The sequence below is a fragment of the Furipterus horrens genome, unplaced genomic scaffold (genome assembly GCF_987537825.1).
Source record: "Furipterus horrens unplaced genomic scaffold, mFurHor1.1.pri manual_scaffold_2, whole genome shotgun sequence".
Taxonomy (NCBI): Eukaryota; Metazoa; Chordata; class Mammalia; order Chiroptera; family Furipteridae; genus Furipterus; species Furipterus horrens.
The window spans coordinates 164716326-165869758 of NW_028327172.1; the positions used below are offsets into that span (position 1 = coordinate 164716326).

The 1153433-nt window shown below is 36.7% G+C and overlaps 4 protein-coding genes, 1 long non-coding RNA gene, 1 other non-coding gene and 4 pseudogenes across 8 annotated transcripts; 5 read left to right on the forward strand and 5 right to left on the reverse strand.

The window, feature by feature from the left end:
* Positions 1–21268: 21268 nt before the first annotated feature.
* CFAP299 (cilia and flagella associated protein 299) lies at positions 21269–578243 on the reverse strand. Its single transcript, XM_090268084.1, has 6 exons — positions 578113–578243; positions 560771–560901; positions 369589–369673; positions 88142–88284; positions 36520–36649; positions 21269–21463 (listed from the first exon to the last, which is right to left on the reverse strand). The coding sequence occupies exons 1-6, from the start codon at positions 578221–578223 to the stop codon at positions 21368–21370; spliced, it is 696 nt and encodes a 231-aa protein (XP_090124210.1). The 5' UTR covers positions 578224–578243; the 3' UTR covers positions 21269–21367.
* Positions 177194–177319, reverse strand: LOC150019875 (U6atac minor spliceosomal RNA). The gene has a single exon (XR_016509574.1). It is a non-coding gene; the product is annotated as a U6atac minor spliceosomal RNA (small nuclear RNA).
* LOC150019876 (tropomyosin-like) lies at positions 457660–458470 on the forward strand (annotated as a pseudogene).
* Positions 578244–589537: 11294 nt separating the features above from the next.
* LOC150019877 (PDZ and LIM domain protein 1 pseudogene) lies at positions 589538–590266 on the forward strand (annotated as a pseudogene).
* A 30895-nt stretch (positions 590267–621161) lies between these two features.
* FGF5 (fibroblast growth factor 5) lies at positions 621162–643479 on the reverse strand. Its single transcript, XM_090268085.1, has 3 exons — positions 642894–643479; positions 635531–635634; positions 621162–621829 (listed from the first exon to the last, which is right to left on the reverse strand). The coding sequence occupies exons 1-3, from the start codon at positions 643234–643236 to the stop codon at positions 621482–621484; spliced, it is 795 nt and encodes a 264-aa protein (XP_090124211.1). The 5' UTR covers positions 643237–643479; the 3' UTR covers positions 621162–621481.
* A 68600-nt stretch (positions 643480–712079) lies between these two features.
* On the reverse strand, positions 712080–718250 carry PRDM8 (PR/SET domain 8). 2 transcript variants are annotated; one of them, XM_090268086.1, is made up of 4 exons: positions 718001–718250; positions 715478–715698; positions 714264–714495; positions 712080–713866 (listed from the first exon to the last, which is right to left on the reverse strand). In XM_090268086.1, exons 2-4 carry the CDS (start codon positions 715694–715696, stop codon positions 712293–712295), a joined length of 2025 nt encoding a protein of 674 aa, XP_090124212.1. In that variant the 5' UTR covers positions 715697–715698; positions 718001–718250; the 3' UTR covers positions 712080–712292. The 2 variants fall into 2 exon arrangements, with proteins under 2 accessions (XP_090124212.1, XP_090124213.1); XM_090268087.1 differs by lacking the exon at positions 718001–718250 and having other exon boundaries at positions 715478–715730.
* A 1135-nt stretch (positions 718251–719385) lies between these two features.
* LOC150019880 (uncharacterized) lies at positions 719386–722151 on the forward strand. Its single transcript, XR_016509305.1, has 2 exons — positions 719386–719763; positions 721807–722151. It is a non-coding gene; the product is annotated as an uncharacterized LOC150019880 (long non-coding RNA).
* A 96897-nt stretch (positions 722152–819048) lies between these two features.
* On the forward strand, positions 819049–962831 carry ANTXR2 (ANTXR cell adhesion molecule 2). Of its 2 annotated transcripts, XM_090266719.1 has the most exons (17): positions 819322–819533; positions 820166–820237; positions 822319–822390; positions 835986–836067; positions 836506–836613; positions 836740–836808; positions 837598–837678; positions 853994–854054; positions 856131–856229; positions 858113–858182; positions 873463–873541; positions 886103–886198; positions 900266–900310; positions 901947–902039; positions 907150–907317; positions 907592–907672; positions 962467–962831. In XM_090266719.1, the coding sequence occupies exons 1-17, from the start codon at positions 819382–819384 to the stop codon at positions 962503–962505; spliced, it is 1467 nt and encodes a 488-aa protein (XP_090122845.1). In that variant the 5' UTR covers positions 819322–819381; the 3' UTR covers positions 962506–962831. The 2 variants fall into 2 exon arrangements, with proteins under 2 accessions (XP_090122846.1, XP_090122845.1); XM_090266720.1 differs by lacking the exon at positions 962467–962831 and having other exon boundaries at positions 819049–819533; positions 907592–907741.
* LOC150019882 (10 kDa heat shock protein, mitochondrial pseudogene) lies at positions 874763–876479 on the forward strand (annotated as a pseudogene).
* Positions 962832–1017437: 54606 nt separating the features above from the next.
* LOC150019883 (glyceraldehyde-3-phosphate dehydrogenase pseudogene) lies at positions 1017438–1018439 on the reverse strand (annotated as a pseudogene).
* Between the last annotated feature and the right edge of the window lie 134994 nt (positions 1018440–1153433).

The window sequence follows — 1153433 nt, forward strand, 5'->3', positions numbered from 1 at the left end:
AGTCTATCCGGAGTCATCTTAAAAAGGGTCTTATCCAAGAGAACTGCCTACAGGAGCCATATAGCCTCAACAGAGGGCTGGACACTTTGAGTCCAAAGGCCGAGAGAATGAGCTAAGCAATGAGTCAGAGGAGTAGCCAGGGACCAGCAGTTAGAAGTGCCCAGCCTGAGAACTCTGACCTTAAGTGAGGCTGAGAAGTCTAAAGATCTGCACTGGGCTAGCTGGAGACCTAGGAGAGTCCCTGGTATAATTCAAGTCCAGTCTGAAGGTCTGAAAACCAGGAGAGCTAAGGATGGAAGTATTGGGTTGTCCAAAAAAATTATTTCCCCCCCAAAGATGGCTCTAGTAGAGCTTAGTTGTCTTTAACTTTATTGAAAACAGTTTTATTAGAGTGTATTGTTACAGTTGTCATATCAGCATGCATTTAAAAAATTATCAGAGAACTTCCTGCCAAGATGGAGGAGTAGATAGACATGTTGTGTCTTTCTCTACAGCTAAGAAGAAATACAACTACCCCCAAACTGGAGACAATTAGAAGTTCCAGAAAACCGAGCTGCATAGAAGTCCAACAAACAAAGATATAAAGAAGAAATACTCATCCAGACAGGTAGAAGGGGAAGAGTGGGGATGGAGAGGATGAGGTATGGCAGCAGCAAAAGCAGCAGCAGTGGAAGGCTGGTGGAAAGCACAGTCACACGTTTTAAAAAGTCAGGAGGGACAGCTGGGGAATGCTCCCAGCACCAGACCAGACCAGACCACACAGCTCATGGTTCCAGCACCAGGGACAATAAAACCTCATTGCTTCTGACTGTGAAAACCAGTGGGGGTCGGGGTGGAGAAAGAAACTGCTGGTCTCTCAGCAGAGTCCTTTTGTTTAGAGGTCCCCATGGTTCTAGAATGTTCGCAGACCCACCCACTCTGGGAACCATGACCATAGCAACAGCTAGAGAGGTGCCAGTCCCACATGGGAGGTTGAAGAAGTGCCTGGAAAAGGAACAAGTGCTGAGCATGCAATATTGTTCCCTCTCAGACTCCTCTCCCACATACAGCGCTACAATGTGGTGAAACAGGTTGCCCCATATTAATGAATACCTAAGGTTCCACCCCTTACAATGTAACAGGTGTGACAGCTCTACCTAAGACACAGAGGCAAACATAAGAGCCTGTCAAGTTGAGGAAACAGAGAAGTATGGCCCAAAAGAGGGAATGGATCAAGGTTCCAGTGGGAGAACTAAGTGATGAGGAGATAGCCAACCTATCAAACAAGGAGATAGCCAACCTAACAGGTGCAGTGTTCAAAACACTTGTGATAAAGAGGCTCACAGGCTGACAGATATACTTGAGTTCAGAAAATTCAGAGGGGAATAAGTGAAGGCTATGTTAAGTGAAACAAAGGAAACCCCACATGAAACCAATGGTGAAGGGAAAGAAACTGGGGTTCAAATCAATGATTTAGAACATAAGGAAGAAATAAACAGTCAACTAGTACAGAATGAAGAAACAAGAACTGAAAAAAATGAGGAGAGGTTTAGGAACTTTTGGGACAACTTTAAATGTGCCAACATCTGAATCATAGGGGTGCCAGAAGGCAAAGAGGAAGAGCAAGAAATTGAAAACTATGTGAAACAATAATGTAAGAAGGCTTCCCTAATATGGCAAAGAAAATAGACATACAAGTCCAGGAAACACAGAGTCCCAAACAAACTAGACCTAAAGAGGACCACACCAAGACACATCATAATTAAAATGTAAAAGGTTAAAGCTAAAGAGAGAATCTTAAAAGCAGCAAGAGAAAAGCAGAGAGTTACCTACAAAGGAGTGCCCATACGAAACTTTGCAAGCAAGAAGGGACTGACAAGAAGTATCCAAAGTCATGAAAAGCAAGGACCTACAACCAAGATTACTCTAACCAGCAAAGCTCTTATTTATAACGAAAGGGCAGATAAAGTGCTTCCCAGACAAGGTAAAGCTAAGAGAGTTCATCATCACCAAGCCATTATTGTATGAAATGTTAAAGAGACTTATTTAAGAAAAAGAGGTTCAAAACTATGAACATTAAAATGACAAAAAACAACAGAACCTAAAAATTAAAAACAAAAACAAACTAAGTAAGCAGACAACCAGAATAAGAACAGAATCATAGGTATGGGGATCATTTGGAGAGTTATCAGCTGGGAGGGGGAAGGGGGGAATTGGGGAAGTGGTTTGGGGATTAAAAAGCATAATTGGTAGGTACAAAATAGAGGGAAGTTAAGAATAATATAGGAAAGGGTGAAGCCAAAGAACTTATATGTACGATCCATTGACATGAACTAAGGGGGTGGATTGCTGGAAGGTAGTGGGGCAAAGGGATGGAGGGGAGCAAAGGGAAAGAAAATTTGGACAAATGTAACAGCATAACCATTTTAATATTGAAGATGGAAGAAAATATGCAACACTTTTTGTTTATTATACCTTATTATTTCAAGAAAGGTAAAAATGCAACTGAAATGCAAATGAAAAGATTTGTGTAGTGTATGGAGAAGGTGCTGTGACTGATTGAATTTGTCAAAAGTGGTCTGTGAAGTTTTATGCTGGAAATTTCTCACTGGACAATGCTCCACAGTTGGGTAGACTGGTTGAAATTGATAGTGATCAATTTGAGACATTAATTGAGAACAATAAATGTATGTCACATGGGAGATAGGCACAAACTCTAAATATCCGAATCAATAAATTTATTAATGAAAATAAAAAATGTGTCTTTTATTTTATGAAAAAAACTAAATGAACTTTTTGGCCAGCCCAATATCAATCTAAGTCTAAGTGCAGACACAGAAGAAGACCCAGGTCCCAGCTTGAAGACAGCCAGGTGGACAGAAAGATAATTTTTTCTTACACAACCTTCTTATTCTATTTAAGCCTTCCATGGATTGGGGAAGGGCTATGTGCTTTACTTAATCTACTGATTCAAATGTCAGTCTCATTCAGAAACACTCTCATTGGATACATTAGAAATAATGTTTTCCCAAATATCTGGGTATCTTGTGGCCCAGTCAAATTAATACATAAAATTAACCATCACGGTATTTTTATTATTGAACTCAACTCACTGAGTTTAAATATCCATGGAACAGGATGTTAAATGGGACTTTTTCTGAATGTTGGCTAAAGCTGAAATCTGAAAACAATGTAGGTATTGCCATGTTCTAAAGAGAATCACCTAATTCACCTCTTTTTACATGATGAAAACACTAGTCTCTCGACTGCCAGGACTCATATCAAGTGTTTAGAATTAAAAACTACAGTTTAGAAGACAAATTTTCTGAAGAAATCTGTAGGAATAGAAAATATTTTGAGTTTATCTTTCCAGAGAGAAGAAAAGTGACTTTCCTACTCCAATGGCGATCCCTAAGTCAAGAAACAGAAACACTTAGGGAGCTTTGGCAGGCATGCACCGGATATTGACTTGGGCCACAGAATTACGGACTGAGGTATAGCCCTGGGCCTTTATCAGAGCTTCAAGTATGATCCCAATGCATCTTCCTTGGGGTTGGGAGTGTATGTGGTTGTAGGAATTAGTGGTTGCTTCCCACCTGAAAAATTCTAAAACTGGGAAGCTAGTAGGGTGAGGACTGAAGACCACAGTTGGGTAAGCAGCCCTTCCATCTATTGGCAGGCAAATAAAACATGTCATTTCCAGAAGATCAAGGGGAATTAAGATGGTGACTAAGTCTGAGTCACCCTGAAAGAAGCTTAACCAGAGGGCTGCCCCCCAACTGAAAGGGGCTATTTTATAATTCTAACAGAAGTATCAGGACATGCCACTGCCTAAGATTCTGATTCACTAGAGCTAGAGTGTAGCTTAGAATACGTATTTTACAAATACTTTCCCAATTATGTCTAATATTGAGTCAACTTTATGTTCCACTGGATTTTGGATGATGACCTCTATGAGCATCCCTCCAACAAACACCTGCCTACATATTCTCCTGCTGCCTCTCTACAATTATAACAAACGATTTAGAAACAGTACACTTTCCAAGCTCCCTAGAAACTGCATATATAAAAATGCACTTGGGCATGTACATGCAATTGTAGAAATAATTTTTATTTCACTCACTGCTCAAACAGGTCTGTACTCTATTATGTCTAAATATAATATTTCTCTTTAGCATATTATTGTTTCATAGATGTATAACCACAAACTGAAAATAAGTTATTCAGAGAAGATACAATTGTCCTTAATTTTTACCCTGTTCTAGAATTTAGAAGACTTAAAATCCAATAACATATATTGGTTTTATGATATTTTAAACTGTACAATGATTTTGATTTAATATTTCAGCATCATTCATAATTTTCAGCAATCTCAGTGAAGTTCACATATAAACTATATTATAAAAGAGAATATAACACTCGAGTGGTATACACATGTTAAATACTTTTCTCATGGAAAAAAGTTTTTGCTGCTGGTGCTATTTGTTTAAGGGTAATTTTTACCTGTGTTTCAAATATCACTTGTATTATAAAGAGAAGGGCAGTGGGGTTTAGCAGAGCAAACAAGCTGTGATAGATGAGAATAAATCCCTCTGGCCTGAGTCCATATACCTGCAGCTGAAGCCAGTTCAGCTCTGACAGCCGTCCCAAGAGCTGAGCTTCACTGGATGTTTTTGGGTGAATGTAATTCTTAATATTACTTTTCCTTATTACCATTTTGAGACACTGCCTAGGGTAATGGCCAAGATCTGTGCTTTTATGACGCATGGCTGGCTTCAGTGATTTATTCATTAGCTTTGATTTCTAATCCATTATAAAGGTTCACCTCTGAAAAATTTGAGCGTTCCTAGAGTTTAGACTTTGTACCCTCTGAGGGACCTGCCATATGACTTTTTGGACTGTAAAGTCTGGCTGCAGGTCACATCCTTGAATCTCTCAAAAATGAACAACAACAATAATGACAACAACCCTCCATAAGAACAAGTAAACAGAAAAGTTCAAAATACACACAACTCTATATTCCTTCTTTAGATAAGGGGAAAATTTTTTTTTAACACGCAGAAACAAATAAAAGAAAGATCCCCTTCTATTTTTCACACCCAATATTTCTCCTTCTCTCTTAATATCGAATTCCAGCCAGCTGACACTGTTCTCCTCATTTCTTCTCCATTAAATTCTTAATCTGGTGTTATGCTGCCTCAAACAGATCCACATAATAAAAGATTACACAGATTGCCCAATTTAGGGGACAGTGAGACATATTCACATACAGGCCACATCCAGTTCAGAATGTGTTCATCAGATGTGGATGCTGCAAAATTATTGATGCTCACATTTTCCACTGGGACAGATATTATTTGAATGTGTTCGGATTCTTAATTTCACATAAAAAACCTTAGCTTAGCCCTTGGCCTCCTGCAGTTAATTTACCACATGTATTGTATTCATCATTATCCATCCAGGATAATATGATTGACTTGTTGCAAGTGTTTGGATGGACTGACTGGAAGGTTTAGCCAAATTGCCTTTTTTATTTTCTATTGGCAAAATTACTCTACAAAGCTCACAAAGCCAGAGACTAAATAGGATTTCAGAAATGAAGCTTTGTTTTTGCAAACCCAATGTAAGAGTGTCTCAACAAGGGGAAGCAGTATTAGCTGGTTTAGAATACGTATTGCCATCCAGTGTCCAAACGATATATTACAGTTTTGACCTATCACATGCCACAGGACCAAATGCATTGCCACTTTACCAAAAATGTACAAACTAAGTATCCTGGAAATATAAATTATTATTCTGACTATGGCTTACCTTTGTACTTAGATATGAAGAGCTTTTGTTAGTCTGTGGCCTTGGGCACAGACAGCCAGTAACTTAACAAAGTTAAGGTTTAGGTTGTAGATGCAGTCAGAGAGGACTACTTCTAAGGTTCCTGAATTTTCCTGGACATCATTTTCTTCTAATTTTTTGAGTATTAGAAGTCAGGGTATGAAAACATACTCTAAAACAGTGCCTGCATACAAATAGGTATTCAGCAAACATTTTCTTCCTTTTTGCCAAGTCAAAATACATAGAAATGACACTAAGAGGATGGTGCAAAAGCCACTTGCATACATCTTGTTTTATGCATTAAAACATGTTTGGGTAAAAGTAAAAAAAATATTTTAAGGATAACATCATACTAAGTTATACATTTTTAGTTCTTGGATAACTTTAAGCTACTCCATGAAGATGCTGGGCTAATATGTGCAAGTCAACATAATAAACCAATGAATCTGCACAATGGACTGTGTGCCATTTTCACGAGGTTTAATATTATTTAATGCCATCATCACTTTCCCAGTTTCCTGGGCTAGAGATCACTCAGCGCATCTGTAATTTCTCCCTTCCTGATAGTCAGCGGGTCTCTAAATCATGTTAACAATACTTCTAATTTTTTTCCTCACGTTTGTTTCCTTCCTTCCAGGACTTTGTCGCTGTCATATGATTCCTGGGTGAGTTATTGCACCTGCTTCCTCGGTGCCCCCTTGCCTCTCATCTCTCCAAGCTGGTATCTTATTAGGTGAGCAATCTAATCACATCTCTACAGAAGCTCAGGTACTAACCAAGCCTCCTTTTTTCTTTTCTTTTCAAGCTCATGTATCTAACCTAAAATATTAATACCCTTTCTCCCACTTTTTTTTTTACCTCAATCTTAGTGATACCTCAGCTTTTTTCTCTCTAGTTTTCCTAGGTTTGTCTAAACAAAATACAAATGCAGGGGTAGAGTCCATGAGAACTTTCATGTTCTGGCGGCTGTTTACATTCACATCCTGCTTCAGACATTTTATTCCAGGTGGCCGTGTCTGCATCAAGTTCCTCAAACACACTGTTCTCTCTCTAATTCTCCCTTTGTTGTCGATGTCTCACTTTTGTCTGGCTAGTTCCTTCTCCTTCTTCAGGACTTATCTGAGGGATCACCTCAGCCACAAAGCTAGATGGTTCTTATTTAGGCTGTCAAATAATCTAGTGAAAACTGTCATACTCTTCATTTCACTTAATTAAAATCATTTTATCATTATATTATCTATCATTACTACTATGTAATCAGTTGTCAGAAATCCTTGGGAGTTCTCAGAGGTAGATCAATTTACCAAAAGTCAAATCACTAAAACAAATCTTTGAAAGCTAGTTAGCCCCTTAGTGAATTAACCAAGTGTGACTTGGCTTAGAATTTAAGCTTCTGGAGGGCAAAGCCTTACATTTTTAATTTTGGTGTCCTGAATTCATAGTCTAGTGCCCAGTAGAGCAGGTTTCAATAAATAATATCCTCTACATAATTTAATTGGTATTCCTTGTATTTCTCCAAATGTAGTTAGTTCCAAAAAAGATTATCTTTTTTTTTTCCCCAACAGTGCCATTTTAGAAGTAGAGCCAATATTCTGTAGGAATAATGAAGATATTATGTATGTCAAGATAGTGACTCTCTCTTCTAAAAATATTGAACCAGTTTCCTTATCCATTTTCTTTTCATATGACTCTCACTTCAGCACATATAATTTGCCTTTTCTTTGGCTAAAACCTCCCAAAGCCCAGGAGGACATTCTAAGAACTTTCATGTGGTTATCCTTTCTAGGAAAACCATTCCCATCATCCATATGTTTGGCACATTGATCTCACTATTGCCTAGGGCTCTGGATGATATTGTTTAGAGACAATAAAATTGTCATTTTCAAAATATGGAAAAATAAGAATATCAGAGAATAGAGAAACAAATATTGGACCATCTTTAAAGAACCATATCAACCATAGGGAAGTTGTTCAAACTACAATATTGTTCCTGGCCTAAAGATTATACATACTATTTATTGCATGTATGTTGTAGGGAGACCCAGGTGGTATTGTTGTATCAGAAGATTTTTATTATGACTGCCTTTCAAGACCATAATATATTTGCTCTTTAGTACCATAATTCAATAAAATAGATTAAAAATCTAGTGTTCATTTTGAAGGACATCAGATATGTTATACCAGGTCTAGTTTAAACTGGTCAAGGAGAAATTACATAAATGTTTTTTCCTATACTTTACTGTATTTATCCATTCTTTTATTTTTCCTTTTTTTCAACAAAAAAATCTTGAGTATTTATTTAGTGCAATGAGCTGAATTCAGAGCATAACAGGTTCAAAGATCAATGTCAAATTCTTTTTTTTAAAATTATTTATTTATTGTTTTGTTTATTTATTTTTAGAGAGAGGGGAAAGGAGAAAGAGAGGGAAAAAAACCATCACTGTGGGGTTGCCTCTTACTCACGCCCCCAACTGAGACCCGATGTGCAACCAAGTCATGTGCCCTGACTGGGAATCGAACCAGCGACACTTGGCTTTCAGGCTGACGCTCAATCCACTGAGCCACAGCAGCCAGGGCAATGTCAAATTCTTATTCTTGAAAAGCTCATAGATTTAATAAGGACAAAATAACATTTCTACATAAAAAAGTAGAAGGAAGTAAAACAAAGTTAAGGGACATAAGAAAAAAGCACAGAAGAGAAAAATGATTTATTTCCAACTAAAGAAATCACAGAAGGCCACTTGAAGAATATGGTAAAGAAATCTGAATTACAGGACAATTAGAATTTCAGCAAGTAGAGATGAAAGGAAGCATATTCCAGACAAAGGATATGCAAAGGCACAGTGGTGAGAAGGTGGACTGATCTGGGGACTGGCTAATAGACATTCCCAAGGTGTATAATGGTGAAAAGAAATAGTGAAAAATGTCTGCAAAGAAATTAGAAGATCTTTTGTATGTAAGATTGAGTCATTTGAATTATACTTGGCAGGCGAAGGGTTGCTGCAAAGTTTATTGAGTTGGAATAAGAAAGTAAGGATGTTCCTAAATCAATTAACCCAGCGATGCAGGAGTATTCATTTCCTGTTGCTGCTGTAGCAAATCACCACACACATAGTGGTTAAGAATAACACAAATTTGTTATCTTATATTTCCAGGGTCAGAATTCTGACATGGATTTCACTGAACTAAAATTGAAGTGTTGGCAGTACCGCATTCCTTTCTGGAGGCAGTAGGGGGGAATGTTTCCCTGGCCTTTTCCAGCATTTAGAGGTGCTTGCATTCCTTGTCTCATGGCCACTTCCTTTCATCTTCAAAGCCAGCACTTTTTATTTAGTCACACTATCCTTGAATCACGCGAGGAAAGCTTCTTTGACTTTAAGACTTTGTGAGTAATCCATGACACTCTCCCCATCTAAAGGTCCTTAACCTTAATTGCATCTGCAGTTTTCTTTTAATATGTAACGGGTTCAGAGAATTTGAACACAGACATCTTTGGAGGCCAGTAGAGAGATTGAAACCAGGAGCAGGCTTTTGATCTGGCCTAGGTAAGGGAAAGTACAGAATTGGGATAGGGCAATGGTAGTGAGTATGTAAGGAAGGGATTGGAAAAAGACAAAGAAGGGGTTGATATAAGATTGGTGATCTTACAGTCATTGAAACTGAGTGGCAGTCGCTGAATATTGAAGGATGATATCAACAGAAGGACAAGGTTTAGAAAGAAAAATTATGAATTCCATTTTGAATTTGTTGAACTTGTTCCGCCAGTGAATTATTCAGCCAGAACAATTCAACAGGCAGTTGGAAATATGCATCTGAATTTTGAGAGATAGATTAAGACATAGAAATATTATAGTAAAGATATAAGCCCCTGTGTCAGAGGACTATATATATACCCCTAGTGACTGTGTGATATATTAACTTAGATAAAACATCCTTTGATAACATTCTTTATAAAAATAAAAAAACAGATTTCATCTTATTAAATGAATACAATTAATGGAGCAAAATTGGTAGTCCATGTCATAGTCTTACTTATAATATATTTTCATTTTATGTTGTCAGATTTCATACTGAAATGTAAAAATATGACTTGACATTTAATATTTCCTCCTCAAATTTCATTATATTCATTAATTTTTTTGGTATTTTAAAATGTTACATTTGTTTCAAAGAAATATTTCAAAATGTAAAAGATTGTTATCTCAGTCTAATATATGGGTATTGAAGTTTGCTTCTTAAAAATGATAACAGTTGAGATAAGATCATCTGTATTTAATTTTGGAGTGTATCCCCTTTTTCCTGGCTTTTGCCTGTGTTGTTCTGCTATTGCCTACTGATATTCTACAAGAGTTAATAAAACATCAGGATGTGCTTTATATTGGGCAACAGAAAGGATTCTGCAATATTTAATATTGGGTAATAAAAATAATTCTTCAATAATATTTTATTGCAAGGGATTGTTTCAGGTGCTATATTAGTTAATTCTAACAATAATAGATACTATTATTCTTATTTTTCATGTGGGGAAACTGACACTCAGAAAAATCAGTTGTAATTTGCTTAAAATAATTCAGCTAAAATGTGTATAACTGGCACACACACTCACGTCTCTTGAGTCCAAAGTCATTGCTCTTTATAATTCACTACATTTGTCTTTCAATCTTGGAAGCACATTTAAAAATTATTATTGGCTATTCCTTTGTCTTGTATCTATATTCCTCACTGGAAGGTAATATCCTTGGGATCCCAGGGTCTTTGACTCTATTGGATACTACTCTAGTGCTAGGGCTTAGAAGATTGCTTGTATACAGCAGGTGCTTAGTAAGTATTTGTTTTTATTTTTCCAGGCATGTTATGGTATGTGACAATTTCAGATGCAGGCCTTCAGGTATTATGAATTGCATGCTGACTTTATCAGGGAATAACTGAAGGCGTGGTCATAGACTACTCCAGTGGCAGGCCCCCTGTTCAGAGTTCTAAACTGTGTTTGACACCTGTCAGAGAATTACGACATGCTCAAGGTGCACAACTGAAGAAGGGCCCAGTGTACTTAAAGATCTCACTCAAGCAAATTGCAGGAGCCAGAACTTGCAGACTGGCAAAGTGTTCTGAGACGGTTGGTGTCTATGGTGTGGGAAAATAAAGGCATATAGTACCTTCTGACTCTGCATTATAACTATGGCTGGATAATATGTTTATAAAGTTTAAATGTGTAGTAAAACAAACAAAATGCAGCTTTTCGACAATCATAAATCAACAAATAAAACAAACTCTAAGCTAAGTTACGAAGAAAATATTAATAAAATACCCAAAGTAAGAATTGTAAAGGCAGGGTTCTTTGGCAACAAAGCGATCAATTTAGAAATCATGTTTACAGACATAGATAAAAGTAATTAAGATTGCTTTAAAATTAAAAAAAAATAGCAAAAAGTTTGGATCAAAAGCAAATGCAAGTCTGCCAGTATGGAGTATTTATAAAATAAGAAAAATGAGAAAAATAATTTAAAAAATTTGTTGATGGTGGCCAAGGCTGTTCTCTGAAGGGAAGATTTTTGTTTTAAGCAGTTTTATTATTTTTTAAAAAGCAGAAATAAAAATAAATAGCTAATCACATCCCAAAGAATTTGGAGAAAAAATTAACAAAACACATCAAAAGAGTCATGAAGATGGATACAATGCAGAACAAAAATAGAAAAAAAATTAATAGCAAAACAGAATCAGAATCAATTCAAAATTAAAATGGTATGCTTTTTAAAACCAAATATCTTTTAAATATAATAGAAGTACAACACAAACTTAAAAATAAGAATTAGACATTTGTTACCACAAAAAATATAGAAGATATATATTACACTTTTGTAATATATTATGTAACATTATATGAAAATGTAGAATAAAATTTCAATGAAGTGGATTATTTTTCTAAGAAAAATTTAACATTCAAAGTTGCCTCAAGAAGAAGGAAATACTAATTTCTCTCATAAAAATAATCACAATTTTTTCTTTTGAAAATCCTTGAGCCATGTGGTTTTACTGTTGATACTTAGTCAAATCTTAAACAAAAGATAATCCAAATTCTACATAAAAATTTTCTGGAATATAGAAAAAGCCAAAGTAACTATCATTTCTTAAAAACTTTGTTAAATATTATATACTATATAAGCATATATATATATATATATATATATAACCCTGGCTGGTTTGGCTCAGTGGATTGAGCGTCGGCCTGCGAGCTAAGTGTCGCTGGTTCGATCTTCCAGTCAGGGCACATCAGAGAAGGAAAACTCTGACTCCAAAAACCTCCGCTGCCTTGCAGCATACCTCTTCAAGGGAAAGGCTAAGGGAGTAAACCCCGACAGAAAATCCGGAGCCGGAGTCCCTAAGGCGGTTTGACGTTGTAGTCAACACCGGCAACTCCTGCGGCGCACCTGAAGCCAAGCTGTATTGACTCTGTCTTTCCCTTGGACCCTTCAGCTGTGAAGAGAGTGGGGGTCTGCTGCATGGGCAACAGCAGACCCTCCATATCACCCTGCCCAGGCTCTGTAGCTTCAGCTTCATTGGAGAGGACACTCCAGCGTCATCGCAAGATGTTGATTCAACACGGGAGGAGACAGATACCATGTTACTCCCGAGTCGGACTGCACAACCATTCTCGGCGGTGCAGATAGACTCTTAAGAAGCTACACCATCGTCTCTCGAGATGGACGGCTGCCAACGATATATATATATATATATATATATATATATATATATATATATATATATATATATATAATATAAATTGTCTGTCTAGAAAGTATCCAGTCATGTACTATGAAAAACAGAGACATTTATTGAAGACAATACAAAATAAAAGAAACATTGTATATAGGACAACGATGCCTCAGTCCCCTTCAAAGTAGGCACCTTGGGACCTCACACAGTTCTCCCAATCACTATCAGTTGCCCTGTCATATTTTCCTGAATCTCATTGACAGCCTGAACTCTCTTCCCTTTCAGAGGTGATTTTAGTTTTGGGAAAAGCCAGAAGTTGCAGGGCACCAAATATGGGCTGTAGTGGGGCTGAGTCACCTGGGTATTTGAAGTTTCACCAAAAAACTCTGCATGGGACATGATGCATGAGCGGATGCATTGTTGTAATGAAGCTGCCAATCACTAGTTGCCTATAACTGTGGCCTTCTGAATCATTTTAAGAGTTCCTGTGGAGCAATGTTCAAGCTTAATGCAAAATTGGATGCAGATTTTTGCTCTACTTGCTCAGTCAGTTTGAATGCAAGAGCTAGAGAGTACAAATGCTCATTCAACAGCATCTACTGCCCTCACTGACTAGTACAGTGAAGTCATCATTGTTCATGCACGTACATTCCAGTCTACTCTCCTCGGCTGCCAGGTGACATTGATGTCACACAAAACATTCTCATTATATTAATAACAGCTCAACTTTTTCCGGAAAGACTACATATATAAAGAGAATGAAAAGAAAAGTCACAGGCTTGGAAAAAGTATTTTCAAAGCACATATCTGATAAAGAACTAATGTCCAAAATTTACAAAGAACTCTTAAAACTAAATAATAAAATAGTCCAATTAAAAAGTGGGAAAATATGTGAACAGATACCTCACCAAAAAGGATAAACAGATGGAAATTAAGCATATAAAAAGATGCTCAATATGTCTTAAGGAAATTTCAAAATTAAAACAATACCATACCACTAATACCTTTTTTAATGGCTAAAATCCAAAAACTGACAACACCCAATGTACAATAAAAGAAATTGTCATTCAGTGCTAGTGGTACAGATAGTTTGGAAGGCAGTTTGGCAGTTTCTTACAAAGCTAAAGACAATCTTACTACATGACATACTCCTAGATATTTACCCAAATGAGTTGAAATCCTATGTCCACACAAAAACTTGCACACAGATATTTATAGTACTTCTTCTTATAATTGTCAAAATTTGGAAGCAGCTAAGATGCCCTTTGGTAAGTGAACTGATAAATGTGATACATTCTCCCAGTGGAATATTATTCAGTGATAAAAGAAAATGAACTTTTAAGTCATGAATAGACATGGAGAAAACTTAAATGTATATTGCTAAGTGAAAAAAAGCTAACTGAAAAGGCTTAGTTGATTTCAACTAAGTAAATTTTCAAAAAAGCAAAACTATAGCAATAGTAAAAAGAAAAATAAGCGGGTTTCAAAGGTAAAAGAAGGTAAGTGAGGAGAGATGAGTAGGTGGGCATGGGATGTTTATTTTAGATCTTCATATTTAGATGTTTGCTTTGATAATGTCATGGTGGACAAAAAACAGTACGCATTCATCAAAACCCATGGAACTGAACAACACAAAGAGTGATCCCTACTGTAAACCACAGGCTTCAATTAATAACTTTCCAGTATTGGTTCATCAACTATAACAAGTGCAGTGCACTGATGCAAGATATTAATAACAGGGCAAACTGTGGAAGTGTGGGGAGAAGAGGTATATGGAATTTGACAGTACTTACTTCTTAATTTTTCTGTAAACTTAAAATGTATCTATGAAAATAGTCTATTGATTTGAAATGTTATAAAATTCAATATCCAGTGTCCAGAAATAGTTTTAATGGCAAAGAGAAAAAAAACTATATACAAAGAAAGTGCTCTCATAAAGAGTTGCAAAAATCTCAAATAATATATGCACAAACCAATTTGGGCAGTTTAGTAAAGAAATCATTCAAGAACCATTTTAACCTGGAATGCATTTCAAAATTTATGCACATAGCATATTATATAACTTAATTTTATTTATAATAATAATTTCAGTTGACAGAAAAACTACATTTGGAAGGAAACATTGAAATTTATTTCTGGTTAAGTCTCAAAACAAAATTATAAATAATATACTGCAAAACAAAATTTAAAAATTAATATTAAATCAAGAGTCAGCATCACTCTCTAGCCAATGTGGCAGAGTTTGTTGAAGCATCCTCCTGTAACTGGAAGGTTGTAGGTTTGGTATCGGTCAGGGCACATACCTAGGTTGCAGTTTCCATCCCTGGTCTGGGTCTGTATAATCCCCAATATGGGCCTGTTCAGTCCTTGGTCTGGGCACGTATGGGAGGCAACCAACTGGTATTTTTCTCTCTCCCTTCCTTTCTCCCATCCCCTCTCTCACTCTCTCTCTCTAAAAAAAAAAAAAAAAAAATCAAGATCACATTAAATGGCTTTTATCAAAGTGTGTTTTAATATACTAGCTTCAAGAGATTTTAAAGTAGATATTTTTGGGAATGCCTTCTCAATTCATGATAATACCTCTCTCTAGAAATAGCCCTTAATACATAGGGGTGGCCCACCAGGTGCTATATCTACCATCTGACCTTGATTATTGGAGACTAATCTAGGGATGGTCATAGGACCCTACTGTAGCTGGCCAGGTTTCCTCTCCTGAGACTTTAAAACTTGTAGTTAAAAGACAGAGACCAGGGAATACTTGTAGCTCAGCTTTATTATTGGCAGTATTTGACAGAGAGGCTTCCAGAATTCCTCTGTATTCAATTTTTACTGGGTCTCGGATATCAACCCTTCCTTGGATTTCAGTATATTCTTCTTTCTGCTTTAATGTGTGAGATTTTTTTTGTGTGTGTGTGGTTGCAAATAACAAACAAATAAACAAAAGCCTCAAGTAACATAGACATGAATAGATGTTTCATGGTGAAAATGATGGATGCTGATCACTGGACAATTTGGCAACTTAGGTTAAACAAACTTAAAGAGCTCTCTTTACTATGGAACTTCTCACAGTCAGTAATGTCACATTATGAGTCTCTGGGAGAAATCTGTGGTTGTAATCTCACAACCTTATTTAATCACATAATTTGGGGGCAGGATGCATTAAAATGACTAGTGTGCTACAAAACATACTTTGGGAAATACTTCCCTGGTTGTATTTCCAATAAACCAGCATCATCATCCTCATTGTTTAACATGGTTCTGGAAAGTCTTGGCCCATTCATGTAGCATCTACAATAATCTATTGGTAACTGTAATGAGAAGGAAACCCGTTCATAAAAGAAGGAGAATCTGCCATAATACAAACATAAGATCCCTCAGATTTCTTTTTATTCGAAGTGGGTGAATTTCTTGAGGGAAACATGTACTATTGTGGCCTGGAGGACTATCTGGCTCACAACTGTTTTCCATAAATGAATGGGTAGATATTTCCTTGAGATTAAGATAGTTTATGATTATTGTCTATTGTTTAAATCAGATTATTCTGGGAGATACTATAAAATTGAAGAGGCTGCTCATATGTCAGGTAGTTTTCATTATATAATTGTTTATCTAAAAAAATTGTGTTATAAAATAGGAAGCATACAAAGAGAATATTCATCCAGTCACCATTGCCACCTCTGCTTTTCCTTATGTTGTCACCACCAGTAAAATGAGGAAGAACAATTTGCTGCTCCAGTGACTGAGCATCCCAGACTTTTCTCCCTTTCCTCTCTCCTACACTTTCTCCCTAACTCTCATTGAATTGGGTGCATTGTTTTGTTGCATGATCACCTTTTTTCATTAATTCACAAGGTTATCATAGCTGCTATAATTATGTGGGACATAACTCTGCACAGCCTGACAATTCTAGATTTCAAATTTTAGTGGAGGCTGGGCTCCTGATTAAAGCTGAGTCATGTCCTTTCTCTGGGATTCTGGACTTAGGGAAAAGATAGTGGGGAAAGGAGGCAAGGAAAGAGGGAGGTGGAGAGAGAGAAAGAGAAAGGTGGAGAAACAGGGGTGGAGAGAGATATGCTTGTGTATCTGTATAATCAGGCTGTTGTTTTGTCAGAAGAGAATAATGATGCAGAAAGGGACAGAGTAATGAATAAAGTGGGAGTTCTGAAAGTGCTCAAGTGTTTGATTATGATTATTTCTGGGATGCAGACATATTCTCTTCTTTATTTATGGGAGACACCTCCATGTTTTTATAATAAAGGCTCAAATTGTATTTCTGTGACTTGCAACCAGAATCTTGGATAACACACTTAAGCTATCATTTGAAGAAAATTACACTTAACCTAAAAGACTATTCTATTTAGCTGTAGGAGTCTATAAATAGATTAGAAAAACAGTGAGGACAAATCATAGATGTTTCAGATTTTGAACGAACCTGTAAGCCAATGTCTGGAGAGATAAAGTGATTTGGCCAATTACCAACGTTAGCTTGCCAAATAGTCTGGTTCTTAATGCTCTTTACTCTTTATTGCATTGCTCAATTTCTCATTTAATTTCCTTTTGGTCAGCTAGCTCATTCTTTGTTACTCTACCTTTGGCCCACTGTCCTGCTGATTCTCACAGACATTTCACATATTCCCTCTCCTTGGCCCTGCATTCAACATCATTAGCTTTAGGTTAAAATTCCTTTCTTAGTGTACTGTGGACTCAGGCATAACATTTCTCTAATTGCTGTCTCTTCTGTACTGGGTGAAAGTCACCTTAATGAGCTTACATGAAGGGAATTTCCAATTTCCTGTAGTTGCATTAGTTTGACCTTAGAACTGTGACCACAGATCAAGGCAAGACGTCAGAGATATGCTTGATACAATCAGATGTCACTTAAATATTTATAGGAGCTGTGGCACAGCTGATAGGAGGGATATAAAAATAATTTAGAAGTAGAATGAAACCTTACATAGATTATGTGAATATCAATCAAACTGGGCAGGTGTTGCAAACTCAAATCAGACCAGAAAATTAGGTCATATGACATTGAATCCAAGGGTCTTGGACACCAAGGTTACCTTACTTAAAAGGACTGGTAATCTTCAGAGGTCTAGACCTAGCTTAGCATTGGCCTAGAGAGTCTAATCGAGAGAACTGTCCTGGGGATTTGTAGTCCACACCCTATGTTACGGGCTGAACTGTGTCCTCACCTCCCCTCCCCTGCCAAATTCCTTTCATAGTTGAAACACCACCCCCCAGTAACTGAGAATGTGACTGTACTTTAAGATAGGACCTTTAAGAGGTAATTAAGTTAAAATGAAGTCATTAGGGTGTTCTTATAAGAAAAAGAAATTCTGACACTCACAGAGATACCAAGGAGGCCTGCACAGAGTAATGACCAAGAGAAAAAAAGAAAGAAAGAGCAAAAAGGTTGCCATTTACAAGCCAAAGAGAAGCACAAGAAGAAACCAAACTTACTGACACCTTGGTCTTGAACTTTCAGTCTCCAAAACTGTCAGAAAATAAATTTATGTTGTTTAAGCCCTTTCCAGTCTGTGGTATTTAGTTATGGTGGTCCTAGCAAATAAATACATCTCATAAACCAACTCAAATCTATGTTCAATATTTACTATCAGTAAATGCAGTTCAGAAGCTAATTAAAAATTACTTGTGATGATATAATTTACTTTTAGTGTTGTCAACTTTGGGGTTAAATATAACAATAATCTCTAAATTTATTAAATATTTTAAATGCTTATGCTTTAAAATATATAAAATAGCAAAAATATTTTAAAAACTGGCATAAAGTAATAGGTAAGCCTTATTGTTCTAATTTTAAATGTGATATTTCTTTTTTTTCTTTAAATTTTATTTTTACTTAGAAGTGAAGGGAGGAGAGAAATCTCAGTGTGAAAGAGAAACATGGAATTGGTTGCCTTCTGTACTTGCCCAAAATCAGGGATGGAACCCAAAACCCAGGCATGTTCCCTGACTGGGAATTGAACCGGTGACCTTTCAGTTTGTGGAACAGTGTACAGCCAACTGAGCTATACCAGAAGGGCTTCAATGTGATATTTCAATAATAAACTTAGACATTATTTTAAATTGAAATTTTATAAATTTATAAACCATATTAAAACTTTTAAGAGCACATGAGGCATTATATTTACTGTTTTAATTATATTTATGAGTTATTTAAATGTATATGAAAGCTTATTTATTGAGAATTTGAAATCATTAGAAAATTGAATATAATGAAGTTCATAAATATAATGTAAAACGTTTAAAAGAACTTAGTTAATTGAACTATAGCACTCATAAAAATGACTGAAAATTTCCTCAAATGTATAGATAGAACAATAAAATTTATACTTGTATATACTTAAAGTATAAGTAAGTAGAGCTTTGAATTTAAAATAACAGGTCAAATATTAACAATCTCAGACTTACAGAAAATTATAAAAATAGCACAAAGACCATTTTCCCCTGAAATATTTGTAATTTGCTGACGGTATCAGTACTGTTTGACTGCCAAGTGCTTTAGTGTGATTCAATCATTCAAGGACATTTTTAAATATAATCACAACATAATCAAGACATAAACATTTTTTACACTACTATAATTTGATCTTCAAAAACCATTTGATTTCCACCAACTGACTCCAGATTCCCTTTTTAGTATAATGATACAACTGAGCATCCTGTGTTGCATTTGATTATCATGTCTTTGTAATCTCCCTCAGTCTGGGATGATGTCTCTCTCTTCCACTTTCATGTTCTTGACAATCTTGAAGATCTCAGGCCAGTTATTTTGTATAATAGTGCTGGATTTGGGTTTATCTGAGTTTACTCTTGCTTAAATTCAGGTTGTGAAACTTGGGCAGGAATATTACAAAAAGGATGTTGATTGCATTTTAGTAGTCGGAGGACAAATTTAATTCACTTCAATATTGGTTATATTCTCTTTGATCACTTACTGAAAGTGGTGTCTTCCAGGCTTTTCCATTGTTCCCTCTGTAATTAAAAAGTATTTTGTGAGGAGATACTGTGTAAACATCAAAATTCCTGGTTATTCATTTATGTAGATCAGAATGAATTCGTGGTTTCTTCTTTTATGCCTGTTGTTACCATTACTTATTTTGATGTTCAAACTGTCCCAGATTTGACCAGTGGGAACCTTTCAAGCTGGGTTCTGGGTCTTTTTATAAATTCCCTTTATTTTTTTGAGCACTTCTTTGCTTTCTGGCACAAAGTAGATATTCCAGACTCACATTTTATCTGCCTCATTGCTGGAATCAGTCATTTTTTCCAGGGACCCCGCTTCCTTTGGTAGAAACAGTGTTGAGAGACTGAGATCTGGGTGCTAGGTGCTCTCACTGATACTGAGTGTTGCTCACGTAGGCTCTCTCAGTGTATATAGAGAGGGGGTATGTAATCATATGTATGCACACATTAACATATATCTTGTATGTGTATATTGAAAATGATGAGGCCACATCAGTACATCTAATTTTTTTTTAATTTAATTTTTTAATTTTTCAATTGCAGTTGTCCCATTTTTCCCCCATTGCTCGCCCCCACCGAGCCCACAGTACATCTAATTCTAATTGAATACCACTCTACTCACCCTGACTGGGATCTGACACCCTTCCCCACTCCCCATAAATACTCTTCTCACCCCACTGAAACTCTGAGCTCTCTGTTCTGGTCTCTCTCTTCCCCCTACACTGAGCAGGCTACCACTTTGGTCCCATCTAATTGTCTTAATACTGGATTGTTTAGAAAGAGAAGAGAAAAGAATGAGAAGAAGTGGAAGAAGCAAAGATTAATTTTAAACCACGGGTGGACTCTGAATGATATATTTTCTGCACAAGAGCCACCTGCAAGTGTACATTAGGAAAATGTGTTTTTTTCTCTAACAAAGTCCTCATCTCTCTGCAATCTGTGTGTGTGTGTGTGTGATTTTCTTTTTATTGCTGACACTAATACAGATGTCCTCATACCCCCTCCCACTTCCACCCATTCCCTGTGCCCCCTTCGCTCTGGAAGCACCACACTGTGGTCTGTGTCTGTGAGTCGTGTATACATGTTCTTTGACTAATCCCTTCACCTTCTTTCATTCAGTCCCCCTCCTTCTCCCCTCTAACAGCTATCAGTCTGTTCTATGTATCCATACCTCTGCTTTTATTTTAGTCATCAGTTTATTTTATTCATTAGATTCCACATATAGTTGAGATCATATGGCATTTGCAATCTTCTGCTTTTCTTTAGATTTCTTTTCCTCAGCTTCCTTGTCCTGGGGTTCATATCATTCAGGCACTAAGCATATATAACACTGTCATTCATTTTACACATTATCTCATGGGATAGTCAGATTTTATTTACTCATTTACTGTCATTGAAAACCCCATATTTATATTTCTCTATGTCTGTCCCAGTGTGTGGCACTTTCAATGTTCAATGATTTTATATGACATCACAGGTTTGGTCCACTAAATTTGGCAATAGTAGGACCTGAAACATGTTTATTTTGGAAAATCTGAGCTACAAAATGTGTCACTAATTACGGTATCCTTGAAGTAGCAACAAGATTTTCTCCCATCAAGTGTTGCAATCAGCCTCAGTGCTTGGGAAAAGAGAAAGAAAGAAAGAAAAAAACTCAACTTATATTAACAGGCCATCTGTACAGTAATAAAAAAAAAAGTCAAGGTTACGGTTTCCTTTCTAATTTCTTTATTAACATTTAATATTCTAACTTGCCTTCTGGCTATAGGACTCATTTATTATTCTAATTTGTTTCTGGTTACAGGTTTCATTTAAATTTAGCAAACAATTAGGGAACCGTGTAACATGTTGGTAGTTAAGTCTTTCTTCTGGAAATGTGGTCATAAATGACAGCTTGTATGTAGAGTTCTGTCTGGATAGAGACTCTAGTAGAGTTGTCACCTGGCTGAACCTAAAATACATAAATCAAATTGTTAATCAGTCCAGTCCATGTAAATAATTGGCATTAAATAAATTTTCTCTTTGCTTCAATATTGTAGGAAGTAGACCTAAAAAGGCTGTGACCATGGAGACTTTTCCATGTTTCTCCCCAGATTCATTTTCTGAGGAGTGGTGATAATTTCAGTCAGGAGATTGGAGGCCCTGGGTTGTGATATTACTGAAAATATATAGGATCAAAGCAGTATCCCAGGCACACACTTGTCTTGATTCTGCTGAACCACAGGGGTCCCAGAATTCCCAGTGAAGGGCTTTTCAAGCACATGTGATTACACGTTAGTAAATTTTAAAAAAATTCCATTTTGATTTCAAGTAATAAAAATGTCTCAAGTTTAGAATTGATTCAGACTTGTGATAGTAACCTGTCCACGGTGGGTTTCACGAAAAGCTTCTTATCACTTTAAAAACTATTAGTATGCTTTTTTCCCCTTTAAATTATGATCTTTTAAAAAAGATTTGTTCCTTTTATCTTTATTCAGCACAGTCTGTCATACTTAAAGCCTCCTAGGGGGCTCCTGTGGGAACAAATATTCAATGATGTGGTATTGATAAGAGAAAGCGAGATACTAAAAGAGACACTATCTGCAGTTGGAAAATTATTAATCATTGGACCTTTGCTATATTTGATATATAAAAGAATAATCTTACTTGCTCTCTCTTCTTCTTAGTAGGAAGAGATGATAAGAAATTTAGGTCTGGGACAAGAAAAGCTTTGGTATTCCCTTTACCCGTAGTACTGATTTCTTTGCTAGCTGAGAAAAAAAATGTATTAGATCCATCTCTTATTAAATGTCAGTAAAATTGTAAAGACTTTGAAATGGGTGTCCTGAGTGGCTCACCCATCCAAGTTCTTTTTATTTTTCTTTTGCCTTTCATTGTTTTTGTTCTATTTTAGAATTCTTTAATTTGTAGAAAATATTCTTGTCTAAAAAGTTGCAAATGAATTGTGCTCCTGGAATGGAATTAGTTACTACCCTGTTTTGGGACCTGTATTTACTTCTACTTGTAAATTAATTTCAATTTTTCTTATTCCTCATATATGTTATGCTCTTTGAATTTTCCTTTGAAATGTTTGTAATATCTTAATGGTTCCCACTGTAATTAATAAATTGGATACAATTTTGACATATTCATTTTATATCTGAATGAGAGTCACAAATATATCTTTTAAAGAACAATTACCTTCTAAATATTTTTGAAATTCCACTGTGATTGATGTCCAGTGGATTTTCCTGATAGCTGAGCAGCCTTTGTGACTGTAGGAGTTTTGAACCTCATGGATGACTTAAACCCAGGCCTTTCTTTTCTTGGATCCAGGAGGAAAATTCCCAGGAGCAACTGAACTTTCACTTGAACTGATCCTCTGTTTCTTTGCATATTTTCCTTTTTACTACATTTGTGTTTTGTTTTTGCAACTTTTACAATCAATAAATTATTCCCCACTGGTGACAGCAATGATTGGAATTTGGTTTTATGGACTAACCTTTGTGATCTCTGTAAATGAATTAATAAATCTATAGAGATTTATTTTTCTTGGGTGAGAGACAACCAAGAATATAATTTGTTAGTATTTTCTATTCTTTGTTTACTTGTCTACTTATCTATGTGAGCTCAAATTAAGAATCTCATGCCCACTAGGAAAGAGAATAGCTTTTTGCTTTATGGACTGTTAATATTTTATGCTTACTTTTGACCTGAATATAATGTTTAGATCTGAAGTTATAAGCTCTCTACATGATTCTTTTTTCTGTGTATGTGTGTGTGTGTCTGTGTGTGTGTATGGATGTTTTTCAGGGCTTTGTTTATTTGTTTGTTTTTTGTTGCTTCTCAGAACCCCTATATAATCTTGGGATTTACCAAGGATCCCATAGAACTTTTATGTGTGGCACAGCTATCAGTATGATAGCCAAAGGCTTTCTACATTTTATATATAGAGTACTTAAAATTTAATTAAAAAAAAAAAAACCCTACTAAAGCTCTACAGAAAAGTGTTCAGAGGGCAATAATTACAGAAGAAAAAACACAATGTACTAACATGCATGTGAAAGAAATTGCTCATCCTTAATTTTATTAAAAAATGTAAATTAAAATGACACCAAATAAATTTGGACTATAAAATGAACATTCAAAAGGAACATAAAATGAATAGGGCACAGTGAATGATCAGTCTTATTTCAGGTATATGTAATTGTAAATTTGGCTTAATGCAAAGTAATTTGACAATATTTCTTTAAAGCTTTACAGAGTTTATATCTTCTAACTGATCAATTTACATTTTAAGAATTCACCTTAAAGAAAAGAAAAACAAAACCCTGAAACTCAGTTACAAAAAGTTGTTATTTAAACTTGGGGAGAAAAACAAAAATCAACCTAAACGTCCAGCAGTGGGAAATTCTGAAATAAATTATGATTACTTCATAGAATAGAATTTTATTTACACTACTATACAGCAAACATTTTTCACCTAATAGCATAGCCTGAACATCTATTCATACTAGTACATTGACTTCAGTAAATATAGCTGGAACTGATTTTGAAAACTGCTGTATACTATTTTATTGTGTGGATATATTATAACTTATTTTATCATTGCCCACTCATGGACATACAGATAATTTCTAGTTTTTAACTATCACAGTGAAAAATAATATCCTTTTAGAACTTTGTTTCTAAGTTGATACACCACCAGGAACAAATATTCATTCATTGAACACCTATTCAGTGGCATATTAAACAAATTCTCTCATTTAATCTTCATAGCAACCTTTTATAAAATGGTTGCTTTTACAGATCTTACAGATGAAAAAACAGACGTAGAGAAGTCTTCAAAGGGGTTAAGTAATTTTCCTTAATCACAAAACTCCTAAGATTTATTTAACCCCAACTCGTGTTACCTATTGCCCCTCTTAAACAGCTTTTCCCTGCCTGGGTCCTGGTGGCTATTCTGACCATTTGCTACTTGTCCTGTTGCTCATGTAGCTCCTTTTAGTTGCTCCCAAGTATGTATTTTGGGGAATCCTTAGGTCTTTAATTCTCTAGTGGAATTCATTAAGAGATTTAAGCAGGTCTTTGAATAACCTAAAACATTATTATACTCTGTGTGTATGGCCATGTGTTTTTTGTTGTTGTTTGGTTTTTAGCAAATCCCTGAGATACCATGTTTTTAAAATGAGCTCTATTTCCTAAAAGGTCAAGATCCTACCCTCTGGAGCAACCTCATGTGCTTGTGGTAGCTTTCTGGGATCCCTAGTTGGGGCTGCCATTTGTTTTATTTTGATTTTCAGTCTTGCTGCAGCTATTTGAGGCAATATACATTGCTGAGGCCACCAAGTTCTATTGAAGATGTTGCAGCCAGCAATAACCACCTAGACATTGTCAACATGAGATTTTCCTCTCTTGCCAATGGCCTTGATCACTGTTCATGCTGTTATGTTCCATATTCCAGTATACTTCTATACCCATCACCTTGCTTTGGGATTTCAATGTCTTAGAAATTGTAAGGACCTGCTGGGGTGGTGAATGGTTATGAAGGAATCACAAGAGTGGACTACTTTGTTCAACTTAGAGACCCAGAAGAAATCACGCTCTTTTCACATTAGAAGTAGTCCCTGAACTGTCATCTTGCCCATGCAGTGACTCCATGACCGACTTGAGTTTTTTAATGCCTACTTCTTTGCCATTAGTTATTAGGTCTTTGAAATCACAGTGGAAACAATTACTTTTTAAAAATATTTAATTTTTAATTTTAAGTTAACTTTATTGGGGTAACAATGTTAATAACATTATACAAGCTTCAGGTGTGCAACTTTATAATACAACATCTGTATACACCATTGTTCTTATTCAATCATTTCATCCAGCTCAGAAACTAACCCGTTATAGTCTCCCTGCTCTTTGTCCTGATTTGTGATGAAAAATTGTGTGAGAAAGTGAGCTTGAATTGGGGCTAACCTCTCTTCCACAAATTCTTATATTCTCATTTCCGTGGGCTGTATCAGTCCCTTTGATTGGGTTGTCCTTCTAATTAAAACATAAAATAGTAACTTTTCTTGGTTATGAATGTATTCTTGAGATATGTACTTTTCTTTTTACTGCACATATATAACTTTGATGGTAAAGTTTTATCATTTATATTTTTCATTACTAAATAATGTTATACGTGAATTTAAAAGTTAGATATTTAATTTTTTCTTTCCTGTGGCTCATCTTTCTTGTGCTTCAGTTCATATATGAGTTCATACATTGGACCTTAACAACAATGCACTTATCTCTAGGGATTGTTCCGTACTACTATAACATTAAAATGAGTTTTCCAGGTCAAGAGGGGGTCATAGCATTTAAGTTTTAGGAGTTTTAATTCATAAAAGCCAATGTCTGTTATGTAATTTTTGATGTGTACCTCAAGGCCATTGATTTTAGCAGCAGTTAGTTGAGTAAATACTTAATTTATATGTGGTGGACTTTTAGTTCAGGTATACCAGGTGATTGCCCAGGGGAGAAAATGTTTAAAAGCTTCTTAGTATGTGGGTGTTTTAGGGCTATAATCAACCAAATATTCAGTAATTTGGGCAGCAAAACCAGAAAGTTGGCAAGGCCTCAGCTTTACTTAATAATTGTGACTATGCCACGGTTAAAAAGCAACATTTACAAGGGCCTCCGAGGAAAATCCAGGAGCCAAAAGAAGTGATGTTGGTGATTCAGTAAGCGTCCCCTGCTCCATTACTTCAAGTTTGTGTGGCATTTGAGGAAACACTGTTGGAGACTTTGAAAAAACCATAGCCTTGCTTAAACTCACTCTTCAATGTGAGGTGGTTTTTGTTTTTTTGTTTGGTTTTTGTAATGTCCAATAGGAAATATACCTTGGCCTTGTATAAAGACAGATTGTAAAACTGAGGGCCTTCACTGGGAGGATGGAGCTTTGAGAGATTAAGTTCCAACCATCTGCAGAAAGGATATAGGAATGTTATGGGCCTACATTTTGAAAAGAGCAATTTCAAGGCCGTGACTGGCTCCATCAGATTTTAATGTCCACAGGGCAAGGGAAATTAAGACCAGTCAATGAACTAGGAGGCAGCATTAAGGAGGCAATTAACACCTTTCCTACTAATAGAAACAAGTGCTCCAATGAGGGCTGCTTGGAGGAACAGAACAGAGGAGAGAGGAGCTGTGAGAAGGCACTGCTGAAATCTTCCTCTAAATTAACCCCCCTAAATAAAAACATGTGTTTTTGCTGGTTGAAGTTATTTTTAATTTTAAACCTTGTTCACCTAGATGTTCTTTTGCTCATAGAAAAAGAAAGTAGAATTTGACTTTTTTTTGTATCTGTGTAATACATAAAAATGGCTATGCATTTATTTAAAAATAATAAAATAATTGCTTCTTTCATTTACCTAAGGACTTAACACATTGCCATTGCTCTGGACACCCAGGGTCACAACCAAAGTTCAGCAAAGAACCCCCAGGGTTAATTCACCTACCAAGGAGAGGAAAGCACCAGAGTCAATTACTCTGATAATTTTTGGCTAAAAATAGCATTAGCTCTACATATGTTTCTAGTGCCTAACATCCTAAAATATTTCCGAGTTAACCTCAAAAGTTTCCAGGATTATTTTTGGCCCGCCTATTCACTTCTTTAGCAAATATTTAATATTCAATTTATTCATTCCACAGATGTTTACTGAGCACCTACCATATGCTCGTGCTGGCGGTGCAATAGTGAAATGACCAGAAAGGGTTTCTGCCCCACATTTCAGTTTATGCTTTCCAAGTCTCTGTCACATATATTGTTTCACTTGAGCATCTGAACAAAGAAACCTATGCGATCAAGTGATTCTTGGTGAGGCAGTGATATCCAGAGTGGGTGTCACCAGCCCTACTCTATAGTGATCCAAATAAGTGGGGGAAACTAGTAGCAATTTATCAGCAGAAGTACCTAGTGCGGTGGGTTGCCTCACTGCAGCGGTTATCTAGAAGTCTTTGTCATATGGTCTGTACTTTCTAGTCTGTGCAGTCTCAGGAATGTGTAATTCTTACTACCTAAAATTAAGACTGACGACTTAAAACTTGTTTTACAAGAACGAAGTTTGATTACTGCATGGACATACAGTAAGGTGAAGCAACAGCTAATAAAATAAGACTATGTATAGCGGTGGATATCAAATACAGCTAATCTTTAGGATCACTTGGAAAGATATTTAAAATACAGATTTCTGGATCTCACCACAGCTGCATTCAGTTTGAATCTCTATGGGTGGAGCCTAGGGCCCTCACAATTGGCTGGTGTGAGGAGAGAGAAAGGGAAATGCTTTACTGAATTGACAGAAACTGCTCCTAATTAAGCTATGGTGGGTTGGATGTTTGATAACGAACTCTTGTGAAAACAGTTTGCATTCCAGAAAGACACATTTTTATATTCGAACAATTTCAATCTTTAAAAAAATTAGTCCAGTTCCTGTTTTACCATAAGGAGTTTTGATATGTAAATAGAAAAGAAATACATCCTGCTAAATCAGTGCACAAACTACATTGTGCATGCCTTCCAAGTTCATTCATATGTGATGTCCCTTCCTACTAGAACACCCCTTCTGCTCCATTTTTCTCATCCTCACCATACCCATCCTTCAAAATTCAGTTTAGAAGCTATGTCCTCCATTAACTCATTTTTTAATGCTTTAGATCAAAAGTACATTCTACAGAGGTTGTTCTGTCCTCTCAGATCACTTTCTAGGTTGTCATTTCTGTGCATATTATATTTTTCCACCCACCCACCCACAAGTTAACCTGTAAGCTTTTTAGAAAAAACAAAACAAAAAACCTTTCTGATTCACTTTTTATATCTCACACTGCCCAGTAGGTACTCAGTAAACATCAAATGAGGAAGAGGAGGATGGAAGGAAGAATGAAGAAGAGACATATATACTGACATCCACCCAGCTCACCTTTTGCTGTGTACTCCTACAGCACAAGTTTCTCATTCCCCCATTCCTTCTCTTTTCTGAGGGTTGAGGAGAAGTGAGATCTCCTAACCACTTTTTCTAGATAACTATTCATTCTATAAATTTGGTCTTTACTTGAATAATTGTGTAGTTGAAATATTAAAAACATCAACTCTGAAACTTGCTAACTAAAACAACACCTACTTCTAGTCCTCTTTGTTCTCCATTTGAATAATTATGCTCCCATTCTCTCCAGTTTTTCCTCCCTAGTCTGTCCTAATCTAAACTCTCTCATGTCCTTAAAAAACAACTTTTATTCTGCTAGTTTTCTGCATGAGAGCCTTGGCATATTTCTCCATTTCCTATCAAGTTCAGTCCAAGATCTTCATCAGTCCTGCATTCACGGCTTTTCATGACCTTTCTACACTCATTTCCACTCCCTCCCTTCTCCAAGCCAATGCAGCAGCCAAACTGAACTGGTTAAGTACTGCTTTGTCTGTTTTACACTCTTCAACCTTATCTTTGCTAGTAGGTTTTAGTCCTGGTATCGCCTGCCTCTTCGTCTCTATGAGTTCAATTTCTTTTTTATTTTTTTATTTTTATTGTTTTTCTATTACAACTGTCCCACTTTTTCCCTCATTGCTATCCCCCACCCAGCCTACTCCTTCTCCCACAGTCAATCTCCACGCCATTGTCTGTGTCCATGTGTTATTTATACTAGTTCCTTTACTAAACCCTTCCCCTACATACCCTCTTCTCTCTGTCCCCACTCCCCCCAATAACTGTTACTGTTCCTTGTTCAATTTTGTTCATTTGTTTGTGGTGTCCATTAGTCTCCTATATCAGGTGATATCATATGGTATTTTTCTTTCATTGCCTGGCTTATTTTGCTAAGCATAATTCTCTCTAGTTCCATTCATGTTGTTGCAAATGATAGAAGTTCCTTCTTTCTTTCTGCTGCATAGTATTCCATTGTGTAAATGTACCACAGTTTTTTAATCCACTGATCTACAGATGAGCACTTAGGCTATTTCCAGCACTTGGCCATTGTAAATAGTGCTGCTATGAACATAGGGGTACATAAGTTCTTTTTAAGTTCAATTTCTAATCATTCTTCAAGTCCAGATAAAAGATTATCTCCTCTCTGATTATCTTACACTATTCCCAATGCAGTCTCCTCATCTCTACTGGTTCCTGCCCCAGATCATAAACCATCTCTTCTTCCACTGAATTCCCAAAGCATTTCTCTCTTTTGCAAAATGTCATTTTCTGCCTCAAACTTCAGTTATTTATTTTTTACATGTATGTTTCTCTAAAAATACTATAAGTACCAAAAGGACTAGCATTGAAATCTCGTTCATTTTTACATCCCCTACAGTGTCTCATAATACTTAAGTTTAAGCTCCATTGCTAGCTTCTACTAATAATGAACTATATGACCTTGAGCACCTCATTTAACCAGTTTGAGTCCATTTGTTCACAGGTTGAAACACATTCTAATTTAACAGTCTTAATGTGGGACAGTTTTAATTACATATTTCTGGAACTGCACAAGAAGACTTGAAAGCACACACTGAAATAAAGATTTCTGCATTACCTCTACAGAACTAAAATGATGGCGGCCCCAGCTGTTTCCACTGGAAACAAAATTCTTGCAATTCTTCTCCCAACTTGCTTGGATCACTACAGAGTGGGGTGGCTGCACCCTGTCTGGCTACCATTGCTACGTAAGGTATCAGTGACCCAATCCACTACTGAACTTTTAATGAATCTAACATTATTGTGTGTTAGGATAGAATCACTCATTCAATCATTTATTCCATGAATATTTTTTGAGGATCTATTAACCAGGCAATTTTCCAGGTGATAGGCTCTCACTTTAATGAATGGAAGAATGAAAGAAAGGATACCTGGTATAACTAAGGGAGGCTTTTTAAATTTTAACTATTCTATACAATTTCTTCCTCTCATTAGTAGATTATGAAGGTTTAGACCACCTATGTTATGCTAAGACTCAAAACAAACTCTCCCATGGTTAATGTTTCCTAAAAGCAATAAATAAATAAATAAATAAATAAATAAATAAATAAATAAATAATTTGAAAGCCTATTTGTTTTTTATTTGTCCAGATAATGTAGGGGAGTGAGTGCAAAGTGCTTCCGCTCAATCCTCCTAAAGATAATACACTGGAAACATTTTGGTGGGTGTGAATCACTCAAATAAGCATTCTTCACTCAAAAATAGAAACTTGCCTTATTTGTTCCAGATGTTATACAGCTGCAGGGAAGTTAAAGCCAGTGGTCCTATTTTGAATGCAACCAAACTCTTTTGCATTTGGAACTTCTTAACCAATGAACACATATTATTTGTTCTAAGACCTGCACAATTTTCTTTTTTTCCACCATTGCCATTCACAAACAACTATGATTCTTGGAAACTACACCTCAGAATTAATGAGTCTGTTTGTGTTGTACACAGGAAACACATCTTGTTTATCACTGTTTCCACCTTTCATTTATCTTAACCTCTTGAAATTTTTTTCTATATACTAGCAATAAACAATTAGAAACTGACATTGCTTGAATTTTTTAAAATTGAATTTACTGGGGTGACACTAGTTAATAAAATTATATAGATTTCAGCTATACAATTCTATAACACATCACCTGTGTATTATTTTATTGTGTACTCACCACCACAAACAAGACTCCTTCTATCCCCATTTAGCTCTCCTTTTCCCTCTTCTACCTCCCTCACTCTCACTTTCCCTCTGGTAGCCACTGTACTGTTGTCTATGTCTGAGTTTTTTTTTTTTTTTTTGCTTAATCCCTTCACCTTTTTAACCCCCACAACCCCCCTCCCCGTTGACAGCCATCAGTCTCTTTTATGTATCTCTGAGTCTGTTTCTATTTTGTTTGTTAGTTTATTTTACACATTAGATTCCATAGATAAGTGAAATCATATGGTACTTAACCTTTTTAATTTTAAGCATAAAATATTTCAAAGGGAATACTTCAAGGAAAAGGAGAGTAGAATTACATCATTCTTACAATATTTTAGAGCACCTCAACTGTGGAATTAAGAGGTGTTTATTTTTAGGAAAAATTTGAAGCAAAATTATTGAGAAAAATAGTAAATATAAAATATAATTCTTGTCATTGTGTATTAGTAGTTTTAAAAACAACATTTTAGCTAATTTCTTGATTCTCTTGTAGGTCTCTATGAGGTGCTATGTGGATACAAAAAACATAAAGGATCGTGGTCTTTTAAAGAAGCTAAATAATTTTAAAAGTTGTATAGGAAATGTACTGAATTTTATATATAACCATAAAAATCATAATATATGTTTTAGATTTTGTTTGAGAACAAATGCTTGAAAATACTTATGTTTGAAAACGGAGTCCCAGATCCCTTGAGGTTATAGTCTTTTTATAGAGAAGATTTTTTCAAATTGTGGTTCAAGGACAATCAATAGCAGAATCTCACTGGCTGCTTATGGGGCCCGGTTGAGTCAGAATCACTGTGGATTGGGCCTGAGCTTTAGAGAGACCCTAGAGATTAGAAACGAACAACAACACTCTCACCTTCCAATTGTGAACATTAAAGCCCAGGGAGGTTAATTTCTCAAGGCCATGCTGCCATTTAATAGTAAAGTAAGACCTATAATTTTGTTTATTGATGCTGAGACCAACATTCTTTTCCAGCAAGTCGGCTACTAATTTTTATCTTCAAAAGGTAAAATTTAAACAAATTTAAAGAAATATAAGTATCCAAATATTACCAGGTATCCCACCAATAATTCTTTAGTCTTTTCACTAATAAACTAAATCCTCATTCTTTTTCTAGGATTTAGAAATACCTTTCTTTCAGATTCATGAATCTTTTAATGGTAATCAAAATCCCCGAGAAATAAAAAGGAACATGTTACATTTTATGTATTGTTAACAAAATCTTTGAAATTGTGGTTGATTATTTTGGAAATAAGTGTTTTAAAGTTATTTGAACCATGTTGTAACAGTTTTCATTCAATAATGATTCCATAAAGACCACAAAAACTATAATTCATGACATACATTCTTGAAATATGTATGAGGTCTGTCCATGAGGTATCCAGCCATGTAATATGAAAAATAGAGACATTTATTGAAGTAGATACAAGATACAAGAAACATTGTACATAGGGCAATGATGCCTCACTCCCTTTCAAAGTAGACACCTTGGGATCTCACACAGTTTTCCCAGTTTCCATCAGCTGCCCCATCATGTTTTCCTGAAGCTCATCAGTAGTCTGAAATCTCTTCCCTTTTCAAAGGCAGTTTAGTTTGGGAAAAAGCTAGAAGTTGCTTGGTGCCCAATCTGGGCTGTAGGGGAGCTGAGTCACCTGGGTGATTTGATATTTTGCCAAAAAACTCTGCATGAGACATGATGCATGAGTGGGCATGTTGTCATGATGAAGCTGCCAATCACCAGTTGCCCATAGATGCAGCCTTCTGAATCATCCAAATATAAGGTTGGTGCAAAAATAATGTTCGATTTTGAGGTCTATTTTTAAAATGAAAAAGCCCATGATTATGAGAATATCTATTTGTTAACATAACCTCCTTTGCTTTCTAGGACCTCATTCCATCTGTCAACTAGCTTATAAATGCAACGCTTGTAAAATCCTTTAGGTTTTGAAGCAAAATATGAATCCAACTCATTTTCAACCTCTTCTCTTGATGTCAACCTAAGACCATCAAAATGGTTCTGTAGTCCCCGAAACAAGAGATAATCAGAAGGAGCAAGGTCAGGAAAATACGGAGGATGAAGCAATATTTCCCAAACAAGCTCTTTCAAGAAATTTTTGGTGAGGTGAGCTGTGTGAGGATGAGTATTATCATGATGGAAGATGGCACCCTTTCTGTTGACTAAGGAGAGTCGCTTTTGGCTCAAAGCTGCTTTCAAATGATGAAGTTGTTCACAGTAAAGATTAGCAATAATTGTTTGATTGTTGTCTAACAGTTCATAACGGACAATTCCTTCCATATCCCACCATACACTGAACATGATCTTCTTTGGATGAAGTCCTCTTGGTTGTTGACCTCTTCTTCCTCCTCAACTGATCCATGATCGGCGGAATTTAATGTTATGGTAAAGGATCCACTTCTCAGCACCTGTAACAAACCTACCTAAAAATGGTGCCTGAATGTATCGCGAAAGCAATGATTCACAACAAGCAACATGCTGTTGCAGATTCTCTGGAGACAGGTTGTGTGGGACCCATTTTCCAACTACTGAAACCTTTCCAATCCCTTTCACTTGGTGTAGCACAGTTGTATGGGCTACGTTAAATTGTTCTGCAAGTTCACTAGAGGTAATGGTGGGGTTTTCCAACAGCTTCCAACACTTTGGAATCAGGCTTTTTTTGATTACCCTCTTTTGGATAGTTTTTCAAACTGAAGTCCCCACTTCAGAAACAGGAAAACCACCTTCTACAACTTCTTTCAGTCACTGCATTATCCCCATAAGCACTCTGAGTAGACTTTGCTGCTGTACTTGCATTAGCACCTTTATGAAACTCATAGATTAAAACATTTCTAATGTGGTCTTTAGATGGGACAAACATGGGTGCAAATATTGTGGATGATTATGAACAATACTTTGATAATCTGAAAAAATAAGGTATAAGTTATTCACTGTGACTTCAAAAATTATAAGAAGAGGCACAAATTTAATAAATACTATCTAAAACTTTCTTTTAAAAAAAGTTAGACATTACATTTGCACCAACCTGAGAGTTTTCATGGACAAATGTTCAAGCATAATGCAGAATTTGATGCAGACTCTCTGCTTTCCTCACTCAATCATTTTGAATGGAATAGCCACACAGTACACATGCTCACTCAGTGAGCATCCCCACTGACTAGTACAGTGAAGTCATCATTGTTCATACATGTGCATTCTAGTTCACTCTCCTTGGCTGCCAGGTTACATTGATGTTGCACAAACTGTTCTTGTTATATTAACAATGGCTGGACTTTTTCAGGACAGACCTCAGATAAGCCATTAGTTAAAATAGAACCCTAAAAATAGTTTGTGTGATGTCATTCAAAACAGATTCAAAAATTTGTTTCACACACCATAAGCTATTAATAATTTTATAGCTTTTCTTATTTTATAAAGTTGGTGTTCTAAAAGAAGACTCTGTAAATGCTATTTGTTAAGTTTTCCATACTTTGCCTCAACTGATCATATTTTGACACCCATTTATGATGGTAAAGAGTCACCACTATAGAGAAGGTGTGATGATAAATTTCCCTGGTGTTCATAGATTTTTAATAAATATGGTCCTAAGGATTTTCACGTCTAGTCCTTCATTTTACTAATGAGAAACATGAGACCAAAGAAAAAGAAAAGAGTAATATTCTCTTGAAGGAGATAGCATTGCATCAGAAACTGCTATCTAAAGCTTTCTGCTTCCTTTCCCAGATCTCCTGTTTTTGGCTGAGAATATGGGCATCTTGATAAAGTCTTCCATAGAGCTGGATATGGCTATCTGACTAAGGTTTTGCTGTGAACATATGTGGACGTTTGTGGGGCAGCTTTGGGGAAACTTCCTTAAAAGGCAGTGAGAGCTTGTCATTTGCACCCTCCGAGTTTTGCCCATTAATCTTGTTTGGAATGTGGTTGTTTTGGCTGGAGATCTGTTTTGCCCCATGAGGACCATCCTCACCCAGATGCCTGTGGAGATGCCACTTCCACTTTGGACTGATACCCTGTAAACTCATGCATGGGAATGAAAGAAGCTTCTCCTGTTTAAGTCACTGCCTTGGGGTTTCTGATATTTGGAGCTGTATCTGATTATAGACAATAAACCACTTTTTGCTACAGAATTTCATTCATTTATTCTTTGAGTACAGTTATCAAGCAGTTTTTATGATCAAGGAACTGTACTAAGATATGAAACAATAATAATTTTATTTTTGATTTTGAATTTCTAAAAGGTTTTGGAAAAGTTTTAGAACCAGATTCCCATTTGCCTTGGTCTATCCTCACCCTTATGCCAGTCATATCATACAATTTTTATTTCTTTCACTATAAAGAAATGCTGTTATTGACATTGAATTTTAGATTGATGCTGTCATGTGAATAACATATATTTCAAAAGTTAAAAAAAAAGCTTAAGCAACTAAATCACATAGGACTTTAAGTAAAGTTTAAAAATTCACCCCAACAATGTGTCATGATTAAAGTAATGATGTAAATGCAGTCTTTGAAATATGTAAGATAAAAATAGTTGTCGTTGAATAAATTTAAAATATCATGGGATGTATCTTTAAAATATTTAAATAAAATGTATTTTCTAAGTTAATAGTTAGAAATTCACCAAAGGGCCATACTTGATTTCAGTGTTACCTACATATTAGAGAGCCGGCTGACAGCTGTGTGTGGGGAGGGCCGTGCTGGTTGGGGGGTGGGGGGATGAAGGATTGAGCAAGAAAGGAAAAAAAGAGAAAGAACTCATAGACATGGACAACAGTATGTTGACCGCCAGGTGGGGTGGATGGAAGGAGGTAGAGGAGGGTGTAGGGGTAATAAAAAATATTAAGTACTTTTGTTTCATAAACAAGATTTTGTTTTAAAAAACCAAAATATTAAAGAATAAAAACAAGCTATTTGATTAAAAAATAAAATAATTAAAAGGGATATTAGAATTCTGGGTGCATATGTGAGGTGAGCACCTCACTTCCCTAAATGGCTCATATCCATATTTAAAGCAAAAAGTGACTGGACATGTGCGGGCTCAGAGCAAACAGCTGCAGTGCCCACGGGCACTCTGATCTCTTTCTGCTGCTAAGCATGGAGAATTTTTCCCATTTGTGCTCTATTTAAATTCCCCCAAATTCTTTCTTATTAATTTCTGATAATTTATTAAGTTTTTAAGTTTCTTTTTTTAAAGAATAGTACATGCTCTAAGTTTCAATATAGTTTTTCATTTCTAGGTTTAAAAACTTAAGGCTGTTAAATATTAAATAAAATTTTGATTGGTAGAAATACAATAACCTTTGGAGATAAATATGAAAGCAGACTTACCTTTGGGTCCATGTTGAGAATTTTTCTGTCTCTTTTGTATTTGAAGAGCAAGCCTTCTGGATTATTAGCAATCACTTGATAATTAGGTGTTGAATTACAAACAGCAACATGGCTGTCCCAGTTGTAAAAGCTATAAAAATAAATATTTATTAGGAATTCATATGTAGAATACATTAAATTGACAAATATATTTGTCAATATTGGGGAATTTCAGTTTCAAGATAAGTGGATCAGATCATAATCTGCATAACCATCTAGAGCACATGTGCTCAAAATTCTTGCAGAAGAGTTTAGACTGACTTATTCTCAAACCATTTACATATTTCTCAAATCAGATACGTATTTATGAATATTTTGCATGATTTCCTGGTTTGTACACTCTAGGATCTAAGGTCGATTCCAGTATTACATTCCCAGGAAATCAAGAAGAAAATTGATGCAATTTAAAGCTATTTTTTCCAGCTCAGACTCTTCAGGGTATTAAGAGACTATTTATGGGAAGGAAAAGCAGGCTAAGTCACCTCTTTTCATTCAAAACAAATGAATTTGTTTCAGGTTCTACTTTTCAATAATAAGTTTCTCAGAGAGTGAGGAAACAATTTGCATCTCATAGGTTACCAGAGGCTAGGCATGATGTGATATGTTCTATCATAACCCACGTGAGGTTGTTCTCATTTCACAGACTAGGCAAATAGACTAGGGCAGGTCAACTAGCATTAGTTTAAGGCCCTTAAATATGACATAAACTAATATCTCAACCTAGATCTCTGTGTTTCAAAGTACATATGTGCTCTTTCTCTTGTTCAACATTGCCTGCGGTTTATCCCTTTTTTGTTGTTCTTGATCTATGGAAACTTCCCATTCTTTCCATTGTCATGAGTTGGAAAAATTCTCAATATTCTTACCTTACATGTCTTCATCCCATTAACACAGTTCTAATAGTATGCTAATATGTTCAAATATTAACATGTTTCTAGTCTATCTAATATTATCCTATTCTGGGTTGTTTGGCCCTCTATTATTCCCCTTCTTCACTTCAAAAGAGTAGATTTCATTGATTAAATTCACTCTAAATTATACTGTTCTCTGAGGCATCAACTTTTGTGCTATTACTTCAAAATGTAATGTTTACCCTCAAAATTTTCAATATCCAGAAAGGACTAATTTCATAGATCATATGTTTATATAATTTGAGGTCATATTAGTGAGAACTGCATCTCTCTCATCCCATCCCTACTTCTTCTATGTCCAAGACATATGAGTATCTGCCCCCTCTGAGGCACAGAGATAGGAAAGTGGTTTTCCAACCATGTTGATCTGTTTAGTTAGTCCTTTCTGAGTGAGTAGGAATGACTATCCGATTGGTGAACTGAGGAAAGGAGCTGACCGTTTGTGGTTTTCAGGGTCTTCAATTTAGCTAGCCTTCGTAAGTGAGATTTATCATGGCAGGCTCAGCACCCAGTAGGGTGATGGTACATCACCTATAGTGTTGGTGATAAATTCAATTCACTGGTGAAGGTATTAGGAGCCAGTTTGACTATGCACCCAAGCTGGGTTCTCAAGTTCAGTTTAGTCCATAGCAAAGAAGACCATTTGACCTCCATCTTACTGGTTGTTCAGTTGGGAGTTTGCTAAACTGGAATAGGGGGCATGGCTGTGATTCTAAACCTTACATACAAGTCTCTTAAATAATTACTTATGAGATGTATAGATATAGGTAATCCCAATAAAATGCTTGAGTTACAGTGATGCTTGAAAATGGCATGTTTTCTATCACACATTCCTATCTTGTTGCTCAGACCTCAAATTAAAAGTCTGTTAAAGTCCAAGCAGCTTGTGTGTGTGTATGTGTGTGTAGTTGCTCTATTAAAAAAGTTAATTTGTTCTTATTTTACAGTTGAGTAGTACTCTATTGTGGAAATGTTCCATAGTTGTTTTACCCTTTCATCTGCTGATGGTTACTTGGCCTGCTTCTGTATCTTGGCTCTTGTAAATAACACTGCAATAAACATAGGAGTGCTTGTGTTCTTTTAAATTGGTGTTTTGGTTTCCTTCCAATAAATTCCCAGAGGTGGAATACCTGAGTTATAAGGCAATTTTATTTTTAACTTTTTGAGGTATCTCCATACTGCCTTCCACAGTTGCTATACCAGTCTGTATTCCCTCCAAAAGAGCAAAGGGTCCCTGTTTCTCCACATCATTGCCAGCACCTGTTGTTTGTTGATTTATTGATGATAGCCATTCTGATCAGTGTGAGGTGATATCTCATTGTGTTTTAATTTGCATCTCTCTGATATTAGTGACATTAAGTATTTTTTCATGTCTCTTGGCCATCTATATGTTCTCTTTGGAGAAGTGTGTATTCAGGTCCTTTACCCAATCTTTAATTGGATTGTTAGTTTGATTTTGGTGTTGCATTTTGTAAGTTCTTTATAAATTTTGGATATTAACTCTTTTATATGGTTTATCAGTGATGTTCTCCCATTCAGTGAGCTGTCTTTTTATTTTATTGATGGTTTCCTTTGCTATGCAAAAACTTTTTAGTTTGGTGTAGTTCTATTTGCTTATTTATTTATTTATTTAGTTTCCCTTGCCTGAGGAGATATATCAGAAAAAGTATTGTTACAAGAAATGTCTGAGATTTTTCTGCCTATGTCTTCTTCTAGAATTTTATGGTTTCAAGTCTAACATTCAAGTCTTTAATCCATTTTGAATTTGTTCATGTGTGTGGCATAAGAAGGTGGTCTAGTTTCATTGTTCTGCAAGTATCTGTCCAATTTTCCCAATACCATTTATTGAATAAACTATCTTTAGCCCATTGTATGTGCTAGTTTCCTCTGTCAAATATTAATCGACTGTAAAGACGTGGGTTTGTTTCTGGGGTCTCTGTTCTCTTCCATTGATCTATGTGTCTGTTTTTATGCCAGTACAATGTGGAATCTAATGATAAATGGTAATGAAAAAAATACAATGAAAAAACATTTAAAATTTTTTAAGTTAATTTGCAGAGCACATAGTACTTTTGATGAAGCAATTTGAATCATTTGTCAATATTTCTTTTTCTTTTGGTAAAATGGAAAACAGATTTCATTTCAAAAGCCAATTCAAATACTGTATTTTTCACTCCATAAGATGCATTATTTTTTCCCCAAAAGCAAGGGGGGATGTCTGTGGGTCTTATGGAGCAAATATTGCATCACAGACTGTGACGTGTATTACCTGACCTGTCAGCGGTGGCGACAGCTGTTAGAAGAGGAAGCAGTGGGCCCCTGGGGATGCTTAAATATCCCAATTTACTGCTGGATCTCAGGTCATCTGGTCAGTTGCCATCTACTTCTGCCCATCATCTGGGACCTGGGAGAGTTCAGAGAGCTACCTGACATTCCCAGCTACAACCGCTGACTTGTCCAATCAGCTGAGGTTAATAAGGGTATAAGGCAGTGCCAATTGCCAATCGTCTTTGACACTGGGTGGGGTCTGTGTCAGTAGAACCACCTCCAATCACCGATCACTGTGTCTTAAGGTCTGCCATTCATGAGAGTCAGATGGGTGGAGCTGAAGTAACATGTTCTCAGCTGACTACTGGTTCCATTAGATGCTACAGCTGTCTCATCTACCTCCATACACCAGATTTCTGTGTGAGGAGGCCAGCAATAAATGGGTGAGCAGCCATAAATGATGAAGTTTGTAGTATATAAAGAGAGTTACAGTGGGGTCACTATTTTAGTAGTAACACAGGGACTGAGGGAATTAAGGAGTATCACTAGCCATACGAGGCAGTGGGGGTAGTTGGCCAGAACCTGTAACTAGGATAGTGATACTCTTAGTGACTGTTACAACTAGTGATACCTCTTATCTCCCTCAATGCCTGTTATTAAAGGTCCTCATAAATTCTGACACTAGTGATGATGAGTTCTTAGGGTTCCCAGAAAACTAGAAGAGTACTCAAAGCTTAAAATCTCTCCTCACTTGTTAATGACAGTGATGATGGTTCTTAATACCGCTGTTGACTGCTGTTCACTTTACATAGTTGACATATTATTGTTATATTTTATTAAATATTTTAGTACATCATTTGGTTCAGAATATTTTTTTTGTCTTCTTCCTCTAAACATAGGTGTGTCTTATAGTCAGTATCGTCTTACAGTGTGAAAAATATGGTAGCTAATAATTATTAGTATTTAATAAGGATAACTAACATTTACTTAATTACTATGTACTGGGTACATTCTGAGCCTAATGAACTTATTATCTCACTTAACCTTATCATCAACCCTATGAAGAAACTATAAAACTATCCCATTTTGTACATGGATATCCCATGTGATCCTGAAGTGTACTTGTGAATGAAAATGAGAGACTACTTTTGAGAAGATACTAAGAAGTGAACTTAATGGTTGAGAGAGATATTAATGAGAAGAATATTGGATTTCTCTCAGATTTCTGGTTTGGATTTCTTAGTGCTTGCATTTATTTAGTAGGATATAAAGTATAACAAAAGGAACAGATTACAGGAGGTGGGTTCAATTTTTGACATGCTGAAGTTGAAATCCCTGTGAAACATCCAATACAATGAAAGCAAGGATTTTTGTGTTTACTGCTCTGTTCCCAATACCTTCTTTGAACCATGCCTAACACATAGTAATGAATGCATACTTATTGAATAAAAAGATAATAAATGAGCTTCTGACTTTAGAGTTTTTTTTTTAAGGTAAAGTAATAGATTCTAAAGTATCAGGGTGCTTAAATTCAAAGATGTGACTGTGATGGACAAAGAAGAACATAGAGACAAGGATGAAATCTGGGAACATCAGTTTTACAGAGATAGAAGAGGAATTAGCAAAAGAGTAAAAAACAGTGATCTAAAGCTTCAAAAAGAACCAGGAGAGTTATTTTGCTGTAAAGATAGAATATATCAAGAAAGAGCACTTTCAGAAAGACAACAGTGCCAAATGCTTTACAAATTAGATATGGTATGAAAAGAGTCCATAAACATTTGTACTTGGAAGAACAGTACAGGTAGAGAGCAGTTACAGTGCAGTGGTAGGAATAAAATGCAGGTTATAGAGAACTTAAAGGAAAATATGAGAAATTTTTTAATAAAAATAATTATTTTAAGAATTTAGTTGTGAAGAAAACAAGAAAACCTTTTCTTTTAGTAAGAGCTCTATATGTTATTTACTACCATTCTTATTGTATGGATGAAATATCTAAAGTTAAGAAAAGTTAATAAAATTTTTAAAGTTTGCATATTTACTTATATAGAGTCTCAAATCCAGACTACGAAATGTAAAACAAATGTTCTTTAAAAGTTTTTTTATTGTGGTAAGAACATTTAATAGGGACTGACCCTTTTAACAAATTTTAAGAGTACAAAATATTATTGGACTGTAGGTACAATGTTGTACAGTAGATCTCTGTAACTTATTCATTTTGCTAAACTGAAACTTTATGCCCATTAATTAATGTGCCAACTTCCCATCCTTTACAACCTTAGGTAACCATTATTTCATTCTTTGATTCTATGAATTTAACCATTTTAGATACCTCAAACAGTGGAAACCATACAACATTTGTCTCTCTGTGACTGGCTTAATTCACTTTGCATAATGTCCTCAAGGTTCATCCATGTCCCATTTTGCAGAATTTCCTTCTATTTAAAGGTTGGATAAATATTCCATTGTATGTATATACCACACTTTTCTTTATCTATTCATCTGTCAATGGACACTTAAGTAATTTCTATGTCATGTCTATTGTGAATAGTTTCTTTGAGACCACATATATTTGAGTGTTTAAAAAAATATTTTATCCAGCCAGTCTGTGTCTTTTGATTGAGGAGTTTAATCCATTTACACTTAAAGTAATTATTGATAGGAAAGGATTTTACTCTTGGAATTTTATTGTTTTTTGTTATTCTTGGAATCTTTTGTCTGTATTTTCCTCTCTTACTGACTTCCTTTGTGTTTTGTTGATTTTGTTTCATATGGTTTGAATAATTTCTTATTCTTTTGTGTATCTGATGTAAGTATGTGAACCTTGGGGTTCACATAAGATATCTTATAGTTGTAACAGTAAATTTTAAGCTGATAACAACTTGAATCACACACACAAATTTTACACTTGAACTTCTTCCTCTGTGTACTTTATGTTATTATTGTCACAATTTACATCTGTTCAAACTATGTATCTTTTAATGTTTTTAAATTATAGTTATTTTAAAACTGTCATCTTTTAACCTTTATAGTAGAATTAGAAGTGATTTATCCACTATCATTACAGTAATACAATGCTCTGTGTTTATCTATTTACCTTTACCAATTAGTTTCATACTTTCTTATGCTACTATGTTTATCATCCTTTCATTTCAACTTGAAGAAATTCTTTTAGCATTTCATGTAAGGAAGAGCTAGTAATGATGACTTCTCTCAGCTTTTCTTTGTTTTGGGAAAATATTGCTCCTTCATTTTTGAAGGACAGTTCTGCTGGGTATAGTATTCTTGGTTGGTAACTCTTTTCTTTTAGCACTGTGAATATATCATTCAACTCCCTTTTGGTCTGTACAGTTTCTTCTAAAAATCTGCTTATAGTCTTGTGAGTAAGCCCTGGGGATGTGACAAGTCACTTTTCTCCTTCATCTTTCAAAATTTTTTCTTTGTCCTTGACTTTTGTCAATTTGATTATAATGTGTCTTGATGTGGATTTCTTTGGATATGTTTAATTGGTATCCCTTGAACTTCTTGGATCAGATGTCCATTCCTTTCAGATTTGGGAAGATTTCAGTCATTATTTCTTTGAATAAATTTTTTCATCTCTTTCTTCTTCTGGGAATCCCATAATGTGTATATTAGTCACTTTATGCTGTTCCATAGGTCCCTTAAATTTTCTTCACTTTTTTTCATTCTGTTTTCTTTTTGCTCTTCTGACTGATTTATAATGACCTATCTTTGAGTTCACTGATCATTTCTTCTGCTTGATATAGTTGATATTAAGTCTCTTCAGTAGTTTTTTCAGTTCAATATTATATGATGTAACTCCATGATTTCTGATTTTTGTACTTTTAAATGTTTTCTATCTTAATAACCCATAGACATGTACAACGAGGTGGGGGTTGACTGTGGGAGAAGGGATGGGCTGGGTGGGAGGGGAGCAATGGGGGAAAAAGTGGGACAACTGTAATAGAAAAGTAATAAATCAAAATTTTAAAATAAATAAATATTTTCTATCTTTATGCTGAATTTATCACTTTGTTCATGCATTGTTTTCTTGACCTCAGTGAACATCTCTATGACAGTTATTTTGAATTCCTTTTCAGGTAAATCATATTATTCCAGTTCTTTTGGGTAAGTTTCTGGAGATTTATCTTATTCTTTTATTGGGGGAATATATTTGCCCAATTCTTGATTTTCCTTGACTCTCAGTGTTGAGGCCTGTATATTTGACAAAGCAGACCACTCTCCCAGTTTCCATGGACTGGTCTTATACAGAAGAAAATTTCTACCAATCGCCTGGCTAGATAGTTTTGCCTCTTCCAATTTTTTCTTCCCCAGATGAAGGCTGCTGTGGGTTTTGTCTGCTTGCTCTGTGATGAACAGGAGGTAGAATCTATGGTGTCTACCAGCTCACACCACTGTCTCCCTTTTCCCATTAGACCCATTAGAGCCCCAAGACTGGCAGGATAGAAACCAATATTCTGGGGAGCCATGTCAGAAATGTTGGGGGTCTGGATATACAAACCAACTCCTTTTTCCCCTGGGATAATCTGACAGCTAGGGGGTTTCTATTTGATCATAAGGTGCTATGCTAGGGATAGGAATTCCAGCAAGGAGGTGTCCCAAACCTCTCAACTAGCTTTGGTGAGGGTGGTTTTGCATTTGCTTGGGATGTGAAGGAGTCTTTCAGTTAGTGTTTGGATTTCACACAAAAGAAATTCAACTGAGGATTATTGCCAAATATGTATGTTTGTAGAGGGAGGGAGGGTCAGTCTATAGCTTCCTACTCTGGTACTTGCTGATGTCACCAATACAAATATTCTTTTCCCCCCCTGTTATTCCTTAAATACTTTTTGCCTTGGTTACTTTTAAATGGCCAAAGAATTTTGAATGTAGAATGGGTTAAAGTATATTTCAATTTTAATTTCACTCCTTGTAGCCATGTACATTCAGATTTACTAAATGTTGTAATAATTCATAACTCTATTGAATTTTTATTGTCCCTTAGTAATCTTTGTTAGTCCATCTTCACTACTGTTTTAGCTTTATTAAGGCCTTGGGTCCCTTGGATCCCCCTTTTTATACTAATTTACAACTTTTTTTTTTTTTTACTTCTTTACTACTCTGTGAATCACAAGATACTTGCCAACAATTACAAATTTCTTGCTCAGTTGACCTTTTTTATATTGAAAAATACAAGCTTTAGGTCAATCCAAATGTTGACTTCCAAATGTTCCTACATATGATCTATAACAACTCTTGCTGAATATAACATACTGTATACTATTGATGTAACTCTAAATTCTGAATCTTTAGCCACAGATGGATCACAGGCATTGCATAGTAATTTTTTCATGTTTTTAGTTATATTTCTTTATCATTTATTACATTGTTCCAGTCTCTATATCCTTCACTTTTCTCCTTACTCTCAGAAGATGATCTCAACTCCCACTCTATTAGAAAATAAAGGAGCCCTGGCTGGTGTAGCTCAGTGGATTGATTGCCAGCCTGTGAAGCAAAGGGTCACTGGTTTGATTTCCAGTCAGGGCACATGCCTGGGTTGTGGGCCAGGTCCCCAGTTGGATGCACAGGAGAGGCAACCACACATTGATGTTTCTCTTCTTCTCTTTCTCCCTTCCTTCCCCTCTCTCTAAAAATAAATAAATAAAATCTTAAAAAATAATAAGATAAAGGTCATTAAATGGGAACATGGTCAAAATCCCATGCCATCACTAGCAAATTTATTTATATTGACACTATCCACTACCTCCTTCCATTTTAACTCAGAGGAATAAGTGCTCCTCTTTGTTATCAAGATAAAAATAATCTTCATGTGTGGTCTAAATTCCATCCCTTATTGACTCTTTAGTTACTTTCAATAATTATACAAAATTTCTCTAATATTATCAAACTCACCTCACCACAAACTTTTACCCAGAACTAACAAGTACATGCAAATGATCTCAACTAAACAAAGAGCAGAAAAAAGAGAAATAAAAAATAAAGAGGAAAGAAGGACACATGAAAGAGGGGAAAAATAGAAGAGGACTAAGAAGGAAAAAGAGAAGAGAAAAAAAGAAGATTAAAACACTTTCCCAAACTTAGATTCTCACCAGACTTTAAAGTTTTTCTCCTAATACATAATAATTAAATCTATCTTCTATCTTCTCTGTGCCAACCGATTCCACCCCCCTCTCTATCTCAGCTCTCTTGTTTGAGCAGCATATTCACATCACCAGCTCAACTGTATTTACTAGAATAAACCATAAGTTCTTAAATCTCAACATACCAAAAACTAAAAATTTCTATCCTACTCTCCAAATTTATTTATCCTTGCTATATTCTTTATATGTAGTGGCACTTGAGAAATATTTTTTGACTAAACAAATGACATAAACCCATTTCCACTATTATTACTTATGATCCAGTTGATTGTATTATTTTCTGTTATTACAGAATTAAAATATAGAAGTAACAAGAATAATTATTTTAAAAGGCAATTAAAATAACTTATCAGGAACATTAATTTGGAATTTAAAAATTCTAAACACTGATGCAATAATTTCAATTTTCTCTCATCTAAATTTCAGAAGTTAAACTATATATTGAAAAGATTCTTTATAATGTTAATATTCCATAATTATAAAAGCCTTCTTTGATTCAGTAAGTTTTTACATGTTATTTTGATTTACATGTCAGTGTTCACATCTTGAAAATACTTATAGAAAAGTTCAAACATATTGTATCTACAATACATAGAAGAAGGTAAGAGATAATTTTTATGAAATGTTTCTTCTTTGAAACAAAAGAAGAATTTTCCATTTTCTCTCTATGATAAACATCCTAAGAACTGGATATTTTAGTGCAGGGGTATAAGAGTATAGTTATACACAATTTATGCAAATAAATTTGAATAAAATAAAATACATATGCATAATGTCTGTTTATGAAGTAATAAGGGGGTGCCAATGTATGCTTTTGAGAAAAATTACCTGTTTGACATCTATTTTACATAATAACTCCTGGTACCAAAGAAAATATTTTGATGACATCACTGGGCAACAGAGCTCTGTGCCACCAGGGGGAGAAAATTTCAAAGCCGTTGCCTCCAGAATACCTTGTTTACCCTAGTTTTGTTCAATATCGTCCTTCAAATGGAATAGGAAGCACATATTTATGGAAATTATTGAAGCACAAAAAGACAATGTTATTTAGATTTTTTAAAAAATGCACATAAACTGCATTTAAAGGCAAGCTAAGATCTTAGGGGTTAATGCATAATAAAAATAATGACTGTGACAAATCCAGTATCCAGTATACAAAGCATAGAGAAAAATAAAATCCTTACCAAAAGAACATGAAATCTGGTATCACAGAAAACAAATAACTGAAAATGGAGCTGTTAAACTAAGAGATTTTTCCTATGAATATAAACAACCGTTCATAATGATTAGGAAGGATTTTTTGTTTCAAACTTCATCAATAATGGAAATTCTTTGAGTTTAATGCAGTTGGACCAGTAGGAATTTATAGTACCTGAGACCTGCATATAAAGCTAAAACATTTCACTTGAAAGCAAAAGAAAAAAATTTTATAAAATATAATTTTTAGGATAGAGAAATATTTATATTTAAAGGAAGTTTGTAAAAACAAATAACTCTAAACACTTAGAAAACTAATCTTTATAAAATAAAAAATGTTATTGAAAAATAAAAATTTAGGAGATTTTATATCTATCATGGGAATTTAAGTGTTAAATATTATTGTCTTCCCTTTTTATCTCTGTGTAGATAGCCTGGAAGTAGGATGACCTTATAATTTTATTGTTCAAACTAGGATCCTTTTGAGGAAGAAATGGGCTGTTGCTAAGAATTGTGCCAAGACAACAAAAGTAAGTGCAGACAATGGTGGGCAAACAGATATGTGGTCTCCACACCTACAAGCCATTTAACATTGCTGTTTTACAGTTGACTTGCCCAATGTTTTTGAAAAATGTGGCCAAGTTTTTGCCACAGAGTTGCCAAAAATATTATAAAGATGTTTAAACAATGCTAAAACAAGTTCTCTTCATTAATCCTTTTTGTTTTATTTTATTGCTATGGGAAAATTATATTATGTGGAATTGCAATTGTGGTATAGAGACATGAAATTTAATCTAGAATAATAAATATTCCTGTTCTTTTTCTGTTTCAAATAACATCAAAGCAGTAAAACATTCTATAATAACTAATCTTCTGACATATCATATTCCATGCAAAAATATATGTTTGATCAGTTATTTTGGTTGGTAAGAATATGAAATCTAAAGTTTAGTGTTTCCATACGTTAGTTAACTTGGCTCCTATTCATAGATGTATATTGTATCTCTAAATTCAATCAGCTATTTAATAAATGCCTATGCCCGTTGGGAAAACATAGATAACTATTGGACAGCTCACTTTAACTATTAAAATCATGAGAACATTGAAAACCCTAGAGACTGATAGTCAGAAGAGTCACTCAATTCAATTCAATACAAATTTGAGCATCTATTCTGTGCCAGGGAGTGTCCTGAATATTTAACAATGAAAAGAAACAGTTCAAGAAACTCATAGTTTGTGGGATATCAAAAATTCAAACAAAGGATTATAATACAGTATAAAAATAATAAAATAGAAATTGATGTAATGTATTTTTTGGACTGTTGGGGGTCAAAAGAAGAATATATGTCTTAGTAAAATATGTTCTAATGAGATTTTTCGGAGGGAAAGCAGCAGGGCCAGGCATTGCAGAAGTTAGATAAGAACTGAAAAATGTATGGTACATCAGTGTTAACCATTATGAGATATTTTCAGTAGTATACTTGGAGATGAAGCAGAAGGTAAATTTCTGTGGGTTGATATTTAATTTGAAATGTGATTCTTAACAATCTCCTACCTAAGTACAGCAACTTTGGATATGCTTTCTCTTTGGAGCCAGAGTGGGCTCAGGGTGACGGACACTTGGAGGGCCAGTACGGTTGGCTCTCTTATCACTTCAAGGTACATGGATAGAAGGGAGAGTTCATTGCCAGCTGGCTGTCACTCCTAATTTCCACTTGAGTAGGAAGACAGATGGCCACCTGTTTGGTATGTTCAGCATGTCATGTGCTCTGAACCAAAAGTGTGGTGTCAAGCGGATGGACTGGTTGTGGAAGGTGCTGGGAGAAAGATGAGTGGAATATGATACTTGGGATACTTGACTGATTGTAATAGATCCTCATGGATGGAGAATAATGTAACCCAATGTGTAGATTTCTTTTTTTAATTCTCACCTAAAGCTATGCTAATTGAATTTTAGAAAGAGAAGGGGGAGACAGAGAAAGAGAGAGAGAGAGAGAGAGAGAGAGAGAGAGAGAGAGAGAGAGCGACACTAATATGAGGAGAAACATCAATCGGTTGCCTCCCATACACACCCCAACCGGAAATTGAACACACAGCCTAGGTATGTGCCCTGACCAGGAATTGAATCCAAAACCTTTTGGTGTACAACCAACTGGGCCACCTGACCAGGGCCTAATAGGTAGATTTCTTAAGTCTCCACTAAGAAGCTCCTTGTTCAGAGGGAACTTTCTTATAGGTAGAGATTCTGAAGAAGGATTTCATACCTGCTTCTATTCTCCTAAACTATAAGCTGGCCTCTTCACTGAGGGCGCTAGACTCCTAGTGGAGCAGTGGGAAAGGAGTGGGTGATAACAGCATATGTAGTTATTACCAGGTCTTCCCCCCACCCTATGGAGACAGGTATATGAGTTACACAAAGCTCTTTCTGATTGTTCAGCCAGAGCAAGTATTAGATATATCTGGGAGTACCTCTCCGTTGTACATCATAGAGTGAAAACCTCAAGGTCAACCAAGAATGCTCACAGTTAGTTCTATAGCAATTGGGTTATATGGTCATTTGTGGTAAAGCAACTGAAAAGGATGAGCTTTTCCAAGGCAGAAACTTGAGGAGATGAAATGGGTATTATAGAGAGCCTGACCTTACTCTTATTCTCATTCTGATATTATTGAAATAACTGCTGCTAATGTTATTTAGCATTGATATAGTGCTTTATTATTTATGAAAAGCTTTCACCTTTAGAATGTTGTTTAATGTCCAAAACAATAGAGATATAGGCAGGATATGTATGTATTTATTGTTATTATCATTTATTACTTTAAAAAAGAAAAGATTGATGCTACAGAATATTCTAGATATTCATAGCAAAATAAGCATTCAATGTAATTTTCAGGTGATATTTCATTGCTTGTCTACTGTATGTCAGGTTTCTTGGGAAAGGCAAAAGTTCCATATCCCATGAAAGCAGTAAAGAGTCTTCCTTGAGAGGAAACCACAGTGAGAGGAAGGCAAGGTATAAACTCCAAATTAAAAGAAAAAAAAAAAAAGAACTTTCAGGGCCAAATTGTCCCTTTACAGTAAAAAAGCAGCTACAAAGGAGTTGTTTTACCTCAGGGAGAGTATAGAGTGACCCCTCTCAAAAACCGGGCCTACTTTACCAGGTGCATTACAGTAGGGTTAGGAACCTCTGAGCTTTGCTTGAGTTCACCAGCCTAGGTGTAAGTGAGATGTATGTGTTAAAATTCAAGATAGATTTCTTGATTGAACTGAGGGGATGATTGAAATAAAGCCATTCTTGGCAGTCTCTTTGTGTTCTAGAGCCCCCTCTTAGCAGGCTATGGATACTGTAATGAATAGCTCTCGTAGGAATAGTTACGGCTATGAGGGGCAGCGTTATCACCCGAGGGACACACAGTGTGCTCTGAGGTGAACGAACTGTGGTCTGGTTCAGGACATCTCCAGATCCATAGTGTCATTCATGGAAACTTTTCCAATTGCCTAGATCCAAGGGGTGCTCTACATATTAGGCACCATCTCCTGTTCTTCCTCCCACCCAACTAGGCCAACTGAGAGGTTCTAATAATGTAAATGTTTAAGTAAATAATGTTTTGGGAAGGTTTCCGGCTTCAAAACAGTCCTTTTGTCCAACTTTTCCTACAGGCTAGGAGGAAAACACGTTGTCTAGAGGCCACATGACTTAGAGCAAGGCAAGAAGCTGAGAGAAGTGCCTGTGAAATCACATTAAATCATTCACTCATTCATTCATTCACTTAAAAAACATTAATGGAAAGAGTATATAATACTATACATCACGCACAATTTTATGTGTTTGGGACAGAATGAGGAATAAAATACAGTTCCTGCCTTATGATTTCACAGTCTAATAGGAGAAAATAGATAATCTAAACAATACAAATATGCCTGAAATTCTTTGGGAAGACAGAGGAAAGAAACTTTACCCAGATTGAAGGAACAGAAGGAGAATCTAAAGACAGCTTCCCAGAGAAGTAACGCTCGGCCTGAATCTTAAATGAGTCATAGGAATTAACCAGGCAGAGGGATGGAAAAGAGGCCTTTCAGCTGGATAAGACAGTATGGGGAACACATGTTGCTGAGAATCGGAATGGAGGATGCTGGGGGTGAAGGGGCCAATAATTCAATATCAGTAGAACAGAAGGTGCAAGCAGGTGGAAGAAAACTAAGATTGGAGATATACAGAAAAAACAAGTTACAGAGGGCCTTATGTACCACACCAAACAACATTGTCTTTATCCCATAGGCAATGGGAACATCTGAGGGCTGTAAATAGAGAAGTGACATGGCCAGATACACAATTTGGACAGATTGTCCTGGCAGTGGGTGAAGAATGAGTTTAAGGGGCTGGCAGGGAAGAGTGCCAGAAGCCAGGGGATAAGTTTAAAGTCTGTTTCATTAATCCAGGCTAGAACTGAAAAAAAGCTGGGCAAAAAATGATACAATGAGGGGATATAGAGCAGATAGCAATTAGTCGTCGGCAGCCGTCCGTCTCGAGAGACGATGGTGTAGCTTCTTAAGAGTCTATCTGCACCGCCGAGAATGGCTGTGCAGTCTGACTCGGGAGTGACACGGTATCTGTCTCCTCCTGTGTTGAATCGACATCTTGCGATGACGCTGGAGTGTCCTCTCCAGTGAAGCTGAAGCTACAGAGCCTCGAGAGACGATGGTGTAGCTTCTTAAGAGTCTATCTGCACCACCGAGAATGGTTGTGCAGTCCGACTCGGGAGTGACACGGTATCTGTCTCCTCCCGTGTTGAATCGACATCTTGCGATGACGCTGGAGTGTCCTCTCCAGTGAAGCTGAAGCTACAGAGCCTGGGCAGGGTGATATGGAGGGTCTGCTGTTGCCCATGCAGCAGACCCCCCCTCTCTTCGCAGCTGAAGGGTCCAAGGGAAAGACGGAGTCAATACAGCTTGGCTTCAGGTGCGCCGCAGGAGTTGCCGGTGTTGACTACAACGTCAAACCGCCTTAGGGACTCCGGCTCCGGATTTTCTGTCGGGGTTTACTCCCTTAGCCTTTCCCTTGAAGAGGTATGCCGCAAGGCAGCGGAGGTTTTTTGGAATCAGAGTTTTCCTTCTCTGATGTGCCCTGACTGGAAGATCGAACCAGCGACACTTAGCTCGCAGGCCGACGCTCAATCCACTGAGCCAAACCAGCCAGGGTAAAGATAGCAATTAAAGAAGTCATTATTGAGAAGTGTTACAGATGACTCGAGTTCCTAGATTGAGAGATTAGATAAATAGTGGTACTGTATTAGAAGAAACACCTTTTCTACATACCTACAGTTTCTATGAAGAGGAATTTTCTTTAAACACATCTCGTCTTTTGCTCTAGTGATTTGGTGGAAATGAGAAGAACATTTGTCTGTGAATAGACCTGTGATCTTATGTATATCCCAAATGTCTACAAATATAATATGCTCTTATTGGATTGAGTTCTTTATCATTATCTAATGACCTTCTTTGCTTCTTATTGCAGTGTTTGGCTTAAACTCTATTTTGTCTAAGTTCAACTACCCCTGAATGTTATCTTCTTTTGATTCCCTTTTGCTTGAAATACCTTTTTCCATGTCTTCACTTTCATTTTGTGTGCATCTTTAAAGTAGAATGGAATCTCTTGTAGGCAGAATATAGTTGGGTCTTCATTAAAAAAAAAAAAAATCCATTCAGCCACTCTAAGTCTTTTCATTGGAAAATTTTGTCCATTTACATTTAAAGTGATTATTGATAAGTGTGGGCTTTCTATTGCTATTTCCTTTTCTGGCTGTCTGCAATTACTTTGCTCTTCTCTTGCTCTCTTCCTTTGTGATTTGATAATGTTCTGTACAGTAGTCCCTTTCAATATCGCAGTTCACTTATCACGGTCTCACTGTATCACAGGATTTTTAAAAATATTATATTTAATTATTTGTCACAGATTTTTCATTATATCCCAGGATTTTGCGGTACTGTATACATATGTTGTTAAAGTTATGTAGGTTTAAGAGAGTAGAATGTGTTTAAGAACATAAGTAGTGTTTATAAAAGTGTGGAAAAGGTTAATAAGGGACTGGAAATGGTTTATAAGTGTGTGGGAAGGGTTTATAAAGCCTTAATATATATATAAATACTAAAATAAATGTAAGGTTCCTACTTCACAGATTTTCACCTATCATGGGGGGTGGGGGTCTAGAATGTAATACCCATGATAAGTGAGGGAATACTGTAATGTGATGCTTAAATTTCTTTCTCTTATATTTTGTATATTTATTATAGGTTTTTGTTTTGTGGTTACTCTGAGGTTCACATAGAACATCTTATATTTGTAACAGTCTATTTTAATCTGATAACAACTTAACTTCAATGTATACAAAAGTTCTTTATTTACACATTTCCCCTCTTTTTATATTTATGATGCCAGAATTTACATGGATATATGTAAGACAAGTGCCTGAGAAGGAGAAAGCGAATTACACACAAATGTAGGAGTGCTATGTTAAGGCAGTGCCATAACAGTCAATGGGAGTAGAAGGCATGATAAAATAACAGGGATATCCTCCTTTCAAATGCAAGAAAGGAATGAGAATTTGAAAACCAAGACTTGGTAGCTGTTATGGTAACTGTCTTCTTGGGGGTTAGTGTGTATTTCTCTTAGGCTAAGGAAACTATAGATTAAAAAACTTGCTGCTTTTATTGGAATTATAAGGTTAAACTTTTGTTCTTTTAAAAAAACATTATTTGACTTAATATGCTCTTTCTATCTTGGAAAGTTTTGGCAACTCAAGTTTTGTTAATATAAAAATATTTTAAAGTCTTCCATCAGCAGCTTCATCACTCATTTTTTTTTTTTTTCAATCACTCATTTTTACATTAAGAATACTGAGATGTTCTTTAGGCTTATTGATCTATGATTGCACTCCCAACCCCTTATTTCTCTTGAGTGTTTTTCACTATGTACATTTCTTTGAACATGCCATTCTGGGTGGTGTCTCCCTACCTGTGGAAATATTATTTTCCTTGCCTGAACTGCCCTCTCCACATTTTTGTTTTCATGTAGCCAAGTCCTACTCATTCTTCAAAGCTCATATCATACAATACTCCCCATGAGAACCTACAACCCTCCACTATCCAATTTATATTCCAGTCTTTGCGCTGAATAGATACTCTACTATAAAAGCTCAAGTTCTATACCATAAATAATTGATTTGCAATTTTGTCTTCTCTGCTAGACTTTGAGTCCCATGAAGTTAGGAATCAGGCTTTATTGGACTATTCTCAGAGCTTACTGCAGTTATCGGGCACTTGGTTAGTTTCAATAAATGTGCAGCTTCTTTCTCTGCTGCCATGAGTTTTCCATGAGCAATGTGATCTGACACTCACCCTCAGCATCAGCTCTTCTTTTGCTCTTGTACCTGCTTTCACCTTCTTTCTCTCTGGTCTTCTCCTGTCCCACAAAGTGCTTGGGGTCAGGGCATTATTAGATAGTCATACATTAGTACAAAATATTACCCTGGCTGGTTTGGCTCAGTGGATTGAGCGTCGGCCTGCGAGCTAAGTGTCGCTGGTTCGATCTTCCAGTCAGGGCATATCAGAGAAGGAAAACTCTGATTCCAAAAAACCTCCGCTGCCTTGCGGCATACCTCTTCAGGGGAAAGGCTAAGGGAGTAAACCCCGACAGAAAATCCGGAGCCGGAGTCCCTAAGGCGGTTTGACGTTGTAGTCAACACCGGCAACTCCTGCGGCGCACCTGAAGCCAAGCTGTATTGACTCCGTCTTTCCCTTGGATCCCTCAGCTGCGAAGAGAGGGGGGTCTGCTGCATGGGCAACAGCAGACCCTCCGTATCACCCTGCCCAGGCTCTGTAGCTTCAGCTTCACTGGAGAGGACACTCCAGCATCATCGCAAGATGTCGATTCAACACGGGAGGAGACAGATACCGTGTCACTCCCGAGTCGGACTGCACAACCATTCTCGGCGGTGCAGGTAGACTCTTAAGAAGCTACACCATCGTCTCTCGAGATGGACGGCTGCCGACGAGTACAAAATAAGCTGTCTCCTCTTTCATTTGCCGATGTCATGGGTCTCTAATTGTGGAGATGCATTCTTAGTCATTTTTAAGAGGAAATATGTTTGAATTAGGAGGAGAGGCAGTCCCTTAATACTTATTCAATGACATGACAAAGTCCTTTGGTTGTTGTTTTAAAACATGTTTTATATATATTTTGAAAAACTACAATGAGTGAAAATATGGAAAGGATAGTGGTAGGTATGATGAAAGGTTCACATCTTGGGACTCTTGTCAGTATGACTAAGGCATCAGGCACCCATTGGAAGCTGAATAGCAGAGGTCATTATAGTTGGGTGAAATACACTGCATTTAAAAATTCTTTGCTTCATTGTTAAGAAGCTCGTAAAATATGCCTATGCCATATGATGATGATACCTAAAAAGGTAAACCAGCAATATTTTGTTCAGGAAAGACAGAGGAAGAATATTAAGAGAGAACACACTATGAATATTATAAAGATTCTAGAGAAATAAAAGGGAGAATATGTAGGTTCCTGTTTGGCATATCCAAAGGGATTTTCTAAGCCTAAAACAATGAATAAAATTCTATGGAAGAGATATATCAATTTGACTTCATAACCCTTTAAGATATTTTTATTTCAAGAGAAGCCATAAATAAGCAAACAGGAAAAATATGTGGCATAAATGTCATTAAATTATAAAACTTTCTTATAAAGTAGTTGTGAAGATTTCAATGTCTTTACCTTAAAATATTGAGAGAGGACAAGAATAGATAGATCACAGAAACTAAAATGATAGCCAACAAATAACTAAACTGAGTATAGCCTTTGTTAATAATAAAATAAACTTAAGTAAAATAAGATGTTACTGTCTTTTAAAATGAGGAATAATTTAAAATAGTATAATACTCTCTACAGCTAGGGTGCTGTGAGACAAACATGCTTATTGATAGCATGTGGGAATACAAGTTATTAAACATTTTTGGAAAGCATTTTGGCAACATGCATAACAAGTCTTATAAGTACTGACCCAGCAGTTCCACTTCTAGGAATTAGAAACAAAGATATGTGCACATAAAGAGACTTCACAGGATTATTTATTTATAGTTTGGAGTTAGCCTAGGTGTTCCCCAAATTCTGACTTAAGTTTGGTCTGTAACAAGCAGTAGCAAAATGACTACCAGCAAAAAAGGCTAACTAGAAGGTGGGATATAAAGAGAATAATAATTTTAAAGCAGAAGATATTGTGGTCCTTTTCTGAATTGCAAAATCAGTGTAGTGTATCACACCAGATGAAAATATAGAATAATGTAGACTAGAATATAAAATATTCTGAAATATCCCTCAGAAAAGGGTAATCACCCCTCAAAAAGGGGTAATTCAGACTTATATATCTATTCACTGTAATGGAACCTCCGTAAAAACCCTACCGAGTTGTGATTTGGAAAGCTTTTGGGCTGGTGAACATGTTCATGTGCCAAGAAGGTGGAACACCCTAAACTCCATGGAGACACACGCTCCCGAGCTTGACCCTTCCAGACCTCATCTTGTGAACCTCTTCCCCTGCCTGTTCATCTCTATCTTTTGTTACATCTTTTGTGATAAACTGAAAAAACATAAGTAAATATTCTGTGAGTTGTGAGCTGTTCTAGCAAATTGCTGAATCTGTGTGTGTTGGGGAGAGAGGTAGGGGCTGTGAGGACCCCTGTTGTGGTAGCCAAGTTGGACATAAGTGTGGGTACCCTGGGCATCCATTGCTTGCACCCGGCCTCTGAAGTGAGGGCAGTCTTGTGGGACCGAGACCTTAAGCTTATGGAGTCTGATGCTATCTCTGGGCAAGTTAGTGTCTGAATTTAAGGCAAGTCTGACAGTAGCTACTTGGAGTTAGTGTCAGACTTGTACTAAATGAAAGGATGCCCAGTTGTGTCCATAGAGTTACAAAACTGGTGTGAGGAAAACCCCCCACATGATTGGTGTCAGAAGTGTGAGTTTAAAAAAAATAGAACCATAGTTTTATTATCATACCTTAAACTTACAATAATTCTTCAATATCACCACATGCCCAATTGGTGCTCAAATTTCAACAGTCGTCTCCGTCTCTACAGTAACATCACAGGGAAAATGGGCAAATCCATTCTTGAATGCTACTGTCACTTAGAACAGCATATAGAGTATTCATGCTGGTATAAATATATTTTGAAAGACTATAATGGATGGGAAAGTGGAAGCAATAGTGATAGGGATAGTGGTAGATGTGGTGGTGGGTTCACAGCTTGAAACTTGGTGGATTCATTTCCAGCTCCACAAATGGGTGATGCCTGAGAGTGTCACTCAATGCTCCCTAACAGGCTGGGAGCAGATTGCTCTATGGGCAGAAGTCCTTTGGAGGCAAAGCCCATAATAACTGTTAAGGAAACCCTCCTTGATCTAGTGATTTTTCCCCCTCTTATAGTGCTTTTATTTTTTAAAAATGTAAATGTTTTACAGCTCTTGCCTTTGATTAGCAAGTAGCAGACATGTAGTTGATTGCATTTGACTTGCAGTTACTGACCTGGTGAACATACAATTTTGCCCGAGACAATCTTCTCTTTGTTTTATTACACATGGGTATATATGTGTGTGTTATATCTATTTCTTTTTTTTTTTTAATTTTATTTTTTGGTTTTTCAATTACAGTTGTCCCATTTTTCCCCCATTGCTCCCCCCACACCCAACCCACCCCTTCTCCCACAATCATATCCTTCCCTGTTGTCCATGTTCATGAGTCTATTGCATGTTATATATGTATGTGTATGTATACATCTAGGTTAAAATTTTAACTTATAATATTTTTAAAATTTATGTTTTTAAAATTTAATATTTATAATGTTTTAACATTTCTAGTACTTTAAGATTTTGAGTTGGGAATTTAGGAGAGAGTTCAATATTCTCTTTTATACTTTACACTCTACTATAATTTGCATATTTTCCACAATGAGTATCCATTACTTTTAAACAGATATTTCACTAGCAATTTAAATGTAACATGTCCAGAACTGAATCCTTGATCTTCCCCTTGAACTACTGCTACCCTGAATTTTCTGTCTTACATTTGTTGGTACCTCTGTTCATCGATACACTCATATTTTAGACTTGGAATTGTCCCAATGCATCCCTCTCCTCACAGCCCATTCCCATGCAGCCCTGCCAGTTTCCCTCCATATCGGGGTCCCTTATCATCATTCCTTCCTCTTCCACTGCCCTAATACAGGTCCTGAGCAGCAGCTTGTTTATCTCTTGGGCTCTTGTTTTATATCTATTCAACTCATCTCCCACACAGCCTCCAGGGATGTTTCTCATATGCAGATTTGGCCATGTTACTTCCTGGTGCAAATCCCTTTCAGTGACTCATCATTGCGTCTGAATTTGCTTTGCATGGCCCTTCTTGTCTTACTGCTCCTGGTTTGAGGTTATGCTGTAGCAACCCTGAACTGCTAATAGTTTCCCTTTACTATATCATGTTGCTCTTCAGTTTCATGTCCTTGTTCATGCTGTCCCCTCTGCCTAAATGCCATTTTCCTGTCTTTCATGTCTGAAAACGCCGACACATTCCTTAAGAATGTGCTATGTCAGCACCTCCGCTGGGAAGCCTTGCCTTTTCTCACACTAATTCCTTTTACAGTCTCCTCTATACTTGGCTATATCTTGGGCATATCTATACCACTATGTTTCCAAATTATTTTCTATCATTTTCTCTCTGTGTCTGACTTATTACCACGCAGTGTGTTCCCTAAGGAAAGAAATTGTGTTTTATTTATCTTTTTTCTAATTACTTACTACTATGCCCAATTTATAGTAAGTTCATAAATAGAAATTTAGAAAATTAAGTAAAATGGCATGTCAGAGGATATACTCTACTATTTTCCTCAAACCTCATGGGTGTTAAGGATGTGAAAATTAAGTTTGGTCTTTGGCTTTGGTAACTGATGTTGGAGAAACCGCGTCACAAAAATTTAGACTATAAAGGGACAAGTGCATAAATTAGCAAATAAAGTAATGGTTATAAATTTATGAGGAGCAGAATAAAATCAGGTTAATAGAAGGAATTTGTGTTTTTTCATAAAGATTAGGTTGAGTAACTCAATTGAAAAAATATTTTATTGATAACTTGGGCTTACTTTTAATTATTTTAGAAAATCAACCACAGCCCAGAATGGAAGTCCTCACCCTTACTTTAACCACATCTCAACCTTTCCTTTCGCAAATCCCCATCTATACCCCCCAAAGTAATAGAAACTGAGACCCTTTCCTGATGCAGAAAGAGGTTATGGACATTCTGATATTAGTAAATAACAACAACAACAAATCCTGGAAGTTGAGGCATCACTCTTTTGCAGTAAAAGGTTACATATCTCAGGGCAGGCTGGCTCAGGGACATCACTTTGAAAAGAAGCTAAAAGATGCATTATGAGGAGGGGAAGTAGGAGAAAGGCTAGAATTAAAAGCTAAGAGGGTTTCCAGGTGACATAACTTATGAAGACCTAAGGGCATCATGTGACGACTTAAGTCGTGAATCTTGGTCCCTGCTGTGGTACAAGGAAGCAGGTTAGTTGTGTTTACACTATAATCTAGCTCCTACTCTACCTGATCTCACCTCCCCATTGCTTAGGTTCAATTTGCTTTAGTTAGGAAATACTTTTGTCTCCAATAGGATTCAGCATGTACTTAATGGAGGGAAGATAAATGAGTCCCATTCAGAGTAAAGAGCTAGTAATCCAGCTCCATATTAGTCTGATGGATACTGACCAATCCTCATTAATAACTATTTCTCAGGAAGGAATTTTGACCAGGATTATTTGTCTTACCTCATAAATGTGAAAGGGGGCATGTAAGTGTAGAAGTAACCCCAGTGAAAGATCCTGAGGGGGTGGGTATGGAGGGAGAGGAAGAGCATCACTCAAGAGTAGCATTTTGCCAAGAGGAGGTTTCACAAATCCAAGTTCTTACCAAGAATATTTAAAAACAGTTCAAATCATTCTCTAAGAGAGAAGTTACATTTGTGGCCTATATTGTGGCACTGGCTAGGGTATCCTAGAAGGTTTATATATACTGGGGGCACATCAAAAAAATGCCTAAGCAAATGACCGAGGGTAGGCATCCAACTGTTGACAACTGAGGGAGTTGGCTTCATGTGAGAAAATTATAGCTTCTTCTGATTTTATCTGGATGGTGATGTTTACAATAGTAGTATCTGACATTGGTCTAGAATTAATAGACCCTTAATAAGCTTTCCTTGAATGAACTCAATGTCCTGATTCCATGTAAACCAGATTATGTGGATTATAACAATAGAAAATGATGTCCACCTAAAATGATCCAGACATATTGGATTTGTGAGTCACGGACTTAGAAGAAAAACAGTTTATTGTGTAGCTTGGAAAATGAAAGAACTGCTTACATTTAAGTAATGGATAATTCAATTTTACCTGAGGATCTCATAGTAATAGTTGAAAATAGAAAACATTATAATAGCCTGAAACAATAATAGGAAATCTTACCCACTTGAAATATAATGTGTTGAGAACTGCAGATGACTGTATTTCTGCCTCAGACATGATTGTGACTCCATGTACCACATTTGTCCAATAAGTTGAATCAGAGGGTTGCATGGTTAATTCGACATGGTTATTAAAACATATGGAGGCTAAAATACTAATATAATGCATTGGATTATAGACTTAATTGTAGAATCTGGAAATCATTCTACCTAGGACTATTCTGTTTTGTAATTTGCTCAACTTGCAGCACGCTATAGGAACTATTATTGAGAACTAAATGTGCATTTGCTAAAATAGTGAAAAGAAAATAAATTCAGATCCTCAAGATTTGGGGCTCATTGCCAAATTGTGGAAACTACAGACAGTCCCTGGCTTTGCCCATACTTATGACCAACAGTTATACATGCTGTTCTGTGGGGCTCTTTTTTGACCCTCCAGATAGACAGAGGGGCTCCTGTTGCTGCCGGATACCTCAGCCACCATCACAGCCTACAGATACTTTACATTCACTTAGCTTCTTTCCATATGAACGCTGTAAATAGAACTTACCCTCAGAAATGACTTTCCTGAACCCCAAGCATCCCCTGATATAGCAGTTGCCATTGAAGCAACCCAAACATCATTCTGGTAGTCTATCAGCCTCTCTCCCCACCCCATCTTCCCCCTCTTCTTCTGCTGGAGCTTCAATTATGCAGCCTGTGCCTGGTTGATGAAGAAAATTCTCCCTTTCAGCTTCAGAGTGATATGTTGTTGGCAACACATTTTAGAACTTGTAAAACATTTTAAACATAAAATCAGTATTATAAATAAAGGATAGCTTTCAGTTTGCCATTAAAAGTTAACACGCACGCACACACATACAAACACTATAGAAATAATAATATCACTGAATCCACTTAACTGTGATATACAGTAGTCCCTCTCTATATCACGGCTCACTTAACACAGCCTCACTGTATCACAGGATTTTTAAAAACATTATATTTAATTATTTATCACAGATTTTTCTCTATATCGCGGGATTTTGCAGTACTGTATATGTATGTTGTTAAAGTTATGTAGGTTTAAGAGTGTAGAATATGTTTAAGAACATAAGTAGTGCTTATAAAAGTGTGGAAAAGGTTAATAAGGGAGTGGGAAAGGTTAATAAGGGACTGGGAACAGTTAATAGGTGTGTGGGAAGGGTTTATAAAGCCTTAAAATATATATAAGTACTAAAATAAATGTAAGGTTTCTACTTCGCAGATTTTCACCTATTGCGGGGGGGTCTAGAACATAATACCCGCAGTCAGTGAGGGAATACTGTATAAGATTGTTGGGAAAATACAATAAATGTTTTCAATAGCCAGCTTGCGAACTTCTATAATATAACTCATTTGTAAATTGGGGTCTATAAAGATAAGCTAAGTATGATTAGTCATATTATTTGTTAGCTTTTCCCACCATTTTCAAGTGGGGAGAAAATTCACTTTGTTATTCATAGCCATGGAAACTAGAAATTTATCTCATAATTAGAGTCAAGGCATGTAGTAACAAAAGAGATATAAGCAAAATACTTGTTTTAGGTGTGTTGTGAAATCAACTGAATCATTGTAGGCCAGCTGCTTTATGAGTGTAACAGAAAACCAGAAAACATGAGATACTGACATTTAAGATGAATAAATCAAAGAAATCATGCTTGAATGGCATCTTCTTAAGAGACTTTTTAAAAAATGTTTGCAAAGGAGCAGAGCTAATAGTACAGCATGTAGCACTGAGCAGAATACCAGATTTAATTCTAGTTCTAACTGTGCCATTAATCTGGACAGGTACTATACCATTTCTTAGCAATGATTTCTACATCTACACAATAAAGCATCTGGAGTGGGTGATTTTTAGAGCCCCAAGAATGCTATTATTTATGCTGTTGTCTAATGATTACTTTAAAGTAACAGTGGTGAATGGGTTGCTACTCTAGGAAATTGTTTGTAGGAAATTATGTAATGTATCCTGGAACTTGTCTGTATCATGAAATGAGCAAAAACAATAATTTATTGTGTTTTAGACCCTATTTCTGCTGTACAAAATGTGTTCTCAACGCAAAGGCTCAGATTATCGGAGAAATGTGCCGCAGAAAGATTAAAGCAGGAGCCTGGCAACCGCTACTGGTGACTACAGAACTATTTAGAGGCTTGTTGAGCTGAAGGTTAGCCAAATTCTGGTAAAGAATATGGGCTGGAGTTCCCTCCAACACAACATTTAATGTGAGGCTTCCAATACTTGTCTAGGTAATTACACAGAAGAATAGCTTCCCTTGCATTATTATGATATTTCTAATTCCTTTTCAAATCTAGGACCCAAAAGGCATTAAATATCTAAAACAGGGAAAATATTATTATTATTAATTTTCCTTTACTAAAGTAAGATTGACATGAGGGTAGAATTTTGAACACTAATACGTTTGAGAAGCAACTAAACTTATCCATATTGACCATGCCTTTTTTTTTTCTTTTTTCTGTCCAGACTTAGGTTTCCTGTTCAGATCAATTATCTGCAAAACAGTATGTTATCTTTCAACAGTCTCCAGGATATTGTTACTTAGATATGCCACCATCATCATAAAATGCAAGTCCAAAACTTATTTATCTTTTCCTCTTTAAAGCTATTTCTCCTTGCCTGTTTCTCTTAGCATCACCCTGGCCAGAAATTTTGGAGCCATCTTCGTGAGACTCTTCTGTTTCCATTCCTGGTATCATTCAGTCCAGTTTGTGACCATGCCTTTCCATTTAAATGATTTCTTCCATCCACCAGTTGCTCATATTAACCGTTTTCTACCTTTCTACTGCTCTCAGCAACTACCATTCCCTTTTCTGGAATCTGTTTTTGCTAATTTGAAGCATTAAGGAATTTGTTTTAAGTATCAAAGGAAGACTTGCCAGAACTCACACAGGGTTGGAAGTAGCTTATGTTTCCCCAGCCAGAGTATAGATCTCACAATACATGGGTTATTGGGCAGAGTGACTGGAATACCCTAGATCTAGACTTGAGGCTGTTCTAGATCCACCAAAACATAGTTTAAAATCAAGAGTCAGAGGGATCTTACTGATTCCAAATAACTTAATTTTGTTTCAGAGCAATGTGCTACATTTAAAAAAATTTTATTTTATTTTTAATTTTTAGAGACAGGGGAAGGAAGGGAGAAAGAGAGGGCGAGAAACATTGATGTGAGAGAGAAACATTGATTGGTTGCCTTTCATACATGCACCAGTGGACCTAACCTGCAACTGAAGCATGTACCATGACTGGGGATGGAACCAGTGACCTTTCAGTTTATGGGACAATGCCCAAATAACTGAGCCACAATGGCTGGGGCTGTGCTACATTTGTTAAAGGAATGCAAAAATATCCATACCCAACAATGTAAAATCCACAGTGCCTAATATCTAATCAATATACTAGGTATACAAAGAAATAGAAACTTAAGTTCAGTAGCCAGATATACAAAGAAGTAGGAACATATGATCTGTAGCCAGAATAAAATATCAATTACTAGAAATAGAAGTTACAAATATGATGGACAGTAGACAATTATTAACAGCTATTATATGTATTATAAGTAAAATAAAAATGTATATGCTCAGGAAAGAACATAAAATATATGAAAAATCAAATAAAATTTTAGAGAAAAATATAAATCTGAAATAAAAATATATATTGAATAAAATTAATAGAAGATTAGACATTGCAGAAGGAAAAAAATCAGTGAACTTGAGTACATGGCAATAGAAGCTATAACAAAAATTAACAGAAGTTTGGTGAACTAACATATGTTTAATTGAAGTACTTGAATGAAAGAGGAAAGGGAAGGAGAATCCAGGGGGATAGTAGACAGTAGGTTCAGAAAAAGTACTAGAAAAAATGAAGACCTAAAATTTCCCAAATTTAATGTAAACTGTAAGCCCACAGCTTCAAGAAGTTCAATAACCTAAAGTAAAACACACATTATTAAAGAAAAATACACCAACACAGCGATACACCAAAAAATTGTGGAAAATATGCCAAATTCCAGAAAGTCAGTGACAAATGTTAAAATCTTAAAATCTAGAGAAAAGATACATTATGTACAGATAAAAAAGGGTAAGAATAATAAACAATTATCTCATCAGAAACTATGCAAGTTAGAGAAAATGGAGTGACATCTTTTAAGTACTTAAAAAAAAAATCAGTCAACCTAGACCTCTATACTCAGTAAAAATATCTTTCAACAGTAAAAGTAAAATAAAGACTCATAGATAATTTAGAGAATTTTTCAAACATTTAAAAATATCCCATAAATCAAAGAAAACAATCAGAAGAGCATTTAGAAAATATTTTAAATAAATGTAAATAAAAATATATAAAACTTTGCAGTATAAAACTAAACCAAAGTTTTGAGAAACATAGCAATAAATGTTTATTTTAAAAAAGAATAAGGCTTCAAATTAACCATCTAAGAGAAAAAGAAGGAAATAATAAAGATGAATATATAAATCAATAAAATTGAGGACAGGAAAACAACAGAAAAAATCAAAAGCTTGCTTTTTGAAAAAATGAACAAAATTGATAAAATTCCATTTTACTTTATCATAAATGAGAGAGAGAAAGAGTGAGAGAGAGAGAGAGAGAGAGAGAGAGAGAGAGAAGACATAGCCTACAGAATTAAAAAAGGATAATGAAAGAAAATTATAAACAACTTTATGTTAATTTGACAACCTAGATGTGATTGTTAAGTTTTTTGAAAGAAACATTCTCAGTTGAGGAAATAGATAACCTGAAGATAAACTCATGCAAAAACTCTCACTGTCTTTTATCACTGGAGAAATGTAAGTTAAATCCACAATAATATACCACTACATTAACTACATTAGTGGTTCTTAATAAGGTGGAGGGTATTTACCCCCAGGGACTTTTGGTAATGTCTGGAGACAGTTTTGGTTGTATAACTGGAGTGTTGCTATTGGCATCTAGTGGGTAGCGGACAGGCATGCTTCTAAACATCTTATAATGAATGGACTTGTAATACCAATGTTGACACAGATGTGGAGAAAAAACAAAACAAAACATAAAATACTGGTGGAAGTAAAAAGTGTTTCACTATCTTTGAAAAACAGATTGGCATTTCTTATAATATTAAACATGATCTTATCATATCTGACAATCATATTGATTGGTATTTACTGAAGAGAAATGAAAATTTATGTCCACACAAAGACTTGTGTATGCTTGTAACAATATTCATTTTATTTAGATTAGCCACAAACTTGGAAGAACTCAACTGCCTGTCAACTGGTATATGAGTAAACAGACTGTGGCATAGCTGCACCATGGAACACTCTTAAGCAATACAAGACTTGACAGATACTAGAGATTGGATGAATCTCAAAAGCATTTAAGTGAAAGGAAGCTATACCCCAAAGACCACACGTTGTTTAAGCCTATTTATTTATCTGTTTATCTATTGTTGATGTAGTCTTTATTGTATTTTTTTCATTACCATTTAGCCCCCTTATACCCTCCTCCCCACAGCAGTCACCACACTGTTGTCCATGTCCATGGGCCCTTTTTCCTTTTTGCTCAGTCCCTCCGCTCCCTAACCTCCCTGCAACTGTCATCTTGCTTTCCATCTATGAGTCTGTCCCCATTTTCCTTGTTAGTTCAGTTTTATATAAAATTAGAGAAAAAGACATAGTATAATACCAAAAAGGAGATCAATGGGTTACAGTGAGCATTGGGGATTGACTACAAATGGTAAAAAGTATATTTTAGGGATGATAAAAATGTCTGCGTCTTGTGGTGGTATTTGCATGACTCGTATACATTTGTCAAAACTCATGAATTATATACGTTAAAATTAGGATTTTTTTTGTATATAGATTTTATCTCAAAATAAGCTGGTTAAAGGAAAAAGAAATTGCATGCCAACTGAGGGGAACCCCTTCTATAATTATGGGTTTCAGAACCACTCAGCCTCTGTCAAAGTGGGAAGCATTGTGCCTAAGTAGGAGGTCATTTCTGCAAAGCCAGACCTCTCTGCCTCCTTAGCCACGGTGCGCAGCACCAAACTCAATGCCTACCCCCTGCTTCTCCCTCCATTGATACAATTTCAGACTGAAGTAGGGAATCCTTTTTTCCAGTCAGAATTCTAGCTGTACTGGAGTCTGAGCAATGTGTTCTTTAGCTATCCAGGCTCCATAGTACATGAAGGCATATTACTTGAAAATTGGAACCAAAAACAAATGAACCATTTCCAAGTGTCCACAATAGTTCTTCAGCTCACATTCAAGTACTGGCTGGCTAATCTCTTCGCTGCTCCTTATATGTTTATTTATTCATTTTCCATCTTATTTGGGATGTTTTCCTTGCTGCTTCCTAATCTTTCTCTCTTGCTTGCTGTCTAGTCCTTCTTTCTTCTTATCTGGATTCTTATTATCTCTCCAAACCCAGCTCTAATCCTTCTTTCTGCTCTTAGATCCAGGAAAGCAGGGCTTACATCTCAGGAGTCTCATGATTTGGAGTGCCTTTCTAAAAGTTGCCTAGAATGGTTATAGTGGCACTTAGTAATGAGAATCGACTGTGGTCGGCTGTGCAGGTGGAGAATCAGACTGCATCAATACCCGTGTTTTCCCTGGTCTCTGTTTCTCCCCTTTAGCATTCTCTATGGCCCTCTACCACTGACTCTTCCTTGTGAGGTCTACCAGAGACTCAAGGAGCTCCAGGACTCACACCTTTGGAATATTCCTGGACCTTCTGGCTGGGCCAGAAGGGTGGCCTGGCATGTGGCTCATTTCCACTGGTTGTCACAGCATTTTTTTCATGAGACCATGAGAGATCGTGCTACCAGAATAGGACTGAAGATTAATTTTAAGTGATTCTCACTTATGTTAGACACAAGAATTGCTTGGGCATTGGGTTAACCCTGATGAATGCATCAACTGTAGCCATGTTAGAATTGCAGTCTGTGCAGTAGTCTGGCCCTATACAATGAGGGAGGCAGTGATCTAGGCCTCAATGTGCCTATCTCTGCCAAGGGTTTTGGCATTCTTGCTCAACTGTGTCACCTGGTTCTTCCAACTGATGTTCTGTTTTGATGCCAGTTGATAGAGTGACAGGGTATTTTCCTGGGTCTGTCTCAGACCATGTGGGCCTAGGGTTGCACCTTCTTCTTTTATTCTGATCATGAGCCTTCGGCCTATTCCCCTGGTATAATGTGTGGAAGGCAGGGCTGGGTTGATAATTTGATGTCAAATGCTCTCTAACTGCTTCCTAAATGTTAATTTTCCTGGTGGAGATAGAATAAGATCTTGGAGAAGAGGCTCAGTCTTTTAAGTTTCTTTTGCCTTTTTTCACTGTGTCTAGTTTTGTTAGGCACTAGCATGTTTTTATTGTTGAATAGGCCAACAGAATACTCAATCTTCTCAATAAATCAAACATTTCATTTAGGGAATCAAATGCTTAATATTTCCTCTTTAAAAAAGTAAACTATTAAATAATGCCTTGAGGTCAGCATTCCTGAAACACAGAAAAGTAAAATATACATTATTTTGTTTGGGCAATTCCAGACAAATTCTGCTTTTGAAATTGAGTTCTAAGCCTGTTGTGATGTCAAAGACTGAACCATTTTTGCATAGTATTAAAAAAGATGAAATAAATGGATGCAGGTTTCTTGAATGTAAAACAAGTGTCTCTTCCTTCGTTTGGAAATTCTTCTCCCTAAAGAAGTGCTTCTTATGGCATTATGTTGATCCTGACAGAAGCAATTTTTACTTCCCTTCTCTGGTATGTGGTATGGTTTTAAAAGGTGGTGTGATGTACTGTAATATGACAAAAGTCATCATGAGATTTATGAAATTGACCAGGATCTTATTGCAGCCAGATTTTTCCTAACAACCTAAGCCTGACATCAATTTGGATGATGAATCCACTCAATTTAAATTTCCTTTTAGCATACAGACAAGTAAGTGGTAAAAATATCTGCCATTTGGAATAGATACCTGGTTCCAAATCTATCAAACTCCCATGTTAGCTGTAAAATTAAAACCAAAAAAGCTTTTGAGTCTTTCTTTTTTAATCACCATATTCACTTGTGTATTTGATGGGAAATTTCTTTAAAAGTGATTTATACTCATCAGAATAATGTCTTTAAATATAAAATTGGCAGAAGAGAATAAACAAGAGAGACATATGAGTGAAAAAAGTAAGAAAGTTTAGGAAAAAAGCAATAATTACACTAGAAAAATATATAGAAAGTGGCTTAAAAAACAAAACTAAACAATAAAATAAATAAATAACAATCAAAAACACTGAAAAAAGGGAGCAGACCAGAGACATAGGAGCATGGAAAAGGAAAACAACTTATGTTTCATTTTATTCAAGTACTTTGAAGTGCTTAACGCCTTTAAACATAAACACTTACTTTAAGAATAAAATGCTACATTTAAGATGAATCAAGACATTGAAAGCCATAGATTAGGCAAAGTTTAGTAAGATAGTGTTATCGAACATTTATTAAATTATCCAAATTGCTTTCTTAAATTTGGAAACACTTGCAATAATCTATCCTGAGAACAAGAGAGGATTTCACAAATCTTCAGAGAACTCTGAGTTCATATTTCCAAGGTCATTGTACTTTTAAAGTTACCAATGATGACAATGACCTAATACAGTTAATAACTGATGTAAAATACACTGTGTATTTGGAGATAAAGTTCAGGTGTAAACTTTGGTGTGCAAATCTGCTAGGCTAAGAAAACTTTTTATGATCAAACATATATTTAGTAATTTTGAGACTTCGCATTTTGAATTTAGATGTAAATATCAATGTAAACTTTTCAAAGCATGAATTAAGTCAAGCAATTGCTATGAAAAAGATAGTTGGTAAATAATAGGTTCTTCAAGTTCCATTTATAGTTTTCAGAAAGTTCAATTATTTGATCAAATCAGATCATTAAAAACTTGTTATTGTTGTAAGTAAGCCTATTTTAGAAAAATACTGAAATTAAGTAGAGACTAAAGCTTATTCTTTTCTAATTTTACATAATTTGTTCCTTTTCAAATCAAAGATTTTAATTATAATTTTGGAATATTAAAATTTTCATTTTGTAGAAGAAAATAAGGATTTTAAAATTATAGAAAATTTGTTTCCACTTGAAGTTTAAGAAAGGCAAGGCATAATGAAAAAATACTCTCAGAATGGAAAATTTAAAGCTGCAATGCATATATTTTGTATCAAATTTATCAGTTAAATGTTTTCAGGGACTCTAAAATTACATATTATTAGTACAGATTTCTTTGGAATCGTTAGACCATTACATACTTAATTCATTTCCCATATCAGCTTAAAATTATTATTACAGTTAAATTACAAATTTTAATCTGGTACCAAAGTTCAGAACTAAGTCTTGTAACAAATATCCGAATAAACTTTTCTAGAAAATACTGCAATGATGAAACATCTCAAGCACTTATTGAAATTTGGTGACTATTGAACTAAATATAGTTAATTGTTAGTATTCAAGTAGGGGGCAAAAATGAAGGCAATTGGTAAGATAGAAATTCACAACCACCACTGTAGATATTTGTTTTAAGTAAGTGATTATAGGTTTTGCATTTGTAAAACTGGGGAGAATCATGGGAATTAACAAATTTGTGTATTTTGTAGAGTACAAAGTCTTTGAGACTTTCCAGATGTTTGGGGGCATAATGTGAGCATTAGCATGTGACTCTCATTACCTGAGGGTTCAAAACAGGTGGGACTGAAACAGACTATGCATGTGTGTTCATGTACACAACATGTGAATGTTTGCATATTTAAAATTTATTTCCAAACGTTTGGGTTTGGGTTCAATTCCAGATTATGTTTTGGGTATAGATTAAGCACAAGAGTAAAGTAGTGATAAGAGACATGAGCATTATAGTGCCTAAGGATAACATCCATGAATTTGGAGTCATTAGCAAATATATCAATTGACAATTGAATGACCTTAGCAATATTATTGGAGGCAGGGTCCATCAATACCAACAAGGCAATTTGACCTGCACACTTACTTCCAAAGCATATTTTGATCTGGAGATAGAGTGAGAAACAGTACTTAAGGAAGTGTTTTCTCTCTGGTGACTCTAATGTGTAGGGGCAGGTAGGTATATCACCAAGGAGATTATCGAAGAGTAAAATTTGGGCATGCTAGCAATTCTATCTTGGATCACTTCTCTACTAATTTTTTTCAAACCTTGTTACTTAAGCAGGTAGGAATGTCATGCTAAATCCACATTCCCAAAAGAGTAAACAGAGAAGTGAGGGAGAACAAACCTGAACTCAATAAATTCTTTTAAAGTTGAAACTCTACGGGACATCCAATCAACAAAATAAATTAAGCATTATTGGCTGTGCTTCGAGGCTATTTTCACAGCTTTGATAAATGTAGCCTGGAGGATTTGTCCACTACCTTCAGTCAAGTTGTCATCATTTGCAAATGTAAAATGTCTCAGCTGCAACACCACAGTTCACTACACACTCTAACTTGGTGACTATTTTGAACCATTGAGAGAACAGCATAAGAACTGATGAGAGTTGAGAAATTCAAACACCAGTGAACAAGACACTTTAGGCTCCATGAGAAAAGTTTGAGAAAACTTTGCATTTGCCTGTTAATCTCAAGATGAAAAGCATGATAAATAATTGCAGAAACAAGCCCTTTGCCACAGGGGAATTCTGCACTAGAAATCAGAACCGTTTCAGAACTCTCGAATCAGGAGAGGAAATTAGGCGGCAGTCCCTATGTATGGGCCCACTCACTAGTAAGTTGAATTTAATAGCTAGCTAATTTGTTTAAAGGCTAATTTTAATAGACTAAAGTTAGTCTAAAAGCTAATTTCTTGGCTTCTTTCTCTGAGTGGACCAGAGTTAAATGTATCGACCATTAACTGAATGGATTGAAATGATCAAATGGTAGAAATAGTAAAAGTTGGAAGTCAAGTAATGCATAGGTTTGCATTGTAACTTGAGTAGTCTGATAATTTTAAGTCCCCCCACCCCCAACCTCAAGAAGTGGAAACCTTTCATATAAAAAGTATTTTAAAATATCTAAAGTTTAGTTTTAAATAACGCTATAGGGAGTGGCAGTACTGTCTTTAAAAATTGTCTTATTGTAACAAATTTTGAATCATGTTTTTATTACAGATTTTTCTCATGTAAAACTTCATTGATATTGCACATACACCTTTAAATATCATAAAGCTGTGTATTAAAATATAAGCTTATCATATTGCAAAATCACTTTCTATTCATCTCCCAAAGTACAATACTTATTTTCTCATATCTAGCACATGTGTTTTATTGCCTGTGACAAAGACATAAGACTCTCCTGTTTTCTTCTTATGACGCATGGAATTCCCTGAGGACCAACGTCAGTTTCTTGCACATCAGTTTCTTGATACTAATGACTACATGTTATATTACTGCATATGATATAGATAATCAATATTATTTAATAGGTTTTATTTAATTGACTAATAGCTACCTCTCAGATATATGTTCAAAGGACTTCCTTATAGTAATTGAAATAATTACTCTTAAAAAGAATTTCTTAGAGCAATTGAAATAATTTTTTATGACAGCATTGTTCAAATTTTGAAAAATATGCTGTATTATGATCTACATGTTTATCTATATATTTGTACCCATATTAATATCAATTTTGATATTGTTTATAATATAGCTCCATACAGAAAAGAATACTAGAGGCAAAGAAATCCAAATAATAATAGTAATATTTTGGAGTGGTAAAGTAATGGGTGATTTAAATTTCTTTTATATTTTGTGTACTTTCTATATTGTTTTCAATAAAGATAAATTATCTTCATATTTAGAATGAAAATAGTATAATAAAAATTTCTTCTGAAAAAGTTTCTTACATTTGATTTTAATTGTTTTCTGTGTAACTGAGACAGAATCAGAAATTTGTCCTTCAGGATAATAAGTAGAAGTGAACTTTTCCCTTTTCCATTCTCCATTTCCCTGGGATTTTGCACTATTTGTTGGACAAATGGAAAAATTGTTTTCTTGAACTATACAGACTAATGATATGAGACATAGATAACTCTGGGGACTTCTTATTTCTGACCCATCTGTCAACATACATGTGATTTGACTTCTGAGGTAAGGGTGTCCCCATGTGGTAGCAACCATCAAAATGAAAGATATTTTGTAATGTTCCATAGTATCCCCTAACCAAAAAGATAGGGAACCTTCTAATATCTCACTTTGTCTTTGCCAATAAGTCAATTCAAAAGGCTCATTTTTGATTGAGGATTTCTAAGAATCTAGTAAAGTATAATGACATGCTTATACTGGAATGCTATAAGATGTTATACTAAAATATTGAAATAAGCTTAAGTTCTTTGCATCATAATATATTCATTGAAGGGTATTTGTAATGGGTTATCTACATGGCATACTTAGGTCTACATAATTTAATAACACTACCCTACGTATACCATTTCACTTTGTAAAAATAATTTATTCTCTGATTCAAACAGTTAATAAATTAAATTGAAGGTAAAAAATACTTTTATCAACTTTTTAAAAAATTACTTTAAGAAGTATGTATTTATAAAAAGTGATACTTTCCTGAAAAAATTTTTTTTGTGATTAGGAAACCAACCATCTTCTTTTTACCAAAAGCTGATGCTACATTGCAGTCCTAACTAGAGATTACCTAAATCAGATTTTCTAAAGGATACCAAACAGCAGGACCCATCCACCCTCTGCCACAAATTTATTGCAGATATGCCCCTAAAAAAGAAAGGGCTCTGGATTATATCTCCTGCTGCTTCTATCTTAGAAAAAATGTCCAAACTTTTCTCACAGAATAAATGTAACTTCTGTGCATCTCAATGAGAAAGAGGAGGGCACCTGACTCAGATAAAAAACATCACAATTTTACTATTTAAAAGTCCCACTCTTGATGTTGAACCGTTTTTCAGTGGGCTCTATGCGCACATGCAGAAGTGTATAATTTTAGAGATGGAGAGGTCAGAGATTAGGAGAGGGAGAACAAACATTAGTCTAAGCCAAAAGCTAGCTGGCCAACTCAGGAGGAAGGGGAAGAATTCAACTGGTGATTCTTAAGAAAAAATGAGGACTATTTTAAAACTTTAAAAGAAGGTTTAATTTAGAGTTCTCTTTGGAAATTGTAGGCTTAATAAGCCTCTAGCTATATTCAAGCTAAAGTAGATACCCATCCCCAAAAGAAATGAGAGAGCTGGCTAAATAGCTGGCAATGGTCAGACCAAGAGAATAAAATGTTAATAATTATTAAATCTGTAGTCCAGAAACCTGTTATTCTAGACAGTGAAATAAGATGAAAATGTGCACAGTGACCCAGTTTCAGTGGATTTTAAAGTTGTAAGCTCATAAAATGGGTTGTCACATACCTGTGACAAGACCTAAAGGTCTCGAAGCATCTTAGAATTAACGAAAGGAAGCCACACATCTTTCTTAAAAAGAAAGTGTTTACTGCTTTTGATGACATGAGAGCGAATGACTTCTGCTCCTCCCCGCCATCCCCAGAAAGACCCATAATGTTTAATATGAGTATCTAATAACACCCATTACATCATTATTCTGCTTCTTGGATGGTTTGTGAAAGGAGAAGAGAATGTCTCTAGCAGATCCTGAGAGTTACTTTAAAAAAATAAATCCTCTGATAAAACAATGGATTTCAAAAATTAAAATTGCTTAATATGTAATGTGGGTGTATGTGTGACTATACTGCAATGGGTGTATTTTGTTTACCCCTCCCATCATTTCTCCACTTTTCATCGTGCCCCAAGGGAGAGGTCCTGCCTCAGCAGGCTGCCTTGCCATCTGATCTGTTGCTTCTATGATGGTGATTTGTGCTATATGCTCTACAGTTCTTTCCATTCATTTATCAATGGACACGTAGGTTGCTTCAATATCTTTACTATTGTGAAAATGCTGCAATAAACATGGGTACAGATAGATTACTGTTTGATGTTCTGTTTTCATTTCCTTTGAAAATACTCCCAGAACTGGGATTGTTGGATTATATGGCAGTTCTTTTTTAATTTTTCAGGAACCTGCATACTCTTTTCCATTACTTCTTCATTCCTGAAATGCTTTCTTCTCTTGAATTCCATGCAATGGTTATGTTCTGCATTTCCTCCTGTGCCACTGTACCTTCCTTCTCAGTTTAGTTTTTTTGGGTTATTTTCCTCTTCCCAACATTTCAAATTTGGTATTTTCTTCCTGTACTTCTTGTCTTTTCTTATCTAGTTGGTCATATTTTTCCCAAGAGATTTAAGCACTAATTTTCTATGAATACTTTTAAACTTGTATCTGCAGACTTCTCAACTCTAGACATATCTCATAGGTAACCCAAACTAAGTGTGTTGGAAAAGTTAATAATAAAAACAAACTTTTGCCGGTGCTACATGCCAGTCACTGTTGTAAATGCTTCACATACGCTGACTCATATAATCCTCACAGTAATCTTCTTAAGTATGCAGTATACAAAGATAAATTAGAAACTGAGTATTTTGTCCAAGATCATAAAGTAAGTAAGGGGCAGAGAAAGATTTTTAATCCAGTTAAGTTCTAGAAGTTATGCTCTTTAACTACTAGACTCTATAATCTTTTTGCTTAAAATATCTTTTCCTTTCTCTCTATGTGGGCATTTAGGAAGCACTTCTCATCTTTTAGAATCAAGCCTAAATTTTACCTATTCAGAGAGGCTGTCTTTGGTCATCTTGTCAAGCAGCTTCTGCTTACTTATCCTCAGTCTAAGCTTCTTATCTCTTTCCTTAAAATTCTTTATGAAAAGTTGTAACTCATGCAATTTAAGCATCACTTGTCAGATACCAGGGACTGTTGTGCTCAGCACCCATTCTAATCTCTTTCTGGTGTGCCTTTCTGTAATCAGAGGTGAAATACCTAAAATCTACTGTCCTAAGGTTACCTTGCAGCTGGGTTTCTCCATGTGACTTAGTTTTCACCAATCAAAAGCTTTCTCAGGAAGAATTAATTTGGAATGAATTTATGTGGGAAGAGACAGAGGATGTGAGTAACAATATTGCTCAAAGAGATTATGGCAGAAAAGTCACAGTTCTAGAGCCTGTCAGGTGTGGCAGAGATTCCAGACACTGCAGTTCCTGATTGTCATGGAAGCAGCTTGTTGCTGGAGCTGTCAACAGTGGTGGAAGCTTCCTGACAATGTACTTTCCTGACTGTGGTCAGCTCAGCTCAGCTCTGCAGTGTGGCTTAAGTGTGGAAACAGACTAGAGTCTGTTTCTTCCATTCTCCAAGTGATTCTGTGGACTGTTTATATGCATATTAAATCTCTTTGTGCTTATCCAGCTTTGGTGGACTCTATTGACTGTAACTAAGAACACCGATCAGCACATCTAATAATTTTTGTGTCTGCCTTATTACTAGACTATATATACTGTGAGAGAAATTAACCTTTTATTGTCAATTACAGAATTCCCAATGTCAAGTACAGCTTAGTTCACAGTAGGTAATTATTGAATAATAATTCAATTATTGAATTATTGTAATTATTGAATTTCATGACATAAATTTTAGAAATGTTTAGCTTCTTTTGCAATGATAGAAACCACTTTGGAAAACCCTCTTAATAACTTCCTGCCAGTCCACTATGCTCTTTTTCTATATGTGTTATTTTCATTTCAGGTTGGTTAGAGAATATGACATATCTAGGGGATTGAGATCATTGAACAGGTATCAGCTATTTACTGTTCTTAAAATTGCCATGTTTTCTTCATGCTTCTGCTCATCTTTGGAACACCTGATGCTCCACTATTCTACTGAGCAGCCTCCTGTGCATTTTTCAAGGGCAAACTGAATTATGTTCTTGCAGCAGTCTTTTCTGTACTTTCCCAAGTGATTATTTACACTTTAATTTATGTCCTTATAATACTTCGTATATATTTAATTATAGCATTTTAGAATAATAATTACATTTTATTATTCTGAATCATTGTGTTATAATTACTAGGTAAAGTGTATGTATGGAGAATGTTAAAATGTCATAATGCTTGTAAAAATGTGCTAGAAACTCACAAATATAACTTATCTTTATTATTACTTGCAGAAGCACAGAAAATTTATTGCTCAATTTCACTTATTTCTATTCTCTGATAGGTAGGCTTCCAATTTATTCCACTTAGTTTCTTTCTGAGGACTTACTTGCCTTACCCATGACATGACTTTTCCAAGCTCTGAAAGGAATGGCCAGGAAGCCCTAGGAAGCCACATGCTAATTTGTGTGGTTGACTTGAAGAGTAGAACGTTCCCTCAGAGTCATTCCTCAGAAAATTAGGGAATAATTCAGTTTGGAACTATTTAATTCCTGGATACAAACACGAAAATACTGTCTTCAAACAAATAAACATAAGTGAATTATTTTTACTTCCTTTTTTCCTTTTAAATAAATTAAACCCACTTTGAAAATCATGCTGTATTGCAATTATCCCCAAATAACTATTCCTCTGGTCATTTGAAGAATTTTCTTTTTAGTATGAAATATATTAGGTGACTAATATTCAAGCAATATAAATGTTTATTATTTCCAATATTTTCAACTTTCTTCCTTAGAGGCTTCTATTAGCACATGCTAGAGAGCAGGTAATATTTTGTATTTTGAATCTTTTATTTGAAACATTCCACATTTGTAATACTAATACCATATCTCTCCACTGATTTTTATTTTATTTTTGTGAATAAACCAAAATTTATATCAAAAATAAAATAAAAAATTAAGGAGGTAATATTATAATATTCAACCTAAGCCAGATGTGGTAGCATGCTTTTCCAGATTAAACATTTACTGAGCTGGCAGTAAAAGACTTTCTTTCTCATTCATCCAAATAAGTTTTGTTTGAATGGATTCTAATTTCTTATCCCTTTACTGTTTTTACCATCTTTCTGTTGCTTTGTTTACCTAACAGTGGTTTTTCCTTACCACTGCCTTCCACAATTCTGCACAGCTGCTTCCCAGATGAGCTATATAGCTCAGTTTCATCTTTACACATCTTTAAACTATGGGCTAATCCTATATGGCTTTCAGAGAAACAGTGACTGAAATCTCTTAGGGCCAGTTCCCATTGTTACAATTTTTTAAGGGAATATTCAAGGGAACTTGACTATAGGAAAACATCAAACACCTTTATCTGGTTCTGCAGCCTTAAAATCACATGTATTCTTTGAAAACTAGTGGGACAAGGCCTAGATTTATGGATACCGTAATGTATATACTCAGAAAATAAAGAAAAAACAGACTTTTCTAGAAAAGTGAAAAAGTTTCTAATTTTGTTCTTATCTACTATAAGGCTAATTAACCAACTTCTAGAGAGTACTTCATCCAAATGCTTTTAAATGGCTTTACTCCACATGATTTGAAGAACCAAGGCAGTAATTCCTTTCTTATAAACTTATTTCATATATTCACACACGAAATGAAAATATTCAAGGAGCTTTCCCAATTTAGAGGTATTTCAATTAACTTCAAGCCCTCCTTTCCTCCTTCCCTCCTTTCCTTTCTTCCTTCTTTCTGTGTTCCTGCCTTCCTCCTTCCTTTCCTTTCTTGCCCTCTTTCTCCTTTTTTTCCTCTCCCCTTTCCTTTCCATGTTCATTTTCTACACTTTATGGACAGTGCATAATAATCAAAAGCAACCAAAATAAACAAATAAAGAAATCATTTTCAAAAATGTCAATGTCATGACCAAGAAAAAAGTATTTTGTTGGAAAGTGTGTGTGCGTGCAGGGAAGCTAAATAGATTATGGTTCACAAAATCAGTTATAAAATATATTTTGAGAATAATTAAGAAAACCTAAATATGAGCTGGATGTTACATGAGAATTGGAAATAATTATTTATTTCCTTATGTATAATAATACTGATGTTATATTGGAGAATGTTCTTATTCCTATGAGAGTCTTAATAAAATATTTAGGGGTGAAATCTGCAAGCAACTTTAAAATGGTACACACATACACATAAACATACACTCCAATGTACTTTGTAGAACTCAAGAAAATTTGGAAACTGTTAACAAATGTTTAGTCTGGGTTGTAAGTAGATTGGTATTTATTGTACTGTTCTTTGAGCTTTTTCAAGAAATTTTAAATTTTATAAGAAAAAGTTGGGAAAATTGCAAAATTTGAATACTACTAGACCACACACTTAAAATGGTAAATTTTATGTTACGTATATTTTACCAATTTTTTTTTAAATGTTGGGAAAAAATCTCTTGTAAGGAATAATCCTATCTTAACCATAGTAATGTTGTTAATAAAGTAGAAGTTGTCTCAGACCTCTAATTATTCACTTCAGGTTCACTCGGAGACATAATCTTCAGGAAAACACACTCTAGGCAATTAGAGACTACAATACTGTATTTCTGGGAGTCTGACTTTCCTTAAAGCAATGAACTAAATAGGGCTTAGATAAAATTCTACCATAGAATAATGCAGACAGATATTTCAGTAAAAATTTAGGAAGTATTATTGGTGCTGGCATATTTCGGTTTATAGAGAGGCGTGAAGATGTCTATCTGAATATGCCTTTTGGGGACTTTCTTCTTCATCCTTGAATTGTCTATGAAAGATAGCACTTAATGTTTAGCTTGGGATAAAAAGAAACTAAATGAGATAGGTATTGTAAAGTTAAATTTATTTGTCAAACAATTCCAAGAAAATATTATAAAAATTATGTGAACCACAGTTTGGAGGGTATGAATAGATTCTAAAAGTATCTTGGGACATAACTGAGGTTCAGTCCTGGCCAATTTTTTCCCTAAAGACTTTTAGGCTGAAGCCACAATTAAAGGCCACTTTACTTCCGTCCAGAGCGCTTCCACACACAAAGCTGTGGGACACAGTAATTCTTACTCATAGTGACTGAAAATAAAAGCCTAGTTAAGTACAAAGGGCTGCTTTCTGCCAAGCTCAATGAAAGGAGGAAGTGGCAAGGGTGGGTACAGGATGGCTGAAATTCCCCAGTCTTAACCATGGATAGCAGGATTGCAAAACAACCCCAAATTAGGTCTTGTAAAGAAATATATGATCTGACAATGACTAGAATATGGATATGAGATGAGTATGAAACAAAAGGGGAAAATAATAGTTTTTCATGACAAAGTTCTAAAGTAGATAATATATTTATTTTTAAAAAGTTATGACATTTGGAGTTCCACAGGTCTTTATTTGATCTTGTATGTCTAGTTGTGAATGCAATGTGTCTGTGTGTAACTTTGGTTAAGCCAATTACCACCTCTATGATATACTTTGTTAAAATGTGAAAAAGATTTCTAACCATAAGGCTGTTATAAAGAGTAAGTGAAATTATATATAATATGTATATATATGTATTAGCATTATATGTAATATGTACACATTATACATAAATATATATAATGTAAATTATATATATAATAAATTATATATATAATCTAATATCATGTATATGTTATTAAGCACAATGCTTTGCATACAAGAAGTACCCAGTGAATTTTTACCAGCATCATAATCATCTCAGACTCTGAGTCAGTCCAGCCTTGTTAACCAGTGGTACAGAGCAACCTGACAGAGCCCAAAGGCTGAAGTTAAATTTACGCTGGGTGGTCAAGCAAGGGAGATAATGACTGAGATAATTTGCCATAATGATAGCAAATATGACTTTTAAAATCTAAGACAGTAATTTAGACCAGAAGTCACAAACTCGAATGCCTAGAAGAATTTGATAGTGATTCAAGGGTGATGATGTCGCAGCTGGTACATGTGAGCTGTCAAGTCTATGTTAATCTTGTGAGAATATGTCCCATCTCAAGAAGCAGCTGCTATTCCATTCTGGATCATGTTTAGGGTGAGAAAATGAAAGCTCAATGTAGTTTTTAAGAGAATCTGCAAGTCAAAATTATTTATGATATCTACTGCTTCTAAAACGTTCAAAAAAATTTAACTACCTAGTACAGGCCAAACAAAACATGTCTGCAGTCAGATACTACTCACTGGTGATCTCAGATCTATGGCTTCTTACATCACACCTGTCTAAGATCAGCATTGGTTCTAAAGTTTGGGACAGGATTAAACCTCTGGGCTAGGGACAAGTAGACCAAAAAAGTGCTCTCTCTTCTTTCAGAGATAGAGAGAAAGAAGGAGAGGGAGAGAGAGAGAGAAAAAGAATGTGAGCCATATATATCATTTCAAGTTTTCTAATAGCAACATTAAAGTAAAAAAAATAAATGAAAATAATTTTAATTATATATTTCATTTAACCCAACAGATCCAAAATATTATTTTAACAAATAATTAATGAGAACTTATTAATTCTATATTTTATATTTTTAATGATGTCTTAAATATCAGTGTGTATTTTACTCTTATAGTACACCATAATCCAGGGTTAGTTACATTCAAAGTGCTCAATAGTTATATGTGGCTAGGGTCTATCCTATTGGACAGTACAGGTCTAGAGTGAGTTTCTCAAATTTAATATTTCAATATACATATTGAAATTTTGAGGATCATGTTAAAAATGACAATTGTGATTCACTGGTTGGGATAGAACCTGAGATACTTCACTTCTTCTAGGCTCTCAAGTGGTATCAGTGCTACTGGTACATGGACCGCATTTTGACTATCAAAGAGCTAGATGGGTATGACAAGCCTCTCTCAGTCAGTATCCTTTCATCCAAAGCTTCCCTCCTTTTTCAAATTCAGCAAATATCTATTGAAGAGACTAACTTGATATTCTAATAGTTAATCAGTCATCGTATTTAGATGAGGAACACTATTAATAACTTTAAAACGGGCAATATTTTATATACCACTTGCAGAAACACTAACTCATTTACTCCTTAAAAAAGTAACTTGGGAATCTGCCAACGTTACAAGATGCTTTCGCGAGAATGCACTTAGGCACAGGATATAGGATGAGCACAACTTTATAATTCTGACTTCATAGGTTTGGCATGCTAAACATTTTAATAAAACAGACAATAGGATTGTAAGAGAAATTACACAATAATACTTCTCAAAGCTTTTGGATTTAGAGGCATTCTTTGGTCAAGGGTATGAATATTTCATGGACTTACTAAAAAGAAACATAAAGGGAACCTTTTTTCCTTCTGATCACCCTATTTAGGTAATGGCTAGAGCTCTACAAGCAGATTTATAAATTTGTTCAAAAAGTATATAAAGATGGAAATCTAAGCATTTAATGTGGGGTAGAATATAACTCAATAATTCTATGTAGTGCAATTGCCCTCAGGATACAAAAGCTTTGAAACTCAGAGTAGTGTTCTGGAGGTGAGCAGTAAATTGTAATTCCTAACAACTTGTTCACACTTATTGCTGTTTTGTTTGTGAGCTGTAGCAAGTGCTTTACTCTATTTTCTCTTCTCTCAGATCATAAAAATAACGCTTCTTGGACCTATTTCATGAAGTTGTTGTAGAGAAGTGTAAAGGAACTTAGTACATTGTAACATGCTATTATAAGTTATATACAAGTATGCTGAGAATCTTAAGGTGTTGCATCTTAAACACTCCGTCCAGATGATCAAGTCCTCAGAGCCCTTTCTACTGCTGCATTTCTTAATAGTGACAGGTCTCTGTTGACATTTCTATTTTCCAAGGAATAATGCAAGACAGGATTCTAATCACAGAACTAAAGTCCCTTTCTACACAGAAGAAAACAGCATGTCAAAAGGTAAGTAAATAGAAAGAGACCTTATGAAATCTTTATTTTTTAAGTTTTTTCTTTACTTCTTAATTGAACTAAGTATGAAACTATGTATATTTCCCTTAGTAACAATGTTTAAGTCATTATTTGGCATGAAATCTCTTGTGTGAAAAATCTGAAGTTTAATTCTGTTAGTTGGCTAAAATTAAACTCACTTGGTAAAAATTATCTAATGGGATCATTGGACTAGAACTAATTTTGCTTAAAAAGTCAAATATTAGCTCGCACCAAGGGAAAAAAAAACACAAAATAATAAAACTCTCTAATTGAGAAAACCATAAAATATTATTAAAAGATATGAATAAATATAAATAAATAAATGGGAGACAATATTATAAAAATGTCAATTAATTGTACATTGGTCACAACTTGAAAGCAATTCCAATCAAAATTACAACTTCCTTTATGTGAAAACTTTATAAGTTGTCGCTAAGATTGTAAAAGAGTAAAGGGAAAGTACTCTTGAAGAAGAAAAACAAGTTGAATAAATTGTTTTTTCTTTATATCAAGAATTATTGTGAAGACTTCCGGCCAAGATGGAGGCTTAGACGGACACGCTAGGTCTCCCTCTACAACTAGAGAGGAATACAACTACTTCAAAACAAAGGATAACTAGAAATTCCAGAAAATAAAACTACACGGAAGTCCAACATATGAAGTTATAAACCAGCGGTGCCATTTGGGCAGGTAAGAGTTAAAGAGGGCAGTGCTGTTTGTGGTCGCACCTGGACAGCAGCGGGCGACGAGGAATCCCGCCTGCAGTCAAGCCCCTGGCGGTGCACGACCCCGGCGAGGAATCCCGGCTGCGGGCAAGCCCCTGGAGGTGCGCGACTCCGGCGCTGGGGAGAGCAGCCGCCGCATCGCCTTGAACAGTGAGGCCCAGGGGGGCGGGAGGACGGATCCCGGTCTCCTAGCTGAATAACTGTGTGAATCCATCTTGGACCCCCGCCCCCAAAGAAAGCACCACAGGGCTGCGAAATAGGTCGTGGACAGGCAGGCGCCGGTCGCTGATTTGTGACGTGTACACAGGCACTGCCCCCGACAGCCGGCCCAAGAAAACAAAACGCATCTGTCAAAATGAAGCAGACAACTATAGAGATCCCGGTGACACAACTCACCAGGCAGCAGATAGAGAACCTGACAGATGAACAGATAAGAAACCTGTCAGAGGCTCAGTTCTGGGCCATTGTTATCAGGTGGCTTACAGAATTCACAAAAGAGCAGGAAAAAGATAAGAAAGAAGCGAAAAACTTTCATAACGAAAGGAACAAAACCGCATACGAGATAGATGGTGAGAAAAAAAAATCCAGAGTTCATTTCAACAAACTGGAATATGGAGAAGGAACAAGCAGTCAACCAATGCAGCGAGAGGAAATGGGAAGCAACAATGAGAGGATCAGAAACCTCTGGGACAGCTATAAAAGGCCCAACATAAGAATCATTGGTTTGCCAGAGAATGAGGAAGATGAACTAGAACTTGAAAAATTGAGTGAAAATATAATAAAGGAGAACTTCCCAGACTTGGGGAAGGGAATAGACTTGCAGGTCCAGGAAGCAAGGAGAGTTCCCAAGAGACTGGACCCAGGGAGAACCACCCCAAGACACATTATAATCAAAATGTCAAAAATTAAAGATAAAGAGAGAATCTTAAAAGCAGCAAGAGAGAAGAAAAGAATTATGTACAAAGGGGTCCCAATTAGACTATCAGCTGACTTCTCAAGGGAAACCCTACAGGCAAGAAGGGACTGGCAAGAAATATTCAAAGTAATGAAAATCCAAAACCTACAACCACGAATACTCTATCCAGCGAAATTGTCATTCAGAATAGAAGGACAGAGAAAGTGTTTCCAGGACAAAATAAAACTGAAAGAGTTCATTAGATCCAAACCACTGTTATATGAGATGTTAAAGGGACTGGTTTAAAAAAACAGAAGCTAGAGAGATGAAACAAAGGCAAACTAAATAGGCAACGAGAGTGGAAAAGGAACTGTGGGTACGGGAAGCATATTGGGGGGAGGTCAACAGGGAGGGGGAATGGGGAAAGGGAGGGAGATGATATAGGAATTGGGGATCAAGGTAGGAGGGAATGGAATAGACGGAGAGAGGTTGGGAGGAACTGTATGCACAACTAATGGACATAATCTAAAAGGGGGGGACAACTGGAGGGAGGGGGGCCACCGGGTGGAGGGGAGCAGAGGGAAGGGAAATTGGCACAAATGTAATATTTTAATCAATAAAACACATTAAATCTGAAAAAAAAAAAGAATTATTGTGAAAATATAACAAATGAGCGAGATCCTGTTATTTTCGGGAGGGATTAATAAAACCAGAGTGAAATTAGAAACAAACCAACAGAATACAGAACTTAAGTTATGACACACATGGTGTTGCAGATATGCAAAAGGAGACAGTGGGTTTTCCAATAAGTGTTGCTAACACATTATTAGTGATAGGGAAAAACAAACAAAAATATGGACCCTTACCTAACCACCACATACAATATTAAATTCAGGTAGTTTAAAGATATAAAATAAAAAGCAAGTGACCTCCAGAAAGGTAAGGATTTGTTAAACATAGGAAATGCAAAAATGCAAACCTCAGAGGAAAAGATTAATAAAATGTGTTAATCTATCAACATTTCTGACTTCTGACCACCAAAAGTCCATGTAAAGTAAGTGAAAGGAAAATTATACATGTGAAACTTGTGAGAGGCAAAGGATTAATCAATATCTAAAACATAATAAAATAAAATAATAAAAAGAATTCCTACAATCTACAAGAAAAGGCAGAAAAATATAAACTAATAGCAAAATGAGGAAAATCTTAACAGACACTATATAGAAAGAAAATCTGAACAACCAGTAAAAGATGCCCAATGTGATTAGATTGTGGAAATGAAAAATAAAACCACAATGAGAGATCATTTATAAGTTACCTATGTTGAAAAAAATTATTAATATCATGTGTTGGTGAGGATAAGGGTTAACCAGAGCACTTATATAGACTTCTGGTGGGTAAAAATTGGTATAACACTTTGAAAACAATTTGGCATTATCTGTAAAGTATTGTGTTTTTGGCTCTGCACTGTTTTCATATATTAAGGACAAATAATCAAATACTTATTTCATCCTTCTACATGAGTTGAATTCTATTTAAGAGTAAGCAAATAAGTGATAAAGAAAAGTTATCCACTATGGAAGAAGTATAACCAAAAATGCAGAATGAATAATAATAGAATTAGAAAATCACTATTATGCAACCCTTGGTAAAAATATTTTGGTAGCCTCCATTATTTTATGCTAAAATCATTGGGTGTAAGTTGATGTGGAAACATTATAAGCAAGTGATCAGTCAGACACCATCTGAACCCACTGATGAAGCTCATATAATTAAAATTTTTTACCTACAAAAAAGTGAACTTTGAATTTCATTATGTCATTTGACAGGAAATAGGAGGAAAGAGGTGAGCATAACAAAAACCAATATGGAAGAGGTTAGTTATATTTGGCATTTCTTAAGACAAATGACCTGGTTTCTCCAACAAATCTACAGCATAAAAAATAAGAGTAAGAGACACTTTATAAAGTAAAGGAATTGCAAAAGACAGAATAAGAAAACAATAGTTTGGATTTTGATTTGGTCAAACCAACTGTGAAAAGATAACTTAAACACAATCGATGAAATAAAAACAAGGACTAACTAGGTATTTAAATATTAAGGAATTATTTTGTTAGGTATAATAATGTCATCATGTCTTCTTTAAAAATATTATTAAATAAAGATTCATACTTCAGTAATAACAAGTGAATGGCATAGCTTATATATACTTTAGTAAAAACAAGTTGTTAAGGTAATAGACTCTAGTGCTTTTAGTAAATTATTAGTTATAGGGGTAGTTATGGAGGGGAAGAAGCCTAGGTTAATGTCTGGATTTTGCCTTGAGTTGCAGGGTGGTGCAATTTGCCAAGAGAGCAGATACAGAAGGCACAGCAGGCTTCAGGGATTAAAATAAATTTAATTTTGATACTTAGAGATTCTCTGAAGTGAGCAGTAGGATAATTGAGTCTGAAATAAAAAAGAGAGACCTGTGCTCCAGTTGTAGTGTGAAAACTTCTCCACTTCAGAAAAGTGATCAAACCACCCAAGAGAAAGTACCGTATTCCCTCACTTATCATGGGTATTATATTCTAGAACCCCACCCCCTGCTGAGATAGGTAAAAATCCGCAAAGTAGGAACCTTATATTTATTTTAGTTTTTATATGTATTTTAAGGCTTTATAAACCCTTCCCACACACTTATAAACCATTCCCAGTCCCTTATTAACCTTTCCCACTCTCTTATTAACCTTTTCCACACTTTTATAAACACTACTTATGCTCTTAAACATATTCTACACACTTAAACCTACATAACTTTAACAGTACCTCAAAATCCTGCAATATAGCAAAAAGTCTGTGATAAATAATTAAATATAATTTTTTTAAAAAATCCCGTGATACAGTGAGGCCACAATAAGTGAACCACGATATAAAGAGGGACTACTGTATATGGTAAGAAAAAAAGTCCAAGGATGAACTCTGGTGAATACCAACATGTATGACATAAACAAGAGGAGAATTCAATGACAGATTCTGTATTTTGAGGGAGGTTAGTGAAAGAGTTAAGAAAAAGCCCATTAATGGGTGGCCAATGGCCATCACAGTTGAATTTGGAGACCATAAATTATTAGTAGCAGCCATCCACACGTGCATGAAATTTCCTTCACTTTTCTTCAGCAATGCTCAGATGTCTGGCTATAGGTACAGGCAAGAGACATTTACTTTGGGAGTTAGCAGGACAGATAGAATCAAAGCACAAAAAGACATGGGCAGTGGGGATTATTATAAGAGAAAAGTTAAATCATATGCCATGCATCTAGGTTAGATAGGATAAAGATAAGTCCATAAAAGTGATGATGGGTTAGCAAGTCTTTAGATAATAGCAGTAAGTATGAATAGAGATGGCAGGGGTGTCAGGAACAAAGTATTATTACAAGGGTCAACTAACGAGCTGGAAACGGTAGTGGAGTTCAAGCAGAATGCTGTTACTACTTTTATATTCTAGGGTAACTTGAGACATAGGAGAATATGAAGTTAAGCTTGAGAGCTATTCAGGATAAGGCAGAGAGATGGGATCTGTAAATTGATTGGCAGTGTAGAGCATTTCCTATGTGATGAGATTACAGCTCCAGAGGAAAGGGTAAAAGTCCACAGTAGAAAGAACGATGGGTAGGAGGAACCCCAGAATAAGCCTGTGATGAGAGTAAATGAGAGTGGACCAGTCAGAGAGCTGGACTTTGGTTGGTGGCCAAAGAACAGTGGGAAGAGAATGTGTTAGATGCACTGCTCTTGTTAGCAATTTTTAGGCTCTACTTATCATTTAAAAGAAATATCACTGAGAATTTATTTACCTCATCTCTGAAGACTTCTCTTTCTCAAGCTTTAAGGGGAAAATGCATCTATGTTCATTTTTTATTTTAAAGTCTATTTTTTATTCAAAACACTCTTACCATGTTCCTACTGTATACACATTAGCATTCTAGGCACAATGTAGAACATGAAGTAAAATTCTCTATTTCTTCTGCCTCCGAGGAGCTTGTTCTCCTATCAAAAGTGTGAGAAATGTGTACAACTTACCTCAAGTCTGTGGATCTTGGAAGAAGTCTTTTTTTCCCATTAAAGTAGACTTCAAAATCTTCAGTCTTTAGCCTGTGGGCATAGTCAATGTATCCTGACACTTCCTGCCCATGAGAGTTTCTGTCACGAATGAAGATCACAGACTGATAAGAGAAAAAAATTAGAGAATGGAGACAGTAAATGAATAAAAGTCATTTGAGTAAATTGTGTATGATAATTAAAGCTAAAGTTATTGAATGCTACATGAGCCAGATCCTATCATAAGTGCTTTACAATGATCCTATGACAGAAAAAGAAGTTTGTGACAAGTTAACAGCATAGGAAAAAATGTGCATTTTTAATAATTTCATATAACACTATAAATGATAACTCTTAGAGGTTTTGCTAAATACAGACATTACTTGAAGTGTCTGTAAAACATAATTTATTTACTCTACCCCAATCATATTGTCTTCTCATTGTCATCACCTTTAGATTAAAAAAATCAAAACAAAACAAAAAAATAAACTGAGCAATGGAGAGACTGAGTACCTCACTTGAGGTCTCATAGCTAGTAAATGAAGAAACTCAGATTCAAACCCAGGCTCATATGTTTGTCCTTCTAATCCTGACATCTTGCATTCAAACTCCTATGTATTTTTTGCTATAGAAATATATATTGTATCTCTTCTCATTACCATGATATTCAAAAAAATCTCTTTACAAATTAAAGTGTCTTTACAAAATTAATTTCAAGTTCAAAATTATACAATAAGTACATATTTCTCATTCATATTAATTCCTTCACAGATATCATTGAGCATGTACTACATGTTAGGCATTATTATAGGTGCCAAGACTTACACAGTGAAAAATAAGATAGTAAAAATCCTGAGTTTTCAAAATTTCTGTTCTGGTGCTTGAAGACAGACAATAGGTATGAAAAGGAAATAATACTTATAGTAATTAATAAGTGCCATAAAACAAATCAGAAAAATGGTTGGGGACTTCCGGCCAAGATGGAGGCAGAGACCAGCCAAGATGGAGGCAGAGACAGACATGCGGCGTCTCCCTCCACAACTAGGAAGGAATACAACTACCTTGAAATTAGAAGCAACCAGAAGTTCCAGAAAATCAAACTGTATGGAAGTCCAGCAAACAAAGATATAAAGAAGAAATACTCATCCAGACAGGTACGAGGGGCGGAGCCGGGGCGAAGAGGATGCCGTGTGGTGGTAGCAGCAGTGGTGGCAAAGGCGGGCTGGCAGAAAGCACAGTTACACATTTTAAAAAGTCAGGAGGGACACCTGGGGAGCGTTTCCAGCTCCTCGCCAGACCGCACAGCTCACAATCCCAGCACCAGGGAAAATCAAACTTTATTGCTTTTGACTGTGCAAACCAGTGGGGGTTGAGGTGGAGGCAGAAACTGCTCGTCTCTCAGCAGAGTCCACTTGTTTAAAGGACCCCCACAGTACTATAACATCTGCAGACCCACTCACTCTGGGAACAATGGCCAGAGCAACAGCTAGAGGGGTGCCAGTCCCATATGGAAGTGGAAGAAGTGCCTGGAAAAAGGGTGAGTGCTGGGCAAGTGGCATTGTTCCCTCTCAGACCATTCCCCCACATACAGCGCCACAACATGGTGAAATGAGTAGCCCTGTACTGGTGAATCCCTAAAGCTCTGCTCCTTATAATGTAACAGGAGCGACAGCTCTACCAAAGACACAGAGGCAAACAAACACAGGAGCCTGTCAAGATGAAGAGACAGAGAATTATGGCCCAAAAGAGGGAACAGATCAAGGTTCCAGTGGGAGAACTAAGTGAGGAGGAGATAGCCAACCTCACAGATGAGGAGATAGCCATCCTAACAGATGCAGAATTCCAAACATTGGTGATAAAGATACTCACAGGCTTGAGAGATCTGCTTGAGTATGGCAAATGCATAAGAGAAGAAGTGAAGGCTATTCTAAGTGAAACAAAGGAAAATCCACACAAGACCAATGGTGAGGGGGAAGAAACCAAGGTTCAAATCAATAATTTGGAACAGAAGGAAGAAAAAAACAGTCAACCAATACAGAATGAGGAAAAAAGAATTAAAAAGAATGAGGAAAGGTTTGGGAACCTCTGGGACAACTTTAAACATGCCAACATCCGAATCATGGGGGTGCCAGAAGAAGAGGAAGAACAAAAAATTAAAAACTTATGTGAAAAAATAATGTAGAAAAACTTCACAAGTTTTGCGAAGTAAATAGACATACAAGTCCAGGAAGCACAGAGAGTCCTGGGCAAGCTGGACCCAGAGGGGACCACACCAAGACACATCATGATTAAAATGCCAAATATGAAAGATAAAGAGAGAATCCTAAAAGCAGCAAGAGAGAAGTGGAGAGTTCCCTACAAAGGAGTGCCTATAAGACTATCATCTGATTTCTCAAAAAACAAACAAACAAACAAACAAACAAAAAACACTTTGCAGGCAAGAAGGGACTGGCAACGAGTATTCAATGTGATGAAAAGCAAGAACCTACAACCAAGATTACTCTGTCTAGCAAAGCTATCATTTAGAATGGAAGGGAAGATGAAGTGTTTCCCAGACAAGGTAAAGCTAAAAGAGTTCATCATCACCAAGCCATTATTATATGAAATGTCAAAGGGACTTACTTAAGAAAAAGAAGATCAAAACTATGAACACCAAAATGACAACAAACTCACAACTATCAACAACGGAATCTAAAATACAAAAACAAGATCCAACTAAGCAAACCAGAATAGGAACAGAATCATAGGTATGAGGATCATTTGGAGGGTTATCAGCTGGGAGGGGGGAGAGGGAGAAATGGGGAAATGGTGCGGGGATTAAGAAGCATAATCAGTTGGTACAAAATAGACAGGGGGAAGTTAAGATTAATATAGGAAAGGGTGAAGCCAAAGAATTTATATGCATGACCCATGGATATGAACTAATGGGGTGGGATTGCTGGGCAGAGGGGAGCAAAGGGGGAAAAATTGGAACTACTATAACAACATAATCATAAAATATACTTTAAAAAAAAGAAGAAAGATGGTTGGATAGAGAATGAGTTGTTGGTGTTGAAGGCTACTTTCGGTAATCAGAAAAGACCTTGGGTGGGTCACATTTAAGCCAAGACTTGAAGGAAGAGAGGAAGTAGGCCATGAAACCATCCAGCATAGGAGCTTATCAGGCAAAGGGAACAGCTGGTACAAAGGCACTGAAGTGGAAACAAGGTAACTCAAATGGATGAATCATAGTCTTTTCCTGATCAAGCTAATAGACATTGATCTCAAGTTGTAGGAGAAAAAAAGAATTGGAAATGCTCTTAATGTATGTATTTCCAAATCTAGATCAAAGTGTAGAATTTTCTGGCAAGTTCTCATTTGGAAGAACCTGTAAACAAATCTTCCTTTACCTCTCCAGCAATTACTGGATGTTACTTTTTGTGTCTTTGTGTACTCAATTATAGGAAGCACTAATATGGGTTACCTTAGATAGCAGAGCTTCCAAAAGGATGAATTTGAAAATTTAACAAACTCTTTTCTCTACTGACCTGAGAAAACATATTATTAACAATATTCCAATTGAAGAACAGAAACAATTTACAACTAATTGTTATTTTGCTGGTAAACATCATCTTCCTGCCTTCTCCTGTAGTTTGGCATTAAGTACTGAGAATACTGAGCTGAGAAAGGGGAGGAAGTGTTGTGATGGATTAGTAATATTTTCCAAAGATATGGCTGGAGGAACTAGCATCCATTGTTATCTTATGCTCAATCATATGAATTCAATCCTTAGTCTTCCTCATTTCCCCCCAAGTTAACTTTATATAGATTTCTACATGCTTTTATCCACTTGTTTTTTAGCTTTTATAGCACAAATCCTAAATGGAGAGTAACTCAAAAAGACTTCTTGAGACTCTTACATTATCTAAACCAATAACCAGTTTGGCTTTCCCTTCTTAAATAAGGCCATGAGCTATAACTTAAAAAATTCATATGCAGTCCTAAAGGTGCTTGAAATCTTCATTCCATCAAGACTTTTGATGTTAGACAAGTCATGCGAGGAAAGAAAAAAGGGGAGAAATGTTACAAAATAAGCCTCAACTTTGAAAATGCAACTCAATTAACAGAAAACAAAAACAAAAACAAAAAACCCTTCTCCATTTTTCTCTCTGTCTCTGAATCTATCTCTTTTTAGATGGAAATTGAGTTAGCCTTATTTTTCCAGCAGGTTGGCATACCAGATATTAATACTGACCTTCCTTCTGAAAACAAATAAAAACTCTGGATATAATCTAAAAGGCAACTTGTAACATACATTTTTGCTCTGGTAAGAAAATGAGAAATATTCAGAGTCCAAAAACTAAGTGAAAGCAGGAACCCAGAGAGGAAAGCAGAGTCCTAAGGTCTTCTTTGTCCTGCAGGCATTTTCCAAACCCTAGGGAATTTACACAAGGATTTCATTACCTTGTGAGGTGGGGGGTGGAGGGGTGATGGAAACAAAATCCAGCCTTTTAGGTAGAGACACTAACAGGACTTATTTCCTTAATATAAAGCTGGTTTAAAAAAATCAAAATATATCTTCAATGTGCCTAGAGAAAAGAAGTATCATTCCAGAATTATACATCCAGAGAAAATATCTTCCTAGGGAGCAAAATATTTTAAATTTTAGACCAAAATAGAAGGGACTTGGTTAACACCAGACTCCTGATCAAAGCAATTCTTCAGGATATACTTCAGGCAGAAGAAAATGAGTCAGAGATAAAGAATAGAATGATAATCAAAGAGAGTAGTAAATAAAATATTTGATTACATAAAATAATAACAGCAATGTCTTCTATAATAAAAGAAGAATAGCATGTCCAAAAATTTTAAAAATAAATGTATGTTTGGAAGCAGTTATCAGAATTAAAATCTTGGAATGTCTTTGGGTTTTGTTTTTTAGAATGAGGGCAGCTATCAATATATTAAATAATTTTAGAATTTGATGAATATGCATGGCTCTAGGATGATTTAGGATCTAGAATCACCATCAACAAATGGGAAACCATTTATATAACCTTTAAGTTATTAGAGTAAAATAAAATGAAAAATAGTGATCAGTCAGTGAAACAGAAGGTAAAAAAAAAGGAAAGTATGGAAAAAGAAGGACAAATAAAATATACAGATGTAATATGTATATGGGCTGAATTATATCCCTTCTGAATCCACATGTTGAAACCCTGACCCCCACTACCTTAGACATAGGGCCTTTAAAGAGGTAATTAAGTTTAAATGAGTCAGTTTGGGTAGCCCCTGATCTAATCAGACTTCATAAGAAGAGAAAATTTGAACACAGAGAGACATTAGGGGTTTGTGTGCATAGGAGAAAGAGGATGTAAAGACACAATGAGGAGCCATCTGCAAGCCAAGGAGAAGAAAGCAGATCTGTTCACACCTTGATCTAACTTGGACTTCTAGCCTTAAGAACTGAGAAAATAAATTTCTGTTATTTAAGTCACCCAGTCTGTGGTATTTTGTTACAGCATCTCTAGCAAACTAATTCAGATATTAATCAATTGAAATAGTTAACTAATTACAATTAATGTAAGTGGCAAAATGCTTAGTTAAAAGGCAAAGATTATTAGAGTACACACAAAAATATGATATAAAATATAAGGTTGAAAGTTAAACAATCAAAGAATATAAATAGGAAATTTCCATCTGAAAAAAAGAGCTGTATCAGTATGTTAATATTATGCAAAATGGAATTTGATGCCAAAAAAAAAAGCATTTCTAGAGATAAAGAGTCACCAGATAATGACAAAATAGTCAAGTCACAGAAAGATATAACAATTCCAAACTGGGATGAACCAAATTTAGCCTCAAAATATTTAAAGCAAAAATTGATAAAACTATAAGAATAAATAGACAAAGCATCACTACTGTGGTCAACTTATCTTTCTCATTGAGCTCCATTATCAAATAGAATAAATACATGAATACTATAGAATTAATATATAGTAAAGAATTAAAAATGCAAAGTCAAATGCTCTAATTTTACCTTATTTGAATATCTAAATATGTTTACTTTTCAAAGTTCTTGTGGGTAAAATGACTGATGGTCTAAAATTATATATATTTGGTCATAATTTTTCTATTTTACATTATTATATGTAGCCCTTCTATGTGAGTTAAAGCTTCCTGTCCATGTAAATCTGAGTAAATTTATTTCAAATTTTACTTTCCAGCCATGTAAGAGTCAAGTGTCTACTCTGTGATTTTCATGAATTCTGAGGTTTTCTGAAGTTAGAAAACTTCAACTGAGGCCAAACTGACTGCAGGTGTGAGCCCCTCTAGGATCACCCGATGTCGTTAGGTGGGTTGCTCAAACTCTTAATATTTCTCTGTATTCATAAGGCCTATACCCTCTTGAGTAGGTTCCCCAAAGTCCAGCAAGTTTCCACCAAACTGAAGCAAACAGCACTCCCAATCAAAAAGCATAACAAAACAAAGACCAAAATCCTGCTTGCACCTAAATATTTAATTAATTCAGTCTTCTTCCAGCCTTTTCCTTTCTGTGTCTCCTTCAACTCTATAAAGCAACAGAATAAACTCTTAATTTTATCTTACATGGAACCACTCAGCTCACACTCATGTGCTGTCCTATATACCCAGTTTGTAAGCAATATGCAAATACTGTCTCTTTCTCAATGGAAATTCTGGTGATTATCATATCTATAATTTTAAAAAAATTTAATAGAACAAAATATTCAGTTAAAATTTCTGTAATTTTAAAACTAGAAAAGATAATCCATACAGAGCAAATGAAAGCAACTCCATTGATGCCTTTCTAAGCACAGCTACATATGTGTAAAATTATGTTTTAAAAGTCTTTTGAGTGAAATAGAAAAAAAAGTTTGCTGCAGAAAAAAATATTCCTAATAAACAATATGCTTCATGAAGTTATTTTAAAAATTGATTAGAATTCTTGATTTGTAGTAATTGGTAATAAGTTGTCAGGAAATTAAAACTCAACATATAACTTTAGAAATACATTGTTAAAAAGTACAGTGTAAGAATATAAGAAAAAATAATGAGACATAAGAGGTGAGAGAGAGTTGCAAACCACTTGAAGGCTGGTAAAAATCTTCTTGTTTCTTGTTTATTTTTTATTATATGAATTGTCCAAGAATTAGACTGATGTTAATTAACTTTTGAATAATTAATTTAATGTATTAATTTATAAAATGTATAGTTTCTTCAAAAGTGAATACTAGTTATTCCTACTAATACTACCAGCTATCATTTACTCAGAAAACACCAGGTTCTGAGCAAAACAGAAGCTTTGCATTCATTATCTTATTTGATTATTCCCCAAATCTATAATGAGTAGATAGCATTTATTATCCTCATTTTATAAACGTAAGCACTCAAGGCATTGACAGTGTGAGGAACCTCCCCAGGGACATGCCACTTGAGAGCAGGGTACCTACTTCCACACTCAGGATGGCTTCCCATAAAGCCCATGTTTCTAACCCACTTCATAGTATACAGTAGTCCCTCTCTATATCGCAGTTCACTTATCGTGGTCTCACTGTATCGCGGGATTTTAAAAAATATTATATTTAATTATTTATCATGGATTTTTTGCTATATCGGGATTTTGCTGTACTGTATACATATGTTGTTAAAGTTATATAGGTTTAAGAGTGTAGAATAAAATAGCTAAGTGCTGGAAACAACCTAAGTGCCCATCTGTAGATGAGTGGATCAAAAAACTGTGGTACATTTACACAATGGAGTACTATGCAGCAGAAAGAAAGAAGGAACTCCTGCCATTTGCAACAACATGGATGGAACTAGAGAGAATTATGCTTAGTGAAATAAGCCAGGCAAAGAAAGAAAAATACCATATGATATCACCTAATACAGGAAACTAAAGAACAACACAAACAAAGGAACTAAATAGAACAAAGAGCAGAATAGCAGTCAATAGGGGGGAGGGGAGAGGGAGAGAAGGGGGATAAGTAAGGGAAGGGATTAGTCAAAGAACCCATATAAAAGACTCATGGACATGGACAACGGGGAGGGGATATGATTGCGGGAGAGGGGGTGGGTTGGGTGGGGGAGAGAAATTAGGGGAAAAGGGGACAACTGTAATTGAAAAACCAAAAAAAAAAAAAAAAAAAAAAAGAGTGTAGAATAAATGTAAGGTTCCTACTTCACGGGGGGATCTCGAATGTAATACTCATGATAAGTGAGGGAATACTATACACACAGACCTAGATCCAAATGCTGGCCCTGTGATACTGCTAAGTTAGTGATCCTTTTCAAGATTCAGTTTTCTGTATTATAAAATGGGCATAACAACTGCCTCAGTGTCGTGTGACTTGTATAATGCTATTTTTGTTAAGCACAAAACAATGCCTGGGACACTGTTAAACACAGTAAATATTATCTATTTCTTTAAAAAATTTGTTTTACTACTATTATTGTTATTTTATTTATACTATGCTTAGAGTCTTATCAGTCTTTTAGGATAAGGAAATGAAATACTTTGTAATTATATCAGAATACCATTGCCTAGGTATGTATAACTGTCTTTAGGTTGTAGTACATGGTTCAAATCCTTTAAGTTTAGTCATTCTCAGTTAAAACTCTGAATATATTTTGAAGTTAAAATTTAAATAATATTTTCAAGTATTACACAGGATAGATGTAATTAACAATACAGTTAACATTCTGGCATCCGGAATGTGCAGAATAGGCTATGAGAGCTCTTTGAAGAATTAGGTTTATTTCAGCCTGAATGTGACACTCTTTAGCAATTGAAAGCTTTTTTTATTTGGAGCCCTGTATTGCTTCAAAGGAAATTGGAAAATATTATAAATAATTGTTTTAAGTTTTTCTATAACATTTCTTTTTCCTTTAAAAATATAACAGCTTCATCGAGGTGTAGTTTACATAAGATACTATTTACACCAAAGTTTTAAGTGTGATTTTTAGTAAATTTGCAGAGCTGTGCACTATTTTCATCACCCCAGAGAGATCCCTTGTGCCCATTTCAGTCATCCCTGTTCCTTTCCCCAGCCCCAAGCAAATACTAATCTACTTTTTGTCTCTATAGATTTGATTTCTCTGTATTTTTCATAGAAATGAAATCACACAATATATGATCTTTTTCATCCTAATAAAATTTTTATCACAGTTAATTTCCCAGAAGAAACATGAAAACCATACTTTTCTTTATTTAAGAGCTCCTTTAATTGCTGGTATGTTTCTAAAAGGAAAACTTCCCAAATGCACATTGTTCTTAGATAAGATTCTTTAATCCCCTCTAGACAAGTCAAGATATAACCAATACAAGTATTTCCATAAATCAAATGATATTCATTTGAATCCATGAATGTTGGTCTACATTTACTTAAACCTACCCAGAAAACCCTAGTTTTTCTTTAAGTAATAGCAACAGCAACAACAAACCTACTAGAACAAGTTATTGCTAAGACCAAGATACAAGATTTATTTTTTCATTTTTGATTTATTTATTGTTTTTCTATTACAGTTGTCCCACTTTTTCCCCCATTGCTCCCACCTACCCAGCCCATGCCAAGGATCATGTGGAATCTGGGAATTTTCCTGAGATGGTCTGTGACCTCAGGAGTGAGGCCTATGTCAGCTGAAAGGACTTATGGAATGCTTAGTTAGGTCTTCACTCCTTCTCGTGTGTTGTAAAAAGATGAATTAAAATATAATTTAGACCATTAATATATCATTTGGATCTTTGACAGTTTGTCTTTTCCCAGAAGTGGATTAAAATACAAAATCATAAACTTGTTATGAGTTGAGTACATGTGTTGCCTGATTTTTCTTGCCAAATCCTAACTAGGAGACATAAACCTGATACATCAAAATGGGACTTTTGCAACAGTGAAGCCAAAGTCACTTAAAAAAAAAAAATGCACACTAAGCAGTGTGTCTCTGCACTAAAACTGCAACATCAATTTCAGGGGGATGAGCGCTGTCAACCAAGCTGAGTTCTTGTGCTACTCCCCTGGGACTGTCAGCATGCTCCCTGATGGAGACAAATAAAGCAAGAATTTTTATTTCCTAGAATTCCGAAACTCTGTAATGCTTTTTTATTAATTGTTAATTTTGAGGAATCTTCATTTCATTTCAGAGAAGAAACAATTTTGCAAATGGAGCCTACGTCCTGAAAAATGTTTTGTAATTTTTCAAAATTTCTCTGAACTTTTGATTATAAATTATAATCATTATAAACTTCCCTGAAACAAGTTATTTTCTGAAATTTTTTAATGCTGGTTATTATTTTTAAACCCTACATCCTCTTACTCAGTTGCGTGTAGACACATTTTCACTAGTCACACAATTCTCAGGGTTACATTTAACAGTTGTTTGTTGTTCCTGTTGGAGACCTAGGCTCAGAGCCAGCACTTTTACTTCCATGTCTTGTTGGCTAAAACAGGTCAGAGACCAGCTTAGATTCAAGGGGCGGGGAAAGTGACTTCTCTCTCTCTTGTTTTATGTGATCATAGTTGCAGTTTTATTTATTTCATTTTATTCTTATTTTTCAATTACAGTTGACATTTAATATTATTTTACATTAATTTCAGGTGTACAATGTAGTGGTTAGAAATTTATATAATTTACGAAGTGATGCCCCCACCCCCCTCCGATAAGTTTAGTACCCACCTGGCACCATACATAGTTATTACAATATTATCAACTATAATCCTTCTGCTGTACACTACATCCCCATGATTGTTTTGTAACCACCAATTTGTATTCCTTAATCCCTTCACCTTTCTCAACCAGACACCTCAAAGCCCTTTCTCATCTTGTAATCCTCAGTTTGTTTTCTGTGTCTATGAATCTGTTTCTGTTTCATTTGTTCATTTATTTTGTTACTTAGATCCCACATATAAGTAAAATCATACAGTATTTGTCTTTCTTTGTCTGACACCATCTCTGCTACCAGCCTTCCCCTCACCTCCCAAGTTGGAGAGTTTATAAGTTTATAAGATCTTAAGAAGTAGTGAGATATATAGATTTAGAGCATCCTAGAGAAGAACAGAGACCTAATGGTAAGAGACAGAGTTAGTTGTAGGTAATCTCACAGAAGGAAGACCAATAGAATAAATGCTGGAGCCTCACATTGGACAAATTTAACTCGGGCCAGAGACCTGATACCATGACTATACTTCCATAGAAGCAGCCTCCCTGGGTAGAAAGTGGGGTGCAGAAGAAAGGAAGAGGATCTGAAGCAGCAAAGCAAAGGTACTAGGAATAGTTATGTTCTTATTACTATGCTATGCATGTGGGGTGGCAGGCAGCAAGGGAGGTTCTGTTTTCAGTTCAGATTTCAAAAACAGAGTGATTCTTATTAACAAAGACATTTTTATTTCCTTTTCACCATCAACATTGATGTGACATCCATCTTGCAGGAAGAATACAATTTATTAGAAGAATAAGAGATGATCTTGGAACCTAACAGAAAAATGACTGTGACATTGCAAAGGCATTCTCGTTAGCAGACAGATAGGCACCCACAACTTTGCAGAGTGTGTTGGTTTGGATCAAAGGGCTTCAGACACAAAGACTAAAAAGTCAGAAGTAAGAGAGGCTAAAAGAATGTGGTCATCCGAGTAGGGTAACAGCATCCTGAGAAACACAATAGACCATATGACTAAGCCAGAATACAGTCTCAGCAATTAACAAGGCTCAAGTGGGTTAAAACCATTTCCTTCATGAGGAGAAACTAAAATGATGTCCTAACTTACTATATAGGCTTTATAATTCATTGAATATGATATTGTTCTCAGTATAGACTGGATTCCAGCAACATAAAAAAATACATTCTTTGTCTCCATATAATTCTGAGTTTGAAAGCTCATCTATACCTCTTAATATATGCTTCTGAATACAATAAATCATATTATGCTTTAGAGGGGCTCATTCAAACACATTTCAGAAACCAGTTGGTACTGGGTGCTGTCCTAGGTGCTAGAGATCTCATACTGAATAAACTAACACCCTGACCTCATGGAGTTCACAGTCTACTGACAAATGACTCCTTCATCTGGAAATCTGGAATAAACTTCCTGCCTTTTATCATCTGAGCATTTTCTATTATCCTTTGATACTCATCTTCTCGGAGGGTTGTGTAGACCAATCAGTGTCCCCACAGAACCCATTTCTTAGCTCTTCCCTGAACTAGCCACACTGTATCTTACTGATCTCTCAACTGCCTTGTCCTCCTATTAGATTGTGAGCTGCTTGTTATCAAGAAAGCTATCATTTTTCTTGGTTCCTCCACAGTCATGCTTCATGCCCAACACAGAGAAGGCATGCGATAATGTTTATTAATTAAGTGTATAAATTGCTCCCCCAAATCTTTCTTCTACCTACTTCCCATATGTTAACCTCAATATGGGCATGGGCCATCTGCATACGTGATGGTGAGAAGTTTAACAGTCACAATTTATTGACAAGCTTCTAGATGACAAGGGCTTTACTTATTTTCTGCTAAGTAAGTTATGCATTTCTATTTCCATTTTAAAATCACATTAAGAAAAATATTAAATATTTTGGCCATGAACCTACAGCCAGTTAGTGGCTCAGTTGGCACTTTGAATGAAGGTTTACCAACTCAACTCTTTGATCCCTACAGTATACCAGTATGCATTTTCCCTGGCTGGTTTGGCTCAGTGGATTGAGCGTCGGCCTGCGAGCTAAATGTCGCTGGTTCGATCTTCCAGTCAGGGCACATCAGAGAAGGAAAACTCTGACTCCAAAAAACCTCCGCTGCCTTGCGGCATACCTCTTCAGGGGAAAGGCTAAGGGAGTAAACCCCGACAGAAAATCCGGAGCCGGAGTCCCTAAGGCGGTTTGACGTTGTAGTCAACACCGGCAACTCCTGCGGCGCACCTGAAGCCAAGCTGTATTGACTCCGTCTTTCCCTTGGACCCTTCAGCTGCGAAGAGAGGGGGGGTCTGCTGCATGGGCAACAGCAGACCCTCCATATCACCCTGCCCAGGCTCTGTAGCTTCAGCTTCACTGGAGAGGACACTCCAGCGTCATCGCAAGATGTCGATTCAACACGGGAGGAGACAGATACCGTGTCACTCCCGAGTTGGACTGCACAACCATTCTCAGCGGTGCAGATAGACTCTTAAGAAGCTACACCATCGTCTCTCGAGATGGACGGCTGCCGACGACGACCAGTATGCATTCCAGCAAGCATAGAAAAATGTCTCAAATTAGTTGTAAATTGTCATTAAGAAAATGAGCACATTCTCTAGAAGGATGTCCTCAACTCTCGTCGGCAGCCGTCCGTCTCGAGAGACGATGGTGTAGCTTCTTAAGTGTCTATCTGCACCGCCGAGAATGGTTGTGCAGTCCGACTCGGGAGTGACACGGTATCTGTCTCCTCCCGTGTTGAATCGACATTTTGTGATGACGCTGGAGTGTCCTCTCCAGTGAAGCTGAAGCTACAGAGCCTGGGCAGGGTGATATGGAGGGTCTGCTGTTGCCCATGCAGCAGACCCCCCCTCTCTTCGCAGCTGAGGGATCCAAGGAAAAGACGGAGTCAATACAGCTTGGCTTCAGGTGCGCCGCAGGAGTTGCCGGTGTTGACTACAACGTCAAACCGCCTTAGGGACTCCGGCTCCGGATTTTCTGTCGGGGTTTACTCCCTTAGCCTTTCCCCTGAAGAGGTATGCCGCAAGGCAGCGGAGGTTTTTTGGAGTCAGAGTTTTCCTTCTCTGATGTGCCCTGACTGGAAGATCGAACCAGTGACACTTAGCTCGCAGGCCGACGCTCAATCCACTGAGCCAAACCAGCCAGGGTCCTCAACTCTATAGTATAAATTAAGAACATAATGGGGTTATGAAATCTCACACTTCCATACTTTTCCATCTATATAAGATTGTGCATTGTCAAAAGGAACAACTCAAATTCATACTTAATTTTCCCTGCTTAACCATTGGGGGCTTACTCTGGGGTTCAGGGCCACTTCTTTTCTTTAACCTGTAGATAAAATATCAAGCTCTTTATTTTACCTGATGGAATAAACTTTTAAAACTTTGTAATCTAATTAGGGTAAAGTTGAAAGGAAGTAATTATTTTCCTGTGGCCTTAACTAGACATTTAAAATGTTTAGATTATTTTTTACAAAGGCCTATAAAATAATATCAACACATCTGAATTCACAAACAATACATGGTTGTTTAGGGTTGAAGAGAGGCACAATGGAAGAACTTCATGTTCTTGAGAGATATCAGAATATTATCCACTTATTCAAGTTAACCCATAATTTATAATAAAACTCTCAATCTAAAAAAGATAGAATATATTAAACTCATTTTTTGTTGTTGTTACAACTTATCAATTGTTTATATGAACACATAACAGCATGTTTACTTATTAAGTAAACCATAAGATACTGAGTAAATCATAATTTAATTAAGGACATTATCTAGAATTCATATACATCATGTATACTTTTAAAAAATTAAAATTTAACCTTTAAGAGACTAAATGTGGACAACCAAAATAGATATATTGTATGTCTCAATTTATTATAATGTTTATAATACATATAACATAGTACATACAACAAAGCTATTTTAAATTTATTTATTGTTGTCAACACCTACTAGATTGTATGCTACTTGAAGCCACAGACTTTATCTTGTTCACTAGTTTATTCCAAGGGTTTTCACAGCATATGACAGATGCCAGGCACTCTATACATATTTGTTAGATGAATAAATGAATAGTTAACTGAGTTAAGAAAATTAGGCATGATGCAAATTCATGTTAATTGCCAAATTTTCTTGCTTAAGTTATTATGGGATTGTATTAAGGGGCAGAGAGAATGGAAAAAAGACTGGGAAAGAATAAATATGGTTATGGTTATGAGGAATGGCATAAGAATGAACAAATAATGTACAAAAAAGGCAATGTGAAAAAAATAAGTTGCAGTTTGGAATTGCTCAATGTGGACAGGAAAAACAAAGACGTTAGGAATGTCTGTGTTTTCTGGGATTAGATATCTCCAAGTAACACTGCCTGGAAGTGAGTCCCTTCTGGTAGAAGCTCCATTGTCTATATAAGGGTTTAAAAATTTTTTCATCTCTCCCTCTATCACACAAAAAAAGAGGTGATGGTGCCTCACCCAGCAATCAGTGAGAAATACACAAAGGAAGACTGTGCGGTAGTACCTGGAAGGTGAAATTCAGGGTGACCACGTGGGGAGTTAAAGGGGTTATGTAAATTACCACTACTATAAAGGTAGGAATGTCCTGACCATTATTCAGTGCTGAATAAATTTCAGAGATATCAAGGGGGGAGTAGGTAGAGAACTGCCTACTGTTAAGAAGATTTCAGGCCATTCATTCATCATCACCTTTATAAATACCGGGTAGGACAAAAGTAGGTTTACAATTGTGAGTATGTAAAACACATTTATTCTTGTATTATTATTTATTAATTATCATATTATTTCTATATGAAAAACTATAAACTCACTTTTGCTCCACCATGTATTTTTGAGAGTCCATGAACAAGTCACTGCTCTAGACATTGATGATAAGTGGTAAGATAAAGTCTCTACTGTCAGCAGATTACTTACTAGTGGGGAAAGAAGAATCATATATATGTAAACAAACAATTGTAGATAGTGCTGCGAGAACAATAAAGTTGATATTATTTGGAAAGGTCTGAGTTACTAGATAGAGAGGTTAAATTAGGCCTCTCTCAGAAGAAAATGTTCTAATTGCAACTTGAATAATTAGAAAGCAATGAGAGAATATTCCAGTTAGAGGAAACAATTGTAACATCTTTCCTAGGGAAAATAGCCTGGCTTGTTCAAAACGCAGAAAAAAGATCAATATAGCTGGATTATAGTGACAGGAGAGAATAGGGTAGGGAAGGGGTTACATGAAATAAATTTAGAGATTAGGTAGAAGCCAGATTCTACAGGCCAGTTGGGCTCTAGGAATGACTTTCAATTTGATTTAAGTGTGAAGCCATTGAGTAGTTTTAAGCAAGAATACCATGGTTGTATATTCAATTTAAAGACATCACTGAAGAATTTGAAAAGTCTACTGGATAAGACAATGTTCTGTAATGAGAATGGAGACAGAGCAGAAAAGATAACTGAAGTATACAAACTGGGTGAAGATTTTGTCCTAATACTTCAGGATTAGAGGACTGCTAAAACCAATATGATCACAATAGACATAAATTCTAGTTATTCATGTTTTTAGGCAGTATGTTGGCATTTAACCTACATGTCAGTAAAAGAAATGATACTAAGATTGGATTTAGCAAGAATAACCCAGATTCTCAAACCTTATCCGCTACACACTGCTGCAAAAAATATGAAGGAAATGAAAATTTTAGACTAGTGAACATTCATGACTACTTGGGGGTTTTATTGACAATACCTGGAGTAATAGCCTAAGGACTAGGCTCAATCATATAAAGGGACATCTATATGTCGGTGCCTGAGGTAACCCTCAGTCTAAGGTTATAGCTGATTGAATGGCTTCCTCTTCCCACATCCCTTTTAAGCTCATATTCAAGCTTTGGCTATTGTAATTAATACCTAATATTTATTAAATGATCAAACTGGGTCATGCATTGTGCTAAATACTGTACATACATTATTTTACCTAACATGTACAATGAATTTACTAAGCAAACACACTTATCACCTCTATTTTACTGATTAGAAAATTGTGACTTACAAGAAGTAATTTTCCAGAGTTATAGCTCTACATGACAGAGTTGGAATTAGAAGCCAAATTTGTCTGATTCTTGAGCCTACTTTCTTCACTCTCACACTCTACTGTCACTCTACCATCCTGACAGTGAGGCATGGCTGGAGAGATTTGCCAGTTATACGAGTAAGAAAAGAGGTGTTATCTGTTCCCCAAGGTCTAGGGTATTACTGGCAAATAACTTGGCCAATTTCAGCCATATAGCATGTGATGGAGCCAGGATTAGAACTTAGAAGCACAGGAATATTATCCCACAACATGCTGCAGCCTCTTCTCTACTATATGTAACGTGTTGTTTCTGTCTAGAGAAAGATTCAGACAAAGTCCCCCAGCTCTCACCCCAGCAGTTATCTTCCTTATACCACCACCAAAATCAGGTTCTAGGATATGTGTCTAGCAGAGATGCTAGGGACATGCAGTCTCTTTTCCTTGTTTCCACAATAAAACTGGTGTTAATAGATTAGGCTCATTTTCTCTTGGACTTAGAAATTCTGGCTTGTTTTCTTGCTAAGACTTTCTTATTAAAGTGGTAAACAAAGATTTAGAAGAGGGCTTGGGTAAAAAGGACACAAGCCCTGGCTGGTGTGGCTCAGTGGGTTGGGTGTCATCCTGCAAACAAACTGAAAGGTTGCTGGTACTGTTTAGGGCACATGCCTGGGTTGTAGGCCAGGCCCATGTTTCGGGGCATGAGAGGCAATCTATGATGTTTCTCTTGCCCCTCGATGTTTCGTTCCCTGTCTTTCTCCCTCCCTTCCCCTCTCTCTAACAATAAATAAATTAAAAAAATATTTTTTAAAGGGCACAAGAAAGCCTCTCAATCTATTTCAGGTGTCTTTGATCACTTAGGACAAAATATGATACAGACAAAATGGTACCCTTCATGTGGTTTAGCTTAGCTTATCATGGGTATACTTTGGGATTTGAAACAAAGACCTCATTTTAAAGGGGGTACCCATTTGCCTAGGTTATTGTCACAGGGTACTTCCTATCAGGAAAGATTATTGTCAAACAAGTTTCAGTTGTCTGGAGATCAAATAGAATTTTTTGGATTTAAATCAAAATATAATTGTAATATTACCATAGATATAACTTACTTTATTCGGTGTGATTTTGTAATTTTTCAGTTACTTAATTGGCTTCTAAAAATATTGTTAATGGACCCTATTGTGATGGAAACTGCCATGCCTGTATAAACTTGGTTGTTCATCTGGGCAGCATAACAATACAGTCAGGGCATGTGCTGAAACTTCACCTTGGGGGGTTGTGAAATAATATTTGCACAGGAAGTTTTGCATGGTCACTTTGAACATTAGGATTTCCAAGACTAGAGCCCTAGAGGTTATTTCCTCCTAGATAATTTGTGGGCTTTATTGCCAGTGAGACCACAAAACTGAGGCTAATTGAATAGCTAGGTTTCAATTAAGATGCTTACGTTAGCCAAAGAAGATACACGAATTCCTATGCTATATTATAGACTAAGGTGAGCATCAGTCAGCAGCTTGATTATTTAACATATATTTATAAAGATTTAGTGTTATTGCATGGTTAATAAGATACCATACTTGCCCTCGATGTTTCTACATTCCAATGTAAAATTACATGTTTATCCTTAGGATAAATTACATATTTATCCTAAGTGTCTTTGGAAACACATAGTTGTCATGAGTGGCAGAGTTTGGAATAGTAGAAAGAGAATTGACAGGGTAGGAATGAAAATATCAGGGTCTATGCCCAGTTCTGCCATTAGTCAGCTTTCTGTGACTCAATTTTCTCATCTGCAAAAGGAAGATGACAGGATTGATTAGACATCTGAATCTAAAAATCTGAGGCAAACATTTTTTGAGGCTATTTTAGTTCGGTGTTTTCCCAAAATTCTGGAATAACTTATGTGCTTAATAAATATTAAATAAAAATAAGATCATCTTAATCCTCATCTTCCTTTGCTCATAAGTCTAGATGATCTTTAAAGAACTCAAAACTCTCATGTATCAAGCTAGAGAAAAAAAAATCAAAGCAAACTCTGAGAATAAGCATTAGATAAAAAGAACTTCCCTTAATTCTAAACTTTCTAAAATGCAAAATATGCAGGATGTGGCTTAAGGGTAATGTGAAAATACTAAATTGTAATCTCAAGATTAAAATAAAATAACAAATGTTTTGTTTATCTTTGTTACCTGCCCATTTAAAATATTTCTGTTTTTAACCATGATAATTATTCCCAAATGCCCAGTAACATTTTTTATCTTTAAGACAAACTTGTTGACTTATACTCATGTCAGTTTAAAATATCAAGTCATCCACGTCCTTTCTGTCTGATATTTTTAAGCATTTTAAAATCCCATAAAAATAGTATGTTTTTGATAGACATAGCTATAGGAGATGTTAATGCTATACCTTACTAATTAATGAAGATTAGAAAAGAGTTTATACCATATTTAGTGAAAGTTACATATTTTGATTATGAGAATCATCAATTTGAATGTAGATTACTCAAATCTGATATCTCAAACTTGTAAATTTTTCATGAGAATATGCTTGATTAATACCAACAAAGCAAATAGATTAATAAATGTATATTTTTAATTTTCCTGAGTTAAGCACCTAAAAACTAGCTTTTGCATAGGGTTTTCACAAAAATTATCTAATTTTCATTTTACAATAATCCTGGAAGGCAGTTTTGTCATCTGCAGAGTGAAGACAACAATTACACTCCAGATATATTAGGCTTCAAAGAGGGCTTGGTTTTTCCTTGCTGGAATCATGAAAATTTCTTAGATGTCTCCCAGAAACCTCAAGATCTCAGAAGCAAGGAGGCAAGTGAGTTGCTCTAGTGTAGCTCAGCAAAGCTACACTATGTAGCTTTGTTTATTATCTTGTGTGTTTATTATCTTGAAACACATTAAGATGAATTTCAGTATGAGAATCCCACAGAGAATATCTTTTAAAAACATTTATCGCCTTGAGAATTTTTATCTAAGAATGTAATTTTAAGGTAACCATGAACAGAATTTGGTTTTTATAGGGAACTTGCTTTTGTAAAGTGAATTATTTTTTATTTTCTTATTTTACTCACAGTATGCCCAATGGTTTGTATAGGAAAGAAACAGCTGTAGTGCAATTTTGAAGATGAGGAAGTAGATGAATGCCTAAGATGACTTGGCATACATGGTCAGCATGCTAGTGAAGGTCTGAGGGAGTGTGAGGCAGATGTCTTGATTTTTTCAATCCCTTAAAATTTCCAGTAGATCACAGAGCCATTTTGTGCTCATAACTTCACCAGTATAAGAGACATTATTTTCTTTCCTGCATATGATGTAAGAAAAATATTTGTTAAGCATTTTTGAGGACATTCTTTTCTGTTCTTGATAATGATTTGCCATTTCCTCAGTAAATACTTACTGATCATGTTGATAATTATGAGTATGAGGATGTGATACGGTTGACCAATCAACAGATGTACTCTAATTGCCAACAATAAGCAGAATAGTATGTTAAGTACAAAAGGAATATGAAGAAAAATAACGACTTCATTTGCCACCAAGTGGTTCACAATTCACTTGGAAAAAATGTTTTTTATATAAAAGCAATGAATGACTCAGTGCGGCTCATATGCACCACTTGAACAATATACCAAATAAGCAGTTTTAGTCTTTGGAAGAAGAACCATATCTGTGTGATTGAAAAGATCAAGATACACTCATTGGAAGGCAGGAATTTAATAGGGTTGACATATTTTTGAATCTGATATGGGTAAATGTGTCCACATAGCCAAAAAAAAAAAATCAGGAGATAAGAGTCTGATAATTTTCTCTAATGTTTAGGCAATATATCCAATCAATATGTGAAAAAATAAATTAGTAACTTGGTGAAAATGAAATTTAAATAATTATAAATAAATTGTAGACAAATGAACAGAATAAAGAGTCCAGAAATAAACCCACATGTAGTCAATTATAACACAGAACCCAACAGTATACATTGGGGAAAGGATAGGCTCTTTCATAAATGGTCAGCCACATGCAAAAGAATGAAACCAACCCCTCTCTTACACCACACACACAAAATCAACTCAAAAAGGATTAAAGACTTGAATGTAAGACACAAAGTCATAAAACTTGTTGAAGAAAACAGGGGGTAAGCTCCTAACATCTGTTTTAGCAATGATTTTATTGGATTTGAGTCTTAAAAATAAAGGCAATAAAAGCAAAATAAAAAAGTGGGACTACATCGAACTAAAAAATCTTTTACATAGCAAAAGGAACATCAAAAAATGAAAAGACACCTACAGAATGGGAGAAAACATTTGTAAAGCATATATCTGATAAGGGGTTAATGTTCAAAATATATAAAGAACTGATATGACTCGATAGGAAAAAATCACTTTAAAATATGAGCAGAGGAACCGAAAAGACATTTTCCAAAGATAGGCAAGTGGCCAATAGCTGGTTAAAAAATCTGCTTAACATCACTAATCATCAGAGAAATGCAAATCAAAACACAAATGAGATGCTTCACACCAGTTAGAATGGTTATTATAAAAAATGACAAGAGATAGCAAGTGTTGTCAAGAACGTAGAGAAAAGGTAACTCCTGGGTGTGCACTGTTGGTAGGAATGTAAATTGGTTCAGCCTCTATGAAAAACAATATGAAACTTCCTTAAAAATTAAAAATAAGAGTACTTCTGGAAATATATCTGAAGAAACCCAAAACTAATTTGAAACAATATATATACCCCTATGTTCATTACAGCATTATTTACAATGTGAAGACACTAATTTTCAAGATTTGGAAGCAGCCCAAGTGCCCATCAATAAATGAGTGAATAAAAATATCTGTGATACATTTACATAATAGAATACTACGCCATGAAAAAAAAATGAAGTTTTACCTTTTACAACAGTATCGAAGGACCTGGAGCATATTATGCTAAGTGAAATAAGCCAGTGAGAGAAAGACAAGTACAATCAAGTACCACATGATGTCACTTTTAAGTTGAAACTAATGAAGAAAATAAACTAACAAAACAGAAACAGATTCATAGATACAGAAAACAAACTGACAGCTGTCAGAGGGAAGGGGTGTTGGGGGGTTAAGTGAAAAAGGTGACAGGATTAAGAAAAAAAATCTCATAGACAAAGACAGTAGTATGGTGATTACCAGAGGGAACGGGGCTGCCGAGGAGGTAGAAGAGGGTAAAGGGGCGATAAATGGTGATGGAAGAAGACTTGACTTGGTGTGGTGACCACACAATATAATATACAGAAAATGAATTATAGAATTGTACACCTGACCCTGTATAATTTTATTAATCAATGTCACCTCAATAAATTCAAAAAAATTCTACCTAAAAATATAACTGTAATATGATCCAGCAATTCCACTTCTGGACATGTATCTAAAGGAAACAAAATCATTATCTTGAAAAGACACTTGCACTATGACGCTCACTGCTGCGTCATTCACAACAGCCAAGATGTGGAAATAGCCTCAGTGTGCGTTGACAGATAAATGGATAAAGAAAATGTGAAACACACACATGCATATGCATATACATATACATGCATATACATGTACATATACACACACATATACCTGTATATTCATCCACACAAAAAAATCTAGCCAATTGAGACAACATAGATGAACCCTGAGGGCATTATGCTAACTCAGACAGAAAGACAAATAATGTCTGCTCTCACTTACATGTGGAATCTAAGAAAATCATATTCATTGAAACAGAGAAGAGATTGATGGTTGCCAGTGGTAGGGAGTTGGGGATGGGTAAAATGGGTGAAGGTCATAAAAAGGTTAAAAACTTCCAGCTATAAGATAAACAGGTTCTGGGGATGTTATGTATGGCATGGTGACTATAGTTTTAAAAATTATTATGTATTTCTAATTTAAGGAAACCAGTAAGTTCAGTATAAAATCTACCATAACAATGATTCTCAAAATTGTTGAACTGCATTTAGTGACATTATACAAAGACAAAAAAAATGAATAATCAATGTTTTAAGTAAGAACTCTTTATTAACTGAGTGACTTTAGAAAATATGGTTAAAAAAATTAAAACAGCTCTTTTGTTTTCTAAAAGTAATATGAAATATCAAAACCTCCTACATCATCAAAATTTGGTTGTAGAACTAGAAGGTCTGTAACAAATATAATAGGCAAATAATAGCCCACACAAAGATGTTCACATTTTAATGTCTGGAACCTGTGAATATATCACCTTACATACAAAGGGACTCTGAATTTATGATTAAGGTTAAGGACCCAGAGATGGAGAGGTTATCCCAGATAGTTTGGGTCAGCCCAATATAATTACAAGGATCCTTAAGAAAGGAAAACCTTTCCCAGCTATGATCAGGGAGTGGATGTGACTGCTGAAGAAGGGTCAAATAGATGAAATATTATGGCTTTGAGATGGAATAAAGAGGGGCATGAGCCAAGGAATTTGGGAACCTTTAGAAGCTATAAAAGATTTACTTCTACAAGTCTGCTGAAAGGACACTTTGATGTTAGCCTGATAAGATCTACTTCAGGTTAACTCCACGTACAAAACTGTAAGATAATACATTGCTTTGTTTTATGCTTCTTCTAACTTTGTGGTAATCTGTTATAAGCAGCATAGAAAGCAATACAACAAGAAATTTAGATTGCTTACTTTACTTTTATATTAGAAGGGGTTATTCAAATGTTAGTTACAATCAGGAATTTAGAAGAACAAAATGTTATAATTAATTATACACTGGCTTGTGTGAAAGTGCTGAGCCAACTAAAGAATTGCAATAGTTAATGAATTAAGTAAATAGAACCAGTCACTGAGATACAGAAACATCTCAGTGCTACATATATAAGTGTATCTAAAATGGAAAAGTAAAATGAGAAAAGTGAGCAAGCATGTCATATAGTAATTATGGAGATATCATACAAGGAACTTTTTAACCATCTCCTTCAGATTCTAAAAAGTGTTCTCAAAAAAGGATATGAGTCTTCATGACACTGAAGAATGAGGGATATTTTATTTAAAAAAGAATTAAAACTAGTATATATTTTTTCCATCATTTCTGTGAAGGTTACACAGATTTGTTGGTTTAAAGCAACAGTTTATTTTCCCTCATTTCTGAAGGCTAGAAGCCCAAAAATCAAGGTGTTGGCAGGTATGCACTTCCTCTGAGGGCTCAACAATCCTTTGCTCGTGACCACATCACTCCAATCTCTGCCTCCATTTCCATTTGCCCTTCTTCCTTGTGTGTCTAATCTCCCGCTGTCTATCTAACACTTGTGATGGCATGTAGGGATCACCTGGATAATCCAGGACAATTTTTTCTATTCAAGACCCTAATATAATTTTATCTAAAAACCTTACAACCTAATGTTTTAGGGGACTATCACTCAGCCTACAAGAGTTGCTATGTGGAGTGTTGGTACTAATAACCTTTAAAAAAAATCTGGGTGTTATTCTGAGTTGTACTTGTTTTATCTGGTGTGAATGATACCAGATCCGATGGCAAGCTCTACAACCTGGCCCGTCTACGAGCCAAGACCAAAGTCAAAAGAGGTGCTCATCCATGAGATGCTCTTCGCCGATGACGCAGCTTTGACATCACACTCCGAAGAGGGACTCCAGCAGCTAGTCACTTGCCTTTCCCACGCATGCAAGGAGTTTGGACTAGCCATCAGCCTGACGAAGACGAATGTTATGGCTCAAGGCACGGGGACTCCCCCATGCATCACCATCGACGGATACACCCTGGAGGTTGTCAACGACTTCACTTACCTCGGGTCCACCATCTCGAGCTCTCTGTCAGTCGACTTGGAGGTCAACCGGAGAATCGCCAGGGCAGCCACAGTTATGGCCAGACTGAACCGACGAGCGTGGAACAATTCCAGCCTCACTGAGAAAACCAGACTGCGCATCTACCAAGCCTGCGTACTCAGCACTCTCCTCTATGGCAGCGAGACGTGGACCACCTACGCAAGGCACGAAAGGAAACTCAACAGCTTCCACATGAGGTGCCTGCGACGCGTCCTGCATGTCGCCTGGCAGGATAAGGTCCCCAACACCGAGGTGCTGAAGCGAGCCAATATGAGCAGTTTGCATGCAGTTCTTAGCGAGAGACGCCTCAGGTGGCTCGGCCATGTCAAAAGAATGGATGCAGGCCGTATCCCCAAAGACCTCCTCTACGGCGAGCTAGCAGAAGGCAAGAGGATGACAGGGCGCCCAAAACTGCGGTTCAAAGACATCTGCAAAAAGGACATGACACAATGCTCCATCAATCTCAACACATGGGAAGTTCAAGCAGACGACCGCCTAGCCTGGAGGCTCGCGGTCAGGCAAGGTACGTCACGTGCAGAGGCTGCGCGCAACGAGGAGGCAGTCCAGAAAAGATCGAGGCGGAAGCAGCGTCAACAGCAGCAACAACGGCCATCTGCCTTCACCTGTACCAAGTGCGGCAGGGATTGTCACTCCCGAATCGGACTGCACAGCCATTCTCGGCGGTGCAGATAGACTCTCAGGAAGCTACGCCATCGTCTCTCGAGACGGACGGCTGCCGACGACGACGACAACGACGACGACTTGTTTTAAAAAAATCATGTCCCTACCTACTAAAGTAGAATCTGTATTTTAACAAGATTCCCCAGGAAATTTATGTGTACATTAAAATTTGAAAAGCACTGCTTAAGAAATATTTTAAAATCATACCTTGTGATAACTCCATGAATGACTGGATGGGGTGACTAGCAATGGAGGAAAGTAAGGAGTAAGTGGGAAGGCAGCATACAAGACTTTGTCAAAACTTTTATAATTTAAAAATAAAGTTTTAATGAACAGGAACAAAGTATTTTCATTCTAAGTAACAAATTTCCAGAATGAGAGAATGTTAGAGATATATGGAGTGAAATTGTCACTGGTCTCGGAAATTATTCTCTCTAGGTATTTGTCCATTGCCCAGAGATATGAGCCTCTCCTTTATCCAAGTACAGATGACAAGCTCCATGCTCAGCTAAAATGTTCCACAAAGTTCAGTTTCTGTTGTATGTGAAATTTAATAAGAATTGTACGGTGAAAGGACTACCAAAATTAGTATAATTGGTTAGTCCGATACAATGGTCATGACACTGTTACACCTATATGCTGAGTATTTGTGTCTCTTCCTCTGTCATCGTATACCAAAAAAGAAATAAGTATAAGAAAGCAACTAAACTGTTTGGCAGAAAAGTGGCTTAATCAGATTGAATGTGCTTAGTAAAAATTCTTCTAGTCATTAAATTCAGAGCTTTCAAAACACCTTGGCCTCACATGAATTGTTAGCAGTTACAGCACTGATAATAACATAATAATCCTAGCAACTAAAAAGTGCTTAGTTGGTGCCAGGAAGTCTCTCCTAAAGACCTCAAGTGATTCTCACAATGACCAAGAAGAGGTAGGCAGGTGCTTCACTGATGTGGAGACTGGACTCTCCTTGCACACCTGGTGCATGGTCAGTTTTTTTTTTTTTTTTTTTTTCTGGACGTCTCTAGCTCAGTCACAAGTGAGAGAGTGCTCACCAGTTTATCCATTCAGTATCTAGTTACTGAGTGCTAGGTAATGTGAATGAACAGGGAATATACATATACTTTGAGGAAAGATAAAAAGTATCAAGAAACTGAGCATTCAGTTTCTATAGATGCATATACAGTTAGCAAACAGCACTATTTCCTGTCTGAAATGACAAAAGGAGCTTTACCTTTTCCTCCTCTCTACTTGCGAACTTATCACTCCCATCTACTCTGTAACATGCCCCAATTTGGGATGTTCTGTGCCAGCCTTCATTTCTTACTCTAGTACGGGCCAAAAATTAATTTCCAGACTTTGTTGAGAAAGTTGAAATGAAGTTGTCTTGTATATTGTTGTAGGAGTAATGTCAATGCTGACGTGACCAAAGGTTATTTCATATATACAGAGGAAGTCTTCCCTTCACTGGAATAAGCATAGACAGGGTTTCATGCACTGCAGTTCCACTATTTGCTTGCATTTGAAACTCTATATTCATTATAATATTTCTAGTAATCAAACAGTCAGATCCATCAAGGAGGGGGTGATCAGAATGGAAGTGTTAAATATAGAGAAAAATCCCCAAGTGTACTTTTAATCAATAGCATCATGTGTTTCCTTATTGAGATGAGTGGAGCTGCCCAGCAGTAACAAAACTGTTTCATTTACATTGAGAAAAGTACCAGCTTCAAACATTGTGTGGCTCATGGCAAATTCTGTACAGGTAACCCCCGTATAACACAGTTGTTAGGTTCCTAACAAATGTAGTGTTATGCAAATCCATGTTATATGAAACAAAGAACTAGTACAAAAAGGCGGGGTTAGGTTCTAAAAATTAAAAAATACATACTATTATATTTTTATAATTTAGAGAAATATCTTCATTAAAGCAATTTCCATCAAAAGTATTACATATTAATATGAATTAAGTCATGTTTTCTTTGTCATAACTACTAAGCTTCATTAAATGAATGTGTTTCCTTTTTGACAAGATATCTTCATCCCTGAACTTTCTTCAGCATTATTTTCATTTCTATCCTCTACTTTTTGCAAAAAGTTCTTTTAGGTTGCTTGCTTTTATCTGACAGACTTTTAAAAATATGTTTTATTGATTATGCTGTTACAGTTGTCCCAATTTCTTTTCCCTCTGCTCCCCTCCACCCAGTGGCCCCCCTCCCTCCAGTCATCCCCCCCTTTTAGTCCATGTCCATTGGTTGTACATATAGTTCTTCTCAACCTCTTCCTGTCTACTCCACTCCCTCCTACTGTGCTTCTTAATTCCTGTACCAACTCCCTCCCTTTCCCCCTTCCCCCTCCCTGCTGACCTCCCCCCAATATGTTCCCCATACCTATAGTTCTTTTTCCACTCTCATTGCCTATTTAGTTTGCCTTTGTTTCAATTCCCTAGCTTCTGTTGTTGGTTCTTGTGATGCAGTTTTCATTTTAGTGTTCATAGTTTTGATCCTCTTTCTTCTAAACCAGTCCCTTCAACATCTTATATAATAGTGGTTTGGGTCTAATGAACTCCTTCAGTTTTACTTTGTCCTGGAAGCACTTTCTCTGCCCTTCTATTCTGAATGACAGTTTTGCTGGATAGAGTATTCATGGCTGTAGGTTTATGATTTTCATTACTTTGAATATTTCTTGCCAATCCCTTCTTGCCTGCAGGGTCCCCTTTGAGAAATCAGCTGATAGTCTAATTGGGACCCCTTTGTACATGATTCTTTTCTTCTCTCTTGCTGCTTTTAAGATTTTCTCTTTCTCTTTAATTTTCGACATTTTGATTATAATGTGTCTTGGAGTGGTTCTCCCTGGGTCCAGTTTTTCTGGAACTCTGTGCTTCCTGGACCTGTAAGTCTATTTCCTTCCCCAAGTTTGGGAAGTTCTGCTTCATTATTTTTTCACATAATTTTTTCCATTTCTAGTTCTTCTTCTTCTCCTTCTGGCAACTCTATAATTCAGATATTTGCTCTCTTATAGTTGTCCCAGAGGTTTCGGAAATTTTCCTCATTTTTCTCACTTTTCGTTTCCTCTTTCTGCACTGGTTGACTGTTTGCGCCTTCCCTATGTTCCAATTTATTGATCTGATCCCTGGTTTTCCTTCCCTCACCACTTGTTTTGTATGTGTTTTTGTTCATTTCAACAGGACTAGCCTTCATTCCTTCCCCGTCTTGATTAAGTTCCGCTGTTATTTCTGTAAGCTGTCTTATAAATATAGCTCTTAACTGAACCTAGAAAGATTATCTATCTATTTATCCATTAACTTGTGTATTTGCTTTCTGGTCAGCTGTGTGATTGGTATCTCTATCATTATCCCCGCTATCCTGACAGGTTTGTTTACCTTTCCTTCTTGGGCGGGGTTGTTACACCTCCTACACAAGAGTGGGTGGAGCCCTGTGCACTCATCACAACTAGGCTACGCTTCTCACCACACTGGTGCTTAGTGTGGGGCAGGGTCCAAGATGGATCCCTGTCATTGACTCTCTACTGAGAGACTGGGAGCCTCCTCCTCTGTCCCCATGCCCTCTGGGCCTCACAGTCCGAGGCAATGGGGGTCTGCCTTCCCCGGCATTGGAATTGCGAGCTGACAGATTTGGACTGCAGCCGGGGTTGCTCCCCCTGCGCTTTTCACCTCCCCTTAAATACGGGTGTCTCTGCTTACTGCAGTCCTGCTGCCGGTCACCGCTGCTGCTGCCACCAGCACAACTTGATCTCTCTGCCCCAGCTTTGCCCCTCCTGCATGTCCAGATGAGCACCAGTTGTTTATAACTTCTTTGTAGCTTTATTTTCTGGAACTTCTGGTTACTTCTGGTTTTGTGGTAGTTGTAGTCCTTCTTAGTTGTGGAGGGAGACTGAGCGTGTCAATCTAGGCCTCCATCTTGGCCGGAAGTCTCTAGCTGAGAGATCTTTATAAATTTTGTTATACAGTGCTAAGCACTTTTGAAGTTCTCTCTTAAACTTTGTGCACCTTTCAGTGCAAGGATCTTCATTTAAGAAATATGACTCTGTTTGGCTAAGTCTAGGCCTTTCTTTATGCTTTTTAGAGTAAAATGTTTGACTCCTTTGTTTTCATCAGTGCTATTATCCCCTGAGTTATCTTGGCACATTTCAGATATGATTTCCACCAAAATTGCTTCATCAGTTTCTTCTTCTACCAGCAATTCTTGGAAATCTTCTACAGTCAGATCATGTTAGAGTGAAACCATGTTATAGAAGTAGCATGTTATATGGGGGTACCTGTACATGATATTCCCCTCCCCCCACATAACTGTTGATAAAGTTATAAAGTAACAATGAAGCAGGCACTTGAAGAGGACTAGGTGGATGTTATGGGGGCTTCATGGATTCTTCATCCCCTAATAAGCAAGTATTGATTTTAACCATCAATATCTAATATATTTTCAGGTTCAAAAAAATTAATATATTTCACTACAATACTCTGAAATTAATATGATAGTACTTCATAAAATAGGCTTATGGGCTTGTAAATTGTGCCTTTTATTATCTGAAATATTTGACCCATTTTTATTTACTATGTTCAATATATACTGCAAAATCTGTTTTTGCATAATCACATGCTAAATGAGTAAAGTAAAATATTGTCAAAGCATATGATCAGGAGAACATAATTACTGTAAACTCTGAAAGATAAATGTAATTTTCTCTTTCAGTTGTGCATATTTTGCATTTATATTCTTCTGTAACAGTTGGACTAGAAGATTAAAAAGGCAAAACAAATCAAAGATAAAAGATAAACACCTGATTTTATTTTTTAAAAATTAGTTTTTAAACTAGATGTCTCCAAATGATAACCATTGTGTCAAGTTTCTTGAAACATTTGAGATATACTATCTTTTTGCTTCCAATGTAAATGTAAAATGGCAATATTTATATTGAATTTCTTTGAAAAAAACATTTACTTATTCATCACAGCAGATATTTTTGTAATAGAAAACACATTTACTAAGTGGGATCTCAGCTTTTGTGAGAACAAACACTGCTGCTTTGGAAATGAAGTAAAATCATGCAATATTTAAATGAGAATGGAAAGAGACTTTTCTTGGGGTGATTTGTGGGCACTCAATGCAATGTGCAGTTGAAGTTTTGTTGAGTTGTACACTTGAAACCTGTATGGTTTTGTGAACCAATGACATCCCAATAAATTCAATTTAAAAAAATAAATAAATAACACTTCAGTCCAAAGAAGAGAACTTAAGGTTCAGATTTTACTTTTTATTTGCCAAGAAATGCAAAGTACACAAAAACTTTAATTATATTCTGTTGTTATCATTTATCTTGAAAGTTTTGTAACAGATTTAGACATGATAACATGTTTTTCTAAACTTCTTAGTACGGAGCTAATTATAGAGCAATCTAAATACAGATATTTTCATGAAAAAAAAGTCAAGATTAAAATTAACAACCTTATATCTTTACATTTTAAATTAAAGCCAAATTAAGGAAAAAATGGGAACTTTATATTTACTTTAAAATGTAATGGTTCTGAAAATTCTGTAAACATTTTGTTTTTTTGTTTTTTGTTTTTTTGTGACCAGCTGCTACAGTCTGACTTCTTTCTTCTGAACCCAATTATCAAATGATGTTGACTTTGGTGAATACATGCCTTGCTTTTCCTTTATTTACTAAGTGCTTTGAAGTTATTTTAGTCAACCAATGCCCATGTACCATTTTGAGTAATGGATGTGTTTTCCAATGTTTTGTAATAGGAAATAGTAAAAGAAAGCATAATTTAGAAACTTAGAATTCCCGTAGGGTATAATTACTGACTCTGAGAACTGGCCTTATAGACCACAGTAAGGATGGTGCCCCCTGGAGGTGTGCGGAGAACATCATGCATCACTACACATGACAGCCCTAACTAGTAGGCACAAGGGATGTCAGCTCCAGGGGAGACTTCAAGTCCATGAGCATTAAACAACAAATATTTTAGAGTATCAAAGGAGTAAAAATTCATTCATATTGTGCTAATTGTTCTGACACAGAAAAACAAATCTAACATGTTTTCCATTGAAGTCTTATTTGGAAACAGCTCCTGCAACCTTGCCAAAGACTAGATTTATGACTGGTTATAGTATAGTTGTGACATGCAAAATTGTTTGGAGCACTATCAATGAATACCAGCTCCTGCTGATTCAAGGATCCATGTTCTCTTTCACTCAATAGTGACTGTTTTGGGAATGATGAGACATGAAGTATTGTTTTAAACAGTTAACAAAAATGAAGAGAAATTTATTAAGTGCTAAAGTGGTATATCCACAATGGATTGTATCAGTGTCACACATTTGGAAGACTAATGGCATAGCTTTTATTATTAAAACATCTCTATAATATGAACACAGATAAATACCATATAACAATAGTTATGAAAGTTTATTTTAAATTTTTATTGTATTTAACTCTTGCTTGGGAAACTAGTTAAAATGCACACTTTCTGGCCACACTCCCAGAGAGTCTGATTTAGAAGCATGGGAAGAGGCCTATAATTTGCATTTCAATGAGTACCTACCTATTCCAGAATTCCTAATAGCAGTCTTGTTCTCCCATTCTATGAAATAGTACCATCAACTGTATATAATGGTGGCCCTGTCACTTCTGAGAAGCATTTGAGAAAAACACACATACCTGTACATATACTAGTTACTACATGGGGTGAAGTCTAGACATGCCTAGATTTAAAAAATTCTACTGGTGATTGTGATTTACAACTAGGCTGAGAAACTTCCTTTTGCTATTTATTGTTAAATGCTTTTAATAGTTGACCTAATAGTTTAAGAGAAATAGTAAAATATCTTTCAATATTTTGATCATAAAACTAATAAATTGTATATAACATCCATTTCCATTAGTGTGTTTAAAGAATATTCTGATTACCTTGACTCCCTTCCCCAACACATTCTCTCCCATTTTTCTTCAGTAAATGGCCATACCGTCTACCCCACTGAAGAGAAACTGTTTAGGGAGTGGTGATGAGCATGGGTTTGGGAGTAAACAGTCTTTGGGTGCAAATCCACTTCTGCTTTTTTCTATCCATGCAACACAGGACATCTTACCCAGCACTTCTACAATAGTAAATATCTTGTAGATTATTGTGAGAATTATATGAAATGATTTGGGTACAGTACTTAAGGCAATGCTTGGGCCATGATGAGCGCTTTTAAAAAGTCAGCTATTATTATCATTCTTAAGTCCTTGCTCCTCCCTCAAGTAGTCACCATTTTCAACTCTTCGACTTTTTCATTAGCTAGCTCAAGTATTGTCCACTTGTATCTATTCTTATGGCCACTACCCTAGTCCAGCCAATATCACCTCTTACCTGGACTACTATAATTAACTGATATCCCTGTTTTTAGGCTTGCTCCTTCTAGCTGCAGTCAGAGACATCTAATGTGCCTATCCCTACTGAGCTCTTTCAATGGCTGACTTCTTACCTTGAAATAAGGTCTGAACTTGCTAACATGACTCATAAGATCCTCCTCATTCTAGTTTCTGCCCAAGCCTCCAGTCTTGCATTTTGCTAGACCCTCTGCCCCACACTTTAATTTCTGAACATTTTTCATTCCTGGAATGTACTTTGGTTTCTGGGTCTATGTGTATACGTATTCTTTTGGCCTAAAACACATACCACCTCCCTGCATCTTCTTTATCTTCCTCTGGATGCTTATGCTTCCCTTTGACCAAGCTTGATTACTTTTCTATGGATGTGACCCTTCATAACACACATCATATTTTACTGTGATTATTTATTCACTTTAGTGCTTTTTATGCTGAGGTATGGTGGCCTGGATGGCCCTTACATTCATTACTTGACAACTGGAATACTATAACAGTTTTTAACTTTTGATAAAAATATATAAAAATAAAATAAGCATATTCTGGAATAGCTGGATGACTATTTTAGTGGTTTTTTTGTTGTTGTTCATTTTTTACTGTAAAATACATATAATATAAAATTAGCACTCTGAACCATTTTAAGTGTACAATTCAGTAGTATTACAGAAGTTTATATGATGTGCAGCCATATCATCACTGTTCATCTCCAAATTTCTTTCCATTTTGCAAAACTGAAACTATATCCATCAAGCAATAACTCCCCATTCCCTCCTTCTTCTAGCCTCTGGAGTAAACCTTTGTACAATGAACTCTTGTACACTCTGTACCTAGATTCTGTAATTGATATTTTTGCAAGAGACTCTATTCAAATATTAATTCTAGAGCTTCCTTAGCTGGGTAGCTTTGGACAAGTTACTTAACCTCTTTGAACCTCAGTTTCCCTATCTAGAAAAGGGAAGTAATGGCAGTACTTACTTTATGTATTGCTGCAAAGCTTAAATGATATAATCTCTGCAGACTACTTAACCACAACCAGACACAGGTAGATATATGCAGTTGGTGTAAGCTATTATAATTAATATTTGTTGAATAAATGAAGTAATGAATGAATGCATAATGTTTATGGATATTCTAAAGGAACTTTAATGCCTATATTTTAGCTTCTGGATGTAGAATAGCAGTATTTCTATTTAAGGATAAGCATTCAGAATAATATGAACAAATGTATTTTTTAAATATGTGGACCAATGCACCTGTGTATTTATTATTCTAATTGTTATAGTTATATCCAATGAAAGAAGGTCTCCAGTATATCCCTTGGATTTCTCTCATAAAAACAATAAAACAACAGTATGGGAGAAATTTTATAGTTTCTGATTTATTAATATATAGCAGTGACTTCTGGCTATAGTGAGTTTTAAATGTCTGTTGCAGCAAAGAGTAGAGATATGGGAGGCAGGGTAAAGGCCAAACTAAGGTGAAACAGGAAATAGAAGTGCCTTTGAGAAATCTTGCCAACACAAACTAAGACTAAGCCTCTTGCTCTCTATGGGTTCCATTCCTGTCCCCTGGGAAGTCCAAGGGCATGTGTTAGGGTTAGGGCAAAGGAGGAGGTGCTAAGTAAGTCCAGGTGGAGTTGATTTTTTTTTTTTTTTAAGGCAAACTGCCTTTTTCCCAGCTTCAGTTCTTGCTCACATAGTTTCTGCAGCTGCATTGCTGTCTAAATCACAACTGATGTGTTTTCTCTTGTAAAAGAATGGTTTGGACTATTCCTAAGACTTGATGTAAACACAAGATTTCAGTATACTAGAGTCTCTAAACAATTTTAAAGATACTACCCATTTTTTTTCACTAATTTCTCTTTCAGAAGATCACTGTATCATTGACAATTTCAGAAGGAAGACATTTACAAGACAGGCTGCACAATGTTCCAGAAAGAGAACATTGTCTTAGGGATTTGAAATCTAGTTGCCAAGACAACACTGTCCTCATCTTATGTGGCCATTGATTATGTTATGCTAAATTTTTGGGTTCAGTTGTATTCTATTCTATTCTATTCTATTCTGTTCTCTCTTCTTTCTATTTTATTTTTAGAGAGAGAGTGCAGAGAGGGAAAATAAAAGGGAGAAAAACATCTATGTGAGAGAGAAACATCAATTGGTTGCATCCTGTATGTGCCTCAACCGACACTGAACCTATAACCTAGACGTGTGCTCTGACCAGGAATCTAACCAGTGACTTTGGGGTTTGCGGGAGGATGCACAACCAACTGAGCGACTCCAGCCAGGGCTGGGTTCAAGTTTACTTTTCCCCCCATTCTTATGCTCTCTCATAGATCTTATCTAGTCAAAAATATTATAAATACATTTAATCTTAGGTTTTTGAACCTTCAGAGTTATAAAAAATCAGCTTTTCTTTATTTCTCTTGTTACAAATAACTATTAATCAAAAACATTGAGTATACTGAATATTGAAAATAACAGTGTCCTAGTGTCCTTACAGATGTTAATTACTGTATTTGAACATATTTGAAATAAACTGATAACTGTTATTACATATATTTCTATTTATGCATTATGAACTTAAAGTATTTTCTGAATTATTAAAAAATATTTCAAACTTGAATTCATGGATTAAAAAAGTGACCTTTGTTGTCAGTTCCAAGAAACTCAGTTCTGAAAAGTTTTCAAATGTTAGTGAAGGCTTTTCAGGTTACTTGAATGCACCTGCTTGATCAGAGCTTCAACAAAGTATTTTCATTGGCAAATATGTAATTTATGAATAAATAAGAAATTGGATCTCGAGAAACTGGAATAATAAGCTCCATGCCTTAAAGTCTCAGTGCACAGGCTTGCATGCAGTTTCTCCCAAATTTTGCAAAATTAATTTCAGCAAGTCCAAGTGCTTGGGATACAAGGGGATGACAGCATACAGAGGCCTTTTCACACACTGCTCCCCACAGTCAGCAGTTCTTTTCTATTAGCTCTCTTGGCAGTCCAGCAGGCCCTCAGGAGGGTCCTTGGTAAACTTCTTTCAGGGGTGTGTGTGTTTGTGTGTGTGTGTACTGAGTCAGTGGAGGGCTACCCATCCACCCCCAGGCAAAACGTTTCCCCTCGGATGAACAATCCTGCACTGTGAGTGTTCTGCAGGTGTCTCTGGGTGTCAGCTGGCCTCTGTTTATTATTGGTATGCTATGTACAGGGAGGCCAAGCCGGCCATCAGTAGCAACTCTCTGCAAATGGGTCAAGGAAATGAAAATAAAGCCTGTGCGGCAGGATCTTTTACGGTCTGGGGTTTTGCTAGCAAACTCTGCCTGAGTTTCTCTTTAGGTGCTACTTTAAAATTACTACTTGTTTGATTTGGCCCAGACTTCACATGGCGGGGCCGTGTGAGATATGTGGAGGGGGACCAGCTGGAGGCAGGTGCGCTGCTTTTCCATTTTAGCTCTTCCCAGAAGAACACATCCTCTGATCGGTTCTGAGGCATTTCTCTTCTTTAGAAGTATGTTTGTATAATTTGTTTTCCAAAAATGGGGAAAGGGGGAGTACTATTAAAGTTGTGAGGAATCATTTCCATGATGTTGAGCTATTTTGTTTTTCAAATCTATTACTTATAGTTGAATAAAAAGAAACAAACATCTTTTAAAATTTAAAACCTTTTCCTTTTCAATCTACATTTCCAGAGACCCAAGAATAAGAATGGAGCTTTTGCATCAAGATTGCCACATGATGAATTTCCAAATATCACTTAATATTTGGGAAAACTGCTGGTTTACTTACTAGGCTCACTCATAATAAAGTATATCAAGTTTAATATCTACAATTTCTGCTGAATGAGTTGCTCATTTATAGAAGTTATACAGCACAATTGTTTTATGATAAGTCAATTCTGTGACCATCTCTGCCATCTTCCTGTAACTACCCTAATAACTACCCTAATAACTACTCTAGAAATCTTTTAATAGATTCTCAGTGATTAAGAAATTTCCCTCTGCCTAATGGCCTATAGTATTCAAAATGACAGCTTATATTATTTGAGAAGTTGCTATTTATTATACCATGAAATCTATAATCAGTCATAAACATTTTTGTTTGTTCATTTATTCACTGACTCACTGAGCATTGATGGAACCTACACTGTGTGGGTGGCAATGGCACACAAGGCAGTGACACAGACAGTGATGCCCTTCCAGCCCTCTGCTACCCTCCGCCTGCCCTAGAGCAACCAGAGGAATGAAAACATGAGCCATATCTCATTATCCCTCTGCTTAAAACTGCTACAATCACCCCTAAGGCTAATTCCTCGTTCCCTCTTTACCCTCATGTCTCACCAAACACTTGTCCTCATTCTGCTCCAGCAATACTGGCCTTGCTGCTGTTCCTCAAACACACAGAGCATCTGCTCCTGACTTCCTGGTCTATAAACAGTGGTAGTGCATTTCTCTATTATCGTCATGGTATTTATCTCCTGATCTGATTCTGTTTTCATTAATCTCTAGCTTTGGTCTGATCTCCTTTTTATTTTAAGTCTCATGAGGGCAAAGCTTTTCATTGTTTCATTTTTCTCTCTTGTATCTCCTTGTGTCTGGGACAATCCCTCATATAGTAGAAGTTTCATAAATATTGGTTCAATGATAGGATGAAAGCATAAACACCTGGTCTTCAGTCTAATTAGAAAGAGTCATATGTGAATAAATAATCATACTATATCACCACAAACCATTATAATGTTATAGTACAACATCTTATAGTAATTGTATATCTGTTTGCATTTGTTAAAATGTAAATTTACTAAATTATTGATCCACATGATATTAAAAGTATGTTTAGAAGTCATGGAAAGACTTATTTGTGTCAAGCTTTCTTATATTTCTGATATTTCTTATGGCCACTTTTGTCTATAATTCTCTTATCACCTCTCAAACTGTTGACAGGTCAAAAAAGAAAAAAGGGGAAAAAAAGAAGGAAGGAAGGAAGGAAGGAAGGATGGAAGGAAGGAAGGAAGAGAGGAAGGGAAGGAAGAAAGGGGGGAGGATTGTTTTCTAAGAATTTTCAGCTGGTTCTCAAGAACTTTGTCTAAAATTTTGGCATTTTTTAAGTTAATCTTGGGAAAATCCCTGTTTGACTGTCCATGAGAATGATGCCTTTTTTAAGGCTTTATAAATAGTAGGAGCATGATATTGACAACATTGTTGTATTTGTTTTTGTTAGTATTATATTAAGACAATCATAGTACTTACTCAAACTGAAAGCATTTTTTTTTATTTTATTATTTGAGATATTTCCCAGTAAAATGTTTCTGTTTAGTAAATAGAAATGATTAAAGACTGGGTTCACAGAGATCATTCTTATAGCCTAGAAATGAGTAATTTCTATTGCTCCTGTACTTATTCTTACTGAGATAAGTTGTACTATTAATTTCCTCTTTTATACCGGTTAGTGTTTTATTTTTATTTTTTACTTGTTTAGAAATCAAGTTCTACTTGACCATCTACCTGGCTTATCTGACCTAAACACATTTTTTTGTGGGCATGGTTAACTCATTAGTATAACTTTTTATCTGATTCCATTCTCCTGACAGTCTCCAAAACCTACCAGTTGATTTTTTCCTTCAACTAACACATTTTTAATGCTCCTAACCAAAAGTCCTAGGTTGCCTGCACTATCCCAATAAGACCAGGCCTTTAGGCAACATTTTTATGCTGAGGCTATCCCAAAAATCTCCAGTGATATTTCTAAAGTTCACAGAGTCTGTTTTTACACTTTGAATTCTATGTTGCCTACTCAAAGCCCTCATAAATTCTACATAGCTTCTTCTCCTAGCTTAGCATTGATTGCTCACTTTATCACTTTCAGCTTTCTCTTGTCACATGTTAAATCAATTCCATCTACAATGACTTCTAATACACTGAAATCAAAGAAAATCATATCTCTCCATGTTCATCAATTCTTCTATGCAGTCATTTATCTCACTTTGAGTTACTAGTGCACACAGTGCAAAACCAGCTTAAAACACCGTGAAGTTAAAGCATTTTCCTCCCCTTCATAGGCCATTTCCTTTTGAGAGAGAACCCCTCAGTTTACCTTGCTTCAATGAGCTTTGGTGATTTCAGTCTTTTTTTTTTTTTTTTTCTTTTTTTCAATGTTTAGTCAGTAACTTTCACTTAATTCAATTTGAATTGAATTGATAGCATGATGACTTCATAAGCTAAATTGAAAAGGGTGGGTATAAGGACCCAATTTTAGAACAGGCAATGTAAAGTTTGAGGGAGCAAGAGAGGCAGAGGGAGTGGGTGGTTAATTAACACCATTTGCCAGGATGACATATAATCCTGTTTTGTTTGCTGGAACAAGCTTTTATGGGTGATATATTCCCTAATCATAAACCAGCGACTACTAGGTCATTATTTTTAATTAAATAAAGATTATATAAAAAGGGGATATGGTCAGGATGGCAGTGTAAGCAGCCATGGCTCACCTCTTCGTACAACCACACCAAAATTACGACTAAAATATAGAAAAACCATCAGCCAGGACTGTCAGAAATTGAGTTAAATGGAAGTCTGACAACCATGGAATTACAGAACCACATCCATTGAGATGGGTAGGAGGAGTGCAGACGTGGAACGGGCTGGTGCCACATGCACATGTGGTGGATAAAAATTCAGGAGGGATATCTCAGGAGCAAGGAGTCCCAGATCCACACCAGGCCCCCAGATCAGGATTCCAGTGTCAGGAAGATAAGTCCCTACAATTTCTGGCTGAAAATATCAGAAGGGATTGAGTTGGTGAGGGAAACTTCTGGACCCACACAGGGACTCACCTACTCAGACTCACTCCCTCTGAGGTTCAGCACCGGGGTAGCAGCTTGAAAGGCACCAGTGGCATAAGGGGTGGAACTGAAGTGTCTGGCATCAAGGCAAGTAGAGGCCATTGTCACCTTTCTAAGCCCTCCCCCCATAGAGCCACAGAGCCAGCAAGCTGGTGCCCTATCTGAGACTCCACCAACCTGGCTAACTGTTTGACCTGCTTTGGATATACCCAGAGACTACACCACACCCAATTTATTGGGCCATCCAAGCTTATTTTCCATGGGAATGGCTGGTCTTGGCTCATGTTTAACAACTTCCTAAATCCTGTCAAACCAGCTGGCCTCAGTAAGCTCAAGGCCAAGCACTACCAGAAGCCTGCTTACATTTACAGCTTGGCTTCACCTGGGGATCTCCAAGCCCAGCAAAAGTAGCAGCCATCTCAGATTTCTTTATAGCTCAGGCAAGGTGCCCCTGGAAAAATACAGGTGGTGGCTGACCTTGGCCTGCACCACCCGGGAAAGCTCAGGGCCAGCACAACCAGTGGACAGCTACAGATCATGTTGGAGCATTACTACCATGCCTGTGCACAGCTAATCCTAGAGGTTGGTGGTCAGTGGTCACAGCCAGTCCTTGCAGCTGATTGGCCTGGATAAATACCTTGTATTGATCTGCCAAAGCAATCTAGGCTCAACAATAAGAGGAGGGTGTACTCAGCCCACATGAAGGGTACAGCTCAAATATCCAGCTTGGGTGTTAAAGCAGGCTGTGCCACTGGACCCTACAGAACACCTACTATTTAGGCCACCCTATCAAGACATGAAGTTAAAGAAGTTCTACTTAATACACAGAAACAAACACAGTGAGGTTGCCAAATTAAGAGTGCAAATAAATATAGCCCAAATGAAAGAACAGGACAAAACTCCAGAAAAAGAACTAAATGAAATGGAGATAGTCAACCTATCAGGTGCAGAGTTCAAAACACTAGTGATCAGGATGCTCAGAGAAATGACTGAGTATGGCCACAAAATAAAGGAAGAACTGAAGGTTATACAAAGTGAAAATTTTAAAAATATACAGAAAACTAACAGTGATGGGAAGAAAGCTTGGGTTCAAGTCAATGATTTTGAACAAAAGGAAGAAATAAACATTCACCCAGAACAGAAAGAAGAAATAAGAATTAAAAAAAAAAAAAATGAGGAGAGGATTAGGAACTTCTGGGACAACTTTAAACATACCAATATCTGAATCATAAAGGGCGCCAGAAGGAGAAAAGGAAAAGTAAGAAATTGAAAATGTATTAAAAAAAAAAAAAGAAAGAAAGAAAACTTCCCCAGTTTGGCAAAGGAACTAGACATACAAGACCAGGAAGCACAGAATCCCGAACAAGTTGGACCCAAAGAAGGCCACACCAAGACACATCATAATTAAAATGCCAAAGGTTAAAGATAAAGACAGAAGCTTAAAAGGAACAATAGAAAAGCAGAGAGTTACGTAGAAAGGGGTTCCCATAAGACTCAGCAGATTTCTCAAAGGAAACTTTGCAGGTAAGAAGGGATGGGCAAGAAGTATTTAAAGTGATGAAAAATAAGGGCCTACAACCAAGATTACTCTATACAGCAAAGCTATCATTTAGAATGGAAGGGCAGATGAAGTGCTTCCCAGACAAGATAAAGCCAAAGGAGTTAATCATCACTAAGCCATTATTACATGAAATGTTAAAGGGACTTATTTAAGAAAAAGAAGATCAAAACTATGAACATTAAAATGACAACAAACAACTATCAACAACTGAATCTAAAAAATAAAAACAAACTAAACAAACAACCAGAACAGGAACAAAATCATAGGTATGGGAATCAATTGGAAGGTTATCAGCTGAAAGGGGGAAATGGTGCATGGATCAAGAAGCATAATTGATAGAAACAAAATAGATGGGGGAATGTAAAGATAGCATAGGAAAGAGTGAAGCCAAAGAAGTTACATGCAGGACCCATGGACATAAACTAAGGGCAGGGATTGCTGGAGGGAAAGGGAGCACTGAGCAGAGGGGGGCAAAGAGAACAAAGGGACAACCATAACAGCATAATCAATAAAATATACTTAAAAATAAATAAGAATTATATGTGTTTAAGGTGTAAAACATAATGATTTTATGCACACACAGTGAAATGATTACTAAAGTGAAGCTAATTAACATATCATCTCACATATTTATGTTTCTTTGTGTGTGTGATGAGAGCACCTGAAGTCTACATTTTTAGCATACCCAGTATTCAGTACAGTATTATTAACTACAGTCATCATATCTATATCTTAGACTTACAGACTTGTTTATCCTACATAATTTCAACTTTCTACCCTTTGATCAGCACCTCCCATTCCCCCTTCCCAGCTCCTGCTTTTATGAGTTTCTCTTTTTTTATATTTCGTGTATAAATGAGATCATATAGTATTTGTCTTTCTCTATCTTATAGTTTAGTTATTTCTGATTTTATTCATGCTTATTGTTTGAAGGACTATAAAATAATTTTGAGGTAAAGAGTACATTTTTATGGTCCTAAGGACAATTTAATTGGAAAATTCACTATTTTTAGTTCCTTGTGTCAAGTGTCTCTAAATGTCCATTGTGATAGTTCCCTTTGATCTCTGTTTTTTCCAATTTTAGCAAATTATTGAACATCTAGATTTTCTTTTCCTTTTTTTCCTTTTTGGTGGGTAAGGAATTTGATAAAACAGTTCCTTATGTTCCCTTGAAAGAAGGTAAGAGAATCTAATGAAATGCTAAAGAGAAGAAAAATGAAGCATGTGTGGCTGAACTTTACTATTTTACTAATAGCCAAGATGTTGTCACATTGAGCAATGGAACGAAATATAATATAACAGACCTAAGCAAACATACAAAATAATTTAGCATATAACCATAGTGTTTCAAAACAGCACTGAAAGGACAGTTTATGTAATAAAAGTTCTTGGAAAACTATTTGGAATCAAACAAAAGAAAAAATTTGAAGTGTTACTTTCTTAATTTTAAATACATTGCATATAGATTAAACCTGAATAATATATAACAAGAAAACTATAAAAATTACTAGAAGAAAAAAAATTGTGCCCCAAAAAAGTTGGGATGGTGAAAAAACATACTGAGCATGCCACTAAAGCTATAATTGGGGAAACTATTTCATCACAAAAAGTTTCTTTTAAACCTTGATTTTTAAAAACATAGATAAAATTAAGGATAAAGAAAAGTTGGGAAAAATATAAATCTACCTACAAAAATGCTTTTGAACAAGAAATAATTCTAATTATACACTATATACTAGATTTGTTGTACATGCATATTATTGATGATCCCCAGTCTCCTAAAATGTTCAGTCTAGTGGGATTAAATATTCTTTAATTTTATTAAATATTCCACTGATGACTATATAATCTATGATAACATCTGTGAAGAAAAATTGCATGATGGTGTAAGAAATAATACTAATAAAATCTAGTTTGTATTTTGGGGTCTTGAAGACCACATTAGAGTAGTTACATTAGTAATGTAATTTTATATTTTTCATATTAATATCATAAAAATCAATTTTAATTTATTCATATATTAAGTTATAAATATATAGATATAAGCATTTCTATGTCAGTTATATTATCATTTATTTATCAGCCCTTACATTGATATACCATGTATTATTTTCTTAAAATACAATGGATTCTTTAATTTAATAAGAAAACTACATTTAACCTGATAAAAAAAATAGTCCAGCAACTCAATATGTAGTTCACCAAATTCACAAATAACCAATAAAGAGGAAAAAAATTCAATCTCACTTGTTATGAAAAAATGCAAATTGAAACAAGATATATTTTCATAGCTTAATTAATGGTATCTTCCAAGCATAGTATGCACTCTCAAATATGTCTTTTTGTTAAATTAGTATAATCTTTCTGGAGGAAAATTATGCAATAAGAACCTTAAATGGTGCATACCTTTTGCTTCAGGTATTCTATACTGAGAAATATATCCCAAGGAAATTATCACAAATCTGCACTAACATGTATGTACAAGGATATGTTATGAAGAATCATTTTAATAGCTGAATATATATAATGCATTTTCACTGTATATGGATAATGAGTAGCACATCAGAGCATCTATTATACTAATGGGTCCCTGTTGAAAATTCCATGGTGTCTGCACAATTATCAAGGGTCTGAACAGAGTTATTGAGTCTACAGTTTTATTCTTCTTCTGAATTTATCAACTGCTCCTTGATGAGAACAAAAGAAATGGATTCACATTTACTCAATTTATAACAGAGTGATATACATAGCAAAACTCTTAATTATCACTGAGATATATAGCCTACATGACAACCAAAATATTGTCATGGCCTACAGTACATGTTCTACTAAGTTGGAAAAAAACATTTCTTTATGAAAACAATTGGTACCAGAGGTTTCTTGATTTCTATTGTGTCAGGGGAAAATATGATCATATTAAAAGTTACCTGCTTTCAAATTGAGATAGTTCCATTGTTCCATTTTTTATATTAGAAAGGTTAATTTTCCTTTACTGCTGAAGATACACTAATAAAGTCTTTTTTTCTTATTTTTTTCCAGACTTATTGTAGGATCTACATTTTATTTTACTTTTCTTATAGTTTACATGTTGGTTTTAGATTTGGAAGAGTCTTATCTACAATGATTTACAAATCATGTGCTGGGTGTATTGGTCTTGTGAAAGTTTCCCATAAATTTTATATAAATTATTATTCCAAAGAGGGTGATTTTTTAAAACTTTATTCTCAATTCTGATGGACTTAACTAATTCATTGATTTTACAAGTTGACTCATAGTAACGGTTTGTCAAATAGAAGGTTTATGTTTGCATATGTAATAATTTTTTCTGAGTTAAAAATTATTTTATTGGTGGAATTATCTTTGGAAAGTAGCAAAATCTTTACTTTTCTGTGTTACAAGTATTATAAAAATGGCACATTGGAAAAAATTATTCATGGCAGTTTTCTATCCCCACCTCAACCCTAACTCAATTCCTAGTACAGAGGAAAACATTGTTTAAAATTTTGATGTATACCTTTCCAGACGTTTACCTATGCACTCACATTTATACATATGTACATATGTACATATATACAATGTTCAAACTTAATGTGATCATAAGTTACATATTGTCCTGCTACTTGTTGTATTTTTTTTTTATAATTGACTTGGAGAACTTTTCAGGGCTCCACGGTGTGCTTATAACAAAATAAAAGATATAGTATCTATTTTAAATTTAATCAATTATATTTATTGTGATTAGCAATATATTTACTACTTTATTTTTCCTGCCATCTTATTAATTTTTAAACTAAAGCCTCATCACTCAATGCCACTGTTTATTTCATTTGATGTCTTCTTTCTTGAGTTCATTCACATTTATTATTTCAATATTCTTATAGTAACTGTATTAGAATAAAGAGAGTCTGTAGTTAGTGACTTTGTAAGACCTGACTCTGAAAATTATTTTTACTATTGAGAATTATTTTCCTTAATGTCTTTGTTTATTTCTGCCCCTGCATTTTCTCAGCCTTATCCTTCTCGCACTCCTATTAGACAAATGGTAGAACTCGTAAACTTATCTTTCGTGCTTCATATTTTCTTTCATACTTTTCAGTTTCAGGCCTTTTTGTAGTACATTTTAGATATTAATTTGATATTCCAGTTTATTAGTTTAATCTTTAAATACATCTGTTTTGTACTTTAACCCATAAATATGAAGTGGTATTAGGTAGATAACAATATATATCAATTGGGGTCAGTTGCACTTGGCTGGGTTAAGCAGAAAAATTTTAATAAATAGAAGGAGATGTTTACAAAATTATCTGAGTCAGGAAAAGCAGTCTATATTTGGGAAGTCCACAAAAACTCCTGGAACATAACAGAACTGTCCAGGCAGGGGCTTCTGCTTCTGCTTCTGCTACTGTAAAGAATCTGCTACCATGACTGCTGCCTTCATGTCCAAATGCCTTGACCACAATCCATAAGGTGTCATCACATTACACCTCTGCTGGATACCAGACCATGAATCCCGAGCTCTGACATGTAAATGGATGTCACATGTGGCTTTGGAATGTCTACAAAGCCAGAGAACAGACACTGGACCTCTGCTAGAGCTGCCCCAGAAAAGCCAAGTGCCTCCCTGCTTGTAATTAACAGCGAGCACAACAAAAGCAGCTATGGTGTGGCCTCCACCTCAGCATGTTCATTTCTGCTTTCCAAACCACACACATTGCATTCTTCTTTTAAGAAGCTAGTTAGGTCCCACATAGGACCCTAGTGGTAGAGGTGTTTGAGAAACACAGGTTTTCAAGTTTCTAGCATGCAATATGGCATGCAACAGAAAAATGGAAATAGAGTGGGAGAGGAAATCTATAGCATCTGACACAACATATTTTTAATTTTCAAATTTTTATTTCTCCTTCATAGTTGCCTAACTTTATTTTATAGATTCAATACCTTCTCGACTTTTAAGTACATTTAATGCCAATTTAAAAAATTTTCTCTATTTTCATTACTAATGCTTTTTGGTTGCTAATACTTCAGTTTTTTGAGTTTGGCACTTCTCTTGAATATTGGTTATCATCAAATGTTAGGCAAATTTGGCGTATTTGTTCATATTTGTACATGACAACTCCAGTTTGCCTTTGGCAAATGTGGGGGCTGATTGCCTTGGCCAACTTTTCACGGTGTGTGTGTATGTGTGTGTGTGTGTGTATGTGTGTAAAATATGCATGCATTTGAGATGTATGAGTGTATATCTCCTGGATTTTCTACCTCCTGGGATACTGTTCTCATATCTGAGTCAGAATTTTCAATTCAGACTTTCTCCCAGGAGCAAATCTTATTCCTTATTTTTCTTTTCTCTAGACTGTCCTCATGGAGATAAGAGTTTACCTCAAGTTTCAGCCATCTTATTTTTCTAACATAAATATTCACTTGGGAGTTCCTCTCAGGCAAACTCGTTACTTTGTTAGGAAAGAAACCAAGATTTTTTAAACTTTTATTTAAAATTAATAGCTGAAAGTAAATTAAAATAACTACTTTTGCTCAATACTCTAAGGAAGTACAATATTTTAAATCACATACTCAGAGCTTAAACCAGTTGGAAACATTAAAATTACTCCTGAATTACAAAGAATCTTAGAAAAAAATCATATAAATATAAAACTTACTGGGGAGTTGATTTCTTGAATATTTTTCTGTCAAATGTGAGTCCTGGCTCAAATATTTCTCTTTCATTAAAACTATCTAAAGGTCTTTCAAATTCACTATAAACATGGAAAAATGTGTCTCTTCTGAGTTTAGTAATGACACAATGACACTCATGACCATCTGTGTTAAGTGCCAACACCAAATACTTGATGAAATAGGCACGTGCTTTTAACAAGCTTAGGGGGTTGCTGAGGAACATGTGGATGTCTGAACAAACATTTTCAAGAAAAGGCCATCATTAGCTCACTTGTTTAAGAGAAGTGATGAAGTTAATAGAGTTCAATCTGTTCAGACACACTCTACAGAGTTTTGAGCAGTAAGGTTCTACTCCTTGGAGTTTTGGGAGAGAGCAATGACAGAAGACAGAAGAAGAAAAATAATTGTGCTAAATAAAACCTTCTAGTACTTTTGAAAGGTATCTAACATATATGCAACTGCAGCAGATGGGAATATGTCAAATAAGGTATACTAACTTAAGAAATTGTTAGAAAATAAATTAAACAAGATAAAATGCCACTTATCCTTATGTAGAAAATAACAAATAAATTCAGACAAACTGATCAAACTAATTTCACAATAAGCTAAGAGCTTTTCAAATACTTAAAATTTCTTGGGTTGTTTTTTTCTTTTTGGGTAAAAAATTAGATCAAATTTTTGGCTGCCTCTGTTTGGGTCTTAAATTTATACTTTACTTCTGGAAATATATGACAGTGTTATTCTTTTTGTTGGTTTGTTTTATTTTGTTTGTCTTACAATACCTGCTATTGTTATTCATATATATTTTCATCTCAAATAGATGTCTAAATAAACTTCAGTTTATGAAACATCTAGATTCTATATAAATTAAAGTCTTAATTCATGTAAGTTCTGTTTCTTTTAATGCAGAAATGTTGATGAGCCATCAATTTTACTGAGAAAGTTCATTATTTGGACAAGATTCCTACCTCCAATAAATATATTAAGATCAACAGATGTCTTTTTTGTAAATATATAGAGAGAACTACTTTACCTCATAGTTTCCTTGTTTTTTACAAAAATTCTTTGAAGAATATAATATAGTTTTAAGAATAAACTTCTAAATTCCAGAAAAATTCCTTTTTTCATGAAAATCAGCCTTGCAGAAATCTAGTTGTCACTTCTCAATTTACTATGCCAAAGACCCAAGATAATATTTTTTCTCATATACTTAATGGTGTTTTACACTTTGATGATATAAACTTATTTCTGTGTTCAAATAAATGTATTTAACTAAGCACATAAATTTTTACGTGCATCACATTTATGTATACAGGTAGAAAAAGCATTTTATATGCCTGTTGAACACTATAATTAATATGTGATGATAGATTTTTCACAATATTCTTATATTATGAAGTGTTGAGTTAAAATATTTTAAAGTTTTATGGCAGCACATTTTTCTCCTATAATTTAACACTTTCTTAAAACGTGAGTAGAACACTGGAATAGAAAATAATACTTCATGTAAAATGTCAATCATCTTTTACAGCAATGTCCACAGGTTTCAATGAATATGCCTATAAATACATTAGTGATGTCATTAGAGTTAAATGTGAAATATGAACCAACATGCATTGTAGTAAGTAATACAACAATCTCAATCATATTTTAGCAAGTATTTAGGATAGAATTATGGGAAAATTGTATTTATGTAAGTTATGACTAACTAAACTATTTTCTCTGTAGCCATTTTTAAAATTAATGCCCTATTTTTTCTAGGTGAAAGTAGGTGGTTTAATAAATACTACATAAATAAATGGAATAAATGCAAGTTACTTTTCATGACAGATTTTAGTGTTCCTACCACTTTTTAGAGCTTCCTTGCTCAAGTCCAGGATAAGGGAGAGGATTCACTTATGCAATGTGTGAAAAGCTCTATCAAAACCCTTGTCATTTCTACTGTAACAGTGTCAGTGTATCCACCCACCTCTGCAGTCTCATGGGAGGTAGGGACTATGTCTGCGGAGAAGCTTCTAACACATAAAAAATGATCCATAAATGTTGAGGAAAGAAAAATCAAGGCAATTAAAAAACAGTTCATTCCAGCTGTATTCATGGGTAACATCTCATTGAGGACAGATGATAGACATATACTAAGCACACTTCACAAACTTCATTTCTGAAATTTTGAAATGTATGAGTACATCATTCTTTGCCTAATTAAAAAGAGACTTCATTGCCCACTGTTGAAACTATTTGGCTGTTACTGCAGTCCCTTTTCATGTGAACCTTTTGTTTTTCAGCTACTTCATCTACTGTATTTTATATATTTATTACCTTCCATAATCCTCCTTTATTCCACATTTGTTCACTCCAACTTTCTCCCTTGTGTTTTGTTGTGCTTTTACAAGTGCTTTCCTTTCTGGCTCTGGACCTTTGGTTTACATCAAGTTAACCTCTCAAATCTCAAGTGCCAGATGCCTTATCTTCAATCTTTGAAGTTCTTTACAACCTGCTCCCCAGCAATGCAACTTCTCAACTCACTGCCCTTTGAAAACAAAGCAGATTCAACTGACCCAGGGACCACAAATTTGTGAGTTAGCCAGCTGTGATAGAGGGGCAGTCTGTAGTTTCAAAAAGTAACTAAGCCATAAGGAGATCAAACCCATCGCCTTAGTCATGATCCTTGAAGCACTAATGATTAACAGCTCAATGAAACAGTCACCATTATTTCCTTCATAATAACTAGATGGCAAATTTGGGTTACTTGTTTTCAAGCATGCAAACATTTTCATCTAATGAATTAAAATTTACGTTAAAAACAAATGATCATAGCTAATCACAATCTATGTAATTAAGTCATGTTTTAAAGAATAGCTATATAATAGTGGTCATATATTTGTATATTTGCTTGTGGCATATACATATTTTTTGTGGTTCATATTGAATACATATGCTTCTTGCTCTCACTGTGACATGATAGCTCTGAAAAGGTAGTTAAGACATATTTTGTATATCTTAAATACATGATTTGTATACTATCAATATCTTGGTAAAAGATGACTGCAATGCAAGTAAGTTGTTTTATAGTAGATTTTTTTCTATACATGTAGAGAATCACATTATTCATAGAATTCAGAGGTGATCTGGATCAATCAACTAACATTTATCATAGCCTATAGTATTGAAGTTAGTCTAAGGAGTATAAAAATATGGGAGTTCAATTTTCATCCTTACAAAGTTAATAGTCCTGCTGTGGAACAGAGGCATGCATGTGTAAAGGCAACAAGGTAAAACAAAACAGAAATCAAATGAATGGACAAATGGCTCATTTCATGCAGGTTCAGAGAAGAGAGCATTTGCGTCAGGCTGGGGTGATATAATTGGAGAAGATTTTCCCACATAGGTGGGAACTAAACTGAGACTTGTAAGATGGATAGAATGATACTCACATATTAGTTTCCTGAAGCTGCCACAACAAATTACTGCACACTGGGTGCCTTATAGCAACAGGAATTTATTCTTTTACATTTCTGGAGGCCAGAAGTCAAAACTAAAGGTGTGGGCAGAACTGGCTCCTTCTGGAGACTTTAAGTGAGAAACCATCCGATGCATCTCTCCTCGCCTCTGGTGTTGCCACCATCTTTGGTGCTGCTTGGCTTGTAGATGCAACTCCTCTAATCTCTGCCTCTGCTGTCACACAGCCTTCTTCTCTGTGTCCTCTCTTTTTCTTAGAAGGATATTAGTCAATGGATTTAGGGCTGATGGAAAATCTGGGCTGATTTCATTTTATGATTCTTAACTAACTACATTTACAAAGTCACTATTTTCAAGCAAGGTCACATTCTAAGGTTCAGGATAAACATGAACTTTGAGGAGGACACTATTCAACTCACAGTAGATGGGCAGGATAATTCTCACAGAGGCAGAGGACTCTGATTAAATTCATTCAAGGTAACATTAAAAAAATGTAAAGATTAATGATTAGACAGCAAGTCAGTATAAAAAAATGTAAAAACTCAAAAAGTAGTTAAAACATGGCTTGCCAGATAATACACTACAAAAGGAAAGATTCGGCTAGAGGATACAGAGCATATTCTCCAATAAACAACAATAAAATAGCTATCCATTTTGAGTCCTTAGTATGTGTCAGGTACTGTGAAAGTGTTTTACTTGTATTTTTAATATGTTAAATTTTTATCAAAACCTTAAAATCTGGGTACAATTATTAGACTCACTTTATAGATAAAAATATTGAGCCCTTGAGATGTTAAACTACTGTGCCCCAGTCATGTAGCTGGTAAGTGATGTGACTAGACCCCAAACTTGCACAATGTGAATTCAAGAAGCCACAGGCATTTCCAAAGTTGATGCTTATATAGTACTAGAGGAAGGGATACAGCTTCCCTTTCGGGGTAGCTTTTGAGGTTTGTGAAATCCATGAAAGAAAAATTGGTCTCTGGTCTGTAAGAAGTAAGAATTATTGAAGATTTTGAGAGGCAGTGTAAAATAATATAAACAGTTAAGTTGTTAAGATGGGAAGATGGTGCCAATGATGAATATTCAGGAGAGACTGAAGAAGAAGGGTTTCGATGTGGCCTCTTAGGAGACATTTGCACCAATAGTCAAGAGGTGATAAAGGCCTGTACTAGGGTGTGGTAGCAATTATGACTCATTTTGAAATATTCTGGAGGAACTAATACTGGCTGTGGAGCTATCTCTCTTTACCCTGCCCCCTTTTTTTTAATGAAATTTAAGGAGTTTCTCAAGGCTAAGAAAAAGTTTGGCATGTTATCATAGAACACTTGGATGGTTTATTTGTGGACAATTTTACTTCCTCAAAAGTTTTAGTTTTTGTCACCTAGATCAAAACAACGCACTCCTCCTGCTCCCACTCAAAATATTTAGCTATAATATACTATCAACAAAATCATGAGTGATCCTTTCCTGTATAATTACAGGGTGTGCCACAGTGCAGATGTCTCCATGCAAAGCAGGAATAGCCTGCAATTAGCTAGAAGAATTCTGCAGCAAATGTGGTTAGAGGCAAAAGGTTTACTCTAAATTTGACAGCTCAAGACATAGCTATAAATAGTTTGTTGGGGTTTTCTTTTTGTCTTTGTCAAGGGCATTTTTGCTTCATCTAAGAATTTTCTGCAAAATAGTGTTACAACTATGGATGCCATATGTAAAAGCTGTTTTTGCTTTGGATTGGTTTCTTCCCACTCAAAATGGTCTGAATAATCCATTATGAAAATGTCTCTGCATTTTTCCTGCATCTGGAAGGTATGCACATGAATTTATAATGCTTATGTGAGGCATAAGTCAGTGGTTAATCCATCTGATTGTAAATCATGTGACTATGTACCATGACCACATTAAAACTTAACCACAAATAAAAAGGGAGAATGTCCTCTAACCTATAATTGTGGCTCTTAGAATCAAGACCCTCACAAGCATTTAGTCCTAAATGTGTCACATGTAAGAGATGCTTGAAAAATCACATTAGTTAATGCCTAACATGTGCAGCACATGGAATGGCAGGTTCGTGGCTTTGGAAATGCTTATTTTATGGAAAGACAGAAAGAATCATGATATACTCAATGCAAAGACATTATAGCAAACCATGTAATATATACAACATCAAAGATCTTTACTTCAGAAAATTCAATAAATTCCTACACGTCAAAATTAAGAATGTGTTTTAGAGCATTGTAGAGCATACATTTGAACTCAAACTTAAGTGCAAAATTTTTGAATGAAATTATGCTGCTATTCTGTAGGAAAATAACTTAAAATACATATTGACAATGCATGACTAAATTTGGTATTTTTGAGTTAAATTAATGCTTCCACCCTGATGCATGCAAATGTTTTCAGAAAGGCCATTCAGGGTAGCAGCCTATTAGGATCTATAATTGTCAAATTTCCTCTTCAAACAGAATTTTGGGTAGTTACCAAAAAGTTAAGTAAACTTTTTATTATTTTAATATTTGACTATCAAAACAGAAAAACTGAAATATAACTTTATGAACTTTCAATTCTTACCTATAAAATCCTTTATTTTATGTAGGAGATTTTAAAGGTCCATACTATAAAATAAAATGTTTATTACTCCCTTTGTTTTCTTTTCTCCTCATTAACAATGTTTAAATAGCTTACAATTTATGGCAGGTTCTCTTCTCAGTTTTTTTGTTTGTTTTGTTTTGTTTGTGATGTGATGTCTGCATGCAAATTTTAGACATAGGGTGAGGTTCCCTCTACCTTTGACTTTTATTTATGATGGTGAAATAAGTTATGTTTTTATTTTAACTCCAGAACGCATTATTACTGAACTAAGGATCCCTAGCATGGAAGCTTTGAAATGTCTGAAAAATGTCATCAGTCAGGGGGATACAGTAAGTTACTATCAGAACTTTTTATGAATGCCCTTTGTCATGTTTATTTGACATGAAAGGCCTTCTTTAAACCAGTTAGAGCAAAAGAAGAGCATCTTTCCAGTGCATTGTGCCATGACCTAGGCTAGATATCCAGGGACTTTAATAAAGATCAGTTTTTTAAAAAGTGAATTTTCTTACTAAGGCCACTTTATTAAAAAACTGACTGATTTTTGTTACCAAAAAGCTCTGAGGAACTGGAGAAAAAAAAACTGACTGATTTTATGTACTGTATTTGCGTTATTAATTTTTTTAAAGCAGTAAATAAAATCCCTAAATAATTTCTGATTTTTCCCTGGTACTTCTTTGTCACAATGAGTACGACCTAAAATATGTATGGTATGGATAGTACACCATCAACTACTTCACAGATGGCAGATTTATGTGTCAATTTTAAATCTAAAGTAAGTTAACTCTGAAAATCGCTACATATTCCTATGTTGTGATTCTTAAGATGGTTGTACACTTACAATATATATACTTTCCATTGTAAAGATAATTTTTATTTAAAATATTTGGCTTTCTTTGTAGGCAAAACATGTGCTAACATGTATTGTTATATTTATTCATCACCCTCATTATTAACTATTTCTTTCCCAAATAAGTTTACGTATTTAAAGAAAAATTCCCTCTTTAAAGTACAAAACCCCGTTTCGGTGGATAATTCGCTTCTAAGAGAGGAACCACTTGTTGCAACTTCATATCTATAAACCATCACCTTTCAGTTAATAATCTCAACAACCTCATGAATGAGTCCAAAGACAATTTTTTCTTATTTTTAAAGCATACTTAATATAGTTGAGTCTATACTTTTACAATTATTAACAGAAAAGTTCATGTCCTCAGATGATTAAAAATTAACAAGATATACCATAGAGATGCCCTGGAATTTCCTACCAACTAATGGGATTTAGATGTCCTTAATACCATACCTTGTAAGAAGAAGTGAGTGGGTATGAACAGGTACTGTTGCCCCCTGTCTCCCTCAGTGTCTTTGGAAATGCTGCCACTCCCATCAGCAATGACCAACCCCTCTTTGTTGCCATTATTGTTTATTGAAATTATCTACAGATAATTAAGTGAAATAATAAATAAAAGGAACATCTAAAATAACAACAATTCAGTAGAAATAATATCCAGACAGCAGAGAAGAATGGAAGAAGTGATGGTTAAATGGTTAAGTCTATGTATCACCTGCATGAAAATTTCACAAACCACAGTAGAAGTCAATGTAACTACAGGGATAAGAATAAAGTAAATTTTCTTAAGTTCAATGACATTTACTAATATACTGACAATAAGTATGCCTACACTATACTCACAAAATGGTTTACCGTACCATTTTAAAGCCATTTTCTTAATATCGTAACAATTCCACTATTAGGTATAATAGTAAAGCAGGAATCAGAAAACTCTCATTTATCTAGATAATTTGTGAGTGCCTTAGTTAATTGAATCGTTTGCTCATTAGAGTGTTATTACCTCATATGTTACACATACATGATCAATTTACTACTGATTAAAGTTATAGCTAACACTCATATAATAGTATGCCAAACACTGCTTTAAATGCTTTACATTTATTAACTCAATTAATCCTCACAGCAGTCCTGTGAAGAAAGTAAGTTATTTTATCCCAATTTTAAAGACGGGAAAACTAAAGTGCAGACAGATTAAGTAACTTGCCCAAGGACTCACTACCAGAAAGTGTTAGAGACAAGTTTCAAAGTCACGAAGAGTGACTCTATACTCTGTTACAAAGAGTCAGTTATAAAATACTTGGGTTAATTAGACAACCAACCATGAACCTCTCTAGATAAGAAGCTATGCATGATTCTTGGGACCTCCCACCCCTTCATACCCGCTTCAAACTAATCAATAATCTTCATTATGCTCTACTACCAGTCCAACTTTTAATGCCGCCTCATGATCCCTGCTTTAGCTCAAGTCCCCTCATCATTATGTGGACTGCTGCAGTAACTTCTCTGACTCTAATGGGGTTCTCATTGCCTCCAATCTGCCCACTTTCCAAACTTCCAGGAAAGGGACACAAATTGGTCATATTTATCCGCTGCTTAAAATATGTTATTGCTATAGCTGAATCATTTAATATGGTAGCCACTAGATCAGTATGGTTATAAAGCACCTGAAATGTGGTAAATTCTAATTAAGATGTGCCATGAGTATAAAATATACATGGGAATTTGACAACTTAGTATAAAAAATTTAAATATCTCATTTGTAATTGTATTTTAATTAAATGTTGAAATTACAGTATATTAAGATAGCCATTATAAAAAAATCAACAAACCACTTTTGTTAGTGAGGATGAGGAGAAATGGAAACTCTGGTGCATTGCTGGTGGGAATGCAGGCTGGTACAGCCACTATGGAAAACAGTTTGGAATTTCCTCAAAAAACTAAAAATAGAACTGCTTTTTGAACCAGCAATTCCATTGCTATATCTGAAAAATCCTGAAACACCAATTCAAAAGAACCTATGCATCCCTATGTTCATAGCAGCACTATTTACAATAGCCAAGTGCTGGAAACAACCTAAATGATCATCTGTAGATGAGTGGATCAAAAAACTGTGGTACATTTACACAATGGAGTACTATGTAGCCGAAAGAAAGAAGGAACTTCTACCATTTGCAACAGCATGGATGGAACTAGAGAGAATTATGCATAGCGAAATAAGCCAGACAACAAAAGAAAAATACATTATGCTATCACCTATTACAGGAAACTAATGAATAACACAAACAAATGAGCAAAATTGAACCAGAGGTATGTAAACAAGGAATAAACTAACAGTAACAAGGGGGGAGGCGGGAGGGAGAGAAGGGGGTAAGAAGGGGAAGGGTTTAGTTCAAAGAACATGTATAAATGACCCACGGACATGGACAACTGGGTGAGGACGGACTGTGGGAGAAGGGGGGCAGGGTGCAGGGAAGCAAGAGGGGGAACAAAGTGGGACAACTGTAATGAAAAAACAAATAAAAAATTTATAGTGGGGGAAAAATGAAAATATAAAGAATGGAAATGCAAGTTCAGTGAATATTAGAAGGACAAGGATTTTCCTTCACACTGTATATTATATTTTTCTCCCTATCTTATCTCTCCAGAGTTTGGCATTCTAAAAAGTAAGTAATGACATAAGGTTCTTTGCATAAAACTAATAAGACCAGTTGTGAATAGAGGTTTTTTTTCTTTTTGACCAAGACGTTGACTGGAATGTCATGCCTAAAGGAGACATGCTTGGGCTTTGGTTGTTACCAAAAAGCCCTGAGGAGCTGGGATTGACTTTCAAAGGTAATAAAAACCCATGAGATAAAAGGCCTGGTACCTTGGTTGGTTGTGTGGTCTACAGCAATCTTTCCAGGGAAAGAATGAAGGTTTTCTTCCTGAAAGATGGCTAGAAGGGACCTTAAGGCACAATGGAAAACCAGAAGGACTTGGAAAAGACAGATGTTTACAGGCAAGGCTGAATGCCAGGTATGTGACTCAGCTTCTGTGCCCTAAAGGACAGACTGAAGGTCACCCTAAATGTTCCTCGTGTAAGTTCCAACAAAGCAGAACTAAAGATAATAAGTGATCACTTGCTGCTCTTTTTGTTTTTATGCAAATGAACAGGATAAATTAAAAATGAACTTAATGCAGTCCCTTTAATGACAAGGAGGGTAATCTTAGGGAGAAAAATCATGATTCAAGGAAAATCACAATGCGCAGTGGTAGACTATAAAGCAGTGCAGCTAACCGTCTTTAAAGTTTCTTTTCATTTAAATTTTGTTTTCATTTGAAAATTAAACTATGTCTGTGGTATCATCAAAGATGTTTAATTTACAGGCAAGAAGAATGTCAAATGCCTTGCAACTGGATGTCTTTCCAATAAGACAGTCTTACAGATTTAGAGACTTGTTTGTTGGTTATGTTACATAAATTAACATGTGTTTTCTGTTTTCAAAGGGCATAAGCTATGATCTCATTACCCGAGTGATTGTCTGTATGTATAGGCCTCACTTAATCCTCTCTGCATCACTGCATCCTGATACTCAATGGTTTGGCTGAACTAAGTGGCTGGGTTGGTGAAGAATGGGGTGGTCTGTGGGCTTCACTTTAAAACTGGTTTCTCTTTTCTATCCTAATGGCTTGGACAGAAAGGGCCCCAGAGGTCTGAGAGAGGGGAAATCTAAAATATTCCCTTCAGCCCAAACTAAGTATAGTTGGCAAAAGGGTTTTGGACAAGTGTGCCTTGCACACCTTCCTCCAAAGAAGCCCTTTTTTTTCTCTAATGTGGGACATTGAAAAATAATTAATACCTGCCTTTTGCCATCTAGTGGTTATGGATTGAATGATGTCTTTTAACCCTTTTGCCAAATCTGTTGCCCCCAGAATACAACAAGGATGCCAGCCTGTTAAATCAAGCACGCCGTGGTCTGGGGACAGCCAACCAACCTGGAGTCTGCACGATCCTTCCCCATGTGGGAAGGCCACCCTCCCCTCCACACCCCAACTTTTATTAGGGATTTCTGAACCCAAGGGTAGGTAGGACAACAACCATGTCCAGCTTGAAGCAGCTAGAGGAGCTCGAGACCTTTGTCCATTGTCCTTTATAAGATTATAAAGGGTCTTAAGTCTGAGAGGGAGGGATCGTTATTTTTTATTGTTAAAATAATTAATTATTTATTTATTTAAAAAAGAAGAAGAAGAATATATGAAAGGGTGAAGTGGGAGAGTTTGCATGTACAACCCATGGGCATGGACTTAGGGGGGATTATTGCTGGGTGGAGGGGAGCAAAGGCGAAAAATTGGAACTATAGTAACAATATAATAAATAAAATATACTTAAAAATATATTAGGATATATCGAGTTAAATATATTTTTATATATTGTGTATAAAATGCAATGTATTACATTCTGCATATTATTATTAAATTTAATCTTAATTTTGTTATTTAAATTAATTTTACCAGCTTTTTCACTTTAAGTATGGCTACTAGAAAATTTAAAATTACATATGTAACTGTTGTGCTTCTATTAAATTGAATGGATCCACAGGATAAATGTGAGCTTCCCTTGCCTCTAGCTTCCACCCTCCTCTTCAGCCTCTTAGCGGGTCACTGAATCAGGCTGTGGTCCACACTGTGACCCAGCCTCTGTGATGCGCTGACACAGTGCAGACTTCTAATCACCCTAATCTGCTGGAAACCCTTTCCATCTTTGATTTCCTTGGTGAAATCCTCGTACTATTTCAAATCTTATTTCAGTGATTGCTTTAGGAGGTCTTTTCTGATCTATCCAGGCAGCATCGATCACTTCTTCTTTGATGATATCCTCACATCAATTGGCATGTTAATGATTTCCCTTATTGCACTATATTGTAATCATCAGTACACAGCTATCTTCTAAAATAGACAGTGAGTTCTCCCACAAATGTCACATGTGCTTAATAAGTGTTTGTGGAATAAAAGCACATAAATAGAATTTGAAATCAAGCAGATTTGTTTTAAATTATATCCTCATCACTGATTAGATATGTACATTTGAAAGTTTATTTAAACTCTAATAGACAGATGATATAGGGGGTTGAGCTAACTCTGTACTATTCTATCGCATACCATTGGACATCCCTTTAAAAAATATATCCTTTAAGCCCTGGTTGGTGTGGCTCTGTGGATTGAGTGCCTGCCTGCAAACCAAACGGTCGCTAGTTCATTACCCAGTCAGGAAACATGCCCGGGTTGTGAGCCAGGTCCCCAGTTGGGGGTGTGTGAGAGGCAAACGATCCATGTATCTCTTGCACATTGATGTTTCTCCCCTGCTCTTTCTCCCTCCCTTCCCCTATCTCTAAAAATAAATAAATAAAATCTTGAAAAATTTTCCTTTATATCAGCTTCCTTGCCACATAACTTTGTTAGTAAAGGATGTTTCCAGGTTTTGGTTTAAACTTAATGAGAGACTTCAGCATAAAAGAGTTACTGAAATCTATACAAATTAATACTGCAAGTATCATAATTTACTGTATGTTTTTAAAAATTATGGGATATTTCTAAACTTATGAAATTCATTATAGTTAAATGGACACAAAATGCTTACACTAAAAAAAGCCAGTGAAAGACAGTATAATTTTTTCAAGTTATACTTAGTGAGGGAGATGGAAAAAATAAAAATAATGTGTCGTAGGGCTCCTTTCAAAAATATTGATCATTTTCCAAGAATTTCTTGAAACACTGAATGTTTCAAATATCAAAGACTGGTTTTGATGGCAGAAAGAGTGGGGTGCATCTGGGAGTTCATAAGATGGTGGAGGGAATGTTTAGGGTGCTCATAGATAACCAGTAACAAATCAATGTCATCACAGCTAATAATGAAACTAGCTTAAAGGCATGTGTTACAGAACCACTAATTCTATTATTTTTTAAAATAAAATATGATAAAAAGTGAAAAATAAACAACACTATAATCATATTGATATATGCCAAACTCAAAGCATACACCCACTTCTAAGAACATATGAGTATAGTTTGAAGCCAGGTCTCAAAATGAAGAAGCTTTTGTGTTCTGAAACATCTGTCTCATTGCATTCAAAATGCATTTAAAATTAATTGTTTATGCCCTCTTTCCATCCCTACAATCCTGAAACTAGTCTTTCTATTGTAAAACATAGCAGGAATTTGAGATGAGAATGTTTTCAGATTCATTAATTAAAATGATAAGACAATCACATTTTGACAAGTTTTAAGCTAGTTCACTTTGATAGTTTAAATTATGTTTTGGAAAAGAGTGTTTTCTTTTCAATGCTTATTTGTGACTTCCTGCTTCAACAAAAATGGCTTTCTAGAAACAACACAACATGTTTTTCTGACATCAAAAAGTGCTTGCAAAACAGTCTTGTGCTGAATTTTCTGGAAATGAATTGGAAACATAAGGACTGTATTTCTACTGAACTTCACAGGAGATTAAATGTGAGAAAGCAGAGAAAGCTTTGGGCAGAATGGTTTTGAGATTGTACTTAACTCGTGCTTGAGAAAGTTAGAAGCACTTATTTTTGCACAAATGTTTGCCTATTCCAGTTTGATTGACAACGTATTTTGCTCCCCTTGTCCCTCTTCCCATTGATACTATAACTGTGCAGAGCTAGAGAAGAATCTGCAAATAATCCATGGGTGATAAGTGAAACATGACAGACATCCTGTCATGATTTCTTCTGCCTACCATGAGTCTGGTTTAATAATTCATAAAACTGACTTGGAACAAATGCTCTAAAATACAGCCTTTGTTTTCTCTCATATATGTGAATTTAAAGAACAACCTATCAGCATTTTGTCAACCACATATTTAGTAATGACTGACAATGCAATTTTCCCTTTTTCTAAATTTTACTAAAAATTTTAAAGTGACAGAGATATCCATTTTATTGATAAAATCAATACATTAGTTACATTTGTTATTCATAGATTCTATTTCATAACGCTCATTTTGGAGGGGAGATAACCACTGCGAGTAGAACATTCTCAAAACCATGGTTTCAAAAGTTAGTTACTCATTTAGCATAATGAAAATGATTTCTGAAGCTCAAAATCAATTGTCTTTGTTATGGGGCAAAAAAGATAGGTGTCTCTCAATTACAAGATCAGAAAATAAACACACTAGATATCATTAGATCCTTACTTTTATCTAAACATTATGGAGGGACCAAGTTAAGAATCTCCCTTTGATACACAGCTAAGTACGCACAAAACATTAGGTGACCAAGTTTTCAGTAAGATCTAGGAGTTGCATATGGATATATGGTGATCTTGCAAAGTTCAAATATGCCTGCACAAGTTGGGTTGTGGAAGGATAAATGTAGAAAACCTATCTGAACATTTCCCAACACAGTCTTTTTTAAGTAGGAATTGTTTTTAAAATTCCAGGTATGACTTACTTAACAATCTTTGACTTTTTGCCTATCAATACTGTCTCAAACCCACAACTGCTGCAAAAATAACATTTAAATAAAGGAGGCTTAAAATTCACATTTACTATAATGACAGCATCAAATATGAACACTATGGTTTCACTCAGAATTTTTTTGAGTTCTAATGCATTTCTATCTTCTCTAAAGTTTTTTTTTTCTTTGGGAGATATGTTTTAGAACTTACTTGTCCAGTTGATCATTCGTGGCTTAGGAAATTTAATTAAAAAGTATAATAAATCCTACTGCAACTCAGAAAATTCAACTTACTTGTGAAAACAAATCAATTCAGATCTGAAACCTGCAAAGGCTTTACTAAATGAATAGTGTGGAATAGAGATTATAGTCCTTTTTTTTAATGTTACTAAAGGCCTAACTCAGTGCCACTAGTAGCTACATTTTAAATTTAATTTAATTGGAGGCAGCCGTCCGTCTCGAGAGACGATGGTGTAGCTTCTTAAGAGTCTATCTGCACCGCCGAGAATGGCTGTGCAGTCCGACTCGGGAGTGACACGGTATCTGTCTCCTCCCGTGTTGAATCGACATCTTGCGATGACGCTGGAGTGTCCTCTCCAGTGAAGCTGAAGCTACAGAGCCTGGGCAGGGTGATATGGAGGGTCTGCTGTTGCCCATGCAGCAGACCCCACCTCTCTTCGCAGCTGAAGGGTCCAAGGGAAAGACGGAGTCAATACAGCTTGGCTTCAGGTGCGCCGCAGGAGTTGCCGGTGTTGACTACAACGTCAAACCGCCTTAGGGACTCCGGCTCCGAATTTTCTGTCGGGGTTTACTCCCTTAGCCTTTCCCCTGAAGAGGTATGCCGCAAGGCAGCGGAGGTTTTTTGGAATCAGAGTTTTCCTTCTCTGATGTGCCCTGACTGGAAGATCGAACCAGCGGCACTTAGCTCGCAGGCCGACGCTCAATCCACTGAGCCAAACCAGCCAGGGCTCGATTTAATTTAATTAGACTTTAATATTCATATGTAGTTATGAACTATCATATTAGAAAATTATCTGATAAAAATTTCAAGATATTTACAAAATTATATAGACTAAATAATGACAATATATACATTTTTCAGATAAAATTTATCAAAAACATCAAGTTATTCATTTCAATTGATGTGGTATGTTTTTTGTTTAGTAGCTCTTTGCCAAAGTTGTTTATTTTTATAACCCTGTTCCTCAATGTTGTCTGCCATGCTGTGAAGAATAAATATGGATTACTAAGAGTTGATGTATTTCAAACATATATTTGTCAATATTTCATTCTGTGAGTGAATATGCTCTCAACTTCCTTTATCAGTGAGATTCTACATTTGATATTGTTCATTTATGAAGTAATACAGGTTAAATCCTTGAAATCTTCACTCATTGTGCATTCTCCCTAGACTTGTTTTCATTCTAAAGTCAGCTTGCACATATATAAAGGTTTGCAAAGGTGTAGTAAAGCATGTGTGTTTTTACTTCCTCTTCAACAGTGACATGCTCATTCTCAGATTTCAGTGTTAGCTTCTAATACAAATGGAAGGTTTACTTCTACCTTATCAAAATATGTACTATATCTCAATAATTTTGATAATTGTTATATATTAAAGACATCCTGTCCATTGATATTCCTTTAACTAAGAGTCAGTGAGGTTAAACATTTGTCCAACTCCATCTACCTAGGAAATAACAGAGTTAGGATTCAACTCAGTCTGTGCAACTTACATCCACAGACTCAAGTATTTTTTCTCTGAAACTCTTATTCATAAGAGGGAAATTTTATATTTTATACTTACAAAACAAAAGAAGACTGTCACACATTTTCTTTCTCTAGAACAAGAATGAAACCCGAAACCAGTCAGAAAATCCAACTTGAAATTTTGCTCATTCTTCTTCTAAGCCCATTAAGATCCAGTCATTGAAAACTAGAGGTTTTCTTGGTTTTGTTTTTGCTTTTGTAGGGGGGAAGGGAGATGTATGTTTGCCCTTATAAAATTAGAAAATTACAAAGTTTCAGTTATATAGTCCACAGTTCAAGAGATACTCTCAAATAAATGTCCCCATTAGAATTTTAACAAAGGAACTATTTCTACTATGTAGGATTTGAAGGGAAACATTTCTGATCTCATCATTACATAAATGTTCTTTGCTCACATGTAATGGTTGTGGCACCTTTAGCAAGTAAATCTCCTCAGGTTACCTTGGGTATTGTGATTGTGGTTCAAGATGGGTTCCAGTGTCTATGGGGAAAAAAAAAATCATGCTGTGACCATTAAGTCAGAGACTTTTAAACCTTTTAGTTTGGGAAATCTGCCTGTGTTGTATTGTGACTATGAAACTTCAAAGTGGTGGTGTGAACCAGAAGACAATGGAGAAGTTTCACATGTCTTGTCACTGGTAAATTCATGTTTTAAGAAAACCTATGCATTTAAAATGGAACCTAGTGGTTTTTAATTTCTTGAATAGTAAATTATAGTAATGTTTCAATAAAAATAATATTTTATCTTACTTCATGCACAAAAGAATTATAATAGGAATTCACATGAAAAGGTAAAATAATTGGGGGAAGAAAAGATAGTGAAGTAGACTTTGACTTATTCATTGGGTAATTTTGAGTAAGTCTCCTAATGATTCCTAAAATACTAGCAGATATATTAGTAGTAAACTTTATCTGCCCATTATAGGTTGAACATGTAAGGGTGGAAGGTGCATTTTCATTTTTCAAAGGCAAATCAACTCTTAGGTTAATTTGAATGGTTAACACATAGGAAGAGCTAATATGCAGCCTATAAGAGATTTTTGTGCTTGATGAGAGTTAGATGAAATGTAGTAAGTTCTAGACTTAAAGTCAGGAACTGGTCCCAAGTAAGCTTACTAAGAGTTATTTTGTTAGACTACTCTCTCTTAGTCAGAGCTTCTGTTTACTCTTCTCAAATGTAATGATAAAGAACAGCCATGTGAAGAATAAATATATGTAAAAAACCTCAGTGTTGTTTGTTCATTCCCAGATAGTGAAAGTAACTGAGTATCAATTTATAAAAATGTTTAGGGCAGAATAACTTATCAGAATATTAACCAAATCATCTAATAATTCTATATCAGGTAACTTTGTATCAGTATTAATCTTACCCAAGTCAATGAGATTATGTAAAGTGTAGAGCTGGTCAGATTTTAATGAATACCAATAGTCCTTTCTAAAAGTTAATGCTGCTCTCCTCCCAAACCCCTACCTAAATATACTAAGAAGTCAGTTTATTCTTGATACTCAAGTCACCCCAATATAGGGGAAACAGAGTTCGAAAGGCATGCCCAGTTTCCAGGATTTTGGTTGTAGGAATAGCCTCGATGAAATCCTAAATACCGGACAGATGAAAACACCTTTCTTCCTACCCAACACTGCTCAGAACAGAGCCATTGCATATCTGTCACATGATAGTTGTTCACCTCCTTTTCCTAGAACTTAGATGTTTTCATGTTCAAAATCCCCCTATATTTTAGTTTGCACATAATATAAAATCTCTGGATGGAAAACTAAGTTCATACTATACGTTAATCATTATTCAAGAATCATATTTCAGCAACCCTCATGTGACTCGGCAATGTGCCAAGGATAGCAGATATAAGAGGGGAAGAAAGTATTAGATGTTTAGATGTTTATATTAATCAACCTCATTTAATTTAAAGGCTTGCCCATTCCAATGAAAACGAAAGCTTTGAAAACTCAAGAACATATTGTCTAATCCTAAACCACTTTTAATAAACAAGGACTTTTTAGTTACCACAGAAAGTCATTTTTCACAGGCCTATTATGTGTCTTTTTGTCCTCTGTATAATGGCTTTTCTCTTCCTCCTGCTTCTCCTGCCCCACCCCCACCCCCAATGAAACTGGCCAGTATAAACTCTGCAGTTAATATTGTTAGGAAATAGAAGAGAGGATTTTTAACCTAATTTATTCATAATTCTAATGATACCATGTATTATGTACTTAAGAAGAACTGAGCAATGAGCTCATCACCACACCACCCCCAAACCCATAGAAAAGATTATATCAAATATATATATATATATATATATATATATATATATATATAATATGCATGTCAATACATTTAATTTAATCTCAAAATAACCAGATTTGGTAGGTATTAGTTTTAAGCCCTTAATGGAGATGAGGAAATAAAAAAACTTGACAGCTAAAATTAGTTATCTAAGTTACTCAATAGCTAGTTAAGATATTGACTGGCACAACTAAGTTACAGATGTGTTTCTGCCTAACTCCCTAATCTATAAGCTTTTCTTTTTCAGCATTGACTGCTTACTGTCACACACTCGCTTAGGTACTTAAAGTATCTATAGAGACCAAGATAAGACCAAGTATTTTGCCTTCAATGGGTTTACAGCTAAGTTGAGTAAACTATATTGTCTTATCATTTTTTATGTTTAATTAAAACCTAGAACAGTGATTCTCAAAGTGTAATTCCTAAATTATCAGCATTAACTTCTCCTAAAGAGTTGTTAGAAATGCAAGCACTCAGGTCCCATTTCAGATCTACTGAATCAGAAACTCAGAAGTCTATTTTAACAAGCCCCACAGGTTGCTTAATTCTATGCACTCTGAAGTTTGAGAAACAGTGGCCTAAAGAGACAGAGGTTGTAAGGAAACATATCGGCCTTGCAGATGTTGGAGAAGGTTTCCTGGAGGGACTGACACGTGACCTGGGACTGAAAGAATTTGCGGGTTTTTTTTCTAGGTAGAAGGGACTATATTAACAAATACAGAGAATGAAAAATGTGGTGTGTTTGATATTCCTAGTAATGAAGGTCAGAGGCAGAGAGGGCGGTGATAGACAAACTAGAATTAGATTGGGACCAGAGTCTGTGTGTGCACTTTAAATATTTCAGGCCTTGTTTCATACAGTGCTTGGTATAAGGGCTCTAGCAAATCACTTCAGGGACTCACTCTGAAAAGGACCTGGAACTGCTAATTCTGCAAAATTTGGGTTTCTTGTTCACTATCTACCAGTTGCTGACCATAGCTCCCTGGAGCTTCCTCAGGATGCTCTTAGGTAGTATGAGGGAGATATCTTGCTGTCCAATAAGGAAATGCTGGGAGAGAGAAAGAATTAGAAGGAGAAAGAATTAGAAGAAGAAAGCTTCTAGATAAGATACAGAAGCTCTGGGACCTCCCTGGGCTATGACAAATTTAGCCAAAGGTAACTGGGTTGAAGTAAAGAGAAGTTTAAGAAAAGGGAGGAAGGATGGGAAAGGTGTTAACTAAAACTCCGGTTAACTTTATTCTAAATAACACATACAACAACAAAGGGGAAATTAAGATTAACCACACTTAAGATTAACCGTGTGGTTAATCTTATATAACATGGCTATTATATAGTTGCTCAGAGAAGGAAAACTCTGATTCCAAAAAACCTCCACTGCCTTGCGGCATACCTCTTCAGGGGAAAGGCTAGGGGAGTAAACCCCGACAGAAAATCCGGAGCCGGAGTCCCTAAGGCGGTTTGACGTTGTAGTCAACACCGGCAACTCCTGCGGCGCACCTGAAGCCAAGCTGTATTGACTCCGTCTTTCCCTTGGATCCTTCAGCTGCGACGAGAGGGGGGGTCTGCTGCATGGGCAACAGCAGACCCTCCATATCACCCTGCCCAGGCTCTGTAGCTTCAGCTTCACTGGAGAGGACACTCCAGCAACATCGCAAGATGTCGATTCAACACGGGAGGAGACAGATACCGTGTCACTCCCGAGTCGGACTGCACAGCCATTCTCGGCGGTGCAGATAGACTCTTAAGAAGCTACACCATCGTCTCTCGAGACGGATGGCTGCCGACGATATAGTTGCTACAGATAGTTCACAGAGCAGGAGATAAGACATTATCCGTACTTGACCAGTATCTAGGATAATCTTGACAATGACAGCGTAAAAGATTAGCTCTGCACACTTCCATTTATTCCTTCCTGTATTTTGAAAGCAATCTGTTATTTACAAAAGTTTGGATGTATTATTTTTTAATCATCAAACCCATTTTGTAGGGATGATCTCTGAATATCTTACTGGTCCATTTAATATCGATCAGTTGTGTCAGAAGGACGAACTTATTTGAACAAATGTTGAGCTGTGAAAGATTACTTTAAAAGTAAATATTTTGTATTAATCACTGGGGAATCTGGGTTACAAAATGTGGCTGACTTCAAGAATTGGTAGCACTGTAGCAACCAAAAAACACTTTCGAACTCTGAGGCCTCCTGTGGCTTAGGCACAGCTACAAATTTAGCATTCCCTCATTTTAAGCATTCCAAAATATTTTAGTGATTGTCTTGATAGGATTCCAGTAAAAAACAGCTGTCAAAATGTATCATATATTTGCAAACCTCCTACACAGCACTGTTACTATAATTGGTTGAGGTTTTCTTTTTTTTTCATTTGACTTTAAAAAGGTTGTGGAAAGCATAATTTCTGTTTGGTCAAACTTTTATTAATGCTCACAGGAGGACTATAGTCCATAATTAAACTTTAGTTTTTAAAGTATTTCATATTTGAAAAGTAAGCAAGCACATAGGGGGCAATTTTTCTTTGCAACTTCATTAATCTGAAAGCCAAACCCTCTTGGACTGTACTATGTACATGGTATTGCAAATCACCACTTTTTAATCTGTTGTATCTGCTCCATCAAATAACCAAGGTAATTTGGTCAGCAGTGTTTTCATTGGTTTTAATATCTCCTTCCCTAGCTCCTTTCCACTCCAAACTATGACTTAATTGCACTAGGGTTTATCCTTTTAAAACCATGACATTAAAATAGCCTGGAGTACTACAGTTCCTTCGGCAGAAACCATAGGCCACTAAACAGAGTGTCTATTTCACTAACCACACTTCTATCATGAGTGTCTTAGAATTCAGGGTAGCTAGTTTACCGGCTAAATCAGAGCCAAAGACAATAGCAATTCTAAATTGCAAGATTTCTAGCAAATATGTGGAGGCCCCTTTCTGAGATTAAAAGAAAAAAAAAACCTTAAAATTTATAAGATTTTTTTTTTCATTATTCTGTTCTCCTTGGCCCTGAATGTTGAGTTTTATTGCCAGACTCAAGAAGGATAGCTTAAAAAATATTATTTTACTGCTCTGAATTATTTTAACTGTGTTTTGAAGCAAAGCGCTTTCATATATTGGTGAAACCAATTATAGAATCTCCTAATTAAAAGAAGTTATATTGTGGAAAATATTAACTCTCGTAATCACTGGGAAAAATATCTACTCACATGGCATCAATAAGCAACTCTATATGCGTCATGTGTCAGACCTCTATCTACCCTGATTTTTTGCCCTCCGTATAGCCTAATTATTCTTATTATCTGAAGAGCACTACTATTTTATTTCTAGTCAACATCAGAGCCCATAAACTCATATTTTCACTATGTTTAGTGAACAAATAGTTGAGATATTTAATGCATGAGCTAAGCAGAGAGTTGCTGATGTGCTTGGAATATGGATTGAAATTTTGGCCCTAGAAATGAAGAGGCAATGGTGGATTCTAGAGATGCAAAAATTTTAGACCTGATGGGGAACAGAACACCTTCGTTCTAGGACTATGGTAAACAGGACACTATTGGTTAAGAGTGAGGAAATAGTATTCTATTATCAATATTCATCAAGTATAACCTCATGTTTTCAGCAGGGAACTTTTAACACATGTAAAATATGATTTTTAGGTTAAAGCAAAAAATAATAATAATTACAGATGACAAGCAAACATGAAATGCTAAAGCTACAACACAAAGTATTTAAGAGTGTTTTTTGTTGTTGTTTTTTTTTGCACATAGTTTGCCATTACAAATGATATTGAAATTCGGTAGAATGTATCAGCCAACCTGATTCTGCTAAAATAATTTCTTAAATATAATTATTTGGTACAATTTTCTTCCTTATCAGTCACACCACATTCACCTTTTCTATAATATGAAACGTGCCATGCAGACAGCAGAGCATACAGACATTGACACAGTTACTAAACTCTTGACTTTATGAACTGAGCAAAGCCTTCTAAATATACTGTTGGTAAAACAAAACAAAACAAAACAAAAAAACTAATATGAAAGGATGAGGAAAGACAGGCTATTTAAAGAAAGAAGAATGAACAAGGATGAAATATTATTATTAAAGATATTTGGGTGAGCTTTTTTTTCTTTTTTAAAGATCCCTTTACAAATGTGCTCCATCCATATAGGGTTATTTTTCACTTTAATTACAATATACATCATTCTTTTTTTAACTTATTCTTTATTGCATTTTTCCATTACCTCTTTCACCTCCAGCCACGCCCACCCCGTGCAGTCACCACATTGTTGTCAATGTCCATGAGTCCTTTTTCTTTGTTTCTCAATCCCTCCAACGCAAGTACTCCCGCCAGAGCTGTCAGCCTCTACCTATGAGTCTATGTCTATTTTGCTTGTTAGTTCAGTTTCTTCATTAGATTCCACATATGAGGGAAATTATATGGCATTTGTCTTTCTCTGCCTGGCTTATTTCACTTAGCATAATGTTTTCCAAGACCATCCATACTGTCTCAAAGGGTAAAACTTTCTTATTTTTTACAACTGAATAGTGTTTCATTGTGTAAATGTCCCATAGTAGTTTTGTTCACTCATCTACAGATGAACATTTGGGTTGCTTCCAAATCTTGGTGATTGTAAATAATGCTGCAATGAACATAATAGTGCTTATATTCAATGTTTCAGGTTTCTTTGGATAAATTCCCAGAAGTGGAATTGTTCAGTCATAAGGCAGTTCTATTTTTAGTTTGCTGAGGTAACTCCATACTGCTGCATTAATGTGCATTCCCACCAGCAGTTCAAAAGGGTTCCCCTTTCTACACATCCTCACCATCACTTGTTGATTTATTGATGATAGCCATTCTGACAGGTGTGAGGTGATATCTCACCGTGGTTTTAATTTGCATCTCTCTGATGATTAGTGACACTGAGCATCATTTTATGTCTATTGGCCATCTGTATGTTCTCTTTGGAGAACTGTCTACTCAGGTCCTTTGCCCATTTTTTAATTAGATTTGTTTTTGGTGTTGAGCTTTATAAGTTCTTCATAAATTTGAGATATTAACCTCTTATCATATGTATTGGTGAATATGTTTTATCATTCACTGGGTTGTCTTTTTATTTTGCTGATGGTTTTCTTTGCTGTGCAAAATTTTTTAGTTTGATATAGTTCCATTTGTTTATTTTTTCTTGTTTCCTTTGCCTGAGGAGATATATCAGAAAAAATGTTGTTATGAGAAATATCTGATACTATATAGCTTATGTTTTCTTCTAGGATTTTTGTGGTCTCAAGTCTAACATTTAAGTCTTCAATCCATTTTGAATATATTCTTGTGTGTGGTATAAGAAGGTGATCTAGTTTGATTTTTCTGCAAGTATCTGTCCAATTTTCCCAACACCATTTATTGAATAAACTATCTTTAGCCTATTGTATGTGCTTGCTTCCTCTGTCAAATATTAACGGAATATGATGGTGTGGGTTTACTTCTGCACTCTCTAATCTGTTCCATTGATCTATGTGTCTGTTTTTATGTCAGTACCATGTTGTTTTTGATTACTGTTAAGTGGCATGATTCCTCCAACTTTGTTCTTCTTTCTTAAGATTACTGTTGCTATTCAGGGTCTTTTGTGGTTCCATACAGATTTTTGAAATATTTGTTCTAGTTTTGTGAAATATGTCATTGGTATCTTTATAGGAATTGCATTGAATCTGTAGATTGCATTGACTAGTATGGACATTTTAATCATGTTAATTTTTCCTATCCATGAACATAGTAGGCACTTCCACTTACTTGCATCTTCTTCAATTTCTTTCTTCGGTGTCTTATAATTTTCCTAGTACAGGTCTTTTACATCCTAGGTTAAATTTATTCCTAGGTATGTTACTCTTATTGAAGCAATTATGAATGGGATTGCTTTCTTTATTTTCTAATATATTTCTTTCCAAGTCATTTATTTACTAACTAAAAGTATAGAGATATTGGATTTGTTTGCCTGTGTGGAACTTCTCCACCTGGTGCCATTCCCTGAAGGCCGACCCTGAGGAGTGCACTGCAGGTTTCCACACTGGCTGACTTATGATTAGGTTTGGGCAACAGAGACACCAGGGATGTTGTTTCAAGCACCATATATATCTAAAATCTCTTTGCAAGCCTTTTGCAAGAATATATTGCTTTACGTTTTATTATTATTTGGTATTATTTTAAAACAGAAACCTATTTCAGTATTAAATTGATAGAGACAAACATTAAATAAGTTTTATGTTCTTTAGTTTTACATCCATTTGTAAAAAAGATGAGTTGCTAAATGTACTATAATTAAATAACAATGGGTAATCTTTACTGAGACAGTTAATTAAAAAGCACTGAATTGTGCTTAAGAGAGCATGTTCTAGAATAAGTCTGACTAGCTACAAAATCTTATTTTAATACCTTAAAGGCAATGTGACCTTGGATGAAGTACATAAATACTCTAACTTAATTTTTTAATCTATAAACTGGAGATAATAATATACTTTGAATGGGTAGCCAGTCTCCAAGATGACCCCCAATGATTTCTGCCTCCTGGTATTCACATCCTGTGCAGTCCCCTCCTACAATAAATAGGGTTAATTTGAGTGACCTATAAAATGGTATGTAAGTGACATAGGATCACTTCCAATGCTCTGTCATAAAAGATATTGAAACTTTTGTTGGATTACTCCTCTTCCATCTTGAAAGTAGATTCTCCAACCCAAGTCAAGCCTTCAGATATCTGCAGTTTCAAAATGTTTTAACTGAAACCTCATGAAAGAATATGAACCAGAACTACTCAAATAAGCTGCTCCCAAATTCCTAACTTACAGATACCATGAAATAATAAATATAGGCTTTGGTGTAATTTTTTATGCAGCAAAAGATAACTAATATACACTTCCTGTTAAAGTTATAAAGATTAAATGAGATAATTATGTGAAGCCAAAATAGAATAGTATCTGGACTATAATGAATAAACGAGAAGTGTTAGTTATAGTCCTGAGTAAAAGTATGTTTTAAACTGAGATAGAATATGTATTGATAAATTGTCTCATTTACACCCCATTTGTCATATAGTTAGCACTCTTTATGTTTCAGGTATCAGAAGACCCAACTCAAACTGGCTTTAGCTGAACTCTTCTCACCTACCCCCAAATAAGGAATTTGTTGGTTCAAGTAACTAAAAGTACAAGGAAGAGTTTATGTCACAAGGTGTCAGATTCAGGGGCTCAAGCAATATCGCCCTGGTCTTCTTCTATCCTTGGGCTTTGCTCTTCACTCTTATTTTAGTTCTCAAGCTCTTCATGGCAAGATGTATCCTAGTAGCTTCAGTCTTACGTTCTTCTAGGTTCCAGTCCAGTGGGAAAGAAGACGTCTTTCTCTCTCTTTCAACAATGCCAGAAAAATTATAATTGTATCAATTTTGCTCTGACTGGACAATGTCAATGTCTCTGACCTAATCACAGAACCAGGGGAAGGAGGGCACAATTGGCAAGGTTACATCACAGGCTTTCTCTTGTGAATTCATGGGCTAAAAGTAGAGGAGGGGCTGCCTACCAGAGGAAAAATAGGATGTAAGATCTTGTGTTCAGAAGAAGGGTAAAATGGATGAAGGGTAAAAAATGGTATTATCTTCCGCATCTCATAATAATCATATGAAGTAGTTAATGATGTTATCACATGCCACAAAGCTTGAGTGGCTTGGCTAGAACTGCACAGCTATATGAGGAAGGGCCAGTTTCCAGAGCCCACATGCTGTGCCGCCTCATTATATTATAATGCCTCTCTAAGTAATCCTATAAATGATTATTTTATTGTGCCTTAGCAGTTTGAGTTATTCAGGCGCTTCATTTGTTTTACTCCTTCTATCCTAAATTATACCCCTATCCTTTATTATCTGGTCAATTTCTATAATTATCTTATCTACTCAACTGTGACGCCTAAATGTTTGAGTCAGATAAAATACCTAACATGAGCTGGGTTATATATTAAAAAAAAAAAAAAAAAAAAAAAAAAAAAAATCAATGTATAGTCTTGTTAACTAAATCCTCCCTTATAGTTACTGGATGAACAATGAGTCTAATAAGGCCCCTCCCAGTCTTTGCAAATAGTCATATTCCAGTTCCCAGCAAAGTAGATCAAGCCTGTGACAGGCACATTTTTGTTGGCTGTCTTTTCTATTCTTTAAGTTATCTATTCATTGAAGATTAAATCTTAAAAACAACCTATAATTCTAGACAATTATACAAAGATATAGGTGCATATGTTTCCTCTTCATTTAATATATCAATATTGCATATACCTCTTTTGTTTGAAATTTATTCTTATCCCAGGCTTGCTCTTTTGAAGTACCACTTTAAAGGTGTTAATAATTATTAAAACCACTCTAAGTTCTTCAAAACAGTTTTGATGATGATGAAATAATTTCCCTCTATGTTACTTTCCTTTAAACTAAGAAAATGGTATGGCTTTTTCATAAAAATAGGGTCCTTTAAATTATTTGTCAAAAATAACAGATATTAGAGGGCATCTGGATTTTCCTCTTCCCTTCCCTAGTATCTCATACCTGATCTTTCTGAACTTGTTTAAATATGTTTTCTAAATATAAAAAGTATATATAATTATGTATGTGATAATTATGTAGTACACATTCTACATAAATTTCTTATGGCAGGAAGTCATCAGAAAGAATCAGCATGAGCATTTTAATGCATGACTTTGGGGTTCAATTCATAAGCATAACATACTTGGGAGAAAATCAGCTTATCAACCTTTTTTTCTTTAGATTTTTATTTATTCCAACTATACATCTATTTTTACTATAAACATAGACTTATCTAGTTAGTCACCTATGGTATAATCATTAATAGGCTTAGATATTATTTTTGTATATGGTTCTTTTCCATATTTAGTTCTATAGGCATATAGGCTCAACTATTATATTTCCATTAGCATAAATCATAAGCAATAGCTCCATGCATATGATCAAAGACAAACATTTTTCTAACCAAAAGTTTGTAGCAATAGGTAAAAAGGACATTATTGATTTTCTAAGAATTACGAGGCCAATAAGAATCATTTGCTTGTTTCTAAGGCTACCTAGAATTTAAATGATGTTTTCCTTAAATACTAAGTACATAATACAATTTTTATACCCCATGCTGCAATGTTGTGAACATTTCAGTTATTCATTTAACAAAAAAATGTCTGAGTGGGCCGTATATATAGTATGCTGTGTTAATTGCAATGGAAATAGAAAGAAGGACTTTGGCTAAGATTATATAGTGGCATAAATGGGTTTGTGAGGAAGTGACACTGCCATTCAAGAGCTTACAATGGCACAAAGAGACCATCAGCAGGTATAAATCCCAACCATGCCCACATGAAGCATGGATGCAGGCAACAGTAGCCAAAGAGATGCTGGTAAGGAAAACAAGGGGGTGGAGTGAGAGGAGGCATTTTCTTTTTTAGAGTTTGTTTGAAGAATAAATAGAAATTGCAAAGGTGGAGGAGAGGAAAGAGCACTTTCCAGGTAAGAATAAAAAGTATAAATCAAAGCAAAAAATAAAAACGTATCACAACAAAAGTGGGAATGTGGGGAGGAGGAGCTGAAGGTCCCCAGGGGTGAAACAAGTTGAGTAAATATGTACAAGTGGAATAAACTGTGTACAATAGAGGTGTTTGCAAGCTCTGTTCCAGAGAGCCTGAAGCTCTGAGTCAATACCTCTTACACACTGGAAATTCGCATGTGCTTTCCTCACATAAGCGTACTATTGCTTTGTGCACAAATAATTAAATACTTACATAAATACCTAAAAGCTGATTGCTGAAGATGGAGAAGACACTATAATGCTGATAGGAGAGTAACAAGGTGGAGATTTAGGAAATGGTGTGCCAGGTGCATTGAAAGGAGAATCAGCATCATTAGGGGGTTGAAAGTGGAGACAGAGCTGGCGAGACTAGAGGAAGATACGAAGGCCACGGTCTTACTGTATATATATGACCAGTATCTGAACAACTGAATTTAATATTGTAAAAAAAATACAGGTGTGTGATGATAGAATTTGGACCTACCTATGGTAAAATGGAGAAGGAATAATAGATTCAAGGGGAATACAAGGCAAATAACTTGCAGTATTCTTTCTCCAGCACTGTGCTAGACAGTTGACTTGCCTGATCTCTTTTAATCCTGCTCCAGTAAAGCAGGATATTATAGCTAGCTAGGTGCTGGCCAAGTTGTGACTTGAACTTAGAGTCAACAAAAAATAGCTTCTCTGAGGCAGAACTAAATAATATATTTAATAGTGATGTTGACTCAAAAAAATCTCATTTAGTGTCCATTTAGACAATATGGAAAAGCTGAAAAATGAAGTAATTTGTCAGGGCATATGGTGCAGAGATTAAGAAGACAGACACTGGATCAGAATGTCACACTCAAGTTTCAGCTCTGCTCCTGGTTTGCTATGTGACACAGAACTGAGGTACTTAACCCCTCTGTGCCTAAGTTTTTTATATTTAAAATGGAGATAATAAATCATACTTACATTATAAACATTTTTCAGTACTGAGTTAATATATGTAAGATGCTTAGAACACTGTTGGGTATGTATTAAATACTATATGTGTTAACTATTATTTTTATAATACTTCAATTAAGACAGAATCTGTACAAAAGCATACCAGTAAAAATGTGTGGGTTAACCTATACATGTGGCAAAATTACATTGAACTAAATACATATGCACAAATGAATACAAGTAAAACTGAGGAAAGCTGAATAAGATCAATGGGTTGTATCAATGTCAATATATTGGTTGTGATATTGTACTAAATAGTCTGTAAAAGGTCAGCTTTGGGGAAAATGGTATAAAGGATATTATTTCCTGCAACTGAATATGAACCTACAATTATCTCAAAATAAAGTGTAATTTTAAAAAAGGTGTGGGTTGTCCTCTATCCTTTTATAAATCTGTGGGAAAAATGGCTATGTTGCAGTTTACTAGTTCAAATGTAGGGGAGGATTTCATGTGATATGGAGAGTACAGTCATCTGTTAGGGGCTTCAGAGCAGTTTCCACCAGCAGTGTGTGAAGGAAGGGGGATGTAGAAAACCAGTGGGAGGTGGAGGTGGTAGTCAATCAGTAATTTTCTATGAAAAAAAAAATCATTGTAAGTGGCAGTAGAACTGAAAAAAATGGAGAAAAGATTCCATAATCCTTAAAGCTGTCCTAAGAGCTTGCTGAATTCAACACTGCAGGGCAACACCCAGCTGAGGGGTCAACAAAGGCTAAGCCCTAGACCCCAAACAAGTGGTCTTCACTAGTGGAAAAGACTTCTTTTTTTCTAAGTCACACAGGGGAGTTCGTAGAGTACACAAGAAGGCTTTCTCCTCTCTAAGTTGGTGTATGAAACAGTCTGAGCAAATGGTTTCTAAGTATCTGTTGTACTTCGGCCAGAAAATTTCAAATCACTTCCTACAGCACAAATTAGAAACAGGGAAGAGAATTTAAGAAAATGATCTTGAACTTCTATAAAGGACTAGAACTTTGGAATCTAAGCTGTTGTTTTCACTTTTCATGTTTCTAGGACTTAGATATAACAAAATAATTCCACAATATATATGCTTCATATATGTATAGCTCATCTTGTTCAAATGGCTAAAAAAACTTTGTTTCTAAAATTTTGTCTTTTTTATTATATAAAGGTTCAAAAACACAGATATAGATATAATAATATAATGAATTTCCCATATCCATCAATCTTTTATCTCATTTGCCCATGGAGCTATACCACAACTAAATTATATTAAAGGAAATTTTGAATATCACATTATTATCTGTATACAGTTTAGCATATGTCTCTATGAGTTAAGGGTTTGAAAAACATAATTTAAAATAGGATTATTACACCTGAAATTCCTCAGTCATTTCATAAATGTCCTTTTTTTCTTTTTTTAGTTTACTGAAATCAGGACACAAGAACATTGCACTTGAGTAATATGCATTTCAAAATAATTCCTCCTTCCTTCTCTTTCATCTCTTTTTCCTCCCCTGCCTCCTCTTTTTTTCTTCTGTGTGATTTAGAAACTAGGTCATATGCCATGCAAATTTTTGACATGCTGGATTTAACTGATTTTATACATGCTTACACACAGAGAACATGTTCCTCTATATTCTTCTCTAAATATAAACTGTATTTATATTTAGAAGTTGAGTTTCTGTAGTTTCTGGTAAATAGTTAGCTGTAGGTCCTATTGCAGCTTCATTGAGAAAAATGTACCTTTTTGTAAAATTTATGTCTGGCTGTTTTATAATTTTTCTCTTTGTCTTAGGTTTCAGAGATTTATTATGGGATACATAGGTATGGCCTCTTTTCATTCATTTTTGGGGGTGATTAATAGGGCTTCATTAATTTGTAAAACCCTTCATTAATAATAATAATAATTTTAAAACCCCAAAACTCTCAACTAGTATCTCTTCAAATTTTGTTTCTATCCCATGTTAGGACTCCTATGACAGTTCTATTAGGCTTTTTCATTGGAACTCATGTCTTAAATTCATATATATATTTTTTATCCTTCTTCCTTTTAGTGTTTTGCTTGAGATAGTTTTTATCTTCCACTAAACATGTCTATTGTGTTTTAATTTCATAATTATATTTTCACCTTAGAATTTTTAAATTTTGAGTGCATTATGATTCTGTGGTAAGATATCAATATTCTCATCTGTTTTCTTAAATATATTAATCTCCGCTATTGAAGGTCTATACATAGTAACTTCAATATCTTGACCATTTTAGGGTCCCTTTCTATTTTTTACTCCCCTAACTCCCATCTCATTACATTTCCGGTAGTTATTGATTAAATGTAAAGACTGAGTATGAAAATTTATAGAAATTCTGGACAAAGTTATTTTATTTCAGAGAGTAATTATTTTCTTCAAGTTGTCAGTAAGAACTGGTATAAATCAAGGACCTTAATCCAATCAAGGACTGAGAAGGATCAAGGCTGGTGTTAGGCTTTGTGGAGACTGGTCTATTTTGAGTTAGCTCTTATTCATAGAGCATAGCCTTTCAGAGGTCACAGCTGAAACACTGGTATGTTTTCCACGACCCTTTCTTGCTGGCAGCCCTAAAATCCAGTATTTGTCCTTCCAGGTCTGTAAGAGGGACTAAGTTCTGTTTTTCATGCTAAACAATAAAATAAAATGACTTAACTCTGCCATTGTCTTATAGAAGCAGCCTAAGAGATTAACCAATGAACATGATGTACCCAGCAAGTCAGATCTGGCCTATGCTATAGTTTGCTGACCCCTACTTTAGGCCATCACTTTCTGTTTCACCTCAGTGCTATGCCAACAAATTGACTAATACTCCATGGGGAAGAAAGTCAGAGAAAGCTGGCTCACTTAAATTTCTCTCTGAAACCCGAGGCTCTCAAATGATGGTTGCTTTGATTGTTCACTAATTAGCTTTAAAACATTGCATTTAGTTACTTACCATTTTTTCCTGCCTTTATATGATACCTAGTAGAAGAGATGAACTAATACAGATTACTCCATAACAGCCAGAAATAGAAATTTCATTTACATACCATTCTCTGTATTGATTATGAAACTATCTTCAACCTCAGAATTTTTTGATAGCTTTCTTGATTTCTGGCATGGTAAGATATTTCAGAGGTTTATCTCCTGTATCTGGAAAGGAAACGTGTTGCAGTATTGATAAGATGGCTTCACTTGAAAAAAAAAGGCATGAAGGTTGACTTTATTTGACTTTATTTTCAAAGAGGGAAAACATTTGTTAGGGAATCCCTCCAAAAGGGAACCATTTCTCTATTAATATGAGTGTAAAGAATAGGAGAAAAGTTAATTCCTTTTGGTTTAGATCACACCTCAAAATTGCAATCTGGAAACCATACTTCATACTGATAAATTATCAGATTACAGTGTGTATAAAAGAGAGTGGTTATGATGATGAAGCAACAAGTCGTCAGAAGGGAAATGCTTAAGAAAATAAGGGTGGTTAGAGCAGAGGACATTTCATAGAAAATGGTGAGTGATTTGTTCCATTTATAGGACTATAATTAGATTGGGTGACTAGACTTACTCTTCGTGGTTCCAGAGGGGGTTTGTGTGGGATAGAAAGGTAGAAATTGTTATTGTATTACAATGTTTATCTGTTCTTCGATTACCTGATCTGTTTGAAAATGGAATCAGTTATCTCTGCAGTGATTCTTAATTCTTTTGAGGGCATAACATGTTGGGAAATTTGATTAAAATATGGAAAACCTACCTACGTATCCAAAAATTTGTGTAGAATTTTAAGATGTTATCTGATCCCTGAAATTCATTTAGGCATACCTACGTTTATGACCCTAAGTAAGAACCCGGGAAAGATCGACAATTTGCAGAGGCTGAGCAACCACGGTGGCATGACATTGTAGAGAAAACAGAAGCATGGATTGATGAACTTCTGGCAATGACCCTAACATAACTGTGAAAATCGCCAAATTAGCATGATATATCTGTATGTTCCCTCTTTTGCTCACCTGTACAAGTATATCCTTGTATCCTAAACAGTTGTAAAAGCCTCTATTACCTTGAAGCATTTCATCCATTGCACCTTTTAAATTATTTCCATGGTGTTAGGGTTGGCAAGAGAGTGCTTTGAAATTGGTGGCAATCATCTCCATCCAGGTGGAAAAAAAGGAGAAAAAGAGATGCAACCCGAGCCAGAATCACCATCTACTCTACAAGACAATTTCTTTTATAAAAAGCCAATATCCTCAAATGGCATCAAATTGTCGTATTTATTTTGTTGACTCAGTTGGTTCCTAAACTGCAATTCAAATCACTTACTGGAATATTTCAATGTGTTAAAAATAATATCAGAGCAAACAAAGACCCATGCCTTTCTCACTTCATACAACCATTTTGTTTATAAATTTGCATCCCAGACAAACTTGTTTTATTTGGATTACCAGTTTTTCAAAAATATTCTCTAAAATTCTCATAAGCCTAAGATTTTAAACTTTTGTACAAATATATTTGCACTGAATTTTCCCCCACTTTTAGTGTTCTGATGTTTCTCTCAGTTACTTTTCAAATGATTTCTTATTTTGCAGTATAGTCTCACACAAAGAATACTTGGTTGGAATTTGGAAAACTGTGTTCTGATTTCATTCTGCAAACTGACTAACTAGATGATATAAAAATACAACACTACTCGACCTCAAAAAAGAAGAAAATTTTACCCTTGACAACAGAATAGATGGAACTGAGAGCATTATGCTAAGTGAAATAAGCCGGTCAGAGAAAGACAAGAACCATATGATTTCACACATATGTGGAATCTAATGAACAAACTGAACTAACAAGCAAAACAGTGACAGACTCATAGATAGAGAGCAGACTGACAGCTTTGGGTGGGAGGACCGAGCGAAAAAGGAAAAGGACTCATGGACAAGTGTGGTGATTGTGGGTGGGAGGGTGGCCTAAGGGGGATAAAGGGTAATGGAAAAAATGCAAATATGAAAATAAATAAATAAAAATACAACTAAAGAGAGCCAAATAGCAAGAAAATAAATATGGTTCGCTATAGCTAAAAGAGGCTTTTTTATGATTATTAAGGTAATTCATGTTCATTGAAGAAAACCTGGATATACAGAGATGAATAAGGAATACATATTTAAGAATTTGTAATTCTACCATTCTGAGAGATTGAAATTATAATACTTTCATGTCTTCTTTTATACTTTATAAATATATCTCCATATGACATATTCATTTTAATTAGAAACATGTTTATATAGAATATATATAAATTTATTTATATGTATATTATTAAATATAGGTTTGTATCTTAGTTTTCCACTAAGCAATATCCTCATGTTGTTACTCTGAAATACAGTTTTTAAAAGCTACATGGTAGTTCACCAAATGAAAACACTATTTTTAATGAGTTGTTTATTTGGGCATTTAATTTATTCCAATTTTTATAAGTATGATTGTGAGAACTATTCTTGTCCATAAATATTTAGAAACAGAAACACTAGATCACAGAATGTGGCTATTTCTACATTACAAAATGTGGATATTCTAAGCTAGTTATCTGCCAAAGAATCTGTGTGTTTTCAGGGGCATCATCCATGTATATAGTGTTCCTTTCACATCACTAATTCTGCCATGAGTGTTAATTAAACAACTGCTAAGTTGAAATGTGAAAATTATGTGGTTATCTTAATATATATTTATTTAATTAAAGGTAAGTTTGAATGTTTTTCACATATTTATTGACCATTTGTAATTCTTTCATGAATTGATTGTTTGAGATCTCTGTCCAAATAAATGCATTTTTTTAAAGAAAATAAACTTTATGTATAATACAAGTGTATATATTTATATTAGCAGATACAAATGTGATGCCTTTTGAAGGGGTGTTTGGATGTACACATAATTTATTCACATTTTTATATGTGTGATTGTTTTGTTTAAATTGGTATAACGTATTTTTAAAAATATAAGTATTACCATGCTTCCCCTAAAAAGGTATTTGTCTGTGCAAAATTTTGGTGATCCTGAGAATAACTTCTGTACCTAGAAATTTATTACAGCCATTTGGAGTCTTTTAATTAATATTAAAGTTAATAAAGTCACAAATTCTCAGATTTATTTTACTCAAGGTTTTAAGTTCAAATTTTAACTTGTCTTATATTTTTCATTATTCTTTTCATAAATTGAGAAAATTTTAACATCTTTCAAGAGATCTTTTGTTTACTGTGTAATCAGTCTAATGTAAACAAACTGAAATCTCTTAATCTCTACACCCTTTACAAACTTAATTAAACTCTTTGAAATACTTTAAACTACAACTCATGTGTAAACATATTAACTTTCTTTGAAAATAATTTACTTACTCCAAGTTAGCAATTTCTTGATTATTTAGATAATGTTAGTAACCCTAATATATTCAACTGAAAAATATAACATGAAAAATTATTTTATAATTTTTGATCTACAAATTGCAAGCCCTAAAAAAGTACTCATCTACACATTAATTGGAATATAAGGTTAACATGCTAAATACTCTATTTCCAATTTCTTTATTAAAATATTTAAAATATCAGATAAAACTGATTAACAAAAGCATTACCAACAAAACCCCTCCATTTCTAGATTTAACAAAATCACAATAAGTTTATATGATAATTTACTTTATCATCTATATTTGCAATTCTAGTACTTCCAGAGTTTTAAAGAAAATTACCCACCAAAGGAAAAAAAAATTGGGATCACCATTTCTACAGAATAAAAGTTAAAAAATGGACTTCAGACATCCAGGTGAATGTTTCGCTTAGCACCAAGGGAAATTGGTCATTTTTCTAGTTACTATAACAACCATGGATTTAAGTCCATTTATCCAGATGTAGTTGGCTAATAGCATGATGCCTCTCAACTGAAGAAACTTTAGCAGAGATTATCTTCAGATTGGTTTGAGTCAATAACCTCATACCCTACTAACTTTACCACTTACTAGGATTTAATGAGATCTATTTCTTGCTTTGTACTATCCAGAATTTGTTTCATATCTTTCAGGATAGCCAGGCCACAATTCTTAAGGATATTTAAATGATATTTGATTACATTTCTTACATCTCTCAGAGCTACACTGGTTCTGTGGGTACATCATTTGAGTCATACAAATGACAATTATAAATATATAGTACATATTTGAAAAATGTGCTTTCTAAATTGGTTATAGACAAATAATCTAATTATGGGTGAGATTTTAGTTTAATGATTTACATAGAGTCATTCCATTTATCACAGGGTATGAGTTCCCTGAAATTGGAGTGCCTTATGAATCAGAGGTAAATTAAATTAATAGTATATTCCCCACACAATTGTATTCCTATGTCCTTATTGATTAGTCGTATCTTCTTTTCTTCATAACCCCTGAAACAATCAGGTACCTACACCACATATTTTTTTTTCTGGCAACTGGGCATCTTTTGCCATTTTTCTTCAGACTGTATTAATGTTTATAATGGCCTTTGTAAAGCAAAGAATTTCCACTAATTTCATATTGACCACTGATCTTTATCATCTGTTTATTTGGTTGCAAGCTTAAATATACTTGTTGGCTTAAGCCAGTAAAACTTTAGCTTCTCGCATTTTGTGTGATTCTTCTGCACTATTATTTGTCTGCCTTTGATTCGCCAGAAATGATACATCAAAATTGGTCATAGCAACCTAAGTAATGGCCAAGAAACTCAGGGTAGCAATTCCAGAACATGTGGCAGTCATTGTTAGTAGTCCTCCAATCTCCATTTTTTCTTTTTTCTATAATAATAAAAATTTTGACTGAATCTATCATTGTTCAGCAAAGACCAAATTTAGTAGAGTCCCTTGCAGCTAGGAATGACCATTTGACTAGGCTCTATAAAAATGGGATGTGAGGGAAAGCAACTTTCTGCTACCCTCTTAAATAGAAATGTCCATGCCCTCTCTGCTCTTCCCCTTGTCCTTGTTAGCTAGAATTCTGACAGTGGCCGAGGATCCACCTTAGAATACAGAACAGAGAACATTTATTTAGCATGGCTGAGCAACAACATAGACGGAACATGGGTCCCTAGCACCAGAGGGCCACCAAACCTGACCTAGATGCTTACAATCACCCTATTAACCTAAGGGAGATTTTTTAAAAGAGTATTCTTGGACTTTACCATTTCTTACTAGTCAAACAGAATGTAAGCTGAGAAGATGCAAAATAATTTGGTTTTATATGGACCTTGTTCTGTTCTTAAAAATAGGAAGAGAGATTTTTGTAATGGCAGAATGCTTAGCAAAACTGTCTCCTGCAGTTATGTGGTAAGCTGAACTTTGTAAATCGATACATTTAGACAGAGAGTGGAGGAAGGTTCCAAGGGAAGTGCTGCGCTGAAGGTGCTGCCTGAGTTCTTTTTGCTGCTTATAGTAAATGTCAAAACATTCAGGCCAAAGGCAATTTCCAGAGACTAGGAGTCACCTCACAGATCTCAACCAAACCAAGGACCTCTAAGAAGAGGAGCCCAAGAGAAAGAAGGGCTTATCTCAAAAAGATTTATAGATATGGCTTTTCTCTTGTGGAACAAATGCCATGGAGACCCAGGGAAGGCCCACAGAGCCTCAAGCTTGGCCTGAAAAAGACAGAGGAAATACAAACAAAAGGAGATTGTCAAACCACCCCCCCTCTACACACACATACACAAAATGTTCTTATGGCAGGAAGCAGGCTGATGAGTTTCTACTCAATTGCAAACATGTGCTACATTTTACAAAAAGAAAGGTCAACCAACTTAGAGGGTGAAACCAAGTACCCAGAGGGTGGAATGATGAGTCACAAAAAATTATTCACAGTCTTTACAAATTTATCAAGAAACTCCCATTTGTCAACTGGATTAGGAAACTGCTTTGGACAAGTGACTCCTTTTTAGCTTCCATTTCCCTTTTTCTTTAAATTTAATCTTTATTGTATTTTATTTCCATTAACATTTAGTCCTCTTATAACCCCCTTCCCTGAGAAATCACCACACTGTTATCCATGTCTATGGGTCTTTTTTCCTTTTTGTTCAATCCCTCCACTCCCTAATCCTCCCCCACCCCACACACACACACCTTTTTTGAGCCAGAATGCTTATAGCTATAATCCTATGCCTGTCTCACCATGTATGTTGGAAGTGGTGAGGGCAGATAACTTGTCTCTTCACTTTTATAGGTCTACAAGTGGAGAGGAATTAAGCCCCAGGTGCTGTTGTATTTATGGATTATAGTAGGAGCCTCATCAGAACCCCATTAAGGTGATTTAGTTGTTTTTTGTTTGTTTGTTTGTTTTTTACTTTAAGGAGATTTAGATACAATTTGGAGTTTGACCTAATGAGATTGGAAATTTAAATTTCAATGATGCAATTTTGGAATACAGCTAATGCTGTAAAGAGATGAGTCTTTAGGAACCTAGGAAAGGGAGTTAGTGTATTTTGCAAGGTAAGCAGAATTCTCACAGGGCTCCCAGATTTCTGCCTCCTAGTGTACACACCCTGGACAGTCATTTCCCTTCCAATGTGGGTGGAACCTGTGAATATGATGAAATAGTAGCTCATTTTCAGGGTAAATCTTATGCCAAATGGTGGTGGGATTGTCACTCAGTGATTACCTTACGTTACATAAGACTCCATCTTAACAGATGATAGAGGCATTTGCTAGAGGGAGGGATTAGCTCCCCCCGGCCTGGAAAAGAGCAAACACCCACACTGTGAGCTGTCTGCTGTAGTCACCTGGCAAGGAACAGTGCACAGCCTCTAGGTGCTAAATTTGGTCCCCAGCCAACAGCTAGCAAGAAGACAGGGACCTTAGGCACCGCCACGAAGAAATGAATCATGCTAACAACGGATGAGCTTGGAAGGTGTCCCCAAGCCTCAGATAAGAATCACCTTTGGTTAAAACCTTGACTTCAGCTTGGTGAGACCCGGAGTAGGAGTTAGCCTGTACCTGCACTTCTGTCCTACAGAAAGAACTGTGAGATGATAAGTGGGAATTGTTTTAAGCTACTAACCTTATGGTTATTTGTTACCTGGCAATACAAATCTAATATAGCACTAATGAGATAAGTTACCTTTAATAAAAGTACTGTAACAGACTCTCCAAGCATTAGTTTTCTGCATCAGCAAAATTGGACTATGATATCTATATCATACCATATTGTTTTGAATAAAATAATTCTTACTAAGCTAAAGTAAAATGTCAGGCACCTAGTAAGCACTTAACATGTATATATCATTGTTTCCAAGAAAATTCCCAAACCTTAAATTTTTCTTTCAACTGACTATATTGGAATCTAAGCAAAATTTAACCTAACGTAATATTATCTGCTCTGCTCACCTACTTGTTCTCCACCTTTGGAAAACATTCCTGCACATCACAGATCAAATTCAAATGTTTCCTTCTGTCCAAAATGTTACTTGGATCCTGTCAGATAGCATTAATCAGTCTATCCTCTGAATGAGCACTGTATATGCTCTTTGAGTTCTAGGTAAGGCATATTTCATCCTACCCTGAATCTGGCTGCTTGCAAGTCTATATTCTTTTTAAATGGCAAGACGTTTTAAGTCAATTTTATTCGTGGTTTCTACATCTTGGACTTTTGACCCCAGAATCTAACAAAGAGCCTGGTACACAGTAGAAACTTAATATGTATTGAATTGAAATGAATCATGAGAAGGGAATGCTACATAATATATTTAGTTAATGACAGAAAAAAAAAAAAAACATTTCCTGTATACTTGTAATGGTTAAATATTGAACTTATTTTGACAAAGCAAATAGAATATACCTAGTAAGTAATAAATATTCATGCTTCAAATATGAATCATCTTTAATGCTGATTCTAATTTCATCTAGTTTTTTTACACAGTATGGAACAATCAGATAATATATAAAGTTCAGTTAAAAATCAAAATGTCTTATTTATCATATATGAATATAATATCTTCTAGATGGGTTGAATTTTTTTGTATTTCCACTGATTTTTCTCTTGTTATTGTTGACCAGTCTCCTTGACTTCAGGTTAAGCCATTAATACTTCAAACAGTAAACAGATACAAGTTACTATTAGTTGGTGCTGTCTTATTTCTTAGGTGTGCCCCACAACTTCCTGAGCACATCTGTGGAACCTTCTGTGCTTTTCAAAAGTGTTTCAGACTCTTAGGTGTCATTAAGAAATCTATTTGGTTACTGATGATTCATCCTTCCCAAAGGGAATAAAATGAGTGCCAATAGTGTTGATGGCACTTTGGACCTCCCTTACAAAAATGCTCTCACTTGCAAAACTGAAAGCACTGAATATATTTTTATATCCAAGGCAAACAAATTGGGTACAACCAGAAATACTGAATTTTACTAGAAATTACAGCATTGGTTTTTAAAACAGAAATGCTAACATTAATTGGACAAATATGTATGTAGGGCAATTAAAAGGAAATAATAATTAACTAGTGAGACAAAAATAGTCTATTTTGATATAGAAGAGTAGTGCTTGATAAGTAAGTGAAAACATCAACTTAAGTTCTTCCAAAGAATGAAAATTATCCAATAGTAGAGCAATAAGTCAGGTTATGAAAGTCATTAGAAGGATACAATTGAATACTGAAAATAATACTAAGCCAATTATTGCCTTTATTACTCATATCTGCTTAAAACTAAAATTTACTGTTTTAAAACACACACAAATTTAACAAATTGATTTTTCACTTAAGAATCTTAATCAAGGAGTTAAATAAGAATAAGGCAATGGCTTCATAGCAATTTGCAAAGCAAAATTTAATAAAATCTGGCAACATTTCAGTTACTTAGACCTCAAACACAAAACCTCATTTGTAGCATATTATCTGGGACTCACAGAATCCTAGCATTCATAATTGTTTTTGGTTGTTTGGTTGGTTTTAACTTGTGTGGTATACTAAAGAGAGCAAAGGAACTGGAGTCAAAAGGCCTGGAGAAGTCAGTCTTTCAGAAATTCATTCTTACTCCCTGTAAAAGAGACCCTGTAAATGATGTAAAATTGGGTCTTTGATCATTGCCAATGCTTTTTACTGTGTAGAGAGATATAATTCAATTATCTTAAGCATTTTAAATGAACATATTGTTTCCCATATATATTTTATATTTGTATAAGGAGAATCTTATACTTAAAAAACAGTTTAGCTGACTCTAGAGTTCTAGCATAACATTTATTGTTCCTGAGAAAGTTGAAGCTCTTTTCTCATTATCTTTTAATCTCTATTGTTATTGACATTTTAGACTACTGGAGATATTTTAACTTGTCAGTCTTAATTGTTTTTCCTTTAGGTGATCTAAGCTTATTCTACAGTTGTTTTGAAGATTTTTCTCTTTGTCTTTGGTGTTATACATTTTCACTAAGTTGTATCTAGGTGATAGTTTATTTATACTGCTGTTAACTCATTTTGCTTTGCAAATCTTAAGACCCATATCTTTCATTTATTTAAAAAAAACCTAGTTGTTGTTTTTTCGAGTATTGCCCACTGTCATTCTCTCTATTCTGTCCTTCTGAAACTTATAGATGAGTGTTGCACCATCTCATTATATCATTTGTATGTCATAACCTCTTCTATAATTTCCAAGTTTCCATTTCTATATCTTAAATTATAAATCTTCTCTGCAGTTTCTTTAATGTTAATCTGTCCATTGAGAATTTTTTCTCCTTTAATTAGAACATTTTTATTTCATTTTCAGAAGTCCAGTTACATGTGGATAGCAGGACTGTCCCAGGCAAAATGGGGTATATATTACTCATTCCGAGTGTCTTTCTTTACTGTGTTTTTTCCCACAAGGTCATTTTTGGTTTTAACATTTCCTTCCCCCAACCCCAGCATTTCTATGTATACATGGAAAGTTTTTTGTGTTATCGTAGTCTATCAACCTGCAAGAAAGAAAATGTATATTTTCAACTTTTAAATCTTAGTCTGAATTTATCAGAATTGTATCAAATGTAATATATGTGTATCCCATTATATTTTATACCAAATTAAAAATACAGCACCATTTTTAAAATACTCATTTATCTATTGATTAAAAATGATACATGCATTGTATCTGAATCCCAAACACATAAACACGCATACAGGTTTTCAAATTCAAACACTAAAATCTGTTCTTTTCAATTTTTCAACTTTTATTGAATTTATTGATGGGACATTGGTTAAGAAAGTAATATAGATTTCAAGTGTAAAATTCTATAATACATCCTCTGTATATTGTATTGTGTGTTCACCACCCAAAATTAAGTCTATTTATTTCACCACTTATCCTGCTTTTACCTTCTAAAAAAATGATGGTTAAAGGCCACAAAGTAGGTAGCAATGCCTTAACCATATGCGTGTTGTTAGGCCCAAGATCCTCTTCCATTCTTGCCAAGGGGAGTGCTAACTTCCTGTCCTTTTGAACAACACTGAAATCTGTTCTTGTGTTTTCTGTGCATCTCCATTAATCTCCTTATCTTTGTACCAGTGTCACATTAAATTATATTTGTAGATTCATAATTAACTTTATTATACAAGATCTTCTATATTTTTCTAACATAGGCTATTACTTAAAAGAAACATTAAAATCACCTTCAAAACTGCATAGAACTCCTAACTGGTTATTATAGAAATAGAGGAAAGCTTTTGCTTTTTTTCTGTATACAGTGTGTAGTCATCTACTTTATTGCATGTAAATTTTAGCTTTTATAGCCTGGGTATTTGACTCTAAGGTGAAACATTCTTTTTTCCCCCCGCTTCCATACAAATATATCTATTTTTCAGTTTTGAATAGTGCAGCATATCATTATAACTAGAGATTGGCCATGCTGATAATAAACACAGGAAGTAATGCACGACTGTGGTTTCTTTAGTTGTCTAATGCTAAGCAAAATTCCACTGTGGTTTAGTTTTCAGGAGAGTCCTCCTCTATTTTCCTTTGTATAAAAACAAATACCACAATAATGACCACCCAGAAGTAAAGGACTTGTTGCTAGGATGATACAAAGAAAGGAAAACATTTGCTTAAAAATATGTTCTTGTTTATATTATATTTTTAGACAAATTTGAATTGAGATTTAATAATACAGTTCTTATCTGATTTAATTATTTCTAAAACATCTGCTGTGAGACAATGATACCAATTGAAACATATTCTTACTTAGGGTCAGAGGAACTTTTCAAAATCATGACTCCCAGCTACTAAATCACTACCCAAAGGAATATGGGAACAGGAATAAAATTAATCATATTTGTAAAAATTTATCAAGACACAAAACCAAAAACCCAGTAATTGGTTTGTCACAGGTTAATCATTCCTTTTGGGGACTCGGTAGTTAGTAACTCTGAACATTTTTTCAGTTCTCCCAATACACCATGATCTATTGCTTGGTCCAGGCACATTTCACGTGGTACTTTACCTTACCCTACTTCTCTCCCCTGTCCCTTGCATCTGCCCATCCATCAGGTATCAGTTTAGAAGTCTAATTGCCTAGCATGGTTTCCCTGGTGAATTCTTTTGGAAGGGGCTCAGCTAATTGCTCCCATTTTTACCTGTACTTCTCCTTCCAATTTTATTTTAATTGCTTCTTATATTTTTGTTCCTGAGAAAATTTTGAGCAGTGGGGGCATTTTGTTTAGAATTGTATCTCCTAACAACTAACAAGTAGCCTGGCAAGTAGTTACATCGTTATTACATAATTTTTGAATAAATAGATACGTGAAAGACTAAAAATAGCAGTGTGATAGTTTTATACTATGTCAACCTAGCTAAACTGAAACTGTGATTCTCAGACTCCCCTTCTCTAAGTTCTTAAAGTTAGAAAAAAAATTGCACGAGGTTTGGAAATTGGAAATTAAGCAGTAGCCATTGCACTTTGAATGTCATTGTGCTTAGATTTGGTGAAAGTAGATGCAGGGTGGGGAGGGCTATAGTTTGTCTTTGCCTTCTCTTGCTTTCTGTTCAGTGCTTCTTCCTTCCAGACTCCCAATATGAGGGTAGACCCTCCAAAACAGCAATTTATTTGTAAGAAATTGTGTATTTATTTTTCAATGTTTAAACTTCAGTCACCATCAAAGTATTCTCCATTTGATGCAATACACCTATTAAGACTTTTGCACAGCTCAAAACAGTTTTTGAACTTGTTGATTTTGTTGCCTTTTAGTACTTCTGCTGTTTTTTTGTTTCACCTCTTCCACATCAACAAAATGCTTCCCTTTGAGGACCTTTTTTCATCCAGAGAAATAAACAAAAAAAGAGAAAAAAGTCACTTTGGGCAAGATCAGGTGAATAGATGGTGGGGCACAGGGGTCATGCCATTTTTGGTCAAAAGCTGCTGAACACTCAACACAGTATGAGCAGGTGCACTCATAAATCACCCATCATGCAATGGGAAAACACATTAAAGGAGTCTTCAAAAAAATTTTACTGAAGTTGAACATAACCTCTTACAACAATGCCAGCTGGGCCACTGACACAGATGGGTTCCTAGAACACTCATCTAGCAGGGTAAGCCTGTAATACAAAGGGCCCGCACACCAAAAAATATTTATATTTTCTTTTTTTGTGGGGGTCCCCCTTGTAATTCCTCAGCTTCATCTACAACTCTGTAACTTCTTATTCCTATAATGAGTCTACTATTTCATAATTCTGATAGTAGTTCTGCTTTTCTGATAAAAATCCTGAGTGATACAGAGTAATAGCCACTATTTCTCTCACTGTCAGATTATTTCATACATTGTTAACATGCTATAGATCAAAATGAAAGGTAGAAATTCCTATGAAATTTTCATTGCTGAAAAATATTGAACCAATTTCCAAATTTAAAAAGACAATCTATTATTATAAAGAGTTTACAGAAGTAATAAAATTGACTAAATCGGAGCAAGCTAAATCATGACTTATCTCTGGACATGTCTCTTAGACTTATAAAGAGGTTGTCTGCAGCTGTGGGCAAACTTATCTATAACATAGTCTCAAATAAACAAATGCTGTGATGGGAACTGGAGGGGATTTTTAATTAAAAAAAAAATTAAAGCTTAAGCCACTAGACCCGCATTGAGGTGAATAAAGCTATGGAAACTTAAGAATAAAATATGGAATAAAGTTAAGGTTACTAAATATATTTAGCATAAAAGTTATGTAAATCATCATTATTTCTATTTTTGTCAGATCCCTGTAACACTGACATCAAATTATTCCAGTTTTCTATGTTTACTGGAAAGGCTGTCTATAATAACAAAAACAATATAGCATGTCAAAAAAGACTGAAATATGGCGGTATCAAACTGTAATTAATATACACTAGGCAATATTATTAGTTTGACCCCCTCACTCCACATTACTTAACATAAAAAAGACTACTGGGGACTTCCGGCCAAGATGGAGGCTTAGACGGACACGCTAGGTCTCCCTCTACAACTAGAGAGGAATACAACTACTTCAAAACAAAGGATAACTAGAAATTCCAGAAAATAAAACTACACGGAAGTCCAACATATGAAGTTATAAACCAGCGGTGCCATTTGGGCAGGTAAGAGTTAAAGAGGGCAGTGCTGTTTGCGGTGGCACCCAGAGCGGCAGGCGGCGAGGAATCCCGGCTGCGCAAGCCCCAGGCGGTGCGCGACCCCGGCGAGGAGTCCCGGCTACGCAAGCCCCTGGCGGTGCGCGACCCCGGCGAGGAATCCCGGCGGCCAAGCCGCTGGCGGTGCGCGACTCCGGCGCTAGGAAGAGCGGCCGCCGCATCGCATCGCCTTGAACAGTGAGGCCCAGGGGGGCGGGAGGACGGATCCCGGTCTCCTAGCTGAATAACTGTGTGAATCCATCTTGGACCCCCGCCCCCAAAGAAAGCACCACAGGGCTGCGAAATAGGTCGCGGACAGGCAGGCGCCGGTCGCTAATTTGTGACGCGTACACAGGCACTGCCCCCGACAGCCAGCCCAAGAAAACAAAACGCATCTGTCAAAATGAGGCAGGCAACTATAGAAATACCGGTAACACAACTCACCAGGCAGCAGATAGAGAACCTGACAGATGAACAGATAAGAAACCTGTCAGAGGCTCAGTTCTGGGCCATTGTTATCAGGTGGCTTACAGAATTCACAAAAGAGCAGGAAAAAGATATGAAAGAAGCAAAAAACTTTCATAACGAAAGGAACAAAACCGAATACGAGACAGAAGGAAAGGAAATAAAATCCAGAGTTCATTTCAACAAACTGGAATATGGAGAAGGAACAAGCAGTCAACCAATGCAGAGAGAGGAAATGGGAAGCAACAATGAAAGGATCAGAAACCTCTGGGACAGCTATAAAAGGCCCAACATAAGAATCATTGGTTTGCCAGAGAATGAGGAAGATGAACTAGAACTTGAAAAATTGAGTGAAAATATAATAAAGGAGAACTTCCCAGACTTGGGGAAGGGAATAGACCTGCAGGTCCAGGAAGCAAGGAGAGTTCCCAAGAGACTGGACCCAGGGAGAACCACTCCAAGACACATTATAATCAAAATGTCAAAAATTAAAGATAAAGAGAGAATCTTAAAAGCAGCAAGAGAGAAGAAAAGAATTATGTACAAAGGGGTCCCAATTAGACTATCAGCTGACTTCTCAAGGGAAACCCTACAGGCAAGAAGAGACTGGCAAGAAATATTCAAAGTAATGAAAATCCAAAACCTACAACCACGAATACTCTATCCAGCGAAATTGTCATTCAGAATAGAAGGACAGAGAAAGTGTTTCCAGGACAAAATAAAACTGAAAGAGTTCATTAGATCCAAACCACTGTTATATGAGATGTTAAAGGGATTGGTTTAAAAAAAAACAGAAGCTAGGGAGATGAAACAAAGGCAAACTAAATAGGCAACGAGAGTGGAAGAGGAACTGTGGGTACGGGAAGCATATTGGGGGGAGGTCAACAGGGAGGGGGAATGGGGAAAGGGAGGGAGATGATATAGGAATTGGGGATCAAGGTAGGAGGGAATGGAATAGACGGAGAGAGGTTGGGAGGAACTGTATGCACAACTAATGGACATAATCTAAAAGGGGGGGACAACTGGAGGGAGGGGGGCCACCGGGTGGAGGGGAGCAGAGGGAAGGGAAATTGGCACAAATGTAATAATTTAATCAATAAAACCCATTAAATCTGAAAAAAAAAAAAGTACTGGTTCAAATGAGCAAAATAACACACACACAAAATAAACCAAACAAAAGACAACTTGGCTCAAATATTTCTTCTATGGTTTTTAAGCACAACCATAATCATAATTGCCATTTCCTCAAAAGTTTTTAATGAGTACAGAATAAAGTTCAAACTATAATGATGTTATTCAATGTTTTCCCTTTAATCAGATCTCAAACTACCACTTTAATTCTTTTCCCTCATAACCCCACCTAATACATTTGGCCTCAGAGAGGTCGTCTACATTTTACATCAACTGTTAGACTGCCAGTACCTGGAGAACCAGGTCTACATATTGACCAATTTTGTATCCTCTTCAGAGTCTAACAGTGTTTGGCACATAAGAGGTAAGAGGCATTGGGAAAGATTTATTAAATTAAAGTGATTTGATCCATACTAAAAAGAAATACCCAGAAAGTTTTAGGAACAAATATTATACAAATCAAGTTTTATGTCTTTTTGTGGTCATGACTGTTGTTTTGTATAAAAATATAAATTTATTTTTCAAAATAATTTGAGTGAGTGTCACCATTTATTTTCCAGAGTTAATTTTGAGAATAAAATCCCAGAACAGTAAAAAAAAAAAAAAAACAAAAACAGTTAATAATGCTTTCTTGTTGTTTTAATATTTAGAAGATTATAAGAATTATTTTTGGCCAATACAATTTGCCTGGATTTTACACATATTTAAGAAAGTTTACCTCTGCTTAGACATTTTGATGTAATTATATCAGTTTTGCTAGCCTTAGAAAATATATAATCTTTATATGACCAACATACATTTTTTGCAATCACATTAATAAACACTTTGGGAAGGAAAATGTTATGTCTGTACTAATATCATTTAGGTTCATAAACACATCATTTAGATATGTTTTATTATCTTTAGTGTTTATATTATTAATATACTATGGAACATAGGTCCTTCAGGAAACATCAGTCTATTCAACTGAGATTGGGAATATAAAATACCAACTTTATGAAAAAGTTAGAACTAACATTTAACAATGAAATAATATACAAATTAACTTGCTTATATTTAACACTAGATCAGCAAACTGAATAATGGAATTTTAGCTCTGGTAAGAAACATAGAAGCTTTCAGGATAAAAGTATTATATTTACACTGGTAAGATTATAAAAGAAATTTTGTATAAATAACATAGTTATCAGTAAATGTTTAACATAAATAAATATAAATTAAGCTAACAGAAATTTCCTACTGAAATAGCCCAAAACATTGACATCCCTCATTGGTGACAAATTCAATTAATTGCAATCATGAGAAAAACAATTTTAAAATCACATTTTACTAAATTTTGAATATTAAACAATCCTTTGATTAATAAGTTATTTTAAAAGACTGAACTTTCAGGAGTTATTAAATATCCATTATACATTTGTTTTTTCTTAAAAAAATTCTAATGTCTCTCATAAAATAATAAAGAAAATATTATAAAAATTGACTTACTAAAACACAAGAAAAACCAAAGAGTAATTGGTTTTGAGAATAAAAAAATAGTATTAATTTGTATATGTGTTTTGAGTAATCATTCTCATTATTTTGAAAATTAAAATGACTATAATCTAAACCATGGTGTATACATTCTTTGAGCAGTATCAGTACTAGCTGTATATAACCACAAATGTGAACACCATTATTTTGTAAATGTCCCATATATTTTAGGAAGTTATGAATTCTATGATTATAATGACCATATCCACCCCGTGGAATTAATTACTGTTTGGCATACTTTTGTGTCCTTGAAATATTCTTAATCTTGATCAATTTAGATACTTTATACATAGCAAAGGTTAACAAACATTTACTATAAATAGGAAGAAAAATATTTTAGGCTCTGTGGGAGCCATTATAGTCCTGTGGCAACTACTCAAGTCTGGTATTGTAGCAGGAACCAGCTATAAGTAATTTGAAAACACTTGTTCCAATAAAACAGTATTTATGGACATTGAAATTTGAATGTCATATAATTTTTGTGTAATAAAATATTATTATTATTTTGGTTTTATAATAAAAAAATTAACTATGTGGCCATAGTTCCCAACTCCTGACATAATGTATAGAGAAGCCTGTCAACTGTTTTTTGTTGTTGGATAACAATCTTAAGTTCACTGATGGTGATCAGACATAAAAAAAAATATTAATCAACTTAAATACACTTTTATACTTAAAGAATGAACCATAATGAGTTTGTATAAAGATAAATAGATGCAGTGACACTAACAAAGACAACCAGCCAAATATCTGAACAGAAAGAAAGAAAATGGAAAGACTTAGGGAACAGAAAATAAAATATAAAATTCATAAAGCCACACAGATTAATCTATCATACTATTTGATTTTATGTTGGAGAATGCTTACAATTTATTCAATATAGGCACACAATTTTCTGCCTAAACTGCAAAGCAGAGGCATATTGGTTCCCTTTGAAAAGATGAAATTTTGATGGAAAACAAGGGGTCTCACAGAAGAAGGGGTCTTCCTCCATTCCACAAACTTAGATAACTGATATCTTTTTGACAGCAGAAAGAGCACAGTCCACACAATATAGCTCTCAGATATATTTTATGAGAGACACTATGGGCAGGATGGTAAGACTGTCCTAAAACTGAGACTAGCCCTTTGTTATCAAAATCATCAAAGGAAAGTAACAGGTCTACTTGAGCCAGCCTTTTTTATATATTCATGTAAAAGTACAAAACTACTTGCTAGTGAAATGAATTAAGTGGATGTTTCTGCAGGCCACAGGGTTTAATGAAAACCGCAATGCTCATTACACAAGAAATACAGCTTAGAAAGAAAGGTTTGAAGTTTCTTAAGCAATGACAAAGATCTGTCTAGGATCTAATATTAATTGGATTATGTTGGATTTCCACCTCTCATCCTATTCAGTTCATCTTCAACTTTAATTATCCACTTCATCACCCTGAAAAGTAAAGGGTGAACTTAACTGGATGGTAGGATCTTCTTAGCAATTATCTAAGTATATTTGTTCTACATTTTTTATGACCCTTTAAGTTCATTCCCATAATAATTTGTCATAAGAGAGAAGATGGCGGAGGAGTGAGGGGAGGCTGCACTTTCAGGCTCCCGACACCCGTCTGTAGTTTGGCCTAATTGCAGACAGAACATCTCAGTGAGCAGCTGGACACTGGCAGAAGTTGAGCCTTGGCACTGCTGGATTAGAGAAAAACCATCTGGGAACAACCTGTTTAGTGAGGATAGCAAAGGAAAAAGGGACGAGACAGGATCCCTGACTGGGGTGGCTGCCCAAGCTGCGGCTGGAAGAACACAAAGGCTTTTTGGCGACCACAGGCTTCCCCAGAGAGGAGTCAGGAGGAGAGCGGAGCTCTGCCCACTGGCAGAGATGGGACTCGACCAAGTGGCATTGGCGCTGAAGGACAGGAGACAGTGTACGGCCGGTGCGGGAACAGTGGGCGGCAGCAACTCACAGATGCTCACTTCCACTGTGCACAAGTGTCCTGGCCCCTACCCTAAGAGGCAAGAGACCAACTCCGGGAGTGTAGCTTGGCAGGACTGAGGCTAAGCTCCCAGGCCGCTTTGCGCTTGCATGGGCGTGGGAGCACAAAAACACCTAGGCCGGCTTCAATAGGCGCCAATCGCTCACTTCCACTGTGCCCAAGTGTCTGGGGCCCTGCCCTAAGAGGCGAGAGACGGCAGGCCTCAGGCAAGCTCTCGGGCCGCCTTGTGTGTGCAGGGGTGTGCGCACAAAGGCACCTCGACTAGCTCCAACAGGCGCCAAAGGAACACGCTATGCCAACCACCGCGGGCGCACACCGCTGCTGCAAGGAACAGGAACCTCTGACCCACCTCATTAGACCAGCTGTGGATGCAGAAAAAGAAGACAAAACATAAAGGCTGAACTGAGTAAAAACATTCCTTTTTTTTTTTTATTTCCTTAAAGGGAAAGGAAAAAACAAAACTGCATCTCTAATTTGTTTCATACAATCTCTCCTTCTCATCCTTTCTCTTTAACTGCTGTTTATTTGTTTGTGTGTCTAGTTTAGCCTTTCTTTCACTCTAAATAAATAGAATATAACTACTATATAAATCCAATACTATACAATCCCACTTTCTTACTATATTCTGCATTCTTCCCTCCTTTTCTTCTATTATTATTAACATACAATGTAAATATTACCCACTGTCTTGCAAAGTCTCAACTATTATTAATTTATCATCCTCTCTCTCAAAAATCATATTTTTATTGCCTAAAAACAACTCTTCTCTATTCTTCCTATAGTATAAAAGCTCTAATCTCTCTACATATATAGTAATACTAGCTCGTTGGCTGACTATAGTGGGATAGAGGGTGGGGGATATTTTTGAGGGTGTGGGTCTCCTACCTGGGCTGTGTGTTTATGTTTTTAACAGCATCTCCACAAAAGAACTCAAGACAAAGTGGATAGAGTGACTCTCAATCAACTAGCCAGAAGGAAGATCCTACCAAAGAGCATATGAAATATAACCAGACAGCATAAACAAATGACATAAAGGGTAAAAACATCAGGCTCAGGAGATCAAAGAGATTGCACCACTGAAAACCCCAGATCTCCTATAAAGAATCTCATACCACAAAGGTGGGAAGTCAAAGCAGACAAACCCCCCCCCCAAAAAAAACAAACAAACAAGAAGAATCCAACATGGGAAGATGCAGAAATAACCTCTCAATGAAAAGAAAAGAGGAATCCCCAGAAAGAGAGGTAGATGGAATAGACATAGCCCAAATGTCAGACATGGAATTCAAAACAATGGTGGTGAAGAAGCTCAATATACTCGACAACCTTAAAAACAACTATAACAACCTCCAAGGAAGTTACCAACAGCTCCAAGAAAATTACAGGGAACTTGCAGAGAACTACACCAACATAAAAAAAGACATAAAAACTATTAACAAGGACCAGGAAGAAATGAAGAATTCAATCTCTGAACTGAATAACACAGAAGAATCAGTGAAAAGCAGACTAAACGAAGCAGAGGGTCAGATTAGTGAGTTAAAAGATAATGTAGAGAAAAACTCCCAGACAATACAGCAAAATGAAAAAAGATTGAAAAAATATGAATAAGATGTAAGGGAATTACAGGATAGCACGAAAAGAAAAAATATCAGGATCATCGGGTTAAGAGAGGGAGAAGAAGAGGAGCATGGAATTGAAAAACTGATAGGAGATATAGTGACAGAAAATTTTCCCAACCTGATGAGAGAAAAAGTGATACAAGTTCAGGAAGCACAGAGAGTTCCAATGAAGAGGAACCCCCAAAAAACCCACTCCAAGGCACATCATAATTAAAATGGCAACATTCCAAGACAAAGAGAGAATCTTAAAAGCAGCAAGAGAAAAACAGCAAATAACATACAAGGGAGCTCCGATAAGGCTATCAACAGATTTCTCAACAGAAACACTACAAGCCAGAAGGGAATGGTCAAAAGTATTTCAAGCAATGAAAAACAAAGGCCTACAACCAAGAATACTCTACCCAGCAAGGCTCTCATTCAAAATGGAAGGTGAAATAATGAGTTTCTCAGACAAAGGAAGACTAAAAGAATGCATCTCCACCAAGCCAACATTGCAAGAGATGCTAAAGGGAATGTTCTAAGAAAAAGAAAGAGAATAAAAGAGGAGAGGAATAGAGGTACAAAGGGAAATGAATAAATACACGTCAATAATAACCTTAAATGTAAATGGATTAAATGCTCCAATTAAAAGACACAGGGTAATGGAATGGATAAGAAAACAGGACCCACATATTTGCTGTCTACAAGAAACACACCTCAAAACAAAAGATTTACATAGACTGAAAGTAAAGGGATATAAAAAAATATTCCAAGCAAATGGACCTGAAAAAAAACCCGGGGTAGCAGTCCTTATATCAGACAAAACAGATTTCAAAGCAAGGCCAATAAAAAGAGACAAAGAAGGACATTTCATAATACTTAAAGGAAGAATTCATCAAGAAGATATAACACTGATAAACATATATGCACCCAACACAGGAGCACCCAAATACATAAAGCAAATACTAGAAGACCACAAGAAGGATACTAACAACAACATGCTCATAGTAGGGGACTTCAACACTCCATTATCAACAATAGACAAATCATCGAAGCAAAGAAATACCAAGGATATACAGGCATTGAACAACACACTAAACCACATGGACTTAACTGATATATATAGAACTTTCCATCCCAAAGAAGCAAAATATACATTCTTTTCAAATGCACATGGGACATTTTCAAAGAGAGACCACATGATAGGATAAAAAACAAGCCTCAACAAATTCAAGAAAATTGAAATCATATCAAGCATCTTTTCAGACCACAATGCCTTGAAACTAAAAATCAACCTCAGAGAAAATAATCAAAGACACCCAAACTCATGGAGAATGAATAACACGCTATTAAATAATGAATGGGTAAACAATGACATCAAAGAAGAAATCAAGAAATTTCTAGAAACTAATGATAATGAATACACAACAGCCCAAAACCTATGGGACACAGCAGAAGCACTCCTAAGAGGGAAGTTCATAGCAATACAGGGATATCTGAAAAGCATAGAAGAATCTCAAATAAAAAATCTAACCCTAAAGCTACAAGAACTAGAACAACAACAACAAACAAAACCTAGGGCAAGAAGAAGGAAGGAAATCATCAAGATCAGAGCAGAATTAAATGACAGAGACTAAACAAACAATCCAAAAAATCAACAAAACTAGGAGCTGGTTCTTCAAAAAAATAAACAAAATCGACAAGCAATTAGCCAGGCTCATCAAGAAAAAAAGAGAGAAGACCCAAATAAACAAAATCAAAAATGAAAGAGGAGAAATCATGACTGATACCTCAGAAATACAAACAATTGTAAGAAATTACTACAAACAACTGTATGGCAAGAAATTTGACAACCTAGAAGAAATGGACAAATTTCTTGAAACATATAACCTTCCAAAACTGAATCAAGAAGAAGTAGAAAGTCTCAAAAGACCAATACATAGAAGGAAATTGAAACAGTAATCAAAAATCTCCCTGCATACAAAAGCCCTGGACCGGATGGCTTCACAGGCGAATTTTACAAAACATTTAGGGAAGAACTAACTCCTACCCTCCTCAAACTATTCCAAAAAATCCAAGAAGAGGGAAAAATCCCAAACTCTTTTTATGAAGCCACGTCAAGACAAAACAAAGAAAGAAAATTACAGGCCAATATCACTGATGAACGTAGATGCTAAAATCCTCAATGAAATTTTGGCAAACAGAATCCAGCAATACATCAAAAAGATCATACACCACGATCAAGTAGGATTCATCCCAGGGATGCAAGGATGGTTTCATATTTGCAAATCAATAAATATAATACATCATCTAAACAAAATGAAAGACAAAAATCACATGATCATATCAATAGATGCAGAAAAAACATTTGATAAAGTACAACACCCATTTGCGATGAAAACTCTCAGCAAAATGGGAATAGAGGGAGCATACCTTAACATAATTAAGGCTATATATGAGAAGCCTGAAGCCAACATCATACTCAATGGACAAAAACTGAAAGCATTCCCCCTGAAATCAGAACCTAGACAAGACTGTCCACTCCCTCCACTCCTATTCAACATAGTATTGGAAGCACTAGCCACAGCAATCAGACAGGAAAAAGAAATAAAAGGCATCCAAATTGGGAAAGAAGAAGTAAAACTATCATTATATGCAGATGACATGATAGTATACCTCAAAAACCCTATAAACTCCCCTAAAAGACTACTCGATATAATAAGTGAATTTGGCAAAATAGCAGGGTACAAAATAAATATACAGAAATCTAAGGCATTTCTGTACATCAACAATAAAATATCAGAGACAGAGACAGAAAAGAAAATACCGAGCGAAGGATCCAAGATGGCAGAGGAGTAAGTGGAAGCTACACTAACCTCCTCCCAGGACCAGTCTGGATTTACAGCTTAATTTTGGAGAAATCATCTGGAATAACCAACCGAACGCTACCTAGAAAGAAGTTTTATAACCACAGAGAGACAGAAAAGGCTGCTACATCACAACTTGACCAGTAGGGAGTGCAGAGACGTGGAAGGGCTGGCTGGGCTCACACGGGTGACTGCTGAAGGGACTGAGGAACAGCTCAGCAGCCGGGGATTCCCCCTGAGAAGGGCAGGGTCTAAACCCCCAGCTGGGCTTCCCAGCCTACAGCAACAGAGTGGAAAGTAAAATAGTATCAGCTGTGAAAAGCGAAAAGCCACAGGATTTCTTGCTAGCCAGAGAGAAACAGCAGGAGAAAAAGAACTGTTAAGTGGATCACATACGAAAATATTTTGGCCACCACTTAGCCTGGGCTCAAGCAGAGGGAAGGCAGAGAGGACTGGAGACACTTGGGGAGAGTTTGGCACGTGGCTTTGAGGGGAGAACTGGAAGAGCAGCCGACTGGGTCCCAGTGCTGACTCATCCCCAGTACTGCAGGCAGACCATTCTGCTCCAAGTGGCGTCAGCCTGAGGGGAAGCAAAAGCCCTGCCTACAGGAATTAAGCTGCCACACCCACAGTCCTTAAGCCTGACAGCTAATCACAGATTGAATAGATTAACAATTAAAGAAGACAGACAATAGCAGTAGATCCCTGGAAGTCTCCAACAGGCTGCCTAGGGCCAGACTGGTACATGATCTGACGCCACCAGAGGCAGATCCAGGAAGTGCAGATCATTCTAAGAAGCACCAACAAACAATAAGAGTCGCAAAAATGGGGAGACAGAGAAACAACCTCCCATCAAAAGGAAAGGTAGAATCCCCAGAAAGAGTGCTAAATGAAATAGAGGGGAGTGAACTATCAGATATGGAATTCAAAACATGGATTATGGAGAAGCTCAATGAGCTCAGCGGAAACTACAAAGAACTCCAGAAAAACTACAGTGAACTCCAGAAGAACTATAAGGAACTTACTGAGAATTATACCAGCATCAAAAAGGACATAGAAGCTATCAATAAGAGCCAGGAGGAAATGAAGAATATGATCTCTGAATTGAAGAACACAGTAGAAGGAATTAAAAGCAGGCTAGAGGAAGCAGAAGATCAGATCAGCGAGCTGGAGGACCACGTACACAAAAACTCCCAGACAATGCAACAAAATGAAAAAAGACTGAACAAGACTGAAGAGGTTCTAAGACAGCTACAGGACAACATGAAACGTAATAATATCCGTATCATAGGAATTCCAGAAGGAGAAGAAGAAGAGCAAGGGATAGAAAACCTCTTTGAAAAACTAATGACAGAAAACTTCCCTCACATGAGGAGAGAAAGAGTCACGCAAGTTCAGGAAGCACAGCGGGTCCCAATGAAGATGAACCCCAACAGGCCCACCTCAAGACACATCATAATTAAAATGGCAACATTCAAAGACAAAGAGAGGATCCTAAAAGCAGCAAGAGAGAAACAACTAATAACATACAAGGGAGCTCCAATAAGGCTATCATCAGATTTCTCAGCAGAAACACTACAAGCCAGAAGGGAATGGCAAAAAATATTCCAAGCAATGAAAAACAAAGGCCTGCAACCTAGGATACTATACCCAGCAAAGCTCTCATTCAAAATGGAGGGTGAAATAAGGAGCTTCCAAGACAAAAGAAGGCTAAAAGAATACATCTCCACCAAACCAGCAATGCAAGAGATGCTAAAGGGTCTGCTCTAAGAAGATAAAGAAACAGAGAGAGACAGAGAAGAACACGAGTACAAAGGGGAAAAATGACAATGAATAAGTACTTATCGGTAATAACCTTAAATGTAAATGGATTAAACGCTCCAATTAAAAGACATAGGGTAGCTGAATGGATTAGAAAGAATGACCCACATATATGCTGTCTACAAGAGACCCACCTTAGAACAAAAGATCTACACAGAATGAAAGTAAAGGGATGGAAAAAAGTATTTCAAGCAAATGGGCATGAAAAAAAAGCCGGGGTAGCAATACTTATATCAGACAAAACAGATTTCACAGCAAAGTCCATAAAAAGAGACAAAGAAGGGCATTTCATAATACTTAAGGGAAAAATCCATCAAGAAGATATAACCCTTATAAATATATATGCACCCAACTTAGGAGCACCCAAATATATAAGGAAAATTTTGAAAGACTCCAAGAAAGATATAGACAACAACACACTCATAGTAGGGGACTTTAACACCCCATTGTCAACAATGGACAGATCTTCGAAGCAAAGAAACACCAAAGATATTGAGGCACTGAACAACACTCTAGATCAAATGGACTTAGTTGATATATATATATAGAAGTTTTCATCCCAAAGAAGCAAAATATACATACTTCTCAAGTGCACATGGAACATTTTCAAAGATAGACCACATGGTAGGACACAAAACAAACCTTAACAAATTCAGGAAAACTGAAATTATATCAAGCATCTTCTCAGATCACAATGGCTTAAAATTGGAAATCAACCTCAAAGAAAAAACTCAAAAACATTCAAACTCATGGAGAATGAATAACATGCTATTAAATAATGAATGGGTTAACAATGACATCAAGGAAGAAATCAAAAAGTTTTTGGAAACTAATGATAATAAACACACAACAACCCAAAACCTATGGGATACAGCGAAAGCAGTCCTAAGAGGAAAGTTCATAGCAATACAGGCCTACCTAAAAAGGCTAGAAGAATATCTAATAAAAAATTTAACCCTACAGCTACAAGAACTAGAGGAAGAACAACAAGCAAAGCCCAGATCAAATAGAAGAAAGGAAATCATCAAGATCAGGGCAGAATAAAATGACATAGAGTCTAAACTAACAATTCAAAAGATCAACAAAAGTAGGAGCTGGTTCTTTGAAAAGATAAACAAAATTGACAAGCCTTTAACCAGGCTCATCAAGAAAAAAAAAGAGAGGACCCAAATAAATAAAATCAGAAACGAAAGAGGAGAAATCACAACTGATACCACAGAAATACAAAGGATTATAAGAAATTATTACGAACAACTGTATGGCAAGAAATTTGACAACCTAGAGGAAATGGACAAATTCCTGGAAACCTATAGTCTTCCCAAACTGAATCAAGAAGAAGCAGAAAGTCTGAATAGACCAATAACAGCTAGTGAAATTGAAGCAGTAATCAAAAAACTCCCAGCACACAAAAGCCCTGGACCGGATGGCTTCACAAGTGAATTCTACAAAACATTTAGGAAAGAACTAACTCCTATTCTCCTCAGACTATTCCAAAAGATACAAGAAGAGGGAAGACTGCCAAACTCATTCTATGAAGCCAGTATAACCCTAATTCCAAAACCAGGTCAAGACACAACAAAGAATGAAAACTATAGGCCAATATCGCTGATGAACATAGATGCTAAAATCCTCAACAAAATATTGGCAAACCGGATCCAGCAACACATTAGAAAGATCATACACCACGATCAAGTAGGATTCATCCCAGGGATGCAAGGATGGTTTAATATTCGCAAATCAATAAACGTAATACACCACATAAACAAAATGAAAGACAAAAACCACATGATAATATCAATAGATGCAGAAAAAGCATTTGATATAGTACAACACCCATTTATAATAAAAACTCTCAGCAAAATGGGAATAGAGGGAACATACCTCAACATAATAAAGGCCATATATGAGAAACCTGAAGCCAACATCATACTCAATGGGCAAAAACTGAGAGCATTCCCCCTGAGATCAGGAACAAGACAAGGATGTCCACTCTCTCCACTCCTATTCAACATAGTCTTGGAAGTTCTAGCCACTGCAATCAGACAAGAAAGAGAAATAAAAGGCATCCAAATTGGAAAACAGGAAGTAAAACTGTCATTATTTGCAGATGACATGATAGTGTACATAGAAAACCCTATGGACTCCACAAAAAAACTACTCAACCTAATAAGTGAATTCAGCAAAATAGCAGGATACAAAGTCAATATTAAGAAATCAAAGGCATTTTTATACACCAACAATAAAAACTCAGAGATAGAAACTGAAAGAAAAATCCCATTTACCATAGCAACAAGAAAAATAAAATACCTAGGAATAAACTTAACCAAGGAGGTAAAAGACCTGTACTCAGAAAACTACATAACACTGAAGAAAGAAATTAAGGAAGATACAAATAAATGGAAGCATATACCATGCTCATGGATGGGAAGAATCAACATCATTAAAATGTCCATACTACCCAAAGCAATTTATAGATTCAATGCAATCCCTATTAAAATACCAGCAACATATTTCACAGACCTAGAACAAATACTTCAAAAATTTATATGGAACCAAAAAAGATCCCAAATAGCCACAGCAATTTTGAGGAAGAACACAGTAGGAGGAATCACAATACCTGATATCAAACTATTCTACAAGGCCATGGTAATCAAAACAGTCTGGTACTGGCATAAAAACAGACATATATATCAATGGAACAGAATAGAGAGCCCAGAAATAAACCCAGGTTCATATGGTCAACTAATATTTGACAAAGGGGGAAAGAACATCAAATGGAGTGAAAAGAGCCTCTTCAACAAATGATGTTGGGAGAACTGGACAGGGACATGCAAAAAAATGAAACTAGACCACCAACTTACACCATACACCAGAATAAACACAAAATGGATCAAAGACTTAAATGTAAGCCGTGATACCATAAAAGTCCTAGAGGAAAAAATAGGCAGGAAAATTTCAGATATCCCACGTAGCAACTTTTTCACTGATATATCCCCTAAGGCAAGGGAAATAAAAGAAAGAATAAACAAATGGGACTACATCAAACTAAAAAGTTTCTGCTCAGCTAAAGAAAACATCAGCAAGATGAAAAGAAAACCAACCATATGGGAAAATATATTCGCCAATGACATCTCAGACAAGGGATTGATCTCCAAAATATATAAAGAACTCATACGACTCAACACCAAGAAGACAGACAACCCAATTAAAAAATGGGCAAAGGACCTGAACAAACACTTTTCCAAAGAAGACATACAGAGGGCCCATAGACATATGAAAGTATGCTCAACATCACTAGCCATCAGAGAGATGCAAATAAAAACCACAATGAGATACCACCTCACACCAGTCAGAATGGCCATCATCAACAAATCAACAAACAACTTGTGCTGGAGAGGATGCGGAGAAACAGGAACCCTGGTGCATTGCTGGTGGGAATGCAGACTGGTGCAGCCACTATGGAAAACAGTTTGGAATTTCCTCAAGAAACTAAAAATGGAACTGCCTTTTGAACCAGCAATTCCATTGCTAGGATTATATCTGAAAAATCCTGAAACACCAATTCAAAAGAACCTATGCACTCCAATGTTCATAGCAGCACTATTTACAATAGCCAAGTGCTGGAAACAACCTAAATGCCCATCTGTAGATGAGTGGATCAAAAAACTGTGGTACATTTACACAATGGAGTTCTAGGTAGCAGAAAGAAAGAAGGAACTTCTACCATTTGCAACAACATGGATGGAACTAGAGAGAATAATGCTTAGTGAAATAAGCCAGGCAATGAAAGAAAAATACCTTATGCTGTCACCTATTACAGGAAACTAATGAACAACACAAACAAATGAGCAAAATTGAACCAGAGCTATGTAAACAAGAAGTAGACTAACAGTAACAAGGGGGTACGTGGGAGGGAGAGAAGGGGATAAGAAGGGGAAGTGTCAAGTTAAAGAACATGTATAAATGACCCACGGACATGGGCAACTGAGTGGGGACTGAATGTGGGGGAAGGGAGGGGCAGGGTGCAGGGAAGCAAGAGGGGGAAAAAAGTGAGACAACTGTAATGGAAAAACAAAAAATTTTTTTTTAGTGGGGGAAAAATGAAAATATGAAGAATGGAAATGCCAGTTCAGTGAATATTAGGTCAAAGATTTTCCTTCACATTGTATATTTTTCTCCCTATTTGATCTCTCCAGAGTTTGGCATTCTAAACAAGTAAGTAATGACTTAAGTTTCTTTGCATAGACCTAATAAGACCAGTTGTTAATAGAGGTTCCTTTTTTTTTTTACCAAGTCTTTGACTGGAATGTCAAGCCTAAAGGAGACATACTTGGGCTCAAGTTGTTACCAAAAAGCCCTGAGGAACTGGGAATGACTTTCAAAGGTAATAAAAGCCCGCGAGATAAAAGGCCTGCTACCATGGTTGGTTGTGCGGTCCACAGCAATCTCCCCAGGGAAGGAACGAAGGTTGTTTTCCTGAAAGATGGCTAGAAGGGACCTTAAGGCACAATGGAAAACCAGAAAAACTTGGAAAGGACAGGTGTGTACAGGCAAGGATGAATGCCAGGTATGTGGCCCAGCTTCTGTGCCCTGAAGAGCAGACTGAGGGTCACCCTAAATGTTCCTTGGGTAAGTTCCAGCAAAGCAGAACTAAAGATCATAAGTGATCATTTGCTGCTCTTGTTATGTTTATGCAAATGATCGGATAAATTAAAAATGGACTTAATGTAGTCCCTTTAAAGACAAGGAGGGTAATCTCAGGGAGAAAAATCACTATTCAAGGAAAATCACAATGATCAGTAGTAGACTGTAAAGTAGGGCAGCTAACTGTCTTAAAAGTTTCTTCTCATTTAAAATATGGTTTCACTTGAAAATTAAACCATGTCTGTGATATCACCAAAGAGATTCAAGTTGCAGGCAAGTAGAATGTCAAGTGCCTTGCAACTGGATGTCTTCCCAATAAGACAGTCTTACAGATTTAGAGACTTGTTTGTTGGTTATGTTTCATAAATTAACATGTGTCTTCTGTTTTCAAAGGGCATAAGCCTATGACTGCATTACCTGAGTGACTGTCTGTACGCATAAGCCTGACTTAATCCTCTCTGCAGCGCTGCCTCCTGAGACTCAATGGTTTGGCTGAACTAAATGGCTGGGTTGGTGAAGAATGGCGTGGTTTGTGGGCTTCACTTTAAAACTGGTTTCTCTTTTCTATCCTAATGGCTTGGACAGAAAGGGCCTAGAGGTCTGAGAGGGGGGAAACATAAACTATTTCCCTCAGCCCAAACTAAATATAATGGGCAAAAGGGTTTTGGACAGACAAGATGTGCCTAGCACACCTTCCTCCAAAGAAGCCCCCTTTTTTTTTCCCCTAATGTAGAACATTGAAAAATTAATCCCTGCCTTTTGTCATCTAGTGGTTATGGATTGAATGATGTCTTTTAACCCTTTTTGCCAAATCTGTTGCCCCCAGAACACAACAAGGAAGCCAGCCTGTTAAACCAAGCACGCCGTTGTCCGGAGACAGCCAACTGACCTGGAGTCTGCACAATCCTTCCCCTTGTGGGAAGGCCACCCTCCCCTCCACACCCCCACTATTATTAGGGATTTCTGGACCCAAGGGTAGGTAGGATGATGACCATGTCCAGCTTGAAGCAGCTAGAGGAGCTTGAGACCTTCGCCCATTGTCCTTTACAAGATTACAAAGGCTCTTAATATCTGAGAGGGAGGGATAATTATTTTTTACGAACCATGGGTATGGACTTGGGGGGGGATTGCTGGGGGAGGGAGATGCTGGGTGGAGGGGAGTAAAGGGGAAAAAATTGGAACTATTGTAACAATATAATCAATAAAGAAAAGCTGGGGAAAAAAAAAAAGAAAAGAAAATACCATTTACTATAGCAGTAAGAAAAATAAAGAACCTAGGAGTAAACTTAACCAAAGAGATAAAAGACCTGTATTCTGAAAATTACGTAACATTGAAAAAAGAAATTAAGGAAGATACAAATAAATGGAAGCAAATACCATGTTCTTAGATGGTAAGAATCAACATCATCAAAATGGCCATACTACCCAAAGTAATTTACAGATTCAATGCAATCCCTATTAAAATACCAATGACATATTTCACAGACCTAGAACAAATACTCCAAAAATTCATATGGAACCAAAAAAGGCCCCAAATAGCAAAAGCAATCTTGAGACAGAAGAACACAGCAGGAGGAATCATAACACCAGATATCAAACAATACTACAAAGCCACTGTGATCAAAACAGTCTGGTACTGGCATAAGAACAGACATATAGATCAGTGGAACAGAATAGAGAGTCCAGAAATAAACCCAAACCTCTACAGTCAACTAATATTTCATAAAGGGGAAGGAACATAAAATGGAGTGAGAAGAATCTCTTTAACAAATGGTGCTGGGAGAACTGGACAGGGACTTGCAAAAAAATGAAACTAGACCACCAATTTACACCACACACGAGAATAAACTCAAGATGGATCAAAGACTTAAATGTAAGCCATGACACCATAAAAGTCCTAGAGGAAAACACAGGCAGGAAAATTTCAGATATCTCACCTAACAATATCTTCAGGGATACATCTCCTAAGGCAAGAGAAATAAAGGAAAAAGTAAACAAATGGGACTACATCAAACTAAAGAGTTTCTGCTCAGCAAAAGAAAACATCAGCAAGATGAAAAGGAAACCAACTATATGGAAAAACATATTTGCCAATGACATCACAGACAGGAGACTGATTTCCAAAATATATAAAGAGCTGATACGATTCAACATCAAGAAAACAAACAACCCAATTAAAAAATGGGCAAAGGACCTGAACAAACACTTCTCAGAAGAGGACATTCAGAAGGTCCATAGACACATTAAAAAATGCTCAAAATCATTAGCCATCTGGAAGATGCAAATAAAAACCACAATGAGATATCATTTTACACCAGTCAGAATGGCCATCATCAACAAATCAACAAACAACAAGTGCTGGCAAGGATGTGGAGAAATGGGAACCCTACTGCACTGTTGGTGGGAATGCAGACTGGTGCAGCCACTATGGAAAACAGTATGGAATTACCTCAAAAAACTAAAAATGGAACTGCCTTTTGTACCAGCGATTCCACTGCTAGTATTATACCTGAAGAATCTTGATACCCCCATTCAAAAGAACTGATGCACCCCTATGTTCATAGCAGCACTGTTTACAATAGCTAAGTGCTGGAAACAGCCTAAATGACCTTCTGTAGATGAGTGGATCAAAAAAACTGTGGTACATTTACAAAATGGAATACTATGTAGCAGAAAGAAAGAGGGAACTCCCACCATTTGCGACAACATGGATGGAACTAGAGAGAATTTTGCTTAGTGAAATAAGCCAGGCAAAGAAAGAAAAATACCATATGATATCACCTAATACAGGAAACTAAAGAACAACATAAACAAACAAACTAAATAGGACAAAGAGCAGAATAGCTGTCAATAGGGGGGAGGTAGAGAAGGGGGATAAGTAAGGGAAGGGTTTAGTCAAAGAACATGCATAAATGACTCATGGAGATGGACAAAGGGGAGGGATATGAATGTGGGAGAAGGGGTGGGCTGGGTGGGGGAGAGAAATGGGGGAAAATGGGATAACTGTAATTGAAAAACCAAAAAATAAAAATAAATAAAAAAATAAAAATAATTTTTCATAACACATAACAGAAAACATTGATAAATATTCAAAATCAATCAAATGAAATGGAAGAAAGTACTAAACTTTAATGTCCTATAAAGAGCTTAATATTTCTTACTTATGATTTTTGTTTGGTTGCTTCTTTTCTTTTGTTAGGTCTGCCTCCAAAGGAGATAATTTTGCATTTAGCCCAATGCCTATTGGTTCTACTCATCTCTCTCAAAGAGCAAATCATGTTAAATTTTGATTCTTTTTATTAAAAATGTCTGATAAAAATAGTAGGGAAATAACATTTGGATTATTATAGACTCTATCTCATTGATTATTATTGACCTAGAAAAGTTTCAGACTTTCCTGATCTCCAGGACTAAGATTCATGTTACTTCATGACAAATAATGACTTAAAAAGGAATATCTGGTTCTACACATGATGTAGAAAGAAGGAAAGAGTAGTGTCACTGCCACTTTTATGACAAAAAACACCTTTAGCAGTCTACAAACACAACTTTTCTTGAACTCATCAGGGAATTGAAGTCACAAATTAATGAGCATGAAATCTAGAAAGGCAGGCTCCCCAAAGACAGACAGAATACAAACACTTGCTCACCTGAAGCAGATACTAATGAACATCTGAAAGAATTCAGCTAAAATGTTTAACAAGTTACTGAAGGTTGACAATGGGATAGCAAGAAATATAGAAGACCTTAGAACCACAGATGCAAGGGAAATTCGTATCAGCTCTCAGGCTCCCATGACCAACAAAGGTTGTGAGAAAGCCTCAAATGGTGCAGGTTTACCGGAGTTGAAGAGCAACCACATCTAGAAAAAGCACAACACCCTGCCCAGATCCTTTCTTTAATTTCCCTATGGGAAAAAAAAAAAAGAAGAAGAAAAAAGAGAGAAAGAAAGAAAAGCTTTGAAATTGTGGGGAAGTGGCAACAAACACAGTCACCCTGTGTACCTCATGACAACTCATTGCAACTGGAAGAAAACAAACAGAAAAGGACCCACTATGCCCCTGGAGGAGAGGAGGGATGAATGTATGGTCCTAAATCTGGGGTTGGAAAAGGCTCACTGAGATGGCCCTACTTAAATACCCATTGGTAAAGTGCTTGCCTAAGACTAGGTCTTAGTCAGTAAAACAAAGAGAGCTCCTGTCCCTCACCCAAGGCAGGATGGCAAGCACTGAATAACAGCAGTCTTCCTATATTTGGGAGAGGGTCAAGAGCTTGTAGGAAGACACTCTAACATACCATGCAAGACAAAATTCAATAGTCCCTAAGCATTCATCTCAGAGAGGTAGAAAAACAATAGAAAAATGAAGAAAAATATAACAAATTGAATATAAACAACAAAAGTTATAAAGAAGAACACTGAAGAAAATTTTGGATTTTTGATAATAATAATAAATGTCCCCTAGTGAGGCTGATTAAAAGAAAAAGAGTAAAGGCATAATCAACCAATACCAAGAATGAAAAAGTTACTTAAGATTATAACAGACTTTCAAAAGATCATAAAATAATTTAACAAACATGTTTATGCCAATAAATTGGAAAATCTATGAAGATATAAAATGCTTAAAAAGCACAACCTACTAAATTGACATAAGAAAAGTTTCCTTGAATGTATAAATAACTTTATTTGAGTCCATAAGTAAAAATATTTTGTACAACAAAACCTTGGCTCAGTTTCAATAAACTTTACTAATCACTTAAGAAGAAATATGTCCATCTTGAAAAACTCTTCCAGAATATAGAAGAAGGAAAATACATTCAAACTTATTTATGGGGCTAAGATAATCTTGATGACAAAATCTGAAAAGAATATTGTAAGAAGAAAAAGTCATAGGCTCTCTCATATTTGTGTCCAAAATATTGATTAGCTAAGTCTAGCCATATATAAAAAAATGTCATTACCAGATTAGGTTTATTAATATCAGATAATCAATTGATGTAATTTAACGCATTACAGAGAATAAGAGATAGAAAATAAAATTACTATCTCAAATAACATTCAAAAGAAAGCATATGTTAATTTGTAATAAAAATTTCAGAAAAATTAATATTAGAAGGCAATACTTTTAATCTGTCAAAGAATATTAACAAAAAAATTTAAGCATATTTCATATTCAGTGGTAAGTAACTCTTTACCTCTAATATTAGGAACAAGATATGTATGTCAACTATTAGCATTTCTATTCAAACTACAATGAAGAGAGAATCATCAATAAAATAAAGGGAAGAAAGAAAAAGAAAAAAATGATATTTATGAATCTTAAAGAGTAAAAATTATAGTTTATTTGTATATAATGATTTTATATATATAGAAAATACAAAATAAAAAATTTAAAGTAAATAAGTGAGTTTAGCCATTTGGCTTAATAGAAAGTTAGCATTAAAAAATATTAGTTCACATTTCCATTTACCAGCCGCAAAAAGTTAAGCAAATGTCATTTTCAAGTTACCATTTATAATAACAACATCAAACACTTAGAAACAAGTCTAACAAAAAGTTTAAAAAATTATGTTCAAAAACAGAATGTTTAAAAAAGTGGAAGAAAATATCACATTCATAAATTGAAAAGACCATTTTTACAGGCCCTAATTTTCTCCAAATTACTCTATACAGTCAATAAAATTCAAAATTCAATTGTATTTTTTGTTGAAAATTGACAAAATGATTGTAAAGCAGTTCTTAATATGCAAAGGTCAAATGACCAAGAAAACATTGAAGAATAATATGAAAAAGAATTTACTTTGCCTAATATCAAGACTTTTTATAAGCTTATAGTAATTCAGACAAGAGTGTTTGTGCAAGGACAAACAGATCAATAAAATGGGGAAGAAAGAGAAATAGATCTGTAATAAACAATCATTTCATTTACAAGACAGGTGCCTCTGAGGGAAGGGGAGAAAGCCCAGTTGTTTTAATAAATGGTTCCAAGCCCAGGAAATATTCTTAAAGGGGAAAGAAAAATAAAAATCTAACCACTCTACCTGATATAATATACAAAATCCATTCTAGGTGGTTAGTAAACAAATATAAAAGGTAGAACAAAATAATGTGGAAGGATATATGCATGTCATTAGAACAGGGAAATATTTCTTAAACATGGCAGGAAAAAAGCACTAACCATAAGAAAAAGAGTAATAAGTTGAACCTAAGATAATTTCTAGCTACTTCATAATCTAGATTAATGAAACTACAACTTCATCACATTATCATTTTCATCATTCCTCTTAATCTTCTTCAATTTAGTTGTCATCATATAAACTACTTAAGTACTTCATGTCCTTAAGTAAAGGCTCTAGATTAAATTACAGTCCTAGTATTTTTTTTAAGTATTATATTTTATCTATCGAGATTTTTAAAATTTTAAATGTTTGAAATTTATTTTCCCTCCAATAACAGATGCATTTCTTAAAGTTATTCTTGGGATCCAATTTTGCAGAGACATTGACTGTAATACCATAGACTGAGTGAATTATAAATAACACATTTATTTCTTACAGCTCTGGAGGTTAGGAAGTCCAAAATCAAAGTGCCAGTAGATTCAGTGTCTGGTTAGATCCTGCTTCCTGGTTCACCGATGGCTATCTCCTTGCTGTGTCCTCACATGACAGAAGGGAGCTCTTTGGAGTCTCTTTCATAAAGGCACTAATTCCATTCACGAGGTCACCACCCTCCATCACCTCCCAGAGGGAGGACACAAGCATTCATTCTATAGTAGACATGTTAAATTAATATGTAGAATAAAATAATAGTAATTAAATTGCAAACAGAATGCTTTATCTTTGCAGTACAGAAATAGTTGCAGACAATAGAAATGTAGGCTGAACTAAAACTGGTCTGATTATATTTTACAAAAATATAATAGCATTCCCTTTTGAAAAGATTTAATATTGTATTTCACACAGATGAGACAACTGAAATTAGAATGTCTGCAGAGCTTTATAATTTTATTCTTCTTGATTTACAACTTGATAATTTTTAAAAATTTGAACATATCTTAAAAATAGTTTTCCTTTTAAACAAAACCTACTTAACTCTTTTCCATTTCAAGTTTCTATCCCAAAGTGGTAATAGAGGTAAAACTATAGGCAAATGTATTAGGACACATACATTTGGAAATAATTTGGGGAAAAGCTCATGTTTATACTTATAACTGAAATAATCTTTAAAACTGAATACTTCCTGCAGGGGTGTTAGAATATTTTAACATTTCTCCCGCATAAACAGGAACTAAGACATTATAATTAGCTTGTTTTCTGAAAAACAAACCCTGCTCACATATATGACATCATTATATTCAATATATTAAATACTGATTGAAATGCCCTGAGCCCTGAAATTGAAATCTATCATCATGTGATGACATTCAGAACCTATATTCCTTCTATAATAAACCTCTCCAAAATTTCTTTGGCTAGAATTAATCGTTCTACTCTTTTCATAAACTCATTTACTCCAAAACCTATTACAGATATTTGAATTGTGCTCCCCCTCAAATTCATATGTGGAAGTCTTAACCCATAGCACTTAAAATATAACTATTTTGAATGGTACTTTCAAAGAGGTGATTAGGTAAAATGAGGTCATGTGGGCAAGCCCTAATTCAATATGACTGTTGTCCTTATAAGAAGAGATGATTAGGATACAGATACACAGAGGAAAAGCCATGTGAAGACACCAGAGAAAGAAAGCCACCTACAAGCCAAGCCTGAGAAAGGCCTCAGCTAAAACCAATTTTGCTTACACCTTGATCTTGCACTTCTGGCCTCCAGAACTGTGAAAAAGCAATTTTTGTTCTTTGAAACCACCCACTCTATGATATGTTGTTATGGCGGCCATAGCAAATGAACACACTGTATACAACACAGTGTCTTTAGCTAGAGGAAATTGTATATGAGAATTTTTCAGATATTGGAAACAGAGAATCTCATCCTCTTCTTCTTGTACTTCTGATTCCTATCTTTTTTCTTCTTGCTCTTCCTTCTTTTCCTCTTATTCTCTCACTCCTCCTTCATCATCTCTCTCACAGTCCCTGTTTATTTGTCAGTAAAAATTTTAATGAATAAAAATTTGTGAAGAGTAATGCTGATATGTAGAGAGGCAGAGTAAAGAAAATAATAAAAAGTACTGTAGAAAAAATGGAAGTAATAAATATTAACCTGAAATTTTCAATGAATACATTTTAAAAGAAAGGGATATTGGAAAGACAATCTTCTCTCTTTTGAAGAGAGCTCCTCACTCTCACTATTCTGAAGGCATATTTCTTCTTAGTAGACTGTGTGTGGCAATTTAGCATGCTTCCTAAAAGCCTTGCTTTTCTTTCCTTCTTCCTCCTTTCTCGGGAAGGAAAAGGTGCAATGAACACCTGAAACTTGAACATGTTATAACCTTGAAACATTTTTATAATTTTGTCTTTCTTAAAAAATAGGTTACGCAGAGCCTCACATAACCCAGAGCACATTTTGTTTTCTGATGCCTTCACAGCATGATCAAACCATGCTATTGCAAAAGTAACTCACTCATGAGCTGAGCCTTCAACATGACTTAAATCAAACTAAAATCTGTTATGAAAGTAACACTCATGGTTTCAAGCCCATAAGATAATGAAAGAGAATATAATTAATGACCACTGTGTTTTCTTATCTGATAGACAGGTGCACTTTCACTGGTGCTGAAAAATTGTGGCTGAGTTCCAAAACCATAAAGCCACAGGTGGATTGCTACTATACAAAATTTATGATTCTTATTCACAGATTTCATTGTTTCTATGCATGTAATAAACTTGATAATGGCATTATTTCACATGTAAACTCAGTAACTATAAGAAAGTATATCAGAACATTACAAAGACTAACAATGACTTGAATACTAAGAATAAAATCCTCTTCCCATTTAATTATGCAAAGCACTTAGCAATTTATGATCTAGACATGTCAAGAATGCAATAAGTGCCTTAAAATGATCTTTATTTTTTAAAAGAATATTATTATTTTAAAAAATACTTCTACAAGGATAAGGAGACTTTTCATAATACCATTTTATATAGTTTGGATGATTTATCATGTATTTGTATAAACTACGTGACAATACTAGAAATTTTACATTAGAAAAAATACGTATTGGCCTGTTTCATTTTAAAATATATTTAATATAAAATATGTTTTATAATATAATTTTTATATTAATATATTCTAAAATATATTTTACATTAAAAGCAATGATGTCAAGTGAAAGATTTATCTTCCTAAGTTTACCTTAGTAATTGTTAAAATTTATTAATTGTTTACCAAGGGCCAGGTATTGTGATAAGTGCTTTCTTTTTTAATCCTCATAACAACCCTTCATAACAAAATTTTTTTTTATCTCTACGCTATATACAAGGAAACAAAAATAAGTAGCTTGAACAGCTTTTATGTAGTACAATGACAATTCAAAACCAGGTTGTAGATACTAAATGCTTGTACCTAATAATCAGTACTGCTTTCCAGGCATTGAACGTCATGTAACATTATTATTCATGGTCCCCTATCTACTTAGCAAATTTTTAAAAATGAAAGATGAATGTTTGCTTTCTTTTTAATGATGTATAAATAGGTCTCAAGCACATATGTCTGCAAAAATGCTATTAAATAATGAAGAGAAAAGAAAAAATTCTACAGAGAAAGAGGAAATTGAAACAGTAGTTAAACATACCATTGTATTGTGCATATGGACAGAAGTTTACTTTTAAGGTTGAACCCCAGTTTTTGCCAAAAGAAAAGAAATAACCCTGTCTGTTATTGCAGTGTGGCAAAGAATACACAGGCTAAATATGTGGGCAAATGATCAGAAGATATAATCCTTTCAAGAAGGTAAAGTCAGTCCCAGACATATAAGAAAACAGTGGCACAGTGTGGTGATTGTTGGGGGCAGGGGCTATTAGGGGACTAAATGTTAACAGAAAAAAAAAAAAACCCACAATAGATATTAAATTTTAAAAAAAGTGGCAGACATGTTGCAGAGTATGTTGATAAGAAGAGAGCTCCTTAGAGGTATAATAAATGGAGACACTGTACTTTAAATGAATTTGAGTATATTCATAAACATCATTAGTGATGAACATCTAAAATCGAAAAGCAATACTGTGAAAAAGAATAGCATGATACATTCTATCCATTCATAAAATCATAGTTAACTACTACTTAGTGCAAAATAAAAAAAAAGAACCCACAAAAAACAAAAAACTCAGTTTGGTTCCATGGAGAGTGATAGAGATGAGGCTGGAGAAGTCAGCAAGACTAAATTATGTCTGAATGCTTAAGGCACTTTAACAAATTATAAGATTTTTATTATCCAAAAAGCATGGGTAATCATTGAAGAGGGTTAATCAAGTAAATATTAAGTTAATATTTGCCTTCTAAATAGATAATTCTTCAATGTGAAGAAAGGATTGGAGCCACAGAGTAAAAGTAAGGAAATAAATTAAAGAGGTGCTTGTGCAATGTATTTAAAACTTGATACTGCCTTGAAAAAGAGAAATGTTTAATAAGTATCAAGGAGGAATTAGGTAACTTAATAAATAAGAGGAGATAAAGAAAATGTATAAAACTTGGACTAAGGACATATGGTGGTATGATTTGCCTAGCTGGAGAACATTGGGGAATTGCAGAAAAGTTCATGATTTTATTTTTGGACATGTTTGACTTAAAGTGCCTGTAAGATATCTAGGAACAGATGTTAGTTAGGTTGTGAGATATCCAGGTACAGATATTACTTAGTTTGGTTTATAAATCAGGAATTCAGAAAACATGTTTGGTTTGAAGATATAAATGTATAAGTTATCTGCATACAGCTAAGAGGGAATAAACACTAAAAAAAAAAAAAAGAAAAAAAGAAAGAAAGTCTAGGAGAGAAAGAGCTCTATGAATTTCCTCATTTTAAGCCAGATATTGTAGAAGTTGAAAAAGAGACTAAGACATAACAAGAATTCCAGGAAAGTATTAGTTATCTCATGGGAGACAGGGAAATACTAACTACTATGTAGTCAACTATGCAGAATGCTACCAAGACATTATAGAAGATGAGAATGTAAATAATGCATAAAAGAAATCATAGCCAGGATTATTCTTATTCATCTTCAGGAAAGATGAAGTCAAAATTTATTTCAGTACTCTACTATATAATTATCTTGTATGTAACTATAGACCCATAAGGGAAAAGATTAACAAATTTGGTCTACATTAAATTGAAAGCTGCTGTTTATTGAGATGCAATTAAATAAATGTAAAAACTAGTATAGAGTGAGAAATGATATTTACAATCCATATAACTGATAGAAGACTCAAATATTACAAAGTATGTAAAGAAAACTTACAAATCAATAAGCAAAAGACAATCCAGTCTTAAACTGGCAATCATTTCCACAACCTAACAAAAGATATATCCAAGTGACCAGTAAACATATAAAAATATGTCAACCCCTTTAGAAATCATTAATACCACAATATAATACTTCTACAAATTCACCAGAATGGCTAAAAAAGTGATCAAAGTGATGAGGTTATGGAGCAACTGGAAATCTCACACATTTTCAGTGGGTATATAATCTGTTAAAACTACTATAGAGAATTATTAATATTTCTATTAAATATGAAGCTAACAATGGCCTGTGGCCCAGCATTTCTATGGCTGGTTGTATTTCCTTTGGTAATGTATGCACAAGTCTACCATGAAAGAATGTTCATATCAGCATTATTCGTAAAAGCCAGAAGTGAAAACAACTCAAATGCCTGGTATTTGTTTCTCTAATTCTTTAGACCCCAATCTTTCTCTCACAAAGTTCTTCCCAGTTTAACTTACATTTCACAAGAACTATGTCATCTCTCATATACAGCACATCAAATACACTGAAGTTCAGGGATCCCCATTATCCAAATCAGAGATAATTTTAGGTAGGTAAAATTTGTGTCCAAGTGGAGTCTGTTAAGCAACACACACAGAGAAGCAAAATCATCACTGGTTGACTAATTGCTGCCTCTTGCGATCCCGAGATAAACTACAGGGTTGGAGCCTGTGGAAATCTGGAACATGTCATTACAAGAATGAATCAAGAAGATGTGCAAAACAGAAAAAAAAAAAGAAAAAGAAAAAACACACTAGGCATCAGTCTTTACACAGAATATTGAATTTTTTTAGGCATCCAGGTGGGTACCAGTTAAATGCCAGCAACTCCATTCAATGTGATAAATATTATTCCATCAATGTGATAAATGTGTTCTTACTAGCTGCTGGGAACTTAAAGGACCATTGACTTAAAACATTGATAATCTCAATGAACAGATTAGAAAGCCCACAGCTAATAACTGCATAACAAGGATGGCATGCCACTGTGTGGTTGAGTGCTGACAGTCACCTCTTTTTCATTTTTTAAAAAGTAACTGTTCCTTGTCAAAGTGATTTTATTAGTAGTGAAATCGCAGACACCAACTGTTTAGAACTATTGCCTTGGCAATATATATATGAAGACTGCTTTAGGGAAAACAGATTGGATGCTTGGGATATTGTCCATAGATGTGCTGATGTCATGGCACTTGGAGAGGAAACAGAAAATGAACTCATCTGTAAGCCAGTTGGGCTCTAAACACAAGGATGCTATTTCATACTGATTAAATCCACTGAATCTTTCTAGTTCCTCTGTGTCCCACCTAAAAAAATAATTAAAATAAAATGAAGACAGCTTGGATCCTATAATATTTTTTTATACATTTAGCCATTCTGTTTTTGTTTTCCTACCTTTGTATGTGTTTACTTTGAGAGTACCCAAATTTGTTAATTTTAATGTCATTTTGTTCTTACAAAGCAGTAAACAGTGAGAACAGCAAATGAGTCTGGATTTCCCATAAATTTAATTATTACTATTACCTCTAAATACATTCAGGTTTAAGGCTCAGGTGAAATTTGCTAACTGGGAAAGAGCAAATCCCTTTAACAGAGATGTAAATAAATATGTTAGATTCAATTTAGATGAAAAACTTCCAACTTATTCTTGGTCTTGGCATGAAAATGTTTGTTCAAAATGATAATAAAGTTTAAGCAACTTAGTTGGACCTCAAGATTCTGGTCAAAATACCATTTTCTCCATTTTTAATTTTTATTTTATAATTGATAGTAATATTTTTAATGTGTCAAACTGCAGTCTTTAGGTCTTAATTATATAATAAACTCAGAATAGAAGAACATCACCTTAGCATCACTTCATTATTCAGTTTATTAATTCAACATCTTTTTCATTTTGGTTCCCTTTAGTTTATTTGTGGAATCTCTTCCAGTCAGAAATAGCAACTACAGCCCCTGGAGCAGAAGAGGAATTACTTTGTGTGTTGTCTAGTCATAATATATTCACAAATGTCATTAATTGTTGATTTGAGGTATTTCTGTCAATTGCTTTCATCAAATTACATCTGAGTCCATCTTAGGCTTTTGTGTCTGGAATTGATATTCTAATTGCTATATCCTTTTGCTTAAAATAATATTTGAATAAGTTTTATATAAATAAACTCACTAACAAGCCAGTATGTACATTTATTGAAAATGTGATGAGACGTGGATGAAATTCATTTGTAAATTTTTAATTAGATACTCTGTGTATATTAAATTGAAAAGTTCCTGATATTTTATGAAACCTTACTTGTAAATTCTTAAACAGCATTTTAGCCATAATATACATTTATGAGCAATTTCTATATATTGATTGGAGCAAATAAGTTTTAAATTTTATTGTGTATATATTAGTTATTTTCCTCCCACAATATTTATTCCCATTTGAGTCTGTGGGTCATCACCCTATTTTTTATATTCTCAGCCTTAAAAATAACATTGGGGTATTATCTTGAGGACTTACGGCCAAGATGGAGGAGTAAAAACACGCTGCATCTCCCTCCACAACTAAGAAAAAATACAACTACCTCAAAACTAGAAACAACCAAAAGTTCCAGAAAACAAAACTGCATGGAAGCCCAACAAACAAAGATATAAAGAATAAATATTCATCCAGAGAGGTAGGAGGGGCAGAGCTGGGGCAGAGAGGACGCGGTGTGGTGGTAGCAGCAGCGGCTGCAGCAGCAGGCCAGTAGAAAGTGAAGTCACACATTTCAAAGTCAGGAGGGACACCTGGGGGGCGAGCGTTCCCAGCTCCTCACCAGACCTCATAGCTCATGGTCCCAGCACTGGGGAAAATCAAGCCTCATTGCTTCTGACTGTGCAGACCAGTGGGGTTGGGGTGGAGGCAGAAACTGCCAGACTCTCAGCAGAGTCTACTTGTTTAAAGGGCCCCCACAGTCCTAGAATGTCCGGAGATCCACCCACTCTGGGAACAACGGCCAGGGCAAGCAGCTAGAGGGGTGCCAGTCTGGTGCAGAAGTGGGAGATATGCCTGAAAAAGGGGTGAGCTCTGGGCAGGCAGTATTGTTCCCTCTGGGACCTCTCCCCCACATACAGTGTCACAACCTGGTGAAACAGGTCGCCCTGTACTGACGAATCCCTAAGGCTCCGCGCTCTACAATGTAACAGGAGCGACAGCTCTACCTGGGATGTGCAGGCAAACAAACACAAGAGCCTGTCAGAATGAAGAGACAGAGAAGTATGGCACAAAAGAGGAAACAAATCAAGGTTCCAGTGGGAGAACTAAGCGATGAGGAGATAGCCAACCTAACAGATGAAGAATTCAAAACACTGGTGATAAAGATGCTAACAGGATTGACAGATATGCTTGAGTATGGCAAACACATAAAAGAAGAAGAGAAGACTATGCTAAATGAAAATCCACACAAAACCAATGGTGAAGGGAAGGAAACTAGGGTTCAAATCAATGATTTGGAACATAAGGAAGAAAAAAAACAGTCAACCAGTGCAGAATGAGGAAGCAAGATTCAAAAAAAATGAGGAAAACTTCCCAAATTTTGCAAGGAGATGGACATACAGGTCTGGGAAGCACGGAGGGTCCCGGGTGAGCTGGACCCAGAGGGGACCACACCAGGACACATCATGATTGAGATACCAAAGGTAAAAGATAAAAAGAGAGTCCTGGGTACAGCAAGAGAGAGGCAGAGAATTGCCTACAGGGGGGTGCCTATAGGACTATCAGCTGATTTCTCAGAGGACACTTTGCAGGCAGGATGGGACTGGAAAGAAGTATTCAATGTGATGAAAGGCAATCTGCAACCAGGATTACTCTATCTAGCAAAGCTATCATTTGAAATAGAAGGGCAGATGAAGTGCTTCCCAGACAAGGTGAAGCTAAAGGAGCTCATCATCACCAAGCCATTATTATATGAAATGTCAAAGGGACTTACTTAAGAAAAGAAGATCAAAATTTTGAACACTATAATGACAACAAACTCACAACTATCAACAACTGAATCTAAAAAATAAAAACAAAATCCAACTAAGCAAACCAGAATAGGAACAGAATCATAGGTATGGAGATCATTTGGAGGATTATCAACTGAGAGGGGGGAGGGGGGAAAATGGGGATATGGTTCAGGGACTAAGAAGCATAATAGATTGGTACAAAATAGACAGGGGGAAGTTAAGAATAATATAGGAAAGGGTGAAGCCAAAGAACTTATATGCACGACCCATGGGCATAAACTAAGGTGGGTGAGACTGCTGGAGGGAATAGGGGTACTGGGAAGAGGAGAGAAAAGAGGAAAAATTTGGAACTACTGTAAGAACATAACCAATAAAATATACTTAAAAAAAAAACCACATTGGGCTTAAAGCAAAGTAAAATAAGTCCTCTTTACATATAGATACACTTTACAAATATATGGAACCCACTTCATTGGAAATGATATCTTGTAAGTCAAACTATTCCAGTTCTTTTTCTTTTTTCTTTTTTGCAAATCTTACAATTATATTACTTTAATGGAGCACAGATTAGCTAAACTATGAAACAAAGACAAACAATCAAATATCCAGCTCACCCAGGCAAAAGTTACAAATCCCTGTTACATTACAGAGGATCAAATTCTATCTGAAAAGATTTCTACAGTCTGACATATACCAGGAGTGCCCACTCCTTTTTTTCAATATCTCAGCTTCTCCATCTCAATACACTTAAAACCATCTTCCACCTGCTTCAGATAAACTTAAAATTGTCTTATAAATGGAGATTTCTCCCTAAACTAAATTAAGTGGAAAGCAAAAAGAAGCAGAGAACATTAAATTTCCTTTAGGCTCCCTGCCTAATTCTTCTTGGGCTAAGAGCCCAATTTCCATCGAACCCAGTCTGGTTTCTTTAAAGCCATGGAAACAAAGACCAGTCCCAATGATCGTGATCACTCAGTCTTATCTAGCTTGTTATATTCTAAAGAACATTTCCTAGTTTCTAGTTTGTTTTTCTAATGGCCTTATTTGTGTACACAAGATTTGAATGGCCTTATTAAGTTTCTTTTAATAGGTAACTGAAAAAAAAACATTACAAATAAGACTACATCCAGTCTCTTGCTATTTTCACCATCCACTTGAATAGAAGTCTGTGGAAATATCTGTCTGCCCCAATATTTAACCATTACTCAAGTGTGATCAGCCACTAAGGAGCTGATACATTGCTGCTCCCGAAGGAAGTCATGTAACCTGATTGCTACCCACTTCTAAATTTGATGAACAACAAAATGTTAGCACTCTAAAAACCTGAATAGGTATTTTACTCATAGAAAGAGCTATGGTGTCATTATAGTGAGACCATATGCCAAAATTATCCCTTAGGATATGAAGTATTTTCAGACTTAAATATTTTCACAAATTAGGTAGGCTTACTTTTCATATCATTCATTTTAACAGAGTTTTAAAAAGGTCTATTCTATGCCCAACTCTATGTGTAGTATCAAATAAGTTTTTTTAAGCTTCTATTTGTTAATAGCTTACCATATCAAGAAATTATATTAGAAACTTATCATGTTTCATTTATTTTAATCCTTACAACACCCTTTAAAGAAGGTGGCCCTTTACTTATTTGTAAACTGGCTCTGGGCAGTTAACATATTTGTCCAAGAACAAAAATCCAATAAGTAGTTAAACCAAGGCTCAAGCATAGGTCCACCTTGCCCACTGTGATAGTCCCAATTCTTTACTGGCAGAAAAGCTTCAGGTCCTAAATTGCTTGTACGTTGGTGTCTTTATACCATAGCTACCTCAACCCAGGTGATATTTACAGCTAGACTGTAGAAGATTGGGACCAAAATGGAATCCCTTAGAAGATTTCTTAGCTCAAGACACATGTCAGACAAATCCAAACTGAGGAATGTTCTGACCAGTACTCCTCAAAACTACCAAGCCTTCGGAAGCAGGGAAACCAAGAGGAGCCTAAGGAAATGTGATAACTGAACATAATGTGGTACCCTGAACAGGATCTTAGAACATAAAAGGGACTTTGGATAAAAACTAAGGAAATATGATGGAAGTAGGGATTTTACTAAATAATAATAAATCAACATTTTTTCATTAATTCTGATAAGTGTATCATAGTAATGTAAGACAATAATAGCCTCAACTGGGTGTGTGGTAATATGGGAACCCTCTGTACTACCTTCACACATTTTCTGTAAATCTAAATCTATTCTAAAATAAGAAATTTATTTAAATAGTTGAAAATGCTTCTTTGTAATTCATTTTTACTAATGGGACCTATAAATACAATTCTCAAACTGAATGCAACATTTTTGGTGAAGACTTACCAGAAACATACAAAGCCAGTTTTATCTGGTGGATCATACATATCCATGGCACTATTACAACCTGCAACTTAATTAAGGGGTGGTTCATATACTGTTTGGGTCTGTTGGCCATTTTTAGTAGTAGTATTTTTATATAACCTATATCACTAGTTTCATATTTATTATCAAAGCATGACCTTTCACAGACTCCTTACCTAGTTTCAGTCTGCTTCCTTCTATGTAAACTGAGGATATCAACAGATAACTCACAGGACTGAGATTAGGATAAAATGAAAAAATGGTATCAAGTCTAGTAAAAGATCATACATATAATCTTTTAATGTTCATTGCTGTCCTATTAAAACATCATTTTTTAGTTTACAACATCAAATTTTGCTCACCTACTCATAATCATCTGAAAACTTTCAGAGGGTGTATGCAGCAGATTAGAAATATCCTTTAAGATTTCACTGCAAGATGGGCTAAGGCCCACAGCATTGGGGTGAGTCACCAAACATGATTACTGAGATGATACAACACAGTGATGTGCATCCATCGTTTCTGAAGATTTACTATCTCATTCCTTTTAGGTCGTGTTATTTCCTGTGACTCAGTGCCTGCCTACACTGTGGACTGGGTACAGACACTTAGTATGTTTATGATCTTTATTTTGAAATCAGTTTTTATCTGCTTTTTCTTTTTGGTTAGTTAGTTAAGTTTTTAGCCAGATTAATTGTTTGGCTTTGTCTTGGTTGAAACAAATAATGTACCGGAAACTCCTTCTTGGTAGTAGGAGCCTCAGTTTAGAATGATTTTACTATCTAGCAGAAATGTTTTATTATCCCTCAGGAATATTCACTGTCACATATAATATGGCCAACAGAATTCCACAACCAGGGGAACAGTATAATGTATTTTTTAAAAGTCATCTGTGTTCAAGATAATTTAGGTACTGTTCAATTATGAGTTGAGTTTCTTAAGCTGAGGAGAAATTTGAAACATAATTATTATAAAAAATGATTAAATTCTTAACAAATCAATGTATTTCCTATCAACTATATGAGGAACAATTTATATGCTAGGGTATCTTGTGGGTTAATAGGGAATAATAAAGTAAACAGATTTTAAAAAGAAAAAGAAGAAATCTATAGAAGGTAAGGGAGAGGAGGTGCTCATAGGCAGAGAAGCAGAACTATTTGCCAAAAATTGTGCCCTGCATGCAAAATGTTAGGGCTGCCCTGAATTAGCGAAATACGTACATCAAGTTTTTAAGAAATGGAATGAGTGCCTATCCATCTGTATTGTACTATTTTTCCCAGTTCTTGTGAACCATAGTAAAACCCTCTGAGCTGATGTGTCAGGTTTGAAAGGCAGCCACAAACAGATACAGACTATAGCAGAGATTATAACCATGACCTGAATGATGCACACTGTCCTGGGATTCTTCCTAGAACATCCAGACAACAGAAAGACAGTGATAGCTCTTATGTTAAGGTCATTATATTGCTGTCATTAAAAGAATCTGCCATCTTATTTTCCTCCCCTTTTCTCCTATTGTCTTCTTTGATAGAAAATCATGAATATTCAGTCCTAACATGAATTATGTAAGTAATGTTATCATATACCTTTCAGAGATAAATGAAGTAACCTAATTTATAGTTTGTAGCAAAATCCAAAGATATGATCTTTATGAAAAACTCACATCTGTAAAATGTTTGAAAACAGATTGAACTAAATTTCCTAAGAAACAGCCTGGGTACATATTTACAATCTGGAAATAATCATATTTACTATAAGTGACAAAAAATACCCCTTATGTTATACATGGAGGCATGAAAGAACTTTAGATACATTTGCTTGTATGACTTTTGACATGTGGCAAATTAAGTCATATTTTATAGATTTCAATTTACTTCATTCTTAAATACCACTGAGCACTTGAATAGTCCCTTTAAGATCTCTCATTGAGCTAAGCCAGAAACTAGTTCATGAAAACCAAATCATTATATATTGTGAATTCAAAATTCAATTTGAACTTACTTCATATTTATAAACATTTATCCACATATATTATTGGCTACTGTCAAATGCATTTCCTCTTTTATCAGAGGTCAAAAGCTAACCACAGGATCAGATAAACTTACCTGTGTGTGTGTGTCTGAGTATGTGTGTATGAAAAAATAATATATATAAATATAAATTTATTAAATATTTTAGTTACATTATGAGGCATAAATTTCTTTCCTCTTACTTTTTTTCATCATTTCTAGCAACAAGTTATCATAATTTTACAAATATTTTTTGCTGAATATTTCTGTGCTGCTTTGAGATTGCTCGGTTATCATTTCCATGCTAGGTTACAGGATTAATGGAGGAAATTTAAATTTTTATGTACCAAAAGAGAGCACTCCTAATGTGGAAGGAAGCCTGGCTTATGATCATGAATGATGATATTAACTCTTTGAAGTCAAGTGTATTTCTGAATTTAAGTGCATATTTAATAGTTATTTTACAAGAGTTTGAGCAAGGATTTAGATCTTCCCCGTAAGGAAGAGACAAGAATTGTTTATTTATGTAGATATATGTTTTCAAAAACTAATATTTACTATTTCCTTGTTTTTTTAAAATTAAAATTTCACTAAATGAGGGTGAAACAGTTTGATTTAATTTTAGGGGTAACAACATTTCCTGTCAAATCTAACTCTTATTTGCTGGTATAGAGAACAGAAAGCTCTCTTGACTGAAAACATTACCAGATACCTGAATTTGGGGGAAAAAAAAAACCCTGATGATTTAAAGCAAACTTATTCTAGAAATAAAAATAACACCCTACTGTTTGTTACTGACTAATTACTTCCCAATCTACTTCAAGAAAAATATTATATTTTAATGATCATTAACAAAATAATGTTTGAAAAGTGGCCTTAACCTTTCTATGAATGAAACACGTTGTTATATAACTTAAATGCATTGTGTGTGTAAATACACACATATATGCTTTATATCTATTGATGACATGTAAGATAAATATTAAATTTAATAGCAAGCTACACAATCATGTAGAGTTAACTAATAAAAGTAGTTAGATGTAAACAAGTCAACTGAGTTCGAACTTTTTATGATAATATTTTGTACATAGTCTATTTTTTCATAAACAGTACTGTCTACATATACAATATATTTAAAACACATTTTCATACATGAAGAATCAAGATAATTAAATTGCCAGAGTGAGTCACATTTCCTGTATGATATAACATTGTCTCTGTTTCTGAGATGAATTTTTTCTTGTTTCGAGCTTTTAAACACAGAACATTATTAAGACTTTTCTTCATGTCAAATAAACTTAAGATCAATATTTTTTGGCTTCCTTGGCCACCCAGTGCTGGCCTCCTACATCTCATTCTTATATAAAGTCAGATAGCCTTAAAATTCTCACTTGTAGAAAACATTTTTGGATTTTAATATCATTGTGATATAAAGATCTTTCTTTACCACCTACCAAAATAGCTCACTGCTTAGTGCTAGAATGATACCTTTTAGAGACTCAATAATTATTTCTTGAGTGAAAAAGAAAATAGGTAAATAAATGAAGTGGCTTTCATTAGAAAATGTTTTATTTCTTCTATGTGAACTCTATATACTTCTTATTTGATTCCCAGTTTAATACCCTATGTTAAGCTGAAAGAATATTAGCTGTTCATTAAAACTGGCGTATGTTCGAAGAGCAACTTAGTAGTTCATTTAAAAAGTTTATTTGCATGCCTTTATAAGTTTTAATTTACATCAAATACCCATTCATAGATTTTCAGTTACAGTTTAGGCTGGCAGATTTATGTGGGCTTCAATATTATTACTTGCAGGATTTACTATATTATTGTCTGAAAATTATAGCCACATACAGATGATAAGCAACCATAGTCACATTGCTGATGTGAGCCCAATTATAATACTGATTTGGCAATATACAGGCAGACTACTGGGATTTTTGAAGTATAACTTATATCAAACATTTCAGTGAGGCTTATAACTCATCCTGAGCTAGAAAACAAAGCTAAAATTATTGTCATGACTCTTGGCAGATGATAAAAATTTATATTTAAGTTCTTCCTTCTTGCTTTCTTTTCTCAAATCATTTGTTGAGAATCTATTATATAACACAAGGAGTACAAAAAGGAATGAGGTCAAAGTCTAGAGAGATGGAGAAAAGGAAACAAAATAATAATGCAATATTTTAAGTACTCAGTGTGGGGACAAGGGAAGGGGGTCAGAAGACTTTTTTTGAGGACACTGGTTGATCTTGAGATTAGAGGACAAATTCACAAGGAAACAGAAAAGGATAATGACCAATAGGGGCAATCGCCACTCTGCTTCTAAAGAATTGGAACAGTAAGAATTAAAGATTATAGTGTTTTGAAAGAATTTCTCTCCGGTTGTTGTTTCTTTCCTTTATTGGCTAAGTAGATGAAAATTCAGATGCATTTTATAACCAACCTTCTCGTATGGTCTCACTGTCTTCTGTCTTTCTAGCCAAAAATGGAGGCAAAATGCTGAGGGAACAAGGTTAATATATAATGGAAGACTAGGCAGCAGGTCACTCTATGCATCTGGAAACAGTGAGCAGAAATCATAGTTCAAGGTGTGTGATTCTTAAAGTGAACTCCGGAGTGTCTATGGCTTTTCTCCAGGTAAACAGCAAGATTTATGAAGGAAAGTCATGAAACGGAATCGCTTCTTTCAAATATTCCACCCTTTCTGGCACGTTTCCAATCAGATTGGTCATTTTCCTGCTCAGAGTATCTACACTCAAAACACACAATATTGCTTTTTTAATGCAGGGAAATCTTTGCAGAGCATTTTTAAGGCGAAATCACCGATACTAGAGAGAAAAGGTTATGAAAGCTTTTAGTAATGAGGGAATTAGGGGTTATATCATTGCAAACACGTGGCAAGTTAGTAGATTAAAAATTATAAAAATAAATCCACGAAGGGTCACCCATTGAGGTTGTTGAGAATTTTGGAAGTCGTAGATTTTTTTTTTTTAATTCAATACCTAGAAAGTGAACGGGTGATAATCATGGCATGAAGAGAAAAAAACACGAATAGCTGGTGAAAGTCAACTTGGCCAAAGGCTCCCATAGTTTTTAGGCCAATGAACTTAAGAATACAGTGTACAAGGTCACTCACTACTTGATCATGCTGAAATCAAGGAATTTTTTCCTTCCATTGGTAAATTGAGTTTGCCATGGCAGTGCTAAATTAATTCGACCATGAGGGCAAACAGATGGAGCGGGCCCTGAGTAACAGCCAGTGATAAGAGGATTAAATAAAAACAAAAACATGTGAAGAAACAAGTGCACCTGCACCCATTAAAGCTTGGTAATTGCCACTGGGCCCTGATAGGAACCAGAATGTTTGACTCCTTATAATTTGAAAGTTATTTTACAAGCGATTATGTGCATTTCCTCATGCATGCCTTCCTTTTTTATTGTCAGTGGAGGTTTCACGGGAAATTGCCACAGGGCATTTTTTAAATGCTGAAGACCTGGTGATTTTACTGTGGCTGTTTTTGTTTACACACATATTCTAAGTTAACATTTATTTTAGCAACCTGGAACTACCTTGTACCTGTTTCAATATATGATTCAATTTGCATTTTAAAGCTTTTAGCAGTTAAAAAAATAAGCCAGGCACCTACTGCTCTCACAAGAATATAAAGGAAGGGTTTTCCTTTCTATTTTTCAAGAGGAAAAGTAGGTGTCATCTTTGAACATACAGAAAAAGAGGCACAGAGAATTAAGCTACGAATTTGTAAGGTAGCTATCTCTCAAGTCGTTACAATAGATTCCGAGCAGGAGGTGCAAAGGATAGAAGAAGTATCACAGGGAAGTGCTCTGCAAAGTTACCACCTCAGGAAGTCGCAGAGTAAGACTAGAGAACAAGTGGAGTTGAAAGGCAGTCTAGGGAGAAGAGAAGGAGGTGCAAAGGCGGAAGAAATGAAACAGCCTGATGTGTGTGGGAATTTCTAAAGTACTGCACTATTTCAGCAGTGTAATTTAGCTAATGGCAGCCAATGCATTGCATGGAGGCATAAGAGTTGTGAAGAACAATGTATTAATTATCTATTGCTGAAAGTATCCCTAAAACTTAGCACCTTAAAATAACAAACATTTATAATTTCGCAGTTCCTGTGAGTCAAGAATCTGGGTCCAGCTTCATTGAGTGCCTCTGAATCAGGGTCTCTCATAAGGCTGTAGTCAAGCTGTGGGTAAGGCTTGCTGGTGCCTGAAGGATCCGCTTCTGAGCCCACTCAAGTGAGCCTTTCCCTAGAGCTGTTCACAACATGTCAGCTGTGCCCCTTAGAGTGAGTGACCTAATAGAAAGTACCCAAAATGAAAGCAGCAGTCTTTTTGGAACACAGATTTTTAGAGTTAGATACTGTCCTTTCAGCTGTATTCCATTTGTTAAAAGTGAGTCACAAGGTCCAGCCCACTAAGGGCAGAAGATTGTGTAGGTGCATACATATCAGGGTGTGAGGATCATTGGGAGCCACCTGAGAGGCTGCCTACCAAAAACACAGGTGAATTAACTTCCAGGTGTGGCTAAAGGTGACATTGGTGAGGCTGAAAAGTCAGCAACCAAAAGAGCGCTCAACTATCATTGGTATAGTTTCTCAAGGCCTTCACATAGGACCTTTTCTATTGCTCTATGAGACCAAATTGTGACCTCAATTCTGCAGGCAGTAGGAATTTATGAAAGCTTTCTGACAGCACCCAGAGCTATAGACATTTACTTAGGGTAAAGATGCATCTATCTACCTTTCATTTATTCACTTATTTATTTGGTAATATCCACCTCATGTCTGAAGGGGGCAACCCAACAGCAACCTGCAAGTCTTTTCATCTAAGAAACTTTGTCTTGGTTAATCAAACTCACTTTTCCTTATTATAGGAAAAAGGAGTTGATCTCTTTTGGTTGTATGCTGGTTGCAGGGATCTTTTAAGCATCGCATCTTTTAAAAACTGAGTGTACCATTGGTACAAAGGGCAAAGAAAGACAATAGATAGGTAGGCAAGAATCAGGAATGGTAAACTTATTCTTTCTCATTACAGAGCTTAGTTTTATGCTGTGGGCAACACATGACATCTAAAAAGGATTACATTTTAAAGAGAGCACATTGACAACAATATGAAAAGAGAGTGGATTTGTGGGACTTTTAGGAATAAGGGGAAGAGAAGACAAAGTGAATGGAATGGAGAGAACATTAAAAATCAAAATGAATGAAACTGATTAACTGATTGTACAGTGTATGAAAGAAGGAAGGGTGTAGGTTAGTTCTCAGTCTCCTATTATAGTTGATGAGATCAATGGGGATTATAGAATATGTTTGAAAGAAATGATAATAGGAAAGGATAAATAGAGTATATTGTTCTGAGCAGTTTCATAAATATAAGGTCAAAAGAAAATGAAATGATAGAGGATGTGATCTGATAATTGGGGTGGAACAAAGAGGGGACATAGGAGCAGGTTGCCTGAGACAATGGTAGACAGTCTAGGATGAGATTGGCTGAGAAGCTGAACACCTCCAGAGAACATGGAATTATGCACAGGAAGATTTAAAACAGAAGGAAGGCATAGACTGTCTCTTCTCTTCCTCAGGGGTGCCTGGATTATGATGCTGTAACTGCCTCTATTTCCCATAGGACAGTATTTTAAATGGGAGAAGGACTGGGTGCAGCTTAGTATCAGGCTGGCCTGGCAGAGGGTGGCAGGGTTATTTTTCTTTGGGTGTTCTAGAGGGGATGGGCTCTGAGACAGAGCCTGACATTCTTCCAAAATTGTGTAGCTTTTGGATCTTATGTTGTTTTGGTTTGTAAATAACCTTATAGAAATAATATAATTAAAAACAAACAGGGGGAATGAGAGGGGAACTCAAGAGTTAAAGATTTAGCCATAATTGATAGGTTTAAGTGATTAAAGCTGTAACTCAAGAGTTAAAGATTTTAGCCATAATTGATAGGCTTAAGTGACTAATGCATGTGGAAAACTGTTATTCCAAAATTGTGTAGCCTTTTGAATAAAGACTCCTTTCTTCTTTTCACCAAATCTCTACCTGGAGATTTTTGCCTAGATGGTGGCAGAGGGCAGCAGGACCTCACTTGCTGTTCAGTAACGGAAATAACTAAAGAGCAACCAAAAGAGCGCTGAAATAACTAAATAAACTGTGACACTGGGAAAAGAGCATTATTATTTTTTAAATAGAAAATAGAATCCATAGTAACATTCTTCAGCCTACTGTCTTTTCTTTTCCGACTATATATTGGTCTATGACTCCTCTGTCATCAGGATATGTGAAAAAAGGTAAGCAAAAGTTTTATGGACTTGAAATTTTAAAAAAGCTCTACTATTAGAGAAAAAATATTCTGTAGGTATGGGAATATAAAGGATAGAAAAATTATATTACTATTATGCAACAACTTATGATAGTTGGAAAATTATTTACTGAAATATTAAGAACAGCTGTTTCCAAAACAAACTGGAATTCTTTTATTGCTATTAACTTTTAAATTGTAATATTTTCTGAAGGTAAAATCCCAAACATTCATGGTTTTAGACATAGAAATTTTTTATTATGCATTAAAGTCATAATTAATTTCAGCTTTACTTAAACTGCAAATTAATTGTTGAAAAAAGTTCTATTTATAAATTTATTAATATTGCTATCACTTCAAAATAGTACAAGGAGTTTACTAACACATTTTACCAAATAGTTCACATTTGTTTTTCTAGATTGTTTTCTGAAATATATTTTGCTTTTCTTTTTTTTTTTTTTTATAATATAGGTTATTTATTTATTTGTTTGTTTATTTTTAGGGAGAGGGGAAAGGAGAAAGAGAGGGAGAGAAATATCACTGTGTGGTTGCCTCTCACTCGTGCCCCCAACTGGGGACCTGACGTGCAACCTAGTCATGTGCCCTGACTGGGAATCGAACCAGCGACATATATTTTGCTTTTCAATGGAAGCCTAGGAAGTCAGGAAACAAGGTCTAAGGTTTCTGTCCTAAATCTAACACCACCATGTAATTGGGTAACATCTTAAAATGAGACTTCTTAACTTGGTATTTATGAGAGCTTATGGTAATAGTTTATAATAATTTTTATAACATTTATTGAATTCTTACTAAGTGACACTAAGTTATGCTTATTATGTGTGTTACCTTTATATAAGTTCTTAACATTTCTATGTGGCACTATTATTAGTACTATTTTAATACTAAGAAAACCAAGGGCTATGCTTCCAAAAGACAATAAATGGTTCAATCAAGATTTGAACTCAGGTAGCCTGGGGCTCAAGGGTCCATTACTATGAACCACCTCTCCACGTTTTTCCAAGTATTGTCGTCCTTAAAGAAACAACAAATGATAGCAGCATGTAAATTAATACAATTCATATTCTACAATCTTTATCCTTTGAGAGTCATAAAGTACAGGCTAGTTAAATAATTTTCTGAAGATATTCTAGCTATTTTAAAATATTATAGTAGTAAAGCAGTAGATAAAATGTTTCAGAAGGAAAATAAGAACATGTATTTTCATTAAAAGATCTGGTATTCTGAGCTATGTCATATTTTACTACTGAGCCAAAATAAAAATATTTTTGTAGAAAGCATATATAGATGTTCTTTCACATTGAAAATAAATATTTTTCTTAAAATACCTAAATGTTATCTTGTAATACATAAGATATTGCCTTAAGTCATAATGATCTATTTTTCTTTTATATATTTTTTACTTTATTTTTGTTAGAAGGCTGGGTGAGTGCAGAAAGAGAAAAACTTGAGTTTTTTTTTTTTTAACTAAATTACTGAACCAAAAGAAAAGCAATATGATCATGAAAAGTATTCCTAGATGGTAAAAGTCCAATTGATAAACATATACCTGCATCCAACTGATTATATAATACCTCATGGGTGCTGTGGTAATACTATAAAAACATGGTTCATATCTTTGAAATATCAGATTTAATTTGAATCCATTTCAAGCCAAGTACTTTATTCCACCACTGGTGAGTAATATAGCCAGTCCCCACAATGTTTAAGTTAGTGAAGAAATGGAAAATCAGGGAAAGAACACACGCCAGTTTTGATCTGCTAAGGACGTGAAATGCCAAAAGCATTACAAAGAAAGATAGCTCATAACACATTTCAGCACCAGTGAAGTGTGAAAAAAAAGTTAATATCTTTTTGATACATTTGGTTTTTCCTTTCTTTTGAATTCTCATTATTTTATGATTATTCAATTTTGAACACAGCTTGTATAAATATATTTGTTTTATTATTAATTTAAATATATTTAAAATAAGTACAGTATAAATAAGTAAATAAATAAATAAATGTATTGGAGACTTTTTAAGAGAGATATTCTTCTCTCCACTAACACAAGTTAAATTTACCAAGTATTAGTGATAACCTAAGACAAAAACAAAAGAAACAAAAAACAAGCAAACAATGAAACACTAACATCTTTAAAAATTACAGGCAGCTTCAATATACAAGTTTTAAAGCTATCATTGTAATTGTTTCATGGAGGAAGTGTCTAAGCTCCTGGTTACATATAATGGACTGAACACAGCCATTTACTTCTGCTCCCTCTATAAAGCCAAATGAAATAACAATAAAGGGATAAAAATGTATAAACTCATAAGGGAAATGAGAACTAGGTTGGCCGTGAAGAAGAGAGAAATCCAAAAACTATAGATGTAAAGCAGAATGTTGATCACTACTTAATACAACAGAAAAGGCTGATGCCCAAGTGTTCTCTGCAGAGGGGAAGGAAGATGAGAGATACTAGGTCCATGAACCTTCAGCCAGTGGGTGTGGGTCTGGAATCAGGAGAATTAAATGAAAGCCTGTATGAGGACCAGTGCAATCTATATCCATTCCTTCCTAGCAGCCAGGAAAGGGTCCCTCCCTCCCTACCACCACAAAAGTTTAGAGGAGTTGTAAAACACCGGGTCTCTGGAACTCAGAAATCAGTCAAGCAGGAGGTTCAGCCATGTTGAAAACAGGATTATGAAGTGAAAGTCAGTAAACAAGAAGGTCTGAGAAGAGCCTGGTCCTTTTTCCTACTTAGCTCTCAGTTTGGCTGTGAGGTCTATATTTGCCATCTTTTTATGTGTATTATGGGCAGAAGATTAGAGAAGTCCTTGCTGGTGAAATTACCTCTGAAGAGAAAGAATCTGAGTTGCGGGGAGGGTTCCCCTGCCGAATTAGTTGCTTTCTCCAATCAATACCTCCTCCATGGTGAGATCTACTTTTGCACCTTTGGAAAAGTTAGATTCAATCAAATGTGGGATGTTTTAGCCATTAGTCCCTCTCACATTTTTCTGTCCATCTCTTTGGTGAACTCAAATTACCAATATAGTAGGCTGTTTGAAGTTATCCTTCAGCTCACAAAATTGCTATACATTTTTTCATTCTTTTTTCTCTCTGTTTAATTTTTGAATGGTTCTATTGTTAATTCTTTAAGTTAACTAGTTTTTTTTAAATCAGTGTCTAATCTGGTGTTAATCTTATTCAGTTTATTTTTCTTTTTCAACATGCAGTTTTTTCACTAGTTCAATTTGGGTAGTTTAAAAAATATCTTCCAATTCTACTTAACACGTTCAGTCTTTCCTTAATTTCTTGAACATAAGGAACACGGTTATAACTATTTTAACATCATTAACCATTAGGTCTATTATCTGTACTAATTCTGAGTCCGTTTTGTTAATGTTTCTTCTCAATCAATAGAATCTATTATGTGTAGTCTTTTCCTGTTTCTTTGTATCTCTGTAATTTCTGTTAGATGTTAGACATTGTGGGTTTTACCTTTTGGGGTGCTGAATATTTTATTTTTTAATTCCTGGAAATATTCTTGAACTTTATCCTGAAAAGTGATCATTACTTGAAATCCACTTTATTAACTCATTCTTGCTTTTAACTTTGGTAAGTGGGACCAGATCGATATTTAGTCTAGGGTTAATTTTTTCTGCTACAGATGGAAAATCCATCTGAGTACTCTACCTGATGTTCTGTAAACTGTGAGTTTTTTTTTGTTGTTGTTTTGTTTTTTGTTTTTTGTCTCTCATGCTAGTGACCTGGTGTTGGCTTTACCATGTTCCTTCTCATCCTTTCAGGTAATTCATCCCTTTGTTTCAGATAAGTTGCCACATGCATTACTGATAACCAGACTGAAGCTGGAGAGGACCCTCTCCATATTTTAGAGGTTGTGGTGTCTCTGTCTTTTACTCTTCTCCAGTCTCCTGCCCAGGGAACCACAGCTGCTGTAGCCTCCCCAGAATATCAGCTTCACCACCTCAACTCTTGGAGACTTCTGGGCTCTGCCTGGGTTTCTCCTCCTTGCATTGCAGCCTAGGCACTTTCTCCAGGCAGTAATTTGGGGGAATTTCAGGATTCATCTCATTCACTCCTGATCTCTCAGGGGACACTGTGCATTGTTCCCTGATATCCAATATCAGGACAACTATTGTTTGTTTTTTTATTTTTATTTTTATTATTTTGTGTGTGTGTGTGTGTGTGTGTGTGTGTGGGTGTGTGTGTTCCATTTCTTTAGCTGTTGTATGAGGAAAGTAAATCTGGTTCCTGTTATTCCACCTTAGTCATAATGAAAATCTCTTAACTATTTGTAAACCATCAGGGCAGGTATCTCCTTCACCTGCTTCTCCTCCCACTTCTTCACCTAGGCATTCTGCAGCAAAGGTCTTAATTTGATCATTTCAATTTTTTCAGTTTTTGATGATACAAACATTCAGTGCTTTGAATTTTCTTCTGTTTAAATACATGCCATTAGTATTGATATGCAGTATTTTTTATTATAATACTATTTAGAAATTCTGTTATTTCAGTTTATTTTTCCCTTTTTATCTGATAGTTAATAGAAAATTTTATTTTTGATTGACAGATGAAAGATGTTTTGTTCTTCATTTTTGTAAATAATCTCTCAGTTTATTGCCCTGTAACCAGAGAGTGTTTATTTGGTAACATTTTTATTTTAGGAAAGCTCCTGATGCTTTATTTGTGACCTAATATGTACTTGAACTTTTAAATAACAATTTGTTTTTAAGCATTATTTTTATTTTTTGTATTCATCTTTAATACTTTCTTTTTTTCTTTTAAATATGTCTTATTGATTATGCTGCTACAGTTGTCCCAATTTCTTTTCCCTCTGCTCCCCTCCACCCAGTATCCCCCCTCCCTCCAGTTGTCCCTCCTTTTTAGTCCATGTCCATTGGTTGTGCGTATAGTTCTTCTCAGCCTCTTCCTGTCTACTCCACTCCCTCCTACTATGCTTCTTAATTCCTGTACCATCTGCCTCCCTTTCCCCCTTCCCCCTCCCTGCTGACCTCCCCCCAATATGTTCCCCATACCTATAGTTCTTTTTCCACTCTCGTTGCCTATTTAGTTTGCCTTTGTTTCAATTCCCTAGCTTCTGTTGTTGGTTCTTGTGATGCAGTTTTCATTTTAATGTTCATAGTTTTGATCCTCCTTCTTCTAAACCAGTCCCTTCAACATCTCATATAATAGTGGTTTGGGTCTAATGAACTCCTTCAGTTTTACTTTGTCCTGGAAGCACTTTCTCTGCCCTTCTATTCTGAATGACAGTTTCGCTGGATAGAGTATTCATGGCTGTAGGTTTATGATTTTCATTACTTTGAATATTTCTTGCCAATCCCTTCTTGCCTGCAGGGTCCCCTTTGAGAAATCAGCTGATAGTCTAATTGGGACCTCTTTGTACACAATTCTTTTCTTCTCTCTTGCTGCTTTTAAAATTCTCTCTTTAATTTTAATTTTTGACAATTTGATTATAATGTGTCTTGGTGTGGTTCTCCCTGGGTCCAGTTTTTCTGGAACTCTCTGCTTCCTGGACCTGTAAGTCTATTTCCTTCCCCAAGTTTGGGAAGTTCTGCTTCATTATTTTTTCACATAATTTTTCAATTTCTAGTTCTTCTTCTTCTCCCTCTGGCAATCCTATTATCCAAATATTCAATCACTTATAGCTATCCCAGAGGTTTCTGATCTTCTCACTTTCCTTACTTTTTGTTTCCTCTTTCTGCACTGGTTGTCTGTTTGTTCCTTCCCTATGTTCCGGTTTGTTGATTTGATCTTTGGATTTTATTTCCTCACCACTTGTCTCATATCTGTTTTTGTTCGTTTCAGTATGCGTAGCTCTCGTTCCTTCCCAGTCTTACTTCAAATCTTTTGTTAATTCTGTAAGCCACCTTATAACTATAGCTTTGAACTAAGCCTCAGAAAGGTTTTCTATTTGTTCTTCTGTCAGGTCTCGCATCTGCTGCCTGGTGAGCTGCGTCACCAGGATTTCAATTGTTCTCTGCCTCATTCTAACAGATTTGTGTTTAACTTTGCTTCCTGGGCAGGCTATAGGTTGTGGAGCCCCGTGCACTTGTCACTGCCCTGCAACCAGCAGCAATCTGTGACCCATGGTGATTGACGACCTTTTCTGCTGCACTGTGGCGATTTGTGTGGGGGTGGAGGTCCAAGATGGATTCCTGCTGTTACTCTTCACTGAGAGACTGGAATCCATCTCCCTGCCCTCTGGCGTCTCCGTCCGAGGCAATGGTGGGTAGGCCCTCCCCAGCATTGGGATCGGGAGCTGCCGGGACTCCACTGCGGCCCGGCTTGCTCCTCTGGCATTTCTCTCAGTCCCACAGCTATCCCCACTGCTACCACAGACAGCACCGCATTTTCTCACCCCTCTTACCCATCCAGATGAGCACCGCTCGTTTATAACTTCATAGGTTGGGCTTCCATGTAGTTTTATTTTCTGGAATTTCTAGTTATCTTTTGTTCTGAGGTCGTTTTATTCCTTCTTAGTTATAGAGGGAGACTGAGCGTGTCAGTCTAAGCCTCCATCTTGGCCCGAAGTCCATCTTTAATACTTTCAAATCTCCTCTCTGATTTCCAATAAGTTTCCTAAAATCCTCTTTTCAATAATTGTTTACTTTTGACAACTGTTCCAAAATACTAAACAGAGGTGGCTCATGGATGTTGTCAATGATGAAAATGAATAGGAAAATAACTATTTTAAGCACATTCCTTATTGAAGAGATCTTTCCCCCCTCCACCTGTGTATTCTTCAATTCACCAAAAATTTATCAAGTATAATGTGAGTACCACAGATACCAAGCTGAAGGCTTGGTCCCTTCCTCAGAGGAAGCATGATAATCTGCTGTGTTATTCCCTCTTTGAGTTTTGCTACAATTTCTTAGGGTTTTGTTTCCATGTTTTCAAGTACAATATTCTGAAGTCTTACTACTGTCATAGAGTGTTACTCAGATTATTATAGAGCCCATCCAGAAACACTATGCTGATGATCACTTACAACAATAGCATGTATCATCTTCATCTCTTTGTATTCTCTCTCTCTCTTACTTTTCCTTTAGTTACAAAACCTCTGGCTTCAATAATTAGTCGGGAATTCCTACTACCAATTAAAAAATAAAAAGAAGTTAGTATACAACTACAATTATAAGACTAAAAATGGTAAAAAATTACAGGGATTAATAAAAAGGTATTTCTGAGATGTAGAAAAATGTTTCAACTAGCACACAGTTGTACATCTAATATTTTATAAAAGTAAAACTTTATTATTAGTAGCATCAAATGAAAACTAAACTAACTTCAGTTCCGTGTTTAGTTTTACAAAATGATGATAAAAAATACCAGCTTTATGGTGTTGTTGAAAAGATCAGAACTAACGAATGCAAAAGCTTTATTGATACATAGCAGGCACTGATGTACCCTAATTCATTTTGATTGTTATTAATTTATATAAAGATAGACTTTTTTAAAGTTTAAACAATTATCCTGAGATACAATAACGTTAAAAGCATTTTCAGGATGCATTTTGGGGAAATTCAGATGTTTTGTCTACCAGTAGTTGAAAAGAAAGAGTAGTAGTCATATGTTATTTCTGCTGACCTGAGTTTATTTCCAGTAACACACAGTGGTCACAACAAAGCTTTCAAATATGACTTTGTATATTTCAAATGTCATGGGAGAAGCTGGAACTACACAGGAGAAAATCATTGCCAGGCATTCTGGTTCTCTTCTCTTATTTAAAAAAATCTACCTCAACTCATCCTTCATTTTTCTGCGTAAACATGCTCACTCCTCTAAGATCCTATCCACAAACCCCATTTTCCCTTATTATAATATTAATCAATTTTTCATAGTTATTTTTTAAGATTGTGTTATATTTAATTTCTTTTTAGAGAGAGAGGGAGGGAGGGAGAAAAAGAGGGAGAGAAACATTAATGTGAGAGAGCATCAATTGATTATTTCTCATACATGCCCCAACAGGGGACCAAACCCACAACCCAGGCAAGTGCCCTGCTTGGTAATTAAACCAGCAACCTTTTGTGTTGTGGGATGATGCCCAATCAACTGAGCCACATTAGTCAGGGTGGTATTTATTTTTAATTGTATTATACTTTTCAACATATTACAAACTCCATAAAAAAAGGAGACATGTTTATCTTACTCATTGTAGTAGCTCCAGCACCAAGCAGATTGTTTGGTGCAACAATGGAACTCAAAAGTATTTATTAAATAAATGAATAAATTCCATAATAAATGTACAAATTTAAATTTAGGGTCAGAGATAGCTCTAGAATATGAGTTTGGACAGACACAAGAGAACATGGAATCCACACCTCTTGAGGTTTTGATAGCGAGAAAATGTTATTTGCATCCCCAGAACAACCTTTCTATTACTGGTAATCATTGCAGGCCCTCAGCGACCTTCAGGACTGGCATTACTTTGGAACCAGCTAGGACTTTTCAACTCACTGCTATATGTTGAATATATACAGACTCAGTTTCAACTAGTGTAGAGAACTAGCTATGTACCTGGCTAAGAGGTATGTGGTTTACCACATAATTTCACTCAATGGCACAAACTTTAATGTGATAGGATGATTATTTACTCAAATTAAGGAAAGTGGCTACAAAAGGTATCATTACTTGAGCAAAGTAATCTAGCTTGTTAGTAGAAGAACCAGATGCATATACAAGATGCAAGCTTGCGTGTTAAGAGTGAATGTTTTAGGGTAAAGCAGAGTGATGTGATTACATTCCAGCTGTTTTTACATGGGGCATGCAGGTCCACACATGTTATCAGTAAGTTCAACTGAAGCCTAAATTAACTTATTTATAGCATATCTTAGGAATTAGTGCTATGGTTACTAACATTCACTTGCTGTCAGACACTAGATCTTTGAGCTTTCTAACCTTAATTTTCCTTACCTGCAAAGTAAAAATGCTGTTATATGCTTTTTTCTCTCACAGGGTTATTGGGAGAAACTTACATTGTATTTAAATAGTGCTTCAAAGACTTAAAGGGATTGTTAACACAGCTATCATCTCAATTTTCATATACCATTCCTATTTTTCACAGCAAGGTTTGTTCTCTTCCTTATTATTATTATTATTATTGTTGGAGATTTATAACCATAAAGGTTGCTATTCCTGCATTCTTTCAGTCCTATGAACATCATCCTATAATGGTCACAAATAACAAAATTACTTTCAGACTCTGACATAACGAAAAACAATCAGGTTCCCAGAAAAAAAATTTAAAGTTTTCTGACCATCACTTACCCATGATGTTAAGTAAATTGATGGGTAACGGAATATATTTCTTCGATAGCACACTATAGACTCATTTTGCACTTTCAGAAGTGCAATATTTATGACAACCCTCAAAATATGAAAAGGTACACCATTTCTACATCACAAACAAAATAAAGTTATGCCATCACAAAACACAAAACAAAAATTTTTGTGGAAAATATTTCTTGATCTGTTATTATGAGCAACAAACTGACCTAAGTATTGCCAGAATTTGTAGGGAGATCAAAATATATCTGAGGTAAGCTAACTTGTCATTTTTTCCCCTCCTCTCTTAAAGATTGGGTCAGGATAGAGGCAGCACAATACTTTGTGTTTCTTTTACTCCATTCCACCCAAACCACACAACCAAGTTCAGTACCATTATGTTTATATATGAGCTTCAAACACCTTTTACCTAATTTGGATTGATCTGAACATCTTCAAAACATCTTCCCAACTTGGTACACTGCCCAGGAAGTCTAACAACTTTTGAGAAGAGAAAATGAGATTTATTGGCCAGGACAGGACTACCTGGAAAATTATGAGGTTTTCATAAGACTATCAGTACTTCTAAGTTTGCCAAGAGTCACCCATGTGGAATGCAGTATAAACTCTAGGCAGCTTTCAAATAAACTCGTTGATTAAATAAAATTATAAGAAACTATCAGCTGTCAGAATTAATATGTTTCCTTGAAATAATGTAAGAAGACATCACCGTCGGAAGTGTGACTAATAGATTTTCAAAACTGGCTCGATTTTCTTATATGGCATGGTCTGGAGATAATGGTAAAGTCTACTTTCTCAAACTCTACCTCCCTTTCAAGTCCTGGGATGCTTATAATCTGAATTCTGAACAGGTCTTTCATGACCTTCTATAGGGAAGGCACACATAGCAAGGTAAGGGTGTAACACAGGAAAACAAGCTGGATTACTGCCAAACAGCATTAAAGGAGAGCATTTTCCTTGGTTTATTCACCGTGACTCCAGGCTCATCCTCAGTATTTCAGACTTAGAAATTTGATTTGAGAGCATTCTGGGAATAGATTTCTGTCTCAGGAACTAACTTAGATTAACCAAACCTCATAGTTGTATAATAGATAAAACCAGGTGCTATTTGTAGGATTGAAATTGAAAACTATATCTGCCGTTGTTTGCAGGTCCTTTATCCTTTACCCAGAGCACTGTCTCTAGGCAGTCCAACTACAATAAAAGTCAAATTATAATAAGAAGTTGAATAAGGATTTATTACTATATAATTTGAATGTTTAAATTAATCATACCAGATGACTGGTTTAAAATTAGAGTGAGCCCTTTAAGAGGCAACCTTTTCCAAATATTTAAGATGCCTCCTTCCCATCTGTCCTCCAACAACCCACTCTTCATACAAAGACCTCCTCTACGAGAACTATCCCATTGAGTCACTTACAAACATGGCTATTCAGATTAGTTTCTCAGATAACTTTTACCCCAGGAAGTGGGGAAGGCATGATAAGATCACAGATAACCTAGAGAGGAAGATAAAAGTCAACAAGAAATAAGGATAAAGAGACAAGAAGTGCTAAAGATATATTCTATTGCTTCACGAGTTCAATAGAGCATGCTTTGTGGCTTCCTTCTGTTTGGGTAGAAGCAGCCTCCTTCTCTAGAGTTCAGACATCCATCAAAATGACTACAAACTTGACCCAGCATTTATACTTCTGGTTATTTATCCAAAGAAAAGGAAAGCAAATAGCTATATGCATCCATATGTTTATTGCAGAATTACTTGCAATAGCCAAGATATGGAAGCAGACTAGGTGCCCATTGATGAATGAATAAAGAAGACATGATATATCTATCTGTCTGAAAAAAGTCCCACCATTGTTAATATAATGAGAATGGTTTGCATGACATCAGTATAACCCGGCAGCCAAGGAGAGTAGACTGGAATGCTCCCTCATGAGTGGACAATGACAATTTCACTGTACTAGTCAGTGGGGGTGGTAGATGCTATTGAGTGAGCATGTGTACTATGTGTCTGTCACATTCAAAATGACTGAGTGGAGCAATGAATCTGCATCAGATTTTGCGTTAAGCTTGAACATTTTTCCACGATAACTATTCAGATGATTCAGAAGGTTGCAGCTATGGGCAACTGGAAATTGGCAGCTTCATCATGACAATGTATCTGTTCACGCATAATGTTTTGTGCAGAGTTTTCTGGCAAAACAACCCAGGTGACTCAGCCCTCTTACAGCCCAGATTTGGTGCTCTGCAACTTCTGGCTTTTCCCAAAACTAAAATCACCTTTGAAAGGGAAGAGATTTCAGGCCATTGATAAGATTCAAGAAAATATGACAAGGCAGCTGATGGCATTCGGGAGAACTGTGTAAGGTCCCAAGGTGCCTACTTTGAAGGGGACTGAGGCATCATTGTCCTATGTAAAATGTCTCCTGTATCTTGTATCTTCTTCAATAAAGGTCTCTATTTTCATATAACATGACAGATACTTTCTGGAAAGTCCATGTATATGGACCCTCACAAAGGAAAAATTGAATTATCTTCTGGAGGCTGGGCTTCTTGTAGTACAGGTTTTTCCTGCTAGATGAATGTTCTAGAAACCCATCTGTATCAGTGTACTAGCTGGTGTTGTTGTGAGAGGTTGCGTTCAACTTCAGTGATTTTTTTTGAAGACTCCCATTTCATGATGGGTGATTTACGAGCACATCTACCCTCAGTGTTCAAGTTTTGACCAAAAACTAGCATGACCTCTGTGCTCCACCCTCCCTATTCATCTGATTTCTGCCTGAGCAATTGTTTTTGTTGTTTCCCCAGATGAAAAACATCCTCAAAAGGAAATGTTTTTCTGATGTGGAAGAGGTAAAGCAAAAATCGATGAGTTAAAAAACTGTTTTAAGCAGTGGAAAAAAGTCTTGATAGATGTATTGCATCAAATGAAGAGTGCTTTGAAGGTGACTGAAATTTAAACATGTAAGAATAAATACATAATTTTTTATAAATAAATTTCTTTTTTGGGGGGGTCCCCTCTTATGTGATGGAATATTACTGAGCAATAAAAAATGTAAACCTAACATTTGTAAATTTACATGGATGGACCTGGAGGCTATACCATATGAAAAATATCATATGATTCCACGTATCTGTGTAATCAAAAATAAAAATAAAAATAAAAACAAAACAAAACAGAAACAGATTTATAGATACCGGTAACAAACTGATGGTTTCCAGAGAGGGGCAGGGAAATGGGTGAAAAAGGTGAAGAGGAATAAGAGGCACAGACTGTCAGTTTCACAATAAGTTATGGGGATGCCATATAAAGCACAGGGAATATAGTCAATTAAAATCATAATAACTTTGTAGAGTGACAGGTGGTCACTATACTTATCATGGTGACCACATCGTAAGGCATATAAATGTCGAGTCATTATGTTGTACACCTGAAACTAATGTAATATTGTATGTCAACTATACTTAAATTAAAAAAAAAATAAATAAATAAAAATAAACATATCTTTGAAATAACAGCAAAAGCAGTCACAAAAGCCATTTAGTTTGATTATTTTAGGAGAGAAATTTATTTTCTTTATTCTGAAAGCCATTATTTTATTATTTTACAGAAACTTAAATAAGCTTGGCTACATAATATGGTAGTTAAGATCATAACTCTAAAAGAGGTCTCACTTGGAGTCTCAGCTTATTCACTGTCTAGCTGTGTACCTCTCTAAATGTGGGAATAATAAGTGTACCTCACAAAGTCAGAGTCAGGATTGCACTGGAGCATGTGAAGTCTTGGCAGTATGCCTGGTACTTAGTAACATAAATTCTGGTTGCTACTGATGTTGCCATTCATGTTACCATTGTTGCTATTGTGGGATTATTCTGATATCCTCAAATTCCTCCCACATTATGGAAGACAAGTTATTTTCTATGGAATAAGAACAGTCTAGTTCAGACCATTATCATCTCTTGTCTGGTCTCTTGTCAAAGTCTGGTTGTTCTCATCTCAAAATTGTACACAGCTGCGTGTTGCACAGCTGGGTATGCAATTCTGACTTCAACTCCACAATGGCCACCTACAGGGCTCAAGCCCTTTATGAGGTCTTTGTGGCTAAGTTTCTGCCCAACTCTACAGCCTCTTCTTCTTACTTTATGATCCATTAACACCATTAACTTTCAGTCCTTTACACGTCACACTGGCTCTCACTTCCATGCCATGTTGCTCCAGTGTCTCTGTTCTCCTGGAATGCCCTCTCATTCCCTATCAGGTTAACTCCTGCTTATATCCTTGAATAGTCAGGTCTTATATCCTCTCCTAGCCCCACTCCCACTCCAAATTCAATAGTGACTTCTCCACTATATCTCAGTACCCAGTACAGTGCTTGGCACACTGCAGGCTCTCAGAGAATAAATGGATGAAAGGATACCTCTCTGATAGGGTACTCCACTACAAAGAGATGAGGAAACGGAGGTATAAGAAACTTTGAATTTGCCGATTTGAAGTACAATATCAGTCAGATTGTAAAAGAACATTATGTGTGTATACATATATATGGACTTGTAGTACCGTTTTTGTTAAATGTAAAGGTCAACAGATCATTTCAGCACAAACTATTCACTGATTTGTTAAATTGATCCAGTTGTTACGGAAGAATAAAACAATTTTAAATCACTTCAATATTTGATTTTATGTCTTTAGACCCATTATAATGTTATTTGGTTGTTGATTTGAAAGTTTAAAGTTTATTCATTTTAGTGAATAAAACGACTGAAATTGTTATGCATGGATCACATAATTAGTCATCATTATTGACTTACACATTTAACTTGATCAAGTCAAAACAAGATATTTCATACAGCCAGTACTACAAGCTCAAGCAAGTAGCTAAGAAATGAAGATTGCCATTTCTGGTTGGTCTTCCTCATACTTTGGTTATCACACGTAACCTAGATTCTGGACTTAGTACTTATCTGAAGTTTTTGTTGATACATGAGATTAAATGAAGCTAATCTATTCTATCCCAGCTGTATTGGCTTTGTAATATCAACATAATACAAATATAGGGGATTTTCTTAGTATGCTAAACAGTCATAATTCAGATAGTATTTAACTAGCAGATGTTGGGAGATAATGGTTATGAGAATAGTATTGGCTATTGAGAAATAACCACATGCTTTAAATACATAAATGGGACATGTTGTTAGAGTCTTATACCCTTAGCTTTCAAGAAGTATGGTTACTTCATAACCACAGTCTCAGCTTGTTAACTCACTGATGTTTGGCTTAATTAAATTTTTAAGGATTTTCTGAATGACAATTCAAACTAGGCAATTATTGCTTCCTCATTACTAACATTCAAGTTCAACCACAGAGGATGCTTTATTTTAGAAAGGCAAGCAAAGGATGTCACTTTAAACACTGAGATAATAACTCCAACTTCATATTTAATCTGCTTTAACAGAACAAAAACAATCCATAGAAATTGTGTTTTATAATATTTGGGTCTAATCTTGAAGTAGACTCAACCAGATGAAAGATAGTGACTCATTTTTTCTTTTTCTTTTCTTTTTTTTTTTTTTAATTTTTTTATTTTGGTTTTTCAATTACAGTTGTCCCCTTTTCCCCCAATTTCTCTCCCCCACCCAACCCACCCCCTCTCCCGCAATCATATCCCTCCCCGTTGTCCATGTCCATGAGTCTTTCATACAGGCTCTTTAATTAAACCCTTCCCTTACTTATCCCCCTTCTCTCCCTCTCCCCTCCCCCCTATTGCCTGCTATTCTGCTCTTTGTTCTATTTAGTTCCTTTGTTTGTGTTGTTCTTTAGTTTCCTGTATTAGGTGATATCATATGGTATTTTTCTTTCTTTGCCTGGCTTATTTCACTAAGCATTATTCTCTCTAGTTCCATCCATGTTGTTGCAAATGGCAGGAGTTCCTTCTTTCTTTCTGCTACATAGTATTCCATTGTGTAAATGTACCACAGTTTTTTGATCCACTCATCTACAGATGGGCACTTAGGTTGTTTCCAGCACTTAGCTATTGTAAACAGTGCTGCAATGAACATAGGAGTGCATAAGTTCTTTTGAATTGGGGTTTCAAGATTCTTCGGGTATAATCCTAGTAGTGGAGTCGCTGGTTCAAAAGGCAGTTCCATTTTTAATCTTTTGAGGTATTTCCATACTGTTCTCCATAGTGGCTGCACCAGTCTGCATTCCCACCAACAGTGCAGTAGGGTTCCCGTTTCTCCACATCCTCGCCAGCACTTGTTGCTTGTTGATTTGTTGATGATGGCCATTCTGACTGGTGTAAAATGGTATCTCATTGTGGTTTTTATTTGCATCTCCCTGATGGCTAATGATGTTGAGCATTTTTTCATGTGTCTATGGACCTTCTGTATGTCCTCTTCGGAGAAGTGTTTATTCAGGTCCCTTGCCCATTTTTTAATTGGGTTGTTTGTTTTCTTGATGTTGAGTCGTATCAGCTCTTTATATATTTTGGAAATCAGTCCCCTGTCTGTGATGTCATTGGCAAATATGTTTTCCCATATGGTTGGTTTCCTTTTCATCTTGCTGATGTTTTCTTTTGCTGAGCAGAAACTCTTCAGTTTGATGTAATCCCATTTATTTATTTTTTCCTTTATTTCTCTTGCTTTAGGAGATGTATCCGTGAAGAGATTGTTACGTGAGATATCTGATATTTTCTTGCCTATGTCATTTTTTCCATAATAATTAGAAATATGTCACTATAGATGAGGACATTTCCCAGATGGCTAAATATTTCTGCTCTGTAGTTCCATATTTTAGAAATATCAATAGTGAAGAACAGTTTAAGAAAGTATAGTATAATGGAAAGATCTTGATCCCAGTTAAGTGAGAATTAGAACCCGATCCTACTAGTCACAAGCTGTATATATGGCATTAGACGAGTCACTTAGCATCCCTCAGCCTCAGTTTAATCATCTGTAAAATCAATATGATATTACTTACCTTTTAAGATTATTCTGAGGATTAGTCTCAGGCACATAAAAGAGGCCCAACAATTAGCAGTATTATTGTTCATTCTATTATTATGCATAGACACTGATGGAAACAGACTATATAAAATAGAGATAGAAAGATCTGAAATTCAAATTTTGTCTGAGAAAAAACAAGTGCATGAGCAAGGAGAGCAAGGGGTAGAGTAGGGTAGTTCTGGTAGAATTAGGAAAAATATGAAAGTTTCTTTAAGGCTTTTAGATTCAAAATCGTTTAAACACCACGGACAAAAGAAAAATCTCACTTAAATTCTTCAAATATGGCCCTAGGCTATCAATCTGTAATGACTGATATTCCAACATAATAATTTAAAACTAAGAAAGTCAATGCTCAGAGAAAGCATTGCTTGCCCTAATCACCCAGCAGCTTAGTGGCAGAGTTGGGATCAGAATCTGCTTCTCCAACATGTTTACTGAAGCCCTTTATTTCAGTCCCAAGTCTGTCTCTTTCTGAAATCCCTAAAACATCTAATTTCCTTTTTCTGGTTTCTGCATGTTGCTTTTCTTGGACAAAGTTAAATCTATTTTCCTCAACAATCCTGGCCAATGAGAAAACAACTTCACTAACCTCCACATTGGGCCTCAAATAATAAAACTCAGATAAAATGCTCTCCCAGCACAAATTCTTCTGATTTTTCAACCCTAGAGATAGCTGGTTACAGAGCTTTCTTTCCTCTTTAATCTCTAATCTCTAATCCCACCAATTTTCTTTCAGTCACTCTTAATCATCACTGTCTTATGTAATTCAGTCTTGATTTATCTTTCATATTGTTCCAAGATCAGTATTTCCATCTAGCATTCAGGTGGATTTGCTAGTTGCCTAATAGCCATTAATTATATTGCTTATCATAGATATAATAATAAATCAATCAGTTATACACTACTTATAGTACATATGTCATATGTAGCTGTATGTAGACTGTGAGAGCTGCTAACATTCATTATGTACTTATTAATTGTCATAGGGGCTTTAACATGTATTAGTCCATTTAATTCTTACATTAGAATGTAGGTGCTAGTATTATTCTCACTTTACCAGAAGAAGAAGTTGGGTACAGAGACATTAAGCAATTTGCTTGAAGTCACACAGCGGTAAGACTTGGAAGCCTGCTCCAGAGCACATGTTTTTAGCTATTACTCATACACTCTACTATCCCTTAAAATCTATTCATATTACTTAAACAGAAGTTATATTAAGTTAAAAGAATTTCAAAGAAAATGAGAGTCCCCATTATACATTGGACCAAATTTTCTTCCTCCCTCTTTTCCTCCCTCTCTCCCTTCCTCCCATTCTTCCTTCCTTCCTTCCTTCCTTCCTTCCTTCCTTCCTTCCTTCCTTCCTTCCATCCTTCCTTCCTTCCTTCCTTCCTTCCTTCCTTCCTTCTTTCCTTCATTCCTTCCTTCCTTCCTTCCTTCTTTCCTTCCTTTCTCCTTCCTCCCTTCATCCCTCAGATACACCTTGAGTTTCTACAATGTTGAAGCAACATACCAAGATTTTTGCCCATTGCCACCAACATGATTGAACTGCAGATCACTGTATGAAGTGTTGACTTAATAAAACAAACTTCTTGTTCAACCAGTCTGTTCAACCCTGTGCTTAATGACCTTGAGGCCCCAGTCCCTGTTTGTGTTACATTTTATCTAGTTTGTGGATGGCAGAACACCATATGCCTTTGCTGAATCACATTGTCCAGCATCTGGACTACTAGGGAGTAGGTGAAGCACTGATTCATTCACACTGAAAAAGCAATTTTATCTCAGAAAGAAACATGCTAAAAAAAAGTTCTTAATCATAGGAGTAATGATTTATATCAAAATATGAATGAGAAGAGAAGCAATATGTAACAGTGCTTCTGACAAGCCTGATACTTAACCAAGATTATCTATATGTATTACAGGCTTATACTTGTTTGCAACCTTGGCAAATTTTCTTTTGTCTTTATACTTTACAACAGCATCATTTGCTTTCATTTACCCATATAACAGGCTGTAAGTAAAAACATCTTTCAAAAAAGCCACATCCTTTAACAAATGTAAAACATGTGGAAGAATAAAACAGCTAAACTTGAAAAATGGAGTTTTCTAGCTACTGACTGATATTTAAATGTAAAGCATTTGTCTATAGGGATATATTTGCCTTACTTATGTTATCAAATTTATTGGGTTTATTTTGGTTTAGCATACTTTTTTCAGCTATTGAAAAAAATTAAGTGTTAATAGTCATAGTATTTTTAATGGTAAAAACAGGGCTGACATTTTGTGTGACTTTTACAGTTTAAGGCAGATATTCTACCAATCAAATGGTGAATTAACCAAAACCTGATTCTATATATTGATCTTTAAATATTTTTCACATTTGAAAACAATGCTTATAGTCATCTATTTTAATATTTTATGTTGTGCTTTTTGTTATTAGTAACCAAAAGATTAAATTCAAGGGTATTCTCTCATGATGTATCAATCTTAAATGTTAGTTCTTTTGACTACATTATCATTTAGATCGCTTTTGTGGGTGAGTGATTAAAAGCAGAATGATCTTATAGTATAACAACTTTGGAAAATTGCCTAAGTGGCTCTCTCGGCTGAAAGAAGGCTATTTGAACAGATCCATATTTACTCCTTTCATTATGTGATAAATGCAGACATCAAGGGAAGGGATGAATGGGAAGTGATTGCCTAATGGGCATGGGATGTGCTTTTTGAGTGATAAAAATGTTCTGGAACTAGATCGTACTGGTGGTTGCACAACATTGTAAACATACTTAGTACTGCTGAATGGTATACTTTAAAATGATCAAAATGGTGAATTTAACATGTGTATTTACCACAATAAAAAGAAAAAACCTCAATCAATGGAGTTCACAACTTTAACAGAATAAAGGGGGAAAATATCATTATCTCAACAGATATAAGAAAAAATAGGACAAATTCTACCTATTCGTGACAAGAATTCTCAATAAGTTGTGGAAAGGAACTTTTTCAATGTGCTAAAATGAAACTACAAAAATCCTGTAACAAGCATCAAACTTAAATGGGAAAGATTGAATGTTTTCCCCCTACGATCAGAAACAAGAAATAGATATGCACAATCACCATAACTATTTTGAAGGCCTTAGCCAGTACAATAAAAGAAGAAAAAGAAATAAAACATACTCCAATTGATAAGGAAGAAGTAGAACTTTGCTTATTCACAGAAAACAATTGTGCACAGAGAAAACCCTAAAGACTCTATAAAAACCGCTGCTAGACTATGTGAATTTAGCAAAATCACTGCATACTGGTCAATAAACAAAAAATGATTGTATACTATATACTAACAATAAAAACTTGAAAATTGAAATCTAAAATGCTATTTACAATGATATTAAAAAGCATAAAAATTTCTCTCTAGATCTCCACACTGAAAGATACAACACACTACTAAGAGAAATTAGGAATTCATAATTAAATAGATATAGATATATAATGTTCTTGTATTAGAAATCTCAATATTGCTGAGATGTCATTCTCCCTCAATTGATCTGTAGGCTTAATAAAATTACAACAAAAACCATTGCAGGGCTTTAATTTTGTAGAAACTGGCAAAGTAATTCTAAAATTTACATGAAAAAAAAGAATCTTGAAAAAAACAAGAATCAATGGCATTTTTTCATAAAAAATTTACACTAATTTAAAATAGAATCCTAGCAAACCTTGTAAGAAAAATACCCACTGAGAGTTTTTCTCAGTGAAATGTCTATATGAAGGGTACAATTTGAACTGTAAATAGCACATTGAATCTAACAAAGAAAATGTCAGGTGTCATGTGGAATGCTGGATTCAGTTTTCTTACATTCAGTAAAGCAAAATGAATCTGGAATGCACTTACATGAAGAGCAATATGGAAAAGAATATGTCTGCTTCCTACTACAATTGAACTCTAATCTAGGTGGTCTGCAGGGACAACAAAATGCAAAAAGCATGAAGCATAGATCAGACAGTCTTTTCTTTCTATCCAGCTTAAAAGAAGACTGAAATCTAATAGGAAAATCTTGTGTATGCATCAAATGGTAAACTGTGAAAATCACACTGAATAAAGCAACTTAACTGAAAAACGTGCTACGAGTTGTTTGTTGGTGAGCAGCTAGTAAATATGCTAGTAAAGTTACCCATCAATTTAGAACCCATAGTCCTAATTGAAATATCGCCTCATTTATAGCAGAATCGCAGTACTAATTCAGTAATTTTTTTAAAAGTTATCTGAACTGGCATTAGTACTTGGAATCTAAACTCAGTATATATATTTTTTCTAGCCAAATACACTTAGTTCAAATTATTCTGCTTCCAACAGTGAAAGTGTTCAAATTTTGTAATACACCTGAGAGCCTCCTGGAAATGGTGGTTACTATTAAAAAGTAATAATAATACAGTCTTATATTAGGGGATAAAATGTTTCATGGTTTTCTTTATTTAGTCAGCATTTTATGAATACCTATGATGTTTCAAGCACAGTTAAAGGTGCAGAGGTTATGAACATGAGTAAGACATGGAGTCTTACTTGGACTTAACTCATGTTCAAGGCACTGGAGACAAAGATAGACATCTAATATGAAATAGAGTGCATTACTATAATATCAGCACTATAAGGAACCTGCTGGGGTAGGAGCAACTTCATCTGAGAGTCCTGAAAGGCTTCATATGATGGTTAATTATTGAGCAGGGTCTTAAAGGATATGGGAGAAGATTCTTTAAAGCAGAAAGAATAGTATAGGTATGGAATGCTGATAGGACATGAAATATTTAGGGAATGATGTGAAGTGTATTTCCATTAGACTACTGGGTGAAGGAGTGGGTAGAATGGTGTGGTTGTAGATGGTGATGATGCAGTAAATGACCTTTTCAAAACAAAAATCTATGATACTATCCCTTACTTGAAATTTTTTATATCTTATCCTTCCACTAAATAAATCAAACTCCCTTTTGAGATGTGTGATGCCCTGAATAATGTCTTCCCCTCCTTATCTGTGCCAATATTTTTCTCACATGTTATGCTACATGTCACATACAAAATTTTTTTTAAAAAATATTTACTGCAAACCTAGAGGTGCTATGGATGCTGCAGTGAGAAAAACAGGCCCTGCCTCAGGGTCTTTGCATACATTGTTTCCTTTATCAGGACACTCTTCCTCCCATTGTTTGAACTAATAGTTCCTCTTACTGTTTAGGTTTCAACTTCTAAACTCACCATAGGAAAGCATTCGCTATATATTTGATATAGTAAAGACCCTGATCATTTATTTTTCTGGTTTTTGCTTTGTTTCTTCCCACTAGAATGTAAACTCCGTGAGGAAAAGTATCTTAATATTTTTGTTTACTGTTGTATCAACCATGCCTAGGATAGTGCCTGGTTCAGACAAAGAAAATAAATATCTGGAATGAACAAATGAATAAAATTAGTTACATATTAGAAATATTTTGCATATTTGTTTTTTATTTTATGTTACTCATTTTTATTTTATTTTTATTCTGCTTCCCAAACTAGAATATAAACTCATGATAGCAAGAACTAAATAAGTCTGTATTGTTCACCTATTATATCCCTGCCGTGGTTAGCATGGTGCCTGCCACCTAACAAGTGCTAAATGTTTGATAGATAATAAATGGAAAGAAATGGAGGAGTTAAGGAGATAGGGAGGATGAAGAAGACATACTAAAGTAGATGATTTATCGACAAGAGTGGGATCATTTTGTTGGTTTTGTCTTGTTTTGGAAAATGAAGAAATAATTTCAGTTTAGATAAATTTGACAGGCCTCCTGTATATGAGATTAAAATATGAAACTTGAATTTGTAATTCCTTAAAGAATAGATATAGAGTCTTCAGTGGTCATAAATTGAAATCACAGGAGTAAGTAAGATTAACTTTAGAAATTTAGAAATAATATCCTTCTCAAAGTGGAGGTCAAATAAAAATATAAAAAGTGTTGCTTGCTTTATTTCATTGATGTATACCCAGCTATATCTTGATATTGTGAGTTGAGTCTTTCGTAGGAGAGTTATTAGTCTATTAATTTCAGTAATAACATAGGACTATTATATATGACCTACACATGTTTAATTTTTAACCACACGTATTTTGCAATAAAATAAAAAGAGCTTGGAGCACATTTCCTCTTAAATCCTACTCCAACAATGACCAGTGAAGCTCTTAGAATTAATAATAGAGAGTAATGAAAACAACATTTAGTCCATGAAAAAGATGGTACTTATTTCAAGAAGCATGACAGTGGGCTTCTATGTAACTCTTCTTATTTATTTATTTATTTATTTATTTATTTATTTATTTATTTATTTATTTATTAAGAAAATCCAAAGTCTCCACTGCTGCCCTGTCTTTAAATTTATTTTTTCCAGATTCAGCTGCTGAAAGTAACTGACATCAGCTAGGAGTTTAATTAAGTTGGTCTTTCTGTACTTCTGGCCAAGAGGGAGACCTAGACAAGCATGCTGCTTCTCCCTCAACAACTAAGAAGGAATTAAACTACCTCAAAACTAGAGACCACCAGAAGTTCCAGAAAATCGAGCTGCATGGAAGTCCAACAAACAAAGATATAAAGAAGAAATACTCACTCAGACATATAGGAGGGGCGGAGCCGGGGTGGAGAGGACGAGGTGTGGTGGCGGCAGCAGCAATGGCAGCGGCAGGTCAGTGGAAAGTGCAGTCACACATTTTAAAAAGTTGGGAGAATCACCTGGAGAGTATTCTCAGTACCAGACCAGACCAAGCAGCTCATGGTCCAAGCACCAGGGAAAATAAAGCCTCATTGCTTTTGACTGTGCAAACCAGTGGGGGTTGGGGAAGAGGAGGAAACTGGTGGTCTCTCAGCAGAGTCTGCTTGTTTAAAGAGCCTCCACAGTCCTAGAACATTTGAAGACCAATCCACTCTGGGAACAATGGCCAGAACAACAACTAGAGAGGCCCCAGTCCCATAAGAAAGTGAGAGAAGTGCCTGGAAAAGGGGCAAGTGCTGGGCAAGTAGCATTGTTCCCTCTCAGACCCCTCCCCTACAAACAGTGCAACAACATGGTGAAATAAGTCACCGTCTACTGATGAATACCTAAAGCTCCACCCCTTACAACATAACAGGAGTGACAGCTCTACCTAAGACACAGGTAGGAACCTGTCAAGATGAGAAAACAGAGAAGTATGGCCCCCAGAAGAGAAGGGATCAGGGTTCCAGTGGGAGAACTAGGCGACGAGGAGATGGCCAACCTAACAGATACAGAGTTCAAAACACTGGTGACAACAATGCTCACAGGCTTGACAGATATGATTAAATACGGCAAATACATAAGAGAAGAAGTGAAGGCTATGCTAAATGAAACGAAGGAAGATACATACAAAACCAATGGTGAAGGGAAGGAAACCAGGATTCAAATCAGTGATTTGGAACACAAGGAAGAAAAAACAATCAGCTAGTACAGAATGAGGAAACAAGAATTGTAAAAAATGAGGAGAGGCTTAGGAACCTCTGGGACAATTTTAAATGTGCCAACATCCAAACCATAGGGGTGCCAGAAGGAGAAGAAGAAGAGCAAAAAATTGAAAACTTATGTGAGAAAATAATGAAGGAAAACTCTCCAAATTTGGTGAAGGAAACAGACATACAAGTCCAGGAAGCACAGAGTCCCAAACAAGCTAGACCTAAAAAGGACACACCAAGACACATCATAATTAAAATGCCAAAGGTGAAAGATAAAGAAGGAATCTTAAAAGCAGCAAGAGAAAAACAGAGTTTCTTACAAAGGTGTGCCTGTAAGACTATCAGCTTATGTCTTAATAGGAACTTTGCAGGCAAGAAGGGACTGGCAAGAAGTATTCAAGATGATGAAAAGCAAGGAGTTACAACCAAGATTACTCTATCCAGCAAAGCTATCGTTTAGAATGGAAGGGCAGATAAAGTGCTTCCCAGACAAGGTAAACCTAGAGGAGTTCGTCATCCCCAAGCTATTATTATATGAAATGTCAAAGGGACTTACTTAAGAAAAAGATCAAAATTATGAACATTAAAATGACAACAAGCTCACAACTATCAACAACAGAATCTAAAAAATAAAAACAAAACCCACAAAGCAAACCAGAATAGGAAAAGAATCATAGGTATGGGGATCATTTGGAGGGTTATCAGCTGGGAAGGTGAAGGGGAAGAAATGGGGAAATGATGCAGGGATTAAGAAGCATAATTGTTTGGTACAAAATAGACCGGGGGAAGTTAAAAATAATATAGGAAAAGATGAAGTCAAAGAACTTATATGCATCACCCATGGATATGAACTAAAGAGGGTGGGATTGCTGGGGGGGAAGAGGCATACTGGGCAGAGGGAAGCAAAGGGAAGGAAAAATTAGGACTACTATAACAACATAATCAACAAAATATAATAAAAATTAAATATAAAAAGAGCTTATCAATAAATAGAGACTCACTAATAAACTCCCTCTCTTTCAAACCCACTTGTGAACTATATATGTATATACATACACCATTATATAACTTCTAAATTCACTACCAAATAATATAAAGATTAATATACAATTTATTAATAGAAAATCCTATATGTGTTAAAATGATCAGAACATGAAACTCACAGTAAAGCTTAATTAGCCTGAGCCCTGAAGATGTATAGACAATCAATGGTCAAAAGAGAACTCGTCGGCAGCCGTCCGTCTCGAGAGACGATGGTGTAGCTTCTTAAGAGTCTATCTGCACCGCCGAGAATGGCTGTGCAGTCCGACTCGGGAGTGACACGGTAGTATCTGTCTCCTCCCGTGTTGAATCGACATCTTGCGATGACGCTGAAGCTACAGAGCCTGGGCAGGGTGATATGGAGGGTCTGCTGTTGCCCATGCAGCAGACCCCCCCTCTCTTCGCAGCTGAAGAATCCAAGGGAAAGACGGAGTCAATACAGCTTGGGTTCAGGTGCGCCGCAGGAGTTGCCGGTGTTGACTATAACGTCAAACCGCCTTAGGGACTCCGGCTCCGGATTTTCTGTTGGGGTTTACTCCCTTAGCCTTTCCCCTGAAGAGGTATGCCGCAAGGCAGCGGAGGTTTTTTGGAGTCAGAGTTTTCCTTCTCTGATGTACCCTGACTGGAAGATCGAACCAGCGACACTTAGCTCGCAGGCCGACGCTCAATCCACTGAGCTAAACCAGCCAGGGCAATTCAAAATGAATCAAATATCTAAATATGTAAGAGCTAAAACTATAACTATTAGAAGAAAATGTAAGTGAATCTCTGTGATCTTGGGTTTGGCAATGTGTCTTTAGATATGATACTTAAGGCATAGGCAATCAAAGAAAAATAGGTAAATTGGATTTCATCAAAATTAAAAACATCTGTGCTCAAAGGACACTGTCAAGAAAATGAAAAGACAACTCACAGAATGGGATAATTTTTAAATAAATAATAGATCTGATAAGCATATTCAAATATAAAAAAAATCAGCAATAAAAAGAGAAATAATCCAATTAAAAAATAAGCAAGTGATCTGAACAGACATTTTATAAAAGATATACAGAGGGCCAATAAGCACATACTCTCTACATCATTAGTAATCAGGGAAATGCAAACTAAAATCACAGTGAAATAACTTATTGTGAAACTGTTACAGAACCAGGGGAGTCCAAAAATCCCCAGAGTTTGGGCTGGGGGATGGGGAGAAGGAAGCATCTTTTCAGAATGCCTCCACATGCCTGAGGCTGGTGGCTAGTGTCTTTCTTATGCAAAATGGCTTTAATGCATCCAAAGCCTCAGGTAGATGGGAGGAGTCTTGAACCAGGGGACGGTATGGAAAAAGCACACAGAGCCTACGTAAGGTTCTGTGAACAATCAGAACTGTTTGCAACGCCCACTGCGTCAGAGGACGCAGCCAGGGATATATAAGCAGCTGTGGACATTTTAGCTCTCTCGCTCTCGCGCTCTTGCTCTCTCGCTCTCTCGCCCCCTCCATGCGGCTTGGTGAAGGGGCCCTCTCCATGTGGAATAAAGAAGCTAAGTTCTCCGTGTGGCTTGGAGAAGGGGTCTCCAGGCCTCTCCAAGAGGCTCTCGCCATGCGGCTCTGAGGAGAGGAAATCCATGCGGTTTGCAGGAAGAAGGCAGTTTACAAGGAGGCCGAGAATCCAGGCGGCCCTGCATTGAGAGCTGGTAACTCAAAAGAGAACTACATAGATGGAAATCATGGAGACTCTTAATAAGGATGGTAACTAGCCAGTCCAGTATAAGATATCACTCAAAAACAAGCACCAAAATTTTAGACTGTCACCATCATCATGGCCTCATAGCAAATTGCATGAGTCTAAAGAAAAAATTTCTTTTATAGGAACAGATAATAAATATTTCAGGTTTTGTGGGTCAAGACACAAAATTGAGAAACTTTTTAGTTAATTATAATTATAAAACAATAAAGAAAAGTTATTGAAAAATTCAAACAATAATGATATATTTCAATTCTTTGTAGGACAGATTCATTCATAAAAATAAATTTTTTTATTAAAAAAATATTTTGTTTAATTAGGGTTCAAATATGTTGTTACTTATCATCAAAATCTATTGCAAATAATCATCTGTTAATGATGATCTGCCCTGGCTGGTTTAGCTCAGTGGATTGAGCGTCGGCCTCCGAGCTAAGTGTCACTGGTTCGATCTTCCAGTCAGGGTACATCAGAGAAGGAAAACTCTGACTCCAAAAAACCTCCGCTGCCTTGCGGCATTCCTCTTCAGGGGAAAGGCTAAGGGAGTAAACCCCGACAGAAAATCCGGAGCCAGAGTCCCTAAGGCGGTTTGACGTTGTAGTCAACACCGGCAACTCCTGCGGCGCACCTGAAGCCAAGCTGTATTGGCTCCGTCTTTCCCTTGGACCCTTCAGCTGCGAAGAGAGGGGGGGTCTGCTGCATGGGCAACAGCAGACCCTCCATATCACCCTGCCCAGGCTCTGTAGCTTCAGCGTCATCACAAGATGTCGATTCAACACGGGAGGAGACAGATACCATGTCACTCCCGAGTCGGACTGCACAGCCATTCTCGGCGGTGCAGATAGACTCTTAAGAAGCTACACCATCGTCTCTCGAGACGGACGGCTGCCGACGAATGATGATCTTCAATGAGATTTTACATATTTCATATTTGAAAATGCCTTTTCATACAGCCAGGTATTGCCAAATAATGATGTCAATCCATAAGCTGTAATTTTAATTGAGCATATTCATTGCTTGGAAGGCATTTATAAAATTCTATCACATTAATCTCTTGATAGTTTCTACTTAGAATGTTATTACATTGTAGGTTAATCTCTTCCAACTAAAAGTTATGTGTACTTTTATGTATAAAAATCCTTTGGTATCCTGGAATTCTGGTCAAGATGGAACTAAACTAGACTGAAAACAAATATCACCTAGATCGTCAAAAAATTGAGCTGTGTGGAAGTCCGGTAACCAAGGACTTAAATAAGCCACATTCATCCAGAGGGGTAGGAAGCGGGGAGATGTTGAAATGTGCCAAGAAGTGAGGATATAAGAATGGGCAGTCCCACATCCATGTGTGGTGGATAAAAAATGAGAGGGATACCTCGGGAGCAAGGGATCACAGCCCCAGTTCAGACCACCCAAACCAGAGTTTCAGCACCAGGAATTTCCCCATAATTTCTGGCTGTAAAAAACCAGTGGGGGTTGGGGTGGTGGAAGAAACTGTGCTATTCTGAAGAGACTCCTCTTAAAGGGCCCACAACAGACTTAGGACTCATGCAGACCCACCCGCTCTGGGATTCAGCACCAGTGGCATATGGGGAGAAAGTAAAGGGGGAGTGCTGGGAGATAGCTTGCTCCAGGCAAAATTCCAGAGGTCAGGTAGTGGCATTGTTCCCCCTGAGAGCCCTCCCACACACAAAGCAACAGAACCGTCATACAGGTTTCCCCACCCTGGTGATTACGTAAGGTTCTGCCCCATACAGGTGCACTTTTCTACAAAAGGGCACATTACTAAGACAGGAAGTCAAAATAGCTCTACCCAATACACAGAAACAAAGACAGGGAGGCTGCCAAAAGGAGGAGGCAAATAAATATGGCCCAAATGAAAGAACAAAACAAAACTCCAGAAAAAGAAGTAAATAAAATGGGGATAAACAACCTATCAGGTACACAGTTCAAAACACTGGTTATTGGGATGCTCTAGGAACTCACTGGGTACTTCAATAGCATAAAAAAGACCCAGGCAGAAATGAAAGTTGCATTAAGTTAAATAAAGAAAAATCTACAGGGAACCAACAGTGGAGGGATGAAGCTGAGAATCAACTCAACAAATTGGAACACAAGGAAGGAAAAAGCATTCAATCAGAACAGCAAGAAGAAAAAAGAATTAAAAAAAAAAACACAAAAAAACAAGGATAGTCTTGGGAACTTCTGGGACATCTTTAAATGTGCCAACCTCTAAATCATAGGGATGCCAGAAGGAGAGGAGAAAGGGCAAGAAATTGAACATTTATTTGAAAAAATAATGAAAGAAAAGTTCCTTAATTTGGTGAAAGAAATAGATATGCAAGTCCAGGAAGCACAGAGTCCCAAACAAGAAGGACTAAAAGGGGATCACACCAAGACACATCATAATTAAAATGCTAAAGGTTAAAGAGAATCTTAAAGGCAGCAAGAGAAAAGCAGAAAGTTAACACAGGAATTTCCATAAAACTGTTAGCTAATTTCTCAAAACAAAGTTTGCAGGCAAGAAGGGACTGGCAAGAAGTATTCAAAGTGATGAAAAGCAAGGACCTATAATCTAGATTGCTCTATTCAGGAAAACTATCATTTAGAATTGAAGGGCAGATAAAGTGCACTCCAGACAAGGTAAAACTAAAGGTGTTCATTATCACCAAGCCATTATAATATGAAATGCTAAAGGGAATTATATAAGCAAAAGAAGAAGATCAAAACTATAAACATTAAAATGGCAATAAAGTCACAACTCTCAATAATTGAATCCAAATAACAAACTAAGCAAACAAGTAGAACAGGAACAGAATCATAGATATGGAGATCAATTGGTGGATTATCATTTGGGAGGGGGAAGGGGGAAAAGGTGCAGGGATTATGAAGCACAAATTGGTAGGTACAAAATAGACAGAGATATGTTAAGAACAGTATACATAATGGAGTAGCCAAATAACTTATATGCATGACCCATGGACATGAACTAAGGTGAGGATTGCTAAAGGAAATTTGGATACATGGTGGAGGGGGGCAAAGGGGAAAAACTGGGATAACTGTAATAGCATAATCGATAAAATGTATTTAAAAAATTAAAATTTCCTTCGTACTTACATAGAGGTCTAAAAAACATTACTGGATCCATAGTTTAAGTTAAAATATATATCTGTTACAAATATGTGTGGAAATGGAGTTCTTGCTTTTCATTTTACCTTTGACAGCAAAGGAATTGTATAAACCACCTTGATATCACTTGTGTGTGGTAGGCAGAATTCTAAGATGACTCCTGAAATATGCACCCTTTGGTGTACATACCTGTTTAATCTCTGAGATTATAAATAGGGTGGATTTCACTCCCATGAGTAGGCCTGACCACAAGGGCTCTTTACATCGAGTGTAGAAGTCAGAGATAGAGGAAGTCTGAGATTTTAGGGAGAAGAATTTGCACCATTGCTGGCCTGCAGATGGAAAGGGCCATGCAGCAAAAAATGGCGGCAGTTTCTAGATGCCAAGATTGAGTCTTGGCTGAAGCCATAAAAAAAAAACTTGATTTTCTGTCTAAATTATTGAAAGGAATTGAATTCTGCCAACAAGAAGCATGAGCTTGGGAGTGGGTTTTTTCCTAGAGTCTTCATAGAGGAACTCAGCCTGGTGAATACCTTGATTTCAGCATACAGAACTGTGAGTTAATTAGTGGGTTTTGCTTAAAGCTGATAGTTTGTAGTAATTTATTTAGTACTTATTGAAGTATTGCAGCAGTTACCTAGCCATAGAAAAGTAACATGAGGGGACACGCCCCTAAAGTGGAATTATCTTCTAGAGGACAGGTCCCTTTTAGTACAGACATCCCCCACTAGGTGAGCATTCTAGGAACCCGTCTGTATCAGTGCACCAGCTGCGTTGTTGTGAGAGGCTGTGTCCTGCTTCAGTGAGTTTTTTTTTAAGACTCTTTCAACAGGCTTGCCCATTTCATGATGGGTGATTTATCACCACACCTTCCCACACCACACTGAGTATTCAGCAGTTTTTGACCAAAAACAGCATGACTCCTATGCCCCACCCTCCCTATTCGCTTGATCTCACCCTGAGTGGCACTTTTTTTTGTTTCCCCTAATGAAAAAAATCCCCAAAGGGAAACATTTTGCCAATGTGGAAGAGGTGAAACAAAAAACGGCAAATGCACTAAAGGGCATCAAAATCAACAAGTTCAAAAAATGTTTTGAGAAGTCTGGGTAACAGAGGTCAAGACATAATATAAATAGTTTTTCATTTAATCCTCAGACAATATAGAGGTTCTGAAATATTCTCATTTGTCTTAATTAAAATTTTCAATGTCTTAAGGTATATTCACACAAACCCAACTCTGATATATGAAAAAATAAATAAGCAATAGTTTCTTAAGACATAGCACAGACCACATAGTAACAAAGGCCAACAATGATGACAATTTTTAAATGAATGTATCTGGGTATGCTTGCTTATGAGAGCCTACATTCAAAGTCAAATTAGTATTATAAGGAAACTGTAATATGAATTTTGAAAATTCCATAGCAGACATTTAAAATGACATATACATTAACATACCTTAACATAATGCACTTAAACATACTTGAGAAACTTGTCATTTAAAAAGCAAGAGGCTTTATTATTGCATAAATAATATTGCAGCAATAGCAGAAATTTTATAAATAAAAACATTGCACAAAATCTATTATCTTAACAAATCACTATTCTCCTCTTCCCTTGACAAAATGCACTAATTATTGAATGTTGCGAATCACCGCGGAGATAAAACTTTATGTCCTTGGAAAGATAATGATTTCTCACATTGCCTCATCATCAAGGGTCACTTATAGTAATAATATTGAGTAGGTAAATTCTAACCATATTTGACAATCTCCAACCATCGGGCAATATGAACAATTGTTGATTTTTTTTAATTTAAAAAGTGTATTCAAGGAAGACTACCTGAAAGTAAATCAACCAAGTGTTCATGATCATTTATTGAAGATTGGGATTAGGTATGAGATAGCCTTGCCTATTAGATCAATATATCAGTATTGTTGCCAGCAGATAGTATGGCACCCACAATGACACAGCTCTTCCACACTCCTTTTCCCCTTTTCTTGGGCACATGACTAGATTACATTCCCAGTTAGGTTTGATGACATGACAGAGTCCTGAATAATGGAATAATAGAAGAATCAAAGTGCAGTACTTCTAGATTGGCTCATCAAACTTTCCATAAACCAACTTCCATGACCTTTCTCATTTTCTCATTGGGAGGAGACAACTATACAACCTTGGAAACTATGTCTTACAAATAATAGAAACTCCATTAACCTGGGTGCCTGAGTGACTAAGGGGAATGGAGTATCACCTACTTTCCACTAACCTGGAATAGCTCAGGGCTGTTTGGTGAACAAGAAATAAACTTCTAGGTTTTAAGCAATTATAAGTGCTATGGTCAATTTTTTTAGAGCAGTTACTATCACTCTATCATTATGTAATTGGAGACATAGGTAAAGAGGAGGTTGTATTTTCTCTCTTCCTTCTTTTCAAAACAAAAGTAGAGGGACGCTCTTGTACCTCCAATGTCCGCACACCTTCTGACTTCACTGCCATCACCATCTCTTGCTTCTACCTGAGCCTGCAGTAGAGTGTAAGGACATTGTTTCCATGCTCTCATATCTATACAACAACTAGGTGAGCCTTATCCAATTTCTATCACATCTAAAATGGTAAAAGAACCATTTAATCCTGCAGTCTTGTTTCTTCTTAACTGACAGCTCCAATAATATAAAACCATGAATGTCAACATTTTACAAAACAGAATGAATTATAATTGGCTGAAACATTCAGAAGTGCTTAATACATCTGCAGATATAGCTCTAAAACAGGCAGGGCTGGAATGCCATGGGATTGTTTTGGCAACCAATATTTATCCATTTAATTAAAATTAAAGGCTTGAAGAAAGGCATGCAGCTTCTGCAATTTTAGAAATGTTTGATCTGTTGCCAAAAATAACACTGACATGTAATTATACTTATTATCTGCTATATCTATCATGAACCTAATCTTAATATGTAACTATATAGCATCATGTCTCATTCTTAGAAATGAACAAAATATGAGAATCCTAAGTGCAACCTGCATCACCTCTATATGTATCTAATCTTAGCTACATCTTCAATTTAATTTTGCATTCCTTAAATTCAGCTGACAACCTATCTTATTTCCTGTGATAGCTATCCCAGAATTTTCTATTCTTAAGTGCCCACCTCCAACTCTGCGTTTCTCATTTTCAGCAGTTACATTACTGAGGAGATGCAGACCATCACAATGAGGTCACTCAAATTCTTCATCTTTGACCTTTCAATATCTTCACCAGTATGCTCCTCCTTACTTTTCATAGCAGATAATAAACTTTCCAGCATCTCTCTGAAGCCTTATCATATACCTCCTAAACTCTAGATACATACCCATCCTTGCTCTTAATTCAATTTATTTTCAACTCTTCCAGGCGTTAGCTATCAAGTTTCCTCTTTCCTAGTAAATACAATTGTCTCTCTCTCTCTTTATTAATTTATTATTTTCAGTCAAAAGCAATGTAAAAGAAATCTTCCTCAAAAACTCTCAATGTTATCAGTTTTTCTCCTTCTTCTTATAACAAACATTTAAAAGACTAATCTGCCATTTCTGCTTGCTTTCCTTCCCCAGTAACAGGGTGTTTTTTAAAATTTTATCTTTATTGTATTTTTTTCCATTACAATTTAGTCCCCTTATACCAGCCTCCCCCTCAGCAACCACCATATTGTTGTCCATGTCGATGAGTCTTTTTTGCTCAATCTCTTCACCCCTTAAACTCCCCCTCATTTGCTGTCATCCTGCTTTCCATCTATGAGTCTCTCCTCATCTTCCTTGCTAGTTCAGTTTGTTCATTAGATTTCACCTATGAATGAAATCATATGATATTTGTCTTTCTCTGACTGGCTTATTTCACTTAGCATAATCTTCTCTAGATCCATCCATACAGTCACAAAGGGTAAAATTCTTTTTTTTTTACAGCCAAGTGGTGTTCCATTGTGTAAATGTTCCATAGTTATTTTATCTACTCATCTGCTGATGGGCACTTGGGTTGCTTCCAAATCTTGGCAATTGTAAAGAATGCTGCAATAAACATAAGGATGCTTATGTTCTTTCAAATTCATGTTTTGGGTTCCTTCAGATATATTCCCAGAAGTGGGATTACTGGGTGAAAAGGCAGATCCTTTTTAAATTTTTTGAGGTATCTCCATACTGCTTTCCACAGTGGCTGCACCAATCTGCACTCCCACCAACAGAGCAAAAGGGTTTCCCTTTCTTCACATCCTTGACAGCACTTGTTGTTTGTTGATTTATTGATGATAACCATTCTGAATGGTGTGAGATGATATTTCATTGTGGTTTTAATTTGCATTTCTCTGATGATTAGTGACATTGAGTATCTTTTCATATGTTTATTGCCCTGGCTGGTTTAGCTCAGTGGATTGAGCGTCGGCCTGCGAGCTAAGTGTCGCTGGTTCGATCTTCCAGTCAGGGTACATCAGAGAAGGAAAACTCTGACTCCAAAAAACCTCTGCTGCCTTGCGGCATACCTCTTCTGGGGAAAGGCTAAGGGAGTAAACCCCGACAGAAAATCCGGAGCCGGAGTCCCTAAGGCGGTTTGACGTTGTAGTCAACACCGGCAACTCCTGCGGCGCACCTGAAGCCAAGCTGTATCGACTCCGTCTTTCCCTTGGATCCTTCAGCTGCGAAGAGAGTGGGGGTCTGCTGCATGGGCAACAGCAGACCCTCCATATCACCCTGCCCAGGCTCTGTAGCTTCAGCTCCACTGGAGAGGACACTCCAGCGTCATCGCAAGATGTCAATTCAACACGGGAGGAGACAGATGCCGTGTCACTCCCGAGTCGGACTGCACAGCCATTCTCGGCGGTGCAGATAGACACTTAAGAAGCTACACCATCGTCTCTCGAGACGGACGGCTGCCGACGACGACGACGACGACGATTGGCCATCTGTATGTCCTCTTTGGAAAAGTGTCTATTCAGGTTCTTTGCCCATTTTTTAAGTTGGTTGTTTTTTTGGTGTTGAGTTTTATAAGTTCTTTATAAATTTTGAATATTAACTCCTCTTTGGTTGTATCTGTGAATATGTTCTCCCATTCAGTGGATTGTCTTTTTATTTCCTTGATGGTTTCCTTTGCTGTGCAAAAAAATTTTAGTTTGATGTAGTTCTATTTGTTTATTTTTTTCTTTCGTTTCTCTTGCCTTGGGAGATATATCAGAAAAAACATTGCTACAAGCAATGTCTGGGATTTTACTGCCTATGTTTTCTTCTAGAATTTTATAGTTTGGGGCCTAAAATTTAAGTCTTTAATCCATTTCGAATTTATTCTTGTGTGTGATGTAAGAAGGTGGTCTAGTTTCATTGTTCTTCATGCATCTGTCCAATTTTCCCAAAACCATTTATTGAATAAACTATCTTTAGCCCATAGCATGTGCTTGCTTCCTCCATCAAATATTAATTGATTATTAAGGTGAGGGTTTATTTATAGGCTCTCTATTCTTAATTTTTCTTAATCTAGATTTATGAAGAAGAGGCCTGGATATTGTAAGCTGAAGATAAACAAAGATAGTCATAGAAATAGAAGAGCAAAGGCAAAACAAAAAGACAACATGATGGAGGGGAATACACTCATCTGCTTGGTGGGAGAATTGTGTACTTGCAGGAGAGGAATGGAAGAAAGGGCTGAGAAAGTAGAATATGATAGAGGGCTCTAAATAGCAAAACCTATGTAGCATATTCAGTGGTTTCACTGAAGTTATTTTTAAGAAAATAGGAAATTCACAACTTCTAATCCCAACAAAATCAGAGGATACACTTCACTTGTTTACTGATTCAGGAATGGGTAAGGGACCTTAGCTAGTCTTCTCAGTCCCACTATGCCTTTTGCTACATCTAATCACTTATTTCTTGCTATTATATTCTCCTGCCCCTAGATCAAATCTAATTATCAATGTCCTTATCACATTGTTACAATTTACAGCTTTCTTTACCAATATCAGAATTGATATTTTCCTATGTTATATTTCACATAATATATGAAAGACAGTAAAGAGAAATCTCAGTCTGTGTCTATAAGCCACTAATAATAATATTCTAGGTAAAAGAGTGAGAAATAACTGCTTATCATCACTTCCAGGATCTATTATGGACTTTTGGGGGTATAATTATTTCACAAGGTTGCTATGATTATTAACAGGGAAACTTGCCGAACGAATTATTCAATCCTAGGAACAGATTTTCTCTTTTGGCAGTTAAATGCATGTAGTTGTCACTGTTCCTTCTGAGCTATGATGTGTAATGGTGTTTTCAGTGCCGCTGAAATATAAAGTCCATGAGCTGACCTGATATGTGCATAACTAACTACAGGAGTTGATTACTGACGCTTAGTGATTGCTTTGTATGTTCCAGACACTATTCTATATGCTTTGTGTAGGAAAGGTGGCTTAGAGAAGTCAAGGGTATGGCCTAACACGGAAGAGGCAGGACCTGCCCAGGCAGATAAATACCAGGCTCATGCTTTTGCCATCACATAATGTGGGCCTTTCTCAGAGCACCAAAGGCTGCCATTTGTATGTACCACTATCTTAAGTCTGTTAAGTCTAGGAAAAATAATTTGTAAAGGCAATAAGTGTTTATACAAAATGCCAAAATTTAAAGGAAAAATAACCCGAGAAAAGAGATGTTAATTTTTCCCCCCAATAACAAACGGACATGCATGGATCACTTTACTTGGTTTTTAGATTGGAAAGCAGTTGAATGCTCTGCAATAACTAAACAGAAATTAGCTTCCTTTTCTAGATGGAAGGGAAGGGCCAACATTATTTATGCACTGGTGATTACAGAGGGACAATGGGCAGCAAGAGGGAGTAAGTACCTTCTTAGATGTCAGAGACCTGAGGGCAATGAAAGAACAGAGAGGGGAGGGGAAGAAAATAGACACATTTCTGTAGATATTTCAGTTTTGTTTAAGGCCTTACTTTCCCATAGTTTAATTTAAATGCAGGTTTATTTCTCAAAGTTTTCATCTTTGGTCATAATAAAGATGCTATTATTCTGCACAGGTCCACATATATGATGACTACCAGTGTCATTTCAATAGTCTAAGGTCAATAATAGCACTTTGTGCTTTTAAGGAGCTATATAGAGTGCAAGCTAGGTTATTCTTTTCTTAGGTCTTTCTGACACTGCCATCTTCCCCTGAGTAACAGCGTATTAGTTATAGACAGGAGTAGGTCAGCAGACACAGGTCTAATCAGACAGTCTTTGGTCAGAAAGGTTTCAGTTTAATAAATGAGAAAACTATAGACATTAACTGACATTAACCTATAGCAAGACCTACTGACTTCTTTGTTAAGTAGACATATACCATGTTTATTGTAAAGGACACGTGTAGATTCCCCTCCAGTCCTACTATGACAGGTCATGAAAAGAGAAATAGACTTAAGTAGGAAAAGACAGCTGAGTATATGTCAAGCTGGAGGTTGATCTAACTATGAAGGATGGCATTAGCACAGTTTATTTCCATGATATCTTTCCAAAAAGTTAAGCATTTTTTTCTTCCACTATGTCAATTTTTCCAAGGCTAGTACAGAAATACTCCATGAATCAGAATACAGACTCAATTGGAATACTTTCCAGTTTTTCTGATGAGGCTTATTTGTTATATGATGCAAGATTTTAAACCTCACCAGCAATTAACTGGGATGAAAAGCTTAACATAGGCAAACTTAATTGAGACCTTATAAACTTACTTTTAAAAATATAAAATGTAAAATATTTGCAGAGATGCATTTATTTCTTATTTAGCAGATGTTGTGAAGCAAGGTGGCCAGGAAAAAATATTTAATAAAATTCCAGAATTTACCAGCAATAACTTTAAAAGAGACAAATAATAAAAAAAGTAGTTGTATGGCCTTATCTGAGTACAATTTTTTGGAATGACCTAATCTTCACCACAGACATGTAGATTAGCCTGCACTCATGCCAACACTGCAGACATTTGGTAAGGTATTTATCTCCAGTCCACCTAAAAAACAGCTTAGTACTATATATTAAAGCAGAGAAATAATTTATTTTTCAGCATTTCCAAAAGAGATTTTCTGTGCCATAAGTTTCTTTAAATAATAAATGTCTTTCTAAGAGAAAAGGAAAAATTAAAAACCAAGAAAGAATTCATAAAGTGCATATAAAAAGTTTCTGAAAAAATGAATATTTACAAATATTGAAATATGTCCTCTTCATTACATTAATCAAAAGAAAGTGCAAAGTATTTAATGGAAACTTCTTAACCTTGAGAATCACTTGAGTTATTGAAAAAGTCTAAAAAGATTTTTGAAAGGACATTATAAAAACTAAATCTATTTATGAATCTCCTCAAGCATCACTGCAGAGTTTTTCCACTCCACCTCATTCTCCCACCTGTTTGGAAAGATATGTCCTGGCAGTGTGTCTAGGACCTAATATCATTCCTATCCACATACAAATTGAATTCCAGCCTCATAGCATCAAATCTCTGGGGAATAAAATCTGGCCACATACAAAGAACACAAACTGTTCCTTAACAAGATGGCAGGTATTTGGCACATGATTTGGGTTTTATTTAAACAAGCTGATTAGTAGTATCATGTTGGCAAGTTCATTGTTTATAATCATTCTATTTCACTTGCCTATAAAAAGTAGAAGTGCACATTCAGTTTTATAAGCCTGGTATGAATCAATTGGGATTTTTTTCTCTAGAGTAAATACTGCATAGCTAAAAACAAGGGGGGAAAGGATAATTTAAGTGTAAGAGATTATAGAACCCACCAGCACTGCTGTAAGAGAGAGGTTTCTGTTAACAATTATCCCATTAACCACACTCAAACTTCTGTGGAAAAAAAATAGACATATCAGTAAATCTCACTGTGTTTTCTGCTTAAAATGAGTGCAGATAAATGGACTTACATCTAGAATCATTACTTTTAGATATAAGCACCAACAGAGTAGGTATTTTTGAGAATGCAGTAAGTCAATTAAACATGTTTGATGACTGGTGTTTCACAACTGAATATTAGGATTCAGACATTTTTAATATAAGTAATGCCACTTGTATTTCACAGGAACAGAGCTATGTGAAAAATCTGTTTTCTATATCCTCTTACTCATTTAATATCTTCCTTTCTAATCCAACCCCAAAATGCTTAAACAATGTCCTCAACTATCGGATGCTCTTAATTTTTCCATTTGTGTTCTTAATTCTAATTCCTGCTACTGTTTTAGGGTCATTGTCTGTTATTCCTTTTATTTAAAGTGTTGGAAGTAAACTTATACAGTGCTTAGAGACATGAACTTGGGTACCAGACAGTCCTGGGTTCAAGGCCACACATTCAGCTTAGCTTCTCAAACCCCCACCTTCCTCATTGAGTATCCATGTTGCTTGGTTCTGAGGCTCCAGTGACATAATGCATGTAAGTGCTTAGAACAGTGGCTGACACAAAATAAATATAAAATGTCTTTCCATTAATAAATAATATTAGTTTTCATTGTGATTTTTATTAAGAATCTTCCTTTCCTTGCCCTCTTCTGGGTTTATATAAACTTAGTTTTTAATATATTAAATGTATTCCATGTTTATTTAAAGTACTTAGTAATCTTATTTTAAAATAACTTATTTAAAATAATTCTTCCTCTCTTTGGCTGCTGCCATACTTATTTTCCTTGTCATCGACAACTTCTTGAAAGAATCATCTAGACATCCTGTCACCACATTTTCATTTCATGTATTCCTGAACACATTAGCTTCTGTATAATACCCTAACCCTGGTATATTTTTTTTACAACACAATCTTGCCTATTCATATTTTTCTAGCCAGAGCCTCTACTAGAACTGCAGACTCATCTTCTGGCTGTGTGCTGCTACCCTGATACACAACAGACACCTCAAACTCAGTAATCCTCAATCAGAATACTACCTTAGATTTCAGATTTGCTTTGCCTCTTCTATTGCCTATTTTAGTTTCCAGCACTACTACTATCCATGCACTAATATTAAAATAATAGAAGTATTGTAACAGCAACAACTAAAGCAATTTACCATGTGCCATTGTTCAAAGTACTTAGAAATATTAACTCAGTGTTCACAAAAATCCTATGAAGTAATTATAATATTATCATTATCTGATGAAGCACATGTTTTAGTAACTTGCCCAAGATAACACAGCGAGTAAGTAGTAAAGACAGGTGTTCCTTTGGAGCCTATACTTTACTGACTTTTGCCTGGAAACCAGAAAAATGAAAGTCTTTTTTACCTACTCGGCTACCTTCTCTTCCTTTATTGGATTAGTACTAAATTCAGCTCATTTTAGCTCCTATATAGGTAACAAATAGACATCTTCAAATTCTCATTTTATCTCACCTATATGATTGTTATATTCTTTGACTTTTAGTTCTTTTTAATATATCGACTCACATCCTGCCAAAAAAGATCTATCTAATATTAAATTCTGATGAGTTATTTCCCTGTTTCAATGGTCCCCAATGACTTGGAGGATAAAAATCAAATTTCAATATACAGATACTGTCTACCTCTTCAATGCCAGCTCTTGTCACTGTTATCTCCACATATAACATCCCAGAAGAACAGTGATCCCATATTGAGTTTAAGCTGTGGCCAGGGCTGAAGTTCAAGCATGTGTGATAACCTAGTAGAGTCTAAGAGGAGGGAACTTAAAAACTTTCTGGGAGAATTCACTCTTAGGGGGAAAAAATCAAGAACTGACCAAAAAATGGGGCAGGAGGTTAGGAGTCATGGTAAGTTTGAAAGATAACATAATGAGTTCAACTTTGGAAATATTGAATTTGAGGAGCCAATGGCAAATTCATATGTCAATATACAATAAATAAACTTGTACTAGTAAAAAAGCCCTAGTTATCAGAAGTAATCAGTTATTTCAAAAATAGCACATTGACCATCTCTTCAACTGTTCTCTGGAACTTGACAACACGTAACAATTGAAAAAACTAAATTATTAGCTAATAGCATTTCTTGAGTCTCTAATAAAGTTTAAATCAGAGGAGAGTAGGTCACCTTCTTCCTGCCCACTTTGCCACAGATTGCTGTTCTCTTGGGCACAATGAGGATTCTGTGTGGCTCTAATACTGTCTGGTGGAAGAGTAATTGTGCTTTCTGCACCTGGAAGAAATGCAGCAACCGATGGGGAATTGTGAAGTCTGGAGAAGCAGCCATAGATAACATGGTATCTGTTAGAGTAGCAATGAAATGTTAACAGGCCACCCACATCCCAGCAGAGACTCTACCAAGCCCAACAAAGCACATGCAGAACCTATTTGAAACAAAGATTTTTATACATGTTTGAGATAATATTGACTAATCTCAGACATAACTAGGTTGCCGGGGGTGGGTATAAATTACACCCTGGTCGGATCTGGAAGCTTAGAGAACTTATTAGAAAGGAGCAGAACTTAAGTATCACTGTTAAATAACTTCTTTGGCACCAATAAGTTTGTAGGGAATGAGAAAATACAAATTATGCCTGACTTATTAAACATTTGGCAATTTTCCAAATATACTTGGCCATTCACTGTTCTAACTCATATCTGTACTGGAATTACTTTGCATCATATGCTGTGAAGTCTTTGAAGGCAATGCAAATCTAACCTAAAAGAGTGCTCAGCACATAGGAGGCACCCAAATATATTTTATTTACTGGATTAAATAAAAATTGAGAAAATGGCCCAATCAATTTCACTATTAAGAAATTCAAATGCAGTAGATTCATTCATCTATTCACTCATTCTTTTATTTATTCAAAGACATCTCTAGAATTGAGCCCAGTGCTAGATTCTAGAGATGTCATGGTACAGAAAACACAATTTATGCCCTTAAAGAGTTTCTGTGATATAAAACGGTAATGGCAATTCCAAATTGAGGTACTTATGAAAGATAGGCAACTATGTTATTATCTATAAATGAACTGTTTCATTTAATTCTCATAAAATAAGGATGAAATTTGTATTATTTTCCCCATTTTGTAAGAAGTGGTCACTCAAATATTAAGGTGATATGCCAAAGTCACACAGCTAGAAATTGTAAAGCCAGAATTTACAAAGTCTATTTTAGGTCAATGTTAGCATTCCTCAATCTTCCATTATTCACTTATGACACTGACAGTTTTTGTCATATCAGGTACTATTGCCATTTGAATTAGGTTCATTTGAACTTGTCTAGAACAATATCTGAAAAATCATTAGTTTGATTTGTTAGTTACTTATTTTTTCATAATATGCATTAAAATAAATATTTCAAAATAAAAGTTTGTTCTTAGACTACTCCAAATTATCCTGAGTGTCACTTTGGACACATCTGGAGGCATACAGTCCTGTATCATGTTACCTCACATGAAACTGTAAGACCAAAGTGAAGCCAGCTGATAACAGCTATAAATCTTGCTCTTGTCTGTTACCCTTGTGAGAAATTTAATTGTTACAATCACTCTGACCTTTCAGCATGGTGCAAAGCCACTATTCAACAAGACTAAGAGGTGTCCATGACCCACCCCAGGGAGTGGTCTCCATTATTGTCATCCAGTGTCACTGAGGTTTAGCCTAAACTATGTAGGTTCAAAACCAAGTTCAAAAGGCCAGGAGCCACTTAATTCTTATTTCAGTCTGTCTTTTGTTGTTGTTCCCTTGTTTTGTTTATTTGTATATTTATTTGGAGATGGGAGTAGTCCTGGATTCATTATCTATTTGAATAGACTGGGAAAGGTGAGGTAATAGGATTCTATTGTAAGAGTGACAGGGATTAAAAAGACAACCAAAACAATAATTGTACAAACACATTTGCTTCTAAAATTACCTCCACACCTTAGACTATCCTATAAAGAAATTTATCCACTTCAAGGAATTATTTAACCATTTCTGAGTTGTTTCACATAGATTATTTTTCTGATAACTAGAAATAACTGCTTTAAATAATGACTATATTTAACTGCTTTGATTAAAATTTTTATAAAAACATTAGTTCTTTATACATGTCAGGTATACTGACCTTCAGTTCATCTTTTCCATTGGCACAACAGAAATAGACCTAATTGTTTTCCTGTAGAAATGGTCACTATGATTTATGTCTGGCTACCTCCCCACCCGCATCTCATATTACTTTTCCCAGTGGTTGCCATAGTCCAAGCAACATTAAACTTCTTACTATTCTTCACGCACATTAAGCTCATTAATACTTCAAGGTCTTTACATTTACTGTTCCTTCTGCTGAGAACTCTTTCATCAGTTTTCCCATTGCTCTAGATTTAGCTGTTCAGACCTCATCCCAAATGTCTCTGTTTCAGAGAGAGTTTCCATAACTACCCTTTGGAATTGTCCCTCATGCTTTATCATATACATTGTTTATTCTATTTTGCATTTATCACAGGAAATTAGCAAGTTATTTTCTTTGTCCTTTTTTTGTCTGTCTTCCCAAATATAATTTAAATTATATAGAAAGGACTTTGTCCATTTAATCCCCAGCTCTATGTCTTCAGTGTCTGCTTTATTCACTGTTCCATAGCCTTACTATCTAGAACATAGAAGACAATAATTATTAAAGAAAGAAGAATTTTAGAGACCCAGTGATGAAGTTGCAGATTCGATGTACTTTTACAGATCTTGTGCTGCTTTCTTTATTTTTCTGTCTCTTATCCTGGTATCTGATTGTCATTTGTCACTTTTGACTGCTATCAGGGTATTTTCCTTTACATGATGCAGTAAGGTCACAATATTCTTCAAAAATACAGCTTCTTTTCTTTCTTAAATGTCCAGTGAACAAAAAAATCATTTGAAATTAGTCTATTTAAGACAGACTGGATCAAATTTTTCTTCTACTCTTTTTAAAATTCTACATATATGAAACATTTCTGTTGTGTCTATTACCAAGATTTTGTGGCATTTAAGATGGTAAAGATAAGACTCACTGTCATTTTTCTACTCTAGTAGAGCATGTGTGGTTTGCATTGGTTGATTTCTGAGGCAGTTAACTCTAGCTATATGCAAGAAAAGGATCATTTGAGGATGTGGTGAATGGGAATAATACAAACTATTTAGACAGATGCTCACATCCATTTTGGCCACATTCTTATTCTGAAAAAAATTTTAAAAAAAGAGCAAGTAGATGAATGGCATACCGCTTGTTCCATCTGGGTGGGTAGTGAAAATATTTGCTGAGGATGGCAATTGGACCTCACTGCATGTGAGGAAGCTGTCCCTGGAATACAGTAAATGGGAAGAAACTAGATGGTAAAAAGCAAAACAAGAAGGATCTAGCAGTCCATAGATTATCACTAGACTTTACTTGGCAGAGATGCTAAATGCAATTGATTTTCTAATACATCTAGAATCATCCAGTATAGTCCACATGACTATTAGCTAACAATACATCAAATGTTTCCCTAAATGAATGATGAAGTGTGGATGTGTTATAGATATACCATCTTATACCCAAATAAAGAAAAACCATACACACATTTGTATTAATTTAGCTTTTATCACATCTAAGTATACAGTTAGTATATTTTTATGATACTACTGTAAGACATATTCAAATGCTATGGAGTACAAAAGGTTTGTTAGAAAATCTTAATGATGTGGTCACCACTGGAACAATTTTAGACCCCCCAAATCTGGTCCCTGCATCTAACAAAATGTCAAGTTTCAGAGACTTAGGGTATTAAATGGAGTTTTTGTTTCTGATTAAGACTCTGAAACTTATAACAAATTTTTTCTTAATAATTCAATCACAGTTCTTTCACTTTATTTTTAGAAGTGTCAAAATCAAGACACACCCAAAACAGTTTCATCTAAATACATGTTGCAAAAATCTTAGATATTTTAAGAATAGTAAACATGCTTTCCATAACAGTTGACATTTATAAATAATAAATATAATGATTTTTTATTGAAAACTGAAACTTTTGAAAGAGCTATTGCCAAGCAAAAATTCAAGATATTAATTAAATACCATTTTATTCTGGCAAGTATTGTAATAATTGAATTCACAAACACTATGCAGATAATGGCAACTCTTCCGCTCACCTATTATATGTTACAATAAAATTTTAGAATGAGCATATTTGGTAAGTTATCTGCTTTGAAACCATGTTGGCAATCAAAATTGACACCAACACATACATATATACTATTCTTTTCTAATGAGGAAACATTAACATATATAAAACTACTGGTGGCCAGCATCTGGCCTTGCAAATAAGAATAAAGAACAGAATCATCCACTCTCAGTCAGGTGGCATGAGTGCTGAACTTTTTGCTTTTCATAGGAATCTGCAGGAAAAGGGCTAAAGAACGCCTCTCTTGTGAGATGTATGTATTGACCTCAAAGGGTGAAATGCAGAGCACTATTTATTCAGGTGAAAAAATACAAAGCTTTACATGATGTTCAGCAGTGATCAAACAAAGAAGATTCCAAAGAATGTACTCCATGTGTGATTTTTCAGAACTCAACTGTTGTATTTTCATTAGTAAGTGGTTAGGCAGAAACATCACAGTTGTGAAGGCAGTGATAATTTTATTCATAATAAAATTTCAAGTAGAAGGTTTTTATAATTTTTATCTATAAACAATAATTAATGAAACACTAGGAATGAATTCTTCTGTAGCTAAATTTAGCTGTTTATGACTTATAAAGGCAAAAATCTATTGAATTAAGTGAATGAATTTTACTTATTTTTTTGCAAAGTTTCTAATAATGAAAGCTAACTCTATGTTTTGGATAGCCTTTAGATGACCACAACTGGTTCCCATATTCTACCATGTAAATATGATGATGATATCATCATCAAATTATTTAGAAAGCACACAGTGCATGCTTTTTATGTTCCAGATGTAAGTATCAAACTCTGATATCAAAGATTTTATAGTAGTGATACCCCCACCTCAGGGTAAATACTGCCTCTGAGTATCTTTAAAGCTTTCTGCAATAGCAAACTAAGAATTTTTTTCTTCCATAGGTGTAAGTCATCTTACATGTAAAATGAGATATTAAGAAAGAGCATTTACAAAGCTCCTTTCAGATATAAACATTCTGACATTCTAAAATAACTAATTTTAAGAGTTCTGAGGCTGAGGAAATCATGAGTGGTAGAGCCGGTGTTTCAGATGGGAATATGAAATATGGGGCTTTAATAAATAGATAGGATGGAGAAGTACATTCCAGGCAATTGAAATTAGATAAGCACAGGCTAGATGTGAGTTAAATAATAGTATCAGAAGAAGAAGGAGGTTGAGGAGAGAGAAACATGGTTAAAGAATAAAAAGGCAATAAATATGTTCCCATCAATAATCACTTTAAATGTAAATGGTTTAAATGCTCTAATAAAAAGAAGATAGTTTATAAAAATGCAAATAAAAAACAACCTGAGGTAGCAATACTTATACTTGACAAAAATAGACTTTAAATAAAAACTACAGTAAGAGACAAAGAAGGACACTACATAATGATAAAGGGAGTACTCCAATAAGATGATATAACCCTTGTAAACATTTATGCACCAAACATAGGAGCACTGAAACATGGAAAGCAAATCTTAGTGGGCATGAAGGGAGAGATGTATAGTCATAGTAGGGAATTTTTAGCACTCCATTGACATCAATGGATCAATCCTGCAAACAAAAAATCAACAAGAAAATGCCTTAAATTAGACACTAGATCAGATGGGAACAGATGGATTTATTTGATATGTTCAGAACATTTCACCTCAAAACAGCAAAATATACATTATTTTCAAGTTCACATGGAATTTTTTCTAGGAAAAATCACATGTTGGAACACAAAACAAGCCTCAATAAACTTAAGAAGATTGAAATCATATCAAGCATCTTCTCTGACCATAATTCTATAAAACTAGAAATCAATCGCAAGGAAAAGAAAAAAATCACCTAAAAACACATGAAGACATGGAGGCTAAATAACATGTGACTAAACAATGAAAGGGTTAACAACGAGATCAATGAAGAAAACGTAAGAAACCTTGAAGCAAATGAAATTGAGGCTACAACAACCCAAAATCTATGGGACACACTGAAAGCAGTTCTCAGAGGGAAATTCATAGCATTACAGGCCTATCTTAAGAAAAGAATAAAATAAAAAGCTCAAACAATCTAACTTTACAATTAAAAGAACTAAAAACAAACAGACAGAGCCCAAAGTGAGTAGGAGGAAGGAAATAATAAATATCAGAGCAGTAGTAAAAAAAAGTAGAGCTCCCCACCAAAAAAAAAAAAAAAAAAAAGATCCCTGAAAACAGAAGCTTGTTCTTTAGAAAGATAAACAAAATAGACAAACCTTTAACCAGACTCATTAAGAAAAAGAGAGGACCCAATAAATAAAGTCAGGAATGAAAGAGGAAAACTAACAACTGACACCAAAGAAATACAAAGGAATGTAAGAAAATATTATGAGGAACTATTTGACAAGGAATTGGATATTCAAGACAAAATGGATAAATGCCTAGAAACATAACAATCTTCTGAAACTGAATCAGGAAGAATTAGAGAATCTGAATAGACAGATTACAACTATTGAAATTCAAGTAGTAATAAAAAACTTCCAACAAACAAAAGCCATGGACTGGATAGCTTTACAGTGAGTTTTATCAAGCACTCAAAAAAGAACTAAACCTATCTTTCTCAAACTATTGCAAATAATTCAAGAAGGAAGACTTGCAAGCTCATTTTATGAGGCCAACATTATCCTAATTCCAAAACCAGATAAAGACCCTGCAAAGAAAGAAAATTATAGGTCAATATCTCTGATGAACATAGATGCTAAAGTATTCAACAAAATATTAGCAAACTAGACCCAGCAATACATTAGGAAGATCATTCACCATGGTTAAGTGGAATGTATTCTGTGGGTGCAAGTTTGGTACAATATTTACAAATCAATAAATGGGATACACCACATAAACAAAATGAAGGAGAAAAACCACATGATTATATTAATAGATGCAGAAAAGGCATTTGACAAAATCCAGCAACTATTTATGATAAAAACTCTCAGCAAAAATGGGAATAGAGGGAACATACTTCAATGTAATAAAGGTCATACAATGCAAACCTACAGCCAGCATCATACTCAATGGGCAAAAACTACAAGTATTTCCCTTAAAATTGAGAACAAGGCAGGGATGTCCACTTTCACCACTTATTCAACATAGTACTGGAAGTCCTAGATGCAGGAATCAAACAAGGAGAAGAAATAAAAGGAATTCAAATTAGAATAAAGAAGTAAAACTGTCATTATTTGCAGATGACATCATCCCATATCTAGAGAACCCTGAAGAGTCCACCTAGAAAATTATTAGAACTGATAAATGAATTTTGTAAAGTAGCAAAATACAAAATATATATCCAGAAATCAGTTGAGTTTTTATATACCAAAAATAAATTATCAGAAAAGGAAACTAATAAAACAATCTATTTCATGATAATTTTAAAAAGCATAAAATCCCCAGGAATAAATTAAACTAAGGATGTGAAAGAACTGTACTCGAAAAATTATAAAACATTGTAGAAAGAAACTGAAGAAGATACAAATAAGTAGAAGCATATATCTTGTTCGTAGATAGGAAGAACTAATATCATTAAAATGTCTATACCCCCCAGAATACAACAAGGATGCCAGCCTGTTAAAGCAAGCAATCCATTGTCCGGGGACAGCCAACTGACCTGAAGTCTGCACGATCCTTCCCCATGTGGGAAATCCACCCTCCCTTCCACACCCCTACTCTTATTAGGGATTTCTGAACCCAAGGGTAGGTAGGACAACGACCATGTCCAGCTTGAAGCAGCTAGAGAAGCTTGAGACCTCCGTCCATTGTCCTTTATAAGATTATAAAGGGTCTTAAGGGAGGGATTGTTATTTTTTATTCTTAAAATAGTCAATTATTTATTTATTTATTTTTAAAAAAAGAAGAAGAGGAAGAATATATGAAAGGGTGAAGTGGGAGAGCTTGTATGTACTACCCATGGGCATGGACTTAGTCAGGGTTATTGCTGAGTGGAGGGGAGCAAAGGGGAAAAAATTGAAACTATTTTAATAATATAATCAATAAAATATACTTAAAAAAATAAAGTCTATACCACCCAAAGCAATCAATAGAATCAATGAGAGTCCTATCAAGATACCAATGGTATATTTCACAGAACTAAAACAAATATTTCAAAAATTTACATGGAACCACAAAAGACCCCAAACAGCAACAGTGAACAGGAATCACACTACCTGATATCAAACTATACTACAAGGCAACAGTAATCAAAATAGCATGGTATTGGCATAAAACCCAACATATAGATCAATGAAACACAATAGAGAGCCCAGAAATAAACTGACACCTTAATAGTCAATTAATATTTGACAAAAGAGCAAAAACATACAAGGTAGTAGAGATAGTCTATTCAATAAATAGTTGGGAATATTAGAGAGATACGTGTAAAATAAATGAAACTAGATTATCTTCTCAACACCACACATAGGAATGAACTCAAAATGAATTAAAAACTTAAATGTTAGACTCAAAACCATAAAAATTCTAGAAGAAAACAAAGACAGTAAAATCTCAGACATTTTTCATAGCAATGTTTTTTCTTATAGATATCCTCTGGCAAAACGGAAAAAAAAAAAAAAAAAAAAAAAAAGGCCTACATCCGACTATAAAGACTTTGGATAGCAAAGAAAACCATAAACAAGATGAAAAGACAACCCATGCCAATGATATATCTGATAAGGGGTTGGTATACAAAATATAAAGAATTTCTAAAATTCAACACCTAAAAACAAACAATCCAATTTTTTAAAGTGGGCAAAGGACCTGAATAGACACTTCTTCAAAGAGGACATACAGATGGCCAATAGACATATGAAAATATGCTCAATGATGCTGATTATCAGAGAGATGCAAATTTAAACCACAGGAAGATATCACCTCATACCTGTTAAAATGGCTATTAACAAACAACATGTTGGTGAGGATGTGGAGAAAAGGGAACTCTGGTGCTCTCTTGGTGGGAATGCATGCTGCTATAGTGGAAGGCAGTATGGAGTTACCTTGCGATGTAGCAATTCCACTCCTAGGAATTTATCCAAAGAAACCTAAAACAGTAATTTGAAAGAATACATGCACACCTATGTTCACTGCAGCACTATTTACAATAACCAAGATCTGCAAGCAGCTTAAGTGTCCATCAGTAGATGAATGGATAAAAAAGCTGTCGTACATTTACACAGTGGAGTACTACTCAGAAGTAAAAAAGAAAGAAATCTTACCCTTTGTGCTGGCATGGAAAGACCTGGAGAGAATTATGCTAAATGAAATAAGCCAGTCAGAGAAATACAAGTACCATATGATTACACTCAATTTTGGAACCTATTGAACAAAATAGCAAGCAAAATTGAGGTGGACTCTTAGAAAGCAGGCTGACAACTGGTGGAGGGGGGGCGGGGTGGTGGTGAAGGGATTGAGCAAAAAACAGGAAAAACAGCAGTGTCATTGGTGATTGTTGGGGGAATGGAGGTGGGGGAGGTGCAAGAGGGTATGGGGGAAAATTGTGATGGATGGAGACTTGACTTGGTTTGGTGAACATGCTACAGAAACAGGGGTGTTCCCCCAAACCCCAGAGTTTGCGGCTGGGGGATTGGGAGAAGGAAGCAGCTTTTAGAATGCCTCCACATGCCTGAGGCTGGTGGCTAGTGTCTTTCTTATGCAAAATTACTTGGATGCTTCCAAGGCCTCAGGTAGATGGGAGGGGTCTTGGACCAGGGGATGGTATGGCAAAGGCACACAGAGCCTGCGTGAGGTTCTGTGAATGGTCAGAACTGGTTACCGCACCCACTGCATCAGAGGACATAGTCAGGAATTTAAAAATAAGCAGCAGACATTTTAGCCAGGCTGACTGTGCGGATTTAACTGGGGACAGGCTGACCATGTGAATTTAACTGGGATTGACAATGCAGTTTTAAGGAAGGGACATACCTTGCTGCTTTGAAAAGGAAGGATTTCCATGTGGATTACAAAGGACTAACTATGCAGTTTACAAGGAGGCTGAGAATCCACGAGGTTCTGGATTAAAAACTGGTGGACCCCATAACACAAACGAGGTCTCCCCAATCAGAATTGAATGATTGGCAGCTACTGGTAAAGCTGAACTGTGTTTGGAAAGTAGGGAAACGGTTTCTCTAACTTTTCTAAAACTAGCCTGGTTTGGTAAGGGGGAGGCAAGGATATGTGTTTATGGGTGTTTTAAAGAACATAAGACTTAACAACAGAAATCCGCAAATAGCTAAATCTATATAACTGTTAAATAAACAATTCTTTTTCTTTTCACTAAACTCTGGTATTGAGAGTTATAATTTTGGCGGCAGGCAATCGGGCCCCTAACTAAAGAGCCCGTGGGTTCTGTTTCTATTGGAGCAGCCCAGGGGTTCTGTAACAAACACACAATACAGTGCACAGATGATGTTTTGTAGAACTGCACATCTGAAACCTGTATAATTTTGTTAACCAGTGTCACCCCAATAAATTCAATGAAAAGGGGAAAAGAAAGCTATAGGGCTATAAAACAGGTATCTAAAGAGCACCTCTTAGGTGGTTTCAGTGGAAGTGTAGAAGAGGACTAGAAATGTCATATGATGAACATGGTCTCCAAATCACTACACAGTAAGGTGGAGATAAGTTTTGTATGTATGTACCTTTGGAGAAAATCTGTCCCTATGTTCATTTTGTAGGACAGATGCTTCATAGCACAGTAGAAATCTAAGCTCAGGAATGGCATATCCTGGTTAAGTGCCAGAACTATGATTAATAATAATATTCTCTGGAAATCTTGTTGCTTCTCAGAAGTAGAAATGGCATCCATGTGTTGCCCCTGCACAATGAACCCTGCAGTTGTTCTCAGCAGGAAAACACAAAGCAGTGGGAGCTGGGACAGTCTTACCACATCCAGTAGGGTGACAGAATTCTTCTTCACATGCATTTGAAGAATTATAATGAACTAAAGGATTACTTAGTGCTAATGATTTGTTAGAAAGAGAATAGTATTTGCAATGCAAATAAAAGCATTTTTATAACATAGCCTCAAAAAAAGGGCAAAAGAAAAGCACAAAGAGCTAGAGAGTCATATGCATAACTGGAGGGCAGAAGGTTGCAAAATGTGGATTTCACTAGCAAGGACAATCTAAAAAGTTCTCCTAGGGGTTGATTCTAATAGCATTCAAACAAAATTTCCATCAAAGTTCTCATGGATTTAGCTAATCCTCCACCCGTAGGCTATACTTGGTTGGTTAGTGCAAATTTGCAATTAAATTGTGAAAATGGTTCTTAGCATGTTACCTCTGGGGTCTTTTTTTTCTAATTTAGTTCCCACAAGAAGATGAAAAATATTAAGAACCTGAATCACTCAGTATTACTTGTGCCAGATCCACTATGTAGATCCCATGGCAGGCATATTTAATGAGGGAGTCAAGTGCTGCCACAGTTCTAATTTGGCCTTTCCCAGTGTCCAATATGTTTTCTCTCAGATGAACTGGTCCACCGGGAGCTTCAAAAAGTCAGGGTGTGTGAAGAAAAGGAACAGGAAAAAAATTCAGCATTATGACAGTTTTCTGCAAGCTTTATTTTATACAAAGTTATGTCAATTGATTTCTATGGTTTAAATTAAGCAGAGCACAGGCACCTTAATTAATCAAAAATTTCCCCTTAATATCAACTCATACACATGCTACCATTCCACTGTGGAGTAACATATTTCTGCATTGTCCTACATATGGTCCAAATTAGCACCTGCATAGTTCAGTTATTAAATGAAAAACAGCTCTTTACTTGACCTGTAGAGCTCTTGTATACAAGAACCTATCCAACAGCATTATGTCTTCTCTTATCAGATGTGTGTGGTATGACATAATGAATGTAACACTTCAGTGCAATTGGCAAGATTTCAATTCCCAAGCACGGGGTCATATTTCCCTGCTCATTGTTTTGAATGGAGATATTATGCATTGGGTAGCTAATGGTGAAGCTCTGGGTTTGTTTCCTCAGAGATTTCAAACCGAATCTGAGAAACTAGTAACTTAAATTTAATAACAGTCTGAAAATTCATTCGCTGAACAAGAGCTTCTTAGAATAAGTGATGAAAACTCCAGAGGAATGTTTAGGTAAATGTGTGGGGCAGTTACAAAGTCTCTTTTATCTGAAAAATTGACAATAGTGTTACATAGCGTATTTAATTCTAATTTAGAGAATAAAATTTCTGTTTGTTGCCGTGATAAAGCAACAATCAGATGCAAATTTTAACTAATTTTCTATTATATTTAAATTACATATAAGCACACAATACATATTAATATCATTGTACTGTTTATATGAACTTTAGTATTTTACCATTTCTATTTATTTTTTAAAATATTCAAGACTAAATTGGAACAAACATAATACAGATGTTTGAAGACCCTAGGTTTCAATGGAAGAATTTTGAGACTGTGAAAACAGACATAGAATCTACAGAAGGATGTACTTTTACTTACTCAGAAAAAGAAAAGTGTGAAGGTGATTGTAATAGAGTTTTTAATGATGTAAGGGACTAGTAGTTCTGCAAATAGTGACTAAACCTTATCCATTAGGTAAGAAAACAAGAAAAACAAAATTCATTGGAACAGAAAGTGCCTAGTTTAGAAACTATTAATGACTTATTCATTCTAAAGAATTAAATTAGAATATAATAGGAAGATTGAAAAATAAATATCTCAGGGTAAATGACAAATCAAACAGACAAAAAATTCTTAATATGTACTTGAACAATGAATAATGATCATGTACACCTAGAAGCTTACATTCTGATTAATCAGTTGTAGAACAGAAAAGATATAAGCAATCTGACAAAGATTCAGAAATGGGCAATTCCAATTATCAAGGATGATATATAGTTCTCATACAAGAATATATTTGTAATGAATGAGACTCCAATTTAGAGAGTGAAATTTAAAAATAAGCAGGGCTCAAGTTTATGAAATTCTAAATGTTATAAAAAATGGATTTTCCTGTCAAATATTAAGGTACTAGAACTAATGTGCACTTATTTATAATAGAGAAAAGAAAATACACTAGATTTCCATGATAACACAAAATATCTTTAAACAAGTATTTATTGAGCATATGCTGAGGACAAGTCACTGTATAACTAGCACGTTCTCAGTAAATATCTCATAAATTTTGTGCTATTCCTACTTTGCAAGACCAAAATTCTTTTAAAAAAGAAAATCTAAAATACTTAGTTTGGTAAGTGAAGTAGTAAATTAGAATTTATTAACTTTAGAGGTTAAGCTTAAAAAACACAAATATGTTTAAGAGATATCTCATTAAATTCAATGTTGACAGATACATATTAGATTAGTTGAAAGAAAGTAGAGACTTTCCAGGTATAACTGTAAGTTTTGCACTATAAAATAAATATCAATCTCCCCTATTAAATGTATCTTGGTATTGACAGAATAAGAAAATTTTAAATTTAATATTCAAGGGGAACTTCTATAGGACTTTTGACTTTATGAAAATTTAGATACCAGGTACTAGATTTTATTAATAAGAAGCACAAGGACCTATGAATATTTAAGAATTGAATGTTACATCATCAGTATATAGCATTGTATATTTACCACCCAAAGTCAAATCCTCTTTTGTCACCCGATATGTGACCCCCTTATCATAGAACTGTACACTTGAAACATATAATTTTATTAACCAATGTTACCCTAATAAGTTTAATTTTTAAAAAATAATTAAATGATATATTATTAATCTATCAGCCCTGGCTGGTTTGGCTCAGTGGATTGAGCGTCGGCCTGCGAGCTAAGTGTCGCTGGTTCGATCTTCCAGTCAGGGCACATCAGAGAAGGAAAACTCTGATTCCAAAAAACCTCCGCTGCCTTGCGGCATACCTCTTCAGGGGAAAGGCTAAGGGAGTAAACCCCGACAGAAAATCCGGAGCCGGAGTCCCTAAGGCGGTTTGACGTTGTAGTCAACACCGGCAACTCCTGCGGCGCACCTGAAGCCAAGCTGTATTGACTCCGTCTTTCCCTTGGACCCTTCAGCTGCGAAGAGAGGGGGGGTCTGCTGCATGGGCAACAGCAGACCCTCCATATCACCCTGTCCAGGCTCTGTAGCTTCAGCTTCACTGGAGAGGACACTCCAGCGTCATCGCAAGATGTCGATTGAACATGGGAGGAGACAGATACCGTGTCACTCCCAAGTCGGACTGCACAGCCATTCTTGGCGGTGCAGACAGACTCTTAAGAAGCTACACCATCGTCTCTCGAGACGGACGGCTGCCGACGACGATGGAGGAGAATATTGTGAGATCCTTTGAGATATCTTCTAGCTTTGTAAATTTACAAATAATAGTTTATAGAAGCTTCACATTTACTTTATATTCTTCCCACCACATCAGCCCATAGTAGAAAATTCATTCTTATACAATCTTTGAGATAGAGGTGAAGGAGAAAGAATTTGACATATACTAGTGGAGAGTAAAGAATTTAATAAAATCTGTGGACCAGATGAAGAAAAATGGGCTAAATGAGATATAATTCACAACCTGTAAATCAGCAGTATTCATAGAATGCTGAAGGATGAATTGATACAATACAGGGAGGGGTCTTTGGCAGAGGATCTCAGGGCTCTGTGCTTGGTAACAATATGTTCGACATTCTTATCAACAATTGAGATGATGACAGTAGAGTTATTATCCAATGGCAGACTTCAAGAGCTAGCGGAAAAATGTGGGATAATAGAAACAAAACTGGAGGAATACCAATGGTCCAGAATTGATAGAGTGAAACTTGAAAAATGAAATTTAAGTGATATGCATAAGGTGTTGCCTTGGAGTCTTAAAGGGTGGGGAATATCTGGCCCAAAAGCAGTGAAAATATGACCTTTGGAACAAGAACCTAACCTCCTAAATCTCAGTTCTCTTGTGTATGTGATGGAGGTAATTTTAAGGTTGTTACAAAAAATAAATGTGCTATGCATATGGAATGCACAGTGCTTAGCATTTAGTCAGAGCTCAGTACAATTTAGCTAATGCTCTTATGATTGAATATCTTGTAGGGGATTTTGTAATCTGCCAAATGTCTTGTTAACACCGTTACAAACTATCAAAATAAAACACAATGACAAATAGCAAGTGCTGTTCAATAGAAAATGCTGTTTTTCTTCTTCATTAAAACTGTATTATTCTTAAGAATATAGAATGTTAGTAATATTTCAGATTTTTTTAAGATAAAAGATTTAGGCACAATACTGAGAGTTGAAACATGCATTTGAAATGTGATTGACCAGCTCTGTCACTAGCTACTTGTTTCCCCTAATTTTCATTGCAATTAGGCAAGAAAGAAATCAGAAATTTTGGTAGAATAAGCCTGTTCATTAGATGGGGAATATTTAATATCCCCAACTATTTGGAGTAAACAAAGAATCTTAACAATTTGATTATGGCCTTTTTCAGACAGACAACTTGCTCCCATTTTTAAAGTGCTATATTTTAAATTAAAATTGAATCTATCTGATTTGGGGCATATTATTTAAGGTCCTTGTGCCTTAGTTTACTAATCTGTAAAATGGGAATAAGGAAAGTTAAATCATAGGGCTGTTGGGAGGGAGGATTCCAAGAATAAAATGGGCAAACAGGAAATGTTCAATAAATGTTAATTATTGTAATAATTAACAAGGTATATTTATCATGTAAATCAAAAAAATCACACTGCAAGAAAACAAATAGTCTTTGGATAGATAAATTACAAAGCAATTTCTTAAAGTAAACTTTCATTATCTATATGAGGATTAAGTAGAATAAATCATTCCCATGCTTATAGCTCATATTAGATATTTTATTGACAAGAGATTGAATTAGTTCCACATTTTGATAGTCTTAATACTATTAAGAACTTACGCAAAATCCTATCCTTGAGGTTTTCATTAGCTATTCATGAAATATTAACTTCATGTAAGAGTTGGTCTCCTGAAAACTGGAGAGAAACTGTCAGTTCAAAATTGAGCTTCCTCGATACTTTTCTGCTAACCCATTCTACTTGTTCTCCCTTATTTTTTTTCACTTTTATTTGCAATAAAAGTTATACCTGTTACATTGTTAACATCTTATAAGGCTGTGATTCTCTGATTGCCTCATGAATATGTACTTTAAACAAGAACTTAATTCATAAAACAAGGAACTGAGTCTATCAACCTGGATTATTTATTTACAGTGCTCCAAAAATCACCACAATCTGCAGTCTTTACAACTCTATCAACATGTTTTACTCACCAAAGACACAACAGATGTTAGTAAGAAGGAGTCAAAACTAATGCATTTTCAAGGACAAGTCAACATATTTACTTCTTAAGCCAAAAAAATCAAAGTACAATAAACTGTAGCAAGAAATTTGTGAATATTTAAAGGATCTTGAGGATCATTACACTTTTAAAGAGACAATACTTGTTTCCCTAATTTTCATTACAATTAAGCAAGAAAGAAATCAGAAATTTGGGTAGAATAAACCCGTCCAATAGATGGGGTGTATTTAATGTCCCCAACTATTTGGAGTAAACAAAGAACATTAACAACTTGAATACAGCCTTTTCAGACAGACAACTTGTTTCCACTTTTAAAGTGCTATATTTTACATTAAAATTAAATCTTTGTGTTTCTGAAACTTTCATACTTCGATATTTAAAGCTCATTTTCAAATGAATTTGAGCATCTTTTAAAAAATTCCCTGATGGCTGTGAGAATGTGGGAGAAATGTCTATGAAATAAGCTCCATTTCATTTCCTCTCTGATTTCCAACAATGTTCCCAAACAAATCAAATTCATGGAGCTGAAAATTTAAAAAATAAGCAATTTCTAAGCACAATAATGAGATTAATGACTTTAGAATTAAGAAAAGAAAAATCTTCAAGGATCAACCTGCTGCTTCTGAGAGAACCAAGGGACCAGTTAGTTGGACAACTGTTACCACCCAACGATTACTATGGCTTCTTCCTTGTTCTGTAATTTCCATTCTGAGAATTTTACTCTTACACAGATTAATATTAAATAAATATTAAATAAAATTTTATGTCTGTCATCTCAGAATCTGTCTAAAGGCTTGACACAAAAACAGTTGACATGTGTGCTCACATTCCGAAGAAAAGTGCTAGACACTAGGATTCAATGAAGAGCTGGACAAATGCTACTAAACTCTTCCTCACCCTGCTAAGAGAAGGCTAGAGATTATGAAGAGGAAATGTTATAGGATTAAAAAGAGATTTGTCTTTGCCTTGGGATGGGAAGATGCCTGGAGTGATGTAAGAAGGTAATCCAGGAGATAGTGATCATTAGTGGAGCAAATTTCAGTTTTTTGTTTGGCAGGATAAGAATGCACCAGCTCTAGTGGGTCATGCAGTCAGGTGAATGTTTGAGAACTGCTTTCTCTTCTTCCCTATGTAAGAGAACTGTTTATTGCTGACAGGCAGAACTCAGTCAAATAAAAATAGACAATATTGTATACACTGTTCTAAGCACTGTATATATCTTTAAAAATTGTATCTAAATGGAAGGTACAATTCCAAGTATACAAACAAGAATTTTAGAGATTTAGCAAGTTACCAGTGTCACAGTTAGCTAATGGTTCATAAATTTTTCCTTATGTCTGGTACATTGTATAGTTAGAGGAAGAAACTGAACTGGAGTAGCAAAGAAATTAACTAGAAATTGCATCATGTCTATGAGGACACTGTATAATGGGTGCTCCCAGGGCTGGGGTGAGTGGTGGAAGGTCCTCTGAAGAGCCCAGTGGCATACTCTATGAGAAAGATCATCTTTTGGACACCATTCATAACCAGAAGAATTGGATGAAATTGATGCTGAACACAATAGCACCAATCACATATGGGTATATATCCAAAATAATTGAAAGCAGGCACTTGAACAGATATCTGTACACCCATATTCATATCATCATATTCACAATAGTTAAAATGTGGAAGCAATCCACATATCTATTGATGGACGAATGCATAAAAAAGATGTGGTTATATATCTAATATGGAATATTTTTCATCCTTTAAAGAGAAGGAAATTCTGACATATGCTACAACACAGAAGAACTTTGAGGACATTACACTAAATAAAATAAGTCAGTCACAAAAAATAAAATACTGTGTATTTCCACCTATGTGAGGTATCCAGAGCAGTCAGATTCAGAGACAGAAAGTAGAATGGTCACTTCCAGGGTCTAGGTGGTGGGAGGGAAAATGAAGAAATTGTTTAGTTTCATGTATTTTACAGCAATATAAAATGTTGGTAAATAATTACATTCTTATCTCAGTAATCCTTAATCAAAACCTTTCATTCAAAATATTTAAATATCAAAGGTCCAAAAACTCATGTTAACACTGGTGGTGATACAAGGAATAATATAAACTGTTTCTTAAAAAAAAAATTATAAAATAGTAGAACAGGTCTTGGAGAACATTATGCTAACTGAAATAAGCCAGTCAGAGAAAGACAGATATCATACGATTTCACTCTTTTGTGGAATCTGATGAACAAACTGAACTAATGACCAAAACAGAGAACGACTCATAGATAGAGAGCAGGATGACGGCTAAGGTTTGGGGGAGGGTAGGGGTTGAATGGATTGAGCAAAAATGACTCTTGAACCTAGAAAACAGTGTGGTGACTGTAGGGGGAGGGGTATAAAGGGACTAAATGGTAATGGGAAAAATACAATAAAACATAAATTAAAAAAAAATAAAACAGTAGAACAGAAAACATCTTCATGTAAATAAATTAATTCCAATGCATAAAATGATAAGAGATGTGGGGTCCGGACCGCTCCTTGTGGTTTTGGGAATTGTAGCCCAAGCCATGAGCCAGGTGCCCCACCAGGAAGACTCTAAATCTCAAAAGGAAACTGGAAGGCGGAGGCAGACAGGACTGAAGGTCACTCAGAGGGTTTTCATGGGAATTGGATTTAAAGAATGCTTATTATGCTTTAGAGTTTGCTCTACTTTTCCTATCTCTCAGTTAACTATAAACAATCTCTAGCAAGGAATGTATGAAACCTTGCACCTAATGCCAGTGTGGCATCAAGATGTCTAATAGACCCTGATATGGACTGGTCACTGTGCCCTCTATTTTGGTATCTGTAATCTGTAACTATCAACTGTAATCCAGGTGCCTAAAAGCTAATGGATGATTTATGAATTTTGACTTTGCATACCTTTCTCAATAAAAAGCATGGGGTACAGAGGTCTTGTGCTTTCTCCACTAGAGGGAACAGCCACCTCCTTTTTCTCTCCAAACAAAATACAGTGTCCTGGATAAATTTGTTCCATCATGGTCATGAAACCTCTGCTGGACAGAGAAGTTTCCTACCAAGCTGGGGCGTTGGAGGCAGCTCAGCCTCAAAGAGAAGTAATAGAATTTCAGTGGTCTAGGAACAATAAGAGTACATTTGTAGAGGTGAATCTATGACCATATGCAGAGTAAAGGCATGACTACAGGAAATTATGGTTTAGGTATGAATGACAAGCAGTTCTCTTTGTTTATAGTACAGAATAATGGAAGGATGAATAGAAAATAAAGGAAGATAGGCTGATCATAGAGAACCTTGAATGCCAGGCTAGGGAAATTGGAGGCAATTCAGTGAGAAGAAATGTTTGATTACTCTTCTTCCCTTGGAACCTTTGATGTTAGGGACTGTGCTTCAGTTGTCCAGAATAATCAGATGGTACAATCAAGTTTTGACAGAAGATCTGATGCTTGGTGAGTGTGACAACTACTTTTTCTTGCTTAGCTCCTCCCTATTTGATAGTGTTTATGTCACATGTAAAAAACTAATTGAAAGAGAAGTCTGGAAATGTATAATTTTGTTATTTTACAGCTTCTAGAATAATAGAAGTCAAGATTGAAGGGGGTTGGAATGGATGTTGAATGACACAATGTGCTACAGGTATTGAAAAGCTAAATTTAAGAAGCCTTGTTGAATACTGTGTGAGGTAAAGTGAAAAGAAAGACAGTATATAAAGAAAAATGTCCATGATCCTGGCTTTTTAAAATGGTAGTGAGAATCTATAAGGCTGGGATCCGGTTGGAATATGAGAAATGAAAAATAATAAGTTCCTTTTTGGATAAGCTAAGTTTAAAGTGTTTGAAGAACAACTCAGCAGAGATTTCCAGCAGTTGATAATGTGGTTCCAGAGTTCAGGGGAGTAAGATGAGAGACAGATCTGTGAGCCTTGAGAATGAGGTAAGCATTTGGGAAAAAGTACACAGTGTAGAGAAAGATTAGTGAGAAAGGAACATGAGTAAAACTCTGAGACATATTTAAGAGATGCAGTGATATGGGATGCTGCTATGAAAAAAGTACCAGGTCTAGAAGAGCAAAATTTTGAAAAGGGCAAAAAGCATAAATAACTAATACTGTCAAATCCTACTAAAAGAATCCAAAGTCTTAGAAGTAAATAATTAATTTAACCATGGTAAACAATTCTAACTCCAGATATTTCATAATTTTGAGACACACAAGTAGTATATATTTTAAATATTTAAATGAAATTTTTATGTTACCAGTATTTAGATATTTTTTAAAATATTGATTATAATTCAAAATCACTTGCCACTTCAAAATTTATAATAATGAGTATGAAAACAATTTCTACACTGAAGTATTCACTTTCCTTCCAAGGCATCCTTTTAGCATCCAGAATGCACAAGAAATAAGAAAAACGGTAGATAAAAGATCCATCTTTTTAACATTAGTTTAAATAGTAGATGCTGACCCCAATTCAAATGATAACCAGTATATTTCTTTTTGTTTGGACTTTTTAAATGAAAAAATATAAAGCTATATTATAAACAATATATTAAAATTTAAGGCAATAATAAAAACATACAGAGAGGTAACATTTTCAAAAAATTAAAAATTTCTAAAATTTTTTGAATGATTAGAAAATACAACAAATGTATAGATGGCCAGACACAAAAATTGAATAAAAATATGAGTACTAATGAAAAGTCACAGAATTCTAACATTGTCCTCATAAAGAGAAATAGATGAAAAAAAGAGCACATTATTTCACATGACTTTGACAAGGGAAATGAATATCATTAACCACCAACAAGAACTTCCGGCCAAGAGGAAGGCATAAACAGACACCCTGCCTCTCCCTCCACAACTAAGAAGCAATACAACTACCTCAAAACTAGAAACAACCAGAAGTTCCAGAAAATCAAACTATGTAGAAGTCCAGCAAACAAAGATATAAAGAAGAAATAGTCAGACAGGTAGGAAGGGCAGAGCTGGGGCAGAGAGGACATGCTGTGGTGGCAGCAGCGGCAGCAGCAGTGGTGGGCTGGTGGAAAGCACAGTCACATGTTTTAAAAAGTCAGGAGGGACACCTGGGGAGCATTCCAAGCTCCTCAACTCCTCACCAGACCTCGAAGCTCACGGTCCCAGCACTGGGGAAGGTCAAGTCTCATTGCTTCTGACTGGGAAGACCAGTAGGAGTTGGGGTGGTGACAGAAACTGCCAGTCTCAGCAGAGTCTGCTTGTTTAATGGGCCCCCACGGTCCTGGAACATCCGCAGACCCACCCACTCTGGGAATGATGGCCAGGGCAGCAGCTAGAGGGGCACCAGTCTGGGGTGGAAGTGGGAGAAGTGGCTGGAAAAGGGGCAATTGTTGAGCAGGCGGCATTGTTCCCTCTCGGACCCTTCCCTCACATACAGTGCTGCAATGTGCTGAAACAGGTCGACCTGTACTGATGAATCCTTAAGGCTCTGCCCCTTACAATGTAACAGGAGAGACAGCTCTACCTGGAATGTGGAGGCAAACAAACACAGGAGCCTGTCAGAATGAGGAGACAGAGAAGTATGGCCCGAAAGAGGAAATGGATCAAGGTTCCAGTGGGAGAATTAAGTGACAAGTAGATAGCCAACCGAACAGGTGAGGAGACAGACAACCTAACAGATGAAGAATTCAAAACACGGGTGATAAAGATGCTCACAGGCTTGACAGATATGCTTGAGAATGGCAAATGCATAAGAGAAGAAGTGAAGGCTATTCTAAGTGAAACAAAGGAAAATCTGCACAAAACCAATGGTGAAGGGGAGGAATCCTGGGTTCAAATCAATGATTTGGAGCATAAGGAAGAAAAAAAAAGTCAACCAGTGCAGAATGAGAAAGCAAGAATTGAAAGAAGTGAAGAAAACTTCCCAAATTTTGTGAAGGAGATGGACATACAGGTCTGGGAAGCACGGAGGGTCCCAGGCAAGCTGGACCCAGAGGGGACCACACCAGGACACATCATGACTGAGATGCCAAAGGTGAAAGATAAAGAGAGAGTTCTGGGGGCAGCAAGAGAGAGGCGGAGAGTTGCCTACAGGGAGGTGACTATAGGACTATCAACTGATTTCTCAGAGGACACTTTGCAGGCAGGAAGGGACTGGCAAGCAGTATTCAATGTGGTAAAAAGGCAACCTGCAACCAGGACTACTCTATCCAGCAAGACTATCATTTGGAATGGAAGGGCAGATGAAGTGCTTCCCAGACAAGGTAAAGCTAAAAGAATTCATCATCACCAAGCCATTATTATATGAAATGTCAAAGGGACTTACTTAAGAAAAAGAAGATCAAAACTATGAACACTAAAATGACAACAAACTCACAACTATCAACTGAATCTAAAAAATAAAAACAAAATCCAACTAAGCAAACCAGAATAGGAACGGAATCATAGGTATAGGGATCATTTGGAAGGTTATCAGCTGGGAAGCGGGAGGGAGAGAAATGGGGAAATGGTGCAGGGACTAAGAAGCATAATTGGTTGGTACAAAATAGACAGGGGGATGTTAAGAGTAATATAGGAAAGGGTGAAGCCAAAGAGCTTACATGCATGACCCATGGACATGAACTAAGGAGGTGGGATTGCTGAAAGGAAGAGGGGTACTGGGCAGAGGGGAGCAAAGGGGAAAAAATTGGGACTACTATAACAACATAATCAATAAAATATAAAAAAAAAAAACCAACAAGAGAATTAATCATTTTGAGTGGTGACCATAGAAAAAGACTAAATATAGATTTTTAGAAACTTTAAAAAATGTCTATATCATTTATCAGAGGTTGCCAAAAATTTCCTACGTATACTGGAAGTAACTGAAAATATATTTCAAAGGTCCCATAACAATAATAGACCATTCTGTATAGTATTAAACTGCAACAATAACTGCTTCACAGCAATTTGTTTAAATGCCTTAAAAATTTTTTTGTGCAAACATTGAAACAGTCAAGAAGATAAAGTTAAATTTTTCATCTAAGCTGAGCAGTGGTCTATGCATATTCAAAATAATATTGCACAATTTAGTACCATTGTTCCTTGTGAACAGATGAGAGATAATGATTAAAGCCACTTCTGACCACCTGACCTCCACCTTCAACCAGAAAAAGAAAGCAATAGAGAGCAGGGAGATGGTTTGCATGCCAATAAAGGGAAAAGAGTGACAAAATGTAAATTTCTTTGTGATGTGTGTGAAAGTTTTCATAAAGTACAGCTGGCAACTTTACATCTTTCCTTGTGGAGCTCCATGCTTATAATTCCAGTAGCTAAAATTCACATAATTATAATTTCAATTTTGCTTTGAGAATTTTATTGGGCTTTTTTGTGCCTCATCAACTGAACAGCTGTGTCTTGAAACTTAAGTGCCTACTTATTGTTTCAAACATTTTAAGAAAATAAAATAAGGATCATATTTGTGACTATTGTTAAAAGAAAATCTATTCTCATGCCCTTGGAAGACAAGGGAATTGCTTTTTTATTTGGTCTTCAAGAACAACACATGCAAAGCATTTGTGAAGCCAGCACAGCTGCAGGACCCGTTTTCCATACCCATTTTGTCTGCTTAGTATACTTTCTAGCTTTTATAGATTTGAACTTAATACATATGAAATGTATTTCCTGTCATGATTCCAGAATATTTGTCTTTAAAATCATATTCAGTGATATCATATCAGGCCCCAACAGGAGATAGATTATCTTAGTATTTTCTAGTGTCACCTTCATAGTAAACACTTTCTTTCTCCACATCATGGTAGAGGCTGCTTAGCAAAAAGTTAGATTAATGGAAATGTAAATACACAACTAATATGTTACCCATAATTTAATGGGCAAAGTCTATTTTAGTAAGTTTCATTAAAAACCTTGACCGTCCTTTATTAATTCTGTATAGAATACAACCTCGTGGGACATTATTTTTAAATAAAAATTATAAGTTAATACTGATAATTATGTAGCATCATCTTGACCTTTAAAAACCTTTTATAAAAATATTTCCTTTTGTGAGTCTGACCAAAAGGACTAGAAAATAGGCATCTTGGAATATTTCTTACTTAAATAAATGAAAATATCTATTATTCTTTAAAAACAATAGCTTCATATAACAAATGTACAATTGTACAAATCAATAAATTAATTCAATATAGGTGATGTATCTGTAAATGCTCTTAGAGGTCTGTGCTTTAATTTTCTACTTATATTTTAGCCTCAGATAAGTCATTCATTTGTGTCAGAAAATTTCATAATAGATTATTCGGACCTAAAACATGGAGACCAAAAACCACAAACATATTATTAATAAAGTGTTTAATAGGGCCTAATAAAAACTATCAGGACTTTGGAGTGCTACAGAGTTTATGAAAATTTCATGAGCCATCGATGCTGACCAATAAATACCACCTAAATTCTTGCGTCCTGTTTGATTTATTTTAAATAAAAAAATAACTATATACATTTATTATTTTACAATTATGTATGTATGTGGAAGAACATAAAATTTCTTTTTAAAAGGATGTGCCAGAGATAAAATATAGAATATATAAAAATAAAGATGCTCCATTTCCCTTCCAAATTTACATAAAATAGTAAAATGTGCTTTAAAAATGTGGTTCTAAATTTAGATTAGTTGTCTCTCAGAACTGAAAAAGATAACTCATAAACTTACATACATACAAGTAAAAAAAGCATAACCTGAGCTGCACTCACTAAATCATGACACTTATTTTTTAATTTCATCCACAAAACCAGTCAGCAAATTTCCATCTTCCCTAGTGTTTGTTTGTGTTTTTTTTCTGAAAAATTAAGTGAAAGATATTTATTTATTTATCTAGCTATAAAACTCTTGTTCAGTCAAGTGCACCCAAAGAAATATTTTCCTCATTTAGAAAATGTTTTCAGTAATATGTGGGAAAGATAGTGTTTAGAGAATATGTTTTAATTTTTAACAAAAACCTCTTTCTTTAAAAATAATTTAAGAGATTTAAAGATTCATTTCATAAAATTTGGAATGCATAGATAATTGTTTACAATTGTCCTAAAACTATTTTCAGCAATAACAAGAGTTTAAAAATGGTTAGCCTTCTTGTTCAAGCTGCTTGACTTTCATATCACTGGAACTTCATTCTGTCCTTATTGATATCTGAAGCCTTCATATACACTTTTGGTAAGATTTACTGTTAAAGATAGTAGCTGTTAATCTATATTTCCATTGTCATTTTGTTAAAATCTAACTTAGTTTGGCCAACTTCTTGTCATTCTTATTTAGCTCATAAGCTCTAATGTGAGTGATATGAGCTTGTACCACTTGTAGAACGGTCAGCTTTGCCACTTTTGAATCATTACTTGTGTTTTCATCATCACTATTATCTTTAATAGACAGGCTCTCTTTCTTTCCTTCCCTCTTTCCTCCTTCTTTCACCTTTTCCCTTACTTCCTCCCCCTTTCCCTCTCTTCTCCATCTTTGCCCTTGCCTCCCTTTCATTTTGCAGAAATAGTTCTTCACTTCTTGTCCATTTTCTGAGGGTTAGTTAAGTTAAAACTAGATATTACAATTAGTAAATCCATTTAACTTTGCACACACAGATTGAAATATGTCAAATATGCTGAAAGAAAGAAAACAGGTCCCACTGCCAACTCAAGTTTTTAATTTCTTACTCTTTCCTTGATATGTCTTGTTACTATTCATAATCAATAGCCATGGACTATAAAGACTGAATGAAAGAAAAGAAACACAGTCCCAATTCATATTTTATACTAATAAAGACTGATTTCTTCCTAATTTTTACATTAAAAACACAAAATGTTCTCAGCACAAAAAAGAAATGATAATTACATGTCATGATACGGGTAGCTAAAATCATAATTATATTATATAAATTTGTCAAATCAAGAAGTTGTATGTCCGTCTTATAACAATGTTATATGTCAAGAGCATATCAATAAAAATAAATAAAAAAATATATAGGTGCTAATATTTTCCTTGTGCACATCACTGGCTTGCCTGGGCCACCTTTGAGGTTTGCACTTTGGAGACTACTGATGTAGACATTGAGGAGACATGATTTTTGAACAGGTGGACAACATTGTGACAGGTTAGTGTTTGAGAATGTTCACTCTGTGTAGAGAATATTTGAGTAGCTGACATGACAAATCAATAAGGAAGCCAGTTATCTTTTATTGTATAGATATCCTAGGTAAGTACAAACAAAGCCCTAAACCATAGCAGTGAGAGGGAAAGAGAAAAGGAAACAGATGGCCAAATCTGAGTCACTGGAAATGGCGAGGTGAGGGAGGGTATATTAGGGTGTCTCCTGTGCATTTTATCTGCACCACTGGGCAGTAGCCCTGCAATTCTTCAAGATGTGGCACAGGAAGAAGAGGTTTGGGGTAAGTGTAAGGAATTATTTACTCAATTTTATGTGTTTAATACACAAGTAGAGAATACATCTGAATATAAAGCTGGAAGCTGAGAAAAGAGGTTTGGGGTGAAAATTAAACATCAGTTTACAGTTGGAAGTAGAGAGAAGAGGAATGTCTCTGAAGGTCATTGATAATGTGAGACAAGAGAAGAGGCTCTGTTTTCATTAACAACATTCCTGTATTCATTTCTTAGACTCACTGATTCTCCATCTGGAAATCAAGCAGACATGAATCTGAGACTCGGTGACAATAGGGCATGGGTAAGGTCAGGTTTGATGGCTCAAGCTCATTGTATGCTGCTTGGGGAGAATGCACCCAGGGTATTTCTGCAGAGAAAACTCTGCTCAGTCAAATAAGGGGGACCTCCACCAAGGAGGAGTGATGGAGAACAGAGGCAGAGCAGAGACACACATGGGCAGGAGGTCAATAGAGTTTGGGGACAGGATGGAGAAAGGGGACCAGTATGTGGGAGTCATAACCTGCACACAAGACACGTTCAGTAAGTATTGATCATTACTGCATTCATTTTAAATATTTTTGTAATTTTAAAAATTAATTATTAAACATTTAAAAGCTTATTCAAATAAATCCTATGCACAATGTATATATAAGAAATAATAATTTAAAAAACCCATATAACACTTCAGTACCATTTGTGTCCCCTAGTTACCTTCCCTCTTGAATCACATGGTCTTCCCTCCCTCAGAGGGGTAACTACTAACCTAAAATTTATGTTTTTCATTTCTTTCTTTTCTCTACAGTTTTGCCAAATGTATAAATATGTAGTTTATAAAATATCATCCGTAAAAATTTTGTACTTGGTGATATTTTACCACATGCAGAGAATCCACTTGATGAAATATTTTTGGCACTGTGGAAAGTTCTATATTCACTAACAACGATACTTTATCATCTAAAATCTACAGTGTCACTTCTAATAGGAAACATTTATTGACAACCATGTAGTCAGCTTTTAAGTTCTCATCATCTAAAATTTCTGTTGTGCCAATCACAGCTTAATTGGTCTTGAGTGCTCTGAGAGACAGCACAAATTTTTTACTTTCTAGCATAAATATAGCTTTTCATCTTCCTAGGAATTCTCGTCTGTATTTTCAGAACCACTCAACATACATTGATTTGAGGTAGGGTATGTCCTGGTTTCTGATTGTAAAACTAGCATCTTCCTTTCAGAGTGAATTCATTAGCCAACATTTTTAAGGCCTCAACTTTGCAACTCAAGGGAATTCTCAAATTCATAAACATGTGAACTGTTTACAGAGGCTCTTTGACTTTGTCCTTAATGAAATTGAGTAACATGTAGTGGAAAAATATTTCAAAATTTAACTGAGTGCTTTTCCATTTTTATGTGCCTCCTTAACAGAACCCCATATCACAGACACAGACACACACACACACACACACACACACACACACGCACACACACACTACCCCCACCCACAAACACAGGTGCACTCACCTAACAGCTTAAACAGGGAAGCAAGATCCTAAGATTGAACTCATCAAATTATAAATAACTGTATTTCAAAAATGTCACAAACAAGATATCAAAGCAAAGAACAAGAGCAGAAAAATTCTTGCAACCAAATGACAAAAGATGCCAAATAAACGCACAGAAAAGTACATAAATGTGCAAATTACACAAAAGAGACAAATAGTCAATTACTATCAGAAAAAATTATTTATAAGCAGAAAACTACAAAAATAACAAAAACAAAAATGAAATGAAGATACTACCTAGGATGGGAAAGTTTAGCAAAAGGAGGTATATAAATTGGATAGCTATTCCACAGCCTGTCAAAAGTCTTAAGATATTTACTGTTTATGTCACTGTACTGTCCTCCAAGAGAGAGGCACAAATATTTAGGTCTCAGGCAGTTGAACTCCATACTTATATTATATACAATACGAACAGTGTAAATGCCAACCATAGGTGACTGGCTAAATAACATAGTATAGTACATCAATATGATAATATTTGTGTAAATCATTAAGATCATATTCTTAAAAAATGATTGAGAATATTAAAAGGCACTAAAAGCATATGCTGAATAAAGAACTGAAGTGAAAAAAGGACATGTCAATAAAATTTCTATTATAAAATAGCATAAAAATGTAGTTAAATCATTTTATGCATATATACAATGTATATTCTACAAAGTATTTAGGAGGATATTAAGAAAAAAAGTAATTGTTTTGCATTATTGATATTTCATAATTTTTATTAACTATTAATTTAAAATTTCTTATTTAAAAAATAATTACTCTAATACACAAAAATTACAGCTTTCAATATATAATGCTATGAATTCTGCAAATATTAACCTTCCCAACATATTTTAAAATGACTCCTATATAAGCTGTATTCATATTTTCTTATATCATATGCTATTATATAAGACACTTCTGTAATATAAAGTATTTGCCACTATTTTGCTTATTTACAAGCTAACCTCTCAATTGGAAGCCTGTATGATACAATTATACTTTTTTCCCTATTAATCATGTATAAACTGAAAGTCAATTTTGTACGGAACATATTCTTCAGTGATTTATGGAAGGAAACAGCTTAATGACTAAAGAAGACACTTTTCTTAAGTGTACATGAAACTGAACTATATGACAACAATTAGAAATCTTTAAAAACATTTTAAAATCCAATTTTAGTTGCCTTTTAATGATTATGTAATTTAAGCAAATATTTTATTTTTCTACACAATAAAATGATATATCTTTTTATCTTTCATTTTATTTAGAAATAATATTCAGTTTTGTCTATAGGTTTTTAATATTATTTATTCTTTTTAAATTAGTCAAACTCTTTCAAGACTAACTTAATAGTGGAATTTCTGAATATAAGGGAAAAGGACTAATAAAGTAGAAGGAAATGAAAGTTCTTAAATTTAATTTCTATGCATTTGAAAATTATTTTAAAAATCAACAGTAATTGCCTTAAAATGCAGGGAAACTGTTTTATTATGTTCAAGAATTATTTTCAACAGTGTGGTGATTGCAAGCATGAGGATGGTGGGTGGAGGTGAAAGAGAGAATAGGGGTAATAAATGGTAATGGAAAAAATACAATAAAAATAGCACAAAAATTAATAAAGAAATATTTTGCGTTGTGCCATGTTAGTATTAGTATTTCTGCCTCTGCTCTACTTCCCTTACAAATAATGTCCTATAAGTAGTCCCAAAATATGTGTCCATCAAATCAAAATGAAGTGTCATTTCATTGTTTTACAGGTTTTCCCATAATACTCTACAATCATTATAATAGATGTTCCATGAATTAATGACTGGTGTCATTTTAAGACTCATGCAACATCACTGGGTCAAGAAAATTCTAATACCTTAAAAGTTCTAATACATAAAATTTCTAATACCTTGGCCTACAGGTAGCTTCCTCCCTTACCTGAAGCCAGGATCAATAGCTTCTTCCCTTTTCTATAAATACTTTCTGCTTCTCTTGTATCACCCTTTGCTGGTCCAGCTTTCTCTCTCTGCAATTACCTTTCTCTCTATCTGCCAAAAACAAAAACAAAAACAAAAACAAAACCAACAAAACCCTGTTTATTATTTTAAGACTAACTTTAAACCACACTTCCTGGGCAAAGTCTCCCTTATTCCCTTTGTATCAATGGGATGCTCTCCTTATTCTTGTTTCTTGAAAGCCCAGGCAGGGTCTGAATTACTTTCATACACTTTAAAACAGAGCATTTGAAATGTTTTTTGATAAAGAAACAGTCATCAGATAAAAAATTACATAGATCACCTAATATAAAATGTGCTTTAGATTTTTTTGCTGAGATTTGCATTTATAATCTTATTTTGCAGTTAATCAGTGAAAACAATGAAGCTCTTTTGAGAGATATTTGAAAGGAGGGAATCTCGGTAACAGCTGTACTTTTTGACTTATTTCTGAATTTTTTTTTTAGGTTGTACAATATCAGCAAAATCATAATGCACACAATTAAATTGCAAATGGTTACAGATTTTTAACACCTTGTCTTTCAATCGCAAGCCCTTTCAATTACATTGTTTCAGAAGCATGAGAAAGGTGTAGTAGGAAATGTCAAAGTTGAGTTACCTCTTAACTGGCACAGTTAGACTGGTAATCAGTCTGTGTGTCAAAAAAAAAATGTTATGGAGACAATTTGAAAGGATACAAACTTAATTTTTTATATAAAACATATGAAGGTCCACATAGTGGCCACTTTTACACTATGGATAAAGCCTTTTATATGCAAGCAACTGATCCTTTGAGATTCTCAAAATCTTTACATGAATTTCTCTAATGCATCATCCATAAAGTCTACTACCTGTTTTTTTAAAAACATAACAGGAATGTCTAAATACTTTAGAAGGAAATTTCACATAAAAATCATCTAGGTTTTTAATGATATTTTCCCAATAATCTATCATTGTTTTTTCTACACCTAATTTAACTGCAATTTTAATCAAAACTTTCCAAAGCATTTTTAACTTACTTTTCTTAGAAACAACATTTGTTTTGGTTCCCATATTTTATCTGCTTACATAAAATTCAATTCAATCAAATGAACAATTTAATTTAAATTGAATGTAATATTATAGTTAATAAGATAACTAGCATAAACAAATTCGGAAACAAAAAGAAATGGCTCTTGATTAGCATACAGCAAAACTACGGGGTGCAGGAGTGTGTGGGCTTGAGCAAGTATCTCACTTACTTTGAATGTCCATCCTACTGTGGGCTTTCAGAGGAAATGGATTTATTTCATAATCCCTTGAGTTATTAGATGGACATTTAGAAGGTTTCTATTGTATTAATTACTTACACTACTTAGACTCCATGTAAGAAATATAAAATGCTGAAAAAACATGAAGTACATCTTAAATCTAGTTATAATATCATTTTACTACTCATCATTAAAACACTACTTGATGTTGTTCAATTAACTACAAAGACCAGACATATACCGAACAGATGTGCCTGAGACTTGACTCCATGAAATTGAGTTGAAGTTAGCATTAATTAATTAATTAATTAATATTTCCTGACTTCCACAATATATAACAAATTATGCTAGGTTCTAGAAATATACTGACAAAAATATCCATTCCTTTATAGAACTTACATTCTTGAGTTGCAGACTCCAAATTTTTTGTTCACATGTCTCTACCAATCAAAATATTTGAGGATTATCTGTATCTATATCTATTATAAATATATATTATCTGCATACTTATATATACACATATATGTATACTTACAAATTATATACATGTACATGTGTATGTATTATGCTTTATGAAATATGCACAGTCAGCTTTGAATTCCATGGATCTGAATTTGGTAAAATTAAATTTTACTTCCACCATTTTACCTAAGGGAATATGCACAGAAGTGAGTTTTTCTTTTCAACATCACCAGTGCAAAAATACAGTCATTCATTTGATAAAAATTATAAGATAAGCCATATGCACAGTGGGTGAAAGAGTAAGTTTAATTTGTCATCGTCATCGGCAGCCGTCCGTCTCGAGAGACGATGGCGTAGCTTCCTGAGAGTCTATCTGCACCGCCGAGAATGGCTGTGCAGTCCGATTCGGGAGTGACAATCCCTGCCGCACTTGGTACAGGTGAAGGCAGATGGCCATTGTAGCTGCGGCTGACGCTGCTTCCGCCTCGATCTTTTTTGGACCGCCTCCTCGTTGCGCGCAGCCTCCGCGCGTGACGTACCTTGCCTGACCGCGAGCCTCCAGGCTAGGCGGTCGTCTGCTTGAACTTCCCATGTGTTGAGATTGATGGAGCATTGTGTCATGTCCTTTTTGCAGATGTCTTTGAACCGCAGTTTTGGGCGCCCTGTCATCCTCTTGCCTTCTGCTAGCTCGCCGTAGAGGAGGTCTTTGGGGATACGGCCTGCATCCATTCTTTTGACATGGCCGAGCCACCTGAGGCGTCTCTTGCTAAGAACTGCATGCAAACTGCTCATATTGGCTCGCTTCAGCACCTCGGTGTTGGGGACCTTATCCTGCCAGGCGACATGCAGGACGCGTCGCAGGCACCTCATGTGGAAGCTGTTGAGTTTCCTTTCGTGCCTTGCGTAGGTGGTCCACGTCTCGCTGCCATAGAGGAGAGTGCTGAGTACGCAGGCTTGGTATATGCGCAGTCTGGTTTTCTCAGTGAGGCGGGAATTGTTCCACGATCGCCGGTTCAGTCTGGCCGGTATGGTGGACCCGAGGTAAGTGAAGTCGTTGACAACCTCCAGGGTGTATCCGTCGATGGTGATGCATGGGGGAGTCCCCGTGCCTTGAGCCATAACATTCGTCTTCGTCAGGCTGATGGCTAGTCCGAACTCCTTGCATGAGTGGGAAAGGCAAGTGACTAGCTGCTGGAGTCCCTCTTCGGAGTGTGATGTCAAAGCTGCGTCGTCGATGAAGAGCATCTCACGGATGAGCACCTCTTTGACTTTGGTCTTGGCTCGTAGACGGGCCAGGTTGTAGAGCTTGCCATCGGATCTGGTGTGAATGAAGACACCCTCGCTGCAGTCCTTAAAGGCGTATTGGAGGAGCATGGAGAAGAAGATTCCGAACAGCGTAGGCGCGAGGACGCAGCCCTGCTTTACTCCGCTGCTGACTGGGAAGGCCTCAGAGGTTGCGCCGTTGTAGGACACCATGCTGTGCATGTTGTCGTGAAAGGACATGACCACAGCAAGCAGATGTGGTGGACAGCCAATCTTCCGTAGCAAGCTGAAGAGACCGCTTCGACTGACCAGATCAAACGCCTTCGTGAGGTCAATAAAGGCGAGGTAGAGTGGTTTATGCTGCTCGTGACACTTCTCCTGCAGCTGGCGTAGGGAGAAGATCATGTCCACTGTTGAGCGGCCAGCTCTGAAGCCACACTGGGACTCTGGGTAGACGCGGGAAGCAAGGGTCTGCAGGCGGGCAAGAGCGACCCGGGCGAATACTTTGCCAACGACGCTGAGGAGAGAGATGCCCCGGTAGTTGTTGCAGTCGCTGCGGTCTCCTTTGTTCTTGTACATGGTGATAATGTTGGCGTCTCTCATATCCTGGGGGATGTAACCCTCCTTCCAGCAGAGACAGAGTAGATGGTGGAGCGGCTGTAGCAGGACTGGTTTCCCGCTCTTTAGGATTTCTGGAGGGATTCCGTCGCTTCCTGGTGCTTTCCCGCAAGCGAGGCGGTCGATGGCTTTGCCGAGCTCTGCCGCAGTAGGTGGGGTGTCTAGCTCCTCCATGACTGGTAGGTCTGGGATGGCGTTAAGAGCAGTGTCTGTTACGGTGTTCTTCGTTGCGTACAGCTCGAGGTAGTGCTCGGTCCACCGCCGCATTTGCTGTTCCTGGTCAGTGATGACCTCACCTGTCTTGGACTTAAGGGGGGCGATCTTGGAGGGGATTGGGCCTGTTGCCTTCTTGATACCCTCATACATTCCTCGTGCGTTGCCTATATCGGCGGCTTCCTGAATGCTTCTGCACAGGTTTAGCCAATAGGTGTTGGCACAGTGGCGGGCGGTCTTCTGGACTTTGTTCCTGGCAGCCCGTAGAGCTTGAAGTGTACTGGGAGTGGGCGTGACCTTGTAAGCCAGTAGGGCCTTCCTCTTAGCCTCGATCACGGGTTCCATTTCTTCCCAGTGAGCCTCGTACCAGTCAGCGTTCTTCCGCTCTTTCTTCCCGTAAGCAATAATGGCGGAGTTGTATATGGCGTCGCGGAGACGTGGCCAATTGGATTCTATAATGTCATCTGCCGCCACTCCCTCGCCAAGTGCATCTTCCATCTTGTTGATGAATTGCTGGGTCTTAACTGGGTTGCTGGCACAACTGGTGTTGATGCGTGGGCGACCCTTCATCTTGGAGTGGTGCAACCTCTTCGGCATTATGCGCACCTTGCTTACCACGAGGGCATGGTCCGTGTCGCAGTCTGCACTGTGGTAGCTGCGGGTGAGGAGGGTGCTGCCAATATCCGTTCTTCTGGTGATGACGAGGTCAAGCTGGTGCCAGTGGCGGGAGCGGGGGTGCCTCCATGACACCTGGTGGATCTCTTTGCACTTGAAGAATGTGTTTGTCACGCACAGGCCGTGGTGACACAAAAGCTCAAGCAGTCGCTGACCATTCTCATTGATCTTTCCTCTCCCAAAGTTTCCAAGGCAGGTGGGCCAGGCCATGTGGTCGGCTCCTACTCTTGCGTTGAAGTCTCCAAGGAGATAGAGAGCATTACTTCTGTTACTTAGTGAAACTGATCCAAATGTTTGGCTGCCATTGCACTGCCATTTACTAATTCGAGGCATGGCACTTGGAGGACATTTAAGAGATGTTTATTGTTGGGTGAGTATACCCAAGCAGGGTATTGGTAGTATCTGCTTAGAAGGTTACACTGCCAGTTTTCTATTTTAGCCTGTAAATGCTGCCCTCAAGACTGTAAAGGAGGAAAGAGGAAGGACATCTCTAAAATCAGAGAAGGAAAACTCTGACCCCAAAAAACCTCCGCTGCCTTGCGGCATACCTCTTCAGGGGAAAGGCTAAGGGAGTAAACCCCGACAGAAAATCCGGAGCCGGAGTCCCTAAGGCGGTTTGACATTGTAGTCAACACCGGCAACTCCTGCGGCGCACCTGAAGCCAAGCTGTATTGACTTTGTCTTTCCCTTGGACCCTTCAGCTGCGAAGAGAGGGGGGGGTCTGCTGCATGGGCAACAGCAGACCCTCCATATCACCCTGCCCAGGCTCTGTAGCTTCAGTTTCACTGGAGAGGACACTCCAGCGTCATAGCAAGATGTCGACTCAACACGGGAGGAGACAGATACCAGTTATAAGCTCATCCGATTGGCGAAGGAAACGAGCGCCAGGGGTCTCCTCTGACGGTGGGAGAGGTCATCGCACCTCACTGGACAGCTACCGTCTCGCCATGGCTCGCCTGCCCCACTGGGTGCGTGGGGATCAGAGAGGCGCCTCTCGAAAAGTGGGCCACAAAACACCCGCACCAGTTAATTCCAAGCAAACAACAAGAAAGAAGCCTCCGGCTCTTCGCCTCGCTAGCTGGAACATCAGGACCATGTGCCCCGGACTTACTGCAGACCTTCCGTGGATCAAGGGTGCCAGGAAAACCGCTGTCATCGATAGGGAACTGGCACGACTAAACATCGACATTGCGGCTCTACAGGAGACCCGGTTGGCCGACAACGGAACTATCAGAGAAACCAACTACACCTTCTACTGGCAAGGGAAGTCTCCGGACCAACCAAGACAGCACGGTGTTGGGTTCGCTGTGAAGAACACGCTTGTTAACTCCATAGAGCCTCCCACAGGAGGCACAGAGAGATTACTTACCCTCCGATTGTCAACAACTTTCGGCCCAGTCAGCATTCTTAGCGCGTATGCCCCAACCCTCTGCGCCACCACCGAAGAGAAAGAACAGTTCTACCATGCACTGGACGAAGCGTTATCCAAGATTCCCAGAAGTAACGCTCTCTATCTCCTTGGAGTTTAATTTGTGGTCTACACCAAAAACAAATATGCCTGCCTTCAAGATAAGTTAACAAATTGATGAATACAAAAAGTTTTACAATACCCAGGAGTGTTTTAAATGATATTTTAAGAAATGTCCACAGAGTTTCTACAAAACCCTAGCATTTGAGAGCACATGGTTTGAAGACCATTACTCTCTGGTCTGGAGCATCCAGTGCAATGTCTGGCACAAAAACTCCCTATAATATATATTACTTGGCAAATGTTATCTTAAGGAGAATAGTTCGTATCCTTGAACAACAAACTATATTCTTACGCTTAATTTTTTAGTGCTTTAGAAATATTTATGCATTATAAGAATTGAAAAACTTATTTGAAATCCAGTTACAAATTTTTAAAAAAATGCTTTATATGCTTCAAAACCATAGTGTCATACTGGAAAATGTAAAATGAAAATATTTATTCATCCATTCTGCATTTATGTTACCTAATTAGCGCAACTAAATATGGCTTATAGTTTGGAAGGGGAAAGAAAAAGAGGAGTGGAAAAAGAAGGGGCAAGAGAAGGTGGAAAGATGAAAAACAGTATCAAGACTTTCCATGTGACTTGGCGTCTCAGATAGAGAGCACACAGGGACCATCACCAGCCAAAATCATTGTGCACTGTTTTCCAGAAATGAATATAAAACGTTGTGACACATGACCTTGTGTTTTGATAAAACTTTTTAAATAATTAGTTTTCTTTTTTTTTCCTAACCTTTTAAAGACACTCAAAAATTAAAGAGGCTCACACCGGAAATCATTAATTAACTGTAGAATTTGTAAACATGAAACTGAGTATAAAAACCTCTATTGGCATAAATTGCAGCAATCGTTCTGCACAGCACATGTACTGTAATAAGCTGATTATAAATCTGGATAATAAGTCACTAACAATCATCAATTTCAGCTGGATGCAGGAGGCCAGCAGTGGCTCAGTACTGTTCTGTGACAGCAAAGCCATGGTGAAAGAATTTCTAGGCTGAGTAACTATCCCATCTGGGCGAAGCATGTCTGCTCCTTTCTTTTTCTTTAATTTAACAGATATCACATGGGATGAAGGAATGTCAAGGCTGAACTCTCTGTACAGATGTGGAACACGTGCCTTTGTGCCAGCTCAAAGCAAGATTACAGACACACGAGGCACTGTTGTGGTTTGGCAGTTGCCGCCATCTATTTTCATTAATTTGTGGTTTGAAGATACTACCACATTTATGAAAGGATCCTGCCTTTTTGGTGACTGGTGTGGTAAAAGCTAAGTCCTAAAAGCCAACGAATAGAAAGAACCACATGTTTGGAGATTGTGCTAAATTTCAAATATTTCAAACTGAGAGCACTTCAGTTATAGTAAAAACACAGGTTCTATATAAAAAAAAAGAAAAAACTCCTTGCAGATAATGTCTACTAAGTACTTTCTTCATTTTTACTTGCTCTTGTTGGAAAAGGCACAACCAACACTTGACTTTACAAGTCAGGAAAGCCTTGGAAAGTAGGCCAAGTAAGAGAAAGACCTCACACAATAGAAGTCAATATCTCTTCCTTGCCTTAAAAATAAGTGATGGGAAGACATTTCAACTACCCAGAGAGCTGTTAGCTCTTCCTTTTTCTTATTTTACATTCCATATGTTGGATGGCATACAACCCAAGCTTCCTAAATTCTAAGTTATTTTCCCAACTGATTATTACAAGGGTGACCTAAAAAGTAATTAATTCAGCTTCTGAATAGTATTACTTACTTTAAATCAGCTCTAAAAACAGGCACTTACATGCATTATATAAAGTCAAGTTTCCTGCTCTTTATGTTCATGCCATCATCTATTCGAATAATATTTCATCTATTTTTTCTAGGCAAAGTAAGAGATGACCTACCTGTACAATAGAGTGGACTTTGCTCTGTCATTATGATTTTTGGCTAGCATTGACTATAAAAATCATAGGGCTTTGGAGGTGGAAAAGAAATTTTCAGTTTTTAGAAGGGGACACACAGGTGGTAATTTGCCCAAGAAATGGAATTTATTAAAGGTGGGGATTAGGCTGGTGTCTAGCACCACTTTGCTATGAGCTGCTTCCATCTGCATAGCTCTAGTCTACCTGAACCAGTGTGGCATCAGGAGATTCACTGTCACACAAAAAAAGCCTGAACATAAGGGAAGAACTAAGCATTAATTACCTCCAGTTGCCAGTTTATTTATATGGTTATTCTACTGCATTTCCAAACTATAAGTTCTTATAAGCTCTTATTGTACAAGTATGATTGTACTGGAACACTTAAGAGATCCTCAGAGTAAAAGATATCCCTGACCTATAGCCACTCATGCTACTCATATCTTGGTTGCTCTCACTTTCTTCCTCTCCAGTTATATGAGGTCTTTTGGGAAAAATTCCAACCATTGTTAATATAATGAGAACAGTTTACACGATATTGATATAATCTGGCAGCCAAGGAGAGTGGACTGGAGTGCACATGCATGAACAATGATGGCTTCACTGTACTAGTCATTTGGGGTTGTAGATGCCATTGATTGAGCATGTGTACCATGTGGTTGTGGCATTCAAAATGACTGAGCAAGTAGAGGAACAACTGTGCATCAGATTTTGCATTAAGCTTGAACATTCCTCCATGGAAACTATTCAGATAATTCAGAAGGCTGTAGCTATGGGAAACTGGTGATTGGCAGCTCATCACAACAACATGCCCACTCGTGCATCACATCTTATGCAGTTTTTGGTGAAACATCAAATCACCCAGATGACTCAGCTCCCCTACAGCCCAGATTTGGTGTCCTGCAACTTCTGCTTTTCCTAAAACTAAAATCACCTTTGAAAGGGAAGCAGTTTCAGACTGTCGAGGAGATTCAGGAAAATACGATGGAGAAGCTGACGGTGATTGGGAGAACTGTGTGAGGTCCCAAGGTGTCTGTCTACTTTGAAGAGGACTGAGGTGTCATTGTCCTATACTGTAATGTTTCTTTTTATCTTGTATTTTCTTTTATAAATGCATCCCAAAGATGTTCACAATGTAATCTCCAAAACCTGAGAATATGTTGGTTACATAGCAAGAGGGAATTAAGGTTACAGATGAAATTCATTTTGCTAATCAGCTGGCTTTGAGATGGGAAGATTATCCCAGATTATCTGAGTGCACCCAATATAATCATAAGGGTCTTTATAAGTGGAACAGAGAGGCAGAAGAGGAGGAACCCAAGAGATGGCAGCATGAGAAAGACACATTGCTAGAGGAATGGCAAGCCAAGGAACACAGACGAACTCCAGAAATGGCAAGGAAACAGATTCTTTCCTTGAACCTTCGTAAGTAATGTAGTCCTGCCAACACCTTACTTTACAACCCAGTGAGACCCATTTCAGGCTTCTGACCTCCATAATTTTAGGATAATAAACTGTGTTGTTTTAAGGCACTAAGTCTGTGGTAATTTGCTATAGCAGCAATAGGAAACTAATATGTTCTGCACCGAAATAGGCAAAATCAAAGTGAATCAAAGATGTTAATTATTGAACTTTCTGAAGTCTCCACTGGGAGAGAATCTGCTTCCAAGCCCAGTCTTGTGGTTGTTGGCAGGATGGGGTACTTCATTGGCTGTTTGACTGTGGGCTGACTTTTCTGCTCACTGTTGAAGTACATCTCCACAACTGGATGAATGAGAGCTACTCTCTGGTTCCCCCACCACTTCTGCCTCTCTCTTCCACTTACAAGAGCTATAAGGATTTATAAGAACCCTCAACATTCATTGAAATGGCATATATTAAAGAATAGTAATGGGAGAGATGATGAGTTCTGCTTGAGCAAAGTCAGGTTTGAAGTGTTTTAAACTAGTGAAGAGAACCCATAAAGGAGGTACTCTGGAACTCAGGAAGGAAGTCTGAGCTGGGAGACATAAATGTGCGTAAGATTTCTGTGAAAATTGTTGTATCGCAGAACGTAAGTTAATAAAGTCTTAGAAGAAAGAGGGCTTGATTAAAAGTGACAGACACTAATAAAAAGTCAGTGGATAAGAGTGGAGGTAAAAAATGCTTCTGCATCTAATAATCTTTTTTCCTTACATTTTTGCTATGAATTATGAATTTTAAATATTGTTTCATTTCCTATTGAAGGATGAGAAATATTGCCCTATGAGATTAGTCAAACAGGTCCAGTCACACAGAGGTCCATTATAGGGGCAGTAGCTGCCTTAGCATAAAAATTTTCTAAAAGGGGAGCAAAATCTTCTTAAAGAAGATGAAGTGGAATTTTCTACGGAATCAATTGTCATAGAACATTTAGACAAATACTTATTAATCTCCCCTTCACCCCAATTACTGATTGAGCTATAATTCCTTGGGTATGTAAGAAGAAGAAAATGGGATAATATTATGAGAAATCTAAAATATGCAAAAAGTCAATAAAGATTTTTATTTTTATATGAAAACAACCATTAAATGAAATTGTTAACTCTGGTTTCTAATATTGGGTATGTTAATTAAAGATGATATTGAATAATTCACAGAGCCTCTAGACCTATTCACTCATTAGTTTTTAATTTAAAAACATGTTTACTTATTATCATCAGGAGAATAGTAAAAAGTTCTAAAAAATAAAGCAGTTAATCCATCTCTTTAACACCCTTTCAATCTCACCTCCAAAAAGGCAAATAATGCTAACAGCCTACTGTGCATTGTTTTTTCATAGTAATAACATGATATACAAAAATACACAAAACATATTTTGTTTGTCTTTATAAAATACGATAAGTATATTACCCTGTAACTGGCTTTTCCAACTTGACAAAGACACATTGAAAATCCCTTTTCTAATAGCTACATAATATTCCAAGGTGTGGACATACTGTAATGCATTTAACTACTTACCTAATTGATGGACACTAGGGATATTTAAACTTTATCTTAGAATTCACATGATGAAAAAAATCAGTATTTCATGTAGATACTAAAGCATCCTGTACTTTCTAATGTTATAACTTTCAAAAAGTCATTCAATTGTAACATAAAATTATTCTTTTTTTCCTTTTAAATTTATTAGAAAATAATAGTTTTCTGATTTTTCGTGGGAATTACAGAAAATACCCATTCTCAGCCAATTTTCTTGATTCTTCTTTTCCTAGAGTAAAAAGGGATTGAAGTAGTAAGAATAGAACTTCCACATATTCCCCCAATCAAATCTATTAATCCCTGCATTGAGAGCCAGAAATGCCACTTCCCTCTTATCATACAGGATAACCACTCATGTTCCTAACCGAGAGCAAACTCTCCAAATTGCATGCTGGATGCCATTGTCCCTCACCTACTCAAGACATTACTCTAGATCTTCCCTTTACTTACTCTATCATCACTTTTCCTTTTCTGGTCAAATTCCCCATCACTATACAAATAACTTGCAATTTCATCCACTTCCAAACAGACAAGCCAACACCTTGTGACCCCTCTCTCCTCTCTAGCCATTGGCTTATTTCTCTACTCTCCATTTCAGCAAACTCCCCTAACAAGTTGCAGAGTTGTCTATATTCATTCCCTCATCTTTCTTTTTTTTCCTGGACTCATTCCACTCAGGCTACTACCCCCACCCCTCTCTCAAAATGGTTCTTAATGAAGTCACCAACAACTTCCATTTTGCCAAATCTAACGAACAGTTGTTTATCTTCCTGTTAATCCATTAGCAGCACTTGACCCAGAAGGTAATCTCCCCTTCTTTAAACAATTCCTTTACTTCTCCTCCAGTTTACTATAGGTTGGGATTTTTCCTCCTATTTCCCTCATGTCCTTTATTGTTTTTCACCTTCGTAAGCTCCATGAGGGGATCGTTTTTGTTTCTTCCTGTTTTGTTAAGTGCTTAATATTCCAGCACTTAAACTAGGGTCTGGCATGTAGTAAACCATGTCATAGACCTAGTGTATGCTGACAAAACTAAATTATCTGTTGAATTTTCACTGAATTTTCAAGGCAGACTGATAATTTTGTTACTTTGGACCTCAAGATTTGTGAAATGCTTAAACGGAATTACCATAATTATATTCTGTCATAAACCAACTTTTCTTCTGACTTTCCCAGTTCAGTTAATAATGCCACTATTCATCTCCTGGCCAACTAGATTATTCAGAACAGTATTTGAATTCAAATTTAGTCAGTTGTCAACTCCTTATAAAGTTCTATGTTTGCCATACACCTTTCCACTGGATCCCATGGCCTCTATTTTTCTGTATCTCAAATTATTCTTCATACCGTTTACAAATTAATCCCTCCTAAAGAGAAGATTAAAATAATGATTTGCAATTTATAAATGTTTTTAACTCCTTACAAGCAACAGATTAAATACAAACACTTTAGATTGGATTTAAGGTCTCTTAAATGCAAAACCATCCCCCTTCATTAGCTTCATATATGGGGTGGGGCAAGGTAGACTTATAGATGTTCCTATGGAAAATAATACAATTAATAAATAAAAATATAAGAATAAACTGTGCTTTGCATGCTCACATCTGTACACCTGTTTTCTCCCAATTTTGTAGTTACCCCTAAATACCCATGAATCTGAACCATCCCTTCTTCCTGAAGAAGTACTTGCTTTAATCCAGCAGTGTCATTGATTTCACAGATTCCTCTCTACCATAAATGAACCCTTCATTAAGTACTTCCTGAATTGTATTTAGCTTTATTTTAACTTAAACAGCTTCTCCCTACCCCATTTGCCTATCTCCCATCCATGTTCAGCTCAATGATATATGACTGTCCCCCACTGTGGCCATATAATGCTCAGCAACATTTACATAATGCTTTCTCTAGTCTTTCTTACTACTACAATCATTGCACTCTTGTGCAAAGTGTAAGCCTGGGTAGACTTTTCATTCGTAATTCAATTCTATACAGCATTTAGCACAATGCCTTATACAGAGTATATACTTAATTTTAAAAGTTAGTAAGCTAAGATGATAAATAGGGCAAAATATCATGCAATCTCCAGATTAATACCATTTTGAAATCAGAATTTTTTTTAAAACTGTTAACTTTATGTATACTATGATAAGTATTAATTGTATAAAAATACCTTTTAAGTTATAGATATGATGATGTTGTATCTGCATAGATATAAAGAGTTAGTTGTAACAACGTACTTTGATGGTCCAACAAAAACAAGTCTTGAAATATACTATGCTACATAATAAAACTATTCAAACTTATGTAATTCACTTGATGTTATCCTTAGCAGATATTAAAATTTTATATCTATAGTGACAAAAATAACCTTGATAAATTTAAATAATGGGCATAGCATATTTTTTATGTATTACTTTAATACTTGCACTAGTACTCAAAATATTTTCATCTGGACTGGCAGAGCAAAGTAATTGATGATATTACCCAATGATAAACTGCAGAGGTTGTCACTTTCTGTACACAGGGGGCCACTAATTAATCTTGAGCAACTCTCTGAGACAGAATATAAGCTATGTGCACATGGGAGGAAAATAATAATTCACCAGAAAATGGACACAGAGGAAAAAACAGGCCCCATTTAAACAAATACAATGAGTATTACAAGTGATAGCTAGTTTCCCCACTGAAGTTCACTTTGGGGGAATTATGAAATTCTGAGAACTAATCCTAGAACATTATTTTATGTGTTTCCCAGACCCTGGAAGAAAATATATGAAGATGTATTGGGGGCTGCTGCTAACGTACCACTGGCAATGGAGATACTCTGAGTATTACTCTGTTTTCATAGGCTAATCCATACTGATTTCTGAGCTTGAGATAGGATTACTTTGCCCAAGGGATGCACACCTGAACAAAACAGGTGGCTTATGAAGAGGAAAGAGGGGTAAACGTGCCTGGATAGGCAAGCACTACCATCTGCTACAACAACCTGATCTCTGCCTACTGTTCCAGGTCTCATCTCCTGCTGTCCTCAACACACCCACATACATGCCTCCAGGATTCTAACCAGATCTAGGACTTAACCATTTCCCTAGTATGCTGCAAATCAGACCCTGCTTATGGGCGTGCCTCCCAGCACTCATACAGTGCTCTGGACTCAGAATGGTCCTGCACTTGTTTTACTTATTTCTTATTGTAGTAAATTATACATAACATATAATTAACCATTTTATCATTTTAAGTGTACAGTTCACTGCCATTAAGTACATTTACATTGCTGTGCAGCTATTACTGCCATCCATTGCCAGAACTATTTTATTATCCCACATTGAAACTCTTTACACCTTAAAAATTAACTCCCAACCCCTGGCAACCACTAGTCTACTTTATGTCCCTAAATTTGATGAATATAGGTACCTCATATAGGTAGAATCATACACTATTTGTCATTTTGTCCATACTTGGTTTAATGCTGTACTGTCACTGCCTTGAAATTCTTAATTTCAGAACAATAACTCCCCACCATTTTCATTTTATACGGGGTCCCTCACAAATTATATAATTGCTCCTACTGTGAATATTTATAATTCCCTACCTATTGTTGTTTCTGCATCAAAAACACTTCCATGTCTTATCTAAAACTGTTCTAACATATTCTCCATCTCCCTGCCTCTCTGTGTTGGATTCTTGGAGTTCTACTTAAATGTCATCTCTTCTGTGAAATGAAGAACAGATACTATGGCCCAGTACACTCCTTAGAGTGTTTGTATTTTGTGCAGTTATGGCACTCTATATAGCACTGTGATTTGTGATCTTTTTGTAAGTCTGTCTTCCCTGCTAGAAGAAATCTCTGTGTCTTACTTATCCTGGTATCCTTTGTGCCTGCTGTAGCTCCTATCCTTTGTACTGAATTGTGTCCTCCCAAGCTGCATATGTTGAAACTCTAACCCCCAGTGTGACGATATTTGGAGAGAGGCCTTTGGGCAAAATTAGATTTAGATAAGGTCATGGAGGGTGGGATCAGAAAGGATTAATGTTCTTATAAGAAAGGAAACCAGAACCTTAAGGCACAATGGAAAACCAGAAAGACTTGGAAAGGACAGGTGTGTACAGGCAAGGATGAATGCCAGGTATGTGGCCCAGCTTCTGTGCCCTGAAGAGCAGACTGAGGGCCACCCTAAATGTTCCTTGGGTAAGTTCCAGCAAAACAGAACTAAAGATCATAAGTGATCATTTGCTGCTCTTGTTGTGTTTATGCAAACGAACAGGATAAATTTAAAATGGACTTAATGTAGTCCCTTTAAAGACAAGGAGAGTAATCTTAGGGAGAAAAATCATTATTCAAGGAAAATCACAATGATCAGTGGCAGACTGTAAAGTAGGGCAGCTAACTGTCTTAAAAGTTTCTTCTCACTTAAAAAATGGTTTCACTTGAAAATTAAACCATATCTGTGATATCACCAAAGAGATTCAAGTTGCAAGCAAGTAGAATGTCAAGTGCCTTGCAACTGGATGTCTTCCCAATAAGACAGTCTTACAGATTTAGAGACTTGTTTGTTGGTTATGTTACATAAATTAATATGTGTTTTCTGTTTTCAAAGGGCATAAGCCTATGACCGCATTACCTGAGTGATTGTCTGTACGCATAAGTCTGACTTAATCCTCTCTGCAGCGCTGCCTCCTGAGACTCAACAGTTTGGCTGAACTAAATGGCTGGGTTGGTGAAGAATGGGGTGGTCTGTGGGCTTCACTTTAAAACTGAATTCTCTTTTCTATCCTAATGGCTTGGACAGAAAGGGCCCAGAGGTCTGAGAGGGGGGAAAAATAAACTATTTCCCTCAGCCCAAACTAAATATAATGGGCAAAAGGGTTTTGGACAGGCGAGATGTGCCTAGCACACCTTCCTCCAAAGAAGCCCCCCTTTTTTTTTTTCTCCTAATGTGGAACATTGAAAAATTAATCCCTGCCTTTTGTCACCTAGTAGTTATGGATTGAATGATGCTTTTTAACCCTTTTTGCCAAATCTGTTGCCCCCAGAACACAACAAGGATGCCAGCCTGCTAAACCAAGCACGCCGTTGTCCGGAGACAGCCAACTGACCTGGAGTCTGCACAATCCTTCCCCATGTGGGAAGGCCACCCTCCCCTCCACACCCCCACTATTATCAGGGATTTCTGGACCCAAGGGTAGGTAGGACGACGACCATGTCCAGCTTGAAGCAGCTAGAGGAGCTTGAGACCTTCGCCCATTGTCCTTTACAAGATTACAAAGGCTCTTAATATCTGAGAGGGAGGGATAATTATTTTTTACGAACCATGGGTATGGACTTGTGGGGGGATGCTGGGGGAGGGAGATACTGGGTGGAGGGGAGTAAGGGGGAAAAAATTGGAACTACTGTAACAACATAATCAATAAAATATACTTAAAAAAAAAAAAAAAAAAAAGAAAGGAAACCAGAGAGCCTGCTCTTATTCTCTTTCCACCACATTGAAGACGCATTGAGAAGGCAGCTATCTGCAAGTCAGGAAGAGAGTCCTTAGAGGAAATGATCATGCCAGCATTCTGATGTCAGCCTCCAAAAAAATGCAAGAAAATAAATTTCTGTTGTTAAATCCTCCTAGTCTATGATATTTTGTTATGGCAGCCTGAGAAAACTAAGACAATCTGATACCCAATGAACACTCTACAATGTTCACCAAATATAAGAACGGATGCATGCACCCGTAGTGGATCACCCTTGTCTTTGTTGTTGGGCTTTGAATCTAAAATTAACTGAGGGGGAAATAATAGAATTTTCTACCAAGAAATGTGATAGTTTTGGTGATACAGAAACTATAGTTAAGGACTTGATATAGTCACTGAAACTGTGAAGTATAACCTAGTGCTTATATTCTCAGGGAAGTGTTACCCAAGTCTTCAACTCTGTGTGTAAAGTCACCCAATAGGCTTGTCCTAGTGTTTCTGATTCTGGAAGTCCCTAGATCTTTTTCTTTGAAATAAGGCTTCTTTACTTGTTTGTCTCTTTCATTTCAACCTTGTATGCTCATCTGGAGGCCTAGAACTAGACCCTAAAAAGGATGGCCAAATGGGCTTCAAAATTTATAGTATTACAAACACACATATCAGCAAAATGAATGACAGTATTTAAGTGTTAAAGAAAATATCCTTAAATCAGAGCCTTTTAACATAAATTAATTCCTTGCCACACCACAAGCAAACTAAATAAAAGTTCTCCAAATAGGGGGAATTGGAGTGGTACTGTGACAGGAAGTTGGAGTCATTTACTTCTGGTCTACCAGCCATGTTTCTACCTGCTGTGCAGCTCTGAAAATTGAGGCTCTCTGAGCCTCAGTGTCCTTGTCTGTCAGCACAAAAGATCTGGTGAGCTCAATCTCCCTGAACTATGAATACTTCAAAGTCACTGACATCCCCAACTCCCACCCCACCCCCCCAATTTAAATGCAGAAAGTAAGCCAGAAAAATAATTTCCTTATTTCTAGAAACCAGCCATATTATAAATATTATACACATATATATTTAGATATACTTATTTATATACATATATATTTATAATGACATAAATATAAATATTTTGAGATAGTCAACTATGTGTGACAAAAAAATATTGTACTGACTTTTTAACTGTGACTTCTCCAGGAAAGTAAGGCACCATGACCTTTAGTTGAACTACTGCTTGGACATGTTATTTTTTAAAGGACATGATATAGATTAGATACTTGTGTTAATTACTCTTTTTTGCTATTCTTTTAAGTCATCTAATAGGCTTGTTCTAGTGTTTCTGTTAGCTCCTTTTCTATGGAATAAGATGACCTTACTTGTTTGTATCTTTCATGTCAACCTTGTATTCTCATTTGGGGACCTATGACAAGAAAACGAGCCTGGCTGGTGGAGAGCTTTACATGAAATGAAATGCTATAGTGCTGGGAATTCTCCTTTAATTTTAACTTTTAAACTCGATCTTTTGGTTGCATGACTGACCACCTTATTATTACCTGTACTGAGAAAGGTCCCATCGATACTGAATGTCTTAGGTCCACAGACCAAAAACAAATGCTGCCATTGTGCGGCATGGTGGAATCTGTCAAGGAAATGCACAGGCATTGACAACCATTTCTTTCCTAAGTAAGGGAGTTTCACAGGATGAAAATGCATGTCTATCACTTCTCCTTTTGACTGTACATTGCATTATATCTATTATACCTTGCTGACAGTGACCCTTTTCTCATTTTCCCTCTGTTTTGTTGGAATACAATTTAGATAATATTATCCATACATTTTATAGACCCTCATACACTTTATATTTACCAAATATAATACAATCGGTCTTAGATTCTTGATATTTAAAGAATGAAAAGTAATTTATGACATAATCAATCTTTTCAACATCTGTAGGTGGCCACAAATTTTATTTTTTATTGGAGGGTCATTGTAAAGTTTCAAACTATTTTTTGATAGGTGCATTGAACAACACTTTTTAGAAAACTTAAATTGTTTTCATTCCTATCATATATTCACACTTTAATTCTCTATACCAGGGGTTGGTGAACTTTTTCTGTAATGAGCAAGATAGTATATATTTTCTATTTTGTGGGTCATACAGTCTTGTTAAAATTAGTTAATGTGGGCATCTAACAAAAAGCAGCCATAGATATTATGTAAATGAGTGAGCATGGCTGTGCTCCAATAGTGTTTTATTTACAAAACAAGCTGCAGGCTGGATTTGGCCCACAGGCAATACTTTGCAGACTCCTGCTCTTTCATATTCTATAAATGTTGAACAAATCATAAATGTAGGATGATCTGTTGATTTTGAACAACCTTTTCCATCAGTTGTGTCACTCTGGGCATGTCTCATCGCCTCTGAGCTTCCAGATTTGTAACTTAAAGGTGTTTGGTCTAGGTAAATATCTACAAACAATAATTTTTCACTTGAGCATGCCCTTGATTATGCATAAACAAATATCGATAAACTAAATACTAAAACTTATAAAGAATATTTTTAATCTTAATTTTTTTTCAAAATGTTTCACTTTAAGTATCTTTTCTTTAAAGAGTGAACTTTTAGAACCACTAAATAAAATTTCTGAATGGTTATAAGTGCAATGTTACATTAACTCACAGCTGAACTTTCAGTCTTGAAAAGGAAGGGTCTGAAGGTGATCTGGAGTGTGCAACCACATGAACAGCCAAGGTTAAGGCTGCTGGACTGCTGTTCTGCCCAGCTAGGCAGGTGCCCTCTTCCTCTCTCTCTCTAATTCCTGTCTGTTCCTCTGAAAAAGAGTGAGCTTTCAGGAAAAGATGAACCATTATGTTATTTTGAACATTCGAAATAGTATTAGCAGCCATGGTACATGACTGAGAATTGAGGAAGAACTCAAATAATGTGTTATTTTAGTAATAATCTAGGACTCCTATTTTCTATCAGACATGCTGAAAAGATTTGATTTTCATGGTACATTTATTTCCTTCGTGTATTAGTAAATTTATGTGAAGTGTGTTCCAAGAAATATAAAATTTCTATTTGTATCCGAATGTGAAACCATCCAGTTTTCAGCTGGCCATATTTAACAAAAGAGCTAAGATATCCAAATTCTTGTCAGTTACTTAAGGTAATAAAGTTGAATAACTGAGGGTCCATCATTGTTAGAATACTATTAACTGACAAAAGAATGTTTGTTGCTGCTTTCAATAGTAACAGAAGTCATAAAAATCGGTTTTCTAGAAAATTACCATTGTATTACCTGAGAGGAATCTGAGGGAAGCTGTAGAAATATAAATGAGCATGTAAAATCATTAAATAACTTGTTTATTTTATCTTTACATAATTTCCTATAGTTTTCAATTCTAAGGATGTCATGGAGGATAAATGGGACATAGCAGTCATTAACATACGTACTAAACTTGTAATCAACTGTTTTGGAAAATTATCTTAGCTTTCAATAAAATGCTATATTTTAATAACATTTGAAATTGTAAAGCTATTTTTGAGTGTTATTTATTTTGGCTGAATGTAAATGAGGTAAAGTAGTAGAGTGATAGTGACTGTTAGTTACAGGATGGCTATTTGTAGTAGGGAGAAAAAGAGGAGAGAAAAAGCAGATTCTAGATCTTTAATTTATGGAAGAGAGATTTTATTCCAGATCCAATATTCTGTGGGGTAACGCTCATGAAACACACTTTCTGTGGGGAAAGCTGTGTATGATGATATTTAAGCTGTTTTCAGCTTAATTTCACTGGTATGCAATTCAAGATGAGTGGGAATGTCAGAAATGAAAATTGTTCTGTAAACATGCATGAAACTCAATTCCTAATTTATAATTCTAAGGATTACAGAATTTCATAAAGCTAGATTAATCTAAGGCTCTCTATATTAAGAACTGTATAATTTTTGTATAATTAATCATTTCATGTATTTCATTGGGAGATAGCATAATAGAAATGAATTACAATGACTTCAGTGGAATACATAATGTCAACTGTATTTCACTATTCACATTTTGTCCATTTCAAGTTAGACAAAGGATATTCTACTACAATCACTAAATGAAATTCTTTGCCATCCATAACTTTAATACAATTACAATTAAATAATAGTAAATGTTCATAATGATGTCTCAAAACAAACTTCTAAGTATCCCTAAATATTTTTAGAAGCTTAGAAAATTTAAATTAGGAAATATGATGTGGTTGTACTATGAGTACAATATAATTACTCAATTATAGTAGCCTACTAAAAAAATTTGAAGTGTGTTTTGTCTGCACATATTCAACCTAAGATCATATTATTTTATGATCACTCCAAGCTAGATAGAGTGTTTTAAAATAGCATTTGTAAAGAGCAGGTATATATATATATATATATATACAATGAAAAGGACACTCTAAAACAAATATTACTTCTCTAATTTACACATGAGGAAACTGAGGATAAAACAGATTAAGTAACTTGCCCAAGTTTGGCAACAGAGCTGATCTTAGCTGAGCTCAACCTCACACTAGCAAGTATGCCTCCACTGCTAACCACTACATTATGTTGTCTTAAGAGTTTCCTCTCAGTGAGCAAGTGTTCACATTGATATTTTCGTTTTAATAGTTACATGGTTTTTCATTCTGTTTTCTACATTATTAAACATGTTTAAAGAGGAAAAATATCAAACCATGAAGAAAAAAAAACTGTAATTAAGACTAATTATTTTCAGGAAATAATGCTTATTATACAATAACATAATTGATATTATTATACAAATTTTGTCTCTGAGCAAAGAATAAGATCAATGAAGTTAAAATAAATTATTCTCCCATGAAATTAAGAAGCAAGAAAAGGAGAAAGATTTTTTTTTTGATGGCCAGTTTAGTTACAATATTAATTAAATGCAATGAAAACTCAGGAAGAAAAGCATCTACATTCCTGATGGAATCTTGCCATATATAAAACCCTAAAACCATGGAACAATTCAATACATAATATGTATCCTAAGTATGAAAAATTGAACCAAGTCATAAGGTCTATTAAAATAAGCATGATAATATTTAAACTGTAATTTAAAAAGTTAAGTAGCCATTTTCACATTTTAAAGAGGAAAGAGGATTCAACTAACATAATGTATATAATTTATGTTTCTTAATTTTAAGAAGAAATGACAGTATTAAGATAACCATTTAAACATTTTAATGGTATTTTAAAGAGAAGAAAATGATATTTAATATATGGCCTTTCAATAAACTTTTGTTATACATTAATTGTGCTATAAAATATAAATCACTTATATAAAATTGTCCACTTGTCACATTGTGAAATTTCAACACAATATAAATTGTGCTTATTGAATTTGCATTATTCATATAGAAGATAACTTTCAAACTCTTTGTACTCTCTTTTTATAAACCTGGTAAATTCTTAAAAATTCCATCAATGATATTTTAGAAAATATTTAAATTTCTGTTTACTTGAAAATATATTTTCTTATAGTTTTATCATTTTTAAGTGCTTAATATATGCAAAGAAATTTGCAAAAGGACACCTCTTCATCAAAAAATTATTTTATGTCTCATTAATATGCATGAAGTGATAACCACATGTATTCCCATATGTATATATGTAAATTAGTCTGCACCACATAAGCAATTATTCTTGATCTTTGTTTTCTTCATTGTCTTGTACTCATCACTGTATTTTATTTATTTTTCACTTGTTTATGGTCCATCTTTCCCTATGGAGCACTAATTTCCATGATGTCCAGAGACTTGTCAATACTGTCCCAAGTTTCATTACTAGCAGCAAGCACTTGCTGGCACATAATAGATGCTGAATAAATGTAGATTCATTGAATGAATGAATGAATAAACTAACAGAAAGAAAAAAGATAATGAATCATTAAATTTCAATAGTAATTTTGGGCATATTTAGATTCTGTGAAAAGAAAATCATATTGTTTAAAAATAACTTGGATACAATAAAATAATTATTAGCACAAAGTGTTTATGTCATAATGGAATAAATCAATAAAATAAACTACAACATGAAACTGTGGAGGAAATGGACTGAATAAGTCTAATATTCCAAAATGCTTTTACTATTGTTAATGGAATTAAAGCAACTTAAATCCAACATCACATAAATTAAAGAAAAAGAACTTCTGAAAGAAAATTTATGTAAATTGACTAAATTGAAAACAATGTTCTTACAGGCAAAATTATGACAGTACTTGAATGTTGCAAGAGGCAAAATGAAGTATCGTCTTATTTTCAAATGAAATACATATTTGACCATTTAAGCTACAGGGATTATAATACACTAAATGAATAAATAAAAAGATGCTTGCTTCTTGGCAAATTATTAAAGGGAAGAAATGCATACAGCTAGGAATCCCACCATATAGATTTTTCGTTATAGTATTTAATTTTATCAACTGCTAATTTCTAGTCCTATTCTTTAATTTAGAATTTGCTTCATATTTATGTGGATATCTATTTGAAATATTTCATTGAATCTTGTGTAATTTATGTAATTTATTAGCCAATAATATATGTAAATACAATTAATAAGGCATATATTACATAGCACTATATCAACAAATACTTCATACAAAATAAATTATAAAATAATAATAGTTTATTCTTCTTATCTACTAATATGACAGCTTTCAATAAAAATAAAATCAACACTATTTTTGTACTTTGAAATTAAAGTTAAAAAGATAATCCAAGTGACTATAACAGTTTAACATGTTAAATGCTGGGTCATTTGATGTGAAAATAATGGCATTTTTAAATTAATTTAAGCAACATTCCTCCAATATAGGAAGCAAGTATATTTTATGAATAACTACAACTAATCATATTTACTAATTTTAATATTTAACAGGCTAAATAACATCTTCTTATCATTAATGGGGGTTGGTGAGGGTATATTTCTCATTTTAAACCTAATTAATCTCTAAAATTTTTTTGTTAAAGTAGTAAGTGAACATAACTCTTTAGCATACTAAAGAGTAAGAAGAAATGATTTACAAATCTGTTTATTTTTTGGAAAATCTACCATTAATCAAGTAACTTCATTTAAATATTTCAAAAAGTATCATGCAGCTATGGTCAATATATTATTTAATAGATGCATCATCAATGTCCTTCTATAGCAATAATAAATTATAAATAAATAATTTAAATCCCAAATACTGAATAATTAAATATATATGCTGAAAATGTCATCATTATGTGTTTGCCCTTCTTTGAATGAGTCCCATGGCCTTAAAGAAATTCATTTTCCAGGCCCTTAGGCTATTTCAGACATTTGACAAGTTTATCCAAGTAGGGAAAAATTGAAAAATCTTAAAGAAGAAAATAAAAAATAGAACTGCTTCTGTTTTAAAAATATAAACACAATTGATATTTTCAAATAATATTCCTGGAAAATTATTTTGTAAGTTGTAAGATTTGAGCAGACTATAAACTATGCATCCCTAAGCAAGCCCTTCCTTATGAGAAAATAAGAATTCTTAGAAAAATTTACTTATAGTTGTAGTGTAGTGTGTCTGTATATCTTATATTTTAGCAAATTTAGTACTTCTACAACTACATTATTAAAATATTCTACAAATTTCAAAATATTGCATCACCTAATTAGGTAGGTTTCATTTAAAAAAATTTTCCTAAGAATTTACATAATTTGTAATGTATTTAGAGTCTAGACTACTAATATCTACTATCATTGAACTCTGTAAGGCATTGTAGGCCAAGTAGGTGAGAAATTCAACTGAAGTGGTAGTGATCAAACTTTTCGTTATGAAATAAAATAAGTTTATGCCTTTTATTTGCCTTGAAATGAACAAAATATGAGTAGATAAATAATATGACAGCTATTTGCTACTAAGATCTTTTATAAATCATCCTAAAACATGATACTTCTGAAACTCATTATTCCAGAATTCACTTAAAGACTAAAATATTCTTAATTTAATTCTCACTTAATGTAGAACTTTATACAATTATACTGTTTACCAGTTTATAATGTAGAAGACAAATGTGAATTTTTCTTTCAAGACATCTTTAAAGACAGGACTTTTCGGATAACAGCTAAGTCCAGTATATGCAACTTACAAGAATATAGAGTGATAAGGTTGAATTTAAAATAATCATATCCTATCCTTAATCAGAGTTTTCATTTTCTATAACTAATTTAATTATTTAATTAATAAACAGGCACATGTACAACTGTTGCTTTTATACCATTACTTCCATGTGCTTCTGGTAATCCTACTCAAAGTATTTTGGAGCCTCTCAATCTTTTCTTCTTATCTAAAACTGTTATAACATATTCCCCATCTCCCTGCCTCTCTGTGTTGGATTCTTGGTAAGTTTCTCATAGACTATGTTCAGTCTAGAATTTATTCCATCTGGAAGTTTTATTAAATTCAATAAAAACTGCTGTAGTTCCAAAAGTTTCACTTGGTTCTATTCATGTCTAATTATTTTTGTTTCCTTCTTCCTTTTTTTTCATAATTTTTGTTCTTTATCTATGAATATTATTATCAGATTATTCCTTAAAATTAATTTCATCTTGGATGCATTCTTGTGAACATTTCCCAGTTTGTGGACTGAGTTTCTATATATTAGATTGCTCACCTACTTTCTGGAATCTTAGCTTGCAAGCTCAGTTGAATGAAAGGAATCCCTCCTCTCCTTCCTCTTTTCTCTTTGTCTCTTCCCTATTATATTTTTATTCTTTTGTGTTTTAGTTGTTTCCTCTTAGCCCCCTAGTTATTTAAGTCCAGAATCGTCGTCGTCGGCAGCCGTCCGTCTCGAGAGACGATGGCGTAGCTTCCTGAGAGTCTATCTTCACCGCCGAGAATGGCTGTGCAGTCCGACTCGGGAGTGACAATCCCTGCCACATTTGTTACAGGTGAAGGCAGATGGCCATTGTTGCTGCTGCTGACGCTGCTTCCGCCTCGATCTTTTCTGGGCCGCCTCCTCGTTGCGCGCAGCCTCCGCGCGTGATGTACCTTGCCTGACCGCGAGCCTCCAGGCTAGGCGGTCGTCTGCTTGAACTTCCCATGTGTTGAGATTGATGGAGCATTGTGTCATGTCCTTTTTGCAGATGTCTTTGAACCGCAGTTTTGGGCGCCCTGTCATCCTCTTGCCTTCTGCTAGCTCGCCGTAGAGGAGGTCTTTGGGAATACGGCCTGCGTCCATTCTTTTGACATGGCCGAGCCACCTGAGGCGTCTCTCGCTAAGCACTGCATGCAAACTGCTCATATTGGCTCGCTTCAGCACCTCGGTGTTGGGAACCTTATCCTGCCAGGTGACATGCAGGACGCGTCGCAGGCACCTCATGTGGAAGCTGTTGAGTTTCCTTTCGTGCCTTGCGTAGGTGGTCCACGTCTCGCTGCCATAGAGGAGAGTGCTGAGTACTCAGGCTTGGTAGATGCGCAGTCTGGTTTTCTCAGTGAGGCTGGAATTGTTCCACGCTCGCCGGTTCAGTCTGGCCATAACTGTGGCTGCCCTGGCGATTCTCCGGTTGACCTCCAAGTCGACTGACAGAGAGCTCGAGATGGTGGACCCGAGGTAAGTGAAGTCGTTGACAACCTCCAGGGTGTATCCGTCGATGGTGATGCATGGGGGAGTCCCCATGCCTTGAGCCATAACATTCGTCTTCGTCAGGCTGATGGCTAGTCCGAACTCCTTGCATGAGTGGGAAAGGCAAGTGACTAGCTGCTGGAGTCCCTCTTCGGAGTGTGATGTCAAAGCTGCGTCGTCGACGAAGAGCATCTCATGGATGAGCACCTCTTTGACTTTGGTCTTGGCTCGTAGACGGGCCAGGTTGTAGAGCTTGCCATCGGATCTGGTGTGAATGAAGACACCCTCGCTGCAGTCCTTAAAGGCGTATTGGAGGAGCATGGAGAAGAAGATTCCGAACAGCGTAGGCGCGAGGACGCAGCCCTGCTTTACTCCGCTGCTGACTGGGAAGGCCTCAGAGGTTGCGCCGTTGTAGGACACCGTGCTGTGCATGTTGTTGTGAAAGGACATGACCACAGTGAGCAGATGTGGTGGACAGCCAATCTTCCGTAGCAAGCTGAAGAGTCCGCTTCGACTGACCAGATCAAACGCCTTCGTGAGGTTGATAAAGGCAAGGTAGAGTGGTTTATGCTGCTCGTGACACTTCTCCTGCAGCTGGCATAGGGAGAAGATCATGTCCACTGTTGATCGGCCAGCTCTGAAGCCACACTGGGACTCTGGGTAGACGCGGGAAGCAAGGGTCTGCAGGCGGGCAAGAGCGACCCGGGCGAATACTTTGCCGACGACGCTGAGGAGAGAGATGCCCCGGTAGTTGTTGCAGTCGCTGCGGTCTCCTTTGTTCTTGTACATGGTGATAATGTTGGCGTCTCTCATATCCTGGGGGATGTAACCCTCCTTCCAGCAGAGACAGAGTAGATGGTGGAGCGGCTGTAGCAGGACTGGTTTCCCGCTCTTTAGGATTTCTGGAGGGATTCCGTCGCTTCCTGGTGCTTTCCCGCAAGCGAGGCGGTCGATGGCTTTGCCGAGCTCTGCCGCAGTAGGTGGGGTGTCTAGCTCCTCCATGACTGGTAGGTCTGGGATGGCGTTAAGAGCAGTGTCTGTTACGGTGTTCCTCGTCACGTACAGCTCGAGGCAGTGCTCGGTCCACCGCCGCATTTGCTGTTCCTGGTCAGTGATGACCTCACCTGTCTTGGACTTAAGGGGGGCGATCTTGGAGGGGATTGGGCCTGTTGCCTTCTTGATACCCTCATACATTCCTCGTGCGTTGCCTATATCGGCGGCTTCCTGAATGCTTCTGCACAGGTTTAGCCAATAGGTGTTGGCACAGTGGCGGGCGGTCTTCTGGACTTTGTTCCTGGCAGCCCGTAGAGCTTGAAGTGTACTGGGAGTGGGCGTGACCTTGTAAGCCAGTAGGGCCTTCCTCTTAGCCTCGATCACGGGTTCCATTTCTTCCCAGTGAGCCTCGTACCAGTCAGTGTTCTTCCGCTCTTTCTTCCCGTAAGCAATAATGGCGGAGTTGTATATGGCGTCGCGGAGACGTGACCAATTGGATTCTATAATGTCGTCTGCCGCCATTCCCTCGCCGAGTGCATCTTCCATCTTGTTGATGAATTGCTGGGTCTTAACTGGGTTGCTGGCACAACTGGTGTTGATGCGTGGGCGACCCTTCATCTTGGAGTGGTGCAACCTCTTCGACGTTATGCGCACCTTGCTTACCACGAGGGCATGGTCCGTGTCGCAGTCTGCACTGTGGTAGCTGCGGGTGAGGAGGGTGCTGCCAATATCCGTTCTTCTGGTGATGACGAGGTCAAGCTGGTGCCAGTGGCGGGAGCGGGGGTGCCTCCATGACACCTGGTGGATCTCTTTGCACTTGAAGAATGTGTTTGTCACGCACAGGCCGTGGTGACACGAAAGTTCAAGCAGTCGCTGACCATTCTCATTGATCTTTCCTCTCCCAAAGTTTCCAAGGCAGGTGGGCCAGGCCATGTGGTCGGCTCCTACTCTTGCGTTGAAGTCTCCAAGGAGATAGAGAGCGTTACTTCTGGGGATCTTGGATAACGCTTCGTCCAGTGCATGGTAGAACTGTTCTTTCTCTTCGATGGTGGCGCAGAGGGTTGGGGCGTACGCGCTAAGAATGCTGACTGGGCCGAAAGTTGTTGACAATCGGAGGGTAAGTAATCTCTCTGTGCCTCCTGTGGGTGGCTCTATGGAGTTAACAAGCGTGTTCTTCACAGCGAACCCAACACCGTGCTGTCTTGGTTGGTCCGGAGACTTCCCTTGCCAGTAGAAGGTGTAGTTGGTTTCTCTGATAGTTCCATTGTCGGCCAACCGGGTCTCCTGTAGAGCCGCAATGTCGATGTTTAGTCGTGCCAGTTCCCTATCGATGACAGCGGTTTTCCTGGCACCATTGATCCACGGAAGGTCTGCAGTAAGTCCGGGGCACATGGTCCTGATGTTCCAGCTAGCGAGGCGAAGAGCTGGAGGCTTCTTTCTTGTTGTTTTCTTGGAATTAACTGGTGTGGTTGTTTTGTGGCCCACTTTTCGAGAGGCGCCTCTCTGATCCCCACGCACCCAGTGGGGCAGGCGAGTCATGGCGAGATGGTAGCTGTCCAGTGAGGTGCGATGACCTCTCCCACCGTCAGAGGAGACCCCTGGCGCTCGTTTCCTTCGCCAATCGGATGAGCTTATAACCGGTATCTGTCTCCTCCTGTGTTGAGTCGACATCTTGCGATGATGCTGGAGTGTCCTCTCCAGTGAAACTGAAGCTACAGAGCCTGGGCAGGGTGATATGGAGGGTCTGCTGTTGCCCATGCAGCAGACCCCCCCCTCTCTTCGCAGCTGAAGTGTCCAAGGGAAAGACAAAGTCAATACAGCTTGGCTTCAGGTGCGCCGCAGGAGTTGCCGGTGTTGACTACAATGTCAAACCGCCTTAGGGACTCCGGCTCCGGATTTTCTGTCGGGGTTTACTCCCTTAGCCTTTCCCCTGAAGAGGTATGCCGCAAGGCAGCCGAGGTTTTTTGGAGTCAGAGTTTTCCTTCTCTGATAAGTCCAGAATCAAACTATAAAATAGTTCCTTCTTTATGGTGATACCAATGATAACACAGATTCAGTCACTAAAACAATAGGTAATTTAACTCATTTCCAATTTTTAGGAAAGTGAGGTATTGCTGTTCTTACCTACTTTGACCTACAGTGGTTTTTTTTTTTTTTTTTTTTTTTTTTTGTTCGTTTGTTTTTTGCTTTTTTGTTTTTGTTTTTTGTTTTTGCAAAGCCTTAGCCCCAGGCTCATTTCATGATCACTACCATAATTCGATCTCTTTTTCCTGAATTACACAAGAGTCATTCCCATTCCAGACATGAAGCAGTAAGAACACTGTCTAGTTCTGAATATTATGTAGAGATTTTTTAGACCGTGTGACACAGCAACTGGATCCTAGCAGACTGTAGCTTAAGACTCACCCACAACTTCATGTTTCTGATTTTTAAAGATATTGATCTTTCTATTGAGTCCAGCTATATCTTTCAGATGTTCTTTCTTTCATATTTCACTGCTGTTGTTTGGAACAGGGGTGGTACTTGAAATATGAACTCATTGTGCTACCCGAAATAGAATGCAAGTAATTATTAGAAATATATTGATAATAAAAATTATAAAGGCCAATAAAGTTAGTTAATTATGAGACAAGACGATTTTAGAAAAGATACCTGTATAAACGCCTTTATCTAAGAAAGAAAATTTTGGCATATTGAGATTTGAAACTGAGTGCTGATCCATATTCCCTGATCTAACTTATCTGGGGATAATAAGGCCATAGTAGATGCAAAGTCATTCAGTTGCTTAGAAGAGGAAAACAGAAGCTCTCTGTGTAGTCCAGACTACACCTGAGCTGTTATATTCCTATTCAATGCTAATAGTCTTCTTAGTTCATCTTACATCTTCTTGTAGGGGTCTCCAAATAAGTCTAACTTTATCAGTTTTTGCTCTTGCATGACGAGAAGGATTACTATTCTAATAAAAATTATCATTGCAGATATTTGCATTAAAGAATACAATTGTTCCCTGAGTTTACAAAAGAGGCCAGCTTCCTAAGCATGAACCTCAAGGCTTTTACAATATGACCTCTAAATGACCTCTACAGTCTTAGCTTGTAGTACTGAACCTTAAGTGCCTTCTTTGTCAGCCAAAACATTCCTAACCTAATGCTTCTTTCTAAGGCTATAGTGGGTCTTTCTCCCTACCAGCTCCTCTACCTGAAATATTTTCTTTTTTTCCCCTAATACACTCTCCTCAACAGCCTCTCTTTTCCCCAAAGGCCTAGAAAAATTCATAATTCCTAAAAACCCAGGCCAAATAGCTTCCTTTTATGCATGCCTTAGCATTTGGTTTACACCTATTTGAAGCACTTATCATGTTGTATCAATTATTCATAAACAAATAATTACAACTAATGCTTTCTAGAGTCCTTGTCTTAATCACCCCAAGATTTTCAATGTTTACCTTTAAGTATTAGTTGAACGTTTTACTCAGTGAGGGCAGAAACAATTTTTTTTAATCTGATTATTTAATTTTTCATACGTTTCCAAAATACTCTCTTAAGTATGTTCAGTAGTCAAAGCCAATGCTTTGGGGAAAAGAAAAGAAGTAATCTTCAATGTACATAGCATACATTTCAAAACATTTAGATAAAATTGAGGAGCTTTGTACCAGTCATTGGATCCTAGAGAAAAACATTAACCTTGATGCCAAATATTCAAGGTAATAATTAAAGAAGGAAAATACTCCACTGGAGATTTCCAATGGGGACCACTAGAAAAGGGTGTTGGTGACTTTGCTGAAGGTCACTCATTTGATGATGAAGTAGGTGGAGCTGTTGAGAGAATGCAGAGCCTGAAGTAGCAGCCACAGAAACAGCAGTTTCAGTTTATTTAAATATTCACTGTAGACCAGATCCTCTATATATTTATGTTATTTAGTTTTCATTGTAAACCAATCCCCACAGGAAATTATTATGTCTCTCATTTTATAGACCAGGAAAATAGGTTCCTATAGGATAAATGGGCTAAAATCTAGAAGAAAGAGACTAGGCCAAAATTCAAACCCAGATCTACTTTATTCCAAAGGCAGTGTTCTGACTTTGTGCAGGGAACAGATTTAGGGAGACAGAGAGGCAGGCAAAATTGTCAGTCAGTCAGTGTAAAGCTGATTAAACCTGACCTCACGGAGCTAATTAAAGCTATATTGAGAATGATGATAGAAATAAGGAGAACAAACTGAATTTATCAGTGTGGCATCAGGAATCTAGCCATCGCCCTGAAGCAGCAAGAACATAGCTTAAGTTCACTCAATTGTAAATCAAACCCCACATACAAAATACAAATGAAAGATTTATTAAATTCATTTTAAAACTGTGATATGAACATCTTTGGAGAGAATCACAGTGCCTGTCAATCACAAAGCCTCTTCAGAAACCTTTGTCTGCTGTCGCTGAAAAGAACAATATCTCCCTCATCACCATGCCATCCCTGGCACCTCTGCAATCACTCCTTTTCAATGCATTGTTATTTTCATTCTTCTCTGGAGCCATCCACTGATGAGCCATCCGTAAATGAAGTTATACATTGTACTACTGCTCTGACCAAAAAGCAAGGGTGATGGCAAATGTTCAACTCCAAGATTCATGTTTATAAACCCACTGCACAGCATTAAGCATGATGCTTTGCTTGTAGGTGTTGAGATAAATGTGTACCAATTGGATGATTGAGTGTTTTTGCATCACTTTTCACAAATGTGATGCAAACTTATGAAAATATATAGAATTTAACTTAATAACAATGACAAAATGTCTTGCATTTTATATCACATATTTAAGTATTGGTTCCACAACTATATACTATCTTATTCTCTCAGTGCTCTTGATTGTTGATAGTATTTTAATTAGTATATCAATATGTTTCTAAGGAAATTAGAAAATAATAATTTTAAAGGTCATTTAGTCATTTTTATAGTAGAAAATGGACACAACTATATCATGACAAATTCAACCTCAGCTTAGCCCATTATAATAAAGATATACTACAATATCATTACATTAAACACAATTACACTGACATATATTCCTAAGCCTAAAGTGTATGTGTGTGAAGATATTTTACATAGGCAAATCAAATAAACTCTCACACCCAGTACTAGGAGCCTGGAGAGAGAGTTTTAATGGGTACTTAGTAAATACTTACTTGCACTGGATATTGAGATGTGGAAAAATATACTACTGTATTCAATGTCTCAAAAGTATTAAATATCTAACTATAATCTAGATACATACTACATGTAAAGCATCTAGTTAGATGACTTTCACTTAAGATATAGTTTCTTCCCTTGGTTTCTTCTCCCCTTTTAGAACTGTAGAGTGTATTAAAGGTCAAGGAAATGAGTCATTAAATGTTTTTCAGCACTATATCTATTCAGAAAATTCCATGTGACTCAAGCAGAAATATAAGAAGGAAATAGAATGTCACCTCTAAAGACAAGGGCCTTCTGTGTCCTTTGACAGGACTCCACCTTGAGCAGGACGCTGCCACCTGGTGGCATTTGGATCCAGTGGGTTTCGATAGGTGATCCATTCCTAACTTAAGAGAATAAGGTGTGAACTGGAGCGGGCATCTTTTCCAAATACTTTGGGAGTAAACTGATTCTAGCTGGACGGTAATGCTGTTGAAGTAATTTTTTTCATACTTTAGTTTGTGTTTTCACATGTTCAGGCAAGTCAATTATCTTCTAATAAAATAAAACATTCAATCATTTAAAATTGTATCTGATTTCTACATGAGTTGAAAAAGTGATAGGTACCTAAAAATCACCTTAGTAGTTGTGATAAGTATATAACTGAAATATATTTCTTATACCTATTTGGTCTTCACACTTCCTGGTTCAAAACTCTCAAAGCCTTTGGGATTTCCTGAGCTGTAAGAGCAATGGGAGTTTCTTTTGTTATAACTGATCTTCCATACTCAGTTCCTGAAAATGCTTCAGAGTCATAAAGGTGAAATGGTGTCTTGCTATTACCACAACCCCTTCCCACTACAGCTGGGTTTATGTTAATGAAGATGACTTTTAGGAAGCAACTAAGGATAGTGACTTGTTGCCAAGGAATAAACCAATAGAGGGTTGATTCTTTCAGTCCCAACCGTGATTATCAGGGAGGAGGGAGGGCTAGAGTTTGAATCAATCACTAATGGCCAAGAGTTAACCATTCACGCCTATGTCATAAAATCTCCATAAAAACCCAAAGGGAGCATGTTTGGAGAGATTCCAGTTCAGGAACCAGAATGCTTCCACTGGCCACCACACTGGCCCCAAGCTCCACATGACAAACCACCATTTTTCAAGACCTTCCCCCTTTGTATCCCTTCTTCATACTTTTGATAAATACTTTTTAATACCTTTGTAATAAATTGATAATCAGTGAATAAATGGGTTTTCATGAGTTCTGTGAGCTGTTATAGCAAATTAATCAATCCCAAGGAGGGGTGATGAGAACTTCTGATTTACAGCCAGTAGGTCAGAAGCACAGGCAGCAAGCTGGGTTTCCAACTGGCATTTGAAGTGGATGGTGGTCTTGTGGGACTGAGCCTTTACCTGTGTTATGTGATTATATCTCCTGGTCGATAGTGTCAGAATTTAGTTGAATTCTTAGACACCAGCTGATTTCTCAAAATTGTTTGTTGGCGTGGGAAGCCTACACACCACACACACACACATACACACACACACACACACACACACACACACACAGGAACTGGGTCAAGGAACCTAAAAGAATAATCATATAGGTATCACACTTTCTATATTTTAGCTTTTAAATTATATTTTATTGATTATGCTATTATAGTTGTCCCAATTTTAACCCTTTGCTCACCTCCACTCAGCACGCCCAACTGATTCAGGCAATCCCCACACCTTTGTCATGTCCATGGGTCATGTGTATAAGTTCTTAAGCTACTCCATTTCCAATACTGTACTTTACATCCCCATGGCTGTTCTGTAACTACTTATTTGTACTTCTTAATCCCCTCAACTCTTCACCCATTCCCCCACACTCCCCTCCCATCTGGCAAACATCAATGCTCTCCATATCCATGATTCTGTCTCAGTTCTACTTGTCTGCTTAGTTTATTATTTAGATTCAATTGTTGATAGATATGTGTTTATTGCTATTTTATTGTTCATGGTTTTGATCTTCTTTTTCTTAATAAGTCTCTTTAACATTTCATATGATAATGCTTTGGTGATGATGAACTCCTTTAGTTTTTTTTCTTGTCTGGGAAGCTTTTTATCTGCCTTCAATTCTAAATGATACCTTTGCTGGGTAAAGCAATCTTGGCTGTAGGTCCCTACTTTTCATGACTTTGAATATTTCTTACCAATCCCTTCTAGCTTGCAAAATTTCTTTTGAGAAACAAGCTGACAGCCTTATGAGAACACCCCTGTAAGTAAATAACTGCTTTCTCTTGATGCTTTTAAGATTCCTTCCTTATCTTTAACCTTTGGCATAATAATTATAATGTGTCTTAGTGTGGACCTGTCTGTGTTCATCTTGTTTGGGACTCTGTGCTTCCTGGACTTGCGTGTCTATTTCCTTCACCAAATTAGAGAAGTTTTCTTTCACTTTTTTTCCCCAAATACATTTCCTACCTCTAGCTCTTTCTTTTCGCCTTCTGGCACTCTATGATATGAATGTTTGGATGCTTGGAGTTGTCCTAGAGACCCCTTACACTATCCTCTCTCCTTTTTTTTTTTTTTTTTTTTTTTGCTTCCTTATGTTCCAAATTACTGATTTGACTCTAAGCTACATCCACTCTCCTGTTGCTTCCTTATGATTTATTTCAATGAGTGTATCCTTTGTTCCTAGCTGGATGTTTTTATTCTGCTGAGGTCCTCAATAAATTCCTTCAGCATCATTATTACTAGTGTTTTTAACTCTGCATCATCTGACAGATTGCTTATTTCTTTTTTGTTTAGTTCTTTTTCTAAAATTTTGATCTGTTCCTTCACTTGGGCCATATTTCTTTTTCTCATTTTGTCAGCCTTCCTGTGTTTGTTTCTCCGTATTAGGTAAAGCTGCTATGACTCCCAGTTTTGGTAGTGTTGCCTAATTTAGTAGGTATCTTGTAGAGTCCAATGGCATAGCCTCCCCTATCACCCAAGCTGGTACTCAAGGTATGCCCTTTGTGTGGGCTGAGTACACCCTCCTCTGCAGTTGAGCCTTAATTGCTGTTGGCAGGTTAATGGGAGGGATTTACCCAGGCCAGTCAGCTGCAAGGACTAGCTGTGACCACTGATGACCAACCTCCGCCTTCTGTGGAGGATCAACTGTGCAGGGGCTGGGTGGTGGTGTTCCAACATGGCTGTAGCTGTCCACTGATTGCACTGGCCCTGGGGTTTCCTGGATGGTGTAGGTGAAGATAAGCCCCTACCTCTGTTCTGTCCATGGCCACCTTGCACGAGCTACAAAGCAATCTGCAGATGGCTACTACTTGTGCTGACCTTGGGGGTTTCCAGAAAAAGCAAGCTGTGAACTTAGGCTGGCTGCTGCTAGTGCCAGGCCTGAGGCCACTTAGCAAGAGGAATGGTGGCTGGTAGCTTCCTGAGGCTGACTGTTGCTTGTTTGAGAGAATTTAGAAAGGTGTGAAACATGAACCAAGACCAGCCATTCATATGGAAAAGCCACTGTTAACAGGTTTGTTGGGCTTGTAAGTTGGACGGGTCAGAGCCTCGGGGGATCTCCAGGGCAAACAGTGTTAGCAAGGTTGATGGAGTCTCAGATATGGCACCCACCTCTCAGCTTTGTGGCTCTTTCAGGAGAAGATTCAGAAAAATGACAATGGCCTCTGCCCATCTTTCTGTCTGGGAGTAAGCTGTCCCCTAGCTCTCACCTTAATGCCAGATATTTCAGTTCTTACCCATAGGCCTCTGGTACCTTTAAGTGGCTACCTTGGTGCTGGAGCTCAGAGGGAATAGTCTGAGTAAGTTCATGTTTGGGTTCTTTAAGAGAAACTGCTTGGGGCTCCAGCAGTTTCTTCCACTGACACAATTCCCACTGTTTTTTGCAGCCAGAAGTTATGGTAATTTTTCTTCCTGGCACTGGAACCCTAGACTAGGGGGTCTGGTTTGGGGCTGGAACTCCTCACTCCTGAGATATCCCTCCCAAATTTTTGTCCACCACACATGAATGTAGGACCTGCCCATTCGGTCTCTGTCTGCCCCTGCTACCAATCTGGATAGATGGGGTTTCTGTAATTCCATAGTTGTTGGACTTCCATTGAGCTTGATTTATGATGGTTCTGAGTGATGGTGGTTCTATAGTTTAGTTGTAATTTTGATGTGATTGTGCAAGGAGGTGAGCTGTGTTTACCTATGCCTCCATCTTGACTAGAAGTCCTTCCTCTATTTTTTAATGAATACTTTTAGTATGAGTTTCATGTGTGCTCTAAATAAAAACTCTGTTATTTCATTTCCACTATTGGAATGTATTCATTTTGAACCATTAACTAATAGTTTGTTTTATTTATAGCATAGGATGACTTATCCTTATCATACTATGTAAAAATCTATTTGTTTTTATCTACCTTATCCTCAATTGGACTGCAAAAAAATTGATTTAATGAATTTTTAAGTTATTAGTAATAAAAATTATGGAAATAATCAGAGTTCATGTGGCTGATTTTGCTTTAGGCCTTCAGAAAGAACTCCCTGCTTCCACAACTAACTTTATAAGATTTTTATTTGTGCTTCCATTTTATCTTCTGAGACTTCATTGATATTTGCTTCATGTCATTTCATCTCTAGACTACTTTTATATATCCCTAATTTTTTCTTAATATAGTATGAGTCCACAACTTTATTTTTTACTACAAACTTGGGTGAATTATATTGGATTATTATCCAATTACTTTCTTACTGTTGTCATTTAGTTGTATGCCTCTGTTTGAGAAAAACTATTTACTCTCTTTACATGCTCATTAGATGAAATTTTACATGTTGCAGATATTTTTGGGGAAAAATCTTTATGTAATACTTCTTTCTTCTTACAGTATTCCCTCACTTATCAAGGGTATTATGTTCTAGATGCTCCCTCCCTGAGATAGGTGAAAATCCGTGAATTAGGAACCTTACACTTATTTTAGTATTTATATATATTTAAGGCTTTATAAACCCTTCCCGCACATTTATAAACCGTTCCCAGTCCCTTATTAACCTTTCCCACTCCCTTATTAAACTTTTCCACACTTTTATAAACACTACTTATGTTCCTAAACATATTCTACACTCTTAAACTTATGTAACTTTAACAACATATGTATACAGTACCGCAAAATCCTCCGATATAGCAAAAAATCCACGATAAATAATTAAATATAATATTTCTTAAAATCCCGCGACACAGTGAGGCCGTGATAAGTGAAGCGTGATATAGGGAGGGACTGCTGTATATCATGCTCTACCTCTTATTTTTCTTCAAATATCTGAAAGAGTAAAGCTTATTTCTGCCAGACATGACTTTCATTCATAACCATGAGATGCTTCATATGTTATCATGGAGTCTTAAACTTTCATAGTCATTTTATTTGTTTTGTGGCAGCTAGAAGGCCTTGGCTCACAATGAAGAACCATTTTGATATGATTCCAGAGTTGACATCTGAAATACACAGATGAAAGTTTACAGTTTACTTAGGAAGATACATAAAGAAAACTTATGTGGAAATAGGATACGATGCAATAAAGTGTGATATTTGTTATAATTTTAGGTGAGGTTAACTCTTAGACATCTGAGGTTATGTTGGCCAGTCAGAGGAAATAACTCTCCTTTCCTGGAGAGGGTTAGCAACCAAGCAATAGATAATTAAGTCTAATTACCAGCTCCCTAGCAGCTGAAAACATGGAGTTGAGCGTGACCCCATGGAATTATAATTTGAAGGATGTATTGATGGCTCTCATACCCACCTAGCTGAACCTACTCTGCTCCATGCCCACAAGCAACAGTGTGGTTTCTTCCAATAATGCCCTAAGGGTCTTGCAGAGGTTGCTGAGTGAAAAGAGAAAACATAAATTACTTCTAAGCTATTGTTGCTAGAAGTATCAAGACACGTGTCCCTTTTCTATTCCGATGTAGATGCATTACAGTTAGGTATTAAAATATTACTTAAGCTTTACTTTGCAAAGAAGTTTGACTTCTAGTAACCCATAACACTTTTTCATAAATATATGGAAATACTAGAAAAAAGTAAACACATTGTTATTTACTTTACACTTGTACAAGATTGCTTCCTTATTACTATTTACCTAACCAATGAACAATGTTTCACCAGTAAATAGCCAGTGATTTCTAAATGTGGCAGTCTCTTTGCAGTTCTAAGCTCAAATAAGGGTTCCCAAAGTCTAGTAAACTAATTTGCTCATATTCCTAAATATTTACAGCTTTGAATCTCAGTGTTAGCCAAAATTTGTTGCCTACACAGAGGGCAAAGAGAAAGAGATAGTGCAATAGAAATATAGAGATTTTCAAAAAAAAATTTTATGAAAAAACAAACGATGTTTTAATATTCTTTACCACTGTGGCAATTCATAATATAGTATGGTATTCAAAATATAATCAGTCGATGAACATTTAAATATAGCAATGAAGAAATGGGAAATTTGGGGCTATAATTAAATATACTAATTCATAAAAATGTGTTATAAATGCTACCAGAGGTGTGTCTCCTACACACTGACACCAAAATCATGTTTTTCTCTTCTGATCAAAAACCATTTCAAAACATTTCAACTTCAAACAACATCTTACTAGCAATTGTAAGGAATGCTTTTACAAAATGTTTGATAAATGGGACTGCCTCATTGAAATTCAAAACATTTAACCACATTTAGAAACAACCACATTGCCAGCAATTGTCAGAATTTAATCTTCCAAGTCAAAGAAAATGGAAAATATTATACTATATCTTCTAACTTCTCTGTCAAACAAATTACATTAACTTTTCCTCTTAATATTTCAACAGTGCAGCCAGGCTTCTAAATACACATGTAATACAAGCCTCTCCAGCAGAAGTCCTGGTCCCAACATTTCCCCATTACATACATCTCTTCAGAGCCTCCTTCTCTAATTAGAGTATCTGCAATGTCTATTACATCAAGGTATTCTCTTCAATAAAGACCACTGGCATGGACTGACTGTCTTCTCTACTAAATCTAGAGCTACTAGGATCAGGTCATTATAGTCATATGGATGCACCTCTTAGGACACTTTCTCTCAGGAACACACATTCTATTTGTTTCAAATTAAGCCTTGAGACTTAAAAATATTCTAATGTATTTGATTTTAATCAGAACTCTTTCCATCAAGATAGAAAGAAGAGCATAATTTCAGAGCAAACTGACACTGACATTTTGTGGCAGGTGACTTTAATATGGGAAGGTGGAAAACAAGTGCTTCTGGCTGGCATTACATGTCTGACCTAGTTTAGGAAAGGGAATGAAGGAAATAATGTAACTTTGGCTTATAATGAATTATTTAAATTTATTTGAGACACCATAGTTGCTATGTCAGTTTTAGAGTTAAATGCTTCAGGCAACAACAACAAAAGTATGTAAAATGATGTGTTAAATATCTTTAGAAAATGAGAGGTTCTAAAAAGAGATGATGCCAGTAACTTCAAAGCTCTGTATATTTTAACCAAATCTGTGAATCTTCTCCAAAATGATTTCTCTACTTCTTGCTCCAACAAATACACCTGACACATTTAAACTTGGATGGGTAGGTGACTTATGTCATCCTGGTGAACATTCACCACTGGCCTAAGGTAAAATATCCTGCCTGAGTCAATACCCAATTTCTATTAGCCGTGGGGAAATTGCATATGCTATGCCCTGTGCCTTAGAGTACTGATTTGAAATAAGTAGGGCACTTCACATAGAGTTGTGGGGATTAAATGTGGTAATGCATGTGAAAGAGCCCAATAACAGATCCAGCACAACATTGTTACATTTCTTCTCTCACCTCGGCTGTTAGTCTTTCCTTGCTCATTGTTGTACTTAATTCTTTTATTTGATGCTTCTTATTTGATAAAGTGAAAAAAATAAATAAGCTTGTTAAGAAGAATGTGTTAAATGAAAAAAGACTTGGAGAGCCAAAGGCATCAATATTAGGGTTTGGGATATTCAGAGGCATTTTATATTTAATTCAGAGGATTGAGAATATTAAGTTCAACTGCTATTTAAGTGGATGCAGTATTGAAACACTTTAAGTTAAAACTCAGAAGATTGCTGAGTATAAGAATAATTTGAGTACATAAATAGGATTAATTCAATTTGCACAAATAATTTACATATAGAGATTTCATAAAACATAACATTAAATATTAGTAATTCATTTTCAGTCTTATATATGCATGAAGTTGTTTCTATAAATAAGGATATTAGTTAATTAGATTGGAAATAGATACTTCAGGGTTTTTTTCATCAACTCTTATATAATCATTTCCAGGGAAATTAAATTCACATTGTGTTTTTGAGATAAATTCTTCAGTTTATCAACAAGCTGAGTTAATCCATCCTACTCACTAAGCTTTAGGCTCTGCTTTTTAGTTTACTGTGTTATTTTTCTTTCTGTAAAGGACAAAAGGTAAGACAGAGGGTAAGAAACAAGACATAAATTTTTTTAAAATTATATATTTCCTTTTTGTTCTGAAAATCATAAAAGATAATGTTTTACTAATTATTGTAGGCGGCTAATTATATTCATATATTCTTAGCTGTATTATTAATCTAAAAACAACTGGCATGTGCATTCTTCTTGAGGAATAACAACAACAAAACCATTAGAGCATCACCATCACCAGTGATGTGTGAAGTTCATACAACATTCATTCATTCATCTAGTTCAGTTTTAGACCGTTAATCAAAAACTTTCCCCTCACACTCAGGTAAATAAGGCCAAATACATTTGTGTTTAAAGAACTCTCTGCCTGGAACAGCATATAATGTGGGTAGTAATGACACAGTTCAGTTATTCACTGCATAAATCAAGACCTTCTATAGTGAATGGTAGCACTATGCGTAATGTATTCAGTCTTCTGGATCGCTTTCATCCTCTGGTTAAGTAGAGTTAAGAGACCAAGTCTTTAAAACTTTCAAGAGAGTTTGCTCAATGGAGTTTAAATATCAGGCTAAAAGCAACTTCAATTTTGATTTGAACACTGCTTTCCAACCCAGGTGTGGCCTGCATTTGATAAAACATTAACTTTGTTCTCTGTGTAAATAAAATGTGGCTGTCCAGGTGCACCTGCTGTATGGTATTATGGGCAACCACAGAGTTATCAGAGTGTAACACAGAAAAAATAAACAGAACAAGTGTGTTAAGGGGCACATTTAGATTGCCATTGTAGATTACGTACACAGTTAAATCTTTCTGTCAAATATATTTAATGCAGTTACGGAATATAATGTATAGCTCACATGGAAGCTAATTTTCCCAAGGTTTCCATATCATAACCCAGTTCAGGTGAATTTTTTTCAAGTTCTCTTAACAATTACATCACTGGAAGGTATTTAAAGGTATAGAGAGAACGAAAAAAAAGTGTTGCTAAATGAATATGGAATAAGCTATTCTTTCTTGTAATGTATTTTGTGAAATGACAGAATGATAGAGAGTACTGGGTACTCCTATTACTGACAGGTGTAATTTCACCCCTACTTGAAAGGCTATGGCTTTAAAAGGAGATGAAAGCCTCCAGCTGATGAATGAGGGAAGAGAAGTCTGACAGGAATAACATGACTGTCTCAAGGGACTTGAGTCATGTGGTCCTGTGGTTTACCATTTGGCCATGAAGTTACAAAGATCTACAGTGTGCTCTGAGGGGGTTTGGAACCCGTTTATTTGCATTTACCTCTGGAGAGCTGATAGAACAACTTAGTGAAACTACAAACAGTGTTACCAGCTCATCCCACAACTGATAATGACGTAATGGTTACAGGCCACCCAGAGTAACTTAACCATGACTGATGAATCCCTCTTGCCAGTAAGTCTCTGAGCTAATAACAAGATTTCAGATAGCAATATGGGTATAAAAAACCTTTATAATTATCACTGAACTGAACCACAGGTTAACACTTAGAAAGAGGCTTCTATCACTTTATAGATTTTATAGTACTGACAATAAAGTTCCAAGGAACTTTTTAGCTTCAGGTTTATTCTGAGAAAACCTTAAAAAAAAGGTCTCTAAACTATATTAATTAATTAAACAACTTACAGTCTACACTATTATTATTAAGGCAATGGACTTAGAAACTGTGTTTAAGGCAATTGAGAATGTAAAGAAAAAAGGTGAATGAATTATTATAATGTAGGAAAGAATGTGATGAGTGCCATAAGAAAGACACAGATGGAATGGGAGATAAATAAGAAGTGTCTATTTCTTTTTAGCCATTAAAGTAGTGTACTATTTTGTTAGACTTTCCTCTCCTTTGGGGAAAAATATTTGCAAGTCATGTATCTTGATAAGAAGTTTAGATGAAAATAATATGAAGAACTCATACATCTGAATGGCAAAACAAACAAAAAGAAACACATAGTCTGGTTTAAAAATGAGCAAGTGACCTGAATAGATATTTTTATAAAATAAATACACAAAGGCCATTAGGAATATAAAAAGGTGCTCAACATCACTACTCATGAGGGAAACACAAATCAAAAGCATAATGAGATATCACATTATACCTGTTAGGATGGTTATTATCAGAAAGTCAAGAGATAAGTGTTGGAAAACAAAGAAAAACCTTGTACACTGTTAGTAGACGTATAGACTGGTACACCATTATGTAAAAGTGTATGGGGTTTCTTCAAAAAATTAAAAATAGAACTACCATACAACCCAGGATTTCCATTTCTCGATAGATATATAAAGGAAATGAAATCTGAATCTCAAAGAGATATCATCACTTCCATAATTATGCAGCATTATTCACAATAGCCAAGACATGGAAACAACCTAAGACTCCATTAACAATGGATCAATAAAGAAAATGTGGCATACATGATAGCCTACTGTATGTGTATGTAATACAGCCATAAAATATTGTTATGGAATATTACTTGACCATATAAAGAAGGGTATCCTGCCATTTGCAATAATATGGATGAACCTTGAGGAAATCATGCTAAGTGAAATAAGCCATTCACAAAGAAAAGAATTATATGTGAAATCTTAAAATAGTCAAACTCCCTGAAGCAGAGTAGAATGGTAGTTGTCAGGGGCTGTGGATGGGAAATATGGTGAAATACTAGCCAAAAGATACAAACTCAGTTATAAGATGAATAGGTTCTGGAGAGCTAATGTACAGCCTGGTAACTGTAGTTAATAATACAGTAGTCCCTCCCTATATCGCGGTTCACTTATCATGGCCTCGCTGTATTGCAGGATTTTTAGAAATTTAATACTTAATTATTTATCATGGATTTTTCACTATATCATGGGATTTTGCAGTACTGTATATGTATGTTGTTAAAGTCACATATGTTTAAGAGTGTAAAATATGTTTAAGAACATAAGTAGTGTTTATAAAAGTGTGGAAAAAGTTAATAAGGGAGTGGGAAAGGTTAATAAGGGACTGAGAATGGTTTATAAGTGTGTGGAAAGGGTTTATAAAGCCTTAAAATATATGTAAATACTAAAATAAATGTAAGGTTCTTACTTTGCGGATTTTCACCTATTGCGCGGGGGGGGGGGGGGGGGGGGAGTCTAGAATGTAATACCGCAATAAGTGAGGGAATACTGTGCTGTATAATAGATTTGAAATTTGCTATGAGAATAGATCTTATGTTCTCACACACACATGCAAAAGTTTAAGAATGCAAAGAGAAGGACTTGCTTATTAGCTTGATTGTAGTAATCATTTCACAATGCATATGAAACCATCACATTGTACACCTTAAATATGCACAATTTTTGTCAACGTAGCTCAATAAAGCTTATAAAACATTGTTATTTTCTTAAACATACATATTTTTAATATTTCAAAACTGTTTATTTGGAGGGTATTGGAGGTTTAGATGAGTTGAGGAATATCCACTCCAGTGGAATCAGTGTAATGTGTTATTATTTTTAGAGGTTTTACTAAATTAAAGAAATTGTTAATGTGATCAAAAAGAGGCACTACAAAGAGAAACTAAAATCTCTTCAATTAATAAAGTACTTAGAGATACGTCATGAAGTATAAATATTAAATATGCAAACTATCTGAAAATCCATTGCTATTAATTACTAATAATTTTTTAAAGTTTTTTTTTTAATTTCCAGTGGGTAAAATGGTGGCCAGAGAAGGATGAAGCTACTAAACAGCATTTGGTTTATTCAAACACCATTTAGAATTTTGGGCTTTCTTTTGTTCATTTTATGATTTTGAGAGTCATTTATAAACCATTCAAAGAGAATGATTATTTTACCAGACACCGTCCATTAGTAGACACAGGGATATGGTCATAGCACACAAACATGCAAATATATAGATGAGATATGTATCACTAGAAAACTACCAAAACACATTGATATACAAAAAAATTCCACTAATGTCATATTAACAAAAAGTAGAAAAAGTTGTAAACATTAAATGTATATTTAAAAATTCACTATAGAATTCCTTGATATTTACACAAAGGAGTTGAATACTTATATGGCCACAGAAAAACCTGCACAGAGATGCTTATAGCAGCTTCATTCATAATAGCCAAAACTTGGAAGCAGCCGAGATGTCCTTCAGTAGGTAAATGAATGAATAAACTGTGGTAAATCCAGACAATAGAATATTATTCAGTGCTAAGAGGAAACAAGCTATCAAGCCATGAAAAGGTATGGAAGAAATTTAAATGCATACCACTAAAGACTGATGTACCACATGATTTCAACTGAATGACATTCTGGGAAAGGCAAAAACTATGGAGACCATAAAAAGATCAGTGGTTGCCAGGCCTTGAGGAGCAAAGGTAAAGGGATGAAGAGACAAAGCACAGAGGATTTTCAGGACAATGAAAATACTTTATGATACTATAATGATGGATACATGTCATTATATATTTGTCCAAACTCATAGAATATAGACCTATAATGTAAAGTATGGACATTGAGTGATTATAATGTGTCAATGTAGGCTCCTCGACTGTAAAAGATGTACCACTATGCTGAGGGAAGCTGATAATGGGGAAGGCTATGCATGTGGAGGGGCCATTGCTAAATGGGAAATCTCTCTCCCTCTCAATTTGCTGTGAAACTACAACTACTCAGAAAAAATATAAAGTCTTAAAAAAGAGTCATTATATATTTCATTATGACTTCTGTGCACTACAAAAATAAGCAGGAAATAAACATAAAATTATTTTCTGTTACTCTAGATTGCTTAAAATTCAACTAATATTAAAGAAATACTCTGCAGAAATAATCCAACATTAAGAAAAGTGAAAATCTTTACACTTTTACAAATAAACTCTACACACCAAACCTTGAAACATTTCTAAGAAAATATCCCTCTAAATAGTTTCCTTTTCTCACTGCATAGTTTCCTGACCTTGGAAATATTTGCATATACAGAAAGACAAAGGTATCAAGATTCCCAACACAGTTAAATAATATCTCAAGAAAGTATATTAGTAACTGCAAATATTATTCAGATTGCAGTATAAAGTTTTGCAAGTATAAATATTGCACACATAAATAAAAATTATATTTATTTACAAAGTCATATTATTTAACATAATGTAAACATTTTTTTCAAAACAAATTTAAGTTTCTAGACATATGGGCAGACATAGTAAGGTGTTCAAATTGGGGGTGGGGATGAAGACATCTGTAATGATGTCAATAATAAAAATGAAAAAAGATATGTATATATGAAAAACACTTGGAAACTTTTCCAAAAAAATTCATTTATACAGTCCTTTCTATTGAGTTATAAGGCCTGATTTAAAAGTCTTATACACTATACAAACCTCAAGTACACAATTAAAATAAATTTAAATGTAGGTAATCCCAAATCACTTGCAGAATTGGATTTTGTCATGAAATGTTTTCACCCAGCATTTCCTTCTTTTCATTATACTCCCTCTCTTTTTTCCTCTCTCTCTCTCCACACACAAACAAGCACACACACACACACACACACACACACACACACACTCACTCACATAAATGCTCACACACTGTTAGCTTTACCTAATTTTATATAAGAATTCTAAACCATTTCTGACCCTCCACATGATTATTCTATCTCTCACTCACTATTATTATTCATTAAAACTCCTGGCTTCATCCCATTAGGTAACATCTACTTTCTATCAATGCCAAATAAGACAAATTCTTTAAACAAACTTTAAAAATAAAAATAAATTGTGGAAGTTGTATGGATCTTTAAAAAGTGGAAACCTGAGTACTTCTACTACATCTAAAATGAGTTTTTTTAATATGAAAGCCCTCCATTTACTCCAAGAAAATCGTGGAAAATATCAACATCTGTGTATTGCAATAAAAACACTACTTGTACCTGCCATTCATCCAGCCAGTGAGTAATTCGGAAAACAGTAGCAATAGACCTTGGAGTGTAGTATATGTAGGATGAAGCCAAAATGTTTTTCTAACTTGGAAAGGAAACTTTTCCATGAGCACTACTTTCTGCCAGCTGCTTCTTCAAGGTATGAGCAGCATCACCCTCTTGATTATTTAACTCCAATAAATTAAGAGAAAATCCAAGTGAGCCATGTTCCATACATTAAATCTTCCTATTAATGTATAATTGAATCCCACCCTCTGGTGTTACTGGAATAGTCATCAGTCAGGCAGAGAGATAAGTATGAGAATACTGATAAGTAAAATTTAAAAATGTGTAATTTGCCACTAATTATTTAAATGTTTCATTTACTCTGATTTCCTTTCATGAGTCTACTTTCCAGTGTTGGTGGAAAGAGCTATGTGGTCCAAAAAGGAGATACTGACCTAGAAAAAGCAAGAGGCTTATAAACTGAGTAATCTAGTTCCTAATTATTTAGGCTAAACAACATTTTTGAATGATTTAAAATTTAAGATAGTCCATACAGTATAATTATATAAGTATATGTATGTTTGTGTGTGTGTGTGTGTACACACACATACACAGAGAAATATAGGTATAGAGCTTCAAATAATTATAGTAGAATCCAAAAGAAATTTAAGCTAGGAAGTGTTTTATCAATGTCTCTACTACATTACACTCTAATCTAAAATAAAAGTAAGCAAAACTATCTCATATACCCTTCACATTGTTACACCACATAGGCTCTTCGTCCAGTGCAATTTCCAAGCTACCCCCACTGTGATAGATTCATGACTCTTATTACATTTCTATTCCCACAACATTAGAAAATAGAAAGCAGGTATTTAACCTGTACAATGAAACTTTTCCCAGTTGTCTTTGCACCAATTAAGTTACAAAATAAGCCCTCAAAACAATCCTTCTCATTCTGGACTCAAAATAATCCTTATTCTGGACCCATGCCCTTCCAACACACATAGCTTTCATCCTGCAATCAGAAACCAAGCTCTATGCTCATCAACTCCTTTGGTTTTCTGGAAAATGACCCAATGTTTCCATGATTCTGTAGTCAGAAAATATTGAGATTCTTATATCTCAGTGTCTTTTTCTTACCATTCATTTTTGCATATTTCTCCCATGTTTACAGGTCTAACCCCTGGCATCATCAACCTTCTCATCTCCCCTCTTCCCTCCTTCCCTCCATTCTTCGTTCTCTTCTTTACTTCCTATTTATCTCCAACTCTGTCTTTCTATCTTTCTCTCTGTCTCTCTCTTTCATTTCTCTCTGTTACTCTAATTATCTCCCCCTCTCTTTTTGCTTTTAACAAATGCTGGGCATCCAGACATCCTTGTGAAAATGAGAATACACTGACAAATGAGACACACATGGTCTCTAGCCTAAGAGTGTTTCTTGTCTGTCTAAGAAAATGGACATTGAAAAATATTGTAAGTGTGGTGAAGTTTAGAATATGACAGGACCATACAATAAAAAATATTTAACATTCTCTTTGTTATATTATTCCTAAGGAAGGAACATTCAAGTTGGCCTCTGAAAGATATAAAAAGTACATAACATAAAAAGTATACAAATAAAAGTTTTAAAAGCATAATAGAAAACTGGTACATAAAGGTAATAATAATCTTAACTAGGAGAGCCCTGTTCTATTTCTCTTGGGTAAAGAAAACTATCCCCAAAATACCAGCCTTCCTTACTTCCTTCCCATCTTCCTTCCTCCTTCCCTTCTTTCCTTCTATAAACATTTTCTAAGTGCATACTCTGAACCAAAGACAAGAAATTTTAAACAATTATCAAATTATTTAACAATTACTATTACAACTTAAATGGCCCACTAGATATCTATTTTATAAAAAATCTCAGATAAGAGAAAGATATACATAGTAAATGTATGTTTGTTTTGTAACAGCAAAAAGGAAAAACAAAAAAACTTACATGTTTATCATTTGGAGTGTAGATTAAAAAACTATGGCATATGCATACAATAAAAATATTATGCAGCCTTGAAAAAGACTAAGGCTGATCTACATGACCTACTAACACAAGCTAGCTCAGGTATATTGTTATGTAAAAAGAGCAAGCTGCAAAAAGTTTATATTATATAGTCTCATATAAAATATGACAAAACATTTCTGAACCTGTATCTGTAATTCTATTTATAGGTATATGTATTCTTCTATATTTGTCTGTAATTATATGCCTACCACTGTAGCAATGACTATATAGCTTTTTACACATATAGGACATTTCTGGAAAGATTTATAAGATAAAAGACAATGGGGTTTTAATGAGATTCTCATTTTTAAAATTCATACCTGTTATTAAGACTTATTTACATCTTCACACATTTATTTACTTATGGTCTTTTAACTTACTCATTAGCTAGAATAGTTGAAAGTTTTGTTGACTCTCCATTTGACAAGTGAAGTAGCCCCTCTTATGATAACAAAAGAATGGAAATTTGGCCCTCATTGCCCTAAGAGAGCAAGGGTGCACTCACCAAAGCTGTCTTTCCTGAAAAGCCATAAGAAACAGGGATGCTGCCCATGGAACACAGAAAACAATGCAGTATAACTAACTTTTAAATAGTCAATATATTAAGATTTTGAAAGGTGCTCTGGCTGGTGTGGCTCAGTGGATTGAGCATCAGCCTATGAACCAAAGGGTCATTGGTTCTATTTCCAGTCAGGGCACATGCCTGGGTTGCAGACCAGGTTCCCAGTTGGAGGCACACAAGAGGCAACCACACATGGAGGTTTCTCTCCCTCCCTCCCCCTCTTTCTAAAAATAAATAAATAACGTCTTAAAAAAAAAAAAGATTTTGAAAGGTGCCATTAAAAATGAATGGGTATGAGATTTATCAAGATGATCACTTAGTAAGTTATTAATGTCTAATCACTGGGTTGTATACCTAAAACTAATATACTATTGCATGTCAACTGTAATTTAAAAATAAAAAAATTATTTAAAGTCTAAATAAATAAATAAATGAAAATTTACAGTGAGGAAACACTTGAGGCAGTTGAAAGTAACCTCAAGCTAAAAGTAACCAGCTTGACCTATACAATGTTAAAATAAACAGGAAAATAGGAAAAAGACACATTCAACTACTTTCCGAGGTATAGAACAAAAGGGTGAGAAACAAACCAATTGATGATGATGATTTGTTTTGCTTTTAACTGGTTGTGCCCTATACACACAATGTAATTATCTTGCCTCAAAATATCATCACTCAGTTGAATTATCTGGTCACATGAGACACAGGGTTGGACCAATTGCTGCATATTGTTGGGAAATTATCATCAACTTTCTTTTCTCTTCAAAAAATATTTCACAATGACAAAAAAAAAAAAAACTATAGGTAACAATAGGTGAATATGGATAAAGAATATATAGGTGTTCCTGTATTATCCCTTTGCCTTTTCGTTAGTTTGAAATTATTTCTAAAGAAAAAGATTTTTAAAAGAGGGAAAAGGCTGGCATAATATGTTACCAAGTAGGTGGCATAACTGTTTATTGTTTTATATTAAAAACAAATTAATGTCCTCTTTTCATTTTATTTGCATGCTATGTTTAGAGCCAGATGAAATACCACAAGCAAAGAGCTCATCTTGAAAACACATTCCTGACAGTTTTCTTCTATTCCTTATATTTAAAAGGAGATGCAGTAAAGGCAGTAAGAATGCTTCATAATATTATCTTTTCACTTTATAATCTAGTTTTCCAGTTTTCCAGTCTGTATGTAGAATGAGATGTATTAGTGTAACTTCTTTTGTTTTGTAAAAAAGTGATATTATGAAAACACTTTAGGAGGATGATTTTGGCATTTTCCTTCTCCTCCCATTAGGCCATTTTTTACCTTTGGAAAGTAATGTCATAGACATGCTTATTTAGCACTTGTTTGAAAAATGAATGTTGTTCCAAAAAATGTGTTTGCACAGAGGTATCTCTTCAATAAAAATCATCTAGTTCCCACTTTCTAAAATATAAATAAATTATCTTAACATGACCTCAAATAGTCATTTCTCTCTTAATTGAGGTATGAATTTTACATAACTCAGCCATGAAAAATGTAGCTTTAAATTTTTTCTCTACGACTAAAGTTACCTGTCAAGCTTCCTTTTTCACTGGTCAAAATGTGGTCTTGACAGTGAAAAATAAACTCAGTTACCTTCTTTCTAGTTAAACACGCTTTCTTGTGGAAAATACTGGTTGTCACAGAATTCTCCTCCTCCCCATTTTCCTTTTAACCCCTTCCTAGGTTTAAATTTTCCCTTCTGGTATCACACTGGCCTCAGAGGCAGAGGTCCAAGCCAAGGTCATTGGCATCTATCCATCCTGCCTTTCTGATGTAATGTGCAATTCTTACTTTTGTATACTTCATTACTTTTTAGAATTGCCCCTGAATTCTCCTTGAAACATGGTTATCTCTTTTTCCTTTCCAGCTGCCATTCATGAGCACACAGCACCAGCATCTCACAGTGCAGACCAAAGATGAAGTTATCAAGAGAAATCTGATAAGCAAAGAAGTAGAGCATACATCATCCCTAGCCCTCAAGTCTTATCAGCCACTGCTCAGGTCTATGTATACATGGCCAGTGTTTCAGCACAGAGAGAACTTGAGTCAGCAATAGACCACATATTTATAATTATGGTTAAGGGGCAGTGGAATCCATCTGAATTGTAACAGTAGAAATCCCCTTATCAAGGGATGGCCTTGTTAGAAAGAAGGAGCTTCTGGACCCCAGCAACTATTCTTCTATTGAACTAACTCACACCTGCTGAGCCAACTGTCGGCTAAGCAACCAAGATAGGAAAGAAGATTTGCTATGAGGGCCACTGGATTTGTGTCTCATCGACCCAAATCTAATGGTTGATAATGTTTTAAATTTGTTTTTATCCTGGAATTATCTTCTGGCATAAGGCAAAGATTTAATATTTAGTCACCCTACTTAGTATTTTTGTGATTTTTTAAAAAAATAATTCTTTTGAACTTTAGAAAAAGTCACTGTTCACTTTTGATTCTTTGAATTCTTCCTTTCTTTGTTTATATATTTTTACTTATTTTACTTTATTTCTTAGGCTAGAGTCTCTAGGATAATCTCACACACTTGTTGTGATTGCCAACATTCTTGCCAAGTGTAGTCTAACTTTCATAGGCATGTCTAGAGTTTCATCCTCATTTTCTTCTTATTTACATTTACTTATGACCTCTTAATTAAAAAAAATCATTATTCCTCCCCACAGAAATAGATAAGTTAATGATTGTTGCTGCTCTTAAATAGGTAGAGCCAATTAAGGAAGAGTTGTATGTATAAAGTGGCGTAGTGATCCTTGACAACCACAGACTCTGTAGAAAAAGGTTTCCCTGAGGCTAGTTTTTCTAAAACCTAGCCTGGAGCAAGGATGGCTATGGCAAGGTCATTTACTTTTATCCTAAGCTATCCTTTCAGTATAGATTTACCTGTTTGAGAGTCAATATCATTTTATCGTTCTATTTGACTTTTAAATATTTTCTCAATTGATTTCAAATCAAAGGGAGGAATAGAGAACTCATAAATTCCTCAAACTTCAACAGTATTTATAATGTATTTATTCATACCATTTATTTTTCAAAATGTACCTTATGGTATATGTTCCATCAAGGTAAATTCATCAAGTGAAAAATTTTAAGCAGTTTCTGAATCAGATAAACTCAAAATTTCAGCAAAAGATAAGTTATAGTAGTATTGTACAAATTTTCCTATTTAAATTTTCCACATGGTAAAACAGTGAGATTAGAAACTTAACTCTTGTTAGATAAGATGGATATATTAATAAGCTGTCATATCTTTGTGTCTCAATTTTATCATCTAAAAACTATATATAATAGAACCTTTTAACTTTTTCCTAGTGGTTCTTCTCTTCTGCCATCTGGGAAGGTCACTCCTTTATATAACAATCTCCTGTGTAAATCATAATAATAACTAATTCGATAAAGCAATCCCTAAGTACAGACACCATGTTAAGCACATCACATATCCTATCTCATTTAAAGCATTCCATAAGCCAACGGGTGGGAGCCAGCCACTACTATCACCCTCATTCCACCACTGAGGAAACTGAGGCATAGAAAGGAAATGTCATTTTCCCAAAGTGCCCTAACTAGTAAATATCAGAGCTCAACTATGAATCTAAAACTCTGACTCCAACGTCTTATTTTTTTCCCATAGAATAAGTCTAAATCCATTTAATAGAAACGTTCTCCCTTTTATTTTGGACACCCAGAACCATTCTTTTGGGAGCTGTCTATTTCTACAAAAAAAAAAAAAAATGGATTTTTCAATGGCGAAGAGAAAATATATGACAATGTACAATAACTGTCATTAGAGCTACAACTAGATGAAACATTCTTAATTCTTAATTTTGCTAATTTTTACAGCTATACAACACAGACAACACTTGTTTTTTACTTCAAACCTTATAACAGGCAGAGGGAGTCCAGCTTGTATTATCATATATTTGCAATTGAAAATAAATTTACACTGTCAAAGGAGAAAACTGACTTAAACAGAAGCCGATTAAATGCTTGAAAATAATTCAAGGCACTATACCCTTGAAGTGGTTCCAGAAAGTGACATGGATGTAATATAAGATCCCGAACTACATCAGAACTCCAGGATTTAGCAAAAGGGTAAAAGGGGAGTTCATTCACATAGAGGAAGAGAAAATTTTCTTTGGACTAGTTGTATCAGATAATATGTTTGTTTAAGGAAAAATAAACAGGTGGGAAAAAGTTCTGCATGCCTAACGTGGAAGGAAAGCATATTTGTGCCTAATACATTGCAGAAACTGTTTTAGTACAGCTCATACTTTCAAAAATATTGCCCTCATATAGTGGCCAAGGTCAGTTTGAAGTTAGGTAATCTGCTATATATAAGTGCAGGTCATATGTATTAAACTGATCTCAGAGGTATTCCGACACCCTACCTTTTAAAAATATTTTCCCTAATTATTATTCATGAATTACTAATTTTCCCTTTGAGATCTGATAATCTTTAGCTTTTTGTTTTGTTTTATATCCCAATTTCAAGTGTACAACATCCAAGTTTCCTACTGATAATCAGTAACTTTCCTTCCTTCATTGCTAAAAGCATATATTATGATTTGGTCACATGCCTTATAAAAGCACTACTGTAAATGTTTCAGAAATAAATGATCCCTTACAACTTAAACACAAGTTTCAGACCTCAAAGCTTTCCTGGGAGTGTAACAGTAGTAGCCTGCAAGATCAGGAGCAGAAGTACCTCATTTTACATGAAACTCCTAACACAGTCATGAGGTACACCTAAGAGAGTTTTGAGTCTGTACTCATTACTAACAGAGGTCCTTAAATTCAAAACCTCTGCAATGTTGAAGTCATACTTTGTGGACTAGTGAAAAAATAATAATAATACTGGGGATGAGAGAATTTATTTCTAGACCCCGCTGGGTCACTAACTATATGGTTTAACCTCAAAAAGACTCAGTGTCCTTATTTCTCATTACCAACCCTATAGTGACAGTAGAAAAATCAAAGGTTGCTCACAGCTTATGGATGTTAATTAAGCACATGACTATAAAGAGCCAGATATTATCATGGCTGGTAAGAACTTAAAACCACCTAACAACAATTTATGCAGGTGTCTTAAGGAACAGTGAAATCCCAGGGAATGATTTGGAAACAAGTTATGCAGAAAATAAAGAAAATTATAGTGGGGATTCAACAGTAATATACAAGACAGACCTGGAGATTAGATATGAAGTGTGATGACAGGGATCCATAATTCATTTTATGCCTTTCATATCATCCAAAACAGTGTATTGCATAAAGTAGGCACTTTGTAAATGTGGCAATTGAAATCAATGCACACTCAGGGATACTTCCTTACTTAATTAGGCTGAATAAAAGCTACTACTCTGCACAAAATTTTTACTTTTATATACTTGGAAGTGGATAGAAGCCAAGTATGACATTTGGGTGTGCATCACACCATCTTGTGGATATTTCTCTCACAGAGGGGCAATAAATTGACACAGAAAGTAATTTACTCTGACAAAAATGTGGGTAAGATTCCAGTGTTAGGTGCCCTACTCAGTACTCTACGAGATAGGAACACATAAAAAAGATGGTTTCTTTTATGATTTCCTTCCTAAAAAAGCTAAAGAAATAGGACCTGAGTGATAGTAGGTTGATATAATTAAACAGCTTTGTTCAAACAAGGTTTGATATTAGGAGCTATGTCCACAAGAGAAGGAAGGTCTCCAGTGTATCATAGATTTCGGGGTGCAATCCTATAGTATCCAATATTTACTATCAGTCATTTGCTTATCAAATCTACAAATGTTGGATGGATGGATGTAAGACAGATAGCAGATATATCCAAAACATCTTGGTAGGTGGGACAAATGACCCAAATAACATGAAAACTTTATATGTTCAAGAAAACTATGTTCAAGGAAAAAAAAAGAAAATTGTTGCTTTTATATGCAAACTAATCAATTCTATTAGTACAGATGAAGAATTGACTTAATGACAATTCATATTTAAAAATATGAAATTCTGTTTTACCATAACATTTCATCAAATTTATATTCTGACCTGACTCTGGCATAAGCCAACACGATCATGGCATGCACTACTAAGGGCAGTATTTAGATGGCATACATCTATAGTAAGCTATGCTCTGTATTAGTATACTGCTCTCTACATTAGCATATAGTGGAGTACTAAATTCAATGTTGGGTGATATGTTGGAGTGTCCCTGGACTCTGTCCTCAAGTCTCTTTTAATCTATGCTCATTTATTTAGCAATAACATTTAATCTCATTGCTTTAAGTAGCGTTTATACACTGAACACTCCCAAAACTTTAACTTTAGTGTAGACTACCACTCTGAAATTCAAATTTTACATGTATGCCTGCTTGACATCTTTGCTAAGATGTGCAATCAATACCTCAATGGATGGTGATATCTACTTCAAATCATATGTAAAAAAATAATTGTAGGTAAAATATACATCTAAATATAAACAATAAAACTTTTAGATGATAACAGAGTATATTTTTATGATCTTGGAATAGCTAAGGTATCTTAAACAAGATGGAAAAAGCTCTAGCCATAAAGGAAATACATTACAATTAGGAACTTTGAAGAGAGCAGAAAGCCAGGGTACAGAGTGGGAGAAGATATTCCCAGTACATATAAAGAGCTTTTATCTTTAATGTATGGAAAATGCCTTAAATCATGAGAAAAAGGCAAAAAATACCACAGGAAAATGGAAAAGAATCTTAAACAGACACTTCTCAGAAGAGCATATCCAAATGAAGTATGAACATAAAGACTTCAACAATCAGAGAATTGCAAATTTAAAACACAGTAAGATAACATCACACACTTATTAGAATATCTAAAATAAAAAATTAAAATACCAAATGTTAAAGAGACAGAACCAGAGTAACTCTCATACATAGTTCCTGGGAATGTAAATTGCCCAATCACTTTGGAAAGTATTTAGTATTATCTACTAAAGTTGAACATGCACATATCTCATGATCTAACAATTTCACTTGTAAGTTTATATCCAATAGAAACTCATGCACATGTGTACACAAAGACATGTACAAGAACGTTCACAGCACCATTATTCATAACAGAACAAATTGTAAACAGTCTACTGTCCATAAATGATTAAACATAAAAATAAATTGTGCTATCATATAATGAAAAACCACAAAAATGAAATGGTATATACTACAACTACACACAACCACACAGATGACTCTCACAAACCAAATATTAAATGTAAGAACTCAATGTGGTCCTAGTTATATCAAATTTCAAAAAGACAAAACTGTTCTATGATGTTGGAAATCAGAATACTGTGGTGATTATATTTGAGGGTAGGACAATGGTGATTAAATAGGCACCCGGGGGCTTACTTGATAACTGCAATGCTTTTTTTTTTTTACTTTGGGTGTTAATCAATGGTTTATTCATTTTATGATAATTTATAGAGCTGTACATTTATGAGTTGTGTACTTTTACTGGGTTAGCCAAAAAGTTTGTTTCATTTTTTTTCTGTAAAATAAAACACGTATTTTTTATTTTCAACAATAACTTTATTGATTTGGGTATTTTGAGTATGTAGGCTATCACCCACATGGTATAACAGTGATTGGTCTCAGTGTCTCAATTTGATTCACTATCAACTTCAACTGGTCTCCTTGACCATGGAGTATCGTCCAGTGAGAAATCTCCAGCACGAAACTTGGCAAATCGCTTTTGACACATTCAATCAGTCACAACACCTTCTCCTTACACTGCACAAATCTTTTCCTGAGTTTCAATTGCATTTTTATATTTCTCAAAATACTAAAGCATAATACACTGAAAATATTGCTTATTTTCTTCCATCTTCAATATGAAAATGACTACACAAAAATTCACAAATTTTGACAAAGTATTTTTTAACAATGCACACTGATGTCACAGCTGTCACAATATAATCTAACAAAATAGTTTTGAATGAAGTTAAAGACAACTAAGTTCTCCTAGAGCCATCTTATGGAAAAAAACAAATAAACTTTTTGGCCAACCCAATTTGTATATGGCATACTTCAACTTAAAAGAGTTTTAAGAAAAACTGAAAATTAGGAGGTATTGCTCTGGCCACTGAGCTTAGTTGCTTGGAGGGTCATCCTGTGCACCAAAAGGTTGTCGGTGCGATCCCCAGTTGGGGCACCTATGGGAGGGAATCAATTGATGTTTCTTTCTCACATCAATGTTTTCCTTCTCTCTCTCTCTCTTTCTCTCTCTTCCCACGCCCCACTTCCCCACCCCTGCTCCCTCTAAAATTAAGACACATATCCACAGGTAAGATTTAAAAAGGAAAGAAACAAAGAAAATAAGAAAGTATCAAGAAGAAATATCTATAAAAGTACTGAAAGCTTAAATAAAGAACGATTGAAGGAATTACAACATGAAATTTAAAAAGGTCCAGAAATTTTAAAAGAAAAAAATGGAAGCTATCTTCCAAAATCTCAGTACAACAACATCATGACTTTTCATTTTTCCAGAAAGCAAGTAACTAAAAGAAGGTGTTTTTTTTTTCTTTCTTGCAGCTCTGTGTAATTGTTAGAACTCTCTGAAATGTATATAACAACTTACAAATAAATAAGTTATACATCAATAAAAGTATTTTTACTATTCTGTCAGAGAAGCTAAAAAAGGATTTCTATATTGGAAAAGATGCTGAATAAGATATGTTCTGTTCTCTGCATTTCTAAGATGCTATGGTTGATAATAAAATTAATGTTGAATGCATCTGCCCCTGTCTCCTCCCTCCTTTTCTTCCTCTCTCCTGCCCTCCACAGTCCCTCTCTCTCCCCTGACTCCAAAAAGATAATAGAAAATCAGCTCCTTTATTTTTCTAATTCACTTTCATTCAGGTCAGTCACACAAAAACTGACAAGTGATGGGACCCCTCACTAGTGGCCTGATGTTGAGAGATGCGTATTTCATGCCCTGCCAACTCCACTTCTCCCAAAGGAGAAAGTATTTTGGAACTGGATGTTCCACCTCCCTGAATATTTTTCCAAGAATCTTGGAGAATTCCATTACCTCAGAAAACACAGAAGAAAATATGAGCATAATTTCCCTTGCTAGATAACTTAATAAATATTTCATTCCTGATTACAGATGCCAGAGTGGAATGCAATATCCCTTAAATGATACCTTATCTGTCCTGTCTACAGAATCACCCCCCAAACAGCACTTTGTTGGATTTTATATCCATTTTAGCATATTATTTTCAAATAACTGATACATCATTTTATTTGATTATTCTTTATCCCAACCCAATGAGGTAGAAAGCATTTAGATTTTTAAAAAATGTCACCTTAGTTCTGAACTATCAAATAGCATCTAACACAAAGCAACAAATACATATACAATTCTGGATAAGCCTCCTAAACAAAATGCCCAGAGAGTTCCTATTATCCTTGATACATATATTGCTTTACCTATTATTTCTAGTAACCTTTAAAATATGAGGAAATCTGCTTTTTCAAAAATCATCTTAATAAGTGAACAGACTATTTTACATATATATAAATTGTACAAATATATGAGCATATCATGCACCATCAAACAGCTTCTTATTAGGAAGAATATAACAGTATAATTCTGCTTTTAAAATAAAGCGTTGTAATTGTTGAGTGCTAAAATATACCTATTATAACTAATAAAAGGGAAGCAGTTATAGTTGGGTTTATTCATGGAGGAAGACTGGAAGGGATGACAGGAAGGAAAGAGGAGGAAGAGGACTGCATCCAACATGAAAACCGATGTTGTCAGTCAATCCCTGCAGAACTCAGAACTCAGACATTGCAGTTACATAAGAGTCAAGAAGTAAGAAGTGGGGTTAGGTAAAAGAGGGACAATCAAGAATATACTCCATCAGCATGAACAAAATTATCAGACAGTCATGCCCCTCAAATGCCCAGAAGAGGGACTGAAGATTAATATCTAGTGAAGTCCCTGGGGAGAATCAGAACAGGTACTTATGCCACAGAGCAGTCTTCCATATGTAAAAGGGCTTCTCTGCCTACTGGTGAGTTCCCTGGCCAATCATAGGTTAATGTAAAACCCATCAGAGCTTATAGTCAGTTTTTATGTTGCATTTTTCTTCAATATGGATGAATAACCTAGGAGCACTAAAATTTTGAGAAATATCTTAAAACCTGACAGAAACAAATATATATATATATATATAAGATTTACCTTGGAAGACAAAGAAATAATTTAGGCAACAGGGAAGATTAACAAATAAACACAACAAAACAAAAAGCTGTAACCTCCTCAGAGGTCACTAAGGAACACAATACTAAAATGACAGAATATCAGTTAGAACAGTGGTATGCCTGTTCAGCCTGTTGATCTCAAATGATAAGACCATGGAAGTAAAAGAAGAATGGGTAATCAAATGAATTAATTTCAGATGCTAGGGCAATTTTAGAAGCTGGAAAATACCTAAATATTTAGAAACTAAATAACAACTTTTAGATAAACTATGGGTTATAAAGAAACCAAAAGGGAAATTAGAAAGTAATTCATACTGCTTAAAAAAATAATTGCATGAAAATGAAAACATGACCCATCAGAAGATCTACTGGCTCTAAAGCAGTGCTTAGAAGGTAACATGTAGTGCTGAAACACCTACATAAGAAAGAAGTCTTAAATCAATAACCTAAACTCTAATCTTAAGAAACCAGAAAAACAAACTAAACCCAAAGTTAAGCAGGATAAAAGAAATAAAGAAGAGATATTAATGATATAAACAACACAAAAACAACAGAGAATATCAATGAAGTCAATACCTGGTTCTATGATAAGATCAATAAAATTGATAAAACTCAGGCCAAACAGAAAGAATACACAAATTACCAACATTAGGAATAAGAGAATATATCACTATAGATCTTATAGACATTAAAATGATAAGGGAATATTATAAATAAGTTTATACTAATCAATTTAATAAGTTATAAATGCCAATAAAAAGTAGGTATTCAATATAATAACAATGTTTTATTTATTATTGTAACTTTTGACATTGCAAAAGCTCTATATTGGTCAAATATGAAGAAGGATAGAGATTTTCAAAAAATGGAATGACAGATAAACTGATGCTTTGGAGGCTTTTTCTCCATCTCTCAAGAACTAAAGGAAAATATAAATGTTTTTGGCTCCTATGCCAAGGCAAACCAGTATTCTTGCAATCTTGACTGTAATGAAGACTTGGTTCAGATCTGGTCCCTGCCCTTTAGTCTCTCTACCCTTGAATATAGAAATGAGTAATGGTTAGACAGGTAGAATTGGTCCGAAGAAGAGCACCTGGCCACTTACCTGGCAACATATGCACTGTTTTCTCTTCTAATGTAACACAACCCTGGGATCACCCAGCTGTAAAATAGATCTTTCCTCTGGGACTCCTGGTTGGGGCAGGGGGTGGGGGGAGGAATGGGAAGGCTCAAATGTGTTTCCTTTTTGGTTATAGAATCTAAATAAACAGAATACTGTTTCAAAAGCTAGGCTGTCAAGAGCAGTTAATTAATTCACCACATACCAGAGCTGAAGAGGAAAAGAGAATTCAACATGATTGCTAAATTTCTGTTTGTGATCCAAATCTTGCTGAGAGCATACATACCAACCTCTTAAAGTAATAAATTATATTCAATGGAAAATAAAAAGAACTTTTGAATATGATGCAACATAATTTTCTCTTAATAACACAAATATTCAATTAGAACTATTAGATATTACAATTTTCCCCCAAATTCCACATCACATTTTGCAATAGGTTGAGTAATAATGTTCATAAATTCTAAAGAGTAGTAATTGTTATATTCCTCTCAGTGAACTGAGGGTCAGCTGTGTTATTTATTACAGTATAGTTAATATCTTTCCTGACAGTTACTTTTCGCTGGAATCTTCTTTATAAGATTTTCTGTTAATATTAGGAATTGAAACAATTTGTTGACAGATCTGTTCAATTCATTCATTTCTAATAATATAGTTCATGTGTCAAGAATATTTCTTTCCCATTGTTTGTTTTATACCGTTCACAATATGAAAGTCACTGTGTTTGTCAACTTTAGGCAGTCAGAAGTTTATTCTTAAAATGTATGAATTTGAAGAAAGGAATATTGCTATAATGTTACAGCAAGGTTCAAATAGTCTCATAAATATACTTGGCCCTCATCGCGTATGTCCAAATCAAAGCAATTGTATCTGTAAATTTTTCCTCAACTATGGAGAGTAGCAGCCTCATTAACACAAACTTAAAAAAAAAAAAAAATAGAAGCCCTTATGTATATCATCACAATCAGCACATCCACTAATTTTATATTTTACTAAACTCACTGCATTTTGCATTGCACATCTCCAAAATTTGTAGCAATTTTTCAACAGTTCTAATTAACCGTTGAGTTGCTGTGTGATAGGTAAGTACACAGAACTGAATTTAGAGGAACTAATACATTTCTTAGATGCATACAGAACATGAATCCAGACTCCAACTCTACCAATGCTTTTGGAGAATTATTCCATATGGAATTGGAAATAATCTGTTCCCACAAAAGGACTCTGCTGAATGATTATCCTCTCTGTATTAGAGATAAATATAATAATTTTAAGATTGCGTTAAGATTTCCTTGCTCTAAGCCAAGAACTGGACTCCAAGCAAAATGGAGGATTTATTGGAATGGTTCTGTAGTATCTCTCAGATCCAAAGTTAGTAGATACACAGCCAGCTCAGGGACTTCAGCAGCTGAAGTTCATGGACCATCTATTTAAAGGGGTTAGCTTCTGTGGAGAGCAGGACCAATAAAATGGCATTGGTCCAGTCAAGATAGCATCAAGTATTTAAAACAAAGTGGAGTCACTCATGTTAACCAAAACGGCTGTCAGCCAGTCACAACAGTTTGGTGCAAGAGGGAAACTACCTAAGACGCTCTAGACACATCTGGCAAGGTGACATACTTAAGATATCTGTACACATGAACAGAACAGCCATGTCTACAGAGCAGGACCACCCATAGATAGGCTTCTGGGAAAATTACCCACTTGCAATCAGGGGTGCCAAGACACTCATCAAGAGACCCAGAAGGGTAGAGTACACCACTTTTAAGATATAACTGAGGCAGCTTCCAGGCCACTGCTGAGACAGCCAAGCTGCACACACCAGAGTGCTACTCCATGCCACACTGATTTTCCTTAGCACCAGACACCAGAGGCTCTGCCCTGCTGCACTGAGGACTTTGTCTGCCCAGCTGCCCACATGGCTCTGGAGATCCTACCATGCAAGACACTGACAACTCCCTTGCCCACTGTGCTGTCTCCAAGATCTGCAGACTGAGACTCTGGGCCTCAGGTTCATTAACCCCCATTGATTGCTCTGTGTGTGTGTGTGTGTGCGTGTGTGTGTGTGTGTGTGTGTGTGAGATATTTCTCTTAGGTTGTTACAGTGTGAGTAGAATATTAATGTATGTTTATGTTCTACTTTGAGTGAACCTGTATTCAACAAAAGCTGAGTGAATAGCATAGTTACGGTTGTCTATTCCTTGGTGCCGGGCTGCTCAGCAGGCAGCTAGCTCAGCAGTTGCCTGGCTGACTTATAGGAAAGACTAGATCACAAACATACACTCGTGACAGTTTCAATGATGCCTTGGCTCAGCATTTCTGATGTTAGTTCCCAACAGAAGGAATCCTGTTGACCCAATATGAATCAGTCATCTCGGTAGATAGGAAAAGGCAGGATACCTGTGCCCTCTGGAGGCCCTCCTTTGGATCTGGCTCCCATTCCCAGAGCCACAGGAACTGTTGTGAGCTGCCACTCCAAAGATTGGCCTTTGTGTTTGATCTACTGGCTGCATTGTTTATCTGTTTATAAACATTTACTAGACATACATTTATTTAAAATTTTTCCAAAAATGTAATCTGTTTCTTGCTTTTATTTATGACTCTGAAATATTTCCAATATAAACAAAATTACAAAAGATGTTAACATAACTAATATTATTAACATAACTACCACAACTAATACCCATTTGCCAACATCCAGCTAAGCAGCTTATTCAAATCTTCACATGCTCCCATACTGGCATCATAAATTTCAAAGAAATAAAACATTACATAAAAGCCTTTAATTCAATTCTATTCTTCTTCCCTCTTTTGTTTTTGACCTCCTTCTACCTTGCACAATGTAACCACTTCCCAAAATTTGTAGTGTATTGTCCCCATGTAGTTTTTTTTCTAGAATATGAGTGTATCCATAAAAAAATTATTAATTATTTGTATGTTTTCAAACTTTATGCAAATATTTAATGATATTTATTGAGAATTTACTGTGTTCCAACGAGTGTTCTAAGCATTTTGCCTTGTGTTAGTTCCTTTAATCCTCACACCTGTTCTACTATCTAGATACTGTTATTAACCCAATAAAAAGATTTAAAAACTGAGACATAGAAAGGACTAGAGCTTGTCACTGACTGAGAGAGCATCATATTGTACATATCATTATGAAATATACATTTTTTTCTCTTTACTTAACATGATGTTTTAAAGATGATTCCACATTGATATACGGAATACACTGTTTTTCATATTGATTGCTGTGCAATATCCCATTTAGATACGAACCACAACTTGTTCTTGTGTTTATGAACATTTATGTTATTTTGCTATTCTAAGAAATTCCATACTGCACATACTTGTAATTATTTTGATATCATTAACAGTTTCTGTTAAATATATATCTACTAGTTTAAAGAAAGTGAACATGGTTTCTTACTTTGATACATTCTCATCTGCATTTGGAAAGATTAATTTTTTTTATTTTTGCTGATCTTGTGGGTGTGAAATATAACTCATGTTAATTTTCATTTCTCTGACTTCAAGTACAGGTCAGCATCTATCCATGATTCAGTACCATATTTTTTTAGTAATATGTATTTTTAATATGTTATTATCTTGTAGGACCAGTTACACACAACATTCTTCTTTTTCAGAATCTTCCAATTATTTTTAGAAATTTAAATGTCATTTCATTAACAAGATCACTAATGGCCTTAATTAAGAAATAATTTTTCCGTGAATAAATATTTTGCTTTGGGAATATGAGACAGAGATGATATAATGTGTACATATGTATATGTGGCAGATAACAAAATCAACTGGTAGTATGTCAATCACATTTCCTTTTCTTCCTGGCACTAAGCTAGACTACATTTCCCAATCTTCTCAAGTAAGATGTGGCCACATGACTCAGTCCAAGACATAAGAATTGGGACAGAGTATTGTAAATCACACCTCCAGGCCAGACCCATAAAGAACTTTCTGCATGATTCCCCTCTCTCTCTTCTCTGAGCTGACTCTCAGTAGCCAGAGAATTTTCAGAAGCTGTGTCATAAAGATAATAGAGCTTTTCAATCAATATAGTTCCCTGAATGACTGCATGAAACAAAAAAAGCCCTACTGTGTGTTTTACCTTACACAGGCAACTGAGTAAGGAGTGAGAGAGCAATGTATTTTTATTATTAAACTATTAAGATTTATTTTGCTTTCTTATACAGCTCATTTTACCATAATCAATATATTATTTCATATATTTATATATATACAGGTCCATAACCCATTATCAGAAAGCTTTGGAGATAGAATTGTTTTAGAATTCAGAAAATTTTTATTTGGTAAGGTAATATGGCAGATAAACATGTGAGTATATTAATCAACATTCCCAGGTATGCCTAGTTCAGAATCCAATAATCAAACACATTAATTTTCTGCAGTGAATTAAAGGAATGTTCACACTAAATGAGATGAAATCTGTAAATAGCCTAATGAAAGGTTAGGTTTCATTACCAAATTACTTTATTCCAAATTTTTAAAAAATCTTCTGGTTTTTAAAGCTTTGTGGATTTTAGATTGGTGGTTAAGGAATTGTGAACTTGAAAGCTCACATAAACTTTTGCTGTCAGTGTACTTGTGAGTAAATCAAATGGGTATTTTAAAAATCATTTTTAGTTCTATTTTTATTTATGAACAGGATCAATGCATTCTTAGGAGATATATATCCATGTTAATGTCTAAACTATCTTACTGAATTGTTCAATATTAGACAAATAGCTAAGGTAACTTATTTGTGTAAAACATTGGAATAAAATGACTCCACAATGTAGCGAAGAGATTCATTTTTCAAATTTTGGTGACCATATATCAACTTTACTCTTTTTGTAGTCTACAAGAGTCAAAAGCATCCAAAAAATTTACACTATATCTGAAAATGCATAGTGTTCAGACAGTAATAAACAATCTCCATTCATTATGATGGTAGTTATTACTTGGAATCACGGACATATCTTTTGTTGCACTCAGACAGGATGCTGGTTACTCACTATGAGTAGATTCACTGGTTTGATTCTATCAATCCAAACAAAATAGCACCTCATCTATATAGGAACATGTACTAGTGTATATAAGATTTAAATTGCAATGTTTATTATATATGCAAAATTTCTGGACCTGAAAACCATACTTGGACCTCTAGTTATTTGTAAATGAAGCTCTGTTTGCAATGAAATACATTTTATTTTACTTCAAATGACTATGGGTATGGTACACAAAAGAAATAAATTAAACTTTTATATAAAGTGATTGATTTTAGTATACTAAATAAATAATTAGATTTTATTATAAAAATTATTAATTTAAATATTTTAAAATATTTTTATCTATGTAAGATTACCTTATTGGAAGAGTGACATTCATTTCTTTCACAAATGGCAAAAACTAAGCTTTTGTATCTGCAGTGCATGGTGGTTTTGTCCCTCCTGGATCCTTTTTCCCATGCTGGTATGCCCAGCTCCAGATGCTGCAGGTGTTAAAGGCTAATGGTTCACACCTGCACTCTCCTCAGAAAGGACTGCCCTTAGTTGACAGGAGTCACTATACTACCTTTCCTCCAACCCCAGTGGCAGCTGATGATTAATTGATGGAGACAGGAAAGGTGCAGAAGAGTGTGTGTAAGCACAACCCCCTTTGCCTGAAGGCAGAACAAACTGATACAATTCACGCTTCAGAGCTCCCTGCGTGAATGACTGAGGCTACATTTCCACTGCAACCACCTGATCACACAGGGAGCTCTGGAGCATGAATTGTATCAGTTTGTCCTCTATACTATCATCCTTTCCTCATGCCCATAGCAGGGTTCTCATGGGAGAACTTCCTCACTAAATCACTTGTAACTAAACTCTGCATATTAGGCTCTGCTTCTAGAAATCCCAAACACACATTATTTATAATACATTGAACACCTACTAAGGATTAGGCTTGTCTGTGCTTTAAATATTACATAATTTTATTCTAGAAATATCTTAGCTATATGGTAACTATTATCACCATATCATGAGTAGGGAAACTCAGACTCTGTAGAGTTGAGGAACTTATATTTAGCTAGTAATCAGGGGAAAATCCAAGAATCTAAACTCAAATTAATATGGCTCCATAAACTCTACAGAATTTCTCACTACCTCTGCATAATATTTTTCACCAGGCAATAAAAAATTAAATATCTCTTCAACTATATGTTTTTTGTGTGAAATGGAAATTGATGTGCATTTATTTTCCACAAACATTGATGTAATTTGTTTAAAATGAAGGTAAGATTGTATGAGTCATATAATTTCCATAAGGGTCTATTAGTGGACAAGCACGGATTCGATTAAAAAGGAAATAAACATCTGTATAATACCTTCATTTTCTTAAAAGGGAACATTTTATAGAAGTTGGAAAACAGCAAGGAGGGAAAAGATCATGTCAGCACAATGTTACTGGTCATATACAACGCAATTTTATGTTTCATAGAGATTTCAACACAGGAAATGGGTACATTAGGAACTGCCTAATTCATAGGTTTTCCTGACCCACGTACACTGGTTTCTTTGAATGACTGAAGAAAAAGCTGTAAGCAGTGTTTTTATACCAATTTCAATAATGCATATTTCAAATCCCAAACTAGTCAGCTTTATAATTGTTTACATAGTCAACATTCAGTGGGAAAATAAGTGTCAACAGATTCCACTTTCCCAGCTGGGAATAGCATATGACCTTTTATTACAATCTTCATGAGTCTCTGATTAGGAAGGGAATATTTCACTTTTGTTTTTTTACATTCAATAAATACAAAATTCTTGGTTTACTACCATCTGAAAAATACTTCATCCACACCACCCTGCCATGTAGCCACTTAAAAGAGTTACATAATGGTATTGCATTAGAAACACTGTGGGAAGGACCTATGTCTTTTCCATCTTTGTTGATGGCAATAGCAAAATGGTTTGCAGAGTAGAAAATTTACAAAATGGAATGTGGTTTCCTAGAACATAAAAAAAATGTCTGTAACATAAAGTGTTTTTTCTTAATATTTTGATTGCTATGATGTCTTGCCAATGACTGAATAATCTTTAGATCCTTAATAAAATCTATCAATATTAAGACCTGATTTTCCCAGGGAACCCATTCAATCATCTTTCCTAAAGCAAGACTCAAAACTATTCAATGCTTTCCTTAAAAAATATCAATAAAAATATTGCATATTTTCTAAAATTTTTATTTTATTCACAATCATAGCTCTAACAATGTTATAATTTTCTTTTACTACAGAAATCATATTATTTATTAAATACTTGTCATGTATCATCTAATATGCCAAGTGTTTAATCTACATTTTCTGTTAAATACTCAATACTAAGATAAAAGTACTCAATATCTGCATTACAGAGCAGGATATTATGGCTTACAAAATTTGTATAGTCCTTTTGCAATCTGTAATATAGGGTAAACAGTAAATCTGGAACTTGAGTCTAGTTACTATCTACCTCCAATTTCTGTGCTCTTCACTACTGAACCACACTAAATCTTCTAAAGCCAAAGCACACTTCTCTCCCCATTAAAAAGTTATCCTCAGCTGAATATACTCCACTGAATTCCCCAAATAGGAACATGTGGATTGTACTCAAAAATTCCTTCTCATCTTTTCCTACCTCAAACAAAGAACATGGTTTGCAATTATCTCCTAAATTACTCAAATCCATCTTTTTCTCACCATTCATTCTGTCATTTCTTTACCCCAGCTCTTTATTATCTATTGTCTGAAATGTTACAAAGGCCTCTCAGTTAACCTCCCTGTCTCACATCTCATCCCCCAAACATCAGACACATACTTATTTTCACATACTGCTGCCCGTGTACTTTTAAAATACATATCTGATAATAGCAATCATTTGTCTAAACTTTTTCCATGGATACCCATCATCTCTGAGGTAATGACTATGCTGGTTGGTGTTCACCTATTTGTTATTCTTACCCTCTTCCCCACATATATCTGAGAAGTATTTACTAAGTAGAATTGACTGGACTTGGTGACTAACTGAATGTGAGATCTGAGGAGTGGAAAAGGAAAAGGTATTTAGTTTAGTTGTATATTAAATATAAGTAACTGAGATAAAGCAATGTGGAGATAAACATTGGGGTTGGGTTCAGATCTCTTCCTCCAGCTACGTACTTTACATCTCAACAATTTTTGCCAAAGGCAAGTCAAACTCAGTACCTTCAAAATCATATTCATGTTCTCTACATCCTATTTCTGATCTTTGAGTGTATATGTCTCAAAGGGTAGCAGCACCTCTATCAAGCTGTGAAGGCCCTATTATCCATGGCCTCTCCCTTTGCCTCAACCCCCTCCTGAGCCATATCCTGTCACCACATCCTGACTGGTTTACCTTTTAAATAGCTCTCAACTCAGTTCTCTTCTCAGAATCCTGGTCCAGGCTACCATCTCATCTTCTCTTATCTGATGTTACAATGCACTTATTGATACCTGCTCTATCCGACCTATAACTTCTTCTCTATACTGTAGGCAAACTGATCTTTTCTTTATCTGAAAATCTAATATCACCTCTCAACTCAATTATACACAACCAGAATTTTTTCCCTTTATAGCATCTATCACAATTTCAATTTTTCTTTATTTATATGCTTATTTAATTATACACTTTTTTTCCTCAAGCAGCTCTAAACTCCATAAGGCACTTGCTATCCATTGTATATCCAAAAGCTTGGTACAGAACCTGTTATCACCATTTAATACATAATTGAATAAATTAATGAACAGATGGCTAACAAAGATCTAGGCCTTGGACTTGGTAGCAAGAAGTACATATATAGTCAGTGAGCTCATGGATCTAAATGATTCACCAAGGGAAAATGCATAGTGAAAGAGATGCAATGCAGGACAAGTGGAGGTATAAGGAAGGTGGTCAGCCCAAGAAAGAGATTAAGTCAGAAGAAAGTAAGAAAACTGTAAGATAATTATGTTAGAGACACCAAGATAGGAAAGAAAAGAGATTGATAAACCATGTAAATACCTCAGAGTAATTTAGAAATAAATTGGAAATTATTTTCTCAGAATAATTTATAGGTAGCCTTTTCATCATACAATCATCACACATTGTCCTCTAAAATTTTCCTTAGTCTCTTTCATATACATGAAATGCTCTCAAGATGTTACATCTTCATTTGAGCATTCTTTGTAATTCTACCATTTCTATTAAGATTTTTCTAGAAATTGCAAGAAAAAAATACCCTTAATCTCAGTTTCATGTAAATAATCTTTCTGATATTTTTAATGCTTTTTCTCAGAAAATGCATTTTGCAATATCTCATATATTAACACAATGTACAATGTATTCAATTCTCTTTGAATTTTTTTTATTTCCACCTTCAGGACTGTGATTTGCAACACTGATGTGAGTTTCTAGATATCTAGAACCAGACCTGTTGAATGTACTTTTCTAAGCACTTGTTTTAAACATACTCTCAAATAATGCCATAGTGTGGTAGCAGTGTTAAGAACTTCATAGCATGAGCAGTCAGAAAACAAATGAGAAGGAAATAGTTAATCATTTAAGTCTTCAAAGAATTTTAAAATGTAAAATACATGAGGTAGAAATGTATTTGTACATGAACGGTTAACATTTAAGATAAAATTAAGTAATTATATTAATAGGAAAAAACACTCTGTTTGCCTGTCATTTGAAGTATTACACAACTAATCTTTTAAAATATTTTTGTATATCCACTGCACATAAGGCCCAACGTTTTGTCTAAGCTAAATGCACGGAACGTCATAGTCATTTAAAACAGTATTTTGGAAAAGATGAAAAGAAAGAAATGTAGATGTGTTTATATATAGTGCTTATTTTATATCTATGTATTAATAAGTGCATAAATTAATAAGTAGAAATATATTATTATATACATATATATAGTGTATATTATACAAAGTGAGGCAAACATAGGCTTACAGTTGTTTGTATGAAAAATAATACAATAAGTAGTAAATAATAATACAAGAATGAACTGTGTTTTGCATGCTCGCAACTATAAACCTGTATCTACTCAGTCTGTATATAACATTCAGAGGCATTTGTGAAATAATACTGATTCTTAAATTAAGTTGGGTTAACTCTGGATTGGTTATAAACTTTGTAAAAATACAAGTTACCTAAACAATATCTATGACAACAGGATCTGACCCTTTGAACCATGAAAAAATTTAAGAAAGTACATATTCAATAATTTGTTTTTCTTTGAGTAGCAATTATATAAGTTTATAAAGATTTCATATAACCCTGTTCCCTCCCAGTGCACAGCCTGAGACTACATGTTCAAGCAGTGGCTTAGTGGGAATTGTGTTAATAAGCAAGTAGTCCTATAACCTAAGCACTGAAAATATGGGGAGGGCCCCCACGGGAATTGGGGACAGAAAAAAATACTGTTTCCCAGAGCTCCAGGCTCTTTAGAAGAAGAAGAAATTCAAGTCCTAAATGGAGAAAGCTAATAAATTAATTTTGCAATTAGGGAGAAAGAGGACATCCAGAACAAGATTCAATTACACAAAATAGCGTTTGCAACCTGAAATCACCAAACTTAAAAAATAAAATCAAAAACGTTGTGTGTGAAAAAGTATATCTAATCTTCTAATATCCTCAATACATTTAAAGAAAATTACCTAGGAAAATTGCTATGGAATTAGTCCTTCAAGCCTTATTAGGCCATATAGGTCAACTATGTCAGTTCTGAAACCATATCATAATTTTTTTAGTATATACTCTCAATAAGATGAAAGAAAAAGACGAACAAATGTGCCTCTGGGTTGAAGTTCTCCGTTTATTTTCCACACAAATGTTATGTAGAGAAATCTTAATGCTTAGGAAATAGTTATTTCCCTTGGAGACTTCAAACCTCATAAAATTCATATATAATTTCTGCTGACAGCAAATTAATATAAATTCAAATCTCATGAATATTGCATATTTTATAGGACTACTTTTTAGAAAGTATATCCATTTAGTAAATGGCTTTTAAGTAAGATTTATGACCCTAATAATTAGATCTTTCTAAAATATGTTATATTCTGTTGTAAACAGTATGCTGTAAAACCACTAGGAGTCTGTTTTAATACAAGAAAATAGAAAATTAAGCCTTACATGACACCCTTGATACAAAGATATGTATTCTGCTGACTATAATAATACAACAGATTCAAAGGTACAAATAAATGATCATATGTCATACTTAAAGTTAGCAAGCAATGAGATTGACAAGATTCTAGTTTCCAAATTAATGACTACTCACCCAACATTATATGCTAACTCTTTATATTCTGACTAAAAGTTAAATTTAGAGCCTTCTCTAGAGAAAAAAATCATAACGATGTAATCAAACATTTGGAATGACAATATGGAGAAACATAGAAGACATAGCTGCAGAGCTATATCATCTTCCCAAATCCAAATCCACCAACCTACCTGGCAGAAATGCCTACAGCCTCTTCGTTCTCTCCTGCTATAACCATACTCATGGTGTCTGTCCCTCCTTGGTACTCTGAATGTCATCCTCCTTTTAAGGAATTCTCTCCAGCAAATATTCTCCTTCTTCCCTACATCATCAATACCTATCTGTGTACCTGATCATTCCCATTAATGTAAGAAACAGGCTAATATTATCCTTCTTGAAACACAACAAAACAAATTTCCAGACTTCAGGTCCTACACCATTTGTTGCATAATGTTTATGCTACACTTCATTGCAAATTCTCTCAAAAACAATTGCTTCTCCTTATCTTCACTTATACACTTTTTCCTTTTCACTGCCTACTCCAATGAAACATTTAACCACAACCCTTCACTGAAACAGCCTTCACCAATGTACCTATAATATTTATCTAGTCATAAACAATGGTGAATTTTTAATCATTTTTGTGGTTATTTATCCCCAAAAGATATGTTGAGGTCCTAACCCCTGGTACCTGTGAATATGACCTTACGTTTGGAAATAGAATCTTTGTAGATGTAAAAAAATTAAGATTATGTCATATTCAATTAGAGGGATGGATAATCCAATATGACTGTTTTTATAAGAATAGTAGACAGAGACCCAGATGCACAGGGTGAATGCAATGTGATGATGGAGGCAGAGATTAGAGTGATATCTCTACAAACCAGAAAACACCAACGATTGCTGGCAACACTGAAAGCAAGTGGGAAGGCATGGAACAGATTCTCTCCTAGATGCTTGAGAAAGAGTATGGTTCTGCTGACACATTGGCTTCCCACTTACTGTGACACAATAAATTTCCTTTTTTTAAGCCACCCACTTTGTGATCATTGGTTATGGCAGTGATGAGAAACTAACGTATCATCATATTTAACCTCTCAGTAGCATCTGAGTTGGTGAGCATTCTTTCTTTTGAAATATTGTCTTCTCCCATATTTGTAGCACCACTCTCAGCTGATTTTTCTCATGCCTACTCCTTTCCAGTATCATTAGATGACTCTTCCACACATTCCAGATCTCTTAATGTTGGAGTGTCCTAAAGAGTTTTCATAGGACTTCAATTTTTTTTTTTACCTATACTCTCTGCCTAGTAAATGTCTGCAAGTCCATGATTTTACATACCATTTAGATGATGATAACTTTCTATGTAGATTTATATTCTAGCCAAGACTTCTCCCCTAGATTCCAGACCAATATATGTAAATGACCAATCAACTTCTCCACTTGGATATCTTACAGGCATCACAAAACTAATATAGCCAAAACCGAACTATTTCAGTATTGATTCCTGAAATAAGCATTCCTCGAGAGTTGCCCTATCTAACTGCCACCATTATCGACCTCCTTGTTCAAGCCCCAAACCTAAAAGTCATTCTAATTGTCTCTTTAATATTTTACCTCCAACCCATCAGTAGGTCTTGTCTGCTCTTCCTCTAAAACATAGGCATGTTTCTTTCTATTTCAACCACTACCACACTCTTTTAAATTTTATCTCTTGCTGGTTGTTTATAAGAGCTTCCTAACTTCTCCTTGCCTCTGCTCTACTTCTCTTTTCCACATCCCCTACCCTACCCAGCAGCAGCGAGTTCAACCTTTCAGACGCGTAAACCAGATCATGTCACTTCTTTGCTTAAGATAAGTTATCAACTTTCTATCACAATCATAAAAGAATAAAATAAAAATTTCTTAAAACCCATATAATCTGACTGCTGACTCCTCTCTGATTGCATCTGTCTTTATTATCCCCATCAATAACTATATTGCAGCCATTCTGGTCTTCTTCGCATCTCTTGAATATGCCATGATTTCTTTTTTTCTCAGGAGATTTTAATATGTTGTTCCTTCTTCTTGGGATATCTCGCCCTCTGAAATATTTATCTGTTTGGGGTGTCTGTTTCTTCAAATTTTATGGCTATCTTCTTCCATTTTCTTCAAGTCCCAACAGATATCACCTCTTCAAAGTGATTTTTATGTGTACAGCAGTTAAAAGTAACCAAGCACACTTTATTTGATTGCTCTCTATTCAATTTTCTAACTTTATGTTCTCCAAAGCATCTTTCCAGAGCTGAAATTAATTGTTCCACTTTTATTTTCCTTACTTATCTTCTGTCTTCCTTTCTAAATTATAAACTCCTTAAGGTCATAAAATCTACAGTGCCTCAGTGACCAAGTGACTAGAACAGTTTCAGGTTTGAGCAGGTGCACAAGAAATATATGTTGAGAGATTTAAAAAATGGATGAAAATTGGGTAAGAAAATATGTAAGTATTTTGGAGTCTCTTACAGTATTTTATTTAAGATATAATTGGATTTTGAATCAAGAAAAATGATAGTTGAAATGGTGAAAAGTGAAGTAATTCGACCTATATTTAGGAGAATTTGATAGGAAGTATATACCATTGTGGTAAAAAACAGGGACTTACATTCTCTAAAGCACTTTGTATTTGTTGCTATTAGTGCATGAAGCATGTTTTCAACTCTACAGAAACTGATTTCCATCTTTATTATGAATTGAATTTGTTCTTGTCAAATCATTTTTAAGAATTATTTAAACTTTTCAATTATAGTTGATATACAATATTGAATTAGTTTCAGGTGTGCAACGGTGATTAGATATTTATATAACTTATGAGGGGATCATCCTGATATTTCTAGTACCCATCTGACATTATACATAGTTATTACAATATCATTGACTATATTCCTCACGCTGTACTTGACATTCCAGTGACTGGACTTTTAAAGAATATACATGTTGCTAAACACAACAGATTTTTTTTCAGTCTCTTTCCTGCTTGATCAATAATAGCCTATTGCTCCCTCTTGAAAGTCATTATCATAGACTCCTGTGACATCACATTTTTCTGCCTTTCTTTCCATCTTTCTACCGGCTCTTTCTATTAACACTTGGGAAGATTTCAAACCTCTCTGTTATGATATGCAAGTCCCTCCAGAATCCGGTCTCTGCCCATATTTCCAACTTCACATCTTTAAATCATACTCAGTCCACCTCTTTCAAAAAACGTTCCTGATTTCAAGTTCAGGTTAATTCTATACAATTATACAGTCCAGGTACCATTATTTTCTTTGTAAAGTACATTGACAATTTTGTCTGTATGTGAAATTTTCAAGGGACTTGATAGTGAGAAAATTCCAACTTTTTATTGAGAAAACTGATAAAATAAACTTCCTTATACATGTGTCTTTTTTCTGTCACTCTGAATTTTTCATCATACTACTATGATTACTTTTCTGTCAGTCACTTCAAATTTCAGCATAAAACTCTGTTCTTGATTTGGAACATTTTAAGACTCACAGAATACTGTTATCACTAATATTATATTAACAAAGAGTAAAAGTAAATATGTATTCCAAATAATATTGGCAAGTTGACATATTTGAAACTAGCACATGTTTTAATAAAACAAGAGTGTGTCTCTCATTATGTGGTTTGTATTACATCTCCCAAGGTGAGACTACAGGGCACTCCAGGACTATCTTATAGAGGCAGCATGAAATTAGGTAGGCAGGGGCGCAACTTGGGAACAAGTAATGACTAACTCAGAGAAGCCTACTTACTAGGAGGAAGTGGAGCCAAAAAGAAGCAGAGAGTTTTAATAAAGGGCCAGCACAGAGCTGAGGGTGATGATCAGTCTGCCAAGTATAAGCATTTTCTCTGCAATAGATATACAGAATCCTTTTTTTTCTCATCATTTGGCTACTTCTACAGATATAAATTGGAATAAAAAACTCTGCATACATTTCTATAATGTATAAATAATTAAAAGCCATATTATATCCATCATGAATTACTTTTGGAGGAAGATGTTATATTATTAACTAACTATACACTAACATGTGCCTTCAGAGCACACGTATAGTTGTTAGATGAAATGTACTCACGCTCACTTTTCCATTGCAATTGTCTTCTTCTCTCACTGCCAGAGCCTTCAGAAAATTATCTTGCAGGTCTTTACCAGCACTTGTTAATGTCCTATAAAAAACAAGTCTTCAGTTATAATATATTAGATAAGAAATATATTTAGAACACTTTCAGGTCAACAATAAGCTTCTTTATTTCAAATGACAATTTTCTTATAACACTAAAACTATATATGTATATAAAATACACAACCATTATAAATCATATATAATTATAATAATCTACTAATTTTCTCAATTTAATTTTATATGGTGATAGCTACTATTTACAGATGATTGGAATAAGGTCTATAAATAATACTCATGCAGATACAGTTAATTTCACTTATATGACCCTTTTGTTCTTTTAGCACACCATGAAAATTCAATATATTTACATTTCTCACTACCCACAATAATTTTAAATTTACTTAATTTAAGTACAATTTATTTATTTAATATAAGAAAATTAAACTACTATACACCTAAGCTGATTTAGTTACTGGAACAGAGTATTAAGGGTGGCTTTATGACTAGAGATAATCAAAGTAAGAAAGGAAACTATGTTATTTCTGTCACATAAAAGGAAGCATTAAGAATTCAAGAGAGAAATAACTTTCTCTGTAAGTAAATTTTAAAGGGAATTTATTACAAAAATCTCAATCAAGCAACACTGAACCACATAATAAAGAGTCCAAGAATAATTTACAAAATAACAATCCTTTCCTTATATGGCAATTTCCCATATACTCAGCAAACATTTTTATCATTTGCCTGGTATGTACTGAGAACTATGCCAGGCACAAAGATGAATGAGATATAATTCATAATTTCTGCTCTCAAGTTGCCTGTGGTCTCATGAAAGTGAAGAGATACATAAACATTATAATGTCATACCATGTGATAATTGTAATAGAGATATGGGTGGGCATCAGGGGACAAAGAAATATACCATCTATTCAAGTAAGTCACCTAATCTTTACCTTTAAAACAACTGTTGAACTAGATGTTAAAAGATGAGATAGAATTTGACAGTTTGGGGCAAGAAGGGGGTGGCAGAAACTACAAAGGAAAGAAATAACAGAGATAAAAAACTTCATACAGCCCTTCAGTAATTGCAAAGCAGTCAGAAGGTAAGTGCAGGAAGTGAGGGATAAACCATATAATACTAATAAAAGCTAACGTTTTTAAAGGCATATTGTTCTAAGTATTTAGTTAAGATCGCCCAGCTGGTAGCAGCAGAACCTGTATCCAAACCCAGCCAGCTTGGTTCTAGAACTCATTCTCATAACTACCAGGATACGCTGCCCTTCCATAAAGGCCTGTGTTGTTACTTTAAGGAGCTTGAACCTTGGCTCCCAGAAGATATTGAACCACAAGGATCTTATGCAAGGAAATAAAAATTTCAAGTGCGTGTTTTAGAAAGAACATTCAGTAGCTATGAAAAATATAGCCTGGAGGACAGCCACACTGAGGGCTTCACCGGGGGCTATTACAAAGCTTTGCTAAGAGATGATGTAGACCTGATGTAAAGCCAGGGTGGTAAGGATAGGAAGGGATAGACATGAAAAATATAGAAGAGCAAAATGGACCTGGTTATTTCTTTTTGTAAAGAGTTAAAGACAAATGACTATCAGGTTTCATTAAATCAATATAGACATGTACAATATGTAACCTACTAATTATTTTGTTGATCTAAGAATGCAACCTTTTAAATTGGTTATAACTGTCAGCTTTTGCTTTTCTAGCTTTATGTGATGGTTTGATATTGACACCAACTAATAATTTAAACATCTAAATATACATTTAAAAACACACTGATTAGTACCAATGGAAAGAATCAGATATTTGAGACATTTTTCAATTCATCATTCTGTACAAAAGTGAGTCTTCCTTATTACAATATACCTGTGCACTGCTCTGATATTAAATCTCTAAAATATCAAACTTACTTTGTCAGTTGCTTAACCCCAAAATGTATTATTTCTCCATTGTTCATAGGATAATCTTATCACTTGGTCAGTTTCTACCTAATTTCCTGCTTATGGTTTACATTTAAAACCAGAATCAGTTAGAAATTCTCTGTGAAGTTTAAACAAAAATTAGTTTTACAAGTGCATCAGTCAGGACTGGTTAGGTTATGCTGTAGTAACTAATGGTCCAATTCTCAATGGTTTACAGTTACAAAGGGCTTATTTCTCAATAATGCTATGCATCAATAGTAGGTTGACTGTGGCTCTTCACCTTTGAGGAATGAGCAGAGAGGCTGGTGAAACAACATTTATCTGAAACATCTTTGATTATTGTGCAGAGGGAAAAGAGAACATGGCCACACACTGGCTATTACAGCAACTGTTCATAAGAGAAACATGTCACTTCCACTGACATTTTATTGCCCAAAGCAAGTGCCATAGCCAAGCCTGCAATTAATTAGATAAAAAAGTATAATTCTACCCATGGAAGAATAGCAAAAGTTTGCAAACATTAGCCTATGTGCCCTTTGCTTGAGGCTTGTTAGCTAAGCAACCAAGAGCAATAAAAAACAAAAAACAAAAAACATTTTTTATTAAAACGTAAAAGTACAAAAATAGTTGTTAAACAATGTAGCTCATTGCAATATAACTAAATTAAGACCTATGTGAAAATAAAGAGAATAACCTTAGCTCCCAAACTTACTATTTCCTCACAGACCCATAAAACATTCTGAAAATTATGGTGGAGGGAATGAAATACACTTCGGTATGTGGTCTTCTGTGACAGTGGTAGACACCTGTTGTGTTTTCTTCCCCTTTGGTAAGAGAACCCTTATTTTTATTTGAGCAATGGTCCGTCCCACATTCTGTAACTTAGTCAGTCAATCAAGGTCACTGCTTACTCACAATTATTACCCCCTAAACCTCAGCCAATGAATATGCCTCAAGCTTGACCAATGTCACTTCAACTCCAGGAAATATACAGCATAAGCAGAGAGGCCCAAAATGAAAAGCAGCTGGAGTTGTAGTAACTGTCCTTAATTCCTACTACATAGCCCCATCAGTCAACTTTTTCTTCAAATCTTTGATAATTAGTGCTCCTATAATAAATTACTTTTTTAAAAATTTGGTTCATTAGAATTGGCTTCTACTGCTCACAAACAAAACCTGTAATTGATACAGTGAATATGCAGTGGAGATACACCAGAGTGCCCAAAGTTTTTTATATAGTAAGTCGACTCCTCACTACCCCCACCCCCCAACTACACTTTGTTTTATTTAAAATCTTTAGAACATGACAGATAAGTTAAAGTCCAATTTGATTACCATCCACAATCCCAAAACAGCAAAGGTAACCATCATTATCAGCTTTGTATGCATTCTTCAAGGTTATTATCTACTGTTTATGTATATATTTGTGTACTCATGAAAACAGAGAGCATCAACTGGTTCTTCATTTTATTACATAATTTGTAGTTTACTGTTTTATCGCACTGTTGTTATTGTTTTTGGGAATAGTTTATGAGAAAAATATCAAAATTATCTCTAGGGACATCAGACATGCAAAGCAAAAAGAATGGATTTCTAGGCACCATTCAGTAATAAGGAAGGAACCTCTAATATTCTACCAGGCCTGGCTCTCTTACTAATGGCTGAGGTTTTTACGAGATATCTGGCCAAACAGAAAAAAGGGAGTAAGTAATAGCAGTAGAATTCTTGCTGCCTCTGGGTGACGGTAGACACGGTTTTTCTTTCTTTAATGAAAATGCAAAGTCCCAGTTTTGACCTGGTCATGTAGATTTCTGAAATAAAGACTACATTTCCTAGCTTCTCTTGCAGCTATTTATATCCATATTACTAACTTTACCCCTATGGTATCCTAGTGAAACTTATGTATCACTTCTAGGAAGCTTACTTAAAAAGGAAGGGTACCCTTTTTCCTGCAGTTAGAATACAATATAACGACTCTTGCTCTGGCTTCCACCTTGGTTTAAGTTGAAGGCCACTACTATGGAGAGAAAAGAGAAAGGAGCAGGGTCCCTGACACCTTGGAGCACCAGCCCAGCCTTAATTGATACTATATGCACTTCTGGAATACAGGACTGAAAAGAGTTTACATTTTGTTTCAGCCACTGTCATTTTGGGTCTTTCTATTATTTTAACTAAACTTAATCTAAGCAGACACATTCATCATATGAAATTTGCGCATCTTTCTGAAAAAGATGTTGTTGCGCAATTGGTTTGGAAATCAAAGTGGACTTTAACATTATCTATAATACTGTAAGGATTCCCCCAGGAGACTGTATTACTTGTATAATTAAAATAAATTATTTTTAAAATAGTCATAAATTTAAACATTTTAAATGAAAACATGAAATATTGGAACTAAAATTTAAGATGGACATCAGTCTTGAATTCTTTCTACTTATCAACTCACCACATTTTTCTGAACCTTGGTTTCATGATGGGTTACATTATCTGTAAGCCTCTAGCAGCTGTAAAGCTTGTGATTTAAAATGTCATGCTCTATCATTAATCACCAAACATATTAATTTATAACCAATCTAAGAAACATGACCATTATACTGACAATGCATAAGATCATACTGTTCCTCTTGTACTGTTATTCAAGTCTTACATACACAGACATTATTTCCTATAACATCTATGAGGAAGACAAGTATTTTTGTTATATAAATTAGAAATGAAAAGGATAAAATCTATAACTCCTGAACTATTTGCAGAAGAGTAAAAAAAGTTATATAAATAATCAATTATTATACCACACTACATTAGAGAACCTGGAACTTCTCAGCAAGGGGAAATATTAGAAAAGAAAGTTAATGTAGAGTGTGTGGTTAGGAATTCTTAAATTTTTAACATGCATTACACTTACTTAACTAGATTTATTTAACAGTGACCTAAGAAACCTTGCCTAAATAAATATTACAAAAAGAGTTACTTCCTCAAGAAGTGAAGTAGGTCTGTTGCAAAATCTTAGGGTTATAAGTTTTATAAAGGCAAATACTCCAGCTTTGTTGTTTACACTCTACCACTTCCAAAATGGGTTAAAGTTATATGGATGAATTAATTTTTACCAACCTTGTTTGATCATTAGCTAAACATGTTTATATAATTCTACATGAGTGACTCTAAATATATTTGTAATTTTCAAAAATTAGGTTACCAATTTTATGATTTAATTATGTTGTTTGTGTTCCACATCTACTTTCTTTACAAGATTAACCTTCAGAGGAAACATTTTAAATGATCATGCTCTCAGAAGAAAAAAATTTGGAAAATGGTTAAATGAGAAACTTATTACCAAGAGTTATTTTCTTAATAGTTCACTCATTTTAAAGATAAGGTCTTTCAATAAATATTTATAACATTAATCACCTTAGTACTTTAACTGTACAAATGAGAATGTTCTAATAGGCAAAGTTTGATTCACCATTGTGATGTGTTCTAATAAACAATTGCTGAATGATCAATAAATTCAATCTGAGATTATATCTATTTTAATAACAATACTTTTTTAAAAAGGTCTACTTGGAAGTCTACATGCTTATCTCTATGCTACATTTTGAAACAATTTTAATTATCTTCAAATCAAGCCCTAAAGGAGAATATGTTTTGTTTTTACTTTAGATATTACTGTAATCAATTGGAATTCAGCTTTTAATCTAGATATCATAATTCCCAAGGCTTTATTCTATTATAGTGAAGCCTCAAAATATATCAAAACATCATATTTATATCACATATTTTCACATCATAAAAACAATGAGAATGTATTTGAAAGATGGAACCTGGTGGCAGGATTGGGGCTGGGGAGAGAGGTATGCCACCTTTACCTTGGAAGTGGCCCTGGAAGTTATCAGAGTCAGATCTCAGACCTCTGTGGAAAGCTATTCAGCCACATCATCAGTCCAGCCTGGACTGGAATTCTAATCAACTGGTCTGTTCAGAGTTAATGTCAATTTCTTTTACAGCTAGTGAGCTCTGGCATAGACTACACTTCATATTTCTAGAATTTATATTTACTCACAGTACTTGTTTGAATATATAATTCAACCTCACTGTGCCTCAATTGCTTTAAAGTGATTTTTTATTCACTCAGTCTGGAAAAATTAGTGGAAAGTAAAAAAATAGCAGATGAGTAAGAGTTTATTATAAAGACTGAAATGTTATCTTCTTAAGAAACAAGCACACTTATCTATGAAAAATCAGTTTTAAGACAGAAATGGCTTTATTTCCTATGATAAGTTCACTGATGAAACAATTTACATGCATCTGTATTTATTTGGTCTCAAATAATCTAAATTTGATTTCTTTTGTTTTACATGAAACAATTAGATTTTTAGAAAATTCATATGAGTATTAAATATGGGAGATATGTTCTTATAGTACCTTAATGTCAGAGAGAGATCAATCTTGTACATTTTCTCCAGTACAACAAAATGCTTTTTGTTTTGTCTTTTCTATGGATTATAAAGAAAAAAATCTTACTTTTCCCCAAATAAAAATTTTTGACACTGATTAATCTACATGTTTCCTTTCTTGGTGTTTTATTGTTAAATTGCTCTATATTAGTCAGCTCAAGCTGCCATAAGAAATATCACAGATTGCATGGCTGTAAACAGCAGACATTTCTCTCACAGTTCTGGAGACTCTTAAGTCCAAATCAGGGTACCAGCATGGTTTGCTTCTAGTGAGAGCTCTCTTCCTGGCTTACAGATGGCCACCTTCTCACTGTGTCCTCACACAGCAAAGAGAGTGCAAGAACAATTTTTCTGGTGCCTTTCTCATATGGCACTAATTCTATCATGAGGTACCCACCATCACGATCTCATCTAAACAAAATTGCCTCTCAAAAGTCCATCTCCAAATACCATCATACTGGGGGTTAAGAGTTTCAACATTTTAATTCTGGGGATAGGGAGGCAAATTTCCATCTATAGCATGCTCCTTCTCCCTTCAGAACTTATTTCCTACATTATATTTTTCTTGCCATACTCTGTCTTGCTTGCCTTATCACCTGTTTTGTACAACTTGGAACAATTTATCATGTGGAGTAAGTTAGCAAGTATTCACTTCTTACGGTAGACTAGATTAAGTTACAGAAGTCAGCTATTTGTTCCTCTCCAGCTCTCTTCAGCAAGGTGCAAATGATTTCAAGCCAGATGACAAAAGATCCAAATGACATAGACCATGGGGATTTGCTTCAAATAGCATGGAGAAACCTTCCTGTCCTTCAGAGCTGTACCTCATTTTCATTGTAGTCTCTTACATGAATATACAACTATTTATACATTCTGTTATAGACCTCAGAGTTGTTTCTCATCTGGGTCTATTATAAACATGCTGTTAGAATTTCCAATACATGTATTCTCAGCATAAATTCCTCTAAGGTATGTAGCTAGCAATGGAATAGTTATAAAGTTGTTCAACTTTACAAAATAATGCCAAGCTGTTTCCAAAAAGGTTGAAACAATTTACACCCCAACTACCAGAGCATGAAAGTTCCTTTTGCTCCACATTATTTCCAACATATTGTATTTTAGAACTTTTTAATATCAAGCAACTCAGTGTGTTTTTACTAGTCTTGCAACATGCTTTTAATTTGCAGTACCTATTATTTTTATGTTTTGTATGTACATACTTTTTATATCTGAATTGCATGTTCTCTAACAATTACATGAATACCAGAAATTATATGGAAGGATAAAAGCAACCAGGGAACAATTTCAACTCCTGTCCTTTGAGCATAAATTTAATAGCAAAATCTAGTTTTAATATATGAAGGATTACTTTTTAAAGATATAAGAGGGAAAAATAGTGAAGGTAAATCCAATTTGTGGTTTTTGAATCTCCTGTTTTTTCTTGTAAGCTATTCATGGTGGCCTTTCTTTCTCTCTCTCTCTCTCTCTAAAAAAAAAAAAAAAATATATATATATATATATATATGAGCCCTGGCTGGTTTGGCTCAGTGGATTGAGCGTCGGCCTGCGAGCTAAGTGTCACTGGTTCGATCTTCCAGTCAGGGCACATCAGAGAAGGAAAACTCTGACTCCAGAAAACCTCCGCTGCCTTGCGGCATACCTCTTCAGGGGAAAGGCTAAGGGAGTAAACCCCGACAGAAAATCCGGAGCCGGAGTCCCTAAGGCGGTTTGACGTTGTAGTCAACACCGGCAACTCCTGCGGCGCACCTGAAGCCAAGCTGTATTGACTCCGTCTTTCCCTTGGACCCTTCAGCTGCGAAGAGAGGGGGGGTCTGCTGCATGGGCAACAGCAGACCCTCCATATCACCCTGCCCAGGCTCTGTAGCTTCAGCTTCACTGGAGAGGACACTCCAGCGTCATCGCAAGATGTCGATTCAACACTGGAGGAGACAGATACCGTGTCACTCCCGAGTCGGACTGCACAGCCATTCTCGGCGGTGCAGATAGACTCTTAAGAAGCTACACCATCGTCTCTCGAGATGGATGGCTGCCGACGAGGAGGGGGGATATATATATATATATATATATATATATATATATATATATATATATATATATATGTATATTTGAAACAATGTTCCTTAGGAGTCAGGTCACTCAGGATTACATTTAAAAAGATTTATGGTTTAGAAACTTTTACACTACAGACTGTGATTTCCATGGAATTTCCAGGAGGTCATCCATTTATAGTTTATTAACTCTGAGAAAAGAAAATGACTTGAGAAGTGGGATTCATTTATTGGTAAGATGGAATGAGAATCAAATTCCCATCGAGAAGATAAATGGCACCACTTTCTGCACCTTTTCTATGTGAGTGTTTAAATGATCAAATGTTCAGTAAAGCACTCAGCATCTCTGGGAAAAAAAACCTTTGTCAGAAGCACACAGAAGAAAGATGAGAAGTGCTAGCATGCACACTAGACAGCTGTTTCTTTTCTTTTCCTATTTTGAGGGAAACCCAAGTGGGAGTCCTGAAAACTGTGGTATCTTATATCAATCAAATTCTACTCCCCCTAGATGAAAACTTGTGCTTTTATTTGAGGGGACAAAATAGGTTGGCTTCTGTGAGAAAGTGTCTCTGAACCTCTAGGTTTTTTTGTGCATTTGGCATATATCTCTACTTGATTCTTAAATATTGTAGGTTAAGATGTTCTGATACTTTGAGAGGGAGAAGTTTGCTTAGGAAATAAATGTTCTTAGTCTCTGAATGTGTTTGATTTTATTCTTAAAAAACATTAAAATGCAACTTTACTTTTTCTCCCTTCCGGGAGGCAGCTACATCTTTTTTCTGATTTGAAATATACTTCAGATCTTCTTGTTATATTTATACAGTGCAAGCCAATGGGAAAATAAAAAGCAAGGAAAGTAACCCCCGGTTTGATATGCTTGCCTCCCACCTCCTCTCTGTCTGTGGGAATCAGTTTTCCTTCTCCACAGAATGCTGAGGCTGGTCATGCATAGCACCCTGAGCAGATGAGGCTTTAGAAAGGTGAAGGTCTCAAGGCTCAACATCTTTGTGCTGTATTTACCTAGTCTCTATTTGTGTATCTGTAGTTAATAATTTCTGAAAAATTCTATATAAGGTGGAAAAGAATTTGATGCAATGAAATTCCAGGGAGTAACTCCTTGCCAGAGAAAATCAATCAAAGCAGAAGAATACTGCATTTCTCCATAACTGTACAAGGCAGTGGGGACTGTCAAGAATCAGGAATGATGGCCACTTGAAGGCTCAGAGCAGAAGAGTATACAGATGAGGAAAGGGACTGGATGGAGCAACAGGAGTACTGGTGTGGGACTTCGGGGAGAAAGATACCTGAAGAAGACTGGTAGAAAGGCCTTTGATCCAAAGTCAGCCAATAAAGAATTATGGCTCCCAGAAACAGATCCATCTGAATATCCCCGCTATACTCACTCACTGAGGGAAAGAAGCTTACAGAAGGTGTGGCCTTTGTACAAATACACAGTAGATTTCAAAGAGCATCTCATGGGACCCACACTTAATTACACTCCCTATATAAGATACATTCTCTTGACAATTCTCTCTTCATCTGAAACAAGAATCCTGAAGTTCAAAAACACCAACAAAATAAATCACTTGCTTTATCACAAATATAGTCTCAAAATAAAATTGCCAATATTATCATCAACAATATGTTTACTGGAAATACTTTAAGACATTTTTAAAATTTTATTTATTTATTTATTTATTTATTTATTTATTTATTTATTTATTTTTAGAGAGGTGGGGAAAGGAGAGAGAGCAAGAAACATCACTGAAGATTTCAAAGATTCTTCTTTGTCATTATACTTTGTTTATAATGCATTTTACCAAGAAAATAGTTCATTTTTATGTTACTATTGATTTTGAGTCACTTACAAATTATAAAGAAATTCTTGCATGTTTTGTTGTAAAACTTAAATGAGTTTTTATTTGTTTTAACATATATATCTCTAATTCCTTGGAATTTACCCTGATGTACTGAGTGACAAGTTTATCTAATTTTAACTTTGTTCATTTGGTTATTCAGTTATACCAACAGCAATTGTTTAAAACTCCATCTTTTTTTTTTTACAGTGATTTGAGATGTCTTTTTTTTATCTCATAGTAAACTTCCATATACACTTAAGTCTATTTCTGTGTTTTGTATTTTGTACCAGTGCTTTCTCTGTTCATGCATCAGAATCACTCCATCTTGATTATAGAAGTTACATGTTTTAATATCTGGTAAAATTAGCTACTCCCATTGTTATTCTTTTTCAGGGGTGTGTGTGTGTGTGAATATTCTTGTTTGTTTTTCCAAGTAAATTTTATAATTATTTTTTTTGAGTGCCAAGACAACAAAAAGAAACAAAACAAACAAACAAAAAAAACTTCAGAAACGGATTATCATTTACTTTAAATTTCTAAGTGTCATGGCTTGTGTTTCTAAAGATGGTTGCAGCAATGTTGCCCGTCTCACATGTTATTTTGAGAAATGAGCTTTGCTTTACCCCTTAAGAGGTAGAATCTACTTGGCCTCTCTTTTACCTATGAAATATGGAAGAAATGACATTAAAAAAAGTCTGAAAGCTTCTATTTTTGTACTTTGGGGAAGCCACCCACGATGTAAGCAGTATAACTATCCTGAATCTGTCATGTTATATGGAAGCCCAAGCTAGCTACATGGAAAGTTCTCATAAAGAGAGAGATGTTTGGCCAGCATATGGTTGTTTCACCCATCCCATCTGAAAAGATATATAACCAAAGCCATCTTGGATATTCCAGCAACAGATACCACATAAAATAAAGTTATCCCTATCGAATTGCAAAATCATAAGCTCATATTGCAAAATCATAAGCAAATAAATAAATTATTATTATTATTTTCAATCACTGTGTTTTAGGGAGGTTTGATGTATAGCAATAAATAAATTAACCAAAATAGGAATGATCAAGATTTTTCTCCTTAGTGCTATTTATATGATGGATTATATTGTTTCTTGTCTCCCTCTATTGATTCACCCTTAAGTTCCTAGAATGAACTCTACTTTATCATGATGTATTATTTTTAATGCATTGTTCAACTTTATTTAAGATTTTTGCATCATGGTCATAAGCAAGGTTAGTCATATATCTTTTTAAGTGTAAGTTTTGTAAGATTTGTGAATCAATGTTAAACACTTCATAAAATGTATATGAAATCTTTCCTTCTTTTTCAATGTTCTGGAATAATCTAAGTAGCATCTAGGACCATCTCATATTTAAAAGTTTGTTGGAATTCCTGTGACATCATGTATGCTGCCAGGTCTTTTTTTCTTTTTTGTGCAGGTTTTTAACTACTATGAATCAAGAGTGTTGATACAGGCCTGCTTAAGAGAATGACTCTAATACATTTGCATGGTACTGTTTCCTTTGGAAATATAGAATAGACATAAACATGAATTTTTTTTAATCTGCTTTTTCTGCATGAGGGACTACATAGGACTGAAGGAGCTCTCCATTGAAATGTAGGCCTTGACTAGAATGGTGAAAAAGACTGGCATAAAGCTAGAGTTGTGGCTTCTCTGGGTCATGGTAAGGCACATGTACCTTGGCTTCTGTAAATGCTGGGTACTTGAATTATTATGATGCTCTACTTGCTTTACCTCCAGTCTAAAATTTTCCATTAAGCTAATTAAGTGTAGTAATAGATTAAAACCATGTATTTTATGAGTCTGATCACCAAACTGAACTCACAAGAACTATCATACTGTGCATCACCTACTCTATTTTTGTCTGTGATAATTGATCTGTTTAAAGTGTATCCCTGCTTTGGCAATTTGGATAGTTGTGTTTGTCTAGAAAATTAATTTCACCTTATGTTTACTACTGTATGTTCATAGTGTTTTTATTGATTTTTTTAATGTTCTATTTTAATAGCTATACCACTCTAGTCATTTCTTATTTTACATATTTGTAATTTCCTTCTTTGTCTTGAGTTGCTAGCTAGCAGTTTGACTATTTTCTTGTTTTTTTTCTCATTAAAAAATGGGCATTTGGATTTATTATTAATTCTAAATTTTTCTTTTTCACTTATTTTAGATTTTTTAATTAATGTTTTGTTTTTCATTTTGAGGGTACTCTGTAGTCCTTTTTCTACATTGGGTTGTTGATTCACATTTGTTTATTTATTTATTGTTGATATAGATATCTAAAGCTATACATTTTTCTCTGAAAACTGCATTATTTAATAACAATGCTTTTTAATGGCCCATTTCAAAGGACTTTTTATTGTTATTAATTATGTCATTTTATTGAATTGTGGTTTGCTAATGTTTTTTGTCATACCAGGTGCAGATAAAATTTATTAAAGAGATTTTATTTTTGGTATACATTTGTAGGCAAAATATAGTCCAATTTATAGACAGTTCCATGTGGACTTGAAAAGGTGAAGCCTTTGTTATTAGAGTTTAGAGTTTACAATATACTTATTAAAATTTACCTTATTAATACATTGTCTTTTATCTCTTTAGTCCATTTTCTCTCTTTTAGATTGAGAAAAAAAATGTGTTAAAAGTCTATTGTTAGTGTTTCTGCTATTTATTATTTCTCCTACTATGGTTTTTGATTTATTAATTTATGTTATTGGGTAGTTAATTGACTAATTATTAACAAATTTTATTTATAAAATTATGAATTATAGCTTTAAGAATTATAATTTGTCATTGATTGCCTACTAATGCTTTTTGATTTGAATACTAATTTGTTAAATGTCAAAATTTTAACTTTTGGATTTTTTTCTAGAATGCATGCAGTCTTTTACTTACTTATTTTTACATTTTTGAATTTATTTAATTTAGATGTGTCTTCATATGGAATGTGAATGTGAATGCTCTTCATGACTGAATAAGTTCATTTATATATATATATATATATATATATATATATATATATATATTGATGGAATTAATAAATTTGGGGAGATCCAAGATGGCAGAGGAGTAAGTGGAAGCTACACTAACCTCCTCCCAGGACTAGTGTTGACTTACAGTTTAATTGTGGAGAAATCATCTGGAATAACCAACTGAACACTAGCTGGAGAGAAGTCCTATAACCACAGAGAGACAGAAAAGGCCACTTCATCACGACGTGACCAGTAGGAAGTGCAGAGATGTGAAAGGGCTGGCTGGGCTCCCATGAGTGGCAGCTGAAGGGATGAGAAACAGCTCAGCAGCCAGGAGTTCCCCCTGAGAAGGGCAGGGTCTAAAACCCCAGCTGGGCTTCCTAGCCTACAGCAAAATGGAGGAAAGTAAAGTAGCATCCAGCTGTGACAAGGAAAAAGCCACAGAATATTTTGCTGGCCTGAGAGAAACAGCTGGAGAGAAAGAGCTCTTATGTGGATCATGTATGAAAATACTTTGGCACCCACTTACCCTGGGCTCAAGAAGAGGGAGGGCAGAGAGGACTAGAGACGCTTGGGGAGAATTTGGGGCAGTGCCTTTGAGGGGAGAACTGGGGGAGCAGCCAACCAGGTCCCAGTGCTGACTCATTCCCCATACTGCAGGCAGACCATTCCCCTCCAAGTGGAATCAGCCTGAGGGGAAGCAAAAGCCCCGCCCACAGGAATAAAGCTGCCCCACCCTCCATCCTTAAGCCTGATGACTGATCACAGATTGAATAAATTAACAACTAAAGGAGATAGACAAAGGCAGTAGATCTCTGGTAGTCTCTAACAGGCTGCCTAGGCCCAGAATGGTACATGATCTGATGCCACCAGGGGCAGATCTAGGAAGTGTAGATCAATCTAAAAAGCAGCAACAAAAAAGAAGAGTCACAAAAATGGGGAGACAGAGAAACAACCCCTATTTAAAGGAAAGGAAGAATCCCCAGAAAGAGTGCTAAATGAAATAGAGGGAAACAAACTATCAGAAATGGAATTCAAAAGATGGATTATAGGGAAGTTCAATGAGATCAGCGAGCTCAAAGAAAACTACAAAGAACTCCAGGGAAACTACAAATAACTTACTGAGAATTATACCAGCATGAAAAAGGACAGAGAAGCTATCAATAAGAACCAGGAGAAAATGAAAAATACAAATTCTGAATTGAAGAACACAGTAGAAGAAATTAAAAGCAGACTAGAGGAAGCAGAAGATCTGATCAGTGAGCTGGAGGACAAAGTAGAAAAAAATTCCCAGACAGTGCAATAAAATGAAAAAAGACTGAAAAAGAATGAAGAGGTTTTAAGACAGCTGCAGGACAACATGAAATGTAACAATATCTGTATCATAGGAATTCCAGAAGGAGAATACGAGGAACAAGGAATAGAAAACCTGTTTGAAAAACTAATGAAGGAAAACTTCTCCAACTTGATGAGAGAAAGAGTCATGCAAGTCCAGGAAGCACAGAGGGTCCCAATGAAGATGAACCCCAACAGGCTCACTTCAAGATACATCATAATTAAAATGGCAACACTCAAAGACAAAGAGAGAATCCTAAAAGCAGCAAGAAGGAAACAGCTAATAACATACAAGGGGCTTCAATAAGGCTAGCATCAGATTTCTCAACAGAAACACTATAAACCAGAAAGGAATGGCAAAAAATATTCTAAGCAATGAAAAATAAAGGCCTACAACCAAGAATACTCTACCCAGCAAGGCTCTCATTCAAAATGGAAGGTGAAATAAGGAGTTTCCAAGACAAGAGAAGGCTAAAAGAATACATCTCCACGAAACCAGCATTGCAAGAGATGCTAAAGGGTATTCTTTAAAAAGATGAAGAAACAGAGAGGAATACAGGTACAAAATGGGGAAAATGACCATGAATAAGTACCTATCAATGATAACCTTAAATGTAAATGGATTAAATGCACCATTCAAAAAACATAGGGTAGCTGAATGGATTAGAAAGTATGACCCACATATATGCTGTCTACAAGAGACCCACCTTAGAACAAATGATCTACACAGATTGAAAGGGAAGGGATGGAAAAAAGTATTTCAAGTGAAGGACATGAAGAAAAATCTGGGGTAGCAATACCTATATCAGACAAAACAGATTTCACAGCAAAGTCCATAAAAAGAGACAAAAAAGAAAATTTCATAATACTTAAGGGAAAAATTCATCAAGAAGATATAAACCTGGTAAACATATATGCACCCAACATAGGAGCACCCAAATATGTAAGAAAATGTATGAAAGACTTCAGGAATGATATAGACAGCAACACACTCATAGAAGGGGACATTAACACCCCATTGTCAACAATGGACAGGTCTTCAAAGCAAAGAAACACCAAAGATATTGAGGCATTGAACAACACTCTAGATCAAAAAGACTTATTTAATACATATAGAAATTTTCACCCCAAAGAAGCAAAATATGCATTATTTTCAAGTGCACATAGAATATTTTCAAAGATAGACCACATGGTAGGACACAAATAAGCCTCAACAAATTGAAGAAAATTGAAATTATATCAAGCATATTCTCAGATCACAATGGCTTAAAACTGGAAATCAACCTCTAGGAAAAAACTCAAAAACATTCAAACTCATGAAGAATGAATAACATGCTATTAAATAATGAATGGGTTAACAATGACATCAAGAAAGAAATCAAAAAGTTTTTTGGAAACAAATGATAATTAACACACAACAATCCAAAACCTATGGGATACAGCAAAAGCAGTCCTGAGAGGAAAGTTCATAGCAATACAGACTTATCTAAAAAGAATAGAAGAATCTCTAATAAAAAATCTAACTCTACAGATACAAGAACTAGGGGAAAAACAACAAAAAAAGCCCAGAGTGAGTAGAAGGAAGGAAATCATAAAGATCAGAGCAGAATTAAATGACATAGAGACTAAACAAACTATTCAAAAGATTGACAAAGTAGGAGGTGGTTCTTTGAAAAGATAAACAAAATTGACAAGCTTTTAACCAGACTCATCAAGAAAAAAAGAGAGAGGACGCAAATAAATAAAATCAGAAATGAAAAAGGAGAAATCACAACCAATACCACAGAAATAAAAAGGATTCTAAGAAATTATGATGAACAACTGTATGGCAAGAAATTTGACAACCTAGAGGAAATGGACAAATTCCTGGAAACCTATAGTCTTCCCAAACTGAATCAAGAAGAAGCAGAAAGCCTGAACAGACAAATAACAACTAGTGAAATTGAAGCAGTAATAAAAAAACTCCCAGCACACAGAAGCCCTGGACCGGATGGGTTCACAGGTGAATTTTATAAAACATTTAGGAAAGAACTAACTCCTATCCTTCTCAAACTATTGCAAAAAATCCAAGAGAGAGAACACTCCCAAACTCGTTCTATAAACCCGTATTACCCTAATTCCAAAACCAAGTCAAGACACAACAAAGAAAGAAAACTACAGGCCAATATTGCTGATGAACATAGATGCTAAAATCCTCAACAAAATATTGGCAAACCGGATCCAGCAACACATTAGAAAGATCATACACCACGATCAAGTAGGATTCATCCCAGGGATGCAAGGATGGTTTAATATTCACAAATCAATAAATGTAATACACCACATAAACAAAATGAAAGACAAAAAGCACATGATCATAACAACAGGTACAGAAAAAGCATTTGATAAAGTACAATATCCATTTATGATGAAAACTCTCAACATAATTAAGGCCATATACGAGAAACCTGAAGCCAACATTATACTCAATGGGCAAAAACCGAGAGCATTCTCCCTGAGGTCGGGAACAACACAAGGATGTCCACTCTCTCCACTCCTATTCAACATAGTCTTGGAAGTTCTAGCCACAGCAATCAGACAAGAAAAAGAAATAAAATGCATTCAAATTGGAAAAGGGGAAGTAAAACTGTCATTATTTGCAGATGACATGATAATGTACATAGAAAAGCCTATAGACTCCACAAAAAAAATACTTGACCAAATAAGTGAATTTGGCAAAATAGCAGGGTACAAAGTCAATATTCAGACATCAAAAGGCATTTCTTTACACCAACAATAAAATATCAGAGATAGAAACTAGAAAAAACATCCCATTTACCGTAGCAACAAGAAAAATAAAGTACCTAGGAATAAACTTAACCAAGGAGGTAAAAGACCTATACTCATAAAACTACATAACACTGAAGAAAGAAATTAGTGAAGATACAAATAAATGGAATTATATACCATGTTCATGAATGAGAAGAATCAACATCATTAAAATGTCCATACTACCCAAAGCAATTTATAGATTCAGTGCAATCCCTATTAAAATACCAATGACATATTTCACAGACCTAGAACAAATATTTCAAAAATTTATATGGAACCAAAAAAGACCGCGAACAGCGAAAGCAATCTTGAGGAAGAAGAACACAATAAGAGGAATCACAATACCTGATACCAAACTATACTACAAGGCCATGGAAATCAAACCAGTCTGGTACTGGCACAAGAACAGACATATAAATCAATGGAACAGAATAGAGAGCTCAGAAATAAAAAGTCTAGGTATCTATGGTCAATTAATATTTCACAAAAGGGGCAGGAACATAAAATGAAGTTGGGAGAACTGGACAGGAACATGCAAAAATATGAAACTAGACAACCAGCTTACACCACACACCAGAATAAACTCAAGATGGATCAAAGACTTAAATGTAAGCCATGGCACCATAAAAGTCCTAGAGGAAAACATAGGCAGGAAAATTTCAGATATCCCACATAGCAACATTTTCACTGATATATCCCCTAAGGCAAGGGAAATAAAGGAAAGAATAAACAAATGGGACTACATCAAACTAAAGAGTTTCTGCTCAGCAAAAGAACACATCAGCAAGATGAAAAGGGAACCAACCATAGGGGAAAATATATTTGCCAATGATACCTTAGACAAGGGATTGATTTCCAAAATATATAAAAAACGTATACAATCCAACACCAAGCAGACAGACAACCCAATTAAAAAATGGGCAAAGGGCCTGAACAAACACTTCTCCATAGAGGACATACAGAGGGTCCATAGACACATGAAAGAATGCTCAACATCACTAGCCATCAAAGAGATGAAAATAAAAACCACAATGAGATAACACCTCACACCAGTAAGAATGGCCATCATCAACAAATCAGTAAACAACTGGTGCTGGCAAGGATGCGGAGAAAAGGGAACCCTGGTGCACTGCTGGTGGGAATGCAGACTGGTGCAGCCACTATGGAAAACAGTATGGAATATCCTCAGAAACCTAAAAATAGACCTGCCTTTTGAACCAGCAATTTCATTGCTTGGATTATATCCAAAGAATCCTGAAACCCCAAGTCAAAAGAATCTATGCACCCCTATGTTCATAGCAGCACTTTTTACAATAGTCAAGTGCTGGAAACAACCTAAGTGCCCATCTGTAAATGAGTGGATTAAAAAACAGTGGTACATTTATACAATGGAATGATATGCAGCAGAAAGAAAGAAGGAACTCCTGCCATTTGCAACAACATAGATAGAACTACAGAGAAATATGCTTAGCAAAATAAGGCAGGCAACAGAAGAAAAATACTTTATGCTATCACATATTACAGGACACTAATGAACAACACAAACAAATGAGCAAAACTGAACCAGAGGTATGTAAATAAGGAGTACACTAACGGTGACAAGGGGGGTGGGGGGAGGGAGAGAAGATGGTAATAAGGGGAAGGGTCTAGTCAAAGAACATGTATAAAAGACCAATGGACATGGACAACTGGGTGGGGACTAACTATGAAAGAAGGGGTGGGCAGGGTGCGGGAAAGCAATAAGAAAGAAAGTAGGACAACTGTAATAGAAAAACAAACAAAAATTTTTAGTGGGGAAAAAGAGAAAATATATAGAATGGAAATGCAATTTTAGTGAATATTAGAAGGACAAGAATTTTCCTTCACACTGTATATCTTTCTCTCTACCTGATCCTTCCAGAATTTGGCATTCTGAAGAAGTAAGTGATTATAAGGCTTTTTGCATAAAACTAATGAGACCAGTTGTTAATAGAAGTTTTGTTGACCAAGACTTTGACTGAAATGTCATGCCTAAAGGAGACATGCTTGGGCTCTGGTTGTTACCAAAAAGCCCTGAGGAACTAGGATTGACTTTTGAAGGTAATAAAAGCCCTTGAGAAAAAAGGCCTTGTACCTTGGTTGGTTGTGCGGTTCATGGCAATCTCTCCAGGGAAGGAACAAAGGTTGCTTTCCAGAAAGATGGCTAGAAGGGACATTAAGGTACATGGAAAACCTGAAGGACTTGGAAAAGACAGGTGTTTACAGGCAACGCTGAATGGCAAGTATGGGGTTCAGCTCCCATGCCCTGAAAAGCAGACTGAAAGTCACCCTAAAGGTTCCTCGTGTAAGTTACAGCAAAGCAGACTTAAAGATCATATGTCATCATTTGATGCTCTTATAGTGTTTATGAAAATGAACAGAATAAATTAAAAATGGACTTAATACAGTCTCTTTAATGACAAGGAGGGTACTCTTTAGAGAAAAATCGCAATTCAAGAAAAATCACAATGCTCAGTGGTAGACTATAAAGTAGTGCAGCTAGCCTTTTGTCATCTAGTGGTTTTGGATTAAATGATGTCTTTTAACCCTGCTGCCAAATCTGCTGCCTCCAGAATACAACAAGGATGCCAGCCTGTTAAACCAAGCACACGATTGTCCAGGGACAGCCAAATGACCTGGAGTCTGCACGATCCTTCCCCATGTGGGAAGGCCACCCTCCTCTCTACACCCCCACTCTTACTAGAGATTTCTGGACCACAACCATGCGCAGTTTGAAGCAGCTAGAGGAGCACGAGACCTTTGCCCATTGTCCTTTATAAGATTATAAAAGGTCTTCAGTCTGAGAGGGAGGGATTGTTAATTTTTATTGTTATAAAAATTAATTAATTAATTGTTTAAAATATATATATAGGAAAGGGTGAAGCCAGAGAACTTGTATGCATGACCCTTTGACATAAACCAAGGAGGGTGGGATTGCTGGGGGAAGGGTGGCACTGGGCAGAGGGGAGCGAAGGGGGAAAAATTGAAACTATTGTAACAATATAATCAATAAAATATACTTTTTTTAATATATATAATTTCTTTTATTTTTTGGTTTTTCAATTACATTCGTCCCATTTTTCCCCCATTGCTCCCCCCACTAAGCCCATCCCTTCTCCCACAATCATATCCCTCCCCGTTGTCCACATCCATGAGTCATTTATACACATTCCTTGACTAGACCCTCCCCTTACTTATCGCCCTTTTCTCCCTCCCCCCTCCCCCTTACTGACTACTATTCTACTCTTTGTTCTATTTAGTTTGTTTGTTTGTGTTGCTCTTTAGTTTCCTGTATTAGGTGATATCATATGGTGTTTCGCTTTCTTTGCCTGGCTTATTTCACTAAGCATAATTCTCTCTAGTTCCATCCATGTTGTTGCAAATGGCAGGAGTTCCTTCTTTCTTTCTGCTACATAGTATTCCATTGTGTAAATGTACCACAGTTTTTTGATCCACTCATCTACAGATGGGCACTTAGGCTGTTTCTAGCACTTAGTTATTGTAAACAGTGCTGCAATGAACATAGGGGTGCATAAATTCTTTTGAATTGGTGTTTTAAGATTCTTCGGGTATAATCCTAGTAGTGGAATAGCTGGTTCAAAAGGCAGTTCCATTTTTAATCTTTTGAGGTAATTCCATACTGTTCTCCATAGTGGCTGCACCAGTCTGCATTCCCACCAACAGCGCAGTAGGGTTCCCGTTTCTCCACATCCTCGCCAGCATTTGTTGTTTGCTGATTTGTTGATGATGGCCATTCTGACTGGTGTAAAGTGGTATCTCATTGTGGTTTTTACTTTCATCTCTCTGATGGCCAATGATGTTGAGCATTTTTTCATGTGTCTATGGACCTTCTGTATGTCCTCTTCGGAGAAGTGTTTGTTCAGGTCCTTTGCCCATTTTTAGTTGGGTTGTTTGTTTTCTTGATGTTGAGTCATATAAGCTCTTTATATATTTTGGAGATCAGTCCCCTGTCTGTGATATCATTGGCAAATATGTTTTCTCATATGGTTGGTTTCCTTTTCATCTTACTGATGTTTTCTTTTGCTGAGCAGAAACTCTTTAGTTTGATGTAGTCCCATTTGTTTATTTTTTCCTTTATTTCTCTTGCCTTAGGAGATGTATCCGTGAAGATATTGTTAAGTGGCATATCTGAAATTTTCCTGCCTATGTTTTCCTCTAGGACTTTTATGGTGTCACGGCTTATATTTAAGTCTTTAATCCATCTTGAGTTTATTCTTGTGTGTGGTGTAAGATGGTGGTCTAGTTTCATTTTTTTGCACGTCCCTGTTCAATTCTTCCAGCACCATTTGTTAAAGAGGCTCTTCTCACTCCATTTTATGTTCCTTCCTCCTTTATCAAATATTAGTTGACCTTAGAGGCCTGGTTTTATTTCTGGGCTCTCTATTCTGTTCCATTGATCTATATGTCTGTTCTTATGCCAGTACCAGACTGTTTTGATCACAGTGGCTTTGTACTATTGTTTGATGTCTGGTATCATGATTCCTCCTGCTGTGTTCTTCTGTTTCAAGATTGCTTTTGCTATTCGGGGTCTTTTTTGGTTCCATATGAATTTTTGGAGGATTTGTTCTAGGTCAGTGAAATATGTCATTGGTATTTTAATAGGGATTGCATTGAATCTGTAAATTGCTTTGGGTAGTATGGCCATTTTGATGATGTTGATTCTTCCCACCCAGAAGCATGGTATTTGCTTCCATTTATTTGTATCTTCCTTAATTTCTTTCTTCATTGTTGTGTAATTTTCAGTGTACAGGTCTTTTATCTCTTTGGTTAAGTTTATTCCTAGGTACTTTATTTTTCTTGTTGCTATAGTAAATGGTATTTTCTGTTTTGCCTCTGTCTCTGATATTTTATTGTTGGTGTACAGAAATGCCTTAGATTTCTGTATATTTATTTTGTACCCTGCTATTTTGCCAAATTCACTTATTATATCAAGTAGTCTTTTAGTGGAGTTTATAGGGTTTTCTAGGTATACTATCATGTCATCTGCCAATAGTGATAGTTTTACTTCTTCTTTCCCAATTTGGATGCCTTTTATTTCTTTGTTTTGTCTGGTTGCTGTGGCTAGGACTTCCAACACTATGTTGAATAGAAGTGGGGAGAGTGGACAGCCTTGTCTAGTTCCTGATTTCAGGGAGAATGCTTTCAGTTTTTGTCCATTGAGTATGATGCTGGCTTCGGGCTTCTCATATATAGCCTTAATTATGTTAAGGTATGCTCCCTCTATTCCCATTTTGCTGAGTGTTTTCATCATAAATGGGTGTTGTATTTTATCAAATGCTTTTTCTTCATCTATAGATATGATCATGTGATTTTTGTCTTTTATTTTGTTTAGGTCATGTATTATATTTATTGATGTGTGAATATTAAACCATCCTTGCATCCCTGGGATGAATCCCACTTGATCATGGTGTATGGTCTTTTTGATGTATTGCTGGATCCTGTTTCCCAAAATTTTATTGAGGATTTTAGCATCTATGTTCATCAGTGATATTGGCCTGTAGTTTTCTTTCTTTGTTGTGTCTTGACCTGGTTTTGGGATTAGGGTTATACTGGCTTCATAGAGAGTGTTTGGGATTTTTCCCTCTTCTTGGATTTTTTGGAATAGTTTGAGGAGGGTAGGAGTTAGTTCTTCCCTAAATGTTTTGTAAAATTCGCCTGTGAAGCCATCCGGTCCAGGGCTTTTGTGTGCAGGGAGATTTTTGATTACTGTTTCAATTTCCTTCTTTGTTATTGGTCTGTTGAGACTTTCCACTTCTTCTAGATTCAGTTTTGAAAGGTTGTATGTTTCTAGAAATTTGTTAATTTCTTCTAGGTTGTCAAATTTCTTGCCATACAGATGTTTGTAGTAATTCCTTACAATCGTTTGTATTTCTGAGGTATCAGTCGTGATTTCTCCTCTTTCATTTCTGATTTTGTTTATTTGGGTCTTCTCTCTTTTTTCTTGAAGAGCTTGGCTAATTGCTTGTCGATTTTGTTTATTTTTTCAAAGAACCAGCTCCTAGTTTTGTTGATTTTTTGGATTTTTTGTTTAGATTCTATGTCGTTTAATTCTGCTTTGGTCTTGATGATTTCCTTTCTTCTTCTTGATCTAGGCTTTGTTTGTTGTTGTTGTTCTTGTTCTTGTAGCTTTATGATTAGATTTTTTAATTTGAGCTTCTTCTGTTTTTTTCAGATATGCCTGTATTGCTATGAACTTCCCTCTTAGGACTGCTTTTGCTGTGTCCCATAGGTTTTGGGCTGTTGTGTGTTCATTGTCATTAGCTTCTAGAAATTTCTTGATTTCCTCTTTGATGTCATTGTTTACCCATTCATTATTTAATAGCGTGTTATTCATTCTCCATGAGTTTGGGTGTCTTTGATTATTTTCTCTGAGGTTGATTTTTAGTTTCAAGGCATTGTGGTCTGAAAAGATGCTTGATATAATTTCAGTTTTATTGAATTCGTTGAGGCTTGTTTTATGTCCTATTATGTGGTCTATCTTTGAAAATGTCCCATGTGCCTTTGAAAAGAATGTATATTTTGCTTCTTTGGGGTGAAAAGTTCTATATATATCAGTTAAGTCCATGTGGTTTAGTGTGTTGTTCAATGCCTGTATATCCTTGGTGTTTCTTTGCTTGAATGATCTGTCTATTGTTGATAATGGAGTGTTGAAGTTCCCTACTATGAGGGTGTTGTTGTTGGTATCCTTTTTGTGGTCTTCTAGTATTTGCTTTATGTATTTGGGTGCTCCTATGTTGGGTACATATATGTTTATCAATGTCATATCTTATTGATGGATTGTTCCTTTAAGTATTATGAAGTGTCCTTCTTTGTCTCTTTTTATTGCCCTTGCGTTGAAATCCATTTTGTTTGATATGAGGACTGCTATCCCAGTTTTTTTTTTCAGGTCCGTTTGCTTGAAATATTTTTTTATATCCTTTTACTTTCAGTCTATGCAAATCTTTTGTTTTGAGGTGTGTTTCTTGTAGACAGCAAATATGTGGGTCCTGTTTTCTGATCCATTCCGTTACCCTATGTCTTTTAATTGGAGCATTTAATCCATTTACATTTAAGGTTATTATTGACATGTATTTATTCATTTCCCTTTGTACCTCTGTTCCTCTCCTCTCTCTTTTTTTCCTTCTTTTTTCTTAGAACACTCCCTTTAGCATCTCTTGCAATGCTTGTTTGCTGGAGATGTATTCTTTCAGTCTTCCTTTGTCTGAAATACTCCTTATTTCACCTTCTATGTTGAATGAGAGTCTTGCTGGGTAGAGTATTCTTGGTTGTAGGCCTTTGTTTTTCATTGCTTGAAATATTTTTGACCATTCCCTTCTGATTTGTAGTGTTTCTGTTGAGAAATTGTTCGATAGCCTTATTGGAGCTCCCTTGTAAGTTATTTACTGTTTTTCTCTTGCTGCTTTTAGGATTCTCTCTTTGTCTTGGAATGTTGTCATTTTAACTATGATGTGCCTTGGAGTGGGTTTTTGGGGGTTCCTCTTCATTGGAACTCTTTGTGCTTCCTGGACTTGCATAACTTTCTCTCATCAGGTTGGGAAAGTTTTTTGTCACTATTTCTCCTATCAGTTTATCTATTCCTTGTTCTTCTGATCCCTCTTTAACTCCAATTACTCTTATATTTTTCTTCCTTATGGTATCCTGTAATTCCCTGACGTCTTCTTCATACTTTTTCAATCTTTTTTCATTTTGCTGTATCATCTGAGAATTTTTTTCCACATTATCTTCTAACTCACTAATCCAATCCTCTGCTTTGTTTAGTCTGCTTTTGACTGATTCTACTATGTTGTTCAGTTCAGAGATTGCATTCTTCATTTCTTCCAGGTTTTTGTTGATAGTTTCTATGTCTCTTTTTATGCCGGTGTAGTTCTCTACAAGTTCCTTAATAAAATATACTTTAAAAATAAATAAATAAATAAATTTGGCCTTAGTTTTTGTCATATTGCATTATATGTCATATTAATTAATATTGCCTCATAAACATACAGTTTTTCACTATGAAGTTACATCATTATTGCTTTGTCAAATCTCTTTTTCTGGTATCAAGAAAGACTTGTATTTTATTCAAATCTTTACCTTTATATGGAATTCTCATCCTCTCCCTTTTTTAAGTTAATGTTTATTGTTCCTATTATGAAAAAATATAAAATAAGTAGTAGCATTTTTACCTTCTATTCTTTTCTATCCCTAAACATCTAACTTGAAATAATATACCTTTTAGTCTCAGTAAACATTCTATTTTCAGATACTTTCCCTTGTTTTGATAGTCACTTTATCTGTACTGTCAGTGCATATGACAATTTCATACTGTACTGTCTTACTGTTACAGATAAATATATATTTGGTGTTTACCAAGAGCCCTTTGGTTTATGTCTTCTGGTCATTTTATTGTTCTGAAGTGTATTCTCTAGTTAATTCTTCAGAAAGGCTCGTAAGAAAAACGTTCCCTGAGTTCCTGCACACCCGTTATGGTGTTTGCAGCCTTTATTCACAAGGTTAAGTTTGGCTGGATATAAAATACGTGGGCCATATTTTCTTCCTTTGAGTCTCTTAAATGTTACTCTATTATTTGCTGCATAAAGCATTGAAAAGTATGATGACTATCTGAGTTTCTTTCCCTTAAAGTCTTTGCCTTTTTGCCCATGTTCCCAGAAGCTTTTTTTCCTTAAATTCCATTTCTCTAGACCATGTCTTCTTGTTGGTTATACTGTGTTTTTTTTCTAGAAAGGTAGTCTATACTCTTCTGATGTGTAATTTCAAGTCTTTTATTTCAATTTTCTTAAAGTATAGTTTTAATCTTATTTTGTTGTTTTGGTTTTTCTTCTCCAGTGAGTAGTATTGTATATATATGCTATCCACATTCTTTAACCTGTTATATGGTCTTTACCTATCTTCAATTACTTTCAAGGCCTTTTAAACACTTCATTCTGTGTAAATTTTTTAAAGATTTTACTTGTCTCTACAGAGAGGGTAAGGGAAAGAGAAAGAAAGGGAGAGAAACATCAATATGTGGTTGCTTCTCGTGCGCTCCCACCTGAGGACCTAGTTCACATCCCAGGCATGTGCTCTAACTGGGAACCAGACTGGTGACCTTTCGTTCACAGGCCAGCACTCAATCTACTGAGTCACAACAGCCAGGCCCATTCTGTGTAATATTTAATGTTTTCCTCCTTTTTATCTTCTATTCCTCCTAAAGTGTTATGCATGGTTTTTATTCACAACTATGTTCTTTTATTATTTTTTCTTCTTCAGTGTTCCTATGTTCTGTTAGCTTTCTTAACTTAATAATGAGAAGAGTCCAAGTTTTCTTTTTCTTATTGCTTCTGTCTATAGTACAGAACTATATACAAGGCGAACTCACTCTGATTGATGTTATGTCCAAGTAGAAACAAATAAGTGAAGAACATTAGACAAACGTAACATCAACAAAAATGTATGATAGCTGCCTCTAGCATTTTTAGCATCCCAGAATAAACCTAATTTTTTTTAAATAGCATCAATAACAATAGTATATAATCAATAAAATTGTTTTGAAATAATCCATGCAAGGAGGCTTTTAGCATGTTGCCTGGCACATAAAAGGTGCTTAGTAAATAAAACTATTTTTGTTATCATTATGATTATCATTACCATTATTTGATGGAAAAGCAAAACAAAACAGAGATCACTAGTAAGCAAATTTTGGGGTTATGTACTTTGACATTTAAATAGCGAGTCTCTTTTATCTTCACTTATCTCTTCTTATGCTCAGATCAAAGAGATACATGGGCATTCCAAATAGGCTAATTATAAACTTTCCACCTAGACCACTGTTTTTTACAAGATTAATTGGACATTGGGCTAAATTGTGTTTTCCAAGATGGCAGCAATCATGTCACCTATCTTACATGCTCTTATGCACTATGTTCATGCCATCTTCTTAGCAAGTGTGGTAATTTTTTTTTTCTTTACCTTCTTGAATCAGATTACTTTGAACAATAGAATACAGGGTAATAATATGACGCTAATTCTGGACCAAGCTTGTAGTTAAACTGGCATCTTTTCTCCCTCTTTTTGGAATGCACGTAGAAGCCAACTGAGACCGCTATGCTGTGAAAAGTCCAAGCCATATGGAGAATCCCTGGAGCATGAGTTGCCTTGTGGAGAGAAGGAAAGAGACAGAGACACTGGGAGAAAGAGCACTGAGGCCCTAATCAAATGAGTGAGGAAACCCTCTTGGAAGTGGCCCCTTCACCTCCACCCCCTCACATGACACCCACTGAATAGAGACCGGCTGCCTAGCCAAGCCTTTCCTGAAGTCTTGACCCACAGAACTGTGAGAAAAACAAAACAAATGTTTAAAGCTGTGGTGTATTTTGTAGAAATAGATAACCAGATTAAATATATATTTAGAAGATGTGGAATGAAATGTATTTCCTTTGGGAAAAAATATTATAAGCCTTCATCTTTATGCTCAAAATGAATGATATTCACATGCAATGAATGTGAAGTCACATTTTTTCTTTCATTTCATAAAATTGTTTGTCATTCATAACTAACAATTCAACATACTCTAAGAGAAAAACCACTGGATATAGTAATAAACTCTTGTTCAAATATATTTAAATCTCTTAAAATCAGTTTCCATGTTGGTAAAATATTTTCCTTTTTCTATAATTCTTTTGCTCTCTACATTTCCTTTGTAATATTCTGGACCATACAAATATTTAGAAGACATATTAGAAGACTTTAAAGTCTAGGTAATAAAATACACCAATCATTTCCAATAAAAAGCATTATGGTCCATACTCTTCTGTTGAGAATTTCACCTGGCTTGCTCAGAGTTGGTGGCACAATTATATATGTGCTATGAAAACATTTAACAGGTCAGGCCCAGGGAAAAGATATTTTTATTTTCATTTCCATTTGAGGGCACTCTCTACTTCAGTGAGAGCAGAATCTATTTATAGTTTCCCAATTATAAAAGCTATGGAGTGGTAACCTGAGTTACTAGCACTGTATTTCTAATTTAAACCAGCAATATTTTAATACCTCTTATTAATTGATATTCCAGGCAGCATTTATTTATGTTGCCCCAATTAAGAAAACAAACTAAATTCTACTATTTGAGTAACTATTTGTATCTAAATACATCTGTGAAAGGCATAGAATGTCATGTTCTTATCATAAGTAAATTAATGGCTGTGGCTTCTTTAAAAATATTAGCAGATATGTTACTTATATTAAAAGCTTTCATACACAAAAATTCCAGCATCGGTCATGTGAAGAAATAGTAGATTTAATAGTGGAGGGATTATACATATAAATTTTTGTATATAAAAATAAAATCCACTCCAAGAAAAAAAATTAACACAAGATATTATTTATAGTATGGTTAGTTGATATCTGGACTTAAAATATATATGAATTAGAAATAGATATTTATATGTTTTAAGAATAAATATATTTTGTTTATGTATACCCTATCTTTCTATCATGTATTTTATTTCTAAATTAAAGATACTTTTAAACTGTGCTATTCTTTACAAGAAATAATTGGATTAGGAAGTCATTTTTAAAGTTTAGACTGTTACTCATTTTGACATTGTTGGCATGTTGTCAGCTGAAAAATCTACTATAAAAATTTGATTGCTACTTACATAATCTAATGTACAGGAAATGCCTTTGTAACGACCTTAATACCGCATATTTTATTGTTTAATAAAATGAACAAGTAATTGTAAAAATTACACTTACTTTATGATATTTGAAACTCCACAGAGTAAATGATTTTTAAAAAATATTATTATTGCTCACATACTTCAGTTGAACAGTTTCCATGGTTATCAGAGTTCTGGCTTACACTGGAAGCCCACACCTGACCAAACATTGGCATGAATGTTTCAGACAGTTAACAGAGCTACCACCAGCATGGCCCATGTCCCTTATCCAGCATTAACAATATATACATTTTAAAGTTCCTTTATCAGCTTTCTGCTAAGTTTGTAAAATCCACCACTTCCAGAAAGAAAAAAAAATGTAAATGAGAAGCTCTCTTTATGTGGTAATAGCATAGTTCAGTACATATGAAGAGGTAATTTTTGAACTTCATATTTCATATTTAGAATTGTGTGTCTGTGTGTATTGTTTGTGCTGAGAGATACTTTTAAATATTTAGAATATATTATGTAATATACATTGCTACACCCTGAATCATTACAGACAATGTTAATATTAGGATAAGAATGGTAAGGATTAAAAAAAATCAGGGTCAAACTCTGACATCATTTTTGATAGACTAATAATAGTAAATAATAAAGTGGAATCTATGTTTAAGCCACTTAAACAAGAATATTATTACCCACTCTAAAACCTAAAGACATTTGAGTATTAAATTGACTATAAAAATAAGTAGAATTTATCTATATCAGATCAGCCAAACATGTAGGTAAATGTGTATTTTAATGTAAGAAAGAGTTAGATACGGTGACTTGAGATTCAGCCAACTCAATTAAAGTATAAAGGAATAACCTGCACTTAATATGAATCAAGGAGAAAGGATTCATGGACATGGACATGGACAACAGTGTGGTGATTGATGTTTTGCCAGAAAAACTCTGCATGAGACATGATGCATTAGCAGGCACTTTGTCGTGATGAAGCTGCCAATCACCAGCTGCCCACAGCTGCAGCCTTCTGAATCATCCGAGTAGTTTCCACAGAGGAACATTCAGGCTTAACACAAAATCTGATGCAGATTTGTTGCTCTACTCACTCAGTCATTTTGGATTTTATTGTTTGTTTGTTTTTAGTTAACCTAGATGGTGTAATTTTTGTTGTTGTTGTTGTTGCTCTTTTACAGATGTCCCAATTCCCCACCCCCTTGCTCTCCCCTGCCCTGCCCACCCCCGCCCCACCCTGTTGAATGTGACAGCCACACAGTACACATGCTCACTCAATGGTGTCTACCGCTGCACTGACTAGTACAGTGAAATCATCACTGTTCACACATGTGCATTCCAGTCCACTCTCCTTGGATGCCAGGTTATTAACAAACCATTCTCATTATATTAATAATGGACATTTTTCCAGACAGACCTCATAAGATAGTAATACTAGATAGAGAATGAGTTAAGCAAATCATCAGATCTTGATTAGAGTTCTAATTCACACAAACTCACAAAGAGAGAGGAGATGTAGAGTGTCAGTTCCCCTACTGGGATAAGATAATACAGTCATACAACCAGAGCTTCTTATACCTTAGAGTTTGCACAATTAACTATGTAGATGGATATTTTTTAGAGCCTAGTTCTCATATGTTATGATAGCTTTCTCTTATGAATATACCTGTTATCCTTGATTCCCTTGTTCATCGTTGGCCAGTATCTCATAGTGACTTAGTACCATGATAATAAGTAAACTACTTGGAATACCTACCACATTATTTTAGAGTTTCCATAACTTTACTAAAGATCCTTTTATTTTCCTTTATAGCACTTATAACATTTATTATTTCTTTTTGTTTAACTGTCAAATGTATATTACCCTTATTGGGCTGAATCTAGTGAGACCAAGAACCTTATCAATTTTGCTTAACTCTGCATATCCAATAACTAGCAGAATGCTTCAATAAATGCCTATAAAAGGAATGAATTACATGAGTCACCTACTGCATCAGTTACTCTGATAAGAACTAGAAGAAATATGATAACATATAGCTTCTTTCCTTACAAAGTTATAAATGCAGTAAAGGAAGTATATAAAATTAAACATAATTAAAAGAGAGTTTAATAAAAAAAATCTATGTGATATAATGACTACCAAATAAACCTATGGAAATGGTATATAATACTACATCAAAAATATTCTAAGGTTCTCTTAACATATAACATTAAGAAGGAAAACACTCACATATGTCTTTTAATACATTATAATGTGGATTGAACTAACCCATCTGTTTCTTTGAAGAAATGTTTAATTCTTACAATGGTCAGAACTACCAACCATGATAAAGCAGCATGAAAACAAAGCAACAAGCAAACTTAACCATGTGTATATGAAATATACATAAAAAGAGAAATTATATTTCTGCAATATCTAAGGGAAGTTGAAAAATTGCTTGTATATTATTTCTCACAATTTCTTGTCATATGAAACATTTATTTTCTCTTCATTTTATGTCTAAATCACATATTATTTCCATCACATTTCCTGGAAAAAAATTATATTTCTAAATGTCTTTGAGAAAGCAAATTTTTCTTTTGTAACAAGGTTTTAATTTGACTGGGACACGAACATCAGAGCAAGAATTGAGTCATCTGCTTCTCTGATCCTTCTCTGTGGTTAGCAGCTCTGATAATTATCAAGAATATAAGTTGCTTTCAAAGGAACATATGAGAGTTTTGCAAAAGTTGAAAGGGTTTGTTCGATAGATCCTTGCTAATAACTACAAAGGTTTCTTACATGGCATAGGAAAAAATTACTTGGGGACATTTGTGGCATATTAAGAGCTAGTTCTTCATTACTTCTGTGTTTCAAGTATACAATATTTACATCATGGAAATTTTAAAAGAAAACTACATACGGATAAAATACACACTTCATTCTCCCCATTTGAATTGGAGGTTTTTAGCTTGCTCTCCATGTGTAGAGTCTGCTGGATATCCTGAAGCATGATCATCAACTGTCTTTTCTCTCTGTTACACGCAAACAGACTTTGTTTTGGCTTCTAGCTAAACTTGCTAATTATAAAGAGTCATCTTCTTTTAATCTCTTTGTGTCATCAAAATACTCATAAAAATCTATATTTATAATTGTAGTTTACAAGTCAATTTGACTACTTTTTTTCTGTCCTTACTTGGGGTATTCAAATTATATAGTCTTGTAACATATTACTTATTCAACCTGCTTACATTTTCTCCATTTTATCGCATGGTACAGTAGCTACTTATGTTTCAAACCAGAATTATTTTATTGATAATCGTGTTTAATTAAAATATTAAATACAATGTCCAACTATTTATGTTTGTGTTCTCTATTTAGTAAAAGAAAATTCAGGAAAATGTAAACTCTTAGAAATGCAAACAACAGAATCCACTCTGGCTGGGTTAAGCATAGTTAGACTTTATCAAAGGATCTTAAGGAGTTCACAGAACTTTAAAGAAGGTCAGAAATCCAGACTCAAAAGCTATTGGAAAATGCTCAATCACACTGAATTGATGGCTTTGGTAAAACACTATTGCCTCTTCACTTTGCCAAGAAACGGCAATTTTTACAGACTCCAAAGCTTATCTAAAAATATTAAGACAAGTTTCCAGAATATTCTCCACTACTGGCCTCAAGAACTAGGTGCTTTCCTCCAAAAAACATTCCTTATGTTCTTGCTGCTCTGACCTTGGACCAATCACTTGCAAATACACTAATTAGTCAAGCTGAAGTCATATATTTATGCTCCAGCTGTAAGACAGGCAAGGAGAATGATCTCTGCCTTCTACTATGGGGACGTATTCTGTGTTTTCTTAAATTCTGCATTTGTCTATTTGATTTCCATTAATTAGAGAGCCAAATTAACAATCAAAGTTGTTTACACTCCCCTGTAATCCAGCTTTCACAGGCACAAGAAGATCATATGCCCAATCAATTGTGACTCCATACTCCTGATCATCTCTTTTATCTAACTCTCACATGCCAAGCCAGCATTTCTCATGCCCTTAGTCACCCAGAGCCAGGGACTAAACAACTAGAGACCACCTCTGTTGCCCAGAGACCTGCTGACATTATTTAAAATAGCCAATCATAAACTGTTTCCCTTGCCCTGCCTTGTCTTTTCCCGTGGAAAACAATAAAGGCTCTGGTCCATGCTCTTCTCCTCACTCTGGCTTCTGTCTTAACAAAACCTGGTGTTTCTCCACATGGTCCAACATGTCATGGCATGCTTCCTTCTCTTAGAAAATGTAAGTATAAATTCTTTTTTCAAAGACATTTGTCTTCGTGTCTGTCACATTACCATATCAAATTCAAACAAAATCCAGTATACACATTTTAGAACAGGAGTCCAAGGCCTATAATCTAGGGAACTGTCCAAATAAAAGAAAGGTATTCCAAAGATGCGTGTAACCACAACTATAATAAGTGACCAGTACATCTGAAGTGTAAATAAGATCATTTTATTAGTAGAAAGTTTTCCAGTTAATTAAATTTAGTGAGAGAAATTGTGGACAAGTTTCAGTTTAGGATACTTCCCTGGAAAGCCTCCAATATGTTCTTTAAACTTGTCCTATATCTGAAGATTTTTTTAGGGCAGTGAGGCTTACTGAAAACCTATTATGCCATTTACAATGAAGAAATGTGAGCTCTAGTATTCATACAACACATTGTAAAGTACCTTAATCTAAGAGTTATGGAAGATGTAGCACTCTTTTATTAGTTTTCATTAATGAAGCATTTATCTGATAAATCTAAAAGTGGTACACTTTTAAAAAATTAAATAATACATATATGCCATGATTTAGAGTCATCTGGTAAAATAATTATGCAGATTTGTTTATGTAGAACAAAACTACAGAATCATAAAATAAGAGAATGTAAGGGCTCCTACCCAGTGTAAGAATCCACTTAGTGGCATCCTTAAAAGGCAGAAATTCAGATTCTGCTGCAATATTTTCAAAAGCAAGGAATTTTTTGAGAAGTTCTGCTAATCAGAAAATGGTTCCTTACAGTGAGCTGAGATTTTCCTCCCTATTACTACTACCCACTGCTTCTAGTTTTGTTTTCCTAAACTCTACAGTTATGTCTGTCTGTCAGGCATATTTTCAACTATTTGAGGAAAACTTTTATGAGACCCCCCTAGACCTTACTTCTTTATGCTAAATATCACCAGTCCCTTAACACCATCAACATACACAATGGTTCTAGAGTTCTCATAAGCTTGATGACTCACCCTTCTCTGAATGGCCTCCAATTTGTAAGTATTTCCTACACAATAAAGTCCCTCATTCAGAACTATGCCCTTCAGGTAGTTAACTGAGGGTACATCAGGAGGCCATTTGTGCTCTGCATTTGTGAGGACCTGCATCATGCTTTTGACACATATTGATCTTCACAAATCTTAAAGTTCCTTTTAACTAATTGTCCAAGGTATTTGCAAGGTTCAGTCACACCCCATTAAAGTTCAAGGCTAACCAATTGACTACCAAACTAGTAAGTATATTAAAACAGGGAAAAGTTTTGTTAAGATTTCTGTTCCTGGGAATCAAGGTTCTATTCTACCCAGTGTTATCATCACCCCATCACTAAGTGTTTACCACTTAGTTGTTTGTTTATATATTCTAAAACATGGCCAGAGATTTACATGAAACTCCTCAGCCTCAGCTTCAAGTGTCTGAAACTAAACCTTTTCTCACTTAAAAAACTGGGAAGTATCCTCTTTCATGTCTCCCCTCCTTAAAGCTGACTCAAAACAGAATGACCATTCTGTTGAACCTACTAACGTGAATTGTGGAGGCTGAGAAATGGAAATTAGAAAATGTTTCACTCTTAAAGTTTTATATTTTTACGACATATTGCCATGAGCATATGTTTTGCAACACAGTCTTTCCTATAAGTCAGCTTTTATCCCTACTCAGGTCATCTGAACCAAACTTAGCCCTACAAGTGTCGCTGGCACTGAGGAATAACAGTGAGTCAACACAGGTGACTATGCTAGTCACTCAGCTTTTATCAATGCAGATTCCACCCAAATCCATACTAACCTAATAACAATAACAATCGCTCAGAAGCAATCAGTAATAACATCACACAAGAAAACTGGAGGATAACAAACCTGAGTCCCAAGAGTTCAGATCAGGTCTGGGTCTGGGAGGCAACAGGTGCGGACAATGTCTTGCAAGGCAGAGTCCGAGGGAAGGAGTAGCAGCAGAGCTCTTTCTCTCCCAAGGCAGATCTTGCAGGATGCCTCAAAGTGACTCATTCTTGGAATGTGTCATCCATGGTCTCAAGTCCTTTATGCTTCTTTGATCACCAAGTCATGTTGATTTTGCACAATTTCTCATATATATGTTTTCCTTGGATAAGCACATGTTGTTATCCTCAGCCCTGATACGTACATGTTGTACACCTCAGCTCTGATAGGCACATGCTGCTTTATGTCACTCTCTGAGAGGGTGGCGTTACCCTTCAGATAAGCACATATTGTCTTTCAAACTGTACTGTGCATGCTGAGGAGCTACGTCAGCCCCCTCAGTCATTGCTCTACTGCGCATGCTCTAATGATGGCTTCAGGTCCTGCTCTCCACATGTATGCTTTGCTCTACCAGGGTGAAGAGGACTGTCTTTAATGGAGCTGGCACACACACAAAGTAGCTAAACTATGAGTTTCTTTCCTCTGACATGTAAATATATCACATCATCTCATCCATGGCTGAAATCAAGTATAAAACCCTGATGAATCTAGAGTTTTAAAAAAGACTTCTTGATATTTTGATACATTCATCTCTGATTATTCATATTATCCAATGATTTCAATGATTCCTACAATTTTTAAAATCAATGTTTAATTAAAAATACTAATGAATAAGGAAAGTCATTTATTTTCTTTATATTGGAAGATGCTTTTCATAAATTTTCCAGTGTGACTCAAAATATCTTTGTCCTATAAATAGTTAGTTTAAAAAATATTTTTGTGACATTTCTTTTACATGAGTCCATGGCTTCCTTTTTGGAAAAAGAAGAAAATGTCTTTATATTCCAGAAATAAAGCTGTAAAATTAAAAATCATATTTTTTTTATATTCAACTGCTTGCTTTTGCTAAAGTAACTAGATTAGCCCCCAAATGGAATCACTCAGGCTAAACCTCATGTCAGCAAACCAACTTACCTAAGTTTCTATGCTCCACTCTTGCAGAAAAGAGGGAATTAGGTCAACCATTCAACATTTTCCTGGCCTGGCTCCAAGAGTTTCCTTTGCACCATATAAGCAAAGTACCGCTGCTTTAACCAATCAGCAAATGTCTAATATAACTCCCTAGTTTCTGCTCACTCTATGATATTATATTCTTATTCTTCTTTTCAAATTTTCATTTATTGACTCTAAAGAGAGAATAAGGGAGTTGGGGGTAGGGTGGGCAGAGAGACATCAGTCTGTTGTTCCATCCATCCATACATTCATAGGTTAATTCCCATATGTTCCCTGACCCAGGATCGAACTCAAACCTCTGCACATCAGACTGACCCTCCAACCAATTGAGCTCTAACTGCGTACTTTCTGCTCACTACAGTCTAAAAAACTCTCCTGCCTTGTACAATTCTTTGAAACTCTATTTTATAAACTAGCTTCCTGATTCATGAAGCACTATATAAAAGCTAACTAGATCAGTAAATTGTCTATGAAAAATTTTCCCTCAACACTACACTAAGTCACCTTATTTCTGTAAAAAAAAAAAAACAAAAGTAAATTTGTTAAACTCTAAGAAAAATCACCAAAATTTTCAGAGATAATTTCTATTTCTAATTACCAAGATAAATGGTGCATTATACTTAAGAACATTTAACTTCTAAAACTAAGCCAGTGGAAATTGCCAAAAGCGAGGTGAGATGGAATCAATCACCTCATGCAGATGTTATAAAAGTTAGTTGAACTTTCTAAACCTTAACAGAAGTATAACAAGAAAACTTGGGTTGACTTATTTATGAAATGTTTTCTCTTTAATTTGTACATAATTTATGTGTTTAAGAAAAGATTCTGAAAAAATATTTTGCTATTTTTTCAATTTAAAAAATAAATTCATTTTCTCAAAGGTCTGAAAACCAGAGATAAGTAAAAATATAAAATAAAATGTCCTTTATTCCAACCTCCTAGAAATGATCACTTTTACTGTTTTAGGCAAGAATTTTAAATATGTAGTATTCAGGATGTTAGTATCCTTTCCTTTACCCATGGCAGATAGCAATAATTAATCATGGTATTCTATCCTGGTGATCACAGTATTTGTCTCACAACTCTTTTAAGCACAGTACTGAATTAATCAACATTTATGTACATCTCCATTACTTGTATGTAATTCAGCACAACATATTTGCTGATTTTATTTCTTATTCAAAAAGTCAAGAACACATTCCCAGTTCACGAAGAAGTTTCTTTTACAATATCACATTAAAAGACAGCTTAATATTCAATTGCATGTGATCTTCATCTTACTGTGGAAAGCTTCCCAGGTACTTTGTGTTATAAATAACTCTAGTATGAACATCCTGGTATCCTGTGTGCATCTGCATTAAAATGCTTCTGATACATATTGTTAAATTATTGTTAGGAGGCTTTTTGAAGTATTTTTTGTTTCAAATATTGAGTATGTGAGAAATGACTAGGTATTACATATTTAGTCCATGAAATCTTCCCCAATCCTTTTTTAAAGTTTCCCTGAGGCAGGAAACCCAGTAGTTTTGTTTTGCCAACAGTTAAGGCTCTTGTATAATTAACATTGCAAGAGGTACCCACCCTGAAAAGAAAAAAACGTATTTGGTGGGAAAAACTTCCTTTCTAAGTAGATGAGTCAAAAATAAGGTTTAAAGGGGAGACTGGGGCATTCCAGTAAAAGAATTTATAAATAGGAATCCTAGAATTCCACACCTGTGCATACTAATAAATGTTAACAACATTCACTCAACTTTGTAAAGAGTAAAAAGGTAGGCGGATTTTAAGGAACCATGCTTGAAAACATTGTTATTATCTTTTGTGTTTAGCCAGGTAACCACTGACAGCTTCAATTACCCAGCTACTATTATGTAAATGAAACTGAAGCCAAAAGTTGTGCACCTGTTCTTGCCTCTGGATTTAATATTTCTAATGAGTTCTTAAATCCTGTTCTACAGACAAGCATGTGAGATTGCTCAACTCAGATTACAGTAGAGCAGGTGAAAAGCTTTTCAAACGGAGACAATACTTTCAAGGAATTCAATAAGGCATAGTATACATAAGGTTTAGACATAGTCAGATGGGAAATAGACACAACAAAGGTATAATAAATTATGAAGATGTTTGTTAGTATTGAGACACTTTGCCCAGTGACATTAAAGTAATGAGAAGAAAAAGGGAAAGAGCAGTACTCAGCTAGCTACCCAGAGGCTCTCCTGGTGGGAGGTCCTCTCTGCTCTCCAGGCAGCCTCCCTCGGGGCAGCTATATGGGGTTTGTGGTCTCTAGCTCTGGGGAATTTCTTCCTGCTTTGTCAGTTGTATTCGATTTAAACTTTATTTGCAAAAAATGTCATTTCAAATAACATATAGATCTCTGAATATCAGTGGAAATAATAACAGCAACAATAATAGCAGTTAACATGTAATTAATTGGCTCTTAGCATGTGCTAGGCATAGGCTACAGGATTTCAGAGGATTTACACAATTTACCTATATTATGTCTTTTAATCCTCACGGCAAATTTAATGTGAAAACAACAATTAATGTTATTTTTCAAATGAGAAAACAGAGTTTAGCTGGCCCAAGGCCACATAGTGATTAAGGGACAGAGCAGAAGACACTCTTAACTCAATTTAACACTACAGAGAAGTGAAGAAGATAAATTATGGCTCTCCAATTCTACATACCAAAATGTTGCACAAAAATTAAAAGAAAGTCAAGGAGTTGATATGAACTAATTACTATTTTTTGATGTCATGTTCCCTTCTGACAAACCTCTTCCCAACAGTTAACAGTGAAGTATCTAGAAAAGCGCTGCATTCTTCTTTATACTCATTTCTCTTATTTAAAAAAAAACAGAAGTATTAAACTGGGACAAGATATTCCCAAAATAGACAGATCTCCAAGACAATCCTCAGCTGAGATTTTAAGATGGCTCAAGTCTAAGCAGGAAGAAGAGGAAAAAGTGATAGGCTGAAACATCATATCTCTGCCTCTTTAAAAGCCATTCGGTGAATTCATGCACTGTGCTGGCCTCTTCCATCTCAATGGCCAGAACTGGATCACAGGGCCACATCTAGTTGCAGGGAGGCTGAGGAAGTGAGAAGTTTTAGTTGACCACAGTGTCACCTCGACCCAAATCAGAGATCTATTTTTAATGAAGAGAATGAATATTTAGTAAGTCACTCTCAGTTGCTTCTTGCAGACTAGAATAGTCTTTCTGTTTTTTCTCTGCAGATTTTGAAAGATGATAAAGGACTATAATTTAGTATTATAATTAAAGTTGTAATTCTAAATTTAAAAATTATATCAGCTGCAGGTGGTTCCTGGCATCCCAGAGTGATAGGTGAAAACAAATCTTCAAATCACATCACCAACTAAAATATTAAAAACTAGAAAAATCAACAAGTACTTGGTATGATACTTTAAGAACATTTAAAATTACATTCTAAACATTAAAAAGAAATGTGTATACAGATAAGCATTTTAACTAATTCATGATTTCTTTATTTCACTCACATTTTTGATGTAATACATCAGGAAATTCTTTGAAAGCTACTTTCAACGTGTGTCTAAAATATGGCAATAGCTTTCTAATTCGGCCCTCTTAATATCATGGCCCAAAAGCCAACCTCATCTCTTGCCTAGATTATAAAACTGATCTTTTAAGTGGTCTCCCCACTTGGTCTTTTATCTCTCAACATAGCAGCCACTGCTGTATTTGTAAAACATAAAGCATTTTTTGTTTGCCACTGCTTTAAACCATTTAAAAGATTCCAGTCTTTTTCAGAACAAAACTCCAGGTTTATATATTAAAATATATGGCTGCATCTGTGCCATCATCCGCCCCCACAGCACAGAGCTTGGCTCTCATTTCCTATCAGCTCTCACTCATCCACTCTAGCCACTCCTGGAAGCACATGTCCATGCAAGCTCTCCCTCTCCATGGAGCACTTTCTCTCCCAAATTTGTTTTGCTTCCTTCTTCACTTCCCCTTCATCTCTTCTGAATTATCATCCTATGGTTGAGGCATTGCCTATGAAAAATGACGGCACATCTTCCTTAGCATTCATTCTACCTCTTTAGCTTCCTTTTTCTTCACTGCCTCATCATCACATCACAAGCAATATATTGTCCTGTCGCCTACTGCTTGTCTCTTTCCTCTAGTCAGCTCCATGAAGGCAGGGAGTTTACTCATTGTTAACTAGTGAATCCCAGTGCCTGAAACATTGTTGGCCAATAGGAGATAGTCACTAAATATTTGCTGAATGCCTTGATGGATATCACTATTACAATAAAAAGAGAAAAAAAGCCTAATAGGTCAGAAATAGAAAAAAAAAGAACCCCTGGATTATGGCTTAATTAAATGTCTTTCATTTTTGCCTAATATTTCTACTATAGATATTTCCCAGAAAATATCTGTAACCATATTATATATTTTAAAGTTTCTTAAAATCATTTCACTTGACTGTTTCAGGAAGTATTTGCATTTTATCATCAAAACATATACTATTTCTGAAAGAAATCCCTAATATTAATATGATATATTTTGCTACTCTTTGTGTTTCAAATTTTGAAACACTATGATCATAGTTTCAGATATATTTTCAAATATTTCTGTGATGTCATTGCAATCACATTCCAAAGCACACATCTAGAAGTTCAAATCCCTTGTATACATCATATAAATATTTTCACCACTCTGGTGAATTTGTGGCCTACTTTGCTAGCTCACATGCATTTTAAAAATTAGTTTTTATAGTCTGTAAGAAAAACTATTTCAACTTAGCGATTTATTCAATTTCCTCTCTGAAGTCACATTTATTTTTCCTTCACTGTCTTCAACTAGTGTTTTCAAAACAAGAGAGGACTGTATTTTAGCAATGACTAAACCTCTTCAGTGAGATTCAAACAGCTAATTGTCTTTTATAAATGAGTAAAACTATCAGCACAGATTGAGAGGAAATAAGCTGTCCAACATATACATACAGTACTTTTTTTTGAATATTCATACTGTGCTAGTTAATGTTTAGAAAATATAGACATAACTTGTCTTATATGATGCAGTATGTTTCGTTGATTCTAAAAATGAACTAGAGAAGGTTTCTCAAACTAGTTACGTGACCAAACTGAGACCTGAGGTATGTCACATTTATTCCTAGGGAAGAATGAGAAGAGAGCCTCTGAGGTAGAGGAAACAGCACATGCAAGGGACTGGACATGAGAGAATATGGTGTAGGTCAAGGTGCAAGTGACTGACTGGGGCTTGAAGAATTCAGAAACAGAAAAAGCAAACTGCTGCCAGGTCACAAAGTGTCTAGATAGAAAGCACTAGAATATTTCACTGAATTTTAGGAAGATTGCTTTTGCTACAGGTGGAGAATAGATTGAAATGGAGATATTCTGAAGGCAAGTAAAGAAGGTTATAGTAATAATCCATCCAGTCATGATAGTTCCATGGCCTGAAATAAGGGAGTTGGTGAATACAAGTGAATGGATTTGGGATCAATAATATAGTAAAAGTGGTAAGAATAAGGAAAAGAAACTGGCTTCTTCCTTAGGACACTGGGCTGATGGTGATGACATTCACTGACATACCAAGGAGGAGTAGGACCTGAAGAGAATAGGATGAGATTAGTTTAGGATATGTTGACTTTAAGGTCATTGTAGGCTATTCAAGGACAAAACCAAGAAAGAATCCTTGTCTCTTCTCATCCAGTCCATGACAACATCCTATTAACTTAAAATTCATATTACATCCAGAGTCTGAACTAATCACTTCTCACGATATCTTCTGCTCTTATCCTAGTCCAAGTTACTCCCATCTCTGGGTTTATTGCAACAGTCTCCTAAATGGCCTCCTTGATTTCTCCCTTGTTCCTTCACAATGGATTTTTTAATGTAGCAGCCAGACGATCCTTTTAAACTTAAGTTAGATTGTGTCGTTACTTGGCTCAAAACCATCCAAGACCTCCCATGACACACACACAATAAAATCCCATGCTTAGCATGACCTCCAAGGTCTTACTCTCCATTCCCGACTCTCTGTCCAGATCTCTGAGTATGCCTCCCACACTATCCTCCTTGCCATTCCACAAACAACACAAACATGTGTCCATCTCCAGGCTCTATAGGTATTCCTCCCTCTGCCTGGAACACTCTGCTGCCAGATATCTGCATAGCTCTCTCCTGTACTGAATCACCTTATTACAGCGGTCGGTCTTCCCTGATGAACCTATCTAAAATTTCTCTCTGCCTTCTCCTTGTTTAGTCATCTTTATTTTCCTTCACAATACTTTTCACTACTGGAAATTATATTATGCATTTAATTACATATTGATTGCCTGTACCCTTATCTATGGAATGGAAAAATGAAAATTGATCCATTTTGATCACTATTCCTAACTCTTTGAAAAGTTTCTGGTACATAAGAGGTGCTCAATCAATATTTTTTAATGAATTTGAGAGAAGATATCCAATAGGCAGTTGGAGATATGGGTATGAAAAGATCCTAGTCAATTCAAAATATGGATTTGGTGGTCTTTGGTTACAACAGTTAAAGTCATGAGAACAAATGTGTTCCAAGGAGCAAGGGACTCCAGCATTCCAGCATTTAAGTGCCAGGCAATCACAGAAGAAAGGGGCTAATACATAAAATTCATTCAAATCTGTATGGTGGGGTTCCACCTTTCTCTTACAAGTTTTACTCTCATATTTCTTTTATTCTTCTAGATATCTCTACATGAGTACCACACAAGTGCCCCTGCCAGATGGCTCCGCTCTTACTCATACCCGCACAGTTAAGAAATCTCATCAAGCTCTGGCTGGGTAGCTCAATTGGTGAGAGGGTCCTCCTGACGTGCCAGGGTTGTGGGTTTGACTCCAGTGGGGGCATACGCAGGGGTCAACCACTGAATGTGTGAATGGGTGGAGCAAATGACTGATGTCTATCTGTATGTCTCTCTGTGTCTGTGTGTCTGTCTGTCTGCCTCTCTCTCTCCTCCCTTTATCTCCCTCTAAAAACAATAAATTTAAAAAAATACATATCAATTCCAAGACCTAAATTCTCTCTTAATTTTATCTCCTTCTCTCAGCCTGCACTCATTCATTCACTCATTCAACAAGCTTGCAATAGCTATTTACTTCATGCTAAATACCACAGTCAGAGCTAGGAATACCAAGATAAATCAACAAACACACAGTTTAGTGAAAAAGACAGAAATACAAGTAATTATAATACAATAAGATGCACTGTGATATAAAAAATCAAGAAAGGGTGTAAATTCCCATTTTTGGAAATAGAAGTTTGTAGTGATTTGTAAAATGGAAAATAACAAGAACTTCTATACAATATGGATGGGGATATGTGACATTTCAGAGGGGGGAAAAAGTGCAAGTTCAAACACAGGGAATGGGAGACACAGAAGATCATCTTGTGTTCTTGGAAGGAGAAATAACTGGGGGTGGCTCTAGTGTATGGTGTAAGGGATCAGATTGGCAGGAATAGCAGAACTTAATTATCAGTTGAACACAAGAGGGATTTTTTTTTTAGAAGAAAAATGTTGTCAAGAGTAGTTGGTTGAAATCTCTGAGAATCAGACTTTGAGTTTCTGAGATTTATATGTAGGAGGCTAATTGGTGAGTGAGTGTTCTCATAACTCTGGTAAAGCAATGAGCAAAGCAGGACTGAGCAAAAGGAAAAGTTTAACTATCATGTGGGTACAACAGTGGTCTCACAATGTTGATATAGCTCTCCAGTGTTGTCTAGTTAGAGGCAAGAAGGCCAGACATGTATAACACTGGTTATTAGATGTGGGCTGCTCCTAAGGTCTGAATCATAGGGCTGGGAGGTGCTAACCTTGAGCCAGTCAGCTTCCTTCTGTAAGGGCAATTCCAGAAGTGGCATAAGCATGTTGTAGACAAAGATCCATTAAACAGAATCAGGTAGCAAATATAGAAGAGAGGGTCCCATGGACTCCAAGAGGGCTAGAAGATTTCTAAGGGTTGGAATTAAATGCAGAGATGGAAGGGCTTCCAGTAAAATGAAAACTATCCAGCAACTTCTGTGCTATCTTCTCCCATTAACTTATGAGAAAGTAACACACAATAAGCAGAACAGGCAACTACACTAGAAACTTGGAAACTTAATCAGTAATCTACCAAACCCCAAGAACTTCCCACTGTTCAAAATGTGGGTAGGCTCTGAATCAGGAAACAGGACTAAATGAGAAGTTAGGAATGATACCCACCTACCATCACTTATAAGCTTAATGCAGAGATCACATGATTTATCAACCAGGAAAATAGCAGACATTCTCTTCTTCACGGTCTATGGTGGTGGTGGCTATGCCTATTAACCACCTTCATCAATCTATTTTTTTCTTTGTATAACAACATCACAGAATATCCCCTCTTTTCAATCATACACAATCTTTGCATCAATCATAAGGAGCCACAAATACCTAACAAATTCTGAAACATATGAGTCAAACCAGGCAAGGAGAAAGACATAAAAATTAAGCACAGAGGTGTGAATGGTCATGCAATTTTAGTGAAATGGAGAGCAGACCAGTTCTGCTGGGGCAGTGGGAACTAGTATTCATTTGATAAAAGGGGGAGAAAGTCCTGATTAATAGAGGGATCTCTACTCGCTAATTCTGGCTTTGCACACTGTCCTCTTAAGAGCAGAACCTCATTAAGGGCTTTGGTAAAACGTAGGTGAATGATGAAAGGGGTATTTTAGGGTGACTAATAAGGCCCTATGTCCTTCTTTGGTTTCTTCTTTGCCAACACTGGCATACACAAACATGGTGAAGGAAAGGTGCAGTAAACAGAAAAAGATGACAAATTATTATATTACCTTCCTATCTCTATCAAAATTGTCATGAAAACTGCTGCCATATGAGTAGGATAATATCTTCTACAGAAACAAATGTTATTTTTAAGATTAAAAAGTCTTACAAGTAGGTCCACAGCAAGCGTGACATGGCACTGAAAAGATGATGAATTTATATGAAAAATAATAATAATTGCTAATATTTCCTGAATGTACTTAGTTAAAACTAGGCATTCTATTAAACACTTGTGTGCATTATCTCATTTTATCTTCAAAATAGTAGATCAGGTGGATACTGGATGAGGAAAATGTAACTTGAAAAATTTAAGTAACTGCCCCAAGGTCACATAGTTGGTGTCTTCTTCTTGTAAACTACACCTTAGAAAGAAGTGAAAAGAGATCAAAAAATACTTTTGACCTAATTATTTATAACATCTTAAGATAAAATCCTTGTTAGATACATCTTTATTTAAGAACTAGATATTAGGCTCTTAGAATGTGTACAGTGTTAGACTGGGAACTTAAAACAATAGAAGATGATGAACAGCTAAGTGAATCCATTCTGCTATGCCTATGTGTCAGTTTGTTTATGTTTATTGGTTAGTTTTAAGTAGAATCATAGCATATGCCTTACAAGCTATAACATAGCCTTATTTACTGAGAGAAGCAGGGCCAAAAATTTCAATGAAATAATGGAAATGCCTCCTTTGATTTTAATGTTATAATTTGAAAGTACATGGTTGTACAGATATGAAAAATCTATATTTATTAAAAATCATTAGAATATTTAGAAGGTTTCACTTCCCTTTTTAATGTTAAGATAACATGATATTGAAGATGACACACAGATTTTTAAATTTAAACTTTCTTTTTAATAAATACACATTAGCATAAATAATAAACACTGTGTCTCCAGTCTCCAGAGGTTTATGACTAAATTAGTATATATTAGTAAAATTAGCATGTAAGATTTGGGGCCCTAAGGGAATAGAGAATTATTTTCCATTTGAACTTCTGCTTTTTTTTTTTATATAATGAATTTTCTGCTTTCTATGCCAAAATTTAGTTTTTCAAGCTACTTTCCAAGTGAATATATTTGTTATTTTCTTGGTCAAAATTGCTGAGCGATTCATCCTGGTGGAAGTTTTCTGAGTACTTAATTGCAGCCTGTTTTATTCTATTCGAATGGCTATAAAAATATACAGACAAAGGTCTGTGGTATGCTGGGTAGCTTATAAGCAACAGAAATGTGTTTCTCACAGATCTGATGCTCCAAGTCCAAGATCAAGGTGCCAATATGATAGCATTCTCTGGTGAGGATCCCCTTCCTGGTCCATAGCCAATGTGTCCTCACATGGTGGAAGGGGATAGGGATCTCTCTCTCTCTCTCTCTCTCTCTCTCTCTCTCTCTCTCTCTCTCTCTCTCTCTCTCTCTCTCTGAAGTCTCCTTTATAACATACTAATCCCATTCATGAAGGCTCCATCTTCATGACATAAGCACTTCCCAGAGGCCCCCATCAGCTTTAGGGGTTAGGACTTCAATGTATGAATTTTGGGTACCAAAACATTCAAACCATAGCAGAGCCTAAGCAGGGAATACAGACTGCTAAACTAAGCTGGAGCATATATACGCTGTTTCTCATTTTAGAATTATTTGATATTAAAATCCAATCTTAAAGTTTTATATGACTACAATTCTCTAAATTATCTTTCTGATTAATTATTTACTAAGACAAATAAATATTAACTGCCTATTATGTATGAAGCACAGTGCTTCCTGCTGAGGCTAAATAGACAGCATAACCAAACACAACCCCTACCTTCATAAAGCTTGTCGGCTAGTGGAGGAGAAATTATTCAATTTATCACATATTTACCCATAACATTGGTACTGCCATAAATTCTAAGAGGAGAAACCTGGCATAATTATAATATTCATAGTTTAGAAAGCTTCTCTAAGGCAGTGAACTGGGTGAAGATGAGGGGTAGTATCTTTCTAAGTGAAGGAAATGGCTTCCCTGTGGCAGGAAGAAGCAAACGATCTGAAAGAAGCCAAAATGACTGTAGCAGAGACAGCAAAGGGAAGCAGTGAGGGAAGAAATCAGTGATTTATGTAGGAAATGACCTAATAATGCAGGGGCCTTGTAAGTTTTGATAAGGAGTTTAATGCCATTCCTAAGCGCTCTTGAAAGCCACTGAAAAGATTTCTAAGGGAACAAGGACATGAACATATGTGCATTCCAAAAAATCACCTTGGCTCTATGATGGAGTGTGGACTGCAGAGGACCAGGGTAGATAGAGACAAATGCATTAAAGAATATACCACAATCATCCAGGTAAGTGAGGATGACAGGTTGAAATAGGTTCATGATGAAGGTTGAAGAGGAAACAAATAGAAGCTGATAGATATCGATAAACATGTTAGGTGAAATTTACAGGTTTTGGTGACAGATTGATTTCCAGTAGGGCAATAACAGGCTAAAGTGATCCCCAATAATTGCTGCTGTTATATAATCTCCTCTCCTAGACTTCAGGTGGAATCTGTAACTTGCTTCTAACCAACAGAATATGGCAAAGGTAATGGGGGATTTCTTCTCTCTTTTGGGGGGAGTAAGAGGGGGATTTCATTCTCTTGATTACATTATATCATAGATGACACTGAGGTGGGGTGAGAGAGAGAGAGAGAGAGAGAGAGAGAGAGAGAGAGAGAGAGAGAGAGAGAGATTCTTTTGCTGGCTTTGAAGAAGCAAATGCCTTCCTATGAGCTCTCTGTAGAGAGAGCTGTGCAGTAGGGGACTGTGAGCAGCAGCCTCTAGGACCTCAGGAAAGCCTCCAGCCAGTAGCTAGCAACAGTCAGGGCCCTCAGTCACACAGTCACAAGGAAATGAGTTTTATCAGCCACCAAAATGAGCCTGAAATAAATTCTTTCCCAGTCAAGCCCTCAATTGTGAATCAAGTCCTGCTGATCTCCTGATTGCAGCCTTGTGAAAACCTCAGGAGAAGAGCCAGACTCCTGACCCACAGAAAAATGTTGCATAATAAATGTATGCTTTTTTTTAAAGCTGATATCTTGTTACAGGTCAATAAAAACTAATACATCCAGAATAAGGGAAATGATAGCTCTTTGTGGCTTGCGTAGCCAGAGGGTGTAGTTATTTTCAATGAGTGAGCAAGCAATGGTAAACACCCAGGTTTAGAGGCAGGAGTTCCATAATGAGTTTTGCTTTGGACATGTTAAATTTGAGGTTTCTTGAAACACTCAAGAGGCATGTCAATTAGTTGTAAATATGGCTGGATCTCAGGAGAAGCCTTAGGCTTGATAAATGTTAATGTTGCCCCTCAGACATATTTGACAATGTTCAGAAACATTTTAATTGTCACAACTGGGGATTACTACTGGCATCTAGTGGAAGAAACCGATTTTTGCCAAAAATCCTAAAGTGCACAGAATAGATTTCCATGGTCCACCTCCCCAAAATGGCAATAATGCTAATAATGAGAAACTTTGTGCTAAATATAAAAATTTATGCATTTCGTGTAGATTATGTATGAGTCAATGAGCATGGATCAAACTATCTAGAAAAAAGTGTAACATGAAAAGTCAATACAACCTAGGATTAAACCTCCAGGAAGGTCAACATTTTATGGCTGGATAGAGAAGGACTAAACTGCAAAGGAAACAAAAGTGGAGTTGCAAGAAAAGTGGTAGAGAGAGTAAGTCCTATATTACATAAAATTTTGAGTTCTTCCCAGTTTGTCCTAGGTATTTCTTCTTCTAGGCTGTACTCTCCTTCAATGACCTCATCCACTATTGAGTTTCAAGAGAAGTGAGTGTTCCAGGGTTATTCCCAAGGCTTGGCTGTTGTAAAACTCAATGGTGCGTGATTTGATTCCTATTACTATGTTCTCAGATATCTGTGGATTTGTATTTTAAAAATCACCCAAGTTTATTTCAATCCATGGCTTGGCCAATAAAAGTATTCACCCAATAATGAACACATTATAGCATTTCATCATTAGTGAATAAGTTTATGCTCAATTTATCATAGTATCCATGGTTTTAGAAATGTAAATCAATTCTTCTCTCAGTCTTTACTTGTCCAACATGAATCTAAAATATTTCATCTGTTCTTGAATAAACATATAAATATCATTTTTCTTTTGTGTCTTAAAAAGTGATCAAACAAAATTTTCCAGGCAAAAATTAAAGGGCAGTCTCCTGGAGGTCAAAAGATATTCTTGAATTTTAGTGGTTTTAATGACTGCAGTAATTCTAAATAGTTGATCAAAATTCTCCCCATGAGTAAATACGTAGAAAAGCACCCAGCCTCATTCAAAATTAATTAAGTAAAAATATAGTAAGATACCATTTCTCATTTGAGAATTTGAAAAGATTTTTTATAAAGAAGATTGATAATATCTCATGGTGGTTAAGTACAATAAATCTCATGGCCATTTAGTAGAAACAGAAAGTGGTAAAACTTTTTTAAAGGACTATTTAAAAATATTTATTTAAATTAAAAATATACATAGTCTAGCCCAGGAATCTATTTCTTGGAATTTACCAAACATACTAATTTAAAAAAATGAAGATATTATATAAGGATATTTAGTGGAGTATTTTGATAAAGGTGAATAATTGGAAAAATCTACAAGTCTACCAAAGTAATGAGGTAAATCTATACCTATCAATACAAAGTGATATTCAAAATATATTGGTAAATGATTTTTTAAAGGATGCAATGATTTATATTATTCCATTACATGTAAAAACATGCATGCATGTATACACATATAAAAATTGCATACATCTTCTATAAAAAGAAAATCTCTGAGAAGATGATGACCATGATATTTTCAGTACCTTACTCCCAGGAGTGGATTAAGGGTATAGACAGAGAGATTTTTGCATTTTATTTCACACAATTTTATATTCTAACTTTTAAAATAAATATATATTATTTTGTAACAACAGTTTAGAAAAAATATAATACAAAATTTTTCTTTTATTAAAGGATAGTTGACATACAATATATTAGTTCCAGTTACACAGCACTGTGGTTCTACATTTATATGCCTTATAAAGTGATCACCACTATAAGTCTAGTAACCACCTGTCATTGTACAAAGTTATTATGATATTATTGACTACATTCCTTATGCTGTACATTTTATAACTGTAAGTTTTTAACCACTTATTCCTCTTTATCTTTTTTACCCATTCCCCCACCCTCTCTCCTGACAACCATAAGTTTGTCTTTTTGATGATAGCCATTCTGACAGGTGTGAGGTAACATCTCATTGTGCCTTTGATTTGCATTTCCCTCATGATTTGTGATGTTGAGCATCTTTTCATGTGTCTGTTGGCCATCTGTACTATCTCTTTGGAAAATGTTCAGATCCTCTGCCCTTTTTTAATCAAATTTTTTATATTAACTTGTATAAATTCTTTACATATTTTGTATATTAACCCCTTATGAGATGTTATTCATCAAAAATTTTAATAAAAATGGCAATGATGTCAATCTGAAAAATTTCAGTAAATAGTGTTAGTTTAAAAACAGATTAATCATATTAAATCAGATATATGTGTATATCCAATGAAATTTCCCTCAAAAAATTTAATAAACTTTCCAATATGAAAAACACATAGAAAATAATATAGAAAATTTAATGAATTTAAAGATAATTCCCTTTAAAAAGGACTTCAACATGGTTGTAGAACAGCCTGGATAGAAGCCAGAACAAAGAGTTTTAGAAAAATACAAGTGTTTTGTTTTGTTTTGTTTGTTTGTTTGGTTTTGAGTAAAGGGATGCTTATGGGGTAGTTTGGGAAGCAGAATCCTAGAGGCCTGAATTTGTAGACATAATGAAAAACAAAATCTATAGTGGGGTAAGAGTTTACAATTCATGCCTGGAGCAAAAGCAGATTTCTCCCTATGTGAAACTAAGAGATATTTGTGAGCTACATTTTTAATTGGTCTTTTCTTTTTCAATAATATTGGAATATTTTAATAAAATGTCATGTTTATTTTTACTACATTAGTGAAGCAAATACCACTGCAGTCAACTATAGCCACAACAGTTACACTGCACTGTCACACATTAAAGTTCAAAATGTAAAACATGAAGACATGTCAGATAAGTACCACAGTATTATATCTAAGAGAAAATGCATCAGCTCAGCCCTAGCTCCCAAATGATACAGCACACATCCATAATCTTCTCACCCAGTGTTGCCGAAGTATTTTTTAGGCACTCACATAGAGAAATTGACCAAATCAAAGCAATAAATAATGGCTCTGAGACACAAGATGCATAGAGCATATGGAATAAACAAAAAGCAAAGATCGAGTAATCTGCTACAATCACATATGAGCTTGAGCGTTATAAACTAGTTAAATAAAATGTATGGAACCATATCTGCACTGGTTCTGTAAAATTTTTGCTTATGTTTGGCTCTTGCTTTGTTTAAGTACTTCCTCCATAAGTGACAGAAATACTGAGGAACATAGGATCAATTATAGTGAGAACTCTAAACTAGCATTGGGGGAAAAGAAAGCTCCCAATAAGACTTGCTGACTTGCTGGAGATGTGATGCCTGAGATGTTCTTAAAAGCAAGTGAACAGGAACTGGGAAAAAGAAGAGAAACTTCTGAATATGGATGAGAGCATAAGACAACACAGAGAGACCAGAAAAGTATAATGCATTCAAGGAAACACAGCAGTCAGTGATTTCTAAATTTTAAGATCGATAAGAGTTGAAATGGAGAGATTAAGAAACACTTTTCAGCCACATTGAAGAATTTGAATTTTACTGTATATCTGACAGAATTTTTAAAAATATCATTAAGGAACAAACTGACAGGTTATAGTTTCAGTTTAGAAAATCCATTTTGGCCCCAGCCAATGTGGCTCAATTGGTTGGGTGTTGCCCCAAAAAACAAAAGATGGCCAGTTCAATTCCTGGTCAGAGCACATGCCTGGGTTGTAAGTTTGGTCCCCAGTTGGAGCATGTATGGTAAGTAGCCAATAGATGTTTCTCTTTCACATTGATGTTTCTCTCCCTCTCCTTCTCCCTTCCTTCTCTCTCTCTAAAAAAAAAAATTAATGAATTAATAAAGGAAAAGAAAAGCTATGTTGGCAGTTATGTATTAGTTCTAGCTAAAAATAAGCCTGGAGGCAGGAATTTCAGTTAGAAGTTCTTAAGAGTTGAATTATGTCCCCCGAAAATATATAATGAAGTTCTAACCCCCAGTGGCTCAGAATGTAACCTGATTTGCCAACAGCATCATTGCAAATGTATTCTTATAAAAGGGAGCAAGAGCCTTGTGTGAAGACAGAGGCAGAGATTAGAGCAGCAATTTTTAACCTTTTACATCTCATAACACACACAAACTACTAAAATTCTGCAGCATACAAAAAAAATTTGTGCTAATTTGAAAAAAAAAAAAAGGGTATAATTTTCTTTCATTAGCACCAAATGGCTATTGTTGTGTTGGCTGTTATCTTTTTTTTTTTTACTTGACCATCTAAGGGAAAAGAGGTCAGTGTTCCTGACTAAATAAATAGTCAGGTATTGTGTGTTTTAAAAATACTTGCAGCACACTGGTTGAAAATGCTGGTTTAGAGTAATGCATCTACAACCCAAGGAATGTCCAATTTCTGGCCATCGCCAGAAGCTAGGGAGAAACATGGAACAGATTGTCCTCAGAGCTCTCAGGAAGAACTAACCTTACCTACACTTTAACTTCAGACTCTGGCCTCTGGAACTGCGAAAGAATAAATCTCTGTTGTTTTAAGCCACCCAGTTTGTGGTACTTTGTTAATATAGCAATAAGGACACAAATAAAGGAGGTCAGAGTAGTGGTGTAGAAGAACAGAATTAGGAAAATGATATTAAAGATGAACAGGAGAAATTGCATTCTGGAAATATTTCTGAAGTAAAATGACAGGTGTTGGCAATTGACCAAAAATTGGGAGTGAGGCTGTGGGAGTCCAAGATGACTGCCAACTTTTGTGGGAGATAAAGGTGAACCCAAATAATATAATGAATATTAAAGGATCTAGTCAAAGGGGGCATGTGTGGATTTTTCAATTTGTTGGAATATTAAGGTAAAGTTAGGGGATTTGGAGAATAAGTTCTGGAAACCCTGGGCAGGTGGTCAGTGTCCACTAGCATCACCCTCTCTGGGGCAATTGAGTAAGGCTCTTGGTAATATTACCGAAGTTCTAGGCAAGCAAGCAAGCAGTAATCTCTAGTGGGAAAGCTTATTATGTTCTGGAAAGCAACAAGCCTTAAGATTTGGGTTCCAGGGCTGGCATCCTATTTTTGGCCATAAAAAACAGGACCTCAGGTTGGGAGAAATGAGTACTGAGAATAATACCCACATAGGACTTTAGCTTTTAGAGTCTGTTTTATTTTCTCTTCTAGTCTTCTTCAAGGTTATATTCTCCTCCCCATCACCTCAAGGTTATTTACCTACTAGGTACCAAAAAAATAAAAAATTAAAATCTTTAGATCTTAAGATGTTAAATTTCCAAGAACTTATTGTTTATTAAACTGGCATTTAATTCTTAACAACATAAAGGGCTTCAAGATCTAAAGTATTAGGGAGACATTTGGAGGTAAGAGCTATCTCTTGGAAGTCTTTAGCTCATATACTAGATGTTAAAACTTAGTTTGTCTATTTACATTTTGCATTCTGCAACTCTTATTACTGCCTATGCTTGCTTTAATCTTATTTTAATAATTTGTATTAGTCTAATTTCTATTAATAGACTATAAACTCCTTGAGGGTTGAGACTATTTCACCTGTAATTTTATTTTTGGCACCAAAAATAGCACAGTGCTTTAGAGAAGCAGACATTTATTTATTAAATGTTTGTTAAATTAATGGATTGGTTTTCAAGGTTACACAGTCATTAAATAAAAGACTGCGTCAGCAAATTATCTGATGTGTTATTCACTTTGGATGAATTTTAGCTGCTTCTCCAATGACTTAGAGTATTCCTTGCAGTTTATTTAAAATGATAAATAGTCTCTAGTTTAAAGACCATAATTGGTGTTTTTTTTTTTTTTTTATTCTCCCTTTTGAAAATATCATGTTAGGCAAGATGGATTTCCATTGTATGAACATAAATTACAGCACACGTAGTAGAGATTTGTTCACAAGTATAGTGTAATAAAAAGCACAACTAGGCATGAGATTCAAAATACTAGGTTTATGTTCTGTAAACACTAGACTATTTATGAAACTTTCCCCCTAAATTTATTATATTGCTTATTTGTCATATTTACCTTTTCAGAAAAGTTTCTGAAAGTGGTAAAATAACTCATATATTTTATCTAAGAAACCATTCCCAGAAAATTGTTTAAAATATTTAGCATAGAACAAGAAATTTTATGCATATTGACACCATTCTCTTACTTTTATCACAGCCAAAGATTATATGTCATACAATTAAAGTATAAAAACATCAGTTTCAGATAAGAGAAATAGAAACCACTGCAATTTAAGTCAAATGAAAAACATTTACAAGTGAACATCAAATCTATTATAGTCATATAAGAATTCAAACAAAATTTATCTTTTATTGTGCCAAGGGAATATCTGTACCCAATCTGATTTCAGTTAGTGTGAGTTTGACTTAGATCAATATGTAGAAAAGACTGTTTTTTAAATGAATTTAATTCTTAGGAATGAACCTAAAGTCCCATCATTTCAGTTCTTAATATCTAATTTTTTGTACTATTCATAAGTTTTCCAGTAACCCTAAAGTTTTCTTTTATCTACATAATTGGTTTTATTGCTTTAATGGCAAAATGTTTTTCTATTTTTTTCTTTACTTACATAATTCCTTTTTCATTGACTGATAAAAAACAAATTGGTTGCCCACTATTCACTATTCACATACATAGCACTCTGTGGTGTATGTTTTCATCGGAATCACAGTTTCCTAGATTTATTTTAATCTTTATTTTTTATTTATTTTCTTTCATGTTTCTAATTTATATTGCTTGCTATAAGGTACCTTAAATCATCTTTTGAATAAGTTACATTATAATTTATTTATAATTTTAAAAAATAAGAAGTAAGTTTTCATAAATGTGCATGAATATATCTGTAGTTTTAATTTTTTAAAAACTTGTCCTTAATTTTATTATATTTTTTAAAGTTACTTTTTTAAAAGAATGTATAATTTGGAGTTTTATGCTAGCTCAATCATTTATGCTTGACTAGACAGAGATGATGAAAGTCTCATCTTCCAACATTCAAGACTGACTTCAATATCCTGTGAACTTGCATGCTATTGAGGCATAATTTGGAAAGGCTACAGTATAGTTGAGCTACTATTTGTGGAAAATACTTAATGATGGCATTTGAGAAATGTTTTTCTACCTTTATTGAGATATATATAATATTGTGTAAGTTTAAGATGTACAATACATTGACTTGACATATGTGTATATACATATAAATATAAATATATATATATATAAGTAATATATATATATAGCAAAATTAGTACCACTATAGCATTGATACCTCGATCATGTCACATAATTACCATTTTCTTTTTGTGATGATATCATTTCAGATCTAATCTCTTAGCAACTTTCAAGTATACAATACAGTATTGTTAACTATAGTTACCATGCTGTATGTTAGATCCCAGGATTTATTCATCTTCTAACTGGAAGTCTGTACCTTTGACAACATCTTCCCTTTTCCCCATCTAGATCCTGGCAACCATTCTACTCTATGTTTCTAAAAGTTTGGCTTTTTAAAATTCCACATATAAGTGATATCATACAGTATTTGCCTTTTGTGTCAGACATATTTTACCTCGTATATTGCCCTCAAGGTCTATCCACATTGTCACAAATGGCAGAATTTCCTTCTTTCTTATAGCTGAATAATATTCCATTGTATAAATATATACCGCAACATCTTTATCCATTCATCAGTTGATAGATACATAACTTGTTTCCATATAGTGATGACTGTGAATAATGCTGCAATAAACATGGGAGTGCAAGTATCTCATTGAGATCCTATTTTCATTTCCTTTGAATACATACCCAGAAGTGGAATTGCTGGATAATATGAAATTTCTATTTTTAATTTTGTGAGGAAACGCTACAGTGTTTTCCATAGTGGCTGCACCATTTACATTCCCATCAACGGTATATAAGGTTTCCTTTTGTTCTACATCTTTGCCAACACTTGCTATTTCTTATCTTTTTGTTAATAACAATTCTATCAGATCTGAGATGATATTTCATTGTAGTTTTGATTGGCATTCCCTGATGATTAGAAGATATTAAACACCTTTTCATATAACTCTTGAGCATTTGGAAGTGTCTATTCAGATCCTCTGCCTGTTTTTTAATAAGATTGTTTTATTGTTGTTGTTGTTGAGTTGTGTGAATATTTCTAAATCTCCCAATTTTCCTTTTGTTGTTGACCTCTGGATTCATATCATGTAGTTAGTAAAAGATACTTGGTGTGGTTTCAGTCACCTTAAATTTTCTAATAATGGTATTTTTGCCTATCATATGATCTATCCTGGAGACTGTTACATGTGCACACAAGAAGAATGTATATGCTGCTACTATGGGACAGAATGTTCTATATATGTCTGTTAGCCTGTACTTGGTCTAAAATATGGTTCATATCCAATATTTGCTTGTTTATTTTCTGACTGATCTATCCATTGTTAAAAATGGGATATTGAAGTTCCCTACTATTATTGCCTGTTGTCTATTTATCCCTTTAGATATTCATAATAAGGTGCTCCAATGTTGAGTATGTATATATTAATGATTGTTATACCTTTTTGATGAAATAATCCCCTTATTATTATTTAATGAACCTTCTTTGTCTCTTGTTATCAGTTTTGGCTTAAAGTCTACTTTGTTGGATATAAAGACAGCCACTCTGCTTTCATTTGGTTTCCATTTGCATGGAATATCTTTTTGTATCTCTTTACTTTGAGCTCAAATGTGTCCTTAAAGCTGAAGTGAGTCTCTTATAGGAAGCATATAAGTTGAATCTTTTTGTTTTATCTATTTAGACACTCTATGCCTTTTGAATGGAGAATTCATTCCATTTACATTTAGAGTAATTGTTGTTTTCTGGCTGTTTTATAGTTCCATTGCTCCTTCCTCCTCTCTTGTTGCCTTGCTTTTTGAATTGGTGATTTCCTGTAGTGGTTTGCTCTGATTCTCATCTCTTATTTTTTGTAAATCTACTACCAGTAATTGCTTTGTGGTTACCATGGGACTTACATAAAACATCTTATAGATATAACAGTATAATTTACACTGATAACAAATTCACTTCAGTTGCACACAAAAATCTAGCTTTCTATTCCCTTTTATGTTTTTATGTCACAACTTATTTCTCATATTGTTATTAACAAATTATAGTAGCTATAGTTATTTTTAATAATCTTATTCTTTAACCTTTATACAATACTAAAGTGGTTAAGACATCATCATATTATAGTATTCTGAACTTGACTGTTTATTTACCTTTGCTATTGTGCTGTATATTTTCATGTTACTAGTTAGTGTCCTTTCATTTTAGCTTGATGAACTCCTTTCAGCATTTATGATAAGGCAGGTTTAGTGAAGCTGAATTTCCTCAGATTTGTTTGTCTGGGAAAGTCCTTTTCTCCGTTTCTGAAAGATAACTTCACTGGATAGCACATTCTTGGTTGGAATTTTTTTTTTCCTTTCAGCACATTGAATATATCATCCCACTCTCCTGGCCTGTAAGGTTTATGCTAAGAAATTCACAAATGGCCTAATAGGGGCTCATTTGTATGTTACAAACTTATTTTCTCTTGCTGTTGATGTTGTTTTTCTTTTCTTTACCATGATTTTTGATAGTTTTATTATAATGTGTCTTGGAGAAGATTGTTTTGGACTGAAATAATGGGGTGATTTATTAGTTTCATGAACTTGTACGTCCAAAGCTCTTCCAGGTTTGGGAAGTTCTCAGCCATTATTTCTTTAAATAAGCTTTCAACATCTCTTCTTCCCCTCTTCTTCTGGAACTCCAATAATGGTTCTTTTAATTGTGTCCTAGAGATCAGAGGTCCCCAAATTCCAGGCCACAGACCTGTACCAGTCTTGTCCTGTTAAGAACCCAGCCACACAGCAGAAGGTAAACTTGAATGTAACATGCTTGAATCATTCCAAAACCATCCCTGCACCCTCAGTCCATGGAAAAATTGTCTTCCATGAAATTGGTCCCTGGTGCCAAAAAAGTTGAGGATTGCTGTTATAGATCACATAGACTTTATTTTTAAAAATTCTTTCTTCTTTGTTCTCCTCTGGCTTGGTATTTTCAATGTTTTGGTCTTCTAAATCACAGATTCTTTTTCTGTTTGATCTATTCTGTGGTTGATGCTCTCTATTGCATTTTTCATTTCATTCATGGAATTCTTCAGCTCCAGAATTTCTGTTTGATTCTTTTTTATAAGTTGTATCTTGTCATTAAATTTCTCATTGTTTACGTATTGTTTTCCTAATTTTATTGATTTGTCTTTCTGTGTTTTCTTGTAGCTCATTGAGTTGCCTTAAAATAGCTATTTGAATTTGTTGTCCAGTAAATCACAAATATCCACAACTTTAGGTTCAGTTATTGGAAGATTACTAGGATCCTTTTCATGATTTCATGTTTCTTTGATTTTTCATATCTCCCCCCCAATCTTTACTAACTGTCTTCAGGGTAGAAATCTCTCTCATCAGTCCTGTTCAGGATTCTGAGGAGTTCTCAGGCTTTGTATGAATATAACTACTCCACACTTCTTGTTTACTCTTGTGACAGAATTCTTAATGTCTCTCTGAATCCTACAATGTACTGATAGCCTATCTTTCATTTTCTTAAAGGTAGCTCTACAGCTCAAGATTGTGATTTTCCCCTGGCCTGCACACCCTGGCCTGCTTTCTGCTTATGCTCATTAGCATTCTACCAAAGCTAACTCTCTTCATTCTCAGGAGCAAGCATAGGAAACTAGCAGCAGAATGTGGAGAGGTGTAGGTGAGGCATGCAGTTACTGGGAATGCCCATGTGCCAGGTGGGGGAATTCACACATGATGCTCTCCCAGCCAATCTTGAGGAAGCTTTCTAATAGAGTCCACTATGCAATGAGCAGTAACACCATCCTTTTAATGCTGTTTTCTGAGAATTTTATCTGTTGTTTTCCCAATCTCCTTCCTCCCTCCAGTCATGGAGCTCCTAATTTAGGACTGTGAATTCTGTGAGAGAGAAATGAGTCTCTGGCAACATCCCTTACAGTTAGAGAAATCAGAGTTTCATTCGCCAGGTTTCCCTTCCCCCTGTGGAAGAAATGTCAGGCCAAACAGGTCTCAGTTAGCTCTAAGCTGAGCCACGTTGGGGGAGGGGTAATGTAGGCAAAGTCAAGCTGTTCTTCTACCCACTTCAATTTCTCCAAATTCATTTTTTTTTCCCTCTTACGGAGTGCTGGAACTTCTCCTCTGGAAACCTGGACTTCCACAAAAGCTCTCTTGTCCCTTTGTGGGTGACTGCCCAAGTCAGTGTTCTCCAGGTGCTCCGGACCACTGCCAAGAGGGGCTGGAACAGGTTCACAGGCTACTGAAGGTTCCACAGCTGGTATTGAGTTCTGTCAGCCTATTACCTGATACATGGGTGGGCAAGACTTATTCTGGTTGGCATATGGTGCTAAATCTCCCAACTCCCACAGAGTCACTTTATTCGTGGATGAATGCCAAATATTTATTGTTTGGGGAACAAAAATTGAGGACATCTAATGCTCCCATGATCCTGATGCCACTACCCCCTTAGAAAATGTTTTAACACTTCTGTATTAAAGATAAAGAATGAGATTTTAAAGAAAACAATAATCTTAATAACTAGATTCTTTTGGCAAATTATGGTAAAATATAACCCTTCCTCGTTTGTCAGTGAAGGTTATCACAGAAAGAATGTTGATAGAGAACAGAACCTGGTGAACTCTCAGGTACCATTACAGGAGCTACTCCACCTAGCTGGTACTGTCAATATTTTGGTGCTCAGAAGAGATAAAATTAGTTAAGAAATGCCCCTCCCAGAACAGTGTTTTAGCCAGGGTTATTTCTGCCTGGATGTGGTGTATGATACAATTATACATATTAAGTACTCATACTAGACTAAACACATAGAAAACTAAATAAAAAGCTTTAAAGAACTTTAAATGTCAACATGTGTTTATTTCATGCTGTCTCCAAATATCTGTTGCTGGCTATTCAGTGAGACCCCAAACTAGTGGTTGCTTAGAATGGAGATCAGGGAAGCAGGGAAGGGGTAGAAAGTTGGAGGATTTTTTTTTTTTTTTTTTTTTTTATAGCTCTCTCTGTCCTGGCCCATCCCAACACTCACTAACTGCATTTCTGACACTATATGAATTACAAAATTATGTGCTCAGAACTCAAATTGAGGCTCCAGGTGTGAACTGACATGTAGGTTACAGGGCTCTTACTGCTTTGCTTTTGTAACGTCTAGTATGTGACATACATTTCTGGGCCCACAATTTTTGGCAGTGTGAGTTAGTGTTGACATATATTTGGCTTTGGTCAACTAAAATTCCTATATTTTTTAGTCTTGAACTGCTCTTCAGCCAGGCTTACCACCACACCACCATTTCCATTCTGCACTTAGGTGGTTGACTTCTTAAACACGAGGCTAAGATTGTGTATCTGTCCCTATATTAAATTATATCTCATTGTTTTTGGCCCATTCTAGGCTGTCCTCAAATTTTTTGAATTCTAATTCAAACGTGTTAATTAATCCTCAAGGCTTTAGGTCACAGCAAATGTATTTGTTCAACAAATATTAACAGAGTGCTTTCCATGTGCTAGTAACTGTGCTAAGAGTAGGGTTACAGAGATGAAAAAGACAAAATTTATTTTTATTTAATCGCCAGAACTGGTAAAATAATTTTTACTTCTTTAAAATCAAGCATTATGATTTACGACTCCAGCCCATGTATCCTGTTGCTCTATCCATGCTGAACTTTTCAGCATTCACTTTACTTGACAAGTACTTCCAAACTTGTATTTCTTAGTATGTGCTATTTCTTCTGCCTGTTATTCCCCCTACCCCCTATGTTTCTGCTCTAAGCCAAGTATTGCTCCTTTTGTCAAGACTTAAAGGTCAACCTAGACCATAGGTAACTAATTCTGAGCAACCAGAGGGTCTGATACTCCCATTCACCAGGACAAGGAAACCTGATGGCCATGCTAAGCCAGCATGCCTCACGCAACCCTGTTCTCTTTCCTTGACAACCACCCAAGGTTAACCTTCTTTGGTAATTTTTTTTCTCTTAAATTAATATCTCCATGCTGCTCTGTAACTTCCCTCATCTGAGCAAGCATTTCAGTGTTCTCCTGCCTTTTACAAAATTAAAACAAAAACATGTATGAAAAATAAACTGACTTGCATTTAAAAATATTTATTAATATGTCTTTGTCTTAATTCAAACCTGGTTTTCTTATATAGAACTCACAAGTAAAATCTATTTATTGTCTCATTTTTTTTAAATGTTGGAGTCAACATAAGTAGTTATCATTGTCCTAAATCCTCAGTGATGCCTCCAGTTCCTTATACATCAGATTTGTATGAGAACCTTTGATCTTTAAAGGTTTATGTAGTACTCTATTTTTCTACCTCTATCTCTCATTATTATTATTTACCTACCTATTTTTGTTTTTTTAGACAGAGGGGAAGGAGGAGGAGAAAGAGAGGGAAATAAACATTGATGAGAGAAAGAAACATCAATTGGTTGCTTCTCATATGCGCCCTGACCAGGGATTGAACCTACGACCCAGGTATATGCCTTGGCTGGGGACCGAACTGGTGACCTTTCACTTTGAAAAATGATGCCCAACCAACCTGACCAACTTTTAGTCATTTCCCCACTTTCATTGAAGTCTTTTGAATTTCTCTCAGCATCATTTCTCATACACCAATTGCTAATATTGTTTTGGGTATCTGCAATGTCCAAAAGGACAATCTTAATTTCTCAGTTCCTCTGCTTCCACATCTTCAGTAAACCTCACTTTTGGTCCATTTCACCATTCAACTCTCATGCCCATGCCCTAGACCTAATAATTTCCTGGTTCACTGCCAAACTCAAACAATCATAGTTGTCCATTATCTTCACTCTACTACTCAGCTTTTTTCCCCTTTGCAACAAGTCTTAGATTTCAGTATGTCACCCAGTCTCTAAATGCTCCTGCCTTCTCCCTAACAAATAGCCTACTCATGCCTCAACATTATTTTCTCTCATATTCAGTTCCACAGTGCAGTACGTCAATCACTCTTACCATGTCTCTGCTCTCTGGCCTGTCCCTATAACACACCCTTACTCATTGAAACCTGTTCGCCTTATATACCTGGACAGCTGAACCCTGATGAAGAAAATAAGAAGCACATGTCAGTGTCACTGTAGACCTGCGGCCTCCAACATCAGTAGCTTACTCAGTGCTGTTTAAGAATATTTCTAGGTTTCACTAGTATTCACTGTCTTTCCATTCCCCATGCAGCCATTCTGTAATTTCTCCACTCATCCCAAAGCTCTGGATACAATCTCGTTCAATATAAAATAATAACCTTAATATTACACAACAATTAAAGTCAGTAGAATTCCTTCAATTTCCTGCCATCAAATCTATAACCTTAGCTGCATCTATATGCATCTGTCTTCTCTCTAGCTACAGTGGGAGAGGGGTTTGTCCCCACCCCAGATGAGGGCAAATTCCCTCCCCATGGTGTAGACCACAGTTCTGACAGCTTCTGATGGACCTAGATCTGTGGTTCACATTGTCTCTCTTCAAGAGGCTTCATGCCAGCATTTCAACATAGATCTTTCTGATACGAAACAACAGAAATCCTTGCTCAAAGAGTTTCCTTCCTAGTCTACAAACAACATTTTTTAAGTGCAGCTGCATGTAGGCTTCTATTTAGACCCTTCTCATTTACTCCTCAACAAAATATGAAACTAGACATTTCACTAAAAAATCAGATCTCTCCCAAGTTATAAATGATTTCTAGTTTCCAAAACCAATGAAAACTCATCTTTGTCTCAATCCACTCATTCATTCCATAAATATTTATTGAGTCCTTATTACATCAAGGCCATGAACTAGGTGCTGAAGATAGTCGTAAAAAATAAACACAGGTGCTGCCCTTGTGAATATGAGTTCTAATTGGTTACTCTGATAATATGCTAAATACACACTGAGAGGTACACTTCCTGAAAGAGTCTTTACACATACCTTCCAACTGACTTTTAAACCTTGTAACCAGAGTAGCTTATAAGTTTTAAAATGGTAACTATTTTCCTGAAGGTCAGAGGTGACCAAATTTACTGTTTGCCTAGAATCATACTTTGCTCCCCAATACTAAATGCATATACTTTTATCTTTCTCTCATTACTTGTACCATGATCAAATAAATTATCTGTCACTTACACTTAATCATAAGCTCCTTCAGCACAGGTTTAATATTAAATTCTCCTTTTGTTCTCTGACTATATCCCAGAATTTTACATGTACAAAATTTCTAAAGTATTATTAATAAACAGATAATCAGAAAATGGATACATGTGTCAGCACAAGAATAATAATTTTACATTAAGTTTACAATTATTCCACTGAGAAAGAAAGGACGTTTTATTAGGTTCTATAGATTCCATGAGGCAAAAGAATCATTTGTTTCACTTATGTTCTCACAGCTTGTTTCTCTAACTACCCGTGACATCAAATTTTCTTTTAATTCTAATTAGAAAGTTAAGCAAAAGTAAATTTAAAGATTTTATGTTTTAATTGCTGGCACATAACACTAATCATAAGCTTTTTTATCTAGAAGACAGTACAAAATATCAAAAATTTCAAAGACTTAGGCAGAGAATTCTAAATGATGCTAAGTTTTTGCCATTTTTTTAAGAGAAAGATTGTGCCTATAGAAACAAAATGAAATTTAGAGTACAGCAATTAACTAGGAAATTAAGATCAATTAAGACAGCTTGGATAGTAATGTTAGGCTTTTCTGCAACAATACTGTCTGAAGGACCATTTATTTTAACAACCATCTCAACTTTTATCATAATTTTATGTTTTAATAGTGTGGAAGAAAAGGGGCCACATGCAAAACCTGACAAGCTCCTGGGCAGCCTGCGCGGTCAGCCTTACAAACTCAGAGGCCTAAAGTAACCACATAAGCTAGTTTAAACTAAAAGCAGTTCATGGTAGGTAGCTATGTCCTAGGCTGTATTTTTCCCTAACAAAGGTCAGTCTTTACCTTCACTGAGCCTGTCTCTTGTCCTTTTACATCTATAATAATATACCTTTGGAATGTCAAATTTCCTTTTTCCAGACCCCTCAAAACTCAGGCACTGTACCAAAGCGAGACCACTAAACCCTTCATGGTTATTGTTATGTTGTTATTTGTTGAGCGTTCACTATCCTGTACCCACCTGTGTAAAAGATGTATCTATTGTTTCCCTTTTTATTCCATCCTAGAGGTTTCCCCCACTTTGCTGCCTCCCACATCCCTAATCTACCACCAATGGATTTCTTGTAACCCACTGACGCCTATTGCCTATTCTTTTGATTCTGATGCAGAAAATACGATACAAAACTGCTATTCTCCAGGGCATTTTCTCAACTTGTTGAGGTTTTGCTCCTGGCAGTTGTCATCAGTTTGGCTCAAATAAACTCACAAAAACTCTCTACAGGTTTGAATGTTTTTACATTGGCAATAGCTGCTATGTAAAAAGCTATTTCTAATGTTTGCATCCCTGAGAAATCTTGTTTAGTGGGAAAGCACTTGGTGGCAACATTGCAACAACTGATGTCTGCTTTAAAAACATTTCTTTGAGTGTTAAAGTTAAAACAAATAATTCTAAAGAAGGAAATATAGGTCATTTTTCTTTCTATGTAGAATGAGATACTAAGATGACTGCTTGCAGTTTTTGATACTAGATTGTTAATTTAGTTTGTTTTGCTGGTCTTGTCCTATTAAAATTGAGTCTGGGGTAGGCTGCAGTGATTTCATTAATACTTTGTGCCCTTTGTATTAGAAAACCATCTTTATCAAATTAAATTTAGAAATAAGACAAAATTAGTCTTCAACAGTAATGCGAGATATTAAATTGCTAATTTTCTTTTAATCAGTCCAGAGTAAAAGTTATTGAACTTTAAAGTAGGCATTCTTTTATCTCCATTAGGTTTTTTTTTTTTCAAAGGACATAAAATGATACTTTTTTTAAACAAATAAAATCTATCCAAAGAGGTAGGTAAAATCAAGAGAAAGAAGTAGAAAGGTAGGGAAAGAATCACCAGATAAACAAAGATGTGGTTAGAATGACAAGAAGCCATCAGTTCTAAGTCTTTGATGTGATTCAACTGCAGCACCAAGGGACTAGAGGGCTTTAAACAATCATTTTAATTGGTAGTGGCTTGCCAGTCACCTTTTGGCAGTTCACCTGAATTAGCTTATTTTTATGGGAATAATTCTCTTCCTATTGACTTGAAGAATTTAAGACTTAAAATTCTGACTTACTCTGTTGTTAGCCTTCTCTTTTCCCATCATGCTATTACGGACACTTGAAGTTTATTGTTAATTATTGGCTACCTCTTAGTTAAGTTATCAAATTGGCTTAAGTGTTATTAAATTCCTGGAAGATTCATAACATGATCAAAGACCAAAGCCCATCCCTTAAAATGCAGTTCTCAAACTTTGGTTTCAAATTATGTCTGAAAAGTTCATGGCCTCCTGGCGTCCCAAGTTCTCCTTCTTTATAATATAGCATATTAGGCTGAAATCAAAAGCTATATATCTGACCATGAAAGAAATTTGTAACATAACATAGAAAATATATTTTAAGGGATTCACAATGATTGATAGACTTTCAACAGTAATTCTATAGTAGAAATTTATTGTAACACCACTCATCATGGCAAGAAATTCAATTATTTCATGATATGCTCCCTCCATATTGTCTCTTTTCATCCTTCATATTTAACATATATGAGTTAGAGTTTCTCAGTGAATATCTTACACAGGGTAATTTAATACATTCTTCAGTGTACATGTGTGTTGTGTTTAAGCTAATAAATGTACATAGTAATAAGCAGATACTCTGAAAGTAAGAATTTTATTATTTCTTTGTAGCACAGATGACTTGAAAAAATATTGTTAAATTAATAATTTTTTTAAAGTAAAAAAAACTATCATTACTACCCATTCACTCATTTACTATGCATCTTTTAGGTAATGACTACTGCATAGCAGATATTATGCTACATCTGGGATAGGGGGACCCTTCCAGACCAAGAGTTTACTTGGAGATGAAACTATCTAAGAAAAGTATAGTTTTCCAAAATATTTTTTCTTTACTGACTATGAGCACAAATTCTTGAGTACTGCACAAAATTAAAATCAACAGAAATGAAATATGTAGAAAAAAAGTAAATTTGCATTTTAGAGTATCATTTGAATAAAATGTGCTAAAAAGTAGTACTGTGTTTTTTATTTTTTTTTAATATGTGCTGAAAAATATTCAGAGAAATACATCAAGAATGAGCAGCAAGAATGAGCAAGCAGAACTGACCTTTGCTCTGACTAGATATAATTTTTATCACCCCTTGTGGCTTACAGCTATTGCCTGCAAAGGTTCAGAATTTTTAAGATAATTATTAAAGTATAGTTAGCATGCAATGTTATTATCAGATTTAGGTGTACAACATAATGATTTGATTTTTATATAAATCACCACAATATGTCTAATAACTATCTGTCCTATACAAAGTTATTATAATATTATTGACTATAGTTCCAGAATTTTTTAGGTTTTAATAGCACTTCACAAGCAAATTCATTGCACTAGGCAGGGTGTCCAAATGCTTTGTTAACTAAAGCACGATATTTTTCAGAGTCAAAGGAAATGTTATGAATTATTATGCTGGGACAACTGACATAATCTGAGACTATCAAAAGTCTCATGAATATGTTCTCCTGAACATCAAGGAATGAAAGAATGTATAACACTCCCATATATTTTTATTTAAATGAAAATTCAACCAAGTTTTAGAATTTGAACTCAGGTTATAATTAGAAATATTCTTGATCTACTAGTTATTTCATGCTTTCAAATAAATTACTTTGAAACTATATTACATGTAACTTATTTTAATCATTATTATTAATTAAGTGGAGAAAGAGAGAAAATGAGAAAAAATTCTAAAAATGGCAAATATTTGACTACATGTAATTGGAGTTAATCTTGTATATGCAAGTACAATGCATTGTTTTCCTCAATATTATTATTACTTAATCACCCAATATATTTTACTAAATTCTTGGTCTTGATTTTTTTTTTTCTGTATAAAGGCTCTAATGTAATTTCTTTGCAACTGGATAATGACAAGTTCATTAACATATTCCATTGAAAATTCACTAAATATACTTATTAGAAGGTTACATTACAACACCTGCTCAAAGTTGTTTACTTATTGAGATATTATAGCCCAATTACCTCTTCCCAAAATAGCTCTTGTTATGAGGTTATATTCTGAGGATTCTTCAAAGGAGCTGTATTTCCTAGGTATCCTAAAGAAGGTCAATGAAACACCACTGGGAGAGGAAAACTGGTTAGAAAGCATTTGGATTGTTCTGGCTTTGCTATCAGACAGAGCTGTGTTAGCATCATTTGTGCATTCTTTTCAGGCTCTCTCCTGACCTCAGGAACAATGTAGCTCCAATTGCTCACATGCGTAATTCAGGAGTGTGGTAAATAGAGGAGTTGTGTTCCACCACGTTTTGGAAACCTGTCTATTCATTATCAATTGCCATTTAAAAATCACCAAAAAAAATCAGACACCTTCCATTGAGCAAGTAAGCCACCTCCCAAAAAGCCAGAATTAAACGGGTCGATTTTTATTTCTTGTATTCCCCATGCATTTATTTAGCACCTACCATGGGAGACACGATGTGTAAACAAAGCTCATAAGGCCTATTCTCATATCTTCCTTCCTCAAAAAAGTATTCAAACACTCAAGATGATTGTAGATAGTGGCTTAGGAAATAAACAGTAATTCTTAGTGAGAGATAGTGACTATAAATAAAAACCAGTAATGTTTCCCTTAGTTTTAAGATTCTTTCCTTTTTCTTTTAATGACACTCATTTTAATAAATATTAGCACCAAGATTGTCACCTTCTCTTTATAGTCAGCTTCACCCCAAGAACGTGCAGAGTCACCTCTTCAATTATTCACACTGGTTAATACAAAGCAAAATGAACAATTCAATTTCACTACTCCAGTGAAAGGGCACAGTTTCTCTTTCCTTCTTTTATTTTTCCTTTTCATCACAAAAAGGGAGCCCCAGTTACTAGTCAGTCACACCTTAGCATGTATTTGTTTATGGGATATGATCCCGTGTGCTGATCACACAGAAAAAGGTTTGGAATTGATGGAAGAGGTAGGAGGGGGCAAGAGGCTAAGAAATTCTTATTTTAACACTGTGATAGGGAAGACACAGGAAAGTGTCTGAAATGTATTATATTTTTAAGAGCAGCTGAAATAAAGGTATACAGTGATGGAAAAGAGATAAAAGCATTGAAAGAGAGAAGGAATGATATAAACATAAATTTAAACAACTTCACTACTTTTCCCAGGCCATGCCAGTGAAGGTGTAATTGAATGACCTAGCTTCTCTCTCTCTCCCTCTACACATAGAGAAAGGCTCAAGAGTAATAGTGGTTCAGGAAGAAACCACATATGGGGATGTGAAGACTCTTCAGATATAGACTTGGTGTGTGGGTATGTGTATACACATACATATACATATGCGTGTATCTATTATATAGGCACATGTGTCTAAAAACATATAAATGTATGTGTATGCATATACCTGTGTATGTGTATCTATATTTGTGTATCGCTACACAAGGCAGGATCCAAAAAACCTTGGAATTTACTTATTAGAAATTGTGTATTTATTCTTACATGTTTAAACTTCAGTCATCTTCCAAGTACTCTCTGTTTGCTGGAATATACCTATTGAGATTTTTTTCCACTGCTCAAAACAGTTTTTGAACTCTTCAATTTTGATGCCTTTTAAATACTCCTGCCATTTTTTGTTTCACCTCTTCCACATCAGCAAAATGTTTCCCTCTAAAACGTTTTTCACCCACAAAACAGGAAGAAGTTATTCAGGGCAAGATTGGGTGAATAAGGAGGGTTGGGGATAGGGGTCATGCTGTTTTTGGTCAAAAACTGCTGAATACTCAGTGTGGTGTGGGCAGGTGCACTTGTAAATCATCCATCATAAAATGGGCAAATGCCTTGAAAGAGTCTTCCAAAACAACTCACTGAAGCAGAACACAGACTCTCACCAAAATGCCAGCTGATACACTGATACAGATGGGTTCCTAGAACACTCACCTAGCGGGGGCAGCCTGTTCCATAAGGTCCTGCTCTCCGGAAGGTAATTTCAGCTATTTTAGGTCCCCCTCGTATCTTGAATACTCATATAAACCCAATGAAGCTGGTACTAACATAATTTGTTTCACAGATGAGGAAACTGAGGCACAGAGAGGATAAATAATTCCTCCAAAGTCAAAGTCACAAAGCCAGCAAATAGATGGCCTGAGATTTGAATCCTTAGAGCTTGGTCTTGGTGTCTGAGCTCCTAACCACTATAATATTCTATAGGTGTGAGTAGTAGGGTTGATGGTAGGGGCGGTAAGAAAGGTACAGATATATACAACCTATTAGCATTTAAGTCTAAAATTTAATTTTCAATTTTGTATGTTATAAGCTATAACTTCAAATGCTCCCTGATTGAATTTAGTAAAATCTGTAATTACTTTGGTGTTTTACTTTATTTAAGCACACAACTTTTAAAATAAATCATGCAGTACAAACCAACCAATTTCGCACTTTATTTTCACTAGTTGGCTTTTGACATGCATTTAAATACTAGAATTGTGTTAGAAAGCAAATTTGGCTTTACTCCTATGCTTTCTACATTATGTATCTTCCATGACAGGAGTCCTGGAGAGCTAAATATTTGTGATTGCATTTAGGTTAGAAAATCTGTTTTGTGCAATAATTTTGAAGCTATATGTTAAAAATTCATAGAATCTGATTCCTGTTTACAATTTTTCAGTCTTCCAAGATATGTCAATGATACAATGAGGTAAATTACGTTTTTACAATTATGCTTATTAATATACTTTCTACCTGATATAAATAGACAGACATAATTATATCTAAAAATAACACAGATTACAAAACATTTTAAATTCCACATTTTAAAATACTGCAATAATAATGAAGAAAATGGATATAAAAAGGCAAAGAATTCTTAAACTTTTAAGAATACTAATCACTCCAAAGTAGAAATCAAAACAGGAAGATGTTTTTCTTGAATCCTGCACAGAGTTTACTACTAGATTACCCAATTTAAAAAATAGCATTTACTGAGTGGTTGCTACCTACTAGGCATTGTTTTAAGTATAATAATTCACCTAATCCCTTTAACAACCCTATCAGATAACTAGACTTCTTAAGCTTCATAGGCAGTTCCTTTACTATATAAAATTATTAATAAATTGCTCTAGTTGTCCTATTAGGCAGCTCACAGATAATGTTAACTTATTCACTAAAAGCCCTGAGGACTGTGACATCATCTGAATTCAAAATGTGTGGCTGTATGGAGTACACCATTGAGAGCTGTTTTCCATGTTCTATAGACGGAGCTCTATAAGCATGTTGCTCCATCAGTTGTTCCGAAAGGTCGGTGCAACGTTTTTTTGCAGGACACAACTCTTCTTAGCATAGCATGTTGTATCACCTTCTCCCACCTTCTCCAACCTGGTGGGTACCTAGATAATCAATCAGGGTGGTGGCTGAAGGGTACAGATGTAGCTCTGATCTATTCCACATATATTGTGTTAAATGTGTGCCTACCATCACTACCAAGTAGAAATGACCTTTTCAACATTTTCCTCTTTCTTGGTGCAATCCTCATTTTAATCTGATTTCATACATATAAAAGTATTATGAGTTGAAGCTGAAGAATTTAATTTGTCCCAGTTGGTAAAAACACTAAAAGGGAGAATCTTTTTTATTAAAAAAAAAACAAAACCATAAAATTTGATCAAACTTAAGTTTAAAAACTTAAGAATTTTTAAAAATCAACTTTTAGGCCTCTATGAATCTCTCACGATTTTGTATGAAATCTTAGTCTTAGTGATCTCTATAAAGATCCCAAGAGAAATAAGTTTTAAGGCAATTCCCAAGTTAATATAACTTTAAAGAAAATATGACCTGTTATTTTATGCTTGGTTTGACTATAGTTATTAAACATACCAATACAATACATAAAGACTCTCTTTAGTCAGTCCTTAGGTCATGTGATGGGCCTGGGATCAACAGCTTTATGAAGGCCACAATATGGTTTGTTTGAAGATTCTAGTCATTAATAACATTCAAGGAAAATAATCACACCCGGGACTTCCGGCCAAGATGGAGGCTTAGACGGACACGCTAAGTCTCCCTCTACAACTAGAGAGGAATACAACTACTTCAAAACAAAGGATAACTAGAAACTTCAGAAAATAAAACTACACGGAAGCCCAACATATGAAGTTATAAACCAGCGGTGCCATTTGGGCAGGTAAGAGTTAAAGAGGGCAGCGCTGTTTGCGGTTGCACCTGAGACAGCGGCGGGACGGCGAAAAAGCCCGGAGGCAGTCAAGCCCCTGGCAGTGCGCGACCCCAGCGCTGGGGAGAGCGGCCACCGCATCGCCTTGAACAGTGAGGTCCAGGGGGGCAGGAGGACGGATCCCGGTCTCCTAGCTGAATAACTGTGTGAATCCATCTTGGACCCCTGCCCCCAAAGAAAGAAAGCACCACAGGGCTGCGAAATAGGTCGCAGACAGGCGCCGGTCGCTGACTTGTGACGCCAAACGGCGCCGGTCGCTGGGTCATTACGAGTACACAGGCACTGCCCCCGACAGCCGGCCCAAGAAAACAAAACGCATCTGTCAAAATGTGGCAGACAACTATAGAAATACCGGTGACACAGCTCACCAGGCAGCAGATAGAGAACCTGACAGATGAACAGATAAGAAACCTGTCAGAGGCTCAGTTCTGGGCCATTGTTATCAGGTGGCTTACAGAATTCACAAAAGAGCAGGAAAAAGATATGAAAGAAGCAAAAAACTTTCATAACGAAAGGAACAAAACCGCATACGAGACAGATGGTGAGGAAAAAAAATCCAGAGTTCATTTCAACAAACTGGAATATGGAGAAGGAACAAGCAGTCAACCAATGCAGCGAGAGGAAATGGGAAGCAACAATGAGAGGATCAGAAACCTCTGGGACAGCTATAAAAGGCCCAACATAAGAATCATTGGTTTGCCAGAGAATGAGGAAGATGAACTAGAACTTGAAAAATTGAGTGAAAATATAATAAAGGAGAACTTCCCAGACTTGGGGAAGGGAATAGACTTGCAGGTCCAGGAAGCAAGGAGAGTTCCCAAGAGACTGGACCCAGGGAGAACCACTCCAAGACACATTATAATCAAAATGTCAAGAATTAAAGATAAAGAGAGAATCTTAAAAGCAGCAAGAGAGAAGAAAAGAATTATGTACAAAGGGGTCCCAATTAGACTGTCAGCTGACTTCTCAAGGGGAACCCTACAGGCAAGAAGGGACTGGCAAGAAATATTCAAAGTAATGAAAATCCAAAACCTACAACCACGAATACTCTATCCAGCGAAATTGTCATTCAGAATAGAAGGACAGAGAAAGTGTTTCCAGGACAAAATAAAACTGAAAGAGTTCATTAGATCCAAACCACTGTTATATGAGATGTTAAAGGGACTGGTTTAAAAAACAGAAGCTAAGGAGATGAAACAAAGGCAAACTAAACAGGCAACGAGAGTGGAAAAGGAACTGTGGGTACGGGAAGCATATTGGGGGGAGGTCAACAGGGAGGGGGAGTGGGGAGAGGGAGGGAGATGATATAGGAATTGGGGATCATGGTAGGAGGGAATGGAATAGACGGAGAGAGGTTGGGAGGAACTGTATGCACAACTAATGGACATAATCTAAAAGGGGGGGACAACTGGAGGGAGGGGGGCCACCGGGTGGAGGGGAGCAGAGGGAAGGGAAATTGGCACAAATGTAATATTTTAATCAATAAAACACATTAAATCTGAAAAAAAAATAGTATGCATGTAAAAAAAAAAAAAAAGAAAATAATCACACCCTCAGTACTGTCTAATGACCAAATCTATTATCAATTCCATCACCAATACATTTATTGTTAGTAGCTATTGACAAACAAAATATAGCTATTAAAATATCAGTCATATTTTTAGTAAGAACATAAACAAGTAATTTGGGATACTTCAATATATTAGTTACACTGAACCATGATTTTATTTCCTCATAAGAAAGGTTAGCCAGATTAAGATATATAATCATTTTATGTGTTCAGCAAGTTTTATTTACAAATTAGCATTGACCATAGCTACAAAATACTCAAATATAAATTATTAGATGCTATCGGCATCTCCTGTATATTATGTCAATAGTAACCATCACCAACATCAGTATAATGCTTCCTATGTGTTCTCAGTTCTAATTTTTTCATATCTATTAACTTAGTTCATCCACAAAGTAGGCAGTCATTTTTACTATAGGTAAGGACAGGCACAAAGAGTTTAATTAGATTTCCCAAGGTAATTGTGAAGAATACACAGAGTACTTTGAATGGAGTGGGAGCAGTCATCCCAGAGTACTGCCTCGCACATCTTACTCCTCAAGCCTTTGAAATGTATAAATTGAAAAATAACCTCTGTACTGGACCTAACACAGCCTTGTATATCAAATAACTGCTTGCAAAGCTAACAGGAAAGCAGACCTGACTACTGGACTGAAAATTGAAGACACTATTTAATATGAGCATCACTATGTTATTTACTTGCACCTATAGAAATTCCTTCTTCAGTTTAACACCCATAGAAATTCCTTCCATCTCTTCATGTAATCATTTCATTTCCCTTTCTCATAAATACCCCTTGCTTTCCTCTCCTAATCAGAACACTATTTGGGTTTCTGCCTGAATCAGTGCTTCCAAAATAGCTGTTAATTGGATGTCTAATAAACTCCTGTTGCCTCTCACTTTAGCCTTGTATTTTTAGGTTAACATAATATACAGATAAGTGGAATTGCGACTTGGACTCAGAGAATCCTGAGGATCCATGACATTAACTACCACATTGTATTCCTTCTCCAATAAATAGGTACATTAATAATTAGGCCTAATTATTCTACATCAAACTAAAATTATCTGTACAGCAAAAGAAACCATCAACAAAATGAAAAAGAAAACCCACTGTATAAGAAAACATATTTGCCAGTGGTATATCTGATAAGGGGTTAATTTCCAAAATATATAAAAAACTTAAATAACTCCATATCAGTAAGAAAAACGATCCAATTAAAAAATAAAGTGATTGTCTCTGTCAGGCAGAGACTGAGTATATTCCATTGGAAAAACAACATGAAGAGAATGATGACCTGAACAAGAGAAGATTCAGTGGAGAAGTGGGGATAAAGGAAGCTTGATTAGTGTGTGTTCCAGAAGGCATCGCAGCGTTATGACAGGAAAGGCCATGGTATGGGTTTCTACTCATAGCATCCTGCATTAAGACTCTAACACAGAGCATTGCTAATAAACTACTTTCATTGCTAGCAAACTAGAGTCAATTCCAAGATAAAATGAAAATTCTCATTGTCACAGAAGTAGCTACAAAATGTCTCATGCATTTTTAAAAGAGTGAAATGTCACATGTAAGTATCTTTTATTGATAATTTAGTAAAGGGAGACATTATTAATAACCATGTGTTTAAGATGATAGAAAGCAAAAAGTTTCTAATATATGAAATGGAAAAATTAAATAAAACTCACTAGTTCAGAAACTAAGAAAACATAAAACAGATCTTGAATACTACATGGTGCTGATCAATAAATTTGAAAATATTTTTTAGGCAAAAAATAATAAGAGGAAGAGACTTGGATGCAGAAAGTTTAACTCTCTCAAGTAGTTTTACTCTAAAGAGGAAGAGAGAAATGAGATGATATCTAGAGTGAAATATGAACTCAAGACAGGGATTTATAAAATGAGAAAAATTACAGCATAGTATTTTCCCACTAATGTGAATGACATAACAGTGAGAAAAAAGTTTATGTTGAAAGTAAAGGGTTGTGGGAGCAATATCCTTCAGTTGGCAAAATGGGATGGGATCTAGTATATTAGTGGAATGATTAGCTTTTAATTGAAGCACTATCAGTTCATAAAAATAGAAGGTAAGTCAAAGTACAGTATATGGATATAGATGTTGATGGGTAAGTGGCTGCAGTGATAGTAGCTTTTATAATTTGTTTTGTATCTATTTTCTCAGTAAGAGTGAGGATAGTAGGGGTAGGGTGGGGGTGTTTTGAATAGATGGACAGTATAAAAAATGTCATCTAGGAGAGTAAGGGAGGAAATGGGTTAGGTAAATGTAATAGGATTGCCTGGAAGCACTAACAAGACACCTGGTTTAGTGATCATGGATTTAGAGTGAATTTTAACATAGCATGCATTGTTTTCCAACACGTTCAGCTCTATAGATACAACCACATATTAAGCAGCAAATTGTGTCTAAGTCTGGGTGAATATGAAAGCCTGAGAAAGGAGCAAAGGAGTAAGTGGTTGAGTCTACCAATGAGTGGTTATAGCGATGAGGCGTGGAATTTGAGTGGATAACTGGCAATTGAAACACAGGTTAAAATGTAAGAAAATGAGTAGACAGTGACAAGCCATAAAATAAGGGAAGTGGAGCTCCTGGTGAGTTTGAAAAATCCTTGGAATTGGTATCCTTGTAAAAGTGAACTGAAAAAATACATTGTAGTTGGAGAGTGGTCTCCTTGAAACTGAGATTAAAAGTAGGCTGAAGTTTCTAACAGTGAAAAGGTCTAGATTTTAGCATTGAGATTGAGGGACAGAGGTAGAGTGGAAGATGACACAATTTGAAGAGAAAAAGCCAAGGACATAATATGATACACTGGGGTACTGAGAGATATTGAAATCACCTAGAAATGTTTTATAGGAGCTAATATAAACCACAGTCTTCTGCCTACAAGACCTGGCTATCAAAGTGTAGATAATGTTCAGGTGCAGTCTGTTGAATTAACAGGTAAAATCAAATTTTATTATAGAAGAAAGCTTGAAATTTAATGATAATCAACATCATCCTTAGTCTTATTCTCTACTTCTAGTTTCTTGTTCTCTTTTTCCTTTCTTCCTTCCTTCCATCCCCCCACCCCCACCCCCACCTCTCTCTTGCTCAGTGTTGTCCTTCCAATTAGGTAGTCAATTGAATTGATTAGATTTGAAAAGATAAAGATACGCTGAAGACAAAACTTACTTGAGAGCAGGACAGAGGCATTACAAGATTTATACAACTAAGTTTTTATTGCAAAAGTTTTTTCCTTATTTTAATATACTGGACATAAGCAAATCAAAACAAAAAATAATTCTTATATGGTATCATCCATTCCACATAATTGGTTGTAGTAAAGAAAAATTATCTTTCTGCCATATGATAGAAAAATAATTGTGATATACAAAATCATATCAAAGAATAGTATCATTACACACTCCTTTTCTGTGAAGCAATTTCTTGCATGGATGGTCAATCTATTTGGATTTTAATAAGAAAAAGACATAAGTGTGACAAATTTCAGAATATAAGTAAATGAGTGAGATTAAAATCGAATTCACGCTAACTTTTCTGTGGAAAAATAACACCTTTCTCAGTACAATCTAAATACAGGGTTGTTTATTTTTCTTTTAATTTTGTTCTTTTTTCCCCTCAGATGTAGTAGACATGACATAATTTTTAAGGTCTCAATTATGTATTATTCTTGTATACCAACTGAGACCAGTTTTAAAAATGTATCTAACTAGTATAATTAAAGTTATTTTGGTCTAATTATAGTGTATACTATGAAGTCAAAACTGTTATTTTAAAGTGTCATCTGTTTTTACACAGAAGTCAGTTGCATCTGATTTATTTTGAATCAAGAAAATACAATATAAATCCCCGATAAGTGAAGCTTCTGGAGCCTAAGAGTTCATCATAAAAGTTCCTGAGGTTTGACGTTTGGCACCCATAATGTGAGTCTGTTGTGAAAATACCACCCAGGGCCTTGCGGAGAAGAACAGAAGTGTGAGCACCCAGACCAGGTAGGAAGCCAATGTGGTGGCTAAATGAGAGCCATGGCAGTGAAAATGGGCAGATGTCAATGATTTAAGTTCTCTTTTTAAAGTGGAATCAACATGATTTGGTGATGAATGAGATTTCAATTAAAAGTGAATCTTCCAAGCCTGGCTGCTGTGGCTCAATGGATTGAACGTCGGCCTGCGAGCCAAGTGTCACTGGTTTGATTCCCAGTCAGGGCACATGACTAGGTTGCACGTCAGGTCCCCAGTCAGGGGCTCATGAGAGGCAACCACACAGTGATGTTTCTCTCTCTCTCTTTCTCCTTTCCCCTCTCTCTAAAAACAAACAAATAAATAAATTGTTTTTTTAAAAAAAGTCAATCTTCCAAAAGAAGACTTATAAAAGATCCAAGAAAGCAATGCTTCATAAAGCTAGTATTATAAAAATTAATGCAACATTTTGAATGCACTACTTGAAAAATTGCCTCAATTCTTTTTATACGATACATTTCCTAAGATCGCCTAAATACACTAATACTATTTTCAAATAAGTATAATCATGACCACCTTAATAGCAGATAGAGTATGAAGATCATGTAATGCCTCAAGAATGCTGCTCCCATCACACTGCCCAAGGCTTGTTTCTCTGGAATTTCACTATTAGCAATGCCTTCTGAATCTGTGGCAATATGATGAGCTGAGCTGATATAGACAGCTTCTTTCCCAACAACCCACAGCAAGTACATATATGTTTACTGTAAACATGAAGAAATAAACCTCCATGAAAGAATGTAAGCAGATATAAAATGCCAAAGAATCAAAATCTCTATAGCAGGAAATAATAGAATATGATATTGGTTTAAAATTATTAAGGGATAAATTTCATTTAACTTGAAGTAATTCAGTTCTCACCTGAATTTCAAATAATCTTAAAAAGTATATCTTTACTATCTAAAATGGAAAATATTGTTAGATAGACTTTAGTTCATAGAATGGGATTAATCATCATGGGCTATGCATGACCAGTTTTTCTTCTTTTATTTGTATTATACTGAACCTTCAGGAACTAAACAAACAATTCTAGAACCAGAAATTGATAATTATTCACACCTGTCTATTATTTTCTTGTCCCATTGCCTTTAATATGTTTATCAGGTAATTGAGAATTGAAGTTTATGAGACAGATAAAAAATAGCCAGTTGAGATTGGAAACAGAAGAACTTTGGGGATTAATGCAGGAGAAGTAGGAGAAAAAAAGACAAATTTTATCTACCTCACAATTTAGTCAAGGGCTTCCTAGATATTTTATATCAACACATCAGTCAATATATTGACAATTATTCAAATAATAGAGACATTAAAGTTTGTTCTCCAATTCTTTTCCTGGAATATCATAAATAGAAAGCAACACAAAGATGATAATAAACACTTCATTCAAAGCATTTCTTAGAAATAGTAAATTATACTTCCATTTAGCTAGTCTAGCTTCAATGAGATTTCTCTTCTAGTAAGTCCTATCTTAACTATAGTATTATCTTGCACATACACAACTCCTACTGATTCTAATAATAACCATATGAGTATAAAAAAGTAAGATTTTTCAGTTCCAGGAATCTTGTTATATAGGTATGTGTTTCAAATAATCTCACCTAGATTTACTATAACTGGCTGGTGTTAAAATGTACCTATCTACTATAATTCACTTTTGCAAATTCATGGATGGTAGTGTCTTACATTTAGAGTCTGATGTGATTATCATTTTTGTCACTTTCCTCTAAATGTCCTCACACATTAGGTCAAGAAAAAAACATAAAATAAGTACATTCAAACTTACTTACAGGCAGACCTTTTTTAAAGAACACAATGTATGATCCATAGGATTTTCTTTTGAGATAATAAAAATATTCTTTCTTCATATATATATTATATAACTTAATTTTTGAGATAAAGTATCATTCAAGATTTCACATTAAAAGCGAGACTATTTTCAGTTCAAATATTTATATAAATGCATTACATTTATATACATTCATTACTCATATACATTTATATATCTATATGTGCTTATACTTTTTTAGGCAGCCTTCTTGTATTGCTTAGTGTCCAACTATCTTGGCTGGAAAAAATGAGAGGATGGTTGAACTGTTTTTGTTCTCATTCATAATGATATTCACATTTTATAAAATGACTTTCATTTTTAAATTTTTCACAGTAATAGTCATTTTTGAATTGCTACTTCTAACAATTTTATCTTATCATTCATAGCCTCTGTCAAAACAAATACAGCTGCACATGACAGAAAGTGATGAAAGCTTATGTCACTCTTCTGTAATAACAGGATACTATTTCATAAATCAATAAGCACCTACACAAGTAAATTAATGGAGGAAAAACATTGAAAATGTACCAAGTTAGTTCCTCTACTCAGGAAAGAGCTAGATTAAATTTTGATCACTACATATATACCTTAGTAGTAAAGTTCAATATTTCTAAAGGAGTATGAAAAAAATAAGTTGCAAATCCTAAGTGCCTAATCTATTACTGCTCTAGAAAACATCGTGTAAAAGTTAAGATGCATTTCCTACATATATACATATATATGTGCATATATGTGCTTTCTACATCATATATATCTAACATACATACAAGGTCTGTCCAGAAGGTACTCAGCCATATAATATGAAAAATAGAAGCATTTACTGAAGAACATACAAGATACAAGAAACATTGTACACAGGACAATGATGCCTCAATCCCCTTCAAAGTAGGCACCCATGGTTCATCTCCAGTTATGACTTCTTGAGAAAATCTGGATCATTGGTAGGAGTTTGAATCAAGTTATTAGCAACTGCAGCACAATGTTCCTTCTGCTCTGGAATGAATTTTGCCACAGCACATTTCATGCCAAGATTCTGCATCAAAATCCCGAACACAGTACTTTTTGGAATCCCCAGATCAGCTTCTGGTTCTTGCACTATCAGTCTCCGATCTTCGAATTTTTGTTGATCACACTCCATACACATTCAACATTCTCAGATGTTCTGCTTATTGCAGGCCTTCCAAAACATGGATGACTTTCAACAGGTTCTCGACTATCTTTGAAGCATTTGTGCCACACTTTTTTTGTGCTGCACTCATTGTGTCATCGCAGAAAGCCTTCTGAATCATCCAAATAGTTTCCACAGAGGAAAGTTCAAGCTTAATGCAAAATTGGATGCAAATTCATTGCTTTACTCGCTCAATAATTATGAATGTGATGACCACAGAGTACACATGCTCACTCAAAGATGTCCACTGCCCCCACTGACTGATACAGTGAAGTCATTATTGCTCATGCATATGCATTGCAGTCCACTCTCCTTGGCTGCCAGGTTACTTGGATGTCACACAAACAGTTCTTATGATATTAACAATGGCTGAACTTTTTCAGACAGACCTCATATATATACATGATATCTATCGTATCGTATCGGCAGCCGTCCGTCTCGAGAGACGATGGTGTAGCTTCTTAAGAGTCTATCTGCACCGCCGAGAATGGCTGTGCAGTCCGACTCGGGAGTGACACGGTATCTGTCTCCTCCCGTGTTGAATCGACATCTTGCGATGACGCTGGAGTGTCCTCTCCAGTGAAGCTGAAGCTACAGAGCCTGGGCAGGGTGATATGGAGGGTCTGCTGTTGCCCATGCAGCAGACACCCCCTCTCTTCACAGCTGAAGGGTCCAAGGGAAAGACGGAGTCAATACAGCTTGGCTTCAGGTGCGCTGCAGGAGTTGCCGGTGTTGACTACAACGTCAAACCGCCTTAGGGACTCCGGCTCCGGATTTTCTGTCGGGGTTTACTCCCTTAGCCTTTCCCCTGAAGAGGTATGCCGCAAGGCAGTGGAGGTTTTTTGGAATCAGAGTTTTCCTTCTCTGATGTGCCCTGACTGGAAGATCGAACCAGCGACACTTAGCTCGCAGGCCGACGCTCAATCCACTGAGCCAAACCAGCCAGGATATCTATATACATAGATAAATAGATAGATACATACATACATACATACATAGACAAATAGAGATATATATTCCTTCTTCACCTTGCTCTTCACTTCTGTTCCTCTTAGACCTTAATAACAACATACTATTCTATTCTCAAAGCCCTCTTGCCTTGACCTTGCCAAACAATGCCATATAACCCCTCATTTCTACTTATCTCATATTCTCCAGAAACTCCAAAAATCTAAAAAATTGAGATCTTAATAAACTAAAACTAAAAGTTTAATGTTTTGCCTCTCTAATAGTACATACATTTTAAAAAGGAAAGTTTCATCCCATTCTTCCAATAGAATTTTAAGAAGAGATGATTTATTCCATTCTTCCACAAGAAAAAGAAATCAATATAATGAAATTTTAAGTAAAATTTAAGTAATTATTTAAGTAAAAATTAAAAGTAAGTTTTTAAAAGTACAAAATTTAAGTAAAAATGCTAGGCAGCTATCTACTTTATATATTTTAAAGGCTTTCCCTGAATTTAACCTCCAGGAAGACTTTTCATATATCTTATGTGATAGTTTCATTTTATTTCAAATTCATCCAAGTCTCTCCTTCTTAACCACACATAACCATCATCAGGCTAATAGAACCAGATAATCATCTTCCTAAGGTATCAATTTATTTCCTTTCCAGGCCATTCCATTTGCTCTCCACATTGCATGTTGATAATTAGTTTTTCTCTAAGTGCAAACTTAGTAACATCCAGTACAAAAAATGTTTGTTTATTACTCTTACAACACAAAGCATACTCTTACTCCACAAAGACCTGCCTCTAGTGCCCCATCTCCTACCAGGATCTCCCTTATCTCTGTGTCCCAGCCACACTGACACCTTTCCTTCATGCTCATCAGATTCTCCCTGCCCTTAAGTTAATACTTCATCATCTATTTCACCTCAGAACAGTTATCACTTCCTCAAAAAGCCAGTCATTACCTCCCGACCAAGTCCTCTCCATGAGGAGCATAAGAAATGCCATATACCACTCCTTCACAGCACCTGACATAGTTTGAATTATACAACTATTTGCATGATTACTTAATATCTTTCTTTAACCACTGTTCTATAAATTCACAAAAGCAAAAACCACATATCTTTGATCAGCAATTCATCCCTAGTTCCTAGCATTATGCCTGCCACAGAGTAGGTACTCCATAAATATTTATTAAGTTAATAAATTATCTGAGGCATGATAGTAAATACCATCTCATCAACTAACTAAAGCCTGAACTTTAATTCTTTGGCATCTCTTTCAACTCAATCTAACATGTATCTATTTTTTTAGTTTATTTTGTGGCCAGCACAAAGGTGAATAAGATAGCTTCTACTCCCAAGGGGCTGTGGCCTGAAAGTGCTGAATGATGTATAATAAAAAAGTGACAACAACTAAGAAACTGACCGCTCAATACAAGGCAGCCACTGTTCCAAGAAATACATACGTATGACCCTTACAACAACCCTATGAGGGAGGCACTATCATTAACTTTTACAGGATCACACAGGTAATAAACGGAGGAATCAGATCCTGACTCCAGGTAGTCTGTGTCCAGAGCTATTGTTCTTAACAGCAATACAACACTGCCTCTTGTGAGAATGGTATGAGCATAATAAAGTCATGTAAGAAGTTCTACAAAATCCCATTAGTTAAGAAACTTGCAGAGAAGTAATAGTATTTCCTTGGGTTCTGAATGAGTAAGATATGGTCTCCAGGAAAAAAAAAATGTGGAAGGAGGAGGACAATCCAGGCAAAGGGAAGAATAGAAAACAAATGACAAAGCCTTAAATGTGCACTTCAATTTAAGGAACGACCAGGTAGGTCAGAGGAAATGCTAGAAACCAGGTGAAAATCAGCTTGAGGCAAGGACAGGAAGGACTCTGAGTCCTTCCTAAGCTAAAAGGTTTTAAATTTATTTTATAGGTGATAAAACAGAACTGAAGGATTTTAATCAGGTATTCCCATTATGAGAATGATGTTTGGAAAATTTTGTTTTGGACAAGATGCAAGAATCTTACTTGTTCTTCTGCCTCTCGATGACATCATTTCCATCACTGCCTTCATATTATGCCTCAACTCTCAGTTCCTCCGGGAAGCCTTCCCTAACCACTTCTCCTGGTGGGTCAGATTAACCCTTTCATTTTTTAAAATCATTCATTTATTCTTACAGCTTCCCTGGAGTTTTATTGTAACACCTATCACAGCTTGGAATTATGTTTGATGGGTGACCCGAGGTCATGAGCTAAGTAAGGGTTTGTATGCATATAAAACTGGCAGTCAACAGTAGATAAAGCCCTATAGACAAAGACACACCAGATGGAGGACAACAAAGCAGAGGTGAAATATCAGTAGAACACCATCATAGATAGTAAGCTTAGGAAGAACAAGCAGATCCAGGAGAAAGAGCCCCCAAAAGGATCCATGGAGGCAAAAGGTAAACTAGGATAGCGTGCAACATGGCAGGCAGGTGGTGAAATAACATCAAGGAGGTGTTTGGTCTCAAGTGACAAATGCTGAACAAAGATTAGGTAAGATGAAGATTTTTTTTTAAAGCAGTGGACTTGGACTTTTCTAAAAGATCTCCAATAAAGTGGTACAAGGAAATCAGATAAATATCTAAGGGTTGAGAAGGAAGAGGACCAAATGCAGAGGACATCTTAAAGATACCCTGTGATAAAGAAAACCATCAGGGATCAATCAGAATTTAGAGTAAACTTGTTGTCTAAAAGAAAATAATCTCAGTTTACCAGTTCCATGTAATTCCTCAGGGTTTCTGTAAAAATTCAGTTTAATATTTCCTACCATGGGCAGGAGGTAGGGGTCTTTCAACGTCCTACAGAAAAATCTTTGACCTCCCATTTTCTGTCATACCCCCTTGAGGAAGTTAACTGCACTGATTTACCACTTCCTCTCCCTTCCTTGTACACTTCACTCCCTAAACTTATGTTTCCCACTAGAGTTTATCAATTGTGCAATTGATTAAATTAGTAGTATAATGAAGAGATTTAGTCAGCATCTCTTATTTGCCTTTTCTATCTAGAAAAGATAAGAACTACCTGAGTAAAGGAAATTTGCAATTTTAACTCACCTCCTAAGTGGATATGTAATGCAAAAATAAAAAATAAAAAATAGTATTTTTCAAACTCCTACACTTCATATGCTTTGTTTTTCACTATCATGTTATAAACAAGAAAATAATGAAAGTAATAAATATTACATAAAAAATAGGGCCATATTTGAACATTGTAGATACTTTTTTCTGTGTGTAGTAATGTTTTTTTTTTCAGATTTAATGTGTTTTATTGATTAAAATATTACATTTGTGCCAATTTCCCTTCCCTCTGCTCCCCTCCACCCGGTGGCCCCCCTCCCTCCAGTTGTCCCCCCCTTTTAGATTATGTCCATTAGTTGTGCATACAGTTCCTCCCAACCTCTCTCCGTCTATTCCATTCCCTCCTACCATGATCCCCAATTCCTATATCATCTCCCTCCCTCTCCCCACTCCCCCTCCCTGTTGACCTCCCCCCAATATGCTTCCCGTACCCACAGTTCCTTTTCCACTCTCGTTGCCTGTTTAGTTTGCCTTTGTTTCATCTCCTTAGCTTCTGTTTTTTAAACCAGTCCCTTTAACATCTCATATAACAGTGGTTTGGATCTAATGAACTCTTTCAGTTTTATTTTGTCCTGGAAACACTTTCTCTGTCCTTCTATTCTGAATGACAATTTCGCTGGATAGAGTATTCGTGGTTGTAGGTTTTGGATTTTCATTACTTTGAATATTTCTTGCCAGTCCCTTCTTGCCTGTAGGGTTCCCCTTGAGAAGTCAGCTGACAGTCTAATTGGGACCCCTTTGTACATAATTCTTTTCTTCTCTCTTGCTGCTTTTAAGATTCTCTCTTTATCTTTAATTCTTGACATTTTGATTATAATGTGTCTTGGAGTGGTTCTCCCTGGGTCCAGTCTCTTGGGAACTCTCCTTGCTTCCTGGACCTGCAAGTCTATTCCCTTCCCCAAGTCTGGGAAGTTCTCCTTTATTATATTTTCACTCAATTTTTCAAGTTCTAGTTCATCTTCCTCATTCTCTGGCAAACCAATGATTCTTATGTTGGGCCTTTTATAGCTGTCCCAGAGGTTTCTGATCCTCTCATTGTTGCTTCCCATTTCCTCTCGCTGCATTGGTTGACTGCTTGTTCCTTCTCCATATTCCAGTTTGTTGAAATGAACTCTGGATTTTTTTTCCTCACTATCTGTCTCGTATGCGGTTTTGTTCCTTTCGTTATGAAAGTTTTTCGCTTCTTTCTTATCTTTTTCCTGCTCTTTTGTGAATTCTGTAAGCCACCTGATAACAATGGCCCAGAACTGAGCCTCTGACAGGTTTCTTATCTGTTCATCTGTCAGGTTCTCTATCTGTTGCCTGGTGAGTTGTGTCACCGGGATTTTTATAGTTGTCTGCTTCATTTCGACAGATGCGTTTTGTTTTCTTGGGCCGGCTGTAGGGGGCAGTGCCTGTGTATGCGTCACAAGTCAGCGACCAGCGCCTGTCTGCGACCTATTTCGCAGCCCTGTGGTGCTTTCTTTCTTTGGGGGCGGGGGTCCAAGGTGGATTCACACAGTTATTCAGCTAGGAGACCGGGATCCGTCCTCCCGCCCCCCTGGGCCTCACTGTTCAAGGCGATGCGGTGGCTGCTCTCCCCAGCGCTGGGGTCGCGCACTGCCAGGGGCCCGACTGCAGCCGGGATTTCTTGCCGCCCCGCCTGATCTCAGGTGCGATCGCAAACAGCGCTGCCCTCTTTAACTCTTACCTGCCCAAATGGCACCGCTGGTTTATAACTTCATATGTTGGGCTTCCGTGTAGTTTTATTTTCTGGAATTTCTAGTTATCCTTTGTTTTGAAGTAGTTGTATTCCTCTCTAGTTGTAGAGGGAGACCTAGCGTGTCCGTCTAAGCCTCCATCTTGGCCGGAAGTCCGATGTTTCTGTGTGTAGTAATGTTGAGACAAGCTCAAACTGTTAAGAAAACTCTATCTTCCTATAGAAATTATATGACTAAATATTTTTAAATTCTTAATTAATTTTAATAAATTAGTTATAATTTATATATATATATCAATACTTATATTTATTTATGTTATATGTAAGTTGAAATTAAGACTGCACAATTTTAATTACAAAAGAAAGCACCTACTGGGAAAAATTGAGTGCAATATTAAGCACAATGTACCGATTCAATTTTTAGTACTTTTGTTCTCATTTAAAGTAATTTAAAATTCAACAAGCAATAACATTTAAATTACAGCTGTTCAAGAGCAGTAATTAGATGAGCTAGACTTAGGAAGGCTCAGGTTATCTTATAAATTTTCAGAAAGTTTGATTGTTAAAGCACTGATCTGTACTTGCTGTGACCAAGTATTTCACAAGATTCAATGGATTTTTTTAAACCCCCAGTTTCAGAACAATCAAGCATAGATATCTGTCATTTTAGTTATCTATCCACATTATATTTAAGTAAATAATATCATCTTCCATTTGGTTATTTCAGTAATTTTGAGAACTTAAAAGATCTAGGAAATCTAATGAGCCACGATAAGCATGCAGACAGCCTGATGGAAGGAAAAAAGGTTTTAAAAAAAGAACTAAAATCATTTCCTGTGGTTAACGTTTTAGAACCTACTCCAGAAAAGTCTACCAATATCGTGGGCTTGTTGGTATCTTATTTATGAGCATCAGAAACAGACGTGCACGGGTGCCATGCTTTGAGTAGGACACACGTGTGAGACAGATGGAACTTGTATTTCTATCAGATGTAATTAAAGACTTATGGAATATACTGCCAAATACTACAAATATTAAACCATTTTAGAATAAATTTACTATTGCTTTGACAGCAGTTTCAACAAAATACCTAGCTATTCCAACAGAGGAGAAGATTGAGTATATTGAACTACTAGAATTATTGCAATTTAAAATGTGATAGTTTGATAGTTTATTTTTATTAAACAGTATTACCTCCACAAATTTATATTTAAGAATTTTATTGTAATGAAATACATCAGGCTCTGTTATGTGAAAAATTAGGAAACAGCTTTTTAAATGAGCTCTCCCAAGGAGATATTAATAAGTCAGAGAGAAAAGAGTCAAAGATTGAACACTGAATGAAACTACTATCCACGCAGGGAAAAAAGGCCACCAGGATACCATTCTCTCATGGTTTCGCACCACGTTCTGGGAATCCTGCCTCAATAATGGCAAATGCTTCAAATAGCACTATTAAATGACAAATGGATGAATTCACTAGAAGTCACTGGTGATACTGGCAAGGGCAGTTTTAGTTAAGGTGGAACTTCAATGGAGACTACACTGAAGACTAAATGAAAGTTTAGATAAGAGTTTCCAGAGGAGCTGCTGCAGCGCCGAGAGGAGGAGGCAGGAACTGAAAGGGAGCAGGAGTTGGACAGGGACCATGGCCAGGATCACTACCACGGAGGCAGTGAAACGCGAGATTCAGATTCTGCAGTAACAGGCCGATGACGCAGAGGAGAGGGCCCAGCGCCTCCAGCTGGAAGTGGAGGGAGAAAGGCGAGTCCCGGAACAGGCGAAGACTGAGGTGGCCTCCTGGAAGCATAGGATCCAGCCGGTTGAAGAGGAGCCGGATCATGCTTAGGAGCGCCTGGCCGCTGCCCTGCAAAAGCTGGAGGAAGCTGAGAAAGCTGCCAATGAGAGCGAGAGAGGTATGAAAGTTATCGAAAACCAAGCTTTAAAAGATGGAGACGGAACTCCAGGAAATCCGACTCAAAAAAGCTAAGCACATAGCAGAAGAGGCAGATAGGAAGTATGGCAGGTAAGCTGGTGATTATTGAGGGAGACTTGGAACGCACAGAGGAACGAGCTGAGCTGGCAGAGTCCCCTTGCTGAGAGATGGATGAGCAGTTCAGACTGATGGACCAGATCCTGAAGTGTCTGAGGGCTGCTGAAGAAAAAGACTCTCAAAAAGAAGACAAAATGAGGAAGAGATAAAGATTCTTACAGATAAACTCAAGGAGGCAGACACCCGTGCTGATTTTGCTGAGATTGGTAGCCAATCTGGAAAAGACAATCGATGACTTGGAAGATAAACTGAAATGCACCAAGAGGACCACCTCTGTACACAAAGGATGCTGGACCAGATTCTGCTTGACCCAAATGAGACGAAAAGCACCCAGTCCTGCCGTGCCCTTCTCCTCACTCTGGCCCTGACTCTGCCTGAGGCCAGCTTACCAGAAGCTGACCTTTAGGCTGAAGGCTGATATTTAACTGGAAGGTTGTTTTCTCCTTTCACTTCCTCCCCCCAGTCCCAGCCCAATGTCTTTTTTAGCCAAACTGTTTCTGCCTCTGCCAGAGATCCTGGTTGGACTAGAGTTGAGCACCTTTGGGAACAAAATTTAAGGGTATTGTGAGCACAATGCAAAGTGTCTTTTAAAGCATGTGATGTACACATGCTCCCACATGACATAACATTGATTGTTCTCAATTAATGTCTCGATTTGATCACTATCAATCTCAGCTGGTCTACCCGACTGTGCAGCATCTTCCAGAGAGAGATCTCCAGCAAAAATCTTCCCAAACCACTTTTGACACCTTTGATCAGTCACAGCATCTTCTCTATACACTGCACCAATCTCTTTTTTTTTTTTGCATTTCAATTGTGTTTTTACCTTTCTTGAAATAATAAAGCATAATATGTTGAAAATATTGCATATTTTCTTCCTTCTAGATATTAAAATGGCTGCACAAAAATTTATCCATTTGATAAGATTTTTTAATGCATGCTAATGATAGCTGTCACAATACAATCTAACAAAATTGAAGTTAAAAACAACTAAACACTACTAGAGCGATCTTACAGAAAAAACTAAATGAGATTTTTGACATATTATTCAGTCTTTTAAAAAAGGATGGGAATCCTGACATTCGCAGCAACATAGATAAACCCAAAGGACATCATGCTAAGTGAAATAAGTCAGACAGAGAAAGACAAATACTGCATGGTATTATTTATATGTGGAATCTTAAAAAAAAAAAGGCAAACTTACAGAAACAGTAGAATTGATGGTTGCCAATGGCTAGGGTGTGGGGGAAACAGAGGCTGGAAAAAGGGTAAAACCTCTCTATTATAAATGTGTAATATAGAGACTCTTGGTGATAATACTATACTATATAAATGAAATTTCATTTGCTAAGAGAGAAGAACATGTGTTCTCAGGGGGAAAAAAAGAGGTAAATATGTGAAGTAATGGGGGTGTTAGTTAACTCAATGGTGGAAATTCTTTCACAATGTATAGATATATCAAATCATCATGTTGTACATCTTAAATATATATAATTTTTATTAAATATATATTTTATAAATAAACAAAAGTAACAGAATAATATACTGCTAGGTTAAAAAGCAAGTTTCCAAATGAAAACTATAGTATGACTGCAGTTTTAAATAGTATATAAAATATAAGTTCATATATATGAAAAAAATGAAAGAAGTATATCAAAATACAAAAACCAGTTGTCAGAATCACTTACTTTTTATTTTCATAGTGAATACATATCGATTTTATAAAAGGTATCTTCATAATAATAAGTATTTATTTTATTTGATATGCTATTTCTTAACTTTAAAATGAGCACATTTCTGTTTTACTTCAAGCATCTTATTTATCAAAGCCAAGTAAGGAAATCTTCACTAGAAGAAAACACAAAACTCAGTTATTAATTAACAAAAACTGCCTTATTGTTTTAAGAAAATTTAATAAGAGAAAAGTTGATATGAATTATATAAGTAGAAAATAAAAATTTTCTTCTAAATGAAGAGAAATTAACTAGCAATAATTTAGTTTTTTTACCCACACTAAAAAATTCACAAAGACCAAGAATTGGTGCAGCATGTGTCTGTAATATTTCTTTATATCATTTCCTAAAATGTTATTTTAAATTTATAGGTAAAATTTGTTCTTGCTGCAGATCCTTTTTTGCTAGGAAAGTAAGCCATATAAGTATACATTTCAGGAAGGAAATGAAAGGTTCAGCCAAATTAAATAGTTTTTTCTTCTCCCTCCTCTTGCTACCTCCACTGTAAAACATAAATTAATACTGAATTTTAGAATTGTTGAGGAACACCATATCTATAAAATCTAGCCTACCTTTATATGCTTTAACAAAATGAAATATCAATAAAATTTAACATATAAACTGAAATCTTTTTTTTTTTAAACATTAGGTGAGCAAGTGCTGGACTTGGAGTCAGACATACTGGAATTAAGACTCTCAAAAGCCATTACTTTGAATTTTATGCACCTGCCATATACATCAATATATTCATCTATTGCACAAAGAGAGAGAGACAGGCTAGGTGCCTCTTGAGGGGTTTTAGCTTAGTGATATGGTTTTAGCTTAGGTACGTGAATAACTAAAGAAAATTATAAACTGTGGTTTAAAAAATTGTGAAGGAAATAAAGTGGACATAGGGTTAAAGATCAGAGGATGACTTGGTAAACATAAGTGGTCACAAAAGACTGCTCAACTTTATTGACCTTTGAGCTGAGACAGGAAGGAGAAGGAGCCACATTCATAGAACGCGTTGCAGAGCAATCCAAGCACAGGGAAAAGGGTGTTAGTAAAATGGGAACACACTTCAGGTGTGAGGCACAGAGGGGAAGGTGGGACAGCCAGAGGGTTATAAGCATTTGAGCACGAAAAAACTCTGCCTTTGACCCCCTACTGGTCACAACTATTTTCCCTGGATCGGCCAAAGCACTAATTTATCATGAGCCACACATGTTTATTTACTTGTCACAAACATCCCTATCATTGATTCTTCTTGACACTGGACTGTAAAAGGTATTAACTTATGAAATTTGGTGAGAAGGAACAGAAAAGTAAGTTTCTAAATTTGTTACATATATGTAAGGGCTATGTAATACTGTTTACCCAAAATATGATGAAAACAGTTCCTTAAATAGAGAATAAAATGGTTATATTACCCTTATGTCTTATTTATAAATTTTAACTATTATATTTGTATGCATAATATATGGATTATTTTACTTTCCATAGTTTTCTAATGAGTTCTTTTTTAAAAGTTTATTATTTAAGTGTTTTTAGCAAATGGCATTCAGAATTCTAAGTCCAATTTACTACCTCCATTTTTACGAACATATTAAACTTACAGAAAACCTGGTGTCCAGCCTATATTAATTCTATTTTTAAGCCATGAAATTATCCTAAGAATTTTTAAAAATCTTGTTCATTAAAACAATCATTACATAAAATGTGGGGTCTTTCCTGAATAGCATATTACAATTATTTTTATTATAGTTAAATAATTTTGATTCACAGCTTAATGACATCTATATTAGACAAAATTAAACATGTTAAACATAATATTTCACGTCTGAATATTTTTACTCTTGGCAAATATTGTAAAATGCAAACTTGAATTTTTTGCTAAGAGAGTGACAAGCTACTTGGGCACTGTTAAAACTGAAAACTTACTTTTCCTAAAATACAGACGTAAATAAGATTGATTAACTTTTTTAAATCCTCTTTATAGAGTGACTATAGAAAATGAAAAATTAGGAATGAAATTATATCTTTAAAGGGGCAGTAACTCCTTCTGTATAACACTTTACTGTTACTGGATAGCTATGGTTTAAATCTTATACATAATGACTAATGCACTGAATTTCAAACAGTGGGATCGCAAAACAAAGGTATTTGATATTTTTAAGTGCTAATTTAAACAAAAAGCATTTAGAAAACTTTTGGCAAATGTGAAGAATATAAATTGGGAATTCACGGATATAAATTATACAATTTCTAGAAGAATAGGATAACGACCTACTTGGTTCAGCTTTTATTCAATATGTAGCATCTGTTATTACCTAGCAATTTTTGTGGGTAAATTTTTGTGGGTACTAGAAATTCACAGTGAGTAAGACAGAGGAGGATTATTCACCCATGTATCTCATACTCTATGGGATGAGGGTTGATAAAGTAGAAGAAAAGTGGGTGGTGAATTGTAAAATCAAAGTCAGGAGGTTCTTTAAAAGAAGTAGTATAGACAGGCTAAAAGAGAAAGACCAAGTACCAAACATGCTAAAGTTTAGAAGAGTCAAAATGAGAAGTAGGTAAGGTTTCTGAAATCCTGAGTGATGGGGCCTCTCATCTGCCCAACCCAGAAAGATAACCACACACTCACATGTAAGAATCAGTAAGAGGGACTTCCAGCCAAGATGGAGGCCTAGACTGACATGCTTCATCTCCCTCCACAGCTAAGAAGGAATACAACTACTGCAAAACCAAAAATAACCAGAAGTTCCAGAAAATAAAGCTACATAGAAGTCCAATGTATGAAGTTATAAACAAGTGGTGCTTATCCAGATGGGTAGGAGGGGTAAAGCTGGGGTGGAGAGGTCAAGTTGTTTTGGTGGCAGCAGCAGCAGCAACAGCAACAGTGGCAGGACAGCAGTAAGCACAGACACCCATATTTAAGGGGTGGCGAGAAGTGCCTGGGGAGCACCCCAGACTGCGGACTAAACCCATCAGCTCACAATTCCTACACCAGGGAAGAAGGACCCCCATTGCCTCGGACTGTGAGGGTCAGAGGATGTGGAAATTGAGGAGGAGGCTCCGGGTCTCTCAGCAGAGAGTGAACGGAAGGAATCCATCTTGGACCCCTGATCCCACACAAAGTGCCACAGCATGGTGAGAAGGGTGCCTAGGAGTGATGAGAGCAGGGGACTCTGCCTCTATAGCATAGGAGGTGTAACAGCCCCGTCCAGAAAGCAAAGGTAAACACAAAACTGTCAGGATGGCACAGATCATGATAGAGATCCCAGTGACACAACTAATGGCTCAGCAGATAGGAAATCTTTTGAGGCACAGTTCAGAGCTTTAGTTATACAAATGCTTACAGACCTAACAGCAGATCTTAAACAAGACAAAGAAGGAGTGAAAGCCAGTTCTGCTGAAATGAATGAAAACACATACGAAACTAGTGGTGCGGGAAAGAAAACCAGGGATCAAATCAACAAATTGGAACATATGGAAGGAACAAAAAGTCAACCAGTGCAGAAAGAGGAAACAAAAAGTGAAGAAAATGAAGAGAGGCTCAGAAACCTATGGGACAGCTATAAGCGGGCCAACATCTGAGTCATAGGGTTGCCAGAATGTGAAAAAGAAGAACTTGAAATTGAAAAATTATGTGGAAAAAGTAATGAAGCAGAACTTCTCTAACTTGGGGAGGGAAATAGACTTACAGTAGAATGCCAAAAATGACAGTCCATGGGATTTCACCCTGAATATCTGTTCATGGTCAGAGAAAAGGCTGTTATGGCCAGTACTGTTGTTACCTGAAAAGTTTAATATGTATTTTCTTTTTGATCTAGTACACATCTCTGATGAAAGGATTTTAAGCATCATAAAATTTTTCCCAAAATTCTATATCCCTACATAGAGTTACCACCTGTGCAGTTACAGGGCCATTCTATCAGATTCTGACTCTTCCACATTTTTTTATTACTACCCAGTTTTAGATAGTAATCCTTTCTCTATAATCATTCAAAACATGTATGTTTCCATGCTTTCAAATAATGCCATATATACCAGAACACAAAATAGTCTTTCTATTTCTTGGAATGATATCTCTAAATTAAATGTTTGATATTGAATATTAGCCCCGTACTAGGTTCTAAATATAAGTCAGGCAGGCTCACACTGGAAAATTCTTAGATGGACAGAATATAAATGGGAGAAAAATACATGGTAGCACCACTATTATCATGTGTTAACTGGTAACAATAAACATATAATTGTTCAAAGATATTTTATATTTTCTGATTTAGAAGTAGGAATACCTGATATGATATCACCTAATACAGGAAACTAAAGAACAACACAAACAAAGGAACTAAATAGAACAAAGAGCAGAATAGCAGTCAATAGGGGGGAGGGGAGAGGGAGAGAAGGGGGATAAGTAAGGGAAGGGTTTAATTAAAGAGCCTGTATAAAAGACTCATGGACATAGACAACGGGGAGGGATATGATTGCGGGAGAGGGGGTGGGCTGGGTGGGGGAGAGAAATTGGGGGAAAAGGGGACAACTGTAATTGAAAAACCAAAATAAAAAAAAAAAAGAAGTAGGAATACCTGTCTTGTAGCTCCAGCTCTGCCACTAATTAGCATATCATTTTTAAACAAGTTACTTTTATGCCTTTGGAGTCATGCACAGTTTCCTCAATCTATAAAGTACAAAAATAAAGACTAGGTCTCCAAGTTTCCTCTAGTTTTAAATTTTTAACTTCATACAGTCTCTAATAAAAATTCTCTTGAGAAAATAATTCATATTAACAAAATTATTTCATATGTACTTTGCAAAACCAGTAAAATAAATTTATTCTTTCAATAGTATGCCTTAAGAGTGTGATATCTGCAGTGAGTTTCAATTCTGTTAATATAAAAAAATCAATAGCTCACTAATCTATACATAGATCTTTAAATATTGTGTCCTTTGCTATGAGTTTTGGGGGATTTAACCACTAGCAATTGATAATTTTAGCACCCTGGGTTTTTTTTTAAGTATATTTTATTGATTATGCTGTTATAGTTGTCCCCATTTTTTCCCTTTGCTCCCCTCCACCCAGTCGCCCCCTTCCCTTCAGCTATCCCACCCCACTTAGTTCATGATCATGAGTTGTGCATGTAAGTTCTTTGGCTTCACCCTTTTCTATATTATTCTAACATCCCCATCTATTTTGTTTCTACCAATTATGCTTCTTAATCTCTGCACCATTTTCCCCTTCTTCTTTCCCCTCCAGCTGATAATCCTCCAAATGATTCCCATACATGATTCTGTTCCTATTCTGGTTGTTTGCTTAGTTTGTTTGTGCTTTTATATTTTAGATTCAGTTATTGATAGTTGTAAGTTTGTTGTCATTTTAAATTTCATAGTTTTGATCTTCTTTTTCTTAATAAGTCCCTTCAACATTTCACATAATAATGGCTTGGTGATGATGAACTCCTTTAGCTGTACCTTGTCTGGGAAGACGAGCATTTTATCTTCCCTTCCATTCTGTTTGTTTTGGTGGCATATGGAGACTTCCCAGAAACAAGCAGCTATAAATTTCACAAGAGCATCCTCATTTCAATGAAGTACCGTCATCCTTGTATGGACTATTTGCCTTTACAAGTCATACCTAAAATCCTTAGCACATCTGTCAGCTGCCCCTACTAATACAAAGCTTTTCCAACAAGGTGTTGTTGCCTCTTCTTAGAATTATCTATAGTTGTGTTTTCCCAGCAGCCATACATGACAATGTCATTGTCTTAGGACATAACAGTTCTGCTAATGTGTCTTAAAGAGACCACAGCCTAAAATATACCTGTTGGGTATTTTTATACTTTTGTGGACATAATAAACATCTTTTTGTAAATCAATTGATCTTTTACAAAGGCACCTACTTGTTTAGATGATCTATGACTAAATTATTATAGAATAATTTAAAATAATTCATGGACTAATGTGTCTTATAATGCACCCTATGTAGATTAAGTTGAGCTATAAATAATGAGGACAAACCCAATCCCAGATATGAAGAGGTTTTTTTACATATACTGTAATTGGAAATTAATTTTGATAGAAATAAAGTATCTTAAGAATGTAATTTTTTGTAACAATTAATCCAATAAACAAAAACCAGCAGCATCTTCACAACATCCACTTAAATATCTTTACCCTTGGAGTACTATAAGCTATAAGTTATCATGAGAATAATTTTTTAAGAAAAATTTTTTAAGAAGCTACACCATCGTCTCTCGAGACGGACGGCTGCCGACGAATTTTTTAAGAAAGCACAAAGTTAAAAGTTTTGTATTAATATTTTTTTTAAGGAAAATGGCCTAATACATAAGGAAAAGAATATATCAACTAGGTGTTTCCCAGGTTCACATTAAATGACTACAGCTGGGTATAACCATTAAAAAAAAAACTGGTTACAACCATTAGAAAATACTTGGCCACTATAAATCAGAACATATGTTTTAGCTTTATGGCAGCAGAGTGTGAGCTTTTTGTCACTTGGTTCTCTTAAGGCTTCTCCAAATGTGTTAATGTTCCAGGTGTCCACTTAATTCAGTTAGTATCAATATAAAGATTTTTCAAGATGTAGTCTAACTTTAATGAACTAAAGTTTATTGGACTAAACTGATATAGCTGTCTATAATGTTGCAATGAGTTCTACATGACTACTTAATATTAAAATATTTATTGATTTGATTTAATTAATGAATTTCTTTACAATGCTCTGTGATTCAAAATAGATAACTTTTCATAACAAATAATTTATTACTTTATTAGTCTGTAGCAAATGGTTGCACTTTTGATCAGGAATGTGTCTTAGTCTTACCTAAGAGTTGAAAATACCAGTTAATGACAAACAATTATTTAAAGTCTAATTTGGTGTTTTCCACAGTATGTTCCACATAACATCAAAATATTTTATCTACTTTTCTTATGCACATTAGCATGGTAAATCATCTGTGGAATCTAGAAATAAAGAAATCTATTTGATTTTCTCTAACTCAGCATTTCCCAAATTGATTTGACTATGGAATCCTTGTATCCCATAAAAGATATCAATCTCATGCTGAAAGTACTTTAAAAGCTTTGGGGTGGAAAATATCACCAAGTCTTCTCTGTATACTTCATTTTTTTTTCATACAGATTTTATTTATTTTTAGAGAGAGAGAAGGGAGGAAGAGAAGAAGAGAAACATTGACGTTAGAGAGAAACATCACTCAGTTGCCTCTCATACACACCCCAGCTGACTGAGGACCAATCCAGTAACCCAGGCATGTGCCCTGACCAGGAATCAAACTGGTGATCTTTTGCTTTGCAGAACAACACCCAACCAACTGAGCCACATTGGTCAGGGATGTATACTTTATTAATAATTCATGAATAATTTGTTTCCAAAACATTCAAGTCTATACATCTTTTTTCACTTTAAGTCCCCTATATCTCATTTTTTAAAAATAGAGGCTGTTGATAAACTGGTAACCTGAACTTCAATTTTTTATAATCCAACTCAATACAGTAAATATTCAGTGAGGTACTGTGCTTGGCATTATAAAATTGTTATATCATCTCTTAGTTTACACTTTGGTAAACTAAATAGAACAAAGTTCTGCTATTTCTTTTTTCCTTATAAAACACAATTCATACCAATCTGATCATCTTTCTGGAACCCCATCTATTCAAAAATATCTACAATTATTTTGAATTATTATAATCAACACTAGGCATATGAGTCTAATTAATGTAGCATTTTCAATGAATTAGGAGATACTTTATTAAACATTGATACTTTTCTGATATTATTTCTGAGCATTCCCTTTTTAAAGGGATAGCTGGTATGAAATTCTTTGGAAATTTATGTGAAGACAACATATCAGCAAACTCCTTCTCATGCCCTCAAAAAGTATGGCTTTCATTGGCCAGAGCACTTCACTACAGCAATGTCTTTTTAAGTGAAGTACTTTAAATTTCATAAATAAATGATAATAAATTAAATGATAAATAAATTAAGACAGGAGTGAAACTTTTATCTAAGGAACATGGAAGGAAATAGAATAAACTCACACCCAACTATTGCATTCAGAAACAAATAGTTTCATCAGGGCAAACATTTTTCAGACCTTAAAAATTATATCAGTCTCTTTTGGACATTGAATGTCCAGTCAATTTTTTTTAGGTTTAATATTGTTTTTCAAAATACATAATAGATTTTTTATTTGATCAATTGTTTATTTAAAATATTTATTTAACTGTTAGAGGGTTTTGCTCATGAAAAATAAAAATTAATATTTATTTCTATGCATTTTTATTCCAGATAAGTATTATATGGTGATAAATACAAAGCTATCAAAAAATTACCTTAGAATAAAGTGAAATTCTATGGGTAAGTTAAATGGAAATAGAGTCAAGAAAAGAAATGAGTGATAAATATTTTCAATTGTTACAGGATAGCTGGTATGGGTTTTTAAATGGAAAATAGTGGACACCATCTGCTATAGTATTTAGTTTCCATTGAATACATTTTAAAAAGTGGCATACAATACACTAGATGTGACATCCTTTATGTCAATTTAAATTATGCTGAAAAAATTGATATAAATTTTTCATATTGAGGAGGAACACAGTTTTCAAAATTTTGCTAAGGAGTAAATGAACAATAGGTTTAAAGACCACTGATAGAGCTAAGTGAAGGATTAAATAAATGCACTAGAGAAATGTTGTATGATTGCTAGAGCACTAACTGTCCACACAAGTTTGTTTTCATGAATCCAAAGTGAGACCTGTTACTTCTGCAGGTTTTCTCTAGCCATGATCAGGTTTTCAAGTGCAGGTGTGGGGGGAGAGGAAAACTGGATTTAACCAGAATTAGAGTTTGCCAGACAACAATAATAAATCAAAAAATAAAATCAAGGGAGTTGATAATGTCTTCAGGGAGTGATTATAATGATGGATTTTAGAATCTCAACTAAGTATGGAGGGAAGTAGGAGAATGAAGACTTAAGGAATAGTTTATAAATGTGGTAGGAACAATGGGCTACGGGGCTCATGGAAGTCAAAGCGTAAGCCAAGAGAACTAAAAAGAGAGCTGTGGAAACTTTAGTATTAGTGTTGAAAATGTAGGATACTTGAAATTGAGGTTGTGGAGGGATTACAAATATAGTAATACAAGATCTAGGGTCTGATGATGAGATGAGCTGGATAAAGTTGGTTGGGGGGCAAGCTCATGGAAGAAAAGAGGGTCAGGATCCAAGTGGCCAGACTTGAAAGGTTTATATCCATGCTTATTGAATCCCTAAGGTATGACATATATAGGAATTGTCACATTAGTTAATTAACAGGCCATTAGACTGAAATGGCTCTAATGCTATGGAAGCCTAGACAAGTTTGCAAACAAAATATAAGCCCTAAATGCCTCCATGATACAAAATCTAAATTTAAGGACTACCAGTCACAAACAGCCAACTAGGCTTTAAGCTATAGTCAATGAATAATTTTCTTGTTTTGCTCCTGCCTTTTCTCTAATACTAGTCTCTCCCGGAGCCCCTTTTGGTGTAGGGTCACTAATTATTTTCCATTTAGCACTGCCTAATGAGAATTGATTTTTCTTTAAATAAGCTCCTGGATTTTTTAAAAAGATTTTACATAATTACTTTTAGAGAGAGGAGAGGAGAGAAATAAAGGGAGAGAAACATCAATGTGCAAGAGGCACATGATCAGTTGACTCTCGCATGCCCCAAACTGGGGAGCTGGCCCCCAACCCAGGCATGTGCCCTGACTGGGAATGAAATGTTTGCAGGCTGTTGCTTAACCCAATAAGTCACTCCAGTCAGGGCTTGAAATTTCATAATATGTTGTTTATCTTTTAACAGTTTGAAGAGGTTGACAGCTCCAAGAGACTAAACTGAAATCTATAGATAACATTAAGACACACGGGTGATGATGTATTGTGGTGCAGACATGATATTCAAAACTGAGAGACTGGAGAAGACAGAGAAAATTGTCTGAAAACAGCAGTCCCAGGGGAATGAAGGTGTAAAACTCAACCACAACTAGAGTGGCTTCTGGGGGACAGTATCCTAAGGGAAGAGCCAGTTTAAGGTAAAGGGAATAACTGAAAAAGAGCTCCAGAGAGCACAGTGGATGGGATACTGAAACTGGAAAGAGATAAAAGACTGAGTTGGAAAAGGAGATGAACAAATGGAATGAAATTCCAAGGGATAAGAAATCCTGGAATTCTTGATTGTTTGTATAACTGACAGAAACGGGGAAATAGAATATAATGAGATTAATACTGACGCTATTGTGGGAAACTACTTGGACCCCAAAACTTGATATAAAACTTATTTTATTTTTTAATTTCTTTTTTATTGTTGTTCTGTTTCAGTTGTTCCAGTTTTTCCCACATTGCTCTCCACTGCCCCGCTGCCCCTCCACTCCCACAGTCAATTCTCCACCCTGTTGTCCATGTCCATGGGTCATTTATACTAGTTCCTTGACCAGACCCTTTCTTTTCTTTCCCCCTTTTCCCCTTCCCTCCCCCCCTCTGGTCACTGTCAGTCTGCCCCTTGTTTCCATGCCTCTGGTTCTGTTTTGCTCATTTGTTTGTTTTGTTCATTAGGTTCCTGTATTAGGTGAGATCATATGGTATTTGCCTTTCACCACCTGGCTTATTTCACTAAGCATAATACTCTACAGTTCCATCCATGTTGTTACAAATGGTAGGAGTTCCTTCTTTCCTTCTGCTGCACAGTATTCCATTGTGTAAATGTACCACAGTCTTTTGAACCACTCATCCACTGATGGGCACTTAGGTTGTTTCCAGCACTTGGCTATTGTAAATAGCACTGCTATGAACATGGGGGTGCATACGATTTTTTGAATGGATGTTTTGGGATTCTTCAGGTATAATCCCAGCAATGGAATTGCTGGATTAAAAGGCAGTCCCATTTTGACATTTGTGTGGAAATTCCAAAATGCAATCCCTATTAAAATACCAATGACATATTTCACAGACCTAGAACAAATACTTAAAAAATTTATATGGAACCAAAAATGACCCTGAATAGCCTCAGCAATCTTGAGAAAGAACAAAGTAGGAGGAATCACAATACCTGATATTAAACTATATTACAAGTCCACTGCAATCAAAACAGTCTGGTACTAGCACAAGAACAGACATATAGATCAATGGAACAGAATAGAGAGCCCAGAAATAAAAAAAGTCTAGGTATCTATGGTCAATTAATATTTGACAAAGGGGGCAGGAGCATAAGATGGAGTAAAGATAGCCTTTTCAATAAATGGTGTTGGCAGAATTGGACAAGGACATGTAAAAAAATGAAACTAAACCACCAACTCACACCATACACCAGAATAAACTCAAGATGGATCAAAGACTTAAATGTAAGCCATGACACCATAAAAGTCCTAGAGGAAAACATAGGCAGTAAAATTTCAGATATCCCATGTAGCAATATTTTCACTGAAATATCTCCAGGTCAAGGAAAATAGAGGAAAGAATAAACAAATGGAACTATATCAAACTAAAGTTTCCACTTGGCTAAAGAGAAAGAACATCAGCAAAATGAAAAGGGAACCAACTGTGTAGGAAAATGTATTTGCCGATGATACCTCAGACAAGGGTTCGATCTCCAAAATGTATAAAGAATTTATATGACTCAACACTAGGAAGACCAACAATTCAATTACAAAATGGCAAAGGGCTTCAACAGATACTTCTCCAAGGAGGATATACAGAGGGCCCATAGGCAAATGAAGGGCTGCTCAATGTCACTAGCTATCAGAGAGATGCAAATTGGTCAGAATGGCCATCATTAACAAATCAATAAACAACAAATACTGATGAGGATGTGGAGAAAAGGGAACCCTAGTGCACTGCTGGTAGAAATGCAGACCAGTGCAGCCACTGTGGAAAACAGTATGGAATTTCCTCAAAAAACTAAAAATGGAACTGCCTTTTGATATAAAGCTTATTTTAAAGTAAAAACATTTGAACTAAAGAAGATGCAGAAAGAAATCTTACCTGAACTTCATTTATCTGACTCGAGCAGAGCCTTCCCAAAATACTACTACTTTTAACCCTCTTTCCAAGGGAGTTTCCTGTGAATTCAGCTGCCTTGAACACAGACTGCACATTTTCATTAGCATCAAAAAGCCCAAAAGACTTTCCATACCTTCCTGTTTAACACCTAACACCCACCCCATCCACCTCCATTAATTTTGGTATATAAAGCTTTTATCTCTGGCTATTGTACCCATAAATAAGTGCTCAGGCTTGTACACTTATCTGTGAACACAAAAGGGAATCTTGTCTTTTTTCTCCTGTTGATCTACGGCCAGTTAATTTGCACATTCCCCAGTCACTGAGCGCAAGGGGAAAGAGAAAAGGTTTTCATCCCAACCCTATTAAGGCAGATAGCAGAGAGAAGAAGGAATGGAGCTTGGAAAGCTCAAGAACACTTTTACTACTCTTATCATTGATGCTTTAGAAGTTGGAGGCTTTAGAAGTCGGAGGAGGGATAGCCTTATAAGAGCACTACGTGGGCCTTGTTTTGTACAATTCATCAGTTAAAATAATAGACCACTTGGTCTCACCATCAACAACTAAAAGACCAGCAACCTTTTTCTTGACTGACTTCTGAGACATCATATTCTCCTGGTTTCCACCCTGCCTCATTGACTTACTCAATCTCTTTGCTAGATCATCCTCCTCTCCTGATCTCTAAATTTTGGCATGCTCTAGGGCTCTGTCCTTGACTCTCTTCCATTTCCCTCTCTCTAGGGGCTCTCAGTCCCGTAGCTTCAAATACCAAATATTCATTAATTTCTAAATAAACAATTCCAGCCCTAACTTTGTCTTGAGTTCGAAACTCACATATCAACAGGCGACCTGACATTTCCACTTGGATAACAGAATGTATAAAAGATATTCTTATACCCTTCACACCCCAAGAACAACCTACCTCTTTCTCAGTTGTCCTTGTCTGCCCATCTAAGTAAATGGCTCCACAATTTATCAAGTTGCTCAAGACAAAAATAACTTAGGTACTTCATTTGATTCTTCTCTTTCAGTTGATATGCCCTCTGAATATCAAATCCATCAGTATATCCTACCATTCTATTAAAAATATGATTCCTAATCCTGGTATACTCTATGACCTCTCCAGAATAAGCCTCTATGTCTTGCCTGAGCTACTGCAGTACCTATTAACTGGTTTCTGCCTGCATCTATTTCCTCCTATAATCTGCACTCTACACAAAAGCCAAGAGAGATTTATTTTTAAAAAGTAAATGTGTTCACTTCTGCCACGCTGCATTAGCTCTAAGTGTTGTCCAGAGTTCTTATATGACTTCCAAGTCCCAGGCCACACAGGCACCTGCTTACCTCCCCTTCCTCTCACTCCCCCTCTGGCCCTGACGCCAGCCTCACAGGCTTTCTCATTACTCCCCACATTTGCCCCCCAAGTCTTTCTTTCCTTTGCCTGGACCCTCCACAATCTTTGAAGGACTCCTTCTCAGTTTTGAGCTTCTAATAAGCTATATCTGAACAAGCTATAAAAAGTAACCTGTACCAAATCAAGTCAATTCAATTACCTTGTTCCACTTCATTTTCTTCATAGTCTCTAATACCACTTAAAACTGCATTTTGAATTGATTTGCTATTTCTTTTATACCTGTCTTTTCACTAGAAAATAAACCCCACAAACATGGAAATCATGTCTCTCTTTTTCATCCCTGTATCTTCAAAACCTAGACTAGTTCCAGCAATAAATAATACTGCTGAATTGATGAATAAGTTAATGGTCAATTCATAAATATATCCTTTATACTTCCATTCTTTTGTGTTGTTTTACATACTAAACTCAATTTCTACTGACTTACAGAACTCAATTTGTTTCTTCTCTGCATTCTGCAAGATATTTCTAAGTTGACCTATCTCCTATAGCTCATTATGTGATATAAAACCATATTAAATAATTGTCATAGTATACTGATGGTGAGATGTATAAAATTATTTTAAAATCAAATTTAAACAGGTGTATTCTCCTTCCTACCTCACCATGTCAAGAAGGAAAATTGAATTTGTTTTAAATGATTCTTGATAGATGAACAGGGCAAATATTTAATATCTTATTAATTTTTTGGTGTTTAAATTTACTGGCTTTAAATTTATTCTGCCATCCAAGATCTTTCCAGGTTCTAACTACAGAGTAGGGAAAAAGTAGGTTTACAGTGGTTTGTATGAAAAATAATGTAAAAATTAATAAATAATAATACAAGAATAAACTTTGTGTTTTGCATACTCACAACTGTAAACCTACTTTTCCTTCAACCTATAAAATCACTTTTCTTATTTCCATTTTAAAAACTCGGAATATTGTTTGTCATGTGAGTAACCTCACTTCTCAACTTCTTGAAAATATTATTGTTCAAATAAGCCAACTATTTTTTTTGTTCTTATTACTCAGCATGTTACTTAGTTTAATGAAAACACTAATATAAAAATGAAGAAACCTAAGACACAAATATAACATGATGAAAATTACATTTATTTTTCTCCAGCTTTATTGAGATATAATTGACTATAACATTGTGCAAGTTTAAGGTATTTAACATGTTGATGTAATACAATTATACATTGCAAAGTGATTGCCACCATAACATTAGCTAATATCTGCATCGTCACATAATTTGTTTTTTTTTTTTTTTCTGGTGGTGAAAACATTTAAGATTTACTTTTGCAGCAGCATTGAAGTATACAATACAGTATTACTAACTACAAATACTATGTGTACCTTAGATTCCCAGAACTTATTATTTATTGATTTAATTTAAAATTATTCTTTAAATGAATTCCTTAAATTAAATTTATTTATAAACTAAATTTATTTATTAAATTACTTTAAATTATAAAATAATTTTAAATGGTCAAAATAAATTTTAAATAGTAAAAGGAATTGTTTATAATAAAATACTTTAATTGTAGAAACTTTTAACTCACCTAAAGATATTTAGTTTCAATATAGTTTATAATCAACCTCTTTTCATAGTTTGTTGACTAAAACAAAATTTCAATTATTTTTAAACAGGCTGTGCTCTTTTTATTCTACTCAAACAGGGCACAGAAGCTCTAAATAAAACAGACATTCCATAAGGAGTAGAGTACCTCCCTAAAAAAGTTACACATTGGATTTTTTTTAAAGCATTGGGCCATATAAACATATCAAAAACCTAATATTTTAAGCTTTACAACCACTTGAGAAGAATTAATGATACTGTCCCTCAGACTCATTTTACTCAATTTGTTTTGTAGAACTATGATTTGGGTTTTGGGAATTCACACATGCTCCGCCTTCTGCCTAGAATATTCTTCACTCTGATCTTTACCTGGCTGGCACCTGCCTCAGCTGAGCTTTACCTCCCTCTGTGCTGGCTTCCTGGCCCCCAGCAGCTGGGTTAGGGGTCCCTCCTGTGGATCCCCAAGGCACTCTTCATTTCCCTTCTCATATTGATATTGTATTATAATGGCCTATTTGCTTTTCTCTAACCCGCAATCAATTTTAAGCTCTTTGCAGGCAGGAGCTGACTATCTTCTTCAGCAAAGTATCTGTTGCAAAGCATATTTTTTTGTTTGTTTGTTTTTTGAATGAATCAGTGAATTGAGTACCAGTTAATCACTTGAGTCACACTTCCTGTAATTGAGTATAGCCCCAGTACCCATGGTTTCCCCAAAAACCTAGAGGTCAGTGCATCCCTTAGTCATTCATCAGGCTCTAACCACAGTGGCATCTATTCGATGAAAATATTATGCATCAAATTTTTCATTAAAATGAACCTTTAACTGTCCCTGCAAAGGTATGCTACTATAGACTTTTTTTGCTTTAATATATTGCACCTGAAACTAAAGAAGCTTCAGGAAAACATTATGCCTCACACCTTGCTATCTACTTTACTAAGTAAAGCATTTTAGGTCCGTGATCCCTATTTTCCAAGAGATGCAATGGGGCAGGGGAATATCTTAAGTCCATATAAAAGCAAAAAGCTACATGAAAACAAGTGCCTTGCCCAATACTCTTTTTAAAGTTCAACTGTATTTACAAGACATCACTCCAGTTTTGGACTTTAGAAAATGTCTATGTGACATTCTAGAATAAGTGAGATTCAACAAACTGATTTATATTAAATTCCAATCTTAGGACTCAGTCAACATTCTGACAGTACTAGCTAGTGAAAGTGCAGGGGCAGCATGGCTTGCCATGGCTGAGAGCGGACCAAAAGCTGGGAGTGAAGGATGGCTGTGGGGGGGTCATGTGCTGCCAAGGCTTCAATGTAAACACAGGTGTGTGGGAAGGAGGGCACGGGCGCTCCCATCCAGCAACTAAAGAAACACTGGCAGTCACGCTGTGGAGTCTGAATGCTCAATTCTGAAAACAGATTGTTCTTGTAAAATTGAAACACCTAATTTTGCATGTTACTACATCCTCAACTTCAATGCTTCGTGAAACACACCTGCCCCTGGTATCATTGTTTTATATTGAAAAATTACGGTATTGGAAATCAGCCTTTTTTTATTTCCCCTGCTGAGCATCTCCCTGCTGAGTAAAGTAGCTCAAAGTTATTATCACCTCATTTGCTGGCATTTAGTAAAGATTCTTTTTATGGTTGCATGGAATTAATGCCACAAGAGCAATTTTTCCCCCCAAGTCTGTTAAATGGCATAGCTGGGCTTTTTAAATATATTGTGAATATTACATATATCATTAATAAATGTATCAATGATAATATTTGTTGATAGGTTTGGGAGGATTTTTCATTTTTATGGTTTTGCTTTTTGGTAGGTTTTTTTGTTTTGTTTTTGTGGGAAAAGGGGTTGGCTTACTTTTCTAATATTATCTATTCTTACAAAAAAATAAGTGTTAAAATAGTGTACAGTAACTTTTAGGGTAGCCAATGGTTATGAACATAGGTTTTGAAGGTAGACAATTTGGGTTCATAGTTTAGCTGAACAACCTACTACTGTGAGGCCTGAGCAGATTATATAAATTCTCAGGCCTCCTGTCTTCCTTTGTGAAATAGAGATGAATTGTGATCTCTCCCTGTGGGTGGTTATCTTTTTGATTAAATGAGTCAATACACAGAAAACACTTAGTACAGTGCCTAATAATAGTGAAAAGTAACTATTACTGTCACTATCACCACTTTTTTATTAGTATCAGTTTATTTCATTTAAAATTTAACTTCATTTAATATGGTTTCTAAACTGCTTGATTATATGAAATGATTAACTACAAAATGCAAATAAATATATGTGTAATTAGTTTCTCTGCTACAATATATGTACTCTCTTTCCCCTATTCCATCCTGTTTCTCAGATTTGAAAATCTCTCCTGAGGCAATGTTCTGCTGGATAAAAGATGGCACTTTGGTAAAAACTATTGAAAGGTATCCTAGGATTTCATTAATAACAAGCCATGCTATCATTCCTGAATCACAAAATAACTTACACGTTTAAGTCAACACAAATTCTCATTAAATTGAGACAAGTTCATATCCCCAATTAAAGCTGAATAAAACAAAAACAAATATAAGCCATTAAATGATATCAAGTAATTCAGTAATAATACATATAATAACAATTACATATGTATGAGGTATTTAAAAGTGTATTTCTATTTGTGGTGATGTCTACATGGAATGAATACCATGTTCTTAATGACAAAAATAATTTGATTTATTAAAACATTCCCCTAAATTTTGTTCTGGAAGCCAACAAATTCAGCTACAATATTAGAGAGAGAGAAAGAAGATAAACTGAGAGTCTATTCATTCACTGGTCATTCATTTATTTGAGAAATAGTATCCATGTGATGAAAATTTTATATACAATCTCTTCAATTTGCAGAGGTTTTTTGTGGTTTACTGAACAGTTGTACAAAAATTTTCTTATTTGATCTTTATAATCCACTTAAGAGATAAGGGAATTGAATATATATGTCGAAGGTGACAGATGCTTCTGACTGGTTTTCTTGAATACTGTCTTTTGCTCTTCACTTTGTGATACTGGAGAAGCATTTTTCATTATGCAAAGAAGAGGTTGAGCTTGAGAAAGTTCATGAGTACAGAAAGAACACAGGCATTCCTTCAGCATGGAAGCTTTCCTAATATCCCTAGAATTCTTGAGCAAAGTTCTTTAGCTAAATCAAATGATACATCTAGTGTTTGTCTTCTTTCTCTTTTATTTTTTACCAAGATTTAAAAAAAAAAAGTGTCAGGGAGCTTATAATTAGGAACATATAAGATAAAGTAAATTTTTAAAAACTCACAAGAACCAGGGAAAGGAAGAAGTAGTATGTTACACAAGAAACCTTATATAATTGACACAACTGAGTATCAAATTTGTCCCTGAGTATCCTAGCTGCCAAAGTAAAAATGAACACATAAAACATTGTATAATCCTCATTAGAAGAAAAGAATAAAGACACTTATTTTTAAGGAAAAACAAAACACTTTTCTTGGTATTAAACTCTTATTCATTTATTTTTATTTTTATTTTTAAAGACTTTATTTATTTATTTATTTATAGAGAGAGGGGAAGAGAAGGAGAAAGGGAGGGGGAGAAACACCAGTGTGTGGTTGCCTCTCGAGCGCCCCCAACTGGGGACCTGGCTCACAACCCAGGCATGTTCCCTGACTGGGAATCAAACCGGAGACCCTTGGTATTAAACTTTTAAAGGAAATTTCTTACTTGGTCTCTTGGATTGGATATTCATGATGCCCTTTCTTAACATCCTAAACCAACATCCTTCTATATATTGTTAGCTATTGTCAGTACTATTATTATTAATATTATATGTGTAAAGGCTAGTCACTTGCCTTTCCCACGCATGCAAGGAGTTCGGACTAGCCATCAGCCTGACGAAGACGAATGTTATGGCTCAAGGCACGGGGACTCCCCCATGCATCACCATCGACGGATACACCCTGGAGGTTGTCAACGACTTCACTTACCTCGGGTCCACCATCTCGAGCTCTCTGTCAGTCGACTTGGAGGTCAATTGGAGAATCGCCAGGGCAGCCACAGTTATGGCCAGACTGAACCGGCGAGCGTGGAACAATTCCAGCCTCACTGAGAAAACCAGACTGCGCATCTACCAAGCCTGCGTACTCAGCACTCTCCTCTATGGCAGCGAGACGTGGACCACCTACGCAAGGCACGAAAGGAAACTCAACAGCTTCCACATGAGGTGCCTGCGACGCGTCCTGCATGTCGCCTGGCAGGATAAGGTCCCCAACACCGAGGTGCTGAAGCGAGCCAATATGAGCAGTTTGCATGCAGTTCTTAGCGAGAGACGCCTCAGGTGGCTCGGCCATGTCAAAAGAATGGATGCAGGCCGTATCCCCAAAGACCTCCTCTACGGCGAGCTAGCAGAAGGCAAGAGGATGACAGGGCGCCCAAAACTGCGGTTCAAAGACATCTGCAAAAAGGACATGACACAATGCTCCATCAATCTCAACACATGGGAAGTTCAAGCAGACGACCGCCTAGCCTGGAGGCTCGCGGTCAGGCAAGGTACGTCGCGCGCGGAGGCTGCGCGCAACGAGGAGGCGGTCCAGAAAAGATCGAGGCGGAAGCAGCGTCAACAGCAGCAACAACGGCCATCTGCCTTCACCTGTACCAAGTGCGGCAGGGATTGTCACTCCCGAATCGGACTGCACAGCCATTCTCGGCGGTGCAGATAGACCCTCAAGAAGCTACGCCATCGTCTCTCGAGACGGACGGCTGCCGACGACGATATGTGTAATAATGCATAATTTTATGTGTTTTTCTCACAGTATATCTTTTGAATTAGATACTGTTGCCCCTACTGAATGGCTGAGAAAACATTTATACTAATAAAAACTTAATAGCCTCCCTTTATTATATAACTAGGAAATAAATACTCATGCATTTTACTCATAAATACTCATGCTTTTTACCCATAAATACTCATGCATATCTTGTTACTCAAAATACCATGTTCTCTTTCAGATAAAAAGATGGCATCAAGTTGGCAGTCATCTTTTATAGCCAAGGCTTAGAAGAGTGGTTCTCAAAATGTCAGCAGGCATCAGAATCCCCTTGGAGCCCTTGTGCAAACACAGATTACAAGGCCCCTCTAGATTCTGTAGGTCTGAGTTATAGCCTCAAAATTTGCATTTCTAACAAGTTTCCACATGATACTGATGCTGCTGGTCAGAGACCACATATTGAGAATCACTGACCTAGAATTTCAAAGCTTCTAAATATATACCACACTTAATACAGTATTTGTGCTGATTGCCGTTTTTTTTTTTTTAATGTGCTTTATTGATTACAGTGTTACATTTGTTCCAATTTCCCTTCCCTCTGCTCCCCTCCACCCGGTGGCCCCCTCCCTCCCCTTGTCCCCCCCTTTTAGTCCATGTCCATTGGTTGTACATATAGCTCTTCTCGACCTCTCTCTGTCTATTCCATTCCCTCCTATGATGTTTCTTAATTCCTATACCATCTCCTTCCCTCTCCCCCTTCCCCTTCCCTGCTGACCTCCCCCCCAATATGCTCCCCATACCTATAGTTCGTTTTCCACTCTCATTGCCTATTTAGTTTGCCTTTGCTTCAATTTCCTAGCTTTTGTTCTTGTTTCTTGTGATGCAGTTTTCATTTTAGATTTCATAGTTTTGATCCTCCTTTTTCTAAACCAGACCTTTTAACATCTCATATAACAGTGGTTTGGATCTAATGAACTCTTTCAGTTTTATTTCATCCTGGAAACACTTTCTCTGCCCTTCTATTCTGAATGACAGCTTCACTGGATAAAGTATTCGTGGTTGTAGGTTTTGGATTTTCATTGCTTTGAATATTTCTTGCCAGTACCTTCTTGCCTGCAGGGTCTCCCTTGAGAAGTCAGCTGATAGTCTAATTGGGACCCCTTTGTACATGATTCTTTTCTTCTCTCTTGCTGCTTTTAAGATTCTCTCTTTATCTTTAATTTTTGACATTTTGATTATAATGTGTCTTGGAATGGTTCTCCCTGGGTCCAGTTTTTTTGGAACTCTCTGTGCTTCCTGGACCTGTAAGTCTATTTCCTTCCCCAAGTTTGGGAAGTTCTGCTTTATTATATTTTCACTTAATTTTTCAATTTCTAGTTCTTCTTTTTTTTAATTTAATTTTTTTTTATTTTATTTTTTGGTTATTCAATTACAGTTGTCCCATTTTTCCCCCATTGCTCCCCCCACCCAGCCCATCCCCTCTCCCACAATTATATCCCTCCCCGTTGTCCATGTCCATGAGTCATTCATACACGTTCCTTGACTAGACCCTTCCCGTACTTATCCCCCTTCTCTCCCTCCCCCCTCCCCCTTACTGACTACTATTCTAGTCTTGCCTATTTAGTTCGTTTGTTTGTGTTGCTCTTTAGTTTCCTGTATTAGGTGATATCATATGGTATTTTGCTTTCTTTGCCTGGCTTATTTCACTAAGCATAATTCTCTTTAGTTCTATCCATGTTGTCGCAAATGGCAGGAGTTCCTTCTTTCTTTCTGCTACATAGTATTCCATTGTGTAAATGTACCACAGTTTTTTGATCCACTCATCTACAGATGGGCACTTAGGCTGTTTCCAGCACTTAGCTATTGTAAACAGGGCTGCTATGAACATAGGGGTGCATAGGTTTTCTTGAATTAGGGTTTTAGGATTTTTCGGGTATAATCCTAGCAGTGGAGTCGCTGGTTCAAATGGAAGTTCCATTTTTAGTTTTTTGAGATAATTCCATACTGTTCTCCATAGTGGCTGCACCAGTCTGCATTCTCACCAACAGTGCAGTAGGGTTCCCGTTTCTCCACATCCTCGCCAGCACAAGTTGTTTGTTGATTTGTTGATGATGGCCATTCTGACAGGTGTAAGTTGGTATCTCATTGTGGTTTTTACTTGCATCTCTCTGATGGCCAATGATGTTGAGCATTTTTTCATGTGCCTATGGACCTTCTGTATGTCCTCTTTGGAGAAGTGTTTGTTCAGGTCCTTTGCCCACTTTTTAATTGGGTTGTTTGTTTTCTTGATGTTGCGTTGTATGAGCTCTTTATATATTTTGGAGATCAGTTCCCTGTCTGTGATGTCATTGGCAAATATGTTTTCCCATATGGTTGGTTTCCTTTTCATCTTGCTGATGTTTTCTTTTAATGAGCAGAAACTTTTTAGTTTGATGTAGTCCCATTTGTTTATTTTTTCCTTTATTTCTCTTGCCTTAGGAGATGTATCCGTGAAGATATTGTTACGTGTGATATCTGAACGTTTCCTGCCTCTGTTTTCCTCTAGGACTTTTATGGTATCATGGCTTACATTTAAGTCTTTAATCCATCTTGAGTTTATTCTCGTGTGTGGTGTAAGTTGGTGGTCTGGTTTCATATTTTTGCATGTCCCTGTCCAGTTCTCCCAGCACCATTTGTTAAAGATGCTCTTCTCATTCCATTTTATGTTCCTTCCTCCTTTATCAAAGATTAGTTGACCATAGAGGCTTGGATTTATTTCTGGGCTCTCTATTCTGTTCCACTGATCTATATGTCTGTTCTTATGCCAGTACCTGGTTTGGCTCAGTGGATTGAGCGTCGGCCTGCGAGCTAAGTGTCACTGGTTCGATCTTCCAGTCAGGGCACATCAGAGAAGGAAAACTCTGACTCCAAAAAACCTCCGCTGCCTTGCGGCATACCTCTTCAGGGGAAAGGCTAAGGGAGTAAACCCCGACAGAAAATCCAGAGCCGGAGTCCCTAAGGCGGTTTGACGTTGTAGTCAACACCGGCAACTCCTGCGGCGCACCTGAAACCAAGCTGTATTGACTCCGTCTTTCCCTTGGACCCTTCAGCTGTGAAGAGAGGGGGGGTCTGCTGCATGGGCAACAGCAGACCCTCCATATCACCCTGCCCAGGCTCTGTAGCTTCAACTTCACTGGAGAGGACACTCCAGCGTCATCACAAGATGTCGATCTGCACAACCATTCTCGGCGGTGCAGATAGACTCTTAAGAAGCTACACCATCGTCTCTTGAGACGGACGGCTGCCGACGACGACGACGACGATGCCAGTACCAGACCGTTTTGATCACAGTGGCTTTGTACTATTGTTTGATGTCTGGTATCGTGATTCCTCCTGCTGTGTTCTTCTGTTTCAAGATTGCTTTTGCTATTCGGGGTCTTTTTTGGTTCCATATGAATTTTTGGAGGATTTGTTCTAAGTCAGTGAAATATGTCATTGGTATTTTAATAGGGATTGCATTGAATTTGTAAATTGCTTTGGGTAGTATGGCCATTTTGATGATGTTGATTCTTCCCATCCAAGAACATGGTATTTGCCTCCATTTATTTGTATCTTCCTTAATTTCTTTCTTCAATGTTGCATAATTTCCAGTGTACAGGTCTTTTATCTCTTTGGTTAAGTTTATTTCTAGGTACTTTATTTTTCTTGTTGCTATAGTAAATGGTATTTTCTGTTTTGCCTCTGTCTCTGATATTTTATTGTTGGTGTACAGAAATGCCTTAGATTTCTGTATATTTATTTTGTACCCTGCTATTTTGCCAAATTCACTTATTATATCAAGTAGTCTTTTAGTGGAGTTTATAGGGTTTTCTAGGTATACTATCATGTCATCTGCCAATAGTGATAGTTTTACTTCTTCTTTCCCAATTTGGATGCCTTTTATTTCTTTGTCTTGTCTGGTTGCTGTGGCTAGGACTTCCAACACTATGTTGAATAGAAGTGGGGAGAGTGGACAGCCTTGTCTAGTTCCTGATTTCAGAGAGAATGCTTTCAGTTTTTGTCCATTGAGTATGATGCTGGCTTCAGGCTTCTCCTATATAGTCTTAATTATGTTAACGTATGCTCCCTCTATTCCCATTTTGCTGAGTGTTTTCAACATAAATGGGTGTTGTACTTTATCAAATGCTTTTTGTGTATCTATAAATATGATCATGTGATTTTTGTCTTTCATTTTGTTTAGGTGATGTATTATATTTATTGATTTTCGAATATTAAACCATCCTTGCATCCCTGGGATGAATCCCACTTGATCATGGTGTATGGTCTTTTTGATGTATTGTTGGATCCTGTTTGCCAAAATTTTATTGAGGATTTTAGCATCTATGTTCATCAGTGATATTGGCCTGTAGTTTTCTTTCTTTGCTGTGTCTTGACCTGGTTTTGGGATTAGGGTAATACTGGCTTCATAGAAAGAGTTTGGGATTTTTCCCTCTTCTTGGATTTTTTGGAATAGTTTGAGGAGGGTAGGAGTTAGTTCTTCCCTAAATGTTTTGTAAAATTCGCCTGTGAAGCCATCCGGTCCAGGGCTTTTGTGTGCAGGGAGATTTTTGATTACTGTTTCAATTTCCTTCTTTGTTATTGGTCTGTTGAGACTTTCTACTTCTTCTTGATTCAGTTTTGGAAGGTTATATGTTTCTAGAAATCTGTCCATTTCTACTAGGTTGTCAAATTTCTTGCCATATAGTTGTTTGTACTAATTTCTTATAATTGTTTGTATTTCTGAAGTATCAATCATGATTTCTCCTCTTTCATTTCTGATTTTGTTTATTTGGGTCTTCTCTCTTTTTTTCTTAATGAGCCTGGCTAGAGGCTTGTTAATTTTGTTTATTTTTTCAAAGAACCAGCTACTAGTTTTGTTGATTTTTTGGATTGTTCGTTTCGTTTCTATGTCATTTAATTCTGCTTTGATCTTGATGATTTCCTGTCTTCTTTTTGCTCTAGGCTTTGTTTGTTGTTGTTGTTCTTGTTCTTGTAGCTTTATGGTTAGGTTTTTTATTTGAGATTCTTCTAGTCTTTTCAGATATGCCTGTATTGCTATGAACTTCCCTCTTAGGACTGATTTTGCTGTGTCTCATAGCTTTTGGGCTGTTGTATGTTCATTGTCATTAGTTTCTAGAAATTTCTTGATTTCCTCTTTGATGTCATTGTTAACCCATTCGTTATTTAACAGCATGTTATTCATTCTCCATGAGTTTGGGTGTTTTTGATTTTTTTCCCGGGGTTGATTTTTACTTTCAAGGCATTGTGGTCTGAAAAGATGCTTGATATAATTTCAATTTTCTTGAATTTGTTGAGGCTTGTTTTGTGTCCTATTATGTGGTCTATCTTTGAAAATGTCCCATGTGCCTTTGAAAAGAATGTACATTTTGCTTCTTTGGGGTGAAAAGTTCTATATATATCAGTTAAGTCCATGTGGTTTAGTGTGTTGTTCAATGCCTGTATATCCTTGGTGTTTCTTTGCTTGGATGATCTGTCTGTTGTTGATAATGGAGTGTTGAAGTCCCCTACTATGAGTGTGTTGTTGTTAATATCCTTCTTGTGGTCTTCTAGTATTTGCTTTATGTATTTGGGTGCTCCTATGTTGGGTGCATATATGTTTATCAGTGTTATATCTTCTTGATGAATTGTTCCTTTAAGTATTATGAAATGTCCTTCTTTGTCTCTTTTTATTGCCCTTGCTTTGAAATCTGTTTTGTCTGATATGAGGACTGCTACCCCAGCTTTTTTTTCAGGTCCATTTGCATGGAATATTTTTTATATCCCTTTACTTTCTGTCTATGTAAATCTTTTGTTTTGAGGTGTGTTTCTTGTAGACAGCAAATATGTGGGTCCTGTTTTCTTATCCATTCCGTTACCCTATGTCTTTTAATTGGAGCATTTAATCCATTTACATTTAAGGTGATTAGTGACATGTATTTATTCATTTCCCTTTTGTATCTCTGTTCCTCTACTCTTTTTTTGTTTTTTCTCTTCCTTTTTCTTAGAATATTCCCTTTAGCATCTCTTGCAATGCTGGTTTTGTGGAGATGTATTCTTTTAGTCTTCCTTTGTCTGAGAAACTCCTTATTTCACCTTCTATTTTGAATGAGAGCCTTGCTGGGTAGAGTATTCTTGGTTGTAGGCCTTTGTTTTTCATTGCTTGAAATATTTTTGACCATTCCCTTCTGGCTTGTAATGTTTCTGTTGAGAAATCGGTCGATAGCCTTATTGGAGCTCCCTTGTAAGTTATTTGCTGTCTTTCTCTTGCTGCTTTTAGGATTCTCTCTTTGTCTTGGAATGTTGTCATTTTAACTATGATGTGTCTTGGAGTGGGTTTTGGGGGGTTCCTCTTGATTGGAACTCTCAGTGCTTCTTGGACTTGCATAACTTTTTCTGTCATCAGGTTCGGAAAATTTTCTGTCACTATTTCTCCTATCAGTTTTTCAATTCCATGCTCCTTTTCTTCTCCCTCTCTTATTCCTATGATCCTGATATTATTTCTTTTAATGCTACCCTGTAATTCCCTTACATCTTGTTCATATTTTTTCAATCTTTTTTCATTTTGCTGTATCATTTGAGAATTATTACCTACATTATCCTCTAACTCACTAATCCAATCCTCTGCTTCGTTTAGTCTGCTTTTGACTGATTCTACTGTGTTTTTCAGTTCAGAGATTGCATTCTTCATTTCTTCCTGGTTCTTGTTGATAGTTTCTATGTCTTTTTTTATGCTGGTGTAGTTCTCTGCAAGTTCCCTGTAATTTTCTTGGAGCTGTTGGTAACTTCCTTGGAGGTTGTCATATTTGTTTTTGAGGTTTTCTAGCATATTGAGCTTCTTCACCACCATAGTTTTGAATTCCATGTCTGACATTTGGGCTATGTCTATTTCATCTACCTCTCTTTCTGGTGATTCCTCTTTTCTTTTCATTGAGAGGTTGTTTCTGTGTCTTACCATATTGGATTCTTCTTGTTTGTTTTTGTTATTTGGTTTTGTCTGCTTTGCCTTCCCACCTTTGTGGTATGAGATTTTTTATGGTAGATCTGGGGGTTTCAGTGGTGCAGTCTCTTTGATCTCTTGAGCCTGATGTTCTTGGGGTACCTTTTATATCATTTGTTTATGCTGTCTGGTTATATTTCAGATTTTTTTGTTAGGATCTTCCTTCTGGCTTGTTGATTGAGAGTCACTCTATCCACTTTATCTTGAATTCTTTTGTGGAGATACTGTTAAAAACATAAACACACAGCCCCAGCAGGAAACCCACACCCTCAAAAATATCCCCCACCCTCTATCCTGCTATCGTCAGCCAACGAGCCAGTATTAATATAAATGTAGAGAGATTAGAGCTTTTACACTATAGGAAGAATAGATAAGAGTGTTTTAGTAAAGGAAAAATATGATTTTTGAGAGAGGGTATAATAGGTTAATAATAGTTGAGACTGTGCAAGACAGTAGGTAGTATTTACATTGTATGTTAATAACTATAGAAGAAAAAAGGGGGAAGAGTGCAGAATATAGTAGGAAAGTGGAATTATATAGTATTGGATTTATATAGTAGTTATATTCTATTTATTTAGAGTGAAAGGGAGGCTAAACTAGGCCCACGAACAAATAAACAACAATTGAAGAAGAGGGATAAGAAGGAAAGATTATATAAAACAGATTAGAGATATAGTTTGTTTTTTCCTCCTTCCTTCCCCTCCTCACTCCCCCCCTCTTCTTTCAGGAAGGAAAAAAAAAAGGAAAAAGGGAAAAAGAAAAAAAGAAAAAAAAAGAATGTTTTTACTCAGTTCAGCCTTCTTGTGTCGTCTTCTTTTTCTGCGTCCACAGCTGGTCTAATGTGATGGGTCAGAGATTCCTATTCCTTGCAGCAGCGGTGTGCACGAGGTGGCTGGCAGGGCGCAATGCAAGGCAGCCAAGAGCCCACCTCAGGTCTGCCACGCCGCGCTCCAGGAAAGCAGGCCACACCAAAGCCGGCTGTGCTGCACTCTGGGAAAGCCCTTGAGGTGTTTTTTGGCTCGAGCACTGGTGTGCGTCCAAGGTGGCTGGGGAACTAAGCTCAGGCCTGCCGTGCCTCACTCCGAGAAAGCTGGGGAGGTGTTTTTTTGTTTGTTTGCTTGTTTTTCGCTTGAGTGCCGGTGTGCACCCAAGCGGCTGGGGAGCTAGCCTCAGTCCTGCAGCGCCGTGTTCCGGGAGTTGGTCTTTTGCCTCTTAGGGCGGGGCCGAAGACACTTGTGCTCAGTAGACGTGAGTGTCTGTGAGTCGCTGCTGCCTGCTGTTCCCACGCCACAGCTGCCCACCATTCCCGCACCTCCTGAGCGACACACACAGAGCCTGGGCAAGTGCTCTGCGCTCCTGATTCCGGCCTGGTACTTCGGCCTGGCGCCCAATGGACTGGCCAGGGGCGACTGCGCACAGTCTTCTGCGTGTCCAGTGAGCCCTCCCTGCGCCTGTTGGGTCACTGAATTTATGTCTGTTCGCATGTGTCCGAGGGGCACCTGGACACGCAGCCCTGTGCACCTGGGCCAGTGAATGAGGGCACTTCCCTATGCGCGCCCCCGTGACCCAAAGGGAGGGTTGGGGAGTGAGGAAGCACACTTCTGTTCCTGCACTCCTTAAGAATGTCCTATCACCCCCAAACATTTCCCCCCTCTCCGCAGTTCACAAGAGAAAAATACAGAGGAAAAATTACGTTTTCACTGTCCCCCGTCTTCCAGCATCAATGCCACCTGGTCGAGTCCTGTCTCTGTCAGCAGGCAGAGATCCGCTCTCCTCCCGACTCCCCCCTGGGGAAGCCTGTGGTCACCAAAAAGCCTTTGTGTCCTTCCAGTCACAGCTCGGGCAGCCACCCCAGTCAGGAGTCCCGTTTCGTCCCTTTTTCTTCTGCTATTCTCACCAAACAGGTCGCTCCCAGATGGTTTTTCTCTAATCCAGCAATGCCAAGACTCGACTCCTGCCAGTGTCCAGCCGCTTACTGAGATGATCTGTCTGCAATTAGTCCAAACCACAGATGGGTTTCAGGAGCCCAAGAGCGCAGCCCTCCCCTCACTCCTCCGCCATCTTCTTCCACTCAATTTCTAGTTCTTCTTCTTCGCCCCCTGGCAATCTGATAATCCGTATATTCGATCTCTTATAGCTGTCCGAGGATTCTGATCCTCTCATCATTTTCCTTGCTTCCCCTTTCTTCTCTCTGCACTGGTTGACTGTTCCTTCTCTATGTTCCGGTTTGTTGATTTGAACTCTGGATTTTATTTCCTCACCATCTGTCTCGTATGTGGTTTTGTTCCTTTCAGTATGAGTGTTTTTCAATTCTTTCTCATCTTTTTCCAGATCTTTTGTTAATTCTGTAAGCCACCTGATAACAATGGCCCTGAACTGAGCCTCTGACAGGTTTCTTATTTGTTCATCTGTCAGATTCTTCATCTGTTGCCTGGTGAGCTGCGCCACCAGGATTTCTATAGTTGTCTGCCTCATTTTGACAGATGCGTTTTGTTTTCTTGGGCTGGCTATAGGGGGCAGTGCCTGTGTACTCATCACGACCCAGCGACCGGCGGCAATCCGCAACCTTTTTCACCGCGCTGTGGCCCTTTGTTGTCACAACCCAGCGACCGGCGGTGGTCCAGCAACCTTTCTCGCCGCACTGTGGCACTTTGTCATCACTGCCCAGCGACCAGTGGCGATCCGCAACCTATTTTGCAGCATCGTGGCACTTTGTGTGGGGGCGGGGGTCCAAGATGGATTCCCGCAGTTATTCTGCTAGGAGACCGGGATCCGTCCTCCCGCCCTCTGAGCCTCGCTGTTCGGGGTGATGTGGTGGTTGCTTTTCCCAGTGTTGGGGTCGCAAGCTGCCGGGGTTTGACTGCAGCTGAGATTGCTCCCCCTGCCGCAGTCCCTGGTGCTACCGCAAACAGCTCCGCCCCCTTTCACTCTTCTTACCTGCCCAAAGGGCGCCACTGGTTTATAACTTTGTGCGTTGGGCTTTCGTGTAGTTTTATTTTCTGGAATTTCTAGTTATCTTTTGTTTTGAAGTAGTTGTATTCCTCTTTAGTTGTAGAGGGAGACCGAGCGTGTCCATCTAAGCCTCCATCTTGGCCAGAAGTCTGATTGCCTTTTCACAGTCATCCATATTTATTTAGCAATGTAGGTTCAATCACTGAGATAAAGAATAATGGAAGAAGTGCTCCAGGTGATATCTAGAAACATCATCCTTTTCTAAAGTATACCTACCAATGGGTTCTCCAAAGCTAATGAAGGAACCAATGCTCACTTAGATTTTCACCACCTTCATTTATTAAAGACATCTAAAAGTTCACGTATTTCCTTTGTTCAATCTGATTTCATAAGTGAAAAATCTGAATTACCTATAAGAGCTAAAAAAAACAGGTAACTTTATGCCTACGTGGTATCAATTTTTTCTTTCTGTAACTTGACTTGTATCCACACTTATGCTACTTAGCATTAAGATCTGCATTATTTAGTCAGTATTACATATTCTAGAGTTGGAGGGCATATGAATGGAAAGCATCCTCCCATATGGTGAACAAAAGGGATGCAGGCACAAGTTAAGTTGTGGACTCAGATGCCTGCCAAGTTGACATGCGGCAAGGGATTGGGGAGCTTTTAGGGGAAAAAGATTCAGGAGACAAATGAATTTATAATAAAGGTAGAGTGGGAAAAGTTGGAGAGCTGGAAGATGGATTAGTCTGGGGAGAAAATCTTGAGCAAAATAAAGAGGAGGGAAAATAAGGACAATGAGGCAAGCTTTGCATTTTAGGAAGTGGTACCACCAAGGTATTGACTTAGAGTGACTTTAGCTGCTCTGTTCCAGTCATCAATGGTATCTCCTCCCCCAAGAGTAAGGGGAGGAAGGAAAAAAGGCCCTGATTGATAGCATTTGCCAGTATCCATAGTTAAAGGTATAAATACTCCCATCTTGGCTAATATAAAGCTACCAGCAGTTGGCCTGTCTGGGAAAAGAAATGCCCAGTCGACTTACTAGCTTATGAAAATTGACTCCAGAACCAAACCCACCTTAGATGAAAACACAACCTCAGAGAAAAACAGTAGACTTGCTATTCAAATGCAGCTTCAAGACAATAGCTCAACAGCTTTCTCCATAGCCTTCAGTTGGAATGTTGACCTTAAAATTCTCTTAGGCAGAATAGAGGCCATCTTTTTTCTGTAATTGGTAAGAGACATAGGACTACCTTCTTTCAAGTCTCTAAGCAAAGCTTTAGTCAGCAGGGCAGAACTCTTTCATCCTATGGTATTGACTTGCATCTCCCATACATAGCTGCTCACATCACTGCATACACACTGCAGTTCAAGAGTCTGAGATGATGCAAGACTGCAGCAGCCTGAGGTGAGAGAGCATTGGATGATGGGGTAGAAGTCAGCTGCAGGGGCCAAATGAAAACAGAATTCAGGATCTGAGGGAAGAAGCTGACTCTCTGTGGTTTGGGGTGGGCTGGTGAGGAGGGTAAGGCTCTCTACCACAGCTGGCTTCAAGGAAACTAGAAGGAGAGAGATTGCCCCAGAAGCAGAAGGCCTCCCATGACCTAGTGTAGGCAAATGGTCCAGAAAAAGACCTTCCCTCAACACTGAGCCCAGTCGTTACACTCTTTGAACTCTGGTTCTAGATACTTTGCACCTATTTAGGTAGTTATGTGTATTGATTTATTTTTAAATACTTTGAGAGAAAGCTTCATATAAGTCCTTTCTTCAATCATTTATAAGCAATTTATAAATGATTTTTAGAACCTCAAAATACTCAGTTCCTTTTGTTTGAAGAATGTAACAAATATTTATGGTGGTAGTTCCATGATTTATACTTGTGATTTATTTTCACAGAAAGATTCTAGAAAGATTTTCACTCAAAAAGGGTTTCTGATTAATATTTTGTGGTTTTTTTTATTTATATGTTTGTTTTTAACATTTAAGTAGATGCCATTCAGGTCTGAGATATAACATAAAATCTAGATAATTTTTCATCAATTATTATTTCATATGCATTTTAAATGACCAAATAATGATTTGAGTTTTCTAAGGTACCCTAAATTATTTTTAGGCATCCTAATTTAAATAAAAAGCATTGCCATTGGGGACCTCAAAACCTGAAAATTGCTGCATTCCTCTGCACCTCTTCGAGAATCTCTGTTTTCCCAGAACTTACAGCTACTGAATGAAAGAGGAGTTTGCTCTCCTGTGTGTGAAATCCAGCTGAGCTTCCTGGCTGCAGTCCTCAAGCTCGTTAATGTTAATCATCTGAAGTGTTTATTCATTAGGTGTTCCTCTCTTGTTTTCTTTGGGACAGCCTCTTTCAGAAGCCCTGCTTGTGCATGTTCAAGGAAAGAACAGCATAAGAGGGTTAAAACTTTGAGGAAAGGCTCCAAAATATGTTGGAAGGCTGTGATTTGTTATGTTTGTGTGTTTGTTTGGTTTGGTTTGGTTTTTACTCTGTGTCACTGTATTTCTTCTCTTGGCTTTCCTCCTTTTTAACTCTCCCAAGGTAGGGGAGAGCCAGGGTACAGGGATCTATTTTAATTTCCTCATAATATAGGAACAGTGTTTAGTAATTTAACAAAATAATCTTGATCAATTAGGTTTCACACACACCCAAGAATTATAAATTTTATTTATTATAAATAAAATGTTATTAATACTATGAACAATTTAGCCATGGGAAATAATTTTAACTAGAATGATGATATAATTTTAATATTATTTTTAGTAAAATATTTATTATCATCATAGAAAAGGAAAAAAATACTGTTTAGTCTTGTCAGTTTAATCTTGCCAGAGTAAAAAAACTAAATAAATGAAAACATAGAAGACATAAAAGTAAAAGTAGAAGACTATTTCTGCAGTTTACAGGATCCTTGTTTTTCTATTAATTAGTACTATTCCAGGTACCTTTTTAATATGACGCTCACTAGAAGATGTCAAAATATTATGACAAGGTATGAAAAGCTATAAAACTTCTGGAGTTTACAGTTTTTATGTCATTTTGTCCAACTCAAAGAAAGCCTAACACATCTATAATTTATTAAAAATGAATTATTTTGGTACCACTAACTTTATCTGTAAATGGCAAATGCAAGAAAAAGTGTGTATAAAAGGAAAGGTTACACAAACAACAGAAGCAAAACAAAAATGAAGTTTTCTAGTTTGCAGTTTATTTTTTAAGCCTTTGAAGTTTGGAATCCTGCATGATATACCTCATCTGTAAAGTTCTGAAATGTTGGGAGCTCAATTTTAAATACTGGAAAATTGAAAGACACTCATTATTTTTAAAGTTCTGCATCACACACTATGGGTGTAACATTTAGCATAGCAATGTTTTGAGTAGTCAATGAATGTCACCTTTCTGCAATTCTCGGTAAAAATCATTCATTTTCCTAGTGAATGCTGAAAGGCTTAAAATACACAGAAAATATGCCACATAGTTTCACATGTCTTGAATTATGCAGCTACATTCAGTTCCTTTAGCTTAAGTACTAATAATGTAAGTAAATTACAGTAAGCAATTGACAGCACAGTGATGTTAAGTATCTAGAAACTTGTAACAGAACCTCTGGGCTGCTCCGATTGAAACAGAACCCACAGACCATTTAGATAGGGGCCCGATTGCCTGCCGCCAGAATTACAACTCTCAGTACTAGAGTTTAGTGAAAAGAAAAAAGAACTGTTTATTTAAGTTAAATAGATTTAGATTATTTGTGAATTTCTGCTGTTGAGTCTAATGTTCTTCAAAATACCCACAAACGCATAGTTCTGCCTCCCCCTACCAAACCAGGCCAGCCTTAGAAAAGTCGGAAACACCGTTTCCCTACTTCCTGGGCACAGTTCAGCTTTACCAGTAGCTGCCAATCACTCAAATCTAATTGGGGAGGTCCTTTCTGTGCTGTGGTGCCCTCCAGCTCTCAATACAGAACCGCCTGGATTCTCAGCCTCCTCGTAAACTGCCTTCTTCCTGCAAACTGCATGGATATTCTCTCCTTCTCAAAACCTCATGGCGAGAGCCTCTTAAAGTGGCCTGGAGAGCCCTCTCAAAACTGCATGGAGAATTCAGCTTCTTTAATCCGCATGGAGAAGGACCAAGCCACATGGAGGGGGCGTGAGCGAGAGTGAGAGCGAGTGAGAGAGTGAGAGAGAGAGAGAGAGAGAGAGAGAGAGAGAGAGAGAGAGAGAGAGAGAGAGAGTGTGTGAGACCAAGAGCCAGAGAGAGTGTGAGACCCAGTGAGAGAGAGTCCGAGTGAGCGAGTCCCCGCTAAAATGTCCACAGCTGCTTATATATCCCTGACTGCGTCCTCTGATGAAGTGGGTGTTGCAGCCAGTTCTGACCATTCACAGAACCCTACGCAGGCTCTGTAGGCTCCTTCTGTACCATCCCACAGTTCAAGACTCCTCCCATCTTCTTGGGCCTAGGAAGTATCAAAGCCATTTTGCATAAAAAGGCACTAGCAACTAGCCCCAGGCATGCAAAGGCATCTTAAAAGCTGTTTCCTTTTCCCCATCCCCCAGCCACAAACTCTGGGGTTTGTTTTTGGACACCCCTGTTTCTGTAACACTCCCACATTTTTAAAGAGTTATAACTTTATCTTAACATTGACTCTAGGCTTAAACTTGGCATGAATATTCTTGATTGGAGTGTGCAAATTTTTTTAACTTAAAAAATATTCAAAATTAGTTTTCTTGGTTTTTAATCAAAGGTGGCCCAAAATAACATAAAGTTGGCTGAATTTAGATACTTTTATGCATCTCTAATTTAAAATCAGTTTTAACTTTAAAAATGAAATATTGCAGGCATTTGTGAATAATGAAGACCAGGTCTGATTGGCAGAACTCTAATGCTTGTGCACATGAACCTATGCATGGAGTAATCATAATATTACCAAATAAGCAAAACATCAGTTCTATGATCCTCTACTCCATTTACTATGATGTTGTAAATTGAATTATGTAGCCTCAAAATTCATAGGTTAAGGACCCAAAGCCCAGTGAGACTGGATTTGGTGATAGGATCTTTAGGGAAGAAATTAAGGTTAAAGAGGCCATAAGGGTGAGGTCTTAATCTGATAGGACTGATATACTTAGAAGAAGAGAAAGAGACACCAGAGATATCTGCATGTGCACAGAAGAGAGGCCTTGTGAGAACACAAGAGAAGCCAGGAGGAAAGGCCTCACCAGAAGCCAATTCTGAAGGCACCTTGATCTTGGACTTCTATTCTTCAGAACTGTGAAAAAATAATTTCTGTTGTTTATGTCACCTGGCCTGTGGTATTTTTTAAAAATAATTTGTTTGTTTATTTATTTTTAGAGAGAGACAAAAGGAGAAAGAGGGAGAGAAACATCACTGTGGTTGCCTCTCACTTGTGCCCCCAACTGGGGACCTGGAGTGCAACCTAGTCATGTGCCCTGACTGGGAATCAAATCAGAGACACTTGGCTCACAGGCCAATGCTGGCCTGTGGTATTTTTTATGGCAGCCCAGGCAGACTAATACATATATGAAAAAATGGAAGGACCTAGGTTTATTTCAACTAAATATTTATATTTCATCTCCTTAAGGTTATTTCCTTTTGTTCCAAAAATTCTTTATAGAAGTTCCTTTGATGGTATCTTATGTTCTTTCTTCATATAATTTTGTACAACTAAGTCCTAATGAATTCATTTCTATGATAGTGTTTTTAAAATAGTGCTTTGTCCTTTTCAGAGTTTTGTTTTTCTTCTGAGTGTTTATAAAGCTTTGTTTTATAAAAGTTTTAATAAGATTTGTATTAATATTTCTTAAAATTTTTAAATCATTTTATTCAAACTTAGTGTTGCCTAAAGATAGATTTTGAAGATTGTCCCTGTCCCACTCACTGTTTTGGGTGAGCAGGTGATTTATTTTTTCAGATCTACAATTTCAAAAAATTCTGATATACATAGCTCCCATTCTATTTCAGTTTTTGCCCAGATATTCATCTAATCCTATTCTGTCGTCCTGAGGAGTCAACTTCTGCTTTCATTACCTCATTTTACAATACTCTAGAGTAAAATAGTATGTTGATGAAAAAGCCCTTAAATTTCCAGTATACGATTTTATTAGGACTTCGTTATCCACCAAGAAGGGAAATTTGGGAAGAGGAGGATGTTTCCCTGGGGGTTGGGTTGATGGGTGTACTTGGGGACATGTTGAGTCTGAAGTATTCATGGGTCATCCAGGCAGAGATCTCCAATAAACAGATCTGAGATCAGGGCTATTGTAAACTGGAAAAGCATGGATGAAACTGAGATCATATAGAATCTATAAACACAAAAGAAAGCAAATAAGTACCACCAGCATTTAATAGATAAATTGATTGTGGGAGGGCAAGGGCAGAGAGATAAGTAAACTGAAACTACAGGTCAGAGAAATATGTTGGGGTAGGAGTGGGGGAGTGCGAACAATAGGAAATTCAGTAGAGAAACCAAGGAAACTAAGACCTGAAGAGTGTTGGTTTGCTTTTAATTTAAAAACAACAAAGCCTTTGCTGATCTTACCAAAAACACCTTATTTGGGCGATGGGGACAGAAGTCCAGTTATATAGGGGGCTGAGGAGGAGAGCACATACTGATGACTCTGGAAAAGCTGCTTGTGAGGAGAAGAGAGATACAGTAGTTGCTAGAGGAATTTAAAGGCTGAAGAAGTTTTATTTACCTCATTTGTTTTTCATAGGGAAAAAATGGACTATTTGTCACATAAGGAGATAAAATGTCAGTAGAGAGAATGATGCTGAAAACACTAGAAATAAAATTTATTTTCTCAGTCAAGAAACTTGTCTGGAACACCCACTATGTGTCACATACTGTGCTTCCTTCTTACTGGGGATCCAAGGGTAGGTTAAAGGGGCAGGACTGCTGCCCTGTTGAGAATCCCAGATGCACCAAAGGCTCTAAAGAGGTAAATAAAATTAGAATACAAGCAAAGTCACTAGCCTCAAAAAGAAAAAAAGTCAGTCCTTTCATGCAGGTGGGGTAAAGTGGACATGATAAATGCAGACACATTTGTAGGTGGAAAGGATGAAATAAGAGGGCTTTCCTATCTCTGCATCATAGAATGCAAATCAGATACCCGAATGAGGATGTTCGTAGTAAACACTTAAAATCATTATTGAAGAAAATGATAAAAAGAAGCAATGTGCTACACAGGATAATCACAGAGCAGAACTGATAATCCTGCTAAAGCTGAAGGTGGTAGTCTGTGTGACTTTCTACAGCAGCACTCAGTGAGTGGCAGACCAAATATGGAAAGAGATAAGGCAGATGTGTGGACTTATCTTTGGTTATGATAATACTAGCTGCTGTGACAGATTAATTTAGAAATTTCAATGGTTTAACACAATAATAGCTTATTTCTCATTCATTTAAAATTCTTCAGGATGAGAGTGGGGATTTATTTATTCATAAAGTTATTTAGAGAGTCAAGCTAGTGAAGACTCAACTATCTTCAGCATGGACCCTCCAAGAACACTTCAGGTGTTGTCATCCAACCAGCAGATGGGGGCAGGGGAGAGAGTAGGGGGTCAACTTAGAGGTTTAAATAGGCCAGGTCTTGAAGTGTAACACATCATTTTTATTCACAGCCCACGATCAAACCTCAGTCATATGCCCAAACTTAACTGCATGTCTGTGTGCTAAGAAGAAGAAAAGGGTTTTGGTGAACAGTTATTTTCTGACATGGGGTGGGGGTGTCTCAAGAAGTTAAGATGGATGAATGAATGAATGAGTGAATGAATGGGTGGACAAATGAATGGATGGACAGATGGTCAGACGAACAGACAGACAAACAGATAAAAGTGGGAAGGAGGGAGGGAATAAGGAAGAGAGGAAGGAAGGAAGGAAGAAAGGGAGGAAAGAAGGGAGGGAGGGAGGGAGAGGGAGGGAGAGAGAAGAAAAAATGAAAGAGGAAAAGACACAGACTAGGAAGTTGAAAACAGACAAAGCAAGATTTAAGTAGTAATAGAAGTTGAAGTTAAGCCAGAGAGGAAGAAGAGGCTTGAAGTATAGCCAGTAAGGGACTGGAGATTAAGATTGGAAAGTAGGAGTGAGAAAGCTTAAAATATTAGAGACTGTCACCAGAAGTTAGGATAGCAGAATTTTAAAGTCCAAAGACAGAGAGGACTCCTGTGAATAAAAGGGTCCAGAGTGTTACAAAAAACAGATTACTATAAAAAGTTTGAATTTTCAGAGATGCATGAACCACAGGAAGTAATGGCAAAAAAGTAACAATAATAATGATAGCAGCACTTGCAGTAACAAGTAAAGTTGAACCTAGGTGCCAAAGTCCTTGACATACCCAGAGATGAATTCATATGCCACAGAGCATGAAAACGGATGTCAGGAATAAGCATCAAAGAAAAAGGAGGATTTTTACTGGAAAACAGAGGAAATAGTCCAGAAAATTAACAAGGAGCTACAAGCCCAGTGAAACATGGGTGAATAAGTAGTCTCTATGCAGATGGTTGCCAGAAAAACCACGTCGGCAGCAGGGGACCTACTTACAGTTAGAGCAAGATGTTACATGAAGCATCCTATGAAAAATGAGTGTTACAGTAGACTGTGATTACAGAAAGCCTGGAAGACATCTGAAAATGCACCACGGGACAGGGAAAAAAACAGCAAAAAATGTGTTGCTCAGGAGGAAAACCATAACTACAAGACCTTCAAGTTTTGAGCAGTAATACAGGAATCAAAGGCAAGAACGAGAAGTGTAATGGTATTACATAGAACTCCTGCACATAAATTTGTTCCTGTGTCCCCTGAAGGCCACAGGAGAATGGCATTTGTTGCCTCTAGCCACATAAGCCCTGGAAGCTGAAGAGTGTCCCCGCGTCACACCCGAGGCAAAGAATCTATGGTATAGCAGAGACCTTCCATTTTTAGGGACACAGCTCCCTAGGCCCACTCTGCACGATACTGCTTTGAGGTGGAGATGGATTCCTTGCAATGCAGAAGGCCTGACAATCTCTGTGCTTCTGAATCAAGGAGAAATCTCTTCTGTACCTCTCCCCTTCAGGATTCCAAGCAGAAGCATTAGCAAAATAAATGTGGTAAGGAAATACAAAGGCCCAACAAAAAAAATCTCAACAAGTTCATTTACCACATAATGATATGTTTATAATAAATGAAATATTAACAGCACTTTAGTTACTCAAAGACTATATTGAAAGCAAGAATATTTCCTGCCACTCTGCCAATCCATCCAAGCCAAAGGGATTCAGTGGATAAATATCTGTCACCCCATTTAATTTTGTATAAGTGTGAAAACCTAAAAGAATATGCTTTTAAGTACCACCAACATGGCAGCCTCTTTGACTCTCTTCCCTAAATTGGGGAAATGACCAAAAACAAGTTGCCAGCATGTTTCAATGCTGTTAGGACATAGGCAAATAGCAACAACAATCACTCAGTTTCCCATGTGATTTATTAGTGGTGGTGGGAAAAAAGCTGTCTGCAGAACATCAAATAGTATGACCCTTGCCTTTCAATTCAGTGGTTAACTGAATAATTTCTTTCTAATCTGCTTACTTCAAAGCTGTACTTGAAGTGGCTACATTTTGGTATAATGCAAACTAGTACTTGTGCAGTATAACTCTTCCATTTTTACATACTCTTGTAGTTTTGTAAAATAACAAGAGCACTACCACTACCCATTTGCACATGAAACATTTTTATAAAAGCATTTAAAATGATTGATCACTGTCTTCTCCTCAAAATACTTTCCTCTCTTGGTACCAAGAACATACTCCCTTTGTTCTCTTTCTGGCTATGCCTTCTATGTCTCTGCTAATTTGTTCTTTCTCATCAGCCAAACCACTATATGTTGGAATGCTGCAGATCTCATTCCCTGTAACTCTTCTCTAGCTTACTGATTTGCATGATTTCAAATATTACTATACTTGTAAGAAACACAAATTAATATTTTCAACCCACACTTTTCCACTGAACTACAAAATGCTTATCCAACTGCCCTCTCTATCTCCACTTATATTTCTATGTGGCATCTCTACCTCGATGTGTCTGAGACACAAACTCCAGAATCCAACCTTCTATAAAACCCTCCTCTCCCCAATTTCCCTATCTACCTGAAAGGTTATTTCATCCTTCAGATAGGCAAAACACTTGAAGTCATCCTTGAGTCTTTTCTTTACGCCTTACATCAATCATCAGAAAAATCTTCTTTTTTTTTTTTTTTTTTTTTTTTTTCTGTCTTCAAAAGAGACACCCCTCACCAAGTCTACTATTCCCATCCTGGTCCAAGTGGCATAATCTCTTGCTTGGCTTATTATAGTAGCCTCACATGCTATCCCTGCTTCCATTCTTATTCTTACTATAAGCTATTCTTATTCCAAACAAAAAGAGATCCTCTATACCAGATTTTATCACTCGTCTGAGCAAAGCCCTCCAATGGTTTAATATCTCAAAATTAGAAGCCAGTCTACACTATGGCTTGTAATCAATCCACCCCACCCCTTTATTTCTCCAGCTTCACTTACCACACTGGCCTCTTTGCTATGTCCCAAGCACACCAAGTTTGCTACTCGTAGATTATTGGCTCCTTTCTCCCTCTGCATGGAAGATTCTTTCCCTACCCATCCTTGGCTTGCTACCTTGTGTCCTTCAGCTTTTTGTGTAGTCCTCTATATGAGGTCTTTCTAGGTCATCTTTTTCAAAACTACAACCCTGTACCTAGCACCTTCTTACCTCCTTTTTCTGTTTTATTTTTTCCAAAGCACTTACATCTATATATTGTATATTTTTGTTTTTTATTTATTGTCTATTTTCCCCAAATAAAACACAAACTCTGTGGATACAGAAATTTTTTATGCTTTGGACATTATATTGGTGACTATTTGGTGCTTAAAGTAATGACAAATACATAGTAAATAATCAATACCAGTTAATAAATTAATAAAACCATAATTCATTGGTATATGAATAGTGATTATATACTTGTAACAGCCAGAGTTTATATCTTAAAATATTAACTTAAAAAATTTAAAGGTATTTCAAGGAAGTGTTTTTCCTTTGGGTTACATGTTACAAAATGAAACAGGTCACTCACTATATATATATGTATATGTGTATATGTATATATATTTTTTTACTCTAGGAATTTTCATCAACTTTACTCTTCTGAAATTTTTTATTTTGCCTATCTTTTAAAAAAATCTTTCTTGTTTTCCAAGTGTTGCTTTTTCATAGCATTATATCCTTGTTTTTAAGAATACTGAAAAGAGTACGAAAGCATGGACGAGTGAGTGGTGGAAGAGTTCATTAAAATCCTCACATAATTTAAATGAGTATTTTTTCATTTATGCCCATGTGTATACTTAGGGTGATTTTTAAAAGCACATTTATCTTCATTTTTCTTTCTTATTTTTCAAGTTTCCTCGAATGAACATTAGTTGTCTTCTCACATGCAGGAATGAGGCAATAAATAACCTAATTATCTGGGAATGTGTGTGTGGGTGTTGGTGGAATTTTTTGGTGATGAGCTGTCCTTATGCTTAAGACTTACTATATCCCAAAATGCTGATGCCTTTGCTCTGGGTACCAACTCCCACACCGGCCCTCCCCATGCAATCCAGTCAGTCACCTACTTCTGAAGAGAAAAGCCTTCTAATATTTTGCCTAAATGGGTTAATGCTCATTTTTTAGGTATTCTGCCCACAATGTTAAGTATAAGATTATTGTGACCTTTCATGTACAGATCTAATGCTCTTGTTTTTCACCTCACTCTTCATTCCAGTTCTTCGTCAGACCTGGCATTCCTGAATTTTTAGCTCCTTCAGGATTCAGTGGAGCATATCAACTCCCTTCCCAGGCCCTGGCTTCTTTCAATACCTCTCTCCAAGCTACTTTTTGTCTGCAGTTTGTTGAAAACTGTCAATCACTAACAATCATCTCCTGTTATGTTCATCATGATGTGTTTATATGTTTAAATACCTTTAACTGAGGGGGTCTAAGATGGTAAAGGATACAGTACCTTGTTATTAGTGTGCCATCATGAACCCAAAATCTTCTCTGCTCTTTTAAAGTACTGTAAAGCTAAAATGCTAGGAAAATAGCTAGGTGTATAAAAATGAGCATCAGGCTTGCAGAATTATTTTTGCAGGATAATTTGAGGTATGAATGTATGAGAAAAATTTAAGACTATTTATAGAGCATTTGGAAAGCTTATTAAAAATATAAATTACTGGGTCACACCACTGACTAATTAAATTAAGATTTATTAGAACAGGATGAATATACACTAAAATTTGAGAACAAATAAATTAAAAGGATGATATATGAGAATACATCCCTTAGTTTGAATTCTTTTAAATGAGTTTAAACACCTCTGCCTGAATATTGCCTCTGCCGGGAAACTCTTCTGCCTATTAATTATTGAAATGCTTGTGACATGCAAAGTTCAGTAGACAAAAGCAGGACCTCTTCTAATAATTTGTATGATTTAAAATTTTTTTCTTAAATAAATAAATAAATATATATATATATATATAAAGAAAAGGGATTACATTCTCACTGTTTATAGCTCTATAGAATAATAAGTGAGTGCATGTTATGTCAATCACATGAAACTTGATTAGACTGCAGTTTCTATGAGAACTATTCAGGGTTTACATGGACTCCCTGAGTCAGGCATGCTAATAACCTGTGCCGGTTTTAGTTGCCCCTCTGTTCTCAATCTCTATACAAACACCAGGAGCTGATTTAATGTTAACATTTTAAGTACCAAATGCATCATCATGGCCATCTGTTCTTACTACCATTTCTCATGGTGTCTCTGACTTCAACTAATAATGCAAACATCATTTTAAAATTAATCATCAACAGAGTAGTGTGAATTGTTTTAATTAAATTAACATCTCTGAAAATGACTAATGGAAAACACCAATGTGGACAGATGTTTTCATGTGGGGAAATATGTTACATCCCTTCAAACAAATCCCATAATCTACCCCACAACTTCTGCTTAACAAGCAATCAAGTAAAATAAAATAATTTAATTACATTGTTTTATAAATGTATTGTTTTACCACATTGTTCTCATTCAGCTTGGTTTGACAGCCCTTTTAATGTTAAAAATATTAACAATAATAGCTTTAACTCCAAAAGGCATTAAGTTTCTGTCATCTACAACAAACCAACCATCAGATGTACTTTACAATGGTAACAGCAGCATATTAACATAACAGCTATTTCCATATAGAATACCCATGACCTTGACGAACCTAAGAGACCAACAAATCCTCAGAAGAACTAAAAGTAATTTTATCTTCTCTTTCCCAAAAATGGCAGCATCCAGGAAAACTAATTTGGATTCATGTCTAGTAATTATTCTGTTGGGTATTCCTCTGTATCAAGAGAAACAAGAGAGGAAAGAAATGAATAGCTGCAGGCATGTTTGCCCTAACAGGATGATATAATTGACTAAAAGATACCCACAGAGCCATGTGGAGGCTACATGTCCCTTTGATGTAAGGAAAGAATTCAGGTTACAACATACAGCTTACAGATACACCAATCATGACGTTATAGCACTACCAAGCAGAGGACAGGCTTCCCTGCATTAAGGCCTTGACAAACATCTGTCACCAGGATAATGTCTCTTTAGGGTGAAGACCTACTAAGGCCTTCTAGAGATTGCATTTATATTTATTCTAGTGGATTTATACTTTCTACCCCAATGAACTGTTCTTGTGCCTACTGGACCCAAATTAATCTAGCACATTTCTGAGCGTTTATTGCAGGACTTGGTCAGTTTCCTAGGAACAATTTTTTACATAACAGATTCAGGCTTTACATATTACTAATCTTTTGCTGAGTAATTATCAGATCAATGCAGTCAATTTGAGACTTCTCTCCCTTTTTTTTTAAGTAATGGGTAAAGGTGTGGAAGAAACTACATTAATATAAGCTATATATCACTAGAAATTTCCTTTAATTGTGTAGAACAATCAAAAGAGGGAAGGAAATGAATCAACTATTTTGTCAAAGATTGGGAAAAAAACACTCTAAGTCAAGTACCAAAAGAAAGTTGTTTAATAAAAGTAGTTATTTCTGTAGATAACTGCATTTTATACCAAACAGAACTATGTTTCATTTATCAATACTGTATAACACAAAAATCGTTTCTATCCTCAAAAATAGAAACTCAATTATATTTTTAATATGCTCTTACAATATACTTAATTATACTACTAAAGCCCTGTTATAGGTTGAATTATGCCCCCCAAATTCACATGTTGAGGTCCTAACTCCTCAGTACTTCAGGATGTAACTTAACTTGGAGATAGGACTTTTAGACAGATAATTAAGGTTAAGTAAGGTTATTTGAGTGGGCCAGGTCCAATCTGATTGGTATCCTTTTATTAATAGAAAATTTGGACTCACAAAGTGACATCAGGGATGACTGCTCACAGTAAGAAGGCTGCCATCTACAAGGTAAGAAGAGGAGCCTTAGAAGAAATGAAACCTATCTATTCCTTGATCTTAAGACTTCTAGCCTCCAAAACTGTGAGAAAATAAATTTCTGTTGTTTAAGGCACCCAGTTGGAGGTATTTTGCTATGGCATTCCCAGCAAATTAATACACTCCCTATTCACTAAACAAATATTAACTGAGCATGATCAGGAACAAGGTGAGTACAGACTGCTGGGTTGGGTATAAGGTTGCAAGACAACTCCCTTTCTAGCTGCTCAGTGAACCACAGAAACACTTTCAGTGTGTTTCTCAATTACCAAAAAAATCCTATAGAAAAGTTGACAAACTTTTTCAAATTCTATTTTAACACTAAAGAAAGCCATAAAACCACAAACGAAGAAAGAGAAGAAAGGAACAGAAAAGAACTATAAAAACACCCAGAAAACAATCCACGAAATGGCGATAAGTACATACTTATCAATAATTACTTTATATTTAAATGGATTAAGCTTTCCAATCAAAATACATGAATACATTGCTGTATTCAGTTTGCTAATATTTTGTTGAGGATTTTAGCATCTATGTTTATCAGGGACATTGGCCTATAATTTTCTTTCTCTCTAGTGTCTTTATCTGGTTTTGGGACTAGGATAAATCTGGCTCATAAATGAGTTTGGTAGCTTTACCTGCTCTTGAATTTTAAGAAATAGTTTGAGAAGAAGAGGCATTAGTTATTCTCAGAATATTTGGTAAAATTCACCTGTGAAATCCTCCAATCCAGAGCTTTTGTTTGTTGGGAGTTTTTTAGTTATTGCATCAGTTTCACTAAGTGTGATCTGTTGATTCAGATTCTCTGATTCTTCATGATTTAGTATTGGGAGACTGTATGTTTCTAGAATTTATCCATTTCATCCAGGTTGTCCAGTTTGTTGGCATATAGTTGTTCATACTATTTTATTATAAACCTTTGTATGTCTTTGATGTTCATTGTTATTTCTTCTCTTTCATTTTTTATTTCATTTATCTGGGTCCTTTTTCTTTTCCTTGATGAGTTTCAATAGAGGTTTGCCAATCTTATTTATCTTTTCAAAGAACCAGCTCTTGGATTCAGTGACCTTTTATATCATTTTTTAGACTCTATTTTGTTTATTTCTGCTCTAATCTTAATATTTCCTTCCTTCTACTCACTGGGCTTTGTTTGTTGTTCTTTTACAAGTTCCTTCAAGTACAAAGTTAGATTGTTTATTTGAGCTTTTCTTGTTTTTTTGAGATAGGCCCATAATGCCATGAATTTCCCTCTTAGGACTGCTGTCCTGGTATCCCACAGATTTAGGATTGTCATGTCCTCATTTTCATTTGTTTCAAGGTATCTTTAACTTCCTTCCTGGAACTTGTTGTTGACCCACTTATTGTTTAATGACATGTTATTTACCTTCCATGTCTCTGCATGTTTTCCAGTGTTTTTCTTGTGATTGATTTTTAGTTTCATAGCATTGTGGTAAGGGAAGATGCTTGATATGATTTCAGTCTTCTAAAATTCATTGAGATTTGTTTTGTGTCCTAACATGTGATTTATTCTAGATCCATGTGCACTTGAAAAATATATATATTCTGCTGCTTTAGGGTGAAATGTTCTGAAGATATCAACTAAATCCATTTGATATAGTGCATTGTTTAAGGTCAGTGTCTCCTTGTTGATTTTCTGCCCACAAGAGCTATCCAATGAAGTTAATAGGATATTAAAATCCCCAACTATAACTGTATTTTTGTCAGTCTCTCCCTTTATATCCATCAAGATTTGTTTCACATATTTAGGTGCTCATATGTTAGGTGAGTAAGTATTTACAAAGGTTATATCCTCATTAGATTGTTTTATAGTGTCCTTCTTTGTCTCTTACTACACCATGATCAAGTGCGATTTATTCAGAGAATGTAATGTTGGTACAACATTCACAAATCAATAAATGCGATTCACTACATAAACAATATGAAGTATAAAACCCACACAATCATATCAATAGGTGCAGCAAAAGCATTTGATAAAGTACAGCACCCATTTATAATAAAAACTCTCAGCAAAGCAGAAATAGAGTGAATGTGCCTAAACATAATAAAGGCCTTATATAACAGACCCACTGCCAGCACCATGCTCGTTGGATAGAAACTACAAATGGTCCCCTTAAGATCGGGAACAAAACAGGGATGTTCACTTTCACCTCTCTTATTCAACATAGTACTGGAAGTCCTAACCACAGGAATCAGACAACATGAAGAAATAAAAGGCATCCAAATTGGAAAGGAAGAAGTAAAACTGTCATTATTTGCAGATAACATGATACTATACATAGAGAATCCCAAAGATTCCACCAAGAGACTACCAGAACTGATAAGTGAATTCAGCAAAGTAGCAGAATACAAAATTAATACCCAGAAATCAGTTGCATTTTTATATGCCAATAATGAACAGAAAGTGAAATTAAGATAACAATCTCATTCACAAGTGTTACAAAAAGAATAAAATACCTAGAAATAAACTTAACCAAGGATGTAAAAGACCTGTACTCAGAAAATTATGACACTGAAGAAAGAAATAGAAGAAAATACAAATAAGTGGAAGCACATAGCATGTTCATGGATAGGAGGATTTAACATCAATAAAATGTCCGTACCAGCCAAAGCAATCTATAGATTCAGTGCAATTCCTATCAAGATTCCAATGACATATTTCACAGAACTAGAACAAATATTTCAAAAATGTATATGGAATCACAAGGGCCCCGATAACAGCAGTGATCCTGAGAAAAAATAACAAAGTTGGAGGAACCACACTACTTAATATGGTATTAAATATACTATAAGGCCATAGTAATCAAAGGAACATGGAACTGGCATAGAAACAGATATATAGATCAGTAGAACAGAATAGAGAGCCCAGAAGTAAGCCCACACCATTATAGTCAATTAATATTTAACAGAGGAAGGCAGCACATACAATGGGCTAAAGATAGTCTATTCAATAAACAGGGTTGGGAAAATTGGACAAATGCATGCACAAAAATGAAACTATACCACCTTCTTACACCACATGTAATCTGGATTCATGTTCTCTCTCTTATATTTGATATATCAATGTATTATAGCATTATTTGAAAAGGCAACTTTTCTATTCTCTTCTTTGGTACTAAGTACAGTATTAGTAAATTCTTGTAAAGTCTGGCAAAATTAAAGGTTTGGGGTTACGTGAGGTATATTTTTCTGGCTTTAATATTAAATTCTGATACTAGGTTCTCAGGTTTGATTTGACACTGTTTTAAGAAAACTCAAAATAACATTTTTTAAATTTTGTGCTAACATAGTTTACTTTGCTCTGCTGCTCTACTGCATACATTTTTCAGGCAAATAAGATATTTAGGCAGAGGAGGACAGAAATTATAGGGACACAAAAAATCCATTTAAGTTGTTTCTTATTTTGTTGCTCAGTTAATAACAAAGTAGTCCACTTTGCAAATCAGATAACCTTATACCTTTGAAAAAGAAGTTGTATGTTTTTGTGAAAAATCAATTATCTATAAGTATTAAGTTGAGTTAAACATAAAGTACTTGAGTTATGGGTCTTTCTAGTTTCAGAAAATGAGTCTGTCAGTGTCTTCAGTTATTAGCATTCTTAGAAATTATATAAGACAAAACTCATTGAAAATTTGAAAATTGAGCATATGTTTAGTAACATAGAAAGTACTGATAAATTATTTATTCAATTTCATGTAATTCTGCAAAATTAAAAATATAGTTAGTTATCACTTATGACTATAATTTTAAATGTTTTCTAAAAAATCAATTTCTAAATCAAGGACATGCAATTTTCCTTAATAAAGTTATTGAATAATATTCAATTATTTGTTTTTAGATATAAATCTTTTCTATCTGTACATCAAAAAAATCATGAAATTCCAACAAGAATCAGACTTGGCTAATTTTTAACATCAAGTGCCAATAAGGAAATCTTATAAAAATAAAAATGAAGAGATAAAATTAACAAATAATTCTGTTGTATTTGTGAGTACTAACACTAGAAGAGTAATAAAAATAATAACAATAAAATTAATAATAAAACCATTTTCATGTGAAAATTCAGAGCAAAATAAAACTTTAAAGAACTGAATATTTTTCTTGAAGCCTCAAAACAAAAATCATTGATTGATAAACATCATGACAAATAAAAATTATACTGAGGTAGGAAAGTGAGGGAACAATCACCATGCCATCATGTAAACTTTGAGTAAAAATCAAAACAAAACACACATGCAGGTGATATATCTATGCCCCATTCAAATATAAGGCCATCTGCAAAAGGATTGGCATAAACTGTAGAGTTCATTCAAGGAAGATGTGAAATTTCTTGTCTTGACCTAAAACTTCAACAATGTACATAAAGCTACTTTACTTAATGCTTTTAATTAAATTTTACCCATTGGAAGACAAGAAATTAGATGACCACTTGGGATATGTTTCTGTCCCAGGATCTGCAACTGCCTTACAATTGTTATATGAGTATATGCAAATCCCAGAGCACCAAGAACTCTCATTTAGACATATACTTGATAAGTTCCTTTGTGAATATAGCATAATTTCATCAAAATAATCAACAAACTACAACTTGAATTCTAAGAGTTACTTGAAGTTGAAAATAAATTTTGTTAACTGCTAAAATTGAGTCACTAAAACCTAAACATAGCAGGACACTCATGGCATTCTCAGCTTCAAGTGCTGGTGATTGCATCAATTTTCAACCAGAGTCTGGTTCTCTTGGCAAGAGAAGGGTAAAGAACTGTTCTAAACATTCAAACTAAAAGAAAGTTATCTTAAATACTCAATGTCATGTTTATATTATAATAATTACAAATGTATACTTACCATTAAATATATAAACATCATGTGAAAGATAAACTCAACCAACAGTATTTATTTTAATACCTTCAATAAACTTTTCAAACTTATTATTGTATTAGTAGAATGATGATTAGAGTTTCCGATCAGAAGAATAACAGAGGCCTTAGACATTCTTAAATGCTATGAGTAATATTGAATCAGCAGTCAACAATACAGCTCCAAAGGGATTTCACATTTTCACTAGCAGACACAACTCAGCTGTTGACATGTATCACAGAGTACCATAAAAGAAGCACTAAAAGTAAAGAGATCACCCAGAGGAAACACACACACACACACACACACACACACACACACACACACACACACACTTAATTTAACTGGAGAGAAAGAAAATCTGCAAGACTGCCACAAAGTGGCGTGATCCAAGTGGAGAGAATAACATGGACAAAATGACAAGACACATAGCAGGTATATGGACCCACCCTCCAGAGTACCTTCAGCTAGAACTTATCCCAATAAGCCAGTGGTATCATTGAATTAGGGGAACATCCTGGTATATTTTGCACTCTAAAAAGATTAACCTGTTGTGAATGGAAATTGCTGTGATAGAGTCATTAATGCAAAGAGAACTAAAATGGAACCATGAGCCATGAAGAGGTTTGTCTTATGCTCATTCCATTTCAGAAATTTTGAACTTTTGACCCAGCCTTGAAACCGCATCCTTAATTTTACCTTACTTCTTTTACCACGGCAACCAGACCATCTGCACTCTTCACCTTTAAAGGAGGCAGTTTATTTCATGAGCCAGCATGCTTCATTTGCATAGAGTACTTGAAAGAGGTTGAAATACTTGGATTTCTGTGCTTGCCATTGAAGGATATCTTAGAACTTGTTTAGATCAGAGTCTCATCACACAGATCTGACTCACCTTTTTTGAAAAGTCATCACACCATGTTAGATAGCCAACAGAAAAATTTATTTTGTTATAATATGTTACAATAGTTTTTGCCTTTATAAACTCTGACTTTGTCTCCTCCCTGAGCACAATTTGGGCTGCTACCTAAATCTGTACCTACCAGGTTGCAATGTCTTGCTCAGATAAATGTCTTATTCTTTATTGCAGCCTAAATTTTTTTTTCTTTTTGTCGATATTGGCAAGAGAGTAGAAAACTGACCAGCAAAGTAGAGCAGGATAAGCACCAGAAGGGTGATGTCAAAACTAAAAGGAGCTTATTAACTGATGTTAATGAAACTGTGGTCACTAAGCAATACTAAAGAGAGAGTAATTGCCTGATTAAAGAAGGAGATGAAGTTGTTCATTGGAAAAATAGTAGGTAGTGTGGGGATGAAAGTTTCCTCTACCCTTAAGTTTCTTTGGGCTGCTCTAATAATCAAATAGACACAAGACTGATTGGCAAGAGAAAATGAAGACATTTAATTACATGCAATGAGGTCTGTCCAGTCATGTAATATGAAAAATAGAGACATTTATTAAAGAAGATACAAGATACAAGAAACATTGTACATAGGACAATGATACTTCAGTCCCCTTCAAAGTAGGCACCTTGGGACCTCACAAAGTTCTCCCAGTCACCAACAGCTGCCCTGTCATATTTTCCTGAATCTCATTGATGGTCTGAAATCTCTTCACTTTCAAAGGTGATTTTAGTTTTGGGAAAAGTCAGAAGTCACAGGGTGCTAAATATGGGCTGTAGCAGGGCTGAGTCACCTGGGTGATTTGAAGTTTCACCAAAAAACTCTGCATAAGATGTGATGCATGAGTGAGCATGTTGTCATAATGAAGCTGCAAATCACCCTTAGCTGTGGCCTTCTGAATCATCCAAATAGTTTCTGCAAAGGAATGGTCAAGCTTAATATAAAATTTGATGCAGATTAGTTGCTCTATTTGCTCAGTCATTTTGAATGCCAAGGCCACACACTACACATGCTAACTCAATGGCATCTCCTGCCCCCACTGACTAGCACAGTGAAGTAGTCATTGTTCACATATGCACATTGGAGTCCACTCTCATTAGCTGCCAGGTTACATCAATATCGTGCAAACCATTCTTGTTATATTAACAATGGCTGGACTTTTTCTGGAGAAACTTTGTCATATGTCTAGGATTCCCACATACACGAGAGGTCTGGAAACAGAAAGGGAAATTGAAGCATATAAGACATTCTGAGCTAGGGATGAGGTAATGCATCTTGGGGTTTCAGAAAGTAATTGCAGGGAAAGAACATGTTCAGTGATTATTAGTTTGCCCTTACCTGTAGTATAGATGCATTAAATATTATTTCTGGTGATAACTCTTATCATGGGCCAGGCTCTAGATAGCTAGAGGGGAACAGAAGGTGCTCTTGATCCCACAGGGTCTCAGTTACCTGTAGCTCAAAATACTCTTCTGCGTGGCACTGAGGCACATCTTGGGGTAGCTTGTCCTGATACATCACAATAGAATGATTAGATTGATTTTATAGAATGAAGTTATATAAAAGGAGAAATTTCTGCATTATAAATGCTGTGGCCTTCCTCATAAAACACATGGCTATGGACAACTTCGGAGCCCCAGGAGGGGTAGGCTGAGGCCTTCATTGATCTGCATCACATCTTCATGTCTCTCACTGTCCATTCCTACTTCCTTATCCTCCCTTCCACTGCACTGTTATCTAGTGATTCACTCCCTAATACATGTCCAGCTTGTTAATTTCTATCTCAAAGTCTTCCTCCTGAGAATTCCAATGTGCAGCCCAGACACTGAAGGGAGTGACACCATTTAAAATTTCCAGCAGAGTTAAAGAACAAAAGACCTGAAAGTTTTTAAAAATGCCAACGTAACACCATGCTAACAAAAACACACATTTGGAATACAATGATGACTCAGTAATGGAAATGTTATTAGTGTAATAAACCTTATTAACTACATACAAGAAAATCATATGATCTCAAGAGATACCCACAAGTATGTTCAACAAAATTCATCTTCCATTACTGAATCTTTAAGTTCTTGATAGTGTAAGGGGAGTAAAGGGGAAAAAATTGGAACTATTGTAACAATATAATCAATAAAATATACTTTAAAAAAATTATTGATAGTGTAATCTCGGAACATGTTCAAAATGTTGTATCCTGTTTCTAACAAGATACTGAGTTGGCTTCCAGAGACTACAGACCAAAACTACAAGTCATGCCACTGAAGCACATGCAGAGGAAAGAATTTTGACCACCAGCTGCACCCAAAATCAAAATTTCACCCCCATCACAGAACCAAAGGACCCAGACATGACCAGAGCCCTTTCAGAAGGAAGTGTCTGCGGGGCAGGAAGATCTGGTGCTAAAGCCCCTTACCTACCCTACCTTACCAGAGATGGCCAAGTTCCAAAGTTCTCCAGCCAATATTTGCACTGCCCTTGCTTCCACATACCAGCCTGTTCCCCTGAACCTCTAACCCTCAATCTTTGTCTTTAAAACCCCTTGATTAAAAGCCATGGTGGATTTCCAGTTTTAAAGAACAGCTCCCTATTCTCCTTGCTTGGTTCCCTGCAAATAAAATAGCTTTAATAACTCCATTGCAAAGCTTGATGTTCAGTGTTCACATCAGATTGGCAGACCCTTGTTTGTTCTGGTTCAGTAACAGTAGCACACCCACAGTAAATATTTTCTTAACTTAATAAAAGTATGTGACTCAAAACAAATATCTTTATTATGCTTAATGATGACATATGAAAAGCATTCTCTTTAGAGTAAGAAACAAGATAAAGATTCCCAGAATCATCACTATAGTTTGATATTGTTTTTAATATACTAACCAAAACAAAAGTAAACAATAGAAAGAAATAGGTCATATAAATATAGGAAGAGACAAGACAAATTTTAAATTATACTAAGATGACTCAGAAGAACTGTCTGAAAATGATCTTATATGGTAATAAATTATAAAATTAATATTAAAAAACATAGTTTTTTAAATGCTGTTAAGAAATTATAAAATAAAATAACAAATTTCACTTGAAATATCAATCGAAAAAAAAAAGATTTAGTTAAACACAACAACCAAAAAGACACATTATTGTACTTTTTCTATTGAAGAACATAAATTAATAAACAAACCACATTTATGTATGGAATTACTCTCCACATCTATCTACTTATTATCTATGGAGTGCCATATAAATTAAAACAACTAAAAGATATGACATAAGGGAGAAACAAGATGGTGGAGGAGTAAGTGGAAGCTACACTAACTTCCTCCCAGAACTAGTCTGGATTTACAACGCAATTTTGGAGAAATCATCTGGAATAACCAACCGAACACCAGCTGAAGAGAAGTCTTATAACCACGGAGAGACAAAAAAGGCCGCTACATCACAACGTGACCGGCAGACCATTCCTGGCCAAGTGGCGTCAGCCTGAGGGGAAGCAAAGGCCCTGCCTACAGGAATTAAGCTGCCACACCCACGGTCCTTAAGCCTGAGGGCTAATCACAGATTGAATAGATTATCAACTAAAGGAGACAGACAAAGGCAGTAGATCCCTGGAAGTCTCCAACAGGCTGCCTAGGCCCAGACTGGTACAGGATCTGACGCCACCAAGGGCAGATCCAGGAAGTGCAGATCATTCTAAGAAGCACCAACAAACAATAAGAGTCACAAAAATGGGGAGACAGAGAAACAACCCCCCATCGAAAGGAAAGGCAGAGTCCCCAGAAAGAGTGCTAAATGAAATAGAGGGGAGCCAACTATCAGATATGGAATTGAAAGCATGTATTATGGAGAAGCTCAATGAGCTCAGCGGAAACTACAAAGAACTCCAGAAAAACTACAGTGAACTCCAGAAGAACTATAAGGAACTTACTGAGAATTATACCAGCATCAAAAAGGACATGGAAGCTATCAATAAGAGCCAGGAGGAAATGAAGAATACGATCTCTGAATTGAAGAACACAGTAGAAGGAATTAAAAACAGGCTAGAGGAAGCAGAAAATCGGATCAGCGAGCTGGAGGATAATGTAGACAAAAACTCACAGACAGTGCAACAAAATGAAAAAAGGCTGAACAAGACTGAAGAAGCTCTAAGACAGCTGCAGGACAACATGAAACGTAATAATATCCATATCATAGGAATTCCAGAAGGAGAAGAAGAAGAGCAAGGGATAGAAAACCTCTTTGAAAAACTAATGACAGAAAACTTCCCTAACATGAAGAGAGAAAGAATCATGCAAGTCCAGGAAGCAAAGAGGGTCCCAATGAAGATGAACCCCAACAGGCCCACTTCAAGACACATCATAATTAAAATGCCAACATTCAAAGACAAAGAGAGAATCCTAAAAGCAGCAAGAGAGAAACGACTAATAACATACAAGGGAGCTCCAATAAGGCTATCATCAGATTTCTCAGCAGAAACACTACAAGCCAGAAGGCAATGGCAAAATATATTTCAAGCAATGAAAAACAAAGGCCTACAACCAAGAATACTCTACCCAGCAAGGCTCTCATTCAAAATGGAAGGTGAAATAAGGAGTTTCCAAGACAAAAGAAGGTTAAAACAATACATCTCCACCAAACCAGCATTGCAAGAGATGCTAAAGAGTCTGCTTTAGGAAGATGAAGAAACAGAGAGAGACAGAGAGGAACACGAGTACAAAGGGGGAAAATGACAATGAATAAGTACTGAAAGAAAGAAGGAACTTCTACCATTTGCAACAACATGATTGGAACTAGAGAGAATTATGCTTAGCAAAATAAGCCAGGCAACAAAAGAAAATTACCTTATGCTATCACCTGTTAAAGGAAACTAATGAACAACACAAACAAATGAGCAAAATTGAACCAGAGGTATGTAAATGAGGAATTAACAGTAACAAAGGGGGAGATGGGAGAGATAGAAGTGGTAAGAATGGGAAGGGTCTAGTCAAAGAACATGTATAAATGATCCATGGACATGGACAGCTGGGTGGGGACTGAATGGGGGAGAAGGGAGGGACAGGGTGCAGAGAAGCAAGAGGGGGAAAAAAGTGAGACAACTGTAATGGAAAAACAAACAAACAGAAAAATTTTTAGTGGGGGGAAAAAATAAAAATATAAAGAATAGAAATGCAAGTTCAGTGAATATTAGAAGGACAAGGATTTTCCTTCACACTATATATTTTCTCCCTATCTGATCCCTCCAGAATTTGGCATTCTAAAGAAGTAAGAAATGACCTAAGTTTCTTTACATAAAACTAATAAGACCAGTTGTTAATAACGATTTTTTGACTAAGACTTTGACTGGAATGTCATGCCTAAAGGAGACATGCTTGGGCTTTGGTTGTTACCAAAAAGCCCTGAGCAACTGGGACTGACTTTCAAAGGTAATAAAAGTCCATGAGATAAAAGGCCTGGTACCTTGGATGGATGAGCGGTCCATAGCAATCTTTCCAGGAAAAGAATGAAGGTTGTTTTCCTGAAAGATGGCTAGAAGGGACCTTAAGGCACAATGGAAAACCAGGAGGACCTGGAAAAGACAGGTGTTTACAGGCAAGGCTGAATGCCAGGTATGTGGCTCAGCTTCTGTGCCCTGAAGGGCAGACTGAAGGTCACCCTAAATGTTCCTTGCGTAAGTTCCAGCAAAGCAGAACTAAAGATCATAAGTGATCATTTGCTGCTCTTGTTGTGTTTATGCAAATGAACAGGATAAATTAAAAATGAACTTAATGCAGTCCTTTTAATGACAAGGAGGGTAATCTTAGGGAGAAAAATCAAGATTCAAGGAAGATCACAATGCCCAGTGGTAGACTATAAAGTAGTGCAGCTAACCGTCTTTAAAGTTTCTTTTCATTTAAAATTTGTTTTCATTTGAAAGTTAAACTATGTCTGTGGCATTATCAAAGATGTTTAATTTACAGGCAAGAAGAATGTCAAATGCCTTGCAACTGGATGTCTTTCCGATAAGACAGTCCTACAGATCTATAAACTTGTGTGTGGGTTATGTTACATAAATTAACATGTGTTTTCTGTTTTCAAAGGGCATAAGCCTACGATCTCATTACCTGAGTGATTGTCTGTACGTATAGGCCTCACTTAATCCTGTCTGCATTGCTGCCTCCTGAGACTCAATGGTTTGGCTGAACTAAGTGGCTGGGTTGGTGAAGAACGGGGTGGTCTGTGGGCTTCACTTTAAAACTGGTTTCTCTTTTCTATCCTAATGGCTTGGACAGAAAAAGCCCAGAGGCCTGAGAGGGGAGAAACCTAAAATATTTCCCTCAGTCCAAACTAAGTATAATGGACAGAAGGGTTTTGGACAGGTGAGATGTACCTGGAATACCTTCCTTTAAAGAAGCCCTTCTTTTCCCTAATGTGGGACATTGAAAAATTAATACCTGTCTTTTGTCATCTAGTGGTTACGGATTGAATGATGTCCTTTAACCCTGTTGCCCCCAGAATACAACAAGGATGCCAGCCTGTTAAACCAAGCATGCCGTTGTCCAGAGACAGCCAACCAACCTGGAGTCTGCACGATCCTTCCCCTTGTGGGAAGGCCACCCTCCCCTCCACACCCCCACTCTTATTAGGGATTTCTTGACCCAAGCATAGGTAGGACGACGACCATGTCCAGCTTGAAGCAACTAGAGGAGCTCAAGACCTTCGTCCATTGTCCTTTATAAGATTATAAAGGGTCTTAAGTCTGAGAGGGAGGGACTGTTATTTTTTATTGTTAAAATATTTAACTAATTAATTAATTATTTAAAAAAAAAAGAAGAAGTATATATGAAAGGGTGAGCCATGGGCATGGACTTGGGGAGGGGATTGTCTGGGAAGGGGGGTGCTGGGCGGAGGAGAGCAAACGGGGAAAAAATTGGAACTATTGTAACAATATAATAAATAAAATATACTTAAAAAAATAAAAAATAAAATAAAATAAAAAAATAAAAGATATGACATAAGAATTACACGTTTTGATTGGAAAAATAAGAGGAAAGTCTAGAAATTTCTTTAAAAATCATAACAATCATAAAGCTGAATGAGTTCATCATCACCAAGCCATTATTATATGAAATTTTAAAAGGATTTATTTAAGAAAAAGATCAAAACTATGAACATTAAAATGACAACAGTATCACAACTATTAACAACAGACGCTAGAAAATAGAAACAAAGGCAAACTAAGCAGACAACCAGAGTGGGAACATAATCATAGGTATGGGGAGCATGTGGGGAGGAGGTCAGCTGGTAGGGGGAAAGGGGAGAAGGAGGGAAATGGTGCAGGAATTAAGAAGCATAGTAGGAGGGTGCTGAATAGAAAGGGGATGTTGAAAAGAGCTTATATGCACAACCCAAGGACATGGACTAAGGGGCAGGGGGACTGCTGGAGGGTGGGGGTTTGCTGGGTGGAGGGGAGCAAAGGGAAAAGAAGTTGGGACAACTTTAACAGCATAATCAATAAAACATAAAAAAATCATAATAATTAAATAGTTCATAATGAATTTAAAAAAACAGGTAATTAAAAGGACATAAATAGAACAGAAGTAAAAACAAATAAATATATACATAGTTTAGGTAAGAATTTACTTTATGAAAAGGGTAACATTTAAAGTCAGTGGATAAAGAAAAATATTACTCAATAAAATTATCTTAGAAAAAGTACATAAGCTTTTGGAAAATTATCAAACAGATGAAACATGTAACACACACACATACATTAAGCCATATATTTGTAGAAGGAAAAATAATTAAATTCATATTGTCAGCATTGAGACCTTTGGGAGTTGGACATAAAACAGAGACACAGCAGTAGCCTTCCCACTATTCCTCAGACATAGGAGGCCCACTCCAGGGTCAAAACCTTGCATTTCCCCCTGGCTTTTCCTAGGTCTCTCCTATCCATCCTGCCCCACATACCCTCAAACTTTGCTCACTTCCTCCACATTTTCATTCAAATGATACCTTTGTAGTTCTGGAATTGCAATACACCCTAATCTTCCTATTCACATATTTCTTTTCCTCACATTAATTTTCTCCTTGGCACTGCCATCATGTAACATGTGTTATTTTATTTATCTTATTTATTATCTTACTTCCCCAACTAGTCTGCAAACTTTATAAAAACAAAGGTGCTTTTGTAATAATTAGTTTTCAATTCTCAGCACCTACAAGACTACCTGGAGCAGATATTTATTCATATTTGATGAATAAATGAACTTTTAAAAAGGTCAAAGGATTAAGAAGCCTAGAGAAAAAGTTGTGATTAAAGTCCGAACAGGGATAATGATGACAGTGTTGTAAGCTGTAAGAGACCAAGTTAGGCAAGCAGATAAAGGTGGCACTACAATAGGAATTAAAATGTCATTCTTTTTTTTTTATTAGATATTTTTTTTATTATTGATTATATTGTTACAACAGTTCCAGTTTTCTCTCCCTTGCTCCCCTCCACCCAGCACCCCCCTCCCCCAGCAATCCCCCCCAAGTCCATACCCCTGGTTCATAAAAATTATAAAATGTCATTCTTAATGACTTTTTGGCAAGAGTAGTTTGGGAGACAATTCTCCATGGTTCTCTCATTTCTCACATGTGTTGCTAGCAGAGATACTGACTATCCTTTATTCCAGAATGTTATCAAGTATATTTGTATAGTGAACAGACTTGGAAGATACAGTATTTAACTCTGGAGCAACAGGCAGGCAGGCTTACTGCCCATTATAAAGAAAAGTGGGCTCTCTGTGCTCTGAATTCTTCTGTTGTAATGCAACCTACTGGGTGTACAGATATCAAGCCACCTTCTTTGTGTTCCCAAGAACTGGGGCTTAGAGAACAGGTGCAAAAAAATGATGATACTCCGGTTGCTGCAAATACTGTGAATAAAAATGTTCCTTCATCTCTGACCCAGGAGTCTTGGTCTGCTGACAGCATCTACAAAACTCTAGCAGGCTAACTTCAGTGTGTGGGTAGAGTAAAATGCCAGGCCTTCCACAGTTCTAGATTGAGAGATGCCAAAATAACAGGATTTTGTATAGATATACTAGCATTAGCAACTTAGTCATCTATTGCCACTCAGTACAGTACTGTACTACATTACACCTTAAAAGCATCATTCAACTTCTCTTTCACTTAAGTAACTTCATGAATGCATAACATTTATGTAGGGTAGTTCACTACCGTCTTTTATCTGGCTATCATAACTCTTGTCTACAAGCAATACACACACTCTTGCTAGTCATGTGATCCGAGCATAAGAAGGAGAGATATGTGAAGCAGAATTGACCAGATTATCTGAAGTACAAAACACAGCTGTTCCAACAAACCCATAAAACCATGAGCAAAAACTAAATGCTTATTTTTGTATGCCACTGAAACTTTTATATTGTTATGCAGCAATAGTTGACTAACACAAGACCCAAAATATCAACACTCTCCATGCTGTAGAAGATTTTCCCCCTTGTGAAATATTCTTGAGGTAGGCGATAACAGGGCTAGAATGGTGGCTCAGCTGCACAGAATTACTCAGCACAAATGTTGCTGCTATCTTATTGCTCTATCTCTCCACCAAAACCATTCTTACCATTCCAAAATAGCTCACTACCTCATCCATGTTCCAGTAAATGGGAAAGAGAGCACATAACAAATGTAGTGCACTTTCTGATTTAATACATCTCAGATTTTGTATCTACCAAGTCTCCTTACAACCCATTGGCCAGATATTAGCCATGTGGCCACATCTAACTGAAAGGAAGACAGAAAAGTTACTTTATCTTTGAAAGTCCTGCACAAAGCTAAGATTCAGGGGTTATATCTCTGTTAAAGAAGGTGAGAAATAAATTTAAGTACAACTAGCATTATTTATCATTCATTCATATGGCAACCTCTCTCCTTCACATAGAATATTTTGATCACCTCCACAGGGGAGAAAATTCCAAAGCCCATTGGTTACTGGTCCCAGCTAAAAGTCTCTCCTTTCTGGTGGTATAACCCATTCCATTCAGCATGGATTTGGAACCTCATGGTTTGGCACCCTATAGACTAAAACATAGGTTTATCTGTCCCCTACACACTCAGTACTCAAGGCTTGTGAAGAAGGTAAATACAGCAAACTAAATTGACCCTACTGAGCAAGAGGTGTTGGGAAGCATACAGCAGTCACTGGGCCATGGCAAAAACCAAACCCTACTAGGTAAAAGTTACAAATATTCCCTGATACAGCAATAAGGTAATTCTATTGGTTAATCTCATATGGAAGCCACCGATTCTGCTTTCTGGGAAGAAATGTCCATTTTCCTCCAAAGCCTGTATTTCTACCCCCTGCAGGGTGTTTTGCTATCTTTTGTCCTCCCTTGCTGTGAATCAAGTAGGTTTTATTAGGACTGTTCTTAGAGACTGCATTGTTTCCCCTGGTCCAGATTTGACAGCCCAGGGATTTCCTAAAGGGTTAAAAACTTACAGGCTTTTTGTAGGCTATGTTGTTGTTTTTTATCTATACAAGTCCCTCAAAACCTTTGCAAGCTTCCAGGCAATTTGTTTTGGATTAATTCCATATGTAAGTAACTATAGCCAAAGATATAATCTCGCTGTAGTCTTTAAGCCTGAAGGTGCTTGTCTTTCCCTTATTACCCTGTGTGCTTTGCTTACCCCCTCTCTGGATGGAAGCTACATCCAGGCTATCTGAATCATTTTGTTTGAGTGGAAAACCAATACTCTTAATTTGATTTTGCCTCTGGTCTGGCTTCCAAATCTGGCAGGGCATTGAGCTTATCTCCTACTAAGGCAGTGGCTTTGAAGCTACCAATTATAACTGCTTTGGTTTAGAGTACAGGATGATCTGACTTTTTCAACCCTTAAAGGCCTCAAATTATAGGACTCACGGTGAAATTATTTTGCTAACCTGACACAAAGAGCCTCTTTTAACAGTCTGTACTCCTTTCCACCTCTGCTTGCAGATTGACTAACTCTAGCCTGAGTTCATCTCTGTCAAAGAATTTTACTGGAAGAACAAGAAGCAGCCAACACACATTAAAATTCTGCAGCTTTCCTATGATTTCCCCTGATGTTACGAAGGGCCTCAGTTACAATGTGGTCTGCCTTATAAAATATTGCAAGCAACAATTATGTCACTGCTTTGCCTCAGCATACCAGAGATCAAACAGTCTGAGCCTCCAATATCTGTGTCTCTGTTTTCTGCTTCCTGCTTCCCAACTGCTGAACATATTATATGACACATATGTAGGTTATGCCACTTTATTCACCCTGCTTCAGGTATCAAATTCTATTTGAGTTAGGGTGTTGGTTTGGAATATGTAACAGAGATTCAAATACAGTACACAGAGAAATTAGAGATCGAATCATTTCTCATTAAAGTGTTGAGGTGGGGGTCCAGGGCTCTTACGGGGTACCCAGGCCCTTCCTATCATGTAGCTCTATAACACATTTCTAAATTTAAACAGAGGTCTTAAAATAATTTTAAAATTTCAAATAAAATGCAAAATGTAGATGTCTTCTTTGTAACTTGCTCTGAACGATGCCAGTTATTCAAGGGCAAATTAATTGTTTGTTTTTTTTAATGTTTCCAATAGCTTATTAGAAAGAATGCAGACATTTAAAAAATTCCTACTGTTATAAACATAAATTGAGGGTTTGGGGCCTGGTATAAGCAGGATCAGAAACAAATAAATAAATAGTCCAATGGTATATTAACACCTTTTTGACTCATTTGCCATACTGAGAGTGCCAATACAAATTTGGTCTAAGTATACAGGCCCTCAAGTCATAATGTATAGCCTTTTTCTGTCCTCCATGCTAAGAGATGTAAAAGCTTAAGGGTCAAAAAGAACAAATACACAGGCTTTAAAAACCATCTAAGTTAAGGCATTCATTAGTTTTAGCTAAGATACATTTTGAACACTGACAAGTAATCGCACGTACAATAATGTGAAGTATATTTTTTGGAAAACAAAACTTCAGTGGAATAATCCTGAAGAGTATACCAGAGAAAGAACAGGTTACCAGTTTAAGGTATCAACCAATTTATTTCAGCCAGTTTGAGTCCATGTTCTAAAATATAAAACTTAGTTACCTTTCTGTAATCCCAGAGCTTCCTATGATGTCAGTATCTATGCTATAACGTAAAGGAGACTTACGTGAAATGTTTTTATTCATCACAAATGCTTTATCAAATTGTCTAGGAGCTCAACAGCATCATGGAAGTCTGGGGAATGTTCATACATAAGGCTGTTGTCTTAGCTGTCTTAGCTTGCTCCACACAATCATATATCTCAACCCTTAGTGAAGTCTTTAAGAAAACAAACAGGTTGAAAAATGGGTTAAAGGAGGCAAATGAAGCATCTGCCTTTACAGCTATCAGCTCAGGAATTCTCTCAATTATGAAATCTTGCAGAGAAGTTATTTTTCTTTCTCAGAATCTGGTGAGGACAACATTCCTTATACCAGATCTGGCATTTTTTCATCATCACTGTCTTATGAATCATCATCTGCTCCATCTACTGCTGGTAAATCTACATCCTCATCACCACCCATGTTGTTCATCATCTCAGAGAAAAATCAAAATCATCCAAGTCCACACTAAGCCAATTAAGCTTTGCCCTTTCTTTTGTTAACCTTGGCTGTGACTGACCAGATTCTCCTTTTCATAAACAACATAAAATTGATCTGTCCTTTTACACTTGGAATTACTTGGATCAATACAGTGACAAAATTTAATTTCATTTAAATGTTTAAAATGATCATTCTTCCAAAACAACTAGAGATGTTTGAATTGTTCAAATTTTACATTCACATCTTTAGTGTCTTCAACACAAAATTCACTTTGCTGAAACAGGCTGCATTGTGATGGGGGCTGGCGCTCGGGTGAATGGTAGGACAGGTCTCTGAGGCAGTGGACTACTGTCTGTGGGCAACTCCTACTCTTTCCCTCTGGTGGGGCCCCTTCTTACTTCACTCAGGCAACCGAGGGCAGCAGCTGGCTGGACCTGGGTCCCCAGAATGCACCCCATGGAGAGAGGGTGAGGCAGAAGGACATGTGTGTGCACAAGCCCGAGAGCAAGGGCTGGCCAGCTTAATTGGTATTTTTTTAATGTAATTTTATATTATAAACAAATAAATATTCCATACCTAAAATTTTAGTAAAAAATAATTAAACAGCACAAAATTGTGACATATAATTATTCGTTAAAAATTAAAGTGTTTTTCAAGTAATTTAATCAATAAGAAATAAATGAACTATATTTACAATCATCAAAACCATTTGTGCATTTGTATGAAGAATAAAATAATTTATTTATAGTTTAGAGAAACAGACTTGAAGCAGTACCATTTTTAAGGTAAATTATTCTTATTTTTCCACAAGTGCTTCTCTCTCCCATCTTAGATGCAGAATTTAGCTATCAACACAGATCCATTTTAAGAGTACATATAGTAAAATGCTTTGTTCAATCACTCACATACATGACACATCTATATTGTTTGTACAAAATAATACCTTAGGAGAAATCACACATCTTTATAAAGTCTTCTATGTCACTTTTTTCTCTATAATTTTACATATTTAGGAACTAATAGATAAAAATAAATAAAGCACAACAGGTGTAGGAAAAGAATAGCTCGATACCTGCCATGCCACACAAAGAACAGATATTTTTAAAGTCTCCTTGAAGAGAGTAAATCTTTGTTCTTTGACAGCAAAGCTATTTAGTGCTCTATTGGGCATGCAAAATAAATTACAAAGCTCAGAAATATTTTTAATTAGAAATAAACATTGATGAAAATATTCTGGGAAAGATGGCAAGCTGGGCACACATTCTCCTCCATCCAAGTCCAGATTCCCATTAGCATGGACAAAAGTACATAAAAAATAGATCATCCTGGAAACTTTGTGCCAAACATAGACTTTATTTTAGAAACAGCATAGATAAATGAAAGAAGGAACTAAGTGGTGATTTTTGATATTTATCATCATAAAATAGTTTCCATCTTTATTTGTTTTTAGATTTTTCTGTCTAATATTTATTAAGTGATATACAGACATTTCTTCCTTTATTCAACAAATATTTATTGTGTTCCTTTTGTGAACATTGTTCTAGGCCTTAATATAAAAAAAAAAATGTTCCTATCCTCATGATCTTACAATTTGATGCCATGAAGAACAATAAATGATTGTTCTATCACCACAAGTAAAGGAGGGCCATTCAGAGCCCTGTGGGCAGGCAGGCAGCAGCTGGAACACTCTACAGAAGCAAGCCACTCCCAAAACAGAACTTTTGTAGCAGCATATCAACAGCATTCAATGGCAACTGAGCGAAGCAGCCAAGGGAATTCAAATTGTACATTAATGGGTAGTGGTTCTGAAGATGAAGTGGCTCCTCTATAATGTCCAGGAAGCCAACACTTCAGGAAGACTAGGCACAGATTTTGCATAAAACCATGCAGCTGCCAATCCAAACAGAGAACTAGAAATAGAAAAATCAGCCCTAACTCAGTGGCTTCTCCAAGCCTGTTACAAAAATGGAAGGGGACGGGGAGAGGGAGTAAGATATAGGGAGTAAACAATTCAGTAATGAATCTGGAGATCAGAGGAGAGGGCTGAGTTGGAAACCAACTCAGAAAGTGGTCAGAGTACAGAGTGTATTAAAGCCATGCTAATAAATACAATCATCAAGAATGCGAAGAAGACAGTCCAGGAGCACTTCAGTGTTAAGAAATTGATAAGATGAGAAGGAACTAGCAAAGGAAATAAAAATTGAACAGCCAGAGGAGAAAACCCAGGAAAATTCTGAAGGTGAACGGAGGCAAGTAGAGGAAAAGATCAGCTGTATAGAATGCTGCTGAAGTCAAAGAAGGTAAGGACTGAGAATTGGCCAGTGGCTTTATTTTGTTTGTGTTTTCTCCTGCTGTAATGTAAACACCATGTGGCAGAAATTTTCTCTACCTTAACCATTAAAGTACTGAGGCACTAGAACAGTGCCTGGCACTTAAATCATGCTCAGCAAATTTATATTAGTAAATGAAAAATATTAGTTGTGAATATAAATACAATAATCTAAAATAAGATAAAAACATGTTTGTAAACATTGTTGAATTAAAAACTGTAGAATGTAGAACTTTGCTATAAAGTTTCAGGTCCTAGATGGCAATAATTTAAATACAAAATTCAGAGACAGTGAGAGTACGTAGGAAAGGAGGCTTGAAAATAAAACATAACAATTTGCGATCCTAACTTTAACTTTAGAATCCAGATTATTTATTTTTCCAAAACCTTGCACATTTAAAAATATGGCCATTTTACATAATGTTTTGCAGTGACACATTACAAATTACAGTTCTTCACCCCAAATCAACTTCTTTCAAAAGATAATATTGAATTATATTAAAAGACACTGACTAACTTCAATGGAATCACATTAGTTATTCAACACTTCATTGCTTGGTCAAACTCTTAAACATCAAATTCTACACTCATGCTATAACAATCAATATGAGTCTGTACTTTCTGAATGTGATATAAGATTTTCATAAAGCAGAGTATATAGTTCAAAATGACATAAAATTTCAGCACCATAGCCACCAAAATAAATTAACAAGTGAAGAACACCAGTGGCCTGGTAAGAATGTAACAATAACATGTCATTAAATAAATTTAAATCAGAAACATTTCTAGGAAGTTTCTACTTAGATTTTATAGAGGTATATAAATCAGGTGTTTCTATAACTTACCAATAATATAATTGTCTAAAATATTTTATATTCTCAAAGATACATTCCTATTTTAGACAAAAGAGTACTTGAGTCCTTCAATGAAATGTGCCTCATTGTTTCAACAAGACTAATAAAGAGTCATCTTATTCAGATAAATAACTCTAGAGCAATTAGTTTGTCCCAGCTGATGACTGATTTTATAATATTAGTTGAATATTGGGTGGGATGCATGGAAACCTACCAGAATTTTCCTAGGCTCTTTGCCAGAGAGAATTCTTGTCAAGGAAAACAGTACTGTGATTTCAACTTTGAACTCTGAACTGTACATTGTGTGAACTTGTCAAATACTCATCCCACAAATAACCTCATGCTCTTTCTGAAAACCTTGCCAAGTACAATGAATCTGATTTAGTGGAAAAGTGTTTAAGGCCAAGAAAAATACACACATTGTGTATAGATGTCAATAATTTTGGAAATATTAGTTTACTTCTATTCATGATTTCACTTTAAAAGAATGCAGTGTTGTTTCTGCCGAAATATTTTTACCATAATTAGTTCATTTTTCTCCCAAGAAAAGTATTTTTTTAAGATTTTATTTATTTATTTTTAGAGAGAGGGGAAGGGAGGGAAAGAAACATCAATGTGTAGTTGCCTCTCTCACACCCCCAACTAGAGACCCGCCCTGTAACCCAGGCATGTGTGTGCCCTGACTGGGAATCCAACCAGTGACCCTTTGATTCATAGGTTGGCAATCAATCCACTGAGCCACACCAGTCAGAGCTAGATTTTCTTCATGTGTCACTTTGTTTGTACATTATTTTCTTAGAGTAGTTAATTCAGCTGGTTAAAACATGATGCTACTGAGGTCAAGGCTTCAGATTCAGCACCCTGGCCACCCCCATTCCCATGGAGATCACTTAAATTATTAAAATCATGCCCTGTGACCTAAATTCTACTCACATCATTTTATAGAGTACAGATAAATAAAAGTCCCTGCCAGTTTTCAATGTAGAACAGACTTCTTATACAAAATGTTAAATGGATAGGGATAGAAGCAGAATTAAAGTAGAAATTTTGTAGAATTAAGACTCAAACTAGAAATAAGAGGATAGTCATTAATGGGAAGAACCTTAATGCACAGCCAAGGAACAACATCAAGACAGATGTCAGAAGTAACTTGAACTTCAACAAACTACCAAAAAACACATCTCTTCAATTTGTTATTTTTATTAGACCACCAGCTTCTGCATGGCTTGCTCCTTCTTGTTCACGTCATTACCTTCTGGAAATGTAAAGTTCAAAGAACAGCTATCCCTTAAAATTACCTAATGAGTCTTCTATTTTTTTATAGTCTCTAATATGTGGTAAGTAGTAGCTGTTTAATAACCACTTGTGAATTAATACAACTAGATTTTTAAAGTAAACACATCAGGAATCTGAATACTAAAAAATAGAGTTTGAATCTGCTATTAATTTTTTTTTAAATAAGGAGCATGACTGTGCATACCTTATTATACAAATTCTATGCATTATAGGTAGTTGAAATAAAAATAAAATGTCCTAAATGCCATCATCAAATATAATGTTAGTTCCTATCTTATTTAGATACCTTAATTGTTATTTAATTTAGAATCTTAATTTGGGAAAAGAAAAACAATATCAATAGTGGCAACTACCTCTTATGAGAAGTGTTTCATAATCTTTCAGGGGTCACATAATTCTTAGAAGATCTAATTTTAAAACATTGAGCCCTTTCTCAAGAAATGTGTATATCTTACACAAAATACTACACCCAATTTTGGGACTATTTATGTCAGTCACTGAAACCTAAGAAAGTCCATGGAATTCAGAATAAGAAAACTTTCTATAGAACAGATTAATAGTGAAGTTACAGATTTGTTATTCCTTTAAAAGTCAAGGAAAGATTAATTACATCAGTGCATGGTATAATATCCCACATATTGTAAGCATCAAATAAATTACTTTTAACTTATATTTCCCAAGTTAACATTGGTCTTAATAGGTATAAACAGACCAAAAGTTGTTTATTGTTGGTATGCAAAGTAAAATAAAATATATTGGAGAGAAATTATGCAGTCTATAAGTGTGGATTATTTAATTATGTAAATTATGTAGTTATATGCTAGATTAAACAAAGTTAAGCAGGTATTTCTTTACTACACAACTTTTGAGAGTTGATACCACATAAATATATAAAAATGGGATAAATTATGAAGCATTTTCTCAACTTTTTTGACCATGAAGCCCCCTGTTCCTCAAAACACTTGTTATCTGTTGATGGAAATTACTTCTGATGAGTGTGGTAAGAGCTGCAATTGTTTTTATTAATACTGAATTTTGACTGGAAATAAATCTATATTTAATCTATGTTATTCTTCTTAAAATAACAAATACCAGAATAAAATAAAAATAATATATCTGAGCAGATTTCTTAGAAAATTTCTTTAGAACAAAACAGATGACTTTGTTTTCCTTGTAGGTGTACATAAGAAGTGCTGCACAAGGCAGGGTCACAGGTAACAAACAGCGAGGCAGCATAAGCTCAGCGAGAGCCTGAGGGTAAAAATTTCAGTCCCCATATTATTATGGTGCTTCCACAGCCCTGAAAATGGCACCTTTGTACAATGTTTTCCTCAGGGAGCATTTTCCTCTCATTTTTGTGGACATTATGTATATTTGCTGGAACCCCGAAGCAAAAATGCAGATATTAAATAACAGAAACTAATTTTTAAAATGTTATTGTTGTTTTTGAAACACATTTTGTACATCTTTGAATAAGAATGGCAGATTTCTGCCCTGGCTGGTGTGACTCAATGGATTGAGCACCACCCTGCAAATTGAAAGGTTGCTGGTTTGATTTCCAGTCAAGGCACATGCTGGGTTGCAGGTTCAAGCCCCAGTTGGAGGCAACCGATTGATGTTTCTTTCTCACACTGATTTTTCTCTCTCTCTTTCTCCCCTCTCTCTAAAAATAAATAAATAAAATATTTTAAAGAAACTAAAGCACTAGGAACTCTGTTAAACTGTCTTTGGTGCTATAGGGAAGGAAAAATAATTTTCCCTCTACCCTTCTAAACTTTTGACTGAGAACCTACCCCCCAACCCAATAATAATAATAATAATAATAATAATAATAATAATATATGTATGTATATATTAAAAGAAGAAAAATAAGCAGAAATTTAATATTATGTATACCTCCTGTATATAAGGGACAAACTCAGGAATGCTTCCCAAAATGGCTCAAGCCACCACCTTAAATACAATTTCCAGCTAAAGATAAAAGATGTTGTGAGGAGGGATCAGTTATGGGAGGTTATCAGGTAAAGCAAAGTAAACAGGGGTAAGGATGTTAGACAGTCTTAGGTCATTGCCTTCTTCATCAATAAGAGCTTCTAGAGATTTAATCCTCTTCTTCTTCCTGTAATGGAGAGGGAGACATCCTTACAAATGGAGATTTCCCTTATAAATGTAAATATCCCTTACTAAAGGGTACTTCTAAGTTTTCAGAGCTTTTCCAGCCTCTACTGTTTCTTAAAAATAATCAGCTCAAGATACTCTTTATGCCAAAGGAATATTTTGGGGTGGCAAATTGTGTTCCCCTTCACTGGTCAATTTTATTAAATGTACTGATGTTAGAACAATTTTAATATACATAGCTGTTGACTAAATGGTTCTTTTCTGAGTATTTGGACAAAAACCCAACTTAATTTATAAATTGAAGCACACATACATATGTGCATGCACACACATACACATAGCATTTCTACTGAGATCAACTTTCTTCAAGCTTTTTTACCAGACTTTCACTTTAACCTCTTAGAGTCTGTTATTTTTACATAAGACTGTTCATTTCCCAGTGTACAATGACTATTCAGGCCATTCAGTGGCTTAACTAGCAACACTACCCTTTTACTAACAACTCCACAATAAAGGAAATGTTTTTAAACAGTGACTATGTAACAAGGCAATGTGTGATTAAAATTCAATCTATTATATCTTTCAAATTTTATTACTACAGGTGCAGAACACAACTGTTCAGAGGCTTGCTAAGGGCAAGGTTCCTTTTCATCGAAAACGACTCTGTTTATACACCTGTGTTTACAAAGATTTTAAATGAAAAGACCTAGGAACAGATAATGGAACAAGAAATAGCACTAAACATTGTCTTCACAGAAGCCTAAATCAATCCTTCCCCAAGAAAAGGAAGGAATGAGGGAAATCCTTTTATCTAGCAAAGGTATCTTCAGAGAGTCTCAGAAATTTACGTGTAGTAATAAATTTATTAGATTATAAGGGAAAATATTTTTTATCATCCTCGAGTGGAGAAATAGTTACAGGAGCAAGAGCTAAGAATTTGCTCCATGTCATTTGTTACATAGTTACCCCTTTCAATTCAACAGGTCTGCATTCAACAAATATTTATTGAGAACCTACCATATGTGGTGGGTATACAATGTAAAAAATAAAGTTATGAGAAATTATAGGGTAGGCCTTGCAAGATGTAAGAAAAAATGAAAATAGAAATACTAAATACAGCTTACAATCTACTTGCTACAAAGCATACTCTACACCTGCTATCCAGAATAATACCAAGCACTATGAATTCAAAGAAGAGAAAGGAAGAGAGGTGCATTGATGCACTAAAGATTCGTAGTCTCTTCCTTATGTCTGACACTATTCTATACCAACTGACTTGTTTGAATATTTTTTTCTCTTTTTTTAAATTTAAAAATTTAAACATGCACAGGGTGAGAATAGTATATTAAGTCCAAAGCACCCATCACCCAGCTTCCACAATTACCAATGTCTGTCAATCATTTTGTCATCTCTCATTCTTTCCCACCCCTCAAGTACATTAAAGGAAATCCCACACATCTTATCATTTCATATTTATCTCTAAGAGATGAAGACTTAGAACACATTGCACATGTACACATATAATACTGTTTTCAAACAATTTGTTACAAAATTTAAATTCTTAAAAAAATTCAAAATAGAATTCCTTTTACCATATAATCCTATCTTATTGTTAATGTTTTTACCTACTTAATTTAGGACGACCCGCACCAGGCCACCTTCGTGAACATGCTGCACCTCTACCTGTGGCTCTTTCTGCTCGGCCTGCCCTTCACCCTCTACATGGCCCTTCCTTCTTCCATGATTATAGTAGCCATTTATTGTCCTGTGATAGCCGCTGTCTTCATTGTTCTGAAGATGGTCAACTATCGACTCCACAGAGCCCTTGATGCTGGAGAAGTTGTAGATAGGGACACAAATGAGTTCACAGGTCAGCGAGCCAAAGCTGAGCAAGGCAACTGTTCAACTAGGAGGAAAGACAGCAATGGACCGAGGTGTCCCTCCTGACTTTTTAAAATGTGTAACTGTGCTTTTTGCTGGCCTGCTGCTGCTGCCACCACCACACCATGTCCTCTTCATCCTGGCTCCGCCCCTCCTACCTGTCCAGTGCTGTTTTCCTCAACACTAGTTGAAAGAGGAAGGACATCTCTAAAATCAGAGAAGGAAAACTCTGACTCCAAAAAACCTCCGCTGCCTTGCGGCATACCTCTTCAGGGGAAAGGCTAAGGGAGTAAACCCCGACAGAAAATCCGGAGCCGGAGTCCCTAAGGCGGTTTGACGTTGTAGTCAACACCGGCAACTCCTGCGGCGCACCTGAAGCCAAGCTGTATTGACTCCGTCTTTCCCTTGGACCCTTCAGCTGCGAAGAGAGGGGGGGTCTGCTGCATGGGCAACAGCAGACCCTCCATATCACCCTGCCCAGGCTCTGTAGCTTCAGTTTCACTGGAGAGGACACTCCAGAGTCATCGCAAGATGTCGACTCAACACGGGAGGAGACAGATACCGGTTATAAGCTCATCTGATTGGCGAAGGAAACGAGCGCCAGGGGTCTCCTCTGACGGTGGGAGAGGTCATCGCACCTCACTGGACAGCTACCGCCCGCCTCAAGCTGGGCAGCCCCAGCCAATTAGGTGCCGTCTCGCCATGGCTCGCCTGCCCCACTGGGTGCGTGGGGATCAGAGAGGCGCCTCTCGAAAAGTGGGCCACAAAACACCTGCACCAGTTAATTCCAAGCAAACAACAAGAAAGAAGCCTCCGGCTCTTCGCCTCGCTAGCTGGAACATCAGGACCATGTGCCCCGGACTTACTGCAGACCTTCCGTGGATCAAGGGTGCCAGGAAAACCGCTGTCATCGATAGGGAACTGGCACGACTAAACATCGACATTGCGGCTCTACAGGAGACCCGGTTGGCCGACAACGGAACTATCAGAGAAACCAACTACACCTTCTACTGGCAAGGGAAGTCTCCGGACCAACCAAGACAGCACGGTGTTGGGTTCGCTGTGAAGAACACGCTTGTTAACTCCATAGAGCCACCCACAGGAGGCACAGAGAGATTACTTACCCTCCGATTGTCAACAACTTTCGGCCCAGTCAGCATTCTTAGCGCGTACGCCCCAACCCTCTGCGCCACCATCGAAGAGAAAGAACAGTTCTACCATGCACTGGACGAAGCGTTATCCAAGATCCCCAGAAGTAACGCTCTCTATCTCCTTGGAGACTTCAACGCAAGAGTAGGAGCCGACCACATGGCCTGGCCCACCTGCCTTGGAAACTTTGGGAGAGGAAAGATCAATGAGAATGGTCAGCGACTGCTTGAGCTTTCGTGTCACCACGGCCTGTGCGTGACAAACACATTCTTCAAGTGCAAAGAGATCCACCAGGTGTCATGGAGGCACCCCCGCTCCCGCCACTGGCACCAGCTTGACCTCGGCATCAGACTGCGACACGGACCATGCCCTCGTGGTAAGCAAGGTGCGCATAATGCCGAAGAGGTTGCACCACTCCAAGATGAAGGGTCGCCCACGCATCAATACCAGTTGTGCCAGCAACCCAGTTAAGACCCAGCAATTCATCAACAAGATGGAAGATGCACTCGGCGAGGGAGTGGCGGCAGATGACATTATCGAATCCAATTGGCCACGTCTCCGCGACGCCATATACAACTCCGCCATTATTGCTTACGGGAAGAAAGAGCGGAAGAACGCTGACTGGTACGAGGCTCACTGGGAAGAAATGGAACCCGTGATCGAGGCTAAGAGGAAGGCCCTACTGGCTTACAAGGTCACGCCCACTCCCAGTACACTTCAAGCTCTATGGGCTGCCAGGAACAAAGCCCAGAAGACCGCCCGCCACTGTGCCAACACCTATTGGCTAAACCTGTGCAGAAGCATTCAGGAAGCTGCCGATATAGGCAACGCACGAGGAATGTATGAGGGTATCAAGAAGGCAACAGGCCCAATCCCCTCCAAGATCGCCCCCCTTAAGTCCAAGACAGGTGAGGTCATCACTGACCAGGAACAGCAAATGCGGCAGTGGACCGAGCACTACCTCGAGCTGTACGCAACAAAGAACACCGTAACAGACACTGCTCTTAAAGCCATCCCAGACCTACCAGTCATGGAGGAGCTAGACACCCCACCTACTGCGGCAGAGCTCAGCAAAGCCATCGACCGCCTCGCTTGCGGGAAAGCACCAGGAAGCGACGGAATCCCTCCAGAAATCCTAAAGAGCGGGAAACCAGTCCTGCTACAGCCGCTCCACCATCTACTCTGTCGCTGCTGGAAGGAGGGTTACATCCCCCAGGATATGAGAGATGCCAACATTATCACCATGTACAAGAACAAAGGAGACCGCAGCGACTGCAACAACTACCGGGGCATCTCTCTCCTCAGCGTCGTCGGCAAAGTATTCGCCCGGGTCGCTCTTGCCCGCCTGCAGACCCTTGCTTCCCGCGTCTACCCAGAGTCCCAGTGTGGCTTCAGAGCTGGCCGATCAACAGTGGACATGATCTTCTCCCTACGCCAGCTGCAGGAGAAGTGTCACGAGCAGCATAAACCACTCTACCTCGCCTTTATCGACCTTACGAAGGCGTTTGATCTGGTCATTCGAAGCGGCCTCTTCAGCTTGCTACGGAAGATTGGCTGTCCACCACATCTGCTTGCTGTGGTCATGTCCTTTCACGACAACATGCACAGCACGGTGTCCTACAACGGCGCAACCTCTGAGGCCTTCCCAGTCAGCAGCGGAGTAAAGCAGGGCTGCGTCCTCGCGCCTACGCTGTTCGGAATCTTCTTCTCCATGCTCCTCCAATACGCCTTTAAGGACTGCAGCGAGGGTGTCTTCATTCACACCAGATCCGATGGCAAGCTCTACAACCTGGCCCGTCTACGAGCCAAGACCAAAGTCAAAGAGGTGCTCATCCGTGAGACGCTCTTCGCCGACGACGCAGCTTTGACATCACACTCCGAAGAGGGACTCCAGCAGCTAGTCACTTGCCTTTCCCACGCATGCAAGGAGTTCGGACTAGCCATCAGCCTGATGAAGACGAATGTTATGGCTCAAGGCACGGGGACTCCCCCATGCATCACCATCGACGGGTACACCCTGGAGGTTGTCAACGACTTCACTTACCTCGGGTCCACCATCTCGAGCTCTCTGTCAGTCGACTTGGAGGTCAACCGGAGAATCGCCAGGGCAGCCACAGTTATGGCCAGACTGAACCGGCGAGCGTGGAACAATTCCAGCCTCACTGAGAAAACCAGACTGCGCATCTACCAAGCCTGTGTACTCAGCACTCTCCTCTATGGCAGCGAGACGTGGACCACCTACGCAAGGCACGAAAGGAAACTCAACAGCTTCCACATGAGGTGCCTGCGACGCGTCCTGCATGTCGCCTGGCAGGATAAGGTCCCCAACACCGAGGTGCTGAAGCGAGCCAATATGAGCAGTTTGCATGCAGTTCTTAGTGAGAGACGCCTCAGGTGGCTCGGCCATGTCAAAAGAATGGATGCAGGCCGTATCCCCAAAGACCTCCTCTACGGCGAGCTAGCAGAAGGCCAGAGGATGACAGGGCGCCCAAAACTGCGGTTCAAAGACATCTGCAAAAAGGACATGACACAATGTTCCATCAATCTCAACACATGGGAAGTTCAAGCAGATGACCGCCTAGCCTGGACGCTCGCGGTCAGGCAAGGTACGTCATGTGCAGAGGCTGCGCGCAACGAGGAGGCGGTCCAGAAAAGATCGAGGCGGAAGCAGCGTCAACAGCAGCAACAACGCCATCTGCCTTCACCTGTAACAAGTGCGGCAGGGATTGTCACTCCCGAGTCGGACTGCACAGCCATTCTCGGCGGTGCAGATAGACTCTCAGGAAGCTACGCCATCGTCTCTCGAGACGGACGGCTGCCGACGACGACTTAATTTAGTTTACCTACTTAATTTAATATTCTATTGCACATGGACTTGGTATAGAATATAGTTTACTATGAAGTTTCTCAAAACCCTTTTCAATCTTCATGCAATTGTGACTGTTGAAACAAAGGTGTCCCAGAGCTGGCAAAGATTTCCAGGTGGTCGATTTTGTTTAATTCTACAGTGGAAGGGAGGGTACTCCTGCCCACCCATACTTCTACCACCTCTTTAAGTGTCCATGGTCATACAGTGTTTTGAGCAGCTTGCAAGGGGGTATTGTCCCTGACAAGTAGATTGGAGCTGAACAGTCTAGAGGAACAAATGTCACCATTGCTTCTGGAAAAACCATGGACAAAATGATGGTTCTCACCAGGCTGTCCTGAGTGTGCAGGGCCCCATATATATATATTAACTATTTGATTAAATAATGTATTTTTAAAGTCATGAGCCTACAATATACTATGTTTAGTGATTGATGATAATTTAGTATAATGGTTAGAGAAGTGCTTAAGTATCTTTTCATTGTCCAGTAAGTGCATGTGATGATTTATCATAATGTCTAGATAACATCTTTTTTGAACAGGTTCAGAAAATATCTTTTCGTGTTCTTTACTGACAAGTGTGCTATTCTTGGTTAATTCCCTTTCTGCCTCAGCAAGGAAAAGATATCAACACTATTATTACTTATAATGCCACAGTTCTTTGAACTATTTCATGTTGAAACAGTATTAGACCTATTGCCTCTACACTTCCCTAATACCAGTTCTTTCATACTGAACCCATCATCCCTTAGGAAGCTGCCTCATCTCTGCTGTCACCACGAACCCTGGTGTCTAATGACTCTCAAAAGACAACATTGTGCTATATTGATGATAACCACAAATGCAAGTCTTACCCAGAGCATGCAGGAAAAATATAAATGATAATTCCTTTTCTGGTCATGTTAAATATACCATTGGAATTTTATAATGCAGAACAAACATCTCCCAATAGTACCTCTTCTTCAACTCCTTAAGCTAAAATCACTGTACTCCTAGAATGTGATCTTTCATGTTGAAATTGCAACCCCATCTTCCATACACCACAGGTGGGCAGATGAAGGGAAGAGTCATGGGCAGAGAGAGGCAGTCCTGCTGGAGCAAGGAGTGTCTCACTCTCTTCCAACATGGCTTAAGACTAACCAGGACAGCATGAATCCACAGTTTGGAGACAAGAGAGAATACCGAGCATGAGGGCCCATAGGTGATGACAACAATGGTTTCTAAAGTCCTCGGAAGGCATGGACCTGGTCACTCTGGAAGACCACCTCTGGAGGGGTGAGTGACCATCCCAGATTGGGGGGATGGTCACCTGACAGTTGGATGCAGTAGCCTGGAGGTGGCACCACAGTTGGAACACATTTACAATGCATGGGCCTGTACAAGTCCTTCAAGCCCAAGACTCAGTCACTCACCAAAACACCTGAATTCATTTATTTTTCTAGATGGGTAAATTACCCATAATCTGTGTATCAGCACCATCTGGTGGCTCATTCTTGCCTCATTGGAGAAAGAACAACTGCACCTGTCAGAGGATGGATCTGCTTATCAGACCGCCTATTAGAATTCCCTCCCAGCCGCTGGTCTGAAGCCACAACAAAGGCAGGAGTTACAATGCTCCCAAGACATCTGATTGGCTCCATGTGCAGGGTAGAGGGTGGAAGAGCTCCCCCAGAGGAAGACACAGGGACTTCAGTCCACACTGAATGCTGCTCTGGAACCCACCACCAGAACAGCAGACCCCAGGAACCAGAATGGAACTTCTAATATTTGAAGGAAGGGCTCCTGGCAATCAAATTTAGCTAGGTGTCCTATATTTTGTTTTGCTATATCTGGCAATCCCAGCTATATCAGGCTTTATTCATTCCAGAAATCACCAATAGTCCATTAATTATACCATGATTTCTCCATTATTATTTTTTATTAATTTTTTTGTCATTTATAACACTTTTTGATGGTCTGAATGTTTTTAATTGAATTTGATCCCAGAAGCTCTGAGATCCTGTCCATCATAACTGATCCTGAATTTTCAGGGTTTCTTTCTTCCTTTCATTCGTTTATTCAACAAAAAATGTGTTAAACTTATTCTTGCCTGGAACTGTGCTCTTTACTTTTTCCACTGATTTCTGACTTATTTTCCTGTAGTTTTACTGAGATATAATTGATATAACAGTGTTGTAAAAGTTTAAAGCATACAGTATAATGGACTGACCTATATATAATTTGAAACAATTACCACAATAAGTTTAGTTAATATCCATCATCTTATATAGATTTTAAAAATGAAAAAAAAGTATTTTCCTTGTGATAAGTCTTATTATTTATTCTCTTAATAACTTTCAAATATACCACACAGCAGTGTTAACTATAGTAATGATAGTGTACCTTACATCCCAGTCCTTATTTCTCTTATAACTGGAAGTTGGTACTTTTGATCACCTTCCTACAATTTCCCCTCTCCCTACACCTCCACCTCTGATAACCACAAATCTGATCTTTTTTCCTATGAGTATATTTTTTCTTTTCTTTCTTTTAAAATTTAGATTCTGCATATAAATGAGATCACAAAGTGTTTGTCTTTCTGATTTATTTCACTTAGCATAACGTTCTCAAGGTCTATCCATGTTGTCACAAGTGTTAGGATTTTAATCTTTTTATGGCTCAATAATATTCTACTTTATATTGTCAGGGCCTAGAGAAGGCCACACCAAAATATTCCACAATGGCATATTCTTACATGAATTAAAATTACTTGACAATCAGCCAGTGTAAGAAGAACTCCTTAACCCTCCCTTGTCTCTTTGAATTCAGGAAATAAATCTCCCTTCTGAAAGGTGCCCTGATACAACCTTCTCACGGGAGCTGAGAGAGCCAGGGCCCAAGAGCCTATATAAACAAACCTTGTTGGCTTTTTATTAATTTATTATCAAGACCAAATTTTGTTTGACTTCTTTACTAATGAATACCCAAACCTTAGATTCCTTTCTAATGAGCACTAACTTTTTCTTTGTCCTGTCAATTCTTCACAAATGTATTGTTTCTTTGTCTAGAAAAGTATAAAATGCTGGCTGACTAGTTCATCGTTCCTTGGAGAATTATTTATGATTCTCCTCTATGTACATATTATATTTTTTTCTCTTGTTACTCTAATCTTGTGTCAATTTTATTATTAGTTCAGCCATAAAAACTTAAGAAGGAGTAAACCCTCCCCTTCCCCTGACAAAAGTATATGTACTACTTTCCTTTATCCATCATCTGTTGGTAAACACTTAGGTGCTTCCATACCCCAGCTACTATAAATAACGCTGCAATGAGCATGGGGTGCAGATATATCTGTTCAACATAGTGTTTTTGTTTCCTTTGGATATATTCCCAGAATAGAATTGCTACATCATATGGTAATTCTATTTCTAGTTTTTGAGGAACTGCCATACTGATTTTCATTGTGGCTGTACCAATTTACAATTCCACCAACAATGTGCAAGGTCCCTTATTCTCCACATCCTTGCCAACATTTATTATCTCCTGACTTTTTGATGAGAGCCATCCTCACAGGCATGAGGAGATATCTTATTGTGGTTTCAATTTGCATCTCCACAATGATTAGTGATGGTGAATACCTTTTCATGTACTGTTGGCCATTCACGTATCACATGTGGAAAAATATTTATTCAGGTTCTTTACCCAATTTTTAGTTGTATTATTTGTTTTTTGCTATTGAGTTGTATACGTTCTTTATATATTTTTGAATATTAACCCTTTATCATATATATGATCTGCAAATATTTTTCCCATTCTGTAGGTTGATTTTTTGTTTGGATAATTGTTTCTTTTGCTCTGCAGAAACTTTTTAGTTTGTTGTAATCCCACTCGTTTATTTTTATTTTTGCTTGTGCTTTAGGTGTCATATTCAAAAATCATTGTCAAAACCTCAAGATTTTTTTCTAAGTTTTTTATGAGGAGTTTTGTTGTTTCTGGTCTTACATTTAAGTCTTTAATTCATTTGAGTTCATTTATATGAGTGATGTAATATAGGAGTCTAGTTTTGATTATTAGAGGCAAATATCCAAGTTTTCCAGTATCATTTGTCAATTGGGTATTCTTGTCAAATATTAGTTTACCATACAGAATACTTCTTAAACTAACATTTTCAAAAATGGCGCACAGTCTTATGGTCAAGTAGAAGATGTAGGTAAACATGCTTCACCTCCTCACAAAACTACAGAAAAAATTACAACTAAACCTCAAAACAAATTACACCAAGAACCATCAGAAAATTGAACTGTATGGAAGTCCAACCACCAAGGATTTAAAGAAGCCACATATATCCAGACAGATAGGATGGGACAGAGACTTGGAGATGAGTGGAGAGGTGCAGAGATGAGATGTGGCACAGAGAGATGGTGAAATGGGTGGTCCCACATGCATGTGTGGTATATAAAAATCAGGAGAGATACATTGGGAGAGAGGGATCTCAGCCCCAGACCAGAACCCACAGCCCGGGGTGCCAGCACCAGGAAGATAAATCCCTATAACTTTTGGCTATAAAAACCAGGGGGGGTTGAACTGGCAGAAGAAACTGCTAGATTTTAAGGACACTCCTCTTAAATGGCCCACATGAACTTAGAACTTATGCAGACCCACCCCCTCTGGGACTCAGCATGAGAGCAACAGCTGGAAGTACACCAGTCAACTCTAGGAAGAAAGTGAAGTGACTAGAAACAGGGCAAGTGCCACACAAACCTCCAGAAGCCAGGCAGTGGCACTGTCCCCTGTCAGAGACCTCCCCCCATACAGAGCCAGAAAGTGGTGAATCAGGTTGCCCCACTCTGGTGATTACCTAAGGCTCTGCTGCACAAAAGTTACAGGTGCCTGTTCTATAATGGACCACACTACTAAGAAAGGGAGTCAAAGCAGCTCTACCTAATACACAGAAACAAACACAGGGAGGCTGCCAAATTGAGGAGACAAAGAAGTATGGCCCAAATGAAATAACAGAACAAAACCCCAGAAAAAGTAGTAGACAAAATGGAGATAACCAACCTATCAGATGCAGAGTTCAAAACACTGGTTATCAGAATGCTCAAATAACTCATTGAGTACTGCAACAGTATGAAAAAGACCCATGCAGAAATGAAGGTTACACTAAGGGAAATAAAGAAAAATCTATAGGGAACTAACAGTGGAGGGGGTGAAGCCAAGATTCAAATCAATAATTTGGAACATAAGGATGAAATAAACATTCAATCAGAACAAAGAGAAGAAAAATAATTCAAAATAATGAGAATAGTATGAAGAACCTCTGGGACTTCTCCAAACATACTGATATCCAAATCATAGGAATGCCAGAAGGAGAAGAGGAAGAGCAAGAAACTGAAAACTTACTTGAAAAATAAAGAAAACTTCCCTAACTTGGTGAAGGAAATAGACATAGAAGTCCAGGAAGCACAGAGAGTGTAAAACAAGTTGGATCCAAAGAGGACCAAACCAAGACACATCATAATTAAAATGTCAGAGGTTAAAGTCAAAGAGAGAATCTTAAAAGCAGGAAGAGAAGAGCAGAGAATTATCTATAACAGAGTTCCCAGAAGACCGTCAGCTGATTTCGCAGACAAGAAGGGACTGGCAAGAAGTATTCAAAGCGATGAAAAGCAAGGACCTACAACCTAGATTACTCTGCCCAGCAAAGCTGTCATTTAGATTTGAAGGGCAGATAAAGTCCTTCCCAGACTAAGTAATGCTAAGGGAATTCATCATCACCAAGTATTACATGGAATATTAAAGGAACTTATTTAAGAAACACAAGAAGTTCAAAACTATGAACATTAAAATGGCAACAAATTCACAATTATGAACAACTGAATTAAAAAACAAACTAAGCAAACAACCAGAACAGGAACAGAATAATAGGTACAAAGATAATTTGGAGGATTTTCAGTGGGGAGGAGGAAGGGGGAGAATGGGGGGAAAGGTGCAAGGATTAAGAAGCATAAATTGGTAAGTACAAAAGAGACAGGGGGATACTAAGAATAGTGCAGTATTCCCTCACTTATCATGGGTGTTACATTCTAGACCACCCCACGATAGGTGAAAATCCACGAAGTAGGAACCTTACATTTATTTTAGTATTTATATACATTTTACGGCTTTATAAACCCTTCCCACATACTTATAAACCATTCCCAGTCCCTTATTAACCTTTCCCACTCCCTTATTAACCTTATCCACACTTTTATAAACACTACTTATATTCTTAAACATATTCTACACTCTTAAAGCTATGTAACTTTAACAACATATGTATATAGTACCGCAAAATCCCATGCTACAGCGAAAAATCCACAATAAATAATTAAATATAATATTTTTAAAAATCCTGTGGTACAGTGAGGCCGCGATAAGTGAACCACCATATAGAGAGGGGCTACTGTATAAGAAATGGAGAAGCCAAAAAATTTATATGCACCACCCATGGACATGAACTAAGGAGGGGGAGTGATTGCTGGAGGGAATGAGGGTACCAGGTAGAGAAAGGCAAAGGGGGAAAATTGGGACAACTTTAGTAGCACAATCAATAAAATACATGTTTTAAAAAGGACACATAAGTAAAAATGCTTTCCAAACTGTGGCATACACATATATTTTACCTTGTTCTTTATGCAGAGATGGCAGTATGGGTTTCATACCAGTGACTGTGAGTTCTATGTTATATAGATTTTCATGTAAAAAACCTATTATTTTCTGCCTGGATACTTCTACTGTACATGTATATCAAACAAACATGTTGAACATCTGCTAATACTTTATTCTAGTTAATCATTTATATGACTAGGGCAGGGTTAGCCATCAAAAGACTACATCTTACTCATCATTAAATCCATGGTGCTCAGTACTGGCATAGCACACTTACTCAATATAAACTGGTTAAATAAATAATCAAGATAATTTCATTTAAAGAAAAAAAACAATAGGGTAAGAAAAAGAAGAAAGTTGAAAAAGTGCAAGGCTCTGCAAGTAAGTAATCTCTTTTATAAGGAATGTAGGATCTGTGTATAAATGTCATAGGAGATGCAGTTATAAATGGAGTCACTACCATGTTGTAGATGGCTAAGCTAAGGAATTTTTAAAATTTGGGTAGCACCAGAAAAAAACAATGCTTTTTTTAGATTAGTAAGTGGTAAGACTACTTATTTCTCAAACTATAGAGGTCTGTTTCCCATCAGGTATATAATATCAACAATTTTATAGAACACTGAAGCAGAGTTATGAGTACAGATTCAGTGAAATGAAAGCATCATTCCAGAGTCATTGCAGTATCTGTTTCCTCAACTCTTGGCCAACTTTAAGCAAAGAAGCATTTTTTTCAGTCTCTTGTAGTATTTAGGGAACAAATAACATGCTCCTACATAACTGCATACTGCCCATGGGACTGTTTTCTTCACATTTTCGTATTTTACCTCATTAGGATTGGGGGTGGGGGGGGGAACCAACCCTGACATTCACTCCTCTAAGTCTTACTGGTGAATTGCCTTCTAGCAAACTATACTACATGCCTATGTCTATGACATGGAGTTTTGTTAACAACCATAATCTCTAAAATTACATTATATATAGAATTCAATGTATAAAAGCCTTTCATATATAGTGACATGTTTTAGAAATGCCAGGATAAAGTAGAAGGATGAAGAAGTCTAATTAGAATGCTGAGTTTTTTGAAGTTGTTTTGTATTTTTGTTTTTGTGTAAAAAGATGCCTTTGAGAATTGGGTAAAAACTATTAACTTACCCACAATCTGATATGCATATAATACCATGGAGTTCCCAAAATCTCTCAAGTCCATTCATGGAGTTCCTCTCTCCAAGGAGTTTAGGAAACCTAGGTTCAAAACCTGACTTGGCTTACATTAAATTATTTTATAGTTGTTTTTCCTACTTATCTTTCTTATCTACACATTTTAAGTAAGGAGAAGATAAGACATCAGGAAATAAAAATTCATGGGAATGTAAGAGAAGTAATCAGTAAATGCTAATTATTTAGAAAGCTGCTGTACCAAGACCACAAAATATCATAGAGTATTAGATATATTGGTTTCCTAATTTCTCAACATATAAGCCAATTTGAATTCAAACTGGTTTAAAATAATCTAACTTTAGTTATTTATCCCACAAGTGCTTATGACAGTCTGCGAAGTACCATGCTAGGATTATGAGGGAAGCAGAGGAACTGAAACTGTGTAGTGTGTATCCTCAAGCAGACTATAATCTAAGAGAAGTTTTAAAAGCCTTACAGAAAAATGCAAAGCTAAATGTGACTTGTCATTAGAAAAAGTACAGATAATATGTTATGTCATGAGATTCCAGAAGAGGCAAATGGGGCTATCAAAGTATATCAAAGGAAAACCTCAAGAAGTGTTTCCACATCTATTAGTCTGTTTCTATTTCATTGGTCTATTTTGAGCTTTAGTTTCCTCATATAAATGAAATCATATAGTATTTGTACAACTTATTTCACATAGCATAATACCCTCTAGGTCCACCCATGCTATCACAAAAAGTTACAGTTCATTTTTTTTATATGGCCGAGTAGTATTCCATTGTGTGTACAAATTGGTAGTTACAGAATAGTCACAGAGATGTATGTTATATTACAACATAGGGAATATAGTCAATAATATTGTAATAAGTATTTATGGGGCCAGGTGGGTACTTGAAATACTGGGGGACCACTTTGTAAAGTACATAATTGTCTGACCACTATGCTATAATCTGAAACTAATACATAATAATAATGAATGTAAACTGTCATTAAAAAATAAAAAAAATAATAAAATTTTAAAAATGCAAATGTTTCAGCTGGGTTTTGAATAATGGACAGGATTATATATGAGGAGATTAAGAAAGAGGACATCCTAGTGAGAACAAAGCTATGCCTGGCACAAAGCAGTCCCCGACATAGTTACTCAACAAATGAACAAACAAAGGGCTGTGAAAAGGCAAATAAGAAGGCCAGTCCAAGGCCCAGGGAGCAACTCATTTTGGTGGAAGTAAATATGAAGGGGAGTTGTGGAGAATTAGATTGGAAAAGTAGGATGGAGCAATGAGTGAGGAGAAGTTGTTAGGGGTTCTGAGCTAGACAGAAGCCAAGCCAGAGCTGTGTTTTAGCGAGACAAAAAGAGGGCATGAAAATCTAAGGGCAGAGACAGGTGTTGAGACCCACAGAACTGTGGGGCACATTATAATCGTTCTCTTGTGAAAACCTCTACATCACAACACATCACCCGGCATCGCGGGTGTGGAGCACTAGGAACACTCTTTAATGTAATGGAATATGAAATATAATTGGATTTCAAATCACCATCCAGATGTAAAACTAATCCTTCTGTAATAGTAAAAATGACCTGTTATTGTCAAAATGGAGACACACACATATACACGCACACTGACTACCACCTGGAGGAAAGAGGCACCACTATGACATCAGAGCATTTATCTTGATCTCACGTCCCATGATGGGACTATTTTGTGGTTGGTAAGCTGTTGTGATAGAACCCCTGGCCTAGTGCTCTCCTTCTCCCAATGTCAACGCTGTGAGCCTCTACCAGATCCCTGGGTTTTAACATCTACACTTGGGAGATCAGTATAAATTAATATTTAAGTCAATAATTATAACATAATGATGCAATTCATAAAACATCTTTACATGTTATCTTGTTTGCTCATTATAATAACATCTTTTGAGAATTGTCCTTATTTTACTCAAGTCATTAATCAGTAGGACAAAATTTATAGGAAGATCTTGAAATGTCAAAGAGAAACTTTCTATATTTCTTTTATTTTTAGGGGCAAAAATGTTTAGATCTATAATGTCATACAAATAAATAATCCTGCCACTTATGTGTATAGTGAGATTCTATATTGTTCATGTTTGCTTGTAATGTATTTTCAGCTACATGTCTTAAATTATAACCTTCAGGGAAAGGATAGTAGGCACTTTGTCAAAACCTAACCAAAAAATGTAAAAATTAAAATTAAACTTATATAAAGTAAATTACAATCAAAACAAAGTCTTAACATATATAACAAAACAAAAATTTTTAATGACAAAGTCAAATGGAACATTATAAAAACATCCCATTATTAAGCTGTTTCTGTTATAACTTTTTAATAACACTTGGGTGTCAGGTTTTCTAAAATATGAGTATTCAACTGGTTTCCTAGCATTTGTAATACTGACAATTTGTATTTGCTTTCAACAATCTTTGAGAATAGAATGTTTTTCAAAAAGTCAATAGAAAGAGAATGAGAAGAAGCTACAGACTTGAAGAAAATATAGGCAAAAAAAATAAATAAAACACATCTGATAAAGAACTATTTCCAAAATATATAGAGAACTCTTAAAACTAAAACACAAGAATACAAATGACCTGATTTTTAAAAAATTGGCCAAAGATGTTAACAGAAACTTATCCAAAAAAGACATAGAAATGGCAGATATTTATAATAATGTACGCCACTACACACTTATTAAAATAGCCAAAATCCAGTGCACAGACAACATCAAATGCTGAAGAGGATGTGGAGCAATAGCAACTCTCATTCATTGTCAGTAGCAATGCAAAAGGGTACAGATACTTTGGAGGACAGTTTGTCTAGGTAAATAATGCCAGAATTGAGTTGCATTGTTGGATATCTACTGACATTCAGGATTGCTTGTAGGCGTGTGGAAGCCTCCATGAACACGTTTGAATTGGGTTCATGAATGCCATTCACTGTTAAATTATACTCCTCCCATTCTCTCTTAAATCCATCCCAGTTAGACTTATACCCATGTTATTAATGTGTCTGCACAGGTGGCTTTGGGTTGCAAACAAGATTATTTAGATTCAAACCATATTTTCCTCTAGCTTTCAAAATCTGCTGATAAATCTTACTTACAGGACTAGAAATTTTTAAGGATCTATGTAAGCCATCTTTGACTGACATTAGGTTTCATTTACAAAATTAGATACCCTCAAATATATTAAAGAGCACTTATAAATTTTATATAATACTTCAATTGTCTTACTAGGGAAAAAATCTTTCCAAAGTACTCAAGTTACTTTTGTACATTTGGTAAACTAAACATACAAAAAGGGCAATCTTAAGTTCTTTTGATGTTCCAATACAATATAGAAATTTAGAAACATTTATACATAACATCACGAGTTGTCAAAACCACAATGAGATATCACCTCATGCCCGTTAGAATGGCTATTGTAACGCAAGAAAGAACGAGCATTGGAGAGTATGTGCAAAAAAGAGAACCCTCCTACACCATTTGTGGGAATGCAAATTGTTGCAGCCACTATGAAAAACAATATGGAGTTTCCTCAAAAAAAATAAGAATAGAACTGCCATATGAGCCAGCAATTCCTCTTCTGAATATTTACCTGAAAAATATAAATACACTTAATTGTAAAGATATGCTTATTTCAGCAACAAGACAAGGAAACAACCTAGGCCCATAGATGAATTATTGGATAAAGATGTGTGATATATCATACACACATGCACATATACATACACAGAAGAATATTACTCAACCATAAAAATTATGAAATATTGCTATTTGTAATAAGATGAGTGAATAAGTCAGATGGAAAAGGACAAAAACTGTATGCTTTCACTCATAATGGAATGTAAAACAAAAAGCAACAAACCAACAAAGCAAAGAAAACAAATCCATAAATACAGACAACAGAATGGTGGTTAGCAGAGGGGAAAGGGGCTGGAGAAGAGCAAAATCGGTAAAGGGGTCAAATAAGTGGTAATGGAAGGAAACTTGACTTTGGGTAGTATGCATACAACAGAGTACACAAGATGTCAAATTATAATATATACATGAGAATTATATGATCTTTTTAACCAATGTTACTCACAGTAAATTTAATTTTTTTTAATTAGAAAACTTTTAAATCACAAATTGAAACCAATTACACATTTTAATTTAAAGTTACTAGGCTATTATTCCAAAAGGCTGAAATTTACCATCTGAAGCAATTATAGTACTAAATATGAACAGGTTTTCCTTTCACACATATATTAATGCTATAATTTTGACTCTTAAACACTCTAATACCCCATTTTAAATATTCTTGAGATGGAAAAATGCATGTCCATTATGGAATACAATCACCATCTCAACGAAGTGAGATTACTTTAACCAGAGATTTGACAAAAGAGTGAATAAACAGATGTTGGATATGTGTGTGTGTGTCAAGGTGTCATTTCCTGATGTTCATAATCCCCCACATAACTGAGCTGTATATATCTACATGTTGCTGCATTCCCTAGAACCTCAATGGGCAAAAGCTGCTGTAAAACATGTCCCTACTTCCCATACTGCACATTGTCTGTGCCCACATGTCTCACAGTTCTCCTATTTAATACAAATCCTTCAGCTCTCTCTCCCTAAAGCAAACTTCATGGCACCTTGAATGAACTTCTCTCTCCTCTGTGCTTCTGGAATATGTTGTTTATACTTCTCTTGTACCAGTTAGCACATTCTGCTTGATGCAATATATTTAGTTGAATTTATGTGTTACTCTCCTCTCTGAATTTAAGTTTCTTAACATTTTTCACACAACTTTTATCCCAACGTGTATCATGCAAAACACATTCATTTAGTACTAGCTTATAACGAACATACTTATTTGAATTGTAAAATTTTATGATTAGTGTTTAATAAGCAAAAAGTAAGAACTGTATGTTGATTCAGACTACTCATCAGAAATAAGGTGCAGAAAGCTTGGGACAGTTGAAATGACCATTAGGAGACTCTACACAGGCAAGTGGACCCAAATACAGAGGCAGCATAGTCTGGGGCTTAAAGCATTGTCAGAAAACTGCCTGGGTGTGAATCCTAACTCTTCAATTTCTAGCTGGGTGTCCTGGGTAAGTTACTTAACCTCTCTGTGACTCAGTTTCTTATTCCATAAAAGGGGCCTAATTTAAGCCCTTAAAACTCAGAGGATGGTTATGAGGATTAGATGCAGAGCATTTAGATTAATACCTGTCACAGTGTCATATAGAAGGCGAGCCTTTGCACAGATATACCATAACTAGGGCTCTCTGTAGGCACTGATAGTGAGTGTTTAAAAAGTGACATATACTATTATTAATTCAATATACAACTGTTCTCTTTTACTCTTCTTTATAAAATAAAATAAGTCTGCATTATGGAATGTAAAAGAGAAACGGGGCAAAGAAAACTTTTATCCTAGAAAATAACATTCAAAGGCTCTTAACACTTCTTTGCCTGATAGGCTTTCCAAGGATCAGATGACTTCACAGCAACAAAACAGTAACAAAACTAGTGAAAGAATCAATATTTCTACTACCCTAACAAATTAAGAATGCATAATACACAGCCCCAGGTTCTTAAAACATTTTTATTAAGTAAACAAGTAAGAAAGGTACCATTTTTCTAAAAACAAGATATATGCTTCAGCATATTAATTGCTAATTCTTAATTAAAACATATATTTTTATATCCCATCTATCTGTCTGACTACTCCCCAATTATTTTTATTAGAAATACAAAAATTAAGATTAAGTTAACTCTAAACAAACTTCAGGCAATGATAAAATTAAATGAAGAAATGATTGAAGACAGTTAAGAATTAGTAAATTAAAAATAAAAAAGGAACTACTATAACAACATAATTGAAAAAATATACTTAAAAAAAGAATTAGTAAATTAAACACCAAATTATACGTATAAATTGCTATTTACTTAAATTTCCTCTAAAATAGTTATATTATATTATCATTTTTATCTTAATTGTGGAAATTTTCAATACCCATGTCACTCATGCCTTTCATTAGTCTAGATGCTCACACCCGAAAGCTTAATTGAATTGTAAATTTATGAATCATAAATTCATAGTCACCATTCAACCATCTTAATTACAGATCAAATGACCAAAGAAAATAACTATCCTTGGTTACATACAGTGCTGTGCTGGTGGAGGGGAGTAATTTAATTATGACACATATCCCAAAACATCACCAAATTTTACCCTAAATCTGATCTTCATTCATGCAACACACATTGTCTTGTTTTCCTAGCAGAGATTATGACTTTATTAGCTCATTATAATTTCTGATATTAACAAAATCTTCCTGTGTCAATGAAAAATGCTTCTAAATACATAAAACTTCTCAGAATAGAGAAAAAAAGTCAAGAAGGTCAAGATTTGAATTTTGCCTTTATCATTAATTCATTGAAGGAACTTAAGCTAGTGACTAAATTTTTCTGAGTCTCAGTTTCTTTATCTGTGAAAAAGGAAGCATACTACCTTCCTGCGATTGAGATCATTTAGTACAATGCCTGACTTTCCACATAACAGTATCTACTATAATTTCCTGAATTATCATTACAGATTCAGAAAGCTCAGAACAGAAAGACTACATACACTAGAATTCTACAAATGAACAGGTGAGGAATAGTTTCTTCATTCCAGTCCAATCACTAATTCCTATGAAGTTAGGAGGAGACCAAGGTACTCAGGGGAACACCAGGTAAGCTTTTTGATCTACACCTCTGTTGAATTCTAGCTTCTATCCTTGGGTAAATACTCCTGACTGCCTTCCAGGCAACTCCAAAAGAGTGGAAACAATATGCATAGAATCTCAGAGTTAGAAGAGTTTCAAGAAAAGATACAGGGTAGGTCCCTGCACAAAGGTGGACAGACAGACCATCTAAGGCAGATGGCTATCTATTCCTAGAGTTAAAGATCTCTAAGGATTGAACCTCCCTATATTCCTTGGTTACCTGTTTCAATGTTTAATCCTTTCTTTATAGTTATGTCCATCTTTATGACCAACTGAACTTTTTCTCTTGCTACACTTTAAAAGTATTTCCTTTTATTTGGTCTCCTGTGGAAGTAAAGAACATCTGTTCTGCATCTTTCATATAATAACCTTTCAAATACTTGAAGACAGTTAAATCACCCCTTGGTCTTGCCTTCTCCAAGTTAAACAGTTCTGATCCCACTGAGATCTCTCTTAGGAGCTAGTCCCCATTCCTTACATCACTTTTGCTGATCTTCGCTGGACCTTCTCCAGAGTCTGCATATATCCTTTGCCAAATGAAAAGACCAAAATCGAACACAGCAATAATGCCAAATAAAGCAGAAGGATTACTTTTCACTTCTGTATCCCTCTCCTGATAAAACATTCCAAGTGGTGTGCTTGCCCTATTTTCCAAAAATATATTGCTCTTTCTAATCCTCTTTGCTTTGTAACCATATATACTATCATCCTGTGGTACCTTTCTCCAAGGCTCATATCAGATTTCAGGTGCTTCAAATAATCCCTCCCTGTCAGTAAAGATCAAATTTAGAAGTGCACAGCTTCAGAACATTTTTCTACCTTTTATAAAACTAAAATAGAAAAGCTGTGCAAACAAAATCAAAATTCATACAATCCACAAAATAACCAGCAACATTTATATATCTTGATGACATTTTGAAAAACATGTTTTCTTCACATATATGTAGAAATACACTTTCTTCTTATTTAAGAATGATATAATCTAACAAACTTTATAGGAGTATTTTGTAAACAACAAAAAGTGAAAAGGTTAAAATTTAAAGAAGCATTTCTCAATAAATTTTTGGAAATGATGAGTACTCATTACATTTTAAATCTTATTTGAGTTTTGCAATTTTAATCTAAGTCCATTTTGTAATAATACACATTAAACATGCATTTTAAAATACCTGCTTGATTTAAATGTCTAAGTATATTCTGTAATTACACATAGAAGTTAAGTTTTTAGAAGATACATGTAGCTGTAGGTTTTGGCGATGTGATTTTTGTTTTAATGATGCAGGTTCAAATTGCATGAGTTATATCATAGGACTCAAGTGAGGCTATTGGCCCCATACCTAAGATTCATTGTCAGTGTTGGATAAGCATTAGTGTTGCAAACTGAATGACAAACAATCTTACTACTACCTTGTCCATAATGCATCCAGCAATTCGCACTATCAAATCCTGAATCAAAAAGCCATTTTTCCAACTAGTAGTTGAGAGTTCTACTATTTTTCAGGCACTATAAAAGACTCTGGTGAGAGAGTGGTTAGCAAAAAATAAAAAGACATCTGCTCTAATGGAGCTTACATGTAGCTAAGGAAAAAGATTGCACCTGTCTGTCAATCAATCAATACAAACAATAATATATTAGGTAATAAGACCTCAGAGGGAAAAAACAGAGCAATGTTATGGCAAGTGACTGGGTGGCTGGTTTAGACTGACAGTCTGGGGACACCTCTATTGAGAATTGACACACATCGAGGTCTGAGTGACAAAAACAGTGCCAATTATACAATGATCAGTCAGGCAGAAGAATCTTACAAATAGAAAGAACAGTCTGTGCAGAGTCTGTCTCAAGAAGAAGATTCATGTTCACAAAAGAAAAAAAAAATCAGAACTATCAGTTAATATTGAATAAAAAAAAAAAAAAAAAAAAAGAAAAGGAATGGAAACAGAAGGATCATTTTAAACCTGTCTGTAAAAGGCTCAAATTCCACAAACCGAGCATTGCTTCTACTCTAGCCCCTTTTGTTTCAAGATTATTAACTTGTTACAAAGAGCAACAATCCCTATGAAATGGGAGTGTTTTGTTGGTTGTATTTATTTATTGCTGTTATATTTTCTAAAACTATTTAGAATTTTATTTTTAAATCACAGAAAAAAATTTTAAAGGAGTCCAAACTTATTCTTAGGCTGAGAAAGTTTGTTATTGCTGTCCAAGTCCAGGTGCAAAAACATTTTTGCTAATGTTACAAATTCACTACTTAAGAGAGGAAGGCTACCCAAACACACCTGCACCTTTTCAGAACTGATTTAATATTGTGTTAAAGTAAACATGTTAAGGACATGAATGTTTAGTCATCAAAAAGTTCTTGTGCCCAATTTACTACTAAGAGTGAATGAAAAAAGTTACTTGGATTCTGATAAAGATAAACCTACATTTCAAGACTTCCTTTCCAAACTCAATATTATCAAATAGTACTCGGTGCTTATGACTTCACTTTGATATGTGCTTGGTCATATGGCCTACATGATTAAGAATATATAGAATACAATTAAATAAAGTAAATACTATAAAAAGAGTTTTAGTATTAAATGTCTGACTCCCAGTATGTGTTTACTAATGTTAGCTATTTTTGTTATCACTTAAACAATGGAGGTGTAAAGTAAAACTGCCTCTAACTAACTCAGCCAGTGTGGTACCAGGATACCAATTACCCAAACAATAGATCTTGATTTCTCAAAGACAGAATCAAGACTTTGCCCTCAAATAAGTATTTTCTGTCAGAGTCTTATAATTCTACTCATCCCTGATACCTTGGCACAGTTAAAACCAATGTGTATTCCACTTATCCTTCGTCTCTCAGATACTATTGAGCTTCTGCTCTGGTTTCTGTCCATTCTAACTGCATCTCTTGCTTGGACTTCAGGTTTAGAAACAGCTGGGGATTTGCCTTGTTTTTCTAATTCCAGAGCTAATGATCATGGCTCATAACCAGAGCTATGATAATTGAGTGTCTTTTAATAAATCTTTAGACTTTTAAAATAGGGCTTATGAAAAACTGATTTAACCCCAGAAATGAAGTAGGAGGCTAGGATGGGGAACATGGTTAGCAGGTAAAACCCTGAACAGAGAGTTGTTTGTTGCGGTGATATCAGGTAAAAATGATTAGCAGATAGTATTGGCACAAAAATCCAAGAGACAGTCCAGGAAAGTTATTATTATCAAAGACAATCCAACAATAAATACTAAAGATAATAAAAACAAATTGAGCTTATCCCAGGAATGCATGGTAGTTTATTATTAGACATCAAATATCTTTCACCACTTTAAAAGGGGATGGGGGCATAACATCACCCATCTAAGTAAACTGCATGTAGTCTCTTTCCTTAACAAACACATGCATGTGTGCATGCACACACACACACACACACACACACACACACACACACACACACACACACTATAAGCAGGGAAATAGCAGGCATTATCTTTTTAAAATCAGAAGCACACTGGCTGGGTAGCTCAGTTTGTTAGAGCATCATCCTGATATGCTAAGGCTGCATGTTTGATCCCTGGCCAGGGCACATACAAAAATCAACCAATAAATACACAACTAAGTGGAACAATAAATCAATGTCTCTCCCTCTCTCTCTCTCTCTCTTTCCCCCTTTCGCCTTTCTCTCTCTCAAATCAACAGATAAAAAAATTAAAGAAAATAAATTAAGTAAAATTAGGAGCCACACAGAAAAGCTCACTATCAATGCTTTCATCCACCCACCCATATATTGGAATGTCTTACAAGGACAATAAAAATATACAAAATCAAGAAAAATAATTGAAAAATATCAAGTTATTGTTACTTGCAAATGATTTTCCAAGTAATTTTCCTAGAAATCATATATGCAAATAAATGTGTGAGAGGAAGAAAGCAACAAATAAATATTCTAAGGTAGGTGTATAAGGAGAGGAGGAAGAGAAATGTGCTTGAAAATGAGATAATAAAAAAAAAACATTTAAAAAAAATTTGTTCATTAAAGAGAAGCCTATGGAGCATTTGAGATCTTGCTCAGTTTGACTGAAATAAATTCATAAAAAAAAAGTTTTAAAGGAGAAGCATAGTAGACTCACTCAATAGAATGCTATGCAATGAGGAGTACTGTACAATCGATTCAACCCTATGTTACTGAGGTTCTTAAATTAAAAAAGAAGTGGGAGGCATGACATCACATTTGCTGTCTGAAACAAATACCTTCAATATTCTTGGCAAATGTATTAATTTTTCTGAACAATTTCCTTTTCTCCCTCCATCACATCTCTTAAATCATGCATGAGACTTTTTGTCCTGATTGATCACTAGATTGGTGGTTTTCCTCTCATCTCTGAAAACAGGCACTACAGTCAGTGTACTTCTTTCAAGCTCACCCAGCATTCAGAAGATCACAGTAATTAAAACTCAGACAAAATGAGTTCTGAGGCACCAATAGTATAACTTGACAGTATCATTGCTAATTGAATGCCAGACTCTTTATAAAGTCAAGATTAGTTTTCTAAAAACAACATCATTCAAAAACTTACAAGTAATATTGAAACTACTGAATAATCTTGTTTTTAATTCTCATCATAAACCTCACCAGAGAAATAAAGCCTAGTCCTTACATCTAGTAGGCATTTTTTATGGTCTGTGTCCTAGTCCTCTGGGTAGTAGAAAACATAGGTAAGAGGCGGTAGAACATATATATGTGTGTGTGGGGTGTGTGGGTGTATGAGTGTTTGTACGCACGCGCGTGCATGCCTGGGTCACATAGAGATTGTAAGAAATGGGTAAGAGAAAATGTAAAAAATGAAAACAATTTCTGGGAAGAGAAGAGTACTAACTAGGTAAGACATTTTGAATAAAAGTCAAAGTCAAGTAGGTTCAAGGTTTCTTGAGCCTTATAACCTAACTATATTATGAGAACTTTGTTAAGATCTTCTACTATATTGTACAAGTGTCTTACCAGAGCAGAACCAGGAAGATTGACAAAACAGCACGAGAGCAATGTTGATTCTTGAGACAAAATTTATGTCTTCTTGAATTTTAATGACGGAAAGAAAACCAGAAATGACAGAATAATTTGGATGAACAGAAGAACAAATGGCAACCCTTGTGATGGTTATTATTAATTTAAGATAATTGGTCAACATATTTGCTTAATCAGTAGTAAGGTAAGATAAATTTTGGTAGATGCAAATAGGTAATTTGATAGGGTTTTATGTGGAATGGATAAAGTTCCCTAGTGCAAGAGTGAAATAGTTTTTTTCTGTAAAACCTGGTATTAGCATTATAAAATGTTGATGGTGATATCATTCACTCTGCCATACTAGGTTCTCATTATGTGACTCCTTAGAAGAAAAAAAATTATCTCAGTTATAATGGGGCTCAGTATACACTGCCCCAACATATGGCACCTCGGCATGTTGCTTATTTTAAGTAGAAGCAAGAGGGTCACTTTGATCTCCTCCCTATTTATTCTTCTTCCCTGAAATAAGTCATTAAACTCATCATAGGAGAGGAGCTCTCCCTATATCCAAAAGAAGGGAGCATCCTTATCTCTGAAGACAAAGAGATGAATCTGAACAAACAGGCTTTGCCTAGTTTTCCCCAATTTATGAAAATTGCTTCATACCCCTTATCTTTTTATATTCCTCTGTAACTGTCCACTCTTCATAAAACTGAGCATAAAATACTCAGGTCTCTATTTCCTCATGACGGCTTCTGTGTCATGTAAAACATATATTAAATCAACAAAAGGGGGCCAAATATAAAGTGATGGAAGATGATTTGACTTTGAGTGGTAAGCACACAATGCAATATACAGATTATTTATCATAAAAATGTACACTTGAAGTCTATATGATCTTATTTACCATGTCACCCCAATAAATTTAATAAAAATAAATAAATCTAGATCCTTTTTGTTAATCTCTGTGTTTCAGTTTACTTTTCAAACCTATCCAAGGACCCTAATAAAGTCAAGAAAAATTTCTCTTCCCATTCAGCTCTTAGAACCAGGAATATATACACTTCTGGTCAGTGATTTTGTTGTTCCGGGTGGACATAACAAATTATGTAATGTAAATATTTTCCACTTTGCATTATCTTCCTAAATCTGACATAGACTCTGGGCACTAACCTCAACCTCAGTTTGACTGGATTTCTTCAATCTTTATTTTTCCCTCTCTCTGCCTTATAAAATTTTATTACCATGAGGTATTCATATTTCCTTTGTAAACCACAAAATTCTTTTGTAGGAATGTAGACTTAGAGAGTTGATAAAAAGAGGAAGCAAAAGCAAGGGGAAAGGATGGGAGGAAGATGTTTTGGAAGATGTTTCACAGAAGCATGATCTGGCAGCATAATATTAGAGGATAAAAATATTTGAGATTGAGCAATCAGGTAAAACATTACAATATATCAAGTCAATCTGAAGAAAAACTGGATTAGCAATGTAGCAAAGTGAAAAATGTGTGAATGTAAAATCAAGTATAAGCAAAAGTTAACAGAAATCCTTTGTGAATTGCCTTTTAGGATTGCTCATCAAGTAGATTTTGAAGATATTCTAAAACATAAAGCCTACAGAATAAAAAAAAAAGTATTACTGGAATAAAAAATAATTAATGGTATTTTTTATAAGGGAGCAGACTTTTAAGAAAAAATAATAAAACTTTTCTTGGTATTTTATTACTGGTTTGACAACTTAATATTTAAAGGATCTGACTTGGGAAGCTGAAAATGTAAAAGTATTTGAGATGTGAAAACAGTGAAATACAAAAGAGATTTTTTAAAAACCAAAGAACTATCCTTTAGGAGAGATCCAAAGTAAAGAGAAAAAAGAAGATACAACAAAGAGAGCAGACAACAGCAACATAGAAGAAAAATTAGAGGTTATGGGGTAATAATAATCAAAGGAAGAGAGCATTTCAAGAAATGGGTAATCTGAAATTGCTGTCAAAGGCATCAGCAGAGGTCAAATAATTCAGGTAAATCTGAGAAGAGATTTTTGAATTTGCCTACAGAGCAGTTATGAATCATTGTTAAATGAATCAACAAAATTTAAGAGCTTATGTAAGAACAAAAAAGAAACAGAATCTAAGTAATTTCTGAAAAATGGCTATAACATTTTTTATTTTTAAAAACTTTTATTTATTTATTTTTAGAGAGAGGGGAAGGGAGGGAGAAAGAGAGGGAGTGAAACATTGACATGCGACATATACATTGATTAGTTGCCTCTCGCAGGCCCCCCAACTGGGGACCTGGCCCACAACCCAGGCATGTACCCTGACTGGGAATTGAATCGGTGACCTCTCAGTTCACAGGCCAGCACTCAATCCACTGAGCTACACCTGCCAGGGCAGAAAAATGGCTATAACTTTTTTAAATGTGAATTTTATTTGCTTTTTGATTAATCATCAATTTTCAATTTCGTCTACATAGTTTTCTCTTTGACTCTTTCCAGACTTATTTTAAGCTCAAAGAGGCTAAGATTTGTAACTAAAAGTGGCAATGGTAACAATATGTTAAATTTAAAAATAATTCATCTCAACAATGGACCCATTTACTGAGTTAGAATATACCAGGGGGTAAGTGGTATACATATAACCATAGCACATGGTGGGCATTGAAGGCATGGCCGCATTGCTAGCTTTGAGGCAATATTGCTTGAGCATGAGGTGCCATCCTTCAGGACACTATCACCAGAGTAAACATCATGTGTCTCACTGAACTACAAGCTATGGCTGCCACATGGGTATATTGAGCTTCTTGTGCCCAGGGACCATCAGGCAAGAAGAGACACTATCTTGTGAACAGTAACTGATGCTAGTCAGCAGGAGAAATAGGACTTCTGTTACAGAACAGGGATAAGGAAGAACATGTGACAAAATAAAACCCACTTGGTATTCCCTTAAAAAAATTTAAGTGAGAATGACAAATGCAGCAAGCCCAGCCTGAAGAGAGTGGGATTACCAGGGCCTTGGTCTTATTATGTTCTAGAGTCTCCCCAGCACTGAGTATAGTGTCTAATGCAGTATGAGTGTCTATGAGTATTTGTGAGGTAACTGACAAAAGCCCAGGATAATGTTCTTCGCTTTATGCTTTTTCTGGCAAAATATTTATCAAAATACCCCCTCCTTCTATCTTTAACTTTCATCTCTCCAGACTCTTTCCCTTATGAAACTATTATAATGAAATGACATACTCTTGGGTGCCAGCACTTCTTGAAATGGGTGCTCTATGATTGCTGGAATGGAGGATTGTGATCTACTTGGAGCTGCTCACAGGGCATTAGAGACATTAATGGAAGATAATTTGATAGTAAAATCAAGTATTTCCAAGTTGGTACCAGTTGGCAGTCAGATGTTTATGTGTATTTTCAAAGTGATCCTCCAGCAAATACAGGCACAGGATATGTTTGGCTCTAGAACACTCTCTACTGGCCCTGCTGCCAATAACACTGCAATGAACCTGGCAGGGAAGGGAGCAAAGTGACTCCCACATGGGGCAAAAGGAAACATATGGAGCCCAGTCATTACAAAGGGAGGCTGAGAGAATCTGTAGATGAAAGGGCCTTCCAATTCTAACAGCTCTGGGTAGGGATTAGTCTGCCATGACTGGCACTTAAGTAGTCTAATGACTTCCAGCTCTGGCCAGTTAAAAAGTCTGTTGCATAGAGTAAATACTCACTTTGATCCTCAAACACAAAATGGACATGTAAATAAATAAAATTTAAATTTTAAACACTAATTCCTTATAAAATCTCACAAATATCTACTTCTGCCTCTAACTAATAAGCACTTATTGATATCTACAGAAAAATGAAGATCCCGTTAATGTTTTATGAAAGACACATCACTTTGTACAAAAGTGCTTTGCATCATTTCATTTTCTAAGACTAGAAGTTGAGTGTTACTATGTTGAATAAAATATTGAAGCTTTATATAAATCACCTGTGGTAAATAGAATGTCCTCCTTCCAAGGATGCCCATGAATCCCTAGAACCAGTTAATATGCTACATTACATGGCAAAAGGGACTTTGCAGACCTTAATATAGGGAGATTATTCTGGATTACCTAGATGGATTTAGCATGATCACATTAGCTCTTAAAATGAGATATTTTTCTCTGACTGTAGTCAGGAAAGAGGCTGCAGTGGGAAAGTCAGAAAGATTTGAAGGGTGAGAGGATCCTGACCCACTCTTGCTGATGGGGCACCACATGGAAAGCATGAGGAGAAATGGGCAGCCTATAGGAGCAGACATCAGTCCCCAAATGACAGCTGAGAAGAAGATTGTATCTCAGTCCTACACTCACAAGAAACTGAATTTGGTCAGCAACCTGAATGAGTGTGGAAGGAGAGTCATCACCCTCAGAGCCTCTAGGCAAAAACTCTGTCCAACCAACACCAGGATTTCAACCTTGTGATATATTGAGCAGAAAACCCATCTGAGTCACTATATTCTGACTTCTGACCTCAGAACTATGAAGATATAAATACATTTCTATTGTTTAAAGCCACTAAGTTTGTAGTAATGTGCTATGGCAGCAATAGAATATTAATATATTACCAAATATCAGCATATTAAATTCCAATATTCTGTGGTTCTGAAATACTATTATCACTAGAATAATCAATTAAAATTGTACATCTCCAGAACCAACTCATATTTCACTACCAAAAGTTATTTTTTATTTGTATAAGAAATATATGGATAATTTCCATTCATAATTGTTACCATTGGTATTTATCTAATTATTAATAAAGGAAAGAGAAGCAAAGGGTATTAGACATTGACCTTAATAAATTGGGAAGCATGAGCTAGTTTGCTTCACAAGGAAGCTACAGCTTCACACTCTAGGGGATCAGAGCATTGCTCCACAAGAGGATTAATACTCCCCCCATCTCCCTTCCAGTACTGGATTGTTGGGGGTGGGGGTTGTGTAGTGGGAGGTGCTCGACCATAGGGGCCTGTCAGTCTAACTAGGGGGTATAACCCTACAATATCCTGTGAAAGCCTGGGAAGTTGACTGGTCATTTTGAAAAAGCTTTTGGTCTTTTCCAAGCCGGAGATATATAATCCCAGGGGAGGAAAGAATCTCTCTTGCTCTCTCGCCCACCTGATGATGCACTCGCCCTGTGCATTCACGCATCATCTCTCCATAGCCATGCGGCCATAGCAGCCACATGGTGCATGACCATGTGGACTCCACACAGAGGCTCCAGAAGGGAGCCTGAATACACACTACAGCAATGGACTACAGACGGAAACACGCTAAGCTAACTGGATGTTGGACTGGACTGGACTTTTAACATGGAGCATAAACTCTGGGCAGTGTTCTTCATCCTGGACCTACTGAAGAGAAGATTGGACCTTTTCCATGGTGAGATGGGCAGAGATGGGACCATTGGGAAGTCAGGAGGGGAACCCCCTTAATTGTACATCATCAATAAAGTTAGCCACCAAACCCCGTCATACCATGTGGGTCACAGGAAATTCCTTTCCTTGTGACACTGCAAGAACTCCACTACCACCAATAACAGATCATTACTGGGTACTTTTTAAAATGTTATCTGGGAACAATATACTGATTTTTAAGTAATTATCCTCTTCAACATTTACACCTTTAGCATTCGTTTTTAAAAAGGGAATGGATAATCACTTTGTCAAGTCTTTTTCAAATTGTTTTGCCAGTTTCATACAGTTCACTTTAGGTGTACATTTCTTTTAAAACACATTTAATATATTTTATTAGATTCATATTTTACATAACCATGTTGCAGTCACATGAGCAAAAGTCAGCGATCATTAATAGGATTGAATGAATCAATGTTTTCAAAAATGTGAGAACATAAAGATGCCAAATCTTTACAGCCCTCATAAGTACAATGAATTCTAAGGCAAAGGTCACTCATATTTTTAGTATATAAGTACATGAAACCAATAATATTGAGTTACTTTTTCACAACTTAGTAGCTCAAAGTTGCATGTGACTTTCTCACAAGCATATCACAGTTCCTCCAGTACCTGATCTGCAGAACACACTTGTAGGATATTTCAAGTTTGACTGGCTACAACCAATGTTTCTAAATAACAACAATGTCAACAAAATTAATGTTTCCAGGGGCTCTACAATGTACTATAAAATGTAGATTTGGAACATGGACACTTACTTTTTCTGAGTTCGTTCAGCCAGCCTTGCAATCTCTATAGCTGCCTTCCTTGCTTCAAAGTCTTCCCTTTTCACCACCTCTCCAGTCCCTCGGTAGCCTAGCTCCACCAACTGGCGGGCCAGGCCTTCATCCTGAAGAGAATTCCAATTGTTAGACTTGTGGATGAATTAGACATCTTATTTTACCCAATGTAAAATGAATAATCATTTTTAATGAAAAATCAAATTTATCATTCAAGATCTATTAGATATGAAAATTAGAATTTTTTCTAACAATACTATACTTTTATAAACATGTGATCTGTCATCTTTTTCCCACAGCTGTAAAATGAAAAAAAAAAAAATCAATCACTAAATTTTCTCTAGGGGATTGAAAGACAATGTCTATTGTGTTTTTAATCAATTTATGAGAACAGCTGTGGATAATTAATAGAGAATCTTTAAAACAATAAAATTAGAGACAATTGTACTCATACAATAAAGACTTTTATAAAAACCAATCACACAAAACCAGAATTGGGCTGCTGTCAAAAAATTCAATATTTCAGAGACTTATTTCCTTGAAGTAAATTAACTGATGACACAGAGCATTATAACTTCAAATACAAAATAAAGAGCAGATGAATTTCCTATTTAAGTAAAAAGATATTGTTTCCATATAATGTTGGCACCGATAAAAACAGAAAAGTAGAAACTCAAGATGACTATAAAAAGCTTCAAGTTGAAAAAAAATTTCCCACAATACATTGGACAATTTATATTTCAGTTACTTTAAGAATTGTCTCACACATTTTTGTCACTTGAAAACTATATTTAAAAAATAATGTTTTCCCCTAATCTGGAGGTTGTTAATTTATCTGACGTTACCAATATAAAGAGTAAAGTATTAGATAAAAATATGTATATAGTAAAAATGGTCCTTATATTATCATCTTAACTAAATATAAAATATCTGAAATATAGTGAAAACATGACATATATTACTGTTCGAGATCCTTAATACATCACTGTTGAATGCAAGAACTATAAAACAGGATTAAATGAGAAAACTTATGATGCAGAGTTAATAAACTATTGAACCCATAGTGGCTAGTTTAAAGTTGAATTTATTGGAACAAAACTAAAAAATATATACTATCAACCAAAAATCTTGTGACTTTTTTTGGTAAACATTAAAAAAAATACTGCACTCTGTGTAGCAATGTGGATACATTTGCCAAGCTAATCTAATGTAAAGTACCAGGCCTTGTCCATGCTATTTGCCTTCTTTCTGACTTGTTCCCCTGCTTACTGTACTGCTCTCTAGTCTCCTTAGTGGGAACCACAAAGCTGGACAAATGTCTCCACCTAGTGGAATTAATATTTAATTTAAATTAAAAAAAGCAATGCTGATTTTGGCTTTGATTTACAAAGGTCAGATGACTTGCGTGTAAATTTTCTTAAATATATTACTAAAAACGAGCTTATGGGAAGAACTCACAGCTTAGCTCTGTGAGCCTCTGAGAGTCATACTAGCACAATATAAATTGCTTGTGGTCAGCACAGTATTTTATATAGCAAAGACCATTAGAAAATTGCTATATTAACTCTGTATGTAGAGTGAATTATGTATTCATGGTGCCTTACCTGGGCCACCCAAAATTATTTGGATAGTTCTGCACTCATCTATACTGAAGAATATTGTAACAAATGGCAGGATCTACTTAGAAAACAAGTAGAGTTGAAGTTGGTTGCCTTGCTTAATTGATCTAACTGGTGGACTCATGGGGCATCTCTTCAGCTTAAATGGTCAATTATCTTTAAAAAATTATCTTCAAAGAAACTGAGAATAAAATATTTATATTAATTCATATACTTAGCAGTTCTGGGGCTTTTCATTCTTTTGTGTAGATCCAAGTCTCCAAATGATGTATGATTATCCTTCTGCCTAAAAAATTTGGATATTTATTATACTTCAAGTCTGCTAACAACAAATTACCTTGGCTTTTGTTTAGCTGGGGAAAAAAAACACATTTATTTCACCTTGATTTTTGAGACATTTTTGCTAGATTGGTAGTGTTCCAGGTTGACTTTTTACTTTTCAGCACTTTAAAGATGTCTTCCCATTGTCCTATGGCCAGTATTATTTCCAATGAGGAGTGTTCAGACTTTCCCGTCTTTGTTTTATTCTACATGTGCCCTTCTAGTTTAGATTCCTTTAAGACAGTGGTTCTCAACCTTCCTAATGCCATGACCCTTTAATACAGTTCCTCATGTTGTGGTGACCCCCAACCATAAAATTATTTTCGTTGCTACTTCATAACTTATTTTGCTACTGTTATGAATCGTAATGTAAATATCTGATATGCAGGATGTATTTTCATTGTTACAAATGGAACATAATTAAAGCATAGGGATTAATACAAAAACAATATGTAATTATATCTGTGTTTTCTGTTGGTCTTAGGCAACCCCTGTGAAAGGTTCTTTCAACCCCCAAAGGGGTCGCAACCCACAGGTTGAGAACCACTGCTTTAAGATGTTCTATTGACTTCCGGCCAAGATGGAGGCTTAGACGGACACGCTAGGTCTCCCTCAACAACTATAGAGGAATACAACTACTTCAAAACAAAGGATAACTAGAAATTCCAGAAAATAAAACTACACGGAAGCCCAACATATGAAGTTATAAACCAGCGGTGCCATTTGGGCAGGTAAGAGTTAAAGAAGGCAAAGCTGTTTGCGGAGCGGCGGGCGGGGCAGCGAAAAATCCCGGAGGCAATCAAGCCCCTGGCGTGCGCCACTCCGGGCGCTGGGGAAAACAGCCACCGCATCGCCTTGAACAGTGAGGCCCAGGGGGGCGGGAGGACGGTTCCCGGTCTCCTAGCTGAATAACTGTGTGAATCCATCTTGGACCCCCGCCCCCACAGAAAGCACCACAGGGCTGCGAAATAGGTCGCAGACAGGCACTGGTCGCTAATTTGTGACACGTACACAGGCACTGCCCCGGACAGCCAGCCCAGGAAAACAAAACGCATCTGTCAAAATGTGGCAGACAAATATAGAGATCCCGGTGGCACAACTCACCAGACAGCAGATAGAGAACCTGACAGATGAACAGATAAGAAACCTGTCAGAGGCTCAGTTCTGGGCCATTGTTATCAGGTGGCTTACAGAATTCACAAAAGAGCAGGAAAAAGATATGAAAGAAGCGAAAAACTTTCATAACGAAAGGAACAAAACCACATACGAGACAGATGGTGAGGAATCCAGAGTTCATTTCAACAAACTGGAATATGGAGAAGGAACAAGCAGTCAACCAATGCAGCGAGAGGAAATGGGAAGCAACAATGAGAGGATCAGAAACCTCTGGGACAGCTATAAAAGGCCCAACATAAGAATCATAGGTTTGCCAGAGAATGAGGAAGATGAACTAGAACTTGAAAAATTGAGTGAAAATATAATAAAGGAGAACTTCCCAGACTTGGGGAAGGGAATAGGCATGCAGGTCCAGGAAGCAAGGAGAGTTCCCAAGAGACTGGACCCAGGGAGAACCACTCCAAGACACATTATAATCAAAATGTCAAAAATTAAGGATAAAGAGAGAATCTTAAAAGCAGCAAGAGAGAAGAAAAGAATTATGTACAAAGGGGTCCCAATTAGACTATCAGCTGACTTCTCAAGGGAAACACTACAGGCAAGAAGGGACTGGCAAGAAATATTCAAAGTAATGAAAATCCAAAACCTACAACCACGAATACTCTATCCAGCGAAATTGTCATTCAGAATAGAAGGACAGAGAAAGTGTTTCCAGGACAAAATAAAACTGAAAGAGTTCATTAGATCCAAACCACTGTTATATGAGATGTTAAAGGGACTGGTTTAAAAAACAGAAGCTAGGGAGATGAAACAAAGGCAAACGAAACAGGCAACGAGAGTGGAAAAGGAACTGTGGGTAAGGGAAGCATAGTGGGGGGAGGTCAACAGGGAGGGGGAGTGGGGAGAGGGAGGGAGATGATATAGGAATTGGGGATCATGGTAGGAGGGAATGGAATAGACGGAGAGAGATTGGGAGGAACTGTATGCACAACTAATGGACATAATCTAAAAGGGGGGGACAACTGGAGGGAGGGGGGCCACCGGGTGGAGGGGAGCAGAGGGAAGGGAAATTGGCACAAATGTAATATTTTAATCAATAAAACACATTAAATCTGAAAAAAAAAAAAAAAGATGTTCTATTTATCTCTGGTTTTCAGTGATTTTAAGATATCTCTTGAAGTGATTTCTTTGTGTTTATTCATTTATTCTGTTTGAAATTTGTTACACTCCTTGACCCTGTGAATTTACAGTTTTCACAAAATTTGAAAACTTTTTATCCATTAATTTTTACAATTCATTTTATTCCCTCTGATTCTTTTGGGATTACACTTACTTTGGGGGGTGCGGGGTTGTTAAATGGAAAACATTATCTTTTTTAATTAAACTCTAGTGGTTTTGAGTATAACAGTTCATCTTAGTAAAAACAAGTGATTAGCCATGATAGTCAAAGTATACTTCGTAAACCCTGGCTGGTTTGGCTCACTGGATTGAGCGTCGGCCTGCGAGCTAAGTGTCGCTGGTTCGATCTTCCAGTCAGGGCACATCAGAGAAGGAAAACTCTGATTCCAAAAAACCTCCGCTGCCTTGCGGCATACCTCTTCAGGGGAAAGGCTAAGGGAGTAAACCCCGACAGAAAATCCGGAGCAGGAGTCCCTAAGGCGGTTTGACGTTGTAGTCAACACCGGCAACTCCTGCGGCGCACCTGAAGCCAAGCTGTATTGACTCCGTCTTTCCCTTGGATCCTTCAGCTGCGAAGAGGGGGGGGGTCTGCTGCATGGGCAACAGCAGACCCTCCATATCACCCTGCCCAGGCTCTGTAGCTTCAGCTTCACTGGAGAGGACACTCCAGCAACATCGCAAGATGTCGATTCAACACAGGAGGAGACAGATACTGTGTCACTCCCGAGTCGGACTGCACAGCCATTCTCGGCGGTGCAGATAGACTCTTAAGAAGCTACACCATCGGCTCTCGAGATGGACGGCTGCCGACTTCGTATAAATAAGGCAGTAATCTTTTATTAATTGTTAATGCTTTTTTTTTTTCTCATGTGATCATGAGCCATTAACTTTTGGATGCTAGAACTTTGGGAGTTTTAACTACAAGGCAGCATCCTGCAAAACAGAACCTAGAGAGGCTCATCCCCGAAAAGAAGGCTTCATTACTTCACAGGAGCTCTAAGACCTGTAGCAAAGGTAGGCTTCACCTAGTGCACAGCAAATATTGTAGAAGACTTAGTTCTGAATAGATAGCTATCCTACTGGGACAATTTTAGATACCACCAGGTGCCAGGAGAAATGCCTTGCCCCAAAGATGTGCAATGGAACAGTGCCTTCGAATTTCTCTGGCTTTGGACCTTGGCAGATGGGCTCCATGCCAGAAGCCTGCAGGTCACTGCCCCAGCCCTATGGGTTCCTGCAAGGCTATAGATTTGTGGCTGCAGCTGCACAGTTCACTCCCTGTACTGGTTTCAGGCAGTCACACACACACACACACACACACACACACACACACACAGCCTTTGGACCAAAGCCCATTTTCCCCCCACATGGCTGTGCCACTAAGACAGACACCCCTCATTGTTTCTCTCATTGGGGGTGAATGCGAGGGTAGATAAGAACTGAGGTTTGCATGTTGGATGGTCTGAGCCAGATTCCTTACTGAGGAGTCTACGGTGAGGGGCATGCAGCAACCTGGGCCCCTAGGCATTTCTCATCTGAAGAAGAAAATAAGAAAAAGTCTATGGCGACTGGAACCCTTGACTTTGTCCCATAGCTACTGAGTTCAGTTGGCTTTTATTTGTTACCTGTTATTATGTTGTCTATTGATGGAGAACAGTTTTTGTTGTAGCTCAATCTTAGATTTCTTTACTAAACTTGCTGATTTGTTCTAATAGAGTTCCAGTTACTTTTCTTGCATTTTCATGGTAATTATATTTCACTGTAGCATTGCTTTGGCCAGACTGCCAATAAAAACTTAAGAGTACTAGTTAAGCTGATTGAAACACTAAAATGTTTAGTCACTAAATAAGTTTACTACAACAGTTGATTATATACTTTTCATCAACTTAAATGAGTAAGTTGAGTATTTTATCCTATTTTTTTTCTGTATTACAGATATTTTTTCTTTTTTAATTTATTATGACATGAGCTCAGCCTATGACAAATCACATTACCCTTACTCTGATCTATTATTTCTTAATATAATCCTGGATTCATTTTACATTTCTTTTCATCCAGTTCATAAGTAAAATTAGTCTTTAGCTTTTTATTTCGTGTTATCCTTTTCTGAATTGATGTCAGGATTAAACAAGTACTATAAAATGGTTTAAGAAAATTAAGATTACATCACTTTGATTTTAATTAAATCAAGCATAAATAATTTTCCTTGTGAATATTAAAATATGGCAGACATAGTCAATTTTATTGTGTCAACTTAGCTAAGCTAGAATTAGTTTCCCATAATTTACTTCCCTAGATGGATACAGGTTAGGTTGGGCCACAAGAGACATTTGCAATAGATTTGGGAGGCAGAGGAGAAGGAGCAGCCACATCGTTCCATTTCCTACAGGACCTTCTTCAGCCGCTCCTACTCCTGAGCCAGGAGCATGTGCATTTTTAGCTCTGTGACTAAAATGCCAGCTTCTCCTACAAATCACCTGATAACAAGTTCCAGTTTGTCCTGCAAATTCTAGCTCTTTCTTGCAGATCTCAGTTGGACCTTGATTCCCCCACTTTGCATGTACCTTTCCTTCCTGGATGTCTATCCTAATGACTTTGAGCTCTAGCACCAGACACCAAACAGACAGCTTTAATGGACTGTTTAAATAGTTCTCATATTATAAGGTCACATCTCAGAAAAATTATATACATGTGACACACATATATATACATGTGTATGTGAGTGTGTGCCCTGGCTGGTTTAGCTCAGTGGATTGAGCGTCGGCCTGCGAGCTAAGTGTCGCTGGTTCGATCTTCCAGTCAGGGTACATCAGAGAAGGAAAACTCTGACTCCAAAAAAACCTCCGCTGCCTTGCGGCATACCTCTTCAGGGGAAAGGCTAAGGGAGTAAACCCCGACAGAAAATCCGGAGCCGGAGTCCCTAAGGCGGTTTGACGTTGTAGTCAACACCGGCAACTCCTGCGGCGCACCTGAAGCCAAGCTGTATTGACTCCGTCTTTCCCTTGGACCCTTCAGCTGCGAAGAGAGGGGGGGTCTGCTGCATGGGCAACAGCAGACCCTCCATATCACCCTGCCCAGGCTCTGTAGCTTCAGCATCATCGCAAGATGTCAATTCAACACGGGAGGAGACAGATACGATGTCACTCCCGAGTCGGACTGCACAGCCATTCTCGGCGGTGCAGATAGACTCTTAAGAAGCTACACCATCGTCTCTCGAGACGGACGGCTGCCGACGACGACGATGTGAGTGTGTGTATGTGTGTATTCTACTTCTCTGATTGAACCCTGAATGATTCACAATTAGCTACTGGTAATGGTTTCAGAGGAATAGAAAGTTGAGGATGGGTTCTCTGAACTAGGTTACCTGGAATTAGTTCTCTACTCTTATTAAAGACATTAAAAGTCCTATTTACAGTGAAAGAGTACATTGTAGTCCATGGAATGCAGAGGCAAAAGTTATTTATCACCTCTAGATACCTACAATGAAGATAAGGTTTTGGGTACCCAAGTGTTTGCCACCAGATGATATTTTAGTGTCAATAAGAAATATAAGAAATATATTTGTGTTGAAGGCCTTAGGGGAAAAAAGAAGGAGCTCAGGCCTTGGGAGATTAGCAGGCCATGAAAGGTGAAAATATTTGCTACAGTTTCATGATTTTTAAAAACTCCATGATTTCCATTATGCCATACATATATGCAACTTTTCATATAATTATTAATCATTTCAGTGTCCATGTAAGAATTGCTTGTTATACTTACTCATTTTTCTACTGGATTTTATCTATTTCTTACTGATTTATAGGGCTAAATTCCAGATAGCAAGTTGATTGTACATTTTACAAATATTTATTCTGAGTTTCTTGTATTTTGATTTATTTTTGACATATAGCGAGATTAACAGTTTTGACAAAAAAATTACATATCAAACCTTAACAAAGTGTATAGAAAACATTGCATTGATGCATTTTCTAGAAAAAAAGAAAGTTTGAAAATAAACAACCATTCAACTAAAGAAAGAGAAAGAAGAACAAAACATTTAAATAATACAGAAGAAAATAATTAATAAAAAAAGAAAATGAATAAAATAGAAATTAAAATATAAAATCTAGTAAGCTTTGATTACTTCTTGAAAGCTAAGAACTTATTATCTTAAAAAAAATAAAGTAGGTAACATTTGACAAAATTGATGCTGGAAAAGAAAGAATACATAAATAATTTTAGAAATCAAAGAGCCATAACAATAAATAAAACTATATACAAGTGTATAGTAATGAATTGTATAATCTATATGAAAATATGTGAAGCATTTACTCGAGTTATGAATTTAGAAGAGATCGATAGGCAATATATATGAGTCACTGATTTTTCAAAAAGAAAGTGTTTTTTATTCCCATTTGAATGTTAGGTTTTCTGGTTTATTAGTCAAAGTCCAGGCAGGAAATAGATGATATATTCAAATGGAGCAATCAAAGGCAGTTGAATGGCTGAGTTAATTTACAAAAGTATAGACAGGGTTAAGAGTAATCTAAGAGGGACAATGAAGCACCCTGCAGGTAACAACTGTTAATAGCAGTAAACTATTAACAGTTATTAACTAGTCCAAATGAGGTAATGGGAGAGAACAGTTGATTGAACCCAGGGAGATAGCTATAGAAAAAAGTTATGTGACCCTATGCTGTGGCTTGATGGAAGAAAGTATCTTGCTAACCTGAAACACAGTATGAAATAAGTCTGAAGAAGAAAATGCCCAACCTCTCTGTTCTCCTGGCTCCTAACTTCTTGCTGGTGCCTCTTATTGGCTGAACCCAATTGTCCAAAGGGAAAGAGAGCTCAGCTGAAGCAGCCAACAGAAGTCAAGCTCTTGGGATACAGAGCACAAAGCAGGATGGGGTAGGACAGAATGTAGAGCGCAATGGCCTAACAGAATATCTAAAATGCAGATTCCCAGGTTCAAAATAAAGTTTTCTAAGAAGTTTAAAGAAATTACCCCATTTCCTTCTAGGAATCACTGTAGGGAATGCAAAGTCTAGGATCAAGCTGATTCTCATTTATAGGTAAGTTTTTGACACTCTGAATTATTTTTTTAATTATGGAAAATATACATATCATAAAACTAACCATTTTTAAATGTAGGGTTTAATGGTATTAAATAAATTCATACTGTTGTGCAACCATTACCACCATCCATTATCAGAACTATTTTCATCTTACAAAACTGAAACTCTATAGTAATTAAACAATAACACCCCATTCTCCCTCCTCTCTGGATGCAGGGAACAACCATTCTACTTTCTGTGTTTGTGAATTTTTATCTACCCTTGGCACCCCCTATAAATAGAATTGCACAGTATTTATCTTTTTGTGACGGGCTTATTTCACTTATGTTGACCCTGAAAAAGAAGACAGTCTACCAAGAAATGCACCTGGTGGCTAACTGAGCTCAAATTTAAAAACAGAACCTAGCACCTCTTTCTCACCGGAGCCTCTCATGCAAACCGGACTTCAGGGAGAAGCCTGCTCTGAGTTGCCTGTCTCCGGCACTGAGCTGCCTGCCAGAACTGTGTTCCTGCAGCCTGAGCCAGGCCTTATAGAGGAGTTCCTGGAATCCTCTTTCAACTAATAGGACTGATGTAACCGGGTAGAAACTTTACATACCAAACCTTAACAAAATATATAGAAAATATTGTATCGATGCACTTACTAGAAAAAAAAAAGTTTGAAAATAAACAACTAACCATTCAACTAAAGAAAGTAGAGAAAGAAGAAAAAAATAACATTAAAATAAGGCCATTTCTTTCATATGACCTTTTTTCCTTTCTTTCCTTTTGAGTCAAATTGGCCTCATCCAGCACCCTGGTTCACCTGCCTCCCTCTCCCCTGCATAGCCACTCTCTTAATCATTAAGCCCTCAGGACAGTGAGGTTCTGATGAGCATCAAATAATCAGGAACAAAACCAGAGACAGAGTTTCAGTCAAACTAGAGAGAACATGTAGGCCTCAGTTGTATTTCAGCTCCAGGCTCAGAAAAGCAATGAAACCAGACAAGGGACGCCATGGATGGCATTAGGACCAGATGCACTGATTAACTACTCCCTACCCTAGTGCCAACAAATCAGTAGAGACCACAGCCTTGACCACAACTTTAATTCCCTTAGTCACCATGATTAACTCCCCCCCCCCCCCCCCATATAATCCATTCCCTGGAAGCCAGGTCTTGGAGCAGTAGCTCACCTATCTGCACATGTGGGCCACTTCTTGAAAATAAATTCTTACTTTCTTTACTGTAAGCTCCTTTTCATGTCTTATTGGGCTCTGATGCACACAATTAAACAGATCCCTTTAGTCTGGTAACACTGAGACTTTGTTTGTCCAAACAGCACTATGCAGCTTACATCCCCACTGATGATTCAAAGCAACTCCATTCTGATCAATGAGGACTGTACTTTCAGACCAATAAAACAGTGAGGATTTGGAATCTTCATTTGCATGAAGACAGAACAATCAGGACCAGGGGTGGGGACTTCTTTCTATACATAAGTCATCTCCCCTCTGGCTCAGAAGGTACACTTTCCTTTCCACTGAATAGTGAAGACAGCATCTTCCTGGCAGGAGCTGAATGAAACACAGATGATGTTTTGCCAGACCAGATCAGAGTGCAGCAGACCGGAGAGGACCAGAGCAGAACAGAGAAGACCAGACCAGTGTGGAATGAAATGGAGTGGAGCAGAGCAAAGCAAATGTCCCTCTGCTGCCACTACTGAAAACAAGACACTGCAATTCATCTGTTTACCTAGGACATTAGTCCCCAGAACTTCCGTCACTGCATCAACTGAGAGACAAAAGCCTCCACCACCGAATTCAATACAAAATGGATCCCACATGGTGTTTCTTCCTCACATTACTCTTCTCTAAAGATAAGTGGCAGTGCCTTAGTCGCATGAAGATACACTAGCAGCAAGGGAAACTGAGAAAGTGAATTTCTGACTCTACCTTAGGAAGGTGGATTCAGAGTTGGGAAAACTCTCAAAAAATGATAATGATAATGGGCTTTCAAAATAACATATTCAGTAAATGAATAGATAGGCACTACACATGGTAGACACCATTAACATAAGAGGGAAGGAAGAGAGGCTGGGCAGAAATTGAGGTAGTTTTATGTTTCATGGTAGAAAATAGAAAAGGATTCCAGCCTAAATAACTCTTCTTTGTTGACTTTAAAAGGTGAAGTCTCCACTAAGAGTCAGAAGTCTAAAGTGTGTTAAGATGGTTTTTAAAAGTTGTGGGGGAAATAAAGCAAGAGATATCAACAGGCAATTCAAAAAGAAATGCAAATGGCCAAGAAACATTTCAATAGATGATTAAACTTCACTAATAATCAGAGAAATTAAATTTAAAACAATAAGAGTTTTTCACATATGATATTGGCAAATGAACGGTGTCTCATACACTGCTAGTAGGAGAGTAATTGCTACTCTAGAGAGCCTTTTGATTATGTCTATTACCTATCCATTACACATTTTGACACATTTACAACTGCACACGGGATGAAATATAAAAGATGTTCAGTGCACTGTTGTTTGTGAATACTCTATAAGGGAAACAAATTTCTAAAGAATAGGGAAAGCTATGCAGAGTGATATTAAAGTCTCCAACATTTAATGTTAGATTTTATTTTTTAGTTACAGAAAGATATAGATATTACCTTTTATGTGAAAAATACCAACAAAGAGTAACACATTTGCATATAATGAAAATGTTTGCACATAATAAAATATATATAATTTTTGAAGACTATTCATATGTATGCAAGAGGAAAGATACCAAGGTGGACTTCAGCCCTTGCTATGCAGCTTGGCTCAAAATCATGACAAATACTCATCATCTCCCACCTCCACCATCCAGTCTAGATTTTCCTTACCCTCAACCAATAACCTCTGAGGATCTTAGTAGCATATCTAGTAGCATGAACCAGACACTCCTTCCAGAGGCAACTGAACTGCTGGTAACAAAACCCTTCCCAGTTTCAGTTGTCATTCTCAAATTGGACCACTCCACTTCCAGTGAACACCTGTTGACTAATTTGGAGTTTCTGCTTTTGGGGTCGCTTAGATGCCTCATTGTTTTCTCTACTTTTATTGTACATGGACGATGATACCTTCTAGGTGTCATGGCTATGATGGTTTCTCCCCATCTGCTTTTATTTGTTTTAAGGTTTTATTTATTTAATTTATTTTTAGAGAGAAGAGAAGGGAGGGAGAAAGAGAGGGGGAGAGAAACACCGACGTGAGAGAGAAACATCGATTGGCTGACATTCACATGCAACCTGACTGGGGACTGAACCTGCAACCCAGACATGGTCCCTGACTGGGAATCAGGCCAGTGATGTCTTGCCCTGTGAGATGATGCTTAAGCAACTGAGCTACATCGGTCATGGCTCCCCATCTGCTTTTATGTTGGGGTTTGTAGGAATAACTCTCACCTAGTTTTGTGTAAATATTTCTCATGGGGTTTTAGTTTTGCTATCCAGTTGCTCTTGGCTGCTGAATCCTCTTATTCTCCTTATTTTCTCCTACCTTTCTGACCTCCTTTTTCATTCTTCTTTGTCATCACCACCTCCATGCCCATATCTTAAGGAATGGTTTTCTCCTGCATTTAGTCTTCAGCCATCTTGTCTCACACTGTACACCCACCTGGGGAATTTTCCCTACCTCCATTCTTGTCTCCTCCCAGCAGTAGTTTTTGAAGTCAATATAAATGAAAATTGAATAAAACATACTTTATATGCATAGAATATAAATTTTAGGGGATTACTTGAGACACTGAGGATATTAGGCTCATAGCATTTTATTTTTATTATTATGATAAAGTTTCAAAAGTATTGTGGATACAGCATTCTTGATTCAGTTTCACTCCCTGGTCATCAGAATTCATGTCCATTTGGAAACTACCTATTTTTACTTAGAGAGAAGTACCTCTGATCATCAGAATTCACATCCATTTGGAAACTACCTATTTTTACTTAGGGAGAAGTACCTCTGTTAATTTACTGAAAGAAAAATACTCTTAAGAAGAGTGCAGCTAATTTATGCCAGTTTTTTTCTATTGAATAAATGAAAGAGTATAGCTAATTCTGAAATACAAGAATTAAGATATTCCATAGGGATCCAGTATTTTACTCTGACCTTAATGCAATAAAATTGGAAAGAAAACTACAATGGTTGGTTGTTAGCTGGCTTATTGCATAACCATGGTAAACTATGTTACTGGATTTTTCTTAGAATATCACTTAATCAATGCCTGCCAAATAATTTTAAGATTATATCCAGAAGGTTTAATTTTTATATTTGTATGATTTATTTTTATGTTCTTAATAATGGGAATATAATCTCTAAATAAAACTTCCACATTGCTAATCTCTAAATAATTTAGCCATGATTGGGGTCCATTTATTGGGAAAATTTCAAAAAATTCTAAAAGCACCCCTTGATTTCTAATCTGAAAAAAGCAATTGAGTAGGACCTTTAGTTCTCCAGTGGTCACAGGCAGCCACTGAAATGAAGTCACCTTGTTTATTTCATAGGGAAGAATCACCAGGAAAGAATCTGGGAAAACACAGTGCAAAAATGTCAAAACTTTTAAAGTATTCTTGCATGTTGATTTAGGGGACTGGTTTAATTAGGTAAGATGATACTAACTCCAAAAACAAAGTATCATTTGGGTTAGCAGAGATAACTCCAGCTGCTCTTACTGTTATAAATTTCTTTTGGTAGTTTATAGGTACTTAGTAAAATGAGAGTAAGGTAGACATAGAATGAAGAGCCTCTTTTAACCTCCCTCACCATCTTATGCTTCTCTAACTCGTCAAATAGTTAACTGGCATCAGTCTTTGCTTTTTAATCCTCAAACTTCCCTTCCTTTTAATCAATTATCATATTAAAAGGCATTGGGATTACTATATTCATATACTACTTGTATACTTACAGTGGTCTGAGATGTTAAATGATAATATAGAGGTCAGGGTCATAGCAGGCAAACTCAAAGGAGGTTATTAAAACAATGAAAGCACAATTTACAAAGATATGGGCAGGATTAATGGAAACCAATGTGGGATGGTAAAGCGTCCTGGGGCTGGCAACAGTAGGAAGTCATTGACACCATTAGGCCTGAAAGGAGATGGGAGAGGATATAGTTCCTAGAACAGGAAGTGATTCTAGCTGATGGAATGAGAAGTGGGCCAAACCTAACTAATGCAGCCTTGTCCAAACCACAACCAGGAGGAATATGACAGGTAATAAATCCTCTACACAATTCCAGTCCTCTGATCTCCTACTGTTTGAAACAAACCAAAAGCCAAAAAGAGCCTGGTTAATGACCTCAGAGGATAGCTACCAGGGGGCATGGATAAGGGTGGAGAACGACAGAGAATAAATCCAGCAAAAATAACATGGTCATTTTGTATGTGAATTATTGGTACTAATTTTTATTGAAATTAGTTGAAAACTTTTGGTAGTAGAAGAGTATATGAAACAATAAAAGAGTACCTGGAAGATAGTAAACACCTGTAAAATGTTTACTAATAAATGAAACTTAGGCTGGATTCTAAGCACTATACTAAAGTTAGGTGCCTAAGATTAAATCTAGAACTGATTCTTACTTAAATTCTTAGCAATGATGGCAATATCTACTGTTGTAGCCTCTTGATGAAGTTTTATTAATTAAATAGATAGTTGGATGACTATATGAATGCATGGGTGGACAGATGGATATGTAGATGATTCATACAAGTTTACAAACATAAAAACCCTTCAGTGTAATCTAGTTCAACCCCTTCGTTTTGCAGATGAATTAATGGAGTTTCAAACTGGTTAAAAATACAATAATACAGAATTAGAACACAAATCTCATGACTCTAGGGTCTTCTAACTATAATATGCTAACTCTCATTAACCATTTAAAATTTGCTCCATTCACACCAAAGGCAATTACTGATAACCCCTCTCCAACAAAAGAGCAAGAATTACCTCACAGAGCATGATGCATGACCCCTCACACATGCCTGCCATACTAGTCTTGTTACTGAAGCAATTCTGAGAAGTCCACTTGTCTCTGTGCAACCTACATGGGCAATTAACCTGCATCCACAGAAACTATTTGAGAATATAGGTCCCCAGATCTAAGGGCCCTTAATTTTCATTACTCAGTCCAAATATATATGTGCATTATAATATCATCATTCAACTAAATCATCATATTTCTTATGAAAGTACAATAAGAATAAGCTAAATCAATGCCAAGTTCAAAAAAATTTATTATTCCCTCAAATATAGTCACCATTTCCCATTCTGGAGACCTTAAAGTTCTGATTAATGAAATACAAAGTATTGATTTCTCACTCCTAATCAGCATTAATGTTTTTAATTCTCCTCTTAAGTGAAAAACTCTGCCTTAAAAAATTGAAACCTTTCTTAGAGATACTAGGCTTAAGACTTCAGCTTCGCAAATTTCCACATGTGCTACAAAGATAATTTTATTACATTGCGATGTTTATTGCCTATATTTCTTTCTTTTTAAACATTCAAAAATTTAGATGCAAACATTGTTTAGCATCATTACTTTTTTCCCTTCATTTCAGTGACTTAGATGCAAGGCATAAAACTCACTTTCATGACTTTAAACATTTATCTGTATAAAATATTTAAAAGCTTGTTTTTGAAGTCTGAAGCTATGCTGAAAATATTAACTGGATTTATTTTTTTAACAGATAATTCCAAAAAGATCAAATTACTTGTCCAAGGTCACACAACTAGTTGTGTCAGAGATAAAACTAGAATTAAATGTTTCCATTTCATTAAATTTGCATTCACATATAGCACATGAATATGTGTTGGAGAATAAGCCCTGTTCAAATTGTAGAATCTATGTTTAGGTAAAATGCCATTTAGCATGATCTTTGAAATCCAAAAATTTCAATCCACTAAAATGCAAAATCGTGTTGTAGAAACGGGGTTTGGGAAGTTGGTTGTGGGATACAAATCCTTCTCAGATTCAGGAGTCGTTTGGTACTACATTGTTGTGCTTGCTGTCTCTGGCCTAAAGAGAAATGGAACAATTTTGGGTTCTGTGGCGTGGCTCCAGCACGGCAGAATCTCCAGGTCAGTCAGTGTCCATTTAGTTGGCCTGGTTTGGGAATAGACAAGGGCAACAGGAATCCAAAAGGTTCACCTCCCACTTCTTAAGACGAGTAGCCTAGAATTTTGGGGCTCATCCTGATTTTCCTGGAGAAGACAAGAATTTTAACCCCATCCCACCCCCACCTCCCATCAATTCCCCCATCACACACACACACAGACACACACACACACACACACACACACCCCTACGAGAAGCTGGGAAGGACATCATTGCTGGGTGGAAGACAGTAACCAGTCCCATTGCATCTGATTTTGCTTTATTACTAGCTGGGGAGGGAGAAGTTGCTTGTTTGTTTTGTTTTGTTTTCTTACTATCAGCATTAGCTGTGATCATTAATGTGATAAAAATGAATCAGTAATATGCAGGCACAATGACCTGTGTATCCGTAATTGAAGGGCTTTCTCAATCAACTAGCATGAGATGGACGTCTATGGACCCAAAAGCCCAGTATAACACCAGATACACCAGGTTATTGTTGCCACTTGCCGTGGGAGAAACAGGCTTCTGCTCTTTAATACAAACTGGCAAAGGAAGGAGAAACAGGGTGTCAGACCTGAGTTACGGCAGGCCTCCAAATTCAGCCACGAGTTACAAGAGAATGACTCGGGCAGAAGAGCGGCCGGAAGGTGACAGGTGAGGCTGAGCTACTGAAATTCAAGGCCGTCCAACCTGCGGGCTAGTGCGCGCGCACACGGGCTTCTGCCCTGGGTGATACTAGGGGCCCAAATTCTGTGCTGACTGAGGCATCGCACAGCGGGAAGGACGCGGTGATTCACCTCCGCCTTCTGGAAACTGCGAGGCTCGACTTTCGCAGCCAGGGGGCAAACACTCCAGGACGCGGAGAGACCCAGGGACTGGAAGGCAGTGGCCACTCAGGAGTGCTGCGGCCCTTACCTCCAGGTAGTACAAGTCCACGGTAGTTATCTGCGAATCAAGGAAATCTTCATAGGTGTTGAACTTAGTGACTATATTGTCCAGGGCCGACAGCCCCTCTTCCTGATCCATTGCAGTTGCCTCCGCCTAAGAGTCCCTAGCGACAGAAGCAGAGGGTTCCACCCCTTCTTTCCTTCCAATCAGTTGGGAACCGCTGCGAAGCTTTGGACGTTAATCCCGCCCCCAGGGGTGGTTGTGTTTCAGGCTCTTGCCTAATTCCTGGGAACAGGGTCTCGAATTACCCACTGCAAGTTCAGGTGGAACACCGGTCAACTCGCTCAGATTTGGGTGAAACTGGGAGCCACGGAGATGCAAAGTGCAATCCAAAATTTAAAATTATGAGATTGCCAGGATATACAGACAAAATATTAAAGATCAGACTTTCTATTCTCATTCTAAAACAATGTTGTGCAGGACAGAAATACCAAGGTTGGTTCTCTGGCGACTGAGGGTCCATTTTTGTAAGGAGAGTATCTTAAAACAAGTCTCAGGTAATGGTCTTATGACCAAAACCAATTATTTGAAAAATTATACTTAAAGGCAAATTGTTGCTAGTTAGTGTTTGAATATGAGGGAGAATTTTGAATTTTTCAAAGGAAAAAAAATTAGAGAAAATATCTTCGAAGACCTCTTTTGGTCCCAAGTGCTTACATTTTAAACTTTTTACTTTTCAAGTTTCAATAAGCACACCTTGAAAGACCTTGACTTGTTGAAGCTGCCTTTTTTAAAGAGTAAATAAAATACCTGTGGAAACTTAGAACACAACATTTAACACTAAAGATTTTTTCTCTAGAACAAAGTTTTGCATTTTTAAAACATAGATGAAAGTAATTCAACATGGCACCTGGCAAAACCTTTAGAATCCATTGTTTGGATTTGTATATTCTTCAAACCATCCTCAGAAATTAACACATAATGTAGAGCCTGTGGTAGGTGCAATTTCGTAAGTACTGACTGAGTTAATTTGAAGATTTTTACATATGACCTAAAAAGTTTTCTTCCAATGAAAACATCTGGTAAGATACCTCACTTTTAGTTGGCTTTCCTTTAAAGAGGTCATCTCAAAAATTAGAATGTCACAACTGTACAAAGTAATAGAGACACCATAACCTCTAGGATATCATGGACTTATTTCTTAATTAATAAGTATATTCTGAAAATTTTTAAAGAAATTTTGGACATTGTTTTGAAATGCAATTTAAGCATTGAATTTAGGCAAAGAGAAAGAAAGGAGAGAGAAATGCTGAACACTGATAACACAATGACAATGACAACAAAAATAACAACAGAAACGTTTACTGAGCACTTGCTACATACGAGGTACTGTCCTCAGTGCCAGCAATGGATTATATCTTTAGTATTTGGGCTAAAATTAACACTCACCAACAATTTGACGTTATCTAATATCTAAAAAGATATGAAAATTCAAGCAGCCCAGGACTGAGATGAAATCCATTTTAGTCAAGCCATTCAAACTGGTAAGGGACATAGGTCTCAGTATTCTCTATTATCTAAAGCACTCTGTAAGTCCCTCCTGAAACTGGACTAATTGAGCACAAGAAAGGATTTAGAAAAGTCTTAGTCACTTAGTATGTACAGAAAATATAAATATTTGCTTTAGTGTGATAATATTTATTCTCTACTATGTTCCAGCCCTGTTCTAAATACTTTACATGTATTATCTAACTTAATCATAACTAGGAAAGTAGCATAAGCATTATTATCAAAATAGACAGAATGAGCCTAAATGGATTGGCCAGTCTTAAAGATTAAAAAAAAAAAAAAAAAAAAAAAAAGAAGCAACATGGCTTACTACTTTCAATTTTCCATAAAAAGAAAGCAGAGGTAAATAGAGGTTTGAAGACCCACATGCAGTTACTTGTGAAAGTTGATTTTTATTAGAAAAGAATGTCAAATTGTGAATGGGAACAAAGATTGGCACAAATAAAAGGATCAAAAGGAATGGCATATTATGAGATGTGAAGGCAAGAAAGAATGGGGCCTTTCTTCACAGGGAAAGTGCATTGTTTTCACAGTTGCGAGGGACTCAGTACAGAGAGCGGAAGAAGATGCTGGCTCAGGGAGGAGAACTGGGAGGAAGACTTCGAATGCTAGCTGAAGGGTTGCAAAAGGTAATAATTATATCCTTGAATAAGAGAGGGATACAATGAAAATGACTTTGCTGATTATGCATAACTGAAAAAAAGTATCTCAATGCTAAATATTAACACTAATTATATTTATTACATTTGCTTTTTAGTTCTCCAACAAAGTTTCATTGCTTTTAAGAAACAGTGAAGCATCTAGGGAATCTTTGGGTCCATTACACTATAACACTCTGATTACAAGGACCTGTGTGTTAGTAAAATGTTAGGTCATTGTTAGCCTATATATCATTTATTATGATCCACTGTGATTATGCATTTTCAGTGGAGACCTCATTAAATCTACCATTTGGTCAACGGTTCCTTGATAAAGTAATCTCTATGGCATCTAAATTTAAACAATCACAAAAATATTTTTAATCTAGTAACATCTTCCAACTAAAAACTCTGAGAGTGATTTTAAACAAATCAGTTTCTCTATAAATATTGAAATTAAAAATGTATAAATTCAGACTTGTTCCTCACAGAAAGACTTGAATGATAGTTGGCCTAATTCATTTCTTTTTTCACTTTAAGTTCAAAACCATTTTCAGACCTGTGACTAAGAAATTACATGAAGGGATGGCAACAAAGAATGTAATGTGATTTAGTAAGTCTCTGTTTACTATTGCAAAGTCTTTGTTATGATCTGGAAATACTTTGTTTTGGATCCATTCCTATTTACCCAGGACATTTAAAGATTGAAACTGGAATTTAGCACCTGAACCCAAAGAAATTCCTTTCTTTGCAAAAGGACCAGCAAATATTATGTATACTCACAACAAAACCACAAAATGTGAGAGGGAAGAAACACATCCTATGTAAGAATAACAAATATATGCTATATTTAGCTTAGTGACTGAGTATAAAAAATGGTACCATGTAAAAATAAAGGTCATAGGAATGTAGGAAAATCTAAGCATAAGCATCTCTTCTAAATAAGTAGGCTTTGGTACTGTACTCACCTGATGAAAGTATATAAAAGAATTTCAAGTTAATCTCTACACCTTTCTGTTTCCAAATAGTCAGCAATATACATGATATCTGGGCAAGTGAGTAGGAAACATATTTTTGGTATTGTTGACAAGATAGGAAGGGGAATGCCTTGCTTATTATATTAATAAGATGCTTAATACTCTGAGTAAGAACTTCAGGCTCCATTAAGATGAACTTAATAATACATTACCACATCGTAAGAAAGAAAAACATATGTGCTTTCTAGTAAGATAAGAGATTTGTGTCTGATGTTGCCCAATTCCTTATTAAGTTTCTGTGGATTGCAGATGAGGACTATTGCTTAGTCATCAGCCCAGGAGAGCTCTTCTGCACTTTATAATAATAATGACACTGAATACAGTACTTAAGCTGTTTCTTGTGATGAAATCACTGGACTTTCACACTGTCTCAGTTATTCCAAAGTGCTCGAGCTCTGGTTCTACAACTTCTCTGTCATGGAGACACATGTGTCCACATGTCATAACTCATGAATTTTCTCCTGTATTTGACAGTATACAAGGAAGGGTCCAGAAGAAACACAAGTGTAAAATGGGACTGCTCCCAGAAGTGGGGTCAACAGGTGTCAGCAGATGCTAAAAGTTGAAAACTACTACTGCTCTGTGAGATAGAGGATGCATATAATAGCCACAACCATCTCTTTTGAATAGTGAAAAACTTGGGCTCTCTCAGTGGCTCTATAAAACTTTCCTTACAATTTCACTGAAAATTCTCTCAACCTCTTTGCCTACATGGAAATCAGGCTCTACCCTAAAGCACCACTTCTTCTGAGTGGCCCAGCAGTCTCAGAAGACATCACGCATGAGCAGATGGCCAACACTATCAATGTAGAGCTGCCAGTTTCAAGTACGTATTCCCTCACTTATCACGGGTATTATGTTCTAGACCCCCGCCCCTCATGAAGTAGGAACCTTACGTTTATTCTACACTCTTAAACCTATGTAACTTTAACAACATACGTATACAGTACTGCAAAATCCCACGATATTGTGAAAAATCCGCGATAAATAATTAAATATAATATTTTTTTTAATTCTGCGATACAGTGAGGCTGTGATAAGTGAACCACAACATAGGGAGGGACTACTAGTAGCTCAGCACTGCCCACAGTCTTACTGTGTTTTTTTCCTTTAGTTCACTCTTATTTTCTATAATGGCTTTTCCTACGTTCTCTTCTCTGTTTAATCTTATATCCTCCTGTCTCAAAGCAGATCATTTTAACTCCTACTCCACAAAGGAAATAAAAGTAATCAGATTAGATATTCTGTGGTCAAATATATAACTTACATATCAATCCTTTACTTCTTCTCTTTTGTTTCAAAGGAAGAGTTTTACCTCCTCTTAGACATTTACTCAACACAGAATGTTCTCTCCTTTCTTCTCAGGATTTGTTATCCCTCTCTCTACTATAACATGAATTTATCCTCTTCCCTTCTCGTCTCTCTCTCCCTCTTTCTCCCTCCACCCCCACCTTCTTTCCAATTTTAAAAATAAGTGAATAAACCCCAAAACAAATGTCCCTCAACTCCACAGCTTACTTCAGCTATAGGCTCTTTCACCCTTCACAGCAAAGCTTCTTGAAAGAGTTACCTACAATCACCATCGCCATTTTCTTACCTTCCGCTTTATGCCCAGCATATTCCAATCTAGTTTTACACTTTGTTCCACTGAAACTGTGTCCATGAAAGTAAATTATGACCTTCTTGCCATTAAGGTCAATAGACATTTTTCTATTCGTCATACTACTTAACTCTCAGGGGAGTTTGACCCTGTGACAATTTCCTTCTCTTCAAAACTCTCCCTTTGCTTCCATCACATTATTTTGCCCTGAGATTAATTGGTTGGTTGGTTCACTGGTTGGCTGCTGTTTCATCAGCTGCTTTTTTCTCTCAGTTGTCTTAACTGGCTCCTGTTCTTCTTAACTAGCTTTTAAGAGTTGGAGTCCCAGTGTTCTCTCCTAGACCTTCTCTGCCTCTAGACTTTCTTACTTTGAGACAATATTCACATTCATAACTTTCCTTATGTCCTACGTGCATATGGTTTCCAATCTATAAAAGTAACCAGGTTACCCTCCTAAGCATCAGACCAGATACCCAACTGTCTGTCAGATGCCACTGTAGGTAAAACATGTGTAAAATTGAATATTTCTCTTCCCCTGCCTCCTAACCTGCTCCTCCCCTAGTGTTCCTTCTCTCAACATATGGGCTTATCTCCTCTAGATGGTTCATGGCAGAAACTTGGAAGACAGTCTGGATGTTTTCCTCTCCTTCACCCCTGAACTATATGGCCTGTTACTTCAATCTTTCAAGTGCTTCTCTTAAAAGCTTCAATTCTCTCTAATCTTATATTTATTGCACCTTTGCCTAAGCCAGAGACTGATATCTAGACTCCAAAAATTGCCACTTTTCTGGTTTCCTTAGAAGCCTCCGGCACCTCTCCACTCCACTCCTCACAATGTAGTCAGACTGACTGTTCAAAACACTGGTCTGGTTTCACCAAAGACTTTATCACCCCTGTTTAGCACTATATTTCCAGCATCTGACATGGTACCTGAACAGAGTGGGTCTTCAAAAGTACTTGTTAAATAAAATGGCTTCCTATCTGTTTCACTAATTCATTTTGGAACTTAGTGTGAGGAATATAAAGATAACCTAAATTCTATCACCTATGTTTTAGAAAAATACTTTACTAATATAATAATAATACAAGACTGAACACCATGCAAACTCAGAGCAGCTAAAAATCACTTCTAACTGGAAGAATTCAAAGAAAGTTTAAAAGATAACATGGCCTTTATAGTAAAGTTAAAGTATTGAGACAGGGATCTGCAGCTCTGAATAAATGTCCAAGTACATGAATCAATTGTGCTAAAGTTCCAAAGTAAGGAAACAAATTTCAGGGACCCTTGAGATCCAGGAAAGAGTGACAGATAAATTTTATTATAGAGCAGAATATGTGTAAGGGGGTCAAGGTGAGGGGGTGGGGAGTAAGAGGAGATAATAGGTCACAAGCTGACCAGGGTGTGATTTGTCACTTCAAGAAACTTTCACAGTATTCTCCAAGCAAAGGAGAACCAAAAGAAGTATTTGTAAAGAATTAATAATCAGAAATGTACTTCAGAAAGATTATCCATACAGCAGTAAGTTATTGGAGAAAAAGCTGGAAGACCACAAAGATCAGATTAGATATTCTATACTCAAATATATAATTTATATAACAATCTTTCACTTCTTCCCTTTTGCTTCAAAGGAAGAGTTTTATCTCCTCTTAGACTTTTATTCTCTGCTTCTTCCTTCTCATGATATGATTATCCCCTCTCTCTACTATAACATGAATTTTTTTCTTCCGTCACTTCCCCTCCACTCCCCTCTCCTCTCCTCTTCTTTTCTATCTCTCTCCCTCTCTGCCCCCAGCAGTAAAAGAGATGGTGGCTTCTTTGAAACCTGAAAGCAGTCCAGTGTCGTTGAAGCAGTCCAGTGTCGTTGAAGCACAGAATCTGTGAGATGGCAAGTGTCAGAGGGGAGTCAGAACATGAAAGGCCTTATAAGCCATGTTAAAAGCCATGGGGATTTGAGAAGAGTTGTAAGAGAGATTAATTCAATAAATGTTTGGGGGAGGAATTTTGCAGAGGTGGAACTGAATTCAAGTTCAATACACGTTTTACCCTCGAGTTAGATTCAGAAGATTTCCATCTTAAACGTTTGCCTGCTCTAAATAAGATATACAATAATGTGGTTGGTTTTAATGAAACCTTACTGGTACTTAAGAAACTCAAATAATGACACAGACTTGAAGATTTAAAAATTCAGATAAAATTTCAGGAGAAAATATAAAGTGACACTTTAAAACCCCAGAAAAAAGGTGAAAACAGACTGCCTTCTGAGGGGGTATATTTAAACTATCTAAAATACACAGTGACCTCTACAGAATTCCTAAGAGGAGAGATTTGATATATTTTAAACAACATCTTTTTTCTAACTTCTGAATAGCAATGTCAGAGCTCATCAGGTACTCAAGTATTTTTGCAGCCATGGTAATAATACAATCCCAGTCACAATTAAGCCAATACAGAAAAGGGGAAAAAATACTAGACTATCTAGAAAAACCATTATAGGAAAGGACCCTAATTCCATTAAGAGCCAATTCACTCATTGTATTTGGCGTTACTTATCCAAGATATCAAACATATATCAAACATACTCTGATTACAGAAAAATTGCTCACAATAATTGCAATAAAGAATGTTTTAATCTATCATTACCTCTGACTTTTATTTATCAAAGCAAAAGTAAAACTTATTCATTCAGTGATAATTTAACATAACCAGGTCATGCACTGTGCTAGGCCCTGAAAGTGCTACAAATAAAATAAATGAAACCTGGTCATGTCTGTCTTCGTGGATATAATACTTTGGGTATGGGAAATAAAGGGCCTGAACAGGTGGTTGGTTGAGTGAAAGAAAAGGAGATGAACTAAGATTTGGGGGAACACGTTTGTAAATAAATGAGAAAAATAAAATATTACAGGAGCTATGATAAAAAAAATGTTACAGTGTACAGAGTAGAATATAAGTGAGAAAAATTGATTCCATGTGTGAAGAAAAGATTTAGAAAGAACGTAAGAATATTGTATTTTAAGAAATCAGAAAATATTTTTTGCCTTTTCTAGAAGAATGAGATAGGACTGAATGATCTCTGAGATCACATCTAGCTTCAAAATTCTACTATATTCCTTCTTTTTATCCTCACCGAAGGATATGTTCATTGATTTTATAAAGGAAAGGGGACAGAGAGAGAGAAAGAGAAATATCCACATGAGAGAGAAACATTGATCAGTTGCCTCCCATAAGCACCTGGATGGGGATCAGATCTTCAACTAAAGCAAACCCACAACCTTTTGGTGCTTGGGATGATGTACCAGCCAACTGAGCCCCTCAGCCTGGGCTGTGATATTCTTTCAAAACATATATGTTCATTAAGTGTTTGGGTTTAACTTAAAGAAGCCTCAGAATAGAGGGGAAGGGTAACATTATTCCTCTATAATGCTCTTTGCTGGGGAGGGGGGGGCGGTACATTGTACTAGATTATTTTATGACCATTAATCTCAATGTGCTAGGTAAGACTCTCATATTATATTATTGTATCTGCTTTCTTGTTTAAAGGAAAGCCTTTTTCCATATCTCCTTTCATGTTAAAATTTTTACCTCCCCCTTCAACCCCCTCCTTCACTTTCCCCTTCCTTCCACTCAATACATCCACATTTACACAACAGTTTAATTTTTAAATATAAAAACAGATACGATAGATACCATTTTTTAGAAAATTCAGACATCACTAAAGCTAAGCCTTGAAACATAACCTTAACACTAAGTAAGTTAATATCCTAGAGTATATTTATGAAGAAAAATGAAAAGCTCTTATTAATGGACACTATTGCCATTTGTCAAAATGATGTAGTTAATATTAGCCAAAGGAGCCAAAAAATACTGATTTCAATAACGAAGAGTGGATATTTGTGGCAAATACTGTGTCTCAGAAGTAAGTACTTAATTTCTTAAAACATATTTTATTGATTATGCTATTACAGTTGTCCCAATTTCTTTTCCCTCTGTTCCCCTCCACCCTGTGACCCCCCTCCCTCCAGTTGCCTCCTTTTAGTCTATGCCCATTGGTTGTGCATATAGTTCTTCTCAACATCTTCCTGTCTACTCCTCTCCCTCCTACTATGCTTCTTAATTCCTGTACCATCTCCCTCCCCTCTTCCCCCTCTCCGCTGACCTCCCCCCAATATGTTCCCCATACCTATAATTCTTTTTCCCCTCTCATTGCCTACTTAGTTTGCTTTTGTTTTGATTCCCTAGCTTCTGCTGTTGGTTGTTGTGATACAGTTTTCACTTTAATGTTCATAGTTTTGATCCTCCTTTTTCTAAGCAAGTGTCTTTAACATTTCATATAACAGTGGTTTGGATCTAATAAATTCCTTCAGTTTTACTTTGTCCTGGAAACACTTTCTCTGCCCTTCTCTGCCCTTCTACTCTAAATGACAGCTTCACTGGATAGAGTGATCATGGCTGTAGGTTTTTGATTTTCATTACTTTGAATATTTCTCGCCAGTCCCTTCTTGCCTGTAGAGTCTCCTTTGAGAAATCAGCTGGTAGTCTAATTGACACCCCTCTGTACATAATTCTTTTCTTCTCTCTTGCTGCTTTTAAGATTCTCTCTTTATCTTTAATTTTTGATGTTTTGATTATTATATGTCTTGGTGTGGTTCTCCCTAGGTCCAGTTTTTCTGGAACTCTCTGTGCTTCCTGGACCTGTAAGTCTGTTTCCTTCCCCAAGTTCCGCTTCATTATTTTATCACATAATTTTTCAATTTCTAGTTCTTCTTCTTCACCCTCTGGCAATCCTATAATTTGAATGTTCGTTCACTTATAGCTGTCCCAGAGTTTTCTGAGCCTTTCCTCATATTCTTCACTTTTTGTTTCCTCTTTCTGCACTGGTTGACTGTTCTTTCCCTATGTTCCAAGTTGTTGATTTGATCTCTGGTTTTCCTTTCCTCACCACTTGTCTCGTATGTATTTTTGTTCATTTCAGCAGGACTAGTCTTCATTCCTTCCCTGTATTGATTAAGCCCCACTGTTTCGTCTGTAAGCTGCCTTATGACTATAGCTCTGAACTGAGCCTCAGAAATATTTTCTATTTGTTCTTCGGTTAGTTCCCATATTTGCTTTTTGGTTAGCTGCATGATTGGTATTTCAATCATTATTCCTGCCATTCTGACCATTTTTGTTTATCTTTCCTTCTTGGGCGGGGCACTGTCACACCTCCTATGCTATATTGGGTGGAGCCTCGTGTACTCGTCACAACCAGGTGACCCTTCTCACCACTCTGTGGCACTTTGTGTGGGGGTGGGGGTCCAAGATGGATTCCTGCTGTTACTCTCCGCTGAAGGACCGGGAACCTCCTCCTCCGTCCCCATGCCCTGTGGGCCTCACAGTCCAAGACAATGGGGGTCTGCCTTCCCCGGCATTGTAATCGTGAGCTGACAGGTCTGGTCTGCAGCCAGGGTTGGTTCTCCGGGCGCTTCTCTCTTCTCCTTAAATACAGGTGTCTGTGCTTAATGGGTCCCGCTGCTTGTTGCTGCCTCCAGCACAGCTTAATCTTTCCACCGCAACTTCACCCCTCCTGCCCATCCGGATGAGTACCACTTCTTTATAACTTCATACGTTGGACTTCCATGTAGCTTTATTTTCTGGAACTTCTGGTTATTTCTATTTTTGTTGTGGTTGTAGTCCTTCTCAGTTGTAGAGGGAGATGGAGCGTGTCGTTCTAGCAAGTTCCAAGGATTTTTAAGCTTGAGGTTCTGTCTGGATGAGTATTTCTTCTTTATATCTTTGTTTGCTGGACTTCCATGTAGTTTGATTTTCTGGAACTTCTGGTTATTTCTAGTTTTGAGGTAGTTGTATTCCTTCTTAGCTGTGGAGGGAGATGCAGCGTGTCTGTCTACACCTCCATCTTGTCTGGAAGTCAGCAGTACTTTAAATGTACATTTATTTTAATGAACACAACAGAAATGTGTACTTGTGTGACCATATTAAAGAATTCCCACTTCTTAACATTTTCTATCAGGACCTCATTGACATTTTTTATTTTTCAGATTATTTCTACATTTCTCTGAAAGCTTCTTTTCCATGTCCATTCAGAATATCTACTGTCATATGACTATTCCAATATATAAGTACTAGCCCACATCTAATTTTTTCAAAATTATTGGTATTTTAAAACACCAACATCAGTGTTGGTATCTCTGATTTGCATTATAAAACATTGAGACGCAGGATGTAAGGGCAGCAAGGGGACTGAAATGGCTGTGAGTCTTTAAAATATGACTCTAAAGCATGCTTATTAATCACCAAATGCATTAATAATGATAATTTAGGCCTCTGTTTATGTTACCATGTATAATGCACCATGTGTCTAATCTTTTCCCTTTCCATTTACTATTTATGAACCAACTATTGGATTTTGAGGGAGTTTATAAAGAACTGATAATAAAAATTTATTGCAATGTACTCTGAGAACCTTTCATAGTAACCACTCTGGAGAGCAAAACAGTTCTTTACTCCATGTTCTTTCATAATGTTTCTCAGTAGATTACATATTCCAGAAAGAGTATATATGTAGCATAAAGTAAGTGCTTGAACTTTTTTTAGAAAATGTAGTTTAAGAATGCTGTCCCTGATGAATTTAGCCTCTGAACTGAAAGAGGTCCTGCACATTCGCAGCGCACACAGGCCTAATGGGATGCCGTGCCCTTCACCACCTGACCTGCCTCCCGCTCCACCCCCAGGGTCATCACCACCAGGACAGAATCCCTCTGGTCTCCACTCCACTGAAAACAGCTGTCAATTCTACAGCACTTGGGAGTCAAAGAAGGCAGCCCAGTAGAGCCGAGATAAGCCCTAGAGCATTCTCAATCTCCAGATGGACTGGTCATCAACAGGAATCTGAGTTGCACAAGATGCCTCAGGAGAAACAGGAGTTAAATGAGTCCCTGAAATAGTCCACTTCATTACTGGTTTTGCTGGAAATTCTGGAGTCTAAGGAGAAAGGAGATCCCAACAAGCCCTCGGGATTCAGAAGAGTTATGGCTCCAGTCACCAAAGTGGCTGCACTGACTGTGCTTACCTGTGACAAACATGGCACCAGCATTGATGGTGTGTTTGTGAAGCTGCAAGACCATCACCACCACCCTAAGCATTATGTGTGCACCAGTGTGGCACAAACCTAAAATGGAAGGGCCATTGCCTTGTGGAAGATCCGATGTACATGGAAAGAATACCCAAGAGTGGGTCTTGCCACCCAAAAGCTAGACATGGTCACTGTGTTTTCCAAGTGAACAAGTGAACCAAACACTGTTCTCCACCTAGCCCCTGTTGCTACTTCTTTCCTACATACTCTGGCCCTCTCCTCTCTTGAAAGTTTTTTCTTGCTTTGGTTTTATCCTTGTTCATTAAACTTGGCTTCCCCCTGCCTTTGTAACTGACTGGCACTGCTGTGTGATGCCTGCTTTTATAATAAATGGAAGATTGTTTTATTCAGTATCTCTGTGACAGCATCACTGTGTCTTTTCTTCACTCAGTTCATCTTTGCTGCAAATGAAGAGCTGCCAAATTTAAACCAAACAAAATTTAAAATGTCTGATATCAATTTCATTTTTACTCAATAAATTTATAGACTCTAAAAAATAAATAAGAATTAAAAAATTTTAAACGTAAAAAAAAAAATACTGTCCCTTACTTTGATTAAAAATATAGTGTTTGCCTTGAAGCATTACTGCAATGGCAGCTATCAAAAGCAATGTGACTACTGGCAATCATTCCAATTAACTTAAATCACTCAGTGTTATTAATGCACAGTGGAAAATCTGATTTTTAATTTTAAACAGACTAAAAATATGCTAAATAATTTAAGTATAAAATTAAAACTCCTACTGATTTCTGAAAGTTTGGCCTGCATAATTATTCAAGAGTGAAGAACTATATTATTTTTATGAAAATTTATTGACCATTATAATATACATGATTACACAAGTAATTTGTTCCTCCACATGTTAATCAATCTTAATTAATAGTTTTTTTTGGGGGGTGAATGTAATTTTTATGTAGGTCTTTGGATACTAATAGAAAAAAAGTAATTAAACATTCTGATAGGTTAAGAAAAATTATTTAAGACAATTTTCCTGAGAACCAACATTTAATAGATATAGTGCTAATTTAGGTTTTAGGTAAATCAAGGTCCAATTATGTTTATTTAATTAGAAACCATAATCAAGCCCTAAAACTCCTTTGTATCTTTCTCTATTGAGAGATGATGATAAATTACAACTTCCTTCAAGTTAAAATTAAACAGTGAGGTTAATTGAGAGGAATGAGCTACATGAAACAGAAATCATCTTTTCTGCTCTTCATTATAAGTTGTGAGCTCTTCAGTCCATGAGGTCGGCACTCAGGACATCAGATGGCAGCTGGCTTCCGATCATTGTTCAGGTTCTTGGACCAGAACCTATTGCCGTGATCTCTATACCATGTTCCAACCAGTAACTGACCTTTCTACTACTGATGAAGTTTTGTCATTCTTTCATTTACAATCTAATTTTTCTTTTTTGCCCCATATGTCACCCTACTTTCCCAGTTATGACCTTGGCCATTGCTCTGGCCTGGAGACAGGTTTTTGTTCTATGTTGCTTCCTTTCCCTGAATAGTGCATTTAGCCCAACTTCCTGTGGGTGGCGCACCTGCTTGTATCTCCACAGGCCGAAAACAGGATCCAGTGGCTGCTGTTTTTGTGCCTGCCAGTGGAGTCCTGCAGAAACAGCTTTTACTCACAGGTGAAGGCCCTAATACAGTGTAGTTTGAAGGGCATCAATCCGGTCTGCCAAAGACTCCCCTGGCTGCTTACCTGAAATACCAGCCACGGATCATTAGTGTTGCTCCTTAAAATAACTTGGTTGTTTTGAATCTGAATCCTCCTAGCCTCCCCTCCTATCTTTTCCTATTGAAATAATTATTTTCCTCAAGAGTATTGCAAACTCAAGGTTTCTTAAAATTTCAACAATTGCATCATAGCAGGAAGATGGTGCTTGGTAAAGGTTTTTTCTTATAATCAGTTTATCTCCCTTTTATTCTACTTAGTATTTTGAAAGGAAAAAAGTATTTTAAAAAAAGAGTTTGCCTCCTCACTAAGGACAAGAGGTCATGTGCACAGGAGACAACAGCCCAGGGATGAAGGTAACAGAAGTGATGGAAAACTAACCAAAATGATAAAAATCCAAGCAGACACATAGGAAACATCCAGACTGAGACTCACCAGGTGATTCTACTTCCTAAAACCTAGGATATTATGAGTTTCAGTATCACTATAGAGGCTGTTTTCCTTATAAATGCCTTCTGAGTAGGGGTAGATTTTAACAAGATTAAGCCTTCTGTTGTCTGGGAAAAGGAATATATTAATTAGTACAAGGATCATCAAAGATACATTTAATTAATTCATTAAGCTAGTTCCCGAAGCACAGCACTTCCTGGAACACATGAAGACTTAGGACTTAGACCTGTTGATCTGGGGTATGGAGGGATGAGGTGAGTCAAAGGAGAGAACTTGGTACATGTAAGGTAACCTGTTGTGGTCAGAAATTAAGAGCAACCAGGGATAAACATCAGGATCTGGTGTGATTGGGGTGTTGGGAAGAAATCACCAATATGGCTGAGAGGTATATAAAAGAAAATCAGAGGAGACCAAAGGATCTTAACCAACTTTACCATCTTGCTCAAGGTTGCTGTTAAATTGTCTTGAAAATGTGTCCTCCTTGCAGAAGAGAGTGAGCAACCATAGAAACATACAACAGGATATCTTTTAAAAAACAGTCAATATCTACTCCCAGGCTCACTCCCAATATTTGCATAACCCATAGCCCACTCTCTCTTCTCCTTTCATTCTTGATGCACACCATGTGAACACCCTAGCCCAAAAGTTTAATCTGGGCTGAACACCACTCAGACCAGGTCCATACACCCGAGTGTGGAGGCTTTGGAATCCTGGGTACCCAAAATCTAGCCTAAAAGGAAAGGATCTGAGTCCAGGTTGACTTCTTCTTTTGACCACTTAACTTCTCAAATTGGGAGGGTCAGTGCAAGAAAGGAGGATACACTTAAAAATATGAGGCCATGTTTCAGTCTCCTCCTTCCTACCCACCATGAGAAAGCAGATTGACTGTGAGCAGGGCTGAAGCACCGAAGCACCGAAGAGCAGTTCGTATAAGACCCATGTCCCATGATGTGACTAAGAACATTTGCCAACCTTACTATGCAGAAACACATTGTTCCTCATGTGCATTTGGCTGTTTTTTTCTTCAAAAGGGGACAAAATTTTTAAAAAGAGCAGATGGACTAGAATCTAACAGTCTCTCAAAAATAACAAAATATCTAGTCATCTCACTATTCAAATTGGAGGAGTCTCCAGTCATTTTAAAATTATGACATTACCCCAATGTTATATTTCTGCTAGTGACCTTACTGTTGTGCTGCATATACACACAAAATTTTCATTTAAGGTGTTTTTCAATTCAAGACATATGAGACTTTATTAACATCACATAGAAAAACAGGTAACATCTCAGTAAGTGAGAAAGCATCATAACTTCCAGTCAAGATGGCGGCATAGGCAGATAGCTCACCTGTTCACACAACCGAATCAAAATTACAATTAAAATACAGAACAATTATCATGTAGAACCATCATAAATGAAGTCGAATGGAAGTCTGACAACTATGCAATTAAATAAACCACATCCATCCAGACTGGTAGAAGGGGAGCAGACTCAGCAGGGGCTTGTCTCTCACCCATGTGTGGAGGATAAAAACTCGGGAGGGATATGTTGGGATCAAGGAGTTGCAGTCCCACAACAGGCCCCCTAACCCAGGGTTCCGGTGCCAGGAATATAAGTCTCCACAACTTCTGGCAGTGGGAATTAAGTTGGTGGTTGAAACTGCTGGACCCCCAAGCAGTTCCTCTTAAAGAACCCACACAGACTCATCTACTCAGATTCATTGCCTCTGATCTCCAGCACCAGGGTAGCAGCTTGAAAGGCACCAGTGTCTGGCATCAAGATGAGCAGAGGTCATTGTCTTTTTAAAAACCCACATAGCCAGCAGGCTGCTGCCATATCTGAAACTTTATCTACCTGGCTAATTCTGACCTGCCTTGAAGATGCCCAGAGACTCTGCCCCTCCCATCTTATGGACCCACCAAGCTGCTTTTCCATGAGTGGCTGGTCTTCGCTCCTGCTGTACAACTTCCTAAATATTATCAAACAAGCAACAACTGGCCTCAGTGAACCCCAGGCCCAGCACTAGCAGCAGCCAGCCTAGATTCATAGCTTGACTTCACCTGGGAATCTCCAGTCCCAGCACAAGTAGCAGCCATCTCAGATTGCTTTATAGCTCAGGAAGGGTGACCCCGTGCAAAACACAACTGGGGGCTGACCTTGGCCACTTGGGAAACCCCAGGGCCAACACACCCAGTGGACAGCTACAGACCACATTGGGGCAGCACCACCCTACCCCTGCACAGCTGATCCTCCACGGAGGGCAGAGGCTGGTGGTAAGTGTCCAAACCAATCCTTACAGCTGACTGGCCTGGGTAAATCCCTCCCATCGATATGCCAACAGCAACTAAGGCTCAACTACAAGGGAGGGTGTACTCAGTCCTCACAAAGAGTGCAACTCAAGTACCCATATTCAGTGATAGGTGAACCTGTGCTACTGGACCCTGCATGACACCTACTACATTAGGTTGCACTACCAAGACACAGAGTCCTACCTAATACATAGAAACAAAAATGGGGAGGCTGCCAAAATGAGACTAAGATACATGGTTCAAATGAAAGAACAGATCAAAGCTCTAGAAAGAGAGCTCAATAAAATGGAGATAAGCAATCTATCAGATACAGAGTTCAAAACATTGGTCATAAGGATGCTCAGGGAACTTAGTGAGGACCTCAACAGCATAAAAAAGATCCAGTCAGAAATGAAAGATATCTTAATTGAAATAAAGACAATTTACAGGGAAACAACAATAGAGTGAATAGAGCTGGGAATCAAATCAAGGATACGTAACACAAGGAAGCAAAAAAACAACTAATCTGAACAACAAGAAGAAAGAAGATAAAATAAGGATAGTATAAGCAGCTGCTGGAACAACTTCAACTGTTCCAACACTCACATCATAAGGGTGCCAGAAGGAGAAGAGAAAGAGCAAAAAATTGGAAGTCTATTTGAAAAAATAATGAAAGAAAACTTCCATAATTTGGTGAAAGAAATAGACATGCAAGTCCAGGAAGCACAGAGAGTCCCAAACAAGATGGATGCAAAGAGGCCCGCTTCAAGACATATCATAATTAAAACACCAAAGGTTAAAAAAAAATGAGAGAGAATCTTAAAAGCAGCAAAAGAAGTTAGTTACCTACAGGGAAATTCCCATAAGACTGTCAGCTGACTTCTCAAAACAAACTTTGCAGGCTAGCAGGGATTGGTAAGAAATATTCGAAATCATGAAAAGCAGAGACCTACAGCCAAGACTGTTCTATCCAGCAAAGCTAGCATTTAGAATGGAAGGGCAGATAAAAGTAATTTTAGGCAAGAAAAAAACTAAAGGAGTTCATCATCACCACACCATTATAATATAAAATGCTAAAGTACCTTATAGAAAAAAAAAGATCAGACCAATGAACAATAGAATGGCAAAAAATACAAATCTCTCAACAATTGAATCTAAAAAACAAACCAAGCAAACAAGAACAGAGATGGAAGCATGGATATGGAGAACATTTTGATGGATGTCAGAAGGGAGGGGTGTTCTGTGGGAATGTGTGAAGAGATGAGAGGACTAAGAAATACAAATAGGTGGTGACAGAATAGCCATGGGGATGTACAGTACAGTATAGGAAATGGAGTAGCTGAAGAACTTAGATGCGGGACTCATGGACATGAACAATGGTAGGGGATTGCCTGAGGGAGTGGGGGTGCTGGGTGGAGTGGTGGCAAAGAAGAAAAAGTCAGGATAACTGTAAATATATAATCAATAAAACATAAAATTAAGTGAAATCAGCAATTAAAAAAGAAAGCATTGTATATAAGTGTGAATATGGGTAAAAATTCTGACTTCTTTGGAAGAAATGTCAGATATGTTAACTTCTGCTCTCTGGATCATAGGAGAATAACTCAGTTTACAGCTTAAAGAATATATTTCATTTTACAGATAAGGAAACTTAAATCCTAGTTTTGAAGTCTAGATAGTACCTTGTATGGTATGTGCTTATAAATATTTGTTGAATGACTCAAAGCCACAGACAGTGACAGAACCAGTGTTAGAAGCCAGAAGGACTCCTGATTCCTGGTCAACTGTTTTCACAGTACTCATCCTCACATTTCCCCTACCCACATTAAGAAATGCATTAAGATGTAATCATAGTCACGTAGGTCCAAAATCCAACATGTAAAGGGAGAGGGGAAGCAAACAAACAAAATGCACTTCCAGTCATGGAAATGCATCTTTGTAAACTTCTTACAGGAACTATAGTGCCAGTTCTTTAAGGGCGTATAAAAAATTGTCCCTGGTGAAAATGAAGCCATTCTAACCTTCTGATGGGTTTAGAAATATTTTGGATTCTTTAGCATGGTCACACACACACAGTACAGATGTATATCCTAGTGTACCCCAAACCCCCTTTTTTTTCTAAAGAATTGAAAACTTTGACCAACTATAACTTCCTAAGTACCTCAGCCAATGACCTATGTTGATTTTATTTTATAGTAGAAAATATCTTGCCCAAATACATTAGTTACTTGAGACAGGGAACTGAGTTCAATGAGTCTTTTATTAACAACTTTTTGTTTTTTAAAATAATACAAGTACAGATCTGCTGAAAGCATGGAGTCACTCCATACCAAACCAATGTTCCAAATGTAATTCCATCTGCTTGATACTTTGACATTTTAGGTCTGAAAAAGCACAGGGTGAAAGATGGCAAAGAGCAGGGAAATTTTAGTTCACAAATGAAACAGCTCACTCAGAACAAAGCTTTAGGAAAGCAGAATCCAAAACCACTGTGACTAATACATTTTTTTCAAATTTATTAAGTAGAAAGGCTCAGAGGCCAAAGAGGGACAAGAGGCAAACAGAACTTGCTCTTGCACCAGCCCTTCAGGATTCTGGTACCATGACCCAAGATTATTTTCATAGCTGGCCAAGAATGAAAGGGTGAACATGTATAATTCATTGGCAAGATAATACTTTCTGAAAATAGTATTTTGTACTGATATATCAACAAAAAAATAGAGATAAGGGTTACACCAACTGTTTCTCTGGATAGGGTGCACCTGTTTAGAAAAGAAAGAAGTCTAAAGAATTTGTTCTCCTATTTCACATCCCTTGACCTTTTCAACCATTAACTTCACAATGCTAGTAAGTGACAAACTGAAGTTTGAATCTGTATTTTGGAAGTATAGTGGATGTTTATTCATCCAGACCAAACAAAGTTCTTTTTAGAAAACAATCTAAAATGTTTCCTTATTTTGCACAGGTGTAACTGGAAAACCCATGTTGAAAGGCTGAATACTTAATATTATAAGTGTATGATTGTTGCTTCAGAAACAAAGCTTTTTAAATATCAGCTTTATTGAAATATAATTCACATACAATATGATTCACAAATTTAGAGTGTTTAACTCTATGGTTTTTAGTATATTCACAGAGTTGTGAAACCAAGCAACACAATCAGTTTTTAAAGATTTTATTTATTTATTTTTAGAGAGGGGAAGGAAAGGAGAGAGCGAGGAGAGAAACATTGATCGGTCCTGACTGGGACTGAACTCTGACTGGGGACTGAACGCGAAACCCAGTCATGTGCCCTGACCGAGGATCTAACCTTTCACTTTGCAGGATAACATCCAACCAGTTGAGCCACACTGGCCAGGGCTTAACATAATCATTTTTAGGATATGTTATCACTCCCAAAAGAAACCCTGTACCCTTTAGTTGTCACTCTCCAACCATCTGATTCCCATCCTCAGTGCTAGGCAACCACTAATTTATTTTCTGTTTTTATAGATTTGCCTATTCTGAGCATTTTACATAAATCTCATAATATGTACTATTTTGTGACTGACTTCTTTCTCTTAGCATAATATTTTATGATTCATCTATGTTATAGCATACTTTTGGTTGAGTAATATTCCATTATATGGAATAACATATTTTGTTCACCCATTTATTAGTTGATGGACATTTAAACTGTTTTCACCCTTTGACTATTATAAATAATGCTGTTATGAAAATTGGTGTACACGTCTTTGTATATGTATGTTTTCATTTCTCTTGAATATATACCTAGGAGTGGAATTATTGAGTCAAATGGTAAATCCATGTTTAACTTTTTGGGGAACTGCCACACTGCTTTCCAAAGTGGCTACACCATTTTACATTCCCACCAGTAGTGCATGAGGATTCTAATTTCTTCACATCTTCACCAACACTTATCTTTTTGATTATAACCACCTTGGTGGATTTAAAGTGGTATCTCATTGTGATTTTGATTTGCATTTCCCTGATGATTAATGATATTCAACATCTTTTCATATGCCTATTGGCCATCTATATTTTTTCTTTGGGGAAATGTCTACTCATGTTCTTTGACCATTTTTTTAAAAAGTGGGTTGTCCTTTTAGTATTTAGTTGTAGGAGTCCTTTCTATATCCTAGATACATGATTTGTAAACAATCACTCCTATTCTGAGAATTGTCTTTTCACTCATTTGATAGTTTTCTTTGAAGCACAAAAGTTTTTTATTTTGATGAAGTCCATTTAACTAATTGTTTTTTCTTTTGTTGCTCACGGTTCTTGTGTGTATCTAAGAAAATATCACCAATCTCAGGGTCATGAAGATTTATTCCTATGTTTCTTCTTGGGTTTTATGGTTTTAGCTTTTCTGGTTAAGTCCTCAATAGATTTCAAGTTAATTTGCACATGCAATATGAAGTACTAGTCCAACTTTATTCTTTTCAATGTGGAAATTCAGTTGTTGTAGTACTATTTGTCAAAAAGACTTCTTTTTCCATTGAGTGGTCTTGGCACACTTATTAGAAATCAATTAATCATAGATGTGATCTCTTACTGGACTTTCAATTATATTCTATGGATTTATGTGTCTACCCTTAGGACAGTAGTATGCTGTCTTGATTAATATTGCTTTCTAATAAGTTTGAAAATTGGGAAATGCTAGTCCTCCAACTTTGTTCTTTTTCAAAATTGCTTTGGCTGTTTTGGTATTTTGAATTTCTATATGCATTTTAGAATCAGTATGTCAGTTTCTACAAAGAAGCCAGCTGGGATTCTAATAGGGATTGTGTTGAACCTGTAGATCAGTTTGGGGAATATTGCCATCTTAACAATATTAACTTTTCCAATCCATGAACACAGGATGCACTTCTATTTACTTAGATGAATAGTTTCTTTCAACAGTATTTTGTAGTTTTTAGAGCATTCATTTTAAACTTATTTTGTTAAATTTATTCCTAAGTATTTTATTGTTTTTTATGTTATTATGAATAAAATTGTTTTCTGGATTTCATTGTTGAATTATTCATTGCGAGAGTACAGAATACACACTTACATATAGAAATAATATATAGATTTTTATATCACATGTCAATTTTGCATGCCACAAACTGGCTGTATTTGTTCAGTAATTCTAGTAATTTTCTAGTGAATTTTCCTAATATTTTCTGCATGTAAGATTATGTCATCTCAAATAGAGATAGTTTTACTTCTCAGTAAGTTTTCAAATAATAATGTATAATATTTTAGTTTTAAATGAAACAATACTATGTCCAGCAGTGAGAAGTGAGACAATTATTTGGATTTTTCAGTTTTGTCAAAATCTACTTTTCACTAATATATGACTATCATGGATAAAACATTATGTTTTCCCTCTTTGTTTTCTATTTTTTAAATTGCTTGGATAATTGTTTCCTCTGACCACTTTACTTCCCCACAGTAAAATTGTTACCTTTCTGCAAAAATAAAGTTGTTATTATTATTTATTCTGAATGGGTTGTATTATCTAATTAATCACAGGGTCCACAGTCTTTGATTCAATAAAAATAAGACAAATTGCTTTATAACATGATTTTACACATCAATTGAAAGTACAGAAGAACAATGTCACATTACTGTGGCAACAAGTGGGTAGTAATATGAATAAGACAAGAGAACATCTGTCCACAAAAGGCCAATTAAGTTTTTAATGTATGTCTCCCCATCACAAAACGCAAATACCTGCCACTTGTGGTTACTTTTCCCCTCTACATATAAAGCTGCTCCTGCAATCACTTTGCAACACTGCGAATAAGAAAACCACCAACATCTGGCACAGTACAGATAACAAAGCAATAAAAATTAGTCAAGAATTATATAACTGATCCTGGGAACACTGTGAGGCTTCAACATGTCTCTCTGGCTCTGTCCAAAATCCATCTATCATCCGCATATGGCTGTCTTCATTAGAATTATGTTTCTGAGGCACTCATTAAGGAGCCCAGCTGATGTGTTAGTGTGTTACCAAAGAGGGGACTGAGTTCAGAGGCAACCCTCTGACCCCATGATGTGGCCTCCAGAACCAAGGAATGTTAAGAGGAGGATGGCCATGAAGTTTCTCCAAGAAAATGTTTCTTTTAAGTGTGATCTGGAAGTTAGGAGGAAGACACACAGAGAAAGAGTGACAGGGCTGCTGCATATAGGGTGAGAATAAAATCACTCATCAGAAGGAATTACATTAATCTGTGATATAACTTCAGTTCTGTTCTATTTTATATTATGTGCTTCTATAAAGGAAATACATCTAATCACAGGGAAAGTTTAAGCAATTAGTCTTCTAGTCTGGCTGGTGGTATTTCATATTTTTAACAACTACCTACTCACATTTTTAAAGACCAACTTTAACTGTTATAAAAATAGTTATCAAAAGCATATTAAAATTTGGCAGAGTTTATAGCCTAAGTTACCATTAAACATTAAATCATAGGAAAGCAAACCACAAGAATGCTCACTTACAAGTGACCTATCAGAATATAACCCCTGAACTGTATTTAAATGCTGTTGATTTTAATCTCAGAAATGCTGGAGCATCCATAATAGTAAAGACATAGGAAAATCCATCTAAAATTGACTCTGGATTCTTAGCCATTAGCCAGAATGATCAGAATTTTAATTTTGGATCTACTCTTTTGTGGGTATATAATTTTGGGTAAATCATAAAATATCTTGTAAACGTGTTCTCTTATTTGTAAACCGAAAGTAGTAAAATGCCTAGCTTATGAGGTATTTTAAAGGATGAAAAGAGAAAATGCACATAGAAAAATTTAACCCAATGATTGGCACAGAATAAGTTCTTAGATCGACTTTGAATGCCATTGCTGTTCTTAGCCTACTTATCTGAAAATCTTAACTAATAATGTATGTTTTATGATCACATTAATTTTAATTATATATTGCATATATTATTCTATTTACTATATAGAAACACTATTTATAAAGTACATATATTTATATATAGTCACCCCTTGGTATCCATAGGGGATTAGTTCCAGAATCCAATGAGCATACCAAAATCTTCAAACATTAAAGTCTCATATAAAATTACACAGTATTTGCATAAAACCTACACATATCCTCCCATATACTTTAAATTATCTCTAGATTACATGTAATACCTAATGTAAGTGCAACATAAATAATTGTTATACTATATTGTTTAGGGAATAATGACAAGAAAAAAAAATGTCTGTACGTGTTCAGAACAGACACAACCATGGTAGGCCTAACTGCACAGTACACGTCAACAACAGCATAACTTTTTTTCCCCAAAATATTTATGATATGAGGTTGGTTGAATTTACAGATGTGGAACACACAGCTCTGAGGGGTCAACTATATATAAAGCATATACAAAGCTATACACACACACACACATATAATGTATATAGTATGTATATATGTATGTAAAATTTTGCAACTTTTCCACCTTAGCATTCAGTTTATTCCTTCCTTTACTTCCAGGAAGGTGATACTTTCTAGATGGAGAAATAGCAGATAACAAACCACTGACCACCCCCATTGGACCATATGCCCACATTAACTCAACAGCTGCTATGTCTAGAGTGTGTCTTTTTCAGAGGCACTAAGCAGAGACTAGAAGTGATATGACAAGTCCATTTCATTTGTGTACATGTAGAGATCTTAGCATAAGACGTAGGAAACAGTAGGAGCTCAAAAAGTACTCAGTGAACAAAAACTACATCCAATTCCTGATGAAAGATAGGAGAAGATGATAAGGTAGATTAAAAAACTAAATAGTGGTACTTTTATACTCATCATGAGTTCATTCCAGAACTCATGACAAGTGCTGAAACCAGTGATTATGGAACATGACGAGTGATAAAGCATTTTCTCTTGTGAGGTGGCGTTGTAACTCATACAAGTTCTAGAAAGTGCAATGAGTCCTGAGCAAGCGCTGAATGCTGAAACATTTTTTTTCTCATAAAAAAGCAATGAGTACAGGGTTTGATGAGTTCTGAAGCTGATGAGTACCAAGATGTGACTATAATTTAAGAAAAATATCCCATTGGATATGCTATAAACCAACATAAAAATATTTTACTTGTACATAATACATAATAATTTTATTGGTACAGTTTTACTTTTATGCAATTTATAAAGAAAGATATAAAATTTGGGTTGTGGGCTTAAACAACATTTTATTAACAGGGTTAATTTTTAAGTTTGGGGACTTTGCAGGGAGGTGTATTGCTGAAATATTTCTCATCTATCTACCTATTTATCCATCCATCTTTTCTTTTTTCTTGAAATTTCTCTCATCTGAAATTTTTGTTTCATCCAGATATAATGGAAGAGAGGACAAGAGAAGCTATGATTATTAGGGAGCATAAAATGGATTATGAGAAATCTCTTAGGCATTTAATTCTCTAAGTCTCATAGGTACCCCACAAATTATATTATCAAAATAGCTCTAGCCCTGGCTGGTGTGGCTCAGTGGAATGACCGCCAGCCTGAGAACCAAAGGGTCACCAGTTCGATTCCCAGTCAGGGCACATGCCTGGGTTGCAGACCAAGTCCCCAGCTAGGGGCGCATGAGAGGCAACCAAACATTGATGTTTCTCTCCAACTCTTTCTCCTTCCCTTCCCCTCTCTCTCTAACTAAATAAAATATTTTTAAAAATAAAATAAAATAAAAATAGCTCTACTTGTCAAACTCTTCATATGCATTTGAAATACCTCATTCAATATATATATTCATATACACATATGTCTATTGAGGTTTATTGAAAGCATGTGAATGAAAATTGGCATTCATCGAATGACCTGTACCAGAACAAAAATAAGTTTGCATGAAACTTTCAAATGAGCTTTTCTGATATAATAGGACTTAGAGATATGTTAGAGTAAGAAGGAAAGAAAGAAGATGGAAGGGAGAGAAAGAGATGGAAACATAGGGAGATCTTTCATGCTACACCAGGAGGAATATTTACAACATTAAAGAGCGATCAACATTGAGGCCAAATCTGTCTCCTTCCTAAGTACTCCATTTAGAATCTGATCCTTGTCTGGTTTCCAAACCCCGCAGTTGAAACCAAGAATGATGAATGAACCGTAATAATTGTGTGACACTCTTCATATGGTACCTCTCAGAACTGCATACAATCAGGAGCATCATTTATGAGAAGAAAGGAATGTGCTGTAGCTGAACGTTTCTCAGTCTGAGCTTAAGTTGGCTTCAGGAAAAAAAAAAATCATGAAATTAGATGGAAGAACATCTAACAGCAGTCTAAAGTGCAGCCAGAGAAGCTTCTTCTTTTCCATAGCCAATTCATCTCTTTTGTGAAAACTTGATTTTACAGGTAACCTAACGAATTGCTCCTGGTGGCTTTTGTAATTTTACAGTTGGAAGAGATAAAAGCGGACACTCTCACTTCATAGCGTGAGCATAATTCTGGCAACTTCTGTATTCTCCTTGGAGGATGAATCTAATTTATCAAAAAGTAAAATGTTAACTTTAATAAATGAAAAAGCCAAGCGAATAAGACTCAAGGATTGAGATCTATGGGGCAACAGACTGTGTTTTTTTCATACTATATAAATGTGCAAATGTCCACTTTGCATGAAATAAAAGAAACTATGAGTAAAGTTCTTATTTTAGAGCTGGAAGGGAGCATGTTAAATAGTACACATGAGGAAAAGGCACAGAGCATTTAAATTATTTGACCTCATTATAGAGCTTGCTATCGGCAAGGCAGGTGCTCTGAGACTGAATTCTTGCTACTTTCCCCTCCCATACAGGATATTTGTAACAACTACAAGAAGTGGACTCAATTTAAGAGTGTACATTTCTACTTGTGCACTGACATGTCAGAGTAGGAACAATGGCAGTGGCCTTGCAATATTGAGGGTCTCTGAAACTCAGAGAACGGGTAGCTGTTATCATCCAGTGTTCGATTAAATTAAATTGAGCTTTAAAGAACTAACACTAACTTTCTCTTGTGATACTTCTTTTGCAATGTTTCAAGCTTCAAAGTCTCTGCCACAGTGATTCTCAACCCAGGCCTCCACATGAGAGTCATCTGAAAAAACATTTTAACTGTGGAAACCTGGGGCCTCGCCTCAGAACAATTAAATAAAAATCCCTAGGTGTAGCCCAGAGTTGGGGGGTTTGTTTGGCTTTGGGGGGGTGTTCTTTGGTAGTAAAAAAAACTTTGAATGGCATTTTTAAAAGTGCCTCCCAAGTGGGCCCCTCACCCAGGGTTTCTGATATAGTAGGTCTGGGATGAGACCAGAACATTTCCATTTCTCAGGTGATGCTGTGGCTGCCAGTCAAAGGACTGCACTGTAAGAACCACTACTCTGAGCAGGTGGTAAAAGCCCAACAGGTTCCTTCTTCCATAACAATCTTTCCCACAGAAGGCAGGACTCCAACAAATCTCTCCCAACTGCCCTTTGATCAGTCCCTCCCCTCTTGCAAACAGGTTCCCCTGTCAGTAGCTTTAGTAAGCTTCTAGCTGATTTTACCAACTAGGCTCTGCCATCGGCTTTTAGTTCTTAAAGAGCAACCCTCTTTTTCCTTGCAACATCTTAAATACATTTGAACAGAGTGATTTTCTAAAGACATGATGTTTTTCCATCAATGCAGCCCAGCAGTGACTGTTCTACAATGCCTCTTGTCCATGCCGCATAGACATGCGAGGGCACAGTGTTACATTTTGCCTCTTCACACAGTACAAATAAATGCGTAAAAACTCTCCTGATTTTCCCTCTTCTGAATGCATTAATTCAAGAAACATGCTGCTACAGAAGGGAAATGGATACCTAAAGTCTGGGAAAGCCAGCATAAACTTAAATCAGGAAAACATGAGGATCATTTAAAATTTAGAATTAAGAAGGAACTGACATTTATCGAGTCCTTACCATGAGCATCACACATTTTTAATTCACGAGACAGCAATCTGTGTTTTAGCAAGTCCTCCTGGTGATTCTCACACAGACTAACATTTGAGAACCATTGGTCTAAGAAAATAAATATTTGAATGTTGGTATTTTGAAAGAAAAGAAACACATTGGGGTTTTAACAGATCTTCCCTGAAGCAGAAATACCTATGAGGGAACCACCATAGCTGGGAACTTGGAGAGACTACCCTCGGGGTGGGGGTGGGGGGAAGCAACGCATAGAGAAGAAATTAAGTCTTATTTATTTCAGGCAAGCTGAGTGTGCACCCCATTATCCTATGGGGGGTGCTCAGGCAAAATATGCTAGAGGTGGAAGAAGGATGTTTTAGACATAGGCTGCCTTTCAGCCTCCCTTCTCACCCCAGGGAGTCCACCATTCTAAATGTTCTCAGGATGGCCTCATAAACATATCGAAAATATAAATGAGTTTACAGGTGAAGTTAAGAAAGAAATCTGGTCTTCGGGGAGAGATGGCAGGGGACAAAGCCAGGGATGGAAGGAGAGAGCTGCCTGAGTCAGACAAATTCCTACTTAATTCTGATAGTCACTTCCTAGCTAGTGATCTCAGGCAAATTATTTAATCTACCCCAGGTTTTGTCCTTATCTATAAAAGGGGATAATCATACCTACCTCAGAGAATTGTTGTGAGGATTAAAAGAGATAATGACATGCTTGGCACCCAGCAGGAACCCAATTGTCCAAAGGCAGCTGGCAGACCCAGCTCTCTCTCCAGCATAATGGACGCAGTCCTACCTTATTTCTTAAGCTTTTCTTGATGGGTTTTTGCTATTCATTATCTGCTTTGTCTTGTGTGAACAGAAATGACCAGAGAGAAAGAACGTGGTCCTCCCCTGAGAATAGGTGGGAACTGGTTACATATCAGCTCGTTTGCTCACCCTGTTCTCCAACCTTTCCGGTCTTTTCCCTCCAGCTCTTGCGTGGGTGGGGGTGGCGATTCCGCCACAGGCATGTTATACACTCCTCCAATACTCAGCCAGCTCTGCTTGGGGAATCATTCTTAATTAGTCACTTACCTAGCATAACTCAGCAAATCTGTGTTCTAAGTAGAACCATCCTGTAGAACTTAAGGTCTCTATTTCCCATTTCAGGTGAAATGGACTGTTCAGAACAGAGGAAACTTCGGTCTCATTTTTGCTTCCATCTGCCTGTTTAGGACTTGTGAATTTTAGAAGTAAATACTTACAATGCATAGATGAATTCCGCATGCCAGCTACCTGTCAAGTGCAAGCACTCAGCCAGCTACTGCATTATGTTTGGTTTAAAGCCACTCTAAATGATTTATTGTTCTTAAATTATTTACATGGCATTATTCCTTTCTTGTAAAATGCAAACGTGCTGTCAGGAACAGCACAGCAGCAAGGTTGTGAACGGTACTACAAGTAAATCAGGGTAATTAGAGGCTTCAAGTTGCAAATACTGACAAGTTCTCCACCAGCCACCACTTCACCAAGGATAATAAAATTTGCATGATTTCCTGACATTATAGTCACCACATATTTTCACTGCACACTCACTGTAATTACTTAGGGCATGATCTCACGCTCATGGCAAGCAGAACTCTCACTGAACCCAGCCATGAATATTACAGATGCTTAGAATTAAAGCAGATGGAATTAAAAGAAGAGTTCCCTACATAGCTTTAGGGATCTGTAATGTATCAACTGAATTTTGACAACTTAGAAAAAGGGAAATATTCTCAACTATTCTTAAGCAATTATCAGATCAAATTATAATGAGACTTAGGTATCAAAAAGGCAGGTTTGGGTGCTGGATGTTGTGATGATCGTGTCCTGCAATTTGTTTTCAAGTTCTTTGATGTAAAAAAAAAAAAAAAAAAAAAAAAAATCAAAGTTGATTTTAATCCCTAATATCAAAGCATACTGAGGCATAACTCTAGGTGTAACCATGGAAAGAAAAATTTTGTGTTGTTCTTCAAAGAGCAGAATTAACAAGTAAAAGAAATTCAATACACCAAAAGACCACTGGGCACCTCTAGACATGTAGGGTGACTAAGGCAGGTCAAACTCAGTATCTGTAATCCATATCCAGCCTCTCTCTTTGTCAAGTTATTCCTCAGTGCTTGGCTCATCTCTCATATACACCAGCACATGAATTCACACACTCTACATGTGCAGCTCATTGAACCAAATTTACATCTGACCATTTGCTTTCTTTTTTAAACCCAAGAGCATTGCCATCGCTGTCTCAGTAGAGAATTCAAAAGGTTTTGAATGATATAATATATAGCAGAGTTTCAAGGAGGAACATAAATTAAACTAAACTAAACCTTGAAAAACAAGGGTCAAAAAGCAATTTGACTCTCAGCTTTGCTTTGGGATCCTGGGAGATTTATACAATCCCCAACCTTAGTTTCTTCAACCTAAAAAGGAGGAAAATGCTCATTCACATGCAGGGATTGTGAGGTCTAAAAAGATAAGGTAAATAGAATTCAGCACACTCTCAAACATAAAAAGTAATAATTAAATATGAATAAACAGAAATAGCAAATTATCCAAAAATTTCCTACCCAATTCCATAGATCCTTTAGTAAGTCCACATATGATGAAAAGCCTTACTAGGAAAAGTTTGTATCTGAGCTAAGGGAAAACTAGGAGACAGCAAGAAAAGCAGCCTTATTTTCTAGAATTTAATAACACACTGTGAGACCTGACAAAGGAAGAACTTTAGGACTGGCTCACCTCTCCCCTGACCTTGGAAAGTAGCTGGTGGCATAGCAAGAAAAGCCAACTTATTGGGGCTATCAGATCTTAGGCATTAGACGTTATTGTTCCAAATCACAGTACTTCCTAACCTTAAAGGTATTTCCTGATAGATCCTCAAAAAATGAAATTCATGAAGAATTCCCAGATCTTAGCCTGGCTCTGGTCAAAGTTACAGCCATAATTACTGGATCTGTCTTCTCCAGAACTGTTACAGATCAGAAATCTCTTGACTATGTATAAATAATTAAGGAGGGGTTTACTTTTGTAATGGTAAGGTATATGAACTTGTAGTAACATATATGCAAACTTGAGAAAAATAGAAAAAAAGTCCATTGTAAATAGTTTGTGTTAATTACCCTAAAAGATTACATCAAGCTCTGCGGTAGGTTTACTCATCTTTAATTATAGCCATTTTTAGACCAGTAGTAACTTATGAGATTTCTGGAATGTGTTTAGTAATCCACTGAGAAGACTGACTCAGTCATAGAAGAAAGATTTTCAGTGTTTCCAATTGCCGTGACTATTTATTGACTTCCATCATTTGTTCCTCACACTTTAACATGAATAGGGGATACATCAAAAGTACATAGTTTAATTAGCACAATAGCAAGCATGAAGCTACTATGTGGATGTGACAACATATTTTATATTGAATCATATTAGTCATAACTTCTGCTAAAAATATGCACATCATTTTTATTAAAATGCTCTTTGCCTTCTACTGTATTTTGAAGACAGAACAGACCATCTTTTGTAAAATTCAGCAGTCCGATCATTTTGTTGTTGTTGGTAACAATAGAGTTCTCATTTCTCCCAGTCAATATATGTAGAAAATTAATCTTATCAACTTTAACCAAGACAAGATCACAAGCTTTCTGAATGAATATGTCATTGTTTAATGTGTGCCTTAATGCTGAAATATTTAAGTACATCTTAAAGTCAATTCCTATGAGGGTTATTACCATGGTTTTCTACTTTAGTGATATTTTGAACAAATAAATTATATTAATGTGGCAGCTAGTCAACAACATGTTTATAACTAGTGAGTTTTATGTATTTTTAAAAAGCTTAGATTTGGATAGTGCCTTAGAAGCAACTTAGTTCAACTTTCTGTATCTCAGTATATATATTTCTATCGTTGCCTCATTTTTTATTTGTCATTTTTGTGTTTATAACTGTTAGTTTTTTTTTTTCTCCCTCTTTTCATTTGGAAAGAATTAACTTTAAGACCAAGTAAAAGAGTCTTAAAGAGGAAACAAGCTTATGTATCAGAGGATTAATAAGAGCTACATTAGGAAGTGTGATCTATTTGGGGATGATTATTAAAAACAAGATTTAAATCTAGTAGGAGAGTTTAAATATTTTGGTACCTCTAAACTGAAGTAATCCCATCAATTCCTTCTACTCTAGAGTACAATAATATTAAAAGACCTGTGAAAGTTGGCCTACACCAGCAAAAGAAGTAAAAAAAAAAATTGTTAGTTTTTTTATTCATTTTATTAACTGTACTGATTAAACTAACCATGTCTTATTGGTATCTTCTCCAAACCCATCAGTGGTCTGTAACTGTTAGGTTAGTCATTTCTGAGTGCACCATGGTCAAAAGTTTCAAGAACTATGTGTTCTTAGAGAAAACTTGCTTATTCCTGTCTACCCACTAGGGCCTTTCTACAGGGACCTTGCAGAGGTTTGCAACGTGTTTTCAGGAAAACAAATAATTCTCCATGATATCATTTAGAGTTGCAACAGAATTTTCATCTCCAAATGAGCCAATCTGGAAACAGGGCTGGAGGAGAAGCAGCAGAAAAACCCAGCTGTGATGGTTACTTTCACATGTCAACTTCTCTGGGCTATGAGTTGCTTAGATACCTGGTAAAACATAATTTCAGGGTGTGTCTGAATGAATGTTTCTGAAAGAGAGTAGCATTTGAATGTGGAAGGACATCTTCAATCCATTGAAGGTCCAAAGAAAATGAAATGGAATGCAATGGAATGGAATGCAATGCAATGCAATGCAATACAATGGAAGATAGATGGATGGGTGAATGGATGGATGGATGGATGGATAGATAGATAGATAGATAGATAGATAGATAGATAGATAGATAGATAGATAGATATGGATGGACTTAGTTTGAATTGTAGAATACCCCAGGTGGTATCAGAGAATTGCTTGTTGGTACGGGAACCCCCTCACACACAAACACACACACACACACACACACACACACACACACATACACTGCAATTATTGACTCCAAAAACTTTATGTGTAGTATATATTGTAATTTCTATACAACTTGGTTGTGCTGAAATGCCTAGTATTTCTCAAAGATAAAATTGTACATAAGAAAACCCAAAATGCACATTATGCTCAAATTATTTGCTTTTATTGGGTTGGCCAAAAAGTTTGTTTAGTTTTTTTCTTGAAATAAAAGATACAGTTTTCATTTTCACCAATAACTTTATCGATTTGGATATTTTGAGTTTGTCGGCTATCTCCTGTATAATATAACATTGATTTTTTTTCAATTAATGTTTCAATTTGATAGCTATCAACTTCAATTGGTCTATCTGACCATAGCACATTGTTCAGTAAGAAATCTTCAGCATGGAACTTTGCAAACCACTTTTGACACATTTGATCAGTCACAGCACCTTCTCCATACACTGCACAAATCTTTCTGTGCATTCAGTTGAGGGTTTTTTTACCTTTCTTTAAATAATAAAGCATAATGTGCCAATAATGTTGCATATTTTCTTCCATCATCAATATCAAAGTGGCTAGCACAAAAACTCACCAATTTTTGTGTTATTTTTAAATGCACACTGATATGACAGCTGTCACAACACAATCTAACAAAATTCTTTTGAAGGAAGTTAAAGACAACTAAGTGCTACTAGAACCATCTTATGAAAGAAAATGAACTTTTTGGCTAACCCAATATATCAATCAGGATGGAACAAATTAGTTGTTCTAGAGAAAACTACAGGTCTAAAATGGTGGTGTTTATGCTAAAACATATGATACCAAATCTAGACTTAAATCTTATCTAATTGCAGTTTCAACCTCTCCCAGAAATATAATTTTAATCAACCAGTCTGGAATTTTCTGGTCAAGCATCAGTAAGCTAATCTGTCATTTGGGCATGCTTCATTCCCTATAGTGAAAAGAGATCATCTGCATGATAAAACCCCTTCCTTCTCCACCTCTCACACCCTGCCCCTCCAAAAAGATGTCTAGGCCCCCAAATAATTTTTTTTGTTGTTAAGAGCTGCTTTGCCCCACCCTTCTTCCCATAAAAACCCTCCATTTTGTACAACTCCTTGGAGTGCCCTTCTAATTGCTAGATGAAATGCTGCCCAATTCATGAATTGCTAAATAAAGCCAGTTAGATTTTCAAATTTACTCAGTTGAATTTTGTTTTTTAATATAGTGTTCTCAAAACAAATGGAGCAGAGCTGACTATATCCATTCATTCAATAAATAACTATTGTAGCTGCAGGTGCTTATATTCTACTGGGCGGAGACAGATTATTTGCATCCTCCTGAGGAAACCAGTAAACACAGTAATATACAAGATAATTAGGAGCGTGAAAAATGATCTAAAGAAAATAAGATAAGAGTGAGATGGTATAACTTGGAGAAGAGACATTTCATAGAGCCATCAGGGAAGGCATCCCTGAGAAGAGAAAAATTAGACTTGATAAAGAACCGGAGGAAAGACATTCCAGACCATTGTAGTTAGAGCAGAGTGAGTGAGGTGGAAGGAGAGTAGGTGATATGATAGGAGAGTGAAGAAGGGGCCAGATCCATCCTCGTGGTCTGAGAAGCTAAGGGTCCTGAACAAGAGAATGACTTCTCTATAAAACCCACTATAGTGAAAAAGGAGACCAGTCGGGAGGCTACAGCAATAGATTGAACTAGATATGAGGGTGTCTTGGACTAAGATATAGAGAAGAGACAGGCAGAAGTAGTAGGATTCGGGTTTCATTTTGAAGGTTTGGGCAAAAGGAGTTACTGGAATATTGGATGAAAGTTATAAGAGAAAGAGAAGGCACCAGAATGATTCCTAGATTTTTGGCTCAAGTCACTGAATAAATAAATCATCATGTTGTTTATTAAACTGTGGAAGTCTGGAAGCTTAACCAGTCTGGAAGTCAGAGGTGAATTTTGAACTTGCTAGGTTTAAGATTCCTGTTAGACATCCAAGTAGCAACGTAGAGTTGTAGAGTAGGCAGCTGATTATGTGAACCTTGAGCTCTGGGGGAGGTTGAGGCTGGAGATTTAAATTTGGGAGTTGTCAGCATATAGATGGTATTTAAAACAGAAATGACATCATATAGGGAGTTTAGACAGAGAATAGTAAAGAGCCAAAAACTGAGCCCTGCAGTTCTGCACAATTTAGATGTCAGATAGAAGAGGAGTTCAGCAAGGAGATAAAGAAGGAGCTGGCACTGAGCTGGCAGGAAGACCAGGGTCACATGGCACTTTGAATAATAATTTTTAAATGTATCTCATAAAGGAGGCAGTGATCAACTTTTTAAGAGATTTTCAAAATCTTGGTGATAATTCACAAGTTGATTGTATTTCTTGTATAATTTTAAGAAAATGCAGTTCATGTACATTGGTATAATAAATACAACACAGAATGACAGCTAATTTCTTGTATGGTAGAGTGAAGAGTTAATGCCTGACGATCTTACTTTATATAAATAATATTTTAGGATTGTATAGCCACTGAAACTTACTATTTGACAATTCTTATGAATGTAGAGGTCTGTATGTCCATAAGAATGTTGAAATATGTCCCTCCAAATGTGGAAGGAGATCTTTCTAGATCCTCTTTTTGTTCCCTTCTGCAGTTCCCTTTGCAGTCCAGGGTCCTCCTTGGTGTTTACTAATCATAATACCTTGTCTTAAATAATAGATTCATTGGAAACAACTGAAGGCTGAGAGGAACACACTGAAGGTTTATTGGAGAGCACACTTTAGAGTCACACCTGTAAATGGGGTTGTCAAATTTAGCAAATAAAAATACAGAAGACCCACGCAATATTTGAATATACTAATATTAAAAAGTTATTTTTTTAAAGCTGGAATTCACATTTAACTGAGACTGTTGTACTATATTTGCATCCTTACTTTATAAGGAGGTGAAAACGGCAGAGTAGGAAGAGAAGGGGATCCTCTATATGGATACAACAGAGGCCTTAGCTGCCAGTACTTTGAAGCAAGTATGGTCTTCCATATTTATTGCATATTGTGGCAGGTGGGTCAGGACATTGTATCTCTGCATCAGCCAGTCATTGGCCTCACCATTCCCCTGGCTATGAGTATAACCCTGGATGGAACAGTGTCCCAAGGCCAAGGGCTACAGCCTTGAGCAACTGCATCTCTAAGCAATTGGGGAAAAATGTCCCAGCACTGAAGAGGGAATCTGCACCAAGCACCATAATATTCAAGGTATAAACGTCAGCAGTTTGAAAGCTATTCATTTCCTTTTAGGTGGCTTATCTCTATATCTAATTAGATAAGGTAGCTAAATACATTCTGAAATCTGAAAGTGCTAAACTAAATCTAAGAAGTGATGTTCAAATGTGAGGTAATGGTAGTAATTATAGTAGTCAAATTGCTAACACTAATATTAAGGCTCATTTGTTTAATTGTTCATCTTCCCATCTAGACTATAAATTTCTTGAAGGAAGAAACCATGTCTTATGTATCTCCGTGCACCTAATAGTCAGTACTGTATTATACATCCAGTCTATAGAAAATAAACAGGAAGGAAATAAATAAGCAAGCCACCTAAATTATAATTTATGGCACCAAGACCCAACCTTCATTAGGATAGAATGAAGCTGAGTTAAGGACCGAAAATCAATATGAGATATCATTTTGATTTTCCTTTTATTTTCTTCAGGATACAAAACTGGTTCTACCTTCTGTGGTCTTGAGTCTCTTTATTAGGCGGTTAAAAACTTGATCAAAACCTGAATCTTTCAGTTCATTAGATATTCACTTAGTACTTAACTGTTTTGATGTATGAGTCATGACATGTTTTAAAGAATTAAGGAGACATGGTCCCTTTTACACTCGGGTCCCTGCCATTGTGACACGTAGAAAGTGTCCTTCGTAAATGGAAGAAGACATTCTACTTCGCCTCAACCAGGAATGGTGAGAAGTACAAGAGGCCTCTATTTCTCACTTAACCTGCAACCTCACCTCTTATTAATGCTTCCTTCCATTAACCCTTGAGTGAGTCATGCTGATGCTTAATGATAATCCCCTGGTGCACATGCCTCTCCTTCCAGAATGAGTGTTGACATGAAGAAGTTTCCAGTTCCCCAACAGCCAGACCAGCGCTCCCAAATTTTAACCACATCGAATCCTGCCTGCACATCCTGCCTCTGGCTCCATACCTGCCTTTACGCCCACAGCATGAAGCTGTGACTACAGAGGCAGACACTGGCAGGGTGGTCCTCTGAGCACACCCTCGGGCAAGAGACGTGAAATATTTATTGGCTGGAGGCCAAAGTTACAGGAACGCTGGCTGAAACCACTGCAGGGGTGCCTCTGTAACAGCAAGGTAGATGCAGCAACATTTGCCAACACCCTCAAATGTCCTGGGGAGGTGCATTTGCACTAATCCTAGCAGCCTCCAAAGCAGTCGCTGTTCTCAAAGGAGTCTGATATAAGCCTTTGTTTAAGACCAACAATGGGAGGTAGTGTTTTACTATTATTTTTTAAAGAGCTACATTGTTAACAATCTTCCAGCTTCCTACGAATAGGTAGAAAAAAAGCTGAAAATTAAGTGAGACTCAGAATCACATTCACTTCTTGATTTTTCAATCCACACACTTGTTTCTATTCTGTCGAAAACTTTTTCTTGTGAAATAAATCAGACCCTGGGAAACACACATCAGTTTTTCCCATTTCTGAGCAATCCTGAAATTAGGTGGTCATTGATCTTCCAGTCCCAGCTATCAAGTGAGTCTGGTTGTAACAGACAGAATTTGAAGTCTCCCTAGAATAGTCTGTATCCCTTTTTTTTCTATGCACTATTGGGCCCTTAATTATCTTTTAATGAGCATAGAATAATCTTGCATTTTGTCAATAACCAATAAAAAGCATGCTATAAATTCCCAAAGGGAGTGTCAAAGGAATTTGTGAAGCACTCCCACAGTATATAATGTAACCAAGTTTAAGTTTTTGGGTCTATTGCAGCAAATACTATCCAAACATATTAAATTCCTTTGGCAAGATTGTTATTTTAACTGAGAACTGAATATAACACTGAAAGATACACTCTATGGCACTGATAATATAAGCAAGAATGCAAGTTTCCCCTCAATCAGGTGCCATCTTTTGTTACATTCTTAGGATCCCACCACAACACACCACCACTATACTGTGAGGGCTTAAGTAAACATTAAATGTTTTTATTAGAAATGTATTAAATATTTCTGCTATAAATTATTAGCAATCAAGAAATCATTATTCTCTCCATTTGTGTAGGCTCCTTTGGACTCTGAAACTTGCTAGACCAAGCTGATTTTGCATCATTAGACATTAAACTCCCTTGACTAGTAGAGAGATCTTGTGGTTTGTGCTCTGTGCCAGCACACTGGGATACTTGTCTTCTTCTAATTCTATCTCTTGCTCTCCAGTGGTAAAGGCTGAGAATCTTAAGCAACAAGATTTTTAAGGTGAAAACAAACTCCCTCTCAGCGCCGACCCCATTTTATTACCCAGTGATACAACATAATGGGCATGGCTTTTTGCCTAATCCTAATTTACAGGAACTGCGAGTCTCGGTGAGGATTTATAGGCATTGTGATGACTTATCCTTTCATTACTTGAATAGAAAACATGTTTTACCCCTTTGTAATGCACACTTTATGCAAAAATAAATAAACTGGGAGCATACAACTTTTATTCAGCTTTTTGTTTCTAAAATTTAAACCCATTTTGTCCTGTGCTCCATTAGGATGGTGGCTATTAGGGAGGTTGTTATATAGTTTTCTGGTACACTTAAACTTGTTCGCAAGGTCCTTTATTGAGGAGAATGTAGAACAACTAGTGAACTTAAAAAATGTGCATATATAAGCTGTGTCGGAGCATGGAAACAGGGTATGAAACACATCCATCCTACAGAGAGAGCCCTATAGAGAGGAAGTTCTGCTGTGGAAGCAGACATAATTGCACTCGGGAGAGTAAAAGACATTGTGTTGCCTCCTCAGCAGAAATTCACTTCCCTATATGAAAATCTGATAAATTTCCCAGTTTCCCACAGAGGGAGTGACAGAATTTAATGAGAAATGCCTTGGAACGAGACCTGTTACTGTGTGATTATGCATTCACTAATCTCTCTGTAGGGTACAGTAAAAAGGCTGTCTTCCTTGAGAGAGTTTATCTGAGGAAAGCAAAAAAAACACATCTAGAAATAAATTACCAAAAAAAAAAAAAAAAAAAAGTCTTCACTTTTCCACTGATACCTACTGACATCTTATTGGATTGCTTGTTTGGCCTTCAAATATCAAAATCATCAGAATTTGCATACTCACCTATCTTGAAGATTGTCAATGAAATTGAAGTTTTATATGAGAACTAATTTACTGATACTTAAATGCAGCTTGCAAAAATATCAGTGCCTAATATTTTTTTAGTTTGGATTCAGGAGTTACATTTGACAAGTCCAAATACAGCGAGAGGGTTACACAGTATTTTTCCTCTTGTTAAAGAAACCATTTCATATCTCACATGAAATTCTCTTAACCAAAATCATTATTTTCAAATAAATCTCATTCATCACCTATATCAATCCTATAAGCATTTTTGTACTCCTGAAATATTCCAGGGACCTAGAAATATAATTAGATACAGTACCCAATTCTTTGAATTAGTAGCATATTCAATAGCCTCCACAAAGTGTTTAAGTCAGAGGCTCAAAATTGCTGTCAGCTAAGAGCATATCATAAGTTCCTTTTATAACTTGACTCTGGTTTGGGTAATGTGCAATGAGCATAGCTATATTCCCTCCAGAAGTTCAAAATCTAAGAGTACGTTGATGTTAACATCGACAAGGAATGTACTGAATGAGTATTGAGCGAGTAATGAAATGTTTTGCTACCTGAGTGTCTTGTGCAGGGCAAGAACTCAGAAAATACTGAATTATTAGGAAAGTAAGGGAATGGTGGTATAAGGTTATGTTTTTAGCTATACTTATTTGGAGAGTGTCAAGATGAGATTATTGATTTTTCATGGAGAAAGTGGGGTTTTAGTCAAAATAGAGATGTTCAAAAATTTCATGTCAAGTAAAGTTCTAGAACTGTTACCAACAATGATATTACTCTGACCATTCTCCTCCAGATTAATTTAAATATATAAAGTCCTTCATAAAACACGAAGCCCAAAATTGGTTCTCATTTTTAAAATCTTTTGATCCGATCTCACACTTACCTAATTGTTTAAATCTAAGACAAGACTTTAAAAATATGTTTATTATTTCAATTACTTTTTTTTATTGTGATTATCTAATTTTACCTAAAGAGGAATTGTGTCCTTTTTAGGTATCTCAACATTTGAAGACTCATGACTCATGCAGCCATTGATGACAAAGCTGGAAATGACATTAGAGATTATGTAGTAGAGAACAAAACAAGGCCTAGAAAGTGACTTGTGATAATTATATGGCAGAGTCAGGACAAAACACAATTTAAAAAAAAGAATTCTTGATATTTAATCTAGTATTTTTTATTACATAAAGTTCTTAAAATTCTGATGGATGATTTGTAGCTCAGTTGTCTGATGGTATGTCTGAATGATTCTTAGATGTAAAAATGCCTCCACCAACTCAGCTCAGGCCAGGTTCCTCTCCCTTCTTTCCCAGCGTAAGATGTAGGAGGTAACTTTTTTGACTGACACCTAATCATCTGATAATTTAATTTCAAACACCGACCAGCGTAGTTGGACTGACTTGTAAAAGAAAAATGTAAGTCATGTTCATTTACCTGAAAATTTGCTTAAAAAATTTTTAAAGATCAATTGGCTTAAAAATATTTACATTATTAAAATTTAGATGTAGCAATGAAGTAAATCTTAAAGGGGGTGTAGAATTCCTTTGACAAGTTATTTTTGTTTACTTCCCATTACAGCAATGTCTATAATATTGTTTTTATTTTTTAAATTAACTGAGCAATTTTTTGCAACTGTAAAAATGGTGCCAGAATTGAAGTATTGGGTTAGTGCAATATTTTCATTTTGTTATTGAAAATGTAGGGAGTCATGGCTTAGTTCCTGTCTCCTTTGGAAGGGTAAAACCTACTAAAGTAAGAAAATTGTTCAGTTTTTTATTTCAAAATCAATTTGATAGAAAATTTACCAACCAGATTTATGGTTTTATTTTCAATTACATGAAATAAAAGCATCTAAGATTATGTAATTATTAAATTTGGAAATAACTTTTGTTAGTATCCTCTATTGCTGTCATATGATTTTGAACTGCTGGGTGTCCTAACTCAGTGAAAGGAACTAAAGTAATTTATATACACCCACACTCTCAAATGAGTTTCTGTAGAAGGCAGTGATGGTATGTTTTGTGAAATAAAAACCACAGTGTTAAGACATCTTATTGGAAATCTCTATTTACCTCTACTGATGTTCCAAATAAAGAACATCTTAAACATAATGTAAATAAACTGAAACATCAGTGTGAAAGTGCCTGTCATCTATGTTCTAGGCTAATTATGTTTCCAAATTTCAATGTAAAATTTATTGACATTTTTAAATGAATATAATCACAATTAAACAATTTTATTTTATGTTAATAAGTCCAGATACTTTTAAAAATCATCAAAAACTAAATAAGCAAGGACCCTCTTAGAGAGTTCTAGCTATTAATAAGGAATTATATTTATACTGTACATGTTTTCCGTTCATGATGAGTTCATTCAATTAATTAAGTAACTTTTTGCTTCAGTGAACTGTAATTAAATGTAATTATGTATGGCCAGTAAATTAAAGATTAGTGTAATTTAAAGGTGCTTTTTAAAGATTTTAGCTTGACTTTAAATTTTGAAATTAATGAGTCTTGACTTGCATAATATATGTTGTAGCTATCTTACTTTAACCTTCTTATACTAATCAGATTAAACTAGGCGTACAAGATAAGCTATTACTCTTTAGTTAACATAAACTACTGGCAGCATTAGCCTAATACAATAAATATATGCATTAATTTAGTTTGTTGTTAATCATCATTAATATCATCTTTTCCTTGCTTATTTTGAACACATGCTTACTGTTCTCCTGCTCTACAACTTTAATTTTTATGTGTACTAAGAATTTGACATACAATGCAGAATTCTTAACAATATATTAGAATAAACTAGATGATTACTTTTAGCTTTGTACCATAATATAAGGTGATGTGGCAACTGAATAAGAGTTGGATATATCTTTGTTTGCAAAATTTCATTGTTTCATTTAACCTTGGTGAATTTTAATATAAAATTTGGTATTTCATTGTATACTTTTTAAAATCATGCATTAAATGCAGAGAATGTTAGATTATTAGCTTTATAATAAAACTATACTAGAATATGTGTATTATGTTTTTGTTGATGGATGGATTTTGTATGTAATTATTTATATTATACATATATGGTATAGTTTGCTTTTATTAAAGCAAAGCAATCTGCTTAAGTGGTAGTAAGTTCAATTTTGTTGTTTCTACTTTATGTTTGTGTACCAAAATAAACTACTTTAAAAGATTATCAGTATTATTTTTTTAAAAAACCCACAAACCTTCTGTGAACTTTTGTTCTTCCTATGAAAGATACACTTCTAAACCTTAGCTATACCTTTTTTATTGTGACATTTTGGAAGATAACCAATTGTATTTCATAGAACTCCATAAAAATTATTAACTAAAAAATAAATACTGTAAATTCTCTTAAGTTAAATTTTCTGACTTATGCCCAACAGTTAGTACTAAATTCCATTTTCAGCTCAAATTTCCAAATTAAGTTCCCCATATTGCATGCCAGCTTTTAAAAATATACATCAGAAAGTGTCCTATAAAAGGAAAAATCTATTCATTGGAAGGGTTTCCATTATGACAGGAAACTTAGAGGGTGATCTCCTGAGAATTAAGAATGTTTTCACAATGGGATTCAACATGGATAACTATTACACAATTCACTTTCTTCAGTTCTCCATGTTTTTTAGTAAATGGGTTGCTCCCCGTGGATCTATACAGTAAGGATAGCAGAGGGTCATAGAAGGGGTATTTTAAGTACTCCAATCTCATAGTGTATGCTTGATGGACAGAATAAACTTTTTTCCTCCAGCTGTTCAAGAATGAGGGCAGGGGTAGATAAAAGGAGAATGAAGGCAAGGCAGAATTAGATCTCAATAAGTGCTGCAAATTTAGTATACTTGTACCTCTAATCCACTTCCTTTTCTCCAACTTTTAATTCCATCAAAAAGTCCTTATATTGTCTTCTTACTTCTAATTCATTATAGCTCAGTCACAAAAGGGGTATGATTTCATGTGTCATGAATTTACACACACACACACACACACACACACACACACACACACATCTGAGCCTTCAGTGTGTTGAAGAAAATTTAAACATTTTAAGATGTAAAACTAAACTTACATTATCTGAGGTATGGTAAAAATAATTATAATAAAATTTAAAAAGTGCAAAGAATAAGAAAAAGGAAAAAGAAATTCACATGTTACACATGGGCTATAAACACATTTATAATTCATTAAACCGATTGTCATATTAATTAAAATAATAAAAGTAAGAAAATATGCTCAATGCAGAGGTACTTTTAAAAACCAAACAACAACAACAAAAAAAAAAAAAAAACAACACCAAAAGTTAATAAAATATTTTATCTACCTCAAAATATTCTTTGGAAACCAAAAATAAAAACATCATGTGTATTCTTTTGGGTTGATATGTAAAAGTCAGAAAAATACATCATCCACGCTGTTTAACGTTTTGAAATCACAGAGTCCTAGTATGTACCAAGCATAAAGCAAAAGGCTTTATGTCTTCCTGAACTGAAACAGTGTGCTCCCTGTATTTATACCAAGAATTCCAGTTCAGCTCCTATCAGAGAACAGTTTTATTTCAGTCACACTGAAACAAATGACCTGACTTCACTACAGTGTAATAGAACTGAAGCTGTGTCCAAAACTGTTTCTTCAGATCTATAAAGACACCTATAGAAACTCCTGAGGGAGAAGTGTGCTTTCTCACAAGGCCAAGGTGAACATTATCCAAAACGAAACTTGAGTCTGTATTTCACTGTGTTGGGACTTTTCCGGGGTGCAGAAAGGGGAACCTTTGGCTTGACAGGATTAGGTGGCTTTTTCTTCTCAGGAACAGTAACTGTGAAAGAGAGTTCTGGTTGCTCAGACTGCTTGAATCTCGGCAGAAAGTGGGTAGAGATGTGCTGGGGTTTCACCCGGGGGCTGCAGCCTCGTTTAGCTTTTCCTCTTTTGTTGAGGGCCACGTACCACTCGCGTCCTGTTTTTTCAGTCCTGTGTATTGCTGAGGCATAGGTATTATAGCTGTTTTCTTGAAAGCGCTCCCTGAACTTGCAGTCATCTGTAAACTTGGCCTAAGGAGCAACAACGACATGAAAGAAATTTAAGTAGCAATAATATTTTCAGCATGTAATAAAATGAGGTCTTATACTATAAAGAAAAAACAAGAATTCTATCTACCTTTGCCCTCTTATTACACTCTCTTTTATAAACAATTGCTTTTTAAAGTCACTTTAAAATTACTATTTTGTTTCTATAGTCTTACTTTATTCATCTTCATAATGCTGATTTCTATTTACTATGTACTTAGTAAAATAATTTTAATGTATATAAAAATGATAATAGGAACTCTTAATATATTTAAATTGTTACTGCTTTGAAATTTGTAGTTAAAAAATTAACTTATAACATAAGATTTTCTCTTTTAAGTCATCAAGAAAATAGAACTATATTACTCAGAAATAATTGCCTAATAAAACATGAATTCATGTTCAGAGAAGTGGGGTCATATTATTCCTTCGAAATGGGAATATGTTTCTTCAGTATTATCAGTATGATTCATGGTACTGAGACAGGGGTAACATATGGCCCTATTAATATTGCATGTGTTAGAGTTCTTTTAGGAAAAAATATATCTTCACATGGTGATACAGAAGAGTATATCTAATGCCAGGAAGAAAAAGAAAAAAATTACATTTTGAATGACTAGCAGCACTTCAGGCAAGTATCTACCTTTCTCTCTCTCTCTCTCTCTCTCTCTCACACACACACACACACACACACACATACAATATCTGCCTTTGAAATAGTAGAAATAGAAGATAAAACAAACAAGTCATCATCTGTCACAGTGCAGTTTGATAAATATAAATGGAATTATGACAGTGATAAGAAGAGGGTACAATGATAGTGTAAAGGAAGGGAATCTAAGAGGACAGAGGTAGCAGGGAAGGTAACTGGAAAATCTTCCCAGAAAAGGTGATATTTGAGCTCAGTCTTCAAGTAGTGAGTCAGGTGATGAAGGATTTTCAGGGAGAGGAGCTGGAACAGTGTGTTCACAGGTCAACATGACACCACTATAAGTAATTCGGTGTAACTTCAACTTAAGATGTACAAGAGAAAGAGTAAGAGATGAGGCTGATAAATTAGGGCAGTACAAGCTCTGAAATGGCTTAGTTAAGGAATTAAAGGAATATGATATAGGGGAATAGCCTGAGCATGGGATCCCAGTTGTGCCTATTGGGGTCTTAGCTTTAAGCTCCTTGTATCTGTAGTCCTTACACGTATAGGGCTAGTGTTAGAATTAAAATATTTTTCTAAGAAAAATATCTGTGGCTTTCATCAAACACAAGAGTTCACAACCTCCCCCCCAGCAAAGAATTAGAATTCCAATTCTAAACCGGACCACTAGGTTTTACAATTTCAAGGAGCATCATTTGTATAGAATTTCTGGACTTGAAAATAACAAATATTTTATGCCTATATATTAAAACACTAAATACAGAGAAAGTAAGTCCTCACTTAACATTATTGATGGGTTCTTGGAAAATGAGAATTTAAGTGTAAAGGTATATAAGGAAACCAATATTACCACAGGCTAATTGATATGAACATGAGTTAAGTTCTTCCAGTATTATTTCTTATCAAAACAAAAATAAAAACACCAAACTTCTAAATAAAAAATCAAATACTTCTAATATTTAAACATGGAAAGAAAGAAAGGTGATCTATACAGACATTTAAGAAGGATTAATAAAAACAGGTAGGAGAATTTCTTTCCAACCCAGGGCCAAGGGCTGCCTGGGACAATTAGACATGCCAGTTCACCTCATGGGCATGTCTTTGGGATGTGGGAGGGAACTAAAATCCCAAAGAAAACCCACACAGACAGGGAACAATGGCAGACTCGACACAGACAGAGGCCAGGACCAGGAATCTATTTTTCCCCCTCATCAACATTATAATGAAACAACATTAAACAAAGCGATATTATTTGAAGACCTACTGTATATGATATACTTTTTTATATCAGACCAGGAGGTTCTATACCAGAATTAAAAGTTCTTGCTTTTTTCTAATAATGCCAAACTTTTCTCTGAAGTATAGATCACAACACCAATCTGGAAGTCTGAACATCGTGAGGAATCTACACAGATCTGTTTGTTGATATGGCCACATGGAATGTTGTTTGTGCAAAGAATTGACAATAGAAGCCAACCAATTTCAGATCATTTCCAGCAGCACATTTTCCATATTGTGACAGTTCACATTCAAATGTAGTTCAATCAGTGAGGCTCTTTATTTCAGGGTTATGAAGCTATATATCTGGAACATCCCCATGTCTATGGGTGATTCCCTGGATTTGCTCTTTCGCAGGCTGGAAGCCAGTGTTTTAAAGAACTACCACCTATGGCTTTTCCTCATTCTATAACCTATAGCCTACATCTAGGTCAAGGCTGACACAGACATTACTTTAGAAAAACACATTGATTGCTCCTATATTTTTATTAAAAATACTTTCTTACAAGTCAAATCTAGATTTGTCTGTGGCTGCCTAGCTCTTTAACAGACTTAAATGTTATTTTGATTCAATTAGATAATCCCAAAGTTTTATTTCAAAGTAAAAGCTATAGCCACTTGGAATGTTTCTTGATACATAAAAGGATAAGCATTTTAGAAAGGTGTGGGGAATTTCATTTTAAAAAGTAGCAGGGCCCTGGACAGTGTGGCTCAGTTGGTTGGAGCATCATCCCGTAAGCAAAGGGTTGTGGGTTCTATTTCCTGTCAGAGCACATGCCGAGGTTGCAGGTTTGTTCCTGGACCAAGCATGGTCAAGATGCCTATCCTCTCTAGTCCAGGGGTGTACAATCCCCATTCTGGGTGCATATGGGAGGCAACAGATCGATGCTTCTCTCTTGCATCAATGTTTCTCCCCCTTCCTCTCTGCTTTCCTCTCTCTAAAAAGCAATGGGAAAAAAAATGTCCTTAAGTGCGAATTTAAAAAAAAAGTAGCAGGTATATTTACTCTGGTTCAAATATTTTATCTCTAAATACACTTGAAAACTTTTTAAAAATATATAATACATTATACCTTGACCTGACTTCTACCCATTTCACAAAATAAATTCATTTTCCTAAAATACAGATAGTTGTGATTGCTTTATCCAATTTTGACAGTTAAGTATACTGCATTATGTAAATTATTTTTTCCCTGACAGTGAGATAAAGAAAAAAACATCATTTTTTAAAATTGGTGTGGCATACACATACACACACGCCCTGCAGTGAATGAAACCTATAGCAATTCCACCTTAGAGTCTTCATATGAATGAAAGCCCACTGATGCCCCCTTCTAAAATTAGTTAATCTAAAAACTTTCTCTTTTCTTCCTCAAGAGTCATGCTTAAAAACTTTTTTCTTAAGATAAAAGATGGCTGTTCAGGTTCTGGATTTCTCAAGGGTCACCTAACTGCCAGACAGACAGAAATGTTCACAATCTGAGGACCCGCACACCACTCGCAGTCACTCAGTCATTCTAAATCCCACATTAAGACATGAGTAAAAGCAGTCAGACTGTTTTGGCTTTCTTAATTGACTTCCAATTTAATGTTTTGTCTGAAAAATTCCTCCAGCTACAATGGAACAGAACCATTTGAAACAAACATTTCAGTGAGTGTTTTCATCTGGAGATCTAGTTTCTTCTTGAGGGATGGACTGCTCCTGTCAGCCTTCTTGACAACATTGTGACCCTGAGCAGTGCAGCTCTGTCTCAGAAATCATGCATGGAGCATCTTTATAGCAGAGCATAGGCCTTAGCTACAGGAATTTAAATATATGTAACTTTACTATTACACAATTTTGGATAATAAATTTTTCAGGCTACTTTTAATTTTAAAAATCTCTTTAGAATTATAAAAAGTCCTTTAACAAAATTAATACTTTCAAAATAATAGAACTGTATTATTTCCATAAAAAAAGTGAAGTTGATATAAAGACTTTTTTCTACAGTTAATCTGTGAAGTGGACAGGGGAATCAAATTTCAAATAAGATATTGAAGCCAAGACCCTCATTGTCCTACCTTCATTGACCACTACAAGAAAACCAATCATTAAAATGTTTGTAAAGCACTCCTATCTATGTTTCAAATTCTTTTTTTTTTCACACATTTATTCAACAATGTTTATTGACTGTATTACATGCCAGGCACTGTTCTAGCCACCACTTTTACAAGGAAAACAATATACACATTGTCCTGCCCATGTTCTTTGTTGAATTAAATTATTTATGTTTTTCTCTTTAATTTCTCCCTGATCTTGTAAGTTAAAAACAACTTCCATTTAATGGGCTATTACTCAGCCATAAAAAAGAATGGAATCTTGCCATTTGTGACACATGGATGGAGCTAGAGGGTATTACATTAAATGAGATAAGTTGGACAGAAAAGGACAAATACCGTGTGATTTCACTTTTATGTGGAATCTAAGAAACAAAATAAATAAACAAACAAAATGAAAAAGAAACAAACTGATGCTTGCAAGAGTTTAAGGGGGTGGGAGGTTGAGCAGAAAAGGGAAAGGGGATTAAGAACGACACAGAGAACAGACAGACAGACTGACAGCTATGAGAGGGGAAGGGTAGGGGGCAGGGGGATAAAACAGCGGATTAAGAAAAGAACAACAACAACAAAAAAAGACCTCATAGACACGACAATAGTATGGTGATCACCAGAGGGAAAGGGGATGGGAGGAGGAAGAAGAGGGTAAAGGGGAATAAATGGTGATGGAAGGAGATTTGACTTGGAGTCATGAACATACAATAAAATATACAGATGCTGTATTATACAATTTTATTAACCAATGTCACCCCAGTTAATGCAATGAAAAAGCAAAAAACTAGTAATAACTATTAATGGGGATGTAATGTCGTGTTGGCAGCCGTCCGTCTCGAGAGACGATGGTGTAGCTTCTTAAGAGTCTATCTGCACCGCCGAGAATGGCTGTGCAGTCCAACTCGGGAGTGACACGGTATCTGTCTCCTCCCATGTTGAATCGACATCTTGCGATGACGCTGGAGTGTCCTCTCCAGTGAAGCTGAAGCTACAGAGCCTGGGCAGGGTGATATGGAGGGTCTGCTGTTGCCCATGCAGCAGACACCCCCTCTCTTCGCAGCTGAAGGGTCCAAGGGAAAGACGGAGTCAATACAGCTTGGCTTCAGGTGCGCCGCAGGAGTTGCCGGTGTTGACTACAACGTCAAACCGCCTTAGGGACTCCGGCTCCGGATTTTCTGTCGGGGTTTACTCCCCTAGCCTTTCCCCTGAAGAGGTATACCGCAAGGCAGCGGAGGTTTTTTGGAGTCAGAGTTTTCCTTCTCTGATGTACCCTGACTGGAAGATCAAACCAGCGACACTTAGCTCGCAGGCCGACGCTCAATCCACTGAGCCAAACCAGCCAGGGCATTGGATGTAATGTAGAACATAGGGAATAGAGTCATTAATATTGTAATAACTATGTATACTGTAGTGTCAGGGGCTTCTAGATTTATTGCAGTGATAACTTTTTAAGGTATGTATGTTGAATCACTCTGTTCTACACCACAAAAATAATTTAACATTGTATGTTAACTATAATTTAAAAGAAACTTAAAAATAATAGTAATTAGAACTGCAAAAAGTTACATTCAATAAGCCATAATTGCATAATTAAAATGAAATATTCAAATCAGCTCATTTCTATGTAATGTAATGTAGTTCTAATTGACTAAACAAATGAAACAAACTATTTTTGCTTGAATATCCAAATTATACATAGAAGGGAAAACACGGTGACCAGCGGTGGCTCAGTTAGTTGGGCATCATCCCTCAAAGTGAGGTCACCAGTTGGATTCCTGGTCAGGGCACATGCCTGGGTTGTGGGTTCGGTCCCCAGTTAGAGCACCTACGAGCTGCTTCCTATTGATGTTTCTCTCTCTCTTTCTCCCTCCCTTCCCCTTCTTTAAATAAATAAATAAATAAACAAATAAATAAATGTTTTTTAAAAACTATTGTAGTATTAAAGAAAACAAGAACCTTAGACTCAGAGGGACACTTTGCCTTGATTGTACTCATTTCTTCACATGGTGAGGATACAATGGATATTTAGAAGACAGATCAAATTAACCGGGATATTCCATAAAAGACTAATTCTGGTTTATTAAAATCTGAGGGTCCTTTAAACCAAACAAAATGGCTTTCTGAAATGATTTTTTTTTTATTTCTAAACTCTTTTAAACATAGTTCTGTTTTCAGTAAATATCAAGTTGTATGACAATTGAGTATCTTGTAATGAGTGAGTTGAGGCTATCCAAACAACTACCAGTTCTCACTACGTGCAACTAGAAAAGTAAATGTGCAGTCTGTGTAAGAAGTATATAGACAGGGGTTAATTTAGACTAACACCAGTAAAAATCTTGGTGTTTGCTGGGTATTTAATCCACTTTAATTCTTTACCTCACTTTCTTTTTTTGATTTGCCTCTTTCCCTTAAACTTTATAAAGGTAAGAAATAATTAACCAAATATAAATAATTAAAATGTTTTATAGGCTATAAGATTATTAAGTAATTAAAATATTATTATAGACTGTAATAAAAAACAATTACAGACCAAATCGTGCTCTAAGCAAAGTTTCCTTGCTGTGAGCATCGCTGCCTCTGGTTTCCCTGCACCCTTAAAGTGCGTCTTTGTTCCCATCCCTACTCCCACCGGTGGCGCAGCCCCTGACCGATGCCTTTATCCCGGGCTATTTTATACGTTGTGTAGGATGTTCCCTGCATGAAGGAACCTGCCTTTGATAGTGAGTGAAGGCTGAAAGCCAGACCCTGCTCCAATTGCTCCCAAGTAGAGTACCTCAGAACAGGGTTCCAAGCATTCAGGGGACCACTTTTACCCTTTACTGTAGCATGTCTCACATGGGTACATTGTAGCCGTACCCTGCTATCTCCAGCACGTGACCGTATTTCCTGCTTGGCCCTGCCCACCTGTCTATTTTATGTCTTAGTTCTTCATATTCAGCAACCAAGAGAACACACAAGTTGGTATAATAATAAACCAACCGGATGTCATGTAGTGAAGAAATCTAACCATAGAATTTCTCCTCCAAAGTTCATGAATTGAGTTAAAATCAATTGACCCAGGGTGATGGCTCAAAATGCAGATTCCCCAGGCCCTATCTCCAGAGGCTGTGTTTTAGTAAGTCTGAGGTGCAGCCCTGGATTTGCATTCCTAACCAGCACCCCATGTGATTTTGATGCAGGTGAGGTGAGAGCATAAGACAGAGGTTTTCTTTCAAATGGTCTTACCAAAGCTGGGCTATGGAGGTATTTTAGATATATTATTTAATTATTACAATAACTCCATTATTATCAAGATTGTCTTCTCTGATTTTCCAGTTAGAGATGTAAAGAAAATGATTCATCTAAAGCCCCACATTTATCGAGTGCCAGGGTAGGCCTGTGAGTTAAGTCTCAGATCTTCTCATTCTTAGATCCAAGCTCTTTCCATAAGACCATACATCCCAAGGACATGCCCTAGGCTTTTATAGTTTCACTTGCTCTGAAGTTGCTCGCTGTTAAAAAACTGATGACAACGAAGTGCCATTCCCCAAACCATCAGAGAAATAGAATACCGTCTCTCTCTCTAGGCTGAACTGAATCTACGAAGCTACACGTCATTTCCTCACAACCAAATTTCCTCAGTAAAATAGGTCCTCTAACCAGATTTACACTGTGTGGAAAAAAAGGGGGGAAACTGATATTTACTGCAAAGGCAGAATCTGAACCCATTTTTGAGCTTGAATTACTATACATTCACCTTTACTATGTAAATAGAAAGCTCTTAAAGGGCAAGGGAAGTTTCTGTTTGAGTGTCTTTATGTAGCTCATGGTCTTGACGGGAAGAGTGCAGTGCTTAATAAGTTAATTTTTTAATGATGGTAACTATTGCTCAAGCCTCCATTTCCCTTTTCAGTTAACATGCCCAACTCTAGGGCCACCCACTCCTCCCCACTCTGCTCAGCACAGGAAGTCCAGTCCAGACTCTCATCCCGGGCAAGCCAGCTGGCACCCTCTGAAACCAGGAAAAGAGGACGTTCTCGTCCTTGCTTAGGGCTGATCAAGCACACATTCCATGCCTGTTTCGTAAACTCTGCAATTAGCTTTCCTTCCAAACATGATCTCCTAAAACCCTGAGAAACAAAAATAATTCCACCACATGCTTCTGTCTGGATCTTTAAAATAAGCTAAAATATTTGTCCCCAATAAGCAATGAGCTATCATGCATACTGTATGAAAAGACTGAACAATTCATGATAACCACCTTTTTTGGGATCTACATTTTTGGAAGGAAAAAAGAAGATGCACAATAGGGTTCTGAAAGAATTATGAGATTATGAGCATTTGGAAATCCTTGCCTCTTTAAGAGATTGAGCCTGGGAATTTTGCTTTCAAATTTGGTTCCTTGGGAAAGGAAAAACTCAGGAGATAAGGGGCTTCTCAATACATGAAAAGTTTGGACCTCAAAAAAAAAGGTCAATGATAAATAGGATTTGGCAATGGTTTAAATATCTGCGGGGTCACAGCTGCCTGACCCCCAAATCAGAAAGTCTTCTAAGAGAGGAGATTGAGGATCATCCAACAGCTGCCTGCAAATTCAAAATCTTTTTTTAACATGAAATGTTGATATACTTTCCAGACACTATTCTAAGTGTTTTATATGTATTATCTCATTTAAAATGCTCAACCATCACAATAGATTGTAACTTGCATTTTCCTAGTTTCAGAACTGATAAAGCCAAGGAATAGGAAAATGAAGTGTAATGATACAGTTTAAGTTAAGTACAACGACACCATCTAATTGTGCTCTTACACACTCAAAGCCTCTTACATTTGGACCCACCTCCAATAAATTCAGAAAGGCTCTCAATGGGACTTTCAATAAAGACAACAAACCTAAGGAGAGAGCAGGAACAGTGTCAAGAAGGAGCAGGAACAGACAGAGGGGCAGAAGCGGAAATAAGAGGATGCTCAGTTCTGTAAGTGATCCCAGCCTGGGAACGAGTTGAGAAAGAGGCCATAGCAGGGGCTCTAACTAACCCCCATGACTTCGGGAAGCAATTTTCTTCTCCTACTCTCCATGATTCCCAACATGTTTTGTAAAGACCATACACCTTCATCCTGGTAAAGAATACATACTGAAAAAACCTTCCTGGTAGGAATTGGGTTGCACCATATATTGAAAGTATACCAGCAGAGGTTTTAAGAGCTGTGTGCAGATTAGTAGGCAGGTGTTTGTAGCTTGAATGAGTGCAGGAAGCAGTGTGTACAGAGATGGCTGAAGTTCAAAGAAAACTTCTTACCGGATTGACAAACTTAGCACACAAAAGAAATCAGAATAAATGTTGCCTAAGTCTAACCATTCTGGGCTGATAAAACTATTTACCATCTTTGTGTCCATTGATGATTTAGCATTTCTAAATGAAGATTTTCTGTGAACAAAACAGATGTCTTTTCTGTTTTGAAAGTTCATCTGGACAGAGATTCCCTATAAAAGTCATCATCACATCAAATAACCAACATTTGTAAAACTCAGTAATAAGCTCAGTGGTGGACATGTCCCCTCCTTTGCAGATTTTAAAAGCAAGTATTGGAAAATACAGAAGTAGATGGGGATTAAAAGATTTCAAAAAAAGCTTGAAATGAGTGAAGGAGAGAGACAGGTGGTGTGAAGAGGGAGGGCAAGTGAAATATTCTAAGGATGAACCACAGTATACATCCTTTAAAATGTAATATAAAAAGTATTATTAAATCATGAAATTATTCATTTCTATAAGATGACAAATGAAAATAATGTAACTAGTTCCGAACAAAACAGGATATCGCTTTTCTAACTTTTACCTACCGAGCATTAAAACCTGTAAAGTCATAGGTCTGGTTCAATAACTTAACTGTGTTAACTTAGAAAAATATTTAATATCTCTGAGACTCTTCCTCACCAAATTTTGTAATGAAATAATATGACTGAAAGAGTTTTTTTTTAAGTCTGCAAATACCTTATCTCTGTCTAGTAACTAATATTTAATAATCTGATTTGTCACTATTAAGAACCAAGTTGAAAATCTACAATTATCCATGAATACTTTTCAATAGAGTATGGATTTAACTTCCCCATAATTATATGAACACTTTGCATTTTTTAGTACCATTTACTTTGTAGACAAAAACTCCAAAATTACTTTTCATTAATTTAAAATTTTTCTCAGTTTTATTGAGATGTAACATTGTGTAAATTTAAGATATATGTGTGATGATTTTATACACACAACACATCCTTGAATGAGGTTGTTTCTTTCAACATCATTTTATTATAACATTGATGAGAAAAACATCTATTTTGGGCTGAGTCCATTGTCTGTGTGCAGTCTTCATGGGTTTTCTCCAGGGACTCCAGTGTTTCCCCACATCCCAAAAGTGTGAGCTTGAGGTGAACTGGCATGTATACATTGTAGCAGTGTGAGTGAGTGTGGGTGTGTGGGAGTGTATCCTGATGCAAAGGGCGTCTTGCCTAGGATGGGTTCCCACCTGGTACCCTGGAAGAGGCTCTGGACACCTGCAACATAAACTGGAATAAGCGGCTTGGAAAAGAATTCTCTTACTTGTTCTCATGAATCTTTCTTAAATGTATGTAAAGCTCACATATGTTTCCATGATTAATATTAGAAGTGTTTTGAGTCTTTATGTGAAGCTCAGTGATGTTTTGTGATGAGATAGCCCATAGTAATTAACTTGTGTTCCTATCAATTAGCTTATGGTAAAATTGGTTTCCTTATACATAGTTTTGCTTAAAATTGTGGTTTCCAAGAACTTACTGATGACACTGAGGACTTACTGTTGTGTATGTGTGTGTCTCAAAATGGTAATAAAGATACTCATTAAATGCCTCTTCGTAATTATTAATTTGAAATAAATCACAAGTTACACATTTAATCCTGAAAGTAGAAGGGTTTTACCCATTTTTACTGATGATGCAAATTTGTAAGACAACTACATCAAATACTGTAAGTATATTTAAAATTACAAGAACAATTTTTCAACCTGTTTAAACAGAAACTGATAACAGCAAAGAAACCATCTGGGCTTAAAACTGATCATTGCTAGGATTAATACTATTTCTAAATTCAACTTCCATAAAAGTAAATCACTTTATAATTTAATTAGGCTTCCATCTAGAAAAAAAAGTGCTAATAAAAGCTCTGATAAGAGAAAGTGGGCTTAGACAACTGGTTTAAAAAGAATCCACTTAATCGTAGGGCTTAATTTTTTATCTACAATTCAGCTCAAAGTCATCAGAATGACTTTCATATCAAAGAGCTTCAGTGAGTGACAAGAGCAAGACTTGCTTTGTACTGTTAAAAGTCATTATTCCATGAAATAACTTTAGCCTGCCAAGATGAGAAAGAATAACAGATGCTGTTTTTGCATTATCTGCATTATTTCAGCCAGCCATCCTTAGACATTTGGGTCAAATTTCTGGAAATTTGTTACTTGCTTTTGACACAGGAATCATGTATCCTAACCTCTCAGTCTGACTTTTCTAATTGGCATCTATTTGTAACACTTTGCTTTATGTGGCAATTGTCCTTAAGCTGGTTTACATTTAGTCTATTTTTTGCATGTAGTAGGGCACAAATCCGAATATTTTTAAAAATCAAGATTTTCACCCAAAACAAAGTGTAGGAGAAAGGTTTTTTTCACAGGTACCACATATTATTCTGATGTTTTGATTTTGAAGGTTTCAATCTTTTATAACTTTAGAGTTGACTTAGAAAAATTTATTCTGTGCAGATGTTTGGTCAATTATTTTCTATTCTGTATGTGGATTTTTTTTTAATCAAAATTTAAAAAATAAAGTAGTATGTCCTACTTTTCCAAAGCAGCGCAGAAATTTTCTCCTTAAAATAATAAAACATTCAAAAAGTAATTATTTTATTAATACTATATTAAAGCTTGCTGGAATATAACAATCACTCCAGAAAATGAAATTGGTAAATCTTTTTATAATTCTGGTAGTAGGTGATTTAAAAAGTTAACAAAGGTTTTCTATTTATTTTAATAAACTAAGGTCAGTAGTTTATTATATTTAGACTAATAATTAATATTTGTTGAGCACTTACAATGTACCAAATACTAATCTAAAAGCTTTATATGTATTATCTCATTTAACCCTCAAATAACTATAGAAATAGCTTGAATTCTACTGCCTCCTCTAAGAGATATTTAACAAATCACTTTTAGATTTCAGGGAAAGGAAAACTGAAAGTCTTACACATTGAACCAAATGGAATCTCATTGAATTTTTTAAAGGACTGTAAAGTAAAAATCATAAATAGTAAATTTCAATTGATTGCACTTAACTAAAACTTTATATTTTGAACACTGGAAAAATAATGTATCTCCAATTCATTTAATGAGAATTAAAGGACTAACATTAAAGACTTGTCTTTTCAAATAATTTAATGTGACAAAACTTAATACACTCTAGCCCTGACTGGTGTGGCTTAGTTGGTTGGAGCATTGTCCTGCACAGCAAAGGGTTGCCGGCTCAAGTCCTGGTCAGGGCACGAGCCGGGGTTGCGGGTTTTGTCCTGGTCAGGGTACATACAAGAAGCAACCAATTCATGTTTTTCTCTCACATCTATGTTTCTCTCCCTCTTTTTCTCCCTCTCTTCCTCTCTCTAAAAATTAAGTAAGTAAAATCTACAAAACAGAAACAACTTAGTACACTACAGAAAAGGCATAAATCACTTTTATGTGCTATGCATATGTACTGATACAAATTAACAGAATCTGTGAGTAGGAAAACTAAGCTAAACATATTTTATTACCTTTAAAATGTGTTAATGCTTCCCAAGTAATCAACATTTTTGGAACAAAGCACAGAAGTCTATAATTTTTAAATTACTTACAAAATGTATGGATGGTCTGAAAAAGTGCTTATGAGTGCAAAATTAAGCCCTCATAGTTTTAAGGATTGTTTTTGATGCAACAAAAATACAAAGTAAAAATTTTGCAAATGGATCAAATAAAATTTCTCTATGAAAGGTCAAAGTGTTTTCATTATTGTTTTTTTCCCTCTGTACTTATTTAAATGAAAATATGTACTCATGGATATGGACAGCAGTGGAACTGTGGAAGTGGGCAGTGGGATGGAGAGAAGGACAAAGGGGGAAAATTGGGAAGACTGTACTAGAATAACAATAAAAATGATTTACTTATAAAAAGAAAAAATATGTTATATTACTTAGACTCAATTTTTGCCATCATGAATAGCTTGTAAAATTAAATAAGTACATGGTCAACTAAACACACATACACACAGACAACCATCATGAACATATAAATTTAAAATATTACATAATATATTATTTCTGTAACATTTCTTCTCATTTGGACCACTTTAGGAAATAAATAATGACAATCGCTTTAAGAGTGTTATTTTCAAATGCAATTATGCTTAAAAATCTTTGCAGACTCTATTTTCTCAAGTAAATAAAATATTTACGTGATTACTTACAAAACACATACAATGTTTTTGGTTAAATGTACATATAATTTTACAAAAGCAAAAAATATAAAGTTCTGGGCCAATTGTCCTACCTACTTACTAATTTAGAAAGTCACTTCATTCCATGTTACCAATGTGAAATCTCCACAACACCTTTAACAAATAAAAGTGGTTCTACTTACACTTGCATGGAGTTTTCCTTTTTTTGACATCGCTAAAAATTTGTTGCTGAAAACTCCTCGTATTCCTACAATCCCCTGAGACACAGCAAATATTTCCAAAATACCTAGGATGACAGAAATCCCAAAATAAAACACAGACTCCTCCATATACCATTGTGAAGAATTAAATTTCTACATAAATTGTTTTCATTCTTTGCTTATTCGATTTTTTAAAGTATTTAATATTTTTGTGATATTCATTATGTTTTTAAGAAGGCTAGCAATAAAATATTGATTTAAAATGATAGATATCAAGATTCAAAAACGTAGTTCTGCTTCATTAGTAATTCTTTTTACAAAGAAGTCACTTTTAGAAAATAATGTTTGATAATGGAATCTTTTCAAATTCTAAAGGAATTGAAGGACTTTTAAAAATATTTTTCAAAATGATTCTCATGTATTGTTTTTCTATCGGAGATAATGCACTATTTAATATTAAAGCTAAAAAGTTTGTACTCAAGACTAGCATAAGCTGTTGAAAACAATACTTACATTAAAAATCTCTCTTCTCAAAGTATCATAATTATAAGAATACAAATCAATATCTACCATACTCAATCATTTAGTGAGTAGCTTATTTAAAGATTACACATAACAAGACACTAAAAGCATTATAAATCATTTGGGATTATTGGCTCAATGAAGTGTTTAATGGATTATGGTTTGAGATATCTTGCATTTTGAATGACTTTTCTGGGAAAACATTTAATGAAGTATTTTTATTATGTTAATGCTTATATTTAGTATAACCATGTCAAAGTCTCTTTGTCTCCCATAAAAATTTGAAAGCCCAAATCCACTGGTCAAACGAATCATATACCACAATTCGTAGAGCATTTTTAAAACTGAGACTCAGTCTGTATATACTTGGAATTCCTGACTGTTTATTATAGTTTCATATATGTTACATGAGCAAGAAAAAAAAACATCGTGCTTTTAGTTAATTGCCTACATCAAATTGAAAAAAAAAAAAGACAAAATAATATAGTTCGCTGGTACTACAAAGGGACAAAGGACCTATCTCCCACCTTAGAAAGAAAGTAAGAAAACAAAGATGGGAGGAACAAGGGAAAATATCTCTACATTTCTATCTATAATACTTTCAGCATATACTATATAATAATTAAGATTTCAGTAGGACTCTGTGGAATAGAAAAATTCACCTGATTTTTTTTTGAAATAAAGTAGCATATTATGGATATACGTGTGTATGTAAAAACACATAAATATCTTTATTGAACACTGATGTTGCACAATGTGAGCTAAGACCCATAATTGTAATAAGTACTTCCACTTATTTACTCACATTGATTTCTGTACAATACTTGGTCAGAAATCTTAGGGTGGAGGGAGTAGCAGAACTAAGTTTTCTTAACCTAGAATAAATAAAACACATCTCAAGAAAACTGCAGCTACCAATTTATCAGATAGTTCTTTAAAAGAGAAAAAAAACTAAAAACTGTTAAAAGGAACTTTTGCTTTTTAGAAAAGTAAACTGCTAAAGAAACTGCTGTTTCAAATATTTTTTGGCAAAAAGTTTTCAAAAATGCTATTTACAGTAGATCTTGCTATATAAATTATAACTATGGTGTGCATCCAGAGATTTAGAAGCATTATCATTTTATCAAGTAGTATTGAAGCACTCAGAATTTCTTTTATAGTTAAAAACACTCCAAGATATAGGGGGTTTAATAATATTTATAAAACATAAGTAGAAATCTGATACAAAGTTATATTTCTATCAAACTTACAGAATGATCTCGACAACAGCATTAATGGATTTTAGATATCTGAGAGATGGGGGATGTAATTGTGAATATTGTGTAAATGTGTTAAAAAGTGAGACAGGGAGAACATTGGAATGGCAGCTTCAAAAGAGACAATATGGAGTTCCTAGGAGAGACTTGGTTGCATGCTTTCCCCCAATGTCCCCTTGGTTCTACATTGTTAGAGGTGTTTTATTCCATTCTCTGGAAAATGACTTGGTTTGTAAATGCAAATGCATTGTATATTAGTGAAAAATACATGACAGAATAAAAGATAGAATTCTCATTAAGTATATGTGTTTGCATGCTGATATTCCAGAGGTCAAAACAAAAGGGTTCTATAAATATTTGCTTATGTAAATTATTGGTTTCTAACAACTAACATTCTGTTTTTAAGAAAGACCCATTTTCACTCATTTAACTTATTTCCTAACATTGTACATTCTGTGTGTACGCATGTTATGCAAAATTGGCATTGTTATGAATTTTATATATGGGGTAGGTGAAATAATACATTATTATTTTATTATATACTATAGGGTTTCTTTTCTTTTAAGTTCTGGTATTCAAATGATAGAGTGCCTGAAAATAAAAGGATATTTTAATTTTAAGAAAATTATATTTAATTGAAAGCTTAAAAATACTTTTAATAATTATTCTACTTAAAATTTTGAGGAATACATGGTAAAATGATATTAGATAAAACAATTGTTTATTTTTCACATAGGCAACTTTGGTATGATCTTCTAAGTCTTAATGTAATTATGGCATAATATTATGAATGCTGGTAAGCTCAGAATTTCCAAAGTAATTTCAATAGCAATTTTACAATGTCTTTTTTTTCTAAAATATTAGAACAGAGTATATAAGCCCCACAATTCAATTTCTTGCCTCCCTCAAGAGATTACTAAGATTTTACTATAATAAATCTCAGTAACTCATTAAAGATTTTCTACATAATATTCTAGATAGTAAATCTATGTGCATTAAATCACACATATATAAATCCTAAGAAACATTTCTCTGCAACGGATTCTTTTTTAATTTCAGTAATTTCCTGATACTTATTGGGAGTCAGTATTAATACATTTGATGGAAATTTACAATTTGGATGCCAAGATAATATCCTTAAGCAAAAGTGTGTTAAGTCCAAATGTGTCTCACAGATCATAGGTCATAGGTAGTCAGTGAATGTTTGCTAAATTGGACTTTTTTTTTCCTCCTCACTATCCCTCTTTCCCTTTCAAGAACACACCATATGCACATGTCTATGGAAAAATGTTTTAGTACTCTCCTGACAAAGGAAGGGGATCAGTATAAATCAATTCATATTAAAATACAAACAACAGTATTATATTTCCTAGGGTGTTCACATTTAAGAGGATCAAAAGAAAAGGCCAGTGCTCACAGAAGAAATTCTCTGAGTGGAATTTTAGGGTTGGCATCTAGGTTGAAAGAGGCAAGGACTTGGTGTCTCTCAGATTATATACACACTATTTCATCTACTTACATACAAGCGTAGGCATACATTACAAAGTAACTGTATTTCAGTAAGAAAATATACACCTAGATTTTTTTAGTATGCTCCAGATTTTTAAAACAAAAAAACTCTATTAAGCATGGCTAATATAGTTTTGTAGTCTTCTTCTCCCTTTTCTCTCTATTCCTACCTAGTGAGTAAGACACAGGTAGTTCATGTATTCAAAAGCTTTCAACAGCCCATCTGAAAGTCCACAAAGAAAAATAATTTAAAACTGAAATTTCTCTCTTTGTGTTCAGCAATATGTCACTTGGTTATCAAATCTGAGTCTTAAAATATCCAGTGTAGCTGTCTTCATTGATTAAATTAGTAACAGGATATTTCTACTTGAGTTTTTCTATACAGTAGATAGAGATTCTGGTTTGTCTAAGTTTGGGTGACTCTATAAAGGTTGACCCTATATGACAGAAAAAAATGATAGTGAACTCAGATTTCTAAAAATCAGGAAAACTGAGGATTCAGTTTAACCAAAATATATGGTTGGAATTCTGATATTTTATATGAAACTTTGGTTTTCTGTAGTCGTAACCTTAAAGTTTCACTCCTTAAATTAACAATTACTCAATTGTCTGTTCTTTAATGGCCCAAGCTAAGTCAGCAGATACATTGTATTAAAACTAATTTTACCAAATATAAATTAAAGCAAAGCTTTTGTTACTATTCAATAGTTGGATTTCCACATTTATCTTTGCACTATTTTTCTTAATTTTTCCCTAGTATTTTCTCATAATAAGAGTTTATGTGCAATGAGCTTGATTCTTTTCCCTGTGTTCAAAACGTGGGATAACTATTGTCTAAGAGAAGCTAAGAATATATTAAGTGGTATACTTTAACTAAACAAATTATGTTTCAAAAATTTATGGCCAGTGTGTACTTCTGATGGGGAAACTAGAAAATATTCACAGTTTGCAAAATTTTTGATGGCAAATGAGAGTTGAGAAATATATGTATATATATGTTTCATATATATGTAATATGTATATATATTACAGAAAACTATGAGTTTAAAAGAACCTATTGGAAAACAATTTTATGGCAAAGTTTTGACTTTTTTGAAGTAGCAAGCTGTGACAAAAATAAGTTTTCTGTCATTGCTCACTCATACACAGTAGAGCTAGGTGATCAGGTAAAGCGCTGATGTACCCTCTATTGTCCTCTATGATCCCAGCTCTCGCAGTGTCCCCTGTGAGACCTAGACAAATGCTTCCTCATGCACCCTAACTAGCAATCCATGACCCAGTTTATGTGTGTCAGGAAACCATCAAGTGCTGCACCTTTAAAGAGGTAATTAGGCATCTGTTTCTCTTTCACAGCTACCTAGAAGCAGAGATTCATTTTAAATTTCCAAATTACCTAGTAAATATGAGGTATTCCATAAATTCTTCATGAATCAACAGTAGCAAAATTTTATGGAGTAGTATGGGACACTTAGACATCACGAAGCAGAACAATCACCATGATTTGAATACTTCAGTTATTGTTTCCTCTGTGACAAAAACTTATGGAAGCCAAAAACAAAATAAAACAATCCCTCAACAAGTCCAAAAGTAACCAAAATATTAAGTTGGGGGAGATAGGTATCCTAGGTACATGAATGAATAATAAATGAATGAATGATCACATGCCATGTGAAACATACAGACTGAACTCTGAAAGGCTATTTATTGTAAGTTGGAATGAATTAAGAAATTGTTAGTTGAAAGAAAGTTCTTTCAGTTACTGCTTAGGAAACATCCCTGTTCTTTTGTAGATACCTTTTAAAGTGGATTTTAAAATAAATTGAATCTTGGAAATAATATATTGTTCAAGATCTTTTTTAGCTGAACACATTCTTTGTTGAGCTGTTCTCATTTCCCTTCCTATGCTTTTCTACAACTGTCCCTTGGGCAAGGCCTAAGCTACAAACAGTATGTCTATATGTTTTCTCCAAGAGAAGAGGGTGAATGTCTTGAGAATAAGTCTGTTTTTCAGAGATTCCCTAGCATATGAGACCCACCACAGACACATTCTTTTACTCCCCTGGGATCCAACTGCTGCCTGATGCATGTTAACTTTGGGTCTGTCCCTTGGGAACACATAAGTTATCCTCTGTTGGTACCAATTTCCTCAATAAACTACAAGAACAGAATAGAAAAGGTTTTCGTGTAAGATAAAGGAGGAATGGTTCCCAGCAGTAGGGAGTGAGCTCTGATGTCTGAAGGAGTAAAGGTTTCGTGGGAAGAATAAGGACAAATGGAAATACTGAAATAGACTTAACTCTGGCTGCCCCTTAAATCTCAGGAAATTTCCCTTCACCCTACCACCAAAGATGGTGAGTTCTTTGATAAGAGTGAAATGAACTTTCAAACCCAGGACCAGGCTCCTCTGAGAAGAGTGTGGGAGGCCCTGGGATGGCTGGGGCGTATATGGGGGGCCTCTCTCCTGCGCGTGTCCAGGCCACCTCACCACATGCAACACAGTCAGCTAGAGCTGCATAGCCCGAGTGACTAGTCTGGGGTAGGGGGCAGGCGTCCACCCGCTCCTCTTCCCCAGCAAACTTCCAGTCTTTTCCACATGGCCGCCTGAGCCCAGGAATGAGGCTTGTCAGCCGGCCACCCCACCAAAGTGGGCACCTCTAACCTGGCTCCTCCGAAGGCCGACCCTGCTGTGGCGCCCACCCTCCTATGGAGCGTGGGAAAGAAGAAGCCTAATAGTCCCTGTGGTCCTGGGTTTGAGACGGAGCAAGTTAACAGCTTCAGTCTCCTCATCCTTAAGTGAGAAATTTAAACACCCAGCAGATCAAGTGGGCAATTTCCGTGGGCCAGGCATTGCTCTAGGCAGAAGGAAAACAATATGTGGTCAAAACAATGAAATTTACAAAAGGCAGAGATTGAAGTACACTCATGAGCCTGGTGACCACTCGCAGAGCTATCTCCTGGACATGTACCCTCTCCTTAGTATCTCGGGGCTCCGGCTGTTATTCTACCCGAAAGACTAACCCTGCTGAAAGGGCAACCTGGCCCTACTGAGGAAAAGCCGGGCAGAGATGGCCCCAGTCCTGCGCACAACCCCCAACTGCCTTCAGGTGTGAAAGGAAGCAGAGGAGGGAGGTGATGGTCTGCAATGGCAGAGAGGAAGAGAAAAGAAATGTCAACGCAGAAAAAGGAATACCTAAAGAGAAAACTCAAAGAAAATCTCAAACTTGGCTTAACAATAAATCCTTAGACAATTTGAACCTGTACCAAGTCGAACATTTTCTGAATTTCCTCTAAAATAAAGAACTTTACCCTATTTGTCCTTGGGGACTGGCCACTCTTGATCTTGATCTCAAGATGCTAAACATTGCTAAACCCAACTCTAGAGCTAATAATTTGAATATATACCACTCCACCCTCTCTAAAGATGTCCAGTTTTCCAGATCACTGTCTTCTTCCAAAGAGGGGATGTCTGGTCTCTCCTAGAATATACATGTATATTTTATATGTATATAATGAGTAAATATGTATACATAATAGACATACGTATATGTATAAACACAAATTATATATTATTTGGGGTTTTGGGTGGTGGTTCTGGAAGTATGTGAGATTTGATTCTTCTAAAAAAAATAACTTTAGTCATAGGTAAGGAAAAGGGATACACTTTGATGACTAATGAACAATGCTAGCCTAGTAAACAGAAGCAGAAAGTAAACAGAAACTGAAGGAGAAGAAAGAAGATTTTATTCTCCAAGCACAGGCTGGAGGCTCTTCTTTGGGACCAGGGTAAACTGGAAACAAGGTGCCTATCTCTGCGCACCAGCCTCCGCGTAGCCTACACTTCAGGAATCGCCATTCCTTATACCCACGAGTCGGGTACGTGTGTGCGCTCCATATAAACGCATCTCCACCCCACCCGCCAAGCTGGTTTGAGAGCCAGCTGGGTCCCAGGGACCGGGGCTTCAGAAGATGAACCGGTGGCCCAGGGAATAACCAGTTGTCCCTCCCGAACGTCTGGCCACCCGCTTAGGGCGGGTTTTGCTGGAGAACGAGCAACTTACTTAACATATTGGCTTCGTGGGAGCCATTGACTTTGCCATCCGGGTAAATCTGCAGATGGAAACCGATGCCCACTCTGCAGTAGAGGCTGCCAGTCCGGCGCCCCGACGGGGTCCACTGGAAACTGCTCTGCTCCAAGCCGCTTCCTTGGCTGCCCAAAGAGGTCGCGGGGGAGGTGGAAGAAGACGTCGTACTACTGCTGCTTTGGCGGCTGCTGGAGCCTCCTGGGTTCCTATTAGTGGCAGCGGGTCCGAGTTGCCCTTTGGGGGCGAGGCGCTTCTCCCCTTGAGCCCACGCGCTGAGGATCAGGTGGCTGAAGAAGAGGAGGAGGAAGGACAAGCTCATTCTTCCAGCCGCGGGGGTCCTAAGTGCATCTTGTAGAGCTGAGTCTGGGCTCTGTAGCCCCCGCGCGGCTGCGTGCCTCTGGCGCTGCCCCCCTCGCCGCACCGGGTGGACATAGCCTCGGGGAAGAGAGGGGGAGAGAGAGAGAGACAGACAGAGAGAGAGGCCACCCGAACGGATCTCGGCACTGGCACTGAGATATTTATAACGCCAGTGATCTCACTGCTTGGTGCACGCCTGCGAGGCTTCCCCTCACCCGCCGCTTTGTGTACTCTCTGGCCGGTGCGGAGAGGGAGCCTGTCGGTCCCGGGGGCGGGGGTGTGGAGGAGGGAGGGAATGAGAGAGAGTGAGGGGGTGGAGAAGCCGAGTGGAGAGGAGCTACACCGGGACGCAAGGCCACGCATCCCAGCTGTTCTCACGCGCCACACAGCCACCCTCAGACTACAGCCAACGCTGCGCGGAATTCAGCTGCGCGCGTGCAGTCCAGTCCTCCAGGGACAGCGACGGAAATGCGGGGCTTAAAGCGTGGAAGTGAGTTCTTGTCCTCTCAGCCTCTGCCTCACACCTGCACTCCAGCCATGTACTCTGGCCAACGCGGGCAGGACCCAATACCCAGGTTTCCTTCTCTATTCCCAGCAGACTCAGCGTTCAGAACTCAGGCGACGGGAATCCCTAGGGAACTGCGTCCAGCCGGGAGATCCCACCGCTTCAAGTACTTCAGCAGGGAACCAAACCAGGATTCGCAGCCCAACTTGGGAAGGCTTTGGTTGCAGAGCGGCTGCAGAAGAGTTTTTGTTGTGATGGTGGTTTTTCCTGATTTATTAAAGAGCTAAGAGGTGGGTTTATTCAGCGTTTAAAGAGCCACCCTCAGCTGTTGCGCCACAACTTGAGCTGCCTTCTGCTGGAAACTCTCGGTCGCGCTCAACATTATGTTGAATTTGTTTTTCCTTCTGGGAAGCCCTGGGTATGTGTCTGGGAGGGTTGAGTGCACACGCACACCTACCCTGGGAGCAGGGCAGGAGGGTCAGGGTCTGGGCACCAGTAGGTGTGACTGACTGTCCAGTTGTCCTCTCTAGCCCCAGGATCCCCTTAGCAGGAAGGATTAGCTAACAACTAGCTTCAGATTACTCAGAGCTGCCATTGACTGAAGGGCCGACTCCAATGAATGATTAATGATGCATTCGCTGAATTTCAGGAAACCTGAGAACTCAGAATTTCAGTGTATGCAATGCCGCTACTGTCATTTATCTAAGAAATATACCTGACTTGCATTTTTTGAATATTTCTGTCTGAAAACATATTTGAAGCTTTAAACTACACTCTAATACATTATTCATTGGTCATTTTAATGAGAAGGCTGTGATTTTGACCTATAAGGTCAATTCACATAAGCCAAAATTGATGCTAAGATACGGCCTTATCTGTTATTGAGTACCCACTTAAGGATTCCTATTTCCATAATTAAAAGCATCACAAAAAAGCATGCAGATTTTTCAAGACTGGAAATCTTCCATGGCTAGAATATATAACATCAAGGCTGTTATAAAGCAAAGACAACTTGACAAGTTACTGAAGCCACTGTGGAGAAAACACACACACACACACACACACACACACACACACACACACACACACAGATGTGCATAGCCAGGGCACAATGCCCCTGACACTATATAAGTCGCTGTCCTGGGCTGAACAGCCCTTCTCTTCCCAGGGTTGGAGGTTCAAAGTCTATGCTTGTGGGTTAACTAGAGTAGTCAGACCCTTACAAAGCAATTCTGAAAGTGGACCTTAAAAACAAACACCTGGATCTCAGAATGGTCCACTTGACCTTTTTCCAGGGTGAAAGATTGTGAGATACTACTGAGTCTGAACACTATGCCTTCTGTAAGCGATGCCCTTCGATCTGTAACAGAGCTGCCATGGTTTAAAGCCTGATAGTGCTGCTGAATGACATCCTAAATTCCTCTGCATGTATCTGGTGGCAAAGATTTTCCAAAGCAAATCTAAATGCTTGTGTCCCCCTTCTCCGCTTATCTGCTGAAAGAGGAGAGTGGATCCTGCCCCAGACAAATTATCATCTGCTTCCCCAAACCTGGGAGGGCAAGATCGCTCTGGAGTCAAGCTTTCAAAGCTGAGATTCAGCCTCTTGTTATTTCTTCTTTGTTTCAGCTTTCAAGCCCCACCCCCACTGAAATATCCATTGTTGTATCTCTCGCCCCCCTGAAAGATTACAGTTGGGGATCAAATTTTTGTCTAGGGATGACCAGGAAAGGCAAGACACCTTCTTGGGCTTTACTCCTTCTCAACCTGAAGGGTGGCAAGGTTCACTCCGACCTCCTTTGGGTTCTGACAGTGAAACTTTAGGACGAGCTGAGCGCTTACTAAAGAAAGAAGTGACCAGTTCTTGTGGGTAGTGATTCAGTGTGGTCAACCAGACCCCAAGGTCCCTTCTCAGCTCTTTGATACTAAGGGGTTAATAGAAGAAGAACATGTGCTCTTAGAACCGAATTGGCATGGTATGAGTAAGCAAGTAGGGTGGATGCCACTAAATTTTTAAGATCTATAACGTGTGGTGAACATGTATTTGGGTCATTAAAAAGAAAAAGACCTGCAAACGCTGAACGATGAAAGATGACGACACTGCCTGTGTTGTGAGCGCTGAACAGCCAAGTCCCTCCGCAGCTCAGCAGAGAGAGGAACCGGTCGCCCTGGGCTCCCGGGTTGCGCCCGCCCTGACCCGCGCCCCGCCTACCCAGCCGCGCACTCGATCGCCACTGAGCCCGTGTCAGGAAAATCTGCGGTGGGAAAAATTTTAATTTCACCGTTTGGGCTACTTCGGCCTCTACATCCGTAAACTCCACTCAACAGAGAGTGCAAGCCTGTACCACGTTTACGGCGGTTATGTTACGGTTGTCAAAAGACCCCTGGCCGGAGATACTACGGAGATCCACACAGAAACGACGGAGCCTAGTCAAAGCCGCCGGGGCTAGGTGCGTGCGCGCTGCGGTTATTCCCACGCTCTCCCAGCCCCAGAAACAAGGTTTGGGAGAAGAAGGTGCATGCTTCTGGCTACCTGCAGAGAGAAAACGAACGGTCTTCGAAGACTAGTTTTCAACATCGCCATGCGACAGGGGACCGAAAACTAAAACTAACGCGGCCCATCAGCCACCTAGGCGCTGGGCTCCGAGTGCGCGTGCGTCAGCTCCGGGGTCCGGATCCCTTGACACTCAGCTTCTTCAATCCCTCTTGTAGCCTCACCACCTCGGGCTCGGCTTTCCCAGGCCCAGCACCTGAACGTCTTTCTTCTCCTACCCTAGTTCTGTACCGGAACCGGGCGGTAAATTTCTCTTGTCTTCTATGGTTGTATGAGCCAATCACTAGCGACAGGAATCAATTCAAAGCCTGCATCTTTAGGCTGACACCCAAAAGTCTAAGGAGAGAGGGAGAGATGAGGGAGAAGTTAATGCATAAACTTCCCTTCACTAAAGGGACAAGCCCGTTGTTTACAAGCTTCCTCTGACTGTACACAGGCCATCGCTCCCCTGAGACTAGCACTCCTAAGGCAAGGCCACCAGGACCTGGGTTGTACTGCAGGGCATCCTGCTGGGACGAGGGGAGGAAAAGAGGTAGATAGTGATACAGGGTGAGCAACCCCGGGCAGTGCGAGACAGAGTCCCTGGAGACTCTGAAACCCATGAACACGCTGCCACCCTGCCAGTGGACCTTGCAAAGGCACTTGCTCAGAGAGCCTCAGTCATACCAAATCTCAGCCCATGGAGGTGCCCGCGCTCTATGACGTTTGCCTGGTCTGAGGTTTGTTATCGTAGAAAGCAAGAAGAATTTCCTTTGTTTGATCCAAACAGACAAGCCTGCAGAGGTTTTCAGAATGTTTTCCTAAGTGAACCTCTTGATCCCATCCCTAAAGGATCCTGCAACCCTCCCTCTCCATTCCTGCCACCCTACCCCACACTCACGAGAGCAGGACAACTTTTTGCTAACCAGGTCTCTGGTGACTCCAGAGTGACTTCTAGTTCCATACAATTTTTTTAGTATAATATATAGAGTTTATTAATCTCTGAGCATATTTTTTGTTTTTTCTGTGTTTTCAATTTATTTTTTATTATTTTTCTTTTATAGTTATCCCATTTTTCCCCATTGCTCTCCCCTACCCTCCCCCATAGTCAATCCCCACCTTGTTGTCCATGCCCATGGGTCATTCATACTAGTTCCCCATACAATTTTTAATGGAGGCACAGTTGTATCGTGGGAGGAATCAGGAGCAGACCCTGTTGGGGCCTTCAGTCGGTGTTCTTGCCAGGACCCTCTATTTCCTCCAGGCCTGGCTTCTCACCAGCCAAGTTGGCAGCAACTACATAACAAATAGCCTGTGGCTAAAGGAGCATTGAGCAGGCTGAGAGGATAGGAAGGGCCCACTGTGAGAAGGAAACAAAGACTAAGAGTGTACATGCAGGGTGATGATGGTATGATTAGAGATTCTGCAGGTCCTGGGGTTTGATCTCTTCCTCTTTCTCCAAGGTGTATTACTTCCCTCTGAGGAGGCATTTGTTCTGAAATGGCCACAGGCAGCTGGTCTTCACTATATCTGTGGATGCAGAAAGCAAAGTAATGTTTTCTAGTAAAAAGGCGTTTTGTGACCTGAATTGACTCAATAAAAGCAGCTACTTAAAAAGAAAAAAAAGAAAAAGTAACTGAAAGCTCAACTATGAAGCTCAACTCAGGTGCTTTCCGAATAGCTTTCCAACTAGCTTCTTGCACATCCATGCACTGATTTCCAAAGTGCTACCAGCTCCCAGTTATCTCAGCATGCTATGGAATCCAATTGTAGGGAAATAACTGTTCTTAGAATACTACTAGAAACCCCTTCCCCTGTCTAGCACCAGCCACTAAAGATGGAGGATGCAGTTCCTTGTGAGTACAAAAGTCATTGGTAAAGATCATGTCACCATCCCTTTCCCCAGACAGAGCCCAATCTGTCCTTTGTAATGAGTTCTGTTCCTGGCACATCTGAATATATAATAATGTCAAGAGAGTTCCTTCTGAGTATAGATGGAGAGGTATGGTACTTCCAGTCCTCATTTCTCACAAGAAGGGTGGGAAATTAGAGACTTTTCTCATCTATGAGAGAAAAAGAGGGTGAATTAGAATTGTTGTTGTTGGAATAACTCTAGCATTCTGGATGTTCGGTTTGTATCAGAGAGACAGGACATAAGCAAACGAGAAAAATGAGCATGGAGAATAGAGGGGAAAGAAGCACAGTGTCCTCTTCTAGGACATTCTTGTGCCAAATGAGAGGGGGAAAGAGAAGAGAAGTGAGACCAAGCCTGGTACCAGTGATAAACAGATAGGAAGCTGCTGAAACCGAGGGTGCCTGGGCTATCCATTCACCAACCCAGTCAAAAGCCATTTGTTCAGAAAGTAATTTGATCAAAGCTGGTCTCTCAGACTGTCTGAGAGCCAGTCCACACAGGCTATGTTTTTCTTTTCCACATAATAAGATGCTTATTTTTCTTCAGTGTTAAAGGGTTAGAGGGACCAAAATTAGAGATGCAACTGTTTGTTGGAGGGCAAGTACACAAAATTTTGAAGATAACTTTAACGATAGCAAATGAATGTCTTGTTTCAGTTTTAATTTTTTTTTTTTCAAGAAAAGCTTAGGCTTCACATTTTAGAGAAATACTCCTGGCATCTTTTTCTAAAATCAGGAATTTTCTGCCAAGTATAAAAAATGATTTCAGCTTTACCAAAAACTTAGAATTGAAAAAGAAAAGAAAAAAACAAAAACAAAAAAAAAAAAACAGCATCCCATTTCTATAGCCTCTTGAAGGAGAATTATTTGTCACTAGCCTTTTTTGTTTCTTTTTAATTTTTTTGTTTTTTTACATTGAAAAATTGATAGCTCAAAAATCCTGGTAATCACAGTATAAAACCATTTGATAATCACCAAATATAATACCAAGAATTTAACTACCTACATGACTGTACATTCAGCTTCCACATAGCATATACAAGAGATTTAAAATAGAACAGAGGGACCTAACACATAATTTATTTAAATATTGTGATCTTATATACATAATATGAAAATCATGTTGACAAAGTCTATGACTTCTGGTCTATCTGTATCCTCTTCTTTGGTGCAAACCATCCTTTGCTTTTTATTCCAATACCTCGTTCAGATAAGAGCAGTGAGAGGATCCTTAGCTCTTGGAGAAAAGAAAATGAATGGCTAATTCATGTTCACAGATTTTTTTTTTTTTTAATTTTGTCTCAGACAAACCACTATGCTGTCTGCCCTATCTCTGAAGCTCCTGCATGATCCTTAAGGGAGAGATTGAGAAATATACAACATATTACCATCAGGACTTTTCTTGGTTGGTCCTGGTTGGTGTGGCACAGTGGATTGAGCATCATCCTGGAAATTCCCAGTCAGAGCACATGCCTGGGTTGCAGGCCAGGTCCCTAGTAAGGAACCTGCGAGAGGCAACCAATTACTCCCTGATTGTTATTTCTCTCACACATCAGTGTTTCCCTCCCTCCTTCTCTGTCTCTGGAAAAAAAAGGAAATAAAATCTTTCCCCTAGCTGGTGCAGACCTGTGAACCAAAAGGTCACTGGTTAATTTCCTGTCAGGGCACATGCTTGGGTTGCAGGCCGGGTCCCCAGTTAGGGGCATGTGGGAGACAACTGATGTGTTTCTCTTGTGCATTGATGTTTCTCTTCCTCCCTCCCCCTTTCTATAAATAGGTAGATATATAGATAGACAGATAGATAGACAGATGGATAAAGACTCTTTTTGGTTTCAAGGAAGGGAATTTCCTGCTGGGAGCCAGAGAGGTGGACACACAGTGGAACTGTGATGAAGGTCACCACCAAAAATATTGTTATTTGATTACTGTTCAGCTATTTCACATTTCTCATGGGTATGTATGGTCTCAAGTAAATCATAAACTCCTCAAAGGTAGTCTTCTTTCAACATACACTGCCCTGTAACCCCCAAATACACAATAAAGCGCAACTTCTAAATGAAAATCCTTCTGAGAAATGGTTTCAAAACATAGCTTAATAATCATGGCAGTTTCTCCCCAAAAGGAGAACTTTAGCATTTAAAAGTACATTGTATGTATGTCAGCTATAACTTTTTTTTAAAAGGAAAAATCAAGAAAAAAGTACATTGTCATGCTGGTAATGTGCCTGTCATTTCCTCTATTGAGAGGGGACAGAGGATTTGGGAAATTGAGAGTGTGAGTATGTATGTGTTTTCATCATTAGCATTACCATTGCTCTTAATTACAGCAATCATTTTCACAAACGGGCTTTGTTTTCTACTCTGGCTCTTTAGCTTTTGGCAGGAGGCACCAGACAAACACCTGTTGTCTGGATATACAGAGAAACACCTGCCAGTGGAGCTCCTAAGTACCAACATAGGGACTGTCATCTGGGGTCTTGGGAACCTTTGCTATTGTCAGAAGAAAGGACAGAGCACCTGCTCAGAGCCCAGGAGGGCTGACTGATAGCTTATCGACTTCTGACAGAAGATGTCAATGAATCCATTCCCTTCCTTTTCTTAACTCCAGAGAAACAGCCTGGGGCTGCAACATCTGTTAATGAGTGAATGAATGTGGTAATTTGAGAAAAATTTCTTTTTAAAGGAGATTGTAGTTTAATAGATACAGGGCTTTGAGATATCAAACTCTAAATGGCTTTTATGGGTGAATATTTAGCTAGTAAGAGTGGAGGAATGGAAGCAAGGAGAAAAGAGAGAGGATGCATTGGGAGAGTATGAAAAATGGGAAAAGAAAGATGTTTTACATAGGATAATATTCTTCAGAAAATCACCATTTTCAGTGTTTTGGTGGTACTAGACTGGTTCTATGTAGACACAGCTATTCTAGTCTAATAGGCATCATTGGAAAATGTAAGTACCAATTCCTGAAGTAATCAATGATTCTTTGACAGTTTAGATATTTAGATATGGCTTATTCCCACCCCTGGAGAATGAAGAGAATGAAATGCCAGAAAGGACTGAGAAGGAGAGAGTGGATCTAAAAAGCCTACATTTTTCAAAGCATCAATACTTAGTTTTAGGTTTCCTAACCTTTTGTTCCCCAAAATGTAGAAATAAAGAAATCCACACTGACTCAGAGAAATTTCTTGAACCTGCTTCATCCTGTGAAAGATCACCCACAGAGCTGGGTATTACCGGATGGGGCCATTGAGCCTTTCCATCTGTACCTCTTTCCAGTTGGAGCTATTCTCCAGGATACCCTGTGTGTGTGTGGAGGGGGGGGGTGCCTGCCTGAATTCCCCCTCCAGGTGGATTAAACTCCTCTCCTCTGTCCCATTCTCTGACAGATCAACTCTCCTTTTCTTACATTACAGTTTTTTTCCCTAGACTTTGCAGCTCTCTTGGCACTACATACAAAAGGAAAATGGTGAGGGATGAATAAAATTGTAGATAGGAAGGAGGGCAGACAGGAGAAATTATTAAGGGAACAAACACTTCATCTTAGATCTAGCCTTGATTTTTCTCTTTCCAGTGCACACTTTATGCAATCCATCTGGAACTCCTTTTGGCTTTATCTTCTAAATACATGAAGAATCCAAATATTTCTTACCATCTCCACTGAAGTGCTCAGAGTTAAGCCATCATCATCTTTCACATGGATGACTGGTCTCCCTGCTTTTGGCCTGTCCCCTTATGATTTATTTTCAATGCAGCAAAATAATTGTCTTAAAGATAAAAATCAGTTTATACCACTCCTCTTCTTGAAACCACCAAGCACTTCTCATTTCACTGAAAATAAAAGCTAACATCCTCCCAGTGGTCCTGAAACTCCTACCTGATACCCAGGTTCACTCCCTTCAAGCCACAGTTCTCCCAACTTAGCAGCCACATACTCACTTTAGGACATTCACAAAAGGTCACTGTTTCTGTTTGGACTGCTCTTCCCCAATATATTTGGCTGGCTAACTCTTCTTCAAGGTTTTGCTCATGTTTTTTCTTCTCAAATATCATCCAACCACCTAATATTAAATTACTTGCTCCACATCCTCCCTGACACACATACAGCTTTTCTTTTTCATTTTTCCCAACTGCAATGATTTATTTAATGAACAGTTACATAGCTCTTACTGTGATCCAGGCATTCTAGCCAGGTTTTAATTCATCTAATGAACGCAACAATATTATGGAGTAGGTAGTATTGCCTTGTCTATTTAATAGGTCATAAGAAATCTGAGACACAGAGAGGGTAAATAATTTACCCAAGTCACAGAGGGAGGAAGTGGTGGAGCTGAGCTTCAGACTCAATCTGATTTCAGGAGCAATGCTCTTACAACTCTGCAGTGTTGCATTTATACTATAGGGTATATTTATTGTATTGCATTTATTTTTTATTGTGTGATTTGCCCTGTTAGCATGTAAATTCTATGAGGGTAATAATCTTTCTTCTGTTCACAAACACCAAGAATGATGCTTGGCACATTCTGGGGGTCCATAAATATTTGCTGGATGAACACATGAACTTGATAACTGAGAGTCTACTCCCCATCTTGAGATACATTATTTTAGGCTCATTACCAAAGCTTCCACTTTTCAGGGACCTCAGTTTATCCTGTATGAGACTTCAGATGGAGAAGAATGAGGAGAAGCAGCATTCAAGTTCAGATACTTTATTTCACCCTATAATTTTGGAAAGAGTGAAACTGCTTTAGGGATGTTATAACCATGCAGGAACTTCATTTCTTTAATATTACCTTTTCTCCTTTCTTTCCTTATGATTCAAACTGACTTCTTTTAGCACCCTGATTCACCTGCTTTCTTCTTTCTTGTATGACCACTTTCTTAAGCTTTAAGTGCTCAAGACAACAAAGCCTGGCCATCATCAAACAATCTTCAGAACAAAGTCTGGTGTCTAGTGACCACAGAAGAAGGTAACACCTAAGCCTCAGTTATGTTTCAGCTCTGGACCCAAGAAAACAGAACATTCCACCCACCAGATCCTTGCAAAACCAGGTAGAACAATGCCATGGCTGACATCATAACCAGGTGCATTGATCAAATATCCCCTACACTAGCACTGACCAATCATTAAAGACTATGACCATAACTATAACCCTCACTCCCTTAGTCACCATGATTGGTGATTTTTCTCCTATGTAACCCATTTCCTGAAAGCTGTTGGAGAGTTAGGTCTTGGAGCATTGCTCACCTGGGACTCCAGACAAGGACACTTCCTCAATTAACAACCCCTTAGTTTCTTTGCTGCAAGATTCTATTTGTGTCTTATTGTGCTTTGATGAGCACAGGCAAATTAACCCCTTTAGTTCAGTAACAATGATGATTTTACTTCTTTCTGATTTTCTTTTCACTTTAAATTTCCTTTACAAATTCACCCACCCCTTTCCAACCCATAGTTGGAATAGGCAGATGTGAGAAGAGTAAGGAAAGGAGAAGGGAGTGGTTCACTTCTGCTCTTACACATGTACTAAACACTAGTTAGCCTTTGAAACCTTATTTCCTGTAAGAATTTTATAATAAAGACTATACACAGATAGAGGGTTCTCAAGTCAGAAAATGGAGACTATATTGCAGAAAGGCTTCTGGTTCATTGTGGTATTCATACTTGAAACAAAACAAAGCAAATCTCATAATCCAGATTTCTTAAAATTCCAGCATGGTGAAATAGAAGCCTGCAATGCTTCCCAACTTTGTTCATTTTGTAAAGACAGCAGGGGAGTGGTAAAAAAAAAAAAAAAACTGCCTATTAAGATCTAATATACCTGAATTCTAAATTCTGCAGCTTACTTACATTCACAAATGAACACACACACACACACACACACACACACAGTAACTGTATAGCCCTGATCAACCTCATAGCCTCATTTTTGTTCTCTGTAAAAATAAGGAATAAGGGCAATAATATCTGTTCCAACGCCCTTTGTTTTGAAAAATAAATAAGAACATAGGTGTAACCATAACTGTGAAATCATTACACAAATTTAATTTAAAATAAAAATTCTAGTTGTTTATGTTAAATTTGTCAAAATTACATACTTTCTTAATATAAAAAAATATCCAACTAATGTATGAGTTTAAAAATATTTTAATCAGTTCATCCTGCCTTTGAAGAGATGTAGATAATAAAATTAATGCTCTCATATATCATAACTTATAGCAGAAGATCCTGGACCAGTAGCTTTTTACAAGGCTGGATTATGAATCCTTTCAGGTATTTTAGCAGCTGAAAGACAATTCCAGCGAACATCATGAGTTATAGGATGAATGAGATTTATCTGCCTTATTTTGAAGAACCTTAAAGAAAAGGAAGATAAACAAAGCAAAGAAACCCATCTACATTTTCAGCTGTCTTCTTCAAATAGTGATCTTTTTTTATCACCAGAACTAGAAAGGCAGCAAGAGCCACTGCTGTGTCATCTTTTCTGACTCTCAGGACTCCAGCTGCTACAGAAGTTTGCAGGTTATGAGGATCTGCCCCGATAACTTGTCCATCCTTTGAAAGAAAACGGTTTCTCTTCAGGTTCCCATGTCTAAATATCTTTGTGTCAGCTACCCTAATGCCATGGTAGTTAAAACTCCGTGTCTTAAAATTAAACAAATAATCTCACAGTGTCTGAGTGTTAGAGAAGATCATTTGAGTTGGGGGTGGGAAACTTCCCTCTTACCCCTTCAGATCTTCTGGCTGGTTGAATAATTTAAACCACATACAGCAGATTAACCAGAGAAAATAAACTTTTAATATGTGCACACGGGGAACTCATATAAGCATAAAAGTTCCAAAGACAATGAAGTAAAATGAGGAACATAGGACAAAGTTAAAAGGGAGGAAAGGGTCTGAGATTTCAAAGGGGAAATAGGCATTCAAGGATTGCAGAGAAAGTGGCAGACACATTTGTGCTAGGCAACTCAGAAACACTGGGCCAGAGGGGAATTTAGTGAACAGACTTTTGCTTGGATCCTTCCTTCTGCCACACTTAATTCAAACATGCTAAAGTGGATATGCTAAGGTGATTATGCTAAGGATCCCTTCCCAAAGCAAGTTTTGTTTTGTTTTTCTATTGGAATCTCTTTAAGAAGGAAACTGGACAGTAAAAACAAAAACAAACCAAAAAACCCGCTTCCTGGATTTGTTGGGCTCTGTTTTCAGCTCAAAATTATCTGATGCCAGGGTGGCACATTCCAGAGAGACTCAATGGAACGCCCACACTTGGAACAAGCTCTGGCCCATTTTTGCCTTGTTATCTCCATTAGTACAACTGAGATAAAAACTTGTCAGCTTTGAGTTTTTCTCATGTATTATTAATTTTATAAGTTATGCTTCATGTAACACAGTGAAAGTTTGGGGCACATTTAAGATTTAAAAATTGAAAGGTGATGTTTTAAGAAAAAAATTAAGAAATTGTCAATTGCAATGGCAAAGCCTTTGAAACATTTGAAATGATTGAAATACTACTTTTGCATTTGTTAATAAGGAGGAGGGAAACTTTTGCACTTTCCTTTGCAATTATGTCATACTTAATCTATTGCCATTGGAATTGAGATTGTTAATAAAGCAAAATCTTGGAGGACTTTTTGGTTATAGCTTGTTAGAAGGAATCACAGGAAACTGCCTTCTGTGGAACTGCTGAGAACCAGGAAGTGCTGAGGTCTCAATACGAATTGACACAAGACACAGACATCCAACAAGAAGAAATTAGCATGCACCTCAACATCAGAATTAGAGGCTGCTTGAGTGAATTAGTCAGCATTACGCCTCTCCACAAGCACACCTGGCCTTGGCACATAAAACACAATCAATTTTTTTCTACAAGCACAAAGATAAGAACACTTCTGAACTCCGCGAACTGGAGCAAGTTTCTTAACTTTTCTGGGCCTCATTCTCCATGTTTGTATAATAGAGACAATAATAACTTCTGCCTCTGAGTGCTGTTTTGATTATTGGTGTGAAAACTAAGGAGCTAATGCATATAAGTGAAGCAATACTGTCCTTTCCTGGCACATTGGGTGCTTCAATATGGATAACCATCAAAATACAATCCCTCTTGCCCTGATTGGTATGGCTTAGTTGGTTGAGCATTCTCCCACAAAGCAAAATGTCACAAGTTTGGTACCCAGTCAAGGTACATGCCAGGGCTGCGGGTTCAGTTCCCAGTCTGGGTACATAGGAGATCGATGTTTCTGTCTTTCTCCCTCCCTTCCTCTCTCTCCAAAAATAAACAAATTAAAAAAATATTTTTAAAAATACCATCCCTCTTTCTTCTCTCACTGATTTTGGAGAAAATCATGTTGCATGGGAGGGGGATTCACAATTTAATGCAAATCAACAAGTGCATCTAAATAGACTTTTCTAAGTCAGATTTCTTCAAATCTATGAAAGGTAAAGAAAACACTAGTTAAACTGAGTGGTAACAATCAGATGGGATTTTCATTGTCTTAGAAACTGTCATCACATGACACATAGAAAAATGACAGGCCTCCTACTTAACAAGAATGTACACAAGTTTTGCAGGATATGAAATAATGATCTTTCATGTTTTCCCATTAATGGAGTGATGGCATTCAGGCACCTATATCATGTGTTCTGCCAGTGAGTACAACCATATCTCTTCTAGATAACAAAGACACCTGTCATATAATGCCAGATTCAAGCCTTCAATTGGCACTCCATTTGTCAAGTTGGTATGCTACCAACTATATTTTTCTTTTAGAGATTTTCCCAGCCTGTCTATGTATTATAGCCATATTAAAGAGTGTTTCCTGTATTATAAACATAAGTCACTCAGACAAATAAAACAAGAACAAATATTCCATTTACATAGGGAAGAGAAGAGTCCCCAGGAAGCACACATAATTCTGTGCACACTTAGATGTTACTTGTTGTTTTTAAACCTGAGGCCAAAGGAGCTACTGGACAACAATCGTCAATGCTACATTTAATTTGTGTGTCATTTTATTTTGTTTTTTTTATTTTATTTTACATACAATAACATTCATTCTTTTTGATGCATGCTCTAAGTTTTGACAAATTCAGAGACACAGAACCATTACCACAATCAAGATCTTAATTTGGGTTTAATAGAACCTAAGATTATATGATAACAATATTAATGACAAAGTATAAGTGATTCAGTCCTTTAAATGAAAACATGAAGAATGGGGTAAAATTTTAGAGGAAAAGTACAGGGGCTTTGTTTTCTAAAATGAACCCTCAACTTTCCATAATTTTCCTTGACTATATTTCTTCTCTCTTTAAAAAAATTATTTTTAATATCCCAGCTTAAAAGCTGCTTTCTCAAAAGAGCATTCCCTGAGCCGTGTCCCACCTCAAATCTAGATAAGATCCTCCCATAATGCGTTTTGTTTTTAGAGTATCCTTTTTAAAGTATCCCTACTTATCACAATAGTAGCTATACAGCTTTTTTTGTACATAGATTTTTATGGAATAATAAGTCTAATATCTGTCTCCTTCCACACAGCCCAAGCTAAAAAAAAAAAGAAGTTGAGTGTATGATTGGTCCTGATAGTCTTCCCAAAAATGGCTTTTGTTTCAATAATATTTTTCAGGCATTAGGTTAAAATAAGATTAATTATTTTATTAAATTCTTAAATACATCTACCAACCTTTCTCTAATGACTAGATAAAAACTGTATGAAAATAAAGATCAGTGTGTACAACTGAAAAATCGACAGTATGATTAATAAAGTACACAGATGAAATTAAATGTGGAAGCTTTTTTGTATAAATTTGTTTTCAACTGACAACTGGCACAAGACTTGCCACCAGTCACCCTCCTTCTAGGGTTAGACTCTAGATAAGCTACACTTTCTAGTAGCTTTCACTGGACAACAAGCTTTAAGCCAGGCTGGGCCACAAAGGTTGATCCTTGTTCAAATACTTACAAAAAAGCACCTACGTGCTAGCAAACTTTGCTTTCACTTTGCTTTACTACAGAACCAACAATTAAGGAGAGTAAAAGTTATGAACCACACTTTACAAGGGAGTATTTGTGATGAGTCATTTCTTCTCAGTTCCTCATACTACTGTATGTAAAATGTGTCATTTTATTCCATCTTTTAAAGGACAAACAACATACAAGGAGCCAAAAAACCATAAGCCTATTGCCTTTCATTTTTCGAGGCTGGGGAGTAAGACACATCAGCAGCCAATATTTTATCAACTAGAAATTTTTGCTATTCCACAATGAAATGTTCCCAAGTTCTCTTTCTTATGCTATTGTTGGATTTATTGCAGCCCAGTCATGACTTACCATGGACTCCATGAGGGCAGGAACTGTGTCTATTTTGGTCACTATTTATATTCCCATCCCCTAGCATGGTGTCTGCAACTGAGCATGCCCCAGAAAATATTCATAAATGAATAAATGAATGATGAAATGCGTTCTGGTTCTGGTTCTGCCATTGAGTAACCATGTGGATGGCCAAGTTACTTACTTTCCCCATCATGTATCAGGCTTCCCAAACCGTAAGATGTAGAAGTAATTAGATTAGAAATCACTAGTTACTAAAAAACAAGACAAATATACATATAAGGTCAACAAGAAAGAGTCACATATCTCTAATTTTTCCTAACCATAGTGCAGCCTATTTCAATTAAGCTACATTAAATGACAGGCAGATTATGTTTTAGTCCTGGTGATGCTTATTGTCAGTATGTAGCTTTGTATATCATTTAAATGGAACAGATTTTCATTTTCTTATATATAAACTCAGGAGACAAAAACAACAACAATAATTTCTGACCTTTTTTTATCACTAACATTTGCTTATTATAGTTATGATGTTATGTTTTGTTTAAATTTGCTCTTTTTGTGTGAAAATCCTTGAAATAATGCCTTTTAAATGTTTAATTTCCAATAATTCTCTCTAAACTGAAGTCAAATCAAAAAGCCTTACGAAAAACATAAATAGCACAGGAAAAAAAGTTATTTATGAAAAAAACAATAGAGAGTAGGTGTAAAACAGGGCAAAACAAAGCATAAGGGAAAATGATATCCCAGGAGATGGGGGCATTGCATTTAGAGAAGGATTAGGAGCAGGAAACACAATCACAGTATCCTTGCAATGAGACGAAGAGCGCTCTAACTTACAGGAGCGAGTTAATCATCATTTCATCTCCCAAACTTTTCATTTTTTATCTCTTTGAGACAACGATTTTGATTCAAGCAGAAAAATTTTACTTCTCCCAGGACACAAGCAGTTTTAATTTCTGCAAAGATTTCTTTTAGTTTTGGAAAAGTGCCAAAGATCTTGGATTTCTCCAGATTTCAACCACATCTCTGACCCTGTGCATCCAATAAGATATGACACATGGACATAATGGGTTCTTAGAGGTATTTTAAAAGAAATAAAAAATAAAACTCACTTTTTTATTGTAAAAGTAAATCTTTCCTAGACTGATAACCAGGCAAGATCAAAGATCTCTTATTGTATTCTTCCACTTTTATTAAGGAAACTAAATTGCATTTGATTAATAAAGGCACGGAGAATTAAAAAAAAAAAAATAGTGCCCTTGTCCACAGGGGAAAATTGGGACAACTGTAACTGAACAACAATAAAATAAAAATAAATATGCCCTTGTCCACAGCAATAAGATTGAGGGAGGAAAAAGGTGTCTCCCTATGGCCAGATACTCAAGAGTGACAGAAGATTGGAAAGAAAGTATAATACATTTGAAGAAGGTAAAGCTGAGACATTTTAAACAAAATTTCTGTGTAGTACTTTATTAAGATTTCAGACTTTTAAAAAATAGTAAAATACAAGAGGGGACACAGAACAATGACAAATGTAAATGATTGACAGAAAGAACAGCTTTTTGAAAGATGAAGAATAAAACGTCTCAAGACAGTAGAAAAGATTTATTTTTGAGGTGATGTTAATTAATTTCAAACTTTCTAAGGGACATCTTTAATTAATCTCCCAAATGTTGCCAGTGGAAATGGTGCTCTTTCACAGGGTCACAAAGAAAGCATTCTGGGAACCCACATATGGGAGGATGTGATAAGACTTTTTGAAGAAGATGGAACAAACACAAAGGAGTGTCCTGGATTCAGCTCTGGTGTCTCATCTCCATCTATCTTGCCATGAAAAATCCCAGCCTTGTCTTCATCAAGTCCAGTACAAAGGCCAAGGTCCAGAAGTTCTGTGCCTTGCCAAAGCTTAGTCTGGTTTAGTCCATGTCTGTCCCTATCTGGCTTGCTTAGCCTATTCTGGCTGCACTCTGGCTGGTGCTGTGCCCAGGCCCCCACTTGGAGTCTGCATGGATGCCAGGCCACAGACCACTACTAGGCAGTCATAACTGTTAAGGGGGAGAGAATGCAGGAACTAACAAGATGAGTGTGTATTACTGGGGGGTTGGAAGAGAGAAGGGAAGAGAGAGAGGGCTCTTTGTTAAAGTTGGGTTATATTATCTCAAGCTTGAGAACCAGGAGCCCTTTCAAACTAACCAATCAAGTTTCCAATCCTTCATGGGCTTGCATTGGGTCCTCCCCATTACCAATCTATTTTCTAGATCCTCCAGGGTGTTGTGTCCCTTATCCAATCTGATCCTTTTTCCAGGCTAGGCTCTTCTCTTTTGTGGTTGCCATCTTGGCTCCCACTGCACATGCCTCATAGTAGAAGAACCTCCTCCTGCATCACCTTGGCTTCTATTGGGAACGTGCCCTGCAGAAGAATTCCCCCTTTATTGTTCTGTCTCTTGCCCCAGTAACCTGTGGGGAAAGGACAGTGGTTCCCTGGGGAGTTGGCGAAGCTGTAGCTTCCTCGTGAAGCAAGCAGGCTTATTATCTGATTCAGCTCCCTAGTTCACCTGGCTTCTTAAGGTTTGGTTTTCTTTATACCTTTCCTTTATTAATATCTAGCTACCTATGCTAACACAAAGACTCCTAAAATGTTATGTCCCAAATATCTTTACCTTAATGATGATCAGAAGACGATCCTAGGAAGCAGAAAAGTGGAAGCTGAAGGACAACAAAGTTTTGCCTCCCCATAATGTGCCTTTTGGGATATTGATTTTAAGCATATTATTAATAAACAAATTATTAAGAAAGAACCTTTAATTTTCCCCTTTCCTGCCTAAGAGATTCAGATAGAAAGGCCTGCTTCAGGAAACAAGTCCTTTATTGTTACCTTAGAATTAGATGGAAAGATTCCACACAGGGAGCTGGTAGCCAGATTTTACACTCTCCCATCCCACTTTTCCTGCTACATGTTCTGATCTTCTTCAGCTACTTGTAAATTGCCCATTTCCTTCAAAATATGAGACCCCTATACAGTTTCTCCTTTGTCCATAATGATATATATATATATATATCATTATATATATATATATATATATGTGTGTGTGTGTGTGTGTGTGTGTGTGTGTGTGTGTGTGTATAAACTGCCCAATATCTTTGGGGTCTTATATCTTATATCTTATCATACCTTCAGCATGTACATACATTTTCTCCTGCTAATCTGTCTCTGTTAATCTGATTATTAGCCAAGCTAGAAGAATTTAGAAGTGATGAGGGAAAGTACTTTTTTTAACCTCAACAATATGAAACTAGAAATGGGGAAAAGGAAAAAAAAAGAAAAAAGAAAGTAGGAAAATAGATTATTGAACTGGTTACCAGCACCAGTAACTGGGGCTCAGGCCCACTGGGGACATGGTAGGCCCCCTGAAGAACCTGACTCAAAATTGTCTCACAGAAGAATGGGGATATTGGAACAATTATCCATATTCTTCTTTCTCCCATTTCCTGGTTGCAGCTGTGGGCTGGTTGAGGATCTTGATGCCCTGGAAGAAAGCACTGAGGTAGAAAAGCATGAAGGTCCAACTTCCCAATTGAATTAGAAACCTGACAATACACATAAAATTGCTTACTCCAGCAGTGCTGAAATCACTTGATAAAGAAGAGACGATGCAGGCCAAGATTTAGGCATAGGTAGACATGCTGTGTTTCCTTTCACAACTAAGAAGGAATGCATCTACCTCAAAAATTATAAAAATCAATCAGAAGTTCCAGAAAATTGGACTGAGAGGAAGTCCAACTAAGAAATAAAGAAGAAATACTCATCTAGACAGGTAGGAGGGGCCGAGCCAGGGTGAAGAGGAAGCGGGGTCGTGCACCAGCAAAGGCCGAGGGAGGCAGCAGCAGCTCCTGGGGGGAAACAAAGCCACACTGCTTCTGACTATGAAAACCAGTGGGGGTTGAGGCAACAGAGGGAGCTCCTGGTCCCTCAGCAGAGCCCCATTTTTGGTGGAAAAGGGGTGAGTGCTAAGCAGGTAGCATTGTTCCCTTTCAGACACCACCTCCCCACCACCCCCTCCACATACAGCACTACAGTGTGAGGAAACACGTCACTCCCACACTGATGAATACCTAAGGCTCCACCCCTTACAATATAACAGGTGCAGGAGCTCTACCCAAGAATCAGAGGCAAGTACAGGAGGTTGTCAAGTTGAGGAGACAAATATGGCCCAAAAAAGAGAGCAGCTCAAGGTTCCAGTGGGAGAACTAAGCAACGAGGAGATAGCCAACCTAACAGATGCACAGTTCAAAATGCTGGTGATAAGGATGCTCACAGAGTTGACTGACAAGATTAAGTATGACAGAAAAGAAATTAAGGCTATACTAAGTGAAATTAAAGAAAATCCACATGAGACCAGTGGTGAAGGGAAGAAAACCAGGGTTCAAATCAATGATTTGGAACATAAGGAAAAAATAAACAGTCAATCAGTACAGAATGAAGAAACTATAATTAAATAAAGCAAGGAGAGGCTTAGGAACCTTTTGGACAACTTTAAACATGCCCACATCTGAATCATAGGGGTGTCAGAAGGAGAATAGGAAAAGCAAGAAAGTCAAAAATTATGTGAAAAAATAATGAAGGAAAACTTCCCAAAAGAAATAGACATACAAGTCCCAGAAGTACAGAGAGTCCTAAACAAGCTAGACCCAAGGAGGACCACACCAAGACACATCATAATAAAAACTCCAAAGGTTAAAAATAAAGAGAGAACCTTAAAAGCAGCAAGAGAAAAGAAGAGAGTTACCTACAAAGGGGTGCCTATAAGACTATCAGCTGATTTCTCAAAAGAAACTTTGCAGGCAAGAAGGGGCTGGCAAGAAGTATTCAAAGTGATGAAAAGCACAGACTTAAAACCAAGATCACTCTATCAAAGAAAGCGATCATTTAGAGTAGAAGGGCAGATAAAGTGCTTCTAAGACAGGGTAAAGCTAAAGGAGTTTATCATCACCAAGTCATTATTATATGAAGGGACTTATTAAAAAAAAAAAAAGATCAAAACTATGAACATTAAAATGCCAATAAACACAACTATCAACAATGGAATCTAAAAAATAAAAACAAGAACAAACTAAGCAAACAACCAAAATAGGAATAGAATCATAGATGTGGAGACCATTTGGAGGGTTATTAGCTGAGAGGGGGAAGGGGGAGAAATAGGGAAATGGTGCAGGGATTAAGAAGCATAACTGGTAGGCTCAAAATAGACAGGGGGCGGTGTTAAGAATAGTACAAGAAAGGTGAAGTCAAAGAACTTATATGCGTGGCCCATGGACATGAACTAAGAGGGGTGAGATTGCTGAAGGGTAGGGGGTAGATGGGTGGAGGGGAGCAAAGTTAAAAGAAATTAGGACAACTGTTACAGTATAATCAATAAATATACTAAAAAAGAAGAGATGATGCAAAGCATCAGAGTATCTATTTATATCTTCACTCCAAATTGCTTCTCCTCATATATATTCACCTTTTCCAATAATGCAAGCACCTCTTCCCAAATTGCACAAGCCGGAATGTTTTGAGTGATCAAATACATTTTCATTCACCATAACTAACACAAAAATGTTTTACTCTTTTTACATTTAAAATTTTTCTTATGTATTTATTTTTTAGAGAGAGGGTGAGGGAGAGAGAAAGAAAGGGAGAAAAACATCGATCATTTGCTTCTTGCATGCCCTAAGCTGGGGACCTGGCCTGTAAACTAGGCATGTGCCCTGACTGGGTATTGAGCTGGCTGCCCTTCGGTTTGTAGAACAATGCCCAACCCACTGACCACCAGTGAGGGCTCTTTCCACACTTAAAAAAAAAAAAAATTGTGGTAAAATAGACATACCATAAAATTTACCATTGTGGGGGCTAAAACATATTAATACATTTTATCCTACCTTCTAAGTTTTTATGATTAATAATCAAATTAACAGACTGATAAAGGAGAAAAATCAAGGTTTTAATACATGGGCATGGGGAATTCACATAGGCATGAAAATTCCAAAGGCAATGAGGCAACATCGGGTACATAATACATTTTGAATAAAGGAGAAAGGGGAGTGGGAGACTGGGTATTAGATTTCAGAAGTGCGAATGGGTGATTTACAGACAGTTGAGGAAGAGCAATACTGCAGAAAATCCTTGCTAGGGAACTCAGAAACAATGGGATACAATGGGTATCTAGCTAAGAGGTGCCTGCCTGAAGGCCTCTTGTTTACCACACTTAATTCCAATTAAGCTAGGGGACCATCCAAAGATCTCCTTCCTAAAGCAGATTTTTCTGTCTGAATCTCTGAATCTCTCAGGGAGCTCTGAGTCTTGTTTCTTAATAAACATCTTAAAATCAATATTTCAAAAGGGCAACTTCAAGATGGCAGAATTTTGGTCTCTTTACCATTTTAACCATTTTTAAGTAGTGTTACTTCAGTCCTGTTAAGTATAGACATATAGCTGTGAAACAGACTTCCATAAACTTTTTATTTTGCAAAACTAGAACTTTTTACCCATAAACTACAATTCCCCCTTTCCCTTTGCCTTTTATGCCTTTAGGTAAGGAACAGGCCATACCAACACCCAGAATCCTATCAATAAGGAATTCTTGCTATTCCACCATTAAATGTTCTCAAGTTCCCTTTCTTATGCCATCCTTGGATATATAGCACTTTGTTCCTGCCCACTCTCTGTCTCTCAGAGAGCGTATTGTCACTTTTAGCTTTAATAAACCTTGCCACTATCACTTAAAACTCCACCTATGTGAGTGTCCCTGAAAGTCTTTTCCTGCAACACTGTAAAAGAACCTCCAATAACAGATACATAGCAGTTTGTTAAAAAGAAAAGTCATTTTAATTTTTTCATTTGAAAGAACTGTAATCAGAAAATTATAAGACACTGAAAAAAGAAATTTAAAAAGATACGAATAAATGAAAGCATATACCATGTTCATGGATAGGAAGAATTAACATTGTTAAAATGTCCATACTTTCTAAAGCAATCTACAGAGTCAACCCGATTGCTATCAAAATGCCAATGTCATATTTCACAGAAGTAGAACAAATAATCCAAGAATGTATATGGAGCCACAAAAGAGTGAATATTCACAGAAATATTGAGAAAGAAGAACTGAGGCAGGAGATAGTCAGGAGGGAGGAAACTCCAGAGGCACCCCAAGACTAAGACAAAAGACATCAATATCAGACAGAAACCATGTTCTAACACCCTGTTCAAAGACTGGTTTTCCCCACTTTTTGGAAAAGCACTGAATTATAGTGAATCATGACTGCACCTGTGCAGAAGATGCTACATGACTCTTGTTTCATTATAACAGCATTATAATAAATTAACATTGTGGGATCCCCTTCCCAGGTGGCCAATCATGAGAGATCACATACGTAGAAGGTTGAAAGTAATATAACTACTTGTGCTTGTGCAATAAAAGCCCGCCAAACCTAGCTAGGCAATATCTGCCCTATAAGAATAGTATCCCTCTAGACCCTGAGGGTCAGCCTCTGCTTGGAGTTGACCAGCTCCCATGTTCTGTGGAATATACTATCACTTAATACATCTGCTCTTTCTTTCTGCTATAAACTCTCTGTGTGTTCAGTTCAATTCTTTGTTCATGATCAACAAAATCCTGATTACTTATGCCCACCTGCGACAGAACAAAGTTGAAGGAATCATGCTACCTGATAGCAAACTATACTACAAGGTCATAGTAGCCAAAATAACATGATACTGGCACAAAAATAGACATATAGATCAAGGTAAAAGAATAGAGATCCCAGAAATAAACCCATGACTTTATGGACAAGTAATATTTGCAAAGGAGGCAAGAACATACAATGGGTTAATGACAGTTTATTCAATAAATGGTGTTGGGAAAGTTGGAGAGATAATGTGTAATAAAAAATGAAACTCGATTACCTCCTTACACCGTATACAAAAATAAATTCAAAATGGACTAAAGACTTAAATGTAAGACTAAATACTATAAAAATCCTAGAAGAAAACATATGCAGTAAAACCTCAGACACCTCTCATAGCAATATTTTTGCCAATATATCTTCTCAGGCAAAGGAAACAAAGAAAAAAAATAAACAAATGGGACTGCATTAAACTTTTAAAAAATCAACAAAATGGAAAGACAACCCATTTAATGGGAGAACACATCTGCCAATGATACATCTGATAAGGGGTTAATATCCAAAATTTATAAAGAACTCACAACTCAACACCAAATAAACAATACAATTAAAAAATGGGCAAAGGATCAAAATAGACACTTCTCCAAAGAAGACATAAAGGTGGCCAATAGACATATGAAAAGATGCTCAATGTCACTAATAATCAGGGAAATACAAATTAAAACCATAATGAGATATCTCCTCAAACCTGTCAGAATAGTTATCATCAATAAATCCATTCACAAATGACGTGTTGTTGAGGATGTGATGAAAAGGGAGTCCTCATGCCCTGTTGGTGGGAATGAAAATTGGTGTAGCCCCTGTGGAAGACAGTATGGAGTTTCCTCAATAATTAAAAATGGAGCTGCCTTACAACCCAGCAATTCCATTTCTGGAAATATTTCCAAAGAAACCTGAGACACTAATTGGAAAGAATATATGCACCCTTATGTTCACTGCAGCATTGTTTACCAGAGCCAAGATTTGGAAGCAGCCCAAGTGCCCATTGGTAGATGAATGCATAGAAAGTCTATGGTACATTTACACAAAGGAATAATAGTTGACCATAAAAAAGAAGAAAATCTTACCTTTTGTGATCGGATGATTGGACCTGGAGAGTATTACGTCATGTTCAATAACACAGTCAGAGAAAGACAAAAAACATATGATTTCACTTATATGTGGAATCTAGTCAACAAAATAAACAAAAAAATGGTAACAGGCTCATAGAAGAGAGAACTGACTGACAGCTCTCAGCGATGGTGGGGTCTGAAGAGCATGGTTTTAAAAAAAGGTGAAAGGATTAAGCAAAAACGAAAAAGAAAAAGAACACACTCATAGACAGAGACAAGAGTTTGGTGATTACCACAGGGAAAGTGGGGTGAGAGGTAGGAGAGGATAAAGGGAAGGTTATGGGTGGCAAAAGGAGGCTTGACTTTGGTTGGTGAACACAAAATGCAATGTACAGGTAATGTATTAATTATTTTTGTTTGAAGTAATATAACTTTTCATTTAAGAACCTTAAAAATTAGAAAACTATCAAAAAGGGAGGAAAGTCAGATTACTTAATGATTTTAATACCTAAACATTTTATAATTAATAATTTGGTCTGTTTATTTTTTCCATTTCTTTTAACAACTAGGTATGTTTTTCACAGAGTTGTAATCATACTGTATGTACAATAAAGTTACTTTTTATTTTAACATGGATAATGACAAAGTCCTATATATAGGCTAAAAAAATACCAATTCTCAAGTACAGGATAGATGATAGAAGATCTAACATAGTTTATGTTAAAACATTCACAAATAAAACACACAAGTAAAAAACCTGGCATTGTTTGCTATAATCTCCATGTTAATCTCTGTTGAGATAAAACTTATAAAAATCAGTTGCAATATTAGGATACTTCAATTATTTACATATGAAAACCAAGGATCCCTTAAGTATAAATTTTACTGGGAAAGTGAGTGTATAATTTCCAAACCAGAAGAAATCTTAAAAGAAACTTCAATTTCATGTACAGTTATAGAACAGCATAGATTGAACTTTACTTTTAAAAATATGTTTTGTGTTTTAGATATCAAAGAATTTAAATTTAAAAGGAATGCAAATTTATTCAAACAAAAGAGATATATATTTAAAAATATATTATCGATGTTGATGTGCAGCATGTTATTATATGACTTTTCTTATGGTATTTCAAACATTTATCCCCCAGTATATATATACGGGTTGCTTTGTTTGCTTTAGGAAACAAGACCTATTAATACACATGCTTGTGCTTCCTGCACATAAAAAATACCAGAGGTAGACTTCTTGGACTAGATTAATACATATAGATATAATTTCTTCTCTTAAATATATGTTTTATGTTTCATGGACTCATATACAATAAACATATTCTTTTATAGTTATTTGAATTGCTTCCCATATTTTTAACAATTACTTACAAGGCAAACATTCAAATGTACCTACAATTTTATTTCTATGAGATAGATTCCCCAAAATAGGATACTGGGTCAAAGGTTATGTGCAATTTTTATTTGAATAAATTTTCTAGATTACTTTTCAAAAAGTACGGTTCTCCACAGACCCCTCCACCAGTGCATGGAATTCTTGACTCTCAATTTCTTTTTCTTTTTTTCCGAAGTTTCTTTATTTCGACACCAAATTAAATCAAGGGTACCAAGAAGAAAATATAGTATAGCTCTTTTCAGTAGCATCCATTATCTTTTGACAATATCATATTTTGGGAATAAAAATTTTCTCTTTTAATTTTTTTAAATTTTTTATTTTTATTGTTTTTCTGTTACAATTGTCCCACTTTTTCCCTCATTGTTACCCCCCACCCAGCCCACCCCTTCTCCCATGGTCCATCCGACCTCATTGTCCCACGTTCATGGGTTACTTACATTAGTTCCTTTGCTAAACCCTTCCCCTACTTAGGCCCTTCCCTTCCTTCCCCCTCCCCCCTGGTAACTGTTACTCTGTTTTTTGTTCAATTTTGTTCATTTATTTGTGTTGTTAATTAGTTTCTTGTATTGGGTGATAGCATATGGTATTTTTCTTTCATTGTCTGGATTATTTCGCTAAGCATAATTCTCTCTAGTTCCATCCATGTTCTTTTTTTTTAAGTATATTTTATTGATTATGTTGTTACAGTAGTTCCAATTTTTCCCCTTTGCTCCCCTCTGCCCAGTACCCCCCTTCCCTCCAGCAATCCCACCCTCCTTTGTTCATATACCTGAGTCGTGCATATAAGTTCTTTGGCTTCACCCTTTCCTATATTATTCTTAATTTCCCTCTGTCTATTTTGTACCAACTGATTATGCTTCTTAATCCCTGCACCATATCCCCATTTCTCCCCCTCTCCCCTCCCAGCTGATAACCCTCCAAATGATCCCCATATCTATGATTCTATTCCTATTCTGGTTTGCTTAGTTGAATTTTCTTTTGATACTTTAGATTCAGTTGTTGATAGTTGTAAGTTCATTGTTATTTCAGTGTTCATAGTTTCGATCTTCTTTTTCTTAAGTAAGTCCCTTTGACATTTTGTATAATAAATGCTTGGTGATGATGAGCTCCTTTAGTTTTACCTTGTCTGGGGAGCACTTCATCTGCCCTTCCATTCCAAATGATAGCTTTGCTGGATAGAGTAATCCTGGTTGCAGGTTGCCTTTCATCACATTGAACACTGCTTGCCAGTCCCTTCCTGCCTGCAAAGTGTCCTCTGAAAAATTAGCTGATAGTCCTATAGGCAATTCTCTACCTCTCTCTTGCTGCCCCCAGGACTCTCTCTTTATTTTTCACCTTTGGCATATCAATCATGATGTGTCCTGATGTGGTTCCCTCTGGGTCCAGCTTGCCTGGGACTCTCCATGCTTCCCAGACCTGTATGTCCATCTCCTTCACAAAATTTGGGAAGTTTTCCTCATTGTTTTCAATTCTTGCTTTCTCATTCTGCACTGGTTGACAGTTTTTTTCTTCCTTATGTTCCAAAGCATTGATTTGAAACCTGGTTTCCTTCCCTTCATCATTGGTTTTGTGTGTATTTTTCTTCATTTCACTTAGCATAGCCTTCACTTCTCTTATGTGTTTGCCATATTCAAGCATATCTGTCAAGCCTGTGAGCATCTTTATCACCAGTGTTTTAAATTCTGCATCTGTTAGGTTGTCGATCTCCTCAACTGTGAGGTTGGCTATCTTCTCATCACTTAGTTCTGCCACTGGAACCTTGATCCATTCCCCCTTTTGGGCCATACTTCTCTGTCTCCTCATTCTGACAGGCTCCTGTCTTTGTTTGCCTCCCTGTCCCAGGTAGAACTTGTGGCTCCTGTTAGATTGTAAGGGGCAGAGCCTTAGGGATTGTTCAGTACAGGACAATCTATTTCACCATGTTGTGGTGCTGTATGTGGGGGAGGGGTGCCTGCCCAGCACTCGCCCCTTTCCCAGGCACTTCTCCCACTTCTGGACCAAACTGGCACCTCTCTAGCTGTTGCCCTGACTGTTGTTCCCAGAGCGGGTGAGTCTCTGCACATTCTAGGACCATGCAGGCCCTTTAAACAAGTGGACTCTGCTGAGAGACTGGCAGTTTCTGCCTCCACCCAAACCCCCACTGGTCTTCCCAGTCAGAAGCAATGAGGCTTGATTTCCCCCACTGCTGGGACTATGAGCTGCAAAGTCTGGTCAGGAGGTGGGAATGCTCCCCAGGTGTGCCTCCTGACTGTGCTTTCCGTCAGCCTGCTGCCACTGCCACCACCACACCATGTCCTCTCTGCCCCTCTTACGTGTCTGTGTGAGTATTTCTTCTTTATATCTTTGTTTGCTGGACTTCCATGCAGTTTGATTTTCTGGAACTTTGGTTGTTTCTCATTTTGAGGTAGTTGTATTCCTTCTTAGTTGTGGAGGGAGACTCAGCGTGTGTGTCTACACCTCCATCTTGGCCGGAAGTCCTTGACTCTCCATTTCTAAAAGAACATGGCTATGTTTACATTTTACATTTACATAATTAAATATCTTCAATTATTTAAAAGGTTTTGCTAATGAAATTGGACTGTTTTGTATCGCTCTAGAGCACAGAATTAGTTAGTATAAATAAAATGAGCTTTGGGCTTGGTATAGTTTTTCTAGATATTTGAACTGTTTATAAATGAAATAGACTACCCTATTAAGAGATCAGTTTACTGTTTCTGGAAACTGTGCTTTGGAAATAACCTGACTAAAAATAATCCTTATATGTGCTAATAACTTAATATTTACTTCACCCATTCATATCTTGGTTTCCACTTACCAAAGAAAGATTTTTTTTAATTTTGTTATTTATTGATTTGAGGGAGGGAGAGAGAAAGAGAGAGAGAGAGAAAGAAACGTCAATCTGTTGTTCGATTTACTTATGCATTCATTGGTTGATTCTTGTGTGTGCCCTGATGGGAGATGAAACCTGCAACTTCAGCATATGGGGATGATGTTCTAACCAACTGAGCTACCTGGACAGGGCTAGATATACAAGTGCTTTTTTTAGTATTATTTTCTGAAAATGTATATCAGTTCCAAATATCTTATTTTCCCTCTTTCCCTGTCTCTTCCACCTAGTTTTCTCTCTGGCATTTTGGAGAAACAGAATATTTGGGGGCACACTATTCATTTAGAAATATGCGATGTACTCATCAATATCCTAATTATTTATCTTTTTCAGAGCAGATAATAACTTAATATTTACTTTAAAATCTATGTTTATTTCAGACTTATCTATAAACATAACAGGACTCTCTGATTTAGATTTATTTTTATTACCTTAATTAACATCATTGATGCTGGAACTAAATTATAATATATGCCTTCCTTTGTCTTCTGCTAACTAAATTTTATATGAAAATTAAGGCTTTTAAAACAAGCTTAATGAAGTAGTTTTATTTAACAGTTAGATTTTATTTTGGTAGAGGTTGCAGTTCTTAGAAAGCCAAGAAAAGAAAATGTTCTTCGAGCAGTAAACACCACAGACCTCAGAAATTGGTGGTTAAATATCTTGGCAGCAATGAGAGTAGTAAACCATCTCAAGGACAGATGACATAATATTTCCCAGATGTCACTGTTTAGTTGTGTCTCTGTCCAGCAGCAGCCACTGATTAGAAAAAAAAAAAGTCCTTTCCCCCCTGAAGGAGCATGGCCAGCACCGAAGGCAGTAGGGGAGATGTTGGCAAGGTACTGGAACAGGTGGCAGCAGCAGGTGTGATAGGCAAGAGATGACAAGGGCACAGAGTGTGCTGCTGGCAAGCTGTCGGTAACCAGAGTTCAAGAACTACTGAGGGCAGAAAAAATGCAGAGATGGCGGCACGGGGATGAGGAGCAGGGCAGAACAGACTGTCATAGCAGGATGACAGGTATCCCCTGAACAAGCACAAACAGGGAACATGATGAGAGTGGAAGTGGTGGCCTGCAGCCCCAAATTGGCCTGGGGGGATCACCCCATGTTGACAGAGAAGCCAGCAGTACCCCAGCAGACGTGCGAGTCATCCAGAGCTCACATGTCAGAAGGCAGTCCATTCACGGCAGCCACTGTGGAGAGATAAAAACAAAAAGAAAAGAAACATAGTGATATTTTATTTTCCATTTATTGTTGATGCTTTGCTTTTTATCCACTCAAGAAGCAATGATTTTAGAGGAGCATGTTGGCATCCCTGAATGTTCTAAGAATGAGATTAAACATCTTGCAATAGCCCCAATTCTATCTGCTCTATAGCTGTATTGAGACCATGTATCAAGATGGCTAATTATAGATGACTGTAAAATACTTCTCTCATATGATTCTATTGAGTAAATATTTACTGATGCCAGATTACTGCATAAAAATTCTATAAAGCAGGAAGTCACTGAGGACTGCTGCTATGCTGCATTTGGATACAGCCTTGACACAATGTAACTATACAGTGCAAAGGCATTTTAATTCAGAGTGATAGAATTCCATCAATATTTTATTATGTTTACTTTAAAAATTGTCTCACACATAAAGATATTTCTCTAAGAGGATAGTATTCAAAAGTGTTAATCCTGCTCAGGGAAGAACTGAGTTGCAAAGCAGATTTTAATTTCAGTACCTTACAATATATTATATTTTCTGATACGCCCAATAATAATTTAAAAGTGATGGTTTTAAAAATGTGAACTTGTGCAATGACAAAATTGGTTTATTCATTCAAAAAGATTTTCTTAGGGCTCACTTTGTACCAGATGTTTTAGGTGCCAACGATATCATAAACAACAACACAAAACCAACCGTGACCTTTATTGAACTTTCATTGAAGTAAAAGGAGGCAGATTTTAAATAAATAAACCACTAAAAAATATTCAATAAGTAAGTAAGATGAAAATATCAGGTTGGAAGACAGAATGTTGCTATTGTATATAGAGTGGTCAAGAGAGTTTTTTGAAAAACTGCCATTGGACAGAGACATAAAAAGTGAGAAAGAAAGCTGTGCAGATATGAAGGAAAAGTATTCTAGGAAAAAATAACATGCTTGGTGCAATTCAGGAAGAACCTCTGCCAATGTAATTGAAATGGAGTGAGCTAGAATGAGAGTGGTAGGAGAAGGTGCTTACCATGTGTAACCTTACAGATGACGGCAAAGATTGTGGAAGTTATTCTATGAGATAAGGGAAATGGTTGAAGGGCTCTGATCAAATTTCTATGGTCTGAATTAATGTTCCAAAAGGTTAGTCTGACTGTTGGGTAGACAATAGACTATAAGGGACACAATAGTCGAAGCTGGAAGTTCTATTTGGAGTCTATTAAAACAATCTAGTCCAGAGATGGTGGGGCTTGGACTAATTATTTGCACTGGAAGGAACTGAAGTGGTTGGTTGCTAGGTACGTTTTGAAGATAGAGCAACAGGATAGAATGTGTGGAGTACAAGGGAAACAGATGATGCCAGAAAGGACACCAAGATTTTTTAACCAAACAACTTAGTACACTGAATATGCCATTATCTGAGATAGGGAAGACTGCAAGAATAGTAGATCTAGGGGAAAAAATAAGGAATTCTGTTTTGGCTATCAATTAGGTAACTATGTGGAGATATTGAATATGTATTAATTATAAAAGTCGGGAGTTCAGGAGAAGTCATCTAGAGATATAAATTTAAAGTCCTTGTGACCAGATGAGGTCATCCAGGAAATGATTATAGGTAGAAAATAGGTCTCAAGACTTCTCAGTTGGGCTATGAATAAAATGAAAGCAAAGGAGATCTGAAACCTTTAGTAAGTGGGGGGAAGGGAGAGACAAAAACAAACAAAAAAAGAGAAGACATTATTTTAAAAAGGGGAGTAATCGGTAATGTTAAATGTTGATAGTTAGGTCAGATGAGATCTAAGAACTGACCATTGAATTGGATTTCCTGATACTCATATGTGACCTTGACAAATAATATTTTTGTGAATGGTGAGAAAGAAATCTTGACCACAAGGTCAAGAAAGAACCAGAAAATGGGATTTGGAAATATTTTCACTCATTTATGAATTTTGTTGTTCAGGGGACCAGAGAAATGGGGAGATAGCTAAAAGAGAATGTGGAAATGAGGGAAAAAGTTTGCTTAAGATAGGAGATATTTTAAGATGAGATTGTGTTTGTATGAAGAAGGCAATGATCAAATAAGAGGAGAAACTTATAATAGAAGAAGGGGAATGGTGCTGGATGGGATTCATGCTCTAGTGTAGGAAAGGATTTCCCAAACTTGGCATTATTGACATATTGAGCCAGACAATATTTTGCTGTGGGGGCCCCCTGGTATATTATTGAATGTTCATCAGCATACCTGTCTCTACCCATTAGATGCTAGAAGCACCCCTCCCCCAAAGTAGAGTTGTCATGATCAAAAATGTCTCGAGACTTTGTCAAATGCCCCATGGGGGGCAAAATCACTGAGAACTATTGGTGTAGAACTTGGTCTTAGTAATAGTACAGGCAGTTCATCTACAGTAGAAGGAGGAAAGGCAGAATAAATGGTCATGGATTCAGATGATCCTGAGGATGTGATAGTGCAAATATGTAGAGTTACTTCTGATTGATTTTGTCTCACCTGAGAATGTGAAGGGGAAAGGATGCAATGGAAATTGGAGAAGAGAGAAGCAGCATCTGGGAGGATGAGAAAGTGAATAGTCTAGAAAAATGTAGTTGGATTGCCAGAGAGCACTAAACCTAGTGGCAATGAATTTAAAGTGAAATCAGTCAGCATAGTTAAGGTATTACGACTATGGTTGTGGGTGGAGAACAAGATCATTAGAGGAAAGGAGATCAAGGAACTGAGAGGGAAGGATTTTGAAGGATATATAATATGACTATGGAAGTCATTAAGAGGTAGAACAGAAATAATAAATTATATATAGATAGATATAGGTGTAGGTATGAGAGAGAAAAATGATAACATCTTCATGAAATAAGATCTGGGCATCTAAAGATGTCTCCAGTAAGGAGTGACAAGAAAGGTAGCAAGTGGTATAATCTGATGGCATGAACTTCAAAACTGGTATTGTAGGAAGAAGTGAAGGATAATGGTCTGGAAGAACACCTACCTCAATTCTGGCCCAATGGCACAATGGATGGATATTAGGGAGAGTGGAAACACACAGAGAAAGGACTTGGAATTAGTAGATCAAAGTATTATCTTTTCATATTAAGAAGCTATTTATGATGACTTCTAATAGAGAGACACCTCTAGCAAGGGTCGTATTTTGAAAATTGAAAATATAGTTTTCTTCATATTTTTCAGTATAAGAACTTTAGCAAGTTGAACCAAAATATACAACTACTTGGAAAGGAAAAACAATAAAAAGGATTTATTGTAAAACATGGAGAAAGAATAAATAATATTTTACTTCTAACAAGCAAAACAAAATTAGGCAGCAAGACTAGGTAGGAATAGCTTTGCAAATCTTGATAGATCAGGGTTTCTCTATCTCAGCAATGTCTCCTTGTTTGGGGGACTGCCCTGTGCATTGTAAGAAATTTAACTGCATACCTGGCTTCTACCTAGCAGCACTCCTCCTCAAGTGTGACAACAAAGATTTCCCCAGACATTGCCAAATATCTTATAAAGGAAAAAAAAAAAAAAAAAACCCTTAGTTGAGAACATCTGTGATAGAAGATTTACTAAATTCCTTTTGGTTCCATTTAATATATCAAGTCATATTTGAAGGACTTAACATGACAAAATTTTCCATGAGATGAAGAAAATACTCCTTCTACCTGGAGTAACTAAGCCATATAAAAAGGGTATAACCCAAATAGAGGGGTTAAAAAGACTCTCTCACTTTCTTTATACAGTAAAAACGTGCTTCCACTTTTAATCCAATTACCATCCACTAGAAAAAAACTTTATTTACTTAATTGCTATTCCATTTAATAGCACTTCAGCTATTTGAAGATAGTTTTCATGTCCCTTCCAAGTTCTTCCTTTTTTGAGTTAATCATTTAAAATTTCATCATCCAACTCTACAAGCTGGTAGATTTTTCATGTGAATCATTTTCATCGGGGCCCTGGAGGAAAAAAATCAAAAGTATGTTCACTTCTGTGTGACTGTAATCGAGAGTATACACCCTCAAGGCTTTTTTAGGTGCTCAACAGACTTATCTCCTAAGACACTAACAAAAACCACTATTCTGTTTCTTCCACAAATGCGTAATTATCTTAAATATATATCACTGGCCTCGTGCCAAAAGCAGGGGCACTCCCTTTGGTGTGGATTGGGCAGCGGCAAGCCGGAATCCTCTATAATGATCCGTGACATTAAAGAACTATATGAGAGCCCGGGAACTGCGTGGGAGTGGGGACGTCAGCCTCCAATGTGAACTCCAATACTGTCCTTATGACCCTTACTGAGCGACTTAAGTAACTACTGTTTATTCTTTTTAACAATCATTGTATCGTTTCGCCTTTACTCTTAAGCCATTACGTGATAACTACTACCTGGAAGGATAAAGAGAAGTATTGAAGGAATTCCAGTAGCAATTACAAGAAATAGCCAAAGGAGAAAAGAATGGGGAGAATATGCTAGAAAAGAATAGCCCAGAAAACGGGGTGGGTGGGTAGAGGAGGAACAACATCAGGAAAGTAGCCTAAAAGTAGAGAGTATGAATATGCTTTCTCCTTTTGGACGGTGGGGGTGTGGGGGAGGGGACTGACAACTCCTGGTCAGCTCTACCAACCGGAAGGAAGGAATGCAGAGGGACCTGAGGAGGGAAACTGAACACCTGAGAAAGGAAAAGCAAAGAAATTGATACCACGAAGAGAGGAAGTGTGAGTGTTAAAAAGTATTCCAAGTATTGGTGTGTCCCAGGAATGGAAAGTGGGCAGAAGGAAAAGAAATCTGAATTTAAAATAGAGATGCGTCAACAGAACAAAACTTAAAGAAGGCAGCAAGCCATGAGACCTTTGTTAAAACATACCTAAGAATAGATAGCTTAGGCTCTATCAAAGAACCACAAATACGATTCTAGAGATATATTTATAATATACATTATGTATCATGTAATTATAAATATTATATATTATGTAAAAATAATTTCCAAGAGAGTTAAATAGATATAGTCAGAACAGGAATATAGTTAGAATTCTACTAACCACTCTGCTAGTGAACTGAGGAGGTTGATTCATTTGACCCAAAGTTAGAGATGAGTAATTTTTCAAACTCCCCTTATATGTTGCTAAAGTAAGAAAAGGTATTTTATGGCAATTCTATTTCAAGAATGAATATATGTAATTTAAATTTTGAAGGGAAAAACTATTTTCAAGGAAATTGGGAGCTTTTGTTTGGTTTTATGATATGTTTGTAGCCATGTTTTATAACAATGAAATGCTGGATTCTGTTATCACCAGAGGCTGCTACAGGGACTAGGCCTGATTTCTCAGCCTCCTCTTTCACTGTATGCTACGTTTGACCTATAAAACAAGCATGGGGCAAATTTAAAATGTATTGGAAGAAAATTATTTATTTTAAAGTTATTCTATTGTGCTTTTAGACTGTGACTAACTGCAGTAGGCTACCAGCCCAACTGACAGACCCCAAAATAGCTATTTTATTTGTTTGCCACTGAAAGCCTGATAGTTTCTCTATTGGAGACATTTTGGGGGCAGGGGCATGGTGAGGGAAGCTGATATATAATTTCCAAGGACGTTTTTGTAAAAGTTTAAACCTCACAAAGGGAGAACTAAGTATGTTTACATGCTATTTAAAACATCATCTATTAATTTTAAGACTAAATATATACTTGTGAATTATTCTTATGATTTCCATGAAGACTGAATTTTTAAAATGTATGTGAAATGCTTTTGTAGTATGCAATACTAAAGGAATTTAAACGCTACTATTCATGTTTCTCCTGAAATGAAAGTCATTGTAACTGTGCATTACTGATAGCTTCACTGAGTGAAAGCATTAACTAATAAAATACATCTGAAGAAAGATAAATTAGTTTTTGAATATTTAGAGAAAATGGAGTTTGGTTGATACTACAAATATTTAAGAGCGAAAACCAAGGAATGTGTTGACCAAAGTTTAAAGAGACCAACTATTTACTACTGTTATTGTTATAAGAGACAATCACCTTCTCATCCTGGAAACTTACTAGATTTACTCATGAGCAAAAATTTGCATAGAAGTTTTCAATGTTTAATGAAGTAATTAATCAAGAAGCTAACCAATAATGGTCATTATCATTTCTAAATGAAACAACCGGACAGGTGACTCCTGATGCATGTTCATAGTACCGCCTGTGAAGAATTCTGATCAAGCCTCTAGAGATCTAACTGCCAGTTTACAAGAAATAAAGGTGACAGAGAAGTATGATGTAATGATACTGCAATAATGCAATCAGAAAAATCTAGAATATGGGGAATTTTGTAGGACAAATCTCTCCATTTTTTCACAAAATAAATTGCTGGGAAGAATAAAGGATTTGTAGATTTAAAAAGATTTAAGAGACATAAGTCAGTTGCAATTTAGATCTTAATTCATATTGTGATATTAGTATGAAACAATTAAGGAAATTTGAATACTGAGTTGATATTTGATGATGTTAAAAAACTACTCTTAATTTTTTAAATGTAATAATGTTCTTTTTTGTTTTAAAAAGATCGCTTATCTTTTATGATTACCCACTGAAATATTTATGAATGAAATTATTTGCTGTCTGAATTTTGCTTCAAAATAATCTATATTAAAGCAGAGGTAATCATTGTTGAAGTTGGGAGATAGTTACATATGGGTTCATTATTCTATTCTTTCTACATTTGTATGTTTAAAATTTCCCATAATGAAAAGCACCCAGAATTTAATCATTTACTTCCACTACCTCTACCACCACTAGATCACACAGAGAGCTATAATCACCTCTCACCTGAATCATTTCAATGTCTTGTAATTGATCCCACTGATCCCATTCTTGCCTTCTCTGCAGTCTATCCTCAGCACAGCTGCTGGATTAATTATTTTAAAACTTAAGTCAGATCAAGTTACTGAAGGTGGAAAAGGATTTTAGCAAAGTATTAGAAGGTTGTTAAAATAATTTAGGCCTGACATCATCATGGCTTGGACCAGACAGATTGGTAGTGGCAAAAATAATATATGTATCAAATTCTGATACATTTTGATGTGCAGCCAACAGGATTTTCTAATAAGTTGCATGTGGAATGGGAGAAAACAGAGTAATCAGGGATCACTTCAAGTTTTTTTTAGCATGAGACATTGTGAGAGTAGAGTTGCATATATTTATGAAGAACAATCAAATTTTCCAAAACCAAAAATGATTTAGTAAAAAGAGAAGCATTGTTCAATATATCTGTGAATTTCTTTTCTATCTGTATCAAAAGAGAGCTGGAGACCCATATCTACATGCAATTTGTAAAAATAGCACAAATCCTGTAGCCTCTAAAACACTCCAATTCAGTGGGAGAAATTGAGATTATTTGAGATAGCGTTAACATTACAGACTCTCCCAAAGTCTGTCAGGGTTCTCGGAACTGATGTTGTACATTATTGGTAAATATTTAAGTTCAAATGCCTGTTCCTACTCCTTGAATATGGGAATGGCAAATGAATCAATTCCTTAGATTTTCAGAGGCCTCATATTCCTCCAAGTGCCAGTATTCATTTTCTGTGCCTGACACAAAATAAGTATTCTTTAAATGTTTGTTGAATTAATTATAGACTCCCAATCCTGTCATTGATTAGAAATAGTCATTATAACATTGTTGAGACCAGTATTGGACTATCTATGAGTTGGTAAATCTTTTTTTAAAGAAAGACAGACTGGAAAACATTTACATGACTATAACCAATAAGCACTTGGTGTCGTCGTCGTCGGCAGCCGTCCGTCTCGAGAGACGATGGCGTAGCTTCTTGAGAGTCTATCTGCACCGCTGAGAATGGCTGTGCAGTCCGACTCGGGAGTGACAATCCCTGCCGCACTTGTCACAGGTGAAGGCAGATGGCTGTTGTTGCTGCTGTTGACGCTGCTTCCGCCTCGATCTTTTCTGGACCGCCTCCTCGTTGCGCGTAGCCTCTGCGCGTGACGTACCTTGCCTGACCGCGAGCCTCCAGGCTAGGCGGTCGTCTGCTTGAACTTCCCATGTGTTGAGATTGATGGAGCATTGTGTCATATCCTTTTTGCAGATGTCTTTGAACCGCAGTTTTGGGCGCCCTGTCATCCTCTGGCCTTCTGCTAGCTCGCCGTAGAGGAGGTCTTTGGGAATACGGCCTGCATCCATTCTTTTGACATGGCCGAGCCACCTGAGGCGTCTCTCGCTAAGAACTGCGTGCAAACTGCTCATGTTGGCTCGCTTCAGCACCTCGGTGTTGGGGACCTTATCCTGCCAGGCGACATGCAGGACGCGTCGCAGGCACCTCATGTGGAAGCTGTTGAGTTTCCTTTCGTGCCTTGCGTAGGTGGTCCACGTCTCGCTGCCATAGAGGAGAGTGCTGAATACGCAGGCTTGGTAGATGCGCAGTCTGGTTTTCTCAGTGAGGCTGGAATTGTTCCACGCTCGCCAGTTCAGTTTGGCCATAACGGTGGCTGCCCTGGCGATTCTCCGGTTGACCTCCAAGTCAACTGACAGAGAACTCGAGATGGTGGACCCGAGGTAAGTGAAGTCGTTGACAACCTCCAGGGTGTATCCATCGATGGTGATGCATGGGGGAGTCCCCGTGCCTTGAGCCATAACGTTCGTCTTCATCAGGCTGATGGCTAGTCCGAACTCCTTGCATGCGTGGGAAAGGCAGGTGACTAACTGCTGGAGTCCCTCTTCGGAGTGTGATGTCAAGGCTGCGTCGTCGGCGAAGAGCATCTCATGGATGAGCACCTCTTTGACTTTGGTCTTGGCTCGTAGACGGGCCAGGTTGTAGAGCTTGCCATCGGATCTGGTGTGAATGAAGACACCCTCGCTGCAGTCCTTAAAGGCGTATTGGAGGAGCATGGAGAAGAAGATTCCGAACAGCGTAGGCGCGAGGACGCAGCCCTGCTTTACTCCGCTGCTGACTGGGAAGGCCTCAGAGGTTGCGCCGTTGTAGGACACCGTGCTGTGCATGTTGTCGTGAAAGGACATGACCACAGCAAGCAGATGTGGTGGACAGCCAATCTTCCATAGCAAGCTGAAGAGTCCGCTTCGACTGACCAGATCAAACGCCTTTGTGAGGTCGATAAAGGCGAGGTAGATTGGTTTATGCTGCTCGTGACACTTCTCCTGCAGCTGGCGTAGGGAGAAGATCATGTCCACTGTTGATCAGCCAGCTCTGTAGCCACACTGGGACTCTGGGTAGACGCGGGAAGCAAGGGTCTGCAGGCGGGCAAGAGCGACCCGGGCGAATACTTTGCCGACAACGCTGAGGAGAGAGATGCGCCGGTAGTTGTTGCAGTCGCTGCGGTCTCCTTTGTTCTTGTACATGGTGATAATGTTGGCGTCTCTCATATCCTGGGGGATGTAACCCTCCTTCCAGCAGAGACAGAGTAGATGGTGGAGCGGCTATAGCAGGACTGGTTTCCCACTCTTTAGGATTTCTGGAGGGATTCCGTCACTTCCTGGTGCTTTCCCGCAAGCGAGGCGGTCGATGGCTTTGCTGAGCTCTGCCGCAGTAGGTGGGGTGTCTAGCTCCTCCATGACTGGTAGGTCTGGGATGGCGTTAAGAGCAGTGTCTGTTACGGTGTTCCTCGTTGCGTACAGCTCGAGGTAGTGCTCAGTCCACCGCCGCATTTGCTGTTCCTTGTCAGTGATAACCTCACCTGTCTTGGACTTAAGGGGGGCGATCTTGGAGGGGATTGGGCCTGTTGCCTTCTTGATACCCTCATACATTCCTCGTGCGTTGCCTATATCGGCAGCTTCCTGGATGCTTCTGCACAGGTTTAGCCAATAGGTGTTGGCACAGTGGCGGGCGGTCTTCTGGACTTTGTTCCTGGCAGCCCTTGGTGTATAAAAAAGCAAATGATGCAATAGAAAAGTGGGCAAAAAATATGAATAAGAAATTCACAGCAGAGGAAATACAAATACCCAATAAAAGTGTGGAAAGATGATGTACCTAAATAGCACTAATAACAAGGCAAATATGATTTCAAATATAGGATACCATAGATAAGACAAAAAATGTAAAGTTTGATACTAAATGTTGACCACGGTGTAGGGAGCCTGCTACTCTCCAATTGTTGCTAATGGAGAAGACATTGGTGTTGACACTTGAAGAGCTATTTGGCATACATATTAAAATGTTTAGCCCTGGCTGGTGTGGCTCAATGGATTGAGTGCCAGCCTGCAAACCACAGGGTCACTAGTTCAATTCCCAGTCAGAGCACATGCCTAGGTTGCAGGCCAAGTCCCCACTTGTGGACGCATGAGAGGCAACCACACATTGATGTTTCCCTCTCTCCCTCTCTTTCTCCCTTTCTTCCCTTCTTTCTAAAAATAAATAAATAAAACCTTTTAAAAAATATTTAATTCCTCTTTTCTATGATCTTAGCAATTCTGTTTACAATATCCACTGTAGAGGAGAGCTTGATCATGTGTTGGAGAATATACACAGACATATCTCTTCTAAGAAGGTAAAGAAGTATATCTTCTCAGATGTACTTCTTAGCCTTAGGAAGGTTATACATGCTAATACAGCCTTATAAAATATATTTAAATTTCAGGAAATAAATACATGTTGCTAGTGTTCAAAGAGTGATATTAAATAATCAAAACTAATATAGACTTAATTAGGTATCCAAAAATCATTTAAAAGGTCACAATAGAAAATAGACTTGAAATATAAGCATAGATAACCCTAGTATCAGAAAGATTTCATTAAAAAAAGAAGCTTGAGAGCAGAACATTTTCTAGGAGGAAGCAAAATTCCAACACTGGAAACAAAGGTGTGGAAAAAACATTCAATGAATGACAAAGATCAAGGCTGAATTTTTTCATTTCTAAGAGAAATAAGTTGAAAAGTGACCTCTAGTGGACTCTTAGATTCATGTATAAGACTGGCTATTACTTTTAAAAGAATAAATAAAAGTTTTTGTCATAAATATAATTTGCTGATGACATAGGACCTGGATAATGTATTAAAAACACATTTAGTAATAATGTATTATTTTGATTGTTTTCAAAATTTAATAATCATTATTTCAAGAGGAGTTCAGAAATCCTTCTGATATAATCGAATACATTTTTAAAAGGGTAAACTGCCCTGACTGGTGTGGCTCATGGGTTGGGTGTTTTCCCACAAATAGAAAGGTCACCTATTGGATACCTGATCAGGGCACATGCCTGGGTTGCAGGCCAGGTTCCTGGTTTGGGGGAGTGAAAGAGGCAATAGATCAATGTTTCTCTCTTACATGATATTTCTCTCCCTCCCCCTATTTCTAAAAATAAATAAAATATTTTTAAAATAATAAAAATAATATAAACTTTTAAAAAAACACTTTTCACAAGTGGGATAGTGTTTATTAGTCAAAAATGGATTTTCAGTAGGGTTAGGACAGACACAGTTTACATTCATAAGAAGTGAGTGATAGGATCTCATCAGCACGTGCATTTGTGGGCCTGATGTCTCATTTCTTTTACCTCCCACATTGCTGGCCAATGACACAGCTCTACAACACTGCCCCCCACCCCCCCACTCCCCAGCACATGCTGGTTTCTCACATTCTAAATTAAGGTTAATCCTCTACAGGCACCCAGAGCCTCTGCTGAACAAGTGCCATAAACCAGCACCAGTTGTTTCCTGACTTCAGGATCTTAAAGGAAGTTTGTTAAAAAGCACATGTTGAAAACAAGATGTTGATCTATAGTAGTGTGATTAAATAGTAAAGAAGTCATCATTGAGTTAAATATTTCTCTTCAAAAAGCACCATAAAATATATCTTTATAAAGGAGAGATAACCATTTTTTTTCAAAGAGTAATAAAAACTTAAATGAAATTTATTGGATAAAAAGGAAATGTGTTCAGAAACTATATACCCAAGTAAATTGAAATTCTGTACAAGCTCCAAGTGCATCCAGAAATTCCCTGAATGACCATTTTATTCTTTTTAACCCATGAAAATTGTCAAATTACTAATCATTTTGAGGCTTAAAGATTTTTAGAAGCAGAACTTTATAGGTCTTTCTCAACCAATACAATTCAATGTGGCTATTGAGGCTTCAGTAACTGTTGGAAACCTCTGCCAGTTCAACACCACACCTGCTCAGACAAATATTATATTGGAATGGGGTATATAAGCTTGTTATTACTTTCATCTACTTTTCATATGTACTTCAAACTTAATTTGGGCTGAGCCTAAATTAAACAAGGACTGAATTTTACCCTATGGTCTGTGTTTTGCCTCTTTCTTTTTACTCCACTCTCTTAGAATGGAAACTACAGAACCATGAGCTTTTCATCCTTATTGGTTTAAATTGTTAGCACCTAGGTAATTTGGGGAGGGGAGAGAAGGAAAAGACCTGAAAAGCTATTTAAAGATATACAATCCCTCTTTCCAGCATCAAACACAGCTTTTGAAAACGATCTACAAAAATTCATTTTTAGGATCTAATATGATAATATTATAATAATAGTAGTGCTTGTATTATTTTTTTGAATACAGACTTCTTAGTGACCCCTTGAGATCTGTCTACCAACACATGTATGTAGGTGCTCAAAAGGCATCTTCTGTCCTAAAGTAGCTAGCTTATCAGGACCTCCCAAGCTGCTCACTCAAGCAAGAGTGAGCAAACAGGTCTGGCCGGTGTACCCTAAAGGCCAGCATTCCTGGGCTTCACCAGACCACCGGGAAGGGAGCTCTCTGGAGTGGTGAACTTTCAGAGGAGTTTGGGGGAGTAGATTTTTACCCAAGATGGTTAGAAGAGATAAATATTCACCTCTGAGAAGTAGAGGAGTTCAAGTTCAGACTCCAACTTTATATGGCTTAATTTCCCATCTGTAATTCTCAAGAAAAGGACAGTCATGTCCTTTCATAGTTTCCCAGCAGCATCCTCTTCTCTGTAGAGAAAGAGTATAGGAGATGCCTCTCTTCATTCACAAAATGGAGAAAAGAGTTTATAGCCCTAATGTTAAGAAAACACAAGAAAATAGAAATTTCAAAAAAACCTATAAAGGGGAATAATGAAAATAACAATTTTTATGTATCTAGTGCCTACTATGTGACTTAGACTTCCATACTTTATCTCCAGTCTTGACAACAATCCCACATGGTTTCCAATATTCCAGTTTACAGGGGAGGAAACTGAGATTCAAAAAAGTCTGGTGACTTTCCAACAATACACACTGCAACACGACACTACCTAGTGGTAACACCCAGGTTTCGCTGACTCTAATTAATACCTGTTTCATTCTACCTGCCAACACAGGCCAGGAAAGTAGGGAAGGACAGTGGTCATTCCTGAAGTCAGCAGCAATATCAATATCTGAATGATCATTCTTTCTAGCTGCCTAGCCAATAATTCTTAACCCTGACTTTACAAGATAAACAAAAAAGAAATAAATAACAAAACAAAATAAAACATAAACTTGTGACTTTTCTTGGGCCACTTACAAGCCAAATACATCCAGTCCAGTACACAGAGGTATTAAAGGTATCAGGTATAATCCCTAAATGAGGCATCTAACTCTAAGATTAGAAATAGAAAGTATTTAGGCAGTTTATGTCACCTGGCCATTAATAAACTTATTAGACTGTAGCAACAAAAGGACAAAGAATTAATATGATTTGAAATATTGAAAAACAAACATAGACTTTGAATGTCTGAGGCACTTGTTCGACTCCTAGAACACTAGAATATTCTAGGCTGCTTGCCAAATAAATGTTTAGTTGAATATAAGTAAGTTTATTATCATGCATATGTACAATAGAATTGAGGGTTAATAAAACATTTTATACTTAAGCAGATGATATTTCATCAGAAAGAACCATTGTCAATTTTGTCTATATTTTCAGGACGTAGTTCCATTTTAACACATTCAGAATTTTAAGCATTAGCAGTACTTCCAAATTATTTCATTTTACTATAACTTCCTTTTACTATGAGCTGTGGAAAATGCCTAGAATTTAACATATACCACTTCAGAAATCTCTTCTCATTTATTATGACAAAGACCTTTAACTTTATTCACTCAGCTGTTCCAGACATCTATCAAATGAAAAGTGAATTTGGATAATTGAAAAAATGCAGTTAAGACAAATTTACCTTACAAAGTCCCCATTCTATGGGTCTATACTTAGGATGTGTTCTTTAACTGAAATAGAATACTTTAATTATAGGTTACTAAAGGGGGCATCATCTCATCATTATGCATGTTATTAAATACTGTTCCACTACAATGCAGAGAAAGGTGCTATCTTGAAGAAAATAATAATGGTAATCAGTTGACAGCTGTATCTGTTTAAGGAAGAGATATATATTAAATTATATTGAAATTTAAGTCATAGATGAATCTGAGACTTTTTCCAAACCTATAGAAATAGCTTCCCTAATGAAGTGTCATGGCCTTTAATTTGTCCTTCTCACATCCAACTGCTGTTTCAGGCATGCAGTAACAATCTTTCATATTTTATTGCTGAATCTATCTATGTAATTGAGAATTTAAAAGATATATAATAAGCTGGTGACATTGATAATGAAAGTGATGTGAAGCAGTCATACAATTTGATAGAATAAATAGAGTTTCCCATTATTAACTGAAACCTTTACCTCTGAAATTAGGTGGATCTGGTTACTACATTATTTTTACAGAAAAAGCAATAATGGAGGAACAGTTATGCATTCTAAGAAGGCAGAGAGCAAGCAGTTTTATATTTAGAACTTAGAATATTATTTTTCTGTTTTCTTCTACTTGAGACATAATAGGTAAAATAAGCAACAAATACCATATAGTCCACCTAAGAATCAATTATTACTAAAGAGAATACAAAAAAAGAGTTTCTGGAAAGAAAAAATTAGACTCTAGATGCCTTCTGTGCTCTCTTCAGCTGTCAGAAGCAACTTTCCTAGACATTATTCATAATAAATGTAGTCTGGAAAATTAACTTTTTTCTCTTTCTTGTTCCTTCTCCTTTTTTTGTCTAATGTGTGTGTATGGGGGGGGTATAAGAAAAGAGAAGTAAAAGAAGTTACTAGAAATATTATAACTAGAGGTCAAGATGAAGGCATAGGTAAACATGGCTCACCTCTTCTTACAACCACAGCAAAAATTACAACTAAACTACCAAAAAACTATCACCCAGAATCATCAGAAAATTGAGTTGTATGGAAGTCCTACAACCAAGGAATTTAAAAAGTCAAATTCATCCAGAGAGGTATGAAGGGTGGAGATGTGGAATGGGAGGTCCCATACCCATGTGTAGTGGATAAAAATCAGGAGGGATACCTGGAGGGAGGGACCCCAGCCCCAAACCAGACCACTCAGCTCAGGGTTCCAGTGCCAGGAAGATAAATCCCAATAACTTCTGGCTATAAAAACCAGTAGGGGTTGGGGCAGTGGAATAAACTGTGGGATTCTCAGACATCTCTTCTTACAGGGCCCTGAACAGAGTTAGGATTTACATAGACTCACTCCCTTGGGGCTTCAGCACCAGTGCAGCAGCTGGAAGGCACTAATAGCATATGGAGAGAAAAAAAGTGTCTGGAATCAGGGTGAGTGCTGGCAGACAGTTTCTCTCCAGACAAAACTCCAGAGGCAAGGCAGCAGCAATTGTCCCCTTTCTGAGCCCTTCCCCATACAGAGCCACAGAGTAGTGATACTATCTATATCAGAGACTCCATCAACCTGGTTCAAACGGGTTGCCACACTTTGGCGTTACTTAAGACTCCACCTCATCCAACTTACTGGTGCATTTTCCTACAATAGGCCATGCTACTAAGCTAGGGAGTCAAAGCAGCTCTACCTGATACATAGAAACAAACACGGGGAGACTGCCAAATTGAGGAGACAAGTATGGCTCAAATGAAAGAACAGAACAAAACTCCAGAAAAAGAACTAAAAAAGAAATGAAAATAAGCAATCTATCAGGTGCAGAGTGCAAAACACTGGTTATTAGGATGCTCAGGGAACTCATTGGGTACTTCGACAACATAAAAAAGACCCAGGAAGAAATGAAGGTTGTTACACTAAGTGAAATAAAGAAAATTTTACAGGGAACTAACAGTGGAGGGGATGAAGCCAAGAAGTAAATCAGATAATGTCCTCAGAAACCACAAGAGCTCATGATGGCGGAGGAGTGAGGGGATGCTGCATTTTCAGGCTCCCGAGACCTGTCTGCAGTTTGGGCTAATTGCAGACAGAACATCTCGGTGAGCAGCTGGACACTGGCAGGAGTCGAGCCATGGCACTGCTGGATTAGAGAAAATCCATCTGGGAACAACCTGTTTAGTGAGGATAGCGGAGGAAAAGGGGATGAAATGGGATTCCTGACTGGGGCGGCTGCCCGAGCTGTGGCTGGAAGTACACAAAGGCTTTTTGGCGACCACAGGCTACCCTGGAGAGGAGTTGGGAGGAGAGCGGATCTCTGCCCGCTGGCAGAGATGGGATTCGGCCAAGTAGCATTGGCGCTGAAGGACAGGAGACAGCGTGCTCCCAGGCAAGTGAGAACATAACTCTCCTTTATATTTTTTCTATAGTGGATGGTGGAGAGGGGAGGAAAGTTTGGGGGTGGTAGGCCATTCTTGAGGAGCGCAGGCGCAGAGGCGCGCTCATCCACTCCCCAACCCTACCCTTGGGTCGCGGGGGCGCACATAGGGAAGTGCTCTCATTCACTGGCCCAGGTGCGTGGGGCAGTGAGTCCAGACGTCCCTCGGACACTCCCCAATGGACATAAGATCAGTGCCCCAACGGGCACATGGAGGGCCCACTGAACACGCAGAGGACTATGCACAGACACCCCTAGCCAGCTCCCGTGGGCACTGGGCCCCAGGCCGGAAAGCAGACCACTAGCGTAGGCTCTGTTCGTGCCCACCCAGATGGGTGAGGGAAGGCAGGTGGCTGCAGTGTGGGAACAGCGGGCGGCAGCAACTCACAGATGCTCACTTCCACTGAGCACAAGTGTCCGGGGCCCCACCCTAAGAGGCAAGAGACCAACTCCCAGAGCTCGGCTCAGCGGGACTAAGGGCATGGGTGCGCGAGTGCGAAAACACCTCAGCCCGGCGCCAATAGGCGCCAATCGCAGGGCAAGCTATCAGGCCGCCTGTGCGTGCAGGGACGCTCGCGCAGGGACACCTCGGAGCGAACGCAAAAACACCCCAGCCCAGCAACAATAGGCTCCAATTGCAGGGCAGGGGCACGCGCGCAAGGACACCTCAGCTGGCTCCAGGGGGCAGCAAGGGAACGCCAGCGGGCAGCAAGGGAACACCCTGTGCCAGTAACCGCGGAAGCACACCGTTGCGGCAACCGCGGGCGCACACCAGTGCTACAAGAAACAAGAACCTCTGAACCAACACACTAGACCAGCTGCAGATGCAGAAAAAGAAGGCGACACACCAAGGCTAAAACGGAGTATAAACATCCCTTTTTTTTTTTTTTTCCCACTTTTTTTCGCTCTTTCTTCTTTCTTTCTTTCTTCTTTTTTCTTGGGATTTTATTTTTTTTAACTTTTTTTCTTCTTTTTTCTTTCTTCTTTCTTTCTTTCTTCTTTCTTCTTTTTTTTGTTGGTTTTCTTTTCTCTTCCAAAAGAAAAACAAACTTTATCTCAAACGTGTTGCATATAACCTCTCCTTCTCATCCTTTCTCTTCAATCGTTGTTTATTTGTTTGTGTGTCTAGTTTAGCCACCCAATCACTCTAAATAATGGAATATAATTATTATATAAACCCAATACAATACAATCCCACTTTCTTACTATATTATGCATTATTCCATCCTTTTCTTCTATTTTTATTAACATACAATGTAAATATTACCTACTGGCTTGCACAGTCTCAACTATTATTAATCTATCACCCCCTCTATCAAAAATTTTATTTTTCCTCCCTAAAAACAACTCTTATCTATTCTTCTTATAGTATAAAAGCTCTAATCTCTTTACATTTATATTAATACAGGCTCGTTGGCAGACGATAGCGGGATAAAGGGTGGGGGATTTTTTTGAGGGTGTGGGTCTCCTGCCGGGGCTGTGTGTTTAAGTTTTTAACAGCATCTCCACAAAAGAACTCAAGACAAAGTGGATAGAGTGACTATCCAACCAACTAGCCAGAAGGAAGATCCTACCAAAGAACATCTGAAATATAACCAGACAGCATAAACAAACAACATAAAGGGTAACTCAAGAACATCAGGCTCAGGATATCAAAGAGACTGCACCACTGAAACCCCCAGATCTCCCATAAAGAATCTCATACCACAAAGGAGGGAAGTCAAAGCAGACCATTCCCCCCAAAAAAACCAAATAAATAAATAAAAACAAACAAAAAGAATCCAACATGGTAAGATGCAAAAATAACCCCTCAATGAAAAGAAAAGAGGAATCCTCAGAAAGAGAGATAGGTGAAATAGACATAGCCCAAATGTCAGACATGGAATTCAAAACAATGGTGGTAAAGAAGCTCAATATACTCGACATCCTTAAAAACAACTATGACAACCTCCAAGGAAGTTACCAGCAGCTCCAAGAAAATTACAGGGAACTTGCAGAGAACTACACCAGCATAAAAAAAGACATAGAAACTGTTAACAAGAACCAAGAAGAATTGAAGAATTCAATCTCTGAACTGAAAAACACAGTAGAATCAGTCAAAAGCAGACTAAATGAAGCAGAGGATCGGATTAGTAAGTTAGAAGATTTTGTAGAGAAAAACTCTCAGAAAATACAGCAAAATGAAAAAAGATTAAAAAAATATGAACAAGATGTAAGGGAATTGCAGGATAGCATGATAAGAAATAATATCAGGATCATCGGAATTAGAGAGGGGGAAGAAAAGGAGCATGGAATTGAAAAACTGATAGGAGAAATACTGACAGAAAATTTTCCGAACATGATGAGAGAAAAAGTGATACAAGTTCAGGAAGCACAGAGAGTTCCAATGAAGAGGAACCCCCAAAACCCACTCCAAGGCATATCATAATTAAAATGGCAACATTTCAAGACAAAGAGAGAATCCTAAAAGCAGCAAGAGAAAAACAGCAAATAACATACAAAGGAGCTCCGATAAGGCTATCAACTGATTTCTCAACAGAAACATTACAAGCCAGAAGGGAATGGTCAAAAATATTTCAAGCAATGAAAAACAAAGGCCTACAACCAAGAATACTCTACCCAGCAAGGCTCTCATTCAAAACAGAAGGTGAAATAAGGAGTTTCTCAGACAAAGGAAGACTGAAAGAACACATCTCCACCAAACCAGCATTGCAAGAGATGCTAAAGGGAGTGTTCTAAGAAAAAAGAAGAAAAGAACAAGAGAGGAGAGGAACAGAGGTACAAAGGGCAATGAATAAATGCACGTCAATAATCACCTTAAATGTAAATGGATTAAATGCTCCAATTAAAAGACATAGGGTAACGGAATGGATAAGAAAACAGGACCCACATATTTGCTGTCTATAAGAAACACACCTCAAAACAAAAGATTTACATAGACTGAAAGTAAAGGGATATAAAAAAATATTCCAAGCAAACGGACTGGAAAAAAAAGCCGGGGTAGCAGTCCTCATATCAGACAAAACGGATTTCAAAGCAAGGGCAATAAAAAGAGACAAAGAAGGACATGTCATAATACTTAAAGGAACAACCCATCAAGAAGATATGACATTGATAAACATATATGCACCCAACATAGGAGCACCCAAACACATAAAGCAAATACTAGAAGACCACAAGAAGGATATTAACAACAACACACTCATAGTAGGGAACTTCAACACTCCATTATCAACAATAGACAGATCATCAAAGCAAAGAAACACCAAGGATATACAGGCATTGAACAACACACTAAACCACATGGACCTAACTGATATATATAGAACTTTCCATCCCAAAGAAGCAAAATATACATTCTATTCAAATGCACATGGGACATTTTCAAAGATAGACCACATGATAGGACACAAAACAAGCCTCAACAAATTCAAGAAAATTGAAATCATATCAAGAATCTTTTCAGATCACAATGCCTTGAAACTAGAAATCAACCTCAGAGAAAAAAAATCAAAGACACCTAAACTCATGGCGATTAAATAACACGCTATTAAATAATGAATGGATTAACAATGACATCAAAAAAGAAATCAAGAAATTTCTAGAAACTAATGATAATGAGCACACAACAGCCCAAAACCTGTGGGACACAGCAGAAGCAGTCCTGAGAGGGAAGTTCATAGCAATACAGGCATATCTGAAAAGGATAGAAGAATCTCAAATAAAAAACCTAACCATAAAACTACAAGAACTAGAACAACAACAACAAACAAAGCCTAGGGCAAGAAGAAGGAATGAAATCATCAAGATCAGGACAGAACTAAATGACATAGAGACTAAACAAACAATCCAAAAGATCAACAAAACTAGGAGCTGATTCTTCAAAAAAGTAAACAAAATCGACAAGCCTCTAGCCAGTCTAATCAAGAAAAAAAGAGAGAAGACCCAAATAAACAAAATCAGAAATGAAAGAGGAGAAATCACGACTGATACCACAGAAATACAAATGATAGTTAGAAATTACTACAGACAACTGTATGGCAAGAAATTTGACAATCTAGAACAAATGGACAAATTTCTAGAAACATACAACCTTCCAAAACTGAATCAAGAAGAAGTGGAAAGTCTCAACAGACCAATAACAAAGAAGGAAATTGAAACAGTAATCAAAAATCTCACTGCACACAAAAACCCTGGACCGGATGGCTTCACAGGCGAACTCTACAAAACATTCAGGGAAGAACTAACTCCTATCCTCCTCAAACTGTTCTGAAAAATCCAAGAAGAGGGGAAAATCTCAAACTCTTTCTATGAAGCCAGTATTATTCTAATCCCCAAACCAGGTCAAGACACAACAAAGAAAGAAAACTACAGGTCAATATCACTGATGAACATAGATGCTAAAATCCTCAATAAAATATTGGCAAACAGGATCCAGCAATACATCAAAAAGATCATACATCACGATCAAGTGGGCTTCATTCCAGGGATGCAAGGATGGTTTAATATTCGCAAATCAATAAATACAATACATCACCTAAACAAAATGAAAGACAAAAATCACATGATCATATCAATAGATGCAGAAAAAGCATTTGATAAAGTACAACACCCATTTATGATGAAAACACTCAGCAAAATGGGAATAGAGGGAGCATACCTTAACATAGTTAAGGCTATATATGAGAAGCCTGAGGTAAACATCATACTCAATGGACAAAAACTAAAAGTATTCCCCCTGAATTCAGGAACTAGACAAGATTGTCCACTCTCTCCACTCCTATTCAACATAATGTTGGAAGTCCTAGCCACAGCAATCAGACAAGAAAAAGAAATAAAAGGCATCCAATTTAGGAAAGAGGAAGTAAAACTGTCATTATTTGCAGATGACATGATAGTATACCTAGAAAATCCTATAAACTCCACTAAAAGACTACTCGATATAATAAGTGAATTTGGCAAAATCGCAGGGTACAAAATAAATATACAGAAATCTAAGGCTTTTCTGTACACCAAAATAAAATATCAGAGACAGAAACAAAAAAGAAAATACCATTTACTATAGCAACAAGAAAAATAAAGTACCTAGGAGTAAACATAACCAAAGAGATAAAAGACCTGTACTCTGAAAATTACATAACATTGAAGAAAGAAATTAAAGAAGATACAAATAAATGGAAGCAAATACCATGTTCTTGGATGGGAAGAATCAACATCATCAAAATGGCCATACTACCCAAAGCAATTTACAGATTCAATGCAATCCCTATTAAAATATCAATGACATATTTCACAGACCTAGAACAAATACTCCATAAATTCATATGGAACCAAAAAAGACCCCGAATAGCAAAAGCAATCTTGAGATGGAAGAACACAGCAAGAGGAATCACAACACCAGATATCAAACAATACTACAAAGCCACTGTAATCAAAACAGTCTGGTACTGGCGTAAGAACAGACATATAGATCAGTGGAACAAAATAGAGAGTCCAGAAATAAACCCAGGCCTCTATGGTCAACTAATATTTGATAAAGGAGGTAGGAACATAAAATGGAGTGAGAAGAGCCTCTTTAACAAATGGTGCTTGGAGAACTGGATAGGGACCTGCAAAAAAATGAAACTAGACCACCAACTTACACCACACACGAGAATAAACTCAAGATGGATCAAAGACTTAAATGTAAGCCATGACACCATAAAAGTCCTAGAGGAAAACATAGGCAAGAAAATATCAGATATCTCACATAACAATTTCTTCACGGATACATCTCCTAAAGCAAGAGAAATAAAGGAAAAAATAAATAAATGGGATTATATTAAGCTAAAGAGTTTCTGGTCAGCAAAAGAAAACATCAGCAAGATGAAAAGGAAACCAACCATATGGGAAAAGATATTTGCCAATGACATCACAGACAGGGGACTGATTTCCAAAATATATAAAGAGCCGATATGACTCAACATCAAGAAAACAAACAACGCAATTAAAAAATGGGCAAAGGACCTGAAGAAACACTTCTCCGAAGAGGACATACAGAAGGCCCATAGACACATGAAAAAATGCTCAACATCATTAGCCATCAGGGAGATGCAAATAAAAACCACAATGAGATACCATTTTATACCAGTCAGAATGGCCATCATCAACAAATCAACAAACAACAAGTGCTGGCGAGGATGTGGAGAAACGGGAACCCTACTGCACTGTTGGTGGGAATGCAGACTGGTGCAGCCACTATGGAGAACAGTATGGAATTACCTCAAAAGATTAAAAATGGAACTGCCTTTTGAACCAGCGACTCCACTACTAGGATTATACCCGAAGAATCTTAAAACACCAATTCAAAAGAACGTATGCACCCCTATGTTTATTGCAGCACTGTTTACAATAGCTAACTGCTGGAAACAACCTAAGTGCCCATCTGTAGATGAGTGGATCAAAAAACTGTGGTACATTTACACAACGGAATACTATGTAGCAGAAAGAAAGAAGGAACTCCTGCCATTTGCGACAACGTGGATGGAACTAGAAAGAATTTTGCTTAGTGAAATAAGCCAGGCAAAGAAAGCAAAATACCATATGATATCACCTAATACAGGAAACTAAAGAATAACACAAACAAAAGAACTAAATAGAACAAACAGCAGAATAGCAGTCAATAGGGGGGAGGGAGGAGGGAGAGAATGGGGATAAGTAAGGGAAGGGTTTAGTCAAAGAACATATATAAATGACTCATGGACATGGACAACGGGGAGGGATATGATTGCGGGAGAGGGGGTGGGTTGTGTTGGGGAGAGAAATTGGGAGAAAAGGGGACAACTGTAATTGAAAAACCAAAAATAAAAAATAAATAAAAAATAAATAAAAAGAAATAAATCAATGATTTGGAACATAAAGGAAGAAAAATAAGCTCAATCAGAACAGCAAGAAGAAAAAGGAACCCAAGGAGACAAAGATAGGCTAAAGAGCCTCTGGGACAACTTTAAATGTACCAACATTCAAATCATAGGGGTGGCAGAAGGAGAAGAGAAAGAGCAAGAAACTGAAAATCTATTTAAAAAAATAATGAAAGAAAACTTTCCTAATTTGGTGAAGGAAATAGACATACAAATCCAGGAAGCACAGAGTCCCAAACAAGATGGACACAAAGATGACCACACCAAGACACATCATAATTAAAATGCCAAAGATTAAAGATAAAGAGAATCTTAAAATTAGCAAGAGAAAACTAGATAGTTACCTACAAAGGTATTCCCATAAGGCTGTCTGCTGATTTCTCAAAAGAAACTTTGCAGGCTAGAAGGAACTGGCAAAAAGTATTCACAGTGATGAAAAGCAACCAAGATTACTATATCCAGCAAAGTTATCATTTAGAATCAAAGGGTAGATAAAGTGCTTCCCAGATGAGGTAAAACTAAGGGAATTCATAATCACTAAGCCATTATTATATGAAATGTTAAAGGAACTTATTTAAGAAAAAGAAGATTAAAACTATGAACATTAAAATGGCAATAAATTCACAACTATCAACATTGAACCTAAAAAACAAACTAGGTTAACAAGCAGAACAGAGAGAGAATCATAGATATGAATATCATTTGGAGGATTATCAGTTGGGAGGAGGAAAAGGGAGTATGAGGGAAAAGGTGCAGGGATTAAGGAGTACAAATTTGTAGGTGCAGAATAAACAAGGGAATGTTAAGAACAGTATAGGAAATGAAGTAGCCAAAGAACCTATATGCATGACCCATGGACATTAACTAAGGGGCAGAGGGGATTGCTAGGTAAAGAGGAGAAGAAGGGGGAAAAATTGGGACAACTATAATAGTATAATCAATAAAATATATTTTAAAAAAGAAATATAATTAGCATTCTTGAGTTCTTTCTCTCTGGACAAAAACCTCAAATAGAAGTTTGATATTAAATTTTCCCGTATCCTCTGTTCAATTCATGCTCATATACATGCAGCTTCTCACAACCAATTATTTAAAAATTGAGTGATTATAGCAAACTATCTACCTGTAGTATGTCATAACACCTACTAACTTAGCATACTTCTTTATTTTCCATAGACATATAGGCATTTTTACATTAAACCCATCCTATTTGAAAGAAAAAGTTTTAAGGTAATGCTTCTATTTAATGCTGTACAAAAATAATTTGTATCCAACAATTTAAGTCAAAACAATTTAATAATTTAAGCTCCCTGAATTACATCATCTGAAATAAGACCTTTTCAGAGGCCATACACATAGTAGGGTTAACTACTTAAGGACTGTGACATTCTTGGTACATACCAACGGCTATTAAAAGGGAAGTATCTTTAAACTCTCCTTTCCTTCCCTGGCCTTTGGTAAGAAAGACTTACAGAATTACCAAGTAGTGAATATCATCCATGCTTGTTAAAGGTCAACAACAGTAAATCAGTTAATAGCAACTTGCTAATAGTCTAGAACAGGAAACAATAAAGGATGCTATATCCAAATAGAAGCTGCAAGGATAACTTAGAAGGATAGAATGTAATTGCTGAAGTTAAAATTAGCCAGGTCACCTTACTCTGTTGGAAATAAAAATCCCTGGGATCCTGGCAACCAAATAAATAGATAGGAACTTCCTTCCCATTAATAAGCTTCCTTTAGTTCTATGATGAAATGTTATTCCAAAGAGATACACCTTTTAACTCACCAATACTACACCCTTAATCTAGTTTGGTCACTAACCTAATTATTAAAAGGTTCTGAGTGAGTATTATAGATATATAATCTGACCATATTTAGAACTGAAAATATCTTAATCTTGTAGTTCAACCCCATGTTTTCAGAAGAGAGAACAAGACTTGTCCAAGTTCAGTCAACTATATTTAAATTGGGTATTTACTATACTACTGAACTTCTGGGACTGGTAATTTTTTTTATATTTAGCTGTAAACTTGTAAATTTTTGTCACTTTAGCTAAATGTCTTTGAGAAAAATTATGTTCAACTTTATCACTCAGCATATAGCAAAAATATGTGAATAGTTCCTAAATAAAAATAAAGAACATTTAACTTAAAAGTAAGGGCTTCTGGTAAAGACAGGCCTATGGTAAAGACAGAGGCCTATGTAGACATGCTTCACCTCCTCATGCAACCACAGAGAGAATAACAACTCAAAACAAAAAACATTCAGAACTGCCAGAAAGTCAAACTGTATGTAAGTCCAATAACCAAGGATTTAAAGGAGTCACATTCATCCAGATGAGTGAGCAGGAGGGGCAGAGATGCAGAGGTGGGTGGAGAGGTGAGATGTGAGGTGGCAGCAGTGGTGTTACAGGCAGTTTCATACTCACATGTGATGGATAAAAATTGGGAGGGAACCATGACTACTATGGCTCAGTGGATTGAGTGCTGGCCTGTGAATCAAAGGGTCACTGGTTCGATTACCAGTCAAGGTACATGCCTAGGTCCCTGGTTGGGGGCGTGAAAGAAGCAACCACACATTGATGTTAATCTCCTTCTTTTTTTCCCTCTCATTCTTTCTCTATAAAAATAAGTAAAATATTTTTTAAAAATTGGGAGTGAGCAATCCCAGCCCCAGGCCAGACCACACAGCCCAGGGTTCCAGCACCAGGAAAATAAATCCCCACTACCTCTAGCTGTAAAAACCAGTGGGGGTTGGGGCGGCCGAAGAAACTGCCAGATTTTCAGGAGACTCCACTAAAAATGACAGTATAGACTTAGAACATATACAAACCCACCTACTCTGGGAATCACCACCAAGGCAACAGCTGGATGGGTGTCAGTCACACACAGGAAGTGAGTGAAGTGACTGAAAACAGGGTGAGTGCTAGGCAAACCTCCAGAAGCCAGGCAGCAGCACTGTACCCTCTCCAAGCCCTCCCTCCACACAGAGCCACAAATCAGTGAAGTGGGTGACCCTGCCCTGTCGATTACATAAACCTCCACCCCACACAACTTACAGGTGGCTTTTTGACAGTTGGCCACACTACTAAGAGAGGGACTCAACATAGCTCTACCTATTACACAGAAACACAAGGAGGCTGCCAAATTGAGGAGACAAATAAATATGACCCAAATGAAAGAACAGAACAACACCCCAGAAAAATAACTAAACAAAATGGAAATAACCAACCTATCATATGAAGATTTCAAAACACTGGTGATCAGGATACTCAGAGAAATTATTGAGTATGGCCACAAAATAAAGGAAGAAGTGAAGGTTATACAAATTGAAATAAAGAAAAATATACATGGAACCAATGGTGATGGGAAGGAAGCTGGGATTCAAATCAATGATTTGGAACAAAAGGAAGAAATAAGCTTTCACTCAGAACAGAAAGGAGAAACAAGAATTGGGAAGAAAAAAAAAGAGGAGCATTTTAGGAACCTTTAGGACAACTTTAAATGTACCAACATCTGAATCATAGGGGTGTCAAAAAGAGAAGAGGAAGAGCAAGAAATTGAAAACTTATTTGAAAAACTAATAAAATAAAACTCCCATAATTTGGTGAAGGAAATAGATATACAAGTCCAGGAAGCACAGAGTCCCAAACAAGTTATAAGCAAAGAGGATCACACTAAGGCACATTGTAATTAAAATGCCAAATGTTAAAGATAAAGAATCTTAAAAACAGGAAGAGAAAAGGAGAATTACCTACAAAGGCATTCCCATAAGACTGTCAGCTGATTTCTCAAAAAAAAACTTTGCAGGCAAGAAGGGAATGGCAAGAAGTATTCCAAATGATGAAAAGCAAGAACCTACAACCTAGGTTACTCTATCCAGCAAAGTTATCATTTAGAATGGAAGGGCAGATAAACTGCTTCTCAGACAAGATAAAGCTAAGCCATCATCATCACCAAGCCATTATTACCTGAAATGTTATAGGAACTTATTTAAGAAAGAGAAGGAAATCAAACTATGAACATTAAAATGGCAACAAATTCACAACTCAATCTAAAAAAAAGAAAAAGAAATAAAGCAAAAAGCAGAACAGAAATAGAATCCTAGATATGGGGATCATTTGCAAGGTTATCAACTGGGAGGTTATCAGAGGGAGGGGGAAGGTGCAGGGATTGAGAATCACAGTTGGTAGGTACAAAATAGACAGGAGGATGTTAAGAATAGTAAAGGAAATGGAAAAGCTAATAAACTCATATGCATGGCCAATGAATAGGAAATAAGGGGGAAATTGCTGAAGAGAAGAGGGGTACCAGGCAGAGGGGGGCAAATAGGGAAAATTGGGACAACTATAATAGCATAATCAATAAAATATATTTTTAAAAGAAAATTAAAGACCTATTATAAAAAAATTAAAAACTTCCTACTATGCAAAAAAAAAAAAGTGACATAGCAGCTAAACAGGGAAAACATCCTTTAATTAACAAGGCGTAAATATTTATAATCAAAAACATTTAAAACATTTCTTGTACTAATCATTTTGTGGTTCAAAAACAGAATTATAACCAGATGATTCTGCCTCTTTCCCACTAGGTGGCAATGTATCGTTTTTCTTTACACTTTTTCTAGGTTATGATGAAAATACTTTTTAAGTAGTTTTTTTTGAGTAGATTCAATTGAAAATTAAGATTAGAAAATATTAAGTCAAGAACATGATAAATTAGAGATTTATTAGGATATGGAGCAGGATATCTTATAAAACCTAGAGTGAAAATTAAAATAATAAATTCAGCTTCAAATACATTGATATTTAAAATATACATTAAATTTATGTGACCAAATTTTTAAAATAATAGTAATTAGTGGTTTTATTGAAATTAGGTTTGTGGTTTATGATTGGTAGCAAAAAAATTACTGAAATTTTTCTTAGTCCTATCACTAAAAACATCATCCTCTAGTAGGTCATAGTATTTTTAACTGCATTACTTATTTCCATAGCCTTTCTTTAATCAGGACTTTGAAAAAAAGAAAACATTAAATCACATTCTTTTTTGCTCATATATTTAATGCTTTTTTAAGCTTATCAGTGTCTATGCTTGGAGTTAAGTTGTTTCTGACCTATTAATAAGACAAACAAAATTCTCTTTAAAGCAGAAAATTTCCAGTAAACTATTTGACTAACATATTAGTTTGCTAGGGCTGCTGTGTAAAATACCACAAACTAGGGGGATTAAACAACAGCAATTTATTTTCTCACACTTCTAGAAGCTAGAAGTCCAAGATCAAGATGTTGGCAGAAAGGGTTTCATCTGAGGCTTCTCTCTCTGACTTACAGGTGACTACCTAAAGGTGTCCTGACACGGTCTTCCTGCTGAGTGGTGTGTGTCTATACCTCCTCTTCTTATAAAGAGTCCAGTTACATCGGATTAGAGGCCACTGGTACAACCTCATTTTACCTTAATTACCTCTTTAAAGACTCTATCTCCAAGTACAGGCACATTCTGAGGTACTAGGGGTTATGAATTTGGAGGGAACAGAATTCAGCCCAAAACAACTAGTAATTCTGTCTTCTCAGCTTGCTCCATATTTCCAAACTGAGGTATTATGATATAGAACCAAAAATTCTAGATCGGAAGTCACAGTTCTAGAGTGAAAGAAAGATCTTAGACATGATCTAATCCTCAGATTCGTACCCCTTTGCTTTACCAAAGAACTTTTAAAGCACACCAATACCCTGGCCTTGCACCCAAATACTGATCAATTAATTTGGAGTGTGACCAGTCATGAGTTGGTTATTTTTTTAATCTTCCAAATGTTTCTAATATCAGGCCAGAGTGGAGAACCACTGATAAAGACAAATTTTTTTCAAAGGTGGTTACAGAATGACCCAGAGGATTTATTAAAATTCAAATTCCAATACACTGATCACAGCACCTTCGTTATAACCTTCAGAAACAGAGCACAGTCCATTTATCAAGCTTGCTAATAATGATCACGAACCCTAGTGTATAATTTAACCCTCTCACTTTACAGGTGAGAAGACTGAGGTTTAGAGAAATTAGTTCATCCAAGCTCACACAGCTACAAAATGACAGAGCCAGAAGGAGATTAGATAGATGTTAGAAGATCCGATATAATTTGTATTAGGATTCCCTGTGTTAATAAAGAATTGTGTGGACTTTAAAATAATCTGTAGCTCTGGCACCAGTATTAGACTGCATCTATTCTTGAATTCAGACATGTCCTGACAATTTTGGATGCTATTAGGCAGGCAGGGTCATCACAGCTATGTCTGCATTAAAAAATGCATTCCAGGAGCCCATACTGTGTTCAGGGGTAATAGGTATTGTTAGAAATGTTGGGTTTTTTGTCACTACTGCATTATACCTGGTACTACAGGCCCTGTATCCTCAGATTGAGGCCTAAGCCTTATGTGGAAGGAGACTAGTAACCAGTTAGAATATCCAGTGAGATGAAGCCAGTGCATGAGTGTTTTCCTGCTACCAGTAGCCTCTGCTGCAGGCATTGGTGGCTTAGAATCACTCACTGTCAGAGAATGGCAGCTTGTGTGAAGCATTGACTGGCTGGCAGAGAAGCATCAGTGATTGACTGGTGACCTGAAATAGGAAGCAAACTGATAGCTCAAGAGCTTTTCAATTCTACTCCTTTTATACATTCAAAAAACATGGGTGAGAGAGTTCTTGGGAGCCTGGTGTCAGAGACTTAGTTGGTGAAGGTCACAAACCCACTCATGTAAATAAGTCGTGACACAATTTTAGAAATCCTAATATATCAATTTCCAAAAACTAAAATACAAACCCCTCAGGGGATGATAATCCATGAACATTTTAGCTTAAAGTTTTTCTGAAACAGAGCCTTATTATGCATTTATATTTTTTTGTTATTCACATTAGTGACCTAGACTTGAGTGGAGAAGGAAGAGCAAAATGCTGACATGATATGAATAACCAGTAATTGAAAATTGATGTAAAACAGAACACTACTGAAAATTTAAAAATTTTTCCATGTACATTTATAACACTATAATTCAATTGAGCCTGAATATGTCAGATATATAGCAATTTTCTAGACTAAGGTATGAGAAAACTTAAGTCTCTATAGAGCTGGTTATTGTTCTAAACCCGTCAGTGTGTATCAGTGTGTATCAAGAAACTCCTCCCCTAGAATCATCAAACATAATGACTTAAAATCAAATTCTAGGCCCCTCATGAGATCTCTCCAATCTCTGGAGGTATGTCTGGGAATCTGCATTTTTAACAGCTACCTAGGTGACTTAGAGAGATCTCTGTTATGTCCTATAGATATTATTAATTTTTTCCTCCTCTAAAAGATCTTAATATTTCTCATTTTCAGTGAAGATTTCTAAGACTGGGAATTTGGGAGAAATTATCTTCTTTTTGAGTTGTTTCCTTACTCAATAAAATTATGAAGTCATTATCAGAAGTCCTTTTTTTACACTGTTCTTGTCTGATTTGAGAGGTGACTTTGTTCCTAGTCCCTGACCTGGCTGTTGGAAAGCATTGATATGACAGAGACTTAGAAACTGTACATATTAAACTTGAAATTCTTTTCCTGAAACGTGTTCAAAGGCAAGCCACCGTTCCAGAAAAGAAATCTGTACTATCTGAAATCTTTAGTTTCTATTTCTGAGCTATTATAAAATTGGCTAAATACCAAAATAAATGTATTTTGAATATTTAAAGGACTTAAGAAATTCAGATGTGAGCTGCTGGCAATCATAACTTGATGAAACTTGTTTTGCCCTGCTATTATCTTTACTATGCATGGAATTAGATTTTTGAAAGGTAGCTTTTCTAAATATCTCCCTGGTTTTAAGTTTGGGCATGTTTGAAAGCTTAATAAACACTTTCAAATGCTACCTCAAAATCAAAGACCTCTGATTTGGAAGCCATTTTAGGCATTATCACCTCAGGAGGAAAAGTACCTCTGCACACCAATGCCTCATCTTTCCCTAGATTGTTCCAAAATTAGAAATTAAGATTATTTTTTAATGGAGGAAAAAATATGTTCATGTAAATTTTTTTTCTTTGCATTCCTACCAATAGAAACTTTGTATACCACTGCTTTGCTGGAGAGGAAAGGACCAAGAGATACCTAAGAAAGTCTCAAGTAAAGAGGCAACTGAAGATGAGAGGTTCCAAGACAGAATTCAGAAAGCAGATTGAATGTCCATGAAGATAAGCTTCCTGGCAATAACTGTTTACCTCTATCCAGCCCTGCTAAAACTTGTGCTCTCTCCAAAAGCATTTTAACAGAGTCTAATTTACCCCCTTTTTTATACAGGATCTTGCAGTAATATTCCCTTTATTTTCTTTCATCCACCCTCAGTATGCTCCTAAAATGGACCTTTGGCCCTGGAGAACAGTATGGATACTAAGATCTTTCTAACTGGGTGGTTTGCATCATTTTCTGGGCTGGACGTCGCTGTTTGGCTGTGTTTACCTTTTTCAAAGACCCAGTGAAATGTTGCCAGGGGGAAAAACAGATCTTAATCCTTTTGCTTGGGAGAAAAGAAGTCATCAAATTCTTCTTTTTTTTTTTTTTAAATTTCAAACTTCACAGAAAAATAACTAAACACAGAAAAAAACTACTTGAAATTCTATAAGCCATGGTGTAACACCAGCACACCCATCTGGAGATGAAGACCCAGAGAAAAGTGGAATCATGCTACAGGTTTCCAGGTTTGAAGCCCCATAGCAGGTGTGCTCTGGGGTCCTGCTCAATAAGAGGATTGATTTCCGGATTTCTCCCCTGACACCCACAATCTGATTTTCCCCAGAGAAAATGTAAAATAAGTGATGAAAAGAATTTGGAATTCATGGCTGGATATCCGAAGAGATGTGAAGGACCAAAGAAAGGATAGAGTTCATTGCTTTTGTCTCATGATCTTTTTCTTGCAAATCTAATTCTTTTCCTGGAGTTCACAAAGGATCTTAGCAGTTTCCCCAAAGAATTCATTCCCTCAAGAATTTGGGAAAGATGGAGAAACAGGAACCCTACTGCACTGTTGGTGGGAATGCAGACTGGTGCAGCCACTGTGGAAAACAGTATGGAATTATCTCAAAAAACTAAAAATGGAACTGCCTTTTGAACCAGTGATTCCACTGCTAGGATTATACCCGAAAAATCCTGAAACCCTAATTCAAGAGAACTTATGCACCCCTATGTTCATAGCAGCCCTGTTTACAATAGCTAAGTACCTGAAACAGCCTAGGTGCCTGTCTGTGGATGAGTGGATCAGAAAACTGTGGTACATCTACACAATGGAATACTATGTAGCAGAAAGAAAGAAGGAACTCCTGCCATTTGCGACAACATGGATGGAACTAGAAAGAATTATGCTTAGTGAAATAAGCCAGGCAAAGAAAGCAAAATACCATATGATATCACCCAATACAGGAAACTAAAGAGCAACACAAACAAATGAACTAAATAGGCAAAGACTAGAATAGTAGTCAGTAGGGGGGAGGGGGGAGGGAGAGATGGGGGATAAGTAAGGGAAGGGTCTAGTCAAGGAACGTATATGAATGACTCATGGACATGGACAACGGGGAGGGATATAATTGTGGGAGAAGGGATGGGCTGGGATGGGGGAGCAATGGGCGGAAAATGGGACAACTGTAATTGAATAACCAAAAAATAAAATTAAAAAAAAAAAGAATTTGGGAAAGAGAAGAAGATATTGTATGCATTCTTCAAATCTCCATTTTAAATGAGGGGTAAATGCATAGTAAAATAATTCATTTACAGCTTAAGGTCCATTGGAAAACACTAAAAAACTTGATTTGGAATCAAGGGTGCCTTCTTATGATATTACCTTATGATGAGTACCATTCATGAATTACCATAATCTGCAGACTCAGAGTTGTCTTCATTAAGCACTGAGCACAGAATAGCTTTATAAGCAAAGTGTCGTTTGTTACATGGTGCTTAGGAAGAAAAATGGACTACTCTTTTGCATTTTGACCATCCTTTCTAAAGCAGGGCAAAGTATAGCTAGGACTCCTCTTATAGCTTTTTTTATTCTTAGTGCTGTGCTGGCTTATCATTTGTAAGTATTGGGAATACACTGTACTTGTAATTTAGAATTATTATAGGTAAGCCCTTTAAAACTGTGTTTAGTTAACTAGGCCTGTGGGTTTACTTGACTTTATCTTTTAATATGTATTTTTTTCAGTGACCCTTCTGTATGTCTAGGATATTTCGGAAGAACCACTGAATAGTTAAATACACATATCCACAAACTCAAGCCAGCTATTTCTCCCACCTCTGCTTGAAAATGAGCAAAGATCATTAAAGGAAGTCAAGGCCACAAAAGATTTCTTATAGAAGTACTAGAACATCCTGACCACCAGAGGAAGGTAACTTTTAGCTGAAAGGATATCTCTTTCACCAAGAGGGAAGGCAAGCATATGTAATAGTATGGAAAGCTGTCACATGAGTGACTTTACTTGCTTTTCATGACACTGCTGTGTGATAAGTCCAAAGGTGGTCTTATTCAGAAGTTCAAGTACAGTAAACTGAGACACATAGATGAAAAGCTCACAAAATTTGGAGCATGCCTTCTAACTTAGGAGCCACTAGTCTTTCCATTGCACTCCCATTATTTCTCATCCTACTGTTCCAAGGTGACAGCCATAGTAACCACACAACCCTAAAACATGATGAAGTGGGATCCTTCATGGTCTTCCTCTTGAGTAGGTTGTAAGAAGTAAACTGAGTCAACATGTGAAAAGTACTAAGAATAGTGCCTGCTAGTTGTGTGTCTATATTTGTGTGTACTAAAATAGATATGTATATTTGTATATATAAATATATACATATATGCATAATAAATACATATATAGTGGGTGTGTACCATGTGTGCAGACATGCATACATATATATTCCAGCACATGTACAGACACACACACATACATACACACACAACTTTAAGAGGGATAAGGAAATAATAGTTACCATAACCAAATTAGCTAATCAAGTAGGACACTTTACCCCTAACCATAGAAATTAAAAATGCAAATAATTTTTTTAAAGAACTTTTTCTTCAGCTTCTTCATCTTCTAGTTTTGGAGAATAGACATATTTCTTAACTTTTATGTCTCTATTTAAAGTAAGAAAAGCAAAGGCTGCCTTAGCAATATGATTTGTGAAGCAGAGAAGCAGTGTGCATCCCTTCTCTTTGGCCAACCAGACCACAAAGCTGGAGGTATTCAGGCTTACCAGTGAAACATACGTTTCTGTCTCAACATTCTAGGCTTCATGGCCCACCTGTCAACCAAAATACATTTGGAAGAGGAAAAGGAGGTGTCCCAGCTTTTCACTTCATTCCAAGTTCAGCTCCTGGGCAGGCAACATTTTAGACACTCCTTGAAGCTATTGTTGCACCTCCAGGGGAAGACAACATTTCTAAGGAAAGCCAAAAGTGCATGAATTCAAAAGCCAGAACCCAGACCTGGTACTTCCTCTCCTAGGAGGAACTGTGCAAGAGGTGACTGTGCTTGCATGTCTGTATGGGGGGACGGGCACTTTGCCCATCTCTATGAATCCTGGATGGGGTGCGGGGTAGCCCTCAGTGCCCAGTAATTGACAGTGCAGTTTCCTGTTGGGCTGGTTCAAGCACCATAGGAATGGCCTGTATGGCTGAGAATCATCAAGGAGGTTTCTTCACAAAACTCCAAAAATGATCTCAAATTTCCAGAAGTCCTTAAACATAGAAGAGAGTATGGAGGTGAGGAAAGATTGAGGGAAGTGAAACCGGAAGATATCAAAGAAGAGCCAAATTGATTACAGAGCATGAAGACTGGGCAAGGGAAGGAAATAGGAGATCTAAAACCTTCAGGAGAACTCTTGTTCTCCCTCTGTGGCCGGTGCTCTATCGGTCAGTGGTGGTCCGCTTACCAGCTCCTGTCTCCGTTCCTGGCCCCAACGCTGAGGGCAGCCCTGGAAGAGATAGGGACTGTCTTCGCCTCACAAGCTCGCCTGACATGGGCTCTGCAGACACGCACAGACTTCTCCACCTGTGTCCGCAGCGGAGGGGAGTCTGGCCGATACTATGTGGCAAAAGAGACGGGAAGACCTTGACACTCTAGTAGAGCGGCTCTGGGGCTCAAGCCCTTTGAATCCTTGGGGTGGGAAGGGGACGCACTTCATGGCCGGTTTTCTGAATATGACTGGCCTAGTGTCCAAGGTTTCCCCGCTGGCGGTCACGCTCATGGGGCACGCCACCTAAGGAGATAACTAAGGTGAGGGGAAACTCAGCAGAGGGCACGAAAGGCAGTGCACAGCGGTTCAAACACCGGGTGGGATACGGGAAAGGCGAACCCCGGGTAGACAACTGTCTCCATCCTCCACTCTATCCTGCTCTCCTCTGCGCCCCACTGCTGTCGCATCTCTGGGCTTGCAACTGGTCCGCGCGTGGGTGCAACTGCAACAATTATGCCTCTGGGCCTCAGAGGGCCGCAGAGCCTAGGAGTGGGCCTGGGACCATGGGAATTCCCCCGGGAGGGTCCGGTTTCGGTGTCGGTTCTCCAGAGCCCGTGAACTGGTGTAGAGATGTGCGTTTGTCCCTTCCCGCGTCCTCTGGTTCCCGCACGCCTATGGGCATACTCTATACCCTGCAAACACATCCTGGGTAATACAGGCATCCTCCAACTCACAAACGCCAAACGAGGATAAGGATTCAGAATCCGCTCTAGTGCACGCTTGCAGATCGCTGGGAGCGCTGGGTCATTCCCAGACATCCTGCCCCTGACTGGGACACAGCACATGCCGGTTGGTTTTCCCTCTCCCTGCTCTTTAGGACCTGCAGTCTCGGCCCTGGGAACTCAGGCCACCTGCCAGAACTTTAAAGTATCTCCAAGTCTGCATGACCCTGTGACCTTGTTTCCTTCACAGCTGTGTGCAGACATTTACGCCCATGGCCTCAGCAAGTGGCCTGTTATATCGGCATACGGATGGGGTTATGGAATTTAGAAACTCTCATTTGAGAAAATCCAGACACGGAGAGAGTTAAGATACATCCGAAGGCTTAAAAATGCAGGAATAAAATAAAACATTTATCAGTTTGCCTTGGCTGAGGGCAAAACTAGCTCTGGGCACCCTTCCCTTCCTACTTCCTGCCAAAAAGGTCTCGTGGGCAGATTGATCAGCAAAGCTGCCCAGCCCCCTAAAGTGTCTGCCACAACACACCTACCTGGATCAGCTGGGCAGTAGCTCAGCCAATGCTTGGCTTTCTTCCTGATTGTGTGATTAAGTTAATGACCATACAAAAGAAAACACAGCAGAAGCTTTGGGAGCATCTACATGTATCCTTAAAAAAAAAAAAAAAAAAAAAAATCCCGATTCCCAACTATGAGGAAGCCTTTTTAAAAAACAGTATTTGTTTACATTTTTTTTAGACCTAAGATCATTTCTGAATCTCTGAATCCTCAACTGGTAGTAAAACCAACATAGTGAAAAAGAGATTCTAGATGGATCTGACATAACAAAGGACATTCAAGTTTGTTTGTTTTTATAGTTAGGCCCCAGACAACCTGGGGTTTGTTTGTTTTTAAGAAACTCTCTCCAGCGATCCACTAGTCTAGTTACAGGCACAGACAATTTAGTTGGCCTCTAAAGCAGTGTGATTTAAGGATCTCTTGAAGCCCATCTTCCATTCGCCCTCAAATATCTTTCTCAATTCTTGTCATCAACTTTGCTTAACCATCAATCTCATTGTTTTTCTCTAGAAAACTCCCTTTAGATTTAATAGGAGTCTGATTAACCATTAGAAAAATCAATTCCCCACTACAAGTACTCTAAATATTGTAGAACCTGACTCACTCATTGTACGGATGAGAAAAACAGATGCAGGTAGACCAGATGATGCCATTAATGACACAGGGTCATACTAGTCATAAATAGCAGTTAGAACTGGACTTTTGGACTGCTGTTCTTATCACACATTGCTGGGGGATAGTGTTTCAGATTACCCAACTGTTGCCTAGCAAAACTGAGAGTAAGTACAAAAAGTACTTGGATGATCTTAAGAAGTCAGTCTCCATATTCACCAACCTGGGTCACACTATGGACACATCTATTTGTCCTACCCCTGGTATTTACCTGCTCCCTGTCCTCATCATAACTTGTTCTGTAATTACCTTAATGAAGTCTTTAAAATCCTTTTAAGAAAAAGCTTTGAATGCCTACAATGAGAACTTGTGCAAGTTTTCCATTTCAGACCTCTTCACAAGTATCCTCCATATGACAGGGGAAGGCTGGCAAGATGTGAAGGAAGGGAAAAGTGAGAAAGAACACCTGTGGTTGAATCTGTGTCATGTACGGAGCTAGAGCATGCATAAAGTGACTCTGAAGATGCCCATGGATTGAGTTCATGCCATCCTAAGACCTAAAGGACCATTATTTATTTAGTTTTGCATCTAATAGTTGCTGGATATACCACACACTCTCACATACACTCTGTTGAAATAAAATTTGTTGTCAGTATATGAAGAGAGGTACTTTTCATAAGAGGAAGGGCAGGAAGAGGAGGAAAGTTATCAGGTTCTTCTATATGGTAATAACCCAGGACTAATATCTTCCAGACGCTGTGCAGCTGCTCAAACATTTAGAGGGAAAGGTGGGCCCTGTAATACTGACTACTGTGGTCATTTCACCTTGGTTTCTAAAGAAACATTCCATAGGGTCTCTTAATAGGTAGTGACAGAATGCTCACCAGTTCTAGAGGACCAAATACTCTCTTCCATGTAGGCATCACCAACAAAACCTTAAGTTAGCTTTTCATCTGGCTTCTCTGATCCAGGCCTGAAAATGATCTCTGGTCACCTATGAGGATGCTGATTATCCTGCTGCTGAAAAGAATACTGATGGCCTAGTGACAGGTTAGTTTTGTGGCAGGCATTTTTGTTTAAATGCTTTGTCTTTAGATCAAGACACTCACTGCTTTCCAGCTAAAGATTCTCCAAATAATAATCAAACCTTGTCTTCTCTCTTTTAGACTCAAAATTGTCTTAAGAGTAAATAAATTCAGGTGGGGCAGGGTTTATTGTCTCTCTCCTGCTATCTATCTCTTCTTTTCAGAGACTCAGTGAAAATAGATGGTATCTACTCAAAGTGTTGCTCTTGGCTACAAAAATATATTTTAAAACACTTCCCAAATAATTGCTCTGAAGAAAATAGTCATTTATTGTCAAAGCATCCAACATACCGAGATAATCTATAAAGTTTAATAAATCTTTCCAGGAATAAAAGAAACACATAACTATTCAGACTTCATTTCACTGGCACAAAATTACACTTTGTATTAAAAGGAAATACATATTTACATAATGATGACATTCTTCATTGAAGTCCATAATCATTTCATGATACATGCACTTCCCTCTGGAAACTTAAATTGAATGGTGACGCCCCCATTTTATTCTTTTGTTTATTTTTGTAAGAACACAAACTGCCATCAAGAAATGCAGAAAGCATCTCACTCTCCTTTATATCTAAAATAAATTTTGCCCTTACCTATAATTATTACATCTAAACTGTAAGTGCTTAATAATTTAAGTAGAAACGTATGACAAATGCATCAATATGTTGCAATATATGACATTTTTAAAAATGTAACTTTGTTTTTTGGGAAAGTGAAAATGCGTGCATTCAAAAGAAAAGCCCTCAAACAACCCGCCCAATCAAAAATCCACCATCCTGTCTCGTGGTGTGTGTGTGTGTGTGTGTGTGTGTGTGTGTGTGTGTGTGTGTGTAGTGTAGGTCGCAGGTAACATTTGAATGAGATGACTGGGAGGAACACATGTGTTTGAGAGTATGTGTGTGACTGTCTCTCTGAGTGCAATTCTCAGGTCACAAGGAGGTGGTGGATGCCTTCACGTGTTTGTTCTTACAGGTGACTTGACTGCGCTGTGCGTGTACGTGCCGCATGGAAAGCTAGGGTCCTTTCCGTGTCAATTATGGGAGGTCATGTGCCTGGAGAGGTGGTGGCGCTCCCTAAAGGACTCGTTGCAAATGGGGCACTTGAGTTTCTCCTCCCGCCGTCGCTTCACCAAGGGCTCCATGGCGTACTCCTTTTTGTGATGCGACCTCATATGGTACACTAGGTCGGAGGTCATGCGGAAGGAGGCATTGCACTTGGCACACCAGTTCTGCGCAGGCAGACACAGCGAGGTGAAAGAGGGCGGCAGCAGAGTGAGCGCCGAGGGCAGCTGCAGCTGCAGGGGTCCCGCGGCCGCGGAGCTCTTGGGCCAGAAGGCGGTGGCGTAGAGGAAGGGGCTCTGCTTGGGAAGGCCGCCGCCACCGCTCTGCAGGGCCGCGCAACCCCCGTTCAGGTCTGCGGCTCCCTGGAGCTTCACAGCCAGAGGGTCGGGAGCGGCGGGGTAGAGTCTGGTGGGGCCAACACCGTCGCTGGGGTGGCATGGATCGAGCGCGCTCAGTTTCTGGCCCAGCACCAGCGGGGGCAGCTGCGAGAAGGAGCGCGCCGGCTGCGAGAAGGCGCTTTTGCGCTCGTCCGACGCGGCGCCCTGGCAGCCGCCGGCGCTGCCCCCGCAGCCTACACTGCCAGTGCCGCCTCCCGCGCCGCCGCCGCCACCCAGCTGCGGCACCGAGATGAAAGCGCTGCCACGAGCCGGGCTACCGCCCTCCAAGCGGTTGGGCAACGGGCCCCCGGGTCGCGGGGCCAGCAGCTTCTCGGCACTGGCCGGCGACGGGGCCACAGGCGTGGAGGAGCCACCGCCGCTGCCTGCGTCCTGGTCGTCGGCGGCTGCGACCCCGCCGTCGGCGGCTGCTTCTTCCTGCAGTCCAACCGCTCGGGCTGCCTTCTTCACCTCCACGAAGGCGCTGCGCTTCGCTTCTCCCGTCTCTGGGCTGGGCGGCGCGAAGAGGCGGCCATTCTCTTCCAGGCCGAAGTAGCTGCCCGAGGCGCGGTACTGCTGCGGCGTGCACACCAGGTCCTCCTTGGAGGCGGGCAGGGGCCGTTCTGCGAAGCGGCCCCGGCCCCCAGCCAGCCCCGCGCCGCCGCCCTCCGCCTCCTCCGAGAATTTTCTCTTCCCCTTGCCCACGCCCGTGGTGTGGCCTTCGGGACTCAACTCCGCCTCCTGGTGGCCGCTGCTGCCGCCGCTGAGGCTGCGGACCGGAGAGCAGCTGCTGCCTCCCCCGGAGTTTTCCAGCTCCCGGGCCAGGTTGTGAAAGTCCGTGGATGGCTTCGCGCTGCCGCCACCGCCAGTCGCAGGAGGGTTACTGCCCTCAGGGGAGGGGGTCGGGTAATGGTGGAATGGGCCAGATTTGCAGAACTTGGGGCCCGGGCCCAAGGGCGCCTCCTGTTGCTGCTGCTGCTGCTGTTGCTGGTCCTTGCCGCCGCCGCCGCCCCCGTGATCCTTGGTGCCCACGCCGCCACCCTGTTCGTCTTGGGGGGTCCTATCAGCGCTGTGAATTCTCTTGGGGCAGCGGAAGCGCAGATGCGCCAGGTAGGGGAACTCAAACTGGAAACGTTGGCTGCATTCCAGGCATGTGTAAGGGGGCGACCCTGCTTAGTGAGCAAACACCACACACACGCACACACGCGCACAGGCACACACACGCACACCACATGATTACTCAGCATCGTCTCCAGGCCAGTTTGTTATCACCCCCTTCACAAATCCATCATCTCTCAGAGCCTGAGTGCCTGAAAAAAAGGGGATCCTATACGACTTGATCTAACTTCCCCTCCTGACTTGGGGGGAATGCAGTGACTAAGGCAAGTGTCCCCGATTTATCCTCAACTATCTGCCCTAGCTTCATTACGGACTAGATCTCAGAAGCTTCCTAACAGATGCTCAAAGAGAGGAAAGGCACGCCCAGGTGCCAGAGTGAGAACCCGCCGCTGCCTGCATCGTTCCCCGTTAGCTAAGGGCCCACACGCAGGTCGAGAGCCAACCTACCATTCATTTTGCTGTGGGGTCTAGAGGGGCAGAGCAAGAGTAACTCAGTCAGTTCTTTGCCGTACCAAACTAGTAACTCCTCATCTTTGGCAATCCTTCGGAGAGAGCGGTAAAACAGCTGTCCGTTTTTTATATAGGCTTCAAGGTTCTGCTCTTCTTTATCTCTGGCTGATTGGACCAGACGCAGCCACATGAGACCTTCTGAGGAACCATTTGCTGCTGAGGTGTCTACCTACAGTTTAAAAAAATAAAGAATACAAGAAGGCAGGGGGTTGGGAAGGGAGACTCTTGTGAGAGAATGAAGCCAGAGGAAACAGGGATATTTCCTGCGTGTCATTCTTTTCCAGAGAATTATCTAAGATCAGGATTCAAAAACCTTGACCCAAGTTGGCAGCCATCCTCATGTTTGTAACCAGCAGTCAAGAGAATTGTCCTTTGAAACATTGGAGCAATCGTATAGATTATGTAAGTGGTCGTTTTCATGTATTGGTTGAACATCAAATGAGGAAACTTCTTCCACTTCAAATTACTGTTAACCCCTTGAGAATTTACTTCTAAATTATTCCATATTACAAAAATGTGGGAGAATTTTGTTTGTTTGGGAAGTGAAAATCTTATATCTCAGTAATTATCTTATGGTATTCATTCATCTTCCTAATTTTGACTTAAACAATTATTAGTTTTTCTTTATAAAGAAAGAATGAGAAGAGGACTTTTATATCCAAATTCAAACATATGGATTTAATGATGTTGTACTGTCAAACTATTAACATTTTTATTTAAATATGATCTTTGGGCACTAGCTACCTTTCCCAGAAAGGGTAATATATTTAGGGAAACAGAAGGCCTCCTATAGTGGAAGGCAAATGCTCTCATACTTACAGAAAGTACTTACTATGCAAATACTTATTAAGCAGCCTCAGTGTTCTGAAATCTCCCAGAGTTAATTTCATCACTAGGAAAGCCCAGAATGGAGGCACTGATTTAAGCATACCTGGTATTCCAAATCAAATGTCACTTATTCCAGAAAAATCAGTTGACACTAATTTGAGTTTAATTTTTCCTTTTCAACTTTCAGTGTGTAAAATAAGATGACTCACTTTACTGCAATTTCTACATTCAAAACCTATGTCAGCTTGTCATTAGAATAATTCCTAGTCTGTTTTCAACCAGACATTACCCTCCTACTCTAAGCAGCATCAGCAAAGACTTACCCTGAAGATGTAAGGAACTGTTCTCTTGTCCGTGGACTTGAGAGCTATGAAAGCTATGCTGTCATACAGGGAAGTATGGCTCAGGACGCAGGGACCGAATATAGCGTTCTCGGGAATGTCGCAGGTGGTGTAAACGCTGGTAAAAATATCTGTCAGACACTGTTGGACAGCCTTGGCATCTCCATCCCAGATGCCTCGCTGGATGCCTGAATCCTCCATCACTGGAGACAGACACACAGGACACCGGAGTGAATTACATTACTCCTTTTGCGTTTATGAATCCAGACAGGACATTTTAAGTACTCAACAGATTTTTCTTGAATTAGCCTGATTTTTTGCATAGCTCTTATTTCAGAAATAAAGCCAATGGCAGATTAAATCTGGCATATTTTGAATATGCCAACTAAAAAAATGGAATAGTGGCAGCTCAAGGTAGACTAACCGCTTGTGAGAGAGAAAGCATAGGGCTAGGGAAAATTAGTTTTTTGTTTGTTTGTTTTGGGTTTTTTTTTTTTTTTTTTTTTTTTTGCAGTAACTTGGGGGAGGATGGGGCAGAATTTTAGGGGGTGAGGGTAGGGGAGGATAATCGTATTTTTTTAGTAGCCTATAGGCTTTCTTGACTGAAAGAAACTTGTAGCTCTTTGGAGAAAGCTCCTCTCCTTTTCTCTTATGTATTGGACTGGGTGCCTGGGAGCTGATTTTATTTTATTTTCTTCCAAAGAGGGGAACAGCATTAGTGAACAGGTGGAGACAGCCAAGCATGGCGAATGGATTTCAAGTGGAGTGTCAGGGCCACTGATTCCATGTCAGCTAACCTTTCTCTGCAGCCTACAAGAGGGGACGTATGTCTGCTCATTACCATAATCCAACACTGTCCCTCCGAGGCTTTAATTAAAAGCAGCAAGCAGAGGTAATTATTTTTTTTCTCAACATGCTTATTTATGGATGAGGGTGAATCCCAGTTACCTTGTTATACAAAGGGGTGGATTGAGTCACATGTGCCTCATGAAGTGAGAAGGTACAGGGCAGGTCCAAAGTGTCCCCTGTCTGAAATACTACCTGTGTAATGACGGGTGAATTCTCTGTCCCCCAAATACAACCCAGCCTGGGCAAGAGGGGACAGCCCCTCTTAAGTAGACCTCAGTGGACTCTCCAGTTGTTTAATCCACAGCAATTTAGAAAGTAATGCCCTGATGGAGGGCTCTCTATTAAGCTATCATTTGACATTTCTTCCTTTGTCACTGGACACTGTCTACAATATTCATCATTTGAAAAAACTGTTATGTAAAATTTAAACTGGCTTTGAACTAACTTCATTGTTCACTCTTTCTGATTGATTTAAAGATTCCCTCAAGTTGGTTTTTCCCCAGTAATGCCACCATATGCAGAAATTTATGTATATTTTGTATAATTTAAGTAGCAGGAAAGAGTAGAACTAATGCTTTTCCTGAGAAGTTGTTAATTATGGAATAATATCAGTAATGTCCATTTTTATCTTAATGTGTATTAACCAATTAATCTTGCAAATGTGATTACAAGGTACTGCTTTTTCTTTTTCTTTTTTCCCAGCTAACAGAGAATGAAACTTTGGTCAGCCTCTTCTTTCATTCACTCTGCTACATCTTCCAAATGTCAAGTATTGGGCAGTATCTGCCAGACAGAAATAAGAGAAATATCCATAAAGTAGAAACTTTATGATACAGCATCTGTCTTTGGGGCATTTTTTACCCCACACAAGGTAACCATTCTTATTTCCAATTGAAAATTTAAATATATATATATATATATACATATATATATATACACTTATATATATATATATTTTTTAATCCTCCAGAACCTCTTGTCTTTTCAACAGAATCCTATTCTCTCCTTTTCAATTTCCCCAACTCAGCGTTTTATGTCCCAATTTCTCTCGTCCTTTTAAAAGTGTCTTTCAAACAAACGTTTCATTGTGCCAGGAGGTCGCCCCGTCACGTCGGGCAACAGCAGGGACACAATCATTAAAATGCAGTTTTATCTAACAATACGTTGAAAAGATCCTCGCTGCACCGCGCTAATAGGGGACCGTGTTGCCGCGGCGGCCGCCAGGAGCCTCAAGCCAGTCACAATAATCGCAGGACAAGACCAGAGCGTGGACTCGCCTGCCCGCCGGCGCGCGCGGTGGCCTTTGCCACCCAACCTTTCACAGCTCAGCATCCTCCCCAGGTTCTCATCCGCTGGGGCATCCTTTCCGGAGCCTGCTGGGCTTGCTAGAAAACCGGCGCTGCCTCCGGCCTCTCACCCTCCCCTGGAAGCAGGCATTGTCTAGCGGCTGCGCGCTCCCCAGTCGCTTGCTTCTCTGGCAAAGTGCTTTCTACCAGCTCCTCCCTTTGTATAATCTTATTGGCAGCAGAGATCCCCTCTACAATTATTTTCTCCCCTCTTCTGGATATTGAGGAAACAGAGGACAAAAAATTCCACTCTCCCCACCAAACCTGCCTTCCTCCCATCCCCCTTCCACATCGATGCAAATAGACTTACCAGGAATAAGGTCAGAATAGAATCGCCGAATAACGCCACCTGGAACCGGGAGATGCTATCGACTGTTTCTTTTGCCTATTGTATCAGTGTATTTCCATGTCAAGAAGTGTTGCTATTGCTGTCTGGTAGGCGCTGCCTAAAGAGGGAAAAGAGAGATGGAGAGATGGGGAGAGAGAAATCAGGGGAGAGTAAGACGGGAGAGAGAGACGGGGAGAGAGGGAATGAGAGTTGTACAGATGGACCCGATGCAGTGACTGACTGGCATGCAGACACACACTTTTTGTTTGCTGCACATAATCTGCCCAATGACGCGTGACAGCCCACGTCCCCTCCCTTTAACTCTTTGCTGGGCTGGGCGCTCCCTCCGGCGCTGCCTGCCTGGAAGCGGTCTCTCTCTGGCCTACCGGCTGCCCATGAGTCCTGAGCTCCTTCCCCAAGCGGCAACGCCTCTCTGAGCGTGACTGGCCCTCGTTCTCCTAAAGCATTGCCCCCTTGGGACTGGTAGGAGGGGACAATCAATTTCGGGGTCGTAAAGGGAAGTATCAAAAGAACTGGAAAGGGCCTTTTCCCATTTCCCCTGGCACTTGGAGAACCTCTGACAGAAATGTGGTCACTCAGCAAGCGCGCGGAGTCGGCGCGCATTTCCCGAGCCTGAGTTCTGTGCAGGGGAGGGGGTTTGCAGATCAGCCCCAAGGGATTCTCTGGCCATTGAGGCGTCGCTGGTTCAGCACAGCTAGTTGCTTGGGGCTGATAAGCCAGCTCAAGCTTTCTCCAGGAGCTCTCACTCCACCAAGCCCTTCCATGCAAGTTCAGAAAGGTTGCGCTTTGATGAGAACTTGGCCGTCTTTCTGTGGAACTGGAGATGGAACAAGGGAAATGAAGTGGGGACGCTGCCAGGCTTCCTAAGGGGATTTACAGGGTTCGTCTGGTCCCAGGACACAAGTACCTGGGCGGGGGAAAGGGTGAGTGACAGACAGATGAATGGGAAGAACCCAGGTTACTGTACTCAAGCTATTCCCGCTATCCCGCCCGCTGCCCCACGCATTCTGCGAATCCAGGAGGGAGGGTCCATGTTGGTGGCGGCCGCATTCTAAGATCTCCAAGGGTGTGTGTTGATGGAGGGAGTGAGTCAAAGTAGAAATTATTACCGAAATGTGCTCCGGAGAGCTTTTCACGTCCAGGTGGCAGAAGAGTGGATGGAGTTGCCGCTGCCCTCTCAGGAGCCTCTTTGCTCGCTAAGCCACTTGGAGGTGCTGGCTGGCCCCTTTAGGGCAGGGGCTGATGCTAATGACTTGAGGTCTTTAACAGCCTGAATGTTGACTCCTTCAACTGGGACCGCAACACGTTTTCGCTGGGGTGGGGGTGGGGGGGGTCTCCGGGTGTTTTTCGCTATTCGACTCTAATCTTAAAGGAAGAAAGGCCTTTGAGTGGTATAGACGGTTCCACTCCCTCAGCCCCACACACAAAACCAGTACATTGAAGAGGACAATCGGTTAGCTTTAGGATAAATCGAATGTGTAGCCGGCTAGCGTGGACGAAGCAGAACCACGACTTAAGGAGGAGAGAAGAGAGCCTCATTTTTATCCAGTGATGGAATAAGGTAATGGATTGTGGATTGACAAAGAGCAGCTTAAAAAGAAAAGGTGTTCACGATGTTAGACTCTCTCTCGCAGCTCTGAGACCTCCCTCCACAACCCAGTGAGGCAGCGTGGCACTGAGCGCCTTTCCTCGCTGGCCCCTGTGATCGAAGAAAGCCAGAAAAGGTGAGTTATTTTCTTCTCTTTCTCTCTCTCTCTCTTCAACGGCCCCTGGAGACCCCCCCCAAATAAAATTTCAGTCCTTCCTATCAAATACAGTCAGCATGGTCGCCTAGAATTAAGGTAGGACTCAGGGAAAGTAGGGCCCATAAATCCCTATCGGCGGAGGGTGGGGAGGTGGGGGTGGGGAAGGGGCGGGCGGATGAAGGGTAATTCTCCCTTAATTCCCAGGTTAGCTACTGATTCTTAAAAGAAATCTTCTCAAACTGCAGTTGTCTTAACATATCATTTCTCTTTATACATGTGCGAACACTTTAAAATAGTTTGGCTAAGGGCAACTCATGTAATGGCAAAGGCTCAATGCTAGGGCTCTCACAGGTCCATACAGGAGAATCACTGCATTTAGCCATCAACTGTCTTATGACTAGATGCTCCATTCATTTCTCCCTCTCCCTTCCCCCCTCTCCATCTCTCTCTCTTCCTCTCTCTCTCTCTCTCTCTCTCTCTCTCTCTCCCCCCCCTTCCCTCCCTCCATCTCTTGTGTAAAGAATGGGTAGGGGGATTAGAAATCTCAAAAGAATTGCCTCAAATATCTCACAAATAACCCACAAGGTGGAAAAATAGTCGCCAGACACTGAAGTGAATTGAGAGAAGAAAAAAAAGGATAAAGAAGGAGGCACAGGTGTAAACAAGAGCAAGATAAAGAAGTAGTCATAAGAGAGTTGTGGTCCCTTAGCAACTATGGTCTGATAAAGCAAAGGAAGGTGTACGTGTGTGGTTTGAGGAGAGTGTCCTTAAACTGAATTCTATTAAACTTGATCGATGTTGAAAAGAACATTCCTTAGAGCCTTCTTTTGCTGGTATTTAGAGAACAGAAAGTTTGTCTTTCCTAGGAAAAATCATCTGCCCATGAAAGTCACCTAATTTTTTTTCTATTACATTTTTTTCCTATTTTTTTCTAAATATAAAAGCATCTATTCCAGAATGTGGACATTCTGGAAAATCTTAAACTTTAAATGGAAGGCATTTTTCTTTCCTGGCTTTTCCTTTCTTAAATATAAAAGGCATGTTTTAGACTATGTCTCCTTTGAGGTACTGAAACCTAGACTCCAGTTTGTATAAAATAAAGAATGTTTCTGGTACTTAAGTTGGGGGTGGGGGAGCTTGATCTTCCAAATCTCAAGCAGAAAATAACTAAGATTCTATATATATTTTTAAAAGGAGATATATTTCTATTTTTCTGCCCCCTAATTAGATTTCCTCTATTGATATCAGGGGGGAAATCCCCAAATAAAAGATTTTTCTGACATTTTATGAATCCAATCAACTCTTTGTCTTGTGTATTAAATGATTGACATAACAAAAGAGCAAATATGGGCAAGATCAAGCTAAAAATTCCTATTCAGGGAGTTTTCCAGTATTTTAAGTGGTACATATTTGCTTGGTAACATAAATGGTCTAAATGAAAATCATTGATAGGAGGTAAGAAAAGTCTACAAATTGAGATATGTAAATAAATGCTTGAAGCATTTATTTAGCCTTATATAGTGTATAAATGTGCACCTCAGTCAATAGTTTTTATCTAATTCACATGGAACAATGGGCTTATGCATATATTTGGGGTTCTTTTTCCTGGGATTTTATTTGCAATTAACCAAGTAGAGGGATGACAGTGAAGAGTGAGGGTATGTTCACCTAGTTCCACTTTAGCAAGGAAGGCTTCCAACATTTGTGGTAAAATACATATGTAGACAGCTGCAGTACTGTTTTGGAAGAGAAGGCTGGAGAGAGGCAGATGAATGAATTATTTTTGAGGTGGTGACTTTTATGACCTAAGTGAGAAGATGAAGAAAGGGTAAGAAAGGAACTCTGATTCTTAGAGAGTATTGCAATGCACTTGTACTTTCTCTTCCCAAGGTAGAGAAATGGAGCCCAAAATATCTCAACTTCTGTGATAAGAGACAGGTAAAGTCTCTAAGAATAAGCCACTTAGGAAGATTATTACCCTATTAGAATGAAAACACATTGTTTTTCTTTATCCTTTTCTAGGTCCTGGTTTATCCTCGGCCAAAATCCTATTTCCAAAGCTCTATACGAGCAGAAGTTTTCAACTCATGGTGAAGGAAAAACACACTGGAAGTCAAGAGAGATGCCAAGAAAGCCGACAATGGAGACTTTTTCCTATGCTCATAATCTTCCCACAAGCAGGTCTCTGAAAGTGCTTGTGAGGGTTAGGGGAGGCAGAAAATGGAACTTCACAGCCTCGCCATGGAGAATTTAAAAGTTTCTGAGGAGTCACTTAGGGGCAAGAAGAGGCAGATTTGCTGAGCTGGATGGAGGGTACTGTTTTTTGTTTGTTTGTTTGTTTTTTAATAAATGTACATGGCAATATCAGTTTGGGTCTGTTCCTTACATTAAGTGTTACTGTTGGTTCATCAGGTGAAAAATCAGTGAATGTTTACCAGATCGGTCCTGGGAGAGCAAGAAACTTAAGGAAAGGATGGATAATTTTGTAGTTGGTGAAGAGGGACTCTAGACTCCCAGCTCCTGGCTCACATTTTTTCTCTTCAGCTTTTCCTCTTTTTCAATAAATGGTAGCTGTTTTTAATGCTGCTGCTACTACTACAACTGTTGCTGTTCTTATGATTATAACCTACCTTTCTCAAGTTTAAAACCTTATCTCTGAGGGATCTCAAGTTCTACCCGCCATTCTGTTGGAGTTCAGCTGCAAGCTGGAAAGTCTTTGACAACTTTGTGTAACTTATTTCCTCTCCTGGATCTGGATTATAATCAGCTGGTTTAATGGCTTCTGAGAATGACTTCCAGTAGAGCTAACAACTGAGATGATATTAAAGGCAACTACCATAGGTCTGAAATCAATGCTTCATGCTCACCTCTCTTTGACCTGTGATCAAGATTCAATACCCAACATCCTGAACCCCTGGATTCTCCCAGTTTTTATATCCCTCCCCAGATGAGCATCTGTAGAGCTGGCAAAGAATATCCTGTTTTTCTGTCATATCTGCAGATTATGAAGTTTTTTCAGAGTCATACACTGCAGTCCTTGAATGGACCTCAGTAGGAGGAGGAGAGTGGGAGGAAGGAAGCGTAGGCAGGGCCACAGCCAGTCACTTTGGGCCCCCTCACACTCCCGGACAGACTTTCCAAGCACACTGGGGACCAAGGGGTATCTAACAGCCTAAAATGAAAGGAAACATCAGGTTTTGAGAAGATTGACTCTAGGTCACCAAGTTGAGAGGCTCTACATCAATTTTCTTTAAACAGCCAGGAAGAAGGATATTATTCCCACACTCCGTTTCTGAGTTCCATCTCATTTCCTCTCTATTTTAGGCTGTATGTAATCCCTGAATTAAAAAGAGATATGCTAATTGACACACAGTGTGTACACACCAGGCACATTCCCTGACACCTAGACCTAGCTAGCCCTCTGTGGACTTAGACTGTAAATTGGACTGCTGGGAGACCAGCAGCATAAACCGTTCCTTTCCTGAGAAGGGGGTCTAGGCAGAACACACACATGCCCAGGACATTCTCACTTGGAATCTGTCCATGGCATACTTCCCTGAAGCCTGAGAGATACAGACATCTGATTTTCTCCAAGGAAAAGAGAAGCAAAAAAGAAATGAAAAGGATTTGTGGGAGCAGATATCAAGTAGTTACCACACAGTGATGATTCACATTGCTTTGTTAGAGCTTTGGAAACATAGTATATTTCTTCACAAACTATGCTCTCATACCCAAAGTGCTCCCCAGTTCACATTGCAAATTGGACTGTTTGAGTGAAAACCATCTTTCATGATTTCAATTCAAATAAATTGTGAGTGTTTCATTATTTAATCCAGGGCTATTACTCTAGCATCAATGGGAGAATGTCTCCCCAACATTGCATGGAAAGCCAACAGTTTTTAACAGATTTTCATAAGTAAATAAAAACTAATAAGTTCTTAATCAAGTCTTTCTTCGATTCTAATACTTGAAGAAGTGATCTCTTAAAGAATCCCAAGATCAACTTGTCACAAACAATAGTAATAACATGACTACTATAAGTAATACTGTACCCATATCTTATTTTATCCATTTATAAATTTATTGGGGTGACATATAGGTGTCAAGTGTACATTTCTAAGATACATGATCTGCATATTGCATTGTGTGCCCCCTGCCTAAAGTCAAATCATCTTCCATCACTATATGTTAGGCCCCCTTTACTCTTTACTCCCCTCCCTGCACCCTGTACCCATATTTTAAAGTGGCAGAAATAATAGGCAGAGGGATCAAAACATGTTTGCTCTCTCGAATGTACTGATTGAAAAGCCAGTTCCCAGACTGACTTTGTAGTTGTCTGCTAATGTAATATCACGATAACTAAGATATTCATAATCTCCTTTAAAGTTTTAAGAAAAACCCATATTTTAAGGATAAACACCCAGAATTGTCCCATTAAATCATTCACAAATTCCAAATAAGAATAAACATATTAGATTTAAAGACCTGGATGTTGAGGGTTTTTGAAGATGTAGAATTCAATTTAGATCCAAACAAGTTTATACCTGATCAGACATGGTCCTGTGTGTGTGTTTTAAAAGGTTGAGGGTTATTATTGTTGAGGGTAGCAATTAAAATTTTTTTTGATGTATCACTTTTTCTGGCTCATATCCATAAACTAGTCAGTGCTCCTTTTTACATGTTTTTGTGTAAGATGGTTTTGAGAAAACAGTTTGTGTGATATCATGAGAGCAATTGGTCCTACAGAAGCAAAACTAGAGAGTTCTAAGTATGTTTTCTGCATATGACTTTTGTATCTATTCTCTTGTGCATGAAATCAGATGCCTCATAGCATTATCTATATTCTAGAGTCAGTTTACCTTATACCATAGGAAGTTAGTGTTTTCAGACAAGTGGGGATCCTCTGAACTTGTGGAAACAGCCCGGGGAAAACTAATGCACAGAGAGTACAGCAGGTTCCATTTCTTACCTGGGGGACTGAATTAGCTTCTTTATCCCCCAAGCCATTTAGTGCTGAGTCTGGGTCAAATGTTCAGATGGCAAGGCAAGGCAAGGCAAGAAGTGCCTGGTAGACCCAAATGATTTCTGTTTGAATTCTGTGGTGTTCATGTCTCAGTGAAGGGTACCACAATGGAGTGAAGTGTGCAGAGAAGGGCAAATGACAGAGATGGGCTTCAATGCAGGCTAACGAGGGCTCTGGTAGAGACTCAGGGAGGGCGCTACCTTGACAGCATCCCCCAAAGACAGACACCGCTCCCATTACATTCGTCCTGATGATTCACCAAGTGTGCAGAGCTCTGGCATGGAAGGGCACTGGGTAGAACAAAACAAGCCACCTTCAGCTGGGCGTCGCTCTCTTAGAAGCAGCGCAAGCAAACCATGAACTTGTGGCAGAAAGAGATTACGCAGCAGTGTGCTCAGTACACTAAAGACCTACGGAGGATGAAGCAGGGACCAAGCACACTTAAGGACCAGCCACATTTTCCACATTCTCCAACTTCCTATCACCTCCCTGGAAAGGGTCGATACTTGCCTCCTGCTAGGGGATCACTTTCCCAGAGGAAAGGCTTCCTGAGGGCTGGTCTTTCAGGAACAGCCATGCTCTTTTTCGCTACCACCACCTTTGCCCCCTGCAGAAATCCCCTGACAGGTCCCCCCACTGCCTGTCACAGGATGTGGGCCCGTTTTCCCATCTCTTACTAGCTGGGCAGACAGCGACCTCTCCCAGCCTTGGTTTTCCTCCCTGATCTAGGTGAGGACTCAGTGAAAAAAGTGAGGGTGAGTGCACTTTGGAAAGCCAGTTGCTGAACAGATGGTAAGTGATTACTTCCAAGAGCTTGGGTTAGTTTCATTTCAGCCTGAGCATCCCAGAGAGGTCTCAGTTACCTTCATTAAGAAACATCCTCCTTAGTCAGAAGTCTGGAGAACTGACCAAGGATTAACAAGTCAGGTTCAGGCCACAAACTCCTATCAGGATTGTAGATGGCCAGGGTTGAGTCGCGACTCCTGAAGGTCTGCAGGTAGTTTAACCTGTCTGTGCTTCAGGCCTTCATCGGTGAACCGGGGGTAATAAAGGAAACCCTCTTTATTAAGTAATTGTGAGGGCTGAGTTGGTACTTAGCAAGCTCAGAGAAAAACATAATAAATACCCGTTCAAGTGCTGGGTATCATTACTGTGTACTTTTAAAACACTGCCTTGGCTTCCTCATTAGAAAATTTGGGAACTGTATCGTGCACCTCCTCTCAAAGCCACTCAGTGAACTCTGAGGATTTCTCGATGTTTCTAGGGAGATCATTAGGAGGTCCTGGAAAATAAAGTAGGCAGGAGGAATACGTTGAGGTGTTCAGGAGTCCTCTTTACTGCTGAAGGAAGGGCCCGCATGTTCCAACCAAAGGCCGCAACCCTCCTTCCCTCCTGATGGAAGAGCGAGCAGTTCTCTGCGGGGAGACTGGTACATCGGGCTGCTAGCCTGCAGACGCATCCTCGATTCCTTTCTTTGGGCCTAGTAGCTGTGCCACGTTAGAAACAGGGGATTCAGGTCCCAAGGGCTGAGGCATCGCGACCGGGTGGGGCCAGAAGCATGTGAACTCATCGCTGGTTAACTCAAGTGCCAAGGCCAGAAAGCGGCGGCCTGGGCGTGCCCGGATACCTGGGGCCCCGGGAGCCTGCCCTGGCCAGCGCGGGGGCAGCCACGTGGTGCGGCCCCTCCTCTGCCTCGAAGGGCCACAGCTCAGGAAAAGGACCCAGAGGCGGGCAGGACCTAAGGCAGGGTGGGCAAGCTCAGCCCTCTCACACACACCCAAATCAGGGAAGCGTGGGGGCACCAGGCACTCCTGCGCGCAGGGCCTGCCACCACACAGGTGCCACCCCGGCTTCGAGCGGGGTAGGCTCCACGCTGACAGCCTCTAGGCCCCGCCCCCGACGCACGCACAGGGGCTGTGCGCGGAGCATTGTGGGCCCTGGCAGACAGTACCCGGCCCCTGCCTGCGCTGCGGGGCAGAGCCTCTCCTCCCGCCCTGCGGCGCTTGGGTGCAGCCGCATCCCGGAGCAAGACTTTTCGTTCACCTCGCACCTACAGTCTCAGCTCTGTGAAACCTCCCGCCCAGGCAGAAGATCCGTGACAGAGCTCGGTTGTGGGCTCCTCTCTGAGCTTTCTTCCGAAGGATTGGAGTGGCAGTAGGTTAAGAGCTGGAAATTTGGAATCCGCGAAACAGGTTTGAACTCAGGTCTGCAATCTACTAGCTGTGTGTCTTGGAACAAATCACATAACCTCTCTGAATTTTTAGTCCCCTCATTTGTAAAATAGCAAAAACAACATTTATCTCATAGAGTGGCTAAGAATGTTGCAAGGACAAGCCTGGGTTTAGATACCAGCTGCACTGCTTGCTTGGGTTAGTTAGCCACTCTGTGCTTCTGCTTCCTGGGAAGGAAGTGTGCATCTGTGAACTAGGGATAATAACACTTAACTCAAAGATCATAAGAATTAAATACGGCAAGCATGGCAGTGCATTCAGCCTAGCACATAGTAAGAGCCCAACTAGTTAATTGCTTAAAGCATCATAGTGCCTGCCGCTCTGAAATACTGGATAAATATAATATCTAAATCTTACCTCTCCTGCCACACTTTTTCTCAGCTTCGGAGAGAAGCGAAGTGCAAAGGTGCATGTCACTCTGTGGGGTGGCAGTGTGCACAGAATTGGTAAGAGTAGCTTAGGGCAGAAAGTTAGGTGACACTTCTGAAAGCTTCATGCCTCTCCTGTTCTTTCCTCTTTGATTTCTAGGGACAAGGTAAAAGAAGAGGAAAGGAGTTTAGAATATGGAAGGTACTCAACAAATGTTTCTTCTGTCAAAAATAACATTTCACATATTCACATATTAAGGAAGCAAGGAGTCGATGTGAAGTAGAATGGAAGATCCAGCCTTGGATTGGGTTCCATTTCTGTGCTTGGCTGCCAGTAAGTGTGTTGGGAGCATTTCTTTGTCTTTCTGTCATGGCCTCTGGGAGGGGAAGGTCTCAGAGAGGGGATGGATGAGAGGGTGGCACTGCTTTAGGGGAACAGGTTTTGGGGATAGAAGGAGTAATGGGATGCATCCCCTTGCATGTGGTGAAGAGCTACATCCCTGCAGAAGATACAGAACATATTTGATTCAAGAAGTAAAACTCAGATGAAGGGAAGAAAAGATATAGGGGTGAATTCTTTTCAGGTGAATTAGGCCTCCAGTGGAAGGTTGATATCTGTATATTCCCTGAAGGTTGAAAAGTCAGTTTGAAGTCCAAACACTTACATTCCTGGACATCCCTTAATCATTCTTACATCTCAGGCCCTTTCAGAGTGGGTGAGCATATCTACATCACCATATGCCTCATCACTGCCTCATTCCTTCAATACCAGTGGTCTCCTCTGACTTTTCCAATGGGAGTGCTTATACCTTTCTTTTGTTCTTTATTGACAATAGGATAATGGATAATGATGTTTCCCTCAACAACTAACAGGACATCCATGAAAACATGGCCCTTAGAACAGTGTTCAAGACCTTACTCTTCTGCTTTTTTCCTGAGGGCAGGGAATGCTGATACAGCAACAACAGTCTAAGGCAATAATTTTTAACCCTTTAATCTGATGGCACACATACACTAATTACTAAAATTCTGTGGCACACCAAAAAAATTACATATTTTTGCCTATCTGATAAAAAATATAGGTATGATTTTGATTCATTCACATCAGATGGCTATTGTTGTGTTGGATGTTGAGATTTTTTTTTTTTAATTTGGCAGTCTAAGGGAAAAGAGGTTAGTGCCCCTGAGTAAATAGTCAGGTATTGCATGTTTCAAAAATTCTTGCGGCACACCAGTTGAAAATCGCTGATCTAAGGTGTTTTTTGTAAACTTCTGGCTTTTAGTCTCCTCTCCTCTCAGCTCTGACTAAAAAGTGCTGTTAGCAGAAAGGAGAATAAAATAAAATAAATAAAACCAATTGCTCAGTGTTTCAAGCCCCGGGGCAAAGAAGGAAATGAGTGAAAAGGAGCCAGAACTTGGAAAAGATTTCTTTTTCCTGGCCATAAATCTCATCCCCTTGTTCCTCTGCCCAGCAGAGCACGATAAAGTCCTTTTCCACAAAGTATTCAGTATTAGAGCCACAAAGCTGCCCCAATCAGTAGCCATCTGCTTCTACCATAACTGCTGCTCCCGAAGCAGGGAGAGCAGCAGCAGAGAAAGGGCACCACTGTTCGGCTGCTGGACAAATGAGGAGACTGAATAGCTTTGGCTTTCCTTGTGTATCTGTATCTATAGAGACAGGGGAAGAAAGACTGCATTATATTGATACAACAATTGTAAAACAAAACACGCAAGAGGTATCTAAAGGGCAATATCGCATGCATCAGGGGTCTCCAGATAAAAGGAGAGCTAACAGATTTATAGAAACCTTTAATTGGTTTTCAATTGAAAGCTTAAGAGGCTGGGGCGAAACTGTGAGGAGTGGCAAAGTGCTCTCTCTCAGCCGTCTGGGAGGAGTGATCGATTTCATGGGGGGTGGGGGAGGTGGGGAAAGAATTCAGAATCCGCCAGCACCTCTGCCAGAGCAGGGAGCAGCTCCACTTTACTAGCTTTCTCCTCTTTGGCCAGTGGGTTACTGATCTGATGGGAATAACAGATTCTCCTAATCACTTTCTTTCTTTTCCTCTCTCTCTCCCTCTCCCTACCTCCCACCCCCCTTCACACTGAGAGACTAGTGGAGAAGGAAGGAAAGACAGCAAAAAAAAGTAAACCTAACTTCCCTTCCCTGAAGAAATAGACCCCCTGACCTAAAAACATCGGGTTTTTAGACCGGAAGACAGGCTTCTTTGAAAGAATCGGAGTGCTGCCCTCACTCTACTCCAGACCTCTTCCCTCTCCCCTTTTCTAGACTCAAACAGGAAAAGCTAAAATTCACAGGAGGCTCTCCACCTAGTATGTTGACAAGTGTTGGCTTTCGCCCACTGGGTTTGTTTTACAGCGGATCTCTCCATTTAACCCGCACTGTGGCGCCTTTTAACCCCTTCCTGCGCCCACCCACACAGCTGCCCCAGACATCTGTCGGCCGGTTCCTAAAGCTAATTTATTGGCATGACCTTGCATTACCTTTTCCGATTTCTTAGTTAATCAAAGAAAAGACAATGGCGCAAATTATGATTATGAGGAAACTGGAAGACAGTTTTGAATAAAATGGCAGAATGGAAATATAATTGATTGAAAGACGTGATAGTGAAATATCAAGTACGATGTACAAATCTCAGGGGATCAAACCCAGACCCCTCGGTGTTGTGAGTGGGTCGATCCTGCTCTAGAGTCGTGGCAAGGGGTCAGTCCCCAGATTAGGTCACTTGGTTCCAAGCCTTCAGAGGAGAGAACTGAGTTTTCTCTGAGGCTCCCAAGTCACTAGGCGCCTGCTCCCTGTCCTCCCAAAGCAGCCTCTGCTGCTCCTTCAGAATTTCAGAACTCCTGGCCAGTGATCCACTCCACTTCAGGGGAGCCTTTGGATTGAAATGCACCCCATTATTGGACGACCTCTTCTTTGACCATGCCTCTAGCGAGTTTAACTCCTCCTGAAATTGCAAGAAAAGAGTCTAGTAGGTCAGAGATTGCATTTCCTCGTGTAAGGGATTAATAGAGACCATGTCTGATGCTGCTTTCCAGAATTACGTACTGGATTAAAAGGCAGACACGGCATCAGAACACATTTTGCATTTACTGTTGGTTGTGATTAATGTTTCCGAGGGGATTTGCGCTGGGAGCTTACGAAACGTGCTCTGGGGGGTCTAATGCCCCACAGCCGCAACGCAGGGTTAAGCCGAGGGTCTGTGGGCACACGTCCGATCACGGAGGGATTAGAGAGACGTCAGATGGGCGCTGGGCTCCAGGCCGAAGTGGCCTTTTAGTGCCTTCCTCCTTTCACCCCGCCCCAGCGCAGCTGCTTCGGAGGATTGCAGTGAGGGAGAACTGCCCTGGGTGGAAGACTTTGAGTTTTTTAGGGTTATGTGTAAGGAGAAGATGCCCTCAAGTGTGGGAGAAAGGGGCTCATTACCAAGCCACTGAACTTCATACATATATACATCCAGTAAGGGGAGTTGCGAACTCCCTGTTCATGGCAAGCGCTGCTCCCAAACGCACCACTCGCCCCCAAATCAAAGAGCCTCCCGGCCGCGGCCCGAAAGAAAATGATCTCACCCTCGCGAGCCTGCCATTCTCAGGGCTGCTTTCCCGGGCACCCAAGGAGGCACCTGTGAAGAGCAGCCAGAGCCTAGACACGAAATACATTCCTGCCCCACCCCGCAGTGGGCGGACGACCCCTTGGCTAGTGGCCGAGTGGGCAAGAGCAAAGTTCCAGGTTGCAAGAAAGTGGCAGGGAAAAGAAAAATAACCCAGCAAGCAAGAGGTGGGGAGGGAACGGGACAAATGAGAACCCAGGAAGGAGAGGGTGTTGAGAAGAGAGGGGAAAAGTGCAAGGTGGTGTCGCAGCTGGTCGGCATTACTGCTCTCGGGCAGTAGGGGGCACCTTTCAAGTCGAGACAGCCTTCAAATCGGCGGGAGCGGGACGCTCAAGCAGAGCTGCCCTCCAGCCCGCGCTCCGGGGTGCGGGGCGCCCCCTCCTGGCGGTTGCGCGGCGATTCCCCGCGATCCCGAGGGTGCTTGGGTCCAGCAGCGGTTGTCCCGCCCGCGGCGCGAAGTAGCAGTGGTTGTGGTGCTAAAGGAAGGAAGGGCGGGGGTCGGAGTGGGATGTGAGGGCAGTACGGCCGCAGTCAGGCTGTCCTCTCCTTGCGCGCTCCCCCTGGGCCTTCTCACCTGGTGCCTGCGGGGCTCCTTGCCCGCAACCACAACCCCGGCGTACCCATTCGGAGACCCGGCTCCCGCCCCAATCCGAGCCTGCGGAGGAGTTCGCCCTCCTTGCCAAGCGCCCCGTCTCGCCGCAGCAGCTGGGAGGGAGGGAGTGACTGCCGGCTACTGCCGGGCGGCGTCTGGGGGCTGCGAGCCGAGCTGGAGGAGCCGCCATCTGGAGCCTCGGCAGCGGGCGGGGGTGCGTGTGCTGGGCGAGGGACCTGGCGGCTGGGCTCGAGGCGCACGAAGGGCCGGAGTCTGAGCGTGGGAGCAGTGCCTGGCCGGCCCCAGTGCCGAGGTGTGTGTGGTGGAGTGTGAGTGAAGGGGGTGTGTGGCCCCTAGGGAGGAGGAGCCTCCCCTTCTAAGTCCCCTGAGTTCCGGGGCAGTCCTGACTGGCAGGTCTAGCGAAAGGCTGGGTACCAGCTTGGGAGTCGTCTCCACTCCCACTCACCCCTCAGGAGGTGGAGAGCCGGGGGTGGGACACGTGCACACCCCCACTGTCCATCAGAAGTGGTTTTCTCATTTCCCTCTCCTTCCGCCTTGTTCATCCCGCTCCAGCAAACATTCCTCGATTTTTGGACACCCCTACACTTAAGACAACTACTTCAACCAGAACGTGGGTCAGGCACTGACCCGGTGTCACCCTTGGAAATAAATACTTCTGGGTCCGATGGAGCGTGGAAAAGGAAGGAGATGGGGTGAGGGAAGCTCATCCTTGCACGTTTAGCGTAGGTAAGGAGAGAATAATTGGGAGGGGGGTAGAAGTATGGTTTCTCCTCTCCTCTCCTTTTATTTCAGATTCTTCCAATGTTTGAATATCTTTTTAAAAAATCATTGGTCCTTCCTTGAGTTTGGATAGGGGCGGGGAGCAACTCAATGCAGGGAAAGGTGACTAGTGTGGGAGAGAGCCATGGAGAAGTTCCGGGAACAAAGCTCTCCAGCTTCCTGAGCTATCTCTGACGGAGATGCCCTCAGCCAAGGTTTTAGCTGAATGTAAGAGAGCTGGTTGGCTGTATGGGTGGTGGCGGGAGGTCTGAATTAAAAAAAAAAAAAGAAGAGAAAGGCAGGCCCTCTCTAGCTCTGAGGTATTGAAAGACATCCCCACCCCTCTACCCCCTGCCAGCTGTCTCATGTCCGGCAGAATGGCATTATGTAAAGGATCTGGCATGGCACCCAGTAACACATCTGGTAGGTGTAGGTGGCATTCATTAGCACAGGGCTTCCACTCTGCAGCACGCCAAAGCCATGACAGAGATGCCCGCTGCCAATCATTCATTCGCTGCCAATCCCAGAGCGCAGCCGAGCGGGATGGCTCCCTTCCACACTGGCACCAGGACTGGAGGAAACAATGTGTTGAGCAGCGAAAAGATGAAAGCGGAGCTGAGGATGCGAGGCACCCAACAGATGTATCCAGTGAGGAGATAACGGTGAGAAGAGTCATTTAGCAAGAAAGCATATGCAGGATCTCAGGAGGGAGGCGAGGGCAGAGGTCTGCCAGCCTAGGAGTGAGCTGAGGGAGGGGCAGGGGAACGGAAACCCTTCTTGGAAACTTCAAAGTTGAAGTTGCTACTCTAAGAACACACCAAGACCTATCTCACAACCCTAACTGTAAACCCTCCTGTCCCCATTTGTACTTCTTGTCTAACTAGCTCTGAAAAGATGAACTTCTCTGCCCTCTTCAAAGCTTGGTGATTACTGATAGAAAGAGCACCAACTGTTTTTAATGTTGCATCAATCTCTTCGTCTTCTAATTTGAGGATGGAGGGAAGCTGTCAGGTTTACTGCATAAAATCTTTACTGTATTTTAAAACATAAAGGGTGTTGGGACTAAGGTGTTGCATATATTAACAACACAGATTTTTTAAAAAAGGTAAAGTTCTTATTGCAATTCTTAGCCTTTCAAAGAGCATAAATATAAACAAAAGAAAGCGAGAAAATTACTAACATGATAAAGGATAGATAAACATATAAAATCTAGAATAGATGTTGTCTCTGATGTTCTTTTTTTTTAGCCATGGTTACCTAGGTGGTCAGTGTATTGTTTTTCTTTATGCTATGCACATATTTTAGAAATATTCTTTTTATCCAGTCAATATTTGATAAAACAATAACAGAACTCAGAGGTTTTTTGCAGAACTCAGTGTTTGAGTCTATAGCTCTTTATTGAATATAGTCATACACATATATTATGTATAAAATTATAATTATTTTAGTATAGGCTTATAGTGTTATGAAATACTTGGGAGATACTTATATTGTCTTATGATTACAGGATGACTGTTATAATTTCAGGCATTATACCATTGTTCTAATCATGAAGGAAGGGATAGGGCCAAACAAAGTAGTTCTTTCATTTTATCAGTGAAGGAAATACTTCCCATTAGCTAGACCTGGGTCACCATGCCACAGATACCTGTTTTGTTAATTGTTTCCTTTGCCAGGAAGAAGCTTTTTAGTTTGATGTAGTCCTGTTTCTCTATTTTCACTTTTCCTATCTGTGCTTTTGGTGTCATATCCAAGACAAATGTCAGGAAAATTTTACCCTATGTTTTCTTCTACAAGTTTTAGGGTTCCAGCTCTTATGTGTAAGCCTTTAATCCATTCAAGTTAGCTTTTTCTGAATGGTACAAGATAGGGGTTCAATTTTGTTCTTTTGCAAGTGGATATCCAGTTTTCCCAACATGATTTATTGGAAATACTAACATTTATCCATTGAGTGTTCTTGACACTCTTGTCAAAGATTAATTGATGGTATATGCATGGGTTTATTTCTGGGCTCTCTATACTATTCATTTGGTCTATGTGTCTGTTTTTATGCCATTATTCTAATTTTTTGATTATTAGAGCTTTGTAATATAGTTTGAAACCAGGAACTGTGATGCTTCCAACTTTATTCTTTCTCAAATTGCTTTGGCTATATGGGTTCCTTACGAAGTTTAGGGTTTTTTCCTATTTCTGTGGAAAATGTGAGGGCACTATTGAAACAGGCAATAGGCTAGGGATTAGTAGAATTTAGCCAGTAGGTATGATCATGGAAAGGGTGGAACAGAATCTTAGCAGTGTCACCATAGGCTGTATCTCCCTGATCAGAACACACACATGTGTGTGTCTGTGTGTGTGTGTGTGGGGGGCGTAAGAATAACAAATGAGGTAGGGGCCAGGTCCCAGAGTGGCTACAATGAATTATCTAAACTCTCCAGTTTCCAAGAAAAAAATTGCACAAAATAAAAAGAAACAGGAATGTATGATTCATATATTGGATAAGAAGCAAACAACTGAATATGCCTGTTGGAATGACTAGATATTGGATTTAACAGAAAAAGATTTCAAAGTTACTATTATAAAGATGTCACAGAACTAAAGAAACATATGACTAAAGAAGTAAAGGAAGGTATGATGACAGTGGTACATCAAATAATATAAAGAATGAGAAATTTAAAAAAGGAAACTCTTGAATTAGAAAGTGAAATAACTGAGGTAAAAATTCACTGGATAGGCCTACCAGTAGATTTGAACTGGCATGAAAAGAATCAGCGGACTTGAATATACATTGATAGAGAATACATAAGCTTGAAAAACAGTAAGAAAAGAGAAGGAGAAAAATGAACAGAGCCTCAGAGAAATGTGGGACAAAATATATGTAATAGTAGTATCAGAAGGAAAGGAGAGAAAGGAGAAGAAAAATAGGAGAAACAATAGCTGGAAAATTCCCTTATTTATTGAAAACCAATAACCTATGCATCCAGGAAGCTCAATAAATTCCAAGTAGGATAAATGAAAAGAGCAATAAAGAAGCACATCATAGTAAAGATGTTGAAAGTCAAAGGAAAGGAGAAAATTTTGAAAGCAGCAAGAGAAAAATTACATGTCATTTGTAAGGCAACCGCCATAAAATCAATAGCTCACTTCTTAGCAGAAACAACAGTGACCAGAAGACTGTGGGCTAGCATGTTAAATATGCTTAAAGAAAAAATAATAATAAAACCCTGCTTGTTTGAGCCTGCTTCCTGAGAGCTATTCCCATATGGCACCCTGGAAAAGAAGAAAGATCTCAAATCAATAATCTAAGCTTCTGCCTTAAACTAGAGAAAGAAAGAGAAAATAACAGAATAAAATAAATAATAAAGAAAAACAGAAATAAAAGAAATTTAACAGGAAACAAATATAATGAATGAAAACACTGATGGTTCTTGGAAAAAACATAAAATGGACAAACCTCTATCACAGCTGACAAAGAGAGAGGAGATAAAAGTTTCTAATATCAAGAATGAAAGAGAGGAGACTTCTGGCCAAGATGGAGGCCTAGACTGACATTCTCCATTTCCCTCCACAACTAAGAAGAAATACAACTACCGCAAAACCAGAAATAACCAGAAGTTCCAGAAAATAAATGGAAGTCCAACATATGAAGTTATAAAGAAGTGGTGCTCATCTGGACAGGTAGGAGGGGCGAAGCTGGGGAGAATAGTTCAAGCTGTGCTGTCCGTGGCAGCAGCAGTGATGGAGGCAGGACAGCAGTAAGCACAGACACCTGTATTTAGGAGGAGGTGAGAAGCGCCTGGGGAGCACCCCTGGTTGCAGACCAGACCCGTCAGCTTGCAATTCCAAAGCCGGGGAAGGCAGACCTCCATTGCCTTGGACTGTGAGGCCCAGAGTGGGTGGGGATGGAGGAGGAGGCTCCTGGTCTCTCAGCAGAGAGTGAATGGCAGGAAACCATCTTGGACCCCCACCCCTGCAGAAAACATCACAGTGTGGTGAGACAGGCTGCCAAGCTATGACCAGTGCACAGGTCTTCGCCCCCTATAGCATAGGAGGTGTTACAGCCCCACCCAGGAAGCAAAGGTAAACACAAAATGGTCAGGATGGCACAGATCATGATAGAGATCCCTGTGATACAGCTGACCAGACAGCAAATATCTAATCTAACGAAGCAGCAGATAGGAAATCTTTCTGAGGCACAGTTCAGAGCTTTGGTTATAAAATTGCTTGCAGACCTAACAGCAGATCTTAAACAAGATGGGGAAGGAATGAAGGCTAGTCCTGCTGAAATGAACAAAAACACATATCAAACTAGTGGCGAGGGCAAGAAAACCAGGGATCAAACCAACAAATTGGAAAATAGGGAAAGAACAAACAGTCAACCAGTGCAGAAAGAGGAAACCAAAAGTGAGGAAAATGAGGAGAGGCTCAGAAACTTATTGGACAACTATAAGTGGGCCAACATCTGAATCATAGAGCTGCCAGAAGGTGAAGAAGAAGAACTAGAAATTGAAAAATTGTATGAAAAAATAATGAGGCAGAACTTCCCAAACTTGGGGGAGGAAATAGACTTACAGGTCCAGGAAGCACAGAGAGTTCCAGAAAAACTGGACCCAGGGAGAACCACTCCAAGACACATTATAATCAAAATGTCAAAAATTAAAGATAAAATAAGCAGCAAGAGAGAAGACATTACATACAAAGTGGTCCCAATAAGACTGTCAGCTGATTTCTCAAAAGAAACTCTGCAGGCAAGAAGGGACTGGCAAGAAATATTCAAAGTAATGAAAAGCAAAAACCTACAACCATGATTACTCTATCCAGTGAAGCTGTCATTCAGAACAGAAGGGCAGAGAAAGTGCTTCCAGGACAAAGTAAAACTGAGGGAGTTCATCAGATCCAAACCACTATTATATGAAATGTTAAAGGGACTTGTTTAGGAGAAGGAGGATCAAAACTATGAGCATTAAAATGAAAACTGTATCACAACAACCAATAGCAGAAGCTAGGGAATTGAAACAAAGGCAGACTAAGTAGGCAATGAGAGTGGGAAAGGAATTATAGGTGTGAGGAACATTTGGGAGGGAGGTCAGTGGAAAGGGGAAGGGGGAAAAGGGAGGAAGATAGTACAGGAATTAAGAAGCAAAGCAGGAGGGAGTGGAGTAGATAGGAAGATGTTGAGAAGAACTATATGCACAACCAATGGACATGGATTAAGGAGGGGGGACAACTGGAGGGAGAGGGGTCACTCGGTGGAGGGAAACAAAGGGAAAAGAAATTGGGACAACTGTAATAACATAAACAATAAAGCATATTAAAAATAAAATAAAATAAATAGAAAAAAATTCAAACAAAAAAAAAAGAATGAAAGAGGATATTAAGCTAATACTCTGAAAACTTAACAATTTCACATATTAGCTGAAATACCAATTCCTTGAACACCACAAACTACCAAAACTGACCCATGATGGACTAGATAACTTGAACAGTCCTATAAATACTGAAAAGATTGAATTTATGTTGAAGCAAAAACAACGACAAAAAACCATTCTGAAAAAGAAATCTTCGTGCTGAATTGGCTTACCTGGTGAATTCTACTAAATGTTTAAAAGAAGGCATAACACCAAATCTATACATTTTTTTCCAGAAAATAGAAGAGGGGGAAATGTTTCAAAATTTATTTTGTGAGACCACATATGAAATCCAAAAAAAGACAATCCATAAAAAAATCACACAGATCAATATTATTTATGAACTGACACAAAATCCCCAGAAAGATATTAGTAAATCAAACCAAGTAATACATAAAATGAAAACGATACAAAAGAAAAATATAGTTTATCAGAGAAATGAAAGGTTCATTTAATCAATGAAATAATCTATCATATTAACAGTCTGAAGAAGAAAAACTCACATAATCATATTAATGATGAAGTTGATAAAAACTCTCAGCAAACTAGGAGTAAAGGAGAACTACTTTAACCTGGTAAAGGACATCTAGAAATAATCTTCCACTAACATGGTACTTGTTGGTGGTAGAATGTTTCTCTTTTATGATTGTAAAAAGGCAAGAATGTCTGATTTCATCATTACTATTGAATATAATCCTGGAAGTCTTAGCCATTGCATCAAGGAAAGAAAAAGAAATAAAAGATGTAGAGGGTGGAAATGAAGAAATACAAGATGTATAGGGTAGAAAAGAAGACTATAAAGTAGAAATGAAATGTGAGACAGATGTGAATTTTCAGGGACTAGAGAGTGGGCTGTAATGAATGGGTTGAATGTTGTCACCCTCCAAAGATACGTTTACATTCTGATTCCTAGCATCTGAGAATGTGATCTTTTTTTTATTTTTATTTATTTTTTTAAGCGTCTTTGCAGAGGTAATTGTATTAAGGATCTTAAAGATGAGATCATCCCGTATTACCTGAATGGGCTCTAAATGTAGTGGCAAGTGTCCTTGTAAGAGACAGAGAAGTGTGATGCATAGGAAGATGAGGAAAAGGCCATGGGAAGACAGAGGCCAAGACTGGAATTATTCAGCCAAAAGCTAAATAATGCCTGGAGACATCAGAAGTTGGAGGAAGCAAGGACGTTTTCTTCCTTAGAGTTTTAGAGACAGCACCCCTTTTATTTTGGGCTTCTGTCCTCCAGATCTATGAGAGACCTCATTTCTGTTGTTTAAAGCCACAGGGTTTGCAGTAATGTGTTATGGCATCCCTAGAAAACAAATACACCTATCTTGTCATGTTTTTAGATTTAGAGCTCTGTCAAGGGAGGATTTTGAGCATTATCAAAGAGCCTTCATATACATTTGGTTTCTTTGAATCCATTTAGGAACCTAGGATTCTTGGTTCTGGGATGATTGAGACATGGAAAATACAGCCCTAAGTTTATATAGACTCCTTCATACCCCCTGTGCAGAGCAAACTCTTTGGAAAAGCTTTACCCTTTGAGTGCCAACATCGCTGTGAGTGATGCTGACAAATTTTCCCAAAAATGCCAGTGTCACTTCCAGTGACTCTCTTTTCAATGGCTATAAATGTAAATAACAATGGAATAATTCATATTTTATATTTTGTTCTTTCTTTTTTTTGTACCTCAGGTTATATATTGATATAACTTTTTCTCATGTTGACCAAATTTCATATTTTTATGCTTGTTCAAATACTGACATATTCTGTTATAATGTTTACTTACCTTTTAAACGGTCCTTTTAATTTCATTTATCTTTGAAGTAATCATCGAAACTATGCAGTGTGCATGGTAAGGAAGCTTTTGCTAATGGACATTTTCATTGCTTCATGATGTTGTGTTAGCATTTTGTTTGTGAATTGTTTTTTACTGTTGATATCTATTGATATATGTCTCTAGTGTGAATGCCATTTGTGTTCATTTTTTTGTACGTTATGAAGTTTTCCTGCTTTTTCAACAATTTATGCAATATTTGGCATACTTATTGCTTGTTATCCATGTTGCTATGTGTTTTTACAAATTATAATTATAGGTTTTATATTATGCCATATATTATACTTCAAAAGCCATATTGAAGGAAAGAATTTATTTTTTCTGAAATAATTGTTATAACAAAATAATTTTAATGCAATAAATTGTTGCTAAATTGCATCAAAGAACACTGCTTACAAAAGAAGAGTGTATTTACTATATGTCGTGAAATTTTCAGCAAATTATTATGAATAATAATGTTTTTATAGACTTTTTCATAAACTCTGCATTTCTCAGCAAAATAGCCTGGCATCTCTCACATGAATTTTAGCAATTATGCATGGCACTCAAAAGGTTAAGATTCTGTGTGACATATAATTTTACATCTTATTGAACAACATGCATTTCCTCTGAAAAATTTATCTTGTTTTCAATCTCCTTCCAGTTCGTGGTGGAATTATATCTAGAGTAGGATGTATTTTCAATACATAGTTCAGGCATAAGAACAAGAGGGCAACCTTTCTAAGCTGGTTTTCTCATCTGTGAAGTGCGAAACAATGATTGCAGATTTGTCGGGTTTTCTTTTTTTTATCAGAAAGAATGTGAATGTGCTTTTATAGCTGCAAAGCAATACTTATGACTGCTAATTTTATGGGTCAATTTGACTGAGCCCTGTGATGTCCTGATTAAACACTATTTCTGGATGTGTCTGTGAGAATGTTTCTGGAAGAGATTAGCATTTGAATCAGCAGACTCAGTAAAGTAGATCTCCATCCCAGGTGTGGATGGGCAGCATCCAATCTGTTGAGGGCTTGAACCAAACAAAAAGCAGAGGAAGGGAGACTTTGTTTCCTTCATGACTGCCTGCTTCAGCTGAGACTTTAGTCTTTGCCAACCTTTGGACAAGGATATATGATAGTGGATCCTCTGGTTCTTAGGCCTTCAGACTAGGACTCTGAATTAAACTCCCGGCTTTCTGTGGTCTCTTGTTTGCAGAGGGCAGATTGTGGGACTTCTTGGCCCCTATAACCCTGTATGTTAGTTCCTCATTATCTATCTATCTACCCATCTATCTATTTACCTGTCTATTCTATCTATCATCCATCTACCCACCTATCTACCTGTCTATCATCTTTCTTAGTTCTAGTTCTGTGTTGGTTCTGTTTCTCTGGAGAACCCTGACTAACACACTACATAAATTACCTTAGACCTATAATTTTGTTAGAAGATTTTAAGTCAAAGTATTACAGCTTTTATGCTTTACATTATCAATTCAATTTGTTTTTGTTTTCTTACTCCTTACTCCATTATGCTCACTCAGTCAATCCTGAGTCAACTTCTTTATCAGTTTCCACATTTTAGACCATTTACTTATATCAGGCTGAATTCAGGCTAAGAATTTTGTGTCCAGTTTTTGACACTATTAAAAAGAGTAAGCTGCTTTTGGAAAATTATGAATAAGCAGTTTTCTCTTGTAATCAATATATTCACTGAGTCATTCCCAGTGGGTTAGCTGTTACCTGCTCCATACCAGAAACATCCAGTTAGTTTGATTTTTATCTTATTTGTAAACCATATGACTATGAGATTTTTGTTTGTTTCTCTGTTTTGAGAAAGTTAAATATTTGATTACATTGTTTTTTATTTTTAAATCTTCCTGTGTCTAAGCATAAAACAGAAAATCTAGACACTAGCTGAAAATCTCAGTCAAAAATTTAAATATCTATTGCAAAATAATTCCTGTATTTGAATTTTTCTGTTTTAACCTAAATTTTTGATGTCACTAACTATACCCTTTATGTTAATTAAGTTCAATCAAGGGGAGACTATGATTTTAGTAAGAAATATAAGAAAGAATAAGGTAAAATAAAAAACATGACAGTGCTCACTATTCATGTTGCAGCCTTTAGCTCCAAAATAATAGAATGAAAAGCTATCTAAATTTATTCATGCAAAACAATTACTTCTCATATCTGATTCATTACGATGTAGCCATGTTAACTCATGATAGATTCATTTCCTTTATTTGCTTTCTCTGAAGGCATTTTTTTCACTTTACTGTTTACTGCCTGTCCAATATTTTGTTTTTTCTACTATTCTTTGTTCAAACTGCAAAAATCTGAAATAAAAATATAATATAGAAGTATAGGCATCAGCTAACATTTCCTATGGCATATGGTGCTTCAGATGCCATATGTACCAGTGTTTAGTGATTCTGGCAAAGAGGCATAGAATGGTGAGATCCAACTGCCAGGATTGCTGAAAACAAATATGTAAATGCTCCAGGGCTTTTGTTATTCATAACATACCTCTAACACAGCACATACAATATGCTGTTCATTCTGTAACTAGTGTAACTAATAAACCACATTTCTCTCTCCTGTTTCTTAAGATTTCTCCAAGTTTGTGTGGTCTTTTGCCTCTAATCTTGAATTCCACTACTGAACTCTGCATTTCATGAAGCTCATGTTAATGAAAGAGGCCTAGGGGAATACATGAATCTTTTTTCCGAGGGCATTTATTTATTTTTTTCAAATTTAAATCCCAAGTATTCTGCAGACCTCTTCTTCAAACAAAGAAAACACACTAGGCATGTTCTCTACACAGCACATAGTCGTTAAGGGAAAGTAGTGAACACTGAGAGGGGCAAATTTGGGTGGCAGAACAGGAAGTTTCTTCACTGTGAGGCTGTTCAGTGGTCTTCCCAACAGTGAAGTTCTATAGGATGTAAAGTGTGAGAAGGTCTGTAGATATAATTACTTCAAAAAAGGATACAATGATAAGTTTAACATTTTTTAAGCTGCCACAAGAATTCAGGCCCATGTAAAATGATCTCAATTTAGAGAACAGAAATTGACCTTTTTGTTGTTGTTGTTTTTTTTCTGCTGATTTAGACAGAGCTGATGGGAAGCATACCTAATCTCTTCCTTTCTGTTTCATGGATGGGAAATCCACACAAAATGGAAAGAACAGACTAGCAGCCAGAATACTTAGAGGTCAGTACTTTCACACAAGCAATTTTACCTCTTTGAGCCTGTTTCCGTATGTGTGATGAAGATAATATCTTCCCTGGGGGATATTACTGTAAGGATAATATGATATAATATTTGTGGAAGTGAACTTATTTAGCATTGTTATTATTATTATTAAAAAGAAAGCATTGGTAGATTTTCTGGGTGGCTTGTACTACTTACCACTGAGTATTTTTCTGTACAAAAACCTAGAAGAAATATTGGAAATGGAAAATTGTAAACATGCCTATAAGACAGTCAGCAATGAAAATGACTCCTTCTGGGTTTACTTCTTTTAGGTTGAATGCAATGCAATTGCCATTTTATAAGACAAAGGTGGTCTAATAGAAGAAATTTTATTTCGTTCTTTGTAGCTGTTTTGATGGATCCCCCATGATAACGCACAACACACACACACACACACACACACACACACACACACACACACACTCCTATCCTTTTCTTTTAAGAAGTAACTAGCAAATGGAAGAGCATTCTGATTTCCATTTATGTTTAATAGCTTCTTCCCTTTCCATCACCCACAATTAGCCACCCAAGTATTGCTTGTAACTCTGAATTGCCTCTCAAATGTGAACCTCTCATTTCCACTGCTAAGCCTCAGTCCAGGTCTTCATTTCTTGTTTAGATTATTGAAATGTTCTTCTATGCAATATTTAATCTAAGAAATTCCTGTGGTAACAGCAATGGTAAATTTGAGGGCATCAGGAAGGGAAGTTGGAATGTAGTCGCAGGATCAGAAAACTGTATCCAGGTTTAATCTGAGATCCAAGACATAAGTGTGAAGGGATGTTACAAACATTAACAGAAAGTTGTTGGAAAAATTTAATGCTTAGGAGATGGGTGCTAAGAGCTGTACCAAAGAGGAAGATAAGATCAAGAATCAGGGAACTCTACGATAAGGTAAGAGAACTTGCATTAGAAGAGTTATTAACACTATCCATAGTCTCCCAGTCAGCCACTGGGGTTGGGGAATACATCTTTTCTTACCTGTAGGAGAAAATTGTCTGAAAGGATTGTTTCTCTGGGAAACTTGAGAACTTAGACTACCTATAGGAAAAGCAAATGGAGTTATGTTAAAGGGAACTCCATAGAAAAATTCCCAAACGAGACCTGAGGTCCCTGGAATAGTGTAATAATAACGTTTCCTTCCCATGGGTACAGGTAAAATGGGTAATTGTGACTATTTTTTGACACAAGTAACTTAAGGTTGATGAGCTCTTTTCTGAAATGTTCCATCACTGAACTGAAAGGAAATATATAAATAATGTCTCCTTTAAAAGCTGCTTTTGTTTAGGAATTTTACTTGATTTGTAAGTGTTTTGATATGTATATATCCACACATAAAATAGGGAAAATTTATCTCTGAATTCCAAGGAAAACTAAAGAGAGTTATGGTTGAGTTTCACTATAGGTGAGGTAGTTCCAAATTTCTGCCTAGAAAAAATTATTAAAAAACACTAAGTCTAACAACACTTTTTCTCCTTTTAGGTATGGCATATTGGACAGGCATGCAGAGAATCAGCAATTAGGAACAAGTAGTTCCTTTATTATTGGGCTCCAGTTACTAATGAAATAATGTCAATTCTAGGACCATGAACAATTTTAATATTTTAATCTTCAGACAGAGATGTCTGGGTTAGAGAAAATAGCATTCTCAAATTCAGCAGAAACTGCAGCATTCTATTATCCTAATTTTATCATTCACCTTGGAGTTTTTAGATATCCCTGCTCTACCAGAGAAGTCCTTCCATCAGACAAAACTTACTGTGGCAATGAAAGTTCAAAATAGCTTACCTCTGATCATTAGAAGGACCCAACAAAATGCATACCTATTCCAGAGACTAGCATCATCCACTATCAATCATAATAATTCTCAAGTAAGAATAGATCACAATGCTTGCTTAGAACTTAAGTAAGGAAGTAAGACTTCAAAAGAAGTTAAGCCTGCCTTCATGGACTTCTAGTATATGTGCTGTCAAAATGAGCACCCTCGTCAACTTCTAATAAATACATTGAGAAATTCAGAATGGACAGAGAAAAGTGCTCCATAACAAAGTGGGGCTCCCAACATAGGACAGACACATTAGTTAGTAGATCAGTCAATCAATTAAGTACCCTCTAATGAGATTCTATAAGAGACACAGTATAAAATTAAACATGACATAGTCTTAACTCTCAAGGAGTTTATAGTCTAACAGACAAGGAAGAAGACTATGTGAGACTCACTGTTGTCATGGTATGAGGTAGGAAGTGATTCATTCTGTTTGGATTGGTCAGAGGAGGCTTTAAAGAGGGAGAATTAGCTGAGCTTGATCTTGAGAGATAAATAGGATCCTGCCAGAAGAAGAGGGAAGATATTATAGTCAGAGGAAACAGCAAGTAGTGGATTATGAAGGGCTGAAAGAACCATATTGGGGAGGCCAGGAAATAAAAAATTGGGCTTTATTGAAATGAAAAAGGGGTTATAGAAAAGATAAACTAGAGAGATGAACTAAAAATAGTGATTTGGGAACTTGAAATACAGTAAGTAGATTTTATTACTAATTTTCAGAAGAAGGAGATTATTGATTGTTCAGTTATTGTGATCAGTCAACTAGTATATGTAAAACATAAACTGGCTTACAACTGGCATAATTTAGGTACACTCCCAAATGATAACAGATATGTCATATATTTGTAATTCTAAATTTTCCTCATATTTTTATCCCTTCATTCCCTCCATCCCCTGACCCTCACCTCACTAAATGTCTCTGTAGCTAACCTACATGGTGTTGTGGCGTGGTTAAACAGCTGGGGGGTGAGCGTAACTAATTACCATAGACTGTTGTGTACCACTCCAGTAGTTACAACAAGGATATTTCTTGGATTCCCCAAAGTTGCTGGTCAAGTCCTTACTTCAGCCTGATTTTATCCATTCTTGAAATGGCCAAAGGGAACACATCTACTGGTGACTTCTGGTCAAAGGAATATCCAAAGATAAAGGGCATTGGTAAAATATCACCTTCACATGAAGAAAGAGAAATGAATTGAGTAAACCTTTTGTTCATCTAAAGGACCTATAAAAGCTTATTAATATCCTTGTATTTTAAAGCATCTACAGTAATAAAAAAGCTTATTAATATCCTTGTATTTTAAAGCATATTTTCTGTACCTATTCTTGCAGATTATCTCTGAAGACATGCAGAATTGATGCTGGAAAGACCATTTTATTTTTATCTATTTACTTTCCAATTACAGTTGACATACAATATTATATTAGATTTAGGTGTGCAACATAGTAATTAGACATTTATATCACCAGATGGGAGGGGGTTGAAATGATGGGTGAAAAAGGTGAAAGGGATTAAGAAGTACTAATTGCCGGTATGGAAAGTGCATTTGAAATAGAGGTAAGTACTGTACCGAGGAGGTAGGAGCTCGGAATTATTCCACTCACATGATGTATTTTCTAAGTAAATAATTATTTATCATTGTAATGAGATTATTATAACTCAGGTATAAATGTTACCATTAAAGAAAGATGAAAATATTTTTATATATCCATCTATATATATTTTATATGTTTATGTATATATATGCACAGGCACATACACACACACAAAATGTACTTTAGAAAAGAGACAAACCCTTTTATGACAAATTTGCCAACAGAATAAACAATCTTGAATATAATGCAAAGCTTGCCAAGTCCTGTCAGAAAGCTCTTGTGGCTCAATGTGATTCTCAGATGCCGAAGGACCACTAAAATAACCTCCTCACTCAGATTCCTGTGATTCCCTGCTGGGAGCTTTCATTGCAATTGTCATTGTGAAAAAGCAATCAAACTTAGCATATAGGTACAGGGAGTGAAGGCATGTGTGTGTGTGTGAGGGGGCTCTTGTGTATGTGTGTATGTACATATATAGAGGGACAGCTGAGGTCTTTGCTAATGAAATATTCTAATTGGCAGAAGAGGCCTGTTAGCATTTCAATGTCTTTTTTTTCACTCAATAGAGTTCAAATTTATTAGTGCTAATAGAGATTTTCATTGAGGTTACATTAATGGATTTTTTAAATCATCACCCTCAGAATGAATGTCACATAGAACAGTATTTTTCAAATGATAGGTTGTGATCCATTAGGATAGAGTTGTGACCAGCATTTAACAAAATAAAGTAGAATAGGAAACTGTGAGAGCATGTTTATAATGTGTAATAACTGTAAGTATTGTTTGTGTGTGTATATATGGAACCTTTGTGTGGGTGTGTATGTATGAAACCTTTGTATGAATGTGTCTATATGTGCATTGGATCACAATGTCCACTTTAAAATGTTGATTGTCATTTTTAAAAGTTTGAAATTTTTTGTATTATTCTGATTGTATTATTCTTACTAAGTTTTCTTAACAAAATATCATCAACTGGGTTCTTACACAATAGAAATTTATTTTTTCACAGTTCTGGAGGCTGGAAGGCAGAGATCAGCGTGTCAGCCTGGTTAGATTGTGGTGATAACATTCTCCTCCACTTGCAGTCAGCTGCCTTCCTTACATGGTGGGGTAGAGAGAGAGTAAGCTCTTCTTATAAGGACACTGATCTCATCATGAGGGTTCTGCCCTCATTACCTCATCTAACTCTTATTACCTCCCAAAGGACCTTTCTCAAAATACAGCCATATTGGGGGTTAGGGCTTCAACATAAGACTTTGGGGAGGACACAAATCAGTTTATAGCACTAACAGTTTGTATCTTAATTTTGTGTTTAGTTTACAGTATTTTCCTGCTGGAGACTAACAACTCCCTGAAGGCAAATATGGGATATATTTCATCTTTATACTCTCCACAGCCTTAAAAGTGTCATCACTTACTGGAAGATCACAAAATAGTTATCAAACAAATGTTGAGAGCTCCAGATGGTTGCATTTAAAAGGGTAATAAAGATAATAGTTTGCACTGATATGGCACTTACTACTTTTCAGAATGCTTTCCATCAATGATCTCATTGATAATTCAGAACTATTCTGTTGGAAGGAAGCATACAGAATATTGCATTGATAAGTTTAATTGTCTCTTAAGTGTGCTTCATGTTACAGTGGTACACAGTAAAACTTTGTTTAAGTAGACCCTAAAATTTGAGTTATGGAAGGACCCAGGTTTAGTAGGACTTGAATCTTATAGAATTTTGGAGAACTTCATTAAGAACAAGAATACAAAATGAATAGAAAATTAAGTACAATGGTGAACATTTATTTAAAAGAAAAACAGAAATTACAATAATTTAAAAGTTGACACACACCTAATTTTAATTTTCAAATCTGTATTGCTAGGATACAGAAATAAAATTGGTATTTATAGATTGACCTTGTATTCTGTGACTACTTAATTCATTTATTAGAATTAGGAAGTTGTTTTTGTTTTTGTTTTTTTGTGTGTATTTCTTAGGGTTTTCTAAAAAGACTATGTATCCTTGTATTCTCTATGAAAAAAGAAACTTTTAAATGGAATTAATTTTATGTATTTTTATTGTCTTATTTCACTGGCTAGGATCTCCAGCACATTGTTGAGTAAAACTGCTGAGAGTGATCATCCTTGCTTTATTCCAGCTCTTACAGGTTAAGTAACCAGTCTCTCATCTCTATATATTCCACTGATATAGGTTTTTCATAGATGTCTTTTAGATTGAGGAACGTCCTTTCTATCTGTAGCACTGAGTTTTATCACAACTAAGTGCTGAATTTGGTTAACCTTTTACTTTTTGCATCTACTGAAACATTTCAGCAATTTAATTATTATATATCTTAGCATGCTTTTTTCTTTCTTTCAAGTTTGTCCTGCTTGGGGTTTATTGAGTTTGTTAGATTTGTAGATTAATATTTATATAAAAACTGGAAATTTTTCATTCATTATTTTAAAAAAATATTGTTTTCTGTCTCCACCTCCTTCTTTCTTATTGGAGCTCTAACCACGTGTATGCTTGATTACATTACTAATGGTATTCCTACTTATTTTTTAGTATTTTTTCCCTGTTGTCTTTCATTTTAAAAAGTTAATCTTATGCCTTCAAATTCACTAATATTTCCTTCTCCAATGTCTAATCTTTTTTTAATGTATTTTATTGATTATATTGTTACAATAGTTCCAATTTTCTCCCCTTTACTCCCCTCCACCCAGCATCTCCCTCCCCCAGCAAACCCCCCCCAAGTCCATACTCATGGTTCGTACATACAAGCTTTCCCGCTTCACCCTTTCATATATTCTTCTTCTTCTTCTTCTATCTCTCTCGTTTTTTTTTAGTAAATATGTGATTAATTAATTATTTTAACAATAAAAAATAACTATCCCTCCCTCTCAGATATTAAGACCCTTTGTAATCTTGTAAAGGACAATGGGCGAAGGTCTCAAGCTCCTCTAGCTGCTTCAAGCTGGACATGGTCATCGTCCTACCTACCCTTGGGTCCAGAAATCCCTAATAATAGTGGGGGTGTGGAGGGGAGGGTGGCCTTCCCACATGGGGAAGGATCGTGCAGACTCCAGGTCAGTTGGCTGTCTCCGGACAACAGTGTGCTTGGTTTAACAGGCTGGCATCCTTGTTGTGTTCTGGGGGCAACAGATTTGGCAAAAAGGGTTAAAAGACATCATTCAATCCATAACTACTAGATGACAAAAGGCAGGGATTAATTTTTCAATGTTCCACATTAGGGGAAAAAAAAGAAAAAAAGGGCTTCTTTGGAGGAAGGTGTGCTAGGCACATCTCACCTGTCCAAAACCCTTTTGCCCATTATACTTAGTTTGGGCTGAGGGAAATAGTTTAGGTTTCCCCCCTCTCAGACCTCTGAGTCCTTTCTGTTCAAGCCATTAGGATAGAAAAGAGAAACCAGTTTTAAAGTGAAGCCCACAGACCACCCCATTCTTCACCAACCCAGACATTTAGTTCAGCCAAACCATTGAGTCTCAGGAGGGAGCGCTGCAGAGAGGATGAAGTGAGGCTTATACGTACAGACAATCACTCAGGTAATGCGGTCATAGGCTTATGCCCTTTGAAAACAGAAAACACATGTTAATTTATGTAACATAACCCACAAACAAGTCTCTAAATGTGTAAGACTGTCTTATTGGGAAGACATCCAGTTGCAAAGCACTTGACATTCTACTTGCCTGCAACTTAAATATCTTTGATGATATCACAGACATGGTTTAATTTTCAAGTGAAACCATATTTTAAATGAAAAGAAACTTTTAAGATGGTTAGCTGCACTACTTTATATTCTACCACTGATCATTGTGATTTTCCTTGAATAATGATTTTTCTCCCTAAAATTACCCTCCTTGTCATTAAAGGGACTACATTAAGTCCATTTTTAATTTATCCTGTTCATTTGCATAAACACAACAAGAGCAGCAAATGATCACTTATGATCTTTAGTTCTGCTTTGCTGGAACTTACCCAAGGAACATTTAGGGTGACCCTCAGTCTGCTCTTCAGGGCACAGAAGCTGGTCCACATATCTGGCATTCATCCTTGCCTGTACACACCTGTCCTTTCCAAGTCTTTCTGGTTTTTCATTGTGCCTTAAGGTCCCTTCTAGCCATCTTTCAGGAAAACAACCTTCGTTCCTTCCCTGGAAAGATTGCTGTGAACCGCACAATCAACCATGGTAGCAGGCCTTTTATCTCAGGGGCTTTTATTACCTTTGAAAGTCATTCCCAGTTTCTCAGGGCTTTTTAGTAACAACCTGAGCCCAAGCATGTCTCCTTTAGGCTTGACATTCCAGTCAAAGACTTGGTCAAAAAAAAGATTAAAAAAGGATCAGATAGGGAGAAAAATATACAACGTGAAGGAAAACCTTTGTCCTAATATTCACTGAACTGGCATTTCCATTCTTCATATTTTCATTTTTCCCCCACTAAAAAAAATTTTTGTTTGTTTTTCCATTACAGTTGTCTCACTTTTTCCCCCCTCTTGCTTCCTTGCACCCTGCCCCTCCCTTCCCCCACATTCAGTCCCCACTCAGTTGCCCATGTCCGTGGGTCATTTATACATGTTCTTTGACTAGACCCTTCCCCTTCTTACCCCCTTCTCTCTCTCCCACCTCCCCCCTGTTACTCTTAGTCTACTCCTTGTTTGCATACCTCTGGTTCAATTTTGCTCATGTGTTTGTGTTGTTCATTAGTTTCCTGTAATAGGTGACAGCATAAGGTATTTTTCTTTCGTTGCCCGGCTTATTTCGCTAAGCATAATTCTCTCTAGTTCCATCCATGTTGTTGCAAATGGTAGAAGTTCCTTCTTTCTTTCTGCTACATAGAACTCCATTGTGTAAATGTACCACAGTATTTTGATCCACTCATCTACAGATGGGCATTTAGGTTGTTTCCAGCACTTGGCTATTGTAAATAGTGCTGCTATGAACATTGGAGTGCATAGGTTCTTTTGAATTGGTGTTTCAGGATTTTTCAGATATAATCCTAGCAATGGAATTGCTGGTTCAAAAGGCAGTTCCATTTTTAGTTTTTTGAGGAAATTCCATACTGTTTTCCATAGTGGCTGCACCAGTCTGCATTCCCACCAGCAATGCACCAGGGTTCCTATTTCTCCGCATCCTCTCCAGCACAAGTTGTTTGTTGATTTGTTGATGGTGGCCATTCTGACTGGTGTGAGGTGGTATCTCATTGTGGTTTTTATTTGCATCTCTCTGATGGCTAGTGATGTTGAGCATTCTTTCATATGTCTATGGGCCCTCTGTATGTCCTCTTTGGAGAAGTGTTTGTTCAGGTCCTTTGCCCATTTTTTAATTGGGTTGTCTGTCTTCTTGGTGTTGAGTCGTATGAGTTCTTTATATATTTTGGAGATCAATCCCTTGCCTGAGATGTCATTGGTGAATATATTTTCCCATATGGTTGGTTTCCTTTTCATCTTGCTGATGTTTTCTTTAGCTGAGAAGAAACTTCTTAGTTTGATGTAGTCCCATTTGTTTATTCTTTCCTTTATTTCCCTTGCCTTAGGAGATATATCAGTGAAAATGTTGCTACGTGGGATATCTGAAAATTTCCTGCCTATTTTTTCCTCTAGGACTTTTATGGTATCATGGCTTACATTTAAGTCTTTGATCCATTTTGAGCTTATTCTGGTGTATGGTGTAAGTTGGTGGTCTAGTTTCATTTTTTTGCATGTCCCTGTCCAGTTCTCCCAACACCATTTGTTAAAGAGGCTCTTTTCACTCCATTTGATGTTCTTTCCCCCTTTGTCAAATATTAGTTGACCATATGAACCTGGGTTTATTTTTCTGGGCTCTCAATTCTGTTCCATTGATCTATATGTCTGTTTTTATGCCAGTACCAGACTGTTTTGATTACCGTGGCCTTGTAGTATAGTTTGATATCAGGTATTGTGATTCCTCCTACTGTGTTCTTCTTTCTCAAAATTGCTGTGGCTATTCGGGCTCTTTTTTGGTTCCATATAAATTTTTGAAGTGTTTGTTCTAGGTCTGTGAAATACGTTGCTGGTAGTTTAATAGGGATTGCATTGAATCTATAAATTGCTTTGGGTAGTATGGACATTTTAATGATGTTGATTCTTCCCATCCATGAGCATAGTATATGCTTCCATTTATTTGTATCTTCTTTAATTTCTTTCTTCAGTGTTATGTAGTTTTCTGTGTACAGGTCTTTTACCTCTTTGGTTAAGTTTATTCCTAGGTATTTTATTTTTCTTGTTGCTATGGTAAATGGGATTTTTCTTTCAGTTTCTATCTCTTTTTATTGTTGGTGTATAAAAATGCCTTCGATTTCTTAATATTGACTTTGTATCCTGCTATTTTGCCAAATTCACTTATTAGGTCGAGTAGTTTTTTTTTGTGAAGTCTATAGGGTTTTCTGTGTACACTATCATGTCATCTGCAAATAATGACAGTTTTACTTCCTGTTTTCCAATTTGGATGCCTTTTATTTCTCTTTCTTGTCTGATTGCTATGGCTAGAACTTCCAAGACTATGTTGAATAGGAGTGGAGAGAGCGGACATCCTTGTCTTGTTCCTGATCTCAGGGGGAATGCTCTCAGTTTTTGCCCATTGAGTATGATGTTGGCTTCAGGTTTCTCATATATGGCCTTTATTATGTTGAGGTATGCTCCCTCTATTCCCATTTTGCTGAGAGTTTTCATCATAAATGGGTGTTGTACTTTATCAAATGCTTTTTCTGCATCTATTGATATGATCATGTGGTTTTTGTCTTTCATTTTGTTTATGTGGTGTATTACGTTTATTGATTTGTGAATATTAAACCATCCTTGCATCCCTGGGATGAATCCCACTTGATCGTGGTGTATGATCTTTCTAATGTGTTGCTGGATCCGGTTTGCCAATATTTTGTTTATGTTCATCAGCGATATTGGCCCGTAGTTTTCTTTCTTTGTTGTGTCTTGACCTGGTTTTGGAATTAGGGTTATACTGGCTTCATAGAATGAGTTTGGGAGTCTTCCCTCTTCTTTTATCTTTAGGAATAGTCTGAGGAGGATAGGAGTTAATTCTTTCCTAAATGTTTTGTAGAATTCACTTGTGAAGCCATACGGTCCAGGGTTTTTGTGTGCTGAGAGTTTTTTGATTACTGCTTCAATTTCACTAGCTGTTATTGATCTATTCAGACTTTCTGCTTCTTCTTGATTCAGTTTGGGAAGACTATAGGTTTCCAGGAATTTGTCCATTTCCTCTAGGTTGTCAAATTTCTTGCCATACAGTTGTTCATAATAATTTCTTACAATCCTTTGTATTTCTGTGGTATCAGTTGTGATTTCTCCTCTTTCGTTTCTGATTTTATTTATTTGCGTACTCTCTCTTTTTTTCTTGATGAGCCTGGTTAAAAGCTTGTCAATTTTGTTTATTTTTTCAAAGAACCAGCTCCTACTTACGTTGATCTTTTGAATTGTTAGTTTAGTCTCTATGTCATTTGATTGTGCTCTGATCTTGATGATTTCCTTCCTTCTACTTGATCTGGGCTTTGCTTGTTGTTCTTCCTCTAGTTCTTGTAGCCGTAGGGTTAAATTTTTTATTAGAGATTCTTCTAGCTTTTTTAGGTAGGCGTGTATTGCTATGAACTTTCCTCTCAGGACTGCTTTTGCTGTATCGCATAGGTTTTGGGTTGTTGTGTGTTCATTATCATTAATTTCCAGAAAGTTTTTGATTTCTTCCTTGATGTCATTGTTAACCCATTCATTATTTAATAGCATGTTATTCATTCTCCATGAGTTTGAATGTTTTTGAGTTTTTTCCTTGAGGTTGATTTCCAATTTTAAGCCATTGTGATCTGAGAAGATGCTTGATATAATTTCAATTTTCTTGAATTTGTTAAGGCTTGTTTTGTGTCCTACCATGTGGTCTATCTTTGAAAATGTTCCATGTGCACTTGAGAAGAATGTATATTTTGCTTCTTTGGGGTGAAAACTTCTATATATATTGACTAAGTCCATTTGATCTAGAGTGTTGTTCAGTGCCTGAATATCTTTGGTGTTCCTTTGCTTCGAAGATCTGTCCATTGTTGACAATGGGGTGTTGAAGTCCCCTACTATGAGTGTGTTGCTGTTTATATCTTTCTTGGAGTCTTTCAAAATTTTTCTTATATATTTGGGTGCTCCTAAGTTGGGTGCATATATATTTATAAGGGTTATATCTTCTTGATGGTATAATATTATTTTTAATGTCAGCATAATATTCAGTTTTATGGATGTGCCATAATTTAACTAGTTGATATTTACATTTTTTAGTTATAAAATTTATTATGCCTAAATATAAAAATTATTATGCATATATATATTTCTATATTTGCTTAAATTTTTTAGATAAAATTTATGGGTCAAAGTGTATAAAACCCAATACTTCTTGGGTAAATTGTGTGGCTATTACTTATCCCATTTGAACTAAGTGCTTGAATTTCTTAGTAACTCATTAAATAACAGTCTTCTTCACTGTCTGGTTTTCAAACAAACTGATGCCTAATACAAAAGAATGCATTTATAGACAAAAATAGAATTGTGTTGCTTAGAGAAGATAAGTTAGATGATGTGAAAGCTAAATGTGCCTGCTAACTAAGGCCAGGGTGAATAATGGTGGACCTGGATGAACTTCACTATACGGATAGACTCTTTCTCCACAGGGGTAATGAGTGGCATGTTCCCAGTGAAAGGCCGCTGGCAACAGGTTCCTAGGAAAAAGTAGAAAGAGCTGAGCTAACAATACTCCAGTTCATTCTCCCTAAATCTACCAAACAGATAAATTATTTTACTTTCTGGGGCAGAAAATGTATAAAAGACACCAGCAGTTACACTAAATAAGATCTTTCAATACGGAAGAAAGTATCAGACATATTTTTCTCCTAATAATGAGTAGTAGTTATTGATAACTTACTATATGTCAAACAACATGTATTATTTCATTAAATCCTTACCTTAACCCTGTGACATAAGGACAATTTCATAGAAGAGGGTAAAGATCTCCTGAAGGGGACCTAGAATTACTAAGTAGAATTTACAGTATTTCTCAAGTGTAGTTTCCAGGCCACTTGCATTGGAAAGAGTGTAGCAAGTAGCACCATTTCCAAAATATGTGGGATAATGTAATTTTTATGAAATTTTCATATAACTGAATTTAACTTTTGCAAAGGGCTACTGTTCCTAATTGATGATAGAAACATTAATCTGCAAACATTCAGTTAAACTCAGGAATTCATGGGTTATTCTGTCATCGTAGGATTAAATGTATTCAAATTTAAATTTATTCAAGTTTTACTCCCTTTTTCTGAGGTTGTACCTAAGTTCCAGAGTTATTTTTTAAATGGTTCTACAGCATTATAAGTTTGGTCTTAACTGTCCTTTAAACTACTTGATTTTTGCTGGCCAGGAATTTCACATTATACATAATTCTATTCTCCCTCTAGTTGGGCAAACTCCATCCCTTCCTGGGCTGGGAGTGGTTGGGAAATGGGATATTATGTGACTTCTTTCACATCAATTGTCTATGGTATAATCTTTTTATTTTGCTGTTAAAGTAAGTTTTTCTTCCTTTTCAAAGTTGTAGGCTCCATGGAATTAAAATTTCTTTTGGACACTGATATTAGAGTCTTGTTATTGTTTTTGTCCTGAAGTAATTCTGTTTCTGACTGAATAGGGGAAGAACAACAGAGAACTTAGTAATTGGGTGATAGATGGGTAGAGAAACCTCAGTTGTTATCTCAAATTATTAGTGTTTTAACAGGTTTCCCAGGTTGGACACTGATATCAGATGGATGCCATAGGATTTTGTGGAGACTGGAGGTGACCTAGTCAGTATTATAATGATCTGACTATTTGGTCTCTCAGACTGAACACAGAGATTTACTTGGGTTTATGAAGGTGTTTGTGCTAGAAAATCAAGCACATAAAATATTTTGTCTTTCACTCTTCTTCTGCTCTTTTCCCTTTATTTACCGTAGATTCCACTCTTTTCCTCTCCTGGATGTGGAATATGTATGGCTTTGGATGGGGTGGAAGATTAACAGTTATTGGGAATCTATGAAGTTCCTGAGATATTATATTATCTCAGTTAATCTATAGAACACCCAGTTAATTCTCAGAAAGTTAAATAAATTACTAAAGATTGCACACGTAGCAGGTGGCAGAGCTGAGATTAAAATCCAAGCCCATCTGGTATCAAAGCTTTAATTACTTTGCTGCTTTCCTTAACAGAGGCATTAGTGGAGCCCCTGATTCCTCATCGTCACCATCTCTCCTACTTCACAGCCACATGGAAGGCCTAATCCATCCTCACCTTTTCTTTTTCCCATACCCATAATAAGATTGAGTCTGTAAAATAAATTTTATATGTTGTACTGTCTTTTCTAATTTAGATTTTCAATAATAATACTCTTGTTGATAGAGCACTTTACAAAGTATCTATAGAGCCATAATTTAAGGTATCTTGATTAATACTGATGAGAGTTTGAAGCTCTGACTAACAGTTGTATGGACAGGTTACCCTCTGAGATCCTGTATATTTTCTTTCTTTCTTTTTTTTTCTGATTACAAATATATATATATATATATTTCTTCCTCTAAATGAAGTTCTTCTGGTCGAAGATGCCTAAAGATTCCCTTTCTCTGTGATTATCTTTCCTAATGGCATTTTGTTTCAGGATCGTTGAATTATAAACTGTTAAAAGAAGACATAAGACAGGTATGAAAAAGTGAGAGGACATGAGTCTCCAGAGAGACAGAAAAGGATCAGGGACTGTTGTTATTTGCTTTTTAGGCTGCTGGACTTTTCAGGTTCCCTGAGGTCTAGCATCTTTTAACACAAAGCCTCATTTCTTTCCTGGGTGCAGGTGGATATGCAGGCTGTATCCAAGGACTCTCCTTTCTGTACAGCCTGTTTTGCTGATGCACTTGCCTTCCTCTTTGTCTACATCTCTGGAAAGTGTAAGTGTATTCATATACTTCTTGATGTACTACAGGATGTATATTTAAAAAATTAGATATCAAAAGCAAAAGTATTTTTCCTTTAATAAATGAGAGGAAGTTTGAATTTAGTTATTCTTGAGAGACATTAGCCTATACAATGGGGTGACATTAACATAAAACTCTTCCTCTTGATCCCCCTTTGCTGGATAATGTGAATTGTGCTATGGCACAATTTGCTCTTTCCAGTTAAAATGATTTGCCTGTCGGTTTAAAACAGTCCCACTCTCTATAGTCAGACATTCCAAAATTCAGCTTCCTATGACTCTCCCTTTCCTGTCCTACTTGAAAGATAGCATCTGGATTCAGAGGGCTTATGTGTCCTCGTGGCCATGGGAAAAGAGGAGATTGATCTGTGTGGAGCTTTGTGTTCTCCCTGGTTTCTGGGCAATGCTTCTTGTCCCTCCTTATCATGACCACCCATATGGAATCACCTGCAGAAGTCTGAAGCTGATGAAACATGTGTTTTGGCCTCTTGGTATGGTCAGGGCACAGTGATGCCCCATTCACAGAAGGGGCTCCTCCTTATCCCTTGGTGACATTGCTGATCCTCAGCAGCTTCAAAATGATGCCCCCTCATTTCTCATCTCTACCTTCCAAGTCTTCTAGCCCTTGACTCATTTATGTCACATCAGTTTCTAAATCTCTTATAAGCCTCACAGTGAAAGACCCAGAAGGTGCTCTTTCTTTCCCCCCTTTTTTTTTGTGCCTGAGTGTCACATGTCTTTCTAATCTCCTTCAGATAACCTGTGTTGATGATGGGCAGCCTAGGGATTAATCTGCTAGAATTCCCAATGAGGAAGGAAAGCAACTTTTTACTTCCATTCTGCTCATTTGTATATTTCAATATAAATTTCTCCCCAGAAACAAATATTTGAGTGCACATATTTGGGAGGGGATCTGTAGAAACACCAGTAGAGGAGTGGGGAAATGAGACCAGGAAAGGACAAAAACAATAAAGAGTGCATGATCAAGCAAATTATGTGGTTTGTAACAGAATAGAATGTAAGCCTCAGAGTTATTTTGTTCAAGAGAGCACCAAGCTGGGGTATTTATATACCATGTCTACCAGTCTTGGATTGAGGCTTGGTCTTGGGGGCATTCATATTCAAGGACTCTCTGTCACTGTGTGTGGAGGCAGAGCAGGTGTTGGTGACCGGAGAAAGCCATTGGGCAGAAAGATGAAGGTGTTGTCATTGAAATTCCAGCTGGCATGCACAGATGGTGAGTGCCAAGGGGATATGGCTGGGTGTCAGCAGTATCTGTGACAGTTTACACCAGGTCCCACTTACATACACTCATGACCCATGATGAGTTTGCCCTGTTCTGTTACTGATTTTTCAAATTTGTACTTGATCAGAACTCAAGAAAAGAATACTAAAACCCCAAATAAATTATCACAAGAGGGTTAGTGGGACAGATTACAGACCTCACTTTTGTGGTCGATGTTGTGGTTCCTCACTTCTGTAGTTAATGTTGTGGTTGTAATTGAAGTCCATTTATTTTCCTCCTCTAGTACACATTGTAGATTTTCCTCAGTGATATTCAGCATTTCTGCTCATCTAGGTTGCTCACTCAAGTATCCTAAACTTTTACCCAGAGGTCTGAGCCCCTAGTTATTATGTCTTTGTCTGGCTTAGTTTCCTGTAATTTTTTACTTTCTCCATTTGTAGTTACCATCAGGCATGCAGGCACAAAGAGGTGCTTCAGTGAATTCCATGAATTCCAGACATACTTCTCCCTATTTGATATCGACCAGTATAGTGATCGATAATGATAATCAGGGAGTATTGTGACTTTTCACTGCTTGAAACAACTAGGTGTCACTTCAGCTTTAGGTTTATTGGAAAACTTACTATATCTCCTGGTAGAAGAAGTCACCCACAGGGAATCATGAACTCCTGTTCTGCAGAGCTTAAGACTGTGGAATGGAAATCTCAAATTCCTTTAAATAAGGCACTAGGAATAATGGTGTGAGAGGCCATTCCTACTTCCACCATTTGGTGGTGGATTCAGCACCATATAATGGCCACTGTTTTAAAGTTTATAGCCCATCTTAAAGGACAGCACCTCTTACAGGGTGTCAACCTGTTAGCAGTTGGCTTCACCTTTAAGAGGTCATTCCAGTGTTCTATCAGGCTTGCACCTTTTGGATGATGCTATAAAATATACTATAGGATATGTGTCTTACATCCTTCTTTATAAAATGTGTTGTATTAGTATTATCTCAGTCTTTGTATATGGCAACCTTGTAAATATTTGGTTATTCCACTTTATGAGTGTAAAATTTCTCTTGTCAGTGGTCACTCTGTGGATGTATAAGGTTATCACTACTGTATACACAGTATTTGTAGTGTTCAGACTTCTTCTGCAAGGGGATGGACTTCCCCTTTGACTGATGGGCTCATGGTCTGAAAACTGGCTGAGATCTGGAAACTGGGTAAAAGATTGTGACATTTAATTGCACCCACACCAATCTTCTACATACTCGCTCTTGATCTTTTCTTTGGTTATACAGGTAAGGCAATACACACATTGCCAAGTTTGTCTCTTGGAACACCAAGATCTATTAGCTATTTCTGTACGGTTTCTTTGGTGGGTGAGGACCTGTTGTGGCCATTACGGTTTTGCTGCCTACATGCTGTAATGGGAAGCAAAAAGAGGAAGGGGATAGAAGTGAGTATTGACTCAGCCAAACAGCAATGATTGCCCCAGAAAGTATGTAAGAAATATTACACACAAATATGCACAGGTAGGTTACCCTTGGACATCCTTGCACTTCTGTCTATGCAGGAACTCTAACTCAAATGTATGCAAGGAATTCTAATTCAAATGAAATAATTCAGAATAACTCATTCTTGAGTAGTTTTTTAGGTAGCTATTAAGGGCCTATATTTACTTTGTAATCTCCCATGTTATATTTAAATTCAGTTTGACAAATATATACTTTCTTTTCCTCACAAATAAGAAGTAGACAATGGTAAGTGTCATAGGACATTGTGCAATATTCCAGGTAGTGAGAGATCCAGAGAAACTTATTCCCAATCTGTTGGGGGTTGATACGTTGCTTTTACTCCACGCCTGATGTCTTGTCCCAACTGGAAGGTATTTAATTAGCATGAAATTTTATGCTCTCTGTCCATGCCCTTACTCTTCCTTTAGAGAAGTAAGAGCAACTTATTTGATAGTTGCATTTGGCAACTTAATTGATGGTAGAGAATATAGAAAGCATAGTGTATTCCTCTAACCTCCCATTTCTCTCAATATCTAGCTGTACAGAGAAAATATACATATAGTTCCCCATCTCCTGCTATAAGTGTTATAGTGCATGCCTCTTCACTCGGGGATGCCCATGGTAATAACTTATTCTCTGTGATTGAATGAGTAAGTGTGAGGAAAGCCTCTGGCCTGTTAACAAGTCTAAGTTGTAAAAGTGCTATTTTGATTTCTGCTGCTTGATTTCCCCTTGTTTTTCTCTTCTTCAGTCCAAAATGTGGTTATGAAAAGAAGAGTGTTATCTATTATTCCCACCCCAACATTGTCCTACCTTAAAGTCATAGAAAGTTTAAAATTTTCTGGCAGACTTTTCCTTTTTGTGTATAGGTACTTATGAACGATGATTGTATTGTTATGCAATTTCTTGCCATGAATGTAGTTCCTCTTCCACAAATCTCATACCTGCAGTTAGAGTTGCATTTTTTTTTACCAGATCAGCAGGTATTTCCACAACTTTTCTAAAACTGTGGTATTTTTTTTCATTCTTTTATAATTTTAGTTTATAAAATTATTCTTAATAGACAAAAGCTCTTTTTCTTTTATTTGTTAGTAACATCCATGCTGCCCATAGTTAACATTATTACATGTTATGACAGATTGCCTCATTTTTTCAGGTATTAAAATGGATTGTTTCATGACAAGTGTGTTGATAAATTTGATATAAAGGTAATATGCTAGTTTGCGTTCCCTTGAAGCAGAGACTGAAACAAGCACTTTGGCTGCTGCTAGTTTACTTGGTTGAGGCTGGGAGGAATTCTGGCTAGGAGTTAGGAGATGAGACAGAGAAGGAGGACATGTCTGTAAAGGACATCTTACTGAGCTGATATGTGCTCTGTGCAACAGAGCTCGTTCCTATTGAGATCCTCTGAGGAATCACGTAGAATGCACTCAGAATTGTCACTCCAAAGGACAGGAGATTAGGAGCCCAGATCATATGTCTAATTATTCTCCTCTTCAATCGATGGAGGGTTGTTCTTGGGATAATTAACTACTCCCAACTTCTGGGCTGCCGCTTGTGCAAGCAGAATGGAGAAAGGTGGAATGATCCAGAAGGGACTTGGGGTATGGAGAAACTTGTAGCTTGACAGGATCTGTCCACAACAGCTATAGCTGAAGGCCAATATTAATTGAACGGGTGTGGCACAGGGCCCTAAGTGCCTGCTTCAAGTAATACCTGGAAAGATATTTATCTAGAAAATGTTCAATAGAGAGCAACCACTTGCTAAATTCATCCCATCAATAAGTGCCTTAACTGTGGACATGATATGGCTAAACTTTTATTTTTTTTTTTCACAATTTCAAGTAATGTTGCTTTGAGTCCTTCCAAATTCCAGAGCATCAGATTTTTCTCTCCCTCTCTCTCTCAATCAATCCAGTCATGACTTTGGATTAATAATCTCTACTGGAATAATTACATATTGATATTAATACTTAACTAACATTAATTGATGGTTAATTAATTGGTCCTTGTAAGGAAGCTTCTCCTCCGTACTCTTGTATGTGTGCATCTCTGGTACAAAACTTAGGATTGTCCTGTGATTTCAAGATGATGATTGTCCTAGTATGACTAATTTTACAAGAGTGAAGTCTGGGCTTCATAGGTCAAAACGTGCATTTCTTCTTGAATGATGCTACTGACAAGAAAAGAAGGCAGTCCCCAGGGAGGAAAATGAATTTGAAAACTTAGGTTATTGAGTGTGGGTGCTAAAGAGAATATCTCTTTTGGAAGTCATCCAAAAACTGGATAAAATAAGCAACTTAAGCCCCAGGAAAAATTTTCATAATTTATAATCCAGATTCTCTACATTTAGTTTCCTTAAAAATTTTTTAAAATTGATTAGAGAGATAGAGAGAGAGAGATGAAATAAGAGGGAAGAAGGGGGGCAGAGAGAGAGATATCAATTTGTTGTTCCACTTATTTACGCATTCATTGGTTGATTCTTGTTTATGCCCCGAACAGGACCTGACCCCACATTCTTGGCATACTGGCAATGAACTGAGCCACCAGCCATAGCTAGATTCAGTTTAGTTCTGTGTATTTTTCTTTTGCTGTCCTCTGGCATTAAATAAAATCTTGTTGAAATGTTTTAGTTCATTCCCTGTCATGCTCATGGGTATTAAGCAAAACATTTGGTGTTCACAATTGGGCCTTACTTATAAGGGATAATAACATCCGCATCTTGTATCCTGGTGATGGTTTATGAGTAAGGAAATCTTCAAGAGGGTGTACAATCCACACTGTAGAGACGTTGCCTTCTTTGTCTTTTGCTAAAGAAAGTAGTTGTTTCCTATGGGGTCTTACTATGTATAATTAAGCATCTCCTTAACTATTGTTTCACCTTATACACAGTTGATTTACTTCATTTCTAGATCACATGGATTCAAAACTGTCTCTTGCACTGACATAACAAATGTAGGGTTTAATTCTTCTCCATAAATTATTTTATTTTGGTGACCTCTTCCACTACTTAGTATTTGGGATTGGCTCAGAGTCTGGTCTTATTAACATCTTTACAAACAATGTGAAAAAAGAAGTGTTCGCAATGAACTTCCCAGTTTGCCAATGACCCTAATTTCCTCTGGCTACTGAAATACCAAGCTGATTGGGGATAAACTGCTGGAAGAAAGAACTCATGAAGCTGGTTAGTGGAAAAAAAATGACAGGTGACTCTCAGAGAGGGCTAGAAAAAGATAATGAGCCAATGCATATAGGAACAAAATAGCCCAAACTGTACTTATAGAGTAATGGGCTTAGAATTATATACTCAGGAATCATTGTAGACTCTTCTCTGACAATAGTGATGTGTCTATTAAAGGCTGATAAAATTCTGGCAATCACCAAGAAGGGATTTTCTTACAGAAAATCAGGGTGCAGATATGCCTGTTTTTTATAGCTCTGGTCCATATATTCAAGAATGTAATAAAATAGAAAAGCACTAAAGCATAAGACATCTGAAACACCCAAGAAGACTGGCAATACTTCCATGTAAACATAGACTAAAAATATATATAAACTCCAATATACAATGGCAAAGTTTGAGAGAAAATAGAGCCCAAAACTTCAAAAACCTTATGAAGTCTATTGTGTATGTGAATACTAGATAATTCTTTTAAAAGAGCCCAAAGACAAAATTTAAAGGAACTTTTAATTGGAAGATTCATCAGAAAGTAGTTTATGAAAATAATTTCCTGGTGAAAGTAGAATTTCCAAATAGAATTTAATAAACCCTTGTAGTATGCATTTATGTTGTTTTTTAGGGGGAAACGTGGTTGTGGATTTATTTCTAGCTTTTTAAAGCTGAATATTCTTATTACCTGTCCTTGGGCATTCATCAGAGACAGAAAAAAACAAACAGCATCTCCTCTGGACCAGTGGTTTTATGAGTTGAGATGTTAAAAATGAAGATGTATAATTAGTACATGAGTTTATCACACATCTGTCACATCATCTTGTTTAGTGACTACTGAGACAAAGCAGTGAACATCTAACCGATTTAATCTTTGTAAAACAGAAACATTTCTCAACATTTTTCATTCTTAAGCAAATTAATGAATTCTTATCTGGAAGAAACCAGCCAATATTAGCAAAATCCCCACTGAAACAATCTGAAAACTCAGGAATTTCTTTGTGATTTGAGTTTATGGTTTAAAATAACCGCACCACAACCTTAATTGTTTCAGTTCTGCTAATTTTCAAAAAGTAATTAACAGTATCCTGGGGCAGAATCAGTCAACTGTAGTGTGACTGGCTCTTGATGTTATTCAAGAACAGCCATAGAATGGTTATTTGACAGCTATGCATAGATACAGTCTACTTCTACAGAAATTATGTTCTGGTGACTTTGATATATTCTTTTGTCTAAAGATTTTTAAGGGAAAACAACAGTGGACAAATTGTCGAAGGTAGGTGTCAACAAATATTTTTTAAAAAGATCCAGGCAGGAGAAACAAGATGGCGGAGGAGTAAGTGGAAGCTACACTAACTTCCTCCTAGAACTAGTCTGGATTTACAATGTAATTTTGGAGAAATCATCTGGAATAACGAACCGAACACCAGCTGGAGAGAAGTCTTATAACCACGGAGAGACAGAAAAGGCCGCTACATCACAACGTGACCGGTAGGGAGTGCGGAGACGTGGAAGGGCTGGCTGGGCTCCCACGGCTGGCAGCTGAAGGGGCTGAGAAACAGCTCAGCAGCCGGGGATTCCCCCTGAGAAGGGCAGGGTCTAAACCCCCAGCTGGGCTTCCCAGCCTACAGCGACAGAGTGGAAAGTAAAATAGTATCAGCTGTGAAAAGCAAAAAGCCACAGGCTTTCTTGCTAGCCGGAGAGAAACAGCAGGAGAAAAAGAGCTCTTAAGTGGATCACATACGAAAATATTTTGGCCACCACTTACCCTGGGCTCAAGCAGAGGGAAGGCAGAGAGGACTGGAGACACTTGGGGAGAATTTGGCACGGTGGCTTTGAGGGGAGAACTGGAGGAGCAGCTGACTGGGTCCCAGTGCTGACTCATCCCCAGTACTGCGGGTAGACCATTCCCCTCCAAGTGGCGTCAGCCTGAGGGGAAGCAGAAGCCCTGCCTACAGGAATTAAGCTGCCACACCCACAGTTCTTAAGCCTGACAGCTAATCACAGATTGAATAGATTAACAATCAAAGAAGACAGACAACAGCAGTAGATCCCTGGAAGTCTCCAACAGGCTGCCTAGGGCCAGACTGGTACATGATCTGACGCCACCAGAGGCAGATCCAGGAAGTGCAGATCATTCCAAGAAGCACCAACAAACAATAGGAGTCAAAAAAATGGGGAGACAGAGAAACAACCTCCCATCAAAAGGAAAGGTAGAATCCCCAGAAAGAGTGCTAAATGAAATAGAGGGGAGCGAACTATCAGATATGGAATTCAAAACATGGATTATGGAGAAGCTGAATGAGCTCAGCGGAAACTTCAAAGAACTCCAGAAAAACTACAAGGAACTCACAGAAAATTACGTGAGCATGAAAAAGGACATAGAAGCTATCAATAAGAGCCAGGAGGAAATGAAAAATACGATCTCTGAATTGAAGAACACAGTAGAAGGAATTAAAAGCAGGCTAGAGGAAGCAGAAGATCGGATCAGCGAGCTGGAGGACAACCTACACAAAAACTCCCAGACAATGCAACAAAATGAAAAAAGACTGAACAAGACTGAAGAGGTTCTAAGACAGCTGCAGGACAACATGAAACGTAATAATATCCGTATCATAGGAATTCCAGAAGGAGAAGAAGAAGAGCAAGGGATAGAAAACCTCTTTGAAAAACTAATGACAGAAAACTTTCCTAACATGACGAGAGAAAGAGTCACGCAAGTCCAGGAAGCACAGAGGGTCCCAATGAAGAGGAACCCCAACAGGCCCACTTCAAGACACATCATAATTAAAATGCCAACATTCAAAGACAAAGAGAGAATCCTAAAAGCAGCAAGAGAGAAACAACTAATAACATACAAGGGAGCTCCAATAAGGCTATCATCAGATTTCTCAGCAGAAACACTACAAGCCAGAAGGGAATGGCAAAAAATATTCCAAGCAATGAAAAACAAAGGCCTACAACCAAGAATACTCTACCCAGCAAGGCTTTCATTCAAAATGGAAGGTGAAATAAGGAGTTTCCAAGACAAAAGAAGGCTAAAAGAATACATCTCCACCAAACCAGCATTGCAAGAGATGCTAAAGGGTCTGCTTTAAGAAGATGAAGAAACAGAGAGACAGAGAGGAACACGAGTACAAAGGGGGAAAATGACAATGAATAAGTACTGAAAGAAAGAAGGAACTTCTACCATTTGCAACAACATGATTGGAACTAGAGAGAATTATGCTTAGCGAAATAAGCCAGGCAACAAAAGAAAATTACCTTATGCTGTCACCTGTTACAGGAAACTAATGAACAACACAAACAAATGAGCAAAATTGAACCAGAGGTATGTAAACAAGGAATAAACTAACAGTAACAAAGGGGGAGATGGGAGGGAGAGAAGGGGTAAGAAGGGGAAGGGTCTAGTCAAAGAACATGTATGAATGACCCATGGACATGGACAACTGGGTGGGGACTGACTGTGGGGGGGGGGGCAGGGTGCAGGGAAGCAAGAGGGGGAAAAAAAGTGAGACAACTGTAGTGGAAAAACAAACAAACAGAAAATTTTTTAGTGGGGGGGGAATAAAAATATAAAGAATAGAAATGCAAGTTCAGTGAATATTAGAAGGACAAGGATTTTCCTTCCGATAAGACAGTCCTACAGATTTAGAGACTTGTATGTGGGTTATGTTACATAAATTAACATGTGTTTTCTGTTTTCAAAGGGCATAAGCCTACAATCTCATTACCTGAGTGATTATCTGTATGCATAGGCCTCACTTAATCCTGTCTGCATTGCTGCCTCCTGAGACTCAATGGTTTGGCTGAACTAAGTGGCTGGGTTGGTGAAGAACGGGGTGGTCTGTGGGCTTCACTTTAAAACTGGTTTCTCTTTTCTATCCTAATGGCTTGGACAGAAAAAGCCCAGAGGCCTGAGATGGGGGAAACCTAAAATATTTCCCTCAGTCCAAAATAAGTATAATGGGCAAAAGGGTTTTGGACAGGTGAGATGTACCTGGGACACCTTCCTCCAAAGAAGCCCTTCTTTTCCCTAATGTGGGACATTGAAAAATTAATACCTGTCTTTTGTCATCTAGTGGTTACGGATTAAATGATGTCCTTTAACCCTGTTGCCCCCAGAATACAACAAGGATGCCAGCCTGTCAAACCAAGCATGCCGTTGTCCAGAGACAGCCAACCAACCTGGAGTCTGCACGATCCTTCCCCTTGTGGGAAGGCCACCCTCCCCTCCACATCCCCACTCTTATTAGGGATTTCTTGACCCACGGGTAGGTAGGACGACGACCATGTCCAGCTTGAAGCAGCTAGAGGAGCTCGAGACCTTCATCCATTGTCCTTTATAAGATTGTAAAGGGTCTTAAGTCTGAGAGGGAGGAATTGTTATTTTTTATTGTTAAAATATTTAACTAATTAATTAATTAATTTTAAAAAAAGAAGAAGAAGAATATATGAAAGGGTGAGGCGGGAGAGCTTGTATGTACGACCCATGGGCATGGACTTGGAGAGGGGATTGTTGGGGAAGGGGGGTGCTGGGCGGAGGGGAGCAAAGGGGAAAAAAAATTGGAACTATTGTAACAATATAATCAATAAAATATACTTAAAAAAAAAAAAAGATCCAGGCAAACTTCTGGCCAAGATGGAGACATAGACAGACATGCTGTGTCTCCCTCCACAACTAAGAAGGAATACAACTACCTCAAAACTAGAGACAACCAGAACTTCCAGAAAATAAAGCTGCATGGAAGTCCAACAAATAAAGATATAAAGAAGAAATACTCATCCAGTCAGTTAGGAGGGGCAGAGCCAAGGCGAAGAGGATGTGGTGTGGCGGCGGCAGCAGAGGCAGCAGCGGCAGTCTGGCAGAAAGCGCAGTCACACATTTTAAAAAGTTGGAAGGGTCACCTGGGGAGCGGTCCCGGTACCAGACCAGACTGCACAGCTCATAGTCTCAGCACCACGGAAAATAGAGCCTCATTGCTTTTGACTATGCAAACCAGTGGGGGTTGGGGCAGAGAAAGAAACTGCTGGTCTCAGCAGAGTCTGCTTGTTTAAAGGGCCCCCATGGTCCTAGAACAGCCGCAGACCCTCCCACTCTGGGAACAACGGCCAGGGCAATAGCTAGAAGGGTGCCAGTCCCACACAGAAGTGGGAGAAGTGCCTGGAAAAGGGGCGAATGCTGAGCAAGCGGCATTGTTCCCTCTCAGACCTCTCCCCCACAAACAGTGCCACAACATGGTGAAATAGGTCATCCTCTACTGACAAATATCTAAGGCTCTGCCCCTTACAACATAACAGGAGCGATGGCTTTATCTAAGACACAGAGGCAAACAAACTCAGGAGCCTGTCAAGAAGAGGAAACAGAGTAGTGTGCCCTAAAAGAGAGAATGGAACAAAGTTCCAGTGGGAGAACTAAGGGATGAGGAGACAGCCAACCTAAAAAATGAGGAGGTAGCCAACCTAACAGGTGCAGAGTTCAAAACACTGGTGATAAAGATTCTCACAGGCTTGACAGATATGCTTAAGTATGGCAAATGCAAAGGAAGAAGTGAAGGCTATGCTAAATGAAACAAAGGAAAATCCACACAAAACCAATGGTGAAGGGAAGGAAACTGGGGTTCAAATCAATGATTTGGAACATAAGGAAGAAAAAAAACAGTCAACCAGTACAGAATGAGGAAACAATAATTGAAAAAAATGAGAAGGGGCTTAGGAACCTCTGGGACAACTTTAGACATGGCAACATCCGAACCATAGGGGTGCCAGAACGAGAAGAGGAAGAGTAAGAAATTGAAAACTTATGTGAGAAAATAATGAAGGAAAACTCTCTAAATTTGGCAAAATAAATAGACATACAGGTTCAGGAAGCGCAGAGAGTCCCAAATAAGCTAGACCCCAAAAGGACCACACTAAGACACATCATAATTAAAATGCCAAAGGTGAAAGATAAAGAGAGAATCTTGGGAGCAGCAAGAGAAAAGCAGAGAGTTTCCTACAAAGAGGTGCCTATAAGACTCTCAGCTGATTTTTCAAAAGGAATTTTGCAGGCAAGAAGGGACTGGCAAGGAGTATTCAAGGTGATAAAAGGTGGGGACTTACAACCAAGATTGCTCTATCCAGCAAAGCTGTCATTTGGAATGGAAGGGCAGATAAAGTGCTTCCCAGACAAGGTAAAGCTAAAGGAGTTCATCACCAGGCTATTATTATATGAAATGTCAAAGGGACTTACTTAAGAAAAAGATCACTATTATGAACATTAAAATGACAACAAACTAACGACTATCAACAACCGAATCTAAAAAATAAAAACAAAATCCAAGCCCTGGCTACTGTGGCTCAGTGGATTGAGCGTTGGCCTGTGAGCCAACTGTCGCTGGTTCGATTCCCAGTCAGGGCACATTACTAGATTGCACATCAGGTCCCCAGTTGGGGGCGTGAGTGAGTGATGTTTCTCTCCCTCTCTTTCTCCTTTCCCCCCTCTCTCTAAAAATAAAATAAATAAACAAATAAATAAATTATCTTTTAAAAATATAAAAACAAACAAATAAAATCCAACTAAGAAAACCAGAATAGGAACAGAATCATAGATATGGGGATCATTTGGAGGGTTATCAGCTGGGAAGTGGGAGGGGGAGAAATGGGGAAATGGTGCTGGGATTAAGAAGTATAATTGTTTGGTAAAAAATAGACAGGGGGGAGTTAAGAATAATACATGAAAGAGTGAAGCCAAAGAACTTATATGCACGGCCCATGGGCATGAACTAAGGGAGGTGGGATTGCTGAAGGGAAGGGGAGTACTCGGCAGAAGGGAACAAAGGGAAAAGTAGTTGGGACTACTGTAACAACATAATCAATAAAATGTACTTTAAAAAGAAAAAGAAAAAATATCCAGATAATAAACAATCCATGTCCTCTGGGCCATACAGTCTCTGTTGCAATTATACAACTCTGCCATTGTGGCACAAAGACAGCCTAAAACAATACATAAACAAATAAATGAGGCTATTTGTTCCAATAAAACTTTGCTTCCAAAAGTAGACACCAGGCCTTGTTTGACTTACAGGTCAGCTGACATCTAAACTAAGTGGTAACTGATATTAATGAAACATAACTTAAGCAAATTTTCCAAAGTAAAGAGAATAAATTAAAGCATATATATTTCATAGGAATTCTTTTTAGTTGAATTTGTGTATACAGTAGGCCTTTACTTTGAAGACCCATTCTGCTCTGTCCAGGATTTTATGTTGAAAAGACTGGGATTTGCAATCAAAGAGCCTGGGCTCAGGGCCTGTTCTGCTTGCTACGTGTGTCCCCCTTGAGCAAGGTGCTTAACTTCTCTAAGCCTTGCTCTTTCTTTATAAAATGAGACTATAATAATGTTTAGTTGTGAGAATTAAATGAAATGTTAATGAGAAAGGTTTTATTAAAATAATCTGTAAACACTTAAATACAGTAATATTTACTGTTACCATTATCCTGTGTCATTGGTTAACAAATGCCATTTTCCTGTCTGAGTATCTTCACAGGCTAATTGATCTGTGCACCTTTCCTAAATGAGACGTAGATTAATCCAAGGAGGATCTAGCAATAAAAGCTTTACTAAAATAAGCATAAGGTTTTAAGAAATGTATATTTGTAGAGAAAAATAAACCCTAAAATTTGTAAAATGAAAATGTAAAGAGAAGTTGTAGTAGCTGATATAAATGATTATACACATTTAAGAAGAAAAAAAATGGCCCTGGCTGGCTCAGTTTATTGTAGCATCGTCCAGTACACCAAAGGGTTGTGGGATCAATCCCTGATCAGGGCACATACCTAGGTTGCAGGTTCAATACTTGGTGGGGGTACATGTGAGAGGCAACTGATCAGTGTTTTTCACATTGATGTTTCTTTCTTTCTTTATTTCTCTTCCTCTCTCCCTAGAATCAATAAACATCCTCAAGTGAGAATTTAAAAAAGAAGAAGAAAAGAATGTTAAAGAGCAAGAAATTAGAGCGATAGAAGAAGCAGAAGATGATTGCTAAGTCAAGGGGCAAAACCAAAATAGGGCCAACAATGGGATTTTAGTGGGGAAAATAATTAAAAAGGTAAAGTTAATGAACATAGGTCAAATTCAGGGTAGATTTAAAGTCTGCAGGCAAAGCATTGAATAGAAAGCTTGCACCTCTGGGCTTATCTGTTCTCATTACCAGTGTGACCATTTTGTCTTCTACACTTTATTTTAGTTATTACACTCAAAACCTTCCCATTTGTATCTGTATTTTCTGACAGGCATCCAAAGATAAGGACCAGGGAAGCATTTCAAATAATAGCCTACAGTTCTAGTGGTTCTGCATTCTAATCAGGGAAAGCTTCCTTGAAAAAAGTGACATCCATGTGCCCTGACTACAAAATGAGTTAAGCTAAATGAAGATTAAATAACAGACTTGTTAATCAGGATTTGGGGTAGACTTAAATTTTCACAGTCCATTCTCTTGCTCGCACTTTCTCGCTCTCTCAAGCCTGTATTCCTGCTTATACATTCTCACAGCGCACGTCCACACCCACGCACGCCTGTCAGACTTTCTCTACCCAGATGGAGAAAATGGACTGAAGTTGGGTGCACCAGTGTATCTTTTGTAATAAGTATTCACTGTCTCTGTCAGACAAATGAGGAGAAAATAAAAAGCATCCTTTTTTTTTTTTAAGCATAGAGAAATGACATTCCTATTTTTCTTTTCTGTTATGACTCAAACTAACCTATTCAGGTACCACATTTATATTAAGTAGATATTCAGTTCCACCATTTGGCAAACAAAAGGTTAAAAGTATGACTGTTTAAAGAGAATCAAACAATTTAGAGGGTTTTATTTTCATCTTAAGAAAAGTATTTGAAATATGTCTTCTTATCTCATAGTTATTTTTGGTCACTGGATTATATGTGGACTTGGCTATACCAGCAAAACTATAAAAACACACTGAAGAATTGCATCTTTTGTTATTTTGGAGTTGTAGTAGAGTTGGAAGTTTGTGCTTACTGGGAAAGGAAGAACAATAAGATATTGGGAACAAGAAGAATGGGAATGGTTTGCTATGTAAGAGGAAGAAATTCATTACTCTGAGGGAGAACACGCTGAAAACGCTATGAAATACTATCTAGGGTTCCCAAAGAGGAAAATCATTTCAGAAAAAAAAAAAAATTTAAGGTCAAAATATTAATGACATTTACTACTTTTTTTCTGAGTTTAAGAATGGAGGAAAATGTATTTTGGATACTTCTTAAATATCCGGTGGGGGGGCGGGGGGAGACATGTTCTGGTGGCCATACCATCTCTCTTTGTTTTATATTTAGCACCTTAGGTATTATTCAATAACGAAAGGCAGAATTTTATAGGGCCTTTCTCCAGGCACCATACACCATATCCTCCATCTTAATAAGATAATTCGTCATTTTTTTTTTTTTACAGAAGTTTATTTTTCTGATTCCAAACTTAAGCCCCTTAGAGCTGAAGGAAAATGATTCCTCAGATTATGCCTTCAGTCTAGGTTCTTCCAAAAGGCCTGAAGACATGGTGTTAAAGTTTCCCTCAGAATGCTCTTCATTCAGGTCGGTTATGGTTGCTTCCACCAACCACATCTAAGAACAGATATCTGACTTTAAAATTTCATGTTTACCATAGGTTCTCATTTGTCTCTCTCATTCAGCTCCCTCATAAGACAGTAGTTTCCAAACATAACAAGATCATTATTTTAATCAGTAAGTAGAGGCAGGAAGACTTGAAGGAATGAGCTGCATTGGATTAAAACTGCTGTCTCTGTATTGCTTTTTAGATAATTATAGATACCTGAAGTAATCAAAAACATGTGCTTTGCAGAGCAGCTTGTCTGTTTGCTTAAGAATACCCTGTTTTTTGCTCTTTTTAAAAATGCATTACAGAAGAAACACTTCACTATAGTAACATATGATTAAAGTGACACTGATTTGGAATGTAAATATATGCAGGGTGTTTTAAACTGACAGCATTTTTTTAATGTAAAATACTTAAAAAAAAACATATACTATATTTGAAATTCAATTGACAGAGTAAAACAACAACAATCATTCTATTCTATTGTTTTACAAAACCTCATCCAGGGACATGCTTACTGCTAAGAAAGAGAGGGAGGGAAACATCTATTGGTTGTCCCAACCTGGGACTGAACCCATGATCTTTTGGTTTACAGACCGATGCTCTAACCAACTGAGCCAACACTGGCCAGGGTCTATTCTAATTTTTAAAGTATACATGGCAAGAAGATATTTACTCAAGGATATACTCTTTTACTTTGTTAGAAAACAGTGACTATCTTCTCAGCTAACAAAAAATATTTAATATATATATTTTCTTCTTTTAGAAAGAGGAGAAGGCAGAGAAAAATAGAGGGAGAGAATTATATGGCATCGGTGATACTAAAAAGTTATTTTTAACCTGCACATAGAGTAACTTCACATGATTCAACCTAAAATATAGAGCTGTTGCAAAGGAATAACATCTCTCCAAAAAAGGATATTTTTTTAAAACAGCAACTCTTTCTTTATTTTATATATTTTAAATGGCATCTTAAACTTTGCAGCTATACAACTTGTATTGACTAGAAAAATATTTGTCCATGCAATTTCCCCATGTTATTTCCTGGAAATCAAGTGGAAACATTTGGAATCCACATGGATTTAAGGCTCTAATCTAGACTTACATTTTTAAAGTGTTGAATATAGCCATTGGTTTACCAGAACAATTTAAGGAGTTGTGTTACATTTACACACCTATGTATTCACCACTACAATCAAATGTAAAACATTTCCTTTACCCTACCTTCCGCTCCTTTATGGACAATGTCCCACATCCCTAGGTAACCACTGATCTAATTTCTATCACTGTAGATTAATTTTACAAAAGTGAAGTTATGCAGCATGTACTTTTTGTTCTAGGCTTCAGCCAGGATAACATTTTAGACATTCATCTATGTTGTTGTGAGTATGAATAGTTCATTTCTTTTTAATGTTATGCTGTAGTATTCTGCTGTGTGAGTTTATCATAATTCATTTATCTATTTACCTGTTGATGGGCTGCTATCAGTTTTTGGCTGTCATGAATAAAGATGCTACAAATACTTTGTACTCATATGTTTTCATTTTTCTTGGACAAGTACTTAGGAGTGGAATTGTTGAGTCACATAGTAATGTATGAATAACATTTTAATATATTACCAAATTGTTTTTCAAAGTGCTAATAAGTTGATTTTTGTTTCATAGTCTCTTTATTAATTTTCTTATTTCTGCTATAACAAATTATCATAAATTTAGTGGTTTAAAACAACTAATTTAATATCTTACAGTCCTGGAGGTCAGATGTATAAAATGAGTCTTCAGAAGAGAAAGTAATTGTTTTGGTAGGGCTGATTCCTTATGGACCCTCTGAGGGGAGAATTGTTTTGTTTTGTTTTGTTTTTGCCTTTTTTAGCTTCTAATGGCTGCCTGCATGTTCTCATTCATAATTACTATGTCTTGTTTTTCTCTTCACAACTTTACTGTCCTTGATGTCCTATCTCCTTCCTTTTTTTTTGTTTTATTTATTTTTTAATATTCTTTATCAATTTTGCTGTTACAGTTGTCCCAATTTCTTTCCCCTTCGTTCTCCTCCACCCAGTGAACCCCCTCCCTCCAGTTGCCCCCTCCCCTTAGTCCATGCCCATTGGTTGTGCATATAGTTCTTCTCAACATCTTCCTGTCTACTCCACTCCCTCCTACTATGCTTCTTAATTTCTGTACCATCTCCCTCCCTTCCCCCCCAACCACTGACCTCCCCACAAGATGTTCCCCATGCCTATAATTCTTATCCCACTCTCATTGCCTACTTGGTTTGCCTTTGTTTCGATTCCCTAGCTTCTGTTGTTGGTTGTTGTGATGCAGTTTTCATTTTATTGTTCATAGTTTTGATCCTCTTTCTCCTAAACCAGTCCCTTTAACATCTCATATAACAGTGGTTTGGATCTGATGAACTCCTTCAGTTTTACTTTGTCCTGGTAGCACTTTCTCTGCCCTTATATTCTGAATGACAGCTTCGCTGGATAGGGTAATCGTGGTTGTAGGTTTTGCTTTTCATTACTTTGAATATTTCTTGCCAGTCCTTTCTTGCTTACAGAGTTTCTTTTGAGAAATCAGCTGATAGTCTTATCGGGACTCTTTTGTACATAATTCTCTTCTTCTTTCTTGCTGCTTTTAAGATTCTCTCTTTATCCTTAATTTTCGACATTTTGATCATAATGTTTCTTGGTGTGGTTCTCCCTGGGTCCCCTTTTTTTGGAACTCTCTGTGCTTCCTGGACCTGTAAGTCTGTTTCCTTCCCCAAGTTAGGGAAGTTCTGCTTCATTATCTTCCCACATAATTTTTCAAATTCTAGTTCTTCTTTTTCACCTTCTGGCAACTCTATGATTCAGATGTTGACACACTTATAGCTGTCCCATAGGTTTCTGAGCCTTTCCTCATTTTCCTCACTTTTCATTTCCTCTTTCTGCACTGGTTGACTGCTTGTTCCTTCCCTATGTTCCGATTTGTTGATTTGATCCCTTGTTTTCCTTCCTTCACCACTTGTTTCATATGTATTTTCATTCATTTCATCAGGACTAGCCTTTATTCCTTCCCTGTCTTGTTTAAGATCTGCTGTTAGGTCTATAACTATTCGTAAACCAAAACTCTGAACTGAGCCTCAGAAAAATTTCCTATTTATTGGGCCATTAGATTAGATATTTGCTGGCTGGTCAGGATCTCTATCATGATCTGTGCCATCCTGACAGTTTTGTGTTTAACTTTGCTTCCTGGGCAGGGCTGTCTCACCTCCTATACTATAGGGGGCAGAGCCCTGTGCACTTGTCACAACTGGGTGACCCTTCTCACCACACTGTGGCATTTTCTGTGGGGGTGGGGGTCAAGATGGATTCCTGCTGTTCTCTCTCTGCTGAGAGACTGGGAGCCTCCTCTTCTATCCCCACCCCCTCCTGCTCTCACAGTCTGAGGTCATGGGGTTCTGTCTTTCTCGGTGTTGAAATCGCGAGCTGATGGGTTTGGTCTGCAGCCAGGAGTCCTCCCCAGGCACTTCTCACCTCCCCTTAAATACTGGTATCTGTGCTTATTGCTGTCCCGCTGACATTGCCGCAGCTGCTGCCACCAGCACAGCTTGACCTCTCCGCCCCCGCTTTGCCCCTTTTACCCTTCCAGACGAACATCACTTCTTTATAACTTCATACATTGGACTTCCATGTAGCTTTATTTTCTGGAACTTCTGGTTATTGTTGTTTTTTCTGTAGCTGTAGTCCTTCTTAGTTGTGGAGGGAGATGGAGTGTGTCAGTCTAGGCCTCCATCTTGGCCAGAAGTCTCCTGTCTCCTTCTTATAAGGATCCCTGTGATAACATTGGACCCACTGGATAATCCAGGATGATCTCTTAAGATCCTTCAGCTAATTTTATATGTAAAGTCCCTGTTGATGTATAAGGTTAACAGTTATAGTTTCTGGAGATTAGGATCTGGATATCTTGGTGGGTCATTATTCAGTTTACTAACCTCTAACTTCCTTAGCAAAGGCACATAAAAGATTTTTGCTTAATTTCCTTAGTCTTCATAGCTCCTAGCAATTGGTGGTTACCATGTGCTAAATACTGTAACATAGAGCTGGCAAAAATGCAGGATAATGTAGGACCAAGGCCTTTAAAAAAAAAATTATTTATATTTTTAAAGAGAAGGAAAAGGAGGGAGAAAGAGAAGGAAGAGAAACACTGATGTGTGAGAGAAACATCGATCAATTGCCTCTCGCACGCCCCCAACTGAGGACCTGGTCCACAACCCAGGCTTGTGCCCTGGGTAGCTTTTCAGTCTGCAGGCTGGTATTAAATCCACTGAGCCATACAAGCCAGGGCAGGGTCTTTGTTGTTGCTTTTAAATGAGAAAATAATCTGATCAGCTGGTGGGAAGAGGAAAATCTGAGAGGGCCCTACTGGAGCTTTAGTGGTGCAAGAAGGGCCCTGCTTACTTCCATTCTTTGGAGTCTAAACCACAGAGGGAGGGCAAAAGGAAGTCTGGTTAAGTGTGTGGGAATCCCAGAGCAGATAGGACCATTGTGGAGCTCCACAGAGCACAGCCTCAAAACAAACATTTGGAGAAACAGCAAGTCCAGCATAACACCTGACTTGATTGGCTGTGCTGAAGGAGATGTCTGTTCCACATGTTCAAGTACAGGCTTTCTGAGCCCCATCCACCCCAGTGAGAGAGGCAATAACTAAATGTAGGCCAGTCATCCAAAAGAGGTGATGACTGGAGGCTATGACAGGTCAGGCTTGTGAGAGTCAGGACAGGCATTAGGTGACAAAGTCGTGCCCAAAGACAGAGCAAACAAAACTCAGCATTGGCCCTTGAGGACTGAAAATGGTGCACTGGAGAGACATTCCAGGTCTGCTGCTGGAGACAAAATGTGAGCCTCATGGAGCTTTGATATCACTGGGGAACACAATTTTTCTTGAGTTAGATCTGACACTTGTTTTTTACTAACTTTTGGCATCTGAATCCAAAAAACGACCCGTTTTTCTCTATCATGTCAACTTTTTAAGGTAGAGGATACCCTCTCTTTGCCCCCCAAATCATACAAAATGTACATACAAAGGAAAATAAAGAAAAAATTACCTGAATATACTGTTTATTTGGAGTTATTTTATTCATATAAAGGCTACATATTGTTACTGGAAGTGAAATTGGGTACAACTAGTGAAGTTCTGCTAGCAAACATACATATTAAGGTATTTTATCTTTTCAAACAACAAGCTAAGAAATGCCAAAATGAGATACTTGAAACAGTCTCCTTCAGTTGGCAAAGCTTTAACAAATTGCTTCATGAGACCCAAGTTTATGTGCAGAGGTGGGAATAGAATGTTCTCTCTGTCAACAAGTGGCTCACGTAGAATGTTTGGATCACCAGGTTTAAGGTCAGATCTTGGAGGCCAATTCGACTATACCCAATGCTTCTCATGAGCGCTGCTGTTCCACATACACAGAAAACGGGGATACTTGGTGTATCTGCGTTGCTGACCAAGAAGGAAGCAGACCATTTTAAGATTAACACAGATAATCCAATTGTGTTTATGATATTACAACAGATTAATGACTCTCTTTATGTCTTCATATTCTTCTCAAAAACAAACTGAATGGCCAATTGGGACTGCACCAAATAAATTGCCATGTGGAGGAGGACACACTTCAAGCTCCGCTTTGAGCTATCGGTGAACAGTCACCATTCAGTTGCATTATAGACTGGAATTCCCAATTTCTCCATTAAACCATGGATGTTATGGCAATACAGAAATCCACCGTCACTTCGAAAGTACTGCAGAAATGCACTTTCTCTTGATCAAAAGTAGGATGCCTTTGCTCCTTTTTCAAGCAAGTTTTTCTCATGCAGTCCTGATGCTAGGAGTTCTGAAGCATTTTTGGATAGTCCCAAATCTCGTGCCAAATCATTCAACTCATGCTGATCAAATCCCTGATGAACTGAGTCATCTTTGATTTCAAAATCTTCATCATTGCTGTCACTTAGTTCTTCACCATACTCCTGCTTTTCGAAAGAGGGTAGTCCAGTGAAAACTGGCACTGGGATCTCAGCTAAATGAGGCCCTGAGTGTATAGCTGATGGTAGACTAGGATACTCTACTTTACATTTATTTTTCTTGTTATATCCTGATGTTTTTACTATAAAAAAGTAACAGCCACTTGAATGATCTCTGGGCTCTTGCCAAACCATAGGCATACCAAATGGCAATTTATCATGTGTTTCCTTTGTCCACAACTGTAAACTCTTGACACACTGCTTGCACACTTTGTGAGGGGCCCAAGACTTATCTTGATCACCAAGTTTTACTTTAAAATATGCAAAATAGGCTTGCCTGACAAATGCGCTGATGTTTGTCCTTTGACTGGGAATGGTGAAACTGTCAAGATATAACAAAAGGAATCAGGGTTGTTATGATTCTTACGATGAGATATAGCAGAGGCAGATATGCTCTGAAGGAAAGGAAATAAGTACATATGTAAATAAGAAAATAAATTCTGCTAACTCCTTGTATACAGACAAGAACTCAGGCTACACTTTGGAATACGATTCACTATATAGAGCGGCACAGAACCTCTCACCACACTGTCTCATGTGTAACTGAATAGCCTAGACAATTATGAACCTGTTGTTGGTCTCCAAGGTCATCCCCCACCCCTCCCCACTCAAGGAAGGTTTGCTCTCATCCAATAGGAGAACACTAGTGCTTCCCTCGATCCAGGCTTAATTCAGCCTAGAGTGGTCACATTAAAATAAGCTGTACCAAAAAAACTTGACATGATAGAAAAAAAACTAACTACAGTTTGAAATCAGCATGCCTATTTAAGTCGAAAAGAGCTGAAAAATCAAACTCAACAGGAATTATGTTAAAAATTATCCCCCTGTGTTTTTCTTGAGGACAGGGGGAAGAAGAAAAACATGAGATAATAGATTTTTAAATCCGAAGAGATTGAGGCACATCTGAAAGTGACTGAGCCACACTGAATTTGGAAGATTGTTTTCATGAATGCAAACTTGAGAGCTAAGTAAAAATCACTTATAAAAACAAAAACAAAAACAAAAAAAGTTAGATTTTACAAATCTGACTTTTGTTGCCCAACAGCTTTATATTCCTTATATAGAAAGAAGGCACCTAAAGATATTTTAACAAAGGTAATGTGATGACCAGGCTCGATGACAATTGCTTGGCCATAAATACTTGTTCCTTGAGTTTTCAGATTCCTTGTTCTTAGGATCATCAGAGTGGTTGCCCTAGGTACTTTTTTACAGAGTAATCTTAGAGGTTAAATTTCATTAAAATCATTGAGAAGATCAGTAGTATGTGAAAAATCCAACTGGCTATTGTCTTTATTTTTTTAATTGGAACAGTATAGTTTATTTCCTTTTTTATAATATCATGTCTTCTGTTTCATGAATTCTCCTTCCCTGTCCCAACTACTACAAGATGACAGTATCAGATGATGGTGAAAAGCAAAGCACTCATGTTCTTCAGTCTTTAAGTCACACAAAGCAAGGCAGTATTAATTAGGTATCTGACTAGTTGTTAATAACAGCTTGAAAATGTGAGCATCACTGGGCTGTATTTTCTGAAGTTTATCATTTTAGCATTTTAATGTATTTCATAAGGGAGGGGTAGGTAGGAGAAGTTGCAGATCTAGCTTCCATTTCCTGTTGATTTAATCACATTTGTCACTAACCTGCTTGAACTGCTAAAACCCTTCAGGACCCTGATTGTAGATGCCTCCTATTAAGTGGGAAAAAGTCTCCCTGGACTCTTAGCAAATCGTGGTAAACATGTCAACACATTATGGGATGAGGTACACTTTTGAATTTGTGAGCATCTGATGAGGAGATCTTTCTGATGGGAGCTTTTATGTTGGTTCAATAGGCAGGACTAGCTATCTATTTTGTTTACTCTCAGGTATCTGAGACAGTTATCTGCACATGCTGGGATCCAGGGTCAGCTCTCTGTGAAATGTATGGAAACTCATACAATACGTGGGCTTTTGAGTCTCCCCTGACCCCTCCTGGTGTTTTAAAACCAGACGTCCTGCCTCTAGGATAATGCCTGGATATCCTAAAATAGATACATTAAATCCAGTACCAAATGCAGTTAGATTTTTTGGGGTGGGGTGGGGGGCTGTTTGCAGCACATTTGTACAAGATGTTAAAAGACTTGTTTTGCTGAATTTTCATTAGCACATTCTTAGTGACATAGTAACATTTAATATCACTGACAAATATATTGGGCATCTCTAGTAAGAGTTTTCTAATTATTGGATTTGTAGATATTCAGGAGTTGGCAGAAGCTAAATACTGGTAATTTAAGGATTCCAACAATTATTGTGATGACCATAATATTCCAGTTAATAATAACCACAGCTATACTTACTGAGCACTTGTGTTCCAGGCATTGTTCATTGTGCTTTCCATATGTTATTAATCACAACAATCTTATGAAGTAGATACTACTCTTACCCCATTTTAAAGATAAGGAAACTGAGATTCTGAGAGGTTAACTGCTCTGCTCTAGGTTACATAGTGAGTGTTAAAGCTGCAGTGTGAAGAGAGTCAGTCTAGCAATGCAATGGTACTCTTAATCATGATGTTAATATTTCACTTTCTTTAGTTGTTTTTTAATTTTGTTTTTTAAATTGCACTTTTTCATTGACTTTTTTTTACTTTTTTTTTTTTTTTAAGTTTTAGGTTCACAGAAAAATTGAAGGGAAGGTACAGAGATTTCCATATACCTGTGCCCTCCCTTCACCCGCCATGTGCATAGCCTCCTTCATTATTAATATCCCTCACCAGAATGGTACATTTGTTATGATTGATGGACCTATATTAACACATCCACATCACCCGAAGGCCATAATTTACATTAGGGTTCACTCTTGGTGAGACAGGCAGAGCCTTACTTAAATGGATGGGAATGCTCTTCAATTATTTTTTTAAGCCTCTTCTAAATAAGTGTAAAGTTTCTGTTCAGGCACTCCCCAAAGAGCTCTGTGTCTGTGGGTGGATACCAGCCAATGGTGAGAACCTAGAAGGCAAAGAGATGCTAGAAGGCAGGGAACTCCACTCTGCACCCAGATGTGAAGAACTCAGCCCTATGTAAGCCAGACCCCAGCAGCAGTTGGAGAGGGGAGGGCCCCATGCTGTCTTAGTATACGCTCTCCTGGTGCATCAAGCTCCCTCTCTGTCTCCTTTCTCTCTACCTGGTTTTCAGTAAACCTCGTTTTTTGAATCTGTTTTGCCTCCTCTCCTTATTTATATTGGGGGGGGGAGGGCAAGAACCCCTTTGCTGCTTGACATTGGTATTATACAGTCGATGGGTTTGGGCAAATATATAATGGCATGTATCCATCACAATGATACCACTCAGAGTATTTTCACTGCCCTAAAAATCCTTTGTATTCCACTTATATTCACCCCTTCCTCTCCAACCCCTGACAACCACTGATCTTTTTTATTGTCTTCGTAGTTTTGATTGTTTCAGAATGTCTTTATTGATGTCATACAGTATGTATGTAGTCTTTTCAGATTGGCTTCTTTTACTTAGTGATATGCATTTCAGATTCCTTCATGTCTTTTCATGGCTTGATAGCTCGTTTATTTTTAACACTGGATAATATTCCATTGTCTGGATGTACTACAGTTTACATACCCATTCACCTACTGAAAAACAACTTAGTTTCTTCCAAGTTTTGGCAATTATGAATAAAGCTGCTATAAACATGTGCAAGATTTTGTGCTTTGTGTGGACACAGTTTTCAACTTCTTTTGGTAAGCGCCAAGAAGTACTGTTGGTGGATCTCATAGTAAGAGTATGTTCAGTTTGTAAGAAATAACCAAACTGTCTTCCAAAGTGGCTGCACCATTTTTCAGTCCCAGAAGCGATGAATTCCCATTGCTCCACATCCTTCATAGCATTTGGTGTTTTTACTGTTCTAAATTTTGACCATTTTAATAGGTGTGTAGTGCTATCTCATTGTTGTTTTAATTTACATTCCCCTGATGACATATGATGAGCATCTTTTCATATACTTACTTGCCATTTGTATAGTTTTTTTGTGAAGTGACTATTAAGACCTTTGGCCTATTTTTCTCTTTTTAAAGATTTATTTATTTTTAGAGAGCGGGTAAGGGAGGGCGAAAAAGAGGGAGAGAAACATTGATGTGTGAGAGAAACATCGATCAGCTAACTACCTCTTTCATGCCCCCAACTGGGGGCCTGGCCTGCAACCCAGGCATATGCTGGGACCTGGAATATAACCAATGACCTTCCAGTTTGCAGGATGATGCCCAACCCACTTAGCCACACTAGTCAGGGCTGGCCCACTTTTTAATCAATCTGTATTTTGGATAACAGTTCTTTACCAGATGTGTCTTTTGAAATATTTTCTTTTAGCATGTGGATGTCTAATTGTCTCCCCACCATTTGTTGAAGAGACTGTGTTTTCTCCATTGTATTGTCTTTTCTCCTTTGTCAAAGATCAGTTGATTCTTTTTCATATGTATCTAGTTCTAGGCCATTGATCTATTTGACATTTTTTTTACTAGTACTACACTGTCTTGATAACTGCTGCTTTATTGTAAATCTTTTTTTATTTTTTTACTCTCTTTTGCTTTATATTAAAGAGAGAAATTCAAGCTTGTTTAAGATTAGAATATGAAACTAACATAACTTTCCCTTTTTTTTTCTCTTTTCCTGCTGTATACTGGTCTTCTGCTTGAGGGACTTTAGAACACTTTGTATATCTAATGAGAAAACTGTCCTGAGGCTTATCTTCCGAGGACTCACTATTTTGAACCTACTCTTAAATTGGTCATGGCCCTTGGTAAGTAGTTTCTTTGTTAATATGTTCCCATGAGTGAGGAATTTGAGTTCTGGATCCCAGTTAATGCAAGGCAACTTATGCTCACAAGGTTCTAACCAGCCTTTCCACAGTTTTAACAGTGCTAAACTCCAGCCAGTTTTTACCACATCATATCTAAAGAACATCTTGGTGATCAGTTCCTATAACTGCAAGGTCCAAGGCTCAAATAATGTCATAAATTATGACATTAGGACGTTTATTTGTCCTTTTTTCCCCCAGTTTTCTTCCTCTTCTCTCTGCTGCTTGGCTTTAGACTCAGGCAGGGCTCCTCTAAATGATGACCCTTGGTGCACCATATGCAAGTTTTAATTCTGATTGGGCCCAACTGAAGTCCAATAGTGTCAGTCCTACAACTTCTTCTTTTTAAAAAATATTGTGTTGGCTATTCTGGGCCTTTTGACTCTCTATAAGCTTTAGAATTAGTTTGTGGATACCCACAAAATAACTTGCCAATATTTTGATTGTGATTGTATTGAATCTATAGATTACCTTGGGAAAAACTGACATCTTAACAACGTAAGTATTCCTATTTAGTTTTTTAATTTCATTCATCAGAATTTTATAGCTTTCTTCATATAGATCTTGTATATATTTTATAAGATTTATACCTAAGTATTTAATCTTTTTGGTTTGATTTCTATTCTTTCACATTTGTGAAATTTGGTTCAGTGGCCCAGAATATTTCCTAACTTGGTGACTGTTCCCTGTGAGCTTAAGGAGAATGTGTATTCTGCTGTTGCTGAATAAAGTAGTCTGTTGATGTCTATTGATTGATCGTGTTATTGAGTTCAATTATGTCCTTATTGATTTTTTGCCAGCTAGATCTGTTCATTTTGGTTAGAGCAGTATTGAAGTCTCCAGTTGTGGTGGAGATGGTTATAGAAGGACTATAGCTTTTACCCTAGTCAGCTCTCCATCATTTCATATAGTGCAAAGATGAAAAAATTTGTCTCTCAAAGACCCAAAGGATTAGAGGCCAGAGACAATATGTTATACTAAACTGGAACTAGAAACAAAAGAGTTTGGAGCAAAAGAGTCTGAGATCAAACTTCATGGTCTATACTAAGACCTATCTATTACAAGAGCAAAAACCTCAATGGGGATTGAAGAATTCTATGAATTCTTGAGGTAGCTTGGGCACGTGGAGTGGTTTGCACATGCCACATACCCTCAGGAGAAGTTTTCCATGTGTCAGCAATATTTTTTCATTTGTTCAACAAATATTTGCATTATTACACTGGCAATAATAAGATGAAGAGATAGAGGTTAGACCAGAGAAGGAGGTTAGACCAGAAGCAAGAGGACCAAATATCAGGATTTAAAAATGTGTAGATAAAGATTTTTGTTTTTGTCAACATTACAGGTCAAATAATCATAAAACATTTATTCCCAATTTCCTATTTTTTGCTGTTTGCCTACTTTGTGGCTTATTTTCAAAGAACCAATTTTTTACTTGGTTGATCCTCAGCAGTGCATGTTTATTTTCCATTTTATTCATTTTTTATTATTTCTTCTTTTTTCCTTGTTTCTTTGGGCTGTTTGTGAAAATTGAAATAGATGTTTAGATAATTGAATTTAGCCTTGATTTCTTTGGCATGTTCTTTTAATGTTATAATCTCAGCTTTAGCTGTATCCCACAAATTTTGATAAAACTAGTGTTTTTACTATTCATTTAAAAGCTTTTCTTCAACAAATCAACAAACAACAAGTGCTGGCGAGGATGGGGAGAAACGGGAACCCTATTGCACTGTTGGTGGGAATGCAGACTGGCGCAGCCACTATGGAAAACAGTATGGAATTACCTCAAAAAACTAAAAATGGAACTGCCTTTTGAACCAGCGATTCCACTGCTAGGATTATACCCGAAAAATCCTGAAACCCCAATTTGAAAGAACTTATGCACCCCTATGTTCATAGCAGCGCTGTTTACAATAGCCAAGTGCTGCAAACAGCCTAAGTGCCCATCTGTAGATGAGTGGATCAAAAAACTGTGGTACATTTACACAATGGAATACTATGTAGCAGAAAGAAAGAAGGAACTCCTGCTATTTGCGACAACATGGACGGAACTAGAGAGAATTATGCTTAGTGAAATAAGCCAGGCAAAGAAAGAAAAATACCATATGATATCACCTAATACAGGAAACTAAAGAACAACATAAACAGATGAACTAAATAGGACAAGGAGCAGAATAACAGTCAATAGGAGGGAGGGGGGAGGGAGAGAAGGGGGATAAGTAAGGGAAGGGTTTAGTTAAGGAATGTGTATAAATGACTCATGGACATGGACAACGGGGAGGAATATGATTGTGGGAGAAGAGGTGGGCTGGGTGGGGGAAAAATGGGAGAACTGTAATTGAAAAACCAAAAAATAAATTAAAAATAAATAAATAAATAATTAAAAGCTTTTCTTAGCTTCAAGATTGTTATTTTTCTTTTACCCTTTGATTATTTAAAGCTAATTTTTATTTTCAAACTAATGTTTTTTTAATTATTGGTTTTACTTTATTTTCATTGTGGTTATACTTTATACATATTTTGTATGCAATTTCAATTAATGTTCCAGCATATGGTCAGTTTTTGTTTGAGTCCTGTGGACATCCAAAAATAATGTGCATTTTACAGTTTTTGGATGCAGTGCCTATTACATGACAATAGGTTATATTTGTGAACTATGTTGATAAAATCTTCCATATCTTTACTAATTTTTTTTTCTGCTTATTCTATTAGTTTCTGAGAGAAGTATTTTATAATATACCTCTATGGTTGTAGATTTACTTATTTCTTCTAAAGCTTCTCTCAAATTTTGTTTTCTGTGTTTAGAATTGTATATTCCTGGTGAATTGAGCCTTTTATCATAATGGAATGTACTCTTGATCCCTAGTAATAATTTTTTTCTTTAAAATCTACTTGGCTTAATATTAATATGGCTATATCAGCTTTCTTTTTATTTTTAATCTTTCTATGTCCTTTTATTTGCTTGTTTCTTTTATGGGCAGTGAATATTTGAGTTTTTAAAATTTCTCTGTGATCAGTCTTTGTCTTTTAATTGGAACACTTAAGCCACTCATATTTTAATGTAATTACTGATATATTTGAATTTAAATCTACCATATTTTTATGTACTTTCAATTAATTCCAAGTTACTTATTTTTTCTTTTTTTATCTCATACATTTATTTTTACAATTATATTAGTAATTCAGCTAGAGATTAAGGCATGCATCCTTAAATTATCAAAGTAATGTAAATTAGTATTATTTTTTGTGTGTGATGGTACAAGGACCTTAGGACACTTTAACTCCTGTAAACTCCCCCCACAATTTTATGCCATCGTTATCATTTATTTCACTTCTTAGTAAATTATAAAGTTTACAAGACATTATTGTTATTTTTAAACAGTCATTATTTACATAGAATTTCACACATAATAACCAGTTTTTTTTCCCTTATTCTCTTTTTAAATCTCTGCATTCCTATCTTGAATTCTAGTTTCCCAGCTTGAAGAATATGCTTTAGAATTTCCTCCAATGTGGATATGAAATCAACAAATTATATTTGTTTTAAGATAATTTTATTTCTTAGTTTTTGGAAGATAATTTCCCTCAATAGCAAATTCCAAGTGGCAGTTATTTTCTTTCAGCAATTTGAAGTTATTACATGGCCTGCTGGCTTCTATCATGTCTATTCATTTTTCTCAATTCTCTTTCTTCCTGCCTTCTTGGTTCTCTAGTGACACATGTTAGATTTTTCTTCAGTGAATCTTCCATGTCTTCCACATGTTTTTCTCTATTTTTCATACTTGCAACTCTATAGTTTCTCTGAATCTTTTCCTCTCACTCACTTTCAAGTTCATTAGTTATGTTTTATTTTCTTTAATGTTTCAAGCATAGTTATTGTAAAGTTACTGTTGCTGTCCCTGTGGCTCTCTTTTATTTTCTCATGCTTTTCTTAGTTTTGGTCACGTTGTTTTGTCTTCTCAAGTCCTCTGTAATTTGGATTGCATATCTGACATAGCATATGGAACATTGTAAAGAAAATTTGAGGCCTAAGTGATTGTATCTTTTTCCAGAGATTTTACACTGGCTTCTCAGGGTAAGGGACACACTTCTTTCTATACATTTAATTTAGTCAGGGGTTGGGAAATTGATGATAGACTATAAAAGACCTATTTTCCCTTCAGCCATCATTGACATTGTTCTACCATTCTGAAAACAATATGTTAATCCTCACTCTACCACTTGTCCCAGGTCTTCAATGGTTACACATTGTTCAGAGCATAAGAGTTCAAGTTATAGTGTTGGTTTACAGTTGTCTTTAAAATGACCTGTCTACCTTTTCAATTTTATCTTCTTCCATTATTTCTCAAAATTTACTTCTGTTTTGTAAAAGTAATTTATTTAGTGCCCTAGGTATATACTCTTCCACTTTATCATTTCTGTGCCAGCATTTTCCTGCCTGGAAAACTATCCTCTGTCTTCCAAATCCTCATCTCTTTCACTTTCTGGGTTGACTCCCAATTTTATCTTCCTTCTGATACTACTTTTTTCAACAAGCTCATAGCATTTTTTTTTTTTTACCTCACCTTTTCTTTAGCAAGTATAATGCATTGACTGTAATGCTAGTTATGACCACAAGTAATTTATTTTCCCATCTTGGTGTTGGTTTCCTTGTAGTAAGTACTTTGACTCTCTGACCTCATGATGTCTGCAGCATGCATGAATTTTTATATCTAATAGTTATGTATATAGCAGTTGCTTGACCAATATAAATCTACTTTAAGCCTCCATGATTTTCTTAAAATCTGGTAAGGTCATTGATCCTGGGTATATATTTCAGCCTGAAACAACCTTTCTCATTTTTAAGTGATGTGGGAATTCCTTCTAAAAGGGCTCTTTCAGTCTTCAGGTGGGAGTTAATTTAACAATAATGTTCTGGATTTCTTTTTCCTATTTGAGCATATGGTTTAAGAATATTTGCATTCAACTTGTGGTATCCTTATAAGTCTGAGCTGCCTTTTAGATTTAAGTGCCTTTCAGCTTTGTCGAATGACTGAAGGAGAAGTTGCAGTGTTTGAGATATCTTATTAATAAAGTTATCAGAAGATGATCTTCTTCCTGATTTTTCAAAATTTCAGAAATTCTTCTAGTTTCTGAAGTTAGAAGAATAGATATCTATTTTCTTTTGTGTTGGTGCAGCAAATGCTTTGGTTCTTTGTACCACATCCTCTTTGCCATTAATTTTAGCTATTGCTGCCACATTTAGTTATGTGTAAGTGCCAATTCACCTCATGTTGATAGCATCTACTATCCTGTGTCTTTCTACTTTCTTCCTCAGGACCTTCTCCAAAGCTATGGGAACCTACTTGTGCCTTTTGAAAATATGGGGGTATTAATGTTCCTAGCATGGCCCGCAATCAGCAAAGCCTATAGATAAATGCTCCAGCCTCCTATTTCTCAAATGGATAGTTCTGTAAGTGTGCTGTACACAGTTAAGACATTTGGGGCCAGGAGATGGGGGTGTATTGAGCTCCTATTGCCTAGAAAGCATCTTTCATTGTGAAACTTTTCTCCTTCCCTAATACATTAACATTACTCAGTCATTTCTGCTTCTGGGAATCATGTTCCACATAAACTACCACAGTCTAAGTCCTTGTCTGATGCTCTGCTTTTGCGGAACCCAAATTAAGAGAGTTAGCTAGTTCCTTTATGAATTTAAGGATGAACTATAACTATATTAATTTAACAAATATTTACTGAGCACCACTCAACCTCCTACTGGAAATGGAGAATAAAGGCTCTCTTCATCAAGCTTATGTTGCAGTGCAAATCACAATCAAGTCCTCAAAGTTTCTTCATAGTGAGTGAACCTGGGTTAGGTTTGTAAAGAAGAAAGTAGGTAGAAATTGAAAGAAGCCAGGAGAGAAAAATCCAGAACCTGAGGTAGAGGAGCTGGTGATTCCTCATACAGAGAGAAGCAGGAAGTCACTGGATTCCTGGAAGGACAGAGATGCAGTTACAGTTTGTTAAAAGTTTGACAAAGGGGCCAAACTCATGCTTTACCTACTCTATTTTTCATAAGGGTAAAGACTAGTCAATAAAGAAGCATTTAATAAATAATTTTTATTTATGTAAAAGCTGTAGTTTAAGTACTTATTCTACTGCATACTTTGAATGCATGATTTAACTTTCCGTACTGACTTCTACATCTATAAATAAGGATAACAACAATATTGACCTCATAGTATTGTTGTGCAGTGTAAATAAAGGATTCTAAGTGAAAACATAATTTAAATTATAAAGCAAATATGAGCATCAGTTGTAGGATCAGAATTGGACTTCTATTAGAGATCAGGTTAGCAAATGTTTCTTTAGGTGCATGTGCCAGAGAAGTTCAAATATCAGATGGAAGGTTCTATGACCATTGAATCAATTGTATTTTGCTTCTTCCCTTCTAACTATCACACAATTAGGTTTAAGTACTTTAATGACCAAGCTATTTGTTAATTTTGACATCTGATATAGTATTAGCACTTTGCTATGGCTTCAAGTCCATTCTAATTGTTAACAGTTCTGAGTTTTTTGTTGATAATGACATTGTAAATGTAAACACAAGTAAAGCAAGAAAATTGCCCTTTCAGGATCAACCATATACTACTATTCTTTTCATTTGTGGACCTTGGTGGAAAAGCTTAAGCCTCACTGATGTTAAAGAGTGTGGCTCCATTACTATGCATATTTTCTTTCTTTTTCCCCCTACTTGCTTGAGAATGCCAAATTTAAAAAGAAAACAATGTCCATGTGAACCATTGTCCTCAGAGCTATTAGGCAAACGAATGAGTATTTCATAGACTTAACGTGACAATTAATTACATGTCCAAAACAGGTTGTGTGTGTGGTTTAGCAAAACAAAATTAAGAGTCATTCTAGGGAAGGACATTGCCACAGCTTTGGCATAATTAGGAATCATCATAATCAAATACAGGAAATTGGCACATCTGCTTTTCAGGCTGTTGATCCAACTGTGAGGCTGCCTGTGTGCACTGGAACAAGCAGTTCTGATGCAGCTCGATGTGTTCTGCAAAGCTGTCTTTGCATAAATATTTACATAATTTTCTCCAAACACCACTATAGGCAGTTTTTTTTTTAAATCACTTTTTCTCTCTTGGGTTATTATTTCTTTCCATCCTTACTCCTGGTGAAGGAATGATCAATTGTTATTCTAAGGATTTTTCTTTCTTTAAGAGAAGTTTAGAGGAAAATCTTGGAACCTGGGAATTTTATAAAATGAGTGGAGTGGTAGCAGTAACTTTCATTTGATATACATTTTTTTTAATCTACAAAAAAAAAAAGAACAAGACCAAACCTAGCTGTTGGGAAGGTAAAGCAGAAGGGCAAAAGAGAAGTTGGAGAGAGAATTCACTTAGGGTTTGAGACTAATAAAGAACAGAAGGTAGGATGAGGTGAGATGGAATACCATGGCTTTGAAGAGCAATATACCCTCCTCCCTATTTTCTATAGCTATTAAAGTTTTAAAAAGTCTTCTACAGAAGCATTAGTTGAGGAGTTCTTCCTTTCTATTTTTTAAAGTGTATTTTATTGATTATATTAACACAGTTGTTCCAGTTTTTTCCCTTTTGCCCCCCTCTCCCTGGTACCCCTCTTCCCTCCAGCAATCCCTCCTTTAGTTCATGTCCATGGGTCATGCATAAGTTCTTTGGCTTCTCCATTTCCTTTACTATTCTTAACATCCCCCTGTCTTTGTTGTTCCTACCAATTATGCTTCTTGATCCCTGAAACTTTTCCCCCATTCTCCCCCTTCATCCTCCCCACTGATAACCCTCTATATTGTCTCCATATCTGTGATTCTGTTCCTGTTCAGGTTGTTAGCTTAGTTTGTTTTTGTCTTTTTAGATTCAGTTGTTGATAGTTGTTTGTTGTCATTTTATTGTTCATAGTTTTGATCTTCTTTTTCTAAATGTCATCTTTTATTTTTAAATATATTTTATTGATTATGCTGTTACAGTTGTCCCAACTTTTTTCCTTTGTCCCCCTCTCCCTGGTACCCAGTTCCTTCTAGCAATACCCCCTACCCTTAGTTAGTGTCCATGAGTCATGCATGTAAGTTCTTTGGCTTCTCAATTTCCTATACTATTCTCAATATCCCCCCATCTATTTTGTTCCTACCAATTATGCTTCTAGATTTCTGCACCATTTCCCCCTTTCTCTCCCTTCCCACTCTCAGCTTATAACCGTCCAAATGCTCTTCATGCCTCTGATTCTGTTTCTGTTCTGGTTGTTTGCTTAGTTTGTTTTTGTTTTTATTTTTTAAATTCAGTTGTTGATAGTTGTGAGTTTGCTGTCATTTTAGTTTGCATAGTTTTGATCTTCATTTTCTTAATGTCCCTTGGACATTTCATATAATAATGACTTGATGATAATGAATTTCTTTAGCTTTGCTTTTTCTGGGAAGTACTTTATCTGCCCTTGCATTCTAAATGATAGCTTTGCTGGATAGAGTAATTTTGGTTGTAGGCCCTTGCTTTTCATCACTTTGAATACTTCTTGCCAGTCCCTTCTTGCCTGCAAAGTTTCTTTTGAGAAATAAGCTGATAGTCATATGGAACTGGAGGAGTTCTTTCACTTTTAGTTGCTTAATAATTCTGATAGTTTCCTTTTCCTTAAAATGATCTAAAGTATCTCTCTTGTCTCCTCCAGTTTTATTTTACATTGTTGAAACTAAATGTATTTTAAAGTGACATATATTTTATACTTTAAAAAATCCAATTAAAAAAATCTATTGGTTTGCTTACCATTGTGCACAAGTGTCCTATTTTTATTGTTGTAAGTTTTGTTAATAACATCTAAATAGCAACAGATAAAATATTTGATAATATTTTAAGTATATATAATAACTATAATGTGGAAGGCATACTTGTTCTATGTTAATATGAGCTCTTTATCTTTGACGCAGACTTGCTGGAATATTCTAGCAATCATGGAATTTGTATATTTTAGGGTGGTATGGGACACATTTTTACAACATAACTGGGAGGTTACATGGGAAATGTGTTTATTTTTCCTCCCAAAAGCATTAGAAAGAGGCAACTTTCAACAGTTTCCGAATAACAAAAGAGAAAGGCTCCAAACTAGAAACACACAAGATAGTTCTTTAATCATTTTCCTCACTTTGACTTACATTAATGTACAAATTTGAATTATTGGCTGTTATCAGTTGTGTGGTTATTTATGTATATATATAAATGCTAGATTATGAGTGGGGTTGTTTGTGTAAGGTGCTTATTTTAAACTTTTCGGTGAACTTTATATAGTTTGGTTACAAAGTCACTTCTTTTAAGTGAATTTAGTCATGTTAAACTATAGGAATTTCTTCAAGTAATATTAAAAAGGCTTTTCTGTCTTTTCGCTCTGCCATTTTTAGAGCGTTGTTTTTTGTTCTTACCATGGGCCTCAGGTAACTACTGCATCACCAGGAAACACAGGTTAGGTAATGAGCGGGAAGTGAACTTCTTGAGGGCTCCCTCGTTGGGACACATTTCTACTCTTTCACTTTCTTCTCCTGATTCTGTCTTACCTTTCTCACCCCTCTCCAGGCTGCTTCTCCCTTCAGATTTTCACAAGAGCTGAAGATGGCTCCATGTCAACAAATGGGACCACTGTATACTTTCATTCTGCCAGCGAGACTCTGACTGATCCAATGAGTAGAAGTCAGATTTAAGAATAAGATCAAGTGTCCAGTGTTTGATTCAAAGTAATCCTATACTGATAGCCCACTCACACTTTATAACTTTAAAGTTAATCTGGACAAAATATTTTTGTATAATTTACATGTGTACCTAATGATATTTTTAAAACTGTAAAAACCTTCATATATATATATATATATATATATATATATACACACACACACACACACACACACATACATATATATGGTAGAGTGTGTGTGTATGTGTATATGTGTGTTTACAAATCATTCCTGTTCATCTGTTAATAAGATGTTAAAAGTTTCAAACATTTGGAGAGATACAACATGGCAGTGGAGTCGGTGGAAACTACACTAACCTCTTCCCAGGACCAAACTGGTATTACAACTAAATAATAGAAAAATCATCCAGAATAACCAACTGAACACTAGCCTTATAACTAAGGACATTTGGAAGAATCACTTCACCACAACAAGATGAGTAGGAAGTGCAGTGGCATGAGGGCTGTCTGCATTCCCATGGGTGGCAGCTGAAATTGCAGAGGTATATTTCAGTAGCCAAGGGAGGTTTCTCCTGAGAAGTGTGGGGTCTAAACCCCAAGCTGTACTCCCCAGCCTAGAGCACTATAACTGAGAAAGGAAACCAAATAACAACTGGCTGTGAAAAGTAGCAGGGAGAGATGTCTAGAGAGGCAGAGAGCCTCTTATAGGGCCAATACACAAAATTTTATTTGCAGCCACTTACCCTGGGCTCTGCAGAGGGAGGGCAGAGTGGACTAGAGCCATGTGAGGAGAGTCTGGAGTTAGCAGCTCTGGAGAGAGAGTTGAAGGGTCAGCCACTAGGATTCCTGTGCTCAGTATTGCCCATACTGCAGAAGCCATTTTTCTTGGGCAGAGCATTCCTCTCCCTCAATGTGGCATCAGCCTGGGGAAAGGCAATAGCTACACATGCAGGAATCCTCTTTGCTCCTCCCTGTGGAGCTTAAGCCCACCTGCTGAAGAGTATAGCTGGAGGCACTCTCAGTAATTAAGCCTAACAACCTGAAGGTGGGGATTGCTCTCTGGGAGCTTTGAGACTTTAGCTCACCCTCATTCAGGCTGGGTGCTGGTAAAAGTTGGTCTTTGTGCACAGCTTGGTTCTTTCCGCACACACCCAGACCCAACAGAGAGAGACACAAGCTGTGGAGTGCTGATAGCTCCAAACATGATGCCCAGGGCCAGTCACAGGCAGCATCTGGCATAGATCTACACCCAAGTCTTGGCAGATCTACCTAATACATAGAAACAAACACAAAGAGGCAGCCAAAATGGAAAGGAAAAGAAAAAAGCCCCAAATGAAAGAATAAGATAATTCTCCAGAAAAGAACTATATGAAATGGAAGCAAGCAATTTATTAGATATATAAACTAAAGTAATGATTATAAGGATGTTCAAGAGAGTGGAAAAAGACATAGAAACCATAAAGGATCAGTAATAAATGAAGAATGCAATATCTGAAATAAATAATACACTATAAGGAATAAAGAGTATGTTAGATGAAGCAGAGGACTTCATCAGCAATTTGGAAGACAAGCTGAAGAAAAATACCCAATAGGAGCAGCAAAAAAGAGAAGAATTTTAAAAAATAAGGTGAGTTTAAGGGACCTTTAGGATGACATGAAGCATAACAGCATCTGCATCATGGGTAAAGCAGAAGAAGAGTGTGAACAAGGGATTGAGAACCCATTTGAAGAAATAATGACTGAAAACTTCCCTGACCTGGTGAAGAGAAAAGACACAAGTTTAGGAAGCACAAAGAGTCCCAAGCAAGATAGACCCAAAGAGACCAACACCAAGACACATCATAATTAAAATAACAAAGCTTAAAGACAAGGAAAGAATCTTAAATGCCACAAGAGAAAAGCACGGAGTTACCTACAGGGGAGCTCCCATTAGGCTGTCATCTGATTTCTCAACAGAAACATTTAAGGCCAGAAGGGATTGGCATGAAATATTCAAGGTGATTAAAAACAAGGACCTAAAACCAAGGTTACTTTACCCAGCAAGGCTATTATTTAAGATTAAAGGAGAAATGAAGAGCTTCTCACACAAGAATACACTAAAGGAGTTTGTTAACACCAAGCCTGAATTGCAACAAATGTTAATGGGCTTGCTTTAAGAAGAAGAAAAAAACAAACAAACAGGAAAATCGTTAAAAAAAATAAAATGACGATAAGTATGTATTAATAGTCAATTTAACTGTAAATGGCTTAAATGCTCCAATCAAAAGACATAGGGTAGCTGACTGGATAAGAAGACAAGACCCATATATATGCTATCTCCAAGAGACCCACCACAGAATGAAAGATACAAACTAAAAGTTAAGGGATAGAAAGAGATATTTCATGCAAATGTTAAAGAAAGAAAAGCTGGGGTAGCAATGCTTATTTCTGACAAAATCGATTTTAAAGTGGAGACTATAGTAAGAGACAAAGAAAGATACTACATAATGATAAAGAGAACAATCCAACAAGAAGATATAACCCTAGTAAACATTTATGCACCCAATATAGGAGCAACTGAATATGTGAAGCAAGTCTTGATGGACACAAAAGGAGAGATTGACACAAATACAGTCATAGTAGGGAATTTTAACACCCCATTGACTTCAATGGATAGATCTTCCAGACAGAAAATCAACAAGGAGACAGTGGCCTTAAATGATACACTAGATCAAATGGATTTAACTGATATCTACCAAGTATTTCATACCAAAGCATTTCAAGTGCACATGGAACATTTTCTAGGACAGACCACATGTTAGGACACAAAACAAGTCTAAATAAATTTAAGAAAATTGAAATCATATCAAAATCTCTGACCATAATGCTATGAACTAGAAATAAATCACAAGAAGAGAATAGAAAAACACAGTCATGGAAGCTATATAACGTGTTATTAAACAATGAATGGCTCAACAATGAGATCAAGAAAGAAATCAAAAGAGACCTTGAAACAAATGAAAATGAGAACACAGCCTAGAATCTGTGGACTCAGGGAAAGCACTCCTATGAGTGAAATTCTTAGCATTACAAGCCTGTCTCAGGAAACAAGAAAAAGCTCAAATAAGCAGTCTAACTTTAGGAACTTAAAGGAACTTGGAAAAGAACAACAAACAAAACCCAAAGTGAGTAGAAGCAAGGAAATAATAAAGATCAAAGCAGAAATAAATGAAATAGAATCTACAAAAATGATACAAAAGATCAATGAATCCAAGAGTTGGTTCTTTGAAAATACAAGCAAAATTGAGACACCTTTCACCAGACAAATTTTAAAAAAAAGAGAGAGGACCCAATTAAATACCATCAGAAATGGAAAAGGAGAAATAAAACTGAAACCAAAGAAATATATGAATTGTAAGAAAATATTACTAACAGCTATATGCCAAGAAATTGGACAATATGGACTAAATGTATAACTTCCTAGAAACATACAGTCTTTGAAAACTAAATCAGGAAGAATCAGAGAATCTGAATAGATATATTACACCTAGTGAAATTGGAGCAGTAATCAAAAAACCCCCAACAAATAAAATCCCTGTACCAGATGGCTTCACAGGGCTTGTCTGTAGTGATAGATTCTTATATAATTTTAATTTCCTGTTATACTTTTCTTCTTCAAAGGTTCCTTCTGGGCCTGCTAGTTTTAAAAAAGGAATATTCATAATTTGAGCTCCATAATTGAAATTATAGAATGCTCTAGCTGGGTAAAGCATAGAGATTAAGAAACACATTTACTATCTTCTAATAGCTGGCTAGCAGTTGAGTTTGCACTAAATATAGTTTCTGATCCTGGTTTTGTGATGGTTCAGGTATCTTAGACTATCTTTCTATAAAAATGGGATAAAGAAGTGTGTATTTCCATAGTAATATTTTGTATTCAAGTGCCAGGAGAAGAAATAAAATGGGATCAATTTTTTTTGTGTTTATTTGTTTATTTGTTTGTTTTTGGTTATTTGCTTAGTGGTTTCACCATTGTGACAGTTATGAATGTATTTCTAAAGTTAAAATGTAGACATATTTGTTGTTGCTTTCTTCAAATACATTTCGATGTTAATTATATATCTGCTGTAATATTTTAATTGAGAAATAAAAATTGTTTTAACTTGGTATAGTAATATGAGCCTGAATTTCTCTTTTCCCTATTGATACTTAATTTTCTGGTACGATCTTTTAAGTTACAGATTACTTTAAAATTCTTATATTCGTTTGGTTGGCTGAATATAATAGTGGTTAAAAGTTAAGGTTCTGATATGATTCTTGGTTAATTCTGGACTCACTATTTACAAGTTATGTGACTTTAAGCAAGTAATGTGACTATTCTCTTTAATTCTATTTCTTTATCTGTTGAATGAAAATGAGGCTGTGATGAGGATTTAGTGAGATAGTTTATGTAAACCATTTAGCCTAGCTTAGAAAAGGGTTCACTGTATGTCAGTTGTTATTATTGTTATGAGTCATAAAAAGTCAAGTTCTCAGTAAAAATAATGGTTGTTGGTGGTCTCCAGAAACACTGCTTGCAGGAGTGTCAAAGCCAATAAAAAACAAATTTTTACATTTGTGGAATGACCCAAACCAGTTTTGATATTGTTGTTACTATTGCTGTTGCTAGAAACCAGATTTAGTTTATGGGTCTTGGCTGCCAGATGAATGAAACAGAGAGCCAGTTTTGTGTAAGTGGGCCCCTTGATTCCTGGGAGTGTCCGGAATGTGAGGAGGGTGCAATGTGTGTTGCAAATCTCTCTTCCTGCCAGGAGTGACATTATCTGGACAGCTTTGCTCAGCCTGGTTATCCCACCCTATTGGCAGCAGGACAACGGTGAGACAGAAACAAGCAGTCTGGGCCTGGAGAAGCAAACCACTGGGGGGAATGTGGGAAGGGGATGCAGAGAGCTTGTGGAAAGACAAATAAGGATGAAGAAGAAGTTTGGGCAGGGATGTGTTACCATAAAAACTGAAGCAGACCCACCCCCTGGGATTCCAATGGGAGAAGGCGGGATAATATTTCTGAGCTATAAATCAAGTTTTTCTTAGCACTTTTCATTTCCCTGTCCTTCCTCCTGAGCTCATCCTGCACCGTTTCTCCCTTTGCAAACTGAACCTAGTTGGCACATGCCATGTGGAAAGATGTCACTGAGAATCAGATTCTACCTGTCCCTCCTCCACTCCCTTCGTATATATTAAATAGCTTAGTACTGAAAAGCCCCTCTGTAGATGCACCCCGAAAAAGGGAGTGGGAGTTGCTGGGATGGATAGAGACTGCTTAATTACTTCAGGAACTTTCTACTCCAGTTGAAATTTAGTAGTTAGGACAAAGAAAATAATATTAAATTCTTGAACAGCTGAGTTTTCAGATAAGATTCAAATGTGAAACATATATATCTTATATTTTCCCAACTGAATTTCTCATTTCTATCCAAAATAGTCATTACATAGAATATTTTAAGAGAGATTTATATATTCTTGCAACACTTGTGAACAAGGAAGGGCAAGGACATTTCTCATGAAGAGTTTATTGCTGTTCTCTGTAATCATAAAGCCAGTATTTGAAAACAACGACAGTAAACGCTGAAACTCTTGCTGAAATGAATTAAATTTCTGTGTGAGGGATAGATCTTTGTGTTTATTCTTTCAACAAACATTAATTGAGTACCAGTGACATGTCAGGTAGCATGCTTGACACGGGATGTACCAACATGAAGCATACATACATGGTCCAGGGGAGGGATTGTATGCTAGCAGACAAGCTAAGATTCTATGTGAAATAGGAGTGGTGGAAGTATGACTCTTACAAGTAATTTTCACATGTTTATTTAAATGGAAGTTGGAACGATCTGTGATATCCTCTCTCAAACAACATTCTCATTCCCTAAATAGCATTGGAGAAGGCCAGGATACTGAGAGCACTGTGGGCATGTGAGTTCTCATTGGTTGACCTGGCTTGGTAAGTCAAAGTATAAGACTTCACCTTTCAGTTGCTCACTTAACATTCCAGTACATTTTTAGAAAATGGATAATTCTAGAAGCTGTTAAGCAGATGGATGAATGGTAACTGACTTGGAAGATCTAGGAAAACTGAAATACAAGCCTACCAATAAGCTAAGTAAAACTACTGAATCCTGGAAATGCTCCCAAATCGAAAGCACAAGGGGCTTCTGGAGGTGAGAATGCACAGTGGGGCTGAAAGCAGGAGAATAGATTGACAGTGTACTCATTCCTCCTTACTTTCTCACTCCTCCCCAAGAAGACTGGAGGTTCACTGATTGAACCAAAGATATTTTGCTCTTGGAGATACCAGATCCAGTTAAGAGTAATTATGAAGATATCACAATAAAAAAGAAGAAAATGGCCCTGGCTGGTGTGGCTCAGTGGATTAAGTGCTGGCCTGCAAACCGAAAGGTTGTTGGTTTGATTCCCCGTCAGGGCACATGCCTGGGTTGTGTGTGGGCCAGGTCCCTAGTTGGGGGTGCATGAGAGGCAACCACACATGAATTTTTCTCTTCTTTTTCTCCCTCCCTTCCCCTCTTTCTAAAAGTAAGTAAATAAGTTTTTTTTTTTTTTAAAGAAGAAAATGTGAATGTCTAAATTCTGAAAAATGAGATCCGAAGGTCACCTTTCCATGGGGTTCTTAACATCCAGAAGCCTAGAGGCCCAATTTATATTCTTCAGGCAGTAGATTATAGGATTCTTCTCTGGGGAAACATAGTCCATGGAAAAGGACTTGTAGATATGTACTGTCAGTAATATAGCTCTTCTGGGAAGAAGTGGGGAAGAAAATGTCTGCATGTGAGGCAGTGGTATAGAGAGTTAAATTCTATCTTTTATACTATGTAGTCATTTAGTGAAAAGTCAAGATATATCACAATGAGTACGTTAATTGTTTTTACACAAATATAGAGGTAATTCCAGAAGATGCTGCTAATATATTTGAAAATAGATTTATCCATTGTGTTTCTTCTATCCAACTTTAGAAGTGGGGTGAGAAATATATTACTTTATAAAAGTAAAATCTATATAAAGACAATCAGTAGAGTGCCATGGAGTCAAATATATCTGGATTCAGCTTCTCCACCTATGACTTCTGTGACCTTGGTCATGTTGCTTAAATTTTTTGAACTTTAGTTTTCTCCTTGGTAAATTAATGAAAACAAACAAACAAACAAAACCAAGCACTCAATAAATATCTTAGGGTTATTTTGAATATTAAATAAGATAATATGTATAAATACTTATTATAGTACTCAAAAAAACTTAACTAATACTATTACGACAATGCTTTGTGAAAGGTGGGAAGAGAAATCAACCCAGAGTAAGGAGAAGAATAAATATTTGACTCCAAGCATACACACACACACACACACACACACACACACACACACAACACAGAGTACATAAATAGAAGGGGAAGTGAATGAGGGATAAGCACATTATAGGAACAGTAACATTTGTCCTTTATGTTTAAGTTAAAAGAACCAGATTAAAAGAAATAGCCAATTTTAGTTAGAAAGTTGTAGAGATAAAATTCCTAAATAAATCTTTCGTTGACTAATTTTAACTCTACTTTGTGGAATAAGGTGACCTATACATATATACAAAGTATTTACTGAGTATCTACAAAGTAGAAAGTACTAATTTCAATTATAAAATTGTACATATATTGTATTTAATAAAAGTACCTTTACTTTTATTCTTCCACTTTCTTTTTATAATTGTCCTGTAAAATAGGATGAATAACACTTTACAACTGGCATTATTAAGAAGTAGGATTTGGGAAAGAATGGTAAAAGTGAAAGAAAACTACAGAAATTGCTTAAACATTAGCATAGCCATGGAAGCAAGACAGAGATAATAATTTTGTTGTAGGTACCTATTTTTGTAACTCAGTGTGACAATTTGTTTATTAATTTTCAGTGAGAAGTACAACTGCCAAATGAACTGAAATACTGATATCACCTGGTTTAAACATTCTCTCCCCCATAAAAATATTTCCACAGGAATTCAAATTGGTTGGTAGAAATGCAATCAAATCTTCTTTGTGGGATTATTTTAAGGGCTGATATCATCAAATTATGACAGATGATGTCCTCCAGCACACTCTAAGTCTGTATTTGCCGCTCAGCCAGAATGTCCATGTCAGCTGCGCAAGTCACCTTCATCTCTGGGTGATGTTGAAGGTATGCTGATGATTGTATTCTTTGACTTCATGCAGACCATCAATGACACTTACTCTTCAGCTATATTTCAATAGAGTTGGTTACATTAAAGCCTTCTTTTATATTAGGTCACATTCCAGGAATGCCTTCCTGATGAATATGACATATTTTAAATTGAAATGGAAAAACTCAAGTTTCTGTAAGGATTAAAAATGAGTAATGTATTCATTTGTTTTTTTAATACTGTTAGAAGCTCATTAAAAATAAACCCCAAAATCAAGTAAAATGAACTTGAGTTCATTTTAATAAGAATGAAGCTAAAGATGATTTATCTATTGGATTAAATAAATATGGCATTGGAAGCATAAGTGCTAGTGTCAGAATATAGAATGCGCAGTCTGTGATATTCTTTATATCGTGTGTACATTTAAGATATTATCAAACTCTTTTAATCACTATCCTTATGTTAGAAGCTTTGTTTGTCTTAGCTAGTGAAATGTCACTTCAACAAAACCAAAAGAATTTTTTTAAAAACCCACATGCTTAAAAGCAGAAAATAGCAAAATGTGGGGAAAAAGTCATCTTTGCAAGGAAAGGTCAGCAGAAACATATGGATCGCGAGGGAAATTAAAATAAGGTTTCTGTACAGACTAGATACCGCGGTAGATAACGGTGCCACAGGCCAGACAGAAGGTTGCCAAGGCTCCAGGCTGCTTTCATATTTCTGCTAGGCTCAAGACTTTATCCAACATTAATTTGGTGATAACACTTGTTATATATCCTCTGGATCCTCAGATGCTAAATCATCCTATAATAGACTTTATCCAGGAAACCTAAAGGCCAGCCATATTTCATCATTTCTTAAGTTTCAGTGATTATAAAACAGCCATCTGTACATGCCTGGAGGCATATTTTTATTTGGGTTATTATTTGATAATGTACAGACAGTCCAATCTACAATCCTTTTTAATGTGTCTACTTTTTTAAAAAGGACATAGGAAAATCTTAAATGGTTATATTTTTAAAATTTGTATTTTATTATTATTTTTGAAATGTACATAGACTTCTTGTACTCATTAAATAAGAAGATCATAAGTAATTACATGGAATGACAAAGAATATGTTCACTGAAACATACTTGATTATATTATCTCATTGAGTTTTGTTATTGTTGTTCAGCAAACTGTCCATGTATTTAGAGTTGGAGATCACACATAAACTTTCAATGTAGAAACCCTCCTGAAAATTTCCATTAAAGCATATTCTTTTACTTTTGTTTAATATTAATGTATTACCTATCAATTTTTATATTAGATGTTTTTATCACGAACAAAGTTCAAAGTAGAGTGTGAGTTAGATGCTTTAAAAGTAGCTTTGAAATTCAGCTCTAGCAACATTTCTTCCCCTTAACTTAGAATTTTGAGCCTGCTTGGTCAAAAACACCTGACCCTTAGCCACCTGCAACAGGTGCCTGGTATTCTGCCATTAGATGTTTATTCTTTGAGATTAAGGCAAATATGCAAATACTGTAGGTCAGCTTGGGGGTGGAATAGAAGGAAAGGTAATTCATTAAATATTTATTAGTGATGCATATATTAGTGTGAATTTTTTCCAGATTGTTTTCTTTTTTATGAGGAAAACTGGAAGAGCTTCTTTTGTCTAGAGCAAGAAATAGAAGAATGGACTTTAATGGGAGCAAAGGAGAGAGTAGTTGAGAAGGAGCATGGTAGAAATGGAAAGTGGGACTGGAAGCTGGCTGAGTTGGAGGATACTGTTTAGGCCCAGGCCATACCAATCAGGTCTTTAGCAAGAAAGAGATGGAAAACATTCAAAGCACATAACCTCATGGAGAGGTGATTTGTAAAGGTTGAGGTAGGAATAGGTCAGGAAGGAGTAGATTCTAGTAGCAGAGAGCTGTGTAGAGAGGGCCGCCTCATAGAAACTGTGCCCTTTGATGGGAAGACTATGCAGAGCAAGGGCCAAGCCATAGTGGAAAGAAAACTGCGCTGGGCATAGAGCAGGAGACTTAAGCTTAAATTTCTCCTGTTCAGTGTACTAGTTAAGTCTTGATTCTCTGTGCCTCAGTTTTCTCATCCAGAAGATACAATATCTTTTCCAGAGAGTAAGGGCTTGTCAGATAATACCATTGTTCGAAAGCTCCAAACACAGAGAGATACAGAGAAGGAAGGTCAGAAAAAAATAAATGTTTAATTTCAAGGGGATGCAAAAATTAAAAGCACAGATAAAAGAAAAGGAAGATTTCTTTACCTGAGACAGGTCCTAAGGCTAATATATGGGATGTTAATGTACATATATGTGCTCACGAATAAATGTTCCAGAGATATATGTGTACAAATACTGGATTAACTAAACTGCAAAGTTAGAAAGAGAGAGAGAAAGAGGGAAAACACCCCACCCCCACCAATCCAAAACATTTTCCTGAATCATTAGAATCAAGAGTATTAAATGTCTGCTTTGCCAGTGGAGGTCTGACCGAAGAGACAGGCATTGGTGCAAACACAATCTCACGGCTATCCCGGTCAGGTACTGGAAATAGAAGAGCTTGTAGTTCTAGCAAAGGGGTGATTTCAAAGCTTTTGTCATGTTTCTTCAGAAATTTATTTTATACTAACATATACATCTCTAGTCTTCATTGTTAACTTTCTTACTAAGCCACAACAAGGAGACTTAAAAACACTTTTTTTTTTTTTGGCCTTGTTTCCCTATGGGACTAACTTTCAATTTAAATCCCAGCAAACAATAATGTATGAAGAATGTCAATGCACTTTATCTACTACAAGATGTTCTTGTAAGAAAAATTGCTAATTAAAAGGGATGATGCATTTCTTAAGTCTGCATCAGGAAAAAGAGAAACTATTTGTTTGAATCTCGTGAGTTTGGTGTTGTGTTATGATACCGTCTAACATGAATGCAGTTTAGAATTCTATGTGACATCCCCGTTTTGACTGTCAATTAAGAGTGGAAAACTATTTTGTTAGAAGTGCAAGGATATGATGAATGGTGAAGGTATCAATTTTGTTAGCTTATTTTTTTGACTGCCACATGATTCTTCATGTACTATATCATGTAAGAACAAAAGATGCATGAATTCGAAGACCAGAAATTCAATGAGTTTTAAACTAATCACTTCAAGGTGAAATGAATGTATCTGCAGTATCTTTTACATACTGATGTTTGTGCCTACTTTGCTCTCTTGGTTTACGTTCAATATTTGTGCCGCAGAAGGGAAGTCATTAACAAATGCCTTTAAAATGTAAATTTGTCAAGGTCAGAGTTTCAAAAACAGAAGCTTGTGTTGAACCATGTACTGCATTTTACTTCTCTTTAATAGTTGTTTAGATCATCAATCAAATGTTGATTACAATTGTTACAAATTAACTTATAAAAGCCATTATCAGCTTTTTCTTTGTCTAATTGAGCTTCATGTGAGGAAAAAGTCTTTTGGACAGAGAGGAGATGAGAATATGGTCAACATAAACAACACTCCTTGGAACTGAGGTATCCTGAAGAACTTGGTTGTAAATAGAATTTTTGAAAGTTAATCTTGCTCCTTTGAGGACTCTTTTTATAAAAGAGGGGCTACATTTCTTACAGAAAGGTATCTTCCTAGAACTCTATCTCTAGGAGATATCCTCTCCCCACCAGGGGTGGGGCCCTGTCTGCCATGTTTTGGTTAGATGTTCGTGCCTATGAACTTGAGCTGCAATCAAGGCTGGGCAGCAGATCCAAACTAGATGAATGCACTAAGATCTGTTTACCTAGGAATTTGAAATTGGGACCTGGACTTTTCCAGTTAGACTTTAGTCTTACCCATAAATTCTATTGTAGTCCTCTCGTTAGTTTCTATATATGACACACTCTGCAGCTTAGCAGTGCTTCCTTTTGTCTTTACCTAGTTCATATTAGTACCTATTACTATAACCAGATTCGGTCTTCCTTGGGGTGAACCCAATGGATTGGATTGAAGGCTTTGGTTTGGAAATGGAGGCTTACTAATGTTAAGACCTTCTGGGACCCTGTTCCAACAACAAGATTTCCCATGAGCCTTCCCACCCACAGTCCCATGCACAAGTGATCAGTCTCCACATTTTTTCCAGGCATATCTTACCTTCAGAATATGCGTATTTCTCTGTGGCATAGAAGTTCCCTTACCGTCCCACTCTTAAAAGCGTCATTCTTTTGATTTACTGTTAAATTTACAGTTTTGAAGTGATCTAGGCTTTAATATTTCACTGAAAACAAGATAAAAAGCAATAAAATAATAATAAATTTTATCTATTTTAAAAATAGTTTTAAGTGCTCTCAGCTTCTTGGTATCATTTCTCTCCAATTTATCTTTGCCAAAGCAACTGATTATCCTTCAAAAAGTGTACCGCTCTTCAACCTCCCTGATGTTTAAAATTTATTATTGTCTCCATTCTGTCTACTCAAAAATGCTAATAAACCAAAAGGTTTTTATCCAAGGCAAAGTTTGGCAAACATTTTTTTTTTAAAGGCCGGGTAGTAACTATTTTAGTCTTGTGGGCCATATGGCTTCTGTCTCAACTACCGAACTCCGCTATGGTAGTACAGAGTGACCACAGACAATATATAAGCAAATGGGCATGGCTGTGTCCAATAAAACTTTATTTATAAAACAGATGGTAGACAGGATTGACTTAAAGCCTTCTTCATGTTGGACTTCAGTCAGCTCTGTCACTTCACTTTGTACTCCTTCCACCCACTCAGGGCTCCACTGAAATTAAATTTCATTCTGTTCCCATTAGGTACACTGTACAGTCACTACTCTGTGCTTCTGTTCCCTTAGAAGAGCACTGGGGCAGGGCATAGGAGACTGTAGTTTCACCAAGTACATACATTTCCTACAAGAAGTGCCTTTACATCAACTTTATAGTCTTAGTAGTTGTTAAGAGGATGATCACAATATTCTGAAGATAGCATAATAAAATATATGACTAATATTCATCGGTAATACTCTGGTAAGGTAATACTATGAAACAGACAAAGAAGGTAGTTTTTAAAAAATATGTTTGCTCTTCTACCCATCTTAATTAATGATGTTATCCTTTCACCAGCCCCTATTTTCAGATATAAAACCTGAGTATGCCTTTCTGCATTTTCTTCCCTTTATCTTTGCTGATCTTAAAAGCACTACCCACCCTTCAACTTGCAGGTTAAATGCTCCGTCCTTTATTAAGCCTGATCTTCCCAACTAGCAGCAATTTCTTCCTCTTTGGGATTCTTGTTGCATGCAACCCATCACACATTTTGATCTTGGTATTATGGTTATTTTTTTTAAGTATTTTAATTCAGTAAGTAAAATATCTAATTAGAGTATCTCTCCTAATAGACTCTGTATCCCAGAGAGCACAGATCAGTGTTTTGCAGAGAGTAGGCAGTAAATGGTTATTTGATTAATAAATTTTTAACACTTGTAAAAATGGATTTCTTCAAATTGAAGCTCTCTTTATTTGATGAAGAAGTGTTAACTCTGTATAAAGATCAAGGTCAAAAGCAAACCTCTGGTTTACTAATCTTTAAAAAATATCCTCAGGCATTTGTGGTCCAGGGTTGCTGAACTTAAGTTGGCATTTTTGTTAGCCAAATTTGCTACATATGAAACCCACTGGCCATTTGGGGATTGACAATTCTCCTACTGCTCCTTTCAAAGAACTTCCCAAGAAAACTGGGATAGATAATCTATGTGCCATATGTGCTGTTAAAATAAAGTTGGATATGCACTAATCAAGCGGTTTCCATGAGAAACACAAGGCCTCCAAAATATGAAAAATTTTTTTAATTGTAGTACTTATGGTAGGCACTCCAAATAGCAAAATTACATTTCAAACTTTTTATCTAAAGAACTAGTTCGTACCAAAGCTTAAATATCCTGGAGCAAAAACACTGTGACTGTTTAAAATGTTATAAAACAAGTTTGAAACAAACGAAAAAAAGTTTTCTCTTTCATGTTGCCTGCAAAGTCTTTAAATCAGTGCTTAGCTTAAAAGTAACATTTTTTTTTCTTTTTAAAAATGGTGGAGTCATAGGGATAGGGCGCCCCTCTCTCACAGCAGGTTGCAGGCGAGGGAGAAGAAGAGCCAAATAAATTGCTATCCAATTAGTTTCTATTATTATTTTTCAAGTTTTATATTCGTCGTCGTCGTCGGCAGCCGTCCGTCTCGAGAGACGATGGCGTAGCTTCTTGAGAGTCTATCTGCACCGCCGAGAATGGCTGTGCAGTCCGACTCGGGAGTGACAATCCCTGCCACACTTGTTACAGGTGAAGGCAGATGGCTGTTGTTGCTGCTGTTGACGCTGCTTCCGCCTCGATCTTTTCTGGACCGCCTCCTCGTTGCGTGCAGCCTCTGCACGTGACGTACCTTGCCTGACCGCGAGCCTCCAGGCTAGGCGGTCGTCTGCTTGAGCTTCCCATGTGTTGAGATTGATGGAGCAATGTGTCATGTCCTTTTTGCAGATGTCTTTGAACCGCAGTTTTGGGCGCCCTCTCATCCTCTTGCCTTCTGCTAGCTCGCCGTAGAGGAGGTCTTTGGGGATACGGCCTTCATCCATTCTTTTGACATGGTCGAGCCACCTGAGGCGTCTCTCGCTAAGAACTGCATGCAAACTGCTCATATTGGCTCGCTTCAGCACCTCGGTGTTGGGGACCTTATCCTGCCAGGCGACATGCAGGACGCGTCGCAGGCACCTCATGTGGAAGCTGTTGAGTTTCCTTTCGTGCCTTGCGTAGGTGATCCACGTCTCGCTGCCATAGAGGAGAGTGCTGAGCACGCAGGCTTGGTAGATGCGCAGTCTGGTTTTCTCAGTGAGGCTGGAATTGTTCCACGCTCGCCGGTTCAGTCTGGCCATAACTGTGGCTGCCCTGGCGATTCTCCGGTTGACCTCCAAGTCGACTGACTGAGAGCTCGAGATGGTGGACCTGAGGTAAGTGAAGTCGTTGACAACCTCCAGGGTGCATCCGTCGATGGTAATGCATGGGGGAGTCCCCGTGCCTTGAGCCATAACATTCGTCTTCGTCAGGCTGATGGCTAGTCCGAACTCCTTGCATGCGTGGGAAAGGCAAGTGACTAGCTGCTGGAGTCCCTCTTCAGAGTGTGATGTCAAAGCTGCGTCATCGGCGAAGAGCATCTCACGGATGAGCACCTCTTTGACTTTGTTCTTGGCTCGTAGACGGGCCAGGTTGTAGAGCTTGCCATCGGATCTGGTGTGAATGAAGACACCCTCGCTGCAGTCCTTAAAGGCGTATTGGAGGAGCATGGAGAAGAAGATTCCGAACAGCGTAGGCGCGAGGACGCAGCCCTGCTTTACTCCGCTGCTGACTGGGAAGGCCTCAGAGGTTGTGCCGTTGTAGGACACCGTGCTGTGCATGTTGTCGTGAAAGGACATGACCACAGCAAGCAGATGTGGTGGACAGCCAATCTTCCGTAGCAAGCTGAAGAGTCCGCTTCGACTGACCAGATCAAACGCCTTCGTAAGGTCGATAAAGGCGAGGTAGAGTGGTTTATGCTGCTCGTGACACTTCTCCTGCAGCTGGCGTAGGGAGAAGATCATGTCCACTGTTGATCGGCCAGCTCTGAAGCTACACTGGGACTCTGGGTAGACGCGGGAAGCAAGGGTCTGCAGGCGGGCAAGAGCGACCCGGGCGAATACTTTGCCGACGACACTGAGGAGAGAGATGCCCCGGTAGTTGTTGCAGTCGCTGCGGTCTCCTTTGTTCTTGTACATGGTGATAATGTTGGCGTCTCTCATATCCTGGGGGATGTAACCCTCCTTCCAGCAGAGACAGAGTAGATGGTGGAGCGGCTGTAGCAGGACTGGTTTCCTGCTCTTTAGGATTTCTGGAGGGATTCCGTCGCTTCCTGGTGCTTTCCCGCAAGCGAGGCGGTCGATGGCTTTGCTGAGCTCTGCCGCAGTAGGTGGGGTGTCTAGCTCCTCCATGACTGGTAGGTCTGGGATGGCGTTAAGAGCAGTGTCTGTTGCGGTGTTCTTCGTTGCGTACAGCTCGAGGTAGTGCTCGGTCCACCGCAGCATTTGCTGTTCCTGGTCAGTGATGACCTCACCTGTCTTGGACTTAAGGGGGGCGATCTTGGAGGGGATTGGGCCTGTTGCCTTCTTGATACCCTCATACATTCCTCATGCGTTGCCTATATCGGCGGCTTCCTGGATGCTTCTGCACAGGTTTAGCCAATAGGTGTTGGCACAGTGGCGGACGGTCTTCTGGACTTTGTTCCTGGCAGCCCGTAGAGCTTGAAGTGTACTGGGAGTGGGCATGGCCTTGTAAGCCAGTAGGGCCTTCCTCTTAGCCTCGATCACGGGTTCCATTTCTTCCCAGTGAGCCTCGTACCAGTCAGTGTTCTTCCGCTCTTTCTTCCCGTAAGCAATAATGGCAGAGTTGTATATGGCGTCGCGGAGACGTGGCCAATTGGATTCGATAATGTCATCTGCCGCCACTCCCTCGCCGAGTGCATCTTCCATCTTGTTGATGAATTGCTGGGTCTTAACTGGGTTGCTGGCACAACTGGTGTTGATGCGTGGGCGACCCTTCATCTTGGAGTGGTGCAACCTCTTCGGCATTATGCGCACCTTGCTTACCACGAGGGCATGGTCCGTGTCGCAGTCTGCACTGTGGTAGCTGCGGGTGAGGAGGGTGCTGCCAATATCCGTTCTTCTGGTGATGACGAGGTCAAGCTGGTGCCAGTGGCGGGAGCGGGGGTGCCTCCATGACACCTGGTGGATCTCTTTGCACTTGAAGAATGTGTTTGTCACGCACAGGCCGTGGTGACATGAAAGCTCAAGCAGTCACTGACCATTCTCATTGATCTTTCCTCTCCCAAAGTTTCCAAGACAGGTGGGCCAGGCCATGTGGTCGGCTCCTACTCTTGCGTTGAAGTCTCCAAGGAGATAGAGAGCGTTACTTCTGGGGATCTTGGATAACGCTTCGTCCAGTGCATGGTAGAACTGTTCTTTCTCTTCGATGGTGGCGCAGAGGGTTGGGGCGTACGCGCTAAGAATGCTGACTGGGCCGAAAGTTGTTGACAATCGGAGGGTAAGTAATCTCTTACTTTTTATATTTTTATATTATCACAATGTATTATAAAATAAGTATTACAATGATAATTTAAATTCTTCTAAGTTATTCTATATTGTAACCTCTTGTATAAATATGCGATTTATTTGTTTAAAGTAATCTGGGAGTGGCAGATTGAAAGATTACTGATGTGCTTTGCAGTTTTAATGAATCTTAGCTGTAACTTGTTTTATCTCCCTTCTGAGTTGCCTGCTTCTATCTATATTCACTCCTATTCTTTGAATTTTGTTATTTATGCTAAGTGAAATGAGCCAGTCAGAGAAAGACAAATACCACATGATTTCACTCATATGTGTAATCTAATGAACAAACTGAACTAATGAGCAAAATAGAGACAGACTCATAGACAGAGATCAGGCTGACAGCTCTGTGGGGGACGGAGGGAGGTTATGGGATACAGGGATCAGGCAAAAAGGAAAAAGAACTCATGGGCATGGACAACAGTGTGATGATTGCAGGGGAGATATAAGGGGGCTAAATGGCAATGGAAAAATACAATTAAAAATAAATTTAAAAAATATTCATGGGTAGTTAAGAAGATTTGTACTTGTCTTGCAGCATTCTCAAAGAAGTAGATTGGATATTCTTTTAAAAAAATCTAATTTCTCTTTTTCCTCTAGAGTATCTGTGTTTACCAAGGAAAGAAATAATATCAAACAAGTGCAATGGATAATGTAAAAGTTCACAATTTCTTACCTCTATTCTTTCATTTACAACCTTTTATCACAATTATAAATGCTAACAAAATAACTAATTTAAGGTTCACAGAGATGATAGAATGTTAGGACTTGTCAACGTCTTTGAAAACAGACTCTACTCTAGTGTCTTTGAATGACTGGGATATATTGAAGAGTATAAATAGCTTACAGAATCGTTTGGATTGCTGAAGGAGAGCGAAGGCTGAGTTTCCAGGAACAGCACCCAAAGTGGATTCCAGCCCTGAGCTGCAAGGGAGCTGCTCTCTCTGCTGTGATCAGGAGGAGATGAACCCAGAGCCATCCATGGACACCCAGCCGCTTCCTTCTGCATGCTACCTCTGGCAGAACCTGCACCAGCAAAATGAATAACCCACGTGCGGCCTCCTGGCCGGTGTGAGTCAGTTCTGATTCAAAGTCTGGCATGAGCCTACATGGGTGGATTCTAAATCACGAGGAAACCTGACTATAGGGGAATCTAGGAAATGCCTATTTTAAGCTTTTCTTAGCATGCAGAAAGACGTGTTTGAAGGGAGTTGGCTCAGTGTTGGATTCATTCACAGAGTCTACCATGTCAGACAACTTTTATTTTCTCTTTTCTTTGATTCCCACCTCTCCTCCAGCTGGGATGCTGAGAGACAGAAAAATGACTAGAATTTGAAAACTGGCTTATGATTCAAGTTGTGTCAACATGCATCAAGGACCAATGCGAAAAATCACTTTTTCCCATGCCCTTCTGTGTAAACTTCTCCTCTGATAGTGAAAACATGGCTTCCGTTATGTGTATTTACTTAACGTGTGCATCTCCCTATATGTAACCAACTTCTCATCACCACTCTTAGCCTGCCCCCAGCACTGATTCGCTCAGCCTGCAGGAGTTCTGGCCCTGTCACCACCCTGCACCCACTCAGGCTCTGAAACTCTGTACTTGGCTGCCCCTCTGCCTGGGCACTTTCTACAGCCCATTCCCAGATTTTCTGACACTCTGCTACATTACATGGGTTTTAATCTCCCATGCCTGGATGAGTCTTGTTCTGAAGTTCTTCTTCCCCTGCTTGGGTTCAGCCCCATACCGAGCTTGCTCCCTTGTGCAGAATTCATCTTCACACTGCTGTGCTCGGGCTCTGAGATCTGGACTGTGCTGTCCTGTCCCTGTTTGACCCACTCATGCTCCAACACTCTGGGAAGCTCATCGTCCAGTGCAGACTCTCTTCTTTTCCTATTCATGCGCTGACACCTTGCTCAGAAGCCCATGCTTGGGCTCCAACTACTCCACAGTGACGCTCAAAAACCACACATGGGGCAGCGCTGCCTATACACACATATCCTCACCTGGCTTGTTGTTTGACTCCTCATGTTGGACCACTGCCTTCCCACGTGGACATCTCTCTTACCCATTTTGAACTCCAATACCCCATGCCAGGATGTCTGTCACTGCATCAGGGGGACACTCCTCTCTGCTTGGCCTCTGACACCCAGTACTAGACTGTTACAGCTCCTCTCCACTCTTATACCATTTCTTGGTTCTAACTAGTGGCTTTTGACCTGAATAGTCATTAAGGCAATGGAAGGGGAGAGAAATAGGAGATGGGATTTGATATGTGGAATGTGGTATCAGGGATATGGGGGTACAAAATGAGATAAGACCCAAAAGTGTAATTGTGTGTGTATGTGAGGGACACAGTGACTATCCTGGTTTCTCTGGAGTGTAGAGTACATGAGGGGACTTAACTTGTTAGCAGGGTGAGGATATATGAGATCTGTTCAGAAAGTATTTAGCCATGTAATATGAAAAATAGAGACATTTATTGAAGAAGGTACAAGATACAAGAAACATTGTACATAGGACAATGACACCTTAGTCCCCTTCAAAGTAGGCACCTTGGGACCTCACACAGTTCTCCCAATTGCCATTATATTTTCCTGAATCTCATCAATGGCCTGAAATCTCTTCCCTTTCAAAGATGATTTTAGTTTTGGGAAAAGCCAGAAGTCACAGAGTGCCAAATCTGGGTTTTAGGGGGCTGAGTCACCTGGGTGATTTGATGAATCACCAAAAAATTCTACATAAGACATGATGCATGACCCGGTGCATTGCTGTGATGAAGCTGCCGATCACCAGTTGTCCATGGCTGCGGGATTCTGAATCATCCAAATAATTTCCACAGAGGAATATTCAAGCTTAATTCAAAATTTGATACAGATTCATCGCTCCACTTGTTCAGTCATTTTGAATGAGACGGCCACAGAGTACACATGCTCACTCAGTGGCATCTACTGCCCCCACTGACTAGTATAGTGAAGTCGTCATTGTCCACACATGCTCATTCCAGTCCACTCTTCCTGTCTGCCAGTTTACATAGATGTTGTGTAAATCATTCTTGTTATATTGATAATGGCTGAACTTTTTCCGGACAGGCCTTATAGAACTAATTTGTGATGCCACTGTGGGGGGCCCTAAATTGTTAGGGAATGATGCCTCATTGGCAGTTATTAGGTAGGTGATTGGCTTTTATATTTCAGAAAAATAAATCATACTGAAATGTGTAAGAGGTATGGGAAGTCAGAATACTATTAGAATAAGTCCACTGAGAATTTGGAAACTGACCTGGACCAGGTCTATGATAGAGGGCATGAGAGGAAGGAATGCAGTAACAGTGTAGTTATAGGATTTTATCATTCCAGAATGCCATTCTGAGTCTGACCTGGCTTGTGGTGCTCTGGCATTGCATGTGAGGTATGACTTTCATCAAACAAGCAGCCATGTATCTTGGCTTTTTGTGAATCCTCTGGATTCTATGGCTGCATCACCTAGATCCCTCCTTCAGCACAGAAGCCCTCATGCCCCACAGCAAGGAGTTTGGCTGCTCACAGCTCTCTACTGAGTTCCTCCTGAGTCAGAAGAAGCTGCCTTGCCCCAGGTTATGCTCCCTGTAAAGGGTCAGCCCACATTTAATGACTGGTCCGTGAGGGCACACAAAACCGTGGCCCCATTCCCCACTCAGATCGGGACAACAGTGAAAGACCATACCAACTTCAGGAGCTACCACTAGGATTGACTGAGGACACCTTTGCAACGGCCTGGTGTTCAGCTTTCCCTCTGACCAGTCCTGCTTCTCTCACCTGTCACAGTGTGTGCTTCTGAGGCCATGTTCCAAATACCTCCTGCCCGCAGATCTCAGAGTCTCAGGTCTGCTTCTGGGAAACTGGATTTAAAACACATTCAATCCCAAATGCAGGTGTTGGTAATCATTCTTTCAGTGGTCGACATCCCCCATTGTCGTAGATGAAGATATTCATTTAGAAGTAATTGCACCTTCCAAAAGCATTTTGTTTCCTCTCAGGAACTAGTTCAGACATTGGGGAAGTCTAGTTCTTTAATGACTGTACCTGATAAAAATTCAAATAAGCTTTGTCATCTACAGGTCCTGAATATTTATTTTCTTCTTCTGAATCACTGTGAATATATAATGAATCACTCTACATGTAGTGTGACTTTGAATCACCTCCAGTGTGCTACTTCCAGGAGAGTCATGTTTATCATTGTGGATGTAATACAAAAATATCTACTTGTAAATAATATAGACGATGAGATTTTTTACACATAAAGAATATATTTATTTCATTTTATTTTCCTATGTTTATTACTATTGTTTATTTGCCCCTCCTGTTTGTTGTTTGTTGGGGTGGGGGATGTAGAAATAAATTAATGATAAGATATTGGAAAGGTGAACTCCTGAGATGAGGGTATAACATTTGTGCTGAGAATGTTACCAGTACACAGTAGGTATCAATAAATATTTGTTAAGTAAAAGTTAGTAAAGAAATAATTTAAATAAAATTGAACAAGAAGTTCACAGGAGCTCTGTAGATCAAAGAGACAGACAGTGATAGGGGGCCTAGTGAACATTTTTAGTCAGCAGGTGTCAATCTGAAGTTATTGTAACTGCATTAAACCGGGTTTAAAAGAGTTTTGTATTTAATAGCATATTTTCTATAATGAGGTGATAAATTCTAACATTGAATTTGAAGTTTAGTTTGATACAAAGAATAATTTTTAAAGAGTAAGAGCTTGCTTGGATTGTGAAGCAAAATACTTCAGCAGAAATCTAGATATTTTGATAAAAGAAATATGTTACATTTATTTGTCTAAGTAATTCAGTCTGGTCTCGCCTCTCCCTTCATCCCTCCCTCTCCTACTATTTTCCCTACTTACGCCACCCTTTTTTTTTTTTTTTTTTTTTTTTCGCTCTTTCTGCTGACAAGTCTACATGCCCTATCCCATTTTTTATTTTAAAACCAAAAGTTTAACAGAGTTCCAGCATGTCTGCTATGGTACAAAAGTGACGTTGAAACCTTAACCTGGTGAGTGTCCTGCTGTCACAATGTCCCAGTCCTCTCATCTGGTAGAGAAGAGAAAGTATTGCTATTGTTACTGTTCCTTCTTCATGGCGTGGTGAGATCTCAAGTCTGCCTTTATTATTGCTTGGAAATATAGTGACCAACAGCCTCCTTTGCCAGGGATTATCCCAGTTTTAGCAATGAAGTCCACTGTCTCTGGAAGTGCCTCATCTGGGACCGATCAAGACAGTTTGCCCAGTAACTAATGCCTTTCCCACTGATTAGATGAAAGTGATTCTGATAATTATATAATTATTAATTATTAGTCTGCCCTAGGACAGGCCATTTTTCTGCTTTGCTGAGGATCTCATATGTGCAAGTGAGTGAAATGAAAAGAGTTCCAGAAATGGGCTGAATTAATTACTGAAAGAAACCAAAGAGTGGTGTCAATTACCTCTGCTGGCCTTGTTGTCAAGAAAGAGAAACTGAGTGGCAGAATTTGAGGAGGGCCTGGGAATTTTGAGGAAGAACAAATTTTGAGTTCAATGTATTCTGCTTTACTTTGGGTCTAAGATAAGATAGTTTCTTAGATCAGTTTGTGGAGTCCCAGAAGATGAGCAATGAGTCAAGAAGCTAGGGGAAAAGGAAGTCAATAAATATGAGTTCAAAATACTTTATCATGAGCATAGAGTACATGGTTAGCATCCCATCTCAGATTTCTTCACCTTGTGTCCCCTTCTAACTTGAAACCAGTTAACATTACTTGCTGTCAGATTTGTTCCCCAGATTTTATTTAGTCATACTAATAAGGTATTAATTGCTAAAGGTATGTGATATCTTTAATTGCCTTGATTAAAACTAAAGTTGAAAATGGAGACCAGTTTTAACAAACAATAAATAATAAAAACCTAGAAAAAAACCTTAACAAGTTTTCTAAAAATGTCAGCTTGTTTCAGCTTTGCTATGAGAAGTCAAGGGGATTATTGTATCCACAGTTGGGCTCAAAGGTGAAATGACAAGTGGCAGAACATGTCTGGAGGTCTAATGTCTACAGAGGAATCAGGATTTCAGAAACTCAAGAAAAGATGAAGCCAAGGAGGACAGAATGAGGATACTTTTAGTATTGTCATCCTTCTCCTTGGACTTCCTTGTAGAGCTCAGTTACTTGAAAACAATGGAGGGTTTGTGATTCTTTCTAACAAAAGTATAAGTAATCTTCCATTCAATTACCTCCTTGACCCATCAGTATCTTCCCTACCCCAACACTTAGGAAATGGTGGGCCCAGTGGATGGTATTAGAATTTTCATCTCCAAGTGGCAGGTATTTCCAAACTGAAGGTCCACCTGTATTTATTGAAGCTATTATCCATTCATTTTTCTCAGTTTAGCTGCTATAGGATGATAGTCCATGGTGCCATTTTATTGTTCCCTGATACTATAGTAGTCTCCTAATTGATCTTCCAGCTTTCATTCTTGCTGCTTCCAAGTCCATTGTATCATATCCACCAGAATTATCTTTGAAAAATATAGATCATATTTATTACTTTATCCCCTATGCCACCCTTCGGGCTACACTCCTCTAATGGGCTCCTATTACACCTAATATAAAATATCTGAAATCTTTATCACAGTTTACAAGGCATCACATTATTTGACCCCTGCCTACCTCTTACTTCATCTCACCCACGAAGTTCCAGCCACACTGATTTTTCTGTTTCTTGAATGTGCTAAGTTAATGCCTATGTGGTGCTGCAGGAGTTAGGAGTGTTTCCTCTTTCAGCTCCTGGCGTAACTGCCTTCTTTTCATTAGTTATCTAGTCAGTCGATCTTTATTATATTAGCATATTTTAAACTGCAAACCACCTTTTCATATGGACATTCATTCATTTATTTTTGTTTGTCTTTCCTCCTCGACCAGGGGTCAATCTTCATAAAAGCAGAGACTAGTCACCTTGTTTTGTGTATTAACTGTAAGTCAAAGAACAGTCCCTAATAGATAGCTGATACTCAGTAAATCTTTGTTAAAGTGACTGGTTTCTATTCTTAAAATGCTTACAAACAAATCTAGTTGGGTATCAAAGGTAACACAAAGGAAAAGTTATGTACACATGACAGCAAACAGAAGAGATGCTAAAGGGCAATATGTGATAAGTATTATATAAATATTTTATTAGAAAGCATTGATTTAGTTAAAAGACAAAGGAGGAGGTGACACCTCATATTATTGTCAATAATTATAAGTTCTAAAAGCCAGTTTCAAAAAAGGAGAAGGCAGAAGAAGTCTTAAGTGAACGCGATGGATAGGAGAGAGAGGGAGGGAGGTATTCAGTACACGCAGAATTTAAATGTATGCAAACTTCAGCTCCTGCACAAGTTTGGCAAAGGCAGGCTAGCTTGCTCCAAGATGAAATTCTTAATATATGGGCCTTGGGGTAAATGACAGTGGAAATAAATATTTTGAAGTACAACTTTCCACTTCTAAAGATTTCTCTCTCCCCCTCCCCCACCTTTTACCCCTCCTCCAACTTTCCTTGGCCTGGTGAGGTGAAATTACAAAGTAGGTTTATAATAGAAAAAGAAGAAGTTGCCTTCCTAGGTAGCGGGTTGGGCAAGTAAAAAGCGTTGTTTGCTTGTGGTAGTGGGGGCGGGTGGGGCGAAGTAAGGAGGCTACCACTTCCCGTGCAATTGCTAGTTTTTGGTCTTTGATCTCTCAGCCACACAGCTGCTGAAACAGGCCAGGCCTGTAGGCTATATGGATATGTTTAGTTTCTACAGGACATTTGTTTTTCTAAACTCCTCCTCTTTCCAAAATTTGGCAAGCGCTAGTCATTTTCAACTCGGCATCCACCCACAAGTGTGCCGGCTTCAGATCAGGCCCCGCCCACACTTAGAGAGGACTTGGCCGGATCAGGCTCCTGGCTTTGGTTGGAGTGGCTAATCCCAGCCGCTAGCCCAGAGCCCGCTCAGCCTCCTCCCCTAAAGGGGACCGCCCCGCTGCGCTGTGCCAGAGCCCAGCACAAGGGGAAAAGTTTGGAGCGCCTAGGGGAGTTGGGCCGCCGGGGGAAGGGAACCGGAGGACAGGGACCTCCGCTCCAAGTTTGCGCGGCTCTCGCCGCGTCCCGGGGGCGCCTGCCCCGCAGCGCCCTGCAGCAGCCGGACTTCAGCCCACCCGGAGGAATGGGGCTCTTGGTCCGGGTCCGAGGAGGGCGCTAGCGGCTCGGCTAGAGGCCGGGAAGGAACTTCTTTTGCGAGCTGTCGCCGTGGGCCCCCCCTTGTCTGCAGGAACTCTCCGGAATCCAGTGGGGAAGGACTGGATCGCTCTTCAATTGGGATTCGTCAAGAGTTCCGGCGGCAGCTGCGGCGGTGGTTGCGGAGTCTCCCTTTGTCCTCCTAGGACCTCCCTCCCACCCTTTCTTCCTCCCTCTGACAGTGGGTTCCGCTGACCCAGGCCCCGGCGCCCTAGCCGCTCGCTGTCTCCCACCCAGGGTCCCTGGTAACTCCTACCGCCGTAGCGTCCCACTGAGTCGAGCCGAGGGGGCTGCGATCAGGACGGAGTCGCAGGCCCCTGGCCGCAGGATGGTGGCGCGTCTGTCCGTAGCCCGCGGTCCCGGGAGCTGGCTGGTCCCCGGGCTGTGGCTGCTGGCGCTCAGTGGACCCGGGGGGCTGCTGAGCGCCCAGGAGCAGCCCTCCTGCAGAGGAGCCTTTGATCTCTACTTCGTCCTGGACAAGTGAGTGCCGGAGGGAGGTCCAGTGTCTTCTGTTGCGGGAGGCGTTGGATGAGCTGTGGCTGGGGAAGCTGAGACGCGTACGCGCCCCGGGTAGGGGGTGTTAGAAATTTGTTGATGGGTGCCCTGTTGCTGTCTCTGTGTATAAGGCAAGCGCTTTCTGATCATTGTCGCTGGGGTTTGTGATAGGAGCCCCGAGGTGCTCAGCTGTCAGGGGTAGTTACTGCTTGCCAGTCAAGGGCTCTTGAGAAATGGGAGTGCAGCAGCTGGGGATACCCTTCTGTGTTTGTGTCCCTGGGACCCGGACAAGACTGTTTCTCAGCCTCTGTCCTCACTGCGTCTGGGTGGCGGAAGTTTGCCTGATTTTATCCTAGGAAATGCCTAGGGTTCACAGACCCTGTGTGGTTTGCATTTCCTGCGCAGGAAGGCTGTGTTTATTTTAAAGGGCTGGGATCCTACTCCAAACAATTAGCAGACAGGTGGTCCCCGAAGCTGGGTTGACTTTCTTGATTCTTGTAGCACCTAAGTTTCAGTTACTGATATTGTTACTTTGCATCTTGAAGAGGTCAGGGTATCCACAAGTACATGTTTTTTTTTTTTCTTTTTTTCTGATCAGTTCAATTTCATTTTCTCAGGTCTGGGAGTGTGGCAAATAACTGGATTGAAATTTACAGTTTTGTCCAGCAACTTACGGAGCGATTTGTGAGGTATTTCTCCCACTTTACTTTCTAGCCACTGGAGTTTGAGGTGGAGAGGAGTAGACCAAAATGTAGGGTATCTCTTGTTTGAGACCCTTTGCAGGAAAAGCCTTCACTGAAATGTTGATTTGAAAGTGCCTCAAGATCATTATCACACACATGCTATTAGTGGGACAGAGCTTCAATTGTTGAGGGCTTATTTAATCTGGATCCCAGAAACTTGGCTCAGGCTCTGGGGAAGCATCTTCAAATACTATTCCAAATGTCTTTCCTTTTTGAATTTTCATCTGTATTAAATTTCAGTTATGCTTTCTCATAATTTGCCACATTAAAAATATTTATGCTAATAGTATCCGTAATATATTTTACTTTCCATACAAAGCTTAGCATTGTGGAGGTCCTCATTTAAAAAAAAGTGTTGGTAAACTTCAAATGAACATGTGTTAATAACTACTACCAGAAAAGGCACTTGTGTGTGTGTTTAAAGAAATGACTTGTGTTTACACAATGTGTGGGTGTGTGGCTGGTTTAAGATTTAACTGTTCTATATGTGCAATAAGCCTTACTGGGAAAGACTGGTGTTATTTTTTTTTTTCTCCTATAAAAAGCATAACTACTATGAAATCCAGCTTACTCTCTTATTTAGAGGTAACTAGGAATTAGTGGCATCCCTATTTAAAATTAGCTCTAAGACACCAGGCTTTTGAGGCTTTTTCCCCCTCATTTTTCTTTTTTAGAGAAAAATGCAATGAGCAAATGCAACTTTATCAAGATAATGGAAGGGACACAAAAAAGAGCTGTATCATTAAATATTGCTTCTTTCAGTCTTGTTAGCCCAAATGTTGTCTGTAAAACAGTCTTGGATGATCAAAACATTTTGAAAGTCATGTTGCAAGTAACTTCAACAATCTGTAGAGGCCTAGGCAATCCTTGCTTTCATTTATTGGCAGCAGTAAACTTATCCCTATAAAAATGTATGCTTGTCCATGTTCAATCATCAGTCTTCTGTTTAAGAAGCTAAATATGACACTCTCATTTCTAGACAGGGTCTGAGGTAAAACTGCCTAGGAAAGAAAAATAAACAGGGCTCCATGTCCTTAAATGTCAAAGGCAGAAGAGATAGTTGTTTGTAAATTTTCTGAATTAACCCAAGAGTGTGCAGAGAGTATTACAGATTTTGATCAAAAGCAATGGATCATTTCAGTACAACATTTTCAGGAAATGGAGCTCTTATTTGGCCTGGTTTGCAAGTTGTCATTCTGTAATACACAGTTTTCTGACTCAAGTTTGGTTGCTTGGTTACTAAAAATACATTGTAGAAGTGAATATGGGGTGACTGCTAAAGATACTGACTTTCAACATATACAGTAAACCCTTGAGAGATCATTCTGATATTCAGTTTATAGATCTTAGTTTTATATCTTCAGTTTTCAATCTTAGTAATAGTTGCGTAGAGTGTCTTAGATATAAGAACCACTCTGTGATATAAATATCTGAAGTTTAAAAGACGCAGCTAACTGGGGCAACTGTTGACAGGTGGAAATGTGATGCTTGGGACTTGAAAAATTGAAAATGCCTAATCAAAATGGGAAGATTTGTTGGTCTCTTTCACATTGTCCAGAGCACTTTTTACGTATTCTTGCTTCAGGATAACTTTTGTATGAATTCATATCATAGTTGTAATTAAATCAGACTGGCTACTCTATAGTCCTAAATATTGCTAGCAATAATCATTCTGCAGTGTGTGGTCTCCTTCAAGGAGATGAGGCAAAACATTAAGTAGTTTCTACCAAAAAAAAAAAAAAAAAAAATTGCATTGGCCTATAATTCATCTTTCTAGTTAGCCTCTCCCTAAATGGCCCTGTGGGTTATGGAGGAGTGCCTGAGTGCTGAGAAGCACTGACTAAATCCAAAATGACTTATGCAGTAATGTTAAGCAGAGTTAGTGTATCTACTTAGAGGGCTCCGTTTAAAAGAAGCCTGGACCATTCATTGAGACCAATTTTAAATGAGACTCCCTAGCTGTACATCTGTATTGTATCGATATTTCTTTAAAAAATGTTTTAACTGCCTCTCTTCTTATTTTGCAGCCCTCAGATGAGATTATCGTTCATTGTGTTTTCTTCTCAAGCAACCATTATTTTGCCATTAACTGGAGACAGGTTAGTGCATTATCATTTCACTGCAGGCTTTTAGTAGAGACTAATCTTAAAAGAATGATTGATATTCCAAGTGGTGATTCAGGCCTCTCGGTGGAATCAAGCAAATGCACAGGCAATTGTGTTTTCTTCACTAATAGAGGGGAAAGGAGGTATGAGTAATATAAAAGAGCAGATAATCTGAAAATCAATATCATTCATACTGGCTGTGGAATGTACAATGAAACCCAGAATTCTGCCTTAGTTGAGTTGTATATTTACTACTTCCCACCTTTTCCCTTCTCTGTTACTGTAAATAGCTCTGTTTCTTTCTTTAAAAATGGCTGCTTTCCATGGGATCCGTTTTGTTTACTAGATTCTGATTTCCATAGTGACGGGAGATTTTCTTCTTCATTTTTATATCTACTTTATTTATCACAAAGTATGCAAGATAGTTCTTATCAATTCTTATTGAATTAATGAATGGGTTAGCATTATTTTGAAATTAAATTTCTCCAAATTGTAGTTTTAGCAGGGGAGGCTGGTATACTTTATTTTACATATGTGGATTTCTTAAGAGTTATGTTTGAATACAGGTTTCTTTTATAAATTTATTTTTCATCTTTAAATATGTCAAAAATGCTTAATATTTACAAAGATTCAGGGAGAGAACTTCTATAAACTTTTAATTTATCTGTGTTTCTTGTGTTACTTTTCCTGGAGAGGGAATCTCTCTGTAGATGGGATGTCCAGCTTACAACCTCAGTCTTCTTATTAATACTTCCCTTCCATAATTTTTAATGCATATCTGGATGCCTTCAAGGGCCAGAGCAATAGTACTTCCTAATAACCCATATACAGCAGCTTTCAATACCCAATGATATAACAGTCCTTGCCTTCATGAAAAGAAATATTCCCCACTGCCCTGCTTAATTTCCCCCCCAAAAAAGGCTTTGAATCCAGCCTATCATCAGTCAAGAAGTGAGAACAATGTTAACATTTACAGAGTGCATATATAGAGAAAAGCATTTAGTATAAGGCCAGGCACATAGTAGACTCTCAGTAATTGTCACCTGCATATGCTGTGCCAGGTTCTCTGTTAGACACTAGACATATGGGTCCTCCAGCACTTCGAAGATGAAGTGCAGTCACTGGTTGACAAGACTGGTATTGCTTAGACATGTATAAAAAAGTTTAAATCGTTAATCTAAATTAGAGATTCTCGTCTTATGATTGGTTGAATCTAATAGGGGAGAGGTTGGGATGGGTGAGGGGGCAGCATAATGTTGCTGTTAAGAGTCAACCAATTTCTAGCCACATGGTCATTGATGAGATAAACTTTTTAGGCCTTTTTCCCCATCTGTATACTATTGACAGCAATGATGATGATAACAATACCTACCTCATAAAAGTTTTGTAAGAATTGAAGTTAATGAATGAGAAGAATGTAAGACAGAGTCTGGCACATATGTATGCAAAGATGAAAGCTTTGCTGTTGTTGTTAGCTGGAGCTAGGGAATATGTGGTATTTTAATGACCAGGGAGGTATAAAGAGAGTATTGTCCTATTTGAAAGGATTTATAATATTCCAGGCAGAATTTTAATAGTGCGACTAGCAACTTATTTTATATGTGGTTTGCTTGCCTATCTCTTTAATTAGAAATACATTCAGTTTTAACGAATTGCACTATTTGTGGCATGTCGGTTTAGTTTGGGATGGCAGAAAATACACTATGAATTCCAGTTTTGTTACTTACTGATTTGGAGACTTGGGTCAAAGTATCTACTCAGTGTGCTACTTTTTATATGTATGAACTGCAGACATAAACCATCAAGTTTTCTTAAGAGAGATGTTATGAAGATCAAAATAAAACAATATATAGAAAAGTACTTTGTATACCACAGAACAGTCTCACTAAAGGATACTATTTTCTGCTCCTAGTTGTTCTTATGCTAAAATTATTGAATTAAATCAGTAACTTTTAAAATTCCTATGGTCCTTTATATTTGGATATAGGGTCATTTTTCAAATTGTGTGTAGAAACAGTTTGCATATTTAGATCAAGATCACTGAACAGATGTTTCCACAACTATTGTGGGTCTTTGTTTCAAAGTCTAGAAATTGGTATTCTAGATGTCACCTTTCTTGATGTCACACTGACAAACAGATATGAGTACAGGAGAAGCGCAAAAGTTAAGTACAGCAGGTTTCACAATTTTGGTTCTAGTATTCATAACTCTTCTGTACCTTGGTAAATATGAGAAGTACTTCTTTTGTGTTTCTTAGAGTATTGCTAAATATTTTCAGTAGAGATGAAGCAAGATTGGAAGGCAGTATGTCCTTACGGTAGGTCTACTGTTAGGTAGGTCTCTGTTAGTGTTTCATCGTAGTGTCTAGTACTACGTTAATGCATGAAGAGAATAATACTCATGGCAAAAAATGATGTTATATATTTTATATACTCATTTAAAGATTTTGTTCTTTTAAATATTTCAGTTTGAAAGACTCCCTTCTTTTCTTTTGTCCTCATGACTTTTATCCTCCATATATCTGTTAGTCCATTTTTCCTCCTACCTACCTACTACCTGCTTGCCTTCCTTATAAGATGTCTTGAGTGTTTTGGTGTCTGAGGGTAACACAAAGATGTATAATCTAGTATGTGTGAGAGTAAGGGAGTGCACATACACATAAATAATTGAGGGCTGTATGAAAGAATCAGGTAAGAAAAAGTGCTGAGTTTTTTTTTTCTTTTTAATATGGAAATGTTAAACCTCTCTATTATTAGAGAATTTGAAACTGGGCTATGTTAAAAAGATATTTTTAGTTATTATGATGCATAATTGAGGATAGTGGATTATGCTCAGTTCTGTTTAATATGGTCTTAATGATATAAAAGTGATTTAGTTGAAATCCTTTAGTGAGCAATTATTATGTGCTAGGCAGTATGCAAAATGCTTTCCATTCATCACTTCATTTAATTCTCATATCAACTCCATGTAATACATACTATTATTATCTCAACCTTACAAATGAGGAAACTGAAGCTACAAAAGGTAATGTAGCTTGTCCAAGGATACTTAGTTAATAAGTGGCGAGCAGCATATTAGCCAGAATTGGCTCTTAATGTATAAAGTAGATCATGCCACTTGCATGCTTAATATAGTCTAATGGCTTAGAATGGGAGCACATGTCTCCCAGTGGCCTAAAAGTCCTACTTGATTGCCTCGCCCAATCCTCTCACAACATCAGTTGCCACAGGTTAGCCCACTGGCCTTTGCATCCCTGAGAAGGCTAAGCTTCTTTCCATATTAGGAATTTTGCTCTTTCTCTGCCACAGATCTTGTTCTGGCTAGGTCATTCTTGTCATTTAGGCCTTATCACATGTGTCATCTCCTCTGAGAGGCTTTGCCTGACCATCAAGTCTAAAGGAATGCTGACCCTCCTCCTCAGAAATTTCTCACAATACTCTGGTTATCACTTTTTGAAATTGCTCTGTTAATTAATCAATTTATTTTCATCTCCATGACTGTAATGTAAATTGCATGAGAGCAGAGGGGTCTTCTTTGTCTTGTTCACCCATATATCTAACACCTAGAACAGAGCCTAGCACATAGTAAATTCTCAATAAATATTTGTTGAATGAATGAGTGAGTTTGACTCTGGAACCTTAGTTATTAACTGCAATAATGTATTTACTCTCCTTGAGAGATCATAAATGATGACATATTTGCTAATTTTCTCATTCCTACTCTTATAGATAAGTTATAAATATTTCCAACTCTTTTTGATATTTTTTCCCCAAATTGAAAAAGTTATATAATTGTTTGACCTGAACACAATGATCAGTTACTTAGGAAAAAATATTCCTGAGGCAAACTTGTTGGGAATTGAAGAGAAGTCATTTAAGTTTAGATAATATGCATATTTCTATTATTTGGAAGAATTTCTCCTAATTCTTTTTCATCTCAATTAAAAATTTACTTGTGTTAAAGTAATCCTTTTGAAAGTTGGTCACTTATAATAACTCATTCATTTTGCAGGGACATTTGACAGTATTTGTAAGTTTAGAACGTTCCTATTAGCAGTTCTACTTTTTGGGACTATGTCTTACTGAAATACCAGCACCAGTGTGAAAAGATAGGTATATGCAAAATTAGACATTGTTCATAATAGTGAAAAACTTTTCAATCTAAATGCCCATTAATTGATGATACTATAATTAGAATATATACATAGAATGGGATACTATGCAGTCATTTGAAGAAATGGAAAATTCATGTGTATTGATAGGAAAATATATCTAAGATATATTAATTGAGAAAAGGAAATTGCAGAACACTCTGTTAAGTATGATTTTATTTTAAAAAAATCAAAAATTGTAACCATCTTTATGGTGTGTGTGTGTGTTTGTGTGTGCTTGTGTGTGCGTGCGTGCACGCATGTGTGTGTGTGTGTGATTATAAAGGCATAGAAAAAAGTCTGGAAGATATACAATGAACTATTAACCATGTTATTGTCTTAGTAGTGAGATTCAAGGTGGGAAAAGCCTTCATGTTTTTAATTTAATTTCTATACATGTAGGTTATTCAATTTAATTTCAACAATAATATATTATGTAAATATTAAGTAAATGATTAAATTTAAAAGAAATGTTACTGACTTTTTCTGTAGCTAGTGATAGCTATCTTGAAATCAGAACAAATTCAGGGGTGGCAAGGAGTGAGCATTTGGAATAGAGCATATCCAGCTCTTACATTGGTGGGTCCTAAAGTCTCCGTGTTAAAATAAAAACACTAGGACTAGATCTTGGGTCAAATAGACATAGAATCTATATACTTACTAGCTGTGTGACCTTGGACAAGTTACCTTATCTCTTATTGCCCAATTTCCTTGCCTGTTAAATGGAGCTAATTATTCCTACTCTATAGCAATGTTGGGACAATAAATGCATATAATGCATGAGAAAACCTCCCTGCTGACGGGGTGGGAAGAAGGCTAAGGTTGAAATGGGATTTGGAGGTTATCAGTGGATACCATTACCATCATTTTCATCATGATGTGTCAGGTTTGTAACAGAAGTTAGAAGAAGTGATTTGCTCAAAGTGACAAAGCTAAATAGTTAGATCCAGACCTCACACCCAGGTCTGACTCCTGAGCATGAGCACTTAACGGCTGCACTGCCTGAGACTCTATGTTCCCCCTTCTCCAGTTTTCACAATTAGTCAGAATTTGTCATAATTCAAAGACATATTCATCCTCTAAATTTATTCTCTTAAAAATCGGTGATGTGGTGAGAGGAAGTGACTTTAGTTGGGTTTAAAAAAATTCCAACAGGGAAGTAGTTTTGGCCACACATCACGCAAATCCTGAGATGGCAGGGTATGGCAGCAGCTCAGGTTCTAGTCATGAATATGTTAATACTTACTTTCAACAAACTCTCACATTTGCTTGATGGGTATGTTCTAGAAAATTAAATACACTGTTTCTCATGCCTGTGGGGCAGTGGCACACTCAAGTGGTAAAACACAGGGGTCAATCTTTCATTAAGGCATGAAATGGGGAAATGGGATAAAAATTGACCAAATGCAGGAGTTCTGGACTTCAGGTGTGATCCATGTACCACACTTTGGTTAATGTCAACTACATTGGAGGAAAATCTCTCACAAAACACAGATTCTGTGGAGCATTTTATAAGAAGATATTTTTGAATCAGGACTGCTCCCTTTGGGTTCATTGGTTTGGACTCTGGACTGCAGAGACCTGGGCACATGTTGGCTTTAGAGTGACATATCACATAAACAAATAAGCAAGTTTTTATAAACAGTGATAGCTACACCTATTAGTCCCTAAGATAATAGAATATATTAGCTATATTTGTATTTAGAAAATGACCTTTCATTCTTTTGAAACCTATAAAAAATTTTGAAGTTCAAGAGCTAATAAGAGAACAAATAATTTTTTGCAGTTTATCCTTCATGCAATATGTAATATAGCAGTATATGATAACGCAATTAAGTAGATAATTGGAGTTGGTATGTTTGAATAAATGAACAGGTTTCTCCTTGTAAATTTTTTCTGTGTTTTTGTCAGCCTGATTAACATTGTGGTTTATGAATGGAAGGAGACAGTAAAAGTAGTAGATAAAGTTCATTGAGCCCATCTTCCTATGTAGCAGACATTTTGCTGAATGCTTTATATGCAGTAGTTCAGGTAAAGTGGATTTAAATTATTAGAAATTTTGTACAGATATAAATAGTATCTTGAGAACATCTTGAGGATTTTGTTTCTACTCTACTAAATTTTACTTCTAAGAGAAAAATTTATATTAAATAAATGGCTTATTATTATAAAATTCTTAGGAATTGCTATGTTTTGTTTGCAGTTCCTGATGTCCCTGCCTAATAATCTCTTAAGGGTAAATAACAGAACTAATCTATGGTATAAATACCTATACATTTATGCTTATACAGTTAATGAAATTGGCATTTGGTAACATAGATGTCTGAAGCTTTTAGCTTTTGTGGTAGATTGTCCTTTTGTGACCTCCAATGGAGCACGGAATACATACATACATATATATATTTGTATCTATGATTATATAAGTAATTGTATAATATATAAAAAGTGTATATATAAAATAAATATCCTTATTTAATTATATAATTTTAAACATCTGGGTTGCCCCTATTGCTTACTTTCATCAATACATTGCAGCATATGTAAACATGGATCTGTACCAGTTCCAGGTCTAAGTCTTAGTAAGGCATGGGAGTTTCCTTTTTTTGTGGTCTTGGTAGTCAGCTGCCATATAAAAACTGATGACTGTGAAACCACTGTGGTAGGAGGAAACCCAGCCGAGCCACACGGAAAAGAATAAAGACTCTGGCCAGCAGTCCTGGCTGAGCTTCTCGCAATAGCTAGCAATAGCACCAATATCAACTTCCCAACCATGTAATTGAGGTCACTTCTATGATTCCAGTCATTCTAGCTTCCCAGCTCACCCTAAGAAGTGTAAGAACTGCCCATTCAATGCACAGTATCATGAGAAACAATAAAACAGGTTTATAGCACTAATTTCTGGGTAGTTTATGATACAGCAGTAGCTAACCACAATAGAAATCGAGGCTAGAGTAGAAGCTGAATGACCTTGAAGAGATTGGTAGTAAAAACTGGAAGAGCAGTGACAGTGGTTCTGGAGGCTGAATCAGAGATGACCATTTCATGTAGTGGTAGAAAATCTGGAGGTAATGTGGAAAGTAGAAAACGTACATAATGCACTTGTGGATATAGCCAAGTAGATTTCCAAGAACAATGTTGAAGGTGTTGTTTGGGTTCTTCCAACTACCTATGTTGACATATGAGAAGTGTGAGATGAGCTGAAGAAGGAACGTTTTAGTTTTTAAATAAGATTTAGAGGAAATATAAAGAACCAGGACATGATGGATTTGAAAGTAAAATTCTCATCCCCAGTCTCCGTTGGCAAAAATATTCCCCCGATTAAAGAAATGGCCTTAGTTCAGCAGTCGAACGCAGATTGCTGCCAGTAAAATGTGGTGTTAAAAGAAAAATTAGATTAAGGGTTCAGTTGAAAGACTCTTTGTTATGATATCAGAAAGATTTAAGGTGATGTCTTGTAGACCATTTTATCCAGACAAAAAGGCTTATAAGAATCTAAAAAATGTTCCTCATAGATATGCTCCAGTAAACACAGGGCTTCTAAATCTTCTGGGTGTGTGTCTCACCTGACTTCCAGCCTGAAATAGAGAGGAGCCTCTTTTGAAGATACTTTGTGCCTGTGCTTTTGTCTAATAGAGTGAATTACAATTTGACACATAGGAATCTCACATAATTTTCAAAGGACTTTTATAAATGTGAATTAAAAGAGACAGAAACATTTCAAAATAAAATCAACTTCTGAGCCCTCAGCTTCCTATAAGCTGGAAGGAATCACACTTATTGGCTATTTCTTATGAAAAAACAAGGATGACTCAGAAAGTGGAGTCAAGAGCCACAAAGGTACACTCCCAGGAAGTAGGAGTGAGAATCAGAGAATTAGGAACATATGAAGCGATAAAATATCTGATACTTAGGGTACCAGTTTCTTTTTTTGGTTATTCAGTGATGCATGAGAAAACACCCCAAAACTTAGTGGCTTAAACAACAAATATAACAAATTAGACTGGTAATTTTGGCACTATCTTTAGATTCTAGTGCAACGAAAAACCCATCTCAGTAAATTTTGAATGACAGATGTCTTTTATTATTTGTTACTAGCCGCTCCCTCTCATTCCTCTTATTCTTTTGTATAAATTAAAATATTTATTTATTAACTTTGATATATTCTCTTATTATTTTAATAATGTTGCCATTACGTCCTTCTTGAGTTAAGTTACAATAGCTTGGCACATTTACCTCCATAATTTTGAATAGTATTATTAAATTCAAACTCTCAGGCACTTAAGAATTAACAATATGTCAAAATACTTTGAAAATACAGTGTGAGGATGGAAGTTTTATTTACTATAGATCACTTTATGATTTTCATGATTCTTTTTCCATATGAGAGAAATGCAGGACCAGGGATGCTACATAATTTACCTAAAGTCACAAAGACTAGTAAGTAAGTGTTAGAGCCAGGAACTGAGGCCAAGTCCCCATGCCTGAGCTGTATGTTGTACTCATCATTTGATGTGAAGTGACATAATGAAGGAATTGAGGGTAGATTGGCATATGACATGGTTTGGTCCCTGACATATTTGTCATGTGTAAGAGAATAATAACTAATATCTGTGTACCCAACTCTTTATAAGCATGAACTCATTTGATTTTCACAGCAGACTTATGGCGTTATCATTAGTGTTACTTTTAGGTATACATGAAGCAACTGAAGGACCTAAAGGTTAGATAACTTTCCCAGGCTCACATGCCTAGTAAGTGGAGGAGTAGTCTGGCTCCAGAGCCTGGTGTCTTATCTATTACGATGTCTGTCACCTCAAACCCAGCCTGCCACAATTTATACATTTTCTAGAAGAGCAACATAGCAGGTAAAGGAGAAAATATAGCAAAGAGAGTTTGTTTTGGGTGCTACTCACTTCCTTTTTCTTCTCTCTTTCTAATACTTCTTTTATCTAGGCATCCATTACTTACTGAATGTTCAAAGCTACCAAATAACATTACACTATAAATATCATAGTGGACACCTAATAAATATTTACAGACTGAGTGATTGAACCTCATTGGGGCAGGCATTATTATTTATGGAAACTGAGCTCCAGGAAATTAAATAACTGCTGATGGTTACATAATTTATTAGTTGTAGAACTAGAGTCTCAGTTCATCTCTGATTTACTCTAGTCCCTGAGTATTCCTACCTCATTATAAAGCTTCCCATATATGGTCATTCCTCCAGGAGCTTCTCCTCACCAAAGCTTCTATATAACACTCTTTTTCTTCTCTTTCCTTTTCCTCCTCCTTTCTGATCTCTATATTAAAAAATTTTAACTCTCAGTTTGCTGAGCGAGCTCTCCTTGGAATCAAGAGGAAAGTAAACTGGGTGAACAAAGTCCTACTAACCAGGGAATGACTAATGTCAACAAATAACACTAGTAGCTATAACTTACTCTGTACTTATTATGTGTCATTTAATACTCACAGTGGCCCCATAGGGCAGATATTTTCTTCCTTATTTTATAGATGAGGAAACAAAATAGGGCTTGGAATTAATCTATATTTTCTCTGCCTGTAAGTCATACCATTTCAGAAACTATTTTACAATTTAAAAGATTATCCTAGTCACTTAAAAACCCTTTCAACAGAAGGACTAACTGGCAAAATAGGTAAGGAAAACAATATTTCAACAACATGGAAAGGTTTTTAAAGTAGATCAGACCAGAGGTTCTTAGTTATAGCTTCACATTAGAATACTCTGGGGAGTTGCAAAAAAAATACCCAACTCTATCACAAAGCAAGTAAATGAAAATCTTTTCAGTTAGAGCCTAGAAGAGATTTTTTAAAAAGCCCTGTGAGTCCAGGGTACAGCCAGGGTGAATAACTACCCTGTACCTGTAGAGAATTATGAGGGAACAGTCAAGTTCTACATGTGAGTTGTTCTCACATCACCCTGTAGGATCCCAGTGTCAACGTGGTGTGTGTGTGCAACAGTTGTTTGTAGATTGATTGATTGAAATCTAGAAAATTAAGACTATATGCATTGAAAAGTTCAAGTACGATACAGATATATATTGTATAAATGTACATCTTTTGTCATAACTAGGAGGTACTTAATATTTTGCCTAATTGTGTTACTTGGGAAAGTCTGAATTCTCTGCCAAACCTTTTATTATGCCATTATTTATAAAAATATATCTTTATTTTAGTTATGATGTCATGAGCACCTTCCACAATCCAAAGTGTTGTAGTGTTGGGGAAAGCCCTTGATGTGGCTCAGTGCCTGGGAGCTGTAATTGCTGTATTTCCTTCCTTCCCATCCTTCTCTTGTCTTCTGATCCTTTCCCTTCCCTTTTATCTCTTCCTTTCCCTACCCAGAAGAGACATTTGAGAGATACTAATAGAGATGAAAGTGTTCATTTTATAGATTAAAAAATGAATCAGTGTTTTTTGTGTGTGTGTGTGCCCCTCACCCTTCAGTCCATGTAATTATAAAGAAGAAAGAGTTGATTATAGAGTTTGGTCCACCAACTCTCAACGGACACAAAAACAAAAAGTCAGAGGTTAAATATACCATTTTGTTTAAATTCTTCTTTCCAAAAAGTATTTGAAGCTGCACACAACATTTCAGAAGTAAAAATAAAAGTAAAGATCTTAGAAAAGATGGTGTAGCATTATGATAACCACAGGAGCTTAGCAGAATTTTGTGAGTGAGTAAGAAAAATATGCTGCGGACTCCCCCATAGCAGGAGAAGAAACAGTTTACATAATACAGTTAGCACAAAGGAGGAAGTGTACACTGATTACTCAGGGATGACAAGAAACTTCCACCCTGAGGCCTTACGGGGGATATTATGTGTCAGGATAGCAACATCCTTGACTAGAACTTCATAACAAATATCAAGTAGTTTCGTTATTTCTGTTCCTGGTAGTTGAAGAAATAATGTTAAAGCCCAACTCAATAAGGCTGATTTTCTAAGATGTTGGACTTGAGCTGATCTTTATAACATATCCATTTTTTCTTTGTTTATTTTTATCATTTCCTCCTTGCTTTCCATTAGAGAGTTCTTTAAGTCAAAATACAGATGAGTGAATTCCGTTTTTAACTGACATCATTTTGTTTTCCTTCAGTTAACTATTTACTGATAGAGAAATTTATAACATTTTTAGTTGCTTTAGATCCTTTGAAGGCCTGAGATCTTTTTTTTTTTTTCTTCTTTAAAGTGACATTTGTTGTTGGGGGAGAGGCTGACAGACTGTGTTGTCTGTCTGGAAGGTAGCAAGACTAGGACTCACGTGTGTTGACGTTATTGACGATGAGCCAGAAACACCTTTTCCTCCAATATCTATGCAGCTGCAAAGTTATGGTGGGATTTAGTGCAACTTAGAATATTATGGTGGCAAGCATGAATAGGGATAGAAAAGCAAGAGGTACTCTGTCTCTTCCAATGAAAAAAGCTGGCAGAGCCTTACCTTCCCAAAAGACTCTGAATTCCATGTTTGGCAACATTTTTGTTCTGTTTTGTTTTGTTTTGATTTTTGGGATTTTTTGTTTTTTGTTTTTGTTTTTTTTAGCTTAGAGTCTTCTGCTTTTGTTATCTGGTCCTCTGGAGTAATGATGCACTGAATCTGAACTGAATGGAGAAGGCGATTTTTGCTGTGAAAAATCTGTTTGTGTAAACTTGAATTTCAGTTGTCTTTCTCATTTTCTTTTTGGCAGCCAACATTAATGCTTGAGGACACACTGCCACTCATTTCCGGAAAGCACCAAATATTTCTTTTTTTTTCTGTGTTCAGACAAGATTAGTTTCAAGTTGTTTCTATAGATATTAAACATAAATATTTAGATAAAACACATTTATAAATTATATAATTTACTCCATCATCTGTGGAATTATGACTTTTTTCCTATGGTAGATTGAAAAATTTATTGAACACTTTACTTTGTAAAAGGCATTATAATGAATAGTAAGTAGAGAGTAGGGGGATGCATTATATATAATAGACATGAGGCTAGCATACTCTAAAGTTTCAGTCTTGTTGAGAAGTGAAAATATTAAATTAGTTAAATTATTTTAAAGGAGGATGTTTTTAAGAGGCAAAATTATTCACTGTAGTGTAAGTTGGACATACATATGTTTGAGGCACCATAGAAAAGAGAGTGTAGTGAAGTTAGAGACAGGGTCAGAATAGGCAGATTTTAGACCACGTATTAAAAGAGACAACATGTATTAGTAGAGATGAGTGAATCAGGACGGAGGAAGATTAAGATCATACTTTGAAAGCTGTTTTATGTTTTGAGGAAACTTCTTGAGATGGAGAAATTGTCTAATAATAATTTTCATCACAATATTAAAATATAATCAATAAGTTACTTTTAAAATATGAGTGAGGCTCTGGTGAATGATTCATCTATAACAAGTACTAGAAACACAACATTGCAGCATGACAAAATAATAATTATTAATTTTTTATTATTTTTGACATTGTTTTAATAGAGTATTAGATACATACATATATGGAGAAGCCAAAGAACTTATATGTACAACATTATTGCATTTACCTCGAAATTCTTGTGGGTTTTTTCTTTTTAAATAGGTCTTTGGACTCTATATTTTAAAAACCTGAAAAATGGGTCTTCTCTTACCCATATACAAAAATAGCTCTTAATATTATAATCATACTTCATTTAGACATACTACACTGGAAGAACTAATTAGTCATGATGAAAAAGGTTATTTTATGGTTCTTCTTTTTAATTTACATTGCTCCTCTGAAGAATCCATTGTCATCCATTCATCCATCCATTTATTTTGTTCATCTCCATTAATTATTTTATTTGTTCATCAAATATGTGTTAAGTATCCACAATATTCAAGAGAATAAACTGGTGTCTGGATAAGTGAGAAGGTATAACAAAAGTGCCCACATTATGAGACTTATGACTCTGGGAAAGAAAAAGTAGAAAATGTTAACTTTCATAAGAAACGTGATTAAGCAACATGCTTTAGGAATTTGCAGATAACAAAGAAAACTTTTAACCTATAGGGAGGCGGGTTAGCCTCAGAAATACTTTCTCAGTTAAGCTGACTTATTAAGTCCTTGGTGTTTCTCTTTTGGATTAAGGAACATGCTTTACTCCTTAGCCTTTAGTAAAACAAATATGATTGAAGTTAGCTGTTCTCAACTCAGAATGCCTATAATGTGCTTAGATTTTCAAGACATTTCATATTGTTAGTACTTTTATTTTTTGTAGTTAAAATACAGATGTTACGAAATACTCATTAAAATGACAAAATGTAATGAAGAGCTATCTGCCCTGAAGGCTCATGTTCTTTCCTTTTCTTACTGAAGTTGCTTTAGTGGCAATGCAGCCTTGTTTTTTGAGAAGTGCTTATTATGATATTTGCTCATTTTTCTTTACTTTAATATTATAAAATATTATTTTCAGAGGCAAAATCAGAAAAGGCTTGGAGGATTTAAAACATGTTGTTCCAACAGGAGAGACATACATTCATGAAGGACTAAAGCTAGTAAGTTCTTTTACATTTATGCATATGGGAGAGAATGTTTTCTTATGCTGTAATGAAATAATTTATAACTCTGGTAAAACTGAAAGACCCCATTACATGTTTATCCCAGAAAAAAAACTTTAAATTCTTTTAGTTGTTCTAGGGATGAGGCTGATAGAAAAATTATTTATCATGGTAATAAGAAAAGTTTAGATGCCATTTTGCCTTTTAAGGAGTTTTCTGTTTTCTCTATGGTTATAGTCATTTAAACCCAATAGTAACTACTCTATAATATAAATACATGCATATCTCAAATAAAATAGTTAACACAAAAACTGTGTTTCAAAAGCTAGTCCATAATATTTTGATTTTGTCAGGCTTTCAAATCCAACCTGATAGAACATGTTGGTTCAAAGTTAAGATTAAATTATGAGCTGGATAATTATTCTTCATTTTCAGGCAAATGAACAAATTGAGAAAGCAGGAGGCTTAAAAACCTCCAGTATCGTAATTGCTCTGACAGATGGTAAGTTGGACGGTCTGGTGCCATCATATGCAGAGAAAGAGGTGAGTATTGAACTGAAACTTCTCTTTACACCCGTGTATTTTGCTGTGTGTCTCTGCATGTGTAGCCTGATATTTGAATAATTCACCTCTCTCTCCATCTACCTCTGTTTCTATTTCTCTCCATAGGCAAAGATATCCAGGTCATTTGGGGCTAGAGTTTATTGTGTTGGCGTCCTGGACTTTGAACAAGCTCAGGTGAGTACAGCAGATCTGCAAACTTTAATTTAAATTACATAATTGTTTTAAGAGTAGTTTATCAAATTCTTTTAATTGATGACTTACTGTGACATTAATCAATTGTTAAAGATTTTCTATAAAAAGGGCCATACTCTTGTATGTCTTGGTTAATAATGTCTGGTTTTGACAGCTTTTATTACTGAAAACAGTACCTCTAAATTTATAAAATATTTATTTGGTTTGGAGGAACTAATATAGGACAAATATTTGGGTTAAAATAATACGAGTACTCCTTTTCTTTAATTCAAATGATAAGAGTTTGAGGACAGTCATATTTAGGTGTTTTAGTTTGATTTAAAACTAAATCCTTAGGGGTGCAGGGATTTAGGAAGTTTGCTTATGAGAAATCTTTAATAATTTTCCTTAAAATACAGTTTTTTCATGACGTTTTAAAGATTTATATATTAACAAATTTTTGCACTCACAAAGTGATTTTACATTTAAATTTTTGGTTGAACATGACTGAGACTCCTGTGTTTCGTGACATTTACAGCTAGTAGAGTTCTGTACTATTTTGAAGTTAGAACTTGAGGCCAATGTAAAGGGCCTGTGGCTGATCTCAGTTCATTGCATTGTGATACATTAGCGTATCACGAGTACCATCACCTTCAGTTTCTGACAGGCTGCACTAGTGGATTAATCCTGTGGTGTAATTTTTCAAAAGAACATAATTAAAATGTAATGAAGTTTATAAAGTGCTATATGTCTCAACCACCTCTTAATTAAATTTTCCTCCTCTTTTTAAAGCTTGAAAGAATTGCGGATTCCAAGGAACAAGTTTTTCCTGTCAAAGGTGGATTTCAAGCTCTTAAAGGAATAATTAATTCTGTGAGTATTTCTCTGGGAGCAGGAAAGGCTCATAATTTTAGATATATTTTAAACTGTAAGAAGTAACCTTGATATTTAGTTCAGGTGGTCATTATCTTGAAGAAAGAGATTAAGAAAGAAGTTTGTTCAGTATTGCAAACACAGTAATTCTAAAGATTTAGATTTTTTTTTTTTTTGTCAGATTTCATATAATTCTTGCAAATTGAACTCTGTGAGATTGGGTTTGTGATTTCAAGTTTAAGATTTTCATAAACAATCTTAGACACTTCCACCATTTGAGCATGGAGTTCCTCACCGTCTTGATATCTGGATAGTTTTATAGGCTTTAGAGAAGAAATGTAAAATAAAAATTGGGATTGGAATGTGTGATTACTTTCTTTCTAATATGGTATTTCCTAGCTATTAGTCAGGCAACTTGAACCACCGGCTGAATATTTGACTGCTCTTGTTGTTCTTTCCATTTTCATGATTAATGGTTCCTCTGGAGCTCATAACATTTCTGTTTTGAATTCAGCTGAGCTGTATCTGGTGATCCTCAGAATCTGGGCTGTCCTAAGCAGGGGATGGGGAAGTGGAATGATAAAATGCAAAGCAAAACTCCTGAGCTGAGGTTTATGTTTCATTTTACTACCATTTGCTAGAAGCACTAGGAACAGTTGCTATTAAGCATTTATGATATTTCGGTAAGCATCATCCTAAAATGAGAGTGAGTAATATAATATTCTCTAAGTCAAAGCTTTGCCTTTAATCTTTAGGTATTTATTGAAGGGGGAAAAAATCAGTTTCTTCTGACATTTGGCTCTGGCATTAAAATTTCTCTTTAAAGATCCATGTTTTTTAGAAATACAGAGTGAGATTTATTGAATTTGATTTTAGTATCATGTAGGCTTTTTTTTTTTTTCCTTTTTAATAATGGAGCTTTGCAGAGATAGCATACGATGTGGCCCTATCACATGTTTGTACTTCTAGTGGACAGGCCAAATATAAATGCAGAATGAAACAGAGACTTAAATATTTTAGGAGTTTACATATATTATCGTGTTTAGTTTTTATGAAAAAAAGTACAATATTTTTATAGTTGGATTCAAGATAAATACTCTACTACTGTGATTTGTTTTAAAATATAGGACTATGGATAGACGTTGCAAAATGGAGGATAATTTGACCCTCTAAATAAATAGATCAATGGATTGTATTTTAAATAGAATTTTATTGTGCTTGGAAATTCTCAATTATTTTAATAATTGTACTGGGAGAGAGAAAAGACCTCACTGAGTTATTTCCTTTGGAATATTATTTTTTCTGTATATAAAAGTTAAATTCAGAATTCTCCAGGTGACTAATCACCTTTTCAAAACTCTTTATGGGTTATGACTATAGCGTTCTCCTTCAAGAAACTAGTAGTTGACAATCAGAGGATATAAAGTTGTTTATTCTTTGCTATATTTATTGGTTAAATTTTATATTTTTAAATTTGTATTAGGGAAACTTTAGAATGGAGTAGCTAAGTACAGTCTTTCTTTCCTGAAGTTATTGATGGAATTTAGCTTGAGTATGGTATGTGGAAAGACTTAGCATATGTTGGAGCAATATGGGGGAAAAGGAACCCTCATAACACTGCTGGTGGGGATGTAAATTGGTACAGCCACTATGGAAAACATCATGGAGTTTCCTCAAAAATTAAGAATAGAACCTCCTAGACTTCTGGTCAAGATGGAGGCATAGACCAACAGGCTCTGTCTCCCTCCACAACTAAGAAGCAGTACAACTACCACAAAACCAGAAATAACCAGAAGTTCCAGAAAATAAAGCTACATGGAAGTCCAATGTATGAAGTCATAAACATGTGGTGCTTGTCTGGACGGGTAGGAAGGGCGAACCCCCGGCTGAGAAAGATCGAACTGTGCTGGAGGCGGCAGCCACAGCAGTGAACAGTGGGACCCGGTAAGCAGACGCCTGTATTTGCGGGGAGGAGAGAAGCGCGTGGGAGCTCGCCCCGGCTGCAGACCAGACCCCTCAGCTCGCGATTCCAGTGCCAGGGAAGGCAGACCCCATTCTCTCAGACTGTGAGGCCCGGAGAAGGAGGCTCCCGGTTCCTCAGCGGAGAGTAACAGCAGGAATCCATCTTGGACCCCTACCCCCACACAAAGCGCCACAGTGTGGTGAGAAAGGTCCCTAGGTTGTGATGATCACATGGGGCTCCGCCCAATATAGTGTAGGAGGTGTGACAGCGCTGCGCCCAAGAAGGAAAGATAAATAAAACGGTCAGAGTGGCAGAATTAATGATTGAAATACCAATCACACAGCTAACGAAAAAACAAATAAAAGCCTTGGCTGATGAACAAATAGCGAATCTTTCTGAGACTCAGTTCAGAGCTATAGTCATAAGATAGCTTACAGACCTAACAGCGGGGTTGAATCAAGACAGGGAAGGAATGAAGGCTAGTCCTGCTGAAATGAACAAAAATACATACGAGACAAATGGTGAGGAAGGGAAAGCCAGAGATCAAATCAACAAATTGGAACATAGGGAGGGAACAAAGGGTCAACCAGTGCAGAAAGAAGAAACAAAAAGTGAGGAATATGAGGAGAGGCTCAGAAACCTCTGGGACAGCTATAAGCAATCAAACATTTGGATAATAGGATTTCCAGAGAGTGAAGAGGAAGAACTAGAAATTGAAAAATTATGTGAAAAAATAATGAAGCAGAACTTCCTGAACTTGGGGAAGGAAATGAACTTATAGGTCCAAGAAGCACAGAGAGTTCTGGATAGGCTGGACCCAGGGAGGACCACACCAAGACACATTATGATCAAAATGTCAAAAATTAAAGATAAAGAGAGAATCTTAAAAGGAGCAAGAGAGAAGAGAAGAATTATGTACAAAGGGGTCCCAATTACACTGTCAGCGGATTCCTCAAAGGAGACTTTACAGGCAAGAAGGGACTGGCAAGAAATATTCAAAGTAATGAAAAGCAAAAACCTCCAACCGCTATTACTCTATCCAGAGAAGCTGTCATTCAGGGTAGAAGGGCAGAGAAAGTCTTTCCAGGACTAAGTAAAACTGAAAGAGCTTGTTAGATCCAAACCACTGTTATATGAGATGTTAAAGGGACTTGTTTAGAAGAAGGAGGATCAAAACTATGAACATTGAAATGAAAACTGTATCACAACAACCAACAGCAGAAGCTAGGGAATTGAAACAAAGGCAAACTAAGTAGGCAACGAGAAGGGAAAAAGAATTATAGATATGGGGAACATATTGGGGGGAGGTAAGCAGGGAGGGGGAAGAGGGAAAAGGGAGGGAGATAATGCAGGGGAAAAGGGAGGGAGATAATGCAGGAAAAAAGAAGCATAGTAGGAGGGAGAGGAGTAGACAGGAAGATGTTGAGAAGAACTATATGCACAACCAATGGGCATGGTCTAAGTGGGGGGCAACTGCAGGTAGGTGGGGTCACGGTGGAGCAGGGGGAAAAGAGATTGGGACAACTGTAACAGCATAATCAATAAAAGAAAAGAAAAAAAATAAGAATAGAGCCTCCTTCTCACCCAGCAACCCTCCTTTGGGGTATCTACTCAAAAATTTTGAAAATATTGATTTGTAAATATATATGCATCCCTATGTTCATTGCAGCATTATTCACAGTAGCCAAGACATTGAAACAACCTAAGTGTCCTTTGATGGATGATTGGATAAAGAAGAAGTGGTACATATATACAATATAATACCACTCAGCCATAAGAAAGGATGAAATACTGCCATTTGAGACAACATGGATGGATCTAACAAGTACCATGCTAAGCAAAATAAATCAGATTGAAAATGATAGGAACCATATGATGTCACTCATATGTGAGATATTAAACACATAGCAACAAACAAACAACACAAACAAGCAAACTCATAGACACAGACAACAACATGGTGGTTACCAGAGGGGAAGGGGGTTGGGAGAAGGATGAAGAGGGTAAAGGGGGCCAAATATATGGTGACAGAAGAAGACTAGACTTTGGGTGGTGAGCATACTATGCAATATACAGAAGATGAATTACAGAACTGTACACTTGAAACATATTAATTGATGTCACCTTAATACATTAAACTTAATTTAAGAAAGACAACATAATAATAGAAATATTTGTATTATTTTAACCATAAATGGCTAACAAAGCCTCTTGAATTTCATCTGGAGGGGGCATGTCACAAGAGGAGGAGTAAATTACCCTCAGGGAAGCCAGTCTCTGGGGAAACCCTGGCAGTTGGCAAGTGGACAAACAGAGCCTTTACAGCCAAAGTTGATCTTACTAATGACTGAGATTTTTATCAACATGATGACAGTTCGGGATTTTTGCTCACTTTGTAAAAATTTAAGGCATTTTAAGTACTTTACTTCTCTTCGAGGCAGAAATTGCTCCACTGATAATATTTAAAAAACTATAATTCTTCCTCAAATTTGAATAGCACTTTATACTCTACAAAGTACCATCTTATCTTAAAAATTATATATGATACTTAAAACAAATAAAATGTATGTATTTCAGGGTAAGGGCAGATAGAAGAGAATACCCCTCTATTTTTTATGATTTACCAAACTAATGGATAAAATTGTACTTGGAATGTATTTAGACAAAGCCAAGCAAATGGAAGAAATCTGATAATTTAAGTCTTTCTGATCTTTGGGACTATGAAAGCAAAATAGTTGTTAAATTGTTCATATTTTCCTGTTAGAAGTTATTTAAATACATCTGGCTTTATTAATTATCAGTACATTATTTGAAGTTAATTTTTGGTTGAGAAAATTGATAACATGGTTTTCCTGTTTTGTTTTTTTTTCTCCTCCCTCTCCTGCCCATCAAAATCCAGTAACATATATGGTGTGATCCCCTCACTATATAAGATATCACATTTTGTAAAGAGATAGCTTGATTAGGGTCAACTTCTTAATTAATAACAGGAATAGGAGTTTCAGTTTGGAGTCTTTCTTTATTGTGGTGAAAAGAAAAGTAACACTAGAGTAGTTCAATCTATTATACCTTCAGAAGCAAGAAACTGAAAAAGGCCTTCGTTACAAACATTTTGCATGTAAACAATTGAATAAATTTTATAAAATTTATTTGATTCAGAAAATCATTTTAATACTCTATTTTAATTTGGAGGGAAATATATCATTTCAAAAATTTTAGATTTCTATCTAGACAAACATGATATGTGACAGTTTTTGGAATATTGGGTTAGTTTCCAATGTTAATTAGCATGTATGAAGGTTTAAAATTCATTATTTAAAATAGGTATTGGTAAAAAAAACCCAAAAAAACAGTTTCCTCTTTTTTTACTTTTCTTTTCCCATTGTCTAATTTATTCTGTTATTTACTATTTATTGAGCTTTTACTATGTTTAGGGACATCATGTTAGGGGCGTACACTTAAATAAGACAAGCTATCTGCTCTGAAGGGGCTTCAAAATAATGATAACTTGAGGTTTGGAATATGGTGTCCCCTGCAAGAATTATAAAGTGTGAGGATTTGGAGGAGGGAAATTTCAGTGAGTCACCCTGTGTAGTACAAAGGAACATCTAAAGCAGTTTATGTTAAAATGTCAGTGTGGCTAAAGTTGACAAAAGGATGGGTTAAGTTTGATTATGTGAAGCCATAACAGGCTTTTTGTGGTGCGATTTGGATTGTGCTGTGACAGTTGAAATAGACTTAATTAGAAAGAAGGAACATAGAATTTTTGGAACAACCTGGGCTGAGTGGCTAAGGCACAGGAAGGGGCGTGGCTTGTCCTGAATTATGGAGGGATATGGGGGATAAACATTGACTGGAAGGCTGAATCCAGATTATGGAAACCATCAAATGTTTGGATGGGGAATTGTCACTTATTTCATAAATAATTGGGAAACCATGGAAGATTAATTTAGAACATGAAATTTATGTGATAGCAATGCATGTTTAGGAAGAATATTCATGATAATATATAGGATGATTTGGAAGATGGAAAGATGTGTTCCAAGTTTCTTGCAATAATTTTTGTGATATGTAGTGAAAGTAACCTAATATAGTGGAGACAATACAGTTGGGACTAGAAAGACCCGACGGTGAGTTCCAACTCTGCCATTGACTATCCATGATGAGACCTGTGTATGTTCTGTAATGTAATCTCTCTGAGTTTTAAAATTCTCATCAGTCAAATGCGGATAATGACATCTGTTTCACTGGGTTGTTTTGTGAATTAAATGAGTTAGTGGTTAAGAATGATCTAACTCAGAAGGGCTGGCCTTTAAAACGGTTGGTAGGACACTAGAAATGGCACAAAGCTAGGACAGTGTAGGATAGGGTTTGTTGATTCTTCTGTAGAGCAGCCCATTGAGAGAGATGGCCAGCATTCTGAATGACCAATCACTTGGGTCTAAAAGGGTATGGCACTGATATGTGAGATGATCAAATCCAGCAAGTGGTTCATAATAACAAAGATTCCTAGATGGTATAATTACCCAAAGTCAAGTATTTGGTTCTGCCCTAGTTCTAAATCCTGAGGCCATGGGAGAGGAGATTCAGTATTCCCAAGACAAAAGTTTGTGGAATTTCAGGGCCCTGCAATTGGAAAAGAACCACCATTCTTGAGGGTGGAGGAGGGGAGGGGAGTGCTGCAATGCTAATTAGTGATTCAGAGCAGAAGCCTAAGTTGTTAAGGAGGAAACAGCATCCCTCGTAGAAGTAGACCTTAGACCGTATTTCCTCAGGGCTCATTTCAGGCACTGGGATTCTAGGTCTTGAAATAAAATTAGGCCAAGAACTTGAGGGAAGTGACTAATAAAACTCTCTGCTCTGGTCAGAATCTTGTCAGAGGCAGGGTGGGGCTGAGACTAGGTAGGAGACTGTTTTCTCTTGCTGAGTCAGGCTCTGGCAAATACTAGCTGGCAACTGTTCCTTGCTGCTGTTGTTTTGGTAGCAGTGAAACTGGAAATAAAAAGGTAAATATGAAAAGCTTTAAAAAGTTAATGGACCTTGATAGCTCACTGGTTATATGATGAAAAGGGAAGAGAGAGAGAGGGTCAAATGTAACTTGGGCATTGTCCACCTAAGATGATTAACTAGAAACAGTGAGAGTGAAAGCCGTTTTTACAGAGGTCCTGGAGTGTTAGAAGACAAGCTGGAATTGGGTAGAAGGCTAGAGAGAGATGTTCCTTAGAGAAGTGGCAGGCCAGTGAAATGTTCAAGTCGGAAAACTTCAGAATCTCATTGTTCTTCCTCTTGTTCTTTCTTCCCTCCCATTGCCTACAAACACAAGGATATAGTTCTTCTGTTTTCCACTTTACATTATCTTTAACATCTTAGAATGTTTAACAATTATTTTTGGATTCTTGGAAAGGTGAATGCAGAACTTTTATTTAAAAATAAAATATTCAAACTAGTATAAGTCAGACTGACATTTGAGTACCATGTAGTTTAGTATTTCATAATGCAGTGCTGGGGGCGAAAACGTTAAACATTTTAAAAAGCCAAGATTTCTGAATAATATGGAAAGAATGAAAATCAAAACACTGTGGAAAATCCCCCTCCTCCCTCCTTCCCTCCCTTCCTTCCTTCCTCCCTCCCTCCCTCCCTCCCTCCCTTCCTTCCTTCCTTCCTTCCTTCCTTCCTTCCTTCCTTCCTTCCTTCCTTTCCTTTTTTTACTAAAAGCAATACCATGGGATGTTTTTCTCTTTGCAATTGTTTCCACACTTTTTGAAAGAGTACCTCAGAAAGTATTAGACAGAAGAGATGAATCAATTGTGAAGCGGGTTTAACAAATAATCCTGATTGAAAAGAATTAAGAGTACTGCATCCTAGGTGATGGCAGCTAATGTCCCAGTTCCTAAGTACCTAATGGGGAAGTACAGGGACATAAATAGGAAGGGAATGGTCACTCATATGTGCAGGAAATTTAAATAATACTATAACAGACTCTTTTTAAAGGGAAAAAAATGCAACACACATTTCAAAAGTAACTTCATTCCTAGTGCTGGAAATAGAAAGTTCACTGGACCTTGGAGCCAAATTATTTTTCTCAGTAATGTCTATTGTTACTGTGTTTTTTTTGTTTTTGTTTTTTAAGTATCTAAGAAAGGTGTCTAAACTATGTTTTAATGGATGAGAAGACATTACAAAATGATTTCCTCTTCAGGTAAAACATTTCCATAGGAGAGGGTACCTGATAAACATTCTGATAAGACCTTAGCTTAAGTGATTTTTTAGCAGGTTCTACTATTAAAGTTGACTATTTATAAAATCATGGTTTGATTAAAAACCTAAAGTCTGAGCTAACTATAAAGAAAAATTAACTGGGGAAAAAAACAAACTGGTAGGACTTACTCAAAATTGTATGTCAGTTTCTAGGACTCCTTTTAAGCAGGACTGGCTTTAGTGTAAGGCTCACTGTAAATCAGATTCTTCTGGACTTATGTTTATCCAAGGATCCTCAGTACTGAATGTAGATGAGAAGTCATATTATGACATCTTTCATATTAATGGTAGGAAGGTTGGAACTGTATTTCCCTCCTCCTTTTTTTATGCCTAGTGTCTAATATAGCATTGGTAAGCAGTCATTGCTTAATTCAAATTTATCAGTGAATAAATAAATAAAAGCCATGCTTCCTGAAAAATATTTTTATTTTTATAATATAGTTATTGTATATTTAAGCATTAAGAAAAGCAACTCTTTTTTTATGGGGAGCAGAAAATGCTGTATTTTAAATTGATGTCTGATTCCATATAACTTAGATTTCATTTTGTTATTTATATACCACTGTATTAAGACTTTTTATTACAAATGACAAAAAACCAAGTTCATGCTAGCTTAAGGAAAAAAAGTGGTCCAAAGGAGGAAAATGTCTCAGTTGCAGTAGGATCCAGGAAATCAATCAATCCATCTTAGGGTCTTCTTCATTTGTAAATTTTGCCTGTGCTTCTATTTGCTTCATTCTCTCCTTGTTCAGATGAGTGTCAGATGAAGTAATTGCCAAAGGTTTCAGGCTTACATGGTCTTCAGTTAGCAAGCCCATTGAAAAGAAAGAGCTATTGTCCCCGGGCACCAGAATATTTGGTTGTAGATAAGGACCCTGATGAACTTAATTGGGTCAAGTGTTCGTTCCTGTACTTACTATATTGTTGACATTTTGTGGACTAGCCTGAGTAGTTTGCCTATTCCCAGAAGGGGTTGTGAGCAAGGTGGAGAAGATAGAAGGCATCTTGATCCATAGACTCACTAGGACCACATGGAGTGGAGACTAATTTCCCCAGTAGAAACAGGAATACTGTTCATAGACTTGTTAGGGATATAATTGTTCTGGGTAGAAAAGAAAATAAATAGCTATTAGAGTCCAATATATTCAAATACATTTAAAAGATTTTTGACATATATTTTAATAAGGTACTCCATTTCTTCTAAATTCCAATGAAGTTAAAAGTACAAATAGAAAATTTGCTTTAAATTATTCATTTTATTTACTGAAATTTTACAATGTTATCTTGACATTCATTATCCAGTGCTCTGTTTGCATTTACACAATAATTTTACTTAATAGTAACATTATTTGTTTATTTTTCTTCAGTTGGCTGGGATTGTAGGTTAAGGAAACCGAATCATTTTGAATAAATAATTACAGCTTTATGATGTTTTGTGAGAAAAGTAAACTGGTAATATGGGTTTATATAGCCAAAATTAGTGCCCAGTGTCTATTTCTTAACAATCATTTGTTGGGCTACAAAAGGAGACAACCTTTAGAGGCTCACGTGTTCTTGAAAAAGGAGATTCAATTCAGTAGAAGGCCACTGAAAGAAAAGATAAAATGGCTCAGATTTATGACTGAATGTATCATCAGTTTAAATTATAATGGGTAGATGCATGAGTTCTATGTTAAATCTTATTTTTTCTCCAAATATTGCAATTCCTAATTTATTCAGAAATATGTATTGAATATGTACTGTATCCAAGATACTTTTCTGCATGTTGGGTTATAAAAATGGGTATGGTGCCCCTGACTTTTCTAAACTCACAGGTTTTAGGCATATATGTTTGATTGTAAAATTAATAGAAAAACTGATAAAGCTGCTTTTTTTTTTTTTTTTTTTCTATTCTTGTTGCATAGGGAAATATTTTATTTGCCACTCAGGGTTTTTGAAAAATCAAGTGGGACAAAAATAGACTTTGAATACTTGGCAGATCTATTTCAGATTTGTAGTTAATAAAACAAGAGAATGGGCAAATAGTACTAATATGAAATAATATATGCACCAGAGTGAGAAACATGTTGGAACTCAATTTCTTTAGATTTTGAAACACAGTACATTTATTATTACTTTATTCAATAATTTCCATGCACTTTTTGTGGAAAGTCAATTCATCCTTTAAGAAAACATGAAATGATCATTCTGAGTTGTGCTGACCAAAAGAAAAGAAAAAAAAAAAATGGAGGCAGATAAACTCCCCTTTCAAATCACAGTCCATTTTTGGCATATTTCTATGTTGTAGAAAACATAATAAAGGAAGATCTGCTAATACAATTTGTTATAAAAATTGGAATTGTGAATGTAGAGGAACTTAAATGTCATTTGAGTTTTTTTTTGTTTGTTTCACATTTTATGACACGGACATATTTTTAACAACAGTGTAATCAGAACTCTGCATCTGTTATGTTTGGAGCTGAGTATAGTAAGAGGCAATGATTATAACTAACATTCTTTCCTAGATTTCTTTGGGTAAAAGTTTGTTTAGAAATTTGTCACTTGTGCTTATACTACTGGCTTACTTGCAGAGGAAGGGAGAATCCATATTTAGAAATGGGTCGGTGCAGAACATGCTGTATTGAGCAACTGGTGTTTTGAATCTCCAAGCATTTTTTTAAAATGAACTCAACCAAAACGCGTGATTACAAATTACAATTGTTTTTCACTGAAGTATTACCTCTTAGGGGAAAATATACTTGGTAGGGTTGCCAAAATATATCTGGCAGCCAGAGAGAAACTAAAAATTATAAATCTGTATATTGAAAGGTAAAAAGCAAAGAAAAGATTGTGAGAAACATCTTTCCAGTTGCTTTAGCTGTTTATTTTGTGCACGTGTGTGGGAAATTATTAATGCTTCATCTGTGGGGGGGTGGGCAACTTCAGAACTAACGGTTCAGTAATTTTTTTATTATTAGATTTAACCTTGGAATCCATCATATTTGGGATGAGCTTGTGTAGTGCTTAGAGCTCCTCAGAAAGTCAGAAAAGAAAATACTTGCTTTTTCGACTTTATTATCATTCTTACTGATACCTTCTGACATGCTATATGTCATGGAAGTGAGCAGTTTCTTTCTGTTAAGGACACACCTAGGATGCTTGTAAATTATAATGTTCTGTTGTAGGTAGTGTTACTTACCCAAAGTCAGTGTTAGAAAACTACTGCCATGGTGAATATTTTGAATTTTTGATAAAGTTTTTATAATGTTGGAGATGTTTGAGTATCATTGAATGTAGTATGAGAAAACATTTGGCTTTTAACTTTCTTATGTTAATCTATGGCAGGCTTTAATCATGAATTTTAAAGAAGGCTTTCAAAACAAATACATTTTAAATAGGACAGGAAGTTTTGATGATGAGGACAGTGACTGTTATTGTAGAGAGTAAATATATAAACCATCTTTATGTATTCTGTTCACAGTTTGCAACAGTATGCTGGAGTGTAGAATTTTTACACAAAGCACTAGAACTTAGAATTCTATGTATTTTAACATCTTTTCTATTATAGATTTTTTTTTTGCTAGATTCTAAATACAAATTTTGCAGATGGTCTTGTGTATATCAACATCTTCTCTGCCTAGACCTCTGCCTCCGGGAAGTTCACACATTTATCTCCTATCAAACCTGTGCCCGTAGGTGCAACTGCAGATTAAAAACATTTAAAGACCCTGTGGTTCACAAACATAGGAGGGAAGGAAACTAAGAAAAAGAACCACAGAGGACAGACCTCCTTTAGGCACACATGTAGGCAGAACTCATTTTCTAATGTTGGCATCTCACTTTAGGAAACATTTTCCCTCATGCGGTTTGCATTTCGTGCTTTACTAATGGTTATGCTGTCTGAATTTCCATGTATAGATTTTTATGGATAAAAATGTCCTCTTGATTTTTCCTAGATATAATTCTGTCTAGGTTTGTTTGAAGGATCATCAGTTCAGATATACACAGTCACATAGAGGGTGGGGCGAAAGTAGATTTACAGTTGTTTGCATGTAAAATACTATAATAATTAATAAATAACTATATAAAACTATTTTGCATACTCACAACTGTAAACTTACTTTTGCCTCACCCTCTATTAGTGTGAATGAGTATACGAAGTGAGAAGAGTTACATCAAAATGGAATATTTTAGGAAGTAAGGCAAACCTAAATAGTGATTGTGTCTAGAAAAGAAGTGTGTATCTGAGACAGTGGGGTGTGGAGGATTTAAAAGTAGGGATTCAGTAATGATGTACATATTATTTGCACTTATAAACATTCCTTAATACAATACTAATATCACTTTGTAAGTTGATATAGTGCTTTTGATTGAACTGATGCTTCAGTAGTATACTTTTTCATGGTGAGCATTAAATTTATTGTCAGTTTATAAATATTTTATATTCCATAATCTCAAATGGTAAAATTTTGCAACTAGTATCTGCATGACTTAACATGCCCTGGTTCTATTAATAGTATTTGGCTTGTCTTTAAATTTGGTCTATGGTGCTCTTAGCTCTCTCTGTTGAAGATGGCAACACATATCCGAAGAAACATCCTTACAAGATTCTCTGTTGTACAAATGACGGAAGTGCAGAGTATGAAATATAATGAATTAGTTATCATAGATAAGACACCTGATCCAATATTCAGTCAATAGATAACAGTATTTAATTTGGGAAAAATTAACTAGAGTGTTTAAAATATTTGTCCCTTTCTGTTCATTGTCATTTAGTGATGACAATTTTAATTATAGACCCATTTTGAAATCTTGAACATTTTGGTAAAAATAGATTATGAACTGTCTTGTATTTATTAAAATGATTGTTTAAAAACTTTAATGGTATAAACTTTTTGCATATAAACATTAAATTATTTTGACTTCTAGTTGTTTTCTTAAAATAGAAACATGGTAAACTAGATGAAAAAACCAAAGTTAGAAAAAATATTATTTTCTAAAAATTCATACTCTTTCTTCTTTCTCTTTTTTCCTCTACCACATTCTCTCTCTGTCTTTGGTTATTTTTCATTTGGAAATGGTTTTGGTTAACTGAGTTTCAAATGATGGGCTTCTGGATTTCCAACATTTGCAATTTATTGAAATGCTAGATGTTTTTCATATAAATTGACTCTTCTGTGTTATCTTTGTCCTGATATGATTGTTGATTTGCTTACTAGATAGACATTTTTAATATTCTCATTAATTCAAGCATTCAGTCTATGTCCCCTAAGCATGTTTTAGTTGTACTACATGTATGAAACAATGTGCCAATACTGAAAGGGTTGTACAGTTTAGGATGATTCCATTTCTATACTCATAGTTTGTCTTCTAGTAAAAGAGGTGGTTCAACCACTCAAATAATATGATATAAAGTCTAAAGAAATTTAAAATATGAAAATAAACTAGAGAAGGGCAGGTAATGGTCTGTGGGAAAATAAAATACATTGCATCAGATGGTGATGCCAATTTTATGACTCAGTCTAACCTGCTTACCTTTAAATGGATGTGTTATCTGAGTTACTTTTCAATTCAATATCATTTCTGTGAAACTTACTTTATTAAAATAATCAAGTATAAATATTAGACAAATGTAAGTATATTGTTATGTATATGTAAAGGCATATTATACAAGTTACTGCAAGATTTAACAACCTTTAGCTATTCATCTCTGCATAAAGTGCCTTAATTTTTTATTTTTGTAAATTAAAAAAAATTAAATATTTTACTTATTTATGTTTAGACATAAATATATGTCTGGGAGGGAAAAAGAAAGGGAGAGAAACATCTTGTGCATGAGAAACATTGATTGGTTGCCTCTCTCACACCCCCAACTGAACACCTGGCCCACAAACCAGGCCTGTGCCCTGACCAGGAATTGAACCAATGACCTTTTGGTTTGCAGAACGTTGCCCAACCCACTGAGCCATACCAGTCAGGGTTGTAATGTGATTTTTAAAATCTCAGATCTGAGTCCAACAAATTGCTAAACAATCCTGAACTTTTTCTTTAAAATTAAAATACCTTGCAGGGTGTTAATAGGATCTAGTTTCAGAGATGTAGACCTTTAATGGTACTTGAAGGTATTTAACTTTCAGTCTTAAGGAGAGCTTCATAAACAGAATTGTTCATTGGCCTTTCTAGTGAAACTATCATTTAAAAAATGTTTTGATAGATTACCTCAAGTTAAAGAGGAAGTCAACACTCACACATTTATCTTAAATGAGATCAATTTAAAGATGGTCAATATTGGTAAGAGAGAGAAAACCAACATAATTTCAGAAATTCCCACAGGTCATTCTGGGATACATATTCATCGACATGGTCTTTATAAAATCTCTTCGTAACTTTTTCATTTGCCTTGTTCTAAGAAATTTTTTAAAAAGATGTCTATTTCCAAAAGATTAAATCTTTAAACTGCTCTCATACTTTTCCTTGATGCTTGAAATGTTTTTTAGTGATTCTAACAGAGGTGTGGCTAAAAATGACAGGGTTCGTCTCCTTAATCAGATCTGTTTTGAAATAAATTTTTGCAGAACTGCTGCCAGACAAAACAGATTTTGGGGCTTTGTGTTTTCCTTTGAACTTCCATTTTGGTGGCTCACTGTTGTCAGATTGACCAAAACTAAAGCTATAATGCCCCCTTTTTTTTTTTTTTTTTTTTTTTTTTTTTGTTAGTTGGAACATTTTTACCTCCATATTCCTTTAGCAAAACTTTTTTTCTGTTCCCTTTATAGCCTTGTTATCTAAAATATGTCAAAATATTTAAAGATGTTAGTTATTTGAGATACTTCCTATCCAAGTCTAAGAGGGCACATTAACCTTTGACAATAGTTTTCGATTCTTACCTCAATTCTTAATCAAACAATGGTACTCACTCCTTGGTAGATAAGAGATAAAATAATAGGCCCAGAGGAGGTGTTTGGGTGTTGAAAGGTTTTGAGGTGCTACAGAATCTCTTGGTCATTTCTGCATTTAAATAGAATTTCTCAGATATAAAATTTTACTCTATGTGTTTTCTAATCACTAGGTAAAAAGTGGACTCATGGGGAAATGATCTAAAAAAGTACAGAAGGTGCATATTTTGATGCATATTTAGCAACAAAAATTCCCTGATTTGACACAGCTAATTTTTAGTCTAACAATTTATATCTTCACTGTTATTAAATGGAACACTGAAAGCATTATTTCCTGCTATAGTTCTTCCTTTCTGTTCTCGTTATGAGCGGGAGATGCTAGAAACCACTGTACTTACATCATCTGTCTTCAACTTCCGCCAAGATAGGAATGTTGTTCAAAGATCATCTGGAGTTTGTCTGAGTTTGATAATGTAGTACAGAGCAGTTCCAAAAATAAAGACAAGATTGTAGGTCCATTAAGAACAGCTTATTTCATCATTGTTGTTTTTCACTTGTAGCCTTGTGCCTTGTATGGTGGTTTCTGTTTTTCAGAACAAGATCGCTGAGAAGAATCATTGTGTTTCTGTGCTCTGGGAATGAGGGAGTACAGAGTCTGTGTTTTTGAGAATAATATTTGGCTCAGACAAAGAGCCTGTGTTCTACAAATGTAATGGCTGATACATATAAGAAGTATTAGCATTCGTGGGAATTGAGGCTGAGAAATCAGATAGAAATGCCACAAAGGAGTGTTCATCAATATTATATTGAACCTCTTACTAGAATTACATTAGAATAATTAAACAGAAGGTCTGGTTTGCTATCTTGTTTTTACCTAATGGGAAAAGTCAGCATTGAATTTGTGGCTAACAGAAAATTAAACTTATCTTTTTATAGCCAAGGCTATGGACTTTGAGGCAACACTTACTTTATCTGTTCTTATCTGTGTTTACTCTAATCAAATAAAAATTCCTACAGAATAAAGTCTTAGGCTATATACTGAAAGACAACACAGAAATTTTGTAAGATCTTGGTAACTGTGCATGTGATAGTTAATAGATTTTTTTCCTGCCATCTATTAATGTTAAGGGAAGGACCTCGAGATTATTAGTAATCTTATAATTGACTTCACATGTTATGATTCAGTTCTACATCTTGGTCTTCTTTATTTCCTTTTTAGATACTAGCTCAGTCATGCACTGAAATCCTGGAACTGCAGCCCTCAAGTGTATGTGTTGGGGGTAAGTGGTTGGAATTTAAAAATATCATGTGAGAAGAAGTATTTTTTTTTCTAGTTAAAATATATGATTTGAAACTCATGTTGGAAAGAGAATAGCAAAATTAACTTTTTTGGCATCTTTTTCTGTAAGAATTTTAAAATAATTCCTTGAAATATTTCTATTTTAAATTCAAATTTTTAAGATTGGAGTGTTATTTTAAATAATGAACATATTGTGTGACAGGCTTTTAGAATCTTCTGTATATTTAGTTCATGTTTGAGACCTTCCCTATGACAACTAAAATAAAATATGAATTTTTGTCTTTTATCTGATTATACAAACAGTTGTGTATATGCAGATTTTGAGCTCCATGCTTTGAGAACCTGGCCAAAGTACAGTCAGTATCTGTCAGCTCAGGGCACATAAGGAAGTGACTTCTGGCTGGATGGCAGGAAAGAAGCCAGTGGCTTCATTCGCTGGTGCTAAGAAAAGACTCAGGTTTTAACACGTCAAAGCCATCCTTATCCAAAACCAGCAATTCTCTTTGGTCTATTCTATTTCCTCTTCAAGTCTGACCTGCAGTTCATTTTAATCTGACTTTACTTAGATAAAGAAAAATAGTGTGTCTGGTGGGGCTGTGTAATTTATCATAGAGCCTTTCAACTGCAGGATATGGTATTGAGTTCTGCACCTTTCAGTCTGCTTAACTAATGGTTACAGAGATGGTGAAGAGCAGCAGTTCTCAACCTGTGGGTCGTGACCCCTTTGGGGGTTGAATGACCCTTTCACAGGGTCGCCTAAGGCCATTGGAAAACACATATATAATTACATATTGTTTTTGTGATTAATCACTATGCTTTAATTATGTTCAATTTGTAACAATGAAAATACATCCTGCATATCAGATATTTGCATTACGATTCATAACAGTAGCAAAATTACAGTTATGAAGTAGCAACGAAAATAATTTTATGGTTGGGGGTCACCACAACATGAGGAACTGTATTAAAGGGTCACAGCATTAGGAAGGTTGAGAACCACTGGTTAAGAGGAATAAGTGCGTTCAAATGTCCCAGCACTTTTATAATACCTGGTTCACAGGTGGGGAAACTGAGGCAGATACAGTTTCAGTATTTGCTACTCTAAAGCCCATGTCCTTTTTACTGAGTCACATTTTAAGTTTTGCCTGCATTTAATTTTAACTTGTAAGTAAAATTCCTTTTATAACAAACCCACTTAATGGAGAGTGGCATTGCAGTATTTTCTTCCATAGTTACTTACTATGTATGTGTTAGGTTATGTTAGATAGGAGGTGCTTGAGAGGATTGAGAGTTAATCACTGTTAAAACAGTTATAATAATCATCTCACAGCTAAGCAGCAAACTTTTATTTGCCGATCTAGATATTATATATTTTTTTCAGCATACTATCTCACTCTCTAACATTAAGTGACTTGCTCCTACAATATACCTAGAGTACAAGAAGTTAAATCAACTTCCTTTAGTGACTGGCTGTAGATTATTAGTAGTCCAAATATGTTACCTCTAATGAGTTATAAATTTGTATGCAACAAAAAACAAAACGGATTATTAATGTGAAGAAGCTATTAAAGAACTGTGTGTGGAGTGTCCTAAATTAAAGAAAATACAATGTATGACTGTTCTAAGAACCAAAGCACAGGAATAATTAATGTTCTTTACATTTCCATCCTTCTGTACCTGAAAGTAGAGAAAAACAAAGAGGTTTCATTTCTGCTGATACTTCCCTAAGGATAGAATTTGGGGAAGTTTGCATGGTGTCTATCTAGGAATGACTGCTATGCTTTAATTCTGATAGCTTGGTCACTATTGGAAAACATTTTGTTTAAAAAATAAAATGCCTTCCTATGTTGTAGTGAATAATATCTCCACTATTTCCCTAATGGGTCTAAGAAAGCAAGTAGAGTTGGAAATAAAGCCATGTTTTCTTTGATATTATTAGTTGGTTGAATAGCATGAAGAAATTAATTCTATGCAGCTTGATACTTTCAAGTTACATTTTTTTTTTTTTTTTTTGTAAAGCAGTGATTAAAATGTTTATTTTTCCTTTTACTTCTAGATGAATTTCAAATTGTTTTGAAGGGAAGAGGATTCAACTTGGGCAGTCGCAATGGCAGCGTTCTCTGTACTTACACAGTAAATGAAACCTACACAAAGAGTGGGTCCCCGTAATCTCCATGTTGCTCTAATACCTGCACAGCAAGTCAGGATCTATTGTTTCCCTCTTTTCCCCAACTGAAACCAACTAGACTGTATTTTTTAACAAAGGAGAAAGAAATGAAGTCCCATGATAATACCAGTAGTACTAATTATTTGGTAGTTATTCAATGATGGCAATGTTTGTTCATAGCTTAATAAATGCTGGACCTCTTTCTGAGTAACCTCATTATACAGATGATGGATGGTCCCGTGGCTGAAAGAGTCAAATAACTTGCTTGTGGTGACACAGTTAATAATGTGCAGAGCTGATAGTTGAACCCAGTTTTCCTGTCTGTGCTCCGTATGGACTACATCAACTGTCTGATTTAATTACCTCTTTTTCTAGATTTATGTATTTCTTATCACTCTTGCTTGGAAATCTCACTTGGACTACTCTACTATTTATTGTATTGTCACTTGATGTCTATCTAAATAGTTTCTCCATAATTTGTCAACTAGCTTTTTGAGACATACTTTTCTCTTAAAGATATTTTATATCTCCAGTGCCCACCCAGCACAGTGTTTGAGGATAATAATCATATTTATGGAATTAGGTTTTATTTTTCCTAGCTTCACTTTCAAAAAAGCAGATGAATATAATGTTTTAATCTTCATTCTGAGAAAACTTACACTTAAATGATCTTAGTATTCTGAGCATTTTGGGTTTCTATTAAGGCACTTTTTCCTCATTGATGACTATTGTGTCTTCTAAAATTTTATACTGGAAGGCATATGCTACAACTCTGAACTCTGGTAGAATTATTTTTTGACAGGGTAATCTCCAATTTTTTTGTTTATCTGATGGTACTAAACACTCCAATTAGCACAGGTTTGTCTACACACACATTAACTGTTCAATATGTTTGTTGAATTAAAGGGATGATTTCAGCGTGATAAATGTCATAATGAATTCCTTTCTTTCCTATTAAGATCATCATTTTGGTAAGGCAAGGCAATAATATTTTTAAACAAATTCTCTTTGTAGTAAGTTCCACAGTTGAACAGAAGAAAATAATTTTATTTTTATTCAGTAGTCATCTGTATCTAAGTGTTAGCTTTACCTAATTCCTTTTGATTACATAGCTGAATTGATTATACTATGAACATATTTTATACTTAGCTTCATAAAATTAAGTTTATTGAAGTAAATATTCAAACAAGTAAGTGGAGTCAGATTGTATTTTCATCATTCCCATTCAAGGATTATCCATTTGATTATGTAACTTCTGTGAATATTTATAGCCTAGATCATTTTTCTCATATATTGTTAAAATTACAAGGGCAATTTAAGCATTCAGCTTTATAAAAGATATATATTTTTATTGTAGACACAACTGTTTTATTAAACTCTTGAAATAAATTCATTCTCCTTTGAACATTCATTTCTTTTTCTCTATCATTTTAAAATTCTGCTTTTATATATATATATGTGTGTGTGTGTGTATACATATATATGTGTGCGTGTATGTGTGTGTGTGTGTGTATATATATATATATATATATATACACACACCATTTATCCTTTAAAAATCTAAGATATTTGATTAATTGAGAGGGTAGATGATAATATTACAGTGTCTACAAATAAATGTGAACTTAGTTTAAGTGAAAGTCATGATTTATAATTTAGTGATACTATGTGTCAAGGAGGCATACTATAATCTCTATTTTTCATTTTCTTTTTCTTCTCCACTTTCTTTAGATGAGTACCTTTTAGCTTTTCCATACTAATATATCTAATGTTCTACACTTGAACTCTGATTGCCATATGCCCTTCATATTAGAATGAAACTGTGAACTTTATAAAACCCTTTACCAAGTTAGTGGTATTTTATTTTCCAGGTGTACAGCCAGTAAGTGTGGAGCTTAATTCTATGCTTTGTCCTGCACCTTCCCTGAATAAAGTTGGAGAGTAAGTACTTCACTGAAAACATTTCAAAAACATTTTAGCTCCATATTATTAGGAGATGGTGACAAATATATGTTGGTTGTTTTATTGTATTTTGTTGTACAGATTAAACATGAAATAATAAGCCCTAAACAAACCACTCTGATTAGTACTTTAATTATACTCTTAGAAGACTGAAAATGATAGAGTCTGTTGTATCTTATTTCTTAACTATTGATTAAAAAACTCTATAAATATTTATCTGGGTGGATTTGAGAACTATTATTGTTAGAGCCTTTAAAAATCAGAGCCTCAGCCATTATTTTACTTCAGTGTATTAAATTTACACACACACACACACACACACACACAAAGTTCCAAAGTGAGATTTTGACTAATTATTATAGTTTTTAAATATTAAAGTTAAAGATTAAAAGGAAAATGTCTCAATAAGACACCTCAGACTAGGAAATATTTGTGCTTTTCTCAGTACTGTTAAGGTCTATATTCTTCTGTTTGCTTGGTGTGTTAATTAACCATAATGATACCTGGTTAAAATAAGGGATATTTAGTTCGGAAGAAGATCTTTATTTGAATCACTTACACACAAGTAATTTCACTAGTAATTTAGTATTTCCACTTACTATTTTTTCCTATCCTCTCCATTGTGAAGGAAATGATTAGAAACATTTCAAATTTTCCCTAGCCCAATATGTTTATAATAATGAGTAGGATACAGTTTTTTTAGGATCACTTTATACTGATCTTGAACCTAGAACAGAGGAAAGTAAAATATACAGGCCAAAGTCCGGATTAAGTGAAGATTATATCTTTCTCCATGGAACCCAACAGAATCTAATAGTTTGAAGTTTACTTGAGCACTTAACTCTTGTGGACACAAAAATATTCCAGGTATCTATTGGAGGTCATTTCTGGTCACCTAACTAGATTACAGCAACATCAGCTTTCTATTTTAAATTGATTAAAGGAGTGCATAATATAACTTACAAAAGCAAGACTCTCAGAATTGTTTTTTCTTTCTATAAAAAAGTATTCATTTTCTGTGTCAGGTAACAATCTAATGTTATTGACAACATGCTTATGGCTATATTAGACTGTGTCTTGGAATTTGAAGTAGATCTGTTTTGCCTAGAGCCATCTTAACCCCAAGTGCACAGTGAGACTCCATGACTTTCTGGGAATCATATCTTGTATCAGCAATGATAAATCTATTGACTTGATGTTTGGTCCTATTTTAACAGAGCTGTAATTCCATATTGATCCTCTTGATTGTTCCCCTCAATCAGCTTCCACAGCTGTCTTCTCTATCTTAGCCATTGGCAGCTCCATCCTTTTTATTGTTAAGGTCAAAAACCTTTGATTCATTAATGATTTCTCTTATATGCAGGCCATCAGCAAACCTTATTAGCTCTAATTTCAAAATATGTTCAGAATACAATTCTTCCCCACCACCTCTGCCGATACCATTCTAGACTAGCTGCATTCATCTCTTACCTGGTATATTAGCTTCTCGACTGAGTTTTCTGCTTCTGTTCTTGGCAGGAGTGATCCTGTTAAAGCTAATTAGTTTGTATTACTCCCCCACTTAAAATCCTCCATAATGAGTTCCTCATTCCACTCACAGTGAAAGTTGAGTCACTGCAATGTGCACCAAGGGTCTATAGGCTCTGGCCCTTCACTGTATCTCAGACTTCATCTTCTTTTTTGCCCTTTCTGTTATGGTGACATTAGCCTCTTTGCTGTTTCTTAGCCACATCAGCTTGCTCCCACATCAGTACTTTTACACTTGTTCCCTCAGCTTGAAATGCTCTTCCCCTTTCAAAAGAACCCATGTAACCCAATGTTCATAGCAGCACTATTTAAAATAGCCAGTGCTGGAAACAGCCTAAGTGCCCATCAGTGGATGAGAGGATCAAAAAACTATAATACACTTACACAATGGAGTACTACATAGCAGAAAAAAACAAGGAACTCCTACCCTTCATGACAGCATGGATGGAACTGGAGAGTATTATGCTAAGTGAAATAAGCCAGGTGGCAAAGGACAAATACCATATGTTCTCACCTATAAGTGGAACCCAATGAACATAACAAACAAGCAAAATAAAACCAATGACATGGAAATAAGGAGCAAACTGACAGTGATGAGAGGGAAGGGGAGAGGGGAATAATGGGGAAAAGAAGGAAAAGGGTCTAGTCAAGAAACAAATATAAAGGACCCATGGACAACTGGGTGGGGATTGAATGGGGGATTGGGGGTTGGGTGAGGCAGGGGAGAGCAACAGGGGAAAATTGGGACAACTGTAGTTGAACAACAATAAAATAAAATAAATTTCAAAAAAGAAGAAATGCTCTTCCGCTCATGGCTCACTCTGTCACCTTCTGTAAGTCTTATTCTGAGGTCACCTTCTTAGTAAGCTCTTCCTGGTCACCCTATTTAATCATACAACCCCCGCCCCTCCACTTTGTTTGGCACTCTGTATTCCCTTTCCATGTATTTTTTTCCTCGAAAGCATTTATTTATTATTATGTCTCCTCCTTGCTACAGTGAGTTGCTTGCCTTGTTTCTTGCTGTATCTCTAACACCTGACACAATGCTTGACCTGCAGGAGATTTGCTGAATGTTTGTTACCTGAAGGATGAATATATTTTTCTCACTTTGGTCTACTAGTTACATAAATAGTTAAAAGAGTGCATTTGGTTGCTGGGGGCAGTGACCTATATCAGGTAGGAGAGACACGATCAGATTCCTGTTTTGGAAGGAATGCTATTTAAGAGGGCAGAAAATGATCTTGGCTTTTCAATAGTAGTGTCTGTTTAAGGACGACATCTTACTTTCTTCTCCAAAGTACAGTATTCCCTCACTTACTGGGGGTATTACATTCTAGACACACACCCCCACCCCGTGAAGTAGGAACCTTACATTTATTCTACACTCTTAAACCTACATAACTTTAACAACACATGTCTACAGTACCGCAAAATCCCGCGATATAGTGAAAAATCCACGATAAATAATTAAATATATTTTTTAAAATCCCGCAATAGAGTGAGGTCACGATAAGTGAACCGCGATATAGAGAGGGACTACTGTAATTATGAAATGCAATATGCCTGTTCTATCCCAGATACTGAAGTATTTTCTTTAGAATTTGCGTTTGGGCACAGTCTCTTTTTTAAGAGACTACCATAGAGACTGCTCATATTGTTTAGTGACTTGTAGATAGGCTAAATATTCAGGAGATGCAATTTTTGAAAATCACATAGGGCATAATAAATATCAGACATGAGAGTTCATCATCTGTTTGGCTTTTAACTCTAGGATTTCACCTACAAGCAGATTGTTTGTGGAAGGAGCTCTGTTTAAAACAATTACTTTGGTATACTTTAAAAAAAAATCAAGTACATGATACCATTGAGCAAACTTGAGAAGGTTTTATTTGTTAATGTATTGGGTATTCGGGGACATCATTATTTGTTATACTAAGTATGTTGCAAGTAATTTGGAGCTTTCCTCTGCCTTGAATTTTCTTCAGATACTTTTTTAGGTGATGAGCTCTCTTCTGAGATTGGATTAAAATCAACACAACTGAAACAGTTTAGCCTTGTAAGGTGACTGATGCTTAATTTGCTTGCCTAATTATCTTTTGGCTAAGGATTCAAACCCATTAAGTAGCTAGTTAGTCTATATTTCAAGTAAACACATCTGGCCCAACAATGAATGAAGGTTTTTCCTGTGTGAGGATGACAGATGTGGTGATGGTTCCCCCTGTTCTCTCACTTAAATAATTAACATCATGCTGGTGAAGTAACCTTAGACAGACAGCCTCGAAGCCAGATGCGGAGTCTCAGGGCTGGACCCGTAGGCACGCGCCTCATCTCATTAGCCTACTCTAACAATTCCTTTCTCATCTTTATGTTATACTGCCCGGATTACATTTGTTTGAGGATTATTTCTTGAAAAACCTAGGGCTCATGAATTTTGATTTGATAGAGGGTTGACTTGAAAATGTCGACTTGGAGATGAGAACGAAGAATGTACCTGAATGGTTAGGATATAGGTTGGCATTCGAAAATCGATGTCACGGAGTAAACAAAAGTGAAAGCCATCTGGGAAAATGTTATGCAGCTGTATCATTGTTTAGCATTATTGAAGTAGGTCTCTGAAGTACTTTCTTTGAGAGAATTTTTATTAAGTTTCTTTATTTGATGGAGATTTTTAGACTGAGATGAATAAATTCTTAGTATTTAAGCAAAGTGTGTAAAGGTGGTAGTGGTGAGGGTGTTTTTTTGTTTTGTTGTTTTTTTAAATTTCTTTAATTGGATACAAGTTCATTTAAAAATGTTGCATGATTAAACTTTCTTACCAAGAAAAATCTGTAGATTGTTTGGGAGTTTATTTCTAACAATGGTTCATTTGTGCCAAAATGTCTGAAGTGTGAATAGAAAGGACTGTGAAGTTCTTTGAATCCTCCCCGTTTCAGGACAGTCGCCAAATGGTGCAAAGTGCAGGTGTTAGTTACTAGTGTTTGCACGCTGAGCTTATTCCTTGACCCTTGTTTAGAGAGACATCCTCCAGAACACAGCTGCTCTGCAATAGTTGAGATCTCAAACCTGTAATTTGGCAAGAAGAACAGAGCAAATTGGGTAAATATACATAAACACATTGTGAAGAAAGAAAAACAGAACAGAATGAACCAGAGCCTTATCCTACAGCTTGTTTGATAGAGATGATTTAAGAAGGCATATGGTATAGTTAAATGTGCTTTCAGAAATGTTGGCCAGAATCTTCTGGCAAATATGAAATAAATATCTAAGTCAGATGAAACTGATAGTATTAGTTCTCTTTAAAAGGCAGTGTGGAAAGACCTTTGACAGTGTTTTGAGTAAGAAATGGAGGGATATCAGTGAATGTGGAAAATTTTAAGCATCTGATGGGTCATTGAGCTGAGTGGTGTGGCAGACTTGGGATTAGAGTCTGACTTGATAATAGAATCTGTTTATTTTTCTCAACATTTTTATTTTTCAGTATAATCCATTTTTCTCAAATAAAATTGATTAATTTCATTTCTCTTCCTTTGTTAGACAAATTCTCCCCTTAACCCAGCTTCTCACATGAACGCTTTTCAATATACCTATGTATTGAAATATATAAGTGTATGTATATCTATACAATCCCCAATTTCATTATCTTAGTAGCAGATGATATAATTACAACTTTATTCATCTGTTTTCTCTGAGCAATGAGACTTTACTTATTTATTTTTATTATGGATACTGGAACATTAGTTATGTTTTGTTTGTATATAAACATTAGAATCTTGGTGAGATGCGTTAAGGCTGATGACCCTCTCTTTTTCTCTATCTTGCTACCTGCCCTTCAATGGTGAAACATTTATCTTTTCTTTCACATGGTGTATTGCTTTCTAAATATATATGTGTGTGTGTGTGTGTGTGTGTGTGTGTGTATTCTATATATATAGTGATAAGTTCACATAATCTGCATTATATTTCTATTTTAAATATTATATTCGGTTCTGGACGTTGTCTTTTAAGAGGAACAACAATTAATTTAAGTACATCGAGGAGTAGCTAATAAGAGGTTGCAATGTATGGAAATATTAAATAGGATAAAACTTTTAAAAAATATATTTTATTGGATATGCTATGACAATTGTCCTAACTTTTTCCTGTTTGTCCCCCTCTGCCCAGTACCTTCATTCCCTCCAGCAGTCCCCCCACCCTTAGTTCACATCCATGGGTCATGTATATGAGTTCTTTGGCTTCTCCATTTCCTATACTATTCTTAACATCCCCCTGTGTGTGTTGTACTAACCAATTATGCTTTTTAATCTCTGCTCCTTTCCCCCATTCTCCCTCTTTCCCATTCCAGCTGATAACCCTGCAAATGATCCCCATATCAATGATTCTTTTCCTGTTATGGTGGCTTGCTTAGTTTGTTTGTTAGATTCAGTTATTGATAGTTGTGAATTTGTTGCCATTTTAATGTTCATAATTTTGATCTTCTTTTTCTTAAATAAGTCACTTTAACATTTCATATAATAATGGCTTGGTGATGATCAACTCCTTTAGCTTTACCTTGTCTGAGAAGCACTTTATCTGCCCTTCCATTCTAAATGATAGCTTTGCTGGATAGTGTAATCTAGTTTGTAAGTCCTTGCTTTTCATCACTTTAAATACTTCTTGCCAGTCCCTTCTAGCCTGAAAAGATTTTTTGAGAAATCAGCTGATAGTCTTATGGGAATTCCTTTGTAGGCAATTTTGCTTTTTTCTTGCTGTTTTTAAGATTCTCTCTTTATCTTTAACCTTTGGCATTTTATATATGATGTGTCTTGGTGTGGTACTCTTTGGACCCAGCTTGTTTGGAACTCTGTGCTTCCTGCATTTGTATGTCTATTTCTTTCACCAAATCAGGGACGTTTTCTTTCATTATATTTTCAAATAAGTTTTTAATTTCTTGCTTGTTCTCTTCTCCATCTGGCATCCCTCTGATTCAAATGTTGGTACATTTGTAGATGTCTCAGAGGCTCCTTATACTCTCCTTGTTTAAAAAAAAAATTTCTTTTCTTGCTGCTCTGATTGAATGTTTATTGTTTCCTTATGTTCCAAATATTTGAATTGAATCCCAGCTTCATCCCCTCCACTGTTGGTTCCCTGTAGATTTTTCTTTATTTTGCTTTGTGTAACCTTCATTTCTTCCTGGGTCTTTTTTATGTTATTGTTATACTCAGTGAGTTCTTTGAGCATCCTGATCACCAGTGTTTTGAACTCTACATCTGAAAGATTGGCTATCTCCATTTCATTTAGTTCTTTTTTGGGGGTTTTGTTTTGTTCTTTCATTTGTGTCATATTTTTTTTGTCTCCTCAATTTGGCAGCCTCCCTGTGTTTGTTTCTGTGTATAAAGTAGAGCTGCTTTGATTTCCAGTCTTAGTAGTGTGGCCTATTATAGAAAAGGCATCTGTAAGTTTTGTGGGGCAGAGCCTTAGATACCTGCCAGGGCAGGGCAACCTACTTCACCACTTTGTGGCTCTGTGTGTGGGAAAGGGCTCAGAGAGGGGACAGTGCTGCTCCTTGGCTTCTGGAGTTTTGCCTGGCACTCACCCCGTTTCCACTAACTTCACTTACTCCCCATATGTGACTGGTGCCCTTCCAACTGTTGCCCTGGTGCTGAATCCCAGAGTGGGTGGGTCTGTGTATGTTCTAAGTCCATGAGGGCCCTTTAAGTGGAGTCTCCTGAATATTTGGTAGTTTCTTCTGCTGCCCCAACCCCCACTGGTTTTTATAGCCAGATGTTATGGGGATTTATCTTCCTGGTGCTGGAACCCTGGGCTGTGTGGTCTGGCCTGGGGCTGGGATCCACCTCATGTGAGTGTGGTATCACCTGTTCTGTTAGCACTGCTTCTCCACATCACACCACGTCTCTATGGTTCTCTGCCCCTTCTACTCATCTGGATGATTGTGGCTTCTTTATATCCTTGGTTATCTGACTTCTATACAGCTCAATTTTCTGACAGTTCTGGATGTTATTTGTCTTGAGGTCTAGTTGTAATTCTCCCTGTGGTTGCATAAGAAGGCAGAGCATGTTCACCTATGCCTCCATTTTGACCAGAAGTTGAAATAGGATAAAATTTAAAATTCTGAAGAAGATACATAAGCTCCCTTTAAACTCATATCTGATCTGTCATGTGAAAATTAGATTTAACTTATTCTTTATAGCCAGTAGGAAAGGAGAAAGAAAGAGTAGAAGGTAGCAAGATGCATGTTTCAATTCAATATTAGGCAGATATTTCTAATAATTAGAATTATTCAGAGAGTGTTTGGTAATTAAAATGTTCAAAGAGGGATGGCTATATGATGAGGTAGATGATATCCTTAAATATGTATATAAATTCTTTATATATCTGCTTCTAAATTCTATATTATCAAAGTTTTTACTATTACTAAGGTGTTTGACATATTTGAATAAAAGGCACTAAAATTTGAATCTTTATTCTAAGTGTCTTTTTAAATTTTATTAAAATATGCAAATCAGTTAAAATAGGTTATTTTCAGTGTTATACTGAAAACATTTACAATACAACTTTAGGTGTTATGTCCAGTACATCTCTGAAAATAGCTTTGTTTTCTTCTGAAATCTGCAGTCTTTCTGACTGCAATGTTTGTTTTAGTTACATTCATATATTGAGATCACTGAAAAGTTACTTTATTCAAGAATCTTTTAACCATTTTGAAGAAAATGTTTTTAGACAATACATTAATTTGCATATATTTTTAAATTAGAAGCAGAATCTTTATCATAGATATGAAATTTATTTTCAACTTGTGATCTTTATTATATATAAAGCTAACTTTTAAAAAGCTCTGCAGAATATTTAGTAGTAGCACTTGATTTTAAAATACCATAAGTCACTTAAATTTTAATAACTTTTTGAGTAGTTGCCAGTTTAATTTTCAGTATGTGCAAATTGAAGGTAAATTATTTATTACTTCCAACAAATGTCTTTCACAACTTTATTTAATTTTTTCATCATTTTTAATGGATCATAAAATGGCAGTCTTTTATTAGCTATGCATAAAGTCAGTAACAAATGAATACCTTGCAAATTGGTTACTGTGGATGGAAATGTCAGTCATATTTCATGGAGTATGAAATTTCTCAGATCATGGTAGCTCTGACATATGGCACTGAGCTATTTTGTTTTGGAATTGTCATACATCTTTAAAAATTAAACATAAGTACTGATTTTTATTTACTCAGTTATATACCACAATACTACTTAGTAATTTCTCATATAGAATGAATTTAGTTTTATCACTACTGAATAGCAATTGATATTAAAATGCACTTCAAACAATCTTTTTGTTATATTAGGTTGTACATAACAAAAAGTTATATACTTCTATCTGTCTACTTTGAAAATGAATATTTTAAGGATGGAGCAGAGAGTTGATTAAGCTCTGTGCAAGGAGTTCTCAATAATGTAGATCCAGTTTATAGAAAATGAACCTGGAAGAGCTGCCAGTTCTCAGCCTTGTCTTCCCTACCACCCTGCATTATCTGCACTGTGGGCCAGTCCTGTTTCAGAAGGTCCTCCCTGTGTTTCATGACTTTATTTTCTCACTTGCCTGGCTATTTCTTTTCATATGTTACCTTAGGCTCCTCTTCTTATAGTCCTTTAACTCTCAGTTTTCACCATGGTTGGATTCCTGACACACAGACACATCTTCTCTAAAGCTTACTTTTCCTGCAGATGAGCTCCAAATCTCCCACAAGATCTTTTTTATTTGCTCAAAATCCACTATTCAGATGTCCACCATCCTCACTTTCTAAATGTCTACTAACTCACTTGGATTTCCCACAGCCACTTTAAACTTGAAGTTTCCACCTTAAATTCATGTATTTCTGTTCAAATTGTCTTCTTTTCCTGTGCTTCCTATGTAACTTGACTCACCCACTGTGCCAACAGAACCTTTGAAGTCATCTTTATCCCCTCCTCCTTCACCTACAACCAATAAATGGCCCAGTCCTTTTCATTCTAAGCCCTTAGTATCTCTACTTTTCATTTTCACAGTTTAATTTTAGCCAGTATTTTAGTTCAATTCTACTTTGGTTTTCATTTAAAATACATTCTTATCTGGTCTTTCTACTGTAGAAATTTACTCTTCCACCCCATGCTCTACACTGCAACAAGAATGATATTTATAAAACACAATTTTGACCATATTTCTACCTAGCTGAAAAACTCTTTAAGACTAATTCCAAATGTCTAAAGATGGCATCCTGTGTTCTTCACAATCCTTCCCCTACTGCCCTTTTCAGCCTGAAGGTATATATTCTCACTCTCACACTCTTTGTTGCTCCCATATTGAGTGGCTTTTAGTTCCTTCACTGTTCCTTGCCTCTCTTGTCTTCCAACCTGTCAAACAGTGCTCCATCTTCTTGGATTCCCTTCTAATCTCTTTTTCTAACTAACTCTTGATTATTCTTTAGGATTCATTTTAGAGGGCACTTCCTGCAGAAAACCTTTGTTGATGCTGCTATGGCAAGGCTGTGTCATTGTGTCTCCCATCTGGGCTTTTAGTGCCCCCGTGCATGTACCTATTTGAGTTAATATCACTTTCTATTGTAATGGTTTATGTGATTTCCTTTCAGTTATATTGTGGTGCTTTGTTTTATTGGTTACTGCAGCCCTGTTATCAAGCACAGCCTAGGTTGGTCTATTATAGGTAATTTATGAATACATCTTTAATTAACTAGGAATAAAATGATTGAGTGCGTGATTGAATAAACTTATTGGCAAACATTCATAAAACAACTGAGACTGCAGTTTGAGGTTTTAGGTCTAACAGGCTAGGCTAGGCTAAGCTAGACTAGGTTAGACCACGTTCGGTTCCATATTGTGATTATGGAAAACACGGAGGTAACACAGCTCAACATTGCTAGAATGTTGGGTTTTAATCAAGATAACGTTTTGCAACAGGAAGGAAATAGCATTCTTTACACAAACCTGCATGGCATTATACACTTAAGTATTTTCTGAACAGCTTAGCTCTCTCTACTTTTATATGGCAGTAGGAGAATAAAATTCTTTAAATAAAACAAAAAACAAGTGTTAGGTGTTTATTTCACTGCTGCTATATATTCTTCTGTATTATCTATGTGTTTTGGATCAAAAAGGTTACCTTGATATCTGAATAATCTGTTAGACAAATAAGTGTTATAACAGTTTATAGACTATGTATTGTGTTCCAGACACTGGGTTCGACATTTTATGTACATTATTTTATCAAGTTCTCTTCCCCAAAATAACTATGAAACAGGTACAATTATACTCAAACAGATTGAGGAGTGCAAGACTGAGGGTGTAGTGACTAGGGTTAAAACCCAGAACCCCTTCTTCTCTTGTGTGAGCTGAATCTATATCCTCTTTTTAAGTTTTATTCTTGTGACAAATAAAGATAAAATCTCCCCTCACTTCTCACTTATATGCAAGGTGGGACAAAAGTAAGTTTACAGCTGTAAGTGAAACAGTTTATTCTTGTATTATGTATTAATGATTGTATTATTTTGCATCTGAGCAACTGTAAACCTACTGTTGCCCCACTCTGTGGAATTAAGTAAAAACAACATGGCTTTGTTACATTTCTGTTTGTAATAAAGCCTTTATAAATAAGACTATGGATTCTACTGTCATAATTATGTAGGAGTTACATAGCAATAGTAGTGATAAATTCATAGATACTACCAGAAGTGACATAAAATATGACAGAAAACAAAACACACATATATTGGAGTCTTGAGGTAAAGAAAGGTTAAGGTGTTAAGTTTGGATTAGAGGGTGAGATGGCTTTATCGATCTGTGTGGCAGCAAGTGAGTAGTGACAAAGGTATCAGCTCATAACAGTGCCAATATTATCCCAATAATTAAAAAAAATTATTTTTTCTGAAGAAGCAACAAGATTTAAAAATAGAAGTAACTTTTAGAGTGTGTTTTTCATGTTTACTACACTTACAAAAATTTTTCTAGAATATTATATATGTGTATATGTATACATTCACAAATAAATATGTTGGTATACAGTAAATGTCATTATAGTTAGCCATGAGAAATATGTGAATATAGTGAAAAATAAGAGGAATGATATTAAGTTCTTGCCAGTGAGAATTAAATGAGAAGATAAATATAATATGTCTGGCTCATAGTAACAAATCGATAAATGCCGTCATTATTAGTACCACTGTTGACAGCAATGCTTTGATCAGGAAGGTGAAGATTATATTTTTTAAATTGAGTCCATATGTCAAAAACATCATCAAGTGGCTTTCCATGTCTGTGGAGTCTTAACTCAGTTTTTTACATGACACCAGCACATTATACTAGACTGAGGTTTTGGAAATAATGTGTTGTTATTTTGGTTGCTTACAAGATCTGATCCACATTCACTTCTGTTATAGGAGAGTAAACTTTGTTGTAAAATTAAAAAATTTGTTCAGCTGATCCTTTGAAAGTTGAAATCAATTAAGATTACCTGCAACAATCATACATTATTTTAATTCAAAGAATCCCTCTCCAAACTAAAACCATGCCTTCCATGTCATATGCTTTCTGGTATGTGCTTTAAAGTGTAGGAGTTAGGAACTAGAAAAAATTATTTTTGGATTAAACCATGCTTAGTCTTCAACAAAACCAGGCTCTCAGTTTTGCAGAATAAGCAATTCGTTTTCTTTTTTAAGTAAACCACTTGGCATTCTGCATTGGAATAGTTCAGAAGTTCAATTAAGTTGATATAAACACCCCAAGTTCTCATTCTTTCATGGGTTTAGCTAAGCTTTTAAAAATGTTTTGAAGAGAATATTTTACAAAAAATATTTTTAATAGGAGTATTCCTGAATTTTGAAGAAAAATTTTGAAGAAGTTTGCTAGTAGTTACTTTTCTGTTGGCTCCATATCTGTACAAATACAAAGTAAATATCACATTGTGGAAAGAAACACATTAAGAAATTTCATTTCATCAAGCATCTGTAGTATGATGGAAAGACTTCAAAATTTGTTAGAATCCTAGTTTTCCCACTTTGGGCAAGGTAATTAATATTTCTGGGCCTCATGTGCCCTATCTGTAGAACTGTGAAACTACTACTTACTTGAAGGGTTACTTAAGGATTTATAGAGATAGTGTCCATAAAATGCCTATGATAGCATCTGGCACATAGCAGGCACTAAATATTATTTCTCATCTCTCCTCTCTGGCATCATTATTGAAAATTTTACTAGTGGCTTGAGATCGTTTCTGTTTAATCCTAACTCTTCATAACGAGTAGTATTTAGCAATCTATTAAAGAACATAGAGAAGAAAAATTTAAATATAACAAAATTTTATTATATCAGAGTAATTAAGACAAAGTTTCTGGTTATTAATTTTTGCAATTCAGAATATTTTATGAGATTTGGAGCATAATATTGTATAGAAGCTAGATTAACCAAGTGCTGCTCGTATTTTTGCTTTAATGAGTGGATTACTTTGATTTGTTAGCCAACGAATTATTATATGATAATATTCTTTGTCAACTCTTTTGAAAAGAGCTGTTTCCTTAATAGTTTAAAATCTTGTCATTTTTTCCTTTTATATTTTGTTAGAGCTATTTTTTAAAAAAATTACTAACTTCTGGCTCACTGATCCCAATTAACAAGTTACTAGACTCTAAATGAATAGAATTTTAATAATTCTGCATTGTTTTATAATTTGAAGTTATGTTTAGAAAATGAGAGCTGTATTTTATCTATGATATTTTATAGCCATGGACAAAATTTACACTTTCTCTTTTCTACCTTTGTCAGAATATTGTAATACTGGGTTGGTCAAAAAGTTCCTATGGTTTTTTTCCATAAAACAAAAGGCACATTTTTTTTATTTTCACCAATAACTTTATTGAGTTGGATATTTTGAGTGTGTCAGCTATCTCCTCTGTTCTCAATTAATGTGTCGATTAGATCGCTATCAACTTCAACTGGTCTACCTGGAGGAGCATTGTCCAGTGAGAAATCTCCAGCACAAAACTTCATAAACCACTTTTGACACATTCGATCAGTCACAGCATCTTCTCCATACACTGCACAAATCTTTTTTTTTTTTTTTTTGGTGTTTCAGTTGCATTTTTACTTTTCTTGAAATAATAAAACATAATATGCTGAAAATATTGCTTATTTTCTTCCATCTTCAATATTCACAAAAATGCACCAATTTTCATGAGTTTTTAAAAGATGCATGCTGATATGACAGCTGTCACAATACAATTTAACAAAATTGTTTCAAATAAAGTTAAAGACTACTAGAGCCATTTTATGGAAAAAACCAAATGAGATTTTGGCCAGCTCAATATCTTGGGACCATCTATAACCAGTGCCTACAAATAAATAACATTCTTTTTACCTCTTTAGTTTATCTTTGTCCTTTATTATCACTTTCTCTATATTTGATCTCTGAATAGTTTATTATTTCCATTTGTATATTCTTAAACAATGATCTTGTGATGATAGTAATATGTAGAGATAGGGAAAATAAGCTGATTAGAACTAAGGATTATTTTTTCTCTTTAAAATTTTTGGATCTGAAGCAATCTCAACATTTCCTTGGATTAAGGATTTTTTTTTTCTAATTTGTTTAAAGTACAGCAGTCTCCCCTTATCCATGGGGGATACATTACAAGGTTCCCAGTGGATACCTGAAACTGTGGATAGAATGGACTCCTATATATTCCTATACTGTATTTTTCCTGTACACACATACCTTTCACTTAAAAGGAGCACTTAGCAACTTCACTTTGGCATATTCAAATTGCAAGCATTACTATTGCACTCTGGGGCCATTATTAAATGAAATAAGGGTTACTTGAACACAAGCACTAAAATAGCTTGATAGTCAATCTGATAATGGAGCAGGCTGCTGAGTGACTAAGGGGCGGAGAGCATACACAGTTTGAATAAGTTGGAGGAAAGGATGATTGAGTCCTGGGCGGGACTGAGCAGGATGGTGAGAAATTCATCATATTACTCAAAACAGCATGCCATTTAAAATTTATGAATTTTTTTATTTCTGGAATTCTTCATTTAATTTTTTCAGACCATAGGTGACCATGGGTAACTAAAACTATGATAAGCAAAACTTCAGATAAGGAGAGGTCTATTTTTAAAAAAACTTCATGACTTTGTTTCTAGTTATGTTAATACTTCTTTTAGGAACAATTAGATCCCTTAAGGCAGTGGTTCTCAACCTTCCTTATGCTGTGACCCTTTAATACAGTTCCTCATGTTGTGGTGACCCCCAACCATAAAATTATTTTTGTTGCTACTTCATAACTTATTCTGCTACTGTTATGAATCATAATGTAAATATCTGATATGCAGGATGTATTTTCATTGTTACAAATTGAACATAATTAAAGCACAGTGATTAATCACAAAAACAATATGTAATTATATATGTGTTTTCTGATGGTCTTAGGCAACCCCTATGAAAGGGTCATTCGACCCCCAAAGGGGTCGTGACCCACAGGTTGAGAACTGGTGCCTTAAGGAATTTGCCTCTGGCTATTCCAGTAAGGACTGGAAAGAAGAAAGAAAAAAGCTGGGATAACTGATCAAAAGCTTTGACCTTTTGAGTAGACTTCCTGGCTGGTTTTGAATTATGTAAGAAAATAAAAATATCCCACAATTCTCTAGATTTTAATTTACTTTTAATTACTGTTCCTTCATTTTCTTTCAGAACTCTTGATGTATCAGTGAGCTTTAATGGAGGAAAATCTGTCATCTCAAGCTCATTAATAGTCACAGCCACAGAATGTGTAAGTGAAAAGTTTACATGAAGTTACCTTTTAAAAATAATTCTATCCAGAAATAATTTATGGATCCTCAGTGTTACCACATACTATAATAGAGAGGGTACAAACAACAAAACTGGAGATCATTACCAGGAAAAATTGGTATAGAATTTATTTTAGGTTTTTTCTTTTTTTCCCCTGTGGCTTCCTTCAAAGGGATTTTATTTAGATATTTATAAACTTCAAGTCATTTAAAATCAAAATATTTTCCAAATGAAGAATTATTTTTTAAAACATTGAACATAAACAGAATAATGCTATTTTGTTATGAAGCTTGAATTTTAGTATCCAAGACATCCTGTTTTTGAATTATTAGTGCATCTTAATGAGTAAGCTTATTATTTTATCCATTTTAATATTGGTGTTTTCTCAATTGAGCAAGAAATTTGATTTTGATGGCTTGATAACATCTTAGTTTGAAACTACACTGAAACTATATTTTAGTTGACATGATTGATTTACATTACCTAAGATTCAATATTTTGAAATGTAAACTCCATTGATAAAACAGTTTTCCTGATAGTTAATTTTTTGGATTTATGAAAAGTTTTGATTTTAGATTGTTGAACATGAAAACAGAACACTAAAATGGACTGACCATGTGGCTATTATTTTTATGAGTATATTTTCTTTGTAAAAAAGTATATAAATTAAAGCACAAAAAAATCCTGCCCTTTAAAAGAAAATTCCTAATATAAACATTTTCTCACATCTCATGGTTTTGTAGTTTTATATGTTGACTTTTTAATTTGAAAGACATTCATGCTCCAGAAAACAAATAAAACAACTCATTATTGTCTGTAAAGAAGTAGTTGTGTTTCTCATTGTGAAAAAACATTGCAGGGAAAATAAGCATCAGTATGGACTCCTGGGTTGCTATGGAATTCTCTGGGTAGCTCTTTATCAGTACTTGTTTCTATTTTGAAAATAGTTTTTCCCCTTTTCATGTGTAATTCATGTTGTAATTTATAAGTTTTGTGAATGTTGCAATTTGTAGGTTTTCTGGTCTCTCAGGATGTGGTTGAGATTACAAACACTTGTGGTATATAGTTTGTCAGTGTTTAGCTCACGGAAATGGTATTTTTCTCCATTCCTCTCCTGTTCTGCACCCCTGGCCATCTTTTTTCACCTCTTTTCCACACAAGCAGGAAAATAAACCTTTTCTGTATCCTATAACCATGCACGATGGCAGTGTGTGGGGATGCTGAGGTTAAATGACTCATCTCGAATTTATAAGTTGTATGCTTTAAGGAAGTCTTCCTAGATCTTGCTAGTTCTCAGGAAAATGTAATGTAACTTAAGGTGGTTTTAGAGTAAGGTAATTTTGAAAAAGGACATTGGTTGTGTCTCAAATGGAGAGAAAGTGAAGGGACAAGTTGTAACATTCAATAAGGGATCAAAGTAATTTTTATTGAAAAGATATTTGAGAAAATACTTAAGGAAGATGAGGGAGTGAATCCTGATCATCACCCAAAGGAAGAGTTTCATGCAGAGGAAACAGCTGGAAAAAAGCCTAAGGTGGGACTCCATCTGGCAAGCTTAAAGAAGAGCGAGGCAACCAGTTCCCTGAAGTGAAGGTAGTTGCTGGGAGTAGGAGTCTTGAGATGAGTAGGAGAGACTGGAGGGAGGGAAGCAGATTACGTAGAATTTTGTAAGTCATTGTAAGGACTTGAGTTTTTCTTTTGAAACAGGTAGCCATTGGAAAGGTATGGTATGACCTAATGTTTTAAAGAAATCATCCTGGCTCTTAGGTAAAAATAGACTTTGCAGATAGGAACTAAAGTGGACATTGGAGACCAATTCTGTGGCTGTTTCAGTGATCTCCCCTATGGAGACTGCAGTGGAGATGGTGAGAAGGAGTTGGACTGAATTTTAATTTATTTTAAAGATGGAGCCCATGGGATGGATGCCTAGACAGATTAGATGGGGGTGTGAGAGAAAGAACAGTTTCAAGCTTTTTCATCTGAGCACCTAGGATGGGTTGTCCTCATGTTTTTGGCAGCAGCTGAGGATTTCTGTTTTGAAAACATTGAGTGAAAGGTATTTACTTAGTCATCTCTCTGAAAATGTCAGAAAGGGAGTTGAATATACAAGTCTAAAGTTCTAGAGAGAGCTCCAGATGAGGGGTGCACATTTGGGAGGTGTTGGATGGAATGAAGTAGTTAACCAAATTTTACCTGATTTTTAATGAAAAAAAATCTTTTGGGAGACAGAGCAAGAAGCTAAAGAGTACAGGAGAACATTTTTGTACTTATGAAGGAATCAAGAAAAATTGGTTCTTGAAATGAGAAAGAAGGGGAAAGCATTTTACAGATAAATAGCTAAAAGAAATTGAGAGTTTGTGTATTTGATCGTAATGAAAGTAGTGGAAGGGAAGCTTGGAAATAGAAAGTTTAGACCAGATTATCAGTAGCCTGAAAGTAAAGTTTGGAGTTCATCCTACAGGCCTGTGTTTTCTAAGCTCCAGTACACAGAGATCTCAGTGTTGAAAAGAAAAAAGGAAAGAAAATCTCCCACATTCACAACCCAAGGACCAATCTGTGTGTCCCCTCTTGTGGCTGCGGTGAGAGAGCAGAGTACAAACCTCCGCAGTGGAATCGTGGCAGGACAGGTATTCAGAAAGTTTCTTTCGCTCTTTGATTATTCATTCAAAGGAGCAGCTGAAGCTGTAACCAAAGGCGGCACTTTGCATTCAAATAAGTCTCATGGAAAAGTACTGCAGCTAACAGTACTAGCTGTTGGGCCAGGCTATACAGGCAAAGGTAGAGAGATTTAACCAGTGAGCCTGAGACTTGGAGGTAAAGTACTTCTCCCAGAATATGGAGGCATCAAAGTAGTTCTTGGTGATGAAGATTATTTCTTACTTAGAGATGGTGTCATTCTTGGAAAGTATGTAGACTGAAATAAGTCACAATTGAAATGGCAGCGGGTGAAGCTGCTCATTCCGCTGAAGTTCTGAAGTCTTTCATCATGTAAATAATTTTGGTGTACATTTTATAATAAACCAATGATGCCCAAACTAATAAAAATAGATTATATTTTTCATAGTGCTAGGTTTATTCAACATGAAAGAATATTTTTATTCTGAAATTGTTTTCTCTCCCATTTTAATTTTAAAATATACTTTGAGGAAAAGATAGCTATAAATTTCCTTCCTTCCTTCCTTCCTTCCTTCCTTCCTTCCTTCCTTCCTTCCTTCCTTCCTCCCTCCCTCTCTTCCTCCCTCCCTTCCTTCCTTCCTTCCTTCCTTCCTTCCTTCCTTCCTTCCTTTTTTTTCTCTCCTACCTTTCCCCTTCCTTCTCTTCTTCTCTCTCTACTTGCTTGATGTGGGAGGAATATGTAGCGATAAAGAAGAATTACGTTGGACAAAGTTAAGCCGGTGAGGAAGACCTGATTTAACACTAGTACAATAGATTGAACTCAACTCTGCTGCGATAAAGGGTTGGAAAGTTTGTAAAAGCTGGGGTGCAGGAAATTTCAGGCACCTGTATCTGCTAATTGGCTTTACCTGAAGGAAGAGCAATCTCTTTCCTGTCTTCCTGACCAAAGGTGGTGTTCAAACTTGGAGCAAAGCACCCATCAGCCTTAGGCTCCTACGATCCCACAGACACTTATGATCACACTTCAGAGGGGTGGCTCTCAGGCCCAGAAACACATTCCCCCTGTGTGGTCTGTGAAGCTGGAAAGTGACTGAAAAGGAAATGTATGCACATTTCAAAGCAGCAGAGAAAGGTTTTGCAGTTATAAATTTTCTAAAGTAGAATCCCTAAAAGGAGGTCAGGGACCTATTGCCAGGAAGAAACCTGTTTAAAGTTGAATCAAGCTGAGGAAAAATGTAAGGCCATCTTGGTCAATAGAAAAAGGGAAATGAATTAGAGAAGGAACAGCTCAGGAAATGGAACAACCAGGACACTTACCCCGGGAAGAAGCCAAAGGAAGATATGGAATTCCAACATGAAAAGAAGGAGGCTTTGGATGCCTCCGAGAGCTGAAGGAGAAAAGGTCAGAGAGGGCAGAGTGACCTTGGTGTTTTAGCCCAGGTTGATGATTTGTAGTCTTTTGTGTGAATTTTATTATTACACTAATTATTGTAGGATAATAAATACTATAACTGCCTTATATTGAAGATAATTGTAGGATATTCCTTTTTCTCATTAAATTTAACTATTATTTTATATTCAAACTCACATTCTTCTGTGTGTGATGGTAATATAGTATTTTATCGATATAAAAAGTGAGACTGAGGCTGATGAGATGTACCTGCTGACGTATGCATTAAATCTCTCCTCAAAATAGAAGAAGACAGTGGGTAATAATATGAAAAGTACCCAGGCAATATATTTAATTGATATCCAGCATTTCCGGCACATTCAGATATGATAGTTAGGTGAGATGTACTTAGTAATATTACTCATTATAAGGTGATGCTTTGGGATTTCACAGGCATTTGAAAACCAAACAAAATAAAACACCACTAGTTTAGTGACCAATTAATCCTTGTGGCAGTCTCACACATAAAGAGGCCTGTCTGTGCGCTCCAAGAACATCCGGGCTCAGTTCTGTGCAGGCACTTATGTCACTGAGCTGCCATTTCCTCTTTACTCTGGGCCTCTCTCAGCAGTCTTGCAAGGTCGATTGCAGGGTTTGCGCCTTGCTTATCGCCCCCCTCCCAGTGCCTGGTTCTTGCACAGGGCTCATGCTCCCAAATTATTTGTTAAGTGAATGAATGAAAGTAGTTGTTTATCTAGTTTAGAAGTGGGAAAACTAAGGTTTAGTTGAAGAGATTTAAGATTAGAACCTGAGGAGGGTATTCAGGCAGTCATTTCTCTTCTATCTCAGAAGATCTAAATGTAAAACCTAGTGAAAGATGTCTTCTTTCCCTCTAGGAATCACTGCTCTTCTTCTGAGTCATTTGGAATAATAATACCATGAACATCCCTGACTGGTGTGACTCAGTGGATTCAGTGCTGACCTGTGGACCTCAAGGTCACTGGTTAGATTCCCGATCAGGGCACATGGCTGGTTGTGGGACAGGGCCCCAGTTGGGGGTGTGTGAGAGGCAACTGATGTTTCTCTTCCTCTCTTTCTCCTTTCCCCTCTCTCTAAAAATAAATAAATAAAATATATTTTTTAAAAAAAAGGATAATACCATGCACATGTTTTCTGAGCATGTTTTCACGGGCAAGACACTGTGCTAAGCACTATATATGTGTTAATCCCTTTATGACTTCATATAATACTCAAAACTCAAGAGGAGGCTATTGCTATTAGCTTTATTTACAGATTAGAAAACTGAAGAACAGAAAGCCACCTTCAATTATTAGTACACATTTATGAAAACATGTTAGAAGGTAGTTTTTCTGGTGGGTGGGCCCAACCCTCGGCAGGTGTGCATAGCTTGATGAGTAGAACAGAAATTATTTCAGCCCTCATTGTGCCCCACAGAGGGGGACTTGGAACCTGAAGGCTCTGAAAGTTATGTTACTTGTTCAGTGTCCCAGTTGAGTAAAGGCCAGAATTGAGAACTGAACCCAAATCTGTCTTGCTCGCAGCCTACGCACTTGTACAATCTGCCATTTGTAACTAGATCCTGAAACGATTTTTATAAAAGAGGTCAGCATTTTTCTTTCTTTTTTTTTTTTTTTTTTGTAAAAGTCAGATAGTAAGCATTTCAGGCTTTGGGGGCTGGTCTGTTTTTGTCACAACTACTCAACTCTGCCAAGTTGTGCAAAAGCAGCTGTAGATTTCTGTAAACAAATGAGCATGGCTGTGTTCAACACAAATATGTACACTGAAATTTAAATTTTATGAAACATTCTTCTTGTGATTTTTTTTTTCATCTATGTAATGTGAAAAAGAAGGTTTTCCTAGCTTGTTAGAGGTCTTATGAAATAAATGAGTTGATTTAGCCTTTGGGCCATAGTTTGTTAATTCCTGATATGGAATATTCCAAAAGAATCCAGTAAATGAAATTGTCACGTATCCCATGGTTATTTTTTCCTAACTCTGAATTTATGGAAACAAAATTTTGGAGCCCTGTTTCCGCCTTTCTGTGTCTGTTTTATTTTTAACATGCTTGCTGTGATTATTTTCTAGATAGATTAAAACATGCTATTCATGCAGTTTTGAAATATTTGAATGATTCCTCTTTCCCATAGTGATTTTGCAAGTACAGTAGTGACTCTGGTTTGTTTTTGTACTCCTATGTTCCTCTGAGCTAGAATTTCAGTTATATTTGGCAAAGTTTTTGACTGTACATTAATAATTGCTTTTAATAAAGTAAAGGAAATTAAATGCAGAGAAAGTTCAAAAACTTGATGTGTCCAAGATGACTAGGAAATATATTTCTTCTACCCTAATACCAAGTTCAATTTTCTGGTATATTCCCAGTTAACTCTTAAAAGAATTTTGGCTTCATGGCCTTGGCCAACTTTTGGGTACTAAGTTGCTGACTGGATCCTCAGTTAACTTTTACAGCCCAGCCTCCTTAAAATTCTGAAAACACTTCATGTTCAAGACTATTGTTAGGAAGAATTGATGAGCAAATGACCAATTCCTCTTGTAATAAAGAGGGTTACTGCCTTTCAGAAATTTGTGTTTCATATCTTTTCTTCAAGTGCTACCACGTATTCTCAAACTATGTTGTAGCCGAAGCTATTTTTTTCTTGTTTTCACTAGAAGCCACTAATTCTGCCCCCATGCCCTCCCTGGGCTTTCTTATATTTCCTCCAGAAGGTCCTCTCAGAACCCCAGACCAGGTTAGTTCCTAGTATGACATGTTTCTATTGTAGTTTCCTTCCATTGTACTCACATTTGTCATTATTTGTTCAAGGTTTATCTCTCCATCTAACCTGTAGGCTTCATAAAGATTTGCACAACATTATAACTTTGATACTATTTAACAGCCTAGTCTTTAAACAAAGGTGAGCCTAACCAGAAGTGAGAGGCATTTAGTTTCTGCCTATAACACAGATCTATGTGTGATCATAACTAGTTTCATCTAACTGTTAAGTCTGTGGTTTGCCGCGTGGTATCTGCTCATGGAACTGAAGTCTATGTGTTTGACCTTTCCTTAATTTGTTTATAAAGTTATGTGAACAATGAAATTATTTTCATTTCATGACTGAAGTCTTTCATGCTCTAATAATGGCTCTGGAAATCAAAACAAAGGAACTGGAAAAGTCTGAATTTGTATACAGTTAACTGAGCTAATGTCTGGGTCCTGTTATCCAGGGCTGGTTTCATGCAGTTAGAGCAAGTCCAGGATACACGAAATTCTCTATTTTTCTGACCTATGTTTCATCATGCTTAGTTTAAATATGATAAATATTAGGTCTGTAAGTCTTTAAAAAGTTTGTATTTTTGTCTTAATTTTATTATAGACAAATCTTTAGAATCAGTTCAGATAATAATATTGTCATATAAATGTATGTTGCATCTGAACATGCATAGTGTTTTGGCAATGTTCCTGATAGGGACTTTTAGAGTATGGAGAGGAATCAAGAATTTTACCCCCCTATCACACCCAGCCTATGTACTTTTTATTACGTCCGTATGATTTTCTGAATCTCATGACACATAGATAGAAAAAAAAGAAAAAAAAAAGCTAACCGGTAAACTTTTAGCAGATTCATATCTTCTAGTTGCAGCTCTGTATTTCTGAACACAGGGTTTGGATTCTAAGAAAGGAAGCCAAATGTTCATAGGAAAATTTTAAAAGTTGCATAGCACAGCTAAATGGTGAGCAATTTCCGTGAGTGCCACAGCTAGTGTCCTCATGCAGGAGAGGTCTGGTGGTGAATGCTGTACTCGTTCCATACACGAACAGTCCCAGATTGGGTGTATCTTATATAAGACCTTATATTTGAGGGTGGAATCATGGATTAATCCAGTCGATGACGTTTCTCCCATAGGATATCATAGTTTGTATGTTATTTCTTCAACATTCTTTTCCTGTTATTATTCCTGTTTGCCTAGATTTTAGAGCTGAACATAATCAAAACTGTCAATAGCTGCATGATTTTTTTCATGAATGTTTAGAGTTCTGTGTAGAAAGATGTACTTTGATTATTTTTGTAAGTAGCCCGATGTATATTTGAATTGTTTTCATTAATTTTAAGAGAACTTAGATATTTGCCTGGAAAAATTTCTATAAAGCACTCATTACAGTATTTATTTTCTCTCTCTCCCCCTCTCCCTTTCCCTGTCTCTCTCTCACACACACACACACACACACAACTTTCTATATGCAAGACACTTATTTAGATGTTTATGCTACATCAGTAGCCAAATGTTGAGCTTACGTATTCATTCTCCCTAGCTCTACACTAAAAAGTTGCTAGATGTGTATGTACCTTTTTATTTATTATTTAAAATTAATTTTTGTGACAAATATTATATAACAGCACCTTTGAGTGCCTTAAGAATGGATAATAGTAGGTGGTAGAGCTATGTGAAGATAGTATGGGTATGTGAAGCTTTTGTAGTTATTTTTGTTGTCTTCTGAAAGATAAATTAAATGAAATGATCAAGGATTGTAAGTGATACTTTGGTGGTGTCTGTTTTGGTTAATTTGCAACAAAACATCAGCCACCTAAGTAGTAGCTTCCATGGTTATTCCCTCTTTCATCCAGATACAAAATTAGAAAACAAATGATAACTTTAATTGTTCATGTATACTTGATTCTTTATGGTCTATGCTCTTCTGAGATTTATTTATTTATTTTAAAAAATTTTTATTTTTCAATTGCAGCTTATGTTCAGTGTTCTTGTGTTTTAGTTTCAGGTTACAGCACAGTGGTTAGACGATCACATACTTTACAAAGTGATCCCCCTGATATTTCAAGTACCCACCTGGCATCATACATAGTTATTAAGATATTATTTACTCTATTTCCTATGCTGTACTTTACATCCCTGTGTCTGCTTTGTAACTGCCAATTTGTATTTCTTAACCCCTTCACCTTTTTACCCAGCCCCCCTGAAAATTGTTTGAAAAGTTAAATGAATTTATTAAAACTAAAAGTCTGCTAATAATGAATATCTTTGAAATTTAATTTCTTTTGGGACAATTTCCAAGTCACTATCTGGTAATCTCTTTTTCTTTGTTTTTATTGTGATACTAACAGATGATACAGGAAATGACACATTAAAAGACTTTTCAGATTTACTAAACCAAGTATATTTTGCAGCACTTCCTTGCTAATCTTTTTGAAAACTACCTTTTCTTCTATTTTTTTAAGTTATTTATAAATAACTATTTACGTAAAGATTATTAACTCTTTTTGTGCATAGGTCATTAAATTCTATTATAAAATGTTCTAATTAAAAGCTACTACCATTCTTGCTTAAACATCAGAAACTCTCTTAGCTTTGATCAATGCTAGTATTTTACAAAGTGGATTCTGGGGAAACCTGGCTCTGTAGGGTATTTAAAACATTATGAGAGAAAAAAACAAATGGTTCTGTGCTGATATTAAGTTGGACTTCTTTACTCAAAAATGAGTCAGAGCTTTATAAATATGTTAACGTGAAAAGTGATTTTCTAAGAGAGCTGTAATAGTCATGGCTTTTCCACAGAGTGTGTTGCTTTGGGAACAACTGGCTTTCTTATTTTGTGGATTAGTATAGAGGTCTAATTTTAAGCACATTATTTAATTTCTCGGGGCCTCCATTTCCTAATACTTTTAATACAATGGCATTCTAAGATAGATAATGGAAGTTTCTCTGTTCTGCCCCCCAACCCCTCTGTCCATGAGCTCCTTGGATAAATGTGACTCTCAATCTGACCTCTGGGCTTCTGCTTCTTGTTTTGAATGACAGGAAGTATATTTCTGAAAATCTGCTTTATAAAGTCTCAAGTTTTCACCTAGACAGTGTATTGATGTATTTTTTTTCTTCCCTGAATTCTTTCCCTTAAAAAACAAATCAAAACAAAACATTGTTACTGGGGATCCCACAGAGGGGGTTAGGAAGAGACACCTTCCTCCCTTGGAAACTTTAGCTTTATATTAAAAGTTAAGTAACCACTCTTTTTATTTCTTTGGTGTTAATTCTCTTAGTAAATAGGCAAGCATGTATACATTAGTAAGTGGGTTGGACCTAGCCCCTGCCTTCCTAGAGCTCACAATGAATAGTGTCAGAAAAGAGAAATTAAACAATCACAATTATTCATAAATAAATACAAAAATAAATTGTAGTAAGTGCTAAAGATTAAAGTATGGAGAACTATGCATTGTATAGTAAGGAGGAGCATTTCTAACCAGAGGGTGCAAGGAAGGCTTCCTGGGGAAGTGACTTCAGCTTTTGGGGTTTGCTAGATGATGGAGATTGGAGGCAGAGCCCAAAGCAGGGCCTTTGGGCTGGAGGAACTGGGGCAGGGGGAGGGGAGGAGGAGAGCAAAAAGAGAAAAAAAAAAAGAGGAAGAACGCATGAACATGGACAACAGTGTGATGTTTGCTGGGGGTTAGGGGGGATGGGGGAATGGAAGGTAAAAGGGAGGTAAATGGTTATTATGGATGATGGACGGACGGAGTCATGACTTGGGGCTGTGAACACACAATACAGTGTACAGATGATGTGCTGTGGTATTGTGCACCTGAAACCTGTATAATTTTGTTAACCAGAGTCACCCCAATAAATTCAATAAAAAGGAAAAAAAAAAAAAAACACCACTGTGGCTTTGGGGAGATAGTACTTGAGCTGCCGCGAGAGATTTTCTGGTCTATGAATGCATGAGGTTGCATTCTTGCATTGGTGCATGTACAGCGTTAGCCCACAAGGAACCACTGTTGATCATTTGTCACCTTCTTTGTGATTTTTTATATCCATCTGCTCTATCATAAAATATATAAAGTAAATAGTGGTCTATCCTCAAACAATCTGGAAAAATTTTGCTTGTAACCAAAATAATCCTTTCCCAGAAAAGAAAGATAGGGATCATAGGGACCATTCCTGTAAATCTAAATAGTGATTTTCTTTTACATTCCTTAAGGCATAATTTAAAACAATATATAGCATCTTGAAAGATTTTATATTTATTATTGCTTGCCTTATAATAACACATATGAAATAGAATATAAAGGAATTTTTATAATTTAAAGAATTTAAAGGAATATAATAGAAATCTAGTTTGACATTATTATGCTTCCTGTATTATTTTCTGGTGTTTCCTAAAATATATATATATATATATATTTTTTAAATAATATTTATTATAAACCTTCATCTAAAATATATATATACATACATATATATACATATCGTCGTCGTCGGCAGCCGTCCGTCTCGAGAGACGATGGTGTAGCTTCTTAAGAGTCTATCTGCACCGCCGAGAATGGCTGTGCAGTCCGACTCGGGAGTGACACGGTATCTGTCTCCTCCCGTGTTGAATCGACATCTTGCGATGACGCTGGAGTGTCCTCTCCAGTGAAGCTGAAGCTACAGAGCCTGGGCAGGGTGATGTGGAGGGTCTGCTGTTGCCCATGCAGCAGACCCCCCCTCTCTTCGCAGCTGAAGGATCCAAGGGAAAGACGGAGTCAATACAGCTTGGCTTCAGGTGCGCCGCAGGAGTTGCCGGTGTAGACTACAACGTCAAACCGCCTTAGGGACTCCGGCTCCGGATTTTCTGTCGGGGTTTACTCCCTTAGCCTTTCCCCTGAAGAGGTATGCCGCAAGGCAGCGGAGGTTTTTTGGAGTCAGAGTTTTCCTTCTCTGATGTGCCCTGACTGGAAGATCGAACCAGCGACACTTAGCTCGCAGGCCGACGCTCAATCCACTGAGCCAAACCAGCCAGGGTATATATACATATATGTATGTATATATATATATATTTCTTGTCAGTGTAAGAGACATCCAAACCCACTGAGTACTTTTTAGTTCATTTGAGTCAAACTGACACCATTGCTAGGAAGCAAAATCTTAACAGACTGAGAAAAATGCTCCAGAGAATGGCAGTTTTGCAGCTTATTTAAACATTAGAATCAAAGGAGGAGATCTAATAAAGTTACATGAAGACTGGTGTTGGTAGATTAAGGGGGCGGGGGAAAGCAAAGCAGGGGAATCTCCAGGATTGGATAAAACATAAAACAGAGACATGCAGTAGTTAATAATTAACGTTTACAGCATGGAGATGGGTGCGGGTGCAGGGAACAAAGGACAAGGTGACAGTGAGGGGCTCTGGTGGGGTGTGCCCTGCGGGTTCTGCAAAAGGAGATCACTCTGACATTTAAAAGGTATGTCATCTTAGATGCAGAAAGACGATAGATAGCCTCCCTTAAGGTAAAGAGTGACCTTTGCCAAGCAAGATACTGGCCTAGGACATGACTATCCACCCTGACTCACTTTTCGTTAGGAAGTTTTATGTGCAGACCATCCTGTGTGGTATGCTTCAGGCTCTGAGTTTGTAAGCCACCACGCAGGCTTCCCCTGAGTTTGTCAGATTTAGTATGTGGCCCGTTTTTCCTCCACACAGATTGGACCCTTAGTTTTGCTGACTGCCTTATTTTTGTTTCCTTCCTACTCCAGTCTAATGGGATTGCAGCCATCATTGCTCTTTTGGTGTTACTGCTACTCTTGGGTATCGGTCTCATGTGGTGGTTTTGGCCCCTTTGCTGCAAAGTGGTGAGTAAGATTTTCAGCCCTGCTCTTTTTTTTTTTTTTTTTTTTTTAACCAGTGAGATAAAAATAAAGCCTGAAACATGAATCAATGCTACACTGTTCAACAACAGCAAAGTTTCAATTAACAAATTGAATTCTAACAGTTTTTATCACTGTACTAAATTCTAGAAAACATGCATGCCAATGCATATTTATTATAAAACTTCACCTAAAAAATATTTCAAAATCAGATTGGGAGGAAGAAGGGGAGAGGATGGTAGGAGAGACGCCATAGGGATAAAGGGTTTTCCACTCAATTATAAAAGAAGTCTTAAGTAAATCAAATGATATTTTCTACTGGATTATTGGAAGAAGTTGATAATCTGTCAGATTTTTTTGAAGTGCTTATTGAATCTTTCATTACCTTTTTGAAAGCTCTACTATTTCAGAACCTTCTCTGCCCCTCAGAAAAACATTTTAGATATGTCATGTGCTGACGTCAGGGTATCTGTTGAAACAGTTGCTTTTGAAGTTATGAAAATTGGTTTTAGTTTGCATCATTTTTCATGTTTGAGTAAAACCTCTGAAAGAATATGGGTGTATTTTAGTTTTCTGTTGCTACCGTAACAAATTGCTACACATTTGGTATCTTAGCTTAAAGCAATGCAGATTTATTATCTAACCAGAACGCAATCACTGATCCAGCATGGGTCTCACTGGGCGAAAGTGGGCTAAAAGGTTAAGAGCATGGATACATTCCTCCCTTAATGCTCTGGAGGAGAATCTGTTTCCTTGCCTTTTCCACCTCGTAGACGCCACTCACATTCCTTGCCTCCATGCCCCTTCCTGGATCTTCAGAGCCAGCAAGATGCATCTCTTCTACCATTCTTCTGTAGTCACGTCTCCTTATGACTCTGAACTCAGCTGGGACAGGGCCTCCAATGTTAGGGAACTGAGTGATTAGATTGGACACTTGGATAATCCAGGATAATCTCCCACCTCAAGGTCTTTAACTTTAATCACATTGCAGAGTCCCTTTTGCCTTGTAAGGCAATTTAGTCACAGTTCCAGGGAATTAGACTGTGGACATCTTTGAGGAGCTGTAATTCTGCCTATCACAGGGTGGAATGTTGAATAATAAGTACCAGCAGATTTCAAGCAAATCCAATTTGGATTCTTTAGGATTCATAGAAAAAAAAAAGCTCTCCTGAAGAAGCACCTTTTCAAAGCATGCTTACTTTATTTTGACAGTGTTCCTTTTATTATCAGCACATTATATAGAACTTTGTAGTCCACAGATCACAGTATTGTTTTACATAATATCACTAGACTGCCTTTTCCCTCTCACCTTTGCTAACTGATTTCAGCTTTCTTGCAACATCAGTCAGTGCTTGTATTTCAGTCTGTTTTCGTGAGGCAACTCTACAATCTTATCTCAGAGCAGGAGGCACAGAATTAAACAACAGTCGAGACAAGAAGCATCCTGTCTCTTTGCTGAACTAATCAGTTTCCTGCCATAGCATTTTATGCACAAACAGCTTTCTGTTGTAATCTTGATTTTCCTAGATAGCACTGCTTTAGGGTGGCTAACATTCTTAAGTCTCAAATTAAAAAGCAAAGGTGTGCTCTACACTGATTTGTACTCCTTATTTTTTTTTTACTTTAAACTTTGCAGTGTTGGATTTTCTTCCTTTATTACTTTGCAGTTTCACATACTGTTGACCAGTGGGCTCCAAAGTGTTAAAGTATATGATGTTTTTTAAAGACACTTGCAAACATTGAAACGGGCTTCTTTGGGAGGTTGCTAGATGTGCTCAAATGAGGTCTTGATGATCATTTTTGATATTATAGAGGATTCAATCCTCAGGTTGTGAGAAAAGATCCATTCTAACCCTGGGACTCTGAAGATTGCAAATCACAGAGTATATATCTTTATGTCAGGCCTAGTACTCCTAGCGCTTTCAGGATGTGAGGGCTTCCAGCCCTCAGAAACATCATGAATGCCTGCTAATTGCTGGAGCTTATTTAACCACTTTCACTTTACTTTTAGAAATACATATTTAGGAGGCAGCTAGTTCTGTGTAGGAGCTGTTACTTAGATCTAGGTATACATGAATCACAGCAAATATTTCCTAAAGTAGGTTTAAAGTCATGGAGAAGTTAAAGGCAAAATTCTGCATTCAGCCCTTAGCAATCTACTATGTGCCAGGAACTGGGGGTACAAAAGTGATTATAATATGATATGGAAGCTCACATTTTAATATGAAAACACAGAACTGTGGGCAAAATGTAAATGGAAGGTCTTGAGTGTCCCAAGAGCAACACATGTAAAGAACAGTAGGAACACCAGGGAGGAAGGATTTGCTAGAGTTAAGAAACCTTAGCTGCTGACTCCAAACTGAGTTTTGAATAATGAATAAATTATTGGCAGTTGATGAGGGATATTCAGATGAAGGGTGTGCAGAATTACGAGTTATTCTGGCATGCTTTGGGAGGGCCTAGGGTGCCCCTGACAGGGAGCGGTGAAAGCTGGTTTGGGATCTAGGCATGAACCCCATTAGGGAGGGCCTCCTGTGTCACTTGGTAGGTCTGAACTTCCCCCAGGGGTGGTGAGAAGCCACTGGAGGGATTTGATCTATATAATCCCCTGAAGAAGCTTTCCTTGCTTCTTGATTAGAGGTCTGGTCCTGGCAGGGATTAAGTCTGTATCCAGCTAGTTCCAGCAACAACTGAAATGGAACACCAGCAGCAGATAGTGTACCTTAGGTATGGCTGGAGCAGAATATCTCTAAGGAGGTGTGGAGAGTGGGATATAACAGAGGCTAAGTGAGCTGGAGAAAAATGAAGAGGTGATCTGAGAAGGGGCAAAGGAGACTAACCTTCTGGGGGAAAAAAAGATCTTGTGTATCAGGTGTTGTAGTACAACTGAGGGATAATATATTTTATTTTGTTCCTTTTAGAGAAAGTATATGTGCAATGCTGGAATTAGAATGTGCTTAGTTAAATAATTCTTAGCATTAACTTATTAGGGATCAATTTGACTATCTGCTGTTAGCAATAATATTACTTTTTAATGGGAAAAGATATGCATTTGTTTCAAGTTGGTATTGTACAAATTTCTTGTTGTTTCAGTGTGTTTTAAGTTTCGGTGGTAGAGATTTAAAACTAATCTTTCAACTGAAGCATGACTAAACATCTAAAATGTCTGTCCTCCTGCACATTTAATTTCTGTCTATAATTGATCTTTTTGGGAGTTGTATGTGCAGGAGCCCTATCAAGATAGAAAGCCTGGGGGGAAAGCCCTAACCAGAGGTCTCAATATTTGTCACACATTCTTCATTCAATCATTTCATATTTTATGAAAATATCTTATGAAATGATGTAGTCATTCATTGTTTATAGATTAAAATTACATGTATATATAATGACTCAAATATGATGGTGCTACTTAGATCTTAGACAGTGATTCTCAGGGTTTTTTTCCCACCCCTGAAGGCTCTTAGAGCAGTGGCTATGAGATTTCCAGTGGTGGCTGTTCTGAAAGGGAAGGTATGGGGCAGGGTGACATCAATGCAGTTTGGAAAGCCCTGTGTGGTAGGTTGAACAGTGATCTCTAAAGTTGTCCAGAGCTTAATTCCTAGAAACTGAATGTTATCTCATATGGGTAAGGGAGTTTGTTAACACCGAACCAGTACTGCAACAAATGTTAAAGGGCTTGCTTTAAGAGAAGGAGAAGAGGAAAACAGTCTGACAATAAAATAGCACTCACTACATACATATCTATCAATAATCACCTTAAATGTAAAGAGTTTAAATGCTCTGACTAAAAGACATAGGGTAGCTGAATGGATAAAAAAATAAGAACCATATACATGTTGTATCTAAGAGACACATCTCATATTGAAAGATACACACAGACTAAAAGTAAAGGGATGGAAAAAGATATTTCATGAAAATGGAAAAGAAAAGAGCTGGGCTAGTAGTACTTATGTCTGACAAAAAAGACTTTAAAACCAAGGCTATGTATATATTAAGAGACAAAGAAGGGCACTACATAATGATAAAGGGAACATTCCAAAAAGAGGATATAACCCTAGTAAACATATACAAACTCAACTTAGGAGCACCTAAACATGTGAAGCAAATCTTGATGAACATAAAGGGAGAGATGGACAGAAATACAGTCATGGTTGGGGATTTTAACACCCCACTGACTTCAATGGATAGATCTTCCAGACAAGAGATAAAGAAAAAGTTGTAAGATGGGAGACAATGAACAGTTCTTCAAAAATGTTTGCAATGGTTCCAAGGCTATTAAAATTAATACACGTTCTTTAAAATGGAAGAAACACATTTCTAAATGTCAGAAGTATCCAAGGCTTTATGTCATTAGAATCAATTGACAACAGGAATCTATGGACAACTTTCTCAAGTTGCTTATTTGTTGGAAGAAGCCAGTACAATCCTCTTCATATTTAGATACTAGGCCACCAAAACCTCTGAAAGCTAGAAATTGACCTCTTTACTCTGCAGGGAAAAGCAAAGAACTTGAGCACTTAACTAAGTACTGTGCCTGTGAGCCAGTGACATCCACCTCCGTGATTGTACCAATTTAGTATCCGGAACAGGAAACACATCAAAGTCATAAATATCCTCTCTAGAATATTTTATATTTAAATTTTAGCCAAAATCCTTAAATGGTTACTCGGGTTAGAAAATTGTACCTTTTTTTTGGTGACACTTAAATGAAATTATGATTAAACACTAGCTATATTTTTTGTTGAACAATTTATGAAATCAAGTATTGTGTGTATTTTACTTATTATCATAAACTAGGAATGTTGCACAGTAAGTACTTGGCCTTCTTGAAATTTCTCAGTTTTTAAAAGTGAGACACTTCATATCTCTTTGCCTGGAAAACACTTTCAAAAAACGGCAAACTGTACACAGTTGTAATCAAAATTTTGTCAACTATGAGGAAGTATTGTGCATGAGCAGATTCATGGTACAATATTAGTTCCTTGTAGGATTTTCATTGGCTTTATTTAAAATTCATACCTTATAATGTAGGTACAATAGGAAATGTGACCTTCATAATTCTATATAATAGGAACTACGATACAATTGCATATGAAATTTTAATTGTAATAAAACTATAAAGTAGAAACACAATTTAACTTTTTTTTCCAGTTGCTTTTACATATACCCCACAAGGATTTCTGACCTGAAGATTAGGAACTTGGATGGAAAAAAAATCTTTATATTTTCTTTTAACTGAAATTTATCATTTCCTTCATTTACAAATGAAAGCTATTGTCCACAAAAGTATTAGCAGTTCTGAAGACTTTGTTGCCAGTAGTGATCACAGATATCCTATGTCACATTTATTGTCCAGGTATTTTTGAAATATCTTTTACACGTATCACTATTTCAAAATTATGAAAGTTCCTAGACCTTCTATATTTCATTATTTAATAAATTAATAAAAAAGCATATATTTCTGTATCACAGATTTAGTTTCTTTTACACATTTGATAATTATATTTTAATATAATTGGTTTTCTTTGAATTCTGTGTATTTTAATTTAGCTTAATTATTCTGAAAAAGGGTTTCACAGGTTTTCACCAGGTTGCCACAGAGGACCTCAGGATACAAAAGGTCAAGGGAAAAGAACCTGCAATAGAATCTGAAAACCCAAGATGCTTTTAATATGAGACTGTTTAAAAATTCTAAATCTTCCAGTTCATTTAAATAAGTATTTTCAAGGATATAGTGTCTTCACTATACCTGGGCTTTCTATAACAAATAGACGTCTAAACCAATGATATTTGGAGAACATCTAGTTATAGTAATAATGAAAGAGTCCTCATGCAAAGCTGACATTTTTAGGCACTACCAATAGTGAATTATGGAGTGTGTTGAGTTTGCAAACTATTCCATAAGGGGAGAAGTTCTCATTTTTGTATGAAGTTATTTCTCACCATCTGTTAAAGAGTCTGCATCCTGCTCTTGGAACACCCTCACATCCCTCTTCTACAACTGCTTTTCTTTAACAAAGACATCAACAGCAGCTTTCCTTTCTCCTTAAATTAAAAAAAGAAAAGAAAAAGGGACAGGAAAGATGAAAAATAACTTTATGTGTTGAATCATGAGTGAGCTATCAGAAAATATGGATGTTTTCGTCATTTTTAGCTCGGAAGCTGTGTTGAGTTGGGAGCGGATTTGTTGTACTCTCAGGATGGCAGAAATGACAGTCCTATAGCCGCATCGTTTGGAATAACCAGGCACTCCACACAATTACAGATGTAAGGCTAATGAGGTGGCAAACAAAGGCTTTCTGGACTGTTGTCAATTAGAGTGTGTTATACAGCAGCACATAAATATCCGAATATGCCGGAAATGATCAATGTTCACTGGTCTCTAGTGTCCTTGGCCAAAGTTCTCCATCCTCAAGGGAACACTGCAAGCTCATTTTCCTTAGTGCATTTAAGATATTACATAAAAAATCTCATAAATCTTAATTGAAAAAAAAAACATTTAAAAAGTTATCTTTTTAAAGCCCAATTTGCTAATAAGTAAGTTTGAGTTTTCATGACAAGGATATATCTGACTGGAGCTCTATGGAATCGTTTTCTTAGCCAGCAACAGCTGTGCTGATTTTTTCTAACTAGTAATAATGCTTCTACATTCACTCTTTTTTTTTTTTTATTGTTGAGGAGGGCTTTTGGAGCCTTTATAAGTTACTTTGAGAGCAGCCTTATATATAATTTTTGGAATGCACAATAGAACAGAAGTAACTTAAATTTTAATATGCCTTCCTTGCACCATTAATTAAAATGATTTATGTTTGGTTGCCTCCTTGAAACAGAGTGTGATGTTAGTACTTACTGCTTCCATGGTGATGTTTTCCAACAGAGCATCATTTACAAGCTCTTTCTGGTCTTAGTGTATGTATTTGCTTTGACAGCAGCACCTTGACTTCACGTCTGGCAGAGTTAACTCGCACACTGTTCTTTCCAGTCCCCGTTTGGCATTTTAAATATTTGTGCATAGTTAAGGATCTTTGACCATTGACGAATCTGTCAAGGAGGAAAGGAAAGGGAGGATGTGGTAACCCAGACGATACTTTGGTCCGGATGTTGAAAGCATCTAGTTTTGTGAGATTCAGAAAAGGACTTCCCAAACACCATTGCAAGAGACTTTGTATTTATGTGTTTCAGAGGAGAGGAACTACACTTGCTCTCTGATCTTATCAAAAAAGAGAAGGGCGAATGAAAGGAAGACCCGCTTATATTTTAAACAAATTTTTGTACCCTGTAAGAATGATTTATCTATTGTCTGTGGGCTCCTAGACACTGAGATGACATTGCTGATAAACTGGGCATTGTTTTTGTCACTGGCAAGAATCAGTTCTGAAATACTCTTTGATCTGCAGTTGTTGTACAGTATCTTTTTTTCCTTTTTTTAATTCAGTACAGTTCACTGTTGACAGTTCTTTTCACTCTTTTCTGAATATCGGAACATATGATTGCAGCAAGCTGGCTGCAGGCTCCAGTGCTGACATTTTCTTGTGCAAAGAATGCCCACATCACTCGAACATTTGAAAAGTGTTAATGAGCAGATCAAAAGGACTGTTGCCTGAAGCAGCTAACTTTTTTTTTCCCTAAGAAATCGGCTCTCCTCCAAACTGAAATCTTAACTCTAGCAGCTAAGTAGATGAGATGTAATCCTTCCCGATGATGATAATAACAAATGAAAAAAAAAAAAAAAATTGGAGAAGAATCAAACTTTGCATATGGTTCATAAAGTGGTGAAAGTGTTTTCCAGAATCTTCAATACAGAGCTGAAGGATGCTAAGTGTAAAAAATCCTGGCAACTGGGCAATATTATGCCTTTTAAAATCTGCAAATTCTCATAAAATATGGTATATATGAATACATCTTTTTCTGGAATGAATGTGTTCTTGCCCTATATTTTTAATTTTTTAAAGTTTTATTTATTGATTTTAGAGAGAGCAAGAAAGGGGGGAGAGACAGTGAGATTTGTTGTTCCACTTATTTATGCATTCATTGGTTGATTTTTGTATGTGCCCTGACCAGGAATCGGACCGACAACCTTGGCATATCCGAATGATGCTCTAACCAATTTAAGTACATGGCCAGGGCTTGTTCTTGCACTATTTAATACAAGAATTGGATTTTCATGACTGTTATTTTTAATATATTTACACTAACAGGTTCTCTTTTATCCTATAGCAGTTTTACAAAATATAGGGCTATCAGTTAGACACAGATATTTGCCACTTTTAGCTTTTGGGCTGAATGGTTTCAGATTTATTTTCACCCTCATTTGTTATTTATGGAGCCACGTGGTAGAGTAAAGAGAAGGAGCATTTTGAAAAGTCACACACACACACCCAAAACATTTTATTTTCCGTTTCATCATTTCTATGTTAGTGATATTGGGTATGTGAACTAACAAGTTATTTCTCAATAAAGTGGGGATGATAACTTCTATTTCACACAGTTACCATAAAAAATTAAACTGTTTCTATCTGTCTATATACCTACCTATTTAACATTCATCCATCCATCTATCCATCTATTTGTCTATGCATCTTAGCCAGTAACAATAACTCAACAAACCTTAAACCGTTTCTTCTGTACTCTTTCCTTTTGCAGTCCAAACCTTATTTTAAAAGGATATCATAGAGCACAAGATGTTAAATTCAAAATTTAGAGGTAGATGGACCTGAGTCCTGGGTTTGAATCCTAATTCTAATGTTTTCTCTTTGTATATCCTTGAGCAAGTTATTGAAGTAAGAGTCTCCCTCTCCTTATATTTAAAATGGAGAGAAGCATAGTAACTGCACAGGGTTATGAAAATAAGAGAAACACAGTGTGTGGTGTATGGTAGAACCAATAAAGGGTAGTTACTGTTAATAGTAATAAAAACACATGGATGAGTCATAACTCTGGCTCAGTTTCTGAGGGTGCTGTTATTTGTTGTGGTGGTAGTTGTGTCTCTTAATTTACCAGAAGATTTGATTTAGGCAGGGTTTTAAGGCCTTTCTTTCCATTGTTAACAATGTAGAAAATATATCTGTCAGATTTCAAAATCTATTTAAATTTATAATGTCATGCATTTAGTCATTTGTAAAATTAATTACATGTTATTGGAAAAACAAACCTTAATATTCTTTTCTGTAATAAGGTGAATACAGATGCATTTAGACCTATGGCCTACTTAATTATGGAAAGGCATAGAAGCAAAAGCCCTGGTGGAAATACTATGATTTGTTGTTCTTTTTAAACATTCTATTAGAATTGTCACACTGGAAAGGACCTCCAATTAATTGAATTAATTTCCCAGATAAAGAAACTTAGGGAGTCTTATATCTTCCCATCTGCCAATAAGTTCCTTGGTTCTCTGACTTTATTGGTTGAAAGAGAAATTTGATGCTTTATTTTCTTTAGAACAAGCAATATTTTAGTTCATGGAAATCATCTCTGTTTATCATTTATATTTTTCTCCCTCTTTCTTATAAATTTAGATGTTGGCTAAGAGCTTTTGAGAAAGTTCTCAGCTATTTCCATCTGCTTACTTTCATATATTTATTACCTGCTATTTGCAGAACACTTTATTAGGCTCTAGTGGTATTTACAAAAAAGGAGAAGTGATTATTGCCCTTAAGAGATCTACAGTCTTCATGGGTAACTGAAAAATTCCAAAATAAACATATAAATCCCAGTTAATTAATCATGAATGGTTCAACTGGGCAGCAAAATAGTTAGGAGTTTTAACGCTTCCAGATAAAACAATAGTAAGTTGGTGGACCAGTCTGTGAAAGCTGGATAGGACTTAATATGGAAGTGGTCATTTTATTTGGGGAAAGCAAAGGGATCTTCAGTCTGCCTGGAGTAGAGGTACATGTAAATAGATGTTTGTAAATAGGGTCTTAGGGCAGAACCACACCACAGTGAGGCATTTGAACAATGAGAGTAGAAGTCCTGGCTCATGTAAAGGTACTGAAAAGAACCTTTGGATTTTCAGGTTATAGTTTATGATACTGGATAATGGGTCTCCAGTAAAGTGAAAGAATGCAAAGATACCTCTCACTATTCTTTTGTGAGTTTGTGCGCAGTGATCATATAAGAATTTTAAATTGAAATTTATTTTGTGTATATCAATGCTAACACTAGACGTATGCAGGATAATGGGTATGACATAAAACATGGTGGAGTCATGGAGCAGGATGTTCAGTAATTCTTGGAAGGGCTATGGAACAAGGCTAGGGATACTATCTGTGTCCTCAGGAATTTATATACCGGTGCAACATGTACAGGTAATAGACAGAGTAAATTTGAAATCCTCACAAGGAATTGAAAATGAGTGTAGGTATATTATACTCACGTAATCACTGGAGTGAAGGATATATCTTGGTCTTTTTCTAGTAAGAGAACATGAGAGAACACATGGTAATTTGCAAAATTAAGAGTGGAAGCATGATTTGTAAAGTTGTTCTAATAACACTCAGTAATTCATTGATTTCAATTGTGGTCATTGGAACCATTGACCCATTTTGACCAGAGAAATGATCAATTAAGTTTCTGTTAGAAAATTATTGACCTTGCTACGTAGATTAGACTGAGGGATGGATTTAGAGATAGAGAAATGAGCTAGATGTCTAATTTAAGTAAGGAGAGCATGTAGACATTAATACAAAAATAAAAGCTTACAGTAATTAAAGACTATCAGTCAATATTATTAATGTGTTATTAATTAAAATGCATAAAATGGGTGTGAGGAGTGGTAGTGTGCATCTCTTTTCTCTGAGAACCATTCATTTACTTATAATGGGTTGGCCATACTTAACATGTTATTAGCAGTTCTGGGGACATGTTGATCAAATGAATGTATACTAATCAAAATGAGTGAGATGAACAAGTCACTCAGAACCATTGCATGAGAAATGACTGCAGTGTTTAGCTTCCAGATGAATAGGCTCAATAGATATATGATTATCATCTTAGTATTCAAAAATAGGAATTTCTCTCTTCTGGAAGAAAAATTAGTTGTGTGCCTATGTGTTTCACATCTAAGGATTAGGACTAAAAAGTGGAAACTACAGAGAGGAAGGCTTTGGCTTCTTTTGGGGGAAAAACTTTCGAATGATGTGAGTTTCTTGCCAATAGAATACTTGTTTTGTGAGGTGATGAATTTCTCTTTATTGCAGGAGTTCAAACATAGTTGGACTACAACTTGGTGGGAATTTTTCACAATATTCAAGTTTTGGTTGAATGTGCATCAGATAAGTTGAAAAATGTTGTACTAGATATTTTAAGGTCCAGAGAATCTGGAGTTTATGATTCCAGGTAGTGACACCGGTAACGGAATACAAAGAATCTCTTTTTCTTCCCTCTCCTTTCTTTCTTTGTCCCTTCCTCCCTCCTCTTTTCTACCTTTCCTTGCCTTTTAACTTCCGCTGTTTTCCTTCCTTTCTTCTCCCTTACAAAATAGAAAATTTTCTGAGTACTGGGAATACAGTGAGGAACAAAGAAGACATAAAACCCATTCTTACAGGTTTTCTTTCTTTCTTCCTTAATTTCTTTTCCTTCCTTCCTTCCTTCCTTCCTTCCTTCCTTCCTTCCTTCCTTTCTTTCTTTCTTTCTTTCTTTCTTTCTTTCTTTCTTTCTTTCTTTCTTTCTTTCTTTCTTTCTTTCTTCTCTCTCTCTTTCTTTCTTTCTTTTTTTTGAGCTGTTATCACCTCTAATAAATGCTAGGGGAGAAAAAAACAGGCATCCATGCATAGGAAGGGAATCTAATCTGCTTTGGGAAATTTGGAGGAATTATGGAGGGGAGAAAATACTTCAAAGAATCTATTGCACGAGGTAAATGATTTGGTAAAGTCATTTGGAAGACAGGAATAAATTATAGATTATGTGAAAAATTTGAGGCTGCAACTAGAAAGAAAGAGAGAAGAAAGGAGAAAGAGTTGGCTTTTAAATGAAGATGTTTACATTGATTTTAACTCTGTTGAGTGTAAAATGTTGATAGGTCCAGTTTTCATGGATTGATTTTGGACATAGGTTGATAATAATATGAAGTGCTTCTTTTTATAAAGGAAATTCACCTATAGCTTAATAATCTTTATTTTATTTTACTACAGTATCATTTTAAATCTTAATTCTCTACTGCCATTTATTTCTGGGTTAACTGTAAAAATTCACAGATTTTTGTCTTTCAGAATTATCAAAAAGAACTAGAATTTTATTGATAAAATAAAATTGAACTAAATAAAAGGGTTACATAAAATAATAGCATTTCTTATAGCATTCCAAAATAACAAGAATGAGTTAGTTTGAGATTCAGTCATGCTAAATTATTGTCCAGTTATATCTGGGATTGTAATTACTATCAGTGTATTTTTTCTCCTGAGATTTACATCTAAACTAAAATTTGAATGATGAAAATATTGAATATAAAAATTAAGTCAGTTCTCTGCACATTATAAACAACATTGATTTAAAAAAACCTTCCATTAAGGAAAATTTCAAACATACACACAGAGAAAACCCAAATAATGAATCATGTATGTCTTTCTCCTTCACTCAGTTTCAATGATTCTCAATTTCTGGCTAACCCTAACTCCAACATATTTTTGTGAAAGTGTCAGAATCATATCATTTAACCTGGAAAAATTTCAGCACATATCTTTAAAAGACAACCAGTCTTTAAAAAAAACAAATACAGGGAAATTAATAATAATATACCTAAACTGTAATAATTCATTGATGATATTCATTTTCAAAGTTATTGTTTTAAACTTTTGAAAATTTATTAACATAATTGAAACAGTTGACATTAGATGAAGTTTTTTTCAAAGTTTTTTTTCTTCTTGGTATAGAGACATGGATATGTACCTGAATAATCAGAAGCCACTGGCACTTGGTCAATAATTTTCTAACACTATGCTGTTACAGTCCAGATACTCCAGTACCACTAAAGGCCATTTAAATTAAGTGTCAGGCTCTATTCCTATCACATAAAAAATTAGCCATATAAAATTTCAAGAAAGACTGTAAATAGTTATTCACAGGAAAATGAATGTTGGCTAAAAAGTTGGGTTGATTCTAGGTTAAAGGCTGGGGAAAGAGTATGTTAATTTCCCTATCATCTTCTCTAAAACAAACTAAGTTTATATTGCCAATTTATGAAGAAGGCAATGACTCATAGCAGGAAGATTTTGCTGGTCAATTCCTACTCTATTTGAGTATTATAATCTAGTGACAAATATTTGCATTTTGACAGAAGAATCACTTAGTGAAACTTTATACAAGGTATTTGAAAATTTTGAATCTAGTAATATATGAATCTAATAATATATCTATACCAAAAGATAAAATGAATGAATGTGTATGAAGAGTTTTGTGAACTTTAGATCCCTTTAATATAGTTTTGCCTAACAAATGATTCCACAATATCACCCCTTCAAATGACAATTTAGTGTCTTCATGCTTCTTTGGAGACAGCTCAACTAGGAGAGTCTCACTCTGATGTTCTTTCATGTGATTGCAGTCAGGTGGCAGCTGGGCTGGAACCAACTGAAAGTTTAAGAGGCCTCTATGTCTAAGAGAGATTCTTCCCTTACATGTCTGGCACCTCAGCTGGACTGGCTGACATAGCTGGGGGCTGGCCAGTGCCTCTCTCTTATCACCCACTTGTTCCATAAGGTTATTCTGGGCTTCCTCACAGCTTGATGGTCTCAGGGTAGACTTCTGACATGACAGTAGACTTTCCCCAGAATGAATGTTCCAAGGGTTCAAGGGAAGCAGAAAAACTTCTTTTGACCTAGCCTCAGAAGTCACATGGTACCACTTCTACCTCATGCTAGGTAGTCAAAACCTAGTTCCAAGAAAGTTCAAATTCAAATGGAGGATTATACATATTGCGGGGGAAGGACCACTGGGGACATCGTTGGTGCTAACATAGTATTTTACTAATTTAATTATCTTTACACATCCTTACTGTTTTCTCTCTGTGCCACCAAAAGTTTTTACATTTGATTTTTTTTTTTTTTTTTTGGATAGGTTATCAAGGACCCTCCTCCACCACCACCGCCTGCACCAAAAGAGGTAATCAAGTATACAATAAGTGATGTAGGTGTTTTTCTCTGTATTAAGATATTATCCCCAGACTTCTGGAGATAGAGGTGTAGGTAGACACACTTTGCCTCCTTGCACAACCATAAGGATTACAGCTACCTCAAAACAAACAAACAAACAAAAACAACCAGAATTCCCAGAAAGTCAAACTGTATGGAAGTGCAATGACCAACATATCAGATGCAGAGTTCAAAACATTGGTGATAACGACCCTCAGAGAAATGATTGTGTATAGCAAATGCATAAGGGAGGAAGTGAAGCCTATATTAAGTGAAATAAAGAAAAACCCACACTGAACCAATAGTGAAGGGAAGGAAGCCGGGGTTCAAATCGATGAAATAGAACATAAGGAAGAAATAAACAGTCAACCAGTACAGAATGAAGAAACAATAATTCAGAAAAAATGAGGAGTGAATAAGAAGACACTGGGACATCTCCAAAAGTGTCAACATCCAAATCATAGGGATGCCAGAAGAAGAGGAAGAGCAAGAAATTGGAAACTTATTTGAAAAAATAATGAAAGCAAACTTCCCTAATTTGGTGTAGGAAATAGGCATACGTGTCAAGAAAGTACAGAGAATCCCAAACAAGTTGGACCCAAAGAGAACCACACCAAGACACATCATAATTACAATGCCAGAGATTAAAGACAAAGAAAGGATCTTAAAAGCAGCAAGAGAAAAGCAGAATTACCTACAAAGGAGCTCCCATAAGACTATTAGCGGATTTCTCAAAAGAAACTTTGCAGACTAGAAGGGGCTGGGACAGCATCTCGGTGCTTGTGTTCATTAACCCTTGTTTCATTTAATAATGGCCCCAAAGTGCAAGAGTAGTGATACCAGCAGTTTGGATTCACCAAAGAGATGCTGTAATGGGCATCCTTTATGTGCAAAGTTGAAAGTTCTCAACTAGTAAGAAAAAAAAAATCAAAACCTTATGCTGTTTGCTAAGATCTACAATAAGAACAAATCTTCTTTCCATGAAATTTCCTAATTATAAGTTAAATTGTATCATGGGTATGTGTGTACAGAAAAATAAGTAAATAAATCTAAGGTTTGGCACTATTTCCAGTTTCAGTCATCCACTGGGGATTTTGGGCAAAATGGGGGGGGGGGCTACTATACTTTTATATAACTCTTACGTGTTAACCAAAATTCTGTTAGCAACATGAAATACAGAATATACTGGTGTTGTATATTTTAAAACCTTCTTAAACTTCCTAACATTTTAGTACTTCACAGAATTCAAGCTTACAAATGCTTACGTGCTTTAAAAGAATATTGAAATGCTGTCCTAATTTTAATGTTTTATCTTTTTAAATATGAAGTGATGAATAGGAAAAAACCAAATGATGCTTATAGCAACTTTTGATAACCTAGTGAATAAGGAATAAAATTGTGGGATGGAAGGAGTCCTCATATTCTCTAGAACTCCACTGGAAATTTATGCATGTAAGCATAAATACAACTACATACCTCATATATAATTTTTACTATAATTCTGCCATAAGAATTGCATTAATCAGAAAAATGATTAAATGTGAGCCAGCTCTGACTAAACAATATTTTAATAATTTAACTTAACCAATTAAAAAATTTTTACTTAGGAGGAAGAAGAACCTCTGCCTACAAAAAAATGGCCAACAGTGGACGCTTCCTATTATGGCGGTCGAGGAGTTGGAGGAATTAAAAGAATGGAGGTTGGTATTTAAAAAACAAATAGAAACTGCTAATTTGGAAATGTATTTCCAGAACTATTAAGTCATGGAAACTGTACTTTTTATAATTCAATATCACAATACATCCATTTTTACTTAACACTGAGTCTTTTGGGGATATTTTTTTCCTGTGAACTCATTTTAGCCATTTCAAAACTATTCAAGAAGAGCTTACTTCATTAGTCAAAGAATTACATTGATAATACATCTGAATTCTAAAGGGCAAAACAAAGTTAGAGTTTTTCTCTCTAGTTTGGAAAAAATTACTGCAGAGAACATCAACTTTGAAGAATCCAGCCACTTAAAATTGCAACAATGCTCATCTTTGAAAAGATCTAATAGTTATGTACTCTTTGAAGAGAAAAATGTTAAAATATTCAATAGTATGGTTATGTATGACCTTATTACAACTGTAGAGGAAGAACATTTAAAGCATTTTTTACAGTTTTTAGTTACTACTTATGAATGACCATAATTAATATTAAGTATCACTTACAGAATATATAGATCGTGGAATAAATTGAGCTTTAATATTATATCTTAAAAATCAGATGAGGTCTTCTTACCACCACATAAATATTGTTAAAAGTGATTAATTATTTAATAGTCATTTCCAGCACTGAGCCCTTAACCAGTTTAAATAGGCCAGCATCTCACCTCAACGGAAAACAATGAAGGAATTTTCTCATTGATATATTGACTTTATTATTAAACACAGATCTTGATATTTTTCTCATCATTAGTTAGCCTTTAATCTTACTCTTTGATAAGTTCTTATATGCTGTGCAGTCATGGCACCTGTCTCCTACTGTCATATCTGCTTTGTCCCATTACTGCCAGCAAAAATCAGTTAGCTAATTAACAATCTTAAAACTGTTGCAATTTTCTGTTTTTATACACTTCAATAAAATTCAAATTCCCAAGAAAAGTTTCCCCTTTTCAGAATAAATTTCAGTAGTTTTTAAAAGAAGTACAGGTCTACTTAACATGGTTGTCATTGTCTAAATGGCTATTCAGGTCATCTGATGGTGCTTGTCACTGTCTTGAACACATTAGATGTTAATGTAATGCACATTTTTCCCTAAGAACTTGCCACTGTACTGCTGAAATATCCTCTGAGATAAGCACCTCATTGCCAATAAGCCATGGAAAAGGCAAGAACTAGAAGCTATTAAATTTGCATTTTAGAGAAGAGATTGCATCTGTTTGCATGTGGGTAGTTGGGAATATCAAGCAGTATGAAGAGCATAGCTGGACTAACTCTTGTTGCTTGACACAGAAGGAAGGTCATTTTCCTTTGGCTTGCTTTTGTTGTGTCATTCTAGGCTTGGAGGGGTGGGAAAGATTGGATTAGATATACCTATGTATTTAAAAAATACACTTGTAAATAAAAGTGTTACATATGGATATCTAAACATGATCTGTCACAACTTATTTTTAATTTAGCCTCATTCCAAAATGCATGTGTAAAAAAGATATATGCAAGGGGAAAAAACGTTTTGACAGGATACACTACAAAATGTTAGAATAGTTCGTTTTCTCCGGATGGAGTGATATTCAATTTGTGCTATATATTTCTCTATTTTTTCCTAACTTATTTGATATTGAGCATGCACTACTTATACAGGGAGAGTCAACAGTTTTGAGTATGTGAAACATGGAATTATTCTTGTATTATCATTTATTAATTATTGTATTATGCTCCATATGAACAACTGTAAACCTATTTTTGCCCCACCCTGTATTCAGAATAAGAACTTTAATTCCATTTTGAAACCCACACTTGTAAAATACTACACAACAAGATACAGATATATTAGTATGTGATGTGTTAGTATATTTTAAATGAATAAATAATGTTCTTGCTGAAAAGTCTAGGAATTATGTCAGATTTATACTAGTTCAATATTCCAGTGTTCCAAAAACTGAGATCTCTTTCTAAAGAACAGAAAAGCATAGGCATGAGCTAAACGGCTCCTGAGTTAAAGGGTATATTATTGGTTTATGTTCAAGAAAATCAAGGGCTCATGCACATTTTTTAATAACTTGCATTTCAAGTTTTAAGTATTATTGACTCTTAATATGTGAAATTACATTGCCCGTTCTATCCAGTTGAGAAAAATTTCTGAAAAGGACTCACCCACTTTTAATAAATTAAGGTCCATTTTAGCCTTTGATAATTTTGGCTACATTTGGTGGTATATTCTATCAATGAGATGCTAATGGGAATGAGAATGAGAAAAAAAATGAGAAAGAAAATGTGGGCACTACAAAGGGGAAACACAATACATAAAAATACAGAATAAAAATTAAAGTGAGAATTAAGCATCATTAAACTTTCTCAAACATGAACTTATTTAAACTTGGAGAGGGAAAATAGAATACATAATCTGTTTTAAAATTATGCCCATTCAAACCTGGAAAGCATTTCCTTTTAAAAATACATTCAAATGGGGAAAGTAAAAAGAATTGTAGAAATAATGACTACATCTGAATTACAGAACAAGTCTTCATAACTGATGTTATTTTAAGCTGGGATAGGGATTTTACCTAGAAATTTTTTTACTCATTTTAAATTAAATATTTAAACACTATGGTAATGGAAATTTGCAGAAAACTGGAACTAAGCGGATGTTAATAACATCTGTTAGCACAACTGATCCACAATACCTAATGACTTCAAATGTGTGTTTCTGCCCATTTTGTTTCTTTTCTTTATTCTGGAATTGCTCCTTTATGATATAACCTCCTAGTCATCCAAATATGCTCTGGGAATTATGGAATTTTATTGTTTCTCATGAAAGCCAAATAGAGTATGAAGAATTTAGCTAACAAGTATGTGCTTATTTTTCTTTTCACATTAAAAACAGCCAGGTATACGAACTCTGCTAAGGCTCCCTTTAGTGGTCTATTCTTGTTATTCTTTTATCTTTTCTGACCATCTCAATGTGGCTAGACTAACATATTAAAATTTATACATATACTTGTGTATATATTTAACTGCTTTTAAGAGTTTTGGGAAAACTATCAAGTTAGATTTTGAGATTAAATGAGAATCATTTGTTTTGTTTTTGTGCCAATGATGATGAAACAGCTACTTCATGAACTAACACTAATGGATTTATTTCCTGAATTTCCATAGAACTCTGCAACTACTGTCCTTTGATAGGCGAGTCCCTAGAAATGCCACCCTGGGTCAGAACTCTAGTTTAACTAGCTTTGTGTTCTTTCCCCTGAGCATGGTGTCAGTGCAACTTGGAGGGAAAACATGATGACCATTAGCTCTGTGAGCAATGTTAGCTATGAAGGCTACACTAGGGAGCTGTACATGTTAAAATCTATACTTTCTGAATCGTTCTAAAATATATCTTCTTATATTTTTATTCTGAATTACTTCTCTGAGTTATGATATGTACATGTTAAATTAACGGTGTATCTTTTTCCATTTGTTGTTTTTTCCCTTAACATCGAGGCTTTACAACTTCAAGGATATGTGTCCTGATTTTAGGATTTTGTAATTCAATGTAGCTACATCTAAAGATTTGAAAAGTTTTAGTTTATCTAGGTGAAGACACTGTGATTTGAAAGAGAAGGTCACTTCTCTGGAAAGAGAGGCAGGTATCTAGCTCTAAAGGTTTAATGGTGTTTAACACAGTTTTAACAACCTCATAAAGAACATTCTAGTACCACTGATCACATTGAACGATATAGATACATTTTAATGTCTCAATAGGGTCCAATGGAAATCGAAAGCCTATTCTAAAATTGTAGTAAAGAAAGGATAAAAACATCTAAGTAAAAGAAAGCTGTCAGTAGTCCTTCCTGTGACCAATGATCATCTGTTTTCCTACCCACTAACTCAGGTCATTAAAATGCTTTCAAATCTATTTAATAATTTTTTTCCCTTGTAGAAATCACTTAACTCCAGTGAGTCAGTGTACCCTGGATGGGACTTCCTATTTCTTTTTAGCACTTCACTTATGTTATCTTTGTCATCTTTGGAAACGTCCTTGGTTTTGGACTTCCCCACTGCTCTTGGTGGGACAGAACCTTCCTCTGGGGCCACTTCCTATTCACATGCTCACACATGAAAACGTTTAGCTCAGATTTAGCTCTTAGTTCTTGTTCATTGTAAAATAAAGAAAATAATCATTTGATCCCATGGTTTTCAATGTCCAGAATTTTCAGAGAATGGAATTCCCTAAAATTTATGGGATTCCCCGAGTTTTTCTTTCCAAAACAGTGTTTTCTTTTTTTTATTTGTCTCCCTCAATGAAAAAATGATGTGTCACATAACCATACTCAGATGAGAACAGGAACTGAAGACTGAAAGTTACTTTAAAAAATCAAGCTTTACAAAAGTAAGGAAAAATCATCTATAATTATTTTACTTCTGCAGGCTAAATATTTAAATCATACATTTTGCCTTAATTGAACCTGATGAAAAGTTTGGAAGGAACAATTAACTCCTTTGTGTAAAATACACTTATAAAATGCAAACCTCTTAGAAACTTATTAACCTATTTTAGACAGCAGGTATTCAAACCCTTGTCCTGCTACTTACTAGCTGTGTGGCTTTGGGCATGTCACTTAACCTCTCTGTCTCAGGTTCCTCATCTGGAAGGAAAAAATACATTATCTGTCTCATTGAATTTTTGTATAGACTAAATGCAGATTGGCACATAGTAAGCACTCAATAAGTGCTATTATTATTATCATCTATTTCCTTCAGTGCCATCAGTATAAATGGGTCTGTGTTTAGCTGGAATGGGAACATACTTAATTAGAGAATAGGATTACACAGTCATGCATTTCATAGGTAAACTACAAATTAACTCCTTATTAAAAACAATGAAGTAATGCTTGCTTCAAATTTTAATTGACTCCAGATTTTTACAAAGGGTCTTTTTGTCTTTTCTGGGATCTTAATGTTAAGTACAGAAGTAGTGGTTATAAACCTTTTCAATGTGAGAAGAGGAAGAATTTAGAGGTAGTTTCACTGCTCATCTTTTTACTCTGTGGTGGCTAAATCAGAAATCATTTTTCTAGGATACTCTATGTCTAATATAGGTGTTTTTCCTTTGTTTGAAAGGTTCGTTGGGGAGATAAAGGATCTACTGAGGAAGGTGCAAGGCTAGAGAAAGCCAAAAATGCTGTGGTGACGATCCCTGAAGAAACAGAGGCACCCATCCCACCAAGGCCACCTCGACCCAAACCCACACACCGGCTTCCTCAGACAAAGTGGTACACACCAATTAAGGTGATTGTCCAAGTTTTGTGTAATTTAAGTGAAATTTCCCAGAGAAACTGACTATCTGAGGAGGACCGAGGTAGATATTCATTCTGCATTATAGCAACTGAATACTTTCTCAGCAACAAGAACCTCATTTTTGTTATTTACTTACTCATTAGTTTAATTTATGAAATAAATGGGAGTAGAAAATAAGGCTTTACCTCCTTTATTTTAACCCATTGTTTCAGTCAATAGATACTGAGTGTGTTCCCTAGAAATTTACAGATTGTGTTCCCTTTAGGGTCGGCTTGATGCACTCTGGGCTTTGCTGCGGCGACAGTACGACAGAGTTTCCTTGATGCGACCTCAGGAAGGAGATGAGGTTTGTATGTGGGCATGTGTTGGGAAGGAGCTGGCTGCTTGGGTCCATGTAATGAAAGCAGTAAAATAATAATCAGAAAGAACAAGAAAGGAGAGGAACAGAGGTACAAAGGGCAATGAATAAATACACGTCAATAATAACCTTAATCAGAAAGAATTTAAAGGCCTCATAACATTTCAGGAAGGAATTATCATCTCGTGCAAATTCCTATTTCGTAGAGTGCTTAGTAAATTATTGTCTCGTGTTAGAATGCATCTTCAAGCTGTAGTTTAACTCAAGTCTCTTTCCAAGTAATACATAAAAAATTACAATCGATTGTACACATGCTTTAATAAGCACACTCATTGCTTCCACCTTTGACTTGGACAACATCACATTCTGAGGTTTTACCAAGTGGGAGGACAGACTGGGGATTAGGAATTGCCTTTCTCTAGCATTTACTAGCAACAAAGCCTGGAGAACATGCCTTAGAGCTTCCATTCCTTTAGGTATACATGTTATTTCCCTGCCCACAACAGTTAATGTAATCTAATTTCCTGAAAGTGTCTTTAAGAGCATTATAGAAATATATGCGAGTATATACACACATATACATATACGTATAAAAACATATAAATATACACACATGTGTGTATGCATTTTCTCTACCAAGGAAGCCTATTTGAAGCTTTTTTGTTCTTGGAAATTTGTCTAGAATTAGTACAGTTTTATAATTTCTTTAATATATTAGCATCATTTCATATTGTATCAATGTAAGAAAAATTGTTTAAAACCTTTTACTATGTAATAATGTCAGATTGGTTCAGAAACACACTACTGTTAGTGATATTAATAGGATCTCTTCATTATGTGTCAGTAAGTCTGTGAACTTCATTCACTTACGCTGCAGAGGACTTTAGGTTCATTTGGGTCTGATAGGCTATTTTTTTAAGGATAACATAGTAACGTAATTGATGAAATTCATATCTATTTTCCATTGCCAAGCTGTTATAGTTAGTGTTGTGTGATTCCATCTTGCTGCTTAAAATATGAAAACTTGTAAACTTAAAATTTTACTTCTATGAGTTGGGGAAAATTTTAAAAGCATCTGAGTTCAACCATTTAGGAAATCTAATTTGAGAAAGTATTTCTGGAATGTCCCCAGAAGACCACTCACCCTTTGCTAGGACCACAGGTAGGAGAGAACCAAGTGGTTTATGAAGCAGCCTCTTTCATTACCACACCACTATGGTTAATAGAAATGGTCTTAATATCTAATGAAATCTGTGACCTTGTTTAAATGAATCCATGATTTGGAGTCTGCTTCTGAAGCAACATGTAACAACTATACGTACCCTTCAATATGCTAGACTTTCACTTTATGTCTTAAAATTGTTTTTATGACATCTTAGTTTTATTCCATCTTAGTTTTTTCTCCATGTTAAACATCAGTTCATTTGTTCAATCATTTTCACCTTTTTAAGTCTTGGATATTGCTAACACTGAAAATGTATTGGCCAGAAAAAACAGACAGTGTTTCCAGACTCTTGCCAATACTTTATATATTCTTTAACATTTGTAAATAAAACTCATTTTTTAGACTTTCAGTATTCCTACTAATTTTGGTTTAATTCAATAATTTTTGAATTATAAACATGTAAAAGTAATGGCATCAGGTAATACTAAAGGGCATGGGTAGTACAAACTGTAGCCTTTGTCTTTAAGAAACCTGAAATTTGTTTGGGAAACAGGACAAATACAGAAACAATGTTTATTCCAGAATGTGATCTGAGCCATATTATAAGTAGGTATCAAGTACTCTTGAGTGCACATGACAAGAGAGATGAACTCTCCCTGGAGAAATTTGGGAATGCTTCTTCAAAACCTTAGGCCTCATACTTTGAAAGTAGGTAGGATTTCATCAGATGGAGTTGGGTAGAATGAGCAATGAGCACTTCCATTGAGGAAGCATCATGAGCAAGGTCTCCGAGGTAGCCAAGAGTACAGTGATTTGAGGATTACTAGGTAGTCTGAACATTGGGGGTAAAACCAGAATAAGTTGGGAACAGAAGAGACCTTTGAGCTTGGATAAGCTGATATATTTGGTTTTTAAAATGATGCATTACACTCATTCTTTTGTTCATTCAACAAATATTTATCTAGTGCCTACCATCTACCAAGAACTTTGTTAGATATCAAATAACTTTAGCATTCTTAAATTATAGTGCTGGAATATTCCACATGTTGTCCTAACAGTTTAAATTAGTATTTATTTTTCTATGATGGAAGACTAACACTTCCATTATCTTGACCAAGATTTCCTTTGATTTTTAGTAATTGCACACACTTTCATTTAATATAGTTCCAGTGCCTTCTATTCAAACTCTTGAAGCCTAATTGTTTCAAAATTCAGAATGTTTCAGATTTTAGGAATCTGATACAGTCCATATATTATATTTATGTAAAGCAGCACCTCCTAATCATTATTCAGACATTTTGCTATAAAATATTAATTGGTAAAATTGGATAAATATAGACTATAAGTAGTCTCATGTTAGCCAGGTCAGGTTTTTACTTGTAAATGAATTTTGAAGACAGACTTTGCACAAAAGTTTGTTTTCAAATATTTTGTATTTCAAAAGTTTACATAAAAGATAGCAGGCCTTTATTGTGTGTGATTAATTAAACTAGTTTTTCTACTCTATGTATGCTATTTATGATTTTTTGTTAGTTTGTTTTTACTTAAATGCAGGACTTTAAGCTTAGTAAACATCAATTGCTGGTTCAATTAACTAATTTGCTATTCTGTCAAATATATATGATTCTATGTGTTCTTGACACAGTCTAATTCAATCTTTCTTCATAATGCCTATTTTTGATAGCTTTACTGGTTCCAATATTTTGTCACTTGCAACATTTGTCACTTATTTCAAGCCACTGTTAAAACAGTGTGTCCCTCCTTGAGAACTTTTCCCAACACACTGACATGCCACAGTTATCTGACGTTTAGTATGGTAGAGCTGGGAAACACCCAACTGTACAATCTCAGATTACCATTTTATTCACAAGGCTAGTTAATAAATTTTGTTAAATTATTTGCTGAATTTAAGGTATAATGTGTATTTATGTGTTCCCCCATCTAACCAACCAATGATGCAAAATTATTTGATTATGGAAATCAGGTAAGCTTTACATGAGTTATTCTTTTGCTTCTGTTTCTTGCCACTGATCCTTTATAGTTATTATTTTTGGGATGTTGGAGTTTGCTGCAAAGTCTGTAGTTACTTACATATAACTTTTTCCCTTTAAACAACTTGGGAAGTCTTTTCCATCCTGCCTCCTCTGTTTATTTCCCATACAATTTTTCATGTTTCACAAAGATTATTAAGAATATTTATTTCTATCAATTCCACATCATCAACCAGGTCCTTATTACTTGATAGGATTAATGCCAATGTAAACTTCCCATTCCACATAAATATAACCTGTATTTTTTTCAGAGATTAAATTATAGGATTAACAAGAATCATGTCAATACTTTAGCAGAATTAGTGTTCTATATCCTAATAACTTAGGATAACTGAAGAGTTCCAATTTTTGCATATGTTTACATCATGTTTCAGAAAGCCATCGTACCGCTTTGGTTACAACATCTCTAGAATGCTTTCCCTTCCCTTCCTTCCTTCCTTCCTTTCTTCCTTCCTTCTATCTTTTTTCTTTTTTGTTTCTTAAACACATTTATCTCCACTATGCTTTCATTTTCAGGTTTGCTAATTTCTTATACCAGTTAATGCATTTCTTATATACTATGCTAATTTTCTTTTGGGCTTCATTTGAATGACTAAAGACTTCTGGTTGCTCTAGTCTTATCCTAATGAACAGAGTAAGTATCATTACTGACAAGGCTTACCATGTAACTCTATGATAACTTGTGCTGAAAAGAATCTGCACCAATCATAGGACAATTAATTATAGTAAATATTTTGATGGATTTTATTTAAGTCTTCACAATAACTGAAATGCATCAAATATTATTACCCCAAAACAGTAATATTTAATTATTTGTTTAAATAAAATCACAATTTCATGGTCCAGTGGCATAATCTGTACTGACTCCATCTCAAATTTTATTTTTATAAAACAGGAGCATATAATATTTCTTAAATTCCAGTACTTTTTGCTTTAGAGTATTTTTCATTTGAGAAACCTAAAGTAATTTACCTAGTATGAAAATGAGGCTCCAGAGGTAGAGAGAGAATCAGCAAGTAGAGTGCATTGGGCACAGTTAATTTTCATGTATGGGAAAAAATGGAATGATTTGCTTTGATAGTGCTTTATCTGTTCATGAGAAGAAGAAGACCATGTTCACCATTAGTTCCTACCTATTGTGTCAGTTAGTTAAGTCCATAGAAATTAAACTGCCTGGACTCCATGGTTTTCACCAAGTTTGCTTGTATATTTGTCTCATAAGATTACACAGAGTAAAGAAAAATTTTAATTTAGGAGACTAGGATGTTCAAATGGCAGTGTCTTCTTCTCTGTCTCTTTATGATGAATTTTCTTGGTAGACAGGGCATAATCATAGGGATCCACAGCATAAGGAAGGGTAAAGATCTTGTTTTCAACCGTAATCCCCTAAAACAAACCAGTACCGGATTAAACTAAGTTAAACATTGAACTCAGACTACTCATGAAAAATTTCATGTGTATGTGTAATGTGTATGTTCACACCCACACGCAAGATGGTCATTGTCCTTTGAAACTGTTTATCAATTTTATATCACAAATCTATTTTTCCCATTAAAAATTTTCATTAAATATTAGGAAATTTGTTAATAGTATTGTGTCAGCTTAGATTAGATACACTGTGATTTCCCCTAAAAAGGTTTGCCTCTGACCATCAAATAATTCATGGGAACAAACCTTGTTAGCTATTCAAGGTCTATTCTTTTTAAAAGAAAGTTTATCAACATGTAAATTAGTGAATAACTTTTGCAAGTAATTTTGTTATTTTCCTGAACTCATAAAGGCTGGTGTGTTCACTTTTGATAATGCTTATGAAGTATTTGTATAATGGTGTAGGAGGTGTGTGTGTAAATATAAAGCAATTTGTTTGTTACAGGAATTAGATAGCCTTTTGGAAAAATATTCTAGTCAGAATTGAATGCAGTTAGTTTTATACTGTCAAGAAACAAATGAGAATGCTTTAATTTCTGAATTTTTAAAGGAAGTAATAGACACCTTTCCTTAAAAAGTAAAGAAGAACAAACAATGCTGCTTAAGAAGCAGTAAAATAATTGCTTTCAGGCTGTGGCTGATGGTTCCAAAATAACAGAACCTCTTCCTAGTGGGCGGTACGTTTTCTACCTTGGAAAACAATCTTGTCATCTATTTATAAATTGTTTACTGCAGATTCTGCCTCTTGAGAGTGGAGTTTAATAAACAAATCAGCGAACAAAACCCAGAGTCACGCACATTTATTCTGCAAGTCAAATACTCTCCTTTAATGGCTCGGAGGCCGCACCGGGCTCATTTGCAGAATCCACTGCTGAATTGAAGTCCTTGATCAAGTAATTGAAGTTCAGGCATAAAGTATCAAAGCGACGCGAGAAATCTCTCCGTCCCTCGCTCCCGCTACCTTTCCGTGCCGCCAGCGCCTGCCGAGGTGGCGGGGTCCTCGCGCTGCGCACACGGCAGCCACACGCAGGCTTTGATTGTGGCCGCAACTCCTCCGAGTCATGAATGTTTCAGCGCCCGCGTGTGAACGAGGGCCGCGCGGCCAGGTGTAAGCTAGCAGGTTGTCGCCGACATCTGTTTGCAGAGGCGGCGGCGGCCTCCCCAGCCGGCAGCGAGCGGCAGGATTGTCAGCAGAGGTAGTTGAGAGCGGCAGAACCGTTTTGGTCTCACTCTCTGCCCGGAGCCCTGAGACACACAAAGGTAGGAGTAGGGGTGGACACAGCTGCGCTCCCAAACTTGCCTTAGGCACAAATAGAGAGATCTGATGCAGTTTGACTCCGTTGCGGTGGGGAGACAGGGGCACAGAGCCACTTCAGAGACACCTTAACGCTGCAACATCTGCCGCCAAGTTTCCAGGGAGCGATGGGGGACAGCAGGTACCGATCGAAGTCCCCACATAAACAACCTCCATTCAGCCATGGACTCTTTTGAAGGGCCTCCATCAAACAAGCTGGAGTCCGCAGCAGGAGTTTGTTTGGTTTTCAAAGCAGTGTTTTGTTTTTGCAATAACAAGGTAATTTATAAATGATGCATCACCATGCGTTCTCCTTTTTTTTTTTTTTTTAATTCATTTGTAAAGGGAGAGTTAGAGAAGCAGAAAGGCAAAGAAAGGAGAAAGCACAGCACTTGTTTGGGAGTTGTTTCACAAACCCATGAAATCTCCGTGGAGCTTCTTGCCTGTAATCGAGGTTATGTTAACCTTCCGACGACAAGCTCTTGTTCACCAGTCAGCAGACATACATTTATATACCGCACTAGAAGACTCCTAGTAATAGTAACATCCATGAAATATACCCATTCTTTGTTTTTAAACTTATATCACAGGGCTCCTTATGACATGGAGGCGAAATGTAATTAGACTTTTTCAGATGGATATAGTGCTTTAGTAAAATGAGGTTTAGAAAATCGCATTGACTTTCATTTCTTCCTATTATAAAGGCTTCGTGCCTTTAATTGCTTATTAAAAATACAATTTTTAAGTTAAACGTAAGAAGTACATGTTAAAGGCAGCTTTTTTTTTTTTTTCTTTTTTTGAGGGAGTTTTCCCCTCTGTCATCTAGATTCTGCCAGAAAAAACTTTTAATGTGTGTAATTTTCTCTGGGAATATGACAAAACTCGTAATTGTGCACACGTATATGACGTAACAGAAGCGGTTAAAATATTATCCTGACAAGTAAAGCTCCAGGGTATGGTAAGATAAGGACAACTCAATGGTAACATAAACTAGTATTATCATTAAGAAAATGGGGGCTCCACCACCTGAGGATCTATCTGCAGACTACTGTGAGATAAAGGACTGTGTGCTGTCTCTAAAGCAGCTTTTGGAGTGGGAGTGACCCGGGGAGAGAGGCTAGTATGTGGCAAAATTTTCATCAGTTAGTGCTGCAATAAGCAACATAAATGCTTGGTGAATTTCCAATTAAGCTAAATTTATTTTGTTGAGATTACTTATGTTAATTATGCTAACACAATTCTAATTTTTTTGAAAAGATTAATGGTAACTGTTTAAAAAAAAGTCCATTCTGACAGAACTCAATGTTCATCTTCAATTTTTTAAAAATCTATAGAAAAACATCTAAACATAGCGCAGTGCCATTTAAAAGGCAGCAGACTAATCTGATAACCTCAATAACACATGATTTCTGGCTGGTCCTCCTATTTACATTTCTAGTTCTAGATTTATGTTCAGTCCACTGCCAGTCCTGTTTCTGAATTCTCATGCTCAAAATAAACTGGCCTCACTCTCTTCAGTGTGGCCTCTTCAATGATTCTAACCTTCCCAAGGATCACTCTGGACTTTGTCATGCTTACAGATTGCGCAGGGTTCAGTAGTGCCAACCACTTCATCTTCAGACCGAATGTTCATCTTGATAACAGAAATTTTGTGCCACATCGCCTTTAAGTTCACCATCACATTTGCAAAATGTAAACCATTTGTGGGTGTTTCTGAACAGATTGAAACCTTCACTCAAATGATTTGATATTTCAAATGTTTTCAGTGCTTGGAATTATGCTGCTAATGACTGTATTTATTCTTAGTGTTTTGGTTCCATATAAATACAGAATGGGGCAAAAGTAGGTTTATAGTTGTGAGTACACAAGTGTTTATTGTATTCTTATTTGTTAATTGTTGTATTATTTTTCATATGAATGACTATAAATCTACTTTTGGCCCACATTGTATTTTGTGTCAAATAGGCAAACTTTGTAACAGATCTTAGGGAATGTAAGAAAACCATTGCTTTTAGCCCAAGACGGTCTAATTGCACACAAAATGCCCACAGTATTTTCATTCCTTTTCTTTTTTGTACTTAAATATTGGGTTGGCTAAAAAGTTAGTTTGTTTTTTTCCATAAGATTGCTCTAGTAGCACTTAATTGTCTTTAACTTTATTTGAAACAATTTTGTCAAGTTGTATTGTGACAGCTGTCCTATCAGCATGCATTAAAAAAAAATCATAATTAGTGAATTTTTGTGTATCCATTTTAATATTGAAAACAGAAGAAAATACACATTTTTGGCATATTATGCTTTATTATTTCAAGAAAGATAAAAACACCCAAAACAGATTTGTACAGTGTCTAGAAAAGGTGCTATGACTGATCGAATGTGTCGAAAGTGGTTTGCGAAGTTTCATGCTGGACATTTCTCGCTGGACAATGCCTCATGGCAGGGTAGTTCATTTGAAGTTGATAGCAATCAAATTGAGACATTAACTGAGAACAACAATGTTATATCACGTGGGAGATAACATACTTAAAATGTCCAAATCAATAAAGTTACTGGTGAAAATATAAAACAAATCTTTTACTTTATGGAAAAAACTAAAAGGACTTTCTTGCCAGCACACTAGTAGAGAAATATACCAGTTTTTTAAAACGTTAAAGTGATTGCTTACCTTTTATTTCTATAAGATCTGAAATTTCATGTGGTTCCTTAGGCCAATTATGATGTCACATGACTGGGAGAGGGGATCACTAAACTTTTCAGTCCTTTATGTTACCATTAGTGTCTTTCATTCTTATTATTTATGGTCTTTATATTACAGGGCACCCTTAAAATACCTTAGATATCCTGTTTAAATTAGTAGAAGTAGTTATTAACTTTGGCTTATACATATTTGAAAGGTTAATTTGTACTAGAATAACACATCATGAATGTGCCATTTTTATTACAATCCCACTAACTGATATATGTGTATGTGCACCTATATATGTGTGTGTATAATATAATTAATATCAATATATATATTTATATAGCACATATTTCTCTCAGTGTGTATGCCATCAACTAATGTCTGTTTCAGTGGAAAAGAACAAATTTATGAAATAAAGTGCTTTTTTGATACTACTTCTTAGCTTAAATACTGTAAACCCATCTCTTAATTATATACTTGTATTTTTTTGGGGGGGGGGTTGAAATTTATCAGCAACCTTTTGATAAGCAAGAGGCAATATATTATTCTATTGTACTATTCTATATGTACTACATTTGTGTAACTATCCTATTCTCAAATTAATGCACTGATTTTAGAAATAAACTCTTTTTCATTATCAGTGAGCTTTGGCACACTAAAAGAATACTTTAAAAATTTCAAAGGTTAACATTGGTTTTCCAGGGCTAAACACATTATTTTCTTAGGCTCAACATACAGCTTTGATGTAGAGTACCTCTAGGTCATCAATTAAATCATCCAATTTGGAGCAGAAATGCCAGAAAGATTCAATTTTTAACCTTTATTTTTCTGGTTTTGTGTACTTGTTTAGTCTTTATATAATTTTAATTAGAGAGGATTAAATTCATTTTTTAAATGCATCACTTTACAATATTGAATAATATACAAAAGTCTCTATTATGTTAAATATTCAGTTTCAGTTTAGAGTTCAAAGGGCTCAGTCCAAGGTGGGGGGGGTATATTATTTTATAGACAGTTTATTATTTTAATAGAGTACATTATGATGGTGCCTTTCTGTCTACCTGTCTCCCATTTATAAGTTCAGTTTAAGGTAAAACTTCATAACTCAGTTAAGAAACTTGGCTTAGGTAGGAAGATTTATTGCCCCCTTATTCTTAAAAATGAATTTATGTTGACATATTACACAAATATATACTTTTAAGGAGAAATAAATGCTTTTTGGGGCAACACATTTAATATCCTCTTTTATTTCAAATAGGACACTAGGATTTCTGTACAGTAATATATATTTACAATGTCTAAGCAAGTTATCCTTAAAATTGCTTCACATAATCTTATATTTTCCATTAATTCTACTATGAATCAAATTACAACTTCCAACATTTCAGAAATTTGAAATGGATATAACTTTGAGGTATAAAATAAAAATGATTTGCCTTTCAAACTTTGCAAGAAATTATGTTTAGAAATACTAGTGGCCTTGTTTACCATTTTATTTATCTGACTTTGTATTAAAAATGAACTTTTTTATTCATTTCAAAGGGTTATAAGAAATTTCTTTTTATCTCTGTATGCTAATTTTGAGTTAATGAAGTTGTGATTACAAACTTTCCCATTTCAAAATAATTTTATTCTCTGATATACTTCATATCTCTGTCCTTAGAGAGTTCTTTTCAAATGGGAAATGTGGGAAAAAAGATGATTCTAATTTCCTAAGCCTCTTGACAAACAAGTTAGTATACTAATAATAGTATTTAGACAAAGATATTATATATATATATATATATTCATAATCTTGTCCAGTACTAAGCACATATTTTGTTTGAATCAAAATTAGAGAATTCTAACAGTTTTTTAAAATCAAGCACTATTTCTTATAATAAATTTTTCTATGAGAGTCATTTCCTGACACTAATGATTTCTGAACAGAGTTTATTATGAATTCAGTATATTTCATTCATTTAGCATTAAGAACCCTAGTGAAAACTGTACACACACATAGGATTATATGCATTTATACTTACATACATATAACATATCATATATCATATGCCATGTATCATATGCCATAACTGTTAATTACCTAACAGTTAGTAAGAAAATCTTTAAAACATGTTTTTAATAAAGATATAAATAGCATACACACACACACACACACACACACACATATATATGGCATAAAAGTAAAAGTTCTAGAGAAATGAGCATTAACTCTCTGATTATCTTTATCTAATTTTCATTTATCGCCTTTCTCCTACCTCCTAACATTGGTTGATTTCCTAAAATTTAACCTTTGATCTTATGTCTTTCTCACATTCTTCTTTTCTGGAGCTCATAGACTTTCACTGTTTCATTATCATCATTAGGCACGTCATATTTGGGCAACCTACCCTCCCTACTGACTTGCATGTCTCTGAAAGTGTTTATGAATTTTCCTCTTGCATGTTCTATTATTATCTGTGTGTAACTGGATCACCATATTCCCTATGTATAGATTTCAAATTATAACTTTTCTCTGTTATTCTCTCTACCCTTCACCTGATGTCTCTAAGCTAAGGCCCAGCAGATGTCATGGTTCCCATAACTCAGTAGGTGGGGTCAAGACTTTAACTTTCTAATAATGAATATGATGTCCTATGCCAAAAAGTCACAATATTTCCTTGTAGTATGCAGATATTGATTCATTGAAGAGAATTGTATCTAATAATGCTCTCTTAGTATTATTGTAATTGCTTAAAAATGAAAATGAGTTATTGATGAATATATGCATTAGATTCTTAGTGATTCATAAGAAAGACATCATTTTGACATTGTATAATTTAAGTGTTTTTATTATCAAAACTTATAATTTTACCTTCATAATTCTACCTGGAAACTAAGCTACTCAAATTGATAAAGTTGAATTATTTCTTATAAAGATATAGCTGGGGATGCAGCTACATAAAAATGTATTTATATGGAGTAAAGAATTATCATTTTTGGAGGGTGATTAATTTTTAATTGATAATTAAATCTATTAAACATTTTCTGAGTCCTAAAAGCATGACACAATCATTGTCCCATAGGTTGAATTCTGAGTAGAATAATTTTTATGAATTCTCTTTAACAGAATACGTTTATTTTGTTGCTTGCAGTTGCATTCTTCTCATTTTTCTCTAAAGCAGATTTAATATTTGTTTCCTAATAGATCAAAGAAGAGTTTTCAGTGATTGAAATTCTTGGGAGATCTGTATTTATCCCAGTGAAATAATTTATTATAATGTCAGTCTCTCGCATAATCATCTTCTGTGCAGGTATAGATGTGGCTTATGCTAGTCCTGATTGTCTCATTAGTTCAGTTTATAGAAATGCTGGCTCTTCTCAACAAATAGTGAGAAGAAGGCTCAAGATAGAATTCAGTTCCTACTCTCTGGAAGAGGTATGATGGCTTTATCTGTCCTCTGAATACAGATTTATGAACTAGTCCTATGCTCTTAACTAGATTAGTTTCTTTTTCATTAACTGCTTAAAGTAGGGTAGCTGTCTGTGCTATTGGTTGTAAATTTGCTAATGTTACTTCGTTAATCTCAGATACAAAAGGCAGCAGATAGCAGGATCAAAGTTTCAGGACCTTGGGATTTTACAGCCTGAAATGAGTATGGAAGGGTTGAGAGAGTGGGGAGTTGAAGAGATGGGAGGAAAAGGGTATGACTTCTGTCATCAATTTTAATTAATTGCCAAGAGTTTTAAATCTGAGTTATTAATACTTAAGGGAAGCCCTTAATATACTGTTCATGCTTTAGCATCAGATGTTCTTTTATGAGGTAATAAGTTTAGGAGGAGAAGGAGGAAGAGGAGGAAGAGGAGTGTGTGTGTGTGTGTGTGTGTGTGTGTGTGTCTGTATGTGTGTATCTTATACAAATATTTTCATTTACATATTTCAGCTACTTCCCTGGGTTAATATTCAGGCCTTCACCTTCTAACAGTTACTGTAAGGCAGTTAGGAATTATAGATAAGTAACAATAAATCCAAATAAAATCCCTGGGTATAGCAACAGCAGTAAATCTGAGTAATATTACTTTCATGTTTACCAGCATACAAAATACTTCACTGAAGAGGAAATGTCAGATTATAGAGTGAAATAGGAGGAGGGCGAGTCAGAAGCTAGAAAGGAAAAATAAAGGGTAGAACAAAGAAAAAGTGGTGAAGAATGGGGAAGAGAGATTCTTCTGAAAAATAAGTAGGCATAGGAGAATGAGCAAGAAGGATGAACTCACTTGTATATTTCAGGAATTACAAGTAGTTTTCTAGGCTGGAGCAAGAAACTGATAGTTGGGGAGGTAAGTTATGTTAAGAAGGCAGAATTACAGATATTCCTAATGTCCTTGGTGGCATATTGGTAAGATCAGTACATTTGTAGTCATAAAACTTGGGATTTAATATTATCATTGATTATCTTGAAATGTAGCACAAATTTCCTCATCTCTTTGGTCCTCAGTTTTCTCATTTTATATAGAAAAATAAGTACACCGAAAGATACTTTTGAATTTTAGCAATTATGTTCTTTTATTTAATTCTAATCAAACAGCTCTATGAAGATGGAACTTTTTCTGTTATGTCCACTTGGCTGAGCCCAGGACCTTATGCTTTGCCTCTCAGACAGTAGGCTTTAATAATCTTTGATGAGTGAAGGACTTATTGTGGATAGAAAGTTGGGTTCATTGTTTACAAGTCTTAAATTCATGCTTTTTTAGTAATTAGACATTTTATTAAGCTACCAATAATTAATAAATGAATGACAACATTTATGAGTTACAATAAGAATCAAAAATGTCATATATTTTTTACAATATTCTAGACTGTGTTTAAATATTATAACAATACAACATATCCACAATGGATATTTGCTACCATTATCTTTAAAATAAATTCAAAATACTGCATATGGGAGAAAATAAAAAGGAAATAGGTTTAAGAGAGCAGTATATTTAATTTTATGCCAGTTTTGTCTTTATAAGACTTGTCTATTTCTTGCTGCTTATCTTCTTTCAAAAAAAGAGAAGATATTAATGTGTGATACTAGATTATTTCCATTGTTATTTTGATGTGTTGCAACTTGCTGCCTAGTGACACAAGTGCAAAATAATTTAAACACAAAGTTTATTTAATAGTAGTAGAAGCAGTGAAGTGCTAATGTGTTCCTGTCATTAAATGTATAATGTAGAGCTACATGGAACTGTTTTGCCATTGGATCACTCTGAAATTGATTTTCCAACTTGGGCTAACAACAGTAGGCAATGCTAAAAGAAAATCAATAATTTTATAAATCAGCTGAATACACTCCTTTATTAAGTGGCTTTGTGTGTGTGTGTAGAAGACAAGTAACACTTGTGGTAATATCTAATCTTTGAATATTTTTTAACATAAATCACTGAAACCAATGGCTTGATCATAATTTTATTCTTATATTTGAATTATCTTACTCTTGATCATTTAGGTAAAATATTTTATATATTATTTATAAATAGAAACATTCTGAGTTAATATTATTTTAATCACAAATTTTCAGTTCATTAATATTTCAAATGTATATCAGAAGCATTTCATTACAAATAAAATGTGGATGGAAATACCAGCCTGTTATTGGGAAATACAAAGATTAGCAAGACATAGAAACACAGCAACCTTTAACTTTATTTTTAAAAGAGTAAAAAAACAAAAACAAAACAAAATAAAAACAGAAAAAAAAAACCAGGGAAGACCTCAATGTAGCATATACCTTTGATAATTAGTGATGTCATGACAGTGTGAGGATCTGAAACTGTGACAGCCTGCACAGAAAGTCAAAATTTGAGGAATATAATTAACCAAGAAATTTAGAATATATATAAAAAATGGTAAAACTGGTTCTCCACCTTCATTTAGAATGGACAGAGGACACAGGCCTGGTCTGTGATATGAGAGGGGTCGGTTATAGAACAGAAATTTCCCAGCAGGGGGACTCAGAGACTGTGAAAAGGGTCAATAAGTGAAGGTATTGGGGTTTCTTCAGTGAAAGAATTTTAGAATCCATAGTCACCCATATGTTAGTTAATTTTTTCACAGTGAAAAATAGGAAAATTCCCTTGATCTATAGCCTGATGCCCATTTCCAATGCTCTTCTCTGTAACCAAATAACTTGCTAATTAAGGGATGAAAAACAAGTTCATAAAAAAGAAAAAGAAAAAAATTTAGAGCATAGTTTATGGAAGTCAGCACATTATTATTATTAATACCATCATTAATAATGAAAAGTCAACATAATCTGTAAAGCAGCAGCTGTTTGCCAGGAACTCTACTAGTGATCTTACATATGTTACTTTAATTCTCAAAACAACTAATGGCAAAATGCTTTCATCCCCATTTTGTGGATTAGGAAATTAAGAATCAGAAAGGTCAGGTAAGTTGCGAGGGTGTCCTGCAGGGAGGTAGTAAGTGAATGTATGAATTTTGTTTGAGCTTTAAATAGTTTATTGGAAATTTTAGTTAGCCATTTAAATTCTGCTTTAATTTATATTTTGAAATTAATTGGCCAATTGAACAGAAAATGTACCACCATTTAGAATTCATGGTTTTAGTTGTGAATGTTTATAAACAATGAAATTAATGGAAAAGGCCAATATAGAAATGGGATTAATAATGAACTATTTAAATAGCATATGAATCACTAGTGATATTTAAATATAAAATATCCAAAACATAAATGTTAAATATTTTAATCAATCACATTGTTCTAAATATTGGAGTTAGAAAATTATTTATGGATTTATTTTCATGCTACTACAGATATTATGCAGAGACCAAGGGCCAGGAATGATTATAAGAACATGTATTTTCCTTAAAAAGAAAATGAAATATAATTAATGGTAGAAAACAAACAGGTTACTCTTAATATTAACATTTTAAAAATCAATTGTTCTTTCTAATATATAGAATCAAACTAGAAAGAGGAGTTCCATCTGGAGGCTAAGATGATGACAAAATCTCAAATTATATTTTCCAAATGTGCTTCACATCAAAACTCATATTCACTATAGAAAAGTCATAATTTTTAGTTCACGATAATGTTGGCACAGTCATAAAATTTATTGTTTATAATTCCTCTTAAAATCTGGTTTTCAGAATATTTCATCATCATTTTAGACTTCAGCTAAATTTATATTGAATTTACTGTTTATTTCCTCAATCATTCTCTCTTGCTCGAGCTCTCATTTTGATCTATGGAGCAACTGATTCCACTTGTCACATTTATACCCTTGATCTAGCTCCAAATAGAGTGCCCAAAATTATCCTAAAAAACCCCTCACTGAAATGGTTTTTAAAGTGTCTTTTCAGGTACATCAGTGAAATTTCAGGCAAACAGGCTGCCAGCCATTGTGTTTAGAGAGAATTGGATGTTGAATATCCAAAGGGCTCCTCGGTCTATCGGCTGTCAGCATAATGATCTACAGTGTATGTATGTATGTATGTGTTCCTTGCATTCCTTACATTTCACACGGAGGGGCCAGAGTTTCCTTATGATAAAGCTGTCTTTGATTCTGTCATTTTGATAGGGCATTTTGAAAGACTTCATGTCATGACATGCTGCTGTTGCTGCTGCTGCTGCTGATGATTATTTTATTCTATTTTTTAAATATATTTTATTGATTATGCTATTACAGTCCCAATTTTCCCCCCTTTTCTCCCCTCTGTCTGGTACCCCCCTTCCCTCCAGCATTCTCCCTTTTAGTTCATGTCCATGGGTCATGCATTTAAGTTCTTTGGCTTCTCCGTTTCCTATACTGTTCTTAGCATCCCCTTGCCTATTTTGTACCTACCAATTTGTACTTCTTAATCCCTGGACTTTTTATCCCATTTTCCCCCTGCCCTCTCCCAGCTGATAACCTTCCAAATGATCTCCATATCTATGATTCTGTTCCTGCTCTGCTTGTTTGCTTAGACTGTTTTTTAGATTCAGCTGTTGATAACTGTGCACTTGTTGCCATTTTAATGTTCACAGTTTTGAACTTTTTCTTATATAGTTCCCTTTAACCTTTCATATAATAATGGCTTGGTGATGATGAACTCCTGTAGTTTTACCTTGTCTGGGAAGCACTTTATCTGTCCTTCCATTCTAAATGATAGCTTTACTGGATAGAGTAATATTGGTTGTAGGTCCTTGCTTTTCATCACTTTGAATACTTCTTGCCAGTCTCTTCTAGCCTGCAAAGTTTCTTTTGAGAAATCAGCTGATAGTCTTATGGGAAGTCCTTTGTAGGTAACTCTCTGCTTTTCTCTTGCTGCTTTTAAGATTTTCCTTTATCGTTAACCTTTGGCATTTTAATTATGATGTGTCTTCGTATGGTTCTCTTTGGGTCCAACTTTTGTAGGACTCTCAGTGCTTCCCGGACTTGCATGTCTATTTCCTTTACCAAATTAGGGAAGTTTTCTTTCATTATTTTTTCAAATAACTTTTCAATTTCTTGCTCTTCCTCTTTTTCTTTCAGACCCCCTATGATTCTGATGTTGGTATGTTTGGAGACATCCCCGAGGCTCCTTGTGCTATTCTTTTTTTTTTTTTTTTTTTTTAATTATTTTTTCTTCTTGCTGTTCTGATTGAATGTTTTTCTTCCTTATGTTCCAAATCATTGACTTGATTCTTTGCTTCATCCACTCCACTATTGATTCCCTGTAATTTTTTTTTATTTTACTTTGTGTAACCTTTATTTATGACTGAATTATTTTTATGCAGTTGAAGTACCCAATGAGTTCCTTGAGCATCCTAATAACTAGCATTTTGAACTTTCTATCTGATAGATTACTTATCTCCATTTTGTTTAGTTCTTTTTTTTTTTTTTTTTTTTTGAATTTTGTTCTGTTCTTTCATTTGGGCCATATTTCTTTGTCTGTTCATTTTGGCAGCCTTTCTGTGTTTGTTTCTATGTATTAGGTATAGCTGCTTTGACTCCCTATCTTAGTAATGTGGCCTAATGTAGAAAAACCACTGTTAACTGCTTGGGTGGACCTGTGTAGAGCCTTAGGTAATTATCAGGGCAGGGCAGCCCCTGTGAACCAGGTTGATGGAGTTCAAATATGGTGCCACTGCTCTGTAACTCTGTATGGGAGAGGGCTCAGGAAAGAAACAATGGTTGCTGCCTGGCCTCTGGAGTTTTATCCAGGAGGAAGCTATCCCTGGCACTGGCCCTGATGCCAAACACTTCAGTTCCTGCCTGTATGCCAGTGGTGCCCTTTAAGCTGCTGCCCTGGTGCGGGAGCCCAGAGGGAGGGAGTCTGAGTAAGTCCCAAGCCTGTTGCTGGCCCTTTATGAGGAGATGCATAAGAATCCTGCAATTTCTTCTGCCACCTCAACCCACACTGATTTTTGCAGCCAAAAGTTATGGGAACTTACCTTTCTGGCACTGGAACCCTCGTCTGGATGGCCTGGTGTTGGGCTGGGATCCCTCGCTCCTGAGGTATCCCTCCTGATTTTTATACACCACATTGGGTGTGGGACCAGTCTGTTCCATGTCTCTGTGTCTCTGCCCCTTCTTCCTGTCTGGATGGATGTGACTTCGTTAATTCCTTGGTTGACAGACTTCCATACAGCTCAATTTTCTGATGGTTATGAGTGATAGTTCTTTTGTATTTCGTTGTAATTTTTGCCCTGACCAGTTCTGCCATTTTTGATGAAATCTACAAAAACTAAAATATATTAATAATCTGCAAAGGGAGAAGGTAAGCAGGTAGCAACAATGGGGAAAGGAGGGAGAAGAAAAAGGAAATAGTAGCTTTGGTTTGTAAAATTCTGAAACTGTTAACTTGCTACTGCTATTTTCAGCAGCTTAATTCTTTCAAGAGACATGGATTCGTAGCTAATGGAAATGTGGCTTTTTTTCTTCTAAAGCAGTGGGAGTGTCCTGAATCAACAAGGGTAATAACTGAGAGATGAGAATCTGCAGGTTCTTGTGAACTATTTTATCTTATAACAGTGTAAAAGACTGATGGGAATGATACTTGATCTTTTTACAAATATGGTGCAAATAGTAACTATTGGAGTCTTAGCTGGACTAAGGAAAGAGTATAAATGAACTTGTCATAAAGGAATTTTTGGCTGTTTTCTACAGCTGTTTCTAAGACTTATGGCCCAACAAAGAGTCAGGATGACTGACCAGAATATAAACAGGTGTTGAACAAAATAAGAAATGTTGAGCAGGAACTTTTAAGAACGGAAGTTTTCTACTATTATAGACTTAGTTGGAACCATTCATATTCCAAGAGGATAACATTGATATGATAGCAGTTTTAGTCCTTTTCAAATCATAAAATTTTTAATATAGTCATTTTTAAAATATTGGATTACAAGTCATAAATTATAGAATTTGTAAGTTGATATATTTTCAGCAAAACTTTAAGAGAGTGTCACATGTTCACTAACAGAAAGTAATTTTACTCTAATTTGACCAACCTGTTCGGTGGCTTAGGAGATAACTAAAATTTATCTGCTACCTTCTCTGTGCCAGCTATGTTACATTGATTTGCCTGTGTAATCCCCATAAAAAATGGGTTCATTGTTGTGCACATAAGAGGTTAACAAAGGTCAAACAGGTGGTATGTGGTGAAATTTAAACTCAGAATTTAAGGACACTGAAACTTCACTTACATTATACTGGAGTTAATGACTTGTAAAGATATAACCTACCAATGAGTAAATTCTGGGGGCATTGAGGACACTGAGATTTTATGTGTTTCTATATACAATAATTACTATTTCTATATCTTAACTGGGTGTATTGGCCTGCACTTTCTCAGGAAGGCCTCCATAAAGATAAGGATTATGGCAGTATGGTCATCCACCTGGCTTGGTGACAGCTGCTGCAGCTGAATCCAGCCCTTGTCATCATTAATGATCCATATTTGACACTTTCTCCCAGCCATCCTTGTTTAATGTACAATGTATTGCATTAGAATAATTACTGCCTGTCATCCTCTATTTAACAGACGGCTCTTAGTCATCTCAGACATGCAAATGTCATGTGATGATGTACCAAGCCCATGTTAGTTCCTGTGTTCCCATCCTGTTTGTGGATTGCTGCGTCCTCTCTTTCCTTTTTTCTCACAATGTTCAGATACATTTTATACCTAAATTGAAGCAATTTTAGTTTATCACTGATATCAAAAGGATTTTTCTCCTCAGATTTTAGATAATTGCCAGACATTAAGGGATAATATTTTCTGAATATAAAGCATCGCCAATGGATTTAGAGGCTCTATTAGTCCTGCTAAAAATACAGGTCAGCTAAAGTGGAAATCAGAGAAAGGAATATTAGTGCTGACTCAAGGCAAGAATGGTGACCAAATCCAAATCGTGTACAGAGGGTATTATTATGCCTGTATTAAAAACTTCGTTTCAGTTTAAAGATCTGAGTGAGTTTCAAGGATGCTTTTTCTCTTCTTTCTTTCCTTTAGTTTGAGGGAAAGAAACACTGGATTCACTACATTATTGAAATGGAAGAGACCTTTACCATGACTTTAAGTCATCACACTATTGTTGCGTATCTGTTCAGTGGGTTTAGGAATGACTTGTCCCAGAGAGTGAAGATAGTGACTTTTATAGACTTGTATTATTTTTGTTTTGCTTAAGGCCCTACTTATAGGCATCTGTTATGATTTATTTGGCTTAGGAGAGTTTGTCTGAAATATGCTAGTGAATTTCTATGTATCTTAATTTGACACTTGGAGAAAACAAAATAAGTCATGCCTGAAATTTGGAATAACATGTGTCTTGTATTCATGATATGACATACGTCAACTTTATTGTCAGAAGTTGAAGTTCAAATATCAGCTTTTGAATTTATCAGCTGATTGGCCTTGAACAAGTTATATAACCTTTCTGAACCTTTTTTTTTCTTTAAGAAAATTTTTTAAATTGGGGCTTCTGTCTGAATCACAGAACAGAGAAAATTATTGAAAGGACTATTTTCTCAGTCTCCCAAGTATGCAATACAAGTAGCATAAGACTTTGGTGAGGAGTTATCTTATCGTAAATAATGGATGCCTTCAGAGGTCTTAATGTATTCATGTAAGCCTGGTTGAGAAACGCTAATGAGGATCAAAAGTTTTTTTCACTTTATATATTTTTACCACATTTTTCTCATTAATTGAGAAAAATTCTTTGGTTTTACAAGCCAAAAATGAATGCAGTCAATTACCAGTTTGTTTTGTAGTTCCCAGGTTATTACTCAGAAGAAAGGAGATACCTCTGAAGTAAAATTTGAGTTCTCAAATATGTATTTTCTAGATTAGGTATAATTTTATAACAATAATGATTGGTGAGAACAGAAATCTGTTTTTAGATAGGCTCATTCAAGTATATTTGTGATATTGAGTGTATATATATGTGTATATATATCTATATATATATATATATATATATATGTATGTATTATGTTGCATTTGGAATGTAAACTTTTTAAGAGTTTTAGAATAGTTTTATAATACCTACTGTCAAGATACTTAATGATAGATAATAATTATGGTGCATCACTATATGCTTTCCAGTAAGTTGTATTGCCACTCAAAGTGACCTTGTTAGGTGAGGGGAAGGCAAGGCAGACATGCAGTGCCCCTTGAGAGCATGTGGAGTGATGCATATCAGAAGACACTAAAGATTTATTGTCTGTGGCAAAGGAAACACAGATCTCTGCTTGTGCAGTAAGTGTTTTTGACATCGCCCATACCATAGGGTGATTGGAAGTTGTAGGTTAGAAAATGTTCTGCCCAAACAAAATAATATACATTTTTATGTTGCCGCTTATACAATATTATGAGCTTAGTTTGCTGTTTAGTCTCAATAGCCTCAAAACATGAATTATAGTCAGGCTAAATCAATCCTTGTTGTAAATAGGACCTTGCTACCCAAATAATCAGATTTACCTAATTGAACCAATTATTTTTTTTCTTTCAGTTTTATCTTTTATTGATGAGAACTGTCTTCCCTATTGAAATATGCTAGTTAGTTTAAAATAAGACAAATGCGAATGATCCTTTTAGATTGAAGTTTGAAGGAAAGAGAACATTCCTAATAGGAAGAGCTGCAAACCTTGGGGTAGCTGTTCTCAGTGGTCTTAGAACAGCCCCATCCAGCTGAGAAGTAGGGATTACAATTCAGTTATTATTGTTGGTTTCTATTTGCTTCTGACCAGGAGAAGCAGGCATCTTATACACAAAGAGATTCATAGTAATTTGAAATACTGTCTACATGGATATATAAATCCTCACTTTAGAAAAAAGAGGTAAAGCAGGGTGCCCTTTTTATTTTGTACAGTATCTAGAGCTTAAGGTTTTAGGATTAGGATTTCATAGACTAAACTATCTGATGTATAGCTTCAGGTATTGTAGCATTGATCGTCCCAATAAAATAAATGCGTTCCATTAAAAAACCAAAACAGGGAGGGTTTTGTGGCTCATCGCCTATTTCCTTTCCTTTCCTTTTTCTCCTCCTCTCCTCTCCCCTCCCCTCCCCTCCCCTCCCCTCCCCTCCCCTCCCCTCCCCTCCCCTCCTCTCCTCTCCCCTCCCCTCCCCTCCTCTCCCCTCCCCTCCTCTCCCCTCCCCTCTCCTCCCCTCTCCTCCCCTCCCCTCTTCCTTCCTTTTTCCCTTACTTTCTTTTTCCCTTCCTTCCTTTTTCCTTTAAGTTGGGCAGCTCATGAAAGCTATAGGAAAATTGATTTCCTGTGATGGTTCAACAGGAACAGAGTAGGAGAGCCCACATTCAGTGACTGATTGATGTGGGGGTGCCAAGGCTTGGCTCTCTGTCTCAATTAAGAGCAAGTAGAGGGGCCATTACAGCTTCAGAGAGCCCCATGGAACTGGTTGAGGCCTCTGTTGAAACTGCAACACAGTGTAAATTCTCACTTTCCCAATCCTACTTCCTTCACAGAAACAGGTTGTTTCTGAAAGCACTCCCTAATAAACATTTTGCACACAAATATTCATCTTAGAGTCTGTTCACAGGGGCTCATGACCTCACTTAGTAACCTTTCACTGTCTGATCATACCTGGGTTCCATTCCTGACTGTACTACTTACTAATTCTGTGCTTTTAAGCACATTTTTTAGCTCTGTAAAACTCATTATTTCTTAAGTATTAAAAATGGAACTTATTGTATAATAGCACTTACCACATAGGGTTGTTTGAAGATTGAGATAGTAAAGCATATAGCCCAGTGTCTGCAACTCAGGAAGCTCTTAATAAATGTTTGCCATTATTATTTTACTATCTTTATTATTATAGTTTCAAAATTAGTCTCTATTTCTCAATTTCACCCTCTACATTTTATCATTGTATATATTCTGCTTTGGAAGAGCTCACTTTCTCTGCTTTCAGCTTTTTTAATTTAAAAAATTTTAAATTGTAGGTCATTATGAAGTGGGTAAATCTAGTGTATGTATTTACATGTAAGAACAAATATATTAAAGTAGGGCCTATTTGTGATGCCCAAAATAAATTTAATGTAGGTTCTAGTTGTTGTAATTCAGATCTTTTTGACTGCATGAGGCGCCTTTATCCATCCTCCTTACATCAGAGGTGGGGTGTCTAAATCAGGAGGAGTGCCAAATGAACACCAGAAAATGAATCTGAATGGCTGTGATACGCAGAGAGCTAATGAGAACTGTGTATTTTGGTTTCAACTTGTATTAGGGATCTCAAATCAGTAGATAGTAAGCTTATTAAGGCAAAACAGCACTAACAATGCCATAAAATTGACTCCCTTGCTTTATTCTATGCCATGTGAATACCCTGCTTCATTTCTGTGAAGATCGTGTGAGTTAATACATGTGAGACACTTAGTGCCTGGGCAGGCAGGAAATGCTTAATAAGTGTTAAACATTTTAACCAACAAGACATAGATCAGTGCATTTCTTCCAACAAAATGATGGAAGATGGAATATGACCGACATGGAAATCCAGAAGCTGAAATTGTAATGGGAATTTTAATGAGTAAGATTATTCCATATTTAGGTTAACTATTGCTATATAAAAAAAAATTGGGGGCATATTCCTGGAAGGAGATTGCCCTATAGACTTTTGTACACATTGGTTAACGTAATAAGTTGTCTCCTGTGGACAAGAACTCACATATTTGCTTTGTCATCATTCCCCTCTGTGGGCAGGATGATGAGAGAGCCTCATGCTCATCATTTCAGCAGCTCTATGAGGATGAATCTGTCTCCATCAAAGCTGCCTGAAACTAAGCCTAGATTCATGAGTTAAATAATTCAGGTAATGGTTTAAAAAACCAAGAATTATCTGTTGGAGAAGCATCTATGTTTGATTTTAGAAAGCTCCGGAATAGGAAATCATGGTGTCATTTGGCAACTACAAAACAAGTCTGTAATTTTCATTGAATTTCTTTATCTTCCTGTTGGCAAGAACATCCTGTTTGAAACCTCAAACTCCAGGGAGAAAACACTAGGCTGGAAGGAAGAAGACTCAATGGGGCAGGAGAGCCTGGCAGCAGTGATGGACATGCTTAAATGTATTTAAAAGATTAATAGGCTATTGAAATTAAAATTGCCAACACAAAGCATGTTATACCAAACTCACAAATGTATGTGTAACAACCATATGGACTGCAGCTTAGGCCAATGGCTTGCTTTTGTATTGTGACATGCATAGAGGAGGCTTTTGTATTGTGAAGGCTGAAAAAAAATACCTTTTATTTGACACTCAAATTAAAATACACACTTAAATACAAGAATTCGTGTTCACATTTTTTCCCCCAAGCAGTACAGTACATCATTTTTTGGTGTGGTGCCAGAATGCAATACTGTAAAACCGACCATTTTTCTCCTACAGCAGCAGTTTAAAATGGTCTTGTGATATAGTGGTTTTTAATGAATATAATAGTAGTAATTATTCCTATATATAATACAATATATTAACCACCATGGATAACAAAGTAGCAGGACTAAATGTAATGTACTGCTTTTTTCAGCATTATTTAAATTTTTCTGTAGGGACTGAATTGGTTATAGAGAGGTTGGCATGAAAATTCTGATGCCAACCAAAATGTGTTCCAAATGTTTTGGGTACGTTTAAGAGCCTTGAATTCTTTTCTTTAGGTCTCTTCTTTTTCCTGCTTTTCACTCACCGTTCTGTGGTTCACAAAGATACCCTCTAGAGTGAAATATTTGTAATTTGAATGAGTAGCACTACCACTGATGTTAGGCTTTGCAAAGCCTCTGGCAGATTTTAATTAGCTTGATTCAAACTCAGAAATGATGACACTCTGCCTCAGACCTAGCAAGAGAACTTGCCATCTCACTTAGCATTCTTTCCTCCTGACCTTCTCTATCTACATGAGCAATCGTATTGTTTGTAATCTACCTTTTGCAAAGAGTTGAAACAACAAATTCCTTAAAAAAGTGAGGAATAGGTAAGGCAGTTCTTTATGACTAAAAGCAAGAATAAAATAGTAAGCAGATGTCACAATATCATTTCTTGTTTTTACTTAAAAGCAATGAATTATTCAGTACCATTAGTGAGTTTTAACAATACCAGTACAGAGCAAGGCATATAGTTGATATTCAGTATAAATATTTGATTCAGTAGATACTTAATTGCTCAAGTTGTACTTTGTTAATGATGAACAACATTTTATGATTTATTTATTTCTAGGTTAGATATTAAAACAGAAATCTGTTTCTTGGGAATGGTACAACCTAGACAGTATCTCTATCCGGGTAGATATAAATTAGAGTTGGGAGTTAGTAGCTCAAGTGAGGGGCGGAAGAAAAGTCACTTGCACATAGACAGTTTTCAGTGGACTTACTACAGTGAGGATTTCAAGGAAGATACCAAGTGCAAAGAATCAGAAACCAGCGTAAATATTTATGGATATTGCAAACAATCATTCAGAGACTTTTTCTTCTGCCCTATTTGGTATTGTTTTGGGTTGTTGTATGTGATTGGTTTTCAGGGAACTTAATTGAGTCAAATCTGCATCTTTTGAGATTTTCCTGTTATTGGTAATCACCTCATTAAGAAACTGAAATGGGCACTTTATTTTCTTAGTGCAACTGTTGAGACTATAGTGATTGGTTCTGATTCTTTATAACTGAAGTAAAAGCTTAATTAAGTTTCTGGGTGTTTTTTAAACTGTATAAAAAGCAAGACTAATTCATTTATTAATTTGGTAAGAGTAAGGCAAAAAATTATCAATATGCTTTTCTTCTTTATAATGATTAAAATGAGAAATGCCTTCAAATGATTGAGTGAATGCATAACCAAATTTTTCATTGCTCCCAAAAGCAATGGGTCTAAAATTATGCAAGAATGGAAAAGTAGAAAATACAAGTAGAAATATAGTTGTTGCTCTTGTGTAGTACTAGGTAGGAATGGTTATAAATATAAAGGTCATTATAATCAATAGTGCAATATACAAGGTCTGTCCAGAAGGTATCCAGCCATGTAATATGAAAAATAGAGACATTTATTGAAGAAGACACAGGATACAAGAGACACTGTACATAGAACAATGATGCCTTAGTCCCCTTCAAAGTAGGCACCTTGGGACCTAACACAGTTCTCTCAATCTCCCAATCTGCCCCATCCCATTTTCCTGAATTTCATCAGTGGTCTGAAATCTCTTCCCTTTCAAAGGTGATTTTAGTTTTGGGAAAAGCCAGAAGTCACAGGGTGCCAAATCTGGGTGATTTGATGTTTTGCCAAAAAACTTTGCATGAGATGTGATGCATGAGTGGGTGCATTGTAGTGATGAAACTGCCAATCACCAGTTGCCCATAGCTGCAGCCTTCTTAATCATCTGAATAAGTGTCTGCAAAGGAATGTTCAAGCTTAATGCAAAATCTGTTGTAGATTTGTTGCTCTACTTGCTCAGTCATTTTGAATGTGACAGCCACACAGTACACATGCTCACTCAATGGCGTCTACCACCCCCACTGACTGGTACAGTGAAGTCATCATTGTTCATGCACATGCATTCCAGTCCACTTTCCTTGGCTCCCAGGTTACATCAATATTGTGCAAACCATTCTCACTATCTTAGCAATGGCTGGACATTTTCTGGACAGACCTCATGTAACCAGAGCTTAAAGTGAATTATTTTAAATGTTGTGCAACAATTTTAAGATTAATTGTTTTCTAATTCTTTCATGTTGTTTCCATCACTATCCTTTACATTTACTATAAGATTTTTATTTCTTTTGTATCATTCTCAATATCTGAGACTAACTTGATATTTCACTATTTCCTTCTATCAGAGATTATACCTGAACTTTTATGAGGAGGTAAAGTATCTGAAAAGGAAAAGAAACTTTGATATAATTAGAAAAACGTGACAACATTTCATTGTTCATTTAGGTTTTGGATGTGAGATTAAGGGAAAATGTTTGTGTATGGGAAGCCTTGACACAGGATCTAAAGTAGCACTACTGATTACAGTGCTGATTTACGTAAGAGAAGGGTAATAGTTTTGAAAGAGAATAGCCCAGTTCTGCTGAGAGAAGATCTGAAAATAGCACAGTTGAACAGCAGTATATAAATTGAAAATTTACATGACTAGAGATTGATTAAAAATTCAGCAAAAGAAAATGCACCCATGACTAAATAATCATATCATGTGTAGTACTTATTTAAGAGTGATATTTGAAACAACTGAACTTTCAAAAGTAGCAGCATAATCCTACTGGCAATAATGTGTAAATACTCCCTACACCTAGAGCTATGAATAATATTTTAGAATTAGAATATGTGATCTGCAATCAGGTTGAACACCTGGCAAATCCTAATAAATCCCATTTTCTTAAAACTTTAAAATGGGATCATCATTCTTGCTGCTTTTTTGTGGAAGAGGCAATTACAGTTTAAGAAGCAGATCCTTACTGGAAGCTAAGTCATCTCTTGAGAGTATATTCACTCAAGTGTCACTCTGTAATACAGCTGTCCAACAGCTAGACCGCAGTGGAAATGTGCTACAAGTTATTGCAGTGAAGGTGAAATAGCAAATGTTCCTTCCCAAAACAAGTAGCCAGCTTGCACATGGGCACTCATCTCTAACTCATCTTACAATTCCAAGTTCGTGGCTTGAATCATAAACATGGCTTAAAATTTCTTCACATGACAGTATCTGTAGCCAAGGAAGTAAGAGTTCCTTCCCCTTTTATTCACATACCTTAGGCACGCAAGGAAATAGCGGTGTACTGTCGTGCTGCATTGTGGTTTCTGCTTTGCTTCCTCATAGGAGTGTTTGATCCCACCTTCCCCTACTCACTGCTCCTTCTGGTGTTTCCGCCAGTTGTAGGTTCCCTTCTTCCCATCCAGCTGGCTTTCGAGTTTCTTTTTCTGTTCAGTATTTCTCCCTAGATAACCTACCCTACCCCCAATTCTTTGTCACTACTCCATTTTCACATTTGTGGTCCACGAAAGACCACCACAGGTCAGATATAATTTCAGGAATGCTAATTCTAGTTGAGTGAAGTATGTCCTGCATAAAGGTGGAAAGAGGGTGATGGGGGTGCTGACTGAAATCCAGCCCCCTTTATGTTGGCCGAGCTGAGATAGCCTGAAGGGAAGGATGCTTGTTTTAACTGGCCAAGGAGGTGCCCCCCCCCCTTTAAAAAAAATTAAAAAAGGTAATATAAACTTTTTAAACTTTTAACATTGGGAGATGGCATGCACTTTAATTTTAGGAGCATGTTACCAGCCTGTCTGTTCTTAGCAACGGCAACACTGTTTACTTCTCTTCCTGTCAGAAACCACACGCTATCTCACCCCCAAAACGAGAATGCACTCTTCAGGAAAAGAACTGCTGAATACAGAGATATTTCTTTGGTTTGGAACTTGGCTAACGAAGGTTTTTGTTTTTTGTTTTTTTCTCTAATATATACTTTGAGGTTTTATTTAAAACAATTCTATGAGTCAAACGGTTTACCAGTTCATCTCTGTTAGACAAAAATGGTAGGAATACATGGCATTTATTTGACTTTATCACATGTTGGGCATTGAACTTCATGCACACACCCACAAGTGTCCTGCTATCTCTATGATGCAGTGCTACTGTTTTCCACGTTTTATAAATGAGGAAGATAAGGTGGAAAAGATACATTGCTTCCAGTCAAATGACTCTCCAATGTAGACCTGGTTTCCAAAGAAAAAATCCCATCTTTTAGACCACTCCTTTCATCCTCTTTAATAGCATTGATGATTATTTATTGCTGCTGTTGTCATAGAAATCCTTTTCTATTGTTTTTTCCATACAGTTTATATCTGAGAGGAAACTCAAAAGTATTAACAGCTCTTTAGTTTCTTCCAGTAATTTGATTCAATGGTAAGATTATAATTAAGAAAAAGTAACTTCATTTTTTTGTGTGTGGGGGGGGAAATAGGAGGTAAAATAGTAAATAAGGTGGTAAGTTTTCTTTTATTTTTTAATAAAAATAAGCATATATTTATTAAAGAAAAATTGCAAAACTTTTAGGAAAAAGGGGAAGAAGTATCTTTTCTTGTTACATAAACCAGAACTATTAAAGAAAATACTTCAAAGCTTTTTCTGTTTAAGATGGCCATTTTTATTACTTTAATATTTTATTTATTTATTTATTTTTAGAGAGAGAGGAAGGGAAAGAGAAAGAGAAGGAGAGAAACATTGATGTGCAAGAGAAACATTGATCAGTTGTTTCTCACATGCCCCCAATCGGGGACCTGGCTCACAACCCAGGCATGTGTCCTGACTGGGAATCAAACTGGCCACCTTTGGGTTCACAGGTTGGTGCTCAACCCCCTGAACCACACCAGCCATGGTATGTTTTCTGAGCCTTTAAAAATAGATATAGCTGAAATATACTATATAAATACTAATTTCTATTATTCTTTAAAACTATGTCATTATTGTTTCTTTATACTGTTAAATAGATTTCAAGGTAACAGTCACATGACATTTTACTGAGCATCTTACTAGAGTCAATTTAGGAATCCTCTGTGTTTGGATATTTGATAATTTTTTTCAATGCTGGGAAGGGCACCATTATAACTAATGCAGCAATAATGATTACTTTCATTCATATATACCAAGTTGGGTATATTTGAGGAGAAAATAAATAGATTTATGGTAAAGAATTAGGAAGGGATATCTTTCTCCAAGGAAAGTGCATCACTCTTTTGTGCCATGAGAGTGTGGTGAGCCATTTAGGTAACTGCACAAGGAACTCCTTTCTGCGCTGCTGCAGCTCCGCACCTAGACTGCCTCCTTCACTAATCTTCCTGCTCTCTCTAGACTGAATCACCCAATAAGTGTTTAACCCGTTTCTCTTCCTGGTGACATTCTTCATGAAACAAACAACTATGGGCTAGGCACACACAGGTAGGATCATAAACAAAGTTCATTTCATTCATGTTTTGCTTGTATTTAAAATTTAAATAAGTATGAATACTAAATGCCTTAGGTAATTTATCTATATAATGGATATTTTATGGACATCCTAAATTTAGATTATGGTAATATTACTCGGTAAAAAAAGAGAGGATATATTAGCTATCCTCAAAGTAACATTATATCAGTAGTTTCCCATAAATTTGAATGTACAGCAGAATACTGTTATGAGGTAAGGAAATGGAGACTGGGTAGAAAAGATTCTACAGATACTCAGATGCACATGAACTTGTGAATGCCTTTAGACATTGCACAACTCAGATTATCCTCATTTAATATTATTTCTAAAGATATAGCATCAATCTAAATACCACCTAAATTAATATATTTGTAACAAATAAAACAAATATGCTCATTTGCTCAAGAGTTTCTATTGTTGATCTGGGAACAAATAGCGAGCATTCATTGTTGCAGCTTTAACCTTGCCAATCACAGACTTCCTGTAAGTGCACTGCAGTTATTTGGAACCTTTTCTGGGTTGGCATTGGCATTCTTTTGCTAGATTACATTTATGCATTAGTACCATCTGTGCCTGCTGTACCTTCTGTGAGTTAGCCTTGGCCAAATGACTGGCATTTATCTGGAAGGAGAGACAGAGAGAGGAGAGAGAGGGAGGGAGAGAGAAAAAGAGAGAGAGAGAAAGAGAAAGAAATATGAATGAGAGAGGTCCTAGAACATTTATTTTACTCACTGTTGGAATAAATGGAATTTAGGAGACGCATCGGTAAGCATAAAATATTTTCAGCTGGTGTCCCTGACTTCAACCCTTATAAAGTTAACTCTCTTCATTTGATTCTCTTAATATATATATATATATATATATATATGTATATATATATGTATATATATATATATAATAGCTATTTACTTCTAGCCTGTGATATGCAAAAGAAGTTCAAGCATTTAAATAAGGAAATACAACAAAACACATTTGCAAAATTTTCAAGTTGAGAAAAATTATGTACAGTTCGAATATGTGTGCACTTCTTAAATGACAGTGAATATACATATGTGAGTTGGATTTCATTTCGATTTGGTAGACTGCTTGAATTGGACTCTATTTTGGTAAATGTGTTGAAATGTAGACTTTACGAATATTACAATCATGTGTAGGAAAAGTATGGCTGTATAGTCAATGTATAATTAGTACTGAATATATTCTGTAGAATGTGAGTTATATTATTTTAAACTATAGGGCATTGCAAAATAGATCAGCAACTCTCTATAGCTGTAAGTGGAAATACATAGGTAAATAACTCTGATCAGTAAAAATAGATATGAAGAGTTCCAGTTCATTTATACTATTACCTATTTTTATTTTACCCCTACTTTTAGTGGGCTTATCTAATTTCCATATATGTGGCAAATTAGAAGTACCCTGGAATTGGGGCAGAGGGACTGTGAAAGATGGATACAGCACAGTAGTGAGAATTAAGGGTTGCAAGGAAGAAAGTGGGAGAACTGAGAGACACAAGACTCAGACAAACACTGAAATCTGGGGCATTTAATGTAAGAAGGTACAGCTTCACATTCCCTAGAATGCTCTGAGGATATTGCTGGGTTACATCTTGGTGTATGATCAATATTCATCATTATAAAGCTTTGATATGAGAATATGTGTAGACAACTCAGTTGAGGAAGATGGAAATGTGACCACATTCTTGAAAAGAGTTCCATCCTGAGTGGAAAATGTATTAAGTTGTAGGACTTAATGTAGTTAATTCACAGTTAACCTTATGCACTATGTGCTTTAAGTTTTATTGGATATTGCAAATATTTCCACATGCAAGTATTTACAGATCTTTATAAGTTCTCAGTTTTCTTTTTAAATTTAAAATCAGGTGTCTTTATTTGCTTTAATATGGCCACCATCTCACTCCTCTTTTTATCCACATAAGCTAACACAACCTTCTAGATGGGATGTTGACGTGTGGTTAGTATAATGGGAAGGTTAGAACTAGAACCTTCTGAAATCACGTTAGACATATTTCCTATCTCATTGAGAATATGATAAAATAAACTTTTTTTATAGACATGATTGGGATTGCTGTGTTAGGTAAGTTTAATATTCAACTAAATTATATCAGCAACACACATAAAATAAGAATCTTAAATACATTATTAATTCTTAAAGAAATTAGATTCAAAATCTTATTCAAAAATATTGGTTGTTTTATTCAACACATATTAATCACTGTTAATTCAGTTGACCCTTTGCAATCTTGAAAGTTTTCCAAAGCCAGTTTTGGGGGGTTAATTTTATTACCCGGTTTTTCAAAGGCAAAGAACATAGGGCATTGAAGTGATTGCTTAAGAATACACTGATTGGTGGTAGATAATTCCTAAGGTTATTTTGTTAGGTATAATTTGTCTTTTGCTCATAAAAGTGAAAAGCAACCAAAGAAAATATTTTTAAAAGCAACTGAATGATATTAATTTTGGGAGGGAGTCAGGCTTTGTTTGCTCAATACTTCCTTGTTCATGGACACTACCTCTTTGACAGATAATGCAGTTAAGTGGATAGATGGATGCTGTTGCACTAATAGTACTCACTGGTTACTACTAATTAAATTATTCACTGGCTAATTTGTCAAGGTGTTATTTTTATTATTGCTCAATGAGAAATGATCCCAAGTCACACAAAGAGAAGGACTCTATTGATATAATCCTTTTCAAATCTTGGAATCAATTTTTTAGAACTTGAACAATGTGATATCAATTGTGGCAACTTGAATTCCTCAAGGTTAGCGTGATTTCACAAAGAGATTATATTTCTGTTAGTTCTGAGTATGAGTAGACTTGATACTGCATGATTTGAAATTATTGTAAAGTAGTTTTTGAACCAATATTTGTGCCTAGAACTCACATTTGCTTTTTCTTATTTTCACATGCTCTGTTTTAAACATATGTTAAGTTGTATATTTAAAGCTAGAAGTACCAAAAAGCTCACATTAAAATATGTTTTCTTCATTATCAAAGGCTTCAATTCCATCATCATTAGGAGAAAAAGAAACAGTGAATATAATTTAAGTCTATAAAACAGACTTTTAATAGCACTAAATAGAATGAACATCTGGCTTGCTTTTCACAAGGTACGTTGATGTTGTCAGAAGAGACTGAATAAAAATGCTGATATGATTGTCCAGGTTTGGGGTTTGCCAATAGAAAAATATTTTATTCATTGATTCCTCTCTAAGTTCCAAAGATAGGTTGACTTCGATGAAAAAAAAATACAATGATACATATTTAGAATACCAGGCTTTTGAAAAATGCTGCTGCTGTTGGATTCTTCTCAGGGGTGCCATTCAAGCAACACATCACACTGTCATCTCACATAGCCTCCCTGGACGCTAGGTGAGGGTGTGACAGCTCGCCAGAGCTTCTATTGTGGCGTTGTGCTGGTGCGTGACTGCGAGCACCTCTCTTTTGTTTCAGTCAAAGAGATACTTTCAGGCAGCAAGGTTTTGAATGGAATTTTTATTGTCATATTTAAAAAGTGTACCAAAGACTGCATTTAAAGAAAGCAAGCTTTGTGAACATGATATTTTTGCAATTGAAAAAGTCAGTTTCTTGTCTTTTCCTTTCATGTTCCTGACTCTGAAGAATGCTCTGTGCTCCAATCCTGCCCGGAATTAATAATTTCTCTATCTCTCACCAAAAGAATAACAGCCCCAACAATGCATTGTAGATTAAGGATTTTTTGTTAGATTTAAATGATATGTAGTAATTGGAATTAATGTTTTAAGTTATATTTTATTCTTTTTAAGAATATTTTTATTCTTTTTAAGTCTGAATCTTTACTTGTTGATAAGGAGTTCAGTATCGACTAAATCTTAAACTTTTCACGTTTGTCATTAAATGCTACCAATTTGAGAGCATTTAAAAATATTAATATGTGTTTTGGGAAATCTGCATAAATTATGCTATATTGTTTTCTGATTTAATGATGTTATTAATAAATGTAGAATAATTCCTCCTTGATACATAACTTGGTCTCTGGAATTTTGTTGATAAACATAGAGATAGCAAGTGGTAGCCACTTGTGTGAAGAAAGAATATTGATTTCTTTGACAGGGAAGAACGGAAGCATAAAGGAAAATAAACACCCACAAAACAAGTTAATTAAGTGGGCACTGATTTAATGTTTTACTACTGCATAATATGTTTACATGTGGTTAGGTTGCTCATAATGACCACTTCCTGCTTGTCAAAACGTGTTGTATTTAGATATAAGAATCATAATGGACTTAGAATATATACTTTATCACTATCCTTTTCTGTCTGTTGGTGTTTTCCAGCATGAAACAGACTTGAGTTCCAACCATCTGCTCTCTATTTAAAATTGACATCAAGTTCAGTTCCTCTCTGATGCCTACTTGTTTTCCAGCTTAGAACACTTCTATCCTGCAGTTCAGCCATTATCCTATTATGCCTCACCATTGAGCCAACATATAAGAAATGGGACATCTAGGAGTGCTTGAATATTCATGTCACAAAATAAACCAGGAAGACTTTTGCCCATGGAATGATTGCTAATATTACTTAACTACAACTCAGTTAGTAAAAACTGCAGTATAGTTTTCTAGTTTTGTGTCTGCAAGTTTAGAAAAGTGAAGCATTGTATTTTATTTTATAGCTTACTAATCATTGTGTTGTTGGATTAAACTATCAATATTTATACAAATATCAAAATTATATGTTTCAGAACTGTATTAGCTGCACGGGTAAAAATTCAGTATTTCAAACCCAGTCATTATCATTAATTTGGCAAATGTTTTTAAGCACTTGACTTGTAGAGTGGACATTGCATTTGCAAAATGGTAGTGAAAAAACCATCATGAGGTTACAATCTAGGACAGAAGATAGATATTAAACAAATACTTAGATTTCTTTGTTTAAAAACATTAGAAGAGCTGTTATAATGCTGAACAAACTTTAATATCTAATTATATTTTTGGTTTAGAAAATCATTTTGCCTTAGAATATCAGAATGCTCTTCTGTAAGCTGAGAAATGGACTCTTTATATCCATATCTATCTATCTATCTATCTATCTATCTATCTACCTATCTACCTACCTATCTACCTACCTATCTATAAATCATCTAATTTGCACTAACATGAGAACCAATCCTTGACTTGTAGGTAGACCTACACTCCAGTTTGTGGTCCTGGGATTTATGTTAAATAAATCAGTTGGACTTTTCTAAATTTTCCTAAATGCATAATTTAAATATGAATTGAATTTTCAGTTAACCATTAAATGACATAATAGTTGGAGTTTGGATTTTTTATTCTGAAACTGTCTTGTGTGTGTGTGCATGCATGTGTCTGTTTGTGTATGAGAGAGGTGGAGAGAGCCAGAGAGAAAGTTTTGGTGTGTGTGAATTTTAAGAACTTCAAAAATTAAATCATTTAACATGTTAGCTCAATCTACTGTAAAAGAAATGAGAAGGGATACAGATGTTAACTTTGTATAATTAGTAATTTTTTTAAAAAGAAGATTTATACATTTACTGCTACAAGGCTTTGCATGATAGAGTCTCTGCATCCTCTCTCACCTCCTCTTCCACTTTCTCCATTACTTAATCTGCTCCTGCTATACTATTATTTTTCTACAGATATACCAAAGGCACCTTTACCCCAGGGCCTTTGTACTTGTTGGTTTCTCTATGAAAACCATTCTTCCCCATATACTCATAGTTGATTGACTTCCTTTTGAATGTCTGCTTAAGTGCCACCTGCATGCTTTTTAATAAAATTACGACTCCTCCAGCACTGGTCCCGAACACACACTCATTAATACTGATACTCTCTACCTCCTTACTCTGATCCAAATTTACCTTTTTCTTTTGACATGGATATTCATAAGTGGTGCTGTGCATTTTATAATGCATCACATCAATTTTCTGTTAGTGATGCTGAGATAAATCAGAGAAAGCAGATGGTAAAAGCCTGATATATTGATTATTATACATTTTTGACATGGTTCACATTAGTCTTTGATAAATTGCTTTTGTTTTGGAAAAACATGTCCTAGGCTTATCTTCTACATTTTCTGTTTCAAAATTGAAATAAAAGAATCAATCCAAGAAGCCCTAGATGTTTTTAGTGGGTAATGATATTTAGAGAACACATTTTGTATAATAAGTGTGCTAATTGTTATAGAGTTGTCATTCTTTCTAAGTATTTTCAGCAGGTAGAGCCAACAAATGCAATCGTTTTGAAAAATCATGAGTTTATATTTTAAATTCTAATTTAGCATTAAGGGATCTTACTGAATATTTTTGAATTTATACTTGTATTTCTTTGCTTCTTGCTCTTGCCCTTGTATGAGAAATTTTGACCTTAACAATATTAAAGTACCTGCCATCTTGCTCTACCCTATAATATATATAACTAAAAATTAATAATAAAATATTAGTAAAATTAAGATGAATGAAATAAAACTTTTTTTGCTGCTTTATTTTTAAATTATATTCTGTTGTTAGTATGCAGACTGTCTTAAGCCACTTGAAATAGTTATTTTCTGAATGTATCCAGTTGCTTTATTTCAGTTTATTTCCAGTTCTGTCTATTGTACTGTAATTCTATTTGTCCTATCCATTCTTTGTTCTTCTGTTTCTTTTTTTCTGCCAGTTTTGTGTTAATATAGTATTTTATTGTAATCCAACTACTCTTATTTTTTCAGTTATATCTCTATGTTGTTTTTAGTGGTTGCTTTAGAAATAACAATATGTTTCTTTACTGTTTCACAATCTACCATCAAATATTATAATAGTTCAAGAAAAATAAATAAACATTATAGTGGCCTAATTTCCATTTGAACCTCCAGCTCAATGCACTTTTCTTTAAATATGCTTTATTGATTATGCTGTTACAGTTGTCCCAATTTCTTTTCCCTTTGTTCTCCTCCACCCAGTGACCCCCCTCCTGCCAGTTGTCTCCCCCCCCTTAGCCCATGCCCATTGGTTGTGCATATAGTTCTCAACATCTTCTTATCTACTCCACTCCCTCCTACTATGCTTCTTAAATTGCTGTACCATCTCCCCCCCTTTTCCACCCTTCCCTGTCTCTGCTGACCTCCTCCCAAAATGTTTCCCATGCCTATAATTATTTTCCCACTCTCATTGCCTGCTTAGTTTGCCTTTGTTTTAATTCCCTAGCTTCTGTTCTGTTGTTGGTTGTTGTGATACAGTTTTTTTTTTTATTATTATTATTATACTTTTAATCTGGATAGCTGGATTCTTTCTGGCTTTGATGATTTAAGGTTATCTTCATGTTGACAAAAATCAAGAAAGGAAACTGTTATTTTCCTAATATCTCCAAATCTAAGCTGATTGAGTTTTTTTTTTTTTTCAGATTTAATGTGTTTTATTGATTAAAATATTACATTTGTGCCAATTTCCCTTCCCTCTGCTCCCCTCCACCCGGTGGCCCCCCTCCCTCCAGTTGTCCCCCCCTTTTAGATTATGTCCATTAGTTGTGCATACAGTTCCTCCCAACCTCTCTCCGTCTATTCCATTCCCTCCTACCTTGATCCCCAATTCCTATATCATCTCCCTCCCTTTCCCCATTCCCCCTCCCTGTTGACCTCCCCCCAATATGCTTCCCGTACCCACAGTTCCTTTTCCACTCTCGTTGCCTATTTAGTTTGCCTTTGTTTCATCTCCCTAGCTTCTGTTTTTTTTTAAACCAGTCCCTTTAACATCTCATATAACAGTGGTTTGGATCTAATGAACTCTTTCAGTTTTATTTTGTCCTGGAAACACTTTCTCTGTCCTTCTATTCTGAATGACAATTTCGCTGGGTAGAGTATTCGTGGTTGTAGGTTTTGGATTTTCATTACTTTGAATATTTCTTGCCAGTCTCTTCTTGCCTGTAGGGTTTCCCTTGAGAAGTCAGCTGATAGTCTAATTGGGACCCCTTTGTACATAATTCTTTTCTTCTCTCTTGCTGCTTTTAAGATTCTCTCTTTATCTTTAATTTTTGACATTTTGATTATAATGTATCTTGGAGTGGTTCTCCCTGGGTCCAGTCTCTTGGGAACTCTCCTTGCTTCCTGGACCTGCAAGTCTATTCCCTTCCCCAAGTCTGGGAAGTTCTCCTTTATTATATTTTCACTCAATTTTTCAAGTTCTAGTTCATCTTCCTCATTCTCTGGCAAACCAATGATTCTTATGTTGGGCCTTTTATAGCTGTCCCAGAGGTTTCTGATCCTTTCATTGTTGCTTCCCATTTCCTCTCGCTGCATTGGTTGACTGCTTGTTCCTTCTCCATATTCCAGTTTGTTGAAATGAACTCTGGATTTTATTTCCTTTCCTTCTGTCTCGTATGCGGTTTTGTTCCTTTCGTTATGAAAGTTTTTCGCTTCTTTCATATCTTTTTCCTGCTCTTTTGTGAATTCTGTAAGCCACCTGATAACAATGGCCCAGAACTGAGCCTCTGACAGGTTTCTTATCTGTTCATCTGTCAGGTTCTCTATCTGCTGTCTGGTGAGTTGTGTCACCGGTATTTCTATAGTTGTCTGCCTCATTTTGACAGATGCATTTTGTTTTCTTGGGCCGGCTGTCGGGGGCAGTGCCTGTGTACGCGTCACAAATCAGCGACCGGCCGGCGCCTGCCTGTCCGCGACCTATTTCGCAGCCCTGTGGTGCTTTCTTTGGGGGCGGGGGTCCAAGATGGATTCACACAGTTATTCAGCTAGGAGACCGGGATCCGTCCTCCCGCCCCCCTGGGCCTCACTGTTCAAGGCGATGCGGCGGCCGCTCTCCCCAGCGCCGGAGTCGCGCACCGGCAGGGGCTTGGCCGCAGCCGGGATTCCTCGCCGGGGTCGCACACGCCAGGGGCTTGACGGATCCGGGATTCCTCGCCGCCGGCCGTTGTCCAGGTGCGACCGCAAACAGCACTGCCCTCTTTAACTCTTACCTGCCCAAATGGCACCGCTGGTTTATAACTTCATATGTTGGACTTCCGTGTAGTTTTATTTTCTGGAATTTCTAGTTATCCTTTGTTTTGAAGTAGTTGTATTCCTCTCTAGTTGTAGAGGGAGACCTAGCGTGTCCGTCTAAGCCTCCATCTTGGCCGGAAGTCCCTCGTGATACAGTTTTCATTTTAATGTTCATAGTTTTGATCCTCTTTCTCCTAAACAAGTTCCTTTAACATTTCATATAACAGTGGTTTGGATCTGATGAACTCCTTCGGTTTTACTTTGTCCTGGAAGCACTTTCTCTGCCCTTCTATTCTGAATGACAGCTTCGCTGGATAGAGTAATGATGGTTGTAGGTTTTTGCTTTTCATTCCTTTGAATATGTCTTGCCAGTCCCTTCTTGCCTTCAGAGTTTCTTTTGAGAAATCAGCTGATAGTCTTATTGGGACCCCTTTGTACATAATTCTCTTCTTCTCTCTTACTGCTTTTAAGATTCTCTCTTGATCTTTAATTTTTGACATTTTCATTATAATGTGCCTTGGTGTGGTTCTCCCTGGGTCCACTTTTTTTGGAACTCCCTGTGCTTCCTGGACCTGTAAGTCTATTAATTATTTTTTAACATAATTTTTCAATTTCTAGTTCTTCTTCACCTTCTGGCAACCCTATGATTCGGATGTTGGCCTGCTTATAGCTGTCCCAGAGGTTTCTGAGCCTCTCCTCATTTTCCTCACTTTTCGTTTCCTCTTTCTGCACTGGTTAACTGTTTGTTCCTTCCCTATGTTCCGATTTGTTGATTTGATCCCTGGTTTTCTTTCCCTCACCACTAGTTTCGTATGTGTTTTCGTTCATTTCAGCAGGACTAGCCTTCATTCCTTCCCCATCTTGTTTAAGATCTGCTGTTAGGTCTATAAGCATTCTTAAACCAAAGCTCTGAACTGTGCCTCAGAAAGATTTCCTATCTGCTTCTTCGTTAGATTAGATATTTGCTGACTCGTCAACTGCATCACCAGAATCTCTGTCATAATCTGTACCATCCTGACAGTTTTGTGTTTACCTTTGCTTCCTGGGTGGGGCTCTCACACCTCCTATGCCATAGGGGGCAGAGCCCCATGCACTTATCACAACCGGGCGACCCTTCTCACCACGCTGTGGCATTTTCTATGGGGGTGGGGGTCCAAGATGGATTCCTGCCATTCACTCTCTGTTGAAAAACCGGGAACCTCCTCCTCCGTCACCACCCCCTCCAGGCCTCACAGTCTGAGGCAATGGGGGTCTGCCTTCCCCGGCGCTGGAATCACAAGCTGATGTGTCTGGTCTGCAGCTGGGACTGCTCCCCAGGCACTTCTCGCCTCCCCTTAAATATGGGTGTCTGTGCTTACCGCCGTCCCGCTGCAGTCGCCACTGCTGTTGCTGCCAGCACAGCTTGACCTCTCTGCCCTGGCTTCACCCCTCCTACCCGTCTGGATAAGCATCACTTCTTTATAACTTCATATGCTGGATTTTCATTTATTTTCTGGAACTACTGTTTTTTTCTGGTTTTGCAGTAATTGTATTCCTTCTTAGTTTTGGAGGGAGATGGAGCATGTCAGTCTAGGCCTCCATCTTTGCCGGAAGTCTCCTGTGTGTATCAATACACTCTTATTGTCATATATTTTACTTTTATATATGTTATAAATTTAATAATATATTACCACTTTTCACTTTAACTAATCAATGATGTCATAAAGAAGTTTTATTTCTTTTATATATTTATATTTCTTATTCACATAGTAACTTTTATTTTTCTTTATTTCTTTTTGCAGATCTAGGCTTCCATCTGGTGTCTTTTTCTTCAGTTTTAAAAACTTCGACTAGCACTTATTGTTGTTGAAGTTTATTGCAAATAAATTGTTAGGTTTTGCTTGTCTTAAAATGTGTTTATTTCCCTATATTTTTTAAAGGTTTTTTATTTTATTTTTAGAGAAAGAGGAAGGGAGGGAGAAAGGAAAAGAGAGAGAGAAACCTCAATGTGTGGTTGCCTCTCGTGTGCCCCCAACTGGGGACCTGGTCTGCAGCCTAGGTATGTGCCCTGACTGGGAATCAAACCAGTCACCCTTTGGTTTGCAGGGTGGTGTTCAATCTACTGAGCCACACCAGCCAGGGCTCCCTACATTTTTAAATGGTATTTTTTCTGCATATGGAAATTTAGGTTGACTCCCCCTGCCTATTTAGCATTTTCGAGAGTTCCATTGTTTTTTGTCTTCCATTGTTTCTGATAAAAAGTTGGCTGTCAGCTTATAAATGTTTTCTCTGCATACAGATGAACCTCAGTTTACAATGGTTCAATTAATGACTTTTTTACTTTATGATGGTGCATATGTGATATACATTCAGTATAAACCATAGTTCAAATTTTGGGTTTTGATCTTTTGCTAAGCTAATGATATGCAGTACAATACTCTTGTGATGCTGTGCAATGGCAGTGAGCAGCGGCTCCCAGTCAGCCACATGATCACAAGGGTAAACAAATGACCCTCTACAGTGTATTTATTGTCTTAGAGGATTTTGCCTAACTGTAAGCTAATATGAGTGTTCTGGGCATGTTTAAGGTAAGCTATGCTAAGCTATGATGTTCAGCAGAAGGAGTAGTAAATACATTTTTGATATACGATATTTTCAACTTACGGTGGGTTTACTGGAACATAACCTCACTATAAATTGAGAAGTATTTGTATATCTTGTGAAGTGATGATGAAGGACAGGGAGGTATGCTTTTAGATATTCTTTGGTTTTAATATGTTTTACTCTATATTCTTTGATATGGTTTTCTATGTAGTTATTCTGCTTGAGGGTCACTAAGTTTCTTTGATCTGTAGATTTATGCCTTTTATCAATTCTAGGAAGTTCTCAGTCATAATTATTTCAATTTTTCTTCTGCTCCATTATTTTTCTTCTCCTTCTGGGACATCAATTACTCATATAACAGACCATTATGTTTTGTCCCACAAGTTTTTAGATACTCTTTAGTTGTTTTTTCTCTTTGTTTTTCAATTTGAAAAGTTTCTATTCTACCTTCAAGTTTCATGAGTTTTTCTTCTGCTATGTCCAGTCTGATTTACATGAATAAAAAAATTATTTCTGAATTTGTATTTTTCTTCTCTATCCCTTTTCTTTTTGTTCTAATTTATAATTTTAATATTTCTGCTGAAATTTATTATATTTTTGTGTGTTATACATTTTTCTCACTAGAACTTGAAATATTTCTATCATAGTATTTTAAAGTTCTTATCTATTAATTGTAGATTTGCCTAATTTTATTTTCCATAGATTATGGCTCATATTTTCTTGCTTGTTTGTACCATAATTTGTGACTTTTATGCTAGACATCGTACACAAAAAATTGCAACTAATTTAGGTAATATTTACTTCTAGAAACATATACCACTTCCTATGTCATGTTGCTCATCCACAGTTGGGCTAGTTCTTGATATCTTGCCATCTTAGTTATTTTTGTTCATTACTGTCAAAATTATGAGAGCAGAATTGTAGATTTCCCTTCAGCAACTCCCCCCACCACCCCACCACCTGCAAGCTTCTTGGGTTGCAGCCAAATTCTCTTTACTTTCAGGATCCTGAACCCTGTCCCATCAGCCCCCATCACTTTTTGTACATTGAGTTACCTATTTTTATATTGATTCCTGCCTGTAGCCTTGCACTGCCAATTCCTTGTACTCTCAGAAGTCCCCATGAATTATACAGAAGTCTTTCTAAGTTCTCCCGATCCCAGGTTTCAAAAGACTGTTGCCTCAGGGCTATTTTTCTCATTACTCTTCCCATGCCCAACTCTCAGTGAGGTGTCCCCTTTCACCTGGGGAAGGCCCCTTGTGTCTTTGAAGAAGGAATTATTTCTCTACTCTCCTGTATTTCTCCCAGACTTCAATTGACTTTGATCTCAAGGAAAACCTGATGTGCTGTGAAGGGATCTCTCTTGGGTTTCCTGCCATTTCCTTTGCTATGGTTAAGGTTCTGCCTTGCACTTAGAAAAGGCTTTTTTAGTTTGTAGGGATTTCTTTTTATTACATAACTTTTTGTTTACAAATGTAAAATATTTACATAGTTGCATTTGATAGCATATAACAAGATCTGTTCAAAGATATTTATATGCATATATACTTTACCAATTTTGTTTTCAAAACAAATTTTGTTTTTCTCTCTTTGAAAATATAAGAATACATTAATTCTACTCTGTTTTCATTTTTTTAATATAAAATATAGCAACATGTGTGTCTATATGCACCTTGATTGTTTCCCCTAATAAATCCTGATCATCACTTCACAATAATGTATACAGATTTTCCTCATTCGTTTCAACAGCTGTGTATTATTTATAACATTTAATTGTAACTGTTTTTATAGATTATTAATCTTATCCCTACTTATGGATATTTGCATTGTTTTCAATCTTTTATGAATACCAGTAATGCTACAATATGCATGTGCAAAATTTGTTTCGTGTTTTTCTGTAGCTTTAAGTTGTATTTTTAAGTAGGTTTTTTTTTTTTACTATTGGTTTAAAACCTAAGATATAATTAGTGATCTAAGGTTAGAGGAAAATTATTCCTATACTGCCTACAAGGTGCCCAAACAAACAAACAAAAAAACTAAAAAGGTATATGGAATTCTTTTCTGATTTTACATATATTTCTCTTTTGGGCATCTACTTTTTGTTACAACTTATCGTGAGGCCCAGGAGAAGATATTGCCACCAATGATTTCTGGAGAACTCTTAACTCTCTCCCTCTCCATATATATGTATATATAATTCATATACAATAAATTAGAGGAGTCAATTTACTATATTATTATCAGGTATTGGTTATATGTTTCAATAACATCCAATTATATGCCTGAATTTCAAGAAAAATTAAGAAACTTGAATATGTGCAAAATAAATGTTAACAGTATGTGCAGAGTTACTAAAATTTTGCAAATGTCATAACAGAACAAAGAGGAAATAATTGAAAGTTAATTGTCAGGCAAACTCAGCACCTTACTTCATAATATCTATTAAATATCCATATGATATGTGGTCTCCATGGTAAAATGGGACATTTATATGTTGGCCTTCTGTTAGAAAGAGTATATGGAATTTATACTTCAGCTCAAAATCTTGCAGATTTATTTTTAGCAGAGGACAGCACAGATTTTCTCATAATATACATAATAATTTATATATAAACCTCTCTCTATATCTCACATATACTGATAGATCTCTTAGACGTATGTCCTATTATATATATGAGAGAGAAAAATGATAGTATGTGCCCTCTCTTCAGTTGCTACAGAAAATCTCTATTCAAAGAGCCTATTGTGTCCTCAAGTTGGCATTTGTTCCTGATCTTTGGGCTTTCCTGGACCTCATCAATTGTCTTGTGTGTATTTCTATGTGTATCTGTGCTTTGTATACAATTTTAAATTTGACTCATTTTTTACTATTGCATAGAGCATGAAGGCTTAGTAAACTCTTTTTAAGGTAAGAATATAAATAAGTTATTTTTGTATGTTTGAAAAGTCTAAACTAAAGTGCAGTTGTATACTTTAGCTTGTCAATGGATATTTATGATGTAAGCATAATACCATAAAGGTTTTAGCAGTGAAATATATCCTGCACAGATAGCTAGCTAGTAAAGGAGCTTGCAAGTGTTAATGCCAGTAGAATTTTAATGCTCAAGGAATGGGAAACATGACACTTTCTCTGGTTAATGCTACTCATACTGGCTATATTGTGGTTCACTTATCACGGCCTCACTGTATCATGGAATTTTAAAAAATATTATATTTAATTATTTATCGCAGATTTTTCACTATATCGTGGGATTTTGTGGTACTTTATACGTATGTTGTTAAAGTTACGTAGGTTTAAAAGTGTAGAATAAATGTAAGGTTCCTTCTTCATGGGGGTGTCTAGAACATAATAACCTGGGATAAGTGAGGGAGTTCTAGACCCCCCCCGCAACAGGTGAAAATCTGCGAAGTAGGAACTTTACATTTATTTTAGTATTTACATATATTTTAAGGCTTTATAAACCCTTCCCACACACTTATAAACCATTTCCAGTCCCTTATTAACCTTTCCCACTCCCTTATTAAACTTTTCCACACTTTTATAAACACTACTTATGTTCTTAAACATTTTCTATACTCTTAAACCTACGTAACTTTAACAACACACATAATACAGTATGGCAAAATCCCGCGATATAGCGAAAGATCTGCGATAAATAATTAAATATAATATTTTTTAAAATCCCACAGTACAGTGAGGGCACAATAAGAGAACTGTGATTGCAGCAGATCTGGGGTCTATATTCTTAACTAACAGCAAATATGTCAGTTCCTACTATTGTTTTGTTTTCGTCTCTTTGTTTAATTAACTGCAGAGCAGTAACTGCACCAGACAGTTTTATTTGGGCATCACCTTCTAATTCCCTGTTATTATGAGACCCAAGAGAAGGTATTGCATCAACAGTGGTTTCCAAAGAAGTGCCAACAAACTTACTATTCTAATAGATACTTGTTATCACCTGAAAATCACTTAAGTGAAGTTAAAGTTGACAGATTCTAATTGTGAATTTAGTCTTTGTTATGACCAAAGTTTCATTTGTAATCTACCCTTGGAACATTCGGTTACTTTTTACACTGAGGGAAAGTGGGTAGTGAAGTAAAGCTTCTGCACAGAGCTCTGCTTTAAAAGATGAACTGGGCCCTGGCTGGTGCAGCTTGGTGGATTGAGTGCTGGCCTGCAAACCACAGGGCTGCCAGTTCAGTTTCCAGCCAGGACACATGCCAGGGTTATGGGCCAGGTCCCCAGTTGGAGGCGTGTGAGAGGCAACCACACATTGATGTTTCTCTCCCTCTTTCTCCCTATCTCTAAAAATAAATAAAATGTATTTTTAAAAAGATGAACTGGGATGTTATATACATTTCTAGTTTATAAAAAATAATATTGTGCTCATTTTTCCTAGCAGCTTAACCCTTTGAATGCCATGCATAATTCAAAATTTGGATCAATGTGAGAAAAAATAACATCAATATATAACCTGAGGTACAAAAAAGAGAACAAAACATAAAATATGAATTATTCCATTGTTATTTACATTTATAGCCATTGAAAAAAGAGTCGCTGGGAGCATTGCTAGCACTTCTGGGAAAATTTGTCAGCATTGCTCACAGCAACGCTGGCACTCAAAGGGTTAAGAAAATGACTTAAGCATTCAGCCTTCAGACCTAGGAGGATTTATTCTTATAAAAGTACTTATGGGAATTTAAGAAGAATAGTATAGTTTCAACATGTTTGCATGTATAAACTTCAAGTTAATATTAATTACTTATGTTAGCTTAGTTTGGGTTAAGTTCAATTGTATCATCATTTGAAATCAGCTATCTGCAATGTACTTTATTAAGTCCTACTAGAATTAGAAAAGGCAATAGAGAAGGGAAGTGGACATGATGTGATCTGTTTGTATAAGGTAGATGTTGAGGTGATACAGTTGTTGGAGGGTATTAGATGTTTAGATGAATTTGGAGATTTATGGTTAAGAAAGTTAGGAATTAAAGTATAGCCTTGACTGGTGTGGTGCAGTTGGTTGGGTACCTTCCAGCAAGTGAAAGGTCACCAGTTCAATTCCCGGTCAGGGCACATGCCTGGGTTGTGAGTTAGGTTGCTGGTCGGGGCACATACAAGAGGCAATCAATCAATGTTTCTCTCTCACATTGATGTTTCTCTCCCTCTCTTTTTCCCTCCCTTCCCCTCTCTAAAAATAAATAAGTAAAAAATCTTTAAAAAAAAGAATTAAGGAAGAAATATATATTAACTTATATTTATGTTCACCCAGTCTACTTTCAAATAAGTACTGAGAAAAATAAACAGTAAAAGTTCAGGATAAAAATAGAGAAAAAAATCATGGGCCAAAGTCAATATATAGCTATACCAGAAAATGCACACTAAGGGTAGCAATTGCTTTTAAATTTTTTAATTTTAATTTTTATATTTTTTATGGCTTTGAAAGAGGCCTTCAGTAAGCTAAGGCACAAGATTTCCTTTTATTATTATTATTATTGTATTTTTCCCATTATTATTTATTCCCTTTATACCCTCTTCCACCTCCATGAACCCTTTTTCCCCTGCAATACCACACTGTTGTCTGTGTCCATGAGCCCTTTTTCTTTTTCGCTCAATCCCTCCACCCCTCAAACTCCTCCCCTCCCCTAGAGCTGTCAGCCTGCTCCCTATCTTTGAGTCTGTCTCTATTGTGCTTGTTAGTTCAGTTTGTTCATTAGATCCCACATAGGAGTGAAATCATATGGTATTTGTCTTTCTCTGACTGGCTCATTTCCCTTAATGCTCTCCAGGTCCATCCTTGCTGTCACGAAGGGTAAAATTTTGTTCTTTTTTACAGCCAAGTAGTATTCCATTGTATAAATGTACCATAGTTATTTTATCTTGGCTATTGCAAATAACACTGCACTGAACATAGGGGTGCTTACATTCTTCTGACTTAGTATTTCAGGTTTTTTCAGATAAATTCCCAGAAGTGGAATTATAGGCCAATATCTCTGATGAAAATAAATGCTAAAATCCTCAACAAAATATTAGCAAAATGAATACAACAATACTTCAAAAAGATCATACACCATGATCAAGTGTAATGTATTCTGGGGGTGCAAGTTTGGTACAACATTTGAAAATCAATAAATTAATATACCGCATAAACAAAAGAAAGGGTGAAAACCACATGATTATATTAATAGATGCAGAAAAAGCATTTGATAAAATCCAGCACCCATTTATGATAAAAATTCTCAGCAAAGTGGGAATAAAGGGAACATATGTAAACATAATAAAAGCCATATATGGCAAACCCTCTGCCAGCATCACACTCAATGGGCAAAAACTACAAACATTACCCTTAAGACTGGGAACAAGACATGAATGTTTGCTTTCACCTCTCTTATTCAACATAGTATTGGAAGTCCTAGCCACAGCAATCAGACAAGAAGAAGAAATAAAAATCACCCTAATTGAAAAGAAAGATGTAAAACTGTCATTATGACCCTGTGCATAGAGAAGCCTAAAAATACCAAGAAATTATTAGAACTGATAAATGAATTAAGTAAAGTAGCAGAATACAAAATTAATATCCAGAAATCAGTTGCATTTTTGTATGCCAATAATGAACTACCAGAAAAGGAAATTAAGAAAACAATCCTATTCACAATTGCTTCAAAAAGAATACAATACCCAGGAGTAAATCTAACCAAATATGTAAAAGACCTGTACTCAGAAAATCCCGATACTGAAGAAAGAAATTGAAGAAGATACAAATAAGTGGAAGCACATACCATGTTCACAAAGAGGAAGAATTAATATCACTAAAATGTCTGTAATACCCAAAGCAGTCTATAGATACAGTTGCTTTTAGAACATCATATAAATCTGAGCTTTTTGAAAGCCAAGGCACAAAGAGAAAGACTGAGTTATACAGTTGCCATTATATAATAAAAGGAAAGCACATGAGCTTACCAAAAGTGACAAGCTTTTTTTAATAGCTAGCTCAGAACTCTTAAGAATTGATCCCTTATTATCAGTGTCCTCAATAGCAACTTGCCATAATGCAAAATTCTCTTCACATGATTAAAATTTGAAGTGACAATGCTATATAATGTTGTCATAAACCTAGGAAGGCACTTCTAAAGAGAAGCAAAGAAGCCAAGTCCAGGTAAATAGATTACTGGTGAGCTGGCTTACCATAGGCATGAATATCCTGAACAATAGTTATCAAACTACAATTTTAGGGCAAGCAAAAACAAAATCTTACACCAAATTGCAATTTTAAAGGGTAGGTGAGAGTGGAGATCTCTGGGTCAGATTTGGATTGGAGGCAGTGCCCACTGGCTCCTTTGTGTGCCACTCCAGCCACAAGCCCCTGAGGCACTGTGGAGAGCCCACGGGACTTTGTGGACTCCGGTATGAAAAAAATGCTGAACTACAGAAGTAGATTTTACTTAGAACTTCCCTCTCAAAGGTAGTTTTGGCTAACTTGTCTGGAGAGACAGGATTCCGAAGTTATTACTGATAAGTGCCTGAAGTATGAATATTTTTTGTTATTGATTGAATAGGGAAATATATGTCCAAGATACTGGGCATATGGTTAGAAATCTTGATGTGGTATGAAGGTTAAAGAGCTTCCCTTATATTTTTGTTTAAATATAATCAATTCCAGTATGCACAGGGCTTGAGGTAGGCTGTGTGTGCACACACATGTACATACATCCACATTTTTAAAAAATTAGATTACTGATTGTGACCTGCACATATGTTTGAACAGGGATTTTATGGAAACTCTTAGAATTGTGTACCATAAGAATGAAAATGCTGGCTGTTGATTATAAGATTTATGAATCACTGGCTTCTACAATACCATGCCCACCCACTCATGAGTAGAACTGCATCCAGATGGGTTTTCCAGGATGTTAACTGTAAAATATAACCGCATCATGGGTAAACATTGAGCTATGGGAACATGGAGTGTTGAAACACTTTGACATAGTTGGTAGTTGGTGGTGGTTATGGGTGCACCTAGTGACCAAGTTCCTAGGCTGAGTTAGAAAAACATATAGATGTTTAGAAAGGATTGCATTTTTGCTGATTAAATTTACTCTTTGAAACCTAATTCTTTGAACTATCAAATATATGAACATACAGGAAAAGTATATGCAATACCACTAATAACATGTTGGTGTATTGCTTATTAGCTGTCTATCATTCTTTAGGCATATATTGCATAATAACAATTATGCATGTAAATAATTTATCATTTTTTCACTTACCATTTACTACATTTTCAATTTTCTATTTTAATGGCTACATGATATTTGCTTAGATGAATCATAATTTAGTTAACTATTCTCTGATTGTTGGACAGAAATAAATATAAATTAATTGATAATATATTTTTATTATTAAAAATTCTAAGGTAAATATTTTTAAATTGTTGTCTAGATATTTTATTGGGCTTAATCACAACATGAAATTATTGAGGCAAGAAATATAAGCTTTTAAAAACTATTACTATATACACTGCATACTATATAGTTTTTGCCAATTTATACTTCCTCTAACAATACATGGAAGTTCTTTTCTTGCCATGGAAGCTTACTAATTAGGTAATGTGATTAATATAGGTTTGCATAAGACAGCATGCATTAAAAGGGAGGCAATATTATTTCTTTCAAAACTTATCTTTCATTAGGTAAAATGTTGTCATACCAAGGTCATAATATAGTGATGTCCAATTTTAATATATATGCATTTCTAATATGTTACAAACATTTGTAAGTTGGTAAACATGCCTGTAGTAATAGTGTTTACAATTAATATGCCTAATTGATTACTTAATGTATGAGGAAATTAAACTATAACCTAGTCAGTCAATATCTAAATTATCATAATTTGAAATTAAGTTTCTTTAAATGTGTTTGGCTATGCTCTAAGGTCAGGAGTTGAAGACTTAAATTCTGTTTGTTCTTAACTTCTTTAAATATTAAGAAATTTTTCTCATAATTTCATATGTCACACAAAATAACTAAATTTAACAGTTATTTCATTGCCTCCACAAAATGCTATATTCCCCAGGCAAAAGAATGTTATACATTCATAGTTGATTTTTAAATGAATGTAGTACTCAGATACTAGTTTAATTCAAGTTTATATTGACTATATGTCATTATTATTGTAGTTTATGACCGAATGACTTAGAAAGCATATTAAATTCATATTGGTTGTATCAATTATCTAATTGAAAAAAAATAATATGGGTGTTGTCTAAAGCCTCACGACAAAAGCATACTCTGATTTTATCTGTTATTTAGATGCATAATTTTATATCAAGAAAATTTAGAAAAAATATTGGTTTAAAATTTCAAAAAATTAACTTCATATTATTTCTTCATATTAACAATTATAATTTATATTATAATATTGTATGTCCTATTATTCTATAGATACTTATGCCACTGGAGTTCAAATATTTAAAATTATTTTATGAAATAAGATTACACATTTATTTTAACTCTTGCTACCTGAAATTTTGTGTTCATCTATTTTAACATATTACAATTTTAGATGTTTATTCAAAAGACTATATAGTTCTTTTACCTGATACCAGTATTAATCTCTATGTGGAATATAAGGTACTAAAATTATAAATGTATGTCTTTATATTTCTATATATTTAGGTAACATTGAATTGTTTTTATTAAGCTATTTAATTGACTTATTAAATTTTTTCAGCATTCATACTATTCATCATTAAAGTATAATAGTCTGAGAAAAATGAACACTAGTAACTAATACTACCTTTTATTCTGAATTATTCTTTACTGAGTTATATTGTATGTTCCAGCTATTTTATATTGCTTTGCTTTTGCCTTGATAACATACCTTTATTGTGTAGGCATTGCAAGCATGAGGATATGAAGTCTTGTAAACCTCGTCATATCCCATTTCCTGCAAATAAAAATTACTCTGTACTGTTCTGGCATAGACTGCCATGATATCAGTGGCAGCCCAAACATTCATGACCTTGAACATAATTAGCATTATCACCATGGATTTTGTAAGATAGTATTGAGTAGTATTTGAAGGGCCACAGACACTTAATCACAGTCACAACCAGTGTGCATTGCCTTGATTTTAGGATATTCTGGTAAATTGATGCTAGCAGCTAGCATGAAACAATCCCCTGGGAGTGAGATGTCTGATGGAGTGCTGAATAAAATTTTCCTTCTGGCCAATAGTTTCTTTTTTTCTTGCTCATACCTTTCTATCTTTTCTCCTTACTGCTACTCTCTTCTCTTTCTCCATATTTTTTGTCCTTTTTCACCATTGTAGTCTTGTCTTTTGTAATCCTCTTTTTCTCTCTCAAATTCATACTTATTCTATATTTGCATTTTTGAGGTATGGCTTCTCACCCAGTGGAGGTCTAGTCATTTAGTATTTATTCAGTTATACATTCACCATTCATCCATTCATTTGTTCCTAAGTGATTATTTATTACAAGTCTGCTCCATGTTAGACACTGTGAAGTAACAGTTAGAGGGAATATGGGTAGTAAGTACCTATTTTTTTTTCACTGAGAGTATATTATATGCCAGGCACCGCCCTAAATGTTTTATATATATAAACAGATTTAATCTTTATGACAATTCTGAGAATAGGTCCAATTTTAATAATCATTTTACTCATGAAGAAACTGAAGCACACAGTTGTTAAGTGCTGCCCATGATCACACAGTCAGTAAGTGTCAAGAGTGGCATGTTGTGATTTGGCTGAGGGGACATGCAATCAGGCCTTTGGGGGAAAGGAGCCCCCCAATTGGGAGAATTAGGCAATGCTTAATGGAACTCTTCCAAGTTATCAACTTTTTGATTTGTGCAAAGTGAATATACACCCAGGCATTTTCAGCTCTTGACAAAAGTGGAAAGCACTAAGTCCGTGATTAGGAGGGAAGAAGACATTTGGTTGTTTTTATTAGTGAGTATGGATAGAAACACAGGGCTGTATACTGCATTTCACAGGGGTTTGGGGATACTTGAACCAAAAGACATGTGGCAGCTGATAACCAAACTTAATCCTCAGCTTTGGAAGAATTGAAGAAGGACCTCAGGATCAAAATCAATAGTGTTTTTTTGTCTGTTTTTTTTGTTTTGTTTTGTTTTTTAGTTTCTATGTCTTTAATTAAATCACACCAAATGAAAGAGTAAAGAATTTAGGTCTGGAATAATTTAGGTGTTGAAGTGGTTTGAAAATTCAGATGAACTATGAATCTCACTTTTTAAACTATCCAGTTGCTTAAAGTAAATGAATCAGAATCACCAAGGTTAATCTGGTGACAGAAGTGGTCAGAAAAGGAGCCTTATATCTATGCCTAGTTAATTAGCGATGAATTAGTGATGAAACTCAAGTAAAAGTAGAGATTCTTGATAACTTCTTTGCCCAAATTTTTCAGGAGAGAGAAAGTTATTTTTTGATCAATGAATATACAAGAAATAGATGTCATTAATTCATATTGTTGCTGTTATGTTCATCATATATTTGATTCTGGAAAATTGTCAGAAAGCAGTCTTTTTAACGTTCATCATTGTCATACTGTAATTACATAGTCAATATCTGTATATCTAGTTACTGTGTTGTGGCTTAGAAACACTGCTTTATTGCATTGATCAAATATTTATTTATTATGTCCTGGTTTTACCTGCCTTCCTTGAAAAAAAAGTTTAGAAAGGGATATGTCATGAAAATATCTTTAATGATTTCTTAGCATTTGGTGTCATAAATAGATGATCTGCAGAAGAGTATCTTTTCACTTAATATTCATTCCACAAGTTTTATGTGAAGGTTCTAGGTTATACGAAAATACAGTATGAGTACATGACCTATGACCATTGCCTTTACCAAGAAATTTTTACCTCATTCTAAGTTTCTCTTCTCTATACGTTTCTCCCACTTCTTTTTTGTACTGATATTATTTGTAGAAATTAGGCACAAGTTAAGTAATAAAATTGACAATTATAGAACATTGTTGCTTCCAAGATTATTGAGAAAACAGATAATTTGATGAATGTTTGCCTTTTAGTCAAAAAGCTAATGAAAGCTATTTGCTTTTATACTTTTCTGTTACTTCATTTCTAAAATTTCCAAATTTATTTAGTCATTTTTGAAAAAGGAAAATGGACTAAAATCCTGTTTTATGTTTCAAGTTTTCTTCTCTAATAATGTTTGTTATTTCTTTTTAATATTACCATATATTGTAAATGACTATTGTTCACATTTAGAGGGAAATAAAGAGAAGTTCTAATATCTGAAATTAGAAAGCAGGTATTATGAGAAAATGAAAAATCTCAATAGGGTGATAATCTTGCCCCTAAAGTAGAAATCAGTGTGCTAGCTTTTGGCCTGTTGAGGAATCTGGACATGAGTTATGTAGTACAGTGTATCAGCAGTGTCATACCAAGCAGAGGGAAGGGTGGGGGGACCCTTTATCACTCATTGGATACTTGATTTACAAATAAATTTTAGAGTACACGTAATTACATATGAAACAGTGTGTCTCCACAGCCTTCACTGAACTGCTAAAGGATGGGAATGGCAAAGTCTGTCTGGAAGTGTGCAATGCAAATAAATAGTCACCCTTTGGAGAAAACACATAATGTGGTGTGCATTATAAGAACTGCTCGACAACAATGGATAGATCACTAACAAGTCTCTTGCAAAAGCCTTTTTATAAAGGAGAACCACAAAGAAATAGTATCTCTTCCTTCAAATGCCCTCATGTATACATTTTAGAAGCACCAACTTTATATCAGTTTTACGAACACCAGATTGCATAAAGGGGATACTTTTCATTTTAATTCACTGTAGAAAGAAACATACAAGGTTGTGGCTTTGATATTTTTGTTGCTAGGATAGTAACACTATACTTTAAAGAGCAATACAATATTTCTCTTTACCATAGAATTTTGCCACTCCGATTTTACCATACCATAGTGTAGATGAAATTGCTATGGAAAATATTTCAATGAGCCATCAGGCTTTGACTCGAGGAGAAAATAACTATGACTTCATGTCTCATCTTTACATTGACCTTACCTTGGATGATTGTTTATTACATTATGGTAGGAAAACTAGTTGTTCTTATGCTTTTTGTAATTACTTTAATAAGCAATAAGGATTTGTTTCTTTTCTAGGGCCGGTGCATAAACTTTTCCCGAGTTCCATCTCAGTAAAAGGAAAGGAAGAAGACCAAGAAGATATGAAGATCATACATCTTCACACTGCTGATTTCCAACCAAATGAGAAACAAATAAGTGCATTTTACAGGTTTTTGGAAGAGCAGCTTTATTCCTCTCAGTCAGGAAGTGTTTTCTCTGCATTCTGCTTGCTTACACCAGACATTTTCAGACAGTTGTTCTGCCGTCTACACGGGAGTTGATGAAACCCAGTGGTAACTCATGAGTCACAACATTGAAAATAAAGAGGAACATTGATCTACATGCTCTGGTTTATAGAAGAAAGTTTGCAGGAACGTGTAGAAAAGGAAAAAAAAACAACAGCATGAAGATGTATCAAAATGGGAACCATGAACTCACTGGCCATGATCGATCTTTAGTGAAGAAAGGAGTGTTTAACATGGAATCATGGCATTTGTGTTTTTACAAGGCAAGATTGTGTGTGCATCCACAGGCAGAATTTGAAATTTCCCACCAGGATAAGCAAATAAAGGAGTCCATTGCCCTACACATCTGTCAGATTACAAAACCCTTCCAAGTTCCCCCCACAGCATGCCTTACGGGAAGCTTCTGCTTGGGAAATCTTGTCATTCTAACACTGTAAAGTGCACACGCATGACAAAACGTAGACAGGATGCCTCAAGGTATTGGTAGCAAGCAAGATTTTGCCCTTTAGTTTTTGAAGACACCTTTCTTTCATTATGCACTCAGGAAAAGAAGAAAATTAATAGAGCGTTATTCTGCAGGAAGACAGCCTCTAACCGGAGATCTTGAGTGGAGGGTGGGACTCATGACTTGAGAACTTGTCCCTGTGATTGGTAGATTTACCCCTCTTTCTATGTTTAGGGTTTAGTAGTGCATAAAGCATTAATATCTGTAAACATACCTAAGAGTTTTGTTTGCTTTTCATTTAAAGGAAGCAGTCACCGCAAAGCTTCCGCTCAGGGTTTTTCTTTCTCCAAGTCTCCAAGGGCTCTTCAGCATCACAAACTAGCAACTCTCTTTGCATGAAAATTTCAAAGTTTAATTAATATAATTAAAGGTAACAGCAAGCAGCAGCCTGTGAAGATTTTGCTCATCTTTTTTATGCCTTTTGACATTGAATGACCTATTACTGTATGCACATTACTTGGATTTTGAGGGGTGTTTTACCTGGGATATGATTTAGTAGGGAAGGAAAGACCTCCACTCACCAATTTAAAAATTACATTTTCAGGAGGCTCAGCCACTATAAAACATCGAAAATGTATGTATTGTAACTTTTTAGAAAAACCACCATTGTGTCGTGTCGACGATGACAAATTATGTTAGCGTGAACGGAAACACTGTGGGGAGGAAGAAGGCAGCCGCTGCAGAGGAAAGCTCAAATGATCTAGTCACTTTCGATACTGTATTTCAGATGGGAAATGGATATTCGACTCGAAACCTGACAAAGTGCGCCTGCTTTGATGTGAACTGGTATAGACAATGACCAGTGGCTGGGTCAGTGGGATGTCTCTCTGTGAGCACAGAGGCTTATCAAATGACACTAAAAATAAGTTCAACAACCATCACATTGGAAGGGAAAAGGCGAACATTTCATGTTTGGTGAGTATATGAGCGCACAAGATAGAAAAGAGCGATTTGGAGCAACCCAATATAATTATCCGTGTTGTGCTCTTAATGGAAATTTCAAAGGACGGGAGTTATTCTGTTGGTTGGTGTCCAGATTTGTGGCACTGCTCCCAGAAGCCTTACTCACACACACAAATATATATACATGTATATGTACTAGCATGAATTTTTTGCTCACGTTTATTTATGTCACTGGCTGGCTGGATCCAAAGTCATGAGTCTATGTAATTCATAAATAAAATTTTTACCTGTGCCTCTGCTACCCTTTTCTTTAAGCCTACATAAACTCAAGCCTTATTTGGTTGAATATGTCGTTGTCCTGGTTAGTTTCTGGGACAGAATTATATTGAGTTCCAAAATGTTCCTTATGTTCACAAGTGATACTACTAGCAGTAATTATCCATGTGTGCAAGTGTGACTTGGAAGCAAATATACATCCAATGAGTTCCTGTAGACCTTTGTTCTACATTTGCATCTGGGTCAGGTCGTATCCCTGTTTCCTTAAATTGGCACTTCATTTCTGATCACTGCACATCCCTACATGGCATTTATGAGCATCAAGGATGCTTAGAAGCTAAGGCTGTTTCTTTGATAAATACTTTTAATTTCTCTAGTATCATATGGCATTTGTATGACACTTGTATTTTGCTATGTGAGCAATGTAAGTAGACCTCTGCCTCTAAATAACAAAATAGCTTTCTGTGGGTTATCATTCATATGGATTTCCAGTTCTAATACTGCTGTGAAGAGCTCTCAATGAAAACAGAGGCAGTGGTCTATATGTAGTCTAAAAAAGTACCATTCATGATGTTCAAAGACAGATGGAAGTTCATTGCACTGAAAGATGAGAATCAGATCTATGTAATGATTTTCTCTGATAAGGCTAACTAGTAAATGAGAGGACTTTGCTTTAAAGAGTAGTTTTCTTACTAAATTGAAAACCTCTAGACATTTCAACCAGGAGAATAAAGCCATTTCTATAATTTCAATAATTTTTTATATTTTACATAGAGAAATAATTCCTGTTAAAATATTTTGGACATAACATGAGTCAAGATTTCTTTTCTGTGAATAAAAGAGTAAGTCTTTATCCATAACCCATTTGTGTTGCATAAGGTTGCAAAAACAATTAAGTGGGAAATGACTCCTAACTTATGTGTCTACTCTGCCTGGAAAGAAAGTTTTGAAGGCATCTATATATATTTCATAACAATGTCTGTTCTTTATGGATTTGATCCATAAATATTTATCTATCTGAAAACTTTGATACTTGGAATGTTTTCCTTAAAGCATTTGGTGCTCCAAGAAAAAACATTTGGTGCTAAGAGTTGCAGCACTGATGCCTTTCCCCAAGTTAATTCTATTTTAAAATTTGATATTTCTTCCCAATGAGATGCAGAGTAAAATTTGAGACCCTCCATTAAGTAGGGAGCAGCATCTGTCACTGTGGATAATTACTATTTTGACAAAAATATATAAGATTTAAACCTCCTATATATTTAAATTGTTAAAAAAAATAATCACTTTTATTTCTCTTGAACTTTATTCTAATCACTTTAAATAATAAATTATTCAATATTTGTTTTGCAAATAAATTTTACTGAGTATAAGATCTGGTGTCTCGGTGAACTTAATAATTGTAAATATAAGTGACCATTGTTTACTGCTCAGAGGCAATTTATTTTTTTTATTTTAAAAATAAAAACATCAATCAATATTATGGCCAACGAGGTGCCTAAAATAGTTTTGATTGATCATTTTAAATGTATTATTTAATTTTAAAAGGGAAAAATAGACTTAGATCACATATACAAGTATTGTAAAGCAAGTATTTTTTCATTGCAAAGCGTGTGGTTAACTTTTACTAGATTTTGTGCAGCATCACATTATGTTAGGAAACTTATAAGTGTTACTGCTACTGGAAGTTTTTGGTGGACATATGTGCACAGGAGAGAAATGCATACATTCTTTATTTTAATATGAATGGAAATACAGACTCTAGACTCATAGAACAACTCTGGTACATTTGTATATGTTTAAGGAAAAACTTGTATGTGAAGCTAGAGAATGTCTATTTGCAGCTAATTAAGTGAGTGTAGCCATGTATTCTAGTTTCAGAGTTAGATTAATGTTTCACTTAGTGAATGTCTATTGCATATTTCTGAGAACACTTTAATTTTAATATATCTCTATACTTACTAGGATCTAGTTTAGTGAATTTGATAAAAGACACAAAAAATTCTTTTCTTTCTCATAATATAGTAAGCCTGGTGGTTTTTGTTTTCTGCCAGAAGAAAATGCTGATAAGAAAGTATACAATATAACATGCAAATTTATATTAAGATGTGCCTGTTCAGATTGCCTTGCAAGAGCTGTATTAAGGTAAAGCGTGTGTGAGTGTGTGTATGTGTGCGTGTGTGAAACAATCTGATGATGGAGGGCCTGACCATAAACCTAGCCACAACTAGGTTACTAACATTGAACAGATCAGCTTCCAACCAGGGGTTGGAGATGAACTAATGATAGCTAATTTATTCCAGCTCTGATAGCATATCAGTGAATACAGTCATATTGGAGGTTTTTGCATTTATGTACTTCATATTTTAATGACTTGCTTTATTTGTAGAGCATGGTACTATTACCTCTATAAATTGCTATTTAGTTACAAAAATTACATTGAACCATATAGTCCATAATTTGATAATTAGCCATAATAATTTCTCAATTAATTCCTTGTAACTGGAATTTGTCAGAGGTAGCTGATAATAAAGTTACATCTGATGAGATCTCTCAAAAGATGAGTAAAATATTGAGAAATAAATTTGTATATTTTGATCTGATTTTACAGGCTTAGAAAGTGTCTCAAAGACATATATAAAAATGTACAGAAATTGCTACAAGAGATATATGCCATCAGCTTTAATGGTCAAGGTACTTTCTACCCTGCAGAATTAAATCATTAAATTCTTTTTTTCTTAGTTAAAATTGGAAAAAATATTAATTTACCATCACTATCCCTATGTCTCCTATAGGAAGTATTCAATGGAGAACATTTTATTAAGTAATTTGACCACAGCTTAGGATATATGGTATGTCAGAAATGCTAACCTGTCACAAAGGTACCATCATCATATTGTAGAAGAAAGTTACAAAAGTAAGAATTTTTTTTAAAAAAAGGATCCTTAACATTGTCTGCAAATTACTGTAAAGTTATTTGTAACTTAGATGAATTATATTAATACAATTAAGACTGTCAATGGATAATCCAAAATAAATTGTAAAAGTTATTAAAATGTACAATAAACTGGACCTCAATTTGATAGAGTTAATCTTTTAGAATGTAGATTAGCAAAAAGATATGTTGCCTTTATGGACTAAAAGACAAGGTGATTTTAAAATATTAGATGCAGAACAAAGGAACCAAGAGCTTCCAAAGTCATAGATAATAGAAAAAGCAAATTGTTACATCATGTACTAAATTGAAAGCAAATCTGAACCTCTCAGCATGCATTTGTACTCCACCATCTGATTTGTATATGTCACTGGGGAAAGAAAAACTGACAACATAAAATAAGATTGACTACTTATAGCAGATGACACCTGTAAATGGAATTTTTACTAGTCGAAATTCTGATGTGAAATGAGACAATTATCATTATCACTCTTAACGTGTGTTTTTAGTTATTTTTTTTAACATTCTCTGATTCTAAAAGTCTGCTAATTAAACAGCAATGACAGATCTTCATCTTCTTTAAATACTTTGTTTGTGTGAGGCTGTCACATAGAAAGAAAGATTATATTTTAAACAATATGTTCATGTGTAAAAAATCTTCAACAAATTCTTAATGTTTAAAAAAAATAGGAGAAAGTTCCGGGACTTTTGTAATTAACATTTTGGGATTCTTCATAGGGAGCTGGATATTTCAGAAAGTATGAAAGAATTTTAAATAACTTTTTTTAAATAAAGGATATTAAAGACTAAATTATACCCTGGAATATTAAGAGTACTTTTTTCTCATCTTAAGGGATATTGATTGGTATGAGTAGATTAATATGGCGTAACACAAAAACAGAAGAAAATTACCATGGCAATAACAATTGATCATTATCTCTGTTCCTGTACCACTCGAAGTATTGAAATGAGGTTTTTATAACAATGATTTTAAAAATTCTAATTCAAAATGATAATGACCAATTCAGAGGTAATTTCAAAATGACTAAAACTTTTGAGCTGGTAGTCAAAGTAGTATATTTCTCAAGTTATTCTTTTTTAAAAAGATTTTATTTATTTTTAGAGCAAGATGAAGGGAGGGAGAAAAAGAGAGAAACATTGATGTGAAAGAGAAACATTGATCAGTTGCCTCTCGTATGTGCCCTGCCCCAGGAACTGAACCTGTAACCCAAGCATGTGCCCTGACCAGGAATCAACCTGGAGACCTTTTGCTTTGCAGAACAATGCCCAACCAACTGTGCCACAGTAGTCAGGGCTCAAATTATTCTTTTAAAATCAGATAAAATTGACTTCCGGCCAAGATGGAGGCTTAGATGGACACGCTAGGTCTCCCTCTACAACTAGAGAGGAATACAACTACTTCAAAACAAAGGATAACTAGAAATTCCAGAAAATAAAACTACACGGAAGCCCAACATATGAAGTTATAAACCAGCGGTGCCATTTGGGCAGGTAAGAGTTAAAGAGGGCAAAGCTGTTTGCGGAGCGGCGGGCGGCGAAAAATCCCTGCAGCAGTCAAGCCCCTGGCAGTGCGCGACCCCAGCGCTGGGGAGAGCGGCCACCGCATCGCCTTGAACAGTGAGGCCCAGGGGGGCGGGAGGACGGATCCCGGTCTCCTAGCTGAATAACTGTGTGAATCCATCTTGGACCCCCGCCCCCAAAGAAAGAAAGCACCACAGGGCTGCGAAATAGGTCGCAGACAGGCGCCGGTCGCTGACTTGTGACACGTACACAGGCACTGCCCCCGACAGCCGGCCCAAGAAAACAAAACGCATCTGTCAAAATGTGGCAGACAACTATAGAAATCCCGGTGACACAGCTCACCAGGCAGCAGATAGAGAACCTGACAGATGAACAGATAAGAAACCTGTCAGAGGCTCAGTTATGGGCCATTGTTATCAGGTGGCTTACAGAATTCACAAAAGAGCAGGAAAAAGATAAGAAAGAAGCGAAAAACTTTCATAACGAAAGGAACAAAACCACATACGAGACAGATGGTGAGGAAAAAAAATCCAGAGTTCATTTCAACAAACTGGAATATGGAGAAGGAACAAGCAGTCAACCAATGCAGCGAGAGGAAATGGGAAGCAACAATGAGAGGATCAGAAACCTCTGGGACAGCTATAAAAGGCCCAACATAAGAATCATTGCTTTGCCAGAGAATGAGGAAGATGAACTAGAACTTGAAAAATTGAGTGAAAATATAATAAAGGAGAACTTCCCAGACTTGGGGAAGGGAATAGACTTGCAGGTCCAGGAAGCAAGGAGAGTTCCCAAGAGACTGGACCCAGGGAGAACCACTCCAAGATACATTATAATCAAAATGTCAAAAATTAAAGATAAAGAGAGAATCTTAAAAGCAGCAAGAGAGAAGAAAAGAATTATGTACAAAGGGGTCCCAATTAGACTATCAGCTGACTTCTCAAGAGAGACCCTACAGGCAAGAAGGGACTGGCAAGAAATATTCAAAGTAATGAAAATCCAAAACCTACAACCACGAATACTCTATCCAGCGAAATTGTCATTCAGAATAGAAGGACAGAGAAAGTGTTTCCAGGACAAAATAAAACTGAAAGAGTTCATTAGATCCAAACCACTGTTATATGAGATGTTAAAGGGACTGGTTTAAAAAAAAACAGAAGCTAGGGAGATGAAACAAAGGCAAACTAAATAGGCAACGAGAGTGGAAAAGGAACTGTGGGTACGGGAAGCATATTGAGGGGAGGTCAACAGGGAGGGGGAATGGGGAAAGGGAGGGAGATGATATAGGAATTGGGGATCAAGGTAAGAGGGAATGGAATAGACGGAGAGAGGTTGGGAGGAACTGTATGCACAACTAATGGACATAATCTAAAAGGGGGGGACAACTGGAGGGAGGGGGGCCACCGGGTGGAGGGGAGCAGAGGGAAGGGAAATTGGCACAAATGTAATATTTTAATCAATAAAACACATTAAATCTGAAAAATAAAATAAAATCAGATAAAATTGAAGGCATCCCTTTGTTTAAAAAAATTTTTTTTCTCAACTCTTCAAATATTAGTCCAATAGATCTAAACCCAAGGCCATTACTACATATGTTTATAATATCTAACTTTGAAAAAAAAACACTTTTAATATCAATTAAATTAAGAAAAGAGGGCTTGTATTAGTTTTCTAATGCTCCTGCAAGAAATTTCCATAAACTTAGTGGCCTAAAACAACACAGTTCTTTTCTCTTACAGGTCTGGAGGTCAGAAGTTTTAAAGTCCATTTCATTGAGCTAAAAAGTTAAGGTTTGAGCAAGGCTGGTTTCTGTTGGGGTCTCTGACAGGAAAACTTGTTTCCTGGCTCTTTTCACTGTCTAGTGGCTGCCTGGAACTCCTTGGCTTTGGCCCCTTCTTCCACCTTCAGTCACCACATCACCTCTTTTCTCTCTGATCTCCTTCCTCCCTTTTATAAGGACCATTGTGATTGCACTGGGCCCAGGTGGATAATCCTGAATAAACTCCTTGTCTCAAATCCTTAACTTCTCATTCTGCAGAGTCCCTTTTTCCATGTAAAGTCACAAGCACAGGTTCTGGGGGTGAAAACATAGACATCTTGTGGGGGTGGTATTATTCAGCCTACCACAAAGGTTATAATAATTTTCCTTTCATTACATAGTTTTGTTGTATCTGACACCATAAGAAAATATACAGGTTGAGTTCAACTTTTTCCATTAAATCCTTGCCTTGGCAAATTCTTTAGATATTGTCATCACACAAAGTGATTCTAGTTTGGGAGCAATTCTATTTGTTCCCATTCTACTCCATATTTTACTTGAGATTTTTCTCAGCAAGGGAAAAATGTCAGAGGATAACTTCTTGGAAGACTTTTGCCAGATGATAAACCTTGAATGAGGCTGAAAAGCATATGGGTAGTTTGTTGTTGCCTCTGGAGCTTTTACCTGGCCTAGCTGCAGAAGCACAGAAATTAACCTAGATTTTGCCTGTAATACTTTCTGCTGTCATACTGAAAATCTACTTAGCAGGGTCTGAAATATCACTAGGGACAAAGGACAAAAATTGTTGATGTTCTAATGCTAACAGCAATAGGCAAATGGAATAGGACTTGATAAACACTTCTTAAGTTATTGTTTTTACTACTTTGTCCTAAATCATGTGGCATTTAAGTATGGCACACCCTGTGTTCACACAGGTCATTGATTCCAATCTTACCACTCATATATGAAACCAAACAATATGATTAGGAACTATATAGATCAAACAATATGATTAGGAACTATATGTATAGATATTTGGTTCCACATGTGATGTATATTCCAGAACATATATTCCATACCAGAGTATACATTTCCACAACAGAAAATTCAACAATTACTGAATGCCCACTAAGTAAGGGTCAGGCAATATGTGGATCACTAAGGAAGTGGTAATGAATAACTTGAACTTACATTCTAGTAGAGAAAAAATGCCTTAAGTAAATAGATAACAAGTAGAAGGAGCATTTTGAATGTGTAAGTGCAGTGGTTACATATAACAAGAGGATTTAACCGGATCTAGGGTCTTAGGGAGAAAGTGTTAGAAGCAAGAACTTTGAAGGGTAAGGACACAAAGGGAGGAGGAAGGGAGAATGTTGTAGAGTGGAAAATCATGCCCTAGGATTAATAAACCTGAGGCTATCTGAGGACTGAGAGATATAAATTACAGAATAGAGAACCAGGAAGAGTGAAAACAGATGGGACAGGATGGAGCAGGAAGGGATCAGAAAGTTTATTATTTTTGACTGTATCTTAAGGATAAAAAGTCATTCAGTAAATGAAGGTCTAAAGCAGGAAAGCAGTGTTATCAGGCTGGCATTTTGAAGCAATCACAGGTGAGAAGGAGACCATAAAAAAATAGGGTGTATTGCAGATCATTCAACATCTCTTTTCAAATCTTGCTTCATTTTGCATTGTCCGGATGTTATATTTCTGAGCTTGTCATAATTTAAATTCCCTTCGAGTTATGGGAGCATTTATTTTCCCGTCCCTCAATTAAAATATATTCCCCTCAGTTTTAAACAGATGTCATGTGTTTAAAGTTAGAACTAGTCATTCTTGCTTAACATTTGCATTTTTTTTCTGTCACTTATTCAAGAGAAGTACTATTTTGAATAATTTGGCCCACACTACTACCCCTCCCCCTGCTCCCCACCCCCCTGTCTCTATGGAACTTCTCACCCCTGTGCCCAGACTTCTGTGCTCTGACCTCCACCCAGGTGTCCTGTTGCTGCTCTAGATTTTACAGCGTTACCCTCCTATCAGTTGGAGGTGACCTGCTTATGCTAGGACAACCAGTTTCACAATATCAGGATGTCCTTTCCAGAAGAACTAGCATAATGCACATTACAATGTCACCCTTATTACATTATTCTTGACTTTGAGAGCTTCTGCTGCAACTGAGACAGATATCCCATTGAACATTATGTTATAATTTATTAAAATGGAACCATTTGGGGTGCTGGGGAAACAGTAGTAAAAAGGGACAAAAAGTCAGCTTTCATGGGTTTTACACTTAAATAGGGAATCAGAAAATATAAACAATGGGACGTCCAGAGAGATGTTCTCTTCCTTAAGGTGTCAAGTATATAAATACAACATATACACTGGGAAAAAAATGAAGCAGAATGAGATAAAAATCAAGTAGTAAAGGATTTTCAGTTTAAGTGGTCAAGGAAGGTCTCTCTGAGAACAAAATTCCAGACAGAGGGAAGAGCACACTCCTAGGTCCTGGGAAGAAAAATGAGCTCAGTAAGAACAGGAAGTTGAATGGGGAGCTGCAGGGGGTGAATGAGAGAGGGTGTGCTAGGAGAGGAAGGTGAGGTAGGGCTGTGAAGACTAAGTAAGAGGGAAGATTATGCTCTGTAATATTGATTGGAGCAGCATATTGATATGTTCTGTTTTATACTAGAAAAACAATTACTCTAGCTTCTGGGTGGAGAGTAAACTTGAGGAGGCAAAAATGGAAGCAGGGGAACGTGTGAAGTACTGAAAGAGTCTGATTTTAAAAGATCATTTATATTTTTTCAAAGCACAGGAATTAATATAGAGAAACTGTATTTCAAGTTGATAAGATTATTAAAGGAAATACCAGGAAATTAAAAACTGCGTACCCTAGTTGTTTATGTACTTGGATAACTGGAAAAGTAAACTGCCTTTTCTCTGCTCCTCTTTGTAGTGAACAAAACAGAATGACAGCGTTTGTCTAAGAACTGAACTTAGTCGGGGGTGGGGGTGGGGGACAGCCGCAGTGTGGCTCTTGTAAGCCGTGCATTCAAAGCTTCAGTTGAGTTCTTACACGAGAAGAGACACTCAGATCTGAGTTAATGAAGTAGTGGCTGCCCAAAACTGAATTTCTCAGCACCAAACACATCTTGGAAGGGTTTTTTTCCCTTTCCTCTCAAATGGAATGGAAATAAGATGAAGAAAAAAAGAAAAGAGGAAGGAGGGCTAAGCAACATCATAGGAGGTTGAGCATAACATGAGAAAATGACAGAGGACTTTTTTGTGTTTTTAGGAGTGAAGATGTTCCCTCTCATAATATCAGTTGTTTGCTGACTCAGCTTCTGTGCTACTTCAAATTAGTCTTAAAATTAATATAAAAAATAAGCCTCTTGGAAAACTTGCAGAGATATTGAGGACTGATCAACATGAGAACGATGGGTAGTTTTAAGATAATATACGGGTCTTGAGCAGCAAGTTACCCCCACCTGTTAACTGTTTTTCCCAAGCATTTATATATATATGAGTAATTTTAAAGTTAATAAAACAAACATCTAATTAAAACATTGTTTGAGTAATAATCATAATCTAGACATTAATAAAATTGATAAACTCTAAAATGAGAAAAATAAAAGGGACCAGATTCTCCAGCTAGATTTCCCCTAAAATATAATACCTTATGCCAATGGCCCCTGGAGTTCTTAGGAACAAATTATTAACTTCTATACATGCAACAAAAATAGTGTTTATGTCTCCCATATATTTTGTCACTTTTTATAATAGCTACACATGAGCACACACACACACACACACACACACACTGCTTTCTAGGAACTATATTTGAAACTGCTATGAATGACTCACAATATGAACTTTTATGTGTTTCACAATATCAAGGATATCCTTGATCATTATGGGAAGCAATTTAATATCTAAAAATAATGATTTCTTACCATGTATAATGAAAACCAGGCAAACTACCTGGTAACATTAATAACTTGCATTTATATACAGTTTTATAATTTTCCAAAGTACTTCTGTAACAGAGCGGGGGTGGGGGGAGCATCCTCAAAATCCCTACAGCTCATGGTTTTGGGGGTGGGGAAGGGAGATAATACAGCTTTTAAAGTACTTTGCATGTCTATGGCAAGTTGGTAACTAGATAATAGCTGTGCTGCAGCCCAGGGCAAAAGGGTGGATGATAGGCTTAAGACAGACACTAGCCTTTCCTGAAGGGAAGCTATGCTGCCTCCAGGTAAAGGGACAGATGATAGGCTTAAGGTATTTTTCATAACAATGATGTATGGTGCTCTGGGTCAGCATATAACACTGGTTCTCAACCTTCCTAATGCCGCGACCCTTTAATACAGTTCTTCAAGTTGTGGTGACCCCCCAACCATAAAATTATTTTTGTTGCTACTTCATAACTGTAATTTTGCTACTGTTATGAATCGTAATGTAAATATCTGATATGCAGGATGTATTTTCATTGTTACAAATTGAACATAATTAAAGCATAGTCATTAATCACAAAAACAATATGTAATTATATATGTGTTTTCCGATGGTCTTAGGCGACCCTGTGAAAGGGTCGTTTGACCCCCAAAGGGGTCGCGACCCACAGGTTGAGAACCGCTGGCATATAAAGTTAGAGAGAGCCATGAGGATAAAAGAAGAGAAGCCACAGGGTCTGAAAGGGTGTAGACGGGAGTCAGCTAGGAGGTCTGGGGTATAAGGGAGAAGCCACGTGGTTTGGAGAGTCTGCCATGACGTCAGGAGTAAGAAAGAGGAAATTCACTGGGAAACCTGCCTGGAGAACATGGCAGCAGAACTGATGAGGCTGGAATTGTAGGGACCTGCCTAACCAAGCATGGATTATTGGGAGATGCTGGAAATACTGAACCATGACTGGGAGTATGGAGCTGTGGACTTATGCTTTTCTGAAAGAAGGTACCTCTGACTGGTGTATTCTGAAACTGGCCTGGTTTGGCAGGGGGAGGCAGTCTTAAGTGTTTTGGGGTGTTTTAAACAGAGTGGGACATAACAGTAGAAAGCCATCATTATTCTGAATTTGTAAAACTTTTAAATAAACCCCTTTTCCTTTTCCACCAAACTTTTGTATTGAGAATCACAGCGGACCCCACCGCTGTTCCAGAACAGCATAGGCTGGGGTTCTGTAACACCTCCACAAGTGTTATTCATTCTTTTTATTTAACAAACATGCACTGCCTGTATAATATGAATACAGTGCTAAGTTGACCCAAACCTAGGCAGAATTGAGTATAACGTTGTGGAGTAAGACTGTAGGTGGACTGTGGAATGGATGGCCTTTACTCAATGAGAAGTTGTACAGCATGAATCCTGAGTGGCCCATTTAAAAATAAACCATGATCACAAAATGAGATTTAATGCTAAATGAGGCCTGTTTTATATGGGCAATCCCACACCGACTCTACTGTTGAGAGTATTTCATTTTGCTGCCACATCATTTTCCATGTATTTTTAACAGCCTTCCTGGGGAAGCAAAATAGTTTTAAATCATTCTACTTGTTGCAAAACATTAGTCTTTGGTCTAACTCACAGTTCAGTTAAGTACATAAAAATGCAATGTTCCCTAAGGGTAAACAGAACAGAATACCATAAAAATGATGAGGTTAAGAAGTTTGACTTGATTCGGAGGAAAAAAGGAGGTTTCTGCAGAAAATAGTTCTCAGGGCCAGCTAGAGGGCGTTATGATGGAGACGACTGTGCTAACACAGAGATTTTCAACCATTTTCATCTCATGGTGCACGTAAACAAATTACTAAAATTCTGCAACACACCAAAAATATATTTTATATTTTTCCCGTCTGACAAAGAAATAGGTATAATTTTGATTCATTCACACCAGATGGCAATTGTTGTGTTGGCTATTGTCATTTTTCAATTTGACATTTTAAGGGAAAAAAGGTAAGTGCCCCTGACTAAATAGTCAGGTATTGCATGGTTTAAAAATTCTTGTGGCACACCGGTTGAAAATCGCTGCTTTAACACAATTTTAGAGGCAATCTATGTTGAACAAGAAAAGAAAGAAAACCCAAGACAGTGAAAGAATAGTGAATTCAGAGTCTTAGTTTTAATTTCCAAGGATCGTATGGTAAAGTGACTCCTCACAACGTAAAACAGAAGTAGATTTATAGTTTGTTTTTAACCTTGTGATAATTAACTGTACTGGTTTTCTGATAGCCCCTTCCCAAAGGGCAGAGATGGTATATCTGGGGCAGAGGCCTGGAATAGAGGACCAGAGAACCAGAGGACCAGGTGACATTAGTTATGCTTCGTACCAGCAGTGTGAAGACCGCCCAGAGGAGTGCAAACCATGCCTAAGGTCAGGGAGTTGATTCTGTTACCAAGAGAAAAGAGCCAAAAACTGATCATGAAGGTCAAAGCTATACGGCATTTATGCTAGGGATGAAAAACAGTGGTAAGAACAAAAGCAGAAAGAGGGAAAAACTGCCTTGAATTTGCACGTTCATTAGCTTAATTAAAGCATATTGACAGGCACCTACCTTGTGCCTGTGTCATGGAATACCACCATGAGAAAGACAAATTGATCTCACCAATCTTACCGCCAAGTGGAGACAGACACTGAAAAGGAGATGCAAGATCATTAGTTACATATTCATTGTATAATGTGCTATCTGAGCACGTAGTGGGAAGGGGTTAACCTAGTCTGAGTCATTAGGGCAAGCAGTGAAAGTTTTGCTGAGGCTAGCAGGATGAGTTCTCTTCCTCTCCCCTCCCTCCTTCCCTCCATCCCTTCCTTCCTTCCTCCCTTCCTTCTCCTGTCAGTCCTATCCACTTAGCAGCATAAATATAACATAAAATTGCAGAGTGTCTGGCACATAATAGGCTGCTAATGAACATTTAAGGAGTTAAGTAATCATCAGACTCCTAGCTCCTTTAAGACTGAGTAGTCCAGTTTCTCCCACATCCTGCCTATTACAACTAACAATCCTCCGCCCTACAACAAAAACATGGGAAGTGTCTGAAAGGAAGAAAGAAGGCAGACTGCTTCAGGACTTGAGGAGCACCCTGCAGGTGAGTCCCCTGAGTTTCCTCATTGCCTTATCCCAGACAAGGTGCCTGTGGGACATGCACAATTGAAGCTGATCTTGCTCTGTGTCTTCTCTATGCAAGTAAGACTTGGTTCCATCCAGTGCTTGACTACATTTTATTTGCCTCAGTGATTACAATACCCAAATGCAATGGGCAGGAGTGTTTAGAGTTGTCCTCCCTGGCACAGGTAATAGATTTTTTTTCACTATTTTTTTATTGTGGTTAAATATACATAATGTAAAATTTTGCCATTATAATCATTTTTAAGCTTATAAATCAGTGGTATTAAATGCATTTATGTTGTTATGCTACCTTCACTACCATCCATCTCCCAAATCACACAATTAAGCATTTTTTGATTTGCTGCAACACTCAAGTGGTTTGACTGCTTGTTACCGCTTTCACAAATTGACTGATGTGCTATTTCCTCTCTCTTTTTTTTTTTTTTTCAGAATAGCACAAAGGTTAAGCTCTCTTCTGAGAGGAGTATAATTAACACATTTGTGTTTGTGTATGAACACTCTTTTGAACTACTTCAACTTGTTCTTTGAGATTTAACATTAAAAGTCCTCAAGGCCACAGCTATTATATAATGAGATTCACATTCTGGAGGCTACATTAGTATAGTAATGTATTTCATGATGTTTTTCCATAATTTGCCTAATCAAATAAAATGAGATCTAATATTACATTGGAAGGGGCCAACCTCTTCGTTCATATAAAGTTGTACTAAGCTAATGACATTAAGAAATGACTCTTTTTCCTAGAGTTTTTTTTTTTTTTTTTTTTTTTTTGCATTTTTAAGGTAGTTAGAAGTCAGAATTCAACCAGTGTATTCTATTTTTAGTAAAACCAAAATAATGAGAACAATGTTTGGGGTTAATAAATTACTTTGTTAAATCAAGTTATTTATTGATTCTGGCAACGTACCAGGCACTTTGTTGGCCACTTGCTCACAGGAGTGAAAAATACAAAAACATGATCCTCACCTTTAATGAAGCTTTTTATCTCCATGGCTGCTATAATAAATTATGGTTCTTGTGTTTTACAAAAACACAAATTTAAAATTTTGTCTAGCCTTTCGGCAAGATAGTGGCAAGATAGTAAGTGTGATACTTGCATCCTCCCACAACCACATCAAAATTACAACTGAACTATAGAATAACCATCATTCAGAACTACTTGAAATATAGCTGATGGAAGTTCTACAACTAAGGATATAAAAGAGATACATTGAGACTGGTAGAAGGGGTAGAGACAAGACAGGCTATTCCCACACCGACGTGTGGCAGATAAAAACTGGGAGGGATACCTTGCCTACAAAGGTCTCCCATGAGGAGCCTGGGATCCCAGCCTTACACCAGGCCTCCTAGCTGAGAGTTCTGGTGCCAGAAAGAGAAGTTCCCATAAATTCTGACTAAAAACAGTGGGGATTGAGGCTGAGTGAGACAGAGGGCTTTAGGGGTCCCAGGTGTTCCTCTTAAAGGGCAAATGTACAGATGTATTCGGATTCACATCCTCTGAGCTCCAGAGCTGGGGCAACAGCTTGAAAGACACCAGAGATATACGGAGAGGAACTGTATTGTTTGGGACCAAGGTAAGAGCTGGAGGGCCAACTTTCTCCTAGACAGAAGTGCTAGCAGAGACCATTGTTTCTTTGCTGAGCTCTTCCCCTTACATAGCCAGCAGGCAGGTACCATACCTGAGTCGCCATCAACATGGCTATCACCATTTACCTTGTCCTGGTAATTCCCTGAGACCCCTACCCCACCAACTTTTAGGCCCACCCATGCTCTTTCTATTGGATTTTCCATATGAATGGCTTGTCTCGGCTTAAGTTTCAGGATTTCCTAAAATCTCTCAAACAAGCAGCATTGAGCTCAGCATGCCCACACCTCTGGTTAAGTGGACCCAGGCCCAGCACTAGTGCAGCCAGACTCTGTTCACAAGTTGGCCTCTCCTGGGTACCTCCAAGCCTAGCACAAGTAAGCAGCCATCTACAGATCACTTTGTAGTTCATTCCAGAGGGCCCTGGAAAGAACACAGGCAGCTGTTGACTTGGCCTGCACCTCCCAGGAGTCCCCAGAGCCAGCTTACCTGGTGGACTTTTTCAGATGACATCAAAGCACCACCCAATGACCTCCACAAGTGACACACTCAAAGGGTGGACTCTGGGCACCAGAGCCTTGCTAAAGTAGATCCTGCTCTGTGAGGTAGGCCCCTGCAAAGCTGATCCTCCACCGTGGTCATAGGTCACAGTCAGTCCTTGCAGCCAGTTGGCCTCCCATTGATGTGACAATAACAATCAAGGCTCAATTACAGCCAGAGGTACTCCACCTGGCATCTGGAGTACCCAGCTCAGGTGAATCAGAGGTGTGCCATGGGACCTTACAGGATACCTACTGCATAAAGCCATTCTACCAAGCCTGGAAGACATAGAAACTCTACCTAACACACAGAAACAAAAACAGGTAGACTGCTAAAAATGATGAGAAATGTGTCCCAAGTGAAAGAAAGAACAAAACAGAACTGCAGAAAGGAAAAAACAAAAACTAAACAAAATTAAGGCAAGCAATCTACTAGATTCAGAGTTCAAAACACTGGTTATAAGGATGCTCAATGAACTTAGTGAGAACCTCAGTAGCATAAGAAACGGCCAGTCAGAAAATAAAAGATACATGAATGAAATGAAGAATAACTTACAGTAAAATAGATGAAGCAGAGAATCAAATCAATGATTTGGATTATAAGGAAGCAAAAAACACCTGATTGAAACAGCAAAAAGAAAAAAGAATTTAAAAAATAATGAAGATAGTCTAAGGAGACTCTGGAACAACTTCAAGTGTACCAACATTTGCATCATGGGGGTGCCAGAAGGAGACAAGAGAGAATAAGAAATTGAAAACCTATTTAAAAAAAAAAAAAGACAGAAAACTTCCCTAATCTGGTGAGGAAACAGACATACAAATCCAGGAAGTGCAGAGAGTCCCAAAAAGATAAACCCAAAGAGACCCACCAAGACACATCAGAATTAAAATGCAAAATGTTAAAAACAGAAATAATCTTAAAAGCAGCAAGAGAAAAGCAGTTAGGTTCCTAAAAGAGAGCTCCCATAAGACTGTCAGTTGAATTCTCAATAGAAATTTTGCAGACCAGAAGACATTGGCAAGAAATATTCAAAATGATAAAATGCAGGAACCTACAGCCAAGATTACTCTACCCAGCAAAGCTATCATTTAGAATCCAAAGGTAGTTAAAGAGCTCTCCAGACGAGAAAAAGCTAAAAGAATTTATCACCACCAAACCAATATTACATGAAATGTTGAAGGACCTTCTTTAAGAAGAAGGAGAAGAAAAAAATTAAAACTATAAACAATATAATGGCAATAAATACATATCTATAAATAATTGAATCTTAAAAACAAAATAAATGGACAAGCAGAATAGAAACAGACTCATAAATATACGGAGAACATTTGGACAATTGCCAAATAGGGGAGGGGTTGGGGGTATGGGTGAAAAAGGTGAAGGGATTAAGGAGTACAAATTGGTAGTTTCAAAATAGTTATGGTATGTAAAGTACAGCACAGGGAATATAGTCCATAATATTCTAATAATGCATGTATGGTGTCAGACGGGTATGAAATTTATTAGGATGACCAGTTAGTAAGTTATACAATGTCTAATCACTTGGGTGTACACCTGAAACTAATAGAATATTTTATGTCAACTGTAATTGAAAAATAAAAAATGATAAAAAAACAAATTTATTATCTTTCTGCTTTGTAGGTCAGAAGTCTGATTGTTTCTTCTGGAGGCCATAAGTAAGAATCTATTTCTTTGATATAATAGGACTGAGGTCTCTATTGTTTTGCTGGCTCTCAGCTGACTCCCATGCCCAGTTACTAATGGCCACATACATTCCTTGGTTTATGGTTTTCTTCTTCCATCTTCGAAGCTAGCAATGGCAAGTTAGATCTTTGATCTAATTTTTTGACTTTCTCCTAGATTTTTAAGAAATGATTAGATTGGGCCACCTATATAATCCAGGATAATCTCATCCTAAGGACCTTAATCTTAATCATATCTACAAGGCTCTTTTTGACATGCAAGGTAACATATTCACAGGTTCCAGACATCTTTGGGTGAGAAGAGCATTATTCTGTCTACCACACTACTAGAGAGAATCGAGTTAAAGAATTAGCCCAGTAAAAATATTTTTTGAAACAAATTTATTTTAAGTAATAGTTTAAATTTATATTATATGCTTTGGGAAATTAAAAAGTACTCAAAATTTCATAATGGCCTTTGGAAATTTGTTAGTTTTAATTTCAGATAAACCCAATTTACAGAAACCCAGGTGGGAAAATTCTGTTATCCTCAAGATAATTAGGGTCTTTTTCTGACAATTTTGAAAGGCCCAACATTCATAGGTTCTTTATTTATAGACAGTTCACCACACCCACCATAAATCTTCCTAATTCTAAACTACTGCTTTTATGTCTTCTGTTACAAAACTAAATTATTAGAAGATACTGAATCATCACCAATTAGCACCATTAACATACACACACACACACACACACACGCATACACACCCTGCTGATATTATATTGTGGGTTTAGTTTCAGACCACTACAGTAAAGCAAATATAATAAAGTGAGTCACACAAATGTTTCCTAAAGTTTTGTTTACAGTATATTTTATTCTATTAAGTGTGTAATGGAATTATGTCTAAAATGTACATGCCTTAATTAAAAATACTTTATTGCTAAAAAATGCTAATTATCTGAATTTGTTGGGAAAATGGCACCCATAGACTTGCTCGATACAGGGTTCCCATAAACCTTCTAGTTAAAAAAAAACAAAACAATATCAATATCTGAAAAGCTAAGTGAAGTGAAGCACAATGAAACAAAATATCCTGTGTGTGTGTGCTTGTGTGTGTCAGTGTATAGTTTTCCAGGATCATATATAGTTTTATTGCAGTTGAGAATAAATAGCTCTCTCTGCTGGAAGACAGTTTAAAGTCTTTAACATGTGCAGTCTCTAGAATCAAATATGTTTTTTCTATGTTTCCTAAAAAAGAAAAAAATAGATACATAAACAAAAATGTAGCCATATGATATAATATTGCTGCATCATCAATAATAGTAAAATACTGAAACTCATCAAACAACAATAATAGGATATTGGTAAAATAAATTCTGGTACATATGATATATTGAAGAATACTTATCACATGAAAAATGTGTATGCCACATAATACATATATTTGTTTAAAAGTACTAGGTTATAAAATGTATGTATACTATAATTTTCATAAAAAAACAATTAAAATTGCATAATAGAAATAAATACAAATAAAAATTTAAATATATAAAGAAATTAGGGGAAAAGGGGACAACTGTAATTGAAAAACCAAAATAAAAATAAAATAAAATAAAATAAAATGAGAAAAAATATAAACTAAAAAAAAAAAATTTAAATACATAAAACTTAGAAATAGCAATAGATGTACACCATTAAGTTGAGTATTAATACTGAATAATATATTATTTTTTATTATAATTTCATTCATAAGCAAATATATTTCCAATTTAAAATGTCATTTGAATTGTCATCTCAGATGCAGTCATTTGTAAACATGTATAATAAAAGAAGGAAATTAAAATTTAAATGGTAAGATACAATGAATACAGAAATGAGATGAAGAGGGGGTTGAGTGAGTAAAGGTAAAAATTACAAAGAACCTAAATAGCTAGATCAACAAACATCAATGTTATCAGAATAGGTGCTACAGAGTATTGAGTCACATTAAATTAAAATATGAAGAAGCTCTTTTTTAAATTAAGAAAGAATAGAAAAAAAACAATGAAGATGAACTTGAAAGTGTCTCCCATTCATCTCTCTCACCTCTCTTTAGTAACTATTGTTAAGGAAAAAATTTCCACAATTTACTGATCTAGTAGCCTTTTATTAAGCAATTGTGAATTGGACAACATGCAATCTAGCAGATAAAATGTAGCTCCAATAGCTGTGCAAAACAAGAGGGTTTTATACATCAAAGTGAGCAGGAACTAAAATGTTATCTTGGCCATTTGCTGATTGATTAAAGCAGGGTTACTTCCCTTACTGAAAACACAATGACATCTTGGAGCCAGTCAGGTAACTTGGGCTGAGCAGGGGAAAGCTAATTAGTTCACTTAGTCTTTCCTTTCCTGGGAGAGCCGAGCAGAGCATAGACACTTAATGTTGGGTTTGCTGAGGTGGGCCTTAGTGTGGGGGATGCTATTTTAGGCCTACTTTAGATATTTAACACTATTGGTTTAATCATTAGATAGGCCTCAAATTGATTATTATTTTCTCTTGGAAACTGTCCCAGAGCCTTCACATGTTCCTCTCATTATGTGCTCTCCTAGAGCCCTTTACTCCTCCTATCATACATCTATATTGCAATTTTTTACTTCTTTGTCTTTTTGTTTCCTGTAGAATTATAAAAATGTGATCTCAGAATTTGTGTTATTCTTAATTCTCCATATGTGACAATGACAAATCTTTCAATAAGTATTTATTTAAAGAATCAAAAATATGAAAATGAGTGAGACAATTCATAGAACCACTGGGGATGTTGGGGGGGTGGGGCAGGGTGAGAACAAATGGAAGAAAAGCATAGACATATTTGAAGAGAACATTTTTTGCTCCAAACAAGACCTGAGTACGCAGATGAAATAACCTTCTCATATTATTAGTGTGAGAAACGCTCACAATAAAAAAAAACTGGGACACAGGACTTGAGTAGTAAAGTGAGGCCTTTATTCACGAGTCTGCAGATCCGGGCGCACCCTCACAGCCAGGAGAATGTGCGCGACAAGTAGACAAAGATGGCTGGTTTTATAGTCTTAGCTTCCCCACCCTGAAATTGCCACCCTAAAATGATTAGCTTCCCCACCCTACAGTGAGAGGATCAGCTTCCCCGCCCTAACGCAGTTAGCTCCCCCTCTCCTCTCCTTCTTCCCCGTTTCTCCATTACTGGTTACTCTGGAGTTACAATCTAACACGGTTATCTAAATGCCCCTATTGTGATTTGTAGATACGCCAGTGCTGTCAACTCCCTTCTCAGAGATCCTCTAATTACATTTGCCCTTTATTACTAATGACTTTCTACTGGTTTGGGAGTCACTATGTCCTTGTTTCTTACATTAGTAAAATAAATAATATGTAGAAAAAGAAGGAAGGAAGGAAGGGAAGAAGGAAGGAAGAAAGGATTGAAGGAAGGAAGGGGAAAAACTGTATATTAATTAAATTAATGAGGTTAAGAAAAAATTATGCATTTGTCTAGGCAGGAAAACTCCAGTTAGAATATAGAAGAAAATTATGTTGGCTTCAGAATATCATCAGTATAGGAGGGGAGAACTTTGGTGATTTCCATTTGTTATACATAAGCATGTTTTTTTAAATGTGAAGAAAAGAGTGAGCTATGAAGATTCCATAAACTATGGCAGTCACATTCCTGTCTTGAAACTCATTGAGATATGAAGAAAAATTAAGTGCTCAAGAAATGAAAAGTCAAGGAGTTAAGGAACTGATTGTTATCAATAGCTCAGTTAAATTTTAAAACTAAGTTACTATAAATATAATTATAGCACTGCATGCAAGCATACAAACAACTATATGATGTAATACATAACGTAAAAATGTAGAGAAAGATGAAAAATAAAAAGACAATATCACACTTTAATCTGGTTATAAAATAGAAGTGCAAATTTAATAAAATATTTTTAAAAGGATAATAATCATTAAAATCATAAAAATATATACTATATATAAATAACAAACTCATAATTTGTACTTACAAAACTTTCATAGTGTAGAGAATTATGAAGTGAAAGAAAAACATGTTATAGCCTTGATTTTACATATGGGAGAATATGAATATGTAAAAAATTTCTTTAGTTTGATATTTAGAGCCATTTCTGTTGAAACTTAAAAAAAAATCATTTTGAAAGTCGACACTTTTATAATTAAAAGCAACGCATTTGTTTCCAAATAACCAGGGAAGACAAAAACAAAGCTAAACAGAACAAAATTGTTCATATAGCAGATGATCCAAAAGTAAGGATAAAATAAACATAAAATAAAGACAGAAAAGAAATAAAAATATCAAAATGACAGAGCTAAGACCAAATATATCATTTACAATTGCAAGTAAAAATGATTTAAGTTCTTTCATAAAATTCAGTGGTTTGCATTTTATCATAAAATTAAAATAGATATAAAAGCAAAATTTAATAAATCTTAAATGACCCAAGTATATAATAGATAAAATAAGTACAGAAAGCATAAATTAAAGTAAAATTCAGCAATTCTAATATGAACAATACAAAAGTTCGTAAGTAACGAAAGGTAAAATGTGGAAATAAAAAATTTTAAATGCTCAGTTATCAAATACATTGTAACTGTTCATGGAATTGCTTAAATATTCCTAAAAAATGATTGACACGCTGAGTGGAAAAAGACACAAAGTAATGATTCCTCATATCACAGCCAAGGACAGGCAAAACTAAAATATGGTGCTAGAACTCAGGAAGTTGTTGAGGAATGGGGTTAAGGGGTGGGTTGTGGGGTACTGGATTTACTCTAAAAAAGAAAGGAATCTGTGAAGTGATGAAAATGCTGTGTAATCAGTGGCTTGTGAATGGTGGTCCCACACCACCAACAAAAGTATTAGCTGGGAACTTGCAGAACATGGAAATTCTTAGGTCCTGCTCCAGACTTCCAAAACAGAAACAAAAATGCTGAAAGTGGGACCCACCAGTCTGTATTTTAACAAACCCTCCCAGAGATTTTGGATATATGCAAACATTTGAGAATCAATACTTTGTTTGGGGTGGTAGTACACAGATGTAATAAATTATCAATAGAACTAAATGTTTAGGAACTTTTATGTAAATTATATTCATTTTTAAAATAAAAAGTCAAGAATCACTGTTAAAAAAAGTCAAAACACAATGGTTTACATTTTGGGATGAAAATAAAAGTAACATAAAAATAAAATCCACCAAACAATATAAATATCATCACAAGAAAATAAAAAAATTACCAAAGAATAAAGTCTAATAAGAAAAATACAAGTAAAAATAGAGGACTAGATTGTGAGGAAGCACCTAATATGAAGGGAATGTGATATCCCATGACTTGTTTAAATACTCCAACCTGAAGAAGAGTTAAGTAGCTTATTTCAGAAATATTTATTGATTAGTATGTAATATGAGTTTAATACACAAAAAATGCAAATCAGCTATATTTAATTGGACAGAATCATTGCATAATATTTAATGCTCATTAGAGAACATGAGATATCAAAGATCCCTTTAAACAGAGGTTTCTTTAATATACTGCTCAGGGATTTGGCTTAAAAGCATGGCTTTGTTGTATGGAACAGGGGAAAGTCTTCATATTCAGATAGCTTAACCAGTCAATTACTGGCAAGTGCTAACAGCTGTACTCCATTATAGAGAAAAAATGAACTCTAAGGTAATCCATCATACTTAATATATATTTGTACAAGTCCTTGAATGCCTATTTATAGCATAGAGTGTAGTAGTCTCAAAGGAATGTATTGAGGCATTTAAGGAGCAGTGTATCGGTGTTGTGAAGTGGGAGTTAGTGTCATATCATTCTAGAAGGACATTTAAAAATCCTTTGGTGTTCTTATGGGCAATTATTTAAAAATTCAAATGCTTTGTAACTTCCTATACATTTCCCTGTATGACTTGATTATGATATTTTTCTTAATGGTAAAGTTAATCCACAGGAAAAAAAAAACTTCTGAATGGGACAAATAAACCAATGAAAACAATTGATTTTCATAGAACTTTTTTATTCTAAATAGAAGAGAGCATAACAAGAAGGATCCAAGATTGTCTGTGGATCTTTCTCTAAACTAAATAGTTGCAGACGCAGGAAAAGGTATGAAGAATATACCCTCATATACAGATACTGTGGTCAGTGACTTAGGAAATATCCACAGGATATAGAATTGTCATCTCACATTCAACAACAACATTAACAGCAACTAACGATGTGTCACCTTGACCCCCACATATCTAGAAATTTTTGTGTCCATCAGTCATCAACCCATCATGACATCTGTAAATCATAATAAATGTCTTCCTCTTTTTATTTTCCTACTTACCAGTACTTTTCTTCTTTTTTGTCTTTGCTATTTCTATTCCAATCAATTTAATATTAGGCACTGCTATTCAATGGAATTTTCTGAGATAACGGAAAACTATAAATCTTCACTGTCCATTATGGTAGCCACTAGTCACATGTTGAGTATTTGAACTATAGCTAGAGAGACTTAGAAACTAATGTTCAATTTAATTTAATTTAAATTAATTTACAACTAATTATCTGCTATACCTACTGTTTACTCTATGGGACAGCACAGGTGAAGAGCTTCATAAATTTAATTCATTCATACATGCATTTAGTTATTTAAAATATTTTGGGGGATAAACTACCTGTACCAAGGCATAGTGAAAACAAATTCCTAGTGTCTAGTGGCAAAGAAAATAAATTGATAGAGATGTGAGTCCAAGGTGTTATGAAAGAATGGACAAATATCAAGTAGGTGCTCAGAAAAGACCTCTTGAGGAAGATAGAGTTTGAAATAAGACTTTATGGGTGAAGAGTAAAGATGAGAGAAGAGCAAACACAGGAGGCATGCAGAATGCCAATAAGCCAGAAGAGAGTGTGGTCCATTTCAGGGAAAATATGGAAGTTCTAAGTGCCTGAAATCTGAAATTTGAAAAAAAAATATGTCATGAGATGAGCTTAGAAAGGTAATCAAAGATGCCTGTCATGTCTAATTTTTTTTCTTTTTTAAGGTGCTTAGAACAAACATATTTATTAGGTAATGGACTAATCAAGGTTATTTTGTTTTTTATTTGTTTATCTTTAAGCAAAGAAAAGATATAATTGAATGTGCCTATTAGAAAGATTTTAAGATGCAGGAAGGAGAATGGGTTGGAAGGTGCAAAATTTGTGGAGAAGGCAATTGGGAGATTGTTGCCATAATCTTAGCCTACAATGGCAATAGAGAGGGAACATAAAATGTAATGTAAAAAATATATATTAGGAAGCCCTGGCTGCTTTGGTTCAGTGGATTGAGCATTGGCCTGCGAGCCAAGTGTCATTGGTTCAATTCCCAGTCAGGGCACATTACTAGGTTGCATGTTAGGTCCCCAGTTGGGGGCGCGAGTGAGAAGGCAACCACACAGAGATGTTTCTCTCCCCCTCTTTCTCCTAACCCCTCTCTCTAAAAATAAATAAATAAATAAATAAATAAATTATTTATATATATGTATATTAGGGAGTTAGAATCAACAAGTTTTGGTGATTGGTTACCTGCATGAGGTGAAGGAACTCTGGGAATCAAGACACCCAATAGGTTTTTTTATTGGCAAATTTGGCTCACAAGGGACTGGTGATGTCACTCATTAATGTGGAAAGATTTGACCTGGGCTAAAAAGCATTTCTATGATTACTCATTCATGTGGCTATTAACAGAAGACATCAATTCAGCTCCTTGACATATGAACCTGTTGATAGAACTTCTGGGTGTCTCCATGAAATAGAAGATTTTATCTCCCACAATAAGTGATGAGAGAGAGAGAGAGAGAGAGAGAGAGAGAGAGAGAGAGAGAGAGAGAGAGAGAGAGAACATAATGTTTTTTATGACCTAGTCTTGGAAGTCAAACCATTACTTCTGTCATATTATATTTGTTAGAAGGGAGTTCATAAGTCTAGCTCACATTCAACAGGAGACATTAGGCTCCACCTTTTGAAGGGAGGTATATCAAAGAATTTGTGGGCATATTTTAAAACCACTACACTAATGTAGGGGAAATATAAACTCATCTATTATAACAGTTAATTTCTCTAACTAATGTAGGGAAACTATGAGCTTAGTTCTGGTCCCACTAATTTACCTTCATGAAATATATATAAATAGCAATCTTCAATAGACCGTCAGATGTATAGTTTTATATCTCAGGATATCTATTGGCTGAAGCCATGGAAATGGATGAAAACCACTCAAGAAACTGGAGAGTGGAAACAGAAGGGCCAAAGACAGAATCTCTTGTAAGGAGTGTCTGGGGAATGCTGACAGTAGGAGGATATTAATGGAAGTGGAACCCAAAAATGGTTCCAAAAACTACTAGCCAAACTGTGAGGAGGACCAAGAAAGAGAGGTACATATAAGTCAATGAATTATAGCACTTCTAGAAGAAAGAACTGGATATAATACATATTGACTGGGTTATAAGCTACCCCTGGAAAGGAAGAAACAAGGAAAGGATGGGGATTTTTAGGTATCACTTGTGTTTTATTTTTTTAATAAGATAGAGTTCAAGAAAATATGACAAATGTCTATATTTGCTTTGTGAGTGGTAAGTAATGAGTGACTGTTATATGTTATACATACTTTTATATTTAAAACTTGTGTATTTGAAACACTTATAATATTAATAAAATTCAAAGAAACTGATTAACTTTGCCAAATTCTGCAAAAGGTCAAGAAAGGCAAGGACTGAAAAATGTGTATTGAATTTAGTAATGAAGTGATCATTAGGGACTTTAATGTAAGTAGTTTAAGCCCTCTCCAGGTGACTCAGTGGGTTGGAGTATCCTTTGCACCAGAAGGTTGTAGGTCGGGTTCAGGTCAGGGCATATTAATTAGATTGCGGGTTTGATCCCCAGTCTGGGAACATGTGGAAGGCAAGGGATTCATGTTTCTCTCTCACATCAATATTTCTCTCTCTCTCTCTCTCTCTCTCTCTCTCTCTCTCTCTCTCTCTCAAGTCAATGAATATATCCTCAAGTGAAAAATTTTTAAAAAGTGATAAAAAAGTGATTTCAGTGAACTAGTGGTGGTAGAAGCCAAATTCCAGTGTGATTAGAAGTTAATAGGGAGGTTGGCTGGAAAGCTTGGTAATAGGACTTTGTAGGATCTAAATAAGTTGTTACAGAACTTATATTTTTGTTAATGCTTTTTTGTAAAGCAAGGTGACTTATGTTTATTTATAGACTAAGAAAAAAGAAGCCAGTAGAGAGGAGAGGCAGAAAAAAAAAAATCAAAGAGCAGAACAAGATCCAGAGAGCAGACAGGTCATGCAAAGAACATGGGCTTTTGTCTTTCTTTTTGTGTGGCGGGGGAAAAGGCAAGAGGGTGAAGGTCGAGGTTCCTGTCACAGCAGGAGAGTCAAGGTGTCACTGGGATGAGAATGGGTAGGGGCTTGATGAGAGTGATAAAATTCCAGCTGTTCCTTTCAGAATTCAGAAACTAACCTGTCAGAAGAAGTATTCCTAGTGGCTGGGAACAACTGCCTGAGTTACACAGGCTGGTTTCTCAGAAGCAGATGGTGAAATGGAATTTGGGATGCAAATGTTTACTGGGGATCATTACCTGTGAAAGAGTGGAAATCGTCTAATGATTTTTTTATGGGCCACTTGTTGAATAAGCTGTGGGTCATTCATACAGTTAAGATAAATGTATCAATGAGGATAAATCAGAAAAATATTATATTGAGTGAAAAAAACAACCTGACAAAGGATACTTGCCATGTGATAAAACGGCATTTTTAAAACAAACAAACCAATAATATATTTCATGGATGGATAAAAACAGAGAGCAAAAGTACAAAAACATCTATGAGAATAATACAAATCAAATTGGTTATCTCTGGTGTGCATGAAAAGGGACTGAAAAGGAGCTTCTGCGAGGCAACTATGTCAAGCCTCATGCTTGACACAGGAAACACAAACAATGAAACATGTTAACATTGTTTTTATTTGTGTATATACATGTGTCTGTTATAGTATTTAGGCCCTGGCTGGTTTGGCTCAGTGGATTGAGCGTCGGCCTGCGAGCTAAGTGTCGCTGGTTCGATCTTCCAGTCAGGGCACATCAGAGAAGGAAAACTCTGACTCCAAAAAACCTCCTCTGCCTTGCGGCATACCTCTTCAGGGGAAAGGCTAAGGGAGTAAACCCCGACAGAAAATCCGGAGCCGGAGTCCCTAAGGCGGTTTGACGCTGTAGTCAACACCGGCAACTCCTGCGGCGCACCTGAAGCCAAGCTGTATTGACTCCGTCTTTCCCTTGGACCCTTCAGCTGCGAAGAGAGGGGGGGTCTGCTGCATGGGCAACAGCAGACCCTCCATATCACCCTGCCCAGGCTCTGTAGCTTCAGCTTCACTGGAGAGGACACTCCAGCGTCATCGCAAGATGTCGATTCAACACGGGAGGAGACAGATACCGTGTCACTCCCGAGTCGGACTGCACAGCCATTCTCGGCGGTGCAGATAGACTCTTAAGAAGCTACACCATCGTCTCTCGAGACGGACGGCTGCCGACGACGACGACGACGACGACGTTATAGTATTTTATTGTTGCATGTTTAAAAATACTTGATTTATAAAACAAACACCATCAGAGACACTTCCCAAATTCTACAAGGCCACTAGTACTCATTTCCAACATGGTATGTGACTTTAACCTCCAGTCTCTGTGGACCAAACTCTGAACTGGTGACCAAGTAAATAGCCAAGTCAGACACCCATGTTTGTCTGAACACACATGCACACACATGTACACACATGAACATCCTCTTAGTGTAACAAAAACACAATTAACCTCATTTAAAGGCTAAGGCCAACTGCATTTGTCTTTTCTCTTTATCTGATAAATTCTTCAAGGGCAAGGACTGTATCCCTCTATGTTCCACCAACCATCCCCAGCATATTGTGAGCACTCAATAAATAATAATTACTTTAGCCCTTTAATAATAGTCGTACATTAACTCAATAAATACTAATTAATGGTAATAAAATGACTGAAAACAATGACAAAACTTGAAAAAAAAGTTATAAACAAGATTTAAATGATGAAAAAGATATAAATGAGAGTATGAACCTAATTAAGTACAATTTTTGTGAAAGTTTACTTAGAACTTGAACTTTATGAATTTGATACAGATATTTTACACCTTAGGTGTTAGAACACTCTTGTTCTCAATGTCTCAGCTATATTCAGATACATTTATATAAACCAGCATTGTGCATATGTGTACATATATATGTATGCATATTCCTATTATGAGTATATATGCATAACCATACATTTTTTCCCATTTTTATCTATATATCATGGGCCCTTGATAAGTCTGTGAGGCATTTTACTTACATGTGTGTGTGTGTGTGTGTGTGTGTGTGTGTGTAGAATCCTCTCCACTTTGTAACACCATTGACACTGTGGTGGACTATTTGAACCCCAGATCTTCTATTCCCCATGTCTTAACCATTATAGGTATTAGCTAATTTTATTACCACCAGATAACTATTTATTAAATCTCAAGTTAACTTGCAATGAGGTATTAAGCGATTAGCAGTTTAATGAATTACTTTCTTACTTTAATAAGGACTGCTGATACTTTCCCCTGAATATGTGTTTAACATTGTGAATTCCAGACACGCCTGTGTTGGAAATAGGGATCCTTTTGGTGCTACTCAAATTATGGTATATTTACATACTTTCACTACTCAATATCAGACGGCAAATGAAAAATAAATTCACCCTGTGATTATTTTCAGATATCTAGCTTTTCCATCAAACAAATGAAACAAGCAAAAAGATGAAACTAAAAATCATGTGAAATGTTGTAAACCAATTTAAGTTGATATGACTGAATTCATCTCTTGAATTTTAAGTTTATTTTTATCTTGGACATCATTTATATTTTTCCCTTCCATAACTGCAAATGAAATTAAATATTGGTCCCCTCATTCAGGTTCCAGTATGTGCCTCTCAGAGAAACAAATGAATTCTGTTCTTTCTGAGTTGGTTCCTTAGAGCAGCTAAGAAGAGTTAACACCACATTCAAAGAACCATGTAATTCACACAAGGCTTTTACTGATGAGAACAGTTTTGCTAAAGCATGAAAACTTTTTTAAAAAAGGGTAATATGAAAAATAGATGTAATAAAAGGAATGAGCCCTTTAGATTACAACGGGGTGATAATAAACATTTGATGACATGTTTTGAATTATTTTGTTATTTTATTCTGATAGCCTGAAAGGTTCTTTAAGAATCATCTAGGTCAATATATGTTATATGGAGGTAACAGTTGGTTTACCATTTGACTTTAAAATAAACTTCAAAGTCAGAGAACTTTCTCTATTATGTTGACTGTTGAATTATGTACTTTTGAAAGGCATGGTTTTCATATGCAAAATATCTCCCCAACATGTGCATATTTTAAAAGAATTCTATTACTCAAAATGTAAAAACATAAAAATAAATACCTTAATTCAACCAGGAAAATTGGATGATGAGTCTTCTAATGGCACAAGTGCACTCTGCCCCTTTAAAATTCACCTTTGTTTCTAATGCTGGAGCCATCACTGAAGATTAAAGACAGGATTCAAGGAGGGCTATTTCTCACACTTTACCTGCTCATTAAATGTCAAGATAGTTTTTTACTCAATTATGCATCTGCCAATGAAAATGGAGAGCAAAGACAACACCGAGGCCATGTTTTCACTTTGATCATTCTTCTCTAGTGAATTACAAGGTTGTTAGCTCTCCTACAACAATTTATATTGACCCAGGCTTCATAAATCTGGTACAGTAGACTGAGTTGCTGAGCTATATGTTGTGATCATGTCTTTCTACTAATGACATTAATCACTTGCTCTGGAGGAAATCTCTCTCTTGCTCTCCTCAGAAAGGACATCTTAACAGAAGGCTTTAAGCTGGCCTTTTCCCCTCGGAGGTCTAATCTAGTTTGGATTCCTTATTAGGCAATGTAAAAATAAAAAATAAATATGCAAATTATTTTCCCATAAGAAAAATAGTACTTTTGTATGCCAAAATTTCTAAAGATGGAGATAAAATCAAGAGTATACTATCTAGTTTATTATAAAAATTAATTTTCCATGTCTAGAGTCACTCACAGTTGGGGATGTATTTGAGATAATATAATTTTATGTTTGCCCTTATGATGGACTGCATTTAACTCATTTTAAAGATGAATAATTTTTTAAAAATAAAATAAAATGAGTCGTTTTCTCTTTAAGGAAGTACTTTCCTGAACCCAAAGCCAGGCAACACATCTGCCTCTGAACTGTTCCAAGGCAAAGATATTAACAACGAGTTCAATAGGTTATGCATCTGGCCACCAACATTTTATGTGGAACAAAGGAGGGCTATGACTAATGTACAGGAAATTATGTCACTTGACACTATATTATAATAGAGAACAACAATAACAACAAAAAAAAAACAAAAACAGAAAATTAGGCTAGTAGAATGAAATGAAATAAATGAGATTGTTTTAGGTATCACACACTGTAATTACATGATTGTTTTAGTGGGTAAAGAGGAGCATAACTACCTAATTTTTACTAATGAATTACCTAAAAGTAAATACATTAAATGTCCTGTAAAATTTTTTTCACTTATCCTCTTGTAACTATTATTAGACAAATCTCATGGGAGATTTAAATTGGATTTATATGTGAAAAATAACTTGTAATTAAGTTGTTGATTATTTTTAAAAGTAGGGTACATTTTGTTGAACACTGTTTTCCCTAGCACTACTAGCTGGTCCATAGAACATTTCTTTCGGTTTTTTATTCTGCTATTCTTTTAAAAAAGACTTCCATGAAGTCCAAAGTGTGTAAGGGACACTTAGTTTTAGTTTTTAAGGCAAACATTACTTGGAGAGAGGGAAGGATTCTCAGAATTTTTTTCTTACCAATGGGAAGCACATGTTACACTTTCAGACAAAGTTGTTCTCATCTTTGGCTCCATCATTTGTGATAGTTAGAACACTATTTACGTAACAGTTTAACTGTATACATTTTATCAGAGTGACTTCTTTCATATGGCTGGCAGTTTTAATTACTGTTGATAACATTGATTTGCCAATTATACTGAGTCTGGAAATTGGAAGGTCAATTGAGCTGACTTTTTAAAATATATAAAAAGGTAATAAATCTCCCCTGCCCGTGGTACAAAGAACTAATGTTTTAATCTCATTTCTGCCTCTAATTGGTAGCTGGTAAAACCATGGATTCTCTAAGCTTTATCAGTATGATAAAGACCATTTTTAATACAACATTCTCATGATAGATAGAAAACCAGATTGTTGAAAGATTTGTTTCCTGCTTATTAAGTCATCTTTAAACCATCTGTACCTGGATTACATTTTGCTTAGAATAAAATTAAAAAGAGTGTGTGGGTAATAAAGACATTTGAAGGGATGTTGAATAATACAATTCAAAGTACTAAAAAACAATACCAATGCCAATTTTACTTTGTCAAATATTATACTTGGCAATATGGCAGTAAAACCACTGTATCAATATTTCCTTTTTTATAATGTAAAATAATGCTTACAAATCATAAAAGCACAAAATGTATAGAAGAAAAAAGTATCGCATAATCTTAGAGGGATTAATGTTATTTTAGAATGTTTTCCCCCATTTAGTTTTTCTGTTCATACACTACTTTGTGCTCAATAAAAGTTTACAACTTAGGATGTCTCTGGAGTCCTAATCTCTATTGAAGCAAAAATACTTTCCATGATCAAGACATCTTCTTGCACACATGAAAATAATTTAAGTCACACAAAAGAATATTTTAAAAGATTATTCAAAGAGCAGGTGTTTGAAAATATCTTTCCTCCTTGATTGTAAGTTCAAGTTCCTTGAATAGCAAAGTATCAGTAGGTTTCTAGGAATATCTCAAGAAAAATTAAACAATTAAGTGGAAAACTTGAGATTGTGATAGACATTTTAAGATTTTCAGGTAGTATATTATTTTACGTTTTTTTCTATATAGAGGAGTTAAATGACAGAAAATGGAAGCAACTACCTTAAGCAATGGATGACAATTGCCACAATATCACAAAAACTGAGTCGACCCATCTTTAAAAATCTAAGCAAATTAGTAAATACAGAAAAAAAAATTATTCAAATACTTGAACTACATTTTTCCTGGGAGCTTTCACAATATAATCCAAGTGCTAGAGTTTTATATCTTGACCTTCAGTGCGGTCTCCCTTCTTACTCCAGACTCATGCACCTCCTGCCCCATATCAACTATTTAGATGCTTCAGCGTCACGTATATTCAATGAGTCCAAAACTGAACCTAACACATTTTACCCGGCCAGAAAACAAAAGGGGAAAGAAACTCCTTTCCCTTTATACTCAAAATTCAATCAACAGTCAAGTCCTGTCAATGTATTATTTAAATATCTCTTGATTCTGTTTCACTTCTCTCTATCTCATGATGACTCCTTGCATTCAGACCACCATTGTCTCTCAACCAAATTTGCTACAATAGCAACTAGGTGGCCTATAAGTCTTCTGTTCCTCTTCAATCCACATTGCAGTAAGAGAGAGAGAGAGAGATAACAGAAAGGGAAGGATCAGGTAAAAATTAAGTGAAACTCTGATTTACGCATACTCATGTCTCAGAAAAATCTTTAAATATTTTCTGTGCCTAAACAGAAGTCATTAATGTGGCTTTCCTCTTCAGTACAACCTCTCAAAACTTTCTGTATTAACCTCAGAGCCCCAATTAACTAAAATACTATTCTTTACTATAAATGCCCCTCTCTTCTTGAATCAAAGCCTGTATTTTTTGCCTTTGCTTGAATATTATGTTTTTACCTTTTGCATTATCCCTTTCAATATGCTTCTGAAACACCTGTGCTTTCCTCATCAGAGTACCTACCATATGGCATTGAGATTTCCGGCTACTTGTCAGACATAAGGGTAAGAATTGTGTATTTAGAGCATTTGTCTGCCTGATACTGATAAACAGGCTGTCTGGACCACTGGGAATGAGTACTAAGGGTGTGGCATGCAGTCAGACAATACCTTCATGAACTGCCTGGGGCCATGGCAAGGACCTTGAGTTTTGCAGCACTCCTGTGGGCCAGGCCACATTGCTTGTGTATCCCAGCACATGCTCCCCCACTCTGAGCAAGATGGCAGCACAGGGAAGTCCTTATACTGAGCATGCAAAAGGCTAGCAAGATAATTGGATAAGAGGCAAAAAGCCCTCCTACCACATTTGGTACCTGATAAGAATGGGACCAGAGGAAAGCAGGAACATGCACAATAGAAGAATGGTGGCAGGGTAGGTGGTGAATCAAAGAAGCCTGTCAGTCTAGCGAGGGGAAAGAAGGGATTGGTTGGGAGGTGATCCTACCCAAAGCAAACAAAAGTTTAGGAAGTTAATTGGTCATTCTGAGAAAGCACTTGGTCAGTCTTATCCCCAAAGCTGATATAAACCCAGGGAAACAAAGAAATTGAGCTCTTGCTCATGGCTGTTGCTTAGAACCTGCAGTTGGACAGTGTACTGCCCTGTCCTCTCCATGAGTCACATGGCCCATGGCCTCCAGGAGAAAGTCTCTCTCTTTTGATGACTTGGTGGAGCATTCGCTGGGGCCTTCACTCATTCTTCAGCTTGGTAGCATGGGTCTTTGTGGCCCTAGAAGCCACATGGCCAATGGCTGCAATGTCTCCACAGTCTGAAGTTGGAGAGCAGATGGAAATAAGCTAAGCTACTTAGATGACCACTTAGAAGCCCCCTTGGGTTCAAAGAAGAGTACGTTAAAATGGAGCAAGCATTCTGGTCACTGCCTTTTGTCTTGGTCTTGCTAAGGACAACCGCATTTTGTCTGGGTTTTGCAGGAGATGAACTTAGAGATGGGGAGTGCCCCATTATTCCAGATTGTTCTGCATTGGAATAAATACTTATTTTATTTTTCACCAGCCTCTGCCTCTACAATTTGCCTTTTGGCGGTGGCAGGCAGCTAAACCCCACTTTGGTTCAGTAACACCACCGGCCTATATTTTCTAGATTTCTCCCATTTCTCCCATCTATGACTTGTTTCTATCCAGCTGGATCATCCATACTTTCCTAAACCTACTCCTACCATCTTTCCTCTCTCATTACTTTTCCTTAAAATCACCCATATTTGCCAATACCTTACTTGTTCTTCAAAGTCCTTTCCCTGCTTACAAAGTACAGAACCCCTTAGAGCCTTTTAACAATTATAATATGTGACATTTAACTGGGCTTGGATGTTAGATGACATTTTGGCCTACCATTTGCCTTGGCAGAGAATAAATATTATTATATATCCATGTATCCTTAACTTCTACTAGTTAACACCAACATCAGGAAATAAGTGTTTTAAAGTATATGTCCACTAATCTCCGGGTTTATAAACTCACTTACTAGGTATATTCAGCTCTGTCTCAGTGTCTCTCCTCCTGGCATGCCTTTTCTCTTCCCTCTCTGGAATCCATCTACCCTTCTGAGTTAGCTCCTTAAAGAGACATTTCAAATATTACATTCTCCAGGAAGCATTCTTGAACTCACCTGTCATACTCTGACTTTTCTTTCACTTTTTTTTTCTCTGCGTTATTTCCTTAGTATCATATCTTATTTTATTTTATCTTAATTTTTTAGAATATTAACTTGCAAGTGCTGACATATCACTGATTTTTTCCTCTACACTATTTTAACAATATTTATTTGTCTCCTAAAACAACTTTTAAGCTCTAGAGATATCCTTTCCAACAGGACTTTCTGCTATAATGGAAATATTCTGTATCTGTGTTATCCAACAGAATACTCACTAGACATATATAGCTACTGAGCACTTGAAAAGTGGCTAGTATAACTGTGGAACTAAAATTTTACTTAATTTAAATGTAAATAGCTACATTTGGCTAGAGGCTACCATATTGAACAATGCAGTTTTCTGTGCCAAAGACAGTATATTTTAAAGTTATTACTCTTTCCTAAGGTGTCTGGTACCTAACAGGAGACAATTCCTCACTTTAAAAGGTACTTTACAATAAATATATAAAATATAATCAAATATAGAATCCCACTTAAGTTTCAGTATTATTTTGATGTGAACAGAATAAAAAGTATTATACTCATTTCTAAGTATGTTAAGCAGGAGGTTAATTGACTTATTCAAGATTATATGGAAGTCACTGGTAGATCAGTACCTGTGCTTTTCAAAATTATTCTAGTTTTATGCTATTATTCTTTCTTTTTCAATGTTATTTTTACACTGAATAAAGTCTATTAATACTTCTTAGAGTAAGAATCTTATTTATATCAGAGGAGGTAACATGTGAATTGAGGTTTAAAGAATGAGAAGAGCTGAAAGAGAATTCTGGAGAGGGAGAGATTTAATGAGCCTGAGGAGCAAAAAGGAGGCTAAAGTGGCTGGGGCATGGTGTATAGGGTACAGGGCTGTCTTAGCCTGCTCAGGCTGCTGTAACAAAATACATAGCCTGGGTGGCCTAAACTGCAGAAACTTTTCTCACAGTTTCAGAGGTGACAGTTCCGAGATCAGGGAGCCAGTGTGATCACAGTCTGGTGAGTGTTTTCTTCCTGAATTGTAAATGGTTAACTTCTTGCTATGTGTTAACGTGGTCTTTCCTCAGTATGTGTGCATGAAGAGTGAGAAAGATCTCCCTCTCTTCCTTTCCTTGTAAGGGAACCAGTCCTATTGGATTAAGACTCCATCCTTATGACATCATTTAACCTTAATTACCTCCTAAAAGTCCTATCTGCAAAAATGATCACATTGGGAGTATACAAAAACAGTCTATTTTGGAGGTACATAAGTATGGTCCATAGCAGGGACATATAGAATAAGGCTAGAAAGGAAAGTAGACTATATCATGCAGTGCCTGTTAAGGAATTTGGATTTTATTTAGAAAGCAAAGGGAAAGATATAGAAATGGAAAAATCTTAAGTATTAAATCCCATTTTATTTCAGCTTCTAGGAAATGTATTCATCCAGTATATATTTATTTAGCTCTTGTATAAGAGAGACACTATGCCAAACTCTTAAGAATACAAGGATAAACCAATCATAGACTACCACTGAAGAGCTCACAATTGAGGAAGCACACAGGTTAAAAATAAACTCGTGGGATAGAACAGTCTATTCAACAAAGGGTTTGGGAGCAACTTTGATGCCTATCTTGCAGAGTACACAACATTATTTTGAGATAAATCATAACCCTCAATGTAAAAGTGAAAGCTACAACAAATACAGAAGTAAACATAAGAAAATGTCTTCTTGACCTTGGAGCAGACAAAAAGTTTTTAGACAAGAAAAATATTCATAATATAATGCATTAATTGTTAACCAAATATAACACACAATATAATACATTGTATGTTATAAACAAAGTACAATACAGTATAATTATTATACAATATATAGAATATAATACAATAATTAAAGTTAGACTTCATCAAAACTACTGAAAACTTTTGTTTATAAAAAATACTGCAAAAAAAAAAAGGCAAGTGACAAACTAGGAGAAAATATTCACAAAATGTTAATCTGATAAAGGACTTGTATCTAGCATATATTAAAAAAAGTATTTCAATTAGATAATATAATGGAAATCCATAAAAATGAGCAAATGAGCACTTTATCACAAAAGGTATATGACTAGCCAATAAACACATGAGAAGATGTTCAACATCATTAGTCATGAAGAAAGCACAATTTAAAATGAGAAAGAGGTGCCACTGCCTCACTAGAATTGTTAAAATAAAAAGACAGACAATACCAAATGTTGGCAATGATGGGAAACAAGTCAACTCTCATATTTCTAGTGGAATTGTGAAATGGTATAACCATTTAGAAAACAGTTTAGTAGATCCTAATAAAGTTAAATGTCGTCGTCGGCGGCGGCGGCGGCAGCCGTCCGTCTCGAGAGACGATGGCGTAGCTTCTTGAGAGTCTATCTGCACCGCCGAGAATGGCTGTGCAGTCCGATTCGGGAGTGACAATCCCTGCCGCACTTGGTACAGGTGAAGGCAGATGGCTGTTGTTGCTGCTGCTGACGCTGCTTCCGCCTCGATCTTTTCTGGACCGCCTCCTCGTTGCGCGCAGCCTCTGCGCGTGACGTACCTTGCCTGACCGCGAGCCTCCAGGCTAGGCGGTCGTCTGCTTGAACTTCCCATGTGTTGAGATTGATGGAGCATTGTGTCATATCCTTTTTGCAGATGTCTTTGAACCGCAGTTTTGGGCGCCCTCTCATCCTCTTGCCTTCTGCTAGCTCGCCGTAGAGGAGGTCTTTGGGGATACGGCCTGCATCCATTCTTTTGACATGGCCGAGCCACCTGAGGCGTCTCTCGCTAAGAACTGCATGCAAACTGCTCATATTGGCTCGCTTCAGCACCTCGGTGTTGGGGACCTTATCCTGCCAGGCGACATGCAGGACGCGTCGCAGTCACCTCATGTGGAAGCTGTTGAGTTTCCTTTCGTGCCTTGCGTAGGTGGTCCACGTCTCGCTGCCATAGAGGAGAGTGCTGAGTACGCAGGCTTGGTAGATGCGCAGTCTGGTTTTCTCAGTGAGGCTGGAATTGTTCCACGCTCGCCGGTTCAGTCTGGCCATAACTGTGGCTGCCCTGGCGATTCTCCGGTTGACCTCCAAGTCGACTGACAGAGAGCTCGAGATGGTGGACCCGAGGTAAGTGAAGTCGTTGACAACCTCCAGGGTGTATCCGTCGATGGTGATGCATGGGGGAGTCCCCGTGCCTTGAGCCATAACATTCGTCTTCGTCAGGCTGATGGCTAGTCCGAACTCCTTGCATGCGTGGGAAAGGCAAGTGACTAGCTGCTGGAGTCCCTCTTCAGAGTGTGATGTCAAAGCTGCGTCGTCAGCGAAGAGCATCTCACGGATGAGCACCTCTTTGACTTTGGTCTTGGCTCGTAGACGGGCCAGGTTGTAGAGCTTGTCATCGGATCTGGTGTGAATGAAGACACCCTCGCTGCAGTCCTTAAAGGCGTATTGGAGGAGCATGGAGAAGAAGATTCCGAACAGCGTAGGCGCGAGGACGCAGCCCTGCTTTACTCCGCTGCTGACTGGGAAGGCCTCAGAGGTTGTGCCGTTGTAGGACACCGTGCTGTGCATGTTGTCGTGAAAGGACATGACCACAGCAAGCAGATGTGGTGGACAGCCAATCTTCCGTAGCAAGCTGAAGAGTCCGCTTCGACTGACCAGATCAAACGCCTTCGTGAGGTCGATAAAGGCGAGGTAGAGTGGTTTATGCTGCTCGTGACACTTCTCCTGCAGCTGGCGTAGGGAGAAGATCATGTCCACTGTTGATCGGCCAGCTCTGAAGCCACACTGGGACTCTGGGTAGACGCGGGAAGCAAGGGTCTGCAGGCGGGCAAGAGCGACCCGGGCGAATACTTTGCCGACGACGCTGAGGAGAGAGATGCCCCGGTAGTTGTTGCAGTCGCTGCGGTCTCCTTTGTTCTTGTACATGGTGATAATGTTGGCGTCTCTCATATCCTGGGGGATGTAACCCTCCTTCCAGCAGAGACAGAGTAGATGGTGGAGAGGCTGTAGCAGGACTGGTTTCCCGCTCTTTAGGATTTCTGGAGGGATTCCGTCGCTTCCTGGTGCTTTCCCGCAAGCAAGGCGGTCGATGGCTTTGCCGAGCTCTGCCGCAGTAGGTGGGGTGTCTAGCTCCTCCATGACTGGTAGGTCTGGGATGGCTTTAAGAGCAGTGTCTGTTACGGTGTTCTTCGTTGCGTACAGCTCGAGGTAGTGCTCGGTCCACCGCCGCATTTGCTGTTCCTGGTCAGTGATGACCTCACCTGTCTTGGACTTAAGGGGGGCGATCTTGGAGGGGATTGGGCCTGTTGCCTTCTTGATACCCTCATACATTCCTCGTGCGTTGCCTATATCGGCGGCTTCCTGAATGCTTCTGCACAGGTTTAGCCAATAGGTGTTGGCACAGTGGCGGGCGGTCTTCTGGACTTTGTTCCTGGCAGCCCGTAGAGCTTGAAGTGTACTGGGAGTGGGCGTGACCTTGTAAGCCAGTAGGGCCTTCCTCTTAGCCTCGATCACGGGTTCCATTTCTTCCCAGTGAGCCTCGTACCAGTCAGCATTCTTCCGCTCTTTCTTCCCGTAAGCAATAATGGCGGAGTTGTATATGGCATCGCGGAGACGTGGCCAATTGGATTCGATAATGTCATCTGCCGCCACTCCCTCGCCGTTTATTGTTGGGTGAGTATACCCAAGCAGGGTATTGGTAGTATCTGCTTAGAAGGTTACGCTGCCAGTTTTCTATTTTAGCCTGTAAATGCTGCCCTCAAGACTGTAAAGGAGGAAAGAGGAAGGACATCTCTAAAATCAGAGAAGGAAAACTCTGACTCCAAAAAACCTCCGCTACCTTGCGGCATACCTCTTCAGGGGAAAGGCTAAGGGAGTAAACCCCGACAGAAAATCCGGAGCCGGAGTCCCTAAGGCGGTTTGACATTGTAGTCAACACCGGCAACTCCTGCGGCGCACCTGAAGCCAAGCTGTATTGACTTTGGCTTTCCCTTGGACCCTTCAGCTGCGAAGAGAGGGGGGGTCTGCTGCATGGGCAACAGCAGACCCTCCATATCACCCTGCCCAGGCTCTGTAGCTTCAGTTTCACTTGAGAAGACACTCCAGCATCATCGCAAGATGTCGACTCAACACGGGAGGAGACAGATACCGGTTATAAGCTCATCCGATTGGCGAAGGAAACGAGCGCCAGGGGTCTCCTCTGACGGTGGGAGAGGTCATCGCACCTCACTGGACAGCTACCGTCTCGCCATGGCTCGCCTGCCCCACTGGGTGCGTGGGGATCAGAGAGGCGCCTCTCGAAAAGTGGGCCACAAAACACCCGCACCAGTTAATTCCAAGCAAACAACAAGAAAGAAGCCTCCGGCTCTTCGCCTTGCTAGCTGGAACATCAGGACCATGTGCCCCGGACTTACTGCAGACCTTCCGTGGATCAAGGGTGCCAGGAAAACCGCTGTCATCGATAGGGAACTGGCACGACTAAACATCGACATTGCGGCTCTACAGGAGACCCGGTTGGCCGACAACGGAACTATCAGAGAAACCAACTACACCTTCTACTGGCAAGGGAAGTCTCCGGACCAACCAAGACAGCACGGTGTTGGGTTCGCTGTGAAGAACACACTTGTTAACTCCATAGAGCCACCCACAGGAGGCACAGAGAGATTACTTACCCTCCGATTGTCAACAACTTTCGGCCCAGTCAGCATTCTTAGCGCGTATGCCCCAACCCTCTGCGCCACCACCGAAGAGAAAGAACAGTTCTACCATGCACTGGACGAAGCGTTATCCAAGATCCCCAGAAGTAACGCTCTCTATCTCCTTGGAGACTTCAACGCAAGAGTAGGAGCCGACCACATGGCCTGGCCCACCTGCCTTGGAAACTTTGGGAGAGGAAAGATCAATGAGAATGGTCAGCGACTGCTTGAGCTTTTGTGTCACCACAGCCTGTGCGTGACAAACACATTCTTCAAGTGCAAAGAGATCCACCAGGTGTCATGGAGGCACCCCCGCTCCCGCCATTGGCACCAGCTTGACCTCGTCATCACCAGAAGAACGGATATTGGCAGCACCCTCCTCACCCGCAGCTACCACAGTGCAGACTGCGACACGGACCATGCCCTCGTGGTAAGCAAGGTGCGCATAATGCCGAAGAGGTTGCACCACTCCAAGATGAAGGGTCGCCCACGCATCAACACCAGTTGTGCCAGCAACCCAGTTAAGACCCAGCAATTCATCAACAAGATGGAAAGTTAAATGTATATTTACCCTAAAACCCAGCAATTCCACTCCTTTGTATTTACCCAAGATATATGAAAACATGAATCCAATAAAAATTTGTACATGCATGCTCATAATAGTTTTACTCATAGTAGTCAATAACTGGAAACAAATGTCCATCAAGAGAAAAATAAATAACTTGTGTTATATTAATTTGATGAAAAAAGTAACATGGACACACTCAACATCATGGATGAATCACAAAAATATTATATTGAGCAGAAGAAAACAGCACAAAAGAATAAATACAGTGAATTGTATTTATAGGAAGTTGAAGTTCAAGCAAAACTAATCTTTAGTGATCAATACTTTAAAACACATTTCCAAAGACAGTTGAGGTAGGGAGGTAGGTATTGACTGAACAGGGAACTTTCAGGAATAAAGGAAATCATCTTGATCTTGATTGGGTAATAGTTACACAGGTGTATCATTTGTTAAAATTCATCAAACTCTACCCATAAACTCTGTAATTCTATTATACATAAAATAAAAACAAAATAGTTACTAATAAAATGTGATGATTAATAAGAAGGAGATGCAAAAAAGGGAATAACTATGCCCCAGAGTTTCACTAAAATGTAGATGGATCAGGGATAAAGTTTGTAATTTAATCTGACTTATTTGGGAACTCGTGTTGGTCCCAGACACAGAGGATCAAACTCCTTGACAGTAGTATTTCACTCCATTAGGTGCATGGACGAAGCTCAATGGCTTGATACTTCTTTTCCTTCCCACCTTTTAAGTCCAAACAAATACTCCAATGACTACCAGGAGATTCTGACCTTACGAAGAAGGCAGATTGAAATTTGCAATGAGATATGAATTTTTCCATTAGGAAAACTCATTGCCTTTGTCAGGTCGGATTTGAGTTGTGCTAGAAGGGTGGAGAATCTTCCATGGTGGAGCTCACTTCTGTTGTTATTCTGTTGCAGCCTGAGAGTGCTAACCTCCAGGGAGCAGGGCAAGCCTCATCTGTTCAATCTCAATATTAAGAGAAGGGAAGGGTGTTTAGATTTGGTGTCTTTGGGAAGTGTGGAGATGTCATCTTTTAATGTTTACTTGCTGATTTTAAGTACATTCTGAGGGACAGTAGTTGAATACTAGCTTTAAGTTCAAGAGCAAAATGAGATACATTAAAATTAATAAGTCCAGGACAGCAAATTAAAACATGTCCAGCTTTTTTTAGAATGATGCTATAAGAATAAAGATTAAGTACACAGCCCTGGTCAGGTAGTTCAGTTATTTAGAGCATCCTCCCCATATGCCAAAGTTGTGGGTTCAATCCCCAGTCAAAGCACATACAAGAATCAACGAATGGATGCATAAATAAAGTGGAATAAGTCAATGTTTCTCTTTCTCTCCTTCTTTCTCTAAAATATGTTAAAAGGGAAAAAAATTAACTGCACACATCTGGATAAATATTTGAATTCCTTGATACCCATTTACACACCTGTTTTTCTGACATACTTCCCTTTCAGTTGAAACTGGCAATCACAAATACTGTATATGTATTTTTCAAAATCTTGAGACCTTGTTACTCTTCTTGTAGTTAATATAAAATGTTAAATTTCTCTAAGCCTTATTATTTTTATCTTTAAAATCAAAACATTAAATTTTATTTTGAAGATCTTTTCCTACACAACAGCTTCTTGTCTACACTATAACATGTTATGCCTATAAATCTCTGAGTTCTTAAAATACACAGAAGTATAAATAAGATGGATTCATTAATTTATTCATGTTTTTTTATTCCTCAAATATTTGTGAAGAACCTGCTCAGTGTCAGGCATTGAGTTGACTTAGGTATAACAGATAAATAAGAAATAGTTGTTGCCCTCCAAGAAATACATGCAGAAAACTGAATAAAGCTATAGAGGCTAATAAAATTGTCATGAGTGACAAACTTCCCAGGGATGACAGATCACAACTGCTCTTCCTTTCATCACAAAATGTACAAAATGTCCTTCTACTTCACAAGTCAACAGGCACATGTCATTCTAGTAGTGTTCCTACTTTTGTATGACTTCCTCAAAACCAGGAAGGCTTTTAAAAATTTTTTCGTCTTTTTTTTTTTGGTACATAAATGAATAATACAGTAGACGACCAATAGCCAGTTTATACTCCCTGCTGTCCTTCCAGAGCTTCACAGCCCAAAATAAAGGTGCTGCGGAGGTGGAGAACCCAATTTCCATTCTAAGTTTCACACAGTGGGTTTCAGTCAATTAAATTTTCTGTTCCTAAGATACAGTTGCTTATGGAGGCAACTAGCACACATATTTTTTGGAAACAATGATCTTGGTCTAGAGGAACTGTCTTTCCCCAATACCCGCTGAGACCCAGGTCAAGGGCTTCTGCCCAGTTGCTGCGGGGGTGTCCGAAAACTGGTTTCATCTCCTTTTCCAGGCATAAGCTTCTTACTACCTGGGTTTTGACTCCTCTAAACAACACAACAAACATTTTGGAGGGGGGAAACATGTTCGTCGTTCTTTTTATCCTCACTAATGCATTGGAACTAGGCCATCTGGCTGCCTTTTGGGTAAATCCATTTTATAACAAGATTTTTTTGTGTGTGTGAGATTCAGTAATTAAAACCCTTTGGATAGAGTTCAAGATGGACCTGCCTTATGCTGAATTTTGCTTTATAGCAAACTGTTAGTCACAAGTGCCAGTGAATTTATAAACTGGGATGAGAAATCTCTTATAGATTTCAGAAAATTGACCATATTGCTGAGTTTCCTTTGACCTTAGGTTCACTTTTCAGAGGTGAGCAAGGTGAAAATGTGCCTAGAATTTCATCCCCCTCCCATAGAAAACATTACTAAGATTGTTATCTGCCATCTTTATCTTAAATCTAACACCCTAGGGCTAAAGTGTTTAAGATAGGAGTCTTCATGTTGTTACTGGTTGCTAAAGTAGAGACATCATAACAGACTTGTCTATTCACTCATTCATTCACAAAAAAAAAAGTGCTAGATACTAGGGCAGAGATTCAGAAATAACCTGAGCAACTTGTGAGCTCAGCTTCATTATAACATGATTCATTAGAGACCTGATATTCCTTTCTTGTTGTTGTTATATGAGGGCTTCAAATATCAAAATGGACTTGCCATGACCTCATCTTTGGAATATTCTCTGAGAATAATTCATTTATTTGGGGCAAATTATCTTATCTTTTAAACTCAAAAAGTATAAATCAATACAAAAATATGGTGAAAGATCAAGTGCCCAGTCATGTTTTCCTTGATATCTTGGGGAAAATTTTTCAGCTTCTTGTCTAGTTGTGCTCCCAATTTCTTTTGCCATGAGTCATGGAAAGTTAACATTCAGTTTGAGAATTTTCTTCTGGTCACTGATTCATATGAAAATCCATTTGCAAAACAACATCAGTTTGATTAGACTCACTCATTGCCTTTCTTCTTGTTCCCTCTTTATACCTACTGTTGGATGGGTGAGGCGGGCCATCTCTCAACATGCTTATGTGTTTTCTTAGCTGTGATCCAGTTATAACATCGTTCATGTCAGCAGGACTGAGAGCTTGTTTGACAAGCAAAGCAACTCCCTGTAATAGTTAATTGTGTAACAATTTACTTTTATATCAAGTTAAATTGTTTGACTCTTTTAAACAGATAATGGGCTTGGAACCTCTCCTCAGGCATAAGAATAGCTTGTCCTAGGAGGGGTTGGCTCTTTGTGTTCTGGCATATTCTCTGCTTGGATGTAGATTTGCTTTCTTTTTTGTCCCTATGAATGTATGGTTTAGATTCCTTGAGTAGAAACAGAATGTTCCTGAATTCATAAAAATTCATCAGATGATACCAGAGTTCAGAAAATAAGTGAGGCTGGCTGTGTAGCTCAGTTGGTTACAATGCTATTCTGCTACTCCAAGGTTGCTTGTTCAATTCCTGGTCTGGGCATATACAAGAATCAACCAATGAATGCATGAATAACTGGAACAACAAATCAATGATTTTCTCTCTCTCTCAATCTGTCTCAATCTCTCTCTCTCTCAAATCAATAGATTTAAAAAAATGACATTTAAAAAAGAAAATAAGTGGTGACTTTGACTTTGTGGCTCCTTTGTTGACTGACATAAACCACACTCCCACAAATGGCCACTAATGTTTGTAATTAAAGAAGAATGTGCAATGTGGCTTACGTAATGACTCTGCAAGGATTAACAGAGTAACTCAGTAGGTTTAGGGGCAAGACCCATTGTTGGAATTACATTTGGTGCCACAGTTCAGAAAGATTTCTGCCTTGCTTGCACTAAGGCTTTTAAAAACTGCTTATACAATTGTAGTTCACTTTGAAATTTTCTGGAAACCAACTTCATCATGAGATTTTTTTTAAAAGCATTTTTAGTTCTGGTTGGGTCCCATACTCCAAAAGAAAATTGTTCAAGTAGAAGCCAAGACATGACGCCACATAGGTGTATTTACCGAGAAGCAAATTGCCACAGGTGCTAACAACTCTCAAGAGCTAACGGAGTTTAAATAAAATTAAAAATAGTTAATTGCAATATTGGGAAGTGTATTTTTGTCACACATTCTTGTGAGCACCATAGCATGATTATTTCACAGGATTATAAGGCTGGTCTTGTGTTCGCAGGGTTTTTGTGTGGTAGTAATTGCTTTGGTTTGTAGGTTTTGCTCTTCTTGGCCACCGTGGAATGCCCTCAGTATAATGTATTTGTATTGAAAGGGGCTGAATGGTACACCTTGCTAGCTCAAAGCCCTTTTTATTAGTTAGGGGTAAACTCCAAAATTTCCCCTGAGAATTGATAAAATCCTGAAGATGTGCTTTCTCTGGTTGGGGTAAGAAAACTCTTGCAGACTTAGGTGCCTAGTGTAATGAACTGTGTTTGCATTGGTGACTTAGCTGATGACGCCTAAGTGAACAGGGGTAAAAGACACAGTGAATATTTGGAACTGCAAGCACAAAAGGCGCATCAATAGGATTGCCTGTGATAGTCAAATAGCGACCAAAGCAATGGAGTGTGTCACAGTGTAAGTTAATTACCTGTTTTTCCAAGAGTCATCCCTGTGATTAAGTACCAAGAGGGGAATGCAGGTAGGGGTCTAGATAAAGGACCAAAGGAACTTTTTATTTTTCTTGCAGAGTTGGCAGAAATTATGGCATTGGTGGAAAAGTCACTATTGCATGAAGAGGCCAGAAGTATTTGAGGGTTGATAGATTTTTAGTTTTGATATTTCTTCCTAGATACATCAAACTACACATCTTAATTTTATTAGAATTAAACTATGTAGAGATTATAATTAAAACCAAAGTGTTCACCTCTCGCCCCCATTTCCCATGCCTAAGTTCCACTTTCCAACATGAACCATTTCAGCTTCCCTCTGGCCTTCTTCTCCATTTGTCTAAATAGCACAATAATATTATAGTTTCTTAATTTAAAAAATTTTTTTTACAGATTATTGCTTGATTTCTTACTATAGACAATAAGTATTTACAGCCACTCCTCCACTCAGACACCCTGAATTACAGGCATACGTGTTTCCTTCTTCTACCATTCTAATCTAGTTGTTTTACTGCTTTTGATTAAGTCATTATTCAGTATGTACATTACTGTTAATACATAGATATTAATTACTGTTGAGTTGCTTGATATACAATAAAGCAGCTTTCCATTCTTGCACAATTTTTGTTGTTTCTATAGTTAATTATGTTTTTTCATTTATTTACTTATAAATTATTAATTAATTTATAAATTTTATGAAAGAGCTGACCAAACACATCAAATAAACTATCAATTAGATATTTTTTAAGTCCTCTATCCCTTCAGGAGTTTTCAATTTTCCTTTCCCAATCTTGACTGTCAATCACTAAATCTTCTAGGATTTCTTCACAGTCATCTTGTCTTTTTCAGCTTTGGATCCCATGATGCTAGCTTTCATTCTGCATTGTTGATTCACTCTAATTCTGTCAGAATGAATCCTCAGGTAATTTTCTGAGGAAGATTGCATGAGAGATTGATGTTTTGAAGTATCACATGTTTGAAAGTATCAGTAATCCATTTTCTTAATCATTGTTGCTTTGGCTGGCTTATAGGATTCTAGGTTGTAAGTTACTATTTTACTGTCTTCTGTTTTAGGTCCCAGTGCTGCTGTTGAGACATCTGATATTGTTCTGATTACTGATCCTTGGCATATGATTTGTGCTTTTCTCCCCAAAGTTTGTTCATTTTTTTAAATTTTTTTATTTTTTTGTCATCTGGTGTCTGGTTTTAATTGTTTGCAGCAGAATGCCTAACATAGAACAAAACTGCAAATACTCAGGTGAGCAAAAGTGGATACTGCTTAAGTACAAATGGGAAACATGTTTTCCTTAAATAGTTAAACACAGCTCCAGCTCAGTTCTATAAACACCTGGGTTCCGGGTCTGAGTGAGGAAGCTTCCCCACCTGTGGACCCACAGAGATGTCAGGATTCCCCTCCCCCTGTAGTCAATGCATGGAATCAGGCTGCCAGTGGTGGTGATCTCAATAAGCCGGCTCTAGAGCCCTCTCCCGGCCTCTACACAGGATCTGGCTGGGTAAGGGCATTGGAATTTCTGGAAGGTCAATGGCCCATAACAGTGAAGTATTCTATATGACTCTCCTGGTCCCTGTGTCTAGGCGAGGAGACAGCCTAGATGACTTTTGTCAGCTCATGATACTGTTCACAACCCAGAGGACTTCGGACCAGGCACTGCTGAAGGAGGTCTTGCTCCTCTGTCCTTGAAAACCTTCTGCCAGCAGTCCCCGGCTCCCCTGTATAGTGTCAGCTTCTTTATGCCTGACTGCATCATCAACCACAATCTCACTGTGTCAGAAGGGGTAGCAGACCGCTTGGCCATGACTATTATTGTCTCGACAGTTATCCAGCTCAGGGGGATGTGTGTGTTCTTGCTTGTCTTCACGTCAGAGAGCATGCCTTTAGGTGTGTCATACCTGCTGAAGTAGGTGGCCAGGCAGATAAGGACGCTCTTCAGTGAGACAATGAAGCCCTAGTACAGGCCCCGGTAGCCATCAGACGTGGTGATCTTCAGTAGACAGTCTCTCAGGACTTCGAACTCCCGTTGGGTGCCGACTTCCGCACTTTGTTCCGCCCCTGACCAACTTCCCCCCACTCCGGTTCTAGATAAATCCTGGGGGTAGACGAAGGAGAGGAAAGTGGCTCCAGCTGAGCAGCCAGAAGGAAAGTTGCTGGCAAAATACTGTGTTCTTGTCCGCATTCCCTAGGAAAATCTGCTTGCACTTGTCCTTGAAGGGTAAGTTCCAAAAGCACTTTCTCATTTTCTAAACATTTTCCATTTATGTTATGCTATTTTTATTGCATGGCTAATATTGAGGGAGAGTGTGGCTATGGTTTTGTGTTAGTTTGTGCACTTCCTGGATTTTCTTTGTGTAAACTCTTGAGTTCCAATGGCAATCACTGTCTATAGAATTTATTTTTTTCCAGAAATCCTGAGGAAACTCGAGTCATGAGAAAGAAATCTTAGCAAAATTATTCTGTCATTTAATTAATAGAAGATATTACACTTTATCAAACGAGCATTTGGAGAATTTGGGTAATCTCTATCAACAAACCTATTTATTTTAACCAAATCTAATATTTTATTCCTTACATGGGTTTGCTTTGGGACCTGGTGTCTTAGCTACATCTTGCCTTTCTTGACTGTGCTTTGACTCCAATTCCCTCTCTATCGGCCCTGGAAACATCTTTGTTGGGGTAAGTAGCTCACTTCTCTAAAACTCACTCTAATACCGCTAGAATGTACATGACTCATGGGGAAGCCAGGAAAATCCCTTTCAACCCTTTACCACTGATTCTGGCCCAGTCTACAGTCTTCTCATGCTGTAATCTTTTTGCTTTAAAAATCCACTGACTGAAAAAAATAGCTCTTATCTAAAAAAGTTTCCAAGCAAATCATCAAAATCTACTGTGATCTTACCAAATGGAGAAGTAACTTGATTCTTTTCCATGTTGGAAACCACCCTGATGTCACCAGTTGTCTCATTTCACCTCATCCATTGGTAAACTTGGGAGATTTCTCAAGATTTTGTTCCGATGCAAGGGATCTAGTCCACACTTCTTGTAACACTTCCTTTATTTATGGTTCTTGGGTTTTCCAAATAACAGAAGTATTCAACATGAATATTTAAATTAAAACTGAAGACGGTTTTCCCCCTAACAGAGCTCCCCAACAAAGCCATAGTCATGATTCTCTCATGTCTATTCTTTTGTGTCAGTTTGTATTAATGGATATGAAGCCTTCCTAAGAGCTCAGATAGTTCAGGAGTCTTGGACATGATGAGGTCACTATGTTGCTGTGGTGATTCTGAAGCTGGCTGAGTGGTCACTGTTTGGTTTATCCAACAAGAGTTTTTGCAAAAATTGCTTAGATGAGAGAAAATAAAACTACTATGTTTTTCTCCCTTGCAAGATGTAGGAAAGATGGGTTAATAAATACACTGGGATTAATTCACTAGGAAGAAAATGTGGGAGAAAAGTAAGGGCAGTTGTCAGTAAGGAAAGTTTCTGGAACCCTGATGAAGCAAGTGCTGATATTTTCAAGGTCAAAGACTAGAAGACAGTGAAGTTAAACTTGGCTTATCTCTCATATGGTATGTGCTTAAAGTAGATGTTCGGGGAAATTTGATCCCTTTTATACCAGATTGAATTACATGGTTATGAATTTCTATAGTACTAATCAGCTTTAATCTAATGAGAAATAACTTGATAGAGTAAGAACATAATGATCAGATCAACCAAAAAACCTGAAAAATGGTTCATGCTATATTGTGGCTCTAAAGAAAACTGTGATGTTAAGCAGAATGAGATGAAACATTTTTACATATTTTCTTACTACTGCTTGATTTGTTATTCGGTGTCCTCACAGTCATAAATGTTAAATAGAATCTATGAGGGAATTAGAATCTAAATCAGGCTTATATAATGTAACACTGGCTATTGGGACATAGACACAATCTACTGTTAAAGATTCTTTAAAATATTATTTTTACTGAATAAAAGATAAACTCACACACACACATATTCCCAAGTTGATGTTTAGATAACTACTTAGGTATATAGTTATTATCTTGCTATGTATGAGTAAACAAATGAGAGAAATTAAAAGCACTGAAGTAGCCTCAATAAAAACATAATACTTATATATATTAGTTCTTCATAAGTGTTTAATAAATGAGCAAACATATTCCTCTTAAGGTATTGGGACACAATTTTACCTGAAAAGCCCTCATATTAATTTTGTAATTGACTATGTACTATATCTGTCTTCAACTTATTATAAATGCGATATCTTACATTTATAATTTCTTAAGAAGAACAAAAACAATGAAAGGTTTCCTTCCCAAAATCTTTGAGTAAGATGGATTTTCCAGAAAGATATGCTCTGTTCTTATCCTGTAGTTTTGTGTACCACTGAGCACACCAAAGTGTTGCCCTAATTTGATGGGTCATATCTCTGGCTGAACAGTAGAAACACTAGGGTACATTTTAAAAATGCCAATGTCTGGGCCAAAGTCCAATTAAATTTGAGACTCTGGGATAGAGTCTTAGCATTGATATTTTTTATAATCTCACCATATGAATCTACTGTGCATCCAGTTGTGAGAATCCCTGCTGTAACTGGTGACTTACTCCACTTTGAGGAATGTGGATGAGGTTACATTAGACACTAGCCATCACACCTGAGTTCATATCATGCTTCTCTTCAAAACTGCTTCCGTCATCACTGGGACTTTAGAATAGCTGTAAGTACAATGGTAAACTGATTGCAGGGGAGTGGAAACTTGGTTCTCATTGAAACCCAGGCCTAGGGGATTCCCCTGAAATCCTGAAGCTCCGCATACAAGCTATTGATTCTTTAGTGGAGAAACAGACCTACTATTTCTTAACACCCTGGGCATTGATTTTTCCCCACCATGGTTACCTACATTTAAAGAAAATTTTATTTTGACAAGATTTAAACGGTTGATTTTTAAAGTATTTAATAATTATAATTTTATCAGTTTGACTTTTAAAAGCCCACCAAATTCTCTACAATATTTTCAATATTTGCTGAAGGATGACATCCCCCTTGCCTTAATCATGTGCCAGATTACTCGTAAACCTGGACCATATGCCACTGCAATTTGTTGATGGGCCCAAGCTGTTTTGGTACATAAAAAATCCAAGGGGATTAGAATGGCTCAATCCTCACTGTGAACAGAGCAACGACAGTAGGGCAGCTATATGCTTGCCTCTGTCTCCTTGTTCACACATTATCTCTATTCTTCTCACTTAGGCCATTGGTAACCCCAAATCTGGAGGTCATATCAATGCCAACAAAAATGTATTTTACTCTGATAAGGTCTTTCTTTAGATGCTTAGACAGAAACCAAGTTTCAGAGACACAAGTTATGCAAAAGATGGAATAGCGATCATTATGTGCACAAGTAGGAAATGTTTTCACAATTTTGCTTTAAGATGGTCCTGGGGAATAAAGCACTCTAAAATTGATGTGTGTCATAGAGCATTTTTTCCCTTTATTTGACTTCTGTTTTCTGCTCAGCATAGTAGATGATGTTATTCTCTGTCATCAATATTTGAATAACTATAACTTTCTCTTTTTGTAATAACCTTTATTACTCTTGACTTGAAATCAGAATCAGATGGTTGATTACATCATTAAAATTTTAAAATTACCTTTGGAAAAATATAATTTTCTATAAGACACCTTCCCACACTACATTTTTTCTTTCTATTTCAAGTGACACTTTTCCCAGATAAAGAAATCATTGTGACTTATTTCTTATGTCTTAAGATCTTTGACAATTTCTTGATAGAACCCACCTGTTTCAAACATCTGACATGGTGTCTTTAAAGATGAAGCAATAAAGCATCTTAATTTGAACTCTACCAGCTTTTCATACTGTTAAGAGTGCTTTATACAAATATAAATCAGTGGGAAAATACTGGTTATTCAGATTTCTATGTTGATATTAAAGAATAAGCATACTGAACAGTTATGTGTGAATCTTGGAGGACAGAATGCTTGAAGTTATAGTTGGAAGCACTGTAAAAGTCATTCAAGCCAATGCAGGAGACATCTTTGTGTTTTCTTCTGCCCAATTCAATAATACTCTCTAAATTTTTCTGAAAAGTCTTCTTTGAACACCTGTAATCATGAGTAATGGCTAGAGAGCCATTTTTTAATCTGAATCCTACTCCCTGTAACTTTCATTCATAGCTCTGCTTTTGAGAACTCAGCAGAATAATTTTAATTTTGTTATTCCTCATGACCACCTGTTAAATACCTGTGTAAAAGACACACCTCTATACTCAGGAATTTAACAGTCACGATGGCAAACTGTATAGGTAGATTTGGCTTTCGATAGAGACTCCACTCCCTGTATACATCCCAACAGCATTATCGTGATATTATAACCAGTGAATACACACGTATGTGTTCAGAATGAATTGTATCCATAGAGGACAGCTATTCAGTCTGTCACTAATGACTGAGTGTCTCTTTTTAGCTATCAGAAAGGGACCATGCTCTCTTATAAATTCTCTTTATTTTCTTTGTTGTTAAACATAAATTATGGCTTATTTAAAAGATAGTACTTCGCATCACTAAAAAGGACCCATATCCAGTTCACATTCCCGGTGGTAGGGAGTTCTTTCTTAATCACACATTAATTAATTCAATCATTAACTCGTTACATCTTAATCAAGTTTTTATTTTTAGTTGAAAGTGCCACATAAGTCTGACTGCCATAAGAAACAATTATTATTATTATTATTGTTATTGTTGTTGTTGTTTGCTCCCTAAGCCCCTCCTCTCTTTAGGGGGTCTAGGATGGCAACTAGAGGTCAGGAGATTCTCAGTATGTTGGGGGATCAGTTTGGGGCAAGGATTCCCCAGCAGCTGAGGGACTCTCTTCTTGTTGCTAAGGCTGGTGGTCCAGGGGGCTCTTACTCCTTGGTGGTCATGTGAACCATAAGGTCCACCACCCTGTTACTGTAGCCAAATTCATTGTCATACCAGGAAATGAGCTTGACAAAGTGGTCATTGAGGGCAATGCCAGCCCCAGCATCAAAGGTGGAGGAGTGGGTGTCACTGTTAAAGTCACAGGAGACAACCTGGTCCTCAGTATAGCCCAGGATACCCTTGAGGGGGCCCTCTGATGCCTGCTTCACTACCTTCTTGATGTCATTTTATTTGGCAGCTTTCTCCAGGCGACAGGTCAGATCCACAACCGACACATTGGGGGTGGAGACATGGAAGGCCGTGCCAGTGAGCTTCCCATTCAGCTCAGGGATGACCTTGCTCACAGCCTTGGCAGTGCCAGTAGAAGCAAGGATGATGTTCTGGGCAGCCCCTTGGCCATCACGCCACAGCTTCCCAGAGGGGCCATCCACGGTCTTCTGGGTGGCAGTGATGGCATGGACTGTGGTCATGAGCCCCTTTACAATACCAAAGTTGTCATGGATGACCTTGTCCAGGGGGGCCAAGCAGTTGATGGTACAGGAGGTATTGCTGACAATCTTCATGGAGTTGTCACACTTGTCTTGGTTCACACCTATCACAAACATGAGGGCATCAACAGAAGGGGCAGAGATGATGACCCTCTTGACTCTACCCTTCAAGTGAGCCCCAGCCTTCTCCATGGTAGTGAAGACCCCAGTGGACTCCACAACATATTCAGCACCAGCATCACCCCATTTGATTTTGGTGGGATTTCGTTTCTGGAAGATGGTGATGGACTTTCCATTGACAACAAGCTTCCCATTCTCAGCCTTGACTGTGCCTTTGAACTTGCCATGAGTAAAATCATACTGGAAGATGTAGACCATGTAGGTGAGGTCAGTGAAGGGGTCATTGATGGTAACAATATCCACTTTGCCAGAGTAAAAAGCAGCCCTGGTGACCAGGTACCCAATATGGCCAAATCCGTTCACTCTGACCTTCACCATCGTTTCTCAGGGTTGAGGCTGGCACTGCACAGGACAATGCAGCGGTCTATAGAACTGGAGGAGCAGAGAACCCTATTATTATTGTTATTGCACAGGCAAGAAGACTTGGTGTTTAAGTCTGATGCCTCTGTGCTTGGCCTTGGGGTGTAGCCACCATGAGTACACCTGCCCCATTTAAGAACTGTTTCTCCAATCATTATAGTCTGTGGGTCTTCAGGATGTAAGCCCCATTGGCTATCAAAGCTAGATGTTTTGGGGGCTGATAACTCAGGCACAGTTCTTATAAGTTGTAGGGTCAGAAATGGGGTTTAAACCGTTCGCTCCTCAGGGAGAAGCTTGAAATTGCGAGTTCCTTGCTGACTGTGGGTCGCCATGCTGGGGTGCTGTTTATGGTGAGATTATGTCCCCGTCTCTCCTACCCATTTAGATGTGGGTATTTCCTTGTTTGCGTGATATATAGGAGTTGCTCAGCTAGAACTTGGGCTTCTTTCAGAAGAAGTTGTTCTGCATGTAGCTGTAGATTCAGTGTGTCTCTGGCAGGAGGTTAGTTCAGGATCCTCCTTTGTCACCACATATGTGCAGGCTGATCCTTGGGTCCCAGCATATCCAGCTGGAACTGTAGTCCAGCTTGCATGAACTAGAGGGAATCAGGCACCTTGTTCTTCATGATTATCACTTGATCTAGTGTGTTCCCACTTTTTCCAGTTATGGCCAATGCTGTAATTTAGAGAGGGAAGCAACACCATCTAGAGAATAGCTATATATTTTTTACTATTTCACTTGCCTTTGTTTGTCTCATCCTGTCCTAATCCAGGTAGGCTTTCTCCATGTGGTAGGTGACATGGTTGTCAATAGCTTCTAGTTGATTTCATTCCAATTCAGTGACCTTGCAGAAATTAAAAAGTTTCCGTAAGCCTCTGCATGAAAAGTTCTAAGGATGTAGGAGTCACATATATATTGCTGTGCTGGTGACCATGGCCATTGGATGTGATATAATGATTGGTGAGGCCAGAGTCACATGCCTCACTGTGAACCCACGTTCCAGTAACTGGGTTCTTCTCTGGTCTCTCTACCCCTTTTCCATATTGATAGGGAAGGTGGTATGGTCAAATGTACACATAATTAATGTGAATGTGTGAGTTTAGAATTTAAACTTTGCAAGTTGGAGAAACATGTTTCTGAAATTATTATGCTTCTGCAGAACTCAGTCCTTGAAATGGCCTAAAAAAGTGAACAAATTATTTTTGAGAAAATTTTTTTTGTGCTCTGAGATCAATCATATTAAACTCACAATCTGTCACATGAAAAATATATAAGGTGGCTATGAGGTATAAAAAATGTTCTTTCAGCTATCAACTTAAAGTGATTTCCAAATCCCTTTTTTGTCAAAGGAAAGCTTCACAATATCAAACTGTTTTAAAGAGGTATTTATTTAGTTTTGAGAGTTAAATAAAATACCTTTAAATTTTTTTAATCTTAAAATACCTTAAGTAATTATTATAAACAAAATATAAGATACAAAAATGTGAAATTAAAAATATTTTCCCTAATTAGAGTTGACCCCATATAGTTTCATGACTTAGGAGTTATCAGGACATCTGTAACTTATGAAAATGACTTTCATGTCTTACTTCCAAGTATTATATATTTTCTCATTTTTGAAGATTTGTAAATATGCAAATGCACAGGTTAAGATAATGTATTTTTATTTGCTTCATTATACCAAGTTGTTAAAATAAGTGTTAAAAACCCATTTGTTAAGGTATCACAACAAAAGCATAACTAAACTTACTATGAAAATTACTTATGTACTTGATCTTTCAAGGAAAGGACACATTTCCAGAGGCATAAAAAACTAGTGCATTGGGTTATAGAGAAACATCAATAGTGTCAAACACATTTTTCACTTGTGTACTGAAGGTACAGTAAAGTGAGCATAAATTTTTTAAGAAAATTTTAAAAAGGAAATGGTGAATGGGAGATTAATAGGCTGAATAAAATGGTTAAGCAGATAGAGAAATGGAAATGTTTCAAATCTGTTTCCATACAATCACTTCAAAAAACAGAAAGGGGGGAACCGGAGGCAGTGTTTTAAATAGACAAGTTGGGAAAATCAGGCCGAAGTTTTGGTATGATTATTCAATCTGAAATCTAAATTGGATGCTTCACATGCCTCGCCCCACATCATCTTGGGCCACTCTTTATTCAAGCCTTTGCTGCAGCAACAGGTCGGTGTGTAGTGGTAGATGTGACAGGATTTTACCCAGCTGCACAGCCATGTCTGGGCCTCCACAGAGTAGAGAGAGGCTGAAATGATGTCAGCTGATGCTAAATGTAACAAGGAAGTGAAAAAGGGTGTCAGCAGGTCGCAATTTTCAAAGTGGTGGTCAGTGAAGACCTCATTGGGAATTCAGCGCACCATGTAGACCTGAAGGCAGTGATGGAAGCAGCCCCTGGAGTGGAGACATTGAGGCACAGGAATCCAGGTGCAGAAGCTCTGAGCAGCAGTGCGACTGGAAGTTCGTGAGTACCGGGAAAGCCCGTGTTTCTGGAACAGAGCAAGCCAGAGACAGAACAGATGAAGATGCAGCGAGAGGTAACGGTGCCAGGGTGCACAGAGCCTTGCAGGCCTCTCTAAAGGTAATGGCTGGGGCCCTGAGGAGATGAGAACTCATTGCAAAGCTTTGAATGGACCATTATGATGTGTCTGGTGTATTTAGACTAGACTACAGATTGTGTGTAAACGAATCTCTTTTAGGAACTATTGCAATCATAGTGGCTTTATAAAAGATGAAAGCAATAGGTGCAGGAAGATGAGGCAGAATTGAACATATATCTGTATTTAGAAGGTAGAAGCAGTAGAGTTTGCTAACAATCAAGATGTGAGATAGGAGAGGAATGAAGGATAATTTTAATTATCTGAAAGAAATAAGGAGAGAAATTGCTATTAACTGAGACTGGGGAAGACTTTTGACAGTTGGTAGGTTTAGGAGGGGATCAGGTTTTAGATACAATATGTTTGAGATGCCTATGAGACATCCAAATGAAAACATAAGTAAGGTATAGGCTAGATATATGAGTCTGGAGTACAGAGGAGTGCCTGGGAAGAATTGTAAATGTGGAAGTAATTATCATGTAGATGATATTTAAAGTCACAAAACTGGACAAATCACTGAGGTATAGTGTGCAGGGATAAAGAAAAGAGATATGGGGCCTGAGGTCTGGGTCAGTCCAGGTATCGAAATTGGGGGGATAAGAAGAAGCTTGCAAAGGAGCCAGAGAAGGACTGGACATCGAAGTAGAGGGTAGCAGTGACAGTGTGAGACCTTGTCAGTCAGATGAAGAATTTTAATAGTGTCAGACACTGAAGGGGGATATGTGAGAGGAAGATTAAGAATTAACCATTGGATTTAACGATGTGGAGATCATATGGAGGTCACTGATGATCCTGCAGAGCAGTTTCAGTAGAGAGGAAGAGACAAAAGTCAGATGGAGTTCAAGAGTAAGAGGCAAGAAGATTAAAAACATGATTTTGGAGATCCAAGATTGTGGAGGGGTAAGTGGAAGCTACACTAACCTCCTCCCAGGAGTAATCTGGAATTACAACTAAATTGTAGAGAAATCATCCTGAATAACCAAGTGAATGCTAGCTCATATGTGGAATCTAATGAACAACCTGAACTAACAAAGAAAATGGGAACAGACGCATAGATGGAAAGTAGATTACAGCTTTTGTGGGGGTGTGTGGGGGTGGAGGGATTGAGCAAAAAGGAAAAAGAACTCATGGACACAGATGACAGTGTGGTGATTGCTGGGAAGAGGTGGGTATAAGGGGACTAAAACATAATGGAAAAAAAAAGATAAAAACGTGTTTTTACTTATATGTGGAATTTAAAGATCAAAATTAATTAACAAACAAAATTGAAGCAGATTCATAGACTCGAGTTGATGGTTGACAGAGGGGAGAGGGTTTGGGGGACTGGGTGAAAGAGGTGAAGGGATTAAGAAGTACAAATTAGCAGTTACAGAATAGTTACTGGAACGTAAATAAGTCAATACAGTCAATACCATTGCAATAACTATATATGATTCCAGTGGGTGTACTGGAAATATCAAGGAGAATAGTATGTAAAGTATATGATTGCCTAATCACTGAGCTGTACACCTGAAAGCAATACAAAATAAAACTGAAAGGAAAAAAAAACAAACAGTGAATGCTAACAACTTTTAAAGGGAAGACCAGCATGGTGGTGTTGCTGTAGGGGGTCTGTGAAATCAAGAGAAGGTTTCCTTTGTTAATGTGGAAGAGATAATAGCTTGCTTATAAGCTGGTAGGAACTATTCAGTCCAGAGGGGAAATTGTTGATGCAAGAAAAGAGAAAGAATTGCTGGAGTTATGGTTTTGAGTAGACTAGAGGTCATGGGTTTCGATGTACAAGGGACATTAGATAGCAACAGAGTTTGTACAAAATAACAGGATGACAGGAAGCTAGGGAGAACACATCGGCACAGATGCAGGGAGGTGGACACACGTGGTGATGCAAGCTTATGGGAGATTTTTTTAAAAAATTGTTTCTATTTTCCTGTTAAAGGAAACAAAGTCAACAGCTGAAGCAAAGCTGGGAGAGATTGTATTGGGAGTGTGAGGATAGAGAAGGTTTGAAATGGTCCTTAGGATGAGAGAGTGAATGGGTCAGGGAGACGCATGCATTCCCTGAGCAACATTCTGGGCCTGTTGGACAGTGGGGCACCTGCCATTGAAAGCGGTGTGCTTTTCCCAGCCGTGTTCAGCTGGATGGAGGGGCAGAGCAATCAGAGAGCTGGATTTAACCAGGATGGGGGTTTTGCCAGTCTCATATGCTAAATGAGAGAGGTACAAGGGAATGGAGAATGTACATGAGAGGGTTTCAATGCTAGCATGATTTATATAATACTAGATTTATATTTTCTTTTAAATTAATTCCAACTGACTTTACCTTTTCTACGAAAGGTATCACCTCTTACTCATCCAACTTTGGAATCTCAGAATCGTTTTTGTATCTTGTTTCCTCTCACTGCCCCAATACTCCCAGTCACCAAGTAGCAGCTGTCACATCATCCCTGTCCTCACCAATGTCACTGTAACAGAAGTTAAGTGTGGGAGCTGATGATGCATGGAGGGGCTGGAGCAGGGTAAGGCTGGGAAAGCAGTGTAGCCTCAGAACACGTAGCGTCAGGTTTCTAGGTAAAGAATACTGTTCTTAATTAAACAGGGAGTCACGGACTTCCTACCTAGTGACAAGTTTCTCCAGAGTGTTCTCCCGAGAAAATCAGAAGGAAGCTGCATGGTCCTTTCTGACTTAACCTCAGAAATCTAAATGAAGAGGAATCTTCTTTTGTAACCACGTCGATTTCTTTACATATTGTCTATGGCTCTTTTCAAACCTCAGCAGCAGCTGAGTGATTGCAACAGAGACTGTATGGTCTGGAAAGCCTAAAAAATAGTTACTATCTGGCCCTTTGCAGGAAAAAGTCTGCTAGGATTTGCTCTAAAACATAAAAAAAAGAGTCCATAGTGGTTGCTTTCAAACTCGTCAGCCATGGCCTTTGTTGTAGAACTGAACCTCATTACATATAATAAAAGTCTACAATATTTATAGAGTCATATCTACAAAAAGTTCAAATTTCTCAGTGAGATTAGAGGGCAATTCCTACTCCCGATTTCCTCTCTCCAGAGATGTTCCCTAAGACAAGACAAAACACATGATCTGCACCCAGATTTAAACATTAATTTTGGGATGTTTGCCAGACCAGATGGTTAGAAAAGCTAAATACCATTGATTTATTTCTTCCCCTTTATGAAGCAACATTAGAGACAATGGACCTTATCAGAACAAATGAGAATAAACAACAGAATGGAGATCAGAGGAGAATTACGAGCAAATGCTATTAGGTTTTATTATGCTATAATTAATTTTGTATGTAGAAAAGCACTAATTATTAGCAAATTTTGAACTGCACCAACCAAGCTTTATCTAAGGCAAGGATTGACTTCTGTTTCAAAAATATCACTTTTCCTTGTGCAACCTTGTTACAATAATTCCCAGTACCCTGAGAAAACTCTCTTGCAAATGCAGTTCATCATTCATTAAATGCCTTTGAGCCCTTAGTACATTTTGGAGGCTGGAGACACAGAGTAATAAGACCTGATCTCTGCAAACAATACTGCAACAGAGTGGTGATTTTGCGCCCTGAACTGCAACAACAGTTCTTACATTGTTTCAGGTCACAGACCCTTATGAGATTGCAAACAAAGCTGCAAACTCCATTTAAGAAAACAAAGAGGCACATATAAGAAAATTTTGCAAATAATTTCAAGAGGTTTTGTTTTTAAATTTCCTCAGGGTCACTTATGAAAGTCCATATGGGGGTTCATCTTATTTTTAGAAGCTTTGTTGCACAGCATGAGCACACTGGAATGAATGAGCCAGTATGTGCATACATATGTGCGTGCATACATGCAAGTGTCTTAGTTTCTTCTGGAGTTTAAGATGGAAAAAACATTTTTATGTGGGAGGAATGACTTTTGCAAAAATAATGAGACATGATACGACAGGGGAATTGAGGAAGTCAAGGCAGTTTGGTATGACACATCCTTACTGGAACATTAAAGCCTTGGAGAGGAGGCTGAAAAAGAGGCTAGAAACTGGATCACACCAGGGTTTGTATGTTGTATGAGTAGAACTGTCTCTTTTCCTTCAGAGACTGTGCTTCCCTAAGGGGGACGCACATTGTGTATGGGTCATGCCATTTATTACAAAACACTTAAAAACATATTTGTTTGTTTCTGACTGGTTTATTTTCTCTTTCCTTGATTTTTCTTGCTTTCTTTTTTTGAGTTAAACTATATCATACTAAACAATAATTTTTATTTGCTATATTCTAGGATTTAATTTAATTTTGTGGTATTACTGCTAGGTAGATTTAATTTTACCTATTTACACACAAGAAACTGAGATCCCGAGAGGTTACAAATTTGAGCAAGCCCACACAGCTAAAAGTGGCAGAGCTAGGAATGAAACATCCTTTTTTTGATTCTAGGTTTTATGCTTTTTCCTCTGGGCTTACTTATACTGAGCCAAATAAAATTTTCTTTGAAGAATAACTGATTATTTCTGGCTAGCATAGAATATTGCCTTAGGGTAAGTCAGGTTATTAATTAAAACCATATTTTTTATTTGGTAATTTTATTTAGGCCAAGCTTTTTTGAGGGAATAGGTTGTACATTTACTTTTTAGTGATCCTTCACTCTTACCTATCCTACTTTGCACTCCATTTCAGCAAAGAAAATGCTGTAGGAAGGCTTATAGCTGGGGTTGAACTGAGAAATCCGGACTGACTGGGAAAAGATTGGAAAGGCTAAGGCACTGGGGATTTCTCCAAAACACAAATTCCAAGCAATAAACAAAAAGACTGTGCATAATAAAGAGAATTACACATTAAGAAGGTTTTTAAAATGTTCCTGACATTCTCTAGGTGTGGCAAAAATATATCGTTACACAATCACAAAGTGAAGGAGGCAAGGAGGTCAGGGATGGGAGGCTCTCTACGTCTTCACAAACATAGTCTTCTCCAGGGTCAACTGTGGCTTCAAATTCTGTTAGCTTTGATTTAGACATAGTAGATTCTTTCCAGAAGGCCCTTCCAAAAGTTAAGCCCTATTAACATGTAAACTCTTATTGAAAACTAAGTGCTCATTAAAAACTACAGATCCTGATGGGAGGGATGATGCAGGAGTAAATTTTGTTTGTGAGAAGTGTTAGAACTCAGCCATCAGGGAGATCAGACTGAGGGGTAGCACTTTAACATCAGATGGGTGCAGTTTAAGGACTTCAAAATCCAACAACAGCAAAAAAAGACAATGGTGACTGATGATGTCAAAAGGGAGGAGGCTTCGTTGAATGAATCTGACTTGCTTCATAATTGTGCTTAGGGCCTGCTCTGCATGTAATACATTAAGATCCATCACATGGTGAAATAATTTATTACGAGCCATTGAGCCATGTTGGCAAGAGAGAAAAAAAAAATGTCAAAGGCACCTCCCAGTGTTGCGTAAATGACGGGGAAGCATTGTTTGTGTGTTCCTCCCTGAAGGACGTCTAACCCTGCTCCCCCAGAGCCAGTCAAGTCACAGCTCTGTTTACAGGGAAGTTTCTGTGACCTTTCCGGCAGGCCTTCCCCTCAGCTGGCTCCCAGCACGGTCCCATTTCACAGCCTTGCATCATCTCCTCGGAGCCAGGCCAGGTGGAGAGGGAACAGCTGCGAAGGGATGATTGGGAAAAGCCCCAAGGGTTCTACAGAGGGTCCAGAAATCCCCTTTATTAAGTAAACTTAAGGAGCCTCAGGGCACTTTCAACTAACAGGAGGGCATTTTCCACACACGTAAGGGCAGTGTGAGAAGAGAGAAACAAAATGCAAGTTGAGTGGCGTGACTACACTGCAGGACAAAGACATTTATAATGAGGCTAAAAGTTTTGTCTATTTCTTAGCATTCGGTAATATGATGATGTTTACTAAAGCCTAACAACAGATGCTCTTGATACAACAGGGCATGAAATCCCACAGCAAATCATAAAGCCCCACAGTATTTTCATAATTAAAATGCATATTTTAAAAATCCTTTCAATTGTTCAGTGTCACTGCTCACATTATGACTTATTTTTGTAAAAAACCTCGGTTACTGAAAGACTCTTCAGAGCTATCAATAGATCCATAATATGAATGGCAGTTATTTTTAAGAGAATAGCAATTGTTAATTAACCTTACCTCATTCCTCTAAATTGAAAGATGCTATTACTAAGGCACATCTTGAAACGATATGAAACATTTCTCCCTCTATTTTAGTCCTTTGAATGAATTTCATTCCTGTGTCATGATTTACAAGCTGGGTATTACTGTGGCACTTTTAAATTTTACTGTAGCTGTGTAACTGGCTGCAAAATGGAGATAATATTAGAATCTACCTGCTACAGTTGTTTGAAACTTAAATGAAATAATATATGTAAAGTGCTTAGCAAAATGCTGGGACATAGAAAGTACTCAGTAATTGCAACTATAATCATCTTTATCATCTCCCTCATTATCCATTTAAATTCAGGTCAGTCAAGAATATACTAATTTTTAAATGATAAATTTTGTTTGAATATAACATATAACTCTGACTATTAATTTTTCATAATTATCAAAATTTGTTTGGCAAAAAGGCATTTAGATATATAGGGAGAGCTTTTTATTATTTTTAATTTCAAATTCTAAAAATAGCTAGATTTAATTTTCAGGTATGGTAATGTTTGACTTGTGACAAATATGAAAATCTCAATAATTAAAGCTTGTTGATAATCATATTTGCATTATATATTTTATCTAATCTTTAAATCTAATATATCGACATAGAGACTTTGATGTGTTTAAATTAGTTTATTCAAAAAAAAACCCTGGAAACACTTGTATACCAGTGTGGAATGCTTAAAAATGTGTCATACTGAGGGAATTGAAAGCAATGCTTGTGAATCTCAAACTCCTCTTGTTTGCTATATTTTAGGACACTAGATTCTCACACTCTATTGAGAAATGTTCAGAAACGAGTGGAAAATGTTTCAAAATCAAAAGAAGATGCATGTCAGTGCCTACCATTCATTTTGAATTTCCCTTATGTTTGGCTAGTAAGATAGTCTAGTTGTTGCCAGGTGGAATGACCTGAGGCCTTTATCACTAGGGGTCTGAACTCTGGGTTGCCTTACCCTTGTTTGGCTATGGCTGCTAAAACTGCTGATTCTCATTACCTCTCAATACAGAAGCAGCAGAAGACATCTCAGTAAGCCTCCTCTCTCAGATATTCAGTGGTCCCTCTCTATATCGCGGTTCACTTATCATGGCCTCACTGTATCGTGGGATTTTTAAAAATACTATATTTAATTACTTATCATGGATTTTTTGCTATATCGCAGGATTTTGCTGTACTATGTATTTATATGTGTAGTATTTATGATTTTAATGATTTTTGCCTAAAATTTTTCAAAAAGTATATAAAAATATAATAAATGATTATAACATTAAAAGAACATTGAATCGAAATAAAATACTGCACACTGTTTACAGTATTTATTTTCTTTTTGCAGATGAGCACATATATTACACTGAAAACGAGATGTACGCTCGAGTTTGTTTGCCTACATGAGATTGTACACGCCACATGATTGGCTGATTGATGGAAGACGACCAACCAGAGCATTGTCTTGTGTATCCTGGGCGCTGATTGGCTTAGTAACCGTAGCATCAGTCTGTCTGCTATCCTACACTGTGCGCATACATTCAGCATCTCGCCTTGTCCACTTCACTCCTACCTCCGATTGCTGTGCATAGCTTCCCTCTGTGGTGTTGTGTTTTGGGAAATTTTCCTTAAAGACTGAATTTATTGCAAGCCCTATGATGCCACCCAAACGTTCTGCATCTTCTAAGGATTCTGGCAGTGAACCCAAGTGCCAGAGGAAGATGCTTACCATAAAAGAGAAGGTGGAACTTCTCGACATGTTGAAGGAAGGGAAAAGCTATGCATCTGTTGGCCACCATTATCAGATAAATGAGGCTACAGTTCGCTATATAAAGAATGATGAGAAGAATATCAGGTCTACAACATCAGTGTCTTTCAAGAAAACAGCAAAGAGGTTGGTTACTTCCCGCAATAAGATCATTGTGAAGATGGAGTCTGCATTAGCTGTGTGGATACACGATTGCAGAAAAAAGAATATCTCTCTGGATACAACACCATCCAGATGAAGGCCAAGCAACTGTATGATCATTTAGCAGCAAAAAGGGATGATCACGATGGTGATGAAATGAAGAAGAGGATGACGATGACAACGATACTGAAGCAGGACCTTCGAGTGCTTCTCAAACCACACCAACCCCATTCAGTGCCAGCAAGGGCTGGTTTGACAAATTTCAGAGACGCTTTGGACTCAAGAGCGTTTCTCTGCATGGAGAAGCTGCCTCTGCAGATAAAGCCAGAGCCGAGGAGGATGTGAACGTGTTCAAAGACATCATCAAGGAAGGAGGCTATAAGCCTGAGCAAGTTTTCAACATGGATGAAACGGGCTTATTCTGGAAAAGGATGCCGTCTTGCACTTTCATTATGAAGGAAGAAGCAAAAGACCCTGGTTTCGAGGCCCAAAAAGATAGGGTAACTTTAATCATGTGTGGGAATGCTGTGGGCTTTATGATAAAGCCAGGGCTTATTTATAAGTCCAAGAACCCAAGGGTCCTAAAAAACAAAAATAAGAATGTGTTGCCTGTGTACTGGATGCACAGCCCTAAGGCTTGGATCATGAAACTCCTCACAACTCATTGGTTTCATCAATGTTTTATCCCGGAGGTTAAGGTTTATCTGGCAGAGAAAGGCCTTGATTTCAAAGTGCTTCTGATAATGGGCAATGCTGGAGGCCATGCTATTGACCTGATGTATGATGGCGTCCAGATAGACTTCTTGCTGCCGAACACCACATTGCTCATTCAGCCAATGGATCAAGGTGTTATTCACACTTTTAAGGTGCTCTACACCTGAAATGCCCAGCAAAACTTCATTGAAGCTATGGACTTGGATGAAGACTTCTCACTAAAGGTGTACTGGTGTGAGTACAAAATTGCATTGTGTCTCCAAAATATTTAAAAGGCCATAAAGGGGATGAAGAGTGAGGCTTTGAATGCCAGCTGGAAAAAATTCTGGCCAGCAGTGGTCCATGATTACAAGGGATTCTCTCCTGCTGAAATCCATCACTCTGCGGTGGATAAGGCCATGAAGCTGGCAAAAATACTGGGAGGAGAGGGCTTCAGTCACATGACTACTGAAGACATAAATACCCTGATTAATGTGCACTCTCAACTGTTGATGGATGAAGACCTGGAGGAGCTGACCAAGTCAGCAAGTGAAGAAGAGGATGAGGAACAAGATGAACAACGGGCTGAAGAAGAGGAGGAGGTTGGCCTAACACTTGATGGTCTTGCAACCATGGTCAGAATGGCCAAAGTACTTCAACGAGTGGCTGAAGAATGGGACCCCCACATGGTTTGTTCGTTGCAGTTTGCAAATTCAATCAACAGTCCCATGTCAGTTTACAAAAACATTCTCAATCAGAAGAAGAAGCAGTGCCAGAAACTCTCCATAACTATGTTCATCACTTGAATGAAGAGGTTGGTTACGCCTATGTCTTTAGCGGAAGTACAAGTTACGGACGAGGCCGAAGATACCACTGCATCACCTGAAGAAGCACCTGATGAAGTGGTGCCTATAGAGCTGTAATGCTCTTCTTTGCTGTGCAGTACATTCATCTCATCTTCATCACCTTCATCGTCATCAGTACTGCATGGCTAATTCATCATCTTCATCATTCAAGTTGTAGTATACTTCACTGGTGAGTACCCATATAAAATTTTACAGTACCATATATGAATGTTGTTAAAATTATGTAGGTTTAAGAGTGTAGAATATATTTAAGAACATAAGTAGTGTTTATAAAAGTGTGGAAAAGGTTAATAAGAGAGTGGGAAAGGTTAATAAGGGACTGGGAATGGTTTACAAGTGTGTGGGAAGGGTTTATAAAGTCTTAAAATATATACAAATACTAAAATAAATGTAAGGTTTCTACTTTGCAGAGTTTCACCTATTGCGGGGGGTCTAGAACATAATACCCATGATAAGTGAGGGAGTACTGTACTCCTCCCTGATCCCAATGGGTAGCAGAAACCTTAACTCCCCATTGTAATTAAGGTCAATTATTATCCTCAGTATAGTGAACTTTACTTGCTGATCTTCTGGCATGGCAAGCCCAACTTGACCAGATGGTAGTTGTAGCTTCAAGTATACTAGAATGATGACAGTGTACCCTGATGGAACTGTTCCATCCTGGGAAATAGGACTTCTACTATGATGTAAAGTGATGGGGACTGGAAGCATACATTCTGAAAATGGGAGTGATGGTGAGAAGCACCAACCCTAGTTATGCCCTTTGTTCCCAGGTCTGTATATTCTATTTATTCAGGACCTGGAACCAGACCAGGCCACTGGTAGAGAACATAGCCACATTTTGGAGGACTGCATGCCTACCTCACAGAATGCTGTACTTGAGCTGGTACCTTTGTGAATCTTTACTACTATTTTATTCTATAGTTAGCTATTCTACTCAGGCCTACTGCTTCTGACTGATGAGGTATGCAATAAGACTAATGGATTCTGGGGATATGTGTCCATTCTTATATCTCTTTTTCCTATAAAATTGGTCTGTTCTTCTCAAGATGAAGCAGGCAGAAGAGGGAAGGTACATGATAAATTCATGTGCAGCTTTCTACTCAAATAATGACTTGGTGGTGGATATAACTCACAAAGGTAACAGAATTTGTTTTGCAAACCATTCAGTAAATCTAAATTGCCATGTGGAAGTTATGATAGTTAACAGTGATCACTGGTTAGGGATTTTTTCTAACAGGGCCCTCCAGAATGCTGAAGACCTGTGTAGATTGCAGATATAGTCATGTTGATGCCTAAGTATGTGGGCATTGAAAGAAAAATGGAAATTCCTTGACGTCTGCTACCTCCTCCTCCCCATTCGCCCCATCCTCCTTTCTGAAACAGCCACGTTAGCTTCAAGAACTTTGACTACTGTGGGCAAAGGAAAATGCATCCCTCCCCTCCGGGGCATGTGGGACTTGCTCTGTCTACCCTGGGGAATATGCAAGGCAGGCCAGCACTGTTCAAGAGGAGGAGGCAGAGTCACATGGGGGAGGACAAGGGACCGCGGGGCTGGGCAGGCAGCATCTGCATTTCAGTCGCTGAGGGGTCAGCTGCCTGGCTGCTGGTGCAGGCACTCTCCAGGTGTGTGGCTCTAAGGTGGCCGGTCTGGGAGGATGGAGCGGAAGCTCACAAAAAGAGAAAGAGCTTCAGCGCAGCAGAAGTATGCACATCTTGATATGCATCCCCCCGTGGGAGGAACTCTGGTCTCATCTCCAACTGGACTCAGGGCCACGGTGGCTCAGTCAGCCGCCCTTCTCAGGGAGGTATGCAAGATTTAACAGCACAGGTGACTAGTAGTCTTCTGCAGTTCCCAGAAGTGACTATTGAAGCCCTTGGAGAAGATGAAATAACATTAGAATCCATACTACATGGAAAGTTTGCTGCAGGGGAAAATGGACTTCCTGACTTGACTTGTAGTTTACAGCTTGAGGCAGTAAACACTGTAACAAGAGAGTGTTCATCTGCATATAGATAGAGTGGAGTGAATGATGAGCCACTTATAATCCTAGTTGTGAAATAATTCTTTTGGTGTAAGTGAACCAGATTGTTAATTGGATGGGAAGATGCAGAAGAAAGTGTTCTTTGTCTTTATGACCTGGGTATATCAAGAGTGGTTAAAGCAGTTGTTCTTCTTGGAAGGGTAACAGCTATTGAACCTATAATTAATCATGGAAGAGCTAGCCCAAGCATGCAGCATTTGCACCCATTTGCTATGGCTTTTTGTTGTGGCAGCTGTGGTAACTAATGTTGGGCAGGTCCTTCTTATTGGCCTATGTCTTGGTGATTTATCATGCTGGCAGAATGAGTAGAGACATCAGCAACCAAAGCTCAACTACAAGAGGAGGGTGTACTCAGCCCATATGAAGAGTGGCATCTCAAGTATCTAGCTTGGGGTGAAAGGAGAGGCTATGCCACTGGATCCTACAGGAAACCTACTATATTAGACCACACTACCAAGACACAGAGTCAAAGTGACTCTACCTAATATATACAAACAAACATAGGGAGGCTGTTAAAACAAGGAGACAAAGAAACATGGCTCAAATGAAAGACCAGATAAAAACTCCAGGAAAAAGGGAGCTAAACAAAATGGAGATAAGCAATCTATCAGATGTAGAGTTCAAAACACTGGCTATAAGGATGCTCAAGGACCTGAACCACAAAAAAATGATCCAGTCATAAACGAAGCCTACAAATTGAAATAAAGAGCAATATACAGGGAACCAACAGTAGAGTGGGTGAAGCTGAGAATTAAACCAATGATATAGAACATAAGGAAGCAAAAAATAACCAATCAGAACAACAAGAAGAAAAATAAACTTACAAAAAAATGAGGATAGTATAAGCAGCATCTCAACAACATCAAGAGTCCAACATTTGCATCATAGGGGTGCCAGAAGGAGAAGAGAAAGAGCAAGAGACTGGAAATCTATTTGAAAAAATAATGAAAGAAAACTTTCGTAATTTGGTGAAGGGAATAGACATGCAAGTTCAGGAAGCACAGAGAGTCCCAAACAAGATGGAGGCAAAGTCTCACTCCAAGACACATCACAATTAAAATGCCAAAGGTTAAAGATAAAGAGAGAATCTTAAAAGCAAGAGAAAAGAAGAGAGTTACCTACAGGGGAGTTCCCATAAGACTGTCAGCTCATTCCTCAAAAGAAACTTTGTAGACTACAAAGGATTGACAAGAAATATTCAAAGTCATGAAAAGCAGGGACCTACAGCCAAGATTACTCTACCCAGCAAAGATATCCTTTAGAATCAAAGGGCAGATAAAGAGCTTCCTAGACAAGAAAAAAACTAGAGGAGTGCATTGTCACCAAACCATTATTATATGTTAAAGGGACTTATTTAAGAAAAAGAAGATCAAAACAATGAACAAAAGAATGGCAAAAAATACAACTTTATAAACAATTGAATCTAAAAAACAAACCAAGCAAACAAGAAGAACAGACAGAATCATGGATATAGAGAGTGTTTTGATGATTGCCAGATGGGAGGGGGATGTGTGGGAATGGGTGAGAAGGTGAAAAGATTAAAAGTATAGATAGGTAGTTACAGAATAGCCATGGGGATGCAAAGTACAGTATAGAGAATGGAGTAGCCAAAGAACTTATATGCATGACTCATAGATATGAACAATTGTGGGGCAAATTGCCTGAGGGAGCTGAGTGTGCTGGGGGTGGGACAAAGGGAGTAAAATCAGGAAAACTGTATTAGCATAATCAATAAAATATAATTAAAATAAAACTGCAAGCTATAAAAGAAAATGCATTTCAAAATTATTAATTTGCCAAGTACTCTAAGAATAATTTATAGTAGTGAGTTTAAAAATCAACTTTTTATTATTTTTTCACTAGCTGCAAAGTGTTTTGTACCAGTGAATTTTTGCAATAATGCAGTTTGGTACTTTTTTTTTTTTTTTTTCAATTTTGAAGCAAGGATACTTGAACTACAGAAAAAAAGAATAGGGCAAAATGTGTGTACAGATGGGGGCAGGCACAAGACTGTAAGTCTAAGGAGGTGAAGAAGACTGTGCTGCCGCTAAAGCTGGCATAGAGAGGGCTGTAGTGAACTCACCATGATTCCAAAGCCTCTGTGACTGCACTGCAAGGGCCTGGAGTAGCTGGAGCAAAGCAATACCCTCTGTTATAAAAACATTAATTTTAGGAGGCTGGAAGCAAATACGTTAGATCCCCATTTCTGTCCTGATTCTCGGGCAGTTTATTGAAAGGATGTCTTGGATTTTAAGCAGTTCTTCACTGTAAAATGAGTCCACCTGGACTCCACAGATGACGCATTTTACACTCAGTTCCTTATGGAGTGTGTCTTCATTCCCTGGCATAATAAGACAGTTGAGCTTGAGTGTTTCAATGACATGGATGAAAGTAAAAATGAGGAAAATGTGGCATTAGATCTAGAGAACAAGTCACTCAGACCTGAAAGAGGCTTCTTTTATAGACTTCTCAGAATAGAGGGATGCCTTACACTGGCCCCAGGGAGAAGGAAGAGTCACCCATGAGATCGTTATCACTCACTATGCAGAGCAGACCTCAATGCCAAGGAGCGTGTGCTAAAAGTTGAAGACTATTAGTGGCTTGTAATAAACATCTATGACACATCTTAAAATGTAAAAAAACAAAACAAAAACCAATTTGTTAGTGGAGGGCAATGTTATATGTGATACCATGTCAATGTTTCAAGCATTGGGTAAACACTCCAATAGTAGTGCTAGAGGAGGCTCTACAGGTATAAAAATAATACCTGGGCGTCCGTTCTGGGAAGGATGATACAGGGTGTAAGAAGTTCAATGTAATAAAGTTGAAGTCAGGTGGTTGGCTATTCTCAGGGATGGTGCCACATTGCTGCTGAGAGTAGGGCATTCATTACTGGTAGAAGCTAGATCATTCTTGATGAGAGAAAGCCCACACTATATAGTCCATGTATAGCCTCGATCCCTGACACAATGGCCATATCATTCATAACTCATTGTATCAGTATCACTGGTCTGAGTAAATAAGATGATTGACACAGGATGGGATCATCTTGTCCAGTTGGTGATTAAGTGCCTCCTTTGCAGTGAATGCTCCTCAATGAGACATGAATATTTGCATGCTAACATACTCCAATGTGAGACATAAATATCTGCATACTATATTCACTTCCATTGTTCCATTTACTTGCCTCTTTTTAAGACTGCTTTCCCTCTGGTCTTTGTTGTTCCTTCAGGCACAGTGGCCTATATATATTCATAACTCAAACCACTCTCCCCTCCACACAGTGTAAACAGTAAGCTGTAGTGCTCACAGTTTTGAACACTGAGAGAATTTCCTTCCCCAGTTTTTTTGCAGGCCACCTCTGAGTGAGGCAGTAATGTGGCAGCAGTTATTTCTGGCTAATGCCAATGTATTACATCTTCCCATCTGTGAAACAGACCTGATTTTTTCCTCCTCTGTCAGTTGATCATAATTGTTTCAGGTTGGGTTCCCCAGGAAATGGAGATTTAACATGCAAGAGGTTTATTAGAGTGTGCTCTTGAGAACATTATCTGTGGAAGGAAATGGGAGGGGGCAGGACTGGGCAGAGAGATAAGTAAGCTGTCATGCAGTTTCTATGGAATTCCTAAACCAGGTAGGCAGAAAAGTCTAGACTAGAAGACTCTGAGAGCTGTCCTGAGTTAGGACAAAAGGACCCGACCTTTATATGACTTTATGAATGGTCAATAAAGGTAGGCTGCTCCAGGAGAAGAGTGACCTTAGTTAACAAAGCTCTTTTCAAAGTTGAGCAGTATCCAAAAGGATTGACAGCTGAGGGCTGGCTATTACAGCAGGTGAGTAATTCCTAAAGGAAAATCTCGGTAGTGGATCTCAGTATATGCCAGAGTAGTCAACCTCTAGAGGTATGATTTGAAGGAAAGGCATTGGCACAGCAAAAATGGTTCCCATGGCAGTCTGTCATGTAATTTGCTTGTTCTTTCTGAATCTGCACAAGTCTGAACTTGAAAGAAACCTTGTCTGCATTCGTGCACAGGATTGCTGCTGTGCCCAGTGTACCTTATGGCTTGGTTGATTATCATGGGCAGTACTGGCCCAGTACTCTTCTGGTAGTCCAGGTAAGGCTCCAAATCTAAATACACATATTGTAAATTCATCAGATGCAAGGGAGCTGAATTCCTATCTGGAAATTTATCACATTGGTGAAGGAAGACCTTGTCCTCAAGAACCTTATCTACTTCTGATATCAGTCAGTGAAATTTATTGATGACTGTAGCAAGTCCCTGAACACTATAGTACAAGACAAAGTTAAAAATTAACATATGAGCTCACTCTTAAACAGAAATAATTCATGGAAGTAACAATGAAATAACTAAGTAAAAAATATATATATACATGATACATGGTAGTGATGCTTACAAGTACTTTGTTTTCTCTTTTGGCAACCGATATCTGAGCAGAATCAAAATTGAAGTTTCTTTGTTTATTATGTTTTCTTTTCAGAATAGAGGTTCATAGAACTTGTAGGTTGGTACAGATCTTAAATCTTCTAGTTAGTGCCTTTACCTGGAATTAAATACCTGTGTTTAAAAAATTAATTCTCTGGAAGAGATACCAATTATTTAATAATTTATTTTATTCACTTACAGTTGTAAGTGAATTCTAATATTCACATCTATCAATCAATTGATGCAGATATTAAAAGAGTTTATACATAAATTATATATAACATAAGACAAGTAAAGTATATATAGAAAACAATATGTATATACAGCATTCTCTCACTTATTGTGGGTATTACGTTCCAGACCCCCCCCCATGAAGTAGGAACCTTACATTTATTCTACATCTTTAAACCTATGTAACCCTAACAATATACATATACAGTACCACAAAATCCCGCGATATAGTGAAAAATCCATGATAAATAATTAAATATAATATTTTTAAAAATCCCGCGATACAGTGAGACCACGATAAGTGAACTGCAATATAGTGAGGGACTACTGTATAGTAAGTCCAAAATACTACATACTCCTGGTGTAATATATAAAAACTTAGGAGAAAATTAAATTGCATGGACTGTGCATATCTCAAATCTGTAGGACTGTGTGGTAGTTTTAAAAGAAATTGTTTGAACTTCTTCCTATCAAGATTTGGGGTCTAAAGTCCCCTACCCTCCTGCGCCCCCCGCCCCCCCATTGAATCTGGACTGGCATCAGTGACTCTTTTATAATTAACAGAATGCAGTAGAAGTGAGCTGTGTAACTTCAAGGCCAGGCAAGATAAGACCTTGAGGCTTCCTTCCACCTGTTTCCCATGGGAAGTTCACTCTAGCAGAAGTAAAAAACATGTGGTCTGATAGTATATACTGAGACTCCTAACCTGGAGAAGACACAAGTAGACAGTCCAGTTAACAGCCCAGTTAAGCTAGCAACCTACAATCCAGTCCATGAGTCAGCATTGAGTGAATCATCTTTGACATCCAGCCAATTCAGACATTTAGATGACCTCAGTCCCAGCCAACATCTGAGTGTAACCATATCAGAGACTTTTAGCATGAGTGACCCAGCCAACCCTTTATCAAACTCCTAAATTATAAAATGTAAGTAAAAAACAAGTAAAATGTTTGCTCCCATAGGTTTTGGGTAATTGTTAGGTGGTGGTGCCAAGTACTCTACACCATACTTTATCTCATTCAACTCCTTCAATCTTGACAATCCTGTAAAGTAAGTGGTATTGCATTTTGGAGATGAGGAAAGTGAGTTTCATAAAAGTTAACACTCTTCTAATATCATGCAGCTAGGAAGAGGCAGACATGGAGATCAAACACAAGTCTGCCTGACTAACTATTACCTGAAAAATAAGATCAAAAGAATCTTAAATTTGTAGAGTAAGGCCCATTCTTCAGGTAGGAAAAAAAAAAAGCAACATATGTGATTGAATTAGAGATACCCATTTCAAATAAAATAATTAAAACACTTCCAGAGTTAAGTATGTGCCGGCTGAAAATAAAAAATTTGGATGAGAGGGCCCTAGCGGAAAACAAATTTAACTATTACCATATGAACATTGTTGCCTGAATAGTGATGATGCCAAATGGCTGAGCAAAAGGTATTGAAAATAATCTGTAACAACTTTTGTAAAGATGTTTTGGCATGAAAATGAAGAGCAAATTCATTTTGAAATACTGAAAGGCACAGTGCAAATATAATTAGTATCAGTGAAAACTAAATAATTACTGTGCTTTGCTTTAAATGACCTTTGATGAAATTCTAGATCTTCAATATGCCATTACTCATTTAACCCAACATAAAAAAAAGAGAGATTTTGTTTGTTTTTCACCTCCTTTATAGGTCTACAGTTAAAACAGAAATTTCAAACTTAAACTATTTATTATATCACATGCCCAGACTGATTGAGGGACTATAATTATGCTTGCTCACTTACAAAGCTAAACATACATTATAATTTGCTCTGATTTTATATATAGTTTACAACTTAATTATACCAAATAAAAACATTTTTATTTTTATTCTGTTAACTTACACATTTTTTTTTTAACTAACAAAGAAACTTTTCATAACTTAATACACCTTCACATCTCTGATTGCTCTCTACCTTCTTCAGAGGTTCTTGGCTTTATTCTTCTATAATATTTCATATTCTGAGGATATTTGGGGTGTTTAGGGTACATTTATTAGGAATTTGTTTGATTCATGTTTCTAAGGTATTAACATGTATAAGAATCATGGGGAAAGTGTTATAAAAAAGCTATAGATTCCTGGGCCACACTGCCAGAGATTCTGACTGGAAGGCAGTGGGCTGGGGCCAAGAGATCTACATTTGTTAAGAAAAACTCTTAAGAATTTTTTTGCAGATGATCTGAGTATTATATTTGGACAAACAATGTCCTAAGTGTTATGCTAGTAATTTTAGTAAATCCCATTAGATTGTAGGATGCCATTTACCTAAGTTGCCAAATGTGTAGCCTTCATCCATATAAAGGTATATAGTTTCTTAAAAATAAAAACTAAAAACTTCCACAATTTAAAAATATTACTTGAAATAAACCATTTGACAAAAATAAAAACATTTATTATAACTATTTGAAGTTGTTACTTAATGTAGTTTCATCAAAATTTAAAGCTATCCAAAACCTTAGCCCAGAATGTTTACTTTATAATAACGATCATAATTATATATGATTATATGTTTTAATACATAAAACATATAATATATGATATATATGCATAATTATCTTGAAAACAATAGTTATACATTAAGTAAAATAATCATCAATTTAATTTTGCTGTATAACTCAATTAAAATTTTCATGAAAATTTCAAATAATAAAAGGTAGCCAAGGTTTAACTATTACATAGTACTCACAAGCTGATTTCTTATTAATCTCTGTGCTCACTATTGTTTTGAAGTAACAGAGGTTGATTTAAAGCTGATGAATGCTTCTAATGCCTTAATTGCTCTTAGACTTGATCTGTCTTCACTATATGCTCTTGTCTTTCAGGCTATGTACCTCCAGGGTTTCTGCAAAATTGTCATTCTATCAGAATGATCATCAACTAAAATTAGAAATGGAAAAGACAAATCCATGAAAATTTTCCCCACCATATTTCATTTTTGTATTAATTCAGCAGCAAACCTACTAAGTAATCCCTATTGCCAGAATTTAAAATAACACGGGGCAACTGCTTTCTAAGTTACCTGCTACAATAGGCCTCTTTGAAATATTAAATAAGTTATCCCAGTGTTTTTCTGAAGTACATGTTCTTGCTAACTTTTAGCAGCTTTTCTTAAGTAAATTTTTTTTATTTGATTTATGCCCTTAGATTCATTTCCAGAGACTTTAAATGGTTGTTTTCAGAATATTTTTATTAGTTTTGCTGGGAAGTAAGTCCATGGAGCTCTTCACACTGTCACACTGAGGGTAGAGCCTCCATATGATCTTATTTCATCTTCAAAAACTTTGAACTACTTTGAACTAAAACTCTGTGAATTATATATTATCATTCTTACTTTATAGATAAAGAAATTGTTCTTATTCCATATCACAATTCATTGGTGAGAGAGGATTTGCAGACTTCAAAGCTTCATGTCTTAATATATTGCACAGACTACTTTCATAGCAAGGAGGGGATGTAAAATAGAAATGATTACAGTTATTTACTTAAGAAAAGCTACTGAAAGTTAGCAAGAACAGTGAGAGTTGGTAGTATTTGAATGAAGAGCAAATTCCTCCTTACTCTCTCATCTCAGTGAGACAGAAACTCTGCTCCAGATTTGTGGAGCCAGGAACACAGAGCTCTCATACATCCTAGCTTCAAGTCAGAGGGCTTTTATTCCTAGGAGGGGCAGGACAACAGAATTTCTCACCAGTTTTATGTTGCTGGGCCAAAGTGTTACCAGAATTAGGGTTCTTTGGTTCCCAAAGAGAAAAATCAAAGGAAAACCCCAGAGAAATTTCCAGACAGATTTCATTAAGCTTATGTTTGAGCACAAGAAGGTCCTCCTAACTGGCTGGCTCTGCTTGACTGCTTTTTTATAAGTTGGGGGAAAGCAGATTTGGGGGAAAGCCGGGTTTACTGAAAAAGGTGGACTTTCAGAATTTCTGCATCAGGTGACTTCTTTTTCTAGCTCTGTTGCAGGTAACAACTTTCAGCCTGTGCTGTGTGGGCAAGATGGTGGTGAAGTTCACTACCACCATCCTGGAAAGGTGCAAGGGGTCAGTAGTTTCAACATCTGCAAAGAAACAAGTAAGTAGAAGGGTGATTAAATCAGCTACCTCTGCGTTTTTGAGTAGGGAATGGAGGGGTGGTGGGATATTTGTACTCAGCATAACCAGAATTCCTTCTGGCAACCTGGTCTTAACTTGACTTCCTTGCCACCTGGTATTTTCCATTCCCGACCCCAAGTCCGTATACTGTCTTGTAAGTTCTGGGAAAGTATGACTGACAGGTGAGGGCTCCTTTCTTTCACTCAGCCCCCACTCATGGGATAGAGTCTCTACCACTGAAAATATTGAGGCCATCTTTTCCTTGCTTGTAAAATAGAGGTTCCAAGCTGAGAGAGGCAAGCTGAGAAGGCCTGAGGTTACTGTCTGCCCTTTCACTCAGCCCCTAAAGCAATATGTTTAGAGAAAGACTTATTGTCTCTACACCTAGATCCAGAGCAATAGCTAATATATGTTGCCTAGTGGGAGAATCAGTCAATTGAATATATATTAAAGAGCCCTGAATCTTTCCCGAAAGGAGCTGACTTCATCTGCAACAGAGTGTGAAAAATTTAAGCCTAAGTGTGATCTCAAAAACAGTGGATGTTATGGTGACAAACAATTGGTAGGAGATTGGTAGATTCATTGGTGACATAGGAAAAAGTATTGACTAGTGAGTTTGCCAGAGAGAAAGCCAGGAGAAGAGACAACTGAGAGGGACACTTCTTGGGCCAGAACAAATTTCAAACATTTACTTCAGGAGCAATCCCTTCAAAGGACCCCAAATTTGATTAGATGGGTCTGCTGAACAATTGGTGCCCCCAGAACATTGCTGAAACCAGTAAAGCAATTAGCTGGCAATTATTGTAGTTTGACAGCTAGGTGTGGGCAGAGAAAGAGATGATCCATGAGATTCCTGTTAAACTAATGTCATCCCATGGTGACTGTGGGCTATCCAAGGCTGCTTTCCTGAAAGCGCTACATTAGAAGCTTCACAGAGTAGGTGATACACTTCACTAAAATAGTCCAGTAAGTCACTGAACAAATAAAAAGCAATAACAATAACAAGTCCTAGAGGAAAGGGACCAGTACCAGAGTTCCTGTAATATATTATCTATAATGTCATTTCTAAAAAAAGTGTGAGATGGTCAAAGAACCATACATTGGACTAAAGCAGACTATGTGAATGACTAAACATTTGATTTAACAAAGACTTCAAAGCAGCCATTATATACATATATGTTCAAGGAAAATGCATTTTATAATCACAATGAAATATCACCTCATACCTGTCAGAAAGCAATATGGAGTTCCTCAAAAAATTAAAAATAGAACTGTCTTATGACCCAGCAGTTCCATTTCTGGGAATATACCCAAAGGGATCCAAAATAATAATTCAAAAGAATATATGCACTCATATGTTCATTGTAATGTTATTTATAATATCCAAGATTTGGAAGCAGCTCAAGTGCCCATCAGTAGATGAGTGGATAAAAAAAGCTATGGTACTTTTACACAATGGAATACTATTTAGCTGTAAAAAAGAAGGAAATCTTACCTTTTGCAACAGTATGGATGGACCAGGTATTATGCTAAGTGAAATAAGCCAATCAGAGAAAGACAAGTACTATATGATTTTACTTATATGTGGAATCTAACTAAGAAAATAAACTATCCAAGTGGAGACAGAATCTTGGACAGACTGACAGCTGTCAGAGGGGAGGGGTTTGGGAGCTGGGTGAGAAGGGTGAAGGGATTAAGCAAAGAAAAAAAGAAAGACAGACACAAACAACAGTATGGTGATTACCAGAGGGAACAGTGAGTTGCGGGGCAAAGTAGATCAGAGTACGGGGGGATGAATGGCGATGGAAGGAGACTTGACTTGGAGTGGTAAACACACAATATACAGATGATGTATTGTAGAATTGTATACCTGAAACCTATATAAATTTATTAACCAATGTCACTCCAATAAATTCAATACAAAATAAAAATAAATTAAAAAGTAAAGGACATGGTGGTGAAAATGTTACAATAAATAAAGACTATTGAGATAGAAATTTTAAAACAACCAAAAGGAACTTCTGGAGTTGAAAATTTAAATAAAAAATTCACTGCAGGGGTTCAACAATAGATTTGAACAAAAAAGGTAAATAATTGGCAAACTTAAAAGTAGGTTGATAGAGATTATGCAGTCTGAAGAACAGAGAGAAAAAAGAGTGAATAAAAAATAAACAGAGATTGTGAGGTACGACTAAGTACACCAACATACACATATGAATACCAGAAGGAGAGGAGAAAAAATGAGCAAGAAATAGTATTTGAAGAAATAATTGTTGAAAACTTGCCATATTTATTAGAAGACATACATCCACAAAGCTCAGCAAACTTCGTAGTATAAATGCAGAGTGATTCACAAACAGACAAATAATAGCAAAAATATTGAAAGCAAAAGATAAGGAGAAAATCTTGAAAGCAGCAAGAGAAAAATGATTCATCACTTTTGGGAACCCCCAAAAGATGAACAGGCAAATTCTCATTAGAAACAATGGAGGCAGTGGGATAACATATCCAATGTGCTCAAACAAATAAACAAACAAACAAAAACTGTCAACCAAGAGTCCTATATGCAGCAAAGCTGGCTTTTGAAGTAGAAAAAAAAGACATTAAAAGATAAAATGAAAGTGAAAAATATATTCATAGGCCCTCTTTCAAGAAATATGAAAGGAAATTTTTTAGGCTAATGGCAAATGATCTCTTTTTTTTCAAGTCCAAACACATAAAAACCAAAGAACATATGTAAAGATAACTATGTAATTATGAAAGTATAAATGCATATTTCTTCTCTTAACTGATTCAAATTGTATACATTTATATAGTTGATATATATGTATATAACATGTAATATATATATAAATATGTATTTATTTGTTAACTGTATAAAACAAAATATGTCTATAATGAATTGTTGAGCCTATGAGATATAGAAATGTAATATATTTTCATTAACAGTACAAAGGAGGTGGGTGGGAACCCAGCTCAATTGGGCTATGGAAATGACGTATGGTAACTCAAATCTACAGAAACAAATTAATACATCCAGAAATGATAAATGATGACTATTCTTCATCTTTCCCATAATCTCTCCTTGCTAAATGTGATAATGAGTTTACATGCTTTGATTCTTACCCTCTCCTGGGATCCCAGGTAGTTCTTGCTCTGGTATGCTTTTCTGATAAAGGAGGAAAAAGAGGGAAAGGACAAGAGGCATGAGCCAACAATGAACAAAGCATCCTTCTACCTCACTTCCAGGATTGTTGAAGCCAAGAAGAGTTAGAAGTTGGTTGTGGAGTCTCATCATGATTCAATCAATTTAAGTGAAACACTTGACAACTTGTTATGAAATTAGGTTTTATTTAATGATCTGCTACCTTTTTTCGACATCTGTCTGAGCTACACTATTCTCAGGAGAGACCTGAACTGTCACAGGAGCTACCCTATGGTATTGAGCAAAAGTCCCTCATGGGAATTAGCTTTTTAGCTCACTTGTGTGGCCTCCTTTCCTTCCTGATTTTACTTTCCTACTCTTCTAGACAATTTTTCCTAGGAATGCCTCCTAATAAAACACTTTTATATGAATTCTCATTTTACAGCCTACATCCAATTGAACTAAGGTGTGGTAGTTTTCTATTTGCTGCTAAAATTAATTACAAAAAATTTGAGGCTTAAAGTAACATGAACTTATTACCTTACAGTTCAGTAGGTAAAGAGGTCTAATAGGAGGTAAAACCAAGTCATTGTTAAAACCAATCACTGGGACTTCCAGCCAAGATGGAGACGTAGACAGACACACTGTGTCTCCCTCCACAACTAAGGAATACAATTACCTCAAAACTAGAAATAACCAGAAGTTCCAGAAAATCAAACTACATGGAAGTCCAGCAAACAAAGATATAAAGAAGAAATACTCATCCAGACAGGTAGGAGGGGCGGATCCGGGATGGAGAGGACATGGTGTGGGGGTAGCAACAGCGGTGGCAGCAGCAGGTTGACAGAAAGTGCAGTCACACGTTTTAAAGTCAGATGGGACACCTGGGGAATGTTCCCAGCTCCTCACCAGATCTTGCAGCTTACGGTCCCAGGATCGGGGAAAATCAAGCCTCATTGCTTCTGACTGTGCAGACCAGTGGAGGTTGGGGTGGAGGCAGAAACTGCTGGTCTATCAGCAGAGTCCACTTGTTTAAAGGGCCCCCATGGTCCTAGAACATCTGCAGAGCCACCCACTCTGGGGACGATGGCCAAGGCAGCCACTAGAGGGCTGCCAGTCCAGTGCAGAAGTGGGAGAGAAGCCTGGAAAAGGGGCAAGTGCTGGGCAGGAGGCATTATTCCCTCTCGGACCCCTCCCCCATATACAGTGCCGCAACGTGCTGAAACAGGTCACCCTGTACTGATGAATCCCTAAGGCTCTGCCCCTTATAATGTAATAGGAGTGACAGCTCTACCTGGGATGCAGAGGCAAACAAACACAGGAGCCTGTCAAAACGAAGAGACAGAGAAGTATGGCCCAAAAAGGGGAATGAATCAAGGTATCAAGGTTCCGGTGGGAGAACTAAGTGACGAGGAGATAGCCAACCTAACAGATGAGGAGATAGCCAACCTAACAGATGTAGAATCCAAAACACTGGTGATTAAGATGCTCACAGGCTTGACAGATATGCTTGAGTATGACAAACACATAAGGGAATAAGTGAAGGCTATGCTAAGTGAAACGAAGGAAAATCTACACAAAACCAATGGTGAAGGGAAGGAAACCAGGGTTAAAATCAATGATTTGGAACATAATGAAGAAAAACACAGTCAATCAGTGCAGAATGAGGAAACAAGAATTGAAAAAAATGAGGAAAACTTCCCAAATTTTGTGAAGGAGATGGAGATACAGGTCTGGGAAGCACAGAGGGTCCCAGGCGAGTTGGATCCAGAGGGGACCACATGAGGACCCATCATTATTGAGATGCCAAAGGTGAAAGATAGAGAGTCCTGGGGACAGAAGAGAGAGGCGGAGAGTTGCCTACAGGGGGTTGTCTATAGGACTATAGCTGATTTCTCAGAGGGCACTTTGCAGGCAGGAAGGGACTGGCAAGCAGTATTCAATGTAATGAAGGGCCTGCAACCAGGATTACTCTGTCTAGCAAAGCTATCATTTGGAATGGAAGGGCAAATGAAGTGCTTCCGAGACAAAGTAAAGCTAAAGGAGTTCATCATCACCAAGCCATTATTATATGAAATGTCAAAGGGACTTACTTAAGAAAAAGAAGATCAAAACTCTGAACACTAAAATGACAACACACTCACAACTATCAACAACTGAATCTAAAAAATAAAAACAAAATCCAACTAAGCAAACCAGAATAGAAACAAAATCATAGGTATGGGGATCATTTGGGGGGTTATCAGCTGGGAGGAGGGAGGAGGAGAAATGAGGATATGGTGCAGGGATTAAAAAGCATAATCTATTGGTACAAAATAGGGGGAAGTTAAGAATAATATAGGAAAGGATGAAGCCCAAGAACTTATATGCACGACCCATGGACATGAACTAAGGGGTGTGGGAATGCTGGAGAGAAGGGGCGTACTGGGAAGAGGGGAGTAAAGGGGACAAAATTGGAACTACTGTAACAACAAAATCAATAAAATATACTTAAAAGAAAAGCACAATAAAAATAAAAATAAAAAATAAAACCAATCATTGGACTAAAACCAAAGTATTGCAAGACTGCATTCCTTTTTTAAGGTTGTTGGAGAGAATCAATTTTCTTGCCTTTTTCAAGTGCTAAAAGCCACCTCCATTCCTTGATTGATGTCCTCCTTTCTCTATCTTTGAAGTCAGCAAAGATGAATCAACTTTTTACATCATTCTGACGTCCTCTTCTGTCCTCTTCTTCTACTTTAAAGGACCCTGTAATTACACTGGGTGATCCAGGATAATTTCATGTTAAATTCAGCTTATTAGCAACTGTAATTCCCATTTTTCTAAGAAATTTAGCTTAGTTTCAGGTTCTAAGGGTAGAGGGATGTCATTATTCCACCTATAGCAAATGGTAAACCCTGAATATAAAAGGCTCATGATAACAAAAATTGGACTTTTTCTCAAATCAGACATGATCTTATCTATTTAAAGTGTTATCAATTTCTTCCTTTTTAGGAAACTGGAGGCCCAGGGTAAGTCTCATCAAAATAAATTACATCTATTTCTAACTTGTGTGGTCCATCTTGCTTCAGTTAATTATTTATGACTTTGCTAATTAAGTCCAGAATTTAATCTAATCTGTGTATATCTGGGGATGATTGGAAAGTCTCTTCTGGCCAGTCCACAGCCAACACACAAATATCAGGAGCTCATCAATGATAAAGTTGTAATCTACTATTTTTTAACTGAGATATTCAGAATGAAAATATGAGCAATAGTGAATCCCTTTCAATCCCAGGGTTCAGAAAAGACTGAGTGTTCACTGCTTAAGGGTATTGCAATAAGAATTCAAAGTATGATGGAGATTAGACTAGATTTTGTCTAAGATACCTATTATTGTGTGTTTTGTTACTTAATTATATCAACACAATGAAGTTAATAATGATTTTGGAACTGCCTTGATAGCACAGTATAATTCAACCAAGTCGCTATCAGCCAGGAAGAAAAGGAGGCTGAATCTGCAGCAGCAATTGTCCACATGCTCAACATTGACATAATGAGAAAAAAAAAGGGAGGGGGGACCAGAATTCTGAGTCATGGTGCAAAGAAAGCTTCTAAGTTTCAAGGGAAGTTTGGAAAACTAGTGTGATGCCCAAAGCCATGAATTAAGTGTTCATGTGAAAGGATTTTAGAAACCCGAAGATAGATGTTTAAATATGCCTATGCTATTTTATTTGAAGCTAAAAAAATAGACACTAGAATTGTTTGCCATATCTGAACTGTTGCTGAGAAACTAAGAAAGGTATTTCCAAAGCAGGATGCCGGTGAATGCTGCAAAACCTTGGGGGCTGCTTGCCAAGACCATAAACTCCATTTGTCACACAGCCTGCATAGTACAGAATTTCTTCTAAATTTATCTTCCCCATTTGTTTTTGTCATAGAATCATAAACAATGTGAGGTTAGACACATGAAATTGCTGTATGTTTTGCTTCTTTTAGCTATGTCAGAAGCAACTTTATTTAATTTCAGGTGCACTATTAAAATTTACGAGGACTCAGAGTCATTAGGTCCTAGTATTTTGCAGGTTAGCATCGCTGTCTTGTCTCTCTCTCTGTGCTCTAGATTGTCCCACTTGGCAGTTAGTACATACAAGGTGTTACATACCACCCAGATTGTGAACCAATGAAAGAAGAGATTGAATGAATTACTGACTAAACATCAATGAAGAGATTATTCTGTAATATTTTGTGAAATAAGATATTGAGCAGATATGGTAAACAGAACCATGTGAAATCGTTGATACAGTATTATCTCTGTTCTACAAAAATGGTAACTTCTTATAGTTCAACTGAATAGATAATTAGTAGTTTACTTGTCTTTTCTTCCTATTTATCATATTCAGAATAAATCATAATTTACTAGATTCCTATTAAGAGCCAGTTATTCGAATGCCTTTTTCCATGTTATTTAATCTTAAAAAAAAATCTCATAATAGGCAGAATTCAAAAGTGGCCTCCAAGATGCCCACCCCTCATATATGTTTTCTTACATCACCCCTGATACTCTGATAATTAGATTATGCTAAATGGCACCACTGACTTTAAGAAAGGGAGATTATCTGGGTAGGTTGGACCTAACGACATGAACCTTTTGAATCTGGGTCTGTGAGGTCAGATACAGAAGTCAGAGATTAGAAGCAACAGATAAATTTAATGTGAGGGACATTCTCAGTTTCTGGCATTGCAAATGGAGGTGTCAAAAGTGATCCCACATAGCTAATAGGAAAACAGGGGCCTCAGTTTAACAACAGTAAAGACATGAATCCTGCCAACAACTCTTGTGCATTGAAAATGACCCTGAACCACAGATGAGAAATGAAGAACCAGTTGACACCTGCGTTTCAGCCATTGAGACTGTGAACAGAGAATCCAATCATGTGTGAGCTATAGAAACTGAGAGAGATTAAATTTCTGTTTCAGTTCCTATGTTTGCAGGAGGCAATTTGTTACACAGCAACAGAAAAATGGTACAAATTCTCTATGCTCTTTCACTTTATTTTACAAAAGAGAAAAAAACTCAATATTAATAACTAATTGCCTCTCTTTTTATAAAATCTATTGGAGTGACAATGGTCAATAGAATTATATAGGTTTCAGGTGTACAATTCTACAACACATCATCTGTACACTGTATTGTGTGTTCACCACCCCAAGTCAAGTCTCCTTCCATCACCATTTATCCCACTGTTTACCCTCTTCTACCTTCCCCCCTCTGCTATATTTATCATCATACTCTTGTCTGTGTCTATATCTGTTTGTTTGCCTTATCCCTTCACCTTTTTCACCCAACTCCCCAGTGCCTCTCTCCTCTGACAACTGTCAGTCTGTCCTCTATCTATGAGCCAAGGATTGGCAGAAAGGATTTTAACACAAGACTTTTGACTCTGTGGTTAATATTTTTTTCTAATGTGTCCTACTGTTTGTAAAGAGGTCTGAAAGGAAATAAGAATTTGAGAATTAGAGTTCTGTCAGGTCAATATTAAATTCTCATGTAGCCAAGAGGTCACAGATAAGAAAGGTCCTTTACTTGTGGTTACATTAAAATTTTTACATTTCTGGGTGTTTTAATGATGAACACAAAGATCCTCTGTGAACTTAGTTTCAGTAAGGTAAAAAAATATATTTGGCAAGAAAGAATCACATGGTGCTGGGTAAGATTAACTGTCTTTCTGAAGTGACAGATGCATTTGTCGTTAACTCCCAGGGTTCATGGCATTCCTCTTTATTTATTTCTTCCTTGCTGAGAAAACAGCACACCCTTGCCCAACATATTATGAACTGTTTTTAAAATGAATCACATTATGTCATTTTGTCACATGTTGGTATGTTTCCTATGACTCTCTAGGACTAAGAAAGCAGCATATAACAAAATCACCAAATACTCTTCATATCTTATTACATTAAACCATATGTGTGAGAGAAATCATTCTGACTTCTAGAACAGTGCATTTTATTTATAATTTTATTTTCTCTTTTCAAATAAACGATGTTATAATTTTATTTTTGTCATGTAATTGTTGTATTTTCTATAAGCCGTGTAACTAAGAATAGTCCTAATCAGTTTTTAAAAGATATTCATAGTCCCAATACCTACTGATAATTTTACTGTTTTTATTAGCTTTATTCTAGACATAATTTTATGCATATATGCAGACCAAAAGGATAGACAAAACAAAAAATAGTATAATAACATTTTTAAATAAATAAAACAGAATTTTACTTGCGAGAAAAGAAATTAAAGCTATGCTGAACTTCAGATAATTTCCTTACCACATGACATAATTAGTTCTAGAACCCTCTGAAGCATAAGTGGGAAATTTTTTTCTATAAAGGGCCAGGTATTTAATATCGAAAGGCTTGAGCCACACATGGTCTCTGTAACATATTTTTCTGTATGTGTAGGGTTAGGCGGGGTGCGTTTTACAACCCTTTACAAATTTAAAACCTGTTCTTACTTCCAGGGCTGAACAAAACCAGGACATGAGCCAGAATTAGCCTAAGATAAGAATATAATATTATGTCAAAAATTAAGAGATTCAAGTAAGTTTTAGTAAATTCCTTTAGTAAGGTATAATAAACTACCTACAAAAAATACACAAATCACGAGCATGCAGCTCAAAATTTTTCTCAAAATGACCTCACTTGACTAATTAACTGAACTGGAATAAAGACAGTTGCATTTTTAGCAGTTCAGAAGTCCCCCTTCTGCCTGTGGCTGCCATGGATTTGTTGCGTTGTCCATCTTTCTGTAGGAAGAAGCCAGATGTGCAATGAGCTGTATGCCCTGAGCTGTGCCTCTTTCAGCATCTGTGGCTGACAAGGCCCCACCCTTCTGGGGAAGCCCCAGCCAATAACTGAGCACAGCGAGCTCACTAGGGCTTGCCTACTTCTGCCCATCTCCTCTTTTTGGTAATCTTTCTGCAGAGCTTCCCAATGGATTGGCTGAGACTTTCTCACACCTGCACTCTACCCTGAGGCTTTTTTTGTTCAGTTCTTTCTCCTTTCCCAGATGTCAGAGCACCATAGGGCAATCCCACTTCCATCCCACTTATATTTGTCAGGTGTTTACATCTCAATAAACCTGTTGCACTCTTAATACACCTCAGCAACTGCTTCCTGGAGGACTCAAAATGATACCTGTCTTCTTCCATCTCCTCCTCCACCCTGTCACCTCCCTCTGTAGTTTCCTGAACTCAACTTGATATCAGTGGAATCATACACTATGTAGCCTTTGTAACTGGCTTATTTTGCACAATATATTGTTTGTGAGATGTACCTTTCTTCTTATGGTTGAATAATAGATTGTCCATTCTTGTTTTTATTGTATGAATATACCATGGTTTATTTATCCATCCTCCTATAGATGTACAACAGCTGTTTCTAATTTGAGGTTATTATAAATAGAACTGCCATAAACATGGTGGTACATGTCTTTTGGTGGACACTTGAGTCACATCTTTTGCTTGGGTTTATCCTTAGGAGTCTAATTGTTGGATCCCCTGATATGCATATGCTCAGTTTTGGTTGATTTTGCCAAACAAATTTCCAGTTATTTTATGGATTTACATTTGCCTACCCCAAATGCATGATGATATTCCTCTATGTTTCTTCCAAGGGCTTTATTTTTATAGCTTTAACATTCAGCTTTTGACTTCATTTTTGTGTACCGAGTCATGATTTACTTTTTTATGTAAATATTTGGTTTACCCAGCACCATTTATTTAAAAAGCCAACTTTTCTGCAATGCATTGAATAGTCATCTGTATCATAGAAGAGATGATAATTTCTTTACTTTTAATTTGGTTCCATTGGTCTATTTCTTTTTTCTTGTATTATTATCATATTTTCCTAATTCCTATACTGATTTTTACTCAATTTAATTATATTAAATATGTGAATCAATTAGATGACAATTGACATTTTTACAATACTGAATATTTCAAACCGTGAATATGGTATAGCCTTCCATATATTAAATCTTTTTTGATTCTTCGTAGTGTTTTTTCTTTTTTTTGGTGTGGAGGTCTTTTATATATTTTACCATATTTATTAATTAAAATATTTTTTCTGTAGTCTTTTGGACTTTCTATATAGTCAATAAAGTTGTCTGTGAATAATGGCAGTTGTAACTCTTCCATTTCTATAACTGTAACAATATTTTGTTTGTTTTTGTTTTACACTTAGGACTACTAAAACAATGTTTAGCAGTACTGAAGTGGTAATAACAGGCATCCATATCTCATTCTAAACCTTAGGAGAAAAAGTTTCAGTAATCTATTATTAAGTATGATGCTTGGTAGATTTTTGTAGATAATATTTCAAAAGTTAAGGGAGTTATTCTTATCACATATAAATGTTGAATTTTGTAAGTGCTTTCTTGCATCTATTGAGATTATACCATAATTTCTCTTCTTTTGTTTTTTAATTTATTTTCTAATAGTAAGCCAATTTTTAAAATCTAGATTAAGATCCTTTTTTATTGTTGTATTCAATGCTGATATTTTGTTTAAAATTTTTGTATTTATGATTATGAAAAAGGAGAGTATGATTTGTTTCTTTTAATAGCCTTTATAGTTTTGGTATGAAGATTATCTTAGACTCATAAAAAAAGGGTTTCTTTTTCCTAATTTATGAGATAATTTGGGTAAACTATTTTCCTTAAAATTGTGGAAAAATTTACTATTGAAACTATCTGGATCTGGTGCTTTCATTGCAGGAAAATTTATAACAATGTATTCACTTTCTTTAATAAATTTATAATTATTAAATTATCTACTTTTTTTTATGTCAACATTGGTAATCTGCTTTTCCAAGGAATTTGTTCATTTCAAATACTGCTGTCAAATTTGTTGGTGGAAAGTTTTTTCATTATAGTTCATCCTTAAATTTTTATTATATCTAGGATTTCACTTGTCTATTTTTTATCACTATTATTGGTAATTTGTGTTTTCCCCCCTTTTTGGGGGGGTCATTCTTGCTAGGAGGTTATCTAATAATATTTTTTAAGAACTGACTCATGACTGTTGACTTTTCTCTACTGTAGTTAATTCCTCTCTTTCCTTATATCTGAATTTCTAATTTTATTTTATTTTCTTCTACTTTATTTGAGTTCGATTTGCTGTTCATTTGCTAGCTTCTTAAGGTGAAATATTAAGTCATTGAATTAGACCTTAATTTGAAGTTATAAATTTTTGTGACTTTAGCTGCATTCCATAATCCTAATTTTTTCAAATTCAAATTTTTTCTTTTTTTTAATGTGTTTTATTTATTACAGTATTACATTTGTTCCAATTTCCCTTCCCTCTGCTCCCCTCCACCCGGTGGCCCCCCTCCCTCCCCTTGTCCCCCCTTTTAGTCCATGTCCATTGGTTGTGCATATAGTTCTTCTCAACCTCTCTGTCTATTCCATTCCCTCCTACGATGTTTCTTAATTCCTATACCATCTCCCTCCCTCTCCCCCTTCCCCTTCCCTGCTGACTTCCCCCCAATATTCTCCCCATACCTATAGTTCTTTTTCCACTCTCATTGCCTATTTAGTTTGCCTTTGTTTCAATTCTCTAGCTTCTGTTGTTGTTTCTTGTGATGCAGTTTTCATTTTAGTGTTCATAGTTTTGATCCTCCTTTTTCTAAACCAGACCTTTTAACATCTCATATAACAGTGGTTTGGATCTAATGAACTCTTTCAGTTTTATTTTGTCCTGAAAACACTTTCTCTGCCCTTCTATTCTGAATGACAGCTTCGCTGGATAAAGTATTCGTGGTTGTAGGTTTTGGATTTTCATTACTTTGAATACTTCTTGCCAGTCCCTTCTTGCCCGCAGGGTCTCCCTTGAGAAGTCAGCTGATAGTCTAATTGGGACCCCTTTGTACATGATTCTTTTCTTCTCTCTTGCTGCTTTTAAGATTCTCTCTTTATCTTTAACTTTTGATATTTTGATTATAATGTATCTTGGAGTGGTTCTCCCTGGGTCCAATTGTTTTGGAACTCTGTGCTTCCTGGACCTGTAAGTCTATTTCCTTCCCCACGTTTGGGAAGTTCTGCTTTATTATATTTTCACTTAATTTTTCAATTTCTAGTTCTTCTTCTTCACCCTCTGGCAATCCGATCACCCGTATGTTGGATCTCTTATAGCTGTCCCAGAGGTTTCTGATCCTCTCATCATTTTCCGTGCTTCCCGTTTCCTCTCTCTGCACTGGTTGACTGTTCCTTCTCTATGTTCCGGTTTGTTGATTTGAACTATGGATTTTATTTCCTCATCATCTGTCTCGTATGAGGTTTTATTCCTTTCAGTATGAGTGTTTTTCAATTCTTTCTCATCTTTTTCCAGATCTTTTGTTAATTCTGTAAGCCACCTGATAACAATGGCCCTGAACTGAGCCTCTGACAGGTTTCTTATTTGTTCATCTGTCAGGTTCTTCATCTGTTGCCTGGTGAGCTGCACCACCGGGATTTCTATAGTTGTCTGCCTCATTCTAACAGATGCGTTTTGTTTTCTTGGGCTGGCTATAGGAGGCAGTGCCTGTGTACTCGTCACAACCCAGTGACCAGCGGCGATCCGCAACCTTTCTCACTGTGCTGTGGCACTTTGTTGTCACTGCCCAGCGACCAGTGGTGATCCGCAACCTATTTCGCAGCGATGTGGCGCTTTGTGTGGGGTCGGGGGTCCAAGATGGATTCCCGCAGTTATTCTGCTAGGAGATGGGGATCCGTCCTCCCGCCCTCTGAGCCTCGCTGTTCGGGGTGATGCAGTGGTTACTTTTCCCAGCGTTGGGGTCGCAAGCTGCTGGGGTTAGACTGCAGCTGAGACTGCTCTCCCTGCCTGCCGCTGTCCCTGGTGCTACTGCAGACAGCTCCGCCCCCTTTCGCTCTTACCTGCCCAAAGGGCGCCGCTTGTTTATAACTTCATACGTTGGGCTTCCGTGTAGCTTTATTTTCTGGAATTTCTAGTTATCTTTTGTTTTGAAGTAGTTGTATTCCTCTCTAGTTGTAGAGGGAGACCGAGCGTGTCCGTCTAAGCCTCCATCTTGGCCGGAAGTCCCCAAATTTTTTCTAATTATCTAATTTCTTTCTTATTTTCTTTTTAACCCGTGAGTTATTTAGGAGTGTGTATTTATCAATGTTTGAAACTTTTCTAGTAATATTATTGTTAATCATTTCTAATTTAATTCTGTTGTGATAAGAAAACTTACTCTGAAGTACTTCAGTTTTCTTGATATTTACTAAGAAATTTTTTGTTTCTTTATCTATTACAGTTGTTCCATTTTTCTCCCATTGCTCTCCCCTGTCCCGCCCGCCTCCCCTCTCTCCCACAGTCAACCTCCACCCTCCACCCTGTTGTCCATGTCCATGGGTCATTCATACCAGTTCTTTGCCTAGATCCTCTCCCTTCTTTCCCCTCTTTTCCCCTTCCCTGCTCCCCTCTGGTCACTGTCAGTCTGTTCCTTGCTTACAAGCTTCTGTTTCTATTTTTCTCATTTATTTGTTTTGTTCATTAGGTTTCTGTATTAGGTGAGATAATATGGTATTTGTCTTTTATCACCTGGCTTATTTCACTAAGCATATTTCTCTCTAGTTCCATCCATGTTGTCACAAATGGCAGGAGTTCCTTCTTTCTTTCTGCTGCATAGTATTCCATTGTGTAAATCTACCAGTTTTTTGATCCACTCATCTAAAGATGGGCATTTAGGCTGTTTTCAGCACTTGACTATTGTAAATAGCACTGCTTTGAACATAGAGGTGTGTAAGTTCTTTCGATTCGAGGTTTCATGATTCTTTGGGTGTAGTACTAACAACAGAATCACTGGGTCATAAGGTAGTTCCATTTTTAGTTTTTTGAGGAAGTTCCATACTGTTTTCCACAGTGGCTGCACCGGTCTGCATTCCCACCAGCAGTGCACCAGGGTTCCCTTTCCTTCATATCCTCACCAGCACTTGTTGTTTGTTGATTTGTTGATGATGGCCATTCTGACTGGTGTGAGGTGGTATCTCATTGTCGTTTTTATTTGCATCTCCCTGATGGCTAGTGATATTGAGCATTCCTTCACATGCCTGTGGAACCTTTGTATGTCCTCTTTGGAGAAGTGTTCATTCAGGTCCTTTGCCCATTTTTTAATTGGATTTTCTGTCTTCTTGGTGTTGGGTTGTATAAGTTCTTTATATATTTCAGAGATCAAACTCTTGTCTAAGGGATCATTGGCAAATATGTTTTCCCATACAATTGGTTCCCTTTTCATATTGCTGATGCTTGCTTTCACTGAGCATACTGAGAATTTTCTCTTGGTCCAGTATATGTTATATCTTGAGAAACACCTGCTGTACCCTGGAAAAGCTCTATATGTTCTACTTGTTTGGTTAAATGTTTATTAATGTCAAGTAAAGTAAGATGGTTGATAGTATTATACAAATATTCTTTATCCAGTTTGATTTTTAACTACTTGTTCTATCAATTACTGACAGAATGGTATTAGAGCTTCCAGCTATGAAACTGTGCTTGTCTATTTCTTTCTTTAGTTTTATCTGTTTTCCTTCCATGTATTTTGAAGTTCTCTTATTCAGTGCATATGCACCTGTGATTTTTATGTCCTCTCAGTTATTTGACTCCTCTACCATGAAATTTTCCTTTTATCTCTGATAATACTCTTCAAGTCTACTTTTGGAATTAATATAGTCATGGCAATTTTCTTATGCTTACTGCTTTCATGGTATATGGTTTTATATTTATTTCAGTTTCTCTCTTAAGATGAATTATTTAAAGAATACACATTTTTAAATCTTTTTATACAGTCTGACAATCTCTTATTTTTAAGTAGACACTTCAATCATTTTATATATAGTTTAATTTTTTTATTATATCTTCCATTTTGCTATTTGATTTACTCGAATGTCATTTGGCATGACTTTCTCTATCTTACTTACTGTTTCCTGTTTTTAATTATGTATATTGTAGTTATTGTTGTTGCTTTTAATGTGGCTTTTTTCTCTAAACAAATTTTTTTTCTTTTCCATTTGTTTTAAAAGTTTGCTGGTCCAACCTTATCTCGTGTTTTTGCATATTTTATCTTTGAAAGCTCTGTAGTATTTGTGGCCTTTTTTGGGTCATTACAATGTGTAATGATGTCTGTGAAGAACTGTTTTCATGATTTCTGTTTCTGTTGCCTTTGGTACTTACTCTTGTGATATGGGTCTTTCACTGCATTTTACTTATATTTCAGTCCTTATTTATTTATTCTCTTCCCTGCTTTAGAGTTTCATGCTGGTTCTATTGTTATTATTATTTTGAGTGAAGTTAGTTATTTGGTAAAGATTCATGTCATTTGAAATAGAAATATTAAAATGAGCCAGTTAGCTTCTTCTTGGAATTTCTATTGCAAGTACCTTCTTAAATCTGTTATTTCTTTTGTTCTGGGGCAACTTTCTTGTAGTCATTGTGGTTGTTAGTGTTCAAGAGGCTTACTGAAGAAGTCATTGTCTGACAGCTCTCTGACAATCACTTGACACTTTTCTCCCTGATCATAGTTTACCCTCTAAAGACCCCCTAAGCTAACACAATGAACACAAGAGAACCTGATCAACACTGTTTCTCCTTCAGCTCCACATCTCTGTGTATTCTGTGGTATCGAACAAGATCTCTAACACCGTCGTACCATCCCCTCTTGTGACACACACATACCCCTAGTTCTTGTCTCTCTGATCAAGGGATGTTTGTATAGTCCATTTGTGATATGCTCTTTAATTTTAAGAAAAGGCAAGAAACAGAGGCCAAATCTCATCTTTCTCCTGCAGTTATCCACATTTTATAGCATTTTGCAAGTATCCTTTGGGCTTCTTGTTTTCTAAAATTTTATTATTTATTATTTTCCATGAGTTTCAAAGAAAGGGAATGCAAAAACAAAACAAAACAAAACAAAAAACTACTCATCCTGCTGTATTTAACTCAGAGTCCAGCCAGTACTTTTTGAAGCTTTCATTTATATTGCACCTTTCAAAAAAAAATTTGTGATACTTCCTCTGCACTTCAGGTGCTTTAGGATTTTGTGAATCCTTCAGGACCAATTTTACTGAACCACGAATAATACATTCAGCTCAGATATTATCTATTAAAGGAGATAGTGTTGTATTGAGTTTAATGTCATGGTTTTACACAGGCCTAGGTTAAATGTTACCTCTACCACACACCGGTTGTGTGATATTGAGAAATTGCTTGATTTCCCTATATCCTAATTTCTCTTTCTGTATGTTGGTAATGAAAATATTTACCTCACAATAATATGTTAAGTTTAAATGAGATAATGCAGAGAGACAATTGGTGTAGTTATTGCTGAATAAACAACAACAGTTAGAATTATTATTCTAGATAAAGATGTTTGATTGACTCAAATTGGGATATTAATTGTCATAAAGTAATATTGTAAAATTCTATCTTTCATAATCCTTGGTTAGAAATACAATATATATGTAACTCTCCCCATACAAGGAAAATCATTTTGCTGTAAAAACAATGACAAAAATTATTAGAAATACTTCCTATGTCTTATGACCTTGATAGCTGAGCTTACTGGGAGAAAAATTTTGCTCATGCAAGTCTTTGCCAGCTGGTGGCATGTTATCTTCTGTCTTTTCTACACCCTGACCTTTCAGCTTTATAACTTCCAAATGTTTATTATATGAGAACTGCCCTTTTAAAATTGACACAGTGATTAAAATTGAAAATGAGAGCTGAGACTCTTCTGCAATAAATAGGCTGAATCTGAGCATACATCTGTCCAGCAAAACTCTTCTAAGCAAGCAGATACACATTTCTTTGCTTGTATTGAAAAAGTAAAGGTGACATTAAACCATTCAATAATTTTTTTCTCCATCTGTTTATTCAATGATGAGACTGAAGTTGGCAAATGCTACACACACATTAATACTACTCCTAGGCTATCTTTCAAATATTCAGCTATTAAAGGGATGCATCTACAGTCTTGTTGACATATATTTCTTATAAATTTCAATTTCAAAAAAGGACCCCTTCAAAAAGAGAAGAATCATCAAAGCAGAACCTCCCATACTCCAGCAATTTATCTGCTAACAGACCTGCCAGTTTCCAAGATTCTAACATGTTGTTTTAACTATTTTCCTCACTTCCAAATCATATATATAACCTTCTTCATACCTGAATAGAGATTGATTGTAATTATTCACAACTCTTTTTCCCAGTAACTGAAGGGAAAAGTCCCCAAAGCATAATAGAATACCCACAGTAACTCAATCTTTCTACTATTCAAAGAGCCTAGAGATTTGGAGGACAAATTCCTATAATAATACAATCTTTTTATTTAAGTACAATTGAAATCAAGTCAGATGTAAACCAGACACAGGGATTTTAATTTTTGCTCTTCTTTACCTTGCTTTCCTTTATGTAAATTCTAGTCACAGTGGCCTCCTTGTTTCTTGAGCATGCCAAGGTAAATCCCTTTGAATAGTTTTTAGGACCATTATTACCAGCTGATCCCTCTTGGAATACTATTCTCCATATTTTTATATAACTGACTCTATCTCAGTTCAAAAGTCACCCTTTCAAGAGAAATTTCCTGTGCCCTATTTTATTCTTCTTCAGAGCATTTACAAATGCTCCTTGACTTATAATAGGGTTATATCCTGTTAAACCCATTGTAAGTTAAAGATGCAATAAGTTGAAAATGCATCCATGCATCTAACCTACTGACTAACATAGCTTAGTCAAGCCCACCTTAAATGTGCCCAGAGCATTTATATTAGCCTGCAGTAGGCAATTATCTTGAGTTTCACCTGAAAAAAAAAAAAAAGAGTAGCTGCCTTTCTCTTCTCACCAGAAGCAGGAGATGGAGACGAGCATTTTAGACATGATGGAATGTGAAAACATAAACATGGTATTCAAAAACTGCTGGCAACACAGTGCATTGTAGAGCATTGGTTGTTTACCGTGGTGATCTTGGGTCTGAAAGGGAGCTGCACTGGCTGCCTCTGCACAGCATTTCAAGAGTGTCATTCCACAAATCTGCACCAGAAAAGATCAAAATTCAAAATTTGAAAGTATGGTTTCTAGAGAATGTATCACTTCTATACCATTGTAAAGTTGAAAGATTGTAAGCCTGAACCATCATAAGTTGGGACTCTCTGTATTTTATCTGTTTTTTAAATAAAAACATCCTTTCTCTATTAGAATGTAATCTACATGACAGGAGGGACTTGTGTTTTCATTATTTCCCTTAGTGTAAAAAAAAGTGCTTATAATATAGTAAGTGCTCAATAAATACTTAAGAAGGTAAATGGATGAATTACATTTGCCAACCAGACTTTAGCTTTCTCCTAAGCTTTCTTGATTGTGGTTTAATTCCAACATCTTATGTTTTAAGCTGGGGTCTAAGCTAATCACTTGAAATCATAGTGATGACACTTAGTTCATCTTTGTTCTGATTTTCAAGTAAATAAAAGGTGGTTTCTTTTATTTCCAAAGCCTAAATTTTACTCATTTGACATTGACATTGGTGGGTCAAAAAAATGTAACTCTTCACTTTCTAATTGTTCTAACTGTCTCTGATCTGTGGGGGACAAAGTGCTTATAGCATCTGAACGTGCCAATTTAGAATATTTAAACCTTTAAATGTTTGAGTAAAAATAATAACAAAAATTTACAAAAATCCTGAGAAGATAAGATGGTCTCATTCTTTTTTTTTTTTTAATTTTTTTTGTTATTCAATTACAGTTTTCCCATTTTTCCCCCATTGCTCGCCCCTCCCAGCCCATCCTTTCTCCCACAATTATATCCCTCCCCGTTGTCCATGTCCATGAGTCATTCATGTACGTTCCTTGACCTGACCCTTCCCTTACTTATCCCCCTTCTCTCCCTCCCCCCTCCCCCCTTCTGACTACTATTCTACTCTTTGCCTATTTAGTTCGTTTGTTTGTGCTGCTCTTTAGTTTCCTGTATTGGGTGATATCATATGGTATTTTGCTTTCTTTGCCTGGCTTATTTCACTAAGCATAATTCTCTCTAATTCCATCCATGTTGTCGCAAGTGGCAGGAGTTCCTTCTTTCTTTCTGCTACATAGTATTCCATGGTGTAGATGTTCCACAGTTTTTTGATCCACTCATCCACAGACGGGCACCTAGGCTGTTTCCAGCACTTAGCTATTGTAAACAGTGCTGCAATGAACATAGGGGTGCATAAGTTCTTTTGAATTGGTGTTTCAAGATTCTTCGGGTATAATTCTAGTAGTGGAGTCACTGGTTCAAAAGGCAGTTCCATTTTTAATCTTTTGAGGTAATTCCATACTGTTCTCCATAGTGGCTGCACCAGTCTGCATTCCCACCAACAGTGCAGTAGGGTTCCTGTTTCCCCACATCCTCGCCAGCACTTGTTGCTTGTTGATTTGTTGATGATGGCCATTCTGACAGGTGTAAAGTGGTATCTCATTGTGGTTTTTATTGCATCTCTCTGATGGCCAATGATGTTGAGCATTTTTTCATGTGCCTATGGACCTTCTGTATGTCCTCTTCGGAGAAATGTTTGTTCAGGTCCTTTGCCCATTTTTTAATTGGGTTGTTTGTTTTCTTGATGTTGAGTCGTATAAGCTCTTTATATATTTTGGAGATCAGTCCCCTGTCTGTGATGTCATTGGCAAATATGTTTTCCCATATGGTTGGTTTCCTTTTCATCTTGCTGATGTTTTCTTTTGCTGAGCAGAAACTCTTTAGTTTGATGTAATCCCATTTATTTATTTTTTCCTTTATTTCTCTTGCTTTAGGAGATGTATCCGTGAAGAAATTGTTATGTGTGATATCTGAAATTTTCCTGCCTATGTTTTCCTCTAGGACTTTTATGGTATCACAGCTTACATTTAAGTCTTTAATCCATCTTGAGTTTATTCTCGTGTGTGGTGTAAGTTGGTGGTCTAGTTTCATTTTTTTTGCACGTCCCTGTCCAGTTCTCCCAGCACCATTTGTTAAAGAGGCTCTTCTCACTCCATTTTATGTTCCTTTCTCCTTTATCAAAGATTAGTTGACCATAGAGGCCTGGATTTATTTCTGGGCTTTCAATTCTGTTCCACTGATCTATATGTCTGTTCTTATGCCAGTACCAGACTGTTTTGATCACAGTGGCTTTGTAGTATTGTTTGATGTCTGGTATCGTGATTCCTCCTGCTGTGTTCTTCTGTTTCAAGATTGCTTTTGCTATTCGGGGTCTTTTTTGGTTCCATATGAATTTTTGGAGGATTTGTTCTAGGTCAGTGAAATATGTCATTGGTATTTTAATAGGGATTGCATTGAATTTGTAAATTGCTTTGGGTAGTGTGGCCATTTTGATGATGTTGATTCTTCCCATCCAAGAACATGGTATTTGCCTCCATTTATTTGTATCTTCCTTAATTTCTTTCTTCAATGTTCCATAATTTTCAGAGTACAGGTCTTTTATCTCTTTGGTTAAGTTTATTCCTAGGTACTTTATTTTTCTTGTTGCTATATTAAATGGTATTTTCTTTTTTGTCTCTGTCTCTGCTATTTTATTGTTCGTGTACAGAAATGCCTTAGATTTCTGTATATTTATTTTGTACCCTGCTATTTTGCCAAATACACTTATTACATCAAGTAGTCTTTTAGTGGATTTTATAGGGTTTTCTAGGTATACTATCATGTCGTCTGCAAATAGTGATAGTTTTACTTCTTCTTTCCCAATTTGGATGCCTTTTATTTCTTTGTCTTGTCTGATTGCTGTGGCTAGGACTTCCAACACTATGTTGAATAGAAGTGGGGAGAGTGGACAGCCTTGTCTAGTTCCTGATTTCAGGGGGAATGCTTTCAGTTTTTGTCCATTGAGTATGATGTTGGCTTCAGGCTTCTCATATATAGCATTAATGATGTTAAGGTATGCTCCCTCTATTCCCATTTTGCTGAGTGTTTTCAACATAAATGGGTGTTGTACTTTATCAAATGCTTTTTCTGCATCTATAGATATGATCATGTGATTTTTGTCTTTCATTTTGTTTAGGTGATGTATTATATTTATTGATTTGCGAATATTAAACCATCCTTGCATCCCTGGGATGAATCCCACTTGATCATGGTGTATGATCTTTTTGATGTATTGCTGGATCCTGTTTGCCAAAATTTTATTGAGGATTTTAGCATCTATGTTCATCAGTGATATTGGCCTGTAGTTTTCTTTCTTTGCTGTGTCCTGACCTGGTTTTGGGATTAGGGTAATACTGGCTTCATAGAAAGAGTTTGGGATTTTTCCCTCTTCTTGGATTTTCTGGAATAGTTTGAGGAGGGTAGGAGTTAGTTCTTCCCTAAATGTTTTGTAAAATTCGCCTGTGAAGCCATCCGGTCCAGGGCTTTTGTGTGCAGGGAGATTTTGGATTACTGTTTCAATTTCCTTTTTTGTTATTGGTCTGTTGAGACTTTCTACTTCTTCTTGATTCAGTTTTGGAAGGTTATATGTTTCTAGAAATCTGTCCATTTCTACTAGGTTGTCAAATTTCTTGCCATATAGTTGTTTGTAGTAATTTTATGATTGTTTGTATTTCTGAGGTATCAGTCGTGATTTCTCCTCTTTCATTTCTGATTTTGTTTATTTGTGTCTTCTCTCTTTTTTCTTAATGAGCCTGGCTAGAGGCTTGTCAATTTTGTTTATTTTTTCAAAGAACCAGCTCCTAGTTTTGTTGATTTTTTGGATTGTTCGTTTGGTTTCTATGTCGTTTAATTCTGCTTTGATCTTGATGATTTCCTTTCTTCTTTTTGCCCTAGGCTTTGTTTGTTGTTGCTGTTCTAGTTCTTGTAGCTTTATGGTTAGGTTTTTTATTTGAGATTATTCTAGCCTTTTCAGATATGCCTGTATTGCTATGAACTTCCCTCTTAGGACTGCTTTTGCTGTGTCCCATAGGTTTTGGGCTGTTGTGTGTTCATTGTCATTAGTTTCTAGAAATTTCTTGATTTCCTCTTTGATGTCATTGTTAACCCATTCGTTATTTAAGAGCATGTTATTCATTCTCCATGAGTTTGGGTGTCTTTGATTTTTTTCCCTGAGGTTGATTTTTAGTTTCAAGGCATTGTGATCTGAAAAGATGCTTGATATGATTTCAATTTTCTTGAATTTGTTGAGGCTTGTTTTGTGTCCTATTATGTGGTCTATCTTTGAAAATGTCCCATGTGCCTTTGAAAAGAATGTATATTTTGCTTCTTTGGGGTGAAAAGTTCTATATATATCAGTTAAGTCCATGTGGTTTAGTGTGTTGTTCAATGTCTGTATATCCTTGGTGTTTCTTTGCTTAGATGATCTGTCTATTGTTGATAATGGAGTGTTGAAGTCCCCTACTATGAGTGTGTTGTTGTTAATATCCTTCTTGTGGTCTTCTAGTATTTGCTTTATGTATTTGGGTGCTCCTATGTTGGGTGCATATATGTTTATCAGTGTTATATCTTCTTGATGAATCGTTCCTTTAAGTATTATGAAATGTCCTTCTTTGTCTCTTTTTATTGCCCTTGCTTTGAAATCCGTTTTGTCTGATATGAGGACTGCTACCGCAGCTTTTTTTTCAGGTCCATTTGCTTGGAATATTTTTTTATATCCCTTTACTTTCAGTCTATGTAAATCTTTTGTTTTGAGGTGTGTTTCTTGTAGACAGCAAATATGTGGGTCCTGTTTTCTTATCCATTCCATTACCCTATGTCTTTTAATGGGAGCATTTAGTCCATTTACATTTAAGGTTATTATTGACATGTATTTATTCATTTCCCTTTTGTATCTCTGTTCCTCTACTCTTTTTTTGTTTTTTCTCTTCCTTTTTCTTAGAATATTCCCTTTAGCATCTCTTGCAATGCTGGTTTTGTGGAGATGTATTCTTTTAGTCTTCCTTTGTCTGAGAAACTCCTTATTTCACCTTCTGTTTTGAATGAGAGCCTTGCTGGGTAGAGTATTCTTGGTTGTAGGCCTTTGTTTTTCATTGCTTGAAATATTTTTGACCATTCCCTTCTGGCTTGTAATGTTTCTGTTGAGAAATTGGTCGATAGCCTTATTGGAGCTCCCTTGTAAGTTATTTGCTGTTTTTCTCTTGCTGCTTTGAGGATTCTCTCTTTGTCTTGGAATGTTGCCATTTTAACTATGATGTGCCTTGGAGTGGATTTTTGGGGGTTCCTCTTTATTGGAACTCTCAGTGCTTCTTGGACTTGCATAACTTTTTCTCTCATCAGGTTCAGAAAATTTTCTGTCACTATTTCTCCTATCAGTTTTTCAATTCCATGCTCCTTTTCTTCTCCTTCTCTTATTCCTATGATCCTTAAATTATTTTTTCTATTGCTATCCTGTAATTCCCTTACATCTTGTTCATATTTTTTCAATCTTTTTTCATTTTGCTGTATCATTTGAGAATTATTACCTACATTATCCTCTAACTCACTAATCCGATCTTCTGCTTCTTTTAGTCTGCTTTTGACTGATTCTACTGTGTTTTTCAGTTCAGAGATTGCATTCTTCATTTCTTCCTGGTTCTTGTTGATAGTTTCTATGTCTTTTTTTATGCTGGTGTAGTTCTCTACAAGTTCCCTGTAATTTTCTTGGAGCTGTTGGTAACTTCCTTGGAGGTTGTCATAGTTGTTTTTGAGGTTTTCGATCATATTGAGCTTCTTTACCACCATAGTTTTGAATTCCATGTCTGACATTTGGGCTATGTCTATTCCATCTACCTCTCTTTCTGGGGATTCCTCTTTTCTTTTCATGGAGAGGTTGTTTCTGTGTCTTACCATGTTGGATTCTTCTTGTTTGTTTTTGTTATTTGGATTTGTCTGCTTAGCCTTCCCACCTTTGTGGTATGAGATTTTTTATGGTAGATCTGGGGGTTTCAGTGGTGCAGTCTCTTTGATCTCCTGAGCCTGATGTTCTTGGGGTACCTTTTATATCGTTTGTTTATGCTGTCTGATTATATTTCAGATTTTCTTTTTGTTAGGATATTCCTTCTGGCTTGTTGATTGAGAGTCACTCTAGCCACTTTATCTCGAATTCTTCTGTGGAGATGTCAGTTCAGCCTTCTTGTGTCGTCTTCTTTTTCTGCGTCCACAGCTGGTCTAATGTGATGTGTCAGAGATTCCTATTCCTTGCAGCAGTGGTGTGTGCGAGGTGGCCGGCAGGGCGCAATGCAAGGCAGCCAAGAGCCCACCTCAGGTCTGCCATGCCGAGCTCCAGGAAAGCAGGCCACGCTGCGCTCTGGGGAAGCTGGCGAGGTGTTTTTTTGTTTTTTTGGTTTTTTTTCTTTCTTTCTTTTTCTTTTTTTCACTCAAGCATCAGTGCGCGCCCAAAGCGGCTGGGGAACTAAGCTCAGGACTGCCGCACCACGCTCCTAGAAAGCAGGCCACGCTAAGCTCCGGGAAAGCCCTCCAGGTGTTTTTTTTGGCTCGAGCACCGGTGTGTGCCCAAGGTGTCCGGGGAACTAAGCTCCGGCCTGCTGCACCGCGCTCCTAGAGAGCTGGCCGCCCTGCGCTCCTAGAAAGCTGGCCGAGCCACGCTCTGAGAAAGCCGGCCACGCTGTGCTCTGGAAAAGCCCTCGAGGTGTTTTTTTGGCTGGAGCACCGGTGGGCGCCCAAGGTGTCCCGGGAACTAAGCTCTGGCCTGCTGCGCCGCGCTCCTAGAAAGCTGGCTGCACCGCGCTCCGGGAAACCCCTTGAGGTGTTTTTTGGCTCCAGTGCCGGTGTGCACCCAAGAGGCTGGGGAGCTAGCCTGGGCAAGTGCTCTGTGCTCCAGATTCCAGCCTGGTACTTTGGCCTGGCGCCCACTGGGCTGGCCAGGGGCAACTGCGCACAGTCTTCTGCGTGTCCAGTGGGCCCTCCCTGCACCCGTGGGTCACTGATTTTATGTCTGTTGGCGTGTGTCCAAAGGGCACCTGGACACGCAGCCCTGCGCACCTGGGCCAGTGAATGAGGGCACTTCCCTATGCGCGCCCCCGTGACCCAAGGGGAGGGTTGGGGGATGGATGAGCGCACTACTGCGCCTGCGCTCCTCAAGAATGGCCTACCACCCCCAAACTTTCCTCCCCTCTCCACCATCGACTAGAGAAAAATATAAAGGAGAATTATGTTCTCACTTGCCTGGCAGCACGCTGTCTCCTGTCCTTCAGCGCCAATGCCACTTGGTCGAGTCTGGTCTCTGCCAGCGGGCAGAGATCCGCTCTCCTCCCAACACCTCTCCTGGGTAGACTTCCGTCGCCAAAAAGCCTTTGTTTACTTCCAGCCACAGCTCCGGCAGCCGTCCCAGTCAGGAATCCCGTTTCGTCCCCTTTTTCTCCGCTATCCTCACTAAACAGGTTGTTCCCAGATGGATTTTCTCTAATCCAGCAGTGCCTTGGCTCGACTCCTGCCAGTGTCCAGCTGCTCACTGAGATGTTCTGTCTACAGTTAGCCCAAACTGCAGAAAGGTCTCGGAAGCCTGAAACCGCAGCCTCTCCTCACTCCTCCGCCATCTTCCCGCCACTCCAGAGGATGGTCTCATTCTTTTGTAAATGTTTCTTAATATCAAAGCATGACATTATTTGGGTGTTTTAAGAAAGGACACTAATTATTCAGAGTTGAGGGATGTAAGGGACCTCAAAATCATCTATCCACCTATTCTTTCATTGTTTTCATTCTTTGTGTAAGATTTCTTCCAAGTGATTGTCTTATGAGACTGTGCCTGGACACCTTTATTAGGATTGACATGATGATTTTAGATAGTAAATTCTATCTTTGAACAATTTGATTGTAAAAAATGTCTTCTTATGTTAAATGGTTAAATGTTTTTCTGAGGAGTCCTTCAATTAATCCCATTTATATTCCATGGCACATACTGAACAATTTTATTTTTAATTACCAAAATAATTTTTTTAATAAAGTGATTTTTCTATTATGAAAATATTAGAGGCTTACAATAAAAATACAATTAATATAAAAAGATACAAAATAAAAAGTATCTCTTACTCCACTTCAGTCCTACTCTTCAGAAGTAGCCACTATTTAAGTCTTCTTGGTGATCCTTTAAGAAAATTCTCATCTAAAACACATATATCTACAGATACAGAGAGCAATTATGTAGATTTTAAACTACAGGTTAGAGTATAAAATGTATGCTAGTCTGATCTTTTTATTTTACAACTGATTCCTATTATCCTACAAAGATGTACAGATCTACTTCATTGTTTTATTAGCTGCTGAGTATTCCATTGGAAAAATACTGATTGATAAGTTTCCACCCATGTGTAAAATATGTGCAGGACCAATTTTTCAAGAAGGGTGTGTTGGGTTATTTTAAAATTTATATCCAAGGAAGAATTTTGCTTTTTTTAGAAATTATTGATCAGTACTGTGTTTCTGAAATGACATAACACAATCCTTTTTTTCCCCCCAAGTTTCATAGCAAGTCTTTTTCTCTTTGATAGGAGAAAGAATGAAATAAGTATGTTGTGCCTGAGATTCAACTTTTTAAAATTGGATTTATAGATAAACTTCTAAAAATGCATCACTTTTATAATTCTACAATAAAAAGCTTTTTATTTTTAAATAACTCTAAGCTTACAGAAAAGTTGCAAATATAGTCCAGAGAGTTCAGTTTTCGCCTTATATCACTTTCAGTTCCACAATCCAGTTAGGCTCCCACATAACATTCGGTTGTGTCCCCGTCAGTCTTGTCCAAGCTATGACAGTTCCTCTGTCTTTCCTTGTTTTTCACTCTCTGGCACTTTTCATGGCAGCCGGTCAGCTGTTTTGTCGGATGTCTTTAATTTGGTCTTGTCTGATGTTGTCTCATTATGAGAATGAGATTATGTACAATTTTGGCAATGAAACTACGTAAGTGATGTGTCCTTTTCTCTGCATTATAACAAGAGGAAAATTATTTCATAGATATTAAAACTGGTGGTGTCAACCTTGATCACATGGCTAATATGGTTGCTAGGTTTCTCCAATGGAAGTGTACTGTTTTCCCTTCTGTAACTGATAAATATCTTGACAAATATATTTTGAGGTTATGAAAATATTCAGTCTCTCCTCAAACTTTTATCCCCTGCATTTTTCATCCAAGTGGATCTTGCTTGCAGCAATTATGATTATAATACTGAATGATCATTTTGTATTTCCTTCAGTTTTTCTACATTTATTAAAATTCTTCTATTAAAAAAAGAGCTGCTCCTTCACCTATTTATTCACTCAATTAGTCATTTATATCAATATATACTCATGGGTAATTAATTTTATTCTATAATTTATAATCAAATACTGTCATTATTTATTTTGATCCTTAAATTACTCCAAATTTGGCTATTGAGAGTATAATAAAATATCAAAGATTGGGTGATTTAAACAACAGAAATCAATTTCTTATAATTCTGGAGGTTGGAAGTCCAATATCAAAGGGTAGGCTGGTTTGATTTCTCCTAAGAGCTCTCTCCTTGCCTTGCAGATCGCTGTCTTCTCAATGTGTCCTCACGTGGCCTTTGTTCTGTGCATGTATATTCCTATCTGTCTCCTCATCAGGACACTAGTCCTAGGGCCTCACCTTCATGACCTCATTTAATCTTAATAACCTCCTTAAAGGGCTGGCCCATCTCCAAATACAGTCTAATTGGGAGTTAGCACTTCAACATATGAATTCAATGCATGATAGCACTTACTTGTCTTCAAGTGTCTTTGATTAGCAACCAAAGTTGGCTGCCACTCATAGCCTACACTTCTATACTGCAGTCTGCTTCTGCTAAAGCTGTTTTATTTCCCTGATTGCTCATTGGGCTTTCTCTCTCCACTTATGCATAGTACGAAAGGGCAATGACAACACTCTCAGACTCTTCACTCTCTTCAGAGATTCTTACTGCAAGTAGAGTCATTGTTTGAGTCCTTCGGGCCCTGCTGATTATAGGGAGACTGCATGATGTGAAAGATTAAAAGGTGTTGATATCTTCTCAGAAAGCTTTCTTAATTTGGTAAAAATGTCATTGGATTCAGCAGCTATCATTGTTTGCGGTTTTGTTATGCTTTCCTAGTTTTATTGCAGATGGAGTTTTCTCCTCTGATTTTCATTCTCTTTATTGTTTTTAGTTGGCTTTAAGAAGAATGGGGTGAAATGTCTTTATTTGGCAATCATCTTTAATTACAGATAAACTAAGTTATTCATTGTTATGTTTAATAATATGGAAGTTCTAAAGAGATAACTGTGGATATTAATGGAGAGTACACACTAATAAATTTAAAAACTTTCCTCTAAGTATTTGTGTTAAGCATAATAATAATTAAAGTAAGAACTACCAACATTGATTGAACTCTTATTCTATGTCAGGTATTTTGCTAAGTATCCATAAAGAAAACCTAATTTATTCTTATAACCACCCTAAAACAGACATAACAGTATTATATTTTACAAATGGGAATACTTGTTCAAGGTCACCCAAGTGATAAATGTTAGAGCTGAATATTAAACAGGGTCTACCTACCTAAATTACATACCCTCAACCCTAATATTGTAGTGATTATCTTTGAAAGAAAAATTACAACCCACAAAAGGAATTAATACCGAAGAAACAACAATAACAGCTGAACACAGCTCAATATTTTATAATACTATTATCTTAACTGATTATTCTATTTCAAATAATATCAGTATAATATATGTTAACTTATTTTATAAATATAGACTATAGAATGAACACATATATGTCATGTCACTATATAATTTTTCACTTTCAAAAGCAACATATTGTCTATATTGTGAATGGCCTGTTTGTTTTATAGTTATTTACTTCTTTATATAGGAAATGAAACTCTGGCACTCGTTACTATACACTAATATAGCCAATACAAAACTGATGCAGTGTTCTCTCATGTCCAAATATCTATTAACATGGAGAAAATCTGGATTATCTGGTACTGAATGTGCAAGAACGAGTTGAGCTTTCTGTGCGGGGTGGTTGAATGCATCCTTGGATCAGCCTATCAAGCTTTAATTGAACTACAAATCCAATGATAATTGGAATAGTACTCTAGTCCAAACCAGAAATATTCTAAGCTTTAGTTAATGAATGGAGGTAAATGGAGACCTCTGTTTATATTAGTGGCATCCTTTGACTAAGATCTAAAAAATATGGCATTGTGGTATTTAAAATGAACAGTTACATAATGATAATTAGGTAGTGGCCACTTTGTGCTCAATTAAATGAGACTTGAAAAATAAAATGTAACATTAGAATATTTTAAAATATAAGTCCTCATTTGTATTTTATGTTCTTCAAAGCTATATGTTTCTTCATACACTATTAATGCATTGTTAATTACATGTAGTTGCTAAATATATATTTTATTTGTATGTATGAATGGTTGGTCTTTGGAGGAAGTAGATTAATAAATGAGGTATATAATAGGTTCCACTCATTATAATAGTTATATTAATTGATATGAGGTGTATTTACAAATTAAGAGGATGTATACTAGTTAGTATGGCAATTGTTACTGTCAACATTTTTATTTGTTATTTTGAATGAGATCATTGGGTTAGAATTACCAAAATTAGTTAAGCCATTGGCAAATTCACTTAACATTGTCACCTTGACAAGGCTTGAAAGCTGTGAAGTTTATTTCTGAAATATTCTTGAAAGTGTTATGATTTAAGATATTTACATTTACAAATGCACACAAAATTAAAGCTAAAGTGATTTAGCAAATCAAAGTGACAAGATTATAGAGCTGGAGAGGCTATGGTTGGTTGCTCGGCATTGGAGGTGGGAGAGAGGAGGGAGAGGTGTTTGACTATAAAGGGTAACATGACATCTTTGTGGTGATGGAATTGTTTTGTATCTTGAATGTGGTGGTAGTTGTAGAAATCTACACATGTAATACACATACTCCAGATGACACATGTAATCAAATGGCACAGACACATTGCATCAATATCAATTTTTTGGTCTTGATACTGTTCTGTAGTTACGCATGTGATCATTGGGAGAAGCTGGGTGAATGATACACAGGACCTCTCTACTATTTTTGCATCTTCTTGTAAAGTTATAACTATTTCAAAGTAAAAGTATAAAAACATTTTTAGCAGGGTTAATATTGACTTGAACAATAGTTGTGTGTTTTTCCTCACCACTTACATGTAAGTATTTTCTACAATTCTAGTTCGAATGATGCTATTTACAAGCTGTGCATATTTGGACTTTTGACAAGCAGTTGCAAGTGGCATATCAACTCATCAAATGCATCATATACTCTTGTTTTTAAGTGATGAACACATGGCATTCAATCTGATATTTTTCTTTGGAGGGCAGAACTTCTCAAGTGTTTTGATGAAAACACTGTTATGACACTTGCTCCTTTCTACCTTTATTGCAAATATGGCTTTATATATTTCACCAGTGCAATAAAAATATGAAGTACTGGAGTTATCCTGATTTTATATGGTTTCTCTGTGATGTCAAGTATACTCTGAAGCAATATATCAATATTCCATTATTCAGAGTTTCTTTCTTGTGTCCCTATATATTATATTTAGGTGAGTGGTGTAGATCTTCCTCATAATGCATAATTAATGCTGGAAGACACGTTGCTGATACCTTCTTATATATGTCTAAAAGTGGATGAGAAAGATATTACAATTTTCTTGCCCTGTCTGTCTCTGTCAATGTTAGGATTTGTCCACAGACAAATATCCATCTCATTGTTCACATTTGCATTTCCATTTTCTTAAAAACTAGTGAAATTACACATTTTAACATTTATTTCCATTTGTGTTTCCTATGTTTGAATTGCCTCTTTATAGTGATTTGCCTTAATTTTCTACTTAGGTAATATTTTTTCCCAACTGACTTAAGGAGCTGCTTCTGTCTATTAATATGGAGTTTTTATTGTATATGTTGCAAATATTCCTTTGTAGTGTATCTTCAGTAGGAGGAGAAAAACCATGGTGTGTTCAAGGAATTGAGGGGAAAAAAGCAAGCAAGCAAGCCTGGTGTATTTGATGCATAGAGAGTGAAGGGGAGCAGGAGAAAAGAACAGCAGAGATACAGAAACATGTTGGCTGTGTAAAGAATTGTAGTTTTTATTCTAAAGTGGTGAGAAGCAATTGAAATGTTTTAAGTTGGGAGTGTATTTGGAATGAAGTAAGGAAATGATGGTGGTGCTGTAATTGAGGTTTATCCTAAAAATCCTTTAAAAATAATATATCAGAATTCTTAGCAAAAGGAATGGGCTATAATAAGTACTTAACAATTTCTGAGTTGTTAATATAAATATAATGATTACTTTTCACATTGGGTCAGAAGAAGACTCTGAAATCTGTGAAGCTAAATAATTACCCCAATGCCACAACTATATAGAACCACAGATAGCTGTTTCTAAGCTACATCTTATTCTCATTCTGCTATCCAGAGTGTGAGCATGTCTGCAGCAAGCAATCTGTGAATGCACAACACAAATCTAGTGAGAGGAATTACAAACCAAAACATTAGGAGTATTAACAACAAAAACTCAATCATGCTTTGGGCCACTCTCATAGGAGTCATAACAAGTGCATGTGCTAATGTATTGGAGACCAAAAGACTTACTTACAACAGCATTTACCCAGAATAGGGTTGGAAAACAATATTATCCTCATTATAGAGTTAGTCTGCCAGGGTTTACAAGTACCATTTTTCAAAATTAAGTAATCCACAAACTTTGTGCTCACAAACACCCCCATACTTTGTGGACCCTCAATAAATACTAGCTGACTGAATGACAGATAAACACCTCCATAAACAGATAAACACTTCTAAGTAAATTGCAGCCATATATTTAAGAGACAGTATCAGATCTGTGTGTATAAACTAGAGATTAAATATACTAGAAACAGATACAATGCAATAGTGAAAATGTCTTTTAAAATTGTGAGTTCCTTGAATAGCAAATGAAGATAAAGTCCAGTAATTATTAAAATATCCCCAAAGTAATCTTACTCTAAAAAATGGGTGTACTTCCGAGATTATGAATTAATTCACTTTGTAACTTCAAATCTTTACCCCAATTATCAACTAATTTGTAAATAATGGGGCCAGTGATGTCGTGTGATATAGTTCTTGAGAAAGAAGTATATATGAAAAACAGGTGAGACAAAACTAAATATCAATAAATGGACATTTGATTACCCCATCCCCTTTCAGTTCTCATTATGCTAAATTGTCATTAAATATCCTTACCTAAATCAATGAGCATATCCTTAATAATTTAACTGTAATGTAACAACACTTTGACTAACAATCTTGAGTGTAATATTCACTAGTTTTATGAACTTAAGCAAAACTGAACCTTTCTGGGTTTGATATTTTTTCATCTCAATAATGTGAATAATTCATTACACAATTTCCTTAAAAATATTTTAAAGATATATATAATATTTGGTATAATGCTGGGCATATATCAGGTATGAGATCAGTCTACTTTGCTGTATTATTTAGTAACAAAGGATGATAGTGACAATTTCTCCAGTAACAAAGTTCATTTAGCATAGTCTTTCTTAATAATGGGACTGTAGTGGGGCAGCTGAGTTACAGGATGAGATGGTAGAGAAGTCTCTGGAGGAAAGGACACGTCTTACTGAAAGGAGGGCGCTGCCCTCTGGGTTGACATAGGCTGGATGTTTGAAACACGTAAAGTTACTCTGGCCAGACCCAGAGCAGAAGGTGAAGGCCACAAAACTGTCACAAGCTCACATTAATAGGAGGTCAAAGGGAATAAATAACTTTAAGGAAGAGTTAAGAGGGAATCTAAACCCTGGAATGAGGATATGATCCCACCCATTAGATTAAAGGTCAAAGAGAAGAATTTTATTTTATTTTATTTTTTCCCAGCTTTTCTTTATTGATTATATTGTTACAATAGCTCCAATTTTCTCCCCTTTACTCCCCTCCACCCAGCATCTCCCTCCCCCAGCAATCCCCCCCCAAGTCCATACCCATGGCTCGTAAAAAATAACTATCCCTCTCTCTCAGATATTAAGACCCTTTGTAATCTTGTAAAGGACAATGGGCGAAGGTCTCAAGCTCCTCTAGCTGCTTCAAGCTGGACATGGTCGTCGTCCTACCTACCCTTGGGTCCAGAAATCTCTAATAATAGTGGGGGTGTGGAGGGGAGGGTGGCCTTCCCACATGGGGAAGGATTGTGCAGACTCCAGGTCACTTGGCTTTCTCCAGACAATGGCGTGCTTGGTTTAACAGGCTGGCATCCTTGTTGTGTTCTGGGGGCAACAGATTTGGCGAAAAGGGTTAAAAGACATCATTCAATCCATAACTACTAGATGACAAAAGGCAGGGATTAATTTTTCAATGTTCCACATTAGGGAAAAAAAAAAAAACAGGGCTTCTTTGGAGGAAGGTGTGCTAGGTACATCTCGCCTGTCCAAAACCCTTTTGCCCATTATATTTAGTTTGGGCTGAGGGAAATAGTTTAGGTTTCCCCCCTCTCAGACCTCTGGGCTCTTTCTGTCCAAGCCATTAGGACAGAAAAGAGAAACCAGTTTTAAAGTGAAACCCACAGACCACCCCATTCTTCACCAACCCAGCCATTTAGTTCAGCCAAACCGTTGAGTCTCAGGAGGCAGCGCTGCAGAGAGGATTAAGTGAGGCTTATGCGTACAGACAATCACTTAGGTAATGCAGTCATAGGCTTATGCCCTTTGAAAACAGAAAACACATGTTAATTTATGTAATGTAACCAACAAACAAGTCTCTAAATCTGTAAGACTGTCTTATTGGAAAGACATACAGTTGCAAGGCACTTGACATTCTACTTGCCTGCAACTTGAATCTCTTTGGTGATATCACAGACATGGTTTAATTTTCAAGTGAAACCATATTTTAAATGAGAAGAAACTTTTAAGACAGTTAGCTGACCTACTTTATAGTCTACTACTGATCATTGTGATTTTCCTTGAATAATGATTTTTCTCCCTAAGATTACCCTCCTTGTCTTTAAAGGGACTACATTAAGTCCATTTTTAATTTATCCTGTTCATTTGCATAAACATAACAAGAGCAGCAAATGATCACTTATGAACTTTAGTTCTGCTTTGCTGGAACTTATGCAAGGAACATTTAGGGTGACCCTCTGTCTGCTCTTCAGGGCACAGAAGCTGGGCCACATACCTGGCATTCATCCTTGCCTGTACACACCTGTCCTTTCCAAGTCTTTCTGGTTTTCCATTGTGCCTTAAGGTCCCTTCTAGCCATCTTTCAGGAAAGCAACCTTCGTTCCTTCCCTGGAGAGATTGCTGTGGACCGCACAACCAACCATGGTAGCAGGCCTTTTATCTTGCGGGCTTTTATTACCTTTGAAAGTCATTCCCAGTTCCTCAGGGCTTTTTGGTAACAACTTGAGCCCAAGTATGTCTCCTTTAGGCTTGACATTCCAGTCAAAGACTTGGTAAAAAAAAAGGAACCTCTATTAACAACTGGTCTTATTAGGTCTATGCAAAGAAACTTAAGTCATTACTTACTTGTTTAGAATGCCAAACTCTGGAGAGATCAAATAGGGAGAAAAATATACAACGTGAAGGAAAATCTAAAGAGAAGAATTTTAATGCTGTTGTTATTTCTTTGTTTTAAGAGCTTGGAAGCCCCATTCCTACAAGTTATATGGCACAGAGATATTAGTCATGCCCAAGAATAAAAAACTTCATCAGCGGTCACAATGGCTCCAAGTACTACTTCATTTTCTACAGAGGTTAGAGATTATTTCTAAGAAGGACTATAAAAATACAGTGACTTATTAAAAAGATTGATCCAAGTTGTATGACTTGTAGGCACAATATTAAAAGAGTACTTACGAATACTATTAATGGGGTAGAAAGTGTCTCATAAATGTCTAAATTATACTCTTTCTATAGTCATTCCCTCACTTCTCTCTCACCAGAAATGGGGCTAAGAAAAAATAGAAGGTGCAAACCTACTGTACTAGGCATCAAATTTGTCATCTAAAACTACTTCTTGGAGTTCTTAATAATTCTTTGAGAATCTATTTTTAGACCAAATTTAGTTGAGAAAATTGATGTTCAGAGAAAAAAAGTAGCAGGCTCAATATTAAATAACAAGTAAGAGGTGAAATTTGAAACTAAGAATGTTGAAAATTCAGGGAGACATACCATGTTTCTGAGTGAAAAAATTTTATAAGGGTATAAAACAATCCCAATATATAAATATTCAATAAAATTGAAATCAGAATTACAAGGCCTCTTGTTTTGGCTGATCAAAATAATTTAAAACTCTATATGGAAATATAAGAATGTAATTGCCAAGAAATATTGAAAGGGAATATTGGGGAAGAACTTACCCTATCAGTCAATAAAACTTATTATAAAGCTGCAAACAAGACAATATAACAGTGGCATAAGAATAGGTAAATAAATAAGTAAATAAATAAATAGTTAAACTCCTGACTAAAATTACATGCAAAATACTTGAGTTTAAATATCTGTCAATAACTTTTTTAATATGATTTATTAATTATGCTGTTACAGTTGTCCCAATTTCTTTTCCCTTTGTTCTCCTCTACCCAGTGACCCCTCTCCCTCCAGTTGCCCTCCTCTTTAGTCCATGCCCATTGGTTGTGCATATAGTTCTCAACATCTTCATGTCTACTCCACTTCCTCCTACTATGCTTCTTAATTCCTGTACCATCTCCGTCCCTTTCCCCCTTCCCCCTCCCTGCTGACCTCCCCCTCCAAATGTTCTTCATACCTATAATTCTTTTCCTACTCTCGTTGTCTACTTAGTTTGCCTTTGTTTTGACTCCCTAGCTTCTGTTGTTGGTTGTTGTGATACAGTTTTCATTTTAATGTTCATAGCTTTGATCTTCTTTCTCCTAAACAAGTCCCTTTAACATTTCATATAACAATGATTTGGATCTGATGAACTCCTTCAGTTTTACTTTGTCTCTGCCCTTCTATTCTGAATGACAGCTTCGTGGAATAGAGTAATCATGGTTGTAGGTTTTTGCTTTTCATGACTTTGAATATTTCTTGCCAGTCCCTTCTTGCCTGCAGAGTTTCTTTTGAGAAATCAGCTGATAGTCTTATTGGGACCCCTTTGTATGTAATTCTCTTCTTCTCTCTTGCTGCTTTTAAGATTCTCTCTTTATTCTTAATTTTTGACATTTTTATTATAACATGTCTTGGTGTGGTTCTCCCTGGGTCCAGTTCTTTTGGAACTCTCTGTGCTTCCTGGACCTGTAAGTCTTTTTCCTTCCCCAAGTTAGGGAAGTTCTGCTTCATTATCTTTTCACATAATTTTTCAATTTCTAGTCCTTCTTCACCTTCTGGCAACCCTATGACTCAGATGTTGGCCCGCTTATAGCTGTCCCATAGGTTTCTGAGCCTCTCCTCATTTTCCTCACTTTTCATTTTCTCTTTCTGCACTGGTTGACTGTTCATTCCCTGTGTTCCGGTTTGTTGTTTTGATCCCTGGTTTTCTTTCCCTCACCACTAGTTTGATATGTGTTTTTGTTCATTTCAGCAGGACTAGCCTTCATTCCTTCCCCATCTTGTTTAAGATCTGCTGTTAGGTCTGTAAGCATTCTTATAACCAAAGCTCTGAACTGTGCCTCAGAAAGATTTCCTATCTGCTGCTTCATTAGATTAGATATTTGCTGTCTGGTCAGCTGCATCACCGGGATCTCTATCATGATTTGTGTCATCCTGAACAATTTGTGTTTACCTTTGCTTCCTGGGTGGGGCTGATACACCTCCTACGCTATAGGGGACGGAGCCCTAAGCACTCATCACAACTGGGTGACCCTTCTCACCACTCTGTGGCATTTTCTGTGGGGGTAGATGTCCAAGATGGATTCCTGCTGTTCACTTTCTGCTGAGAGACCGGGAGCCTCCTTCTCCATCCCCAGCCCCTCTGGACCTCACAGTCCAAGACAATGGGGGTCTGCCTTCTCTGGCATTGGAATCGCAAGCTGACGGGTGTGGTCTGCAGCTGGGGGTGCTCCCCAGGTACTTCTCACCTCCCCTTAAATATGGGTGGCTGTGCTTACTGCTGTCCCACCGCCATCGCCGCTGCTGCCCACCACCAGCACAGCTTGATCTCTCTGCCCCAGCTTTGCCCATCCTACCCATCTGGACGAGTACCACTTCTTTATAACTTCATATGTTGGACTTCCATGTAGCTTTATTTTCTGGAACTTCTGGGTATTTCTGGTTTTGCAGTAGTTGTATTCCTTCTTAGTTGGGGAGGGAGATGGAGCGTGTCAGTCTAGACCTCCATATTGGCCGGAAGTCTACTGTGTGTGTTTGCCTCTGTGTCTCAGGTAGAGTTGTTGCTCCTGGCCTCTGTCAATAATTTTTTCGTTAAAAAAAAATCAGCACTTTTAGATGAAACAGAATATATCCCTCTCAAAATATTGAATTGAAAGGTATACAAACCTTTTCTCCTTTAGAGAATCATTATTTTTAGAATAATTCCTACTAATAAATGTTGATTGGTACTCTCCCTAATGTCTTCTTATTTCCCTCCACTCTTTTTCTCTTTTCTTTCCAGTAGCAGTTGATAGAAAACAAAACAAAACAAAACCCTAATTTACTATCACTGCTATCTTCTGCTATCTGTAGGAAGATCCTAAAAGCATACTGACTTTACTTTTTCTTCCCTACAGTATTAAATACTACATCTTTTCCACAACAAACATATAATTAACAATTTGGTGATTGCAAAATAAATTTCACAATCTCAGTAACCTGTGATTGTATTAAAAATTATGTATACCAGGCACACAATAATGCGTTGTTTTATTTTTTTCAAATTTTGTGATCTAAATTCTATAGTAACTTCATTTGAAAGGAGGAAACTGAGGCTCATTGAGATTAAGATCACAGGACTGGTAAGAGATAGCAATGTTTCCTGAAGGCAGAGGTGTCTGAATCCAGAATACTACTTACACCCCACCACATCATTGTTTTATAGGTGCTGAAAACAATAGTTTTAGCTCCTGTGAGGACCCTGTGTTCATCAGTAGTTTTCAGACAATTCAAGGCGTTTTGAAATAACATTATATTCTATGTAGTCTCATGACAAGGGAGACGTGTCAAGTCCTGGAAAAGAGACAGTGATTCCATGTTTCTGCCTCATTCTCATTTCCTTACACCCGTTGCAAAAGCAAGTGAAAATACATGAAATATTTAGTAAACAACTTGGTTTTGTAAGGAATATATGCAGCCTGCTTGTTTCATAGATTTTCCAGACTGTAATATAATCATCTTAACTTATTTAGGTTTTTTTTTGTTTGTTTGTTTGTTTCATGGAAAAAAAGTGACCATATTGAAATTCAGCCTTCATCTTTGTACCCTGGCTGAAGCCATGGCAAGAAAAAGGCACATGCAACCTGTTCAACAGTCATCTGAGCAACTGTCCAATAGACATTACCATTAGAAGGAGAGGTAAGAAATGAGTGTCAAGTTACTAAAGACAGGACATCCTAATTAAAGGAGCCCTCTGTAGAAGTCAGAGAGGGCACAGACAGAGCCAAAGAGATTAGGAAACCTTATCTCTACAAATGTCTTTCATTAGAATCTTCTTTTATTTTGTCTAAGCTCAGGACAGGGAACTCATGGCAGTCACACTGCCTAGAAACTGAGCTGCTTAGAACAAAACGATTTGTCCTGGAAATAGAAAATCGGGGTTATAACAGCCCAGCTATATAAATACGTATAGGGACTATCATTTTCTTGTAACAACAGTGACGAGATATGCCGCGGCAGCGAGAGGCCCGCGGAGGGTCTGCTTTATCACCTCCCGCGCTCTGTTTTCCAAGCGGTGCGCTCGCCTCTCCTAAACCGGGGGCCATCGTTAGTCCATGCACATGGAGGCCATGAAGGTGTCCCTTTAAAGTAAATCATTTGAGGATTTTTATAATCTCAAATAAAATTTTCTAATATTTTTTCTAAGTTCTCCAGGTTTAAGGTTTTAATCTTTTATTATTTACTGTGCAGCAGTTTTGAAGAGCATGAGGAGAAGCTCCAGTTAAATTGTTGGATGACAAAATCTGTGCTGTCCAATCCGCTGTTGAAAACTAACAAGCTCTTTCTTTTTCACGTTATTACTGTTCTGTCCTCTGGTGCTTAAAAATTAATGGCATGTGGCTTTATAAACCTTTGTTTATAAATATATTTTAGAGATTACATGGGAAACAAAGTCTGCTTATAAATTTTCTCTTCGATCACCAGAAGGATCATAGGCATCCATTTCAACTGAACATATTTTCTAGTGTATTTTTTATGACACCAGGATAAAGAAAATGATAAAACAAAACAAAATCTATTGCAAAGGGCAACTTTAAAATTAATAGGAAAATATGTAAATAAGGCAAAAGCTATGAAATAAAGGAAAACATTTCTTTATTCTTAATTAAGATTTGATAAAAATAAATCATTGCGAGTAATTTTTCTATAGAGAAAATGAGAATAAATTCAATAAGAGGAAAGATACACTGCTCTAACTTTCTTTTGAAAGCCATAAACCTCTGTATGCATTTCTGGTATTAAGTAGAATTGATTTGTGACTGCCCGTTGTCTTAGATATGAACTTGGTTAGAAAATTATGAAACCTGAAAGGGTCTGGCCCTTGCCAAATGCAGGAAAAATAGAAAGGAGACATATTGAGAATCAATACAAAAGGCGAATTCAAAATGTGAAGTCACAAGGCATTGACTATTCAATTATTATTTTTGTATATTTATGCATTTGTAAGTCCAACATACATACACAGGGAACGAAGGCAGGAAGGAGCAAAGAAGGCAAGAAGGTAGGTAGTAAAGGAAAAGAGTAAAGGAAAAAAGAAGAAGATGAATGATTACTGGTGAGTGTGTGATGAGAATTGAATAAAATATCAAAAGGGCTTTCATTCTTAGTCTGTTTCTTTAACACAATTCTAGCTGTATTTTTTTCTCAGCATTTACAACAAAATATTACAGCTATTCTTTTTAAGGTAAGTATCATCCTTTCTTTTCTTAGACTCTGATTTTGAAAAAGCTTTACTGTAATTTAGGATTATGTACGCCATTTGGACCTTCAGTTTATTTGTGGCAGCAAGCACTGATGAGTGTACTGTTTGTCTTATAATTGCCATCTTCCAGTGAGCATGTTGTTTCATTGTGATGGCCTAGAACATTTTATTCTTAAAAAGAGATAGCACAGACTGATTCTTCATTTTAAGAACACTCCTTTAAATTTCCCAAGTTTTAAAATATTTAAAATCATCTCTTGAATAATAAAAAGTGGGAAATAAATAATCAGAACTGTAACCCATTAAAAATTTATTTTGGAGATTTCTACTTTTATTTTCAAAAATGAATTATGAATTGTAGCCTGACACAGAGAATTCTTTTATTATACACATTAATAATATAAATATGTAGATGGAAATAAATTCAACTGTAGAAACACAAGGTAATTCTGAGAATATATATGTATACATAATATACATATATATATTATATATATACATAATATACATATATATATTATATATATTTGAAACCTTTCTTTATGCAAGTTTCAGCAGCATCAGTAATAATGCTAATTTTTAAACAAAGAGCATCAGTTCAGGCATTGTTATTCTTTTGTTTTGATAAAAAATAATGACTTTAAGTGTTTTTATAAATATCATGTTGTTGCTTGTAGGCCATCTTTGTGATTTTTTAAAATGAGCAATGGGTGATTAGGAGAATATGCATTTTATTTTATTTTTAGTATTTAAGTAATTTAAATTCTCATTAACATTGTATCACAGCCCATATATAAATATCTTGTAAGAATTTGCTATAGAAATAAATCTTTTCTTTTAAGTATATTTTATTGGTTATGTTGTTACAGTAGTCCCAATTTTTTCCCATTTGCTCCCCTCTGCCCAGTACCCCCCTTCCCTCGAGCAATCCCACCCCCCTTAGTTCATGTCCATGGGTCATGCATATAAGTGCTTTGGCTTCACCCTTTCTTATATTATTCTTAACTTCCCCCTGTCTATTTTGTACCAATCGATTATGCTTCTTAATCCCTGCACCATATCCCCATTTCTCCCCCTCCCAGCTGATAACCCTCCAAATGATCCTCATATCTATGATTCTGTTCCTATTCTGGTTTGCTTAGTTGGATTTTGTTTTTATTTTTTAGATTCAGTTGTTTATAGTTGTGAATGTGTTGTCATTTTAGTGTTCGTAGTTTTGATCTTCTTTTTCTTAAATAAGTCCCTTTGACGTTTCATATAATAATGGCTTGATGATGATGAGCTCCTTTAGCTTTACCTTGTCTGGAAAGCATTTCATATGCCCTTCCATTCTAAATTTTTTCATGTGTCTATGGACCTTCTGTATGTCCTCTTCGGAGAAGTGTTTCTTCAGGTCCTTTGCCCATGTTTTAATTGGATTTGTTTTCTTGATGTTGAGTCATATAAGCTCTTTATATATTTTAGAGATCAGTTCCTTCTCTGAGGTATCATTGGCAAATATGTATTTCCATATGGTTGATTTCCTTTTCAATTTGCTGATGTTTTCTTTTGCTGAGCAGAAACTCTTTAGTTTGAGATAGTCCCATTTGTTTATTTTTTCCTTTATTTCTCTTGCCTTAGGAGATGTATCCATGAAGAGATTGTTATGTGAGATATCTGATATTTTCTTGCCTATGTTTTCCTCTAGGACTTTTATGGTGTCACAGCTTACATTTTAGTCTTTGATTCATCTTGAGTTTATTCTCGTGTGTGGTGTAAGTTGGTGGTCTAGTTTCACTTTTTAGCATGTCCCTGTTCAGTTCTCCCAGCACCATTTGTCGAAGAGGCTTTTCTTACTCCACTTTATGTTCCTTTCCCCTTTAACAAATATTAGTTGACCATATATTCCTGGGTTTATTTCTGGACTCTCTATTCTGTTCCATTGATCTATATGTCTGTTCTTATGCCAGTACCAGACTGTTTTGATCACAGTGGCTTTGTAGTATTGTTTGATGTCTGGTATTGTGATTCCTTGTGCTGTGTTCTTCTGTCTCAAGATTGCTTTTGCTATTCGGGGTCTTTTTTGGTTCCATATGAATTTTTGGAGTATTTGTTCTAGGTCTGTAAAATATGTCATTGGTATTTTAATAGGGATTGCATTGAATCTGTAAATTGCTTCAGGTAGTATGGCCATTTTGATGATGTTGATTCTTCCCATCCAAGAACATGGTATTTGCTTCCATTTATTTGTATCTTCCTTAATTTCTTTCTTCAATGTTATGTAATTTTCAGAGTACAGGTCTTTTATCTCTTTGGCTAAGTTGTCCTCCAGCTTGCTGATCTGATCTTCTGCTTCCTCTAGCCTGCTTTTAATTCCTTCTACTGTATTCTTCAATTCAGAGATTGTATTCTTCATTTTCTCCTGGCCCTTATTGATAGCTTCCATGTCCTTTTTCATGCTGGTGTAATTCTCAGTAAGTTCCTTGTAGTTTTTCTGGAGTTCCCTGTAGTTTCCCTGGAGTTCTTTGTAGTTTCCGCTGAGCTCACTGAGCTTCTCCATAATCCATGTTTTGAATTCCATATCTGATAATTTGCTCCCCTCTATTTCATTTAGCACTCTTTCTGGGGATTCTACCTTTCCTTTCAATGGGGGGTTGTTTCTCTGTCTCCCCATTTTTGTGACTCTTATTATTTGTTGGTGCTTCTTAGAATGATCTGCACTTCCTGGATCTGCCCGTGGTGGTGTCAGATCCTGTACCAGTCTACCTCTTGCCCTTCCATTCTAAATGATAGCTTTGCTGTATAGAGTAATCCTGGTTGCAGGTTGCCTTTCATCACATTGAATAATGCTTGCCAGTCACTTCCTGCCTGCAAATTGTCCTCTGAGAAATCAGCTGAGGTCCTATAGGCATCCCCTTGCAGGCAACTCTCTGCCTCTCTCTTGCTGCTCCCAGGACTCTCTCTTTATCTTTCACCTTTGGCATCTAAATCATGATGCGTTCTGGTTTGGTCCCCTCTGGGTCCAGCTTGCTCAGGACCCACCGTGCTTCCCGGACCTGTATGTCCATCTCCTTCACAAAATTTGGGAAGTTTTCCTCATTTTTTTCAATTCTTGCTTCCTCATTCTGCACTGGTTAACTTTTTTCTTTCTTATGTTCCAGAACGTTGATTTGAACCCCGGTTTCCTTTCTTTCACCATTGGTTTTGTGTGGATTTTCCTTCATTTCACTTAGCATAGCCTTCACTTGTTCCCTTATGTGTTTGCCATACTCAAGCATATCTGTCAAGCCTGTGAGCATCTTAATCACCAGTGTTTTGAACTATTCATATGTCAGGTTGTCTATCTCCTTACCTGTTAGGTTGGCTATCTCCTCATCGCTTAGTTCTCCCACTGGAACCTTGATCTGTTCCCTGTTTTGGGCCATACTTCTCTGTCTCCTCATTCTGACAGGCTTCTGTGTTTGTTTGCCTTTGCATCCCAGGCAGAGCTGTTGCACCTGTTACATTGTAAGGGGTGGAGCCTTAGGGATTCCTCAGTGCAGGGTGACCTGTTTCACCACGTTGTGGCGCTGTTTGTGGGCAAGGGGTCTGAGAGGGAACAATGCCGCCTGCCCAGCACTCACCCCTTTTCCATACACCTCTTCCACTTCTGCACCAGACTGGCACATTTCTAGCTGCTGCCCTGGCCGTCGTTCCCAGAGTGGGTGGGTTTGCAGATGTTCTAGGACCATGGGGGCCTTTTAAACAAGCGGACTCTGCTGAGAGATTGGTAGTTTCTGCCTCCACCCCAACCCCCACTGGTCTGCACAGTCAGAAGCAATGAGGCTTGATTTTCCCCGGTGCTGCAACCGTGAACTTCGAGATCCAGTGAGGAGCTGGGAAAGCTCCCCACGTGTCCCTCCTGACTTTTTAAAACATGTGACTGTGCTTTTCCACCAGCCTGCCACTGCCACCGCTGTTGCCACCACCACACCGAGTCCTCTCTGCCCCAGCTCTGCCCCTCCTACCTGTCTGGATGAGTATTTCTTCTTTATATCTTTGTTTGCTGGACTTACATGCAGTTTGATTCATTGGAAATTCTGGTTGTTTCTAGTTTTGAGGTAGTTGTATTCCCTCTTAGTTGTGGAGGGAGACACAGCATGTCTGTCTATGCCTCCATCTTGGCCGGAAGTCTCCTAACATCTAGAATTAAATCTTTACTATATATATATATATACCTGTAAAAAAATGATCTGAGGTGAGACACAGAGTAGCAGATGGTTATAAATAGAGGTCAAAAGATTCTTCAAAAAATGTGGTTGACAAAAATTATAACAGGAATGAACATATGACAAGGCACTGAGATTTCAATTTAAATATAGCTTGGGGCTTCCAGATTGCCCAAATAAGAGTACTTTTCTTCATATATAAGAAAACATACCAAATCTTATGACAAGGAAAGGTAGGTATTACTATGCAAATAATATGGTAAATAATTCTTCTAGGAAGAAGCCAATTCTCAAGATACAGGCTATAGATGGACTTACACAAGTATCTAGATAGACATTTCCCAGATGCCTTTTTGGAGGCTGAGGGAATATTATCACTTTTCATGACAATTAATTTACACATCTATTTACAAGCTCATTACATAATAATGTCATATACAGTAAGGGTGTCACTGGTGGGCACAGGTAACCAGGTTCTTAGTGGTCATGAACAATGAATTGAACCAAACACACACAAAGTTTATAGCAGAAAGAGAGCAGATTTATTAGCGATAGTACACTCCACAGAGCATGGGAGTGGACCAACTCTAAGCAGAGACTGACCTCAGGGGCTGGAGGAATTCTCTTCTTATAGGGCAGATATTTCCTGGCTAGTTTTGGCAGGCTTTTATTGTGTATGTACAAGTATTTATATTACTTTTAAGCTACTGCACATGCGGTCTCCCATGATTTTCCTTGATTGCGTACTGGGGGAGGGGTTCCTGCAATGCTAATTTATTATAATGATATTGTAACAAAGCAGGAGTCATGTAGCATCTTCTGCTCAGGTGCAGTCATGATTCACCATGATTCAGCACTTTTCCAGAAAGCAGGGCAACCAGCCTTAGAACAGGGTCTCTGTCCAGTATCAATGCCCTTTGTCTTAGCCCTGGTTCAACTCTGGAGTTTTCTCACTCCTGGCTATCTCCTGCCTCAGGGTGAGTAGCACTTTTCTGCACTTAGCTTTCTGCCTAAAATGCTCTCCTTCGCTGCTATATTTAAGTAATTCCTACTCATATTTAACCCTCATCACAAGCTTCAGTCTCTAAATGGAAGGTTTCTCTGCATTTAAGCTTTCGTATAGCATCCCTCTATGGTACTTTTCACTGTGTTGTTATAGTAGATTGACTTCCCCCTACTAGACTATAAACTTCCTGATGTCATGGAATATCTTAGTTAATATTTTATTCCCACTACCTAATGAGGTTTTTTGACACCTAGTAGATGCTCAATAAATCTTTGGTGAATGGATGGATGAATGGATGAATGAGTAAATTTAGGGTTGTGCTGGGGCATCTTGTCATCAATTAATGAGCTGAGAAAGTTGAGTCAGATAAAGGGAAAGAGAAGAAGAGGCAGCACTGGGTATGGAAAGGGGCAGGTGTGGCTTAGCTTCAGAGCTCAGATTTCAAATGCTTCCTGGAGCAGCTTTCCTATCATTCAAAATCACTGTGGATATTGATTCTTATGAGTGGAATTTGATGAGGGATGAGAAAGACTTTGGTTTAATCCCAGTTCCAAAGCTCAAGCTGCTGTGTACTTGAGGGCTGATGGAGAGAACCCGAGAAAATATTGATACAATTCTATCCTGTAAAACGGATTTTTCAGGTTTTATTTTTAATACCGTCTTCATTATAGTTGCCTTTGAGGAAGGCAATTTATATTTAGCAAGAACTGCTATTAATTAGTATTCATGGGCATAGCCTTTCTTTCTGTTTGTTCTGATGTTCCAAAATTGCAAGGAAAAATGCCTGCCATTTAATTATATTAAATCAGATATGTGAAAAACAGAATTCTGGCATCAAGGACTGTATCAGCAAATTGTGCCAATTAGAATCACACGGCAAGTACCATGCACTTTCCTTTTGCATTAGTGACTTTTAAATCATATAGTGGCATAGTAACAAATACAGCTAGCATGGTATGACTGTCACATTTTCCACACGTTCATTTTTAGCTACTTTGCCTTTTAAAGAAAACATACAGTATGCTGTAGGCCTACACATAAAATGCTTCCCAAAATATAAGAGATAATTATATGCTTAAGGAGTAATATGCAAACACTTTTCTTCAGATAATTATGAACACTTATTTTTCCATATGGGAAGCTAGCCAAGAAGGAAAAACATGCTGCACTTTGGGAAGTCATTCATTCTTAATAAATGAGGCAGTGCCCTATCAACTGCTACAAAAAAAAAAAAAAGCTATCAGATTTCTTGTGATCAAATAAACAACCAAAAGTGAAATAATATTCTAAAATAACAATTAATATCCACTACACAGGGCCCCATTAAAACGCAATGCTCTGAAGAATCAAAATCTGCTATAAGAATAAATGTTGGTAGTCATCAAGAAACATTTTAAGACTCTGAAGATATATATATATAAATATATATGTATATATTTATATATATATATCCTTCCTAAATATATATTTAAAATGCTAATTGATATGGTTTGATTAAAATCTACCATCTAGCTAGTTGTTTTTATTAGTTCCTTTTGTTCTGTAATTCTCTTTATTTTTTGCCTTTTCTGGGCACAATTAAGTTTTTTAAAATGATTCTATGGTATTTTCTCTACTGACTTATTATTTATATATTTATACAAAGTTTGCAGTAGTCCTAGGAATTCTACTATATATGTGTGTGTATGTATACATGTGTGCATATATATATATATATATATATATAGTACATTTTTAAGTTTATGTTCAAATAATATTATACCACCTCACATGTAGCAAGGAACCAATTTCTCCCTCATTCTTTATCATTTTGTGTCACATATTTTAGCTTTTACATATGCTATAAACACAATACACTGTTGCCATCTTTAGCCCCAGTTAGTTATCTTTAGAGCAGTTAAAATTAAGAAAGATTTTATTTACCTCAACTTATTCCCCTTCCAATGCTCTTCATCTCTTGTGTAAATCTAAATTTTTATATGCTTTCTGCTTGAGTAACTTCTTTTCAAGATAATCTGCTAGCAATAAATTTCATATTTTTTGTCTAAAAAATTACTTATCCTTAATTTAAAAAACATTTTTAATCCTCACCCAATATGATTTCTTATTGATTTGAGAGAGAGAGGGAAGGAGAAAGAGAGGGAGACGGAGAGAGGGGGGGGGAGAGAGAGAGAGAGAGAGAGAGAGAGAGAGAGAGAGAGAGAGAGAGATCAATATGAGAGAGAAACGTCAATTGGTTGCCTTTTGGACAGATACACTCTGACTGGGAATCAAAACAGCATACTAACTATGTGCCCTGACTGGAGATTGAACCCAAAACTTTTGGTGCACAGGATGATGCTCCAACCAACTAAGCCACCTGGCCAGGGCTATTTCTCCTTAATTTGTGGATGATGTTTTACTGGTTATAGAATTTTAGATTGACAGGCTTTCTTTTAGTACTTGAAAGATATCACTCTATTGTATATGTTCTTACATGGTATTAATGAGAAATCTATTGTAATTCTATCATTTCACTGTAGTTAACAGAGATATTTTTCCCCTAACTATAAGATTTTCTCTTTGCCTTTGGTTTTTAGCAATTCGAATATTATATGCATAAGTGCCCCCTCCTACCTCTAACAAACCCATGCTTTTCTGAGCTTCTTAATTGTGTTATTTTGGAAAATTCTCAGTCATTATTATTTTTTAAATTGTTTTGGCCCAATTCACTCTCTTTACCTTCTAAGATTCTAATTATTCATATGTTATACTGTTTGATATTGTTCCACAACTCATGGATGCTACCTCTTTTTTCTCTTTATCTCTTAGTGTTTCAAGTAGTTTTTACGAACTTACCTGTGAGTTCACTGATCCCTTCCTTGGTTGCGTAAAAGGTACTGATGAGTTCATTGAAGGCAGTCTTATTCTCTGTTCTTGTGTTATATATTCCTATTGTTTCCATTTAATTTTTATAGTTTCAATTTTTTTCATGAATCTATTTGCCTGATCTTATATGTGCCCAACCTTTTCACTCAGAGCCTTTAACATATTAATTATAGTTGTTCTTTGATATTTCCAATTTCCATGTCATATCTGAGTCTGGTTCTGATGATTGTTTTGCTTTGCAAACTTATTTATTTTTCATTTTCATATGTTTGTAATTTTTAAAAATAAGTGGGACATATTTCATAGAACAGTAGATACTGAGAGATAACTGCTCTTTTTATAGCTGTATATGTTATCATAAGCTTTTAGTGTGGAAAATTGTATTAATATACCGAGGAATTGGGTTGGATTTGCAATTTGTTGCACAGGCTTCAATTTTCTCTAGTTATAGGGTGTGGACAGTTTTCTGGGGCTTTTTTTCTCTCCCAATATTTTCTCCCCAGGGAGCATACAACTCTCCAGCTGCATCCCATTGTTATAATTACCAAATGTTTGCTGGCTTGGTGGTGGGAGGTGGGGCAGGGGAAGTTATCCGATGTTCTGATTAAGCCTCATTCTTGGCAGGGTGAACTTGGCCTCCCAGTGGTGTGGCCTTCGCAAGTGCTCCTGCCCTTGCTCCAGCTACAGTGCCTTGCTTTATTTATATTCCTGCTCCTTCTCCAGAGGTAGAAATTTATTTTTCATTTATTTCTTTTCTCTAGATTTAATGGGTTTTCTAAAGGGCTCTAAGCAAAATTAGTGTGGCTCTTTTCCGTGTAGACTGTCTTCCTATAGGTGAATTAAGGGAGATGAGTTTGGGTCTGGTTTTGACAGTGACTGCTGTTCCCCTCCCCCTGACAAGTGTCATAAGGGAAGTCTTCTTGAGATTCTAAACAATCTTCTCTGTATTTGATTTGGTTCATGGAGGAAAAAGATATTAGTAGGCGCAGACTTCCCCTATGTGTGCAGCCACCAATGACTTCATACCTCCCATGAATTCATATTTGGCCGTTAGTAATTCATTAAAATATTAGCTGACTCTGCTTACTGGTTTATATGACATCTCATGGCATTTGACCCAGACATGCAAAAGCTTGGTTTCTTTTTATCCATAAAATTTCTATCCTGAAGTTGTTTTCTGATAAATTCAAGAAAGTCATTAATTTTCAGTTTGGAAAAAAACCCTCTTTTTCCATAAGCATCCGACCAGTGTTCTTTACCACTCTCTATAACTCACATAAAATCTAAAAGTTTAGCAGTGTTTTTAGTATATCCATTCTAGTATGGGTAAAGTTTTAACATTCATTGTGTTTTTAAATGTGTTGCATTTTCTGATGACTAATGATATTGAGCATATTTTTAAGTAGTTATCAGCCATTTGTATATTTGTCATATAGTTGGAAAAACTTTATGCTCAAGTTTTTCTACACACTGCTCAACTGAGTTGCTTGTCTATTATTGATTGGTAAGATCTCATTGCATATTTTTGATACAAGTCCTTTGTTATACAGATACATTGCAAATATTTTTTCCTTGGCTGTGGCTTTCCATTTTATTTTTTAATTTTGTATTTTGATGAAGAGAAATTTTTCATTTTTATGAAATTCAATTTTTCAAATTTTTTATGGTACTTGATTTTTTGTGTGTGTGTCCTATAAAAAAATCTTTGCCTATTCCAATATTAAAAGCATTTTCTTATTTTTCTCTTATAAGAGCTTCATGATTTTAGATTTCATGTTTAAGTCTATGATTCGTCTCAAACAATTTTTTGTGTGTAGTACAATTAAGACTCAAGGTTCAATTTTCCCCCTAAATATTTATGTAGTTGTTTCTAACACCATTGGTTGAAAAGTCTGTTTCTTCCCCCATTGAATTATGTTGGTATCCCTGTAGAAAATTAGTTGCCTACATATATTGGTGTCTATTACCAGACTCCATATTCTTTCCATTAATATATTTGTCCATTTTTAAGCCAATACCACACTGATGAGATTACTATAGTTTGATTGTAAGTTTTTGTTCTTTGATGATGCATTGAAGTTAGATCGTGTTTTATGTTGTGGTGAGAGGGAATTGCAATTGAATTTATGAGACTCACAGTTTTATATCTGTTCTTACTTTGCTAGCCAAAAAATAAAACCAAGACTTTTAAATCTTAGCTCTTCTACCATCTCTCTCTCTTTCTTAATTTTATTTTACCCCTTTATTTATTTTATAAATTAAAAATATAATATCCACCTTGCTTATATATCATGTAAACATACTTTGAAACAACATCACTCTATAGAGAGTTAAAAAGAGTTTTATATGTGAAGAGTTATGTATACCTTTTTAGAAGCTTCAGATTCTTTTTTTTTCTTCTGATTTTGACTTTAAGATAAATAGAATCAGGGACACAAAGCCATAGAAGAATGACTGTTGTATTTCAATTAAAAGAGAGCCTCTTTTCTTCTTATCACCTAATACTTCTCTCTGTAGTCAGGCAAAAACCAAATTAGTTATTAATTGATGTGCATTAAAATTCATTAACTCTACGTGTGAGGCCTGGAGTATAATTAACTGTCTTTCTTACCTTTTGTTCTGAAATCTCTAGATAAAAGAACCCACTGCTTATAAGAAGGAGGGAAACAGTTTGCATTTTATAGTTATTTAGAAGCAAGGTTTTCAGAAGGCTTGCTGACTGAGTGCCCAAAATATCTGATCATAACCAAGAGTCATTACCAAATCTTCAGAAACTATTTTCCTATGTGTAGTTTATCTTTGACGTATTTGAAAGGGAAAAAAGGTAGTAGTAATAGTTTATAATATTCTGATCTTATGATATCTATACATTAAATTATCTTTTGTAAGTCTTCAACCAAATTAAAACTTGTGCAGAAACTTAAAACCCTCCCAAAATACTCGCTGAGTGTGCACTTTCAAATAAGTAGTTCAAAAAATTTAAATTTAACTAAATGTATTGAAATCACTATTTTCTTAAAATACACCTTACAAAGAGTGATGGAGAAAATAAATCACCTCAGACTCAACTGAAGTAAAAATTTTTGTAAATAGTTTACATTTAGTTTCCCAACATAATATTTAGACAGATTTACAGTAACAGTTATATTAGAGTTTGATATCTGTATGTGGTGAATTACACACTGACTTCATGTAAGTGATGATTTTAACCCATTTTGCAATGAACTCTGTCCATGGGCAAACTGAAAAAAAAATCATTTGAAATGAAAAATAAAGAAAACAAAATTTATAAAATGTTGAGGAAAGCATTAAAAGTTTTAGTCTCTCTATTTCACCACTCTTTAAATTGGACAACTGGGACCCGTGATTAAAATGACTTTTTCAAAGCCATTATTTCGGAAGTGCTAGAATTGTAGGAAAAACTTGTTTTCTACCTAGTTCATAAGTAGTTTTTTCCAGGGCATAATGAACTTCACTCTCAATTTATGAGTGAACCTAGAAAATTATCACTCATTTTCATATTTATCTGACTAGATGGTAGGGAACTCAAGCTGGCAGAAGATAACTGCCTGTGATGCTCATAGCTGCTATTGATTTAGTGCCATTAAGATAGCGTATAGCAAGGATAATGCTATGGGCTGAATTGTGTCACCTCACTCGCAATTTCATCTGTCGAAGTTCTAATCTCAAATGTGATGGTGTTTGAAGATGGGAGTCTTTGAGACATAATTAAGTTTAGATGAAGTCACGAAGGTAGAGCCCTTTTGATGGGATTAGTACCTTATAAGAAGAGACACTAGAACGTTTGAGTGCTCTCTCTCTCTCTCTCTCACTCTCTCTCTCTCTCTCTCTCTCTCTCTCTCTCTCTGTCTCTCTCTCTGTCTCTCTCCTTAATACAATATAAGGACAAAGCAAGAAGATGACCATCTAAAACCTGGAAGAGAGCTCTCATCAGAAGCCAGCCAAGCTGGCACCCTGATTTGGACTTCCAGCCTCCAGAACTGCGAGGAAATAAATTCCTGTTGTTTTCCAGACAGTCTACATTATTTTGGTGTAATGGCAGCCAGAATTAACTAAGACAAATGGTTTTAATATTTTTACAAGAGAAATCATTTATTTCTCATCACTTACCACACTCAAAGAGATAATACTAGATTGAAACGATAACGGCAACTAAGATTTTATTCTTTTTATCTAATTCCACCTTCCTTGCTTGCTATGGCTGGGCTTGAAATAACACCTGGTGAATTGGGGAGGAGGAGGTATGTGGAGGAGGAAGAATCTGACCAAAATTGCCCTTTGCCCTCAAGTTTCTGAGCTTGAGTCAGATCTAAGCTAGAGCAGAAGAGAAGCTTTAGGTTGGATAAAAAAATTAAAGTTTGTTTTAAAAACAATATTAAATAGCATCAAGTTTTGCATACATGAAAAAGATGAGAAAAATAAAAGGCTCCACCCTTGACCTTGAGTCAAAGAAGAACTATTTGACAAAGTTGAAGGGATAGTGATAAAACACAATAAAGTTGCCTTCTATTTCTTCTCTACAAAAAGCAGGTTAATTAACTAACCAGATACACAATTATAATAATGCAATACCTGCCACAGAATGGCATGAAAATGTCCTGTAGAAATACATGGAGATGATGGAATTGGGGTGACCTTTGAGCAATTCATTTATTCTGTTGGGTCAGTGAGGTCATAAAGAGAAAAGTGACTTTCATCTGGGCCTTTAAAAATGAATAGAACATTCTAAGATATAAAAGGATGGAGGCAGGAAGAGAAAGGCATTCCAAGAGGAGAAATAACATAGGTAAAGGAAAAGACACTGGAAAGTCCTTGAGGGCTCAGGGAATGGTGCTTAGCTAATCAAGGGCACAGAATGAGTTGCTTGTCGCAGAGAACAATGGAAATGATCCACAAAGGTAGGCTGGGGCTGCATGTGTCTTGTTAAATAAACTAAAGTGGATCCTAAAAGTAATGGTGGGTCACTGAAGGTTTTTTAGACAAAGAAATTACATTGAAAATTATATGCATTAGAGAGAGATTATGTGTAGAGAGATTAACCTGGGGAAAACACTCCTGTATAAGAGTGAGCAGAGGAAAAAGATCCAGTGAAAAATCATAAGCAGCAGTTTCAGAAATAATAGTGTTACAAAAGCCCAGTGAGAAGAGCAAGGTAAGAATGCAGTGGACGATGGTCAAATTCTGCAAAGAAACAGATGTGACTGATCAATGAAGAGACCAGAGTTTCCAAAGTTATTGTGTTTTAATTTCCACAGTTAGAAAACAAAGCCAGTACTTCAGGTAGTCGAAATGTCGCAAAACAAGCAAAAGGAAACTACACACTAGTGAAAACCGAGTATTATGTCTAGTAAATCTGGACTTTGAAGAGCTGAATAATAAAGATTTACATTTTTTTTTTTTGCACCCTTAGGGAATTATATCAGTCTAGTGTACTGTGTCACTCAGAGGTTTTAATTTTAATTTTAATTTTTTTTGCATTGTTTTGGGTTTTCTCCCATTTTAAAGAGCTGTTCACAGGTTTTGGCAACTATCTATTACGTTTTTAAAACATCATGCAAAACTGTTCAGTTTCACCAAAAGTTATATCAAAATAGTAGAAATAGGGTCCTTTCTTCACGTGTGACTGTAACTGGGATTTTATTGCCGGGAGTGGGGGGGGGCCTTTTGTGTCATCTAGTACCTTCCTCCCGCCTCCGGAAACTGTAGATGAGGAAACTGAAGTTCAGAGAAGTCAAATGACTCTTTCAGTGTCAGTTGGATAATGAGTGGCGGAAATAGAAATAGAAATCATATCTCATGACACCTTTTAAGGGTGTATCTTCACTATATCACACTGGTGGTTCTTAAAAATTAGTGACTGGAAAGTAGAAACTGATCATTAGCAAGCAGATGAAGCTGAAGCAGATGCTCTGGTGAGGCAAAGCTTATGGCACCGAGTGGAGACGCAATTAACAAATACTGTTGGGTTGCAATGGAGGAAGTGAGTTTTATGACTCATAACAAAACCACACGAAGGAGGACTTTGGCAGTTTCAGGTCAACTTTCAGCAGCTCGGCTTGCTTAATGGGCTGAGGTACACTGGGTCCTCCTGGGGCTCGTTAGATAAATGACTACGGTCTTTAGACCTTGAGATTTGGAGCTGAAGCTGCTTGTGCTGCAAGAGGCAGGCTAGCAATGACTGTTAATATTAAAAAGCAATAGATCATTGGGATTTAAATTAGGGGAAGCAATTCCAGTTCTCTCTGAGGACATAAAGATATCATGCAAGGCCTGGGATGAAAGTGTGTTGCCAACTGTATTTTAATCACAGAAACTTTGAATAAGCCAAGTCATGTATGAGCTATATCTTATCATGGTTTGTCCTTAATTCTGGGTCATGGCAATAAAAGTATTGTTTTCTACCTATTGACCAAAAGATGAATGTTGCATTAAGATAAAAAATGTGGTACAAATGGGAGAGTTCTTTGTTTCTCTGAGTGGTACAAATCTAACAAAATCTAACTCACAGATCCACAGGGCAGGTAAACCCCACATACTTAACTCAGTGAGCCCTTCTGATGGCTGCTACCAATTCAACATTCAAACCACAGTGCCTTAAATTTGTGGTTTTCTTCTCAAGATCTCAAGGATTTCTGGAAAATTAAATAATAAAATTTTTTAAAATGAGGAAAAGACTTCTTTAAAACATATTACTACGCAAAATAAACTAAAATATCTTTCACCAGCCTCATGGCCTCATAACTGGTGGCAGCCAGAAGTTCCAGTCCTGTGAAGGGGGAGAGTAACTTTGGGCTTGCTGTCTGCTACGTGGGTGACCCTTCACAGTTTAACTAGTTGAAAAAAAATTTGTTGAACTTATTTCACTGCCAACGATACTTTGAGATTGTATGTTTGTGATTGCATGTTTTTCCCCTTGAAGGTTTCTCTTCAAAGGGGGCTGCATTAGCCTGTTAGAAAACGTTGCAAAAGTGCTAATTCAAGTAAGGGTTTGTTTCTTGCAAAGGTCTCTGGTGAACTTAGATCATTCCAGTTTCAGTTTCAAACTGAAGATGAGAATTTGTGAAAATGGGAGGATGGGTCTGGGCCTTTCTGGCCTTGAGATGAGGGGGACTAGGGAGTATGCACTGAATCTACTGACAGCTGATGCACTTCAGTTGTGTAAACCTATCAGTGAACAGCTTACTTAAGCACAAGTCTATGACCTACATAAATCCTAACTTCAGTTCTGTTGGGGAATTTTCACATGGGACTGAGATCAAAACTTTTCTCTGTCAAGAATAATCACTATAGTAATTACTGTATAAAGACCCTATAATTCACTTGAAAACATGAATACTATAAAAAAGTTGTGGTACACGTATACAATAAAATATTGCTTGGCCATAAAAAAGAATGAAACCTTACCATTTGTGACAACATGGAGGGACCTAGAAGGTATTATGCTAAGTGAAATAACTCTGACAGAGAAAGACAAATACTACATGTGGAATCTAAATTACAAAATAAGCAAACACAAAACAGAAATAAACTCATAGATACAGAGAACAACTGAGGGCTGCCAGATGGGACAGTGGTTGAGGGGCTGGGTGGAAAAGGTGAAGGGATTAAGTAGTACAGATTGGTAGTTGCAAAAGAGTCATGGGGATGTAAATACAGCATAAAGAATGTAGTTAATAATATTGTAATAGCTATGTATGGTGCCAGATGGTACTAGAATTATCGGGGGGATCACTTCATAAATTATGTAATTGTCTAACCACTATGCTGTACACCTGAAATTAATATAAAATAATATTGACTGTCAACTGTAATTGAAAAAAGAGCACATGAACCCACATTCTGATCTAAATTTAAGACCTTTAGTGTATTAATACTTAAGATTTTAAATAAATGAGCTATATGCAAATGAGAAAAAATAATAAAAACATTTCTGGAAATAATAAAAATATTGATCCTACAAGTCTCCCCCCATTAAAGATGGTTTTTGAAAACTCCCACAATATTATTTTTGCTTGAGTGATAGGTACTATATTATCAGCATTTAATGGAGAGAAAACAATATTATTATGGGCAAAGCTTTGAAACTGTAAAGCTTAACAAAATCCTAAAAATATAAACCTATTGTTATCCTTATTTTCCTAATGGTGAGCTTTCTAGTACTTCTGTATTATTTTCATTTTTTGTTAAGCAGGAAGGAGCAAGCCAGTTAGAACAGTGATTAGCAAAGTGATGAAGGCCATGGTTTCCCATAAGTTGCCATCACAATGTACCTGTCTGTTTTTCTGTGACAGCTTTTCTATTCTCAACATTTCTGAATCTGGAAGTCTGAGGAGAGAGGAGAGAGCAGATGGACTTGGTGGCTGGAGCAAAATGATGGGGCAGAAGTGGGTACGCACTTTCCACGGTGGCCAAGCAGAGCTCTGGAACAATGGCTTTGTACCATGCTCCATCCTGTTGGAGGGACGACCTCACCCTCTATTTCTCAATTACATCTTGGTTGCCTATGAAGATAATAACAAATTATTGACCCATATTGATTCCTCTCCATTTGCTGTGAGACACATTTTATTGGGTATAGTTTTCCCACTTGTAAGGTATCTTCTAAGAGAGGTAACCCCAGAAAATCACCCCATTTGAAATGTGTCAGGGGAATAGTGGGAAGGAAGGAAAGAAAGGGAGGAAAAGTAGGCAGTGCATTCACCCCATGGTTCTTTGTGAAATAAAATTGCTTCTAACATGTGTCACTCTGACAAACTCCTTAGGAGATTTAGAGCATCTTAGAGATGTTAAAGAGGCTACATTAGTCAGCAGCTGTGAAGATCACCAGGAAATAGCTGAATGAAAAAAAACCCAGTTAATAGAAAGATGAGAAACAGAAAAAAATGAGCATATTTTCCCCTACTTCTATGAGTCTTTAAGGATTACTGAGGCACCCTGTGAAGACAGAGGTGTGTGTGACATATTACTCATGTCATTACTACCTATAAATGACGGACAGCCCAAAATGACAAGTGGAAATTTTGCCATTCTAAAGGAAAATTTAGAAGGTGTCTTTTCAGTCCAGTGAAGCAATGTTAATGCCCAGCATTTAAAAAAGAAACAACCGCTAGTAATACATCCTGGTTATTCCATATAAACAGAAGGCAGAGGCCACACGTTACTGCGTTGAAAGCAGAAAAGTTTTCTTCTTTTCTGAAATCAGTGACCCCCAAACTCTGTCATTAGTAACAATAATTAAAAGGTGCTCTAAGAGGGAATGGATGGATGATTGCCACTGAGAAGCACATTCCCATTAATTTATTACCGATTTTTAACTTTGCTTCATTAGGACATGTCTGTTGAAGGCCATTTAGGACTCAGGAGATTTGCCTGCACTTCGCATTGCCTCCATATTGGTTCCAGGGAAGGAGGATCATTTCAGTTAGTTGTCCTCCATGGACCGATACATACAGGGAGGTGCAGGGAAATCTACGGCCTTGTAAATCTTCTAATCAGGGAAGTGGTCAACTTCTTTAGGATGTTCTTGGGACTGACAGAGTCAGTTCTGGGAAACAATCATCAGCTAAGCAAATTGTGAAGCAGTTTGCATATTATTTATGCTTTTGTCTCAGTGAAAGTATGAATAAAATGTGACCTTGTCCCAGATAAATTAAGAACCTGGGTTTGAGGATTCTGAAAACACCCGAGACTTAAGTTCCTTCATTATCTTTTGCTTTCTATGTGTTTCCAGTTGTCACAGACTTTATGAAGACTGCCTCATGGGAGAGGGGAGTATCCTTCATGTCTGAACTTGTGTCCGTACAGCACGTGTCAACACATGTGACAGTGGAGGGTTCATTCCAGAGATGTTTTCTAAATGAGTTCACTGAGCATAGGACTTTTTGTTTGTTTGCTTGCAAACACTTCTGGTCAAGTAAATTACTCCTATAATCTCTCTGTCTTAGGGCTAAGCATTCAGATCTATGTCTTTTTCTTTCCCCATGAATAACCCTTGTATCAGAACTGTAAAGACTTAAATTGGTCTATCCTAGAGTTAGGCTATCACCATGAAGACTGGAATTAGGCATTTGTTGGCTGTCATAATTTACTAGAGCTCATCTTTTTCTCCTATAGAATGAACAACAAATGCCATGACTTCTGACCTTGAACTTTATTTGAAAGGGTTAACTATTTTGGAGATCCAAGGGTGAAAATTTCTCCATCATTACTATTGCTTTTGTCTCCACAAAGCCTAACACAAAAACTGGTATAAAGTAGAACTTCAGTTTATTTTATAAACCCTGGATAATTGAATAAGGTGTTAGTTCATATCTTGAAGACTATGGCTTGTCCTTCTCTTTTCCCTGTGGTGTTAGGTATAGGGAATGTGATCCAAGATCATCTGAAGTAAATTCTTGAAAACTGGCAATTGTGTTTGCTTTAGTCATAAAATAAAGGGAAGTGCTGTTTTCTTTAATTTAGTGAAAGGCTTGATAATCTGAATTATACTTTTAGGTGTTTTTAAAACAAATATATTAAAGATAAGATAACACCCAAAGTGCCATGGTAAAAACAGGTGCATCAAATGAACCCATTATCCAATACTCAGAGAGCTCTGTTTACCAATAATTAACAAATCCAACTACTGTTAAGAACTTAGCCCCCTCTAATGGAACAGACCACATGGAAATATCAAAAAAGTGCTAACAGCTGGTTTGTTAATATCCTCACTTTTTTTCTTTTTTTTCTTTTACAAGAGAAAACAAATGGGAAAGCACAAAAGCAATTATAAAGTTATCCTGTTTAAGATAAACTATAAGAAGTAAAAATATGGACTGGATTGACAGTATAATCATATCTAAGACCATATATACTAATATTGGTTAACAGGAGTAGAAATTTTATCAGCTTAAGAAGCACTAATACACTAGCAACTAATTTTATTCTTCAGTAAATACTTTACTAAGAGAAGGACCCAATCAGAAATCTTAACAGGGAGGGGCAATCTCATTGAGTCACTGCTAAGTGCTATCTGTTTCTGTCTGTATGAAAGATCCTTTCAAATAGCAAAAATACCATAAAGAAGGACAAATTTCACCTTGCTTTATATTTATTTTTAACCATGGTAAATGCAGTTACTTGAAAAGGTAAAAATGGAAGCTAAATACAGATCTAATAATTTCCAGAGGAAGGTACCATCTTATCTTTCAGATTTCTTCTGCCTTCCCCCACCCCAAGTCCCCAACCACACAAATCAGATCTCCTCTCAAAGGCCACTTGCTCAAAGAAGCATTCTCTCTTAGACACAGAAAGGTCCCTGTTTATATATACTACATGTTACCTGGATCATAATACCCATCATATGCAAATCTCCAGGGTGCTAAGACAACATTTATCTTTGGTATAGTTCCATTCTTTTCAGTATTCGGTGGAGTACCTGGCACATGGTACATGTTCAATCAATGTTTTGAACAAGTGAATTAATTAAAAGCCCAAGTGGTAAAGATGCAATTAGGACAACATCACTCTAAACTAAGTAGAGATTTTTAGATAATACTTTATGGGTATCAGCTGGAAAGATATATTTAGACACACTTTTTATCAGCAGAACTTTATACTTATAAAGCCTAGTATACATATCCTGTATCATATAATGGTTCTCAAAGACATGTCTATCTCAGGAGCACCCAACTCATTCAATCTCTGTGTGTGTGTGTGTGTATGTGTTTAGTGCAGGCGGAGAGGGCAGTTAGATCCTCCTACAGCTTCTTGCATTAAAGGTACTTAAGTTTCTAAAGGGCCATTTGTGAAAGATATCTTATGCTGAGTCTTTGTAACCTCCAGTTCTGAAAGACTATTTGGATCTCATGAAATTTTAGACTCAGTTTTAAACTAGAAGAGAATCCACTTAATTGCTATTAATCAGGAATCCATCCTTGGTGCCCTCTCATTCCAGCTGCTTGAAGTAATCATTGTTGTAACCATTAGACTATCTCCTTTCACACAATTTATGCTGGGACTCAGGATCCATGTTGAAAGAATCTAACTATTTAGTATAAGGAAATATTTGAGGATATTATAGTCCAGCAAATAAAATTTAAGGCAAAGGTTGATAAAATCCATTTCTGCTAAGTGGGGAAGCATTATGATTTATTACTTTATACTTTGTATAGTAATCAACCTTAAGTTTAAGTATGTCTGAAGCAAGTATATAAAAATCAAAGTTAATGTTCACACATCTTCATGAATACTAAAATACTGAAATGGCTTCGACGGTGAAATAAGATGAGGAGGGGAAAAGTAGATTTAAAATATCATTAACCTTTATACTTCAATTTCACTGTTTGGAGTGCAGGGACTCCTGATGTAGTTTCCAGCTTTTAGCTATTCTGGTTTTGAATGGTGATAGAACAATGAGTAAGAAACTGCTGCAAACATCTCATTAGTCCTGTTTTGAAATAAGCATGATCTTACACTTAATTGTATAATGTTGAACTTGAAAAAGTTTGAGTATTTAAATTGATCCTCAAGTTATGTTTATTTAATTCCAAGAAGAAAATTTAAACTTTGTAAATATTTCATTTTTGCTTTCATGTATATTTGTGTGTAATAACTGCTCTCTGTTTCACCTTCATTTTCATGTTTATGTATAAATATATGTGTGTCAGTGCATGTGATAATTCCTATTTTGTTTCACCTGATTGCTGCCTCTTTTATTATTAGATTTCAAAATTAATAAATGTAGTCAAAGATGATTAAAAATAGGGTTAAACTTGAATCAACTTTTTAAGAAAAACAGCTGTATATTATCGGTCTCCCCTGGTGCCATAGTCACTTGTGCAGGATTCCTTGTCTCAGGTTCAAGGAGTTTTTTAAAGAGAAACAGTATAAATTGAAAGAATTACCAAGGAGGTCAGCAATGGGGCCATGAGTCAGGAAGGTAGGAAGAGGCAGGAAAATCACCCTAGTGTTACAGGTGAGGAAATTGTCACTTAGTAAAGCTTAACTTGCTAGGATAATACAGTTAGAAAATGGCAGTGTGGAGGTTTAAATATAAATCTGTCTGGTGCCAAAGACTTTGCCCATATCTTCGCATGCTTCCTCTCTAAGCAGAGTAACAAGCACGTGTGCAAGACTCTCACTGAGCACCATCCACACAGTGAACAACAGGCTGATGTTAAAGGAAAGAGCCCAGTTTACAAAGTGTGACACCTTTGAGCAACAGAGATCAGAGCAATGACTTCAAGGTCTGAGGCCTGAAAGGAACACTTTGGTACAATTATTGAAGTCCAGCTCTAGGATGCTTCCTGGTGCTGAAGTTATTGGTAGCATTTCCCTATGGTACAGAGAATGCCAAAATTGAAATGGAAATCCATTTTCCAAATGCTCTTATTTTTAATATGCTTTATTGATTATGCTGTTACAGTTGTCCCAAATCTTTTTCCCTTTGTTTCCCTCCACCCAGTGATCCCCCTCCCTCCAGTTGTTCCTCCCCACTTAGTCCATGCCCATTGGTTGTGCATATAGTTCTTCTCAACATCTTCCTGTCTACTCCATTCCCTCCTACTATGCTTCTTAATTCCTGTACCATCTCTCCCCCTTTCCCCGCTTCCCCTCCCCACTGACCTCCCCCCAAAATGTTCCCCATACCTATAATTCTTTTTCCACTCTCATTGCCTACTTGGTTTGCCTTTGTTTTGGTTCCCTAGCTTCTGTTCTTGGTTGTTGTGATAGTTTTCATTTTAATGTTCATAGCTTTGATCCTCTTTCTCCTAAACAAGTCCCTTTAACATTTCATATAACAATGGTTTGGGTCTGATGAACTCCTTCGGTTTTACTTTGTCCTGGAAGCACTTTCTCTGCCCTTCTATTCTGAATGACAGCTTTGCTGGATAGAGTAATCATGGTTGTAGGATTTTGCTTTTAATGACTTTGAATATTTCTTTCCTGCCTCTTCTTGCCTGCAGAGTTTCTTTTGAGAAATCAGCTAGTAGTCTTATTGGAACCCCATTGTATGTAATTCTCTTCTTCTGTTTTGCTGCTTTTAAGATTCTCTCTTTATTCTTAATTTTTGACATTTTGATTATAATGTGCCTTGGTGTGGTTCTCTCTGGGTCTGGTTGTTTTGGAACTCTGTGTTTCCTGGACCTGTAAGTCTATTTCCTTCCCCAAGTTAGGGAAGTTCTGCTTCATTATTTTTTTCACATAATTTTTCAATTTTTAGTTCTTCTTCTTCACCTTCTGGCAACCCTGTGATTCAGATGTTGGCCCACTTATAGCTGTCCCATAGGTTTCTGAGCCTCTCCTCATTTTCCTCACGTTTTGTTTCCTCTTTCTGCACTGGTTCACTATTTGTTCTTTCCCTGTGTTGTGATTTGTTAATTTGATCTCTGGTTTTCTTTCCCTCACCACTAGTTTTGTATGTGTTTTCATTCATTTCAGCAGGACTAGCCTTCATTCCTTCCCCATCTTGTTTAAGATCTGCTGTTAGGTCTGTAAGCATTTTATAACCAAAGCTCTGAGCTGTGCCTCAGAAAGATTTCCTATCTGCTGCTTCATTAGATTAGATATTTGCTGTCTGGTCAGCTGCATCACCAGAATCTCTATCATGATCTGTGCCATCCTGACAGTTTGTGTTTACCTTTGTTTCCTGGGTGGGGTTGTCACACCTCCTACGCTATAGGGGGTGGAGCCCTGTGCACTAGTCACAACCGGGCGACCCTTCTCACCACACTGTGGCATTTTCTGTGGCGGGGGGTGGGCAACCAAGATAGATTCCTGCCGTTCACTCTCCACTGAGAGACTGGGAGCCTCCTCATCTGTCCCCACCCCCTCCGGGCCTCACAGTCCAAGGCAATGGGGGTCTGCCTTCCCTGGCATTGGAATCACAAGCTGATGTGTCTGGTCTGCAGCTGGGGGTGCTCCCCAGGCGCTTCTTGCCTCCCCTTAAATATTGGTGTCTGTTTTTACTGCTGTCCTGCCGCCATCACTGCTGCTGCCCCTGCCAGCACAGCTTGACCTCTCCACCCCAGCTTCGCCCCTTCTACCCATCTGGATGAGCACCACTTCTTCATAACTTCATACAGTGGACTTCCATTTATCTTCTGGAACTTCTGGTTATTTCTGGTTTTGCGGTAGTTGTAGTCCTTCTTAGTTATGGAGGGAGACAGAGCATGTCAGTCTAGGCCTCCATCTTGGCCAGCCCAATGCTCTTAATAGTAGAATATACACATGCCCTCAGGAAATTTTTCAATGCGAATTATTTAAATGCTATAGGCACACTTTTCCCTCTTATTATTTAAATTTTGATTATGAAGCATGCTCTGGAATGAAGAATAACAAGGATTTTTACATGAAAAAATGGGTATATTATTTTTAAAGGAAGATACTGTTACTTGAAGGTGCCTTGGAAATTTATGTAATGCTTTCTTTACTATGACCTATTTTCTTTTCTCATTAACACACATTCTTTAAACTATGAAATGTTAGTGATATTTAACAAATAATAGTGTTTTTCAATTGGAAGAAATTAAAAGTTTGTGTGGCTGGGAGGTTTGAAATCTATCTTTGGCATTTAGATGGCTGTGGCTCCAAAATTTGGAGTTAAGAAGCAAGCAAAGAATGTTTTATTGCTGGTATCTAAAACAAATTTTATTGGAAACTTTTATGCTTGTAGGTTTGAGTAGGTTTTATAGTGAAGAGTTTCAAAAACTGCCATAAAATTTTGCCTTGGGGGTTATGATTACATTTGTATTTTCCCCAAACTTATATAAATAAAAAAGACAGTTTTTACTGTGAAAGCTTAAAAGGTTAGAGTGGTATTTGGTCTGTGATGAACCTTTTATGGGCTTGATGTTATAGAAATTTATTTTTAAAATATCAATAAAAAATACAACTTTAGAGGCCTTCATAAAGGAATTGCTGAACTTGAAGTTTCCCTTGAAATAGACTCACCAAAAATGATTTAATTAATTTATTTTTCTATAAAAACTACCTTTAATATTAGCTGATGCTACATTAGATGTCTGTGATATGTAATTTATAATGTTTTTTAATAGCTAAACAATTATAGAAGATAGAATTACCCTTGCTAGAACTGTCTAACCCTGGGCTGGACAGTCACATGACTGGAAAAATTACAGTGTTTGCCCTCTGTCCACAGGGAATATGTTTCATAACCCTCAGTGGATGCATAAAACCATAGTACTGAACCCTATATATACTATGTTCTCCTGACACATACCTTTTGACTTAAAGAAAATACATCACTGTTTCTCTTTGGTATATCTGAATTACCACATCACTACTCTTACACTTTTGGGCCATTATTAAGTAAAATAAGGGTTACTTGGACACAAACACTGCATTACTGAGACAGTCAATCTGATAACCAAGCTAGCTACTGACTATGTGGTGGGTAATGCACACAACGTGAATATATTGAACAAAGGGATGATTCATATCCTGGGTGGAATGGAGTAAGATGGCATGAGGTTTCATTACACTACTCCAAATGGCACACAACTTAAAATGTATGAATTATTTATTTATGGAATTTTCCATTTAATATTTTTAGACTGCAGCTGACCATGGGTAACTGAAACCATGGAAAGTGAAACCATGGATAAGGGGATGACTTTAAGGCATCTTAGAGGAGACCTGATGATCCCTAGGATTTCTTTCCAAAACAGATGATGTAAGGGGGGATAAGCTGTAAGGGGGATTGTTGAAAAATACTATATGGAGATGTCCCCTTTCTTCTACTTCCATCACACCAGAGGTTTTATCTTGCAAAAACAGGTTCTATCCCAAAGAGGAAAACGTGGAAGGAAGAAAGGAAGAGAAAGAGTCTTTGCAGTGTAAATCATGTTTTATACATGACATAAAATAACTATGTAAAGAAGGAACCATTTTCTCATTTTCTAAATGAGGTAACTGAGTTAATTAGAGGTAGAATTAAAACCCAAGTTTCCTTGATATGCAGACCTGTACTTTCCCATATTAGGTCAATTTTTAAATTTTACTACTTAGAGTGAAAGGTGAGGTGAAAAGTGAGGTAGTGATTGCCAATTTATTCTATATAATAATATAGAATAGATAATATGGATTTAGGCCTCAAAGGCTATTTTATGGATACTTCTGGATCAGTCAGTCGGACAATCATCATATATTTATTGGGCACCTATTATGTGCCAGACACTCTTCTAAGCACTGTAGATACTGCAGTAAACAAAGCAAATTGAAAGCTTATCTTCTAGTGGGGGAGGATACCAACAATATTAAAGACAATTCTAGATCTTGGTAAGTGCTTTGAAAAAAAAATCAAGCAAAAATAAATAAATTTTGGCTTGGCTAAGACTAAAAGTGGCTGCGTATGGTAAGCAATGTTGAATGTAATTTATTGAGATCATTGAAAGCCATACTAATAAATTTGGGTTTGATTTTGTAGGTAGAGAGATCCCATAACAATTTTTTTTTAGAAAATTACAATGATAAAATGTGTATTTTAGATAGTTGCCTCTACAAACAGTAGAGAGAGACTGGAATGGCAAGAGAAGACACAAAAGACAGAAAGAAAATAGGAGGCTCTTGGGGTGACTCAGGAAGTGATGTTGCAGTCACCAAGGTGATGAGGATAGATTTATGAACCGCTAGCGAAATATGAAGGTAGGTAGTAGTGAATTAATATAAAGGATGAGATGTACCACAGTTTTTTTGATCCACTCATCTACAGATGGGCACTTAGGTTGTTTCCAGCACTTAGCTATTGTAAACAGGGCTGCTATGAACATAGGGGTGCATATGTTTTTTTGAATTAGGGTTTTAGGATTTTTCGGGTATAATCCTAGCAGTGGAATCGTTGGTTCAAAAGGCAGTTCCATTTTTAGTTTTTTGAGGTAATTCCATACTGTTTTCCATAGTGGCTGCACCAGTCTGCATTCCCACCAACAGTGCAGTAGGGTTCCCGTTTCTCCACATCCTCGCCAGCATTTGTTGTTTGTTGATTTGTTGATGATGGTCATTCTGACAGGTGTAAAGTGGTATCTCATTGTGGTTTTTAATTGCATCTCTCTGATGGCTAGTGATGTTGAGCATTCTTTCATGTGCCTATGGACCTCCTGTATGTCTTCTTTGGAGAAGTGTTTGTTCAGGTCCTTTGCCCATTTTTTAATTGTTTGTTTTCTTGATGTTGAGTTGTATAAGCTCTTTATATATTTTGGAGATCAGTCCCCTGTCTGTGATATCATTGGCAAATATGTTTTCCCATATGGTTGGTTTCCTTTTCATCTTGCTGATGTTTTCTTTTGATGAGCAGAAACTTTTTAGTTTGATGTAGTCCCATTTGTTTATTTTTTCCTTTATTTCTCTTGCCTTAGGAGATGTATCCGTGAAGATATTGTTACGTGGGATATCTGAAATTTTCCTGCCTATGTTTTCCTCTGGGACTTTTATGGTGTCACGGCTTACATTTAAGTCTTTGATCCGTCTTGAGTTTATTCTTGTGTGTGGTGTAAGTTGGTGGTCTAGTTTCATATTTTTGCATGTCCCTGTCCAGTTCTCCCACCATTTGTTAAAGAGGCTCTACACAATGGAATACTGTGTAGCAGAAAGAAAGAAGGAACTCCTGCCATTTGCGACAACATGGATAGAACTAGAGAGAATTATGCTTAGTGAAATAAGCCAGGCAAAGAAAGCAAAATACCATATGATATCACCTAATACAGGAAACTAAAGATCAACACAATCAAATGAACTAAATAGGCAAAGACTAGAATATTAGTCAGTAGCGGGGAGGGGAGAGAAAGAGAAGGGGGATAAGTAAGGGAAGGGTCTAGTCAAGGAACGTGTATGAATGACTCATGGACATGGACAACGGGGAGGGATACAATTGTGGGAGAAGGGGTGGGCTGGGAGTGGGGAGCAATGGGGGAAAAATGGGACAACTGTAATTGAAAAACCAAAAAATAAAATAAAAAAAATAAAATAAAATATAAAAAAAAATAAATAAAGGATAAGGAAGAGGATGAGCTTCACAGTGGCTGAATTTGCTAGTCTCAAGTAAAAAGGTAGCTTTCCTAGTCTTAGAGAGATGAAGGATAGGGGGAGGCAGGAACAGGAATAAGTATTTTTTTCAGAGACTATAAATTTGGATTTGGGTAAGTTGAATTTAAGGTACCTGTGGCATCAGCCAAGTCAATTTATTTCAGTAGGCATCAGTATTTGTTTGAGAGCACTTGGATCTGGAGATAAAAATTAAGGAGTTAGCAACTTAGGTGTGCAAACTGAAGCTATGAGAATGGATTAAAGATGATACTACACATTTTATGGGGGATTGTTATTGGGTATACAGTAAGAAGTAACTGATTACTATGCTTTTCCATGAATAATATTTTTAGAAACTAATATTGGGTTGGCCAAAATGTTTGTTTAGTCTTTTCTGTAAAAGACACATTTTTCATTTTCACCAATAGCTATATTGATTTGGATATTTTGAATATGTTGGCTAGCTCCCACATGGTATAACATTAATTGTTCTCACCATGTATCTCTTCATTCAAATTAGTTCTCCCTCTCCTCTTTTCTCTTTAATCTCATTTTCTTCCTCCTCCACATATGCTTTTCACTTCTCTTTTGGTTCTAAAATCATTTGTAAGATTCTCAGCCTTTTCATTTTCTTTGTAGTAAAAAATGACCTTTAGTCAAAAAAAAGTTAGGTCATGGGAAGAACACTCTCCTTGCTTCAACCTTGTACAGAGGAATACAAAGGATGGCATGATATATTGAAAAGACCAGAAAATATGTTGCCAAAAACCTGGATTTCCAGTCTTATAAGAATATGCACTTCACAGGATTATAACAAATATTAAATGAAATAATATATGTAGATGTGTTACATAGAGGGCTATATAGATATTAAGTTTTCATCTACTGTCTGGCTTACTCAATAAATGTTTATTGAATAAATGATCACCTCTACTAAGCATTCTTGGGCCTACTTAAATATATCTGCCAGTCTTTATAAAATTGTTTCTTCAAGCATTTATAGTTGCCAGAATTTATGGCCTTGAGTGTGTTTATAATACCTTCATGTATTTTTTATTTCATTGTCTTCGTCTTAAAAAAACCAATGTGCTAAATTGTTATATAAAATATATATCATATAATTATTATTAAATTATGCTAAAATAATATTAAGTTTTTTCTTTTTGAGTATGTATTTTCAATAATCTTGATCTTTTTTTCTATAAATATTTTTTGTTCTGTTCTCAACTATACACAAATAACATAAATATATTTAAAATACACTATAAAACCAAACATAAAGTTATGGCAACCAGAGAAATTATCATTTAGTTCTCTTTCAGCCATGATTTTTATATTGCCTACTAAATTGTATTTACTTTCAAGGATTTTTTTCCTTACTGTAAAATATTCAAAATTGACTTGGAGGCTTGTACTAAAAACTTGAAACTTGAAAGACATGATTATTTCTTAGAACCTCTTATGAACCACTGTATATAATTATATGACCTAAGATGGGCATTGCATTCCAGTTTTCTTTCTTTTCTATCAGATAGAATAAACTCCATTCTGTGCCATGCTTATAGATTTGGCTAGACTTCAGGCCAAATCTAGTACAAACACATGGTAGAGGTCAATGATGATGAAAACATGATGCTAAACTATAGGCTTTGTGAAAACAAAGGTGAAGTTAAATATTTTTAATATTTTTAAGATCTAGCTTAGAAAGCACTAATAAAAGCTTATGTTGAACTAATGAATGTTGTAACAGGTTTTAGATTATAATTTCATAAATACTAGTTCATGCAATTAAGAGTTTCATTCTTAATTAGTAAGCATGCAGTTGTTGTCCACTGATTGCTTGCTGATACTTCATCGTACCAAGCATGTTCTTACTTCAGAATCTTTACCCTAAATAATCTCTCTGAATGGAATGCTCTTCGCCCATAGACCTTTATAGTTTGCTTTCTCACTTTGTTCAGGTCTCTCCTTAAATGTCCTTCAGAGGGTCATTCCTTGATTATCTCAGTTAAATAGTTTTTCCCTGATTACTAGTTCATGTTCTTTACCTAATATAGTTTTATTTATAGTTTTTAACATTACCAGGAATTAAACATTTATTTGTATGCTCGTATATTGTCTGTCTCCCCTCACCCCAACTACACTATAATGTTTGTGCAGGCAGTGAGTGATCTTGTTTGTAGAGAGCACTGCTATATCCTCACAGCTCAGAAGAATGCTTGAGAGGTATTAGGTGCTCAATAAAAATCTGTTCAATTGATAAATTAATTCATGATATTTGTGTTTGATTCATCTCCCAGGAATCCTGTAAGATCTTTGAGAGTATAAATTAAATCCTATATCTCACCAGGCCATAGCAGGGTGAAAGTCACTGAGGAAATACTTAAATTTATCATTTATTTGGGACTTACTATAAGCTAGGCACTTGCATTTTCTCAATTAGTCCTCAAAACAACTTTCTGTGATGGTTATTATTATCCCATTTTAGTGATAAGGAAGCTGAGATACAGAAAATAATTTCTTCAGAATCATTCAGTTAGTAAGTGGCAAAGCTAGCATTCAAACACCATTTAGTTTGACTCAAGACGCTATCTTCTCTATCACGAAATTATGTACTATTTTATATGAAAGCCTTTAAAATTTTCCTGAATGGAAACAATGCATTTGTTTCTATTTTACAATTTAATAGCACCATTTTTCATAGTCTATATAAAACTAAACCTGCAATTCGATGCTGCACTCAACAAGTCAGTCTGATGTGAATGCTATTTTCTAACCCCTCAGGCTCCAAACATTGCCTCCCTGGATGTAAGAGACCCTAACATTTTCTCTATTATATTCTTCCACCCAGCACATTTTATTTTATTTTATTTTTTTAGAGGGAGGGGAAAGAAAGGAGAAAGAGAGGGACAGAAACACTCATGTGAGAGAGAAACATCAATTGGTTGCCTTTTGCCCTGATGGGGGACCAAACCCACAACCTAGACATGTACCCTGACTCGGAATTGAATTGGAGACCTTTCACTTTGTGGGATGATGCCCAACTGTCCACACCAGCCAGCAGATTTTATTACATCTTAACACCTGAGTGAATCTTACTTGTTCTACATCCCTTCATTTGGGGTCATATAAATGCAACTTAATTATACTAGACTCTGTTACTAATATGCTAGTTGTAAACAGAAGTTGTTAATCCATTATTAACAAAAATAAACAAAAAATATTTAAATACAGAATTGGACCCCAGGATATGAAAGCAAGGATACGACTGACAAACCTTGCATCAGGTAAGTTAAACAGGCAAGAAAGACTTTATTCAAGACAAATGCAGTAGGGAAGAAAGATTGAATTCAACTCCTTTGAAACAAAAGGTGGGGGAAGTTTTTAAGCATTGGGATGAGTTAGTGAAAAAGTCTTGAAGGACACTGGTGGGGAGGTAGGTCAAGGTGATTAGTTCATCTGTGTTTCTTAATGGAAGTTTCCACCCTCCCATGGAGACTGGGAGATAGAGGTGCTATCTTTCTTGATGATTAAATGTCAATGAATGGCTTCCAGGGTTTTGAGAGAGTCATTTCTAGATTCTAAAACTGTCAAGAGATTGGGGGTAAAGGGGCAGAAAAGAAATGTACAATAATTTTCTAATGGAAATTCTTTAAGGAAAGGGAGTCAGAAGCTTATAGTCAGGAAAAAACCCTGTCTAAAGTTTAGCCAAACTGTGGGGAATATTGAGACCACCTTGGACAGTATAAATAGGTGATCACTAATGTATATCAAATATTTCTGTTCACAGTTGGAAAATAATTGTGTTTTAGCTAATATCACAAATAATTTTTAATTTTTCTTCTGAAGCTGTCTTTCAGTATGGTTATAACTATAGCTTATCAGGTGAATTAACTGTCATCAAACACAAAAAAGGGTCCTTTTGTCTATTACAGATACTATTATTGAATATTTAGTGAATGATCTTTGGGAAATAACTCCCCACCTTGTTAACTAGCCAAAAGGGCTGATTCTAAAGTGGGAACTATAGATTTTCTTTCTATATGTCTGTGGGTGGAAAAAATTATTTCATAGAGCCAAAATTTACATGCTCCAGAAAACAGCATTTGTTATGATATGAGCGAATGTAATTATTAACATAGTTAAAATTTTTTATGTTTTCTTAGAGATGAATTGTGGAAGCCCAACAGATGAACTAAACTTGCAACTTGGCAGGGCTCAAGCTTCAGACTCTGTCTTCCTTGCAGATTTTGTCAGGACTAGAATTTGTTATGGTGGTCTTGGAGTAGTCCTTGTTCTGAGAGAGTATGGTACTTGATCCTACATCCTGGTTTTTCTGGTATCCTAGTTTGATATTTTGGGGTTTTAACAAAGCCTTTCCTCTCTGCCTAGGATGTAACTCTGAAATCCCCAAGTGTTGCTTGATTTCAGTAACCCCCTTCCATTTCCAGCCCATTGAGGTTTACTTTATCTTTCCCTTCTCTCAGGAATCATAGTCTTGACAGTCCATTGTTGAATACCTGAAAACAGTTACCTCACATATAGCACAGTTTTGTGGTTGTTTATGATGGGAGAGCTAAACTAGTACTCTCATAGAACAAAGTAAGAGGCTTCCGAGAATAGTAATTTTTAATCTTGTTTTAAGGCACTTTGATAATATGTTGAAAGCCATAAACTGTTTCTTCATCTCTAACCAATATTTTGACCTCATGGGAAAGGGGGGGATTTAAAAGAGTGCTTTTGATAACTTGTATTTATATCTTACACGGTTTAAATGGCATGAGTACAGTTTCCTGGTATTTTGATTGTGCCTCATGCTCCCAGTTACTGAAAAAGGAATCCTGCTATTTGTATTGCAACCTCTGTTTTCTTTTTCTGGCATTTTCTTTTATACAAATAATTAGTTCAAATTCATGTAAGTAAGTCTGCAGTATTTAGTTACAATGGAATTTTATTGTATTGTATTTTAACCAAATTCAGGAGTCCCTTCCATTTTATTCATAATTTTATTACATGAACATTAATCGTTATAATGGTATTTTGATTTTACTTTTGCTCTTTTATTTTATTTTTATATGTTTAAGAGTTTGTTTCTCTAATTTATTATCTTTGATCAGTTATTTTGCGTACTTAGGAAAAGACATAGTTCTGTTTTTAATTCTGGTAGTGGTTATTCCAGTCTCCGTTTCATTTGTGTTTCCAGGCAGGCATGCATTTTAAATTTCTAGTCTATGTAATTCTCACGGCTTCATAAACACCTCTTTGGCTTACCCCTGGTAAAAAATTTTCCTTGTGTCATCTGCTTCATTCATCCTCACAGATTTGTTTTGAACATTTGCATCTGTGCTTGTTCAATGGTGTGTGAGTTTAAAATACCGAGGGAAATCATTGGACAATGCAATCTACTCAAAATTTAAAAGCTGAATTATGTCCTAATGTTCTATCAGTTGTCAGAAGCCCACTGTGTTGAATCCTAGACAGGTATCAGAAAGTTCCTGCTTCTTAAAAATTATACTGGGAATGAATTTTTAAAGCATTGTTTCAATTTATTCCTGACAGATCTCCTCCCACTCGCAAATCATTACCACTGCCTTTCCAAGTTTTCGATGAGAAAGGAATCTCTGAGAGATATATTTTTTTAAAAATTAAAAAGAGTATCTAAGTTGTCAAATGGAGTAACGGGGAGGTTCTAAAATGTTGGAAACTTTGTCTTAATTCTAGATCAGATTAGGAGTCCCCTACATTTCAGGGTGGTCTGTGAAATTATTTTACTAATTTATTCCTTTGTGAAATGAAGTGATAAGGAGAAGTTTATAGCCGTTGCCCTTAAATCACCCTTGGGAAAATTCAAGGATAACATTGTCTGGATAAGTCCATTTACAAAGATATCTGGGGAGAAATGCTTTGAACAGAATATAATTAAAAAAAAAAAGTTCTAGGACACAACTTTCTTCATAAAAAGTTAACTTTATACTGCTGAAGGTACACAGTGTGTATTTGTATATAAAAGTTTCAATTATGTCCTGTGAAATATAATGAAGATTTTTTATTTTATTATTATATATTTTTTTTACTTTTTATTGAATGTATCTTTTACCAAACTTAATTCACTTATTTTCTCTGCAAAACATCTACTAACAGTTTGGCATTTTTGTTCTAGGAAACTTTTGGGAATGTTGCTTAAGGAAATGCTTCTCATGTAGTCTATGACTTTGAGATTGAATTTAATAGTTTAAAAAGGAATAAAAAGTGTGGCAGAGACCAATTTTATTCTACATCTGACTTTTGACCAGCTGGAACATACAAACATGCATCCATATAGGAAGAAGTCTGTTAAAAAATTCCATCTCTGTACTTAGACCCAACTCTAGGAATAGAGTGACTTGTGACTCCTTGTTTCCAACATATTAACCCCATTTCTACAATTTCCAAATTTTAACACTTTCTTATATTATGCCCACAAAAATTAAATCTTATTTAAACTATTATTGGATGTAAGTTCACTCTAAAGTTTTAATTTTTAACAAACTCTGAAATTCCAAAGGGGTTCCTTAAATTGAGAGTCAGAATGGAATGGAGATTAGTAAAATTATGAGGGAAGTGAACAAACTTGCTGGGACTTGAAAGAGGAAATTTCCTCAGATGCTGAGGGACTGCTACAAAGATAAAGTTCCCTGACTTGACAATTTGGTCTACTACATACTCTACTGTGATATTTAAAATTATTCTCAGTGCACATTGATAAAATGATCTCCAAGAAGAATGACCAATTATTATTCGATGGTATTGTGTGACAGACAAAACTCATTGTACCCTTGCCAGCATTAAGTATTGTAATTTTTTATCCTTGCTAGTTTTATGTAGAAAATATCTCATTTCACTTCATTAGAAGTTCTTTATTAGTCATTTAAATATTTTTAATTTGTCTGTGACTTATATTTCTAGCTTCTCATGCAATGTATATCGGCTATGTAGGGGCTAATTTAATCTGCAATAATTCTGTCCCCTTAGTTCATGTCCAGTCTCTCAATTGCTCTGCTTTATGAACATTTTCAGAAAGTATAAGGTATGAACAAAACTGATTAATTTGTTTTTTTATCTTAATAACTTTAAAGTGTGACTTGATAAACTTGCTCAAAACTGGGATGTGTGAAAGATTGTTTATACATTTTATGTAAATGTCAGAAAGACAACAAAGATACCTGCTATCACCTTTATTGACATTGTTTAAAAGAACTAGTTATTGTTTTATACCAAGAAAAGGAGTTTATGTAAAGTTATTAGAAACAGGAGATAAACTAGATCATTTTAAAATATAATGACATCTGTGCTTAAATTATGAAAATAAATGGATTATCCCAAATTCTTTGGATATTTTGGATTGTGTATATCTCCTGTGTAATAGAATAAAAAGTCTATCTTTCTCGCTGAAAAAATCAAGTTTAGCCTCCTTATATTGAAATCTAGATGATAACCAGTTAAACTATTGCACATAGAAGAAAACTAATTCTATTTTTTTTTTTTTTTTGGTATTCAGGGGATATGTGTTTAGTCTTATTTAAGAAAAGCCTCACTGGCAGGAGCAATTTTTACATAACAGTCTTTTAAAGCATCCTAAATTTTTAATAATATGACCCCCCTCAAAAAATAGATTTGTAGTTAGATGCACTTAATATATCTGTTTCTTACACGGGTGATTATGTGGTTATGTTTTGGACTTGACTGAATTGCCCAAATATTCCATACTAGTGATATGAAAACACATAAGGAGTAAGAAGGGAGAAACTGAAAGGACTATTGCAATTGATGAAAGGATTTGTGAGGTATGGAAATGAGAAGGCTAGATATATCTAATTATATTAATGGTTAAAATGTACTATTTATTATTTACCAGGCATTGTACTTATGTGTTCCACATAGAGTGCAGGTTTCAGCCTTCAAAACAAATTTATGAGAGCTGACTTTTTTTTTTTCCCCTATTGCTTCCCCACACCCTGCCCACCCCTTCTCCCACAGTCAGTCCCCATCCAGTTGTCCATGTACATGGGTCATTTATACATGTTCTTTGACTAGACCATTCCCCTTCTTTCCTGCTTCTCTCCTTCCCGCCTCCCCCCTTGTTACTGTTAGTTTATTCCTTGTTTACATACCTCTGGTTCAATTTTGCTCATTTGTTTGTGTTGTTCATTAGTCTCTTGTAATAGGTGATAGCATAAGGCATTTTTCTTTCGTTACCTGGCTTATCTCGCTAAGCATAATTCTCTCTAGTTCCATCCATGTTGTCACAAATGGTGGGAGTTTCTTCTTTCTTTCAGCTACATAGTACTCCATTGTGTAAATGTACCACAGTTTTTTGATGCACTCATCTACAGATGGGCACTTAGGTAGTTTCCGGTACTTGGCTATTATAAACAGTGCTGCTATGAACATAGGTGTGCGTAGGTTCTTTTGAATTGGGGTTTCAGGGTTCTTTGGATATAATCCTAGCAATGGAATTTCTGGTTCAAAAGGCAGTTCCATTTTTAGTTTTTTGAGGAAATTCCATATTGTTTTCAATAGTGGCTGCACCAGTCTGTATTCCCACCAGCAGTGCACTAGGGTTCCCTTTTTTCCATATTCTCGCCAGCACTTGTTGTTTGTTGATTTGTTGATGATGGCCATTCTGACTGCTATGAGGTGGTATCTCATTGTGGTTTTTATTTGCATCTCCCTGATGGCTAGTGATGTTGAGCATTCTTTCATATGTTTATGGACTCTCTGTATGTCCTCTTTGGAGATGTGTGTGTTCAGGTCTTTTGCTCATTCTTTAAGTGAGTTGTCTGTCTTCTTGGTGTTGAGTCATATGAGTTCTTTATATATTTTGGAGATCAATCCCTTGTCTGAGATATCATTGGCAAATATATTTTCCCATATGGTTGGTTCCCTTTTCATCTTGCTGATGTTTTCTTTTGTTGAGCAGAAACTCTTTAGTTTGATGTAGTCCCATTTGTTTATTCTTTCCTTATTTCCCTTGTCTTAGGAGATATATCAGTGAAAATATTGTTACGTGGGATATCTGAAATTCTCCCGCCTATGTTTTCCTCTAGGACTTTTATGGTGCCATGGCTTACATTTAAATCTTTGATTCATCTTGAGTTTATTCTGGTGTATGGTGTTTGTTGGTGGTCTAGTTTCATTTTTTTGCATGTCCCTGTCCAGTTCTCCCAACACCATTTGTTGAAGAGGCTCTTTTCACTCCATTTGATGTTCCTTCCCCCTTTGTCAAATATTAGTTGACCATATAGACCTGGGATTATTTCTGGGTTCTCTATTCTGTTCCATTGATCTATATGTCTGTTCTTATGCCAGTACCAGACTGTTTTGATTGCTGTGGCCTTGTAGTATAGTTTGGTATCAGGTATTGTGATTCCTCCTACTGTGTTCTTCTTCCTCAAGATTGCTGTGGCTATTTGGGGTTATTTTTAGTTCCATATAAATTTTTGAAGTATTTGTTCTAGGTCTGTGAAATATGTCATTGGTATTTTAATAGAGATTGCTTTGAATCTATAAATTACTTTGAGTAGTATGGACATTTTAATGATGTTGATTCTTACCATCCATGAACATGGTATATGCTTCCATTTATTTGTATCTTCTTTAATTTCTTTCTTCAATATTATGTAGTTTTCTGAATACAGGTTTTTTACCTCTTTGGTTATGTTTATTCCTAGGTACTTTATTTTTCTTGTTGCTATGGTAAATGGGATTTTTTTCTAGTTTCTATCTCTGAGATTTTATTGTTGGTGTACAGAAATGACTTTGCTTTTGAATATTGATTTATACCCTACTATTTTACCAAAGTCACTTATTAAGTCGAATATTTTTTTTCGTGGAGTCTATAGGGTTTTCTGTGTATGCTATCATGTCACCTGAAAATAATGACAGTTTTACTTCCTATTTTCCAATTGGATGCCTTTTATTTCTCTTTCTTGTCTGCTTGCTGTGGCTAGAACTTCCAAGACTATGTTGACTAGGAGTGTAGACAGTGGACATCCTTGTCTTGTTCCTGACCTCAGGGGGAGTGCTTTCAGTGTTTGCCCATTGAGTATGATGTTGGCTTCAGGTTTCTCGTATATGGCCTTTATTATGTAGAGGTATGCTCCCTCTATTTCCATTTTGCTGAGAGTTTTCATCATAAGTGGGTGTTGTACTTTATCAAATGCTTTCACTGCATCCATTGATAAGATCATGTTTTTTTTTTTCTTTCATTTTGTTTATATGCTGTATTATGTATATTGATTTGCGAATACTAAATCATCCTTGCATCCCTGGATGAATCTAACTTGATCGTGTTGTTTGATCTTTCTAATGTGTTGCTGGATCCGGTTTGCCAATATTTTGTTGAGGATTTTGGCATCTATGTTCATCAGCGATATTGGCCTGTAGTTTTCTTTCTTTGTTGTGTCTTGATCTGGTTTTGGAATTAGGGTAATACTAGATTCATAGAATGAGTCTGGGAGTCTCTCTCTTCTTGGATTTTTTGGAATAGTTTGAGAAGGATAGGAGTTAGTTCTTTCCTAAATGTTTTATAAAATTTACCTGTGAAGCCATACAGTCCAGGGTTTTTGTGTGCTGGGAGTTTTTTGATTACTGCTTCAATTTCACTAGTTGTTATTGGTCTATTCAGGCTTTCTGCTTCTTGATTCAGTTTTGGAAGATTATATGTTTCCAGAAATTTGTCCATTTCATTGAGGTGGTCAAATTTCTTGTGATTTAAGTGTTCATAATAATTTCTTACAATTTTTTGTATTTCTTTGGTATCGGCTGTGATTTCTCCTCTTTCATTTCTGATTTTATTTATTTGGGTCCTCTCTTTTTTTCTTGATGAGCCTGGTGAAAGGCTTGTCAATTTTGTTTATCTTTTTAAATAACCAGCTACTACTTTAGATGATCTTTTGAATTGTTTGTTTAGTCTTTATGTCATTTAATTCTGCTCTGATCTTGATGATTTCCCTCCTTCTACTTGATCCGGGCTTTGCTTGTTGTTCTTCCTCTAGTTCTTGTAGCTGTAGGGTTAGATTTTTTATTAGAGATTCTTCTAGCTTTTTTACGTAGGCCTGTATTGCTATGAACTTCTCTCGCAGGACTGCTTTCGCTGTATCCGAAAGGTATTGGGTTGTTGTGTGTTCATTATCATTTGTTTCCGGAAACTTTTGATTTCTTCCTTGATGTCATTGTTAACTCATTCATTTTTTAATAGCATGTTATTCATTCTTCATGAGTTTGAAAGTTTTTAAGTTTTCTCCTTGAGGTTGATTTCCAGTTTTAAGCCATTGTGATCTGAGAAGATGCTTGATATAAATTCAATTTTCTTGAATCTGTTGAGGCTTGTTTTGTGTCCTACCATGTGGTCTATCTTTGAAACTGTTCTATGTGTACTTAAAAATAATATATATTTTCCTTCTTTGGGGTGAAAAGTTCTATATATATCAGTTAAGTCCATTTGATCTAGAGTGTTGTTCAATGCATCAATATCTTTGTTGTTTCTTTACTTCGAAGATCTGTCCATTGTTGACAGTGGGGTGTTAAAGTCCCCTACTATGAGTGTGTTGCTGTCTATATCCTTCCTGAAGTCTTTCAAAAATTTTCTTACATATTTGGGTGCTCCTATGTTGGGTGCATATATGTTTACAAGAGTTATATCTTCTTGATGGATTTTTCCCTTAAGTATTATGAAATGTCCTTCTTTGTCTCTTTTTATGGTGTTTGCTATGAAATCTGTTTTGTCTGATATAAGTATTGCTACCCCAGCTTTTTTTCATGTCCATTTCTTTGAAATATTTTTTTTCCATTCCTTCACTTTCAGTCTGTGTAGATCTTTGGTTCAAACAGGGTCTCTTGTGGACAGCATATATGTGGGTCATGTTTCCTATCCATTCAGCTACCCTATGTCTTTTGATTGGTGCGTTTAATCCATTTACTTTTAAGGTTATTATCAATAGGTACTTATTCATTGTCATTTTCCCTCTTTGTACTTGGGTTCCCTGCCTCTCTCTCTTTCTTCATCTTCTTGAAGCAGACCCTTTAGCATCTCTTGCAATGCTCGTTTGGTGGAGACATATTCTTTTGGCCTTCTTTTGTCTTGGAAACTCCTTATTTCACCTTCCATTTTGAATAAGAGCCTTGCTGGGTAGAGTATTCTTGGTTGTAGGCCTTTGTTTTTCATTGCTTAGAAGATTTTTTGCCATTCCCTTCTGGCTTGTAGTGGTTCCGCTGAGAAATCTGATGATAGTCTTGTTGGAGCTCCCTTGTATGTTATTAGCTGTTTCTCTCTTGCTGCTTTTAGAATTCTGGGTTTGTCTTTTAATATGCCATTTTTATTATGATATGTCTTGGAGTGGGCCTGCTTGGGTTCATCTTCATCGGGACCTTCTGTGCTTCCTGGTCTTGAATGACTTTTTCTCTCATCAAGTTAGGGAAGTTTTCTGTCATTAGTTTTTTCAAACAGATTTTCTATCCCTTGCTCATCTTCTTCTGGAATTCCTATGTTACAGATATTATTACATTTCATGTTGTCCTGCAGCTCTCTTAAAACCTCTTCATTTTTTTTTTCAATCCTTTTTTTCATTTTGTTGCACTGTCTGGGAATTTCTTTTTTTAATTTTTTTATTTTCTGTATTTTATTGATTATATTGTTACAATAGTTCCAATTTTCTCCCCTTTACTCCCCTCCAAGCAGCATCTCCCTCCCCCAGCAATCCCTCCCCAAGTCCATACGCATGGTTCGTACATACAAGCTTTCCCACTTCACACTTTCATATATTCTTCTTCTTCTTCTTCTCTCTCTTTTTTTTAGTAAATATGTGATTAATTATTTTCACAATAAAAAATAATCCCTTCCTCTCAGATATTAAGACCCTTTGTAATCTTATAAAGGACAATGGGCGGAGGTCTCAAGCTCCTCTAGCTGCTTCAAGCTGAACATGGTCATCGTCCTACCTACCCTTGGATCCAGAAATCCCTAATAAGAGTGGGGGTGTAGAGGGGAGGGTGGCCTTCCCACATAGGGAAGGATCTTGCCAACTCTAGGTCAGTTGGCTGTCTCCGGACAACAGCGTGCTTGGTTTAACAGGCTGGCATCCTTGTTGTATTCTGGGGGCAACAGATTTGGCAAGAAGGGTTAAAAGACATCGTTCAATCCATAACTACTAGATGACAAAAGGCAGGGATTAATTTTTCAATGTTCCACTTTAGGGGAAAAAAAAAGAAAGGAAAAAAAAAAAAGAAAAAATGGACTTCTTTGGAAGAATGTGTGCTAGGCACATCTCACCTGTCCAAAACCCTTTTGCCCATTATACTTAGTTTGGGCTAAGGGAAATAGTTTAGGTTTTCCCTCTCTCAGACATCTGGGTCCTTTCTGTCCAAGCCATTAGGATAGAAAAGAGAAACCAGTTTTAAAGTGAAGCCCACAGACCACCCCATTCTTCACCAACCCAGACATTTGGTTCAGCCAAACTGTTGAGTCTCAGGAGGCAGCACTGCAGAGAGGATTAAGTGAAACTTATATGTACAGACAGTCACTCAGGTAATGCGGTCATAGGCTTACGCCCTTTGAAAACAGAAAACACATGTTAATTTATGTAACATAACCCACAGACAAGTCTCTAAATCTGTAAGACTGTCTTATTGGGAAGACATCTAGTTGCAAGGCACTTGACATTCTACTTGCCTGCAACTTAAATATCTTTGATGATATCACAGACATGGTTTAACTTTCAAGTGAAAACATATTTTAAATGAAAAGAAACTTTTAAGATAGTTAGCTGCCCTACTTTATAGTCTACCACTAATCATTGTGATTTTCCTTGAAGAATGATTTTTCTCCCTAAGATTACCCTCCTTGTCATTAAAGGGACTACATTAAGTCCATTTTTAATTTATCCTGTTCATTTACATAAACACAACAAAAGCAGCAAATGATCACTTATGAACTTTAGTTCTGCTTTGCTGGAACTTACCCAAGGAACATTTAGGGTGGCCCTCAGTCTGCTCTTCAGGGCACAGAAGCTGGGCCACATACCTGGCATTCATCCTTGCCTGTACACACCTGTCCTTTCCAAGTCTTTCTGGTCTTTCGTTGTGCCTTAAGGTCCCTTCTAGCCATCTTTAAGGTAAACAACCTTCATTCCTTCCCTGGAAAGATTGCTGTGGACTGCACAACCAACCATGGTACCAGGCCTTTTATCTCACGGGCTTTTATTACCTTTGAAAGTCATTCCCAGTTCCTCAGGGCTTTTTGATAACAACCTGAGCCCAAGCATGTCTCCTTTAGGCTTGACATTCCAGTCAAAGACTTGGTAAAAAAAAAAGGAACCTCTATTAACAACTGGTCTTATTAGGTCTATGCAAAGAAACTTATGTCATTACTTACTTGTTTAGAATGCCAAACTCTGGAGGGATCAGATAGGGAGAAAAATATACAACGTGAAGGAAAATCTTTGTCCTAATATTCACTGAACTGGCATTTCCATTCTTCATATTTTCATTTTTCCCCCACTAAAAAAATTTTTTGTTTGTTTTTCCATTACAGTAGTCTCACTTTTTTCCACCTCTTGCTTCCCTGCATGCAGCCCCTCCCTTCCCCCACATTCAGTTCCCACTCAGTTGCCAATGTCCGTGGGTCATTTATACATGTTCTTTAACTAGATCCTTCCCCTTCCTACCCCCTTCTCTCCCTCCCCCCTCTCCCCTTGTTACTGTTAGTCTACTCCTTGTTTACATAACTCTGGTTCAATTTTCCTCATTTGTTTGTGTTGTTCATTAGTTTCCTGTAATAGGTGACAGCATAAGGTATTTTTCTTTCGTTGCCTGGCTTATTTCGCTAAGCATAATTCTCTCTAGTTCCATCCATGTTGTTGCAAATGGTAGAAGTTCCTTCTTTCTTTCTGCTACATGGTACTCCATTGTGTAAATGTACCACAGTTCTTTGATCCACTCTTCTACAGATGGGCATTTAGGTTGTTTCCAGCACTTGGCTATTGTAAACAGTGCTGCTATGAACATTGGAGTGCATAGGTTCTTTTGAACAGGTGTTTCAGGATTTTTTGGATATAATCCTAGCAATGGAATTGCTGGTTCAAAAGGCAGTTCCATTTTTAGTTTTTTGAGGAAATTCCATATTGTTTTCAATAGTGGCTGCACCAGTTTGCATTCCCACCAGCAATGCAACAGGGTTCCCATTTCTCCGCATCCTCTCCAGCACTTGTTGTTTGTTGATTTGTTGATGGTAGCCATTCTGACTGGTGTGAGGTGGTATCTCATTATGGTTTTTATTTGCATCTCTCTGATGGCTAGTGATATTGAGCATTCTTTCATAAGTCTATGGGCCCTCTGTATGTCCTCTTTTGAGAAGTGTTTGTTCAGGTCCTTTGCCCATTTTTTAATTGGGTTGTCTGTCTTCTTGGTGTTGAGTCATATGAGTTCTTTATATATTTTGGAGATCAATCTCTTGTCTGAGATGTCATTGGCAAATATATTTTCCTATATGGTTGGTTCTCTTTTCATCTTGCTGATGTTTTCTTTTGTTGAGCAGAAACTTTTTAGTTTGATGTAGTCTCATTTGTTTATTCTTTCCTTTATTTCCCTTGTCTTAGGAAATATATCAGTGAAAATGTTGCTATGTGGGATATCTGAAATTTTTCTGCCTATTTTTTCCTCTAGGACTCTTATGGTATCACGGCTTACATTTAAATCTTTGATCCATCTTGAGTTTATTCTGGTGTATGGTGTTTGTTGGTGGTCTAGTTTCATTTTTTTGCATATCCCTGTCCAGTTTTCCCAACACCATTTGTTGAAGAGGCTTTTTTCACTCCATTTGATGTTCTTTCCCCCTTTGTCAAATATTAGTTGACCATATAGACCTGGGATTATTTCTGGGTTCTCTATTCTGTTCCATTGATCTATATGTCTGTTTTTATGCCAGTACCAGACTGTTTTGATTACCGTGGCCTTGTAGTATAGTTTGATATCAGGTATTGTGATTCCTCCTACTGTGTTCTTCTTCCTCAAGATTGCTGTGGCTATTCGGGCTCTTTTTTGGTTCCATATAAATTTTTTAAGTATTTGTTCTAGGTCTGTGAAAAATGTCATTTGTATTTTAATAAGGATTGCATTGAATCTATAAATTGCTTTGGGTAGCATGGACATTTTAATGATGTTGATTCTTACCATCCATGAACATGGTATATGCTTCCATTTATTTGTATCTTCTTTAATTTCTTTCTTCAGTGTTATGTAGTTTTCTGAGTACAGGTCTTTTACCTCCTCGGTTAAGTTTATTCCTAGGTATTTTATTTTTCTTGTTGCTATGGTAAATGGGATTTTTCTTTCAGTTTCTAGCTCGAAGTTTTTATTGTTGGTTATAAAAATGCCTTTGATTTCTTAATATTGACTTCGAATTCTGCTATTTTGCCGAATTCACTTATTAGGTCGAGTAGTTTTTTGTGGAGTCTATAGGGTTTTCTATGTACACTATCATGTCATCTGCAAATAATGACAGTTTTACTTCCTCTTTTCCAATTTGGATGCCTTTTATTTCTCTTTCTTGTCTGATTGCTGTGGCTAGAACTTCCAAGACTATGTTGAATAGAAGTGGAGACAGTGGACATCCTTGTCTTGTTCCTGATCTCAGGGGGAATGCTCTCAGTTTTTGCCCATTGAGTATGATGTTGGCTTCAGGTTTCTCGTATATAGTCTTTATTATGTAGAGATATGCTCCCTCTATTCCCATTTTGCTGAGAATTTTCATCATAAATGGGTGTTGTACTTTATCAAATGCTTTTTCTGCATCTATTGATATGATCATGTGGTTTTTGTCTTTCATTTGGTTTATGTGGTGTATTACATTTATTGATTTGCAAATATTAAACCATCCTTGCATCCCTGGGATGAATCCCACTTGATCGTGGTGTATGATCTTTCTAATGTGTTGCTGCATTCGGTTTGCCAATATTTTGTTGAGGATTTTAGCATCTATGTTCATCAGCGATATTGGCCTGTAGTTTTCTTTCTTTGTTGTGTCTTGACCTGGTTTTGGAATTCGGGTTATACTGACTTCATTGAACGAGTTTGGGAGTCTTCCCTCTTCTTGTATCTTTTGGAATAGTCTGAAGAGGATAGGAGTTAGTTCTTTCCTAAATGTTTTGTAGAATTCACTTGTGAAGCCATACGGTCCAGGGCTTTTGTTTGCTGAGAGTTTTTTGATTACTGCTTCAATTTCACTAGCTGTTATTGGTCTATTCAGACTTTCTGCTTCTTCTTGATTCAGTTTGGGAAGATTATAGGTTTCCAGGAATTTGTCCATTTCCTCTAGGTTGTCAAATTTCTTGCCATACAATTGTTCATAATAATTTATTACAATCCTTTGTATTTCTGTTGTATCAGTTGTGATTTCTCCGCTTTCGTTTCTAATTTTATTTATTTGGGTCCTCTCTCTTTTTTTCTTGATGAGCCTGGTTAAAGGCTTGTCAATTTTGTTTATCTTTTCAAAGAACCAGCTCCTACTTATGTTGATCTTTTGAATTTAGTTTAGTCTCTATGTCATTTAATTGTGCTCTGATCTTGATGATTTCCTTCCTTCTACTTGATCTGGGCTTTCCTTGTTGTTCTTCCTCTAGTTCCTGTAGCCGTAGGGTTAAACTTTTTATTAGAGATTCTTCTAGCTTTTTTAGGTAGGCGTGTATTGCTATGAACTTTCCTCTCAGGACTGCTTTCGCTGTGTCCAAAAGGTATTGGGTTGTTGTGTGTTCATTATCATTTGTTTCCGGAAACTTTTGATTTCTTCCTTGATATCATTGTTAACTCATTCATTTTTTAATAGCATGTTATTCATTCTCCATGAGTTTGAATGTTTTTGAATTTTTTCCTTGAGGTTGATTTCCAATTTTAAGCCATTGCGATCTGAGAAGATGCTTGATATAATTTCAATTTTCTTGAATCTGTTGAGGCTTGTTTTGTGTCCTACCATGTGGTCTATCTTTGAAAATGTTCCATGTGCACTTGAGAAGAATGTATATTTTGCTTCTTTGGGGTGAAAACTTCTATAGATATCGACTAAGTCCATTTGATCTAGAGTGTTGTTCACTGCCTCAATATCTTTGTTGTTTCTTTGCTTCGAAGATCTGTCCATTGTTGACAATGAGGTGTTAAATCCCCTACTATGAGTGTGTTGCTGTCTATATCTTTCTTGGAGTCTTTCAAAATTTTCCTTATATATTTGGGTGCTCCTAAGTTGGGTGCATATATATTTATAAGGGTTATATCTTCTTGATGGATTTTTCCCTTAAGTATTATGAAATGCCCTTCTTTGTCTCTTTTTATGAACTTTGCTGTGAAATCTGTTTTGTCTGATATAAGTATTGCTACCCCAGCTTTTTTTTTCATGTCCATTTGCTTGAAATACTTTTTTCCATCCCTTTACTTTCAGTCTGTATAGATCTATTGTTCTAAGGTGGGTCTCTTGTAGACAGCATATATGTGGGTCATTCTTTCTAATCTATTCAACTACCCTATATCTTTTAATTGGAGCATTTAATCCATTTACATTTAAGGGTATTACCGATAAGTACTTATTCATTTTCATTTTTCCCCTTTGTACTCGTGTTCTTCTCTGTCTCTCTCTCTCTGTTTCTTTATCTTCTTAAAGCAGACCCTTTAGCATCTCTTGCATTGCTGGTTTGGTGAAGATGTATTCTTTTAGCCTTCTTTTGTCTTGGAAGCTCCTTATTTCACCCTCCATTTTGAATGAGAGCTTTGCTGGGTACAGTATTCTAGGTTGTAGGCCTTTGTTTTTCATTGCTTGGAATATTTTTTGCCATTCCCTTCTGGCTTGTAGTGTTTCTGCTGAGAAATCTGATGATAGCCTTATTGGAGCTCCCTTATATGTTGTTAATTGTTTCTCTCTTGCTGCTTTTAGGATTCTCTCTTTGTCTTTGAATGTTGCTATTTTAATTATGATGTGTCTTGAAGTGGGCCTGTTCGGGTTCATCTTCATTGGGACCCTCTGTGCTTCCTGGACTTGCGTGACTCTTTCCCTATTCCTGGACTTTCGTGACTCTTTCTCTATTCATGTTAGGGAAGTTTTCTGTCATTAATTTTTCAAAGAGGTTTTCTATCCCTTGCTCTTCTTCTTCTCCTTCTGGAATTCCTATGATACGGATATTATTACGTTTCATGTTGTCCTGCAGCTGTCTTAGAACCTCTTCAGTCTTGTTCAGTCTTTTTTCATTTTGTTGAACTGTCTGGGACTTTTTGTCTATGTTGTCCTCTAGCTCGCTGATCTGATCTGTTTCCTCTAGCCTGCTTTTAATTCCTTCTACTGTGTTCTTCAATTCAGAGATCGTATTTTTCCTTCCTTCCTGGGTCCATCCCTATTCAAAATTCCATGGGTTTCAAATCTTTTCTGGTTTGTTGGTTGGCTGTGGGAAGGTCCTGCTTGATTCTGGGATTGCTTTTCTTTTATTCGTGGGCCTACCGCCGCTCTGCTGTGAGCTGCGTTTAGTTGTCCCCTCCTGAGGCACCCTCAGCCCTCCTCAGGCTTGTCCAGCTACTCCTTCCCACTGTCGGTCCAGCCTGTGCCTGCCAGCATTCCCTGCCCTGCCTCCAGTTGTGTCTCTATTCCCAGGCTACAGCTTCTGCTCTCTTCCCTGTCTATAAGCCTGTGCACCCTACCTCTCTTCCTGTGTCAAGACCGTCCCTTTTTTCTGCAGGACTCTGGCACAGTTGGTCAAAGCGCTGGGCCCAGTTGTGCTCTCCTGCCCCAGACCTCTCCCCTAGTCTGGAGCTCAGCAGCGGCTTTCCCACGTGGGCTCTTCTCCTTGCCCCCAAACTGTCTCTATTCTGATCTACAGCTTCTGCTGGCTTCCCTGCTATAGGCCTGCGTGCTCTATCTCTCTCCCTGCCCCAGCACCATCCCTTTGTTCTGCAGGATTCTAGTGTGGTCGGTCAGCGTAGTGCTCTCCTACCCAGGAGCTCTCCCCTAGTCCGGACCTCCGCAGCAGCCTTTCCCTGCGGGCCCTTCTCCCTGCCCTAAAACTGTCTCCACTCCAGAACCACAACCTCTGCTCTCTTCCCTGCTTACATGCCCTGCGCGCCCTATTTCTCTCCTAGCCCCAAACCCGCCTTTTTGTTCTGTGGGATTCTAGCATGATCGCTCAAAGCGCCGGGGGCATGCACTGCTCTCTTGCTCAGGAACTCTTCCCCTGTCTGGAGTTCTGCAGCAGCTTTTCTGTGCGGCCTGTCTCGTCGCCCCAAAACTGTCCCTTTGTTCTGTAGGGCCCTAGCGCAAGTGCTTCGCGCACCCGGAATGCCAAACTTTTGGTAGGAGGTTGCAGCTGAGGAGGTTTCCCTCTAGACTCAGATCACACAGTTTCTCCCAGTCCTGGTTGTTCACTGTTCTCTCACTCCTTTGGCTTTTTTGGCCAAATCCTCTCCCTAACTCCCTACAAGAATTCACTTATCGGTGCGCCCCTAGCAGGGGGAGCCTCCAAGCAGCTCTCGGCTAGTGAGCTCTCTGGCTCAGCCTGCAGTGCATGGTAAACCCCACCACCCCCTTCCATGCTGTTCCCATGCTCTCCTCCCTGTTCACGTTATCAGAGATCCACACTCACTCAGTCACTCCTCTCCACATTCATTTCTGGAGTCTCTCCTTAACAGGAGCGAGCAGAGAACACTGCACCTACTCCACCGCCATCTTCTCCTCTCTGGGAATTTTTTTTTACATTGTCCTCCAGCTCGTTGGTCTGATCTTCTGCTTTCTCTAGCCTGCTTTTCACTCCTTCTACTGTGTTCTTCAATTCAGAAAATGTATTTTTAATTTCCTCTTGGCTCTTATTGATAGCTTCTATGTCCTTTTTCATGCTGGTGTAATTCTCAGTAAGTTCCTTATAGTTTCCCTGGGTTTCTTTGTAGTTTTCTTTGAGCTTTCTGATCTCATTGGGTTTCGCTATAATCCATCTTTTGAATTCAATATCTGATAGTTTGTTTCCCTCTATTTCATTTAGCACTCTTTCTGGGGATTCTTCCTTTCCTTTTGATATGGGGTTGTTTCTCTCTCTCCCCATTTTTGTGACTCTTCTATTGTGTTGCTGCTTCTTAGATTGATCTACACTTCCTAGATCTGCCCCTGGTGGCATCAGATCATGTACCAGCCTGGGCATAGGCAGCCTGTTGAAGACTACCAGAGATCTACTGCCTTTGTCTATCTCCTTTAATTGTTCAACAGCTGATATCTTTATTGCCATCATATGAATAAGAACTGAAGTTTAGAGAGGTAAATATCTTTTCTATGACCAAAGAATTTAGCAGCAGAGGTAAGAGAATACAAACTTACATGATATAAAAAATTGAATATTAATTAACTAGTCTTAATAGCCAAATTAATTTAGTGATTAATTAATTTACTTAAAGTAATATATGTACCTAATTTAAAATTCAAATAGTTTAACAAGACATAAAGCTAAAAACAGCAATTAGTCTAAATCTGAAATCTCACACTCCAGATGTAACACTTTCAATTTTTTCCCTGTGCTCTTTTGTCATTTACCTCACTATTTCTACATAAAAAATGTTACACCATTGTTCTTTGAAAATGAAATTTACTGAGCTTTAATTTATTATATCACAAGATATACTACACTGGGGAACAATTTTTAACATAATTCCTGTTGAGTTCAATATTTCAGCTGTTTTAGACTTAAATAGGCATGCTGATTTCAAAACTGTAGTTAGTTTTCTTCTATCACATCAAGTTTTTTTCCCCCTGCACAGCTTATCCTAATGTGACCCCTCTAGGCTGGATCTAGCCTGGATTGAGGGAAGTACAAGTGCTCTCCTATTAGTTGAGAGCAAACCTCCCTTGAGTGGGGAGGGGTGGGGAATGACCTTGGAGACCAGCAACAGGTTCATACTTTTCTAGGCTATTTAGTTACACATGAGACAGTGTGGTGAGAGGTTGTGTGCTGCTCTATATAGTGAATCGTAGAGTTTAGTATGATTTCTTGTCTGTATATAAGGAGTTAGTAGAATTAATTTTTTTATTTACAAATGTACTTATTTCCTTTCCTTCAGATCATGTCTGCTTCTGCTATTTATCATCGTAAGTGCCTAAACAACCCTGATTCAATTTGTTATATCTGTGGCAGTTTCACCACTCCCAGTCAAAGGACAAACATCAGTGTACTTGTCAGGCAAGCCAATTTTGCATATTTTAAAGTAAAACTTGGTGATCAAGGTAAGTCTTGGGCCCTTCACAAGGTGTGAAAGCAGTGTGTCGAGAGTTAATGGATGTAGACGAAGGGAACACGTGATAAATTGCCATTTGGTATACCTATGGTTTTGTGAGAGCCCAGAGATCATTAAAGTGACTGTTATTTTTGTATAGTGAAAATGTCAGGATAGAACAGGAAAAATTAATGTAAAATAGAGTATCCTAGTCTACCATTACCTATACACCCAGTGCCTCATTCAGCTGAGATCCCAGTGCCAGTTTTCATTGAACTACCCTTTTTTGAAAAACAGGACTATGGTGAACAACTAAGTGATAGCAATGATGAAGATTTTGAAATTGAAGATGACTCAGTTTCATAAGGGATTTGATCATCATGAGTTGAATGATTTGGCATGAGATTTAGGACTATCCAAAAAGGATTCAGAACTCCTAGCATCAAGACTGCAAGAGAAAAACTTGCTTGAAAAAGGAGCAAAAGTATCCTACTTTCAAACAAGAGTGCATTTCTACAATACTTGTAAAGTGACAGTGAATCTCTATATTGCCACAACATATACGGTTTAATGGAGGAATTGGGAATTCCAATCTATAACGCAACTGAATGGCGACTGTTCATCGATAACTTAAAGTGGAGCTTGAAGTGTGTCCTCCTCCACAATGGCATTTTATTTGGTGCCATCCTAATTGGCCATTCAGTTTGTTTTCATGAAGAATATGAATACATAAAGAGAGTCATTGATCTGTTGCAATATCATAAGCACAACTGGATCATCTGTGTTGACCTTGAAATGGTCTGCTTCCTTCTTGGTCAGCAATGCAGATACACCAAGTATCCCTGTTTTCTGTGTATGTGGGACAGCAGAGCTCGTGAGAAGCATTGATTGGAGTTGAATTGGCCTCCAAGATCTGACCTCAAACCTGGTGATCCAAACATTGTACATGAGCCACTTGTTGACAGAAAGAACATTCTATTCCCACCCTGCACATAAAACTGGGTCTGATGAAGCAATTTGTTAAAGCTTTGCCAACTGAAGGAGACTATTTCAAGTACCTCATTTTGGCATTTCCTAGCCTGTCATTTGAAAAGATAAAGGCCAGTGTGTTTGACAGTCCACAGATTTGGCAGCTTATTAAAGATGAACATTTCATTGGGACAATGTCAGAATTCCAAAAGAATGCTTGGTTGTCATTCAAAAACTTTGTCAAGGACTTTCTTGGAAATACACAAATACAGAATTACACTGAAATTGTCCAGAAACTGTTGGAGATCTTCAAAATGCTTGGTTTCAACATGAGCATCAAAGTGCATTTTCTGCATAGCCATTTTGCTGACTTCCTGAAAAAAACCTTGGGGTGCAGTCCGCGATGAGCAAGGTGAACAATTCCACCAAGATTTGAAGGTCTTGGAGGCACAGTATCAGGGTAGATGAGATGTGTATATATGATGGCTGACTATTGTTGGAGCAGCAGGTGAGATTGCTAACAGATTGAACATCCAGAATAGCTATAAGTGTACACTTTTACCATAATATGTATGTTTGGTAGCAGAACTTTACTACTTGTACACAGATTGACTTACAGTAATAATATATAATCTTTATATGAATAAAATAACTCTAAATAAACAGTATATTTGGGTAATTTTTTTTCTTCATTTTCCTTTGTATGTACATTTTGTATGCTTTTTTGGGACAAAGGGAGGGTATCCTTAAAAAGTTGATGTGATAGAGAAAAACTCGGTCATTTTTGGATTCAGATGCCAAAAGTTAGTTAACAGCAAGTGTCAGATCTAACTCAACAAAACTTGTGATTCCCAGTGAATGAACTTAGATATATGTGTATATCCATGTAATCAGCACTCTAAGCAAGAAATAGACATTACAGTAGTCCCTCTCTATATCATGGTTCACTTATCGCAGCCTCACTGTATCACAGGATTTTTAAAAATATTATATTTAATTATTTATCTTCAATTTTTCACTATATCGCCAGATTTTGTGGTACTGTATACATATGTTGTTAAAGTTACATAGGCTTAAGAGTGTAGAATAAATGTAAGGTTCCTACTTATGGAGAGGTCTAGAACGTATATTCACAAGAAGTGAGGGAATACTGTATTATCCCCCAAGAAAGTTCTCTTGTGCTCTTTTTCAGTTAATCCTTCCACCTTCTCTGATCCAAGACACTGATGTAATTTTTATCAACATAGATTTACATAAATCAATGTTACCTGTTAAAGACTTCATATATGAGTATAGTACATTCTTTTTCATGTCTGGCAACTTTAGTTCAGCAAAATCATCTTGAGGTTCAACTATGTTGTTGCATATATCAGCACTTAGTAGTATCCCATTGTATAGAAATGCCATAATTTTTAAAATCCATTTTCCTTTGTTGGATATTTAAGTTTTGTCCAGTGTTTGGCTATTAGGTTCAAACCTACTATGAATATTTGTGCATGAGTCTGTGTGAACATAGGTTTTTCTTTATCTTTGTAGTGAAATGAGGTAGGTGTATATTTAACTCGATAAGAAAATGCCAAAATAGTTTTTTATCCTGTAGTTTTCATACTCTCATAACAGTGTATGAGAGTTGTAGTTCTATATCCTCACTGACAGTTTTTCCAGTATTTTTAATTTTAGCCATTATCTTGAATGTGTAGTCATATCTCATAATGGTTTTAGCTTGTATTTTCTGAAGAGTAATGATTTTGAGCATCTATTCATGTACTTATTGGTCATTCATATATTTACATTTTAAAATGTCTGCTGAAGTCTTTTGACCACTGAATTTTTTCTTATTTTTGAAATGAAAGAGTCATATATATAGTGCATATGCATAGTACATCTATTATATATATTTACACACACACACACACACATATATTGCCAGACACATTTATTATAAACGTTTTCTCCCAATGTATGGTCTGCCTTGTTCTTTTCTAAAGAAGTTGTTCATTTTGATCAAGTTCAATTAATCAATTTAATTGTATTATTAAAGCTTATTGTTTGCTATAACAACTTCACCACTGCATAATCCCATCAGTGGGGCACAAGGGTTGCAGTTTCTCCATATTCTCACCTACACTTGTGTTTTCTTTTACTTTTTGATAATGCATATTCTAAAAGGTATGAGGTGATATCTCAGTGATTTTTACTTGCATTGCCCTGCTGATTAGTGATATTGAGCATCTGTTTACATGCTTGTTGGTCACTTGTATATCTTTTTGAGAGAAATGTCTATTCAAGTTTTTTCCCATTTTAATATTGAGTTATTTGTTTTTTAATGTTGCTGTTGAGTTGTAGGAGTTCTTTATATATTCTGGATTTTAATTCCTTTTCAGATATATGGCTTAAAAATATTTCCTCTCATTCCATAGGTTTCACTTTGTTAATTATTTTCTTTGCTGTGCAGAAGTTTTAAGTTTGTCATAGTTTTATTTATCTATTTTTACTTTGGTTGACTGTGCTTTGGGTATTATATCCAAGAAATCATTGCCAAATTCAATGTCACAAAGATTTTGCTCTATGGTTTCTTCTAAGAATTTTACAGTTTGAGATAGTACATTTAGGGCTTTAATCCATTTTGAGTTAATTTTCGTATATGATGTGAGGTAAGGATCCAACTTCATTCTTTTGCATGTGGATATCCAGTTTTCCGAACATCATTTTTCAAAAAGACTATCCTTTACCCATTGTGCAGCCTTGGCACCCTTGTCAAAGGTCATTTGGCCATGCACAGGGTTTTATTTTCTATTTTGTTCCATTGGTCTATATGTCAGTCTTTATGTCAGTACCATACTGCTTTGATTAGTGTAGCTTTATAATATGTTTTGTAAACAGGAAGTGTGAGGCCTCCAGGTTTGTTTTTATTTCTTAGGACTGTTTTGATAGTTTTGGGTTCATTGAGACATTGGATTATAGGGATGGGCGAGTCTCATTTTTTAAGTGCACCTTTTCACATAAGTCTATGTTTTCACCCATAGTCTCTTTACCCTCAGATTGTCTGGATGGTTCTATGTCCAGTGTCCCTTTGGATCAGCAGAGATTAAATCCATAGTCTTCTGCTGTGATCAATATAATAAGAGCGAGAATGGGCGATAGTTGTTTTGCTGTGTGGTATACGGACAGGGTCTGGGATCCGCAATGTTATTCTTTATCACCTTGAAGTAAAGATACAGTAATGCCCACTGGTTGATCAGTTTTGTTCTGCAGCATTAGTGAACTAATTGCTGGACTGAGGAGCTGACAATCTAGACAAAACGAGTACAAGAAAAGTTCGAGCAAGAAAAAACTGGTATTGTTGAAAATGAAAGTTATTAAGTTATTGAAATTTCTAATTGCAATTCATTAGTGATTATGAATATGTGATTTTCTCACAAAAGTAATTTTTAAAGAAACATCATGAAATTTAGAATATTTACAACTGTGTGCTTATGAGCAGAAATGTTAGAATTAAATAAATAATCACTGAAGTTAACTTGCTTAGTTTTTGCATGTTTAAAATTCTAAAATATCTGCCAATAAGATTAGAAATTTAAGAAATTCTTCAGGAGGATGATTTCATTTCACTGAATAGCTAGCTCATCATTTTATTTCTTTTTTTTAATGTAGACTATTTAGGTGAATATTAAAAGTGTGAATGGAAATATTTTGTACCCATCATGCTACGGACTGGCATCTTCCAAAGACAAGAGATATTGCCAAGTCTATTGCTAATCAAGTTCCATAATTTACAACCTGTGCAAACTGTGGGCTGAGAACCACAGCAGTTGTGCTGAGCATTTCTGGGAAGTTACCATCATCCCAGCACCAATTATTAAAACCTCTTACACACATTAAAGCTATAAAGATTAAAAAATATAGCACACTTGTTATTAAATATGGATGACTTCATGTAATATGCATTATATACAGAAACAATGTCCTGCCACTTGAGCTTTATAACCACCCCACAGAAAATCCACAAACCCAGATTCCCACATCAAAGCTCATTTTGGCAAAGCCAAGGAACAATTCTGTCATGCAAAATAAACACAGATGTTCCGCACTCACAAGAGAAGATGGTGCATAGGGGGATGCTCAGCTCTGTAAAAGATAATGCCTCCTTACATATCCTACAGCAGTATCTTTTGTGGAGGCTGCAAATGGTGTTTTAAAGGCCCGATTCTTCTGCTTTTTAAAAAATAATCTTTTCTGACTATAAATGAGAACATGCTTCTCTCTGCAGTTATGTAAAAGTGTATGCACATGGTCTGAGGATGTTGGTTTGGATGCTTTTGAGCTAAGGAGAACTAAATTTCTCATGCATCTTAAGCAGTACCTTTCTTTTCAGTGATTTATTGATTTCTGTAAGGTATAATATTAATAAGCATATTAATTTTAAGAAGGTCTGAGGAAGGTAAAGTTTCAAGCCTCTTCCATAAACTGACAGTAAATGCTGCGTGGTTCCAAATGACCAGACAGCTATAATTGACTTCCCTTTGTTCCTTTCATTCTCTGCTAAGTGCAGTGGGATATCTCTGCTAAACAAACATTCCTGGGACTCAATTGTATTTACACCAGAAACAAAAATAGAGTTGCAAAAAAATGAAGAACACGTGTTTGGGCTTTCTGATACTGCCCTAGAATTGCACTGACATTCAGTTATGGCCTGTTCAAAATACTTACTCAAAATAGAGTTTCCCCTCTTCACCCATATTGTCACGTGATGAGAAAAATTGAATGGGATAAAATTGGAAACAGAATATGATCGAGGTTATTGTCATTTTGGAACTATATAATTTTTGTGAACACTTCTGTCTTGAAATAGTTTTAATCTGATATATGAGTATAACTAAATCCCATGGAGGGAGGAGTGTAAGAAAGCTAACGACATCGCCCTAAGTTCTGTCAGCAATATTGTCTTGATGATAATGGGAAAAAAACCCTAGTAGTCATATTCTAATTAGTAAAAAGAAATAAATGTGTAAAAAGCATTTTAAGAAATAATCATTCTCCTGAGAAGACCAGAAGTCTTATCCGCCATTTTTTACCATCTTGTAAGTATGCTGCCTTAGGTTTGACAGGCAGAAAATTTCAGACTGTTTACCATTTGCCTTTCCTGCTGCACCTATTTGTTCTCTCCTGCTCTTTTTATTGAAATGTCTTTTATACCTTTCTAACAATGCACCCTTGTCAATATTTTGAAAAGAGACTCCAAATACACATTTATTTTTTATTGCTTATAACTTATTAAAATAATATGTACCTTGAAAAGCATACTCAAAAATAATTAAAACAGATGAGCACTGATAAAATTTTAAAGATAACTTTATTTCTTTTTAAAAATATTTTACTTATTTTTATTTCTCTTTTAAAAGATTTTACTTATTTATTTTTAGAGCGGGGGAAGAGAAGAAGAAAGAAAGGGAGAGAAACATCAATCAGTTGCCTCTTGTACACCCCCAACCTGGGACCTGGCCCACAACCCAGGCAAGTGCCCTGACTGGGCATTGAACCAGCAACCTTTGGGTTTGCAGGACAATGCCCAATTCACTGAGCCATACCACTCAGGGTAAAAGTTTTATTTATTATTATTAGTTTAAAAGCACTTTTGTATTATGATTTAATTTTAGACTAAGGTGGCTATAGAACTGAGAGCCATGTGATCAATGTGACTAAATGTTTTACAAATGTAGCTCAATGCTTATAAATACAGCAATTTAAGGATCTTGTTCTTCTAAGTGCAGTTTACTTCTTGGTTATAATAACTGCCATAGCTGAAAAGATACTTTATGGGAAGACAGAGAGAGCCAAATGGAAGCACATTTTTAGCTGTGATTAATAAATCCTGATATTCATTTTTAAAATCCCAATTCCCCAATTAAGTAAAACTATTTTTCTTAAAATTTAACTAAGACATTTCCACCTTCCTTGATGTCAGTTAGTTTTACTTGCAAACTAATACCTTGTTATATTAATTTTACCACATTGCTCAATTCACTGAAGATTTTATTTTTCAGTTTTTAGTACATACAGATTTGAAAACCTTATTTAGTTTTCTTTTTTTTTATTTGGGGCTAAAAATATCATTTAATAATGGAAACATTTCTAAACATCAGTTTTCTTTTTTTTTTTTTTTTTGATAAAAGTTTGTTGTTTTTAATTTTTTTTGGAATACATGATGGTCCAAGTTATAATAAAACTTTTACATCACAGAAATAACACCAAAGTCATTATACAGTTTGTTGTATTCTCTTTGAAGAGCCATTCCTCAAAACATTTTAATACTGATCTTCATAGGTAACTGCAATAATATTTGTTTAGATTTTTGATATGTGGCATAAATAATGGAGTAAAAATTATATAGCAAAATTACATTTGAACCTTAAAAATATCATCTTAATGAGGAAAAACTCACTTGCATGTATTTATTCCATAAAATTTAAACTTCATATTTTCTGGATCTATGGAACATTTGAGTGATGACATTTATGGGTTCTATGAATGGGATATTAATATGAGGTGAGCACACTGCACACTTAATGTGATTATATAAATAACTTCTAAGTAAACTACATAAGTGCATGTCTTCCAAATAAGATGTAGCACTTTGAGATATTTACCCTTTTTAGTACTAATTCTGTCTCCTTTCTAAAGTAGAGATTAATTATAATTACTTCATACCATTTATATTTTATGCTAATTTTAGTGTCTTAATAGATACCCATAACAGTAATCTAATTCAATTTTAAATATTGTAATTCTACCAAATGTTTCAAAATTAATTATATTGGAAATAAGTACATAAGTAAATCACTACAGCAAAATACTCTTGAAATATATATGTTCTATGTACATGAGTGCATGTATTCTCTTAAAAGAGATTATAGGCATGCTGTTCTGTGGAATAAAAAGGAAAAGCCATTTTTTCAATAAATGTTTATAAAAATATTTTTTCTACTATCATTTATTTGAAAAGTAACTTAATGTTAGAAAGGTTTTAGCTGTACTAGAAGAGCTTGCAAATTATAGTATAAAATACAAGAGTACTTATTGTTTATTAAAGAGATAGAGAAATAAGGATTCTAGGCTATACAGGGGCTCAAACATATCAGCAAAAACTGAAGCTCTTTCCAGTTTTCTGCTCTTTCCATCTCAGTGTCTTCAGTTCAGTCTTTATACCAGTTCAAGAATATCAGTGAGACTTTTGCAGAATCCTTCAAGCATTCTTTCCCTTTCTTTGAATGGTTCCAGGTCACATGGTAGCCCCTCGCTGGTGGGTTCTCTGGTTCAATTTTGCTCATTTGTTTGTGTTGTTCATTAGTTTCCTGTAATAGGTGACAGCATAACGTATTTTTCTTTCATTGCCTGGCTTATTTTGCTAAGCATAATTCTTGAGAAGTATGTATATTTTGCTTCTTTGGGGTGAAAACTTCTATATATATCGACTAAGTCCATTTGATCTAGAGTGTTGTTCAGTGCCTCCATATCTTTGGTGTTTCTTTGCTTCGAAGATCTGTCCATTGTTGACAATGGGGTGTTAAAGTCCCCTACTATGAGTGTGTTGTTGTCTATATCTTTCTTGGAGTCTTTCAAGAGTTTCCTTACATATTTGGGTGCTCCTAAGTTTGGTGCATATATATTTATAAGGGTTATATCTTCTTGATGGATTTTTCCCTTAAGTATTATGAAATGCCCTTCTTTGTCTCTTTTTATGGACTTTGCTGTGAAATCTGTTTTGTCTGATATAAGTATTGCTACCCCAGCTTTTTTTTCATGTCCATTTGCTTGGAATACATTTTTCCATCCCTTTACTTTCAGTCTGTGTAGATCTTTTGTTCTAAGGTGGGTCTCTTGTAGACAGCATATATGTGGGTCATTCTTTCTAATCCATTCAGCTACCCTATGTCTTTTAATTGGAGCGTTTAATCCATTTACATTTAAGGTTATTACCGATAAGTACTTATTCATTGTCATTTTTCCCCTTTGTACTCGTGTTCTTCTCTGTCTCTCTCTGTTTCTTTATCTTCTTAGAGCAGACCTTTTAGCATCTCTTGCATTGCTGGTTTGGTGGAGATGTATTCTTTTAGCCTTCTTTTGTCTTGGAAGCTCCTTATTTCACCCTCCATTTTGAATGAGAGCTTTGCTGGGTATAGTATTCTAGGTTGTAGGCCTTTGTTTTTCATTGCTTGGAATACTTTTTGCCATTCCCTTCTGGCTTGTAGTGTTTCTGCTGAGAAATCTGATGATAGCCTTATTGGAGTACCCTTGTATGTTATTAGTTGTTTTTCTCTTGCTGCTTTTAGGATCCTCTCTTTGTCTTTGAATGTTGCCATTTTAATTATGATGTGTCTTGAGGTGGGCCTGTTGGGGTTCATCTTCATTGGGACCCTCTGTGCTTCCTGGACTTGCGTGACTCTTTCTCTCGTCATGTTAGGAAAGTTTTCTGTCATTAGTTTTTCAAAGAGGTTTTCTATCCCTTGCTCTTCTTCTTCTCCTTCTGGAATTCCTATGATACGGATATTATTACGTTTCATGTTGTCCTGCAGCTGTCTTAGAACCTCTTCAGTCTTGTTCAGTCTTTTTTCATTTTGTTGCATTGTCTGGGAGTTTTTGTGTAGGTTGTCCTCCAGCTCGCTGATCCGATCTTCTGCTTCCTCTAGCCTGCTTTTAATTCCTTCTACTGTGTTCTTCAATTCAGAGATCGTATTTTTCATTTCCTCCTGGTTCTTATTGATAGCTTCTATGTCCTTTTTCATGCTCACGTAATTTTCTGTGAGTTCCTTGTAGTTTTTCTGGAGTTCTTTGAAGTTTCCGCTGAGCTCATTCAGCTTCTCCATAATCCATGTTTTGAATTCCATATCTGATAGTTCGCTCCCCTCTATTTCATTTAGCACTCTTTCTGGGGATTCTACCTTTCCTTTTGATGGGAGGTTGTTTCTCTGTCTCCCCATTTTTTTGACTCCTATTGTTTGTTGGTGCTTCTTGGAATGATCTGCACTTTCTGGATCTGCCTCTGGTGGCGTCAGATCATGTACCAGTCTGGCCCTAGGCAGCCTGTTGGAGACTTCCAGGGATCTACTGCTGTTGTCTGTCTTCTTTGATTGTTAATCTATTCAATCTGTGATTAGCTGTCAGGCTTAAGGACTGTGGGTGTGGCAGCTTAATTCCTGTAGGCAGGGCTTTTGCTTCCCCTCAGGCTGACGCCACTTGGAGGGGAATGGTCTACCCGCAGTACTGGGGATGAGTCAGCACTGGGACCCAGTCAGCTGCTCCTCCAGTTCTCCCCTCAAAGCCACCGTGCCAAATTCTCCCCAAGTGTCTCCAGTCCTCTCTGCCTTCCCTCTGCTTGAGCCCAGGGTAAGTGGTGGCCAAAATATTTTCGTATGTGATCCACTTAAGAGCTCTTTTTCTCCTGCTGTTTCTCTCCGGCTAGCAAGAAAGCCTGTGGCTTTTCGCTTTTCACAGCTGATACTATTTTACTTTCCACTCTGTTGCTGTAGGCTGGGAAGCCCAGCTGGGGGTTTAGACCCTGCCCTTCTCAGGGGGAATCCCCGGCTGCTGAGCTGTTTCTCAGTCCCTTCAGCAGCCACTCGTGTGAGCCCAGCCGGCCCTTCCGCGTCTCCGCACTCCCTACCGGTCACGTTGTGATGTAGCGGCCTTTTCTGTCTCTCCGTGGTTATAAGACTTCTTTCCAGCTAGTGTTCCATTGGTTATTCCAGATGATTTCTCCAAAATTAAGTTGTAAATCCAGACTGGTCCTGGGAGGAGGTTAGTGTAGCTTCCACTTACTCCTCCGCCATCTTGGATCTCCCTAAACATCAGTTTTCAAGATGCCCTCATTTTGGTAGAATTTACTTCCTCTCTTATTATTGAAGCATTACCTCTATCTTTGGCCCTGGCTGGTTTAGCTCAGTGGATTGAGCGTCGGCCTGCGAGCTAAGTGTCGCTGGTTTGATCTTCCAGTCAGGGTACATCAGAGAAGGAAAACTCTGACTCCAAAAAACCTCCGCTGCCTTGCGGCATACCTCTTCAGGGGAAAGGCTAAGGGAGTAAACCCTGACAGAAAATCCGGAGCCGGAGTCCCTAAGGCGGTTTGACGTTGTAGTCAACACCGGCAACTCCTGCGGCGCACCTGAAGCCAAGCTGTATTGACTCCGTCTTTCCCTTGGACCCTTTGGCTGCGAAGAGAGGGGGGGTCTGCTGCATGGGCAACAGCAGACCCTCCATATCACCCTGCCCAGGCTCTGTAGCTTCAGCGTCATCGCAAGATGTCGATTCAACACGGGAGGAGACAGATACGATGTCACTCCCGAGTCGGACTGCACAGCCATTCTCGGCGGTGCAGATAGACTCTTGAGAAGCTACACCATTGTCTCTCGAGACGGACGGCTGCCGACGACGACGACCTCTATCTTGAAGGGACATACATTAGTTGCCACTTACCCCGAGGGGATACATTTCAAGACCCCCAGTGATTGACTAAAACCATGGATAGTATTGAACCTCATACACACTATGTTGTTCTATACAGTACATACAGAACTTTTCACTTAAATAAAACACTTGGGCATATACCAATTGCCAGCATCACTATTCTCACTCTTTGGGGCTATTATTAAGTAAAATAAGGGTTATGAACACAAGCTCTGTGATACCACAGCAGACAGTCGATCTGATAACTGAAACTGCTACTAAGTGACTAATGGGTGGGGAGCATATAACATGAAGATATGCTGGACAAAGAGATGCTTCACATTCCTGATGGGATGGAACAGTTTCACGCAAGAGTTCATCACCCTGCTCAGAACAGTGCACAATTTAAAACTCATGAATGCTTATTTCTGGAGTTTTCCATTTAATATTTTTGACCTTGTTTGACCTGAGGTAACTGAAACTGCAGAAAATGGAACTGTGGATAAGAGGGGACTACTGTATTAATATTATTCCCCAAATATCCATTAGGTAGCATATTCCTGTCAGCCCCCTGTCATAATATAAGAGGTCAGTAAATTTGAAAATACTTCACTTATCATGAAATAAAAATGAGTTACTCATATTTTAATTCCAACAACTGTTCACACTTTACCATGAGATAATCAGTGAATCTCTCTGGGCTAAAAATGTTCATGATTTCTTCCTGTTTTATTATGCAATAACTATATTATGAAATACCCTAGTGGTTTTTCTGTTTCTCATTTTAGCTTCTTTACTCCAATAGTTTTCTAAAAGTGATATAATGAATACATTTCGTAAGTGTTGCTATTGGTTAGCATAAGCTCAGAATTCCTTTTTAAATTTTATTTGGAGCAACTGCTCAGAGTCTGGACTTTCTAATTTAGGCTTATATCAGATATGTGTTTGAAAAAATATTATTTTTATTTTAAAAGTCATACTGTTAAAGTACACCTCTTCTGACATAACTTTTCTTAAGTGACTCATAAATGTAGTTATTTGTGTATTTCATTATTGAAGTAGAATCTGGTAATACCATAAGATGAGACACCTTTGGGCAGATGATTATTGGAAAAGGTAACCTGAATAAAATTCGCTTTCCCTGTACTGCTGACTTCAGCTCTTTTGTATCTGTGGTCCTGAGATCTAGGGACAGCTGGGAGGAAGTCCTGTGGCTCTGTCAAGGTCCTGTCAGAAAGAGCAGAAGAGGGGGTGATAAGCTCCCCATCCATTGGCCCCTTCCAGGATCTGAGGACCTTGCAGCTTCTACAACACACGTTTATGTAGTTAGAGACCTTCTGGGATATTCATGCTTGTTAGGGTACTTCAGAAAATATAATTAAGCCCCATTGACCCAATTAAAAAAAAAGAAAAAAACACACACAGACAAAACCAAACCTCCTAAGTGGTTCAGCAGTCATAGAGAGGAGGAAAGTTTCAGGTCCAAAGAAGCAGAACAGCTTGGGGACACAGAGAAATACCTACGTTTATTTAAGTTAAAAAACAAAAACAAAAAAACAAAACAAAAAAAACCACCAAGAGAAGTCAAGGGGATTTGAGGATGGTGTGTGAGCACACACACACACACACACACACACACACACACACACACACCAGATTTTCTGAAGCTTTAAAAAACAGTCATAAATTTAAAATGATGTAGATGAAAAAAGGAGAAATAGTTAGTCTTGGTTAGAGTATCATCCCATACACCAAAAGGTTGTGGGTTCAATCCCTGGTCAGGGCACAGACCTAGGCTGCGGGTTTGATCCCCAGTTGGGGCGCATGTGGAAGACAACCAATTGATGGTTCTCAATTGATGTCTCTCTCTCTCTCTCAAATTAATAACCATATCTTTTTAAAATTCTGTGAGGATTTGAAAAGTATCAACACAGGGGCTTTTTGTAGTCATGTTCTGGCCCTTCGTTCCTCAGTTGGTTTGCAACTATTTGTTTTACTGGGCCCTGTACTTTAACCCAATTAATAACATTGATTTGTAGTCAAGGAACTCTAATGGCGGGAAACCCAAGTGCAGTGAGTGGCACTACCCAGGCTCTGAGGGACTCTTCCCACCTCCCTGACAGCTGAGCCTTGATGCTTAAGTGAAGGGGGAGAGGGATAGGATCTGACTTCCTCTTTTCTTTCCCTAGTAGGCAAGGTGCTGCTTTTTCTGTCAAAGGCTACAACCTGGTCCTCTCTCCCTCTGCCTGTGGCATTGTGGCAGCAGGGACGGATATCTCAGAGCTGGGCTGACACAGCAGCAGCGCCTCCCACCTCGCCACTTTGCTCGGAGGAACTTGGGAGGCCTGGTCCACTATGGCTTGTAAGAGCCCAGGGTCCTCAGAGGATGTACTGTGGGTGATATCAGAAAGCTGCCAGATCAGCAGTCCTGCTTGCCCTCGTCTCAGTGACTGACAAAGGCTCCCAGGGCAAGTGGGAGGAGTGAGACTGAGCTCAAGACCAGGCTTCTTGGGGCCAGGCCTGTCCTCTATGTCAAGTTAAGGAAAATGGAGATCTTGTCATAGGCATAGGCAGTCATTGCACATAAAAAATACAAAGGAAAAACCAAAATGCAGCTGACAGTTCTGTCTTACCGAAGAGTTGCTAAGAGGCTGAAGAATTAAACCCTCTACAGCATTTGGACGAGAATGATGGTTAGACTCAATCTGTCTCCAGCTTCTAATCATTGAAAGTCTGGACCCCTTTCTCTGAGTGGGGGGATCGAGTGGGATGTAAGGATATTAATGGAAAGTAATACACATCAGGCTGTGCTGCCTCAGTGCTGCTTAAAATTGTTTGTTTTCAGGTTTGCTTTGTTTTAAGAATTTAATCTGTAAAATCCAGGATAGTCCTTTTGTTCAATGAAACATTTTATACATTGACCTCATACTGTATAACCTTTATTATCTTGTTCTGATGTATAAAACAGCAAGTAATTACACCAAATGCTTTAATTGTAAATATGAATGAGATGAACTATGACTCTTACTTCCTTCTAGTGTGAAAGCTGCAGGTGTGAAATGTGACCCATCTGAAGATGTGTCCTGCAGAGATAAGCTTGCACCCAAGGTGTTTTTTGTGACTCCATGAACCATTCATTAATCCTTTGTAGCTCTGAAGATCTCACTCAAATTTTTCATCTGAAAGCTTGAAGAAATTACTTGAAATAAAAATAAAGATCTGTATCTTTATAAAGATACAGAAATAAAAATAAAAATAAAATTTAAGTTTTAAGATTATAGGAATGCTTACATATTATCAATTGTCCTCAAAATATTGTATAAAATGTTCATATGCATTCCAGAAGACATCTTATAATCATGTTACTAGCTACTATAAGAGAATGTGATCAGGCCCCATGCCCTGAATTCATTTCCATCGGGTCAGAGAACAACTAGGGATTTAAAAGTTGTGTTGTTTTCTCTGTATTGAGGTCATAAAACTGCCCTGAGTCCCAGCACAGGTGGCTCCTCTCTGCGGGAAATGCTCACTCCTGTAAAACAAGAAGCTAAGTCATGGATCTGCAGTGATCACCAACAGCCTGGGGACCCCTGTCAGTGCACCTGCCGAGAAACTGACATAAGTCAAGGACATCATGGGAGGCAGAAACTACAAAGCAGCCTGTAACAATTTCTCCCATTTAACTGGCACATATACTAAGTAGAAATGTTTGATCTTCTCTTTAAAATATACTCTTGAATGCTTTTGAATGACTTATTTTGCTTGTTTGTTTTCTACAGATTTTATCACCGACCAATAAGTCAGTATGGTAGGAAGATGTTTCTTTCTCAGCTCCCCGGAATGATCATTTTACTTTAGTAGATTTTGTGGCTACTGATACTGTTTCCTATTAATCACAAATGAAGAAATCTATCATTAAATCATCTTAGCATTAATACTGAGTTAAATCTTTTAATTTTTAACAAAAAAAATATCTCTACATTGACATAGTTTTGAGATCTTTTTGACCATTTCTTTCTTTCTTTTTTTTTTTTGTTCTTTGTTTATTTTTGGTGTGTGTTTTGTGGGGAGAGGGAGGCAACCTATTCCAATATGAACAAGCTATATTTAACTATATTATAATTGTATATGAAAATATTAACCCTGGCTGGTTTGGCTCAGTGGATTGAGTGTCGGCCTGCGAGCTAAGTGTCGCTGGTTCGATCTTCCAGTCAGGGTACATCAGAGAAGGAAAACTCTGATTCCAAAAAACCTCCGCTGCCTTGCGGCATACCTCTTCAGGGGAAAGGCTAAGGGAGTAAACCCCAACAGAAAATCCGGAGCCGGAGTCCCTAAGGCGGTTTGACGTTGTAGTCAACACCGGCAACTCCTGCGGCGCACCTGAAGCCAAGCTGTATTGACTCCGTCTTTCCCTTGGATCCTTCAGCTGCGAAGAGAGGGGGGGGTCTGCTGCATGGGCAACAGCAGACCCTCCATATCACCCTGCCCAGGCTCTGTAGCTTCAGCTCCACTGGAGAGGACATTCCAGCGTCATCGCAAGATGTCGATTCAACACGGGAGGAGACAGATACCGTGTCACTCCCGAGTCGGACTGCACAGCCATTCTCGGCGGTGCAGATAGACTTTTAAGAAGCTACACCATCGTCTCTCGAGACGGATGGCTGCCGACGACGATATGAAAATATTCTGATTTCTAATTTGAAATGGAATAATAAAAATAAAATAGACTATATTTAAGAAATATTTGCATTAATTATTGTCTTTGGTCATGATTTATTTATGGAAACTAGATAGTATGTACTTCCTCATGGCATATACTCTCTTCCCTTTATATTTCCCACATAAGTGTATATAAATTCTGGGAGGTATTATCATATACATCTCATTTGCATACTAGAAAATGGAAATATAAAGGAGTTATTTATTTTATCCTGGGAAATATGATAAATGGAACAATTAGAATCCTCAAGACTGTGACAGTAATAGGCTATTTTATAAGGACTAAAGATGAGTATATGCTATAGCTACCGGTTACCAATGAAAATAGAAAGGCATTTTTCAAAGAGAGAAATTAAACTAATGGCCTTGAAATATTGTCACTTGACTTTCCAGAACAGCAGAATCTGGAAGCTAAAGTGTTAACATCTATAAGCTGCTCCAACAAGGGAATATATACTATTAAATATTGGGAGTTATTTAAAATGCCAGTGAGTATAATAGCAGTGCTCTGAAATAACCATTTCATCTGCCTACATTACTTTAAAATTAATGAATAATGAAGCGATGCCCTTCACATTCTCTTCCCTTTCAATTCCAAGATATATTGATTAGATGACATTTATTTAAGTTTGGGATAATGTATTAATTTCAAGATAATTATTCAATATACTTTTGTCACTGTTGATATGCTTCAATGTCATCCAGGGTCCAGGGGATGAATAAACTGTTATCTGACATTGCTGGACAGGGTGCTAGAAATGAATGCAATTTTTCTCCTTGAGAGTCACTGACTTGGGTTTTTACTTGGGGAGGGGCATGAAAGAGAATCTGAAGGTGGAGTGGGTCTGATGATGTAACCTGCAGGTTAAGAGGATAAAGATATTTTAAGAGATGGTACTTCGGGACAAAGTGCTTCTCCATTGTTGCTGGGGTCAGACTGATCCTCAGCAAAGCTGACAGAGCCCATCCTTAGTGGATGCCACTGCAATATTAACATTCATTTGGAGCAGATGTGGCTAAAAGCATGAAACATTGAACAAACAGCTGCCACAGATCCAGTGCCATTGCATAAGCACTTATGTTCCGTTAATGCAGTGGATTGCTGAGGCCAGTAGGGCAGATGTTATTCCCCACAGTTCTTTAGCAGATGGGCCAAACAATGGCTCCTCAGAGCACTTTTGCCCCATTGAAGCAATCCCTTTATGTTATGTAAAGATTCTAACACAAAACTGCCTACACATAAAAAGGATGCATCAGAGGTCAGATTACACTGTCAAGACATTTTGTAGGTATGTACTTCAACATGTGTTCATTTTGTTTTATTTTTTTTTTTGATGTTGACTGACACTGCTTCAGTGTTGTTTTTTCCTCTTCTCTTACCTTGTGTTTTGTGTGTCCTTACATGATCAGGATAGGGCTCTGTGATTCTGCAATAGGATGAGTCAAGATCCTGATACTTCAAACCTGTGTCTTCGCTTGCTTGACTCGTTGAGCTCAGACATGGTGCTTCCAAGTCTATAGTTACCACTTTGAAACCCATATGGGCTTTTTTTCGTTCATTGGAACAATTTAAAATTTAGGACCACAAAGCAAAAATGTCAAACATTATGAGTCATAGCTATAATTTGTTCATAATAAAAATCAACAACAACAACAACAAAAAATCAACAGGTCTCCAGATTTCCTGTAATGCAGAGGCTGCATGGGTGGTATTTCAAGTTAAAAGAGAAAAAGAGCAAACAGTAATTTCAGCTTGTTCCCTCTCAGTATGATTTGTACCATTGCCTTCCTACTTCCCCATGCAGACAAGAGTCACCTGGATAGTTAACCCTTAATAAACTGATACACTGATCTCCAACAAGTGGGTAATACCTTAAAGTTGAGAAGTGGGAGATGCTGTATGGAATTATATTTTTATGGCTTTTCAAATGACAGTTTTTTCCTAAACAAAACTGTAAGTCAGCCTGTTATGCCACATCTAAGTTATTTGCTCCAATGTCAGGAGGGAGGAGGAAGAAAGAGAAATAGTGGGTGAGAGAAAGTAAGTTGAGCCATAAATGGAAAATGATATAGGAAAGCAACAATCATTCCATCTACTTATTCTCCTTTTTGAGGGTACATACTATGTGCCAAGTGCTATTGTAAGAATACAGCTAGAGATAAATTGATTAAGTTAATGATCACTTGAAGCTAATATTTTAATATAGAGCAATGGTGAAAAAACAATAAAACAAAAATTAAATCCATAAATTAAATAGGTTATTTCAGATGTAAATGCTATAAACACAATAAAACAGAAAATTGTATTAGAGTACTAGGGTGGGTTGATGGGTGGTGGGGGTTGGAGGGGTAGTATGCTAATTTAGACAGAGTAGTGAGGGAAGACTTCTCTGAGAAGGAGCTATTGGAGGCTGAAAACTAAAAGATGAGAAGGAGCCATCAACGGGAAGGTGGAGGCACAAGAGTTCCAGGCGGAGAGCACAGTTAGAACAAGGGTGGAAACAAGCTTTGTCTGTTGAGGAATAGAAAGAAAGCATTTTACTTGGCTGTGCTTGAAGTCCCTGTATTATGATGTACATTCACCTTTTTGAATTATCTGAAGCAGAGACACGGGGGCAGGGGGAATACAGAAGGAACTCAGCCCTATAACTTTGACCCAGTTCAACCAGTGAGTACCCTAGGGATCCTTCAAATAGTAGTAGTTGCCCACATGACTCTGTTCTTTAGTCAAGATCACTTTCCAAACCTTAGGCTGCTCTCTCAAAAACAAGTGTCATGTCCCAAAAGAGGGAGAGAGGCAGGTAAGTGTGACTGTCTCTGTAAAGCCACATCCTGCTTGCTGTACTTCTGACAACAGAGGCCATAATATCAGATATAGAAAACTGTGGAATTTTGCCATGGATCTAGCAAATATCAGGAGCAATCTGTGAGCAATGCCTTAGAGTTTTCCCAGATGCATGAAAACTAAATGGAATGAAAAGAGCTGAGACTAGCACCAGAGACCAATTCAGTTCAAAATGTTCTCTCTTTTTTAAACCTAACATAAAACACATCCAAAGCCAGGAAGTGGCAGTTCTAAACAAGTTGTGCTAGATGCTGCTTAGAAACAGCAAGGAGATGTGTGAAATGACTCTGTCATGTTGAAATGTTCATTGCTTTTATGAGAGACAAATGACTGAAGCCTACCTCTCTTGAAACTCTGGAATAAAAATTTGAGCAATCTCTGTGTTGGCAAGTTAATGTCGATAACAGCAAAATAAATAAATTTATTTAAAAATAAAAAGAAGGAAAGAAAGAAAGGGGCTAAATTATAACACACACATATAAACTTGGAGACGATGAACCAGTGTGAGTGAGGGAGGGTCTCTGCGTAGGGTGGTGGAAAGAGGAATGATGAAGGGAGTTTTAACTGAGGCAATATGGACTGCTTTCTTGACTCCTGGAACATATATGATAAGTCCAAAGCGCAGAGAGCAAGCTAAATAGAATCTGTGTAGACCTAGCAGCATTTATAGGCTATTTACAAAACTCTTTCTCTACTTCTAAAACACATCACATCTTCTCTTGTTCTCCAGTATCCAAATACAGTTTCTGGCAAATGAATGGTTCTCAGTGATGAAAGTGTGTCACAGAAATCGTCATCATGTTGTGGTAGACGAAGCTCTGACTTCTAATCTGGGGCTCGACATGATGAGGCTGTTGGGGCCCAATCTTGCCCATGTTATGGCTTAGCCAGTCTACCCCTCCTCCTCCCTGCAGCCCCAAGACCTCACTAATCTCTCTTCTCCTCTTAGTCTGATTGCAGGAAGAATCTGTACTCAAGTACACAGTCTCCTTTAATGTTGGCTGGTAATTTTATTTATTAATTAATTAATTTATGCTCTGTCTACAAGATTGTAATGTCCTTAAAAGCACAGAATTGGTCTTAGAATTTTTTTAATGTCTTTCTCAAGTTCTCAAGTACTAGAATAGTGCCAAATTCATTATAGGCAAGTAATAAATATTTGTTCCTTGATAGACCTTGCTCATTTGACAAATATTACAATTTATTGAAACTTATTCCATCTTGGAAAACACCTCTTATAACATCTGCTTTCCACATTATCTTTGCTGTTGAAAGGATGTAGAACGAATTTTATAATGAACAATCTTTTATTTCCCTCGTACATATATAATCCTAGTCTAGATCAAAATTAAAAGAGGTGGCCTGTATTCTACTGTCTTTCAGTCTTGTCACTAGAGGTGAATTTAACAAGAACACAAATATATTGGCATGACTCAGAATTTTATATACTCCACCAACTGATGGCTTGTGTATGAAAATAGCAATCAGAACTCCTATATTTTAATTTAATTCTATCTCAAATTTTGTGTGATCTTAATTCTAAAACATCATCTGCATTTAGGTTTCTAATTTTTAAAGTTACTGGATAGCTCTTCCTCATCTGCTTGTGAGCGATATTCTAAGTATGATTTAGATGCAGTCTGTCAGGTGCTTAAATTGCCTTAGAGAACAGTACTGTATAAATACCAAAGATCATTGTTATTGTGTCTCCAAGACATTATTCCAAGAAACGTAATTCCCTGGCCTCAAATGTAAGTTAAATGATATAGCATACGCTTTGCTTGGAGCATTGATGACTCTGGTAAATCTGCCACCTGGCTAACAAGCCCAATGAGAAGTGTACAGGGGGCTCCAACGTCATTTATAACAATGCCTATATGTTGGATAACAAGGGCAGCATTGGCTCCCCACTTTGTTGTCTGTCTTCACTGCTGGAAAGACTGATCTGCCTTCTGAGCTGCTGTTGGCCATTGCCACCTGCTGGCTCTGGCACACCTCTCCGCTGGATCCCCTCCTGGTGTTGCCCTGGCAACCTCTCCAAACTGCCAAGTTTGAATCAGAGAGCACAGGAGTGTTCGGAGCTTTCATGTTGCTGAAGCTGTATCATGCAAACCATCTGACAGTGGGGCATCTTGGTGCTCTCCAGGGCCACTACTATGGTGATCAGCTGGCCAACAGCAGCAGTGATTGGAAATCGCCCCAGAGAACGTCGCATATTGGCAAGGAAAGGCTACCGAGGGAGCAAGCCTTTCATAAGAGAAAATAAACAATGTTTTATGAGGTAGCTTTGAGCGTTTCTATCCAGCCAGAATTCATTTTAGGCATTCAAAATTTTTCTCAGATAGAATTGCATTTAAACATTTATG

Excerpts from the sequence above, each read along its gene's own strand:
- CFAP299 (XM_090268084.1), bottom strand. The coding sequence starts at position 578,223 with ATGGATCAGGAAGAGGGGCTGTCGGCCCTGGACAATATAGTCACTAAG. Across the intron at positions 560,902-578,112 it reads TGGACTTGTACTACCTGGAG|GATGAAGGCCTGGCCCGCCA; the intron begins GTAAGGGCCGCA and ends AATTCTCTTCAG. Across the intron at positions 36,650-88,141 it reads CCAAGATCCACAGACTTGAG|CTTTTACAACTGGGACAGCC; the intron begins GTAAGTTGTACA and ends TTATTTTTATAG.
- FGF5 (XM_090268085.1), bottom strand. The coding sequence starts at position 643,236 with ATGAGCTTGTCCTTCCTCCTCCTCTTCTTCAGCCACCTGATCCTCAGC. Across the intron at positions 635,635-642,893 it reads CCACGAAGCCAATATGTTAA|GTATTTTGGAAATATTTGCT; the intron begins GTAAGTTGCTCG and ends CTGTCATCCTAG. Across the intron at positions 621,830-635,530 it reads AAGGAAAACTCCATGCAAGT|GCCAAGTTTACAGATGACTG; the intron begins GTAAGTAGAACC and ends GTTGCTCCTTAG.
- PRDM8 (XM_090268086.1), bottom strand. The coding sequence starts at position 715,696 with ATGGAGGATTCAGGCATCCAGCGAGGCATCTGGGATGGAGATGCCAAG. Across the intron at positions 714,496-715,477 it reads CAGTTCCTTACATCTTCAGG|GTAGACACCTCAGCAGCAAA; the intron begins GTAAGTCTTTGC and ends TTTAAACTGTAG. Across the intron at positions 713,867-714,263 it reads ACCCCACAGCAAAATGAATG|GGTCGCCCCCTTACACATGC; the intron begins GTAGGTTGGCTC and ends CTCACTAAGCAG.
- ANTXR2 (XM_090266720.1), top strand. The coding sequence starts at position 819,382 with ATGGTGGCGCGTCTGTCCGTAGCCCGCGGTCCCGGGAGCTGGCTGGTC. Across the intron at positions 900,311-901,946 it reads CACCGCCTGCACCAAAAGAG|GAGGAAGAAGAACCTCTGCC; the intron begins GTAATCAAGTAT and ends ATTTTTACTTAG. Across the intron at positions 902,040-907,149 it reads GAGGAATTAAAAGAATGGAG|GTTCGTTGGGGAGATAAAGG; the intron begins GTTGGTATTTAA and ends TTTGTTTGAAAG.